The 1,153,433-nt window shown below is 42.2% G+C and overlaps 1 protein-coding gene and 1 pseudogene across 1 annotated transcript; both read left to right on the top strand.

Annotated features, from left to right (window-relative positions):
- Positions 1-471,423: 471,423 nt before the first annotated feature.
- Positions 471,424-1,130,593, top strand: LOC124556181. The gene is made up of 8 exons (XM_047130177.1): positions 471,424-471,482; positions 885,890-886,016; positions 944,844-945,033; positions 949,669-949,813; positions 1,015,664-1,015,777; positions 1,037,168-1,037,272; positions 1,067,624-1,067,708; positions 1,130,415-1,130,593. Exons 1-8 carry the CDS (start codon positions 471,444-471,446, stop codon positions 1,130,591-1,130,593), a joined length of 984 nt encoding a protein of 327 aa, XP_046986133.1. The 5' UTR covers positions 471,424-471,443.
- Positions 674,222-674,339, top strand: LOC124557567 (annotated as a pseudogene).
- Positions 1,130,594-1,153,433: the final 22,840 nt, after the last annotated feature.

The raw sequence follows: 1,153,433 nt of genomic DNA, 5'->3' as shown, positions 1-1,153,433 counted from the left end.
CCTGCAGACATTAGTTGCTTCATATGTATCTGCACATAGTGCATCTTGTGGGTAGTTTCCATCACAAACCACACGCGACCATGTAAAGCAATATTTCTCCCCCTTTTTGGTATTGTGGACATTAATACAGACCTTTTCGGTGCCGATGTTTCTCAGAAGAGTATTGAAACTGGGTCCCCAATAACCAGATCAAGAAAAAAAGTATGTGAATACACATCAGGAGAGAGTAAAGGCTGTGTGTCTTACTAGATCTTCTTCCCTGCACACCGAAAAAAAGGCTCACTGCTATGCTCTTTGGTAAAAGCTCCATTTCACTCTGCAATTGATGAGCCTTTGTAATACCATACCATCGTTTCCCCAAGTTTTTACGACAGTTCCTCTCAAGCATCGTTACTGTCCTCTTTGGGACCTTATCCCTGAAAACACCAGCAGCAGCACTGTTGTAAAATGTGCTTGTACTTTCATAGAACGATAAAGCAGCAAATTCAGACGTGGAAATAGCATTGTAACGATTAATTCGAAGATCTTCAACTATACTTCAGGCACCAAGTGGTAAATTTGATCAGTAGTGCCAATAAATGAGCCATATATTTTTTGATAAATAATACACACAATTTAGACTTAGGAGTAACGTTGTGACACTTAAGTTGAGCGCCCGTTGTTCCTCAGATCAAGTGGGGTACAAATATCGAAATTTACCCAGTGCCAAGTGGAGTACAGAGAGCGTGGCCGACTCCTGCTCTAGGGGCTTCATATTGATTAGTTTTTTCGTTTTAATGGCCAATAAAATACTGATCTGTGATCGGCTGTTTCATTATAATGGCCAGTGAAATGCTGGGCTGTGATTGGGAGAGCCAAATGTGTGTGTGTGTGTGTGTGTGTGTGTGTGTGTGTGTGTGTGTGTGTGTTCCTCTGACGAATCTCAGTGAACTTTCTGCTAATGCTGAGTAGATTATGGCTCTAGGGCACAGATTGATTGCTGTTTCGTTTTAGTGGGGAGTTCAATACCGCTTTATGATAGGGGGAAAGCAATAAATGCGTATTTGGTCTTAGAAGCTCTATGACTGTTCTGTTTCCAAGAAACTGGCATGGCTTAGACAGGAGTCGAAAAATGGCACCAAGTTTATTATATAGAAAAATATGGCTGCTCTGTGGTATATACTGACTGACTATTTCATTCCAATGGTTGGTAACATACTTGGCTGTCATTCGTAGGGAAGAGAGGAGAGGGCAGGGAGTAGTAGAGGGGGAGAGAAGTGTGAGATGAGGGGGGGGGGGGGGTGGTAGGTGAAGGGGATTTGAAAAGGAGAGAGGAAGGAGATAGCTTAGGAGAGGGGAGGTGAGGGAGAGAATGGAGGGGTATGATGATGTCATGTGAGCAAGGCCAAGACAATGGTTCGTGATGGTAAAAGACGTCATGCATTCAAGGCACAGTAACAATTGAAGGTAATTTTTGATGTCATACGTTCAAGGTCAAGCTAAGGTTTCTCTGTCTTTGATGACACATTGTCTGTTCAAGGTCGGTGACTGCATCTAAGGTGGAATCGTGTGCAGAAAGTCCACTGCCTACCTACTGTAACTGCATTCTGTAGTAGTGGGTTTTCCTCCTGCCACTTTTACTTTGGACTCCGACTACACTTGGTAGACACAACGGTAAAAGTTCTTCATGTCAAAACATATGCTGAATACGAACTTCAGTTGTGTTTCACAACAAATCACAGATGGAAAAGTAGCTACCTAGAGAACCATAGCTTTACCTCACTGTTCTGTTTCTACTTAATGTACAGGACGTGGAATGGGATTTGAGCGTGGTGGAAGACGTAGTTGTCAGGGGCGACTGTCATAAATACAGTACAATGAAAATAATTTCAGTGCTTACTGCAGCGGCAGTTTATATGGGCATTCTCCAGTGAAGATGGTGATGTACTGCCAACGCCGTGGAAGACAGAATAGGTGGCAACTGTTGAAAGATTTTCGGAAGGAACAGGTGAATGTGGAATAATTGACAAGCATAGGTAATAGTTTATATGTGTGGGTGTTCAGTTGGTAATGTAACACAATTTTTTCAGCTAATTCCGGTTGAGAAAAACGTGGATTTTTCTGTCGGATTTGCCGAATATTCCCACTTCATCCCTATAGTTTTATGCATTTCCAATAGGCAGCGGCGCTATATGTAGCATTCAAAATGGCATCTGTGACCCAGTTGTGTTCCAACGGGAGATCTGTCACTGAGTTTCTTTTGCCGAAACACCAGAGCTTCGTAGATATTCATAGGCGCTTGCAGAATGCCTACGGAGACGCGGCAGTGAGCAAGAAGTTGGTGAATCACTGGGTGAGGTGTCTGTCATCATCGCTACAAGGCCGCGTAAGCCTGTCCGATCTTCCGCTTGCCGGCTGGCTGCACATCGGTGTGACTCCTGCAACCTTTGAACGTCGCCACAAAAATCCAAACGAATTTCTTCTTCTTCATGACAACGCAAGGCCTCGCACAAGTCTGTGCACCCGAGAAGAGCTCACAAAACTTCACTGGACTGTTTTTCCTTATCCATCTGGATCTCCCGCCTTCTGACTTCCACTGTCTGTACCATAAAGATGCACTTAGTTGGAAGCAGTGCGTGGATGATGTGCTCCCTGCCGCCGTTGGATAAGCAGCTGAGCAGCAAGTCGTATACTCCTAGCTCACTCATTTGTTACATAGTTTAATTCTTAATTTCTTTGCGTGTTTTTGTACTTGCATTGTTTAATTCATAAATTTCGGGCGTATCATAGTATTTGAGAGTTGTAGCATCGCGTTTTAGTACCTGAATAGTGTAAATTCGCGTAGTCGTTTGTCTACTGTTTTTGTTTTGAACGGCCAGTGTCGGTTGGTCACAGTCAGTGTGCTCCCTGCCGCCGTTGGATAAGCAGCTGAGCAGCAAGTCGGATACTCCTAGCTCACTCATTTGTTACATAGTTTAATTCTTAATTTCTTTGCGTGTTTTTGGTACTTGCGTTGTTTATTTCATAAATTTCGGGCGTATTATAGTATCTGAGAGTGTAGCATCGCGTTTTAGTATCTGAATAGTGTAATTTCGCTTAGTCTCCTTCCGCCGCCGAGCAGTGTCAGCAGTGCGCAAGTAGCAGCATTACTGCATTTACTAGGCAATCTTGTATTTTAATAACCGTTTAAATTTTGTCGATTTGTTTGCGCTCTCTGTAGATTAGTTCAGACGTTCTTTGCAAAACAGTTTTTAGCATGGGTAGGGACTGCAACTGCTGTGTTCGGATGCAGGCTGAGTTGGCATCCCTTCGCTCGCAGCTTCAGGCAGTGTTGGCGTCGGTCACACAGCTTGAGGCTGTTGCCAATGGGCATCACTGTGGGGGTCCGGATGGGGGTTTGTCGGGGACGGCCAGCTCGTCCCACGCATCCCCTGATCGGACTAAAACTGTGGTTGCCCGGGATACTGCCCGCATTGAGGCTGATCCCTCACCTGTGGTAGAGTGGGAGGTCGTTTCAAGGTGTGGCAGGGGGCGAAAGACATTCCGGAGGGCTGAACGGAAAGCCTCTCCAGTTTGTCTGACGAACCGGTTTCAGGCTCTGTCTCAGGCTGATACTGATCTTCGGCCTGACAAAGCTGCTTGTCCTGTTCCAGAGGTTGCCCCTCAGTCTGCAAGATCCGGGCAGTTGCAGAGGGTGGGCTTACTGGTAGTTGGGAGCTCCAACGTCAGGCGCGTAATGGGGCCCCTTAGGGAAATGGCAGCAAGAGAGGGGAAGAAAACCAATGTGCACTCCGTGTGCATACCGGGGGGAGTCATTCCAGATGTGGAAAGGGTGCTTCCGGATGCCATGAAGGGTACAGGGTGCACCCATCTGCAGGTGGTCGCTCATGTCGGCACCAATGATGTGTGTCGCTATGGATCGGAGGAAATCCTCTCTGGCTTCCGGCGGCTATCTGATTTGGTGAAGACTGCCAGTCTCGCTAGCGGGATGAAAGCAGAGCTCACCATCTGCAGCATCGTCGACAGGACTGACTGCGGACCTTTGGTACAGAGCCGAGTTGAGGGTCTGAATCAGAGGCTGAGACGGTTCTGCGACCGTGTGGGCTGCAGATTCCTCGACTTGCGCCATAGGGTGGTGGGGTTTCGGGTTCCGCTGGATAGATCAGGAGTCCACTACACGCAACAAGCGGCTACACGGGTAGCAGGGGTTGTGTGGCGTGGGCTGGGCGGTGTTTTAGGTTAGATGGCCTTGGGCAAGTACAGAAAGGGCAACAGCCTCAATGGGTGCGGGGCAAAGTCAGGACATGCGGGGACCAAGCAGCAATCGGTATTGTAATTGTCAACTGTCGAAGCTGCGTTGGTAAAGTACCGGAACTTCAAGCGCTGATAGAAAGCACCGAAGCTGAAATCGTTATAGGTACAGAAAGCTGGCTTAAGCCAGAGATAAATTCTGCCGAAATTTTTACAAAGGCACAGACGGTGTTTAGAAAGGATAGATTGCATGCAACCGGTGGTGGAGTGTTCGTCGTTGTTAGTAGTAGTTTATCCTGTAGTGAAGTAGAAGTGGATAGTTCCTGTGAATTATTATGGGTGGAGGTTACACTAAACAACCGAACTAGGTTAATAATTGGCTCCTTTTACCGACCTCCCGACTCAGCAGCATTAGTGGCAGAACAACTGAGAGAAAATTTGGAATACATTTCACATAAATTTTCCAAGCATGTTATAGTCTTAGGTGGAGATTTCAATTTACCAGATATAGACTGGGACACTCAGATGTTTAGGACGGGTGGTAGGCACAGAGCATCGAGTGACATTATACTGAGTGCACTATCCGAAAATTTCCTCGAGCAATTAAACAGAGAACCGACTCGTGGAGATAACATCTTGGACCTACTGATAACAAACAGACCCGAACTTTTCGACTCTGTATGTACAGAACAGGGAATCAGTGATCATAAGGCCGTTGCAGCATCCCTGAATATGGAAGTTAATAGGAATATAAAAAAAGGAAGGAAGGTTTATCTGTTTAGCAAGAGTAATAGAAGGCAGATTTCAGACAACCTAACAGATCAAAACGAAAATTTCTGTTCCGACACTGACAATGTTGAGTGTTTATGGAAAAAGTTCAAGGCAATCGTAAAATGCGTTTTAGACAGGTACGTGCCGAGTAAAACTGTGAGGGACGGGAAAAACCCACCGTGGTACAACAACAATGTTAGGAAACTACTGCGAAAGCAAAGAGAGCTCCACTCCAAGTTTAAACGCAGCCAAAACCTCTCAGACAAACAGAAGCTAAACGATGTCAAAGTTAGCGTAAGGAGGACTATGCGTGAAGCGTTCATTGAATTCGAAAGTAAAATTCTATGTACCGACTTGACAGAAAATCCTAGGAAGTTCTGGTCTTACGTTAAATCAGTAAGTGGCTCGAAACAGCATATCCAGACACCACGGGATGATGATGGCATTGAAACAGAGGATGACACGCGTAAAGCTGAAATACTAAACACCTTTTTCCAAAGCTGTTTCACAGAGGAAGACCGCACTGCAGTTCCCTCTCTAAATCCTCGCACAAACGAAAAAATGGCTGACATCGAAATAAGTGTCCAAGGAATAGAAACGCAACTGGAATCACTCAATAGAGGAAAGTCCACTGGACCTGACGGGATACCAATTCGATTCTACACAGAGTACGCGAAAGAACTTGCCCCCCTTCTAACAGCCGTGTACCGCAAGTCTCTAGAGGAACGGAGAGTTCCAAATGATTGGAAAAGAGCACAGATAGTCCCAGTCTTCAAGAAGGGTGGTCGAGCAGATGCGCAAAACTATAGACCTATATCTCTTACGTCGATCTCTTGTAGAATTTTAGAACATGTTTTTTGCTCGCGTATCATGTCATTTCTGGAAACCCAGAATCTACTATGTAGGAATCAACATGGATTCCGGAAACAGCGATCGTGTGAGACCCAACTCGCCTTATTTGTTCATGAGACCCAGAAAATATTAGATACAGGCTCCCAGGTAGATGCTATTTTTCTTGACTTCCGGAAGGCGTTCGATACAGTTCCGCACTGTCGCCTGATAAACAAAGTAAGAGCCTACGGAATATCAGACCAGCTGTGTGGCTGGATTGAAGAGTTTTTAGCAAACAGAACACAGCATGTTGTTATCAATGGAGAGACGTCTACAGACGTTAAAGTAACCTCTGGCGTGCCACAGGGGAGTGTTATGTGACCATTGCTTTTCACAATATATATAAATGACTTAGTAGATAGTGTCGGAAGTTCGATGCGGCTTTTCGCTGATGATGCTGTAGTATACAGAGAAGTTGCAGCATTAGAAAATTGTAGCGAAATGCAGGAAGATCTGCAGCGGATAGGCACTTGGTGCAGGGAGTGGCAACTGACCCTTAACATAGACAAATGTAGTGTATTGCGAATACATAGAAAGAAGGATCCTTTATTGTATGATTATATGATAGCGGAACAAACACTGGTAGCAGTTACTTCTGTAAAATATCTGGGAGTATGCGTGCGGAACGATTTGAAGTGGAATGATCATATAAAATTAATTGTTGGTAAGGCGGGTACCAGGTTGAGATTCATTGGGAGAGTGCTTAGAAAATGTAGTCCATCAACAAAGGAGGTGGCTTACAAAACACTCGTTCGACCTATACTTGAGTATTGCTCATCAGTGTGGGATCCGTACCAGATCGGTCTGACGGAGGAGATAGAGAAGATCCAAAGAAGAGCGGCGCGTTTCGTCACAGGGTTATTTGGTAACCGTGATAGCGTTACGGAGATGTTTAATAAACTCAAGTGGCAGACTCTGCAAGAGAGGCGCTCTGCATCGCGGTGTAGCTTGCTCGCCAGGTTTCGAGAGGGTGCGTTTCTGGATGAGGTATCGAATATATTGCTTCCACCTACTTATACCTCCCGAGGAGATCACGAATGTAAAATTAGAGAGATTAGAGCGCGCACGGAGGCTTTCAGACAGTCGTTCTTCCCGCGAACCATACGCGACTGGAACAGGAAAGGGAGGTAATGACAGTGGCACGTAAAGTGCCCTCCGCCACACACCGTTGGGTGGCTTGCGGAGTATCAATGTAGATGTAGATGTAGATGTGTGGGTAATTGATGCAGGGCATCGCACTGGATGGAGGATACGTTGAAGAATAGTGTTATAGAGCCAAAAGAGTGGAGAATAATATAATATATTGGAATCGTGAATAAAACCAACTTGGTTCCAAAAAAATGTGTTGCGTTACTTACTGAATGACCCTCATTATACATATCAAAATGGTACGACGACCAAAACGTCATTCTTTCAGTGGAAATGCACACCAAACCGAATCTCTTGCGGGAATCCGTAATTTCGAATAAGGATTTCATGGGTAGCTGACGCTACTGCGGTAGCTTCCAACAAGCTGCGAATTTGGGCTCGATAGGAAGCTTGCTTGGATGGGCGAGATGGGTAAGACGACCGCTGGCATTACGCAGAATATCCGGGTTTGCGTACTACGGCAGATATTTGCAACTGTTGATTCATTTCAGTACCCATTGTGGCTAATGTCATTGAAAGCCTCTGAACATTATTAGTATGGCCACTGGATCACATAAGATGTCTGTTGTTTCGGACATATTCGGAAGAATGTACAACACATATATACCCCCAACGACTAGGCCTTGACGTTGCGGGGGCTTAGTGCTCCAGATCGCTTGTTGAGAGGAGAGAGGAAGCCATTTAGTCAGCAACGTGGAGGTGAAGAAGAGCAAAGGCTTTTGAGGCGGATGAAGATATTAATTTCAAGGAAGGCGGATGAGTCATTTTCTCCTAAAAGTGTTTCCTCAATGGTAATAGAGGTGGAGAGGACCTCAGTACTGTGGATCTAGCGGGAGGGCCAACCCACCAGGCAGTACAAAAATCAAAGTCGCGTCTGACTTGCAACAAGCGGCTACGTGATCAGCCTCTGTCTGCGTGTTGATGGGGGATGCAAATATCAGTAGCGTCTGTTACTCAAGTAGCTACGATAAGCGTCTGTTTCCAAGTTGGGAGACTTGTTAAGACCCATCTGGAGATTCGTTCATAGATGTAATACCCTATGAAGGGGTTAAAGCCACTTCCTAATTTACTTTCAACCAAGTTATGATAGTAAACACTGAATAGAAAAGTACTCTAGGAAATAAACAATCTTTCATCACGGGAAACAATGATGCAACTTTGGTATAGGATTCTGGAGAGCCTAGAATACCATGTGAGGAAGAGTCAGAACTACCCAGAACTTCTCGCATACGGCCTAATGAAAAACCATCTGCTAGCACACTGGACATCAACACTTTACTAAAGACTGGGAAACTTAAACAGTTGACGGATTTATTAAACAAAGGCAAGATACTAATACTACATACTAGTAGTTCAAGAAACCAGATACGGAGACGAAACACATTTGGGAATCAGAGGGCTACAGGATGTATAACGGGAAACCAACCATAAATAATAAAAAGAAAGTCGCTATGCTTGGAACAGCTTTCATGGTCAAATGGAATCTAACTGAATCCACAAAAAATTTTGCTCTCCAATAGGAACGAATTGCATTTCTCTCGCTTAGACCATCAGACAAGTGCTATACCATTATAAATGCACATGCACTTGCCAACAATGACAACAGAAAAATCTACAAAAAGTCGAACAATTTTGGGAAACAATAGAAAATGAAACATCTAAAATAACAAAGTACCACGTAACACTACACGTAAGAGATTCAACGCATAGATCGGCAGAGAATAAAAGTATAAAGCAATACTAAGAAATCTTTCTGCGCACAAACCCACCACAAGAACCGAGATATGCTCATAAACTTCTACAGACAATTCGACTTATCACTAATGTCAACCTTTTTCAGACAGTTACCGAGGAGGAAGAAGACCTGGTCTTCCAATACACATTTAGCCTCAAATCAACTGGATCGTTTGGCAATAACCAAACAAACCCATAGAGAACTCATGAACGCACGGGTCAGAACAGAAATCAAAGAAAAATTTCAACCTAAAAACAAAACCCCTAATTTAAGGAAGTCTATAGAACTGACATAAAATTTCTGTCAGACAACAGGAACGACTTCGTTAAGAAGGAGAAGATAGGTAACTCGGATAAGATCAGAGATGCAGCGATAGAAACGGTGAAAGAACTAGAACAACCACGAAGATCAATGAAACATAGACGGCGGAATATGATGTAAGACGAAGCGATAGCGTGTAGACTCACAGCTTTGCAAAAATGGAAGTCCTGAAAAAAAGGGAAGAGTCCGAAGCACTCTCAGTGAGATCAGAATAGAGAAAGCGAAATGTTTCAAAAAACGGTTAGAGGAAATAGATACAAATTTCAGATAAACAACGCTAGAGACTTCTGCAAAGTTTTCGTGGAAAAAACAGGATATAAGCCGTGAGCCTTCAGTTCGAAGATTCAACAGGTAAACTGATTACCAGCAACAAAAACAACTGTGAGTTACTAGTAAAATACTTCAAAAATCTTCTAAACTGCAAGACACCAACACAACGTCCAATTTTCGGACAGCAGCCTCAAAAGGAAAATACTTGTACACCTTCAGAAACACCGCGACTGCATCAAATTGAATAATACAGTGTCCGGCTAGAAAGTAACAGAGTGCCAGGTGGAGAAGCGATATTAGCTGAGATGTGGAAATTGGGAGGGAAACGGGCAGCTGAAACTATTTATACGGTTATTAAAGACTGCTGTGAGAAAGGAACCATACCGGACGACTGGAAATAAGCCATAATCCATCCTCTACATAAGAAAGGAGACAGAACAAAAACCTACAAATACCAACGCATATCTCTACTTCCAGTCACCTACAACATTATATCGGCCCTCAGGAGCTCAGCATTTGCTTACTTAGAATGGGCTTGGCAATCCTGGGGCTGAAGAGCTGGGGACCGGTAAGCGCGACGAGTCCCCTATCACCGTAGGCTCTGTGCATGCTTCAGCGACCACTGTACTACGCGGCTGTGTTTGTCACAGGGAACGGGGATCTTGGTTTGACTTCCCGGATAGCAAGGATTAAGTAAACTTTTATTAAAAAACAAAAAAGAAAAAACCCTCAATTTCAAAGTGTCCTGCGCGCTGATGAGATGAGTGGCTGCCGAGGTGGAACAGTCGTTAGCAGGCAAACTCTGGGGAACTTGCCGTACCTCAGTTGTTTAAGGCTTACTCAGGTACGCGGGGCTCTGTCTAAATGGACCCTTACTTTGTTATCGCTAGTAAGCACTAACACCAAGTTAACAAAAGGGTTAGTGTAGCCAGTCTTCCTGGTTCAGGGGTTATACAGAGTTCTTTCATAAATACAGGACGCAAGCTGCTAGTCAGAATGTGTTTACGATTGCGAAACAAAATGGGGGCAGCTTTGAGAAGGCATCGTCTTTTTATATTTATAAAGTTTTAGAGGGTCTTGCAGATATGGTGAAATCAATCAAGCGATTTCGTAACGGAACACTATTGGTTGGAACTGCTAGTTCCTAAGAAGTCACCAACCTCTCGAAGGCTAGGTATCTTGGGAAATGTGTCATAGAAACGGAGCTCCAAAATACCTTGAACTATGTCAAAGGTACTGTGACATGCAGTGAGTTCCAAGAAGGAACTGAAGGATGAGTGGGCTCAGGAAGGGATCGTTGACATGCAAAATACATTGAAAAGGGTGGATGGGGATCTCATAAAATCTGATGCCTTCAACCTTACCTCTAATAGCGTGAAGCTCCCAGAGCATGTCAAGGCATGCTTCCTTCATCTAAGCGTACGGCCACACGTCCCTAGCCCAGTTTGCTGTTTTAAATGCTAGCACTTTGGGTACACCACTGTAGGGTGTAAGGGTGAAGCCACTTGTGGCAAATGTGGCAAAGCCACCGATGACGGTATTACATGTTCCTCTCCTTCAAAGTGTGTAATTTGCTCTGGGTAACACCCTGTGTGGAGCAGAGATTGCAAACGGAAGATACAGGAGATTAAGACATCCAAATGCATCCCATATAAAGAGGCCAAAAAGATCAATAAGGCTACGCAGCCTCCCACACTCACTACATCTTTCGCTTTCGACCTTAAAAAGTCTATTTCGACAGCCAACGCTTCTACACAAACAGCAGTTGTTAGTGTCAGCACCAGTACCTGCCTTTGCCAATGCACAGGTAAAACTGCAGTTGTTTCAGAGCGCAAAGCTCTCCAGTGAACATCAGATAAAGAGGCAGTTGCCACATCTGTTGACCTTCCAGTACCTCCAAAGGCACAGCCCGGCCAAAAATCCGGCACTGTCTGCACTGCTGCTGCGGTAGCTCCTCCAAAGGCCTCCCAGTCTAAAAAAGGAAATGGGGAAATCAGGCGAAAATAGGCAGTAAATCATCAGATGCCGTCGATGTCATTCGACTTGAGGACTCTGCTGCTTCTGCTTCAGAGCCAAAGGACTGTGAAGTCTGCCTGGGGCAACCATCATGCCCCAATGCTGAAAGTCGGTTACTGACCTACAAGTAGTAGCCGCCGCTGTTGCCGTTCATGTTTGTCAGAAGATCACTATCTCCTCCCTGTATTTATTTCCACAGGGTGCCATAGACTTGTTGAACAGAAGCCACCGAAATGGATGATCAACGAGGCTAACTTGGCACTGTTCAGCCAGCTGGCTGTTCTTCAACGATCCAACAGCATCCAGGAATGGGTGGACCATAGCACACCAATGATCCATCGTGCATCTGACCTAGCAATCGCAAAGTCTGTAGGTCAACATAGGACGCGACCTGTACCTTGGTGGACTGATGAGTGCCGTTCAGTAATCCGGGACAGGCGTGCGGCTCTTTGACAGTTCAAATGCTGGTCAACACAGGCCGACCTCAGGGTTTTTACAGTTGCGTGGGCCAACGCTCGACGCATAAGGAGAGCAACAAACTTTCATGGCAAGTGTTCCTGGATTACGTCAACCATTCCACTTGCTCTGCTAAAGTGTGGGAAGCCATGCAGTATTTCCAGTAAACACAGTCTTTTGTCAGTAGAAGCAGTACTGAAACAGGGGTGTCTCCAAACAGCAACCAGAGTCATTCCTCAGACACTGGCTGAGCATTTTGCAAACACCACTGCCAATGTAAGACAGGATCCATCGTTTCTTCGCGATTGTGCGACTGTTGAGAGGGGCAAGTTGGACTTCAGATCCAACAGTTATGAGTCCTACAACCCCCCTTTCTCCATGTGGGAAGGTCGGAATCGGCACTGTCTGAAACTTGTCATACTGCATCCGGTCACGATCAAATCCGCTTCAACAATTGCCAGTGGCGTCAAAGGATATCCTCCTCGAATGTTTCAATCTTTTATGGCAGCGAGGCAAGGGCCCCAACAAATGGAAGGAGGCAATTTTATTACCTCTCCTCAAACCAGGTAAAGACCATGCACGTCCAAGTAGTTACAAGAATATCGCCTTAACGAACTTGGTAGAAAAGACGCTGGAGCCAATGGTTAACCGTCGTCTGATCTGGTTGTTAGAGACAAGGCAACTCCTTATCCGCTGTCAGTGTGGATTCCGGAGATTTTGGTCCACTGTCGAAAACACGACCCTGCTAGAGGGAGCTATTCAGCATACTTCCCTATGTACACATCACTGTATCGGCATATCTTTTTACATCATCAAGGCATATGGTACTACTTGGAAACAAAGTATTCTTGCCCAACACAATCAAAGGAGCTTTCATTGCCACGGCCACATCTTTCTACGGTCTTCCCTGTGTCAGTGGTTTTTCAGGATCCCAGTTTGTGGCACGCTGTCTGATCGTTTCGAACAGGAGAATTGTGTCGCTGAGGGCAGTGCTTTAAGTGTTACCCTCTTTGCCATAGCCATAAACAGTACCACGTCTATGGTAAGGAATCCTGCACAGTGCTATTCATTTGTTGATGATTTCGCTGTTTTCTGTTCCTTTAGCAGTGTTGCAACAGGGAGTCTTCAGTTTACAACACTAACGTGCCGTGAAACGTGCTAATGTCACCCTCTGAGAGGATTTCTGAGTTTGACCGTGCGTGTGTCCAATGGAAAAGGGTATCGGACTATAATTTCGAATTTTGTTAAATGAACAGAAAAACCAAACGGGCTTTAACCTTGGAAGTTAACAGAAACGGTAAAATCATAAATGAATTAAAAAAGTGAACGGTCGCCAGCCTAATTCAGCGCATTAATTTGGAACTGGATATTAGTTACTGAAGTTACTTTTGTTGAGTTTTCCCTTTGAATAACAAACAGGATACAAACTGACACACTGTACTCTTACTGTGTGTAGCAGCAATTGTCAACAACACACACACACACACCAATAAATTATGGGGAGAAAAATTGCACCGAGCTCGTACTAATGACAGAGACATTCAAGAGCATTACTCAATCCAATACTGAAACATCACTGCACGAAGTTAAAAACTAATTTTGGGTATGAGGGGCTTCTATCTGGACTGACATAAAAAAACACAAATACAAATAATGATGAGTGACATCCTAAATACACTGTTTAAGCTCATCTGCATATATCAGTTTTCGTTAGTAACAATAATAGTTAAATTTTTTCTTAATAGGGGGAAATATATGGTCCCACAAACTGGTATAGTTTCACTAGGCAAGGATATTTGATTATTGCAATAGTAAAAACTAAATCTAAAAGCTAATCGTTCACTTAAATCACTTTGCAAGGTAATAAAGTACAACACTGTGCTTAAATAACTTCAAAAAGAAACATTCATGATGGGTACCAATACCACACTATCTTTGAAAATGTGCATAACTTCACTTCAAACAATACTACTGTAAATCTGCTCATTAAAGATACATACGTACTTGAACTTTAATCATCTGTGAAGTAGGTATTCTTTGCTGTAATATTTACACAATCTTTCACTGTAATCCTACAAAACTATATTTTGTAATGAACTAAGGATACCTTAGCTAAAGCCTACCCAACTTAACTTTTGCGGTTTTAGCTTTTAAATAATTAAGGTTTTCGCTTTCCTATTAGTTGAACACTGAATTTTGTACTAAACTTCCTATCTTAACAATTTCACTTGGAGTAATTCATCAATAAAACATGCAAATGTTATTCTTACTTTAACACATGAATGCAAGAATTGTTCATTTAAATAAGGACACTCGGTTTTAGTAGGTTCGTGATCAGGATTGAAGTTACGGTTTTGAACACGAATTGATATTTTATGTAATTGTTATTGAAACAACACACAAATTAACTGGTACATGCCAATATACATCACTTAACTGAATGTATGAAGTCTGTGAAACAGTGACGAAGATTGGTGGCAGGCGAAATGGTGGCTAACTGTACTCCCGGCTCTTGATGTGCGAATGCTCTATAAAATCTCTTCTTGGCTTCAGATATTCTACACATTAGAGCCATTCCATTATTCCGTGAATACCAAAAAATAGCCAGATCCACATCCGAGGCAAATCCCTTCTAATGCTGCTTCCAATTACCTCTCTTAGCACCGTCGAGGTGTACAGTGCTAAGGCTAGCCACACACGGTCTGCCGTTCACATAAAGGAGCCGCTCAGTTCAACCGACAAACCCACCTTTTACATCGCACCATTCCACTTTCTTTGCGGAGGGAGTTCCCTACAGCGTTTACATGTTACAAATACAAGTGCCCTAAGCATGAACCATCTTTTAACAAACATACTTTTTTCAAACACGTTCATATTACAATAACTTAAAATTTCGGAATATTTTCTTGCTTTTTTCATATGTACATTACAAAATTCTAATTTTCTTACCATACATCAAAGAGTTCAAACAATACAGAATGCACACTTCATAAATTGCAGATGCACAGTTACTTAAATAAACCTACTCCTAATCGATATAAGTGTTACAAGTTGCATCTTACATTGCGGAGTTTAGAGGAGGTGGCTGCAAAGATGGGTTTTCAGTTTTCTGCAGATAAGTGTGTGTGATCATTTTAATCGTTCTCATCGTATTTTAAATTTACATGACTTGCATATGAGTGACACCATCCTACATTTTAGAGACTCAGTGAGGTTTCTGAGCCCCAGTTTTGACTCAAAAGTGTCGTGGTTGGCACACCTTAGAGACCTGAAAGCCAGAACCCAGACGCCACGGAACATCATAAGTTGCCTTAACCACAGGGGAGCAGACAGAGCGTGTCTGCTCAAGTTTTATAGGGCTTTCGTGCGTTCATGGCTTGAGTGTCGGTGCACGGTGAATGGATCGGCGAGGAGTTTTTATTTGAAGATCATTGACAGTGTCCATCATGAGGGTAATTAGGCTAGCCACTGGTGCGTGTAGGATCAGTCCCATGCCTAGTCTCTGTGCCGATCCCGGGAACCGCCACTCACCATCCGGCCGCAGCTCCTCATGGTGCATCAGGCATGTAAGTTTCTCGCAGCTCTCACTTCACCCTCTACCATACTGTGGCATGTCTGCCTCTTCAGCGCCATTTCTCCAACCACCCACTATCCACTATGCCGTTTGTGATCAGTGTGCCGTGTGTGCTAGATTCACCCGGGGTGAAGCACGTACGATCGCATCTCCAGGGTTTTAACTTTCTGCCGCCCTGGCTACTGCAGAGATCCAGGACAATTTTGTATCACGTGCAATACAGGAGAGATTGCACTCTTGCTTCTGTTCATAATTCGACATTTTCTGACATTTTACATGAGAATCACAACTATGTAGCTGTCTTTACGGATGGGCGTAAGCAGGGGGCCTTAGTTGGTTGGTCTGTCGTTTGCCCAGATCGACTCCTCGAGGTCCCACTGCCTCAAGAATTTCCTGCCTTCATGCGGAACTGTGTGCGATGTTGCAGGCCCTGGAGCAGATGATATGTTCTTCAAGTGCTAAATTTCTTGTCTTTTACGATTCACTGAGTGCCCTTCACTCTCTCCTACATTTATACTTAGCAGGTAAAGTAGCCCACAAAAACTAGGACGCATTCGTTCAACTACAACGACTGGAGAAGGCGGTGTCTTTCTGCTGGGTGCCTGGACACATGAGAACAGCGGGGAACGACAGGGCGGATCGTGATCCTCAGGTATTTCAGTTTGCCATCCCCCTGCATGCTATCACCTCGCTGTTGAGGTACAAAGTCATGTGTCGAAAGGAAGAAGAGTGCCTGGAAGTGACCGATAACGAGCTCCGTGTATTAAAGACCACAACGCGGCCGTGGCCTGTTTCCTTGTATCCGCATCGATGGGACGAGGTCCTCCTTACTCGATTTCGCATTGTCCACAGTCCTATGACGCATGGCTACTTACTCCGGCGAGAGGACCCACAAACGTGTGGTGTAGAGATCACTGTGCACCACATTTTATTGGATAGTGATTTATTTTCTGACCAGAGTACCGCGGCGGATATGCCGCCGGCCCCGCCCTCAATTTTGAGTAACGTTCAAACGCATGTGGTTCGAGTTTTCAAGTTTTGTGATCTGTCCAACGTTTTTTCAAGATTTCTGGGAGACGGTTTTAATGTGTTAACAACGTAACTGGCTCACCCAAGCTTTTTATAAATGGTCATCCAGTCACATTTCCCTGTGCTTTTCTTTTAGCTGTTCTGTGTTTTGTTTTCTCTGTGTTTTAATTTCATGTATTGCTACTTACCCTCTTTCTAAGCTGTTTTAGCCCAAGCGAGAAAGAATCACTGTGTGATCATTTCTAGTGCATGAGTGCCCAACAGTTTCAGAGATTGTCTACACATTCGTTTCTTTTAATGAGTTTAAGGACACTGATGACCTCGATATAGAGCGGCCATAAGATACAAACAAACTCACACTAAATTATATCGAAAGCTCTGCTGAATGAGATACAGGAACAAACAGAACACACAGTTAGCGAGTACCAAGTGGGGTTCAGAAAAAATAAATCATGTCCAGAGCAAATTTCTTATCTGAAAACAATCATCAGGATCAGAACAATGCGGAACCGTAAAACAGTCGTTACAATTATTGATTTCAAAGTGCCTACGATTCTGTAGACGGACAGGATGCATTCCTAACACTGGAAGAAGCAGGTATCGACAAAACCACAAAAAATTAGTCGAACAGACGCCCTCAGACACAACTTCAAAAATTAAATTTCTTAGAGAAGTTCTTGAGCCCTTTAGAATCACAACAAGTTTTCGGCAGGGCTATGGACTCTCACCGATTCTCTTCAATCTGGTGTTAGACCAGTTTATGAGAGAGTGGGATAGAGAAGTAGAAGAGGAAAACATCGAAGGAATCTATCTAGGATAGGAGGAAGATATAAGGTGAAATGTCTCGCTTTTGGTGAAGATATTGCAATAATTTCTAAGGACAAAACAGAGGCTTAGATAACGGTGGATACTCTTCACGAAATTGCAGATAAGGCCGGATTACAGCTATCGCATAAGAAAACGGAATACATTTAATGTAAACCAAACAGAGAAAAATATACAGGGTGTTACAAAAAGGTACGGCCAAACTTTCAGGAAACATTCCTCACACACAAAGAAAGAAAATATGTTATGTGGACATGTGTCCGGAAACGCTTACTTTCCATGTTATAGCTCGTTTTATTACTTCTCTTCAAATCACATTAATCATGGAATGGAAACACACAGCTACAGAACGTACCAGCGTGACTTCAAACACTTGTTACAGGAAATGTTCAAAATGTCCTCCGTTAGCGAGGATACATGCATCCACCCTCCGTCGCATGGAATCCCTGATGCGCTGATGCAGCCCTGGAGAATGGCGTATTGTATCACAGCAGTCCTCAGTACGAGTACGAATAGTCTCCACATTCGGTACCGTGGTTGCGTAGACAAGAGCTTTCAAATGCCGCCATAAATGAAAGTCAAGAGGGTTGAGGTCAGGAAAGCGTGGAGGCCATGGAATTGGTCCGCCTCTACCAATCCATCGGTCACCGAATCTGTTGTTGAGAAGCGTACGAACACTTCGACTGAAATGTGCAGGAGCTCCATCGTGCATGAACCACATGTCGTGTCGTACTTGAAAAGGCACATGTTCTAGCAGCACAGGTAGAGTATCCCGTATGATATCATGATAACGTGCTCCATTGAGCGTAGGTGGAAGAACATGGGGCCCAATCAAGACATCACCAACAATGCCTGTCCAAACGTTCACAGCAAATCTGCGTTGATGACGTGATTGCACAATTGCGTGCGGATTCTCGTCAGCCCACACATGTTGATTGTGAAAATTTACAATTTGATCACGTTGGAATGAAGCCTCATCCGTAAAGAGAACATTTGCACTGAAATGAGGATTGACACATTGTTGGATGAACCATTCGCAGAAGTGTACCCGTGGAGGCCAATCAGCTGCTGACAGTGCCTGCACACGCTGTACATGGTACGGAAACAACTGGTTCTCCCGTAGCACACTCCATACAATGACGTGGTCAACGTTACCTTTTACAGCAGTAACTTCTCTGACGCTGACATTAGGGTTACCGTCAACTGCAAGAAGAATTGCCTCGTCCATTGCAGGTGTCCTCGTCGTTCCAGGTCTTCCCCAGTCGCGAGTCATAGGCTGGAATGTTCCGTGCTCCCTAAGACGCCGATCAGTTGCTTCGAACGTCTTCCTGTCGGGACACCTTCGTTCTGGAAATCTGCCTCGATACAAACATACCGCGCCACGGCTATTCCTCCGTGCTAATCCATACATCAAATGGGCATCTGTCAACTCCGCATTTGTAAACATTGCACTGACTGCAAAACCACGTTCGTGATGGACACTAACATGTTGATGCTACGTACTGATGTGCTTGATGCTAGTACTGTAGAGCAATGAGTCGCATGTCAACACAAGCACCGAAGTCAACATTACCTTACTTCAATTGGGCCAACTGGCGGTGAATCGAGGAAGTACAGTACATACTGACGAAACTAAAATGAGCTCTAACATGGAAATTAAGCGTTTCCGGACACATGTCCACATAACATCTTTTCTTTATTTGTGTGTGAGGAATATTTCCTTTAAGTTTGGCCGTAACTTTTTGTAACACCCTGTATTCAAACAAAACAAGAAAACATCAAAAGAGTTTACGTGTTTAATTATTGGGGAGAATGAATACAATCAAATGGATTAGATAGTACCGCAATTAAAGAAAGATGAACAAAATGGAATTAGTAATCTAATGGTTCAAATGGCTCTGAGCACTATGGGACTCAACTTCTGGTCATCAGTCCCCTAGAACTTAAAACTACTTAAACCTAACTAACCTAAAGACATCACACACATCCATGCCCGAGGCAAGATTCGAACCTGCGACCGTAGCGGTCGCACGGTTCCAGACTGTAAACTAGAACAGCTCGGCCACCTCGGCCGGCGAATTTGTAATCAAACTTATCCAAAATCGGCACAGTAAAAGATCGTTATCGTTCCAGGAAAGAGTTAAACACTAGGAAACAGTGCTTAAACAGGAATCACTGTACGAATCAGATTGCCTAACATTGAGTAAAAGGGATTTGCAAGTAGAACTGGAAAAGAAATAAAGGAAAATACTCAGAGATATTTTAGGACCACAAAAGAACAAAGATAACAACTGGATGGAAACGAGAAAGGAAGATCTATTCAGAAACATAGAAACAGCCACAGACGCTATGAGGAAAAAAGAGATTAAAGTATTACGGTCATATTAATAGTATGGATGACAATCGGCTAACGAAGAAGATTTTTTATTTCATTTCAAAATTTAAAAAAAAGTCAGATGACTGGAAGAGACAAAATAGTAAAACATTTACAGTAGTAGACTTTCGGTAATGAGGCCACTCCTGGCACACTGCACTGCAACTGGAAATTGGTCTGTCACATCACAATGGCAAAAGCTTCATCTGTGTGGATAGGATTGGGCCCTATCATTCTCACACTGTTTTGTTTGACTGATTTGTGTGTGTGTGTGTGTAAAAATGACTGCCCATTATGTGTGCTTGCAAAATGGAAGTTACAGGGTGTCCTACGTAAATGTTTGTTGTCCTCTGTATATTATGTCTGTATTTCTGTGTGGTACTTTCTTCTTCACCCGTGGCTGCTAGCCGCCATACACTGTAAATATTGTATTAAAAAAAACCTTGGTAGTTGATTAGCTACTGTTGTGTACATATTGCGTATAAAATCATACGACTCCTCCTCTTTTAGTACGATATGTCTCTCCATTATATGCACACTCATTTGAAAACAAAATGTTTTGTTACCGCTAATAAATGGGAAGTTAACATGCCACATCAGTGTTATTAAAGAGAAGCTTCCGATCCTTTCACCATTGAAGTTATTGCAGAGTGGAAGCAAATATGAATAGTTTTTAGAACACTTTTATTTACACATATGTATACACACAATGTCCGTGCCAAGAGCTGAGTCGCCAGCTCGGCGGTCAGTCACACCAAGGCGCCCGGGTTCGATTCCAGGCTGGGTCGGAGATTTTCTCCGCTCAGGGACTGTGTGTTGTGTGGTCCTCATTTTCATTTTTTCATCATCAGTGGAAGCCAACGGGAAACCACCACTGGAATCACTTTCCTAGTCGCTCATGCGGTGGACCTTTCTGGCGCGGCTTCCCCCACGACAAGACATGCCGAAAGGCAGAACACAAAGTTTTAAGTAAAAAATTACATTAATTTACAGTACTGTCGAAATAATTGATTCTATACGCCTTGAATGAGGCCTGAATCGTATTCAGGCCTATAGGCGCAATTACATACGTTGATCAGCCAGAACATTATGACTACCTAACTAATAACCGCTGTGTCCACCTTTAGCACGGATAAAAGCGGCAACACATCGTGGAGTGAAAGCAATAGCCACTGGAGGGCGCTGGCTCCAGATCATCACACAAAAGTCACCTAATTCTTATAAATTCAGGGGAGTGGGCAAAGAGTTCTGGCACCAAGTTCAATCAGTCTCACTTGTAATCGATACGATTAAGATCTGTTGATTTGGGGGAGCAGCACATCAATTGAAACTCCCCACTCTGTCACACTCCTGACCTCGTGACATGGCACATTATGTTGTTGAAAATGTCAGGAAACGTGATTGTCATGAAGGGGTACGTGGTCTGTAACCAGTGTGCAATACTGCTTGGCCGTCGTGGTGGCTTGCGCGCGCTCCACTGGAACCATGGATGCCCATATGAATGATCTTGAGAGCATAATGGAACCACCACCACCTAGTATCCATCCTGCAGTACAGGTGTCAAGGAGCCATTCCCCTTGAAGATGATCGATTTGCGCCATTGTATAGGCTTACAGCGCTTTCCCAGTAGCTTATCAGTTGCTTTACCTGCACCTTAGCCTATGTAGTCGTTCCATTTCATGTGTGTACACACTTATACTCCCAAATATTTGTGTGACATTAATGACTCCTGTCCTATATCCAAAACTTACTACCCTTTTCAAATAATTAATGCAAGTCGAAAAGTGATGCAGAAGTAATTTGTAAAATTGTGTATAGAAAACAATCCGTTAAAATGAAACTATGTTAAAATCGTTCTGCTTCACAGGAATGAAGACAGACAATACAAGTACAACTACAGACCTTTGTGACTCATCTACGTAATGTACAAGATATTAAAAAAATTATCGTCAGCCGCAAAGGAGAAAAATACAGTTTAACAAGTCAAAGAACACAATAGAGCAAGTCGTAACTGAAATATACAATGTAGCAAACAGGAAATTGTAGCTCTGTCTGAAATTCATGGTTTGTACTAATTTTATAGAATATTTTAATTAACAGCTCCTACTAAACATGACACTGATTCAACCTATATTGATATACTGCGAGGTATACAGGATGTTTAAAAAGAAGGGTCACATATTCTTTCAGAAAGTAGTGTTGTCAAACTAGAAGAAAAGTTCCTACAGTTATGTCCAGGAAACAAAACCTGTGGAGGTACGAGCGCTTTTATGACCAGTAATGCCTATTATTGGGAGGTCTATATGGCATAGTAAATTACCACAATACGCACGTGTGGGGAGACGCAAATCGTCGAGTAATCATCGAGGTGATCGCTTCAGTGTCAGTGTATGACCATGAATATTCGGTGACAGTCTAACAGGGCCATATATTTTATCAGACACATCAGCAGATAATGTGTATCACCGGTTTCTGCACGATGGAGTGCCAGCGCTATTGTTGGCCGCTTCCATTTCAGAAAGGCAACTTCTGTGGTTTATGCGTGACAGGGCTCCACCTCACTTTCCAAGGACTGTGCGACAATGCACAACGTCCATAGGTGCCTCAAGGAGGCCCTTTAGCATGGCCTTCCCGTTCTACGAACCCAAATCTGTTGTATTTATGATTATGGTTACAGGAGCGTGTAAACAATGCATGTGACACAATCCTAATGGAGCCAGGTATAGACGAAACAGACTTCCACTGCGAAGAAGGGTCGAAGGATGTGACGGGGTGGGTGGTAACCACATGCAGCCCTGCCTATAGTGCCTGCTTCTACGCAACAAACTAATGGGAATGAGAGGACTGACAGATTGACCCATGTGACAACAGGTATTTATTTTCGGACCTATCATTTTAGTAATTTTTCTTCTACTTTTTGAGAAACACTACCTCCTGTACGATTACACGACACCCTGTATACTACAGAAATATACAGATTCCATTAGAGTTCATAACAAAGGGCAGAAATTTAGAACTGAGGTTGGAGTCAATTACGGAGATTCCATGCCACCAACAGTTTTGGTTCAAATGGTTCAAATGGCTCTGAGCACTATGGGACTTAAAATCTGTGGTCATCAGTGCCCTAGAACTTAGAACTACTTAAACCTAACTAACCTAAGGACATCACACACATCCATGCCCGAGGCAGGATTCGAACCTGCGACCGTAGCAGTCGCGCGGTTCCGGACTGAGCGCCTAGAACCGCTAGACCACCGCGGCCGGCACCAACAGTTTTATCAGTAGGTCAAGACGAAGTATACAGATCCTAAAACCGTGGAAACGAGAGACGTATACTGTGTAATGGAATATATCTCAACTGTCTTTAGTTTGTTGGTGAGGCTGTTCTGTTTGTACCTAGTCCAGGTAAACTTCAGCACCCAGGAACCGAATAAATTAAGTTTGAAACTAAGTCTAAAACTCACATATAATAGGTCTAAAAATGTGCAGTAAACACGTTGAAAACAAAATAGTACAAATCAACAGTGATACCATAGATCAAGTTGATAAGGTTACGTTTTTAGGGCAGCTACCGATAATGACTTGGTGGTGATGAAAATTAATAAACATAAGATTAGAATTGACCTGGATCGCTTCCGGCACACTAAACATAGGTTCTGAAACCAAGCTTACGTTGTGTTTGGAAAGCAAAGTTTACAATCAGCGTGTGCTTCTGCCTCTGGCTTATGGTAGTCGACATGGACACGTAATTCGAAATCCTTTGAGAAATTAAAGGTAGCTCATAAACTAACAGTGACAAATAAGTTGAGAATTGTTAGCAGAGCAAAACATACTAACGTATTGGGGAACAGTCTGAAGTGTAAGATGTAATTATGACTGAGAAGGAAATGAAGCGAATGTGGTTGGGTCATGGACCAAGGGAACTCTTCTCCACATTCCAAGAAACAAGAAAATTGGTAGTTTAGGATATATTGAAAGATTGGTAGACGATATTACAAAACATACATGAAAAGTACGGACGCATACCGTCGCAGATCGTAATGCATTGAAAGGTTCAATGAATATACCTCCTCACAAAAATTGATGTACAACAGCTGATGATTGTCACAGATAATGATATCTACTATCTTGGCTTTCATGGTCGTTGTCTAAGAGGTCATTGTAGATAATATATTAACTTCTGAACACTAAGCTAGTGAATGCCGTGCACAGATCCGTACCGTAATTTCTCATAAGTGAATCGCATGAACAATTCAAAGCTTCCACTGGGATATCCCAGAGACGGATATCGGTCAGATGCATCCTGATCTGCGTCTATCTCAGTCATTTCGTGTTTTAACGCCATGTCCATCAATTCCAAATAATAACACAGTTTACAAGATATGAGAAATCTATCACATACTGGTTCAAGAAAATGTACTAACTTCTGACAGAGAGGATGTAACTATTGAAAGGTTTCTGCATTCATTCCTTATCGGACTTATAACTAATTCATGATCGTTTGGATACATGATAAAAGCAGGTAATAAACGTAATAATTACGATCTGATTAATGTAATCACTAACGTGTGAAAATTATGAAAGTGAAACGAAGACAGCTTCTGTAGACTCACTAGCTTGTGTCAGACTGTTGCCTTGCAGATATCCTTGTGACTGTCTGAAAGAAACATTGAAATCAATATTTTGTACTTAAAATAATCATTTAAACTAGTGCCTATAATCGCAGGATTTTCATATCAAATAACTAAATTCCACAATTGCAGAAAACATATTATTTTTGAATTTCCAAATAACATCTCTTTTTGGGTAACACAAGCCGTCGCAATTTTTACAAGCGTAAAACTCTTTTCCGAGCGAAATTAAGCGTTATAATGTATTCAGGAGAATTATATCAGCTTGGGAGAGGGTAATTCGGTTTTTTGCCTTTGTGTCACGTCCGCAGTGGTGTGAGAGTCGGCGAGGCGGTCCCGTGGACGTGACGGTCCCGCAGAATGAATAGCGCAGATGGCAAACGTGCAGTGTCGTGTTAAGGAACGAATGGGCATTTTGCAGCAAAGCGATTCGTTGTAATAACTCAAATAAATATAAATTTTAGCGACATGTCCGTTGTGCGTAATCATTATAGATTATTTTTAATGGTTTATTGCATATATTCAACACGTACCTGAGCTTCAATCAAAAATGTCCCATTCTGTCCTCCTACTAACTTCTTCAACATTTCCAATTTCAATTAATTTACAGTTCACCTCTTTATTCAGGTAACTCAACCAGGTGATACAGCTACTAAGACAATTTAGTCGGATATTTTTTATCTAAGTACTTCGTGGATTCTCTAGGCGCTTGCCACGATGAAATCTGAAAAGAAAGCCACGGCTGCCAGTCCTCCCTTTCTGTTTGTAACTAACAAGATCTCCTTATCTAAAGAGCACGACATTGGCAAGAGGTTCTCTCTACATATAGGCTCTTTCCATTTAAGAAAAAAATGGCTCTGAGCACTATGGGACTTAACATCTATGGTCATCAGTCCCCTAGAACTTAGAACTACTTAAACCTAACTAACCTGAGGACATCACACAACACCCAGCCATCACGAGGCAGAGAAAATCCCTGACCCCGCCGGGAATCGAGCCCGGGAACCCGGGCGTGGGAAGCGAGGACGCTACCACACGACCACGAGCTGCGGGCTTTCCATTTAAGAAATGTATCTAGGTAATTTATGAACGTAACTTCCATAGTTTACTGCATTCTCTCTCATATTGTCGTTGGAGAGATCAAATTTAAAGAAGATTTTATTCCATTCATGTTAGAAAACAAGAATTGGCAGCTGAACTATGTATTTCTTCCCTGCCGTGTCAATATAGCTCACTTCGCATTATTTGTGTCGTGTACACCAACTAAGTGTGGTGTCCAACATAAAGACGTCGGGAGGAGAACCCACTACCACATAAAGTAGTTGCTGTATTTAGGTTGTTTGCTGAGTACGGAGCAACTAATCAGCCCCGTAATAGGGCACGATGGAACTGGGACAAAATAATGTTGGCCACACTGATTACTTCTTAAAAGAACTTCACAAGTATTTCACTAACGTACGATGATGAGGCATGGCAAATTCTATTACACATAAAACTTTCAAAACTGTGGTCAAGTTTCTGGTTCCAGTAAAGGACGACTAACTGAATTAGAAGAATGTCCAGTATGGCTTCGGTGACAATGACGGCATATAATCACTGCTACTTTACTGATAAAAGCGCACTGCGATATTCGACGAAGTGCGACACTTTGAGCCTCTGGAGACACTGAATGGGACAGCTCTGCTTCGATGAAAACGATGGCAGACGACTAGGACTATTTCACTGACGTATGGTGGAAGCATTATATTGTATTGTCGCCCGAAGACTGAGGTTCCAGTTTACAGCTGGTACCTCACAACGGCACCACAGGCTAAAAGCAGTAGCTACCGTACGCAGCCACGAATGAGAGTCGTCGGTGAAGACACGCCGTCAAGAGGTTCCATACGACGCCGCTGCCAGTGGAATAACTAGTCAGAGCATAGCGTCGTTCAGCCCGCGTTGTGATCGTCAGTGAAGACTGCAGCATCAGCATAGCTCAGATGCGGCAAACTATTATTGGCTCAAATGGTTCAAATGGCCCTGAGCGCTATGGGACTCAACTGCTGAGGTCATTAGTCCCATAGAACTTAGAACTAGTTAAACCTAACTAACCTAAGGACATCACAAACATCCATGCCCGAGGCAGGTCTTGTGGTCTTGTGGTTCCAGACTGCAGCGCCTTTAACCGCACGGCCACTTCGGCCGGCTAAACTATTATTATTAGTCATAAATGTGTACCAAAGTTTGAAGTTAAAGACACAGTGACATGTGACTGTCCTTCAGTGCTAGTCCAGTGTAAGCCAGCCGCGGTAGTCTCGCGGTTCTAGGCGCGCAGTCCGGAACCGCGCGACTGCTACGGTCGCAGGTTCGAATCCTGCCTCGGCCATGGATGTGTGTGACGTCCTTAGGTTAGTTAGGTTTAAGTAGTTCTAAGTTCTAGGGGACTGATGACCGCAGCTGTTAAGTCCCATAGTGCTCAGAGCCATTTGAACCATTTTTAGTCCAGTGTAAACAATATTCATATACTTGGCGGCAGTAATTAGTATACGTTGTCAATGACGTGGACGTGGAATGCATCTAGGTTAGGTATAAGAGTTTAAAGTGTTTTACTAAAATGAAATAACATGTGTGTGTGTGTCGTAGTAACCACTCAACCTGCTCCAGAAGGAAGTCTAGGCTTGCCACAACACACCAAAATTTTTTGTCTTATGAAGCTCCTTGTACGCTCAATAAAGCAATGGATTGTTGAAATCAAATGTCTATCCAAACATTACAAATTCAAGTATGCTTGTAAGATACGGTATAGTGACGTTGTTTTACGTGATGCAATCATTTGAAAGGTGTCAGACGCACGCAAACGTGCTGCTATCCTAAAATTGCAAGATCCGGATATGAAAACAGTTTTGTTAATTTATGAAGTCTCAAAGCATTGTGGACACGACTGAAGATGATTCTGAGGCTCCATCTATTTCACTCTTTCATAGTGCACAGGGCACTGAGTCTAAAGATAATGTTGAAGTGAGCAAAAAAAGGGCTCCGATTAATAGTAAACCTACAGGTAAAGGCTTCAGTCGTGTGGTACGCGAGATGTACTTCAGGATAATGTCAGGAAGTCTTGTCATCAGTGTTTTTCACTTCATGATAGAAAAGCTTTTCCTCGTCAGGAATCACAGAGTTTCAAGAATGGTAAACAAAGCCATATCCAGACAGATTGCAACGTAGCCAGGGGAAGCACTGGTCTACCGCACGGCTAGAGAGTAGCTTTCAGAAAGTGAATGTTGTGTTCGCACTGACAGTACGGCAGAAGCACCGAGGGCTCGCTTTTCCGTCTCACGGAAACCTTCTGCTGTCGTCCACAGATAGAAAAGCAATCTCTATGTCCCGTTAAGAGTCACTCAAAAGACAACTAAATTTCAGTTAAACAGAAGTACGCATTTTGTCTTAATCAATAAAGACACCTGGGAAATGATCAGTAGCCGGACGACTACAGAAGCCTGCATCTGTTTTGTCTGCATGTAATGGACACGAAATGCCAGAACATCAAATGTGCAGAATGAGATTTTCAGTCTGCAGTGGAGTGTGCGCAGATATGAAACTTCCTGTCAGATCAAAACTGTGTGCCGGACCGAGACTCGAACTCGGGACCTTTGCCTTTCGCAGGCAAGTGCTCTACCCTGCAAACTAGCACTCCTGAAAGAAAGGGTATTGCGCAGACATGGCTTTCTTTCAGGAGTGCTAGTTCTGCAGAGTTCGCAGGAGAGCGTCTGTAAAGTTTGGAAGGTAGGAGACGAGATACTGGCAGAAGTAAAGCTGTGAGGACGGGGCGTGAGTCATGCTTGGGTAGCTCAGTTGGTAGAGCACTTGCCCGCGAAAGGCAAAGGTCCTGAGTTCGAGTCTCGGTCCGGCACACAGTTTTAATCTGACAGGAAGCTTCATATCAGCGCACAATCCGCTGCAGAGTGAAAATCTCATTCTGGAAACATCCCCCAGGCTGTGGCTAAGCCATGTCTCCGCAATATCCTTTCTTTCAGGAGTGCTAGTTCTGCAGGATTTGCAGGAGAGCTTCTGTAAAGTTTGGAAGATAGGGGACGAGATACTGGTAGATGTAAAGCTGTGAGGACGGGGTGTGAGTCGTGCTTGGGTAGCTCAGCTGGTAGAGCACTTGCCCGCGAAAGGCAAAGGTCCCAACTTCGAGTCTCGGTCCGGCACACAGTTTTAATCTGCCAGGAAGTTTGAAATGTGCCATTTGCCGTCAACTTTTCGAGACGCTACAAAATTCGTTTAATTTCAAGTACTATGTTCTAGAAACAGTGTTAGTTAGGACTTGTTTTATTGTGCATAGAAGACAATGCGTTACAAATCAGTGTTTCGGTGCCTCATACTAACCTTTCTGACTTGTGAAGTTTTTGACTCAGGTTTTATCGTTCTAGGCCTGTCCCTCATGCTATTTATGAGCAGGATGCTCATAAACTGCACCGATAGAAAGACCATGGGGTGACAAATCCTGTTTCTGAAATCAGCGTGCGTCCTCCTACGTCGTACTCAAAAAGCCATCAGGAGTTTACGTCTGTGTGCTGATTTCGAAGCCACGGTAAACCTACAAACTGTCATGGATTCATTTCCTCTCCGATGAGCAGAGGAATTAACGGACACATTGGTATGGGACAGATTCTTTTCAAACACTGATTTACATGAGCCATACTTATAATTACCGCTGGAAAAGCAGTTTAAGCAATAATGTGTGATCAACACTCACTGGGGTTTGTTCCAGTTTCAAAGACTACCATTCAAAACTGCTTCATCTCCTGCCATTTTCCAACATTTCTTGGAACAATTAACGGCAAATGTCCTTTCATGTGCTAACTATCTGGATGATATGGTATGCCTGCTGAACATTTGGCCAATTTAGAACGTTTGTTCAATATGCTTGATGCAACTGGCTTAATGTGTATCAAGGAAAGTGTTCCTTTTCCCAAGAAGAGCTTGAATATTAAAGAGATGTCATAAATGTGCAGGTTATTCATCCTGATCATTCTCACTTCTCTGCATTTAAGGATTTGCCGACGTCCAATAACATCGAGGAGGTACGGGCTGCCAGGGGGAAGTTAATGTATTGTATTAAGTTTGTTGCAAACACTGCGAAAATTTCTTCTCTGCTGAACCTTGCTGCCGGCCGAAGTGGCCGTGCGGTTAAAGGCGCTGCAGTCTGGAACCGCAAGACCGCTACGGTCGCAGGTTCGAATCCTGCCTCGGGCATTGATGTTTGTGATGTCCTTAGGTTAGTTAGGTTTAACTAGTTCTAAGTTCTAGGGGACTAATGACCTCAGCAGTTGAGTCCCATAGTGCTCAGAGCCATTTTTGAACCTTGCTGCGCCAGATTGGTGATCCTGGTCACTCTCAAGATGGACAGCGGGGCCTGGGCAGGGAGCTGCCATTGGCCGTAGCTGCAGTCCCTGCCTCCTCATCTGCGTCCGAATTCAGGCCTCCGCCCGCCGTCGTCACGTGACTCAGCACTACAGGATGACGACATGTAGGTGTGAGGGGAGAAATGTGGTGTCGTTCGAAGAGTGATGTGCCAGGTTACAGTTGGCACATTACAACGGCACCACATGCTAAAGACAGTTGCGACTAGTCTCAGCCACGAATGAGAAGCGTCAGTGAAGACACGTCATCAGGAGTTTCCATACACCGCTACTGCCGGAAGAGTACTTATGTTAGAGCGCAGCGCCGCTCACCTCAAGCTGTGATCGTCAAGTAGGCTGCAGCATTAGCATAGCTCACATCCGGCAACGCTGTATTATTAGTGAGAACTGTGTACCAACGTTTGGTGTTAAGAATACATTGAGATGTGACTGTCCTTCAGTGCTAGTCCAGTATAAATACTATTCTCGTACTTGGCGGCAGTAACAAATATCCAATGTTACTCAAGTGGAAATGGAATATATCTAAGTATTAGAAACTGAAGTGTTTTATTAAAGTTAGCTGACTTTTCATGTGTATTGTAGTAAGCAACTACCTCTTTCCTGACATGCCAGATAACCAAGCAAGTTGCATATAAGCTATACTCGCCATTCGATCACTGTCTATGTGGCGCACTGATGCCCTTCAGGGGTCTTCCGGAGGAGGTAGATAGGTAGAAAAGCCTTGCAAACAGTACCCAAGGACCAAACCGAACATTGCTTTTTATTTGATTCGTTACTAGAACATAGCAGATGATTTACCGCCAGCTGTAATACTGCTAAGAAATACACAGATGGAGAAAAAGTAACCTAAGGAACGTTTGTCATTATTAGCCATAAACAATGTAAGCTTAAATTCTCTGCCGGTTTCGTGTTTCTCATTTCATTTTCAGAAACATAACAAATTACGCCAGTAAAGGAAGGGAAATAAGTCGCTATTGTTGTATATCAGGTGAATGCAGAATCGTCCCTGGTGGAGCCAAAATATATCTTGACTCGGGATAGCTGCTAGGAAACAGGAGCTAAACATGAACAGTTGTTGCTTAGCGGGGTGGATTTGAGTCTTCTGTGGGAGGTCTAAGATCCGTAGATGGTTTGGGATACAGGGGAAACGTGTGGCAGAGCGAAGAGAAACTTTGATATATCGACATAAAAGTTTGAAAGTAACACTGAAAGGAGATATTTTAAGATTTGCATGAGGTTTAACTAAATCGTTTGTATATCCCCATCTCATTTTCTGTACATCTCTGATCTGTTGATTGTTAAAGTATAAATATGCAGCGTGGTCAGAAACGGTCTGATAAGGTTCTAAGGGTGACGCAGGGGAGGCCATGCTAGAAGTAACTGTTAAGGAAAAAATTATTTAGCACTGAAGTTTGCCAGTTAGCTTGTTGCGCGTGCAAGTTTAAACAGCCTGCCACAGACAGTATCGCCAAATGTGACCATCCTTTTTTTCTCACATAGCTTAAATTTATAACTTCCGAAAAAGACACATATTAACTGGTACAGAGCCTTTTAACAATGTCTGCGTCTGTGAATAGCGTAAGTTCTATATACCTACGTGTTGTGTAATATATTAAAGCTATTTGAAGGATATTGTTATTTCATCAGTTAAAGATTCTTATGGCAATTAAAATTCTGTAAGTTTTTTAAAACTGTGTGAACGGTTAAACCATAATTGTACCTTGAAACGGAAGAAGATCTTCTGCCATGGAATACTTGATATTTGTATATGCAATGAGTTTATTTAATGTCCAAATGATTTTCCAAGTCTTGAAAATGAAAATTTCTGTTAGTTGCCATCAGCTTGTATTTCAATTTTTTTAACTTTTCACTTACTGATTAGTGATGTGTAGTAGAGTCATAATGTGCCAGTCTATGGACCATTAAATGAGTACTGACAAGATTTTCTCGTTTGCTATAATTGTAAGTTTGAATATAATATTTGGGACTAGGTAAATGACCATGGTGTACCTTGGATCAGGTTTTCACATTTTGGAAACACCTTGCCTCTCCAGAGTAATGTTTCCAGTTTTGGAGAAGTACTGCAGCACACGTAGAGTGAATGTTATCATTTGAAAATTGAACAAGACAATATTTTAAATTTCTTTTAGGGGATGGTCAAAGGTGAAAGTCGGAAAAGTGTCCTAAGATTAAATATTCTCTTCTGCATGGAAATTTTTTGTCTCCCCTGGTATTCTGCAAAGTTTCATCCTAGACACACCCTTACTCATTGAGTGATAGGGCCTTCTTCTTTGTCCTTACAATAAATATAGTTTCATTTCCTCACATTTCCTTGCAACGCTATCCTTTTTCTAAGATCCTGATGAGTTGCACATAACCATCACTTTTATTGTGTATTGGAGAGATTCGAATAACACTACAGGAGTTGACAATATCACAATTTCCTATGAAGGTCACTACACACTGACCTATAGAGCACTTCGAATCAGCATATGCAGTGACCGCACGGGTTATTCACGTTTGGGCATACCGTAGACGTGAAAAGTTGCAGACCAGTCAAATAGTGACACACAGGACAGCAGTAAGACCTATGTGTAGTAGCATTTTTATTCATTCAGTTGGAAGCAGAGATACTGAACGCCATTGGAGTTTGGGTCACTTCGGTATTAGGTGCTCTATACTAACGTGACGACACTAAGTTTGTCAAGGCCTATATTTGAGAGATGTTGCTACATCGATATAACTAGGTGGCCCTGAAAGGGGATATTTTAAGATTTCAATGAGCTTTAAATAATTGTTTCGCATTTCTAGATCTCATTTTCTGTACATCTCAAGATTATCGATTTTTCAATGGTTTTGTCACCTTCGATAAAACTTAATGTGGAGGTTCAAGAAACTAATTGTGAAGCGTCGGAGCTATATTGTGAACTGTTGCCAGTATAATGAGAATTTATACTAACTAATGCATTATGTTTCTGAACGAAGATGCGAACTAGTGTATCCGTATCTTTTCCAGTATTCACAAATCGATATAAGACACAAATAATCAGAGTCATAAAAACGAAATAAAAGGCAGAACATACACGAATAGGTCAAAATTGTACGAATAAATTTTAAAAATTGATAAATACAACACCTATGTTCTTCACTGCTAGTGATAATTAATCATAATGAGGCAGCAAGGTGATTTATGGAAAGTAAAGTAATATTTAGTACTGGATATAACATAACAGTCAGCCATATCTCTAAATTGAAGCGATGCTGGGGGTTATTTTAATGGAGTGGAATTGTCTTAGTGCCGCCAGGTGTGGTTAAGCATTATCTATCGTCAGTATTTGAGTTACGATATCATGCATGGCGAAATAGGTAGTATAATATAGCCGACAGGTAACTGAGAGACGTTAGAAATCACTCTTTTCATGTGTAAACTTCGACGTTTGTGATTCTCTCTTTTAATATTTTCTCTTCTCAGGTTGGCTCCCTGGTTGAGAATGGAGTCACTACAGCTTTACGCTACTGTATAGAATCTATCTCCCCAGTTTCTCTATCAGCGTGATCGTTAGGCTACAACCTGTTAATGAATACGAAACTGTGACTGAAGTAGAGAGATGGCTGAGATCTGGACATATCAATGTGTATCACAGGGTGCCCAACAAAGAACTTCGAATTTCCAGCTTTGAATAGTGCCCCAGTCCGTCCTTCCTGCATTTTCAAATACACTGACGATACGTTTTAATCTTGCCGCAAGGCAGTGGGACACTACAGCATTTGATCAAAGATATGGACAGTACAAACTCAAATATAATGCTGACGGTGGAGACAGAAAAGGACGAAAGTTGTTTTGATTACATGTGTTGGTAAAACGCAAAGCACATGGACGACTCGGCTATTATGTGTATAGAAAACCAACGCATACAAATCTGTATCTCAAAGGACTTAGCTTTTACCGTCAAACTCAGAAGAGAGCTGTGCTGAGCACTAATTCACAGACACAGGACTATTTGGGACACGAAGCACGTCGGCTTCGAGATGTATGATGTGATGACACTGTTCAGAAGCAACGAACATTCCGTTTGCGATATTAGGTAGAGGCTCTCGAGAAAACCAAGAGGCGATGCCATCCAACAACGCCACGAGGACCAACACATGGGACGGGTTCCATTCCCCGGTGGAACAATTAATAAGATGGCTAGAGTCGTAAATAGGCAAGGAATTAGACCAGTCTTCTGGCCACACAGGAAATGTAATAAATCCCGACCTGAGTGTTCCAGGGGCTTGTAACATTTCTTACGAGTGTGACAGCAGCTCTGTGAACCAGTCAATACTCAAAGTTGCTGATAGCTTTCTTGAACATCGGAGTCACCTGAAGTATTGGAATTTTGCAAGATCAGTTGTCTTTTTTTTTATTTTCTTTGTTGAATTTCAATTCCCCCCGAAGGGGGGCGGGCTGGCAGCAGCTTAGCATGCCGCTCTTCAGCCTACAGACTTTATGAGGTATATGAAGAGAATAAATAATAAAAACAGCCGATAAAATCGGAGACTTAAAGAGTAACATGGCGAAAAGAAATCGTGGAACTTAAAACAAAGAACAGAGGGACGATGTAGCTAATAAAATACATACGAAGCAGACAGGTATCAGTTGTGCTGAGTACAGCGTATTAAATATACACAATTTTGTGTTAGAACATTCGAGAATTCTGACCCACTCTTCGAACTATTGGGACCCTGAAATTAGAGTAGCAGTGGAAATTAGACTCAGTGATAAAAATTTCAAGAGAGACATCGGTTATGCGCTTAGCAACGCATGTAAGAGTTCACTTGATAAAGAAATAACACAAAGGAATACTTCTAGTAACTTATCGCCCGATGTGTGTGATAGCACTGCTGGCGACTTCTCACGAATTGCGCAAACAGTATCTACGCACATACAGAGGCCGCCTCAGTACGCACTATTGCCGTGATGTCATCCCAACAAACAGATGGCGTCGCTTGGACACAAAAGTGGGAGCCTCGTCAGCTTAACGACAGTTAGACGTAGTCCCTGACGACAATGACGCAGGTAGTAATCAAGAGTTTGAGAAATTATCCGATACTTAGTAGTCACAAAGGAATCCCTGGATTTAAAGTTAAATAACATGCAGCAAAGTTCGATAGAAGAATGCACAAACAGTACGTTCACTGTGAAAGCTTTAAGAATTTTATACAGGGTTTCCGAAGTAACTACTATTTGGCAACTTCTATATAAAATTCTTATTAATTTCACAGTAAACACAATGAACTACTATTTAGAAACTTCTGTATAAAATTCTTAGATCTTTCACAATAAACGTACCATTCGTTTCATTGTTCCGTCCATCCTTGTTTCCATGTTATTTAATGCTTTTAATCCAGGGAGTCTTTCATTAGAGGCCCTGTGTGAAGCCCATGGCACTATATACTGCGACTTTTCGCTGTTACACATATTTTGTTTTCCTGTATGTCTCAAATGGTGAGCGTGTTGGTCTGCAGCCTGACACGGGATGTGGTTACAATAACGAAATTTTAACTGAACACGAAAGTAATGGGTCGTCGCTGTGAGCAGAGCTGACGTTGTGTTAAAAGTGATATAAAGGCCATATTCTCAGGGACCAGAATTCCCCATACCACAGTACTATGTCCATAATACCTACATAAATTCAAGCTATTCTCTCTGCGGGTAGCTAAATTGTATTATGTATGTCACAATAACGACAGAAACTGGTGATTATTTCCATTTTTTTTGGATCCATCACATTTCCCAATTCGATGACTACTTCTTGAGCTCACTCATCCTTAAGCTCTATAGGACCCATACGAAGCACATGCGATAGACCGGACCTGCAACGAACTTGTGACGGCACACTAGTCGACTTGTCCGACACACTTCGCGACAGCTCGGTTCCGTGCAGGGCTCGCAGGAAATCAAATATGTAATTCAAAACGTAGCGTCATTAAAGGTCTTAGTCTTCTCGTGTGTTTTCGAGAGCTTACATACTTTTAAAGGAGTAATCAAAAATTATTAAACTCGTCTGAAATAGTTAGTCGCTTCCCGCTGGAAACGGCTGCTGGCACCCGTAAGACCTGCAGTGTCACGTGCTGTGACGTATGCGTCACAGCCTGTCTTTCTTGTGGGCCTCGAGCTTATAAGCATGATGTCACTACATCCCTGTAATTAAGGGTGTAGTGTAGTTCAACGACAATGGGCTACTCACCCATTAGTTTTGACATCATAAAGTTGGTGGCTTGTTATGATCCGACGTTTCTACTATTAATGTTCCATTACATAGCCGCTGAACAGAATTTAGGATCCCAGCTAAAGCTTTGATTCGTTTTTGGGTACAGAACGGTTACGATACAATGTTCTTATTTTGAAAGATGCCTACTCATAAGGGCTACTCTCCCGTGCTTTCTCTGTTACACGGGTGTCTCTGCTGCCCTGGGGACCACCTTTACTCTTGGAGGTGATTTTTGAGAATTCTTGGATACTATGGTGAACCCACAGGTAAGGATATAGAAGTGTAATCGGACGGAGCCACACTTCCCTGGATAATCCCTATAAAACTGAGGTGCAACATATTCCCTCACAGGTTTCCAGCTAACGACCGTTTCAACTTAAGTGCCATTTACCCCACCGGCATGTAGCTCTCATTGAGGTTGAGGTTTTTATTTTCAATTTTTAGGGAACTTTTTACCATCCTCGCTATCCGAACGATAAATTCAGGATCCCTATTCTCCGCAACACACAACGTTCAGCCACTAAACCGCACAGTGGTTGCAGTAGTATGTCCAGAGCCTTAGGTTACAAATGTCTGACGGCGCTGATGAGTGTCCAGCTCAGAAACACTGGGCTCACTAAACCTGTACGCAGTGAACCAAGACTGAGTTCCCAGATATGCTCGTCATTTGGCACAACCCTTGTGGCTCGTGTGTCTTACTGAGTAACACTGAATCCGTGAGCATCCCAACACCCCTCCCTCGCCTCCCCCGAAAGATATTACTGCGAGACACGTGAATAGTTTGATCACATTATTATACTCGCTGTAACAGCTCATCGATGGATCGCTTAAGAAGGACTTTTCTCTAGGAGAGCCACTATTCAAAACCTAAACCGTAATGTAAGTTGTGGGCATTTAACTTAGCTATTCTTTGGACAAAGTGATGTTACAGAAGGCATCATGAGAACAGCAGAGTATATAGCTGTAATTACAGGCCACCTTCAGCTAAACTAGGCAACTAAACTCTCAAGTAGATAACGTTTCAAGTCACTAGCCAAACTTGGGCTACAGTTTTTTAAAGAACTATTATGAATTGCATTATATACCTTAGGTCGATATTCCTCAGGTCTCAATCATATGGAACATACACAAAATTACTTCAAACACTAATTCAGTTGTCACCACTCACCACTCACTTTCTTATAACAGCTGAGAGATTCTGAAGTGAGCATATTACTTGTCTGCATCTAATTGCAAGAACACATAAGACCAGTGCTACAACGACTGACAAGGTAATAAATTATGTGAAAATGGTATTTTTCAAAAAATGTGTGTGTGTGAAATTTTATGGGACTTAACTGCTAAGGTCATTAGTCCCTAAACTTACACACTACTTAACCTAAATTATCCTAAGGACAAACACACACACCCATGCCCGAGGGAGGACTCGAACCTCCTCCGGGAAGAGCCGCACAGTCCATGACTGCAGCGCCTCAGACAGCTCATCTAATCCCGCGCGGCTGGTATTTTTCATCAAAGGCTCATCACATCAGACGCACTACACGTGGTGTTATCTAAAGAATTCGAAAGTGCATTGAAATCTGAGGTGGAATTCCTGAAAATCACCTTTGAACTTAATCGTTTGCCTTTACTTCCTCCAGATACGTCCTATACAACCTAAGATTTAACTGAACTTTCACTGTAGGCTGCAACACTTTTAATTAAAGTGGGAAAGTATTCCACAACAAGCTGTTAAAACTGGCTGCGAAAACAGAAAAACTATAAAAAAGGTTACATCATACGTCTCGTATTTTTAATTTTGTTCTGCCGTGACGTCCGCTGCATTCCCCAGAGTCGTGTTCACGACAGCCCTATAATTAAAGAACATAGAATAGAATGTCGTCGCAACAACAGGGGAGGATGAACAGTAGTGCAACTGCCGCAACACTTCATGAACTTTAATTTGGAGGGCACTTTCTGGTCGGCGGAAGGATGAACAACGCAGAAGGGCGGTTAGTGGCGGCCGGGAGGTGGAGTGTTCACTGTTACCCTCCGCTGCCTCTGCCGGAGACCTCATTAAGGCTTGCACCAGGTAGGGGACGCCTGCAGAGCGCCTTAAATACCGCATAAGCTTACATTACTGCTTCGCATCTTAGGACAGCCGTGTCATCACCACGAGAATGTGTCACGGGTGACACCGAGGCGTAACGCTCAGGTTTCATCGAGAGAGCAAACAAAAATGATTCCATTTTATGTTTCCGTAGCTAAAGCTACATATCCTACACCGTACGACAAAATGTAATGCGTGGCCAGCCATCTATATCTCTGCTCCGCACGTTCCACAGTGTGTTTTGTGGTGGAGGGTGCGTACAAGATACATGGAAAAAGAAGGTAGGCCATTCCGGCTCCTGGCGAGAGAAAACTCCCAGATGGCCTTATGTGCCTTGACGGTACTTTGCTGACTCTCTTGTCTGTGCATTCGGCAGAGCACGGAACTCGTGGTGTGCATCCAAAGAAAATAACTCGTTTCGCGTCAGAAACTCAAGAGCAAGGGTCATTGCAATTACGCTATGGTACAATGCATTAATATTACTCAAAATATGACAAACGTTATTTGTCATGGTTTTCCAAAGACGAGCACTTGCAACTTGAAAGGACAGTACGACGCAAAGGCGCGGGCAAAGTGAATATGAAAACTACATGTGTGTGTCCAGTCTTTTTGATTCAACGATTATAAACGAGATTTGACAAACGAACTTTTATGGTCACCATCAAGGAGGAAGCTACTAGCCACAGTAGTAAACATCCCAAACTGAAATTGGGGAAAAACTACAGAAAGCAAAGATACAAGCGAAAAATGAAGAGTCAATGCATAGCTCAAAAACCACCTTGGAATAAATTAAGTCATATACATTTAATGCTTTTTTTATGGGGTACTGGATTAATCTACGATAGTGAACACTCCCTATATTGCGAGAAAGTAAATAAATTATGTTGCTGAGGTTTATTAGATTTTTCTACTGGATGCTACAACTTCATTTCACATGAAATGATAACTATTTCAGTGTAAGAACAAAATGTAAAATTGCGATTGAGCTCTTACACCCTTACATTTTTCGCGTGCTGCTCTAATGACTTAACAGTTCGTGCTTAAGCTACAGTGGATGCAAGATTTCTGCATGATGAGCCGAAGAATGTGATTTCGAAACCTATCGACTACCTGAAATTTCATTTTAAAATTTCATCTTTATTTAGCTCTTGCGGCGATTTATGTCACTGCGATTTATCGCTTTTGTCTATTGCTTATCTGATTAATAATGAGAAACTAAAGTTGCATAAACCTAGTATATAATTCAACGAAAGTAGTGGACCAAACTATGAACCACCCCACTCTCCATTGTTTCCAGATGTATCAAAGATGGTGGCAATGACGATATCCAAGATGGCAGCCTGTAGACTTGGCAACAGTGCATGACATCATCCAAGATGGCGACGATGACGTCATCCAAAGTGGCGTATTTTGGTGGGAATATAGATCAATTGGGTTACCTCCACTAACCTAACCCTCCCCCTCCTCCCCTGCCCCAGAAGTGGCGGGAAGTTCAAATTCCATCAGGACAATAAAACACACATCTACTAAACAAGGGAATGGTCAGACTTGTCATGTCGAAACCTGTGTTGCTTTTTTTAGCACTGTGAGTAAACATTGCAAGAAGTCTGTATGCAGAATTTTAGCTGCTGACACGACCTCGAAGTCTGTAAACAATTTTATGAAGTTATAACGTTACTTTAAATCCGTCTTGATTGCAAATTTTTTTTATTATTCATTTGACCGGTTTCGGTTCATTCAGAACCATCTTCAGATCTGATATTTAAGTTACAGGAGTAACCCGTCCAATTCAGCAACTTTCACATGCTACGTTACGTAGCATGTGAAAGTAACTTAAATATCAGATCTGAAGATGGTTCTGAATGAACCGAAACCGGTCAAATGAATAATAAAAAAAAAATTTGCAATCAAGACGGATTTAAAGTAACATTATAAAATCACTGATTGCTGTTATCCCATAAGACATTATGTCTGTTTTTGCAAAATTTTATGAAGTACGACATTATTGTCACATGGTTTCCGCGCTTATAACTGCCTCTTGTACAACCCTGACCTCTCTTGCTACGTTATACCAACGCCATCTAGGGACAAGGTGGCGTTAGCTACGCGCCGCTCTCTTGCCTCAGCAGTGAGAGAGCTGATTCCCCCAGTGAAAGCGATCGTATGATAGTTAAACATTCGTTGACAAATATGGCTGATATGTTATCTACAACATTCTTTCCAAATAGCTATGGAATAGACACAAATAAATATACGGTTTAGAACACGTCCAAATTTTATTTCTTGTGATTACCGCAAAAATGCGAAATATTGATACAATGTTCAAAATATAGGTTTTTTGTGCATCAAGAACATACAAGCAAAGACGACATATGACAGCCCTGCGAATCACAAACGTTGTTAGATGTCCGTAGACAAAACTGGGCTGGTGATAGGAATGAATCAGGCCTAGTATCAGTATATTTCGAGGAGTGACACGCATATTTAATCAAATTCTGAAACCGTGGGGAGGAAAATTGATAATTTACTACTGATTGCAGCTTGAAAATATTGTCACAGTGATAGACAGGAAATTGCAGTAATCTGCACACAATAATTTTCTCCGTTAGTTTTCTGTAAAATGCCTTCCACTGACGGAAAAATTCTCTGTCTAAAGTTTGAATTACGTTCGTCGTGCCGGGTGGAGTCTGAAGTATCTCTACATCTTTGTCAGGGTGGGCTCGAAATACAGCTTTTAATGAATCAGACCTTTTATGACTTGACCACGAATCTATAAGGAGAAGAGATTTGTTCCCGCAGAACGGAAGAAAAGCTTGACGCATGAAAAGTGTAACGTTTTCATTTCCCATTTTTCCAGACTTCGATGTGTCTACCACAAGATTGTTTGCATAGAACATGGTCCAAAACGTCCAGTTGGTTCTTGAAGACACACATATAGTTTAGGCAGCAATGAACCATCCAGACTAATTATGGGCATTATAGTGTATGAGTGGGTGAGTGCAGTCGTGGACTGCGCAATCGCCTCAATATGTTTTTCCCCTTTGAATGAAAGTGTTCTTTTCGCACGCATTTCTTTTAGAAAACCTGAGTGATCTGCATTGTACACGTACGATTGACTAAAACTAGCCATCTTATTTTTTGCATTCGTAAGAAAAGCTTCTATCATTTCGATTTGTGTCACTTCATTTTCCGACCTGTTTCTCGATACAAATTTTGTTATTTTTCTTGCCACAAGCTTATGTGATCTTTTGAAGCGACTAATCCAACTTTGAGAAGCTGTAAATTCTTTAGCGCCTATCGTGTTGGCAATCTCTATCGCCCAATCACGCAAAGTTATATCGCTGACACTAAATGACTGTTGTCTGGCATCGGTAAATAGCTCAAAAAGTCGCGCATTTAGCTCCGTCACAATTTCCAGTCGACTCTTACGTCGTCCAGCGACTTCCTTTTCCCATCTATACAATTCACGTTCAGAACGGACAGAGCGATACTTATTTTGAACAGTACTGACACGTAGGCGTTCCTTACTACTTTCTCTCAACCAATACGTCACCGCTTATTCTTTGTCTGCTAAGGTAATAGTAGTTGCTGATGTTACTTTCGAAGATAATTGATGATGGTACGTGGCATTATCACTCGAAGAGTCTTCATGATTGCAACTTTCGTCGGTGTCTTCGCCGACTGTAGATTCACAGTCTGCAATATCGAGTGTTTCAGTTGTTTCTAGCCACATGTCTGCGCCATTTACATGCTCGTCTGAAAGTTTAACCACCATGTCGCACAACACATTGTCTTCACGCGTGTTTTCTGTTGATTGCTTCATTTGGCGTCGGTGGTATATCTCCATGGCAAGCAGCAAAACATTTACAGGGTTCGCCATCACCTGTGAGGGGAGACTGAATGTTCACCATAAAGTGGCTTGCGGAGTATAGATGAACATGTACAGAACATCTTTCACAACTCTAACCAGTTTCAGGACGGTATGTTTCGAAATACGTACCAGAAATTAAAAGGACGTGCATGCCACAAAAACGAATATTCGTTTGCCCTTTCCACCATAACCGTGCAGCGATATTCCTCTTTAGTGAACGCCGCGATTAGACGGCCGCACTTCCCGACCATGCGCACAACGCTCGCGACTCGCCATTTCCAGGGGTGGCAGGCCGTCACTGCAAGCGCAAGCAGGAAACACAGGCATGATCGTCATTGTTTTAGGTGACTTCCAGTTCTTGTCAGCAGCTACAATTATGCATACGGACCTTTTGCATTGTTAAATAACAGTGCTAAAAAACAAATACATGTTTCGACATGACTAGTCTGACCATTCCCTTGTAAGAAAACGGCGAGAAGGTAGGTCACTTGGGCCACCTCCACTAACCTATGTCATCCGACCGTCACCTCTTCCTAGGAACTGGTGGGAAGTTTGAATTTTGGAGGGAAGACAGGACAATTTGGCTACCTCTATCAACCTAAGAAAATGGCAGGAAAGAAAGGGCAGTTGGGCTACCTCCACTAATCTAAGTCATCTGATTGCCACCTCGTCCTAGGGAACGGCAGGAAGAGTACTCGATCTGTGCTGGATGTAAATCTTTATTGGCATGCACTATTTACTTAAACAATTAGAGGCAGTAACACCATCAAGTGTAATCGCCACAGGGTCCGGAGTCCAACTGACCTAGTACACAGTCCTACCACCAGAAGGCACAGTTGTCCATTCTGTGATGTAATCCAAGATGGTGGGGGAAAATGGTGGGAAACAGTGAGGTCGCCATGGGGTCTAGAGTGCAACTGACGTAGTACTCAGTACTGCCACCAAAGGGCGCTGTTGTCCATTCTGTGATGTAATCCAAGATGGTGGGGGAAAAGGATTAAACAGTTTGGTCGCCAAGGGGTCCAACTGACCTAGTACACAGGAACACCACCAGAGGGTGTTGTCATGTGTTCCATGACATAACCCAAGATGGCTGTCTGTAGGAGAAAATGACTCAGCCAGCACTGGGCTGCTGGAGACAGGAAGGAGTGTTCTTTATTTACTTTGGAACAATTTATTTAGGGCTGGATTTTAGACAGAATATTTGTCGCACTAATACAAAACACACACAGCCAACAGAACTGTAAACTAATCCTTAATTACTGAAATAATGATCTGCAGACATGAAAAATACTCCAACATTACCACAATAATTTCAGTACACAGCACACAGACATGCCAACTCCTCCTAAATAATGCAGTCCACTCATGTACAGACACAAAATCAACTCGTAAACTGTCCAAATAATGCATAGTACAGGCCATAGGCCTGCTCGCAAAATAATGCCACACACATGCAAACGTTAAGTCCCATAGTGCTCAGAGCCATTTGAACACATGCAAACAATGTGTGTGGGCAAAGCCCACAGCCCCCTGTCCGCGGGACCGCACAGGAGGCTACTGCACACACTCTCAGAAGTCGGGATGCACTGGCAGCAGCAAAGACACGCACAGGTGCCCGTTTGGGTCAATCAGGCATGAGGTGTTGGGGTCCCTGTCATACTTGAAGTCTGAGAAATTCCTCTAGAAATATGTGATCACCTAGGCAACAATGCTGATGCGACCGTATAGGAGTGAAGACCTATTAGCTGAGCCCAGATGCTCCAGTTGCGCACATGCATCAACGCCACCATGAGGTGTCACAGAACGCAGGCTGGTGCGAGCCATCGCTCTCATGCCGTTGCTGCCTACAGCGAGTAGGTGAAAGTTAGTCTATTTTTGGGTATATAGCTAGAGTCCTTTGAGTGCTATACTGAAGTCACAGGATTACAAGGTGCACTCACGCTGGTCCCTTATGCTAGACGCCTCTAAGCAGCATGTGTGTCTACTATTGCTGACATGAGACCTGCAGATACTGACGTCAAAGAATAGCACAGGGTGCTTTCTTCCTAATGATTCTGATGGGACATACGAGCTGCATCAAGTCGTGCACGCGTGTGGCTGACTCATCTCGAAAAATGTTCGTCGTACTATAAATATATTTCTCAGAAACAGTAAACGTTCTCACTGGTAAAAGCCTGTGCACACTCGTGAAAACACCTTTAATCATAAGAGCATCCTTGTTGTTTGGGAAGAGAGCACTCTCTAAGCACAGATGGGGCAGGAGGGGACGATCAGCAGTGAGAAGATTCAGGAAATGTATACTGTGTGATCACACATTGTATTACCACTCATATTGTGTCCATAAATACCCTAGCTCGTCTATAATACCTTGCGGGTATAGAATTTACATTTAAATGTGGAATTTTGATATAGATCATCGGGTTCACTTCACATGAATCACGTACGAGGTATATGCTGTTCTTGTGGGAGGGATGTGCACGTGTATGTCCTTGTACAGAGCAATCGGTGTGAATTTCTATGAAAAACTGATATGTGGGTTTTCTGTTGACGGTAGAGCTGCGCTCCACCAAAACTACGGTTTGGTGGTTTTGGTACAGTACATAAACGACGTTGAGAATGGTAGGATTGCTGGTAGTATTGGTAGCATTGGTAGGGAAAGAAACAGAAACGAATGTGTGAGAGAAAATGGAGCCGACGATTCCTCCTTGTTTTTGGGCTGGTTGTATTGCAGATAATTAGAATCGCACATCGATCTGTGATTGTCCACTCTGTATTTTGTATCCTTAAAAAATATAAGTTGCATTTTGTAAGTAATAGCTATTAGTCTATCGCATAACTTCTGCGCTTTTATGTAACCAAAGCATTTACTTTTGAGGCAAGCACAGTTTCCACGGACAAACATGAAAAAACTTATATAGCTGTTGTTTTTAATCAGTACAATGTTCTTTATCATGATCAAAGCCCAAAGTTCTTTGTTACTGTTGGTAATTGCGAAATTTGTTTTTGAATAAGAGAAACATGTTTTATATAAGCACTACGAAGCACTGAAGGATGTTTGACATGTTTTTGTTTAGCATTTTTTTTTATTTTACCTTTCTCTGAGGAAACGGCGTTTGCCAGTGCTGTATAATTAATCTGTATTGTTTTTCTTATTCTTACTGCGTCATCCTTTTGTACACGTTACAAAGAAAAAAATTGCTAATAAAATCTGAATAAAACATTGACAATTTAAATTTTGCTGTAAATACTGTTAATTTTTATTAACAGTTGGGAAGATAACTATGCAGAATAAAAATGTTCCATAGAGTACAAGGCCATTTTTATCTATTTATTCAGTTTCTAGACGATTCACTGCTTCCCGCTTCTATCAGAATCTAATAAAACATCGATCGCACATGCAAATAAAAGGATCGGATTGAGATAACGCCCAATAAGTATACAACAGATCTAACGTGCGTGTATGGGGTTAGGATCTACAGTGACCAAGCCTACTACGAAAACTACCGTAGCCTGAGCTTACTTACGGTAGTCTATGGTAAGTTTTACAACTCCAGTTGATGGTAATGATTCTGAGTTAAGATTTTCCATGGAAGGTATGCCGTGTACAAGAATATTTGACATCACAATTCAAATGGTTCAAATGGCTCTGAGCACTATGCGACTTAACTTCTGAGGTCATCAGTCGCCTAGAACTTAGAACGAATCAAACCTAACTAACCTAAGGACATCACACACATCCATGCCCGAGGCAGGATTCGAACCCGCGACCGTAGCGGTCACGCGCTTTCAGACTGAAGCGCCTTTAACCGCACGGCCACGCCGGCCGGCAAATGGTTCAAATGGCTCTGAGCACTGTGGGACTTAACATCCATGGTCATCAGTCCCCTAGAACTTAGAACTACTTAAACCTAACTAACCTAAGGACATCACACACATCCATGCCCGAGGCAGGATTCGAACCTGCGACCGTAGCACATCACAATTCATAAAAAATGTTTCTACGTAGGTGTGGCTATTAGGATTTCAGTTGTACTTAGAGTAGTGAATAAATTTAAATTTTTGATTTTTTATGACAGGTTATGGTTGTGTTTATTGTTGACTTATGAGAACCTAAGCAAAGGAACCATCCGATGAGGGCTGTAATTGCTAAGGCAGGAGAAGTAAGCTACATGTCGCTTTCAGGTCTTCCTGATTTCAGCTTTCCACTGTTTCTCAACATCGCATAGGGTGAAAGCCGATAGAAGCCTTAGAAAAGTCATGGCTCATATCCTTCCTCATAGCTGCCAAACTGGAAATTCTGCACGATCTCTAATGGCCGCCTTGTCTATGGGGCATTATAAAATAAAATAAAAATGGGTCAAATGGCTCTGAGCACTATGGGACTTAGCTTCTGAGGTCATCAGTCCCCTAGAACTTAGAACTACTTAAACCTAACTAACCTAAGGACATCACACACATCAATGCCCCAAGCAGGATTCGAACCTGCGACCGTAGTGGTGGCGCGGTTCCAGACTCTAGCGCCTCGAACCGCTCGGCGAGGCATTATCCTTGTTTTTCATTAAACTAGAAAGAAAACATAAATGCTTATCAGCACAAATACCACCAAGCTTTTTAAAGATAGAAAGATTACATAGCATGTGTGAACGTCGCTAAAATACTTTTATGCATAACAATTATTCACATTTTAAAATGAAACGGAGTATGAACTGACATTCAATGCCCCATCTCACGCTGAAACTGCTGGATCGACGGACACAGTAAGGAGATTGTAAGTCGTTCGCTATGCGTCTCTGAATTTCACCATATGACCCACAACGATTTGAAACAATGTGGACATTTTACGCACTCTTGCCAATAACTGTAAAGTGGGGACCATGAGTCCTTTAAGTGACAAATTACTGCTATGCTCTGAACTGTCTTCAGCTATCAAACAAGCAATAAGTTCGCAAATAAGTTCGAATTATTTTTGTCTCTTACTTGTAACCTAGCGGCGACACAGCGAAACAGTACAGTTTGGATGTATTTTTTTTATGTACGCACATTAGTCCCAAAGACATACACCACAATGTTAATAAACTAAAGTCGAATGTTGGACCGTCCGTAAAAGCCAGCTGATAGCTGCTGGGGAGAGAATGGAGACAAACGGCCGGGAGTCGGGAACTTGGATCCACCATCCGCCGGCGCTGCGGCTTTCGTGAAGTTCGCCAGCCGCAGCGGCAGTCGTGTCACGTACCCGCGGCAAGCTTGTTTCCCTGTCTGCAGGAAACTGCTCACACTAATCTCGCAAAACAGTGCGCTCCTGCGACTCTCTCAGAGAAATAAGACTCTTCCTTTTCTTTGGGGCCGAGGTGGGAAACCAGCTAAAGGCTAAGCGGCAAAATACCGCTACGATTTACGACCAGCCTGTAGGTAAGTTACTTAACCTCGAGTGTTCAACTACCCGCTGTTCTACAATTGGAGACTGACTCCTCAAAAGCCGATCTTGGAGACTTGATTGTAACACAGTCCCGAAATTTCTGAATACCTCATTCACCTCTTTTTTATCTATTGAAGATAATGCGCTATTATTCAGATGAACGAGGTTTCCAGCGCCTGCACAGTATCTCCGACTTCAGTTTTCCCTGGTTTCCCGAAATTATTTCATCAAAATGCTAGAATTGTTCCTTCGCCAAGGCTACGGCAGGTTATCTGTAGCGGTTTCGTCGAACTAAGGTCATTAGCAACAGGGATATCGACAGTAGGCTCTTCTCCGATGTTCTTCCCTACTTGTCCATGCCCATTTTCCACGCGTTTCTGCTATGCTTCTGCTCTCACAACTAGTCATTCTTTCTTAATTATACAATGGAGTACCCTTTGCCTCCGTTACTTTCTCCAACACGCAGTTTGCAGCGCGTAAAACTGTAAAGACCTTCTTGATCCTCCAACATTTACAACTCCGTACACTCTACAGTAAAATGAATCGTTTTACAGTCCGCGTACTCTAACCTCTCTATACCGTTACCCGCAAATATTTCCTATTTTGTAACACCTACACTTCTCTAGCCTCCAATCATTTCCTGATACCTAGTAAGGGAAACTGCCTGGAATTCTACAGCACCCTGGGAAATGCGGTCTGCTTTATTCATCCGCCTTCTTCCAGATTGTTTCCTCCCTTTGATGTGCTACAAATTATTATAGACCTTCAGTTCACCGCGTTATGTTCATCGCTGAGTCTCGCCTATCTCAGGTTCACGGTCTTGTCTGTATCCTCTCACGTCAAAACGTTGAACTTTTCACTGAGAAACAGCGATTTTGTTAAATGAGAAACTTTCACTAATTGTCGTGTATTTTCGTCTGCTGATTCTGACGTGAAGCTAGTACAGCTCTGTTTGGCTCTAATTCTTTGTAAATCGTTTGGTACGCTAATTCTGAATATGAAATTAGAATCGTTCTGTTGGGTTTCAATTACTATCATAATGTGAATATATTTTAAGCTAAATTATTTATATTATTTCATACTAACATCTGTTACTGTTATTTGAAGCTAAATTGTTTGTTATTGCTTACTGACATTTGTTTCTGTATTTGCACGCACCGCTATAATGAAATAATGCCTTAGAAGAATATCTGTTAGAAGAATATATAACCCGAGGCGTATATCAATGAAATCAAACACTTTCTATGTTTGATGTGTTATAAAGTTTGTTAGCAGGTGTGATTGTTTTATGATCGAATATCGTGTGTTTTCATACAAATAATGTCCCGTACCTATGTTAATCACCAAAACAGTTTTTGTTACATCTGTGGAGAAGTAATTTCTAAATCTCAGAAAAGAAATACAACCACAGTGATAAGAAAAGCATATGAACTTTATTTTGGCAGTAAAATAGGCGATCACGATAAATCCTGAGCCCCACATATATATTCTGCTTCGTGCGTGTCGCTATTAAACGGGTGGCTGAAACCTGGATCTCGTCACATGCGATTTGGCGTTCCCATGGTATGGAGAGAACCACACAACAGACTGCTACATCTGCATTACACCGATCTCTGGAGTAACAGTGGAGACTAAGACACTACACAGCATCCAGATCTTGGATCAGGTAGAAGGCTTGTGCCTCAGAGTTCAGGCCTGCCCATCCCTCAAAGACCAAAAACATAGAGTATAGATACTGGTAACACCAAGGATGATGAATTTTCAATTGAAACTCATATGGTTACGCAGTCTGAGTTAAGCGATCTGGTTCGTGACGCTCACTTATCAAAAAAGAAGCTGAGATTTTGGCGTCTGGTTTGAAAGGATGGAACGTTTTGGATAAAAACACAAGGCTATGTTTTTTTCGTAAAAGACGACAACAGTCTGTACATCCTTTCTCCCAGGAAAATAACTTGGTGTACTGTAATGCTGTGAGAGTTTATTTGAAGTCATGTGGAAGCCGTGCAATCCCACTGAATGGCGGCTTTCCATTGATTCTTCTAAGATAATTTGCAAAGCAGCCCTTCTCCATAATGGCATCCAGTATCCTTCGACCCCTCTTGCATTTGCTGCACATTTGAAGGAATAAGACAACATGAAGCTTGTGCTGAGCAGTATAAAATACATCTATGAATAGCATATACGTGGAGGTCTGAATATTATAACTGTGCTCCTTGGATTATAAGAAGGATATATAAATTTCTCTTGTTTCCTTTCTGAGTGGGACAGCAGGATCAGAAAGAAACCACTACCTTCAGAAACAATGGCCGCAGAGAGAAACTTCCACCGTTGGCAGGAGAAATGCGCTAAAACAACCAATTGTACAGTCAGAGAATATTTATCGTCCACCACTACACATAAATCTGGAGTTGATCAAGAATTTTGTCAACGTGATGTGTCGTACTGGCAAAGATTTTGGGTTCCTCAGAACCAAATTCCGTATGATCAGTGATGTCAATGCCAAAGAGGGCATATTTATTGGTTCACAGATGAGTGAAGTAATGAATGATGCTACATTCAAAGAAGGTTTGAATGAAGCTGAGGCAGCTGCTTGGAGAGCCTTCCAAAGCGTCGCAAAAAACCGTAAGGCTGATAATCGTGAAAACTTCTTAGTCAACTTATTGAGAATAATAGGAAACTTGGTTACGATATGTCTCTAAAATTCCATTTCTTGCACTCTCATTTAGATTCTTCCCCTCAACTTTGGCGTTGTAAGTGATAAACATGATGAAAGTTTCCATCAACATGCAACTACGATGGAAAGCCGTTAAAAAGGTAAATGGAGCCCAAGGATGTTAGCTGACAACAGCTAGACTCACAAAAGGGATGATCTTCAAGATATCACAGAAATATACATTTTAGGTACTATACAGAAAAATGTAACTTATTCGATACTCAATAAATATGTAATTTCATTGAACTGCAATATATGTGTTAATAAAAGTCTATGCCCAATAGAAAAAAAAACTGTTAACATATTTGAAAGCAACAGATAAATCTCGACACAAATCACCTTCCAGTTTCCATTTAATACACAACAAGTTTAATTTTGTTGTCCAGTGCTGTTAATCATACACGCAACTTCGAAACTTCATGTCAGAATAAATCTATACTGCCGCATCCCAACTCGAACTCGGAGCCATGGCTATCGTGGGTGATCTTTTTTTCGGACTGCCCAGTCCAGGTTGTGAATTAACGAGCATTGAGCTCTGATTTAAATATATGGCCGAAAGAGTCAATCTACAGGAATTGTGAAACGAATCCTGCCGTCGAGGACCGTGAGCCACATAGGGCGCTGATTCACCCTGAGATGTGGAAATTCACAAGCGTCTATTGTCTATGGAGGCCTAAGCGCTGTAGTGTTCATAGGGAAACCAAGTAGAATCTGTTTGTGGCCGAGGAGACGTAGCAGTGTTACATATGGCGGAGCTAAGATCGTCCATAGAGGGTAACATTTATGAGAACTATTTAATTCTGTAGTAATGCAGGGAATGAGGCCATAGTAATTTTAATCTGCCATCCTCCGTAAATTTTCATGGTGAGTCCAAAAACTTGCATATTGATCATATATGTAATAGTTCAGGATTCAATGTCAAAGTGAAATTAACAAGTTTTGTAACAAAGATCTGAATGCTGAAATCTGAACACTTTGGTCCATTCCATATAGAAGCGCACCATTAAAATGACAAGCGTTGTAAATATCAACTCTTTAACGTTATTTGCTTAAAATATACAGTAAATTTAAATTATCAGTATTTTCAGTTAAGCATCAGATCATCATTTCCTCCACACAAAACACATTGAACGATGAAAGCATAACACCTTATTGAATCATTAGATAATAGAACATTCGTTGTAAAGTTTAGTGCGTAAGAGTTACTTTTGTTCTTTATTTATTTATCAGAAAGCACATTCGAAGTTAAGAAGGAAATTGTATTGGTTTTATGTAAAGGAACTTAACGTTTATTACGTAATGGATATTATTGTTACTTTATTTAGAACGTGAAAGAGGTGAAGTTTTGATTATTTAAATATGTTAAAATGTAAGGTAATGTAGAATAAGCTGTAGCCAATCAGATGGACGGCTGCGGAAAAGGGAACTGCGCTAGTAGGTTGAGCGAAGATGTTCGGCGCGCGGGAAACACGGTAGGAGACGGGCAGTAGGCAGTTCTGGTCTAGACACCAAAGCTGGACACACCAAAGGGTACAGTTCCGATTGAAACGCGATAGCGGACTTAGTCTCTGAGCGGTGAGCAGCCGCGCGCCTGGAGTGAAATCTAACTTTTCGTGTAAATATCGAGGTGGAGTTTTGTGTTTTGCAATGAGATTGTGAATGATCGAACTGTTTCAAATGGATATGCGCTCGAGTGTAACAGTAAATCTAAATACGACCACTTTCGCTTTTAGTTTGCTTTCTAAATAAACATTATTCTACCTAAATCGCAACTGGGTGGTCTACATCATTTATGGGTCGTTAATTCAGTTCCTGATATTATTATTACTGTTATTACATGTTATGTTAACTTTGTACTTCGCAAACTTGCCATCAGCCAGACAATTTAACCAAAGGGTCACAAGTGTCTAATTTATGGCATATGATGCCACACGTGCGGTTCAACCCCTAATAGTGTTTGAGCCAAGACATTTCGACGAAGAGCAACCGCATGTGTGCCCGAACGTCTTTGGGATGTTAGCTCGCAAGGTCCGAGTCAAGATCTGCACCCACAGCTCAGTTGTGTCAGTACGCTACTTCTCATACTTAAGTTTCAAGGACACTCTACGACACACCTCGCTAGAGTGGCACTTTCCAATGAAATAATATCGCGGAAAAATGGTTTGCGCTCAGGTTCTAGGTTATTACCAGGACGAACCTTACAGTGTTATGCGGAATACTCGCTGTTTTGAAACGTCCTGGCAGCACCGTGACGCACTGTCTTTACTAAATAAAACATAAATCGTGAATAAAAAATATTTTTTAATATTTGCAATGACTCCATTTATTCATTCGTCATCCCGATCTGTGTTTGTATAAATAATGTACCGAGTGTTTCATAAGAGCCACGCGGGATTGCCGAGCGGTCTCTGGCGCTGCAGTCATGGACCGTGCGGCTGGTCCCGGTGGAGGTTCGAGTCCTCTCTCGGGCATAGGTGTGTGTGTTTGTCCTTAGGATAATTTAGGTTAAGTAGTGTGTAAGCTAAGGGATTGATGACCTTAGCAGCTTAGTCCCATAAGATTTCACACACATTTGAACATTTTTTTGTTTCATAAGAACTATAGCAGGCTTTTAGGCAGTTTTAAGGGGATAATGTATACAATTTTGATAGGTAAGCTATGTCCGGAAATGTACTGTTCCATTGTAAGTTACTTTGAAGATCGGATCACTTTCATGTCTCCCACTTCACGGTGTTAACTGTGGACCTTGGATAGGGGAATGTTCCGAGTTTCGTCATTACATTCTCTTCTAAGTGACGAGGGACGTCCTCTCCAAAGCCAGGAGTGTGGCGCGTCCGTGGAGCACCACAACGCTCCTAGTTGTGCACGTACCAGTTTCTCTTAGCCATTGTTGCAGCCGGACAAAAATGGTACGCGATTTCAAAATGCAATAGGGACTAACGGCAGTGCCCTCTTATCATTCTGTGTGCGTACTGTGAAGAGAGATAATTGTAAGCTTTCTGACTTTGAATCTTATTTTACATCCAAACTGTACATTTTTGGACAAGGGTTCCTTAGCAAAAGTTAATCTATTAAGTTCCCTCTACAATCCCGAGAAGGCTGTAATAGGAATTGTAAAACATCCTGTACAGAGAAGATCGCTCTGGTAATCGCCTCTAACACAGCTCACTTTAGTAGTTTTTTTAAAATAATTTAATTGTTCCGAAACGTTTTTGTTATTTATAAACTACTTTCGTTTCATAAATAATGAATCAGTTGATATCGTTTTTCTTCCATATATCTGCTATCATTGTTCTTTTAGTTAATTTGATCAAAATAAGTAACATTTTCTGTCAACGTTTGCATACAAGGTCGGAAAATGGAATTAGCGTAGCGACTTTTTGTAGGGAGGATATTTTATGAAGGTGTGTTTGCTTGGTAAGGGGCAAGATTTTAACAACACCAGTGCTAAGTATACTTACTTACCCTTAGTTTTTAATTATGATGCGAAAGAAGTTTTGATATATGTAACACGCAGCACGCTAATTTTCATCTTTGGTGAAGGAAGGAAGCTTCGGGTTTAAAGTCCAACCGATGAAGAACTCAATGGAGACAGAGCACAAACTCGGAATCGATGGAGTATAGGAATTCAGACAGTTGGTGTCCCGTCCAAAGACAGCTTACCAGCACATACCTCTGACGATTTCTGGAAAACAAGGGAAACCAAAATATGGATCCCAGACTGAATTAGAACTGCTTTCCTCGGTAACAGAACTCTACTGTGGTAATCAGTGCGCTTCTTCGCTCAGCTCGTCTATTGTGGTATTTCTCATGATTTTCATTTAGTTACATGCAGTAACGATTGGACATAGTAACTGTTGTGTTTTTTATTGTTCCTTTTTTTGGCACAAGCAATTGTTTAAAAGTGAAAATTAACAGACATTTTGTGACTGTAAATGATCAATCACTATTAATAACCCATCTAACATGCTACTAGGAATCACTATATTCGTGCTTGAACGGAGGGAGATGTTACAAGTCATTGACGTATAAGTATCACTGATGTTCACATGTAAGTCAAAATTCACAACAGCTTTATATTATTGTCAACAACCGTAATGTGTATGAGTGCAAATATTGCAATTGGTGACTCAGGGCGGTGTACTGAATGACATTACATCAGTATTTACGTCATGTGCAGCCTAATAGTTATGGCTACTGCAAGTCATATTTTTTAAGTTTGTTAGTACCTCCAAGTAGGCTTGACACGAGCAAGCTATTAATGCTTATTTTCCACTGGGAGGCAGCTGAAGTATTGAAGTGTGGACGCATAGACGCAAAACGGTTAGTCAATACTGACAGGCAGAGTCAACTTAGTGGTGCAGTCAAACCATTCAGAAAACATCTGGTTGTAAATCAAGTGACTTGTCTGCGGGAAGACTGTTCGACTGAGAGAGAAAACAAGCAACAAACTGATGTGTGTACCTATTAAGTTAACTCATACAGAAATATCTGTACTTACACCTATTACTCCCTATATATGCAGGGTGTATCAGACAAAAGTGCAAATACTTTTAGATCTGTTACCTTAATACTACACACAACAGTGAGTTGCTTGTTTTCTCTCTGTGTCGGGAAGTCTTCACACAATCACGTCACAAACTTAATGAGTTGATTTTTCTTGTAAGTTGTATTATAGCACTAAGTGGACTACGCCTCTATATTTGTAACTATTAGTCTGCAAATGAAGTAAATACCGATGTGTTGTTGTTCAGAACAGTGACCTCAGTAACCAATGAAAGCATCTGCACATATACCCTTAAAACACTGTCTATACAAAGTGAATCACCTAAAACTTGCACCTCAAATATTATGGAAAGTGCTAATGTGCGGTTTTCACAGAATGCATTGGCAATCAGGGACTCATATTGTTAGAAAGTCAACAGACCTTAATAGTGCTTGGAGAATGTATTTTCTACGCAGACATACACTTTTTGAAATGTAAAAATGCCTATTGGCACTGACAGGCTAATAGTAGGGTAAATTAGAATGTCAGTGGTGACTGTTGCCGGATTATAGTGCGAGTCATTTACGAGATACAGTACAAAAAATATTCCAGTCTGACATGGAACTGCTGCTGCAGACGTGGTAGTGTTTTAGTGGAGATGTCCGAGCAGGCTGAACTAATACATCGTTGCATATCATTGAGTGTAATTGGTATGTCTCTGTAGACAGCCTCTTTCAGATTGCCCCACAGAAAAAAGTCTACATTCGTCAAGCCTGCGGAAAGGGTCGGCCGAGGTACAGGTCATCTGCGTCCAATTCAACGACCATAAGCAATTCGTGAGGACATGCTTTAGTACTTCGTACACTATGGGCTTTACAACCATCATTCTGGTACCACAGGTTCCTCCTCATCTCCAAAGAAACATTTTCTAGCATACGTGGAAGAGGGTCTGTCAGGAGGCGGCGATTCTTGGGTGCGTTCAGTGTTCCATCTATCAAAAACGAACCTACAAGCTGATGGTTCACTTTCATACACCACACGCGTACACTCCATGGACGCTGATGTTCCACCTAACTAAGCCAATGGGGATTGACAACAGCCCAATAATGCATGTTACGGAACTTTACCTGGCCATCATTGGTAAATGTGGCTCCATCGCTGAACAAGATGAGTGATACATCTGGGGTGTTCTGTCTTAATGCCCGTGTACAGAAGTTTGGACGATCCTTATAATCGTTTCCATGCAGCTCTTGATGGAGAAGGATGCGGTAGGGATGAAATGTGTGTCGATGAAGATTGCGTAGGACCCTTCCTCACTCATGCCACTTCCTCGTGCAGGCCTTTGCATCCAGCGTCAGCCACAGTCACAGTCTTGCATCTGGGGGCTACAATAGTGCTTACGCAAGCTGTAATCAGGCAGTCAGAAAACCTTAACGCTGCATTCTGTCCTCAGTCACTGGTCATGTAACAACCTGGTGTAGCACAATCTCGTATTTCCACAGGCGAATACGTGACGAGAGCCTGCGTACTGCGAGAGCCAGAGTCCTGCACAGTGGCCCAGCTCTGCCAGCCCATGGAATGGACCGGCCCAGTCCAGCCCACGGCCAGATTTCCTCACCTGAGGCAGCCGCACCGCCAGCCAAAGCACTGGGCGGCTCAGCCCACCACAGCCCCCTGCACTCAATGGTCTGGGCTGTCTATCAAATTAAATCCCGAACCACGTACCTACCTCTACCACTCTCAGCGAGAGATTTTCCTAAATACCGTGAAAAGCATCTAATGTGGAACTGATGGGATCGAAATATTTTTCTCTGTTAAAAGAATAACATTTTACGATGCTTGCAGAATAGCTGCTCAACAATATAATCCATGTAATTTTTTGAAAAATTATTAGCTGCTAAATTGTACATGTTTAGTTGCTAATATGTCTGACTACATACGTCTGTTTACACTTTCAAATTCTTCATTTTAAGCAAAATAACCAAATGATGTTTCTTTTCTTCCAGATTTCTCAGCCATTATACACATAAATTACATTTCGACACACAATGATTCATTTTGGACACAACCAGAATCGAATTCGAAAACAAACTGACTAGCACAAAAAGAGTCCCGATACTGACAGTACCCAAAACCAGTACTGTTTATTTTGTTCAGACAAACAAGAAAACAAACACAAGAACAAAACCTCTTAGTGTTGATGCAACTGCATAAATTAGGTACTGAATATCTAATTTTCCCAAGAAGCAGATTATTTTCGTGTCAATCCATTTTTGTTTCGGGTAAAGAAAAGTGTTAAGCATTTTCTTAACCCCCAAAATTGTCCTATTTTTGACTTCTGTGAAAAACGTGTTTTTTTAAAATTATTTTCAAAACAATTTCTAAAAAAGCATTTTTTACATCTTTTTCTTAGCCCCAAAAGTGTCCTATTTTTTACTTTTGTGAAAAACGTGGCTTTTCAATTTAGATTAAAGATTAAGTATACAAAATTATTTATTTTCTGCTTTAGCAGCCATAAGATTATTATGAGTTGTTGTTTGTAAATGATTTTTGAGATAACACTTATTTACAGTTTTACCACATTTACAAGTAACTTTAATTTTACTATGTTCTTTGCAACATTCTTTACATACATATTGATATCCACCTGTACGATATTTACCTTTATGAAATTCCACAATACCTTTTTTAATCACACATTGACCACACTGTCTTAACTGTGGCTTGGCACAGCCTAAAGACAGCTTTAGCTGTCGCTTAGTGTTGTTCATTAAAAGAACATAATTTTTTTCCCTGTTTTTAAGTACATAGGCGATGGATATTTTAGCCAAATGGCTAGCACTTTCGACACAAATACGTTATAATGACCTTTTATATGCGCACTCTCATTGGTCAACGACTGTGTGAAGCTTGGCTGAAGTAAAGGAGCTTGAAGAATGTATATATAATTGGAGTTCTACTAACAAAGTATCTAATAATAATCAACTTTTTCATCAATTTATTTAAGGCTCAATTTCATTATTTTCTTAACATTATTCCGTTTTAAAAATGGAGAACATGCCTGAACAACTGATTAATGTGATGTGAACAACAAAATTAGAAACAAAAAATTGAGAAAATGACATCTACAGTGAAGTACATTCCCAAGTTATTTTCAATTGAACATAAACCAGTGCCATCTGTTGACAGAAGTTTAAATCTAGTTAGTTCAAACTACTTTTCACAGATGTCTCTACAGGTCTCAAAGTACAGCTTGAAACATAAAATGCAACAAGTGGATAGCTTGAAACATATAAAATGGAACAAACCCATTTTGTTTTAATGCAACAGACTGAATATTTTCTTCAAATACATTCGTCCCATGCTCACAGTAGGCCATATACTCAATTTCATCAAAGTAACTCAATAAAAAAAACCGCTGATTTTCATGACTCAGCGCTTTTTGACTTTACATTAAGTGACGATATCTCAGTCAAATATTAACCGATTTTAAAACTTCAAAGTGCTAACATAATGTACATAAAAAGAGCTATCTAGAAAAAAATATAATAAAATAAATCGGATATCATTTAATAAGTAAGATACTGAAATTTTCAGGTTTTTTTTCTATCTTCCTTAAAATGTTTTATAAATGCATATAAGCAAGAAGTTAACACTTTTATAAATTTTTTAAGCTTCTCCTTCATTAATATAGAAGCAAATGTTAATAATTAAAATTTTCAGTAAGTAATCTATGTTGTGCATCATATGTAACATTATTTTTACCATACATAATTACATAAGCAAGTGTATCATCTGGAATTTTATCATTAAAAGTTGCATGATGTTTCATAGTAGTTTTCTGTGTAGGTACAACATTCTTTCTATGTGTTATATGAATTACATAAATTGAATAATTATTTATAAAACCAAATGGACTATTATCAATATCTGATTGTAGTAAAATAATTCGTTTAAAAACTAAAAAGGCATCAATCATATGCTTTCAGAAAATTATTTGCCAGATTAATACTAGACATTTCTCGAGGAAAAACTTCATTTCTACCATTTTTAAAATAAATATTCTGTACTATAACATGATCAAATAATGACGAATCAACTAAATGATTATTTTTACGATTTGTTTGAAATGTAACAAATACAAAGTATGGCCTATCAAATTCTGTAGAGTTATAGTAATTTCTAATATCTAGTTCAAAACTGTTTTTACCAGATAAACCAGCAACTTCTTGTGTTCGAAGTTCATAAAAAGTAATAGGAATTTCCGGATTTTTTAGAATAATTTCCCGTTGTTCAAGTTCATAATTTGGTGCATATTTACAGCTGGTATACGAATTTCCATAGATTCTATCATAATTTTATCTTCTTTAGGAAAAATATCTTTTATTTCAATTTCAGCGTAATTTTTATCAGACCAACGAAGAATTATGTCTCCAGAAGATGAACTATGTTTAAAAATTACAGTTAAATCTACTTTCCCCAAAATTTCTTTATAATCTTTCAAAAATCAACCATGTAATGATAATGGATAAAGTACTTCATTTCTTTTACTATTCAATTTTCCTGTAATAATTATATGTCCTTCTAACTCATTTTCTCAGTAACAGATTAAGTCAGATGAAGTAAAACAGATGAAGAAATAAAAGGATGTTCAATTCTAGATAAAATATTATTTCCTTTCTTTAGCATTATAAAATCAAACAGTTTTGCTACATAATCATCAATTAATTTTTTGTTTGATTTTCCATCATAAGTCGGATAATCTGTGCCATCATTTCCAATAATACTAAAATTCATGTATAATTGTGCATGATTTGGATGAAGCTAACCATCACGAATATTTATTTCAATTTCTGTATCTTTGTGAGGAAAATATAAATTATTTGTAGTTTTCTCATTCACAGGGAATGAATAACTTTCAATTTTATTCATGACACAGTCTCCGATTGTTTTAGCAGTGACTTATTTATTATGGAAAATATTTATGAAGATATTTCTAAAACAACTCTTACAGTAGCACCATTAAAGTCAATTAAATTATCATTTTCATCAGTTATAGTAACTTCTACATCTTGAATTGTATCAAAAATAGGAAGATTTACAGGATATTTTGGTTCATAAATTATTGGTCCACCAAATTTCTGTATTATGTTTAAATGAAGCAATAATATTAGTTTCTTTATGAAAATGATCATTATGTTTTACATACATTCCATCACAAGATTAAAATTTGTGTTTATTTATTCAAAAGGAATTATTTTAGGAACATCTTTAGCTACAGATTTTTCATTAGGTAAAACAACTTGATTACTACAACCAAGTAAACCTCCAATACTATCTTCTATATCCATATACAATTTTACATCACTTTCAATAACAAATTCAGTTTAAAATTTTATCTGCTTTATTATGTATATCGTTTTGTTGACTGAGTATTTTTTTCTAAATTTTCCAGACTATATTGACCTACATAAATTTCTATTGTTTCACCATCACAATAAAATTTATTATCTTTTGTTGTAATATTTGGTATTAAAAAGTTGAATAAAAACCAACTAATGAAACATTAGTATAAATATCACATATTGGAACAGTTAATCTTTTTCTAAGTATACTAAGTGGAAAAAGGCGACCCATTTATTGCTGACCAAATTATTAAATAAGTTAATAAAACAGATTGGGAATCTAAAGTAAGAATTCTAGAAAAGACGTCGAAAAACAAACATGGTAAACTGTTACCGAATTCTATAAGATGTGCGATAATAGGACCAAGTGGTTGTGGAATAACAACATTATTGATTGATGATTATATTTTAGCCCCAGGATGGTTAAATTGGAATAAAATTAATCATTTCTATGCTTATTCGAAAAGCTTAGATCAGCCAAAGCATCAAGAATGTATAAAACAATGTGAAAAAATTGAAGATAAGATTAATGAAAATATTTTTAGTTTTATTGAAAATAACGAAGAAATTATTCCTTTAGACGAATGTGAAGATAATTCAGTTGTGGTATTCGATGATTTCATTTTAGAAAAACAAGATATTGCAAGAGAATATTTTACTAGAGGGAGACACAAAGGTATAGATTGCTTTTATTGAGCTCAAACTTATTCGAAAATATCTAAACTGTTAGTTAGAGACAATCTAAATTTTTTAAATATCTTTAGGCAAGATGACACCAATTTAAATCATATTTATCATGAATTTGTCGGTGGAGATTTAAAAGTTTGATAATTTTAAAGAAATGTGTAGTAAATGTTGGAATGGTGAGTTTGGATTTTTCACAATAGATATGTCTAGAAAACCAAATGAAGGTAAGTTTAGAAATAAAATACAACATTTTATATCAATTTAATTATTTTTATCTGTAATAAATGATATACATATCTATTAGACCATGATAATGGTCTTTTACCTGAACTTATAAATGAATTTAAAGAAGCTCGTGATTACTTTTAAACAATATGAAAAATCAGAAAAAGTAGAATATATTTGTGAACAACATAATATAAATTGTTCATGGGCTAACGATAATGCTACATGTGGACCAGACACATGTGGCTGCTATTATTATGATATATGTATGAGTAAAATATGTTACATTATTAATTTTTGTAAAGAAACTTTAAACATAAACACAAACATAAATGTAAACATAAACATTAAAGATAAACATTAAATATAAATGTAAACATAAACATAAACATTAAACAGAAACATTAAAAATAAACAGAAATGTAAACATAAACATAACTAAAGTTTTGTATTCCTTAGTAAATGGTTGCAAAATACGACAAAAATGTTGTAAACAAGCTAAACAGAATAGAAAGAAAACTGAAGAATTAATAGAATAATTTAAGCTTTGGAAAAAGCAACCTAGAACAGAATATGAGAAATATAAAAAGGAAGATCAACCTGTTATTGATGCTATTGAACAAGTTAATCACAGAATCGAAGGATTAGGTGATAATGTTTTAAAAGCAATTCAAGAAAATAGGGAAGCTGAAAAACAAATGATTCCAAATCGTCATCATATGGAAGATTTTGGAGATTTATCACCAATTAAACCATTAAAAGATTGATCTGTTAATACTCCTGGAAAATATGATTATACATTAAGTGAATCAGAAATTCAAGATGTATTACATAAATACCTGGAAGAAAATGAAAATAAAAAATAAATGAAAGTAAGACGATAAATGAAACTAAAAAGGTAATGTTAGTGAAAGAATGTTAAACTACATTAATCATAGTGAAGATAAAGTTTTTGGTTTAAAACCTGTTGGCATGTTTAAATATGTTTGCAATTTACCTGTTGACTTCAGTGGATATAAAAAACAAATAGGTAAAAGACATATGAGGGTACAGATGCATTAATGAGGTTTTAAACTGGAATAGCAAATCACTATAGATGATATGAATGAAAAATTCGATGGTGTAGATATATCAAATTATGCAGATATATCAAATAATTCAGGTGCATTGTATTCTGATAATAATCCAAATAAAATAAGATCAAGTAAAGGTAATAAACATAAATATTTAATAAAATGAATTGTTGATGATTATTTCCAAACTTAAGAAGAAACTCAACTATAGATTCCTCAGATGTTAGCTCCCCAGAACGAAAAGGGAAAGTTTAATTAAAAAGGTACAGATAAATCAATTGAATGTGTTTGGATGAATGATGTTAGACAATTAATTGATAGATTAGCAGTTATTCATGGTGAAGAATTAGCTGGAAATAAGAATCATCGTAATGAAAATGTTAGTATTGCACAAATGTTAACAAATAAATTTAGTGATTCCGTAATTGATAATGCAAAAGGAATTAAATATTTAATTAGTTTTTCGAATAATCTTCCACATACATTTTGGAAAGTGATAAATATGGAAAACAACTAGTCAATTGGGTATTAAATAATGTTCCAATGCCTGAGATGCATTTACCAGGATATAAATACTGTGGACCATTTACTAAACTTGAAGAAAGTCTAAGACGTGGTGATTCAGGAATAAATCCGATAGATGAAGCTTGTAAACAGTGTGATATCGCATACAGATATCATAAAGATTTGCAAACTACATATAAACCAGATAAACAACTTCAGTTCGCTGCAAAAGAAAGAATGCCAGCAAGTGATGCAAGTTTTGAAGAGAAAATTGCTGCAACCACAGTTTGAGGAATAATGTACAGAAAACGAAAATAAGGTATGGGAAATAATGTTGATGAAAATGGTTGGGGATTATTAATTTAAATGATCGTTATTAAATTTTTAATTATATAAATGAATAACTTCACAATTGATAATACTTTGCTACCTAGTGGCAAAACAAAACCAAGTCAATTAAATTAAAGTTAAATAATGAACAATAGAATGCAATTCAACAATTGTCAACAGATGTTCAAAAAAGGATGAAAGAAAAGAAAGTTGGTGGAAATTTGCTTGTTACATTAGCTATTCCTGTTGTTAAAGAATTATCAAGTATCTAACAAAAAAGAAATATGGTAAAGGATTGTCAGAACATGAAGGCTGATTTTTATCATTATTATTAGCTGCATTACCATATTTAGCAACAATTGCTTCTTTAGCTGGTGGATCTGCAGCAATTACAAATGTAGTTACAAACATGAAGAAAGCTGGTAAAGAATTAGAAGAACAAAAAAGACATAACTTAGAAATGGAAAAGAAAGCTGTAAATGGAATAAGAAAAACAAAATTAATTCGAAAACGTAATTAATGAATATCCTAATGCATTAAGTACTTTTGATATAGAAAAACTTATTAAACAGTTAAAAATTAAACACTTTCGTGGTGTATATACTGTATGATTGATGAATTACCATATAATTCATTTAAAACTGAATGTGGTATTGTTAATTAAAATACATCTGAAAATCCTGGTACACATAGGATTTGTTATTATAAAAATGAAGATAAAATTTTTTTTAAATTCATTTGGTGGTAATATTCCAAAACAATTAGTGAACTATTTAGGAAAAGATGAATTGTATTACAATAGAGAAAGAATACAAAATTTTGATGAAGTAATATGTGGTTGTATGTGTTTATTCATTTCGTTTGCTATGTGAGAATTATAAATTTTATGATATTTTAGATTTAAAAAATTGACAATTTTGGGAATAAGTTACATGTAATGGAACAAAATTAACAAGTAGTTAATACATCTACAGTACTTTCAGAAAATATTGAAAATAATATAAGACAACTACAATCATCAATAGATCCAAAGATAACTATAACAGTTAAACAATTTCAAACAGAATTTAATACTATCTTTAAAGTAACAAATATACTGGTTTTAATGGTAGAGACTTGCTAATGTAAATGATCCAATAGATGCAAAAATGTAGTTAACGAACAATAAATGGAAAAAGATTTTACAAAACCAGAATTCATGAGCATTCTAACACAATTTAATTACTATGTCACCAATACAAAATTTAATGAAAAAATTAATCAGATTCATCAAGGTAACTACAACACTTTTAAGAATTTCTGTACAAAAAATGAGGTAGAATAAGATTTTTCAGATCAATTCTCAAAAGCAGATTTAACACCATACTCAGAGCAGTTAAGGAATCTCAAATAAAAAGTATATGACAAACAAATAATTAAATTTACCTTTATGACAGGTGGTGTACAAAAAATGTATAATTTTGAATTTGATTTCATATTAAAAAGAATTATTAATGTTGGTCAAAATATAAATGGAAATTTAAACTTCGATGAGTTTGATATAACAGTCAGCATAGCTGATAAGCTATATAAAATAAATAATAATATCCAGTTAATAATGGTACATAAATCAAATTTTGAAACTGTAATATTGAAAGATTCTATCAAAACTGTTCCTGTAGATGTAAATATAATTGTATTTGGTGAAATAATTTAATATTTAATAAATTATTTATGTATATAAATGGAAAATCATACTTCACATGATTATCATATTTATTGTCTAAAGTGTAAAAAGTTTACTGGTACACATAATCTGCATAGAGTAACAACTAAAAATGAAAGACAAAGAATTGAAGGTCTTTGAATAGTTTGTAAATCAAACAGGAGCAAATGTGTTAAAAATCTTGTAAATGCTGGTGAAGGTTTAAATAATATTCGTGGAGAATTACTTAATGAATTACATAATCCAAATAGAAATAATTTTAAAGCAGAAATGTTATTCCTTTTAGTATAGATTCTTTATGGCAAGCTGGTTTATTTGATATGTATTCTGTTAATTTAAAAGGAATTTCTAAAATAAACAAAGGATACAAATATTTATTGACTGTTATTGATGCCTTTTCAAAATATGCTTTGGCTGTTCCTATTAAAGATAAAGCAAGTAAGAATGTAGTTGATGCTTTTAAAATAAATTTATAGATAGACGACGAAATAATTTACAGATTGATAAAAGTAAAGAATTCTATAACAAAGAATTTATAGATTTAAGGAAAAATATAACATTAATCATTATTCTTCTTTTTCAGAATTAAAAGCATCTGTTGTTGAATGTTTTAACAGAACACTTATAGAAAAGATGTGGAAGAAATTTTCTTTACACAGAAATTATAAATGGATAAATTTAGTTCAAGATCTAATTGGTGAATATAATAACACAAAACATTCTACAATAAAAAAGAAGCCATTAGAAGTAAATGAAAAAAATTTAAAAAATAGGTAACATTATGTCTAATGAGCAAGCTAAATTAAAAAAAGGTGATCAAGTAAGAATTAGTAAACTTAAAGGTCATTTTGAAAAAAAATATACAGCTAATTGGTCAACAGAAGTATTAGAAATTGAAGACGTTATTCATTCTAATCCAATTACATACAAATTGAATGATATAAAAATAAATTTTTATGAACAGGAACTAGAGAAAACGAAATATCCAGATGTATACTTAGATGAAAAAGTTTTAAAAAAGAAAGATAATAAAGTTTATGTTAAATGGTTAGGTTTTGATAATTCACACAATAATTGGGTAAATAAAGATAACATTATTTTACAGTAGTTCGGTTTGATTAAGACTAATTATATTAGGAAACAGATGTTCTTGTGTATAGTTTTTCAAAATATTTAAATACTTCATATGAATCTTAATCCTTAAATTTTCTTTCATTTTTTGAATCAGATTTATTGAATTAGGATTATAATTCAATCTTATCATTTCTTCAGAATTTGGATGTCTATCTTCGATTTTATGTAGTTGTTCCTGTAAATGTTTTTGTTATTCTAATGACATAACAATCATATTCACATTCATCATCAAATAATTTTAATAGAATGAATGTTCGTCTTAAGTTTTCATTAATTGTTTTAGGAAGTCCGTGTGGTAATAAACTATTTATTTCTTCATTTCGTTCACCTATTATTTCCAAAGCAATATTAACTGTTTCTCTCAAATTCTGAATATGATCATCTCCCATTTTCATTCTATCATCTTTTAATTGAGTTATTTTTGTGTTAAATTGATTCGATTCTTGTAGTTGTTGTATACAATTGTATTTGTGTTTTATTTGATATTTATAAGCATCTATCATCTCTTTTCTAATCTTATATACACCATGTCATCTAACTGATGGTAAAACTTTATGAGTAACCCATGTTTTAAATTGTTTAGCTTCTTATTTTTTTATTTTAAAATGAAAGATTAGAGGTTACCCTCATTGATAAAAATAGAAGATTCTTCATGCCTTTTAATACATCCAAATTGGATGGATTTAAATGTTCTAATAATTTTTTATCATCTTCATCAATATGCTTAAAAGCATTATGTGTCTGACTATATTCCAAAAGTACAGCAACATCTTTGGCTTTAAACCATAGATTATTTTCTTCATCAATAATCATTAAAACTTGTTTATTATTGTATGTCAGCTTGTTGTTGATGATGTCTACAATTGGCTCCATTTAAGAGAAATATTTTGTATTAGTTTTGCAAAAAATAAACGTAATGTGAAATATGTAAATTGTATTTAAGATTAAATTAAATTAGATAAGCTAACTTTTTTATAAATCTAATAAAAATTATTTCTTATAAATGGAGAACCAATCAGATATGCAATATAAAGAAAAAGATACTTATGAACTAACTGAGGTATGTGAAAAATATATTGATTGTCATATTTGTTTAAGTGATGAAACTAATAATCAATTTTTTAAAACAAGCTACAAGCATATTTTTCGTACAGAATGCATTGATGAATGGTTAAAGGAAAAAGAAAATTGTCCACTTTGTAGAAGTATTATTAAAAATAATGTTGTTGTTGTTGTCGTCTTTAGTTTTAAGACTGGTTTGATGCAGCTCTCCACGCTAATCTATCCTGTGAAAGCTCCTTCATCTCCCAGAACCTACTACAACCTACATCCTTCTGAATCTGCTTAGTGTATTCATCTCTTGGTCTCCCTCCACGATTTTTACCCTCCTTAATGCCCTCCAGTGCTAAATTTGAGATCCCTTGATACCTCAGGACATGTCCTACCAATCCATCCCTTCTTCTACGCAAGTTGTGCCACAAACTTCTCTTCTCCCGAATCCTATTCAATACCTCCTCATTAGTTACATGATCTACCCCTTTATCTTCAACATTCTTCTGTAGCACCACATTTCGAAAGCATCTATTCTCTTCTTGTCCAAACTATTTATTGTCCATGTTTCAGAGCGACAGAAACGACTTCCTGAGATCTAAATCTATACTCGATGTTAGCAAATTTCTCTTCTTCAGAAACGCTTTCCTTGCCATTGCCAGTCTACATTTTATATCCTCTCTACTTCGACCACTATCAGTTACTTTGCTCCCCAAATGGCAAAACTCCTTTGCTACTTTAAGTCTCTCATTTCCTAATCTAATTCCCTCAGCATCACCCGACTTAATTCGACTACATTCCATAATCTTCGTATTGCTTTTGTTGATGTTCATCTTATATCCTCCTTTCAAGACACTGTCCATTCCGTTCAACTGCTCTTCCAAGTCCTTTGCTGTCTCTGACAGAATTACAATGTCATCGGCGACCCTCAAACGTTTTATTTCTTCTCCATGTAATTTAATACCTACTCCAAATATTTCTTCTGTTTCCTTTACTTCTTGCTCAATATACTGATTGAATAACATCGGGGAGAAGCTACAACCGTAGCTCACTCCCTTCCCAACCACAGCTTCCCTTTCATACCCCTCGACTCTTACAACTTCCATCTGGTTTCTGTACAAATTGTAAATAGCCTTTTGCTCCCTGTATTTTACCCCTGCCACCTTTAGAATTTAAAACAGAGCATTCCAGTCAACATTGTCAAAAGCTTTCTGTAGGTCTACAAATTCTAGAAACGTAGGTTTGCCTTTCCTTAATCTTTTTTCTAAGATAAGTCGTAAGGTCAGTATTGCCTCACGTGTTCCAACATTTCTACGGAATCCAAACTGACCTTCCCCGAGGTCAGTTTCCACCAGTTTTTCCATTCGTCTGTAAATAATTTGCGTTTGTATTTTGCAGCTGTGACTTATTAAACTGATAGTTCGGTAATTTTCACGTCTGTCAACACCTATTTTCTTTGGGATTGGAATTATTATATTCTTCTTGAGGTCTGAGGGTATTTCACCTGTCTCGTACATCTTCCTCACCAGCTGGTGGAGTTTGGTCAAGACTGGCTCTCCCAAGCCTGCCAGTAGTTCTAATGGAATGTTGTCTACTCCCGCGGCCTTGTTTTGACACTGGTCTTGCAGTACTCTGTCAAACCCTTCATGCAGTATTGTATCTCCCATTTCATCTTCATCTACATCCTCTTCCATTTCCATAATATTGTCCTCAAGTACATCGCCCTTGTATAGACCCTCTATATACTCCTTCCACCTTTCTGCTTCCCCCTCTTTGCTTAGAACTGGGTTTCCATCTGAGCACTTGATATTCCTACAAGTGGCTCTCTTTTCTCCAAAGGTCTCTTTAATTTTCCTGTAGGCTGTATCTATCTTACCCCTAGTGAGATAAGCCTCTACATCGTTACATTTGTCCTCTATCCATGGCTGCTTAGCCATTTTGCATATCCTGTCGATCTCATTATTGAGACATTTGTATTCCTTTTCGCCTGCTTCATTTACTGCATTTTTGTATTTTCTCCTTTCATCAATTAAACTCAATATTTCTTCTGTTACCCAAGGATTTCTACTAGCTCTCTTCTTTTTACCCACTTGATCCTCTGCTGCCTTCACTACATCATCCCTCAGAGCTACCCATTCTTCTTCTACTGTATTTATTTCCCCCATTCCTGTCAATTGTTCCCTTATGCTGTCCCTGAAACACTGTGCAACCTCTGGTTTAGTCAGTTTATCCAGGTCCCATCTCCCTAAATTCCCACCTTTTTGCAATTTCTTCAGTTTTAATCTACAGCTCATAACCATTAGATTGTGGTCAGAGTCCACATCTGCCCCTGGAAATGTACTACAATTTAAAACCTGGTTGCTAAATCTCTGTCTTATAATTATATAAGCTATCTGATACCTGGTAGTATCTCCAGGATTCTTCCATGTATGCAACCTTCTTTTATTTTTCTCGAACCAAGTGTTAGCTATGATTAATTTATGCTCTGTGAAAATTCTACCAGTCAGCTTCCTCTTTCATTTCTTAGCCCCAATCCATATTCACCTACTATGTTTCCTTCTCTCCCTTTTTCTACTGTCGAATTCCAGTCACCGATGGCTATTAAATTTTCGTCTCCCTTCACTACCTGAATAATTTCTTTTATAAAAATAAAATACCAACATTAAAAGATATATTAGCTCCACTTGATTCTGTACCACTAACTAAAAGCTCTTTTGATCCTGAATTTGATAGAAATCGACAATTTATAAATCAGGACTATAAATCTGATGATGATCATGATGATGATTATTGGTGATGATTAGTTTTAAAATAATTTATATGAATAATTTAAAATATAAAAAACTTACTTTTTTACAATTCTAACGAATTTTTTTTATATAAATGGAGCACATTCAAGTTCAATAAGATTGTTCTCCATAAACAAAATTTTGTAAATATTCTAATACAGAGAAATCAATTGATAATTTCACATTACAAAAGCATAAAAAAAGGTTATAGAACTAAATGTAGGCCATGTTTACAGAAATATCATGTAGAAAATTACAATAGAAAATCAAATTTCTTGTGTATTGAAAAAGTGTTGCTAAATATTATTTCCAGGAACTTTTAAGACGAAAATCAAGTGAAGAACATACGAAAACAGAAAATGACTCTACAAGGAGTAATGAAGAAGTTATAACTGTAGAAAAAAAGAAATGTAAAGTTTGTCAAGAAATTAAAGATGTAAATTGTTTTTATGTAAATCCATAATATAAAGATAAACATAATTATAAATGTATGAAATGTACCTAAGAATATATTAAGAATAAGAAAGCCTTAACTTTAAATATTAATCCTTTATGTTAATTATCTATCCATCTATTAAATAATTATAATTTTTATTTAATAAAAATCTTATTAACAAAGCTAATGAATTCCTTGTAATAAATAAAAGAGAAAACTAATTGTTGAACTGATTGTTGAAAAACTGATTGATTGTTACACTAAATCTCTTTTTGATTAATTATTTATTAAATACTAATCGTTGTCTATCTATTAAATAATTATCATTTTATTAATAAAAATAATGTTTTGAAATCTAACAGCAAAATGGAAAGTAACATTGCTGCTCAACTAAAACAAATTGCAACTTAACTAAACACTTAGCTGTTGCAAGACTTCGTGAATTCTGTAAAGAAGATCATTTACGAGGATATTCAAATTTATGTAAAGCTAATTTAATTAGATTTATTGTTAATAATCATTCAATTATTATTAGTTATCATCCTAATATTGTTAGAAATAATACACCTGTAGTAAGTGCTAATAATACAAATATTGTTAAATATAATATGTCTGAAGTAAGTGTAAATTATAAAAATTATTTAACTGAGGTAAGTAAAAATTATAAAAATATTTTTAATATTTATGTACGTGAACACAGTTCTAAGAATGACAGCTGTCACAGAAGAAGTAAGTGATAATCAAACTAATATAATTAAAATTAATAAAGCTGTATTTAGTGAAAATATTTGGAAAAAATAACATTTTTTGATATTTATGATGTTTTTCTAACTATAGAAGATAAATCATTAAAAGGAATATTTACATTTTCTACGAATATATTTGAAAAACCAAAAGAAAGAAAAACAATTAAAGATTACTTAGTTGAAAAGGCATTTGGAAACAGATTACAAACTATATATTTATAAAATAGTATGGATACTTTTGATCCTAATCATTTCTTAAATGCAGTAAAAACAAAAAAAAATTAAATTGTTAAAAAGTATTTGACAGTACATCAAATTTAGATCAATTTTAATTTCTATTGTGGATATAAACTACATACAGATGAAATTAATTAAAAAGTTCAAGAATTGGGACAACAAACACCAAACTATAATATCTTAACACAAATAGTTCTTAATAAAAAATTCAAATTGGGCAACAGACACATTTTAGAAAAAATAAGTAATATTCAAGCTCAGAGTTCTGGATGGTCACTTCATAGAATAACTGGTTTACAATCAGCAATTAATAAATATGTTCCACTAAGAGAATCATTTTATATTGATTTACCAGATAATATTAAAAATAAAAAAGGATGTGTTAATGTGAAAGATAATGTTTCCTGTAGATGAACATCCAGAAAGAATAACATAATATAAAAACGTCAGTCTTGATCTTTTGTAAATATTCAATTTCCTGTGCTACTTGATCATATTCCAAACATAGAAATTATATTTAATCTATCTATTAATGTTTATTCATTTGATGATGAAGAGAAAATTAAAAGTGTATCCATTAAAAATAACAAAGTTAAAAAAATATAAATGTGTAAATCTACTATATTTTAAGAAAGATAATAATTCAGACTAATCTTATATAAAAAATTTGTCAAGACTAGTAACAAGTCAAATGACTAAACATACTGAAGTAAAATCTATTTGTGATTTATGTTTACTACATTTTCATAGTATAGAAAAATTAGGTGAACACAAAAAATTGTTTAACTAATAAACCATTAATAGTTGAAATTCCAGGTGAAGGTGATTGTGTATATTTTCAAAATTATAAATTTATGCAAAAAGTTACATTTGTTATTTATTCTGATTTTGAATGTTTACTTTTAAAGATGGATAAATGTGAACCATATCCCAAAACACCCTATGCTATGAAATATCAAAAACATGAACAAAGGAGATTTTGTTATTATATATATATATATATATATATATATATATATATATATATATATATATATATATATATGGAAATTAAAAAGGTCCGGTTGTTTATAGTAAACCAAATTGTCATAAGATATTTATAAAGTGTATAAAACAAGAACTTGTAGATATTGGAAGAATTTATTCTGAAATTGCAGAAATGAAGCCACTTACACGTGATGAATACAAAATTTTTGATAAATCTACAGTTTGTACACTATATACATGTCCTTCTACAAATAAGAATAAAAAGTACAACATCATGATCATTTAATTGGAAAATAAATTTATGCATTACATAATATGTGTAATTTGAAAGTACGTCAACCTGATTTTGTACCTATTTATTTACATAATTTATCTGGTTATGATTAACATCTTATTGTAAAGGAACTTCGTTATGATAATAAAGAAATAAAGCTAATGCTGAATAATGAAAATAAATATATTACTTTTAGTAAACATACAAAAAGTTTAAAAATGAGATTTGTTGATACATATAGTTTAGAGGCTTCTTCACTTGATAAACTTTCATCAAATTTAAAGAAAAATCAGTTAAAATATAATAAAAAGTGTGTCTCCAGAATTATGTTACTTAGTAATAAGAAAAGGTTTTTATCCATATGATTACATGGATTCTTGGGAAAAATTTGAAGAAACAATTACCAACAAATGAAATATTTATAGTGAATTAAACGATTGTGACATAAATGATGAAGATTATAAACATACAAAATTAGTTTCGGAAAAATTCAATACTAATAATCTCAGTGAATATCATGATTTATATCTTAAAAATGATCTATTATTGCTAAGTGATGTTTTTGAAAATTTTAGAAAGACATGTATAAATACAAATAATTTAGATCCTTCTTGGTATTTTACTGTACCAGGTTTACCTTGGGATGCAATATTAAAAATTACTGATCAAAAACTCCAATTAATACATGATTATGATATGCTTCTAATGGTTGAAAAAGGAATAAGAGGTGGAATTTCACAATGGTGTAAAATATATGTAAAAGCCAATAATAAATTCTTAAAACATTATAATAATAAAGAAATATCAATTTATATAATGTATATAGATGCAAATAATTTATATGGTTTTGCTATAAATCAATATTTACCATATGGCGGTTTTGAATGGAAGAACCAAATTAGTGAAATGTCAAACAATACTCGTGATGGTTATATATTTGAAGTAGATCTAGAGTATCCAAAAGAATTACATGATTTACTTAAAGATTCACCGTTAGCTCCTGAATCAAAACTTGTTCCAGGTCCGAATGAAAGTTAACTAATAACTACTTTAGATAAGGATTCTAACTGTGTAGTACATTATAGAAATCTTAAATGATATTTATCTTTAGGAATGAATCTTACAAAAACAGATAAAGTTTTAAAATTTAAACAATCTAATTGGTTAAAGAAGTATATAGATATAAAAACACAGTTGAGAACAAAAGCCACTAATGATTTTAAAAGATTTCTCTAAATTAATGAATAAATCTGTATTTGGTAAAACAATGGAAAATATAAGAAATAGACAAGATATTAAATGAGTTTCAGATCGTATGTATGCGATAAAACAAGGGCAAACAAGTTAAATGTTATATTTGGAAATATTATTTTAAACCATCATTAATTGTAGACCACTTGAAAGGGATAAAACATGAAGATGGTGTCGATAATACGAGGGAATTCTGGTAAGGATGCATATGTATTTGAAATTTATAATTATAATACGAATTTGATAGAAATGTGGCACAAAACTGAGAAATGAACTTTCTCATTTGTACAACGAATAAAAATGTTGTGAATAATCGTATAAGTATTAATTTTAAAGGTAATAAAACATTACAAAACTTCTATAATTTACGAAAACTATTAATACATTTTTTAAAAATATATTTAAATATCATTTTAATGGTTTCGCATTCAATAAACAAAAGTTAATAGTTGTCGATGAATAATGTATGTCGTACATCATAAGCAAAATCCTTCATTTCGAAAAATCAATTCCACATAATCTAAAATCATTTTTAGTAATCTAACCATTAATGTGTCACATTATTTTTTTAGTTGTATTGTGATTTGTAATAACGTTTTTTAAATTACGTTTATAAAATAAGTGGGATAAATCGTAATGAAATTATATCAATTTATGTCAATATATCATTTGAATTCTGTTGTTAATTTAAAATCACGAAATTAGTATAACTTTTAAATAATTAGTTGGCGGATTTAAAATCTACATTTCTTGGACACAAGTTTCATTTTGCCGACTTTTAAATATATATTTTGAAAATTGTCATTGTGACGTAACAAAATATCAATTCACTGAATATTTTTCATTTTTTAAAAACAAAAGAATAAAGTAGGGCATATCAGAGTCAGCTGAATAATAATGATTTGTTATATCTAATCAGCGTTAATTTCGGTTACTCAGCCTGGAGATATGATAAAACTTTCATGTTGACTCCAACACAATATCAGACCAACCAAGGACAGCATCACCAGCACAGGAACTTAAAGTAAGAATAACAGCTAAATCACCTTCCCATATAATTTCTTTATAATTTGTGAGAATATCAACAACTATTTCTAATGTATTAACTACACATTTACTTTACTTTTTGTTTCACCATTATTTGTTATATGCCCATCCAGAAAATTTTTATCAGAAATGAACGAATTTAAATTTAACAAATCTATTGAGGAAATAAAAGTATGTTCTATTCTTAACAAAATATTTTCTCTTCTTATTATTACAAAATCATAAATTTTTACAACATAATTTCAATTATTTTAGAAAATAGGTAACTGGAATCATCAGCTTGAAAAAAAAGTTTTAAATTCATATGTAATCGAGCATGATGGGAATAAACCCAGCAATATCCAATGTATTCATTAATTTCTGTATTCCAACAAGATTTTAATTAACCTTCATTTTTTTCATTAACAGGTAAAGATTACTACTCAATTTTATAGATTCACAGAGATTAAAATTGTACAATAATTTGAGAAAACATAATATTCAAAATAATTTAAAATTAATTAGGTTGAATTAATAAACACATTTACTGAAAATAATAATAAAAATTTATAATTCCCAGTCATTATCATTCAGGACCATTCCTGATATTTTGTTTTCCGTACACTGTTATTGTAACTGCACTTGCTACTAACTTTCTGCCAAATGATGCATCTTCAGCATACATTATTTCTTTTGCTATTAAGTTCTTTATTTGCTTCACATATTTTTCTAAATCTTTGTAAACTGAAAATGCAATGTATGTATTTTACAAGGTTCATCTAATAGATTCATTACTTTATCACATCTAGCTAATCTGTCTGCTGATAATATTGTTTCTGGCAATCAGCAAGATACATATATATATATATATATATATATATATATATATATATATTTACAAACAGGAAGTATTATTTTGAATGTTAATTTACTAATTAGAGTCTGAACAAATTATTTTCCGTATTTTCCTGATTCCCAAAATGTATCAGACAAGATATCCTAAAATCTAATTAAATATGAAATTCGTTTTGGATTATTAATAATATGAACATAACATTTATTTCTTAATGTTTTTGTTATTCCAACTTTTCTATTATAATAATTATTCATTTCCAGCTAATTCCTATCCATGAGTTACTACTATTCTATTGATTAACTAATGGACATCACACATCGAAATACATTCGATTTGTCTACCTACATTTTTATAAAATTTTTACCTGTTTTTTTGTTTGTAGTACCTGAAGAAGATCTTAATTTCATCAAATATTTGTATGGAAACCCCTAATTTACTTTATTTTATTTCATTTATTTTCAGATTATTTGCTTCTGAATCAAGTGAAATATTACGTAATTTGATGAAAAAACAGAAACAAATTTCTTATTCATACCCTTCAGAGTAATCTGATTTTAGTTTAATGATTGATCAATCCATCTGTTTCTCCATATCTTTTATCACCAGCTGATAACTTATCTCAATCAAACTTTCCTTCAGTCTTCCAATATATATAAGTGTGCTGAAAGGTCTTAATACATTAACAGTATGTTCACTATTCGTGATATATTCAAGCAGTTTTTGATTTCCATACCTTCCTTAACTATTTAATCGTTGTTCTTTGTTTCTTACGTTTTTCTTTCTATAGCCTCTTCTTCATATTTATTCCATAAATGTTGCATTTCTGACCTGTTTAAAGTAAAATAACTAACATATTCCTTTATACGATATATATTGTAATTGACGTTGTTGTCAGTCCATTTAATTTTTGACAAGCAGCCACACAAATAAAACTTAATTCACAGATATTTCCGCTTCGTATCGACCAACAATCCTCAGTGTGAGTCATAAAACTGACCAGAAAATGCCAAGTGTGGCCTTATATGCTCCACCACAGCTACACATATGGGCCACAGACACTGGTGATGAACCAGGAAATACACTTACATATGCTCCGCCTGTGTTGAAGGCGATGTATGTTCGGCGATAGTGACACCATGATGATTTCTCTGCAGTTTATTTACCCAGCCACCTAACATACATCAATAAACGAATCCTATGTAGCTCACCTTAACCAGAGGCGGCGCTGATGTATCCATATTTTCTTGTCAACGACCAGCATGTCTGGTCTGCATGCGCAGTACCACCATGGTGAAGCAAATAAGACTGCACTTTACATCTTGTCATCAGCCGTGTGACTCACTCTGAGGATGGCCAGACGATATGCGGCCGAAATATCAGTGAAGAAAGTCTTATTAGCGTGGCTGCATGCCCGAAATGTAATGCACTCTTCATTACACCATGTGATGTACAGAATGCACAATGTTGCTGTTGTTGTGGGTGGCATGGAAATAGTTGCTTTTCACCTTCTTTATTTTCTTCAGTACCATTCAAAATTTATTCTTTAATATCTTTGACTCTATGAATAAGAGATTAATTCTGAAAACATTTATTAAAGGTAATAACAATAGTATGCAATTATTTAACGTTTTCTCTTTAATGTCTAACGATTATATGTAGTGTAATGGTTATGCTTAATGTTTAACGTTTTCGTTCATTTTTAAAAATCTTTGCTTTTATTTCTAAATTTTCTATTGTGAATTTATCTTAGCTGTATCTATTGTAATAAAGCTAAATTTATTTTCATTCCAGTATTTCCTACCCATTTATTTAAAATTTTATCATTATTTCCGATACAAGCAGCAATTATTTCATTACTTTTATGTTCGGTATTTTTCTCATCTTTTATAAATTTCTAGTATTTTAGTCGATGTAACTTTCGTAATAACTAAATAAATCAGTTATCTTATGCCAGTTTAACCATGCTGGAGCTAAAACATAACACTGATCAATAGTGTTGTTTTCACATCCTCCAGTTACTACTGATCACATAGTGTTAGGTAACAGCTCTACAAGTTTATTTTAATTTTTTGTTCAAAATATAACATTTGATCAATTTACTATGCTAATAATTTATTAATAACATTAAATTAACTAATCGAATTAATTGATATTTAATCAGTTCGCAAAGAAAGATTAAGGGTACTTAGAGAAGACCATTATAAAGAATTATAATGAATTGGAGTTTATACCACATTTTTTTACTTGCAATATTACACCTATTTATAACAAAGTATATTCCCATGGTGAAACAGTAAAATTCCTTTTGTGCAATATAATTTAAAAAATTTACTATTTATTAATATTAAGATTTCAAATATTCATATAGAAAAAGAAAAAATTTTAAACACAGTTGTATTTCAAAAGGATATTATATTTTTTATGGGTATAAAAGTTAATATCAGTTAATTTTTAACTAACACAAATGAAAATAGTGTCACTTATAGTTTGATAAAAGATTTATATTTTATTACATAACATTAATTTTAACTTAGGTGACAGTAGTTTTTCAAATACAAAGATAAATGTCATCAAGAAATAAGTATGCTTGTTTTATTTCAAAAATAGTACTTGTTGCTAAAATTTATTATTAATCATATTATATTCACTTGTTCTTATTCATAGTAAGTTTAAATATATAGGAATAATTATAAAATATTAATGTAATAAATTGATTGGTTTTCAGTTGCACTACAGTGAAAGTTATGCAAGAAATTAATTAATTATTTTAATATGTTAATTTATAAATTTTGGAATAAGATAATTTCATACATTTGCCCAAAAATAATATTTGTAATCGTTATATTAGTTCTATCATATCGTTATAAATTTATTATTTGTATAAATTAACAATTTTACAATTGTTTAAAATTCATTCATTAATATAAAAACTAAACGCGAAGCAATAAAAAATAAAATAACCAAGGAACAATTAAACTGATAATTTTTCAATTGATCATCAAAAAAAGAAAGTTAGAAAAATTGTAGATATTTATTTTTTTCACTAGCTATTTGAATTGAAAAAACGAATTGTCTTATAAAAAGGTAAGCAGGTTCAGGAATATCAAAATATGGTGGCACGTTGTTACTACTTTTAAAGCAGCATCATGTGTAATTTGTTATTTAGCTTCTGGTGCAGCAACTACTATGACAGTAAATGAAAGTAAAATAAGAAATTAGACATAATTTAACAATGGATAACAAAATTTTCAAGTTATGACTCTGAAAAGGACTTAAAATCGAAACCATCTAGGAGTGATTTCAAATTCATGAGTAATGTAATAACGGAAAAAATTTGCTTCTGGTACTAGTAATTTAGGTATGTCTGAAAATAAATATACCTACTCTTTTCATTAAAAAGGAATTACAATGAAATAGTCTGATTCATTTGCCAGTAATATCTCAGGACTACTAGATAACAGAAATATTACTTATATCGAAATATTATAATCACTTATCTTCATTGATGTAGAAAACCTACTAGTGGATAATTATTAATTTTAAGGAACAATAAATTTAATTATTGTAAATATTTGCTAATAACACAATAACAAAAAATCTTAGAAACTAAAAGGATTATGAACATTTATACTAAATGTTTAGTGAAATATAAAAATTGAAAATATAAATGAAAGTAAATGTAAGTAGAAACAAAATTAATAAAAAGATTGACAATTTTTTTTAGAAAAGTCAATAATAAAAGAAAAAGTAATTATAATCAATTTAAAAAATTAAAAATTACTAATAATTAGAGCCCTGTCAATCATTAGATAAAAATTTTAGTATCAAATTATAATAAACATATACATGTATTGATGGAATGAAATAGAAAAATAAATGATTAATGTAATTTAATTAAAAAGATATTTAAGTACAATTAAATATTAATAAATAATAGGGAAATATTCATAAAAGGATTAAATTTTAGTAACAATTAGAAACAAAATAATTACGGAACTTGACAAAACGAACTAAATATTTATAAATTTAATAACATATATAAATATATTTCTTTAAATAATTAATTTTAAATGTAATCACACATTATTAAGAGTTTCTCTTAATATTTTCGCAATTTAGTGTACCTAAGTTAAGTTGATATTTATAAGCCAAAAACATAAATTTAAAATGCCTCCAGTATTTGGTATGATATTTCTATTTTGTGAACTTACGGCAGAGACATATGAAGTCAATAATTTACAACGATAATTATTTAATATTTTATGTTAGATAAGAAATTTTCAGAAACTCACCAATACATACATCAACTTGTCTGAAAAATTGATAATCTGGGATGGAAGAATTGAAAAATATACGAAAAACGAGTTTCATGAGTTGTTATCCACAAGCAAACAAATACCTCTCTGAAAATCAATTTTTGTTATTTTTCAGATATCTGACTATTTTTTTCCATATAAATATGAATTTAACACAAAATAAAAACTAGTAATTCCCTTTAAGAAATTGTATTCATGAATTTAATTTTTGAGATAATGTTACGAATAGTGCATAAAATATTTTATAGACAATAAGAGAATTTGTTTAGGACTCAATTATGACTAATATATTTTGTCAAAAGAATTTATTTAAGTATATATTTAAGAATATATTTAGTACTATGACTTGAACATAGTCTCAGGCTATGTATTGTTATAAAAGTTGCATGAGCGATGGTATATTTCGTAGCAAATTTCATAGATGTCAAGCAAATTTATAGCCTTTTACTCTTGAGGTAGAAGGCAGTTTTGCCTTGTTACAAGAATGCCCTGACGACCTTGTGTGGTAAGTTATTTAGTACCTGCAACAACACACTGCTGCACATGGACTTCAAGCTAAAATGCTGTAATGGAATTATTTATAAAATATAGCCTCTGAGTATATTAGTATTAATTATTTTAGCCCATACCAGGTCTCCTGCTTATAATGTGAGTTATACAGAGTTCTATCAATACTGGATTCCCTTTGTGTAGATTGATGGATGAAGACAGATAATCAGCTACAGACAATATTCTTACCTAGGCATCAATATATATACATATATACTTATGTATATGTGATTATGATGTGACATTAATGATTGATAAGGAAGGGAGGTGCATTATCACAGTTTTGTAAAGCATATTTTAAGGCAGATAATAAATATGCAAACTTTTTGATATATATATATCAAAATTACAATCCCTAATATATTTAGATCGATATAGATTATATAATTGTCAATAAGTAACTATTTTCAGTACTGTGGATTTGAATATGCAGAACCAAATTCTATTGGTTCTGACACCGTAAGTGAAATTTCAGAATCTTATGAACTACGTTTTCCTACTACATTTGGAATATCCAATGGAATGATAATATTCACATAATGATTTTCCATTAGCATCTGCAAATAAAATAATACTAAAAACAAGTGAAAAACATTTATTAACTACTTTATATAATTAACACAGTTATATCATTCATAACAGAAATAGTAAATAGCATATTTCTCTTTAAATGAAGACTGCAAACATAACCAAATTTTAAAAATTTTAACAAACTTATTAGTTAAAAAAGTATGTAGGTTTAAATATGTAAATGAGAATGAAAGCGAACAATGACTTTCAATTTGGTTTTATAAATTGATGATTGTTTCATTATGTGGAAAAAGAATAGGAAAATATAAGAAAGAAAGGAGATATTAAACTGGTATCAAATGTGAATAACTATGATAAATTAATAGCTAAATCAGTTTTTAAAAACGAACAATATTTAATGATAATTTAGTTACCATTCGGATGAATAAAGTCAAAATTTTGTTTCATAAACCTATTTATATGGGAAATATCCTACCTCACATACAGAAAGAAAATGTTACAATATCCACTAACCTTCTCAAACAAAATCTTGGAGGAAATACCCAACTTTGTTATCAAGATACTGACAGTCTTATATATAATATAAAACTGTAGATTTTCGAGATATATGATCAATGATTCATTAATTGGAAATAAGTGACTATGTGGAAAACTATATTTGTAATGTTCTTCAATTTAATAAAGACTATTAGAAATAATTGAAGATGATTATAAAGGAAACATAATGGAAGAATTTCGTGGTTATGAGCAAAAATGTACACTTATAAAGTTGATAAGGGAGAGACCAAATCAAAAAGACTAAATAAATGTGCCACAAAAATAATATATGTTTACAAGGGTAAAAATTTGTTTATTTAATAGCAAAGAACTATTATGATTCTTAATTAAATGTAAAGTGCAAAACATGAAGTTCATACACTTGAAGTCAGCATAATGTCTTTTAGTTATCATGATTATAAAAGATATATTTTAGAAAATAACATAGTTACCATACTGTATGGTCATTATTTAACTAAAAATTAATAAAGTTATCTTGATAAAAATTATTAAAATTCTTTTCTTAAAAATTTGTAAAAAAATTTCTTCAGCATTAATCATTTTTCAGATTATCATACTTGGTGTATAAAAGTGTAAAAAGTTGACTGATACACATTATCCAAATAGAATAAGAGCAAAAAATGCAAAACAAAGAATTGAATTTATTTGTTCAGTAGATGAAACAGAAACATAAATTAGTCAAAAAGACTAGTAGATTGTACAATGCGGCCTAGTAAAAATATTTGAGAAGAAATAATTCATTGATTATATCACCTGATATGAAAAAAATTACACAATGTAATATTACTTCTTTTGGTAGAGATTATTTATGGCAAGCTGATCTAGTAGAAATTGATTCAGTTAACTTAAACTGAATTCTGAAAATAAATAAAGGATGTAATTATTTGTTACATGTAATTGATGTTTTCTCAAAATATATTTGGATTATCCTAGTTAAGGATAAAACACTGATTCTTCTGAAAAACGTTTAAAGAAAATATGACCAAGAAATTTACAAACATGTAATGGAAAACAATTTTATGTGAAATATTTTCAAGAACATCGAAGGATATGAAATACATCATTATTTAACTGTTACAGATGTGGAGGCATCTGTTGTTGAGTGATTTAACAGAACATTTAAAAAAATTTGGAAAATTTTGTCTTATGAGGAAATTACAAAAGGAATAATCTAATTACTAAATTAATTGATGAACAGAATAACACAAAGCATTTGACAAGAAAAATGAAACCAGATTATGTAAATACAGAAAATTAAATAATTTTATTGCAGACTACTTATTAACAAATTTTGTGAAAACCTACATGTGTAACTGACACTAAACTGAGAATAAGTAAAAAAAACGAATTTTTGAAAAAGGCTGCATAGTCAATTGGTAATCCGAATTTTTCGAAATGGAAAAATTATTTATTCTAATCCACTCATATACAATTTCAAAGCTTAAGATGGTGAAGAAATTAAAGGAAATCTTTACAAATAAGAATTACAAAAAATATGTTGAGAGTTATAACTTGTTGAAAAAGTCTTTCAAATGAAAATATTGAAGTTTTTTTTAAAATGGTTTGGTTTTGATAATTCTTATTATTGTTGAGTATCAAAAAATTTGCTTAAAAACATTATTTTTCATCAATAATTACTAAAAATTTTATATCATTATACTTAATGATTTCATTTTTAGAAAAAATTTATTTTAATTTAATTTACTTTTCCTAATAAATGCAAGCTGCCAAACAAAAGATTGTAAAAACTGTGAGAGCAAGTAATGAACTCATAATTCTGCCTCACAGAATATGCAAAAGATGGTTATAGAACAAAATGTAAACCTTCTTTAAATGACTATCATAAAGAAGTATATAGTAAAACTCAAACGTATGGGGAAAACAAATTTCTAAATTTTGTTACAAAGATCATTTAAAACGAATTCTTGCTGATGTACACTCGAATATAGTATTATCATTTAAAACTGAAAAACCAAAAAATGATTTCGAATATATAAATTCAGAAACATTGTAAGTTGGCTGTATAGGTTTTTATATTGGTAATGCCACGTAGTGCTCTGTATGAAAATCACTGGCTGTGCTGTGTGCAGTCTGTGACTGGTTTGCATTGTTGTTGGCTATTGCAGTGTTGGACAGTTGGCTGTTAACAGCGCATAGCGTCGCGCAGTTGGAGGTGAGCCGCCAGCAGTGGTGGATGTGGGGAGAGAGATGGCGGAGATTGGAGAGTGGATGATCTGGATGTGTGTCCATCAGAGACAGTAAATTTGTAAGACTGGATGTCATGAACTGATATTTATTATGACTTTTGAACACTGTTAAGGTAAATACATTGTTTGTTATTTATCAAAAAATTCATTTGCTAACTATGCCTATCAGTAGTTAGTGCCTTCAATAGTTAGAATCTTTTATTTAGCTGGCAGTATTGGCGCTCGCTGTATTGCAGATTTTTGTGAGATAAGTGATTCATGAAAGGTATAGGTTATTGTTAGTCAGGGCCATTCTTTTGTAGGGATTATTAAAAGTCAGATTGCATTGCGCTAAAAATATTGTGTGTCAATTTAAGCACAGTCATTGATAATTTTTCTAAGGGGACATTTCATATGTCGACCCTTAGCCGAGGATACCTCACTGGAATCTTCTGATTATATCTTGTTGTTTGTGTAATTAGTGTAGCATTTGTTTATTGCTAACTCAATGACTCACACTGCAAACAGCCATGTGCGCCAGCTGGCTCAGAGAAAAATAAGATAGACGCTAACCTTGAGAAAAATTTAGCATTCTTTTCAGATATACCATATACCACATGATAATTCCGTTGAAGCTGGAGCCCTGCATAGTTGGAAGAGTAAAGGCTTGCACCTCATTTCACACGTAAAACCGTTTATTGAGAGATAATCTATTTATTTAACTTAGTCTTTGCTATAAAATTTTTCACTTCACGTTACTGGTACTCTTTGTCACACTTAGAAACTGTTAACATGCAACTATGTTTTAAAATTAACCATCCAGTCTAGAACCTAGGGAACATATGCAGACAGTAATTACGAATGAATTGTTATAGTGAACAGACGACGCATTGTTATTGTGTGTGTACATTCTTGCTTGTTAGTTGCATGATTACACAACGACTATAAGGCTTACATACTTAGAACATATACCAGTACTGCTAACGAGATATTATTGCAACATTTTGGTTAACATGAAAATACATTATGGATTTAAAGTGCTTTCTGAGAGATACCAGATGACACAGTGGTTAGTTTATTTGACAGCTAAACAACTATAACACGACGCTACTAATGTGAGACACAATTTACATGGTTGGTTTTGCGGTGTATCAGTTTATATCTGCACAGTTTTTCTGAATTCTTCTGGAAATGAATGCATGTTTTAGTAGTAACTTTTGTGTTATAGCCACAAGGAGACAGCCTTTTCTGTAGCACAACAATACGTTACAGTGCAGCACTTACTGCAACATGGCAATAAGCGTAACAACTACGATGTCTATTCGCATAGCAATTCACTTTGTTAATTACGAGGTAAGTACATTGACTTTGCTTACAGACGACTATAATTACGACACTTGGCACATTTTTTACCCTTAAGTAATGACAGAGATTGTCTTACAACAAGATGCACAGTTTAGCGCTACAGTACACGTATCTGAGTGATTGATTTTGTACTTAAAACATTTATGTTTAAAGATTTTTGAATTACAATGATACAAAGGTTTTCCTTGATACATTTCATTCCATTGCTGTAATCTGTAACCCCTGAGGGTATAATTAGATTAATCCTCGGGGGGGTACACACCCACTTTGTGTGCCATGTGTCTGGCAAGCACAAGGAGCCCTAGCTAATATGATATTTGCATATACAACTTTACACATCGGCACCATATTTCTCTAACACATAATTACACAGCTATCTGATCATTTAACTGAGAGAGACAAACATGTATTTTACTACATTAGTGACAGATGTTTACGCAATTACACAGTTGGATAACTTCACACTTATGAAATTGTATTTTGTCTGTACTTTGTGAAATGTTCATATTTTTTACGGAACCATTGTGATACTATGAGAGCTTTGAATGATGTATTTGGTATGGGATCATGATTTTTAAAGTACGTTTGAGGTAGGTGACATTATTGAAATGAGCAAAGAATTTTTTTTTAGGTTTTGAAATTATTGCAGAAAGCTATGACGATTTTGAGATTTGGCTGAGGTTTTATGATGTTATTATTATGACAACGGAGTGTATTATGCTGTTGAGTTATGTCTATGATCAATAAGCTGGTGTTATATGAGGAATTGGATTATGCTGCGTATTTCTTATGATGAAATACTGGAGAAGTGTAGACAAATATATACGTGTGTAATAAGGTAAGAAGTAATGAGTAGTGGTTAGAGACTCTGATTTGTGAAAAAGGATTTTGGAAACCAAGAACCGTACTTTAAGAGCTCTGAAATGTATGTAAATGCATGAATGTATCACAATGCTGATGAATATTTTTTGGACCCTGTTATATTTACAGGATTTTGTTTCTACACATTTGCAACGCAAATTCTCGACCTGTGAAACTTTTATATAAGACTGTCACTGTAGTGCAAACTGGTGTCGTAAATATTTCGGTAAGAAAGCTAAGTGACCTTGACGTAATGCACTGTAGGCGCCAAGCTATGCACCTGGAAAAAAAGTAATGCCTTTCAGAGGCACAACAAAAAAAGGAGAGGCCATTAATCTCACTATTGACATTCCTTTCCAGAAAGCATTGCAAATACGACACGTTCATTACTTGGAAAGATACTTATATCTGCACACCTGATTATGACCAGCGTCTTTCTGCGAGAGTTGAGAGAATTTCTACTAACTTATGAAATGCCACATGAATATTGAATCATATTTTTATGCTTTACTTTGTACATAGTTGCTTATTTCATTCGGTATCTGGTGTCCAGCTCTGTTGTAGCACTGGTTTTATAAAATAAAATTGAATGTATTTGCTAATGTGAACACTTTATGTCAACAGATCTATTAATTAATAATTTTATGATCGACATTCTTCGAAAAAGGAGCACTTGGAAAGGAAAGAACAATAACAAGGGACTAATAACAGTAACTGCATACATAATTTTCTTTTCAAGTACTTGGTAATATTTTTGTAGAATAAGTTGTGGTACACTACTTTAATTACATAGACATTAAGATGTGAATGGACATTTCCCTTATCTGCATTGTTGTCTTTAGTGTACTATTTTTGTTGCTAGTGGGTTTGTCATGATTAGATATAAGTTATGGTAGTTGCTGCTGCTGTTTGCCCGGTATAGTGCTACTGAGTTTCACTTTGTATTACTTTGTTAAGCCAGTTTTACTACTGATTAATTTTTCTTGTTTGCTGCACAGTGCCTTATATTAGTTGTAATATTGCAATTGCTTTGCTAATTTAGATTTACTGCTGCTAGCTTCGCCAATTTGTATTTTTTGTCATTGCTGTTTGTGTTAATTTGTTGTGTGTTGCTGCATTGCCTAGTCCCTTAGTATACATATCTCAGCTCAGTAGATTCAAGTTAGCTTAAGAGGGGGTAGACTATATAAGAAACAAACTATGAAGAATAGGCAAAGAATGCATTGAGAAGTTATATGAAAAAGATTTGGGCAGAAAATGAGTATTGTACAATGAGAAATGTTTATTTAATAGGGTTGGATAGGACTTTTTTTGCAGGAGCAAATGTTGAAATAAGGGGAAAGATCTATGGAATGAAGTTTTTCGTTGGACTGTAGTACCAAATGTTACATTGAAAACGAACCCAGTCCTTTCCTTTTGCATTATTCCGCTAGGTGTTTGTGTACCCTTGTGTATTTGTGTTTTTCCTGTCTTTATGTGTTTAGCTGATAAGAATTATGTTGTAGAATTTTTCTAATATATTATTTAACTTGTAAAGTTGTTTGGACAATATTAATTCTGTTCTGTTTCAATGCTCATGTGTGAAATTACTGTTTCGAAAACTATTCTCAATATTTTATATATTTACTTATGTCATAATTCCTGTAACACTGATGCATATGTTTATTTCTATTCTTTTGTAAAGCCTGTGTTACTACAAATGTTACCTGTACTGTTATGTTCTTTAATTATTTATTTTGTACCTTTGTAATTGTATTCTTATGTAATAAATTTATAATTGTATAGACACCAGTTCTTCAAATTAAGTATCATTTCACTGCACACGTTTCTGTTGGTCATAATATATGCACAGTATGTGAGAAGCTGGGACTGTTAGTGCTTGCACGTGTGTTAATAATTCAGCAAGGGACTGATTAACAGCATTGCTGGTTCTAAGGACAACTCCAAAAACTTTGTGAGTGCACAAGTGGTGGTTTATGGACTTGCTACATTGTCTACAAGACTCTTCGATGGTGAATGTGCACCCACACAGCCACAACAGACGGCTTCTGTCGTCTCTACAAGGACTGCAGTGGGTCTGCACCTTTGATGACCCACCAATACCATTATTTCTACAAGGACTGCAGTGGGTCCCCACCTCTGGTGGCCCACCAATACCATACTCTCTACCAGGACTACAGTGGCTCTGCTCTGTGATGACCTACCTACCAATATTCTTCAAAACTTCGACTGACTCTACAGTGGGTTTACTCTGTTGTGGCCCATTACCTGTCTGCATGTCAAGAGTCACCACTGTCTTTCTGTTGGAAGGACAACAATACTTCTTGAAGGCTGCGTGGAAATCCACTACTTCCGTGTGCACTTTCTTGTACTGCTCGGACTTTGAAAAAAAAAACACTGCAATTTTACTGTGATGAACAGTCTTTACGGACTGTGAGAAAATTTGAGCTTTTGACTAACATTGTATCAATTAGTGTCTTCATTTGATACCTTTGTTATTGTAATTATGACAAATTTTGTCAAATCTGTATTGGCCATGGCCCAAAACGATTTATAAAATTTCTTGTGAGGAGCATGGGGGCTATGTAAGTAGGCTGTATAGGTTTTTATATAGGCAATGCCACGTAGCGCTCTGTATGAAAATCACTGGCTGTGCTGTGTGCAGTCTGTGGCTGGTTAGCATTGTTGTTGGCTATTGTAGTGTTGGACAGTTGGCTATTAACAGCGCATAGCGTTGCGCAGTTGGAGGTGAGCTGCTAACAGTGGTGGATGTGGGGAGTGAGATGGTGGAGATTTGAGAGCTAATGATCTGAATGTGTGTCCATCAGAGACAGTAAATTTGTAAGACTGGATGTCTTGAACATATATATATTATGACTTTTGAACACTGTTAAGGTAAATACAGTGTTTGTTCTTTATCAAAAACTTTCATTTGCTAACTATGCCTATCAGTTGTTAGTGCCTTCAGTAGTTAGAATCCTTTATTTAGCTGGCAGCAGTGGCGCTCGCTGTATGCAGTAGTTCGAGTAACGAAGATTTTTGTGAGGTAAGTGATTCATGAAAGGTATAGGTTATTGTTAGTCAGGGCCATTCTTTTGTAGGGATTATTAAAAGTCAGATTGCGTTGCGCTAAAAATATTGTGTGTCAGTTTAGTGAGGAACAGAATAAGTAAAGAGCGAAATTTCTGAGTACTCTCAGTTCTGCTTAGCTGTTTGAAATTCAAATAGCGTAAGGGGTTTACCAGCACAGCAATTCACTAATTTTTCTAAGGGACGTTTCAACATGTACACGTTGTAAAGAAATAAATATTTTAAATTTTTTGTATATAAATACAACAACTAACACAGTTATTCGAATGAACACAGCAAATTAAATCTAGAATACACCAAAAAATATTAATTTTATATCAATGGCTTTTTTAGAAGATTTGGTAAATTTTGACATAAAAGATATAATAAAAGAAACACCAAAAGTGGTATTTTATAGATCCACAAAAATTTTAATTATTACATACACTGAATTATGATGAAACAATTATTTCAAATCTTATGAATGTTATGGGTTTAAAAGAAGATTATGATGGTTGCGATTATGGCTTGGGAGTCAAAGAACATAAAATTGATTTATTTTTAATGCAAAACATAAATGTATTTAATGTGACATTATGAAAATCGAAAAATAAGAAATTTTTCAGATTTTTAAAGTGAAAGAAGCTAAATTCAAAAATAAAATTTCAAATAAACTGAAAAGTAAAGAAATATAATATTAAACAAGTAGTTCATATGTTTAAAATGTAATCATAAAAATATTTTATCGTCCTCTCATATTGTTTTTCAATGGGTTATATTCCGTTAAAATTAATAATTTTGAATGAAATCTAACTGATGTAATTTGATTTAATTAAAACAATAAAATTGATTAGTATCAGCACTGTTTTATTTAAAATGATTTTATAGCTATAATTGATTGAATAATGATAAAATGGGGCCCACACATATAAAGTGTGCTGATGGTCTCACTTTATTTCTACTATTATTTCAAACCACTTGAAAATAATTGTAGAGATGTTCAGTGCATGCCCTCCTTTGTTCTGTGCAGAGCAGTCAGATCAAGCAGTGAGTCAAGGTCTCATTTCATCCAAAAGTCTGTTACCCAGTGAAGAGCAGTGTGGTGTCAGCCTGATAGGTGGGTGTTTGATGGGCTGTGAGGGCAGCCTCAGCCTGCTACACTCTGGTAACAAACAGCCCAGCCTGTGGAGTGACGCCATGTGCTCGTTTCATGTGAGTCTCTCGAAACCCTGTGGAGCAGTGTGGCGCCTACCCATGGGACAGGCCGTTTTCTGGATTCTGGCTAGGAAACACACTGCTGGAGGGAATATATGTACTCCTGGTTCAGTCGGCAAAATCGTTGTGTTTCCATTATTCGACCATGGTTGTTTCTGGCACATCAGCTGAGAAATGTTTGGCTAGGGCACATGGACTCTCATCAAGAGTGGCAATGGCACTTTAGATCTGTTTTGGTAAAATCCAACAGCCCACCCTGATGGTTCCAAATTTCAAACAGGATTCATAAGGGCGAGGCTCGTTGGTGGCTGCTTTCGCCAGACGCAGCAACTAGTCTCTGACAGTTTTGTGTTCAATTTGGAGCGCCTCAGCACTTTCTGCCAGCTGTAGCAGGGCGCAAGCGATGCACACCAACCACTCGACTGGCATTGAACCAGCGGAAATTAATATGCCGGGATTAAATTGATTGAATAATGATAAAATTGGCCCCACACATATAAAGTGTGCTGATGACCCCACTTTGTCTCTACTACTATTGTAAATCACTTTAAAATAACCAACCAGCACAGCAATCACAATTGGTTGTACCATAACACTGGTGTCAGAACAATTAGTAACTGCGAGTGATATCGCAATTCAACTATATGCAGCACTGATGCAATGTGATGAGTGAGGATGAACTCTTTTTCATGTTCTAAGGTCTTATCAGTGGTGCAGCTGCCTCTTAGAGTAGGTACGCTACTGGAGTGGTAGGCTTTGTTGAGAGTTCGATTATTAATCCTTTGAGTGCTGCTCCGGTGCGTGTGGCATGTCAAGCCTGTCTTTAGGGACGACTATTCCGCGTACCTGCGCTGGCAGACACTTCCGTGGACTATTGTGTGTGCCTGAGCTCTCTGCTCCGCCGTACTCTCTCTGGTCTGAGTATTTCTGAAACCATGGCAGTCGTGACAGTCTCGCAGTTAGTATAATCGCCGACGTTAAAAATAAATGCAGGATATCTGGATACTTATTCCATAGCTTTCAATCTGGAGATAAATTGCTCAACAGACCTAATGTACACTGAAACTGCTTATGCTGCTAACATGTAGCTCCTCATCAAAGGCTTTCTTTCATTTGTACTTAGTTCTTGAGAATTGTCATAAGGTCTCAGTATACACCTGCGTTTTATTTGGCATACTGATACTTAATTATCAGATTTTTGTGCGCAACGTACGATGTAAATGCTGTAGAATTCGTAACGATCAAACGTTGACGTTCCTCTGTACTAGCGCAATGATTCAACTGCAAACAACTTTCAAGGGAAGCGTCTGGATGGCGGCACACAATTTTGAAGCTATTCACTATATTTTGAGAGCATTAACCCAATAAATTATCCCCAAAGGAAACATCAAAATCAAAAATTCAACATTTCCGAGTTCTTTTTATGTGGAATGCAATTGTCGTTGTACAGTAGAAATAAACAACGTTTTACAAATTTTCTTTGAGAATTAGATAAGGAAATACTCAAGTTTCGAAACTACCTACTTAAACGTCACATTTAATTCCTAATGACCTTTTGGGCTTCAGAAACGGGCGAGAGTGTGCAACTGACCAGTGTGTGCCGAGACGCCCTTTCCAAGTGTAGGTCTAGAATTTTTTCACAAATCCAGTGTCCTGGAAATATAGGACAGCAATCCATTACTGAATATTACTAGTAAATTATAGCGTGGGATGCGGTAAACGATATGTGTTTAAGCGGCGACTAGTTTTCCAAACAACCATGTCAAAAAGAAATGTGATAGACACATTGTAGCTGTTAATAAAACCATAGAACATCGATAGCTATCCATCTTCTATGGTTTTATTAACACCTATAATGTGGTTGTCTCAGTCTTTGTTTCACACGGTGGTTTGAAAATGGGCTTCTCCTGAAACTAGTTTTTTACAGGAACCCAAGCTACAGTTTTGAGGTAATAATAATGCTAGACTTTTTTGTTTAATTAATGGTATTTGCACTAAGTTTAAGGTTTAACTTCTACCAAGAAGTTATGGAAGAATCCACAAATTTGTACTAAGTTTTTATTTTTAGACCTTCTGCACCAACATCTGAAGCATCCAGTCTGTGTTTGTCAGCACAGACTGGATGTTTCACATGTTTGTACATAAAGTGGTTGTCAGCAAAATCGTTCATCTGGAGAGGCTCTTCATGCTCAGATAATTCGGTGTCTTTTTCTTTTTTTTTTTTTTTTTGCATAGCTATATTTCCCACCCTTTCTCATGCGGGCTTTGGACCGGCAATGGTGAAGTTAATATTTTTTTAATTTTTGTATTCATTTTTATTTTTTGTAATTTTTAAGTAATTTTTAGAGACGTAAGAGCTTCATTTCATCTTCCAGCTGTAGCAACTTCGTTAAAAGTTCTTCTTTCTGCGGTATGTTTCAAAAAATGGGTCAACGCACAAAGGTACATTACATGTTTTGCTTTCATATTTCGTTTCTCGACGCACGTTGTGTTTCGAGCAGACTGTCCATCTACGCCATAGTCCGCGTTTCTTGGACTAGTCACTTGGAATGATATGTGGAAAGTGCCTCCCAGTAAAGCGAAGAAGATTATCGTCTTCAGAGCGTCTTCCTTTACTATCTCTTCTCTGTTCTGTTGCACATTTTTCCGGAAGTTCTCGTACCAGACATAAATGAAAACCTGCTAATGATATTTTGCTCTCTGTCACCCATCTGTGAAGAGCATTTAAAACACAAAGGTCCACAACACGAAAAAACTTTTTTTTGTCCCATTTCACAGATTTACGCACAGATGCAACAGAGCTTAATAGCATTTGGAGTGGTCTACCGCTCCCATATTTGCACTGTAATCAACAGCACATTGCGGTTTAGTTACTTTTTAGCCAGTCGTCCTGTTTGTCTTTCCCGTGTCACGCATTTCTGTAGTGTTGCAGGTAGTCAGCATGAGCACTTCTCTCTTGTCGCACCACTTGATGGCAAGCATTGCGCCAGTTGACATAAACTCAACTTCTCCTCGTTTCAGTTTCTTTTGTAGCTTCGGAAAGTTGCGCCTGTTCCTACGTACAATACCGCGTGCTCCTGTTCTCTGGTTGTGAAGCTAAGGAAACAAGGGTGGACTTGTATACCAATTGTCGACATACAGGGTAAGTCCATGTTCAACGTGTGGCTTCATTAGTGTTGCCACAATATCAATAGATTTCCCCAAATTATGGACTTCAATTTCTGTTAGTGTGCCTGTGTATACAATGAAATCCAACACGTATCCAGTTTTACAGCCACACAACACGAATGTTTTCATTCCAAATCTACTTCGTTTCGATGGAATGTATTGTTTAAAGGATAAGCGACCTTTGAACAATAAAAGTCTTTCATCGGCACATAGTTTTCTGTATGGATTAAATGCACTGCGGAATGCCACACAAACTGTATGAACTATTGTCCTAATTTTGAACGAACTGTCATCCCAACGATTGGCCAAGTAGTCACTAAAATGCAACATTCTCAAAAGTAACATAAAGTCGTCACGGGAGATGACTTCGCCAAAAATTGTAGTACTCAGAAGTACATCTCTGGATCAATATTCCTTTATTCTCAAGTTTTTAACACGAGCCATGAGAACCCAAATACGAATGAAGCTATACATTTCCTTAAAACCTGTATCTTTCCAGGTGGATAGTCGAGAACGAACTGAAAAATGGTTCAAATGGCTCTGAGCACTAGGGGACTCAACATCTATGGTCATCAGTCCCCTAGAACTTAGAACTACTTAAACCTAACTAACCTAAGGACATCACACAACACCCAGTCATCACGAGGCAGAGAAAATCCCTGACCCCTTAGGGAATGAGAACGAACTGATTCCGACGTATTTGCCATGGTGAAAGTAAATAATCGGTTCGTTTCAAGTGCTATAAATTTCAACAGACTTCTGATAGAAACAGCATGAAAAAGAATAGAACACTTGAATCAGGTTCTAGTTGGCAATTATGTCCTGAAGATGAGTCATTAAATGCATGAAGTGCTGGACTGAAATCACATTTTGGCCAACAAAATTTCTCATTCTCACTATGGCGTGGCCTTTTACGGATCGATTCGTCTTCACTTTCAGAATCTGAAGAAGAACTGTCCTGGCAAGCTCTACTAGATGAAGTACATGGAGGTGTATTAGTATGAGATTCTTCTAATGTATCTTCATCGTCACTACATTCATTGAAGATGCCACACTCACTGTCACTGTCACTCCTTGTCAGTATATCCAGTATCTCTTCGTCAGTACAACGACGTCGATGTTCCATTTGTCTGTGGAACTCAAAAGTGACAGCGCTCTAAAAATCCTGACGAAACGGCAGATAGCTAAACGACACCAGAGAAGCAGAATGCAGATCACATGATCCATCTAGCACGAATGTCGAACAGCAACTGCGAAAGCCATAGCACAATGTTTCCCGGATAGCAGGGCCAGCGGCATAGACCAATAAATAGGGTATATGCATCCCAGGGAGTGCACGGGACAAAAGAATTTGCGACGGGCCGGCATGCAGCCCTGAGCGGCTGTTGACGTCCGCAGACCCACAGGCAGTGGAACCGGCTGCGGTATATACCGTCACTGGGACTCAAGTACTGGCCAGGCAGAGCGGCGAATGCCGTCTGTAGAGCCCACGGGAAAGCCCACTTCAGCGGCAAACAACGTCCGCGGCATATCACGTCTGCAGTACTCAAAGGACTGAAAGGAGATTCAATCAGTGATCTTAGTACATTTACAGGTTGCAGTAAAGGAATAGATGGAGGTTTATGCTCGTTAGGTGTACTCAGTACAGCTAGTTGGAACGTAGTGCTACAATGCGCGCATCCAGGTACTGTGGTTTTCGTTAAGTGTTGGACGCATGGACATTATGCCAGATAGTGTAGAGAGGGATTATGATAGCTGCTGAGAAGTAGCACATCGGTTAAGGTGTATTCAGTGGCACGAATTGAACTTTCCGTTTTCTTATGGACGCAGACTTTACAGTTGAGATATTATAAACTAAGAACGTCACCACTACCTAGGCAGTTCAGACCTTATTGAATCAAAAGATGCGGAAGGAAACACACACTACACAGCTATGTAAGGAACTGGATGCATTCAGGGAAGACAGGAGGGAACATTCCTCGATCAGAATGTTGTTACTATAGTTGTAAAACTACTGTAAGCTACTGTAGACTGTTTTAAGTAAAGATAGGTTACAGTAGTCCTCCTAGTAACCTTGGTCAGTTAAGGTCCTGACCGTACCTATCTGGTGTTACTTGATGTCTGTCCCTCTGTTGCCGGCCACTGTGGCCACGCGGTTCTAGGCACTTCAGTCTGGAACTGCGCTGCTGCTACGGTCGCAGGTTCGAATCCTATCTCGGGCGTGGATGTGTGTGATGTCCTTAGGTTGGTTAGGATTAAGTAGTTCTAAGTCTAGGGGACTGATGACCTCAGATGTTAAGTCCCATGGTGCTTAGAGCCATTTGTCCCTCTGTTTGCACAAGCAATCAGTGTCTTAGTAGATTCCTCCAGAAACTGGAAACAGTGAACCATCTAGAAACTCAGTGACGATGCATAAAGGGCAGCTTCAAATATTGAAAATTTCTGTTCTACATAGCTGATCCCTTAACTGTTATTTAAAAATAAACACTATTTATAGCAAAATTGAAACTGTCAATGTTTAATTCAGGTTTTACTAGAAAACAATTCATTTGTAACATGAAATAGGGAGAGACAGTAGTAGAAGTAAGAGAAACAATACAGATTAATTGTACACGCAAGAAAACGCGACATCCTCAAAAGAAGCACAATTAAATAATGCCGTAGAAGAAAAATATATCAGACATCATTTCAGTACTTCGTCAAGCTTATATGTTTCTGCTATTCATAATAAACTTTTGCACTTATCAACAATAACAGAAAACTCTTGCCTTTGATCACGATGAATATCATTTTGTTGACCACAAAACAACAACAATAATTATATAAATATTTTAATGTTTGTTAATGTGAAGTGTACTTGCTGCTAAAAAATTTCTTCAGTGGCATAAAAGCGCAGAAAGAATATAAAATACACAATGGGCTAACACTGGACGCTGTGTGGTTCTCGTTATGTACAAAACAAACAAACGCATAAACAAGCAAAAAACAAACAGAAGCCTTCAGCTCCCAGTTTCTCTCTCACTAAATGATTCTTTCCATATCAATGATACTGGCACTACCGGTAATTCAGTCATTTCCAGGGTGTCCAGAAAAGGGCTCCCTGATTTCAAAATTAAATATCTCGAAAACAAAGATCGATAGAGGAATTCAGTAAGCGATATGTTTATTGAGAAAGCGGTAAGAAGTTTATACAGCAGTTTGAAATAATAGTTACAAAAGCTGCTAACAGATGGCGCTGTACGCTGTACAGCTCATACAGCATACATAAGTGAAATAATCGTATGAAATCAATCATGCAAACAATCACATCACAATGTTTTCAAAATGTTCACCATTGGCACTACAGAGGTGGCGCAAACGAAGAATGAAATTCGCCATCACATTTCCTAGTGTCTCAACCGAAATGGATTCACATGCCACAGAGATCGCCAATTCAAGCTCGTCCAGCGTGGAGGGATGCTTCGGGTAGACCATGTCTATCTCCGTACCACACAAAAAAAACGTTACAGGGAGTCAAATCCGGCGAATATGGAGGCCAATCCATGCCTGCACCAGTAAATTTGGGATATTCCAAAGCAATAACTCGAATCCCGAAGTATTCCTCAAGAAAGCGAAACACTTGTTCGGTCCGATGTGGTCGGGCTCCATTTTGCATAAACCGTTCAGTACCTGGTCGATCCTCTAACGCTTGCTGTGTGACGACAAATTGTTCCAAAATTGTAACGCAACGTGCACCAGTGACCGTTTCTCGAATGAAAAAAGGGCCAATAATTCCTCTGCTGCATACTCCAACCCACACAGTAACTTTAGGAGAATACAGGGGTTTCGCTTCACATCAATATGGCTTTTCGGAACCCCAAAATGGCCAGTTCTGCTTATTCACGTATCCATTCAGGTGGAAGTGTGCTTCATCTGTAAACCAGATGCAGCCAACATCAAATCCTTCACTATCAATCATTGAGAGCATCTGATTAGCAAAGGCTACCCCTTGTTGCACAGCTCGTACGGGTATGGCCTGGTGCATTTGAATTTTGAATGCTGGATCGCTTCAAACCAGTCTCAGATGCAATTCTACGGACGGATGGCATTGAATTTCGCTGAATAATTCCAGAAACTGTGGCGATATTTTCAGGCGTAACTGCGGTTTGCTTGCGGCCAACATGCCCTACTAGATCATCAGTTACGCTGCCTGTTCGTTGAAATTTTGCGAAGAGCGTACGAATGGTTTTCGCATCGGGTCCTTTTGGAACATTAAATGGTGCTTGAAAACTTCGCCTTGTTGCCGTAAGACTCTCTTCTAACCTGTGGTACTCTAGCACCAGAAAGACGCGTTGTTCAGTGGAATACATGGTTTTAATCTCTTCCTTCGGTACGCTAACCTCCTTTCACTTTTAAATAGTGGAACTAATCGCTCTGGGCTTCGGATCACTATTTATACTAGGCATTACGTATGGCGATTACAGCGCCATCTGTTAGCAGCTTTTGTAGCTATTATTTCAAACTGCTGTATAAATTTCTTACAGCTTTCACAATAAACACACCGTTTACTGCATTCCGCTACCGATCTTTGTTTTCGAGATATTTAATTTTGAAATCAGGGAGTCCTTTTCTGGACACCCTGTACTATGTCCTTTATGTACTGTGGCAAAACCTGCAAGTGCCTGGTTTTGGAAGAACCCAACTCTAGTTGTTACCCATTCAAGACTCTACTACTGCTACCCCAGTCTCTCTCTTTTTTCGTAATGCAGGAGAGAGTGTGATAGTGTTGACAGTCACCCAGTTAATAATCGCAAACTTAATACTTTGGTAAGAAAAACTGCTGTCATGCATAGTCTATAAGAGTGTCGTGGGAGACGCTAAAGCGTGCACGATGTATCACAATGGAGTAACGAATGCAGAAACATATCAAATTTTGAGGATGGTGTCGGTGCAGGGCTACAGAAGAAAAAGTCTCTGTAGGTGCTATAAAGAGCAGTTAAACTACGTGTTGCAAAGGCAGGTTGGGTCTATCGAAAACATATTTATTATTGCAGGGATTGCCATGTAATGCGTCAAGGAAGGTACGGACAGATTTCTCTAAGAACAACGGCAGCATTATGGGAAACAGTTGTGGTGACGAGAGTTTTGGAATAGAAGGGGAATTTTCACCATGCATGTTAATTGTTATACAGGGAGAGTCACTAACTACTGCCACCAAGAACAACTCTGAAGGTATGATAGGAGTTGAAACGTTTGTGGGAAAGAAGTTGCACGGGACAATAGGGGCCATAATATGAGGTAGGTTTTTTGTTGCTAGTGAGGTCACTTCAGAGATGTGAACATCAACTTCATTTTTTGAAATGGGATGCTATAGTTTGGTACTTATTTTCTGATAGTGGCTATCGAGCCGAATCCAGTGATCTGTAACGGCGAGGTCCTTGAAGGTCAACGAAGGTGAAAAAGGTGGCATGAACGAGTATTTACAGAAGGTGTTTGAAGTGATGACCGTTGGTATCAATTCAGTACCGCAATGTTCTTGTCATGGACTGAGTGGTATTCCTTATCAAATCGGCACTTATCGAAGCACATTCTCTAAAACTCTCTCGGATATCTTTAAGTATAGTTGGAACGAGTTTATAAACGATGTCTTTTACGAATCACCACAAGAAAAAGTCTAAGGGCGTCAAGTCTGGTGAACGACCCGGCCACGACACATCTCCGTTTCCAGTCCAACGATTCGGAAATTATCTCTGCAACTCATTTCTAGCCATCGGTGAATAATGTGCCGGAAACCCACCGTGTTGGTACCACATTCTGTTCCTTGTTCCTAAAGGTCTTTCTTCTAATAACAGACCAAATGTTTCTTGCATAAATGTGGCGTACTTCCTACCATTAAGATTTCCTTCGATGAAACAGGGGTCTATAATTCTGTCCTCCAGAGTTCACTACCATACATTCACCGACCACGGTTTTTGGTGTGCAACTTGCTGCAGCCAACATTGGTTTTCAGTTGCCAAATAACGCATCTTACGCAAATTAACACTTCCATGCTTCGTGAATGCAGCCTAGTCAAAAATCAAATCAAATTAATAAATGTGTCATCCACCTCCATCTAAAGTTGAGCCCATCGGCAGAATTCAATGTGACGCATACATTCCGTGCCAGGTAATGCTTGGTGTAGACTGATATGGTAAGGATGATAATTATGGCGATGCAGAACACGAATAACACTGCTCTGACTCATGCCAGATTCCATTGCGATCTGACGCGAACTAACACAAGGGTCTCGAACCGCAGTGGCAAGAGTACCAATTTCCGTTTCCTCGTTTGTAACTTTCCTTTGCCGGATATGTTTCCGATGCGATAAAGATCCAGTTGTTCTCAATTTATCATACACATATTTAAATTTACGACGTGTAGGGTTAGTACATTGGGGATATCTTTCAGCGTATAAGTCTCTAGCTCTCACTGAATTTCGTTCGCGTTTTCCGTAAATGAGAAGCATATCGACTTGTTCTTCGAAGGAATACATCATTCACTTTCGCTTGTTTCGACGACACCAGTTTTACCGTTTCTATTACTGTTGTATTGCGAAACCGTCGAATGGTCTTTACATGTCAACCACACGTTAGATGGATACGCCATATTCAGCGAATATTTACTATTTGCACGATATGTGAGAGAGAAGTGTCAGAGCAAGTGCCTCGATAAGTGACCAAGTGATAAGGAATACCACTCAGTCCGTGATAAGAAGATTTCTGTGCTGGATTGATACCAATGGTCATCACTGCGAACACCTCCTGTAAATGGACGTTCATGCCACCTTTTTGATCTTCGTTGACGTTCCGGGACCTTACTGTGTTACAAATCATTGGCTTCGTCTCGATAGTCACCATCAGAAAATAAATACCAAACTATACAACCCATTTAAAAAAAACAAAGTTGACCTTCATATCTCTGACGCAACCCCACCTAGCAACATAAAACCAACGTCATATTATGGGCCCCTTTGTCCCATGCAACGTTTGTCCCACAAACTTCTCAGCTGCTATCATACTTTCAGAGTTATTCTAGGTGGCAATAGTTAGTGACTCACCCTGTTGATACGGACATACGGCTCACATACGACAGCAATACCGTAAACCGCAGTATACGAAACGCGGGTGAACAGGGTATCATGAACTGGAATGTAGACAGAAGTCTGCCAGAGGTACGCTTGTATAGGAAATATTAAATGGCTGTGAAGCGAAAATTGTAGTTTTGGAACCGTTCCGAGCGAATATAAACAAAGTCTAAATGTGTGCAAAATTTTGCTTGGATAGCTTAGTGAATGGGATGAATCATGGTTTACATTGGAGACAGGATCATAACGGTCAATGCAAGGGGTGGACGTCATGGAGAACAAGCGGGTGAGAGCACCAACAGGTAAGTTAATTGGGTGCATGGTAATGGCAATTTTGCGGGCTTCCGTGGTGTTTAATACTGAGATTTTGGTAAAAAAAAATTCGGGCTGATATGGAGGCATTGCCTTAACTAGGCATTGGCTACCACCCAATCGTAGAGTTAGATCTCTTCCTTGAACAATTTTGCAGAATTGGTCTTAATCGGTAAAGGTATAAGTCAACTGGATATCGTTTCATCTGGGACGAAACTGCTTATAGTGTCACGGAGCGGCAAGGTTCATTCCTGGTTCAAATGGAATGGTCTTAAACCGTGTGCGCAGCTACTAAGGATCTTATAATAAAATTTTCCCCGGGACAATGAAGTCTCATCTTTAACTACGATAATGAAGGAAGGAGAAGACATGAACTAAAATGTGAGCCACGGCCGGAACTTGCACCCGAATCTGTTTGCTTACTAGGCATAATTTCTGACCATTACCCCGCCATAGCACTATGGTCAACATTGCTGCACAAACTACCCAGGTCGAGCGCCCTCCCCAACATAAACTTCAATTCATATATTCAGCTTATTTTCCCCCTAACATTGTCACTATTCCCACGGCACTCCGTTACTAGAATGGCACCCCAGTGTTGGACGTAATGGGGGAAGTCCTGTACCAGAGGTGAACTTATAGACCTTTCTAATTAAATTTTCCCCAAGACATTTAAGTCCCATCTCTATCTACGTCCAACGCTGAGGTTCTATTCCAGTGCCGGAGAGCCCTGGCAGTAGTGATAATGTAAGGGGGAAAATAAGCTGAAGATATGAATTGAAGTTTTTCTTGGGGAAGGCACTCAACCTGCGTAGTTCGTGCAGCAATGTTATCTATAGTGCTGCGGTGGTGTAATGGTTAGCGTTTCTGCCTAATACCGTGCCGGTAGCCAACGTGTTCGGTCAGAGGATTAGCTGTCCTCTGTAATAAAAACAAACTGAACTTGAACAAGTGTCATTAGACGTCCGCCCCGAACAAAAAGAACGATCGACTACGTGCAAGATGAGATTTAAAAAAAATAAGCAAGAAGGCACCAATTTTAATTCATATCTTCTGCCTCCATCATTATCGTCTGAAGGATCTGTTTGTGTGATAATCAGCCACAAGGTACAGGGAAGTTACTATGGGTTAGCGTAAGAGCCAATACGCCATCTTACCTAATGGACCCACTAAATGAAAATGATGAATTAAATAATGCTCGGTGTTTCGTTCACAAAAGTATTGTATGTGTATAGGAAATAGACAGTGACCAGGTAGTGCCTGTGGGGATAAATAATTTTGGAACAGCGGATATGGTACTGTCCGAGGAATTGGCGGTTGACAATTTGCTAATTTTAGAGGATGAAGATTTAAATAGCGCAGATATGTACCCCACTCTTAAGCCAGCCACGAGCTCAACTGCATTACATGAGAAAGTAGCACCGTTGGAAGAGAAGATGGTGATGGTGCAGTTATTGTTGAAATTTGAAGATCTGTTTAATTCTCATCGTTCTTTGCCAATGACTCCAGTGACACAGCGCAGGATTCCAAATGAGAATGAACTGCCAGTGTACTGTAAAACGTACGACACGTCACACCATCTGCAACCACTCATGGAAGAATTCAGTAACTGACAATTATGACACGATATTACGGTGGAATGTAGCAGCCCCATGGGAACGCAAGTGGTAACCGTCTTGAAGAAAGGTGGAAATGGGGCGAGGACGTATCACTTTTTGTGTAACTATCGGTACTTTAACCAGCGCACGGATATGAATACACACATTTTCCCGAATATAACAGAAACACTGGATAACATGAAGCAAAGCATACAGTTTTCTACCTTGGATCTGCTGACAGTTTATCACTAGCTATAAGGTAGCTCCAGTCCTTATGGCCCCTCGTTAGGCCCAGAGATAAGCGGAGGGTAGGACCCAGTGCCGAGAAAACTGGTGGTGCATTTTTGTGTGCAAGTTTACAGCAGAGAAAGAGAGAAAATCTTCAAAATTTCATCATAGGTTCGACACACATTCGACTATATGACTGTATGTGTCCCCGCCATGACAGGTACCTTCCAGATAGTAAGAGGGTGGTACAGATAATGTGGAAGAGTGTGATGAGCTCTTGACTGCTCGACAAGGAACATCACTAGGGTACTCTCCAGTGTTTCTTGCTGCAATTCGTCGCATTGACTTTCGAGCATGCTGGGTAATGTACCACTGTTTGCAGTGGTACAAAGTTCTGCAATGAATGTCAGGCATATAACAAGGAAATATAGTTTGTGCATGCAAACACAAACACTGGAGTCTCCTTTCTTACTCTAATTCTCACTCTGCTAACGGCCCTGAGCATCTCTCAGTGTATCACGACTAAATGTTTATAGATCATTATAACTTCCGTGGAAGTTGGTTTATGTTCATTAAACATTGCTGTAGCGTCTGAACAGAGTCAGATATTTTAGAAATGGGTTGGAAGATATGGAAACAACATCAGTTCTACAAGCGCGCATCTACAGTACTGACGCCATAGCCGCCTGAGCTCGACTGAACCAAAACTGCAAGTCAGAATTTTAGACTAAACGAAAACTATAGGGATTAGTCAGTTCATTAGTTTCTCCGTCATCACAGGCATCAGCACGTATTATTTCGGTTCGTAATAGAACTTTGATTGGATTTTCCTAACGGTGCTTCATAATGGTGATATATCTGGCCGCCAGTTACTGGACCTGTTCATGGTGTCCTTCAAGCGGACTTACTAACATACATTACGTTAGGCCAGTGCTTGATATCTGTGTCGCACTCCGTAATCTATCCTTGTAAAATCTGACGCTAGATATAGATAAACTTCTCCTTCATATCCTTATCTATTGAAGCACATGGCCTTGGCAGCCATTAAAATCTAGTTCAACGATTTCTTACGAATTACTCTGGATTCATTTTCTAGTGGTCCAGGTTTCATAGCGATAGATCATACTCGTAAATCATCTTACGTGAAAACAAATCTGCGAGGATACGGTTCAGGCAAGAATAGTAATCGACTACATGACGAAGGCTTTAATTGGAACATTTTATCGGGTCCGAGACTAACGCAGAAGTTTACTTCGGTATTTATTTATAATTTATTTTTCGTATGACATAGCACATCACGTGAATTTATGACATGTAAGAAGTCTACAACACAAACATTAAGAATGCACTTTAGACAGGCAGGTTAGACAGAAAGAAATAAAACCAGACAAATGGGAGTAGGACTTGCGCTCTGAGGATTCAGTACAAACTTAATTATGTATATAGATAACAATAATTCCTTGTGGCTCAGTGGCCTGGTGCAAGTCTTTCTACTGGACACCACTTCGGCTACTTTCGTGTTCTTACCCTACCTCAGTTGTCCGACCAGAGAAACGAGACTTACGGTGTATCGTGGATTCCGAACCACGTGTTGCTTCTAGCGACACCTCATATCATTCTGATGGAAGGGTAGATTGAAACGAAGATTCAAAACCCGTGATCCGACGGAAAATCGAGCCCTTAAATTCTTGGTTTGCAGACACGCTTTACCCTTTTTTTTTTTTTTTTGCCCTCTTCTCTCTACGGCTCTTCCATTCTCCATTCGTTTTTAAGTTGCGCTCTCGGCCTGGTTTCTTTGCCCTTATTCTTGTTCCTTAAAACAATAATTCTCTTGGAAAACAAAAACGGAAAGCAGTAACCAAGGTAAACATTTCGCTTGATGTGACAACTTCTGCAGTTTTTGTTATTTATTTAAACCAAACAGCTTCTGAATTGTGAACAAATGATAAGGAAAGTTTCCCATTCCGTAGAACTGAAATAGAAAAGTAATAATGCAGTAAAGTCACTTTTGATGTTTGTATATTGCTTCAGCCTCCATATTTAATTTTCCCTCTTCTGAAATACTTCATGTCTCTAAAAATGAAATGTATACTTGTTTGCCTAAATCCTATCGCCTGCCATCTACACAAATTGAAGTTCCTGTTCCTTTGTCAGGAAAACCTTCTCCTCCTTTGTAGCATATTTTCTTCGGACTACCTGTAGCCTACTTCGTGATTTCGTTTGTTCTGCAGTTCATGGTATAATTTTGTCAATTTAAACTTAAATTCCGTTAAACTCAGTGTTTCACTTGTGATCACGTAGTGTACGAATCGACGCGATAGCCCAGTTACTGCATTGTTTTTCTAATCTGGGTATATTTTTTGGTCTGATGTTACGACTTCCTGTATCTTGACTTATTACGGTGCCGTCCGCAGTAGTGATGCAAGATTTTGTTGAGTCCATTCCACCGGTGTATAAGTAAATCTTCTTCATTATACCAATCACAATTCGGTGAATCTGCAAGATGGACAGAGGATAACTTCGTGCGCAGTGGAAACGTTACATTGAGCATCTTGTATCATTCTATCCTAACATGTGACGTAACCTGTTCGTTGTGAATGTTCTTCCACACCCCATTTCAAGTGAGATGAGATAATTTTGTTTGCATTCTGTTAGGCAATTGTCGTTTCTTAATATGACGGTACCATTTCTTTGCATTTGCACATTTTGTGCTCCCGGTTTATGTAGCTGTTCTCGACTATGGAAGTTCTGAGAAAGCTGAGCTTTGGATGTGTTTTTCCAGTACTGACCGGTGCTACTTCTCTTTGGCGAAGTGACTCATTCTCACCTTCAATAATGCTGTCATCTTTGATTCTTTTATTCATACCCTCTAGTTTTCGCTTTGCAGTGACATTATCTGTGCTTTAATCTGTTTTATCTCCAAAATGTTTGTGGTTACATCTCCTGTATTTTGGTACATGAGATTACAGATTAAAATTAAAATTCTTCTGTACTTCTCTCCCACCGATTTTTGTTGTAATCTCCGACGCTTGGCCTTAGCATAACTCACCCACTAATTTATTCTCCAGTTATGTTTGTGACACTGGTATTCCACGTTTCTATCACCAAAATTCTTTATTCCTGTCCCCTAGTGTGCAATTGAATACTAACGAGTTGATCTGCTATTTCGAAATTTGTTCTAACTTAGTGTACCAGTGCCGGCCGCGGTGGTCTCGCGGTTCTAGGCGCTCAGTCCGGAACCTCGCGACTGCTACGGTCGCAGGTTCGAATCCTGCCTCGGGCATGGATGTGTGTGATGTCCTTAGGTTAGTTAGGTTTAAGTAGTTTTAAGTTCTAGGGGACTGATGACCACAGATGTTAAGTCCCGTAGTGCTCAGAGCCATTTGAATCATTTAGTGTACCAGTGAGTAATCCATGAGTATACTGGTCACTTTGAGGTAACATTAGCAACAGGCTCTATCGCTAAGTTTACCGTTACTCCAGTCGAAGGACTTGACAAGTCTGTATTCCCGTGGTGGTTCCAAACTCAAAATGCAGACTTATGGAAAAGTTCGTGCTTTTCGGAACGAGATGTGGGCAGAATGTTATCCGTTCCCCGTCCCTAATAGAATCATATGTATCGAAATGGAAGCTAAAATCGCAGTCCCGTATGTAATGAATATTGGGGATTATCAAGCATAGCATACTGGATTCGCATCCTGGAGGACGATGGTTTAATCCCGCGACCGGCCATCCTGATTTAGGTTTCCCGTGATTTCCCTAAACCGCTTCAGGAAAATGCCAGGATGATTCCTTTGAAAGGGTACGGCAGACTTCCTTCCCCATCCTTCCCTAGGCCGCTGAGACCGATGACCTCGCTGTCTGGTCTCCTCCACCCAAACCAACCAACTAACCAAGACTGCTCGAGACGAAAATCCAGTCTTGAACTCAAGCTAACTAAACGTAAACATTTATTTGCAGACATCATAGCGGAAATAATTAATGAACCGGCATCAAACAGCGACACAGTAGCTGAAAGTAATTCAGTTGCTGTTAATGATCCCGAGACTGTAAACAATCAACCTGAACACGGAAATTATGTTCCAAATGTTAGTTTCTTATAGGCAGTTACCCACCTCTTGAAAAAATGGTTCAAATGGCTCTGAGCACTATGGGACTCAACGTCTTAGGTCATAAGTCCCCTAGAACTTAGAACTACTTAAACCTAACTAACCTAAGGACATCACACACACCCATGCCCGAGGCAGGATTCGAACCTGCGACCTTAGCAGTCCCGCGGTTCCGGACTGCAGCGCCAGAACCGCTAGACCACCGCGGCCGGCCCCACCTCTTGATTTCGAAAGCTATTGGCCCCTCATTGTCCTTGTCGAATTCCAGTTTCACAGTTTTATTCTGGAGGAAGATTCCCATTATTGTGAATACTTTATAGTTTTTCACACGCTTAGGAAAGTGTAAAGACTTTTACTTTCCGCGCAACGCATCTCTGTAGTAGACGCTACACGAGACGGCCTCGAAAAGACTGTACGAGACTTGTGAACACTGGGTGCAGCGCACACCACTAAACACCTCATGACCGACCACTACGACGCCGGAGCGAAACTGGGTGCTCGACCACCCAGCATGACACGTATGCGGATCGAACAGATGACTGATTTTGCGAGTATAAAAATAGGTGATATCTTTTGATAACGTAGACTTAGAAGCTTAAATTATTTACACACTCATGGAGCCGTAGACCTTGGCATTTGGCGTAATATCCAACTTTATACCTCCACCCATGAGAGAAAAGGATCTCGAAGATGCACAGACAGACAGACGGACAAAAGCGGCCAAAAAGGTATATGTGATATTATTTTAAATTAATAATTTTCGGATTTTTCCCTATACTTGTACTGTGAAATCTTGCTTCTTGCCATTTCATGAATCTACTTCAACGGGAAACACCATATAGGTTTTGATGAGCGAGTCTGTAAGTATCGAAACATGCGATAAAACGGCCGTATGTTTTGAGTGCATTGGCTTAGAAGCTTAAAATTTTCATACCAGCAAGAGAACGTAGATTTTAGTATGGAACGCCAATTTCAACTTGTTACCTTCCCCGTTCTTGAACGAAAGGGGCTTGACCGAACGACACACGGGTAGACGGACAATGAAGTGAAACTATAAGGGTTCCGTTTTTATCAACTAATATACGAGACCCTAAAAAATAATAAATATACAAGTACACAGAATATAAACAACCACAAAAAGTATATGGGAGCAAACCTAAATCCGAATGTTATGTTGTCGATGTATTTTACCACCTTTTCGGTAGCGTGCTGTAATTTCGGAGCGGTCACCAGTGAATGCTGTCATTGGAGAAACCTTAACTATAAGTTTTACGGTTCTCCTAGCGGCATCACAAGCGCTTTTAGGAGAAGCTATTTTTCCCCGTGTATAAAAAGAGACAGTACATCTGCCACGTTCGTTCGTATTCTGTTTAGAGTAGCTCAGATTTGCGAGACTTGTCGAATACAAGTGGTGTGGTGGTGAGGCATGGCATATTATGAAAGAGAGGGTGCCTGGGGTCCTCATTTTTCATTCCTCTTCTCAGCGATCACTTAGGCCGGATCGATTTGCATCAAAATCTGTCGCATTCCTTAGGAGTGGATGTCTAGAGTGCAGTCTGGTTCTTTCACTACCGGGGATGTCTTGATGGATTTTGCCGGAGGATTGCTCACGATCTTTTTGAGTTCTCGAATGTGTGATTTCTTTCATCGCAGCTGACGAAGAGTTATACTGCTTAGTGGGAGTAGGCAATAGTTTGGGATCGCCTTTGTTTTTTCTGTAAATTTCGCACACATACTCGGCATAAGAGGTTTCTATGACGCTCAGCTGTTTTTCAATTAAGGGCTCAGCGTTTGCTACACACACGCGTCTTGGAAGGATCCGCGGTTCTCGGCGATAGTTAACTATCCACAATTCTCCGATTCCGTTCTTAAACGAGACGACAGAGGCTGGTATGACCAAGTTATTCCTCAGTGGTATGCTTCTCTTACATTCCACTACGAGATCCATGGGTTGATGCATGGCACTACCTTTTTAGCGCTGACTGCAGGAATGATCACTTCATCCAGCACACATAGCCTCCAAAAACTCAGATGCGTATCTTCCTGTCCACAGTATCTCATCTCGTCTAGCATAATCTTCGATCGACCACAACCTATAATTGCTTGAGAAGATTTCAAAAAGTCCCATCCGAGAATGACGTCATGACTACACTCTCGTAAGTCGATGAATTCTAAGGCCTGTGTATGGCTACTTATACCCACACGAATGACACATCTTCCTGTAGTTTTTACATATTTCCTATTAGCCACCTTCAGCAGAGATGTCTTGTTGTAGACGAATACGGTTTTCTGTAACTGGCGACAGTACTTCTCCGACATGAATGAATATGGTGCACCAGAGTCCACAAGAGCTTTGGCTGGTCGGCCATCCGTGAGGATACCGACGTAGTTTCCTATCATTTTTGTAGTGATTGACAGCGGACGACTTTTCTCTTCGGCAGCCTAACCTCCAAGGAAGGTCGCACCCTTTAGTTTTCCAGGTTGTGGCGACTAGGTGACCGACTGGAGCTTCTAAACGGCGATGGAGGCCTTGATCGGCATGTTGGGGAGTGTCCTCTCCAGTGGCTAGCTTGCGGCGATAGTGACCTACGTCGTCCTGCACCCACATCTTCTTGTTCATCTTCGTCGTCCTGGAGTTGGCGTTGGCTAAGATCGGTCTGCTGTCTTCTGGCGCGGGCGTCATCAAATATCCGCCACCTTTATCGACAATAGCGCACCACATGTCCCGGTCGTCCACAGTGGAAACATACTGGTTGGTTATCCTGGGTGCTCCAGATGTCAGTCTTCCTTGGTGCCCAAACAGGTTCCTCATGCGGCATTGCGGGAACGTAACTTCGCCTGGGTCTCGACTTTTTCACCGTTTTAAAGGAAAATGAAGGACGGGACATTGGGTTCAATGTCTGTTCCGCTTGAAGCGTCTCGGTTTTTTGCTCGCCGTGCTATCAAAGTGCCTTCTGAACTTCCTCTCTCACTATCTGACGAAGAACACTTGTGAAATCAGTTTTTTCCTCCATCACAGACATCGATACGTCGTTTGGAAGCCGTTGAAACATCTTGGGTATAATTCTTTAATCATCCGTTGTCTCGATACACTGGCACCATTTTATGATGTCGTCTGCTGTCGAAACCTCCTTCAGGAGTAGGACTTCATACATGTCCTCAGCAGCACCCTTCATGAGATGTGCAACTTTATCTTCCTCCTTCATTCGAGGATCCACTATTTTACACAGCTCCAAGTCGTCTTGAATGTAGGACGCTGTCGTTTCTCCTGGACGCTGTACCTTGCACTTTAATTTATCTTCAGCCTTTCACTTCTGTCGTTGTGTGCCGCCGAAATACTTGCGCAGTTCCGCCTGGAATACTTCCCATGTTGTGAACATCTCCTCGTTTTTCTCATACCATTGCTTGGCAGTGCCCTGCAAGAAGAAAAATACTTTAGCCAAACAGACGGTGTCACCCCATTTGTTAAATTTGGCTATACGCTCAAATACCTTCAGCCACTTGTTAGGATCTTGGCCATCATCACCATAGAACACTGAAGGATGTAGCATGTGGTGGCAACACAGTGCTGTCATCGTGACGTCCACTTATGTCTCGAACTCGGGTTTCCCGCCACGTAAACGGCGGCTCTGTCGTGACCTGATTGCAGCCACTGTGTCGTCGATAATCTGCGGGGTCACTATTTCTAATGTGTAAGTAAATAAATGACGAACACAAACTTCTCTTAAAGAAGGTTTATTCAGCACTTGCACGTACATGAGCGAGGAGTAATCTGCCTCCGGCCCGAACACATACGGTATATATACAGCTACAGAACATTCCAGTGCAATGATTCCCGCCATTTGTTGATACTTCTAGAATGTACATGTACTCGAACCGAACATAGAAATTAATAGTTTTCAATACAGGTGAGCTCTGAACCCGCGACCCTCCACGCACCAACCCAATATCACAACCACTACACTACAGCGACTGTGCTACTCGGCTTCTACTGCGACAATATACATAAAATATCAAAAAGCCTCTTTAGAAACTTCACCTGTCGTACAGGTACGAAAGCGAGTGTGCTTGAAGCCTTCAGTAACCACCGTTTCAATATATAATTGCAGGAAGTCTCGCAAAACCATAAGAAATTTTAGTTGCATGTGAAGGCTGTTAGTGGTACAGGAACAGTATTTGGACAAATGTCAATGTGATACGGGCTGAAACAGAAAATAATAAACCGAAGGTCGGAATGTTCTGTCTGAAACTTTCCTTCACAAGAAATAAAGAAGGAAAGTTCCCATAATTCACATGCTATATCGTTGAGAAAATGATTGATGCAATATTGAAATTGGAGAAAATAACTAAAATTACTAAAATCCAAAAGGTTTCAGCACCATGTGGTAGTTCCTGTCATCTTCTGTATAGAAAAAGTGCGTGAGATGAGCGTAGTAAGACCAACACTTCCAGTTGTTGGAGGTTTCCAGGAAGGAGGCCGGTTTCTCCAAAGATGTCATTACGTTGTAAGCCATACTATGTTCCAGAATTATGTTACTTATAGAAATAAGTGCTTCAGGGTGATATCTGTGTGGGTGAGTTATACTGCCCTTTTGTAGATAGGTTTGACCTATATCCTTCCTCAGTTGTATTAAATACCAAATCTGACAAGAAGGATAAAGACGGTTCGCCTTACTGAGGAAATATTTGTTTTCACTCGGCTCCACGCTGATTGCTATTACAGAAAAACGTTAGTGTGAATTATGTAGCCGGTACTATAACCTACAGTAATTAAATATACAATTTTTAGGTTGCAGAATTTACTGGCCATCAAATAGTAATTCAGATTAAATATCTGGCTACTTGTAACCGGAAAAAATTAAAGTTAGTAAGAAAAAGGGGCAAAGTAGAAAAAACTGGCTCTTGAACCGCCGGAAGTTCAGAGTCTGTAACAGGATGCAATCAGTAACACGTGATTATAACGCGAGGAAATTCGAAGTTTTCCACACGACGTAGACCAGAGCAGTACAGATGTGCTGAGGGCATGCTTCAAAGTCTGTCACCTGCAATTGAGCACTGCTGACGGAGTCAGTTTCCCGGGCCACTACAGCAGGGACAGACGACGAACTCGGTAGAGTCAAGCAGAGTGGATCGATGTCGTAAGCAGTGCCCAGCGGCAGAAGCGAAGAGAATAAAGTAGCGGAGTGTAGTTGGCGATAGTCTGCCTGACGTGACCTCCAGCTTCTCTGCGGCTGGTTGTACAGCGTGAACGTAAGGTCTCAATGTGCTTCTGTCATATTATTCCTAAATCCGTATTTTTACAGGTGATATTACAGACTAGTCAAAACAAAAGAAAGAATAGGTGTTGTTTGTGCTCGTTTGCGAGGGATAACATGCGAAAAGAAACAGGAGCATTTTACCTGTAAATACAGAAACCCAGCACACACAAGATTTTAAATCAAGAATTTGGTAAATAAATTCAAACTTACATTTACTGTCGTTGATGACGGATATTCTATAAGGCGGTCCATAGTTCAAGAAACGTTGGGACACATAGAGGATGCGATCACACGAAGTTTCTTTGTATCTATCAGGAGACTAAGTAGAGGGCTAGCTATTGCACAATCTTCAGTTTGGAAAGCTCAGCGATACAAATTGAAGAAACCAGTATACCACGTCCAAATTCTGCATATGTTTGAAGCTAAGGATTGTCTAGCCCAACAAGATGTGTGTTATATCTGTTATACAGTAGAAAATGAGAATCGTGCGGAACATGCTTGTTCAGTGATGAAGCAACATTTCACATCTGTGGACGTTTAAATAGACAAAATTACAGGATTTGGGCAAACGAATAACCATGCGACTAAAAGAGTAAAAACGAGACACCCTCAAAGTGAAGGTGTCGTAATCATTGCATGTATTACCGTCTATGGGTCTTTTACGTTTGCAGAGAAAACAGTTACAAGAGGCACATACCTCAATATATTGGAAATCTTGCTGGAGATACGTTTGGTACGCGAAGAGATTAAGGAGTCAACTATTTTCTAGCAGGATGTAACTCCATTCCGTTTCGTTTTAGGTGTCCACAATTACTTACAGGCAGCGTTTTCCACCAGTACCTGGATTAGACTTGATTCTCAAAATTTATTTTTCATTATTTGTCTAGATTTGTTTGTATATAAAATTGCCGAGAAAGACTGAATCCAGGCAGTTACTCTTTTCTCTGTAATTTTTTTCCGTTTAACGTAAAGTAATCGAACGACGTACTAGTAACAACATTTACACTAGTACAGTCACTTCCCCTGTTGCTAGTTCTTTTGTAACTGAGGTGATTTTTTCGAGGATTTCTGTGGTTTCCTTCTCGGATACATTTGCATATTACGACTTACCTACGTGATGAATGTTGCTTATCGATGTATAAGGTGATAGGTGAGAGAATGCGTGCGGTAGGAGAGCGGGAACATGTGTGTTATACCTGAAATCGGAGAAGAGTCGTCCTGCGCTGCCCTCTGCCCACATCGGTGGTTAGCAGACGACATTTTCGGTCACGGCGCAACGCCGGAGTATGCCGCAACGAAGACGGACTAGCAGCGGCGCCATGGATACAGACAACGTCTACCATTCCAATTAAATTTTTCGTGACGTTTCCACTAGGTTTCTGGTCCTGAAAAACCGGAAGTCTTAATCAAGTATCTTGACGAACTGGTTTCTCAAAAAGCAAACAAAATTTTATTATTATATCAGTGTCATAAATGTTTTTGCCGGCCGCTGGTGGCCGAGCGGTTCTGGCGCTACTGTCTGGAACCGCGCAACCGCTACGGACGCAGGTTCGAATCCTGCCTCGGGCATGGGTGTTTGTGATGTCCTTAGGTTAGTTAGGTTTAAGTAGTTCTAAGTTCTAGGGGACTTATGACCTAAGATGTTGAGTCCCATAGTGCTCAGAGCCATTTGAACCCATTTGTTCATTAGTTACTTTATTTCTAGCTACAGCAATAAAGACAGACAATAAAAAATGTTTGTAAAACCAATTAGCCCAGATCTTTTTTGAGGACATCTGTTACACATACAGGGTGTTCGGAAATTCCAGTTACAAACTTCTAGTACTTGTAGAGGGAAGTGAATACATAAGGCTTTGAGTAGGAACCCATGTACGGGAAAGTACCGCGTTCGTTCTACGACAGTGTCAGTTCAGATGTCTAACGCGTTCACGTTTGCTGAGGGAAAGAGAAAAGCCTCAGAGTTGCTTGTCCTGGTATATAATAGGGCAGACAGGATGACGTGTACTGCTCCTATGCACTACTTCTTCTGGGGTCATCCGCAAAGTTTAATTACGAGACTCCTGTTGAGAAAGAGGAAGATATGCTGGCACGATCTATCGCCGCTGCACTAGAAACTGAAGAGACATCAAGTGGGATGGAGACTGTGTATAAGAACATGCTTTGTATGTACAGCGTCTGTAAGAACGTTGGTGGTCGCCACATCGAGCAGCTGTTGTAATGCATCAGTACTGTTTCATACATACAGTATAACGAGTCCTGTTTCTCTTGGGAATAATGTAAACACGTAATGTCTAAGTTTTAATACAAATAAATGTGCATAAGTGATAAATTGATGTTTCCTTACACTTACTTTCGAACAGTTACCTAACAGTTGTACAACGCCACTCCTAATTCAATTCCTCAAGCATAAATTGATGAGTTAAACATCTGAATCGAAAACGTCATAGAACGGAAACAGCACGTTTACACCAATGGGCTCTTATTCAAAATATTATATACTCACTCCCCTCTACAAGTCATAGAAGTTTGTAACAGCCAATTCCAAACGCCCTGTATAAATCAGACTGTATGTGTGTAGGCTCGACATCTCCTTCTTAACTCCTAAATCGATTACAACCAAATTTTGTACAGAAATATCAAGCCTGACGAGTATCGTCGTCTTAGCTCCCACAGGAGCCGATATTCGGGCGAAAATGTGTTTACTGTGTATATGCTGCCCTTCATGACAGGCTTGTTGTGTTGGAGTAGTATCGGCCAGCAACATCGACCTGCTTTGCAAGGTCTGTATGTCAAGTGCTAATAAATGGTTTTCTAGCTCCTCATGTGTAACCTGCCCTGCATGAGAATCATGTTTTTGGAGCAGTATCAGTCTGCTTTATTGAACTGTATTTGAGGGGCTACATGTTCCGATGAGTACGTTAGGGGATAGGCTGAGATGGATCGAGAAGGGGATGGACACATGGAGGGGTAGAAGGAAATGGTCGGAGAGGGGAGAAGGGGGAGATGCATGAGGCAGGTGGATGTTGTAGAGGGGAGCAAAAGAAACATGATGAAGCGGAGAAGGAAGGAAAGAGGAGGAGGAGGATATGGTTAGAGGGCAGGAGTAGGAACATATGTCGAAGAGAGGGGGTGGAAGAAATAGACGAGAAGAGGGGGAGGAGAAGATGAAGAAACAGAGAGGCTGGGGAGGTGGAGATATACAGATAGAGGTGGGAAAATGCGGTTGACAGACAGAGAGAGGAAGAGGTGGAGGGGGGAGAGAAGAGAGGTGTGATCAATATATATGTCGAACACTTATGTGGATGAAACCACAGTGAAAAGACTAATTACGTCAATATTGTTGGGAGTTTAAAAGGGATTGGGTCCCTCACTATCCAGATATGACCCCCTTAGAATTCTTTGAGTGGCGGTCTGTCAAGTATTAAGTGTACCAGGTGAAGGTTACCAGTACAGCATAAGTGAAACAACGTATTAGATACGCAGTTGATCAAAATAATCCAGGTGTGTTGAACAGAGTGTTACAGTGTATTGCTAGGCATGGAAGGCACTCATTAAAATGTATTGATTTGTGATTCTATTGTGATATACATTGCAGTACATATCCCAGTTGTTAAATACATCTGCTTTTTCAAGGAAAGTATGGAGACTTTGTGTTCACCCTGTATTGCCCTACTTGTGTGACCGATTGTCACGTGTATTTACTGTCGGTTTTCGTTTGATTGCCAAGCTTTCGGTGTCCGTGGTTTTTGCCGTAGATGCGTCTTCATCCATCGATGTCAAATATATAAGAACCTGGTTTGAAACTGAACTGAAAATTTATTGATGTGCAAGTGAATTATTTTGGATGGGGAGTCACATAACGACAGTGAAATATTATTGGCATGCCTTAGTTTAGTGTGGTACAATCCTAACCAGTCGTGTGACACATCACTGGCTTACCGGATAGTTATCACCTATATTCTCAGAGTTTTCGCAGATGATGTACGTACATTCCTTGATGTTTATTTCATGATAATTGTGATAATAATCTGTTACGTTACACAAAATTTCAGCGTGGTGAAAAGACTGGAAGCTATAGCTTAATGTTGGGAAATGTAGTGTAGTGCATTTCACAAAACATAAAAGTTTAGTACCTCTAGAATATTCATTAACGAATAAGACTAGATTCAGTCATATCGTACAAAAGCAAGAGAGTATATGCGTGTGTATACATAGACTGGAACGATCGCGTGAATCCAGTTGTAGGTAAATCAAAGGTAAGTCTTCAGTTCGTTTAGAGGACACAGAAAATCTGCAATTCCTCTACGAAAGAGATCAGCTACGAAGAACTTCTTCTACCTGTACTTGACTACTACTCATGTGTGAAAGATTCATATAAGGTAGAACTAACGGTGTATCCAAATGATTAATGATCACATGCTTGTTTGACTGTCAGGTGAGGCTTACAGTAATGCTGTCAAATATTAGCTAGTGGGCACTCGAAGAGTGGCGCTGCATATCTACTAGAAACCTACTTGGCGAGTTCCAATAACCGGCTTTTAGGAGTGGAAACTAAGGTGATATGTTTCAGCAAGGAATACAATGAGAAGTAAGGATTAATATGATCAGCTGTTCTCCGACGCCCGACGAATAATTGCCAGCGTTTGTAATATGAGCTTACTGTACAGCTACAAAGGGAGTGAAAGCAAAGTGCCGAAGACCCTAGGTGTAGCTACCGACTTTATTATCTTAAGAACGATTACTGTAATTAGCTAGATAGTTCGCTTACAATGGAGAGGACTCATACGTATCTCGTATGTACGGTGATACTTCCACCAGAGCCTACAATGTTTTGAAACTGAATTTATCTGGAATTTCCGTTCCCTCAATAGTAAAGATTCTCGAAACACTTATAGGCACTGGAAGTGCCCCGGATATACCACGCACGTCGTTACGCCGCCGCTGGCTCCCTGCGTTTTGTCAGTAAAGGCTACACAATATATCTCGTCTGATACTCAAAATACCATCCGATGAAACAGAAAACGGGACTCATCGAAGAAGATTGGGACAGCAAAGTAAAACTGTGTGCCACCATTCGCTGGGGTTCGTTCGTAGGTATTTCATACGAGTAGAAGTACTGGGGAAAGATTATCGTTAATCGTGCGAACTGGTACCTCTCTCTTGCGCAACGTGAGCTTTAAGTTTCAAATGTATATATTCGGAGCAGATTATTGCGATGAATGCTGGTGGGGCGTAGCGTTGTATCGGTGGTGAGAAAGGAGTTTAGGCAAAACCCGATGCTGGCATGGAGCCCACTCCTCTCGAATAGCACCAATATACCGTTGTGGTTAAGGGGACGTACCGGTGAAATTTTAACTCGATTAAAACCAAATCACTGGGGGCTCACAATTTGTTTCATAACATACTTTGGCATGCTGAATTAACTAGGTAAATTCTCTTTGCTAACCAAAGATTTTTTTATCCTTTAGGATTTTTCTGTTTTCAAGAATCGTTACTTTTATAAACCCAAACTTGAAGTTGTTGGTTATCAAGGAATGTATTCGCAAAAAAGTTTGAACAAAACATACTTAAAATTGACAGAAGAGTAGCATTTTATTGTTTTGGCCATTTTCATTTTTTTTGAAAGAAATTGAATTAGTGTGACATTCTTAACACGGCATACATACGGAATATTTTTGTTGTGGTCTTCAGTCCAAAGACCAGTTTGAAGCAGCTCTCCATGCTACTCTATCCTGTGTAAGCCTCTTCATCTCCGAGCAGCTACTGCAACCTACATCCCTCTCAATCTGCTTACTGTATTCATCGGTTGGTCTCCCGCTGCGATTTCTACCCCCCACGCTTCCCTCCAGCACTAAATTGGTGATCCCTTAACGCTTCAGAACGTGTCACACAAACCGATCCCTTCTTTCAGTCACGCTGTAAAACAAATTTCTCTTCTACGCAATTCTATTTAGTACCTACTCATTAGTTATGTGATATACCCATTTTATCTTCAGCATTCTTCTGTAGCACCACATTTCAAAAGCTTCTGTTCTTTTCTTGTCTAAACTGTTTATCATCCACGTTTCACTTCCGTACATGGCTACGCTCCATACAAATACTTTCGGAAAAGACTTCCTGACACTTGAGTGTATACTCGATGTTAACAAATTTCTGTTCATCACAAACAGTTTTCTTTTCATTGCCGGCTTAGGTTTTATGCCCTCCCAACTTCGACCTCACCAGTTTTTTTGATTCCCAAATAGCAAAACTCATCTACTACTTCAAGTATCTCATTTCCTAATCTAATTCCCTCAGCATCACCTGATTTAATTCGACTACCTTCAATTATCCTCATTTTGACTTTTTTGATGTTCGTCTTATATCCTCCTTTCAAAGTACTGTCCATTCCGTTCAACTGCTCTTCCAAGTGCTTTGCTATCTCTGACAGAAGTACAATGTCATCGGCAGACCTCAAAGTTCTTACATCTTCTCCCTGGACTTTAATTCCTACTCGAAATTTTCTTTTCTTTCCTTCACTGCTTCCTCAATATACAGATTGGATAACATTGGCCATAGGCACAACCCTGTCTCACTGCCTTCTCAACCACTGCTTCCCTTCGGTGCCCCTCCACTCTTATTACTGCCTTCTCGTTTCTGTGCAAATTGTATATAGAGTTTCGTCCCCTGTATTTTACCCCTGCCAACTTTAGAATTTGAAAGAGAGTATTCCAGTCAACATTATCTAAGGCTTTATCGAAGTCTACAAATGCTATTAACGTATGTTTACCTTTCCTCAACCCGTCTTCTATGATAAGTCGTAGGGCAGTACTGGCTCGCACGTTTCTGCGGAATCCAAACTGATATTCCCCAAAGATCGGCTTCCTCCACTTTTTCCTTTCTTCTGTAAAGGATTCGTGTTAGTATTTTCACCCGTGACTTATTAAACTGATAGTTCGGTAATTTTCAACCCTGTCAGAACCTGTTTTCTTTGGAATTGGGATTATCATATTATTCTTGAGGTCTGAGGATATTTCGCATTTCTCATACATCTTGGCTCACCATGTTGAAGAGTTTTGTTATGACTTATATACGGAAAGTGTAGATAAACAATAAAATGTCTGTTTTTACAATACGTGACAAGATTTTAGCGTAAAATATAATGACTTTGACATTACATAAATTTTGCCCCATTATGAAAAAAGAAGACGAAGGACGATTTCATAAGTTTTAAAATTGTATTTCTTATTTTCAATTTACATATTACATCACATTCAAACCACATATGTGTGAATGATAGGCAGTTACATCAAAGCACCCGGCACCATAGCCTAACCACCATGTTCGACCATAACTTCTTCTCTTCAATGTTTGGCAAAATCAGTTTTCCGGTGAATTTCTTTCTATTTCCTCCAATTTTTCACTTCAGCTTGGTGCAAGGCTATTTCGCCCTCTTTTTCTGATGCTTGTCCCCTTCGATAAGCATATTTGAGTCCAAATTTTGTCGTTAGTTCTGTTATAAATCTGAGAGGGCCAATATTATATTCACTACACTGATTGGAGCCGCTCCTTTTATTCTAATTGCAGAAACATATGTCTCTTTGGGACACCCATTCCATACAATGCTGTGTAACCTCTTTCTATCATTTTGTGTTAGACATCGAGCATATCGTGCTAGTGGTGATTCATCAGTTAAGACCGTTTAAAGAGGCAGAGTTTTATCCTTACATATTAGAAGCATGAGATCCAGACTCAGTTTCTTTTGCCAATGCTGAATGATAAAAACACCATAATGACTCTTCTTTCAGGCAGTGAGGATGTTGAGAATTTTTGGCAGTAGATGCGCAATCATATATTGGTGCATATACTACAGCTTCCAAATTCTGTGAATAATAAATTAGTTGACACAACTATATCTGCAAAAGTCAGTCATAACGAAAAGTATGATTATGCGTACTTTCCTATAATTTTAATTTCTATGTATTACTTTTTTATAATATTCAGCACGTTTTTTGTTAAAGTGTCTGTCAGTTGTCTATGGCCGTTGCCACCCAAAGTAACTTTTTTGCTCCTTTCTTCTTTCACAATTTGCGTTACAGCTGCAAAATGTATCAGTTGTAAATGTATCCCACCCGAATTTTGTGATATAAATATCGAAGATAAAATGGTTGTGAAGTATATATCTCTACACATCTATGTGCATGCAAGAGGTTTTGTGCAGTCATACTGACATACAATAACTTTCTGCAACATAATTCTCACAGTCTTCCTTTTGAATTTCATGATTATCCCCAAATATGTTCAGTAAGGTGACCTAACTGAAAGCTTTTGAATCACCACCTGAAAGCATTTTGATTTATCAACATCCTCAGCTTTCGAATAGTTTCAGTATATTTCCTGTAATCGTAGGTTCTATCGCACAAGATGATCCCGAATGATTCATTGAACAATGATTCGTGTACCCTTCCAACCTAAAATGAAATTCATGTGAATATTCACCTAATTGAGTTCCTATAGCTACCCAAGTTTGACAAAACATTATTAGAGTATTAAAACCGACAACGTATCCGGCGAACAAACCACTAACGCTGCCAAAACCTACTTTTGTTCGGAATCCTCTAGTTGGCCATGAACCATCTTAACTCACAGCTAAATCTGTTTTGTCATATGAACTTTTCATTATTACATCACTGTTCGCGTTATTATCATCACTAAGCTCACAATCAAAAGCCACTTGCGAACTGTCCTCCTCATCATTATCAATAAACTCATTATCGGAATCCAAGTTTGGGTTTTCCTCAAAATCATTATGAATAAGCTTATTCACAAAATCGAATTTTGAATCTTCACCAGAGGCCCTTTCATTAAGTTCGCTATCCAGTTCCGATCTTTTATATGTATTTTTTACTATTACCCGAGATTCGTCAAAAGTAACTTCCCTAGATTCATCTACAGCAGTTTCTATACGTCGCACATGTTCTTCAAGAGTATCACATATACATTATCATCGCGAAATGTTGAGTGCTCGAATACCCTATTCCTGCATATATGTGTGTGTTGGTGTGGTGTGTTTGTGTGGTGTGTGTGCGTGTATTTTGTGTCACGAAATTTTAACCCTTGATAGCTTATGCCACTAGGAACCCATATTACTAATGTTGTGTAGGTCGACAACGTGCGATTTTTAAACTACGGAAACTTGGAGTCACGCGCCCAGCTTGGCCGCGGTATTACCCTCTTGCCGGATGCTCTGGAAACGCATGATAGCGAATGCTTTGCCCGTCGGAGATCGCGATGTATCCAAGGCGGCCCGCAAGCTCGATGGTAGCGCGCCCGTTTTCCACTCTGGGGGCCTGGGCGTGAATCCGACGGGGTCCAGAGACATCAAAAAAATTGTTCAAATGTGTGTGAAATCTTATGGGACTTAACCGCTAAGGTCATCAGTCCCTAAGCTTACACACTACTTAACCTAAATTATCCTAAGGACAAACACACACTCCCATGCCCGAAGGAGGACTCGAACCTCCGCTGGGACCAGCCGCACAGTCCACGACTGCAGCGCCTGAGACCGCTCGGCTAATCCCGCACGGCCCCGAGGCAACCTTTGTAGTTTCATCATAAGACGTACCGGGAAAAAACCGGAAAAAACATCTGTTACTTTGCGTGTAGGAAGTCTTTCACAAATTGTGTCGGCCCTGAAAAGGGCCCTTTTGTGGCTAGGACATTGTTTACTTTAAGCACGTGCTCGAATAGGCGAGACTCTGACGCGCCACTAGCTTGGTAACGTTGAAAGGTGTTTTGCCGAACACTTTTAAAGATTTCTGGCATTCCCCTGATCTGATTGGCGGCATGTTGAATGCGATCCATTAATTCCTCTTCGTATGTAGGTGGTTCGCGTCTGGGTGGGTGAAGTAGAACCTTTAGGAGTCCCCACAGGAAAAAGTCAGGTGGTGTGATGTCTGGTGATCGCGGAGACCATGTCCTACGAGTAAAATGGCTCTGAGCACTATGGGATTTAACATCTGTGGTCATGAGTCCTCTAGAACTAAGAACTACTTAAACCTAACTAACCTAAGGACATCACACACATCCATGCCCGAGGCAGGATTCGAACCTGCGACCGGAGCGGTCACGCGGTTCCAGACTGAAGCGCCTTTAACCGCACGGCCACACCGGCCGGCTGCCTACGAGCACCTCAGCCAATTACCCTGCCGTCGAAGAGTTCATTTAAATATCCTAGCACAGCAAGGCTGTTACGTGCGGGCGCCCCATCATGCTACAACCAGTTGCGCAGCCGTATGTCCATGGGAACTTCTTCCAGCAGGCTGGGTAGAGTTTCTTGCAACAAGTGAAGGTAATTTGCCCCAGTACGTCTACGAGGTAGACTGACCAGCTCAATGAGATGGTCACCCACAATGTCTGCCCAAATGTTGAGCGAAAGTCGTCCCTGGTGTCCGTGGCCGTACATGACGTGAGGCTTTCCTCTTGCTCAATAATGAACGATTAGAGTGTTGTAAAGATCATTCCGATGGAAGGTTCACTCGTCGATAAACGACACAATTGTGGGGAAGCCGGGATCTCGTGCAGCACGTCGCAGAAGCCACCAGCAAAATCCTAGCATTTGTTTATAGTCCGCCATCCCTCAAACCTTCACACACACCATGATATCCCTCCAACGAACCTGTTTCGACAAGTCGCCGGTGAATTGCTGTAAACGTTTGCGGGTGTGGATGGCGTCTTGCTGGGTTCCGTTTCTCATACAACCGTCGAGCTTCATGTGCATTACCGTCGGCTAGTCTATAAACAAAAACCATATCTCGTTGTTCTTCAAACGAATACTGTGCCGCCATGCTTACTGTATGGCCAAATCACTGGTGACGTGTGTGTGCTCCGAAGCGAAGCTTATTTGTGAATGCCTCTGACGTGAGGTGGAGACAATCAGCAATACCTATTCGATATGTGTGCGTATCACGTTGGGGCAGTGACGGGGTGAGGGACGTTTGTATGTGTGAACCGAGAACCATAGCGTTGCCCGTCAACTGACGAACGGCAACAGGGCAATCCCACGGCCAATCGGAGCACGTGGCACCAAGTTTCCGTAGTTTAAAAATCTTGCGTTGTCGACCTACACAACATTAGTAATTTTGGTTCCGACTGGCTTCAGCTATTCGGGGTTAAAATTCCGTGCCACAGTTTTTCTCCAACCTGTATATACACTCCTGGAAATGGAAAAAAGAACACATTGACACCGGTGTGTCAGACCCACCATACTTGCTCCGGACACTGCGAGAGGGCTGTACAAGCAATGATCACACGCACGGCACAGCGGACACACCAGGAACCGCGGTGTTGGCCGTCGAATGGCGCTAGCTGCGCAGCATTTGTGCACCGCCGCCGTCAGTGTCAGCCAGTTTGCCGTGGCATACGGAGCTCCATCGCAGTCTTTAACACTGGTAGCATGCCGCGACAGCGTGAACGTGAACCGTATGTGCAGTTGACGGACTTTGAGCGAGGGCGTATAGTGGGCATGCGGGAGGCCGGGTGGACGTACCGCCGAATTGCTCAACACGTGGGGCGTGAGGTCTCCACAGTACATCGATGTTGTCGCCAGTGGTCGGCGGAAGGTGCACGTGCCCGTCGACCTGGGACCGGACCGCAGCGACGCACGGATGCACGCCAAGACCGTAGGATCCTACGCAGTGCCGTAGGGGACCGCACCGCCACTTCCCAGCAAATTAGGGACACTGTTGCTCCTGGGGTATCGGCGAGGACCATTCGCAACCGTCTCCATGAAGCTGGGCTACGGTCCCGCACACCGTTAGGCCGTCTTCCGCTCACGCCCCAACATCGTGCAGCCCGCCTCCAGTGGTGTCGCGACAGGCGTGAATGGAGGGACGAATGGAGACGTGTCGTCTTCAGCGATGAGAGTCGCTTCTGCCTTGGTGCCAATGATGGTCGTATGCGTGTTTGGCGCCGTGCAGGTGAGCGCCACAATCAGGACTGCATACGACCGAGGCACACAGGGCCAACACCCGGCATCATGGTGTGGGGAGCGATCTCCTACACTGGCCGTACACCACTGGTGATTGTCGAGGGGACACTGAATAGTGCACGGTACATCCAAACCGTCATCGAATCCATCGTTCTACCATTCCTAGACCGGCAAGGGAACTTGCTGTTCCAACAGGACAATGCACGTCCGCATGTATCCCGTGCCACCCAACGTGCTCTAGAAGGTGTAAGTCAACTACCCTGGCCAGCAAGATCTCCGGATCTGTCCCCCATTGAGCATGTTTGGGACTGGATGAAGCGTCGTCTCACGCGGTCTGCACGTCCAGCACGAACGCTGGTCCAACTGAGGCGCCAGGTGGAAATGGCATGGCAAGCCGTTCCACAGGACTACATCCAGCATCTCTACGATCGTCTCCATGGGAGAATAGCAGCCTGCATTGCTGCGAAAGGTGGATATACACTGTACTAGTGCCGACATTGTGCATGCTCTGTTGCCTGTGTCTATGTGCCTGTGGTTCTGTCAGTGTGATCATGTGATGTATCTGACCCCAGGAATGTGTCAACAAAGTTTCCCCTTCCTGGGACAATGAATTCACGGTGTTCCTATTTCAATTTCCAGGAGTGTATATGTCAAGCACGTACGCGTGTTTACATCAAAAGGAGCTCTGCTTCTATTTTGTTTCAAACATAATTCTGCACGAATACCCCCAACACGTGGGACCTAACTCACTATTCAGGATACTTTGATCGCTATCAGCGAACTTCGTTTTTGATAGTAATGATAACATCAAGAAATCAAGTAGAATAAATTTAGATTCACCTGTCTTTTCTTCAGTATTTTTTTTTTCATCGCTAGTGTTAGTAATATTGGTTTTCTCAGTGCTATTCTAGCAATACTGTCAAATTTCATTTGTGTACTTACATTTTCCTCATACGATATGTTGTCACTGACGATTTAGTTTCCTTCGCTTTTCACATTTTTCCATCGCTGCTTCGCTACCTCACTACAATTTACCGCGTGTCTCTTACGTCGAGGCATGTTTGATACTATTACTTACGGTTATTTCATCATATCAAGGAATGTCTAGGAGAGTGATGAAGGAGCGCACACGAACACTCATCCTTCAACGCAGAAAGCACATTCCGGTCTCCGCTGTATCCGTAATGGCGGATCGTCAGCGGCGGGTACAGCTGACTACGCGCAATAAATGTGGGTGTTTCTTGGTCACCAGGGTTCGTGCTGTCTACATCTACATCTACATACATACTCCGCAATCCACCATACGGTGCGTGGCGGAGGGTATCTCGTACCACAAGTAGCATCTTCTCTCCCTGTTCCACTCCCAAACAGAACGAGGAAAAAATGATTGCCTATATGCCTCTGTACGAGCCCTAATCTCTCTTATCTTTTGTGATCTTTCCGCGAAATATAAGTTGGCGGCAGTAAAATTGTACTGCATTCAGCATCAAATGCTGTTTCTCTAAATTTCCTCAGTAGCGATTCACGAAAAAAACGCCTCCTTTCCTCCAGAGACTCCCACCCAAGTTCCTGAAGCATTTCCGTAACACTCGCGTGATGATGAAACCTACCAGTAACAAATCTAACAACCCGCCTCTGAATTTCTTCTATGTCCTCCCTCAATCCGACCTGATAGGGATCCCAAACGCTCGAGCAGTACTCAAGAATAGGTCGTATTAGTGTTTTATAAGCGGTATCCTTTACAGATGAACCACATCTTCCCAAAATTATACTAGTGAAGCGAAGACGACTATCCGCCTTCCCCGCAACTGCCATTACATGCTTGCCCCACTTCATATCGCTCTGCAATGTTACGCCCAAATATTCAATCGACGTGACTGTGTCAAGCGCTACACTGGTAATGGAGTATTCAAACATTACGGGATTCTTTTTCCTATTCATCTGCATTAATTTACATTTATCTACATTTAGAGTTAGCTGCCATTCTTTACACCAATCACAAGTCCTGTCCAAGTCATCTTGTATCATCCTCCAGTCACTCAACGACGACACCTTCCCGTACACCACAGCATCATCAGCAAACAGCCGCACGTTGCTATCCACCCTATCCAAAAGATCGTTAATGTAGATAGAAAACAACAGCGGACCTACCACACTTCCCTGGGGCACTCCAGATGATACCCTCACCTCCGATTAACACTCACCATCGAGGACAACGTACTGGGTTCTATTACTTAAGCCTTCGAGCCACTCACATACCTGGGAACCAATCCCATATGCTCGGACCTTAGTTAGGAGTCTGCAGTGGGGCACCGAGTCAAACGCTTTCCGGAAGTCAAGGAATAGAGGCATCCGTCTTATACCCTTCATCCATGGTTCGCAAGATATAATGTGAAAAAAGGGTGAGTTGCGTTTCGCAGGAGCGATGCTTTCTAAAGCCGTGCAGATGCATGGACAACAAGTTCTCTGTCTCAAGGAGATTCATTACTTTCGAACTGAGGATATGTTCGAGAATCCTGCAACTGACCGTTGTTAAGGATATTGGTCTGTAATTTTGAGGATCCGTCCTTCTACCCTTCTTATATACAGGCGTCACCTGCGCTTTTTTCCAGTCGCTCGGGACTTTACGTTGGGCAAGAGATTCGCGATTAATGCAAGCTAAGTAAGGAGCCAATGCAGTAGAGTACTCTCTGTAAAACCGAACTGGAATCCCATCAGGACATGGCGATTTATTTATTTTCAACCCATTCAGCGGCTTCACAACCCCAGCGATAGCTATCACTATGTCCTCCATACTGGAAACTGTACGAGACTCAAACAGAAGTATATTTGTACGGTCCTCCTGCGTGAAAGATTTCTCAAATGCTAAATTTAAAATTTCAGCTTTCGATTTTCTGTCTTCCGTTGCCAGGCCACAATGATCAGTGAGTGACTGGATGGAAGCCTTCGACTCGCTTACCGATTTTACGTAAGACCAGAATTTCCTTGGGTTTTCTGCAAGATCCTTTGCTAAGTCATGACGGTGGTAGTGGTTGTATGCTTCGTGCATCGCTCTTTTTACAGCAGCACGAATCTCTACTAACTTTTGCCTGACCTCATTCTTCCGATCTTTCTTGTACCGCGAGTGCAACTGTGTTTGCTTCCTGAGCATTCTCCGAATTGCGCTGTTAAACCACGGTGGGCCTCTTCCGTCCGTAACCCACTTTTTCGCCACATACTTCTCCAATGCATCTCATCAACCGTCGGGATTCCTCGTCGTGTTAGAATTGGTAGACTCCAGGGGCGTTGACTGGTAGAGTGTATGTATGTATCGTGGTATCAATAAAGTTACGTAAAGGAAATGGACTGCGTTCGAATGTTGATCACCTGCTCGCCCTAAGAACCTCACATCCCGCCGCCAACCACCCTGGACTAGAAACGCTTATAAACATTTACTTTCCAGTTGACAACTGAGACTGCAGCAAACGTAAATCCGCATGTCTGGAAATTTAAAGAAAAGCTGTAAGCTATAGTTACACTTATTTATTTATGTTTATTTCGGATGCACATATAGCTTAATCACATAGACATATACAATTACAGACACATTCACACAAAATTACTATTTCAATTAAATTTCTGCACTGTTCACATCTATCTAGTGATAGAAAACCAACTATACTCCAACTTTTTTGAAAAAATCAAAATGGCCACAGTATTAAGTGCTACTCCTCTGCCGTTTTAAACACTTTTTGCTCATACTTTTTTGTGGATACATTCTGTGATAACCAACAGCACCACAATTGCGTTTGAAAAATCAATTATTTATTTAAAACCTCAAAAATCCAGAAGTATGAAAAAAATGTTTGTTTTGCAAACTAGATTTACCCAGTCAATTTATAAGATGGCTATAATTTCACACCTTACAAGCACTCATTTACATACTTTTCTGTTATTTACAACCACAATTACTTATCATTTGATAGGTTGTACATCGTATATATGAATATTTAAAGAGGACTGACATTGTCACGCACAGCTTGTAAATAATTGTTAACGCCTATTGCATGAAAAGTGATGGAGTGTCTTTCTTATCAAAACGGCGTAATGTATGATTGCCTATACTAGTAGAGGTTGGAACACCGGTAGAAATGAAACGACAGGCGTAACTCAAGCCCTGAGTGGAAAAGCTCACACAGGTGTGTTGGTCATCCTTTACACAGCAAGTGCCAAGACGGACGGTCTGGGCACCTGAGCGCGGAAGCACAATAAAGCGGCGGCCGGCCGGTCGTGTAGTAGGGCCAGAAGGATAACCGCATAATACTTCGGGAACACTGAAAATCTTGGACGCAGCAGAGAGGAACGAGGAAGCGTTACCTCGGAAATCGCAGGATGCGTTATTTCCGAGAATTTTTTACTCTGAGAAGCTTACCACTGTAAGACTATAGGTATTTCCTCGCAAACTTTCCGCGCTGGACGACCAAAGGCAAAACGATGGTTGGTCGGCATTTGGAGGAATCTGTAGGGAGAATATTCCGTGCTTTCGAGAATATGATTCACCTTCTGAGTTACGAGGGAGGGGAGCCGAGCTTTGCTGGGAAGCCAGCGGCCCAGAGAAGAGGTCTTCGGTTTTGAGCGCCCGAGTTTGACAGTCGCTCAGTATCAGCTTTTATTGGTACATACGGACTTTCTATCTTTGCTCTCAGGAGATTTTATAGTTAGAACGGTTAGGCACTGTACTGTTGCGAACTTATACGATTCTGGACTTCGCTTCCGGGTTGGGAGTCGTCGTTGAGTACACAGTGTTCAGTGATTGAGAGCATTTCTTCTCACTATACTCACGTTGAGACGTTACCTGAACCCCGTCCTTGTGGCTGAGAGTACGCGTTTCTCGTCTGTAGAACACAGAGAGGAGAAGACAGTATTAGAGTATACTAGTCAGAGGACCGCCTTCTGCCGTCCTAGTGTTTGAAAGAGTTTATTTTGTGGCGGCAGTTCTTCCATCGTCGCAGATGTGTACGAAAACCGTCACTCCGACGCACCAGACGCAGTGCTTATGGCTATATTGCTAATTGCTTCGGCTTATGAGGGCTATAAGGCTCAACAGCTGTGATCAAATGGTTCAAATGGCACTTAGTACTATGGGACTTAACTTCTGAGGTCATCAGTCCCCTAGAACATAAAACTACTTAAGCCTAACTAACCTAAGGCCATCACACACATCCATGCCCGAGGTAGGATTCGAACCTGCGACCGCAGCGGTCGCATGGTTCCAGATTGTAGCGCCTAGAACCGCTCGGTTGCTCCGGCAGGCAGCTGTGATCACTTAAGTTTTATTTCCACTGAGGTTGCACACCACTGTAGACCATCTTTGAAAGTAGTGTCTTCTAAATGTAGTCAGTCATCTCGTGTTATTTATATTGATCGCATAGCCATAAAGAGGGGCAGATTTCGACAATTGATCACTGAAATTAGTTAGGAAATTAATTTGTGTCTCTTTATATCCATTGGACATTGATATATAGACGTTTGTAATGTATAAAGGAGTTTTAATCCACAGTAAATGTAGAAGCAGAAACAGCATTTATCATTTTATAGTTACTAGTTCCCTTCAATATTCATTTATGTTTACGTTGTAATTTTTACGTTAAAGAGCAAGAAGGGGAAGATATCCCCATTAAGAGATCCTAAAACCTGCTTCAAGGGGAAGTCAGACAGGATCAAATCTTCATTTTCGCATTCAGTTTTCCTGCTGCACACATTAATTTTACATCCGCCTGGATTAGCATCTTGGAAATTCAGCATGCCAAGATAAGTTATTTAACAAATTTCAGCCCCATGTGATTTTTTTATGATGCGTTGGAATTTCGCTAGTAACTCCACTTAAGGCTAGCATTCTGAATATCTTACGTTTTCACTTTCTAAAACCGTAAAGAGAGGCTTCGAGTTTAGACTTCTAAGATTACGCATAGTTCTATGGTAAGAAATATGTGCCACCAAGTCTTCTTTTCCTGTTGTCAGAATCTGGTAACGAAAGTTTTTCGAAGCTACCAGGATGCGTAGAGGCTACTTGCAGGTCGAATGTCGCTGTCTTGATGCCAATCAACGATTTAGAGGCCGTATATAGGCATCCAAGAAATAAACAGTATGAATTCGATTGAGAACAGTGATAATACTGCTACATAAATTGAAGACGTTACAACGTATGCTCCCCGACATGAAACAAGTACACTGTCCTTCCGCTGCTCCAGAATCACATTTGCCAGCTTCGCTAGTATGTCATTTCAGACACAAGTCTCATAGTCCCGTGAACCAATTTAAGAAGAGTTCTGGCATTCCTATGTTTCACTCGATCTTTAATATCTACACAACCGACGTTCCAATCACCGTATACCACAGTAGGTTACCGCTAAAACAGCAGACGCTCGATAACGTAACTCCTTTGACAGGCCTTAAAGTTGACCATGATCGTGTGCTGGAAATTAAATAATCGTATGTCGTTGTTGGCCGTAAAGCCCCATTCGGCCGAGTTCGGCAGCCGTATTGCAAGTCCTTTTTAGTTGACACCACTTCGGTGACTTGCGAGTCAATGATGATGAAAATGATGATGAAGGACACACAACAGCCAGTCCCCAGCAGGGAATCGAACCTAGGCCACCTGCGTGGTAGGCGGCAATGCTACCGCTACGCTACGAAGGCGGATGATAGTGTACTAATGGTAGATAATAGGACTGTGTCTCGGCACCTGAAAGGGAGCAACAGTTATTATTGCGGGAATTAAGCATATGGTATTACAGTTGAAAAGTAAATCTGTGGTCGTATAATGTATATGGTCGGCAGCCTAACTAGGCAAAGTAATTCCAAGGAAATATACAACTAATAATGCAAAACTAACTACTGAATTAAACTGTACTTGAATTAGAAATCTGTTTGGTAAATCGGACACTAAAACAATTGCACTCCCTAGAAAGTGTTAGCAAACAAACTGTGCATAAGCAAGATAGATAAACGTTTAAAATGCGTTGTTGCTTCTGACTAACGTATACTATCAGCTTCAGAGTCTGAACTATAATTCTTATTACAATGTGTAATTCAACGGATGGAGAATACAGATAATTTGAACCTGAGGTGGTTTTAATATTTGATTTTGAGAACATAGTAATTTTGAAATTATTGCGAAGCTTTTATTTTAACTAACATGAGCACCATTTCTTTCCATAGTATCCATATTAGCCGTTATATCGTGTAGTAATGTATGAGCACCGTGAATCTGTTATAGTTTTACTAAGTTAATGCCAGTTATAATGTTAAGTGCAAAAATGTTTCTAGAATAGTTACTGAACTTCATACGCACTTACAGTGTACGCTCATTAAACCACATATTCGACATAGGGAGGGCCCAGAAACTGTTTTATTCACTAATTCGGTTTTAGGTGAAGCCTTCTAAGAAGACACAGTAATAATATACACAAAGACGTAAATACACTATTACAAACCTTTAAGGTAAGTGAGAAACATGTAGGCCTTTGAACTGTTCTGGCCTATATTTGGTTTTTGTAACCACTGTTTTTTTGCACAAAATGTAAGCGTGAGCAGTGCTTTTAATAATGGTTTACATGTATCGCTTCAGTTACACGTTATCGAACACTTATTCTTAGGCTGTTCGTTAACTTATACACCTAGACATCACTTGTACCATTTCACACAAATGACTGACTAAGTAAGAAAATTATTTCTCCACCAAAGTTATTGAAGGGTTAAAATAATATTGATTCTGTAGTTCATTAAATTCGGAAACACTTGGAACATTTCAACAACAGGTAGAGAAACTTTTCCAGAGAAATAACTGAGGATAAATCAGTGTTCAAGACACAAAATCAAGAGAGATCACTTATTAATTGAAAGTTTAGCAAGTTTATACTCCATGCACATATGTACAGTAGTAAACAATACTTGTCCGGAAGGTGGTGGCCGTAATGATATTCTGTGGCAAAACAATAAAGACGCCTGGTACGACCATGGCTCTTGATGTAATACGTATGATCTGTAAAATATCTCTTTGGATTCGGAATTTCACGATTCAGCACAAAATAATGAATTCCATGATATAATTACAAACATGAGTCCATATCCTAAGCATAATTAATCCACTCTTGCTACAGTTCTTGACTTGTCAAGTACTCGGGATTGCTTGTTCGTTGCTGGCCACCGACTATGCATACCACAAAGAATTCTCTCGCTACTTCGCACCAAACCATATTTTACAATCCCGCCTAAGCCTTTTCCTTGCTGAGGGACTTACCTCCAAATCTTACATTTCATAAAATCCTACAGTTCCTAAGCATGAACCAGCTATACATGTAACAACTTAATGAATTTACTTATAGTGTGGAAGAACACAGTTTCAAATAAAGACATTTACATGTTAATTTCTGGTTACATGATGTTATAGAATAACAACATTATTTCCTTATATCTCAAATCAAACAACTAACGATACACTTGCACCTTGAAAGTACGTAGAATAGTAATCGCTCTCACCCGTTTTTCGAACGTGACCATCTACGTTTAGTGCTACTTAAATACATTACCTGACCAAAAAAGTGAAACATCCAGAAGACATGATTGCATGTCAATATAACTTCGTACGCGTATACCTCATCAGCTGATATGTATATGATTAGAGTTGCAATTCTCTGACAGGGAGAACTACGACCAAAGTGCATTAGTGTTGTTCGTGTTAAGTGGTGTGACCGAGCCTGGTGGGGTACACATGGGCCGTGACCAGCGTCAAATGTAGAGTAATCACTGCGAAGGAGAAGGAAATGCCGTGTACTCTCGCGAAACAGCGTTATCATCACCTGACAGAGTTTGACAGTGGGTCTCCATTCGGCCGACAAGTCGAATAGTGCAGTATGCATATTTGTGGGCCATTCGGAAGTAATAGTGACTCAACGATGGACTGACTGGGATCTCGGGGGCGGGCATACACGTCGTCAAAGGTCAGGTCCACCTCGTCTGACCATCGCAAGGAAGTTCGCCGTATTGTGCCCAAAGCACATGGTAACCTCCTCACATCTGTGCCTGCCATCCGAGAACAAGTAATGAACTCCCTACTGTATACCGTGTCAGCCCCAACAACTGGCAGGAGACTAGCAACAGTTTCACTATGAAAATGACATCCCTTGTGAAGGCTGCCGTTAGTACTATGGCGCTAAATTAAACTAAACTCTGCCCAAACAGGTCATGAAGGCTCAACGGTACCGGCAGGCAGCCGTGTCTCCTCAGCCCACAGACATCATTGGATGTAGATATAGAGAGGCATGTGAGCAGCTCACCGTTGTCCCGGCCGTGTGTCAGTTTACGAGACCCGAGCCACTATTTCTCAGTCAAGTAGCTGCTCAGCTTGCCTCACAAGGGCTGAGTGCACAACAGTTGTCAACAGCGCTTATCATACCGTATGGTCACCCACGAAGTGCTAGCCCTGCCCGATAGCGCTTAACATCGGTGATTTGACTGCAACCAGTGTTACCACTGAGGCGAGGCCGTTGCCAACACCACAACGCTAACGGATGCTTTTGGAGTGGTGCCGTGACTGAGAAATGTGGACTACTGACGAAAGGCGTTGCACTGTCTTCAGCGACGAATCACAGTTCCAAACTACACCAGATGAATATCATCGCCAAATGGGTCTGAGATATGGGGAGCGGACCCATGCCTCCAGTATTTCGGAGAGAAACAGATGTGTTACTACTGGTGTCATGGTTTGGGGAACCATCAGGTATGACTTCATATCATTGCTGGTAATGACTGTAGTTATTGTTACGGCATGACGACAAGTCATGGACAACTTGCATTTTCTGCATCCTCATGTGTTATCACTTATGTGACAATATAGCGATGCCTTTTCTCAACAGGAAAACGCTTGTACATACATGGCACGTGTCTCTATTAACAGTCTGCGTGATGTTGAGGTACTCCCTTGGCCAGTAAGATCCCCAGATCTCTCTCCGATAGAACATCTGATTGACCAGCTCGTACATCAAGTCTGTCAAAGATGCAGTATATCAAAGACCAGTTACAACAGGCGTGGTCCAGCCTACCTCAGTAGAGGTTACAACGGCATTACAACACACCTCACACCCAAATCAGTGGATTCATATAAGCCAGGTACGGTGCAACGTCATTCTAATTAGTGGTTTTTTGTAAATTTGACTCGATTCTGTAATTACAGTTTAGACAAACTTTGGAGAAACAGGTTGCCGATCATAGACACGTTGCTGCACACCTTTCATACACTATCCACACCACTAAACAATATTCTCAACAGCAATTGATACTAACACTGTTATTCTAATATGTGACTGATCTTCCACTGCACGATATTTTATTAGAGGGTTAACAACTATTGGGCTGTAATATTTTCAGAAGGCAACAGTGGTAGTTATCCAGATGGTGTCACCTTTCCTTGCGTTTCCGTGCTGTATCCACGGTGGACAGAGACTGATTTTCGTACCATCGAGTCAGAAGGATTGCTAGTGCTCCAGGCGTAAGTAGTGAGTTGACACCTCAATTCCAGTCAAACTTACAGTCTGTGTGCTGCCTTTGCCGCAGTATTTTAATGCACCAGTCACGTGGCGAAATTAAGAGTGTGCTCCACATCCTTATTATTTATTTATTACTTGTGGGGCTGCACGGTTCGATGACGGGAGAGTGAAATGGAGTGTGAATTAATGACTCAGCGCGTCTGAGCTGGGGCCGATGTCAAAGTAACTACACACACCATAAAATGTTTAGCATTACCCCAGTTCCCAGAACTCCTGATACTGTGGATACTGTATCACAAACATAATCGTTTTCACTGTTCAGAGATGTCACTAAGCCTGTCCAAAGATGTAAACAACCATGCATGAGCAGTGCCTATTAGACGGAGGGGGTCCGACAGGCGATCAGTTCCAGTCATTCCACCACGATGGAGGTACACGGCTCGTGTTGTCTGTAGGAGACCAGGCGTAGATGCTCTACACCGCGGTTCGATCGCGTCCGCATTGCTACTTTATGCCAAGAAGGGTTCTCAACAAGGGAATCATCCAGGCGTCTCGCAGTGAACCAAAGCCATGTCGTTCGGACATGGAGGGGAAACAGAGAGACAGGAAATGTCGATAAAATGCCTCGCTCAGGCCACCCAAGTGCTACTACTGCAGTGGATGACCGCTACCTACGGATTATGGCTCGACGAAACCTTGACAGCAACGCCACCATGTTGAATAATGCTTTACGTGCAGCCACAGGCCGTCGTGTCACGACTCAAACTGTGCACATTTGGCTGCATGATGCGCAACTTCACACCCGACGTCCATGGCGAGGTCCATCTTTACCACCACGACACCATGCAGCGCGGTACAGGTGGGCCCAACAACTTGCCGAATGGACCGCCAGGAATTGGTATCACTTTCTCTTCACTGATGAGTGTCGCATATGCCTTCAACCAGACAATCATCGGAGACGTGTTTGGAGAAAACCTGGTAAGGCTGAACGCCTTAGACATGCTGTCCAGATAGTGCAGCAGTGTGAAAGTTCTGTGCTGTTTTGGGGCCACATTATGTTGGGCCAACGTACGTCGCAGGTGGTCATAGAAGGCGCCATAACAGCTGTACGATACGTGAATGCCATCCTCCGACCGATATCGGCAGCATATAGGTGAAACATTCGTCTTCATGGTTGACAATTTGCGGCCCCATCATGCACATTGTGTGAATGACTTCCTTCAGGATAACGACATCACTCGACTAGAGTGACAAGCATATTCTCCAGACAAGAACCCTATTGCTCATGCCTGGGATAGATGGAAAAGGGCTTTGTATGGACGACGTTATCCACCACTCTTAGGGATCTACACCGAATCACTGTTGAGGAGTGGGACAATATGGACCAACACTGTCTTGATGAACATGTGGATAGTGTCCCACGACGAATACAGGCCTGCATCAATGCAAGAGGCCTTGCTACTGGGTATCAAAGGTATGGGTGTGTACAGCAATCTGGGCCACCACCTCTGAAGGTCTCGCTGTATGGTGGTACAACATGCAATATGTGGTTTTCATGAGCAATAGAAATGGCAGAAATGGTGTTTACGTTGATCTTTATTCCAATTTTCTGTACTGGTTGCGGAACTCTCGGAACAGAGGTGATGCAAAACTTTTGATGTGTGCAGTACGACGTGTGCTACCTCTTGTCCATGACACATATCGCTCAGTGAATGAACTTACATCTTCTTGAAAGTGTAACTGAATGTATTAATAGTCTGATATCAACTGATTATTAGTCCAATATTGTGTTTAGAGTTGCTGCTCTTCAGAAGATTGTTAACTACAGTACAAATAGTTGTGAACCATTACTCAGAATAACATTATATTTTGATATAAGATTTCTTAGTTCACAGTACTGTATTTTGTTTCCCTAATTATATCATCTGAATATGGGATTTTTTCCAGTGGTGAAATGTGTCCTTTAATTTTTCCTTACATAAATTTTTTTAGTACTTCTTTTATATACACTAACAGCAGATAATTTCAGTATACTTTCTCACTCGTTTTCATTTATAAATTTACACAGACTCTGCTGAAATTTGCTATCGTCCAATTTTCAGGTGTAACTCGCTCATTTTCATTAAAAAATTATTTTACCAAGAAATTCTTGGAAAATTAAGGGCACGAAATATTTTTTGTATTACATGCACTTATGCTAAAAAATTATAATTTTTATAAAAAGGCAAATGTATGAAAAGAAATAGGAACAGCTTTTGTGAGTCCTATTCCTTACCCAAAATTTTCCTAATTCTTTCTCATTTATGAGCTGCTGATTTTTCATCTTTTTTAGATAAGACTTCACTACAGTTCTATCACATTCACATGCAAATTGTATTTTGATGTTTTTACTGTTACATTCCTTGCAAATACCACAATGTCAAACTTTTCGATATATGTCTTTATGAAATTCATGAATATTCTTTTTCTTCATACATATGACAGGGTAAATTCAAAATCATGAAATTATTTTTCATTGTTTTTAAGATTCATCATTCCTTCATACTTCAATTTAATATTATCTACTTCAAGAAATTAAGATACCAATTTCAAATTATTTTTAAATAACCATTAGCTAAAACCATTTTAAATTCTGTATTGAGTTCCAAATATATTAGTTCTCTGTATTGGGTAGATAAATATTCACAGCCAGTATATACAGGGTGTTACAAAAAGGTACGGCCAAACTTTCAGGGAACATTCCTCATACACAAAGAAAGAACGTATGTTATGTGGACATGTGCCCAGAAACGCTTACTTTCCATGGCAGAGTTCATTTTATTACTTCTCTTCAAATCACATTTATCATGGAATGGAAACACACAGCAACAGAACATACCAGCGTGACTTCAAACACTTTGTTACAGGAAATGTTCAAAATGTCATCCATTAGCGAGGATACATACATCCACCCCTCCGTCGCATGGAATAATTGATGCACTAATGCAGCCCTGGAGGATGGTGTATTGTATCACAGATGTCCACAATGCGAGCATGAAGAGTCTCTACATTTGGCACCGGGGTTGCGTAGACAAGAGCTTTCAAATGCCCCCATAAATGAAAGAGGGTTGAGGTCAGGAGAGTGTGGAGGCCACGAAATTGGTCCGCCTCTACCAATCCATCGGTCACCGAATCTGTTGTTGAGAAGCATACGAACACTTCGACTGAAATGTGTAGGAGCTCCATCGTCCATGAACCACATGTTGTGTCGCACTTGTATAGGCACATGTTCTAGCAGCACAGGTAGAGTATCCCGTATGAAATCATAATAACGTGCTCCATTCAGCGTGGGTGGAGGATCATGCGGCCCAATCAAGACATCACCAACAATGCCTTTCCTAACGTTCACAGAAAATCTGTGTTGATGACGTGATTTCTAATGGCGTGCTGATTCTCGTCTGCCCACACATGTTGATTGTGAAAATTTACAATTTGATCATGTTGGAATGAAGCCTCATCTGTAAAGAGAACAGTTGCACTGAAATGAGGATTGACACATAGTTGGTTGAACCATTCGCAGAAGTGTACCCGTGGAGGCCAATCAGCTGCTGATAGTGCCTACACACGCTGTACATGGTACAGAAACAACTGGTTGTCCCGTAACACCCTCCATACAGTGACGTGGTCAACATTACCTTGTACAGCAGCAACTTCTCTGTCGCTGACGTTAGGGTTATCTTCAACTTCACGAAGAATTGCCTTGTGCATTGCAGGTGTCCTCATCGTTCTAGGTCTTTCCCAGTCACGAGTCGTAGGCTGGAATGTTCTGTGCTCCCTAAGAGGCTGATCTATTGCTTCGAACGTCTTCCCGTCCGGACATCGTCGTTCTGGAAATGTCTCGATACAAACGTACCGCGCCACGGCTATTGCCCTGTGCTAATCCACATATCAAATGGGCATCTGTCAATTCCGCATTTGTAAACATTTCACTGACTGCAAAACTACGTTCGTGATGAATACTAACCTGTTGATGCTACGCACTGATGTGCTTGATGCTAGTACTGTAAAACAATGAGTCACATGTGAACACAAGCACCGAAGTTAACAGTACCTTCCTTCAATTCGGCGAACTGGCGGTGAATCGAGGGAGTACATACATACTGACGAAACTATAATGATCTGTAACATGGAAATTAAGCGTTTCCAGACACGTATCCACATAACATCTTTTCGTTATTTGTGTGTGAGGAATGTTTCCTGAAAGTTTGGCTGTACCTTTTTGTAACACCCTATATATATATATATTAAGCATTTAATTGTAACTCAGTAATCCTTTTAAGCAAATTAGTGTTGGTAATATTGTTGGACTTTTTCAGAAATGTTTCCATTTACAAAAAAAAATTATGAGGTTTTTTCTAATGTGTAATGTCGATATGGCAACGTACCTAGTTTATTTGGCAAAATGTGTTATTTATCATCATGAAGACTCAATGGTTTCTTGTTTACCTAAACTGCATAGATTTTGTGTTTTTCACTTCAAATCCTATTAATTGTTCCTATTGTGGAATGAACGACCTTTATGGGTATCTAAACTTATTCTATTTAACAAGACATTTCTTAACACCTTTCCATTTTTCTCTCCTTTACCACCAACTTTATAAGCATATGTTTTAGCTGTTAAACCACAAAATCCTTCCATTATTTTTTCATTCAATACAGTTTTCGTTTTTTCTATATCTTTCATGTTTACTTGTGGAATATCATAAATATTATGTGACCAATAGTCACTTGTGTCAAAGTAATCAATGATCAATTTCATGTCTTCATAGAAATCTTCAGTTTATATATTGTATATATAACTCAATATTTTCTCCATATTTTGTTTTCATTGGTCTATACATCGATTATATAGACAAATCAGGTTTACTCATAAGAACATAGTAGGTTTAATAAATATGATTTTAGTTTTATTCATATCAGTAGCAATAAGATTTTCATTAAATATAGTTCTTCCTTTAAAGTTTTGTTTTCATATAGGTGAATCACATCTTTCTGGAACTGACACTAATTTTACATTCATTCTGTTTCTGATATTTTCCATTGTCTTATCAAATACTGAATTATTCATTAACTTGTAGAAATATTTTTGTAACCATTTTTTTGCTCTAGTTCTCATTTTAGTAGTTAAATCTATATACCTATTCAATCAAGCTAACTGATTAAATTTGGAAACTCTATTTATTTTTGTTAATATCGTTATTAGAGACAAATAATATTTAAGTTTCCTATAGTGAACAACATAATTACTTTTGTTTGGAGAGTAGTTCATAATTTACTTTCTTTACTGTTAGACGGAATTTTATTTTCAGGAGTGAGTGCTAAATCTTTGTACAAATCATATAAACTTTTGAATATTCCAGACCTACTTCAAATTTATATCCATGTGCAGTTTTATATGAAATTTTGCTTATTTTTGTTCAATCAAAAGAATCTGGATTATCCTGTTCAGATCCAACATATGGTAAATATTGACTCAATACACAACCATATTAATTGTTTTAATGTAAATATGCTAAGAATTCAGTACATTTTAACACAATAATCTTACATCTATTTATAATTTGCTTTTACATATATTTTACAACATTGAGATATCCAACCTCTTATTCCCTTTTCCAGCAGGGGAATCATATCGATATCATGTAATAACTCTAGTGGTTGTTTAGACATTCCAAAATTTTCCTGGTGTAGTAAAGTGCCAAGATAAATTTAAATAATAAACATTTATACAAGTTTTCCTAAAATTTTCAAACAAATCATGCAAAAACAATTAATTAGTTTTAAAATACAGATAGATATAGTTGTTTGCCAAGATATTTGATATTCATGTTTCCCAAACTATTTATCGTGTTTATAATCTTCATCACTCATATCAGTCATTCAGTTTACTGCAAAATTCTTCCTTTGCTGGTAATTGTATCTCTTCAGATGTGTTGGAAGCATCCATATAATCATAATGATAAACAGCCTTTCTGACCACTAGATTTAATAATTCTGCTGGGAAAATTTTTCTAATGTTTTTCTTTTGACCTCTCGCCAAAGTTGATGAAACTTTGTCAAGTCCTAAATAAAAGTGTACTAATGGATATCTTCTTGATATTTTCTGACTTCTTAACAAAAGACATATCCCTCTTCATTATTATATAATAAATCCTTCCCTTTTTTATCATAAAGAAGATTTTTCACAAACTGAGTTCAATCATATCCATATACTTCATATAAATATATTGGAACAAAAGTTGAGTGTGTCACATTTAGATTACATTTATCACATAACAGATCTATAAATTTTCCAACCAATGATCATGATGACAAACCCTTTTGTTTTTCTGACAATATTAACACTTACACAGTATACATATTTTTGATCTTGGGTTTGCTGATTGTTCTTTAGGAGTTAATGTTTTAAATTCTGCAATTTCAGAATAAATTATTCCAATACTTTCTACTAGTTGTTTTAGATATTCAGTTAGTTCTAATGACAGTTTCATCCTCTGTATGGAACAGGATTTTTATAATGCCCATTCATGTACTTGATATAATACCAGAATCCACTTTGTTGACATCGGTATTACATTGTGTATGAATTTTCTTGATTTCTTTGACAGTTATCTCTCTTCAGTAGCAAACTTTCAAAATCAGCATAAATGAAAAATGGACAATTATTTGTAATTTGATAATTTTTGAAATCCATATATAAAACTTTGTCTGGCATTTCTACCTTTATTGGTTTGTTAACTAAGAAGCTTGGTATATGTTTATCTAATTTTTCCTTACTAATGAAATGGAGTGAAGTTAAATCACAAACAAATTTTTCTGTTTCATGTTTACTACTTTCACTCAAAATATTGTAGATAAATTTTTTGTGTAACAATGGTGTGAGTTATTTCTATCTTTGAAATTACAGAGATTTACATGTTTCTGTTTCTTACACTTCTAATTTTTAATGGATACACTTGATCTTTTTCTTCAAACGAATAATCATTAACAAGTACATTAATTTTACTTGAAGTTCTTTTAATATTATCAACCATTATTGGAATTTCAAAATTTTCAAGTTTGTGATCAAGCTGATTACCAAAAGTTTATATTTGCAGGCTCTTTCCAAACTTTTAACTACTGGATACACTTAGATTTAATAGGCCACAACAAACAGTTTTAATCATTATTTTTAAGTTAATACATACTTTTTATTTCTTACCTTATTTGGTTATTAAATGTAAGATGATCCTCTCAGTGGAACATTCCTGTTAAATCCTAGCTGTAAACCAATAAGATTTTTTAATGTCCATCCTGACCCTCATCCATGAAATATACCGATTATTGATAAAATACCTTGCCATTCTTAAAGTTTTTAATTTATTCTCTTTTATTTGTGATCCTATATTTTACTATCTGTAATTGAAATTGCATAATACCTCCACTTGTCTGCGTTAGCAACTCACTAAAGATTTTAAAAGTTACTTTTGGTTGTGATATATTCTAGATTATCTTATACAATTTTCATAATTTTCGGTTTTACCATACTCATGAAAAGTTTAGGCTCACTTGAGTATTATTTTTTTTTCAAAATTTATAGTCCATAATCCTTGGTCAACTAGACAATCATTATCTGTTTCAATGGTTTTTTGCTTCTCAAAGAAGTAGATAGAAAATGGAACTGTATTTTCAATAATTTACCTTCTCTAGTTCCGAAAATTTCAACATCAAAATGAGGTAACTGTTTCCAAAGGGTTCCACTTTGTGTCATCTGAAACAAACTTAAATCTGTTTCTAGGTCTCTCTTAATAAATGTTATAAGATCTGATTTACATTACTTAATTTAACTTATTAAATTATTTCAATTAAATAATCAACGAATATAAATGTCTCTTCTGTTTATTAAAAGTATAATTTATCAAATTTGTAAGAAACTAAGAATTCAAAAATCCTGAGGTAACAATTATTATTAGGTAGGTTGTAGAAAATTTAATACAGGATGATTGTCCTGTCTCATTCTTCATGTTTTGTATGTTTTTATATTTATTATTATCGTTATCTTCATGTGATGAATTTCTCTAAAACTAATTTAAATCTATAATATTTTGGGAGTGTTTAAATTTTGTTTGTAAATTTATCAGTTTCTTTCTATTTTCCATCGATAAGAACATTTTTGAAAGTTCTTCACTAGGAATTCCTACTAAATAATTTTGATACTGATATTTTGAAATATTATTTCCACATACGTAAAGAATTCGTTCTTCATTGTGCCCATTTACATGATATTCATTGACAAATTGTCTACACATCGTTAGATAACCATCTTTTGTGTATTTTTGTGAAATAAAATTATAAGTTGATTTCTCAGTAATACAATATTTACACATTATGGACTGAACGGTGTCCAAAGACAGCCTTAGCTGTAACTTAAGAGCTTCCTTTTATATAAAAAATCTTTATTATGTTTTTGTAAAATATCTAATTTTTGTCATGTATGTTTTAATATATTTATTTCCTTAGGAACTAATTCTGATGATTTATTACAATCAATATAAAATAATGGTGAATCAGTTTTACCAGCTTTAACTTATTATTTGTGAATTAAATTTACTCATAAAAAGTATCATCTTTCAAAAATAAGCCATTAACATATCTGATTGCTGAATTTAATGATATTGGCTAACCTCGAAATTGTTGACATAGAATTCCTTGTGATCTACATTAAAGATTATATTCCTCTAATTGAACACAAAAAAATTCATTAAGGGGTAAAAATGTTCTATCAGAATAAGTGTTTACTTCATCATTTAATAAAAATTTGCACATATTGCCATACAACTTCATATATTCAGGGTTTAATTCTAATATCTGTAAATTTGTCATATGCATTATATCACCAACAAATGAATTTACATCTCTACTTGGTCTTTGACACAAGTGATCTATTTTCTTTAAGTTTTCTGCTAATAATGTTAACCAATAACTTGTTAATTGCAGATTTATATCACTACCTATCCACACCTCTTTGTCATAAAAACGTATATAAAATTCCATTTTCTAATAATGAGTGTTCAAATTTATTAATTTCCCATAACACCTCAATGAAATGATCTGTATAATCGGCTCTGTTAATGATTTTTGCAATAAAAACTTCGAATTCCATCGATGTCATCATGAAATAATTCTATATCTGAACCATTATAGTATAGATACATTATTGTTTCATAGTCATTTGAATGAACTATATCTAATGAGTGACCAATTACATGAAGTAGAACTTCATATAAATTTGTCTGATGTTTTGATGTATTTTTGTTACTTTCTAAGTATCACTGTTCTTCATCATTTGTGTGCATTATTACAGGATCATTATTTATATCTGGAAAAAAAATCACATTTTCTTTTCCATCCATATCTTTTGGACAACAATGGTCATATATTTCCTTTCTATGTGGTATCTTTGATTTGAAATTTTAATATCAGGGTTATTGTTATCAAGATGAAATCAAGTACCAGTATATTTTTGCCATAAATCAAATTTTTTTTCTGTTATTTCTAAAATTTTTAGTGGCCCCTTATACAACCATTTTATACTCTTTTTATTCCATTTACATCTATTACTTCTATAATTACCATATGAATCCTTTACAACACATCTAGGCTTTGTCATTAATTTATTAATGTTGAGTGGTACTTAAGTAAATAAATTAGTGAAATCAAAGTGAAGTAGAGATTAGAATATAAATGAAAAACTTAGTTTGCCTTAGAAGAATTACACACTGGCAAACAGCGGGTAGAACAGCAGAGCAGAAGAGACAATGACCATGAAGTCAGCAAGTTCCACGCAAGTGGACGCTGTCGATTCAGCCGTCAGGGCAGCACCCGACCAGCTCATGTGTTTCTCAGTTGTCACATGTGAGCAAAGGCCCTCACCTACATTCAAAGAGCCAATGACTGTCGTTAAGAAGATTCTTCGAGAAGCTTTTCAACATGACAGAAGAGGCACTGACCGTGAAGTCGTTCACCTCCAGTAAACTGAAGTGAATAAATACACAAAACGCAGTGGACCTGACACACGAGAGACGAAGAAGACGACGAAGTGAAGAAGCGAAGCTGTAGTTTTCAGTCAGTTTTGGTGCTGAAGACCGTCATGCAAGAAGAGACTGCATCATGCACAGACGCACCAAGTCCGCCACTGTAAAGGAATAGAAAGCAGTAGCCACTGCGCCAGACGACAGAAGTTAAAATGTACTTGAAGTCTGATTTTTACGTAAACGGGTGACTTGTGAGGATGGGAAGGAGATGGCCTCACATCAGCAGTCACCTGTGACCTGGGATGGAGATCTAACAGCCGAAGACTGGCAAGCAGGAGTCCATTGTTCGAGTCTGGGACACTGGTCTTACCCTGCCGCGCCGCTCTGCTGGCCGACGCACAACACACACGGCTGCTTAGAGAAGAGAAACACTGGGACGCAACATCCAAGGTATCACCATCTGATGCACGACTTCGCTCACAATAATGAAATGGGCTACCTCGCGCTGTGCGTCTCCAGTCAGCTGGGCGAGATGGTGACAGGAGATACACACCGCTGTGCGTAATCGGACGCCGCCGCCGCCGCCGCTGCCGCAGCAGAAGGCTTCGCAAACGACACAGCTGCCGCTCTCTGAACCAGAACATCCAGTAAGATACAGTTGTACGAAACTTTCAATAACAGTTATCTTATGTAAAAATGCTGTTTCATTCTACCTCATACCCGTGCCAAGGAAGAACCCACCCTGCCCACATGTTGTTAAGAGAGAAAAATTAATTTATTTAGTATTTTCACCCTGTCATAATGCTTTAGAAACAAATGCCCTTTGCTGTAATGTTCATCCTGAGAATTGACTAGCATCAAAAGAGGAAGTCCAGTTACATTTAGTGTCAGAACTGTTACATTAATGACCTTGCATTTTCATCTTGTGTGTATATATAATTTTTATTAATAAAAATAAAAGATCTTGCAAAAGGTATTTGTCAAATCGAGTCTGTCATGATCTCAACAATCTTACATATAATAATAAGCAAGTGTTTACGTTTTTGGATGTAACTGTGTTCCTTGATTTCAAGGAAAGTTAGTGCTCTAATACTAGAACATAAAGATACAAAACCAGGAATCAGTAAAATTGTTGATGAAGATGATTGTATGGAATTAGAAAACTTTAAGGATATCTTGGAGATGCCCTTAGGAGATAACGAAAAATTTTCTATTTCTACTGAAATTCTCTTTAATATTAAAGCAAAAAAAGTATTATGAAGATAATTTAACTCAATCATTTGATAATGCTTTACATATAATATTAGAAAAATACAACGACATATTTCTTTTGTCATTTTGATTCAGAAATACTTTAAAAAAATTTAGGACCGATATTCATTCTTCTTAAATTATTTGATGATGACTGACAATAAAGTTATTATGTCATTAGAATGAAAAAAATTAGAAAACTTTTAAAGAATCGAAGGTAGGCACCATAACTGTAAAGAAATATTAAGATATAATTTTAATCTTGTCTCAGAATATTTATATCGATGAATGGAAGAAACTTTAGGATTTGTTTGTTGACATAATTATTTCAGTACTTGAAATGAAATCAATGAAGGCCAATTGATCTTTCTATATCAAAATTGAATCATTCAATAACTTAGATACATTCCAGAAAAATTTAAACAACGTTCCTACACACAGGACAAAAAGAATGAGCTATTAACCACTCATCAATACTGTTTGAAAAATGTGACAACAAATTTTTTTCACAAATTGATGACTTTGAATACTCAAACATACAGAACATTTGCAATCTTCAGACTGCTTCAGCATTTCACATTATTTAAATATTTTGTGTTAGAATGATTAAGATAATTTTCAATATTTTAAGAAATATGGCCAATATTCTTTGCTTTAATTTCTAATACAAAATCTTCAAATAATTTTTGTTACTTGATATACAATCCGACACTACATAATGGAGAAATTCTTTCATAAAATCTTCATATAAATTTTGAAAGATCCTGATCTAATTTCATTTGAAACTCTCTCACAAATTCTGTAGATAATGTTTCTCCACCTGCTATTTCTACCCTCACCCATTATACTTGAAATCTTCTCACAAAAACTTCAGATAGTTTTTGATAACTCAATGCTTTTCCCAATTTATTTTAGCTTGAAATTTTGTGATGAAAACTTCAGATATTTTTTGGGCACGTGACATTTCATTCTAGTTTAATTTACCTAGAAATTCTGTCATGATATCCTTTGATGATTATTGATATCTGTATATAGTATTCCAATCTAATTGAGCTTGTGATTCTTCTATGAAATCCTCAGATATTTCAGAATTGCTACGTAGATATTCCTAGTCGAGTTTACAATGGAACTTTGTTACAAATTTGCAGATATATTATATTATCTTGAAATTAATCTTTAGCTTCAGAATCAGTAAATGGATTCTCTTGTAAATATAATCAATAACTACTTCACAAAATACTTCATTTGTTAAATACAGCTCATACGAATTCCAAAAATTTTAAATTTTAACTGAAGATGAAGCATTAAAATAATTTTTGTTGTTTAGTTTTTAATTAATTAATTTCATTTTTCATATAATTGTTTATTTTTTCATTCATAATATTGTTCAGTTCTCTTCTTCTTATTGTTATTAATAAGAACAAAAGGTGTTGTTTCCTAATTTTCGAATAACCTTTGAGATATAACTGTTCTGTTCGGATTTTAATTTCTTCTGTTATAGACTAGTTAGAGTCACCATTTATTACAAGTCATTTGCATTGACTAAATTTCAAAAGTTGTTTCATTAAAAGTGTTAGTTATTAACTTAATAGCATCTGAAACTGATTTTTACGCTATCTAAACTTAGTCTTTGTAAACAAAGATGACTTTATTTTTATTTAATAAAATTGCAGCCTAATCGCCATATACAGTTACTTTGCTTACGATTTTACATTTACATTTTTGCATATTCATTTATCGATTTCACTCTTTTACTGCACAGTTCTATGTGATATCGTTCATAGGCTTCGTTAGACAGTTCACATACACATGTAGCGGCTGGGTCATGATAAGTTTTGTTTTTGCAGATTAGATGATGAAAGCCGTGAATAGAAAGTCTAGTTACGACATACCACTGTTCGAACTTTGGTGCTGTCCATGAGCAGTTCGTTATTGCTTCGGTGCCATAAAACTCCAGCCATATTTTTTCTCGTTTGTCCTCCATGATCTTCAGTTGCCTTCTGGAAGCCCTGGTGTGTGGCATCATATATCGAAGTCTGATGTCTTCAATTAGGAATGTCTCTCTCGCTAGCAGGTACACTAGTCTAGATCTTGTTGTCTTTGAGAGACATAGTGCTGTTTTTAGGTAGCTCGATTTTACCTTTTCTAGTGTTCCTAATTTTTTTTCTGTCAGGTGGTCCCATATAACCTCCATCCCATACGCCAGGATTGGCAAGATTTTTGTGTTGAATAATTTCATGGCTGTTTCTAGACTGGGTAGGCGGATGTTTTTGATGTCCTGTGTTGCTATTATTGCTTGGGCTGCACGTTCTGTTGTATGTTTTGTGAAGCATTTGTCTGTTGGTTGCAATGTCACTTCTGGGTATTTAAAGTCTGATGAGATTTTTATTTTTTGTCCTTTGATACTGATTTCCACATTCTTGGGCGTTTTGCCTCTTTTCTAAAAATTACCGTTTCTGTCTTTGTTATGTTTATGTGTAGTTTGTGTTCACTGCACCAGCTGTCTATTTTCTCAATGATTCTCTGCAGCTTCTGTATATCTGTTGAACCTACAGCTATGTCGGCAGCGTATGCATATACATACACATCTTCTTCATTTTCTCTAATTTGGAGTACTTCTTCAGTGGCAAGAATGTACAGCAAAGGGCTCATTGGCTCGTCCTGTAAGACTCCGTTCGATTGCAGAATGGGGTTCGAAAAAGAGAGGTTGTCTGATATTGTAATTAAATTATATTCGAGGATTGACTTGATTATTCTTGCCCATACGCTATCTTTTCCCATTGTGTTTTCCAGTTTTCGGACTATGAGCTCTCTTTCCAATAGGTTAAAGGCTTTGGTAAAGTCTATGAACACTGTGTAGAACATTTGTTTCTTTTGTAGCGCATCATCGATGTCGTTTAGAAGAAGCCTGACTGCTGTAAGTGTTGATCTTCCAGATCTGAAACCCATTTGTCGTTCTGGGAGATGACTCTCCACAGAGGCTTGGATTATTTGTGTTATTATCTTTGATAACATCTTGAATTGAGTATTTTCCAGGGCTATGCCTCTGTACTTGTTTGGGTCCATTGGGTCTCCTCTACCTTTGTAGAGAACTTTTATTGTCGAGAGTCTCCATTGTGTAGGAATTCTTCCGAGTTCCAGGCATTTGTTAAACAGTTTAGTCCATATGTGTTGGAGGGCCTCTTTTGCATCTTTTATATGTTCATTATATATATTATCAGGTCCTGCTGCTTTCTTGTTCCTCAGTGCTTTTATTACTTCTTTCATGTCATCTTCATTTAGGGGCACCCATGTACTGTTTTTTTCCTTAGTTTGATGTCGTTTCTCTTTCTTTGGGGGTGTTTTGAGTCCTCGTTTGTTCAGTATCTTACTGAAGTGGTCTTCCCATTCCTTCAGGTCTATATTTGGTGTATGAGCCATTTTTCTTGGTCTTGCTGCTATGTATGGGTCTTTCTCTGCTTCATCAACTTCTATTTTTGCCTCTCTTTCTATGTATTCTTTTTTCTTCTCTTCTATTAGTTTTTTGTAGATTCTGCTCTCTTCTAAGTACAGTTTGTATGTTTCCGCATCATGCTGGTTTCTTAGTCTGTGGAGGGTTCTTAGAACAGTGTTCCTTTTGCTGTAGCATTCAGCATCAAACCATCTTTTGGCCGTCCTTGTTTTGGGGATTGTTTGTATCACTGAATTTTTAGGAGGTCTTCTGTTTGGTCTGTTGCTTTTTCAAGGTCTCCTTCCTCTATGAAAGTTTCTATTTGTGTTAATTGTTCTTGCTGGTTTGTTAATTTTTCTATATCACTTTTTCTTTGTGTGCTTTGGTGGGTCTTTCTTGCTGGCGGTGACGTGACGATATTTATTTTTATCTTCATTGGAATGTGCTTTCGTATAGGAGTAATGGAGTCATGCCATATTGGTTGAATACCTCCTTCTATGTCTCCTCTTGTTAATGCGATATCAATGGTGCTCTTTCTATTTTGGCATATGTATGTAGGTATCTGTCTATCGTTAAGTAGGGTGAAACCATCTTCTTCTAGGGTTTGAACGACTAGTTTTGTTTTATAGTTTTATGTGTCTATTCTGCAGTTGAGATCGCCTGTAATAATGGTGGGTTTGCTGTCGAATTGTTTGATGAGTGTGACTATTTCGTCAATTATTTCTACAGCATTTGTCTGCGGTTTACAATAGGCTGCAATTATATTTATGTTTGCCACTTCTATCAGCATACTATTTTCCTGTTTTATGATTTTTTTGGTGGGTGTCATCCAGGGTTTCAGTAAGATAGATACTCCTCCCATGGGTCGTCCTCTTCCTCCCTTCTTTGCCATTAGGTGATAATTATAGAAACCTTTATGTTGCCAGCTGTCTATCAGGAAGGTTTCTGCTAGAATTGCAAGATCCGAGTTTTGCAAAATGTCTGTTGGTGTTAGGTTAAGAGCACTTTTTACTCCCTCTGTATTCCACAAGACTGCTTTTATTTCTTGCTCTTCTGGTTTTCTTCATAGTTTAGTTGAGCTCTGCTCCCTCTTCCATTGATCGTCTTGGGAAGCGAAATCGACGTACTTTTATGTTTTCTGGCCAGAATTTTGGTTCTTGTGTGATTTGTAGCTTTTCAAACGGAATACCTATTTTAAAAGCTTTTTTGTAGCCCAGTGTGCGCAGTTCTTCACATTCTAGTTGTCCCAGTATTCCGTTCTTGTTAAGGTATTTCACTATTGTAGCAGTTGTTGTGGTTCTCCTTAAGTTACCGATGTGTAGCCACACTGTTGTTTCTACTGCTTGCATTTCTTCGTCTTTTTTGGTACCCATTAAGGTTTTATAATTACTCTGGTTTCTTCTGTACCAGCTCCTCCCTGCCACACTACTCCAAGTCGGTTCCGCTAGTTCATTAACCTGGTCTTGGGTTTTATTATGTTGCTCATGTGCATTCATTTGGACTTGTAGCCGATTTTGTGGGATGTTTCCAGAATGAGATTTTCACTCTGTAGCGGAGTGTGCGCTGATATGAAACTTCTTGGCAGATTAAAACTGTATTCCCGACCTAGACTCTAACTCAGGACCTTTGCCTTTCTCGGGCAAGTGCTCTACCATCTTAGCTGCCGAAGCATGACTCATGCCCGGTCCTCACAGCTTTACTTCTGCCAGTATCTCCTCTCCTACCTTCCAAACTTTACAGAAGCTCTCCTGTGAAAGTTACAGAACTAGCTCTCCTGAAAGAAAGGATACTGTGGCGACATGGCTTAGCCACAGCCTGGGGGATGTTTCCAGAATGAGATTTTCACTCTGCCGCGGAGTGTGCACTGATTTGAAACTTATTGGCAGATTAAAACTGTGTGCCCGACCGAGACTCGAACTCAGGACCTTTGCCTTTCTCGGGCAAGTGCTCTACCATCTTAGCTGCCGGAGCATGACTCATGCCCGGTCCTCACAGCTTTACTTCTGCCAGTATCTCCTCTCCTACCTTCCAAACTTTACAGAAGCTCTCCTGTGAAAGTTACAGAACTAGCTCTCCTGAAAGAAAGGATACTGTGGCGACATGGCTTAGCCACAGCCTGGGGGATGTTTCCAGAATGAGATTTTCACTCTGCCGCGGAGTGTGCACTGATTTGAAACTTATTGGCAGATTAAAACTGTGTGCCCGACCGAGACTCGAACTCAGGACCTTTGCCTTTCTCGGGCAAGTGCTCTACCATCTTAGCTGCCAAAGCATGACTCATGCCCGGTCCTCACAGCTTTACTTCTGCCAGTATCTCGTCTCCTACCTTCCAAACTTTACAGAAGCTCTCCTGTGAAAGTTACAGAACTAGCTTTCCTGAAAGAAAGGATACTGTGGAGACATGGCTTAGCCACAGCCTGGGGGATGTTTCCAGAATGAGATTTTCACTCTGCCGCGGAGTGTGCACTGATTTGAAACTTCTTGGCAGATTAAAACTGTGTGCCCGACCGAGACTCGAACTCGGGACCTTTGCCTTTCACGGGCAAGTGCTCTACCATCTGAGCTACCGAAGCACGACTCAGGTCCAGAGTTGAAGTCTTGGTTGGGCAGACAGTTTTAATCTGCCAGAAAGTTTCAACATAAGCAATATTTACATTCTGTACTTAAAGACATTTTAGGTCCATTCTTTGAACAAAGAAAATTTTGATAACAAATCAATTTTTGTGTTTTGTTTACTATAGAGTTGAGCACCTGGGTTACCCTAGAATTGAAAAATTAAATGAAATTGAAAAAAATTTGTTGATTATAAAAAAATATAACAGTAAACACAGAAATAAAAAACTTGCTTTATAATGCAAATATATTCAAAACGAAATAAAAAATGTAATAAAAATTATTTTTATTGAATGCCAATTACTGAAAGTAAACTGATGGTAAAAGTTTTATCAGGAATATACCTGAATATATTTAGAAAAATTTTAGTTCTTTGTTTAGTGATATTTCTGTTCCTTCATTCGTAGAGAAGGAAGTTTTGATGACAAACAGTATTTTGTATTTTATTCATCATGGGGTTATGGAATCAGTGATGCTAGATCCTGGGAAATTGAAAAAAAAATATAATTTCGTATAGTCTTTAAACAACCGTAACTTAGAACATATAGAAATACAGTAATCCATTAACTTTAGAATATGAATATAATCAAAACGAAATTAAGATATAAAACATTTAAAACCAAATAAAAATTATTTTTAATAAATAACAGCTATTACAAGTGCATCTAATTCAGAATCATCTATATTGTATATTTTGTGAATATATCTAAAATTATAAAAAGTTATTTATAACAATAAAGAAGTTCTTCTGTTAAATGATAAAGGAAATAATCCATGGCATAAAGCTACAGATCTTAATAACATTCTAGCATATAAACAAACTAGATATGCAATTAATGATCATATCAAAGTTAATAATATATAAAATATTTGAAAAATTAAAGAGCAGTGGAACACTACCCTTTCGAAATCAACGTCTAGAAACCATATTTATTAATAACCAAGTTCTATATTCTTTACCTATGAAGTCACAAATGAAAGAAGTTGAAAATTTTTTACATTGGGTTGTGATGCTTTAGCGTCTATAAGAAAATACTGTGCATATCAATTAAGGATGACTATAGAACAAGAACTATATATACATAGCCCTCTCAGAAAGGTATTATTGAATCAATAACTTTAAATAGGGTATACAGGAAATTTCTCTGTTAGGAACTCTAATTTTTATTCTTCACGCAACAAAGAAGATTAATATTATGTATGTTACTAAGATAAAATATATGATGTAAATAAAGCAGAACAATTAATCCACAAATTGCTTGATTTTAGAGAGAAGACGAATGAAGACATTTAGTTTTATATTGCAAACCTTCATTTGACATTGCTAAATTTATGATCAAAAACTTATACAAGCATTTTGATTCTATTGCCCATCTAAATAGAAATCATTTAGCAGAAACATATTTGACTGATCCACTTGCACCCAACAAAGCATTATTAGATGATGAAATGTTTTGATTGATGATTCACAAAAAAATAACTAATGTTTTAGATGATTGTATAAATAAAAATAATTGAATTCTACCAAGAAAACATTTATCAGACTAGTGAGAATTGATTATTTAGTAATGTACAAATATGGAGTAGCTTCCAAGAAGGACAGCAATGAAAAGTAGTAAAGAACTTATAAAACGTTATATAATTTAAATTTGCAATTATATGTTAATTAGTTATCAAGAAAAGTAAATTTCCAATTTTTTTCATTATTATATTTCATATAATACTTACATTTTTTATATATATCTAATGAGCTAGACTCACTTAAACCACCATTTCATTCAATCAATTAAAATTTAAAATTGTGAGATAATTCTGACACTTCATCGTTTTTCTTAACCTCTATTTTAATGTCGAAATACACTTCCTTCTATAACAAAACAATCAGCTGAATGACTATTTTTAAGTGAATATGAAATAATAATTCTTTTATCTACATAACTACTATGCAAATTATCATATCTTAACGATTTAACATATACATTTTCTCCTTTCTTTTTCAAAGCGTTTACAACAAGGTGTAAAACTTGATATTTTGTTTTCTGTGATTTACACCCGTAAAAATTACATTTTGCTTCTTCATCATTCAAATATCTCAATCTGAATGTGAACGAATTTGTATGAATAACAGATTCAATTTCAAGTATTTCTGTCAACCAATAGTTTGTGTATCCTTTTTCAAAAAGTCCTTTAAGTTTACTGATTCGAACTCTATCTCCTTTTTTAAATTTCAACATACTGGATACAACATTAGTGGGTTTATAATTCTTTTCATTAATACCTATCGATTTCATATTTATTGTTGTTTGTTTTGTGTCATTATATTCATCAACTAGGTTTGAAGCCACTTCATCCCATTAACAATTTCCTTGTAAGCAAAATTTCTTCAACATATTTTCTTTTAATGTTCTCTTAAATCTTTCAACAATAGATGCTCTTAATTCAGTAATAGTTGAATAATGATTAATATTATATCTCTTCACATTTCTTTAAAGTCTTGATTGTAGAATTCCTTACCTTTATCTATTTGTAAATATTTTGTTGATTGCTCTGAAGAGTACAATATGTCTTTGGCCCATGATCTATGTTTAAATATTTTTCAAAAGCGTCAGCTACATTCTCTCCCCTTTTCCCTGTAACTGGAATAGCAAAAGCTAATTTTGAAAAGAAAGCATTACTAACGATCGATCAATTTTTATGTCTTTATTTATTTTTGAAATTCCATTTAAATTACGTAAATCCATTTTTACTAAATCAGCTGGCCATAAATCATCAATACCAAATGAAACTACATGCCTTCTTTAAAAATCTTTTATTATTAGTTTGTGTAATTCATTAATTATTTCTTCACTAATATTAGGTTTTAGATATCCTCCTATAAAATCTTTTTAACAAATTTAGTCCTTTTACTTTTACAAATTGTATGAAGTTCATAAATTCCTTTCTTCCATTTTGAGTTGTTACTCTCTGATGATTATGTGTTCCAGTAAATTTTTTGCACTTCAAACAGTATATGTACATTTATATACATAGAAACGTAATAAATGTTTCAATTATTTCACCAAGTACAACTATTTTACCTCTACAGGTACGGTTTTAACTCTGTCTTTCAATATTTCAGTTAGATAACTTGATTTCTCTATCATTATGGATTGATTACTATTATTTACTCCCCTTAACTTACCAAATACACTTACCACAATATCTAAATCTTCAAATTCCAAATGTGTCATTATATTCTTACCAACAACAATAACTTTTTAAAGCCTGAAACCATATTCAAAAATTTGCACTTGTTGACCTACTCTTGTCATAAGAGTAACTTCAGTTATTTTTCTATCATGTAAATGTTTTACAGTATATTACATCTATCTGGATCAAATGTAAGATCTGAATACACAATTTTGATTCTTTTGTCAAGAGTAGTTGTTGTGTTGAAATAATGTTGATGAATCTGCATAACTTTTACATTTAGAGATGTAATTACCGAGTTGTGTAAGTATATTTAAGTACTCAGGTTTGTAGAATATTACTTTTGTAGATATTGTGTGGTATCTACATCGTCATCAATTATTGGATCTTTTAAAACTGCTTATCTTCTACCTTTAAAATCAATATAGCCTTCAGTTACCTCAAAATGTTACTTAATTCCTTATAAAAGTGTTTAATTAAAGATTGTACTTTTGCATCAACTTTTTCTTTTGATTTATATTTTAAATTTTCTGAGTTTCTTTTTCCAAAATTAATACAACCTACAGGTGGGTGTGATTTTTTTCCAAAAATTTGCATTTATGAATTCACTATATAATGGAAGTTATATTGAGATTGACAACAGTCTTAAAGCAAAGAGACATAAATGCCCACATTATGTTTGTTTAAATTCTGTACTCCTTCAAAATTATAAGTAAATTTTTTCTACATAATTTAATAATTCTTTTGGTATATTACCACCAAACGAATTAAAAACAAATTCCGTATTTTTCGATTTCTGACAACAAATCCATTTAGTAACAACATTATTAGATATATCTCAATTAACTATTCCAAATTCAAGATATTTTGGTTTATTGAGTAATTTTTCTGTATAAAAACTAGATCAAGGATTTCTCCGATTTTTTTGCATGTTTCATTCCTGTTCCATTTTTCCATTACTAGATTATGTATTTGTTTATATATTTGTTTATAATCTTTGTTTTTATTTGTTACTGTATTTGCAATGCCTGCACATCCACCTGCTAGTGACCCAGTAGTTGCTACATATGGTAATGCTGCCAGTAATAATTGTAAAAGTTCTCCTTCATGTTTCATTAATCCAGAACCGTCTTTCTTGTTCTACAGATTTTCGATAAACTTTTTTCTATGGGAATACATGCTGTAACAAGTAAATTTACAGCTGTTTCCTAATAAGTAAATTTCCAGTTAATTCATTATCATCTTGAAACTGTTTCTATCTCTCCTTTTTGTGCTGTTTGTGTATGAGAGATCGGTTGGAAGCCTTCCTCATGTCAGCACATTGTAGGTGTCGCCTAGTGTGAATGCTCTGAAAAGCTAATGAATTGCATATCACAGCATCTGCTTCATTCTGTAGCATGTCATCTTCGTGGTGCAGCAATTTTAATGGCCAGTAGTGTATTTGAGTAAAATGTTAAAATCTGAATCACCTTCCGTGACCCGTGCAAATTCCCTACAGCTCAGAGGAAAGGAATGAAGCAATTCAGAATCCTGAACATATATGTGATAAGATGCAGCCGAAGCGTCGAAGTCTGTTTTAGGGCCAATCGGAAGACGTGAAAGTGCATCCGCATTAACATGTTGAGCTGTCGGACGACACAAAAATCTCGTACTACTGTTGAGACAACAATAACGCCCATCTTTGAAGTTTTTAGGCATTTCGTACAGGAACCAGCATCATCGGATGAAACAAGGACAGCAGTGGCTTCTGATCTAAGTATAATTCTCTGCCATACAAATAGTGGAGGAATTTGGTGACACCATACAAAACAGCCAATGCCTCTTTCTCTATTTGTAAATAGTTGCACAGAGATTTGGACAACACGTTTGAAGTGAAAGCGATACGCCTGTATTTATCACTAAATCTGTGTGAAAGCACTGCACCGATTCCATGAGAAGAGGCGTCAACTTGCAACACAACTGGTTTGTCCGCATCAAAGTGAACCAAGCATCGATCACTGAGCAATGCATCTTTAAGTTTTTGAAAAGCTTCTTGGCACTTATCTGTCCAGACAAACGGACGTTATTGCGATGCAATGGAGCCGCGATTTGTGCAGCATTCGGTATGAATGGAATATAATAGTTCACATTTCTTAGGACTGACTGCAATTGTGTGATATTCTGAGGAACTGGCACGTCACGATTGGTTTACAAATGTGACTAAAGAGGATGTACACCTTCACTGTTTATGACATGACCAAGATACAGTACTTAGGTATGAAAAAAATCACACTTCTCCAGTCTACACTTTAATCCTGCATCAGATAACACACGAAACAAAGCACGTAAATTGGCTATGTGTTCTTCATGTGTACAACCTACTACGACAATATCGTACAAATTGTTTGAACAGTTTGGTACTTGAGCAATCAGCTGTCCAAATACTGTTGAAAAATGGCGGGTGCAGAAGCACTGTCAAAAGGTAAACGCAAATATTTACACAAGCCCTAATGAGTATTCACAACACACACTGTTTGAAAATACGTGTCGCACAAATCAATTTTTGAAAAGTTGCGACTAGCGCCTAATCTGCCCACGAGATCCTCTGGGCGTGGAAATGGATAATTATCACCCACAGTTTTTTGGCTGACTGTAGACAAAGTCAACTCAGATTCGAATGCGACCTGAAGGTTTGAGGAGGAAAACCTGTGGATTTGTCCATTGACTAGCTTGTATCGGCGCGATAGCTCAGCTGTCTTGAAATTCCTTAAGTTGAGCAGCAACTTTGTCCAGTAATGCAATGGGAATCAAACGAATCAAAGCCAAATACTATAGATCTTGTAATTTTACTTATCCCTGAGACATTTAAGTATCTTCATTATCTCCGATAATGATCGAAGCAGGAGAAATGCATTAAAGTTTGTATTACTGCCAGGATTCGAACGCGGGTCTACTTGCTTCCTATGCAGAAATGCTAACCATTACATCACCACAGCACTGCGGTCAACATTGCTGCACGAATTACCCAAGTTGAGTGCCCTGCTAAACACACACTTCATAACTTCCGCTTATTTTCCCTTACATTGTCACTATTGCCAGGGCTCTCCGGCAACGTTGGGCTGCTATTCCAGTGCGGAAGAACCCTGGCAATAGTGAGAATGTAAAGGAAAATAAGCAGAAGATATGCATTGAAGTTTGTGTTGTGGAGGGCACTCAACTTGGGTAATTGGTGCAGCAATATTGACCCTAGTGCTGTGGTGGTGTAATGGTTAGCATTTCTGCTTAGCAAGCAAGAAGACCGGAGTTCATTTGTTCTGCTTCGATCATTATCGAAGGACAAGTTAGCTCTCACAATCGCGTGACTTTATCACAGTGAAAGTCACAGTTCGCGTATGAGAGCGATACATGGCAGGAAAAGTAAACACTCCGAGACTGGGAATGGCTTGCCAGTTATATGCTGTCAGGTGCGTGCTAGTTTTAGAGAGGCGCGGGGAGCCTATCAGATCATATGTTTTACGATTCAGCACTATAACAGAGGTACCTGCGGCCAACTCAAATTACGAACCTTTTCCACTAATATGTAAATGAACAAAACGCATGTTAGACTGGCATAGCACTGAAGAAACTGTTTTCTTGCTAGTTCTGGGTATGCCCGCAGCGGGCTTTGAATACACTGCACTGGCCTTGTGACTAGATCTTTGTACGTGGGCAGAATTCTTATGTTCGTTCTGTTGCAAACATACGCATTCTACATGACCTTTCTTTCCACAAGCATAACACTGTGCTTGTTGGGCTGGGCAGTCCAGGCGTTTGTGTCTTGAATAGCACTGAGGGCATGACTTAATATTGTTCACCTTGTAAGTAGGCTGTTTAGGTTTTCTTATTGGTAACGCCACGCAGCGCTCTGTATGAAAATCACTGGCTGTGCTGTGTGCATTCTGTGGCTAGTTTGCATTGTTGTCTGCCATTGTAGTGTTGGGCAGCTGGATGTTAACAGCGCGTAGCGTTGCGCAGTTGGAGGTGAGCCGCCAGCAGCGGTGGATGTGGGGAGAGAGATGGCGGAGTTTGTGAAATTTGTAAGACTGGATCTCATGAACTGCTATGTATATTATGAGTATTAAGGTAAATACATCATTTGTTCTCTATCAAAATCTTTCATTTGCTAACTATGCCTATCAGTAGTTAGAGCCTTCAGTAGCTAGAATCTTTTATTTAGCTGGCAGTAGTGGCGTTCGCTATAATGCAGTAGTTCGAGTAACAAAGATTTTTGTGAGGTAAGTGATTTGTGAAATGTATAGGTTAATGTTAGTCAGGGCCATTCTTTTGTAGGGATTATTGAAAGTCAGATTGCGTTGCGCTAAAAATATTGTGTGTCAGTTTAAACACAGTCATGTATAATTGTTGAAAGAGGACGTTTCAACCTGTTTAGAGAACTGTTTACGCGGTATGTAGAAGTGTTTACGCAGTGTGGCGTGCGGAAGCAGCCACTGCCTACTGGGCGAGTCATAAACTAGGGATGACTGAACCCGACAGATTGGTGGCTGCTCAGATGTATCGGTCGACACGGCACCGGAAAACTGATGTAGTAGTTGCACTGCATGTTGAGATGATGGCTCTGACCGTTTCAAAATCTGTTCTCTAAGTCTGACATCAGTTACATTGTACACGATCGCATCATGCAACATAACATCTGAATATAAAGCACCACCAGCCGGTGTGGCCGTGCGGTTCTAGGCACTTCAGTCTGGAACCGCGTGACCGCTATGGTCGAAGGTTCGAATGCTGCCTCGGGCATGGATGTGTGTGACGTCCTTAGGTTAGTTGGGTTTAAGTATTTCTAAGTTCTAGGGGACTGATGACCACAGATGTTAAGTCCCATAGTGCTCAGAGCCATTTGAACCATTTATAAAGCAACACAAGCACATCTGAATTGGCATTTCCACATCATACCCTGCATATCTTTTACACACTCACGATAAGTTTGTTCTGACATTTTCTTGCAATTAAAGAATTGTTACCCAGCTGCTGCCACATTCACTTGTTGGTCATAATAGTTAGTTAGCGAATCTGCAACCTGCTCATTGATAAGTTTACTCAGCCTAGTGTTATGAAATAATATCTGAATGAGGTGAAAGACTGAACTTCCTACCACTGACAAAAAGTAGTGTAGTTTCGCAGCACCTGGTACGTTGTGAACAATTATGTGGGCTTCAGACTGTTGCAACCACTCGAGCCATTTCTCACGAAACTGACGAAAAGGCGGTATAGCTCTTGGAGTTATCGGTGTGGCTTGTGGTGCTGTGTTGGTAGATGAGTTAGCCGGGAGCCACTGTACCGTGTTCAGCAGTGTGGCTATTTGCTGGGTCTGAAACTGAAACATCTGTGTTAGGTTGCAGGTGAGGCGCTTGAGCAGGGGATGGGAGAGGTGGACTGGTCATTTTCGACTATGCAAATGATATAAACAGACAATGCAAGCAATAAAAATAAGCACACAATCAAAGAAAATTGCTGCAACACCCACATAAAAGCACTGAATAGCAAAAGCACTATACTGTTAAAGCAAGTAAACACACCCCTGGAAGCAAAAGACAAAGTAGATTAAAGGCGCCAGCAAAACACAAAAGAAAACCCATGGCAGCCCAACATTGTGTTCTTCCTAATGCTCCTCTCCAAAATGTTGAATCCCGCCTAGCCGTCGAATATGGGGTGTCTAGGCAACATGCTTTCTTGGATCGCAAGACAACAATTCAAGCAAATCGTATTAATGAGTTTTATTAAGAAAACGAAATATACAATACTTAATTTTGTATTAAACAGACGTGTCGCAAGTAAAGGGCGACGGACAAAACAAAAGAACTCTTCAGTATAACAATTATAATACAAGTGAGGTAATGAGCCTTGACACTTCTATTCAGGTCGCTAGTCATGAAGCTTCTGTCGAACTGGGTCGCGGCCAGTCGGGCGTGACGCTTACGTCCGCTTTGCATAGAGGCCACTGCTATCGCCTTGTCGTCTTGGAGAGGGCTCAATCAGCGAGCTGTTGGCTGACGCCTTCTTCACAGCCCTCTCCGCTCTCTCGTTCGCGACTGGCGTACCCCGCTTGACTTTACGCCGTAACTTCAACTTTTTGTGATGCTAAGTTCTTCTGTAATGGAAGCATTGTTTATTCTTTTTGTCCATGGTACGTGTAACATCTTCCCCCAACACGATATCTCGAAGACATCAATTCGGCTCTTGACACGCAGCGCCGAGCAACAGATTGCTAAACTTTCTATTTGCAGTGGAACAGTTAAGTGTGCTGAATACTGTGGCTCTTAGAGGAATTGGCGCACCACCTTAATCTTCCTGCTATCATTTCTACATACAGGTAAGAAATGAATTACATGAAAATCATGGTAGATGAAGTAATGTTACACGTCGGTGCTTCGTCCAGTAATGTGGACGTCGCAGATTTGCTAAACCTATAAGGAAGAATGGATGAAAACCGAAGCGCAAATGACTGCGGCGTTTTCTGTTGGAGAAAACTTAGGTATTTCGTAGCATACCAGACTCCGCACATAGGTGCAGATGGTATTCTGGAGCAGACGAGCCATCCATGGACTCTCATGAACCCACTGTATTACTGAAGCGCAGGAGCGTGGCTACTGAACCATCATCCATTAAGGATTAGTCTGCAGGGTTTCGCTGGAGGTCTGTAAAATGTCATTTGAAGCGGAGTTCATTAAATGACGTAGGCGACACATGGAATCATTTGCATTTTGTTCAAAGGTTTATTGTCTCAAATTTAAGATTAGCTTATAGACACTTTGCTTCGAGCCAAAGGAGCTTGAGCCACTGCAGAACAGGCGCACTAGACAAGAGTCGAAGATTATTCGATGATCTATTAGTAATTTTCAGTCATTGCACAACAGGCGCGCTGCACAATAGTCGAAAATTATTCGAAGAACCGATAGTAATTTTCCTAGAGTTACTTACAGCTAGCTTTCTCGGTCCATGACTCGCGTCGTACAGGAACCAATGATTCCACCAAGTTCATCTTCGTGGTTTTGTATATTTCGTGGTTCTAACAGAGCTTAGTAAGTTTAACCATGGCAGTTCACCAAGGACAATTTGGCGTATTCTTATTTTGACAACATAGGCCACTATAATCTATTCACCTGGTCATATGCACAAGTTAGTGATCGTTTCAGAAGACATCTTTTTCTATAAAAGCAATTGCTCGGAATGTTTAATTTAACATTTGTTGTGGTCAATAGGGCCACTATTATTCTTATCTGCAAGATCATTATCGTGCTAAAATGATCTGACACACTTACGTTCCACTACGCCGATAATCATTACTATCGAACACATTGTGGAAGTCATCGAAAGCCAATACAGAACTAACAAGGCACCTCTTCATAATCTACTGGAACTGTAAGATCTCTGACAAACTTATGAGGACTAAACAATACAGCTAGTTTTGGGATTTTTTATATTCTGCTCAATTTGTTTATATACAGCCTAACATTCACATAAAGGCAAGAGTTCTCGCAGTTTTGTGGAGTTCTAGCTCTAAATTGCTTAAAAAATTTAAAAACTGCAAGACAATCAGCTGAAATAACGCAACAGGACTTCAGTGATTCATGGAATACGCGGTTAACGAATTGTTTTTTCTGTTTCAGTTAGATCTGAGAGCTTTGGTTAGTGTATTTTCTCGTGGTTTTATAAAGTTCTTACAAAGTTCTAAATGGAAGCACTGTGCTTGCTTTGTGTCGGTAAAGGGACAATTAATTGCTTTCCAGAAACAGCTAGAAGCTGCGTTGGCCGCGGTTGAGGGGCTTCAGATTGCTGTTCTAAGCTACCATGGCACTGGAGCACCAGTAGCGACAACTGTGAATCCTTTGGCGCCGCTGGAGCTACATGAGGGGCCTTAGCATTCAGTGAAGAGAACATCTACTCCATACATAGTTGTTGCAACTTAGTGACTCTAATAGGCCCTGCAATCTTTGGAATGCATTTAGAATTTGAATTTCCATTTAGATTCCCGTATTTCATGGTTTCTATGGGGAAAGTGTATACTGAATAACTGAGAGTTATAAAGTATTATCACAATAGCTGAGTATGATAATGTATAGCGAAAATTAAAGTGGTAATCGAATACGGGATGTTAAAAAAGTCATTGATTTATCTATGGAACTGTAAATTTACATGAATGAATAACTCATGAAATAATGCTTGCATTTACTCTACAGTTAAAGTCGCACTGACAGTGGGACGTATTTTGGACAGAACAAATGAATAGATGTACATTGAGAAACACGATAACTGATTATAGATTTCAACTTTGTTTATTATTAAAATATTCAGTCAAGGTATACGGTAGGACCTCGTGAGTAAATCAAGCAAATGAGCTTATAGAACCCGTTACAACTGATAGCATTAAGTGTCCTGATCGGAAACACGAAGTAAACACAAAATGTAGTAGTAAGGGAAGCAGAACACGCACGCGCAAGCTGCAGACTCGTACCCTATGTGAAACTGATCGCGTGCACGTGACATCCGCATAGCATTCAAAGCTCACTCAGCTGTCATTAGTCGAGACAGCATCGGTCGTCTTCGACATTTTCTGCCAAGCTACCAAGCTACGAGAAGTGTATTCCCCCCCCCCCCCCCTCTCTCTCTCTCTCTCTCACACACACACACACACACACACACACACACACACACACACATACACACACACACACACACACACACACACACACACGCATGATGCACACACACACTTTGCAAGCGCGTGCAAATCACATAAATGGGCAAGCTCCCGCAGGGATTTAGCCCCACTCAAGGATAAGTAGCGGACAGTGGTTCGAGTACCTCTGGGCAGAGGGTGAACAGAGTTACTGGTTCAGCTGCCCTCAGAAGCATTGAATGAGTCTGAATGTAAGTTTTGGAAACTAATCTGATTAAAAATTCAAAGAAGTTTCGGTCTTAAGAAAATTCATTGAACGGTTCGAATTCGTATATTCAGTCACTCAGTGAACATACTGGAGCCGAAACTAAGAATCATAGATTGAAACGTGGTTCCAATATAGTATTCGCACACTTTTAATAGATAACCTGTGTCAGAAGCTATAGTGGCAGAGTCCCTCTGAATCATCGCAAGAACGCCGAAATCGTAGATATTGTCGTAAGTGACAATAGAACAGAAAAGTAACTTAAATTCATTAGTAGTAGAAAGGCGTCTGAACCGAATGAGATATCTGTGAGAGTCTATAGAGATGATGTGAGAGAACTTGCTTCCCCTCAAGCAACGGTTTATATTACATCGCTGGAGCGACGAATGGTATGTAACGAGGGGAAAAAAGCGTAAATCGCTACTGTTTTTAGGACGGATCGTAGAACTGACACACTTAAATATGGGCCTATACAGCTGACATCAATCTGTTATAGGATTATGGAACATCTTTTGTTCTGACTTATTATGGCTTACTTCTCAAATGAAATTCTCCGCTATGAAAATCAGAATTTATTCTGTTAACACGTATTTTGATAAGATCAGCCCACTCAGATCGTCTATTAGATACAGAGCGCAGTGGAGATATGCGCCCATGTTGATGCGGTGTTTCTTACTTCAAGGATGGCATCTGATATATGTATACACTGTGTGTAGTGAGCTTACCCAGTATCGGGCCAGATTTGTGATTGGAGTCAGCACCTCCTTGCACTTAATTGAACAAAATCATCACATGTGAAAATAATTTAAGGAATTCAACGAAAAAGTGCGACAAAACTGTTAGTGTTTACAATATGCAAGGCGCATTACATTAGTGTATTCACTACCTATGTTTGAGGCCAACGTTCAATAACCACTCTCATACGGCTGTTGGTAGTACCAGCAGTGGAGTGTATGTAAGACGTTTTAAAGGAGGGGGAAGAGGCGGAATCAGTGCAGTCCTTATGTGGAAACTCAGCTATTTATCTGACGTCAAAGGGGCTCCGATTGTTGGTTTTCGGGACATTTCCAAAACGGCTAAATGTGTAAATTGTTCACGTGCCGCCGTAATTAAAGCGTACCGTGCATGACAAAATGGCGCTATCTAAAACTGGTGCCAAGGCAACCACGGGGCACCACGATCCATGGATGACACGGGCAAACGACGGATGCGGAGATGAGTACGGGAGAGTAAACGTGAAACTGTTCAGCAACTGACCGCTCAGATGAACCAACGGGCTACCAACAGTGTTCTCTCATGATCCTTTAGCAACCGCTGCTGCATATGCACCTCCGCAGCAAGCGCTTGGCTCATGTACCCAAGCGGACTGTCGTTCATCTGTTCATCGGCAACAAAGCCTGATACTTGCACACAAATACTGGAACTGGACTTCCACCGAGGGGTGACAGATGGCCTTCTGAATTGGCTCACATTTTAATCTCCATTGGACAATTGGCCTTTGGCGTGTACGGAACGGAACGTCTGAAAGTAAACTCACTGCATACATTATGGGCTGGGGGACAGTTTCGTCATATTCCTTGGGTGATCTCGTTATTCTGGAAGATACGATGGTTCAACACAAGTATGCATCTATTCTTGGGGACCATTTCAACCCCTACATGTAGTTTGTTCCTCCTCAGCACGATGGCATCTACCAGAAGGACAACGTTAGGTGTCACACGGCTTGCAGTGTACGTGCGTAAGTTTACCGTACTCGCCTGGCCACCAGTCTTCCCGGGTTTAAGCCCAATAGAGAATCTCGGGATTACTTCGATCGGGCTGCCCGTGCCATGGATCCTTAACCGAGAAACGAAGAGCAGCTGGTCACGGCACTGAAGTCGGCATGCCTCCATGTCCCTGATGTCCCTGTCGGTATCTTCCACAATTACAGCGACGTTCTTTCTGCACGTCTTGCAGCGGTCCATGCTGCAAATGATGATTACTGGTTTTTGGCAGGTGGTCACATTAAAGATACTGGACAGTGTATGTAAACGATATAGAGCATAACATCTGAAGCTGTGTGAAGCTATTCGCAAGCTGAGAAACATTGGGAGAACCTTAAGGAAATGTAATTCATCCACTAAAATGGAGTTTACAGAACGCTTGTGCGACTGATTCTTGAGTAGTCTTTGTCAGACTGTGTCCTTTTCCAGACTGGATTAATAGAAGAGAGACAGAGAAGATCCAAGGACGAGCGGCGCATTTCACCTCGGCATCGTTTAGTCGACACCAGATGCTCAAGAAACTCCAGTGGCAGACGCTACAAGTGTAGCGGTATGCATCACGTATAGGTTTACTTTAGAAATTCCATTAGAGTAGGCTCCGGAAAGAGTCGTTCATCATATTACTAACTTCCACATATGTCTCGCCAAAACACCACATCGAGAAAATCGGAGACATTTGAGCTAATACTGAAGTTTAGCGACAGTTTTTCTTCCCTCTCGCTATTCTCTAAAGGTTGAGGAAAACAGGGTCAGCTACTGCTACCAGAAGTACCCTTTGCGAGACACAGTAACGTAGAGTGCAGAGTATTGATATCAAGGTATATACCTCCGTTGTAAAATCTGTATTTCTCTTATTAAAACTGCAGTCTGTCTTGCATTATATTTTATATTCCTCATCAATATTATCTAATTGAACAGTAAAAATTTTATTAAATTAACATTATATGTTTCCTCTGTATTTATACCCTGTGAAACAGTATGAAGTCTGTGGCAGGTGGTATACAATTTACTCTCTAAAAACAGGTTCTTGCGAGAATTACCGTGAATTTAATCGGTTGTCTGCCAGTTAAATTTTTCCTACGGTTTCGTTTCTCACTTTACCCAGTCAAACAAGCCCTTGATTCGCACTGCGCTTCTTTATATCGATAGATTAATTCATTGCCAGTTTTGTGAAATAGATTTATTTTATCTGCTCCCATTGTCGTTGTAAACCAATTATCATGTTTTCTGGTTTTAGAGGATTAGAGGAAGAAGATTGATATTATATCGATGATCGTGGTACTTCATTGTTTGTCCGCTGGTACGCCATTTAATAACTTGCACCCCACCGTACTGCATGGATTTAGGACATTCTTATTTTATCTGTGGGCTTCTGTCTCAGATTCTTCGGCTTACGTTTATCTGATGATTTTTTAAACTACGAGTTCCTGCAATTTGCCAAAGTGGACAAGAAAGCCTAGTAAAGGGGTATTATTAAAAACGGAAGCCATAAAACTGCTTTAGCTATTGTTTTCCTAGGATTATATCACAGGGGAGCAATGGTACTAATGTTTCAAATGTTATAGAAACGACAGATTATAGACAGAAAAAGCTCTCATGTATAGAAAGCTTCTGTGTCTACAAAAGACGATAAGGTTGATAAAATACATGCAATGAATAATGAATATCGCAATTTAAGTGGCAGTAGAGATATCTGAAGGGTAGGTAAATAGCACAGGGTAATAGTGCGCAATTTCACTCGATGATCTTCACACAAAATATTCGCATTAATTTTTGGGAAAACATACTAACAAAGGTGGATTTGATGCTTGTCAGACCTACAGCATCTAATACAAACCACTCAGATAGTGCCAAACATTGACCAAGGGAAAGCGAACTTTGTTCAAAACAGCTCTAGAAAAGCCTTGGAACATCTGTCACAGTGGTTTTCAATAAAATGACATCCGACGGGTCCGACTGGCTGCTATTTCATAAAGCATATGCTAGCTCCAGTATTCACCAGTATAGTGTTAGTTTTGCAAAACTAAGAACAACGTACCTAAAATGCTAGGTATTATCAATCTTGAGAGCTCTAGATGGCAAAACTTTTTTCAAATACCAGCCACATATACCGTCTGTGTGCTTAGCCTCTTGTAGTAAACCGTGTGCTGCAATCCGGTGGGATCTTCTTTTGGAGACAGAGCCTTGGAGGTTCCACAACACATGCAAAGGTATTTTACCTTTAAAACCCCATTGACTTCAAAGGCATTAAGGGCAATCTTGGACTTGATGGCTGTCAGTCTTTTGACGGTCGATATTTCGCCAAACATTCGTCTGAAGTGATTTTGTAAAAAGATGATTAACGTAAAGGAAGCTGGTTGAACAGCGATTTGATTCCCCACTCCTTCTCAATACAAGTCTAAATCTATATTTCGAAAGCCTACTAATGATATGTGGCGGAGTGTACATGTTGTACCATTCTCGTCCCCCACCACCTTCCGTGCTGTACACGAATGATGCACGATACAAACGTTTGTTGCTCAGCCTCTGGATAAGCTCGAAATTCTTCCGTTTTGCTGTCTACATCGATTTGTGACTAATATTTAGGTACATATGAAATGTCTTTAACGTTCTTCGAACATACAGTTTCCGTGAGACAGAATGGCTTCTATTAGCTTCAGCCAATAGATATGAGCAATATTGTCGCGAAACTCATTCGTCTAGTTTTTTAACCACAGCAATATCTCGCCCAGCACGATATCTATTCATTAACTGTTATCCGTATCTTACCTCTCATTCAGAATTTCTGCTCACTGAGTTGTAGAGTAGATGTTTCCAACACAGGCTTTATTGCTTTCCATCAGCTGATATTCGTTGCTGGTGGATAATTTTACAGCACGCCTGGGGATTACGCATCAACGACGGGAGAAGTCGGCGTCCTATAAGGATTCAGTGCGACCAGATGTACTGTCCTATTGCGCGTGATTAGTCGCCTTGACCTACTACTTATTTTTCTCTAAAAGTATACACAAGAACCAGTATTTTTACATCGGTCAGTTCGTTGAAGGTTCACTGCAGTCCTGCGACATGGAACACAGACGTATGGGCGTCAGTAGTTATAAGAGAAGACGAAACACTTGGATATATTTCATCTGCTAGTAACAAAGCAACAACTGAGAAATCTGAAAACTCTCTTGTTTCAGTTTATGGTCAAAAGACTGCAGTGCATATTTCACAATTTAGCTTAAAGTTGAAGAGCGAAAGGGGGTTAAAATGTTTCAGTAAAAAAGTGGCCCATTCACATCCTGTCGCGAAACTGACCTGACGGTCACGTCTGCGAGGTACGTTATTTAGGATGTACTTTAAGTTAAAACCGGTTTTTGCCGTAAGGAATGTATCAACCAATAACTAAATTTAAATTTATTGTCATTAGTCTTTTTGTGGTTGCATGTGTGCTGTACAGTACCCCGTTTTAACTGGAATTTTTTCCCTTGTGGTCGTTGCTTGAGAGAGCAACACTCTCTATTGATGATGAATCCGATCATAGCAAAACTAGACAATTCAGGTACAGACTAGAAGTTAGGAAATTAGCATTAATCAATACTATCACAATGATACCAAGAGGACCCTTTTCAAGTTGCGCAATGTAATGGAATGTAGGTATAAGTCTAAAGCAAAGCTCAGAATGTGTGAAATCTGTTCTTGAAGAGAGTACAGTTGAAAAAAATTGTATCAATTTGAAAATAAAGTACACGGTGAGGCTCCAAAGGATGTTTATGGCTTCATCAGATGTTTTATGCTGAAAAGAGCTTTGTTACACGTCAGTGCTTAAATTAAGACGCCTATTCTCTTGATATTGGCTTCAATTCTTTCATATATTTTTTAATCAGTTATGTAGAAACTGCTGCAGCAGTCCATAAATTTGTTACTTTTGTACCTCAATTATGGTTCTACTCACCCACTGGTATCGAAAAGCTATTAATATTCTTCAATAATTGTTGAGGGAATCCTAACCTGTCACGAATGATCTTCGTCAACAGCCTTTAAATTGAATAAGAGCTAGATATTCAAGCGAGACCTTTCGCTTGTAACATAAACTAATTTCTCTGTTTCCGCATATGTACATTTCATTTAGTTTGCCGCATTATGCTGCAGTTACTATAGTCAGACACAACGTTTTCAGGTCGCGTTCTTACATAGAAATAATACCAGAGGTTTGGTCGCATATTGTGGTTTAAAACTAAATATAAGAAAACACCTGATAATTTTCATTTAATTTTTAATTATCAGTATTTGCTTCCTCTTATTTATAGTAACCATTATGAATTTCGCAAATTGCATACATCGCTAAAACTTAGCGATCTCTTAATGAACTTTCATACACATTGTTTAACAATAATAGTATACCGTTACTAATAACCATGATAATTAGCTTTTATTTTTGTAAAGGTCTTGCCACGTGTGGTACCCATTCGGTCTTAGGCGTCATGTCATGGTTGGCGCGGCGCGCCCCGTCAGAGGTTCGAATCCTCCCTCGGGGATGGGTGTGTGTGTGTTGTCCTTGGTGTAAGTTAGTTTAAGTTACATTAAGCAATGTGTAAGCCTAAGGACCCATGACTTCAACAGTTTGGTCCCATAGAGCTTACCACAAATTTCAAATTTTCGAAGCTCCTTGTTTTGAATATATAAGGATGTATTGCGGTTTTAATTACGGTAGGCTTGTCGATTGTCGAGGCAGTTTAGTAATATCAAGAGAACTGGTTTTAAAGAAAACTCTAGGGATACATTTTATTTAAAGTGATCAGTCCTTTTTCAAGGCAATGAATAGTGACATGGAAGGATTTTACTTTAAACATGTCGTATCGCTTCGCTGATTTTTGACAATTATGGGAGCTTATTTAAATTAATATTGACTCGTATTTCCATTGAGAGCCTTAGGAATGATTATAGATGCACCATGATAAGAGCAGTTCTTTGGACAGAAGCGATGTGACATTCACTCCTCATTACTATTTCATACGTATTCAACACAAAAAATGTTAACAGTGCTCAACATACTGACTAGTATCTTTATGCTGAATTCTCTGCATTCTTCAGCTGGGCACATTAATCTAAGTCGATCATTGTAAGTAAGTACTATGTTCTGTTAGTCTCTAGCAAAAACTGTATGGTATTATGCCACCATCATGAACGGAAATCTTAGCACTCAGTTACTGTACAGTTTTTTTGAGTTGCTTGGCAGGCCTGATATAGTAGTTATGTCTACTACATTACCAATTAATGGCGTAGAGTTTTGCCACCTTTAGTCATTGAAGTTGTTTCTGTGTTAAGTAAATTGCTTTAAATATCATAAAGGAGCTCCCACGTAGCGGTAACGTTTCAACGGCAAGCAATGGTCATTCTAATATCAAGCATAATCACTGACACAACGATGTATGTAGGAACACCAAACCTGTAACCTTTTGAACACAGCTGAACTGAATCAGAACATTAATAATGCTTTGGATTGATTATAAGAAAGCTTAGCACACCTCAATAGGACAGTTTGGTAACTGACATGTATGAAAAAAAGGTATCAGCAGGAAATAGATTCAGATGACTAGAAAAATTAATTAGTTAATACGATGATGTCAGTGTACGTCTAAAGAGGTATTATGGAAGAAGCTAATTGTACACATCTATGTAGATGTGGTAGACTACAAAAGTGGTAAACAGTCCTGTGTTTCAGTTCTACCTATCTACTGTATGGATACAGGACTGTGCAATCATGAACATAGTTAACAACAGAAAAAAGTAAAAAAAATATGGAAAATAAAAGAAGGAAATGAAATCGTTTGAAGAAACTAGTAAACAAAATCCTTCATTAATTTTCTTTCTTCGATATTTTTATTAGTTTCAATACCTTTTAGATGTATTCTGGTGACTGTTCTCCATATGTTATGTAATTTAAGAAGTAAAAGCTACTAACAGTCAAACATTTATTTTATGGAAGTCCTAGATGATGCAGACTTTGTGGGCTCATAATGTCTGATCATTTTACTCATTAATAGTCGTGAATGTAAAAAAACAAGAAATTATTGTAAGAGGTCACTAAGTGCTTAATAACCACTAACCACATATTACTCGATGAATAATGTTTAAATAATGAAGTAACAAATATTAAAGTGAGATAGTAAAGCAACTGGAAGTCAGAATGTAAATATGTTGTAATAAGTCGTATTGAAGGTGGCTAAAATGAAGTTGGTGATAATGCAACAAGTTGTACATTGTTTCAGCTTACACCTTCAATTAAATCTGTAAGGATCCCATCAAGTTTACAAGTGGGATTACTTCTAAATTAAATCTGAATAAACCCTTATATGAAAATTATTCCCTCTCATATACCAAGCATCGAACCATAAATCAGTAACGCCATCTAACTGCAAAGGCCTGTACTAAATTACCCTGAGAGGGAAGACGTACTTTGTGAAAGGAAAATTTTCAATGGGCAAAGAGGAAAGGAAACAACTTAAGTGAACATGAGCAATCATGCCAGTCATTTCAGCAAGAATAATATTGTTTGAACAACATGTTTTTAACGAGTCTTAATGCAACTAGCATGTGAGCACCAAGTTCTTATAACAACACTCAGATAGACTGCATAGACAATGTACATTTTTGTAGAATCAAGTACAGCATGTCTTCAATCTGTATTAGTGTCATGCCCATATCTGCTGGAAAACATGCAATGAATGAGATGCATAATATTCGAGGAGACTAATGTGAATTGCATTGAGAAACTAGTACAAATGTTACAAATTAGTGAGGGGAAATGGTTCATTAAGTATCATGCAATCGAATACTGAATACAGAGTACAAGACACACTAACTCAATCAAATAGAAAAATTTGTCGGAAGAGAAACTTAATAGCATCTACATTTGAATGTAAACTCATATAAATGATTTCAGAGAAGCATATAAAGCATAGAAATACAGGTACTGTTTGCAAGCAAGAAAGACGTGGCACACAAAGTTCCATTCCAAGAAAGGAAGTATCTCTAAGAAGTGAACCACTTTCAAAAAAGCGTAGGTATTTAACAAATGAAGGAATTAACATACTTTATTAAAATATAATAAATATTACAGATAAAGTATGTGAAACACTTACGGGTGTTGACTCTAACATTATTGGTATATATGAGCACCAATTAAACAGTGTCACTTTTGAGAGGTTCTTCGTCTACATCTACATTTATACTCAGCAAGCCACCCAACGGTGTGTGGCGGAGGGAACTTTACATGCCACTGTCAGTACCTCCCTTTCGTGTTCGAGTCGTGTATGGTTCGTGGGAAGAACGACTGCCTGAAAGCCGCCGTACGCGCTCGAATCTCTCTAAATTTACATTCGTGATCTCCTCAGGAGGTATAAGTAGGGGGAAGCAATTTATTCAGTACCTAATCCAGAAACGCACCCTCTCGAAACCGGGACAGCAAGCTACACCGCGATGCAGAGCGCCTCTCTTGCAGAGTCTGCCCCTTGAGTTTGCTAAACATTTCCGTAATGCTATCACGCTTACCAAATAACCCTGTGACGAAACGTGCCACACTTCTTTGGATCTTCTCTATCTCCTCTGTCAACCTGACCTGGTACAGATCCCACACTGATGAGTAATACTCAAATATAGGTCGATTAATTTTATATGATCATTCCACTTCAAATCGTCCTGCACGCATACTCTCAGATATCTTACAGAAGTAACTGCTACCAGTGTTTGTTCCACTATCATGTAATCATACAATATAGGATCCCTCTTTCTATGTATTCGCAATACATTACATTTGTCTATGTTAAGGGTCAGTTGCCACTCCCTGCACCAAGTGCCTACCTGCCGCAGATCTTCCTGCACTTCGCTGCAATTTTCTAATGCTACAACTTCTCTGTATACTACAGCATCATCCACGAAAAGCTGCATGGAACTTCTGACACTATCTACTGGGTCATTTATATATATTGTGAAAAGCAATGGTCCCATAACACTTACCTGTGGCACGCCAGTGGTTGCTTTAACGTCTGTAGACGTCTCTCCATGGAGAACAACATGCTGTGTTCTGTTTGCTAAAACTCTTTAATCCAGCCACACAGATGGTCTAATATTCTATAGGTTCTTACTTTGTTTATCAGGCGACAGTGCGAAATTGTATCGAATGCCTTCCAGAAGTCAAGGAAAATGGCATCTAGCTGAGAGCCTGTATCAAATATTTTCTGGGTGTCACGAAGAATTAAAGGGAGTTGGGTCTCACACGATCGCTGTTTCTGGAATCCATGTTGATTCCTACAGAGTAGAATATGGATTTCCAGAAATGACATGATACACGAGCAAAAAACATGTTCTACAATCTGCTTGACGACCCTTCTTGAAAACTGGAACCACCTGTGCTCTTTTCCAATTGCTTGGTACCTTCCGTTCCTCTAGAGACTTGCAGTACACGGCCTTCGAAGGGGGGAAAGTTTCCTATTTTGGGATATAGATTGGATGGATAGTTTTCAAATACACTCCTGGAAATGGAAAAAAGAACACATTGACACCGGTGTGTCAGACCCACCATACTTGCTCCGGACACTGCGAGAGGGCTGTACAAGCAATGATCACACGCACGGCACAGCGGACACACCAGGAACCGCGGTGTTGGCCGTCGAATGGCGCTAGCTGCGCAGCATTTGTGCACCGCCGCCGTCAGTGTCAGCCAGTTTGCCGTGGCATACGGAGCTCCATCGCAGTCTTTAACACTGGTAGCATGCCGCGACAGCGTGGACGTGAACCGTATGTGCAGTTGACGGACTTTGAGCGAGGGCGTATAGTGGGCATGCGGGAGGCCGGGTGGACGTACCGCCGAATTGCTCAACACGTGGGGCGTGAGGTCTCCACAGTACATCGATGTTGTCGCCAGTGGTCGGCGGAAGGTGCACGTGCCCGTCGACCTGGGACCGGACCGCAGCGACGCACGGATGCACGCCAAGACCGTAGGATCCTACGCAGTGCCGTAGGGGACCGCACCGCCACTTCCCAGCAAATTAGGGACACTGTTGCTCCTGGGGTATCGGCGAGGACCATTCGCAACCGTCTCCATGAAGCTGGGCTATGGTCCCGCACACCGTTAGGCCGTCTTCCGCTCACGCCCCAACATCGTGCAGCCCGCCTCCAGTGGTGTCGCGACAGGCGTGAATGGAGGGACGAATGGAGACGTGTCGTCTTCAGCGATGAGAGTCGCTTCTGCCTTGGTGCCAATGATGGTCGTATGCGTGTTTGGCGCCGTGCAGGTGAGCGCCACAATCAGGACTGCATACGACCGAGGCACACAGGGCCAACACCCGGCATCATGGTGTGGGGAGCGATCTCCTACACTGGCTGTACACCACTGGTGATCGTCGAGGGGACACTGAATAGTGCACGGTACATCCAAACCGTCATCGAACCCATCGTTCTACCAATCCTAGACCGGCAAGGGAACTTGCTGTTCCAACAGGACAATGCACGTCCGCATGTATCCCGTGCCACCCAACGTGCTCTAGAAGGTGTAAGTCAACTACCCTGGCCAGCAAGATCTCCGGATCTGTCCCCCATTGAGCATGTTTGGGACTGGATGAAGCGTCGTCTCACGCGGTCTGCACGTCCAGCACGAACGCTGGTCCAACTGAGGCGCCAGGTGGAAATGGCATGGCAAGCCGTTCCACAGGACTACATCCAGCATCTCTACGATCGTCTCCATGGGAGAATAGCAGCCTGCATTGCTGCGAAAGGTGGATATACACTGTACTAGTGCCGACATTGTGCATGCTCTGTTGCCTGTGTCTATGTGCCTGTGGTTCTGTCAGTGTGATCATGTGATGTATCTCACCCCAGGAATGTGTCAATAAAGTTTCCCCTTCCTGGGACAATGAATTCACGGTGTTCTTATTTCAATTTCCAGGAGTGTATCTCTTTGAGTGGTTGAGTGGAAATGTACATTAAAAACTGTATTCTATTTGAGTCTATTAACGTCTCAAACCACTGAATCTTGTGAAGGAAACGCTAGATTTAATGAAACTAAGCATTTACCTATAGTCATTGACACGTTCCTTTACTCGGCTTTCGGCACATTTCTGGTCATGTTAGAGAGAGTTCTTTGCTCACCTTATAGAAAGAACTAGAAATTAGTTGTATGTAGTGACTTTAACACATTAGCACTCAATGTTACATCAATGGTACATGGGGCTGGACTGGAGTTTTCTTCATTTTTTGGGCAACTCGGAATTTCAATAATTTTCTTATGCTTAATTAAGGATAATTTTACAACTGAATTTAAATACACTCATAATCTCACACACCATGAATTTAGAGTGAGTTTTTTACAGTTACACTATGTTATTCTTCAAGTTCAAAAATTGTAAATTATTCTTTAATAAATCAATAATCAAAATTCATTTATTGAAATACATACAACATTATTTCTATCACAGAGACATGTGCTACATTTTCAGTGTTACATGACAGTAACACTAAACACTAATGGGAGCATATTATTACTGTCACTTCTATTTTGGTTACTTGTCTACAAGTTTTAACTTCTTATTTTTTGCCAACAGTAAGGTTCTGGGGGCAGTGGGACTGTGAGAGAATTTGGTATTTCTCAAATTTTCCCCTGCCTAAGGAAACAGAGAAGGATGAATGAGGTACCATTCATAAACAGAAAAAGTGGTCTGTATCTGTGCAAATGGGAAGATAGCAACATAGGTTCAAATACAACTAGTGTGAACCAAGTAACTAATATTGGAAGGTATTGCAAGGGGACAAGGAAACACATTGAAGTTCCTCTAACCGCCATCATAGGGAATAAAATATCTAAATGGGTGGAATGGATGAAAATATGAATCATCACAGGATAAGTATGCATTACAGAAAATGGTACTGGTCTCTTTTCAGTTGGTTACTGGATATTGCTGAACACAATTTGTAAAAACTGTATCCCAGAAATGGAAATACAAACTCTCACATAAATTTTCAAACAGAAATTTTGTTCGTATGTCTTCAGGGTATGTGACACCACTGAAAGACCTGAACCAACACTGCTATACTGTACTGTAGCAGAGGAGAGGCAGATCTAAGGATTGAACCATCTAATTGAGAAAATGCAGCAACTTCAAGCTAGACACAGCTTTGGAATGAACCGTATACCATCATGTATCCAGTTTAAGAAAAGTAATGTGGGATTGTTTGTTGAATGTTTTGCTGCCTACTATACCAAGTAAATTGTTATTTTTATTTCTAATCAGCTATTTGTACTTGTATTTAATTTATTTCATTCAGTATTAATAGGTGTAATTTCATATATAAATTTATATTTTGCTATCAATATTGTTTACCATTGCATTTATGTTATTAGTAGCATATTTATGCTGATTCTTGGACAAAGACTACATTGCTTCAAAATTTCAGGATGTAAACCAAAATTTTTGTTTCGCAAAATCCCTCATCCAGAAATTTGTCAATTGCCAAAAAAACTAAATCTTCATTTAAAATTTAAAAATGTAATAGTTTTTTCTTTATAAATAAGAGCCATCAAACCTAATCTATGTACACCCACAAAACGAAATTCTAATTTTAATTCTAAAAACATAATTAATTTTTTGTATAAAAGTTAAGCACTAAATGTAATCTATCCGTATGCACACAACGAATATCCAACTCATTTAAAAAATAAAAATGTACAAATTTTTTTTTTTTTTTACGAATAAGATCTGCCAAATCTTGCCTGTCTATATCGTAGATTGCAATTTCAGTCAAGAAACTCAAAAGTACATTTCTTCTGAAGACATTTTAACTATTGAAAATAAATTTTCTTAAGTATAAATGAAAGCAAAACCACATGTACTCCAAAGCTCAGATATTTCAGATCCTAGAAAATTACAGTAAAGGAAATATGGATTGAGTTATGCAGATTTAGAAAATTATTGTAAGGAAAATTAATTATTCAAATGTGACTAGACAGGATCTGATGGAATTATTGTTTATTCTAATAAGAAAGAAATGGTTAAGAGAGACCTAAAATATAAAAATAACAAAGAACCTCATTCAATTCGAAAAACCAAAAATTTAAGGAATTATCACTAACTTAATAACGAAAAATTATTGATTCTTATCACAAATTCTATGGACAATATTAATAACAACGATATGATAGTAAATTGAATAAAAAATACTTAAAAGATCATGATACCATCTATAAAATGAAATAATTTAAGATATTATTCTAAACTAAATAAAAGGGAATTAATCATTGTTATCGAAAGATGTGAAGCTGAAATTAATAATAATGGCAATGATTTGAGAAAAAATCTGTAAATGATATTTGTAAAATCTGAAAAATAAAAATTCAGAAAATATTTGTAATCTTGTAAACAACAATTAATCCATTTTATCAGTAGATCTAAACAAATAATAATGATAATGATAAAGAGAATTATTTCAAAAGCTTCCAGTAGATAAATATCAAGAAATTAACCAAAAAAAGTATGAGAAAAATTTACCAGGATTCGATTTTCTAGATGATGAAGACTATCTTCCAATCACCTAAGCGAACCTATAGAAATGCTTCTGCCTTTAAATCAATATTAATGGCTTACAGAATTGTTAATAAAGATAATATTGTCAAACCAGTAGAATTTTTTATTCAAATGAAGAAGAAGTAAATACAAAGAGACAGAATACAAAGAAGAGTGATTAAAGTTAACATGTAATTTTATTTTAAATTTAAAAGACAAGATGAAACACAAGAATTTATTTTTGAAACAGATAATCAAGTTTTATTATGAACAACTGATTTAGAAACTTACTTAAATAATAAACGAATAAACTATTAACTTAAATGGGAGAAATGCAGAGGAAAAAACTGGTTGCTTTTTATTTTATAAAGATAGTTGAGAGTTAAGTGTTAACAGTCACAATCCTATATATGGTTCTCGTTAGCTAGGTATACAATAAGCAATAAAAGATAGAAACTTTGTAATTAATTTAAAATATGTTTTTGGAGGCTGTAGAATGTGCATCATATCCTGTAGATAAAAATTTAGAAACAATTAATAATTACGAAAAAAAGGATTAGAATTAGAAGAAATTTATGAAAAAATTAAATTATATTCCTTTCCAGTTAAAAGAGATTCTAAACTCTGAAAAGAAATTAAATATTTCAATTAATGTTTTTGCATATGAAAGCAATGAAGAAGAAAAAATAAATGTATATCCTCTTTACCATACAAAATATAAACAAGAAAAACATATTAATGTTCTTTTAATACAAGAAGAACATTATTGTCATTATTGTTGGATAAAAAGCTGTCTAGTTTAATGAGTTCACAAGCAACTGCAAGTGGTCATCTAATTTATTTCTGTGATGAGTGTTTAAGATATACTTATTCACTTGAAAAATAAGATCATCATGAAAGTGACTGCAAAGAACATAAAGAAATAAAAATAGATATACCTGTAAAACGCAAAAAATTGGATTCGAAAATTATAGTCACTCACTAAGCATACCTCTTGCAATTTACGAAGGTTTTGAATGTGTATTAAAATAGATTTAGACTTGTCAACCAAATTTGTAGAAAGCGTACATCACTAAATATCAAAAATATATACTGACTTCATTCAGCTATTATATTAAATATTCTAATGGTGATTAAAACAATCCTGTTGTGTGTACTGGTAAGGATGCAGCAAAAAAATAGTCTGAATATTAAAAGAAGAATCTAGAGAAATTGTTAAAATATGAGCAAGAAATATTCCAATGATAGTGAGAAATGAGGATAAAATTAATTTTAAAATTTCAGGAACTTGTTGTAATTGTGAAAATATAAAAAATATATAAAAAAATAAGAGATCATTATTATGAACCAGCTCAAGGAAAACTGTCTATGGATGCACAGTCAACATGAGTTTAGAAAACATGTGAAACACAACTAGCTCCTTACTCACATGAAGTGTTGAGTGCTATTGACATGGGAATTCAGATCAATTCCATATTTTAGGATTTCCGGAAGGCTTTTGACACACTACCACACAAGCAGCTTGTAGTAAAATTATGTGCTTATGGAATATCGTCACAAGTATGTGACTGGATTTATGATTTCCTGCCTGAGAGGTCACAGTCCGCAGTAACTGAGGGAAAGACATTGAGTACAACAGAAATGATTTCTGGCGTTCCCCAAGGTTGACATTAAGGCCCTCTGCATTTCCTTATCTGTGTAAACGATTTGGGAGACAATCTGACCAGCAGTCTTTTATAGACTGTTAAAGTCATCAGAAGCTCAAAACAAATTGCAAAACGATTTAGAAAAGATATCTGCATGGTGCAAAAATTGGTATTAGACCTGAAATAACGAAAAGTGTGAGGTTATCCACATGAGTGCAAAAAGAAATTCGTTAAACTCTATTCCACTATACACTAGTCAAATCGAAAGCCATAAATTCAACTAATTACTTAGGTATTACCATTATGAACAATTTAAATTGGAAGAAACACACAGAGAACGTTGTGGGGAAGTTAACCAAAGACTGCACTTTATTGGCAGGATACTTAGAAAATATAACAGATCAACTAAGTAGACTGCCTTCACAATGCTTCTCTGTCTGCTTTTAGAATACTGCTGTGTGGTGTGGGATCCTTACCAGATACGACTGATGGAGTACATAAAAGAAGTTCAAAGGAGGGCAGCACGTTTTGTATTATCACGAAACATAAGAGACAGTGTCACAGAAATGGTTCAGGATTTGGGCTGGACATCATTAAAGGACAGATGTTTTTCTTTGCAATCGAATCTTCTCACGAAATTCCAATCACCAACATTCTCCTCCAACTGAGAAAAAATTTTTTTGTCACCGACTTACACAGGGAGAAACGACCACCATGATAAAACAAAGGAAATCAGAGCTCCTACGGAAGGATATAGGTGTTCTTTCTTTCCACGCACTATACAAGATTGAAATAGTAAAGAATTGTAAAGGCGGTTCAAAAAACCCATTGCCAGGCACTTAAATGTGATTTGCAGAGTATTCATGTAGATGTAAATGTAAATTATCATTTAACAGGAAAGTATCAAGGAGGTGCACATGAAGGATTTAATCTTAATTATCAAAATCCTAGATATATTCCAGTTATTATTCATAACTTAGCAATTTACATTAAATGTTGAATAGACCTTAAATATATTGTTCCATTTCCAAATAATGGAAAACTCTATTTTCTTTTGTAAATATGTTGATGATGGATTACCATTATGATTTTCAGATACATTTAAATTTACAGCCTCAAATAGTGATAAATTAGCTTCTAATTTTACAAATGAAAAATTTAGAGAAACAGCATGACATTTTGAATGTGATAAATTATATATAAACTTAAAAAAGAAGTTTATCCTTAAGAATATACGGATTCTGGAGACAAATTATAAGAAACTGAATTACCTAAAGTGAATAGTTCTCCTCAGGATTTAATAAAGATTATATTTCTGATGAAGATTACTACTGAGCAAAAAAGTGTGGAAAACAATTCGATTGAAAAAATTTGAGGTATTAATTTTAGCAAAATGTTGGAAAGCTTTAGAGGTAAATGTATTAAATATTATAAACTACATCCATCTTTGTATTTTACAGCTGCATTATCGTCTTGTGATTCTACGTTAAAAATAGTAAAAAGTTTTATTCCCTTTATGAAACCATTATGAGATTATTTTATTTTTCAGAAACGAATTCGTGGTGGAATTTCTCAAAGCATTAAAAGATATGAAGAATCAAATTATAAATGTATGAAAAATTTTTAGCCAAAATGACACTCAAATTATATTGAAATTTTTGCAGCATATAATTTATATGGTTGGACAGTGCATCAGTTTATGATATTTAAATATTTCAGTTGTTCAGAAATAATATGTTATAATTAAATAAATTACTTTAAGTGCCAGATGTTAGTAAATATGATTTTATTTTAGAAGTTGATTTAGAATATCCAAGAGAATTACATGACTTACACAGCACCAGATGGAGAAAGTAAACTATTCATCACATAATATAATTAAGAAAATTATTGATATAATTATAGAAATCTTAAACAATGTTTAAATTGCAGATTAAAATTTATGAACGATCACTGAATCTTATACTTTGGGCAATCTGATTGGTTGAAAAGACATTGATATTAATACATGTATGAGAAAAACAGCAGCTAAAGTTTTTGAAAAAGATTTCCTGGAGTTACTGAAAAACTCAGTATTAGGGAAAACGACAGAAAATATTAGAAAGGGACCAAACATTTAAGCAATAAGAGATTCTAGAATATATGTCATTTATATTTCAAAAACTAATTATGAACATACTATTGTATTTTCAGAAAATCTAGTAGAAATTTACGTGAAATCTAAAAATAATACTCAAGATTTATATTAGAATGAGTATTCTAGAAACTTCGAAAATTACAATGTATGATTTCCATTGTAATATACAGAAACCAAAACACAGTGAAAATAATAACTTAGGTTAAATCGATACTGATTCCTTCATTTATGATTTAAGAACTAAAGACTTCCGCAAAGATGTGAAATCAGTGATAAACGAGGTTGGCCCAAGTGCATATGCAAATGATAATATTTATGGAATACTGCAAATAAATAAGGAAATGAAAGACGATAATTTGGAAAAAAATGGTAGACCATCTTAGTATAAGATCGAAAAATAATGATTACAAAGTTGTTTATAAAGGAGAGAAAAAATCTAAAGGAGCTAAAAAATCTATTGAAAATAATGATATTAGCTTTGATGATTATAAAATCTCTTTAACTGATTAAATAACCCAATATAGAGAAATGAAGTCAATTAGATAATTTAAACATTAATTGTATACAATCGACTGTAATAAAGATGTTTTAATGACCCATGAAAATAAATGTGTTATGTTACAAGTTGGAATTAATAAATTACCACATGGTCAATAAAACATAAATGATAAAATAATAATTGATGAGAATGATTTCTTATAGGAATACACCAGTTACGTACAAGATTAAAATAAAAAAAATTAATGAGATAATTTCGTGAGATAGTAGTTTTTGATGTATTTCCAAATATATTATAGAAACAAATTTTCCACAAAAACTTTCTACTTTTTGATATTATCATTCTTTATGTTCCTAACAATTTAAAGATATTTTTTCCTTTCTGGATTGATTCTGGTCACAGTTATAAATATATTTGGAAGATGTTTTAATTTATTTTTTGTAATTTTCGATACTGAATGCTTTATTATGCCAGTTATTAATAGGTTCCATTACATTTCTTGTCTATTTTACCAATATCAATGTTGTTTCTTTCTTATGCAATGAATAGCACCTATTTTTGAAGGCATAGTCTGTTTTTTATTCTTATTTCTTTATGAATATCTTTTTCTTGATTGCACACAGGACAAGTCATTTCATTTTAACTTTCAATTTAGAAAGAAAAATTTAATGGCAATTAATATATTAAAATATATTAAATTTTATTATAGATGTAAAAAATAAAAAAAAACTTGTATACAATGATACAAATATTTTAATAATTATTGATGAAAATAATTATCCATAATGTAAAGTAAAAGAAGAGGCTAAACTTTTAGAGTATAAGAGATTTTAAAGATGTAGATGGAGATGACAAAGGAATTTTTGAAAATTTAGGATTCTCCATCTGGAGGGGTCTAACTTATAATCTGGATTATATTTTTTAATAGTGAAATAAAAAAAGGAAGAACCAAACCAATTCCAAAAATGGCTTACTCATGACGTTTTACTTTCGATAAGAAAATATGGAGAATGTAGAATTAAAATTAATTTAAAACAACGCTACAAAGGTCAAATAAATCATTTAAATGATCTGAATAGAAATAAGTACAGCTATATAAAAATCACAGATGAAACATATATGACATAACTGTTGAAATTTTATGTGAAAAAAATGACCAAATAGACTCTTTATTACTACATTGTGTGGTAGAATTATTTGACATCAAAATTGCTTTAATACCTTGGACAATTATTCACGAGAACAATTGAACGAAGATATAACTAATCTAAGGACTGCCTAGGCAGTCGGTAGATTACATCTAGCAAACATTTCTTAGTATAAAGAACTAAATTTCCAAGAAGGTTTTCTTAATTAAATTTTTAATAACATTCATAAAGAAATTATAATTTACTGGATTAGAATGTATAACATCTTCAGTTTCAAAATTTCTGTTGACCAGTTACCAGTATTTCCTTTTTCAAAAGTTGCTTTCAGTTTCCTTATCCTTACTTCATCACCAATTTTATATTTATCATTAGTATCTAACAAATTTATTATATAAACAGTTTTCAGTAAGATTTCTTAAATTTTCTTTGTTTACATCTTTGGGCTTCATTTTTATTTTTTAATTCTTTGTGTTGTTATATTCTTTAATGAATTTACAAACTAAGGTAAGCCATTAATAATATCCTCCGAGGTCACATCTTTCCACATCTTTTCTTTCAATGCTCTATTAAGTAGTTCAACATTAGCTACTTTTAATTCACTAAAACTTCGATAAAAGTTTTTCATTAATTCTTGATATTATTTATTATAAAATTCTTCCCTAGTACCTAATTGTAAATTTTAGGCCTTTTCGACTGTAATATTTTTTCTAAAGCTTCAGTTTTATTATTGCCTGCCTTATCTTTAACCAGAGGAGACCAAGCCAATTTTGAAAGAAACATATATAACAGTTAATAATAATTTATATCCTTTACTTATTTTTGTAAGTTAATAATAATTTATATCCTTTACTTATTTTTGTAATTCCATTTAATTTTCCTGTATTCATTTTGACTAAATTGGCTTGCCATAAATCATCCATTCCAAAGAAAATAATATTTTTTAAAATTATTTTCTATTGGTTTGTGGAATTCATTAATATCTTTACAAAGAGTTAGAACCTTCACCTACAAAACTCTTTCAACAAATTTTGTCTTTTTACTATTACATACCACTAAATATCTTCAGTCTTCCATTTTTAACTGTTAATATATGAGGATTATGTGTGTCAGTCAACTTTTTAGATTCTCCATTTATGTAGAGGATAAAATAACTGATTTTTCTCCACATATTACTATCTACAGATGAACTGGAAGAAATTTAAGAGAATCTTTCAATCTTACAGTTAGAAAATTTTACATGCATGCTATTGTATGTCTGGATGTCATGTCAGGTGTTGAGGTCAGAAGTTATTTTGCAAATTTTATGAAAAACATTCAGCAAAAGACCTAAACCTTTAAATGTTAATTACCAGTTTATGTCTTCACCTTCAACAACTTATTTAAAAATAAAATAATATTCATTGAAATTGTGCATTTTTTGTAATCTCCAGTCATAAAAAGAAATTCTGTTTATCACATACTTCCCACTTAAGATTATGTAAATCATTTAAGTACAGAGTTTAATCTATTTCTGAAATAACTTCTTCAATTTGCTTTTTTGTAAATTATTATTAGTTAGATTAGTTTTTGTACCATAATTAGACAACTGCATTTAAATTCCCGTGTATTCAGGTTTTGAAACATATTCTTTTCTAAACATTGTTTGGTAACTGCATCATAATCACATATAGGATTTTTCGAATCTACTAATCTTCTGCCTTTAAAATCAGTATGTCTTTTGGTTACTTTATAAATGTGTTGTAAACGTTATGAAGTTGTTTAATCGAATATTGTATTGTTTTATCAATTATTGGTTCTTATTCATCGTTTATGTATTCTAAATTTATTTTGCCATTAAGCATATGTTCTTCAAGCTGCATCTTATTTCCAAAAATCTCTGATGATTAAAATTCAAATGTGATAATATTTATACTTCCAGTATAATAATTTTTAAACAAATAAAAACCAATGACCACATATTACTTCACCAAAATTGTGTATTTTCTCAATGTTATAATGTAAACACTTTTTTGAAAGTAATTTACTAGCTGTTTTGGTATATTTCGTGGACTTAATCAAAAACAAATTTCATATCTTTGTTCTTATATTAAGGAATTAGTGAGTAACAACGTCATCAATACTATCTAACTTTACCATTCAACATTCTAAATGTTTTGGTTTTTCAGCTAATTGACCAATCATAAAAATGCCATTATAACATTTAGTTTTTATTTGTTCCACTATTTCATCAATGTCAAAATTAGATAAGGTATTATTAAAACTTGTGATTATATCATTGAATTTTTCCACATCCGTTTCCTTCCATTCCCATTGCTAAATTATGTCTCGCTTGATATTCCAATTCTTTATCAGCGTTTTTCTTGTTTTTAACAGCATTAGCAATTGCTTAAAGCCATCAGCTAAGGAAACAAGAAAGGTTAAATACGGTAATACAGACAATAGTAATGGTAAATTACAACGTCGTGGTATGTTACTCCTTTACTTTTTTGTTCGTTATTCAATAATGTTTACACAACAGGAAAGTCAGTTAAAAATGGTTCAGTACTGTGTGACTGTTAAATGTAAGTTTAATCGATTTTGGTTTAATTTTGCCACTTGGTAGCAAGGTATAATCAAAACTCAAGTTATCGATTTATATAGATCAAAAATTAATAAGGAGTTTATTGTAACCTCCAGTTTTCAATCCCTAAGCCATACATTATTCCTCTTGCTGCAGTAGATGGAATTTTTTCTCTTAATGGAACATCAGAAAGAAGCATTTTTTCTTTTGCATGTAATTGAAATATTTTATAAGCTTCATGTCTTTCTTAATTGAAGTTCTTTATAAGCTTCATGCCCTTTTTATGAACCTTTATTATCTCTATAAGCAATATCATGTCATTTACAACCTTCAACTAAGAATAATTCCTTGATCTCCTCTAGCTAATCTTTTATGTAATTAGGGTACCACACTACAAATTCGATTGCCTGGAAGACGCAATTTCAAAAGATAATTAATTGAAGTATTAACTAATCCTTTTCCATATATTTCACGTTTCCAAATCGAGAGTGGTAAATTCTACAAAAATTTAATTCAATAAGGAGTTCAATTTGGACACTGAAGTTATTAGTTAATGTTTGTGTTATTCCTACTTTTTCTTTATGATATTTTTACTTTCCAGGTTATTCTTCTCCATGGAGTATCGTTAATCTATAGATTATATCTGTGACATCATACATCTGAATATATATTCAACTGGTTATTATCAGTATTATTTTATTAAACCTTCTCCAACTTTTTCTAAGAAACATTTTTATTGTTTTAAAAAATAGGGAAATATTGTTTAACAACTGTTTTTATCAAATGATTATATTTATTTCCTCTAATAGGTTTCAATTTATTTGGCTTACTTTCATTATATACAGAATGTGAGTCAAATAAACTTCTAGAAAAGTTGTGTAAATCAACAGACTCAAATTCTGTAACTCAATTATCCTTAGTTATTTGTTTTCTCATTAAAAGATTCGTTAATCCATCTGTTCCTTAATATGCCCGTACACAAATTGTTAGTTTGTCATCAGTGAATTCTACTGGTAATTTACCAATATATTGAAAAGCACCTACAGGTCATATCAAAAACCCTTATCTTCATCATGCTTCATAATTACTAACAGAGTTTTACTTATAATTATTTTTAACACCTTTGTCTCTTAATTTCAATCTGTCTTTTTCATAATTCTGTAACAAATTATTTATTTGTGATTCACTTAATATATAATTTATTTTATCACTATCACATTGTCAATTGTTGGAATGTTTTTAAATTGTTCTACATGATGGTCATTATAAGGAACCATTTGTTTTTCAACTTCTCTATTTTCTTCTTTTGCTTTCAAAACATTATCACCTAATCCTGTGAGTCCTTGGTTAACTTGTACAATTGCATCAATAACTGGTTAATCTTCTTTTTCAAAATTGTTTGTATTCTGTTCTTGGTTGTTGTTTCCATTTTTGACACACTTCTTTTAACTGTTCCTTTACTCTTCTATTCTGTCTGGCTTTTTTAACATCTGGATTGCATTCTGCGAACATTAACTAAGGATAAAAATATAATGAGCAACTTTTATTTTATGCTCCATGTTTATTTTCAATATTTATGCCAGTGTTTATGTTCAACAATCATGTCCAACATTTATATTCAACATTTACATTCAGTCTTTACATTCAGCATTAATGTGCAGTGTTAATGTTTAACATTTAAAAAATTCTTATTATTCTTACTGTATTTACCATCATTAACATAACTTGTCATATCTATTATTGGAAAACCATATTAATCTATAATCCAACATTAATTGTATTGTTCTTTAAATTCATAGAACTTTAAATCTCTGCCATCAAATACATAATGATTATGATTTAAATTCGTATCGACTCTTGTGAAAATATTAAAAAAATTAAAACTATCTCTGGCTAATTGTTTTGGTAGTTTTGAATATATTTCACTTAAATAAATCTATTCCTCCAGTAAAATAGTTTTGAAGTATATCGTGATTTTCAACAATGAAACCACCAATAACTACAACTGAAATATCTGCACATTCATCTAATGGATCTATTTCATCATTGTTTTCCATAAAAGTAGCAATTTTTTCAATATTTTAAACTTAAATTTTTCACATCTTTTAATAAACTCCAGATATTTTGGATGATCTAAACTTTTAGAATACATGTATAAATGATGAATATTTTTCCAATTTTATCGTCCGGGTGCTAGAATACAATTAGCAATCAATAATGTTGTTTTTCCACAATCACTTGTTCCTATGACTGCACATTGAATAGAATTTGGTTAAAGTTTACTGTGTTTATATATTGACTTCTTTTCAGGAATTCTTATTTTTTGTTCTCAATCTCACTTTTATTTACATCAGTTATATTAATATAAATGAACAGATTATTTCAACTTAGTGATAATTCATCTGATCTGAAGAAAAGGTTTAAGCTCCATTAAGAGAAACATATAAAAGTGTTTCACTATTTGGATTCATTCAGCTTCTTTAACTCTGAATATAACATTGAAAAATAATAAACTTTAGTTCATGGAGAAATATGAAATTCATCAAAAATAATAAATAATGTACTAACAAAGGGATGATAGGAATTCCTATTGGTCAGAACAGTTTGAAAAATTAAGAAAAAATTATTTAATCTAGAATTCCTATTATCAGCATTAAACAAGATAAAAAATTTAAAAATACTGGTTATTCAAAGTGATGTTAGATTATTAATGGATAATGAAGCTAGTACTCATCAAGTCTTAGGATTTAATACCGAAATTAATGATGCCAAGGAATAATTTGTGCTACTGATGTTCCCAAAATCATTTTATTTGATTTAAGATATATTAATTTTAATTCAGCTGATGTATTGTTTGTTAAACATAATAATCATTTTCATCATGAAACTAATATTATTGTTTCATATAAATGTAATGCTGAATTTAGTGCACCAACAGTTTCCATACCCAATAACCCTAAAAATATTCCAATATATGATACAATTAAGAATTTAGAAATGACTACAATTGATAGAAGTGGTAGTATATGTAGCAGTAATTTTGAATATGAATTAATAAATTTTTCCCACAATAAATCATACACAATATCGAGAGCTATCAAGCTTACTCATTTCCTGTTAATGAGAACAGAAAAATATATTTTCAACCTTCCTAAGAAGGAAATAGTTGTATTCATCCTAATTGTTTGCAACTTTATATGACGTTTGACATTATTCACACAGATGGAATAAATATTTCACCATATGATGATACATGTAAAATTAAACTAATTGGCAGCTATGAGTTAAAATTGTTTGAAGTTATTACAATTATAAAAGGAAACTATTTTGTCTGGAATAGAATAACTATTTACTTTTTATCAGCTCTTATTTAATTAACTTTGTCTCTATGAACTGATTTATATATGGAATGATATATTCTTAACAATGTTAAAATTAAAACCAAACAAAATCAAATACTTTATCTATTAGAATTATACGGTGGCTTTTTTAAAGATTATATTATTATTCGATAGATTTCTGATAATGATTATAATATGCTACCCAAAGAAGGTAAAATTGTTGTAAAACGTACGAAAATTCATATTACTGTTCTTCAATATGAACCAGAATATTCGTTTCAAGTAGAACAAAAAAACTGAAAAATTCTAAAATTCCAATTTTGTCTTTGAAGTACAATCAATTAAATTCGCTGGATTAAATGGAAAAAGAGATTTTTTACAAGATATTACTAAGTATCATAACTACAGCAAATTTGATATTCCATACTTTAAGGTTGGTGGTTTCCAAACTAATCAAAAGTTATCAATTAAATGATTCTTTTTTGGTTGATGATGTTAAAGTACAAAATATCTCTATAAACAGAACATATAAAATATTCTTCAAAAGTTATAGAACCTTGATCCACAGAATAACTTTTTTAAAGCTTACAATGCCTTTAGACATTTTAAAAAGAATAACCTAATTAAATAATGAATTAAATGTAAGTCCATAAAATTTTTTTGATGTTAAACTATCTCTGTAATAATTAAGTATAAAAGAATGAATGTTATAAGTCTCAATAAAAAACAATAAAATTAAATGTGTTCCTTAATGAAGAAATATGTGATGATACAGTTATATATATTATTATGTATGGTAAAACGAATTTAACTTCTAATTTACAACATAGAATGCTTACTGAAACATTTTCATAAAAATAGAGAAGATAAATCTACAAAATTTAATTTCTCAAAATTTAATTGTTTCCCTTAAATATTTGGATTTTAGAAAATGTAAAATCTTTCTATGTAAATAAAACCAAAACTAAATGAAAGTGAAAGGTAGCACTGAAAATTTAGCAACTGAACTTAACAATTACATTCATAGTTATGCAGAAGTGTTCACTAAATTATGAGGGCTAAAGAAATACAAGACTTTACATCATTTCCAAAGCTGAAATTTTACCAACTAAATATGGTGAAAAAGTTTTATTACTTTTAGATGATAAATTTAACATTACTCTTCCAGATCGTTATACTAAAAACTTTTTAGATGATTAAAAGTAAGACAAAAATATTGGATTACATTTATTTATCGAGGTAAAAACAAAAAAATTCATTTGGCCCATTTATTGAATCCAATAAATCTTAGAATTTTTATTTCTCTTTTATTTAAGTTTATATAATATTAAATTTTCAAGTAATAATTTATTGTTTAGTCAAATGAAAATTTCGTTTTTTGGTTGTAGATGAAGTTTTGGTTGGGGCATATGGCAAAACTGAAATCTTGGTTTCTAACCTGGAATTTTTTATCAGTGTGCAATTTGAGCCAGAATGAGCATAAATATACTACTGCTATTATATTTAGTCTAAGAAGGTGAAAGTATTTTTCCACTTTAAGTGTTTCTTACATTGAATAATATAATAAACTATTATTCAGGCACAAATGCATTAACATTAGGTTTGTAAATTATTCTGCTATGACGAGAATATTCAAATATCTCTTAAATTCATATCACCTGTATTGTATCCAAGCACAGTGCATGGGGACAGTAGCATAGCTACAAACATCTCTTTTCATTCTACATTACTAGAGGGTGTTAAGTTAGGAAAAGGCTGAATGGCCTTTCTGAAAATGGTGCACAAATTGTACCAGATAACCGATATGTGCATACACATATGTCCAATACACTTTGAAACTATTTCGAAATGTTAATCCAAAGGCACCAGAGGCGCTTTTAAACCTTATTAAAGGACAATAGTGGCAAGATGTTTATAGTGCTGATAACATGGACTATGATTATAAGACTATCCTTGACACATTTCCCATACTCTCTGGAAGCAGCTTTCTGTTACAATGGTCAAAACATAGTACTAGCACTAACAAGCAATCTGAGTGACTGACTAATTGGTTAACAATATAATGCAGAACGAAGTGGGAATTATATGAAATTCTGGGAAATTATTACAATCGAGCTGCAGTAGCTCAGTCAAACACTACTAGAAGGTACATGAAAATGTTATTAGGAAGGAAAAGACCATGTAGCATTCAGGTAGAAGAGCTTATTCTCAGGACAAAATTAAAACCAAATGGTCAGTCTTGGAGGAGGATTCTAGTCAACAGCACAAGATCGAAGATGCAAAGGCAATAAGTTCAAAAATATTCAGATGTGTGTGAAATGTTATGGGACTTAACTACTAAGGTCATCAGTCCCTAAGATTACTCACTACTTAACCTAAATTATCCTAAGGACAAGTACACACCCCTGTCCGAGGGAGGACTCGAACCTCTGCCGGCACCAGCCGCAAAAGGCAATAAGTACTAACACAATTTTTGTTATTAGTTAGTCACATATGTGTACCTACAGGCAATCATATAACTCCCTTAGAAAGTAGATTTTCAAGGCAGACTAGGTGCCGATTAGTGAGATAGTCAGACAATAATTTAAAAATCGGTATGATGGGCTACATAGCAGATTAATAAAACATAGTGCTGCATTTATTGTTCCTGTACTCAGCAACATTTACTTTAGGTATGGTCAGTTTCCTCGATTAAATTACTCAATGGTGAAACCACTCTATGAAAAAGGAGAAACGGATAATGCAGACGATTTTAGACAATTTCTTTATAATTGGTGTTTGATCAGCTTGTTGAGAAGACTGTATCCATAATGGAATCTGATCATGTCAGTTCACATAATTTTCTGTCAAACGTACAGTCTGGTTTTAAAAATGGTTTAATAACAGAAAATGCTGTATTTCCATTCTTCTGTTAGGCACTGGAAGGATTAAACAAAAACTTTCGAACGCTAGGCATCTTCCTAGATTTACCTAAATCGTTTGAATGTGTTAATCACAAAATTTTGCTCCAGAATATTGAACATTATAATGTAGGAAGGAGTAGCTCTTAGTTGCTTAGTCTCTACTTTAAGAAGAAACAGCAAAAGGTACGGTCTTTCTTTACAGCAATGAGAAAGGCTATGGCGTGGTGTCTGGCTGGGGACTGTCAAGGGGCCTGTGCCATACGATGTCTATGGTGTATGTTGCACGTTCTGTGGCAAGTTGAAATCGAGAAAAAGCATGCTCCACAATTGTTCGAGGAGTCTAAGAATCATGCTCAGAGCGCGATGCGCAATGTGTGCCATCAATTCAGTTAGTTTTGGAGTCGAAGCACCGATCACAGCATTATTCAGACAACCCCACAGCCATAAATCACATGGATTAACATCAGGTGATCAAAATGGCCAGGCTGTAGGGAAGTGACAGCTAGCATTTCCAAAATGCCTGTACAGCAGTTGCTTCACTGGCTGTGTAATGTGTGGAGGAGCGCCATGTTCCAAAAAAATTATACTACCTACACATATATAGTGTTAAGTGATGGAATGACGTTGGTGCGCAAAAGCCTCTCATAACATTTAGCAGTGACAGTACAGGCAATGTTAATTTAGTGTATTGACTTGTTTAATGAAGTGTGATTTACTCCTCAATTTGGAGCTACACAACTAGGTGACAAAAATAATAAATAAAAATCAGACAAGCGCGAGTGAGGACTCTAGCTCTTAGGGATCTGTAAAAACTTGAGTGTACAAATAGATAGTTCATTTACAGTTTTTGATGAGTGAGTTTGCGAGTACCAAACTACGTGGATAAATGGTCGAATGTTTTGACTGCATTGACTTAGAAGCTTTACTTATTTATACCGCCAATGGACAGCAGGCTATAGATCTACATGACCGACTAAACAAGTACATATTTCGAGGTGGGACCGGCACATCCTACCCATGCAGGCTACCTGCAGAATCTACTGTGACCGAGCATAGCAGCCATGACCCAACCTTAGCTAATGCTTGGCTCAAAAGATGTTGAACGTTTGTTTATCCACTCGTGACTACTTTCAGCACAGTCTGTTTATTCGTGGTGTGTCTGTAACAGTGCAGAGTGAGGAAGACGATAGAGTATGATTGAAAGCAATTCGTAGACTAGAGTCTAGCATGAACTGCTATCCATTGTTGTGTTTCCATGAGGAACGAGCAGCTTAAAGAACCTCAGCTATTCGGACTCCAACTCTCACAGGGCTCGTTCAGGAATACCAGCAGTAACCAAAAATAGTATAACAGTAAAAAGTGTTACTGTATGTGGAAAGAATATAATGCCAAGAAGGGCTAGTTGCAAATTTCTGAGAAGTAAACAGATGTCATGATAAATCACTCTACTCCAAACAAACATGTTAAATAACAGCTTGATGCAATTCTAAACAGGGTAGAGCTATCTATTATTAAGAATGTTATTAATAAACACGTGCTGCAACAGTTGATATGTGGATTCATTTACACAATCACATGTATTATTTGAATCGTAAAGTATATTGAATAAACATGGACTGATATTTTTGAATAATGTTTTATTCAGAAGTTAATTTTCGGACGCTAAGAGGCTAGGGCTGTATAATGAAAGCACTGGAAAATCACGAAGGCTTCTTTGTGCTGCTTATTTCGTTAACACAGCACTTAGCCATGCTTTCTCGTTATACACTGAAGAGCCAAAGAAACTGGTATAGGAATGTAGGAATGCCTATTCCAATACAAAGATATGTAAACCGGCAGAATACGGCGCTGCGGTCAGCAACGTTATATAAGACAAGTGTCTGGTGTAGTTTTTAGAGCGGTTACTGCTGCTACAATGGCAGGCTATTAAGATTTAACTGAGTTTCAGTGTGGTGTTGTAGTCGGCGCACGAGTGATGGGACACAGCCTCTCCAAAGTTGCGATGTCTTGGGGATTTTCCCGTACGACAATTCACGAGTGTACCGCAAATGTCAGGAATCCGGTAAAACATCAAATCTCCGACATCGCAGCGGCCGGAAAAAGATCCTGCAAGAATGGGACCAACGACGGCTGAAGAGAATCGTTCAGCGTGACAGAAGTGCAACCCTTCCGCAAACTGCTGCAGATTTCAATGCTGGGCCACCAACAAGTGTCACCGTGCGAACCATTCTACGAAACATCATCGATACGGGCTTTCGGCGTCAAAGGCCCACTCGTGTACCTTTGAAGACTACATGAGACAGAGCTTTAGGCCTCAATTGTTCCCGTCAGCTCAGATACTGGAGTGTTGATGACTGGAAACATGTTTCCAGGTCGGATGACTCTCGTTTCAAGTTGTATCGAGCGGATGGACTTGTAGAGGTATTGAGCCTGCATGTCAGTAGGTGACTGTTCAAGCTACTGGCAGTAATGCTGTAATGGTGTGGGGCATGTGCAACTGATATGGTAAGGGACCTCTGATACAACTAATTAGGTCTCTGACAGGTGACACGTACAGAATCATTCTGTCTGGTGATAGGCATGAATTCATGTCCATTATGCATTCCGACGGACTTGAACAATATCAGCAGGACAATGCAACATCCTACACGTCCAGAATTGCTACAGAGTGTCTTCAGGAACGCTCTTCAGAGTTTAAACACTTCCGCTGGCCACCAAATTCCTCAGACATGAAGATTATTGAATGCATATCTGGGATGCCTTGTAACGTGCTGATCAGAAGAGATCTCCACCACCTCGTGCGCTTACGAATTTATGAACAGCCCTGTAGAATTCATGGAGTCAATAGCCTCCGGCACTACTTCAGACATTAAACAAGTCCATGCCACGTCGCGCTGCAGCACTTCTGCGTGCTCGCGGGGCTCTACACGATATTGGGCAGATGTACCAGTTTCTTTGGCTCTTCAGTATATGATTCCCGAAGATGGTAGCAACAATAAATACAGCAAAATTCTTTGTACAGTAAATGAAGAAAATGGTGTCTACTCATCATTCCATTCATCTTTGAAACAAGAGGTCAGTACACACTAAACAGATTATTCATTATGCACGAAACAAGAGGTCAGTACACACTCAACAGATTTTACATTATGCACGAGTGCTTATACACTCAATATAACGAAGTTGCTGCTTCAGAGGTGGAAAGGAATTCCGTCAACAGATTATGTGGAAAGATGATAAGCTTACGAAAAGAACTGTGGGCTTCCTGAGGGCCTTTAAAGAGAGCACAGATAAATTAGAGGGCGAAAAAGAACTTTCAATCGAGTTACTTCTTTGATTTGACAACAGTCTGGTGTGTCAGTGGAAACAACTGAGGTGAGTTCTGTACTGTTTCATTACGCTACGAAGTAAGGATAGATTTGTAATTAACTAGCGTAACTCATGTATACTAACGAATCTGTAATTATTAATAAGAGGTACAATTGATTAAAAATCGAGCCCTGGCTTTTCTAAATGAAGAGGTAACATAAAAATTCTACGTTGATCTTGTGGTGTTGCAGTTCTTATTGTTATGTGCCTGCTTGCTACGAAAATATGGAACGAGGAATTTCGTCTTATGCAAGACACCGTTTTTTCTGTTTTGTTTCACCCAGATATGTTTCACACACACACACACACACACACACACACACACACACACACACACACACAAGCGCGCGCGCGCCCACACTCACACAAACCAAACACCACAGACGCCAAATGCACTTTATACTCGCGCACCTCACCCACCCAGACACGCTACAAAACAAATGAATACCACACAACCACAACAACACGTAATGGCGGCGAAAACTCTGCCTATGTATTGAAAAATCGGAGGAAGTGCAATGTCAAGTGATCATAGGTCACGAAAGGAGCCTTTTAAATTCGCCAGCAATAAATGAGAAAGCACCACAATATCAAAACCTTAAATTACACACAAAAAAGTGATGTCCCCCATTTCAGTTTATAAATGCATAATTAACAGAAAATAAAAAAAATACATTTTGCTGTTTGGAGATGAGAAGTTGTAGACTGTGTAGCAGAGTAGCAACCAAAGTAAATGTCCAACCGCATCGTGTAAGGTATGTAAACTAATGCATACATCCACTCTTTTCGCTAATTAATCAATAAATAGAACTTTGCCATAATGTTACAAAGAACACAAAGCGCATCAGGTCGTTAATACATATCTCAACTGTGAACTATGAACAAATGATTAATATTGTACAACAACTATTCATTCGCAATTTAAGTATTATGTACCAAAAGTTTCGCTAAATGTTAATATTTAACAGCAATTTTAAAGTTAGCAAATGATAAACAACCCACTGAAGATAGCCCAAAAAGAGCTGAAACATGTCTGGGTGAAACAAAACAGAAAACATAGGTACCTTGCGTAAGGTGAAATTCCTCGTTCCATATTCCTACGTTCTTTCCGTCGTCTTTGTGTGATGTCAATATGCTTGTCGTAAATGAAGAGTGGGGAACTGTTAGCAGTGTGCGACAAAAGTGCGGTAGTTTTACAGGCACTTGCATGTAGCCATTAACGCAATGACGATTGTATAGCTGGTGCATGTTGTATTATAGCTAAACGAAAGTATCATGTGTAATTCGTATAATATTTTATCAATACAAAATACATTTTGACCTGGAACACTTTCATGCAGTTTTACATTACTTCTCTCTCTGCTGGTTATTAACGCAGAGCAGGGAACGACACAGCAAAGTCAATTGAATTAAGACTGTGTCAATGCTTTACTGCTAATCAACAGTAGCTATAAATTTTCTTCAAATAAAAAGTGTGGATAATTATAGCTGTGACTGCATAGTTTTCTTCGTACGTTTATTTAATACAGACAACCGTCTCCCAGATTTGAGGGACAGTATTTATTTAGTGTACTCGTAGTTTCCTATTACTGACAAGCCTGAAATAATCTTCTGTTTAGAAGTGAATCTTCTTTCCTGTGCTTGTACTTAATATGAAATTATTTTCCACATTCAGTATGAAGTTAAGAGTGTCACTTAATATATGTTTCCGATATATCGTCGGCCGAAAAGCGACCAGTGCAATACTGAAAAAATATGTGTTTTAGTCCATAGTCACAATTTATTTATTTTGCAGAATGACAACCGGTTTCGGTACGCAGTACCATACGTTACTTCGGCGTTAGAAGAGAGCGACAGCATGGGAGAAAGAAAAAAAGAAAGAAAGAGCAGGAAGAAAGAAAGAAAGAGAGACAGAGAGAGAGAGAAAGTGTGACAGAGAGAGAGGCGTTGGGTTTGGCTGTCCGACGAGGCGAGACGAGGCGAGGCGAGGTGAAGTGAGACATCAGCGAAGACCGGCCATGCTCCACTATTCGCATGTCGGAGTCCGCCCAATAGACATAGAGCGAGTACGTGAGCGAGCACAGTCTAATGGAGCCGGATACGAGCAGCTCTGTCCCCACTTCAGAAGGCGAGCCGTAACCGGTCAAGCATAGAGTGATGTAGCATTCTTCCGTAACCTTAGCGTTTGACATAGGTTTCAACTTGGTACCTTCAATCGTTGCTGAAGAGAATAGATATTACAGACGGACAGACAGATGTACAACAAAGTGCTCCTATAAGGGATATGTTTTTACCCCCTGAGTAACGAAACCCCGAAAATGAAGAACTGAACCTAACAACTTCGCAACTATTGTTAAGATGAATTGCTTGCTAGCAAGCACATTCGACACCAAGCCTCCAAATTATTTCTCCTCACAAACAGACAACGAGCCGAAGTCCTAAAGTATAACACGTGTCTTGAACACGGAAGTTATAGTAACTTTAAGATGCGAATAAAGAAATTAGTTAAGCACGAATCACAAGTTCGTCGCGTCAGCTTAACCAAAATATACAGGAATTATATATCTCCTGTACGCAGCTTAGCATCATCTCACCACGTCACCGACTGGGGACATACCAACCTGCGGCACTGAACTGCTAATACGCCCTTTCTCTAGACGACAGAAGACAAGATAGCCTATATAGACTCAAGTCCTTGCGTTGCTAGCGCAGTGGATAAAGATCTGACTGACTCACCCAGAAAGCAAAGGCATACCTCCCGTTTCCTCCGAAGACTACCCACAATACTCCAAGTTGTTGGCGATCGATGCTAGGTACGGAACAGAATATCTACAGTGAGCAATGAGTCTGCAACGTCTGGTACGCGAATAACTGAAATGTACAAGTATTAAATCTAAATACATACTCCGAAAGCCACCGTACGATGTATGACAGGGGTTGCACTAGCCCACTACTAGTTATCTCCTTTCCTGTCCCGCTCTCAAATAGAGCGATGGAGAAAAGACTGTCTATTGCCTCTGTACGAGCCCTAATTTCTCTTATGTTTGTGGTCCTCACGCGAAATGTACGTTGGCGGCAGCTGAATCGTTCTGCAGTCAGCTTCTAGTAGCGATTCTTTAAATTTTATCAGTAGTGATTCTCAAAAGAACGTCACCTTCCCATCAGGGATTCCCAATGTAGTTCCCAAAGCATCTCGGTAATGCTAGCGTGTAACAAATCTAGTGGCCTGCCCTTAAGTTGCTTCAATGTTTTCCTTCAGTTCGACCAAATGTGGATACCAAACACTCAAGCAGTACTCAAGAATGGGTCGCACTACACGGTCTCCTTTATAACTGAACCACAGTTTCCTACTATAATCCTTACAGGCTTTTTCCATTTCACATCGCTTTACAAAGTAGACTGAAATCTGAAAGTAGCAAATTAACACCCAGCTTCAAATTGTACGACAATATTATTTCGAACATTATTGCCATAATAGTCGAAAAACGTCAATTTTCCTTTTTCAAGTATTTCAGATTTACTTTTGTTGCACTCACTGTCTGTCTTATTGGTTTTTTGAGGAGTACTTTATTATATGTTGGTGTCCAATCACATGTAAATTTTGTCCTCTGAAACAAAAATGCGATGTGAAGGATTTGACGATATAAAGGTCTCCCATATAAGAATTTAGATATTTCGCATGTTTGGGCTAGACATGAGGCAATGTAACATATATAATTAAAATTTTCATTTTGTTACCTAATACTACCAGCCATTGCCGTTATGCACAGCTGACTCCGCTGATTAACAAATCTAGAAAGATAGAAAACTTCCTCCGGGTGCTGACTATACATGTGTGCTTTCGAAAACCTATCTTGGGCCAATCGTCTAAAGACCAGGTATACAAGCCAAACATCAGAAGCATATTATCATTATAGAAGCAATATTATAAGCATTTTGGAACCAATCTCTCCTAGGTAAAAGTGACTTTGATATTTGTCGTTTAGTACTATTCGATTGCTCTTTGTTGTCTACAAGCCAAGTACTGAAGTGACTGATATCGAATAATGAAGCACGCATAGACAATTAATCATCATCGATAAAACCAACAAAACCATGTCTCTTTATTAATCTTCTTATGCAATTACAATTTCATTCAAGACGGCGTCCAACGGCCCAGTAAGTAGAAAACACTACACACGTAATCAATTTATGCCTGAAACTGAATTAGCCTAGGCCAATGTAACGAATTACGCAAACAAGTTGCCTTTTCGAACAGATAATAAAAAATAAACAGTCCCGTAAAAATTCGAGTAGAAACAGTGCTGTGGTCGGAGACATTTCAATTGTCAGTGTACTGAATAGCAGACCACTGAAAATGACAGCCCGCTGTCGAAACAAATTGCAATAATTCTTTTGTGGAATAAACTCATTACTGACGCGTCGAACTGAATTAATCCTGTAACTGAAAATTACTTCTATTCGCAACTTTCTGTAAAGGTACCGCAATGCGATGGATGTGGGCAATTTACGAAATATTTGGTCAAGTCCTATGAAAATAAACCACACAAGCACTAAGATATTTTTAGGTTCGCTAATTGCATAGAAAGTAGAAAAAATGAGCAGTGCAGATATACAGAGATAACTGATAGAGCCGCGACAGTGGTGAAATCAAACAGAGTATAGAGCGTATCAAGTATGTACGAGTGTGTATTAGATGTGTATTAGATGTGTGTGTGTGTGTGTGTGTGTGTGTGTGTGTGTGTGTGTGTGTGTGTGTGGGTGGGTGGGTGTGTAAGGAATCGTTCATTGAGCAATTTTATTGTGTGAAGAAATATCTTTGGTTATACTGGAACTTTGGTGGTGTATTTTTCAGTCTGTGTGAATGTCTATTTGGAGCAACTGCATGTTTGTTGGTGGCTTTGTGTAATCATTATTCGTAACTATGTGAAGATGGCGAGTCTTGAGTGCTTATCTGTGTAGTTGTGTGCACTATATGCAATTTCTGTGAAGCCTTCAGATTTGACCTCCTGGATGTGATTTCTATATACCGATATAAATATTATGCGTATTCTTTATCTTTGAACTTCTACTGCAGAACATTTGTACAGTCACTCAACTGTATAAACTCGGAATTTATTTTAACCAAACACAAATTCACGTAAGTAAATAACATCCCTGCATCATACTGAAAAAAATCACTGAATATAAAGTGTGCGTATCAGCTGATATGAGTATAGAGCAACGCAGTATTGCTTAACACATTGTTCTGAGTACAATAGTGCGTTTGGCCTAAAAACAGGAATTAGTAAACAAATAAAATGAGATAATCTGAATCTGTGCAAAAAGAAAATCACTCACTCTTCCCTAAACGCTCCAATCAATGTCTGAATCTGCCCCTAATAATTATGTAGTTTACCTGTGAAATAATATAAACATAGCTCTATTATGTAATTCAAATTTATTCATAGGCAACAAGAAAAGTTGGAAAAATCTCGTTTTTTTGGTATTACATAAATAAATCTCGCAGAGTTCTTGGCGAGTGAACCAAGTACACGTGAGTCACATATTAATAATCGAATCACGTGAGTTGCACTGCACGTCCGGATAATCTCATTTTAGAACATTTTGAATAGGCAACTGGGATGTGAAGGCTCAGTAACAAATGTGGTGCAAATTATTGTGATTTAGTTGTGTATTAATTAACACATTGGATAGAACTTACTCTTATATTCAATACTAAAAGAATTATACAGGGTGTTCCATAACTGGTGGTTAATATTCAGGGATATGAGAGGAATGGTCATTCGAAACAAAAAAGTCAAATAAATGTGGGCTCTAATACGCATACCTTCAGAGTTATGAGCAGTTATTAATCTATCATACTGTGAGACAAATCTCTTCTACTGCAAGCTGTGTGCTTTCCATGTTTTGGGAAGTGGTACTATGGACCAAAATAAGAAAAATATCCAGTAAACATCTGCTGTAAAATGCATATCTTAAGAGCTATGAGCAGCTGTACATATTCGCTACTTTGAAACGAAACTCCTCTAATGAAGAAGTGCTCATAGCTTTTAAGGTATGCATTGTAGAGCAGATTCCTACTGGACATTTGTTTTGTTGCTTTGGACCATATTACCACTTCCAAAAATATGGAAAGCAAAGAGCTTGCAGTAGAAGAGATTTATTACACAGTATCGAAGATCAAGAATTGATCATATCTCTTAAGATATGCGTTTTACTTGACTTTTTTTGTTTCGAGTTATCAATCCTGTTATGTCCCTGAATATTGACCATCCCTTCTAAAACACCCTGTACGTGATTTAGTCTACAGTCTCAATTTTTAATTTTTTCTTCTAGCTACTGGTTTTGGTGCACGGCGCCATCCTCAGGCCATTGTATGACCAAAAACATACAGTACATAGAACAACAATGCATGAGATATTTGCAAAATATATTTCTCTGTGACAGCAAACGTATGGCATGTAGGTAACCTTAAAATGTATAGTTAGCCCCATACCCATGTCACGCAATCTTGGCGGTCACTTAATAAAGGTCAATTTTGAGCTTTAAATATATATAAATAGCGGCCAGCAGTGGTAGGAGTGCCCCTAGATACAGAGTTAAATGAAACACAAGAAACTTTCATACACGGAAACTGTCGAATTTATGGATCTCCTTCAGCAAACCCTAAGTTACAACTACTTTACTTTTAATGGCATCATTTATAGACAACCAGATGACCTAGCAATGGGATCATGTGTATCTAGCACCCTAGCTGACATATACATAAATCACTTAGAACAAAAATCAGTTAACAGCCAGGAACCTTGCCTAAGGAAAATTGAATTTTATTGGAGGTATGTTGATGACACACTACTTTTAGTGGAAAGGGATACCAAATACATCACAGACATTGTAAATTACTTCAATAATATACACGAGAAAATCAAAGTTCAAGTGGAACATGAACAAAATATAAGCATCAACTTTCTGGACCTAAATATTACAGGACACAACAACACATGCACATTCAAAATTCATAGGAAAAACGCAATGACTGACACCACAATCCCTGAAACCTCATGTCACCCAAATATCCATAAACAGGTTGCATACAAGTCAATGCTACATAGGGCAACGAAAATACCATTGATCTAAGAAAACAGGAAACAAAAAATAAACATAGTGAGAAAGATTGCAGTTGCCAATGGTTACAATGCTTCCATGGTTGACACAATCCTAGACAAAGTGAAGAAAAGCCCAGGATCAAACTGCACTACAGAAGAAAAAGAGACAAAAGAAATGTATATGTAGTATCCCATAGATTGGCAATGTATCACAGAAGACTGCAAATATTTTCAAAAACCTCGAAATAAAAATAGGGTTTTCTACATTGAGTAAACTACATCAAAAACTAATACATAATATAAAGTGTAATCTTGATCGGTATTCAGACCCCGGAATGTACAAGTTAACACGCCAGAAATGCTCCATGTCCTACCTAGAACAAACAGGCCGAAATTTCAACACCATGTACACAGAGCACATTAAAGCCTACCCACACAACAGATGCACTACATCAGCCATAGTAATACACATACAGGACACCCATTTGAAAAACTAGAACAAAGTGTCAAGTACTCCACCAACTAAATAAAGGACATAAAATGTATTTGCTAGAAGAACTGGAGATATATTCGCATTACAGAAAATATGAAGATAAAATGTTAAACGAAAAAGTTGAAAGTAAATCAGTAAATTTCTTCAGATGTTTCGATGTTATACTTAAACGAAAATAGTAACACATAGAAATAAGCAAAATTGTAAAATCGATATAAGTAAATCATGATCTAAATCGTTCAGATAAATAACCTATGTCCAAAAGCATATCGTATCTTGTGGAAGACCTGTAATGTTATCTCTGTTGACTATTTGTAGGAACATTTTTGTAACTGTTTTCTTTATGTAAGATACTTTCAATGTTTAAAGTGTACAGCAAGTTGTGTGTGATGAATCGTGTGTATGAGACTCTGCACAAATGGACCATAAGAAAGCTGTAAGTACAAAGTCTTCTAAATTCCGCCACTAACTTCACAAATAGATCGAAAACCAACTAAAAATCGTGTGTTTCTTATACAATCAGTAAAGTCAATGAAATGAAGCATACTCTCACACATCGACAACATCACATAGAAATGGCATAACAAACACAAAAAACGCACATGAAAATGGTTATTATTTTCCGAAACGCGTCGAGTGAAAACTAAAATAAAGAAAATCGTGACTGGTAGCAGAAGAATTAATTATAAGCAAACCCATTCTTTTCACAGTCTCAGGCTTTCAGAACCATTTATGATGGATCAAATCAGAACATGTATTACTCTATATGAACCACACAAAATCCCAGTGAGAAAATAATCAGCTATTTGCACAAAAAATGAGGAGCAAAAATAAAAATCTTCGAGTATTCTGTTGTCTTTATTTCTGTAAAGATATTTGCTAGATTTACAAGCATTAGGAACAATCAGAAAAGACAACCACAGTGATCAGCCAGAACATTTTGATCACCCAGCTAATAACAGGTATGTCCACCTCTGGCACAGATAACAGCAGCGACGCGTCGTGGTATGGAGGAAGTAAGGCCTTGGTAGGTCGCTAGAGGGAGATGGCACCACATCTGCACACACAAGTCACCTAATTCCGTACATTCCTAAGCGTGTTCGATCGGGTTCAGATCTGGCGAGTTGGGAAGGCAGCACATCAATTGGAAATCGCCACCGTGTTCCTCGAACCACTCCATTACACTCCTTGTCTTGGGAAATAGCGCATTATCTTCTTGAAGAATGACACTGCCGCCGGAAAACACAACTGTCATGAAGGAATGTACTTAGTCTTCAACCAGTGTATGATACTCCTGGGCTGTTATGGTCCCCTGCATGAGCTCAACTGGATCCAAGAATGCCCACGTGAAAGTTCCGCAGAGTATCATGGAGCCACCGCCAGCTTGTCTCCTTCTGGGAGTGCACGCGTCAAGTACCTGTTACCTAGAATATGGAGGATTCGCACACTTCCACCTGCATGATGTAAAAGGTATTTGGATCCATCAGACCATGCAGCTCTCTGACACCGCGCCAACGTCCAGTGCCGATTGTCACATGCCCATTTCAGTCGTAGTTACCGATGTCGTGATGTTAACACTTGCGCATGCATACGTCGTCGGCTGCGATGGCCCATCGTTAGTAGTGTCGGACGCACCGTGTGGTCAGACACACTTGTACTCCACCTCGCATTAAAGTTTGATGTTAGTTCTGCAGCAGTTCACCACCTGTCCTGTTTTACCAATCTGCCCAGCCTACGACATCCGACATCTGTAATAAGTTGCGGCCGCCCATGAGAGTGGTTTTACCTTTGTTTTACCATTTGTTGAATACACTCACCACAGCACTCCGCAAACACGCGACAAGTCGTGCAGTTTCCGAAATGCTCGCGCCGACCCTCCGGGCCATCACAATCTACCCTCGATCAAACTCACGCACATCGCGTGTCTTTCCCATTCTACAAACGGGCAGCACGCTCACTGATACTTTATTTACCGTGCGTGTGTCCGTTCAGCACTGATTCCTCGCCAGGTGACGCTGCTATCACTTGGACCGATTTATATTGATAGTAGGTCGTTAGTCGTAATGTTCTGACTGATCAGCGTACTTCATTATAATCACAATCTAATTACTATCTGCTAACAACGTATAGCTACACGAATATACCAATCAGCAACACATATATATCTCAAGCTTAGAAAAATAGGATTGGGATCGCCATGGTTGATATTTACTGTGTGTGCACGCCATCAGTACACATGTTACAAGGAACTGTCATCACTGCAGAGAAAAATCAGTCAAGTCAGTCAAATGCGCATATTCTTTAGCCATGTGTAATATTATTGTAGTGCCTAAATGTAGGTAACAAGGGAACCTCCCAGTCGCACCCCCCTCACATTTAGTTACAAGTTGGCACAGTGGATAGGCCTTGAAAAACTGAACACAGATCAATCGAGAAAACAGGAAGAAGTTGTGTGGAACTATGAAAAAAAAATAGTAAAATATACTAACTGAGTAGTCCATGCGATGATAGATAACATCAAGGACACTGGGAGTCAAGGAGAGCCGTGGTCCCGTGGTTAGCGAGAGTAACTACGGGACGAGAGGTCCTAGGTTGAAGTCCACCCTCAAATGAAAAGTTTGGTAACTACGGAACGAGAGGTCCTAGATTCAAGTCCTCCCTCGAGTGAAAACTTTAATTTTTTATTTTCAGTTTATGTGACAAAATCTTATGTTTTCATCACTTTTTGGGAGTGATTATCACATCCACAAGAATACCTAAATCGGGCAAGGTAGAAGAATCTTTTTACCCATTCGCCAAGTGTACAACTTGGGTGAATCGACAAGATATTCCTGTCATGTGACGCACATGCCGTCACCAGTGTCGTATAGAATATATCAGACGTGTTTTCCCGTGGAGGAATCGGTTGACCTATGACCTTGCCGTCAAATGTTTTCGGTTCCCATTGGAGAGGCAATTCATTTCGTCTACTAATCGCACGGTTTTGCGGTGCGGTCGCAAAACGCAGACACTAAACTTATTGCAGTGAACAGAGACGTCAATGAACGAACGGACAGATCATAACTTTGCGAGAATAAAGAAAGTAAAATTTTCAGTAGAGGGAAGACTTGAAGCAAGGACCTCTCGTTCCGTAGCTACTCACACTAACCACGGGACCATTGCGCTCCTGAGCTCGTTCTCCTTGATGTTGCTTATCTTGGGCATGGACTACTCAGTTTATATATTTTACTAATTTTTTTCACGGTTCCACACAACTTCTTCCTGTTTTCTCGATTGATCTGTGTTCAGTTTTTCAAGGCCTATCCACTGTGCCAACTTATAACTAAATCTGAGGGGGGGTGCGATGTGGAGGTTCCCTTGTAAGTCTTATACTAGAGACACCTTAGGTCTAGTGATGTAAAATAAGTGACAATAGAAAGACCTGAGGTCAGTTTTAGCAGTCAAGTGAATGGTGGTCATCTTTGAACGGTTAATATTAAATACAGACCAGATGGACAGATAAACCAACATTAATTATTTAAGCGATCTTTAGTATTTCGATAGCTTGCTAAATTTTTCTTATACAAGTTTTTGTGGGCTGTGTTTTATAATTTGTGTGTGATGAACAACATCAAAAAACAGTCAGGAAGGAAGAACAGAGATCAGAAGCGAAGAAGCTCAATTTTATTTCAGGTCGATTTCAGCTATAGAATAGTCTTCATCAGTGCATAAAACACATGGTGTGGTCACACTGACATGAAGTTCAGGCCGATACAGACTGCAGTTCGACTTCAGAAATACATACAGAAATCATTACAAAAGAAACACCGAGCGAGGTGGTGCAGTGGTTAGACACTGGACTCGCATTCGGGAGGACGACGGTTCAATCCCGCGTCCGGCCATCCTGATTTAGGTTTTCCGTGATTTCCCTAAATCGCTCCAGGCAAATGCTGGGATGGTTCCTTTCAAAGGGCATGGCCTTCCCCATCCTTCCCTAATCCGATGAGACTGATGACCTCGCTGTCTGGTCTCCTTCCCCAAACAAGCCAACCCAACCCATTACAAAAGAAACCGCCAGTGGAACTAAAGTGATCGATTTCCTTCTCTAATCCGTCTCTAATGACCTTGTTGTTGACGGCACATTAAACACTAATGTCCTCCTCATAAAGTGGTCGAAGTCTAATATCTTTAGACTTTGGCCGGCCACTTTAGTTGCTCTACACTTCATATATCATAATCCTTCACACTTTATCACAGAATATTTTCCTCACTATTCCGTTTTCAAAGACAGCCAAAATACCACAAAAAATATCATTTTCTCAACACTATGCAAGAATCTTAAGAAATGAACTGCTGACATAAAGCTAGCAATTATTATAGATACACAGTATTCTGCCATAGATACACTTCCAAAATTCCAAATGAAAGAGACTTCGCAAATATTTGTGATGATCAGTGAAACAGATGGAAATATAAAAGAAAGAGAAGGCAGTGGAGCTTACAGACTTACTTTCCTTGGTTTTATTCTTGAATTCTCGCATACTACTTACTCAGACACGTCATCCTAAGACAATAGACATCTAGAAAATCTCGAAATTTGCTAAGATGTGCACGTAATACGTCGGTAGCCTCCCTTTCAAAAACGGTGTACAATAATTTTAACGAAAATACCATTTCATACCTCACCCACATCACATCAGAATAGTCACGCAAAATTGTAACTGATACAGGAGCTAGTGATTAAAGAAATTCTACACACATAACAAGGAATATGACAAAACAAAACTATTGCAGCAAAAATACACCATAGTTACATTGACAAAAGGAAATGAAAAAATCATTAACAGCTAAAATACTCAAGACCATATTTGTAGAAATTTTACAGCACCTCTGTGTACTGTACAGATAGATGTCAAGGCCCACATTTCGTACAGGCTCTCACATCCAGTAATCTACTCTAAGAAGTCTGTTTTCGACACAAGAATTGACAGTACCACACATTTTAAATCTCAATTGTTGCTCTTCTCATGGAAGTATTTTGCTCCTTTTTTGCACCAAATATCATTTTAAATCAGTTGATGAATAATTTCGTTGATTAATGACTACAATTTTCTTAATCTACAACTAGGAATGATGAAACAGAAGAGGAGTGAAACTCGGAAGTAAAGTTCCATCCAGCTAGCAGCATACCAATTGCACGATGATACACCAGCAAAACAGCTGTTGGATACCTACGCCTACACTGTTCCACCTTCATTTACACAAGCTTTGCAGCACCTTTGTGGGCTAAAAAATTTTTATTCTGCTTAAACCTCACTCTTTTACAACACTTCCGAATTCTCAATTTAATAGACATAAGCTGTTCATGCTGTTGAACTTAATAATGCGCCATCATTTCTCTACACCAAAGCTCATTCTCAAACTTGTTGTGAGCCTGTATCACTGGTTCGCCTCAAAGATGTTTGGAGTTTTCGTCAGTAGGAAAGAATGAAGTTGTATCAACCAATACTTCTGATTTACAGAGTCAGTATATTTTTCAGAATCATTAGACAGTTGTACCAAGATGGTAACTAGCTCAGATCTCCGTGTAACATTACTCAACACCTCTTAATTATTTACTGTCTTACTGTCAGAATAGCCATCATGAGATTGTAATTGTCATTTCAGTACATGGCTCACAGAATCTAGCTGATCTCCCTGCTCAAGTGGTAACACAATAGTGGTTTTAGAGAGTATCACCCCATTACTTGTCTCCTGTATATCCCTTAAATCCATGGAATATCTTCCACTACTCTCTCTCCATGTGTGATAACCGTGCTTGTTCTAACTGTTCCTACTCCCATGCTTGCCGGTCTAATCTTGAAACTATTTCTATCAGTCTCAAACTCCATACACACCGCTTGACAAATTTCTACATACTTGGTTTCAGTCCTATATCAAGTCTTGTACCTGATTTCTTTCCTCGTTGTCTATTTCTCTGTGTACTGCATCCTAACCTGTGAATACATCAGCACATTCACTTACTGCTGGAGGGGCTACTAACTGGTTTATCGTTATTACCTGACAACTATCGTCATTGTTCTCATTGGGTACTACATCCAGGCCTATCACTGGGTCAATTTTTTCACTATCTGCTGAAGAGTTTCTAATCTATTTGCTATTATTAACCGATAACTGCGCTTAGTATTCTCAGAATCTGGATACTCTCTTGGCACTTCCCACTACTCTCAAGACTTTTCTTATTCCCCAGCGTCTTCATACAATTACTGTTATTTAGGATATAGACTGGAAAGTTCATGAAATGAACACGTCAGGTAACTTCACTTTACATTCAGTACTATAAAAACGAAGATGAAGAGTGATCTTTCCTCAGTTCATGCATATTATGATGTGCGTAAAACGATCATTGTTCTGATAGCCAAGACGCACATTACATTACTGAAAAAGCTAAACTCGGTAATGTTCCCTAATCGCTATACTTCGTTTATTGCAGTTACAGCGCACGCCGAAGCCGGATGTTACCTCATTCAGTACGTACCAAGTTACAGCGACTGCATTCCGATATCAAGCCTCCACACCAGCAAGGCTGAAGGCAATACGTTGGATTCTACCAGCACTCGACAAAGAAGTGTTCGCCAGCGTGTACTGACTACTCAACAAAAGTAGAAACACTGGAATCCAAAGACTCTCCTCTATACATGTCGTCAGGAGATAGGCTTTCTTAGGCCTATATTACATAAAAAATTGCCATTTCCTCTAATTAAGAAATCTTACAATACTTGGAAGTCCCGTGAATTACTGGCCACTAGTTTGTGGTCGAGGAGCTCATATCGAGCGAAGCTGGTGGCAAAAACATCAACGTAAGTAAACTATCATGCTCCCCAAATCACTGCAGCAAGATTCTGACCTTGTGAAAAGGACACTTACATTCCTAGCAGGTGCCATGGCCATTGCGAAGACATCCAGTTGTGAAAGGAAGCAAGGGTCGGCAACAATGTTAATGTAGCTAACAGCTGCCATGACGCTTTCGAATACAACCACAGGTCCCATGGAGGCCCCGATGAATCTCCCCCATAGCATAATACTGCCCCCACGGGCCAATACCCGTGACGCTGTGCGTTTTTCGACTTTCGGTGCGCTTGAATGACAACGTATCATGACACGACGATCGACCTGGTCTAATAAGAAAAGTGATTCGTCTACCTGGTTTCCCTTGATCCACAATCACGTTTCGATGATCCTGTAGCCACTGGAATCGTTACTGACTATGTCGTTCGGTAAACATGCGAAAACATAAGGGTCGTCTGCTGCGGAGCCACATTTTCAGCAATGTGCGCTGAACGGTGTGCTCTGATACACTCGTGTCTACATCATGGTTGTACTCTGTCTTCACATCTGCCACAGCTCTCCACCAATTCCGATCTGTAGAGCAAGCAAGCCTCCGACCTACATGTTCTCTGATGAGGCGTCCGCAGCCAATGGTCTAGTGGCTAGCGTTGCTGCTTCTGGATCACGGGGTCTCGGTTTCGATTCGCGGCCGGGTTGGGGATTTTCACTGTCCGAGGACTGGGTGTTTGTGTTGTCCTCATAATTTCATCATCATCATTATTCGTGACAGTCGCTATATTGGACTGTGTGAAAACTGGGACATTGTATTGGCGCTGATGATCACCCGGTTGAGTGCCCCACAAACCAAACATTATTTTCATCATCATCGTCATTACCATCATCTGATGAGGCGTCGACGTCTACCTCCTTGTTGCCTACTTGCGGGGCCACCGTCCTTCAACCAGTTTCAGTAGATCCTCCTAGGTCCCAGGTACCTGGCCATAACAGTCTACCGTTTTTCGAAGTCGATTATGTCAATGGGTTTTCCCACTTGGGCATCGTCGCAAGAGTTATTCTATATCGTATGTGCCGAGCTTACACAGTTTTTTTTTTACCGTCACCACATGCCTGCAACGCTATGAGATAGCATTCAGTCTCACTGTGGGCAATGATCATATAAGATCTTCAGAGCAAGCTTGAGGAGTATATTTTATGTAATGGATCAGCATATCGCGTAAATTCTGTCAGTTGGAAGAACGTACTTCTGTCGCATATACACAGTTGTGTGTGTATTAGGCCACCTATGCAACGTGTCAACCGATATGCGTGCTTTCTGCAGAGATGTATAAATTGCACATTGGTCACTACTACAACGAGACCAGGAAGTGTGGCCATTTAGCGACTGACAGCCTTCACATGTACGTGTGACGACCTGTCTAATACAGAGATCGAAGTCAGTTTAGACGTAATACAGAATTCATAGTTAACACACACGTCATTTGACATGAACGTGCACAACATTTGCCATTGTTGATGAGCGCTATAACCGAACGCCGAACTGTCAATTAAATATTTTATATGCAACTTATAGTGTGGAGCATAATATCTTTTAACAAATACTTACAAGTTGTAGAACACCAAACATACCAGATTATTATATAAACAGCTTTCACTGTTTGCCCACGAACCTTTATTATGGCGAAAACAAGTATTTCTAAGATATTTTTAACATAGATGTGTCATTTTCTATCAGCAACGGAAAATTACAGTTGGTACATATCCATTACTGTAGATTACTGTAGTATCTCAATTACATACTATTCAAAGTCCAAAACTGGTTGCAGCACACATTGTAGCTTAGCACTATATTTTACAATTTGCATATTCACTAATGAGTTTCCTAACTGACAGAATCTACCACAGATTGTTATTTTATGAATATATAAGGTCACATTTAGATACGTAGAGAAATCTGAGTGACGTCCAGATAATGATGAAAGATATTACAAAGTTACGTACCTTAGTTATACATACTAATGTTAATGAAATACCGGTACATTTTTGTGCCTCACGAACGACGAAGTGGAAGAATATAAAACTAGGTCATGCGTACACAAAATTTTCATTTATCTATTTCGTCCAAACGAAGCAAGTTGGTCGCAATACCAGAGAATGGTTTCAGTTGTGAACCAAAAGAAGGGAGGTCCTCACTCTGAAAACACAGCACTTCATCCAGTTTGGCGCAGCAGAGGTACGTAGCGAATGTTGAGCAATGTGGCGTAAATTTCCTGAATGTATCTGCCACCTTTCAACAGCGTGAACCAAGAATCTCTCGTGCTGTTGAACCTGTGCGAATATGCCGGTTCTAGCCACAAGCGTTTTGGAAAGGTTATTCGTATAAACAAAAAATTATGTTAATTACTGAATAAGTGGTTGCCAAATAGTAAAACAGGATATGAATTTTTGTGCGCAAATTTCTGTAGGTGGTGTTCGCATACTCACCGAAAAGTCACTCATTATATTGGTGAAACGTGAAGTATTAGGACTATTGCAAATTAGTTAGATACATAAAGAATATACATGAATACTTTCGATTAGTACGAGCAATTAAGGGACATATTCCTACTCAACCCCAACGAAAATTTGCGTTGCACCTTCATCACACGAATTGATTACACTCATGGCCTCGTTTCACTTCTAGTGTGCAATGAGCTAAAAAATTTTACAGATAATTCATATGACACATATCGTGAAAGATTTATTGGGTTCAAAGGTTTACTAACACACATACATGTTTCATAACATAATGTGGCTTATGGTGCAAACTAAATAAAATAAACCTCATTTTATTGTTGATGACACTGAGCTTATTTGGTAAACAATTGAACCTAAAGTGAAAAAGTAGTTCGCAAAATCCATTTGGTTAACGTATACAAGAACAGGAATTCAATGATTTTAAAGAAAAACAGTTTTTACGAAAGCATGTAATGGTGCATTTAGCGAGGCTGAGCAGTAGATATGTTGCCGCATCGTCTTAAATGCAGGTCACTGGTTGATTGGAGTGTCGTGATTATTATGTTTGAACAAACAGTATAAATTAGTAAAAACATAATGAAAAACTTTCAGAGGACATTAGAAATTACATTACGCAGGTATTTCAATTTCTGTTGCGAGAAAATTATACTCAGACCATTTTGTCCTTTGTAAACCGATTTTAAAAAGTTTAATGTTCTTAATTTGGAAATTTGTTACCAGAAGCGATCTGTAGTTTGCATGTCAGGTGAGAGTTATCAATAACCCAAGTATGTCCATAATAAACTCTTACCATAGAACAACTAACGCAGTGCTCTGAGTGATTCCAAAAGGGATATTATAACAAATACAATAGGAAGACTTATTTACCCTATGCGGAATATATGTACCTTTTACTTAAACAGAATATGCGATTAAGTAACTTTCTTCCTTGAGGGTGCAGAGTGGACTGGAAAACGAACAGGAAACTACATTTTTGATGGGTCATGAAGCAGATCGCTTACATTTAGGGGGCCAGCGAGAACGAATTTTCGTTTCATACAATGTAAACACCACTTATATCTCTGAAAAGTTTCTAATATTGTAAGTATTGGAATTCAGATTTTAAGTAAAATACAGCTTTATTACTGTGAAAGTATGAATCATTATTCCACATTAAGGGGCTCCGGAACGCCCTATACTTGCAATGTTAAAATAACGCTTATAAATTACATCTTTCCTCACAAAGTATTTGAGGTAGTAAGTTGAAATTTTTACAGATTATTTATTAGAATATGGGCTACAACTTAACACAGGGATTTTAGAAAATTTTAGTTCAGTTATTAAAGATGATTTTTTTTCAATTGTAATGAAAATTCACAACATTTCTTTGCAATTTTTTATTTATATATTCAAAAATATACAGTTTTTTGGAAAAAGGCTGTGTTAAATTATGCAGAAGGTACTGAGTAACATTTACTGAAAGTTTGAAACAAATATGTTTGGAAGATCCTTAGAAAACATGTAATTAGTATGAGAAAATAAAAGTTTTGGGAATCGAGCGTCAAAGATTGGATTAACTTTTTAGTGCATTCCAGGTTCATAGGATGGATTATCTTCATCCTCTGCAAACTCCTCCTCCAGCTTCCTCTTGTTCCTCCTCCTGTTTACTCTTTCTTGTATTTCTAGACTCTTTACAGCACTGTCTGCAGCCCGAAGGCATTCCTTGTCTAAAGCAAGCATCGCAAGTTGTGTTCGTAGATTTTGCTACCATTTTCTTCAGTTGCAGTTACTGCAACACTGTTCCAAAAGGTGGTCATGTATGAACACTTATCACATTTCAGTTGTATTTCACTAGCAAGTCCTACGTGCTTTATTATGGAGAGTTCCAGACCAACTTCACTACAATGAATACATCTTACACAGTTTGAAAAAATTCCTTTGAGAACCGACATATCAAATATTTCATTCACATCCGATTCGCCCATAAAACATTCATAGTTTTCACTCATTGAACCAAGCTTCTTCTGTGAAGTATTTTCTTTCCCACTTTGACTGCTATGGGCAGGTGTACTTGAAAGGTTAGGTTCACTCACTTGGTTATCGTCTTTATTGTTTACAGTAATAACACATACCTTTGGCTTTCCAACATTTCTCCTTTTCTTAAAAGCCTTCAGAGGATTTCTAATAACTTTACTTTTACTCATTACTATACTTCAACAAAACAGAGACTCAAGAAACAGAATTAATTACGAATATTTTCGAGATAACGACAGAGTAAATAAACATGAAACAATCGACAATCACACCAGCAATGATCACACGCACGGCACAGCGGACACACCAGGAACCGCGGTGTTGGCCGTCGAATGGCGCTAGCTGCGCAGCATTTGTGCACCGCCGCCGTCAGTGTCAGCCAGTTTGCCGTGGCATACGGAGCTCCATCGCAGTCTTTAACACTGGTAGCATGCCGCGACAGCGTGGACGTGAACCGTATGTGCAGTTGACGGACTTTGAGCGAGGGCGTATAGTGGGCATGCGGGAGGCCGAGTGGACGTACCGCCGAATTGCTCAACACGTGGGGCGTGAGGCCTCCACAGTACATCGATGTTGTCGCCAGTGGTCGGCGGAAGGTGCACGTGCCCGTCGACCTGGGACCGGACCGCAGCGCCGCACGGATGCACGCCAAGACCGTAGGATCCTACGCAGTGCCGTAGGGGACCGCACCGCCACTTCCCAGCAAATTAGGGACACTGTTGCTCCTGGGGTATCGGCGAGGACCATTCGCAACCGTCTCCATGAAGCTGGGCTACGATCCCGCACACCTTTAGGCCGTCTTCCGCTCACGCCCCAACATCGTACAGCCCACCTCCAGTGGTGTCGCGACAGGCGTGAATGAAGGGAGGAATGGAGACGTGTCGTCTTCAGCGATGAGAGTCGCTTCTGCCTTGGTGCCAATGATGGTCGTATGCGTGTTTGGCGCCGTGGAGGTGAGCGCCACAATCAGGACTGCATACGACCGAGGCACACAGGGCCAACACCCGGCATCATGGTGTGGGGAGCGATCTCCTACACTGGCCGTACACCACTGGTGATCGTCGAGGGGACACTGAATAGTGCACGGTACATCCAAACCGTCATCGAACCCATCGTTCTACCATTCCTAGACCGGCAAGGGAACTTGCTGTTCCAACAGGACAATGCACGTCCGCATGTATCCCGTGCCACCCAACGTGCTCTAGAAGGTGTAAGGCAACTACCCTGGCCAGCAAGATCTCCGGATCTGTCCCCCATTGAGCATGTTTGGGACTGGATGAAGCGTCGTCTCACGCGGTCTGCACGTCCAGCACGAACGCTGGTCCAACTGAGGCGCCAGGTGGAAATGGCATGGCAAGCCGTTCCACAGGACTACATCCAGCATCTCTACGATCGTCTCCATGGGAGAATAGCAGCCTGCATTGCTGCGAAAGGTGGATATACACTGTACTAGTGCCGACATTGTGCATGCTCTGTTGCCTGTGTCTATGTGCCTGTGGTTCTGTCAGTGTGACCATGTGATGTATCTGACCCCAGGAATGTGTCAATAAAGTTTCCTCTTCCTGGGACAATGAATTCACGGTGTTCTTATTACAATTTCCAGGAGTGTATATTGAACCATCACAGGTTAGCCACAACACATACTTTATGTCACATCACTAAAATGTACCTGATGAACACGGACGTTAATAATAACATCATTTGACAGCAGTTTAACAGCGCCACAGTGGGTCACGCCCATGTAGAACACATTTCAAAAAAAATTTAAAAATAGTTGTAGTCTTCGGAATTGAATAAATTATATATCTATTAAAAGGTAATAGTCTCCAGATTCAGAAAACGCAAAAAAGTAAAAATTGAACTTTTCATCATTTTGAGCCTTTCCGGAGCCCCTTAAGTTACTGTTTTGTCAAAGGGGGTCAAGAAGAAACACTGTCTTCTATTTGTGAGTAATGCTAAGACAGCACGCAGGATGGACTGTAAAGTCTACGCAAAATTACTGTAAACCGTACAAGTAAAAAAAAACATAGTTACTAAAAAATTAGTGACTATCATGATCTGGAAATACAGAACGAAGCACAACGTCTCGAAGAAGGGTAGAAATCCTAACTTTAAATACAATACTTGAAGCAGTAAATTCATCAGCGATCTGCGTTAACTAGCCATGTTAAATTAAGAGTACGACACTAATGGTCCCAAAGTCGGGAAACTAAAAGATTTTATCCTTAATGTTCAGTCAGTCTAAGACATCTCCTGCTTTTGAATCACGTTGGAACTGTCAATAAAAGCGGGTCCCAGCTACAAACAGAAAGAATAAGTCTTCTGACTCGGAATTCACTGTCTTGATGAACACAAGAGCACTGTCATGTCTAATGAGGCCTTTAGCTAATGAGATCTCGCTCTTGTGCCTCGACAATTCATTTCAAGTACCGTGACGTCTGGATCAATGCCGCGGTTCTCTTGGAATTGTAGCAGCAGTCGTATATTGCAGGGAGTTCTATTTTGATAGTGCACTAAAGCATTTCGCGAAGAACCACTTGCACTCTTGCAAAAGAGACCCAACATAAAGTAACAGTTGAAAGTGGTTCCTGCATACATGAGCCACGATTTATTTTTCTGTTGTTATACTCTAACCTTCCACTAACAGAAAAATCGTGGAAGAGTCATCAAATTATGTGTAGATCAGACGAAGAATAACTGTTTTGTATTTACATTTTAACAGCAATGTGTTATGACAAAAGCCCCGACGGAAGTAAAAATTGCTTAGGAAATTGAAACATTAGATAATTGCTTAGCCGGCCGCAGTGGCCGAGCGGTTCTAGGCGCTTCAGTCTAGAACCGCGTGACCGCTACGGTCAAAGGTTCGAATCCTGCCTCGGGTATGGATGTGTGTGATGTCCTTAGGTTAGTTAAGTTTAAGTAGGTCTAAGTTCTAGGGGACTAATGGCCTCAGACGTTAAGTCCCATAGTGCTCAGAGCCATTCGAACCATTTTATAATCGCTTTTTCTGTTGGTGTTGCATCTGCACAAATAATGAAATAAATAATATTCTTGATTATCAGACAATGTTTTAAGATTGACATTCATCAAAAATATGTATTGTGTTAATGAAATATAAACTGAGACTTCAGTCATTTTATCTGATAATTCGAAGATAAACTATTAAACTGAAGTCTGTCCGTGACCATCTAAGAGCAGATTTCATTCTCTTTATTGCAGAAAAAAGTTGCTTGCACAAATATGTGGCCGGCCGCGGTGGTCTCGTGGTTCTAGGCGCGCAGTCCAGATCCGCGCGACTGCTACGGTCGCAGGTTCGAATCTTGTCTCGGGCATGGATGTGTGTGATGTCCTTAGGTTAGTTAGGTTTTAGTAGTTCTAAGTTCTAGGGGACTGATGACCACAGCTGTTAAGTCCCATAGTGCTCAGAGCCATTTGAACCATTTTTGAACAAATATGTGCAGACATCGACGTAATCTTGTTTGTGAACTTGTGGAAACTTACGTTGAAGAAAATTTTTATGCTAGTCTAGAAGACTCATTTTATTATGGGACTTGTCAACCAACTGCCTGTCACACTGCTGTCTGTAAGTTCTAACGGTCGCTAGTTATCCTGCCCTGACCTGTTATAAATTTATACTGGCATGTCTGACCATTGCTTTGAAGTTCCTACCCCAGACATAGTGTTGCTTTCCATTGGTTTTAAAAGAGCCATTCCTCTTCAAGCACTGTGGTGTTAAGTATACACGCTTGCGTTTGAAAACTACGCCGAATTTGACATGTTGTATTGAACTGGGAACCTAGAAACGACAGAGAGGCCTCGTTCCCGCCGTAGCCTTCAGTGGTTCACAACCCAACTGGCTACAGCAGTCCACTCACCCCACCGCCGCCCCACACCGAACCCAGAATTATTCTGCGGTTCGGCCCCCAGTGGACACCCCGGGAACGTCCCACACCAAACGAGTGTAACCCCAAATGTTTGCGTGGTAGAGTAATCATGGTGAGCGCGTACGTGGAGACAGTGTTTGCGCAGCAATCGCCTACATGGTGTTACTGAGGCAGAATGAGAGGAACCAGCCAGCATTCGCTGAGGCAGATAGAAAACCATCCTAAAAACCATCCATAGACTGGCCGTCACACCGGGCCTCGACACTAATTCACCGAGCGGATTCATGCCGGGGACCAGCACGCCTTCCCATCCGGAAAGCAGTGTGTTAGACTGTAAGGCTAACCGGGCGGGCGGAGCTTAACATACTGCCATTCCGCTGAAGACAGCGCGCAGTTTTCACTTCCCTTTTGCTACACAGCGTGTTCATTTTAACTAAACACATTGATATATCTCGAATATTCTAGTATGTTTGTGTCGGAGGAGGACATCCAATTATCCATACTCGACTCGCATCCTATCAATTGTGGTGATGGTGAGGGCTAATATGCTCTCTATCACCGCTTGGTTCGGCAACACCCTTTGTGCCACCCACGCACCATTGGTGAAATCTTTACTACTGTACCGGTACAGAGACTTCCGTCACCAGTTCAACTGAGGGCTTTGCTGTTTCACAAGCGCCTGAGGGCAGGCAACCCCTTCGATGTCTCTAAGGTTCCGCATGTCTGCAAGCTGGTACTAGAGCAGCAGCGAAGCGCCACCCCGTTGAATTGGCGTTGAAGTCTCTGTAAAGGTATATTTTTAAGGCGTTCAACAAATGTATGCGTGTCATACGAAGGGTTCTGCCGAACTGGGGGCTTACAGTGTGCGGTTTCGTTCCTTACCTCCATCGCAGGGGCGTCAAAAGAAGGGGTGAAATGTGGATAAGAGGGGTGTGACGACCTTACTATCGGGTGACTCATCCACGAAGGCCTTGGACAGAATTGGGGTGGAATCTCGTGAGAATGTGACGTTAAACCGTCTTACAGCTCACATGAAATTCTGAGTTCTGGCCTTTTTTCCCATCTGGCGATATCCTGCTGTTTGAATCATCACCGAGTTCGAGTGTCACGTCGTAGGATGTCACGTTTTTATACCATTATAGATTAAGTTTATAGGTGCCTTTGAACGAAATTTCGAACTTCAGCGTGGCAATTAAAGACAATTGTGGGTTTCCAAAAACTGATCCTTTAATTGTGTTGTGCAGAGTAGGTAGAAGTGATGGTGGAATTGAGAATACTGTAAAATCGCTCACAAGAGAAAAGACCACTGGAATTGTTGGTAAAAGTGTCAGATTAGACAAAGATTCTCGTCAAAATTACAAGGTTACAGGGACAACGGTGATACAGCAATAGTAAAACAATTATAATTACAGACGTATACACGATCTACGACAATCTTAACTCGCCACTAGCCCCCATGTGCAGCAAGGTAAGCTGTTAATGTGAAAGGATGAAATCAAAGAGCTCTTGTACATATTCTTCCGACGCGGTTTGTGCATCAGAAGGGGTTGTTGTGTATCAATAGAACGTACTGACTAAGGAAATAGTAGCACCTGTCGTTCTTCGAATTAAGGTTGAACACTTTACTCATTTACAGGCTATTCTCATGTTGATATTTCTGTGACACCACGAGGCGTATAGATACTTGGTTTAATATGGCCACTTCGTATGATGGCTCTTCACTACCTACGATTCTTGTAACACAGACCTTTACCCTCACGCAAGAGAAGGATTCCCGACTCAGTGTAAACGCCATCCCTCTGTAGTCTAAATAACATACTAAGATTTATTCCAGTAGTTTTTCCAGAGTGTTGTCGTTTTCACTAACTTTAGCTTATATATGTAACATGAAAAAGTTCCCGACTTATAAAAGCAATTTATAGTTATCTGGAGCAAAGAAGCCTTCCAAGTGACATTGAAAGGCGCAAGAAATTATCAAGAACACTCATCAGAAATAATTACGTACGGGACCGTAGAATTATCTCTGACAACAGAATTTAGCGGAGAAGTAGAAAACAATGTATGTTCGCCTATTATCTCTGTGTTGCTAGCCGCAATCACCTTGCACATTGTACCACTTCATTAGAACACTCCTCCAATAAGTAGGAATCAGCCGTATGGAAAGACTTGCAATATGTATTGACAACAATCCAACTTACCATGCTTAGGACCAGTTGAAACTTGCAGTGTATTGCCACAGGAACCCTCCTTACTCACTGGATGACCTCAGGAGGGCCGTTCTTGTGAACTGGGACACACTATAACAGCAAATATCCACCAGCTTGTGGACAGAATGACAAGGAGGCTGCAAATATGCCGCAATGCACGGGATGGAGCAACACAATTTTAAAATATTACCTCGTAGCAGATATGGTTTTTACATATAAGCAACGACGGGCACTTTCGGACAGACAGCCTTTATTTTGTTTATTGTTTTGTTAAATTCCACCGCACAGCCCTTATTATTCGTAGTATTGGTGTCCAGTTGTCAAACGTCTGGGTCATCTTACACCAGAAGAGGATATAACGTCTGTGTGACACCCCTCTCAGTGCATGCATCTAGGGCAAAAAATACAATATCTTGATAAACAGTGCAGGGGAATATTCGTACTGACAATTCGTTGCTGATTTGACATGATTATGTAACTACTAAAATGAAGCCAAATAGCTCCTCAAATTTGGAAACTACATTTCATATGCTTAACGTATTAGTCACTGGCTGTACACCATATTCTAAATAAAAAGTAATGGGAACTTCAAATTGGAATAAGCGAATTGAAAATAGAGTGGATCCATGACAGTGCCAAGAAAATAGGTCAGAAAAGACTATTCAATGACAGATAAAACTTTCTTCGAAAGGTGGACAGTAACACCAGAAATGGCGCTATGGACACACAGGCACAGGAGCAATAAAGATAAGCAACCTGTATTACAAGCTACACTGAAGAGCGAAAGAAACTCGTATCATGTACGGCCCCAGCGAGCACGCAGAAATGCCGCAACGCGACGTGGCATGGGCTCGACTAATGTCAGAAGTAGTGATGGAGGAATTGACACCATGAACGCGGCAGGACTTTCCATAAATCCGTAAGAGTACGAGGGGGTCGAGATCTCTTTTGAAGAGCACGTTGCAAGGCATCACAGATACGCTCAATAATGTTTATGTCTGGGAAGTTCGGTGGTCAGCGGAGGTGCTTAAACTCAGAAGAGTGCCGCAGCGACGTCGGAGATTTGACGCTTCACCGGATTTTTGATATTCACGGTACATTCCTGAACTGGTCGAAGGGGAAAATCCTCACTTCATCGCTCGCTATCTCAGAGATGCTGCGTCCAACCACTCGTACGCCGACTATAACACCACGTCTAAACTCACTTAAATCTTGATAACCTGCCATTGTAGCAGCAGTAACACATCTAACAACTGCGCCAGACACTTGTTGCCTTCTATAGGCGTTGCCGAGCGCAACTCCGTATTCTGCCTGTTTACATATCTCTGTATTTGAATACGCATGCCTATACCAGTTTCTTTGGCGCCTCAGTGTATAAAGTACGGAGTAATATGTAGGTTGACTCTTGTAGGAACTTACACTTTCATAGTTTTGACTCTAGACCGTACCGTGATGCTGACCGTCTCTCTTGGCGCGTCTGCCACTGGCACTGACTGAGCATTTTCGTGACACTCTCATCCTTACTAAATGAAGCTGTAACGAAACGTGCTGCTCTTCTTTGGATCTTCTCTACTTCCTGTACAAATCCTACCTATCCTATCCAAGGCTGTCGAGCACTATTCAAATATTGGCAGAACGAGTGTTTTATAAGCTATTTCCGTTGATGATGGACTACGTTGCCTGAGATTTCTTCTAATGTGTCTGTGGCGTATACATTACCCACAATTAATTTTTTGTAGTCATTCCAATTCAAATCGCTCCGTAGGCTTACTGCTAAGTATTTTACTGAAGTAACTGCTTCCACTGATTGTTCTGCAATCTTGTAATGATGCACTAAAAGGTCTTTTTGTCTATATATTCGCAATACGCCCAAAGTTACTTTTATGTCTGAGACCTTCTCTCCATTCAGAATGACATTCTGTGATCTGTTTTCGAGAAACTCTGCATTCCACTCATAGTCACACACTTGGTCTAATATCCCATAACCTCGTATTTTGTCCATTACGAGGCAGCGCGGAACTGTATCGAACGTGTTTCAGAAGTCAAGGAACGCGGCATCTACCTGGGGTTTTTTATTTACAACTTTTTTGGTCTCGCGGACGAATAGAGTCAGCTAGGTTTCACACGATCGTTATTTTCGGAATCCATGTTGATTCACATGATGTAGATTTTCGGTCTCCTGAAATGTCATAATATGTGAGCATAAAACATTTTCCAAAATTCTGCAACAGACCGAGGTCAGGAATATAGGCCTATTTATGCGTCTGTTCAACGACCTTTCTTGGAAACCGGTATGATCTGCGCCTGTTGCCAATCATTAGGGACGCTTCGCTCCTCAAGAAACCTAGGGTATACTGCTGCCAAAGGATAAGCTAATGCTTTCGCATACTCTGTGTAGACTCGAACTGCTATCCCGTCAGGTCCAGTGGCCTCTCTTTCTGTTCCTTTTCCATCCCTTGCTCCTTGATTTTGATATCTGTCCTTTTTTCGTTCGTGCAACGGTTTAAAGGACGAAATACATTGCCATCTTTCTCCGTGATGCGATGTTGGAAAAATACATTTAGTATTTTGTCCTTTTCTGCGTCATGCTCTGTTTCCACGCCATTATTGTCACAGAGTGTCTGGACAGGTGGTATCGATCCATTTACTGATTTTAACATTAGATCAAATCTTCTTAGGATTTTCTGTTAAGTCGATGGATAGCATCTTATTTTCGAATTCGTTGAACGCTTGATGCGTATCCATCCTTACGCTAAATTTGGCTTCGTTTAGTTCATGTTTCTCTATGAGGCTTTGGATACGTTTAAATTTGAAGTGAAACTGTCTTTACTTCGTAGCAGCTTTGTAACACAATTATCGATCCACGGTGGGTCTTTTCCATCCCTCACAATTCTGGTCGGCACATACATGACCAAGGCGTATCGTACGATGCCCTTGTCCATTGGTGTTCAATATTGTTAGACACGAGATGAAATATTCGTTACTACCTGTCTGGTAATGTTTTACCTGTCTCTGGTCGCTCTTGCTAAACAGAAGGATCTTCCGACCTATCTTTGTAGCTGTTCTTATTTACAGCCATACTCAGTGGTGCTGAACGTCTTTATGTTCACTGATTCCCCCCTGTTCTCCGTCAACTGAATCGAACACTTCGATTCTGTTTGCCACCAGTGGGTATACGACGTTATCTTCGAGAGTTGCTTCTCTTATTAATTGCTTAATGTAATTTCGATTGAGGTACTGAGAACAATTTCACACTATTTTCTGTGGCTATTATCCATCCCAATCACTTATGTCTCCCAGTCTGTAGCTGGTAGGCTGAAATCTTCACCTAAAACAATAGTATGACCAGAAAATTTACGCGAAATATGCGAGTTTCCTCTTAGATGTTCCACCAGTATTCCTGCTGAGGCACGGTGCTTACAAAAGAATCCGATTACCATGTCTGATCCACCTTCGTCACTGATCCTCACCTAAATTACTTCGCATTCTGAATCTATACCATTCTCACAAATCTCACTAGACCGAGACACTCCTAATTAAGGCGGTATGGATTGCTAGATATCACGAGAGGCAGACCTGCCAGAATTAAAGCAGGCAGGGAGTATTGCGTTGTCAGCAGAGAAACAGTAACACCCTAATGTGTCAGTTAGGAGAGCTCAGTTACTTCGAACGTGAACTATTTATTAGATGTCACTCGAGTAACATATCCATCAGGAAAATTTCAACGCTTCTGAATCTGCCCAAGTCTACTGTTGATGATGTAATTCCGAAATGAGAACGCGAAGGAACTGCCAAAGCTAAATGAAGGTCAGGCAGACCTCATGTACTGACGGACAAGGATCGTCGAGCATTTCCGGGGTGTTCATTTACACACATTTATTAGTCGACAGTTTGCAGTGCGATGTGCAACAGAACACAGCTGACATATCCCGGACGATTCAACCCTTCCCCAAGGACGTCGCTGGGCTGTATCCCAAATAAACGAGGTCTGACCGCTTAAGAGAGCAGAGAGACGGCAGTTTTTGCACTGGTATACAGAGCAGAATCACTAGGGACCGTTCAGAAGCATTCGACGAAATCTGAATGCGATCTGAAGTAGCAAAGAGTAGTTGTGCTTTTCAGCCTTCCTGTTCTGCATCCTCCCAGAGCAGCTACACCAGTGACGTCGCCCACGCCCCATTGTTGAGTGCTTTAAAAACGAACCTGTACTGAAACAACCCTTGCAATCCCTTGTCATTCTTCAGCTGTGTGGCACTGATCTGCTGCTCTGGCACCTGTTTGCGGGCATGCAGATTCGAAGTGGTGTTGAAATGGTTGCCTGTTGGCAGGCGTTTAGAAGTTGGTCAAAGGTTGTACATTTTTAAAGTGTTCTATAAATGTGTTCAGGTGGTACCAAGGATGTTGCCGAATTGGGGCGTCTTAAAAGAACCTTTTGGCGTTTTCTTCGTACACATCTCAGTCACATACCTTCCTATCCCCCCCCCCCCCTCCTCATATACATGCAAATCTATTATCACGCTACAGGAGGATGCGAAACAGGAGAGCTGATAAGGCAAAACACACTTTGCTGCTTAGGATAACGTTCCAGTATCGTCGGATGGCTTTGAACGGTCCCTAGTGGTTCCTCCCAGTATACCAGACTAAAAATTGTGGTCACTCTACACTTCAAAGGGGTAAGATCTCGTTCAGTAGGATTGCAATGCTATGATGTCATTAGAGAAGGGTTGAATCGTCAGGGGGAGTCAACAGTAACAAAGATTGTAAAGAACCTCAGACAGTTGCACATTGTATCGTAAACCATCGTTTTCGACCGCGAAATGTGTGTAAATAAGCGCCCCAAGGGTAGGCGTGATTCCCTTGACGCCATTTATGTCCCGTACTGAGGCCTTCTCGTGTCGATTCTGAACGGTGGCGAGTCCGAAATGCCTTACGCGGCCATCCATAGGCTAACCGCGTAATTTAAAGGCTGGGCTTCGCGGTTCTGATCCCTATCGCATAGGCGTGGTGAAAAGCTGTGCGATGTAAGAAAGGGGAGGTGTGGTGACCTCTACTTCGTGTGACACTTACATGATGACGTAGGGGAGGGGGTGGGGAGGGGCTGTGGGTGAAATTTGGTGCAAGTGTGACGTCGGTAACCCACCTTACATCCACATGAACTTATAAGTTCTGATCTTTTTTTCGCATGTGTCGACACCTTCTTATTTGAAGCGTCGTTGACCTTCAGAGTAATGTCACAGGGCGACACGCTTCTGCGCAAATGCTAACGGAAAGTGCAGGAACTTTTGAGCCAAATTTAAAACTTCTGCTTCGCAACGCGGGAAAATAACAGTGTTTGATATAAGCGACCCTTTAATTCTTTTGTGAAGCGTGTACCAAGGCTTCGTATACCTATAAAATTTACAACATTAATTTATTATTTGCTACAATTGTGTTTTCTCCAAATGGTTCAAATGGCTCTGACCACTATGGGACTTAACATTTGAGTTCATCAGTCCCCTAGAACTTAGAACTACTTAAACCTAACTAACCTAAGGAGATCACACACATCCATGCCCGAGGCAGGATTCGAGCCTGCGACCGTAGCGGTCGCTCGGTTCCAGACTGAAGCGCCTAGTACCGCTCGGCCACACAGGCCGGCAAACGTGTTCTCTCGAAGATTGGAATCTTACAGCGAGGTATTCTCACAGTAGTTCAGCAGCATGAGCGTGAAGGCAAAGTAAACACCTACAGTGACGGAGAAATGTTTATTTTGTTTGGAAACATAGTGATGCTTGTCAGATAAACAGCATTAATAGCATAAATAGAATGAACTTTTACCCTGCAGTGGAGTGTGTGCTGGTCTGAAACCTCTGGAAAGGTTAAAACTGGGTGCCTGTCTTGGATTCGAATCTGAGATGAGTTCTCGTGAAACTTACAGTTTTCATCTGCCAGGGGGTTTGAAATCAGCACAGACTATGCTGCAGGGTGAAAATTCATTCAGGAAATCCTTATATACAATTAGACGTATCGTCAAGATACAATTTCGAATTACGTACCGTACCTCAGTATTCCATCATGCTATACTTGTGTTATTAGCATATACTGAAGCGCTATAGCAGCCCACAAAAGTTTCAAAAAGGTAGTCACATACGATTGAATCATTGTTATATGTCGCCTTCTATCCAGATATGTTGGCTTTAAAGTTTGTCCAATAAGTTTGTTGCATACAGAAATGGAGAAATATATATTGCTGCTGTTTATTCATATACTACATTTGTAATTAAGATAAAATATTTCAGAAACATTAAATACGATGTGATGTGCAATACTTCTGATCTGTGCTTCAGTTCTGTAAATAGATTTGCCGATGGCTTGCAAAGTATAGTTACTCTAGGACATAATTCTTGGATACCACATCTCTCTTCTGTATTTTACGGTAGGTTAGAGGCGAAGGGGCTGCTGCCACCACTACTAGGCCCTCGGACGCTTTCACTGTATTTGCTGATGTCTGCTCCCTGGAATTGAAACCCTGCTGAAAAAGCTTGCCATCCGGGACAAGTAACACAGGGCAAGTCAAACAGCGACTGACGCACGTCTGGCGAACACTGAAGCAGCCTTGTCACGAGGCTCCAATTAAATTGCGGTGCGCGTCTCAGTCGGCTGCAGCAGACGAGCTAAATAAGCCTTTGCCTGTGAGACATGCTGAATCAACACTTTTTCAATGTGCGCCTTTTACTTCCTTCGAGACACGCCCCCGTTTCGTATTTGCGACAGTACGCCGCTATAGCTCTGCGGTTGCTTTTAGCTGCGAGCGAACTCGTGCACTAAATGTTTCTCAAAGGTGACCTGCGGTGGCGGAACACAGCGCCTTTAAAAACGCATGAATTTCGCAAAACAACCTTTATCACATGTGCTCCGGTGTACACACAAATGATTACCTACTGAAAATTATTCTTAATGTTATCGTTTGGTTATTAAATCTTCATGAATACAGCAAACAAAAATACTACATAGAAATATACTACATTCATTTCGAAACTTTGGCGTCTATCTCTAAGTTTTTAGCTACTAAAACTTCGCATACAAGAAGTCTCTGAAAGTACAGGTATTAATATATACTCCGCGATGTCTCTGAAATTACAGATACTAATAAATACTCCGAGACGTCTCTGGAAGTACAGATACTAATGTATGCTCCATGGTTACTTTCTAAGTCGAAGTAGTAGGTGAGTAACCGCAGTAGCAGTGGTGGACCTGCAACTGAGGTAATGAGCCGCAGAAGATGTATACAGGTGACACCTAACATGGAGAACCGACGTCTTTTGCAGCCATTCTTTTGAAGTACAATTCATAGATGAATACAGGAGCAATATGAGAGTGTCTTGAAGCTTCTGAAGTTTCAAGCATGATACGGAAGAGAAGACAGATTTGCGGGGGACATCGAGAGAATGGAGGACAAGACGTTGGCAAAGTATATTGTTTTAATTGTATCTAAAACGTGTCAGTTTATGTTTACTGACAAACGCAGTTTTCAACGGTATTACGATAGTCAACAGAAGCAGAAAGAGACATTACATATTTAATTGCTTTAAAAACACCTGAAGGTGACTTATTAAGATACTATGAAAGGAACAACTAGAAGTATGATCGAACTTTATTCCCGGATTTCTGGTCTGTCAATAATGGATGTGATCAAACTCTTCAATATACGTGTGATTGTAATTTAGAACCGGCTGGGATGGCCGAGCGGTTCTAGGCACTACAGTCTGGAACCGAGCGACCGCTACGGTCAAAGGTTCGAATCCTGCCTCGGGCATGGATGTGTGTGATGTTCTTAGGTTAGTTAGGCTTAAGTAGTTCTAAGTTCTAGGGGACTGATGACCTCAGAAGTTAAGTCCTATAGTGCTCAGAGCCATTTGAACCATTTTTTTGTAGTTTAGACAGTGATGTGTATCGCAATATACTTAGTGTTTAAAACATCTAAAAACAGTTCCTCACCTCTGTGTTGTCAAAACACAATTCCAGTTCAGTATAAAACTAAACGTTGGTTAACGAAAGGACACCCACAGAGACAACATGGACTAATTACTCATAGCAATACGATCAGCTCACACAATGGGAATAACCGCGTGTAGGTCACTCGTACAGCGTATACTATGACAGTCACGACATAGTGGCCGACCACTGTTGCTGACGTAGCTTCGCCAAAGCCTGCAGTGTGAAATGAATAATCTAACATCGTGACTGGGCAGTTAAGTAGGGGAAACAAGTTGCCGGTACATTATTAATACTTGACTTTGTTCGTGTGTTTGTCTTCATTTCGATCATTATATGAACTAACACAGTCTGAAGTCTACAGTATTAGTCTATGTGCAAAAGAATCTGGGTAACAACACATGTCTCTGTACGGCCCTATTTTTACAGATGGCATTATTTTACCCATAGATTTAGTCGGAATAATTACTGTCCACCTTTATGCTTCCAGCAAAACATTGCTGAAAAGTGTCGAATATGAAACTGTATCACACAACTGTTGACTTTCTAACACTCAAAATCGCATGAGTAAGCAATCACAAATTCTAATATATATATATATATATATATATATATATATATATATACACTCCTGGAAATGGAAAAAAGAACACATTGACACCGGTGTGTCAGACCCACCATACTTGCTCCGGACACTGCGAGAGGGCTGTACAAGCAATGATCACACGCACGGCACAGCGGACACACCAGGAACCGCGGTGTTGGCCGTCGAATGGCGCTAGCTGCGCAGTATTTGTGCACCGCCGCCGTCAGTGTCAGCCAGTTTGCCGTGGCATACGGAGCTCCATCGCAGTCTTTAACACTGGTAGCATGCCGCGACAGCGTGGACGTGAACCGTATGTGCAGTTGACGGACTTTGAGCGAGGGCGTATAGTGGGCATGCGGGAGGCCGGGTGGACGTACCGCCGAATTGCTCAACACGTGGGGCGTGAGGTCTCCACAGTACATCGATGTTGTCGCCAGTGGTCGGCGGCAGGTGCACGTGCCCGTCGACCTGGGACCGGACCGCAGCGACGCACGGATGCAAGCCAAGACCGTAGGATCCTACGCAGTGCCGTAGGGGACCGCACCGCCACTTCCCAGCAAATTAGGGACACTGTTGCTCCTGGGGTATCGGCGAGGACCATTCGCAACCGTCTCCATGAAGCTGGGCTACGGTCCCGCACACCGTTAGGCCGTCTTCCGCTCGCGCCCCAACATCGTGCAGCCCGCCTCCAGTGGTGTCGCGACAGGCGTGAATGGAGGGACGAATGGAGACGTGTCGTCTTCAGCGATGAGAGTCGCTTCTGCCTTGGTGCCAATGATGGTCGTATGCGTGTTTGGCGCCGTGGAGGTGAGCGCCACAATCAGGACTGCATACGACCGAGGCACACAGGGCCAACACCCGGCATCATGGTGTGGGGAGCGATCTCCTACACTGGCCGTACACCACTGGTGATCGTCGAGGGGACACTGAATAGTGCACGGTACATCCAAACCGTCATCGAACCCATCGTTCTACCATTCCTAGACCGGCAAGGGAACTTGCTGTTCCAACAGGACAATGCACGTCCGCATGTATCCCGTGCCACCCAACGTGCTCTAGAAGGTGTAAGTCAACTACCCTGGCCAGCAAGACCTCCGGATCTGTCCCCCATTGAGCATGTTTGGGACTGGATGAAGCGTCGTCTCACGCAGTCTGCACGTCCAGCACGAACGCTGGTCCAACTGAGGCGCCAGGTGGAAATGGCATGGCAAGCCGTTCCACAGGACTACATCCAGCATCTCTACGATCGTCTCCATGGGAGAATAGCAGCCTGCATTGCTGCGAAAGGTGGATATACACTGTACTAGTGCCGACATTGTGCATGCTCTGTTGCCTGTGTCTATGTGCCTGTGGTTCTGTCAGTGTGATCATGTGATGTATCTGACCCCAGGAATGTGTCAATAAAGTTTCCCCTTCCTGGGACAATGAATTCACGGTGTTCTTATTTCAATTTCCAGGAGTGTATATATATATATATATACTAAACAACATGAAATGATTGACTCCAGAATTAGTCTGACTCATAGTATCGCTCGAACACTAACGAAAAACCTGAAGTTAACTTACCTTCGTAAACAATCGTGTGTTATGCCGAACAGGCCTCGGAAGGCCCAACGGTACCGACCGACCGCCCTTGCATCCTCGGCCGAGAGGGGTCACTGGGTGCGGATATGGAGAGGCATGAGGTCTAAATACACCGCTCTTCCGGTCATTGTGTTTTCGTGACTGTAGCCGCTACTTCTCAGTCAAGTATCCCCTCAACTGTCATCACAATGGCTGAGTGCACCCCGCTTGTCAACAGCACTTGGCAGACCCAGACAGTCACCCATCCAGGTCTTAGCCAGGCCTGACAGTGCTTAACTTCGGTGACCTGGTGGGAATCGGTATTATCAATGCGGCCAGGCAGTTGACTCTATGTAATTCCAGCAATAATATGGATAACGCTGTTAATAGCTTCTGCGTTGTTCCACGGAAAAGGAAATTCATTTGAACTTTTAAAATAAAGTACCTCCATGTAAGATACTGGGCAACGGCCCTGCAGCAGTGGATACACCGGTTCCCGTCAGATACCCGAATTAAGTGCTGTCGGGCGCAACTGGCACTTGGGTGGGTGACTATCCGAATTGCCATCCGCTGTTGCCATTTTTCAGGCTGCACTAAGCCTCGTGATGCCAATTGAGGACTAACTTGACCGAATAGTAACGGCTCCAGTCAAAGAAAACCATCGTCACGACCGGGAGAGCAGTGTGCTGATCACACGCCCCTCCTATCCACATCCTCTTTGAGGATGACACGGAGGTCAGACGGTCCCGATGGGCCACTTGTGGCCTGATGACGGAAAGCATTGCATGTAAGATACTAGCGAATATGTTATTCTGCTGAAGCAACGAAGATTCTCCACAGAAGATGTCTATGCGTGAAAACTAAAACGATGAACTACGGGATCAGATAGAAGAGAGACAGGTGGCTAAATCTACTATTTTACTTTTATGTCTGGAAAGTTTGAAAGTTAGTGGAATCCTTAAAAAGCGCAAAATAAGTAGTCTGTTTATTATTTGCATCATTAATCTACGTAATTGCCAACGACCCTGAAAGGTCTCTGTTGGATTCCTTTCATGTTAATTTCTTAAATCTGTTGTCATTTACGGCATAAATTCCTCTTCTAAATTTACTGTGGTGTTTCTGACTATCTGGGAGGAGACTGAGCAGTGAAACGTGTTACTTTTACACATAAACAAGAACGCTCTGTCACACTACTGCACTTTAAAACACAGTTTATATGTAATTCATGTCACACAGTCTCATATGGAACCTACATCCGCTTTCTTTTATATACTGTATATGAAAAGATACTGTCATCCCCCTTCCCTTCTGTGTGAGAGGATGAATGAGCAAATGTATTTCTACTTGCATGCTGGATGGTAGCAGACAAGCCTGTCTGCTAGAGAACAGTAGGACCAACGTCGGAACAGGTAGCTACGCTTTCTAAAAGCAGAGAGGTTTCTATTCTTAGTATGGTCCTGTCCGTCCCTTGTCATGTTGGTATAGGAAGCTGCCTCTCTGGTCACTTCCGTTTGTATATGTTAAGCACGCTCAGTAGGATCCCAGGTCAGTCTGTCCGTGGCGAGCGTCTGAAGTGGTAAGATCTCCGGCTAAGCACGTCTCTGCTAAGTCCGTAGGACAATGGATTTCTTAAGTTCAGCCTAACTGAAAATTTAATCATCTTTATTTCAGGTTTAGCTCTAAAATATCTAATGTTATCTTAACTTGCAACGCAGTGTATTTCAAGTGTGAAGTTCAGAATAGCTTCCAGAAGTTACTTTGTCACTACTTTGTGAGTAAAGTAGAACCACGTGTTGATCAGTAACTCTAAGATCATCAATCTTAAATGCGAATGTGAGTGAGATTATAACGTCTCGTCTTGACAATATTTTTCAATATAGCAACTTTTCTTTATGTTCAACCCATGTGGGGTGTACTTTGTGAGACCAGTACCACGTGCTTATACAATTGTTTGACCCATCAGGTTAATAGTAAGACGATAGTAATCAGTTCGATGTTTTTCTTTTGTAAATTGCGTTTCGATGTAATTTATTTCAATTATCAAAATTATTGTGGAGTTACGCTCTTTATGTGAACCAAGTTGACCACGTGAAGCATGTGCTGTCAGCATCAAAGTAGCCCTTAGCTATTCTTTTTGGGAACATTTCACAGAGAGTTAGTATGCATTTAGTATACCAATGTGTGGTAATTTCATGACGGACAGGATTGTGCTACGAACGTAACTTCTTTGGGTGAAAATTAAATCGGTTGGTTGTGGTTAATTTCCTCTTGGATATGTTTCAACATTCTTTGTGTGTTATTTTATGAATTCAGTGTTGTATGTAGTCTCCCAATCTTGGCTCCTTATTTGATCTGTTCCATAAGATTACAAAATCACATGTTCACAATCCTAAATAAGGCACCAGTTTAGTTATGAATCAAGTTTAATATGCTGAAATTTCAATGATCAATGTTAAAATAAATTTCCAAATATAAACTGATTTATTTCTTTTTATTTAAATTCTCTTTTATATATATATATATATATATATATATATATATATATATATATATATATATCAATCACCGGTTGTCGTATGACGATTAAAAGATTATAATTAATGTTAGTCTGGTTGCGAATTTGGTAAGCTAGACTGGATACCTGGTGAAACAGTTGCTCAGTAATGAAAGGTTAACTTCCCCTGACAGCTCACAGCTTTTAACCCGGTTTTATTGTCTATCAGCACCGCTTTCATAACAAATTAATGCAACAACATTACAACCTTGCCGCAGTGGTAACACCTGTTCCCGTCTGATCACCGAAGCTACGCACAGTCGGGCTGGGCTAGCACTTGGTTGGGAGACCATCCGGTCTGCCGAGCGCTGTTGGCAAGCGGGGCGAACTCTGCCCTCCTGAGGCAAACTGAGGAGCTACTTGATTGAGAAGTAGCGGCTCCGGTCTCATAAACTGACATACGGCAGGTAGAGCGGTGTGCTGACCAGATGCCCCTCCATATCTGTATCAAGTGACGCCTGTGGGCTGAGGATGACACTGATGGCCGATGGGTACCGTTGGGCCTTCCAAGGCCTGTTCGCACGGAATTTAGTTTAGTAATCTATGTAATTAAATCGTCATTTCTTCACAGCCTTTCTGTAGTCAAGTAACCGAGCATGAACGGTAGTTATCGGTTTCTTGTGAAAACCGATTCTTGAGACGAACTATTTACGAGTTAGCTGGCGGCTTCTTGTAGGGGGCTACAAATTCGTGTTTGTTTCTAGCATTTCATCAACTCTCACTGGATATATGCAAGGTTCGGTATATGTTCAGTATTGTTCGTTAATCCAATGAATGTGGAATCCTATAACCTACGGAAATTTACCTGGATATGCTGCATAAACATCTTTAGAAAAAACGCAATTTCTCACCGTTTACCAAAACACAAATCTTGTTTCCTACTTCGCTTGTAGCTATGTTTATTTTGCCACTCCATGTCATGCATAGGTGGGCTGGAAGGGATAGTAGAATACAAATTATTTCGGCATTATTCACATGATAAAGGAACCAAATTATTATTATTATTTGTTCGAGCTGGGTATTAATTTCTGATATACATTTGAAACATTGACTTCCTCTACGCTTGCAAATAATTACTTTGGACGTTATACTATCTAGTATTTAGTGCCTGCAAATGGACACTGCTGACACTAATGATTTTATTGATATGTGGCTATGCCTAGAGTCTCATCTGTGAGTTACCCCATCAGCACTGAAGTCATACACAAATCCGTCAGAAAGTCAGGCCTACGAGACATTTAAATTCAGCACAGAAAATAAGATGATGGGTCATTGGTTCAGAAAACAAAAATGCGATGGACAACGTGCCACATGTTGAAACAGAATACAGATTATTTGGAAGGTTTGATTAAATGCCCCCAACTCAATGGATGCAACAAAATGATTAGACACTGACAATGAGTTAGTTTAAAGAAAACCTCATCTCTTATTCAAAGACATAATTGACTGCAGCAGCCTGAAATCTCCGTCTCAGAGTCCTCTGCCTAACAGATTGTGGGTTGGTAAACCATGATGCACGTAGCAGTCTGCTGTCTTGCCTCTGGGGACTGTACTGCACCGTGAGATCAAAAGTATAAGTGAGACAGTGAGGTGCTGAGATCGACCAAACGAGATGAGTGCTCTTATATGTGTCGGCTTATAACTTATTTCCTGAAGACTAGTGGCAAATGAGCGGAGCAGATCTCATTGGAAAGAAAAAAAATCAAATGGCTCTGGGCACAATGGGCTTAACATCTGAGGTCATCAGTCCCCTAGACTTAGAACTACTTAAACCCAAGGACATCACACACATCCATGCCTGAGGCAGGAGTCGAACTTGCGATCGTAGCAGTCACTCGGTTCAGGACTGAATCGCCTAGAACCGTTCGACCACCGCGGCCAGTGGAGCTCTTTGCAGATCTTAATTGACTGCAACTGCGGAGCTGAGAAACATGACGGCCTAAAGCACACCGTCGTCAGATTTTAAATAGTAGCACGTATGCTTGCTCCTGATATCCATTGATCTTACGGTGAACAAACTGTACCTATATTTGTAGGCCCAAATTATACATACGAACATTAACGAAAAGCCTTCTAACCGATTTGTCGGATATTCATTTCCATTTGGGACCAAAGCGCATAGCATAATTATGTTTCTCTGCATTACTAAACTGTTATCTATGGTTGAAAACATAATTTACAGTCTACATCATGTATGTAATAGTAGCGCTTCCCAATTGGAACTATATCGATAGTTTTATCTGAACCTCAAGCCACAGAATCTGCTTAATGAAAATTATGATTACGAGGCGGAGGAAATTTTGCAACACGTTGTGCTTTTAGCATCTGTTCTTTGTTTTCTGATTCTAGTTTCACATTAATTACAAACTTTACAACTGTCAAAACACACTTTTGTTTCTAGTCTATCCACGGACACTTTGTGAATTAATATAAATGATACATATAACCATATACATTAATTACAATTTCATAATACAAAATGGGTATATTATTTTTCAAAGGAAACATACGACGCTGAAACATGGTTACAAAACAGTATAGACTTATGAGACTAGTGGTTTGACTACAAATTTGATTTTCACAAACTTCTATTTCTCCTAGTACTGTGTCTGTGCTTTGGGCTCTTATGGATCTCCGTGCCTCAGTTATACTCTGTCAGAGTCAGAACTATGTTCAACAGCGGACGCATTTTGTGTTAAGAGACCAGAATAAAGACTAGAATAGAACGGTCCCCTTCATAGTGTGGTAGCCATTATCGCACAGGGTATTTGAAAAAGAGTCATTCGATTTCTGAGACTATATCATTACATCAATGAGGATAGAAATTTATGGTAGAGTGTAACTGACACATCGAAACAAAAGCTTTACTTCAACACTAGCTGTAAGTTGTCGGTTGATATGGTTGGCGGCAGGGGACTCCCAGCCGTAGCTAGCTCATTAGTCGAGTTGAGGTGATGATAATCCAGCAACAAAGGGCGAGTTTCGCTATTAGTTTCAACGGTTGCTGTTTAGTTACAACTGTGGGACGTGATATTCGCCAAGATTACGGCACTGCACAATCTACAGCTTAAAGTACTCGGCGATGGTCCCACCAGTTTCAGTACAGTGGTTGTTCACTTCAGAGGAAATCCACAGGTCACCCCAGGCATAGAGTACATTCAGCTGAGTTTTGTACGTAATCAACAGAAGTCTGCTCGTCGTGCCATTCGGATACTATCATGTGTCTGTCTCTCTGGCAAGTTATTTGGCGACGTTTTTGTGTCATACCACATAGGAGTGAATTGCTACAGACCCTTAACGGTGCTGATACATTGTGTTGATGCGTGGAGATAGGACATAATTTCTTTCACGGCTAGTGATGAGGCTAAGTTCCACTTAAGAGGAAACGTGTACCTCCACAACAGACGAAGATTGGGAACATAGCGGTCACATACCATAGTCGAGTACGAAAGATATTCTTCAAAGTTTCATGTGTTTTGCACCTTTTGCAGACCGTTCGTTTTCTCGAAAAAGATGGTTACAGGAATCACATACTTCGATATATCGAGGTCTTCTTCCACATTACTGAGAACATTCGCATGATTTCATTTTCCGTCTGGACGGAGCACCGTCGCATCGTTATAGGTGTGTAAAGCACCTATTAACAGTAAGCTGTCTCAGTGCTGGCTGGGCTGTAAATGGCATGCAGGCTTCACTTTGCATCGCTAATCACCAAGTTGCTTTATTAATAATACACTATGTCATCAAACGTATCCGGACACCTGGCTGAAAATGACTTATAAGTTCGTGGCGCCCTCCATCGGTAATGCTGGAATTCAATACGATGTTGGCCCACCCTTAGCCTTGATGACAGCTTCCACTCTGGCAGGCATACGTTCAGTCAGGTGCTGGAAGGTTTCTTGGGGGATGGCATCCCATTGTTCACTGTGTGCTGCACTGAGGAGACGTCTCGTTGTCGGGCGGTGAGGCCTGGCACGAAGGCGGCGCCTAAAACATCCCAATCGTGTTCTACAGGATTCAAGTCAGGACTCTGAGCAGGCCAGTCCATTACAGGCTGTGCATTAGCAACTTGTGTTCCATCGTGCTGAAAGATGAAATCGCCATCCCCGAATTGCTCTTCAACAGTGGGAACCAAGAAGGTGCTTACAACATCAATGAAGAACTGTGCTGTGATAGTGCCACGCAAAATAACAAGGGGGTAAGCCTCCTTCGTGGAAAACACGACCACATCATAACATCACCGCCGCCTGTTGGCACTACACACGCTGGCAGATGAAGTTCACCGGGCATTTGCCGTACCCACACCCTGCCATCGGATCGCCACATTGTGTACCGTGTAGGTGGGCTGTTTATGTTTTCTTATTGGCAACGTTACGTAGCGCTCTGTATGAAAATCCCTGGCTGTGCTGTGTGAAATCTATGGCCAGTTTGCATTGTTGTCTGCCATTGTAGTGTTGGGCAGTTGGATGTTAACAGCGCGTAGCGCTGTGCAGTTTGAGGTGAGCCGCCAGCAGTGGTGGATGTGGGGAGAGAGATGGCGGAGTTTTGAAATTTGTAAGACTGGATGTCATGAACTGCTATATATATTATGACTATTAAGGTAAATACATTGTTTGTTCTCTATTAAAATCTTTCATTTGCTAACTATGCCTATCAGTAGTTAGTGCCTTCCGTAGTTTGAATCTTTTATTTAGCTGGCAGTAGTGGCGCTCGCTGTATTGGAGTAGTTCGAGTAACGAAGATTTTTATGAGGTAAGTGATTTGTGAAAGCTATATGTTAATGTCAGTCAGGGCCATTCTTTTGTAGGGATTACTGAAAGTCAGATTGCGTTGCGCTAAAAAATACTGTGTGTCGGTTTAAGCACAGTCATGTAAAAAGTAAAGGTGTACACGACATTTCACATGTAAAACCGTTTATTGAAAAATGATCTGTTTTTTTTTTTAACTTAGTCTTTGCTATAAATATTTTCACTTTACATTACTAGTATGCTTTGTCAGACTTAGAATCTGTTAACATGCAACAATGTCTGAAGTTAAATATCCAGTCAAGAACCAAGAGAACTTATTTAAACAGAAATTACCACTGCATTGTGATAGTGAACAGAGGACACAGTGTTACTGTGTGTGTACATTCTTGCTTGTTAGTTGCACGATTACGTAACGACTATAAGGCTTACATACTTAGAACATATACTGCTAATGAGATTTTAATGCAACATTTTGGTTTACTTAAAAAGACATTTCTTATTTAAAGTAGTTTTTGTGAGATTAAAGATGACTTAGTATTTGGTTTCTTTCACAGCTACACGATTATATCACGACGTTACTAATCTGCGACACAATTTACATTGTTGCTTTTGCGGTGTTTCTGTTTTATATCTGCACAGTTTTTCTGAATTATTCTGGAAAGTAAAACATGTTTTAGTAGTAACTTTTGTGGTATAGCTACAATGAGACAGCCTTTTTCGTAGCACAACAATACGTTACATTATAGTACTTTCTTGATCACGGTAAGGTACATAATTACTACGATATCTATACGCAAAGCATTTCACTTTCGTTTATGATGAGGTAAGTACATTGACTTCAGCAGAACTTTGCTTACAGAGAACGATAACTACGACACTTCCACAGAATTATCTTACAGCAAGACGCACATTTAGCGCTACAGGACACGCATTTGAGTGATTAATTTCGTACTTAAACTATTTATTTTTCAAGATTTTTGAATTACAAAGAAAGTTTTCCGTGATACATTTCATTCCATTGCTGTAATCTGTAACACCTGAGGGTATAATTACATTAATCCTCAGGGGGGACACGCCTACTTTGTGTAACATGTGTTTGGCAAGCACAAGGAGCCCTTGCTAATATGGTATTTGCTTATACAACTTTACACATAGGTACCATATTTCTCTAACACACAAATTACACAGCTATCTGATCATTTAACTGAGAGATAAACATTTTTTTTACTACATCAGTGACACATGTTTACGCAATTACACAGTTGGGTAACTTCACACTTATGAAATTGTATTTTGTCTGTCCTTTGTGAACTTTTCATATTTATTCAGAACCATTGTGATACTATGAGAGCTTTGAATGATATATTTGGTATGGGGTCACGATTTTTAAAGTACGTTTGAGGCAGATGACTCTTTTGACATGAGCAGAGAATTTTTTTTTAGGTTTTGAAATTATTGAAAGAAGCTGCAACGATTCTGAGATGTGATTGATCTGTTATTATATTATTATTACGATGACTATGTGTATTATGCTGTTGCGGTATGTTTATGATCAATAAGCTGATGCTATATGAGTTATTTTATTATGCTACATATCTGTTATGATGAAATATTGTAGAAGTGTCGACAAATAAGGTAAGGAATAATGAGTAGTGGTTAGGGACTCTGGTTTGTGAAAAAGGTTGTTGGAAACCAAGAATCGTACCTTAAGAGTTATGAAATGTATGTAAATGCGTGAATGTATTACAATACCGACGAAAATTTTTTTGGACACTGTTATATCAATAGGATTTTGTTTCTACAGATTTGTAACGCAAATTCTTGACCTGTGAAATATTTTTATATGAGACTGTCCCTGTAGCGGAAACTGCTGTCGTAAATATTTCGGTAAGAAAGTTAAGCGACCACCTACATGTAATGCGTCGTGGGCACCCAGCTGTGCGACAGACACCTGGAAAAAAGCCATTAGTGTGTGCCTTTCAGAGGCACAGGTGGAGAAGAAAAAAATGGTTCAAATGGCTCTGAGCACTATGGGACTTAACATCTGTGGTCATCAGTCCCCTAGAACTTAGAACTACTTAAACCTAACTGACCTAAGGGCATCATACACATCCATGCCCAAGGCAGGATTTGAACCTGTGACCGTAGCAGTCGCGCGGTTCCGGACTGAGCGCCTAGAACAGCAGTTTATGTTTTCTTATTGGCAACGATACGTAGCGCTCTGTATGAAAATCACTGGCTGTGCTGTGTGCAGTCTGTGGCCAGTTTGCATTGTTGTCTGCCATTGTAGTGTTGGGCAGTTGGATGTTAAGAGCGCGTAGCGCTGTGCAGTTGGAGGTGAGCCACCAGCAGTGGTGGATGTGGGGAGAGAGATGGCGGAGTTTGGAAATTTGTAAGACTGGATGTCATGTACTGCTATATATATTGTGACTATTAAGGTAAATACATTGTTTGTTCTCTATTAAAATCTTTAATTTGCAAACTATGCCTATCAGTAGTTAGTGTCTTCCGTAGTTTGAATCTTTTATTTAGCTGGCAGTAGTGGCGCTCGCTGTATTGCAGTAGTTCGAGTAACGATGATTTTTGTCAGGTAAGTGATTTGTGAAAGGTGTAGGTTAATGTTAGTCAGGGCCATTCTTTTGTAGGGATTATTGAAAGTCAGATTTCGTTGCGCTATAAAATATTGTGCGTCAGTTTAAGCACAGTCATGTATAATTGTTCTATGGGGACGTCACTCCACACAACGTTTTTCCACTGTTCAATCGTCCAATGTTTTCGCTCCGTATACCAAGCGAGGCGTCGTTTGGCATTTACCGCCGCGTTGTGCGGCTTACGAATAGCCGCTCGACCATGAAATCCGTTTTCTCGCCTCCCCCTAACTGTCATAGTACTTGCAGTGGAACCTGATGCAGTTTGGAATTCCTGCGTGATGGTCTGGATAGATGTCTGACTACTACACATTACGACTCTCTTCAACAGTCGGCGGTCTTTGTCAGTCGACAGACGAGGTCGGCCTGTACGCTTTTGTGTTGTACGTGTCCCTTCACGCTTCCACTTAGCTATCACATCGGAAACAGTGGACCTAGGATGTTTAGGAGTGTGGAAACCTCGCGTACAGACGTATGACTCAAGTCACACTCAGTCACCTGTCCACGTTCGATGTCCGTGAGTTCCGTGTAGCGCCCCATTCTGCTTTGTCACGATGTCTAAAGATTACTGAGGTCGCTGATATGCAGCACTTGTCAGTAGGTGGCAGCACAATGCACCTACTATGAAAAACATGTTTTTGGTAATTTCCGGTTACTTTTGATCACACAGTGATTGTATATGCCTGTCGCGTCCATAGCCATGTGGTCAGTGTGTCTAACTACTAAACGGAAAACCTGAGTTCGATTCCTGATACTGCCAGCGACATTTTTGTGGTGGGAGTACTGGGATGGGGTGTACAGAGCTTCTTAATGCTAATTGAGGGGTTAAATGAATGAGAAGTAGCAGCTCCAAGGTCTGGAAGAAGGACAACTGCCGAAAGAATGGTGTGCTGTCCCCATGACCCACTACACCGAATCCGAGTGAAGTTATTCGCACAGAATGCCACGGGGACCTGATATTACTGAATTGTCCGTCAGAGGCGATACGTGGAGTTGGTTGTGAAAGACTCCAAGAGGTTTTGGTTAAACGTAACGCCGCATAGCGCAAGCAGTGAATGAAACAACCCCAGATATGCTCGCAAAAGTGTTAGCTAAGTCTGACTGTTAACTATGCGTAATTATTCAGGCTTCGCTGACATTCTAGAGTTGAGTGTACTGCCAGATACCATTCTCTCTCTTGCACGACATTTCGGTGATGTGACTCGTCCACCTTCATCAGACGCTACCTGAGACTGATCATCGGATGTAGTGTGTCCGTAATTTGTACCCTCTGCCTTCCCGCCCCGTCTCGTCCCGGCAGGCGCTTCGTCTGTTGTCAGTACCGCATGACGATCCTAATGCCATCCATGCCTGAAAGCACCGTACTGGAATGTTCTAATTTGCTGTCCAAACCGATTAATCGCCTTCTGTTACCTGACCGTTCCCATATGGCTCGCCTTTGGACGTTGTGTTGCCAGTCCGTTCCTCCTGGCAGCATGTTCGTGGTTTCTGTGCTGATGAGTTCTTCTTCGTTGCGTTTTTAGTAGATGCAGTGCATGAGCCCACGCACTACTCAATTCTCAGTTGGTAGGCCATGCCCCGGTTGATAAGGTTCTCGGTCAGTTGAATCTCTATCGACTCCTTCACTTCACTATCCAAGTATCTGGGCACTATCGTCTCTTCACACCTCATATAGTAATTAAGTTCCAAGTAGAGTTCCGCGATGGCTGACTTGGTTGTTTGTCACGGAGACATGTCGTGCTGATGTTCTTACTTTTTTTTATGAATAAGAGGTGGAGCCCCTCCACTCCCACACTGGCATGATGGCCAACACAAAAGCTCTACTGCCATCACTGCATAAGGGTTAGTTTTCGCAGGATGTGGCCACTGCGATGTTTGTGTATGTCTGGTTAAAGTAAACCATTAATAAGCAGTCACCTGGAGATAGATTTCTAGCCGTGTGATTCCAACAGTTCCTGCAGTTTTTCTAGTATTATACATTTTACACACATGAAAACGGTTCGCAGCACATTCGTATTACGACAGAATCGTCTGTTTTCTATGGGCGGTTTTTCACAGAACTCCTGAGCAACGTCTGTACGAGGAGGAACGTCAAGTTACTAGCGGTCCGGCTTGAATCCGTCGTAGCATACCACTAATGGCATCATCAAGCCAGCCCTTGTTGTAATTGTACTAGTTTTCAATGACGACTCTGCATCAATCGCGTTTAGTACATGGTCGTTTTCGACGACCGAAAGCAGATCGTTTCAGTAGATGTGTAATGCTGGAATGGGAACAGGGAAATGGCTGGCTGAGTGAGGACAGCGACTAACAAAGGCTGGGGCCGGGAGGGTTAGCGGACCGTAGGATGCATTGTTCGATTGGGTCCATTTCCGTGGAACACCCAAGTCACTTGGTGCTGGGGATCCTACTATGCTGAGGGAACCTGTTCACGAGAACAGTACGACAAGCAAGCGAGTTATCATCCATCAAGATCAGCAAAATTTTGGTGATATGATCCCAATATTGGTTGCAGAATCGTCCCTGTACCGCAGAGCGAGGATATTGCCCTCAACAATCACTAAAGTTGCACGATGGCTTCAAGTAAAGCACCCCAGAACATAACTGCATCACCACCAAGTTGCACATCTGGGATACAGTTTTGGAGGCGTTCGATGTCACTGGGTTGCCTCAAAACACGTTGTCTGGGATTATCTGGGTACAAACAGATCCTAGATTAGTTTTAGATGATCCATCATTGAAATGGGCGCTGAACGTCAGATGGTTATAACCTCGCAGAAATAAGGAATACCAACATCCGCACGTCTTACAAAATATACTACTTTCGCTATCAGTTTCGAGACTATATAAGTGTTACCTTCAGTCGCCAATGCAAACTGAGTGGCGATATTGAACCCTCGGTGCATTAGCACAGGTAGCATGTACGTTCACTGGTCTCATGGATTTCTATTTACACGATGTATGCGCACAATATTACAAACGCTTGTGTAATGTAGACATTTTGATCAATTTCCCACCGAATCTGATCAAATTTTTATGCACACCCTACCTTAACATGCTGTTTCTTTCAATGAAGTTTCGTATGTCAGCTGTGCATCGATGTTATAAGGTGCTATCGAGAAACTTACTTTCTACGTCTAAAGACATAGACATCGACAGCACTCACATTTTACATGGAAGACTGTACAAGACACACACCACAGAAGATTCCAAGTGGAAGCTGACTGCACAGGTTATGTATGGATTTGTACACTGTGAGATGACTGTCGCTGCACTGCCGCAGATTAGCTGGCAAGCACTATCGCAGTCTGCCATGTTCAGAAATATCGCAAGAGAGCTGAATTTTACGTAATTTAGGGTCATGTTCAAAAGTATCCTTAACAATTTGAATGTTGCCTAAATTGACACTATGTTCGAAGAAACCAAACCGACTTGTTAACGTTTTATTAACGCTCCATCATTTAACACACACTCTAAGCCGAAGTAATTATTCCGTAGAGACGGAAATCGGTAAATGTTACGTACATGCACAGACAAACGGATGACTACAATTTTAGAAAAACAGTGGGTCGATTATTCAAGAGAAAGAGATTCACAAGCTGCGCTAGTTAATAACGTGTTGGTCCACCTCTGTCCCCTATGCAAGCAGTTATTCGGCTTTGTCACTGATTGACAGATTTGTAGGTCGTCTTCGTGATGGCTATCGTACCAAATTCTGTCCAATTGGAGCGACAGATCGTTAAGATCCCGAGCTTGTAGGAGGGCCGTCATTGCTGGTCATCAGGGCTCTGTCCGAAGTGGGAATCGTGGAAATCATCACTGAAGGCAGTTCTACGCAAGTCAATGAGATTCCAGGCCGCATATGTGCGTGGGGACGACCAGGACTGTGGTGGGATATCAACCTGATCCAGACCACAGCTCCTGGTTATCGGGTCAGTCGTATAGCTGGCGGCAATAGGATTGGAATTTACTTATTTATTTATTCTTCTTAATTACAGCCTATTATCTAAAAAGGTAAAATAGTCCAGGAAATGCAATTTTTATGACCTATTTTAGCTTTTCTGATAATAGGATGTAATTATGAAGAATGAATGATTGAATAAATAAGTAAATAGGCAAATAAATAAATATCAACCTGGCTGTCGCCTGCCATACGACCCGATAACCAGGAGTCAGGGTCTGCGTGACATTTCTTTTTATAGCAGGACAACTTCAGTTGTTATTCGCAGCACATTTGGAGCAGACTGGTACATCGATGATATTCTACGCCCTGTTTCGTTGCCCATCATGGGCTTACATTTCAGCAAGATAATGCCCGTGAGCACACGGCGAGAGTTTCTATTGCTTTTCTTCGTGCTTTCCGAACCATACGTTGTCCAGCAAGGCACCTCGATCTCTCCTGAAGCGAGAAAGTTTGGAGCGTTGTGTGTGTGTGTGTGTGTGTGTGTGTGTGTGTGTGTGTGTGTGTGTGTGTGTGAAATCTTATGGGACTTAAATGCTAAGGTCATCAGTCCCTAAGCTTACACACTACTTAACCTAAATTATCCTAAGGACAAAACTCACACACCTATGCCCGAGGGATGAACCTCCGCCGGAACCAGCCGCACAGTCCATGACTGCAGCGCCCTAGACGGAGCGTTATGGATAGGGCCCTCCAACCAGATCGGGGTTTTGACGATTTAATGTGCCAGTTATTCAGAATTAGGCAGGATATCCCTCAGGGGAACATTCTACAACTCTGTCAATTAATGCCAAGCTGAACAACTGCTTGCATAGGGGCCAGAGGTGGACCAATACGTTATTGACTTCCTTAATTTGTGAAGCTTCTTCCCTTGAATGACTCATCTAACTTTTCTGAACGTCCAATCATTTCTGTTACTGTGCATGTAAATCAGTCTACTGATTTCCGATATATTCGGATAATTCCTTCATGGTGCATCTTATTTTTTGCCTCAGAGCGTCATTAACACCCATATCATGGATGTGGTTTGATTATATAAATGGCACTCGGTAAAATAATACCTGACGTTTCTATAAACAATCGCGTTTAGTTACATAACGCACGATTTTTGTCTAAACATTTTAGTTGTCTTTGTGTAATAGGACACACATGCCAATTCCTTGGCACTGGCAAGTCTGAACTCACTGACTAAGACTTTTTGCTTCTTTGAACAAGCCACAACTTGTCCAGCTTGTGTGAGGAAAACACACATGCATTTTTTGTGGTGTCGACATTGTAAGGCGTGCTTCGAGACGGCAGTAGTTTTGACTCATTAACTAAGGGAAAAGAGCAAGGAAGACAATAGCAGAAGTAAGTCACTTGATGCTGCTGTCCTCTGAGCGTATATCATCCAGAAGCTTTTTGGTGTCGAAAATGGTGGTTTGCAGGTAGTTAACTAATCTAAGTAGTGCTATATAACCATAAATAATGAGTGAGCCATCTCCGAAGGATGTTAGGATCAAATATGATAGTGTAGAATGGGACTGCGTGGATCCAGAAAGTTAAAGTCGAAAATCTTCTGTCGTAATAGTGAGTCGTGATGGTTTAATTGACATAACGAAGTGCTGCTTTAACATCATAATTCAATAAACATGGCTGGTTATCATCAGTGGTTAATGCTTTAACAGAAGAGTGTTCGCACACTTTTGCTCTCCGCATCATGACTCCTGATTCATTCTCAGATGCATACATTTTAAATCATCGACCAACATATTTAGTTCAAATGGTTCAAATGGCTCTGAACACTATGGGACTTAACATCTGAGGTCATCAGTCCCTTATAACTTAGAACTACTTAAACCTAACTAACCTAAGGCATCACACACATCCATGCCCGAGGCAGAATTCGAACCTGCGACCGTAGCGGTCGCGCGGTTACAAACTGAAGCGCCTAGAACTGCTCGGCTACCGCGGCCGGCCAACATTTTTAGTAACAGGTTTACCATTCAACTCGTCTGTCATTAATTGAACCTCCTTTTTATTTAGAAGGGGAATGCCGTCTCTGTTCAAAAAAATGGTTCAAATGGCTCTGAGCACTATGGGACTTAACATCTATGGTCATCAGTCCCCTAGAACTTAGAACTACTTAAACCTAACTAACCTAAGGACATCACACAACACCCAGCCATCACGAGGCAGAGAAATTCCCCGACCCCGCCGGGAATCGAACCCGGGAACCCGGACGTGGGAAGCGAGAACGCCACCGCACGACCACGAGATGCAGGCGCCGTCTCTGTTGTTTCAGGGAAAGCCGAAGTACCAAACCATCTGCTGTTCTCGTAAGAAAGATTTACATGCTTTGCTGGAAACTTATTTAGTGTATATTTATAATGAAAGTCAATAAGATGGATCTATCAGCTTTAGAAAACAGCCATGCCTTCTGCTATCAGCGTATCAAACACTACATATGTCTGTTTAAAAATAACGTCCCTTTGAACATTACTGTCAGCAAACAATGCATCTACTCTCTACCTACCTTCCCACGATGTCGCTAGTTGTCTCTAATCTGTCGTAGATTTTGCACAGTTTTAACAAATATACTATCAATGATAAGTCTGAAACAAAATTATTCTTTTGAGCTAAATTTGATAATCATTTCATACTGGATGACATACTGAGCACTACTCGGTGGGGTCATTGTTGTGTGCATGAAAATTGATTTAGCAGTAGCTTATTGTAATTTGAAAACACATTTTGCATGATGCAGTACATATTTGCACTATATATTTCTTTTTCTGTACAGTGTCTTTCCCATTCAATTAAACAAATTTTTGGGTTTCTGCGTGGGCTCACATGTTATTCAACCCAAGTTCCATGTAGTTTCCACAGATAAGCAGCACATGCTACGTCCATCAGCGCAAGATGATAAACGTTTTATACTTCCAGGTAAGTGATCTGGGCTCTGATGGCAATGATGACTGATTTTATTGTGTACGAATGAAAATGTAAAATAAGATTAGTTCTATAAGGTAAAGTTAAATGAGGTTTCTGTGTATGTGTGAAAATGTAAAACATTGAATGTTATATGTAAATGATTTACTGTGCAAAAATAAAACGTAATAATTCTACCATTTTATGTCATCTGAAACTTCCTTCAGATTATTAGGAAGCGGGTTATTACTCTCACACATTATAATGTTGATCATTCTCGGCTCGAGGTAATCTGTGTGAAATGATACTACACACAGTTAAAGGTTTGCATTAAAATGGTATAGCATGAAAACCTTTAAATTTACGGTGAGGCTAAAGCGATCTTCATGGCATCACATATTCAAGGCCGTGTATGATCTCAGAGGGAGGCGTTGTCCTCTCGGCAGTAGTTGAGTCGTAAGTGTCCAAAAAATTGCTATGACTGTCCTACTCCAGTCATATCTATTAGATAATGAGTGACCCCTGAGTTTGAGTGATATTCTGGTTGCATCGGACGATGAACGTCAATGTGTTGTAACTTGCCGAAACGTGTCTACTTTTATTTAGTGTATGAATATTACAATTTAGTTAAAATGTGGGAAACATACGCGGCAATATTTAAGAGAGAGTGTGATTTTTCGAGAAGTTTTCGACAAATATCAGCTTTGAGGAGTTACTGAAGTCAGATTGTAGTTAGAAGAAAAATTACCTTGGCACAATTTAGTGTTCCAACCTTGTTCTATTTGCAGCCGGGTATTCGTTATTTTATGACTAGTCGTTTTATCATTATAACATCAAACGCCAGACGTTGAGATGAGCTTACTGTTGTAGCTATTCTGGCGGAGAAAGCTCTGGTGTAAAGCTTGAACTTTTGTTTGTTGCGTCGTATGCCACTGCTAATAAATACTCCCTATGTTTTTCAATTAAAAGTTTGTAGAGCAACTGCGTCAGTAGCTGCAGTAATGTGAGGCTGCGGTGAAGCGTAGTTGTCATACCAGCGAGAGGCCACTGTTGTAATACTCGATAAGCACGTATTCAGCAGCGAAAAATGGCAACTTTGTATTCGCATTACAGTGCAGTAATGCCACGTTGAACTGTTGCGAGCAAAGGGCATTAATGTGGGAAACTGCAAGTGGACGCTCGATACACAAGTAGCTATCAATAAATGAACAATGGAATGTATTGTACATTTCAAGATTATATGAAAAGTCGGTTAGCTAAAATAAAGGTTGCAGGAAAGAATGATGAATGAAATAAAATCGCTTTGGCTGCTGAATGAAGTCTCGTCGCTGCCACTGCAGTCGTCAACTTGGGTCAGCAATGGTTGTATTGCTTTCTTAAGACAGTGGGCTCTTTGTAACACGTTCCAAGTTTGAATTCTTCCAGAATTCTTCCCGACGCTTTGGGAAACATATTCCAGAGTGGAGAGGCTAATCTGCAAAGTGTCGTTTCTCTTTAATTTATTTTTCTCCTTTGCTACTTTATTCTTGACAAATGCTCAAATAGTTTCAATGGCGTTGAATTCGCCGTGCGCCACATAAGTTTTATTTCCTTGTCCATTGAGCACGAGACACTTTCCAATACGTATTCTTGTGACCTGAATTGCAGCCACGCGTGATCCAATAGGCCAGCTTTACTAAACTGCTCATATAATCTAGCATTAAATAAAATCCCAACATTATCTCCTTCCTCATCGAATAACAGTATCATTTCTCCATTACATACATGGATTACGTGTTAAAGGATTTATCATCCTGTTATATGGAGCTTGATCTAAATCAGTCACTCATCGATTTGGTAAGTTTTCGGGAACACTCCTAAACCACTCTTCGTAGTGTCTGGCAATCATCTCAGAATGTTTAGCTGCATCTCCTTTTTGCCCGGTAAAAGATATTCCAACATTTGACACTCACACACCTTCATTCCCAATATGGCACATTACAGTCCTTTTTTCCAGAACCGGACAGCTGTTTGACTTCCTGCTTTCCTGACATTCCAATCTTAATCACTTCCTCTGTAATAGTCGTATACCTTTTCTGATGCGTACGATATTTTTTGTTCCTGCCATCCACATTTTCTGTGATGAATAACACCATGCCAACTCTCCTCAGTGTTGTAGACAGTCCATCCAGCGTTCCGCAGGTGTTATATTTCTCGCAAGAACGCGTCTCTTTTCCCTGACACACGATTATTTTCCATCAGCACAGGTTTTTTGGTGACCTTTTTGTATCTGAAGCACAGTTTTGGAATAGTACGCCAAACGGTTATTTCACCCATATCAGGAAAGTCTTCGACTACAGTCTTCTCTTTTCCGATAGGGCTGGTACTGATGGAAACTGCTTTTCCTCATCTAGTGCACATTTCTGTCGCCAGTCATGAATCTTTTTTATTTAAACAAGACACCAAGTTTTCCCATATTCTCTTTCAATTCGCTTTACTGTACTTTTACTAATACCGAGACATTCAGAAGTTACTGGCTATGATACTGAACTGTTCACGCTCTACTCTTTTTCGGCCTCCAAGTAAGCACGTTCACTAATAACCACAGGACTTTCACAGCTCCGTGAGTGATGCATGATTTCTCACAAGTAGAAGACAACTATTATTTTCCAAGGATTGTCTCACAGGAGTACACAACAATGAAGGGAGCACAATTGCCGGCAGCTGTAACCGAGCGATTCTGGGCGCTTCAGCCCGGAACTGCGCTGCTGCTACGGTCGCAGGCTGAAATCCTGCCTCTGGCACGGATGTGTGTGATGTCCTTAGGTTACTTAGGTTTAAATAGTTCTAAATCTACTGGACTAATGACCTCAGATGTTAAGTCCCATAGTGATTAGAGCCATTTGAATCATTTTTGGAGCACAATTGTTTCCTGTCTGACGGGAAGCCTTGCTATAAATAATACAACAATGAACAATGAAGAGGAAATACTGTTCGGAGTTCTGGCAGTATAGCATACGCGACGAAGCGGCACGTAGAGACACAAAAGCAAACAGATTAAACATGTGATATAAGCGCTTTATGAAACTTAATGAGTATAAAAACATAAAGGCTGTGAAAGGTCACAACAGAGCTAGCACTTTGCGTTTTGTGAATACGTATCACCGTTTGGCGGACTGCTGTACTCTACATCCACCATTGTTAGAACAAAACGGATAATGGAACAGCAACTATAATTCGCCTGTAAGTAGAGAATGGTTGTATCTTTAAACTGTGCTAAGAAAATGTTTCTCCTTACTATGGTCCAACTTCTATGACTCCTCAAAGTTGACAATCGCCAAAAGATGCTCGGAAAAGCACTCTTTCTCTTAAATATTAGGTTCTGTGTCACCCACATTTTAACTAAAATGTAACATGCGCATAGCAGATAAAAGTAGATATCTACAAAATTTTGGCAGGGTACAAGATATAGATATTCTTCATGCAAGGAGCCAAAATGTGGGCAAAAATTCAGGGGTCAATCATTATGAAATGCATAGTAAAGCCTAACGGAATATGCACCTGTTTCTTTGTAAGTCGCATTGTTTTCCACGCAACCTAAACTCGGCAGCAGTGGGAGAGCTTCAATCAGCAATTGGGCAACGGCAGCCTAGAACGTGCGCAAACAGAGCCCAATCAGTTTGCTGTGATTACTATATCCTAAACTAGTACACAATAGCCGACATACATTCTCTAATTAACAACATGGAGACGCTAGACAGACTGGGGCAGTGGGGTCAACACATACCAAGTGGTCCAAGAAAAAAATAGTTGGTTGCTTGATCATCTGAGAAAAATTTTATATTTGTTGGGTGAATTCCCCCAAATACTTTTTCTTAAATTTTAGTGTTTATTATTTTGAAATGGCGGCCATATTTGTTCCAGGACGCATGCTTTTTTTTCGTATTTGCAAGCATCTACATTTTTTACAATTATTCAGTAGTGTACTGTCCTAAGCCTTTCAGATAAAATGCATTTAGTTCAACACACTGTGGGCTACAATTTATTATCATTATAACTTAGGTGAATGTATTGGCTCTGAGCACTATGGGACTCAACTGCTGAGGTCATTAGTCCCCTAGAACTTAGAACTAGTTAAACCTAACTAACCTAAGGACATCACAAACATCCGTGCCCGAGGCAGGATTCGAACCTGCGACCGTAGCGGTCTTGCGGTTCCAGACTGCAGCGCCTTTAACCGCACGGCCACTTTGGCCGGCGGTGAATGTATTATTTAATATATTTTTAATAGTTCAAAGTTATTGGCCACAAATTAAAAAAACTCAAGTTTTGAACAATAGTTTTCCAAAGAAAGATTAATTTCTCAGCTTTAATATATTTTCTGCTATTACACTGTATAGTATAGTTACTTTTTATATAGTATCAATGGTGAGCAGCTTACACTTAAGAAAATACACTATTTTAAAAAACGGATTTTTTTTATTTTTCCGTTTTGTGGCCTTTTTTTGGCGGACCAGATAAAAATCTGAACATTTCCTAGTTAATAGACCCTTATGATCTCAAACTTCAGTATAAATTTCAACTGTGAGATTCAATTGTAAGTTATGGAAAAAAATTAGAAACGCGAGTCAAAAAAACGTTTATTTAACATCTGCGATATCTAGGCTTATGAAATAAAGTACATCAGTTACAGTATATAATTTAATCATATCTATGGCTACTTACTTTATTATTGAAAATAATCCTACTAATTACGTTATATTGTTTAATTGTTATCTGTTTTAGTGCATCGCTCATTGAACATTTGAGATATTTGTTCACTTAGTTTGGGTGTTAGATTATATTTTCGCCCAGACACAGTTGTAAATTCCATGGGCGACAGCTTCCTTAGTACATTTTTAAGTGGCATCCAAACTGGATCCTCCTCGATTTTTTAAAAAGATGTCCTTGGTCCAGGAGGATGGTAAAGTACAACATGTACATTTTGGTTTTGACAGTAAATATTATCAACTTCGACAATCCACCACTGTTCATCGTAAACACAAGCCACTATGTTTTTATTTTGAAGAACCAGTTTGACAAGTTTTCCACACTGACGAAGTTCACTATCAGACGAAGTTGATGTGATCTTACACTAAGTTTTGTGAATGGGGTACAAAACAATGAAAAGATCGAGTACCTTTAATCTTCTGACAAGTGTTGTACCTTTCCTTCAAGACACTGTCATAGACTTCTCGTATTTTATCACACTGTACAAAAACATATGAAATTCCTTTGATTTGTTTTTTACAGAACTCAAACATTTCTTGAGGCGTTATGATATGATTGTCATCGGTCCGCTGCAGACCTGTTTTTGCGACAGCTCGCTTTGTTGTACCCCCGACACCATCACAAGTGCTCTTGCCATGGCATGAAGTGAAGAAGTGCCACTCTCCATAAAACCCAAAATTATGTTCATGAAACCAGATGTTAATAATGTTTTTTGTTTTTACATTGACTTGCTGCCCCATCCGATAAGTAAATCTTTTTTTTATGGAAGGGTGGTGCTGTTTAATGTAGATCGTTGATTTTAGTTGAAAAATGTGAATTGCTGTAGTGTTCTGTTCAAGGTAGTCACTTATGACACATAAGCTGTGGCTCATTAGTTTATCTTCATCTTTATAATAGAATACAAATGGATGAACTTTGGCCTGTTTGTTTACCCAGTGGTGCCCTTGTACTTCATCTTGAACAACAAAGGAATAATTTCCGAAAATTCAGCTACAACTAAGCATTCGTCAGCTGACAAGGTTTGCTCTTTGTCGTTCAAACATTTACTTTGAGCTTTTGCAATAAAATGATGCATTTTCAGATTTTCAAGGTTAGCCACCAACACTTCAAAAAACTCTTCTGGTGATTTTATGACTCACCATTTCAGTTCTGTCTTGTGTTGCCCATTGTTTGTATTTTATATTGGCAGGCATCAAATTGTCTTTTTCGGATTCTTCATTAGGACATTGTTTTTATAAAACACAGATCTGAAGATGGTCATTATAGACCGAAGCCGGTAATCTGGAAACAGAAAGTTTGTGACCATAGTCGTAAATTAAAGGAAATTTAGATCCATGTACTCTCGTAGACATTCGTAGGTCTCACCGCTGGACTGGTGGCTGACGGACTGCCTTACCTTTGATTAAAAATGAGGAGCACTAATAAGGTCTTGAACCGTTCTTGATTTGCTACATCTCTGTTTTTACACGTAAGGAACAACTGAACCACGGCTCGTACTTGGTGCAACCAGGTCCCACATGCCGCAGTGGCTCTGATTTTCTGCTGCTGTTAAGACTTTGGTGTCTGCTCGGTTGCAGCATTTGGCAGGCGTCTAGGTGCCTTAGAGCTGGTAGTTGCCGTATCAGCGGGTATCCCCTGATGTAACTGCATTTGGCCAGCTGAGATCTGATTCGCTTCCATGCCCTCTTGCAACAGTTGTGGTAACGGTGTTACATTACTCAGCCACACCAAAAACTAGTTGTGGCGCTGCAAGCGACATAAGTGATCGATCACAATTTGAAAAGAATATTTGTGTCATCATCTACAACAGTAGAAGACAAAAATGACTTATATGACCCTGTATTAAAGCTACATTGGCTGCGAAAAAAGCTCAATATACATCAACAAAAATTTTTGATCATTTGATCACTAACTTACAATGTTTACCAAGTAGCAAAACAAGTTTCAAATCTAACCTAAACTCACTCCATTTGGATAACTCCTATTCCACAGACGAATTTTTAGGTAAAAGCTGGTATCCTGTGTGTAAATAAATACAAAGAAATCAATCTAATTAAATTTAATTATGTAAACTGACTCTGACTCGATCCATATCATTTCGATAAAATCATCGTTCGGATGATCTATGGAATACGTAACTAACAAATTAACTTTTAGCCAGTGTTAATCGCTGTTTTCATTTTAAATTGCCCCTTACTTCTCCAAGCTTAATGCTCATCCGCTTGTAATCCGATTCTGTAGTCACGCACACTACGTGGCTAGACATTTCACATATTGACTCTCTGATGTGATTACTGAGTTTGGAATGTTCCTTGTTTTTGTCCAGCACATTCGCTAACCTAAATCCCATCTAACCTACGATTCTTCCTATAAACAAGTTTCCAAGTCTCAAGCATCTGCTTCTGAATTTCATAAATAAATCTTCACACCATTCTCATTCTCTATACTCTTAAAATAAATCAGTATTAGCATATAATTTCTCGAGATTTAACCACACCATCATGTTTTGAACTTCAATATAGAAAGCATGTGCATTGCTCATTTACACTGAACTCGATTTTCTACATCACATATTTGCACCAATCATTGCAGAGCAGCAAACAGCCACCAAAGATGCCAAAGTGGAGGGAAATAAATAGTTTCGGTCACCGTGATGGTTAGACCACTGTAAGCAGGATCTTCTCTGTCTCTTCATAGAAAATTGAAAGGCTCCGTCGTGGTCTGATTCGACGCCCACGCTTGATAGTGAAGTACAGACTGATGCTCCGATACCGCATTGACCGTCGCCCTTAGTGTAGAGCCTTGTCGACGGTTCCACGCTGAAAATCTCACCCACGTAGAACATGGCCACAAGGGAGTCATACCGCAGTGCTCGTGACAATCGAACGCATTTCGCATCGTGGCCGTGTCAACGTCCACGCTCAATAGTAGCTCCGGTGCTCTTCACCGCGCGGTCCACGTGCTGCCAACATAAACCTTTATTATGGTACACGCTGCATAAAGTTTCTGCTCTGAAAACCGCATTTACAAATGTGATTTTAGAATCATACAACCGAATGTGGAAGTTGCCTACTTTCTCTCGTTATACGTAACTTTTTCTTATACTGTACCGAATTCTGCAGTTTACTGTCTTGTACGAAGGCGTTGTTTTTCCTTCTGTAAGCCATCGCTTATGAAGAAATCGTTTTTCATATACTTTACTTCTGACACAGCTATAACAACCAAATCTGAGTGTTGTGTGATGTCCTCAGGTTAGTTAGGTTTAAGTAGTTCTAAGTTCTAGGGGACTGATGACCATAGCTGTTAAGTCCCATAGTGCTCAGAGCCATTTTTTTTTTATAACAACGAAAACATTACAACTTCTAGCACCACCATTTTTATAACACTGTCCAGTCATCAATAGCATCTTAAATTTGAAATGGAGACAATTACGGAACATTTAATTTTATGTTAGGTGTTACTTATAACATGCTTGTAATAATAAATGTAATTTAAAATATTTAAGATATCAGGTTAAATGTTAGGGAAGGCCTGGTGGCTCTAGTCTTCCCATGCTAAGTAAATGAATCAATTAATTTCTGTTATTATTTGTAACGAGTTTGAATGTATCGGTCTAACCGACGTGAAATTATTTAATTCACGTTCATTGGTATTGCGACCATCCTTAAGGATTATTGCTGGCTTACACTGAGGTGAGGTGAAAAAGTCATCGGATACTTCCTGATAACGTGTGGGACCTTCTTTATCCCGGCGTGGAACGGACTCAACAAATCGTTGGAAGTTCCCTGGAGATACGAGGGTAGGAACTTTACCAATGGCAACTACACTCCTGGAAATTGAAATAAGAACACCGTGAATTCATTGTCCCAGGAAGGGGAACCTTTATTGACACATTCCTGGGGTCAGATACATCACATGATCACACTGACAGAACCACAGGCACATAGACACAGGCAACAGAGCATGCACAATGTCGGCACTAGTACAGTGTATATCCACCTCTCGCAGCAATGCAGGCTGCTATTCTCCCATGGAGACGATCGTAGAGATGCTGGATGTAGTCCTGTGGAACGGCTTGCCATGCCATTTCCACCTGGCGCCCCAGTTGGACCAGCGTTCGTGCTGGACGTGCAGACCGCGTGAGACGACGCTTCATCCAGTCCCAAACATGCTCAATGGGGGACAGATCCGGACATCTTGCTGGCCAGGGTAGTTGACTTACACCTTCTAGAGCACGTTGGGTGGCACGGGATACATGCGGACGTGCATTGTCCTGTTGGAACAGCAAGTTCCCTTGCCGGTCTAGGAATGGTAGAACGATGGGTTCGATGACGGTTTGGATGTACCGTGCACTATTTATTGTCCCCTCGACGATCACCAGTGGTGTACGGCCAGTGTGGAAGATCGCTCCCCACACCATGATGCCGGGTGTTGGCCCTGTGTGCCTCGGTCGTATGCAGTCCTGATTGTGGCGTTAACCTGCACGGCGCCAAACACGCATACGACCATCATTGGCACCAAGGCAGAAGCGACTCTCATCGCTGAAGACGACACGTCTCCATTCGTCCCTCCATTCACGCCTATGGCGACACCACTGGAGGCGGGCTGCACGATGTTGGGGCGTGAGCGGAAGACGGCCTAACGGTGTGCGGGACCGTAGCCCAGCTTCATGGAGACGGTTGCGAATGGTCCTCGCCGATACCCCAGGAGCAACAGTGTCCCTAATTTGGTGGGAAGTGGCGGTGCGGTCCCCTACGGCACTGCGTAGGATCCTACGGTCTCGGCGTGCATCCGTGCGTCGCTGCGGTCCGATCCCAGGTCGACGGGCACGTGCACCTTCCGCCGACCACTGGCGACAACATCGATGTACTGTGGAGACCTCACGCCCCACGTGTTGAGCAATTCGGCGGTACGTCCACCCGGCCTCCCACATGCCCACTATACGCCCTCGCTCAAAGTCCGTCAACTGCACATACGGTTCACGTCCACGCTGTCGCGGCATGCTACCAGTGTTAAAGACTGCGATGGAGCTCCGTATGCCACGGCAAACTGGCTGACACTGACTGCGGCGGTGCACAAATGCTGCGCAGCTAGCGCCATTCGACGGCCAACACCGCGGTTCCTGGTGTGTCCGCTGTGCCGTGCGTGTGATCATTGCTTGTACAGCCCTCTCGCAGTGTCCGGAGCAAGTATGGTGGGTCTGACACACCGGTGTCAATGTGTTCTTTTATCCATTTCCAGGAGTGTATTTATTTACAGCTCGTACAAAATAGATACGTGTCTCAGAGTTTTACTGATCTTAAAAGTACTCACCAACGCCAGCGACGTGGAAGTACTAGGATACTCATAGCAATGCCCGTTGTGTTGACAGTTCGAGCGGCGCGATCTATAGCTCAACGAATTTGTAGCAGTTCTGAAGCGAATGCTTTAAAGTGTTTCCTTCCGTTCAGATATCGAGTTGAACTTACAAGGGCTTAAGTCGGGGGAGGGCAGTAGGTGGTATACCACTTTGTAGCCCCATCAGTCAAACAAACCAGTAACAACTGGCACTTTACTTACTTGAGCATTGTCCTGCAAAATGATGGTCAGGTCCTGCAGAAAGTGTCATCACTTCTGTCCCTATGCTGTTCATTTTTGGAACGCGACCTACGACCGGATTCGGCAGTGTTAGTGGTAGGAGGTTGCCGGATGCTTTCTCTCTCGTCACCCCTCCCCCCCCCTACTTCCCCCCCCCTTTCATCCAGGATGGAATTTGTGTAACCCAACGTTCTGTCTTTAGTGTTACCCCGTGTGGAACTGTTTGAAAGTTTCCGAAATGTTTGTGCATCGTGCAACTGAATCTGAGCAGGATACCAGCCCGTTGACGTCTTGTCGAATGTAAGAAACCGCCTACAACCACATCCAGGCTGCCCTGCACACTGGCCATCGTCGCTAATCCACCAGGCGGATTCGATCTCGGATCGGTGCGTCTTCTCGAATCCAGAGTGTCTTCAGCAATGACACGTATTTTTATTTTCAGGAGGTGGTTAACCTCAGCTCATATATATTTGAAAAGTGTTACATTACCTAATGAGCTACTGATAAAATTCTTTATTTACACTACTAGTTTCGGTGGATTGATCGTTATCAGGTTCCTATATACGAAACGAAATAATACATAAGTAATATTATAGGCTAAAACGGCCACGAATCTTTTAGCTGTTGTAAATGTTAACGACAACACACACGTAATAAAATGTCACGTACACACGTCAAGGTAAACACAGCTTTATGTTAGGTGAAATATAAGATCATTATGGTCAAATGATAAAACCATGAATTAAACACTGAAAATAAGGGTACATCATAACACAGTGATGTGACTTAATACGAAAACCATATCTCATAAAAACATAAGTGGTTCATATTTGTACAGAGCTACTTGTTATCATACCGTAGGCAGTGTAATCGATGTTAACGCTGTGAACGGATTCATACCACATAGAGCTGACTGCACAGCTGCCCACTGTTTACTGGTAGAATCAAAGATGGTCATAGAGGTTTTCATATATCGATAGTGACCGGTATCTTACTATCTTACTATTAGGAAGCTGTGTGTCCTTTGCTACGATAGGTACGCGTCATAGTTATAACAGATGTTCTACATGTTTCATCTAGTAATGACTTACACGGCAACTTACGTCACTGTGTACAAGTGAAAAGTAGTTAGGCTTAGACGCTTATTGTGTCTGAATTTCTGTTGAGACGGTAATTCTAGAACCAGAGTTTGTGTAGGTTTTTATATGTCTGTGCCAAAGTCTGTGTATGTTTGTATATGTTATACAAACATACAACATGAACGACTAGTGAACTTACATTAGTTGTACACTGCATACAACAGATGGAAGCAGTATTATATATACTGCTTCCATCTGTTGTATGAGAGGTCCCATTGTATATCAAATGGGACTATAACTTGTTTCACACTAGAGCCTATGAGTGCACATAAATCGTTACTTCTATGCAATTTAATTTTGTCACTTTTGTCACCGCAAATGTGATAGTAACATGCGTATGTTGCTATTAGATGCAACGTACAGAACATTTGACTGATGACTGTCATGTATACTTACGGCAGCATATGACACACTGCTTGCTGATAGTAAGATACCAGCCACTATCGGTAAGCCCGCTCGGTTAGTCGTGCTGGCTTACGCACTACTTTCCGGGCTGTAAGGCGTGCCGGTCCCGGGCACGAATCCTCCCGGCAGATTAGTGTCGAGGTCCGGTGTGGCGGCCGGTCTGTGAATGGTTTATAAGGCGGTTTTCCATCTACTTCGGCGAATGCGCGCTGGTTCCCCTTATTCCGCCTCAGTTACACTATGTCGGCGATTGCCGCTTTAACACTGTCTCCACGTACGCGTACACCATGATTACTCTACCACTCAAACATTGGGGTTGCACTCGTCTGGTGTGAGACGTTCCCAGGAGGGTCCACTGGGGGCCGAACCGCACAGTAAACCTGGATTCGGTGTGGGGCGGCGGTAGGGTGAGGGGACTGCTGTAGCCTGTTGTGGGGTTGTGAACCACTGAGGAAATACAGCAGGGACAAAGCCTCCCTGTCGTTTCTAGGTCCCCATTTCGATACAATACAATACACTATCGGTATGTGAAGACCTCTGTGACCATCTTTGGTTCCAGCAGCAAACAATGATCAGCTGTGCTTCTCGCTCTATATTGTATGAATCTGTGGACGGCGCTAATTACAGTTATAAAAAAGAATGAGTGCACTACCTAGCACAGATTTTACACACAGGTTGACAATATGATTTATACCACCATATGATAACAAGTAGCTCTGTACAAACGTGAATCATTTACAGAAATGTACATATTTCAGTGGTGTCTGCTCTGTCTGATATATCCGGCTGGTGTAGAAATTTATATGATGTAGAGAGTGGGAATAGGAAGGCAAGGCATGGGGGGAATTAATCATTTCCTGCAGCTCAGAGCATTGTGGTAATGTAATAGTGAGAGTTGAAAACTTACGCCAGACAGGGACTCGAAACCGGATATACCCCTGCTCAGAAGGGATTGCCTTAACCGCTTCGGCCATCCGGACACGGTTCATGACCGACTCAAATTTCCAACTTATTGCACGCTGCAATGCGTCCCACTAGTCCATCAACCCCCTATTCGAAAATTATTGTTTTCGGTAGCAGTTCGCATGCTATTAGTTCATCTGGACCGAAACGAAGTCAAGGAGCCGTCGTCCGACGGAACAGATGACATTGAGATATATAAATTTCTTAATAGCAATTAGACAGTACTACAACATCTTTCAGACGTATGTTTGCACAATCCTATGAATGTCTTGTGTTAAGTGCAATGATGTGACTACGTTTATATGTTTGCTTTATGTTAGTGATGTATAAAAATATTTAGTGTGGCGTAGCACTGTCGATATCCTTCTTCCCTCTTTGTCCTATGCTCCCTGCTTGGCTTATAAAGGAATCCTTACCTGCGTAAGAAACAGTCACAAAAATAGATAATCACTCAACAATTATTGGAGTGCTCTGCAGAAAGTGCTGTGTTTCTGTATACAGGCTTGGAGAAAAGCAAGTGCTGTATCATATGTGAGATACAGAGGCGAGTGAGTGTGCTGGGTCTTACTCCAGTTCACGTCACGTCACTTCACGCGTTAAGCGTCTGCACGTAGAGCGCAAGTATTGCACCACAATTAAGTATAAAATTAAATGTCAAAATTTACGTTTAAAACTTTGTTAAAATATATTTTAGTACAATAATGTTTCAAATATCAAGTCTTTATGTACCTAAACTTCATAATTTCCGTAAAAATGCAGTTTTCAGAGAAAAATAAGTGGCGCTAAATAATAAACCTTGAAAGCTAGAATTTGGTCAGAATATGCCTATAGAGCTCATAAATAGGCAAGTTTGAAAGCTAAAGAGCAATAATTACGACCGGAATCCACTTCTTTAGGAAAAGTGGAAGGCGCTGAATATTGGATTTAGAAACGTAAAAATTTGTTTTATGCCTCAGTTCATCCTAAAAATCATAACTGAGAGACCACGTTAATCTACCTCTTATAGTTTTTGAGTAAATAACAAAAAACCAATTTTGTAACTAAAGTATTCCCATTTATAGTTGATTAAGTACCTGTAATTTTAAGAGTAGAGAATTTTGGTTAAAGCAGATGATAAAACATACCAAATAATAGAGCTGTACCAAATTTTAGAGTTGTGGTATTAATAACAGCCAATACAAGTTCTAGTAAAAGTATGGTTCAGAGGTAACGATCCATCGTTATTTCGACTATAAAAATTCTAGAAGGCAAAGTTTTCATTCAAGCGAGTTGAAACTTTTCTTTGCTTTCAAACAACATATCCAAATACATGTAATATTAAGAAGTTTCTGAATTAAATTATAACTATATTTTTAAAGATTATGTGTCTGAGAAAGCGGTCGTTCTGAGGCTGCTGCAGTATGCAGAAGGCATATAACAACTGATGTTGTTATATAATTACAGCCCGAGAGGGAGTAGGAAGGTTCACTTCGCACTCAGCCACTGTAAGATCAACGTCTGTTAAACGTCAAATCGCGCTCTGCTCGGATGACATCAGTGCCGGACTGTGACAAATCGCGTATTTGCGGTAAAAACGGATAGTGAACTCGCGAGGACTGTACACCGTCCTAGATCGCTTAGAATTCGCCAAAGTAGCTGTTAGTGTGCCGTCCGTGAGAATTACAATTCCGCGTGGCAAGTGGTGACTATCATTTCCACTTTTGGGGCGAGCATTAACTTTGAACATTTATTGCAAACATTCAATTGAGTATTATTAGTCAGGGAGAAAGACAATCTGGTAGGAACGTACCGTAGAGGTCGCCTCTGAACTGCTAGTTGTGCTGTTTATGATTGAAAGATTTACTTACAATTGGACATAGTGAATTTCCAAGTTTTGTAAGTGAGAAACTTTACTCAATATATATATCAATAGGAACTTTATACTTTCATTTCATATCATAGTTCTGGTCCCGCAAAGTAGAAGGAGAATAAAAACTTTTCTTTCAGTGGGTTGAACCAGAATGTGGCCGTGTAGACTGGACACTGAGGTCAGTATGTTCCCCTTCGCTTTCTGGCTGACCATTAAATTAGTTGCCAGGGTCACGTGAGAAGGGCCGCTTACAATTACCGACGTCAACTACTATTATTATTTAACCCGCCGCCTCGCCGGCTGATTAACTTACGCTGTCCAACTCAAACATTTCCTGAGCTGTTTATGATATTGTACTCCATAATTTACTGGGATGAGTAAATCTTCACTTAACGACATAAAGTATCTTTTCACAGCTATATTAATTACAGAGATACCGGTATCAGCTTAGTTTTTTTAATGTTAAAATTGAAATCTCTGCTGCTGGAATTGTAGGCCTAAAAGAGACGAATTCAGCGGTGTATAACTCCTCGAAATCTGAGTACTAGTTTTGGAGCAAGTACAATATTTAGAACTTTGAATTTATCGATTTGAACATGATGATCGATCACTGTCTTACGCGGATGTTAGTCATGTGAGGCTTCAGAACATCTGAGCGGTCACCATTAAAATTTCTTTACGAGCAGAAACAGTGTTGAGCATCAGTGGACTAATTTAAAGAATAATGTACAATACGCTTTAGACAGGTACATGCCGAGCAAAGTTTTGAAGGATGGGAAAGACTCGCCGTGGTTAAACAGTCGTGTTACAAAGATGTTACGGAACCAAAGAGAGCTTAACTGGAAATTAAACGTAGCTAAAGCGTCACAGACAAACAAAAACTGAAGCCAAATGTACCGTGAGGTTAGCCATGCGTGATGTGTCTAATAAATTTGAAAGTGAAATTCTGTTTAACTATTTGTCAGAAAATCCTAAGAAGTTTTGGTCTTACGTTAAATCAGTAAGCGGATCGATGTCATCTGTCACATACTCTGTGACCGCGCTGGTATCGAATTGGAGAATGACGCAGATACTGCTGAAGTATTAAATGCCTTTTTTTCAAAACTGTAGTAGCTGACGAAGATCGTACTGTAGCGCCATCGTTAAATCGACACACAACCGGGATAGGAAAACAACTTAATTCAGGAAAGGTGAGTGATCTTGGTAGACTGACTACACGATTCTACATACAGTATGCGAAAGAAGTTCAACCTTCCCTAGCTGCAGTCTATCGTATTTCGATGGAGGAAGAAAGTGATCCAAGTGATAGGGAAAATTCGTAGTCCATTGGCGTTTTCAAGAAGGGTTGTCGGACAGATACAAGGAACTACGTGTATTTATCGTAGGTGTCGGAATGCTGTACAATTTTTGAATGGGTTTCATTATCGCCTATTATGATGCTTCAGGAGACCGACGATACTCCCTGTTGGAATCAACACGGATTCGACAAACAATGACCATGTGGGGCCCATGTCTGTCTGTGTGTTCACGAGACCCAGAATTACCAGCTCCCATGCAGATGCAGTGTTCCTTGACTTCCGAATGGCGTGCACTACTTGCTCGCTGTCACGTAATGAACAAATTACGAGCATACGTAATATAAGTCAGCTCTGTGATTGTATTGATAAGTTTTCTTCAAACTGACCACAGTATATCGTTCTCAACGGAGGCGTGCAAGTAACTTCGGACGTACCCTAATGGAGTGTTACAGGACCATTACTTTTCACTATACCTATAAATGACCTAGTGGGTAACGTCGGATATTGTTGTAGACAGACATTTGCAACGCTACAGGTTTTTAACAAATTGGTGGAAGATCTGTAGATCGACGCTTGGTGCAGGGATCGACCACTGACCCTCAAAGTTAATAAATATAAAATACTGCTCATAACAGCAGTCTTACCACACTTGTAGCGGAAGAGCATCAGCGACCAACTGGACCATGCTTTGTATATTTAAACCAATCATATGCTATTACGCCACGCGCCGCGCTCGTCCTTGAATAGTACGCCGAAAGCAAAACCTCATAGAATTGTCTCACGGCATTCTCTTGAGCGTGTCACAGACAGCGATGCTCTCAGAAGTCGACCGCTCGGTGTAGAATATATCTTTGAAGCGAGTCTGCGATTTAAGAACTCTTGAAAGAAAATCAGTCTCTAAGTTGTGAATATGGTAGACAACTTTCCGGTCTCACACTAACACACACAATCACACACACAAAATTTCTTACCAAAGTGTTACCGGCTTTTCAAGAAGAAGTATCTGTGGAAACGCGTAGATGTATGTGATACCACTACAATTGGTGCCAGCCTCACTTCTCGTTTGTGACTAGGTGTGCATGCACCCAGCTCTTTCCTTGTTGGATAGGATATGAAGGTGTTGGTCTGCTCTGATACCCGTGGACTTTTTTCAAAGATGAATTCTTGGTCCAGGTTCCGCCGACCTAACAGGAGTTAAGACATCGCAATGTTGCAGTATGTGCAATGATGCCGAAAGAAGAGTGCCAGCGACTAAAATCGTGTATAGCTGTATACGGTGAGAATTTCTAACACTTTATGATATACATGGAATATTAAGGAAGAGTTTACGACAACATATCTATCGTGACTTTGTTTTTGTTGGGGTTGCTGATGTAATTCCACAGTGTGCGTATGTTCCTTGATATTAGACTCATGACGCGAAGTTGTTATTTAACAATCTTTAAGCCTCAGTTTCCTGTTTTACAAATCTATTACATGTTTAGCGTGTATCTTTCTTTCTACGCTCTGGTATATACGAGAGAAGAACTGTTACCGCAGTTACCTGTGGATTCATTCTTAGATTCCACGTCCTTTTTTGTCTTCTAGTTGCTGTGTCAGTCAAAGCATATGTAGCCAATGGTGATTCTTATAAGTTTTAAATTAAATTTCTTCTCCACTATTCCGCTTTTGCTGATAAATTCTCTTAGCTGTGTCAAGACGGAACGCCCCATCAGTCTCACGGAACAGTTCCGTATAACAACACAAACTTCGATATAAGAGAGCAGTCGATTCTGTGTTCAGAACAGACTAATCCTATGTTCTAAATAGCGTAAATTCCCTGAAATTAGTAATCAGGTTTTGAAGAATGGAACGTGGAATCTTTTAGAGCTACAATACCAGTTGCAGAAATTACTACAGCTCTGTTTGAAAAAGCAGCTTTGATAAAGATATCTTTGCAATTAATAATGTTAAGAAAAGAGACTGCACACCATTTAGTGGCGAATTTTTCGCAGTTCATTTGGATAAAAACGGAATTACGATATCTTAAGCGGTTGAGTAAAAACCTTGGATGAGCGTCTTAAGTGAATCACCCTATATACGATTAATATCGCCATAACTATTTATTACACAGCAAGCTGCAGCACGCCGGAGGCTTTGGCGGTGGTTCTGCTACGCTCTTAATTCACCACCCTCAGTGACTACTTATTTCCGAATATTTCGCTGATGCATCTTCCAAAAGATGCAAGAAATGAAAGAAATCTTGATGTTAATAACATCAAAAAATACTATAATAAAATCAAGACTTACAACTATGTATCAGACCATCATGTCTTGAACAGAGTAAATCATGCCAAAGCTGTTCGTAGTTTTCAGCTACGCAGTTTCTTCGATTCCCCGTATCAAATGAAATGCGAACTTCAAATTTAGATCTAGATCAGTAATTGGTATAATGTTAGAGACTTGTAAGGTAGTCTCACAGCAATCCAAAGAGAAAATACATTAAACAAATTAGAAACTGTATACAGTGTCATAAACACACAATTTATTCAGGTCGTTAATGGCAGAAGAGAATGAAAAAATCATGCATATAGGAAAATCAAAAGTGAAAATAGTGACGTTGCTCTTACGTTGGACGCAAATGAGGCACTCACATTTCAATCTCCGTTGTAAATCAATGAAGATGCGTTGACATTAATTTATATATACAGGGTGGTCCATTGATCGTGACCGGGCAAAATATCTCACGAAATAAGCGTCAAACGAAAAAACTACAAAGATCGAAACTTGTCTAGCTTGAAGGAGGAAACTAGATGGCGCTATAGTTGGCCCGCTAGATGGCGCCGCCATAGGTCAAACGGATATCAACAGCGTTTTTTAAAAATATGAACCCCCATTTTTCATTACATATTCGTGTAGTACGTAAAGGAATATGATTGTTTTAGTTGAACCACTGTTTTCGCTTTGTGATAGATGGCGCTGTAATAGTCACAAACATATGTTTCACAATTTTAGATGAATAGTTGGTAAGAGGTAGGTTTTTTAAATTAAAATACAGAACGTAGGAACGTTTGAACATTTTATTTCGGTTGTTACAATGTGATACATGTATCTTTGTGAACATATCATTTCTGAGAACGTATGCTGTTACAGCGTGATTACCTGTAAATACCACATTAATGCAATAAATGCTCAAAATGATGTCCGTCAACTTCAATGCATTTGGCAATACGTGTAACGATATTCCTCTAACAGCGAGTAGTTCACCTTCCGTAATGTTCGCACATGCATTGACAATGCGCTGACGCATGTTGTCAGACGTTGTCGATGGATCACGATAGCAAATATCATTCAACTTTCCCCACAGAAACAAATCCGGGGACGTCAGATCCAGTGAACGTGCGGGCCATGGTATGGTCTTTCGACGACCAATCCACCTGTCATGATATATGCTATTCAATACCACTTCAACCGCACGCGAGGTATGAGCCGGACATCCATCATGTTGGAAGTACATGGCCGTTCTGTCATGCTGTGAAACATCTTGTAGTAACATCGGTAGAACATTACGTAGGAAATCAGCATCCATTGCACCATTTAGATTGCCATCGATAAAATGGGGGCCAATTATCCTTCCTCCCATAATGCCGCACCATACTTTAGCCCGCCAAGTTCGCTGATGTTTCACTTGTCGCAGTCATCGTGGATATTCCGTTGTCCAATAGTGTATATTATGCCGGTTTACGTTACCGCTGTTGGTGAATGACGCTTCGTCGTTAAATAGAACGCGTGCAGAAAATCTGTCATCGTCCCGTGATTTCTCTTGTGCCCAGTGACAGAACTGTACAGGACGTTCAAAGTCGTCGCCATGCAATTCCTGGTGCATAGAAATATGGTACGGGTGCAATCGATGTTGATGTAGCATTCTCAACTCCGACGTTTTTGAGATTCCCGATTCTCGCGCAATTTGTCTGCTACCGATGTGCGGATTAACCACGACAGCAGCTAAAACACCTACTTGGGCGTCATCATTTGTTGCAGGTCGTGGTTGATGTTTCACATGTGGCTGAACACTTCCTCTTTCCTTAAATAACGTAACTATCCGGCGAACGATCCAGACACATGGATGATGTCGTCCAAATGGTTCAAATGGCTCTGAGCATTATGCGACTTAACTTCTGAGGTTATCAGTTGCCTAGAACTTAGAACTAATTAAACCTAAGTAACCTAAGGACATCAGACACATCCATGCCCGAGGCAGGATTCGAACCTGCGACCCTAGCGGTCGCTCGGCTCCAGACCATAGCGCCTAAAACCGTACGGCCACTCCGGCCGGTGATGTCGTCCAGGATACCGAGCAGCATACATAGCACACGCCCGTTGAGCATTTTGATCACAATAGCAATACATCAACACGATATCGACCTTTTCGGCAATTGGTAAACGGTCTATTTTAGCACGGGTAATGTATCACGAAGCAAATGCCGTCCGCACTGGCGGAATGTGAAACGTATCCTTTGAACAATTGTACACGACGTGCCCGTCGACCTGGGACCGGACCGCAGCGACGCACGGATGCACGCCAAGACCGTAGGATCCTACGCAGTGCCGTAGGGGACCGCACCGCCACTTCCCACCAAATTAGGGACACTGTTGCTCCTGGGGTATCGGCGAGGACCATTCGCAACCGTCTCCATGAAGCTGGGCTACGGTCCCGCACACCGTTAGGCCGTCTTCCGCTCACGCCCCAACATCGTGCAGCCCGCCTCCAGTGGTGTCGCGACAGGCGTGAATGGAGGGACGAATGGAGACGTGTCGTCTTCAGCGATGAGAGTCGCTTCTGCCTTGGTGCCAATGATGGTCGTATGGGTGTTTGGCGCCGTGCAGGTGAGCGCCACAATCAGGACTGCATACGACCGAAGCACACAGGGCCAACACCCGGCATCATGGTGTGGGGAGCGATCTCCTACACTGGCCGTACACCACTGGTGATCGTCGAGGGGACACTGAATAGTGCACGGTACATCCAATCCGTCATCGAACCCATCGTTCTACCATTCCTAGACCGGCAAGGGAACTTGCTGTTCCAACAGGACAATGCACGTCCGCATGTATCCCGTGCCACCCAACGTGCTCTAGAAGGTGTACGTCAACTACCCTGGCCAGCAAGATCTCCGGATCTGTCCCCCATTGAGCATGTTTGGGACTGGATGAAGCGTCGTCTCACGCGGTCTGCACGTCCAGCACGAACGCTGGTCCAACTGAGGCGCCAGGTGGAAATGACATGGCAAGCCGTTCCACAGGACTACATCCAGCATCTCTACGATCGTCTCCATGGGAGAATAGCAGCCTGCATTGCTGCGAAAGGTGGATATACACTGTACTAGTGCCGACATTGTGCATGCTCTGTTGCCTGTGTCTATGTGCCTGTGGTTCTGTCAGTGTGATCATGTGATGTATCTGACCCCAGGAATGTGTCAATAAAGTTTCCCCTTCCTGGGACAATGAATTCACGGAGTTCTTATTTCAATTTCCAGGAGTGTATATAGCAGTTCATGACATCCAGTCTTACAAATTTCAAAACTCCGCCATCTCTCTTCCCACATCCACCACTGCTAGCGGCTTACCTCCAACTGCGCAACGCTATGCGCTGTTCACATCCAGCTGCCCAACACTACAATGGCAGACAACAATGCAAACGAGCCACAAACTGCACACAGCACAGCCAGTGATTTTCATACAGAGCGCTACGTGGCGTTAATAATATAAAAACCTGAACAGCCTACTTACATAGCCCCCATGCTCCCCACAAAAAATTTTACAAATTGTTTTGGGCAGTGGCCAATAATGATTTGATAAAATTTTTCGTAATTACAATAACAAAGATATCAAATGCACACACTTATTCATACAATGTTGGTCAAAAGCTAAAATTTTCTCACAGTCCATAAAGACAGTCCTGATCATTCATCACAGTAAAATTGCAGCGTTTTTCTCAAAGTCTGAGCAGTAAAAGAAAATGCACACGGAAGTAGTGGATTTCCATGCAGTATTGAAGAAGTAGTGTTGTCCTTCCAACGGAAAGACAGTGCTGACTATCGACATGCAGACAGGTAATCGGCCACAACAGAGCAAACGCACGACAGAGTCATTCAAAGTTTTGAAGACTATTGGTAGGTAGGTCATCACAGAGCAGACCCACTGTAGTCCTGGTAGAGATTGTGGTATTGATGGGCCACCAGAGGTGCAGACCCACTGCAGTCCTTGTAGAAATAATGGTACTAGTGAGTCAGCAAAGGTGTAGACCCACTGTAGTCCTTCCAGAAATAATGGTATTGGTGGGTCATCAAAGATACAGACCCACTGTAGTCCTTGCAGAGATGGCCAGCAGCCATCTGTTGTGACTGTGCAGGTGCACAGTCACCATTGAAGAGTGTTGCGGATAATATAGCAAGTCCATAACCACCACTTGTGCACTCACAAAGTTTTTGGAATTGTCCTTAGAACCAGCAATGCTGTTATCCAGTCCCTTGCAGAATTATTAACACACGTGCAAACACTAACAGTCCCTACTTCTCACATATTGTCCATATACTATGACCAAAGAAACGTGTACAGTGAAATGGAACTTACAAGTTAATAATATGATGAACTGGTGTCAATTACAATTTTATGACATAAGAATTCAATTACAAAGGAACAAAATTCATCATTAAAGAACATAACAGTACAGATAACTCTGTAGTAGTACAGGCTCTACAAAAGAATAGAAATAAACAGATACATCAGCGTTACAGGAATTATTACATGAGTACATATATAAAAGATCAGAATAACTTTCGAAACATCAACTTCACACATGAGCATTAAAAGAGAACAGAATACATAATGTCTAAACATCTTTACAAAGAAAATAACATATTATCAGAAAAATTCTACAACATAACTCTTATTAGCTAAACACATAAAGACAGGAAAAACACAAATATACAAGAGTACACAAACACATAGGGGGATAGCACAATGGAAAAGACAGGGTTCGTTTTCAGTGTAAAATTTGGTACTGCAGTCCAACCCAAAACTTCATTCCATATATCGTCCCTCTTATTTCAACATGTGCTCCAGCCAAAAAAAAACTTCTATCCAAGCATGCATTCTGTATGCTGTTCACATCCTCTTTCAAAAATAGTTTTTCTCCACTGTGCACTACTTTTTTGGCCAAACCATTTTCTTATAGCTTCTCAATGCGTTTCTTCCAATTCATCATAGTTAGTTTCCTATATAGTCTACCTCCTCTTAAGCTAACTTAAATCTACTGAGCTCAGATGTATATACCAAGGGACGAGGCAATGCAGCGACACATAACAAATTAACACAAACAGCAATGAAAAAAATAGAAATTGTCAAAGCAAGCTGCAGTAAATCTAAATTTCCAAGCAATGCAACATTACAACTAATATGAGACAATGTGCAGCAACAAGAAAAATAAATCAGTAGTAAAATTAGGTTAACAGAGTAATACAAAGTGAAATTTAGTAGCACTATGCGTGCCAAACAGCAGCAGCAAATGCAATAACTTATATCTAAACATGACAAAGCTCAATCAGAAAAAATATTACACTAAAGATGGCCATGTCTAATACCTATGTCACATCTTAATACTAGAGTGATGCATCACGAGAAGTTACTGTAGCAGACAAGTTACCAAATCGCTTAAAAAATTATTTATGCATTTCCTGGGAAGGGAAATGTCTATTAGTGCTCCCTTTTCTAAGAAAGTACATCATAAATGTATTCTCTCCTGGGTCTGTAGACAGAAAATAGTGATATTAGTACATCTATTAAATTTTATAATAACCAATGCTGCAGTGCAGCTAGAAACAAGATATTAAACAAAATAGGCAAAGCAAGGTGTGAAACGTCATTCACTAGCCATATGGCATTTCATAATGCAGTAAACAATCTTTCAACTAGCAAGACAATAGACATGAAATGTTTCTCATTATTTCATTTCAGTAAATATCATAAATTAAGAACTCTACAGTGTAATCATGTTTTCAAGTTTGACGGTGTCGTATTTATGATGCTTTCTACAAAGGAATGTCAATAGCGAGGATAATGGCCTCTTTTTTTTTTCTCCACCTGTGCCTCTGAAAGGCACACACTAATGGCTTTTTTCCAGGTGTCTGTCACGCAGCTGGGTGCCCACGTCGCATTACGTGAAGGTGGTCACTTAACTTTCTTACCGAAATATTTACGACAGGAGTTTCCGCTACAGTGACAGTCTCATATAAAAATATTTCACAGGTCAAGAATTTGCGTTACAAATCTGTAGAAGCAAAATCCTATTGATATAACAGTGTCCTAAAAATTTTCGTTGGCATTGTAATACATTGACGCATTTACATACATTTCATAACTCTTAAAGTACGATTCTTGGTTTCCAACAACCTTTTTCTCAAACCAGAGTCCCTAACCACTACTCATTATTCCTTACATTATTGGTCAACACTTCTTCAATATTTCATCATAACAGATACGTAGCATAATCAAATATCTCATATAGCATCAGCTTATTGATCATAAACATACCACAACAGCATAATACACATAGTCATCATAATAATATCATAACACCTCAGTCAAATCTCAAAAACGTCATAGCTTTCTGCAATAATGTCAAAACCTAAATAAAAAACCTCTGCTCATTTCAGCAGTGTCATCTACCTCCAAGATACTTTAAAAATCATGGCCCCATACGAAACACATTATTCAGAGCTCTCATTGTATCACAATGGTTCCGAAAAAATACGAACAGTTCACAAAGTACAGACGAAATACAATTTCATAAGTGTGAAGTTATCCATCTGTGTAATTGTGTAAACATGTGTCATTGATGTAGTAAGAAAATGTTTATTTCTCTGTTACATGATCAGATAGTTGTGAAATATGTGTGTTAGAGAAATATGGTACCGATGTGTAAAGTTGTATAAGCAAATACCATATTAGCTAGGGCTCCTTGTGCTTGCCAAACACATGGTACACAAAATAAGCGTGTATCCCCCTGAGGATTAATGTAATTATACCTTCAGGTGTTACAGATTACAGCAATGGAATGAAATGTATCACGGAAAACCTTTGTATCATTGTACTTCAAATATCTTTAAAAATAAATGTTTTAAATACAAAATTAATCACTCAAATACGTGTAGTGTAGCGCGAAACTGTGCGTCTTGTTGTAAGATAATCTCTGTGGAAGTGTCGTAGTTATCGTCCTCCAAAAGCTAAGTTCCGCAAAAGTCAATGTACTTACCTCATGATAAACAAAAGTGAAATGCTTTCCGTATAGATATCTTAGTTATTACGCTTATTGCCGTGATGAAGAAAGTACTGTGCTGTAACGTATTGTTGTGCTACGGAAAAGGCTGTCTCATTGTAGCTATAGCACAAAAGTTACTACTAAAACATGTTTTACTTTCCAGAATAATTCAGAACAACTGTGCAGATATGAAACAGGAACACTGCAAAAGCAACATTGTAAATTGTCACTCATTAGTAGCGTCGTGATAAAATTGTGTAGCTGTCACATAAACTAACCACTGTGTGATCTGGTATCTCACAGAAAGTACTTTAAATCCAGAATGTATTTTCAAGTAAACCAAAATGGTGCATTAAAATCTCATTAGCAGTACCAGTATGTGTTCTAAGTAAGTAAGCCTTATAGTCGTTACGTAATCGTACAACTAACAAGCAAGAATGTACACACACAATAACACTGTGACGTCTGTTCACTATAACAATGAATTAGTAATTTCTGTTTAAATAAGTTTGCTTGGTTCTTGATTGGTTATTTAACTTCAAACATTGTTGCATGGTAACAGTTTCTAAGTCTGACAATGCATACTAGAAATGTGAAGTGAAAAGTTTTATGGCAAAGACAAAGTTAAAAAGTAGATTATCTTTCAATAAACGGTTTTACATGTGAAATGTGGTGTAAACCTTCACTCTTCCTAGTACGCAGAGTTTACAACTTCAAAGCAATTATCATGTGGTATACGTTGGTAAGGGATGCTAAAATTTTTCTCAAGGATAGCGTCTGTTATTTTTCCCTGAGCCAGCCGGCACACATGGCTGCCTGCGGTGCGAGTCATTGTCAGTCTCTTTGTTGGCGTGCATCGTTATTGGGATTAGGAGACCTAACTTCTACTAATTCACCTTGACGAGAGGGCCCTGCCCTGTTTGAAGCTCGCCAGTTGTGATGGAATTCAGGTCTGTTGTTTTGTCGGTAGTTTACATAGTTTCTTGTTTGTCGGTCATGTGGTGAAGAATTTCTCCCAGAATTATCACTGCATGGTGGACCGTTGCGTCTGAAGTTATTCTGTCTCCCGTGATAATAATAGTTCTGGTTGCCATATTGTGTCATATTCATTACTACGGAAATGCGATCTTTCTCTGTAACTATTACTCTGCCAGTGGTTGTCATATGGGAGGCGTCTGTTTTGTTCACGATTTGCGTTGTAAGAATAGCCTTATCGTGTCCAGTTATTATTTCTTTCATCGTGGAATTGCGACGGATGTGACCTGTAATTGTTGTGTTCCTGTTTTCGCATTCCGCGATTATCAGTGTCAATTTGTAATTCTTGTAAGAGTCCCTGAAAAGCTTCAATGTCGTCTTTGCAACGTCCTGCCAAAATAATATGTCATAAATGTTCAGGTAATTTGATTAAGTAAATGCGGATGAGCTCTGAGGGGCTGTATGGGTTTGACAGTTACTGATTCTTGTGCAACATGTCTTCAAAATATTTCACATGACTGTAAAATTCAGATTGTTCGAAATGTTTTATCATTATGATGCTATGTTTTACTCGGTCTTGTGTAGCTTGAGACCAATATGCTGAGAGGAAGGAATAGTAAAATTCTCCTTCACTGTGACAATCGTGAATGACCGATCGCATTCTTACAGCTGGTTCATTCTCTAAATAGCCACACATAAATTCTAATCTGTGCTCTAATGACCAGTTGGGAGGAAAACAGTGAGAGAATTGATGGAGCCACGCTTGTGGATGAATGTCGTTGCCAGAATTCTTAAATGTTTTAAATTTACATGTAGTAATGAACAGCTTATAGTCAAAATCATCATGTCGGCGAGTCGCATATCGGTCATTGTTACGTCGTTTCGGCGGTTCCATTTCAAAATTCGGTGCACATTGCAAATTTCTTTCATAATTTCCGAAATGCGCTGTGTTATTATTTTGTGGCTGTTCCGTATTTCTATGCCCCTCTTCCCGTATTGGGGCGCGAGTGGCCTCTGAAATACGTAATTCTTGTATTACCTGTGTCAGCTGATCTTGCCCTTCCCGGATTTCTCTTTGGTGTTGCGTATTAATTTGATTCTGATTTTGTTTGAATTTCCTAATTTGTTCACACTCTTCTGTGTCATTAAAGACTACCGGTTTTGTGTCATTCAGATTATCATCTACCTTCGTAGATAAATTATTTAGCTGATCCGAAAGTTCAACTACTTTCTCTGATAATGAACAACTTTCCTCCATGTGTCTTTCTGAACCAATTTGCAAAGTATCTACTGTGTCCTTTAAGTTTTCCTGAGTTTTTGCAAGTTGCGTAACCGAATCGGTAGATGCAACTGAGTCAATTTTAGCTTGCAAGGTCTCATGATTTTCATGAAGAATAGTTTGCAGTTCTTTTATGGCTGCTTCGTGATTCTGTAATGCGTTTTCATGACGCGAAAAAATAGGTTGGAAATGCTCAAAAATTTGTGTTTTTGCGTCATTACAGACTTTTTGACATTTGGATTCGATTTTATGGAACTCAGTAGTTAAATCTTCACGTGTTTGTTCAAGCGTGGTGTGAAGATTTTGTTCCATTGCGTCTAACTGTTGCTGTGTTTGTCTCTGGTGTTGTTCCATTGTGTCTAACTTTTGAAGATTTTGTCCCATTTGTTTCTGATTTCGTTCAAGCGTCGTGTCTAACTTTTGTAGCCTTTGTCCCATGTGTTGCATTAACTGTAATAACTATGCACTGGTGTCTGAAACATGTTCCTCAGTGCTTTTCGGCAGTGAAGTTGCACCGGCAACATTCACGTTTTGACAAGCAGAAAATGTGTCTTGACTTATTTGAGAAAACGGTGAGGACCCAAATCCTGAGTCTACAGTATTTGCAAGATTGTGTCCTCTCATTTCGGATTCCTGAGGCGAACTGTTGCTGACCTATCGATCGATAATGCTTCCCTGTTCACTAATTGTTTCACTGTCTACACCATTATTTGCCGACCGCTCCATTTCCCTAAATTACCAAATTACTACTTTGAACATTAGTTAATTCATTACCCGGTGGCGCTAATTCACTGCTTTCATCTTCACTGTCATTTCTCAGTTTACTTTGGAGCCTCGTATTACGTTTTTCACACGCCATTATTGTCACAATAACACAGAAAAACACAATTGGAAGAGTAAAATAAGAAAACACATTAACATAGCACTGAAAATAATATCTAGTTAACTGCAAGCGCAGCTGCGAAATACTTGGTGCTAATCTACATGCATGCCACAACAACAATGAAAGACTGCAACTACAAAGGAGATTCTCTCTACAATTATGCGCTAGCAATAAACAATAGCTACACTAATTACACAAACTACAAGAAAAAAATCAGAAAATTCCAGTGATGTATCCTCGGCTAAGGGTCGACATATGAAACGTCCCCTTAGAAAAATTATACATGACTGTGTTTAAACTGACACACAATCTTTTTAGCGCAACGCAATCTGACTTTCAAAAATCATTACAAAAGAATGGCCCTGACTAACATTAACCTGTACCTTTCACAAATCACTTACCTCACAAAAATCTTCGTTACTGGCACTACTGCAATACAGCGAGTGCCACTACTGCCAGCTAAATAAAAGATTCAAACTACGGAAGGCACTAACTACTGATAGGCATAGTTAGCAAATGAAAGATTTTAATAGAGAACAAACAATGTATTTACCTAAGCCATGTCTCCGCAATATCCTTTCTTTCAGGAGTGCTAGTTCTGCATGGTTCGCAGAAGAGCTTCTGTAAAGTTTGGAAGGTAGGAGACAGGATACTGGCAGAAGTACAGGTGCGAGTAACGGGCGTGAGTCGTGCTTCGGTAGCTCAGATGGTAGAGCACTTGCCCGCGAAAGGCAAAGGTCCCGAGTTCGAGTCTCGGTCGGGAACACACTTTTAATCTGCCAGGAAGTTTCATATCAGCGCAAACTCCGCTGCAGAGTGAAAATCTCATTCCAGTTACAGTTTTAATCGTCGTTTTTTTGTGCCCGAATTTCCAGTAACGGCAAGCGCATTGCTGTAGAGCTGACTGGTCCCTGTGGTGTCGTTTGGATTTCACGAGTGACCTGCATGATCAGCTTAAAGAGTTTGTCTCGCAATGTGAATGCTCTGGAGGGAACGGTCCTCCTTTTTCCAGCTCCGGAACAGAACATACGTAACAAGAATTGTTCAACGACATGAAGGCGTGGTGTTGCGGTGGGTACGGATTGCTGCGGATTGTTCATAGTGGCAAGGTGTTTGGATACAGAGGAGGTGCTGGCGTCCATCGGGGTGTGGCCGCTGGGAGGGCGACATAGCGCCGCTGCACTGTATACATGTGCGGCGGAGCCAACAGAGCTGGGAAAGCTCGTTCATCACGTAAGGGTGGAGGAGACTGCACAGCTTCGGCATACGGAGCATGTGAGACAGCCGTCTCGGCTTCCACGAAACCGAAAACGTGACAAGAAGCGACTTCATTTTGACATAAAACGTGGTCGGCGGCCGGCCGCCACAGACCCTGACCGAGCCGATCGCGCAATGGGACAAAATAACATGGAAACACTGACAGAGTTCTAAGTCCAGCTCTCTGCACAATCTGACAACACCATAGGCTGCAGAAGGTCCTGGTAGAAGTCTTGCCTTCTGTTCGAGATGTTATGAAACTTCAATGCCTATGGTCTAGCGGTATTTCCTAATCACTCCAGACAAATTCCGGGATGGTTCCTTTGCAGTTTCGCTTTATGCGTCCAGCGGGAAAGGTGCTAGTTTACCGTCTCACCGCAGAATCACGCACGCCTGGACAGATTTTCTTCAGTGTTGTTTGTTTCTTCGTGTGTGTCACATCGTCGTTTGATGTGCTCCGGGAAAAAGTAAAGTAAACTTCAGTTATGGCGAATCTAAGCGTACCGTTCAACCCGGATCTTTGGAGATTCATGACTGGCTTGTTGATACAATTCGCATAACACCTAATCATCTTCTTAAAACTGAAGAAACTGCAAAAAGGTAGGAATTCAGGAAGATAGGACCTGGATAAACTGAAAAAAACCCAGAGGTTGTACAGAGTTTCAGAAGCAGCATTAGGAAACGATTGACAAGAACAGGGAAAAGGAATACAGTGGAAGAAAAATGTGTAGCTTTGAGAGATGAAATAGTGAAGGCAGCAGATGGTCAGGTAGGTAAAAACACGAGGGCTATTAGAAATCCTAGAGTAACAGAAGAAATACTGAATTTAATTAATGGAAGGATAAAATATAAAAATACAGTAAATGAAGCAGGCAAAAAGGAATACAAACGTCTCAAAGATGAGATCAACAGGCAGGGCGAAACGGCTAAGCGGGAATTGCTAGAGGACAAATGTAAGGCTGTAGAAGCATATATCACTAGGGGTAAGAAACATGCTGTCTACACAAAAATTAAAGAGACGTTTGGAGAAAAGAGAACCACCTGTATGAATATCGAGGGCTGATATGGTAAAGCAAAGAAGGGAAAGCCGAGACGTGGAAGGTGTATAGAGAGGGTCTATACAACGGCTTTGTACTTGAGAGCAATATTATGGAAATGGAAGAGGACGTAGATGAAGATGAGGTTGGAGATATGATACTGCGTAAAGAATTTGACAGAGCACTGAAGGCGAGTTTGAATGCCCTTTCCCGACAATGTTAAATGTAATGACTTGGCTTCCCTTGTATTTCAGGAATCACTGTAGCCGTTGACATGAAACTTTTACAGGACGCTAAACTATATGTTCTGAGTCTACTGAAGTACAATAATTGCATTTCAGCCACTACTTTCGGAAATACAATTTTTTAGTTACACTGTTAAGATTTTGTGTACTTTTTTATACGTTAACCTAAATAGTTTTAATTATACATAACATTATGTTCTTATTTTAGTTCAGTAGACTCAGGATATGTATGTTATTACTCCCTGAAAATTTGAATATTCTGCTTGAAGTGGTTTCTGAGATTTAGGAAAAAATGCAACAGAAAATGTAAATTTTCAGAAACAGCTTCTAAAGTTTCAAAAGATTGTAACTCACCTAATATATGCGTAATTTTTTATTTTTAGTCACTCAGAAGCACCCTGCGCCATACTGTATATCACCCTCTTGATCTTTTTCCAAGTTTTTTTCTTCTTTTCTTCTTTCTGGCCTCCTTAGTGGCCAATTGTACCGCATACTGTTCTTTATCAATGCAAACCTTTTCCATCCGTTCAAGTTCTCTGATGCAGTTTGCTCCAGGATTAACTCCCATATGCTGTAGCACTTTCACCCTACCAATGTTGCCATCATTAAAAGCAATAATGACGTCACTGACCTCCACTTTAGTATCTTCATTCCAATAAAAACATTTTTGATAATCGAGTCCATAAATGATTATTGAACGACTCATTGGGATTTTGAGTCTGGCCAGGCAGACACTTCTTCAGTAATTCAGGATTGATTTGCCAGGTCTCTGTAAATAGGTTTTATGATATCCATGACTGCTGCTGGGATGGAATGTTTATGGCTGTGTGAACTGTTTGAGTGTTGGGTATTGCGGTAATTGCACCATGAATAGGTCCAGGAGGCCGAAGTTGGTGTATTGGTTTTTTATCAGTTGACAGTCTGTGGAAGAATGTAGTCCATACTACCTTCTTCATTTTCCACAAATCCTCAGTTTTATTTCTAGTGACCATCCCATAATACTGCTGTAGTTCATCAATCATTTTGTCTGCCAGCCTGCCTCTTATGGTTTTACCATCAGAAAGTTCCTGGCCTATCAAACTTTGTTTAAATTTCCTCAACCTGTTGGTTCAAATCGCTCTTAGCACTATGGAACTTCTGAGGTCATCAGTCCCCTAGAACATAGAACTACTTAAACCTAACTAACCTAAGGACATCCCAGGTAGGATTCGAACCTGCGACCGTAGCGGCCGCGTGGCTCCAGACTGTAGCGCCTAGAACCGCTCGGCCACTCCGATCAGCCCTCAACCTGTTGCCTATGCTCTTCTGGACATGACCAACACATTCCAGTTTTGTTATAATCTTCTCACCATAAGGCTGAGCTGCTACTACACTGTTACATACTTTTGAGTCTCCATCACCTACGAACTTAGTGTAACACACTCCCCTTTCGTTCACTGATCGACTAAAAATTTCAATAGCTGGAGAGGCCTAAATACCACCGCTTGTTCCTTCATAATTTCTGTCACAGTTACGCCCTCCTTCATTCCCTGATTTACACTTATAGTAATGTTAGGTTCAAATCTGGAAATCTATTACCTTTCCAGTATCCACACTGGTCACCGTAGCTACAGAATTCTTAGAACTGTAGCTGCACTTCTGCCAAGTGCCAGCAAAAGCTACTGGTATGTCAGTCATATCATCATTTATATCAACAGCTTCGTTTGCAGCACCCTTCATTGACTCACATGCAACAGATTCCACAGCAGCTCCAATAAATTCTGCATACTTCTCGATTTTACAGGTGGCATATTTATCACGGCACACATTGTTTCTACTGCAGTGTGTCCTTTGCCAAAAGCTCTCAATCCATAAAACCACCTAAGATTTACTTCAAAATAATTATTTCTACACTTCTCAGAATTCCAAAATGAATGAGTATATTTACTACTGGCACAATTAATGATATGTTTCCTGGATAGTCCATTTGGTACCTCACTGTCTTCACGCAAAGTAACTGGTCCTCCGTATATTTTACAACAAACACATTCACCTACACCCTTCTTAGGATGTGTAAATCTATCAGAATATAACCGAACATACCATTTACATCACTTTTATTTTCAGAAAACTTTGTATCACAACGTTTTATTTTAATCTTCGAAGCACTAATGGGTGTTTCTCTAGATACTGACGAGTTTGCCTGTATTTCATTGTCTGCAACTTCACACGCCACATGTTGAACACAATGTTTCCTTTTATTCGAAAATCTATTACCATGAAACCCACGATTCTTAAAAACACTTCGTTTAGGCATCATACTTTACTTTTTGAGAGACTTATCAATCTATTCGTCACTTGTCCTCGGAAAAACGTTAGCACTTCGATATACAACGCGTGTTTATACTATTAAACGATACGATACTGTTTTTGACGATGCTACCAATACAAACACGTAATTTAACCTTTATAGCACAGCAATCAACAGTTTCTGTATAAAAAAATTACCGATTTTATTAGATCTTGAAGTAATGACCGTAAAAATTTTAACATTTTCAACCTGTGTAGATTATAATTAAAAAAATAAAATAAAATACTTCTCATATGAGGTTATAAGTGATATGTATATAATATTATTTGTAAAACTGCAAATTTTGTAATGAGATAAAATCTGAAAAAGTGAAAAAATTTTTTTCGATTCTAACTCCCCTTGAGGGCCTAAGGAGAAATAGGGCCCCGGGAGTAGACGACATTCCATTATAACTACCGGCAGCCTAGGAAGAGCCAGCCATGTCCGAACTCTTCCATCTGATGGGTAAGATGAATGTGACCGGTGAAATACCCTCAGACTTCAAGAAGAATGTAATAATTCCAATTCGAAAGGAAACAGGTGGTGACAGGTGTGAAAATTACCGAATTATCAGTTTAATAAATCACGGTTGCAAAATACGAACACGAATTTTTTACAGACGAACGGAAAAACTGGTAAAAGCCGATCTTGGTGAAGATCGGTTTGGATTCCGTGGAAATGTTGGAAAACGCTAGGCAATGCGAACCCTTTGACTTATCTTAAACGCTGGGTTAAGGAAAGACAAACTTACGTTTGCAGCATTTGTAGACTTAGCGAAAGCTTTTGCCAATGTTGACTGGAATACTCTCTTTCAAATTCTGAAGGTAGCAGGGGTAGAATACGAGGAACGAAAGGCTATATACAATTTGCACAGTAGCCAGAATGCAGTTATAAGAGTCGAGGGACACGAAACGCAAGCAGTGATTGAGAAGGGAGTGAGACAGGCTTGTAGTCTATCCCCGACCCGATTTTATTCAATCTGTACGTTGAACAAGCAGTAAAGGAAACAAAACAAAAATTTGTAGTATCCAGGTAGAAGAATTAAAAACTTTGAGGTTTGCCGACGACATTGTAATTCTGTCGGAGACAGCAAAGGACTTGGAAGAGCAGTTGAACGGAATGGACAGTGTCTTGAAAGGAGGAGCAAGTACACCAAGTCCTTTCATCCATACACGTATTTTTTCATCAGTACTAACTTTACGGCAGGAGCGGGTATACATTGTAAATGGCGTATTACTGTATACATAACTAGGTCTAGATTGGGTCTTAGCATCATGTATGGATGAAAGGACTTGGTGTACTTCCTGAGAATGTAACTGTAACTGGTGATGTAACCCTTCACTATAGTTATTAATAAAGTCTGATCTGCAGCGTCAGCCGCCAATCGCTAGTCGTACATCTGGTAAACGGGGGCTCAAGGATGCAACAATTTGAAAAAAAAATCGAAAACATAGTGCCGCGTTAGCCGCGGAGCGCTTGCGAGGCTGCATGATGCAACCTGCTTGGGCCTGCTCGCCAGCGGGTGCGTGTGCTCCTAGTGAGACGAGGATAATGGAATGTAGTCGAATTAAATCAGGCGACGCTGAGGGAATTAGATTAGGAAATGAGACACTTAAAGCAGTAGGTGAGATTTGCTATTTGGGCAGCAAAATAACTAAGGATGGTCGAATTAGAGAGGATATGAAATGTAGACTGGCGATGGCCAGGAAAGTGTTTCTGAAGAAGAGAAATTTGTTAATATCGAGTATTGATTTAAGTGTCAGGGAGTCGTTTCTGAAAGTATTTGTATGGAGTGTAGCCATGTATGGAAGTGAAACATGGACGACAAATAGTTTGGACAAGAAGAGAATAGAAGCTTTCGAAATGTGATGCTACAGATGAATTTTGAAAATTAAATGTGTAGATCACATAACTAATGAGGAGGTTCTGAACAGAATTGGGGAGAAGAGGCATTTGTGGCACAACTTGGTTAGAAGAAGGGATCTGTTGGTAGGACACGTTCTGAGGCATCAAAGGATCACCAATTTAGTATTGGAGGGAAGCGTGGAGGGTAAAAATCGTAGAGGGAGACCAAGAGATGAATATAGTAAGCAGATTCAGAAGAATGTAGGTTGCAGTAGTTACTCGGAGATGAAGAGGCTTGCGTAAGATAGTGTACCATGGAGAGCTGCACCAAACCAGTCTTTGGACTGCAGACCACAACAACAACAACTGATAATCTTCATACTACCTATTTTGATTCTGACAACTATGTCTCTTTCGGTAAGGTTTGGGATTTTCAACAAGTAGATAGGTTGCTTTTACGTCATAATTCTCAAGTTCCCTTTGTGTATTCCATAAGTGCAATGCTTCTTGAAAAAACAGAACAGTATTGTATAGACGTCCGAGAGTTCAGACCTCCATCAGAGGTTCATGACAGTTTACTTAAGGAGATTTTGCTCCATTATGGTAATGTAAGGGTATACTGGTCCACTCAACATTGGTTGCAATGTTATAGTGATATCCATTCAGTGGAGATAGTAGTCAAACGTAACATTCCTTCCCATTTACAGGTCTTTGGGTACTGCATTCATGTAACGTATATTGGACAAGAGGTGTCATACGATTTTGATATGTTATTCTGATTACGATGCAGCGACCACAACCATTACGAAACACATTAAATAAATTCGCAGTTGCGAATAAGGACTACTATCAGCTGTAGAATGGAATGACGACAATGAAAATTTGTGCCGGATCGGACTCGAACCCGGGTTTTCCCGCTTATTACGAGCGGTCACCTTACCATTTTTTATTTCCTTCTATTTTTTATTTTTTTACGCTCTATTTACCTTTTTTGTTTTTTTAAGGAAGGTAGGAGAAACAGAAACCTTTATTATTCACAAAATAAACATAGTAGGTCCTTACACATTATAACTGTCCTGGAAGGAACCTCGCTGCCGTTACCACGCAGCTTGAAATAACAACAAAGTCAAAGTGGAGCCACCTCCGGCACCCTAAAGAAAAGTATTTATAGATATGAAAACAAAATTTGAAGTACATCCCATTGCTAACTGTGCAAGCGTTAGTTTCTCCTAGGTCGCATACTCGCATAGCTGTCCTTAGTTGATCACTTTACTTGGTCGGTTCCACAACGACAGCACCGCCGCTCATCTTTGGGCACCCGGCACCCCCCCAAGTATATGGTGGGTCCGCAAGAACCGTTACTAGGAAATTGGCATACCAGTCCTTGTACTTTTGTAGCCGTAACAGTTTTGTGTGTCCATCTTGCAAGTATTGCCAGTAATCCAGTACGTTCAGTACGTTCAGACATGTGTCTCTATAGATGTAATGGACCGTCATACCTGTGATCCACGCCACTCCGTCCGTATTATGACACGGAAAATACGTGTCCTCGGGGAAAAAAACTATGTCAGAAGAGATGGCTGTATAGATAGTGTGCCACATGAAAGCTATTATCTTCCTTGCGAGAGTCGAGACAGCCAATGCCTCGCCGCAGACCAGCCGATGGTCGTTCGTATCCAGGACGCTGCATTGCTGACACATGGGCGAATCCGCTTAATGGATTGCATACTTTTTATCATTCGCAGGGTATTTTAGGTTCACTACAATGTAGCATGTTCATCTGACTGTTGTAGGTAGGGGGCGGGGGGGGGGGGGGTTTACCGTGCGCCACACCACGTGCCAATTAACGGCTGGATGTTTCCGTTCCACCCTATTCCGGGCGATCTGTCGAAGAAGCAGATGGTACACGTGCTTCGATGTCGACTGTCGGGTCGTCGGTAAACGCTCTCGAACGTAACTGTGTTCCACGATCAACGTGCGCACATACGTAAACGGGGACGATATATGGCCGACACTGACTGGAGGAAGATGTGATGTTGGTACTAGTTATTCGATGATCGTTCACGTAAGCGAGTGATTCCTGTTGCGCCACCGATTGAGCGTAGTATTAATATACATGGCACGCGCCTTCTCGTGCACGTTCACTAAACCAACGCCCCCTCTCGCGCTGGGAGGGTAAGCGTGTTGTACTGTACCTTAAAGAGCTGTCCCAGGCATACATCGTACCCAAAAGCCGCCTGAATCTTCATAGCCATCGTGCGTGTCAAGGGGAGAAGGTGTGTCAGGTGGCACATCATGGGCACAAGATAAAGGTTGACGAGTAACACTCACTGCAGCATATCCATCGACCGTAGGGCGTTTAGTCGTACTGCCGTGCGGACTCTGACTAACAGCCTTCCGTAGTTGTCCGCAGCCGTTCCCACTGTCTCCTTAAGAAAGGTGACACCCAAACAGCGGAGAGTTTGCACCGCAGGTAAGGGTCCTTCCGTTCCCGGTTCTAGTCCACGCCTCACATGCATGAATTGTGATTTTCGGTAGTTGACCTCACTTTCAGCTGCCATCCCATACGTCTGTAGCCAATCCAGTGCTGTTTGAGTCTCCCCCTCATTCCGTACGAGGAACACAATGTCATCCGCGTATGCTCTGCATCTGAATTATAAATGCCGTAGGGAGATCCCGGTAAGACGGCGGCGAAGGCCTGCGAGGCACGGTTCTAAGGCGGTCGCATATAGGAGGATCGACAATTGGCAACCCTATCTGACTGACATTAAGATCTTAAAATAATCAGTTCTCCTTCCGTTGATCACCATCGCTGTTCTGGCGCCGTGCAACAGCCGCATCACAGCAGTTGTCAATAATGGCGAGACACCTATCCTGTTCATCACTGCCGCGAGGTACACATGATACACGCGATCAAAAGCATGATCGAAATCTACAGCAACCATCGCCGCCCGGAGGAGGCATGCAGTCGCGAGGGCGACGACGTCACGATTGTCTCCCAAGGCTGTGTGGATATTACTGATGCCGCGAAGACAAGTCTGATCGGCATGTATTCGATTCTCCAGCGACTTTCTGATACGACTGCCCAGTATGCGCATGAAAATCTTGCAGTCACTATTAAGGAGGGTCAAGGGGCGATAATCACAAGGCCGTTTGCCACCACGGGGCTTTGGTATCGGTATCATGAGCCCTTCCGTGAATTTAATGTGAACCGGTACTTCTTGCCGCAGAAGCTCATTAAACATGCGTAGCCAAATCGATGTCATAATGGTCACAAAGGCACGGTAAAATTCCAACAGGAATCCGTCTGGACCTGGGGACTTGTTGCAGGCACCTCGTGTAATCGCTTCCTCGACCTCTTCACACGTAATTTCAGATAACCCGTCTGCTTCCCCGTTCACACTGGGATCTCTTCCAGGACGTTCCCCAGCTCCCTCTGACCCTCCCCGTTGCTCGCATAGAATCTGCTAAAATGATCCGTGAACGCCTGTGCTATGCCCCTTTGTGTGGTAAAACGACGGCCATCGCCGAGATCGATCTCATGTATTAACGTCCTTCGTCTTCTTCGTCTTTCCTTTATCACATAATGCATCGAGAGAACCTCTTTGGGCAGGCAATCCTGCGACCTCGCGGGTATCGTCGTACCCGCCATCCTCAGCGTCGCAACTTGTACTAGCTTCGCCTTGACTCGTTGGACGGACGTCTGGCGTTCTGGTGTAGGTGGTTGAGCTAACAGTCCCCGGAAAGCCGTAAAGTAAAACTCAGTGGTCGTGCGCTGCCATTGAGAAACCTCCTTCCCGTAACCTATTAACGTCCTCCGTAAAGCTGGCTTCGCGCACTCGATCCACCACTGCAGGACAGAACCGAAAGAGTTTCGTCGACAGAGGCAGCCATGCCACGCGTCCTCCACCATGCGTCGGCATTCTGCATCACGCAGGTGGGAGACGTTCATCTTCCAATGACCCCTCCGTCTCCATACCTGCTGTCTAGCAAGGTTAACCGTACAAATATATGCCTCGTGGTCTGTAAACGCTGTCGGCAATATTTCTGCGTCCACCGTCGACATTGCTAACCCCCTTGAAACGTAGATCCGATCCAAACGGCTCGTGGAGTGGCTAGTAAAAAATGTATATCCTTGTTGGTTCCATGTATCGACTAATTTCATCCCGTTGACCAGCTCCCTAAGTTCTTGGCTAGTAGTATAGTTAGGTTGTTGGTCCTTTCTGTCGACCACCCAATTAAAATCTCCGCCGAGTATGCAAGCATCGTATCGTCCCTGGGACAACAGGTGTAACCTCATGGGCGTAAAAATCTGCTATGTCCCTTCTCTTATCCGAGCCTGACGGTGCGTATATGTTGATCAAACGTATTCCACCTATGGTCACGGCCGTACCACGGGCAGAAGGCAAATACACTACTTCGTCTGCACGTATCCCTTCCTTTAATAGTATCGCTGTGACAATGCCTCTCTCGTCACACGGGGAACAGTAAAGTCGTAACCGTAAAAGTCCGAGGGGAGAAGTACCCAAACTTCCTGTAATAGTGCTATGGCTAAATCTGCAGCCTTTATCATGTCACTGAGCATCTTGATTTTTACCAGCGTCCCAATGCTATTGATGTTAACAGACCCTATCCGATAAGCTTGTTGCATGGCTGTCAACACAGATGGGGCACCGTACGGTCGCTAATTCTTCCGTACACAGGCTGCTTTCGTACTAACTTCCCCCGCCGTCCCCTCACATGGTCTGCAGTTATTCCGTGCACTCTTCCGCTCTTACACCGGGAGAGAGTGTGGGAGCCGTTGCTCCGGCATCATCTGTTTCCCACGGGGGTGGGTCTTCTGACCAGTCCCCTAGAGTACCATCGTTGTCGTGCGGTGCAGGCGCCGTAGCTTCCTCAGAAGCCTGTTGCCGTCGCTGTGTCTGGAGCATCGTCAGCGGTAGGTCGTGTCGCCGTCCCGCTGGCCACCGTTGCATCCACGCTAGGCGGTTCTTCTGTATCCATGGTCGTCTGCTCTGTACCCGAAAACGTCTCAGAATGGCGTGATAGATCAGATTGTTCGTTCTCCAGCGTGAGGCGGCGCTTCTTCCGGCGTTTTTGTGATCACCGTTTTCGTTGCCGGGCTTCGGAATCAGAGGTCAGCATGGTCTCCAGTTGTTCGTGGGGAACGTCGGAATAGTGCGCCGTCGTATTATCGACGTCAGCAAGTGCCTTATCTGAAGGGACCGCAAGCGGCACCGAAGACAGGGCCTGTGACTGCTGCACGTGGTCCAGCGCAACGTCGTCCTTCGGTGGCTCGCCATGATCTGCCGCTGTCTGTGTGTTCTGGTACGCTTCTGTCTCGCGGCCCACGTCATCGCGTAATGCGGCGACATAAGGCATGGGGAGTACAGTCGGGTGCGATGGGAGTGGTGGATCATCCCGTGGCAGCTGTAACAACCTTCGTTGCGCACACTCAGAACGGACGTGTCCCTCCTTCCCACACCCAGAGCACGTCCTTGGTTGTCCGTCGTAGATGACAATCGCCCTACAACCAGCGACGTACAAGTATGACGGAACGTGTTTTCGGAGTTCGATCTGTATTTGTCTGACGCCACTGGGGACAGGATACGTCTTTAAACTCGCCCATTTTTCAGCCACGTGAGATACGACCGTTCCGTAAGGACGCAGGGCGTCTGTCACCAATTCTTTTGGCATTTCGAATGGAAGCTCAAAGACGCGGATCGTTCGGAGTCCCATGCCAGCGTGTTCAACTGTTACCGCTCCAACATTCCCGTCCGAATGACAGAAACGAAGTCCTTGTCGGTGTCGGAGTAGTAGTTCGTCACATGCCGCTTCATTTATGAGCTTGACATAGACCACGCTGCTGGCTATAGATAAGTGTATTCCAACTAGAACGTCAGGTTCGATTTTCACCTCGTCCCGTAAATAACGTTCGATCTCATAAGCCTTCGATCGAGCATATTCGTTAACAAAACTAAATTTCAGTCTCGATTTGCCCAACGACAAGGCCATGATTCGTTCTATGTATACCGCGGCACACCGCTACGCACTTAGCGTAAACACCTCTCACGCAGACGTGAGGCAGGGACGTAAACACCGTCCGAACCGCTGCGCCGCTGAAGGTTGACTGACCATTTAGCTATACGTGCACAACTCTCGGCCAGACCCAAACTTCCATATGTCGTCAACCATGCGTCTACGGCCTAGACTAGTACATCCATTATGTACGTCTGACCTGTACGGAAATACACATAATAGATGTACGAATTCATTTGAAGTGGGGACGTGTTTTCTCTGCAACGAAATTGGCCACCTTAGATCTAATTGCCAGTAACGAGCATTTGTATTGAAGTCCTCAACTTAAGAGTGTCAAAAATTGACATTTGCTGATCCCATTTCTACTGCTTACGAGGTTAGTGAAATGTCTTACACAAGTGCAATGAACGTTAGAGGGACACGCAGCTTACTGCTTCCGAATTTCCGCTATTGCGCTCACAGCACAGTCCAGAAATTGTTGTTACCAAGCCGGCAGTGTCGGCATTGCAAAGTGAAATATTTCGTACGCAGGATGGTGAACAGTCGCATACGTCTTCTCCTCATCCATCCCTCCCTCAAGTAAATTGTCTGTTGACTGAAGCGTGGAGAGTCTTGAACTCCTTAAGGGAGTTCGTGGTGCGAAAGTGGCTGGTGATGTCTCTAGTGATTCTCCTAGTGTTCTCCTGCGCCTGAGGCAACTCTTACGGAAGTAGTTGAGACTTCCGGTGCTCCAGAGATTCAACAGCAACAAATGCAGGCACCCCTAAACTCATCTGTTCACCTGGTGTCACACAGTCGGCAGAGGTCGCAACGACCTACTGCCGATACTCCTGTGGAGGCGATTGATGGCCATAAAATGGTTCAAATGGCTCTGAGCACTATGGAACTCAACTTCTGAAGTCATCAGTCTCCTAGAACTTAGAACTACTTAAACCTAACTAACCTAAGGATATCACACACATCCATGCCCGAGGCAGGATTTGAACCTGCGACCGTAGCTGTCGCGCGGTTCCAGACTGAAGCGCCTAGAACCGCTCGGCCACTCCGGCCGGCTAATAGGAAAGAAAATGACAAGTAGTGGTACTAGGTACCCTCCTCCATGCACGGTGTGGTTGCTTGCGAAGTATCTATATAGATGTAGATGTAGATCTAGATCTAGATGTAGATGGCTATCGCCTTGTTTCTTAGGGGGGGGGGGGGGGGGGGCATTAAAGGAGATGAAGTCCTTGATAATGGTAGGGGACTAGAATGGAATAGGATGTACGTTTTTTCACACGACCTTCGTTCTCCTTTATGCATCGTTCTGTACCAGACGTACTTTGGACTTTTCCGATTTTATAAGGAGGATGTGGACTCTCTGTTACGGAACAGTCCGTTCATGGAAACTGCAAGATATTAGGATCTGTAAATATCGAAATCTTGTCAAATTTGCTCATTTTACTGCTACTTCCAGCAATAGGCTTGACAGACTTTATTTATAGGATAGGATGCGTGAGTGGACTTAGGCTTTCTGAGCCATCCCAACAACTTCACAGATCACTGCACATTGACTGTCACATTAAATAACAAGCCATAGTCGGTGAAATTGTTTCGATGGTCTAGTATGCTGAATGTGGTGTACTTGAAGGAGACATCTCCAGATGAGGGGATCCGGCAAGTGTAGGATTATAACTCCGTTCAACTGCGTAATACGCCTCAGTTTTGAAATGGTGAGTTCAACTTGGAAAGCCGAGGTTCCAGCAAACGTTGATACGATTCTTCGCTGATAGAGCGCAGGTATTTCGAAGTACGCAAGTATTTTACTACTCTCTTTTAGGCGATCTTAATGAAAGTGCTCATCAGGCTCCCCTACTGATTGCAGATGTCTGGTGTGTAAAGACGCAGTTGTTACGGTTTAGGTGTTGTCAAATGAAAGGGTTAAGGATGCGATCATAACCACATTCCTTAGTAGCGGATGAACTAACCTCTCTGTATCATCTGATTCGACATCAGAGTCGTCGTCGACGTGCGTGTACCGTGTCTCGCAGGACCGAGGACGACAATCTTATGAAGGAACAGAAGGACATATTGCATGATCTACATTAGTTCTACGTTGAGTTGCGTGAGGTACCCGTTCCTATCGATATGTAAACCCATTTATTTGTTCAGGCTCTGGATCGTAGACAACACTTGCACATAATACTGCGTATTTAGATGCTTCACATTGAAACGATGTCTATGGCCTTGTTGTCAGATCTCCTCCTCGTAAGTCACTGGGGTGCGATGGTCTGCCAAAGAAGTCTTATGTGCGTTTTTGGCCTTTGTTGTATACTACTTTTACATTAATTTTGAGAGAAGCGTTGAGACGGGGTCTGGGACCGATTTGGTTAAAGCTGGCAAAATTGTGTATCTGTATCTCAGCAGTCAGCATCAAATATTCGGTATGAAGACGAAGTGGTGGAGAACAAATGGAAAAAAATCAAAGGCATCGTTCACTATGCCCTAGACAAGTATGTTCCGAGTAAGGTTTTAAGGGATGGGAAAAATCCACCATGGTTTAATAGCCATGTTAGAAAAGCGCTTCATAAACAAAGAGCACTTCATCTCAGATTCAAGAAAAGTAAAAACCTAGCTGACAAACAAAATCTGAACGAAGCGAAAATGAGCGCAATGAGAGAAGTGGTCATTGATTTTGAAAGTAAGACGTTATCAACCGACATGAGTAAAAACACTACGAGACTTGTTTGCATGTAAAATCAGTAAGTGGGTCAAAATTACCTATTCATTCTCTCAGCGACCACACCGGCACCGAAACGGAAGATCAAAGAGAGAAGGCTGAAATACTGATTTAGGTCTTCCGAAGTTGTTTCACTGCGGAAGATCGTACCACTGTCACTCTTTTCAATAGTCGTACGACCATCCTAATGGCAGATATTTAGACAGCCGATCTGGGAACTGAAAAGCAGCTATAATCGCTTAGTAGTGGAAACGCTTCAGGACTAGATGACATACCTATAATATTCTATAAAGATTATGTGAAAGAACTTGCTCCCTTTCTAGCAGTAATTTATTGTAGATCGCTTGAGCAATGAAAGGTACCTCTCGACTGGAAAAAAAGCGCAGGTCATTCCCGTTTTAAAGAAAGGCTGTAAGACAGATCCACACAATTACAGACACGTATCGTTGACGTCAATCTGTTACAGAATTATGGAAAATGTTTTATGCTCAAGAATTACGACGTTTTGGAAAATGAACATTCCCCTGTAAAAATCATCATGTATTCCGCAAACAGAGATCCTGCGAGAGATCCACAGCACAGAGGACAACGGCGCTCAGGTTGATGCCGTGTTCCATGATGTCAGTAAGGCATTTGACACCTTCCCGCATTGCCGTTTAATGAAAAAAATTCGAGCTTATGGAGTCTTGGAGAAGACCTGCGATTGGATTCAAGGCTTTGTTGCAAATAGAACTCGACACGTCGCTCTTAACGGAACTAAATCGACAGATGTAGAGGTAATATCCGGAGTACCACAGAGAAGTCTGACAGGACCGCTGCTATTTACAATATATATTAATGATCTAGTAGAAAGCATCGGATGCTCTTTAAAGCTGTTCGCAAGTGATGCAGTTGTCTATACCAAAGTAGCAAGACCAGAAGGTAGTAAGAATTTGCAGAACGACCTGCAGAGAGCTGATGAATAGTGCAGATTCTGGAAGTTGACCCTGAACATAAATAAATGTAACATATTGCGCATACATAGGACAAGAAATCCACTACTGTAAAGCTACACTATTGATGACAAACAGCTGGAGACAGCGTCTGCCGTAAAATATCTAGGCGTAACTATCCAGAGCGACCTTAAGTGGAATGGCCATATAAGACAAATGGTGGGAGAAGCAGACACCAGACTCAGATTCATCGGAAGGATCTTAAGGAAATGTCGCGCATCCTCGAAAAATGGCTGTGAGCACTATGGGACTTAACATCTTAGGTCATCAGTCCCCTAGAACCTAGAACTACTTAAACCTAACTAACCTAAGGACATCACACAACACCCAGCCATCACGAGGCAGAGAAAATCCCTGACCCCGCCGGGAATCGAACCCGGGAACCCGGGCGTGGGAAGCGAGAACGCTACCGCACGACCACGAGATGCGGGCCATCCTCGAAAGAAGTGGCTCATAAGACGCCTGTTCGCGTGATTCTTGAGTATATCTGGGATCCCTATCTGGTGGGTCTGCTAGAGGTGATAATGAAGATCCAACGAAGAGCGGCGCGTTTCGTCACGGGATCGCTTAGCTGGCGAGCGAGCGTTACGGAGATGCTAAACAAACTCCACTGGCAGGCGTTACAAGAGAGGCGTTTTGCATCACGGAGAGATTTACTATTGAAATTTCGGGATACAACTTTTCAGAAGGAGTCAGATAACATATTAAGTCGGATAAAATATTATTTCCCCCCCCCCCCTCCCCCCCACATACATCTAGGGTATTGACCACGAAGAGAAAACTGAAGAAATTAGAGACAATACAGAGGCTTGCTGACAATCATTCTTCCCACGCACTATTCGCGAGTGGAACAGGGTTGGAAGCATCAGATAGTGGTACCGAAAGTACCCTCCGTCACACACCATTAGGTGCCTAGAGAAGTGTGATGCAGATGTTGATGTAAAATTTACTTGATTGCTAACAGAACCTTGTTTCGATTCCCCTTTTATTTTGCTACCCCATGCTTTCAATAGATATCTTTAGGGGAACAAAATTAGTCCGTTGCCTTACAATTTCACACCGTCACAGTCACAAAATAAAAATCATTTCACAGGGGTAATGTTATCGACATATTATTATTTTAATAGTAGCAATTAGTGTTATACGTGGATACCGTGACAGGACAATTTTTAGCTTCTTATACAGTAAAATACAGATCACAACGGTTGTACTAAGCGCGAAAAAAGTGTATTTTCAGCACTGAATGCCCTGCGTTGCAAACCTGCAATGAATTGAATAAAACAAATGACAGCGCATATTACGAGAGTTTAGGAAGTAAACTGTAATTATTACTCAGTATTAAATGGATACAAAAACAGTAGCAGATGAAAGCGAACAGAACGACACAGTACAAGTTAAAATGTTCAAATGTGTGTGAATTTCTAAAGGACCCAACTGCATAGGTCATCGGTCCCTAGACTTACACACCACGTAAGCTAACTGAAACTAACTTATACTAAGAACAACACGCACGCTCATGCCCAGGGAGGACTCGAACCTCCGGTGGAAGGGGCCGTGCAGTCAGCACAGTACAACGCGTACCGTGAATCATCATGGAGCCCGATAGCGGTTAATGATGTGAGTACACACATAGCACCAAAGAACGGCAGTTGGTTTACGTTGCGTACCACGCGTACGTTATATAAATGATCAGTTTCAGATGATGAGCCAGTCACAAAACGTGAATCAAAGGACGCAATGAATGTAGAAGCTGACGGGGGAGATAATGATTACCTAAATGAATCGATTGCTATGTTCAGTAGTTCAAAAACACAGAAAGAACCGATAGAATCGCATGATGCAGAATCAGAGCATGAGAACAGAGTAGAGCAGGATAGCGAAAAACCATTAAGCGTGAACGATCTGTTCAAACGTGTGCCTACAAAAGTTAAAGGTCAGAGTAAAGCACAAATTAGTAGCATTAAGAGTCAAATTTAACCACAAATTATTGGTCTTGATAACCAACCCAAGGCAAAAGTTAGTGGTCTTGAGAATCAACTGAAAACGCAGGCAAGTGGTATTAGTAGCCTCAATAATCAAATGAAAACACAGAGCGTAGAGATCAGTAAACAGGTCAAAAAAGCAGAAGAGAAAGTAGGTGTTTTGAGTACTGCAATCAAAGACATGGAACTTGAAATAAATACCATAAATACCGATGTGGGCACGAAAGGTTCGATTTAGAAATCATAAAGATGCTAGAAATGGTAGAACGTTTAGTAGTAACGAAATGGACGAAAACGTTTTCGGTCTGAAAACAGAAATCGTTGAGTAACGTAGAAATGAAATCTCACATATGAGAAAGACAATGGTTGACTCTGAGAAAGAAATAAGCAAACATGTAAATATTTGCGAACAGATGACGACAGCGATAAGGCTCTATATAAGAGTACGAACCTTATTTCAACTTCATAGTTATTAGCTATGTTAATTTTGGTGTTGTTCTAATAAAAAATTTTAAAGCCGTGTAGTCGTCTTTTCTCTCTTCTTCTTCGACTCTTTCTACTAAAATGTTCTGAATTTTCCGTCATCTAAATGATATTCTGAAATAATAAATTATATTTCATTTATTTATCTCTTTATTTAGTAGTACTTCGTTTACTCCTGTTCTCCACCAATGGTAAAGAGTATTATATATTTCTTTTAAATTCGTTAGAAGTCGTCGTTTTGGTCAACCAACGATCGCACGCCATAAGCGGGCTGTCGATTCCGCATTTCAGTACTTACAAGGTGAGCCTGCAATCCATGTTCTTAATGAAGTCCAATGATTATTATTGTTACGCTGATAGTTTCTTGGGCTTGAAACCTAACAATAGCACGGGCTTGTGTCTTCAAGCTCACTGCTTTGAAACGACATCTGCGCCTATGACAATCAGTAGCTTGGATAAAAGAAAAGGTATTTTGCCGAACGTCTTACGTAACAAGAAGAAAGGAAAGAAGTTCACACCTTTTTTTCAAATGTTAATTAAATTTTTTCTCTGTTCTTGTCGAAAACATGCCACCTTCTTCATGAACATTTTCCCTTGTTACTTACATTTAAAAAAATCAACATTCAAATGATGGAGGTATCTTTACAGCTTTCATACGTTTTTCATCTCAAGATCTATCATAGGTAACGCAGACTAACAAGCTTGTAAATTACCTCCGTGACATATTCCGTATCTTTCGACGCCGAGATGATGAAAAAAATTACTTAAATTTCAAAGATCAACGTTGAAAGGTGGGAGGTAACATTACATAATTGGTTCACCTCCAGATCTGCGATAGGGAATACAGACTAACAAGCTTGTCCATTACTTCTGTGAATTCTCCCATCTCCTTTGACACCGAGGTGACGAACAAAATACAGATTCCTGTCACAGACAGATCCTTCGAGATTGTTCAGAGACTTTATCTTGTTTTGTTGGTGATGTGAGATGGTATTCTTAAAGGAGACAATTAAGGCTACTCCTGCAACGTTTCCAGGAGGCCAATGTAGCACCTTGTCTTGCGTTACATTGGTTCTCCGAGTCCGAGCATGCATCATTCCGGCTACGAAAACGCTGTAGGCATTGTTTTGCCAGCTCTGTTGTCATAACAGTGATTCGCGGGTATGAGACTGATTGATACTGCTAAATTGGCCTAGCTTTTTCTTGTCAACCCTCATGAAATATATATGTCTTATATGGAAATATATATGTCTTATATGGCCATTCCACTTAAGGTCGCTCTGGATAGTTACGCCTAGATATCTTACGGCAGACGCTGTCTCCAGCTGTTTGTCATCAATAGTGTAGCTTTACAGTAGTGGATTTCTTGTCCTATGTATGCGCTGAAGAAGTGACGGTGAAATAACAAAGTATATTTATCTAATTCAGAGAAGGTTGTTTAATGAATGAGCTACTGGTACTCTTACCTTTCACGTTGCGAGCCAGCTATCTCAGTTCAGTTGCTTTTAAGACAGTGAGAGCAGCAATACCTTGCCTGTATAGTTGTAAAGTGGTCACTCTCTAAAACAGTAGATGCTTTCGGAATCAGATCCAGCTTTGCCATTAAACGCATATCTTACCACATAATTTCACTAACACTTTAATTGAGCTGATAAACGTCACAAGTAAGTGACGAATCCTAACCCTTCATCTCACATGTCTCCTGGCTACCTCACATGAGTACCCACAGCCGTGTGATTCGCAAATACCAACTTACATCACCAACAAAACAAGAGAAGAACAGATGTTAAGCAATTGTCAGTGATATGGATCTGTATTTTGTTCATCATCTCAGCATCAAACAAGGTGGCATAAACCAAGCTTATTAGTATGCATTGCATACGGTAGATCTGGAGGTTTAAAACGTATGAATGGGTACAACTGCACGTTTGCCTATTTGTTGTCTTTTGTTTCTGCATCAGTACTCATTCATGCAATTTCTCCTTGTGAAACCAAAATTTGATTTATTACTTTCTGGCATCGATGGATTAGTGTATTATCCACAATATCTCAACATTTTTGTGGTATTCCTGATATTACAGTTGTGTATGACAAGACCCGACATACATACAGCCCACTGAGGCAAACAGTGCCCAATATTTCACTGTTCCTTGACATTCCGGAAAATAACGTTTTACACACATTTTTAGTTTTGTTGAAATAAGCTTTCGCTTCAAGCCTGACGGGATAAGTGTCCAAATGATCTGCATTTTTCAATAGTGTAATCTACTGTCGGTTTGAAGCTGTCCCTTAGATCGTCGGCTGGTAGTGCAGCTTCACTGGGGCTCAGTGGAGCAGGCTGTGGATAGCAGTGAGGAGATTGTGAACTGTCCGTTAAGTTCTTCGTATTGCTAGTGTGGCTGAGACTTGACAGTATTTCTGACGATATTTGGCATCTCGTTATCTTTCAGTCATTTTCGAGATTGCCGATGACTGATCCTGCTAAATTCTCGTAATAGTTTCTTCTCATACTGATGAAGTAATCTGAATAGTCGTCTTGTTTACGTGACATGAAGACGGTAAATGTAGATTTTCAACCCTAGGAAGATCATTCCACAATTAAATTTTGACTGGTATTGTATGTCATATTGTGAACTGTCTACATTAACTACCACCAGAGCAATGACTAAGGGTTAAACAAAGCACTGTCATGTTTGCTCCGTAGCGACATACTCGTCTCGTGACCTAAGGCAAGAGTCGTTGCTGGTTCAGATCTTGTTGGACTACCCATGGGTATCGACTTTTTTAATTTTTTCCGTCCAAACAGCCCAAATGGAATTCAGTAACAAATACCTAAGACAACTTTTGCATTGCACCAACTGAACGATCACCATATTTTTATTTACTTTTATTTTTAAACATCAACCTTCTTGGGTAATGCAGCAAACTTCATTCAGTAATAGTTTATTATCGTTGCGTTTATTAATGTTATTCGTTCACTTACAAGAGTTTTCCTGTACCTATTTGGTACTGACGCACATGGCCAGTGAATACGGGAGAGTCGAATGTTTGATGTTTTGCCGCACAGAATACGCATGTTTATGTCGGCGTCTCGTTTCCAGGGCAATGTGAATACCGGTGACGCAGGCAGAACTCTGGAAGAGTTTCAGTTGATTGAACGGCGTAAGAACAGATAAATTCATCTCACAGGATATTTCTCACCAGTCAAATGAGGAGAATGACACTGCCACTGCTACAGATAACTACGAATCTGCGAAAGTGAACGTGGTTTACCTTTGGCTCAGCTGCTGGTTGTGGTGTTACAGCTCTCAACTGATCACTCTGGCTGATTATTTTTGTTCTGTTACTGTTTCAGTGAGTAATTCCACTGGACAAATTAGGATTTTATTGTATTTTATTTACAAAGCTACGTAAGCTAAGATGAAAATTGCGGGTAATCAAGTGCGTGTTTCACATGTGCCATTCGATTTCGAATACAATTCGTAAACCTACTGGAAACCTCGAGAAACCTCGAGAAACCGGGAGAGCAGGCATAGGTGTCTGCTATATGAATACCAAACAAGAACACAAAAAATAAGTCGTCGGAGAAAGTTTTGAAGGAACCGTTAGTGCCATGGATTTGGACTCTTTTCATCATTTGCGGAACAATAACGACGGAAACATTATGAAGGCAATATTTTGCAGATGGCCCTCATTTAGTGTTTAATTTCTGTGTTGATGAATTTAATTTTCAGCGTCTTTTCTGAATCCTCATATGAATTTATTACTGAGTGGCGTCGAATAATTAGTTAACTGCGTACGTAGTTTCCACTTACACCAACAGTACTTCTGCATTCTCGTGGTAGTCGTGAAATTATATGTCTACGTGGCACAAGACTGCATTCTGTCACAGATTTAGAGGTGCCAGTTGTTTGACATTCAGCTGTTTTCTGACATATGGGGGAAGCTTGATTTCCAATTACATTTTATACTATTCTAATAAGTTTTCGTTGTAAACTATCAAAGTAAGTGCTTTATTCGTTTGTATTTTAAAGATGTCGTAATCGTAATGGAAAATTATATAGTTCAATATTTCACATGACGTATTCTACATGAAGAGAAAGAGATACCACGATTATTGCTGTCCCTGCGCTGAAACTATACAACACCAGCGTTAGCAACCCCTGCCACACAGGAAAGGTTCAAAAATTAGGTATTCTAGGTTAAATCTAATCGAATGCATTAAACATGTAACCGAAAAGCGACGGTAGAAAGTATCAGGAGATAACGCTGCGTAAAAACCAAAGGCGCTCGCGCCTCCCCTCTGAGAGTCCGTGTAAGACGAGAGCGACAAGCATTTCGCAGCATAGCTGATCCTAGAATATCTAAGATATGTCAATATGGTTGCCGATATTTGGCAACCATGTGACAGTGCATTTACTTCAGCACGTGGTTCTTGATATTCCATTTCTACTTCCATCACTTATGCTGCATAATCCTCATGTAAGATGAAACAGTGAGACAGAAAACTTAACTGCAGACTCCAGGAATACCATATTTCATATAAGTAACACTGTTCTTATCTCTAACTTCACGTTATTAGGCTCAAAGACCAATCCTGCGACGAGAATGACCAGTTAGCAGCAGTGTCTCGTCAGCTCAATGGTTCCACACGTCTTATGATGCAACGACCGCGTGAGTTCTCAGTTCTAACAGGAGTGCAGACTAGTACACTGAATGGTCTTATTTTCAGTTTTATTTAGTGGAGCTGCATATTGTTAGATTAAATTATTTAAAAAATTCTAAAGAGAGCCATTACACATTAAGTCTTCTCAAAAGCTGAACTCAGTAAGCTGTGTTAATGCTCACAGTTGTCTGCTTTGTGAATACCAAATTTCTTCTTGACAGAAACATTTCTGAAGAACTTCTCCTCGACCGTTAACGATACAAATTTGAGCTTTATTCGTCAAGTAGAACCCATTTGTTAGGGGAATAGCTTTGAAAAAATGTTCAAATGTTTGTGAATTCCTAAGGGACCAAAGTGCTGAGGTCATGGGGCTTTAGACTTACACACCACTTAAACTGACGTAAACTAACTTACGCTACGAACAACACAGACGCCCATGCCCTGGGTAGGGCTAGAATCTCCGGCGGGAAGGGGAATAGTTTTGAAGTGAATATAGTTCCTCTGTGCTAAGTCTATGTAACAGCAATTAGGCACTCCTGTAGAGGTTGGCTGGCACCAGCGTCAGCAACTAGCTTCGACTCTGGGTAGCTTCAAAATTGGATAGTTATGTTGATTTACATCTAATTTAATATGTCAATATCACTTTCGATCAGCATTAAGTTCTCCATTAATCCATACGCGGACCTCAAAGTGCGCTGTGTGCCAGCGTGCACTACCAGGTATTCATACAGCTTATCCCATACATTTACCGTAAGAAGTCAAACAACAACAGTAAAATTTCTTACACCCCAGTTTCTCACGGTGGGTTGACAAAAACATACGAATTCCTGCCGAACAATGGTATGAAGAATAGCTTCTACAAGGAAAGACACGAGATATTAAGCGTTAAAAGTAACATTAAACCACGTGTGAAGTAATCTGATTGGATCACGAACTATAACACTAAATTTGAGCTATACTCATATCTTGCATATTGGTGTAATGCAACACACGTCACATAAAAACGTGTCGTTTGCCTTTGTGGCGTCGCACCTAAATTGAAGTCCTGCACATTTTTTATTACATCAACTTGAGCCCGCGGAGCATTATTTCTACGGTGAAAAAATAAATCCCTCACTTGGTGGTCGGTATGCGATTTATCATCTGAATTCGAAACAAAAGTGTTTTTACCAAAACCTAGTCCCGGCCAATAGGTTTAATGGAACTGTAATTTAAAAGACGACGCTCTGCTAACGCCTCAGCTGCGTGCAGCGTAGCCAGCAACAGGTAGCATGATCTCTGGGGTGTGCCAGAGGTGTGTCAGTAGCTCAGTGAGACGTGTCAGTGCAATGGGTACTAGATATGCAAGCTCGCTGATATTCGTTTCGAATTCGCGCCAAACTTTTTTGTTCGGTTAAAGCATCAAATTCCATCCAACTTCAACCTCCAGAATGGGCATCTTGCGTATTTCTTGTTATTGTTACCAGTATTTAAGCCTTAAGACATAACATCAGCTTCTTACATAGTAAACGACCGCTTTGTTTCATCCATTACGCAAATAAAGCAACAGAAAATAAAACTGGACACAGTAACATCGTTTCTATCCAATGAGGTACAAAATAGGTAGTCTTCTGTATTACCCTCTCTGCTATGAGCAATAATTCGATTCTGTCCGTTTGAGGTCCAGGCATATTTTCACCGAGCCGGTACCTACGCTTTAGAGAAGCTGTTCAAAGCGACCACCCTCCATTAGCAAACACATCGCCACTTGGCGGATCATACTTAGCTGGACGCTACGCAGCATACCTGTACCCACTTTTGCCGAAGCGGCATGCGCTCAAGCTATTAGGATGTGTACATCCATGTGTGGAGTACTATAAACATGTTTCTTTAAGTGACCCCACAAATAAAAAATTAGTGCATTAGGGTCCGAGGAACGTGGAGGCCAGAACTTGGACCTTCACAACTAATCCATTTCCCTGCAAACGCTTCACACTAATAACTACGCACATTCATCTCACAGTGTGGCTGTGCACCATCATGCTGAAACCATAGCTGTTGTCGAACAAAAGGTGGAACGTTTCCTAATGCGTCAGACAAGGTATATCAAAGACACGGTCTACACAAAGGGCACAAACAACTTGTTCAGTAATAGGTAAGATCCCAAAAGCACTTCTCCCACAGTTCCAACCTACAGGTCTATTCCTAAACGTGCCTGAAAGCCACATTCATCGGTGACATGTGGGTTGGCTCCTGACCGACAATGGCTGTTGTGGAGGTCGAAAATTCCTTCACGAATGAAGCTACGTCCGTCAGTCTATATAACGTTATTCATAAAATGTTCGTTTTCATCCATTTGGTGCAAAAACTGTTCACAAAACTGTATTCGTCGAATGCGGTCTCCTGAAGGCTGATGTTGGGTTAAGGTGTAATGAAACGTGAAATGATATGGATACAGTTCTTCATCGAGCAACACCTCAACAACCAGTCTTTGAGATATATGGAACCGCCTTGCAATATCACGGGTACTTCGCCGAAGTGACTGGTAAACAGTTTCAAGAATCGTGTGCTCTGTGGAGTATGTTCAGCCCTTGGACGACCTCTACCCTTACGTTTGGACGAAGATTACCGGTTTCCCCAAGGTGCTGCTCCAAGAGACGGAAAACATTCTTATCGGAATGCCGCGTTTGAGGCTACCTTGCAGCATTCGCACGATCAGCAATCTATTTCCATAATGAACCCTGCACCAAGAGGATTCCGACGTATTCATCATTTGTATACGCCTTCGTGAAGCAGCCCTACATGAACTTGACAGGATCAGTTATGGCTGTGCTCTGAATAATTAGTAGACACATTCACGCAATTTAATGGATCCCACTGCCATGTGGTGTCCTACTTACAAAAGACGGGAAGTATGAAACGGGCGTCTAAGAAATAAAACATGAACTTGTGAAAGATTCAAACCATAGCTCCATGGTGGATACGAGTTTAATGTCCCAGCAATCCACTCAGTTAGCTATGACAGTTGGTACGGTAGTGCGGGCTGAGACACGTTTCTCTGTGCATTCCTATGCACTGCACGACGTGACATTGTTGCCAGCTCCTTGTTTTCACACATGTATCGTCATAATTCACCTATCTGGTTTTGTTAGATACAGTTTTGTCTTGAATCTTGACGAGGAATAGCATGACGACCTTTAACTGCCACATTTTTTCTTGACATGTATGATGAATGACATCCCTGACATGAGGTGGAGACAGGATCACAGCGGCTCCATAACAAAGCAGTTATCAAGGCTCCTTACTTTACAACAAAATTGTTTGATGGTAGACAGCATTACAATCAGAAACGTCGTAGTGTTCTGTGGTATCATGAGACAGAACAGATCAGATGCTCCAGTATTGATGCTTATGTGATTACCTATACCGGTCAGAAAATAACATGAAATGTTGCTTCTCATGTCACGAATGCGACATCTCTCTCGCCTCTTCACACACAAGGCTTGTGATTTTTCTGCAGCCCTAACGTCGCACGATTTTTGCGAACATACACTCCTGGAAATGGAAAAAAGAACACATTGACACCGGTGTGTCAGACCCACCATACTTGCTCCGGACACTGCGAGAGGGCTGTACAAGCAATGATCACACGCACGGCACAGCGGACACACCAGGAACCGGGGTGTTGGCCGTCGAATGGCGCTAGCTGCGCAGCATTTGTACACCGCCGCCGTCAGTGTCAGCCAGTTTGCCGTGGCATACGGAGCTCCATCGCAGTCTTTAACACTGGTAGCATGCCGCGACAGCGTGGACGTGAGCCGTATGTGCAGTTGACGGACTTTGAGCGAGGGCGTATAGTGGGCATGCGGGAGGCCGGGTGGACGTACCGCCGAATTGCTCAACACGTGGGGCGTGAGGTCTCCACAGTACATCGATGTTGTCGCCAGTGGTCGGCGGAAGGTGCACGTGCCCGTCGACCTGGGACCGGACCGCAGCGACGCACGGATGCACGCCAAGACCGTAGGATCCTACGCAGTGCCGTAGGGGACCGCACCGCCACTTCCCAGCAAATTAGGGACACTGTTGCTCCTGGGGTATCGGCGAGGACCATTCGCAACCGTCTCCATGAAGCTGGGCTACGGTCCCGCACACCGTTAGGCCGTCTTCCGCTCACGCCCCAACATCGTGCAGCCCGCCTCCAGTGGTGTCGCGACAGGCGTGAATGGAGGGACGAATGGAGACGTGTCGTCTTCAGCGATGAGAGTCGCTTCTGCCTTGGTGCCAATGATGGTCGTATGCGTGTTTGGCGCCGTGCAGGTGAGCGCCACAATCAGGACTGCATATGACCGAGGCACACAGGGCCAACACCCGGCATCATGGTGTGGGGAGCGATCTCCTACACTGGCCGTACACCACTGGTGATCGTCGAGGGGACACTGAATAGTGCACGGTACATCCAAACCGTCATCGAACCCATCGTTCTACCATTCCTAGACCGGCAAGGGAACTTGCTGTTCCAACAGGACAATGCACGTCCGCATGTATCCTGTGCCACCCAACGTGCTCTAGAAGGTGTAAGTCAACTACCCTGGCCAGCAAGATCTCCGGATCTGTCCCCCATTGAGCATGTTTGGGACTGGATGAAGCGTCGTCTCACGCGGTCTGCACGTCCAGCACGAACGCTGGTCCAACTGAGGCGCCAGGTGGAAATGTCATGGCAAGCCGTTCCACAGGACTACATCCAGCATCTCTACGATCGTCTCCATGGGAGAATAGCAGCCTGCATTGCTGCGAAAGGTGGATATACACTGTACTAGTGCCGACATTGTGCATGCTCTGTTGCCTGTGTCTATGTGCCTGTGGTTCTGTCAGTGTGATCATGTGATGTATCTGACCCCAGGAATGTGTCAATAGAGTTTCCCCTTCCTGGGACAATGAATTCACGGTGTTCTTATTTCAATTTCCAGGAGTGTATATCCAGACTGTGCCCTCGGCGTCGCACTTCCAGCGTGTGACGTCTGGCAGCTGTCTTACGCAGAGAAAGAGAGCTCTCTCTCACACACACACACACACACACACACAGACACACACACATGTGCCGATTTTTCTGTAGGCGTTGCCTCGCCCCGACGGTGCACGATTTTGCGGACATATCAAGACGGTGCCTCGGCATCGCCCGCTTCGGACGTGTGCTGACTGTGTCATTAAACTTGCTTGCATTTTTAATGAGACTCCTTGTAACCCACGGAACATCATGCACTCTATTTGCATTGTCACCTAGTCCAACCATACCTAAGGTAGAACAGATGTAATAATATTTTGTAACTCAATCCTGTTCCCCAAACCATCCCCTCCCGTAATATCCACGTTACCGAGATGTGTTTCGAATGTCAGCCCTGACACGAGGCTGAGAGAGAATCACAGCGCCTAAGTGAAGAGCAATGAAATTATTTCTACGATAAAACAATAATTCGGGAGAATGGATAGTCTCCTACAGAGCGCTTCCGCAGGCGGCGGATAAGGGGATGCTCACCAGATGTGGTAAGTACCAGGGAAATAAAATACACCGTGAGGACCGAAACTAGCACCAAGGGTACGACAACTCCATATATTAGTGGAAGTACCTCAGCAGAGTTTGTTCCACATGCTAGTGGCGGTTGATTAATATACTCTGTGGCTAACAACCTTAACTGTAACACGGAGATCTCTCCACTTGAGGTTGATAGCCTCTGACAGTGAAACACGAAAAGATCTTTTAGAGAAAAATTTCCACCGTCGAAACCAACAGGGAAGGAGAAGGCTAGATCGGAATCAGTGGGTAGCCAGAGACTCAAATGGATTGGAGCATTTGAAATTACCCAACTCTCATCAAGAGAATAATGCCAAAATAAAACATAAACACGTTAAATACATTGTAACACATAACATAAACTCTTTACTGAGAACTGGGAAGCTCAAAAACTTCACAAACATATCGGACCGATAAAACATCATAGTAGCAGGACTCAAAGAAATGAGAAATACAACAGAAGAACCATTTGAATCTCAAGGTTATAGAATTTACTATGGAAAACCAGGACAAAGAGTTATGAAACAATGTCCATAATTCAGAACAGAATTCATAGGGAATCTGAAAGTGATAGATTGAATAACTGATTTCAAATCTATTACTCCACGAATCGCAGCTTTAACGCTGAAAACCACCAACAAGATCTAAACTATTACAAATGACAATGCCCCTACCAATCAGAAAAAATTTTCTAACAAAAGCTATGCTAAAAGTAGAATAATTTAGGGATCTTTTGGATCAGACGATAAATCAAGTCAGTGAAAACAATAAAGGGACATCAATAGGGGATTTTAATGTCCAACTGGAAAGGAAAAGAAGTACAGAGAAATAACTGGAAAATGGGCTCCACATAAAAATACTGAGAGAAACGGACAAAGTGTGTTTGAAATTTGCAGAACACATGGTCTCGTCTCTAAATCTACATATTTTAAAAGAAAACCAAGCAAATTCATGATATGGAAACATACAGCTTGGACAGGAGGCGAGTGGCAGCTGGACCATGTCTGCATGGACAAATTCTTTCATAAATAAATTCGAAATGAGGAAATACTGAGAGGAACAGACACAGAATCAGATCATTCTTTCGTGAAAATCAAAATCACTTTCACCCCACTCAGGAAAAATATACAGAGAGCAATTGCAGATAAAAGAAAGTGAGACTCCCACAAATTAATCAAAAATGACAGATATAAGAAAACACAAAAAATACAACAGTAACTGAAAATCTTGAGGAACTAATACCAATTTTAAAACAACATGCTGAAGAATTGGCGCCAGTAAATCAACGTAAAAAAACATGCATGGTGAACTAAGGAATATGATGACATTCATGAGGAAAGATATCAACCTTGGACTAAATTTCAAAGTCACAAAACAGAAAAAAATGCAACTAACCTAAAAAATATCAGAAAAAATTCTTTCAAATTATCAGAAAAATAATTCGGCAATATTAAAAGGATCTACTGAGCTCCATCGAAGAAAACAATTCCAAAACTAATCCCAGAGAGTATTTCAAAGACTTTGATAAGCAATTATGTAATTACAACTCTCCCACACTATTGCTGAGAAATAAAGATGGAAGAATAGCCCATAATAACAAGGAAACGCAGAAATCATGGCAGAAACATTCAACAAGCCTTAGAACTGTGATGAAACTGAAAAGCATTTAACAATTGATACAAGCACCCCGGTAAAAATCAAACCAGAAAATATAAACTCACCTACAGTACAACAATTTGAAATTGCACTTAAAGCAATGAGAAGCCACAAAGCATGTGGTGACAGTCAAGAGTTTCCGGAAACGAGGAAGTGTGCTGGTAAAACATCTGAGACATCTTTTCATATTATCTCACAAAAAATGTGGGCAACAGGAAAACATCCAGAAGAATGGGCCACAGCTATAGCTAACCGAATTAATAAGAAAGGAGACAAAAGTTATCCAGACAATTGGAGAGAAATCTCGCACTTGAACTTGTAACTCCTATTTTTGACCTATTTTGTATCTGTCTGGGTATTTTTATGTCAATTTGTAGTATTGCATATGTATAGTGTTATATCTGTCATGGAAATTCTTGACTGTATGTACGTATTTCAGTTATGTGAACTTTTGAACGATGTTGTATGAATTATGCTTGTGGATTTAACTAACTAATGGAATGATTGTTACGTAATGTACTGTAAATGATTTGATCCACAGTTAGGGAACATCGGGCTGAATTCAAATGATGCAGGGAAGCCCCGCAGCTACGGAAGTAGTACGGCGGAGTGGAAAAGGTGTGGTTGGAGCACAAGTGGCAACTCGTCTTTTGTGACGGGTAAGGAGTCTGGACTAAGCACTGAAGTCGTAAACACCTCGCTAACAGTAGCGGATCTTTGTGACTCATATTCATAGAGTTTTTAGGCCAGAAGATCTTAACGGCAACTTTTATGGGCATCAGATCCTGCACTGGGTGATACCATTTACATGGCTTGATTTTTGGCACTATAAATATAATTTCGATGCCGAGAATATATGCAACAGGACGAGGCCAACGGTTACGGTATGACTGCATCCATCGCGGCCGAGTTAATAGCCACTACAAATTTTGCCACCAGAGCCACTAGCCTTCCACTAAATTGTTTATAGTAGGCACTCTGTAAATGGACCAGGTATTTGTGAAATTTGGTAGATTTTAATAATAATCGTGGTGTTGTTAAAAACCCTATCTTATACCCATGATTATCCCAAATCACAATCCTGGACAGGAATTCTATCCTAGTAAATTTAATTCAAAGTGTCCTAATTTATTATGAGAAAGCGGTTGAGCTTGAATTTAAAGTTATGTTGTCAATTTCACAGCCAATTATAATTCTGGGAAGGTCAAAAAACTACTTATGAAAGCACATTTGTTATTTAAAATGTTATAGTTTGTTGTGCTTTCCTTAATTGATGATTAATTATAAGAATACTTACCATTTCTCATACGTACTGGTGTAGTTTTGTTAATGAGCATGGTTCTTCTAACCATGAAAGTTTAAGGGTCCTCATGCCTAGGCTAATTATTTAATGAAGCAATGAAAAGGCTCCTTCAGAGCCAATGAAGTCGGATCTGCATTTTTTTTATTTGTTTCATACCGAGTTTAAGACAGAACTATTTACTGTGTTATCTATTCTAATGCACGTTGGTTAATGTACAGGCATAGAGACCCTATCTTAAGCAATGAAGTTGTAGATTATGATCATTAGCAGACTCTCTGATTTAAATTCAAAGTCATTTCGAGCTTTTCCCAGTTCAGTATTGCTCTCGATAGAGAAATTCTTGGTGTGTTATAACATTTTAACGAGATCCTGGATTGATGGAGAAAATACATAAAATAACACAACTTTTTTACATGTCGTAGGATATGCAAATTGTACTATTTACTTTTCAGTCATTCATTGATATGGACAAATTAAAAAAAAAACCATTTTGCTCATCTTGGTCGGGGCTACACTAATAAAACGCATCCATGATCTTGTATGTGTGAATATATCTGGAAAAAGAAAATAAAGATTGAAGAAACAGGACATTGTATTCGATAGCCTTGACTTTATTTGCGAGCCTCAGCTATGTGCTATATGCTCGTGGTAAATCGCAAATTTTTATGAAGAATTCGGGGTGAGAAGTTACAAATAGGCTGAGAAAAGCATATGTACTCTACTCTGAGGGTGGCGTTATTGATTCATTTCTCCCCCTACCAACAAGCCATATGCACACAGTCTAATGCACGTCCTCTCAAGGTGTTCGCACCAGTGCATCACGCGCTCCAGAGTGCAGAAGACAGCTTTACTGTAATGACGACTGTGCAAACTTCCACTCCTCAACTTTGCACAATAGCGTTGTCTCTCTCTCTCTCTCTCCCTACGCTTGCCTCGCTCGCTCCGCCTGTCTCTAACTTTTCCAAGGCTTCACCTCTGTTTCCTTCGTCATCGCCAAATGGTTACATTCGGTGGCTAGAGAGTTTAGTTTGGTGGAACAGAGATCCAATAACAGTAACTTCAAATTTTTTTTTGAGAAGAAAATTATATTTTCTATTTTCTTCTATAATTTGCAATAATGCTACTAAAATCTGGAACAAGGGATCTCCTGACAGCAATTCTTAGAGCATTTTTTAAATTACGACCAGAAGTACTTGCACATCTACATCTACATTTATACTCCGCAAGCCACCCAACGGTGTGTGGCGGAGGGCACTTTACGTGCCACTGTCATTGCCTCCCTTTTCTGTTCCAGTCGCGTATGGTTCGCGGGGAGAACGACTGTCTGAAAGCCTCCGTGCGCGCTCGAATCTCTCTAATTTTACATTCGTGATCTCCTTGGGAGATATAAGTAGGGAGAAGCTGTATATTCGATACCTCATCCAGAAACGCACCCTCTCGAAACCTGGCGAGCAAGCTACACCGCGATTCAGAGCGCCTCTCTTGCAGAGTCTGCCACTTGAATTTGCTAAACATTTCCGTAACGCTATCATGGTTACCAAATAACCCTGTGACGAAACGCGCCGCTCTTCTTTGGTTCTTCTCTATCTCCTCCGTCAACCCGATCTGGTACGAATCTCACACTGATGAGCAATACTCAAGTATAGGTCGAACGAGTCTTTTGTAAGCCACCTCCTTTGTTGATGGACTACATTTTCTAAGGACTCTCCGAATGAATCTCAACCTGGTACCCGCCTCACCAACAATTAATTTTATATGATCATTCCACTTCAAATTGTACGTGACAAAGCAGAAAGAAATCTTTCACATACACATTTGGAGCCACTCATGGAAATAATCTTCGCTGCTTCTCTGTGTATCTTGTGAAATTCTTCATTCAACAAATTCTGGTAGCATTACAGCAAACTTTTGGTGTTGTAAAATGAATCCTTTCGACGATCATCGGTTTGCAAATCGGTTAGCTCGAAACGTAAATTAGGAGAAGCACTTTCAATTGCTGCCAAAAAGGGCTTCACAAACACATCACGTTGTCGGTACGGATTAGTGATTTCCTGTCACAGCCGGTCAGAGCGGTTCTAGGTGCTACAGTCTGGAACAGCGCGACTGCTACGGTCGCAGGTTCGAATCCTGCTTCGGGCATGAATGTGTGTGATGTCCTTAGGTTAGTTAGGTTTAAGTAGTTCTAAGTTCTAGGCGACTGATGACCACCGCAGTTAAGTCCCATTGTACTCAGAGCCATTTGAACCATTTTCAGCCTGTCACAAAAACAAATTCGAATGTTTATAACTTAAAGTAATGTAAAAAGCTACTTTGAAGTACTAAAAGGCGATATGTCTTTACTATCGTCATAAAAAAATGTTTTCTGGACGGTAAGGAAGTTCCTTATAAATCACGAACACCAGCAGATTCTGAGACGAGGCCCAAACATGAGACCGTCCAGGCCTCATACAGAGATAGCCGTTACAAGGTGTTGTGTGGCTGTTTTCACGGTAGCTTAGGAATGCAGAAAAACATCGAAGCAATGTGCGACCAATGCTGGCAACAGCCTTGACAATTAAATCTTGAGAAAGACGCCGATTCCCGAGTCATACACCATCCCACACAACATAAAGAATTTCCACCCTGCACTGAGATGTGTCGTCATGAAACAACGAGCAGTCACTGTGCGGCATTGAAATTTTATTCCGCCGATGGCAGTGAAGAGGGAAGACAAATTTCGAGGAGTCATTGAGCTGTGAGATGGGTATTGGGTGAAGAGGATAGTCGGTGAGACAGCGTGGAATCAAAAGAACATGAGAGCTCTTCCATCCATCGACAAGATCCACCTCCCGACGCCACGATAACGGTGCCGTCTACGGCAACACACGGCGACGCATCAACAAGGAGACCGTTCCGAGGCCTCGCTGCACAAGCGCGGCACATCCAGGAGAGCTGCCGATTAGCGCAGCACAGCTACGAGGCGACACGCCGTCCCGAGATAGTGCCTGCCACCGACATCACCATCCACAAATAACTACGGATAATGGTGAGATGATTCATTTCCCTCTCATTACCTTTAATAACTGAGTGATGTTCAACCTAGATCAAATCGGCCCTGAGATTAGTAAGTTTTTGTTTTGTTTTGTGTATAAGAGTACAGGAATAAATGCAGTCATTTAATGTTTTATTCATCTAAACAGTCCGTTCTATTCTCTTATCAATAATTTCATAACTTTTTCTTCTTTTTTATCTCACTTAGTTACTGATATCAGTTTCTGGCTCTCACTATGGGCCAATATAATTAGTAATCTGCATGTCAATTTGTGCATGAGATGAAATAATTTCTCAGTTCAAATGGCTCTGAGCACTATGGAACTTAACATCTGAGATTATCAGTCCCCTAGAACTTAGAACTACTTAAACCTAAATAACCTAAGCACATCACACACATCCATGCCCGAGGCAGGATTCGAACCTGCGACCGTAGCAGTCGCGCGGTTCCAGACTGAAGCGCCTAGAACCGTTCGGCCACACCGGCCGGCATTTCTCAGTTCGTCACATTTTTTGTCACTCATTCTGAAGCAATCTCACTGGTAATTTTGCATGCTATGAGACATAGAATTATCGATTCACTGTAATATACATGTACTGTGTACTATTGTTCTTCATATAATGTTACACTTATACATACTACAAAAAAAACGACTGGTTTTTCTGTTAACGACATACAGATACATTACCTGGAATCGGTCGCTAAACTCATTGTAAGTCATTTTCAAGGAACCTTAGCAGCTCGACATATTTTTCATAATGAGCCCCTTCTCAGCCAGATTTTTTTGTTTTTGTTTTTATATAGCACTATGGGACTTAACATCTGTGGTCATCAGTCCCCTAGAACTGAGAACTACTTAAACCTAACTAACCTAAGGACATCACAAACATCCATGCCCGAGGCAGGATTCGAACCTGCTACCGTAGCGGTCATGCGGTTCCAGACTGAAGCGCCTAGAACCCCACGGCCACGCCGGCCGGCCTCAGCCAGATGCTGTCAAAGAAAACCACCGTACCCTTTCGAATAAAACACTTATTAAACGTAAAATTTACACATCGATTTTGTAGGTCAGGAAAATGTTTCATACTTTTCTCTGAAAGGTTGTTTTCGAAGAGCTGGACTTTACATTGGAAAGCCTTTATTTTGCAGTCCATGTAGTTGATGAGATTATTTTACCTTTGGAGTTTCAGAGTAAAATCATTTGGGTGAGCCATATTGTAAAAGTGGCTCCGGACGTCCTTTGTCCTCCTAAATCTGAGCCACAGTGTCGCACAGTTGAAAAACTCGGGAAATTACTTTTATTTACCCGAGCAGGGTACCTCAGCATGATAGGGTACATTACTCTTGTTCAAATGAAATCAGAAGTTCCTTGAAATGACGATGAGTGCGAGAACGAATAAAGTTCACGATACGTACCACTATGTTCATCTCTCTTGAAGACCGATAAGTTTTGCACAATAGCATCTTGGTGTGCATAACAATGAACGGAAGGAAAATTCGTCAAGTTAAGATTTTCCCGCAGTACGGCAATTAACCTTTTTACTTTACCACGATTTGCTGCTCCCCCGTCTGTGGTTACGGAAAACATCTTTTCTCCAAGTGAGTCCTACTTCTTTAGCTACCATTTCAACCGCTTCTAAAATCTTCGCCCCTGTAGCAGTGACCTTCACCGAAATCACATCAAGAAGCTCTTCCGTTACATGTAGGTCGTTGTCTACGCAACGCAAAAAAAAAGAAGAAAAGAAATGGCTAACTGATCCGCGCCGCTAATATCCGAGTACTCATCAAGTGCCATAGAGTACGCTAGGAGGTTTTTAATTGTTGCTGCAAATTGTCCATGCAAATTTCTGCGAATGTCGCTGTTTCACCGAAGTGGTATCATACTCGAAAGTGGTATTCTACTGTGTGTGGGAGCTAATGTATGATTCACTGACTCTACTACGTCCAGAAAGATATTCATTATTAATGGCCCTTCCATAATCGGCTTCCCTGCCCTTGCTAAACGTAAAGCCCCTCTATAATTAGCTCTAAGATTCCTTTCGCAGCACCCTTCATCTACTTCGCTCTAAATTACGAGTAGTGGAAAATGGTTGTGTTAGTAATAATACAAGCGAGAACGAAAGCGAATACACATTTGTGAAGAACGTAAACAAACTTCACTTCGTTTCGTTGGACCTTTAACCAAAATACACGTGCTACAATGCTGGGACAAAACTCATTTCTGGGCACAGAATTCTCTTCTGCAAGAGTCTGCAGCTTCTTTAATTCTGCCACTCCCGCGTACCCTATGATTTCCCTATAGTTTTCTGATTGCAATTTGTTGTAGTGTCTTTCAGTAGACTATTTTCTGCACACGAAATTACTGTACTGCAGTTTAGACATTTGGCTTTATCGTCACAACTAACAAAAAATAAGTCAGTTTCCACTCCAGTTGAAATGTGTTCGGAGTAAGTCGTTCCGATATTCCAGTAACTGTTTTGCACTTGTCTACGTATGCTATTCGGAAAGAGAGGTCCCATCGGTCGCTAACAGGGAACCACTGTCAAAATCTGAAATGTTTTATTTGCAACAGTTTACTATAGCTTCCTACTACTTCTCTAAATAATCGCCGCTGCGACTTAGACGTCTGTCGTAGCGTTATACGAACTTTCCAATACCGTTGTTATAGATGGAAATTTGGAAATTTGTGGTAACGTCGTATGGGAGCACACTGCTGAGGTCATCGGTCCCTAAGCTTACGCACTACTTAATCTAAGTTAAACTAGCTTACGATGAGGGTAAGACACACACCCATGCCCGAGGGAGGACTCAAACCTCCTATGGGGGGAGCCGCGCGGATCGTGACAAGACACCTGAGACCGTGCAGCTTCCCTGCGCGTCCCTTATAGATGGCAGCCGCCTGTGCTTTTCACTATTTCTACGCTGGTCTCCAGCTCGTCTGTGCCAAAATGTTGTATTCGTAGCAAGCGTTTCATGTGATCAAAGATGAAACTCAGAGTGAGTCAGTGGGTGATCAAAAACCTTCCAACGAAAACGCTGCAGGCACATCTTCATTGCCCCTGCAGAGTGCGGCGAACAAGTGTCATGAAGTAGGAAACGCATAACAGTGACATTACGTGGTCTGCGTGACGTCAGGCGAAATATCTCACCGGGCTGTCACAGTTGGCGGGTCATATAGTATTCCAGACATCATTACGTGTTCACTGTACGCTCAGAACTGGAAAGAGCAACGTGTCGCGATCGACGGCATACTAGAGACACTGCCCAAAACATCTGTGCTAAGCTTCATCGGATTTGCACCGTAGTTTCCATTTCGCGCTATGTCGGACTTAACGTTCCTAATAACCTTCGTATTTCAGTGTCGAATAAGCCGTCTATCAGCTCACTCTGCACCCCACCACAGCGACTTTAGCATGCAAGCCGAACTGAGGTGAATTAAGTCGAATTCGACCGATGCACGCCCTTGATGTTCCATGTATGAGAAGCCCTGTCTGATGCGTCATTTCATATGCGTTACAATTGAAATGTTGAATTGCGACGTTGGTGAACAACGTGGAGCTAGTTAAGATAATAAGAACTCTCTTTTATCCGTGATAGGTACTGAAGAGGTCGAGTTTCACTGATACCTTTGCCCTCTTCCACCAACTCGTATGTTTCCTTTCATAGATAATACAGTCGAATGATGATGGCGTCCTCTTGGGTAAAATATTCCGGAGGTAAAATAGTCCCCCATTCGGATATCCGGGCGGGGACTACTCAGGAGGACGTAGTTATCAGGAGAAAGAAAACTGGCGTTCTACGGATCGAAGCGTGGAATGTCAGATCCCTTAATCGGGCAGGTAGGTTAGAAATTTTAAAAAGGGAAATGGATAGGTTAAAGTTAGATATAGTGGCAATTAGTGAAGTTTTTTTTTATGGTTCAAATGGCTCTGAGCACTATGGGACTCAACTGCTGAGGTTATTAGTCCCCTAGAACTTAGAACTAGTTAAACCTAACTAACCTAAGGACATCACAAACATCCATGCCCGAGGCAGGATTCGAACCTGCGACCGTAGCGGTCTTGCGGTTCCAGACTGCAGCGCCGTTAACCGCACGGCCACTTCGGCCGGCAATTAGTGAAGTTCGGTGGCAGGAGGAACAAGACTTTTGGTCAGGTGAATACAGGGTTATAAATACAAAATCGAATAGGGGTAATGTAGGAGTAGGTTTAATAATGAATAAAAAAATAGGAGTGCGGGAAAGCTACTATAAACAGCACAATGAACGGATTATTGTGGCCAAGATAGACCCGAAGCCCACGCCTACTACCGTAGTACAAGTTTATATCCAACTAGCTTTGCAGATGACGAAGAAATTGAAGAAATGTATGAGGAGATAAAAGAAATTATTCAGATAATGAAGGGAGACGAAAATTTAATAGTCATGGGTGACTGGAATTCGATAGCAGGAAAAGGAAGAGAAGGAAACATAGTAGGTGAATATGGATTGGGAGGAAGAGATGAAAGAGGAAGCCGCCTGGAAGAATTTTGCACAGGGCATAACTTAACCACTTGGTTCAAGGCTCACAAATGAAGGTTGTATAAATGGAAGAAGTCTGCAGATACTGACAGGTGTCAGATAGATTATATAATGGTAAGCCAGAGATTTAGGAACCAGGTTTTAAATTGTAAGACATTTTCAGGGACAGATGTGGACTCTGACCGCAATCTATTGGTTATGAACTGTAGATGAAAACTGAAGAAATTGCAAAAAGGTGGGAATTTAAGGAGATGGGAACTGGATAAACTGACTAAACCAGAGGTTGCACCCAATTTCAGGGAGGGTATAAAGGAACAATTGACAGGAATGGGGGAAAGAAATACAGCAGAAGAAGAATGGGTAACTTTGAGGGATGAAGTAGTGAAGGCAGCAGAGGATCAAGCAGGTAAAAAGACGAGGGCTGGCAGAAATCCTTGGGTAACAGAAGAAATATTGAATTTAATTGATGAAAGGAGAAAATATAAAAATGCAATAAATGAAGCACGAAAAATGGAATACAAACGTCTCAAAAATGAGATCGACAGGAAGTGCAAAATGGCTAAGCAGGGATGGCTAGAGGACACATCTAAGGACATAGAGGCTTATCTCACTAAGGGTAAGATAGATACCGTCAACACGAATGTTAAAGAGACCTTTGGAGGAAAGATAACTACTTGTATGAACATCAAGAGCTGAGATGGAAACCCAGTTCTAAGCAAAGAAGGGAAAGCAGAAAGGTGGAAGGAGTATATAGAGTTTTTATACAATGGCGATGTACTTGAGGAGAGTATTATGGAAATGGAAGGGGATGTAGATGAAGATGAAATGGGAGATGTGATACTGCGTGATGAGTTTGACAGAGCACTGAAAAAAGGCCCCGGGAGGAGACAACATTCCATTAAAACTACTGACAGCCTTGGGAGAGCCAGTCCTGACAAAACTCTACCATCTGGTGAGCCAAATGTATGAGACCGGCGAAATACCGTCAGACTTCAAGAAGAATATAATAATTCTAGTCCCAAAGAAATCAGGTGTTGACAGATGTGAAAATTAACCGAACTATCAGTTTAATAAGTCACGGCTGCAAAATACTAACGCGAATTCTTTACAGACGAATGGAAAATCTGGTAGAAGCCGACCTCAGGGAAGATCAGTTTGGATTCCGCAGAAATGTTGGAACACGTGAGGCAATACTGACCATACGACTTATCTTAGAAGCTAGATTAAGGAAAGGCAAACCTACGTTTCTATCATTTGTAGACTTAGAGAAAGCTTTTGACAATGTTGACTGGAATACTCTCTTTCAAATTCTGAAGGTGGCAGGGGTAAAATACAGGGAGCGTAAGACTATTTACAATTTGTACAGAAACCAAATGGCAGTTACAAGAGTCGAGGGACATGAAAGGGAAGCAGTGGTTGGAAAGGGAGTGAGACAGGGTAGTAGACTCTCCCCGATGTTATTCAATTTGTATATTGAGCATGCAATAAAGGAAACAGGACAAAAATTCGGAGTAGGTATTAAAATCCATGGAGAAGAAGTAAAAACTTTGAGGTTCCCTGCTGACATTGTAATTCTGTCAGAGACAGCAAAGGACTTGGAAGAGCAGTTGAACGAAATGGACATTGTCTTGAAAGGAGGATATCAGGTGAACATCAACAAAAGCAAAACGAGGATAATGGAATGTAGTCGAGTTAACTCGGGTGATGCTGAGGGAATTACATTACGGAGTGAGACACTTAAAGTAGTTAAGGAGTTTTGCTATTTGGGGAGCAAAATAACTAATGATGGTCGAAGTAGAGAGGATATGAAATGTTGACTGGCAATGACAAGGAAAGCGTCTCTGAAGAAGAGGAATTTGTTAACATCGAGTATAGATTTAAATGTCAGGAAGTCGTTTCTGAAAGTATTTGTATGGAGTATAGAAATGTATGGAAGTGAAACGTGGACAGTAAGTAGTTTGGACAAGAAGAGAATAGAAGCTTTCGAAATGTGGTGCTGCAGAAGAATACTGAAGATTAGATGAGTAGATCACATAACTAATAAGGAGGTATTGAATGGGGAGAAGAGGAGTTTGTGACACAACTTGACTAGAAGAAGGGATCGGTTGGTAGGACATGTTCTGAGGCATCAACGGATCACCAATTTAGCACTGGAGGGCAGCGTGGAGGGTAAAAATCATAGAGGGAGACCAAGAGATGATTACACTAACCAGATTAAGAAGGATGTGGGTTGCAGTAGGTACTGGGAGATGAAGAAGCATGCACAGGATAGAGTAGTATGGAGAACTGCATCAAACCAGTCTCAGGACTGAAGACCAGAACAACAACAACAGTCGAATTGTCGGATTTGGAGTAACCACTACAACCGCAACGTGGAGTTTGTGATAATCTCCATGTACATGCCGACGTTATTGGATTTCATCATGTGTGTGTGTGTGTGTGTGCGCGCGCTCGCGTATTGTCTGAGCACTCTTTCAATATGTTACAGGCTATCTTATAGAGCTAGTGGGGCTACCACTTACCAAAATTAATGTGGAGCAGAGACAGAATGCATACAAAAAACTGCAGATAGCATTTTGACAGTCTTCTCTCTGAGAAGAGTCACTCGAATATACGCATGTACGTTCATAAAAGATTAGCCCAAATGCTTCAGCGGCATTGACGCAGTGGAACCAATCACTGACATAAGTACATTGCCCCCCCCCCCCCCCCATCGCGTCCCTTGCTGATAAATTGTCATTTACTATACATATATCACGTAGATGATGACTTTCAAATCGTGTCAAGACTTTTGAATACAGTGTCCCAATGTTTTCTTACCGTTTTTCTTTTTGCAGACAAATTGATACAGACAAGAGGAAGGATGATATTTTTTCGCTATTTTTTATTGTAGCTCTGAAAAACACGAATAAAAACAGTTTTTCATTTCTCCTTCTGAATGACTCCAAGTTCAATACTAATTCTTTCAATATAATATTTCTGAATTATTCTCCAGAGATAGAAAATGTTGGTGGATTTACTCGACATTTACACCCTAGAACAAATAACAGATATTTCGGCTAAATCAGCACCACAGTCATAGGTGAACTGTCCTCTAGTTGATTGATATTGTGTGATAATTCTTCATGAGATTATTGTATTGAAAATAAATTAAGGTGCACTCAAATCTTGAAGGAAGGACTTGGTAAGAAGTCCATATAGTACATTGCAACCAACATTTACCACTTTCTTCGCTTGTTGAGATGATAACAGTGCTCACTCATCCACACTAGACATGGAAGGGGGCGCGAATCATTTATGCATTTTCCCCTTCCACCAACTCGTATGCATACCACCTAATGCCTCTTTTCACAGATGATACAGCCGAACTCTCAGTTTTGTAGGTAGGGGAAACACAACCGTAGGTAGATACATATCACTAATAATGATCTTACGCAATGCAACTGGATTACACCTATAAAATACTTCATTGTCACGTGACTAGTTTTGTCATCATCCTGGATACTTAGTATGCGTAATAAAGTAGCGGAGTGCCGAGATTGCTGCGTAGCTGCGATCTGTTTTCAGCTGCAGTAAGGGTTTCTTGTTGGAAGAATTACTGTTAGTTTCCACAAGGAAACATGAAAATATTTATAATACAACCAAACACATAGGGCAAATTGTGGTTAAAAAATTGATTTATTACAGCTGTATTTCATACATACATACATTCAATACACATTTATTTTCCCTCCATCAAAACCACATGCCATATGGGAGTAGTTATCAAATAATTTCCTTTTTTACACTCTCCATTCATCATGTATGTAACCTTGCTCATGATCACCCAGCTCGACGCCAGTGAACAGACGATGTTGCAGAATATATCGCACGATGTTATCGAATACGCTCTTCACATCATTAGTTAGTGGATGTATACGGTCGGTAGCGAGATACATTGCATCACACAGCTCTCGGATGTTGGCAATAGTTAGCCGTTCTAATAACACAATATACATCGTCACATGGTCCAATAGCTTCAGTGCTGTGACGCTATAAATACGAGGTTTATTCGGAAAGTAAGGAACGATCGGTCGCGACATGGAAACCACAGTGAAAATCCTATGAAGTTTTGCATGGGTGTGTTGAGCAGTGTCCCTAGTATGCCCGTCGATCGCGTTACGTCTTTCTTTTTAGTTCTGAGCACGCAGGGAGCACACAAAGATACCTAGAACAAAAATGTCTCCCGCCAAGTACGAGGGCCTTGTGAGAAATCTCGCCTGAAGCTATGCAGCCAACATTGCATAACTGTCGTGCGTTTCAATCCAATTCTCAGCCGCATTCTGCAGGGGCAATGAAGATGCTCCTGCATTATTTTCAATTGGAGATGTTTGATTACCCACAATACAGCCCATAATTGTCTCCCTATGAGTTTCATCTCTCCTCATATGACCCGCTGGCTATGAAGACAACATTTCGGCACAGACAACGAGCTGCAGGCCAGCTTAGAGAATTGGCGGAAAGCACTGGCTGCTGCCTTCTATAACCAGGGTATTGGAAAGTTGGTACAACGCTACGATAAACGTCTAAGTCGGATCGGTGACTATGGAGATAAGTACTAGCTGGAGGTTGTAGCTAACTGTTGAAAATAAAATAGTTTTGATTTTCACTGTGGTTTCCATTTCGCGACCTATGGTTCCTTACTTTGCGAATAGCCCTCGTACTTAGTACTAAGTCACTAAGGCGTTCACGGCTGGTGAACATATTAATGTTGATGTCGATGTTACATGTTCTGAACTCTTCGGTTAATTGGCTCTCGATGTACAGTAGTCTTTTGCACAAGTGATACCACTGTATTTGTGTGAGTAGCATCTTCTTACGATGTACCACATCCTCCATTTCAGCCACTACCTGTCATACTCAATATCAGGCGAAAGACCGACATTGACGCACTTGGAGCCACAGTCACTCAAACGAAACCTCCTCATGCATGGTAGGATCGTACTAACGAATATGTGAGCTGGTAGGATTATACGTATGCACGCAGTCCGTCGCTCCCTATCCGCACCCCAGCTGCTGTTGTCAACCAATCGTCTCTCTCCACATCTACATAAAGAATACTTTGCATACTAAAACAGGTGTAGAATGATACTCCATGGCAAATAATTTCTTTGTGTACATGAAAACTAAATAAAAATATTAATATTGTAACATGAGTCGCGGCTCCTTATTAGCACAGTGTATGTGCAGATGGGCACCACATCTACCAGCGACGTTGGCTTCACAGGTCACCCACAGTTATCTGCATGAAGACGTTATAGCAGCTTGTGTGGTATTTTTGTGTAGGAACGACGATTGCAATGCTCCCTGCACTCAAACAAATTTCATTTATTCTTTCAATTGCTGTAAAATAAATACTGATTAGTGACTGTATGATTCAGTGAATTGACAACTACTCAGATATTCAAATATAATTACATTCAACAGTTTCCTGTCTCAGGTAATGAGGAGGTACCCCACTCACGACACACACAAGTAGTAGGCAGATGGCCGTATCACCACAGTTTTAATATCAAATTGATATGCAAATGATTTCAATTGATCAATTTATTACCCCCATCTCAGACCAAGCCTACCTCCACTCCCAGATTACGTCATGTGTTTTCGTCAGTCTGCACGTGGGTGCCAGCCCTCTTACCCCCCCTCCCCACACCCCTCCTCCCCTCCCCTACCTACCCTACTGGCGCGAATTCGAATTTTGGCGGTAATTTCGAATTTTTATGGGAATTTCTTTATCCCAGGGCTGTGCTGACGTCCTACACGCCCCCCCCCCATTTCCCAGGAACTGTTGGGAAATTAAAAATGGCTGTGCCCATTCTGGGACTCGAACCCTGGTCCTCCTGGTCTGAAAGCCCAAGTGCACCCCCCCCCCCCAACGCAATTATACCACCAGTGACGCTTCGAAATGACGTGAAATTAAAAATGGCCGTGTCCTTTCTGAGACTCGAACCCTCATCCTTCTGGACAGAAAGCCCAAGTGTATCCCCAGCACATGGAAACTGCCCAGATGAAGGAGAGGAAGGTTAAGTTAGTGTACTTTATTTATTATGGTAGGGAAACTGACGTCCTAATTACATAATTAATCATGAAGATCAGGCCTCCTTACACAACTATATGCACAGCGCTACACAAGGAATGCTTAAAATCGCAATACATCTCAAAAATAGACAACACCATACACCTGGTGTTACCCTGCTGGAAAAAAACTTCACAATACTCGAAACTAGTGACAGACACACTCAAACTCTACCCTTCACCTACAAGCTGGCGGGAAAAAGGCTGGGTGTAAGGTACTATTTTTATTATTTTTGGCGGGAAATATGTTCAGCTAATGAGATGCTGGTGTTGGACACACAGGAGTTTAATAAGCATGTTACCTCTAAGCTGAAGACAGCATCTATCGTTGTTTGACATAAGAGTTTGCTATAGACGCATGCTCGATAATCACCCAGCCGCCCAGGTAATCGAAGCCAATACACGCTGCCACAACTGCATCACCGTTATAATTACACTTCGAAATTGTCGTGAAGAAGCCTAGTGAGTGTAATCTTCCTGCTGAAAAAAAATTACTCGCCATGCAAAGTGACTCTTATGATCAATTTAATTCATTAGTCTATCAGTTTGGTAACAATGACGTGCCGCCTGGTGTGTGGAAGAGAAGGCTAGGGCACCACTGAATGATTCTTGACAGGCATTTCTTTTCTTTTTTTTGTGTGGACAACATCTTTTAACGAAATTTCAATCTACACAGGCTCTCATAATTTGTTCTTTAAAAGTTTGTATGATATAACATCCCTCTGGTGTGACGGGATCTGCCATTGTGTGAAAAACAGCTGCATTCTCTAGAATTAAAACTTGTTGTTTTCGGATGTAAAACAATTTTTTCGGACATGTGGGCCAATGGCGTGGTACATTGTATTCTCTTATGTTATTTCACGTGTCTGAAATGTTGCGTGCTTGACAGTTCGTTTACAGACACTGGTTTGAACGCGAGAGGCGCTCTCAGGTCATGTAATTTGACATCAAGCTGAAAGAAATTGCTTAATACATATCTTTTCTTCGGAGTTTGAATTCTCACTTTTTCTTTACTTTGATGACGGTTTTGAAATAACACGGACATTCTGCGGTGATGGGTAATTTTTACATCAAAATAGTGAAAATTTTTTCCTGATTTTACGCAGAGTGGACATGTCTCAGCAGATCATCTGTAATTACCGGCAAAGCACTTCATTGGATATCGCAGTATAATGAGACACGAATCGTTTTCTGGAGTTGAACGTAAAAACCATACCGATTTTTCTCATAAACTAAAATAAAATGAACTATGCCTATTTTAGTGGACAGAGGGTATTTATTATCGTCGCTATTGTGTTTTACTTTTTTAACTGAAACTTGAACATACGACATGTGGCTATTTCAAATACAAATGTTACTTTCCACTGCTCAGAACAGCGTGGTGACCAAGTTCCATTGGAAGTCGTGGCTGTCCTTTTAGACAAACAACCCGCAGCCAGAATAGCCCTCATTCATCACGGTTTTGTTCTGAGGGATGCCGGCGTCGCGCTCTGTTGTATGTGTAGCTTTCATCGGCGTCGATAACACTGACCGCCCAGCCACGTTCTCACAGTGAAGCATTGTACTGAAGACATTGCAGACCATCTGGACCGTTCTCCAGAATTTCGTTTTTGTTCCAGAGGAGTCCAGTCTTTCCGATAACCATTTTTAATTTGCCGACGGTTCCGGTTGAGAAAGGGGGGGAGGGGGGGCGTGTGGGACCCAGTAAAGCCCTGGGACAAAGAAATTCCCATCCAAATTTGAAATCTTCGCCAAAGTTCGAAATTCGCGCCAATAGGGTAGGTGTGGGAGGGGTGTGGGTTGGGGGCAAGGGGGCTGGGGGCCACACGCAGGCTGACAAAAACACTTGACGTCATCCGGGAGGGGGGGTGGGCTTGTTTGGAAGTGGGGTTAATTAACTGAGAAATTTAATTTATTTGAATATCAAATTTGATATCAAAGTTGGGGTGATACTGCCGTCTCCATACTAGTTACACACACACACACACACACACACATTAGGTTTTGTTTCATAGATGTGAGTGCCCTACTCAGTATTCCAGTTGTTGTATGTCTTCATTGTCTTTGGGTACTCTAGTGAACCCTCAATCTGATGAATGGGTAATAGCAGGAACTCACAGTATAATCTTGCAATGCAAATCTTTACTTTCGGTCTCCTTCTGCTGTAAGTCTTTCATAATGGTCCTACAGGGTGCGTAGAAGTAAACCTTCGAGAGTTGTGCTATTGTAGACAGAAAAACGTCTTCAACGTTTGAGAGTCAAATATTATAAGGAATACGTTCAGACCATTTACTGTTCGCTATGGTGAAACACATAGACACAGTCACCATTAGTCTGGACAAGATGAGCATGGTTTAGTATCACTGAGAGAAAAAGAACGTTTGCATGGAATATCGACCTAGGTAGCATACTCGTTTAGACGATACCACTGTAATATTACTTCAACGTCACTATGTTGTTCATTTTCGACTACGATCACTGGATGAAGCTAACGATGCGTTTACAGGCGTCCTTGTAAACAGCAATATTTGCGTTGACATGAAAGTTCTCTAACGACTAGTATGTGTATTTAGTGTCGCTATTAATATACACTCCTGGAAATTGAAATAAGAACACCGTGAATTCATTGTCCCAGGAAGGGGAAACTTTGTTGACACATTCCTGGGGTCAGATACATCACATGATCACACTGACAGAACCACAGGCACATAGACACAGGCAACAGAGCATGCACAATGTCGGCACTAGTACAGTGTATATCCACCTTTCGCAGCAATGCAGGCTGCTATTCTCCCATGGAGACGATCGTAGAGATGCTGGACGTAGTCCTGTGGAACGGCTTGCCATGCCATTTCCACCTGGCGCCTCAGTTGGACCAGCGTTCGTGCTGGACGTGCACACCGCGTGAGACGACGCTTCATCCAGTCCCAAACATGCTCAATGGGGGACAGATCCGGAGATCTTGCTGGCCAGGGTAGTTGACTTACACCTTCTAGAGCACGTTGGGTGGCACGGGATACATGCGGACGTGCATTGTCCTGTTGGAACAGCAAGTTCCCTTGCCGGTCTAGGAATGGTAGAACGATGGGTTCGATGACGGTTTGGATGTACCGTGCACTATTCAGTGTCCCCTCGACGATCACCAGTGGTGTACGGCCAGTGTAGGAGATCGCTCCCCACACCATGATGCCGGGTGTTGGCCCTGTGTGCTTCGGTCGTATGCAGTCCTGATTGTGGTGCTCACCTGCACGGCGCCAAACACGCATACGACCATCATTGGCACCAAGGCAGAAGCGACTCTCATCGCTGAAGACGACACGTCTCCATTCGTCCCTCCATTCACACCTGTCGCGACACCACTGGAGGCGGGCTGCACGATGTTGGGGCGTGAGCGGAAGACGGCCTAACGGTGTGCGGGACCGTAGCCCAGCTTCATGGAGACGGTTGCGAATGGTCCTCGCCGATACCCCAGGAGCAACAGTGTCCCTAATTTGCTGGGAAGTGGCGGTGCGGTCCCCTACGGCACTGCGTGGGATCCTACGGTCTTGGCGTGCATCCGTGCGTCGCTGCGGTCCGGTCCCAGGTCGACGGGCACGTGCACCTTCCGCCGACCACTGGCGACAACATCGATGTACTGTGGAGACCTCACGCCCCACGTGTTGAGCAATTCTGCGGTACGTCCACCCGGCCTCCCGCATGCCCACTATACGCCCTCGCTCAAAGTCCGTCAACTGCACATACGGTTCACGTCGACGCTGTCGCGGCATGCTACCAGTGTTAAAGACTGCGATGGAGCTCCGTATGCCACGGCAAACTGGCTGACACTGACGGTGGCGGTGCACAAATGCTGCGCAGCTAGCGCCATTCGACGGCCAACACCGCGGTTCCTGGTGTGTCCGCTGTGCCGTGCGTGTGATCATTGCTTGTACAGCCCTCTCGCAGTGTCCGGAGCAAGTATGGTGGGTCTGACACACCGGTGTCAATGTGTTCTTTTTTCCATTTCCAGGAGTGTATATTTTAATGGGTAATTATCATTTTATCAGAGAAATAATATCATTCCTCCTCTTTTAGGCGCTGCGCTCCTGTCTCCGTGTCATGTCAGGGCAGTCATTCGTAATATATCTCAGTTATGTAGATACTGAGAAAGAGGAGGAGGTTCTGATATATATAATATATACTAGCCGATACTGCACGATGTGGGTTCCAGACAATTTAATTACAAACGCAAGCAATTTAAGCACTGCTGGTACACGACCGCAGCATGTAGTACCAAGGATAGCGTTTTATTGCAAAATGATGCGCCGGCGGCGAGATGCAACGCTTACGGAAAGATCGCCACATGTGTGTGTGTGTGTGTGTGTCTATACGCGTGTGTTCTTTCACTCTACATACGACCACTGTCAGACGCCAGAGGCATGAAGAAGAACACCAAGGGCACTGTTTTCATAAGTGTTAGTAAAAATCATGCAACGTTAGGCTTGTAGAAAAATCGCGATGTGTGAATACGGTGAGCCCACGGAAATGTCACAATCGTGATATGAGAGACATCATTTCACGCAACATTCTGGTTCATGGCGACAATGACGTAACCATTAATACAGATGCCTCTTTTGCGCACTGTCTCATGAAGCCACAGAGCACACGCTGCGCTATTTCTGGTTGTAATGTTCTCTACCCTCAAACAAAGTTGGTGAGTTTGGAAGATGTTGTCCTCTACTAGCTAAAAACCCCTGTGGTTAGAAGAGAAGATGTAAGTGGACCAGTTAGCTCGAGTTCAATACCTTTTCTTTTATACACATTGGAAAATATGATCTTTCCAGAGACTCCTACTTGTGCTGAGTACAGTGTTATAATTGTAGCCTGTATGTACCTATTGATACTTCCTGTCCCAGAATTTACTTTTGCTACAAAAAAAACACCATTTAGAAACTTACGAGATCTATATGCAAGAATAATGCTAACTAGAGATGACCTCTCTCAATAAGTATCTGTGCACTCGCACCAATATCGATAATTAACGCAAAAACAAGAACCCATCCAAAATAATGAATCAAAAATTTCACAGTACTTCAAAATGGTTCAAATGGATCTGAGCACTATGGGACTTAACATCTGAGGTCATCAGTCCCCTAGAATTTAGAACTACTTACACCTAACTAACCTAAGGATATCACACACATCCATGCCCAAGACAGGATTCGAACCTGTGACCATAGCGGTCGCGCGGTTCCAGACCGAAGCGCCTAGAACCGCTCGGCCACACCGCCCGGCCTTCACAGTACTGAAATCAAACATTAACTACTTGGTAACGGAAGTCTTTATTACCCAAAAGGTCAGAATGCACAACACAAACAAGTAACCAAAAGTACGATGATTGAAAATAAGCTGTGCACTTAACAAACATCACAAACAATCGTTGGTAAAAGGTATAATAGGAATGGAAAATAATTCCATCACTTCCAGTGGATAGGGATTTTAGATAACGCAGTCTTACTGTAAATAGCATTCAGAAGTTTGCTATGCTTGTGAACGACAGAAAGGCCTTGCAATAAATATCTGCTCAGCTCAAAACTGGTGGAAATAAGCTCTCCGCAGACAGTGAACTAACACTCGACTTCTCCTTCCTGCAAAGCTGCAAATATCCTTATCAGAAGACACAGCTGTCGTGCAGAATCTATTTATCTGTCTGTACAGTGCTGGTGGCTACCTCCGCTCACCTCGCCCGTGTCTCTAACTGTCCTACTCGGCACGCCATCCCGCTATTGGCTGTCCTCAGTGCTCCATGCCCATCTTACATCAGCTTGCATGATTATATGAGTCCACAGGACTAACCCTTGCAATGAAGATAATCATTCTGTGACGGCAATCGATTTACAATAATGAAATGAAATGTCGTGTGGCTAAGGCCCCCCGTCGGATAGACCGTTCGCCTGGTGCAGGTCTTTCGATTTGACGCCACTTCGGCGACCTGCGCGTCTATGGGGATGAAATTATGATGATTAGGACAACACAACACCCAGTCCCTGAGCGGAGAAAATCTCCGACCCAGCCGGGAATCGAACCCGGGACCTTGGGATTGACATTCCGTCACGCTGTCCACTCAGCTACCAGGGCCGGACATTTACAATAATAAAAAAAGCTTTCACATTTGTGCTTCAATTCTGGAGGTTCCCATGTTTGTAATACTTGGTGTGTTGTCGTGGAGCACAAACTTCCTAACGGAATCCAATCTCTGATTTAATTTATGTACTACGCCACAGACTGAGTCTAAGACTTGTGTGCCAGCAGCATGTAGTGTAAGTGTGGCATCAATGTCAGTATTGATGCTAGCATCTTGCCAATGCAACACCACCCCCTCCCATTGATGGGATAATTTTTAGATAATGATTTGTTACAAAAATTGATCAATGCGTCCTCTCACGATGAGCAAGTAACTTGAATGGTTCCTATTAAATGAGAACAGATCGGAGGCAGGAGATAACTTGATTCACATTAACTAATTTTAATTTCATAAGGAACTCTTGTGCACAGCGACCGTAGGCTGTAGGGAAGGAGAGGCACACAGCATTCGATGGCAATCCTGTTGCTTTTAATTACACAGGCCAACGATGGAAAAACTTTTTTGCTGAAAGTACCTTATACTTATGTTTTTTAGGGTGGGAAATACAAATATGATACTTGAAAAACTGAATCACCCACCATTCCTTCACATTTTACAGTTAAATTTATTAAATTAACCGATTTTTAAAGAATTTAACAGCATTTATATAGTTAAATTAATTTAAAAAGGAGGTATAATGAATGTAGATGACGTAGGTAGCACTGCTGAAAAACATTTGCTGGTAAGGAAAGGTCGATTCTATTCTGTGTTAGCCCGCATCTCGTGGTCGTGCGGTAGCGTTCTCGCTTCCCACGCCCGGGTTCCCGGGTTCGATTCCCGGCGGGGTCAGGGATTTTCTCTGCCTCGTGATGGCTGGGTGTTGTGTGATGTCCTTAGGTTAGTTAGGTTTAAGTAGTTCTAAGTTCTAGGGGACTGATGACCATAGATGTTAAGTCCCATAGTGCTCAGAGCCATTTGAACCATTTTTTTATTCTGTGTTAACAGATGGTGTTTTGTTTACTGTCAATCTAACCTCACTTTTCCGTTTCCTGTACATGTGTTCAGTACAATGTGTACTCGTGGCTGTAAAAACTGTGCTGACAGTTTTTGTTGAATTTGTGGTGAATTATTTTCAAGAAGTAGGAGGTTTAGTGTACTGCTCAGACATTCCCAGTTTGATGATTGAGTTTGGTATTGGATACAAAAAGGAAGACTGGAGGCTGTATATTGATTCATCCAATACTAGTGATGGAAATTCGGTACCAAGGCCGCTGGAACACCAACATGTTTAGGGGACTACTGTAGGTCACTTCACCGAGAAATTCAGCAAGCAGCTCATCGTAGAAAAACATACACAAGAAACTTCAAAGAAAAAAGCGAAGTAAAATACAAACCAATTCCAGCTGACATGTGAAACCTCTACTAACACATATCATTGTGTTAAGTAGCTTACTGAAATTCAAACCATGCTTATGTTGAAACAAAGCATTTGATTAATTTCCCCGTTTACCGTATAGTATAGGATTTTTATAATATATAATAAAAAGTATATTGCACGAATACTATGGGTGATATAAAAAATCTAAGGCTAGGTTTGGATTCAGCTCATAAAAATCTATAACGATCAGCTAAAATGGAATATAATTTTTTTTGAGAAAAAAAATTTTTCGTTGGCTTGTGTTACTCTTGACTATCTAAATTTCAGCTATAAATAGCCGTCCTCAGAGCTAAAATACAAGGAAATTATAAAATCGGATAGCTGCTATAGGATTATATGATGTTCTACTTATTGTACTATGTAAAACAAATTAATTCTGCGTCTGTCATTTCATTGTATTTTAGCACTGAAGATCGCTGTTTATAGCCGACATCTATATACGCAAGGGTAATAAAAACTGATGGCATTATATGAACTCGTTGTGTCTGTTCTTTCAGGCATGTCCGAAAGAACAGACACCACGCAAACTACGCAGCTGTGAAACATTATATGTAAATTGAAGGGGATCACAGCTGTCAAATGCAGCGGGACATTACGCGGAATTAGCGGCGAAGAGTACAAATGTGTGCCGGATCGGGATTCGAATCCAGGATCGCCTGCTTGCTAGGCAGGCGCGTCAACCACTGCACCATGCGGGACACAGCGTTATCCCAACTGCGCGGTCTACCTCGGCGCGCGTCACGCCCGATACACCCTCCCACCGAGCGCCACCTTTCCGCAGTCGCTGTCCACTTTACAACCGTCAGCTACTATGCGATTCCCACAGGAGGTCGTACATATTTGTGTATCCGCACTGGAGAAGGTGGATCATTGCCCAGGTAGGCATATCAATTATATGAATGCGTGGTGTCCGTTCTTTCGGACATGTTCGTGATTTGTTTGAAGATCATTCTGAACAATTCGAGCGAATGGTTTGGCCACCCAGATCGTCCGACATGAATTCAGTCGAACATTTATGAGATATAATCGAGAGGTGAGTTCGTGCACAAAATCCTACACTAGAAACACTTTCACCAGTGTTATTGCGCATTGTTATCCATAAGAATTCCATCGTTATTTGGGAACATGAGGTCAATGAATACCTGTAAATGGTCTCCATGTAGTCGAACGCATCCTAGGACCCAATCCACTCCATGTAAATACAGCCCACACTATTATGGAGGCACTACCGGCTTGCACAGTGCCTTGTTGACAACCTCGGTCTATGTCCTCGTGGTGTCTGCGCCACACTCAAACACTACCATCAGCTCTTACCAATTCAAATCGGAACTCATCTGATCAGGTCACGGTTTTTCAGTCGTTTAGGGTCCAAGCGGTATGGTCAAGAGCCCAGGAGAGAATCTGCAAACGATGTCGTTCTGTTGGCAAAGGCACTAGTACCGGTCGTCTGTTGCCACCGCCCATTATTGCGAAAACTTGCCGCTTTGTCCTAACGCATATGTTCTTAGTATGTCCCACACTGATTTCTACAGTTATTTCACACGATGTTGCTTGTCTGTTAGCACTGACAACGGTACGTAGAAGCCGCTCCTCTTAGTCCAGGGCTTAACAACTAGCCGGTTTTGAGCGCGAGTACTCGCGTCTGCTCAGGCACGTGCTCGCGAGCAGGTGCAAGGTCGCGGAGTAGGAAGGGAGGGGAGGGAGGGGAAATGCGCGCGTACGTTTGAACAGGGCCGCAGCATGCCTATTGAATTCGCGCCGACTGTGTAACGTTAAAAGTACTACGATCAGCTCTAACAGTCACTTCACCGGTTAAGAATCATGTCAAGTCGCCGTTGTGTAACCCCAACCTTGCTTTCGCAGTTCAACCTCCATTGGGAGGAATTGTATCTGTTTACAGAAAAAGATGGTGTTGTAAAATGTTTAGTATGTCACAAAACGCTGAATTCTTTTAGGAAATTTAATTTGCAGCGATATTATATGTCGTACCACGCGAAAGACTACGGAAGTGGAAAATATGATGGACCAGATCGTGCACAGGAAGTTATTAAACTTAAAAGGAAGTTATCCGAAGAAGATCTGGATGACGAAGAAAAATCAACTGAGGCAGGTCTCAGAGTGAGCTACAAAATTGCTTTGTTTTTAGCAAAATCCCTGCGCCCCTAGACTGATGGCGATTTAATAAAAGATGTTTGGTAGTTGCAGGGGAACATTTGTGTCCATCTCACGTTGAACAGTTTCGGATTGTGCCATTATGTGTCATGACCATTATGCGTCGCATAAAGGACATGGCAGACAACGTCCAGAGCCAGCTTACAAATATCTATAAAGATTTTATGGCGTATTCTCTAGCTCTGGACGAAAGTGTTGATACCACTGGAGCAACGCAGATTTCCATATTTATTAGAGGTGTTAATAGAGATCTTCAGGTGAGGAAGGAGCTCCTCGATGTAGTAGCCATGAAGAACACTACAACCGGAGGTGATATTTTAAGTAGTGTTGAAGAAAGTGTTGAAAATATAGGATTGTCGTGGAATTCTTTAGTTTCAGTGTCTACAGACGGTGCACCAGCGATGACAGGGAAAAAACTAGGTTTCGTTGCGCTGTTGAAAGAGAAAATGCAAAAACTGACCGTGCCGAATGAAATAAGGGGCGTTCACTGTGTGATCCACCAGGAAAACTTATGTGCAAAGAGTATCACTCTAAAAAATGTGATGAGTGTTGTTGTTCGTACAACCAATTATATAAGGAAGCATGGGCTACAACACAGACAATTTAAAAGCTTTCTTGAGGATTATTACAGTGAGGTCCGCTGGCTTAGTCGTGGCGAATTATTAAATCGAATTTTTGCCTATTAGATGAGATAAATATGTTCATGGAAATAAATAACATGTGTGTTCCTGAATTGAAAGAGCCTTCATGGAAATGTGATCTCGCGTTCTTAGCAGATTTAACTAGCCATCTGAATGCTTTGAAAATTTCGCTAGAAGGTAAAGATCTGCTAATTACTCATTTCATAGATCGAATACGGGCTTTTAAAATGAAATTGACGCTTTGGGTGAGTCAGCTGGAAACAGGAAATCTAGCTCATTTTCCTAAATTATCATCCATGCAAGATGTTCACAAAGACTGTGAACGTTATTCACATAGTTTAGTTGCCCTTAAGGAAGAATTTGATCAACGCTTTCAAGATCTGACAGCACTAGACAGTGATTCTGATCTGTTCTCCTCTCCATATTCAGCAAATATTGAAGAGATTCGTCCTGAGCTGCAACTAGAAATTATTGACCTGCAGTGTGACAGAGAATACAGAGACAAATTTCAGAACAAGAAAAACATTTTGGAATTTTACAGACACTTCCCTCAGGATAGATTTCCTCATTTGCACAAACTGGCGGCTACAATAATATCAATGTTCGGTTCCATGTATGTTTGTGAATAACTGTTCTCTGCAATGAAATGTAACAAGATGCGCCTGAGAAACGCATTGTCTGATCGAAATTTAAACTGCTCACTGCGCCTACGATGCACAAGAACCATTACACCGAACATAGACACAGTTTTAAAGGGCAAAAAGTGCAAGATAACAGAGAATCCCACACTTCAGTGACACCTTTTATTGTGTAACAGTTCACAAATTAATACGAATGTAGAGGCATACACTAAGCCAATAAAATTATGTGGCACGTGTACATTCTCCTGTATTTGTTTCATTTGTCACAGTAATAATTCGTGAGTGATATCCCTGCAGGTTGCCGCGGATTTACATTGACTGGCGGCAGCTGTTGTGTGCCCCACGTGACTCTCCCCACTCTCCACTCTGGTCCGGTAGTGGGGGTAGCATGCTCGCGCTGCTCTGTGCTCGCGCCTTGCTGCTCACAGCTTGCTCCGTGAGCACGTATGTTGTGAAACCCTGTCTTAGTCGTTAAGTGAAGGCCGTCGGCCACTACGCTGTCATTAATGAGAGGCTGTGCCTAAAATTTCGTATTCTCGGCACACTCTTGGCCCTGTGGGTCTCGGTATATGCAATTTCTTGACGATTTCCGAAATGGAATGTCCCATGCACCTAGCTCCAACTACCATTCCGTGTTCAAAGTTTTTTTGATTCCCGTCATACGGTCATAATATCGTCAGAAACCTTTTCATATGAATCACCTGAGTGCAAATGAAAGCTCCGCCGATGCACTACCATTTTGTACCTTGTGTAGGCGATATTACCGCCATCTGTGCGTGTACATATTGCTATCCCATGACTTTTGTTACCTCAGTGTAATACTCCATGTACGTTCAGCGACATGTGTTGATAATATCTGCTACATGTGTCACGAATACAGTTAGTAATAAGGAAGTAATAAATTGCAACTTCATGCCACATGCGGTACATTTATTGCATGAATAGCTGAAAAGTAGTAAGCGATAAACTTCTGTCCTTTCAGCATTTTGTAGGGGTTGCCAGTGCGGAAAAATTTAGTGAAGGTTTGAAATTACATGTGTTGTAACTACGACCAGGAGGTCACGGGGTAGCTCTGACGACAGGCGCGGCGGGACCCGTGGAGAGGCCCGCGGACAACAACACAACGGAAAAGGACAGACACGACCAACGAAGGGCAGAACGAATACGACAAGACCGAACAACAGAGTCACAAGGAAACAAACTCGTACACAAACCAGGAAGAAATGCAGTCTAGCGCAAGAGAGGTGCAAACCGATATAAGTGAGATAAGACTGACTTCATGTGCTTTTTTTTCCTTTATTGAAGCTGGCAGCAGCTTAGTACACTGCTCTTCAGCCTACAGACTTTTTAAAACGTAAGAAGAAAAGAAACAATAAAAGCAGGCGATAAAACGGTGACTTAAATTGTAAACCGGCGGAAAAATGTGGAAAGTTATAACATAAAGCAAAGGGGTTGGCAATGCTACTAGAATACACAGGCATCAGACAGGTAACATAGTAGACACACAATTAAAAAACATGGCGACAGTCTGGTTTCTGTTCGCAAGAGATAAAAAATCACACCCAGCGACAGTATGATGTCCGTTCAAATGGTTCAAATGACTCTGAGCACTATGGGACTTAACTCCTAAGGTCATCAGTCCCCTAGAACTTAGAACCACTTAAACATAACTAACCTAAGGACATCACACACATCCATGCCCGAGACAGGATTCGAAACTGCGACCGTAGCGGTCGCGCGGTTCCAGACTGTAGCGCCTAGAACCGCTCGGCCACCCCAGCCGGCTGATGTCCGTTCACAACACTTCCCAAAAGACACACAACACTGAACACTCACTGTAAAACACTGCACGAAAATGTCAGCACAAAGATGACACTCCCTAGATAAGGGCAGATGGGGAGGGGGGACCTGGACAGATGTGGGGGAAAACAAGGAGGGAGGAGAGGAATAAACGAAAGGGGGGAGGGGGGAACCAAAGGAGGGAGAGGACTTATAAGGGGGAGAGGGGCAGGGCAGATGCAAGAGGGAATGAGAAGAGGCAGAAGAGGGAAATGCAAAAGAACTCAGGGGAGAGAAGCGGGGCAGCTAGAGAGTAGGTGGGGAAAAATTAGGATGGAAAGGGGGGGGGGGAGACTGGGAAAAGGACAGAGGAAAGGAGGTGGAGTGAGGATCAGAGTGGATAGGAGGGATAAATGCAGGGAGAGAGGGCATCATCCGGGAGGGGGAGTTGATGGAAGCCACCTTGGGAAACGAGATGATGGGTGGAGAGTTGGAGGGTAGGGGGGACACAACAGTGAAGATGTGGCAGGGGATGGGGATGGGAGAGGAGAGGAGCAACGAGGGGGTGAGGGGGATCAAGGCGGCGGGAGGTGTAGAGTATGCGGATATGTTAGAGAAATAGGAGCAGATGGGGGAAAGGAATAAGGTCATAGAGGATCCACGTGGGGGACTTAATGTGCTTTTTCTTCTTTTCTTTATTGATTTTCAATTCTCCCCGAAGGGGGCGGGCTGGCAGCAGCTTAGTACGCTGCTCTACAGCCTACAGACTTTTTTAAAAACGGAAGAAGAAAAGAAACAAGAAAAAAGGCGATGAAGCGGTGACTTAAAGTGTAAAATAGCGGGAAAATGCGGAAAGTTAAAACAGAAAGCAAAGGGGTTGGCAACGTTAATAAAACACACAGGAATCAGACAAGTAACATAGTAGACACACAATTAAAAAAACATGGCGACAGTCTGGTTTCTGTTCGCAAGAGATAAAAAAATCACACCCAGTGACAGTATGATGGCCGTTCGCAACACTTCCCAAAAGACACAACACGGAACACTCACTGTAAAACACTGCACGAAAATGGCGGCACAAAGATGACACTCCCAAGCCAAAGGGAGATGGGGGGGGGGACCTGTAGGAGAGGGAAAAACAAGGAGGGAGGAGAGGAAAAAACGAAAGGGGGGGAACCAACGAGGGAGAGGACTCATAAAGGGGGAGAGGGGCAGGGTAGACGCGAGAGGGAATGAGAAGAGGCAGAGGAGGGAAATGCAAAAGGACTCGAGGGAGAGAAGGGGGCAGAGAGAGGGGAGGTGGGGAAAAAAAGAGGATGGAAGGGGGGGGAGAGGGAGCCCGGGAAAAGGACAGAGGAAAGGAGGGGGAGTGAGGATCAGAGTTGATAGGAGGGATAACTTGATGTGCTTTTTTTTCCTTTATTGAAATTTTCATACCTATACAGATACATAGGTAGGCTGGCAGCAGCATCGTACACTGCTCTTCAGCTTTCGATTTTCCAATGATAAAAAACAGTAAGAACATACATAATAGTTAGAGTGACGGGTAAAAAAACAGTAGACATACAAAAATACAAAACACAGAGCTGTTCCCTCCTGATGAAAATTACACTGAAACACGTTGGCACGGCGCACAAACACTGATGATTCGATGGCACAGGTGAACGTAGGGGTGTGACAGTGAACACTAACACAAACACAACGGCACACACACGAGAAATTGATGGCGATGATCTCCGGTGCGCGAATGTCCACGTAATGTGTGCGAGTCCGGGGACCTGCCAAGAGGGGAAGAGCGGTGAGGGGGAGGGAGAGGGGAGAGCAGAGATGCCAACAGCAGAGGAGATGGGAGGACGAGTAGAGGGACAGGGGTAGGGGAGGCCCAGGGGAGGAGCAGGAGAAAGGGAGGAGGGAGGGAAGAGGTAGAGAAGGGTGAAAGGGTGCCCAAAAGAAACAGACACAGGAAGAGGGATGGAGGATCAAAGTTGGTAGGGGGGAGATGGAGGGGAGGAGGGCATCATCAGGGAGGGGGAGTTGGCGGAAGCCACCTTAGGAAAGGGTGTGGAGAGATGGAGAGCAGGTGGGACATGGAAGTACAGGTGTAGCAGTGGGCGGGGGTGAGAAAGGATGGGTGAGACCAGCAAGTGAGGAGGATCGAGTTTGCGGGAGGTATAGAGGATCCGTATCCGTTCGAGGAAAAGGAGGAGCTGGGGGAACGGAATAAGGTCGTAACTTGATGTGCTTTTTTTTTCTTTATTGTAATTTTAATACCCGTATAACAGGTAGGCTGGCAGCAGCACAATACGCCGCTCTTCAGCTAAAGATAGTACAATGATAAAACAGAGAAGACACATGAGTTGGAACAAAACGGCGGGGAAAAAACAGTAGACACATGAACATAAAAAATATGAAGCCGTTCACACTCGATGACAATCCACACTACATACTGTTGACACGAAGCACAAACACTGAAGATGTCGATGACACTGGTGAACGACGGAGTGTAATGGTGAAGACTGAACACTAAACACGACGACACACATGAGACACTAATGGCAATGATCTCTGGTGTGCGAATGTCCACATAGCGTGTGCGAGTCTGGGGACCTGCCAAGTGGGGAAGAAGGGTGAGGGGGGGAGACGGGAGAACAAAGATGCCAATGGCTGAGGAGATGGGAGGAGGAGTAGAGGGATAGGGGAGGGGAAGCCCGAGGGAGGAGTGGGGAGAAATGGAGGAGGGTGGGAAGGGGGGTGAGAAGGGAGGGAGGGTGCCCAAACGAGCAAACACAGGAAGCGGGAGGGAGGATCAAAGTTGGTAGGAGGGGTAGGTGGAGGGGAGGAGGGCATCATCAGGAAGAGGGAGCTGGCGGAAGCCACCTTGGGAGAGGGTAAGGAGAGTGGAGAGATGGAGACCGAGTGGGACTTGGGAATACAGGTGCGGCAGCAGGCGGGGGTGGGAGAGGATGGGCAAGACAAGCGGGTGAGGAGGATCAAGTTTACGGGAAGTGTACAAGATCCGTATCCTTTCAAGGAAAAAGAGGAGGTGGGGGAACGGAATGAGATCGTACAGGGTCCGTGTGGGGGAGGGGAGACGGACGCGAGACGGAGAGCATGGCTTTCAAGGATTTGAAGGGATTTATAAAAGGTGTGGGGGGGGGGGGCGGAGACCCAGGCCGGATGGGCGTAACAAAGGATATGGCGGATGAGGAATTTATAGGTGTGGAGCATGGTGGAGGGGTCCAGACCCCACATACGGCCGGAAAGGAGCTTGAGGAGACGGAGTCGGGAGCGTGCCTTGTCTTGGATTGTACGGAGATGGGGGGTCCAGGAGAGCTGACGGTCGAGGGTGACGCCAAGGTACTTAAGGGTGGGGGTGAGGGCGATAGGACGGCCATAGATGGTGAGATAGAAATCAAGGAGGCGGAAGGAAGGGGTGGTTTTGCCTACAATGATCGCTTGGGTTCTGGAGGGATTGACCTTGAGTAACCACTGGTTGCACCAATCGGTGAACCAGTCAAGATGGGACTGGAGAAGGTGTTGAGAGCGCTGCAGGTGGGGGCAAGGGCAAGGAAGGCGGTGTCATCGGCAAACTGGAGAAGGTGGACGGGGACTGACGGTGGCGGCATGTCGGCCCTATACAAAAGGTACAGAAGGGGGGAGAGGATAGAGCCTTTGGCGCACACCAGCAGAGGGAAAAAAGGTGTAGGAATCCGTGTTATGGATGGTGACGTAGGAAGGACGGTGGGAGAGAAAGGAGCCAATCAGACGGACGCAGTTAATTGGAAGGTCGAAGGTTTGGAGCTTGAAGAGGAGTCCAGAATGCCATATGCGGTCATAAGCACGATCGTGGTCCAGGGAGAGGAAGATTGCGGAGCGACAGGAATTAAGCTGTTGAGGTCTGCAGCGATCACGTAGGAGGAGAAGGTACGGTCAATGTGGGAGAGGAAGTCGAAGGGAAGAGGGGCGTTAGGGCGGACATAGATGGTGGCACAGGTGACAGTAAGCCCGGGGAAGAAGAGACTAAGAATCAGGTGTTTCGTGGGGTCGGGAAGAAGAGGTTGGAGCCAAACTGGGATCTGGTGGTGGTGACCAATGGCAACTCCGCCACGCGCAATTGGGAGGGAATTATCGGAGCAGTGAAGGAGGTAGGGCGAAGTGTGGAGAGTATGTTGAGGCTAGAGGATGGTTTCATTGAGGAGGTTGGCATCCACGCGGTGGGTGGCAAGGGTGTGCAGGAAGAGGTTCTTGTTGGCGGGAAGGGAGTGGATGTTGTTGAAAAGGATACGGTGCTGTCGCGCCATGACAGGGATTTAGACAAGGGTGTCAAGACGGGAGAAGGTGAAATGGGCCTGGTTACTGGAGTAGGTAGCATACATTTTTAAGTGGAAAACGGAACGGGCGGTGAGGATATCTGTTGGAGGGTTTAGGGGTGCTGGAATGGGTGAACATTTTAGAGGACGATGGTGAGGAATCTGATGATACCCTCAGCGGTAGGGGGTGGGAAAGGGAACTGCCGGGAGGGGTGGGGGCGTCCAGAGGGCGGACAGGAACGGTGAGTTCATGAGTGGTAGGAGGGGGTCGAGCCTTACATTTCTGGGAATAAGTAGGATGAGGGAGGTTACAGGTATTACAGGAGGAGGGGGACTGGACATTGGGGCACTGCCGTAAGAAGTGGGCTTGCCTACAGTGTGGGCAGGTGGGGGCCTCACGGCACTCAGATGTCGGGTATGCATTATACCGCAAGCCCCTCTGGCAGCAGAGGGATTGCGGAGGGGAACGGGAAGGGTCAACTTCATAGCATTGGTGAAAGAGAAGGGTACCCTCCTTCAGGAGATGGTCTATGGAGGGGGCGTTTTCGGAAAAGACCCGCATAAGGCGGGTGGGGCCGGCTGAGTTATGGATGCGGCGAACTGCACGCACCTCCAGATGGGGATGCGCCCTGAGCTCCGCCAACACCTCCCGCTCTGTGATCGCCGGACGAAATCGAGTCATCACGGTGGTGAGGGTCTGCGGGCGACGTGGGGGTTGGGGTTGGCGGGAGGGAGGCAGGGAAGGAGCAGGGGTGAGGGAGGCATTAGGGCCAAAGTGGGTGACAGGGATGCGGGAAAGGAGATCTGTGTGGAGGGTAGGGCTGGTGGAGGAGATGAGGACCGAATCATGGCGAGGAGTGAGGAGGGAGATGGGAGCACTGGGAAAATTCTGGCGAAGGAAGAGGTTGAGGTTCCGGGCCTCAAGAAGGGGGGGATCTGGACAGGAGAGGAGGTGGCGGTAGGAGGAAGTGGTGGAGGAGGAGGAGGGGGAGGGGCAGGGGTAGGCGGCGAGACATCCATAGCATCATGGGCTGGGGAAGGGGGACGAGGCGGAGCCTTTTTGGGAGTAGAGGAGGCAGGGGTGCCACTGGGGCACTTGACGGCGGTGGAGGAGGGGTGGGGGATGGGAGCGACTGGAATGTGGCGGGTAGTGGCAGGTCCCGGTGCTGGAGTCGGCGCCAGAGATAGTGTGGGCGATGGCGAGGCAATGGTGATGATGATGATGATGATGATGAGGAAGTCGAAGGGGAGAGTTGAGCGTGGACCGTGGCCCTCCGGGCGACGACCCTAGAGGGGGGTCGTGGAAACGGAAGGAGCAGAGGGAGGGAGTGGAGGGTAGGGATCAGAGGAGGCGCAGGTGGGAGGAGCCGGGGATGGGTTGACAAATAGTGAGGGAGATGGGAGAGTGAGGAGTGGGGGGATGGACTGAGGGGGGGGGGTGATCGGGCACACCACGTGATAGTGGTGGCTGCGGCGGAGGGGGATGTGTATATGATGGCAGTGGTAGTGGGGGGTCGACATTACGACAAGGGGAAAACACAGGACAGGACAAAGACGCAAACGAGGGATGGGCAAGGCGACGAGAGACACAGAGTAAAAGGCTGGCCAGCCAGTGGGGACGCTGCTGCTGCTGCTGCTGCTGCTGATGGAGGCTGGCTGGGACCGCTGCTGGCTGGGACCGCTGCTGGCTGCTGGCTGGGACCGCTGCTGGACGCTGGCTGGGACCGCTGCTGGACGCCAGACGCTGGCCGCTGGCAGAAACCGCTGCTGGCTGCTGGCTGGGACCACTGCTCGTTGGTGGCTGCTGGCTGCTGGCTGCTGGCTGGAAACGCTGCTGGCTGCTGGCTGGACTGCTGCAGGGTGGCTGGCACCTGCAATAGACCAATCGCTTCGATTAGAACCGGACAGGCACAATCGAAGGGCGGTATCCTTCCGGATTACCGCCGGAGATCCCTTGATGTGCGAGTGGCCGGCGCTTAAGTGCGCTCTCGGGGGCGCTGCTATTGGCCACTGGGACCACGTGTTCCACTGGTGGCGCCCCCAGACTAAAAGCGGGCCAGGAGGTGCGCGCCTCCATAACTTACGGTGCAGCGACCTCTATGGGTCTACGACGTACATGACGTCTGGCGCGGATTCAAATTCCATGGCGCACGGTACCATAAAATGTAAAGCTTGTTGCAAGTCGCTGAGTGCTCCCATTCTCAAATACTAGGTGTATTAAGCCTTGGAATTCCCACGTCACGAGCTACGTTCCCTTTTCACCTCCACCCTCACCCTTTTGATAGGTGCAGGATTCTTTTCTACACAGCGGTTTTTGCTTAACAGTAAGGTATATGTGTACCAAGTTCGGCTGAAATAGGTCCAGTGGTTTAAGAGGACAAGGGGAACACAAATACATACGTACATACATACATTCATTTTTATAACACGTATACATTTAGCGCAATTAAATTGGAATGTTCCATAATAGCAAAACATGGATCGGTTATATACGTTGGTCAGTGCTGCACAGAGCACCGTTTCAGCCTAGAGGATATGATAAACATGATAAACAAACGGCAATCAAATTCCTATGTTGTGGGATAATTGCTGATTGCGATTAATCAACAACATGAATGAGGAAATTTACACCCCTGGAAACAAGCGCGACATCCGTGAATCCCCTCATGTTCAAGAAATTTAATTGATATTAGACATTCCAAAAAATACCACGCTCGACTCGTTAGCTCTATGAAATGGACCTGTTGCTAAAACATGATGCCTCAACTCCAACGGCCGTCCGTTATTAGATACAGGGGAAAACGTGGAACTTGAGTAAAAAGGTTGTGGTGAGGACATATGGTCAGATACGGACTAGGAACAAAGCACAGTCACAAGTTCATACATTATACGCACATGTTTTAATAAAACTCGATCTTCACCAAAACCATTGTTGATTGTTAAACTGATACAAACGCGTTGCTCCCCAAGTCACAACCCATATTTTTAACTAGCCGCAGCAATCGTAACGATGTTTCAGAAAACTGAGATACTCACGAGTCAGCAGCTGGAACATGTGTTTCTTAACAAACCAACCAACGGACAAGCGTTGAAGTTGGAGCACCATCTTTTAGCATAGAGGCCGTTTCATGGACCTATCCAATCAAATGAACCAAAGAAGCGAAAAGCTTTGAGTCAGTAGCACGCTATGTTACGGGACAACTATGGAATGGGCCCACTGACTTTGGTATTACTTCAATCTGAGAAAATGATATTTCTCTGGACTCCGCAAGTACATTTGAAATCGTTCGCCTAGGCATACGGGAAAAGGAGGATTTGCTGATTTGATATTAAATTAAAAAAGAAAAACACTCCATCGTATTCTTCTCCCACTTACACGCGAAATGATCCATCTGCGATACTATAACAAGAAATAACAAGGCATGTGACTAGAAATAATATAAAACGGATGCTAATACAGACCCGTTTCAAAACCAGAAAAATATAAAGAAAATAGTTATACAGAAATAAATTCGTCGAATGCGAATAACTTGGCGTCACTTTTGTTACGTATAGATGTTCTAACAGTTGGTGACATACGAATATTTGTGCCGGATGCCGGATCGGGACCCGAACCCGAATATTCCAGTTAGCGCGGGAGACACAGTGATATGGAAAGTGTGACATATGGTGGTATCGGTCGGTCCGGGAGGCGAGCACGGTCAGACTAATGGTAAGGTGACCGCTCTCGATAAGTGTGAAGTCCGAGCCGAGTCCCAGTCCGGCAAAGATTTTCATACGTCATCAACAGGTATAAAGTATGTCCCTAATACAGGTGAAGCCGTTATTCGAATTCAATGAATTTATTTCGATCTAATTTCGAATGACTATCAGTCATCGTTAATGTAAATATAGTTATGATGGTGCTGCATGTGCATTCCCTTAACAAACGGCTATCATATAAAAGCACTTTCACTAAAAAGGACAATAATAATGTCAAATGACTCTCTCAACACAAACAAGAAAGGAGATCAGACAAGTAATGTAATAACTGAAACGAATCAGGGCATATACAAGTTTATAATGACAAAATACTTGTAAAAACATAATCTGTTTTACGACTTATCATGCACATAATTTATCAAATGCACTGAGAAACTGCTGCAGCCGCATGGAAATTTCTTCTATAAAATGGCAAACTGCTTGTCCGGCTGCGATATTTCGTAATATCTGACAAATTAATTGTACAGAAGGGAAAATTAAATTCTCTAGTAATTATGAACTGATTCACTGCAAATGGCCTGCGACTAAAACAGGATAAAACTCAATAAATTAAATTCTTTATTTCATCGAGTTAGGAGACGACTTAACACTAGCCTAACGCACAAGGTGAAATTTTGGAAAGGAGAAACAGTTTGTGCATATCAATACGAACCTGAACTGACAGACGTGTGTCGTAGATCTTATAAACCTGGTAACTTCAGTTTCTTTTGCGTCGCATAAATAGCAGAATTCTGTGGCGCAACAGTCAGAAGTATAGCCTGCGACTCCCATTTTGATTTAACAATATTATTCGAAGAAAAAGCAGCTATTTCCAATGTTTTGTTGATCGTTGCTTTACAAAGCACACACCATGGGGTCGAGTCTGCCCACAAGTTTTAAAGTACCCTCACTGGGCATAGCCTACATTGATGCAGAGTATGTGCCCCCTGTAATATACTGCTTCAGATTGTAACTGTCTGTTACAATTACATTCAAGAAATAATATTTTTTTTCATAAATTTTACAACACTAATAACGATTTGCTCCATTATACATTGCTCAGTGCATGGTGCATAAACGAGGGAAATATGCAGCTATAGAGTGTTTCGACCATCCACAAAAAGGAACGAATATCATACGCACACGATAACACCGTTTGTTACACAGATAGTTCGTAGGAACTCCTAAACACGCTGAGATACTGATGATAGATGCACAGTATATAAATAAACAGTTAATTACACTACACACTGTTCAGTGTTAGTATGGCATGTAGAGGAGCTGAATGTACCGCCATAAATATTGTACAGCAACCATAAAAAAATTGTATGTGCGTGTGAACTTCTTTCACTACATAGCATAATTTTTTTAAAGTGATATTACATGCTAACACTTTTTTTGGCTATCTTAAACCAGTGACTAAGTTCACTCACCACAATCATATAATGAGCTTTTTTAAAGATGCCTGTAGAAATGGCTAATGTGCACCCATAGAAGTACATGAACCTGTTTTCTGCACACTAGATTTTAATTGTTTACACTTTCCTCGCGATGACTAATTATTGTCTATTGGTAAACAGAACAAGCAACAGAGTAGACTAATTGAGGTTATTATTATTAACTTTCTGCATAAACCTTACACTCCGATCAAGTGCCAACATTTAGGACACAGAGCTAAGGACACCTGCAATAATTCTGCCGAATGGACTCATCTATACCCGTACAGTGCTAGTCCACGCCTACATAAAATTTTGACTTCTCTAAAATTTAAATATGTATGCTAGATCCGGAGTGTTTGCGTTTCGTGAGCTATGAATAAAATCTGAGGTAACCAGGCACATTTGCCAACAATAATCTCTATTGAAGCAATAAGTATCAAAGAATGTGAGTGTTTTCTTGGAGCAATCACCCGTCTCCAAACAAAACTATAGCCACATAAGCTGTGAGTCGCAGTATTTTTTGCAACGTTTCAAATAAATATATTTAATGGTAGACCAATGATAGTGTGTTTGTTTTAGACATATGCTTCAGTGACATAAGAAAGTATAATATAACGTACACATATAAAACATTAAAAACCGTTCATACAAGGTACGTGAAATGCAAAGATTAATATAGTAAAGAAAATAATAATTTCACAGTTTAAAAATGCAGTTAAGTTTCAAGTGTGTATAATAATCGAGGAAAGATGACGTTGGTCATGGCATGATGGTAGCAACCATTCCCCGTTCACCTCCAACCATTTGGGAAAAATATGAAAACTGAATTCACAGTGCCTGGATGAAATACATAAGCTCTGCACGCCCTTACATGAACAAATATTGCACTTACAATAATAATATCAGACTCGAGCAGACTTGAAATACATACAACTAAGTGGTGTTGCTTTGTGTTCCGTTTACTAGTAACGATAACTTCAGCGAAAAACACTTACTTCGATTTCCATTATTACTGCAGTGAATAGAAGTGATTGAATCAACATAAGCCCTTTTTACAGTGCGGACGGAATAGCAGGACGCCAACGAATTTAAAGATACATGATCCACTTACTATAACAAAGACAACGTGTTTGACGACGTAGGGACCTGCACACAAACCCGCACGTCACGTCAACGCGGGGAAAGACTCCGCCAACACTCATCGACGCAGCATTGCGTCAGTCGGCGGTGCATATGTTGCCCCCAGGCAGCAAAGCAACTTGGCGCGGGAACACTGCAGATACGCAACCCCGATTGCCTGCCAGCAGTCAAGCTCAGTGTAGAGAGAGTGGGAGTTACCAAAGAGATAAGCACCAGAGTACAGTAAGCTACTGTGTCGTATTGGACAGCCTCCTCCAGTAAGCCGTCGCTCACGTCCCTCGGGGTCCGAGGTCCATCGACTTCAGGATGCCCATGGAATCTAGTGAAGCTTTCCTCTACGGCTGTGGTAAGCGCAGTCACTGCGGCCTGCAAGAACGCTGAGCCGTGGCTGCGGCCACCGCCCATTCTACCAGTGCCACTCACAGGGGGACCGCACGAATTTCCTCACACCGATTTCATTCATATTGGTAAGGTGTATAGGACGCGACCAGGAGTTGAAAATATGTAGATAGGAAGCCGCAACTCTTAATTAGTTTCGAAATAATCGAGTTTAAACTTCGTTTGGTCAATAGTAATCACTGATTCCCAAACGGATCGAGCAAGAGCTTTGTCTCATTAGCGTGAGATCCCTAAATCGATTCTTGCTACTGGTTCACCTATTTCTCATTCCTACGAAATTCTAGCGACGGATTAGTATGATACGCCACGAAATTATGTGGTGACCGACAGCCATTAGCGAATGTAAACCAAGTTTATTCTACAACACTAACATTCAAAAAAATCATGCACATGCGAAGATTTGACGTTCATTACAAGTATGTAGAAATAATTTTTGTTTTCCCTGTTTCTATGACCAGTCTCATCCCGATTCGTGTAGGGCTCCATAGTTTACACGTTATACTTACCACAAATGTAGATATGGTTCAAATGGCTCTGAGCACTATGGGACTTAACATCTATGGTCATCAGTCCCCTACAACTTAGAACTACTTAAACCTAACTAACCTAAGGACATCACACAACACCCAGTGATCACGAGGCAGAGAAAATCCCTGACCCCGCCGGGAATCGAACCCGGGAACCCTGGCGTGGGAAGCGAGAACGCTACCGCACGACCACGAGCCGCGGACAAGTGTAGATACAATAATAGAAATGAAATGACTACACTTACTAGATTGAAATTTCTGGTGTATCATTCTTATATTTCAGATTTCTTTAAGAAAATTTCTTCTCCTTTCTTCTGATAACATGGCGGCCAAGGTCTTATTAAGGCGTTCAGTAAGCCTGTTAGTTTGCGGATGGTAGGCAGCAGTCATGTGATGAGTAATGGGGCACCGACGGTTTATCTCTGTCACAAGATTCGATTGAAAAACTGTCCCTCGATCCGTAATTAACCTCCTTGGGGCACTGTGTTTTAATGCAATGTCTTCCGCGATGAATCTGGCAACATCGAATGCTTCGGCTGTTTTCACCGTTTTTGTAATGGCATACCGTGCCAAATAATCAATGCAAACAATAATCCATCTATTTCCAGTAGCAGACGTTGGAAATCGTCCGAGGAAAGGCGTTCTCAGAGAGACCAAACTTCCGAACAGGTATGAAGATCCAGACGAGGTCGTCTGGTGGAATTGGTATGAGTCGGCCAGGTGGTTTCTGAAGAACTGCCTTTATCCTCTGGCACTCTCGACAGTGCGACACATAGTGACGGACACTCCTAAATGAACCTGGCCAGAAAAATCCCTTGCGGATCCTACCGTATGTCTTAATAAATCCGAAATGTCTGGCCTCAGGTGTGTCATGGAATTTCTGTAGAACATCTAAGCGCGTGTGTTTAGGAATCACTGGTAGACACCTCTTCCCAAATGGATCAAAGTTCTTGCAAAGTAATCCATTAACTGTCTTAAATTGTCCTTTCACATCCTCTGACCGATTTAAGGGAAGCATAATTTGGGATATCTTGCCCCCCTCCCCCCAGATAAATTTAGCATCGGCGTTTAACGACTCTTGGAGTGGCCTGGGTTTGATACAAAAGCCTTTGATAAAACGACGGTAATAAGAATATAATCCGAGAAAGCTTCTCACATCTCTAATACTTTTAGGAATAGGAAATTCCGTTATAGATCTCACCTTTTCTGAGTCTGGCTACACATCTTCGTTTGACACAAGGTGTCCAAGTATTCAGATTTCTTTTGTTCCAATGAGACACTTTCTTGGATTAAGTTTCAGTCCGCCTTGTTGGACACACTTAAGAACGGCCCTCAGTCTTTTTACGTGTTCATAAAATGTCTCTGAGAACACTATAATGTCTTCTAAATAACAATGGCACATCGTCCACTTCAAGTGACTTAGAAGATTATCCATCATCCGTTCAAAAGTTGCTGGGGCATTACACAAACCAAACAGCATTACTATAAACTCATACAGGCCTTCAGGGGTGATGAATGCAGTTTTCTCACGATCAACCTCATCTACTTCGATTTGCCAGTATTCCGAGTACATGTCCGTGGTTGAGAAAAACTTAGCCCCCTTCAGACAATCTAGTGTATCGTCAATTCGTGGAAGGGTTAAATACCCTTTTTAGTTATCTTATTAAGCTTCCTATAAACAACACTGCCAACTGCCATCCTTCTTCCTGACGAGAACCACTGGTGACGACCACGGGCTCTACGAAGGCTGATTGATGTCATTCTTTATCGTTTTGTGTACCTCGTCGCGAATTATTCGACGTTCCGTTGTTGGCACACGGTGTGCTTTCTGGCTTATTGGTTAATGGTCTCCAGTGCTAATCAGGCACTTCACCGTCGATTTGTCTAATTTGCTCTTCACCTGTGGATTGAAGCATTCAGAGAACTCTTGAAGAATGGCAAGTAGCTTCTTCTGTTGTTCCTTAGTGAGATCTGGTGATAGTCGAGCTAGAAGATATTGTCTCGTAGTGGTAGCGCTAATTCCACCCACAGACTCGGCATGGGAGGTTTCTATGACGCTCAGCTGTTCTTCAATTAGCGGCTCATCGTTTGCTGTGCACTTGCGTCTTGGAAGAATTTGCGGTTCTCAGCAACAGTCAAGTATCCACAATTAACCGAATTCGTTCTTAAAAGAGATGACAGAGGCTGGGATGACCGAGTTATTCTTCAGTGGTATAGTTCTCTTATATTCCACTACAAGATCCATGGGTTGATGCATTTCATGAAACGTGACAGTTACCTTTTGTAGCGCTGACTGCAGGATTGGTCACTTCATCCAGCACGCATAGTCTCCACACACTCGGATGCGCATCTTCCTGTCCACAGTATCTCATCTCGTCTAGCATAATCTTCGAGCGACCGCAGTCTATAATTGCCTCAGAAGCTTTCAAAAAGGCCCATCCGAGAATGACGCCATGACGATGAATTCTAAGGGCTGCATATGGCCACTGTATCGTGGATAACGTGCGCTATCCCAAGTTCCAGTACCCAGCGTCTCCACCAGAATAATGTCACGTAGAAGAATGTGTAATTAGATGAATGACGAACACTAACTTCACTTAACGAAGATTTATTCAGCACTTTCACATACAAGAACTCGGAGCGAACTGCCTCCGGCCAGAACACATACGGTATATATACAGTTACAGAACATTCCAGTACAGTGATTCTTGACATTTGTGGGTGCTTCTAGAATGTACTCGAATCGAATATAGAAATTAAAAAAACGTTTTCTGCGACAATATTTATTGCTCCAATTCTCTGTCCTATATTAATCGAATGTACTTCTTGTTGCTTTTAAATTAGTTTTCGGAACAACTCTTTCGGTCAAACCGTTCATCAGAAACTTTATTTGATTTTCGAACCTATGGCGTTGTGATATTCAAGAAAATAGTTCTACACATGCAAAGAGGATACTGGTGCGTTATTTCTCCGGAATTCGTCTTTATTTCTTGATAAGGATATATTGTTTTCAACTCACAACCTTCTTCCTGCAGAACTGAGAAACCATAATTTACGCTGCAGTTTTTGGCAAATAAAATTAGTTGTATTTCCCTATCAGCAGTACATTCCAAATTAAATTCAAAATAAAATTTTCTTCTTGCGTTATATCATTATCCGAATCTCGTGATCTGAATTCTTCGATATTTCTGTATCTGTTATATGTCTGTAGTTTCTTGTAAGGTGCCCTCCGTCATGGACTGCAATACAGGTGGTGTACTTGCTTTTAAATCGTAGGTAAGACATTGTTTCAATAACTGCACTTGGCTTAGAAGTGCGGAAAAGTCTTCCACTCAACTCTTGATATTTTCTCGGACACGCACAGGCGACAATTTTAATCTGTTGTCACGTGCCTAAACATAAATCTTTTTCATTTTTTCTGCCCAAAATATGTCTCAGTGTCAGTTTCTAGCAAATTTACAGTTCCAAGATAAATCACTGACCTTCAGTAACAATCATTACTTGATTATCACTTCCTTTTTCGTTATACATGATCATACTCAGCCAGTCTGGTAATACTTGGTGAATCTCAGTTATGGAACATGCGCTTTCCCCATATAAAATATGGAAAACTGACAGATAAACAGAAATTCCGTGTCTGTATGAATTGTAACGCTTGTCGGGCCCATTAGTGCAGTTCTGCTACGTGTGCGAAGCGACTGATTGGCTTCGAGCCTCGTTCAAGCGGTTCGGACACGCGGATGCAGTGGTCCATTAGCGACGACCGTCTCTGTTGCACCGGTGCGAATGCACAGTGGATCGATGCCACACTGCACACTCGAGCTTGATGAATAATAAAGGGTTTTTCCTGAACTCCGACTACCTAGCTACGACCATCCCCACGTTCGCCGGATTCCTGTCTTTCTTACCGGCGCACTGAAACCACAACGTCCAAGTGGGAGTGTATCCTAGCCACCTAGAAAACGTTCGCCCACTTCACATAATTGATAATAATCACGATATCGTTGCACCTTCAACTACGGTTGGCAGCCTTTTCCTTTCTGCTTTTAAATCTCTTGTAAGTTTAGTAAAAAGTATGTTGCAGAGGGCTGTCAAGTTTTGAGCAGAGGGCAAAGATCTGATCACCTTTAGTGCTAACTGAAAATATACTGCTGTTCCTTTCAAACAAACACATATTATCAAACAAAAATCTTACATAGTACAGTGATAACAGTTTATGACATACCAATTGCTATCTAGACGTCTCCCTTAATTTCATGAACTACTACAAAGTATCGAACATATTCACGGCTTTCGGGCTAATGTCTTTCCCAGGACTTAGTTGTCGCAAAACAGTATTCCACAGGTCACAAAGTAAACAAAGTATACAAAGCAAATAAGTCTGAGTGTATTACTGTGCTGGCCGTGGACTGCGTGCTGATCATAATGATAGCTGCATCCAGTTTCCTTAAGGTATTGTGAATGTGAGGTAATAGCTTCTACACTCGGTCCCAGAAAATCAAATTTTTTCTGCTTCACTAATCGTGCCTCCATTATAAGAACGTTACGTTTAATTTCGAACAGAACTGTGAATATAACACTGGATGTGCTGCGTTTTTCTTTCTTTTGCCAGTTAAAAGTCATCTATGGACTGTAACATCACAGGCTGAATTAGGGGCACAGTGCCACACCAAAGACGTTAGCCGCAGCTAACCGATACAGCATATAATCTTAATGGCAGTGACCCAGCCTTCAATAAGTGTCAGCGCCCCCTAATGTATGTGGCACTACCGTCTTCCACATTAGCAACGGATTTCGACAATACTAAAAATATATGGTGCAGTTGGCCTTCCACACTGACAAGCCCACTCTGCCTGTACATAAACTCCGGGTTACCAGAGCAGTTATGTCAGTCTCAACTGCGAGGTTGACAATTTATCATTGATGCAGCTAACTTCCTCGCAGACTGGTGGCCAACCAATGAATGTTGCCTGACTGCCTCCCAATCAGGCCGCAAGCACTCTGCCACGGCCGACACGAGACTATCCTCAGGGCACCCTACCACAGCCTAATGGTCCGAGGCCTGGACTGATGACCTACCATTTCCGATACCGCCAGCAGCGCTCTCCCTGTAGAGTTTTGCAGTCTTCCGCTGGGCTTTGCTTAGGCTACTCGAGCCGGTCGCTGTCAAAGAGCTTTTGACGGTTTAAATGGTTGAACAACGGCGGGAAGCAGTGATAGTGATTCAGCAGCAGTGGTGTCCAGTGCAGGAATTTAAGAAGGTGCACACGTTAAATTTTTCGGGACAGATTGTCTGTTCCTTTTTCCCTCTCCTTTCTTTAATGTTCGGTTATATTGTGCGTTTTGACGGTAGTAGTTAAGCAAAATATCTGTCGGTGCAAAAATTCCTTTTTCCACTCTCCTCTCTTTTATGTTTGGTTACATTGTGCGCTTTCATGGTAACAGTTAAGCAGAATGGCAAACCAGGCGATTCGGCATTTGTAGGACCAGGTAGCTAAGCTCCAAGCTTATAATGAGAGGTTGCATGGGAAAGTAGAACGGTTAAGGGAGGACAGTAGGCAGCAATCTTCTCGTAGCATATCCCCATCCATCCTTGATGCTAGTACGGCCTCTATGGTAGCCACATTTGAGGTAAATCTGGACAAGATGTTTCATATATATGATTCACATAAAGCAGCAAAATCAGGAAACTAAGCTCAGCTGTTAAGTTGGGCTCTATTAAAATTAAAAGGGGATATAAGGACTCGTGTAACGTGTAGTGAGGAGTTGTGGGATGCTCTGTCCTTAGACAAGTTTCACAGATAGTTAGTAGAACGCAACCGAAGGAAAAATATATATCTGGACTTTATTGAGAATAGCTTAATCGTGAAGTTCAAAAACAAGGGGAATTGGTAGAAAGTTTTGTAGATCGTATCAGGAAAATCAGTATTGATGCGTATAAATTGATAAAAGATGACAGCGCCAAGAAGACCATGTTGCAGGAAGTGGAGCATAGTCTGCTTGATGCATGTTTGCTCGGCGTACCGGCTTGAATTTCGTGTAAAGTGCGTGTGGAATTACCGGAAACTCGGGACGAGGGAGTAGCAACTGCTCCAGCTTTGCCTTCGATTGACTCAGTGACTAAGCCGAGAGAGAGAAATCTTTAATGCAGAGGCCATATGTCAGAGGTGTGGTCGTCGGGCTCATAGTCAGCGATATTGCAAGAAGCAAAAATATCAAAGATGTAAGGGCACTCTTACGAAAAATGTCCGCAGGCGTCATGAAGGTGGAATCAGGGCTACACTCACACCCCTACCTTAAATGGGACGATGTTGATGTTTTTCATATCTACAGGAAATTGACGGAAGCTGGGTGGTGCCCATCAGTCTGGTCCGGAATAAGTGAAGCTTACAAGAGGTTCTCCGATAGCTAACTTACAAGTGGTGGAAGAAGACGAGTTGAAAAGGGATCTCGTTGTAGAATATTCGAAGAAAGTACAGTCTATCGATTTATTTATGTTTAGGAGGAAAGTGTCGCATTTGGAAGGACACGATAGGGAATGAATTAAAATTAGGGATTAAGGTCCTATCGACACTGATGTCACTAGAGAGGTGGAGCACAAGCTCGGATTGTTTTAAGGATAGCGAAGGAAAGCGGCCGTGTGCTTTTAGAGGAACCATTCCGGAAATTGTCTGGAGTAATTTAGGGAAATCACAGAAAACCTACATTGGGTTGGCTGGACGCGGATTTGAACCGTCGTCCTCCTGAGCGTGAGTCCAGTGTCTTAACCATGGCGCCACCTCGCTCTGTACACGATAGGCGGGATATGAAGAACTTATTAGAGGAACTCGAGAAATTGTTTAATGCACCAGGGCCATCGCCAGCTATGCCACGACTGCAGTATAGTATTCCCTCTGGGAATGAGCTGCCTTTATACAAAAAGCCATACCGACTTCCACGCCATTTACAACCAGAAATGGAGAAATTTATTAATTAGCAGCTCCTTGAGAAAATAATAGAAGAGAGTATTAGTCCTTACGAAGCACTGGTAGTCATCGTTCCAAGAAGGTATTCAGTTGGCAGTAAACCTTACAGATTTGCTGCTGTCATAGATATTTATACCACCGGACAGTTAAAGATGCTTATGCACTGCCTAACATTACAGACACGTTGGAAAATCTGGGACAATGCTGTTAGTTTGCCACCATGAATATGTGAAGTGGGTACCACCAGTTAGAGGTACCATTAGGAGATCGACCATAGGCACTGTAACATTCTTCCTATACTCCAATAACTGTAAAAATTACTTTGGGTCTCTTGAATTGAACATCGTGACTGATTCCATCTCCAATTTACGACAGAAACTTGGAGCGAAAAACTGCCACCACTTTCTAAATAGCCGGGAACCTGAAAGGCTTCGCTAGTCGCGCTTTATAACTAAAGCTGCTCTCAAATGCAGAGCAAGCGGTAGTATCAGAAGCTAGTGATTGTGAGATGGCCAATAGGTTCCACGCACGGCGTAAAGTGAGAAGCTATCAACAAATGACAGATGGCGACACGTCAGTCCAAGGACAGAGGCTGGTCGTAAAACAGGTCTTAAATACTACTGCTGCCGGCTTAATCCCTCCAGTCTCTGCACTTCCAGAGTGATGATGAGGACAAAACAAACACCCAGTCCCAGGGCGGAGAAAATCCCCGACCCGGCTGGGCATCGAACCCGGGACCATGTGGTCCAGAGGCAGCAACATTAGCCATTAGACCGCGAGCTGCGGACTCTGTAGTCGAGCTGGGATTCGAAAAAATAGTAGAGAGCTCTGCCTACTCAACGTGTCGCGTAATTAACGAACTTCAAGATGTTCAATGCATTTATAACCTTGTGTTCGGTGCAGTTATGCCAGTGAGTTTCATAGATTGGATTGTAATGGTGATATTTGACCTAAAGCGAGCTCATTATACCTTAGCGAATTATTCAAATTCAGAATAGTGTCCATCTTTCAGAGCTCATGTTAAATAAAACCTTGGTGAGAACGGTTCAGATCTTTATTAAATGCTTAAAACATTACTAATCACAATCATTGCACTCTACAAAATCTGCCGTTCAGTGGTTTCGATACAGTAAATAAATTACATAGTGAATGATAGGATTAACGGTTGTGTTGGTAGCTTTGGGAGGAACGGAAACACAAATGAATGTTGGACTGACATAATGACGTTTGATCTAAAGTGAGCTCATGATACCTTACCGAATTTTTCAAATTTTGTATAGTGTCCCACTTTCATACTTGATTTCCAGTAAAAGATTGATCAGAATAATTAAAATCGTTGTTTACTGGTTAAAACGTTACCAATCACAAGCGTTGCGCTATACCCACACTACGGTTAGGTGGTCTTGATGCATTAAATAAATGACGTTGTTAACTGGGAGAGAGGATGCGGGGGGGGGGGGGGGGGCTGTGAAACATAAATGAATGTATAAGGGAGTAACTGGGAACCAACGACTTCTCTTTGGTTTTTGTTTGTTTGCTAGTTTTGCGCATGATTAAAACCACACATCGTTCAGTGTTCATTCACTCTATCTTTTATTTCTTTGCAGCATATAAATTTCATATTATAAGTAAGAAAAATCAATTTGTCACGTACGTTTTGCCCTTTTATGTAACCATTGTTACGGCAAGTACAGTTTACATGCGGAAACGTAACAAAAATCTATATAATTATTGCTGCTATTTTATATTCAATGGAATGTTCTTAATCAGGATCAAAGGTAAGAGCTTCCTCTTGTTATTGGTAAATGTGACGGTTGTTTATGAATTGCAGAAACAGTTCTATATAAGCTCGACGAAGTTCTGAAGCAACGTTTGACATATTTTGTTGTGTGATTTTTAATTTTATCTTTTTTGGGGAAATTGCATCTCCTAGCGCTACATGGATTTTTTAATTTTTGCTACAACATCCCCTGTTTCACGTTAGAGATCAACAATTTTCGAATAAAATCAGCATGAAGCATTGACAGTTTCAATTTTACTACAATTAATGTTTATTTTTAAGTAAGGGACTGGAGGATAACTACGTAGAGCATAAATATTCCATAGGTTACGCGGCCTTTTAAATATCTTCACTCGGTTTCTAGACAGTTCGCCGCGTCCTGTTTCTAGAGGAACCTGGTAAATCACTGATAGCTTACGCAAAAGCGATCGAAATGAGATAACGTACGAAAGGTATGCAACACACCTAACGTACAGGTATCGAGGTTCCGATCTTAACTGATCAAGGCTACTAGGAGAATTACCTCCGTCTACACTTAGTTACGATAGTTAATTGTTGCCTACTATCGTTTTACAGCAGACACCATCTCAAAGTGCACTGGCAAACGAAAAAAAAGCAATCCTCTAATTCTCTACACTAACAAGCCTAATAACCCAGAAAAATTAAAATACTCAAAATGCAATATAGCTGTTAGCGACCATTCCCCTGAATTCTCTTCTCTTCTCTACACATAACAACTACAAAGTTTTCAACGTGTCATAAATCGTGTCAATACCTTACTAGTCATAACACGAGACTTGCTTAAAGATACTAAGTCATTAATCATCTATGTTTGCGTCTTCAGGCCAAAAGTTACCCATCGGGACCATCCGACCGCCGTGTCATTCTCAGATGAAGATGTCGATAGGAGGGCGTGTGGTCAGCACACCGCTCTCCCGGTCGTTACGATGGTTTTCTTTGACCGGAACCACTACTATTCGGTCGAGTAGCTCCTCAATTGGCATCAAGAGGCTGATCAGTGCACTATAGCATAAGACAAAATCAAGTCAAACAGCAGATTGGTCCGCAAAAGTAAAACACTAAATACAGGGGAAATCAGGGGTGATAGTAACAGCCATCTTGAACAATAATCTTTACATCCACATAAGCCCCATCCCATACGGTTACCAAGATAAACACATTTAATGTGGATTGTTATTTATTTTCTGCATTGTTCAAAACATCGTCATTCTTTACAACGTACCACAGTAGTGTGGATGAATCTGACACGATGAGATGATACAGGACAGTTGTTGATTATCAAGTCAGGAAACTACCTCTATTCGGCTTACAAAACTACCTAAGTTACAAAGCACGTGCGTCGTGTGAGATTGGCAGTATTCTGGTGCTCTCTTTCTGCAAAGTATTACGCGTCGATGAATATTGAATAGGACATTATTGTAGGCAATTTAATGTAGTTTAATTTTGTACTGCGAGACGTTTATGCTGGAGCGTGCAGCTTCCGTGTAAGTCCAGAAAAACGTACAAAAATATGAAATGTGTTATATTTGGAAAACCATTCGGAATAGGGCATAGCTCCATACTATTTATTTTATTCAGAGTCACTAATACTATTGCACCTCAAAGCATCTACCTTTCCTCCTAACAAACCCTGTACTCGCATAGTCCACCTGTCAGCCACGGGTACTAACCAGGACTGCAAGTGCACCAGGCTATGCTAGGACGACAATATTTCGGCAGCTTTGCCGAAGGTTGCCAGCAGCAAGGGCTGCACGTCACTTGACACATGTAGCCACTCGTGTGATGACATGGAGTTTGAGTGCAGTTTTGGAATTCAGGAGCAGACGGTTTGCTGAGAGTTGTTCCAGCAAGTGTCTTCGAATGAGTTTCACCAACCACGACAGCTCCAGCCACACATTCGGCAGTGTTTAGAACAGGATAGATATTGCACTGTGAAATTGGACTTTGCCACTGACAAGAATGTTACGAGCTTGCATTGCACACCGGATTTGAAGCAGAGTATTTGTGTTCTTGAAATAAAGCATGGCTTTGGAACACGGTACTGTTATTATACCGGCACATAGTTTTTAGAAGGCATGCCTGATATAAAGCTGGGAGTAGCGCCCCAGTGAAACTGACATTAGTGGCACATTGATGGAATACGCATATAAAAACGGACATTTCAGAATGGCTATGGGGATTTTCGAAGTACGAGCTTCTACGAACCTGTGCATTAGTACTTTGGCGTCGTCTATACACAAACCAGCGTGACATCCTCCGGGGTGTATTTACAACGGTGTGGACTGACTGGTTTTGGACATGATAGTATCACGAACTATTGAACGTTTTTGGCGTGTTATCTTTGGTTTCAGAAATTTATTTTTAGCATGTGAACTTTTTTTAGGAATGCTAGTTGAGGATTATAATCTGTGTCTAGTTTAAATTCAGATGCCCCAGCAAATTGATCTTATGGCAGAAATCGTACGCTTCCGGCAGTGCATTAGCAACATTCAGAAAAAGCTACTATAATGGGTATCTGAAAGGCACCACCGGCAAGAGCAAGACGAGAAGATACCTCTTTTTTTCCGTCCATTTGATCCAACAAAGGAAAACTACACTACTTACATCTCCCAAATGGAACAACGCTTCGCGGCTAACAACACAACACGTAATGTTAGCCAACGACCTTTCTGATACCCATTACTGGAGCAGACATTTCGGATTGGTGCAACAGTTGTTTCCCGGCAGTGACCCGAGTGCTTTTGGTAGTGTAGAGAATAAGGACAAAATTTCTAATTATTTTGATAGTAAAGTTCTCGTAGCGGCAACACACCTTATGTTTTACCAAACTTATAAGAAACCCGGGCAGATTTTTAAAGGAATGAGTGTCAATGCTTCAGTCCCTCACCAGGGACTGGACATTTAAGTGTGAAAATCCGGAATGTAATCTTTCTTATACAGATGCGGTGGTCAGGGCATGCTCCTACACCAGTTTACGAAATTACCTAGTTGAATTAAATAACCCCAAACTCGAAGAACGTTTTTCAGTCATTCAGGTGTTTGAACAGACGAAGCAGGAACGGATGGTGTTTTCAAAACGGCATTTCGAAACCCCGGTCAAACCTCCAGGAAACTTGAGTAGACAGAATTGAAAAACCACCCAAAAAACCAGGTGCACCGTCAGAATTCGCTGGTAAGATATTCCCTAATCGACCAACTACGGTAGAATCTGCTGCTCAATTTTTTATTGAACTTGTTACGTTTGCAGAAACAACGTCAGCCAGTTAGGTACACATTACGCACAGGCGCCACGGAAAATGGTGGTGATGACCTTAGAAACAGAATTTACAAAGTTGTATAAAGTGGTACTAAAACAAGTTTGGTAGATGTCTACACAAATTACAGGGTACTTTGACAAGATATAGTGATCAGATGAACCTATCAGAGACGACTGTACATTAATTGTTCATTAAAGGCACAAAGTAGGGCCAGCAATGCGGCTGGTTACGCAGTCTCCTGTGGCTGCCAACATCATGGTACTTGATCTTTTCGAGAAAATAAGGTTCACAAACCAGGACTCCGCCAATCCAATGCAAATATCCGCCGAGAATGTTTAATGCGCACAACTCCGTGCAAAGTACAAGCACTTTTTAGTAGCACCCACGGCAGTGTCATTGATTACCAAGCACATATTACGTTGAAACCTTATTCGATTGCAAAGTTTTTTAAAGCTCGCGCGTTTGAGATGCTTCATGGTAGAAGGATGAAGACTCTCCGTTCCCTCACTGAACCTTGTGTAAAGGGAGAAAGCATCTTCAAAGATTTTGGATGCAGGAAGCGATATTTCGACGTTGATGTGAAGGCAACCTCTTCAGATGAGTGGCACAGTATGCATGGTATCCTCGGACTGCGATCGGTAGAGCAGTAAAAGGAATGTGTGTCATACTGACCGCAGATACAGATACCAATCGTAGACAGGTGGACTAGCACTGTGCGTGGTATGATGCCTTTTCCCATTCCAGAAACTATACACCTTTCTCAGTTGCAGGTAAAGACGTTCCATTTACCCTGAAAGGGGAGGTGGAGATGCAGAACCGAAACCGTCCAAGACTGCTGCAGCCACGACCGGAGCTTGGTTGGGACAGCGCAGAAGCCAGCGCGGAAGGGGAACTCGGACTCCTATCAGAGTAGCTACAGAGGAAGAATAGGCTTCGCCTCTTTCCTTTGGTGAAGCAGGGAGGAGGGGTGTTGTAGCCTGCTTCACAAACCCCCGTGCGTAGTCCACCCGTTAGCCACAGCTAGTACCCGATGCAGTCCACGCACCAGGCCAAACTAGGACGTCAGTATTCTGGTGGGGCCCCCCACAGAGGTTTGCAACAGAAAGAGATGCGTTGAGTGTCAATTGTCAGGTGCAGCCAATCGTGCGGAGATGTGACAGCACTCCGCACTAGCACCCAATAGAGCACACATGTGGTATCACTCTGTGCAAGTAGCCAATATTGCGGAGCCGTAGTATCACTTTGTGCTGTTTTGTAAGTCGCCCTGAGTGACTTAGTTAGTTGGCAGTCAGTTTCTGTATCAGTTCTGAAGAATAGTTCGCGTGTGCTGTTCTGGAGTTCAGGAGCCGAGACTTCATCGAGAGGTATTCCAACACATGTCTTTGAGTGGGTATGAAGCTGACCATACCAGCTCTAGCCGCATCATGCATCGGATTGAAGAGGGACACTTTCGGACAGTGTTTATAACAGGACTATTATAGACTTGTACTGTACATTGTACTTGAAGCTGATTATTTGTGTTTTTGTAATACGATTCTGCCGATGCTTCATGGTGAAAGGAAGCTGCAATCACCCTTCTTCCCCTCTCTGTAAGATTCGTTGTCTGTGATACAGTCCCATAAATACACTTTCAACAGCTAACCTGACGCCCTTTGCTAAGGCAATCCAACCAATGTACTTAAAAGTATATTATAGTCCCCTTTTTTTTCACCCGCTATCACACATTCTTCAACGTTTTAGGGAAATTCTGTTTCCCCATTTTCGGTTCGGCAACCTCAAATGGTGGAGATCTTTTCCTTTGATACACTACCTCATATAGCGCTAGACCTATACTATCATGTATTTTCGAATTATATGCTGATACCATTGCATGGGAAGAGTGCATTCCGGCCGTTATGATGGCTATTAACGTAATAGCTCAGCTTTTTAGTGATCATGTGATAAATGCATTCCTTCATTCTGTTAGCCTGTAGATGTAATGAGTTCGTTTCCAGCTTATGAAAACATGAACGACATAACTTCTTCATCATGTCTCACACAAAATTTGTATCCTGATCTGTGATTATCATCTCTGGAACACTGAATTTTAGTAGGTAATCATGTGACACTGCTTGTGCTACCTTGTTTGCTTGTTGATTCGGAACACTGATCATTGCCATACATTGGGAGAAATGTTCTGTAACAGTTATAAAGTAGTAGTTTCTCGCTGTCTGGCTAAAATGTTTTAAAACATCCAATCTTATCTTTTTGAATTGCTTAGCTGTCTATATAGCGTTAATCAGTGACTTAAATTAGGAAGTTGTGCACGTGGCACACAGTTTCTCACGCAGTCATCTGTTTCTTCTGTCCTTGGTTGAAGCAATAACGCTCAGCTACTCTCCAGTCTGAGGTTCTATGAGCTCCATGCCCAGATAATACATGACCATATGCTTCCTTTAATACTTCATCCCACAGTGCAGCACGCAGATGCCCATAGCCTCATTGTCCTACATAACAAACTGACATGAATAGAAATTGCAGATGTGTTGTGAATATCTTGCAGTCCACATCAGAATCTTGTGATCTCTGCCTTACCACTACATTACAACCCAGTCATTACGCTACCTCAATCTTTCTGCTAAGAATGTCTGTGTTACCACATTTCTTGTCCACTTTGTGAATCAATTAAAAGTGAAATTACTCTCATTTTAATGTGCACGATGTCAGTCTACTAGATGGATGCTTCAAACCTAACAAAAACCTGAGTAGAGTGTTACCTACCCTAAATTTCTTCCCATACAGACAATGCCAGAAGTATGTTAGACGTATATGAAGCTTAATATCTCCTTATCAGTGGTAGCGTATTCTCTCCAGTCTTATTCAGCTGCCATGAAGTATAAGCCAGTGGATGTTTCTATCCTTGCACTCCCTGACTTAGAACATGATCGCTGGCTTGATATAATAAAACAACTTCCTTTGCATGATCTAGAAAAATTTGTGTGTAACTAAATGTTCATAATTCTTTCAATTTTTAAAACATGGCTTGACATTCGGCTGTCCATTGGAACTTGAATCATTCTTCAAAAAATGTCTGAATGGTAGCGCAATATCCCCAAATCCCATAACAAACGTCATACAGTAATTAGCTAATCGTATGAATAATTAACTCCTTAGTTGTTTGTGGTGCTCGAAAATATCACGGTGCATGTACCCATCTGGTATTCATTTTTACTTCATCCTGGCCATTCACATGCCCCAAGTAATTCACTTCTTTATATTCAAAATGACACTTATTGATGTCGAGGTTCATGCTTGCAGAACATACCCTTCTAAATACTTCCTTCAGCGTTTGCACATGTTCTTCCACATATTTTGAAAGCACAGTAATATCGTCGAATTTCACCACAGATTTTTTTTGGCTTCAAGCCCATTAATACTACATCCAGAAACTGTTGAAATGCAGCGTGTGCGTGTTTTAAACGAAACAGTTTAACGGCATTCTCTGATTCTGGTAATGAACCCAAATAACTGTAAATGTAGGCTTTGGTGAGATCACTAGCTCCACTTCTGGGTAGTGGTATCCAGTTTTAGGTCTATTGTGTAAAAGTTTCTACACTGCACCAAATAATTCAGGGTTTCTGTAATATTTGGTATCAGATTGATGTACATTCATCCTGCTTTTCAAGTAACGATTATCAGAACAGAATCTATATTTCACTGTATCATATGATGAATTTATGGCACTAAAATGATTGGTGATCCACAATAATAACAAAGAGGAGAGGTATGGGAGTGAGTCTGGTGTGTGTTCCTAAATTGGGCTGTACATCGAAATGAAAGGAGGACTTTGAGGAAGAACTACAAAAGCAGTTGAATGAACAAAGGTTAATAGCCATGGGAGACCTGAATGAACATGTAGGAAGTGAAGGACGAGAGTATGAAAATGTACTGCAAGTAGTAAGAGAGGAAATAGAAATCAAGAAGGGGAAAGATCGCTGGAATTCTACAGTAGGAGTGGTGTGGTGACGGGTAACTCAAGGTTGCAGAAGGAAGGGAGCCACAAAGTAACGTAGCACAGCAGAAATCTTTGGTGGATTATATGCTCTATGACTAGGAAACAAAAACGGACTGTAACGGATGTAAAGGTATTACCATTAGAGGCACTGGATAGCGGCCACTGGTTACTGATGATGAGCATGAGAATCACTAGGCATGGAAGAATACAGAGTACCATGAAAGGAAAATTATAGTAGGGAAACTGAATGAAAAGGAAGTCAAGAAAGAATACCAGAACAAAAAAGAAAATGGTTCAAATGGCTCTGAGCACTATGGGACTTAACATCTATGGTCATCAGTCCCTTAGAACTTAGAACTACTGCAACCTAACTAACCTAAGGACAGCACACAACACCCAGTCACCACGAGGCAGAGAAAATACCAGAACATTATAAGGCAAAGGTTACCAGTAGATGAGCTAAAAACAGGAGAACAGGAATGGGGACAGTTTAAAATTGCTGTGGTAGAAGATGAAGTAGCTGTTTGCAGCAGGACTAGTGGCAGAAAACGGTGGAAGGAGACATCAGGGTGGAATGAAAGAGAAGAGGGAAGGAAGAACAAGGCCTTCAAACAGCGATTACGAAAAGGAACGAATTAGGAAGACAGCAGCATAAGAAATAGAAGAAAGAGGCAAATAAGACAGTGGATGATGAGGGAAGAAAGTGCATGGAAGAATGGACAAAGATGATGAAGGAAGATAGCAGAAACAGTAAGAAAGTGCAACATATAATGGTCAAAAGTAGGAGGAAAGATTTGAGAGATAAAGCAACAGTGAAAGACAGAAATGGGAAAAAGGTCAATAACAAAGAGAAACTGAAGATCGTGTGGATAGACTACTTTGAGAAGTTGGTAAATCTGAATAAACTTTGAGATGAAGATAACAGACTAAGGGAGGTAAAAGTAAACTCTGGGATGGAGGGCGGAGGGGGAGGGAGGATGATCTGACATGGAAAGAAATGGAAATGGCCCTGGACAAGATGAAATGAGGAAAGGCACCAGGTATGGACGAAGTAAGAGTCGAAATGGTGCAGACAGCAGGGGAGGTTGGGGAACAGTGGCTGTATAGTGTGATGAGGGTGGTGTGGAATGAGAATAATACGCCAGAAGACTGGAAAAGGCCACGAATTGTACCTATATTCAAGAAACTGAGTAGGAAGGATTGTAGAAACTACACGGGTTTCACACTGATACCTATCACATTATGCCAAGCATATGAAAAGATACTGCAGAGCAGAATCTGAACAGAGATTGAGAACGAATTGAGAGAAGAACAGCATAGATTGAGACCTGGGAGATCAACTGTTAACCTAATATTTGCACTGAGGCAGCTGCAGGAGCACCACTTTGAATTTGGGGAAAACCTCGATATGAAAAGGCATTTGATAGTGCGTGTAGAAGGTTGGTCTTGAAAGCTTTAGAAAAGAAGGGAGTGGAAAAAGAGACAATAAGCAGAGTAGAGGATATGCACCATGGAAGTCTGAGCTGTGTGAAAATGGGAAATAAGACAGATTGGTTCCAGCAAAACTGAAACTGAAACATGATTAATGAATAAATGAGGTGTAAGCAAATTACAGGCGTGTGAAATGAAGTTCCTCCGAAGTAGGATAGAAGTAACAAGGGGAGATTAAGATGAGGAACCAAAAGGTAAGTGAAACAGTGAAAAAGGAACCCTTGCAGAGCAGCACAGAAACATCAAGACTAAGACTGTGTGGACACTTAGAAGGAAATGGAAGTCAAGAGAATTCCTAAAAGGATACGCAAAATGGAAATGCAAAGGAAACGACCAAGAGGAAGACCAGGGGATGGATGGCTTAAAGGTGTGGAGCAGTGTGTCGAGAAAAGAGGAGAGGAATGGACCACAGTGAAAACAGAAGGATGGTGGGAAAACAGGACTAGATGGTTAGGCTTATGTTCAAAACTGACCCATCATGGAGCTGGAAAGTTCAAGATGATGGTGACTAGTACTTTCCTCAATGATGCCATTGTTCAATTGCTGTTTAATTATTTCTTCCAATGAAGGGGAACTCTACACAGCTTACGGTACGCGATTGAATTTATCTTCGGTTGGAATTCTGTGCTGCGTCACCGGAGTTACTGGCAGTGGGCCACGAGGATTAAATAGGTCCCTCAATTCTGATAATAACTTTTCTATTGCTACTCTCTCTTCTCCTTCTAAACGCTCCACTTTTGACCATAACGCAGTCGCTCTGGCGATTTGCTCATGGGTCGGGTCTGAAATTCACCTCTCTAGATCATCTTCGTCTAAAAATTCAAAACTGACTATTAATAACCCTTTTGACAAACTTATATCATCAACACCAGAATTACCCACACCCTAGGGAACCATTCATCCACCATCCATTTCCTCTAAGGATGTGACACAAATGCGTACTACGCTAAATGTTTGCAGGTAGTTCCGTTCCCACACTCAGATAAAGTAATTCCCTGTGCCTTGCAGCACCTTATTATGCGAATCAATCATTAAAGACTGTGCATACCGATTTTGTTGGTTCGACATTCTTGATGAACGAATCTTGCAGTGGCGCATCATTGGCAGCAGCTTCTACCAGTTGGAGCTACGTCCCACCGTGTACCCCTGTGCGCTGTCTCTGATCAATTTTAGTATGATTTTTGTACAGGAAATCTAACGCTAGGACTGAACAGCACCCATCTCCTACATGTTGCAAGCCTTCCACTCTTCCCTGGAAACCTTTTTCTTCCAACCTGGATACCTAATACCACTACAGCTGTCGACCCTACATCATTATCCACTACCCCGCGTAATCTTTATCATCGAGTGGTTAACTGCCTTCTCCCCAGAAGGTCCAGACTCTTCACAAACATGTGAACCCCTGTTTCTATTCTGTTACGCCGAATCAAGCAACACTCCATGTCTGCATACATTTTCGTAGCATAGAAACTTACTGGGAATGCCATCTAGCGGATCTGGAGTACACGTTTGTGTTTAATGTCCGATTACCCGAACTTCAGCATTGCCCATTTTGCCTCTTACTGTACTGCTCGCAGTGCCCGAACAGTACACATTTCTAGCAATACAGTTAGCCGCACTGCCTCTGAATATGATGCGAATATTCACATCAACAACAACTCATGTCAGCAGAGAAGACACTAGTGTTATCCAGTACTGTCCATTCGTTCTCTTTGGCCTCCCCAGTGGGACCAGTCAGTATCTTCAGCGATTTTGTCAGAGTCATTCTCGACATACCAGGCGGTAAATCTCTAGAAAAGCTGTTCTGCTTCCTCAAGAATTCTTGTGTTTGCTTAGACATTACCTGTCAACCCATATATATTGGCATCAATCTCTCTTATTCTGTCCACAAAATTTTCTACTGACTCGTTATGCCTCAGCCATATAACATTTAATTGTTCACGAAAGAATCTGGAGCTCTTCTGCTTCACATACCGTTGCACCAGAAACTCTTTAAGTTGCCTGAATGCAAGAGCATTTCTTAAGAAAGTAAAGGCATGTACACACATCAAAAAAGGTTTTGTATCACCCCGGTTCCCAGAACTCGTGAAGATACTCGTTGACTGTGGATATTGTATCACAGACACAGTCCCTTTGACTGTTCAGAGATATCATTAAACCTCGCCGAAGATGTAAACAAACATGCATGAGCAGTGCCTATTAGACGGAGAGGGTCAGACAGCAGATCAGTTCCAGTCATTCCACCAGGGAGGAGGTACACGGCTCGTGTTGTCTGTACTTCAACCATGCCTAGACGGTCAATACCGCGGTACGATTGATCCCGCATTGTTACTTTGTGTCAGGAAGAGCTCTCAACAAAGGAAATGTCCAGGCGTCTCGGAGTGAACCGAAGCGATATTGTTCGCACGTGGAGGAGATACAGAGAGACAGGTACTGTCGATGACATACCTCGCTCAGGCCGCTCAAGGGCTACTACTGCAGTGGATGAGCGCTACCTACGGATTATGGCTCGGAGGAACGCTGACAGCAACGCCACCATGTTGAATAATGCTTTTCGTGCAGCCATAGGACATCATGTTACGACTCAAACTGTGTGCAATAAGCTGCATGATGTGCAAGTTCACTCCCGATGTCCATCACGAGGTCCATCTTTGCAACCACGACACCATGCAGTGCGGTACAGATAAGCCCAGCAGTATGCTGAATGGGCCGCTCAGGACTGGCATCACGGTCTCTTCACCGATGAGAGTCGCATTCGCCTTCAACCACACAATCGTCGGAGACGTGTTTGGAGGCAACCCGGTCAGGATGAACGCCTTAGACACTCTGTCCAGCGAGTGCAGCAAGGTGGAGGTTCTCTGCTCTTTTGGAGTGGCGTTACGTGCGGCCGACGTACGCCGTTGGTGGTCATGGAAGGCGCCTTAACGGCTGTACGATACGTGAATGCCATCCTCCGACCGATAGTGTAACCACATTGGCAGCATATTGCTGAGGCATTCGCCTTCACTGACGAGAATTCGCGGCCCCATAGTGCAAATCTTGTGAATGACTTTCTTCAGGATAATGACATCGCTCGACTAGAGTGGCCAGCACGTTTTCCAGACATGAACCGTATCGAACATGCCTGGGATAGATTGAAAAGGGCGACGCGACCCACCAACCACTCTGAGGGATCTGTGACGAATCGCCGTTGAGGAGTGGGACAATCAGGACCAACTGTGCCTTGATGAACTTGTGGATGATGTGCCACGGCGAATACAGACATGCATCAATGCAAGAGGATATGCTACTGTTTATTAGAGATAAAGGTGTGTACAGCAGTCTGGACCACCACTTCTGAAGGTCTCGCTGTATGGTGGTACAACATGCGGTGTGTGGTTTTCATAAGCAATAAGAAGGGCGGAAATGTTGCTTACGTATATCTCTATTCCAATTTTTTTTACAGATTCCGGAACTCTAGGAAACGAGCTGATGCAATACTTTTTTTATGTGTTTGTTATGTATCAAGTAGACTTAATAAATGTGCTTCCATTCAAGCAACCTAAAGAATATTTGGAGCATCGGTGTGAGAAGGAAACTTTAACGTAATATTATCATAACGCTTCTTGCTGTAACTCATTTTTTCCAAGTGAATGGTAGTTCATGATCAATTATTTCAGAATACAATGTAAGTGATAAATGGGCCATACTCCTTGATCACAGTTTCATTGTCCGTGCTAACCGGATGCGAACTAGCGTTCGTTTTTACAATTATCAGAACAATGTACGAATTTACTTGCAACAACCTGAATTTGAAAGTGGATCTGAACATCTGGTGGCTGACGACTCGCCATGAAACTTGTAAGAAAAACAATTACCAAAGAAACACTGCGCTGACGACACTGCAGCAATGACGACGTACACTGTTGCTGTTGACATGGTCCCCAACCCAGTTGTCTGTGGCAGAAACAATTACGACACCACTTACAGATATCGAGGTTCAATGAACTCTACGATTAGTGGTGGAGCTGGGCTCTTAATGGCCAGAAGTACCTTCAGCACCTCATCCTGGACGCGGTTTCATAGGTGCGATGGGTAGGTACGGGGTGGATGCCCAACGTGCAGTCAGAAATAATTAATTTAATATATTCCTTTATTTCTAGTCAGAACACGTAAGTCGAGGTTGTGCTGGGTGCAGTCAGTGCCCTCAAGGAGTAAGCTGTTCTTAGTAGGTAAAGCATGCTCAGACTGCCAAGCAGCCTCCTGTCACAGCCCGCATACAGCATCACCTCGCCCAGCAGGTGGTGAGATTACTTGGTCAACATTCCAGAATAATTGTGCCGCGTCATCTAGCAGGCAGTCACTCTTGATCCTTTATGATAGATTGTGCAAAGCTGGCTGCATTAACTGGGAGTTGTGAAGCCTCTGTAGGCTACCATAAACAAGCATAGAATACGGTAATTTTCCTAGTAGGTTTCGTCAGTAGAGGTCATAACAACTTACCTGTACGTAATGTGTGTTGCATACCTAACGGGCTTTACTCTTAACGATGGCTTTCTTGACGTGCTCCATCAGTGTCTTACAAGATTCTCCTAAAAACCGGAACTGAGAGATGACATATAAAGATCCAGATAACCTGCAGAAGATTTTTGTTCTATTTACCTATCCTCCCTTCTGTTACATAAGAATAAACATTATGAATAACAAAATTGAAATTGTTAGTGTTCAATTCAGGTTTTATTCGAAAATTGTTTATCTGTAATGTGAAACAGAGGGATGTTGTTGTAAAAGTAGAGAAAACACTACAGATTTATCACATAGCGCAAGAAAACGAGATATCCAGAGAAAAAAGTTAAATGAAAAAGACAAAACAAAGATTTTTAATCCTCACTTCAAAACTTCGTCAACCTTATAACAAACATCTTTGTCGTTCTTAAACAACTCTCGCATCTGTCAATAACAACAGGAAACTTTTGCCTTTGATCATGATGATTCTATTCAGTACAGAATTACAGTATCAACTATATATTTTTTATGTTTGTGTGTATAAACTGTTCTTGTTGTTTCAGTTACATAAAAACGCCGAAGTTAGGCGATCAACTAATTTTTATTACTTACAAAAGCAATATATATTCTGTAATGATATAAAATACACAATGGAGTATCAATGAATGATGTGCGGTTCTTATTATGAGCCAAAAAACAACCAAACAAACAAAAAACGAAAGAGAAGTCGTCGGCTCCCAATGTCTCGCTTACATATTCATTTATGTTTCTTTCCGTACCAATACTACCAGTACCACAGGTAATCCTACCACTTACTAAGTCATCTGTGTACTGTGCTAAAACTACCGAACCGTAATTTTTGTAGAGTGAAACTCCTGGTGGGAAGAAGCGCGACTCCATGCGGGATGCACTAAGGCGTGAAAATTCGAGCCATCGGCTCTTGTGTGGACGGCAGCGTCAGGGCTGACAGCCAAAGAGTGTGTCTGCATAGGGGAACGAACTGCAGTGGAGTCTGCCGGCACAGGACGACTATCAGCAACAGACTGCGTCCGCACAGGGCGACGAACAATTGCAGGGTTTCCCCACACAGGACGATGGCAGCTGGATGGAAAAGTGGTCTAGGAACGAACCGTGGACCCCAACGTTGGTGCTCCATGATGAAAGGAAGCGAGCCAACAGGTGGCCCGCCGGCTAGGAGGCACCAATTCCGTAGTATCTCGACAGAAGTTGATATCAGACTCACAGCCAGTGAAGACAGCGTCCAGTGGCAACAGCTCGATGATTCATTTCGGAAAGTTGACAATCATAGACTTTCCCTAATAGCTGGCTCCTGGTGGTCATCTGAAACTACCTACCTAAATTGGCCAGTTGTGTGAGGTTGGTCCGCCATTATTTCTGAAGTGGCATCGCTTTCTATGTAGCAGTTCTGTGTAGAGAGGTGTAGTCACTGAGCTGCTAATTTGTCACCGCCTCTGTGCACCGGTCTTTCTACCTTGTCAGAGGTCCTTCTAACCCCGGCGTAATGTGATTGTGTCGCAACGTCGATCCTGAGGAGACTCGGGGGGCGACTTCTGCAATGTCAGCCTAGTCTGAACAGGGCTTCTGATGCAAGGACACTAACACTGAGGTTACTCGTACCACCGTGTTGTGACGTGTATCTGCTTAGTCGGTCACCGGTCTCTAACACTAGGCTAAACAGAGTCTTGGTGCTACACGTCTGAAGAACTGATGTATCTGAGTAGATCTTATTTGAAGTTCGCTCTATACATCAACAAGTTCCTTAATCGGTTCTAAGTGTCACCGAAGATTTTGTTTGCTGTTGCTTATATACGAGCAGGTTAAATCAGCGTAGTTTATTAGCAAGACTACTGCATACTCCTTCATGCTATGCCGATTTGCCGCGCGGGGTAGCCGCGCAGTCTGGGGCGTCTTGTCACGGTCTACGCGACCCCCCCCCCCCCCCCCCCCCCGGCGGAGGTTCGAGTCATCCCTCGGGCATGGGTGTGTGTGTCACCATCAGCATGAGTTAGTTTAAGTTAGGTTAAATAGTGTGTAACCTTAGGGACCGATGACCTCAACAGTTTGTTCCCATAAGACCTAACACACTTTAGTAAGATATGGTCACAGTTTTAAGTATCACCTCGAAAATAGAATATTACGTAATTTATTTTTTATTTAAATGATAATTAATTGAAATCCTCAGCTGCCGACAGGTGTTGTTGTTATACCTCGATGGGGACAGCTGAAAATGTGTGCCCCGACCGGAACGCGAAACCGGGATCGCTAGTTTACATGGCAGACGCTCTATCCATCGGAGCCACCTAGAACATAGATGAAAAGCGCGACTGCAGGGACTTACCCATTTCACGCTTCCCATGAGACCCACATTCCCAATTGTCCGCAATCTACATACGTAATGTACATTCATACTCAAAAGTATCCGAATGACATGAATTGCATTTCGCCTGATTCTCATGCAACCGGCATAACGCAGCTGTCTAGCAGGTCCTCTAATCGCTCCTTGGTACAGTCGTTTGGCTATTGAAAGTGATTCCAACAAGTCACCATTAGAAAACACTGCTCTGTATCGCAGTAACTCAAGACGTAAAGTAATACCACGATGTTACAAATATCAGGGAACACCTTAACACAGATAAGACAGTCTTTAAGGCTTGTAAGCTCACATTTATTACAATAAACGACATACCTGAAATGTTACCCCTCTCATTATTTCGTTAGATAGGTAATGCACGTAGTAAGTTCGTCGTATTCATGATTTCCTCTTCAAAGTAACATACAGTAATTATTATTTAACACAAAATGACATTAAAAATTTAAGTTATCCACAAGCTGCTAGTTGACAATATGTATGAACTTCAAATGACACGACGAACCGTCTCGTTCTGCATATGGATTCTAACCCAGGTCAGGCAGACTAAGCAAAGATTTCGTGACTGACGCAAACTAACAATAATTCCTGATTAGGCATACAGAGAGTGATATACCTCGATTTTAGACAGTATCAGTTAGCAAATATCAACTTTAAATTACATAACGCAAACATTTTTAACGGAGGCGAATTCCTCCCCAGTATCTCTTATCCCCGTTAACGAACTACGAGAGATGTTAAATATTGCTTCTTCACAAGTAACTTACTTGAAATGCCGTGAGGTAAAGCTTTGTATTGTACAGGGATTAGAGTGCAGAACCTAATCGGATTGATATGGAATCACAACCAACTGTGACATATCGGATTTCCTTGCCAGAAGCTAGATGTTTTAACTGAAATTACGAGAAGAAACATCAATTTTTTCCTTCCCAGGACTCCAACCCGGCACCTATCGCTGTTATATTCTAGACAAAACGAACGTTAAATATGGGTTTGTTGCACCATCAGCGACGTGTGAGCATGTTTGAACTAGAAATAATATGACGAAGAGTTCAGTGCTGACTGGGAATAGAGCCCCACACGTCGTTGTTGACTACACACAAAGAGACATCAGCTACCGAATTTTTCTCCATCAGCAGCTCGGAATAACATCATGAACTTACAGTGATCTCGTAAATAGTTCTGTGTCCCACTGGGAGCCAAAACGTCAGATATCGTTAGTGTTGACAACGAATGAAAAAACATTAAAAATCAAAATTATTATCCACCAGCAGATAGGTGTTCTCATGCTAGAGCTTGATAATACATAAAGAAATCTTTAGTACCGAGCCAGGATTCGAACCCATTCACACGTAATATGTGGAGATGTTGAGGAATCTGCAGTTTTGAACAAACAACAAATTTTAACCGAGCTGTATTGCCACGAAGGGATCAAATTCCGCGTTAAGGGCGGTCTGAGTTGCTTTCTCAGTTCTGAACCAATTTTATCGACATACAGAAGCTCAGATAAAAGATGCAATAAGTGTCCATTGACTCTACATAGTGTTTGTTTCGTCACTAGAAATAAATAACTAGTATAAGAAAGGTTACTGGTGATAGAGTTTCTACATGTCACCACTCCAGACTTTATTGTGGTTCAACATAACGTCTACTTGGCAGAGAAGGTATATCATCTTTAATGTGAATTTAAGACAACACTGCCATTACATATTCTTCACTTGGTGTAGTCAGAAGAGAATGGAATCTTTCTCTCCCTATCTAAAATCATTGACAAAAGTGGGAGTCGAACCCAGACCGTAGGTATAAGAACCTACCATCAGTCCAACAGACCACCAAACCCTCTTTTCTGGGACTCATTTTTCTATTGTAACGCCGTTGCGCCACACTGGATGAGAATTCTGACACACAGGCTCCCTGTAGTAAATAGCAACATGTTCAGCAAATTCATTTACTTGGTTTACCAAATCGCCATGAACTAGCTGCTTCGGCTACCCAGTGCATACAATCGACTCTGTTTTGTAATCACCGAAATAAAATCACGTAACTGCCACCTACACAGAACTGCCAACAGTGTAGGATGCAGAAATTTAAATAGGAAGTGTTCCTTTCCACTTGACCTATTCCATTGCGCTATCTGTTTGTAAAAAACGCCGTGCAGCGCGAAAGAAAAGCTGTAACTGTTTCTCTCATTGTCAGAAGTCTAGAGCCGGCCATTTGCATTATCTCGCAGCGCTGTTGTATGCAGAAGTTCTGGAGGACTTGTTGTTCAGCTCTGGAGGTGTTGGAGATGTGTGTGAGCTAGTAGCGCAATGGTAAATGTCGTGCGCCATAGATCAGATGTCGCGAGTTCGGTTACATTTACCACTAAATTTTTTAAAAACGCAATTCTGCTGTCTGCTGAAGTTACCAATCTAATGGAACTTTGAACATAATTTCCTTCACTTCTCAACCCAAAATAGTCGCATGTGGAAAAAGGGCTAACTTCTGTGACATTTTGTTCTTTTCAGGTTTAATAGACAGCCAGGCAGCAGATGCATCTCGAAGCTTTTGTATTATGTATGGAGAGAGCGCATCGTACCCAAATACGTCAGAAAAGTATTTTCTACATTAGCTGTCATGTGGTAGTGGCATTTTATTCTTCTTCAAACACTGTTTCACAACTTTAACTCAGAGTAAGTTTTCTACATGCATGTAATCACTAAACTGCATGTGCAGCGTCAGACTGTTATAGATAACATCAGAGAATTCACATATATCGTTGATGATTAATTTCGCTCTCATGTTTACTATTGTTTCACCAACACTAAAGGAAGCCTTACGAAAACTATGCACAGTATTATAAGAAATGAAATAAAACTACCCGCGATAACCTTACGACGAAAGCCTGTTTTAATAAAACTGAGTATCTGTACACAAGCATGCCTCTATCGACACGAATTAGTAAAATACTACTCACTTAGATTTTGATTGCGTCTGTGTTTAATTGGGAAAGAGGGGTTACCTGCTGTGCAGCATTGTAAGTTTTTCACCATTGCACTATGAGCCGAAAGTAGTTTCTTGCGATATCCTTATTGATGTTTGATCTGACTGCTTGTAGCTCTTTCACAGAAGGGGTAAAAACGTTAAAGTCAGTGAGACTGGAACTGCGAGCCATAACAGACGTTTTCTCACAGGTCAGCATGTTACCACAGAGATGGCGGACAGGTATGTGTGTGACCTTCCTCTTACGAGGCCAATGGTGGCTAGAATTCATAAACCGCTATTTAAAGGACGAGATTAGTTGCGATTTCTACCTGCAACGACTATCCTGGGCTGAAAACCGTAAGTTTACAATCTTTTGTTACACCTCAAGCGATAATAACTGAGATTATTCAATGGAAATGACAGGTAAAATCAAGTGAACTTTGAGGCTTAATTCTGTGCACACAAGGAAGTAACTCGTCGATCACAGAATTGCCAAACATACGTTGCCTTGTTGCCAAATCTCAGTTACAGTGCCAGCAGGAAGAAGAGGAACCGATCTGATCGATGTGATCCTAGAGCGGGTTGGGAAGTGACCATTGCTGGTGTCTCGAAGTCGCAGCTGCTACGGCCTGGAATACGTATTGCGACTGATTCGCATTTCTGTAACTAGGTTTAGGGACTGCAGCGTAGTTACTAAAAATACTCAGAATTGACTGCAAACTAAGCAACTAAGCATCATAAATCAGTAACTCTCATAATTGCTTTTATATTTCTTTCGCAAGTGTACTCAAAACTAAGAAACTCATTCACAGGCGTTTTCGTGCCTCGCCGATAGTCGAGCACAAAAAAAAAAAAAAAAAAAAAAAAAAAGTGTGTGTGTGTGTGTGTGTGTGTGTGAGACAGAGAGAGAGAGAGAGAGAGAGACAGAGAGACCGAGAGAGAGGGAGAGGGAGAGAGGGAGAGAGAGGGAAATAAAGAAGAATGAGATGGAGAGAGTGTGCGTAAAAAATTGTTGTAAAGAAATTGAATCATGGTACGTAAAGAAATCTTTCATTTAAAATGGCACGTTCAACATCATTACGAAATGTCGTATTCATGATCTACGGAACAAGAACTAATCTAATCTAATCTAAGCACATCATACTGATGACTAGCCAAGTAGAGTCATAAATTACCGGAATTTTTGCCAATACGACAATTTTTGTAATAAACCGGGAACCCTATCAAGACCCTTTCGTTCCTGCTAGCTAACCACGAAAGATGTCTGATGTACCTCCATTCCGAAGTAAGAAAGTGTGCATGCATTTAAAGATGAAGTGCAAGATGTGAAGTTCTGTGACGGAGATACGAACCTAACACGTAATCGGATTGTTAACTAGAAAAAATCAAATGTTACGTATCAGTTTTTCTTACGAGCTGCTAGGTGTTTGAATCTAAAATAAGGATACAAAGTTTTTTGCCTAAGCGACAATCGAACTGCACACCTACAGTGCATCCACGAATATAGCTTACGTATCAGTTGCTTACTCACCAACAGTAAGATATGTGCGTGTTTGACCAGAAATAACGACACCTATTGTGATTGTTGGCAACACATGAACAGACATTAAAAATGCACGTTAATTTTCACTAGCAGGTGGGCGTGCACTTGATAGGGCTTGAAATAAAATTATGAATATTTTTGTACTGGATCCTTTGGAGGAGACCTAGAGAAGATTGCAGTCTTGGGAAAAGGAACGAAATAATTGAACTATACTGTTCTGAGAGATTCAGATTCTCGAAAGAGGAGATACGAATTCGAATCACAGTCCAGCACCAAATTTTTCAACGTCTCTAGTTCAATCAAGTAAAATAAGAAACCTGTTCCTTTAAATGGCTATCGGTTCATCAAATAAAATAAAATTTTCTAATGTGAGTGAGTTTACTGGCGACTGTATTTCTGTTTGCTATGACTTCCGCTATGTCATTTCCCAAGGTAAACCGGCTCTACCCAGTTGGTAATGAAGGAACGTGTTGTTTAATACGGATTATGGATTATAACGTCTTTCTCTTGAGGTTACCAGAGGTAAAATAAATATGATTCTGCCTCTTAAAAGTAAATTCCTGAACCAACGCAGTGCACCTGTGATAATTCGTTCCACCAGACCATTGTGGCCACATTTCCCAACCTCAAGAGTGTGCTGAAACGAATGATGTGCTTAGCTTACATATTTAGTCACGGTGGAAAAAATGCGAGTCTATTAAATGGTTAAGTAGAAGTAAGCTTCTATTCTCATGTCTGCAGAATGTAAAAGCTCTTCTAGGCATCATAGCATCGAAGTAAAGCCATTTTGAATTTTTCACAAATTGGGCAGAGGAAATCATGAATGCGACGAACTTATCACGTGCATTACCTGTCTGACGTAATAATGAGAGTGGTAACATTTCAGGTATGTCATTTATTGTAATAAATGTGAGGTTACAAGCCTTAAGGACAGTCTTATCTGTGATAAGGTGTTCCCTGATATTTGCAGTATCGTGGTATTACTTTACATCATGCGTTATTGCGAGACAGAGCAGTGTTTTCTAGTGGTGACATGTTGGAACCACTTTCAATAGTCAAACGACTGTACCAAGGAGCTGTTAGAAGACCTGCTAGACAACTTCGTTATGCCAGTTGTCTGCGAAACAGGCGAAATGCAATTTAGGTCGTTCGGATACTTTTGAGCATGACTGTACCTAATACATATTTGCCCATCCACTCATTATTCGCGCAAACTGAGATGACGATTCCCGTATATCATCAAAACCTGTCGGCAGTGTTTCAATTAACTATCATTTATTCTAGAGAAACTTCACGGTCATCAATGGAAACTGTTCTTTTGAGAACAGTTACTGTCTCCATATATAGTTAAATAGATACCCGGCTATTGACCTTCGTCTGTGCGAATGCGCACAGGTGGCCCTAACTCTTTTTTGGAAGAACACAGGTTAAACTCGTTTGGTCATCCCAGTGATGTTCGACCCTTTTATTCTCGTGTTATACAGCTCGATATACTGCCTCACCAGCAAAGTTCATGCCGACGCTACGTTGTTCCCTGTGGGATTGAACTTACAACATAATAGCAGCTGTGGAGATCCCAACAGGTCATTCGCGTTTTGGACGGAAATTAAGTGTATTCTATATTCGTTTGTGACACGGCAGTTGTTTGTTGTTATTTGGAGAGAGAAGACTGATGGCCGGTCGCGCTTCAAGGGCGCGCGCACGGTGACCAGTGAGGTCGAGTAAGACACATAGCAGGCGACAGAGGGAAAGAAGACGGCCGCGAGCAAGTTTCTAGCGGCTGATCGCTCCACATGGACCTGTCAGTTTCAAACGGCTGGCCGTTACGTGACGTCACGAGGGTTTACTCCGTTCCAACGCACGGCTTTAAAACAACGATTTACCGACTTTTCCATTGATTACACGCAGACGCAAATTAATACAACAAAGCACATTACTGCAAATGAAAGAGGAGTTTGAGACGAATCACCCTAGATGCTGAGACGATTTATACTAATTTTATACCAAAAGATATTAAATAAACAAATCTGCAATATGTGGAATTAACTGAATGATTTATAAGTTTTGAACCACAGCAGTTACAGAGGAGAGTGAGTGCTCATTTTAAATGTCTCGTCGACACACAATGACTGATTTACTTGTATAATTTGCAGCATTAATATTTCACTGGTAAATCGCCAATTTTATTAATTTGTTACTAATAATTTATTAAAACAAATAATAAAATACACATACACGAAGAAGAAGGCGGAGTATGATAGCGGGTTTCTTTACACACATTTCAACGTGTTTAGTCTGTAATATCTGTAATTATTATATGTTGTCTTGGTTTATTAATAACTTTTGCACGGTTTTGCCGATATTTGTCTAACCTTTCTATATATGTAAACTGTGACCAGCGCATCAGAAAGAGCGCTGCAAATCCGTATGGAAAGTGGTGCTTTGTAAAAAACTGTAATGTTATTTAGTGACACAAATGGACAAAAACTGTTTTCGCACTCTGTAAAGATAATTGCAAAACATTAAAACATTAATTCTCGGTAAATTATTGAAGCGAATTGGAGAGCACATATAATGATGCGAACAGAATTAAGACTGCTCTTCTATGTTAAAAGTTATGCAAAGTAGTGGTGATCAGTGGAAAGCAGTTACGTGATGTAGCTAGGGGAATTTCGGATAGAGGCTTTTTAAGCGGACCTGGCACAAAGCTTCACGGGAGAGTTCTGCACGCCTTTGCTAACGCCGGACCTGTGTTGCTCGACGCGACACTTTGGTAATATTTTTTCGGTTCCAGAAGCGTTAAACGTAGCCGAATTTCGTGTGTGTGCGCTCACAGAATTTTTCGCGAGGAATCCTACCTTAGGATATTTTATGTGTACCACACAGTAGAGGCCAGTGTTTTTCATGCGTTGTGTCTTTTGATGAATGTTTTTGTAAGTAAACGGTACTTTGCTGCAAAATCGTAGCGGGAGGACTTGTTGTTTCCATTTGAGTTCCACCACACTTAACCGCTGAAGCGCTGTTGTGGGACTCTGTTTATTTTTGAGCATTCCGAACTGTGTTTTGGTTGTTTGTTTTTGAGTATTCCGAACTGTGTTTTGGTTGTTTGTTTTTGAGTATTCCGAACTGTTTTGTGGGATACCAACAGTAGGAGGCGTCCTCCGAGCAGATCTCACCGTGAAGTGGTATGCAGATCGTGCATTATGCTAACTTGGAATTCTACAAAGAGTCCCCCTGACATGACTACTACACGCAATATCTTGCCCCAGCTGAAGAACCACGCCAGGTGAGGACCCAAGCCACACTCATAATAAGAATCAATTTAATAAAACCACAGCCGGCCGGGTTGGCCGAGCGGTTCTAGGCGCTGCAGTCAGGAACCGCGCGACCGCTACGGTCGCAGGTTCGAATCCTGCCTCGGGCTTGGATGTTTGTGATGTCCTTAGGTTAGTTAGGTTTAAGTAGTTCTAAGTTCTAGGGGACTGAAGAACTGAGAAGTTAAGTCCCACAGTGCTCAGGGCCATATGACCAACCAATAAAACCACAAAAATAACCCCCCGAAAGAAAAAAATTTTAATTGAAAGCCAGAGATACTGCACAGAATGAAACAAATTTCTATTACTACTAGTTTTTTACATTAACATCTCAGTATTCATGATGAGGTGACGCCCCTAATTAATTATGGCATAGTGGGCGAAGATAAAAATGACAACTAACGAAAAAGTACTAATTTCTTTCAGATTTCAATATGGATTGGCATAGCTCCTGTCACTGACAGAGTGCACGAGATTATAGTTGATTTACCTACAAACATAAAGGTTACTGACATACGGAAGAAAACTACACTGTAAGCACGCACTGCATTGCATATATGGGGTAAGTCACTAACTATTGCCACCAAGATGGGCCAAATGGCTCTAAGCACTACTGGACTTAACATCTGAAGTCACCAGTCTCATAGACTTAGAACTACTTAAACCCAAGGACATCACACACATCCATGCCCGAGGCAGGATTCGAATCTGCGACCGTAGCAGTCGCGCGCTTCCGGACTGAATCGCCTAGAACCGCTCGGTCACCGCGGCCAGCGGAGCTCATTGCAAATCTCAATTGACTGCAACTGTGGAGCAGAGAACCATGAGGGCCTAAAGCACACCGTCATCAGATTTGAAATAGTAGCACGTATGCTTGCTCCTAACATCCGTTGACCTTATGGTGAACAAACTGTACCTATATTTGTAGACCCAAATTATACATATGAACATTCACGAAAATCCTTCTCACCGATTTGTCGAATATTAATTTCCATTTGGGACCAAAGCACAAAGCATAATTATGTTTCTCTGCACTACTAAACTGTTATCTATGGTTGAAAACATAATTTACTGTCTACATCATGTATGTAATAGTAGCTCTTCCTAATTGGAACTAATCGATAGTTTTATCTGAACCTCAAGCCACAGAATCTAACCTAAGGACATCACACACATCCTTGCCGAATACAGGATTCGAACCTGCCACCAATAATAACTCCGAAAGTATGATAGGAGCTGAAACGTTTGTGGGAGAAAAGTTGCATGGGACAACGGGGGCCTTGTTGCTACGTGGGGTCGATTCAGAGATATGGTCAACTTCTTTCTTTTTTTTTTTTTTAATGGGGTGCTATAGTTTGGTACTTATTTTCTGATAGCGGCTATCGAGACCAATGTAATGATGTGTAACAGTAATGTCTTGGAAGGTCAACGATGGTCACAAATGTGGCATGAACGTCCATTTACAGAAGGTGTTCAAAGTGGTGACCATTGGTATCAATGCAGTGCCTCAATCTTCTTATCATGGACTGAGTGGTATTCCTTATCAAATCGGCATTTATCGAAGCACATGCTCTGACAGTTCTCTCTCGCATATCTTCAGGTGTATTTGGAACATATTTATAAACAATTTCTATTACGAATCGCCACAAGAAAAAACCCAGAAGCGTCAAGTCTGCCGAACGAGCCGGCCACGACGCATAACCTCCGCGTCTAATCCAACTATTTGGGGATTATTTCTGCACCTCATTTCTATCCATCACCGATAAATGTGCCGGACACCCATCGTGATGATACCACAAAAAAAAAAAATTGTTCAAATCGCTCTGAGCACTATGGGACTTAACTTCTGAGGTCATCAGTCCCCTAGAACTTAGAACTACTTAAACCTAACTAACCTAAGGACATCACACACATCCATGCCCGAGGCAGGATTCGAACCTGAGGTCATCAGTCCCATAGAACTTAGAACCACTTAAACCTAACTAACCTAAGGACATCACACACATCCATGCCCGAGGCAGGATTCGAACCTGCGACCGTAGCTGTCGCGCGGTTCCACACTGTAGCGCCTAGAACCGCTCGGCCACTCCGGCCGGCCCTGTTGATACCACATTCCGCTCCTTGTTCCTAAAGGTGTTTTTTCCAATAACAGACCTAGTGTTTCTTGCAGGAATGTGGTGTGCTTCATACCATTAAGATTTCCTTCGATGAAATAGGGTCCTATAATTTTGTCCTCCAGAATCCCACACCGTACATCCACCGACCACGCCTTTTGGTGTGCAACTTGCCGCAGCCAGCATGGATTTTCAATTGCTCAATAATGAATGTTATGCAAGTTAACAAATGGCTCTGAGCACTATGGGACTTAACATCTGCGGTCATCAGTCCCCTAGAACTTAGAACTACTTAAACCTAACTAACCTAAGGACATCACACACATCCATGCCCGAGGCAGGATTCGAACCTGCGACCGTAGCGGTCACGCAGTTCCAGACTGAAGCGCCTAGAACCGCACGGCCACACTGGCCGTCCATGGAAGTTAACATTCCATGGTTCGCGAATATAGCCTCGTCAGTAAATCAAATCAAATTAATAAATGTGTCATCCCTCTGAATCTGAAGTTGAGCCCACCGCCAGAATTCGATGCGACGCATACAATCCGTACCAGTTAATTCTTGGTGGACATTGATGTGGTAAGGATGATATTTATGGCGATGCAGAACACAGACAACACTACTCTGGCTCATGCCAGATTCCCTTGCGGTTTGATTTGAATTAACACAAGGATCTCGAACCGCAGTTTCAAGAGTACCAATTTCCGTTTCCTCGTCAGTAGCTTAACTTTCCTGGATATGTTTCCGATATGTTAAAGGTCCAGTTGTTCTCAATGTACGACGTGTAGGGTGAGTATATTGAAGATATCTTTCAGCGTAAAAGTCTCTAGCTGTCACTGAATTAGTTGGCATTCTCCGTAAATGAGAAACGTATCGACTTGTTCTTCGAAGGAATGCGTCATTCGCATTCGCTTCATTCCACGATACTAGTCTTACAGTTCCTATTAGTGTTGTATTGAGAAACCGTCGGATGGTGTTTACATGTCAATGGCACGTTAGATGGATACTCCGTATTCGGCGAATATTTACTGCTTGCACGATATATGAGAGAGAATTGTCAGAGCATGTGCTTATATAAATACCGAATTGATAAGGAAGACCATTCAGTCTATGATAAGAAGATTGCAGCACTGCATTGATACCACTGCTCGTCACTTCGAACACCTTCTGTAAATGGACTCTCATGCCACCTTTTTGACCTTCGTTGACCTTCAAAGATCTTACTGTTACACATCATTGGACTCGTCTCGATATCCGCTGTTAGAAAATAAGTACCAAACTATAGCATCCCATTAAAAAAATTGTTGACCTTCATATCTCTGACGCTATCTCACCTAGCAACAAAAAACCAACGTCATATTATTGCCCCATGCAACCTTTGGCCCACAAACTTTTCAGCTACTATCATACTTTTGGAGTTTGTCTAAGTGGCAATAGTTAGTGACTCACCCTGCGTAGCCCACAACTAGCTCCTCTGTAACTATCTCAGCAATAATGATTTGAATACGGCCGAAGCTGAGGATATTTACCCTTTGATGTTCTCTGCAACGTCGAAACCATAGCTGCCGGCCGCCTAGTGGTGTCGAGATGTGGATCAGCGTTGTTGCAACTGTGACTGCCCACGCGATCACGTAAGTGCAAAACTAATGCCCTGGCTGCCGGACGAAATACAAAACTTCGCTATCACTCCGTCACAGGTACCGGAGCGAAAGCAATCGCTTCCTTTCGAAGCCTGAACTCAAATGTGTAATTTCTGTAGCTATCAGACGGACTTGGCGCTCTGCGACACGGACCGTCCAGTAGTAACAATTTTCTTATTAACTACACGATCACGATCACGTCTGCTCGTTTTCTAGATGCCCAGCGGCTGTCCAGTACTTTTGTCAGGCACTCGTTGTCTGATGTCACTGACCCGAGCACCACACCTGCGCCGTATCAGAATTCGCGGAAGGTTCCTCTGCTGCCCGGCGACGGTGCCACCAATGTTCCCGTCTCGGGAAAGATCAAAGGACGCTTCTGCACAAGATACCGACTTGGACGGCCCGCTCTGTGGATGTTATAAAATCTCCTTCCGACTGTTCAACACCAAGCCTACTTGCAGTTGATTCCGGCAGAGAACTGTGCTACGGGAAAGTTCTTCATAATACGCGATTTTTACTGCACTGCAGCTTGTGCTCATTGTGCATTTTAATAGACCTGTGCTAGTTATAATTATGCGTGCGGAACCCTTAACTTCATTTCCACACTTTGGTTGTAGCCATGACAACCATCGATTCAGTTATAACAATGTAAATAGGCTCGTAATGTGGGCCTTGTACTTACAGTCATGACCCAGGTAGGACGCCACCTTGCAACGGGACATGGTTTCTGATCCGGACAGGTTAGAATCTAATTATTTTCACCACATTTACGTGATTTATTCTGAAACAGCGCCTCTGGACTTTAACTGTATTTAAACTAGTCGGTGGTTTGCATATTTTCTAGAATCCGACGCTTAGAAATTTCGCTAGTGTCGAGTGAACTTTAGATCATCGGGATTAAATATCAATCGATGTTCTTCAGCATTCTACAATTTTTATTAAAATTTATTATGTGTTCAGTATCGCTACTGAGGGCTCGAACAATAATTGAAACGGCATGTAACTGTTTGAAAGATACCACCAGTGAACTCTGCTTAGTTATGAATAAAAACTTGTGAACTTCGAGGAACTTAACACATGCATTCGATTCGTCATTTGACTTCAGCCTCTTAGACTGTACCCTGGTTAATATTTGTACTTGGCGGTCAGCAGCATCGACAGTATTTTATTCGTGCATTTTAACAGGTGTCTGGCAGTAGAAAGAGTAGGAGATCATCCTCGAGTTAGGCAACGATAGCCAGCGAGCAGGAGCGTCAGCTTCATTCCATTCCGCCGCCGTCGCACTTTGCTTCCTACATGTCACATATTTGCTGTGTTCCTTTTGAGAACGGGATTTCCTCAAATGCAGTTTCTCCTAATGCTATCGGGGGGACACTGCCAACATGCCTGGCCATTCCCTCGATGTAAATGTAAAATTAACGTAGCGAATCGACTTTGTATAGCTTATTTTTAAATTTAAAGTACACTAATCTGTTTCTGCTACTGTAAGTAATGCGTCACTGTAGGGTAGAAGTGTGAAAGTATTTACGTTTTGTAAAACAATGCATCCAGTTTCTTATCACTGAGTGCGTGGTAATTTATCGCAACACAGTTTGTGTTTTCATGTCGTCAACTTTGTTCAGTAATTTACTTGCAGTGGAGGGCACTAGTCTTTATTGTCAACCGTATCCTCTGATGAGCGCTTGCCGAATGTCTGGCAGAGAATGGAGATTAACATGCATGTCTTCAGTGTCTTCGTTCTTGTTCAGTACGGACATTGCCTGAGATACAAAAGCGTACAACTCTCCCTGTCACGATAGATATTTATCCCTATTAAGCCAAGCAATAAGGGTGACCCCGATAACTACAATACCCACTCTCCATTATTCTATCATCTCTAAATAACTGGTTTTAAAGAAACAAGTCACTGGGCTTGTGCTAACACTTCTTTGAGTGGGCACACATGCCGAGAAAACCGACAGTACAGTGAGCTGAGCAGGTGGCTCTAATTCCTGATCAGAACAAGGATATGTATTACTGGCTTCTTACAGTCAGAGGCAGGGCACTTTTCGGCCACTTTCTCTTGAGAGATAACAAATCAGAACGTAACGCTCTATTGTTTGGTGGCGGAAAAGGCGAAAAGTCTGCTAGGTCAGAAATTAGGGTGACTTATTCCTTAAACTCGGCCCATCAGTAATCTTAGTAGCCATAGTACTTGATAACCGACGATATTAAAATAAATATTCGGTTCATTTTCACCAAATCAGTAGGTGAAAGTCATGCTACGAAACAAAACACCCCCCAAACTTGATAAAACCACTTCCGATCCTAACTACAGCTTCGACACACTGCGGTTAAACACCTGATTACGCCGTCGGTGCGCTTAGCACCCTGCACCATCTGGAAATACTCTAAACTGTGTCTTACCGGACATCGTTACAGACCCCCAGTCAGTTACTGTCTAATTTTTGTGTTGTTTGACGCAGTGAAGACGGAAATCTTTTTTTGTGCCGCTGTGAGCAATGGCCTTTTGCGAGGTGTGACACTCCAAATGTTCATTTCATGTAGTTTCCTCCGCCAAATATGCTATGAATCTGGTTGGGATGGACCTGCGTTCACGGACAGCAGTAATTCCTGTCGATATTGAAACTGATTGTCATTCACAAGGGGTGACACACTTTCTCGTAACATGTCGGTTAGGATCATTTTACGACCACCGTTCCCCACCGTATTACACGGCTGTGGTTGATACACCGTTCGTTGAAGATAAGTTGGCCATTCTGCGTTGATACACCGACAAATCCCAGAACTTCATCTGTGGTGTGGTTACGGCCATATCCAAACACCATAGCTTCCTTCTGTCATTCTGTCACGCTTCTACGTCCGCCCATTTTACTTTGTTACGAGGTTTGATAAGTCTGGTGAAAAAGCAAGAAACAAGCAACAGCTCACCTTACTTCTCGACATAGTCTCCTTTGAGGGATATACGCTTGGTCCAGCGATTCTCGATGTTTTCATTCCATCTGAAAAACAGGTTCTGTCAAACTCTGCAAAATACTAGTTGACTGAAACTATCACTTCCTCATTTGACGAAAAGTTCTTCCCAGCAAGCCGAAGTTTCAAGTTAAGGAACAAAAAGAGGCCACGTGGTCTGGTGAAGAGGGTGAATGAGGAACCAATTCAAAGCCCAAATCATGTAATTTGGAAATTGTTATTGCTGATATGTGGGATGGTGCATTATCTTGTGAAAGAGCACTTCCTTGCGCACCATTGTTGGTCTTCTTCCAGCCAACTCAACTATGACGCGTAATAGGGTTCAATTATGACGCCACTTTTTCCAAATAATCTATGCTGATTATTCCTTGGTAATCAAATAAACAGTAGCCATACCTTAGCAGCTGACAACACGGTCTTTGCTTTCTTCGGTGCACTTTCATTACCTTTTGTCCATTGCTATGACTGCCGTTTTTATTCTGGTGTGTAATTACGGGTCCAGGTTTCATTAACAATCAAAAAGTCTCGCTGGTTGCGATTAAAACTCGTCATACATTGCACTGAAATGCTGTGTCGTATGTGCTTTTGAACAACTATGAGAAATCGCTGCATCCACCTCGCATACAGGTTATTCATACACTCGCTCAGATGAGATACCTACAGTCTCAGAAATATCATAAATTTTTACTCGGCGGGCTTGCATTACTATATCATAGATTTCCCTAGTTGTTTCTTTTGTGGTGACCTCAATTGGACGTCCGGAGCGCTCTTCGTTTTTGGTGCTTCTCCGACCACGTCTAAATTCATTAATCCAAAGGTAAATGGTCTTCAATGACGATGCAGACTCCGCGTGAACTTCATCCTATTCATTTTTGATTTGTGTTGTAGTCTAACCCGTGAAATGAAAATGCGTGGTAACAACAAGAAACTTGGTATTCTCCATTTTCAATCGCAGTTGAAAAAAAAAAAAGGTTCAAATCGCTCTGAGCACTATGGGACTTAACATCTGAGGTCATCAGTCCCCTAGAACTTAGAACTACTTAAACCTAACTAACCTACGGACATCTCACACATCCATGCCCGAGGCAGGATTCGAACCTGCGACCGTAGCGGTCCCGCGGTTCCAGACTGAAGCGCCTAGAACCGCTCGGCCACCAGCGGCCGGGATGGCACTTGATATACTGATCAATTCAGTCGGCTGTCAACAATGAGCTGTAAGTTGACGCTCCAAATTATTGAAATTCCTTATATGACCCTTGGAATAATCAAGCTCTCCAACCACGAAGGCGCAACATAAATGTTCCATTTTTTCATGGAAATTTACCAGACTTACCGGACCATGGTCTGTCACATCTCTACGTCCACTTATCTATTTCTATACATCCGACTGGTACACACTCACCACTTCACCGCCATCACTTAGCGCAGTGGTGCAACTGACCGGGATAGCGCAGTGGTTAGCACACTGGACTCGCATTTGGGAGAACGACGGTTTAAACCCGCATCCGGCCATCGTCATTCAGGATTTCCGTAATTCCCTTAATCACTTAAGCCAACTTCCGAAATAGTTCCTTCGACAGGGCACGGACGAATTTCTTTTCCATTCTTCCCTAATCCGAGCTTGTGCTCCGTCCCTGATAGTCACGCTGTCGGCGGGATGTAAAACACTAATCTCCTCCTTCAGCGGTGGAGAGTCACGTGACAATCTTGTATCAGTTTTACACCAGCTATACCTCTTGAAATCGACCGCTGTGCTCTTTTATGAATACGAATAATAATATTTCCGGGTTAGCTTATTTGAGTTCAAGAGGCATGAAGAGTGGTTGCTGTTGCGTTGTAACAAATGCGCTCCCGACTAACTATATTGCAAACTTGCTCATTGGTTGAGATGACAGAGGGCTGGACGTGTTAGGTAGCCGTTAATACCCGTCGTTGTATGTGAAGGTAACAAATGAAATAGAGTGTAAGACAACCAAAATGAAAAAAGCTCCAGTCGTAGCACAAGATAAAGTGAATATGTCCTGGGTAGAATTAGTGATGTAAAAGAAGGTAACTAGCAAGTTTGCGTGACCATCATCCACAGCAAGCACAGAAATCTTTGTTTTGTAAAGTTTATTTCTCCAAGAAGCGTTTCGGCTTTTACTATAAGGCATCTTCAGGTGGATCTAGAATAATACAGTGTTGTTTTAAAGTAGATTATAAAACAGTTCACGTCCAGATTTTTACGTAAACAAGTGGTTACTTACAATTTTTCACGTTTTTGGTTAGCACCTGCATTTCCTCTCATCTGGCCCAATGCTGGAAGTCGTACTATAACGTCACTTACGAACATAGCACATTTTCATGTTCCGAACCTTTTTCTTACCAAAGTTCATGTTGTTTGTCCTCATTGCTGTGGAGCACTATTACTCTTCTGTATCTACCTGTGGACATTTGATCGAAAACTGTGGTTTAAAGACGTAACTACTGAGAGTTCATTGTATGTATCATCCGGTTTGGTTTTTATACGTAGATGTTGCCAACCTAAGGAACTATATGCTGGAACCTAACGTCAGTTCATTTCTGTCATGCAAGTATCTCTCTCTCTCTCTCTCTCTCTCTCTCTCTCTCTCTCTCTCTCTGTGTGTGTGTGTGTGTGTGTGTGTGTGTGTGTGTTTGTGTGTGTGTGTGTGTGTGTGGAGAAAGAGCAAGTGTATGGATTAGTGTGTTGTGTATGTCAGTAAGAGAGAGAAAGAGGGTACATGCGTGTGTGTGTGTGTGTGTGTGTGTGTGTACATGTGTGGGTTATTCAGTGCAAGTTGTAGGAGGCTGAATATGAATGTAATAGCTGTCTGAGCTTTGGTTGAATGTTTTGGTGTTGAGCTGATTCAGCTGATTTGAGTTTTGGTTTAAATGTTTTTGGGAGGGGTTAATGGACAAGTGAGTGGAATGGGTTTGGGTGGTATTATTATCATTATTATTATTAATAGTCCTCTGTTGGAGTGTTATTCTCTTATTTCATTTATTAATGTAAACTGTGAGATGTTTGGCATGTCTAATTGATCATTCAACAGGGTTTCCTTTTCTGCTTCGGTTTTCTGTGTGTGGTGATTTTCTTGCTGGATTATTTGGCGTCTTTTTACTTTTGATCCTGATTATTTTCATGTCTTTTTCTATAGAGGTTGGTTTTTGACTGTGTTCTATTAGGTGTTTTGCAAATGTGGAGTGGTTTGTCCCATACATTCAGGGTCTCATGTGTTCTTTGTATCTGACATCAAATTTTCTGCCTGTTTATCCCATGTAACTGCCATCACAAGTGTTAAACTGTAATTGATATATATCTGATTTCTGGTATATGTCTCCTCCTTTCGTCAGTTCTGGAATTTATTTTTGGATACCCCTTCACACACACACACACACACACACACACACACACACACACACATACATAATTTACACAGACTTTGGCCACACATACAAACACACACACACACACACACACACATACACACGCACACACACACAAACATAACGGAACTGAACAGACCTTTGATATCAGCACATGGTTCCTTAGGTTGGCAACATCTACATATAAAAACCAAACAGGATGAGACGTACAGCGAGCACTTGTAAACTACAGTTTTCGATCAAATGTCTACAAGTGCCAGCCGCTGTAGCCGAGCAATTCTAGGCACTTCAGTCCGGAACCACGCGGCTGCTACGGTCGCAGGTTCGAATCCTGCCTCGGGCATGGATGTGTGTGATGTCCTTAGGTTCGTTAGGTTTACGTAGTTCTAAGTCTAGGGGACTGATGACCTCAGATATTAAGTCCCCTAGTGCTTATAGCCGTTTGAACCATTATTTTGTCTACTAATACTGACAGAAAACTAATGGTGCTCCACAGCAATAAGGGCAAAAATTATGAACATTGTGAAGAAAAAGGTTCGGAACATGAAATCGTGCTTATGTTCGTAAGTGATGTTGTAGTGTGACCTCCAGTATGGGACCAGATGAGAGGAAATGCAGAGGCCAACCGAAAACGCGAAGAAATGTAAATAATCACTTATTTACGTAAAAATCTGATCGTGAACTGTATTATAATCTACATCAAAACCAAAATGTATCTCTTTAGATCGCACTGAAGATGCCTTACAGTAAAAGGGGTAACGCGATTGCAGCAAGGAAAGGCGGTGGTCACTTATAAAAGAAAGGAACTAGCTTTTTGACTTGTCTGGCAGCTTCAAAGATATTTAAATCAAAACATTTTGATAAATTCGCGCTTATTACTTGTGGTATTAGTATACGTGTCATGTAATATGATGCACTGTGTCAAGTAAAAGAACATGACACATGGTGTCATGTCGTATAACGTGATACGTACCATCAAGTCATCCAACATGGCATTTGTCATGTCGTGCAATATGACAACGTCTCACTAAAGCTAAGATGCATACATCCCTACTCTGGCATACTTCCTATAATAGATCCATTCCACTCTTGTATATTTCCTACTGTAGATGCCTCCCACTCTCCAGAAGCACGTAAATTTTGTGTCTATTTGTGCTTAAGCCCAACACCGTGCATGTAACAGGGGGCGCGTCTACGCTGGGGCAGTAGGGTTAACTAGTAAAAAAGGGTGAATATGTCCAGATATTTCGATTTAAATATCTTTGAAGCTGGCGGATAAGTCGAAAACTAGTTCCCTACTTCTACATCCGTAACTCTGCAAAGGACATATTCGCATTCTTCTGTGCTAGGATATGAGCATTTTTCACTCTGTTTCCCAACATCTACACAACCGTAAGTTTGACATTACGACGCCATAGTTTGGCTCGGACGATGACTGCTCCGGAAGAGGTTTTTTTTATTGTCTTTCGAACAATGTCGCTTATATCGTGGAGACAGATGAAGTTTTCACAAAACAACAGCACAACAACTGATAACATGTATTTGTCTACCTTTTTATAATATTTGAACTGATTCGTAAAAGTCTGAAACACACATTAAAAAAAAGACACAAAAATGTCTTTTTTTACGTAACATCCGAATAAAGCTAGATTTTTGAAAGGGAGATATAAATTTCAACGTAGGATTGCATTTTTTATTTATATGGTTCGCTTAAAACCATTTCCGCGTATTCGCTTGCATGAATGAATTTTACTGCAGCATTTCGCTCGAATTTCAAAAATGGTTCAAATGTTTCTGAGCACTATGGGACACAACATATGTGGTCATCAGTCCCCTAGAACTTAGAACTACTTAAACCTAACTAACCTAAGGACATCACACACATCCATGCCCGAGGCAGGATTCGAACCTGCGACCGTAGCAGTCGCGCGGTTCCGGACTGAGCGCCTAGAACCGCGAGACCACCGCGGCCGACTGCTCGAATTTCAACCATCGAATCTCGACAACGTATAAAGATAACTAAATAAAAAAAAATTCTTTTTGACGTTATCCATTCATCTACCTTCGCGCGAAAATTGAACCGATTCGTACAACTTCGAAGTATAGATCTGATGTGCGACACAAACCTCCGAGAAAAACGTGTCTTTTGCACGTAAAGTTCAAACGAAGCAAGATTTTTTCAAACAGTTAGAACTTCTCTTAGACAAAGGTCCTATGCACTGGTGGATCAAATTATTATTTACAGGTGACTGTTTTTGCACGTAATATCTGGAACGGTGCACATACAAATGGTGTCATTAGCTGAGCATTAAATTCAGCCTAATTTAAATCTTTTGAAATAGGACTTAATCGATTCGCACTATCTGCGTGGCCGCTCTGGACCGTCTTTCAAACATTACTTAGTGTACTGTAACATAACTACAGTATGACATGTTCGAATGGATGTAAAAATGACCGCTGGTACGGGCTAAACCAAAAACTTTTCACCGCATGCTCCTGGCTCAAATAGGAACCGAGCTCCAAGACCCCCTAAACAGCAGTTTTGCGTGCGGCCTTTTCAGAATTTTTTTTTTATTGGAGTCCGGGCGATTGCAGGAAAAAATGGCCTCAAGCCCTATGCACACACTTTTGTATGACGCATCATTCATCACTATATTGCTGGCACACGCCAGCAATCAAAAGATGAAAGGGTAGATTTTTCGGAAATATTAATATATTTGCGACGAGGTTCCGCAGATTGTTTTAGGCCATTTATTAATTCCGACACATTTGAAACACACATATATATATATATATGAAGACAGTAACTGTTCTCGAAAGAACAGATACCATTGATGACCGTGCAGCTTCTCTTAGTATAAACGATAGTTAATTGAAAAACCTCAGCTGTTGACAGGTGTTGTCATTTATTTTTTATCGTATGGCCTTACCAGTGCGAGTGCGGTATTGACATCGTAAATTTACATAACATAACATATAAATACAAATATACATTTACAAACATTCATAATAATATAAACAGAACAAACATCAGTCATTATTAAATCTGAGTAAAGTTGAAATATAATCACAGCTACAATTCGTCAAAAAGTTATGTCCAAATGTGACAGCCATTTAATGGCAGCAGGGCTAGCCTCCACGAAGTCTCTCCAGTCACCAAAGAATCTTCGCAGTGGGCAATCTTGCACGAGATGTTGTAATGTTTGTTCATCAGTTTCACAGTCACACATTGGGTTATCATTGGCGCCCCATTTGTACAGCATGGATTTAGTTCTCGAGTGTCCAGTTCTCACACGGTCAAGCTGGCACCAGATTTTACGAGGAAGCTGCATTCCTGGGAGTTGTTGGCTGGGGTCCTCTATATTGTGTCGGTTAATGTCACTATTGTTCCACTTGCTTTTCCAGGATTTGTGGCAGTCATAGGTACTTCCTTGGGCAAGTGTTCTGTCTTCCCATATTGGCGCTCTTGATTTAAGGCGATATCGACAGCGGTCATCTAGTACTAGGTGTATCGGTAGTACTAAAAGTGGTTCAAATGGCTCTGAGCATTATGGGACTTAACATCTGAGGTCATCAGTCCCATAGAACTTAGAACCACTTAAACCTAACTAACCTAAGGACATCGCACACATCCATGCCCGAGGCAGGATTCGAACCTTCGACCGTAGCGGTCGCGCAGTTCCAGACTGAAGAGCCTAGAAGCGCTCGGCCACACCGGCCGGCTATCGGTAGTACTCTTGCCTTATCTGCATGATTTATTTTTTGCCATTCCTGAATTGTTACCTGCTGTCTACGGATTCCAGATGGAGTGATGTTTGAGAGGACATGAAGCCATGCTAGAGGTGTTGACTTTAGTGTCCCTGTTATTGTCCTCATGGCATCAATCTTCTTTACATGGGCACTCCTACTCCACACAGGGGCACAGTACTCTGCCACGGAATAGACGTGTGATATTGCTGCAACACGTAGTGTATTTGCATCCGCTCCCCATGTGGTACCTGCTAATCTCTGGATGATGTTATTGCGGGTTTCAATTTCTGGCTGGTTAGTTCCAGGTGTTTCTTGAAGGTAAGCGACCTGCCAAGAGTTATGCCTAAATATTAGGGAAATTTGTTATGTTTAATTCGTTTTCCGCAGAAAGCAATATTTAGTTCTCTGTCTGCTAGTCTGCTATTTAAATGGAAGGCGCAGCTCTCTGTTTTATTTGGGTTTGGGCACAGTATCCATTTTTTGTAGTACTGGTTTAGAACTTCTAAGTCAGCAGTTAGAGTTCTTTCACCATCTTCTATCCATTTGCTTTGAGTAGCTACAGCCATGTCACCAGCGTAGCAAAACTTACTTGACTCAGTGTCTATCATGTCACTGATGTAAACATTAAAAAGCAGTGGAGCCAATACAGATCCTTGGGGGAGTCCGTTTTTTATTCTTTTTGACTTGCTGCTTTGTGACCCCAGGTTTACTTTGAAATATCGGACATTCAGCATTTTTTCTAACAGGTTTGTCAATTTCAAGCATGGAATCATGTTGGCAAATTTCAGGATAAGACCATCTATCCATACCGTATCATAACCTGCGCTGAGGTCGACAAAGACTCCTGATGTTTTCAATCCTTTTTCGAATTCCGATTTTATGTATGATGTGAGGGCTAATACTTGTTCGCAGCAACTTCGATTAGTTCTGAATTCGGCTTGTTCGTGAGGCAGGTGTTTGTCTATCGTTTGGTATAACCTACTGTAGATCAGTCTCTCAATTAACTTATAGCAAATGCTCAATGATGCTATTGGGCGGTAGTTTGCCGGATTTTCACCAGATATCCCTGGTTTAAGGATGGCCAGAGTAAGAGACATTCTAAATTCCTTTGGGATATCTCCAGTTTTTAGTATGTCATTGAAGTAGTCTTTAAGCCAAGTTCTTGCTATTGATCCCAGATTTTTTATAAATTCAGGAAATATATTATCAGCTCCAGCTGCTTTCCGTAGTTTGAGGGTTTTTATACCTTTGTTTATCTCCCTGATAGTAAAATGTTTTGAAAACTGTCTGTTTTCTTGTAGGGTGCTCTTTACTTCTTTGAGTGACTCCTTAGCGAATGTTCTATTCCCTTGGTTCAACATTACATTTTCAGCTCTCTATTTTATATGTGAGGCAATCTGCTTTGGTGATATTGGTGGTTTCGGGGATGGTGTATGAGTATCTGCCCCCAGACGCCTTTACAATGACCAACTTTTCCGGCTAGAATGCGTGAAGTTCATATTTGCAGTGGTTTCTTCCCATATTTTCTGCCTTTGCTTATTGAGCGACTCTAGCAATTGGCTTCCTAGTTCTGGGTTACTTCTCTCCTGGTATTCTCTGTACAGTTCTTCAGTTTCAGAGTTCCAGCATGGTATGTACTGCTTTCTATATCACCTTGGTATGTTTCTCTTCGCCGTCGCCGTTATAAGGCCAGCAAATCTTGCATAATTATCTCTCTTTGCTGGAATAAACCGTATGTTGGTATCAATTTCTGTTTTATATGTTGTCCAATTTCCTTTTCTAAAGTTCCATCTTGGCTTCTTGACTGATTCCATCACTGGGAGTTCTATGCCCACATTTACTAAGGTTGCACGATGTTGGGTATTGGGAAAACCGGGCAGTACCTTTCTCGTGTGGACTATAGGAATTTCCTCATTGTTGGTGGTCACAATACATAGGTCAGGATTAGTATCTGTCTGCCAGCGTGCTGAGTGGAAGGTTTTTTGGTCTTTATCGTCATAGCTGCGGTATAAATTTTGTTCTTCGATCCACTGCTGTAAAGCTTCACCATTCTGGTCATTAGTACTGTATCCCTAGTTGGTGTGGCGGCTATTGAAGTCCCCAAGGGAGATTGTTGGTTTATCTTCAACTTGCAGTGGAGGATTTGGCCACGTTGTGTTTGGTGGTTTATATACTAACAACAAGTCTAGCTTGGGAAGTTCAACTGTTATCGTTTCAATATTGCAGATGTTGGACTTCTTTACCACTTCACAGTTATTGATGTCATTACGTATGTATATAATTGACCCATACGTTTCTGAGAGAACTGTTTCCACCACTGTATGTCCTTGAATTTTGGCCCTGGTTAAGATATCTGTTTCCTCAGCTAAATGTGTTTCTGGCAGTGCAATTACGTCAACTTGGTGTTCCTTAGCCATTCTACCTAGGTGCTCACATTTACTGCGACTGATGCCTTCTATGTTTAACTGCATAATATGGACTGATGGTCCGATATTAATTGTCTTAGCACTCAGACGGTTTCTTCGCTGAGGATGCACTTGCTGCTGTTGACCGTGAGGGACTCTCCATCCAGTTCGGTCGCCGTTTGTGTAAATTTTCTGCCGTGCTGCTGACGCAGCCCGTTGCCCGGGAGACACCATCCTGGAGGTTGTTTACACACGTCACAGGTGTTGTTGATATACCTCGATGGGGACAGCTGAAAATGTGTGCTCTGACTGGGACTCGACCCCGTGATCTCCTGCTTAAATGGCAGACGCCCTATCCACCGAGGACACACATGAATAGTGCGAATACAGGGACTTATCCCTTGTACACTTCCTGTGAGACCCACATTCCCAACTGTCCATAATCTACATACGTAGTGTATGCGAATGCGCACAGATTGCCCGAACTCTTACGGGAATCGTCACCTTAGTGTGCGGGAGTAATGAGTGCATGGGCAAATATCTATTAGGTACATTACGTATGTAGATTGTGGACAGTTCGGAATGTGGGTCTCACGGGAAGCGTACAATGAATAAGTTCCTGCAGTCGTGCTGTTCATCTGTGTCTTCGGTGGCTCGGATGGATAGCCAGCACGGTAGCTCATAGTGTTCGGTCAGAGAGCTGGTTGGCCTCTGTAGTAAAAAACTGAGTGGAAGGATCAACAAACGAACTTGAACGGTTGTCGTGTGACGTCCGCAACGACCGAACACAACGCTAAAAAAGAAGATGGATAGAACGTCTGCCATGTAAGCAGGAGATCCTGGGTTCGAGTCCCGATCGGGGCACACATTTTCAGCTGTTCCCATCGCGGTATATCCACAACACCTGTCGGCAGCTGAGGGTTTCAGTTAATTGCCATATATTTGAAAGATTATTTCTGCTTGTTCCTTTTTTTACGCTGGAATCGGTGTTTGTATGACACAATCTGTTTACTTTTCCATAGTAGAGGAAAGTACTTTTACTGGACTCTCCCTTCTTCTCGCCTTCCCATCCTAAACCGCACCCCCTGTTCTCTAGGCGTTCCATTTCCGTGAACTCTGGTGGAACCAAGTGTAAATGGTAGTTTAGGCTTCTGCCACTCTCTATTCGAGTGAACAAGTCGTCCTCTTCACTTGTTACTTATCAGTTCGTTATTAGAGTCTTTGACAATAGCAATGTTTTACTTCGTTGTACATTATTCGTTATTTCCGTTAGACATCGGCAAAAATGGCTCTGAGCACTATGGAACTCAACATCTTAGGTCATAAGTCCCCTAGAACTTAGAACTACTTAAACCTAACTAACCTAAGGACATCACACACACCCATGCCCGAGGCAGGATTCGAACCTGCGACCGCAGCAGTCCCGCGGTTCCGGACTGCAGCGCCAGAACCGCTAAACCACCGCGGCCGGCAGACATCGGCAGTTAATGCCTTTAGCCTATATGTGTTCTTGAACACTAAGATTTAAGACCAACGTTTATGATTAAACCGTTCCATTCACATATTTGTTGAAAACTTGTTTTGTTGATTTATTTCTTGTTTGAAGTCTGCCTGCATTAGTACAATCTTATTGTCTTGAAATTCTATTGCTGAGTCGAATAGGATAATGGAAAATGTTGATTAAAGGAAGTGGAGTCCCTGTATAATCACTGCTATTAATGCAGTTCAGAAAATGAAGATAGATTCGAAGAAGGCCAGTAAACAATTTAGTGTTCGAAAAACAACACTTATGTCGTTGTCCAAATGGAAGTACGGTACACATTAGGAACCAGAAAATACAAAGAGTGGCGCACCTACTAATTTGGGTAAAGGTCTAGAAGAAGAGGGGGTTTAGTGCTGTCTTACTGTGGAAGCTTATATGTTTAAAGAATGGCCGTACAATTGGCCGAGAAAAATGACACTGAAAACACTTTCAAAAACGATGTTGCTACAAAAAAGTAGATTAGTCTTCTTATTATACCTCGCAAACCTGTCAGAAACGAAACCTACAGCCCGCATCTCGTGGTCGTGCGGTAGCGTTCTAGCTTCCCACGCCCGGGTTCCCGGGTTCGATTCCCGGCGGGGTCAGGGATTTTCTCTGCCTCGTGATGGCTGGGTGTTGTGTGCTGTCCTTAGGTTAGTTAGGTTTAAGTTGTTCTAAGTTCTAGGGGACTGATGACCATCGATGTTAAGTCCCATAGTGCTCAGAGCCATTTGAACCATTTTGAATCAAAACCTACAGGAACATCCTATAGTAGGATTCTTGGGCTCGGTAATACCTTTTTCCAATTTATTTTCAGTGTTTTTTTGGTGATATTTAGAAGTGGTGCGATTTTGCACCTATTTTTCAATCTTTCTATGTGTAAGATTTCTGAAAATATATTTTTTTTCATAAAAACTTTTCATTATATCACCTAACAGTAAAATGTAAACGGTGCATGCCATTATAAAGTAAATATTATGTACTTTTAAATCAACTTTTACAATTTGATATTTCCTATTTTTAAAAATCAAAAACAAATTGTGCGTCGGTTTTGGACACCTTCCCCTATCAGAAATATCACCGTCATTGTATATATCTAGGTAACATCAACACGATACTTAAAAGACTTCCTGTGTCGCCTGAATTTTGGCGTTTTATGCTTTCAGTCTGCAAGAAGTTAAGTTACCCATGGATATTAAGAACCCGGAAATGTTGATGATTTGAGTCAAATACGTCAAAACAGTTAGTTCCTGTTGCAATGGCTGCAGAGGCTTCAAATAGACTGCCTAGGCCTTCTATGTAACAGTTCATGTTGTCTTCATTGCCTCGTAAAAGTGTGCTACGTGAAGGATCTATTTCATACCCAAGCGTTTCAAATTAATGCTGTCCATTCGTATTCATTTACGTGATGAAAATTTTAAGAAACATTGATACAAGTTGGTCAGAGAAAGAGAGACAGAAAGAGAATGGCAACCCCCAAGGGTTTTATACGAACGGTGGAAAAGTAGTTCCATATGCGTAGCCTAGCGAGTACGATCCGGTAACGGTGCTTGCCAAAAAGCATGTGCACAGTCGGTTCAATAGTAGATTTAAGGCTAGGCTGGGTAAAGCACCTACTACGCGAGAAAAATACATGCGGGAAAAATGGAGACATAAAAGAGTACTTTGTGTTGCAGAATCACGTATCCCTTGCCAAAGCAGCCCACACAGACCTAGGCAATGCCTGAAATCCGAGCGCAAATCCAGGTCGCAGCGCCTGTGTGCTTCAGCGCATTGTCCGTCGCACGACACGCCTAATCCGGCCAGATAATACCGTCTTCCGCTGCCACCGCTCCACCTCTGATAGCCAACTGAATGCGTTTGCGTCCCGCGGGTTTCCTCTCCTGTTGCACGTAGTAGCTTTGTGCGACATCTGTCATAATACGTTGTACCTACGAGAAATGCTGTACAGGGAGTGAGATGTCGGAGAATTTTAGTGGACTGCTTTGTTATAGTTCTACGAGAGGTGTCCAGAAAGCAATTTCGATTGCTCGCAAAGTGTAAACCACTGTGAACATTCGACGAAGCTTTGGACAGATTTGTTGGGCAGCGTCTCTAGTATACCAATAGATTTCGTCACGTCGCAGTGAGCATGCAAGAAATACCAAAAAGTTGTGTAATTCACCAAGTAATGGTGCCTGCCGAGAGATTTCGCCTCATTTCATGCAGATCCACATAAAGTAACTGTTCATGCGTTTCCTTCTTCACGACAGTTCTCAGCAGCACACTGCCGGGGAAATGAAGATGCTCCTGCAGCGTTTTCGATGCGAGGTGTTTGATCACCCACTATACAGTCTGGACGTGGCTTTCTTTGAATTTCATCTCTGCTCATATGAACCACTGGATGTGAAGACAACATCTTGGAGAGACAAAGAGGTGCAGAGCAGCGTAGAGAATTGGTGGCAAGCACAGGAGGCTGCCTTCTGTGACGGGGATTTGGAAAAGTTGGTACAACGGTACTACAAATGTAGCCGAAGCGGCGACTATGTAGAGAGCGATAGCTGGAAGGTGTAGCCAACTGTCTCAAATAAAATATTTCCGATTTTCGCTTTGTTTTCTATTTCACGACAGTTCGGAACTTACTTTCTAAGTTCAAACATTGTTCAGTTGCGTCTAGACACTACAGGATCAATACTATGAATTCATAAAATCAGCGTTCGCTGCAACTTTCTGCTGTCTTCCATACAGTAAGTAAACCACCAGCTAAAGTAATCTTAGGGCAGCGTTGACGTGAATGTCATGGCTCAGAGTCCCACCTCGCTGATAGGCGTGGCGTATGCAGTGCAGTTACTGCGTATCTCCTGTAAATCAGTTACGACGTAATTCACTGCATCGAATGGCACCGAACTGCATGCGCTGGACCGCTATACAAATCAAAAAGTAACACTAAAGCACTGGACTTGAGCTCCAAATATCGGTTCCTGGATAAATGGATGATATCGAAAACCGATTTTAAAGATAAAAGGTTGTACCGCACTGATCATAACTGCAAAGTGACAACGTTAATACGCACAGTGTACGAGGGAGTGCTGAAAGTAACACCTCTGAATTTTTTGTGCGAAATATTTTAAGTTTTTTTAACGAAAAAACGTTATTAATATTCTACGTCTTTATTCTTCGTGTCTACATACCTATTTCTCACCTTAGTCACCCAGTTGGCAAAAACATTTTTCCCAACGGAGTTTGCTGATACTGTTACTGCATAATGGTTGGCTTTGCTGACGGAGTCACAACCTCACCTATGCTTGCACCGCTTGCACCGTATCAAAATGAAGCCTTAGAAGGCGTTCTTTAAGTTTTGCAAAACAAATAAAATTCAGATGGGGCCAAGTCGGGACTGTGTGAAGGATGATCGATGACAGTGAACCAAAAGCGTAGGATTGTTTCAAATGTCGCAGCGCTTGTGTGTCGTCTGGAACTGTCATGGTGAAAGAGAGGGCACTCCATGTGCAGACGATCTCGTCGAATTTGAAATTCGATTACAGCACACCGTTTCTCACGCACCGACATAACTACGTTATACACAGCAATGTTACACGCTACAATTTGGAGCCCTCCAACAGCAGAAGGCTGAAAAAATGTAGACACAAATAATGAAGAGCTAGAATGTTAATAACGCTTGTTTTCTTAAAAAGCTTCAAAAGGTTTCTCATAAAAGATTCAGAGGGATAGCTTTTCGGCACGCCCTCGTAAATGGAGTTTAGGTAATTTGTCTTTGACTATCAATAGTGTAAATGAACACAACAGAGACGAGGTCCTGAGGTACAACGATCAGTGAAACCGACATCTCACTAGGGTAGGACCCCACCTCGAAGAGCTAAATAATGATAAAAATAATCTTAAACTACGGCAGAGTGTCTGTCATATCACCCGTCAAGGTCAATTATCTATATAAAAGTTTGTATTTGTGTACAGACGGCGATTGAAACTTAACTGATCTAAAGATTACAGAGACACAAATGGTTTGATGAAATATAGCTTGTGATAGATAATTATGACCAAACGAAAACCATAGGTGTTATTTGGTAAAAGGCTAAACACAAGTAGAATCAGTATGTATTAACGCATCGAATAATTACAGGGTCATGTTCTCGGAAACCTCGAAAACGAAAGTAGCTGTGTTGTTGTGGTAATTGTAAAATTGTGTAAAATCAATAAAATCTTTGAAACACAGCGAACAGAACAGTATGCAAAACAGATAAAATTCAGATGGGGCCATGTTGGGACTGTGTATCTGCACTTCAGTAGCCCAATACCAAACAGACAGGGATTTCATTACCCATTTCTTAGCAACGAATTGCTCCACTCCGCCGTGTTTTAATTGCTTCGTTGAAACTACATATTTTCACGTCGATGATTCCTTTGAAACCATTTTATGCACCTTTAGTTGTTAGAGCTGAAGTACTTCACTTGGCAGTAAATGTTTTGAATGACATAAGTATAGCTCACCTACTGGATAAAAATCGATACGTGCCACGTAGCGACACATCTGACTGACGTCACAGGCAAAAGAGAACAAAACTCAAAGACTTTCGGCGGAGAACAGCTAGATATGTATGCTGCCGGAAAGAAATCTCAACACCAATGAATAATCTATGTAGAGTACTGAAATTTCAGGAAAACATTTTCCTTGGTAAGATATTTAAGTGTTTAACGTTGCAAGATCACAGGTTAATGCAAGCGCGAGAAGAATTATTGCAAATGTGAAATGAAAGTGCATTAACAACCGGTGTAGCAGATAGAATTTTGAATGCAAACATGTTAACGTTCACGTATTTATTATACAGGTGCCGGATGTTGTGGGATGGTTTTCCATGTCCATTGCACTTGGTCGGTCAATACTAGGACGGTTAATGCTGTTCGTGGAAGACGCAGGAGTTATCGCTCGATGATGTCCCATACGTGTTCAATTACAGACAAATTCGGAGATGGAGTAGGCCAAGGAAATGTTGACGTTCTGTCGATAGTGATGGGTTGCAACAGGTGTATGTGGGAGAGTGTTATTCAGTTGGAGAACACCCCCTGGAATGCAATTCATGAATGGCAACACAACAGGTCGTATTACCAGACTGACGTACAAGTTCGCAGTGAGGGTTCGTGGGACAACCACGAGAGTACTCCTGCTGTTATACGAACTCGAACCTCAGACCATAACTCCAGATGCCGGTTCAGTGCGAATAGGCCGCGGACAGTTTGGTTGCAGTTGCTCACCTGGCCTCCCTCTAACCAACACAAAGTCGTCATTGGTACCGAGATGGAGCTGGCTTTCATCAGAAAATCGCAACAGACTTCCACTCCCCCCTCCAGTGAGCTTTCACTTGACACCGTTGAAGTCCCAAATAGCGGTGGTCTGGGGTCAGAGGAATGCACGCTACGGAGCGCCTGGCTCTGAGCTGTCCTTGAAGTAACTGGTTTTTAAGAGCTGGTTGTGTCACTTTAGTGTCAGCTGCTGCTCGAATTGCTGCTGCAGAATCAGTACGATGCGCCACAGCCATACGCCGAACACGACGATCTTCCCTCTCGGTAGCGTCTTGTGACATTCCGGAGGCCGGTCTTGTTGCGAGCGTACCTTACCGTATCCGCCGCTGCCACAAGTGGCTACATTCCTGTCAAGTCTTTCTGTATCTTAGAAGGAACATACAGCTTCTCGTGACCCTATGCTCGACATCGTATAAACTCAATCAGGCATTGATAATGGCATATTGGTCGTATAAAAGGCATTCTTCACCAACATCAACTCACTACGTCCGGACTCAAAGGTAACTAACGATCAAGATTCTTATACCACATATTTAAAGCAAACCTGATTTGCATCCACATAGTAGCGTTACTAGATATACTCTTATACTCCTGGTGCTAAATATGAACAGACGTCATCTAAAAGATGTAGAAACATGCGTACCAACTTCCGTTCTTGGTGTTGGAATTTTTTCTCCGCTCAATGCATAAGGTGTGATCAAAAAGTTACCGCTTTCAAACGCCTTACAGTCCAAATTTGGTATGCCAATCAGACAAAATCGGCTTGAGCATTTAGGCAATCATCTCACCAACGCACCAGGTTGATGTTACCCGTTTGGTAAAACACCATGTCATGCTGCTTGAAGAACTCCGTAACTGCCTGCTACACATTCTCGTCCGACAGGACTCATCGACCATTCAAGGTCTTTTTTAAAGACCGAAGGCGTGATAATCGCATGGAGAGAGATCAAGACTATAGGGCAAGTGCTCAAGTGTCTTCCACTTGAGTTGGCGTAACTTCTGCGTTACGACGTTTGCGATATGAGAACATGCGTCACAATCGATCAGCAGCACCCCTTATCGCAGTTTTCTCGGACGTTTCGATTTATTCGCACGCTGTAATTTCTCCAGCGTTGTGCAGTACCGTTCCCAAGTGATGGAGCCACCAGATACCTTGAAAACCGTATTGGATAAGGCTGACCTATCTCATCGACCGGTATCTTGTGTCGAATCGCAACCAGCACGGAACTTGGCGCACCATTCCACAGCGGTGGTTTTCGACAGACATGTTGCCCTACACACGTTATTCATACTCCGATGGATGTCTTCCAGTGTTTGTCCTGTTTGTCCTTCGGCAGCCAAGAAAAAAATATCAGCACGTTTGTTCTTTTACTACGCAGTCGGCAATAACGTCGCCATAGTTCACGTTTCCGCATTTAACGCACGCGCACCGGAAGGACACGAATGCCACACTAACTCTTTTCCTATATGTCTGTGCTTATATACCCGCATCGAAGCAGCGCTACGTTGCATTTACGCTGCAGCGTCACCCTCAACCAGTAAATTTTGATTGCCCCTTTTACAAGCAAAAACACCATAATCAGTTAAAGAATAACAGTAATCTGAATTAATGCAAGTAACATACACACAGCTTTAAATATGTACTAAATCAGAGAGAATTTCGATAAATTACTGTGGGTAACAGCCAAAGACGCTACCACTGGTGATTAATGTTAACATTTGGTTACTTGCAGTATAAGGTGTGGTCGTCTTTTTATGGGTAAAAACGCCCACTAAATGGTCAGTATAGGTGTTGTATTGTATGTTGACCGGGGACCTAGAAACGAAGGAGAGGCTCCGTCCCCGCCGCAGCCACAGTGGTCCATAACCCCACGACGACTGCCGCAGTCCACTTCACCCCTTCGCCGCCCCACACCGAACCCAGGGTTATTGTGCGGTTCGGCCCCCGGTGGATCACCGAGGGAAAGTCTCACACCAGACGAGTGTAACCCGTATGTTTGCGAGGCAGAGTAATGGTGGTGTACGCGTACGTGGAGAACTTGTTTGCACAGGAATCGTGGACATAGTGTAACTGAGGCGGAATGTGGGGAACCAGCCCGTATTCGCCGAGGCAGATGGAAGACCGCCTAAAAACCATCCACAGACTGGCCGGTTCACCGGACCTCGACACAAATCCGCCGGGCGGATTCGTGCCGGGGCCAGGCGCTCCTTCCCGCCCGGAAAGCCGTGCGTTAGACCGCAGGGCCAACCGGGCGGACTCAGTATAGGTGTTTGTCTATGAAGCACCACAAACGCCGTATAAGTTCCTGATGCTCTCGGCAGACGCATTACCAAAAACCTATAAAGGGTCATTTTCGTGTCCCAAATTATGCCACGTGTATTTTAATTTAAATATTTGTCTATTGAAGGTTGTGGATATAAACAGCAAACATCGCCTGGTGGGGCGCTTAATGGACGTGAGGCAGACTTACATTTGCTGTACCATTGACCAAGAAGAAGCGCTCTTTGTAGCAGTCAAGCAGCTGGCTGTCATGGATAAAAAAGGAATCATGAAAATCAATCCAGAACGACTGAATTTAATCAGCGTTGAGAACTTTTGTGAAATCACTAAAGCCCTCAAAATTTCATCAAAAGTTTTCGCGCTCTATCTGAAACGCGAGCACTATTCAAAGTTAATTTGAACTCTCATTTTATTTTAGTTTAGTTTCTACACGTTCTGTGATTCATATTCACGACAACTATCAATGTTATAGGACGTGGCAGTAGGTTTACAAATTACACACATCAGAAAAGTTCTGCATCAACCCGGTTCTCAGAACTCCTGAACATACACGTTGACTGTGGATATTGTATCACAGACAGAGTCCTTTCAACTGTTCAAAGATTTTACTAAACCCACCCAAAGATGTAAACAACCATGCATGAGCAGCGTCTACTAGACGGAGGGAGTCCAGTCCGACAGCGGATCAGTTCCAGTCATTCCACCAGGAAGGAGGTACACGGCTCGTGTCGTCTGTAGTTCAACCATGCCTAGACGGTCAATACACACGGTTAGATTGTGTCGGCATTGTAGCTTTGTGGCAGGAAGGGTTCTCAACAAGGAAAGTGTCAAGACGTCTCGCAGTGAAGCACAGCGATGTTGTTCGGACTTGGAGGAGTTACAGATAGACAGGAACTGTCGATGACATGCTTCGCTAAGGCCTCGCAAGGGCTTGTACTGCAGTTGATGAGCGCTACCTACGGATTATGGCTCGTAGGAAGCCTTACAGTAACGCCACCATGTTGAATAATGCTTTTCGTGCAACCACACGATGTCGTGTTACGACTCAATTGTGTGCAATAAGCAGCATGATGCGCAACTTCACTTCCGACGACCATGGCGAGGTCCATCTTTGCAACCACAATAGCATGCAGTGCGATACAGATAGGCCCAACAACATGCCAAATGGACCTCTCAGAATTTGTGGTAAGTTCCTATGGGACCAAACTGCTGAGGTCTTCGGTCCCTAGGCCTACACACTACTTAGCCTATCTTAAACTAACTTACGCTAAGGAAAACACACACACCCATGCCCGAGGGAGGACTCGAACCTCCGACGGGGAGAGCCGCACCGACCGTGGCAACGTGCCCCCGACCGCGCGGCTATCCCGTGCGGCGCGCTCAGGATTGGCATCACGTTCTCTGCACTGATGAGTGTCGTATATGCCTTCAACCAGACAATCGTCGGTTACTTGGTTGGAGGCAACCCGTTCGGGTTGAATGCCTTAGACACACTGTCCAGCAAGTGCAGCATGATGGAGGTTTTGGGTGGCATTATGTGGGGTCGACGTACGCCGCTGGTTGTCATGGTAGGCGCCGTAATGGCTGTACGATACGTGAATGCTATCCTTCGACCGATAGTGCAACCATATCGGCAGCATAATGGCGAGGCATTCATCTTCATGAACGACAATTCGCGCCCCCATCGTCCACATCTTGTGAAAGACCTCCAACAGGATGGCGACATCGCTCGACTAGAGTGGCCAGCATGTTCTCCAGACATGAACCCTATCGAACATGCCTGGCGTAAAGGGCTGTTTATGGACGTGACCCACCAACCACTCTAAGGGATCTATGCCGAATCGCCGTTGAGGAGTGGGGCGTTGAGGACCAACAGTGTCTTGATGAACTTGTGGATAATATGCCACGGCGAATACAGGCATGCACCAATGCAACAGGACGTGCTACTGTGTATTAGATGTACTGGTGTGTTCAGCAGTTTGGACCACCACCTCTGAAGCTCTCGCTGTATGCTGGTACAACACGCAATGTGTGATTTTCATGAGCAATAAAAGGGGCGGAAATGAGGTTTATGTATATCTCAATTCCAATTTTCTTTGCAGGTTCCGGAACTCTCCGAACCGAGATGATGCAAAACTTTTTTTGATGTGTGAATATAAATTGTATCTGCGAAAACACGCAAGCATGCTGGCCATTTAAATGGGAGGAATATATTTCGTATCTTAATCTACAACAGAATTTGGTAAATGTAATCCAGACACCTACATATAATACATATTCTTGAAATAATCTATGGATGATACCAAATTATTCCAATATCTATTATAACCTTTCATTATCTGCCAGTACCTCTAGTTCACATGCGAGTTGTTCTAGTATCATTGTGGCTGCATACTTCACTCCTTTCTGTACATGAGTGAGGTTACTTTGTGGTTGGTGGAGCCCGTTTATTTACATCTACATTTATATTCCGCAAGCCACCCTGCTGTAGGTGAGATCCGGAGGATACTTTGTGAACTAATATTACTTGCCGATTTTACTGTTCCAGTCACGTATGATTCGAGAGAGAAACAATTGCTGGCAAGCCTCTGCATGGGTTCGAATCTCTTTAATTTTATCTTCATGATCTTTTCGCATGATATAAGTACGCTCTCGGGGCTATGAAATGCAGTGTCGTACGGCTAGGGCCTCCGTAGGGTGTACATGCCGCCAGGTGCAAGTCATTTTAGTTGTCGCCACTTCGGCGACTTACATGTCAATGGGGATGATTATAGTGCAGAGTCTATCACTGGACTAGACTGAGCAACTCGGTGACGATTTTGCTTTTACTAAATGAACCTGCCATGGAACGCGCTGCTCTTATTTGGATAGTCTCTATTTCCTCTATCAAACCTATCTGGTACGGATCCCAGACTGATCAGCAGTATTCAAGTATCGATCGAACGATGTGTTGTAGGATACTACCTTTGTTGATGAACTACACTTCCAGAAGATTCTGCCAAAGAATCTCAGTTGGCATCCGTCTTGGCCACGACTAATTTTATGTGTATGTTCCACTTCAAATCCCTCAGTCCGCTTACTCGTAAATGTTTCATGTAAGTAACTGTTTCCAGTGATGGCTCGGAAGTCGTGTAATTATACACGGAAGAGTCTTTCTCTCTATGTATTCGCAATACGCTAGATTTGTTTATGATGATGATCAAATGTCACTCGCTGCACCAAGCGTCCATCCTCTGCAGATATTCCTGCATTTTGTTACAATTTTCTGACGTTGCAACTCATCTGTATACAATAACATCTCCCGCGAGAAACTTCATGGAACTTCCGACGTTATCAATGAGGTCCTTTAACAACATGCTGTTTTCTGTTTTCTACAAATTCTTCAATGTAATCACACTTTTGGTCAAATATCTCGTACTCTAGTATTTTTTTCATTGGGTGACAGTGCGGAAGTCTGTCGAAAGCTTCCCGGAAATCAGACAACACCGTATCTATCTGTGCCCCTGTTCTGCAGCTTTCTTGGTCTCGTGGACGAATAAAGCGAGTTGAGTTTCAGACGATCGTTGTTACCGAAACCCATGCTGATTGGTACAGAGGAGATTTTTTGTCTCTAGAAATGTCATACTACGCGAACATATAACTTTTTAACATATCGAAATGGTTTCATCTCACATAGGTCCCTAGGAATCTTGTGAATAGCTGTCGCTCTACACGGATATTTCTAAAGTGTCCAAAAATGTTGCGATGATGGCACCGAGGACATTGCTTAACTCTAGCACTAGGTCTCGCTTAGAGGAATCCTTTGTCCTTTCATCTACGTATGTGTTAATTATTCCTACCCCCTCCCCCGTCATCGCACCACAGAGCGCTCTCTAAACAGCAGGACTAAAAAACACCCTTTGCTGCTTCAATCCACTTTCAAATTTTGGGGAATAGTTTTTAACGGTCCCTGATGGTTCCACCGTGTACACCAAAGCAAACATTGCGGTCGCGCTTCACTCTAAAGGGGTGTGATCACGTTCATTGTGGTTGGAGCACGATGATGTATTTAAAGAAGGTGAAGCGTCCGAATAATGTCAGCAGTGTCAAAGGTTGTCAAGAACGTCGTCCTGTCGCTCTCCGAACTGAGAACTGTCATTTTCGACCAGGAAATGTGTTGGAATCACCGGCCCATGTGAAAGGGCGATATCACTGACGCACTTTCTACCACCCCCTACGGCCTTTTCATGTTTATTCTGAGCGGCGATGTGTCTGAAATGTTTTCCTCGGCCACCTATAAGAAAAACGAGTGATTTCAACTCAAGGCTTCGCTATTCTAACCTAAACTATGTGATCAAAAGTATCCGGACTCCCCCAGAAATATAAATTTTTCATATTAAGTGCATTGTGCTGCCGCCTACTGCCAGGTACTCCATATCAGCGACCTCTGTAGTCCTTAGACATCTTGAGAGAGCAGAATGGGGCGCTCCGCGGAACTCACGGACTTCGAACGTGGCCAGGCGATTGGGTGTCCCTGGTGTCATACGCCTGTACGCGAAATTCCCACACTCCTAAACATCCCTAGGTCCACTGTTTCCGATGTGATAGTGAAGTGTAAACGTGAAGGGACACGCACAGTACAAAAGGCTACAGGCCGACCTCGACTGTCGACTGATAGAGACCGCCGACAGTTCAAGAGGGTCGTAATGTGTAATAGGCAGACTTCTATTCAGATCATCCCACAGAAATTCCAAACTGCAAGTACTATGACAGTTAGGCGGGAGGTGAGAAAACTTGGATTTCATCGTCAGGCGGCTGCTCATAAGCCACACATCCCGACGGTAAATGCCAAACGACGTCTTGCTTAGTGTAAGGAGCGTAAACATTGGACGAATCAACAGTGGAAAAACGTTCAGTGGAGTGACGAATCACGGTACACAATATGGCGATCCGATGACAGAGTGGGTACGGCGAATGCCCGGTGAACGTCATATTCCAGCGTGTGTAGTGCCAACAGTAAAATTATAAGGCGGTGGTGTTATGGTGTGTTCGTCTTTTCCATGGAGGGGGATTGCACCGCTTGTTGCGTGGCACTATCACAGTACAGGCCTACACTGATGTTTTAAGCACCTTATTGCTTCCCTCTGTTGAAGAGTAATTCGGGGATGGCGACTGCAACTTCCAACACGATCGATCACCTGTTGATAATGCACGGTCTGTGGCGGAATGGTTACAAGTGTGTGAAAGCTTATGGGACTTAACTGCGAAGGTCATCAGTCCCTAAGCTTACACACTACTTAACCTAAATTATCCTAAGGACAAACACACACACCAAGGCCCGAGGGAGGACTCGAACCTCCTCCGGAACCAGCCGCACAGTTCGTGACTGCAGCGCCTCAGACCGCTCGGCTAATCACGCACGACGGAATGGGTACACGGCAATAACATCCCTGTAATGGACTGGCCTGCACAGGGTCCTGACCTGAATCCTTAAGAACACCTATGGGATGTTTTGGAACGCCTACTTCGTGCCAGGCCTCACCGACCGACATCGATACCTCCCCTCAGTGCAGCACTCCGTGGTTAATGAGCCGCTATTCCCCAAGAAACCTTCCAGCACCTGACTGAACGTATACGTGCGAGAGTGGAAGCTGTCGTCAAGGCTACGGATGGGCCAACACCATATTGAATTCCCGCATTACCGATGGAGGGCACAACGAACTTGTAAGTCATTTTCATACAGGTGTCCAGATACTTTTGATCATATCGTGTACATCTCAGAGACGGCAAAAGAGGGGGTGAAATGTAGTTAAGAAATGGCGTGACATCCTCGTATCGTGTGACACAAAGATAGTGGCTTTGGGGAGAATTATGCAGAAATTTGGTCCCAATGTGACATCATTAACACCCCTTATGTCTCAGATGAACTTCTGAACCCTGGCTTCTTTCGTGTGTTTCGACGCCTTGCTATCTGAAGTGTCGCCGAGCCAAAGATTGACTGAGCAGGGAGCCACGCTTTTACATTATTACAGAGGAATGTTGAAAGCAGTTTTTAGCCAAATTTCAAATAACAACTATTGATTTCGGAAAAGTGGCCGTTTAATTGTTTTGCGTAGTATATAAAGTTTCTGATCAGAATAGCTCTTACCCAATTACGGTCTCTGCTTTGTACGATTTTCCATTGCATTTCTAATGATACGTGCAAAGTACAGCTACCATATACCGTTAGCTCGTTATTGCATTAATTAGAAGCGTTATTCAACAGGTTAATTGGCTAATAACTATACATTAAAATTGCAGAAATTGAAGCTATATGTTAGCAACTTTTGACCTATCATAGTGGTTGCTCTTCCATATTTCTGTATACCTGATCATTATCTGCACCTAATGAGTTCATTAAACTAATTTGTGGTTTCCTCAACTGTTGGCTAAATGAACATGTTTATAATAGACATTCGACACATATTCTGATAACACTTGACATCTAGCATTTGCTAATACCTCTCAGAGTCCTACAGTAATTTCTAGACACTTCTGTTAAATCTTCGTAGACATCCTAAATTTATTACTAGTGTGGTTGCTACAATCAAAAGCACCTCGTAATACTGACAGAGACGCATTGTCGATGCATACTCTTGCGGTGTCCTGCATAAAATAACCGTAAGGCTTCCGTTACTTGTTAGTTCTCTGAGCAAATGGTTACAATATGTTGATTATGTTCTTCTCAGAAGTTAATGTATGGTGGAAAAATATCAGTCCAGTAACTGTTGTTTTATTAATAGCACATCACACTACTGTTCTCACACAGTGCCGAGACTCTTGGTGTAGCTGTTGATGAGTTTTCAGAACTTCAACATTGATTGCTCTAGAAATCCACATGCTCCGACAGATGCAGCTGTGGTTGATGCGGAATAAGGAGAAATTTTCTGGACCAACTTCTCTGTCATGCACAGACTGCAGTAGCCTGTTGCAATACTGACGTAGAGCAGTAGTATCTTCATTGTAACTCTTCAGGCTTTCCCGGCGATCTAATGACATCTTGGTTTGTCGGGTGTTCTGCCGGATATCAGCGTCGTACTTGCACGATATTTCGGTCACGTAGCTCGTGACCTTCATCAGGTGCGAACTGAGACTGCTCCTCGAGTGGACCTGGTTCAGTATTTATGCCAATGGCCTTCCCCCTCCACCAACGGCTGCAGGCGCTTCCTCTGTGGTCCGCGCCCATTCCCTGCGACCTGCTGGAGCGTTGCTGCTCCGTTTTCCGCCGCTGCGGTTCTAGGTCGCAGGGAATGGGCGCGGACCACAGAGGAAGCGCCTGCAGCCGTTTGTGGAGGGGGAAGGCCATAGGCATAAATACTGGACCAGGTCCACTCGAGGAGCAGATTCGCGCGAGAGATGTCGAAGCGAACGGAGCTACGTACTGCGAAGGGTGTGGCAGATCGCCGTCCGGCGGAGCTTGCTACGTCGGCGGCCCCATCTGGCCCCCCACTTATGACGGACCACGCAACGAATGAGGACATGATGGATATCGCTATGGATGCGCTTACAGTTCCGCTTCCGGAGTCGGAAGAAGACGAGCCGTCGGGCGTACCACCGCCTCGTCGGCAATCCGGCAAAAGCAGAAGAGAAGAAGATACAGCCCCTGCCGGCGGGCGCAGCTCCCCGGTTGAGAAGCGATCGAAACAAACGCCTGCTGACGATGCTGACGGATTCACTCGCCCGAAGCGACGGCATACAGCGCGACGGCGGGTGCTGTCCACCCACGAGCCGGCATCCACTGCCAACACTTTTGCTGCCCTTGAGGATGCCCCTGAGGACCCGCCGCGCCCTTCCACGGCGCCAAGGAGGGATGCGCCACTTCCGCCGATCGTTCTGAAATACGAAGGGACCTTCCGGCAGCTGCAGCAGCTTCTCAATAGCTGGACGACGGCAGTCTACAATGTGAAGGTCGCCGGACGAGACATGTACAAGATTACGCTGCGCTCAGCAGACGACTACCGACGCGTAACGCAGGAGGCGTCTGAAAGGGCAATCCCTTTCTTCACTCACGCCACCACACCGGACCGCGTCCTGAAGATTGTCATCCGGCATCTGCCCTTCAACATGGAGCCGGATCACATTAAAGAAGAACTCGAAGAGCTCGACTTCAGTGTCAGAACTGTGGTCAAGATGAAGCAGCCCAAATCACGTGACTACATGCCCCTGTTTCTCGTCATCGCAACCGATACAATCGAGAACAGGAAGCTCTACCAGCTCACCCGACTCGCCAACGTCTCGGTGACCACAGAAGACTTGCGCGCCAAGAGAGGCCCTGTTCAGTGCTACCGGTGCCAGGGCATCAACCATGTCGCCCGGCATTGCTCCATGCCTGAAAAATGTGTGAAATGCGCCGGTGCACACCCAGCGAAGGACTGCCCCATCCCTCGGAAGCAGCAGCCAACGTGTGCTCTCTGTGGGGGAGCTCACGTTGCCAGCTACCGCGGCTGTGAAGCTTGGAGACGCGCCAGTGCTCGTCAGCGCGGCCAGCCAGTCGCCGCGAAACAGAAGAAGTCTGCCAAGGCTGAACCTACAATCTCCCACGCCACGGTTGTCGCCAGAGGACTGGCGCCCCGCCGACCCAACAGCGATGACGCCGACCATGCAGGCCCTCAGGCACGTCGCCGCAATGGCGACTCACACACCCGAGATGTTTTTGAAGACGCAGGGGCACGCCATCCACTACTAAACTGCGCCACTCCACCTGCGCAGAATTCGTCGGACCCGGAACCGGGCCCCTCCTCTGCTGCCCTACCCGTGACGTCTGATGCACGCCCCCAACGCCGCGGCGGCCGGCGCAAGACGGGGAGTCGCACAACCAACGCTCCAGAAGAAGCCACATACAATGGCGAAGAGGTGGCCACTTCCGTCGGCGCCAGAGACGATACGGCTCCTGCCGCCTCCGCCACGGACATCGCCAGTCTGATTACTCAACTCACCGCGCTTGTGGCGAGCACGACAAAACTGCTTGATGTCCTCACGCAGCACCTGACCGCTGCACAGAAGATTGCCGCTCCGGCAGCCACCAGACGCTCCTCCACTACTCATTATGGGAAGTGTTAGAGGACTCACGGTCGTCGCGTGGAACACCCTCTGTCTGCGCACACAAGCTGGCGAATTTCGTCAATTTCTTCGCGATGAAGCCGTGGACATCTGTCTGCTCAGCGAAACCCGCCTTAAACCAGGCATTGCAGTCAAAGCGCCGAACTACTCCTGTTACCGTGCTGACAGGCCAACTGCCGGCGGAGGAATGGCCATCTACATACGGAATGGGATCCGTCACCACCAGATTCAACTGCCGCCGCTCGTGACTCTGGAGGCGACTGGAGTTGTCGCGCACACGTCAGCGGGAGCCATAACCTTCATTGCTATCTACAAACCACCGTCGCATCCATGGGTAGATGCGGACTTAGAATCTCTTCTCTCCATCGGAGGCAAGCTGTTCATCGCTGGAGACTATAACTCCAAGCACGTCGCTTGGCGTTCACGACTCACCAACAGAGACGGACGCCGCGTCCTACGAATCGTGGATCGCAATGACGCCGTGGTAGTGGGTCCCTATGATCCCACCATCTTCCCCGCTAATGGACAACCGGACATCGTCGACTTTGCGGTCGTGAAAGGCATTCCGCACCGCATCCTCGCCTCGACACGGAATGTTCTCTCCTCTGACCATGTGCCAGTTGTTTTTGACGTCGACCTCGACCCACTGCAGTTACCCAGGCGTGGGGTGTCACTCTCTGGAGTCAACTGGGATCTCTTTCGCCACACCCTGACCGAGTCCCTAGCTGGGATGCCTCCTGCCGACGACGCAGAAGCTGAAGATTCCCTCCTCCACTTCACGGACGCCGCTCTCGCCGCAGTCGAAGAAGCGGCTCCGCCCAGACGCGAGCGTCAGGACCACTCTCGACAGCTGCCCCCCGATCTCCTTGCACAAATTGCCGAGAAGAACAGAGTGTACCGCGAATGGCAGCGTACACGGAACCCCGCCACCAAACGGCAACTCAACCGTATGCGGCGCGAAATCACGGTGGCTGTGGACAATCACCGCAACCGGGAGTGGGCTAGCCGTGTGGCGACTCTTCAGCTTGACGACGGGTCTGCCTGGAGGACCACGAAACGCTTCCTACGGCGAACGCAGCGTATGCCGCCTCTCCGAACTGCAACCGGAACTGTCTGCGAACCGAACGCGAAGGCTGATGCCCTCGCCGATGTTTTCGAAGAGAACTTCAAGCCTGTAGAGGATCCACTGGACGCAGAACATGAAGAGATGGTCGCTGCCCGGCTCCCTCGCTATCTGGAAACGGAGGGCGATGATGACATAGAGGCCACAACTCCTGAAGAAGTCTCGGCGGCTCTGAAGGCCCTCAATCCAAAGAGAGCTGCAGGCCCTGACGACGTCTCCACTGCCATGCTGAAACAACTGCCTGAGGACGCCTCTACTCGCCTGGCTGCAATCTTCAACAAGATCTTTCGCACCGGCCGCTTTCCCCTGCAGTGGAAGCATGCTGAGATTGTGGCTATTCCTAAGATGGGAAAAGATCTCCGCCAGCCGAAGAGCTATCGCCCAATTAGTCTGCTGCCTGCCATCTCGAAAGTTTTCGAGCGCATCTACCTGAAGAGGCTACAGCAACACGTCACCGCCGAAGCTCTACTCCCAGATGCCCAGTTCGGCTTCCGTAAGGGCCACTCTACGGAGCACCAACTTCTCCGACTCGTGGAGGAAGCCTTCGATTCCCTGGAGAGGCGCGAATACTTCGGAGCAGTCTTCCTTGATGTCTCGCGCGCTTTTGACAGCGTCTGGCACGATGGGCTGCTCTTCAAACTTCTCGAAATGGGGGTCCCTGGATCCCACATCCGTCTGCTACGGTCCTTCCTCGATGGACGGACTTTTCATGTCCGTGCAGAAACTGGCCTGTCAACAGTCCGTCCCATCAGAGCAGGCATGCCACAAGGGTCGGTCTTGGGGCCGATTCTGTACACGCTCTACACGGCTGATACGCCGACGGTCCCTCGTGTGCACCTAGCACTGTACGCCGACGACACTGCGCTCTACTCACGAAGTATGCGCGCGGACACACTTCGCCAGAGGTTGCAGCACGCTGTCGACACCCTAGCCGATTGGGCCGTCAAGTGGAAACTGCAGTTCAACGGCGCCAAGACGCAATTTTTCATTGCAACCCGTCGTGTCATCCCAGCCGCTCTGCCCCCACTCGTCGTTGGAGGCAGTCCTGTCAACTGGCGACCGACAGCGCAGTATCTTGGGGTCACCATAGATCGCCGCCTCACCTGGGGCCCACACGTGAAGGGCGTCGTAAACAAAGCAAGGGGTCGACTTCTCCAGCTCTACCCCCTGCTCAACCCGACGTCGACTCTTCCTCCGCGACTGGGCGTCACGTTGTACAGGGCGCTAATCCGCCCTGTCTTCGATTACGCGGCTGTCGTCTGGGGGAATGCGGCAGACGACCATCTGAAGAAACTACAATCTCTGCAGAACAGGGCTCTCCGCCTCGCGCTGCACCTGCCGCGGGACTTCCCATCTGGACCACTGCACGACCTCGCTGAGGTCCGCAAAGTCAAGGACCACATCCGTACGGTTGCCCGCCGCTTCTACGAAAAGGCGCGGCAATCCGAGAACCGGTACATACGCTCTCTGGGGCAGAAGATACGGCGCAATGCCAATACACGCTGGCCCCAGCTCCTTACGGCATAGGCTGTCACTGAAGAAGAATAAAGAGTGGAAACAACCAGAAGCCAATCCCCTCTAGAAGACGCACCACCAGAATTAATGGGAGGCAAAACATGTATATGTTGTGAACTCCGCTTTACTCGAAGACTGAAGTTTCTTCGTGAAGGAGCCACGCAGCCCCACGCAGCCCCCCTCGAGGAGCAGACCCAAGGAAGAGTGCAGACCACGCAGACCGGATTCGCGCGAGAGATGTCGAAGCGAACGGAGCTACGTACTGCGAAGGGTGTGGCAGATCGCCGTCCGGCGGAGCTTGCTACGTCGGCGGCCCCATCTGGCCCCCCACGTATGACGGACCACGCAACGAATGAGGACATGATGGATATCGCTATGGATGAGCTTACAGTTCCGCTTCCGGAGTCGGAAGAAGACGAGCCGTCTGCCGTACCACCACCTCGTCGGCAATCCGGCAAAAGCAGAAGAGAAGACGATACGGCCCCTACCGGCGGGCGCAGCTCCCCGGCTGAGAAGCGATCGAAACGAACGCCTGCTGACGATGCTGACGGATTCACTCGCCCGAAGCGACGCCATACAGCGCGACGACGGGTGCTGTCCACCCACGAGCCGGCATCCACTGCCAACACTTTTGCTGCCCTTGAGGATGCCCCAGAGGAACCACCGCGCCCTTCCACGGCGCCAAGGAGGGATGCGCCACTTCCGCCGATCGTTCTGAAATACGAAGGGACCTTCCGGCAGCTGCAACAGCTTCTCAATAGCTGGACGACGGCAGGCTACAATGTGAAGGTCGCCGGACGAGACATGTAAAAGATTACGCTGCGCTCAGCAGACGACTACCGACGCGTGACGCAGGAGGCGTCTGAAAGGGCAATCCCTTTCTTCACTCACGCCACCACACCGGACCGCGTCCTGAAGATTGTCATCCGGCATCTGCCCTTCAACATGGAGCCGGATCACATTAAAGAAGAACTCGAAGAGCTCGACTTCAGTGTCAGAACTGTGGTCAAGATGAAGCAGCTCAAATCACGTGACTACATGCCCCTGTTTCTCGTCATCGCAACCGATACAATCGAGAACAGGAAGCTCTATCAGCTCACCCGACTCGCCAACGTCTCGGTGACCACAGAAGACTTGCGCGCCAAGAGAGGCCCTGTTCAGTGCTACCGGTGCCAAGGCATCAACCATGTCGCCCGGCATTGCTCCATGCCTGAAAAATGTGTGAAGTGCGCCAGTGCACACCCAGCGAAGGACTGCCCCATCCCTCGGAAGCAGCAGCCAACGTGCGCTCTCTGTGGGGGCGCTCACGTTGCCAGCTACCGCGGCTGTGAAGCTTGGAGACGCGCCAGTGCTCGTCAGCGAGGCCAGCCAGTCGCCGCGAAACAGAAGAAGTCTGCCAAGGCTGAACCTACAATCTCCCACGCCACGGTTGTCACCAGAGGACTGGCGCCCCCGCCGACCCAACAGCGATGACGCCGACCATGCAGGCCCACAGGCACGTCGCCGCAATGAAGACTCCCACACCCGCGATGTTTTTGAAGACGCAGGGGCACGACATCCACTACTAAACTGCGCCACTCCACCTGTGCAGAATTCGTCGGACCCGGAATCGGGCCCCTCCTCTGCTGCCCTACCCGTGACGTCTGGTGCACGCCCCCAAAGCCACGGCGGCCGGCGCTAGACGGGGGTCGCACAACCAACGCCCCAGAAGAAGCCACATACAATGGCGAAGAGGTGGCCACTTCCATCGGCGCCAGAGAAGATACGGCTCCTGCCGCCTCCGCCACGGACATCGCCAGTCTGATTACTCAACTCACCGCACTTGTGGCGAGCACAACAAAACTGCTTGATGTCCTCACGCAGCACCTGACCGCTGCACAATAGATTGCCGCTCCGGCAGCCACCAGACGCTCCTCCACTACTCATTATGGGAAGTGTTCGAGGACTCACGGTCGTCGCGTGGAACACCCTCTGTCTACGCACACAAGCTGGCGAATTTCGTCAATTTCTTCGTGATGAAGCCGTGGACATCTGTCTGCTCAGCGAAACCCGCCTTAAACCAGGCATTGCAGTCAAAGCGCCGAACTACTCCTGTTACCGTGCTGACAGGCCAACTGCCGGCGGAGGAATGGCCTTCTACATACGGAATGGGATCCGTCACCACCAGATTCAACTGCCGCCGCTCGTGACTCTGGAGGCGATTGGAGTTGTCGCGCACACGTCAGCGGGAGCCATAACCTTCATTGCCATCTACAAACCACCGTCGCATCCATGGGTAGATGCGGACTTAGAATCTCTTCTCTCCATCGGAGGCAAGCTGTTCATCGCTGGAGACTATAACTCCAAGCACGTCGCTTGGCGTTCACGACTCACCAACAGAGACGAACGCCGCGTCCTCCGAATCGTGGATCGCAATGACGCTGTAGTAGTGGGTCCCTATGATCCCACCATCTTCCCCGCTAATGGACAACCGGACATCGTCGACTTCGCGGTCGTGAAAGGCATTCCGCACCGCATCCTCGCCTCGACACGGAATGATCTCTCCTCTGACCATGTGCCAGTTGTTTTTGACGTCGACCTCGACCCACTGCAGTTACCCAGGCGTGGGGTGTCACTCTCTGGAGTCAACTGGGATCTCTTTCGCCACACCCTGACCGAGTCCCTAGCTGGGATGCCACCTGTAAACGACGCGGAAGCTGAAGATTCCCTCCTCCACTTCACGGACGCCGCCCTCGCCGCAGTCAATGAAGCGGCTCCGCCCAGACGCGAGCGCCAGGACCACTCTCGACAGCTGCCCCCCGATCTCCTTGCACAAATTGCCGATAAGAACAGAGTGTACCGCGAATGGCAGCGTACACGGAACCCTGCCACCTAACGGCAACTCAACCGTATGCGGTGCGAAATCACGGTGGCTGTGGACAATCACCGCAACCGGGAGTGGGCTAGCCGTGTGGCGACTCTTCAGCTTGACGACGGGTCTGCCTGGAGGACCGCGAAACACTTCCTACGGCGAACGCAGCGTATGCCGCCTCTCCGAACTGCAACCGGAACTGTCTGTGAACCAAACGCGAAGGCTGATGCCCTCGCCGATGTTTTTGAAGAGAACTTGAAGCCTGTAGAGGATCCACTGGACGCAGAATATGAAGAGATGGTCGCTGACCGGCTCCCTCGCTATATGGAAACGGAGGGCGATGATGACATCGAGGCCACAACTCCTGAAGAAGTCTCGGCGGCCCTGAAGGCCCTCAATCCAAAGAGAGCTGCAGGCCCTGACGACGTCTCCACTGCCATGCTGAAACAACTGCCTAAGGACGCCTCTACTCACCTGGCTGCAATCTTCAACAAGATCTTTCGCACCGGTCACTTTCCCCTGCAGTGGAAGCATGCTGAGGTTGTGGCTATTCCTAAGATGTGAAAAGATCTCCGGCAGCCGAAGAGCTATCGCCCGATCAGTCTGCTGCCTGCCATCTCGAAAGTTTTCGAGCGCATCTACCTGAAGAGGCTACAGCAACACGTCACCGCCGAAGCTCTACTCCCAGATGCCCAGTTCGGCTTCCGTAATGGCCACTCTACGGAGCACCAACTTCTCCGACTCGTGGAAGAAGCCTTCGATTCCCTGGAGAGGCGCGAATTCTTCGGAGCAGTCTTCCTTGATGTCTCGCGCGCTTTTGACAGCGTCTGGCACGATGGGCTGCTCTTCAAACCTCTCGAAATGGGGGTCCCTGGATCCCACATCCGTCTGCTACGGTCCTTCCTCGATGGACGGACTTTTCACGTCCGTGCAGAAACTGGCCTGTCGACAGTCAGTCCCATCAGAGCAGGCGTGCCACAAGGGTCGGTCTTGGGGCCGATCCTGTACACGCTCTACACGGCTGATACGCCGACGATCCCTCGTGTGCATCTAGCACTGTACGCCGACGACACTGCGCTCTACTCACGAAGTATGCGCGCGGACACACTTCGCCAGAGGTTGCAGCACGCTGTCGACACCCTAGCCGATTGGGCCGTCAAGTGGAAACTGCAGTTCAATGGCGCCAAGACGCAATTTTTCATTGCCACCCGTCGTGTCATCCCAGCCGCTCTGCCCCCACTCGTCGTTGGAGGCAGTCCTGTCAACTGGCGACCGACAGCGCAGTATCTTGGGGTCACCATAGATCGCCGCCTCACCTGGGGCCCACACGTGAAGGGCGTCGTAAACAAAGCAAGGGGTCGACTTCTCCAGCTCTACCCCCTGCTCAACCCGACGTCGACTCTTCCTCCGCGACTGGGCGTCACGTTGTACAGGGCGCTAATCCGCCCTGTCTTCGATTACGCGGCTGTCGTCTGGGGGAATGCGGCAGACGACCACCTGAAGAAACTACAATCTCTGCAGAACAGGGCTCTCCGCCTCGCGCTGCACCTGCCGCGGGACTTCCCATCTGGACCACTGCACGACCTCGCTGAGGTCCGCAAAGTCAAGGCCCACGTCCGTACGGTTGCCCGCCGCTTCTACGAACAGGCGCGGCAATCCGAGAACCGGTACATACGCTCTCTGGGGCAGAAGATACGGCGCAATGCCAACACACGCTGGCCCCAGCTCCTTACGGCATAGGCTGTAACTGAAGAAGAAGACAGAGTGGAAACAACCAGAAGCCAATCACCTCTAGAAGACGCACCACCAGAATAAATAGGAGGCAAAACTTTTATATGTTGTGAACTCCGCTTTACTCGAAGACTGAAGTTTCTTCGCGAAGAAGCCACGCAGCTCGAGGAGCAGTCTCAGGTCGCACCTGATGAAGGTCACGAGCTACGTGACCGAAATATCGTGCAAGTACGACGCTGATATCCGGCAGAACACCCGACAACCCAAGTTGTCTGTATCTTCATTGTTTAGGCTGTGCACTACCGTTGCTTCGCAAGATTTGCATTTGCGTTTCTGCACAACTCTGATTCACCAATCTGAAGCACTGAATGCGACATGTTCTATAAATTCATGCCTCGAAGATTTGTAGCCTAGCGCGAAATCGCAGTCACGGCAGCGACGTAATCCACGCACAGTAGGCGATATGCGGCGCTCGAAACAAATTACCCGACGTACTGCTCCACGGATTTAATTGGAAACGTTTATTGACGGACCCGGATTAATTCTCTGCGCTGCTACACATGTAAAATTAGTATAAATAGGGGATGCTGACCTCGCTTTCATCCGGGAGAGAGGGTCAAACATCGCAACTTAAAAGTCAATAATTAAAAGCCCTGTACCTACGTAACCACTCTCAGGAATGATTCCGAGGTCCCGCCGCTGGACTGGAATTTGATCACCGTCAACATTTCAAAACACCGTCGTCAACTGATTATCAGGTATCTCTGTTAACATTTAGCATAATGATAAACGGGAATACAGTTCAAAGTCAACATGGAAAAAATCATTCAAAAATACCACGCTCACATTTTCTCAAAAACGAATGACATATACTGGTATCAGTTAACCCTAACCAAGTCCATTACTTTCATCGAACACTGACTTCAGGTAGCTAATGGCTTCATCTTCAGATCTGTGGCCTTTCTCTACCGAACAAGAACATGTTAATTAACATACAACACTCATTGAGGAAAGCTGGAAAACAACAAAACAGAATTCAAGTACCGCACAGGGGAACGCACTTTCGAATGCTTTGTAGGTAGCATCGTAAAACTATCATCCGCTACCGATGGCTTTACTCTGAGCACTATGCGACTTAACTTCTTAGGTCATCAGTCGCCTAGAACTTAGAACTAATTAAACCTAACTAACCTAAGGACATCACACACATCCATGCCCAAGGCAGGATTCGAACCTGCGACCGTAGCGGTCGTTCGGCTCCAGATTGTAGCGCCTAGAACCGCACGGCCACTTAGGCCGGCCGCTACCGATTATCACAAATAAGCGTAGACTACGGTACTTTTGCCAGTAGCTTTTGTCAGTTAAGGACACACCAGCGTTACATGTATGTTGAGTGTGTTGCATATCTATGAGGCATTACCTCATAATGATCGCTTTCTTTATGTATTCGATCAGTGTCTTAATAGGTTCCCTTGAAAACTAGAAGCGGCGAACCGTCTAGAAACTGAGTGAGGATATATAAAGGGCCAGGAAACGTGCAGAACATTTTTGAAAGGAAAGGAAGGAAGATTCGGTTTACCATCCGGCCGACACTTAGGACATTACACGCTGAGCACAACCTCGTATTTTGTCACAGATAGGGCAGGAAGTCGGCCGTGCCCTTCCAAAGTGGCCATCCTGGCATTGGCCTGGAACGATTTCGGGAAATTACGGAAAACCTAAATATGGATGGCCAGACACAGGTTTGAACTGTCATCCTCCAGAATGTGAGTTCAGTCTGCTAACCACTGCACCACCTCGCTCAGTCGGAACATTTTTGTTCTACATACTAATTTTCCTGTCTGTTACATATCTGTAAACAGTATTTACAGGAAAAACTGAAATTGTCAGTGTTTAATATTGGTTTTATTCGAAAACTGTTGATCTGTAACATGAAACAGAGGGATGTTGTAGTGAAAATGAAGAACACAATACAAATTTTAGGAAATGCAATTTCCTCAAGAGAAAGTAAAATTTAAGAAAAAGATATCGGAACAAAAGTATATCAAACAGCGCTTCAATAATCGTCAAAACCTACATAAAACATGTTTCTGTTACTTATAAATAACTAGTCCGCCTGCTTAGCCGACCTTGTCTACCATGCAGCGAGCCCAGGTCCGATTCCCGGCCGGGTTGGAGATTTTCTCCGGCCGTGAACTGACTGTTGTGTTGTCCTCATCCTCATCTCACCATCACCGTCGTGCAAGTCACCCAATGTTTCGTCCCCTGAAGTAAGACTTGCACCTGGCGGTAGAACTTCCCGGACGGGGCCTCCCGGCCTACACTACCACACGATCATGTCATTCACTTTTTTTTTCATAAACAACTTTCACATTTGTCAATAACAACATAAAACTCTTGTCTTTGATCATGAGAAAGATCGTTCTATTGAGTACATAATAACAACAATAATTGTATATATATCTTTGTGTTTGTGCACGGAAACTACACTTGCATCAAAAGTAATTTCTTTGGTTACAGAAAAGCGCAGAAGTTATGCGATCAACTAATTTTTAGTACTCATAAAATACAGTTTATATTCTGTAAGAAAATAAAATACATAATGGACTATCACTAAATGACGTGCGGTTCTAATTATCTGCAAAACAAATAACTATACGAACATAAAAACGGAGGAAGTCGTCGGTTGCCAGTCTTTCTCTTACACATTCATTGATGTTTCTTTCCCTACCAATACTGCCAGTACTTCAGGTAATCCTACCATTTTCTACCTCATTTATGAAGTGTACCAAACATACTTGACTAGAAGAAGGGATCGGTTGATAGGGCATATTCTGAGGCATCAAGGGATCACCAATTTACTATTCGAGGGCAGCATGGAGGGTAAAAATCGTAGAGGGAGACCAAGAGATGAATACACTAAACAGATTCAGAAGGATGCAGTTTGCAGAAGGTACTGGGAAATGAAGAAGCTTGCACAAGATAGAGTAGCATGGAGAGCTGCATCAAACCAGTCTCTGGACTGAAGAACACAACAACAACAACCAAAACTACGGAACCATAGTTTTGGTTCAAATGGCTCTGAGCACTATGGGACTTAACTTCTGAGGTCATCAGTCCTCTAGAACTTAGAACTACTTAAACCTAACTAACCTAAGGACAGCACACACATCCATGCCCGAGGCAGGATTCGAACCTGCGACCGTAGCGGTCGCGCGGTTCCAGACTGGAACCATAGTTTTGATAGAGCGCAAATCTACTTGTAGGCTGTCGTACCGAAAGACTACCCTCGTAGATCACGGATGATCACTAACTTGAGAACTACGAAATGATAGTTACTGGAGCTAACAGCAAATCAGTGCCTCCTAATTTTTTATTCTGTTCTCAATATCGGTTTTTAGATATTATATGACATGCGTAATACTCGGCTGACTTTCCTGCTTCGCTACCCCAAGTTGTAACCCCCTGCCAGCTGAGGGTTCGAAACTGTAGCGTATAACATGCAGTGTGTAACGTAACTATGTCGGTTTGCGAGAAACAGCTTGCTAACCGCAGAAAACTTGTATCGTTCATATCTATAGAAGAATGAAAGCTGTGTACGTTGATGACTGTATCGACATCGGTAATGTGCGACGTTGAGTCGTTCGTCCTCGTTATAAAGAAAACAGTGGTGCTAACCTCAACTTTTGTGACGGAGCTCGGAGTGGACGATCGCGTACGGCAACTGCAGAGTGTCATCGGAAGCGGGTTCATGAACTCATAAGAGCAAATCGCCGATAACACACACAGCTCTTACGTAAGGGTGACGTGTCACGACAGTGTGTACAGGCCATCATTGGTGCAGAAAACTGTGTGCCTCGAACGCTCACTACAGACATGAAACACTGTGAGAGGGTGATGAGTTCATAATAACACTGTGACAGTTGACGGAAGCAAGGTTGACCAGTTTGAACTCGAGATCAGGCGAGCATTAATAGAGTTCCGCGACAAAGGGTCAGCTCCACCAAAAAAGTTCGAGACTATGCCAGAAGATTTTCATCTTTTTTCCAAAACATAAGGAAGACCTTCGAGGACTTCACTTTAACAGTGATGAAAAGGTGCAAGCAAAGGTGAGGTTGTCGCTCTGTCAACAGAGTAAACATTCTACAGTAACGGTCTCAAGAAACTGGCATCTCTTTGGGACAAATATATTCGTCACCTGGGTGAAACATTGATAAATACATATAGAGATATGAAGAATAAGGACGTAGAATATTAACATAGTTGGTTTTATTTAAAAGGCTTTAAGAGTTTTCGCAAAAAAAAAAAAATTCGGAGGTATTAGTTTTCTACATGTCCTCGTACGTTAAAACACAAACTGCGCCTAGAGGGCCCACGACTTTCCTCTTCAACTCACGATGACACCTCGAATTCACGAACTCCAGACTGTTCCACGAAATTATCTAACTTATAAACCTTTCAGCTTGTCAGAAGCATGAGAAGAATGCTGGCATTCTCACTCACCATTTCCTGCTAGTACTTACAGCGCATATTTAAGGTACTGCCTTCTGACAGGACTCTCATGGCTCTTTTTTTTTTTTTTTTTTTTTTTTTTTTTTGCAGTGTTGGAAAGTGCCGGCGGGGGATAAATCACTCTTTCTGGAGTGAGACTCGTATGGCCCGACCCCTACGCATTTAAGTGAATTAAGAAAGACTAGCCCACTACCTCCAGGCTGGGAGGAGGAGGAGGAGGAGATTAACGTCCCGTCGACAACGAGGTCATTAGAGACGGAGCGCAAGGTCGGGTGAGGGAAGGATGCGGAAGGAAATCGGCCGTGTCCTTTCAAAGGAACCATCCCGGCATTTGCCTGAAGCGATTTAGGGAAATCACGGAAAACGTAAATCAGGATGGCCGGAGACGGGATTGGGCCGTCGTCCTCCCGAATGCGAGTCCAGTGTGCTAACCACTGCGCCACGTCGCTCGGTGCCCTCCAGGCTGGAGAAAACCTCTTTCCCTGGCTGCCAGATACTGGCTCAGGGGACTTCGTTACTGAACAGAGCTAACACACATGGGTAGTTAGGAAATGATATGTTGCAATTGCTACAATGATTTTCTCAGACTTTTTCCTGACAGCTCTACCAACTGATCCAGTTCGGCTGCGTCTGATTCGTCAACTGTCCTAGTAACAGGAAGAGCCAATACCTTGATAGGAGCCGTTCGTCCTGGTGTGTATTTGTGTATTGAACAAGGGACGTAGAAACGACGAAGAGGCTTCGTCCCGCCTTAGCCCTCAGTGGTTCACAATAGGCCACAGCAGTCCACCCACCCCACCGCTGCCCCACACCAAACCCAGGGTTATTGTGCGGTTAGGCCCCCAGTGCACCCCCATGGGAAGGTCTCATACCAGACGAGTGTAACCTCAAATATTTGAGTTGTAGGGTAATTATCGTGGATGTGTACGTGGAGACAGTGTTCAAGCAGCAATCGCTGACAGTGTAACTGAGGCGGATTGAGGGGAACCAGCCCACATGCGCCGAGGAGGATGGCAAACCGCCTTAAAAGCCATTCACAGGCTGACCGGCACACCGGACCTCTACATTAATCCTCCGGGGGGGATTCGTGCTGCGGACCACCACGCCTTCCCGCTCGGGAAGCAGCGGGTTAGGCCGCGCGGCTAGCCGGGCGGGATTCGGCCTGGTATTGTTTCCCGCGCTCTGCCGGACACAGTGATTGTTTCGGATGAAGAACTTTCTGTACATCCTCGACAAACATTTGTAACTTTAAAGGTAGCAGTTCATTGCCTTTTCTTTCCATTTATGCAATTGTTGTTGTAATCTTCAGTAGAAAGACTAGTTTTATGCAGCTCTCGGAGTTACTCTATACTGTGCTATTTTCATCTCCAAATAACTATTGCAATCTACATCTTTCTGAATATGCTTACTTTATTCTACTCTGAGTCCACAGCTCGTGGTCTGATGGGTTGCGTACACGCTTACCGAGTACGGGGTACGGGTTCGTTCCCGGCGGGGTAAGGGATTTTCACCTGCCTCGAGATGATTGGGTGTTTGTGTTGTCCTCATCATTTCATCATCATTCCTGAAACTGGTACGACTGGGCTGAGCAAAGGTTGAGAATTTCTATGGGCGCTGATAACCTCATAGTTGAGCGCCCATCAAAGCAGACATTATCATCATCATTTATTCAACTCTGGGTCTCCGTCTTCAGTTTTTACCCATCAAAATCCCCTCCAATACTAAACTGGTTTTATAAACCGATCCCTTCTTTTACTCGAGTTGTGCCAAAAACTTCTTCTCTCCGAAATTCTATTCAGTACTTCCTCATTCGTTATGTGATCTACCCACTTTACCTTCAGCATTTATCTGTAGCACCACAATTCAAAAGCTTCTATTCTCTTCTTGTCTCAACTGTTTGTTTTCTGTGTATGCTTCCATACATGGCCTACACTCCAGACAAATACCTTCAGAAAAGTCTTCCTAACACTTTTTCAGAAACGCTTTTCCTGCAATCGCCAGTCTACATTTTATGTCATCTCTTCTTCGGCCATCATCTGTTATTTTGTTGCACATATAGCAAAACTCATTTGCTGTATTTTACGGACTATGAGACGCTACGGAGTATAGGAGGCACCTTAATTTTTATGCAGTTCTTCAAAAAAAATACATCTGCAAAATTTTTATTGCTACACTGCAACGCCAGATAAAAAATTTTTTAGTTTATGAAACCTAAATGACCTTCTAAATCCTTGAAAATCGTCATCTGAACTTTCTTCTTCTTCCTCTTCGTCGTCATCGTTGTTCTATTCTTATATAAGATAATCTTCACTGAGATCTAGAGCGTTACTTATGTCGCACTTGTTGAAAGATTTAACAGTATCTTCTTCTCTCACTCTAGATCATGACTGTTTTATCCACTGACACAATTTTTATATTGTAGTTCTTTTAGAGCTTCCTTCAGCGTGAATTCATGTTGGATTTCATCCGTCATCCATTTTTTCCATTCCTCTCTTACATATACTTTAAATGGTGTATGTAGTAAGACATCAAGCGGTTGTAATTGTGAAGTAAGTCCTCGAGGAATAATAGCAAGCTCTGTATTTCTGTTTCTCCGTTTCTCTTTCACAGAATTTTTCAAATGACTGCAAAATTGATCTAGCACAAGAAGAGAAATCTTCCTAAGTAGCCGGCAGCTGTGGCTGAGTGGTTCTACGCGCTTCAGTCCGGAACCGCGCTGCTGCTACGGTCGCAGGCTCGAATCCTGCCTCGGGTATGGATGTATGTGATGCCCTTAGGTTAGTTAGGTTTAAGTAGTTCTAAGTCTAGGGGACTTATGACCTCAGATGTTAAGTCCCTTAGTGCTTAGAGCCATTTGAACCATTTTTTCTTCAGAAGTAAAGCACTTTTCCTTCTCTCCCACACTCTGTTAATCCATAATTCCATACCATCGTTGTCCATCCAAATCCTGTCTTGTACGTGAACCATAACACCTGGCGGTATTTCAGGTTTTGACATTGTTTTCTCTGTGGAAATGACCATTGGATTAAATGTAGTACTGTCACCGCAACGTGAAATTACAAGAGTGTTTTGCATTTTTTCATGTACACTTGTTTTTATAGCTACAATTCTAGCACCTTTCATGTAAACAGTTATATTACTCGGCACATCGAATGTCAGAGGAGTTTCGTCCATATTCTCTATTTCGCTTAGCTCCACACTACTTTTCTTGCGATGTTGCATAATAAAGCGATAGAAATATAATATTATCTCTTCATACTCTTTTGGCACATTCTAAGGTATTTTGGTTTTGGTTCGCATCGTAAGTCCATGACGCTTCATAAACCTGTAGCACCAACCAACTTCACACATGAAGTCTGTTAAGTTCCACTGTAGTGCTAGCTTACGAGTGTGCATTTGAATCACTTCTGTACTAATTCCAGTGCCATTTTGACAATGTCCTCGAATCCATTTCAATACGTCATCTTCTATCTCTGACCAATCTGCATTCAGTCCTCTTTTAGCAAATTTAGTCTTCGTAATACTTTTCTGTTCTTCTTTACTAGCCCGACAATTGCGAATGTTTTTTTCTGCTATTGGTGGATCGTAATGCCGCTCAGCTGATCTGTTACCATGTTCTTCTGTCTAAGCTATTACTTTAAATTTATTGCCCACATCATAAAAACAACATTTTTTTTCATTACAAAACTAGCTAATAAAAAAATATAGTACTGTTAGCGATAACACAAATTACTTTCTATTCAAAATCACTGAAACCATAGACTACAACAACGCGCATATGCTAGACAACGAATAGGGAGACAGTGTTAGGAAGCCTGTGAATCACCGCATGTATGCACTGCTGCTTGCAGTTGAATCCAATGTTGCCAGATAGAAGTAGATTTCCCGCGGCAGCAAATATATGGCAATTTTTAAGACTGGCGGGAATTTTAAATCAAACACTGGATTTTTTTATATTGATTTCGAGTACAAGACGCACCTGAATTTTTGAGGCAACTTTTTGAAAAAGAAAGTGCGTCTTATAGTCCGTAAAATACAGTACTGCTCTAATTGTCTAGTTTCCTAAGCTAATTACCTGAGCATCCCCTGATTTAATTCGACTGTATTCGATTATCGCCGCGCGGGATTAGCCGAGCGGTCTTAGGCGCTGCAGTCATAGACTGTGCGGCTGGTCCCGGCGGAGGTTCGAGTCCTCCCTCGGGCATGGGTGTGTGTGTTTGTCCTATGGATAATTTAGGTTAAGTAGTGTGTAAGCTTAGGGACTGATGACCTTAGCAGTTAAGTCCCGTAAGACTTCACACACATTAGAACATTTCTTCGACTGTGCCTGTTTTGCTTTTGTTGATGTTCATCTTACATCCTCCCTACAATACAGTGTCTATTACATTCAGCTGCTCTTCCAGGTCCTTTATTGTATCTGACTGGCCTCATGTTGATTGGTCCACTTTATGATTCCCTAGGATAACGTGGCCTTCCGCAGCACCACCGGCTGTAGGATCGCAGATGCTAATGTTGGCTATTGGAGTCAATAGCTAACGAAACCGTGGGGATACTCTCGCTGCTATTCATTTCCATCGTTTTATCCGTGTCCTTGATATACGCAAGTCATCATGGCAGAATATGGCCATCGGGTGTCGGGTACATTCTAACGTTAAACGCTGTTGTACAGAAAATCTGTTACAGCATGACGATCCATTTAGGTTGAGTTGACCCTGTAAGGAATCATAGCACTTTTGTCGCTACACGTTTGTCCATATGACCATATAAACCTGTTTTTAAATGGTTTATGATCTGCATTCGGGATTTAAAATTTTCCTAGAATTTCTAATGACTTACGTATTTATCACTGTTAGCTAACTGGAGACTGTGCTTACAGGAAACGTCATGAATCAGCAAAATGTTGCACAATTTGGACCTCAAAGCAAATTGCACACACGTGCAGTGTTTGTCAGATTTTAGGAGGGGCTGAGAATAATAACAAAACTTTTAAAATATGCTGTAATGAGAAAAGACGTATAAAGAAACCTAACTGACAAATTACATCATAACACACAGTATCAAACTATATGTTAAAAAGTGAATATAGTAACTCTTTATATGAGCGAATTTGTAGTTGTGCACGTTGAACGCTTTTTACCACTAGACAAATCAATGAAAATTCATGTATATAAGGTATTCAGCCTAGGTTTCCTAGACTTTTACAATACCTCATAAAAAGTATCCCGACACACCTGTGTAATACAGAATTGATCACTAGCTGTCACGAAGGGCGGTGCCTGCCAGTATAAAAAGAGGCGAGGATTATTGCGTTCTCAGTAGAGAAGCGGTAACAGCAGAATGGCGCAGCCAGGAGAGCTCTGGAAATTCCAACGTAGATGTCACCTGTGCAACGAATTCATCATGGACACTTCAAACCAAGTAAAGCTGCCCATGTCGACTGTTGGTGATGTGATTATGAAGTGGAAACGCAAGTAAAAACCACAGATAAATACCAGGCAAACCTCGTGTACTGACAGACCGTGACCATCAAAATCTGTGGAGGGTTACTGTAAAAAATTGCACGAATTAAACGGAAGGGCTCAACAGAAGTCCAGCTAGCTCAATGACTGTGCGTATGGAGTTATGGTGTAACGAGAGACGCCACTGGACAGACGAAGTGTGAAAACAAGTGATTCGGAGTGAAGAACCACGTTATATCCTTTGCAATCCGATTAAGGTGTTAGGGTTTGGCGAATGTGTGGAGAACATTACGTCCCATCGTGTGTATTGCCAACTGTGAAGTACGAAGGAGGTGGTGTTACTTGAGACTTTAAACGTATGGTCACCAACGATGGTCTCAATCTTAAACGAACAACTAGAGTTACGAAACAAATGTTCTCTCACGACTTTCGGTCATTGCTCGAAACTATGTGATGGTTTTTTTCGTGTTTTCGTCGCTACCATTTTGGAACCGTTGTTTCTCCCTTTCCTTTATTGACTCTGTACTTCCTTATTGATTGCACGCCAAACGGCACTGTGCACTACATTCTGCTGGTTGGTTGGTTGATTCTTTGATTTGGGGGGTGGACCAAGCAGTTAGGTCATCGATTCCATCAGATTAGGTATGGATGAGGAAGGAAGTCAGCCGTGCGCTTTCTAAGAAACCATCCTGGCGTTTACCTAAAGCCATTTAGGGGAATCACAGAAATCCTAACTCAGAATTGCCGGGAGCGGGTTCGAATCGTCGTCCACATTCTGCTTTGAAGAGCTTTTGTGTAAAGCATTCCCCACCCCCATTTTTGCGTGTTGTAACAACTTGATAAAAATTTTGCTAGAGTACGTTCTTTATTCTCAGCATGTATTTGTAATTAACCGTTTTACCCATTTTTGCTACATCTTGTCATAGTCATTTTTATAAAAATTATTTTATTCCTTTTGTATCTTTCATATATCCTGTGTTTGTACCACTTTATTTAAAACTTCCAAATATGTATCACGCTCATGTATTACTCTGACAGTTGCGTATTTCATACAGTTAAGCGATTATCACGTTACTGGCTCCCGGCAAGTGGCGCGCTCTATAACTTGTTTACCTGGTGCTGTAGCTTGTTGCCACATATTCAGTCTTGTATCTGCTCTTTTACCAAGCTGATCTATTGTAACAATTTTAGCTCCTTCCATGGAGGACTTTACCCCATATTTTCCACTGTTTGACTTGAGCTCCGTACCTCATGATGTATGTTTACAGTTTTAACGAAATATAATTTATATAAATACCAGTTTTATTCCATGTTCTCGTTTTAATTGTTGTCAAGTATTAAGTATTTTAGACGTTTATTTTATATAAGGTTTTACTTGTCACATGCCGGCCGCGGTGGCCAAGCGGTTAAAGGCGCTACAGTCTGGAACCGCGCGACCGCTATGGTCGCAGGTTCGAATCCTGCCTCGGGCATGGATGTGTGTGATGTCCTTAGGTTAGTTAGGTTTAAGTAGTTCTAAGTTCTAGGGGACTGATGACCTTAGAAGTTAAGTCCCATAGTGCTCAGAGCCATTTGAACCATTTGAACTTGTCACATGGTATGACCAGCGGCTCCTCTAGATCAATCCTTCCAAGACCTGGGCAGTCATCGTAGGTCGTACCACTCGCTCCTTTCGGCTCCTTGACTTTTCCCTTACCATCTGCACCCATGCTGTCCGCCTCTCCACTACCCTCATCTATCTTGGACTCACCATTGACCATCACCTCACCTGGATCCCTCATCTCCTCTCTATCCGATCCAAAGCCCACAACTGCTTCCATCTCCTTAAACTCCTCCCTAGCCAGCCATGGACGTTGAACCTTCTACCATCCTCCACACCTACAAATCCTTGATTCATCCCCTCCTCTGTTATGCCAGTCCCACCTGCCCACCTGGATATCCGTTCCCCCCCAATTCTATATGTCCCTCCAGATCCTCCTGAGCCATGCACTCCGCATCGCACCAATCCCCCATGTGGATCCTCTATGAACTGATTTCTTTCTGCCATCTCCTCCTTTTCCTTGAACATATCCGCGTCCTGTACACCTCCTGCCGACTTGATCCCCCTCATCCTCTGGTTGCTCCTGTCCTCTCCAAACCCCGCCCGCTGTCGCGCCTTCACTGTTATGTCCCCCCTACCCTCCACCTCTACATCCTTCATCTCCTTTCCGAAGGTGGCTTCCATCAACTCCCCCTCACGGATGATGCCCTCTCTCCCTCTATTTATCCCTCCTATCAACTCTGATCCTCATCTACCCCTCCCTTCCTCTGTCATTTTCCTGGGCTCCCTCTCCCCCCTTTCCATCCTGTTTATTTCCCTGCCAACCGTCTCTCTTACTCCATTCTCTCTCCAGAGTCCTTTAGCTTTTCCCTCCACTGCCTTCCCCACTCCTTCTCGTGTCTGTCCTGCCCCCCTTTATCCTGGGTCCTCTCCTCCCCCCTTTTCCCCTCATCTGCGTCGGTCTCCCCCCCCCCCCCCCCCCCATGTGCCTTCGTACTCTATAGTGCAGTGCTTCTGTCAGTCTTCAGTGTTGTGCGACCCCTTTTTTATGTGTTGTGAACAGTCACCACACTGTCGCTAACTGTGTTTATCAACTCTTGCGAACAGAAGCCAGACTGTCACCGTGTTTTTCAGTTGCGCCGGTTTAATTTTTTCTTTTTATATTTTCTTCGCAACTTTTCCCATGTGCCAGTTTTAAACAGTCACCATTTTATCGCCTGTTTTTATTGTTATGATATCTCATAATCATGTTTTTATCTTTTCTGTAGGCTGCAGACCAGCATATTACGCTGCTGCCATCCCGCTCCCCTCTCGGGGGAATCGATATCCAATACAGAAAAAGAATTAGGTCCTACCTCTCTGTGTAAGCGTTGGCTCCTGAGGATAAACTTTTCCAAAACCCAGGCAATAATTATAGGAAGCACAACTCACACCTTCTGTCCCCATGACTTCTACCTCACCATTTACGAACGTCCCATCCAGAAAACTAAGACCCTGAAATACCTTGGACTAAAGTTCTACCGACACCTAACGTGGAAGCCTCTCTTACTAACCCTTCCACAGAAAACCCGCAATAGACTAACACTACTAACTGGCAGAACATGAGGAGTATGCCCCTCCACTGTCCTTCACAGGTACATATCCCTGATCTGCCCCATCCTTTGGAATGGAAATGTTGCATGGAACTCTGCCCTCCTAAGTTCTATAAGTCCCTCCAGATCCACGAACGCCATGCTCTCAGCCTCCCTTTCCACATCCGCTTACATTCCCCTACGAGAATCCTTCACCAACTCATCAAATTCGCACCTCTCCTCATTCACATTGAACACCTCTGAGTAATCTACACCACCCATAAATTCAGCTCCAACAATCCTACTGTGGCCCCTCTCCTTTCCTATCCTAGCGTGCTGCCGCACTCCTACCTGCACATCTCACCAGCGCTTCACCTGCACACCCTCCATATCCTCTCCCAAAGAAATTTCAACCACCTCCCTGTCGTGCACCAAGAACCCTGCCCAATATAGAGCTGTATCACCAACTTCAAATCCATCCTACCCTATCCACACCCCCGCCCCCCTCCACTGCTCTCTCCTCCTCCTCTCCCCCTACCACGCCTCATCATTTTCCCCTTCCATATCGCTTTTACTCTCCAGTCTACAGCTACCAATAGCAGTTGTCCCTCTCTGTGTGTCCCCCACAGCCACCCTGTCTTTGTCACCACCACTTCCCAGTTCACCATCCTCATCACAACTCCCCTATTTCCCTCCAAACCCTCTTCTTTTCCTCTACAATCCGCCATCCCAGGGCAGGTACTTTTCCAGTTATAGTGAAAGTGCACGTTTCTCGTTTTTTAATGGTCAATGACTCTTCTGTCGCGTTCAGTATTTTTCCACTGCCTTCTCAACTGTTTTCGTGCTCAAGTATTTCTCAAGTGTTTTTATCTGTGCTGTCTGTACACATTTTAATCACTGTTCTTAAAATGATTCGTAAAGACAGCATTTTATTATTTATATTTCCCCCATTCATATCAACTTTACAATTATTTTTAAATTCATAGTACGTGTGCCTCCTTGTTTTCTTTTTGGCTTTAGCATCTATGTTAGTATTACATTTTGCTGGCTGAAGAGATGGTTAGTTGTTTAGCTGTACCGCTGCATTCCTACCCCTCCCCACCCACCCACCTCCCAGCTACATGAGGTGAGGGGAATGAAATAACAATAAAGAAAAAAATAATGTGTTTCTTCAATCAGTTCCCTCTTCCAGATAATGAGATCCACCTCAATATTGATCCCTCCTAGCGACTTTAACACTACCCCAACTATCCCACTTCGCATCTGGATTCCTCTGTACTTTTCCCTCTGCAACACCCCTATGCCTTTCTTCTTGTACTATTACCCTGCCCACACAATTACTCTTCCTCACTCTCTGTCGTTCCTACCATATGTATCCCCACTCTCTGCTTCACCTCCTACCTATTATCTGCATAGTTTCCACACCTAACAGACACCTATCTGTTTACTCACATGCCCAAACCTCTAAGGAACTTATTCTTTCCCCCATAATACATCTCGCCCAGTGCAGGTCCTTCAGATGTTAACTGAAAGTCCAGTGTCCTATTTTTTTTCTTTTATAAAAGAATATCACATCATTGCAACTATATTTCTTTAAATTGTATATATGTTTATCCTTTTAGCAGTCTGTAATTAATATTTTTAATTTCAAAATAATGTTGTTTGTTGTTGTGGTCTTCAGTCCTGAGACTGGTTTGATGCAGCTCTCCATGCTACTCTATCCTGTGCAAGCTTTTTCATCTCCCAGTACCTACTGCAACCTACGTCCTTCTGAATCTGCTTAGTGTATTCATCTCTTGGTCTCCCTCTACGATTTTTACCCTCCACGCTGCCCTCCAATACTAAATTGGTGATCCCTTGATGCCTCAGAACATGTCCTACCAACCGATCCCTTCTTCTGGTCAAGTTGTGCCACAAACTTCTCTTCTCCCCAATCCTATTCAATACTTCCTCATTAGTTATGTGATCTACCCATCTAATCTTCAGCATTCTTCTGTAGCACCACATTTCGAAAGCTTCTATTCTCTTCTTGTCCAAACTATTTATCGTCCATGTTTCACTTCCATACATGGCTACACTCCATACGAATACTTTCAGAAATGACTTCCTGACACTTAAATCAATACTGGATGTTAACAAATTTCTCTTCTTCAGAAACGCTTTCCTTGCCATTGCCAGCCTACATTTTATGTCCTCTCTACTTCGACCATCATCAGTTATTTTGCTCCCCAAATAGCAAAACTCCTTTACTACTTTAAGTGTCTCATTTCCTAATCTAATTCCCTCAGCATCACCCGACTTAATTAGACTACATTCCATTATCCTTGTTTTGCTTTTGTTGATGTTCATCTTATATCCTCCTTTCAAGACACTGTCCATTCCATTCAACTGCTCTTCCAAGTCCTTTGCTGTCTCTGACAGAATTACAATGTCATCGGCAAACCTCAAAGTTTTTATTTCTTCTCCATGAATTTTAATACCTACTCCGAATTTTTCTTTTGTTTCCTTTATTGCTTGCTCAATATACAGATTGAACAACATCGGGGAGAGGCTACAACCCTGTCTTACTCCCTTCCCAACCATTGCTTCCCTTTCATGTCCCTCGACTCTTATAACTGCCATCTGCTTTCTGTACAAATTGTAAATAGCCTTTCGCTCCCTGTATTTTACCCCTGCCACCTTTAGAATTTGAAAGAGAGTATTCCAGTCAACGTTGTCAAAAGCTTTCTCTAAGTCTACAAATGCTAGAAAGGTAGGTTTGCCTTTCCTTAATCTTTCTTCTAAGATAAGTCGTAAGGTCAGTATTGCCTCACGTGTTCCAGTGTTTCTACGGAATCCAAACTGATCTTCCCCGAGGTTGGCTTCTACTAGTTTTTCCATTCGTCTGTAAAGAATTCGTGTTAGTATTTTGCAGCTGTGACTTATTAAGCTGATAGTTCGGTAATTTTCACATCTGTCAACACCTGCTTTCTTTGGGATTGGAATTATTATATTCTTCTTGAAGTCTGAGGGTATTTCGCCTGTTTCATACATCTTGCTCACCAGATGGTAGAGTTTTGTCAGGACTGGCTCTCCCACGGCCGTCAGTAGTTCCAATGGAATATTGTCTACTCCGGGGGCCTTGTTTCGACTCAGGTCTTTCAGTGCTCTGTCAAACTCTTCACGCAGTATCGTATCTCCCATTTCATCTTCATCTACATCCTCTTCCATTTCCATAATATTGTCCTCAAGTACATCGCCCTTGTATAGACCCTCTATATACTCCTTCCACCTTTCTGCTTTCCCTTCTTTGCTTAGAACTGGGTTTCCATCTGAGCTCTTGATATTCATACAAGTCGTTCTCTTATCTCCAAAAGTCTCTTTAATTTTCCTGTAGGCGGTATCTATCTTACCCCTAGTGAGATAGGCCTCTACATCCTTACATTTGTCCTCTAGCCATCCCTGCTTAGCCATTTTGCACTTCCTGTCGATCTCATTTTTAAGACGTTTGTATTCCTTTTTGCCTGTTTCACTTACTGCATTTTTATATTTTCTCCTTTCATCAATTAAATTCAATATTTCTTCTGTTACCCAAGGATTTCTACTAGCCTTCGTCTTTTTACCTACTTGATCCTCTGCTGCCTTCACTACTTCATCCCTCAAAGCTACCCATTCTTCTTCTACTGTATTTATTTCCCCCATTCCTGTCAATTGCTCCCTTATGCTCTCTCTGAATCTCTGTACAACCTTTGGTTCTTTTAGTTTATCCAGGTCCCATCTCCTTAAATTCCCACCTTTTTGCAGTTTCTTCAGTTTTAATCTACAGGTCATAACCAATAGATTGTGGTCAGAGTCCACATCTGCCCCTGGAAATGTCTTACAATTTAAAACCTGGTTCCTAAATCTCTGTCTTACCATTATATAATCTATCTGATACCTTTTAGTATCTCCAGGGTTCTTCCATGTATACAACCTTCTTTCATGATTCTTAAACCAAGTGTTAGTTATGATTATGTTGTGCTCTGTGCAAAATTCTACCAGGCGGCTTCCTCTTTCATTTCTGTCCCCCAATCCATATTCACCTACTATGTTTCCTTCTCTCCCTTTTCCTACACTCGAATTCCAGTCACCCATGACTATTAAATTTTCGTCTCCCTTCACAATCTGAATAATTTCTTTTATTTCATCATACATTTCTTCAATTTCTTCGTCATCTGCAGAGCTAGTTGGCATATAAACTTGTACTACTGTAGTAGGTGTGGGCTTCGTATCTATCTTGGCCACAATAATGCGTTCACTATGCTGTTTGTAGTAGCTTACCCGCATTCCTATTTTCCTATTCATTATTAAACCTACTCCTGCATTACCCCTATTTGATTTTGTGTTTATAACCCTGTATTCACCTGACCAGAAGTCTTGTTCCTCCTGCCACCGAACTTCACTAATTCCCATTATATCTAACTTCAACCTATCCATTTCCCTTTTTAAATTTTCTAACCTACCTGCCCGATTAAGGGATCTGACATTCCACGCTCCGATCCGTAGAACGCCAGTTTTCTTTCTCCTGATAACGACATCCTCTTGAGTAGTCCCCGCCCGTAGATCCGAATGGGGGACTATTTTACCTCCGGAATATTTTACCCAAGAGGACGCCATCATCATGTAATCATACAGTAAAGCTGCATGCCCTCGGGAAAAATTACGGCTGTAGTTTCCCCTTGCTTTCAGCCGTTCGCAGTACCAGCACAGCAAGGCCGTTTTGGTTATTGTTACAAGGCCAGATCAGTCAATCATCCAGACTGTTGCCCTTGCAACTACTGAAAAGGCTGCTGCCCCTCTTCAGGAACCACACGTTTGTCTGGCCTCTCAACAGATACCCCTCCATTGTGGTTGCACCTACGGTACGGCTATCTGTATCGCTGAGGCACGCAAGCCTCCCCACCAACGGCAAGGTCCATGGTTCATGGGGGGGTTCAAAATAATAAGTCCTCATATTTTTATTTACTATCGTCTTTGGTTTATCTTTATGAATGCTCTTGGCTGAAGAGCGGAGTATTGTACCGCTGACAACAATAACAGTAAAGGAAAGAAATATAATATGTTCAAAACATTAAGGAAGACTTCCTTCTGAAGAAGATAATCTTCGGTATTTACGTTAATCTCATACAACAGGTTGGCTGTATACTTTGTATACAGGAAATTATTCATTGCTCAAATTGTCTGGAATTAACATCATGGTTACCCATCGAGTTATGCTCAGACACAGAAAGAGCACTGCTTAAGAAGGAAGCCTGCTCTAATAATTAAAACTTGATAATTTTAGATAAATTATGTGATAACGTGAAAACCACCGTTAGTTGTGCAATTATCTGGAACTAAATTAGGAGTAAACGGTGCGAACCGCAGTGCTCTGCACAGAAACTGCGCTTCTAGTTCAGTTTATTAATCCCCCTCTTCAAAATGTTCGGTGTTGGTTGCCGTGAGTGGATGTGAACACAAATTCTAGCAAAGCTTTTGCCTCTAATAATAGAACGGGAGTTAGACTCAATGGCCTGCCGTTCACCACTTCAGTGCTGCTTCAAACCGGACGCAGACCCCAGCCAAGCTTTTGTTTCTTGTCGTAATAACAGAACGGGAATTTAACTCGATGGCGTATCCTTCTCCACTTTAGTCCTGCTTGAATCTGAACACAAATTCTAGCCACGAAGGAGACTCGCTGCGGAAACATGTACTTTCTGCCAATAGTGAGGTGAAATTTAGCATCAGCACTGGAAATGTTCGGCAACTGTGTTATCGCCTAATTGATTTCCTGGTGCGGAGCAAAACTCTTCTGCTGATGAACGGGAATAGACTCGACGGCGTATCCTTCTCCATTTCAGTGCTCCTGGTCCTCGACGCCCACCTGGACAGCGTGGGTTGCGCTTAGCAGCGCTGAACATGCGGTTCCACTCACGAAGGAGGCTCGCTGCGGGAACATGTACTTTCTGCCAATAGTGAGGTGAAATTTAGCATCAGCACTGGAAATGTTCGGCAACTGTGTTATCGCCTAATTGATTTCCTGGTGCGGAGCAAAACTCTTCTGCTTAGTTCAACTGGTAGTCTCCTGTCAAATCCATGTCCATCAGAATGATTCAGACTTGAAATGTGACACAGAGTTGGCTCCACGCTAACATTACAAGTGCTCTTATATTTCATGTCACTTTCTGCCTATCTTAACGACCATTAGATAAATGAAAGAATGTTCATGTTAGCAGCGTCTTATTAGGCATGTGCTATAGCAGTTTTCCAGGCATGGAAAAGCTTCAGTAATAATCAGTTGAATAATTCTTATTCACTTTCCTGTAATCATGCGGTAAATGGTCTGAATGAAATTCGGGAAGATTCTACTTATTAGTTCTGCTGTTGTTATGAAATCTGAATTCCGTCTTTTGCCAGTCGCCTACCGTCTTTAATGGCTGAATATCCAAAGTATTACACCATTAATCAGTAAAGCCAAGAAAACCTGAGATATCAGGTCTACCTACTGCTTGACCGCGATGTAATTCTTTCATGATTAGTATAATACTACTATTATTATTCCTTGTATCTATCGGAGCCATTCCATACAGACAACATTGTTGCCATTGAGTGATAATTTTTCATACCTTTCTCCAGAAGCGATGTTCTTCGATTTGTACTAATTCCACCGTTCGCTCTATCGCTGAAAACTGAGCCCACATTTTCGAACACGATGAGTATGTTTCATGTAATATATCAGAGACCACCACAGACGCTGCTTAGTGGCGTCAGAAGAATGTCTCGTTTAATAAAAAAAAAAAAGGAAAAAATGAATTGAAATTGAAACCGAATTTGCAGAACGTTTCGACGTTGCCCACTTAGTTATAGAAACAACATTATTAGCAGCATATCTTTCCACAGTAGCAGCGTATACGTGCCGCAGGTAAGTATTTTCCTGGTACAGGTCAACAATTCTGACTGGGTGATTTTCGCGCAGTATTTCAAGCAATCTTTCCTCGTCATGGTCTCTTCGGCATTCACCGTACAACTGAAGTGTTGCATTTCAACTGCGTAAGTGCTGTACATTATTGCCTACATAGTGTGTGATGTCCTTAGGTTAGTTAAGTTTAAGTAGTTCTAAGTTCTAGGGGAATGATGACCATAGCAGTTAAGTCCCATAGTGCTCAGAGCCATTTGAACCATTTGTACATTACATTAACTGTGGCCGTGGTGTCCGCTGGCCAATTAATGTGCTGCTAGACATACATAACTATAATGGAGCTTTATAACTTTTGGAAACTGTATCACTGATTGCAAGCTCAAGAAACGTTATGTCTATGGTGTAGCTTATATCTGCTCTGAACAGAAATGGTTCAAATGGCTCTGAGCACTATGGGACTTAACATCTGTGGTCATCAGCCCCCTAGAACTTAGAACTACTTAAACCTAACTAACCTAAGTACATCACACACATCCATGCCCGAGGCAGGATTCGAACCTGCGACCGTAGCAGTCGCGCGGTTCCGGACTGCGCGCCTAGAACCGCTAGACCACCGCGGCCTCAAAGATACAGATATCCGTACAGTAGTTACAGCCACAATGGAGGAGTATCTGCGGAGACGTCAGACAAACATGTGATTCCTGAGAGGTTCCAGAATGTAGCGCCTAGAACCGCTCTGCCACCCCGGCCGGCGGACATAAATGGATGCAGGTGACCAGACAGGATGCTTACGTACGTGTTATCTGTCAGAGTCGTATCTAGACGTATCAGGGGTCCCATATCACTCCAACTGCACACACCTCATACCATTACAGAACCTCCACCAGCTTGAACACTCTCCTGCTGACATGCAGGGTCCATCGATTCATAAGGTTGTCTCCACACCCGCACACGTCCATCCGCTCGATATAATTTGAAACGAGACTCGTCCTACCAGGCAACATGTTTCGAGTCACCAACAGTTCAATGTCGGTGTTGACGGTCCCAGGCGATGCGTAAAGCTTTGTGTCGTGCAGTCATCAAGGGTACACGAGTGGACCTTCAGCTGCGAAAGCCCATGTCGATGACGTTTCGTTGAATGGATCGTACACTGACAGTTGTAGAAATCTGCAGCAATTCCGGAAGGGTTGCACTTTTGTCACACTGATCGTTTCTCTTCACTCGTCGTTGGTCCTGTTCATGCAGTATCTTTTCCCGGTCGCAGCGATGTCGGAGATTTGATGTGTTACCGCATTCCTGATATTCACAGTACATCAGTGAAGTGGTGGTAGTACGGAAAAATCCCCACTTCATCGCTACCGACTACAACACTACGTTCAGACTAACTTAAATCTTGATAACCTGCCGGTGTAGCAGCAGTAACTGACCTGTCAACAGCGACAGACACTTGTTGTCTTATACAGGAGTTGCCGACCGCAGCGCTGTATTCTGCCTATTTACATATATCTGTATTTCAATGCGCATGCCTATACGAGTTTCCTTGGCTCTTCATTGTATTTCCATGAGAGAGAGATTTAATAACTCACGCTCTACGAACGTGGCACGTGTTGTGGACACAATTCACGTCGCTTGAAACGTCAAGCGCACTTCGCTCTTACGATTGTCACAAACCATGCGTTGAAAGGGATTTGCTTTTAGCAACAGTTATCCTGCGGATGGTTTTCATGTGGCACAAAATTTTAGAACGTCTGCAGTTTACGGCTAGTTTTTCGTGAGTAATTCATGTGATGTTAACCGAGTAACCGGATTTAAGAAAAATTCGTAATTATGTAACTTTTTGAGTCGAGAAAAGTTTATGAAGCTCTGGTAGTTGCAGCGAAATTTCAGTATGTTTGCCCTAACGCATACATAATTCCCAGAACTACAAACGATGACGGCAAGCGCCCTAAGTACTTTTGCGGACGTGTTGGGTTAAACAATAGCATGTTAACTCCGCGGTGGGGATTCCCGGCTTGATGGTATCCAGTAATGAGTAGACGTGAAGCGACGCAGTGGTAGGGGTCGGGGAAGGGAAGGGAAGGGTGACAGAACTGCGCATGCGCGGAGAGTGGGTGGCTACGAGCCGTACCGTACCACCCAAGAAACAGACAGCACAGCAGCGAGCAACACGGCGCCGCCACGCTCCGCCTCGAGGTGAGTGCGCCGCTCGGACGCCTTACCGCCAGCCATTCTGGGCTCTGCGAATGGTGACTGAACGTAACTGAAACATCACGCCACTTCGCACCATGTTCTAAAGTTCAAACTAGACATAATAGTGTAACTAAAGAGATCGGAAATTGTGCTATAGTCAGAACCAATGACAAAAAGCTATCACATCAGAGGAATGAGCTTTTCAATTGAATAGGAAGTAAACTCTCACGAATGAGAACAAAGTATGATACCAACCAGACTTCCTCTCTTAATGCTTAGCGCTTTTCTCCCGGAACGTAATTCAAGATTTTTGCACATTAAGATATTAGAATCAAACAAGTCATACCGTGGTTAAATGTCAGAGCAGTTACAGTGGAAATTTTTCAAGACTACGTAAGTATACGACTTTTTTATGAAAATTTAACTACCGAAGGGTACGTCTTACAGTAATATGCGTTTCAATTTGTAATACTGTACTCCTCGTTAACTACTGTTATGAAATGTGCACTCGGAACAGGACTGGTTAACAAACCAGCATACATGTGTAACACTTCTGAATATAATCGTAGAATCACATTCAGTGTTACAACATATTTTGTCTCAACATTAGAACCACTGTAATCCAACGCTTCTACAAATAATAAAACACACTCATACCATTGAGTTTCTTTCCTGAGTTCTTATCACGTAAAAGAGTATTTCTCAGTGCAAAATAGCATAATACTTGTTTATTATCATATGAAGTTTACAGCAAAACATCCTTGGCCTCTGCTGGTGCTGACTAACCAAATCGAAATACATTTGCACTCTTGTGGATTGATAATCTGTATGGAGTACTGCAAAAGCTCACAGGGTAGCCTACTCTGTAGAATAGTCTAGCCCCGGTTGCCTCTGACGCCGTGTTGGGGTTAATGGAATACGCTAATGGTACGAATTTAGCGCCAAGTGCAATATAGGCAAGACTCGCCTTCGCTGTAGACTGGCTGGCAAATAGCTACTGCAATAGTCAGTGCAATGAGCAAGCGATGCTAACGTTACCGTTAGACTTTTCATTCTAAATATTTTCCAGTTTTATATACGTGAGATATGTTTCTAATGGGCATCTGACCAATCCAGTGTAGCTATGGTTGGATACAGACCATAAGCGCTTTTAGGATGCCCACATATGTCTGTCTCAGAGTTTTCAAAATCTTACCCATCAAATTTAAATTACTTGACTACGCAAAAATCATGCATATACTAATAGCTCATCAAAGAACGAAGTTATGTCGTTTGTTGCATAGTTGTATTTGTGTGAACCACTATCTTTGGTTTATCTTACAAAATTAAATTTATTCCCATTCTCTACCATACACTTCTCTGTCAAATACATATGAATCTGTATCAATTTACGATTAACTCAACTCGGTTAATAAACAAGTAGGTAACCAAAAAGAAGCAAAAAGAAGCAAATTTACAGCATTATTAAGCAGTCTATTTTTACCGTTACAAGAGTTGGTGAAACGCCGATGTCAACGTCTTTTCATGTCAAGAGATTCACTTCCAATTTCTTGAACAATTATTTCTAACTGCGCACATTGTAAGAGAGTCATTTTCTCCCATTTAATATGTCCGTGCGTATAAATGGCAAACGTATCACTTGACAAATAATAGGCAAACAAATATGTATGATTATCGATAAACTGATGATCACATGGTCCGACTGCCTTCACGGTTCCGATTAAATTTCTTCATAATCAGAGATGTCATTTGCCCTAAGCGTTCATTCCGATTTTATTACACTGATTCCCTTTTATAATATTACACAAATTGGGGAGAAAATAATTGATTACATTACATCTAGTGAAAAAGTTAATAATCGTAACTGTACAGTGGCCGTTAAAAAGCGAATTACAGTTATACATGACTTGAAATTGCAATTTCTGTAGTGTTTACATGACCGTACCGGAATCCAGCAAGCTTATTTCACAAATTTTATGTAAATTTAGTCATATCTGCGAACTTAAGTTCCAGGGCAATATAAGCATTAATGGCAGCGATGAAAATTAAATTTTTGTAGTTAAGTCTCGTCCCTTAACAATGTTGTTCGTTGCTTTTCTCCTGATTATAATCCAAGGAGTCCGTAGAAAAGATTTAGGTGTACAAGATTCGCTTACAAATGAAGAAAAACTAAAATATGTGGAAGGTCTCATCAGTTAAATAAATAGTACTTTTCACATGGTAGTATCTACTGAAATATGAAGAAGTAGCCATTGCTGTATGTTGTTGCTATGATGCCGGCCGGAGTGGCGGAACTTAGATAAAGTTGTTTTCTTGTTTCAATAATTGTAAAATTTTACCATGAGTGAGAAGTGTGGGCTTTGCCGTAGGTTCGTGAGTAGTGGATTGCGGTGTGAGACTTGTTTGAAGTATTTTCACTGGGGGGAATGCAGTGGGGAAGCCAGTGGGCATTCTGGTGAGATCCTCTCCTGGAACTGCAGGTTATGTAGCAAGAGTAAGTTGATAGAGGAGCAGGAGCGTAAGATCTGTGCCCTTCAGGTGCAGTTGAAAAACGCACAGGAGGAGCTAGATAGGATGAGGAGGGAGAAGGGGGTTGGGGAATGGGAGCTGGCTGTTGGCAAGAGATCTGCTAGGAGAAGGAGATTTTCAGATAGTTTTACTATTGGTGTTTGTAATAGATATGACCAGCTGTCAGAGTCTAGTGGAGAGGAATCTCTAGTAGCTGTAGATGTAGGAAGTATGCAGCAGACCTCAGCAGTTACGGTGGCTAGGACAGTTGCAAAGTCTAAGAGAAAGAAGAAGGTTCTGCTGTTAGGTAGTTCTCATGGTAGAGGTGTAGGCCAGCAGTTGCAGGAAGTTTTGGGGAGTGAGTACCAGGTCACCAGCATTGTGAAGCCTAATGCAGGATTGGCTCAGGTGACTTTTAACATAGGGGGGTTATGTAGGGATTTTACTAAAGAGGATCAGGTAGTGATTGTGGGTGGGGCTGGTAATAGTATTGATAGGGATGGGAAGTATGACATAGATGGTGACCTGGAAAAGATAGCCACTCAGACTGGCAACACGAATGTGCATTTCGTGGAACTGTTTCAGCGTCACGATCGGCCTCATCTTAATATAGCCGTCAGGCGTAATAACATGAGACTTGGGGGTGCGCTGATGACAGAAGGCATGAGTCACATTTCAGTGGTGTCGGTGGAGTCTATCAGTAGGACGGGTTTCACTAGACATGGCCTGCACCTCAACAGGTATGGGAAGGGGAGGTTGGCAAAACTTATAGGTGACAGCATAGGTGGGGGTGGTGGGATCACTCATGGGAAAATTCCGGTAGTTGTGGGTGTTAGAGCTGTACCTTTTTTAGATTGAAGTCAGCTGATAGGTATTCCTGCTTAAGGGAAGTCTCTCTAACAAAGAAACCACTTTCTACAAAGCTTGGGTATCCGATTAATGAGGGAATTAGTATATTTCATCAAAATATACAAGGTATTCGAGATAAAGTTAGTGAACTGCTTATAGATGTTGACTCTGAAATTATTGGTATATCTGAACACTTCTTAAATAAGGAGATAATTCAGAGGCTTCCTTTACCAGGGTACAGGTTGGCTGGCAGCTTTTCTAGGAGCTCTTTGCGGTGTGGGGGAGTAGCCATGTATGTGAAAAACGGTATCCCATTTGAGTCAATTGATGTTTCAAAGTACTGCACTGAAAAGGTGTTTGAATGTTGTGCAGGTGTGGTTAAATTTAGTGGAGCTAATCTTCTTACTGTTGTTATTTATAGATCCCCAGACTCCGATTTCACAACATTTTTGCTAAAGCTAGAGGAGGTTCTTGGTTCACTTTATAGGAAATACAAAAAGTTAGTTATATGTGGTGACTTCAATATTAATTGTATAAGTGATTGTGCAAGGAAAAGGATGCTGGTAGACCTCCTTAATTCATATAATCTTATGCAAACCGTATTCTTTCCAACGAGAGTGCAAGGGAACAGTAGAACAACCATAGACAATATTTTTGTTCATTCGTCATTATTAGAAGGGCATTCTGTTAGCAAAAAAGTGAATGGCCTTTCAGATCATGATGCACAAATTTTAAGTCTAAAAGATTTTTGTGCTTCAACACATGTTAAATATAGTTACCAACTTTTTAGGAAAGCTGATCCAGTTGCTGTACAGACTTTTGTAAACCTTATCAAGGAACAAGATTGGCAAGATGTTTATAGTGCTGATACAGTAGACGATAAATATAATGCTTTCCTCAAGACTTTTCTCGTGCTCTTTGAAAGTTGCTTTCCGTTAGAACGTTTAAAACAGGGTACTAGCACAAACAGGCAGCCTGGGTGGCTGACTAAAGGGGTAAGAATATCTTGTAGAACAAAGTGGCAATTATATCAAAACGTTAGAAACAGTCAAAATCTAAATGCAGCAGCCCATTACAAACAGTATTGTAAGGTGCTTAAAAAAGTTATTAGGAAGGCAAAAAGTATGTGGTATGCAGATAGAATAGCTAAGTCTCAGGATAAAATTAAAACCATATGGTCAGTCGTAAAGGAAGTGGCTGGTCTGCAGAGACAGGTCGAGGATATAGAATCAGTGCGTAGTGGGCATGTCCGTGTTGCTGATAAGTCGCATATATGTACAGTACTTAATAATCACTTTCTGAATATAGCAGGTGAACTAAATAGAAACCTAGTCCCAACAGGGAATCATATAGCGCTCTTAGAAAAAAGTGTTCCGAGACTGTTACCTGAAATGCTCCTCCATGATACTGACAAGAGGGAGATTGAGTTAATAATTAAATCACTAAAGACCAAGAACTCTAATGGATATGACGGGGTATCTAGCAGAATACTGAAGTATTGTTCCACGTATATTAGCTCAGTACTTAGCCATATCTGTAACTTTTCGTTTAGCAGTGGTCGGTTTCCTGACCGATTAAAGTACTCGGTAGTGAAGCCACTTTATAAAAAGGGAGACAGGGATAATGTTGACAATTATAGACCTATTTCTATGCCATCGGTGTTTGCTAAAGTTATCGAGAGGCTTGTATATACAAGGTTACTGCAGCATTTAAATTCACATAATTTGCTGTCAAATGTACAGTTTGGTTTTAGAAATGGCTTAACAACTGAAAATGCTATATTCTCTTTTCTCTGTGAGGTTTTGGACGGATTAAATAAAAGGTTGAGAACGTTAGGTGTTTTCTTTGATTTAACGAAGGCTTTTGACTGTGTTGACCACAAAATATTACTGCAGAAGTTGGAACATTATGGAGTAAGGGGAGTAGCTTACAATTGGTTCGCCTCCTACTTTAAGAACAGAAAGCAGAAGGTAATCCTCCGCAATATTGAGAGTGGTAATGATGTTCAGTCCCAATGGGGCACTGTTAAATGGGGCGTTCCCCAAGGGTCGGTGCTGGGGCCACTGCTGTTCCTTATTTATGTAAATGATATGCCTTCTAGTATTACAGGTGATTCAAAAATATTTCTGTTTGCTGATGACACCACCTTGGTAGTGAAGGATCTTGTGTGTAATATTGAAACATTATCAAATAATGTAGTTCATGAAGTAAGTTCGTGGCTTGTGGAAAATAATTTGATGCTAAATCACAGTAAGACTCAGTTTTTACAGTTTCTAACCCACAATTCAACAAGAACTGACATTTTAATCAGACAGAATGGGCATGTTATAAGCGAGACGGAACAGTTCAAGTTCCTAGGCGTACGGATAGATAGTAAGCTGTTGTGGAAAGCCCATGTTCAGGATCTTGTTCAGAAACTAAATGCCGCTTTATTTACCATTAGAACAGTATCTGAAATAAGTGACATTTCAACACGAAAAGTAGTATACTTCGCATATTTTCATACGCTTATGTCATATGGTATTATTTTTTGGGGTAATTCTTCTGATTCAAAAAGGGTATTTTTGGCTCAAAAACGGGCTGTTCGAGCTATGTATGGTGTAAGTTCGAAAACCTCTTGTCGACCCCTATTCAATAGTCTGGGAATTTTGACATTGCCCTCACAGTATGTATTTTCTTTAATGTCGTTTGTTGTTAGCAATATTAGCTTATTCCCAAGAGTTAGCAGCTTTCACTCAGTTAATACTAGGCAGAAATCAAATTTGCATGTGGAATGCACTTCCTTGACTCTTGTGCAGAAAGGAGTGCAGTATTCTGCTGCATCCATTTTCAATAAGCTACCACAAGAACTCAAAAATCTTAGCAGTAGCCCAAACACTTTTAAGTCTAAACTGAAGAGTTTCCTCATGGCTCACTCCTTCTATTCTGTCGAGGAGCTCCTGGAAGAGCTAAAAAATTAAGCAAATTCCAGTGTTACATTCTTGATTTTCTTTATTTAAACTAACGACTTGTCGCCTGAATATGTTTTTTATATTTCATTTTATCTGTTTCTACAATCGTGTTATAATTTCATGTATTGACTCGTTCCATGACCATGGAGACTTCTCCTAAATGTGGTCCCACGGAACAATAAATAAATAAATAAATAAATAAAAAAGTACTCACGATACGGCATCATGACTACCTACAACTTCGAAGAACAATTTCTGATGGAACACTAAGCGCGAGTGAATGGTAGAGCAAGGGATTAAGGCCAAAAAAATACGCGCAAACCAGATACCGGATGGAATATAGAACGATGATGCTCATTATTCTATAATCCAGCATCTGAATGCCATCGCAGATAGGCATGCATTCTTTGCATGTATAGCGGAGAACGATGTATGAAAAAAATAAATAATATAAAAAAACGATCAATGTCATACATTTTTCATCGTGCTATATTATACATTTTCTTGACATGATATGAAATTTCGGATTCCTGACAGAAAATCGCAGATATAATATGTAATTAATTTGTAAACGATTGCCGGCCGCGGTGGTCTAGCGGTTCTAGGCGCTACAGTCTGGAACCGCGCGATCGCTACGGTCGCAGGTTCGAATCCTGCCCCGGGCATGGATGTGTGTGCTGTCCTTAGGTTAGTTAGGTTTAAGTGTTCTAAGTTCTAGGGGACTGATAACCTCAGCAGTTGAGTCCCATAGTGCACAGAGCCATTTGAACCATTTTTTGTAAACGATTTTTCATTCAATCAGATTTTTAGCGGCACTAAATGTTCAGATGCATAGTGGCAACTCCTATGTTTCTGGTCCACTCAGAGGAAATTAAGAGCCTCTTAGCCAACTGTTGTGCTCATGGTGAGCAACATAACTTCGATCGCAGTTAGTTAACATATTAAAAGGCATAGGAGTCCAAATCATTTAGAAAGAGCGTTTTGATAATACCGAACATTATAGTGCTAATTGTGTTAATATCCATCGTTTTTCTTTTAACCAAGCGCGGATTACGTGAGTAACATTATCTAACAGTAATCTGCCATCGTCTCTTCAGCGACCCGTGAAAAATGATGAAATTTTTGCTCTAGTTTATTGAAGTTGAGGAAAAATTTCGCAGAACCAGACAGGCTTTCACAGAGGCTATCCCAAATATACGGTAGGATAACGGTATAGGGGACTCGCAGTTGATTTATTTCTACGAGATGCGCTTTGTCACCTCCATAAACTTATTCATTTTGTTTGGTACGTTTGGACACTGTAATGATCTTGCAGTGTGGCATCTTCTTATCGTACATAAGTCAGTGACAGTACGTTGGTCCAAATTGTCATTAATATACATCCTTATAGTCGCAATCATGCGCCTAAGACTGTGTACATCCTTCAAGAGATAAGTTACCCTGCCCCTTTTACTTATCGATTTTTTGGTAAGATTATAATGATTAGCAAGTGTTGCGACTTTTCCAGGTCTTGTCACGGGAAACGCTGTGCGCTACATTCTCTTACTGTTATTTTTACCTTTAGGGAAACACTTGTAATCTTACACATGTCGTAAGGAAAAATTGCTCTTGTGGCGGCCTGCCTGTCGAGAGGTAAATATTATTGCCGGTCTTACGTATATCGGTCTGCAACTTTCGATAGAGGTATGCGACCATTATTAATAATATAACTGACTGGGTTTTAGAATGCAGTCAGTTATGTTACAGCCCGTGTTACTAAGACAGTTCGCTTTCTCACATTCGAGAACGTGCAAACATTCTAGCACCTGGTCCAGGTACAGCGCCAACTAAAGGGGTTTAAATAAATCCCATGATAATTCGCAATGGTTACTAGTTGTTACAAGCCTGATATAAAAGTTGTCATCTACTCTGATAGCGCAGACAGTGGAATACACGTACCAGTACTGAAGTTATTAACACTGTAGGATAGGCAGCTTTCAGAAGTGGTAGTATGGGTCAAAACAAGAAAAAAATGTCTGGTAAAAGTGGACTCTAAAATGTGTACCATAAAAGCTATGAGTACTTGTTCATCTTCGATAATGTGAAACACAGACCTTTTGCTGCAAGCTCTTTGGGTTCCATGTTATGGAAGAGATAGTATGGGCCAAAACGAGGGAAAAAATGTGAAGTAGGTACGAGCTTTAAAATGAATACCTTTAAGAGCTGTAAGCACTTTTTCATCTTCGGTACTGTAAAACACATTTCTTCTACTGAACAAGTGCTCTTAGCTCTCAAGTCATGCAATTTAGAGCCCACGTTTACTATAGTCCGATTAAAATTGTGTTATAGTTGCTATCTGTCACTTGCCGCTACAGTGTTGCTTCATGTGCTCTCGAGATATGGCGGAAATGGGTGGTGCTCTGTCGACAGTAGATTTTAAGTGACCAAGGACTGAACTGCAGCAAATAACCTTGTGATGTGCAATGTATCCGAAGAAACGGCGCAACTATATGCGGCAGAACTAAAACCATGATCGTTTAAGGCTAACCTCTACGAGTAAGCCCAAGACAAAAAAAATTCATAATATGTTTGTTTGTACAGCCGTCTTCCGCAGCAAAATTTCAGTCTTAACGGTAAAACTTATGTGTAATTTCTAGCTGCCATTGGTTACCCGAAATTATCCTCACACTGGCCACAGGAGATGCCGCGTTACCAACAGATGACCAGTCCTGGTTGACACTTGGTTTCAGATTATAGGCGACACAAGCAGATTCCATACGTAAAAAGAGCGACAGGAAGAAAAATAACAGCAAATAAAAAAGTCAATACGACGATGAAAATGACGTGACAAAGTATTACAAACAAAAAAGAGAATCTAAAACAATTGACTGAATAAAAATGATAATCAAAGTGTTACTATTAAATTTATAAAAATCCAAAATTTCGCGGTTTTTGACGAGATTCGAACCTAAGATTTTCTGTACGTCAGATCACAAGCTAACCACTACACTAAGCAATCACCGTGCAGACACCCCTTGTACTTTTGATTCTGGTGTCCCAGACGCAACGATTAATTGACAGCCTTTAAAAATTCGGTTTCACCTAATGTTGTGTGAAGATTATCTAGTGTATGCCGATTTCTATGATTATAATAACTGTATAAATGACACTGAATCGTGTCTTGTGCGGAAGGATCCAGTAGTGTTAGGTTAGTGCTGTGTATGAAATGTATGTATTTTGTTAGCATCGTTGTGCGTGTGTGTGTGGCAACGGCGAACGTTTCGGTTGTCACTTTCAGAGCTCGTATTGGAAGAAACCAGCTGCAAAGCGTGAAGTGTCAACCATCAAATAATTTTAATTGGACTATAGACTTTTTCGTGTCTTGGTCATACTGCCACCTGTGAAACTTGTCTATCCTATTGCCTTAGAAAGAACATGTATTTCACTGTCAGAAGCATCAGAACAATTTTCGCTTAGAGTCTGTCGCTTCTGGACAACGGTGCTTATCTCAAATTGATACATTTACCCTTCTCCATCATTCCTGATTGCCTGTAACATGATCACGGAGCCACCATGTGTAACATCTCATATTAAAAACATCGGTTCATTTACTCGTCATTGTACAGTGTCAGTACTGACATATTTAGTTAATGATTGCTTTCTACATGATTGCGTTATGCCTTAGTTACAGGGAAAAAAATTTCAAGTCTCACATAACATCATTGGCAGGTTACATGACGTGATCACATTCATGATTGTTTGCCTTCCTGCAATGACTGTAAAAACGAGGACACCATCCCACATATTTATTCAAGCTAAAATGTGATTACTCTTACGACCTCAAGATATCAGTTGATAAAACACAGTCTAATTATGCACACCAAGTTACAACCATTCTTTCATTTAAAAATAATCTTTATTACTTTTACTAAACATTTTTTAATAATCTATTGGTCCTTCGTTGTAGGCATGACTCGAATTTAGTTTTACTAACAAGTCTGCTAATACAGCTGTCCAATTTATTAAGCCGTTGTATATTAATAACTGATAGAATGTTGTTAACTGATGTTTGTGCGAGCTCAAAAAAATGGTTCAAATGACTCTGAGCACTATGGGACTTAACTTTTGAGGTCATCAGTCCCCTAGAATGTAGAACGGCTTAAACCTAACTAACCTAAGGACATCACACACATACATGCCCGAGGCAGGATTCGAACCTGCGGCCGTAGCGGTCGCGCGGTTCCAGACTGTAGCGCCTAGAACCGTTCGACCACCCCGGCCGGCTATGCGAGCTCATGTCAGGCCAGAGATAAAATAATCACGACATTATTGCTGCAGCTGACTAGCAGTTGACGTCCACATTGTTTCTTAATCTACGTAACTCCATAATATTTAAACTCTATTAACCATACATTGGAGTGTAAAACTTAAGGATCTAAGGAACTTCCGACTGATGTGTCACTGGCAAGTAAAATAGCTCTATGACATTAGGACTATGCACAGAAAGAACTAATACGGTATGGGTGTGGAAGGTAACTGAAAGCAGTACGCAATTCCACGAACAAAAATGATATTCTTATTACAAGACAATAATTACACTCACCGCGATTGGTAATGGATACTGGGAATTTAAAAAGGCGGGACATGATTCTTAACAGGGTGTGCGACCACCGCTCTCGGCAGTACTTGCTTAGCAACGTGTTCCCATGCTGGCCCCGAGGTTTGTCAGCAGTTCTTGTAATAGGGTATTCCATTTCTCCCCCAGCGTTGTTGACAACTGATGGATGATCGTTGGTGCATGTGAACGTTCCGCAGTGCTTCGCCCCAACGTATTCCACACGTGCTCGATGGGATTTTAGTCGTTGGGACGGGCATCAGGCCAGTCCATTCGCAGAATACCCTCTTCTCCGAGAGCTCTTCCACCTGTGCTGTTTCATGCGGTCGCACGCTCTCATCCACGAAAATGAAGTCGAGACTGCACTCACTCTTGAAAAGACGCAAAGCGTCTAACAGCTAACGTGGAGGAGCTCTTTGAACAAGAGGATACTAGTCGAATGTGGGCTGCCCATTCCCGCAAATAAAATCCCATTGGGCACGTGGGGTATGCTTTGGGGAAAGATACTGCAGCTCGTCCACATGCACCAACAACCATCCAGCAGTTGTCAGTCCCATTGGTGGAGGAATGAAACGACCTTCCAGAAGAACTCCTTAGGAATCTTGTGGCCAGCATGTGAGCACGTTGCCGAGCATACATTGCTGCGTTGGTGATCACACATCCTATAAATAAGCATGCTTCGCCCTTGGCGATGCCAGGGGACCAACAAAGATCGCAGTGTCTTAAGAGTAAATATTTTATTTCAATAAAAGTGTCATTACTGCTCGTCTCATTGCTTATTCCTTTCAATTATCTTCCGTAATGTACGGTAGTAGTTCTTTCTATATATGATCCAAGTTTCGTCAAGGTATGTTACTTGTCAGTAACACGTCATGTGAAGTTACTTTCGTGCTTACATTTGGCACATCAGTGTATGTCCCTTCCTTAACTATAACTAAATAAAAAATAAAACCAAACTTGTACATGTAATCACATAAACTCCACAAAGACATGTCAATCTTCATGAACAGTATTTATTTCAATTTGAAAATATATATATATATATATATATATATATATATATATATATATATATATATATATATATATTCTATCTATTTCAGTAAAAATGCCATCAAGCGATTTAACGTTTTAAATGCAGGAATGCAGACGTGAAAAGTCATCGACAACCGCCGATATTTCGACAGGAGCACACCCTGCCATTTTCAAGGCGAAAGGCAGTTTGGACTTGCAAATGTTCAACCACATCTTAATGAATGTGTGATTTACCACACGGCAAAATTTTAGAGCCTGCTAGGGATATACACTCCTGGAAATTGAAATAAGAACACCGTGAATTCATTGTCCCAGGAAGGGGAAACTTTATTGACACATTCCAGAGGTCAGATACATCACATGATCACACTGACAGAACCACAGGCACACAGACACAGGCAACAGAGCATGCACAATGTCGGCACTAGTACAGTGTATATCCACCTTTCGCAGCAATGCAGGCTGCTATTCTCCCATGGAGACGATCGTAGAGATGCTGGATGTAGTCCTGTGGAACGGCTTGCCATGCCATTTCCACCTGGCGCCTCAGTTGGACCAGCGTTCGTGCTGGACGTGCAGACCGCGTGAGACGACGCTTCATCCAGTCCCAAACATGCTCAATGGGGGACAGATCCGGAGATCTTGCTGGCCAGGCTAGTAGACGTACACCTTCTAGAGCACGTTGGGTGGCACGGGATACATGCGGACTTGCATTGTCCTGTTGGAACAGCAAGTTCCCTTGCCGGTCTAGGAATGGTAGAACGATGGGTCCGATGATGGTTTGGATGTACCGTGCACTATTCAGTGTCCCCTCGACGATCACCAGTGGTGTACGGCCAGTGTAGGAGATCGCTCCCCACACCATGATGCCGGGTGTTGGCCCTGTGTGCCTCGGTCGTATGCAGTTCTGATTGTGGCGCTCACCTGCACGGCGCCAAACACGCATGCGACCATCATTGGCATCAAGGCAGAAGCGACTCTCATCGCTGAAGACGACACGTCTCCATTCGTCCCTCCATTCACGCCTGTCGCGACACCACTGGAGGCGGGCTGCACGATGTTGGGGCGTGAGCGGAAGACGGCCTAACGGTGTGCGGGACCGTAGCCCAGCTTCATGGAGACGGTTGCGAATGGTCCTCGCCGATACCCCAGGAGCAACAGTGTCCCTAATTTGCTGGGAAGTGGCGGTGCGGTCCCCTACGGCACTGCGTAGGATCCTACGGTCTTGGCGTGCATCCGTGCGTCGCTGCGGTCCGGTCCCAGGTCGACGGGCACGTGCACCTTCCGCCGACCACTGGCGACAACATCGATGTACTGTGGAGACCTCACACCCCACGTGTTGAGCAATTCTGCGGTACGTCCACCCGGCCTCCCGCATGCCCACTATACGCCCTCGCTCAAAGTCCGTCAACTGCACATACGGTTCACGTCCACGCTGTCGCGGCATGCTACCAGTGTTAAAGACTGCGATGGAGCTCCGTATGCCACGGCAAACTGGCTGACACTGACGGCGGCGGTGCACAAATGCTGCGCAGCTAGCGCCATTCGACGGCCAACACCGTGGTTCCTGGTGTGTCCGCTGTGCCGTGCGTGTAATCATTGCTTGTACAGCCCTCTCGCAGTGTCCGGAGCAAGTATGGTGGGTCTGACACACCGGTGTCAATATGTTCTTTTTTCCATTTCCAGGAGTGTATTTAACGATAAACTTGCGCTCCATTGCAAAAGCAGAGATTTTACGTTTTCTGTAGCAGCAGACAAAACAGTTACATACCCTACAACATGACAGAAATCACACTCATGAAATCCTTTATAACTTGATCCTTTCTGTAAACAATAAGGAACACGTAAGTAATAAGGCTGTCTCCAATCAGGCAACACATGAAATTAAATAAATGTAAGGAAATACAAGGGTATGACATTTACTAGTCCACTTTGGAAATAATTAGACATTCTGCCCGCGCTGTAGCTGTTTAATATGAGGCACCTCACATTCGCAATGCTTCGTGATGCCGTCACTCATGTAGTAGCACATCCACCTCCAGGATCGGTGCAATAGAGACAGCTTAAAGCTATATTTCCAACCCTTACACTAAACAGTACACTTCTTGCTATTCATCATCAAGTGTGCCTGGCATTATGAAGCATAGACCTCTAACAAACATCACGCTTTCCACATACAGTGAGGTGACAAACGTCATAGGATACCTCTTCATATCGTGTCGGACTTCCTTCTGCCAGGTGTAGTGCAGCAACTCGACGTAGCCCGGACTCAATAAGTCGCTGGAAGTCCTCTTTCGAAATGTTGACCCATGCTCCGTCTACAGCCGTCCATAATTGCGAAAGTGTTGCCGGTGCAGGATTTCGTGCATGAACTGTCCTCTCGATAATGTCCCATAAATGTTTGATGGGACCCATGTCGAGCAATCTGGGGGTTGGGAAGGAGGGGGCATGCTCAAGGCTTAAATCTTCATCAGCAGACTTATTTTCTGTTTGTAGATTTCCGATCATGGTATACTCTAGTCTACTCAGTCGGACATAAAAATCCTTTCCTAATGGCTAACTAGAAATGACACAATGCCTTCAATTTGTTCTGGTATTTAGAACCTCAGTCTGACGCTTCCTCTCTGAAATAAGCAACAGAAGCTCTAATCGCCTTAATGTTAGACCAGCCCTTGGAGAATGCTCCATCAAACAATTTTAAAAATACTGCAGTGAGTATATTTCCCGCGGGATCATATGCAAGCAGCTCACGTAATTCTAGTTCATCATTACTCATTGCTCATTCTCAACTAAAAGTCTATTAATTACAATTCTGTTCAAAACTTTTCTCTTTCTTGTGTCTCTAATAATATGCTGCCACGTAGCTTAGTTTCGTGCGAATGTATACATCTTATAGCATCTTCATTAGTTGTCATCATAAAATAACCGTAACATCTTACTTCAGGCTTCCTACTACTGTAGTTAGATGAATTTTTGTTGTGTTTTATTTTCCGTACTTAGGAAACATATTGATCGGTTCGGTTGCATGTGTTACTCAGATACACGACCAATCCCTACAGCTGTACTGTTAATAAAACTGTGTGATTTACTCTTATTACCTAAATTGTCTACCGGCTTAGGTACTAATTTAATATTGGACTGACAGCTATCTCCTCATTACTAAGCTGACAGTCCCTTTCTACTCCTTGCTGGCCTACTGACTATTTTCTATCAAGAGATTAACTACCGCTTTCACCATCTCTCTCGTGAGACCACCCTCATATCTGACGCCATCTTTACATTTTAAAAATTCATCTTTTATATCAGTTCTCAATTCTTTTTATTTAGTATCGAGTTTCACAACATCAAACCTCAGTTCACTAAGTAATGAATCTGCTTTTCCTCCTAATTTACGAATCTTAGATTTTAGCTCATTACAACTAGCTCTCATTTCTAACATAAATCGCTGATTATCAGCTTTCACCGCTTTAACACTATACTATAAGTTAGGCAGTATGCCTTGTACAAGATTACATAAACTACGTTCGTCTTCATCTCCAGAATTATTATGGTTTTTACTAATTTTCTCCTCCTTTGAATATGCGGATACCTTATCACTTAGTCCTTTAACACAATCACTTCCTACGATTGTTTATCTATTACTAATTCATCCGTTTCACCGTGTACCTCCGATAGGTATCTTTTATAATCTTCTTTTTCTTCCATAATCACACAGTCTATTTATTAGCATAATCTTATTTGTTTTTATTTATCTATTTGTTTATTTAACCTTATCAGGTCTGGATCTTCAGGCCCTCCCTTATACCGGTCCAAGGATTCACGCATAGAAAACCATTATTACATCATTGCTAAATAAGAAATAATAATTATTTCAATATGATAAGTAGTAATAAAATGATTTAAGTGACTGTAGAGACAATGTTAATAAATAGTAGTCACTAAAGGCTGATAGTGGTAATTCTGGCAGTACTTGTTCTACTGCTGCTGCTGTCACTAATAATAATAATAATAATAATAATAATAATCATGAGATTCGAATATACTAAATAAATGTAAAGGGGTAACGACGCGTATGGGGAGAATTATTGTTGTTTCAATAAATATGTCGTTAACTGTCTTTTGAAACTGAAGATGTCATTCACTTCCCTAATATAATGAGGGAGTTTATTTCAGAGTCGTTTTCCTACTACTGAAAAGCACTTCGTGAAAGGGGCTGAGCGATTAAATGCGACAGACAGAATTTTTCTCTGTTGGGATCGGATGTTTCGGCCTGTTGTTCAGACAACAGCGTTAAGATCGGGTTATGAGAGACAGTGTAATCTGATACGACAACAGGGGACACAGAGTGTATGGAAATATCTGTGGCTGTCTGTACGCAGCCAAGATGGCTGTGGATATGATTGTAAAATTCGATTATAGGATCGAACGTCACAGATATATCGAACACAGGCTTTCCTAACCAGTTCCAGGAGCCGTGAGCTTTCCTGAGGAAGACTTTGCACAATAACATCGCTGTAAACAATAATTGGATGTGTAAGTGTTTGTACAAGTTTTTTTCAGACAAATAGGGAAGATCTTTTATGTTTTCGTTGTGCATGGAAAGATACTGATGCCATCTTGCATATTCCCGTTACGTGCCAAAGTAGCTGATATTTGTCACATGTAGGATTAAAGGTGATACGAATTCCCAATATGTCGGGCTAATGAGCCTGGAGCGTCTAACCAGTACAGCTTGTGTTTCGACTGGGTTGAGCTTTAATCCGTATTCTGCGCCCATTTTCATAGTGCACAATTCCCGGTAGCTGTCTTCAGGTTTATTGACTGTGAACTTCTATAAAACGTCTTTTGAACTTATCTTAAATACAGTCGTCTAGAAAAACAGTGTCACTGGGTGACGGATCGGCTGCTGACGTGTTGTAGTGGAAGCCGAAGGTCTCTCGACATGTGGACTGTAGGAGTGGAACGTCGGTTGAACGGTGACCAGCGACCAGATATTTGCTCAGCCTCTCGACACTTTGCTATCAACGACGCCACCGCGAGCTGCCTGTGTCAGCGGCGCGCCCGCTTGCTGTCTCCAAATGATGCGCACAAACGACGCCTCCCCTCGCTGCCAACGTCTGTTAGGCACGCCTGTGACTTGTCGTGTTAGATTTAGAGGCAGTACAGCTCTCTACAGTATCGTACTGCAAAATCAATGCTATCGTGCAAAAGCGCCCTCAGCCAAGTCTGCGATTCCGCTGCTGCGATGCTAATGGACAAGTGAAGATAGCACTGCGGAACTCTGGATCTCCGTCTCTGCACCCCGCGCCATCCCATCCGCCCCGGACTTGCCCAGGGCTGCCGCAGACAATGGGAAGGATATGTGTGCTTGCACCCCATGTCGTGACGAACAGAGGAGTGCCAGTAGTACCGCACGTAGTTAGCTGGAATCGCTGCGCAGCCGACGACCACATTCCTCCCTTCACAACTCCCTCAACTTTGTTAATATCAAGAACCATCCGGCCTGGAACAAAGGGTCGCCAGTGTGGCGAACTGTCTATCGGGAGGTGAGTATTACAGCTAGTATTATTCAGTCACTTCACTTCCTCGCGTTTCCGAAACTGGACGCATAGAGACTATAAAATCTATTTTTATTTATTTTTAATCAGTTCCAGTATACAATCGGAACAAGAACTGAACATTAATATATAACATACTACGTTTAATTTTCTTCCGTGGAGGCTGATAGGTGCTCTTTGGCTGTCGGTAGATTGTAGCCTCGCTGTCACAGCTTACGCTGTCTGGTGCTAGCTACTATTCATTCCGCTAACACCCTCGAAAACGGCATGGGTCATATAAAAAAAGAAATTTTGTAAATTTGTTATCCCAACCAGTTCCACAAATGAATCCCCTGACTTGTATCACGTTTGCCCCCCCCCCCCCCCCCCCCCAGCACTGATGATGTATCATACTCCTATATTTACGATATATTCTGAAAATTAAAAATGAATGAACTAGGCGATCCGTCACACTTCGCACTTATCAATGTTGATTAAACTTTTTTCAAACTTTGACCGTGATCGTGTTACCTAGGATGTTAATATGAAGTCTGTCTTTTCTCAAACGGAGAGCTACAGGGATTGGATAAAAATATGAGAAACCGAGAGAAATGCATGCTGGAACATAAATGCAGAAGCTAGTCAAACATGATAGTTCACTGTTGTAACTGAACACGAACGGCACCTATGAAATGTCCTCAACAGGTTGCAAACGTCAGTGTGGTTAGTACAGTGTTTTGTGCATTTGTTAGTGCATTGTGTCGTAGCTACGATAATTCGAAGTGGGTAAATTGTTGGTGCTTCCATATCCAATGGAGCCAAAGTTTCAGGTGTTTCAAGAAACACCGTAGCGACGATTTAAACTGTATACAGGGAAAGCGGAATAACATCATCCGCTAATCACACACGGACGAAATTGTGTGTTGAGTGATGGAGACATACGGTCATTGAAGAGAATCGTAATAAAAAACGAGAGACAACAGCTGCAAAAGTCACTGCAGAACTGGAAGGCGCACTTGCGAACTTTGTCAGCACCAAAACAACACGAAGGAAGATCCATTTCCAGGACGAGATGTTATTTCAAAACAACTCATCAGTGATGCAAATCTCCCTAATTGTTACCGAAGCCATAAAACCTCGACCATGGAGCAATGGAAGAAAGTCTTTTCCAGCTTCTGGTCGAGTTTATGTCCCAAGAGTGAAACATGGCTGGGGATTCGTGCTCCACAGCCAACGATTATGTGACCAGGTTGGTTGGTCAGGTCCATTCAATAGTACAGTGTTTGTTTCCGAAATGTGATGCTGCGTTCCAAGACGACAGGGCCCTGTTCACACAGCTCGCATCATCCATTACCTATTTTGGAGCACGAGGATGAATTGTCGGATCTCCCTGGCCACCACAGCTACCAGATCTCATTAGTGAATATTTATGGTCTACTTTAGAGATAAGGGTGAGTGATTCCTATCCAGTTCCATCATCTTTATCCGAACTTGCCACTATTTTGCAGGGCGAATGGTATAAGATGCCCTTGAAAACCATATGCGGCACGTATCTAACCATTCAGAGACGACTGTAAGCTGTTTAAATGCCAACGGATTTCGTACACCATATTAGGCATATTAATGTGTTTTTTTTTTTTAGTGTTTTCATATTTTTGTTTACCACTTGCATATTAGTAAGTACTAACAGGTTTCTCTGTTCTGTCAAATGACAGACATCTACATTTACGTGGATACTCTGCAAATCACATTTAATTGCCTGGCAGAGGGTTCATCGAACCACCTTCGCAGTTCTCTATTATTCCAATCACGTATAGCGGCGGATCGTAATCTTCCCGTACGAGCTCTGATATCCCTTATTTTATCGTGGTTATCGTTTCTCTCTATGTAGGACGGTGTCAACAAAATATATTCGTGTTCGGAGGAGAAAGTTGGTGATTGAAATTTCGTGGGAAGATTCCACCGCAATGAAAAATGCCTTTCTTTTAATGATGTCCAGCCCAAATCGTGTATCATTTCAATGACATTCTCTGTCATATTTCGCGATAATGCAAAACGTGCTGCCCTTCTTTGAACTTTTGCGATGTACTCCGTCGGTTATGTCTGGTAAGGCTCCCATACCGCGCAGCAATATTTTAAAAGAGGACTGACAAGCGTAATGTAGGCTTTCTCGTTAGTGGGTCTGTTACATTTTCTAAGTGTTCTGCCAATAAAACGCAGTTAGCCTTCCCCACAAAATTTTATTTGTGTTCCTTACAATTTAAGTTGTTCGTAATTGTAATTCCTAGGTATTTAGTTGAATTTACGGCCTTTAGATTTGACTGATTTATCGTGTAACCGAAGTTTAACGAATTACTTTTAGCACTCATGTGGCTAACCTCACACTTTTCGTTATTTAGGGTCAACTGCCAATTTTCGCACCATTCAGATAACTTTTCTAAATCGTTTTGCAATTTGTTTTGATCTCCTGATGACTTTATTGTCGATAAACAACAGCGTCATCTGCAAACAACCTAAGACGGCTACGCAGATTGTCTCCCAAATCGTTTATGTAGATAAGGGACAGCAAAGGGCCTATAACACTACCTTGGGGAACGCCAGAAATCACGTGTGTTTTACTCTAAGACTTTCCGTCAATTACTGCGAACTGTGGTCTCTCTAAGAGGAAATCACAAGTCCAGTCACATAATTGAGACGATATTCCCAAGCACGCAATTTCACTACAAGTCGTTTGTGTGGTACAGTGTCAAAAGCCTTCTGAAAATCCGGAAATACGGAATGGATATGAAATCCATTGTCAATAGCACTCAACACTTCATGCGAATAAAGAGCTAGTTGTGTTTCACAAGAACGATGTTTCCTAAACCCATGCTGACTGTGTGTCAGCAGACCGTTTTCTTCGATGTAATTCGTAGTGTTCGAACACAATATATGTTCCAAAATCCTGCTGTATATCGACGTTAATGATATGGGCCTGTAATTAAGTGGATTACTCCTACTACGTTTCTTGAATATTGGTGTGAACTGTGCAACTTTCCGAACTTTGAGTACGGATCTTTCGTCGAGCGAACGGTTTTATATGATTGTTAAGTATGGAACTAAAACATCAGCATACTCTGAAAGGAACCTAATTGGTATACAGTCTGGACCAGAAGACTTCCTTTTATTGAGTGATTTAAGTTGCTTCACTACACCAAGGATATCTACTTCTACGTTACTCATGTAATTTCAAGGCGTAATACAATTTCTTACCGCGCTAACGCTACGGTCGCAGGTTCGAATCCTGCCTCGGGCATGGATGTGTGTGATGTCCTTAGGTTAGTTAGGTTTAATTAGTTCTAAGTTCTAGGGGACTGATGACCTCAGATGTTAAGTCCCATAGTGCTCAGAACCATTTCTACAATTTCGTAACTATGAGAGAGGCGGTAGTTTTGTGGAACTAGGCGACATGATTTTGTTCAGATAAAGCGTTATAGGGTTCATACATTAAATCATTTTTCTTGTACTTTGTTTTTCCTGTTGTACTTACCATGAACGAATGTTAACTTCACAGTTCTTTCCCATCACTTTTTCCATTTAAAATTAAGCTCTGTGGACAAAATATTACACTTCCCGACAAATGAGTACTCTGATCGTTTTGTTGCCTGTAGATGGTGTAATTTGCACAAGGCCTGCCTGTGATTGTCCACCGCCAACATAAGTCAGGCCTGTGCTATGATGTGTATGTGTCTGTAAGTTGTATGGTATTCGTGCATTGAGTTGAGTTGACTCCGATACGCGGCAACACCGCAGGAGGGAGTTATCCTGTTTGGGAGTGCTTATTACCGGCCCGTGAAGGAAACAGTTCGATATTTTGGTGCACCAGTGCAGAATGTACAAAGTATCTGGAAGAAATGATGTACTACTCGAAGCCATTAACATGACGTAAAACAGTGGTCGTAAAAAAGGTCCTAGCCGACTGGGAGCAGAGACGAGTGGCACGCCTTGTCGTTGACAATAGGTATCAAAGCCAACAAAAATTGTTTCTGTCAGGCAGCAGCAATCCCGCATTTTCGGAGCGAACATTGCGAGGGGAACTACATGAAATGAACATTTTTACTTATTCCCTTGCAAAAGTCCATTTTACCTCTTTTTCGAATTATGCAATGTGTCGAGTGCACTGACGGCCGAATGAGGCGTTTAGCCCGCAGTGTGTGGAGGGTGTCACTCAGGCTGTGATGTACCGGAGGTCTCAATAAGGTTAATGTAATTATAAACCAGATAAACCAGATTGTTCATTTCAACATTCCCCGTTATCAAATGTCGACCGTTGCTCTACATTTTCATGATATGTGTGCTGCAGACACTGTTAACTTCTCAGATGGCATCAGTCTTGTTAACAAGGTTGCTTCCATCCGTTCCTGGTTTGACGAACACTCAGCCACCCATTAGCCTCGACTTTACCGCTAAACGACACTATCTTAATTCCATAAAAATGTGTGGAATGAACTGCACATTAAACGTAGCAATCAACATCCCCGCAGTTACATAGCACTACAGATCTGGTTACCAATGATTGGCTTCATCTGGATGTGGCTTACCTGAAAAAGCTTCTGGACCCTCTTTATCGCAGGATATGAAACTAATATCAAGATGGAGGCAGTGTTAATGCATTATTAGATTGATGACGCTTGGCGGTGACTGATGTCTCAACCAGTGTGCTTAAACTCTCCTATAGATACTTTCTACACATTGAAGAGTTATCTTAATTTTCTTAATAAAAAAAGGTTACAATATATCGTTAGGGCCCGCAACATTGAATCTTCCTGGTAGATTAAAAGTGTGTGCCGGACCGAGACTCGAACTCATCCTACTTCTTAGAGGAAGGGCTGGTGGGATTTCGGGTGGCAGAACATGCAGGTGTCGAACTCGAGACGTGGCCGCAGTGTCCGCTTCACCTTCATCGTACTTTTTGGGTATAGGAAAGTAGGAGATACATGAATCTTTATTATTCACAAAACCCTGGTATGTCCTGATTACACTATAACTCTCCAGAAAGGAACCCCGTTGCCGTCCGACCACGCAGCAGCAAAATAACAAGGTGGGGTCACCTTCGACACACCTCATTAATTCGCAAGCATAATTAAAACACAAAAACCGTAAAGTAATATAAAAAATATGATATAAAAAACCTTCTACTCCCAGCATCGCATCTGTTCTGTCTTCCAGAGTCGTTTCCTCACACTGTTTTTCTTAGCTGATCGCTTAACTTCACCGCTTCACAAATATCATCGCAGCTACTGAGCTTTGCACACCAGGCACGCTCCAACTACCTGGCGAGTCCGCAAAGAAATTTGCATACCAATTCTTGTATTTGCGTAACCGTAACAGTTTCGTATACCTTGCAACTAATGCCAATAATCCAGTACATTCTTATTCGTATCGCAGTATGTGTAATGGATCGTCATACCCGTGAGCCACGTCACCGCGTTTGTCTTATGACGCGGAAAATACGATTACTCAGGAAAAGAATGCTATGTCGGAAGAGATTCCTGTATGTATAGTGCGCCGCATGAACGCTATGATCTTCCTTGCCAGAACCGAGAGGCTGAGCTTTAGACCAACCGATGGTCATCAGTGTCAAGCATGCTGCGTCGTTGACACGTAGATGAACCACCAAACGAACAGCGTTCTTTTTGTCATTTTCCCGGTACTTCCGGTTCACGCCAATGTACAATGTCAACGTGAGTGACGTATGTAGGTGGGGTGGTGAACCTTGTGCCGTGCCACTCTCCAGTTGACAGCAGGATCTTTCCATTCCACCTCGTTCCGGACGATCTGTCGGAGAAGTAGGTTACACACGTCCCTCGATTTCGGCAGTCTGAACGTCGGTAAACGGGCCCGAACTTAGCTGTGTTCAACGGTGAACCTCCACACGTATGTTAACGGGAGCAATATTTGTCTGACACTAACCGGGGAAGATGTGATGTTGGTTCTAGTTCTTCGACAATCATCCCGGCAAGGGAGTGACTGCTGTTGCCCCACCGTTTGTGCGTTGTATTAATGCACATGGCCCGCACCTTCTCGTGGACGCCCACTAAACCACCATCTCCTTCTCCTGCTGGGAGGGTAGTTGTGTCGTACTGTATCTTAAACAGCTGCCCAAAGCTGATATAGCACCCAAAAGCCGCCTGAACCGTCATGGATATCGCACGCGTCACAGAGAGAAGGTGTGTCAGGTGGCACAGCAGTGGAGCGAGATAAAGGTTGACGAGTGACACTCGTTGCAGCATATCCATCGAGCGCAGGGCGTTTAGTCGTACAGACGTGCAAACTCTGCTCAACAACCGTCGGCAGTTGTCCACAGCCGTAACCACCGTCTTCTCATGAAAGATGATACCCAAACATTGTACCTAGTTCCAGGCCACGCTCCACATGCATATATTGTGATTTTCGGAAGTTGACCTCGCTTCCAGCTGCCATCCAATACGTTTGTAGCCAATGCAGTGCAGAGCGGGTCTCCCCCTCAGTCCGGATGAGAGACACAGTATTTTCATATACCCTACATTTGAAGGATAGTTGCTTTAGGGAGATCTCTGCAAGCCGAAGGCGAAGGCCTGCAATGCACGGTTCTAAGGAGATCGCATACAGGTGGATAGACATGGGGAAACCATGCCTGACAGATCGTAGGGCCTTAAAATACTCCGTTCTCCCTCCGTTGATCGCCTTTGCTGGTCTGGCACCATGCAACAGCTGCATCACTGCAGTCCTCAGTAAAGGCGGGACATCCATCCTCTTCATCACAGCCACGAGGTACCTATGATTCACCCGATCAAAGGCGTTGTCGAAATCTATGGCGAGCAGTGCTCCCCGGAGGGGCAATGCTGCCATGAGGGCGACGACGTCACAACAGGCCCCCAAGGGCGTATAGATATTATTTGTTCCGCCAAGACACGTCTGATTTGAGTGTAAGCGATTCGTCAACTTTTAACATGATCGCCCAATATGTGCATAAAGATCTTATAGCCACTATTAAAGTGGGGTTCCGGGGCGATAATCTCAAGTTCGCTTGCCGCCACGCGGCTTGGTTATCGCAATCACGAGCCGTTCCACAAATTCAAAGGGGAGTGGGAGTTTCTGTTTCAGAATCTCATTAAACATGTATAACTACATCGGTGTCATAATGGGTACAAACGCGTCGCAAAATCCCCACGGGAAACCATCAGGACCTGGGGACGTGTTAGCGGTACCACGTGAAGTCGCTTCGTCCAGCTCCTCACTCGTAATTTCAAGTAAGACGTCTGCTTCTCCGTTCGCACGTGTCGCGTCTGAAATTTTGTCGAAGACGGTCCCTAGTTCCCCTGGCCCTCCTCGTCGGTCCCATAGATTCCACTAAAATGATCCGCGAGCACATGTGCTGTACCACGTTATGTTGTTAAACGAAGACCATGGTCTAGATCTATCTCATGAATTAACACCCCGCGTCTTTGTCGTCTTTCCCGTACCACATATTGCATCGAGGGTAATCCTGAGGTTTCGCGCGTGTTACTGTACCCGCCATCCTTTGCGTTGCAAGTTGTATCAGCTTCGCCTTGACTCGCTGGGTGGCTGTCCGACGAGAGGTGAAGGTGGTAAACTGAACAGTTTCCGGAGAGACGTAAAGTAAAAGTTAGAGTTCGTGCGCTGCCATCGACAAGCCTCCTTCCTATAACTTATTAACGTCCTCAGTTTGTGCGTTGTATAAATACACATGACCCGCACCTTCTCGTGGACGTTCACTAAACCAACATCTCCTTCTCGTGCTGGGAGGGTTAGTTCGATTTACCACTGTAGGACGGAGCCATAAGCATTTCTTCAGCGGAGGCAGCCGTGCCACGTATCTTCCACCAGAGGGTGCAATCCACATAGCGCAAATTGGAGACGTTCATCTTCCAATTACCCCTCCGTCTTCATACCGGCTGTCTGGCCAGAGTAACCGTATAAATATATGCCACATGATCTATAAACGCCTTCGGTCAGATTTCTGCGCTCACCATAGACATCGCTAACTCGCTGGAAACATAGAGTAGACCCAAACGGCTGGTGGAGTGGATCATAAAGAGTGTTTATCCCGGTAGTCTGCGATGTTTCGACTAATTCCTTCCCGTTGACCAGCTCCCAAAGTTTTTGGCTGCCGATGTAGTTAGGATGTTGGTCCTTCCGATTGATCACACAATTTCAATTACCGCCGATTGTAGAGGCATCGTATCGTCCGCGGAAAAAGGGTGTAACATCGAGGACGTAAAATTCCGCACGTTGCCTTCTCTTAGCAGGGCCTGATGGCGCGAGAACATCAATCAAATGTATGCCCACTATGCTAATGGCAGTACCGCTGTCTACAGGTATCCATTCTTTCAGTAATATCGCTGTGGCAAAGTCCCTCTCGCCACACGATGGGCAGTAAATACCATAAACATAAAAAATCCGAGCGGGGGGGGTCTATGTCGGCAGCCTTTAACAAGTCACTGAGCATCTTGATCTTCACAGACGTCCCAGTGTTATTGATGTTAACAGAGCGTATCCGATACGCTAATTTCATGGCTGTCATCGTAGATAGGGCACGTTAGGTGGCAATAACTCAGTACACAGGCTGCTCTTGTTCAATCGTTCCCCATGGTTCCCTCCTGTCGACTACCGTTACTCCGTGCACTCGTTCGGTTTTACACCGGAAGAGTGTGTGGGTGCAGCTCCACCAGCTTCATATGGTCCCCAATGGTGGGTGAGGGGGGGGGGGGGGAGGGTGTCTTGTGACCAGTTTCCCGGCTTTTCCAGCATCCCAACGTTGTCGTGCATTGCAAGAGCCGTTGCCTGCCTGGTATCCTTGTGTCGTCGATCGTACTCCTCTGCTGCACCCGGAGCGTCGTCGTGGCAAGCATATGTCGTCATTCAGCATCCCCCACCCCCCGTACCTCCAGAATCCTTGCTAGTAAGCTCCTCGGTCGGCTAAAGCTTACACGGAAATGTCTCAGTATTCCCTTCTGGATCTTGTTGATTGTTCTCCACCGTCAGACGACGCTTTTACCGGCGTTTTGGTGATCTCTGTTTCTGTTGCCGAGCCTCCGAATCAGAGGTCAGTACGCTCTCTTGATGTTCGTGGGGGACTTCGGAATCATAATCCGTCGACTTGACAACGTACATAACGGTCGTACCCGAGGGGACCACGAGCGACACCGATGACAGCGCGTCCTGCGTCCCCTTTAGCGGTCCGGCGCAACGTCACCCTTCGATGGTTCGTGGTGATCTGCCACTGTCAGTACGTTCCGGTATGGTTCTCTCGCGTGTCCTACTTCATCTCGTAATGCCGCGACATAGGTCACCGGGAACACCATCAGATGCGAAGTGAGTAAGTGAGGGGGGTTACGCCATGGCAGCTGTAACAACCTTCTCTGAGTACACTCAGAACGTAGTTCTCTCTTGGTCTCTCGTTTCCACACCCGGAGCATGTTTGCGGTTGTCCGTTATAGACGACAATATCCCTACAACCAGCGATGTACTGGTACGACCGAACATGTTTCCGTGATTAAATCCGTATTTCTCTGACAGCGTTGAGGACAGGCTATGTTGGAAACTCTCCCATTTTTCAGCCACATGGGACAGAACCGTTCCGAAAGGCCGTAAAGCGTCGATCACCAGTTCTTCTGGCACTTCGAGCGGGCACTCAAAGACTCGAATCATTCGTAGTCCTGTGCCAGCGTCTTCAACTTTAACCGCTCCAAAATCCTTTCAGAATGACAGAAACGAAGTCCTTGTCCATGTCGGTGTAGTATTTTGTCAGGCGCTGCCTCATCAATGATTTTGACATAGTCTACACTACTGGTTAAAATGGCTCTGAGCACTATAGGACTTAACTTCTGAGGTCATCAGTCCCCTAGAACTTAGAACTACTTAAACCTAACTAACGTAAGGACATCACACACATCCATGCCCGAGGCAGGATTCGAACCTGCGACCGTAGCAGCAGCGCGGTTCAGGACTGAAGTGCCTAGAACCGCTCGGCCACACCGGCCGGCGACTACACTACTGACTATTGATAAGCGTATTTCCACTGGAGCGGCAGGTTCGATTTATACCTCATCCCGTAAATAACGCCTTATCTTGTAAGCCTTCGGTCGAGCATATTCGTTAGCAAAACTAAACTTCAGTGTCGATTTTGGGAACGACAAGGCCGTGATTCGTTCTAAGCACCGCCGCGGTACACCGCTACACACTTGGCTTAAACACCTCGCGCGCAATACGTGCGACGGGGACGTAAACACGCTGAGCTGCCGAACGTAGATTGACTGAGATTCCGAAGCACGACTCACGACCCCTTCTCGCAGCTTAACTTCCACCAGCACCTAATCTTCTACCTTCCAAAGTTCACAGAAGCTCTCTTGGAAGAAAGGATATTGTGGAGACATACCTTGACCAGGGGGAGCCAGATTTGGTGTCTGTCCGGCACAAAGTTTTAAACTGCCAGGAAAGTTTCATGTCTGCGCACTCTCCGCTGCACAGTGAGAATTTCGGTCTCCAAACACTTAAAATTAGTTACAGAGTTTTCTAATAAATATCCTTCCACAAAATTTAGTTTCAAATCAATCGAAAATACTTCGGTCTGTCTGTAACGTGTACAGAGTGACAATTATTGAACTATATGAGAAAAAACAGTAAATTAGCTACAAGCTACGGCATGCACACATTTTATTCAACATGAAAACGTCACTACAGCTATATCGATCTAGGTTATGACATGTTCGATATGTCTGCCGCCCTCGGCGATGATGTGGTGCACACGAATAGTGAAATTCCGCATGACCCGCTGTTGTGCCGGAACGACGATGCTGTCGATGATCTCCTCAATGGCTCTTTTTAGCTTAGCACTGGTTTTGGGGTTACTGCTCGACACCTTGTCTTTAATGTAGCCCCACAAAAGGAAGTCGAATGTGTTCTGATCCGGAGAATATGTCGGCCAATCCAGGCCCATGCCAGTGGCCTCTGAGTATCCCAGAGCGAGAATGCTGTCCCAAAGTGCTCCTCAAGTACATTAAACACTCTCCTGCTTTGATGGGGTCGAACTCCGTCTTGCATGAACCACATCCTGCTGATATCAGCATCACGTTGGATAATGGGGATGAAATAATCAAAAGCCTTTACGTGCCGTTCGGTAGTCACTGTACCATCAAGGAACATCGCACCGATTATTCCATGATTGGACTTTGTACACCACGCAGTCACCCGTTGAGTGTGAAGAGACTTCTCGACAGCGATTTGTGGATTCCCAATCCCCCAAATGCGCCAATTTTGCTTACTGACGAAGCCATCCAAATGAAAGTGGGCTTCGTTGCTAAACCAAACCATGCATGTGCAGACTAATTCCCGTCATGACCCACGGCCAACCGTGCAGTTTGAACGTCCTAACGAAAACAGTTCAGACGTTATGACAATTTTATTTCATCTAGTTCAATAATTGTCATCCTGTACATTTGGCACCAGTAATAAAGCTATGCACTTCATACCAATCCCTGACAGTTACACTGCACACAAAACAACTTGTCCTTTACTTTCTTAAGATTGGTGGCCAGTGAGATGTCACTACCAATACTATCTAAAGGAAATCATCTCTCGGCAATAGACATTATTCACTAGATCAATCGATGTACACTCTAATCAATTGTTTACACTTTTGACTGTCATACTGAGTATATGTTACATACATTAGTGATCACACATAACACAAGTCAACTGAGAACAATTTTGTCCCAGGTCAGGCGGCGACAGCTAATTTGTTACCTAATTTCTGTACCCCTATGATAATTGCTTACCGTATGTAATAGTATATTTGTTGTGAATACTATATTTTAAAATAAATTTACTTCTGTTATTGTTCTGTTACAGAGTGAGCGACTATGTGAACCTGTTATGGGTTGCTTTCCCAGCGGTGGCGTCAGTAACACAAAGGTAAAAAATAGATAGCGGCATTCTGGCGATAGATACTGACTATTATTGGAAGAGTTTGGCAGTTTTATTATTAATTGTTCGTCTGATGATATTATCGCTCTGTGTTCTGGGAATTCTCAGTGATAAAGATAATCATTGCAAAATGCCCGATAGACAAAATGTTATTTCAAGCTACCTCAATCCTGATAGTTTAGAGCTGTTAACACACATCAAAAAACTTGAGTTTATCTGCTAATTCATCACCAAATAGTAATGTACAACTCCTTTGTTGTGTTGCTACACACTGAGGTGATGTAAGTCTTGGGATAGCGGTATACACATACACATATGGCGGTAGTATCTCGTACACAAGGTATAAAAGGGCAGTGCCTTGCAGCAACTGTCATTTGTACTCAAATGATTCATGTGAAAAGGATTGTGGACGCACGATGGGTATTAACAGACGTTTAACGCGGGTGGTAGCTGGAGCTAGAGATATTGGACACTCCATTTTGGAAATCGTTTGGGAAATCAGTATTTCGAGATCCACAGTGTAAACAGAGCGCCGAGAATACCAAATTTCAGACATTACCTCTCACAACGTACAACACAGTGGCCGATGGCCCTCACTTAAGCGACCGAGAGCGACAGCGTTTGCGTAGAGTTTCCAGTGCTAACAGACAAGTAACACTGCTTGAAATAACCGAGTAAATCAATGTGGGACGTACGAAGAATGTATGTGTTAGGCTAGTACAATGAAATCTGGCGTAATGGCGTAAAGGGCGTCTAGGGCCAGACGACGACGTGAGTGCCTTTGCTTACAGCATGACATCGCCTGCAGTGCCTTTGCTGGTCTCGTCAACATATCCGTTGGACCATAGACGACTGGAAAACCGTAAGTTGGTCGGATGAGTCCCGATTTCAGTTGGTAAGACCTGATGATAGGGTTTGAGTGTAGTGCGAAGCCATGGACGCAAGTTGTCAAAAGGATACTGGGCACGCTGGTGGTGGCTCCATGATGGTATGGGCTGTGTTTACACGGAATTTACATACTTGGAGACCATTAGCAGCAACCTCATGTTATCAAACTACGATCGAATTTTTATGATTGACAGTGTGCCATGTCACTGGACCACAGTTGTTCGTGACTGGTTTGAAGGACATACTGGACAGTTCGAGCCAATGATTTGGTCACCCAGATTGCCAGATATGAATTCCGTCGAACATTTATGGGACATAATCTAGAGTTCAGTTCGTCTAAAAGATCCTGCATCGGCAACACTTTCGCAATTATGGACGCCTTTAGAGGCAGTAATGCTCCATATTCCTGCAGGGGACTTCTAAGGACATGTTGAGCCCATGCGACGTTACGCTGCTGCACTAGGCAGTACAAAAGGAAGTCCGATACGATATTAGGACGTATCCCATGACTTTTGTCACCTCATTGTATAAAAGACAAAATGATTTGTGTGTCCTTACATGCGGATATGGCGTATATGATGCTAGCATTCATGATATGTCGAAGTATGAAACACTTGTGGCATTTAGTTTTGCACAAGGATATAAGGTGGATATCTAATAAAACTAGAATCGCTAGAGAAACCGAGTGCGCTAAATACGCCATTTTTTGGTTCAAAATGGTTCAAATGGCTCTGAGCACTATGGGACTTAACATCTATGGTCATCAGTCCCCTAGAACTTAGAACTACTTAAACCTAACTAACCTAAGGACGCCATTGTTTTTAAATAGTAGTTTTTATTGGTTTATAATTAACTTCTTATCATTTCTACTTGAAGTACAAAGTGGTTTCTTGTGTTTCTTTACTATCTAGGGCTTTCTATCTCAGCTTTTTGATTTTCGTAATTCCTGCTCGACTGATGTTCAATGCTGTCACACCGATATTCCACTCACTTTAAGGAATGATGCATAGATATCGTTGGATTTGCCACCTCTGTGTATTTAATAATATCTTGATAAAGTATAAAATCGTCGATACATAAGATGCTACCCATCCTGGAATTTTTGGAAAGGTTTTCTATCCCAGTGTCCGATACCAAATTGCAAGCAGTGCATAGTTTTCAGTACGTAGTTATGTTTCTATTTAATTATTCAGATATTTTTCGGTGTGAAAATTAGAAATTTTTTCAGTGAATATACCTGACAATTTAATTTCCGCTGCTCTATCTTGTAATCAAACATTGGTGAAATAACGTTGGTAAGTGGCCCAAACATTATTGTGGAATGAGTTGTTAAAATACATTTCATATACAGACACAGTCACTTTTACAGGTTCACATTACTAGTTTCAAAACATAAAAGTGCCAGTTGTATAGATCTGATTGTGTATGTAAATGATTCGTATTTTCGCAAATACGGCAATCACGGTCACATCCCCACGATAAGAATATCATACTTCATAGAATCATGTATGTCCGCAGCACGTCACCAACACGCTCTGATTACTCTTGTTGTCACAACCATTACATCAGACAAGAGCAATGACTCTGTATTCTAATGGATAAATTCATTAGATTTTCCACTTCTCGTATGATATTCCGCGGTCATGATAACGATTTTGTGTCTCAGGCATCTGTAATACCAATTCAAGACGCTCGCTCTTGTGGTTCCACTTCCATGCACTAATCTGTTTAAATTTTTCTCCCCACATATACATGATCTCTTATAGGTGATTCGCCACAAGATTGTATTCTCGTTACTGCATACCTACATGCTCAACAAGAACTTTGAAAGACAGTGAGCCTGTGTGTAACCTGATGTATATGTCAGTAAAGTGACAATCAGTGAATGTAATGTTAATTTATATCTGGTATCTGTCCTTTGAACATGTCCGAAAGAACAGACACCACATATATAATTAAGGCGAAGACGGCCCATGATCGCTTCAGTACTGATGCACACCACGCTCGAACTCTCACAGGAATCGGCGAGATGCCGCGAGTAATGAGGCTAATGAGCAGAGGTGCTACAGTAGCAGCGTGAGGTGTGATCTGATAATTTGTGTCTGACGGGAGGCGTGCTTGGGTACTCAGTGCGGTTGTGGTGACCACTGTGTCCGGTTGACGTAGTGAGCAGCGCATCTGTCTAGTATGCATAATATCCGAGTTCGAACCTCAGTCTGGCACAAATTTTTAACCTGTCCCATTGATATAATTCAATGCCCACTTGCAGCTAATGTCTTTGATTCCTTTCTAGCTTGAGTGTTAATACTGTGTCTCGCACGAGACGAAGTACCCACACTAAAATCGTTCACAGCTGGGACCACTGGAAAATCTCCTCATCCTCAAACGGTCGACAATGCTTTGTAGCAGCGCGGGCGTCAATACAAAGCGATACAGAAACGGATAAAACGGTACTTGCCTCTCACACGCAAATCCCTCCCTTTCACCGACATAAGCAGACGTGGCGGTCCTCCTCCATCGTCTCCAAATGCTCCACGCGCGACTGCCAGTACAAAGCGGTACAAAAGTAATACTTCCCTCTCCCACACAAATCCCTCCCTTCCGTGGACATAAGCAGAGGTGGCGCCCCTCCTCCTTCATATCCAGACGCTCTATTCTGGTCTCTCACCGTTATATGTTTCACCAGAAACATTATTGACCCGTTCGTTGTAGCACCAGCCATATCTTTGTCACCCGTGATTTATGCACAAATTTCATCCATATGATACATTCTTCATCGTAATTTTATTTTAATATTAATTCCTTGTTAATGTAAAAATCTGTTAAATACCTTGAATATTAGCATTGTAGCCACTGCTAGGCTGTTCCCTACATACAACGTCTGAAATTACCACTGAAAGGAAACAATAGCTGTCTCCATCATTAACAGAATAACCTTTTTTGGTCCATAACTCCACACTGGCATCTACCCATCCCGCCAACTCTATTCTAAATCCCATATCATCTACAGAGTTCGAAAAGATTACCATACTGTAATCCAGTCATTGTATTTTCTTCGCATAATACTTGCCTCCAATTTAGATAGCTCGCAAGTCTCTAGATTATCCTCTTCTTCAGTAGACAAAAGTCCCCATCTAAGTAGTTGCTTCCATTTTCCTATTGCTGTTTCACCATCCTTAGAGCTGGTACCTGTCTGTCATCCATAACCAGAAGAATCGTCGACACCTACATCGCACAGTCGTCACCTCCATAACTGTCACAAATGTTATGCACAAAAATTTCAAACATTTGATCATTATGAACATTGTGATCTCTCACGTTTTCTCCGCGTCATTGATTAATCGTGTGCTTACTAATGTATGGGCAAATTGTTAATTTCATTTTTCTGCACGAGAATTCGACCACCGATCCTGTTGTCTTTTTCATGTGTTGCGAGCTGTGTTGTTATGCGTTTTCAATGCGTGGACTCCAACCAAATTGTGAAGTACTATTTGTATCACGCCGTTATTTATTCCCGAACTCTACTACCGGTGCCTGCTTTGCCCTTCGATGCTTATTTGTCGCTTGTTTCTTTATTCGGAACCCGTTCTTCCCCGAAACGTAAATCCTATCAACTCTTTCTCACTCTGGTGGATGAGGTTGTCGAATAGATCTCAATAAATTGATTGCTGGATCCGAAGCCTTGCTTACACAGAAGCCTCCGTCGTGGTTTCTTAGGTTTTCCTATATATTTATTTCGGTATACTCCTAAGGTACTCATAGTAATATTGGCGAAACTAAATAACAACCATCAAATTACCTGACATATATTCTTAGAAAATATACAGGGAAGCGCGATCACCACATTTTCAACCTCACTTAATTTTTATTACGTCCTAGTCAACTGAGGCTCGGATCCCGGTAGGCAGGTGACACCATGAGCTACCAATGTTTTCCAAAACGCCACGAATAAAAATGGGATTTCTCCGGGAATAATACATCGGGTTCTATTGGTGATAGGGAGATAGGGTCATGTGTGTTGAGTAGCCCTCAGGCTAGCGAGCATTTGTATACCCAGGAAAAGGATCGTCTTACTATAAGTATCCTACAGCACTGGGTCAAAGTTTGAATATTACACACTTTCTCCAGCTTAGGAAAATGGAGCGAATCAGGTTGTTCTTTTTGCATTAGATGTCATCTACAGTGCGCCTTAAGGAGATTATAGAGGCAACATTTAGCTCTGGAGTGGTACCTGGGACACCAGATAACACGCTTTTCACCATTTGTCGCAATCATCAGCGATATCCAAATAACTAACCTGATAAAACTGCTTATGTTTTAACGTTATATTCTCTAGGCACTTATCTAGAAGTGCCATATTATCGTTTTTAAATATTTTTATCCATTATCGAGAAACAATCCAAAAACGCGGTCTGTGTTCACCAAAACAGGGCCACCGATTGCAAGATGGCTACACTCAGCAAATGGCTGAAATTGTTACGACATTTTCCAAAGATCCCGCTCTCGAACGAACTTGAAAGTTTTCTTGATGTCTTTGTCCGCTTCCAGGATACAGAGGTTCAACGTTTGCCTTCTGTCATGCCGGAGCCAAGTTAGCCCCTGAGGCCGGCAACACATATTACACCACAGACGACAGGGTCGTCTATGTACAAGGCGTATCAAAGGCACCATGGTAAACACCGGCTATTTACATACAAGATAATGGAAAGAGACATTCCGAGCACGACTTCCTGTAGGGGGAGCTCGAGCCACAGCCTGCAGGAAGTATGAAATGGTTCAAATGGCTCTAAGTACTACGGGATTTAACATCTGAGGTCATCAGTCCCCTAGACTTAGAACTACTTAAACGTAACTAACCTAAGGACACCACACACATTCACACCTGAGGCAGGATTCGAACCTGCGACCGTAGCAGCAGCGTGGTTCCGGACTGAAGCGCCTAGAACCGCTCCGTCACAGCGGCCGTCCAGGAAGCATCACTGACCACTGAAGATTACTTCTTCATCTCTGAATTGGACTGTTTCTAGAGTGTGTGTGTGTGTGTGTGTGTGTGTGTGTGTGTGTGTGTTTGTGTGTGTGTGTGTTACCACGAACCTTTGAAGAAACCAGCCAAATTTGTTTGCCTCAGCTAGGAGACTTTTACTGGTATCGTTATTGTTACCTTTCTTTTGTTGTTTAGCCATCAACCTTGTAAACGTACATAAATAAAAGCTGTGTTTGAGAAAAATTGCGTATTGTCAATCCCAAAACCTTCTCGTACACTTAAATCCGGTGTGAGGTAGAAAGGTAGTGCAAAACGTGGCGTGACAAGAAGAAATATGCTGTGAAGTATTTGTGTTGCTATTAGAACGGTTCTAGAGACATTATATTTCAGTACTGATGCACATGAAAAATTTTTGTGCACGTGATATCCGGTGTGGGTTGTAAAATTAGTTTTGCGTAATTTTAATTTCGCGTAAAAAAACTACCAAACTACCAAAATTTTACTTACCCATAAGGTTCTTTTCATATGAGTTACATGCTCTGTGGTATCGGGGAAAAGAAGGGAACCAGCAGAAAAGGGCGAATATGTTCCTGTTTAAAAGAATCCGTCTGAAAAATGGGATACCAGCTGCCACATTTTACCTTCTTCAGCACCTTTAACTTTTTTCCCAAAACTTTTGGCATGCCAAAATAGTCACGCTTTTTTATGCTGATAAAGAAGGAAACAGCGGTAGTGGGAAAGAGACTGAGAAGTAAAAAATTTTGGAAGATAGTAGACTGTGCTTTTGATACAGAAAGAGCGTACGAGATAATGGCAGTGTGAGAGGAAGAGAGAGACATAGCGGCAGTGGAACTTAGTTGATAGTGATAGAACAGTGCTAGGGAAAGAGTGAAGGGGTCAGTGCCAGTGGGAGACGAATAAAGAGAAGTAGAAAGTGAAAAGTGGGTGGGTGCCATGATAATGAGAGACAGAGTCTATGACAATGACGACGAGGAAGAGAGAGATAGTGACAGTGAGAACAGACAGTAACAGTGAGAAAGGATGAATGATATAGTAGCAGTAAGAGAGCACAAGAGGGGACAGTGATAGTGAGAGGAGAAAGCAGCAGTAGGACAGAACGAAGGCGACTGTGGCTGTGAGACTGGAGATAGTGACAGTTGGAGAGCCACAAAGAGATAATGACAGTGAGTTTACCCTAATGGGTGAGTGAGAATGGGCAGTTGAGTGTGGATGGGCGTGAGAGACTAATAGCGCTGGACTAGTGGGTGTATAGTCACGGCAGCTTGTGGGAGTGAGTGTTGAGTTGCATGTTAAAAACAGCGCGAATAAGTTCGCATGCCAATATTTTCGCGAAAATACCTAAAGGTGCGTAGGAAGGTAGATTGAGATAGCTGGTACCCCACTTTTCATTCAGATTCGTTTAATAAAGAGGAGCATATTTGCCTTTTTTGTTCTCCGATAGGAGCGGTTTTCCTGTGGAAAGGATATTATGGTCGGTATATTAATGCGTTATGGAGCTAAACTATGGATTCATCAGTGAATTGAATTACAAATTAATGATGCAATCATTCGTTTTAACGTATGAGATACTCTATTATCCATTTTTACTTCATGTAATCTGTTTGCGACCCTAAAAATTTGCTCATTCTGAGTTTATCTACAGAGGCCTGCTGCCTAATTCGTCCACAGCACGTGGAGCACCCTCTCCTTTAGCATGACAGTGCCGGATTAATTAAAACAGCTTATGGGTTGGAAAGATCACAGCATAACTGTCCCTTAGTGTCGGTCCATCAGAAAAGTAACAGCTAGAAAATTTTGCCACTCCTTCTCATTACTTAGCAATTTATTGTCGAATAAATCTTATGAGTCATTACATTGTGGCCCACAATGCACGTGGCGTAAGGGTACAGTTTCTTTAATGTGTCATTCAAAATCACGGATGGATTACGAGATGTTGTTTATTTGCATTCGCCCTTGAACATTATTTCACTGACAGAAACCATGACAGTAAAAGGATAAAATTGCGCAAATTTCTTCACCAGCTATGTCCCAAGCCGTTACAAACAAACATGCACGATCGATAGCCACAGAGTCAACACATGGTATTTGTGAGACATAAACAAATAAAGGAAATCGATACAGCTTAATAAAATAAAACTTACCGGCTGAAAATTTTTGTGTTTTCATGTGCAAATCAATCTAGGTGCCTAATTTAAGAGCGAATGTATCCCAGAGGAATCTTACAACCAAACACTCATTTAAGATACTCATAAAAGGAAGGGAAAAAGGAGAACACACTCTTACAAATAATATACACGAGGGACAACTTCATCTTTGGTGGTCTGCAAATAGTCAACAGACGAGCGTTTGATAGTAACAAAAGACAGTAAATACACAAAAGCGAATATGTATACGACGTTATAAGACATTTTCACGCATTCATAGAATCAGGTTGTAAATTTTTAATATGAGTTATGCTTATATTCACATTAGGATGACTGAAAAAAGAAAGAATAGAAAAGCGATAGCCATGGGCTACACAAGCTACCTAAGTAGCTTTATGAGTAGAATTAAACATGTCTACATGAAACTTATACTGAGAACAAGAGAAGTTGATCAGATGCAAACAAAATTATACTGAACCCAGGTATTGTTTTCCTGTTACATTAATTATTCGTCTAATTGTGTCTATGAATAAACAGTGACTTTACGAAAATAATATAACCAAACACAAAATACAATATCCAAGTAACACTGTTACATGAAAACGTAGTAATGAATTTCGCACATGAATTACGATTTGGGTTCTACTGTGAACCCATAATGTGCTGATTTAATCCCGAGAAAAAGCTAGTCGTCTCTCGTCACACCACGCATCCTCAATTTGTCAAAATATTTCATTAGTAGATTTTGAGGCTACAGAACATGAATGAGAAAGTTTGCTAATTGCATTAATCAAATGCGCATACACAGATAAATCTATGAAGCCGAGTTGAAAAGTAACGAAACAGGATTTTTTGTGAAGACTCTCAAAGATTTTAAATTAAAAACCATCCTTATTAACATTCTACATCTTTATTATCATGTCTACGTATTTGCAGCCCTTTGCTGCCACAGGGCTCCGAACTGTAGCGTGTGATATAATTCAAACACTCTGCAGTCACAGTATCAATAAACAAGCCTCCAGTTGGAAAAAAATGTGGATGATTATGTTGGGAAATAAACAAGTGAACATGAAGAATAAAGATGTAGAAGGTTACTACCGTTTGTTTTACACTGATGAGCCAAAACAATGTATACTCCTGCTTAATAGTTTGTCTGTCTGATTTTGAAATTAAATACATCACTGGGTCTGCCTATCAGGGATCCTACAAGTTGTTAGCAGGTTTTTGGAGGTACTTGACATTAGATTTCTACGCACAGGTCATGTAATTCGCGTAAATAAGCGGTCGCTGATTTGCGTATGGAGTGATGGCGCCCAACAGCCACCCAGATGGGGTCCATAGGATTTACATCTGGCTAATTTGGTCGCGAGACACCAACGTGAGTGTTCTATAATGCTCCTCAAATCAATGTTGCGCGGTTCTGGCTCCGAGACACGGACAATTATACTGCTGAAAGATGATATGGTTGTCGGAAAATATATCAAGCATGAACGGATGCAGGTTGTTCACAGATTCCAGAGTGTCCTCGATTACTATCATGGGTCCCACGCAAGCACAGGAGAACGTCTCCCATAACATAATACTGCTTCCACTGGCCTGCGTCCGTGGCGCGCTGCTCGTTTCGAGCCGCCGTTCACCTCGATGACAGCGTTTGTGGAGACGGCCATCGACCTAGTGTAGCAAAAATGTGATTCGCCCGAGGAGCCGACACGTTCCCATTGATCGACGGTAGAATCCCGATGGGCCCGTGCCAACTGCAATCGTAACTGACAATGTGGCTGGGTCAACATGTGAACATAACGGGGTGGTCTGCTACGAAGCTCTGTGTTCCACAATGTACGAGTACGATGAACGGCGTACTCCAGAACACTTTTGCGTGCACCAGCATTGTGCTCATTCGGCAGAGATGCCTCAGATTACTATCTGTTCTGCTTTACAGAGCAAACGAGCCTCCGAACCCCATATTCTGTGAAGAGTCGTGAACGTCCAACCATTTAACGCTTATTGGTAGTTACACTGTCCTTCTACCTCTTTCTGTAAGAGAGCAGCACGTGAACATTCGACTAGCTTCGCCGTTTTCGAGATATTCGTTCACACGCTCTGCGTAATAACGATCTGTCCTTTGTCAAATTCACCTGTCTCATTGGATTTCTCCATTAGCTGCCCATATCTTCGCTACAGTGACCCATCGTCCGCGTCTGCTCCGCTTACATACTTTTGTTGCCGGGTAACGTGCCCGCAACGCCACCATACGGCATCCAACGTCACAGTGGACAGTGGTCATAATGTTTTGGATGATCAGTGTATTTAAAAAGTTTTAACAGTTTTCACATAAAAAATTCGTAACCCATATTTTTGAGCACGTCCTGAACTAACTGGCCAACACTTGAGAAAAACATACCGTAAGAAAGACAAAAGTAGCCCATCTTCGAGAGCTTCCTTAAGCAATGTATGCGTAATTTTATCCTCATATCAAACTTACATCGATGCTACAGTATTTTAAGAATTACATTACACTGCACTATTACATTAGTTGGTCAGACAACTGACATTACTCAAGTGCAAACAGTTTTGGGCATTGATTTCATTCATTCTAAAGCCCTTGTATACCCCTACCAGCCATAGATACCCAATAAAACTTCTCATCCACAACAATAAAAGACAGAAAGTGCGTCGTGACAAAGTGCACAGACCTGAAAAAACATCACAAGATACTCATCAGAAGCTATACCTATAATACAAGCACTCTACAAGTATAGTTATTTACACAAATCTATAGCGTCACATACTTCTGAGACACAGATGAGTGTTTATGGAGGGAAAGATATTCTTCCCTCTCGGTGTACTACTTTTGACTACCATTACAATTGAGTGAAGACTAGGCAGTTCGCTGATTTCATTGACTTTGTCGTAGTCTGACATGGTTTCATCCTGAGTAGCGATTTGGGACCGACATACTCTGCGACTCTGCTCGTTCTTTGTTTTAAATTCCTCCGATCTTTCACTAACAGGTCCTTTCTCTTTCACGTGAGAATGTTTTGTACGTGGTTTTCATAATGAAGAAACCTGTGACAGTGTGTTTATTTGTTTCGTATCCCTCTTTAGGGAGCGTATCTGCATTTTGAGTTCACGTGTCGTAAAGATGGCTTCGGACTAAAGCTTCCGTATTATTATGGTGCTCATCCACCAGGAGTTAGCTTCGTTCCCGTTTCCTACCTTCTACGCTAATTTGAGCCCCCGTGGTCGGTGGCCCACATATCTGTTTCCGTCGAGTGAAGTATAGTCGTATGACACTCTTGGCTGGGAGACCCCGAAAGGTAGTGTTAGCCACCTAATGGGAAAGGCTATTCTGCCCTTCGCTCACGATGACTCCTCTCCTTTTAAAATTGTGATAATTGTGTTATTAAGTGTATGTGATAAGTGTAGGTGACTACAATGGGTGTGTGTAGTGTGTTGGTGGTAGGTACTAATCGGCCCATTAAGCGAACGCACTGCTTAATCTAACTAAAACTAACTTACGCTAAATACAACACACATACACCCATGCCCGAGGGAGGACTCGAACCTCCGACGTGGGGAAGCCGCGCGAACCGTAGCAAGGCGCCTCAGATAGTGTGTAGTGTGATATCATGTTTGTGTTAGGTGATGATGAGAGAATGGAGAGGATGAAACCTGATGCCACCACATAGCCTACTTCTCTCGAATAGCATCAAGGGAGTCGCCGAGCTTATCGTCCCCATCCGACCGACGGACGGATGACAATCACCAAGTCACATACTACAACATCATGCAACACTACGGAAAGTTTTCGAATTTAATTCAGAACGTTAACGGAAAGTCTCCTGGTAAGGAATTTTGCGCTATCATCCTTCAGCCCCCTTTGCCGTATGGGCCAAGGAAAAGCTGCCAACAGTACGTGTCGTACCCAGGTGGTTAACCATCCAACTACTGACCACGACCGACGTTACTTTTCGGTGATCTGACGTGAACCGATGTATTCAACGGGACAAGGCCGTTGGCCTTCCATACGCAATCCGTTAAATACAAGCACTCTTGTTTCAAAATAACTTCTGAAATCCAGTAAGACTAGCACCTGTTTGATTCTTTTCTTTACCTTTGCACCAAATACAGGGGGTAATTTCACTCCATGAACAGGAATAACTTTCACTTCGCGGTTGCTAGATTGAGGCAAAATGCCTGGGATGATGAACGTGCTTGAGACACAGTCACAATGCATGCGACTGTGTCAATACCATCAACTTTACCTCAATCGGGGATTCCTTGCATTTCATTAGGTATCTACGACAAGTTTATATACGTTTGTATAAATCTCGTCGTTCGCCGTGGGACGCCAAATTTCACGTTCATGACGTGTTTTCCTTACCCCATCCGACCTGTATCCCTCGTGCATTTTGACCCGATCTGCGTGTACTGTTGCATTTCTGGCGCAGGTATGTTAACAAAACTTGCGTCTCGCTTTACTAATAGCGATCATTTTCCCACTTGATACCTGCCCCTGTCTGCCTAAAAAAAAAAAAAATACGTGGTCAATGCACATTAATGTGACGTGCGCCTATGTTCGACGTCTACGCGCAATAGCCATTCATCGACGGCAGGTGGCAGCAGTAGCAGCGGAGCGTATATAAAATGTGTCGGGGCGATCCCAAAAAACAGGGCTGTCAGTATCGTAATGTGGAAACAGAGTGATTTATCTGACGTCGAATAGGGCATGATCATGGGCTATTGGGCCAAAGATGGAAGTATTTTCAAAACGGCTAAGTTTGTAAATGGTTCGCATGCCGCCCTGGTTAAAGTATACTGTGCATGGAAAAATAGCGCTATCCAAAACCGGTGAAGAGTCAACTTAGTGCACCACAGGCCAATAGATGACAGGGGTGAACGATGGCTCAGAGACGTGTACGGGTGAAAAGATGTGCAACTGTTGAGCAACTGACCGCTCAGATCAACCAAGGGGCTACCAACAGTATCTCCTTAACGACCGTTCAGTGAACGTTGCCTCATATGGGCCTCAGTAGCAGGCGCCTAGTTAATGCTCCTATACTGACGGCTGTTAATCGGCGACGAAGGCTGGAATGTGCACGTCAGTACTGCACTGAGAGGCGACAGGTGGCCTTTACAGATGAATCACTTTTCATGCTCAATCGGACAGATCTCCGTACTTTTGTACAACGTGAAATGTCTGAAAGCAAACACCCTACATCAATCGTCGGAAGGGTGCAAGCTGGAGGAAGGAGTGTTACGTATGGAAAATGTTTTCGTGGTATTCTCTGGGTGAGCTCGTCACACATGTATGCATATGTCTTTGGCGACCATTTCCAAATCTATATGCAGTTTTTTTTACCCTCGGTGCAATGGCATCTACCAGCAGAACAATGTAACGGTTCACACAGCTCACAGTGTACGAGCTTTGTTCGAAGAGCACCAGGATGAATTTACCCTACTCCTCTGGCCACCATAATCCTCGTTTTCAACCCAATCGAAAATCTATGGTATCACCTCAATAGGGCTGTACAAGCCATAGATCCTCAAACGAGAAACCTAGCGCAGTGGCCATGGCAGTGGTATCGGCATGGTACCACATGGCTGTCGGTAGCTTCCAGAAATTCATTGACTCTCTTCCTGCACGTCTCGCAGTGTTCCCGCCGAAAATTTGGTTCCCCAGACTTCTGACAGGTGGTCTCATTAATGTGACTGGACAGTGCATTAGTTCTGTGATGGGGAACATGTCCACTTCGTGTAGGGCAGTTGTGGTAAAATGCACAGTTCCTTCTCTCGCAGGCTGCACATGACAGGCAGCAACCAACCGTTTCGATTATGAAGCGCGTCTGTGTCACCCATTCACTGTTCCCCACTACATTCGGCTACATCGAGAGAACGAAGAGTCTCTATAAACTCCTCATCCGCTTCTCTTCAAGTAGGCACTGATTGCACATGGACGGGGAAATAGCTCACCATGGTGCTACAGTATTCTGCCTTATTCATACTGCGGTCAAGTGGGATTCCTAGGCAGATAAATTTTCGTTATACGTCCTAATCGACTGTATGAAATATGACGGACCTATCCCCGAAATACGTGCGTTATTATTTTAGCCTTTCCTGCAGTGTGCCAGAACGTGGCTAAGAATCTATCCTAGTATTCGATATTCGTCATACCTGTCACACAAGGCTGCAAGCCACACTAGATTGCTAAGTAACCAAGAGTTTGTGAAAATAGGCATTTCCAAGTCGTTCAGAAATATTTCCAGGTTTATACTGCAATTTTGACCAAATTTTGGCACAGAAACTTGTACGCCTATTGCACTCACAGGAGAGCGCACATCTGCACGTAGAAGTTGCGCTAGCCGAACTGCCTCCTGGTCTTGCCAGCTCTTAAGATTGGAAAGTTTCTGGTCCACCCAGTTTCTGCCCAGAACTTGGTATCCTCGTTAAGATAAACAATTACAATTTCAGGATCATTCACTGATTGTTTACTTCCTTGAATTTGAAAATAAACTCATTAGTTTACTCCTTCAAGTGCTTGAGACATTATTCTTCACTTTTCGGACACTTTCCTTTATAATTTAGTACCCAGTGTTTGGCCATTCGTTTCTAATTTTCCGGATTAAGCTGATAATAAGTTCACCATCACGCACCGTCTGAAAAAACCGTAAGGTTGGGTGACGCCCATTTATTTGAATCACCTCACACTATGGGTGATTCTCAGATCCAAACATGAGTATGAATCTTAGGGATCCGCTCTGCACACACTTTCCGGCTTTAGAGTCATACAGTTAACAAAGAAAACAACAAATAAAAATCAGCATCAAATAAACTGTATTTCTCTAAACGTTCGCCTCCTTTAGACGATAGAACAACCAATATCTAACATAAAGACGTCATCACAGAACTGACAGACATCAGATTTACAACACCTAACAAAGAAAGTGAAGCACCCAGAAGAAGTCAACATCTACATCTACATACATACTCCTCAATCCATCATACGGTGCGTGGCGGAGGGTACCTCGTACCACAACTAGCATCTTCTCTCCTTGTTCCACTCCCAAACAGAACGAGGGAAAAATGACTCCCTATATGCCTCTGTACGAGCCCTAATCCCTCTTATCTTTATGGTCTTTCCGCGAAATGTAAGCTGGCGGCAGTAAAATTGTACTGCAGTCAGCCTCAAATGCTGGTTCTCTAAATTTCCTCAATAGCGATTCACGAAAAGAACGCCTCATTTCTTCTAGAGACTCCCACCCGAGTTCCTGAAGCATTTCTGTAACACTCGCGTGATGATCAAACCTACCAGTAACAAATCTAGCAGCCCGCCTCTGAATTGCTTCTATGTCCTCACTCAATCCGACCTGATAGGGATCCCAAACGCTCAAGCAGTACTCAAGAATAGGTCGTATTAGCGTATTATAAGCGGTCTCCTTTACAGATGAACCACATCTTCACAAAATTTTACCAATGACCCGAAAACGATTATCCACCTTCCCCACAACTGCCATTACATGCTTCTCCCACTTCATATCGCTCTGCAGTGTTACGCCCAAATGTTTAATCGACGTGTCTGTGTCAAGAGCTACACTACTAATGGTGTTTTCAAACATTACAGTATTCTTTTTCCTATTCATCTGCATTAATTTACATTTATCTATATTTAGGGTCAGTTGCCATTCTTTACACCTATCACAAATCCTGTCCAAGTCATCTTGTATCCTCCTACAGTCATTCATCGACGACACCTTCCCGTACACCTCAGCATCATTTGCAAATAGCCGCACATTGCTATCCACCCTATCCAAAAGATCATTTATGTAGATAGAAAACAACAGCGGACCTACCACACCTCCCTGGGGCACTCCAGATGATACCCTCACCTCCGATGAACACTCTCCATCGAGGACAACGTACTGGGTTCTATTACTTAAGAAGTAGTCGGAAGTCAGTGTTACTTCGTACACAAACACACCATCAGCGGGTGTGCACGAGGGGGCCCTGAAAATTAATGCTTCCGAATTTTTTATTGCGTTCTCGATATCGGTTGAGGTATCACATGTCATGCATATGACTTTTCCGCTTCAATTACACAAGTTGCAATTCTCTGTAGTAAGAGGGCTCCGAAGTGTAGCGTGTAACATTGCCACGTAATTGTGTCGGTGGGTGAGAAACAGCGTGCTGTAATTGAGTTTCGAATTCGAAGAGTTCGTTAAAACATGATGTGCCTTCTCCTTCAGCTTGACAATGCCAGACAAGACACGAGCGCTGCAACATCTGCAACTATCTGACGCCCTTGGCTCGCTCTCATCGATCATCCTCTATACACGGTGAAGCGAAGTTCGCGCACTCGGGCTTAGCAGCGCGACTCCTGACACGCCAGCGATAAAAAAAAATGTCTGTCACAAAATTTCGTCCGGCGAGTACATCCGGCAGAAAAAGGACGTTAAAGAGTGGCAATCTGGCAACTCCGTAAAACATGTACAGTAACTACATCTGTCTGCCAATTCTGGTTGTGCTGCGCTGTTGGTGCAGTGGATAGGGTTTTGGGTTAGCATGCAGGAGGTCGAGGGTTCGATCCTGTGTTCAAGCATATGTTTCTTTATTTGCTAAATGTAATCCAAGTGGTACGGTATCTGACACCTTAATCGTCAACAGCGATTTCAGCGGGTCCTCTGGAAAACATTTGCACTTACATACGACAATCGTAGAAATGGAACATTGGTAAGCTTTGAAAGAAGCCCTTTCCACGTCATGGGCTCGAATTTATTCGTACCAATTCCTCTACTAGAAGCGAAACCTGTTTTCTTTGTACCCTCCTCTAATGGTCACATAAATTAGTACCAAGTATTATTCTGGCCTCGTTCAGGTACATTGCATTTCGTTAGGACCTTACGTTACCAGTAGGACTAGCAACGTGATTTACAAATAATGTCCAAACTCGGTTACTATTTGTATGTGTTATCATCATGGTCTAATTAATTGTTTCAGTTATCTATTTCTTATTTGTCAAACCATGTAGATGTTGTGTTCAGCGTTACAAAATGTTGTAAATGTAGGGTACATGTGACATACGAAACGGTGTATATTACAGTACGAAATGTTCGAATGAAATTAGCATATAAAAGAAATGCACCCCAACCCAGGATAAAACCCTCCACCTCCTGCATGGTAGCCCAAAACTCTATCCACTGCACCAACTGTGCAGATAGATTGAAATGTCCTGTCAGATGTAGTTACCTTATGTGATGTTACAGTGTTGCCAGATTGCCACTCATTAACGTCCTTTTTCCGCCATATATACTCGCCAGACGAAATTTTGGGATAGACGTTTTTTTATCGCTGGTATGTGAGGAGTCGCGCTGTGAAGATCGAGTGCGCGAATTTCGCTTCACCCTGTATAGTCCCGACTTGGCCTCGTCCGATTTTTATCTGTTTCCAATTCTTAAAGAACACCTTCTAGGACTTCTTTTTGCAAGTGTTGAAGTACTGCATGGAGAGGTGAGACTGTGGCTCCGTCAACGATGTCGAATATGTGACTAAGAAAATGTGACTCATCGACGAAAGAAGTAGCTTACAAAACGCTTGTTCGTCCGATTCTTGAGTATTGCTCATCAGTATGGGACCCTTACCAGGTTGGATTAATAGAAGAGATAGACATGATCCAGCGAAAAGCAGCGCGATTCGTCATGGGGACATTTAGTCAGCGCGAGAGCGTTACGGAGATGCTGAACAAGCTCCAGTGGCGGACACTTCAAGAAAGGCGTTACGCAATACGGAGAGGTTTATTATCGAAATTACGAGAGAGCACATTCCGGGAAGAGATGGGCAACATATTACTACCGCCCACATATATCTCGCGTAATGATCACAACGAAAAGATCCGAGAAATTAGAGCAAATACGGAGACTTACAAGCAGTCGTTCTTCCCACGCACAATTCGTGAATGGAACAGGGAAGGGGGGATCAGATAGTGGTACAATAAGTACCCTCCGCCACACACCGTAAGGTGGCTCGCGGAGTATAGATGTAGATGTAGAATATTCTGCAGTGACGGCATCAACAGACTGGTCCCTCTCTGGGAGAAACGTGTTCATCGCCAAGGTGACAATGTTAAGAAATAAATATCTAAACATGAGGAATAATCATGCAGAACGTTAATAACGTTTCTTTTATTTAAAAAGCTTTAAGAGGTTTCACATAAAAGCTTCTGAGGCATTATTTTTCCGCACACCCTTGTAAATGGTTAGAGTTGCAATTCCCCGTGTCTGGCAGAACGGTCACCAGAATGCATTTGTATTGTTCATGTTTCATGTTGTTATCAGGCATGGTAAGGCAGCCAAGGACATGAACAGCGTCAGTTACTGTGTGATAACTGGGAAGGACGCGTTGGCGCCACATTCTCGTATGAGACAGCGTTGTCAGCATACGACTGATCTTAGAAGAGGTGTCGTTGCGGGTCTCCATGTGGCTTTCTTGACGAGCCACGCAATATCCAACTCTGTGGGCCATTTGGATGTGACAGCAGTCCGATGTTGTACTGTATGGGAACGTGAGGATAGACGTACTCCTCGTCAAGGTTCAAGTCGACATCATCAGACCAGCATAAGGGAGGATCGCCGTATTGTCCACCAAGAAAATCGTAAGCGCTGTACATATGCGTTTCCCATTGCAGAATAATTAATATACTCCCAGGAACATTCTGTGCCATCCCGCACCAGTGGTCTGAGATTGACACGACAAATGGATGCATCCTGAGTGGTGCCCTGACCGGCAAACGTGTACTGCTGTAGAATGGCATCGAACTGTGTTCGGCGCTGAATCGCGGTTCTGTACTATCCAGGGTGACCATCGTCGGTGAATATGGCAGAGCCCTCGGTATAGGTCCCATTCTTACAGTTTATTGTAGAGGAGCGGCGGTGTTAGTCCTAGCGCCATGGTACGGGGAGCCATAGGGTATGCCGTCATATCGTGGCTGGTAGCGACTGAAGGAACTCTAACGGTACAACAGCACGACACAGTTCCGCGTTTTCATGTGTTACCTCTTAAGCTACAGTATCATGGTGCCATTTTTCAACAAGACAACGCTCGTCTATGAACCGTCTGCGTGATGGTGAGGTACTCTCATGGCCAGTAAGGTCTCCAAACCCATCCACTATAAAATATGTGTGAGACCAGCTCGGACGTCAATTCAGTGCTAGTACCAAGTATCAAAAGACCAAGTTACAACAGTTGTGGGCCCGCTTGCCTCAGTAGACGATACAATGGGTTTATGACGCCCTTCCTACTCGAATCATTCCGTGCATCCAGGCCAGGGAAACGGGAGGGGGGGAGGAGGGGAGTGGGGGGGGGGGGGGGGAAGCATGCAACATCATACTGATATGTGGGCTCATACTGCTAAGTTGTTTGGCTGAGTTTTGTGATCACAGAAATAACATTGCACACTCTTTTAAGTGGTGAAGTTTCATTTGGTATCGTCCTTTACTCCTGGGTGCTTCACTTTACTTTCTACCAGGTAGTGCATATTACATAAATTAAGTTTTCAGTCACGAAACACCAAGTACTAATTACGTACCATACATACAAATATGAAAACAAAAATAAACATAATTAAGCCTTCTTACGTCAAGCAAAGCTAATAAGAGTAGCTAAGACACAAAGCCTAATGTCTCTCACATTCACATGCTGGAGCAAATACAAAGATTAAATATCTCCACATTGGTAAAGCACATCAATCAACTTGGGTCCCATGCCGGAAAAATCTTAATTATATAGTGCTTACATTTTTGTTGGGCAGATTCTGGGATCTAGTTTATGTAGTGGCACTCTTGTCCTATCAGTCATTTTAATGACTGTTGGGCACCAGGTTGTTGAAGGTAAACGAACAGTGATCAAATTTATAGCGTGTGAAGTAGATCACATGAAAGAAAAGATGGTATTAGAGAGCCACATACACTAAAACGAGCAAATACATCATTAATTTCTGTTTCCAACCAAACAAATGAATTAAAAAATCGTGCTACAGATCTTAAAAATAGGAGATACATTGTGGGCCCCTGAGTGCAGTCAGTTGAGAATCTCGGCTCGTAACTAAAGGAATAGTGACCCGTTGTGACAGAGCTGAAGACAGAGGGAGAACCGCGTGGGTCCACTGAGGGAATATCCATGCTTTTCCGTGCCTCCATGGTTTGTGACCGTACAGCTGTGAGGCAGTCTCGGTGTGATACGTATTTCCCGGTGAATAACCATAACTCGGCGTTTCTGAATGCAGGCAATTCCCAACTAGGTGACGGAAGTTTCCACAGATCATATACGAGTTGCATCAGACAGCCCATAATAGTATTGCCACAATATAGAGCTTATCCTCAGTTCTTAGGTATGCAAGCCCGCTTAATTCAATCTCCTTCTTCTGTAGGTTCAGAGAGAGAGTAGTTTTGTGTCATTGGTCAGAAGTAATGTACCATTCCATCAATGATGGAAGCTATTTTGCTCACTGCGTAGCTACCTCCACAGGGGCTAGGCTATCACCAGAATCCATATATAAATTATAATCCATAGATTAGTGAACTCAACACGGTAGTGGCCCACTATGGGTGCAAAGTACTTCATACGCATCTTGTGGAAGCAAATCTACGGTAAGCGCTTGTGCAGGTACATTTCTTCTCTGGTTTTTCAAAAGAGATTAAGATAGCCTCTTTACATGAGCTTCGAAATTTTCGTGTCTGCTAAAGATGGTTGAAAAAAGGAGCATGTTTATTCTGCGTCCCTGTCAGATACCGCAATACTGTGTAAGGCCACTTATCGTAAAGAAGCATCGCGTTATGACATTCAGACACTAACAGACCGAACTTCTATTTGAAGAATGAAATGGAATGTTGGAAATCATGACTGGTGACATTTTGTACCATTGTCTGACCTACGTCTCTGTGGCTGGCCTGGAGACCGTACTTGCTCGTTATAGCAGTAACTGGGCGTCTCTCACCTTGGCAACAAATCCTTCACATGTTCTTGCAACCCACTGCGTGTTTTATAAAACCACCACCATTCAGTACTCGTTGCTCACTTATGTTTATCAATCTGCAATTCTGATTCAAAACAAATGTTTTTGTAGCCAAAAACAAGAATTTGGATATAGTTCGGCACGTAGAAGATGGTGTTTACGGGTAATCAAGCAACAAAAGTACTACCATAAAAGTGATTCAGCACACTAAAATCTTGCACACTCCCGTAAATAATACTTTTAATGATTCATCCGACTGATGTTGCTTCTGAAACTTACCAACATAATTTTTTGATATTTGTAACCTTTACAAACATAGATACGAAGTTTTGTTAAAGATGGTCCGATTATTTCTTTACGAAGAATATGAGCCTCTCACGGGACAAAATGAAATTCACATTCACGTTATGACCTCGACGAGGACAGTAGCTATATGGTCGCTAATAATGAGGGGTATCGACCACTCGCGTGGCCCACGGACAGCACGCACGAAACACATACTGTATTTCATGCATCAAGGACATATTAGCACGAACACAAATACCCCAGAGATACTTGACGAACAGTAACGCTGATGATACTTTTTCTGTTCCCGTTGTCTTGTGCCTCAAAGGTTCGTAAAATTATTTCGTGTGTGTGTTAGCCTGTGGCCGCTATTTAATGAGAGCGGCAGAAACAAAAACAAATAGATAATTTGACCTTTATCGACTGTTTAAGTGAGGTACCAGCGAGCAAGAAACGCAGTACATTTCATTCACCGAGGGCACATTATCACGAATATCGGTACCCACTACAGACTTTGTTACATGAATACGACGAGCAGCCGCAACGTATTGTCATATAGATTAGAGGAAGAAACACTTCGAACCGAATTTCTTCTTAATATTTATTAACCCTTAACTTCTTGAGGAAGAATAGGATAAAGTCTCTCATTTTACTAATTTAAGAGTCAGTGATTGCAAAGATATGAATCAAACATCTATTCTGTCCTTCCCGTTTCTAAATAGCTGCTTCTGCCCACATGAAACGTGCCAAGTGAAAGAATTAATTGAAATAAAGGCCTCTCTCTCCTGACCCAGACCCTACACATAAGTATAAAGATGACAGGATGGATGAATCTGCAATTCAGCCATTTTTTCAGTTTTCCGAAAATCTAAAACGGATTCAACGATATTCGATTATTTACAAACAGAATTTTCCAAACTCGATTTCTCCCACGTACATTACACATGAAAGTAAGTATTTAAACATGTGTATTACTACTACGAAACTTCTATAGGACTTATTTGTGGTTTTCTTACGTGAGTTTGCACATGAAAAAATGTCAGACGAACTTTGCATGCTAATAGACGTGGTAATATATACTTCAACTCCTGTAACATAAGCAAAGGACCAGCTCATTACTAAAAGTATCCTAAACATAAAATCACTATGCTTACGGGGAAATCAGATTCCACTCATATTTAGGAATATATAATATCTTCAATAATGTTTTGGTAGCAGTATCAGAAGGCGCAATGACATAACGAGAATCACAGGAGATTTAAAAGCGACTGTTCTGAAATGTATGAAATGTTAAATTATATGACTGCCTGTAATGTCCACTTAAGTTATCTCAGTGAACTGTAATAATAACGTCATTCACAAAATAATCTTGAAGTTGCCAGTGATGTCAAAATTGTTAGGTATGCTCCTCTAGGGCAGAATATTGTTTTTTTGGGATACATGAAGTGTATTGTTGATTAAATTACCGTCTTCCCTGTTTCAGTACATTAAAGTTTACCTTCATTAATTAGTACATAACATTCCTTTCCCCTAATCTTCCGTTTACACGTTTATTGAATAGTTTAATGACAGTCTACATCTCTTCGTAAAATTAATAACAGATAATGTAAAACATCAAAAGTGATGACAGTGTATCATTTAACGGTATAGCAATCAGAGACCAACAGGCCAAATAACTGTTTTTAGAAAAAGACGTTCACATTCTTTTTCATTTTTCCATTAAGCTCTGAATACAGTGTTAGAAACGTGAAGTTTTGTAGCGTTATGCAGTATAGCGTTTCATCAAAGATTTATCTTGGATCGATTAAAGGGATACGGAGAGGCATTAGTTCACACAATTTTCTGATTGTAGATTCGTCCATTGTACGTTCTTTGCCCAGGCTGAAGCATATGTCTCCCCTGCATTCTCAATCCTCATCAATGGCTTAGAAAGTAATTAACGGGCACCTAGTTCTACTTTCTAATTCAACATCAGACAGTAGATCTGTAAGAACGAAATTTGTAAATTATCGTTACACACTTCAGGACTCTTAGTGATGACCGACGAGGCACCATTTAAAAAGTAATTCACTCCTGTAACGGTAGCTTTTCTGCACTGTAGGAGCCGGCCGCCGTGGCCGAACGGTTCGAGGCGCTTCAGTCCGGAACCGCGCGACTGCTACGGTCGCAGGTTCGAATCCTGCCTCGGGCATGGATCTGTGTGATGTCCTCAGGTTAATTAGGCTTAAGAAGTTCGGGACTGATGACCTCAGATGTTAGGTCCCATAGTGCTCATAGCCATTGGAACCATTTGCGCTGTAGTAACTAACATATAAAATAATCTGTTCTACTCTCCCACGATCACTGGGCGAAAGAGTGATAGAGTATCATTGTGATTCTTACGACTGGTCCGTTATCAGTCAGCTGCGCAATCGGATAACAATACCCAATGCTAACCGTTTTTGTAGATTGGAATTAGATGTTGATCAGGTGTAGAGGAAGAAACGCCGACTTGGCAACAAGACTAACGAATATTGTACATTTCGTCTGATCGTACCTAGCTTGAATTGTTACCAAATTTGTTAGTTGGATGTCAAAGACGTAATTACGCTCCATAGGAAACTGCTATCGCTTCGGGAGATGTATAAGACCGCAAGTGGGATGTGGCAGACTGAGGTGGTGGTCGCGTCAGTGCGATTGAAATCTGTGTTTACCGACTTCCATTCTAACCGACAACGCAGGTGGTAGGCAAAGATTAAAGATGTTAGAAATGACCATAATGAAGAGATGAATGGGTGGACGATGTACAGCTGTGCGGTCTGTAGCCGAGGTGGAAAATCAGAGGGCAGAGGAAGACAGCCTCAACTATCTACCCTCAGGTAAAGCTAAAATAACTCTAGAGCAGAAGCACTACACAAGAGGGCGTTTATCTGCAAGCAGACACGGGATGCAGTCAAAGAGTATCTCTCCCACGCCCCCTCGTTCGTCATTATCAGATATCTGTCCTACGCTGCGTCTTTGTAAGACCGTGTACGGCTCTTGGACTTCGGACCTTCAGTTCAGGACGTGTACTTCGTTACAAAAACTACGAAGGTAACGTAAAATCTTAACGAGGACACCAGAATTAACTTCTATGGGTCTAGTTTAGCCTGACGACTGCGGCTTTACAGAACTTTTACATATTTGTTCCTGTAGTACAAAAATAATTCATTTCCGGAAATTGGCTTAGGCACTAACCATTACATACCCAGAGAACTCCTCATATGATAAAAGTCTTTAACAGAAAGTTATGTTCATGACGGTCAGCGAAACGAACCACAATCGCATGTTATACATTCCATGGTCCTGTCTTTGATGATCCATATCACGCTCGAGGCTATAACAGTGGATATTTCTTAGAAGTGTTATCAAATCAGTTAAATGATTAACAGAAGAATAAATCCTAGAGTAACTAGCTCCACAGCTGACACAGGTAGTACAATATACTATTTTACATTTTTATACCTGTATCATGGAACCACAACGTTTTGATCATACTTTCCTCTTCAAACTGATACCATTTCTATCCAAAACATCAAGTTTCAAAGTATATAGAAAAATCTTAGATACACCCTGCAACGTGCTCATTCTTGGTGAAGATGATCAACGGGAAGCTCATATGACTACTTCTAGGTGATCACATACTAGTCGTGTTCTGAGGGTATCATGTCATACGGATATATGGATCAGAGAACGAGTAGTGCCTGTCATTTTCTGAGTCTCAGGCTTTCTGGTCGACATGTGTCCATGCACAGTCTAAAGGCGCGTACACACTAGGCCAGCCAAGGCCAACGAACGACAGAGACTAGATTCGGCTGCACGTTGGTGGTCAATGCATTGTCGTTCGGCTTCACATTCACACGAAAGAAGGGCAAGGGGTCTAGGGATTCAGAAATGTGGAATCTCAGTTGTTTCTTATATCTTGCCGACGTTTCTTCCATTATTTCATTGTTATAAAGTAACATTAAAATTTCACCAGCCGATGTTATGAGGGAAGAGAGAATTAAGCAGTCGTTACATGTGTTGCATTTATTTTAATGGAAAAAAGCTGATCATCAGACCCAGAGGGAGAAGAAATGACGTTGGTGGAAGACCTCTCTCTTAAAAAGTATGGTGCAGTGTTTTGGGGTAAAAGTAATGTCTGAACTTGAAGCTGAACTGGATTATGGGCAATTTCATTATGTTTTGCTAATGAAAGCTACGAATTTCGAATCGTTATTGAACTGTGTAGGCCCCAAAATTTCCAAAGATGACACTTTTTTTATGAGAGCTGTACTTACAGCAGAAAGTTAATGATCATTCCCAGTTTTGTTTATTCCACTTTGTCGTTAACGAAGAAACGTAGTTATTAGCTGGACCTCTGCTTTAATGAGACAGTGTGGAGGATATCTTAACTCATCATCTCTTGATATTACCAACAGCGACTACCTTACAATACCAAATCCGCTTCTCAAACATTACGATGTTCCTTCTAGCGTCCTGCCACGCACCAATGTGCCATGTACTACGTCTGTCGCAACCGTCCATAGTACACAATTCGTTCCTAATTCGCATGCCGCTATCTGTGTTCGTTTCTCACTGCAGTTTATAGCTGTATTCGGTGCCCAGGCAAACCTCTGTAAAGAACAGTTTGCATACAGTCATCTCCGCTGTAGATACGATAGATAAACTGTCACATCCGTAAAAGTCATTCAGAGCTATGAAAGCTCTCGAGAATTTAGGATTTTTATTTGTTCCTAGTGAAAACAATTCAATAAAAATACAGTCATAGTTACCTGAACGTTACAATATAACAAAACACTGAATATCAGTAGTTTTATTATTGACGGTATGAGCATTAAACTGTTTCGTCAGGTGCTCGAAACAGGAGAGATTAAGGGATGCGTAAAAATCCGGCTGTTATTCAAAATAATGTGCAGTAATCTGATTACGGAGAAAAACTGGCAATTTATTGCAAGATGCTTTAATGAACCTCTGCCGAAGCTCATGACTGTCTGTCAGATTACATAAAGTTTCGCCATGAGTGGAAACAACAACCTAGTAACAACAAATGACAAGTAACAATCCATATACATTGTTGGAACTATCTTTTGAATCAGATGATACGGAGCAGCAGAAGAAGATAAAAACATAACTACGAGTCCTGTAATTTAGATAAATCGAAAATAATTCGTCAGTAACAGCAAGAGACTTCATTCTTCGAGTAAGTTTAGAAATCACTTGTATTCTGGTATGGGCTAATAGAAAACTTCATCATACGCGTTACCATTTGCCTTACATCTGCAAGTAAGCCGAACAAACACTAAACCGTATGTTCGAAAAGTGAAATTAAATGCCTCAGAATACTTTCAAGAACTTACCAATTTCACAGTGAAATTTATTGTAATATACATGAACTGTTTCTCATAGTAGACGCCTCTTTCTCTTTAAACACTAACTAAATCTAGGAATCGCCTTTTTATCTGCTCAGAGGGACACTTTTCCGAAATTTTTCATATAAAGCCGAAATTTAGTGTATAGCATCTCAAGTGTGAATACACGTCTACCTACGAAATGTTAATTTAGGCAAGTGGCGTATTAGATTCATGATATACGATTTGGAAAGCACATTATACATCCCAGACATAACTACTGATTTCAGGACCGATCGTCAAGCAAATTGAAACACAGCAGTGCAGTGGTATTTGAAGATGCTGTAATTCATATGCCTGAACTTCTTTAATAACCAGCCTATTATTTCAAATTGTTTTTTCAGTTTTATATTTCATTTTTCTTCTTTGTATAACATAACTAGGTTATCAGATACGTTTCAACGTGAAAGGGAAGTGCTCTTCCTGAAGTCCCACATTTAATATTTCCAACATCAAACATACGAATGAGATTTTCGAATCGACCCTCAACACTATATTCGGCTCGACAATAACCAAATATAAGACAACCATTCTCGAAAAGTACATTTGTATCAATACAATTAATAAACTATATATATTCACTAGTTAACGAGTAGTGAGAAAACTGCTCAATACTTTAGAGGAAACTTTTTGTGGATCAGGTTTCCAGTTATAGGAAAATTTCTGTCAGTTGTTTGAAAGGAATGCAAGCAAACATATCCCATTGCACACATTTTTAAATGAAACATGTAAACCAGAAGAGCATCATTCTGTGGTATGGTTTTCGTTATTCTCAGGTGTAAAACTTAGCGATATTTACTATGGAAAGTTGTACAATATGGTAGAAGGAGCTAGACATGCGGAAATTTGTGTGAGTAGAATGAACAGTTTACATCGGTTAAAAATAGTTTCAGCAACATCCATCGCACTGGACGATCGCTTGAAGTCAAAGGTAACTCGCTGCAAAAGTGCATGAACGACTGTGCCAGTTTGCCAAGTCACAATACAAAAAACGTGACAGTTGATGCTTCATGTAATGATGGAAAGATGTGTTCAGTCATTCACGACAAGGTTATTTATTGCAAAAGCGTGCTGGAGATGCCCTGCAAGCCGGCCGCGGTGGTCTCGCGGTTCTAGGCGCTCAGTCCGGAACCGTGCGACTGCTACGGTCGCAGGTTCGAATCCTGCCTCGGTCATGGATATGTGTGATGTCCTTAGGTTAGTTAGGTTTAAGTAGTTCTAAGTTCTAGGGGACTGATGACCTAAGATGTTAAGTCCCATAGTTCTCAGAACCATTTAGATGCCCTGAAATGCAGTTTACGGAAGTACGCAAGGGCAGCGGTATTTACACTTGTTCTGAACTCAGACAACGACTTCTAATGAAGGTTGTAAACTTTCTACATCGTGTTATACCTGCAGTGACATTCAGATTCAGCATTATGTACTTTAATCCTGACGGCAACATCCAACATGGAATCATTCGGATTCACATGCTAAGAAACAATACAAATCTCAGGAGCTGCCGGTAAGTCATATTAATTTAGAAATACAATGTACTGTGATCGATGATGCTTCAAAATGGATGATGGTGATGTCTGAGTTATGGGCTCTCAACTGCGTGGTCATCAGCGCCCGTACGAAGTTCAGAAATGTGTGTGAAAACTTATGGGACTTGACTGCTAAGGTCATCAGTCCCTAAGCTTATACACTACTTAACCTAAATTATCATAAGGACAAGCACACACACCCATGCCCGAGGGAGGACTCGAACCTCCGCCGGGATCAGCCGCACAGTCCACGACTGCAGCGCCTAAGACCGCACGGCTAATCCCGCGCGGCCAGTACGAAGTCCCAATTTTTACACAGTCCAAGTTTTTTCACAGTCCAATTTAGCCACTGACACAAATGATGATGATGACGATGAAATGATGAGAACAACACAAACACCCAGTCCCAGGGCGCAAAAAATCCCTAACCCGGTCGGGAATCGAACCCGGCTTCAAAATGGAGTTCAGCTTAAGATAACAATAAAATACCAGAGCGGCCTGTCGGAATAGGTAGTTCTGTTGTATGATAACTTTGAGCTCCGTAGATCTACATATATTCTGTACACCCCACTGAACAGTTCAAGCAGAAGGTACTTCATACCAATATTACCCACGTTCTTCCTATGCCTTTCGAATATGGAGGAAAGGTAAAACACTATATGCCTCAGTTCGCACCATAACAAGAAACATCTAATTCTCATGGGACATACGCGCGGTATGTGATGAATGCAGCCTATCTGTGGCACAGTCTACCTCGAATACTTGTCCTCCAGATGTACCCAAGTGAATATCGCTGTAACAGTGTCACTTTTATTGCAAGGATTCCCATTTTTACCTTAAAATCTTTGTTAAGCTTCCTTATGGGGAGCATTGACGTGACACGATCTTTGCACCACGCCTCTGAACTCATTTGTCAACTGTCTGATATGGACTCCAGACGTTTCAAGAAATGTTCAAATGTGTGTGAATTACTAAAGGGCCAAACTGCTGAGGTCATCGGTCCCTAGACTTACACACCACTTAAACTAACTTATGCTAAGACCAACGCACACACCCATTCCGAGGGAGAACTCGAACCTCCAGCGGGAGGGGCCGTGCAATCCGTGACATGGCGCCTCCTACCACGCGGCCACTCTGCGTGGTTCCAGACGTTTGATCAGTACACTAGAATTGGTTACGCTATCGTGTGGTACACAGTTTCCATTACAGATGCTTCACATTTGACTTACTTACATTTTTCTGCACTTTTGATTGGATGTGTTCATCCGATTTAATATGGCATCGTTGTCTAAATTTTCACCGTTACTCCAAAAGCTATCATACGATGAGTGGTGGAGGATATGTAGGGTACCCGAATCAATTTTTCCTATTCCTGCATCATCCTGCGTCACAGATGACACTCGGAAAAAAAGATTTTTGACACCTGCCGGATTAAACCCTAATTTCTCTAATTTTAATATCACAGAAGCTGGACGAGATATATGTTGGAGAATATAATATGCTTCTTCAGTCATTTAGAACCGTACATTGTCTAAATTTTGTAAGTAAGGTTTCTTGTGATTTAAAATTACACCCTCAGACAAAAAAAAAAAAAAAAAAAAAAAGAAAAAGAAACGACACACCACGAAGGAATTATCCGCCTGAGGCAAAAATCGGTAGATGTGATGTATATGTACAGACAACCAAATGATAACAATTTCAGAATAACTGGATAATTTATTCAAGAGAAAGACCTTCATGAAAAGTCAGTAACGTTTTGGACCCCCTCTGGCCCTTAGACAAGCCATTATTGAGCTTGGCATAGATTGCTAGAGTTGTAGCATATCCTCATGAGGGATACTGTGACTAATTCTGTCCAACTGGTGCTTTAGATCGTCAAAATACTCAGCTGGTTGCAGGGCACTACGTAATGCTCCAAACGTTCTCAAATGAGAAGATATCTGGCTACCTTGCTGGCCAAGGCAGGGTTTGACAAGCACGAAGACAAGCAGTAGAAACTCTCGCCGTGTGCGGAGGTCGTTATCTCACTGGAATGTAAGCTCAGGGTTGCTTGAAATGAAGGGAAACAAAACGAGGAGTAGATTATTGTGAATGTACCGCTGTGCTCTAACGCCACCGCGAATGAGAACCGAAGGGGTCCTGCTATCAAATGAAATGGCAGCCTAGAACATCACGCCTGGTTTTCAGGCCGTATGGTTGGTAGCAGTCAGGATGGTGCCTCAGCGGTATCTTATCGAGGCCTGGGATCTCACTGACTGGAGAAGAATTTTCTTTAGTGACGAATCTCGCTCGGAACTGAGTTCCGATGATCAGGGAAGACTTGCCTGGAGACGACCCGGGCAGAGTTGGGACACGATCTGACTGTCGCCTCCCAGACTGCCGGACAACCAGGAGTTTTGGTCTGGGATGCCATTTCAATTGCCGGCCGCGGTGGCCGTGCGGTTCTAGGCGCTCCAGTCCGGAGCCGCGCTGCTGCTACGGTCGCAGGTTCGAATCCTGCCTCGGGCATGGGTCTGTGTGATGTCCTTAGGTTAGTTAGGTTTAAGTAGTTCTAAGTTCTAGGGGACTGATAACCACAGCAGTTGGGTCCCATAGTGCTCAGAGCCATTTGAACCATTAGAACCAAGCCATTTCAGTTTCGTAGTACGACCCCTCTGGTTGACATCCGTGGTACCCTCACAGCACAGCGGTACGACGACGATCTCCTACGCCCCGTTTTGTTTCCCTTCATGGCAAGCCATTCGGGGCTTACATTTCAGCAAGCTCACACACGGCGAGAGTTTCTACTGCCTGGCTTCGAGCTTGTCAAACCCCACCTTGGCCAGAAAGGCAGCAGCATCTCTCCTCAGTTGAGAGCGTTTAGAGCATCATGGGATGGGCCTTCCAAAGAACTTGGGGTTCTAATGATCTTGAGCGCCAAAGGGCCAGAGGTGGACCACCGCGTGGACTTGCTCAGTTTGTGAAGCTCTTTCTCTCGAAAAAATTATCCTATTCTTTGAAATTTTAATAATTTGTTTGATCTACCGTTCTCCATTCAACTCCAATTTCTTCTTTTTTATTTTTTTCTTGGTGTGTATTTTCGTGGAGCGTCTCTAGTTGCTACCCCTTCGCAGTATGTTGAGTAGTACTGTCAAACTCACGCACGGACTATACGAACCACCTAAGAAACGTGCACCTCTTCTGTTAGTCATGGTAAAAGTCCCAGATCATGGAAATTGACCCGTTTTTGTGAAGAGTTCTAACCACGACCACGGTTTTGTAAGCATCATCTTGCAAGACTATTTACGTTAATTTTAGGGTACACTTACCGTCACACGATTTCGTATCAGTTTGTCAATTTACAGAGTAAATGAGAGTTACTTATGGTAAGTATACCTGCTAATCTTTGTACCATGCACTGATCAACTGCAATACTCCTTCCATTTGCCGTGCGGGGTAGCCACGCGGTCTAGAGCGATTTGGCATGGTTCGCCCGGCTCCACCCGTCCGAGGTTCGAGTCTTCCCTCGGGAATGGGTGTGTGTGTTGTTCTTAGCGTAAGTTGCTTTAAGTTTTATTAAAAAGTGTGTAAGTCTAGGGACTGATGACCTCAGCAGTTTGATCCCATAGGAGATTTACTACTCGACCAGAGTATTACAGCATTAGGCCCCTCGTGGCTGTTGCCAGAAACAACCGTGACGTTGCGGTAAGCAAGTACAGTTGTGTCTTAGAAACACGCATCGCACTGTAAATGATTTCAAGATAGCTGTGCATATATTATCAAGTGTTTCAGCGAGTCCTCGTGAAGTATCGCGATAATAACTCACGACAAGCCGACAGAGGCGTTCTCACTCCCAGTTGCAAAAACATTGTGGTCGACTAATACCTACACACTTATTTTGTTTAGAGGGCGTAGATATGGAATTGTGTCATATGCTTTCTGGTAATCAAAAAACACGGAATCAATCTGAGCTCAGCCGGCCGAAGTGGCCGTGCGGTTAAAGGCGCTGCAGTCTGGAACCGCAAGACCGCTACGGTCGCAGGTTCGAATCCTGCCTCGGGCATGGATGTTTGTGATGTCCTTAGGTTAGTTAGGTTTAACTAGTTCTAAGTTCTAGGGGACTAATGACCTCAGCAGTTGAGTCCCATAGTGCTCAGAGCCATTTGAACCAATCTGAGCTTTGTTATGTATTTCCTTCTGCACCTCATAGATGTATGAGGTCAATACCTGTATGAATATCAGTTTGTGACCAATTTCCGTGCTGCTGTGGCGTTTTCTTGCCTTAGACTGTATTTTGTTGTAAGAGCGGAATAAAGTGCTGCAAAGTTTTACAAATATTAAGTGTTACTTTTGGGGACTCTGACAGGAGTAAAACAAGGTTTTAGAAGTAGTACAAGCGTTTCGAAGAAAGCATTTGAAGCGAGCGCCCTGTTCGTTTTAGCACATTATCAACAGTTGAAATAGTGGAAAAAGTGAAATAAATGATTATAAATTATCGCCAAGTCTCAACCAGAGAAGTCTCTGAGAGTGTTGACAATTATTTCATGCCATGAATTTTTCTAGGATTTTGGGGCGTGAAACGCGTGACAGGAAAGTTTACTTCAGAATTGATGAATTTCGAACGAAATCAGCTGACAATGGATGAGGTCAACATTGATGCAGAACTACTGAAACGTGTAATAACACATGATGAAACAGGAGTTTACGGATATAAAGCTAGGGCTCAATAGTCTCAGCGAGAGCATTCTGTATCGCCAAGACCGAAAAAAGACAACTGCGGTCAAATGAGAAGTTAATCTACACTGCGTTTTTCCATTGTAATAGTACTGTCCTAGCTGAAATATCGAACGATCATTTAGGAGCACTTCTTACAAGTTCAACGCTGTTTGCGTGAAAGAATCCGCAAAAACAGTCCCGAAGCAATAACGAAACCACTGTAACTTTTGCATCTCAATAACCCAACTGGATACAGTTCGTTGGTAATATTATCAACTCGGTTGTCTGCTCATGAATTTTTGGCCAAAACAAATACTGCATTGTGCTTACGTATATATTCGCCAGACATGCCCTATGTAACTTTCTTCTGTTACCAAAAATAAAGGAAACCTTTATAAGCACAGATGACAGTAAAACTTCATCGCCGAGAAAGTTAAAACCTATCCCAAAGGTTAAGTTCCATATATATTTCGGGGATTGGAAAAAGCGCTCGTATAAGTTTATAATATGTATTGGAGAATATTTTGAAGGAGATAATTTTAATGTAAACGAATAAACAAAATTCGTTTGCAAGAACAAAAGTTTCCGCTACTGTTTAACACATATCGTAATTATTATATACACTACAGCAATCCGTAAACACAGAATGCTCACAAACTGTGAAGTCTAAATTCGCATTGGTGCCCCTAATAACTGTTTATTATGGTTAATTATTAATTTACTCACTGTTAAGTGGATTTGCAAATCAATTATACAACTCAATTAAGGTTTGTTTAACAGAACCTTTCGCTTCCATTATTACATTGATTTAGTCCATCTCTTGTTATATTCTCGTCCAATGATGAAACCATTATTAACGAATGACACACAAGTCTAAGCCGTTTTTATATTTTCAATTTATCCACTACTACAGTTTCGGGCATATAACTGTAATAAATACTATGAAGCACCGTACAAACACTGGAAAACAGTACACAGCAGTACTTTCTTTCGACTAAAGCATTTCCGAAAGGAAGGAGACAAACACACTTTACGTAGTAAATGGTAGAACTAAATCGTCATTCGGCACCAGCACGACGAAACAAAGACACTGAGTTTCGATTAAACATGACGGTCTCAATTAACTACATGTTGTGAAAGGGTAAACCGAGTAAAGCGTGAAGAAGAATAAAAGAAGAAATTTGGGTCTAATATGGGGTACTAACTGGCGGCGTTCATATATGGCGTATCTAAAGTACTTAAGGGTAAAATTCCTTGCGTAAAAACAAGAGAAAAGTTTAATATGTTTAGGTAATATCCAGTTTCTGCGTGAGAAGACAGTCCGTTAGAAGGCCTAGTGATGTCATAGAGGTCTACAGGGGTGAATTGCTAACGCATCACGCAGCGCACTTTGCCTTATTACTTGGATTATACCCATGAAGGGCATTATACAATGCACACTGCCGCTTCCACACATTTCAGTGAGTGCGTTTCAGTGGACATTATCCTGATCTGTGGATAGGTATACGTTGAGCAGTTACTTCTTCTCCACTTCTGACGGACTCTCGTTTTCTTCTTTTTTTGCCTTATGTCTGAGGAGTTATGTCAAGTCGACTGTTCTATATCTGAAGAAGCATCTCTTCTTCTAGTAATTCCGGAATCTTGAGACAGTAAGTGCAGTGCCAAGTGCACTAAAGCGCGTTCAAAATCCTCTGTGGTGACGAGCTGAAACATGTTTTCCGGAAGAAAGTTGGGACGTTACACTAGTTCAGTGAGCATTTTTGAGCCATTCGTAAGATATAGCAATTAACGCTACAACTGGCCGATACTTCACCTGGCGTACTGCACGTGACTAGCAATTTTAGTTTTCCGATCACATGTTGATAATTTCAACCATGAAACTGACAGCGAAGAGTTGCCCTGCATTTGAAGTAGATCATCTTCTGCATTAACTTTGAATCAACGGTTGCTGTAGTCACAAGCTGCATCTTGCTAATAGGATAGCATAAGCTGTAACTCTCAAAGAGAAAATTACCCAAAAGGGTTTATTACTAGTCCTTAAATTACTTGGGACTAATGACGTACAGACGAAACAATTTCAAATATATAGCCCCACTGGCACCTACTTAGATTCTTTATTACAGGCTCATACGATCGAGACGATGAGAGCGTTCCATAAAACGATTTCATCGTATACAATATGTAACGTCCCACGCAATGTATCCTGCACATAAAATCTGTATGTTGCACGTAGTTGATATTAAACCACAATGTGTTTTTAACTATGGTAGTATGACAAACTGCGTAGTATGTCCAAGTTATTAGCATTTGCACATGTCGTTCTGTACTGACACAGAGGTGGCAATGGTCTGTAACTCTCTGTTACTGGTGCTTGTGCAGAGCATCTCCTAGATTTCAGAGCGAAAAATTTCCCTTCGATTCCACTACAAGTGGAAAAGTCTATTGATATGAAGTTTGTGGACCGGAAGGCCCGTTTGACAATCTCACGTCTGCCAATGCATCTCCTGGGAAATATCTGAGCCATTCACGAGCAGCCAGAGAAAAATGTGGCGTTGCAGGGCTGTCTCAAGAGGAAAAGAAAGGAAAAGCTTATTTTTCGTGATGTCCCTACCGAATCACGATAACAGTTTAACTGTCTGAGGATTACCCTTGTATTTTGCACCTGTAACTGTTCAATACAAAATTAATATAATGACACATCCACATGACGTTGTGTATTGTAGAGGACTCTCATTCTACCATTCTTTCAGTTTATTAACTTACAAGACATAAACTATTCATATGCAAGTTCCTCGGCAGAATACGGGGTTAATTTATTTCCATTCTTTATTTAAAACGTCTTTTTCGACAGAGTAATTAAGCGCCGTATAAGTGCACTGAATTCTGCAGCAAAGAAGTCGTATCCTTTTGCTAATCCATTGGAGACGATATGTTCTTCTAATAGTAGAACAAATTGTGAGATTAAAGAGAGAAAAGCAAGGGTGGCGGTAAGAAACGGAGCACCGTCTATCGTTAACAAATAGTGCAAGTGTTGACACAATAACACTCTAAGAATGCTGGGCATCTTCCACTGTGCATTATCGATTTACGAACCAGCTTCTGAAACTATATTATTGTATCAAAACAAGCTAGTTTCCCATAACTACGGATGATATTATGAATTTTGTAGCAATAAGTTCTTAAAACTACGCAAAGAAATATAGTTTTTTTTAACTTTTTATTTTTTTTTTATAAGTAGAAAAATGTCTTTAGTAGGAGTATTTGCAAAGTTCATCCTGAGAAAAAGAAATGTTCATTCTGAATGTAACAATGGTAGAGGCAGTCAAACATCAAGTTCATTGTAAAGGTTTTTTAAGTTACCGCTACCAACCACAAACTTTGTTGACTATTGTATTATTTATTTAGCGAAATATTTCGAGGAAATACCTCATCTTCAGGCTAAATGGCATTACAAAAACAATTTTACAATAAGGTCATACTGATGTGCAATAGTCTTTTCGTAAATGCTGTGATTATCCTGTGGAAGAAGAGAAAACTTAGTAAGAGGCGATGTCACTTTTGAAGCAGGACTGCTGTTTGCATGAAAATATTTTGTAAAACTCACTCACTTTGTTCTTCTGTCGTGGCAGTCTAGTTGTGATCTGCTGAGGTGTTTCCATTTCCGTGGTTCCCTTAGCTTTCTTGGTCACTGTTCACAAATTTTCACAAACGAAACAGTTACTTAGAAACACTATCACAAAAACAAATCTGTACTGCAGTGGACAAGATGGCGGTCGAAATACAATTGGTTTCGATCTGACTATCGATTTGTCGACCTACGTGAAGTCAGATATTTACATGTCTTCTACAAGTCGTGTTAACGTACTACAGATGTAGGCTGAAGAAATACATTACAGACTGAGCACCTGTTTCAATATTATTGTACATATCATGGTATAAACTATTTATTTTACATATTTCTAAGCTATTCCTGGGCCTAGAGTAAATCGACTTTCATGTTATGTGTCTTTTATTCAAACAGTGCTGTAGTGAAATTGGAAAAGAAATGTGAATTTTTGAAGTGTGTCGTATCATTCTGGATCTTGTTATTCCCCATGTGGCCATGGATGAATATTTCCATTTCTTCCAAGATGTCCATTTGCAGCTCTTTTCTAAATTATGTAGTACTTCGAGATCGATGTCTATTGTAACATTGTGTCCTGTTTCATTTATATGTTTCGCTGTAGCTAATTTATTCGGTTTTCCAAGTCTGAAACAGTCAATGTGTTCTTTAAAGCGTGTTTTAAATTTTCTTCCCGTTTGGTCAATGTAATATTTGTTGCAATGACTGCACGTAATTTTGTAAATTCCTGCTTTGTTAAGTTTCTCTGTGGGATTTGAGATGTCGTGTATCGGTTTCTTTTTTAAGTTGTTGTTAGAGACAAAGGTGATTCTGAAGTCGGTTTTTTTTTCAACAGCTTTGCTATTTTGTCTGATATGACACCTAAATATGGTAAAGTTATGTACTTGGGTTTGTGGGTGTTGTGTGAGGAAGCTATGACCCATTGTTTGTTGTTGCTTTTAGTTGTGCATTCTGATAGTGTGTCTATTTCATGTTCGTGATAGCCGTTATTATGTGCATGTATTTGATAGTGTTCATTTCTGTCTCATGGTCAGCAGCATTAAGTCGGAATTTCTGTGCTCTGGTTACGAAGGATCTGAATGCAGCTTGTTTATGAGAGTTCAAAAATGGCTCTGAGCACTATGCGACTCAACTTCTGAGGTTAACAGTCGCCTAGAACTTAGAACTAATTAAACCTAACTAACCTAAGGACATCACACACATCCATGCCCGAGGCAGGATTCCAACCTGCGACCGTAGCGTTCACGTGGTTCCAGACTGAAGCGCCTTTAACCGCACGGCCACACCGGCCGGCGTTTATGAGAGTTGGGATATGTGGAAGAATTATTAATGACTGTGTCTATATACACTCCTGGAAATGGAAAAAAGAACACATTGACACCGGTGTGTCAGACCCACCATACTTGCTCCGGACACTGAGAGAGGGCTGTACAAGCAATGATCACACGCAAGGCACAGCGGACACACCAGGAACCGCGGTGTTGGCCGTCGAATGGCGCTAGCTGCGCAGCATTTGTGCACCGCCGCCGTCAGTGTCAGCCAGTTTGCCGTGGCATACGGAGCTCCATCGCAGTCTTTAACACTGGTAGCATGCCGCGACAGCGTGGATGTGAACCGTATGTGCAGTTGACGGTCTTTGAGCGAGGGCGTATAGTGGGCATGCGGGAGGCCGGGTGGACGTACCGCCGAATTGCTCAACACGTGGGGCGTGAGGTCTCCACAGTACATCGATGTTGTCGCCAGTGGTCGGCGGAAGGTGCACGTGCCCGTCGACCTGGGACCGGACCGCAGCGACGCACGGATGCACGCCAAGACCGTAGGATCCTACGCAGTGCCGTAGGGGACCGCACCGCCACTTCCCAGCAAATTAGGGACACTGTTGCTCCTGGGGTATCGGCGAGGACCATTCGCAACCGTCTCCATGAAGCTGGGCTACGGTCCCGCACACCGTTAGGCCGTTTTGCGCTCACGCCCCAACATCGTGCAGCCCGCCTCCAGTGGTGTCGCGACAGGCGTGAATGGAGGGACGAATGGAGACGTGTCGTCTTCAGCGATGAGAGTCGCTTCTGCCTTGGTGCCAATGATGGTCGTATGCGTGTTTGGCGCCGTGCAGGTGAGCGCCACAATCAGGATTGCATACGACCGAGGCACACAGGGCCAACACCCGGCATCATGGTGTGGGGAGCGATCTCCTACACTGGCCGTACACCACTGGTGATCGTCGAGGGGACACTGAATAGTGCACGGTACATCCAAACCGTCATCGAACCCATCGTTCTACCATTCCTAGACCGGCAAGGGAACTTGCTGTTCCAACAGGACAATGCACGTCCGCATGTATCCCGTGCCACCCAACGTGCTCTAGAAGGTGTACGTCAACTACCCTGGCCAGCAAGATCTCCGGATCTGTCCCCCATTGAGCATGTTTGGGACTGGATGAAGCGTCGTCTCACGCGGTCTGCACGTCCAGCACGAACGCTGGTCCAACTGAGGCGCCAGGTGGAAATGGCATGGCAAGCCGTTCCACAGGACTACATCCAGCATCTCTACGATCGTCTCCATGGGAGAATAGCAGCCTGCATTGCTGCGAAAGGTGGATATACACTGTACTAGTGCCGACATTGTGCATGCTCTGTTGCCTGTGTCTATGTGCCTGTGGTTCTGTCAGTGTGATCATGTGATGTATCTGACCCCAGAAATGTGTCAATAAAGTTTCCCCTTCCTGGGACAATGAATTCACGGTGTTCTTATTTCAATTTCCAGGAGTGTATGTTGGTTTTCTGTATACATTGATATTTAGGGTTTGGTCTGTGTTGCTTATTGTCATCTCTAGAAAATTAATTTTGTTATCTTTCTCATGTTCTATGGTGATCTGGATGTTGCTGTGTAAATTATTGAATCCGTTTAATACAGTTTCTATTTCTTTATCAAAGTTATTCATAAATCGTCCACATATCCCATCTCACATAAACAAGCTGCATTCAGATCCTTTGTAAACAGAGCACAGAAATTCCGACTTAATGCTGCTGACTATGAGACAGAAATGAACACTATCAAATACGTTTCACATAATAACGGCTATCACGAACATGAAATAGACACACACAATCAGAATGCACAACTAAAACGACAACAAACAATGGGACATAGCTTCCTCACACAACACCCACAAACCCAAGTACATAACGTTACCACATTTAGGTGTCATATCAGATAAAATAGCCAAGCTGTTTGAAAAAAACAGACTTTAGAATCACCTTTGTCTCCAACAACTACTTAATAATGAAACTGGTACATAACATCTCGCATCCCACAGAGAAACTTAACACATCAAGAATTGATAAAAGTACATTCAGTCCTTGCAACAACCATTACATTGGCCAAATGGGAAGTAATTTTAAAACCCTCATTAAAGAACACATTGACTGTTTCAGACTTGGAAAACCGAATAAATTACATATAGTGAAACATGTAAACGAAACAGGACACAGTGTTACAATAGACAACGATCTCGAATTACTACATAACTTAGAAAAGTGCTGCAAATTGGACTACTTGGAAGAAATGGAAATATTCGTCCATGGCCACGTGGGGTATAAGGAGATCCAGAATGATATGACAGACTTCATAAATTCACATTTCTTTTCCAATTTCACTACAGTACTCTTAGAATAAAAGATACATAACATGAAAGTCGTTTGACTCTAGCCTCGGCAATAGCTTAGAAATATGTAAAATAAATAGTTTATACCACAACAGGGGGGTATCTGTTGAGAGGCCAGACAAACGTGTGGCTCCTGAAGAGGGGCAGCAACCTTTTCAGTAGTTGCAGGGGCAACAGTCTGGATAATTGACTGATCTGGCCTTGTAACACTAATCAAAACGGCCTTGCTGTGCTGGTACTGCGAACGGCTGAAAGCAAGGAGAAACTACAGGCGCAATTTCTCCCGAGGGCATGCACCTTTACTGGAAGGTTAAATGATGATGGCGTACTCTAGGGTAAAATAATCCGAAGGTAAAAATGGTCCCCCATTCGGATCTCCGGGTAGGCACTACTCAAGAGGACGTCGTTATCAGGAGAAAGAAAACTGTTGTTCTACGGATTGGAGCGTGAAATGTCAGATCCATTAATTGGGCAGGTAGGTTAGAAAATTTAAAAAGAGAAATGGATAGGTTAAATTTGGATATAGTGGGAATTAGTGAAGTTCGGTGGCAGGAGGAACAAGAATTTTGGTCAGGCGAATACAGGGTTACAAACACAAAATTAAATAGGGGTAATGCAGGAGTAGGTTTATGAATGAATAAAAAATAGGAGTGCGGGTAAGCTACTACAAACAGCATAGTGAACGCATTATTGTGGCGAAGATAGACCCTAAGCCTACGCCTACCGCAGTAGTACAAGTTTATATGCCAACTAGCTCTGCAGATGACGAAGAAAAAAAATGTACGATGAAATAAAAGAAATTATTCAGATTGTGAAGGGAGATGAGAATTTAATTGTCATGGGCGACTGGAATTCGGTAGTAGGAAAAGGGAGAGAAGGAAACGTAGTAGGTGAATGTGGATGGGGGTAAGAAATGAAAGAGGAAAACGCCTGGTAGAATTTTGCACAGAGCGCAACTTAATCATAGCTATCACTTGGTTCAAGAATCATAAAAGAAGGTTGTATACATGGATGAAGCCTCGAGATACAGACAGGTTTCGGATAGACTATATAATGATAAGACAGAGATTTAGGAAGCAGGTTTTAAATTGTAGGACATATCCAGGGGCAGATGTTGACTCTCACGACAATCTATTGGTTATGAACTGTAGATTAAAACTGAAGAAACTGCAAAAAGGTGGGAATTTAAGGAGATGGGACCTGGATAAACTGACTAAACCAGAGGTTGTACAGAGTTTCAGAGAGAGCATAAGGGAACAATTGACAGGAATGGGGGAAAGAAATGCCGTAGAAGAAGAATGGGTAGGTTTGAGTGATGAAGTAGTGAAGGCAGCAGAGGATCAAGTAGGTAAAAAGACGAGGGCTAGTAGAAATCATTGGGTGACAGAACAAATATTGAATTTAGTTGATGAATAGAGATAATATAAAAATGCAGTAAATCAAGTAAGCAATAAGGAATACAAACGCCTCAAAAATGAGATCGACAGGAAGCGCAAAATGGCAAAGCAGGGATGGCTAGAGGATAAATGTAAGGATGTAGAAGCCTATCTCACTAGGGGTAAGATCGATACTGCCTACAGGAAAATTAAAGAGACCTTTGGTGACAAGAGAACCACTTGTATGAATATCAAGAGCTGAGATGGAGACCCAGTTCTAAGCATTGGAGGGAAAGGAGAAAGGTGGAAGGAGTATTTAGAGGGTCTATACAATGGCGATGTACTTGAGGACAATATTATGGAAATGGAAGAGGATGTAGATGAAGATGAAATGGGAGATATGATACTGCGCGAAGAGTTTGACAGAGCACTGAAAGGCCCCGGGAGTAGACAACATTCCATTAGAACTACTGACACCCTTGGGAGAGCCAGTCCTGACAAAACTCTACCATCTGGCGAGAAAGATGTATGAGACAGGCGAAATACCCTCAGACTTCAAGAAGAATATAATAATTCCAATCCCAAAGAATGCAGGCGTTGACAGATGTGAAAATTACCGAACTATCAGTTTAATAAGTCGTGGCTGCAAAATACTAACGCGAATTCTTTACAGACGAATGGAAAAACTAGTAGAAGCCGACCTCGGGGAAGATCAGTTTGGTTTCCGTAGAAATATTGGAACACGTGAGGCAGTACTGACCCTACGACTTATCTTGGAAGCCAGATTAAGGAAAGGCAAACCTACGTTTCTAGCATTTTTAGACTTAGAGAAAGCTTTTGACAGTGTTGACTGAAATACTCTCTTTCAAATTATGAAGGTGGCAGGGGTAAAATACAGGGAGCCAAAGGCTATTTGTACAGAAACCAGATATCAGTTATAAGAGTCGAGGGACATGAAAGGGAAGCATTGGTTGGGAAGGGAGTGAGACAAGGTTGTACCCTTTCCCCGATGTTATTCAATCTGTGTATTGAGCAAGCAGTGAAGGAAACAAAACAAAAATTCCCAGTAGGTATTAAAATCCATGGAGAAGAAATAAAAACTTTGAGCTTCGCCAATGACAGTGTATTTCTGTCAGAGACAGCAAAGGACTTGGAAGAGTAGTTGAATGGAGTGGATATTGTCTTGAAAGGAGGATATAAGATGAACACCAGCAAAAGCAAAACGAGGATAATGGAATGTAGTCGAATTAAGTCGGGTGATGCTGAGGGAATTAGATTAGGAAATGAGACACTTAAAGTAGTAAACGAGTTTTGCTACTTCGGGAGCAAAATAACTGATGATGGTCGAAGTAGAGAGGATATAAAATGTAGACTGTCAATGGCAAGGAAAGCGTATCTGAAGAAGAGAAATTTGTTAACATTAAGTATAGATTTAAGTGTCAGGAAGTCGTTTCTGAAAGTATTTGTATGGAGTGTAGCCATGTATGGAAGTGAAATATGGACGATAACTAGTTTAAACAAGAAGAGAATAGAAGCTTTCGAAATGTGGTGCTACAGAGGAATGCAGAAGATTAGATGGGTAGATCACATAACTAATGAGGAGGTATTGAATAGAATTGGGGAGAAGAGAAGTTTGTGGCACAACTTGTCTAGAAGAAGGGGTCGTTTGGTAGGACATGTACTGAGGCATCAAGGGATCACCAATTAAGTACTCGAGGGCAGCGTGGAGGGTAAAAACCGTAGAGGGAGACCAAGAGATGAATACACCAAGCAGACTCAGAGGGATGTAGGTTGCAGTAGGTACTGAGAGATGAAGCAGCTTGCACAGGATAGAGTAGGATGGAGAGCTGCATCAAACCAGTCTCAGGACTGAAGACCACAACAACAACAACAAAAACAACCATGTTGTGTACAATAATATTGTAACAGGTGCTCAAACTGCAATGTATTTCTTCAGCCTACTTCTGTAATACGATATCAAGACATGCAGGACATATAAACATATGATACCATATAGATCGACTAATCGATAGTCAGATAGAAACCAGCTGTATTTCGACCGCCATCTTGTCCACTGCACTACAGATTTGTTTTTGTGATAGTGTTTCCAAGTAACTGTTACGTTAGTGAAAATTTGTGAACAGTGACCAAGAAAGCTAAGAGAGCCACGGAAATGGAAACACCTCAGCGCATCACAAACAGACTGCCACGACAGAACAAAGTGAGTGACCTTTACAAAGCATTTTCATGCAAACATCAGTCCAGCTTCCAAAGTGACATCGCCTCTTACTATGTTTTCTCTTCATCCACAGGATAGCCACAGCATTTACGAAAAGACTATGTAACATCAGTAGACCTTATTGTATAATTATTTTCGTAATTCCTTTTAGCCTAAAGATGAGGTATTCCCTGGAAACATGTCGCTAAATAAATAAGTAATACAATAGCCAACATAGTTTGTGACTGGTAGGGCTAATTTAAAAAACCTTTACATATTTCTTGAAACAGTCACGGTCGAAAAATAGTCAAAATGGCTTGAAATTAAGCTCATTATCCCATGCCTAATGTTAGAACCTATAAAACGGCGGAGTTGTGGTGCTTATTGTCTACTACCGAAGAGAGCACGCTAAGTGCTGTAACTGGATTCACCAGAAACTTCGGTTAGTGGAAGAGGGCTCAGAGTAAGCGAACACGTGTTTCGGCTTATCCGCAGGTATTCGACAGTTACTGAGAAAACAATGATCAAAATTTTCGAGGTAATCCATCTGCCTTTTAGCTAGTTAATAGTTCAGCCTAAGCGGTGGCACTGTGACTAGCGCCGCGGTCTAACACTTTTGCACCCCGTGTTCGAAACTCGATTATTATTTTTGGTTTTGTTTGTAATTTATTTAGTAATGCCCGTAGAAGATTACTGCAGGAATCTTTTCCAACACGTATTACAATAACGTTATTCTCATTCGTCCATTAATTGTATGTTTCGTGAACAGATTTAAAAAAAAAGCAATAAATAAATTGAAATGCTACTTGAAAATTTTTCGGTGTAATTCCTGTAGTGTATCTACATTCAACGTCAATTGCAAGCACCAGTTTTATGAGAAGTTCTCCGGTATGGTAATTTGCAGTGAAATTATTGCCAATGCAGTGTTAACGACCTTTCTTTCCCGGGCGAGACTAATATGAAGAAAGGCCGCTGTGGAAAACCTGCGTTCGCACGATGTTCTTGATGTTCGGATTTCTATGGTTCGAATGTCTCTACAATCGGTATCATCCAACGGAATGCACCAAATCTTCCTAAGGAACTAACATAAGAATAAAATATAAAAGTTAAGTACTGATATAAGAGTGAAACATCAGAATATGAGAATTTAATAAGATTGTAAGCCCTATAAATACTTATATTATATAATACATAGATGACACTTACTGTGAAACTAAGTTACAGATTTACGTTTAATATAGGGCCATTGTCTCCACTAACGTTAGCGTAGTAAACTTCTAGGGGCCATAGGTAGACATATGAAAAAAATAAAATAAAATAAATAAAATCAATAATAGGTTTTCGAAAATGTGACGCAAAAAAAGAGACTGTGATGCTAGCCTCTATGTCACCATTTGGACTAAGCTTATCGCGTACAAAGAAGTATCTAAATTATGTAGAAATCTTTGACGGTGGTTTTCTCAGCAACGGCAACGTATTTAAGAAAAGCCGAGACACGTGTTCACTTATTTTCTGTCCTCTTCAACTGAACGACGTAAATCGGGTTACGGCACTTCCGTGTTCTCCTCGTAAAGTCCGCTAAGATCCGCCTCTCGACTTCACGTAGCCTCGCTGCAGCCGCCCATGGTACTTGCCGCCTCCCACGCGCCTCCCGCTTTGGGTACCCACTTCTCGGGCGCTATATACGTACTTAGATACAGTGCTGCTGTGGCAATTGAGAGGTCTCTTACGGCTAGACGACGGCATTAATAACGCCTGTAACTTTCTCTGTACTTAGCCTAACTTCCTCGTCCTACTGAATTTAGTCTACCCTGTTTCCTGTAAACATTACAGGTGCTTCATGAGTAATTAAGTCATCCCTCCTCTCGGTAGGCGCTAATTAGGCCTGGTGAAGGTTTATTTACTTATTGACATTATAGAGTGAACCATCGCCTAGGTAACTATGGTGGGTTGTTTGCTACTAAAATATAATAACAAGCTCCAGAGACAGGCTATATGCCTTTCTCTACTCCTTCTCTTAGTGCTGTTGCTTTTCTTGTCATGGTGATACTGCAGTGTGCACTTACCGTCTGTGCCTGTGTATTCATCTGTTTGCATATCAGCATTTGAATCTCTGCTATCACATTGTGGCGTAGGGTTTGTGTGTGCGTGTGCGTGTGTGTGTGTGTGTGTGTGTGTGTGTGTGTGTGTGTGTCTGGCCGAGATCTTGTATAAGGTCGTTGAAGATATGAGTGAACATATGTGCAGTTCATGTGGGAGCACACGTCCACTTTAGCATACATGTCTAACACAAACGTGAGTGGACTGGCTGGCAAAATACATGGCTGGTGACATGTAATAAAGTAATTACTGCAGAATTTTTCGGTATGACTTGTGCAAATTGTCAGACGATTATTCAAAACAGAAAGGTACAGCGTCAAGGCCTAGTAAATACATAACACAGTAACGTTTATTTTTTATTCCACTATTACTGTCTCAAATTAGACAAGATATCCTACTTTCTATAACGTAGATGTTCCTTCTCCAGCAAGTGAAAAGTGACACCTACCTCGCTTTTCGCCCTGCTCTTCGGTGGCACACCATGCTATAGGCTTCACGACACACCGACAACAGTGCATTTGACATCTACAACTCAAGGAGAGTGATCGGAGCTGTGTGCAAAGCGTAAAAATCTCGTTGTGTTTAGCCAGATTTAAATTTGCTGTACTGTGGCCCATCTATCCGCTGCTACAACCCACAAGACGGTGAACCCTGTCGTTTTCACTATTTCTCTGACGGTAATTGACCCTGGTGACGATAAATGAAATGAGCGAATGGCATTGGTAGCCGGGACGGCCCATCTGGGGAAGTTCGACCGCTGAGGTCGAGTTTTATTGCAGTCGACGCCACATTCGCGACTCACGTGCCTGTGGTGAGGATGAAACGATGATGAGGACAACAGAACAACCAGTGCACGAGCGGAGAAAATCTCCAATTCTGCAGGGAATCGAACCCGGACCCGCTGCATGGGAGGCAAGCACGTTACCATTCAGCTAAGCAGGCACGCTCTGGTGACTATGATTTTGGTCTAAACGAAATACTCAAGGCATATTGTTGTCACAGTGGCACATGAGAATTCTGTACCCTCACAATCTGGTCACCATGACGTGTTGCTCGTCAAGTGCTCAAGTACAACGTCGATGGCCGGTATAATGCCTGACGATATCCCAGTCGCCTTACGTGGGGAACTGCCCCATTTCCGCGGTCAGAGAAGCGTTCTCTGACAACCACAGCAACTGTACCTGATGCAATCGATCATCATTGTAGATAAGTTTAAATAACAGTAAATTACACAACAGGAGAATATATTCAGTACTTTATCCATCTTCCTCAACTGTAATTGTATATATATAAATAATCAGCAACCAGGTGGAGAAAAGAAATTTGATTTCTTAACCAGTTTCAGGCACTTCGTATCCTTCTTCAGATGGTTATAACCATCACATTATTTGCGAGGGTCAGCAGTAACACACATGCAGCATAGTGCTGTGGTCATGTGGTTTGTAGTGCCTGTACAAAACGGTTTAGCCGGCCGACGTGGCCGAGCGGTTCTAGGCGCTTCAGTCCGGAACCGCGCTGCTGCTACGGTTTCAGGTTCGAATCCTACCTCAGGCATGGATGTGTGTGATGTACTTAGGATAGTTAGGTTTAAGTAGTTCTAAGTTTAGGGGACTGATGACCTCAGATGTTAAGTCCCATAGTGCTCAGAGCCATTTGAACCATTTTTGAAAACGGTATATTTGGCTTCTTTATACCATTTTTATACAGACACTGTGAAACACATGACCACAGCAATAGGCTGCATGTGTCTTCTTGTAGACACTCACAAATAATGCGATAGTTACAACCGTATGGAGAAGGATACTAAGTGCCTGAAACCGGTTAAGAAATTAAATTTCTTTTCTCCAAGAGGTTGCTCATTATTTCGATATATGACATTATATCAATTTCCTCGAACTGCAAATGCACCACGATGATTGTCACCGTCACTTTTGGGGTTAACAAAACCATTGTCATGCCAGACTGGTTTCAGTAGTACCCAGACTAAAGGGTTATCAGAAAGTTGATCATCCCACTGCAGGATAGAAATCACAATAGCTCTGCACTAGTCGACCAACTACCCGGGCCTCCCAGTACATCCGTTTGCCCAGAGTGATTGAAAATTTCTATTACAAGCTTCTAGGGTTGTAGGGGAACTTAGTAGATAAAGTTTTGATAAGGAACCTATGTCCGGAAGAGTACTGCTTGGACCTAAAATGAGTTGAAAGATCGGATCACATGTCGATCTCCCGTTTCACGGTATGCACACGGCGATAAAATATAGCGTACACGGATTCAGCTAAAAACGAATGTATAGTTATTAGAATAACAAAAGATAAACCGTTTACTATCTTTAAAACTTGGAAAATATGTAACAGCTCAGACCTTACTGGGTAGGTTTTTCCGAAAACCAGTACCCGAAATACCGAAAGACTTGGCAATAAACAACTGAGTGTCTCGTGTTCTCTATAAAAGACGGCTATATTTGCGGAGAAACATTTGAGGATAGAGTTACTGAAAAATTGCTAAAGCAATGAAGGCGTGAATTAATCGCGTCTTCGGGCTGTACGTATAGAGTGCAATTTCCTCAAGAAATCCGTGAAGGAAACAGGATCAGTAGAAAATGAAACTGGTACAGACTGTACCCTCCGCCACACACCGTACGGAGTACAAAGACATGTGTAAGTGAGCCACCACAATGACGAACCTACAGACGAGCAAACACACGGACGATTAGCTTACAACTCACGAACATGGCCGTGGTTTGGTACGACTCCAACAACCATAGCAAAGTACATAAATAACAGGATCGAAAATTTTGCTTAAAGGTCCTCGCGGAGAATATAGCGTTAGAGAGAAACTAGTTGGAATAGAATTTTTTCAGGGGAATCTCTCTATATGTAGCTACTGGGTAAGTCCAGAATCCATCCAAAGTGCTCGCAGAAAACCTTGAAACAGTTCACGACCAACGATAATCCAAAAATGTTCGATAGGGGATATGCCAGACGAATGCACAGGCCAGAGAATCTGTGGTGTCCGTTATTACTCGAAGAACCTTGCAGATCGTCACTTGTCGCCGGAGGTGTGTTTGCTTGGGGCATTTGTTGAAGGAGGGACAGATCCTCAACCTCTAAAGCTCCAGTAAGGTGGCGGTTGCTGTTGGGAATGCCTTCAGTATGTAAGAATCGGGATCGTTCGTAGAAGACAATGGTGCTCCATATCATCTTATTTGACGTTCGTCCGCTAAGTCACTGAATAACAGAATGTCAGTTAACTGTTCGCTTATTAGCGTCTTAAACGTATGTGATCGTTACAGTAGAACAGGTTCCAGTGAAACTCGTCTGAAAACATATTGTCACATCGTAGCCACACTGAAGCCCAAAAACGAAAGCAGGATCGTCAATGAAATACAATACTTAGCAGCCAGAACAGAATTGAACTCCTGAACTGGGAATGGTACTATTTATACGAACATTGAATATGCCAGTATGCTTCATTTTTATAAACATCGACTATTGCAGAATACGGAAACATCGAAAACTTAAGATATTTCGAGATCTTTCCAGAAATAATAAATACTAAGTTGCTGGTAATCGGGATTGTTCTGGTTGGCTGCATAATTCTGGATGTAGATGGTGCCAGTGGTGCACTGAACGGCACCTGTGTCGATCCTCGCGTTCTGGGCTCTGAGCACTATGGGACTTAACATCTATGGTCATCAGTCCCCTAGAACTTAGAACTACTTAAACCTAACTAACCTAAGGACATCACACAACACCCAGTGCTCGCGTTCTGGTTATGTTATTATGCCCTCTTCACGATGATGAGCTTCGAAGGTAGTCCTTCCGGCGAAATTTTGCTGTGGTCGAGTGGTTCATCAGTTTCCTTGAACCTCCCATCGTCGATCTGCGCCTCAGGAATGTAGCAGGGCACCACATAGGAAATATGGACGAAGTCTCTTTGTTTCTGTCTTCCTGATGAAGGCTCATTATCCTTGTCTTCAAATGTGGCGTCCGACAAGCGACGAAGGATACGATATGGCCAGAAGTAGCGCTTAAGTAACTATTCTCACACTCCCACATTTCGCACAGACGCAAAAATCTATTCCAAGTCTCCTGAGGTGTACCCAAGTGGCCAGTGATTGGTGTTATAGCTCTTCTCGGTCTTTCATCTTCGCGTCCAGGATCCGTATGCAAGCTAGCTGCCTCGCTTCTTCGCTCCTGTTGATGAGATGTTTCACATACTCAGCCTGAGTGTCGTCAGGTTGAAAAGAGAAAAGACTATCATTGTCGTTTTGGCCTCGCGACCCTGGAGCAGCAAGAATATTGTGAAGCCTCTAATGACTTTCTTCTCTGTGTTGTATGTAAATGTCACGATGGGCGTGTTGTATTTCAGTCTCTCTGTTCGACATCATCTTCACAGAGAGCATATCTGCCAACTTTCATTCTGCGAAGCCAATCGCCTGTGAGTGGCAAGCAGTTTTCATCCTATGAGTGATATCGAAATGTATTTCAGCTGATACTTTTGTGGACTGTAAAAATTTCCACAGCTTTTGTAACAGCATAGCAGGTGAGGTAGTCAGTGCAGACTATTATCCATCGATTCCCGTTTGTCCACTGCGGGAACCTCCCTTAGAAGTCTACTGCAGTTTGGTGGAATGGCGTTGCTGCAGGCGATATTGATTCCAGATGCTCCGGGAGGTAGTTGCGGCACGTTGCTACCGTCGTTGGTTCTCCTTACAGTGGCTCACATAGTGTGTAGGATCGGTAGAGACCTGGCCAGTGATACCTGTGTCTAATTATGCCTAGAGTCTTCACGAATCTCGGGGGAACAGATACTGGATTATCGTGGAAATACTTCAGGATAGCTGGCCACGGATGAGCTAGTTTGACGAGCAGTCATTTCCGCCCTTTTGAACCGTACTTCCTTTTATACAATGTACTGTTTATTAACTGGAATTCTCGTATGGTCGTCGTCCGCAGCTCGTGGTCGTGCGGTAGCGTTCTCGCTTCCCGCGCCCGGGTTCCCGGGTTCGATTCCCGACGGCGTCAGGGATTTTCTCTCCCTCATGATGACTGAGTGTTGTGTGATGTCCTTAGGTTAGTTAGGTTTAAGTAGTTCTAGTGGACTGATGTCCACAGATGTTAAGTCCCATAGTGCTCAGAGCCATTTGAACCATTTTTTTCTCCTATGGTCGGTTCCCTCTTCTTAAAGGTTTCTATGATTTCCGCAGCGCTGGATCTTCCCTCTGATCAAAAGAAAGTCATGACTGAGCGATGACTGAGATTTCATCCACATTGCACTCAGTATCCTTGTTTTCTTCGTCCACTTTTGTGTACCACAGTGACGTCGTACTCCTGAAGCCTCAATGCCATGTCGCCAGCCGACTGGAGGGATCACTCTGGATAGTCAGCCAGCGTAGAGACTGGCGGTATGTCAGGACGGTGAATGATTTGTTTATCTCATAAACACGCTCGGAAATTGTTGCTGGCCCAAACAAAGAGGGCTACGCTCGCCGCATCCGTGGCACCCATATGTAGTATAAAAATGAATCCACGTGTGTATGTATTGTCTAGATCTCCTCAGCCACTGGACAGATTTCAACCAAAACTGATAAACATATCACGTACTGTCTGGAAAGAAAATTTGTGGGAATAAGAACCACGTACCTATCAAAGGGGTGGTGGTGGTAGTTAAAAAGGAGTGTTGCTCATGACGATCGAGTTCCCAGGCTTCATTCATTTAGTATTTGGGAATGAGAGCACTTACTGACTTATAATAAACTCTACCGAACTTTTCCTCGCAGACGATCCCCACAAAACAATGAAAGGGAAAATGCTTATCGCTGACAACATTTTCGTTGCCCACGTAATCAAACTGCCGCATCATGTACGGCGTTTTAATGTATTACTCCTTTACTACTAACTGTATTACCGAAACATTTTGCAGACGGTGTCCTCATATGACACTGAATGTTCATGAAAAGTATATCATTGTACGACACATTTTTCAAGAGGTATAACGTCATAAATATTGAACAGCGTGAAAACGAAACTGCAAGGCGAAAATCGCTACAGATAAGGTGAAATATGTGTACAAATATGTGTGCAATACGTTATATATATTTCAAATATATGTCACATGTGCTTGCTCTGGCAAAGCCATGGGTAAAAAACTTCTCCAAAACTCTTGCTTCGATTTCAGCAAAACCTGGTGCACATATTACTGGAAAATGAAAGGAACGTATGGCTTCATAGGCGGTGAGGCCCCATTCGGGAAAGTTAGGCCACCAAATGCATGTCTTATTTCATTTGACGCCACACTGGGCGAACTGCACGCCGGTGATGAGGATGAAATGATGATGAGGATAACACAACATAGAGTCCACGAGCGGAGAAAATCTCCAACCCGGCCGGAAATCGAACCTGGGCCCGCTTGCACGGGAGGCAAGCACTTAACTACCCTGCTAAGCAGGCTGACCACATATTACTAACTATCTGGATAGAAATACTGCGGGGTAATAACCACAAGCCTGCTATTGGGGTAGGGTGCTCAGTTAATGTTGGTGAGAGAAGATGGGGAGAAGGAAATGGACAGAGGAGTGGAGGAGGAGATGGACACAGTTATGGATGAAGGAAACAGACAGCGAAAGGGAAAAGGATGAGATGGCTGGAGAGAGGGGGGGAGGAGGAGGAGATGCACAGAGAGAGGAATCGGAGGAGAGGGACAGAGAGAGAAGGGAGAAGGTGATTTACATGGATGGGGTGTAGAGATGACCTTCGAGTGTGGAAGAGGAGATGAACTTAGAGGGGGAAGAAGACATAAACTTAGAGGGTAAAGGAGGTGATTGACAGAGAGAAGTTTAGTAACAGATGGATAGAGAGAAGGCCAGGAGGAGATGGATTGTGAGTGGGGAGAGGAGGAGATGGACAGAGAGGGAAGGAGGAGGTGGACTAACAGAAGAAGATTGGACTATATACATACCCCGGCAATACCAATTACTCAGCGAGGTTTTGATAAGGCCACGCATCTCCCCGAGGTCGTTCAAAATGTGAGCACTTCAGAAAAAAATGGTTCAAATGGCTCTGAGCAGTATGGGACTCAACTGCTGAGGTCATTAGTCCCCTAGAACTTAGAACTAGTTAAACCTAACTAACCTAAGGACATCACAAACATCCATGCCCGAGGCAGGATTCGAACCTGCGACCGTAGCGGTCTTGCGGTTCCAGACTGCAGCGCCTTTAACCGCACGGCCACTTCGGCACTTCAGAAAGACCAGCCTTTGTTTTCTGGGTACGAGCTTGGCGTGCCCGTGTTTCCTGAGATGGGGACTGGTAAGAGCCCACAGTCCTCCATGACGGTAATCTCTGGGCATCCTTCAGCGACCACCATGCGGTGCAGTTGTGGTACGGTGCATGTAATAGGGAACGTGGTTCTCGGCTTAACAGCACTGATCACAACGCCCCCCCCCCCCCCCACTCTCTCTCTCTCTATTCTTTATATTTATTGTACTTTACTATCACCTGATTATTCCGTTTTGAGGCAAAAGAAACGCCACCTTGCAAATTTATATATATGGTGGTCCATTGATCGTGACCGGGCCGAATATCTCACGAAATAAGCGTCAAACGAAAAAACTACAAAGAACGAAACTTGTCTAGCTTGAAGAGGGAAACCAGATGGCGCTGTGGTTGGCCCTTTAGACAGCGCTGCCATAGGTCAAACAGATATCAACTGCGTTTTTTAAAATAGGAACCCCCATTTTTTATTACATATTCGCGTAGTACGTAAAGAAATATGAATGTTTTACTTGGACCACATTTTTCGCTTTGCAAATTTATTATTTCTGAGACCGCATGCTGTTACAGCGTGATTATCTGTAAATACCACATTAACGCAATAAATGCTCAAAAATATGTCCGTCAATCTCAATGCATTTGGCAATACGTGTAACGACATTCCTGTCAACAGCGAGTAGTTCGCCTTCCGTAATTTTCGCACATGCATTGACAATGCGATGACGCATGTTGACAGGCGTTGTCGGTGGATCACGATAGCAAATATCCTTCAACTTGCCACACAGAAAGAAATTCAGGGACGTCATATCAGGTGAACATGCAGGCCATGGTACGGGGCTCCGACGACCAATCCACCTGTCATGAAATATGCTATTCAATACCGCTTCAACCGCAGCGACCTATGTGCCGCACATCCATCATGTCGGAAGTACATCGCCATTCTGGCATGCAGTGAAACATCTTGTGGTAACATCAGTAGAACCTTACGTAGGAAATCAGCATCCATTGCACCATTTAGATTGCCATCGATAAAATAGGGGCCAATTTTCCTTCCTCCCATAATGTCGCACCATACATTAACCCGCCTAGGTCGCTGATGTTCCACTTGTCGCAACCATCGTGGATTTTCCGTTGCCCAGTAGTGCATATCATGCCGGTTTACGTTACCGCTGTTGGTGAATGACGCTTCGTCGCTAAATAGAACGCGTGCAGAAAATCTGTCATCGTCCCGTGATTTCTCTTGTGCCCAGTGACAGAACTGTAGACGACGTTCAAAGTCGTCACCATGCAATTCCTGGTGGATAGAAATATGGTACGGGTGCAATCGATGTTTATTTAGCATTCTCAACACCGACGTTTTTGAGATTGCCGATTCTCGCGCAATTTGTCTGCTACTGATGTGCGAATTAGCCGCGACAACAGCTAAAACACCTACTTGGGCATCATCATTTGTTGCAGGTCGTGGTTGAAGTTTCACATGTGGCAGAACTCTTCCTGTTTCCTTAAATAACGTAACTATCCGGCGAACGGTCCGAACACTTGGATGATGTCGTCCAGGGTACCGAGCAGAATTCATATCACACGCCCGTTGCGCATTTTTATCACAATAGCCATACATCAACACGATATAGAACTTTTCCGCAGTTGGTAAGCGGTCCATTTTAAGACGGGTAATGTACCACGAAGCAAATACCGTCCGCACTGGCGGAATGTTACGTGACACCACGTACTTAGACGTGTGTGACTATTACAGTGCCATCTATCACAAAGCGAAAAAAGTGGTCCAACTAAAACATTGATATTTCTTCACGTACTACGCGAATATGTAATAAAAATGGGGGTTCCTATTTTAAAAAATTCAGTAGATATTCGTTTGACCTCTGTCAGCGCCATCTAGCGGGTAAACCATAGCGCTATTTGGTTTATCCCTTCAAGCTAAACGAGTTTCATTCTTTGTAGTTTTTTCGTTTGATGCTTATTTCGTGAGATATTTGGCCCGGCCACTACCAATGGACCACCCTACCACCCTGTATGTATATATATATATATATATATATATATATATATATATATATATATATGTGTGTGTGTGTGTGTGTGTGTGTGTGTGTGTGTCCAAAATTAAAGCAACAAACCGAAATTTCGGGGCCACAAAACGGAATAATCAGGTGACAGTAAAATAGAAACAATATAAAGAATACAGAACGTAAACAACTGCAGGATGAATAACGCTAGATTAAAATATTCTTCGTTTTTTCCAACTTAAGAGATTAGCACACGCATTCCTACAACTGGTTAATGCGCTCAGTATGCGGTGTCACCACCTCTGAGAGCAATATAGGCCTGACAAACGACTGGACATGCTGTGAATGATGTCATCAATTTCATATTGAGGCAATGACACCCATTCCTCCTGCAGCGCTGCTGGAAAATCTTGGAGAGTGGTTGGTGGTTGCTGACGTGTTGCAACCCGTGTCCCTGGCGCATCTCAGACGTGTTCTATTGGATTCAAATCGGGAGAGCGAGCAGGCCACGCCACGGGTGCAATGTCTTCCATTTCCAGAAAACATCAATCACGCAAGCTCAATGAGATCGAGTATTATCGACAAGTAATACGAAGTCTGGGCCCACAGCACCTTGCAACAACCGTACATGAGATCCCAAGATCTCGTCAGAATACCTGACAGCAGTTAAAACTTGCTGATGTAATCGTACAGTATCACGAATGGTTGTTCCAGGGGCCAACATAATCTCTGCCCACACGATTAAGGATCCTCCTCGATATCGGTTCCGAAATTGTTTTTCACTTTCCTTCCGGATGCGAATTTGTCAAGAATCATTGTCCAGACCAAATCGGGACTCATACGTGAAAAGAAAATTGGCCCAGTGTTCGACCATCCACGTGGCATGTTGACGGCTCCACTCTAGGCGTTCCCTTCTATGAAGAAGCATCAGAGGTACACATACAGCAGGTCCCCGACAATAAAGGCCTCTCTCCGAAGCCTTATGTATACCGTTTGCCTCGGTACAGCACGTTCAGTGGATGCTGCAAGGTCAGATGACAGTTGCCGTGCAGTACTAAGGCGGTACCGTAATGCCCTTGCAGCCAAATAACGGTCCACTGTTTCTGATGTTCCACGTGATCGGCCCCACCCTGGTCTTCGGGATAAGGTTTCGATATCTATAAATTGTCGCCACATCCGAAAACCAACAGAACGATTCACATTAAGCAGTCGGACCATATCAGTTAGCGACCATCCTGTTTCCATTCTTCCCATGGCCCTCCATCGCAGAGAGACTGGTAGGCGTCTTCTCTGTGCCATACTGCCCGTCTGTGACTGAGTACGCAGCGATTGTGGATTTGGTGCTACCCGGAAAACACTATCCCGTTTGATAGGTGTACTGACGTCATATCTTGCTCGGTTGTCCGTCGACCGGAATACCATCTTCCGTGCAGGATACGATCGTACGGACATCAGTTGACAGTTTGCTTGATTACATCGTGAATTAGACACACGACACGGAAATTGTGGTTTGTTATTTTAATATTGGACACCATTTGTGAAAGGAAAAAACTTTGATTCAAAGTGTGCTGCGTGCCTATGAGGCGCAACCTGTTGCACCTCAGAAGTATAATGTTTACCTATGCACGCGGTGTTCTTTCTAGGTGGACCCTTATTTCCACAGCTGCTCACGGGATGGAGAGGTAACTCTGAAACTTCTACAGATCACCTCGCAGTTGAACTGATGTACTGCTGCTGGGTTTCAACACCCAACCCAACAATAGGGCTCGGATCATCAGTCCCCCTAATACAGGGATTATTTAAAAGACTTCAGTTTCCAATAACGGATCACAAACTGCCAGAAAGAATGACTTTTCAATGGTTAAAAGAAAGTTTCGCTCTTTCTACACAGAAAAGTGTTTAGATGGCATTGCTGACACGTTATAACGACGAGTATTAATCATTTGAGGAATGGAACACTGTTGGCTGTAACATCTAGTTCCCAACAAGCAAAAAAACGTCCAGGTACCTAATGGCTTTGGGGAATAGGACATCGAAACGGAATGAAGGATGAGTGGGCTCAACAATGTGTGATCAATGTGCAAAATATCATGAAAGGGCTCAGTGGCGAAATAGTGAAATCATATTCCTTTATTCTTATTTTCCGTAACATAGCGCTGCCAGAGCACATATAGGCAATTTTCATTCACATAAATACGAGGCTTTACATACAGAACTCAATACTTTCCTTTTAATGCCAGCGCTTTGGGCACACCACTCTAGCGTGTATGCGGGATACCACTGGCGAAAAATGGGGTAAGGCCGGCCACGAGTCGTTAGCTCATATCCAACAAAGTCTGTTAATTGCTCTAAGGATCAACAAATGTCTCTCAGCACTGCGGGACTTAACATCTGAGGTCATTATCCCCCTAGAACTTAGAACTACTTAAACCTAACTAACCTAAGGACATAACACACATCCATGCTCGAGGCAGGATTCGAACTCGCGACCGTAGCAGTCGCGCTGTTCTGCACTGAAGCGCCTAGAACCGCTTGGCCACAGAGGACGGCGCTCTGCGGATCACCCTGTCTGGAGTAGAAACTACAGTGTCTCCCTTCGAGAAAGGAAGACACAGGAGAGAAAAACAAAGAAGCGTATTCCATATTATGAGATAAAATATCTATAAAGCAATCAGACCTCCGACATTCACTACACCGTTTGTTTCAGCTCCCTAAAAGCCTTTTCAGAAAACCAATACCTCAATACAAGCGGAGGTTCGTAGCGCTAGCACTCTAGCACTAATACCTGTATGTGTAAGTACCGCTGCAACGGTGCTGTTGTTACAAAGCCTATATCTCCCTCCAGAACATCAGGAAAGGCTACCGTTGTTCACAGTGTAGAACTTACGTTTCCTCAACAGGGAGACTCCAGTAAACAGGCCAGAAATACCGCTACCACCGTTACGAACGTTCCTCAGAAGGCTCTTCTGGGAGTCAAACCACAGAAGAAGGGAAGTCGTAAGCCGTCAGACCATATAGATCTGTTTCTATCTGTTGGTTCCAATGATTCGGTTTCGGAGACAATGAAATATGAAATCTGACTGCCCCCAGACTAAGCCCCCACCTGCACAGGATCTCCACTCCAGAAGAGAGACAGGTTGAAATAAAAATCTCACGGTTAACATGGTCTCCATACTACAGTGGAACATCATTGGGTGTTGGACACATGTGGTGGAACTGAAACTCTTAGCGCTGGACTGTCTCATGAGCTTGTGTTGAGAACAAACTCATTTTAAACTTACTGTCGTCCGTGTGTGTTACAGGGCTAACTCTCCACTCCAAGGATGATCTGACAAGGGAGGAGGGTCAGTAGTGAAGGGGGTGGGTTTGTGTTTTCCAACAATACGTATCACTTATCTGCTTTGTGACTGGTTACTAACAAGTGATAGGAACTGTGTAGCTCATGAATCTTATAGACCAACATCCCCGACCATTTTTTCCACTGGAAGACTTCAGTGACCATAATGTATAATGGGACTTACACACTACTTGCCACAGGGTCGACTTTTAGAGAGCCTCATGACGTCTCAGGAGCTGTGCATTATGAACATGGTCAGCCCCACGCATTTCATAGCTGATAGTGTGTCATCCTCAGCCATACATCTTCCTTTCTGCTCCGCAGCGCTCACGCACTTTGTTCTATGGGAGGCTACTGACAATCTTCATTACAGGGACCAATTCCCACTCTGGAACCACCTACTACATGCAGCAATCCTTTAAAGGGAACCGGCAAGATGTACGATCTGCATTGGTAACTGGACGATATTTAGCCAGCTGGCTATGTTTGAACACTGCTGCAGAGTGCAGGAATAGGTGGACCACATCACACTTGTGATTCACCATGGCGCTGATGAGTTCATCATGAAATTGTCCTGCCGTCTTCGACGGCGGCTTCTTCATTGGAGGACTGATGCATGCCACAGAGCAATCATGGTGAGGCATGTGGCTTTGTGACAGCTTACGTATCACCCAACGCTATCGAGAAGCGAGAGCCACAGCTCGATTCAGTCAGGAAAAGCAAGAAATTGTCGATGCCCGTATTCGTGGACTCTCTGTTTATTCTACAAAGGTATGGAAAACCATAAACAGTAGCGGTGCTGAAGTGGTAGTGTCTCCAAACAACGCCTGGAAACACAGCCCAGACAATGGCAGAATATTTGGCGACAACTACTGCCGTTGCCAGCCTAGGATCCAGCGTCCGTCCGCTACCATGCGACTACGCAGAGGGGTGAATTAAGGTTCAGATACAACAGATTTGGGTCCTACAGCTGCCGACTCTCCATGGTGGAGCTGGATTCCGTACAATTTGTGGCTCGTGTTACTGCACCTGGTCCCTACCAAATCCAATACGGCATGGTGCAAAAATTGCAAAGGGCATCGAAGGAACTCCTCTTCGAACGTTTGAGTATGGACAAGACAATTTCCCAATTCGTGGGAGGAGGCAATGTTGGTATCTCTCCTGACACCAGGAGAGGACTGAACGTGACCCAGAAGTTTATGGAGCGATTCCTTAACGAGTTGTATAGGAAAGATCTTGGAACGAAAGAACAGAAGTCATCTGGTTTGTATATTCGAGATCAGACAGCCCCTTAGTCACTCTCAGAGCGGATTCAGGAGAAGTCGATCCTCTTTCGACAGTCTGACGTACTAGATGTGGCTATCCAGCAGGCTTTCCTACGTAAACAGAATTGAATAGGGACATTTTTTGACAACAGTAAGGCACACACCTCCACTTGTAGGCACAATCTTCTCGATCAGCTTCACCAGTGGGCTTGGGGCTTTTGTGGACACCTCTCCATATCTATTCGGTATTTCTTATCAAAATACTTTTTAGGTACCTATTTGGTGATGAAGTGTTAGATACGTTTGATAAGGAGAATGATGTTCTTCAGGGAAGTGTTTGAAGTGTCACCCTGTTTACCATAGCCATTAACAATATAACGTCTATGGTAAGAATTCCTGTGTAGTATTGCTCATTTTTGGACGATTTTGCAGTTCTCTGTTACTCCTCCAACAATGCAATAGCGAAAAGTCAATTGCAAATTACAACTTACAGTGAAGGGGTTGGAGGAGCGGGCTGCAAAGATGGACTAACATGCTCCACGGATAAGTGTGTGTTTGTCTGTGTGTGTGTTTGTGTGTGTGTGTGTGTGTGTGTGTGTGTGTGTTAATTTTAACTTAATTGAGTTTCATACGAGGGATACCAGCCTACATTTTAAGATTTTGGTGAGGTTTCTGTGCCTAGTTTTTGATTTCAAACTAGTCGTCACACCTAAAGGACCTTTAGTCAAGGTCCCAAAAAAAACTGAATATCTTAAAGTGTTTTTGCCACAGCTCTTTGAGAGTGGACGGGCTGCATCTGCTCTGGTTATATAACGCTTTCGTGCGATAATGGCTATTGCGCCGTTTACGAGAAAGCGAGACCTTCTTCCCTGAAGAATATTGTCGCTATCCATCAGGCTGACCACATGTGCTTACAGGACCAGCCCTACACACAATCTCCGCGCTGAGGTTAGGGAGCTGCTACTCACCATACGGCGGCAACTTCTCCTGGTGGATCAAGCATGGAAGATCCTCGCTGCTACCGTATCACAAGTATACTATACTTTTCCTAGACTAGCTATGCTGCAATTTTCTCCAATTGTCCACAAGCAACAAGTCTGTTTGGGATCTGTGCAGAGCATGTACTGGAATCACTTGGTATGGGGCAAGTACACACCAAAATTCAGGCTGTAGGCCGATTGCCACTTTTTATGCTGCAGAGAGCTAGAGCAATTTTAGATTTATTGAGGTACAGGTCAGGCTGCATTTGGTTTTAATACTACATTTTCCGAGATTTTAAATAAGCACCACAACTGTACAGCTGTATTCACACATGGATCTAAACAGGGGGACTCTATTGGCTGCTCTGTTGTTTTCCCTGATTGTGTCCTCTCTTTCTTATTGTCTCAATAATTCACTCCTTCTCATACAGAATTTTACACTACCTTGAGGACACTGGACTAGATGAGATATGTTGCAACTGCTTAATTCGACACCTTTCCGATTCGCTAAATGCCCTTACCTTTCTACAAAATGTGTTCTCAGCAGATAAAATAATCTAGAATATCCACGACGCCCTTCTCCATATACAAATGTGTGAGAAGGAGGTGTTTTTCTGCTTGGTATCAAGCCACATGGTTATGAGGGGAAACAAACTGATGGATGCAACAGTGAAGGAGGCGTGTCACGATGCCCTATTAGTTTAGTGCGCTAACCCCCTACATGCTACCACCTCACTGATGAGGTGCAGAGTCGCGCACAGATGGAAGTGACAGACAATAAGCTGCATCTCATAAAGTCAGTTAGACGGCCATGGCGTCCCTCCTTCCTGCCACACAGGCGAAATAATGTCCTTCTCATTCTTCATGTAGGACACACATCTATGACGCATCGTTTCTTGCTCTCACAAGAGGACTATCCAATGTGTGGTGTTTGTGGTGTTGGGATCACAATGCGCCACATGTTAGCAGATGGTGATTTATACTCAGACAGGAGGACAGCAAATAATTTACTGACAGATTTGCGCTATATTTTAACTGAAACTCAAGTGAATGTAGTATGATTTTGTGATAAGTTCAACTTGTTCTCTAGGAATTTAGGAAGACTTTTTCATGTGTTATCAGGGTGGTTTTCTCAGTTGCAGAGTATTTCGTCTCGGGTTTGGAGAGTACACTGGAAGGGTAAAATATCATCTTGTCTGCGCCTTTCTCAGTTTGCACTAAGACTGCTCCTATCCCATAATCACTATTGCCAGCGTTGATTTCTGTTTTGTCATTCACATCATACAATGCTAGAAGTCGAGAAAATCTTAGTGTCTCCTTGAGGACAAGGAATGTTACTTCTTGCACTTTCTATAGGAAAAATTGGCGTATACATGTACATTTACGTAAATAATCAGCATCAAACCATATGATGCATGATGGAGGGTACCTTTTGCCATTACTAGTGATTTCCTTTCCTGTTCTACTCACAACTGGAGGAAGGGAGACACAATTGTCTACATATCTCAGTACAAGCCTTAATTTCTCTTACCTTGTCTTCACAGTCCTTGGACAGAATGTATGTTGGTGGCAGTAGAATCGTTTTGCTGTCAGCTGAAAATGTGGGTTCTATAAATCTTCTCAGTATTGTTCCACAAAAACAACGTTTCCTTCCTTCCAGGGATTCCTGTCTTAGCTCACGAAGCATCTCCAGAACTGTCGTGAGTTGACCGATCCTACTAGTAACATATCTAGCTGCATGCCTCTAAACTGATTTGATGACTTCCTTTAATCCAACCTGGTGGGTACCCCAGTCACTCGAGCAGTACTCAAGTATGGGTAGCGCAAGTGTTCTGTACGTGGTCTCGTTTTCAGATGAGTTACACTTTCCTGACATTCTCTCAATAAACCAAGGTTGACCACTGACCTTCTGTACGACCGTCCTTCCTAACGAATATGTTGAGAAGTCCGAAAAACTACGATTGCTTTTATTTTCTGTGGATCCTTCGACATGTACTGGGAGCCCCAGGATATTTTTTTCTTGGGCTCTGAAGAGGCATTTTTTCAGACTGAGGTGAAAGTCTGAAGTCTGAACTCACTTCAACATGGTTGTCAGGTTGCCATGATGTGTTTCAAATGTTTTCGAGAAAACGACAGTGTGATCTAGGTAGGAAAGAAGCGTCGTTCATTTAAGGCAGGACTTCATAACAAACGTGCTCGCTCCAGCTACATGGAAATCACTACGCGAAGTATTACTACTTAAAAAAAAAAAAAAAAACAGAAATATACACGTGCTACACAGTTTTATTAATGTATACTTCTAAATTTTTGTTAATATACTTTATCAGCTGTTATACAAAAAGAAATCATTAAAGTGTAGGATCCTCGGTTCTCTTGCACTTTTTCGCCTTCACAATTGCTTCGTCGTTTGGAGTAATTGTTCTTGTGCATAGCAGACGCAGGGTGTAGTTTGCATTACGGACAGACAGCGAGTTCCTCATATGCGTCTTATTACTTGTCACTGCAGAGAACAATTGTCCACAAACATACGTGGAACCGGTTACTGACATTTTTGCAGTCGCCAGCTTTTGTAAACGACGAAATCTATCCTGAAGGAAGTTTCTATAGATTTCCCAAATATTTTTCTTGTTCTGAAATTTGTCTTTCTGTTTTCTGTCAAACTGCAGACCAATAATTTCTTGATGTAGTACAGAATGAATCTCTTAAATACTTGCTGAATATGGCGTGGAGAACAGCTGAAAATCATTTTCTAATGCCATCAGATCTTGAAAACGTTACTCAAATTCTGCCTTAGGGCAAACTAAAATATGTGAACAACGTTGAAAGTCTGTGTTAACAACAGCATCTTGCACGGGCGACACTTCAGGAAAAGGAGGAAGGTTTGCTTTTCCCATCTGACTCATCCAATGTGTCAATTTCGTTTCAAAAGCTCGTATTCAGTCTATGAAATGAGTAATCACCAGATCAATACCCTGTAGTGAAACGTTCAAAGCATTCAGATGACTTGTTGTGGTGTGCGTACTGTAAGACCTTCGGTACACACACCATCAGATTATTTGACTTGTCGCTCTAACGAAGTAGGCGAGTGTAATCAGTATGTCTCGTGGTCTTATCGTGGCGTGTTTATCTTCTGCCGATAGGTCAAACGATAGATATGCCACTTGCACGCTTAGAGTAGCAAATTGACGGTGACCAACTTTAAACAGAACTTGATTAATTTTCACACACATTTATCAAAATACTAAAAATCATAAACCTTACTAAACTTGATTCTGGATGCTATTTACAATTGACAATCTGAAGTTCGTACGTTAATCTTATTCTCACGTATCTCTGATACTTGAAAAAGTGTCTATACATTTATCTTCATGGCTATGTACAGGAATATGATAATCGTATTAGGCGCAGACTGAAACTTGACTACAGACTAATGCAGACTAATGCAGACTGACTAATCGGAGGTCTGTACACTCGTTATAATACCTCGCGCGTTGAGGTATCACTGCGCGAGTGCGATCCGCGAGGAGAAAAGGTTCTACGTTACCAGCAATCTCATTGGCTGCGTTACATATTAATACGCGGATCGGCGGAAGCAGAATTTGGTCCGTCTCTAACAAGGGGAGGCCGCCAATTGTGAAATTCAGATTCGATTCATACTGCGCATAATAAAAGCTCATGGCCAGAGGTGTAATGTGGCAAAGCACCAAGATGCACTTCTCAGCCGTTGTCGAGAAAACCGAGTTAAAAGAAACCGTTGCGGTGAAATACTCTCTACGATTAATAGTTTTCTACAGCGTCGTGGCGCAGCGGTAAGCGCTCGGGTTTGTAATCCGAAGGTCGCCGGATCGAATCATCGAATCTCGCGCCATGGATCCTTTTTTTTTAGTATTTGTTTTTTGTAATTCATATATATATATATATATATATATATATATATATATATATATATATATATATATTCCCGGCAACCAGTTGCAACAATTATGCATATAATAAGTTGTTGAAAGTCGTTTGTCGTGGAAGAACTGGCGACTTCGAACATCATTATGTTTTCCACAAATAAAGTTGTATTTCACAAATGTTATTAATTGTCTTCATAATGTTTACCACGTATAGTTAACGGAAGACGTAGAAACGATATTCCGAAACGAATACGTATAGCGTAAGTAAAACGTTCGAATTAGAATAGAGACTCCACGAACACAAATTTGCTGTGGCAGGTATGAAATACAAACTCCGTTACTCGCTCGTTACATTTGATGGACAGATGTTGAATGGGCCGAAACGAGCCGCCGCATAACAGCGTAGTTGCATGCTAACTTCGAAAGAAGGTAGATGCGGTCCCTAGCGCAACTTATAACATCGTTGAAAATCAGTGCGGACGTGAGAGTTTTGGTACGCCCTGTTAAACAAACGGAAAAATGGAGGCGGTACAATTGGAGAGCGATCCGCCTTCTCCAACATGCATAAGCAATTCATCAATAGTTTATATATATATATATATATATATATATATATATATATATTTGAATTACAAAAAACTAATAATGAAAAGAAGTTTCATGGTGCGGGATTCGATCCGGCGACCTTCGGATTACGAACCCAAGCGCTTACCCCTGCGCTACGACGCTGTAGGGCATTATAAGTAGTTGAGAGTGTTTCACCGCAACGGTTTCCTTTAACTATCGATTTTCTTGACAACGGCTGAGAAGTGCATCTTGGTGCTTTGCCACATTACACCTCTGACCATGAGCTTTTATTATGCGCAGTATGAATCGAATCTGAATTTCACAATTGGCGGCCTCCCCTTGTGAGACAGAGCCATCTCGTAGTGCGGAGACGGACGAGCGCTGCGCCTGCGCTGTTGTGCTTAGCGGGGCGCGCTCTAGTGGGAAAGTTGTGTATGCGCTGACTATGCAGAACTATGTACACAACACTTGTTAAGTCTGGTAAGAAGACGAGATCGCTTTTCCATAACGGCTCTTTAAATTTAAGAACACGCTTGCTATATATTTTCATGAACGTATTTATCTCATTCTAGACAAAAAAAAGTCGATTTTAAATTCGCGACGACTACGCCAGCGGACATTTTTGTAATATGGCAGGCTACCATACTGGCTCTCAGTATCCTCTAGAAAGTTTTTAAATGTCCTGTGTTGTAGTCCATGCTTCCTTAAATAATTGGTTGTACGAAAGACAAAACTAATAAGAAGTATTAGAGTAACACTCGTTACACATAAGTTCTCTTGGTGAATGACACAGTGAACACGCCTGATTGCATTCGGTAAGGAAAGCTTTTGCATTTTCTCCTTCAGCAGAGTAACGAACCCTGATTTCTTTTCTGGCATTGCTGGCGTACCGTCTATGGAGACAGGAACTAAAGAATTCCACGACAATCCTATATTTTCAAAGCTTTCTTTTACACACCATAAAATGTTACTTCCAGTTGTAGTGTTTTGCGTGGCTACCACATTAAGGTGCTCCTCTCGCACCTTAAGCTCCCTATTAACGCCTCTAACAGAAATGGGAAGCTGGGCTGTGGCCGAGACATCAACACTTTCTTCCGGTGCCAGAGAACATGCCGCAAAATCTTTACAAATATTTTCAAGCTGGCTCTGGACGTCGTCTGCCATGTCCTGTATGCCACGCATAATTGTCATGTTACACAATGGCACCATCTGAAACTGATGTATTTGAGATGGGCACAAACATTCCGCTGCAACTACTATATGCTCTTTTTACTAAATCGCCATCTGTGAAGAAGCTAAAAGCAAAGAAATTTTGTAACTTCCTCGAACAGGAGACGCAGCTGATTTTCCTTCATCATCGAGATCTTCCTTTTATGTTTAATAATTTTCTCTGGGTGATTACCCCGCAGCGCATTTTCCATTTCCGTTTTCTTTCACGTGGTATGACACATATAATGTCGTAGCAAATTAGATTTCCTAAAAGAATTCCGTGTTTTGTGACGTACTGAAAATTTCGCAGAACCATCACTTTAAATAAACATATACATTTCCTCCCATTGGGGGTTGAACTGCAAAGGCATGGTTCGAGGACGACTTGACATAATTGTAAACCGGGTGAGATCATTGTTACAACTGACCGCATTACGATGTAAGGTAGACAGTCGACGCGAATCGAATCTCGAAAGTGCGGGCGCATTTCCCATCCGTCCCTGCCCATTCCTGTTAACGCGACCTACAATCTACTCGAGAGACACTGCAGAAGCAGGCCAGTTGTCAAGTCCTGATTTAAGGTGTGGAAGCCAGTTGTCCATCACATGTTCGAAGGTGGCTGGAGTGCTACACTCCCAAGTAGCATAACTGTGAACTCATAGAGGCCGTAACGAGTTATGGGTGCAGTCTTTTCTTGGTCGCGTCTGCAGCACCTATTTGACAGTAGCTGTCTGCATCCCCATAATTAAGACAAACAGTCTAGTGTTTCATTAAGACGGGTCAATTGGACAGACGTCATTCTTGGTGATTTTGTTCAGTCGCCAGAAATCGACACAGACACGCCATGTGCCATCCTTCTTCCTCACAACGGGTCACAGGAGAGGCCCAAGGACGTCCTTTAGGTTCAGTGATGCTATCATGCGGCATCTTCTGCGTTTCCTTCCACATTATCCGTCGTTGAGGCAAGGACACTCCACATGAGCGCTGGTTAATTAGTGGATAATCCTCAGTGTTGATACGATGGAGCACAAATCTCCGTTGATGATATTAAGTTACCTTTCTTGGACTAATTCGGCTGCCGAGCGTAAGTTTTGGTATGAGTTTTGGGAGTTGGTGACAGCTATATAGCGGCCCCTGGGGCAAGGTGGGCAGCTATGAGCCAGGATGGTGTGAGCGGGTGGTGAAGGTGAGGTGGGAGTGCAAATAGTTCCAGAGAAAAGCAGCTGTAAATGTTACAAATTAATTCATTGAGACATCTGCGTTGTTTGATACACTGTGTCATTGACTGGCTGGCCGCTGAATTCTGCTGGGCTGTCCACCAGCACACCCTGCCTTACTGATGCGATATTACACCTCGCTGGTGGCCTTGGTATGTAAGCTGGTTGCGCCGATCCTACGCCGGCAGTGTACGAACTCGGCACTCCTGCGGTCGCTACAGCTCCTGAAGTCGTCCGGTGGCGTCACAGCGGTTGGGGACGGCAGCTGGTGTGCGCGGAACCGACCAACTGCCCCCTCGTCAGGAGTCCCCTGTGCTGCTGGGGATGACCTGGTGCTGCCAGCCACGCCGTGGCACTAAGTTCGGGGAGGGACTTGGTGTGCAGAGTTGTTACCCTGCCGTGGCTTCGAACCAATGACCTCTGCTGGCAGGTCTATGTTGCATCCTCGTCTGCCACAGCCCCGTCGTCCTGGTTGGGCTACGACACTCAGAAGAACGCTATACAAAAATGACCAGTACTTAAAGTCGGCAGCAGAGTGCTTATTGTGCATATGCGCCACTACCAATCGCATACCTTAAAACACTACTGCCATTGTCAGTGTGGATTTCTGCCGTGCCGCCTGATGCAGTAGTTGATGTAGTACCACTGAGTTCGTTGTTTCACCAAGCTACTCTGCCTCGCAACATACCACTGGCCTTGTCAACTTATTACAATGACATCATCTAGCGCTCGGCCACCGTCAGTGCTGCCGCTATACACTGCTCAAGCTCAAACTACTATGCCCAAATATGGTCGTTATGCTACATCCCCCCCCCCTTCCCTCCCCATATATGAAAGAGACCTGGTCCCTCAGGCCGACCTTAAAACCAGTTTCATATCAAACTATATGTTAGTCCAGAATACAGAGAAATTTTACACGTAAGCAATTGCGACTTCTCCTCATGGGTTACATAAGGCATCCACTCTTTCTTACTATATTGCTTATTGCTATTTTACTCACGAGTCTAATTTTTACATTCGTTTTGCACTTCTGGTAACAAGCCTTTAAGCCTTAAGGCTTATCCTGTTGCTTCCTTCCCCTTTTAGCCCTAAATTTGCGTCTTTACTGCATGCACACTACAAGGTTTTACTCTCATTCTCCCTTATGCTCAAAATGGTAGAAATGGCTCTAAGCACTATGGGACTTAACATCTGAGGTCATCAGTTCCCTAGACTTAGAACTACTTAAACCTAACTAACAGAAGGACATCACACACATCCATGTCCGAGGCAGCATTCAAACCTACGACCATAGCAGCAGCGCTGTTTCGGACTGAAGCACCTAGAACCGCTTGGCCATAGCGGCCGGCTCTCCCTTATGCCATCACGTTCTAGTTCGTTGGTTGGTTGACTTGCGGGAGGGGACCAAACGGCGAGGTCATCGGTCCCGTCCTCCCGAATGCGAGTCCAGTGTGCTAACCACTGCACCACATCGCTCGGCAAAGTTCTAGTTTACTGCAGTCTGTATTATTAGTGATTTACGTTGACGAGTGTTTCTCTGTTTCAGAAGAATAAAAACTACGCACAGCAGTGGCATTTGTTATTGCGGTACTCAAAATCACCGTTTCTCGTCGTTGTCCTTCTCAGAACTGCTCTACGTAATTTATTATCTGCTCGACTGAAATGCGTCCTTCCTGCCAGCAGTGAAACCATCCATGGATTGGATTAGGTCAGGTTTTAGAGTTTGATGCAGAAAAGCTGTATTTGGTGCTGTCAGTAATTCCAAAGATACATCTGGCCAGTACAACTGTGGTTGTGCGATATTCACTTGCGTGATTTCTATAATCATAACCGCTACATCGAAGGTTGGCCGCGTTGTAAGATGCATGTCGTCCCATTTATCAATAACCCACTTCCCTTCAGCCGAGTTCATCTAGCTTCCCCTATTCGTAACACATTGTCATTACTAATAAGTGATTATAAGTGGAATAAATCCAATGGAGCCGGCCAGTGTGGCCTAGCGGTTCTAGGCGCTACAGTCTGGAACCGCACGACCGCTACGGTCGCAGGTTCGATTCCTGCCTCGGGCATGGATGTGTGTGATGTCCTTAGGTTAGTTAGGTTTAAGTAGTTCTAAGTTCTAGGGGCTGACGACCTCAGAAGTTAAGTCCCATAGTGCTCAGAGCCATTTGAACCATGTTTTGAACCAAATCCAATGGAAACCTGCTTGCTGGAAATGCAGATTGGGTTCCACGATATCCCTCGGACCATATAGTCCCTTCTCTCTGGCTAAGAACAGTTATACTGCACATGTGCTCTGGCTAGATTGTCTTAACCTGGTCGGACACACCATGACACCTTCAACAATGTGGCAACTACTCCTTCGCTCTGTTTATGGACAACCACCTCCTGAAATTAATAAAACACCGCAGATCCTTACCTGATCGAATTTTTCAACAACTCCCCACCTCATTGGATATGTGTGAATGGTGCTGCACTTTAACTGTGCATGTCTTACTGTTACCGAGAGTTGAATCAGAATGTACAATCACGCTTGATCTGTTTTCACTTCTACTGATACTGCGTAATAGTAGAGGGATACGGTTTGTCTACTGGGTTCCATAATTAAGATCGACTCAGGCGGTAGAGCGCTCCGCTCTTTCAGTAATCCTGACGAGTACTGTTAAAGCGTCAAAAGATTAGCACTTAGTTGTGCATGCAGTTAGTCATGTATGCCTTCCTTCAAGTTTTCTTATGCGTCCCATACGCTTGTAACAGCCTTGTCACTACAGTTCCAGTACTTCTACAGTGCTTGCAGCACTCCAGAATTCCGATTCATCACATCCTCCGATGCTCTGCACCGACTCCGTGCCTCCGGCCGGAGTGGCCGTGCTGTTCTAGCCGCTACAGTCTGGAACCGAGCGACCGCTACGGTCGCAGGTTCGAATCGTGCCTAGGGCATGGATGTGTGTGATGTCCTTAGGTTAGTTAGATTTAATTAGTTCTAAGTTCTAGGCGACTGATGACCTCAGAAGGTAAGTCGCATGGTGCTCAGATCCACTTGAACCATTTTTGACTCCGTGCCGATCGAGGCGACGAAACGAAATACTGCTATGACTCGTATTCCTTCCATTCTTGCCCTCGACGTATTTCAATTTGAGAACAGGAACAAATATCGCCCCCTCTCTCTCCTCGGAAGACAGGTGCCTACTCACAAACAACAATGGTTCAAAATGGTTGAAATGGCTCTGAGCACTATGGGACTCAACATCTGTGGTCATAAGTCCCCTAGAACTTAGAACTACTTAAACCTAACTAACCTACGGACATCACACACATCCATGCCCGAGGCAGGATTCGAACCTGCGACCGTAGCGGTCGCGCGGTTCCGGACTGAGCGCCTAGAACCGCTAGACCACCGCGGACGGCTGCAAACTACAATGTAACACGAAAAAATTTCTCTATGAACATAACTTTATCACCACAATCCTACACATACCCAAAATTATAAACAAAGAAAGTTCTCGGTTTACTTGCCGCGTCAAATTTGGATAAAATCCCAAGCTTTCGATGACTACCTCCGTCATCTTCGTCAGGGGTAAAACTGACTGTCGTGGACTTTTTTTTTTTTTTTTTTTTTTTTTCCTTTATTGAATTTCAATTCCCCCCCGAAGGGGGCGGGCTGGCAGCAGCTTAGGACGCCGCTCTGCAGCCTACAGGTTTTCTGACAAAGAGCAGGAGAATAAATAATAATAAAAAACAGGCGATAAAATCGGGGACTCATTGAGTAACAAGGTGAAAAGAAAATGGGGAAATGAAAACAAACAACAGAGGGATGATGAAGCGAATAAAAATACATACGGAGCAGACAGGGGAAACAATAGACAATTAAAAAAAACACGGCGACAGTCTGGATTGTCGTGGACCGGTGAGGCTTCCGCTTTTATAAGCAGTGGACGGCTTCTCATTGGCTGGATGACGTCACGGTGAAACCGATGCCTACTGAGGTGGCGGCCTCTATATCCATAGATTTTGTTTGCGCGCTTTATCCAGCGTTGCTTGCAGCGCCATCCATCGCAACAGGCGGAGAACTGCGAGGAATGTAAGAAGTCTCCCTCTGTGCTCTTTCTATATCAATTGCGCGCTTCCATGCATTGCTGAGTGCATAACCGGAATCTCTGTTGAAATTATTTTCACAGAGTCTAATTTCAACTGCTTCCCTGATGACAGAGTCCCAATAGTTTGAAGCGTGAGCAAGTAGTCTTGTTTCATCGAATAAAATCTTATGTTTATTTAACAAACTGTGCTCAGCCACCGCTGATTTTTCTAGATACCTGTATTTCAGGTGACGCTGATGTTCCACACAGCGATCGGCAACAGTTCTTATAGACTGGCCCACATAACATCACATCCGAACTGCTGCAGTGAATAGAATTTTGCGAAAGACAAGTCATGCGATCGTCAGGGAGAGGATACATCATACGAGGTATGAACTTGATGCCAACGCTCGGTCTTTATATAGTTGCCATCTGTTTTTGTCTGTAGTTTTGTCACCGTGGGACTGGGAATGGGTAGACACGACCTTGGCTGCACATCAGCGAGCGAATTTAAGCAAGACTACAGCAAAACAGGCTGATAAATTTGTGCGCCTAAGCCGGGGAAAAGGAACTTCTGGGTCCAGCGACGCACATCGCACTGTTATCAACTTCTCCGACAAGGAAATTGACGACGCCACCATCTCGGTTCTCAGTAAGGGACTGAACTTTTCTCCAGCTCCACAAAAGCTACCAGTGGCCGAGATTATCAGTGGAGTAGAACAAGCGGTTCGGCACCTTCCCGAAGAGGCAGCAGATGAGGTAAGGCTTGCAACTAGTCGGATTTTAGCAACAGCCAAGCCTCCTAAGCCCAATGTGAGCAGGGTGGAGAAAGTGGCATTGAAATCGTTGGGGAAGGATGAAGAGTTAGTTGTACTACCAGCCGACAAAGGGAATGCCACAGTTATCCTCAATGCTACCGATTATCATAAGAAAGTGGCCATATTATTGGAAGATGCCACGTACCGTATTCTTAAACGGGATCCCACAGCAGCACTTAGTAGGAAGACAGGGGAGCTACTGAAGAACTCTGGCCTCCCAGAAGAACTAGTCAAGAATCTACGACCAAGAGCACCAAGGCCACCCAGGTTATATGGTCTACCCAAAGTCCATAAGGATGGGGTTCCGTTGAGACCTATTGTTAGTGCTATTGGGTCTCCTACATATCGGTTGGCAAAATACTTAACCAAATTATTAGCACCTATAGTCGGCCACTGTAGCCATCATATTACTAACTCAAAAATGTTTGTTGACATTATAAAGCAGATGAGGATAGGTCCGAATGACATCATGATCAGCCTAGATGTGGTCTCTTTGTTTACAAAGGTTCCAGTGGAAGATACGTCAAAAATGTTGGCTGCTCATTTCTCTCCTGAAATACTGAAGTTATTTCGACACACTTTGACGACCACCTATTTTTTGTATGGTGGAAAATATTATGAAATGATTGACGGAACAGCCATGGGTTCGCCACTGTCACCAGCCATAGCTAACTTCTTCATGGAGGATTTCGAAGAACGAGCGTTGAACAGTGCTCCCTTACGTCCATCCTGCTTCTTCAGGTATGTTGATGATACATTTTTAATCTGGCCACATGGCAATGAGGCACTGCAGCAGTTTGTTGAACATTTGAATGGTATACATCAGAACATAAGATTTACAGTGGAGGTGGAGAAGGATGGAAAGTTACCCTTCTTAGATGTACTGGTGGAGCGAAAATCAGATGGACGTCTCGGACATTCTGTGCACAGAAAACCGACACATACAGATTTATATCTAAACGCGCGTAGTTTTCACCACCCAGCTCAGAAGAGAGCTATGCTGAACACCTTGGTACACAGAGCAAGGACTATTTCGGACAAGGATCTTATCGGCTCCGAGATTAACCATCTGACGACGGTATTTATAAAAAATGGTTATTCTTTTCGTGATATCAGATCTACTCTGGCGAAGAAACCAAGAAAGGACGCTGTTCGAACAGATCAAGAGGACCAACACATCGCGCGGCTACCATTCTGCGGTGCAACGACCAGCAAGATCGGCAGAGTCCTGAGCCGGCAGGGAATCAGACCAGTCTTCCGGCCACCCACGAAGATTAAGGAAATGCTGCGACCCGTGAAAGATAATCTTGGCCTGAGAGTACCGGGAATTTACAGCATTCCTTGCGAGTGTGGAAAAAGTTATGTGGGCCAGTCTATAAGAACTGTTGCCGATCGCTGTGTGGAACATCAGCGTCACCTGAAATACAGGTATCTAGAAAAATCAGCGGTGGCTGAGCACAGTTTGTTAAATAAACATAAGATTTTATTCGATGAAACAAGACTACTTGCTCACGCTTCAAACTATTGGGACTCTGTCATCAGGGAAGCAGTTGAAATTAGACTCTGTGAAAATAATTTCAACAGAGATTCCGGTTATGCACTCAGCAATGCATGGAAGCGCGCAATTGATATAGAAAGAGCACAGAGGGAGACTTCTTACATTCCTCGCAGTTCTCCGCCTGTTGCGATGGATGGCGCTGCAAGCAACGCTGGATAAAGCGCGCAAACAAAATCTATGGATATAGAGGCCGCCACCTCAGTAGGCATCGGTTTCACCGTGACGTCCTTGCTCTGTGTACCAAGGTGTTCAGCATAGCTCTCTTCTGAGCTGGGTGGTGAAAACTACGCGCGTTTAGATATAAATCTGTATGTGTCGGTTTTCTGTGCACAGAATGTCCGAGACGTCCATCTGATTTTCGCTCCACCAGTACATCTAAGAAGGGTAACTTTCCATCCTTCTCCACCTCCACTGTAAATCTTATGTTCTGATGTATACCATTCAAATGTTCAACAAACTGCTGCAGTGCCTCATTGCCATGTGGCCAGATTAAAAATGTATCATCAACATACCTGAAGAAGCAGGATGGACGTAAGGGAGCACTGTTCAACGCTCGTTCTTCGAAATCCTCCATGAAGAAGTTAGCTATGGCTGGTGACAGTGGCGAACCCATGGCTGTTCCGTCAATCATTTCATAATATTTTCCACCATACAAAAAATAGGTGGTCGTCAAAGTGTGTCGAAATAACTTCAGTATTTCAGGAGAGAAATGAGCAGCCAACATTTTTAACGTATCTTCCACTGGAACCTTTGTAAACAAAGAGACCACATCTAGGCTGATCATGATGTCATTCGGACCTATCCTCATCTGCTTTATAATGTCAACAAACATTTTTGAGTTAGTAATATGATGGCTACAGTGGCCGACTATAGGTGCTAATAATTTGGTTAAGTATTTTGCCAACCGATATGTAGGAGACCCAATAGCACTAACAATAGGTCTCAACGGAACCCCATCCTTATGGACTTTGGGTAGACCATATAACCTGGGTGGCCTTGGTGCTCTTGGTCGTAGATTCTTGACTAGTTCTTCTGGGAGGCCAGAGTTCTTCAGTAGCTCCCCTGTCTTCCTACTAAGTGCTGCTGTGGGATCCCGTTTAAGAATACGGTACGTGGCATCTTCCAATAATATGGCCACTTTCTTACGATAATCGGTAGCATTGAGGATAACTGTGGCATTCCCTTTGTCGGCTGGTAGTACAACTAACTCTTCATCCTTCCCCAACGATTTCAATGCCACTTTCTCCACTCTGCTCACATTGGGCTTAGGAGGCTTGGCTGTTGCTAAAATCCGACTAGTTGCAAGCCTTACCTCATCTGCTGCCTCTTCGGGAAGGTGCCGAACCGCTTGTTCTACTCCACTGATAATCTCGGCCACTGGTAGCTTTTGTGGAGCTGGAGAAAAGTTCAGTCCCTTACTGAGAACCGAGATGGTGGCGTCGTCAATTTCCTTGTCGGAGAAGTTGATAACAGTGCGATGTGCGTCGCTGGACCCAGAAGTTCCTTTTCCCCGGCTTAGGCGCACAAATTTATCAGCCTGTTTTGCTGTAGTCTTGCTTAAATTCGCTCGCTGATGTGCAGCCAAGGTCGTGTCTACCCATTCCCAGTCCCACGGTGACAAAACTACAGACAAAAACAGATGGCAACTATATAAAGACCGAGCGTTGGCATCAAGTTCATACCTCGTATGATGTATCCTCTCCCTGACGATCGCATGACTTGTCTTTCGCAAAATTCTATTCACTGCAGCAGTTCGGATGTGATGTTATGTGGGCCAGTCTATAAGAACTGTTGCCGATCACTGTGTGGAACATCAGCGTCACCTGAAATACAGGTATCTAGAAAAATCAGCGGTGGCTGAGCACAGTTTGTTAAATAAACATAAGATTTTATTCGATGAAACAAGACTACTTGCTCACGCTTCAAACTATTGGGACTCTGTCATCAGGGAAGCAGTTGAAATTAGACTCTGTGAAAATAATTTCAACAGAGATTCCGGTTATGCACTCAGCAATGCATGGAAGCGCGCAATTGATATAGAAAGAGCACAGAGGGAGACTTCTTACATTCCTCGCAGTTCTCCGCCTGTTGCGATGGATGGCGCTGCAAGCAACGCTGGATAAAGCGCGCAAACAAAATCTATGGATATAGAGGCCGCCACCTCAGTAGGCATCGGTTTCACCGTGACGTCATCCAGCCAATGAGAAGCCGTCCACTGCTTATAAAAGCGGAAGCCTCACCGGTCCACGACAGTCAGTTTTACCCCTGACGAAGATGACGGAGGTAGTCATCGAAAGCTTGGGATTTTATCCAAATTTGACGCGGCAAGTAAACCGAGAACTTTTTATGCAAGGACTCCGCCGCGAAAGACTTCGTAGTCATAAACAAAGAAACCTTGAAAAACACCCCTCATCTTCTTGAACTTAGTGAATATTGTACTTTGTCTACAGGCTCAACCACATCTTCCTGTCTTTTCCTCTGACTCCTCCTCGTCGTGTCCCTCCCCAGCTCCATCCTTAACACTCCTCATCTGTGAAGTATCTTGAAAAGGTATTAGACACCAAACCTGTACTACTGTTGTTCATGTTGGTGATAGGAACTTCACGTTGACTGGATAAGTATTCTCCACAAGCTAATGTCCTTGATACCTGTGACCAAATTCTTCGTCTTCCCATTTGGCGTATAAGGACTGGATAATATCAATCATTGTCCTACCTTATACTGTGGTAAACTTGCAGTAGATCTCACAGATTCCTCCTGCTACTCTGATGCATCGTATTCGCCCCCTGTACTCATTTCTATACTCCTCATACTGATTATGCAAATTGTGTATCGACTCTTAATCTTCACCTTTCTTCATCTATATTAAGTCGAACAGTGATAGCATTTTCCGACCATACACCAACCCATATTGGGATAACCCAGTATTAACGTGCACTTTTGAATTACACACTAACATGACATGCCTTATTTATCCATCCCAATCCGTATAATGTGCGTTCACATAAGAACTTGAAATCTTCTCAATTTATATATTACGTTATGAGACCAATACACTGCTGTGTACCATTATATTGTTTGTTACAACAGTCTATTTCCGCGTGATTGCCATCTTCAGGTTGTATCAGATGTTCTTCAAATCCATATGACATTGATGTATCAATTGGCGTCACACAACTGTATAAGTTTCCTCCTTTGATGTTGGTGGAGCTGTAGTATAGATTTCAAGACCACTTGAAATAACCTGAAGATGGCAAGCATGCCGAAGTAGTCTATTGTAATGAAAAATATAATCGAACACAGTAGCGCCTTGATCTCATTCGACAATACATACTTTCCTTATATGACATATACGACACAGTGGGGCAAGATGAATACAAATCTTCTCAACTGTGCTATGCACTCGTTCACTGCTCCCGTAGGGTAGTACTTAACTTCTCCACATGAAATGAACGACGCAGATTCTTCAGTAAGTCCGAGATGAGATTTGTACCGTGGTCCATAATTATCGTATCTGTTATTCCAAACTTCGACATCCAGTTGATAATCATTGCTTGTGTGCCTGATGGTTGAACATAGTAACCATCTGCATATACCAAGAAAAGTGACTTGTTATTGTGAATACAAATCGGTTTCTGGCTAGTGTATGACTAAATGGTCCTAATACATCAATCCCAATTATTTAGGATGGTTTTGATGCTTCTGGTGCCTCTGAAATGCTACTTTCTTATTGGTCAAGTCAGCTCGTTGTGCACACTATATGCAATTCCTCACGTATTGACCAACATCAGCCTTCCTCCCTCTCCATCTGTATCTCTCAGCTACTCTCTAGTTTATTGCTCTACAGCCATGATGACCAGATGACATGTGACCATGTGATTCCTTTAAAATCTTCTCCTTAACCTTCACATGCGCCTTGTACAACAGCCTGTCAAATGTTCCAATCTCTGATTGCGTCCTGTATTGTTCACAGGCACTTTCCGCACTGTGCGCTGCCTGTCACTCCACAAGACCATGATAGAGAATGTTCACCACTGCTACCTTCCTGTTTAACGTATCTACCGTCCCATGCTTCTACCCTGGCTTGTGCGCTGCTTTCCAGACGCGTTTGCGAAGTCTCAGGGCCCAACCTCTCAGACTGCTAGATGAGTCCTTCAGTCCAAATAACAGCTTCTATGCAGCGTGGTCAGACCATACCAGAAAATTTTTCCCATAAAGGGAACGACTAAAATACATTCCACCACAAATGATGCTCAGCATCTCCTCCTCTGCAGTTGAATAACTCTTCTCCACCGTAGTCAGCTGCCTCCATGCACAGGCTACGGAATGCTCTTCATCGTTAAACCCTCAGCTTAAAATACTGTACATCCCAAAGTATGATTAGATGTGTCACGTGAAGGGATAAACGCCGGCCGCGGTGGCCGAGCAGTTCTAGGCGCTACAAAAAAAAATGGTTCAAATGGCTCTGAGCACTATGGGACTTAACTTCTGAGGTCATCAGTCCCCTAGAACTTAGAACTAGTTAAACCTAACTAACCTAAGAACGGCACACACATCCATGCCCGAGGCAGGATTCGAACCTGCGACCGTAGCGATCGCGCTGTTCCAGACTGCAGCGCCTAGAACCGCTCGGCCAACCACGGCCGGCTAGGCGCTACAGTCTGGGACCGCGAGACCGCTACAGTCGCAGGTTCGAATCCTGCCACGGGCATGGATTTGTGTGATGTCCCTAGGTTAGTTAGGTTTAAGTAGTTCTAAGTTCTAGGGCACTGATGACCCCAGCAGTTAAGTCCCATAGTGCTCAGAGTCATTCGAACCATTTTGATAAACTCGTTTTGAAAGCCTGGAGTCAACTGCATGAGTTGTCATAGCTATGTCAGCAAATCCATTCACCAATTTTCTATAGTATTTTGAGTATGGAGTTCCCTAATAGGCGTGGACACTGGAAATTTCCGTACAGCTTTTACTAGCCTTGTGATCTGTCCTCACCCCATGTTTACTGATTACTTGGCACTTCTTCTACTAGAAAATGGCACTTCTCTGTGCTCAATGTCACATACTCAGCCCTCTGCCTCTTAAACACTTCCTTAAGACGTTGTCTATGTAGCTTCATGTCTTTTGCGAATGTGATGATATCATCCAAGTGTATAAAATACTAGTGGCTAGGCCGGGAGCCGTACCTGTGGGGAATCTGGCCGCCTGGTGCAAGTGTTTCTAGTTGACACCACTTTAGTGACTTGCGTGTCGATGAGGATGCGATGATGATGAAGGCAACACAATAGTCACTCCCTGAGAGGAGAAATTCTCCAACCCAGCAACGAATCGAACCTGGATCCCTCATATGGAATTCCGCCACACAGTTCACCCAACTATAAAGGCAGACATCATCCAAGTAGACACTGACGCAGTTTCAAACTCTCAACACATCGCCCAACAACTTCTGAAACGTTCCAGGTGCATTTTTTAACCCAAACAGTAGTTTCTTGAACTGATGAAGGACCCTATGGCAACGAAAAATTCTGGTTGCAGAAACAACCACCAATTGATGGTAGCCACTTCTCAACTCCACGGTCAAGAAATATCGATATTATCTCAAATTATCTGTGGTCTAAGCAATGTTTGGGATGGGATATGTATCTGTTACAGTCTTACTGTTGAGGTGACGGCAATCACAGCAGAACCTATAATGTCTAGATCCCTCCGTAGACATCTCTGGTATGACCACAGTTCCTGCACCCATGGGCCATCACTCTCTTCTATTATCTCATCAACTAATTTCTGATTAATGAAATGTTCCATATCCCCCTGCGAATATCTGGAAATGCAGCATGGGTTCCGATACATCGGTGCTTCATTCCCTCTTGGTATTTGGTGTTGGGTTACGGGTGTTGCCGGCAATGAATCCTGTGAATAAAGTATATCTTCAAATTCGAGAGCACTCCCTCTCTATTTCCTTTAGATAGTCCATTTCCTATGAACTGCTGTCTTAAAGGCAGCCAGCGGTTGCTTGTTGTTCACACTCGTTATGCGCCATTAACGCTCACCTGGAATGTCTACTAACATCTCCTTTCTTAGCTTAACTACTTTCTTGCCAAAACCATTTATATTTCCTATACCACTCTCCCGCCATATCTTTTTTCTATGGATACAACACCGCACCTAACAAAACAACAAGCTGTAACTATTGTATCGTTCTCCTCCAGAGGTTTCACAACTGATAACATACACAGGTATTCAGCCAAAGCGACTTCTCAGTGCCATATGGCCCACAATCACACGAATTAACCATTAGTGGAATTATGCATGGTTCAACTGGTTTTTTCTATGCACTAGATGCCTCTCACGCCAGCTCTAGCCTGGCAACAGTTCCCCATTGCTTTAATGTCAATTAATTAATTCCTAGTATACGTTGCCAAACACCAATTTTAGCACAGTGTTGACACAAAAAGAGTAACCCCAGTATCATGGTGTGGCCCTCTACATACTGCCTAAATCAAACACCCCGTATACGAAAATCTACGTCCGCCGACTTCAACGGTCTCACATCGTTATCCCGGCAACACGTAACCAATATCATGGTTGGTTCTATTGTCTTTCATCCACTGAGTCTCTTCTGCAAATCAACACATGTGCCCCCGTGTCCATGGTAACTTACACTCTTTATCTCCTACAACACATCTTACTGCACCCCCCCATTACTGCATTTATATTTGTCGCATCTAATTTCAACAGAAATGCCTTTAGGTAGACCTTGGCATTGTGTTTACTGGTTGCTTATCATCTCATCATCATCAAAATTCTGCTGCTAATATCTCCGATTTCTCTACTTCCCTGTGCCTGGCGAAACTGCCGCTGTAAATGTCCTTTCTGCCTATACATCTACATCTACGTCTACATCTACATGATTACTCTGCAATTCACATTTAAGTACTTGGCAGAGGGTTCATCGAACCACAATCATACTATCTCTCTACCATTTCCCGAAAAGCGCGCGGGAAAAACGAACACCTAAACCTTTCTGTTCGAGCTCTGATTTCCCTTATTTTATTTTGATGATCATTCCTACCTATTGTAATAGTTCTGACACTAAATGTAACACTTCTGTCACTAAATGTAACTGAGTTTTCTCTTTTGATGCTAGTCAGTTGTCAAGATGAGCGTTACTGCAATGGGAATTTAATTCTAAAGCATTATGTCAGGGTGAAAATCCTAAATAAATTAATTTTTCTCTCTTAACAACATGTGGGCAGGGTGGGTTCTTCCTTGGCTTGGGTATGAGGTAGAATGAAACAGCATTTTCACATAAAATAACTTTTATTGCAAGTTTCGTACAACTGTTTCCTTACTCGATGTTCTGGCTCGGAGAACGGCAGCTGTGTCGTTTGCGAAGCCTTCTGCTGTGGCAGCAGCGGCGTCTGATCACGCGTGGCAGTGTGTATCTCGTGTCGCCGTCTCGCCCAGTTGACTGGAGACGCCCGTTTAATTATTGCGAGCGAAGTCGTGCATCGGATGGTGATACCTTGGATGTGGCGTCTCAGTGTTTCTCTTCTCTAAGCGGCCGCGTGTGTTGTGCGTCGGCCAGAGGAGCGGCGCGGGGGGGAAAGCCAGTGTCCCGGACTCGAACAACGGACTCCCGCTTGACAGTCTTCCGCTGTCAGGTCTTCATCCCAGCTCACAGGTGACTGCCGATGTGAGGCCGTCTCCTTCCCGTCCTCACGAGTCACCCGGGTACGTAAAAATCAGACTTCAAATACCTTTTAACTTCTGTCTTCTGGCGCCGAGGCTGCTGCTTGCTATTCCATTACATCGGCGGACTTGGTGCGTCTGTGCATGATGTAGTCTCTTCTTGCATGACGGTCTTCAGCACCGAAACTGCCTGAAAACTATTGCTACTCTTCTCTTTTCCTTCGTCTGTCGGGCCCACTGCGTCTCGCGTGTTTATTCACTTCAGTTCACTGGAGGTGAACGACTTCACGGTCATTGCCTCATCTGTCACGTTGAAATGCTTCTCGAAGAATCTTCTTAACGTCGGTCATTGGCTCTTGGAATGTAGGCGAGGGCTTTTGATCACATGTGACAACTGAGAAACATGTGAGCTGGTCGGGCGATGCCCTGACGGCTGAATCGACAGCGTCCGCTTATGTGGGGTGGGCGATGGCTTCTTCTGTCACGTGAAACGCTTCTCGAAGAAACTTCTTGACGTGAGCCGGTCGGGCGATGCCCTGATGGCTGAATCGACAGCGTCCGCTTATGTGGAACTTGCTGACTTCACAGTCATTGTCTCTTCTGCTCTGCTGTTCTGCCCGCTGTTTGCCAGTGTGTAATTCTTCTAAACTAAACTAAGTTTTTCATTTACATTCTAATTTATACTTCACTTTGATTTCACTAATTTATTTACTTAAGTACCACTGAACACTATGCAGGTTGGGCTCAACAAAATATTTTCGCATTCGGAAGAGAAAGTTGGCGACTGAAATTTCGTAAATAGATCTCGCCGCGACGAAAAACGTCTTTGCTTTAATGACTTCCATCTCAACTCGCCTATCATATCTGCCACTCTCTCTCCCCTATTACGTGGTAATACAAAACGAGTTGACCTTTTTTGCACCCTTTCGATGTCCTCCGTCAATCCCACCAGGTAAGGATCCCACACCGCGCAGCAATATTCTAACATAGGATGAACGAGTGTAGTGTAAGCTGCCTCTTTAGTGGACTTGTTGCATCTTCTAAGTGTCCTGCCAATGAAACGCAACCTTTGGCTCGCCTTTCCCACAATATTATCTATGTGGTCTTTCCAACTGAAGTTGCTCGTAATTTTAACACCGAGGTACTTAGTTGAATTGACAGCCTTGAGAATTGTACTATTAATCGAGTAATCGAATTCCAACGGATTTCATTTGGAACTCATGTGAATCACCTCGCACTTTCCGTTATTTAGCGTCAACTGCCACCTGCCACACCATACAACAATCGTTTCTAAATCGCTTTGCAACTGATACTGGTCTTCGGATGACCTTACTAGACGATAAATTACAGCATCATCTGCGAACAACCTAAGAGAACTGCTCAGATTGTCACCCAGGCCATTTATATATAGATCAGGAACAGCAGAGGCCTCAGAATGCTTCCCTGGGGAACACCTGATATCACTTCAGTTTTACTCGATGATTTGCCGTCTATTACTACGAACTGTGACCTTCCTGACAGGAACTTACGAATCCAGTCGCACAACTGAGACAATACCCCATAGGCCCGCAGCTTGATTAGAAGTCGCTTGTGAGGAACGGTGTCAAAAGCTTTCCGGAAATCTAGAAATACGGAATACCTGTAACACTTAATGTTTGCAGAAAATATCTTACGTGTATCTCATACCCCTGTTAACATTTGCAGTTTATCGCTCGCTTAATAGCAGAATACAAATACTTTGTGCTCCTGAAGCCGTGCCCCTTGACATTTTCGATGGCAGTCCCCTCACAAAAGCGTCGAGCGTCCTTTGCTCGGCTTCTTGCAACAAAACTGCGTGTTCTGCATCTCTCTGCCTAGCTCGTACATTTGTTCATTACATTTTGTATCATATCTGCAAAATTTTCTACGATTTCCCCATGCCTCATCACAATGGTGTTCAGCTGTTTTCGAAATTACGTCACACTATTCTGTTTCTTCTCTCTTTGCAAAATTATTTTCTCTAACTGCTCAGAGCTTGCTCAATGCTTTAATGCTTCTCTACACCTCACATACATTTTTGATTCTCCCATTAGTCGCAATTTTGCTACCCAAAACAACTGTCTGTCCAGCCATTCACCTCTGCCGTCGTTTTAAGGTCCTCTTTTCCAGAAAAGGGAACAATCAATACTGAAGCAGCTGGAGCCTCCTACTGCTGCGGTACATGAAGCACTGCTAACTGTTCGTCGTTACCTGTCGACTGCCCATGTAGCCAGGTATTATCCGCTATCAGCTGTGCTACTTCCTCTAACAATATCAGTATTGCTTCCAGCTTCGTCGCAACTTTCGTCTCTGCTTCAGCCATCGCGACAGTTTTACTCTCCATTACACACAACAACACAACAACAAAATACAAATAATTACAATTCCAAAAGATCACTCCAGTTAGTCTTTACGTCTTATTATGAGCCATCGAGACTCTCTAAACTGCCCTGCAGTATAAGCATATGGACTTAACGTGTAACAGGTTAAAGGCACTGACTCCATGCATGGCGTAAGATTCCCCAAATAAGTTACGCTGTGTATGCCTCACAAGCATCATATACTACTCTCTATCATTACCTTTTAACTTAGGTAAGTCAGTCGGCTCCTCCGGGCAAAACAAGGTAACCAAGTTGGAAGACAGTCACACCTGGCTTCCATGTCTATTAAACCCTGCAAAACATAACCAAATAGTTCATCACTCACCACAGGGTGTTGACACCTTAGGCTGCAGTCCAGTCACCACGCTGTGTGAACACAGTGCCTCAATTCTGACACCAAACTATAGCATCCTTTAGTGCAAGGTAGGTGGCTATGAGCCAAGATGGTGCGAGTGGCTGGTGTATGTGAGGTGGGAGCCAGAGTGGGTCGAGAGAAAGCTAGCTGCAAATGTAAACAAGTTCTTTTATTGGCGCATTTGCGCTGCTTGATACGCTGGGTCAGCTGCCAGCTGGCTGCAGGGCTGGCTGTCCACAGACCCTGCACTGCTCACACCACATTGCACCAAAACGGCGGCCTCGTTACGTAAGCCGGCTCACGGACCTCACACCAGAGATGTGCGTACTCGACGATGCCGCTACGGCCCCTGATGCTGTCATCAGCAGAGCGTGACGCCCGTCTGATGGTACTGAATGGTGGCTGGTGTGCACGAAAAGCGATTCGCAGTCCGCTGGGTAGCAGTCACCTTGCTACTGATAATGACGTGGAGTGGCCAGCCACACTGTGGCACTAAGTCCAGGGAGTGACTTAGTGTGCAGGGCTGTTGCACTGTTGTGGCCCCGAACCTGTGACCTCCTCACCCTGCCAGCTCTCTCATCCTAGTTTGAATGTGAGACACAGAAGAATTATACAACAGGCCGTGGTGGCCAAGCGGTTAAAGGCGCTACAGTCTGGAACCGCGCGACCGCTACGGTCGCAGGTTCGAATCCTGCCTCGGTCATGGATGTGTGTGATGTCCTTAGGTTAGTTAGGTTTAAGTAGTTCTAAGTTCTAGGGGACTGATGACCTTAGAAGTTAAGTCCCATAGTGCTCAGAGCCATTTGAACCAATTATACAACAAAAATGACCAGCACTCACAGAGGGCAGCAGCGAACTTTTTGTGCACATGCGCTACTACCAGTTATGTACCTTGAAGCACTACTGCCACTGTCATAATGGAAAATCTGCCTTGCCCCTTGCTGCACTATTCGGTGCAGAGCCGCTGAGTTCGCTGTTGCAGCAAGCTAACATGCCTCGCAACATCACGCTGGCCTTGTTGAATTATTACAGTGACAGCATCCCGCGCTCGACACCCGTCAGCGCCGCTGCAATACACCGCTCCGGCACACATTAACATGCCCTTACATGGTCGTTACGCTACAGTTGTGAATAAAAATTTCTTATCTATCACATACAGTGCTTATGATTGTCGGTAGCACGTAGATTTCTTTTGTGAACCTGAGTAGATTTTTGCAATCGACAAAATTCTTAGTTTAGCTGGGCATCTTGATTAAAGTTTGGAACTTGCCTCGTTGTTGACGGCGAAATAACATCGTCTTACACGCTAAACAACCGAGCTCAGCAACTTTGCTAGGTGTGCTTCTTAGAACAGTTTCATCAGTTTAGAGGTCTGATCTTCCACGGTCTATGACTCCTCGTGAAGCCTACAAGAAATCCCATCCGATAATAACATTATAACTACATTTTGTTAAAACAACAAAATCAATAGACGGTCTTCTTCATTTTGCCGTTTGAGACGTTCATCGTTTTCGTAGCTTGGAACATACTCTTCTTTGGATGGCAACTATAAGCATCCGACATTACAGAAAAGGAAATCCCTGAGTAGACTATCAGCCAGACAGGTTGGCCATCGATGATGGCTTGATTGTGAAGTTCTGGTATCTTGCTAACTGTCGTCCGTGAAGGATTTGCATCTGTATTGGCCTCATGGTTTCACCTACATAGATGGTCACCTCACTTAGTTTTCCTGTAGTAGGCGGGTAGGCGAGCGGCTGGCACCTCTGTATGGCGGAGGCGAACGGCTACAGTGTATTGGTGGCGAGCGACCTCATCCGGTTCACGGCGATGACTTCGCCCCAGAGGTTGACTATACCCGTCTGTAGTCGGCTGGTGTTAACGGAACTGCTGTGATGGCGGGGTCTGGTGGAGTAATAGTCATCGGATATTCATCGCTCTGCAGTAGCGTACAAGGCGTCCAGGGCGTTCACGGTGAAAACTTACTGGCGTGCTATTCTCCGTCCTACAAATCTCTGTTCCTCTGCGGAGCGTATTACTTGGCGGAGGAGTTGGCTGTACCTGTATTCGTCGGATGCTGGTTTGTCGTTTGAGGCTTACTGCAAAAGTCCGAGTTCACCCAGTCCGTTCTTTATGGGGCAGTCAGCTAGTGGCGGAGATTTGCGCTAAAATTCGGTACACCTCTTCTTTAACATTTTCTATTACCAGCTGATGTATTAATTCGACTTTCATGGCTGCTATCTCTTGTGTACTCGCTGCGAGGTTTCTTAATGTCGTAAAATGCTGTGTCGCTCCTGTCACTGACTGGCGTATGAGAGAGGTGAGGTTCTACTGGTCTTCTACAGCCGTGGGTGTGAGATTCTATCAGATTCTCTCATATTCATGGATTCACAATGAGGCATTGGGCCATACATTTTGTATTTAAGACTATATGTCATTCTCCATGACGTTGGGGCCTGTTATTCAGCAGTTCTTCCACTAATTGTAAGCGTACTTGCTGCTTATTGTTGCCAAACGTATTTTCGTTTCGACTGGAAGTTAGTCCAAGGTATACAGCTTCTCTTCAGAGACTTCGAACCACTGCTAGGTTGTGCCATCCAAGCAACAATACACGTGCCAAACACATCATGCTATCCTGCCTGTGGTATTTGGTGACTCGGTCGAATCCTTTCAGAAATTTCTTCGAATCTTAACCATCGTCTCCGGGAAGTATTTATGGATACTTAATGTGCAGCTGACTTACTCCTGGCTTACAGTCTATTGGAATTCTGAATATACGGACCGTGCGAACTATTTAATGCTTGTATTTCGATACCTGTCCATGTAGGAGGCGACAGTTTTTATGCTGCCTAATTGAGGCCTCGGTGATGTAGATGTTTTGAATTACCTGGCGTGTCCACCATACAATGTGACGTCATAACCATAGTCGAGTCCAAATTCGAAAGTAAGGTTGTCAGTGAAATATAACACTTAACACTGAATACAATTTTATTACGAAGGCCAACGTACAGCCAGAATAGAACTGAACTACTGGACCGAGAAAGGTGTTATTTATACGAGGTCGTGCTGGAAAGTAATGCAGCCGAAGTTTTTATGTGCAAACTCCGGTGCGTTTAAAATAAAACAAATGTTACTAATGTTCTACATCTTAATTTTTCATGTCTACATAATTATTTCCCAACACAATCTCGGTGGTGACGGACACGTTTCTCCCAACTAGAGATAATTTTGTTGATATTGTCACCGTAGAATGTCTGACTTTGTTGATGGAGCCACATCCTCAGCTCTGCTGGCCCCGCTTCATCAGTGTCCAAATGTAGATCAGTTAAAATGTAGATCAGTGTTAAAATTGTAGTTCTTTAGGTTTTGGAAACAGACGAAAATCGGATGTGGCAACTTTGGCTTTGCATGGAATACGATCGCCGACAGTGAACCCAAGGGATGGGGTTATTGAAGCGCTCGCGTGTGGTATAGGATTGTCATGCTGAAAGAGAGGGTGCTCCATGTGTGGACTAGCTCTCCGAATTCGAAACTCGTTTACAGTATTTTGCTTCTCACGCACCAAAATAGCTACGTCACGCATCGCCATGTTACAAGCTAGAATTCGGAGAACACCAGCAGCAGAGGGTTGCAAATGAGCAGACATGAAAGCATGTTTTATTTAAACAGTTTCCATGGTTTTCACATAAAAAATTTAGAAGCATTACTTTCGAGCACGCACTCGTACGAATATCGAATATGCCAGAATGCTGATATTTATGCAGACATCGAATATTCTGCAATATACTAACATTACGCATTTCGAGAACCTTCCAGAACTGATAAACAATCGATAAGAAATAATTACTAAATGTCGTCCATAATTCCCGTAAATTCCGGTGATCCGGGGACGGGGGGGGGGGGGGGGGGGGGTGCGGTATTAACGCGACAAGGGTGGCGTGTCACCCCACTCTGTATTGTTGCCTAATTTCTTGGTGCTTCTATAAGAGGCGAATGCAGGCTATGTCACGCGACTGATGCATCCTGACAGAACAGCGGAAAAAAGTATCAAATGAACTGCAGCAATATCTCCCCACCCTTTACAATGCATAACAGTCTGACAATAAATCGTGCCTCGTTACAGCCCCATCACTACTGATCACTCCATCCAATCTCTGTTATCCTTTAACACAGATGCATTTAAGATTAGAAGCAAATGGTTCTCTGTTTTCCTGAAAATCGTCAGATACACTAGTCATCTCGCGTGTATCACTGTTACCTCAATAGACATACAGTAGAATGCTATCTCAACGGAAAAAATGACTATTTCCCTGCTTCCCTTCGCTCCCATGTCGACGTTTTCTCGGAATCCTCTTGCATGTCTGTGTCTGTGCATGTGTTGCGGATGGCTCCCAGGCTCATTAAAAGACTTCTCCACAGGATACAACGCTGGTATGTGGTTTGATGGAGAGGATATGAGTATGTCCAGTTGTAAGGAAGGTATGGATTTGACGTGGAATGCTGTGACAGCAAAGGGAAAAGTACGTCAGGTCATAAGAATGGTACAAATATGTCTATTTCCAGGGCCACAGCCGTCAGGAGGGTGTATTTTCAACAGTTCACCCGTCCCATTGAGACCCCGATGGGGAGATGGAACTGATCCCCCATGGTACACAAAACAGGTCCGAACGCTGTTGCAGAGGCAACGGAAAAAGCATGCGAAGTTCAGAAGAACGCGAAATCCCGAAGATTGGCTAAAATTTACATAATCGCGAAATTTGGCACGGACTTCAATGCGAGATGCCTTTAATAGGTTCCACAACGAAACATTGTTTCGAAATTTGGTAGAAAATCCGATGAAATTCTGGTCGTATGTAAAGTACACAAGTGGCAAGACGCAGTCAATACCTTCGCTGCGCAGTGCCGATGGTGCTGTTACCGACGACTGTGCCGCTAAAGCGGAGTTATTGAACGCAGTTTACCGAAATTCCTTCGCCAGGGAAGACGAATGGAATATTCCAGAATTTGAAACACGAACAGCTGCTAGCATGGGTTTCTTAGAAGTAGATACCTTAGGGGTTTCGAAGCAACTCAAATCGCTTGATACGGGCAAGTCTTCAGGTCCAGATTGTATACCGATTGGGTTCCTTCCAGATTACGCTGATACAATAGGTCCCTACTTAGCAATCATATACAACCGCTCGCTCACCGATAGATCTGTACCTACGGACTGGAAAATTGCGCAGGTCGCACCAGTGTTTAAGAAGAGTAGTAGGAGTAATCCATCAAACTACAGACCTATATCTTTGAGGTCGGTTTGCAGTAGGGTTCGGAGCATATACTGCATTCAAACATTATGAATCACCTCGAAGGGAACGATCTATTGATACGTAATCAGCATGGTTTCAGAAAACATCGTTCTTGTGCAACGCAGCTAGCTCTTTATCCGCACGAAGTAATGGCCACTATCGACAGGGGATTTGAAGTTGATTCCGTATTTCTAGATTTCCGGAAGGCTTTTGACACCGTTCCTCACAAGCGACTTCTAATCTAGCTGCGGGCCTATGGGGTATCGTCTCAGTTGTGCGACTGGATTCGTGATTTCCTGTCAGGAAGGTCGCAGTTCGTAGTAATAGACGGCAAATCATCGAGTAAATCTGAAGTGATATCAGGTGTTCCCCAAGGAAGCGTCCTGGGACCTCTGCTGTTCCTGATGTATATAAACGACCTGGGTGACAATCTGAGCAGTTCTCTTAGGTTGTTCGCAGATGATGCTGTAATTTACCGTCTAGTAAGGTCATCCGAAGACCAGTATCAGTTGCAAAGCGATTTAGAAAAGATTGCTGTATGGTGTGTCAGGTGGCAATTGACGCTAAATAACGAAAAGTGTGAGGTGATCCACATGAGTTCCAAAAGAAATCCGTTGGAATTCGATTACTCGATTAATAGTACAATTCTCAAGGCTGTCAATTCAACTAAGTACCTGGGTGTTAAAATTACGAACAACTTCAGTTGGAAAGACCACATAGATAACATTGTGGGGAAGGCGAGCCAAAGGTTGCGTTTCATTGGCAGGACACTTAGAAGATGCAACAAGTCTACTAAAGAGACAGCTTACACTACACTCGTTCGTCCTCTGTTAGAATATTGCTGCGCGGTGTGGGATCCTTACCAGATGGGATTGACGGAGGATATCGAAAGGGTGCAAAAAAGGGCAGCTCGTTTTGTATTATCACGTAATAGGGGAGAGAGTGTGGCAGATATGATAGGCGAGTTGGGATGGAAGTCATTAAAGCGAAGACGTTTTTCGTCGCGGCGAGATCTATTTACGAAATTTCAGTCGCCAACTTTCTCTTCCGAATGCGAAAATATTTTGTTGAGCCCAACCTACAAAGGTAGGAATGATCATCAAAATAAAATAAGAGAAATCAGAGTTCGAACAGAAAGGTTTAGGTGTTCGTTTTTCCCGCGCGCTGTTCGGGAGTGGAATGGTAGAGAGATACTATGATTGTGGTTCGATGAACCCTCTGCCAAGCACTTAAATGTGAATTGCAGAGTAGTCATGTAGATGTAGATGTAGATGTAGATAATATTTAATTGTAGGTGTAGCGATCGAATATGTACGTGGCCGGTTTCCTACGACCGTTCTGTCTAGGTGTGCGTGAAGCGTGGTGGCGGTGGCCTGTGGCGGGAATGATTCACGTTTGCCGCTAACGGCAGGCGCTGTCCGAATGGAAAGGCCTTTTGGGATGCAGGAATGTAGCTGACTTAACCATGTCATCCTCTAGACGGCCTAATAGCGAAATGATACATAATGTGTGTTGGACAGTCTTTGTTGTTGCGTGGTAATTTGAGAATATGCAATATGGACGTGTGGTTGAGCTGGACCGTTATTCTCTCCCATGTAAGTTGTCTGGTTCACTGCTTTTGCACACTCCCCATCTTTATTTGGTTGAGACAACATCGATTGTGGTGTGCACATCTAGCAGGTCAAAGACGTGTTTAAGACACATTTGCTGGTTCTATAGACATGAGGAACTTTGTAAATTATAAGGATGATTTGGAATCGGTTATATCACAACATTGTATTCACGAGTTGAAATATAAGTTTCCTTTACATTTTTCGAGTTTTCAAATGAAGATTTTCACAGATGGGAAACGTTTCTAGTTACTCAGTGGTTTGCAGCACACTCCACTAAGCTTAAGTTTTGGGTTTCTAGAGAAATAATTTCCAGTCTATATCTTTGGAATTATATTGTGCAAGAGATCGGTAACATACTGCTATGTGCTTGATATCGAAAAGTATCGCGTATATGGTATAATGTACTGGCAAACCATGTGAAAATACATGTGCTCTTGTAATCCCAGAGTCTGGAGATTGGTGTAGAAAGCAAGCAAGTAAGGGTGAATTTAGTGGAGGCTAGTGGAGGTAGCCTAATTAACCTAGTTTCCCATCAAAATTTAAACTTCCCACCATGACATCATTGTGACATTGCCACATCTATTGTAAGTAGGCTGTTTATGTTTTCTTATTGGCAACGTTACGTAGCGCTCTGTATTAAAATCACTGGCTGTGCTGTGTGCAGTCTGTGGCTAGTTTTAATTGTTGTCTGCCATTGTAGTATTGGGCAGCTGGATGTGAACAGCGCGTAGCGTTGTGCAGTTGGAGGTGAGCCGCCAGCAGTGGTGGATGTGGGGCGAGAAATGGCGGAATTTAGAAATTTGTAAGACCGGATGTCATGAACTGCTATGTATATTATGATTTTTCAACACTATTAAGGTAAATACATTGTTTTTTCTCTATTAAAATCTTTCATTTGCTAACTATGCCTATCAGTAGTTAGTGCCTTCCGTAGTTTGAATCTTTTATTTAGCTGGCAGTAGTGGCGCTCGCTGTATTGCAGTAGTTCGAGTAACGAAGATTTTTGTGCGGTAAGTGATTTGTGAAAGGTAGTTAATGTTAGCCAGGGCCATTCTTTTGTTGGGATTATTGAAAGTCAGATTGCGTTGCGCTGAAAATATTGTGTGCCAGTTTAAGGACAGGAGAGACGCTCAGTAGCTCGGTACGGGCATTTGTCAAAGTTTCAAGAACATACCTTCACTGAAGAGTCAAGCAGTATATTGCTCCCTCCTACATATATCTCGCGAAGAGACCATGAGGATAAAATCAGAGAGATTAGAGCTCACACAGAGGCATACCGGCTATCCTTCTTTCCACGAACAAAATGAGACTGGAATAGAAGGGAGAACCGATAGAGGTACTCAAGGTACCCTCCGCCACACACCGTCAGGTAGCTTGCGGAGTATGGATGTAGATGTAGATGTAGATTGTTCAAAGGGGACGTTTCATACTATCATCGCCATATTGGATCCGTCATGTTGAATAAATTTGGCAACAATACAGTGTGGGGTGACACCGCCTTTGTCCCACTACTGGCTATGAACTCTAGTGCCATATTCAGTCATATCCCAGATGTTTCCAGTCGCATTCAGATCTGGCGAGGGTGGGGGCATCACATCAATTAAATTAACACTTGATGCTGTGTTACTAGAACCACTCCATCACACACTTGGCGAGTTTGTCTTGTTGAAAATTGCCACTGCTGTCAGGAAATGTCATCATCATGACTGGGTGTACATGGTCTTCAACCAGTGTACGATACTCCTTGGCAGTGCTGGGTCCTAGCTCCAGCTCCACTGCAACCATGGATGTCGTTGTTGAATGTTCTGCAGAGCATAACGGAGTCGCCACGAGATTCTATCTGTCCTGCAGTACAGGTGTCAAGGAGTTGTTCCCCCTTGGAAAACAACGCATTCTCTCCCTCCCATGTGCATGATGAAGAAGATATCGGGATTCATTAGACCATGAAACACTCAGCCATTGTGCCAACATCCAGTGCCGATGGTCACGTGCCTATTTCAGTCGTAGTTGTGGTGTTAACACTGACACATGGATGGGTCGTTGGCTGGGGATGCCGATCGTTAGAAGTGTTCAGTGCGCGTGTTCAACACACCACTACTCTGCCCAGCATTAAAGTCTGATGTTAGTTCCACCACAGTTCACCACCTGTCCTGTTTTATCAGTCTGCCCAGACTACAATGTGCGACATCTGTAAAGAGGGGCGGCCACCCAACATCACGACGTTGGAAGTGCTTTCACCTTGGTTTCACCATATTTTGAAGACACCCACCACATCACTCCGCAGACACCTGACAAGTCGAGCAGTTTCCGAAATGCTTGTGCCAAACCTCTGGGCCATTGAAATCTGCTCTCGGTCAAACAGAGATAGATTGCACACCTTCCCCATTGTACATTCGGGTAGCACACTCTCTTTTACTACATGCACCATGCGTGTGTCTGAGTAGCAATCATTCCTCGCCAGGTGACAATGCTATCGCTTCGATGGGTTTTGATATTGATAGGAGGTCGGTGGTCATAGTGTGTAATGGTAGTCCTCCAGTGTCTCGCTAAAGCTATGAACCAAGATGTTTTTCAGATCCATGTTGTGACGTAATCTGCAGTGTGTTGGTAGCATCAGGGTTTATCTCGATTGATATATTAGTTAATGTGGTGGAAGCAATGTTTTCTCTAGATTTGCACTTGCAGGAACATGTATTTGTCCTGACGCTTTGGCTCTACGTATGAAAGGGCATACACATTTTGAGGACTTATTTTTTAACTAATCATGTTAAGCATTTAGTGAATGTAGGCGTCTGTAGCACGAAGCACTAATTTTATGAGTTTTGTGTACTGTATTTCCTTGCCTCTAGAAACAATGTACAGCTCCGGCTCCATGCTGAATAATCTGCAAAGAAACTGAAGTGGAGTTCTAAGAGTGAGTATTTTACTACTATTTAGTGGCCTGCCTTGTCATATTTCACAGGATCCCCATAGCATGCAAAGGTCCTCTAATCATTGTGTCGGCATTTACAAAACCGCAAATAGCGTTGTGATTAACGACAAATTTTGAGGCGCAAGACGCTGGGCTTGATGTACTCCACCAAATTTTGTATATCATTTATTATTATAAATTGAACATTTAAAGCACTAATTGTTCCCGACATTAGTTTCCAACTTATCAACTCACCAAATCACTCCTGCTTTTTCCTTGTGTCAATATTTATAATATCGTGACAAGAGACCACATCTTAGCTGAATTACATTTTTGAGTTGTAGCTCGGTATTTTTGCACGAAAGAAACCGTTCAACTTTACCTGTTGTTGTTTCAAAAGGTTACGCTCTTTTCCAAGTCATTTCGCAGACTTTAAATATCACTTATGGATTCTACAGCTTTATGACACTAGAAAACGAATTTAAAAATATAATCTACACCACCCTCATGACTTGTACGATTTGTTTTTGAAGGAAAATCCTGAGTTAAAATTCCTTAGAACATAGGAAATAGTTACTTGCAACCACCTGTATAATAGTGTTCAAAGTAAACCAATCCACCTTAGTAGCTGCGCGGTCTGCGTGGCGGATTCGTATGCAAAGGGGCCCGCGTTAGTTTCCCTACTGGGTCAGAGATTGACCCACTCAGGGACTGAGATTTGTGTTATTCGTATGTTCTTAACGTCATAATTGACATTCCGCTATTGAGATGACTGTATGGGCATGTTCTATAAGCCAATAAATAAAAAAATAAATAAATAATTATTAAAAACTGTACCTGCATTCTCACTGCAATTTAGTTTAGCTCGCAAGAGACAGTATTCACTGTTAAGTCTGCCAACATGCCTCGATTGATTGTTTGAAGCTTAGACTGCGCACACAATTTCTCATTACTGCAAGATTAGTAGCTACCATGAGAAATTTCCTGCAGAATTGGTGTACATCACAATGACGTCATTCGAATATTCAACTGGAATAACGAGACCATCCACCCTGAAGTTCAGAATACTGACAGTCAACCATGGTGAAAAGCCCAAGCGAAGAACTGTTACCAAAATCTTGTAGCTCGAACGTACACGGAGGAGAATGCAACACGAATGTGAGCTGCCTTTTTGGAGGCTATTGGGAGCACTCTGTCTACCCAGACAGTACCCATACTCTTCATATGCTTATTTGGTCTCTACGAGTCCATTAAAGGCAACAACACACACTACTCTGCGCCATTATCCACGAAGAAGCTGGGTAAGGGAAGACGCGGGGTCGTACCTAGAGCCACGAAGGTTGTCGACAGAAGAGTATAGATCCGAAATCACATCTCAGCATGCAATCCTGAGGGTTCAGTAGGAAGGTGAATAAGCCACTTTTTGGTCCAGTATCATGTACAGATGTCATACGCCTCTAATCACTATTAAGGTTCACTTGAGGGATATGTAGCACACTCTAAAAATCCTACAGACAATTTTCCAACCGTACAGTCAACATTTAGCATACTAGTTTGTCTTTTAAGACGATTATGGGGGAGCACACTGTGTTCACCTTGTAAACACCACGTTCCAGGAGGCAGGAATCAATCTGAGTGATTAGCCTGTGGTATTTGCAGACATGAAGTTGATTGAGAAGCTTTGGGAGATCAGCTAAAATGAATGAGTCATCACTGGGATGCTCCTCACACACAGGATTACCTCAAGAGGGTTACCACCAGAGAAAGGTACAGTCTTGAGCAGCATCAGCTCCACCAGGCTGTGATGGCATACCGTGGAAGAGCCAAGTGTGTCACAGTGAACACGGTGAATCAGCATGGTATTGAAGGTTATCCGCAGCAAACTTTGATTTCACAGTTGTGAAAATATATGCACTTTTGTACATACTGCCCTTACGTTGGGCACGTCAGTAGTCATTCCAAGACAGTCCTCAGATGGTGCTAAACTTTATAGGTCTTGTTGTGACTATTGATGTATAAATCAGTCAAACGTCATGAATGTTTGTCCAAAGTCTGCCATTACAAAGACAATGGAAAATTAAAATCTCGAGCAATGCCATTATTTTACGATCATGGACTTGTAAAGTGGGTACCACGAGTTAGAGGTAGCACTAGAGGATGGACCCAAGGTACAGTTTACCGATCCATCTGCTCATTACCAATACTGTCACTTGCCATTTGGTTTGAAAAATGCACAAGCAGCTTCCCAACACATATTACACTGGGTGCTATGGAGTCTGAAGTCGAAACAATGCCTGATATAACTGGATGATATTTCGTATTTTTCAAGGTCACCCAAGATCACTTGGTACATTTATGAAGCTGTTTTTGATCGGTTACATGTGGCGTGACTGACATTAACCCTAGAAAAACCTCACTTTGTATTTGAGGTGGTTCACTATTTAGGCCACATTATAATCTGTGATCGATTACAAAACCACTAACAATTTGTGGAAGCCATGAAAGACTTACCACCACCTACCACAGAAAAAGAATTACAGTGATTTATAGGTCTCACAATTTATTATAGAAAATTCGTTCCAAAATTCGCAGAAGTAGCACGTTCCCTTACACATTTAGTGAAAAAGAGAGTGAATTTCCACTGGGACACCCAGTTCCAAAGCAGCTAATAGAGTTTTTAACCACCGGTCCCACTACTGCTTTCCTGGACTATCAGAAGCAGTTTATACCAGGGCTATCCACAAAGTACATTATGTTTTTGTTTGTGTCCGTTAGGGGCGGGGCTAGCGCGGCCATCTTGGTGTCATGGCATTCCGCCGCTCAGTCGGCATCCTGCCGTGCTAGTGAGAGGTTTGTGCTGTACTCCGTTGAGTTACTGTGATAGTTTTAAATGTCAGCGTTAATTGAAAATGCCACGAAATGTGAAGTGCGTGCTGTAATAAGGTTTCTGACTGCAAAAAACTGTACACCGATAGAAATCTATCGGCAGCTTTCTGAAGTGTATGGGGACAACATAATCACTGAAGGTGGAGTGCGTCAATGGGTCATAAAATTTAAAAATAGCCGAAATAACGTTCACGACGAAGAGCGAAGTGGAAGACCCAGCATAGTGACTGCCGAACTTGTCGAAAAAGTCGATGCTGCGGTCCGTGAAAACCGTAATTTCACAGTAACGGAAGTCTCTATGAGTTTTCCACAAATTTCACGAAGTTTGTTGCGCGAAATCATTACTGAAAAGCTTGGTTACCACAAGTTCTGTGCAAGATGGATACCAAAAATCTTGACAGAGATTCACAAAAATCAGCAAATGGCTGCAGCGTTAACGTGTTTGGACGCTTACGAGAAAGATGGCGACTCATTACTCGATCGCATCGTTACTGGTGACGAAACCTGGGTTAAGCATGTGAACTGCGAGACAAAATTGCAGTCAATGCAGTGGGGGAACACAAATTCCCCCCAAAAACCCAAGAAATGCATGCTGACAATGTCGGCAAGGAAGGTGATGGCGACTGTCTTTTGGGACAGAAAAGGTGTGATTTTTGTGGATTTCCTGGAAAGAGGCACTACAATAAACTCTCAAAGGTATTTCCAAACTCTTCACAACCTCAGAAGAGCAATACAAAACAAGCGGAGAGGAAAGCTGGGCTCAAAGATCTTGCTGATTCACGACAACGCCTGATCCCACACGGCAAATGCCACTCGTGAAGTTCTCGAGTCTTTTAAGTGGGAGTTATTTCCTCATCCGCCGTACAGTCCCGACCTGGCACTGAGGGACTTCCACTTATGCCCAGCAATGAAGAAGTGGGTGGCTATGCAGCGTTTTGATGACGACGCACCGCTTCAAGAAGAGGTAACCACGTGGTTGAAGGCGGAGGCGGCTGAATTTTACGACGAAGGAATTTCCAAGCTCGTCCATCGCTACGATAAGTGCCTTAATTTAAATGGCAACTATATAGAAAAGTAGTATTTAAGTGTGGCTTTCATCTGTATATAATAAAAGAATTTTCCAATACTTTATTTATTTTTACTCCGAAAACGTAATGTACTTCGTGGATAGCCCTCGTATTACCATGTGATGCCAACAATCACACCCTAAGGTGTATACTGAGCCAAAAAGTAGATGTGACAAAGCACCCAATGTCTTAGGCTTCTAGACAGCTCAAAAAAGTAGAAGGGAACTACAGGAAAGGTAATTCTTGAACTAATATGTTGCATTACCAGTTTTCATAGTTACTGGTGTAGACAGTGATTTAAAAAAATAACACAAGTCGCTTATACAAATGGGTTTCATTGCTAAACAAATTTTATTCTGAGGTTATAAATCGATCAGCGATATTACACGGTACTGCAGAAAGACTGAGTTGCAGCGTATATGCCGTAGAATTTACTAGTGTGAACATGACTGAATGTGTATAGGCCCAAGCTGCTGACCAGTATTGTTAGCAACTGGCAAAGAAAGTGCTGTTTAGCATTGCTGATGAAGCACTGTATAAACATGCCAGGTGCAATCGGCGCATAGTTCTGCCAGCAAGATTATGGAATAAGGTGCTGATGCACAATCATGATTCCATTTTGGCAGCACATAGTGGTCAATAAACCACAGAGCTGCGTGCAGGAGAAAATTATTAGTGAAGATGGCAAAGTGGGACGTAAAACTATACATAAATAACTACATCTCTTTTGCACAAAGACAGAGCTGGGTCACCAGCTAATTCCATTACAGAGGTTACCTGAGAAAGACCATTCCAAATGATCATCATGGGCATTCTTGATCCCTTTTGATGAACATAAGCAGGGAATCGCTATGTGCTAACTATAATTGGTGGTTTCTCACTTTTTGTGTCCATGATCTCTGTAACAAACCCACATGCAGAAGCAATGGTCCAGGCAATTGGTAATCAGAGGATATTGGAGTTTCAAACAGCAGAGACTGTGTAACTGATGAAGGCAACAACTTAATGTCTGTATTAATGAAGCAACTGTGAAGCCTTTTATGTACTAAGAAGATATGGACTAATGCACTACACCCACAGGTGAATGGGATGGCAGGGAGAGTACAAAGGACGATAGAAAAAACGCTGAATTATGATGTGAATGGTCTTGTTAGGGACTCGGATCCTCTGCTACCGTATTTAGTGGTCGCCTGTGACTCAATGGTTCATGAGAATATAGGCTAATCTCCATATGTGATTGTATGTTACCAAAAGATTCCCTTCCCTTTCAAATTATGCAAACTGCCGCCATGACAAAATGTAGCCCCTGTTCAAAATTTTTCTAAAAGTTTTCAAGGCATTTGCCACCAGGTTGAAAAGACGAATACAAAGCCACTCGAACAACAGTGAGTGACCCACAACATAAGAGCAAAACTGCCCAAGTACCAGTTTCACAGTCACTGTGTAACATTACACGTATTTTAATCGAGCTAATTGGCCGCCCAGAATTGCTACGAGGTAGGGTATGTTTGATATATGGCTGAATGCTAGCAGATCTGGGCTCAGAGTGGGCCACAATGGCCTCTCTGGTCAGCCAGGTGCAGAGACGAACAGTGTCACCAGAAATGGGTAAAGACTGGGAATTTCGATAGCTGTCACTTGTATGGCGTTTGTGAAGGACACAGTGGTCCAAGGTGTGGCGGTCAGACAAGTTGAAAGATGGCTTCCTACAGCTCTTTGAGAGTCTGTGTATAATAATTAACACTCAGATATTAATGCTGATGTGAATATGTCGGTGATTAAAAAAAATGAGACACATCTAATGATACAAGAGAAATTCTTATATCTTTAAAACAACATAAGTTAATTATTTACAGAAATGAAATATTTTCACAATGATTCCTTAAATTAAAAGTTTTCAATCGTTTCATGCGATTTCAACGAACGGTATCTCAGATGACAGCACAGCACTACAGCCATCTCTCTGAGTGCTAAGTATCTGTATCTATTTTACTTTCTGGTTTAAGGCGTCTTTTATATGTTTCATTATGCAAATGTTTGTCACAACATCACATCCGCCACAATTACACAGCAAATGAATATAGCATGAATAACTCATATTTTGTCGTACTTGTGTGTTTAGTTAATAAACAATTTACTATTTTGCCTGTTACTTTATTTGAGTGTTGATTGCAAGTGCTATTAAAAAACTGTTCTAATTTAAAAGTGGTCAACTGCATGTGTTAGCGAAGACGGCAGTTGAAAAGAGGACCAAAAGACGATTCTGTCAAGATGGCATAAGTACCTGTTTCAAAAATATTTAATACAACTAGTTGTCATTTATCGCATTCGAGCAAAAATGATGGCTTATCTGTTAATGAAAAACTTTTATTTGTGATTATAGTGAACGATATGAGTGTCACTGAATGTTTATAACATTTATTGATTTAAATATTGTTTTAACATATTAGGTTAGGCCAGGAAGTGGTCAAGATGAATCAGATTATGTCTGTAGAACTCAAGAAAAAGAAGAGCTCAAGGGGGCGACTGGACACTTTGTGTCAAGTGCTGGAAGAAAGCATACTTGCCTATGGTAACGTGCATGGTTCAGTCATATAGGCGATTGAATCTGGGTGGTGAACAACCGCTACCATACTTTAACTTCTGAAGGGACTTTATATTTGGAGAGGTTTGGATGGGCTCCAATGTAGGACTGAAAGTTTTACAGCTTGATTTACGGAAATGAGAATAGACAGCGTATGAGTTATTATTCTTTGTATCATGTGTAATAATTTGTAAATCATTGTATTGGACTCTGAACTGTTTTGAACTGATAATATTTGTGTACTTTTTACGAAATGATGTTAGTTTTCGTGCACCCCTTAAAACTATTTAGTTTGGGAATTTTGCTATCATTCTCGTAACTCTCTCAACAAAACTTTACTGCATTTGATAAGGATATTTCATGCCTGTATTTTAACTCAATCGTAGGACCCCTTCCCATATATTTGGGATTTCCATTCTTGACTAAACGTTATTCAACATAATTATATCTCGTCTAAATCAATTACAGATGTTAGAAGAGACCATTGTTGTTAAATTAATGATTTATCGTTTATTTTATATTTCTGTGTAAGTTATTAATTCGCAGTTCTAGCCAATGCATATACTATTTGACTGCAGGATCACAGTTGAAGGTTACTATTTGCAGCAAATTAGCTGTGTGGCATGAAAGCAGACGTGTGTGGCTAGCATCTATGACAACACTGAGCCATTCTTTTTAAACACAGGTGTGCATAGCACAAGTACCTAAAGTACACGAACCACAGGTAAAAACGCACCTGATTTGTTAGTATGGGATGTTAGGAAGAGCAACTCAGCAGCAGTAACCATTAGGTACCATGATAAGTACAGTTAACTAACCCATATGTGCCGAAAAGGAAAAGAAAGAAGTTTGGTTCACATTGCCAAAGACCATACCAGGTATCAGAGATGGCATAACTGGTTAATATGAAATGAAGCGCACCACAATTATGCATGTACGACATGTGTGTCCATTTAAGGGCAACCTGGAATCATTTCCTACCTTTCCAGTAGCTTCTTCTGTAGGAATAACCGGATTAGCATTGGAAAAAGGGAAGTATGATGAGGTCAGACAAGTTAAGTCGGATACCCTTATCGCTATTCCAAACCATCCCTAAGTCCTTAGATCACGAAAAGGACAGGCAAGCTAACAGAGATTTTGCTCTTCCCTTTGGGTGGAGTCCAAATCTCCAAGTATGCGCCACTATCATCAGAAGCACTACTGTAACACACCAGCTCCTTGCATATCTATCAACCAAACTTAGCCATCGATTCCTACCTTAATGTCACCTTATAACCAACCTTTCCTGCTTCCCTGAATCAGATGGTGGTAGCTCAAAATGGGCTACATGGCAATGGATCACTTCCTTGATAAATAGAGGAACCGAATGTCATCACCAATTCAACACTGTAGGAATGACCACATCAGCTGCCTGAATAATTATCGTAATAACAGGAAATGCTTTCTCCAGAACAGTGTTGCCTGGATGTACCCACACCACCCTTCCACCTGCAGATCCATACTAGTAGTGCCAGCACCAGTGAAGAAGGGACTCAGATTTAAAAAACCGAAGTAAGGTAGTACAAAGCGGACTTAAAGGCTCTGTCTTTTTGCCTAATAGGACTCAGACAGTGAACATAGTGTAAATACGAAAAAAGGACACCAAAAGGTACAGGATAGTCAGCAGTGGTTACTCCAGATGCAGTTAGGTGAATGTGAAGTGTGGTCTATTATAAATATACACTACTGGCCATTAAAATTGTTACACCAAGAAGAAATGCAACATCAAATGGTTCAAGTGGCTCTGAGCACTATGGGGACTTAACATCTGTGGTCATCAGTTCCCTAGAACTTAGAACTACTTAATCCTAACTAAACTAAGGACATCACACACACCTATGCCCGAGGCAGGATTCGAACCTGCGACCGTAGCAGTCGCGCAGCTCCGGACTGAGAGCCTAGAACTGCGAGACCACCGCGGCCGGCGAAGAAATGCAGATGATAAATATATGCAGATGACAAATATATTATACCAGAACTGACATGTGATTACATTTTCACGTAATTTGGGTACATAGATCCTGAGAAATCAGTATCCAGAACAACCAACTCTGGCCGTAATAATGGCCCTGATACGCCTGGGCATTGAGTCAAACAGAGCTTGGATGGCGTGTACAGGTACAGCTGCCCATGCAGCTTCAACACGATACCACAGTTCATCAAGAGTAGTGACTGGCGTATTGTGACGAGACAGTTGCTCAGCCACCATTGACCAGACGTTTCCTATTGGTGAGAGATCTAGAGAACGTGCTGGCCAGGGCAGCAGTCGAACATTTCTGTATTCAGAAAGGCCCGTACAGGACCTGCAACATGCGGTCGTGCATTATCCTGCTGAAATGTAGGGTTTCGCAGGGATCGAATGAAGGGTAGGGCCACGGGCCGTAACACATCTGAAATGTAACGTCCTCTCTTCGAAGTGCCGTCAGTCCGAACAAGAGGTGGCCGAGACGTGTAACCAACGGCACCCCATACCATCACGCCGGGTGATACGCCAGTATGGCGATGACGAATACACACTTACAATGTGCGTTCACCGCGATGTCGCCAAACACGGATGCGACCATCATGATGCTGCAAACAGAAACTGGATTCATCCGAAAAAATGACGTTTTGCCATTCGTGCCCCCAGGTTCGTCGTTGAGTACACCATCGTAGGCGGTCCTGTCTGTGATGCAGCGTCTAGGGTAACCGCAGCCATGGTCTCCGAGCTGGTAGTCCATGCTGCTGCAAACGTCATCGAACTGTTCGTGCAGATGGTTGTTGTCTTTTAAACGTCCCCATCTGTTGACTCAGGGATGGAGACGTGGCTGCACGATCCGTTACAGCCATGTGGATAAGATGCCTTTCATCTCGACTGCTAGTGATACGAGGCCATTGGGATCCAGCACGGCGTTCCGTATTACCCTCCTAAGCCCACCGATTGCATATTTTGCTAACAGTCATTGGATCTCGACCAACGCGAGCAGCAATGTCGCGATACGGTAAACCGCAACTGCGATAGGCTACAATCCGACCTTTATCAAAGTCGGAAACGTGATGGTATGCATTTCTCATCCTTACGCGAGGCATCACAACAACGTTTCACCGTGCAACGCCGGTCAACTGCTGTTTGTGTATGAGAAATCGGTTGGAACCTTTCCTCATGTCAGCGCGTTGTAGGTGTCGCCACCGGCGCCAACCTTGTGTGAATGCTCCGAAAAGCTAATCACTTGCGTATCACAGCATCTTCTTCCTTTCGGTTTAATTTCACGTCTGTAGCACGTCATCTTTGTAGTGTAGCAATTCTAATGGCCAGTAGTGTATTAGTGTCTCTGTCAGAGACCCGCCAGGTTAACCGAGGGCGCTAATGCACTGCTTCCTGGGTAGGAGCGCCGGCCCCTGATCGAATCCACCTGGCGGATTAACGACGAGGACCGGTGTGGTGGCCAACCTGGATGTGGTTTTTAGGCGGTTTCCACGTCCCACTAGGTGAATATTGGGCTGGTCCTCATTCCCCGCCTAAGTTACACGACTCGCAGACATTTGAATACGTTCGCACTACTTCTTTGCTTACACTAGACGCAAACAGCTGGGGTGAACTAATTCTGTCCCTGGGGGGTCGGGGTGGTGACAGGAAACCCATCTGGCCACCCTCTAGTACTAACATCGCCAAATCCATGGTAACAATACTAACCCCGCATTGAAATGGTACAAAGGCCCATGAAAATGAAGATGAGTGTCTCTGTTAGAGCCAGTTTCGAAAATAAAAATTGAGTGGGATGAATTATTCCTAGGTGGGAGCCCCATACAGGAGTTCAGTGCCATTTTCAGGGCATTGGGCTGGAGCCAGCTGACGCAGCATCATGCCATACAGGCGGCTTGCTCAGTAACAGTCCAGTTCTCCGGGCGACGACTAGTCTTCAGGAGGTTAAGATTGGACTGAAGTACGTAGCGGACTTGTCTTCTGCATTAGCAAGCCCTTTTACGGCGCTATGTATAACGCCAGGACAGTTGAGCAGGTCATCGACATGGTTGGGTCATGCGTAAGCTCCTGCCTAGTGGTGGTCTCTGCCGTTAAATCCCTGACACTCCTCTAATGCAGCTATCATCGTCACAGCCAGATTACAAAACAAGAACCACTGCGTGACGGCCTGGCCATGATGTACTTTTCCATTTCACGCGTGTACCGTGAATATCAGGAATCCAGTAAAACATCAAGTCTCTGACATCGCTGCAACCGGAAAATGATCCTGCAAGAACGGGACCAAGGACGACTGAAGAGAATCGTTCAACGTGACAGAAGTGGAACACTTCCCCAAATTGCTACAGATTTCAATGTTGGGCCAGCAAGAAGTGTCAGCGTGCCAACCATTCTACGAAACATCATCGAAATGGGCTTTTGGAACCAAAGGCCCATTAAAGTACCCTTGATGACCGTATGACACAGAGCTTTACGCCTCGCCTCGGCCATTCAACACCAACACTGAACTGTTGGTGACTGTAAACATGTTGCCTGGTCGGACGAGTCTCGTTTCAAATTGTATTGAGCGCGTGGACGTGTACGGGTATGGAGACAACTTCATGAATCCATGGAACCTGCACGGCATCTGGGGGCTGTTCAAGCTGGTGGAGGCTCTGTAATGGTGTGGGGCGTGTGTAGCTGGAGTGATCTGGAGCCCCTGATACGTATAGATAGGACTCTAACAGGTGACACGTACATAAGCGTCCTGTCTCATCACCTGCATCCATTCGTGTCCATTGTGCATTCCGACGGACTTGGAAAATTCCAGCAGGGCAATGCGACACCCCACTCGTCCAGAATTGATACAGAGTGGCTGTAGGAACACTCTTCTTAGTTTAAACATTTCCGCTGGCCACTAAACTCACCAGACATGAACATTATTTAGTATATCTGGGATGCCTAGCAACGTGCTGTTCAGAAAAGGTCTCCACCCCCTCGTACGCTTACGGATTTATGGACAGTCCTGCAGGAATCATGGTATCAGTTACCTCCAGCACTACGTCAGACAGTTGTCGACTCCATGCCACATCGAGCTGAGACACTTCTGCGTTCTCGCGGGGGCTCTACACTATATTAGGCAGGTGTACCTGTTTATTTGGCTCTTCAGTGTATATCACTATATATGTAATCAAAAATTTAGGCTGCGGCATTGTGCACCTGTTTTGTGCTAAACTTCACCTCAACTTTGAGTAATGAATAACATTTCTGCCTCTGCAATTGAGATTATGTACATCACTCTTCCTTTTGAGCTGTAGAGGATTATGAGGGAATAAATACAGTGTGAAGCAATTATCAGAATGCCCATCTCCTTTAGCAGATGTATAAAACATGATTGTGGATGCACACCACATATTGTTCTTACAGGTCGTTTTGGAACGATGAGGAATTCCTTTTTTGAAGCTTTGTTACCCCAGAAAATTATTTCGCAAGACATTATTTACTGAAAATATGCAAAATATGTCAAGCTACTGATTTGTCTCTCCCCAAGATTTGCAGTGATTCTGTGTACAGATGTTGATGAACTAAGTTGTTTTAGGAGTTCCAGAATGTCCTTTTCCCAGTTTAAATTCTCATCAATATGGACAACTAAACATTTTAAGATTCCACTCTATTTATTATTCTTTCAGCATGTGTTACACTTATCATTGCTGTAGTTCTCCTAAAACTGTAGAACTGAATATGTTGTGTCTTTTTAAAACTGAGTGTGAGACGGTTCACATAAAAGTAGTCAATGACACTTTTAAGAACATCGTTGACCATTTCTTCTGTTTATGTACGTACGCTTGGAGTGATTACAGTACTAGTGTCATCTGCAAAAAGAACTAATTCATCTTGTTGTATATTAGACGGAAGATCGTTCACATATATGAGATTTTAATAAAACACTCAAGGCAACGCCTGGGATGACTCTTACTGACCTCCTCTAAGCTGCTCAACGACCAAAGGCCTACGTAACATACTTATTACAGCAGTGACAGTTGTAAAACAGTCCATTAACTACGTAATATGGACGTCACACCAATCTCGACAAGAGTACACTACAGATACTTTAATGTTAATGACATCGGCATGCATACTTGGTCTCATCAAAATTGTAATTTCAGGTACTTGAAAATAGCGATAAAGCCGGAACAGTCTATCATACATAAAAATTACTTATTATAACCAGCTATTTGTTGTATTTGTTCTAATAATCATATTGTTATCAGACATAAATTATGCGGTTGGGCCTAAAGAAGAAAAATATTATATGGGATAGGAGGATAGGACAAACTTCTGACAGGAGCTATGATGGGGTTTCTAGGATGGCTGGGTGTCAGCGGCGAGTCTGCCGAAGATGGACGCAGGTACAGCAAGAGAAGGCAGTTCGTTGACACAAAGAATTTTTTATTGCAGTTTATTTAGTAGTACTGGAGTCTGTTGCTGCTAGCGTCTATGGGGAATTAATAGATGGGCTGTGATGATGTCTCTCAGTGCCCTGAGGAGGAGAACAAAGCAAGTGCCACAACCCGACTCACCAGCAATTTCGTTCAGTGGAAGAGAAGCTAAGAAAGCCGAACACATGTCTTGGCTTATCCGCAGGTATTCTACCGTTTCTGAGTAAACGATGGTCAAAGTTTTCGAGGTATTTTATCTGCCTTTTAGCAAGTAAATACAAGGATTATTCGGAAAGTAAGGAACGATAGGTCGCGAAATGGAAATCACAGAGAAAATCAAAACTGTTTAATTTGCAACGGCTAGCTACACCTTCCAGCTACTTCTCTGAACAGTCGTCGCTCAGACTTCGGCATCTGTCGTAGCGTTGTACCAGCTTTTCAATTCCATCGTTATAGAAGACAGCCACCACTGCTTTTTGACAATTATCTACTCTGGATTGCAGCTCGTTGTCTGTTTCAAAATACTGTCTTCCTAGCCAGCGGTTCATATGAGCAGAGATGAACCTCAGGGGTAGCCAATTATGGGCTGTATTGTGGGTGATCAAACACTTCCCATCGCAAACGCTGCAGGAGCATCTTCGTTGCCCTGCAGAATGCGGCCGAAAATTGTCGTGTAGAACGAACCGTATGACAGTTATGTTATGTGGGTTGCATAGCTTCAGGCGAAATCTTTCGCCACGCCCTCATACTTGGCAGGAGACGCTAATTTCTAGCCATCTTTACGTTCTCACTGTGAGCTCAGAACTGAAAAGAGCGACATGATGCGACCGACGGGCGTGCATCTGTGCAAAGCATCTGTGCAAAGCTTCATCAGATTTGCACTGTATTTTCCATTTCGCGACCTATCTTTCCTTACTCTCCAAATAACCCTCATAGTTCAACTGAAGCGTTATCAGAGCGGCTAGCGTTGTGGCTTCACAAATTTCTGCCCTATGTCCAAAAAACCTACTTTTATTTTAGTTTTTGTTTACCACATATCTAGCGATGTCGGTACAATACGTATTACTGCAAAACTGTTCTCCAATGTATATACACATAACGTTGTCCTTATTCGTCTATTAATTGTATGTCTGGTGAATGAATTTAAAAAATAACAAAACACATAAATGAATGGAAAAATTATTTCAAATTGTGTTCAGTGAAATTCCTGTAGTGTATATCGATTCAGAATCAACTGCAAGCGGCAGTTTCCGGATATGTGACTCGATGTGCATGCTTTGCAGCAACGTTACTGCCAAAGCATGAAATAAAATGGTTCAAATGGCTCTGAGCAATATGGGACTTAACTGCTGAGGTCATCAGTCCCCCAGAACTTAGAACTACTTAAACCTAACTAACCTAAGGACATCACTCACATCCAAGCCCTAGGCAGGATTCGAACCTGCAACCGTAGTGGTTGCGTGGTTCCAGACTGAAGCGCCTAGAACCGCTCGGCCGCACCGGCCGGGCCGGCACGCATGAAATATTCAGTTATGTTAATGACTTAAAAATGTTGCTATGGCAAACTGTCGTTTGCATTATTATTACGGTGTTCGGAAGTTGTATGCTTCGAACGTTTCTATGATCGGCTAACATTTGCAGCACAGTACGCTAATATTTTCCTAGGCACTCCATCATAACCATGACAGTCCTTAGTCTTCAGTGATTTCGCTATTGACTCAATCTCCCCCGTGTCTGTATCACAGAGGAGTATTTCAGACATCAATCTCGGAAAGGCATTTCCCAAGAAAGTTACATGATTTCCTGTAGAAACTAAATTTTTATTTAATTCACCAGCAATGCTCAGAAAATAATTGTTAAATACTGTATATATATCTGATGTATCAGTAACAGAAATATTTGTACTTCGAACTGACTTTATATCGTCGACCTTTTGCTGCTGACCAACCACTTTCTCATAACTGACCATATAGTTTTAATTTAATCCTGTGAATAAGCTGTTCTATTTGCATACCATATAGCCTTCCTAATAACATTTTTAAACACTTTAGAATACTGTTTGTAGTGGGCTACTGTAGACTGATTGAGACAACTTCTAACATTTTGATATAATTCCCACTTTATTGTACATGATATCCTTATCCCACTAGTCAGCCACCTGAGCTGCCTATTACTGCTAGTACACCGATTGGAACGTTCTAACGGAAAGCAGCTCTCGAAGAGGAAAGCATTTTGTTTATCATCTATGTTATCAGCACTGTAAACATCCTGCCACTCTTGTTCCTTGACTAGGTTTAAAAAACTCCCTATTGCTGTTGGATTAACTTTCCTACATAGTTTGTAATTATATGTGACATTTGAGTACAAAAGCCTTTTCGTGTCAAAATTTATGCATCATGGTTTGGTAGGTCATTCACCCATTTGCTAACAGAATGCCTACCTAGTAATGAAGAATGAATAAAAATATTGTTTATGGCTTTGCTACTGTCCCCCTGCATCAGATCATATCAATTTAATAGATCTACCAACATCCTTTTTCTTGCTCCATCATAAAAAAATTATATTGAAGTCACCTCATGTAACTAATTTTTGGTACTTCCTACAAAGTGAATCAAAAAACCCTCTGTAACTTGAGCAGAAATGCTCTGAAGTCACAGTTGGGGGACCTATAAACAACACCAACCAAAAGTTTAGTTTCACTAGATTCAACTGCCCCTGCACAACATTCAAATATCTGTTCAGTGCAGTGCCGTGATACGTCTATGGACTCAAATGGAATACTGTTTTTTATGTACATAGCCACTCCCCCACCCCTCATGGAATTCCTTAAAAACCAGCCAGCTAATCTGTATCCTGGTATCCTCTGAATTGCCAAATTATTTAAGTGGAGCGCCGACTTACCAATAATTTCAGAGTCAACATCTATAAGCAGCTCACTAACTTTATCTCTAATATCTTCTATATTTTGATGAAATATGCTAATTCCTTCTGTATTGGGAAACACGACGTCCTCTGATGGTGAGCCCTTAGTTAGAGGGACTTCCTTTAAACAGGTATACCTATCAGCTGACTTCAATCGAAAACAGGTGCAGCTCTAACACCAACTACTACAGGAATTTTTACATGAGTGATCCCACCTCCACCCTCTACACTGTCACCTATAAGCTTTGCCAGCCTCCCCTTCCCATACCTACTGAGATGCAGGCCATGCCTAGTCAAACCCGATCTACTCATAGACCCAAATGGCATCACTGAAATGTGACTCATGCCCTCTGCCATCAGCGCCCACCGGCCGATGCGGCCGTGCGGTTCTAGGCGCTTCAGTCTGGAACCGCGTGGCCTCTACAGTCGCAGGTTCGAATCCTGCCTCGGGCATGGATGTGTGTGATGTCCTTACTTTAGTTAGGTTGAAGTAGTTCTAAGTTCTAGGGGACCGATGACCTCAGAAGTTAAGTCCCATAGTGCTCAAAGCCATTTGAACCATTTTTGAACCATCAGCGCCCTCCCCAGTCCCACGTTAATGCGCCTAACAGCCGCATTAAGATGGGGCCGATCATCATGCTGAAAGGGTTGCACGAAATGCACATTAGTGCCACCAGTCTGAGTAGCTATCTTTACCAGGTCACCACCTACATCATATTCCCCGTCCCTATTAAGACTATTCCCTTCTCCACCCACTATCGCTACCTGACCCTCCTTCGTAAAATCCCTACATAACTCACCTATGCTGTAAGTCACCTGAACCAATCCTGCGCTGAGCTTCACAATGCTGGTGACCTGGTACTCGCTCCCCAACACTTCCTGCAACTGCTGGCTCACACCTCTACCGTGATAACTACCGAGCAGCAGAACCTTCTTCTTTCGGTTAGAATTTGCAACTGACTTAGGCCTCCTAACTGTTGAGGACTGCTGCGTGTTCCCCACCCCAACAGCTACAAGAGACTCTTCTCCACTCAACTCTGACAGTTGGTCAAATCCATTGCATATACGCAAAGTATAACTGTCTCAATACCTCCTCCTCCTTGCTGCCTTCTTGGCAACTGCCAGTTCCCATGCCACACAACCCTTCACCCTCTTCAACCTATCTAGTTCCTCCTTTGCGCGTTGTAATTGCACCTGAAGGGCACAGATCTTACGCTACTGCTCCTCTACCTACTTATTTCTGCTACAGATTCAGCATTCCCAGGAAAGGATCTTGTTAGGATGCCCACTGGCTTCCCCACTGCATTCCCTACATTGAAAATACTTTGAACAAATCCCACACCATAACCCACTACTCACAAACTTACGACAGAGCCCACACTTCTCACTGATGGTAAAATTTTACAGTTATTGGAAAAACTCCGTCTACGTTACCTGAGTGCAGTTACACCAATAGAACTATTTACAGAATTAACAATAGCGGTCTCGAAATTCTCTGTCTACTAAGAAAGTGACTACTTGTATTAATACTACTACACCATAGCTAATACCAATACCATCAAAACTTCACGAAAATATTAGATAAAACCAAAAATTCAAACGGACACTATAACATTCAATGAAGTTAAAACACTGGATGAAAATTTTACTGAAATATTTGACTAGAAGCAATAAGAAACGTCAGCTGAAAGCTAAGGTAGGAAGTTTACTAAACGACTTCAACGCGCAAAAAACTCTAAAAATTACAGTGAGCGATCGTTTCGAAAAGTTTATTAAATCGTTATTTCGCCACAATCAGCACGAAACACTGCTGAAAACTATTAAATTTAATAACTGTATAACAGTGCACAAATGACTTTGTCGTTCAGCTTCCATCATTATCGAAGAGAAAACTGAGATTCATATGTCTCTGGAAGAAGATAATTCCATCAGTTCAAAAGGCAAATTAAAATTACGGATGGAAGCTGTTCCAAAAGCTTCCTGATATAAATTGTTCCAACCCAACTGCCATGCATCCCACTGGCATGTGGGACAACTTTGCCTTTGAGGAATTAGTACGCAAAGTTGTGCCATCTCCATGATCCATGACTTTGAGCTGTGGTGCACATACTACCACAGTGACTGAGACACTGAACCTGAATTCGATAGCAACAGAGTTAAAATATCTATCCACTAATCCAAATTTACGTCTTTCGCTTCAGACGACTTCTGGGATGATTTTGGGTGACCAGTGGTTCATCTAACACACTATGGGATTTTTGGTTGTGAGAAATATGATATACTCTTATCCTGTTGACCAGAGTGCTTGAAAAGACAAATACAAATATTTTTCAGCAGCTGTCTGAAAAGTTCCTGATAATGACTGTTCTGTGTCAACAACCATCTATCTGATTGGCATGCAACCCATACTAGAGATTGACAGACTTTTAATAAAAATGGAATACTTATATTTTTTGATATATCATGTCTGCGATATTAATGCGAATGACCAGTCAAAAGTAAAATATCGGTTTATTGATTTATCACATAATTAGTATATCACAATGAATGATCATTATTTGAAGAATATTAGGTTTCAAACAACGAACTATTACCATTTAAATCTGCTATATGAGACACTTATGACTGCTGATTGTGAAAGGGAAAGTTACACTAACTTGAACATAAATCGTGGTTACACTAGCAAATGGAATATACTTACTTACTACATTTTTGATACAGTCCTGTCAAAGAAAAGCATTCATAATAAATGATAACCCAATGCATCTCCTGTATCAGTGATGGTGTTCCTTCTTTGTAAAATAGCTCCAGTAGCATCATGCCAAAACATAGAATATTTTATATAAATGTTTCATAATTTCCCATGTTTGTGTAGAATGTACTAATTTTGTTGAGTCATGGTTTGTAGAACATAAACAGTCGCTCCCATTTCCTAGACTATGTACGTTGCAGTTGACCTGTGATGTGGTCGTAGTAGTACAGCCATGCACTACTTGACACAACTTGTTCGCATGTGTGACATCACGTGCACAGGTCAGTATCTTGCCATGACCTCACAAGCAATGCCTCGTTCTACAATGTCATCATCATGACATCCAAAGCCACACACCCCTTTCCATGATGTCACAGCTGGACTATACCGCCCATTAATGGGAAACAGCGAACCACAGTAGGTTATTTTACCGGACATTAAAACTAAACGTTCAATCACATCCCAGTCTTTTACCAGACATTTAAATAAATCAGGTCAGTCGGTACGTAGTCGTCACCCTGGTCGCGTTCAAAAGTATCTGAATTTTGTGCCATGTTAAGAAATAGTAGATTTTTATCAAAAATGTATGAATGTTGCTAATAAGGGTGTAGATTTTTACTAGTGATTAACTTAAATGTTAATCAGCACTTCTCTAAAAGCTTAATATGTTCTCTGTGCAGCACTTGGTGTAAGATACATTAGAGCACACAGACCAAATACTTTTACACCTATATTGTCTATGTTACCCACCAAAAATACAGTACATAAGTGGATACACACGTACACACACAAACACACACACACACACAGAGAGAGAGAGAGAGAGAGAGAGAGAGAGAGAGAGAGAGAGAGAGAGAGAGAGTTTATGTTAGAGGGAAAGAGAGAGAGAGAGAGAGAGAGAGAGTTTATGTTAAGTGTAACAAGAAGAGATTTCTTTGTCTAAAATATCGATCAAAACTGATGTGAAAAATATGACTGTGGAGTCTCAAATTAATTGTTCCAATGCTATTTCAACGTCTAAATTGATCTATAACAATAAAAACAGAATGTGGCTAAGCATAACATGCTAAGTACGCAGGTGAAACATCATTGTATGCCTTAATGAAACTGTGTACAAAAGCGAACCTGACCAAGCTTATAACTGTACAGAACACATGTTAGCTAAAATATCATGCTAAGCAGGCAAGCGATGATAATCGACGCAAACCAGTAGGTAAAGATACGGCCATTTCCATTTTAGGCATGCTTGAGTTATGTTACAGGTGGTAGAAATATCGAACTTTCCATAGTCTAACATTTTTAGTAAGTTCTAAGTAATACTTCACTGACAGAGAACGTTTTAGGGGGTATGAAGTTAATGCATCAAGGTCTACATTAGAAAAACACAGTGTAATCTACGATTCTGACTAGCTAACATAGACTGTTTATTGCATTTGAGCTGGAACCTACCTGTAAGAGGATGTTTACCCATGGACGTTATCGTTCGCTAACGCTTGAGCACAACAAAAAATACTGAAAATGATACATTTTCGTGAGAAGTTTAATGTTTTACATCACTTTCACTACATAATTTCGTAATACATAAGGATTACTTCGTAATACCGTAAATACAGAATGTAGACACACAACATGGACAAAGACAATGGTTGGCAAGATTCCAAACACAGAGGAAAGTTTGATATCTCTGGCAGGAGGAACAAGACTTTTGGTCAGGTGATTACAGGGTTATAAATACAAAATCAAATAGAGGTAATGCAGGAGTAGGTTTTATAATGAATAAAAAAAATAGGCGTGCGGGTTAGCTACTACAAACAGCATAGTGAACACATTATTGTGGCCAAGATAGACACAAAGCCCATGCCTACTACTGTAGTGCAAATTTATATGCCAACTAGCTCTGCAGATGATGAAAAAATTGATGAAATGTATGACGAGATAAAAGAAATTATTCAGGTAGTGAAGGGAGACGAAAATTTAATAGTCATGGGTGACTGGAATTCGTCAGTAGGAAAAGGGAGAGAAGGAAACATAGTAGGTGAATATGGATTGGGGGGAAGAAATGAAAGAGGAAGCCGCCTTGTAGAATTTTGCACAGAGCATAACTTAATCATAGCTAACACTTGGTTCAAGAATCATAAAAGAAGGTTGTATACCTGGAAGAATCCTGGAGATACTAAAAGGTATCAGATAGATTACATAATGGTAACACAGAGATTTAGGAACCAGGTTTTAAATTGTAAGACATTTCCAGGGGCAGATATGGATTCTGACCACAATCTCTTGGTTATGAACTGCAGATTGAATCTGAAGAAACTGCAAAAAGGTGGGAATTTAAGGAGATGGGACCTGGATAAACTGAAAGAACGAGAGGTTGTAGAGGGTTTCAGGGAGAGCATAAGGGAACAATTGACAGGAATGGGGGAAAGAAATACAATAGAAGAAGAATGGGTAGCTCTGAGGGATGAAGTAGTGAAAGCAGCAGACGATCAAGTTGGTAAAAAGACGAGGGCTAATAGAAATCCTTGGGTAACAGAAGAAATATTGAATTTAATTGATGAAAGGAGAAAATATAAAAATGCAGTAAATGAAGCAGGCAAAAAGGAATACAAACGTCTCAAAAATGAGATCGACAGGAAGTGCAAAATGGCTGAGCAGGGATGGCTAGAGGACAAATGTAAGGATGTAGAGGCTTGCTCACTAGGGATAAGATAGATACTGCCTACAGGAAAATTAAAGAGACCTTTGGAGAGAAGAGAACCACTTGTATGAATATCAAGAGCTCAGATGGCAACCCAGTTCTAAGCAAAGAAGGGAAGGCAGAAAGGTGGAAGGAGTATATAGAGGGTTTATACAAGGGCGATGTACTTGAGGACAATATTATGGAAATGGAAGAGGATGTAGATGAAGATGAAATGGGAGATACGATACTGCGTGAAGAGTTTGACAGAGCACTGAAAGACCTGAGTAGAAACAAGGCCCCGGGAGTAGACAACATTCCATTAGATCTACTGACGGCCTTGGGAGAGCCAGTCCTGACAAAACTCTACCATCTGGTGAGCAAGATGTATGAGACAGGTGAAATACCCTCAGACTTCAAGAAGAATATAATAATTCCAATCCCAAAGAAAGCAGGTGTTGACAGATGCGAAAATTACCGAACTATTAGTTTAATAAGTCACAGCTGCAAAATACTAACGCGAATTCTTTACAGACGAATGGAAAAACTGGTAGAAGCGGACCTCGGGGAAGATCAGTTTGGATTCCGTAGAAATGTTGGAACACGTGAGGCAATACTAACCTTACGTCTTATCTTAGAAGAAAGATTAAGAAAAGGCAAACTTACGTTTCTAGCATTTGTAGACTTAGAGAAAGCTTTTGACAATGTTGACTGGAATTCTCTCTTTCACATTCTAAAGGTGGGAGGGGTAAAATACAGGGAGCGAAAAGCTATTTACAATTTGTACAGAAACCAGATGGCAGTTATAAGAGTCGAGGGACATGAAAGGGAAGCAGTGGTTGGGAAAGGAGTGAGACAGGGTTGTAGCCTCTCCCCGATGTTATTCAATCTGTATATTGAGCAAGCAGTAAAGGAAACAAAAGAAAAATTCGGAGTAGGTATTAAAATTCATGGAGAAGAAGTAAAAACTTTGAGGTTCGCCGATGACATTGTAATTCTGTCAGAGACAGCAAAGGACTTGGAAGAGCAGTTGAACGGAATGCACAGTGTCTCGAAAGGAGGATATAAGATGAACATCAACAAAAGCAAAACGAGGATAATGGAATGTAATCAAATTAAATCGGGTGATGCTGAGGGAATTAGATTAGGAAATGAGACACTTAAAGTAGTAAAGGAGTTTTGCTATTTAGGGAGTAAAATAACTGATGATGGTCGAAGTAGAGAGGATATACAATGTAGACTGGCAATGGCAAGGAAATCGTTTCTGAAGATGAGAAATTTGTTAACATCGAGTATTGATTTAAGTGCCAGGAAGTCGTTTCTGAAAGTATTTGTATGGAGTGTAGCCATGTATGGAAGTGAAACATGGACGATAACTAGTATGGACAAGAAGAGAATAGAAGCTTTCGAAATGTGGTGCTACAGAAGAATGCTGAAGATAAGGTGGGTAGATCACATAACTAATGAGGAGGTATTGAATAGGATTGGGGAGAAGAGAAGTTTGTGGCACAACTTGACTAGAAGATGGGATCGGTTGGTAGGACATGTTTTGAGGCATCAAGGGATCACAAATTTAGCATTGGAGGGCAGCGTGGAGGGTAAAAATCGTAGAGGGAGACCAAGAGATGAATACACTAAGCAGATTCAGAAGGATGTAGGTTGCAGTAGGTACTGGGAGATGAAGAAGCTTGCACAGGATAGAGTAGCATGGAGAGCTGCATCAAACCAGTCTCAGGACTGAAGACCACAACAACAACAACAAGTTCTAGGGGAATGGTGACCTCGGCTGTTAAGTCTCATAGTGTTCAGAGCCATTTGAACCATTTTTTTAACAAAATATACTGATATTATCAGGACAAAGGTATCGTTAATTCGATACAATGGTCCATATACGGGATGGACCAATTCAGTCCGTAATGAGCAAAAAGTCGGAATTTTAGAAGAGAATCAGCATAATGTTTTAGATGGAACTTACAGGTGGAAGAGATGATCACGCATTGCTACTACTAGCCATGACCCTGAACGTAATTTTCAAGGTGATTTGGAGGAATAAAGTAGTTTTTAAAATGGAAATCCTAATATTTAATTTAAGATTAAGTGATGCCATCTGAACAAAGAAGAGAAGTTCTTGTAGACCATGCTCTGTTCGAACAGGCAATGAAAATGGGTGAGATGCCGGTGTTATATTGTAACACAGTTTATGCGCATAATGGTGTGGTTTACTTACTAAATTTGAATGAGATGAAGTAACTGTTATTTACCTTTAAGTGCTCGTAATGCGGTAGTTCGTCGAACAGTCTATTTGGGTGGTCTTGTAAAGAACGAAAGGGCGGTCGTGTTGGGCCGCAGCGCTCTGCCCTTGCTCAGCGCGCGATGAGAGAACTGTCGCCCACGTTCGCGTGCTGTAACACCATTCTTAATTCAATGCTAATTTAAATGATCAGATCGTGAAAACTTCACTCTACTTGGCTTTATATGCTTGAGACACACAGCTACAATGGATGCCTACACTCCAAACGAAAGCGTAGACACGATTACGATTTTAGGACAGTGCCAGGATATTTATGGCCAGTCGGCCCCACTTCATGCTGGACATTTTCTTAACAGATGACACTCAAGTAACGCCACTACGCGCGACCTCACTGACAGAGCCCAGTATGGACGTTTACATCGTGTACGTCGTCGTCATGAATACGGAGAAAATGACAATAGCGTAGTAGCCGTTCTTGCAAAAGTCCAGCTAAATCCTCATATTAATTCACGGAAAACTCAAACGGAACTAGAACTAACGAAGTTAACGGTTTTCAGAACCCTAAAAGTGCTTAGATTTCATGCTCACCATATCACACTGACACGAGAACTGACACTTCGGAAGTTCGAGAAACGCCATGGATTTTGCCGCTGGGCCGTACATCATCAAGAGGTGATCACATCAATAACATTTCCAGATGGAACCACATTTACAAATACTGGTGAAGTAAAAAGGCAAAAAACCCCTTGAATTTTGCCGCTGGGCCGTACATCACTAAGAGGTGATCACATAAATTACACCGGCCGGTGTGGCCAAGCGGTTCTAGGCGCTTCAGTCTGGAACCGCGCGACCGCTACGGTCGCAGGTTCGAATCCTGCCTCGGGCATGGATGTGTGTGTTGTCCTTAGGTTGGATAGGTTTAAGTAGTTCTAAGTTCTAGGGGACTGATGACTTCAGATGTTAAGTCCCATAGTGCTCAGAGCCATTTGACCCATTTTGACGCCGGCCACGGTGGCCGAGCGGTTCTAGGCGCTTCAGTCCGGAACCGCGCGACTGCTATGATCGCAGGTTCGAATCCTGCCTCGGGCATGGATGTGTGTGATGTCCTTAGGTTAGTTAGGTTTAAGTAGTTCTAAGTTCTAGGGGACTGATGACCTCAGATGTTAAGTCCCATAGTGCTCAGAGCCAACCCATTTTGACATCAATGACGTTTTCAGATGAAACCACATTTACAAGTACTGGTGAATTAAGCAGGCACGATTTCCATTACTCATCGGATATCCGTCCATGCTGGTACACAGCCGTTGACAACCACCATCAATGGAGTCTTAATATTTGGTACGGAATTGTCAATGGCTACCCTATTGGTATCTATTGTTTTAATGGCAATCTAAATCAACATTTTTTTTTTAAATTTTGAGAGACCATTTACCTCCCATACTTCAAGATGTTGACTTAGAAATCAGACAAAGATTGTGGGAGCAATTGATTGGTGTGCTGCTACATAATTCACGGGTCTTAAGGACATTTTCAAATGAACAATATCCACACCAGTGGATTGGACATGGTGGTCCCGTTCCGTGGTCCGCTTGTTCATCCGATTTAACGTACCCTAATTTTTACGTTTGGTGATACTTGTAAAATATGAGTTATGAGCAGTAGCCAACGACAAGAGAAATCATAATGGAAAGTATCCGGAGAACTTGTACATGCGTTCCACGAGATGTCCGACTTTTCACTGTTAGACATTTCTTAAGGAGGATTAATTTTGTGCATTGAAATAAATGGTGGTCGCTTTGAGTACATTCTCAGTGGTTGATTTCTAGGTAAGCACACGGGAACTTTTTAAATCAAGTACGCCGGTGAATGAGAGACCAGGGGACTCACTCAACGACTTGTATCTAACATGGCATTTTTCTGTATTCCTCCTCTTTTCCGAGTTAATACTACCAGAGCTAAAACCATATTTGCTTATCTGACCTTCCTTGAACCTTGCCATGACTTTGAATTATATATGATTTTATACAAAAAATTTGGTGCTCTTTTCTAATATTAAATGTAATATTAGGGTTCCCATTTAAGAAATCACTTTAACCTGCAATCATCTTGAAGAGGACGTTCAAGGTCACGGCCGTTAGTAGCCATGAATGACCCTCCTTGCCACCTACAACTTTTATGTGAAACATTTTGTTGTAACTCATCTTTTTGCCTAGTTATTCCCCATTATGGATTGAAACGGTCCACCCTGTATATCCTCCAACAATATTAGAGCAGTAATATATGATTATTTTTAAGTTACATAGTATATAATTCAGAAATGTAATAATTAGTAAGATTGGGTGTCTCAAGATGACAATGTATCTCGATGTGCATAGGAAAGTAAAATAAAATTTTCATAATGAAAACTTGGACCGTCAGCGTAAGTAGCCTATTAACATTAATTTCGTATGACTTTTACATTATATAATACGGTCATCGTCAACAGCAGAAGCAACAATGTGGCCCATCATGAAAATATCGGAATTTGCCGATAGATATCGTCTTCAGCAGAAGTCATTTGTCTGTTTGTAGATGTTGATGGAGTTGGCACTGACGACACCGATTTTGCTTTTTTCGCCAGTTCCAAGAAGGAAAAGTGATGTTTAAGTTTAGATGAGTGGCCATGTTGGTTGTATTACCGCAAGTCTTATAGGTTTTACCACACGACTTGCAGTAAATGTTTTCGTCGTTGTAGTGATCTGAAAGAAATTTCTAGATTGCACGCACAGCTAGTTTGGAAAGTTAAATCAACTCGAAGCCAAACCAAATACTGTTATTAAAACGTCAACACTTTTCGCACGCAGCGACAGGCATTCATACGAAAGTGTTCGAACCGTGTCCCACTATGCACTGGCACTGTGTTCAGTTCAACTATATACAGTATGGCGTGCGGTGATACTAGCTAACAATAGCAGAGCAACTATAAAGACGTAGCTGGTAGGAGGGCGTCACGCTGCGTCATTCTTCGATACATGTTCTAGATGCTGCGTGAATGGCTTCACCGTTCTTCAATAGATGGTATGTGCCAAGCAGTATTCTACATTGAGTTGTGCCGCTCTTGGGAATATTGTTCGTGCCAGACATGCCTGACATACGACGAGCTAGCAGAGGTGAAATGGCTGACGCGAGAGAAATCTCAGGAGTGAAACATTTCAGTTCTGAGCATGAAATATTGTAGTTGCTATAAACATTTTTGACAACAGAGTCCATTTTCCATTAACTAATAGGCAAGTAATGTGTGTGATTTTTGCACTGAGTCCATATGCGGCAATCTTTTCATGACCCAGACACTCAGGAAGTAAGGGGGGCGAACATTCTACCCAATAGTTGGGAGCAGAGAGTGGTAATTTCCACTATTCTAATAAGACACTATCACCAGACGTTTGCGTTTTGCATTTCGTACGTATCATTTGCAATGTGACACACGGAAGTAACAAGCTTTTATGAATATGCAGTGAAGATAGTCATGTTCAAATGTGGTGCCCATTTTTAGTACTGCATATGAAATGAAATTAAGCCTGTTATGAGACATTTACATTTGCAAAGAATGGTAGCAGCCGCAATGGGCAATAAATCGGTCCATGCAAGCTACAGTGCCTTTAAGTCAAGGAAATACAGACAATAGAAATTATCGCTTCAGTATTTAATATAGATTAATCGATATATAGATAATTAAACGTCGATATTAATACGAAAAATATGTATATTTTGATATACTGGTATCTTCTGCCCATCCCTACTTGGGGCCACACTTGTGTCTAATGTTGTTATCAGATGCACCACTTCTGGCGCGACATCTTCTGCTGCCACGTCTCAGAAAATGCAACGATGGTCACCGTGCTGACAATCCGTGGGGTCCCAGGCTTTGTCGCACTGTCCACGTGGAATACCCATTTCCCAACACAAGATATGTGAGGTGGCTGTACGAGCCTGCCGGCCGAAGTGGCCGTGCGGTTAAAGGCGCTGCAGTCTGGAACCGCAAGACCGCTACGGTCGCAGGTTCGAGTCCTGCCTCGGGCATGGATGTTTGTGATATCCTTAGGTTAGTTAGGTTTAACTAGTTCTAAGTTCTAGGGGACTAATGACCTCAGCAGTTGAGTCCCATAGTGCTCAGAGCCATTTGAACCATTTTTTGTACGAGCCTGCGCGGCCACGTGTATAGCCCGTCATTATTCTCGGACGCTAGTCGTGTGGGGCTGTTGAGACCCTGCATGGCGTTGAGTACGGCCCTCCTGAATCCATCGACTCCATATTCAATAACAATCATGTAGTACCGACCAACACGAGCAACAGAATAACGGAACGGTAGCTCATACTGTAGTCGAATTCCAGCACGTGCTGGTGGATATTTGTGCTTCAGCATATCACGATATTATCATAAACACAAACGAAATTCAAGTGCACTTTTTGTCTGAGAAACCCTCTAACAAGGGGAGGCCGCCAATTGTGAAATTCAGATTCGATTCATACTGCGCATAATAAAAGCTCATGGCCAGAGGTGTACTGTGGCAAAGCACCAAGATGCACTTCTCAACCGTTGTTGAGAAAATCGAGTTAAAAGAAACCGTTCCGGTGAAATACTCTCTACGATTAGTAATTTTCTACAGCGTCGTGCTGCAGCGGTAAACGCTCGGGTTCGTAATCCGAAGATCGCCGGATCGAATCTCACGCAATTCAACTTTTTTATTAATATTTGTTTTTTTGTAATTAATATATATATATATATATATATATATATATATATATATATATATCTGTTGCAACAATTATGCATATAATAAGTTGTTGAAAGTCGTTTGTCGTGGAAAAACTGGCGACTTCGAACATCATTATGTTTTCCGCAAACAAAGTTGTATTTCACAAATGTTATTAATTATCTTCATAAGGTTAACCACGAATAGTTAACGGAAGACGTAGAAACGATATTCCGAAACGAATACGTATAGCGTAAGTCAAATTAGAATGGAGACCCCACGAACACAAACTTGCTGTGGCAGGTATGAAATATAAACTCCGTTACTCGCTCGTTACACTTGAAGGACAGATGCTGAATGGGCCGAAACGAGCCGCCGCATAACAGCGTAGTCGCCTGCTAACTTCGAAAGAAGGTAGATGTGGTCCCTAGCGCAACTTATAACATCGTCGAAAATGAGTGCGGACGGGAGAGCTTTGGTACACCCTGTTAAGCAAACGGAAAAATGGAGGCGTTACAATTGGAGAGCGATCCGCTTTCACCAACATGCATAAGCAATTCATTAATAGTTTATATATATATACATATATATATATATATATATATATATATATATGATAATAAAAAACATTGCATGGCGCGAGATTCGATCCGGCGACCTTCGGATTACGAACTCCAGCGCTTACCGCTGCGCCACGACGCTGTACGAAACTATAAATCGTAGAATGTATTTCACCGCAACGGTTTCTTTTAACTGTCGATTTTCTCGACAACGGCTGAGAAGTGCATCTTGGTGCTTTGCCACATTACACCTCTGGCCATGAGCTTTTATTATGCGCAGTATGAATCGAATCTGAATTTCACAATTGGCGGCCTCCCGTTGTAAGTTATATTTCGTTTCATGCAGGATATAGATGGGGTTACGCTTATATGTGTGGTTGCGCTGAAATTCTAATACACTCACAAGAAAAAATCGCAACACCAAAAAGTAATTAATATAGACTAACGAAAATTCAGGAATGCATTAGTCTAGGTAACACTTTTAAATGGCTACCATTTCAAGATCACAGGTTAATGCAAGTTCGATATAACCTACCACAAATGTGAAATTCTGGTACAGTAATAACCAGTGTAACTACCAGAATGTTGAATGCGAGTATGCAAACGTACGTGTTTTGTGTTGAACTGGTGCTGGATGTCAGTTTGTAGGACGGAGTTTCTTGCCTCTTGCAGTTGGTCGTACTAGGACGCTTGATACTGGTTGTAGATGACGCTGGAACTGTTGTCCGATAATATCACGTATGTGCTCGAATGGAGACAGATCTGGTGATCGAGGAGGCCATGGCAACATGTCGACACTCCGTGTAGCATCTTGGGTTATAACAGCGATATGTGGGCGAGCATTATCCAGTTGTAAAACACCCCCTGGAAGGTTGTTCATAAATGGCAGCACGACGGGTCGAATCACCAGACTGACGTACAACTTTTCAGTGAGGTGCGTGGCATATCCACGAGAGTGCTCTGTAGCGTGAATTCCACTAACCCCAAACCACCGCCATTTGCGACTTCAGTGGTGTCAATCGAGAGGTCATTGGAAGGCAGAGTGGAGGGCTGTTGCGTTTTCTGATGAAAGCAGGTTCTTGGGGTTGCAATTGTATTTCTGTCAGTGTATTTTGCGTGTTTAAGCATGAAGTGCACTTCATATCTATTTGACGATTGCAGCATGTAGCCCTCATTGTGCTTCAGTTTTAATTACAAACAGTGCTGAAACTTCTCTGTTTGGTATGGTGATAAGCTCTCGTTTAGTGCTGGCGGCAATACAGCCTTATGAAGACATCAAATTGATCTCTCTTAAAAGGGATTCTAATATCAAACAAGGAAAAATTAATATGGAAGACCGTACATCAACGAAAGCTGATGTAAACATTTTTCGGAAGAGACGTCGACAGTGCGTCCTATCTGAAAAACATATTTACAAAGCAGAGGCCTGAAATCTGGCTCAGTGTTCATTCAGTACAGTCGATGTCAGTGAGATCGTTGTGGTATGGCTGGTGCGCCAGCACTCAGCCGCTGCGGCTGCCGCCTCTTCTCGATCTGAATCAGCGGTACGGACTCTGCGATGCTCCGCTTAATACATCAGCATAGCGCCGGCCGCGCTCCACGTATTCAATCTGTTAGCACGCGCCACAGCCCGCTGGCCACGTCAGGCATGTGCTGTCCGTAATGCGGCCAATGCGATGCCTCCAGAACTGTCAACAGCGTATGCATAGCAGCACTCGGTGATTCATAATAAAGTACACGACAATGCAGAGACTGCGGTCCGCCAATTCCATCAGGGCTGCCCAACAAGTTGGTCGCGTAGAGATGGCATTAGCGTTGTTACTTCGACACAAATACCTAGTCATCGGGAAAAATTGTTTGAACACAGAAGCCACGAAGTTACTCTCGAACAGGTGAGAGTACAGCCCGTAAGACAGTAGCAATACGGTTACCACTTGCTGTCCTTTCAACTATTCAAACAATATTTCTACATGATGCACGCTTAATATCTACGAACTTATGTAAACTTCAATTTATGAGGAGCAGTGAGTGAATGAACAAACCGTAAAAAATATTTAAAAACTTCACGGTAATATAACAATAAAATGATCTAAATGAAGGCGATCTCTTCGATATTATACATCAATGAAAGCAAAATCTGCTGCATGGTTACACTGAGAAGTAAGCTGCACCGCACCCTGCATTTTAACCTGTGCATATCGTCCACAATGTGGAGGAGACACTACTGCTGAACTTGTTCGGGTCTTGTTAGCTGATACCACAGACCGTTCAGTTCACCTGGAGAAATGTGGCCACCAGGAACGCTCGTGCACTATCTTATATAAATACGAATCGACTGCTGAAATATAGGGCTAGAAAATAGGTTGGTGAATCCCACCCCTCTCCTGCCTGATCTCAAATTACTCTCAATCTCGGTGTGAGGCGTCCGACATTTTTACGTGATAACGGTACCAAACATGACTGCCTCACCTTTCTGCTGAACCCTCTCACATACACTGGTACATAATCGACTCCACACATTTCTACGATGATCAACAGGCGTCAGACCAATCCTGCATTTGTCCATGAAGACAACTCGACGTCACTGATGCAAGGTCCTATCTAGCTGTCCCCTGGCCCAAGTTCCTCGCACGCCTCAGGGCGGCGAGTTTTGCACTGCTGTTTAAAACGAACGCCACGAAGTTAAATTGATAGTATGGAGACATGTATAATGTCTGGGTTGACACAACCCTCCAAGTTACTTCCACAAAGGCAGAATTCAATTATGCTGCATTGTCCTCGGGGTAGCTACGAGCGTTAATTCGTAGGTATCGTCGTTGCTGGTAGTGGGTAACAACTACGAGAGATATCACCAACTTTTTGAATCTCACAGCGGCAGATGAGTGTTCGAATGACGTCTCTATGCTGTGCACTAGTTTCACGAGCAACCTCTCATGCTCTTGTCGTGAAGAGACAATGCAAGCACGATATAAACATTAAATGACCCTAAGAGAAATATTGGCAGACTGAATATAGTACACAAGTTGCGTTGTGTCGTTCACGGTTGAAGACTGAGATATGCCTCTCCAGATATCAAATTTTAGTTCCTGCACCTGTCTGGACTACACTTGACATAATCACCTTTTACTGCCTTTTATTTTGTAAGACGTATCATCCTTTACTGACCTTTATTTTCTAAGAACTATTAAGTCTAGTCATATGACATGTCTGATGCTCTGTAAGTCTGAAATTTGCCTACTATGTGATCAAGTGAAAAAAAAGTGTGCAGTCGTAATTGAAATACTCGCAACACTTCTTCACGAATTTAATTGCATGTGATACAAACTAAGGTTCTTCAAATCGTGATTCGGGGTTCCCGATCGCAACTGATCGCAACTATTCGGTGACATTTCCTTTTATGAGTTATCACAGATGGTACATAAACATCTCCATTTGTACTGGAGTAGCAGAGCGTTAAGGATCTACTTGTATCTTTCCAAGTCAAAGGGAAACAGAGAATCTCTAATGTGTCCATCGACATGGAGTCTTGAACCGATGTCATTGTCCCAGCCTAGAGGTATTACGTAGACCTTGCGTCAAAGTACGAATGCCATTGTTCACATTTGATTAAGAGTTCTAATGCCACTTTTCTTGATTTATTTACCGAAAGAGGTGGAGCAATGGTTTGCACATTGCCCTCGCATTCGGGAGGACGACGGTTCAAATCCCCGACCGGCAGTCGACATTTCCAGTGGTGGTGGTGGTTAGTGTTTAACGTCCCGTCGACAACGAGATCATTAGAGACGGAGCGCAAGTTCGGGTTAGGGAAGGATTGGGAAGGAAATCGACCGTGCCCTTTCAAAGGAACCATCCCGGCATTTGGCTGAAACGATTTAGGGAAATCACGGAAAACCTAAATCAGGATGGCTGGAGACGGGATTGAACCGTCGTCCTCCCGAATGCGAATCCAGTGTGCTAACCACTGCGCCACCTTGCTCGGTACATTTCCAGTGATTCCTTTAAATCACTCCAGGGAAATTCCGGAATGATTCCCTTGAAAGGGTCGTGGTCGTTTTCTCTACCCATCCTTTCGTAATCCAATAATGAGCTCCGTCTATAACGACGGCGTTTATTCATTTTGATTACTGAACCATGGGGAGACAAAGCATCTTGCGTTTTGAATGACGCGTAATCATATTTCGTGCAATCCCATTCTGGCATGCAAGACTGGCACTCTCTGAGCATTGCCAGTGGATCTGATATAATCACTGTAGCCGTAAAATCGCGAAACCTCACCGTCAGATAGAACATCACTAACTAGCTTAACGAAAATCGCATTCGGGAGACATTCGTATTGACAATTGTCAGTTACAATATGTAATCATCTTGTCGTAATGAATGTAGAATGCCTGAGTGGGTTTAGGAGGGAACCTGATTGCCCAAATCAACAAATCATGCCAGGTCAAACAAATGAATAAATATTACTTTGCGTACACAAAGATCAGTTACATCCGATAGCCATTGTTCCACTGTTGCATTGCGTGGACGTTCCTGACCCTGAGGAAAGCTAAAGCAGACGGTATTTATCTCAACGACTCCGTAATATCGACGCAAACAGTACTCAAAGCTCTGACGACGATGACGATACCGCTGGCAACACGCCACAGTAAACACTCACTGAGCGATGCCTCTGATGGTAGAGCACTCTGTCACCACTTAGGGTGGCGACCACTCTTGGTCGCGGTCGTAAGGGGAACGCCATTGACAATGAGCCATCTCCCTGTTTCTGCCGTATTACTTATTCACAACCTCGAACAGCGGCCACAGGTGTAGTGTTTCCCTACTGAAACTGAGTACAACAGTGGCAAAAGTTCACAATGTTCTAGGACTTGCAAATACTTGAAAATTTCATTGAGCTGGGTACGTAAAAATATCATCAAGTAATACATTCCCGTCAACTTGTTCTTTATTCCGGAACAGCATATTTCGTATGTTCACAAAGTACGCACAGCTGACGGGAAGTGGATTTTAGACGAATCTTCATCAACACTCATCACACTATCACATACTGAAACAGGAAGACAAAGGTTATCTTGTCGTGTATTGCTAGTGTTAATCATAGTGGGGGTTGGGGGTTGGGTTGTTTTGGGGAAGAAGACCAGACAGCGAGGTCATCGGTCTCATCGGTTTAAGGAAGGAAGTCGGCCGTGCCCTTTCGGAGGAACCATCCCGGCATTTGCCTGGAGTGATTTAGGGAAATCACGGAAAACCTAAATCAGGATGGTCGGACGCGGGATTGAACCGTCGTCCTCCCGAATGCGAGTCCAGTGTCTAACCACTGCGCTAATCATAGTGCCTGAAACTATAAACGACGAGTAATAATAAGAACTTCTGCATGATGGTACGCCTCAAATGAAGCACAGTCCTAAATTCATGAAGGAATATTTTGGACAGTGCAACAAGCCTACATTCCCTTACTGTGCACGACTGTCGGTAATTTGATGGTTCTTCTTCCGATTTACTACGGAGTATAATGCGACTGAGCGCACGCGCGCCTTTGTGTGTGTGTGTGTGTGTGTGTGTGTGTGTGTGTGTGTGTGTGTGTGTATGTGTTTGTATTTGGTGACTTTTAGGCGAACGATGAATCATTGCACTACATTTTTTGGACTATGTTATAAAGTGTGAATATGGAGGGAAAGAAGAAAAGGCTTGAAACGCGGTGCCAAAATACAGCCAAATTCTCTCAGTTAGCAGCAAAAGGAGCGCAGGGCGTACTTTGACATTCTAAGAGCGACCTTTCACCAGTTTGCTCTTATGCCAGCACTATACTCTATGAGAGACTGCGGAGATGATTTGGACAATATTTCGTTGACGCATGATCTACTAATCATTAATTGTACGTCGCCATTTCTCCTTCCTATGTCTTCCACTTCCTGATGATGAACACTTATGACATGAAGATTCGAGAGCTATTACAATGACGAATAGTGGCTATGGAGGAGGATGAGTACCAAAGACAAGCCTTGAAATAACATCCTCTACACTAATCAATAGTAACGATATTTGGCGTTTCACAACGACGCTCAGTCACGTATTGCTACAACGGCGGCTTACAAAGTAAACAACAATGCGAAATTCATCCATTTCTTCCGTATGTATTTCTCACCAACCGATAACGTGTTTTCTTCTTTTAAACTCTGTTCTTAATTGGGTTCAAAAATATGGTTCAAATGGCTCTGAGCACTATGGGACTTAACATCTGTGGTCATCAGTCCCCTAGAACTTAGAACTACTTAAACCTAACTAACCTAAGGACATCACACACATCCATGCCCGAGGCAGGATTCGAACCTGCGACCGTAGCAGTCGCGCGGTTCCGGACCGCGCGCCTAGAACCGCTAGACCACCGCGGCCGGTTCTTAATTGGGGAAAACGTCACAAGTGAAGCAGTAGCCAAAATGAAATCAATTAGTGTACAATAACGAATTTCTACGTGAATGTATTTACTATACTACCTTCGCGGAAGGGGAGACGTTTAGTATTGATCGACAGCTGTTTTATTAAAAGAAAGTTCCTACACTCACAAAGGGTGTACCCGAAGTCCACCGATAAAATTTCGACGGCTGTTCAGCTTTATTTTCTGAGTATTTTGGTGTAAGGGACCCGTTATCTCCGGTGGTTTACTACGAAACAATGAAGTAATTATGATTTATTCTATTACCCTAATAATCGTTGTTTCTGTGCAAATACCTTCACAATGAGAAATGCTTTAACATGCAATCACCAAAACGCAGATCATAGAACACAGAACAATACAACAACCCTCAGAGAAAACACGTACACATTTATCATATTGTGTCAGCCAGTTCTGTCATCGTACAACTCAGTATGTTACGAATGCAGAGCTGGCCCCTTACAGATATTGTTCAAAATATCGACCATCGCGATCTGGACAGTGTACAGCGTCGCTCCACCTTTCGTGACTTCAAACAATACTAGTGACCTTGTCCACGGGAGCATCTAGCACAGTCTCTAGAACATTCTCCCAGATTAAAAACCCCATTGGTGGCATACCGAATATGTCGTGGAAAATGACCACTGCGATCAATCCATTATTGTCGAATGAAATACAACTATTCTGTAAGAGACCACCAGAAAGCACAAGTCTGTTACATCCAAATCCTTCTAAAAATATACCTGAACAACTTCTGATATTTTGTCGGTGGAATTTTGGATCACCCTGTAGATATCCTGTAACTGACTGAGAACACTCCCACTGATTCTTGTATGAAATTCGATGAAGTTTGACACGAACTTTGTTTGTTGCAATCTTAGACATCAATGTACATTCATTATATGTATGATTTATAAATGTCTATCTCTAGCATTTAAAATCGATAAACGGATTAACTGAGGTAGTTGTAGAAATGCACTTAAAAGTGAATCATTTATTTTTCAACATCTATCTACTTTATTAAGCAGCTTTCCTCCACAAAATTTCTCAATGACTTATCCTGACATTTCTGAGCAAAACTATGTAATATCTTCTCTTAACGCATTGAGATAAAAAAAATGCTTCAAATGGCTCTGAGCACTATGGGACTTAACATCTGAGGTTATCAGTCCCATAGAACTACTTAAACGTAACTATCCTAAGGACATCACACACATTCATGCCCGAGGCAGGATTCGAACCTGCGACCGTAGCGGTCGTGCGGTTCCAGACTGAGGCGCCTAGAACCGCTCGGCCACACCGCCCGGCATAAAAAATAAAACAATAATCTCCTAGTTCTGTGATGGTAATTGCAATGTTGCTATCCTAAACGTTTCTTATTTGCTTGAGAGGAACTTAAGTTTGCAGGTGGACTCTTCCTTTGGTACATTAGTGCATATCATTGCAAAGCAGCGTGCCACTATCTCGTTAGCAATGAGTGACTCTCATTTTTATACTATGCACACGAAAATGCAAGCATATCATCAAATCGGGTTTCGTTTATACACGGTCCAGTCACATAAATGTGACCATCGACCATGTTTGACGTCAACTTCCAGTAGTGCTTCACAGACGGCAGATGGCAGCAATAGCAGTGGAGAGTATATAAAGCATGTCTAGGGTTGGGGGAGGGACGCGTGAAAACAGTGCGGTCGTTGTCGTAATGTGAAAACGGAGCGATATATCTGACCTCCTAGAGGACATGATTGTTGGCTTTCGGGCCAAAGGTGGAAGTATTTCCGAAAAGACTACCTCTTTAAACTGTTTACGTGTCGCCGTGGTTAAAATATACCATACATGAGAACATGACGCCATCCACAACAGGCGCAGAGAAACCGTGGTGCACCACTGGCCGTAGATAACAGGAATGAACGATGGTTGCGGAGATGCGTATGGGGGAAGAGACCTGAAACTGTTGAGCAACTGACCGCTCAGATGAACCAAGGGGATACCAACAGTCTCTCGTCGATGACTGTTCAGCAAACGTTGCTGAGTATGGGTTTCCACAGCAGACGCCTGGCCCATGCACACAGTGTGACTACTGTTGTTCGAAGACGAAGTCTGGGACTGGCACGCCGATACCGCAAGTAAACGTCAACTGAGTGACGACAGGTGGCCTTTTCGGATGAATCACGTTTCATGCTACATCGGACATATGGCCATTGTCGTGTACGGCGTGAAACATCTGAAAGCAAACATTATATCAATTGTTTTTGTGGCACTCCCTGGGTGATACCGTCATTCTAGAAGGCACAATGGATCGACGACACAACTATGCATCTATCCCTGGGGACCATTTCCTCCCTTACATGCAGTTTGCTTTTCCTCGGCACAATGGCATCTGCCAATAGGACAATGCAACGTGCTATACAGCTCCCAGTGTACCTACGGGGTTCGAAGAGCACCAGGACTGGTTTACCGTACTCACCTGGCAACTAGATTCCCCGAATTTGAACCCAGTCGAGAATCTGTGGGACCACCTCGTTAGAGCTCTTCGCGACATTGATACTCAATCGTGAAACTTATCGCAACTGGCCATGACAGTGGAGTCGGCGTGGCTTCACATCTCTGTCGGTACCTTTCAGTAGTTCACTCACTCTCTTCCTACACGTCTAGAAGCGGTCCGCGTTGTAAGAGGTGGTTGGTTATTCAGGCTTTTGATAGGTGATCACATTAATGAGACTCGACAATGTATATGGCTGCAGACAATTTGTACTGGACCACTTTTTTAACAGAAGTGACCATATGTTTGCGCTTATATTCATGACCAAAGTCTAGAATGACCTTCTGGCAAATTTTGAAGTTCCTCACCTGAAATATAGTTGCAAAGCGTCCCCTCATGGGAATATGTATCTAACACTCTGCCTTGATATTCTGCAGAATTCGACCAAAGTTTCATTGTGCAGATACGATTTTTCGTTTCGTCAATTGAACTATTTGTTTCCACTTTTCCTTGCTCTTGAGTAAACCTACCTATTCTCACCATAAAACAAGATTACATTTAAAACATTCCACAGGAATGCCACTGTCACCCAGAATCTGAAGGTCGTGAACCTTCTGATCCTCAAGCTAGTCCATTATCTACTATTGATGATCCTACAGACCAAACAAGAAAGAGTTCTACAACGAAACCTCAATAGATCGCCTATGCTGCTACGCTCCAGCGTGATGCTTTCACTGATGTCCTCATGTTTGGTTATATATCGGTGCACGACCGTCATCCGTATTCTCAGAGTCCAGTAACAATGTGTAATGAAAGTACAATGAGCAAGGATTTGTTTCAAGCCGTTCTCCCTCATACGATTTCCATGAGTGTTCTAAAGACATCAACAGTAGTTGCTGGAGGAAAGTGATGAAGATGGCTCAAACGGCTCTGAGCACTATGGGACTCAACTGCTGAGGTCATTAGTCCCCTAGAACTTAGAACTACTTAAACCTAACTAACCTAAGGACATCACACACATCCATGCCCAAGGCAGGATTCGAACCTTCCTTTTTAATTCAGGTCTCTAAACCTGTATTTTTCTCTAATTTGGTCCTACTTTGAGAGAATGTGTAAAGAGGAGTAATAATTTTGTGTTACGCCCCTAGCAATTTTCAGATACAAAGTTTCAAATTTCGTCTGATGTAAAAATTATAAATATTACAACAAAATCGTTAATATTTTTTATCAATCACAAGAATTTTGCGAATGAAGACTGATTCTTGTTATATTTGGATACTTTTATTGAAAAAATCAATACAAAAGTTATTACAACTGTAGTTTGCCGGCCGGTGTGGCCGTGCGGTTCTAGGCGCTTCGGTCTGGAACCGCGTGACCGCTATGGTCGCAGGTTCGAATCCTGCCTGGGGCATGGATGTGTTAGATTATTTAGGTTTAAGTAGTTCAAAGTTCTGGGGGATTGATGACCTCAGATGTTAAGTCCCATTGTGCACAGAGCCATTTGAACCATTTTGAACAACTGTAGTTTAAGTGTATCTGCAACCATCGTTTACAGTCAGTATTACCATGTACAATCCCATAAAGGAAAAATTAATCAGCATTGTCATTCATAAATAAAATTTGACCCACTTTAGTTGATGTGAGTCTCTTTCTCCTCCTACTGCACATTTGTCCTGCTTTTATAAATATTCGTTTTCAGGCCACTGATGTTGCTATGATACATAACACTTTTAGAACCATTTGACATGACGCAGATCACACCAATTTTCTTGTTTTTTTATCAATTTATGGAATTTCTGTTTCTAGGCAAATATCACTACACGAATCATATTTTTTTCAGTTAGACAATTGCTGCACTTTATGGGTCGTGACTTGCTTGAAGTTGACTAATAGTTTCATTGAAACCCTCCTAGATGGAAGAAGTTTCATGTGTTTCATTGGTAACTGATTGAGAATTGAGCTCTGTTTTGAACAGACCAACGCTTTCATATCTTCGATAGCCTTCATATAGCAGTTCTGAAATGTTTTGTCGTTTGAAAATCCTTGGGTTTGGATCGGGGATCCAGTAAAGTTGTCTGACTAATCAGTTCGTTGTTGGAGATAGTCCCAAACCACTCTGATAACCCTTTAAGCAAATTATCAATCAATGTCTTTGTTTCTTGAGGATATTCTTTATTTTTGTCTTTAAAATGTTTCGAACGTAGTCTCGATTAGGTGTCACTAGTGTCATACGTCTGTACGCGAGATTTCCACACTCCTAAACATCCCTAGGCCCACTGTTTCTGATGTGATAGTGAATTAGAAACGTGAAGGGACACGTACAGCACAAAAGCGTACAGGCCGACCTCGTCTATTGGTCCACAGAGACCGCCGATAGTTGAAGAGGGTCGCAATGTGTAATAGGCAAACATCTATCCAGACCATCACACAGGAATTCCAGATTGCATGAGGATCCACTGCAACTACTATGACAGTTAGGCGGGAGGTGAGAAAACTTGGATTTCATGCTCGAGCTGCTGCTCATATGCCACACATCAAGCCGGTTAAGGCCGCGCAAGGTAGCCGTGCGGTCTCAGGCGCCTTGTCACGGTCCGCGGGGCTCCTTCCGTCGGAGTTTCGAGTCCTCCCTCGGGCATGGGTGTGTGTGTTGTCCTTAGTGTAAGTTAGTTTAAGCTAGATTAAGTAGTGTGTAAGCTTAGGGACCGATGACCTCAGCAGTTTGGTCCCATAAATTCTTACCACAAATTTTTCCAAGCCGGTAAATGTCGAACGACGTCTCGCTTGGGGTAAGGAGCGTAAACATTGGACGATTGTACAGTGGAAAAACGTTGAGTGGAGTGACGAATCACGGTACACAATGTGGCGATCCGATGGCAGGGTGTGGGTATGGCGAATGCCCGGTGAACATCTGCCAGCTTGTGTAGTGACAACAGTAAAATTCTGGGGCGGTGGTGTAATGGTGTGGTCGTGTTTTTCATGGACCCCTTGTTTTTTTGCTTGGCACTATCACAGACCTACATAGATCGTTTAAGCACCTTCTTCCTTACCACTGTTAATGATCAATTTGTGGATGGTGACTGTATCTTTCACCGGCAGGTGTGGCCGAGCGGTTCTAGGCGCTTCAGTCAAAACCGCGCAACCGCTACGGCCCTAGGTTAGAATCCTGCCTCGGGCATGGATGTGTGTGATGTCCTTAGGTAAGTTAGGTTTAAGTAGCTCTAAGTTCTAGGGGACCGATGACCTCAGACGTTAAGTTCCATAGTGCTCAGACCCATTTGAACCATTTTTGACTCCATCTTTCAACACGATCGAGCACCTGTTCATAATTCACGGCCTGTGGAGGAGTGGTTGCACGATATAACATCCCTTTAATGGACTGGCCTGCACAGAGTCCTGACCTGAATACTACAGAACACCTTTGGGATGTTTTGGAACGCGGACTTTGTGCCAGGCCTCACCGACCGACATCGACACCTCTCCTCAGTGGAGCACTCCGTGAAGAATGGGCTGCCATTCCCAAGAAACCATCCAGTATCTGATTGAACGTATGTCTGCGAGAGTGGAAGCTGTCATCAAGGTCAATACTATATGGAATTCCAGCATTACCGATGGAGGGCGCCACGAACTTGTAAGTCATTTTTAGCCTGGTGTCCTGATACTACTGATCACATAGTATATATATATATGTATATATACAGAGTGGAGAAAAGTTTTGTTACGAATGTGTGTGTATCACATTGAGGTAGTGACGGGGCGAGGGATATTTGTATATGTGAACGACAACCATAGCGCTGCTCGTCAACCGACGAACGGCAACAGGGCAATCCCAAAGGCCACTCGGAGCGCGTGGCGCCAACTCTTTGTAGTGTAAAAATGGTACGTTGTCGACCTACACATCATCAGTAATTTGGGTTCCTACCGGTATTAGCTATCAAGGGTTAAAATTTTGTCACAATCTTTCTCTACCCTGTATATATTAAATTCTGTCTCTTCAACTACAAAGGAAGGATGGTACTCTCTGTAAATTACTTTTAAAAACTGTAAATCTAATGCCGTACTTTTATTTCATGTGAGCGGATTTATAATATTAAAAATTACTTATTGGTTGTTGTAAATGAAAAGCAGGTGTGGTGAAGGCATCACGAAAGGAAATAAGTCAGGCCTTGATCCAAAACTTGACGACATCGGTGACCTGGATACAGCTTGAGACTCAAGTTCACGGATACTTTCACCCGAGGAAGAAGAAGACGTCAGTGGGGACGATTCATGAGACATAATTTCTAAAATATCTGCATAGATTGATGCCGTGATCGGCTTCCTGGCCCACATAGTTCCAGTGGCACTGTAGGATGCTTACATTTTAGATGTCTCTTCAAGAGTGATGATGAGCCAGAAGCTATGGCAATTACCTGCTGACGGTAGCAGCATTTTTCTTTTTCTTCCATTTTGGTAAAATGTTAATTCTTTTAGGCGAAGGCAATGTGAATGACATACTGTTGTGCCGCGCTGAAAAGTACACTGGTAAAATTAAAATATTTACTATTAACACAGCCATTTCAAATCGTAAAAGCTTAAAGAGAGAACAAATATACATGCAGCACAATGCATAATAAGGAGCTATAGAGTAGGGTATAGAATGTTGTGATCTACGAAATCTAGACCCACAATCGTGAAGTATTTATCATATACGAAAAGGTCTGAAATAGCCATAGTGATTAAGAAACTCGCGAAGACAAGCCTGATAATATACGAGATTTTCACTGCTTAAAGATAATTTTTTTGAATAATGTGATATCCGACTTTGGGCTACATGGCGCACGAACAAGAGATGGTAGGGTAATGGTGCGGATAAAGGCTGGAGAAAAGCAGTGCAAATGAACTCTAAAGCCTGTGCTATAGAACTACGAACTTGTCTACTCATGCAGCCACTAGTTCTATCAATGTGTCTGTATTATTACTGTGGATCGTAGCTGGCCATCACTTTCAATTTATTTCGATGAACTCCACTATATTCCAGAATACCGATATATTTCTTCTTCTAACGAAGAAGAAAGATGTTCTTCTCCTTATGAGCGTTGACACCTGGCTCAAGCCAAGCATGCTCTCTAGTTCCCTAAATATATACTCAACTGCCCTAAGACACCACAGAAGTAACAGATGAGCAGATGGAGTAGTGGTATGCAAGCGCATTGACTTATTACCGGCTCTGCTACAAACGACCAATGGTAATAAAGACAAAAAGTCAAATATATGTTTGAAAACATAAAATTCATTGAGAAAATGTGCCTAATGTGCGTCCTCTATTGACCTTCTAAAGTAGTAGGAACGGCCTGTTTCAAAACTGATCTTTCAAAATTCGATTCGATACAGAAACATTCAAATAATGCTAGGAACACTACGATAAACATTCTACCCTTTCACCGTGAAATTCAAGTGTGTAACTTCTTCTTCAAATATAGCAGTATTTTAGCTTGCACCTACCGTTATGCATATCATAGTTAGATCCCCATACATATATTTGTCAAGAAATCTAAAAGCAAAGATATTCGTAACTGGAAATCAGCTCACATCGTCATATTCATGACGTACCCCAAAAATATGCAGGGAATAAACTGTGCCAACACGAAGAGACTTTAAGTGTATTAGTGTACCTGAAGTTGGAGCGGAGGCACAAGAGACAATTTGGGAGACAACTTCCATGTCTTTACTGGACGTGAAAAAACAGCTCCGTGGATTTACTACCAAACTAACTCTATTACACAATAGATATGCTCCCCCAGCGCCCGGAAACGTGAAAGGAAAACCTGCGCCTTGTCTAGCAGAAGAGCTAAACGGTTCGTGAATCTCGGAGACATTGCACATCGGACTTACAAACGACCTACTACCCTTGAAAATAAAATTTTTTACAAGCAGAAAGCAGACAGAGTCAATCAGTCTGGGAGAATGGATAACTATGACAAGCTAATACTTTAATCTAGAATATAAAGACCAGATGCTGCATGGAAAAGCTTGTGCGATCTAGAGATGAATACGCAAAGTAGAAGCTGCAGCTGATCCTGTTGCCCCAACTAAGGAACTAATCCAGTATTTGACTTTAGCCATAACGTTTATTGTACCGCAAACAAAACATAGCCTGACTGATTATGTCACGGAGGTAAATGATTAGAGTCGCAAAAAATTCTTTCTAGAGCTCACAATGCCATCGAAAAATCCCTCAGCTCAGCATTTACTGTGTAGGGCTACGTTGAAGTCCAGATGATGAGGCTTATTGTTGACCTGCTACTGCTCATAATAACTAATTTTCCTTAGACGTTGAAGCCCTCCGCTGGACAACACAGCAGAAACAGTCGTTCCCATCCGAATACAAGCAGTAGAGATCCGGCTGCTTAGATGAGTAGCTGGGTACATTCATTTTGACGGGAGAGTGAATGTAGACATCAGGAAACAACTGAAAGTGAAAAACTTCAATGACCAATTTAAACAATACAAAAACAATTGGAAGGATTATGTCACGAGAATGGAAGGTGACAGATTACCATAATTGCTGATAATAATTACACAATGAGCAGAAGACATTTAGCAAGACCGAGAAAAATCAACAATTTCAACCAAGAGAGCGTAACATGCAAATACCTAATACATGCTGAGAGAAGAAGAAGAGATATTGTGTTTTACATATTATGATTTTTAAGTAACTGTGATTGTAATAAGTTACGTAATTATACACTCCTGGAAATTGAAATAAGAACACAGTGAATTCATTGTCCCAGGAAGGGGAAACTTTATTGACACATTCCTGGGGTCAGATACATCACATGATCACACTGACAGAACCACAGGCACATAGACACAGGCAACAGAGCATGCACAATGTCGGCACTAGTACAGCGTATATCCACCTTTCGCAGCAATGCAGGCTGCTATTCTCCCACGGAGACGATCGTAGAGATGCTGGATGTAGTCCTATGGAATGGCTTGCCATGCCATTTCCACCTGGCGCCTCAGTTGGACCAGCGTTCGTGCTGGACGTGCACACCGCGTGAGACGACGCTTCATCCAGTCCCAAACATGCTCAATGGGGGACAGATCCGGAGATCTTGCTGGCCAGGATAGTTGACTTACACCTTCTAGAGCACGTTGGGTGGCACGGGATACATGCGGACGTGCATTGTCCTGTTGGAACAGCAAGTTCCCTTGCCGGTCTAGGAATGGTAGAACGATGGGTTCGATGACGGTTTGGATGTACCGTGCACTATTCAGTGTCCCCTCGACGATCACCAGTGGTGTACGGCCAGAGTAGGAGATCGCTCCCCACACCATGATGCCGGGTGTTGGCCCTGTGTGCCTCGGTCGAATGCAGTCCTGATTGTGGCGCTCACCTGCACGGCGCCAAACACGCATACGACCATCATTGGCACCAAGGCAGAAGCGACTCTCATCGCTGAAGACGACACGTCTCCATTCGTCCCTCCATTCACGCCTGTCGCGACACCACTGGAGGCGGGCTGCACGATGTTGGGGCGTGAGCGCAAGACGGCCTAACGGTGTGCGGGACCGTAGCCCAGCTTCATGGCGACGGTTGCGAATGGTCCTCGCCGATACCCCAGGAGCAACAGTGTCCCTAATTTGCTGGGAAGTGGCGGTGCGGTCCCCTACGGCACTGCGTAGGATCCTACGGTCTTGGCGTGCATCCGTGCGTCGCTGCGGTCCGGTCCCAGGTCGACGGGCACGTGCACCTTCCGCCGACCACTGGCGACAACATCGATGTACTGTGGAGACCTCACGCCCCACGTGTTGAGCAATTCGGCGGTACGTCCACCCGGCCTCCCGCATGCCCACTATACGCCCTCGCTCTAAGTCCGTCAACTGCACATACGGTTCACGTCCACGCTGTCGCGGCATGCTACCAGTGTTAAAGACTGCGATGGAGCTCCGTATGCCACGGCAAACTGGCTGACACTGACGGCGGCGGTGCACAAATGCTGCGAAGCTAGCGCCATTCGACGGCCAACACCGCGGTTCCTGGTGTGTCCGCTGTGCCGTGCGTGTGATCATTGCTTGTACAGCCCTCTCGCAGTGTCCGGAGCAAGTATGGTGGGTCTGACACACCGGTGTCAATGTGTTCTTTTTTCCATTTCCAGGAGTGTATATAAAACTCTGGTCTGACGTAAGAGGACACCTGAAGGCATTACTCTGTTCAGGTTAAATGAATAATTAAGATATCAAATGTCATACATAGGCTGCCCCAGCATGAATCGTCAATATTCAGGGATATGACAGGAACGATCATTTGAAGCAGAAAACTTCATGTGGACATATGCACTACTGTGAATGGTTTCCGAGATAGAACGTATTTAATATAATACAAATTGTTCCTTATTTTCTTTATTTTTCCGCACACTGTCATTGTGTACAATGTACCATAGTAGCGTAGGCGAAGTCGAGACAAATACTTTGATATAGGAGCTGGTTCGGCCGTGTGGTTCTAGGTGCTTCAGTTTGGAACCGCGAGACCGCTACGGTCGCAGGTTCGAATTCTGCCTCGGGCATGGATGTGTGTGATGTCCTTAGGTTAGTTAGGTTTAGGTAGTTCTAAGTTTTAGGGGACTGATGACCTCAGATGTTGTGACCCATGGTGCTCAGAGCCATAGTTCTCAGAGCCAGGATCCGGTTCTAGGCACTTAAGTCCGGAACCACGCGACAGCTACGCTCGGAGGTTCGAATCCTGCCTCGGGAATGGATGTGTGTGATGTCCTTAGGTTGGTTAGGTTTAAGTAGTTCTAAGTTCTAGGGGACTGATGAGCTCAGATGTTAAGTCCCATACAGTTCAGAGCCATTTGAACCATTTGATATAGGTCACGTGGTCTATCAAGTCAGGAAACTACCGCAGACTTTCTTACCTACACCTGAACGCATGTACGTTATGCGAGATTTTTCGTATTCTTTCGCTCTCTTCACACAGATCTTTTTAAAGGAAATTTAATGTAGTTTAATTTTGTACTGCGACAAGTTTTCTCTAGAGGTAGCGGATATCGTGTTATTCAAGAAAAACGAACGAAAGTATCTTCACATATATTCCATCTCAGAAGCCTTTTGGAATAGGGCATATGTCTGTATTTAGTTTTTTGCTTCAAATGATCGCTCCTGTCGTATCTCTGAATATTGACCATTTCTACTGTGACAACCTTTATACATGGACTACCATGTATGTTAAAATAAATATGTTTTATACATACCGATATATTTAGTGTACTATCCACCCATAGTAATTAACACCTGCCTGAAGAATACGAACAACCCAACAACAAAAAAATGGTTCAAATGGCTCTGAGCACTATGGGACTCAACTTCTGAGGTCATCATTCCCCTAGAACTTAGAACTACTTAAACCTAACTAACCTAAGGACATCACACACATCCATGCCGGAGGCAGGATTCGAACCTGCGACCGTAGCGGTCTCGAGGTTCCAGACCGTAGCGCCTAGAACCGCACTGCCACTCCGGCCGGCCCCCAACAACAGCAACCATAAATGCAACAGACACAGAAGAAGACATAATAGTACACCTAACAAGAACACTCACACAACAACAAAAAAGTACAGCAACAAAACGAAAAGACAACGACTGCCGCGCGGGGTAGCCGCACCGCCTGTGGTGCCTTGCCACGGTTCGCGCGGCTGCCCCCGTCGAAGGTTCGAGTCCTCCCTCGGGCATGGGTGTGTGTGTTTTCCTTAGCGTAAGTTAGTTTACGTTTGATTAAGTAGTGTGTAAGCCTAGGGACCGATGACCTCAGCACTTTGGTCCCATAAGAACTCACCACTAATTTACCATTTTTCTAACGACTAGAACAAATCAAGTAAGGATGCAAGGAATAAAGAGGTGAACCCGTATTGAGTGGTGTTCAGTCAAGAAAGCGAGTTGCAAGCTGTATCATTTTGCCAAAAGCGCAGGGAACCGAGTGACGCCTCAGGTCGCCGTGTGGTCCACTCTGTGCGATCTTCTCCGTGAGAGTGGGAGGAGCAGTGAACTATCACGAAATCCGATCAGTAAGAATGGGGGGGGGGGCGGCAATGAACTAGTGAGTTATTTTGTAATCTCATCCCTGAGAATGGTGGGGAACAGTGAGCTAGGGAGACGGCTAAAGGTCCGATCGGTGAGAGTGATGGAGAACTCTAAGCTGTTGGGAGGAGAATGTTGCCTCGGTCGCTTTGTGATACGCTCCGACGGCAGCTTTTTTGCCAACTACACACTCATTCCGTGTGCTATGCTAAGTCATAGGATAACAAGTAACAACTCACTCAAAAGTGTGTAAATATTTATTGTGCTTCCGAAATTTGGGACATTCTTTTGAAATTAAAAGTGGAAACATGATCCTGGAAGTGTTTGCTTTAACGTGTCGTTCTGAAGCACATCTGGCTGTCACTTTCGGCAGCTGCGCGGTCAGTGCAGCGGCTTCTTCAGTCAAGTGACCAGGGTTCAAAAACGGTTCAAATGGCTCTGAGCACTATGGGACTCAACTGCTGTGGTCATAAGTCCCCTAGAACTTAGAACTACTTAAACCTAACCAACCTAAGGAGATCACACACATCCATGCCCGAGGCAGGATTCGAACCGGCGACCGTAGCGGTCGTGCGGTTCCAGACTGTAGCGCCTTTAACCACTCGGCCACTCCGGCCGGCGACCAGGGTTCAACTCCTAATTGGTTCGAATATTTTTTTTTCTCCGCTCGGAGACTGGGTGTTGTGTTATGCTCAATTTCATAGCGTCATAATTAGTATTAGTGTTGAGATCGCTAAATGGGTACTGCCCGAGAGCCAATAAATTGGAAAAATAAGAAATGGAGGTTTCCTAATTTTCTCTTTTTATAGATGAGGAAAACTTCATGTACTAATAAGGTATACAAATCCTCATGTGCACATGGTCTATGAGACATCTTGTGTAGCCGGCCGCGGTGGTCTCGCGGTTCTAGGCGCGCAGTCCGGAACCGCGCGACTGCTATGGTCGCAGGTTCGAATCCTGCCTCGGGCATGGATGTGTGTGATGTCCTTAGGTTAGTTAGGTTTAAGTAGTTCTAAGTTCTAGGGGACTGATGACCACAGCTGTTAAGTCCCATAGTGCTCAGAGCCATTTGAACCATTTTTCTTAAACATCTTGTGTAGCCTGCGAAACGTGTTCTTAGGGATGTGGGGTAGGGCGTCATTGCAGCAAACTAGTGCAGAATTTTCGTCCTTCTCATTACAGCCACAAGAGAAGCATTTTGATATCTGATGAGCTACCACTCATTTTTTTTCCGAATCATCCATCATCCACTCTTTGCAAAGATCGGGCTGTCTGAATCAATTCGGGAGCGGACTGCCCATCTCTAGTTCTGCATGCTGGATCCAACACAGTGAAAAGCTAGCTGCCTTCCTTCCCCACAGCAGAAAATATCAAACTGTCGTTAAATACACGTCCATTCTCATCAGTACACTTCCTCTTCTGTTCACCAGTTTTCACCAGTTCCACATGTACAGTACATTACTGTTGTAGCAGTATGCCCTGTATGGAATAAAATTTTATGTTCTGAGAAACCCATTTCCAGGAGACTGATCAGTCTGCAACTTTAGAATGAGAAGCATAATGCGCCCATTGAGGTCTATGGTGTATACTTGGTTCTTTAACTGTACTTAACTCGATTGGACTATTCTAATTGAATTTGGTTTTAGGACTCGATATGTGAATGTACTGTAGATAGTAAATACGCCCTCATGAAAATGAGAGAGATGGAAAAAGGTAAGCAAACTGTTTATTGTTTCAAAAGTAATCGCTAAGACTGTGAATAAATCTATCACGCTGTGAGGCATGACGGTCAATGTCTTCATGGAAAAATGTTTGCCGATTCCTACGGCACCATGATTGTACCAGTGTGTACATCTCTTCGTTCGAAACAAATCGACGGCCATTAATGTCTTTATACACGGCTCCAAAAATAAGGAAATCTCATATGAGGAGATCGAGACTGGACTGAGGATACGGCTTCCCAGTGAAACTTCTACAGCGTACTCAAAAAAATTTTGATATTATGTAGGTAGCTCCACATGTTTACAAAAGTTACATCACACTCGATATATGTTGAGAGGTGGCATGCCTTTACGATGCACACAGTGACTTGCCCCCTCTCATATTATATGTTACTCTGAGTAATTCGATTTGGTGAAGTATAGCCGAGTATGGTCATTACAAGGCTAGTTCTGTGAAATCAGAAGATATGAATATTTTCCTCTCTAATTGCATGTGGTGAAAAGTTGCTATTCCTTCACACACGGACTTCCCACTCAGCGTCTATTCCTTCACACGCGGACTTCCCACGCAGTGTCTCTCGTTAGCCGGGTGGTCCAGTGACAGGCGGGTACTGCTGATCTTGAAAGGGTTATGCCGATGGGTGTGATGGAGCCGAGTGGATGCTGTCCTGACGCCGACATTGTCGTAATAGCGGAGGCGACACGCCCACAGGGGCCTGAAGGAGCAGCTTGGGTTAGAGATTCCGTTACTTCGCAGAAACTTAGTGGAAACGCTTTCTGACGGGCTACGAGCGAGGCGTGGGAATGACTTGTGTTCCCAGGCAGTCTTGGCGGGCAAATTCCCGCGTTTTCTGCAAAATTATAACTGTGATAGGCTTGATCAGGGGATAGCTCTGTGACGTAGCAAAATCGGCGCAGAAATTGCTGCCAAGTATCTCCAGTGGTGGAACAGTAGTGCTTCGGCAATAGAGTGACATTTTCCACTTGTTTTCGAGTTGCTGATTGGCACATTTAACCACGGCCACTATGGTGGGGGCGGTAATGTTCTGTGTTCAGCTTGTACAGGTGCTCTCGGTACAGTCGGCTCTCGCCTTTCGGTCGGAGTAGGTTATAAAACTGAGCTCTCGCTGCTCTGGACAGCCTGCCTTCCTTTGGCTGTCTAATATACTTTCATTTAATTGTAACTGTTTGACGAAGGTGCTGAAGTTTCTACTTCAACATAACTTTCCGAGTACATGTGGCAATTGAGCGTTCTGCGTACAAGCGGCCTATGTTGTCCGTCTTGAGCAGTTTTCGCTAAAGTTAACTGTATCAGAGTTACTGTGTAACTTCGCTTGTTAAAATCAATCACTGTACCGTCAGTGATTGTGTGGCGAGCCTTCTTTGTCTCCCTCAGAGGCGCATTTGTATTGCTAGGATGTCTTTAGCCTGGAACAACTAGAACTGGATAATTTGTTTTGGGCTGCACATGCAGTTATACGAGCCTCAAGGGTCGGTGGAACTCATCTAGCAGTGTCCGTCCACCGCTCCGGAGTCGGAAGATTTCATAGAGTCGAAACCGGTCACTCACTCCATTAGAAAAATATTTTAACAAGATTGCAATCAAGTCTGTTTTAAATTTTAATTTTAACCACTTTTAAGATCGCTGAATAGGTTTAAAAAATTTCTCATATTTCCTATATCGAATTAATTTTTATCAAATTAAAATATTGCCGGTGACAAACTCTTTTCTACTCCAGTTGCAGGGTCAATTACACTCAGTTCGCACTTCTTCTTAATCCATGTGCAACAGCAAAAGTCGGAGTTAGAAAAGGGGGGCTTAGGGCATCATTTCCATTTGAAGATTCTAGAAGAATTTAGTGTTAAATAGACTGCTAGCACCGGCACCTCGCAATGTATGAAGGTTATCATATTCGAAACGTGTTGCACTATGGTGTTAATGTGTTTAAATTTCCCATCTACGAGGAACACTAATCTTCTTTCATCTGTTTATTATTGTCACAAATAATGAGCTGCAACTGGTAAGATATGGACGATACTGTAAACACAGATCTTGTACTGTGATCAGATATCAAACAGTCGCATTTGTCAGTACAGAATGTAAGTCCTTCGGACGTTCTTATTGACAGTATCATAAGAATACAATTATTTTAGGCACCTCACAGATCGAAAGGTTTTTTACTAGAGATTCTGTAGTTATCACCCACGTAGGAAAAGGAAAGTAAACTATCTACCAAGTTCGCTCACTGCTAGACAGTTTAAAGTGCGATTAACTGCACTCGCGGGAAAGTGACAATCTAGCACAAGTAGAGAGCAAGACTCAAGGAATTAATGGGAAACCTGGTTCTCTGCAACGTTTTTTATTTTATTTATAAGCTTAGCGTCTCTCTTCTTCTTCATTGTCGTACTTAGAGAGGCACTAACGCACACTGCGTAAGGCAGCACCGCATTTAATTCTCGTCACTCGATAAGTTGATGCTTTGATTCCTCAAAACCATTCAACGTGAAAGACCATCTTTTTGATTAAGCAGGGCTATAGCGAATTTTAATACTGTGCTTGTAAAATAAGAGTTACTGTTCAGTCCCTTTAATTCCACCTTTCTTTAAAAAAAATTAAAAGAAAAGTATAAAGGAGATGAAATTTTCAATTTTTCTTTCTGCAGTAAATGATGTACATTAGCGTTGTAAAACCACAATAGGCTATTGTAGACTACCGTAAGTAAGCATAGACTACAGTAGGTTTCCGAGTAGCTTTGGTCAGTTAAGGTAGTACCTGCGTTACGGGTACATTGTGTGTGTTGGATACCTGTCGGGCGTTACTTCTTAATGATCGCTTTCTTTGCATATGCGATCAGTGTCTTCTTACTTGACTCCCCTAAAAATTGAAGCGATGAACCATCTAGCAAATGACTGATGGTATATAAAAGGCTGGGTAACCTACGGAACATTTCCTTCTTCATAGTTATCCTGCTGTCTGTTAGTTAAGGGTAAACAGTATTTACAGCAATGCTGAAACTGTCAATGTTTAATTCAGGTTTTACTCGAAAATTGTAGATTTGTAATGTGAAACGGAGGTATGTTGTAGTAAAAATAAAGAACTCAATACAAATTTATTGTATCAGACTAGAAAATGCAATTTCCTGAACAAAAAGGTTAAACAATAAAAAACACAAAATAGAAATATATCAAACATGGCTTCAATATTTCCTCGCAATATGTCTTTTATTCGTTAACAGTTTTCTCATTTATTACACATAACATCAAATTCTTGATTTGATCATGATGAATAATGCTCTACTGTGTTCAAAATAATAACAATAATTATATTTTTTTTTACGTTTGTGCATGTAAACTGTACTTGCATCAAAAGTCATGGCCTTGGTTACATAAAAGGGCAGAAGTTAGGCGATCAGCAAATTTTTATTACTTATAAAACGCAATTTTTATTCAGTAAGGATATAAAGTACCCAATGGACCAACACTGAATGGTGTGTGGTTCTAATTAAGTGAAAAACAACCAACTAAAAAAAAAAAAAAAAAAAAAAAAACGAAGCCGTCGGCTCTCATTTTCACTCTTATACCAATTGTACCACTGTTCACTTCAGTTATGTAGTGTACCAAAACTACCGAACCGTAGTTTTTGGTGGAGGCAGCTCTACTTTCCATCAATACCATCTACATCTTCGTGATTACTCTGCTATTCACAATAAAGTGCCTGGCAGCGGGTTCAATCAACCATCTTCATATTGTCTCTCTATCGTTCCGCTCTCGAACGGCACGCGGGAAAAACGAGCACTTAAATATTTCCGTGCGAGCCCTGATTTCTCTTATTTTATCGTGATGATCATTCCTCCCTATGTAGGTGGGTAACAACTGAATGTTTTCGTAATCTGAGGAGAAAACTGGTGATCGAAATTTCATGAGAAGATCCCGTCGCTACGAAAAACGCCATTGTTTTAATGACTGCCATTCCAATTCACGTATCATGTCTGTGACACTATATCCCTTATCTTGCGGTAATACAAAACGAGCTGCCCTTCTTTGCACTTTTTCGATGTCATCCGTCAATCCCACCCGATGTGGATCCCACACCGCACAGCAGTACTCCAGAAAAGGTAGACAAGTGTAGTGTAAGCAGTCTGTTTGGTAGACCTGTTGCACCTTCTAAGTGTTCTGCCAATGAATCGCAGTCTTTGGTTTGCTCCACCCACAATATTATCTATGTGATCGTTCCAATTTAGGTTATTTGTAATTGTAATCCCTAAGTATTTAGTTGAATTTACTGCCCTCAGATTTGTGTGACTTATCGCGTAATCGAAATTTAGCTGATTTCTTTTAGTACTTATGTGAATAATTTCGCACTTTTCTTTATTCAGGGTCAGTTGCCACTTTTCCCACCATAGTTAAAGTGTATGGACTGTGTACTGATTTTAGCTTAAATGATCTCTTTTCACTGACGTCACTGTATCTATTCAGTCACTTTGTTCGATCAAACCGGATTTCCAGCAAAGAAAAAACGCCCAAGGTCTGGTGAAAAGTTTCGCTGATGTACCTGAAAGGGAATAAAAAGTTGAGACTGAGTTGACCAGAATAATTTTAACACATTTCAGAAGCTTCTTGTTTGGTATGTTCTAGTTCTCATATAAGTCATTACAGAACTGTTTGTGTTTAATGAAGATTACTGCAGCAAAGCATTCATCTGTTTCTCCGTAAATGAGGCTATCTCAGTCGTCAGTGAATGTTAACGGGAATATTAGTCGTTATCCTTTTAAGTACTTTACTATCTGTACTCGTGAAACAGCCTATGTTGTGTGTTGGGAACTGTGTGGGCGAGCCTCAGCTGTGGAGAACAGTGGGGGCACTGTCTTGTTTGCGGCCACCCTGCGCCCACGTTGACGCTGCCCATCACGTCGTCACCTCCTGAACAGGCGTCCTGTGGCGCCTGCCACTCTCCTTACCCCCGCGTCGGCGAAGCGGCGCACTTAACGCGTGGCAACCCAGCGAGTAGCATCGATCTGTTGGCTTCTGACCATCGTGTGCGCTAACGCAAGGGCCGTGCATCCGCCGTAATAGAACTGCGCTCTCCCACATGTGCTCCTGTTTGAAGCATTTCGTTATGGTATTTACATCCTCTATACAATTAATTCCACTCGGATAGTTATTAATCTTCTTACTATTCTCCTACCTTTGTTAATTCAGTCATCGCCGGGCGCGTAACATTTTGCTACTTCAGGTATATGTGTTTATGTGAACTGCACGGATACATCACCAACTAAAAAAATACATTCATTCAGATGTTACACCCAGTATACAGGGAGTAAATGATGGCTGTCTACAGCGTATGTCAAAGGTGTGATGGAACTCGAACATTTTGATACAGAACACGTGTGGCCTATCAGACCGGGAAATAACTTCACATTGACCTAAAAAAGCGACCAAAAATGTAGTGCTTTCGCACTGCGCGAGATTTTCAATATACTTTCGCTGTCTTCTGCAACAGACTGGCTTGGCTGTATCGTTATCATTATTAATTTAAAATGTATTGTGGGGGTACTAGAAGTAAAAGTATTTTGTGAATGTTATGCAGAAACTAATTACGTGTACAGTTCGATTTAAAGTTAACTTTTACAAGCATAATAGTTTCGTAGTAAGAAGTTCAAACAAACAAAACTACGAGGATCATCCGATAAGTAATTTTACATTCTGTTCTCTGCAAAATTCGGTTGAAAAAATGTGAAATTTGTGGTGGTACACTATCGAATATTCCCACTTCATGCCCTGTAGTTTCAGTAAGCTCCGATAGATGGCGACGCAATAAGTAGCCTTCAAAATGTCGTCTGTAACGGAGGTGCGTTCCAGACAGAGAGATGTCTCTGAGTTTCTTTTGAACGAAAGACAGAGCATCGCAGGTATTAGTAGGCGCTTGCAGAGTGTCTAAGGACACCTGAGAGTGAAAAAAAGCACGCTGAGTCGATGGGCAAGGCGTCTGTCGTCAGCGCAACAAGATCGCGCAAACCTGTTCGATCTCCCGTCTGTCGGCCTGCCTGGACACAGTTGTTGTTCCTGCAATATTGGAACGTGCGGACACTCTCATTCGAGGTGATCGACAGTTCACAGTCAAACAACTCGCAGATCAACTGGACGTCTCTTTCGGTAGTTCTGACACACTTGTCCAGTTGGGGTACTCAAAGGTGTGTGTCCACTGGGTTCCTCGCCGCCTAACAGAAGACCATGTAGAGCAACGAAGTACCATGTGAGTGGAATATCTTTCGCGTCACGAGGCTAATCGTGACAATTTTTTGTAGAACATCGAAAAGGCGATGAAAAATGGTTTCATCACTTCGAGCCGGAAACAAAACGGCAATCCATGGTGTGGCGCCACATCCATTTTCCTCCGAAGAAAATGTTCAAAGCAGCTTCTGAGGCGGTAAAGTCATGGTGATGGCCTTCAGGATCTCTGAAGGTGTTTGATGTCCTCCGTCGTGGTGCAACGATCGACTCTGAAGTGTATTGTGCTACCCTTAGGAAACGGAAGAAACTACTTCAGCGTGTTTGTTGCCACAAAACTGCAAACGAACTACTCCTTCTCCACGACAACACAATGCTTCTCATTAGTCTTCGCTGACGAGAGGAGCACACAAAACTTAATTGGACACTTCTTCCTCATCCAACCTACAGCCCGTATCTCGCATCTTCCGACTTCCATCTGCCTGGCCCAATGAATGATGCACTTCGCAGGAAGCAGTGCGTGGATGATGGGGAGGTTATTGATGCAGTATGACGTTGGCTCCGACGTCGAGCAGTAGTGTGGTACTATGAGGGTAAACAGGCTCTCCCAGAAAGGTGGCTGAAGATCGTAGCATTAAGCGGAGATTATGTTGAAAAATAGGGTTTGTAGCCTAAGGAGTGGGCAACAACACGGTTTACTGGAATCCGGAGTAATTCAGAAAAAAATTGTTGCGTTACATATTGAAAGCCCCTCGTATTTAATTTTTAAAATTCATGGTGTTAAAATTCATTATGTTTTAGAGTAACGCTTACACAAACGTCCATTTTATATTTTATTTGTGTAAAAACAATAAAAACAAGACATCTTTAATATTCTCAAGCAGCGAGCACGCTTTGTAGGTTCGGTGACATTTGCAGGCCAATTTAAGGCTAAGTCCCGACTTGACAGAACTCAATCGTGCTGTATCAATTTTTTCGTCTCAGCTTCTCCCACACTACAGTGGAGCGTTGTAAACAGTTAGCGTTGGCACTATATACAGGCTGGTCAGAAACAGTCTGAAAACTTGTAAGGATGTTGCATGGTAGGTTTTCTAAATAATTGTTAAGAAAAACTTCGATACGTTGCACCGTTTCCGAACTAATTAGAATTGAAGTTAGCCAATTAGGGGTTTGCGCTCGCAAATTCCAGCGGCCCACCAGAGACGGTGTGGCCAAACGTCTTCGTTTGGTTTCCTAAAACCGAAGAAGAGAGCGATGGAAAAACTTCTCAGGGGACGATAGTTAGTATCGAAACCCGGCTAAGGGCTGAGCAGTCTCGAGCGCGGTCATCTATGCCACGAGAACAACTTACGCTGCTTGAAAAGCGCATGCAACGGCCTGATTGGCTAACTTCAGCGTTAACTAAGTCGAAAATGGCACAAAGTATCGAATTTTTATCTCAACAGTTATTTCTCAACACAACCTACCCAGCAACACACTTACATGTTTTTCAGTTCGATTCCCGGCGGGGTCAGGGATTTTCTCTGCCTAGTGATGACTGGGTGTTTTGTGATGTCCTTAGGTTAGTTAGGTTTCAGTGGTTCTAAGTTCTAGGGGACTGATGACCATAGATGTTGTCCCATAGTGCTCAGAGCCATTTGAACCATGCTTTTCAGACTGTTTCTGGCCATCCTGTATAGAGTGTCTCGATAGGATATGCGAACATCTACGTCTAAACTCTGTGCATGGCTGTCGGCACTATTGTACCGGATATTATGGTTTCTTTCTATTTACGTTCTGTTCATGGACAGAGCGTGCGAATAATTATCTCTTACAGCTTTAAATATTAATCATCACACTTTCTACGTGTTCAGTACTTAGAGGGACCCATGAACATTCGTAACCTTTCTCCTGAAAACCTACGTTTGAAATTTTTCAAATAGATTTACAAGATATGTTACGCGTCTACCTTGGATTGGCTGTCACCTCTGGTTTTCCAGCGTTCCTCTTATATTTTTCCATGAGATAAATAGATTAGTGGCCATTATCGTTGCCCTTCTTCTCATACGTGCACTGTCCCTTATTGTTCAAACTTATTGCGAATCCAAAGATGAGTCGCATGCCTGAATGCATCTCACAAGAATTTTGTAAGCACTCTTTCTCATTCAAATACTGAACTTTCCAAAATTGCTGACAATGAATTGAATTTTTCTGTTATCTTTACTCTCATATGGAGCCAACTGATTGCTCCACTTCATATCTCCAGATATAATAGCGATACAGTTACCAAGTCTTCCGCGAAGGGGTCTTGAATAAAAAATTCTCGATTTATTTGCCATATCAAATTCGGACAAAATTCGATGACTGCCAGCATCATCGGTGTCAGGGGCTAAGACTCACTGTCGAGACGCGGCCACTATCTTCTTTCCGTAAAAGCAACAAAGGAGCAAGGTGCAGAGTTTACTTTTATAGTATTTGATTTGGTGTTAGGGTTGGTTGGGTATACAGTATGTTAAGTAAGGGCTTGGTCTGCAGTACACACAGGTGGTAAGAGATACAGCCTTACCTCTTTCACATCGTAATAGAGCAGACTTTGCTATTCATGCAATGTCCATAAACCATTCGTTTACTTCGAATTCTTGACTGAGATACACAAGAAAAGAGTGCAGCTTACGCGTCGCGTTTTGAGGCTGTGTTTCTGCATAGCCACCACAAAGGCCCGAAAATGAGTCGTTCCGTGGCGTCTAAATATATGAGGAAGTCAAAGCCGTTTGTACAACAGTGGGTAACAAGCTATAAATTGGTAAAAACTTTGATGACTCTGAATAAACGTGGCGCAATTGGTAAAGTGAATCCAAAATTATAGAAAATGATTATTAACCTTTTTTTCGAGAAACCCATTCCTAACAATGCGTCAAGCACAAGAAAAATTCACTTTGAAACAAATTCGACGCATTTAGTGGTCTGTTTCACGTTAAAAAGCGGAAAACCTGGTTCTTAGCTTACCTCGGAGATGCCAAGCAATTATCGACGTCGTGGGTGACTGGACATACACTCCTGGAAATTGAAATAAGAACACCGTGAATTCATTGTCCCAGGAAGGGGAAACTTTATTGACACATTCCTGGGGTCAGATACATCACATGATCACACTGACAGAACCACAGGCACATAGACACAGGCAACAGAGCATGCACAATGTCGGCACTAGTACAGTGTATATCCACCTTTCGCAGCAATGCAGGCTGCTATTCTCCCATGGAGACGATCGTAGAGATGCTGGATGTAGTCCTGTGGAACGGCTTGCCATGCCATTTCCACCTGGCGCCTCAGTTGGACCAGCGTTCGTGCTGGACGTGCACACCGCGTGAGACGACGCTTCATCCAGTCCCAAACATGCTCAAGGGGGACAGATCCGGAGATCTTGCTGGCCAGGGTAGTTGACTTACACCTTCTAGAGCACGTTGGGTGGCACGGGATACATGCGGACGTGCATTGTCCTGCTGGAACAGCAAGTTCCCTTGCCGGTCTAGGAATGGTAGAACGATGGGTTCGATGACGGTTTGGATGTACCGTGCACTATTCAGTGTCCCCTCGACGATCACCAGTGGTGTACGGCCAGTGTAGGAGATCGCTCCCCACACCATGATGCCGGGTGTTGGCACTGTGTGCCTCAGTCGTATGCAGTCCTGATTGTGGCGCTCACCTGCACGGCGCCAAACACGCATACGACCATCATTGGCACCAAGGCAGAAGCGACTCTCATCGCTGAAGACGACACGTCTCCATTCGTCCCTCAATTCACGCCTGTCGCGACACCACTGGAGGCGGGCTGCACGATGTTGGGGCGTGAGCGGAAGACGGCCTAACGGTGTGCGGGACCGCAGCCCAGCTTCATGGAAACGGTTGCGAATGGTCCTCGCCGATACCCCAGGAGCAACAGTGTCCCTAATTTGCTGGGAAGTGGCGGTGCGGTCCCCTACGGCACTGCGTAGGATCCTACGGTCTTGGCGTGCATCCGTGCGTCGATGCGGTCCGGTCCCAGGTCGACGGGCACGTGCACCTTCCGCCGACCACTGGCGACAACATCGATGTACTGTGGAGACCTCACGCCCCACGTGTTGAGCAATTCGGCGGTACGTCCACCCGGCCTCCCGCATGCCCACTATACGCCCTCGCTCAAAGTCCGTCAACTGCACATACGGTTCACGTCCACGCTGTCGCGGCATGCTACCAGTGTTAAAGACTGCGATGGAGCTCCGTATGCCACGGCAAACTGGCTGACACTGACGGCGGCGGTGCACAAATGCTGCGCAGCTAGCGCCATTCGACGGCCAACACCGCGGTTCCTGGTGTGTCCGCTGTGCCGTGCGTGTGATCATTGCTTGTACAGCCCTCTCGAAGTGTCCGGAGCAAGTATGGTGGGTCTGACACACCGGTGTCAATGTGTTCTTTTTTCCATATCCAGGAGTGTATTATTAACTGTAATATCACTTTCCATTTGTTCATATGTGATGCATTTATATGTTTTAGTTTGTTGTCAAATTCGTTTTTCTACTAATTAACCGAGCCACGATCTTACTTAACAGACTGTGTGTTTAGGGGACTCCTATTTGTTTGATTGGCATCTCGTCAGCAGAAACTGTTATCTGCTTACGGAAGTCTCGGTTTTCACCCAGACTTCCTAGTTGCCTCATATGTGAGTTTGTTAACTATCTTCTTAAATCCTTGTAGATCTTTCGGCTCTTCGTTAAGTAGCTTGCTGGGAAGTTGCCTGCAAAGAGCGACTCCAAGGTATTTAGCTGTGTCAGTCCAGTTGATCGGTTCTCCAATAAATGGGAATTCTGGGATGGCTGATTTGTGGCGTTTCCCGATAACCTGCCTGTGGTGAACAGCCGCGAGCTTCAGTACTGGAAACTCTTAACTTTCAACTTAAGGAAAAGTTTTAATACTTCGAATTTTCCCTTCAACCTTCTTGCAGTGTTTTATTTTTGGTCCTTGTGCACGGCTGACATTACTTGCAGCAAATTTAGTGGAACGTAGTGCTGCTACCGTTACTTGTAGCAAATTTTGTGAAACCTAGTGCTGCTACCAAAGTAGCGGTTTTGTTATATTTTATTTATTTATTTATTGTCGCATCATACTAGTCCCGAAAGTGGCCTGGCCATGGTCGAGTGACCCGGTACTCACGTTTCTTAACCAGGTTTTGGAAGGATATACCTTCAGAGCCAGCAGTCTGTTGGTAGAATGAATATTCTTGTAGTTTCTCGACTCCGTTGTTACAGTCGCGACACATCAACCAGTAGGTGCAGTTCTCGCGATTGATAGTCCCGAGGAAGGTGGAGAGTCACATGCGGTGCCATGTTCTGAATTCTTTAAAGCAGTCGGATGTGGGTGTCGGCAGCTTTGCCCCCAGCAACTACTGCGTTTTCGTAGAGACGTCGTATGAGGCACTCGTAAATACCAAGATCGGCTTGGATGAACAGCGTACATTTTGAGTTGAGAGCTGAGTATAGGTCCCTGAGTGGCGAAAGAACCCTGCTACGTACTTCTTCTGTGTGTTCGCACCACGTTAGACGTCTGTCCAGGGTGACGCCAAGGTATCGGACAGATGGTATCCGGTTTACGGCTGTGTCTCTAGCGGTGATGGCTGGCACTACCATCGCCATTTTGGCGACAAGCACCCGAGTTGATTTATCGCCGTCTCAAGTCTCCGTTGCACTGTCGGTGCATTAAGGCTCTCGGCGCACAACGCTGCGTCATCAGCGTGTAAGGCCAGCTTCAGACGTCGTGTTGTGGCGATGTCTGTCGTATGAAACGTATATAGGATCGGACTAACAGCCGACACCTGCGGTACACCGGTGGCGATGGGATGACGTGATGACAGTACCTCGGCAACACATACATGTAAGGTACGTCCATGCAAGTAGTTGCGCAGTTATCTCACGTGTGATGTTGGAAGTTATTGTACTAGCAAATTATGTAGTAGTCCATCGTGCCACACGAAGTCGAAAGCTCTGGTGATATCGAGCAGCAGACCTACAAATAACTCATGGCGGTCGAAGGCCTGCATAGGATAGTCCACGCAGCTTCGTGGACAGTGGAATGCTCTTCCCAGAATCCGAACGGAACATCTGCTAAACGTTTTTCGGCGTCCATATGGCCGAATAAGCGTCCCACGAAGAGACGCTCGGCCACCATGTACCCTCCAGAGTGTAGGCTCATTGTTCCTCAAACTAGTGAGGCTCTCCCTTTAGGTCCAGCGGACGGTACTGAAGGTGACGCTGATTTTCAACACAGCTAGCTGCAGCAGTCCATTTAGACTGCCTCAGGTAACAGCTGCCAGCCTTGCAGCTAGAATTGTTAATCCTACGTATTCCTAGGCCGGGTTGTCTTTAACATGTCGCAAATTTTTTTTTTCATTTTCGTGGGTGGTGGAATGACTGGCCTGAAGCTTTACCTATTTAGGAATATATCTATCTTACTAGTGGTGGTGGTAAGTTCCTATGGGACCAAACCGCTGAGGTCATCGGTTCCTAGGCTTACACACTACTTAATCTAACTTAAACTAACTTACGCTAAGGACAACACACAAACCCATGCCCGCAAGGCGGACTGGAACCTCCGAAATGAGGAGCCGCGCAAACCGTGACAACGCGCCTTAGACCGCGAGGCTACCCCATGCTGCTATCTTACTAGTTATGGCACCGCAAAATGGACACCGTGCTGTGTGTTTGTCCTTCTGGCTATGTTGACTGGTATCGAGTCTTAATTTCAACGACAGCAGTGTGAAAAGACGATGGGAGTGCCACGCGTTCGCCTCAGGTGTCATGGGCAATTTTTACATGGATTTCGAAGAACGAGAGTTGAACAACGACCCCTTGTCACACTACGTTTTCTCACACACGGAGATAGATTTTTATTCTGTCTGCATGTCAATGAGGCTCTGCAGCTGTTCATCGAACATATGAACGGTATATATACAAATATAAAATGCGACGTACATAGAGATAGACGGAATGTTGCCTTTCTTAGGTGTTTTAGACGAATATATCAAGACCCGATGTATCAAATCTCCTCCCCACTCCCTTCTACCATCTCCCCTACTCTCCCATATCATCCCCTCTCTCCTCCCCTCCCTCAGCCCACACATATCCACCCCAGTCCCCTATCCAGCCAGTCTCAGCCTATGGTACTACTAAAATGAGACGACCAGTCACAACTTAGTACTTTACAAACTATTCAAATGAAGAAATTAGTCACAACCCAGCTTCTTGGCCATGGTTGTATTCGAATGCTCAATTTTTTAGCCATGTTCAAAAATTATGTTAGGTTATCCTGAAATGCGTAAATTTGGTGCCATCAACAAACACATACGCACAATATTTTTCGAAAGGAATTGCATAAAAGGTGTAGCTTCTAGCATTTCGTAGTACTCTGCATGGTACTCTAAAGTATCCGAGGCCGGCCGCGGTGGACGAGCGGTTATAGGCACTTCAGTACGGAACCACGCGGCTGCTACGGTCGCAGGTTCGAATCCTGCCTCGGGCATCGATGTATGTGATGTCCTTAGGTTAGTCAGGTTTAAGTAGTTCTAAGTTTAGTTGACTGATGACCTCAGCTGTTAAGTCCCATATTGCTTAGAGCCATTTGAACCATTTTTTTAAAGTATCCGAATTCTGAGAATTATTAAGCATGTTCAAAAGCGTTTGTCCCGAAAATTACGTAAAGGGTATAACTTGAAGTACATTTGGCTGCGTTGAAAAGTATCTGAACACTCTGACCTTTCTTTCGCTACCTTGCAAAGAATTTACCCTCATATTACATGAAGGGAACAAGGTGCAGTATTTTTGGCCGTACTCAATAATAACCGAACACTCTGAAATATGTGCAAAATGACGAAGGGTGTAAGGGATAGTCAAACGGAAACGAGAGTGATGGAAAATAAGTATGTAAACTGTTCATTATTTCAAAAAAAAAATGGTTCAAATGGCTCTGAGCACTATGGGACTTAACATCTGAGGTCATCAGTCCCCTATAACTTAGAACTACTGAAACCTAAGTAACCTAAGGACTTCGCGCGGTTCCGGACTAAAGCGCCTAGAACCGCTTGGCTACCGCGGCCGGCTTCATTATTTCAAAAGTAGTCTCTGTATTTAATACATTTATTCCACTGCGTAATAACATCATCAGTGTCTTCATGGAAAAACTGCCTACGGATTCATAATAGCAGGCTGCGTGCGTAGCCGCGCGGTCTTGGGCGTCTTGTCACAGTCCGCGCAGCTTCCCCCGTCGGAGGTTCGAGTCCTCCCTCGGGCATGGGTGTGTGTGTTGTCCCTAGCGTAAGTTAATTGAAGTTAGGTTAAGTAGTGTATAAGCTTAGGGATTGATGACCTAAGCAGTTTGGTCCCATAAGACCTTACCACAAATTTACTATTTTTTACATAATAGTACCTAGGTATGCACCCCTTCATCCGAAGCAAATCGGCGGCCACGAAAGTCTTTCATCAGGGCTCCATAAATATGGAAATCGCTTCGGTAGGGATCGGAACTGTATGGAGAATCTGTAAAGGCCTTCCAGCGGAACTTGAATAGCGAACTCGGAAAAACGTTGGCAAAACGTGATCAGGTGGCAACATGTCTGCAAAAACACGTCAGCAACAGAAAAAATTGCAATCTTTTTGTAAAAGATCACAATGTTATCTTACACACACACACACACACACACACACACACACACACACACACACGCACACACACACACACACTCGCCGCGCGGGGTAGCCGTGCGGTGAGGGGGACCTTGCCACGGTTCGCTTGGCTCGGAGGTTCGAGTCCTCCCTTGGGCACGGGTGTGTGTGTTGTCCTCAGTGTAAGTTTAAGTTAGATTAAGTAGTGTGTAAGTCTAGGGACCGATGACCTCAGCAGTTTGGTCCCATAGAACTTACCATCAACTTACCACCACACACACACTCACACACACACACACCTCACACACACATCATTGGATTCGTCTCTGTAGCCGCAATCAGAAAATAGGTACCAAACTATAGCATCGCATTTTAAAAACAAAGTTGAACTTCATATCTCTGACGCGACCCCTCCTAGCAACAAAAAACCATCGTCGTATTATGGCCTCCGTTGTCCCATGCAACATTTGTCCCACAAACATTTCAGCTCTTATCATACTTTCAGAGTTATTCTAGCTGGCAGTAGTTATTGACTCACCTTATATATATATATATATATATATATATATATATATATATATGGTTTTTTGTTGCTAGGAGGGGTCGCGTCAGAGATATGAAGTTCAACTTTGTTTTTTAAAATGCGATTGGTACTTATTTTCTGATTGAGGCTACAGAGACGAATCCAATGGTGTGTAATAGTAAGCTCTTTGAAGGTCAACCAAGGTCAAAAAGGTGGCATTAACGTCCAGTTACAGAAGGTGTTCGAAGTGATAACCATTGTTATCAATGAAGTGCTGCATTTTTATTATCATGGACTTAGTGGTATTCCTTGTCATTTCGGCACTTATCAGAGCACATAATGTGACAATTCTCTCTCGTATATCGTGCAGATAGTAAATGTTCGCCGAATACAGCTTATCCATCTAACGTGCCATTGACATGCAAACACCATTCGACGGTTTCCTAATACAACAGTAATAGGAACGGTAAAAATAGTATCGTCGAATCAAGCGAATGTGAGTGATGTATTCCTTCGAAGTGCAAGTCGATATGCTTCTCATTTACTGAGAATGCCAACGAAACTCAGTGAGAGCTGGAGACTTTTACGGTGAAAGATATCCTCAACGTACTCACTCTACACGTCGTACATTTAAATATGTCTACGATAAATTGAGAACAAGTGGATATTTAACTAATCGGAAACATATCCGGCAAAGGAATGTTACTAACGAGGAAACGGAAATTGGTACTCTTACCACTGTGGTTCGAGATCCTTGTGTTAGTCCGCGTAAAATCGCAAGGAAATCTGGCATGGGGCAGAGTCGTGTTGTTCGTGTTCTGCATCGCCATAAATATCGTCCTCACCATATCTGTCTCCATCAAGAATTAACTGGTACGGATTGTATGCGTCGTACTGAATTCTGCCGATGGTCTCAACTTCTGATTCAGAGGGATGAAGCATTTATTAATTTGGTTTTATTTACTGACGAGGCTACATTCATGAACTATGGAAATGTTAACTTGCATAACATGCATTACTGGGCAAGTGAAAATCCCTGTTGGTTGCGGCAAGCTGCACACCAAAAGCCGTGGTCGGTGAATATATGCTGTGAGATTCTGGAGGACAGAACTATAGGTCCCTATTTCTTCGTAGGAAATCTTAATGTTAGGAAGTACACTACATTCTCGCAAGAAACATTAGATCTGTTATTGGAAGAAATACCTTTAGGAGCAAGGAACAGAATGTGGTATCAACACGATGGGTGTCCGGCACATATTTCGCTGATTGCTAGAAATGAGTTTCTGAGACAGTACCCAAATCATTGGACTGGACGCGGGGGAGATGTGTCGTGGCCGACTCTTTCGCCAGACTTGACGCCTCTGGATTTTTTCTTGTGGGGATTCGTAAGAGACATTGTTTATAAAGACGTTACTACTAGACCTGAAGATATGCAAGAGAGAACTGTCAGAGAATGTGCTTCGATTAGTGCCAATGTCATAAGGAATGCCAGTCAATCCATGATAAGAAGATTGCTGCACTGCATTGCTACCAGCGATCATCACTTCGAACACTTTCTGTAGCTGGAGTTTCATGCCACCTTTTTGACCTTCGTTGACCTTCAAAGACCTTACTGTTACACATCATTGGATTCGTCTCTGTAGCCGCAATCAGAAAATAAGCACCAAACTATAGCATCACATTTAAAAAAACAAAGTTGAACTTCATATCTCTGACGCGACCCCTCCAAGCAACAAAAAACCATCGTCTCCATGGACGCCATGCGGTGGGCCTCGGGAGCTCACGTGAAACTAAGCAGGACTAGATAACGCGCCAATGAACATGGCGGGAGCATAGCGCATGTCTAACTGAGACCATGACTGTCAAAGATAAAAGACCAACGCAGTTATATCTTAAAACAAACAACTTGTAGAAAGGTTGAAAATCTTAAACATAAAACCTATGCACCAGGTTATGACTAAAATGTAACGAACTATGCATGGATATATCTTCAAGTCAAATAAAACATTAAAACACCACTGCTTAGGTAGCAGCAATAGGTTCCACCAAATTTGCTGCACGCAATGACAGTAATACGTAGCGAATAGAATTAAAATCGCATAAGAAATCTGAAAGTAAAACACACGATTTTAAAATCTCACCTTAAACTGGAAGATCAGTGTCTCCAGTTCTGGATCTCGCGTCATCGTCATCGCTGTTCTTATCACGTCAGTCAGACTTAGTCCCTGACGACAGCGATCGAGACAGTCATTGAAAGCATGGGATGTTATCTGATTTTGATATGGCACGTTAACCGGAAACATTTAATCCATTATAACCGAAAGTATAGACCATTCTAAAAGCTAATCATTATGTAAATAAATACTTACCTCAAAAAGTTTCCTGACACAAAGTTACTTGACGTTTTTGACAATGGAAATAGGCCAATTGATAATACAGTACATCAGCGCTGTGTAAAGTTTCATGAAACACCTGTCTCCGGAAAGTTTTAAGTATCGTGATTACAAGCTGTAGCTTTTTTATTGGTTTGCCGATTTCGCTTTCAAAAGTGTCGTCGGCAGCTCCGAATCGTAGAGTACGATCAAAAATTAGCAGCGGAATTGTTGAAGGTTCGTTGTAACTGGATATTGATAATACTACACAACAAGAATGATCTGTTAATCTGTATACTCTGTTCGCTGCCTAGAGGTTTCAAGAAGATGTCTCTGCGAAACTGATGAACAGATCATACGTTTGTATTATATTTTTCCTTCAGAATATTCGGTACGACCACATACTGACGCACGCAAGTTTTCCTAGAAATGCGATATGTAAGGTGTTGGGTAACAATCTGAAGAATACGAAGCGGTTGCAGTGGTGTGGTAAATATGACAGAAACCGTAAGATGGTACGAAATTTGCATGTAGATGTTCATTGACGGTGCTTAGTAAAAGATGAAGCTGTATTTCGTTACTGGCTGAGGGAGCTCCTGAGATGATCAGTTATCAACACTTAAATGTATTCTGTCTTTAACGTTGTTCACTTTACCTATTCCACTGATAAATGTGTCCTAAGTGTAGCAGAGTAATGTGATGACGGCATGTAAAATGCGCCTGAGATTTTTTGTGGTAGAGGTGGTACTACGTGTGTGTCAGCGCACCAGTAACACACGTAAAGTTGGGTGGCAGCTTCCGCCCTGCATCAGCCGCCCTGGGATAAACTCTGTTATGTGATGAATGCCACACAAAAGTTTCGGTCTAAGGAAACAGAACTGACTTGGTAATAATAGCCACGATTGAATACAGGGGCTAAAATTCAAAGTCTTACTCGGTGCAAGAAATGTTATTTCATATTTACTATGTAAACTTGTATTTTAAAATTACAAGTACTACTGTTTACGCTCAAAAATGTAATGCTCATCATCTCAATGCAACATAAGCTTCTCATTTTTTACTAGTGAATATGGTGCAAGATACCTTACGAAAAACTTGCACTGTTCGACTTATAAAAACACTCGCTATCTATAGTATCCGGACACCACTGTGTAATGCGGAATTGAGCAGTAGACATCATGAGAGGTAGCTCCGCCAGTATAAAACGAGGCGGGGGGAGTACTGTATTGCCAGAAGAGAAACAAAACAATAGAATGTGTCGGTCAGGGGAGTTCAGTGACATTGAACTTTGTGCTGTCATTGGAGGTCACATGAACAACGAATCAACAATGGACACCTCTGTACTTCTATAATTTCCCATTCGACTGTTCGTGGTGAACTGGAAACGCGAAGGAACAACTAAAACTAAAACCCGGCTGATCTCATGTAGTCACGGACAGGAACAATCGAGCATTGCGGAAGATAGTTCTAAAAAAATCTAGTGAAATGAGTTCTAAAGTGCTACCAGCGACCCAGCTAGTGCAATGATTGTGCTTAGGTAGCTAAAAAGATTGAGGTACAATTATCGAACACCTCCTCATGAGCAATATATTTCAGCAATTGAAAGTTAAGCGATGTAGAGGCGACGCAAAGAGCGACGCGGCTGGTCAGTGAATTACTATAAACGAGTAGTTTGGTACCATGAATCATGCTATACCCAGTGTAAACCCAACCGGAGCGTTTGGATTTGGCAAATGCTTAGACGAAGTTATCTGCCTACAGTGAAGTACGAAAGAGTCGGTGTTGTGTTATGGAGGTGTTTTTCGTGGTTATGTTGAGGTCCTCTTATTGCGCTTAAGGAAACGCTAAATGCGGAAGCATATGAACACAGTTAATCTCATTGTGTACTGCCTACAAGAGAGAGGCAGTACAGAGGCAATGGTTGCTTTTATCAACATGAAATGCACCTTGTCATAAAGCAGTCCGTGAGAAAATGGTTTGTGGACAATAACTTTCCTGAAATGGATTGATCTGCCCAGAGTCCCGACCGGAACCTCATAGATTGCTTTGGAGTGAGTTAAAACGCCGACTTCGCTCCATACCTTAGGGTCCAACATCGCTGCCAAATCTGGTTTCGGCTCTTGAAGAAGAATGGGTGCCATTCTTCTACAGCCACTCAGAAACCTCATTGAAAGTGCCCCAGATCAGCTGAAGCTCTCATAAAAGCTAGGATGGACACACTCCATTTCATATTCACTAATACGTGTATGGATACTCTTGATCAGGCAGTGTATATGTTCTGTAAGGTACAGTCTCAGCATTAACGCTCTAGCGGACGCGCTGTCGTAAAATATACAACACCGACGGTTTATATGTCTAATCGCATCCTTACCCTTCAGGTATTGTGTCACCGCTTCCATGGATTCCACTGCTGACGTTTTCTCGACAATGATAAAGGGGTTAGCTTTCTCAGCTTGTTTTCTGAACTGTAAGCAACGAGGTGTGAATGTTGTAAAACGTACAACGAGCGCTTGCTGGTGTGATAGTTGAAAGCTTTGTTCCAGCAGTCAATGAACAGGCGTAAATGTAATAAAAAGTTAACTATAATTATTCGTTGCTTTTTATTTTGTATAGAAGGATATTGAACATTAATTTGGTTATACTGACATCTGAATTTATTTACTCATTTTATTTCTTTTCGTGTTTTATTTCAGTTCAAAGAATGTATCAGACGAGAAAATTCGCAGTCTGTTCTTAGAAAGTGATGATGAAGTCCGTCCAGACTTTACAGACCTGGAAGAAAGTAAAGTAGATTTGAATGATGGAAACACTGAATATAGGGAACAAGACTATGAATCGGGACTTGAAGGTGAGGATGGTGATGGTCTCGAAGAGACAGCAGATCTGTGGGAGTTGTTTATTGGAAAAGACAAAGCTACACATTGACGTAAAAGTGAGTGTGCTGAACATCAAAAACCAAGAGAAAAAGATTGTGCAAATCCTACCAGTCAAAAGAGAAATGTGATGGGTATAACTAATGAAGTTAGTGATTTTTTTTTTAATAATTGACCTTGACGTTACTGATGAAATCGTGAGTTATACAAACACGTATATAAACAGATAGCGAAGAACACATCAATTCTCGCACAAAAGAGATAATAAAGTGACATCAACACAGGAAATAATATCTGTGTTTGGGATTCTTTTTTCGACTGGAACAAGGAAAGCCCATCACCGTAATGTACTGGATCTCTGGGCGGCAGATGGAACAGGAATGCAACTGCTTAGGACTGCAATGAATTCGAAAAGGTTTATGCTTGTTGTATGCAGTATGCACTTTGATGACATGGGAACGAGGAACGACGGGAGAAAAACTGATAAGTTGACTGCAGTTTGCGCAGTATTGGACGCTTTTGTTGCTAACTGTCAAATTAATTACAGCCTGAGTGAATTCACCCTTGCAGAAGCCGCTGTGGATAGATTCAGTAGGTACCCAGCAAACCAGCTAAATATGGGATTACAATGTTTGAACTATGTGATGCAAAAACATTTTATTGCAGTAATCTGGGGGTTTACTGCGTCATGCAACCAAAAGGGCAATATCGGATGTCTAATATTCCTGAGGATATAGTGAAGAAGCTTGTGGTGCCTATAGAGAAAACTACCAGGAACCTCACAACTGACAGTTGGTACACAAGCTACCTCCTTTCTGAATATTTACTGCAGAAGAAAATCGCTTGCCGTGGTGCAATGAGAAAGAACGGACATGCAATTTTGTCCAGAAATTCTCCCAAACAAAACAAGGGAAATTTGAAGTACAATGTTTGGATTTCAGCAGGGTAAGACCAGTTTCATATTTTCCTTGTAAAAACTGTGCTGTCATACTTTTGTCCACTATGTATGACACGATACAGTTGATGAAGAAACACATAAACCTGAAATCATAGGCGACTACAATCTGACAAAAGGTGCAGCTGACGTAATGGATAAGATGTGTGCCTGTTAGTTTCAAGAGTTACAAGGAGTTGCCCATTGACTATTCTTTTCATTTTTTTAACATTGTTGGAAATAATTCACAAATATTATTTTTCTACAATAAGCGAGAAACAACTTCGCATAGACGTATTTGTGTCAAGAAGCAAACGGAAGGTCTTATGAAAGAACAACTCATATCTAAAGCTCATCTCAAATCATTGCCATGCGACTTCACCGTATTTCTTAATGCAGTTTCGTGCTGATGTATCGACTTCCAAAGCTGAGCACCCAGAACGTCCAGTGAAAAAACGCGAGGCGTATATCATTTGTGGAATCCAAACATTTGATCCACATCAATTAAATGTGACAGATGTAATAACTTAGCTTGTAAATAGCCTGTGAAAGGTGTTATGAAAGTGAACGTATGTCAGAATAACTGGCTAAATTGTTATTAAAGGAGCTAAAAGAGCAAAACATTTTGTTGTTAACGGTGAAGATAGTGAAAGTGAACTGCTTTCTTCAATAAACATTATAGATTGTTCAACACATGCTTGTTTTTACTGACAAATGTCCATGTTGTAAATTTTACAACGTGCGCCTGCTACTGTGACAAGCACAGGCGCGCCTGCCGGAAGTTTAAGTATAACTAAGAAGATACTTAACTGTAGTTACAGTAACTGAGTCCTTTAGGAATATTTAAGAAACTAAATATTTGTAGCACATTGAACCAGTCAATTTACAGCACAGGTCAAATGGTTCAAATGGCTCTGAGCACTATGGGACTTAACATCTATGGTCATCAGTTCCCTAGAACATAGAACTACTTAAACCTAACTAACCTAAGGACAGCACACAACACCCAGCCATCACCAGGCAGAGAAAATCCCTGACCCCGCCGGGAATCGAACCCGGGAACCCGGGCGTGGGAAGCGAGGACGCTACCGCACGACCACGAGATGCGGGCTACAGCACAGGTCGTCAAATTTCTTGAAATGATGTTAAACAAGTTGCATCAAAACTTAACTACAAGATATATAGTACTGATTCATATAGGAAGAAAAGAAAGTGTGACCAGTAATGTGTAGGATAATATAAAGGTACACTAGCTTATACAGTGTGTTTCAAACTTACACTAGCAAACTTGGAGGAGACATAGGAGGTGCCTTAAGGAAACGTCTTCCAACTACGCTACAGAGAGTCGAAGCTACAGGCGCCGGCGCCTGCCACTGGGCCTCCCATTCGGCAGCAGACGTCAAGCTGTACTCGAACACACCTCGGGAAACATGTCTCACAATCTACCTGACAGTAGTCTGGACGTTAGATAGGGTTGAACGCAGTCGCACCAGTCACACAAACCCTGTAGAGACTGTAGTAGCGCCACAGAGGAACGCTGCTGACATACATTTCGCCTTTGGTGAGGCGAGACGCAGTGGGTACACAGCGTTACGCATCTGCGGGAAACAATATCTGAATAGGCGTCAGCTGTGTTTGTAGCCATTCAACGGCGTCTAGGTGAAACGGGCAATTTCACAGGACGTTGACACAACAGAGGTCGCGTGCGAAGCATACGCACGCCACGATTTTCGGAGAACGTACTAGAGACGTTACTCGGACACATCCGCAAGCCCCCGCGCTGTGGCACACGCAATGCAAAACTCCCTCTAAGCTGTTTCGTGGGTGCTGCATGAGGTGGGAAGGCATCCATCCCATCTTCATAAGACAGGCGCTGCTGGTCCACGATATTGTTTCGCGTGTAGAATTCGGTTAGGGATTCTTGCAGCGTTGCACAAGATAACCGTACTACTCTGCGCTTGTGTTCTTCACGGACGATGCGTCCTTCACCCGCAAGGGGGCGTTCAACGTCTCAGTTGCCATGTGTCGGCGGAGGCGAAACGCCACTCCAGCCACGAACGAGGTCATCAAGGCCTTCGTTCGTCCTGTAATCTCGACTCTGTTGTTCTCTGTCTTTTAAATTCTTTATATACTACCGCAAAACATTAGAGATTGTGTAGAGGCTTGTGAGAGACAGCACAGCGTAGATTGATGCCCTGTCCGACGCCACCAGCCACCACGGCAACAGAGCATCCCATTCGTAGGAGACATGGCCCGTCGATGCAGCACATGTTCCACTAGCGGTCATGGCAATGAGCCACGATCACCAAATATCTCGACCTGCCCGCGGCATGTTCGCCAGAGGGCAGGTCTGTCGGCAGGCTTGCCCCCTTGTAAATTCGACGATCTGTAGTGTCGTTGGATGACATTTGCGGACACGGGCTTCTATCCCATTTTGTTAGTCAAGACACTTTCTACATTACCTCGAAGATCGTCGGTGTAATTTTGGAACACCCCGTATAATACAAGATTCACCTTGACCATACCAATACAGTTACAGCTTACTCTCTCAACATGGTCGAATGTGACAAGAAATGTTCAAAGAAACATCTTTATATCTTAATACAGTTACCAGCACCAAGAAAATAATCCTCAAACAAGAAAAATTGTAGTTGAAAAACTGAGGACATAATTTTCCAGTTCTTTTAACCATCTTATCGTCCTTCGGAAGTTACGTCTCGATAAGAAGAGTTTTAAATGCTTTTAAATCACTCCTGAATTTCATCAGTTGAGTATACATTCCCTTTCTAATCTGTGGTAGCATAGTAAACAATTCATTTCCCTCTTCTTTCTCAAGAGATTACGTAACAAGTTGTGTAGTATGCATTCACAGAGTGACCAAAAATTATGCCACTGAGGGCAAGGGCAACGACTTTACAAAATTGGCGATACAGATGCGAGATGCGGCGACAGCTGTAGGACGCACCCAGCAAGTAAGGAGAAATTGAGTAAAAGTCCCAGTTTGATTCTTGTTGTTTAGGATTCCCATCGTTTCCCTATATCATTAAAAGCTCGGAAGGTACGATAAACAGTTACGATTCCCTTCCCCGTCTCCGTCCAATATGAGCATGAACTTCGTCACTTATGGTCTCGACGTCGACGGGACACTAAACTGAAACACTTCTCCCATCCTTTCTGTCATTTTTTCATGCTACAACGCAGCTGATGGAGTGGCTGGATGTGGGTGAAACTTCTCTACCGAAGATGACTAGATGTGCAGCGAGAATAGGCAGCTCGTAGATACAGCTACATGTTTACTGCTGTTTGTTTACAATAATTAGATTTCGAAGTTGCTACCATCGATGGCGAGAGCGGCGTGATGCCTAGGGCCCGGGTGGCCGGGCGGTGGACAGCGGTTCGAAGCCTGACAGCGTACAGTGGGCCAACTCTATTCAAGACGTCGACAGAATAGAAAAAAAAGGTGCGCGTTCCAACGTTACTCCCACGAAATCTTGTGTGAATTTCACTGGTTCATATATGCCCAATGCTGCGGTGTCATTCCAGTTTCAAGTCAACATGATATGTGCCGTGACAGTTGACGGTAAAAATGAATCGGATAACAACACATTTTTAGATATGGTTTGTATGGCGCACTTAATATATGACAGCGATCCTTCCTAGTTGTCAGGATAACATAGGATGGATAGCACTCCGTGAAGTATGTTCATGAATTTTTAAGTGGTAGCCGCGCGGGATTAGTCGAGCGGTCTCGGGCGCTGCAGTCGTGGACTGTGCGGCTGGTCCCGGCGGAGGTTCGAGTCCTCCCTCGGGCACGGGAGTGTGTGTTTGTCCTTAGGATAATTTAGGTTAAGTAGTGTGTAAGCTTAGGGACTGATGACCTTCGCAGTTAAGTCCCATAAGATTTCACACACATCTGAACTTTTTTTTTTAAGCGGTGTAATCACATATATCGACTTTAAACTACTGCCAATGTTATCTGAAATCGTTGGCTACGAAATTTTCTTTGCGTGGCTCCACTTCAGTAAATGGCTCTCTGACTTCGTTGACAGTGAAGTTAAAGAGTTCAAAAGTACACTCCTGGAAATTGAAATAAGAACACCGTGAATTCATTGTCCCAGGAAGGGGAAACTTTATTGACACATTCCTGGGGTCAGATACATCACATGATCACACTGACAGAACCACAGGCACATACACACAGGCAACAGAGCATGCACAATGTCGGCACTAGTACAGTGTATATCCACCTTTCGCAGCAATGCAGGCTGCTATTCTCCCATGGAGACGATCGTAGAGATGCTGGATGTAGTCCTGTGGAACGGCTTGCCATGCCATTTCCACCTGGCGCCTCAGTTGGACCAGCGTTCGTGCTGGACGTGCAGACCGCGTGAGACGACGCTTCATCCAGTCCCAAACATGCTCAATGGGGGACAGATCCGGAGATCTTGCTGGCCAGGGTAGTTGACTTACACCTTCTAGAGCACGTTAGGTGGCACGGGATACATGCGGACGTGCATTGTCCTGTTGGAACAGCAAGTTCCCTTGCCGGTCTAGGAATGGTAGAACGATGGGTTCGATGACGGTTTGGATGTACCGTGCACTATTCAGTGTCCCCTCGACGATCACCAGTGGTGTACGGCCAGTGTAGGAGATCGCTCCCCACACCATGATGCCGGGTGTTGGCCCTGTGTGCCTCGGTCGTATGCAGTCCTGATTGTGGCGCTCACCTGCACGGCGCCAAACACGCATACGACCATCATTGGCACCAAGGCAGAAGCGACTCTCATCGCTGAAGACGACACGTCTCCATTCGTCCCTCCATTCACGCCTGTCGCGACACCACTGGAGGCGGGCTGCACGATGTTGGGGCGTGAGCGGAAGACGGCCTAACGGTGTGCGGGACCGTAGCCCAGCTTCATGGAGACGGTTGCGAATGGTCCTCGCCGATACCCCAGGAGCAACAGTGTCCCTAATTTGCTGGGAAGTGGCGGTGCGGTCCCCTACGGCACTGCGTAGGATCCTACGGTCTTGGCGTGCATCCGTGCGTCTCTGCGGTCCGGTCCCAGGTCGACGGGCACGTGCACCTTCCGCCGACCACTGGCGACAACATCGATGTACTGTGGAGACCTCACGCCCCACGTGTTGAGCAATTCGGCGGTACGTCCACCCGGCCTCCCGCATGCCCACTATACGCCCTCGCTCAAAGTCCGTCAACTGCACATACGGTTCACGTCCACGCTGTCGCGGCATGCTACCAGTGTTAAAGACTGCGATGGAGCTCCGTATGCCACGGCAAACTGGCTGTCACTGACGGCGGCGGTGCACAAATGCTGCGCAGCTAGCGCCATTTGACGGCCAACACCGCGGTTCCTGGTGTGTCCGCTGTGCCGTGCATGTGATCATTGCTTGTACAGCCCTCTCGCAGTGTCCGGAGCAAGTATGGTGGGTCTGACACACCGGTGTCAATATGTTCTTTTTTCCATTTCCAGGAGTGTATATTCGTGCTCATATTATCACGTTTTTAGTGGACAGTCATTTTTAGAATGTGCGCAGTGTCACACGGTAAAAATGGTTCCCTCATTATTGCAATTACTATTATCTGTACCCAAAAATGTCAAGAGGGTTTTCTGTAGAATTCTTTGGGAGCTATTCGGAATTATGATTTTTCGCAAGTTATCAAATACGTTTTCCTTACAAGATTATAATTTCGCCTAATAATGTTGTTTCTCTTTTCGTGGAATGTTGCAGATTTTGTACAGAGACTCTAGAACTAAACCATATCCATCAAAAAGTCTGAAAAAATATACATTTCTCTAAAGGAGGGTACCCCCTTCACCGGACTCATAGTATTCTTCAGTAATACCCGATGCTGCCATCAGTCTAAATAGTTTTTATGCACGGATATGCCATTACTCAAGCTGCTCCGCTGTCAATTGGTCGGCTATCTGAAGATCGCAGTAACCTCGGAATAAGGATACCTAGTGTTATCCAGAGGATTTTACAAGTAAATATCCCCATGAGATAACGATGAATGTTACATTCCATCGGCTTCTGGCATCTTTGGCTCCATCCATCTCGAGGGTCCAGAAAACGACCATTTAAGAAGATAAACAGATGCAGCAAGAGGGAGAAGATCTGCTTTTCGAACTATCTCCAAGAGGACAACCCAACAGCGCCCCTTCTGAAATGAATAATCATATAAGCGACGAATGTGATTATGATGTCGATTGAAAAATGTAAAATATCGAATAAAACATTTCAAGACAGCAATTTCGACTTCTCATTCGTGAACAGCCATCTCACAATACTTTATACTCACTGTTTTATTCGATTACACCAAAATTATAATTTTTGACCTCCAAATTGCATATCCCTCTTTGGATTTTGTAACTCTGACATCGGGTTCCTATTCAGCGACCCTAAGAATCTAAAAAGCGCACAGGTTTGTAGGATTTTATATAATTTTTTCTACTATGTCCGTCCAGTTGGCCCACTGTGCGGCGATGTGGCGGCAGCGTCATCGGCACGGCGTTGACCAAGACAGACCGGAAATCACATGCGTGCTTAACTGCTCGATGATGACCGGCTGACCCTGAGGTGATTTAATTAGAGCTGTTCAATGCTGCAGCTGCGGAAAGGGTCTTGCTTTTGAGTCACGTCGAAACGTCTCGAGCGGCGCCTCTGTCGTTACTCGGAAAGCCGTCGGCACACGGACGCTGCATTCGAACTTCAACGTTGAGCGTGCCACAATCAGCTTGCTGCTGTATACTGAGAAACGATGCGACTTGTGCATTCGGCAAAGGTGCCTCAAGGTAATATACGCGATCGCTGCGCCCTCCAGCAGCAGTACGAGAGCCTGATGTCTACCTGAGAGCAACGTGCAGCGCGCGAGGCCGAGGCGGTCGATCGCCGGCCGGCGGGGTTTGCTCCGCTGCAGTAAACAGGCTGTCAGAAAATACGATAAGGTGAATTGCCAAATTGTTTGTGACACAGATTCTTCTTAGTGTAGCTGTCGTTTTGAAGCATAGGTGCTGTATTAAATTTTTGATCATTCTTCTGTCACGTAAGGTCGTACCAAAAAAATTATGTATCCTAATAATTATGTGGTACCTGATTATAGGAATTTAAACTTAGCGATAAGAAACTGCAACAAAATTTCTTTGCACCTGTGATTTGGGCTGTTCAATGTATATGGTTCCATAACTGTGATAGTTAAGTGCAAAGCTCAGTTGTTGCCTTTGACCATAGATATTTTCATACCATATAGAACATTTTGGGTTTCGTACGTTTTTAACAGTTACATGCGGGTCAGTATGCCAGTGCATCAACGTCGTATTTGAATGCAAAGTAAACACTGCAGCACATATTTGGGGATGTGCACATTTACGAAACTTGACCACCTTTGAGACTTGTTGTTATTGTTCTTCACATGTATTTTAATTAATTGTTGAAAGCTTACAAGTAAATTTTTCTTTATTGGTTTGATTGGTCTTATAAGCCTACATTGTTCAATAAATATTTTGGTCACGAATGATGTTCAACTCTTACTTTAGCCTAGTCTCCCCCTCCTAGGCAACCTCACGCAGTAGCTGTGTTCAATTCTTACTTGATCAACGTTTCTGTTTAGCAGCACAGTCTTTAAAACATGGAAATACGAAACTTCAAACAAGAAAGTGCAAAATACTTTACTGCAAGAAGTGCAAGTTGTCTTGTAGATGTAGGCAATCAAACAAACTCATTCCTCAGAAAGGCCGCACTTATATTTAGGTTATATCAAATATTATGGAACACACGTCTAGAATCAGAATGTATTAGAAAAAGCGAAGGCCAGTGAAAATATTTTACGACCCAGTTAGACGAGAACCAGCAACCGTTTACGTAGTATATTACAAGTCTCTGTTTCCACCCATTACGCTAGACCAACCGTGTAGCACAGAGCTCCATTGTTTGCATCTTAACTTCTGCTGAAAGCTTTGATCGTATGTATGCAGTTAACTGACCTTTAAATCTAGCAAACTGTATCAAGAGAAATGTTTTTTGATGGATTGTCTCTGCCGGCCGAAGTGGCCGTGCGGTTAAAGGCGCTGCAGTCTGGAACCGCAAGACCGCTACGGTCGCAGGTTCGAATCCTGCCTCGGGAATGGATGTTTGTGATGTCCTTAGGTTAGTTAGGTTTAACTAGTTCTAAGTTCTAGGGGACTAATGACCTCAGCAGTTGAGTCCCATAGTGCTCAGAGCCATTTGAACCATTTGGATTGTCTCTATGCTCTTGCCTCGAAATGGCATACTTTCATATTACGCAAGTTATAGTAATTCCTTAGCCACCAATGTGACGTTTCCCGTCATATTATTACAACAAATCGTACAATTAACGAAGGGTTTTGGAAAGAGTGTCAATTTTCTGGTGCTCAGAAAGAGCATATACACGCATGCTCTTCAGTTGAAAGTAAATATGGCATCTAGCGCCTCTGAGACGTATGTGGTGTTCATCCGTCTCATTGGTCCACGTTGAAACGCACGTTCGAAATATCTGACATGCTAGATATTGCCTTGCACTTTCGGAAAGATTCCCTAACGTTCTTTTTCCATGCTATGACTCAGAAACTCGACGCGCTCAACGCTGACGTTCGAATGCATGATCCGTGTGTCGACGGTTGAAGTACGACGACGCCAAAGCGGCCAATAACGAGATGTTGCAGCGTCAACAGGTCCCCGTCCGTGATGGTTTACAGAGACTGCAGCCTGCTTGTGGCTCTGGACTGTGGCGGAGTTTATGCCCTTACAATGCATTTTTACGTTTTTAGTTTTTATTTCTCTTTAGATGAGAATTTCATTCCTGGAGGTTTGGTGTTACGGTTCAATAAATCAGTAGAATGAGAGGAAAAATTTAAAGTCGATAACGGAAGCCCGTGGCTGGGCTACTGGTGGACAAAGTAAGGTAGATTAAAGCCTCTCTTCGCCATGGTACTAGGAAGGGGAGGGTGGCAAGTCCATCAACGTGGTCTCTTTTTACCCGCGGAATTGATCCCTAATACTCATCCGATTACACGCTCAGTGAACCTGGGATCGTCCTGGAGGGACTGGAAAACCCACCACCCATATTCAGGACTGAAACCGGGAGCTCCTGGCCTGGAGTCTTGTGCTGTACCCGCTAGACCACCATGGACACAAACCGTGGGACATGAGGTTCGTTAAATAAGGTTTAATATAATCCCCTTCTCTTCTCTCTAGGACCATAAAGTGAGCTATCATTTCATTAAAGGTATTCATATATTGTCTTCCGCTATCATCTTTACCTACAGTTCTAAATCCACAGTAGGCCACCGTAGACAACCATAAGCAAGCGTAGATTACGGTTGTATTCGTAGTAGTTTTGGTAAGTGAAGGCTGTATTCACGTTACCTGTACTTTAACTGTGTTTCACTCCTATCGGGCATTATCTTGTAACGATCGCTTTCTTTACGTATGCGATCAGTGTCTCACTAGATTCCGCTCTAAACCGGATTCGGTGAAGAATCGAGAAACTGAGTGAGGATATATAAAGGGCAGCGTAACGTACCGAACATTTTTGTTTTACATGCTTATCCTCCTGAATGTTAGTTGATAATAAACGGTATTTATAGCAAAATTGAAATTGTCAATGTTCACTTCAGGTTTTATTCGAAAACTGTTGATATGTAATTTGCAACAGAGATGTGTTGTAGTAAATACAAAGAAAACTATACAGATTTATCATATGGTGCTAGAAAATGCAATTTCCTTAAAAAATAAACTGCAAAACAAAAACACATCAAACATCGCTTCAGTACTCAGTCGAACTTATTATATAACTTATTATATACGTTTTTCTGTTATTCATGAACTACTACCGCGTTTATCATTAACAACAGAAGACCCTTGCCTTTTTCCTTGATGATGGACGTTCTGTTGACTACAGAATAACGACAATCAACACATAGACTTCTATATGTTCGTACCTGTAAGCTGTACTTGCATCGAAAGTGATTGCTTTGGTTACATAGAACATCAGAAGTTGCGTTAACAACTGTTTTTTAATACTTATAAAATGCAATTTATATTCTGTGAGGGTATAAAACACACAATGGACTAACACTGAATGATATGCGGTTCTGATAATGTGAAAAACGTAGAAACAAACAATCAAAGAGAAGTCGTCGGTCCCCACTTCCTTTCTTACACATTAAGTTATGTTTCTTTCCTTACCAATACCAATAATACTACCGGCAATCCTACCAGTTACTATATCATTTATGTACTGTTCAAAAACTGCGAACAGTATTTTTGGTAGCTTATAACTCTATCTGTACCTCAGTTCATCTAGTGTTAGAGTTTAAGGCTATGGAACACCGGCGCTACGCCAGAGTAATGCTACAGTCCAAACCTGTAAATTCATGCTAACGTAGGAGACATGACTAGTTTTGCTTGTTTGCTGTTTGTTAGAGATGACAAGATAAAGCTGAGCCATATCGTTAGGGTAGAAGAATATACATTTTCCTATATCATAATCCAGGTAAAATATTTCACCAAAAGGCAGTACTACAAACTAACTTTCCTGACAACCCATGATGAATAAATTGTTTGAAAATGATTGAAGACGAATATAAATTATATGTCCTTTTGGAAGTCAGATCTGCAAGCTGGAGAGATCTGGAAAGATTGAATAAGACTCTCTGACCGTTCTTTCCACCAACCTGTCGTCTTCTAAAGTAGTGTCACCAGCTAAGAGGACCGCTCGTAGCTCGTGGGATCTTCTTCGGCGGAGCTCGCTACGTTATCAGCTCGGTCCTGTGATTGTGCTTTTTGTGGGATGCCATTTGCCCAGGTTAGTCTACGTATCTACAGAGGGCAAGATCTGTAGTACTGACAATGATGGTAGGCGACACTTGTCAATAATGTGGCCTGTTTGTTTATTATCAACTATTCACACGTTTACACTGTCTTTTACAACACTCGACAAGGCTTTTCCATCTAACATACGAAATATGACAGACATGTCTGGCTCTCCGGTACGCTCTGGACAGAGTGAGTATTACATATTCACAGCGAAGTTATGCCCGATATAGAGTACAACATGTCCGGCTCTGAAGAAAGAACACTCGAAACGGAGTGACTGTTACATATTCACATCTAAGTAAGGCAGGATACTGAGATACGTGTCCCACCCTCTGGAACGCCTGAAACAGAGATACGTGTCCGGCCTTCCAGAACGTGTAGGGAAGCAGCATACTCACGTCATATAAAATTCACATCAGTATGTCCATTGTGTGCCAGCCAGTCTGCTGTAACTAGCTCTGACGTCATAAATGTTGTGCAATACTTTAAAAATCAAGTAAATAACCTGAAACGTTTCTAGCATGTCAGGAGTAATACTAAATCAATATGTGTTGGATATCAGTTCAATAACTTTAACCATTTCCGAAATTTGGACGTTTTTCTGTAAAAATCATTGGCGCAACAGGAAAGCGCTAGAAACATAAAAAATTGTATTTAGATTCCTTTTTCATAATAATTTAGTAGAAACAGTATTCTGGATCTCACAAATTAAAATTTTAGTTGAAATTCATGATTTTCTGGTTTTCGTCTTAGAAATTAAGGAAGCAAGAATGATTAAGTAGGCGAATAAATAAGGCCAGAATGTTTAAATTTAAGTAGATGGGAGATCCACTATAATCATAAAGATGTGAGAAGTTTCAACTGAACAACTATAAAACTATAGCTATAGAGTATCTCCAAAGAGCAAGTTCAGAGCTCGTCTACTGCATGTACTGTAATTAAATTAATTCTCTCGCCCAAAATATTTGACTTAACAACGTCAGACTTTTATTATGATTACTTTCCTGTGTGCTGATTGCACATTTAAATTGAGAGCTTCGTCGGCCATCAGCAAAGGAAGCAATGATTTATTCAATAACTTAATGTGGTGCATTACTAGCCCAGCAGCTAGTCGGGAGAGCGGATTTGATCTGCCGTTCCCTTAGCCGTCCGCACCGCGGCTTTATGTATAAGAACGCTGCGCGAGAAAGAAAGGCCCCAGTTCTCTCCAGACGCTGATTAGCGCACCACCTGTGCCGGGAGTCGTGTCGCGTCGGTATCATTGCTATGAACAGCCTCGGATGCCGTAATAAGTTACTCGGGATACGCGTAACCATGAAATCGTTTTCGAGTGAAGTGTTAATTCTGGGATGACTTTAATGATCTATCTTCAGTTTGCGTGTGTCGTATTTTCACGTGCCGCCGCGGTACAGACATTCTACCATTATTTAGCGTGGCGTTTGATGAACATTATCATCAAATTATGGCGAACATTCACTTAAACATTTAATATGAACAGTTATAGTTGCATCAGCGCATTAGACTCTGAACTGCACTGGTAGTTCGATTGTGTGGATTCTTTTGGTCTGTGATTTTCAGAATGTAGTGAACATTTTACAGAAAATGGTTTTGATTATAAATCCCAGACAATCTCCTAATTCCTCAGAGCTATAAGCTGTAGCTATAAATGTATTTCTCAGATGAAGTGGGCACTAGGAATTCTAATTACAGGCTTCACGTTTTGCTAATCACTTTCTGGTTGCCAATATTGTAGTTAGAGAGCCAGTGTTGAGAACGGAAAACGACAGCATTAAATTAGTAAATAATAGGAACATAACAATTATTTCCACCCACCGCCCCACAAACGCACCGAGCGGAGTGACTAGCACACCCGAAGTACTTCATCTCCTAGACGCGCCAAAGCGACCCGAAGGTTTTAGAAACACTTCAGTTGCAATATCATTACACTTATGTTCCTCAGTACTAGTGAAATTTAATAAACAAAAACGATTCACTTGTAGGGTAACCATGAGAGATTGTATACTAAAACTGGGTTAAATACAATGAATAGTATATAAATAATTAATAAGGGAGGTTAGGCGTTTTGGCGCCTAGCACCCGAACGTGCCGACCAATCAGGAGCAAGTTCAGTACATCTGGTGGACTCTCCCATGGGCCTGGTAGATACTGTACCATCTGTCGCTTGTACCTCACTCCACTTTTGTACCATATGCTACTTCACGTGTATCGAGTTGCATCAAGGCGAGCTTCTAGCAAAATAAAATACTGGCAGCCACAGCCAGGAATATCACACGAAGTACAGCGACATTAATGAAACATATTCTAACAGTACATTCATTCTAGTGGTATCACAGCTCTTCGTAAAGTGGAACAGGAAGTTCTGGTAAAGGAAACTCGTTAGTAGCCAAAAGTTTTTGCAGTGGAGCTGGTTTCCTTTATCAAGAACACCTGCTTAACAAGTGATTATGTGAAATCTGCCTCTAAATCAAAACCCCTTGGAGGCAACGACGATACAACCCCTTCATTGGCTCTTATGCACTTTAATTGCCCCGGGGTTTAATTACTATTTCGCTCCTTTGATCACTAGTCGGACTATTGGGAAACTGAAAGGCACTCAGCGCCCTTGCTTTCGAGAAGGGAGGTGGGCCACGAGCTAATAGGATAAGGGCGCTGAATTAGCGGGCTTTGGTGTCATACACAGGCCAAAGTGAATGTGATTTTCATAAATATTTCGATACTAGTCCAGAAGAACGCAGAGTTTATTAACTTCTCCTCTACAAATGAAGAACATCCAGAGACAGACATAACGAAAAAGAGGGTATAAAGCTCTTTTACGGAGTATACGTAAAATTGTGTAGTGGTCTCACGGTATATCGGACCGGTCTTTCATACCATGCGCTATGTATCATCGAACAGCTTTACTGAAATAGCACGTGATGATCACACCGATTAATGACGGCTTTCAAAAAAGGAGCTGTTGCTTCTATCGTGAAAACCTGTTGGTGATAATAGGTCGCGAGCTTTGGGCCCACCACATGGCAGTGCCTTGGAAGTGGATAATAGCCTTATATTAAAGGACTATTCATACTCATGCTGCTAACATTTCCACTTAAATATACGGCAGCAATGATGAATACCTGACACACATATTCAAGCAAAAGACGGAATTGTTAATTCGCTTTGGTCATGAACAGTTTCTCCCTCCAACTTCGTCAAACTGAGTAATTCCTGTGTTTCTAATTAACTCGATGCCGCCAAGAGGGTACTAACTTTACATAATCTTCTTTCTTTCGCTTTACTACATACGAAATCATCCACGCACATAGTAACGGCAGAGACAAAATATATACCAGATATCTCACGCCACTGTCCTCCGTTGACGTTAGTTAATCTCGGATACCACAGAGGCCGTAGATTTGCCTAAGCAGAACAGTAAAGGGGACTCCACACCAACAGAGGGGAGACCTTGCTAAACGTAAGAGCAGCGCTTGAACAGAAACACTTCACAGCTATAGCTCGTCCGATAGCTCGTCGCTAGGAAACTTGCTTGCTGTAGGGAGGGCGCCGACTTCGATTCCTGGGCTCGAGAAATGCGTCTGTGTAGAAGAAAGATTGCCTCTAAGCAAAACAACATGCATAAGGGCCAGAGCATATCAATTATCTGTTTCAAGACGTATCAATAGGTGACAACTATTTTATTACCAACACATTATGAACCAATTCATCTTTCACAGTTGGCAATATTACATAAATGCAGTCATATCTTTGACTGCAATATAGAACAAAGAATATAATGAATATCATAAATGTTTTTCCTTTAAACCCATGTTATAGACCGACAGAGCTTCATAACTGCGTTATCATAACATAAATGTTCAATGCACGTCCGCCTTGTTGGATGTATTGGTGTAAGAGCCTCTCGGTATTAGCATGGACACCTCTTAATATTTCTGCAGATACTGAAACAAGAATGACGTATTTGTTCTTTTAACACATCTGCATTTTACGGTTCCATTCCGTAAACCATGGCTTTAATATAACCCCATAAGGAAAAAATCCAAGAGTGCTCAATCAGACGATGTTTCTGCCCATCGAATGCAACCACCAGGAGCTATTCACGGTTCGGGGTACGCGTCGAAATATTCCCTAACCCTTCCACAATAAAGGGGTGGTGCACCATCGTGTTAAAACGAGTGTCTCACAGCTAAATGAAGTGGGAACCAAACAAATTCGTCCAATGAAGTGGTCTCCTAGAGCGCCGCCCCATTCGTTAACAGCCTAATGCACTTGCATATGATGTGGTCGTAACCACTGAAAATTTGGAGGAGCCCAGTAATGTAGATCGTGTCTATTGACAGTGGCGTCATTGGTGAAATAGTATCCATCTTTTCGCAAAATCTGCCTGATGAACTCCAGATTTACGGCTACTTTATTTACGAGACGTCTGCAGATCGATACCTGTTTTTGTAAATCGTTTCCACATAGCTTCTGGTGTAGATGTAGGTGCAGCTTAAAGCGATGACATTTTAATATATAAGAAACTATCAGCTTCGATTGCGGCAATGAAACCAACTTTTAACTAGGTTTCAGCCCAAGTAATTGAGCCTTCTTCGGAAGATATACCTGAGTCTATAATATGTCTAAGAGGGAGTGGTCTAGAAATAAAACTAAAACAGCCTGAATAGACGTAGCCACATTTTGAAAATGCGGTACATTAGTACTAAGTCAACACCAAGACTTAACTTAAGCTCTGGCGTGCGCCTCGTCTCCATGGACGCCGTGCGGTGGACCTCGGGAGCTCACGTGAAACTAAGTAGGATTAGATAACGCGCTGCAAATCAACATGGCGGGGAACATAGCGCATGCCTAGCTGAGACCACGTCTGTCAAAGGTAAGAGACCAACGCAGTTAAATTTTAAAACAAACAACTTGTAGAAAGGTTGAAAATCTTAAACATAAAGCCTCTGCACCAGGTTATGACTAAAATGTAACGAACTATGCATGGATTTATCGTGTAGATCCCTTAGAGTGGTTGGTGGGTCACGTCGTCCATGAAAAGCCATTTTCAAGCTACCCCAGGCATGTTCGATACGGTTCATGTCTCGAGAACATGCTGGCCGCTCTAGTCAAGCGATGTCGTTACCCTGACGGAAGTCATTCAAAAGACGTGCACATTGGGGGCGCAAATTGTCGTCCAGGAAGACGAATGCCAATATGGTTGCACTTTCGGTCGAGAGATGGCATTCACGTATCGTACAGGCGTTACGGTGCCTTTCATGACCACCAGCCGCGTGCGTCGGTCCCATATAATGCCACTCCAAAACAGCAGGGAACTCCACATTGCTGCACTCGCCGGACAGTGTGTCTATGGCGTTCAACCTGACTGGGTTGACTCCAAACACGTCTCCAACAATTGTCTAGTTGAAGGCATATGTGTCACTCATCGGTGAAGAGAACGTGATGTCAATCCTGAGCGGTCTATGCGGCATGTTGTTGGGCCCATCTGGACCGCGCTGTCTTGTGCCGTGCTTGCAAAGATGGACCTCGCCATGGACGTCGAGAGTGAAGTTGGGCGTCACGCAGCCTATTGCGCACAGTTTGAGTCGTAACACGACGTCCTGTGGATGCACGAAAACCATCATTCAACATGGTGGCGTTGCTGTCAGGGTTTCGCAGAGCTATAATCCGTAGGTAGCGATCATCCATTGCGGTTGTAGCCCTTGGGCGGCCTGAACGAGGCATGTCATCGACAGTTCCTGTCTCTCTGTATCTCCTCCATGTCCGAACAACATCACTTTGGTTCACTTCGAGACGCCTTGACACTTTCCTTGTTGAGAGTCCTTCCTGGCACTAAATAACAAAGCGGACGCGATCGAATCGTGGTACTGACCGTCTAGGCATGGTTGAACTACAGACAACACGAGCCGTGTACCTCCTTCCTGGTGGAATGATTGGAACTGATCGGCGGTCGGATACCCTCCGTCTAATAGGTGGTGTTCATGCATAGTTGTTTACATCTTTGGGCGGTTTGGTGCCATCCCTGAACAGTCAAACTGACTACGTCTGTGATACAATATCTACAGTCAACGTCTACCTTCAGGAGTTCTGGCAACTGGGGTGATGCAAAACGTTTTTTGATGTAGGTATTACTTATTAGTCAACATGGCTATTGCACTGCCAGTATAACAGCACCTGTTCTTTCTTCCTTGCATGTACCTATACGTGGTCAAAATGAGCTATTCACGTGAGTGGCCGGCCGCGGTGGTCTAGCGGTTCTAGGCGCTCAGTCCGGAACCGCGCGACTGCTACGGTCGCAGGTTCGAATCCTGCCTCGGGCATGGAGATGTGTCATGACCTTAGGTTAGTTAGGTTTAAGTAGTTCTAAGTTCTAGGGGACTGATGACCACAGATGTTTAGTCCCATAGTGCTCAGAGCCATTTGAACCATTTTTGAACGTGAGTGATCAAAATCTAAGTAACCTTCAGATCTGTAAAGATGTTCAAGGACATGAAGCTATTTTCAAAATGTTTTGCCTTACAAGAAACTGGACAAGTAGCCTGTGGGTATAGATCTATTTAACAGCGGAATAGAGGAATTCAGTGCAGTAAGGATGACATGATAAGAACGAAACACTTCTATACACTCCAGATGCATTGTACCTTTCACTCGACAAAAGAAGGGAAACACTCATTACCCTAACGGTCCTCTAGCCGACTTTCTTAAAGAAATTAAATGTGGAATAGTTCCCTGGAACACAGAAGTGGAGAAAGGGAGAAACTTACATTGCCAGTTTATAAACCCATGACATGTATCAGCAAGGAATGCTATTAAGAATGTTTACGAATAGACTAAACATATCAGAGATATTGACATTCCTAGATATTCGGTGGTGGTGGTGGGGGTGGGAGTGGTAAGATCGTATGGGACCAAACTGCTGAGGTCATCGGTCACTAGGATTACACACTACTTAATCTAACTTAAACTAACTTGCTCGTCCGCAGCTCGAGGCCGTGCGGTAGCGTTCTCGCTTCCCACGCCCGGGTTCCCGGGTTCGATTCCCGGCGGGGTCAGGGATTTTCTCTGCCTCGTGATGACTGGGTGTTGTGTGATGTCCTTAGGTCAGTTAGGTTTAAGTAGTTCTAAGTTCTAGGGGACTGATGACCATAGATGTTAAGTCCCATAGTGCTCAGAGCCCCTAACTTGCACTAAGGAACACAGTTGTTTGCTTAGTCCCAAACTCGGACTGTCTACTGCAGGTTCCACATCAACCACTAGCAAGTTCACTCATAATTATTTAAATAATAATAATAGCTATTCTACAGCTACACCGATTTCACAGACACACAATAAAGGTGGCATCCGTTCATTCATTAAATTTGTAGTTTTTTCTTACTTTGTTACGTGTGGATTGCATGTAATACCTTCAAAGACGCAACAGAATCTGCCAATTTCGAGCTACGTTGAAATCTTATTAGGATCTTAAATGAGTTAATTGTTCTGAACAAAGTACACGTGTTTTAGCCATCTGTAAATCTAGAAATTATAAGTGAACTTCGTGTGTAATATGTGCCTGGTGCTTAAAACTCGTTTACATGTCTTGCCAACTCTTAAGATATATACTGACTATTTCTTTTTCAGGGCATGTACAACTTTTCATCCAATCTGCTGACAATTAGTCACTAATCGAAACTGCTCGCCTTAATAAATAGTTGCGTAAATGCAACTCGTGTTGAGTTACAACACAGTTTAACTTAAAATTGAATCTTGCAGATGTTTGCTATACTTACATCTGTTAGGAGTTTCGCTCCAGATGTGCAGTCGTCAGAATTAAAGAAGTGAGATCTATTCAGATTCTAGAAAGGATTCACCGCAGTACAAAGTAAGCTAGTGATTGTTTCGTCTGTTGGTATATTTCTAGATAATCGAGCCACTTCTGTGCCTTCAAGGCAAAGCGTTCTTATAATGCCCCAGGAGTCTCGATTCATGAGTTTTGAAGTTGCATCTCAGTGCAGATGGCTCAGATGCCTCTTAGCACTATGAGACTTAACATTTGACGTCATCAGTCCCCTAGAACTTTGAACTACTTAAACCTAACTAACCTAAGGACATCGCACACATCCATGCCTGAGGCAGGATTCGAACCAGCGACCGTAGCAGCAGCGCGGTTCCGGACTGAAGCGCCTACAACCACTCGGCCACAACTGTTAGTGCAGTCTCAAGGATCACGGTTCTCTATGTCACCTCTGTTGAAAGGAAACACTGATACAAAAGGCACGACAGAGAACCTCAGCTATATCTAGGGAATGATACTTTACGACCGAAACTCCAAGCAACCTGAAGGCTGCTGCGGAAATCAGTAAGATTGAAGGAAGGCGAAGTGTGTAATTCAGACTCCGCGGGTCATGAACGATTCTCTCTGGACACAACAGAACTATTAACAGTAAGTGATGATAATATCAAAATAGCTGACTAAATGTTATCTGTGGTGTCACCGCCAGACACCACACTTGCTAGGTGGTAGCCTTTAAATCGGCCGCGGTCCATTAGCATACGTCGGACCCGCGTGTCGCCACAGTCAGTGATTGCAGACCGAGCGCCGCCACACGGCAGGTCTACAGAGACTTACTAGCACTCGCCCCAGTTGTACAGCCAACTTTGCTAGCGATGCTACACTGACAAATACGCTCTCATTTGCCGAGACGATAGTTAGCATAGCCTTCAGCTACGTCATTTGCTACGACCTAGCAAGGCGCCATTACCAGTTAATATCGAAATTATAAAATATGTACCGTCAAGAGCGATGTTCTCCAATTATGGATTAAACTTAAGTATTATATCAACTACGTACTTTATTTGCTACTATTAATTCCCTTAACTGTTCCAGACCTCGCGCCAGCCTGCGTGAGCTTGAGCGCGTGCCTTTCGGCTTCCTCTCATAGTGACTTGGCTGTCTTGCCAAGTCACAACATTATCCGATTCTTCCGTCGCTGCGTAGTAGAACAAGTTCATATTTATAAATGAGGTGAGGCTCCACAGTAGTAATTTGTTTATTTGACTGGTTTCCGTCGTTCAAGGCCATCATGAGACTATAACTGATTTATAGTCAGTTACAAAAATGTATTCTGTGAACAATTCACGGTTTTGGACATATTATTTATAAATAGCTGACAACAATGTCAGAGCGTTCCTCGGTAATACAATTTTGCAAATATATATATATATATATATATATATATATATATATATATATATATATATATATATATATATATAATTTCCAGAACATCGTACCGGTAAGTGAATTTCCTAAACAGGTATGAAATAAAGTTGATTGCCCTTTGTTAGATGTTCAACTTAAAATTAATATATGCACAATCACGAAATCTACTTAGAAACCTTGGATATCTCCAAATTCAGTTTCATAAGATTTTCCTCCAGATTGTGTAAACAAACAAAACTAATTCTGAATATGTTATGCATGTCAAAATAATGAAAATGTGCCTAATATCTTTCGTACTACCTCTGTGGGGCTGAATGTGAAATAAAAGAGAGAGCTCGAAAATGTGTTAGATACTACAATAATAAATGCCTCATATAGTGAGGTACAACTAAAGAAAATAGTACGACAAATGAGAGAGAAATCCATAATCAAAAATGATAATCTAAGCAAAACATCAACATTGAAGCTGCAGAGAAAAATATTTGTACCAGTAAGTAACAAATAAGTACATATCGTGGAATGATCAACATGAAAAAGAATTAAAAGAAAGATCAACGAAATAGAAAAAGTGTAAACGCTGAACAGAAAATGCCTTTATCACACGCAGAAAAGTTACGTCGAGAGCATTACGAGAATCGCAGCAAAATCCCCAAACTAAACAGTCATCAAAGACTTGCGAAAACTAAATCCATTTCGTCATTCCAGTATACGAAATATTCATCAGTTCAAAATAATTCAGAGTTCAACATGATGATACACGTATTTAACATAAGCGATACGAAGAACGGTAGCCCATAGGCTGCCTGTCCTCCGTTCCGTAATATCGGCGAAGCACATTCGGATATCTCGTCAGATATAGTCCTTTCAAAGGTTAGAGTATTGTAGCGGCCGTTCACCACCTACAATCAATTGCCTACACCACTGAATCATGCATGTTACCATAGCTAGTCTGCCTTCTTCCAGCGTTCGATACAAAAAGTCCAGAATCACCTCTTTCAGGGCTCCATTCGGGAAGTCCCAGTCTCCACTTGACTCTGCCACTGCCCAACTCTCGTTTGCTGAAGGCCATCCCCGCCAAGAAAAATCGTTCTCAAGTTCTACAGACATGATTTGACTCACTGAACGCACTAAACTAACGTATTATAACAATATTTCAATAAAATAAATGTTATAAACATTCAGCTGCATTAAGACCATTTACAATAAACAAATGTAATAGTTGGTTCATAAATAAATAAGCCAGCATTCTTGCGAGGTGCGCTGACGTTAAATAACTATAAATTATTGCTAAATATTATTTCAACAATTATTTATGGCTTCTTAACAAAAGCATCTTCGGTTTTCCTTTCAGTTTTGTTGTCCGCTAACGCATGCGATTGACCAGTTTTAAATTAGCACATTTTTTTTTAATAGCACTTGCGATCAACAAGTTAAATAACGTGACTGCCAAAATAATAAACTGTTCAGTAAATAAAAACATGTCTATAACAAAATATGAGGTATTCCTGCTGCATTAATCTGCTGCGTAAATGTGGGGTTCGAATGGCTCTGAGCACTATGGGACTTAACATCTGAGGTCATCAGTTCCCGAGAACTTAGAACTACTTAAACGTAACTAACCTAAGGACATCACACACATCCGTGACCAAGGGAGGATTCGAACCTGCGAGCGTAACGGTCGTGCGGTTCCAGATTGAAGCGCCTGGAACCGCTCGGCCACTGCGGCCGGCCTAAATGTGGGTGATACGATGTTCTGAGAAACATTTGCGTAGTGAAAAAGATGTACAACACGTCGTAAATCAATAAATAAAATAGATACAAATACGTAGCTTTCAGGGATGATAGCTATAGTGCAATGCTATCATCTGATGTGCCGTTCGTTGAAGTTTCATGAAATGATTAAATGTTAGTAATTCAAAGGTTCATTGTGTAAATGTTTACTCACTGTGAAATATTAACTTCTGCAGTTTTAAAGATATTGAGATAGCGTTGTGTTTCTGAATGCGTCTCATTTTTCGGAGATCAGAGATGTATTTGGATTTACCGGATGGTTATAACTAAACTTTGCCTATATAACACGTTATAACACGGAAACTAATTAGCGTACGAGTACCAAACTTGGTAGCATTAATTTCAAGGACATTGGGTAGAGATACAACGTAGAATCAATTCAATTGAAACACTTCTAATGTGCTCCTACGGTACATTATGCCCATAAGTGTCCAGGAGAGTCTTCAAGCGCAGGTTTGCATTCTGCACAGCAGAACGAAGCAAGTCCGTAGGTATGCTGGCTACCTCTCTTGATATGCTGCGCTTTAGATCAGCACATGTGTGAATGTTCCCCTGGTAAACCCTTTCCTTCTTGTAGCCACACAACCAGAAACCACAGGGAGTGAGATGAGGTGATCGTGCTAGGTAAGCATTTGGAAACGATAGGCTGATAATTCGATCGTTTCCAAATGAGTTTAGGAGAAACAGGTGAACTTCACGAGCGATGTGCGGTTGGACAAAATCTTGCATGAAAACTGTTGAGCTCAATGCGTCTCTCTCCTGTATGGCGGGTATGACATTGTGGCGAAGCACTCTGGCTAGTGACACTGGACGTCTTTGGCGCTTGAGCGCCAACCTGTTTAAAAAAGAATGGGCCAATGATGAACGTATCCGCAAAACCACACCTTACGGTGACACCTTCGCCATACAGAGGAAATTCATGCACAGTGACAGCAGGTGAATGTCCCCACACTCGGCAATTCTGTGTGTTCACCTCACCCGTCAGAGAAAAATGAGCTTCGTCTGTCCCCAGCCCTCGTCAGCTTGAGTCCTTGTTAGAAAGTGCAGAGCGAGGTCAATACGTCGTTATGCGTCCTGTGGTGCAAGCTGCTGTACGATAATGATCTTGTACGAATACCATTTGAGAATGGCTCCAAGAATCTTCCGAACAGTGGACCATGGGATGTCCAGCTGTCGTGACACAAAACGCGCCCTGCCTGACGATCGGGAATTGCGCGCAACGTTGTCTGCCATAGCAAAAGCGATTTCATCAGCCACCTGTGGTACAACCGGCCGTCGGCCTCTTCCTGCAGCGCCGCCCAGGTCTCCAGTTGATTCGAATTTCTTCATCATGCTCCGCACAGTAGGTGGAGAAAGAGGACCCTTCCGTAATCCTTTCAGCCAGCGATATTCTCGAAGTTGAAGTGCAGCACTACAGTTGTTCTGATAATAGAGCTTCACCAATAATGCTCTGCTCCTTTTGTCCAAGCTCATTTTGACACATCAACAAGTGCCCTGCGACTGGTCAGGAGTGTGAGACTGTGAATCACGATGACTGATCACGCCACCTGGTGGCTACAGTTGGAACTGGACGGTGGTATTGTGTCGCATGGAAATCATGCACCCCCATACTCTCGACACTGCCAAGTTTGTTACTCGTACGGTAATTATTTTCCGTCTTATAACATGTTAAGTATGGAAAGTTTAATTATAACCCTCCGATGTATGACTGAGTTATTGTCGAATCTCAAAGAGCTGTAACTTAGCCATCTTTGAGATTTTCTGACACTCCGCCACTTCCTAGAGCATCTCCTGCCCAGAGGACACGCGTCTAACAGACGTCCAAGTTCCCAATTTCGGGATTTTCCCCACATAGAGTCCTTTGCTAGCGCACATGTCTCGTCTGGAGCGGCCGTGATGGTTCGCCTGGCAGCGTTCTGTCGGCCCTGGGGCCGCACAGGTTCGGAAACAAATTTACTTTACCTTGTACTTATTATAAGCAGCCGATTAGCTCGCCTACATAAGTGTAACGTAACACGGCTGAGTAACAGCAGCAAAATATTACCTAGAATTCCACATAAAGTGAATAAAAATATGGTAGACGTCAACAGAATATCGTCTCATAAAAAACAGAAAAAAGTATGGAAAACAACAAAGCACATGCGGCCGTCTCACTTATAGGAAATTTACTGAAATAGCCACCAACAAAAATTATAAGGGATCCACAGTGAATTTTCAAGGGTATCTAAAAGATAAAAAGATTCCGAAGAGTTGAAAAATAAGTTTATCCACACACCATAAAATTCACTGCAGATATACAGAGCAGAGCATCATAGTAACAATTTTTGATTTCTATATGTGTGTAAATAGAGGGTCATTGGACCAAATCATCACACTTTAGTGTTACTATTAGTTTGGCTGGGACAGTTTGTACACTCCTAGTGAATATTTTATCTAAAGTGAAATTCAAGGGTGAAATAGCCCACCAATAGAAACACTGATGGATGTAGCAACTATTACACCATGAAGCACCAGTCAGTTACTGATCAAACTTTGTCGATATCGTAACCATATAAAGGGTATTAAATGATTACTCTGGCATTCCCTTCGGAACTAAGGTCCATCATCTACACCGGTGTGGTGTGTGACTGGCACCTGCATCGGTGTACTCTTATATTCATTTTAATATGAGAACATACAGTCTCCAAATGTCATCTTGAAGAATTTCTTGTCATGCGAAATACATGCTTCATCAGATCAAGTCTGCCGGCTGGAGCTGGAGCTGCCTTCCCATCGCATCCAGCCACGTCCTATAGCAGACACGTCAGGGAACGACGCAGGCTACTTAAAAATCTGTACATTTCCCAAATCGTTTTTAATGCCATTTTCTACCATGTTAATGACGGATATGTCAATAGGATTTGCCATTCGTGCCACATGCTGGCGAGCAATCAGCCGCTTTTCAGCACTAGTCACATCAGCTCTCTGGTATACAGTAGTTCTTCATCCCATGATTCCAGGAGTTGGAGAGGTATGGGTTTCTAGAATCGACTATTCACCACATCGTTTATGCTAGACAGTTCAGGGGATGACGCAGGCCACTTAAATATCCGTACATTGGTATCGGTCTGATATCCAAAAACAGAAGCGAGACATATCTGAACTTGAGAGTGCCACTCAGTGTCCCACTTCACTCTGGCTCCACACCCTGAGAGTCTATGTTTTCTGTGGTATGGCGTCGATGACAAACGACGTAGGCAGTTTGAAATCTCAAAACTCTTTCCAGTAATGTCGGTTCCTGGAGACAGTGTGATTGCAATCTGTGACCGGATTGCAGCTGTTGTCATCCGTGTATTCGTCAGTCATTCAAACAATCCGACGATCTTCTCGATGTGTAGCACTTCTGGAACGACTTGTGCCTCATCTTCTTGCCACACCTGTTTCCTGAGTCAATTTGGCCACCACTAATTCTGCAGTTCGTCCATTGCAGCAAACTATCTGTGTGATCTGTCGGTATGATACTCTTATGACAATAATACAACCCTTCTCTAAGCCAGGAAGATGGTGACAAGCTCCACTTGCACATCTTCTAGCTGTGCTGAGTTACGATCTCCATCTGAAAAGTTCCAGTAAAGTTGGACGGTTCCAACGGGCATCGTGTAGTCACACAAGTCTAGAAATGTAGGTATGGGTTATTCTGTACTGAAAAGAATCTCGCATAGCAATGAAACGTTGATTAACATGTCCCACAGCCATGGGGTATCAGTCTGACAAGGTTCTGTCAAGATTTTCATGGTCTAAAACTTTCCATTTCCGTATGTACGGTTATGAATTTGAGATCCTGAAAATCAGAAAGTTAAACTAAAATTCATGTGGTGTTCAAGTAATCTGCCCGCTCTATTACAGTTGACAATTTAGCTTTCAGAAATTTTGATCGAAGATGTTATACAAATAAATTACTTAGTGAGAGCAGAAAACCGGACTTACCTAAGAGTGTTGACTGAAACAATGAAATTCATGACCAAAAATTGCATAAGAAGGTACTCCAACAGAAATATGTAAATTGGAAATAGGTTTAAATTTGTTGGATACCTCAAACAAGACGTGACTCTCAAATATTGTCAATAGAATAAATACTCAATAGTGTGAAAAAAACGTAAATTTTAACTAACACATCAGCATCAACAAATGTGAGTCTACATTCAGAACTCTAAAGTGTTGATGTGTACTGGATGGACCGGAACTTTCATATGCATATTTATGCCATGACCGATAAGGTCATGAACCAAGGAGAGGTGCACGCGTCGGTCGTGTGCTGCCATAGCCCATTTTAACACCACATTTCGCCGCACTGCCCTAAGGGATACGTTCATCGTACATCCTACATTGCTTTCTGCTGTTATTTCACGCGTTGTTGCATGTCTGTCTGCATTGATAACGCTACGCAAACGCCGCTGCTCTCGGTCGTTAAGTGAAGGCCGTCGGCCGCTGCGTTATCCTTGGTGACAGGTAATGCCTCAATAGTCTCGGTTCACTCTTGACATTGTGAATCTCGGAACACTGAATTCCCTAATGAAACAGGAAGTGGAATGTCCCATGCATCTAAGCCCAATTACTTTCCGCGTTCAGAGGCTGTTAATTACACTCGTGCTGTTATAATCACGTACCAAACGTTCTCACATGGATCACCTAAGTACAAAAGACAGCTCCCACAATGCACTGTCCGTTTATACCTTGTTTACGTTGTACCACTGCCACTTGTATATGTGCATATCGCTATACCACGGTTTTTTTCCTACCTCAGTGTAGAGCTGTCAGTGCATCGGATGAGGTGCATGAAACGGATGACAATGTATTCGGTAGAAGAAGAGTGTACGAAGAAATTCCAGTACTTAAAAAAATTAAACAAGGAGGAGTCAAAATGCAATAAACAATACATTTACATAAAAACTTACCAAACTGGAGTAAATTTACAAAGTGTCAAAGATTTTGTATTTCTTTCTTTTAGTTTTAGTTATTCCTTTATCTCCTGGTCAGTTAATTCTACATCAGGACAAGAACTTCATGAATGAGATTATAAACGATCTTTTATGCAACTAACTGTCTACAGATATGGATCAAAGCATATTAAAATGTATACAAAGAATCGAATAATACTGCTGCGAAGAAATTCCGGTACCAACAAGACATGAAGCCAACAAGAGTCAAAATTCAAGGAATACGAACGTTATTAATAACGTATTTACTCAACAACTTATTAAATTTGAATAACAAATTGTTACAAAACTGAAATAAATTTACATTGTTTCAGTTTGAAAGCCTGGCTCTCTTTTAATCTTCATCAGTTTCTGTTCTTTAAGTTCTTTGTCTACTTTTGACATTTCCACCCACATTTCATGTTCCACATGCGTGCTCCATTCTTTGAGTTTCTGTTCACTCTTGAGCCATTCTAATCTTGTTTTGTAAAACTAAATTTTCACTTCGAGAACGTTTTGTGTTCTTTTGTTTCTGGAACGCAATGCTGACAAAATTATATAATCCTGGCTTGAGTGCTGCCCATATACCTGCAATTGGAGGTTATTTTTAGTTCAAAGTACGCGATATTGTGCTGTCACAATTCAATTAGAACATTATTTTAGTACAATATCGTTCTTACCTGCTCCGTGTAAACATGTAATGGTCGCCTAGTCGTAGATATTGCTAATTGCTATAATCGCAGTATTTCACTCCCATTTACGGAGCTTGTTAGCACTTGATGTTAGGTTGGCACCATTAAAATGCATTGTGTTGTGGTAATCGCTGCTACTGGCTGGATCGCTGCTGTGTCTCGATGCTGATGCTGGCTCTAAATATGGTTGTCTAGGGTTAAAAACATGAGGTCCCGTGTTTTTATGTGCTTTTGATGATAAAGAACGAGCGAAACCAACAAGTATGTAAACTTCAAATATTTATTACTCTGGTGGCCATCTTAATTCCACTGTCCACCAAAGACCATGACACAACACAAAGTAGTACTTCCTTTACATGTTCTTTGCATTGTTTATCCACCTCAAACCATAACACACAAACACACTTTACCAAATTGACATTCCGACTGAGCCCTGACCCTACTTGCTGCTTGTATTTATAACATTGTCAAAGAACTACTAAAAAGAGATATAGTTTATAAGTCACATGTACATCTGTTACCATAATTTGTGCAGAAAAGTTATTAATTTGCATCGAGTGACATAATTTAACATGTTATTAAAATGACAGACAGATTTGTTGACTTGACAGAATAATTCCTTGTTACAAAAAGGCCGTTTTATAGAAGTTTGTCAACTGACTTCTCTAATTTGCATAAATAAGTAAATAACATGAATTATTAAGAAATACATTGGTTTTCGTCTAAAATACGATTGATTACGTGAATACTGAGTGGAAACGCTCCTAGTGAACAAATAGGATTCACTGGGTGATTTTTATTTAAGGAGATCCAAAATACCTAGGTTGGCCTTTATTTCGTACTTCATATTAATTATTTAAGATGAACTTAGTGTTTTTACATGATGACATTTGCTGTATCTGTGATCAAGGGATATTAACTTTTGTGTGGGTCAGTTATTCAATATAATATAATGGGTTGACTGTTTATGGAGACATGTTATGCAATCATTGTTAACATACACAATAACTTTTCTATAATCATAAATACTCGTTAAACTGGTTGAATTTAGAGGGTATCACATACTTCGGTAAAGTAAAGCCTTTAATATGTTCCGTTACAATACCCCCCTCGGGTAATATCATTTACAGAATGTTAATGATATTAGCTGACTAGGACAAACGTGTCAAATGGTTAAAAATTTGGAAAAGTACTACTTTCATAATTTTTTTTGTTTTACTATGCATAATGTGTATGTATATAATGACTGTTACACCGTTTCAAAATGTCTTTCTCCTGCTAATATTTTAGTTGTGTTGTTTCAAATGCACTTTGTGTTGTGTGTCTCAGTATGACAGCATAATAAAAATATTTAGTAATATATGAAAGTAAAACTATTTGTTCATCTTTGCTCCCAGTGAGCCACATGGAACATGATCAAAAACAGACACAAATATATCACATGCGATCTTAAGATGTATAAAAAATATATGTAAATTATTTCAAAGTCAGCTCTCATTGAGTCACAGAATACGCAAGATAATAGAAGGAACATAAATATATTAAATAGATGGATAGGTCAGATGTCCATAGGAAAATATTGCAATTGTCTGCTCTTTTTGAGCCACATAAAGGAAATGAAAAGAAAGAACATAATTATAAGTATGGACATGATATATAAACACAAACACTAGAGAAGTCACATGTATGAATATTATATGTGTTTGAAAAAAAAGAAAAGTTATTTTTAAATATTGTCTCCTATTGAGACACATAGTCATGATAGTACAAGAACATATGAATACCAAAATTGCACACTTAAATTGGTCACAACATAACACATACATGAAACTTGGTGAACATCTGATTAGCTGTAGAAAATTGTACACAAATCTTATGCCTAAGAAAAGAATGGTAACAAAATGATGGGTCTTGTACAACAATTTTTACATTGTATTTTATATGTGGTGCAAGTATGTACCATATTCAACAATACAAACAGAAAGTAATAAATGTTTGTCACCTCTTTGGGTGCATGGTTAAACTTGCCCCTTGCAAGTAAAGAAGATGTCTCCAAATTTAATATTCAATAGTGAGAATAAAAATATAAAAACATTCTCTCAGAGATCTGGAACTTTTCCAGGGTCTATAGGATGAGTGGTAGTAGCTATCTGACACACCCAGTGAAAATCTTTGCTGGTAAAATGCTTTACGGAAAATGGGTAAGTAACTGTATTCAAAAAGGGAAATGTGCTTCATCATGTTTATATGGTTTCAATTCAGTGATGTTTCATAATCCAAATAACCTTCTTGATCTGGGAAAAGATAAGTCGATACGCATTAGGATGTGGGCATTCTTTTATTTCAGATGGACAAATGTCAATGTTAACTTTAACATATAGACAACCTAGCTCAACATCTTTGTCTATTTCAGTATTTTCAAAGAATAGATCATTTTCAATTTCTTTAGTTCCTAAGTCTAATCCCTCTTTCCTACACTTAGACACATCCCTCTCTGTTTGCAAAGCATTGACATTTAAACATAAACCTTTGTTTTCATCTGTTCCTCTTAACACTTTGTTGTCACTTAACAAACCACTGTTTTCACCCCATTTTTTATAAAGTCCACTACGGATTCTTGTCCACCATGTAGGATACAAGGTTGCTAATTCTTTCCAAAAGGCATATTTGTTTATACAGTTTCCATAGTTGTTCCACAAAACTTCTAAAAACTTTTCCCCTTTTTCTTGAAAACACACATTTACATTCCACCCCTTTATATTTTATTTAATATTATTATTATTACCATTCTCATAGATTAGTGTTTCGTAGTTCCCAATAGGCAATAGCTTATCCTCAGATACACATTCCCTAGTCTGCACCGAGCGAGGTGGCGCAGTGGTTAGCACACTGGACTCGCATTCGGGAGGATGACGGTTCAATCCCGTCTCCGGCCATCCTGATTTAGGTTTTCCGTGATTTCCCTAAATCACTTCGGGCAAATGCCGGGATGGTTCCTTTGAAAGGGCACGGCCGATTTCCTTCCCCATCCTTCCCTCACCCGAGCTTGCGCTCCGTCTCTAATGACCTCGTTGTCGACGGGACGTTAAACACTAATCTCCTCCTCCTCCTCCTAGTCTGCATTTCACTTAAATTAACCTCATTATTACCCATGTTTGTCACATCACTTACCTTTACCACATAATCACTTTTCAAGTCTACAAATACTTTTATTTCTTCCTCCACACTCTCATCAATAACATCACTTGATTTAGGATCATTATTTAAACGTCCCTCTATTACTTCTTCCTCCTCCTCCACAACAACCCCATCTTCAGTTTCCCCCCCATGTATCTGAATCTCAGCAATTGAGTCTTTGGCTCCATTAAACACTTCGCCATCCCCCTTCTTATCAAATAAACCCCCCAAAATAGATTCTATTTGTGGTGTGTCTGACTTGTTATTAACACCAGTATCTTTTTCAGCCCAACTATGGAACTCTGCAGTACCTTCAACTTCTGCACTTTCACTAACTACCTGCGCTTGAACACTGTTTTTATTAACTGTATCACTTTTACTCATAGTATCCCAAAACCATTTATTAAATTCTAATTTATTCATTCTAACAACATCAGTATTTTCATGGTACTTACTCTTTACATTGTATCCTCTCCTTTTCCAGTTTCGGTTATGTGCTGTCCTGTCATAATATTGTCTAGCCCCAAAACTACGGACATCTAGTGGGACTGTCCACCGTTTCCCGGCTGGTTCCCTTGGTCTGTCCGTTTGTAGTTGTCGTTTTGTTCACTAGTTTCAACAAACCCCCTTCTATCTTGTTCTCTTACCCAAAACCTATTTCTAACATTCCTGTTATCTCTCCTCCATCCTCCCTCCTGTGTATTGTTTCTGAAATCATTTTCATATCTCCTATCTCCCCTATTTGGAGCATTATTTCCAGAATTTTCAAAGTCTCTCCTACCATAATAATCTCTATTTACATTCCTGTTCCACCCCCCATACTGGTTGTTGCCAGAGCCAAAACTTTGGTTATTTTCTCTCTCCAAGGCCCTATCTAATCTATCTACCAATTTCAGGAACTCTTCCATTGAATCGTCTGGTCCATGGACCAATTTCCACTGCAGTCTCTCTGGTAACCTTCTTTTTAAAACATCAATTTGTGTCATAATATCAAGAGTTATTGAAGTGAGCAAGTTTTTTCAATTGATCTCTGCAAAATTTTTGCATTCCCCTACTTTCCCTCAATACACTGGTCCATTTATAAATTCTGACTTTAATCTGGCTTGTATGGATTGTGGCCAAAATTTGCAAATAAATTTAGCTTCAAACTCTTCAAAAGTATTCCAAGAATCAATATTCTCGTTAGCCCAGGATAGGGCTTCCCCTTCTAGAAACTATTTTACTAACTTAATTTTTATGTTATATGACATTCCTACTACAAACATATCCTTACATTGGTGAATAAAGTCAATAGGATGCAGATTTTCACCAGGAAAGCATTTCACTTGGATGTGCCCATACATAGCATTTTGATTGTAAAAAATTTGTTTGCACATCACCGTGTCTTCCAATTGCGTATATTTAGTGTGTATATTTTCTACTTTTGTATCTACACTAGTGGTATACAGGTTGTATTCTTGTTTAAGGTTTTCTGATGTTTTGTCTATTCTCTGATATAATCTTTCTACTTCAGTATCTGCTCTGTTGTTGATGACAGCAATGCTGTCTGTGTTAGCTTGTATGTTTTCATTTAAACTTTCAACTTTAACTTGAATTCCTTTCTGAAGTTTATCAACTGCTCTCTAGTGTCCTTATTGAGGGTAGTTTTAATTTCCTCACACTTATCATTGAGATGAGTACTTAATAGATCAAAATTCAAACTTAACTTATCCAGTCTATCTGGGTTTTCTTTAAGTTTCAAACTTACTCGTTCACTCGATTGTTTAAGTTGTGAGCTTATTTGAGTTGCAAACTCTGCTAGCCACTCTGTTAAGTTTAATTGTTCACCATGCCCTGGTTCAATTTTTACATTTCCTACGATCTCATCACTCTCAGGTAGAGACATGTTAACTATTATTTTTTTTTTAAATGAGAACAACAACAAAATACCTTGCTTTATGTAGCTATGCTATGATGTCGTGATCGGTGTTCTTGTTGGCATTCTTCACTTTTATTCGGTTTTATCGAAGCTGAAATCTTACTTGATGAATTCCATTGACATATTCCAGACGTCAATCTTCCGAGCGGTGTGATGATAGTTTTTCGTAGTCGCACAAACACACTTTTTTTTTTTTTTGCTTTGACATATTTTCACTGTTGCCACACTGCACAAATAAACTTTTTTGGAGTGCTAAGCACTTACGAAATTGATCGCTTCACTATTATCATCGATGCACTTAAAGATTCCGGCTGAGCCCCCACTTTTGTAATGGTCGCCTAGTCGTAGATATTGCTAATTGCTATAATCGCAGTATTTCACTCCCATTTACGGAGCTTGTTAGCACTTGATGTTAGGTTGGCACCATTAAAATGCATTGTGTTGTGGTAATCGCTGCTACTGGCTGGATCGCTGCTGTGTCTCGATGCTGATGCTGGCTCTAAATATGGTTGTCTAGGGTTAAAAACATGAGGTCCCGTGTTTTTATGTGCTTTTGATGATAAAGAACGAGCGAAACCAACAAGTATGTAAACTTCAAATATTTATTACTCTGGTGGCCATCTTAATTCCACTGTCCACCAAAGACCATGACACAACACAAAGTAGTACTTCCTTTACATGTTCTTTGCATTGTTTATCCACCTCAAACCATAACACACAAACACACTTTACCAAATTGACATTCCGACTGCGCCCTGACCCTACTTGCTGCTTGTATTTATAACATTGTCAAAGAACTACTAAAAAGAGATATAGTTTATAAGTCACATGTACATCTGTTATCATAATTTGTGCAGAAAAGTTATTAATTTGCATCGAGTGACATAATTTAACATGTTATTAAAATGACAGACAGATTTGTTGACTTGACAGAATATTTCTTTGTTACAAAAAGGCCGTTTTATAGAAGTTTGTCAATTGACTTCTCTAATTTGCATAAATAAGTAAATAACATGAATTATTAAGAAATACATTGGTTTTCGTCTAAAATACGATTGATTACGTGAATACTGAGTGGAAACGCTCCTAGTGAACAAATAGGATTCACTGGGTGATTTTTATTTAAGGAGATCCAAAATACCTAGGTTGGCCACTATTTCGTACTTCATATTAATTATTTAAGATGAACTTAGTGTTTTTACATGATGACATTTGCTGTATCTGTGATCAAGGGATATTAACTTTTGTGTGGGTCAGTTATTCAATATAATATAATGGGTTGACTGTTCATGGAGACATGTTATGCAATCATTGTTAACATACACAATAACTTTTCTATAATCATAATTACTCGTTAAACTGGTTGAATTTAGAGGGTATCGCATACTTCGGTAAAGTAAAGCCTTTAATATGTTCCGTTACAAACATTATCTCCTTCATTTACATTTACATTGTCATCAAGGAGAAAAATACACTACTGGCCATTAAAATTGCTACACCACGAAGATGACGTGCTACAGACGCGAAATTTAACCGAAGGGAAGAAGATACTGTGATATGGAAATTATTAGCTTTTCAGAGCATTCACACAATGCAGGTGCCGGTGGTGACACCTACAACGTATTGACATGAGGAAAGTTTCCAACCGACTTCTCATACACAAACAGCAGTTGGCCGGCGTTGCCTGGTGAAAAGTTGTTGTGATGACTCGTGTAAGGAGGAGAAAGGCGTACCGTCACGTTTCGGACTTTGATAAAGGTCGGATTGTAGCCTATCGCGATTGCGGTCTATCGTATCGCGACATTGCTGCTCGCGTTGGTCGAGATCCAATGACTGTTAGCAGAATATGGAATCAATGGGTTCAGGAGGGTAATACGGAACGCCGTGCTGGATCCCAACGGCCTTGTATCACTAGCAGTCGAGATGACAGGCATCTTATCCGCATGGCTGTAACGGATCGTGCAGACGCGTCTCGATCTCTGAGGCAACAGATGGGGAAGTTTGCAAGAAAACAGCCATCTGCACGAACAGTTCGACGACGTTTGCAGCAGCATCGACTATCAGCTCGGTGACCATGGCTGATGTTACCCTTGACGCTGCATCACAGACGGGGCGCCTGCGATGGTGTACTCAACGACGAACCTGGGTCCACGAATGGCAAAACGTCATTTCTTCGGATGAATACAGGTTCTGTTTACAGCATCACGATGGTCGCATCCGTGTTTGGCGACATCCAGGTGAACGCACATTGGAAGACTGTATTCGTCATTGCCACACTGGCGTATCACCCGGCGTGATGGTATGGGGTGCCATTGGTTACACGTCTCGGTCACCTCTTCTTCGCATTGACGGCACTTTGAACAGTGGACGTTACGTTTCAGATGTGTTACGGCCCGTGGCTCTACCCTTCATTCAATCCTTGCGAAACCCTACATTTCAGCAGGATAATGGACGACCGCATTTTGCAGGTCCTGTAGGGCCTTTCTGGATACTGAAAATGTTCGACTGCTGCGCTGGCCAGCACATTGTCCAGTTCTCTCACCAATTGAAAACGTCTGATCAATGGTATCCGAGTAACTGGCTCGTCGCAATACGCCAGTCACTACTCTTGATGAACTGTGGTATCGTGTTGAAGCTGCATGGGCAACTGTGCCTGTACACGCCATCGAAGCTCGGTTCGACTCAATGCGCAGGCGTATCAAGGCCGTTATTACGGCCAGAGGTGGTTGTTCGGGGTACTGATTTCTCAGGATCTATGCACCCAAATTTCGTGAAAATGTAATCACATGTCAGTTCCAGTATTATATATTTGTCCAGTGAATATCCGTTTATCATCTGCATTTCTTCCTGGTGTAGCAATTTTAATGGCCAGTAGTGTATATTCGTTGTATATTACTACATATTCATCTACTGGTGTTGCGGAACAACTACAGCCTTCAGTGTCATCTGTATCTGTATAAAACAAGAACGTAACGAATAATATTGTAAACTACATTTCACGCAGCAAATTCGCTTCAAAGGAATTTATGCAAACGTACTAAAATGTTCACAAACCACTGTATGTTACGTCATGATGAAAATCCGCATCGCCATTAAATGAATGAAATACAAGAAAAAAGTTTGGCTTTAGAGCTGCAGTAAGATTCTGTCCACTTTCTGTAACCGTATGCCTCACAATGTTATCACCTCCAGTTTTATGCTTTTCAACCTTGAAAAATTATCAAACTGTGTTTGCCCCAGTTCACACTCTACAAACAACTACACGAAGATGAAATGTACCGTAATAATTGTAAAGTGATTTCTAAAAGTATCCATCGTCATGCAGGCTTGATTTATTGGTCCTTTTCTTAATATTTTCATTAGACAATTTTAAATCCTTCCAGCTACAAACTGTTCCGAAGTTCTGCGAATTAAAGTCAACAGCTAGTTCTTCCCACGCTTGTACCTCGTTGGCTGCAGTCACTTCACTTGTTTCATGCACTCTGTGGTGTCTTTATATCATCACAAAAAGATTTATAGTACTAAATATTTTTCGTATCGGGAGAAGCTTGACGATCGTTCCTTTCTCTGTGTATTCCCAGCCACCTTCGTAACAATAAATCTTCGATAGTAAATATTCTGTATCTTTAACGTACAATTAATATCTGAGGTCGAAGCGCAATAATGGTGTCGATAGCTGATTTTAGGCGTGTTACCAAGCATTTTTCGTGCTATCCTAGATCAACACAGAACATTCTTCGATGGAGCTAAGTTTAGTGTCATACTGTAGAGCGGAGCCCTGAACAGATTTCAGTTATTCCTAACCTAACATCAAATTTGACCTCCAGTCTGCGATATTTATATAATTGCTCTCAAAAGTGCTAGAATTTGTTCGTTATATGCAACGGGCAAACACATAATGTAGTGCCGGGCGAGAAAAAACTTCAGACATTCGCGACGGCACTATAGTGGGTTATAGTGAGTCTATATTTACTTCTGGAAGTTTACGAGCAGATACTACATTACTAATCAAATTTTAGACCATTTTATTAAACTCTGAACAATAAAAAATGCGCCTCTTGGAAACAATCCATGTCCACAGGAATGTCTATATATTTGCTACTGTCGCTGAACACTAAAATTTATAACTTGATACAATTCAGAATGGTAATCTCTCGATGTACAATTGGCCATAAACTTCGATACAGTTTTGACTTCTAACACAACTCGCCCTTTTGGATCTGAAGTAAGAAGATGCTGTCGTCGTATGTGATGATTGCTGACTGGGGCTGAGCGGTACAGCGCTCTGATAAAGTACTCTTCCAGCAGTGGTGGCGCATGGAACCTCTTGAGAGCATGTCCACGCCACCGTCTCTCATTCATTACTGCATCAGATAACGACTGGGTTACTTGTGGTTCATCGTGAGGTATCAAGTTTGAAGTGAGACCTCCTCCTTCTCACAATAGCACACACGATGTCACAAGCTATGCCTCGCTATCAATGACGTTGTCATCAACACATGTCAAGCCACTCACCTTTAACTACGACGCCTTTTCACATTCCGCCAACGGCCTTGCCGCAATGGATACGCCGGTTCCCGTCAGATCACCGACGTTAAGCGCTGTCGGGCGTGGCCGGCACTTGGATGGGTGACCATCTGGGCCGCCATGCGCTGTTGCCATTTTTCGGGGTGCACTCAGCCCCGTGATGCTAACTGAGGAGCTCCTAGACTGAATAGTCTCCGGTCAAAGAAAACCATCGTAATCGGGAGAGCGGTGCTGACCACACTCCCCTCCTATCCGCATCTTCAGCTGAGGATGACACGGAGGTCGGATGGTCCCGATGGGCCACTTGTGGCCTGATGACGGAGTGCTTGAGTGCCTTCCACATTCCAAGAAGCCATAACTCGTATCATGGCACAGTGGCGGCCATTAAAATGAAACTACCAGTCACATTCCAGAAATTTACAGACAATTAAGAGTAAACAGCCAAACAAATTCCCAGGTGAAGACGCTAACACTGTTGTCCTAGAAATAAATTCGAAACGAAATTTCAAAAATTAAAAAAAAAATTAACAAAGCAAGTGGAGTAACTCGCACACTTATGCTAGCATCCGTTATAAAGTCCTTTTCTAAAGTATCTGAACGATCTGAAATTTGCGCCATGTCCAAAACTGTTTAAAGAGATTGAAAATACTTTTGTACACTTGAGCTGCACTCGAATTTTGTGTAAATAGGCGTCACGTACAAAAGGATTCGGGTATTTATCAAAAATACATGAAGATTTTGACAATACCAATGTTACTTGGCTTTACTGATTGAATGTATTGGTTAAGGAGCACTTGTGAACGACTATAGGTAGACCTGTGTTCCACACTTGATATAAGTGCAGGGGACCATAAAATTAAATATTTCGGCACCGAATGTATCCCATGAAACACATAACGCTTGCCAAGTATCGCAGTGTTAATTCAACATCTCAAATATTCGCAAAAGTATGTCAGCAACAGAAAAATGCAAAGTTTATGCGAATGTTATTTCCATATACACTCATACATGTGTCAAAGCTGATGCCTACAACTGTAAACTCTCAAATTATGTTCCCCATCACCCACCCATTTGTATTTTCATGTCTAAAATGTTACAACACACATGTGGCTAAAAAGTAACATAATAAGCAGCAAGTTGACTTTCGATTTTTAGGCCTAAATGAGGCGAAGTATCAAAACCAACCGTACTAACCACACAACTGCTCAAAACGCATGTCGGTAAAAATGTTATGTTAAGCAGAGAAGTCCAGAAACAAATAGGCAGACTCCATTACTGTCAGCTGCTGGAAGAATGTAATTAAGGTCTGATTCCTAAAGCATAACTGCAAACCATTAATTTAATTGCACAATGCTAATTTCCCTTCTGAATTGTTCTACAAAACATTCTCACTAAGACTTTGATTTCCCTCCCTCTGAAGTGTACTGCAGGTAGACACTGCCATTCGTCAAAAGCATTTGCTGTCAGTGATGAATAAATATCAGCGATCAGATGGTAATCATTATGAGTAGACAATAGTATTCGTTATTTTCGTTATTGTAGACGGAGTGGCTGTTTCGTTCAATGAGGCATATTTCAGAGCATACGGACAATAGTGTCAGAGTTTTGTGCTCCTTTTTACACGTGCTGATGACAGCTGCTCTTCCCTTCGTTTTAGCAGAGGCAAAATTCGGATTTACTCTGCACAATGTCACTGTGTCTATTTCTTTGATAATTTTGAGCCCATTTCACTTTCTTGATTTGAAACATTGTTATCCGTAGCCTTCCAGACAGCGCCAATGACAGTATTCTTAAGAAAATTGTTTCTAAGTTCATAATGATCGAAAGAATAATAAATGTTTACAGTGTAGCCACGGGTGACGCTGGAAATACAAGGAGGTGAGTCGCTTCTGGCGAATGAATTTGTCTGTTGGACGGAAAAAAATAATTACGACAGATATTGAATAGTAAGACCATACAAATAATTCCTCCTGCTCTTTGTTTACGGTGTTCGAGTTGCAGTCGGTTCATCTGAATATTATTCGTAATTACGGGTTAGATCCAAATCGTAGTTGCAAAAATTTTAATAAACCTCACAGCGCTGTAATTTAACTACTGCCAGTCAACACGGTAGCCGCCGTGAGCGCTGTGTCTTCGAAGTGCCAGTTTCCCAAATGCACATTGTCTGAACAAACGTGTTCTATACGTAATTAAGAACTGGCAACACTGAAGAATACGTTTGTCATGTATGTGACCATCGATTTACTTCCTGGAGTGGTCACGATTGTCCTGCTAAATTCACTTGATATTTCGTTGTCATTTCCGATAAATAATCTAAACGATTTTCACTTTAGATGTAACACTGGGTTCTCATATTTATTGATTCCAGAAATGTCGTTCCGCATAGACTCTATAACGAATGTCATATTTAGCATTACGAATTATCTCTGTCAACGATCATTACGGCAGTGAGAGAATTCTGCTGACATTGCCAGTTTGCTAGGTATGTTGTAATGCGGTTGCTTTCTGAAGGGGAAGGTGCTTTAGCACTAAGTTCTAATCTTGCAAGAGGCATAAACATTTTGTCTGCTTTTTACTTCTTTTCTTAGCGGTCTATAAACTTCCAGATCAAAAACCGGTTTCCAGATCGATAACCATTAAGGAAATATTAATTTCGTCATCTTAAGTCTCATCGCAGTCTCGATTTAGCGGCTCTTAGATCTAAACGTGGAAAATGTATGAAATTGTGACGGTGCACCTTTGTTAAAACTTGTATTTCTCCTCTCATACTCACATATATCTTATTTTTTTGGTGAATACACAATTATATTGACTATTTGCAGCGTAAAAGAATTAGTTAACTGCGATTTTTTACGGTGGGAAGGGGGGGGGGGGGTGGAATCTACTCTGACTGCCAGGTTTACATATTTAGAGACGCTTCTTGGGTAGGACATGGCCACATTGGGGTACAAAGTACGTAATATCTCACTAATGCGTTATGTTTGGGCCAGGGTCGTTTTACAGATACAGTTTGTTTTATTATATTCGAATTTTGTTGTCAGGTTATTCATTTGTATCAGAATAGTGCATATTTTATGGCGTTTCTCGTTGGTTTATTGAATACTGTGCTGACGTAAGCTGTCACCAGCACACCGGGCGGCAAAGAGGTTGGGAGAAGAGCGATAGTAGTCACAAGCAACACGTCTATCAGGAGATAGGCCAAACAGAGACTGACAAGGAACACGTCGCCAACGCCCTCTCGACCGCTAGTATTTAGATCGCCGCCGCTGACCGGATAGCCCAGTCAGTCACCCAGTGAGTCAAAGAGTCGAGGCATCAGTTACACCCCAGTAGGAGTCGCCGCCGCATTTAGCTCAGCATCTAGCTCAGTGTCAGTCAGTACCTAGCGACCAGAGTAGTGTACACAGCGGGACTGGCACTTCCCCAGCAGTGAGGCTAACGTGGTCTATTACGGAAGAGCTTGTACCACTATCTTAAGGTACGTAACTTCTTGTTCTTGTGAATAAAGAACCATGTTAATACATGTGTGCAGTAGTGTTATAGAAAGAGGATACCGGCCACCAAACAACAACCTCTCCTTGCTTCCCATGATACAAGCCTACAGTGACAACTAGACAACACAAAAAATACAAACAGAATATAAAAGAGAAACTAATCATCAACAATAGGAGCAAGGAACGTAAACATTCAACGGAGCAAGATCAGAAGAAAAAGTGCGGCAGGGATTACTTTCCAGCCAAGCACCTGGAAAGGTTCTTTTGTGAAATCAGCAGAGTGTAGATGGGCGTTCTCGTACAGTATTAACAGTTCTTGCACTTCCGTTAGTCGCTTTTCACATGTCGCGAGCCCAAGGCGTCGCGGTTGGTAAGCGATGCCACCTGCGATGGACACATGCCTGCGACGCAGTTCTTAACATAAAACATTGTTTTTCTGCCAGCAGGTGCATAATGACACATTTCTAAGACACATAATGGCCTTTGCTTTGGCGGCCAGCCATTATTTCCTGATTATAAAGTTAAATCACAGTGGTTCAAATCTCCAGATAACTATCTTGATTAAGATTTCCTATTATTTCATTAAATCGATTTCGCCAAATATTGAGATCTTTCCTTGGAAATGGTGCTGTCGGTTTCCTTCACCATCCTTTCCAATAGTAGTTTCTACTTAGTTTCTATTGATCTCGTAGTCTACTGGGCATTTAATCTTAAGTATCCTTCTTTTACCATTTTCGTAGAACACTGCCCATTGAATTTAACTGTCTCACGAAGATTACATGGTCGCAGTTCATCACATTTGCTAGTAATCGTGTGGACCTTATTGGTAAACGATAAAAATGTCATTTATCAAAACCATTTGGTCTTAGTGTGGTGAATAATTCACGTCGAAACGATCTTACTTGAAATGAGAAAATTACTTTCTGGCGTGATTTCTTGTATACGCTTACGTCATACATGGAACAAATCGTTCCAAATAACTACACTGCTTGCAATCCTTTATTAAATCCTTAGAGAACAAAATGTCACTAATGTTAGAATATTATTTCGTTTCATGCTCCGTTTCCTACAACTTAAACGACGATCCTCATAACCTTTCAATGTGCACCATTGAATATATCACCGCAAGAACAATTTAGAATCTCGAATGAAAAATGTCGATACATAGATACACTTACAGCAACCTAAGTGACAAGACGCCACAAAAATGGTTCAAATGACTCTGAGCACCATGGGACTTAACTTCTGAGGTCACAAGCAACCTAGAACTTAGAACTACTTAAACCCAACTAACCTAAGGAGATCACACACATCCATGCCCGAGGCAGGATTCGAGCCTGCAACCTTAGCGGTCTCGCGGTTCCAGACTGTAACACCTAGAACCGCTCGGCCACTCCGGCCGGCCAAGACGCCACACAAAGTCCTCATGAGATTTTACACCAAACTACATTAGCCTCGTGATTGCATATATCAATAAACTTCACATAGTATGCTGCACGAGGAAAGGTCAGTATGCCCTTACCTACACAATTATGTGAGACGAAATGTAGTTCAAAAGAGTAAAGAGAATGTGCTCGATATCTGGATCTTGCGTTTACACTGCGCCAGGTACATCACTAGGTCATAAATACATTCACCAGTGTGGGACAGTACGCAAACTCCCGTATTTATAGAAATAAATCAAAAATAGCGAGTACCGTGTAAATAAAAAAAATAGTCTCAAAATAGTATATAGCTTAAAATCGCAAGTGAAAGAAGAAAACTGTATGTATAATAAAATATCAAACCTAGAAGAACCCATACGAAGAAAAATATCTAGGAATGCTATGGACGGAAAGCACAGCACACTGTGGGGAGAAACTAAAAGAATGTTGCAACAGCAGGAAGCAACAAATATAAAGATGAAAAATTGAACCTTTTTATATTTGATCAACATAAATTTTAAAAACAGCTTATAATAGTTTAAAGATATAGTGAGGAGCTAGTAAATGAATTCCAGTTGACTTTACCTTCAAGAAACTAATTAGTATCTTCAAAGACTGAAAAGTCTGTTTGTGTTACTGGTTGACACCGAACTTTTGATAGAATATAGTAAATTTCCTTGAGAAGGAAAAGCTCGTGTCAACAAATCAGCACTGTCTTAAAAAACATCTCTCGTGCGATACCCAACTTGCCTTTTGCTCACATGACACCCTGCGAACCATGGATGAAGGGCAACAGGAAGGTTCATAGATTTCTGTAAAGTATTTGACACGGTGCCACATTGCCAACTGTTAACAAAAGTGCAATCATATGGAATACGTTCTCAGGTATGTGAATGGTTCGAAGACTTATTAATTAAAAGAACTCAGTATGTTGTCATCGACGGCGAGTGTTCATCAGAGGCAAGACTATCGTCAGGAGTGCCCCAAAGAAGTGTGATAGGACCGCTGTCATTTTTTATATACATAAATTATCTGACGGACTGGGTAAGCAGTAGTCTGCGGATGTTTGCTGACATTTCCAGTTGGTGTGACGAATGCCAACTAGCTCTATATGTAGTTAATGCAGATGAGAAGGAAAAACAAACCCATAATGTTCGAGTACAACACTAGTAGTGCGCTGCCGGACAAAGTCAGGTTGATTAAATACCAGGCGTAACGTTACAAAAGCATATCAAATGGAATGAGCAGGTAAGGTTTGTAATAGGGAAGGCGAATGGTCGACTTCGTTTAATTAGGAGACTTTTAAAAGCGTCATTCATCTGTAAAGGAGACCGCACGTATGACAGTAGTGAGACCTGTTGCTGAGTACTGTTCAAGTGTTTCGGATCCGCTCCAGGTAGGATTAAAGGAAGAATTTGAAGAAATTCAGAGACGATATGCTAGATTTGTTACTGGTAGGTTCGGAAAATACGCAAGTATTACGGAGATGCTTCGGGAACTCAAACTGGAATCACTGGAGGGAAAGCGACGTTCTTTTCGCGGAATACCATTGAGATAATTTAGAGAAGCGGCATTTGAGACTAACTGCATAACGATTCTAATGCTGCTGAAGTACATTTCGCGTAAGGACCTAAGGAAAAAAGTAAAAAAAGTGTGTCCGAACAGGCCATGAAGGCCAAGCGGCGCCGACCAGGACCACGAAAACAAGATAAGAGAGATAAGGGCTCGTATGGAGACATACAGTTACTTTTCTCTCACTCTATTTGCGGCTGGGACAAGAAAAGAGATACCTAGTAGTGATACAGGATACCCTCCGCCAAGCACCTTACAGTCACTTGCGAAATATGTATCTAGATGTAGATGTAGAACCAGAATAAGGCGGCTCCTCTATTTATGGCACTAAATACATCCATGATTTTCAACACTGCTGATTCCGGATAAGGTTGTCCTATAGTTTGCTCTCTCAATTCAGACTCAAGCTCATTTAATAAATCCTGCACTACCTCACATCTGTTGAAACCTACCCTCCTGTGGAAATCACACACATATTTACTGGGTTCTCTGCCTCTTTTTTAATTGTGCCAGCTTTCACTAGCCTGTCCACTATCGAAAAATTGAAACATTGCTCTAAATCCTCTCCTCCTGTAATAACATCTGATTCTGCAACCCTTCCCATGATGTTGTCAGAATTTACACAATTATCATGTGCTTCCTCCTCTTCTGTATCTTCTCCCTTACTCTCTAAAATTACTCAATTTAATCTCTTTAACACTTCCTCAGCCCTCTTATACTCTTCCTCTGGTACTTCAAGTACCGTTTCCCCTATTATTGCCGGCCGCGGTGGTCTAGCGGTTCTAGGCGCTCAGTCCGAAACCGCGCGACTGCTACGGTCGCAGGTTCGAATCCTGCCTCGGGAATGGCTGTGTGTGATGTCCTTAGGTTAGTTAGGTTTAAGTAGTTCTAAGTTCTAGGGGACTGATGACCATAGATGTTAAGTCCCATAGTGCTCAGAGCCAGCCAGCCCCTATTATTGTGCTAATCCCATAGTTTATGGTAAGCCCCTCATCTGCTTGGCAGTGCTTAATCACCCCCATCTCCCGTTCTGAATCATCACTTTCTGCTGATTGTTCCTCATTAACCTGGTTCCAATACTCTCTGTTCTGACTTTTTCTCTCGCACAATGCCAATACATTTTTCTGAGAATCCCCATTTTCTACACTCTCTGTCCCCTTTGCCTTCTTTGTTTTTATAATCTTACACCCAAGCTGTTCAGTCGGTGCCTTTCTCACAAACGGTTTCGCTAGTGGGTTTAATTTGTGCTGCTGCAGCCTGCAAACGCTAGCGCCATTACAGACTGCCATTAGTTTTCCTCCTCCTCTACGCGGTCATTGCCCCTGACATTCCTTTCTGCTGGCGGTCTGCGCCACTCCGTCCCGTCAGCTGATTGCTGCTGTCTGTACTGGAAGTTTCATTCTCTGTCATTGAATCTGTTACCAACAGAGCCCCCTCGACCTCTGTATCTGCCTCTGTAATTATTATTTCGTTGTACTCCGATTCTGTTTACATTTACTTCGGTTCTATTCAAAATGGTTCAAATGGCTCTGAGCACTATGAGATTTAACTTCTGAGGTCATCAGTCCTCTAGAACTTAGAACTACTTAAACCTAACTAACCTAAGGACATCACACACATCCATGCCCGAGGCAGGATTCGAACCTGCGACCGTAGCGGTGGCACGGTTCCAGATTGTAGCGCCTAGAACCGCTCGGCCACTCCGGCCGGCTTCGGTTCAGTTTCCAGTTTTTCTTACACTTTCCTCTTCTTTCAAAGTATTCTCTGCTCTTTCAAGATAATGAATAAATCGATCATTTTCATCCCTAGGAGCCGATATTATTTTATTTCGGCAGTATAGTGGTCACTTATTCTCTATTCCCACTATAACCTTTTCGCTTTCCACTTTCGGGTTCAAATAGGACAAAGTCGTTACCCATTTTTGTACAAATCTTTTAACGCTTTCTTTCTTGGGATCATATTTTCTCCGGACCAGATTTTATTCAAAATCTCTATTTGCTTCCTTTTTCCACAATATTACTCGAAAAAGGCTTCCTTTAATTCCGCTAACTTATCATATTTCTCTGAGGCAAAATTTCCCAAAATTCTAGCCTTTCCCATTATATCTGATGTAATGAACCCAATTTTCTGTTTGTCATTCCAAGATTTGGGTAACACATCTTAAAAATCATTACAAAATTCCTTTTTATGTACATTTTTACTCGGATCGAACCGCAAAAATTTTCGATGAGTGACATAATCAATTTATGGTGGATCTATTACACCATTAGACACAATATAACACTAGTGTTGTGGACACTTAGCTCTACTCTGGTTGGTCTACCTCCGTGGCTACACAACCGCTCATCTACATCTGCACTAAACTGATTGATGTTAGATAGTGAGATTTTCACTCTGCAGTGGAGTGTACGCTGATATGAAACTTCCTGGCAGATTAAAACTGTGTGCCGGACCGAGACTCGAACCCGGGACCTTTGGCTTTCGCGGAAAAGTGCTCTATCATCTGAGCTACCCAAGCGCCACTCACCACCCTTCCTCACAGCTTCATTTCTACCAGTACCTAGTCTCCTATCTTTCAAATTTTACAGAAGATCTTCTTTGAATCTTGCAGAACTAGCACTCCTGGAAGAAAGGATATTGCGGAGACATTGCTTAGCCACAGCCTGGGGGATGTTTCCAGAATGAGAATTTCACTCTCAGTGAAGATAGTAAACAGCCCACGAATGTGTTCAGTATCGCAACTATTCGGATCTCGCGCTTTATGATCTACATTATCACCCCACGATGGACTTCCTGGGCACTGAAACACTGTTCTTAGTTCTTCCAAGCTAGCGTCCTTGATCTTATATTTGGGCCTCATGAGCACGTTTTCTGTGTCATCTTGGATTTACCTCGCAGTGATGGTAAAGTGTATGATATTGTGGTCACCGGATGTCATTCCACTCGCAGTCTTCCAGTCATTCACATGGCGCGTCACTGCCGTATTTGCTAAAGTGACGTCAATATTTGACGTTGCTCCGACGCTCCCTTCGTAGGTTGATAGATTGTGAAGTGCATTCAGTACCTGCAGGTTGAATTCCATAATGGCTTCTAGGTGTCTTCCACGGCCATCAGTCAGTCGGCTATGCCACAAACTGAATTCGCATTTGCGTCGATGGAATACACAAGAGACTTAGTTCGTTCTAGGCTACTAATATCCTTTTGCCTTAGCAGGCACTCGTCGATCTCTTCACGAAACTGAAAATACGTGGAAACCAGGATGCAACTCTCCCTACCGGTTAATATTTCAGTCCAGACTACGTTTTCTGAACAGTACTGTCATTTTTTTATCACTGTTGTGGCCTGAAGTACTATTATTGCTGCCATAGGGCGCTGCCCTTGTATGACTACCCAGGCAGTTATAAGCATACTGGGAATCTTTCATACCTTCGTATACGATTCTTGGAGGTACAATACATCTAACTGCAACCCCTCTGCCACTCTTGTAGCCTAATGCAATGCGCTGACATTTCTCAAGGCATTAAGCTGTCCTATCTTTATGTCCATTACTTTAGGGGTGATGGATATATACACTCCTGGAAATGGAAAAAAGAACACATTGACACCGGTGTGTCAGACCCACCATACTTGCTCCGGACACTGCGAGAGGGCTTTACAAGCAATGATCACACGCACGGCACAGCGGACACACCAGGAACCGCGGTGTTGGCCGTCGAATGGCGCTAGCTGCGCAGCATTTGTGCACCGCCGCCGTCAGTGTCAACCAGTTTGCCGTGGCATACGGAGCTCCATCGCAGTCTTTAACACTGGTACCATGCCGCGACAGCGTGGACGTGAACCGTATGTGCAGTTGACGGACTTTGAGCGAGGGCGTATAGTGGGCATGCGGGAGGCCGGGTGCACGTACCGCCGAATTGCTCAACACGTGGGGCGTGAGGTCTCCACAGTACATCGATGTTGTCGCCAGTGGTCGGCGGAAGGTGCACGTGCCCGTCGACCTGGGACCGGACCGCAGCGACGCACGGATGCACGCCAAGACCGTAGGATCCTATGCAGTGCCGTAGGGGACCGCACCCCACTTCCCAGCAAATTAGGGACACTGTTGCTCCTGGGGTATCGGCGAGGACCATTCGCAACCGTCTCCATGAAGCTGGGCTACGGTCCCGCACACCGTTAGGCCGTCTTCCGCTCACGCCCCAACATCGTGCAGCCCGCCTCCAGTGGTGTCGCGACAGGCGTGAATGGAGGGACGAATGGAGACGTGTCGTCTTCAGCGATGAGAGTCGCTTCTGCCTTGGTGCCAATGATGGTCGTATGCGTGTTTGGCGCCGTGCAGGTGAGCGCCACAATCAGGACTGCATACGACCGAGGCACACAGGGCCAACACCCGGCATCATGGTGTGGGGAGCGATCTCCTACACTGGCCGTACACCACTGGTGATCGTCGAGGGGACACTGAATGGTGCACAGTACATCCAAACCGTCATCGAACCCATCGTTCTACCATTCCTAGATCGGCAAGGGAACTTGCTGTTGCAGCAGGACAATGCACGTCTGCATGTATCCCGTGCCACCCAACGTGCTCTAGAAGGTGTAAGTCAACTACCCTGGCCAGCAAGGTCTCCGGATCTGTCCCCCATTGAGCATGTTTGGGACTGGATGAAGCGTCGTCTCACGCGGTCTGCACGTCCAGCACGAACGCTGGTCCAACTGAGGCGCCAGGTGGAAATGGCATGGCAAGCCGTTCCACAGGACTACATCCAGCATCTCTACGATCGTCTCCATGGGAGAATAGCAGCCTGCATTGCTGCGAAAGGTGGATATACACTGTACTAGTGCCGACATTGTGCATGCTCTGTTGCCTGTGTCTATGTGCCTGTGGTTCTGTCAGTGTGATCATGTGATGTATCTGACCCCAGGAATGTGTCAATAAAGTTTCCCCTTCCTGGGACAATGAATTCACGGTGTTCTTATTTCAATTTCCAGGAGTGTATATTTGACAGTGTTGCCCTACTCGCCTGTAATCGAATGCTATAAGATCATGCGTCATCACAAAGTGCTTGTACGAGGTATCTAAGGAGAATGATTCGTTTCTTCTGGGCGAAACCTGCTTCAGTAACTTCTCCTCATTTTCAAGTTCTGTTGGATAGATTGTTTACTTTGAGATGGATTGTGTCTACGAAATCAGGTACAGAAAAAGAATGTTGGATGCTGGATGCTTATACCTTAGTAGATGTCTTAACGCTGTAGTAAGCGTCACCGGCTCCTCCAGTCTAGTGAATTGCATAACATTCTCTATACTTTCACAAATCTGTTACGGATCTGTTCTGATCTGTGTTTTATTGTTTGGCTCTTTGTAGAAAGTGTTTGTTTCCTGCGCGAGATGGCTATGAGTCTCGTATTGTTTTTGTTGCAGATTCATTTCCAGCATTGTCGAATCTTTTTTTTTTTTTTTTTTTTTTTTTTTTTTTTTTTTTTTTTTTTTTTTTTTTTTTTACTTCAGTACGTAGCACGGTGTAATCCTCAGGATGTTCTATGAACAACTGTTCAGTTTGTGGCACCAAATCCTGTTCGCCTTTATCATATGTCACTCCTAAATACGTCTCTGATCTTGCTTTTCTGTTATATCGGAATATATATATGAATTTTTGCCAAAAATTTTTTTCCTTCTTTTTCGTAGGTGGATGATGCTCTACTTCTGTCTGTGTCACATGCTCTGTTCCTTGGTACTTATAGCTACCTTTCTGTCAGAAATTCGTCGCTCGTCCGGCAGCCCTCCTCCTCCTCGATGATGATTCATGTTTCTTACATAGACGGCACTTGATGGTGTCTTTAGAGTCCTCATTTCTTTCTACTGTAATGAAAAGCCTACCTATAATCCGTTCTTAAAATCCGCCTTGTTGGGAAGGATTGATAGGTGTGACATTCGTTTCTGTTCCCTGTTCATTTTTACCCCTATATTTGCATAGCACACACACTCCCGCTTGTTTGATTTTATTACAGTCTTTTCTGATATGGGCCTCTTCCCCACAATGTCCACAAATTACTACTGGTTTATGGCAATTTATTGCCAAATGACCAAGGTATTGGCACTGAACCCATCACCTCACTACTAGATAGTCTTTCACTGAAACCGAACGAAACCCAAAAAACCCAAGATATTTTTATTTTTCATTTTACTTTTACGGACAATAGAACAATGTAGTGCACGTCATCCAGAAACATCGTGTGCGTTGTTATTCAGTCAGAAGTGGCCCGTGTGAGGGTCAGAATTCGCTCGACCAAGTGCTAGACGCCTACTGCCGCACCACAAAGGATGCGATGGTCGTCCGTATCTGGTACCCCGCATGTGACGCAAAGCAGGGAGTCGGCGAGGTGAACTTACAGACGAGAACGATTAGACTGTTTTCAGTTGATGGTGACATACCATGTGGAGCGTACAGCAGTGTCAAAGAAAAGGGGAGCTCACCGCCTGCCATATATTGCGCCACCTGTAGTGCAGGTACATCTGTTCTGTCGAAATGGGGAGGGGGAGGGGGCAGTTGCATCTCAGCGTACGCTACCTTCATCGACAACAAACGTGCTGGCGGCAAAGAGGCTGAAAAGTAGGTGTGCTCCATAAGAAAGAGCCCGATGTCGTAGAAGTGCGCTGAGATGTCCTACGTCACCGGAGACGCCAATGAGGCAAGTGCATATGCATCAAGCAGTAAGCTGGTAAGACACGTCGGGAAACACAACCACTTTGTCGACTGCGAGCTGACATACAGAGCCCGAGCTCTGTCTGAAACATGGTATAACACACACACACCCTCAAGCCTGAAGATGGGTGGGAAAATCATAATGGACTTTGAATATCATCCTCTGCCTAATAAAGGAACCCATCGCGACTAACATGCGGCGAGCCAGGGCGTGCGGGACTAGAAGAGTTTGCGCCACGTGTGGGAGCCGAAACGCTGTGTGGGTGTTGACATAGAGCGCACGCTGCAGGAGGTCAAGTGTGCGGAGCCAATGTTCAACGAAGCCAAAGCGCATCCGTTGCAGCAGCCGCATGTCAGCCGCAAAATCGATGCAAAGGCAGCTTAAGGTGTCGGTCACACTAAGCGGATCAATAATCCCCTCAGGTAAGTCTGTACAATATATGTATATAGCTCGAGATTTACGTACATTAAGGGAGCTGCCCGACGCCTCACCGTAGGGTTCCACCCACGCAAGTACCACGCACGTACCATCGGCACTTCAAAAACACAGGACCGCATTGTCTGCATAGGCGGTGGAGTAAAATCGATATCCACCCGACGACATCCCCTTCAGTCGTTGTCGTAGGTTACATAACAAATGGTCTAGAGCAGTGCTTCCAAAAATGTGGGTCGCGACACACTAGTGGGTCGCGAGACCTATTTAGGTGGGTCGCCGGACGATTTTGAAAATAACTAAGTAAAATATATTACCGACTGAAAATATGAAATCTTATTTCAAACGGAAAGTTTTATAATCAGAACAGTTATATACAAAATCATTCTAAGCAAGAAACTATTGTGGCTTAATAACGTGCTCTGGGCGAAACGAGAACAACACAGGCGCAGGACCCATCGGTAATTTGCAATAATGCAACACCGCTTTCCCTTCCACTTGGCACAATGTGACTCATGACTGTGAAAGCGTGCTTCGTTTGTATGTTGGCATAGCGTGTGCATGTGTGTTTATTGTGGCAGCTTGTTTCATTTTATTTCACTTTGGACGAGTGTATTAAAACTGGATCGTGCCATAAAAGACAGAGTCTATGTAATTACGACGAACCTTCCGCATCTGGTACCAGTGCATCACGTAATACACCTAAAGGTGACTGTGTTAGTGAGTTTATTGAACTAAACTTCTTCCAGAAGAAGGCAAAATTTTTCTTTCGTAAATACAATGATGATTTATTGAAATATGAGTTTGTGTTTTCTGGCACAGATCAAGAGCTGCTTCCTCAGTGTGTTGTGTGCTTTGAAGTACTTGCTAACTAGAGTATGAAACCCTCAAAACTGAAAGGACATTTATCAAAGAAACATTCAGGATACATAGGTAAGTTAATCTACTTTTTCCAAAACAAAAAACGAGAATTTTATAAGTCAAAATCAGTGATGACAAAATCGATTTCTTGGGGAACAAAATAATCAAGCTAAAATCGCTTCATATTGACTGTCATTATCGATAGCCAAAAAGGGGGCAGCTCCAACCGGAGGAGAGGATAATATTTTACCAGCGGCCAAAATAATATGTAATGCTTTGTTTAGCGAAAAGCACACAAGACTAATTGACGAAATACACCTTTCAAACACAACGGTAAAGAGAAGGGTCGATGAAATGTCAGAGTTTGTAAAACTATCCATGTTTACAGTTTGCAAGCAAAGTGACTACTTTTCACTTCAGCTTGATGAGAGCACAGATATAGCCGGCGAGGCTATTCTTTTAGCTTTCGTTAGGTTTGAATATGGTGGGAGTATTGAAGAAGAAATGCACTTTTGTAAATGTTTGCCAATGAGAACAACAGGGGAAGAAAGTTTTAAATGTCTTGATGGTTTTATGTTAGAAAATGAAACAGAGTCAACAATATGTGTTGCACTGACGACCGATGGTACCCGTGCTATGTCTGGCGTTTACGCAGGTTTGATTGCTCTGGGCAGTGGCAACTTCTGTTCAGTGAACTCACTGTAGCTTGCCCCTAGAGGCCCTTGTTTATAACGGTCTGTCTGAAAGCCTAAAGAAAATCATTAATGACACAGTGAAAACTGTGAATTTCATTAAATCTAGACCTAAAAATTCAAGTTGTTAGCCATACTGTGCTACGAGATGGACTGTGACCACAAAACACATCTCCTGCACTGTGACGTAAGCTAGTTATCAAGAGGGAAAGTGCGATCAAGATTATTTGAGCTTCGAGATGAGCTGAGCGCAAAAGTGATGCGAAATCTGTGAGCAGTTTCTGGATATATAAAATGACGAAAAGTGGCTAATACGTCTTTCATATTTGGGTGACAAATTCAGTGCACATTATAGCCTCAACTTATCGCTGCAAGGGAAAACTGTCCTCAAGTACTATGTTCAAGATAAAATAGAAGCAACTATTAAAAAACTTGAAAGACGGTCCAATAAAGTGAAAGAGAGCTATTTTGATGGATTCCCACTCCTCGGTGATTTCTTAGGAACATATAGAATCACAGTTAACGAGGAAACGGCAGCTGTCACGAAGGAATATCTTGAAGCACTGACCTCTAGCTTCAAGCACTTATTCTGAAATAATTCTACTAGTAATCAATTAGATTTGAAGTATTCCTCATTAAACATGTTTATAATTTTCATTTTATTGTTTTTCACCCGATACAGAAAAATAAGAATTAAGTTCGACCACCTCCATTTTCAAAATGATAGTTGGGCCGTCCCCACATAACGAACTCAAAATAATCTGATAGTTACATGTTAATCCCACTTATAGTTGTCTGGTATTCAAGAGTGTTACTTAATATTGATTTTTTGTTGTAGGCCATTAAAATTGCTACACCAAGAATAAATGGAGATGATAAACGGGTATTCATTGGACATATGTATTATACTAGAACTGACATGTGATTACATCTTCACGCACTTTGGGTGCATAGATCCTGAGAAATCAGTACCCAGAAGGACCACCACTGGCCGTAATAACGGCCTTGTTACGCCTGGGCATTGAATCAAACAGAGCTTGGGGCGTGCACAGGTACAGCTGCCCATGCAGCTTCAACACGATACCACAGTTCATCAAGAGTAGTGACTGGCATATTGTGACGAGACATTTGCTCAGCCACCATTGACCAGCCGTTTCCAATTGGTGAGAGATCTAGAGAACGTGCTGGCCAGGGCAGCAGTCGAACATTTTCTGTATCCAGAAAGGCCCGTACAGGACCTGCAACATGCGGTCGTGCATTATCCTGCTGAAATGTAGGGTTTCGCAGGGATCGAATGAAGGGTAGAGTCACGGGTCGTAACACATCTGAAATGTAACGTCCGCTGTTCAAAGTGCCGTCAGTCCGAACAAGAGGTGGCCGAGACGTGTAACCAACGGCACCCCATACCATCACGCCGGGTGATACGCCAATATGGCGATGACGAATACACGCTTCCAATGTGCGTTCACCGCGATGTCGCCAAACACGGATGCGACCATCATGATGCTGCAAACAGAAACTGGATTCATCCGAAAAGATGTCGTTTTGCCATTCGTGCCCCCAGGTTCGTCGTTGAGTACACCATCGCAGGCGCTCCCGTCTGTGATGCAACGTCAAGGGTAAACGCAGCCATGGTCTCCGAGCTGATAGTCCATGCTGCTGCAAACGTAGTCGAACTGTTCGTGCAGAAGATGGTTGTTGTCTTGCAAACGTCCCCATCTGTTGACTCAGGGATGGAGACGTGGCTGCACGAACCGTTACAGCCATGCGGATAAGATGCCTTCCATCTCGACTGCTAGTGATACGAGGCCGTTGTGATCCTGCACGGCGTTCCGTATTACCCTCCTGAACCCACCGATTCCATATTCTGCTAACAGTTATTGGATCTCGACCAACGCGAGCAGCTATGTCGCGATACGATAAACCGCAGTCGCGACAGGCTACAGCCTGACCTTTATTAAAGTCAGAAACGTGATGGTACGCATTTCTTCTTCTTACACGAGGTATCACAACAACGTTTCACCAGGCAACGCCGGTCAACTGCTGTTTGTGTATGAGAAATCGGTTAGAAACTTTCCTCATGTCAGCACATAGTAGGTGTCGCCACTGGCGCCTACCTTGTGTGAATGCTCTGAAAAGCTAATCATTTGCATATCACAGCATCTTCTTCCTGTCTGTTAAATTTCGCGTCTGTAGCACGTCATCTCCGTGGTGTAGCAATTTTAATGGCCAGTGGTGTACTTTCCAAGATTTACTGATGGACTACTATGGATAAGAAATCCGTTTGAAGAGGTCAACCTCAAAAAGTTAAAACTGGCGGCATATGAGGAAGACTCCCTGATAGAACTATCGTGAGATTCTTCTTTGAAACCTTTATTTCAATAATTAATCCTATTTAGGATCAAATTAAAGGGAGAGTATCGAGTGCTTGCAAACATAGCTTTGAAGGACCTAATGGGATTCACAACTACTTACTAATGTGGAGGTGCTTTTTCCAAATTCGTTTTTCTTTTCGAAAAACAAATATAGTAACAAACTTTGGGTAGAAAAAGATTTACGACTAAAACTAACAAGCTTCAATCCAGTTATAGAAAGTATCATTAACACCAAGACTAAACAATACCACAAACTCATTAAGTTCACCATTCAATTTGCATGAAATAAAATTCTTGTAGATCGAAATGTTGTTTCTTTTCTTTAATTATGTTCCCTTAACCATTTTTAAAATTATTACTCAGCAAAGCATTTTTCATACAATACTAAGTTCAGTTTCATATTATATATAATTTTTATATTACTATTAACTACTGCCTATATGGTAGAATATACATATGTATATAATGGGTCGTGGAAACGTCTTCAGAAAAATATTGGGCTGCGTTAGAAAATTTTTGGAATCACAGGAGGCACCCCTGTCGGACCGGGTGCCTGATCAGGACGAGCTGAGTGAGCCTTCCATTGTACAGCATCCGATATGTTGCACTGCGCAGGTGACGTATGACCACCACGACAATGGTTTCTAGGTATCATATATGAAGGAGGACAGCCGTAAGAATGATCGGCCCGATTAAACGCCTGACTGAAGTCTAAGGCTCCATAGCCACTAGCAAATGCTGAGCTCGAGCGAGGGCAGTCAGATCCCAGTAGCAGCTGAGCATTGTCCAAATGTTGTACGTTACGCCTATCAACGCCTGATCATAGGACACGACATGGCGGGCAGTCCTCTTAAGTCGCGCTGTCAAATGATCTCTAAAGATCTTTATGTTGCTATTTATCTGTATCAGGGGGCGATAGTCACTAATTTGCGGACTCCATGGTGTTTGTGATTAGGGGCGATGAGGCCCCTCACCGCCGGGGCCATCACTTCCCGCACATAAGAGTGTGTTTGGATGCTAAGAGATTTCGGGAGTCACAACAAAATTCAAGGGGGATGCTGTCAGGGCAGGTGACGCTTTGTCAGCTTCCGCTCAGATAGCATCGAGGACTTCGTCTTCTATTAATGATACCTCCAATTCCAATACTGCGTCCTCTGGTACCGTGCCGAACGTGAGTCAAGTGACTACTTCAACGACAGCTTCATGTTGTCTGCCTTCGTCATTGGTGATGGTTCGAATCAGCGCCCAGCACTGTCGTCACCTGTCTGCTGGAAGGTGGTACATAGATGGAACTTCCCAAGGGACCATACGGTCACAATTCGGGTTCCAAAACCCTCCCTTCAAGATAGTGGCTGTGCTCTGTGCTTTGGTGCAGTTCATACTGTACATCGTTCAGATGAAAATGGCATCACGGAGAAGTCTCTCAACACTTCATAATAAAAGTTCAGGGATTGCCTCCTCCAAGCTGCCGAGTCTCTGATATATGCGATCATGGACCGGCAAAGGCCAGGTTTTGTGCAGGACAGCCGCCACGACAGCGGAGACGGGTAAGTGCTACGGCGGCATCGACACTAATAACAAGTCTCCTCGATAAGCTGCTGACAGTCGAGAGACACCAGTGCGGTCGCATTCAGTTTCCAAACACCCCTAACATGCCACATCCTCTTTACCGTCAAGGGTGACAGTGCAGACTTAAGACGCATGGTTTGCAAAAGTCAACATAGGCCAAATCTTTGCCAATCGGGTTCCTTTCACCAGCGAGCGTAAGATATAAGAGTGATTAAGAAGACTGGTAGAAAGTGATGTGTAGTGCGTGAAACTGTATCAGTCGCCATGAACGTCTTCCTATGTACCTACAACTTGGAGACGGACGACGATCGCATCAAGCTCTGGGCAAGGCGAATGACGCGGCAGCTGATATTTGGGGTGAAGGATGGAATTGAAATCACCGCCCTGCAGCAACTCATCTTGCCACCCCAGAAAAAGCAGTAAGACCGGCATCGCATAGAAGGCAAAGCATTCCCTTCGCCTCTCCATTCCTGAAGGAGGGACGGTTAACCCTTCATGCACGACAGTCGGCATACCTCTACAAGTATTCGAAGCGTGGGAGACGAAATAGATCTACCCAAACAGGTTAAGAAGACCATCGACATGCACTTTTCGTAAGAGTACCACTTCAAAAATGGCTCTGAGCACTATGCGACTTAACTTCTGAGGTCATCAGTCGCCTAGAACTTAGAACTAATTAAACCTAACTAAACTAAGGACATCACACACATCCATGCCCGAGGCAGGATTCGAACCTGCGACCGTAGCGGTCACGCGGTTCCAGACTGAAGCGCCTTTAACCGCACGGCCACACCGGCCGGCAGGACCACTTCGAAGGCTGCCGTATGAAGTATATTGTGAAGAAATCCCAGATTATGTGGGGCACAGATAGCGTTGACAATGATCGTAGCTAGACGATATGTCTGTTCTGGCTCTCGTTCTGTCCTGACACGATGTCCACCAGTGGCACCCGGCCGGGGCAAGACGTAAAAGGCGGTCGAAGTCGCGGTGTTCACTTTGATGAGGTAGCCGTTGAAACGCACCCACCCTCAGGGTTCACAGGCCGTTCAGATTTCTCCTCTACGCCGTTTGCCCAAGAAACATAAGTAGCACCAGAGCGATGTCCAGGTGTAGAATCATCAGGATGCCACCGCATATCGGCAAGTTCCAGACGCGGCTTGGCACCAGAGGGTGCAGGCGACGGAAGGAAGGCGTCACAGGCTGTGGAGGACAAACACCTTTTATTAATGTACCTGCATTTCACACTTGCGATGGTTATGTCGCGCTTATATTAACCTGTGGTCTTGTAATGTTAATCACTTCAATATGTTATCTAGACAAAGCTATTCCCGATTATCATTACTTTAAATGAATTACACTACTGGCCATTAAAATTGCTACACCAAGAATAAATGCAGATGATGAACGGGTATTCATTGGACAAATATATGATACTAGAACTGACATGTGATTACATTTTCACGCAATTTGAGTCCATAGATCCTGAGAAACCAGTACCCAGAACAATCACCTCTGGCCGTAATAACGGCCTTGATACGCCTGGGCATTGAGTCATACAGAGCTTGGATGGCGTGTACAGGTACAGCTGCCCATGCAGCTTCAACACGATACCACAGTTCATCAGGAGGAGTGACTGGCGTATTGTGACGAGCCAGTTGCTCGGCCACCATTGACCAGACGTTTTCAATTGGTGAGAGATCTGGAGAATGTGTTGGCCAGTGCAGCAGTCGAACATTTTCTGTATCCAGAAAGGCCCGTACAGGCCCTGCAACATGCGGTCGTGCACTGTCCTGCTGAAATGTAGGGTTTCGCAGGGATCGAATGAAGAGTAGAGCCACGGGTCGTAACACATCTGAAATGTAGCGTCCGCTGTTCAAAGTGCCGTCAGTCCGAACAAGAGGTGGCCGAGACGTGTAGCCAACGGCACCCCATACCATCACGCCGGGTGATACGCCAGTATGGCGATGACGAATACACGCTTCCAATGTGCGTTCACCGCGATGTCGCCAAACACGGATGCGACCATCATGATGCTGCAAACAGAAACTGGATTCATCCGAAAAAATGACGTTTTGCCATTCGTGCCCCCAGGTTCGTCGTTGAGTACACCATCGCAGGCGCTCCCGTCTGTGATGCATCGTCAAGGGTAACCGAAGCCATGGTCTCCGAGCTGATAGTCCATACTTCAGATATTACGCCGGGGCTGTGAATCTAACATGAAGAAATTAACTCTTACAAGAGCGGAAATGCACATAGATACCTTTCGCAAAGATGTTCAGTGTTATGAGAGGAACATGGTTCGGATGGAGTGTGAGGAATTGTGTGTCGGCAGGAGGAAGAGACGAGACGCAGCCCGGCGCTGGAGCTGTGGCGGCTGGAGCAGCGCGTGCGCACAGCGGAGGCGGCGGGGCCGGCAGCGGCGCTGGGGCAGGCCGTGTCTCGGCGCGGCGCCGTGCGACAGCGGCTGGCGGCTGTCGCGGCGCGCCTCAACGTGCTGCCTGACGCCGAGCCCGGCGCCGACGCAGGCGCAGAGTCCGCCATCGACGCCAGCGACGCCGCGGCGCGAGACGCCGTGCACCAGCTGCGCCTCCACCGCGCGCCACAGCGGGCCGTCGAGCACGAGGAGTTCATCGCCAACATGAACCGCCAGGTCCGTTCTCGGCGAGTGCTTTCCCACTCCTTCAATCCTTATGATTTCGGGAATTATTTACTAGGATAGAGGAAAAGAACACAATAGAGGTCGAATTGTTAGATTTTAGATACTGTATTGGTATTTGCTCACAGCCGTCGGCAGTATTTAATTTAATTACTATTGATTGTCTTATCTGATTATATGCCGAAAGTGTAAGATATATTCAGGGGCACAAGTGGACCTTAACAACAATTTCGTGGTTATAAACTGCAGAAGTACTTACAGACAGGTCAGGAATAAAGAAGATGGGGCCAACACAAACTGAACGAAAGGCACACTGGTAGTTGAGGGCTTCATAGGCTAAATTAAGTATGACTGACTACAACATGTAAAGGAATACAGTAGAAGACGAATGGGATGTTTTGAGAGATGAAAGAGTGAACACATCACATGATCAAACTTCAAACATAATCACAAGAATTTAATTAACGAAAGGAGAAAAATATAACAAGCTGCAAATGGATCAGGCAAAAAGGGAACGGACGTGTCTAAAACATGAGTTCGATATAAAATATAAACACAAAGAAGTTACAGACATTAGACGCCAGTGAGCATTGATTTAAATCAATGGCGAAAGCTGAAAAAGTTTGTGCCAGAAGGGGATGCGAATCTGGGTCTCCTGCTTTTTAGATAGATGCTCTGACCACTGCGCCATCCGGACCCTATGGTCAACGCTACTGCATGGATTACGCGGCACGACTCCCGTCAGACCCTAACTCTCATCTTATCCACACACTGCTAATGTAGTCCCCCTTGCTCATTATCCTCATTACTCGTGGCATCTCGCCTATTCCCGTAAGAATTACAGCTTGGTGTGCATATGCACAGAAGGGATCATTGTCCATCATCGCCTTGAAATATACGAGATATATTCAGATATATCGTACATGTGCAGTGTCTCTTCTTTCGGATGTGTCCGAAAGAAGAGGTACCATTTTTGATCCTACAACCACTATGAATCTAGTCGCTGCCAGTGGGCCTTGATTTAAAACAGTGGGGAAAGTTCAAAATTTGTGTTGGATCACGATTCGAACCTGGGCCTCCTGCTTACTAGCAGCACCTTTCCCTGTTGTTTTAAATCAATGACAACAGCCAGCTAATGTCTGTGACTCCTCTGTGTCCTGATTCACAGTTGCTGCAGTATCAAAACTGGTGTTTGTTCTGTCATACAGTATAGAAAATATAAAATGGCAAGCCGGAATCGCTAAAGGAGACGTGGAAATCACTGGAAATATATTTATCTGTGGAATATGTAGATGCTGGCTGTGCGAGAAAAGGGAGGCTTCTGTATGAATGTAAAGAGCTTGTTGACAGGTCAGTAGCAAACAAATAATGCAAGGCTAAAAGTTGTAATGAAAATGTAGAACGGTTATTTAGACGAAACAAACTTGAAGGCTATATGATGCGAAAGGAAGAAGAAGTAGATGAAGATCAATGCGAGATATGGCTACGAGAAGATTATGACAGAGCGCTAAAGGCATAGGGTGAAGGAAGGCATCTGGAGTAAACGAAAATCCCTCATAATTACTGAGCTCCTTGCGAGAACCAACCATGACTTAGCTATTGAACCTGGTATACGAGAAAAATGAGACGGAAGAAATACCCTCAGACTTCAAGAAGCACGTAATAATCTCATCACTATAGAAGGAAGATGTAAATTACTATAGAACAATCGCTTTAACAAGTATTGTTTGAAAAATTCTGACCCTAGGTATTTACAGAAGAATGGAATGTCTGGCAGAATACGTAGGAGAGAACCACTTAAGGTCCTGCAGAAATACAGCCACATGCTAGGTAGTACTGCCCCTTTGGATTATCTTGAAAGTTTTTTGGGATACAAACCTAAGGAAGGCCAACCTATATTTATGGACTTTATAGATTTAAAGAAAGTTTTTGATAATTTCGACTGAAATACACTCTTACTAATTCAGAGAGTAGCAAGGATAAAATATGGGGTGCGAAGGTTGGCTACAATTGTGCCGAAACCAAACCGCAGTTATGAGACTCGAAGGATACTAAAAAGAGGCTGTAGTCGAAAAGGGAGTTTTCAAGGGTTTAGTCCATCCCCAACTTTACAATGAGTAACTAGTAAAGGAGACATTTGGAAAGAGAATTAGCTCAGGAAGAAGAAATATGAGCTCAGTTTCGTCGATGACGTTGTAATTCTGTTACAGACGGCGAAGGAATGAGATCAGTTCAACAGAATGCATATTGTCTTCAGAAGAGATTATAATAATGATGTCAAGAAAAATAAAATAACGGTCATGGAAATAAATGGAAGTAAATCGGAAGGAAGTTGTTCTCATTCATTAATCCATTAACGATTCTTCAGTGTTATACGATGGCGTGCTGAAAAGTAGTGCCTGATAATTTTTTATGTGAAAACTTTTCAATCTTTTTACATGGAACAAACGTTATTAACATTCTACATCTTTATTCTCCATGTCTACATATTTGAAGCCTTCTGCAGCCAGCGAACTTCTAAGTCGATGCGTGAGGAAAAGAATTCTATATTCGAGTATCGTGTTCGAAGCGTTCGGCCACACACAGAGCATCTGCTCCTTCAGTATGACAATGCCAGACCACACGCGAGCGCTACGACATCCACAACAATTCGTCGCCTTGGGTTCAATGTCATCGATCATGTTCCATACAGTCCCGCTTTGGCCCCAGCCGATTTTCATCTGTTTCCAAAACGTAAGGAACACCTCCGAGAACTTTGCTTTGAAAACAATGAAACGGAGCAAGCAGAGGTGAGGTTGTGGTTTCCCCAAGAAAGTCAAACATCGTACAGTGACTGTATCAAAAACTGGCGTTTCGTTGGGAGAACTGTGTTCATCGCCAGGACGATTATGTTGAGAAATAAATATATAGAAACGAAGAATAAAGATTCAGGATATTAATAACATTTGTTTTATTTAAAAATATTTTAGAGATTTCACAAAAAAATCGGAGACATTCATTTCCCGCTCGCCCTTGTGCGCTGCAGAATGTAGGAACATTCTAAATGTATGAAAATTTCCAGTTCTTGTCCCGCTAGATTAGTCTTCAAAATTAGCGAAGAACCATCCGAAAATTATTCTGTCTTGGGAATTCGGTTTTAAAAGGTGCCAAACTGAACTGACGATCGTCAACAACAAACAACAGAAGATAGCTGCGAAGAGTGGATGATATGGTGACGCTCGTCTAGAACAAAATAAAACAACTGAACCCATACGACCAGTGGCTTGTTTTATTAGAAGTAGATCAAATATTCAATAATCTGCATACATGCCACAAAAGTGACAATGTTTTTACAGTATTCTTGAAAGAAAGTATCGGTCGAAGCTAAGTTACCACAAGATGTTAACGCGAGACAGCAGTCCACATATAACAATAACGGAGCGCACGTGGTTGCTGTTGCTGTCTTCATCAGTCGTAATCGCGACGGTCCTATCACACTGACTGTGACTTCAAATCGCCATTCAAATAATGTATGAAGAGCGGCACGTTAACACGATGTACTAAACTATACAGGAGAAACATTAGGAAAGTAATTCTGCCTCACGCTAATAGCGATGTGCACAGGCACACAGCAACCACAGTCCTTCAAAACGGGAAATCACTTTTGTTTCTATGATCAAGAAAGGATGCGTCAATTTCTTGTATCACATTCTTCGATAACACACAACTGACACTTAGAACAATGCAAATTATGTAGTATCGTGTTGTTCTGTGGTGAACTCAGGACTGAAATTACTTCCTTCTCGTAGCATGAATTACTTTATCACCACAAACGTTTCCTCAGATTCTTCCCTAATACTTGCCAGCAGTATCTTTCTTATCTTAAACGGTGCATTTTTATTAAATATTCCTGTCATTATTGGTACAATTACTTATTTGTTTCACTCAATCTATAAAATTAGAAAATATGGCAAAGTACGGGCATCTAACTCTATAAGTACATGCAATGGGTGGTCAGAGAGAGTCTGGAAAGCTTGTAAAAGTGTTGCATTGTAGGTTCTGCAGCGAGAAAATTGTTAGGGCCAAAGCTGCATAATCTGCACTATTTCCGAGATGATTAGCATTGAAGTTAGCCAATCAGCTTTTGAGTGCGCAAATTCAAGTGACCCGGCAGATACAATTAGTGTCAGCTGTTCTCGTAGCATACATGATAGTGCACGAGGCAGCTCAACATTTGGCTTCGATTCAATCCTTACAGCTAACCCATTTCCAGTTTCTGTATCGCTTTCTTGATCGGTTTTAGGAAACCAAAATAAAAACACACATGCTGACAATGACTTGATTTTCTGAACACAACAGCCTGATTGGCTAACTTCATTGCTAGTTAACTCAGAAACGGTGCAACGGATCAAATTTTTTCTTAACAATTATTCCTCAGTGTGGTATCACATATCGATAACACCCTACTGGTGTTTCAGTTGGTAGTGGAATTGCAAGTTTGCGTCAGACGCCGATAGTAGTCCTATGAGATCCGGCAGACCCAATGGAACACGCCTGCTGAACCACGCCTCGAATACCTCTGGACTGCTAGCGCCCTCATGTGCCGCGATAGAGGACGGCTGCTGGCAGCCAGACACTCCTTTCGCGTTTGGAGCCTCTTCACTACCTGATGCTACGCAGTACTGTTTGGTGGGCGTGCGCGTCGGGGTGGGGGTGGGAGTTTGTGTGTGTCGGTGGGTGGGTGGGTGCGTGCGTGCGTTTACGCGTGAATTAAACGCAAGGTGAGATGATGCCTGGAATGATACCTGTACATGAGTCAAACTAGGTTGTACCTTAGAATGGTGAAAGAGAAGGAGGTAAACATACACTAGGTGATCAAGAGTATCCGGACACCCCAAAACCATACATTTTTCATATTAGATGCATTTTGCTGCCACCTAGTGCCAGGTACTCCATATCAGCGACGTCAGTAGTCATTAGACATCGTGAGAGAGCAGAATGGGCCGCTCCGCGGAACTCACGGACTTCGAACGTGGGCAGGTGAGTGGTGTCTCTTGTGTCATACGTCTGTACGCGAGATTTGCACACTCCTAAACATCGAAAGGTCAACTGTTTCCGATGTGATACTGAAGCGGAAACGTGAAGGGACACGTACAGAACAAAAGCGTACAGGCCGACCTCGTCTGTTGACTGACAGACCACCGACAGTTGGAGAGGGCCACGCGGGATTAGCCGAGTGGTCTGAGGCGCTGCAGTCGTTGACTGTGCGGCTGATCCCGGCGGAGGTTCGAGCCCTCCTTCGGGCAAGTGTGTGTGTGTTTGTCCTTAGAATAATTTATGTTAAGTAGTGTGTAAGCTTGGGGACTGATGACCTTAGCAGTTAAGTCCCACAAGATTTCACAAACTATTTTTTTTTTTTTTTTTTGAGTTGGAGAGGGTCGTAATGTGCGATAGGCAGACATCTATACAGAATATCACATAGGAATTCCTAACTGCATCAGGATTCACTGCAAGTATCATGACAGCTAGGCGGGATGTGAGAAAACTTGTATCTCATGGTCGAGCAGCTGCTCATAAGCCACACATCACGCCGGTAAATGCCAAACGACGCATTGCTTGGTGTAAGGAGCGTAAACATTGGACGATTGAACAGTGGAAAAACTTTGTGTGGAGTGACGAATCACGGTACACAATGTGGTGATCCGATGGTAGGGTATGGACAATGCTCGATGAATGTCATCTGCTAGCGTGTATAGTGCCAACAGTAAAATTCGGAGGCGGGGGTGTTATGGTGTGGTCATGTTTTTCATGTTGGGGGCTTGCACCCCTTGTTGTTTTGCATGGCACTATCACAGCACAGGCTTACACTGATGTTTTATGCACCTTCTAGCTTCCCACTGTTGAAGAGCAATTTCGGGATGTCGATTGCATCTTTCAAGACGATCGAACACCTGTTCATCATGCAAGGCCTGTGGCGGAGTGGTTAAACAACAATAACATCCCTGTAATGGACTGACCTGCACAGAGTCCTGACCTGAATCCTACGGAACACCTTCTGGATGTTTTGGAACGCCGACTTCGTGCCAGGCCTCACCGCCCGACATTGATACCTCTCCTGAGTGCAGCACTCTGTGAAGAATGGGCTGCCATTCCCCAAAAAACTTTCCAGCACCTGATTGAACGTATACCTGCGAGAGCGGAAGCTGTCATCAAGGCTAAGGGTGGGTCAACACCACATTGAATTCCAGCATTACCGATGGAGGCTGCCACGAATTTGTAAGTCATTTTCAGACAGGTGTCCGGATACTTTTGATCACATAGTTTATCTGCATATAATTGCCCAGTTTGCTTTAGCCTACACATAACAACATTTTATTATAAAAATAACTGACTGAACATAAAAAAACCTATTAAGATAAATTTGAAACTTATAGCAAAATAATTAAACTCACATAATTTATACTGTGAAAACCAAAATCGATCCTCTAAGTTATTCATGTTGGTAGCTGTTCTTGATTCGAGTTCTGGAATATTTACTTCGTATTTGGTGAACGAATTTCAGAAAGCTGTGTTAAGTAACACCGGTTTGGCAGCGCCGTCGGTGATCGTATTTCCATAGCTACCTCGCAGAGAAGGCATTGGCTGTGCCTTGCCGCCAGTATAATTTAGATATATTCATTGTGATGAGTGGAACAAGTTTCCCGTGGGACAGAGGACAAGAAATTTGAGAAGCGATTCAAAGAAGAAGAAAAAACAGACCTCGTAATCTTGCCAGAGCTACTCAGGTACGGCTCCCATAGTACGGGCATCACAGATCGTAAAGGCGAGCTTCCGCGTCTGGCAAACAGTTTTAATTTGTCAGGAAGTCTCTTTCTCTTAGTAACATATGTCAGCATGTGAAAGCCTTACACAGCGCACGTAAAAATCCGCCTCGTTTGAATACGCTCAGGGATTTTAACACCAGTTGGTAATTTTACCAACACGATAATTGCAAGAGTTTTTACGATCTTCTCGGCTGACATTTGAGTCCATTCGCCACAACGAATATGAGCTTCCAGTGCACAAAACTCTTCAGTCTCCACCACAAATGGTATCTACGGCTTCTAGGAGACAACATGTGCTGCTGGCGACACTTCCCCGGTGCCTCCTAGGCAGCTTAAAAGACGAAAATGTCCACTTTAACCTTCGTCAGTAACAACGGGATTTCCTCTGCTCACTAGCATCGTCTTCGTCGTCCCGTTATTTCACTTAATTGAAATAAGGCATGCGTGCGAGGCAGAGGCCGAATTATCATTATATTCTTAACATAAATTGAACCTACAGGTTTTTGACAAAAATATGGAAAAACCACGAGAAATGCATGCTTGAACATAAATGCAAATGCTAGCCAAGCTTGCAGCTTGCGCTGCTGTATTTGCCCATGAACGGCAGCTGTGTAATGTGCTCAGTAAGTTGCGAGTGTCAGACACGGCCTGAAGGGTGTTCTGTGTAGTTTTGTGGGCAATACGACGGGGCTAAGTGTATTGTAATGCGGCAAATTGGCGCTCGAATGGTGGATCCTTCCGTAACAAAAGAAGCCGAAGCATTTGGTGTTTCATGGGGCACCGCATACAAGGAAAGAGGAGAAACATCCTCCGTTAAGTCACAGCGCCGAGGAAAGTGTATGTTGAGTGATCGTGACAGACGGTCATGGAAGAGGACAAAAGCTGCAACAGTCACTACAGAACTTAATGTCGTATTCACGAACTTTGCCAGCACCGAAACAGCACGAAGGGAGTTCCAGAAGTAGGGAATTGCAGGGCGAGCCGGAATTCCAAAACCACTCACCAGTGTACAAATGCCCTAAGCGAAAAATGTAATTTAGAAGCCATAAATTCTGAACTACGGATGAAAATAATTCATTCAGATGAGTCGGGTTTCACATTGTTTCCAACTTCTGGCCGAGTTTCCGTCTCAGGAGTGAAACATGACGGGGGTTCGGTGACGGCTTTGGCAGCTGTATCGTGGTAGTCCATGAGCCTCATGATTGCTCTCCAATTTCGCATTACTGGCAAGGATTATGTGACCATTTTCGCTGATTAGGTAAATACCATCATACAATGTTTGTTCCCCAATGGTGATGCTGTGTTCCTAGTAGACGGGACCCCTGTTCACACATCTCATATCGTCCAGGACTTTTGAGCACAGGAATTATTTGTAGCGTCTCCTCTCGACACCACAGTCGTGAGATCTCGATATTAGACACCTTCTGTGGTCTACTATCGGAAGAAGGATGCGCGATTTCTATCCACCTCCGTCACTGTTACTTGAATTTGACACTATTTTGCAAGGAAACTGGTATAAGGTAACTTTCAAAACAATGTGCTGCGTGAATTTATCCTTTCCATCGGGTTTCCTACACATAATTAGATATATTTATTGTTGTGTTTTTGGTGTTTCCATATTTTTGTCGAACCACTGAATTTTTTGATGGCAGGTTACATATTCGTTGATGGAAAAAGCGCATCGCCAAAAAAACAATTAATCTAAAGTAATGAAATTTCGGAAATACATTTGTCTGGGTAACACATTTAAGTAATTAACATTGCAAGATCACAGGTTAATGTAAGTGCGAGGTAATCTATTGCTAATGTCAAATGCTGGTACATTAATAACCGGTGTAACCGCCAGATGTTGAATGCCAGCATGCAGACTTGCGTGCATTGTGTTGCACAGGTACCGGATGTCAGTTCATGGGGTGGAGTTCCATTTCTGTTGCACTTGGTTGGTCAGTAGAGAGACGCTGGAGGTGTCGTCCGATGATACCCATATGAGCTCAGATGCAGACAGATATGATGATCGAGTAGGCTAAGGCAACGTGTTGACATTCTGTTGAGCATTATGGTTTACAACAGCGGTATGTGAACAGGTGGAAAATAGCCCCCGGAATGCTGTTCATGAACAGCAGGACGACAGTTCGAATCACCAGACTGACGCACAAATTTGCAGTCAGGGTGCTCCTGCTGCAATACGAAATCGCGCTCCAGGCCATAATTCAAAATGCAGGTGCAGAGCGTGTAGCATGCAGACAGGTTGGTTGCAGGCCCTCAAGTGATCTCTTTCTAACCAAAGCACGGTCATCACTATCACCGAGACAGAACCAGCTTTCATCACAAAACGCAACAGATCTTCACCTTAGCGTCCAACGAACTCTCGCTTGACACCGCTGAAGTCCCAAACAGCGGTGGTTTGGAGTCAGAGGAATGCACGATACATGGCGTCTGGCTCGGAGCTGTCCTTGAAGTAACTGATTTGTAGCAGTTCCTTGTGCCACTGTGATGTCAACAGCTTCTGAGATTGCTACTTCAGATGCGGCACGGTTCGCCAGAGTCATACGCCGAACACGATGGTCTTCCATCTCGGTAGTGCAATGTGACCGTCAGGAGCCAGGTCTTCTTGCGACCGTACATCCTCGTGAACACCAGTGCCAGCAGTCGTGTTCAGTGGCTACATTTCTGCTAAGTCTTTATGATGCAGTACCTGAGAAGGAACATCCAGCTTACGGAAGCTCTATTACACGACCTCGTTCAAACTTAATTGGGTGTTGACAGTGTCGTGTCTGTCGTCTGATAGACATTCTCGACGAACAACAACTCACCACGTCGTCAAGGGTATTTAACGCTCACGATGATTGCGGTGTGTATTTAAAGCAAACCTGATCTGTATACTCATACTGGCGCTACTAGAGCCACTCTTATGCTGCTGGTGAGAAATTTGAATGGACATCGTATTTCAGAGGTAGGAACACAGCTATCAACTTCTGGTTACAGCGCACAACTCGTTCCTAGTATTTCTTTTTTTCGTCAGTGTATTTTTGAGAAATGAGTTACCAGATTTTATTAACTTTTAAAAGACTCAAAAAATAGTTTATATTGAAACTTTCCTGACCTTCTGTATCATTCAAAATAGGCCATTAATTTTAACCACCTTTATGTAAAATTATTCCTTATATGTAACGTACATAGGCATATGCAAAACACACGTGTCATCTCCTCCTCGTCCCCCGTTCCCCGTTCCGATCTAAAGATTTGTGTGGCTACCATGTAGATATATTTTTAGCAACTTTCCTGCCGACTATTTTAATGTTGGTCGGAAGATAATGTGATGCCGTTGTGTCAATTCTTACTTGTCCATGGTGGTAAGAAAGGCCTTTGTGGAGAGCACATCACCATTTACTTCACCGTTGGTCTTCTATTACGACTATGGTGGCTTTATCGCCATCTACATCTACATCAGTACTCCGCAAGCCACCTGATGGTGTTTATTGGAGGGTACCACTAATCGATCCCCCATTCCCTGTTCCACTTGTGAATGCTGCGTGGAAAGAATGACTGCCGGTAACCATCTGCATTAGCCCTAGCTTCTAGAATTTTACTGTCGTGGTCATTTCGCGTGATGTGTGTGGGAGGAAGCAATATGCTGTCCGACTCTTGCCTAAAAGTACTCTCTCAAAATTTCAGTAGTAAACTTCTCCATGATGCGCAACACCTCTCTTGTAGCGTCTGCCAATGGAGTTGATAACCTCTGTAACGCTCTCGCACCGACTAAACGATCCCATGACGAAATGCGCCGCTCTTCGTTGGCTCTTCTCTATCTCTTTTATCTTCATTAGCAATACTCAAGAATCGCTCGAACAAGTGCCTTGTAAGTCACTTCCTTCTTCCTACGAATCTATGATTGGCATGTGCCTTTCCTACTATTTACTTTGTGTGGTCCTTACACTTAAGGCGGTCTCCTAAACTAACACACGGCCGGTAGAGCGGTGTGCTGACCACATGCCCCTCCATATTCGCATCCAGTGACGCCATTGCGCTGAGGATGACACTCCGGCTGGTTGGTATCGTTGGGCCTTCATGGCCTGTTCGGGTGGCGTTTAGTTTTATTACACTTAAGATCGCTCTGGAGATATACTCCTAGATATTTTGCAATTGACAGTCATTTGTTCGTTTGTTTTGAAAGCTAGTGATCGCCCGTTGGCGTTAGTGAGTCAGTCAGGCAGCAGCCGCCGAGAGAGAAAGAGTAGCAACAGAGAGGTAACCGATATTGTGACGTTTTACTACTTCCTAACGTGGAGCGAATTATATAGTTTCGTCTGTGTGCATTAGCAGTTTAATTTTTTGAATTTCTGCATTTTAATTTAATTTTTTGATAGACATAGTTCTCGCATTTACATTAGTGTCAGAAAGTAACTGATTTTCTGACATTATACAAATTCCTAACCATGAGCGAACTATTTAGTCTCACCTGTGTGCTATGTAGTTTAGTCTTTGAATCTCTGCGTGTTAATCTAATTTATTAAAGAGTTTCGTAGTGTGTGTCGATAGTTGTTTGTTTGTCTGTGTATTGTAGTTATTCAGCGTCTTTAGTACGGATAGGGACTGTGTTTGCTGTGTCCGGATGCGAGCTGACTTGGTGGCATTTCGCTGTCAGCTCAAGGCTGTGTTGGTTTCGGTTACACAGCTTAAGGCTGCATTGGATGGTTATCACTGTTATGGACCAGCCGTGAAGATCCAAGGAACGTCCAGCACGACCCACGATTCCTCGGATCGGTCTGCACCGGGGTCTGTCCAGCTGCTGCTCACAATGTGGTTGATCACTCACCACTGGTCGAGTGGGAGATCGTCTCAGAGCGTGGCAGGGTGCTTCAGAGGAACCTCTCAGCCAGCAAGATCCGAGGAGTCACAGAGGATAAGATTATTGATATCTGGGAGAGCGTTATGGGGCCCTTAAGGGCATGGCTGACAAGTAGGGGAATGAAGCCAACGTGCACTCCTTGTGCATACCGGGTGAAGTTATTTCTGACGTTGAACGGGTCCTCCGGGATGCCATGAAAGCCACAGGTTGCAGACCATGGCAGGTGGTGGCTCATGTCGGTATCAATTATGTGTCTCGCTTTGTATTGGAAGAGATTCTCTCTGCTTTCAAGCACGTACCAGAAGTGGTAAGGCAGCGCCGTGCAGAGTGGCCGCGTGGTTTGAGGCGCCATGTCACTGATTGCGCGGCTCTTCCCGCCGGAGGTTAGAGTCCTCCCTCGGGCATGGGTGTGTGGGTTGTTCTTAGCATAAGTTAGTTTAAGTAGTGTGTAGCTCTATGGATCAATGACCTCAGCAGTTTCGTCCCTTAGGAACTCACAGACATTTGAACATTTGGTAGGGCAGCCAGTGTTGCTTGTGAAATGAAAGCAGTGCTCACCATTTGCAGCCCAGGTGGCAGGACCGATGCGCACCTTTGGTGCAGAGCCGAGTGGAGGGTCTGAATCAGAGGCTCAGACGGTTCTGCGACCGCGTAGACTGCGGATTCCTCAACTTGCGCCATAGTCCAATACACAAAGGAGGCGGCTACTTGGGTAGTGGGGCTGTGTGGCGTAGACTAGCACTGAAAGCTGGCTAAAGTCGAAGACAAATTCAAGAAAAAGTTTTGCGAAGGACCTATCGGTGTCCAGAAAAGATAGGCTTAATACAGTTGGCGGTAGCGTGTTTGTTGCCTAAGGAGTAGTTTATCTTGTAGCGAAATCGAAGTAGATAGTTCCTGCGAGTTAGTATGGGTAGAAGTCATTCTTGAAAATCGGAATAAAATAATAACTGGATGCTGTTACCGATCTCCCAACTCCGATGATGCAATTGCTCAAAGGTTCAAAGAAACTTGAGTCTAATTTGAAACATGTATATCCGACTCATACAAGATCAGAAAATGAAAACAAATTGCAAAACGGTTTAGGTAACATATCTGTGTGGCGGCTTCAGTTTATCCTCGATATGTTGGCAAATACAACTGTTTAAATCAGCAGGGGCGCATAAAATATCTTCCGAAATTGTGCTAAACCCATCCTCTGAAAATTATTCATGAGCTCAATCGAGTAGAAAACAGCTGTGAAAAGACACTTGACCTCATTGCGGCAAATAATCGTGAACTAATAATGGGCATCCTAACGGATACAGAGATTAGGGAACATAGGGTGTAGTAAGGAGACTGAATACCGGAGCTCCCAAATCCATCAAAAATAAACAAAAAATATATCTATTCAAAAAATCAAATAAAAAATCGCTTGACGCCTTAGTGAGAGAGATATACACTCCTCCCATATTAACAATGTAAGTGTGAACTAGATGTGTCTTGAATTCAAAGAAATACTATCGACAGCAATTGAAAGATTTATACCAAGTGAACTAACAAAGGACAGAACTAATCGCCCATGGTACACAAAACAAACAACACTGTTGTAGATACAACGAAAAAAGCACGATATTTAAATAAACGCAAAATCCGGAAGATTGGCGATCCTTTACAGAAGCTCGAAATTTAGCGGACACTTCGATGCTAGATGCTTATAACCGTGGGCTTATAACCGTTTCCACAACAAATCTTTCTCTCGAAACCTGCCAGAAAGTCCTTAAAGATTCTGTTTGTATGTAAAATATGCTGGCCGCAAGACATAATCAATGCTTTCTCTGCGCGATAGCAGCGGAAATACTGTTGATGACAGTGCTGCTAAAAGAGAGTTCCTAAACACAGCATTTTGAAATACTTTCACCAAGGAAGTCGAAGTGAATATTCCAGAATTCGAATCAAGAACAGCTGTCAACATGACTAACTTAGAAGCAGATATCCTCGGAGTTGTGTAGCAGCTTAAACCACTTAATAAAACCAAGTCTTCCGGTCCAGACGGTACACCAATTATGTTCCTTTCAGAGTATGTTGATGCAGTAAAAAATGGCTCTGAGCACCATGGGACTTAACAGCTATGGTCATCAGTCCCCTAGAACTTAGAACTACTTAAACCTAACTAACCTAAGGACAGCACACAACAATCAGTCATCACGAGGCAGAGAAAATCCCTGACCCCGCCGTCGATGCAGTAGCACGACTTATGACAATCATATTCGCTCGACGAAAGATCTGTATCCAATGACTGGAATGTTTCACAGGTCACACCACTATTCAAGAAAGCCAGCAGGAGTAATCCACTAAATTACTGGCCCACGTCATTAACGTCGATACTGTGACGTCCCTTCCCTCCTTCTTCACTCGCCGGGAAGAGACGCGACTCGTAACGATGTTCGTCGCCGTCGGTGTGACGTGGAACAGCACCTGTAACTCTCGTAAGAACACAACTCCCCGCGTGGTTTAGAAATATTCTGTTATCTGTCCGCAACAGTCTTCTCAGTTTGGGCGAACCGGTAAACTGCAATCGTTTATTTTAATTTTTATGTCCGGTTAGTTCCGTGATGAAATAAAATCTTGATTCTTGATTTCACCATTACGATCGTTCTTCACATCATACATAGCGAGGATGAAAATTTGCTGTCTACTATTCCGTTGCTAAGTCCAGTTATTAACAACGGTCCGACGTAACTCCAGAGACAACTTATGTTGGAGTAAATGTTTTATTTTTTTTAATACGCCGTAATACTAGTTTAAACTAATCACTCTTCACTGTCCATTATTCATGTACTCACTTAGTCACTTAAAATCTTTAAAGAGTTAGGCGACACGTAAGATTTACCTATTGGCACAGATTTTGTTGTTCTTTCTGTAATTAATTGTTTGTCCCTATAACACACGTACACCGATATGTCATTCAAGATTAACTTCTGTTCAGTTCAGTAATCGTGACGGTGACGACAACTTTTAACAAATCGGCGTACTTGTCTTTTTTCGTGTCTTCGTTTTACTGTGTCATACTCAAGACTACGAATTGTTTTTCCGTCATTGATCCGTTGCTCTCAAGGTTTGTAAGTGTTAATCAGTACGAAGGCTAAGTCCGATACAGCGCCTTCTGGCTCTGTCCCGGGGCCAAGGCCGCTCCACTACTGACAACTTGGTCTACCTGGAGTCTGCCATTCGAACGGCCTTTTCCCGGCGTCGACACCTTATTGTCGTCTTTTCCGATCTGATGAAGGCCTACTATACCTCTTAGCAACACCACATTCTCGCTACTCTGCGCGACTTGTGTCTGCGGGGCCCGCTCCCAGTTTCCATACGAAATTTTTGTCGCTTCGCACTTTCAGAGTTCGAGTCAGCGCTTATCGCTGTTCGCCCCCCCCCCCCCCCCCCATTCAAGTCCCGCAGGGCTCTGTACTTAGTGTCTCACTCTTTTGAATTGCCATTAATGGTCTGGCAGCAGCAGCAGAGTCCTCAGTATCCACATTATTATGTGCTACCGATTTTTGTATTTTCTTCTGCTCTTCTTCTATTGATGTGGCAGAACGTCGACTGTGGGGAGGCATAGAAAAGCCGCTGTCATGATCCCTCACTCATGGCTTTCAACTTTCAGCCGCCAAGACCTGCGTCATACACACCTATCATCGTCGTGCTGTCCTCCCACGTCCAGAACTTAACCTCAATGGCCAACTACTTTATGTTGTTGCGACTTCTCGCTTTTTGGGACTGGTCTCCGATGCCTACTTAACTTGGCTTCCCCATCTTTGTCAGTTTAAGGCAAAGTGCTGGTGGCATCTTAATATTATTCGACGCCTGAGTCACATCGACTAGGGTACCGATCGCCCTACAATTCTGCAACTGTACAAAGCCCTCGTGCTGTCCTGTCTTCACTATGGGACCCTGATGTAAGGTTCAGCATCACACTCAGTGCTGCGGCTGGTGGATCATATACACAACTGTGGTGTTTGGCTTGTGATGGGAGCTTTCCGAAAGAACCCAGTGAACAGCTTCCTCTGTTGCAAATCAAGCGACAACAACCACATGCGAATTATACTGCCATCATTCATAGTTCATTTCACCATCCAAATTACCATCTCCTTTTCCATAACACAGCGATGTATCTCCTGCAACGGCGGCCCAAATCTGGGATTCCAGTGGCAGTCCATGTCCAGTCACTTCATCTTGCACTTGACACTCTCCCTCTATCACCTTTCCTGCAGGTCCACTCACGTAGGTCTCCATGGCCACAGCTTGGTCTGGACCTACAGCAAGAGCCAAGAGGCTCAGATCACCCGCAACCCTCTGCCGGCAATTATTCTCTATTCTTGGCGAGTACCAGGGCTCAGAAATAGTGTCCACCTATGGCTTCATCATCTGTAGAGACTCCTTAGGCAGCCCACAAGCTCTCAACCGTTGCTTCCCCCGCCGTTCTTTGGCAATGATTATCCAGGATTCTCTTTATGCCCTCAGAGACAGTGGACGTTCAGTGTCCTTCATTTGGAGCCCACGACGTATCGGGATCCTGGCCAATGAACTAGCTGACAGACTGGTCAAACAGGCTACCAGTAAACCAACTCCTGGATACTGAATGGCGCACCCTCAGTACCCCAAATACACTACATGTTATCAAGGAGACAACGACTGTGTGGTGGTCATCCATGCAATCCACTCGAAGGGACTTCATTGCCCTATGCCGGCTCCGCAACAGCCATACTTGGCTGGTCACCTCCTACACCGTGACAACCCACCTCAATGTTTTCTGCGGTTCCTGCATGACTGTCCTCAACATCTTGTTAGACTACGGAATTTTAGCCGCTCTGCGACGGACTTCTAACCCTGCCTTCACATTGCTGACTGTATTGAGAGACAGTGCCTCAACAGCATATATAGTTTTACATTTCATCCGTGAGAGGGGTTTTTATCACATAATCTCCCTGAAGCCTCCACCCTCCATCCATTTTAACTCTTCCTCCCTCTTTCTTTGCTGGTTGTTTGCGTTGGTGTTCGTCTTTTTCCTATCTGTGTTCCTCCAGCATAGTCCTTTAGGCTGGAGATTTTAGTGTGTCACAGAGCGGCTCGCTCATCCTTCTTTTCTTCTTACAACCAGCTAGCCCAAGGCATCTGCTATATTCTTTTAATAGCTTCTACCGCTTTTTGCTTATAGTGCACGTTTTCCTTTTGGCTCGTCTCTTTCGTTTTCTCTTTCTGCGTGTTTCCTAATTTCTTATACTCCTTTCCTACTTCCCAGACTCTTTTGGAGCATGGTTTTACTCCGCGACCCGTTTTAATGTGGAAAAAGGGACTGATGACTCCGTAATTTGGTCCCTTTCTCTCGAAACCAACCAGCCAACCAACGTCGAGCTGAGACTACCAGCTGGCTGCTCCAAGACGTTCAAACTATTCCACTGTGGTGCTGCAGGAGGCATGTATCTACACTCCTAAGATTACGACACACACATAAATATAAACAAAAAAAACAACAACTAGCTCATTCAGCATATTAACCCATAGGCTTCAAGTTTCTTGTCTAGTAATCTCCCACAGACATGTGTAATTTCATATGCCCTATACTACCCAGTCCCGTCGCATTAATGTGATCCTTCCTAGTTCGGTATCTAAGTGCAATAACGACACACAGACGGTATGTGGCACCACTAACAGTGAAGGACATATAATGAGTGTTGGGGGAACACAGACACCAGCACAGTCGTTGTCGATACGGAGCGACTTATCTGGCGCCCAAAAGGGCGTTATCGTTAGCTTCCGGGCCAAGGGTAGAAGCGTTTCTTAAATGGCTAAGTTTGTAAACTGTCCGCTTGCTACCGTGATTGAACTATACCGTGAATGGAAAAGTGGCGCTGTCCAGTACTGGCGCCGAGGTGACTGTGGTGCACGAGACAGGCCATAGATGACACTGTTGATTGACAGCTGCTGATATGTGTACTGGTGGATAGACTTGCCATTGCTGAGCATCCGATCACCCAGATGAACCAAGGGGCTACCAACGGTGTCTCCTCAATGATCATTCAGCGAACGTTGCCGCATTTGGGCCTCTGCAACAGACGTTGGCTCACGCACCCAAGCTGACTGCTGTTCATCGTCGACAATGGCTGAAATTTAATCGCCAGCACCACAACTGGACGTCCACTGAGGGGAGACCGATGGACTTTTCAGATGAATCACGTTTGATGTTCCATCGGTCATATGTCCGGTGGCATATACTGCTTCAAACGTCTGAACGCAAACACCTTGCAACAATCGTCGGAAGGATCCAGGCTGGAGGCATTCGCTGGATGACTCGTCATTCTGGACGGTACAATGGATCAACACAAGTATGCAAATGTCCTTGGGGGCCATGTCAACCTCTAAATGCAGTTACACTACTGGCCATTAAAATTGCTATATCAGGATGAAATGCAGATGATAAATGGGTATTCATTGGACACATATATTATACTACAATTGACATTTGATTACCTTTTCGCGCATTTTGGGTGCATAGATCCTGAGAAATTAGTACCCAGAACAACGATCTCTGGCCATAATAACGGCCTTGATACGCCTGGGCATTGAGTCAAACAGAGCTTGGATGGCGTGTACAGGTACAGCTGCCCATGCAGCTTCAACACGATACCACAGTTCATCAAGAGCAGTGACTGGCGTATTGTGACGAGCCAGTTGCTCAGCCACCATTGACCAGACGTTTTCAGTTGGTGAGAGATCTAGAGAATGTGCTGGCCAGTGCAGCAGTCGAACATTTTCTGTATCCAGAAAGGCCCGTACAGGCCCTGCAACATGCAGTCGTGCATTATCCTGCTGAAATGTAGGGTTTGGCAGGAATCGAATGAAGGGTAGAGCCACGGGTCGTAACACATCTGAAATGTAACGGCCACTGTTCAAAGTGCCGTCAGTGCGAACAAGGGATGACCGAGACGTGTAACCAATGGCACCCATCATGCCGGGTGATACCCCAGTATGGCGATGACGAATACAGTCTCCCAATGTGCGTTCATCGAAATGTCGCCAAACACGGATGCGACCATCATGATGCTGTGAACAGAACCTGGATTCATCCGAAAAAATGACGTTTTGCCATTCGTGCCCCCAGATTCGTCGTTGAGTACACCATCGCAGGCGCTCCTGTCTGTGATGCAGCGTCAAGGGTAACCGAAGCTATGGTCTCCGAGCTGATAGTCCATACTGCTGCCAACATCGTCGAACTGTTCGTGCAGATGGTTGTTGTCTTGTAAACGACCGCATCTGTTGACGCAGGGATCGAGACGTGGCTGCACGATCCGTTACAGCCATGCGGATAAGACGCCTGTCATCTCGACTGCTAGTGATACGAGGCCGTTGGGATCCAGCACGGCGTTCCGTATTACCCTCCTGAAGGCACTGATTCCATATTCTGCTAACAGTCATTTGATCTCGACCAACGTGAGCAGCAATGTTGCGATACGATAAACCGCAATCTCGGTAGGCTACAATCGGACCTTTATCAAAGTCGGAAACGTGATGGTACGCATTGCTCCTCCTTACACGAGGCATCACAACAACGTTTCACCAGGCAGCGTGGGTCAGCTGCTATTTATGTATGAGAAATCGGTTGGAAATTTTCCTCGAGTCAGCAAGTTGTAGGTGTCGCCACCGGCGCCAACCTGGTGTGAATGCTCTGGAAAGCTAATCATTTGCATATCACAGCATCTTCCTCCTGTCGGTTAAATTTCGCGTCTGTAGCAAGTCATATTCGTGGTGTAGCAATTTTAATGGCAAGTAGTGTAGTTTTTCTTTGCCGCGATGGCATCTACCAGCAGGACCGCTCAACGTGTCACACAGCTCGCAGTGTACGTGCGTGGTTCACAGAGCTCCAGGATGAGTTTACTGTGCTCCCCTGGCCACCAAGACCCTTGAAGACTGTGGAGGACCACCCCCATCTGGCTGTTGGCGCTGTGCATCCTAAACAATGAAATCTAGCACAAATTTCCATGGCACTGGATTCGACATTGCTGTCAGTACCTTCCAGAACCCCCTTGACTTTCTTCCTGCTTTTCTCTCAGAGGGCCACATTGAAGGTGACTGCTCAGTGCATTACGTGCTTTGATGTGGCCACACAGCCGATACAGTGGCTTCGTCTGGCCGAGGGCAGTGTTCCTGTATTTGCTACAACTTTAGGCTCTTCACAGGTGGCATCTCATAGGTAGTACAAAGTTTGAAAAATTCGTCTGAATACTAATCATTACTGCTCTTCTGCCATCTACCCTTTCTTTTACTGCAGCATCGAGCCTGCAAGTATAATATTGCAAGTTCGCTTCAGCAACCGTTCTTATAGTGTAGCGATATTTATTTCGTTTCAATGTCATTCTTTTAGCAAACTTTCTTTAGTGGGTACCGCTGTTCGTGAACTCCACTCTCAAATTTTAACGTTCTTCAGCTTCATAAGGCATTCGATATTATATCTTTTAGTTTCAGTTTTACGTTTTCTGTTCCATTTGATGTTATTTGCTCAATTACAGGCAGTATGAAACCAAAAAACCGTCCAATTTCCTCTATGCTCTATATTTTATCTGCCTTACAGCCGTATAGCTTATCCGGATTTCAATATTTTAGCTTTACTGTTCGCTCGACAGGTACGTCTGCTGGACGATATACACACTATTTTCTGGTCTTAGCTCGTTGCAGAATTTTCATGTTTGTTTTCCTTTAATTGTACCTTCGAGTGAAGCAGGTCGCTTTGCTTATTGACTTACATTTATTACTTCCTACTGCACGTAGCCAGTTTTAATAAGTGGAATATATTCTTTCGTTATTTGTATGGTCTTATAACAACGACTTTTTGCTGGAATGCTGGAATTATTCTGCTTGTTCAGGCCTAAAGCATGCTGCAGTGGCGTTACTAAATGCAACTAGAATGCTGATCGCTTCTTAATAACCTATGTTCTTTTAAGTTCTGCCTCGTTGAAAAGGAGACCTTCGCAGAAGCAGCGTTAGGTATTCAACCCCAGTGCATGAATTTGTTTGCCAAGAGATAGCGTAGTGATATTCCCAATTATACAAGCAGAGTTAACGGCTTCGCAGCTATTTCCTCATTTCTAGAGAACTGTTACCGCAGTTCGTTGCGTCACGGATTTGTCCAGATTAACACAAAGAGCGATTATCCAATTTCTTCGAGCAGAAGGGGAGTATGCTTTACAAATTTATCGCGGAATGAAGTTGGTATAGGGACAACACTGTGTGGAACGGTGCACAGTATTACGTGGGGTCCCCACGCCCGGGTTCCCGGGTTCGATTCCCGGCGGGGTCAGGGATTTTCTCTGCCTCGTGATGGCTGGGTGTTGTGTGCTGTCCTTAGGTTAGTTAGGTTTAAGTAGTTCTAAGTTCTAGGGGACTTATGACCACAGCAGTTGAGTCCCATAGTGCTCAGAGCCATTTGAACCATTTGAACCATTACGTGGGGTCGGCGTCAACATCAAAGAAACGCCACACGCTGGGCAGGCACACGTTATCTTTATCAGTGCCGCGTTTATGATTCGGACATGTCCGAAAGAACAGATGCCACGCGGAATCCGCAGCTTTGACACACATTATGTAAAGGGAAAGTGGAAGAGGAGAAAGGAAAGGAATGTGAAGGAACTGATAATATCACCTCCATCGGAACTTTATGCGCGATCGCGGTGATGATTGAAAGTGTGTGCCGGGCCGGTAGTCGAACGCTGGATGTCCTTCTTACTAGGCCGTTACGTTAACCACTGCACCATTCGGACACAATGTTTAGCGAAAATGCTCGGACTGTCTCGGCACGCTCCCCGGCCGACTCACACTCTCACCTAGCGCCGCCCTTCCGCAGTCCGTGTCCATGTCCTCTATGCTCACCAATTTTAGATTTCGTTGCAGGCTGAACGACATTGTGAACCCAAACTGAAAGTTTCGAATTCATATAACTGGTTCGCCTCGATGGGCCTTCAGTGCGGATGCACAACACCGTTCGGATTCCAGCGGGAATCTAAAATTAGTGAGCATGGAAGACATGGACAGGGGCTGCCGGTAGGTGGCGCTAGGTTGGAGTGATAGTCGAGTCCGTATGGCGCAGTGGTTAACGCAGTTGCCTAGCAAGCAGCTGGCATTCGGCGTGTAGCGGCGAGGACGTGCTCAGCGCTCCGAGCTGCGCTCCGCTAGCGACTGTTTCTTTACTTGCTGACGGCGTCGTGTAGTACTGTTATTTACATCTACTTGAGGCACGATGGCTCTTTAATACCGAAAGGCGACGATCAAGCTTACGTTCAACGCACAGTAGACATGAAATCGAACTTTTCTGTGTGATGTGGTGCACTTAGAAACACAAGATCTGCTAGGGATTCATCTTTCCATTGTTTCCAGCACCATTTACTTCAGTCTCGTTGACGAAGCGACTTGTGATAGGCTGCTACGCCGATCTGCTGATGTATTCCGCTCTTCCCATTCTGTCGGGAATGAGTGTGGTGGCGGTTGATTACGCTCGTCTAGGATTTCGAACGGTGTGCGTTTTCGAACTCCCCTTTCAAGCCCCCGCCGTTCTGGTTATAGACGCTTTACGACCGTACAGCACAGTTCTTAGCAATGTGGAGGAAAAATGGAAAACTTCTGAGACATATCCCATAGTCAGTTCGAAGTGTGTGTGAAATCTTATGGGACTTAACTGCTAAGGTCATCAGTCCCTAAGCTTACACACTACTTAACCTAAATTATCCTAAGGACAAACACACACACACACCCATCCCCGAGGGAGGACTCGAACCTCCGCCGGGACCAGCCGCACAGTCCATGACTGCAACGCCTTAGACCGCTCGGCTAATTCAGCGCAGCTATCCCATAGTCAGTGAAGAACTTCATGTTCGTATTGAGCTCTGAAAACACATTCCTTCATATGTGTCCATCTGTGAATGTCACTCAATCGTCATTTATGGCGGACAGTCAAGGACCTGCTCTGGTTGCGGACAACAAGGACATGCTCGCTCGGACTGGCTTCGGAGACGTATTGTGTAGGTACCTTCTGCAGAACAGACACTGACGCCGCAGATGACGTCCTTCCCTCTCACATATGTGGAGGCGTGAAGGAATGATGTGGGTGGTGACCACTACCGGCCCTCATCCCAAGTGACCGTGAGTTCTGCCCCCGATCTTACACTACAGCAGTCACATTTGATCCAGCAGGATCTCCGTCTCGTCGCCCTACAAATACATTGGCGTCAGGAACAAATGACGGCATAGTCGATCTCTCCTCTCGATGTGGAAGCGGGAGTTCAAGACGATAATACCGACCTTCGACACACATCTGATGCGGAGACGCGCCAATGCAAACGGAAGTCCACGAAACGGCGTAATAAGAGGCAGCTATCCACAGAGCAAGGGCTGGACGAGAGAGGTGCGTAGTCGGAGGACTAGGACAACCCTAACCCTTCACTGCCAGCTGGATTACATACCGTCACTCCAGTCATGCAGCTACCACGCGCCGACCTGGAGCACCAAATGTACGTCGACGAGATGGAGGCAATTATGCAGCAGGATGACCCCAAGATAGCGGGGACTAGCACATGCCAACCGAAGGAACCCGCCCCACAGTACTCATTGGAAGACTGGGCTAATGACGTGGAACTCAACGATGTGACGCAGTAGATAGATGATCAACCGATGCCTGTTGCCGACGTTGCGTCGGAACGGCCCCGCACTCTAGGTGATGTCACAGGTATGCCGGATGGGTACCATTAACATCAACGGAATTCGTACCCCTGTGAAGGTACAAATGTTAACGGATATGCCATGACTGGCAGACATGGGTATTGCTTTCCTTCAAGAGGTGCGACCTGACATAAGATCAGACTTTTATTATAACGACGCTTATAGTTTACCAACTTGCGACGTTAGTGGTGGCACGGCCTTACTCTTAACGGAAGGTATTGAGGTGTTGGACGTGAGTTACCGTGCGTCGGCGAATGGTGTCGCGCAGAAGGTCGGTGCAGTCCGTTTGGTGAACATTTATGCGCCATCAGGCTCGTAGAAGCCCCGAGAAAGGATTGTCTTCTACTCCGAGGGGGTGACGTAGTTGTTTCAAGGAAATGTGGAGCATTACAGAGTGGGCGGTGATTTCAACGATCGAAGACCAATACCCGCACTTGGTCCCCAGCGAAGCGTTACACACTCTTGTACGGGATCTCCCGCTGCAAGACACATGCATGCCACAACATGGCGACAACAGTAGGTACATGTACCTACTCGGCTACTCGGCCACCCGCTTAGATGGGGTGTACGTATCGCGAGGGGTGTGCATGGCGACAGTTGCTGCTGAAATAGAGCCAACGGCCTTTACTGGCCACCAAGCTTATATTTGCGGCGTTGTCTTGCCCCGACAACAGACAAGACGTAGTAGGGGACCAAGCAAACTGAACGTTTCACACCTTCGCGTTGAGGCCTATGGTCCTGAGAGTGAGGATAATCAGCATCGATGCCAGCGGCGCCTACGAGCCTACAGTTCCACACTGCTGTGATGGATCACTTATGTCAAACCAGCCATACGCACGGTATTTATCGACTATGGCAGAGATAGGTCCGGCGGACAGTGGGTGACTTTAGAATTTTATTACGCGCATTAAGGTAACTGGCAGTGCAACAGCCTTCATCAGACTGTCAATTGACCGTCCATCTCATCAAAGCCTACTTGCTCCAATTCACTGCCGTGCAACTGGAAGGCATCAGAGTCCGTGCGAGAATACAAGATGGTCTTCATGGTGAAAGAGTATCGCTGCATTGCATAGGAGGAGACAGACGTAAGCGCAAACGCACGCTCATTACAGCAGTCGAAACGCCGGAGGGAAGGCAAGCTGTGAGACAAACAGATATTGCCCGAGTGTTCACCCATTACTAACGTAGCTTCTAAGCCGAGGGCCAGAGAAGCAACGTGAGATTGGCAGATGTGCCGCACGATATGCCAGTAACCGATGCTGTGCAGGACGACGACACGCTTCTGGCAGACATTACGTGGGACAAACTGGACATGGCCTTGAAGAGTGGTATGTTGAACAAATCACTTGGGCCTGATAGGCTCCCTATTGCGTTTTATCCCTCCTTCTCCAGTATTCTGTACGTATCAAGGACCGAAATGTATAAACGACAAATGACACACACGTTCCGAGTCCCCATATAATTTTGCTAAAGGCATGATGATCCCTGTAGCTAAACCTGGTTGTGGGTGGCGCCCGCAGGCCTATCGACCCCTGACATTGCTGACGCCGACTATAAGCTTTTTACACGCATTCCCCGTGCCTCTCTGGTCTCCACAGTCACAATACAAGTCGATGAAACGTGACTAGGTAGAAAGAGCAATGTTCACATGACTTTGGGATCGTATAGGGTCGTGCTCGCACTGATCTCAGCCTGCAACTTCCGGGGCGCCCTTATTGCGGTTGATTTAGACCACGCATTCGACCACCTCCATCATAGATTTCTGCGTGCGGCCATGGAAAGCATTAGTCTCCCCAGCGAGTTTGTAGATGTATTCTGCTCCTGATTCACGGAGCACATTCCAGAGTACTGGTGAACGCTTATCGATCAGAACACATTTCTGGTCTTCGCCGGCGCTTGGAAGGGGTTTGCTTACGGACCGTGAAGTTCGATGTTGCGCTCATGCCGACGATTCGTGTTCCCGGCCAGATCAGGGTATGACATCCAGACGGCGCTGCGATGGTTTCAACAGTACGGCACAGTGGCGGGTAGTATCATTAATGTGCGGAACAAGAAGCAATGACAGTGCCCATCATTAAAGTACCCGCGCACAAATGTTTCGGGGTACTCTCTGATGGCCATATTCAATGTACTGCGGCGGACACATATCGTCGGCTGTTTACAAAAAATAAGTGCACTGTTGCGACTCCACACTCTACGCACGATGTACATGTTCCAGTGGGCACAGAACGTTAGTGTCTACTTAGCTTCAAACTTAAACCACTTCGCCCAAGTGTTAACGATGGCAACTGCAATTGCTACGTGGCTACAAGCTGCATTTGGACATTTCGTGAGTGCTGAACGTGTTTTTAAAATTCGTTAGGACACACCTTGACATTGCCCTCACACGACGGTGGCGCAGTTCTTACCAATGGCAGGAACAGAGCTAGGACACTTTTTCTTGGAACGGCCACAGTCACCGCACTCTCCAGTCCCTGTCGGTTATATCACATTAGTTCGTTCCTCCTTGACTATAGTTATTGGCTCGATGACCTGCGTTCTACACGATCGCCCACAACGAAGGAGTATGACCACCAATTACGAAATCACGTAACGTGGTTGAACGACGCTACTCTGCAGTGCGATAGAAGAGAATATGGCACGCGATACATCTGCCTTTCCTCCCCACTGAAACGTCGGCTTCCTGGTATGTGGTACTGAATGACAAATTTTCTGAGCGCCAATGATTGAACTCTATTCGTCCCGTCGACAGGCCTTTGTGTCCCCTTTGCGCAGTAATTGATTCTGGCGCACATCGATTGACATGTGGAACGGTGGCTGCATGTCGGCTACTCGCACAACAAATTTTAGCCTTACTCCTATGACTGCAGTCCAGCGTAGGTTGATTCTGAAGCTCTATTAGACCCGAATTCCTTCTATTTCCCAGCCTTCAGGACAAGTGCAGTCAATTGTATCAAAGGAATGGCGATCGACTATTTCTTCCGTGATGATATCGAAGATATGTTAGATTATTGGTCTTTCCTGCTGGACAAACACACGGACTTACAATGCCGGGCGAAATATTAATTCTGTTTTGCTAACTATCTACCTTCGTTGTTCATGAGCCCTCCCTCCAACTAGCTGGAGTGTTCCAGGTGCGAGAAGAAATGTTCCACGGTTCGGGATCGATTTCAGCCTGTATACACAAGGAACAGTACTCCTTATCACATGAGAAGGCGACCTAGAGAATCTCCATGCTCAGCTGTGCAGGGTTTTCTTTATCCCGTTAGTATGATATTTATTTTGTAGTGGAAATAAAAATAAATAAATAAACAAAAAGAAGAAACCTTGGTACGTCCCCTTCCGATCGTTGTTAGAGAACCTTAGGCAGGTCGACTCAGTTGCCAGGCCTCAAGTGGCGACCCCTGTCCCTCTCGGCCGCCATGTTCCAAACACACACACACATACACACACACATACACACACACTTACCTACAAAAACTGCAGGAGATCGCGGGTTCGAGTCGTGGTCGGCACACATTTTCACTCGCCACCGCTGATTCCGAATAAAGTCCAGAAGTATCTACGTCAGTTCGTCTCGTTCCCTCCCCCTCCCTCCCCCCCGTGTCTTCAATTTACATTTAAGCTTCATAATGACACAATTTGAACTTGTGGACAGTGGGTGCTCAAGAATCTTTCAGAAAATCAGAACACGGTGAGTACGGGTGAATCCTTGACCTATGTGTTGAAATACGCAGAGCAGAGAGCGGATTTCATTGCTAAGATTGTGGCATGTGATGAAACGTGGAGTCACCACTTGGACCCTGTCTCCAAATACGTGAGCATGGAGTGGCGGTATCCCGACTCCCCTTGTCCAACAAAAGCCCCTCTGCCCCGATGGTCGGAAAAGTGATGCTCAGTGTCATTTTTGACTAGCTACCACTTGGTGCGACAGTTAACGCAGAACAGTATTGCAACATACTGCTGAGTTTCAAAGAGACCACCAAGAACAAGCGCGGCGGTAAGCTCTCGAGAGGGATAGAGATTCTCTAGGACAACGCTAGGCCACGTGTTGCCAATAAAACACTCAATTGCCGTCAAAAGTTTCGATGGGAGGTCCTGGAACATCCTCCATACAACACAGATGTCTCCCCTTGTGACTCGCATATTTTCAGCCCCATAAAACAATCTCTGGTAGGTCAGAGGTTCGCCTGTGATAAGGAAGTACAAGATACAGTGGAAAATTGGATCCGTCACCAATCCAGGAGTTTCTACATTGAAACCATCCACTCCCTTTCTACAGATTCCAACCTGTGTATCAATGTCAATGCCATTTATGTACAGTTGTTCTTTTCTACATCAACTGTAATTATTATACTGTTATTAAAGCTTCTTCACATATAACTGTAGTCTCATCTTTTGCTTGGGCACACCTCACAGATGTAGCTAGTTCTTGTATTTGTCCCTGATAGATACTTATAGCAATAAGCGGGAAATACGGGTTCGAGTCCCGGTCGGCCAAAACTTTTTGTATGTCACCCATCGGTAGGACAGCCACACCCAGTACAGCTGATGCTAAAAGAATTCGCAGTTCAGCTAATAAAGTTCGCAAAATATCTATTTTCAACTGGAAGATGAACGACGATTAGGTTCGAAAGTTTTGGCAATATTACATTCACTTACAGCATATGTCCATAACTTCAAGATCAGGTATTGCGTTTCTCGTTGCACCTTTTGCCTGTGCACCACACGGTTTGGAATATAAATTCCCAAATATTGTCTTTAAGGACATTCTAATTGGGTTTGAGTGTGATGTGCCATAAGATCTGTTTTAATACTATATTTGACAACGGAAGACTTGACACATTATTAGTGCTCAGAATCGATAATATTGAGTAAATTAACTTTTCACTATCGTTAGGATGTAATATTGCCATAATTCTGTCGAAGCTTTCATCGTACAGCACGTATGGTCTCATATCTGGGTCCTTATATCTATTTTGAAATTTTCGTCGTTCCTTCTCTGCAGCTGACTAGATACGCTCTGTCTTTTCTCTGTGTAGCTTCCGCCTCAGCTCACACTTCCTATAAATGAAAAGCTTTCCCTATGCTTGTCTCTTCTTAACCTTTCCCGGAAGTTTTACTTTTCAAATTTCCTCAGAGTCATTTCTGCGTCTTTTCTTTCACTTTTGTTATCAGTATCGAGCACCGTCTCATAACCGTCTCTCAACACTTGGGAATTCATCCCGACTTTGTCTTTATTTCAGTGGCAAAGATAGATTCTGACAGACTTTCTTACACTGAACGTTTTTATGGTGGACATACACTACTTCGCCACTATCTAAACACCTGCTCACACCTTAACCCCTGCCATACATGGTGGGACACAGAGGGGTGAACCATCTAGTAAAGTAGAATGTAATGCTAACTGCTTCGCTGTCAATAATATTTTCAGCAACACTGCACCACCTGTCAGATCATCAGACGATGCGCAAGGAAACGTTACGAGCACAAAGTAAAGTAATGCGTACTTTTTATAAAATACTGCTGAATCCTCTAGTCATTTTATAAATCTAAGATCGATTGCAAGCAGTCGAGCTGCAGTTAATCTATTGATTCAGACGGAAGACTCGTGTTCACTATACCCTAAATTTTCACGTCATAACACGTTTCCGTTATAATATGACGGGTACTGTCGACTACAATTTAAAGTTGCTTGAGATTTTCCGTCTCTATTCATATCAGTTTGCTGACACCCTGCCTGTAAGATAGCATATTTATACAACAAATGATCAGAGTTTCAATTCTCTGTGACACGTAGAACGACCACAAGAGTGCCTTAGTGTTGTTCGTGTCCAGTGTTGTTACCACGCCTGGTTGGACATATAATAGGTATCAACAACATAAGCTGTTGAGTGTTGACTGTGAAGTACACGGAGATGTTCCGTACTCTTGTGAGACAATTTTATCAGCACCTAACAAGAGTTTGAAAAACGCCTCGTTGTAGCTTTCCACTTCGCCGTGTTGCCGAACCGTGCAGTATCTACACTCCTGGAAATTGAAATAAGAACACCGTGAATTCATTGTCCCAGGAAGGGGAAACTTTATTGACACATTCCTGGGGTCAGATACATCACATGATCACACTGACAGAACCACAGGCACATAGACACAGGCAACAGAGCATGCACAATGTCGGCACTAGTACAGTGTATATCCACCTTTCGCAGCGATGCAGGCTGCCATCTCCCATGGAGACGATCGTAGATATGCTGGATGTAGTCCTGTGGAACGGCTTGCCATGCCATTTCCACCTGGCGCCTCAGTTGGACCAGCGTTCGTGCTGAACGTGCAGACCGCGTGAGACGACGCTTCATCCAGTCCCAAACACGCACAATGGGGGACAGATCCGGAGATCTTGCTGGCCAGGGTAGTTGACTTACACCTTCTAGAGCACATTGGGTGGCACGGGATACATGCGGACGTGCATTGTCCTGTTGGAACAGCAAGTTCCCTTGCCGGTCTAGGAATGGTAGAACGATGGGTTCGATGACGGTTTGGATGTACCGTGCACTATTCTGTGTCTCCTCGACGATCACCAGTGGTGTACGGCCAGTGTAGGAGATCGCTCCCCACACCATGATGCCGGGTGTTGGCCCTGTGTGCCTCGGTCGTATGCAGTCCTGATTGTGGCGCTCACCTGCACGGCGCCAAACACGCATACGACCATCATTGGCACCAAGGCAGAAGCGACTCTCATCGCTGAAGACGACACCTCTCCATTCGTCCCTCCATTCACGCCTGTCGCGACACCACTGGAGGCGGGCTGCACGATGTTGGGGCGTGAGCGGAAGACGGCCTAACAGTGTGCGGGACCGTAGCCCAGCTTCATGGAGACGGTTGCGAATGGTCCTCGCCGATACCTCAGGAGCAACAGTGTCCCTAATTTGCTTGGAAGTGGCGGTGCGGTCCCCTACGGCACTGCGTAGGATCCTACGGTCTTGGCGTGCATCCGTGCGTCGCTGCGGTCCGGTCCCAGGTCGACGGGCACGTGCACCTTCCGCCGACCACTGGCGACAACATCGATGTACTGTGGAGGCCTCACGCCCCACGTGTTGAGCAATTCGGCGGTACGTCCACCCGGCCTCCCGCATGCTCACTATACGCCCTCGCTCAAAGTCCGTCAACTGCACATACGGTTCACGTCCACGCTGTCGCGGCATGCTACCAGTGTTAAAGACTGCGATGGAGCTCCGTATGCCACGGCAAACTGGTTGACACTGACGGCGGCGGTGCACAAATGCTGCGCAGCTAGCGCCATTCGACGGCCAACACCGCGGTTCCTGGTGTGTCCGCTGTGCCGTGCGTGTGATCATTGCTTGTACAGCCCTCTCGCAGTGTCCGGAGCAAGTATGGTGGGTCTGACACACCGGTGTCAATGTGTTCTTTTTTCCATTTCCAGGAGTGTAGATTTATGGGACATTCCGATGCGGCAGTGGTCAGCTATTGGACTGCATGCGAACGTGGTAACAGGCATACTCGTCGTCAAGTTTCCAGCCAACCATGTCTGACTACCACAAGGGAGGATCGCCACATAGTGCACCAACCAGGCCGGCCGAAGTGGCCGTGCGGTTAAAGGCGCTGCAGTCTGGAACCGCAAGACCGCTACGGTCGCAGGTTCGAATCCTGCCTCGGGCATGGATGTTTCTGATGTCCTTAGGTTAGTTAGGTTTAACTAGTTCTAAGTTCTAGGGGACTAGTGACCTCAGCAGTTGAGCCCCATAGTGCTCAGAGCCATTTGAACCATTTTGCACCAACCAGATCGAAACATCGCCTGACGTACGAAAACAAGAAATGGACTGCGTGCAACATTTTTTCATCCCCCCCGGTGTTAGTGAATTACCGACCAATGCGTAGGCTGCAGTTAACACCAAAACTCATTTGCTTGCCTTTTTCAGTGGTACCATAGCCAGCAAAACATAGGGTGCTGATGAGTGGCGTCGTATTGTGTTCAGCGATGATAAAACTATAGACCTATATCTCTGACATCGGTCTGTTCTAGAATTTCAGAACATGTTTTTTGCTCGCGTATCACGTCATTTCTGGAAACCCAGAGTCTACTCTGTAGGAATCAACATGGATTCTGGAAACAGCGATCTTGTGAGACCCAACTCGCTTTATTTGTTCACGAGACCCAGAAAATATAAGATACAGGCTCCCAGGTAGATGCCATTTTCCTTGACTTCCGGAAGGCGTTCGATACAGATCTGCACTGTCGCCTGGTAAACAAAGTACGAGCCTACGGAGTATCGGACCAGCTGTTTGGCTGGATTGAGGAGTTTCTAGATAACAGAACACAGCATGTTGTTCTCAATGGAGAGACGTCTACAGACGTTAAAGTGACCTCTGGGATACCACAGGGGAGTGTTATGGGACCATTGCTTTTCGCAATATATATATATATATATATATATATATATATATATATATATATAAATGACCTAGCAGACAGTGTCGGAAGTTCCATGCGGCGTTACGGACATGTTTTGCAAACTCAAATGGCAGAATCTGCATGAGAGGCGCTCTGCATCGCGGCGTAGCTTGCTGTCCAGGTATGGAGAGGGTGCGTTTCTGGATGAGGTATCGAATATATTGCTTCCCCCTACTTATACCTCCCGAGGAGATCACGAATGTAAAATTAGAGAGATTCGAGCGTGCACGGAGGCTTTCCGGCAGTCGTTCTTCCGGCGAACCATACGCGACTGGAACAGGAAAGGGAGGTAATGAAAGTGGCACGTAAAGTGCCCTCCGCCACACACCGTTGGGTGGCTTGCGGAGTATAAATGTAGATGTAGATGTAAATGGATCATAGTTTTGGTCTACCACAGATGACCATTAGCGACGAATATAGCGGCGTCCTAGGGAGAGTTGCCATTTTTCCGTAACTTTGGACATGCACATTGGTGTTACTCTGGCGTCACGGTGTGGGGAACAATCGGGTAAGACTTTAGCTCACGACTGGTAGTGCTTGAGACAACAGTCTCGTTATGCCATTTTTCAACAGGGCAACACTTGTCAACACATGGAGCGTGTCTCTACAAATCGACTGCGTGAAGATGGGGTACTCCTGTAGCCAGCAATATTCAAATGGTTCAAATGGCTCTGAGCACTATGGGACGCAACTGCTGAGGTCATTAGTCCCCTAGAACTTAAAACTAGTTAAACCTAACTAACCTAAGGACATCACAAACATCCATGCCCGAGGCAGGATTCGAACCTGCGACCGTAGCGAGCAATATTCCCAGATCTGTCCCCAATAGAACGTGTCTGGGACTATCTCGGACGTCATCTCAGCCCCTGTGCCAGTATCCAGGATATCAAGCACGTATTATAACAGCCGTGGGCCAGTTTGCCTTGTGAGAGGGTAAAACGGCTTTATGTCACAATTCCCATCCGAATCAGTGCATGCATCTGGGCCAGAGTGAATCACTTCAGATGGCACGGTATTTTCGTTTTGAGTAACGGTGTATTGGTTACACTGATGGAAATCATACTGGAATGTAATAGACCCACATTTTTCTAGGTGCTGAATTTTGATGGTAAAAAATCATTTAGTAAACTTTTTGTATCTTATTTCCACCTCAGTATCACCTCAGACATTTAATCAAGTTGTGCTCCTTCTTCCTTTTACAAAACTGCTTCGAATAATATTGGTGTGTCTGCGGTAATTGTGGAATTGAGTGTCTTCGGATGAGGGACTCAATTAAAGTCCCTAAAATACACGTAAGAACATCTCACACTCCGCATTGCATCGCAACAAACCAAGGACTTAACTTCATACAGATAAGTGGACTAATACTGCCAAGGTATTTGAAAATTTGAGTCAATTTGTAATCACTGAAATAACATCTTATACTATCACAACCCATTGAGTTTCATTTCCTTTCCGCTCTCCCTCCGGGTGGTTGACATTTTGTTTGTCACGCAGTGTAAAATGGCTTTGAGCACTATGGGACTCAACTGCTGAGGTCATTAGTCCCCTAGAACTTAGAACTAGTTAAACCTAACTAACCTAAGGACATCACAAACATCCATGCCCGAGGCAGGATTCGAACCTGCGACCGTAGCGGTCTTGCGGTTCCAGACTGCAGCGCCCTTAACCGCACGGCCACTTCGGCCGGCTCACGCAGTGTATTTACTCTATCAACTCTCATGGTATGGTTCAATTTTTCGTTTTGGCTTTTTGTTTTTGTGCCTAATGACCAACATCAACAACGCTTACTGAAGTTATAAGCAGCTTTCATTCGTAGTGAGGTAATGGCTTTGTGGGAGGTAGCGTCCACAAATACACAAAGCCTGATAAAAAACACTCATCAACTTCTTTTTAACACTTCGTTAAAGAATTGAGGGAATTAGGGTGTCTCAGACAAAATATGAGGTTAAAACACCTCGCTGCAGTAAACCAGCTGCACTTATACGACGATATTTTAATTAATATTAATTAAAACATCAATAAAATGCATAGATAACTTTCAAAATACTTCTATTCGACAAACCCGATTTTGGATACATACGCTCCACATGAAATACAATAATTTGATAAGAGTAACATTCATTTTATAATTTATTTTGTGTTTTTTTGTAGAGATGTTTTTTGGATGAATTTGGCCCCTACTATTCTTATATAAGCGTTGTACAACCTAGATATTATACAGATTACTTACATGCGAATACAAGCGGCAATCTGTGAGGATTCCTGTGTTTGTGTTAACGGACTGAATCATCCCTAAAATTCACCTTCAGCATAATTTTAAATTTTAGTACAGACAAAACTTTCTGTTCTAGAATTATTTTAAAGACTTTTGTAGCTATGACGCATGCCTTTATCGATCCCATAACAAAACACATGCCACTATTGCGAAAGAAACTGCTTCAGCAGCAGTGCCGGCCGCGGTGGTCTCGCAGTTCTAGGCGCGCAGTCCGGAACCGTGCGACTGCTACGGTCGCAGGTTCGAATCCTGCCTCGGGCATGGATGTGTGTGATGTCCTTAGGTTAGTTAGGTTTAAGTAGTTCTAAGTTCTAGGGGACTGATGACCACAGCAGTTGAGTCCCATAGTGCTCTGAGCCATTTGAACCATTTGAACTGCTTCAGCTGTAGGGGAGAAGAGTAGCATAGTATCAGCAGATTCGTGCGAATAACAATTACAGATGTGTATCACTCTAGATGGCACGGTGAATTCGTTTTGGGTAATGGTATCGTGGTTACACTGATGGAAGTCATATTGGAGTGTATTAGATACATATTTTTCTTGGTGCTGAATTTTGCTGGGAAACAAACATTACTAATTTTTTTCCTATTTTCACCTCAATGTCACCTCAGACATTTAATGAAGTTGTTTGCCTATATCGTTTTACAAAACTACATCAAATAATGTTAATGTATCTACAGTAGTTGTAAAATTAAGTATCTTCTAATGAGGGGCACGATTAATATCCAGAAAATAAACGTGAGTGGATCTCAAAATCCGCAACGTATCGCAACGAACTAAGCACTTAACTATTAAGTTACTTCTTTTGATAGAGTGTTCCTGCATTTTTATTTATACCGACCAACAGATTCCTGGTCCATCTCCAAATAATGTGACGCTCCGTGTTTGCTGTTTAGAAACTGAAGTTTCTGGTGTTACTGCCTTACTCAGGGATGTTAACGGTGTTCTGTGTCTGAAACTTAAGCACCAATAGACTGTCTCCACTGAATGGATCAGTGATTTGTGGTGCAGACTGATTTCATAATTTTTGAATTTTCGGTGGAACTTAATAGTTCTCGCAGCTACTTTCTAGGAATAACAATTTTTTGTGATATAAGCTGGAACTATGGTTTACTATTCATCTGAAATGTTGTGAAAGTCACTTCTGTCGTCATATTGGCCGGTTAACTGTGACAAGTTTCTGTTCGGATTAAATGGTTCAAATGGCTCTGAGCACTATGGGACTCAACTGCTGTGGTCATCAGTCCCCTAGAACTCAGAACTACTCAAACCTAACTAACCTAAGGACATCACACACATCCATGCCCGAGGCAGGATTCGAACCTGCGACCGTAGCAGTCGCACGGTTCCGGACTGCGCGCCTAGAATCTGTTCGGATCCAAATTAGATAACGACAGTGATTTCAACAACAGACCTGTGCGACAGACCGTTTTGGATACTTCTAAATTCTCTACTGCCCTCAAAAGGAAACATTTATTTAAATTTAACGAGCAGCCATCCGGATTTTTATGGTGTGTTATTTCAAAATGAAGAGTTGAATCCATTTACCTCAGATCTGAGATAGTATTTCGACGGTTCTTTTAATATGTGGAATACGGGATGTGACTTGGTTATTCACAAGGTCCGATGAGAGTTTTAATAAACGCATGGCAACATAAGACGACTCTTACATACGTCTCTCGGACAGCCGGTTGTGAAGTACGGCCTTTGGAAGGCAGGAAGGATGATCAGGCATTAACCTCCCATCGATGACGAGGCCATTAGAGGTGGAACAAAAGCTCAGAATGAGCAAGGATATCGAATGAAATAGGAAACTACGCTCCCAAAGGAGTCATCACGGCATATAAATTAAAGAATTTAGGGAAACGTGTGAAAGCTTTAGGTCTGAGTATGTGAAATGGGTGTAGTAGGCATTCGAGATATTTGGCACAGTTTAAGTTTCCGTCGCTAGCAGCTGATGTAGTCGTCGCGTAGGAGTCGCGAGCAATTGAACAGAGAACCGACTCGTGGAGATAACATCTTGGACCTGATAACAAACAGACCCGAAATTTTCGACTCTGTAAGCGCAGAACAGGGAATCAGTGATCATACGGCCGTTGCAGCATCCCTGAATATGGAAGTAAATAGGAATATAAAAAAAGGGAGGAAGGTTTATCTGTTTAGCAAGAGTAATAGAAGGCAGATTTCAGACTACCTAACAGATCAAACCGAAAATTTCGGTTCCGACACTGACAATGTTGAGTGTTTATGGAAAAGCATCAAGGCAATCGTAAATTGCGTTTTAGACAGGTACGTGCCGAGTAAAACTGTGAGGGACGGGAAAAACCCACCGTCCTTCAACAACAAAGTTAGGAAACTACTGCGAAAGCAAAGAGAGCTTCACTGCAAGTTTAAACGCAGCCAAAACCTCTCAGACAAACAGAAGCTAAACGATGTCAAAGTTAGCGTAAGGAGGGCTATGCGTGAAGCGTTCAGTGAATTCAAAAGTAAAATTCTATGTACCGACTTGACAGAAAATCCTAGGAAGTTCTGGTCTTACGTTAAATCAGTAAGTGGCTCGAAACAGCATATCCAGACACTCCAGGATGATGATGGCATTGAAACAGAGGACGACACGCGTAAAGATGAAATACTAAACACCTTTTTTCCAAAGCTGTTTCACAGAGGAAGACCGCACTGCAGTTCCTTCTCTAAATCCTCGCACAAACGGAAAAATGGCTGACATCTAAATAAGTGTCCAAGGAATAGAAAAGCAACTGAAATCACTCAACAGGGGAAAGTCCACTGGACCTGACGGGATACCAATTCGATGCTACACACAGTACGCGAAAGAACTTGCCCCCTTCTAACAGCCGTGTACCGCAAGTCTCTAGAGGAACGGAAGGTTCCAAATGATTGGAAAAGAGCACAGATGGTCCCAGTCTTCAAGAAGGGTCGTCGAGCAGATGCGCAAAACTATAGACCTATATCACTGACGTCGATCTGTTGAAGAATTTTAGAACATGTTTTTTGCTCGCGTATCATGTCGTTTCTGGAAACCCAGAATCTACTCTGTAGGAATCAACATGGATTCCGGAAACAGCGATCTTGTGAGACCCAACTCGCGTTATTTGTTCATGAGACCCAGAAAATATTAGATACAGGCTCCCAGGTAGATGCCATTTTCCTTGACTTCCGGAAGGCGTTCGATACGGTTCCGCACTGTCGCCTGTTAAACAAAGTAAGAGCCTACGGAATATCAGGCCAGCTGTGTGGCTGGACTGAAGAGTTTTTAGAAAACAGAACACAGCATGTTGTTCTCAATAGAGAGACGTCTACAGACGCTACAGTAACCTCTGGGATGCCACAGGGGAGTGTTATGGGACCATTGCTTTTCACTATATATATATATATATATATATATATATATATATATATATATATATATGACCTGGTAGACAGTGTGGGAAGTTCCATGCGGCTTTTCGCGGATGATGCTGTAGTATAAAGAGAAGTTGCAGCATTAGAAAATTGCAGCGAAATGCAGGAAGATCTGCAGCGGATAGGCACTTGGTGCAGGCAGTGGCAACTGACCCTTAGCATAGACAAATGTAATGTATTGCAAATACATAGAAAGAAGTATCCCTTATTGTACGATTATATGATAGCGGAACAAACACTGGTAGCAGTTACTTCTTTAAAATATCTGGGAGTATGCGTGCGGAACGATTTGAAGTGGAATGATCATATAAAATTAATTGTTAGTATGGCGGTCACCAGGTTGAGATTCATTGGGAGAGTCCTTAGAAAATGTAGTCCATCAACAAAGGAGGTGGCTTACAAAACACTCGTTCGACCTATACTTGAGTATTGCTCATCAGTGTGGGATCCGTACCAGGTCGGGTTGATGGAGGAGATAGAGAAGATCCAAAGTAGAGCGGCGCGTTTCGTCACAGGGTTATTTGGTAAGCGTGATAGCGTTACGGAGATGTTTAGCAAACTCAAGTGGCAGACTCTGCAAGAGAGGCGCTCTGTATCGCGGTGTAGCTTGCTGTCCAGGTTTCGAGAGGGTGCGTTTCTGGATGAGGTATCGAATATATTCCTTCCCCCTACTTATACGTCCCGAGGAGATCACGAATGTAAAATTAGAGAGAGGCTTTCCGGCAGTCGTTCCTCCCGCGAACCATACGCGACTGGAACAGGAAAGGGAGGTAATGACAGTGGCACGTAAAGTGCCCTCCGCCACTCACCGTTGGGTGGCTTGCGGAGTATAAATGTAGATGTAGACATCAAGATGGCGGAGGGCTGGAAATTTGAAAATTGGAGGGAAATTTGAAAACTGGAGGCAAATTTGAAAATTTTGTAGAGAATTTAAATATTACACACTGTGGTTAATTGAGATACACAGACACATACACATACACACACACACACACACACACACACACACACACACACACACACACACACACATGAAGTACTTTACAGAGTATCGAGAAGTACCTAAATGCTCTAAATTTATGTTATCCGCCACATTTATCCACTAAGTTACGTAAAATAGCAATGATGGGCAGGAAATTTCAAAATTAAAGATGTGATGAATGGCAAGTTTAAAAATTTACAACACTGTGACGGGTGTTAATTAAAAAAAAAAAAAAAGAAAACCTCCCGCCGGCTTCAAGTCTTCCCTCGGGAGTGGATGTGTGTGTCGTCCTTAGCATAAGTTAGTTTAAGTTGAGTGTAAGTCTAGGGAGCGATGACCTCAGCAGTTTGGCCCCTTAGGAATTCACACATATCTGAACTTTTTTTTTTCAAAATACTTAAGATGGCGGTAAAGTTTTAAAAATAGAGTCGGTGAAAACATTTTTCAACCATTGCTAGAGCAATATATTTTTTGCATTATATTAAATTACACTAGAGTAGCTTCTTTCTACATGATGTTCAAAAAATGTATTGTCAATACTACAGTAATTCCAAAAAATGTATGCGAGATTTTTCAATTTAATTGTGTAATTTGGCGTTATTCTGCACGACAGCCGGAAATGTAAAAACTGAAGATGGTGGGTGGTGTGAAATTAAAAACTTAAAAATTAAATAGAGCATATGACAGTAAATTTAAAAAGTAAAGCTTCAGCCAATCACAGGGCAAGGCACAACAGAACCTCAAGTTAATCACACTCGTGTGCAATGGACAATAGTAACTTTCACACGATGGCTCACTGCTAAGTAACATAGCTCGATAATAGATGGACAGCATAGTAAAAAAACTGCGAGACGAACCAAAATGTCACTTTAATTCAGAGTATTCACCAATTTAGTATTGGAGGGCAGTGTGGAGGGTAAAAATCGTAGAGGGAGACCAAGAGATGAATACACTAAGCAGATTCAAAAGGATGTAGGTTGCAGTAGGTACTGGGAGATGAAGAAGCTTGCACAGGATAGAGTAGCATGGAGAGCTGCATCAAACCAGTCTGAGGACGGAAGACCACAACAACAACAATTCAGAGTCAATAATTATACTGAAGTCACTAAGATTTATGATGTTCTGCTGGACATTACACAAAGTAGGACATATTTCTTAATTTTCTCCACCAACACGGTTGACAACTGCTGGACGGTTGTTGGTCCACATGGGCGTTCTGCAGCATGTCTCCCCTCCCCACCCCACACGTGCTCGATGGGAATTATGTTGGGGGGAACGGGCAGGCCGATCCCTTCGCCGAATGTCTTCTTTTTCCAAGAACTCCTCCACTTACCCTGCTCGATGCGTTCACACATTGTAATCCATACAAATGAGGACGGGACTCAATGCACACCTGAACAGATGGACATGGGGTGCCACAATTTGGAGGTCATAACTCCTATGTAACATTATGCATCCCCACACCATATCATCTGAACCACCAAAACAATCATGTTCGGCAATATTCCTGGCCGTATTATGTGTTATAACCTCTTGACATAAAAATATATGTCCAGAATGACTACTCAGATTGTGTCTACTCTCATCTGAAAAGAGCATGCGACCCCACTCCTCCTTAATCCAGTCCCTGTGCTCTTGGCGCCATCCCAAATGGCAGCACCGATGTGCTGATGTCAACGTAACACTATGTACTAGTCATCGGACAACGAGACCACCGCCATACAATCTACATGCCACTGCGGAGGGTGAAATTGCATGCCGTACACTCCTGTTAAATGTAGTTGAATTGCACCCTCTGTTTCACGGGAGTCCTTGTCTATTGCTGGGCGCTGATAACCTCGTCGTTGAGTGCACCTGAAAAATACACACACGCACAGAGACACACACGCACACTTACCTCCTGCGTAATGTAGCGGTTATTTACGCTGTGGTTGACTGGGGTCGACAACCTCTTCCCTTTCGGGCGGTAGTGCCCGTGGTTCAGATCGCTGTCCATGCACGTGAAACCATGCTATGAGCAATGATCTTGAATCGTGGTGACGTCTCATGACGTCATAGAAAAAATGCCCTTAGCTAGTCATGAAGCTAGGATCCATAGGTCCAAATGCAGGGCTGAGCGTTGTGCGGGCGAACGGGTGATCAAGTGAGCGGGTGCCAATCGCCATTTGCCTGCACTCCTCTCAGCTCTCGAATTGGAACCATAGGGTCTAGCTTCATGACACACTGGGGACATTTTTGTTATGATGAGGGCAGTTTTGCTGTAAAATCAGTAATGATCCTGAACACTGGTGACATCACGTGATGTCAGTGACCTTGAACGCGTGAAGATATTATGACGGCGGGTCGAGAGAAATTTCAAAATTTGTGCTTCAGGAAGAGGGGTTTCAGTTAATTGCGAGAATTAAGTGTAAGATTTGGAGCAAAATAGAAGGTTCAAGTCTCAGCGATATGATCCATGTGTTACGAGCTGAATTCTAGTTTAATATCGATTCCAGACAAAACGTTTTGAAATATTTATGAAGTATGGTATAGTCAGACCTGGCTTTTAATACATCTTTCCCTCAAAATCGCTTCTGAATTTACATGACTCGAACATAGTGAAATTTCAGCTGGACGATCTATTGGTAACAACGAAAATTTGTGCCAGACTGAGATTCGAACCCAGATTTCCCGTTTTACACGAGCGGTCAACCGCCCTTTTTGTTTTGTTTACTAATGTTCAGAGGAAGAGGCACAAAACATACTATATGACAAACAAGGAACATACAATACTGTGTATTTCATCTCTGAAGGCCTTCGAATATTACTGAATTACTTACACTACAATTACATATTGATTCAACGTATAGTCTGCATGTCAGATGCATAACTGCATGGCTTATTCCAATTTCACAGTAAATGGAACATTACTTTCTCTACAATTAATTTTTATTCGTTGACTAGAAATTTCAAAACATAAGCAACTAAGGAAAGAGCCGTGCGCCAGTTGGGAACATGCCTTCGGAAAAAAACGCCGAGTGTTTGATTGTCATGAGAATAGAGATGCACCTACATTTCAGCTCACTGGGGAAGTTACAACTGCGAGGCGGGATGCAAAAAATGTTGCCCAGATAGAAAAAGTCGACAGGTATTCGACGTGTCGTCTCTTGATGTGGTGTCGTGTTCGCACAAACGTCTAAAGATTGATCACGTTCTTGGGTCCATTTTTGTAACAGTAAAGAACGGCTATATCGTTACGTCCAGATAGAGGAACATATTGGGGACAATTATTTGCTTTGGCACCCGAAGGGATAGTGTCGGCTGGTGAAGGAACCGCAAATTAGACGATGTTCGTCCGTGTCATCCAGGGGTGTCTGCCAAGGGGATTGCATGGAGTTTGTGTCACGCCAAGTATTTACCGGTAAAGATGATGTACCAGGTAGCACCCGTCCCCGTGGTGAAGTATCACTGATAGACAACGTGCCACCACACGGCCGGCCACCTAACCGTTGGGGGGGGGGGGGGGGGGGGACATCCTTCGACAGAATTCCGGGGGTTTGTCTGCATTAAGAGGTGATAAATATCTCGCGTATTTAAAAAGAAAAAGTAAGATACGTGATGGCACTGATGCAATGTGGGTCAGGGTGACTGGAGAATGACATGAACGAGGTGTGAGTTCGTTGACTAAAAGTGCAATGATAATGTTGGAGCCGTGATTCCACAGTTTCAAGATTGTATATAGGCAAAGAAGCGTAGCGCGCCCGTGTACATTAACCAGGTGTGAAGGATGTCTTGAGTGAAAAATAATTCCCTGACAGCGTAGAGTCTCCATTGTCTTGAATGGAGCCACACTTTCATCCGGGAGTTCCCTTGCAATTGTCATCGCGTAGGATTTGGCGGCCTTCATATGGCTCTCCGCGCCGCTCGCGTATTACTCGAACCACCTTGTTGCCTCTTGAACCTCCTTGTTGGTGCATACTATGAAGACGAGGTCGTCTGCATAGGCGCGGCATTTGTATGTGTGTCTCCGCAGGATGATCCCTGATAAACGACGTTGCAAGCCACAAAGAATACAATGGCGCACATGATCATTGAAAGACGACAGCCCTGTCGCACTGACTGTGCGATTAGTGTCGTAATGCGTCCATTGACCATTACCCTCGACGAGGTAGGTGCATGATTACGAGGACGCAGGCAGATGGGAAAGCTATCCGTTCCATCAGCTTCGCGATGGTGATGTTCGCGCAATTCATTGCTTGATCGAAGTCGACGGAAATGATGGCTGCGATCGACAGACTGTTTCAATAACGATGACGTCTCTATAACCGTCAGGTAACTCTAAAAACGGATCTGCGCTTCTCGGCGGCGTCTGACATCTGTGATTATATGGTGCACTGAGGCTTTTTCTCCGTTGATACTGTCCTGATATCGTGCTCGGACAAATATCCCTTCCAATCGGCGCCGAGTAAGGACCAAAATCTCAGTCTTGAGGAGCTGAACTTCGACGTGACGTTCCTGGGACAGCGAGTGCTCCGTAAGGTTGAGGAGCATTATACAGTAAAATTTTGACATATGACGGCACCATTGCATTCGTTCCTTGCCGTATTTGAGCAACGCGGCGTAAGGCTGGCTTTACACATATTACCCAACATAAAAGTATGGACGTGTATTCTGTGATGTGTCTTTCACAGGATTCCTGTGTGTTCCTGACCATCCGTCGACATTCCAGTTCGTGTAAATAGGAAGCTTTAAGTTTCCACTGACCCCGACTGTGCCACATTGTTTGACGTCGGGGGATGGTCGTGCATCCATAAACGCTATGATCTGAGAAGGCTTAAGGTCACCATTACGTGTTCAGGACGTCCGAAGTGAACGGGGAAGTCACATAGACGCGATCCTGTCGACAGTCTGCGTGACTCGTGTATATCCCAAGCGATCACTGTGAACCACTTCCCAGTTAACTACGAGACTGAGTTGACGTACTAAGGGCTACGTGGGGTTTCCTACCGTGGAGTTTCCTACAAGGGTGCAGCAGGTAGCGAAGCTGTCCCGAGCAACCGGTTCCCTAACGAGGTGTTTGCGAACTGAGCCTCCCCCACTGCTTGCCGGCCGAAGTGGCCGAGCAGTTCTAGGCGCTACAGTCTGGAGCCGCACGTCCGCTACGGTTGCAGGTTCGAATCCTGCCTCGGGCATGGATGTGTGTGATGTCCTTAGGTTAGTTAGGTTTAAGTAGTTCTAAGTTCTAGCGGACTGATGACCTCAGAAATTAAGTCCCATAGTGCTCAGAGCCATTTTTTCCCCCACTGCTTGTCTACTCCAGTCGCTCACCCTCAGTGCAGGTATTGTGACCGTTTCTCAGACAGTGTCGTCGTCGATAGCTTTCGTTCCGTGCGTTTTCCTATACGACTCCTGTTCTATGCAGTGTACGCGATGGAAGTGATAACAACAACGAAAGGGAGGCCGTGTCTTATGAAGGATGGTCATAGCTACCGTATTTAAAGGAAAAATGAAGAATATACGAACTGGATACGCGTCAATTATGAATGGAGTGGGTGCATAGGCCGTTTAAAAATTGCAAATGGTGAATTCGTTGCTCAACAGCAACATTCTTGTCCAGCTGACAAAACAGATGTGGAGATAAAGAAAAGACTACATAATTGCAGAAAAAGAGTTCGTGAAGAAAAGACAGTGCCTATAGCCCAAATTTTTAAGCAGGAATTTCAAGATTTGAAAGATAAAGGATTAGAATTCGTGTCATATATTCTGAATTATGACAGCTCCAAGACTCAATTGTGTAAAGCGAGAAGAGGAGCTGCTGGGACAACCCAGAACCCTGGCTCTAGTTCGGAAATTCACCTTAGCGAAGACTTTTTGAAATTAACGGAAGGTAATAGTGTTTTGAAGATTGATGATGGCTCTGTTCCTGGCAAGAGACATCTAGTATTTGCTTGTGAAAAAGCAGATAAAATCATTTATGACAATGGAACTGTGCTTATGGATGGGACATTTGACAGCTGTTCAAAACAGTTCAATCAATTGTACACAATCCATGTCGACATCGGAACTACAGAAGAGGCAACTAAGATATTTCCTGTTTTATATAATTTACTGTCAGATAAAAGTCAAAATTCATACGGAAGACTTTTTTTTGGATTGAAATCTAAGATGTAAATGGCTACAATTAAAGCAATGAATTCAGTGTTCCCTGAAACACAAATTTCCGGTTGTAATTTTCACTTTAACCAGTGTCTGTGCAAGAAGATACAGGAACTGGGATCAACGGAAGACTACAGGGATAGGGAGGAAGTCCGATTGTTTTGTCGCATGTGTGCTGCAGTGGCACGTCTTCCACTTAACACTGTCGATGAAGTGTGGATTTTAATAATGGAACAGATGCCCAGTGGAGAGAAGATCACAGCATTTGCAGACTATATGGTTGATCAGTGGATGAAAAATCGTAATATACCTACTGCAACGTGGAATGTTTTTAACCAACGACACAGAACGACGAATGCTGTCGAAGGTTGGCATAGAAAACTGAGCTCCTCAATACATCAGAAACATCCAAATGTGTACTTTCTGATTAAAAAGCTGAAGGTGGAGGCAATGAATGCTATTATTGAAATTAAAAAAGATTCCATTGGCCTACCTCTTCAAAAAAGAAAGAAAAGGTACACATATCTCGACAAAAGATTAAAAGACATTATGAAAACATATGAAGAGACTCGAGATTTATAAAGGTGTTTAAAATCTCTAGCCTTTTTACAAAAAGTTGAATAAGAAATTACAATTGATAAGAAAAAAAGGTTATCGATTTGCTACTGTAATGTTGAACAACAACAATAACAACAAAAACAACAAAAATAAACAACAAAAACAACAACAAAATAAAAATAAACACAATGAAAAAATTTAAAAAAATTTAAACATGCCTATGTACTAAGCGCATAGCAAGTCCTAAGCCTGGACAAAATGTGAAGGGATGTTCTTATTTTCATGTCAGTCGGAAAGTTCACAGTTACGATATTTATTTGTAGTCGGAAGCACGAGCGTCGCCACGTAGGGGATCTAGAGATTCGAGAAGCTGGATGATAAAAAATTTACCGTGATGTTCTGTGTGAAAAATTTTGGGATTTGCTGTGGGCCTTAAAAATATTATTGTTTCAAAACGGTATGTGTAAATTCAGCACACATTTTACCAGAAACAATAATTTCGCAAAATTAACTTGCCAATTCTGGAGTTCCGTCATATACGTCACACAAAACTAATTATTTGTATTTGGCGGATCTCATTCACAAAAGTACGCTTTTAACGGTATTTCTAAGGTTCTAATACAAAATCTGCTATTTACTGAATTTTTAACTCAACAAAACTGAAATATTACTTGGTAAATTTCTTTCATAGCATGGTCATTCGTCCTGTGAAGCTTCCAGAATTTTTGGTGAGGAAGGCGGAATGAGAACTCAGACAGCTGGTTGCCCACTTTCCTGTCGGAGTCTTTTAAACGCGATCATATTTGCCTTTATTGTGCTCCAACAGGAGAATTTTCAACTGATTATTATATAGTTCATTTTATAAAGATGAAATTCCAACTAGATGAACTTCGGTGGAGTCATCTATATTAAGCAGTGAATTTTATCATCTGTAGACATTAAGGACAACACTCTAGTTATCGAGACTTTATACGCCGCATCTAACCATAGGAAAATATTCTGTAATTTCTTTCAGATGAACACGCCCATTGTCGCGTAAATCTTTATCTAATTGCTAATGGTAAACCCGGCGTTGCGTTTATTCATCCCAGTTCTATTTCAGTTCATCCCCTCTTCCCTCATCTCTCCTGTCCATTTAGTCCTATCTCGTCTCCCCATCCACCTCCTCCTTGCGCCCATCCGTCTCTCTTTCCATCTCCTCCATCTGCCCCCTCTCTCGCAACACTTCCTCCTCCTCTCCCTCCTCCTCACCCTCTTCCTCTCCCTCTCCACTCATCTTCACGTCTCTGTCCACCTCCACCTCCGCTTTCTCTAATAGTACATCAAATTCACAATAACACAACTAATTTATGTATTTATTACAGTGTTCCATTAGTCATTCACCACCTTCCCCCTTTCTCTGTTTACCTGCTGCACCCTCTTTCTTTTAATCTGCTTCTCTCACTTCTCTGGATCACCTCCTCCCCCCTCCCAGCCCCCATCACGATTTCCTCTCTCCGTATATTTCCTCCTCCTCCTCCGTTACGCCATCTCATCTTTCCCCCTCTATGAAAAAAATACGTATATCGGCCAACTTTCATGCTCATTGACGATACGATGTTGAATTTATTTAAAGGTAGGACAACCCTCCGCCATCCAGCATACGTTGGTTTGTATAAATGCCTTCACCACGAAAACATACAAACATGAGCCAACTCCCGAGCTGATCAGTCAAACGGTGTGTAATTCTGTTTTAGGGTACCCTCCGCCATACACCGTATGAAATTTCACGTAGATAGTGAGGTTCCCCTTGTTTTGAAGATCAAATTTACAAATTTTCATCAAGATCGGAGCAGCACTGTGGCTTTTGTTGAAATCCGTAAGTGAAGTACCCTCCACCATGCACTGAACGAAGTTTTATGTAGACAGTGACCTTCCTCTTGGTTTGGGAAATAGGGATTCATTTTTATACACCCTGCTCGCTCTACGCCGACTTAGTTGCGAAACATAATTACTAGATTCGAACAACAGTAATCATGTAATTATTTGTGTCGTATAAGGGGCAACATAGCTATTAAATAATAGCAACGAGATTACGAGAGCAGTCACTTTCAGTGTTACGTAAAATAACGTTATACCTTGTAAATTATCACGACACAAAATGAAGATAATAAGCAATGTGGGACTTCCTTCCGTTTGCGTTTGAAACTCTCGGAGAACTCCTGTGTGGTGAGAAGGGTGGGAGGGGGCAGCAAGGGGAGCCTCAATTTGTTTTGCCGGCCCGGGCCTCTGACAGGTTTAGTGCGCCACTGTTGGTAGGAAACCCCACGGTAGGAAACCCCATGACACCGTACTAAGTAACGGAGTTCGGGACAAGTGGTACAATTTGGATATTGGGCTTTCCTCGGAAGAACCCGGCTGAAATCTCTGCCCACAATGATGTGCTCATATCGCCCCAGAAAAAGCGGCGTGATTGTGTCATAATAGAACGGTGGGGGCTCCCGTCGTTGGTCTGTGCCAGATGGCGAATAGACATTCACTAGTCTGAAGCCGTGTAGGCTACGCTTAGCACTAGCCATCGTAGTGACTGCAAGTAAGTGACGTCTTCTGCGAAAATGCCACCCTCTTACTATCTCCGTTGGCGTCTATTGTGACGTATGCAGTGTAATCATACAAATTGTGGCAAGTCTCCGCCCGTAGCTCTTGGTATTGGGCAATGTCAACGTCCGCTATTCCTAACGTGTCAAGTAACATTTGAAGTTGAACGTAGGTGACGATCAGATTTAAACTGATGGTGGCAATTATGTGCTCCTGCATCGGCAGCGAGTTGCTGTGCACCCTCGTATCGGTAACAATGAATCTCGTCGGATCTTAAGCATTGTCTGTCTACTGACCATACCCAGTTCAATGGGGTAGTGGGGTAGGCTGTGCCTTTCCTACGTCTAGTAGGGTTCAATAACTACGTCGTGCGCCCACGAGACGGGGCAGTCGGATCCTACCAGATCTGATGCAGGAAGAGCCGTTGTCATCAGGTTGGCTATGCCGTCGGGATTTGCAGGGCGTTGCTGTGTTCCGAAATTACTCTGTAAATTGTCCTGCCCATTGTGGGGACGGCTACCGGCATCTCTGCGTGAGACCTCCTCCTGGAAATCATCTGGTGGGCTCGTGACAAATTCATCCTGGAAGCAAGATTCAGACTCCGCCGTCAATGTCATCCACCACTTCTTGCGTCAGTTTGGTGACCTCTGTTTGACTGGATGTGGTTCCGAGTCAGACGATGGGATGGAGTAGCGATGATCAGCAACGAAGGTGACTCTAGGCACAAACATGGCATCAAGATCCGTATCACCTGCACGTCTGTCAACATCCTCATCCGGCACCGGGATCTCCGAGAGCGGAGCAGGTTGTTTGCTGTAGGCGGACGGCCTCGTGTCGTCCCGTCTCTGCAGGTTGTCGAAGGTTTTGTGGAAACTGTGCTTAAGGCGTTTCGAAGGCATCGAGTGTCAGTGCCGCCTCAAAGGTGTGTACAAGGGATGTTATAACCAGAAGGGCAGAAGCGTCGTCCGTTTGCAGCTGCGTAATTCTGCGTTGGTGGCGTTCGTTTCGCACATGTCCTTCTTTACGACATCCAGAACAGGTCTTGGGCCGCCCATAATTTATGACTATGGCCTGGCAACCGCCAATGAAGAGGTAGGACAGGACATGATTCGTTAGCACAGTATGGACTTGTCGCACTCCGTTTAGAATTGGGTGTGTAGTGAAGTGAGAACCTTTCTCTCCTGCATGTCCGTGTACTGTTCCTTAAGGACGCAGCGCCGCCATTAGGTCTTCTACCACCATTACGATCGGTAGTTCGAAGGTACGGACAGTGCGTAATCCCAGGCCAGCATGTTTAACAATTACTGGACTGATGTGGCTATCCGAATGCCGGAATCTGATGACGTCTTTCGTCCGTTTTGAGATCCTGTCAGAAGCTACGTCGTTTGTCAGTATGACGTAAATTACGTTACTTTTGATGGACAGGTGTATTCCGATCATGTCTTCACAGAGTATCTTCATTTTGTCACGTAGGAACTGTTCGACGGTGAGTGCTTTCGGTCGCGCATATTCGTTAGAGAACGTGAAATCCAGTATGGGTTTTATCGTAGGAATTGGCCACTCTATCGTCAGAGGACCCTTCGATGTAAGTATCCGTCCTCGGAACAAGTTTTAACACTAGTCACTCCCTTTTAAATCTCCCGTGCAGCAGCCTACCAAATAGAAGACATCATATACAGTGAACTGCTTCAGCACACGGCAACAAACGTCAGTATGACGTAAATTACGCTACTTATGATGGACAGGTGTATTCCTATCATATAGTTGTGAAAGTAAACAACCGCCAGTCACACGCCGCAGCGAGGACGTAAAAAGCTCCATCCGCATCGCTTCGCGTATGATTAAATTCCCGGGATTGTTTTTATGCATAAAATACCACACCGCAGTGCTGTTCGAGAATCACTGTGTATGTGCGACTATAGGACGTAGACAACACGATTTCATACGGACGTTAGGCTCTGTCCTGGGAGCTTGCTCGGATAGCTGAATGACTAGGCTACTAGAGAACTGTCATCATTGTAGAATACGTTGGCAACTATATGGTTGTCGGCTTACTTCCTGGTTTTGTTCTGAATGATAGTGGTAAGGCCGAGCGGTTCTAGGCGCTACAGTCTGGAACCGCGCGACCGCTACGGTCGCAGGTTCGTATCCTGCCTCGGGCATGGATGTGGGTGATGTCCTTAGGTTAGTTAGGTTTAAGTAGTAGTTCTAAGTTCTAGGGGACTGATGACCTCAGAAGTTAAGTCCCATAGTGCTCAGAGCCATTAGAACCATATGGTGGTAAATTCGTTCGATGTTTTCTTGCTTTGCGACACCATGAATTTTTACGGAGCCATGGTGTGGAAACTCGACAACCAACCTCCATTACCTGAAACGCACAGGGAACGATAACGTATTGAGGCTAAGCTCCTTTCGTTGACACACAATAAACTACAGATTACGGTGGTGATATCACGCAGACAGGATACCGCAACTGAGGAAACACCATCTGTGCTCGATACCACGTCTGACCACCGTCGTCGTCGTCAACGGTTTATCACCCCCCATCCCCTTTATCACCACCACCACCACCAAGCAAGACGGTAGCCGTGTCAGTACACAGGCGACAATTCCGTCCAGCTTTCCTGACCACTACAGACAGTTTTACGAGGACAGAACCGCGGAGATGCGAGATCTGAGGAAGTTTTCCGACACTTCACACATACTCTCGTTGCAACAGAGCAACATCCTAGGTGGCGGCAGTTATTTCGTATGAGGTGACGGACGCAATCGCCGAACACGCGAAGAACAAATCGCCAGTCCGCGACGGACTTCCAGTTGAATTCTACCATTCGTTCTGTGACCTGATGATGCAGTGGTGGACCGAAATGTTCCAAGAGCTGCTCACTACCAGCTCCCAAGTGAAAAAGGCCTTTGAGGCAGGAATTTTAATTCCGGCACATAAACCGTCCTGAGGTCTCGAGATCACATACATTCGCCCACATACTCTTCTTAATCTGGACTGTACGATCTATGCGCACCTGTCGATTGCACGCATACACACGATACTGCCCTCAATCCTTACACAGAAGCACACGGTTCATGGCCGTGGTGCCAACTTAAACTGCCACGGGCTAACGTCGGGATCTCATCGCGCTCGCTACGTCTCGTCGCCTCCATGCAGTACTGGTTTCAATCTACTTTGATAATGCTTTTGACAGAGTCCAACACACGTTCATTCTGTCGGTGACAATGCGTGTGGGGTTCCATCCGCCATTCGATTCGACGACTTCCTGAGACGCCTCCGTAATGTAATGATAGCCTGGCGTATTACATAGGGCAGACGAATAGATCTATAGCCATGAGATATAAAGAACATATGCCGTCGAGGTTGGGTACAAATAAGAATGGGTCAACGTTTGCCGAACAAATCATTGAAGGAGGACATACTCCACAACCTGTTAATGACACCGAGCTATTGTGTAAAGAAGCCAAGGGCGTGAAATTAGACTTACTGGAGGAGGTGCAGGTATATAAATACAAAATCTGTGACAATAGGAATTTACTGAATGGTCAGTGTTATTTGAAAATTTCCAGCTTCCTTGAAGGTTTTCAGCCCGTACTGGGCATAGCATATAGGCACTAGTGATGACTCGATTGTGTCATAGTGTTGTATGATTATTTGAGATAAACTACTGTTTTAGGACAATGCTCTAGCAGGAAATTGTCGTAAAGAGGCATGAGAGCTGTTATTATGTTAATAGTAGTTTGTGTTGAGACAGTTATGTACCTTTCATTGTCTTCGGCCATGTTACCGCAATTATGCACTAGACTGTTATTCGTAGAACTATCGTCATTCATTATTTGTATACCTATCTACAACAATTAAGGTCGGCTGGTAGAATTAGCCCTATAAGCTGTTAGAGCGTATGATGTAAGCTTAGTTTTATTTGCACATAATAGCCCCGTTTTTAAATGATGCTTCAAATAGTGATGCAAACTTTGTTATAAGAATTTGTTAATGTTTGACCACTTCAATTATCGTATGCAACAGTATTTTAACTGTTGGAAAGTTGTATTAATAAGTATATGGTCCTTCAGTTGCACTTGTAGACTTGTGGTTAGAATTGTATCGTAGATATCGACTAGGTTCCTGATAAAAGGAGCGTTGTAGCTCAATGTGCGGTGCGACACCTATGGCGCGCGGGATGTAGCACGTTTGACGACCGTGCGCCCTGTATAACAGATGTAGTGGCGGATGACATACGATGCCGTATGTAGCTGTTTTTGCGATCGAAACAGGCTTATGTCTGTTGAAGTTATTCTATTTTATTGATCGTGAGGCAGGCGCTGGGCTAAGATGTTTTTCATTTTTAAACGCTTATGTAAGTAATATGTCATCACTTATTTAATGCTAGAAGTTTATGTTGTTGTTGTTGTTGTGGTCTTCAGTCCTGAGACTGGTTTGATGCAGCTCTCCATGCTACTCTATCCTGTGCAAGCTTCTTCATCTCCCAGTACGTACTGAAGCCTACATCCTTCTGAATCTGCTTTGCGTATTCATCTCTTGGTCTCACTCTACGATTTTTACCCTCCACGCTGCCCTCCTATAATAAATTGGTGATCCCTTGATGTGTCAGAACATGTCCTACCAACCGATCCCTTCTTCTAGTCTAGTTGTGCCACAAACTTCTCTTCTCTCCGATTCTATTTAATACCTCCTCATTAGTTACGTGATCTACCCATCAAATCTACAGCATTCTTCTGTAGCACCACATTTCAAAAGCTTCTATTCTCTTCTTGTCCAAACTATTTATCGTCCATGTTTCACTTCCATACAGGGCTACAGTGCAAACAAATACTTTCAGAAACGACTTCCTTACACTTAAATCTATACTCGATGTTGACAAATTCCTCTTCTTCAGAAACGCTTTCCTTACTACTGCCAGTGTACATTTTATATCCTCTCTACTTCGACCATCATCAGTTATTTTGCTCCACAAATAGCAAATCTCCTTTACTATTTTAAGTGTCCCATTTCCTAATCTAATTCCCTCAGCATCACCCGAGTTAACGAGACTACATTCCAATATCCTCGTTTTGCTTTTGTTTATATTCATCTTATATCCACCTTTCAAGACACTGTCCATTCCGTTCAACTGCTCTTCCAAGTCCTTTGCTGTCTCTGACTGAATTACAATGTCATCGGCGAACCTTAAAGTTTTTATTTCTTCTCCATGGATTTTAATACCTACTCAAAATTTTTCTTTTGTTTCCTTTACTGTTTTCTCAATATACAGATTGAATAAAATCAGGGAGAGGCTACATCCCTGTCTCACTCCCTTCCCAACCACTGCTTCCCTTTCATGTCCCTCGAGTCTTATAACTGCCATCTGTTTTCTGGACAAATTGTAAATAACCTTTCACTTCCTGTATTTTACCCCTGCCACCTTCAGAATTTGAAAGAGAGTATTCCAGTTAACATTGTCGAAAGATTTCTTTATGTCTACAAATGCTAGAAACGTAGGTTTTCCTTTTCTTAATCTATTTTCTAAGCTAAGTCGTAGGGTCAGTATTGCCTCACGTGTTCCAACATTTCTACGGAAGCCAAACTGATCTTCCCCGAGGTTGGCTTCTACCAGTTCTTACATTCGTCTGTAAAGAACTCGTGTTAGTATTTTCCAGCCGTGACTTACTAAATTTATAGTTCGGTAATTTTCACATCTGTCAACGCCTGCTTTCTTTGGAATTGGAATCATTCTATTCTTCTTGAGGTCTGAGGGTATTTCGCCTGTCTCATACATTTTGCTCACCAGATGGTAGAGGTTTGTCAGGACTGGCTCCTCCAAGGCAGTCAGTAGTTCTAATGGAATGTTGTCTACTCCCGGGGCCTTGTTTCGACCTAGGTCTTTCGGTGCTCTGTCAGACTCTTCACACAGTATCATATCTCCCATTTCATCTTCATCTACATCCTCTTCCATTTCCATAATATTGCCCTCAAGTACATCGCGCTTGTATATACCCTCTATATACTCCTTCCACCTTTCTGCTTTCCCTTCTTTGCTTAGAATTGGGTTTCCATCTAAGCTCTTGATATTCACACAAGTGGTTCTCTTTTCTCCAAAGGTCTCTTTAATTTTCCAGTAGGCAGTATCTATCTTACCCCTAGTGAGATAAGCCTCTACATCCTTACATTTATCCTCTAGCCATCCCTTCTTAGCCATTTTGCACTTCCTGTCGATCTCATTTTTGAGACGTTTGTATTCCTTTTTGCCTGCTTCATTTAGTGCATTTTTATATTTTCTCCTTTCATCAATTAAATTCAATATTTCTTCTGTTACCCAAGGATTTCTACTAGCCCTCGTCTTTTTACCTACTTGATCCTCTGTTGCCCTCACTACTTAATCCCTCAAAGCTACCCATTCTTCTTCTACTATATTTCTTTCCCCATTCTTGTCAATTGTTCCGTTATGCTCTCCCTGATATTCTGTACAACCTCTGATTTAGTCAGTTTATCCAGGTCCCATCTCCTTAAATTCCCACCTTTTTGGAGCTTCTTCAGTTTTAATCTACAGTTCATAACCAATAGATTGTGGTCAGAGTCCACATCTGCTCCTGGAAATGTCTTACAATTTAAAACCTGGTTCCTAAATCTCTGTATTACCATTATATAATCTATCTGAAACCTGTCAGTTTCTCATAAAACAAGTTTATGTATAGATTGTATTACTGCTCTAACTGTTATTTTGATCACTTTTTCGGACTTCTGAAGAAGGCTATATTATTAGATTGGAAACCATAGTCAAGTTTTAGTATAAACATAATTAGTGCAACTGTTGGCTGTTTTTCATTCGAAACAATTTTGTAACGGTTGCTGGTGTTGCTGCAATGATGAAAATAATAAATGCTTAGGATTTCGTAACTCCAATAATAATTGTATATATAAAGAAAAAAGTATTTTATAAAAATCCTCCTGGATTTTATTAAAAGAAAATTATTCTTTTTTATGTAATCTTTTCCACTTTATAAGTGTAGCAAATTTATATATAAAATACAATGAACTTAAATATTATGTTAAACAATTTTTTTATGATAAATGATGAAAGAAATGCTGCATGGTTACAGGCAAAAGATAAGGCTGAAATTTTAGAATATGAAAATCCTAAAAAAGTCGTTCATGAGCCTATTAGGGAAAAATGTAGCACTAATTACGGAAATATAAAGAGGAACGTTTAATTCCCCTCAACAACTGATCATCCAAATGCTGTTGCTATTAACGACAGGGCCTATATCCACTAATTATTAAATCTAAAATAAAATAGGCAGAAAATTTCAAGTTAGAGTTTTTGAAAATGTTTTACAATAGATAAAGAAATATGGACAATGTCAAATTAGAGAATAATTGATAAATACTTTAGAAAATTGTAAAAATCAAATATATCATTTACAGATTTTCAGAGAATTAGGAGTATGTATATTGAAACTTCGGATTATACTATTAATTTCTTATTAGAAAATAAAAATTTGAGAGAGAAAATGTTGTTTAATTGACTCAAAATAAGCAATGAAGGATAAAATTAATGCTCTTGAAATTATTCAGTAACAGTTTTATTTCTAATTACTAACTTTTCATTATGATCTGGATTCTACTGATTTATATTATAGGATGAAAGAAGGTCTAAGAACTAATATTACCTTAGCAGAAATTATTTTCATCCTGGAAATAATGATACATTTTACAGTTTAATTAATGATTTTAAAGGAACTATACTTAAGATAATTTGTATATTTTATTCTTTCAAAAATCATCATCTATATATGAGAAATTTTTAAAAATTATTGTTTTTTGTTATTTCTATTCATTAACTATTAATCAGCAGTTCTACTTTTTAAATATTTTAATCTTATTAATCTTATCTCTTTTTAATATATTTATACGTAATTGAAGAGTTCAGTTAAGGTGATTTTATCAAGAAAAAAAATGAAGGTAAAAAAACAACAAAAAATAATTTAGCCTCAGGAACTGATTGTATTGATTGTTTAACAAAGGATCAACAAGAATATAGAAAAAATGTGGGACATGTAAAAGAAGCTGTTCATAATAGAAAGAAAGTAACATATCCTTATGAAAAAAGCAAAATAAACACTTTTAACTATTTTCACAAATATGACAATCGCTTTCCTAAAAAAATATTGAAAACGTTTAAATTATAGCAATAAATCTTGTAATTTTTGTATTAATGCTTATTACCAAAAATATGAAGAGAAATATTATGAAATAGTTGAATGTCTCTGTGGCCATTTTGTTTCTAGAGTATAATTCCAAACACAACAAGTGCAGCTTATCATGAAAAAAATATTGAAAACTGATCATAATTAATTTTTATTTCATAATATTTTTAAAATTTTAATTTCTTTAAATAATCGTGTATATATTCATTATAAAGCTCTACAATTGTAACTAAACTTAAACATAGTATAGATGTTCAATACAAAACTTCCAAAGTTTTGTCTTTTAACAAATCAACTATATCCATTAAAAAGTTTTAATTTTTAAGGAATCATGTATATAACGTCACATAGTTTAAACTTTTTTAATTTTTTAAAAATAATCATGCTTATGCTTTACATAGTTATAAGATTGTATTTTAAATTTATAAGATTTTTATTTTAGATATTAGAATGTTTACTTTTAGCTCTTTTATTGCATAATGTCATGTGCTAAACTATTTATTTTATTTTCTAATATAAACCTTTAATTATCATCAGCGATTAAAACAGTTTTATTACTTTTACTATATATAATTCCAGTTATAATAGCTAATCAAATTCATTTTTCTATATTTTTAATTTATCGATTAATCATATATTACAGTTCACAAAACTAATTTCCTTTTCTTACTATCGATCTTTAAGCACTTTAGACTTTGTAATTTCTTTAGGACCTACTCTGTAATAATACATTATGGATTTTAAACTGATGTGCTCTAATATAATATTTCCGCAACTTCAATCGTTCATTTTTCCTAAAACTTCTTTATTAATTTATTCTACTCTCGAAATATCATCGCAGAAGACGTTGATCAGCTTAGTTACCATAGTGTAGTGGTTGTGATACTAGACTGTTGTATGGAGGGTCTTACGTTCAAAACTCACATGAACTGTGAAATTTTAATTTCAATTATCGGTTCGAGTACATTCTAGAAGTATCCACAAATATTAAGAATCATTGTACTGGAATGTTCTGTAACTGTATATATACCGTATGTGTTCTGGCTGGAGGCAGTTCGCTCCACGCTCTTGTATAGACAAGTACTGAATAAACCTTCGTTAAGTGAAGTTAGTGTTCGTCGTTCATCTAATTACACCTTATCCTACGTACATTATTCTGGTGGAGGCGCCGGGTATTAGAACTTGTGATAGTGCACCTTATCGACGATACTGTGGCTCCCATCAGGCCACGACAGAGCCGCCGTTTACGTGGCGAGAAACCCGAGTTCGAGTCATATTCAACAGGTCGCAATCTATCGGAGACAGAAGAAGAAGAGGACGTTACGAAGACAGCAACAGTGTGCCACCACATGAGACATCCTTCCGTGTTATCTGGTGACGATGGCCAAGATCCAAACAAGTGGCTGAAGATATATGAGAGTATAGTCAAATTTAACAAATGGGATGACACTCTGTGTTTGGCTAACGTATTTTTCTACTTGGAAGGCACTGCAAAGCAATGGTATGAGAACAACGAGGAGAAGTTCGCAAGCTGGGAAGTATTCCAGGTGGAACTGCGCAAATATTTCGGCAACACACAACGATAGAAGTGCAAGGCTGAAGATAAAGTGCAGGGCTCAGCGTCCAGGAGAAACTACAGCATCCTACATTCGAGACGTCTTGGGGCTGTGTAAAATAGTGGATACTAGAATGAAGGACACGCCGGTGTGGCCGAGTGGTTCTAGGCGCTACAGTCTGGTACCGCGCGACCGCTACGGTCGTAGGTTCGAATCCTGCCTAGGGCATGGATGTGTGTGATGTCCTTAGGTTAGTTAGGTTTAAGTAGTTCTGGATTCTAGGGGACTGATGGCCTCAGATGTTAAGTCCCATAGAATTTTAAAATGAAGGAGGAGGATAAGGTTGCACATCTCATGAAGAGTGTTGCTGAGGACACGTATCAAGCCCTACTCCTGAAGGAGGTTTCGACAGCAGACGACTTCATAAAATGGTGCCAGTATGTCGAGACAATGCGTCCAGAAAATTACACGCAAGAAGATTGAACGGCTTTCACACGTCGCATCGATGTATGTGATGGAAAAGGGAACTAATTTCACAAGTGTTCTTCTTCAGATAGTGAGAGGGGAAGTTCAGAAGGCACTTAGATTGCACGGCGAGCAAAAAACCGAGACACTTCAAGAAGTCATAATGGAGTAAGTGGAGCATACATTGAACCCAATCTCTCGTCCTTCATTTTCCTCAAAAAGGTGAAAAAGTCAGACGAGGTTACTTTGCTACAAAGCCGCATGTGGAACCTGTTTGGGCACCAAGGAGGACTGACGTCTGGAGTACCCAGGACAACCAACCAGTATGTTTCCACTGCGGACGACCGAGACATGTGGCGCGCTATTGTCGAGAAAGGCGTTGGATATTTGATGACGCCCGCGCCAGGAGACAGCAGACCGATCTTAGCCGACGCCAAACCTGAAACGACGAAAGTTAACAAGAATATGTGGGTGCAGGACGACGTAGGTTACCATCGCCGCAAACTAGCCCCTGGAGAGGACGCTACCCAACGTACCGACAAGGTCTCCGTCGCCGTTTAGAAGGTCCAGCCGATCCTCTTGCCACCGCAACCTGGAAAACTAAGGGGGGCGACCTTCCTTGGAGATGAGTTCGCCGAAGCGAAAAATCCTACACCGTTCATCACTAGATCACTACAAAAATGACTGGAAACTACGTCGATATCCTCATGGATGCCCGACCAGCCCAAGCTCTTGTGGACTCTGGAGCATCATATTCAGTCATTTCGGAGAAGTACCGTCGCCAGTTGCAAAAAACCGTATTCGTCGACAGCAAAACATCTGTGCTAAAGGTGGGTAATTGGAAATATGTAAAACCTACAAGAAGGTGTGTCATTCGTGTCGGTATAAGTGGCCATACACAGCCCTTAGAATTCATCGTCTTACAAGAATGTAGTCATGACGTCATTCTTGGATGGGACATTGAGAAAACTTCTCAGGCAATTACAGATTGCCACTCTTTAACGTTCTTTTTTCTGCCGGATGCACTCGCCGGGCGAAATTTTGCTAGAGACTTTTTTTATCGCTGGCATGTGAGGAGTCGCGCTGCGAAGCACGAGTGCGCGAATTTCGCTTCACTCTGTATGCAAGCGCTCGCTCACAGAAAGATCCGTACCTAAAGACTGGAAAATTACTCAAGTTACACCAATACCCAAAAGGGGAAATAGGAGTAATACGCTGAATGACATGCCCATATGACATGTCATTTGCAGTAGGGTTTAGGAACATGTACTGCGTTCGAACATTATAAATTATCTCGAAGAAAAATGGTTCAAATGGCTCTGAACACTATGGGACTTAACATCTGAGGTCATCAGTCCCGTAGAACTTAGAACTACTTAAACCTAAATAACCTAAGGACAACACACACATCCATGCCCGAGGCAGGATACGAACCTGTGACCGTAGCGGTCGCGCAGTTCCTGACTGAAGCGCCTAGAACCGCTCGGCCACACCGGCCGCCTTATCTCGAAGAAAACGATTTATTGACACACAGTCAAGTTTCAGAAAATATTGTTTTTGTGAAACACAACTAGCTCTTTATACTCATGAAGTAATGAGTGCTATCGACAGAGGATGTCAAAGGTTCCATATTTTTAGGTTTCCAAAAGGCTTTCGACACCGTTCCTCACAATCGTCTTCTACTGCGTGCCAATGAAATATCGCCGGAGTTGCGCGACTGGGCACCTGATTTCTGTCAGAAAGGTCACATTTCATAGTAATAGACTTAAAGTCATCGAGTAAAACAGAGGTGATATCCGGCTTTCCCCAAGGAAGTGTTATAGGCCCTCTATCGTTCTTGATCTATATTAATGACATAGGAGACCATCCGAGTAGCCTTCTTAGATTGTTTGCTGATAATCCTGTCATTTACCGTCTTGTACAGTCATCAGACGATCAAAACGATTTGCAAAATAATTTAGATAAGATATCTGTATGGTGCAAAAAGTGGCAATCGCCCCTGGATAAAGAAAATGTGAAGTTATTCACATGAGTACTAAAAGAAATCGGAAAAATTTCGATTATACGATAAGTCACACAAACCTGAAGGCTGTAAATTCAACTAAATAGTTAGGGATTACCATTACGAATAATCTATATTGGAACGCTCACATAAATAGTGTTTTGGGTAGAGCAAACCAAAGACTGCGATTCCTTTGCAGAACACTTTAAAGATGTAAGAGGTCTGCTAAAGAGACTGCCTACAGCATGTTTGTCCGCCCTATTCTGGAGTAGTTCCGTGAGTTGTATGATCCGCACCTGATGGGACTGACGGATGACATCGAAAATGTTCAAAGGGCAGCTCGTTTTGTATTATCGCGAAATAGGGGAGATCGTGCCACAGACATGATACGTGAGTTGGAGCGGCAGTCAATAAAACCAAGGCGTTTTTCGTTGCGACGGGATCTTTTCATTAAATTTTAATCGCAAGTGTCCTTCTCCGATTGCGGAAACATTCTGTTAACAGCCATCTACATAGGCAGAAATGATCTTCACGATAAAATAAAAGAAACCAGGGCTCGCACAGAAATATTGAAGTGCTCGTTTTTTCCGCGCGCTTTCGAGAGTGCAACGGCAGAGAGACAGCTTGAAGGTGGTCCATTGAATCCTCTGCCAGGCACTTAATTGTGAATAGCAGAGTAATCACTTAGATGTAGATGCGTCACATCGTGCAAGCGAAATGGCGCAGCAACTGGAAAGGTATCCAAAGGCGAAATACAGGGGGCAGAACAGTTCTTGCGGGAAAAACGGTTAAATTGCACACAAATTCACCGTGGAATGCTGACAGGATATGGTCCAAATGCAATGTCGCTTCCAACCGTACTGAAATGTTGGCATCAATATAAACAAGTTCGCTCAGATTTGGGTGACAACTGATGAAGTAGGAAGGTCATCGATACACACCACAGACGACAATGTCCGGGCAATGGAGGAAATGATTCGCGGCAATGGCAGATTTTCCGAAGATGACAACGCTCACACAGCGGTTTTAGAATGGCTCTGTGACCAAGGGGGGGATAACTATCGTCAAGGAATTTAACGACTGGCAGAACGTTCAAACCGTTGTTTAGAGAGACTTGTTAACTGTGTAGAAAAGTAGTGTCACGTATCTGTATCACTTCAAAGTGTAGCGCAGCATTCAATAAAAGTTACTTGGCCTGTCCAATAATGTGTAACTTAGTTTAGGAGTATCCCAGTAACTTACTTGCAACTAGCTTGGAGCCCATCTTAGTGACTCAGCTGAACCTTTTAAGCATAAACTAACACGCATAGTTCAAGTATCAATGTGTATTTAATTGAATCAGAATTGCAGGCATTAAATTTTGGCGTCGAAAGTGTAGACCGTAACATAATTTTACGTCGGTTAGTGCAGTGAGACATAACATTTAGTCTCCCAAAGTGGGACTGTGACACCGTTTTGTAACCGCGATACTCAGTAGAAAAACGTATTGCTATAAAAGTTTTAGTTGTGACTGTAGATGAAAATTTCTAGATTTATATGGCTTAGCAGCCCTTTTTGAGAAACGTCATTCCTCGAAATATAAATGTGGGAACAACAGTAGTGTGTAGTAAGAATTTAAAATTATTTTCTTCCATATTTGTAGACTTGCACTACAGCTGCTAATATCAAAGATGGTTGTCAGGTTATCCACACTTTTATATCTTGATAAATCATCACAGTGCGTCAAGGAGAAGCAAATCAAGAACTACAGTGAAACAGATGAGATCTCAGAGTCAAATAACATGTGAGACGTAACGGGACCAATCGAAGAACTGATGTACAGGAGCATGATAGGGCACGTATGAAATAAGTAACAATAGACATTTTGGAGAAATTATTTACGATTGTTACAAACATGAATGCGAGGACTGCAAGACTTTCTCGAAAACTAGACGAGTCGCAGTCTGGGGAAAGTTTATAAGGCAGAAATCGAAAGTGAGGAGACATGAGTAAAGCGTAAGGAATTTACACAAGTAAGATGTCCACTAGGACCGAGGAGAGTTTACAAAACGGTATGAGGTAATCTGTGGGGAAACTGATGGGAAACTATAAATTCTGCAGGATGAAATAATAGAAATCTTACGTGAGCACAGAGAAGAGATCTGACAGGTATAAAAGATAGAAAAGGAACACGTGAGCGCTACTGAAGACACAGTCACAGAAACGAATAGAAGAGTTCACCTCCTAAAACCTTAGAAAATTATACGGCCATTGCCGAGAGAGGGCTGAGTACCTTAAGCGTCACACAGTTTTAGATTGAGGAAGAGCATTTCAGAAATAATATTCTCGAAAAGATAAGTACATCTGGGGAACGCGCTGTTTCTCGTGAATCACGTATAGAATTAACGCTGCCTGTATATCACTACCCGTCCAACAAAAATACGATTACATTCTTGCGTGATCGTTTTCAAATAAAATATCTTAAACTTGTGACACTCCGACCAAACGCTTTAGAAGAGGGATGTCTCATAGTTTTTCATATCGTACCCAGAGGGAACTGCGTATGTCGAGTTTCGAGCTACGTTCTTGGCAAGGACAGGTGAGCAGATTATGTTCACACTAAACGATGGGAACATTACCTCTAGGCGTCTGCAGAACAGGTAATACCTCATCTTATACCTCGCATGAACCTCTGAAATATTAGTTGATCTGAATCTGATGTAATGATTGAAGCAAGGATCTACCTGAAAACAGGATGTTTCTATTTCAGACAGGAAAACAGGAAGTTAGACGACGGTACCAGAAGTACACTTCCCTAAGCACTTTATGGCAATATAATTTCTAAGACTTTCCCGGCGATTTGTTGTCATCTCGTAGAATGGGGTGTACTGCCGGTGGTCCGCGTCTTCCCAACACGATATTTCGACGTCGTAACTCGGCGTCTTCATAAGATGTTCCCTGACAAGGGGAGGCCGCCAATTGTGAAATTCAGGTTCGATTCATACTGCGCATAATAAAAGCTCATGGCCAGAGGAGTAATGTGGCAAAGCACCAAGATGCACTTCTCAGCCGTTGTCGAGAAAATCGACTGTTAAAAGAAACCGTTGCGGTGAAATACTCTCTACGATTAATAATTTTCCAGATCGTTCTGGCGCAGCGGTAAGCGCTACGGTTCGTAATCTGAAGGTCGCCGGATCGAATCCCGCGCCATGCAACTTTTTTTTTATTATTAGTTTTTTGTAATTCAAATATATATATGAATTGCTTATGCATGTTGGTGAAGGCGGATCGCTCTCCAATTGTACCGCCTCCATTTTTCCGTTTGTTTAACAGGGTATACCGAAGCTCTCCCGTCCGCACTGATTTTCGACGATTTTATAAGTTGCGCTAGGGACCCTATCTACCTTCTTTCGAAGTTAGCAGGCAACTACGCTGTTATGCGGCGGCTCGTTTCGGCCCATTCAACATCTGTCCTTCAAGTGTAACGAGCGAGTAACGGAGTTTATATTTCATACCTGCCACAGCAAATTTGTGTTCGTGGGGTTTCTATTCTAATTCGAACGTTTGACTTACGCTATACGTATTCGTTTAGGAATATCGTTTCTACGTCTTCCGTTAACTATACGTGGTTAACATTATGAAGACAATTAATAACATTTGTGAAATACAACTTTGTTTGCGGAAAACATAATGATGTTCGAAGTCGCCAGTTTTTCCACGACAAACGACTTTCAACAACTTATTATATGCATAATTGTTGCAACTGGTTGGCGGGAGTTTTTTATATATATATATATATATATATATATATATATATATATATATATATATATATATATGAATTACAAAAAACAAATACTAAAAAAAAAAAGTTTGCATGGCGCGAGATTACGAACCCCAGCGCTTACCGCTGCACCACAACGCTGTAGAAAACTATTAATCGTAGAGAGAATTTCATCGTAACGGTTTCTTTTAACTGTCGATTTTCGCGACAACGGCTGAGTAGTGCATCTTGGTGCTTTGTCACATTACACCTCTGGCCATGAGCTTTTATTATGCGCAGTATGAATCGAATCTGAATTTCACAATTGGCGGCCTCCCCTTGTGAGACTGGTTGATGAGCTGACCTCGTCCCATATTTATGCCTGGGAGGTGCGTGATGCTCCCTACGCCGTCCCCGCCCGTTGTGGCCATTTCTGGCGGTGGTATCAATCTCTAGGCGCTCCCTCTTCGGTCCGCACCCATTGCGGCTCTCTTCTGAGGTAGCGGGCATACCAAGGCGTTCCGCACTGGGTCCGCGCCCGATGGGCGCGATCTTAGTACTATCATGGCTCTGTTGAAGTACCTGAAACCCGGTGTCAACGTGCGGGCAGCAAATTACCGCTGCTACCCCACAGACAGTAAACGGCGGGAGGTGGAACGGCGGCGTACGTGAAAACATCGTTGAGACCTCACCCTGTACAACTTCCCGAGCTGGCGACGGTGGAAGCGACTGGCGTCACTGTAAGTACGTCGGCGGGGAAGATTACGTTCGTCGCAGCATACCGACCACTGAGAGGGATACTACAACCTGCAGACTTCGAAGCGCTGCCGGCAATGTGCGGCAACCTCTTCATTGGCGGCGACTTCAACGCCAAACACTCGAGGTGGAACTACCAAGTGACGAACAGCAGCGGACGGCGGCTTCTCCGAGCAGCCAGGAACCAAGATGCGATTGTGGTAGGGCCTTACAACCCAACCATATACCCATGACGCGGCCTACCCGACGTCCTCGACGTCTCCATCATCAAGGGGGCCGCATACAACACAGTCGCGTCTACCCGCTGTGCCCTATCGTCAGATCAGTTGCCAGTGATATTCGACATGGACACAGATGAAGTAGCACCACCGGAGAGCCGCATGCCGCTCCACAACACCGACTGGGAGCACTTCCGAGTGCACCTGGCACAGACAGTCGCCGCCACGCCCGACCCGGACATAATGGGGGCAGACACGGCCATCATAGCATTCACGCGTCTCACGCTGGATGCAGCAGCTGCAGCCACACCGCAAGGCCCGACGAAACCACGGGACTACTCCCGCCAGCTGCCCCCTGATATCATAGACGCTATCAGGCAGAAGAATAGGCTCTTTCGTGACTGGCAGGTCACAAGAGACCCCGCCATGAAGTGAGAGTTGAACCGGCGCCGTCGCCACATTGCGGCCGCAATAGCAGACCACCGAAACGAGACTGGGCGGCCCTGATTTCAACGCTCAGTATCGATGACGGCAGCGCATGGAAAACCACCAAGAGGTTCCTGCTGCACCGCCAACGCATTCCGCCGCTGCAGGTGGGGCGTGACGTCTTCGCGGAACCAGACGCCAAAGCCAGAGTACTAGCCGAGACGTTTGCGGCAAAATTCACGCCGCTGGAAGACGTTGTCGACGATGAACCTGTCCGTCTAGTGGAAGAGCAGCTACCCGCCTACCTGGCCGCCAGAGCGGACGATGACGTCATAGAAGAAATTGGCGAAGAAGAGGTGCAACAGCAACTCACCCTCCTGCCAACCTGGAAGGCGGGTGGTTGCGACGACGTAACCAACGCGCTGCTGAAGGAATTGCCGCCTGACGCAGTCCGCGCCCTGATGGCTATTTTCAACGCCATCTTGAAGAGCTGCCGCTACCCATCGGCGTGGAAACACGCTGAGGTGGTGGCCATTCCAAAAGCAGCGAAAGACAACAGGCTGGCCCAGAACTACAGGCCAATCAGCCTCCTGTCTTCCACCTCAAAGGTGTTTGAACGCCTGTATGCGAGAAGGTTGCGCCGCCACGTCAGGGAAGAAGACCTGCTTCCCGACGAGCAGTTCGGGTTCCGCAGAGGACACTCGACACAACAACAGATGCTGCGAGTCGTGGAGCAGGCGATGGGGGCGCTGTAGCGTCGTGAGTACGGCCTCCTGTACAAGTTACTTGTGCAGGGGGTGCCAGTGTCGCACGTCCGCCTACTCCAACCATAGCTCGAAGAACGCACCTTCCACGTGCGAGCCGACGATGGGAAGTCTACGGCACGCCCCATCAGAGCGGCAGTACCACAGAGGTCCGTCCTCGGCCCCCTACTGTACTGCCTCTTCACTGCAGACGTCCCGAAAACGCCGAGGGTTCACCTGGCGCTCTACGCGGACAACACCGCGCTGTTGGCGAGGAGTATGAACGCGCAACTGCTGCGACGCCGCCTGCAGATCGCCTGAGACGAGCTGGGAGCATGGACCACCAAATGGCGGCTCAAATTCAACACAGGCAAGAGCCAGGCAGTGATTTTCACGCGGAAGAAGGTGCCAGCGGACGTCAGGCCGGTGCAGATCATGGGTGGCCCCATACCATGGTCACGTACTGGTCGATACCTCGGCGTTACCCTCGACAGACGTGGAAGGCGCATATTCGGGAGGTGCGGGCAAAGGCGCTGTCCAGGATGCGCCTGCTGTACCCGCTGCTGAACCCAAAGTCGACACTACCTGCAGACTGCGGCAGAAAAATCTATCTAACACTAATCAGGCCAGTGTTGGAGTACGCTGCCGTTGTCTGGGGAAACGCAGCCGACACTTAAGTGAAGATGCTCCAGACCGTGCAGAACAAAGCCCTGAGGCTCGCACTGCACCTGCCACGCGATTTCCCAACGAGGGAATTGCACGAACTTGCAGGAATACCGCCGCTCAAAGAGCGCTTCCGGCAAGGAGCGGCAAGTTTTTACGCGGCAACGAATGAAGCCGACAACCAGCTAGTCAGATGATTTGGAAATCAAGTCCGCTGGCGACCGACCACACGCTGGCTGGACCTGCTACGCGAGTAGCGACCACGCACCAGCAGCAAAAGAAGAAGAAGACATCACTACTGACAACCAGACGACAATTCAAGAAAGAGATGGAAGAAGAACACATAGGAAGCTGTAGGAACAGCAGTGTAGGCTGCTTAACCTACTTATCAACTAGGCAAGAAGCCTAATAGAAGTCACGGCAGGAAGTTCCTTATGCTGTCCGCGACCGCGGCGAGTTTCTCTCGCAGCCGAGCCATCCTCCTGGGCTTCTGAATCCGCTATGCGCATGTGAGGTAGTCTTCCTGCAGCGTTCGGGTGCTGTTGGAGATACATATTAGGATACCCATCCTCCAAGGGGTTTGCTGCCGCCTGGTATCGCGTATGCCGTTCGTTTCCGTTACTAACGCCCTTGGATGTCTGTAGTTCATTCCTGGAGGAGGCAACTTTCTTCTGTTGTTACTGAAGTAGTTCCAAATCAGGATTCCACGCAGTACTAAGCTGATATCCTGCTTCCCGGTTGATCAACTTCTCCGCCATCTTGATTTCAATCGATTCATTAATGACACTAGCCCAAAATCGGGGGGTCTGACCAGGATCCTGGTTTTGTCATAATCCATGGTGTGTTGAAGTTCCAGGCAATGTTCTGCTATTGTAGATTTAGTTACCTGTCGTAGCTTGGTATGTCTCTGGTATTCTTTAAATCTTATTTCAACTGTTCTGGTAGTTTGACCGATGTAAGCCATCCCACATTCACAGGGTATATGGTAGACACCAGATTTCCTTAACACAAAATCATCCTTGACAGTTCCAAGCAGCGTCCTTATCTTGTTAGGTGGGCAGAACACACTCCTGATATTGTGTTTCTTCAAGATTCTGCTGATCTTGGCAGATATAGGCCCAGCATAGGGTAGAAAAGCTACTTTCCTGGTCTCTTCTTCCTACTCCTGTCCTGTAGCCTCAGGTCTTCAGGAAGTATGGAGCGCTTTGCGGATGTCCCTGGTGGAGTATCCGTTATCTGTGAACACTCTTTGTAGATGTTCTAATTCCGCTGCCAGGCTGTCTGGGTCAGAGAGTGTCTTGGGTCGGTGTACGAGTATTCTCAGCACTCCATGCTTCTGTGCTGGGTGATGGCAGCTGTCAGCCTGTAGTCAGTGCGTGTTGGTTTCCTGTAGACACTGTGGCCTCAGGTGCCGTCTGCCTTCCTCTTTACCAGGATATCGAGGAATGGGAGCTGACCACCTCTCTCTAGTTCCATGGTGAACTTGATGTTGGGATGTCTTCTGTTCAGATGGTCCAGGAACTCATCCAGTCTTCTCTTGCCATGTGGCCAGATGACAAACGTGTCATCAACGTATCTGAAGAAACATGTTGGCTGGTAGACAGCAGTTGTGAGTAACTCATCCTCGAATTTCTCCATAAACAAATTCGCCACTACCGGAGATAAGGGGCTACCCATAGCCACTCCCTCAGTCTGCTCATAGAATTGGCCTCCACAAAGGAAGTACGTCGATATCAAAATATACTTGAAAAGATCCAGCAAGGCTCTGTCAAATTTCTCACTAATTATATCGAGTGTGTCCTGAAATGGTACCCTGGTGAATAGAGACACCGCATCAAAACTGACCATGATGTCCGTGTCCGAGATCCGTAGGTTGTTGAGACGTTCCACAAACTCCAAAGAGTTACGGATGTGGTGGACACACTTCCCTACTTATGGTGCCAGCATCTTCTTAAGGTAGGAGGCTGTAGGGTAGGTGATTGCGCCGATATTACTGACGATCGGGCGAAGTGGTACACCCTGTTCATGGATCTTGGGTAATCCATACAGTCTGGGTGGTACTGGTGCCTTAGCTTCTAGTTGTTTGACAACCTTCTCAGGCCATCCTGTTTCCTTAAGAAGAGACTGGGTTTTCCTGTCCACTCTATCCGTGGGGTTATTCTCTAATGGACTATAAGCAGGGTCCTCTAAAAGTTGACAGATCTTCTGGTCATAGTCAGTCGTCAGCAGTATGACAGTAGAGTTCCCCTTGTCTGCTGGTAACCCCACCAAGTCTTTTTCTTCCCGCAAACTCTTCAGCGCCCTCCTCTCATCTCTTGAGATGTTTGTTTTGGGCGGCTTGGCTCTGGTTAGCGCCCTGCATGTCTCTCTCCGAATCTCTTCTGCAACACTGCACGCTAGTGTGTTGACCACTTGCTCCACAGAGCTGATGAAGATGGAAACCGGTAGCTCTCTGGGAGTGACAGTGAAGTTCAGGCCCTTACTGAGTACTTTCAAGGCGATATCATCAAATCTGCGACCCCACAGATTTGCCACTGTGCGGGCGTCATGCGTTCGTTGGAATCTGTTATTCAGGCGCACAAATTTCGCCACTTGCCGAGCTGTAGCGTTGTGTTTGATGCATGCCACCAGCACCCTCGATGTACTATCTATCCTGTCCCAGTCTTAAGGGGCCAAGTTGCTGGCTAAGTCCAGATGTAGACGAAGTAGCTCCCTGGAGGTGAATTCCAGTCTATGCCGCATGTCCCGGATCCTTTCCCTTACCATGGCTATACTGCCACGATCCGTGATCCTATTAGCCGCCCTATATGTAATATGATGTTTAATCTTGGCAAAAACATGTACCACGCCGCCTTCTCTGCATTAATGAAACGATTGAAATCAAGATGGCAGAGAAGTTGATCAACCGGGAAGCAGGATATCAGCTTAATACTGCGTGGAATCCTGCTTTGGAACTACTACAGAAACAACAGAAGAAAGTTCCCTCCTCCTGGAATGAACTACAGACATCCAAGGGCGTTAGTAACGATAAAGAACGGCATACGCGATACCAGGCGGCAGCAAGCTCCTTGGAGGATGGGCATCCTAATATGCAGCTCCAACAGCAGCCGGACGCTGCAGGAAGCATACCTCACAGGCGCATATCGAATTCAGAAGCCCAGGAGGATGGCTCGGCCGCGAGAGAAACTCGCCGCAGTCGCGGACAGCATAAGGAACTTCAACAGAGCTATGAATGATAGTGCTAGGATCGCGCCCATCGGGCGCGGACCCAGTACGGAACGCCTTGGGATGCCCGCTACCTCAGAAGAGAGCCGCAATGGGCGCGGACCGAAGAGGGAGCGCCTAGAGATTGATACCACCGCCAGAAATGGCCACAACGGGCGGGGACAGCGTAGGGAGCATCACGCACCTCCCAGGCGTAAATATGGGACGAGGTCAGCTCGTCAGCCAGTCTCAGGGAACATCTGATGAAGACGCCGAGTTACGACGTCGAAATATCGTGTTGGTAAGACGTGGACCACCGACAGTACACCCGATTCTACGAGATCACTTTATGGCAGTTTGTACAGTACAGGTATAGATGCAAATATATGAGTATAAGGCTAGGGAGCCCGTCTGATACAGCAGTTTATTCATTCAAAAGGCGAAATGGAGATTGTGGCTGTTTTATGAACACACAGGCAGATACTTTTGTTACCTCCCAGTATATGTTGAAGATTTTAGCACAGATTAATGGCAACAGATAACAAGAACCGTCCATCCTTTTCCTGCTGCATTAGCTGGAAGTAAAGACAGTCATCACAAAAGGGAATGTCATTATCAACAGTGCGGATTCCCAATTTTTAAAGAAAGATTGTACTGTTCAGTTTTGTGTAGACGGAAAGAAGTTAAACAGAAGACTAAAGGCAAAAGCATTACGTGTGAGTTTTTATTTGTGTATGTTCTTAATTGTGGACGTGTTTGGTAATTTCGTGTGATTTCATATTTGAAAATCGATGTTTAAGAGTAACCGCAGTGACTGAGAGAGTATGTACTCTAGATGTCAGGCAGTAATTGTTTATGACATGTGAAGAAGTGGCAGTGCCACTAGCGCTCTTCATTCAGGTGTTAGCATGCAGCGAGAGTAACGGTCTCGAGACGAGGAGACGTACAAATTTCGTTATCTTATTTGCATCACGAGAGATAAGGAGGATAATGAAAAAGGTATCAACATGGCTCAATGTGCGTACAACAAAGCGTTCTATCTCTACGCAATTTTGTTAACGTGATTTAGTCGTAGTGTTCACACTTGCTAACGATAAAAAATAGGTAGGTCACACGATTTACATGTAGAATGGGTTTAGGACGACTTGGAATTTTAAAACAGTCACCTTCACACTTACGAAACCTTACTGCTATTGACTCCTTCCGGGATGGTCAAACTATGCAAACATAAAAAAACACAATGCATTGCCATCCTTAAAACGACGTACGAAAACCGTTGATGCTTAAAACAGCTACCATTCGTGTCTGAATGAATAAATACAGGTCCTGTGTGATTTTCAAAGGAATCATTTTTCTTCGTGCCTAACAGTAGCGTGTGCAGGTGACGATGACGGAGGGGTACAGCGATCACGCACCCTTCTCTCCCAAGTGGAGCACAATGGCTTCATAATGTTGAGATCTGGTGACTGTGGTGGTCAGGAGAGATATGACAATTCACCCTCGCGCACACAAAACCAATCCTGGACGATGCGTGTTGCGTCAACAGGGGCCCTTCCCCTTGGGACATAGCATCACCCTTGGTGAACAAATACCTTATCATAGGATGCACCAAATCAGCCAAAATGATCACATAATCCTTGACAGTAATTTGACCTTCCAGACTAACCATGAGCCCCGTGGATACCACGATATGGCTACCCAAATCATCACTGACTCCAGCCATGTTTCACTCTTGGGACGTGTACTCGGCTAGAAGATGGAACCAGTGTGGCTGAAGACTCATCTGACCAAATGATATTCACCCATTGCTCCATAGAGCAGGTTTTGCTGCTTCGGCACCGTGTTGACCTGTTACGGGCTCTTGCATCATTGATGCGTATTTTTGGGATTCCACCTTGCAATGCAATTCACAGCTTCATGTTTTGCTGCTGACAGGCTTCACGAATGCGACGTACGTTTCGGCAAAGACCGTTGTAGCTGTCGTCTTCGAACTTTTCGTCATAATCTTCTTGAGTGACAAACTCTTACAATCACTCAACACACACTCCCTTCCGCAATGGAAGATAGTGGATGATGTTTTTCCGTTTTCCATGAAGGTGGTGTGAATCTTCGTTACGATGCCACCAAACACTTCGGCTACATTGTTCACGATAGCATATGTACACTTTTGGACCACTATTGGCAATTGCAGTGTGTGAAGGACATTACACTGGTGCCATTCGCTCTCAAATACAGCAGCGTAACCGGCAGGCGTAGCGAAGATCTGCATTTGTGTTCGAACACGCAATTCTCGCACTTTTTCCATATTTTCAACCAACCCTGTATCTCAGCAAAAATCAATCGTAGTTAAATTTTACGCAGTGTTTCATCTGGATGAAAGTTCCTAAGATGTTATTTACTGTATTTCTTTCCTATTTAACTTCCTTTCTGTCCCACGTTTTCGTATATTTGAGAATATCATTCTTACGTTGTATGCACACTGCTCTGAAGGATTAAAGGGTTACTTACGTGAAACCTCTTCATTCCCCCCCCCTCCCCCCATTGCGATACAGGAGTTTCAGATTTGGCTCAGAGGTGCCTACAACCATTCTCTGTAAGGGTTCAAAAGCGAGGCGCCCTGTGATGTCATTTTCGGGCTCGGCGACGCTTCAAACAGCAAGGTGCCGACAAATCCTAAAAAAAAGTCCAGAGTTCTGAAGCTCATGTGAGGTGTATGGGGGGTTAGTGATGTTACGTTAGCACCAAATGGCACCACAACTGCTCAAAGCCACCACGGACGTGCCACACAATGTGAAGGTCGTTACAGCCCATTTTAACCACATCTAACCGGTTCTTTTGATGTATCTGCGATGGAGGTCAGAACCGCGACGACCCGCGCTGGAATCCCGCTGTTTGTTTATGAGTGGCCGAGGGAAACATTTCAGGCACTTCGTCGCTCCAAATCTACACGAGAAGGCTTGAGAAGATGGCATAAAGGGCATCTATTAAACCACTCCTTGGCTTGGAGTGTTCATCTACACACTTTTGAGGTCGAAAAACAGTTTGCATTGCGATGTGTAACAGAATGACGTTCTTGACAATCTTAGACACTGCTCACAACCCCTTCCCCCGGACTATTTAACGTTTGTCTATGGACATAATGGGACTTCAACAGTTTTGAACATGATCTGACCCCCATGGAGTGTGGTACGACCATAATGTTTGCTCTGATATGCAGGGTAGAACCACTAGGGACATTCAAAACCATTCGACGAAATTTCAACGTCATTCGAAGCAGCAAAGGGTGGCTATGCTTTTCCAGACCTCCTTCTTCGTGCTCTCCTGCGCCATGATCACGGGTAGGTGCGAAATTGACATATGCATGAATAAAACTCCTAAGAGTTCCTCTAAAACACCCAAGTTCAGGAACGCCCAAGCCGTCGCCAGCTTAACTTTGGTGAGCAGTTTAAAAATGTTCCTATACAGGGACAACCATACACTAATTCCTAGGAGCCTACAGAACAGGCAACCCCTCACCTTACACTACACATGAACCTCTGAGCTCTGGCCTCCACTACGCATGTGCCGACACCTAGCAGTCTGAGGCGTCGCTGAGCCCGAGGGCGACATTATAGGGTGCCACACTTTTAGCACCATTACAGAGAAAAGTTGTAGGCACTTGGGAGCCAAATTTCCATCTGCAGCGAAATGGGGAACAACGACTTAGAAAAGTGACCCTTCAGTTCTATTGCGCAGTGCGTTTCTCATTGTTGAAACATTACATGCACTGTACATACAACAAATACATGTTGGGGCAAATAACAGTGGCCCGGAGAACGAAGTTCCAGAGTACAAAGAAACACAGCAGAGGAAAGGAAATACAGTACTAACCTCACTATAGCAGATGTTGAAAGTGACCACCATTCATCTCTTGGCACATTTGGGTCCCGATCAGCAAGTTGCTGAAGGCAGATCGAAGATGGACTACTAGTATTGCTGCTACCTCATCCGAAATGTTCTTCTGCGGTTCCGGAACGTTATGAGGATTGTTGCGCAACACCTTAGACTTGAGGCCTCCCTTCAAAAGCTAACCGCACACTTAGATCAGGTGACTTGAGTGGCCAGTTAGGGCCACGACCAGACTGACCTTTGCTAACAATTCTGTCAGGCGTGAAGTTTGTGTAAATGTGCTCCAAGGTTCGGCCGTTGTATGGGCAGCTGCTCCATGCTGTTGAGAGTAATTGTAAGTCTTTCTCTCCTCCATTAATTCTGCCACAAATGGTTTCAAAATGTTGGCAATGTAACGCAACAAAGTGAGAGTCTGATCAAAGATGATGGGACAAATAATATTGCGTGCAGACGCTGCACACCATACCTCAACCTTCTGATCATGCAATGGTGTTTCGTGAATTGACGTAACCACTCAGGTGAAACCAGGCTTCATGAGACAGATTCATGTCCAAGCTGTTCATTGTTATCTCAGTGAACGGCCACTCACAAAACTGGAGGCGCTGAGGAGCACCAGCCGGTTGTAATGTATGAACAGCAGGCGATCGGTGGGGATGCAAGTGCCCGCCCGGGTGGAGTATTCGTCCGCATGATCGACGTGATATGCCGGTCTCTTGCGAAAGGCGTCGTGTTGATTTGGTAGGACTCTGAAGCATTTTCTGATGAACTGCAGCCACATTTTCTGGTGTGCGAACATGTTTCGGAACGTTTTTTGACTTGTTCAAGACATATCCCGTCTGATGCCATTTTCGGACAAAGCGTTGAATGGCACTCTTTGCCGGCACTTTGACACCATTAAGCTTCTCAGCAAGCAACTGACCACACCATTTCCACGACTTTTTTCTCGCGTAACTTTCCGCAACGAACAGTCGCTGCTTCACTTTGAAGCCATCGTCCCCTTTGCGCTGCTCCACTCACACTGACAGAGCCCACACTACGATCTGAACCAGTGTGGACCAAGTGGCGGGCGTACACAATATCACACGTATACAACCTGTACATGAGTGATGTTCTTACAGTAGTACTAGTAAATTATTTCATACTGGTAACTACACATATCTGGTCGTATTTGATTACGAAGCATAAGAAAGCAGTAATTTTCGGCCTTCCTGTACCAATATGCACGACCATGAGTATCATGTGATTTATACGTAAATGCCTGAATAAAATGACCACGAAACTTGTCATCGTTAAACATCCGACAATAACTATAGATATTAGCGATTTCACTACTTGGTCCATATGATAAAACAAGACATAACCTTACCTTAAACAATAAAAATGTACAGAATGAGCAGATATTTAACGGCGACCATTCTGTTTACACAGTCTGATGACTGATGTACATGTTAAGTGCTTACCACAATGTTATGCTGTGACCATTACTTGTGCATTAAGGAAACACGTGATTCCTTTTAATTACGTTTCACTTCATTTAGAATTGGTAGGTGTATATTTTTTAATCATTTCGACACCTTTCTCAGAGCAACATTTCGGCTATTCGTGTGAAGTAATTAAAAGAAACCAAGGAAAACTTAAGTCCGAGTGATCAGACATAGATATGAACCGCCACGTACAAGCGCTAGACAAATGTACCCCCTCTTTAGGAATTGTTTAAGTTTGATAATATTGGTTGCCTGTATGTTAAATAAAGTGAGAACATACGTATTGAATTTGCAATGCTATTAATCTCAGACTTTGGTGGGCGTTACACAAGACTGCCCCAAACCAGATGTTGTATAGCGTGAAGAACTGCCAGCGTCTCAACGAGGAAAGCAGTCTTCGGAATTTATTTAACATACGTTCTTCGACTGAACACCAGCCAAATATAAAATAAAAATTACTTTCAGCCGAGCAGAGACCAGTATTGCTGGGCGAACGCAGCACGACTGAAGTGTACCGCTTGCAGCAGGGGAAGCAAGCTAGACAGTGTTTAGTCTAATCCCCTGACGGGACGCTCAGCTCCAGTTTGAAGATTTCCTTTCTTTTATTATTTCATTTCCTTCCTCGCGGTAACAGTAGCAAAGCCGAGACTCTCTTTCTTTGTGGCACACCATATTCCACACGAGCACACAACCATGCTCGGCGAAGCATGTATACAGACAGCTAACTGTAACCGAGGACTACTGGCGCAGTCGTTCCGCAGCTCGGCATCCCCATCTTCGTCACAATTAAAGTAATTCCATCATGTGGCATCTTCAGTAAATTTATTTAGAAAAGAAAAGTTGTAACCAAGTAACTTACGTCGAAACTTTTCCATGTACCCGAAAACTACGGTCGCCTATGAGCGGTAATAGCTTACGAAAGCTACAAAACGAGAAACCAGCATGAGACTGCATTGTAAATGTTAGTGTTACAGTCTAATTTCTGTTTCCCGGCCCCGGTAAATACAAAAGCAATTTCTGACACAGGGGTTACAACTAACAAAAACATATATTTTGGGCAGAGAAGAAATACCCAACGCTCATTGTTACACATCCACGCTTTAGACGACCAATAGGAGTTTTCCTTAATCAACAATTTTCCGTAACTTGTTATTGTAATTACTTCACTTACAACAGTTTAAACCCAGAAATTTTGTAAATATATAGACTATAGGCTGATTTTCACTAGAAGCTCAGTTATAATATTCCAAAAATGTACAGATTAACGAACTGTAATCTTAGGATAGCAATCAACACCGCAATGCGCACTGTAATTTCTTTGTTTCCACTCAGGACCAAAAAAGAAAAGTAAAGCCATCAGCCACTCGAGAACTGGTTTGAACCCCGCAGAGCTTTACTATGCATGACTCTACTGGAGTAACTGTACAATGTGGCGCAGCAGTAAGACTCTCACTTATGTGGATGGTATTCCAAATCCTCATCTGTTTTCTGTGGTTTGCTTAAATCGGTTAAAGCGGATACAGAAATGATTCCTTCGAAAAGGACACTGTCGATAGCCTTCGCATCCGTTCCAGACACAAACTAGCTCTCCGTCTGTAGTTACCATCATCAATTGGTTATTAAGCCATATTCTTCTTTCTTTCCTATAGGTGTCGATATCTCATTGGTTTGGACACACTTCCGACCACTTTATGTGAGCCTTGATGCAATTTCGTGACGCAATAATTTACCAACAGCCGTATGTATTGCAGAAATTTATTTTATGAACTTCTTATGTGCTACCAGTTTCGGCATTATATTGAAGCCATCTTCAGGCCCCACACGTCATAGTCATAAAATCTCAATACACGGAAGGAGCCATATAACTAGATCCCTGAATCAAATCGTTATGCAACAGCTCTTGGTGCCCAGGCGACACAGACTGGGGCGGTTTGCAAAAAACTTTATGTAAGCGGTTGGGTTGTCATTGATAACTCTCAGTGTCTGGTGCAGGTCATGCCGGAACACGACACCGCCGTTGTCAGACCAAATAGGTTTTCTATACGCTATGTATGTGTATTTAATTACACCGACCATGAACGATGTACTGAGTGGAAATCAGAAGCATGAGTATTCGTCCGCATTCTTATTTTATGAGCAAATTAAACAACAGCATAAGGAAGCATGGAACAACAGTATTTTCTTGTACATCATGCTTAATGGTCAGACTGAGTGCTCATTAGAATGGATGCCTGACTAAAACGTTACAAAAACAGAGGAACGGTGGAACACAGGGAATCACATTCAAATTACATACTTACCTTCCTGGCAGCTTAAGTAGTACCGTTACAATACTTCAGCTCGATAACCGCCTCAAACCGCAGGTAGCTCGTTCGGAATATGATCGTGTACGAAATTCCCACAAAGTTGTTAGGCGTATGTGATATTCTTCTGTTAGTATAACCGGGATTCGGAATTTCAGTTTCTACGTCGTCTACAAGAGAGAGGACGATCCGGGATCTAGAAAACAAATATCAGGGAGATTCGAAAAATCATATGGATCGAAGAACTATTACTTTGCTCGACTAGATTAATTTGTTAGGTAGCAACATTTTCCGTAAATCTCTTGCACGATTTTTATCGAAATGGTGTGGAACGAATCAGTTTATAGGGTACGTATCCATGATAAGAGTTGTGAGCATGACTTAAATATAATAAGACTGAACGCATTAGACTTTATCAATATCTACACAGGCTACTACTTTTTAATAAATTTCAGTTTATGGAATAGAAGAAGTTGTCCAGAATAAATGGTTTTAGGCTTGATTTAAAATTTTCTTTGTTGTACGTCAGATATTGCAAGTGTTTTTGTGCCTGCATAGTGCTTTTCTTTCTGAGCCACTGGCCGCATTATTAATAAGTAATATACGTCATTTCCTTCTATTGTAGTAATTATAGGCTTTTGATTGTCATCTCTGAAAGAGTAAAGTGCATACAGGTTACTGGATTCACAGAGTCTCAGAATCGTTAGACGAGTGTAGTTTTTTTAGGCTGTAGGTGGTTCCCATGTTGGAACTTCGTATTAATCTCTTGGTCTACAGCCTCTTCATTTCACTTTTCTTGTTTCTCCTTGATTCTTCCCGATATCGTTGATTCAGAGCTTTCAACTCTCTGATGTCTCAGTCGTGTTCCCAATTAGGAACCAAAAACCTTTCTACACAAATATACTAAATTATTTTTTGAAATACCTCATGCTTTGCAGTCTGTCCAATTATAGTAATGGGATCTGTTTATTTATAACGGTTGTTGAAATTACCGGCTCTAACGATCCGGCTTACTTGTGATACCAAAGTGCAGTGCCTTTCACATGTAGTTTGCATTTTATGTATCTAAACGTTGGAAAGGCTAATGTTAGGCCCAGATTTACTGGAAGAATCGGGAAGAACTGTAGTATATACACGAAAGAAGTAACACAGGACACGCTTGTTCCTCCGATTTTTTTGTTTGTCAGACGAGGACACTTGGCAAGTTCGTTTAACGGAACAAATGTAAAGTATTGAAAGGTCGGTTTAGGCAGTATGAGGGTCTCGTAGAATTGTTCAAGAAATTGCAAAAGAAGACGCTACAAGGGAGACCATGTGCACCACATCCAGCTTTGATCAGAACATTTTGAGAGCCGATGTTCCGAAATGAGCCAAGAAACATACCATTTCCTCTAACATTCATCTGACTTAATGACCACGATGCTGAAACTAGAGAAATTCTGACCCATTAGCAAGGGCATCGAATACTTATTTATTTATTACTCAGTTTATTAAACCTTTTGTCTTATTGTATAAATCGGGTTCCCATCCATACAATGTCTTTGAAAATTTGTATTACACAAGTTGCTTCAAAATTTTTTCGAATAGTTGACAGCTACATACAGCTACAAGAGGAAACTTGTTACATGAAATATTAACAAAACAGAGTAAAAAAGTAATAATCAAACTTGGTAGTTAAAAAAGTTAACTACCGTAAGAAAGATACTAACCTACAGACTTTCGCCGTAAACCCGCTGGTTATGTTGGTGTCCTAAAATAGACTTCAAGTCTGCTTACACGGCAGCAGGGGCCTATTCCTCGTATTAGTAATGGTCACTTAATCTGATGATGCATGTTTACTGGCTGCAATATATTTCAATAAATTTTCGGGAGTCCCGAATGATTTCTAACATGTACTCTAAGCTGCTAATCGACTGTCTAGTTTTCGTGTACCATCCGTGAATGCAATAGAAAGGGGAGAGAGGTTGCAGTGAGTCTGGCGTGCTACTTATCTTTCGTCACACATGACCTGGTGGTTTGCAGAGTACAGATGTAGAGATCACCCCAGGGTCTCATGCCATGAGGGCTTCAAAGTGCGTTTACACTGGTCATATTTTATGCAATGTGTGGGCGTAATAGTGTGGACGTCAATATTGCTGCGATGTGGTTGCCATATACAGCAGTACTGCGGAATGGCCGAGCAATATTCTTGATGGTACCGGCTGCTGCAGGCAGCTGCCATGGTCCTGCCGAATTATTGCCGATGTTGTCCACCACGAGTGGAGACTCTCACCCTCAGCCTTGCTTCCTACTTCTCACGCCGCACCTGTGCAAAGTGATGTCAGCAACAAGTAATCGCACTGGAACAATGTTATTACGCTTCAGTTCGAAATATGGCGTACATAGAGTCACTCTACTTGTTCGTTGTCTATAGGGACGAAGAAGTGGGTAATAGAGACAACCATACATATGAAGAGTATATTTATAACCAAAGCTTTGGAACACTGAAAATAGTATGTGCAAACACCGTAATCCGAAAACTGTCGTTCTCACTGCTATCGGCGTAGTAGAAGGTCTGTCAATTCTTTTCTGCATAGTTTCTTAAGACATCTACAATTGTGTACCCTTCATCACGTTTGATTCCATGTTTATGGACTGCCGCAGCAGCTGGCCCATAGTCCTTCTTTTTTATTACCAAGATCTTTGTATACTTTACTTTCCATGTCCCTCAACTATGGTCGAAGATGTAATGCTTTTATGATATACATAGCTCTAACACTGTACTGGTTAGCCGAAATAAAATATTAATGTAAACAAATTATTGTTCTTTCAAAAAGTAATGAAGAATTCCTTGGATCTTTTCATCGATGGGTTGCAAACGCCTGGTACAAAGAGGCACATGGACGAGAAGTAGGTGTATGCTTTAAAGAGGTACATCAAACTTTTGTATTAATAGCCAGTGGCCAAAACTATAATCTGTGGGGAAAGACTAATAATATACATTATGTGCAGAAACAAAGAGCGAACAGTAAGACTGGAAGCGCAAGAACGAAGTGCTTGGATTAAAAAAAGGGTGTAAGACACAGATGTACTCTTTCGTACCTACTGTTCAATCCATATATCGTAGAAGCAATGATGGAAATAAAAGGGAGGTTGAAGAGTGGGATTAAAATTCTGGGTGAGAGGATATCAATGATAAAATTCACTGATGACATTGCCATCCTCAGTGAAAGTGGAGAAGAATTATAGCATATTTTGAACGGAACTGTCTAATGAGTTCAGTCTGTAGATTGATAGCAAATCGAAGATAGACGAAAGTGATGAGAAGTAATAGAAATGAGAACTAACAGCGGAAACTTAAACATCAGAATTGGGGATCACGAAGCAGACAAAGTTTAGGAATTCTGCTACCTAGACAGCAAAATAATCCATGGTGGTCGGAGCGAGAACGACATAATGAGCAGACTAGCACTGTCAAGAAGGGCATTCCTGGCCAAGAGAAGTCTACTAGTGCCAAAAGTAGGCCTTAATTTGAGGAAGAAATTTCTGAGAATGGACGTTTAGAGCACTCCATTGCTTGATAGAGAAAAACTGAGTGTAGGAAAACCGGATCAGAAGAGTATCGAAGCATTTAGAACGTGGTGTTACAGAGGAATGTTGAAAAATAAGTGAAGTGATAAGGTAAGGTATCAGGAGATTCTCCGTAGAATCGGCGAGGAAATGAATATATAGAAAATACTGACAAGAAGAAGGGACAGGACAATGGGACATCTGTTAAGACGTCAGGGAATAATTTCCATGATACGAGACGAAGCTGTAGAGGGTAGAAGCTGTATGAGAAGGCATACTATTTTAGTGACACAAGAAACAGCATTATTTTGTGTAACCAGAACTTTGAGGTCACCACAAATATTCTATTTGTGATTCAGATAGCCAGTATACGTCAGGAGTAGGTCAAGGTTTCCTGTAACTGAAAGGAATGGGCCTCTGGTATCGAAGGTTTCTCGTTTCCGTTACGTAAGAGGACAACTTTGAGACTACTCTTTGACGAATTCTTAAATAGGCGCCATTTTTCCGGATTGTGAATCATCCCAAATTTTGTAAGGAGCCAATCTATGTCATTACAAAACACGAAACTCCCTGTCATTGTGAAAAAAGTGGAAAGCTCAAGCTGTCGTTTATGGCATGTAATACAATTGTTTGGTTGTAACAGGTTCTTTTCTTGAAGATGAGACCTAAGTAATTCAGCGTGCTTCTTTGAAAGATTTAGATCTCTTACAAGATTGTTCAATTCTGCCTGCAACAATGGCTGTGGATGTAGCCGTGCTGCTAATAGCGTGTACTTAAGATCGTAATGATCTTCGTGATCTGTTGGTTTGTCATTACTATCGTCTGTTTCATCTTGGTGATTTTGGAACAGAAAGAGGATCGGAAGGTGGAACTGGGTGATTTGCAGATTCCAAATTTGGATAAAAAATTGTGAGTCTTGATTTACTTGAGATCCCTTTTACTTTCGTTAAACAAAAGTAACAATCTGTATTGTGGTCTCTGGGTTCCCTAAACTGTGGTAAGGCAAATGGAAAAGATGGGTGGGTTCCAAGCAAACAGCCTCTTAATGAGCAGGAGCAACAGGGGATAGGCAACATAATTTTGACAGTGGTAGCAATGGGATGGTTGTGTTTGACGGTCAACAATGCAGGTAAGGCACATGTCGCACTGGACTGTACGTCTTCAGAACGGAGTACGCATCAGTGCAAGTTATTTACGGGTTATGCACATTTCGTATTTGCATCCAGAGGCTGAGGTCGACGTGCAATGAAAGACTTAACAGAGTTCCAAAGAGAGCAGATTGTGCGGGCCCAATTAGCTGGAATTATTGAATGTTTCAAGAGCAACTGTTTCAACAGTCATGACAGCCTAAACAAAACACGGAATGACATCATCGTGTAAACGTAGTAGTGGGCGCAAATCAAAACTAAATGACAGAGATCGTCATACATTAACACGAATTGTGTCAAAACAAACACAAAACAACGGCGGCTAAAGCGACTGCAGAGACCCCGTTTCTATCGACATTGTCCGCCGAAAATTCCATAAAGCGAATATTCATGGATGAACTGCTATACCTAAACCATTAGTGAGGGAAACCAACGCATTAAGCGTAAAACATGGTGTCGGGAGCATAAATCCTGGACGAGTGAACAGTAGAAACACGTCATATTGTCCGACTAGTCAACGTTTTCGTTATTTCCAACATCGGGCCAAGTTTGTGTCTGGAGAACGCCAGAAGACGCTGACAATCCTGATTGCTAGATTCCAATGGTTAAGCATGGAGGTGGATGTGTGATGGTGTGGGCTGCCGTATAATGGTATTATGCTGGTCCCACCATTACTCTCAACGGTCGTGTTACAGCTAACGATTATGTGAACAATTTAGGAGATCAGGTGCACCCCATGATTCATAGGTTGTTTCCCAATAATTATGCCATATTTCAGGAAGATAATGCACCCATTCACACAGCCAAGACAGAACTGCAGCGTCTTCCGTGGCCAGCACAGTCCCGAGACTTGAACATTATGGAACCTCTCGGGTAGTGTTGGAGTGCAGACTCCGGAGAAGATTTTCGCCTCCCTCGTCACTACAGGAGGTAGAAGATGTTCTGATCGAAGAGTGGCACAACATTCCACTGCAGGAAATACTATCATTATATGCCAGTATTCCAAGAAGAATCGCAGCTGTATTACGGGCAAATTGGGGGTCAAATCCCTCACTAATAAACCATTCCCTAGTAAGTACAGGTGTTCACATTATTTTGCCTATCCCCTGAACGTGAACAACAGTTCTGGTGTGTCCAACATTTATCCTCATCTACCTTTGATTCAAACTACAACCCGAGCGCCTTTTTGACCACCAATGAAATGGGATGTCTTTGGGTTCAAAAATGGCTCTGAGCACTATGGGACTTAACATCTATGGTCATCAGTCCCCTAGAACTTAGAACTACTTAAACCTAACTAACCTAAGGACATCACACACATCCATGCCCGATGCAGGATTCGAACCTGCGACCGTTGCAGTCGCGTGGCTCCGGACTGAGCGCCTAGAACCGCAAGACCACCGCGGCCGGCGATGTCTTTGGGTTCAAATGGCTCTGAGCACTATGGGACTTAACATCTATGGTCATCAGTCCCCTAGAACTTAGAACTACTTAAACCTAACTAACCTAAGGACAGCACACAACACCCAGTCATCAAGAGGCAGAGAAAATCCCTGACCCCACCGGGAATCGAACCCGTGAACACGGGCGCGGGAAGCGAGAACGCTACCGCACGACCACGAGCTGTGGACGGATGTCTTTGGGACTTAGTCTTAAACTCGCTACTCATATAAGAGATCAGATTTGGTGAATTAACACACTTCCTAGACATCGCTGAGCATAAGAAACACGCGAAGACGCATCAACAATGATCACGTTAGCGGAAGTACACATGTCAAGAGAGGATACTGTGTGATATCATAGTGAGATTGTCGATAGTCGGTTGACTGATGCAACTGCAACTTCCCTTAACCTTTATGAAGTGGCTATCTCCCCTTTCTCTTTCCACGCCCACCACGAGGCAGTAATATCCCTAAGATAACAGAATGTGACAAGCTCCGTGACGACATAAATAACGCAGCCGAGCGCAGAGAAAATTGCATTTCCAGAAGAAAGTTCATGTGATAGTTAACAATCGTTTTCACCATTGTCATCGGGGCACTGAACTACATGACAACCACATATTTTTGTACTGCGGCAAATTTCATTATCTAACTCTGTTACATGCATAAAAACAGCAAGTCTGGCATAATTACAAATGCTCATTATGTGGAAATTTAGTCACACAACACAACTCTAGTCTGTAGTCCAGTTCGACCCACATTCTCTTTAACGTGTCTACATCGATGTCAATAACAGCTGATGCATGACTGACCCATAGTCGTGCTGCTTTACTATCCAAGAACTCACTGATTTCGTTGTGGCAATTAAGCGGAGCACTATCCTATTGAAAAATGAAATCATCACAGTCCTTCTGCAGTTGCGGCATGAACTACGTAAAATGCCTTCTCCATTTGTGTGGTAAACATGTTGATGGTGATCACTGAACAAAAGAAAAAAACTTATTGAGTTGCCGTTTCCATAAGTACAGGGTGAAGTGAAATTCGCGCACTCGGACTTCTCAGCGCGACTCCTTACATGGCAGCGATAAAAAAAAGTCTCTCTCAAAATTTCGTCCAGCGGGTACATCCGGCAGATAACGGACGTTAAAGAGTGACAAGCTGGCAACACTGTGATCACATGTGTGGTAACTACCTTAGTCAGCACACTTTTTATTTGCTGTGCAGTTTGTGTAGTGGGTAGAGCTTTGGATTAGCGAACAAGAGATCGATGGTTCGATCTTGGGTTGGCGCATATATTTTTTATTTGGTAAGGCATATGTTTTTTATTTGATAAATGTAGTCCAGGTGGTACGGTATCTGGCATCTTAATCGTCAACAGCGATTTCAGCGGGTCCTCTAGAACACATTTCTACTTACATGCTACAATCGTAGGAATGGAAGATTGGTCAGCTTTGAAAGAAGCCCTTTCCACGTCATGGGCGTTAATTTATTTGCACCACTTCATCTACTGGACGCGAAACTTGTTTTCTTTGTTCAATCCTCCAGTAGATTAGTACCAACAATTATTCTTGCTTTGTTCAAGTCGATTACATTTCGTTGGGGCCTTACGTTACCAGTAGGACTAGCAACATGCTTTACGAATAATGTCCAAACTCGGTTACTATTTGTATGTGTTATCACCATGTTCCCACTAATTATGCCTTTCAACATTGGATCTGGTAACTGCATTCTGTTTAGTACAAATCTCAGTGCATTATTGTTATTATTATTATTATTATTAGTAGTAGTAGTAGTAGTAGTATTCTTTCTTTAGGATTGTGCAAACATCACATCTATTACCGCTAAGGAAACCGTGTAATTCGAAACTTGACATTTCACAATTAGCGGTGTCGGTATGAATCATGCAGAACAATATTTCTCAGAGGGGTAACGCTCATTACGTGTAACAGCGCACAGAACTGACGTCGTGTTTGTACTGTGCGCACTGTGAACCAGACAAGGACTAGCAGCTACTGGAGTAATGCGCCCGTGACAGACTCCATTGTAAATGCATACACGTATCGAATTTTCTCATTGTAAACCTCTAAACGAGTGTTGCAGACGCGTGGCAAACAAAAACGATGAATATGTGGATATTCTTTTGGTCCTTGGTACATCTGATAACCGGGCTGGTGTTGCCACTCGTGAATACACTGCTAGATATCCTCGTCGGCGCCATCCAAATAAAAATGTGTTTCGTGGTCTGGAGCTGTGCCTTCAGGAGTCAGATTCTCTCCTTCCACAATCGCGTGACAGAGGTCGTTCACGGACTCGTCTTACTCCAGCTACTGAGGAAGCTATTCTGGAGGTCATACACCAAGACCCTCAGCGTAGTACATGTAGCGTAGCAAGGCAGCTGCGTGGCTCGCAATGCATGGTCGTTACCATGCTGCACAAGCATGGGCTGCAACCCTATCGTTATTCTTACACGCAACACATGCATCCTGCAGATTGCCATCAGCAGATGCAATTCCAACAAAAACAGGACCCAACAATGACTTTGTGAAAACTGTAATATGGTCGGATGAGGCAGCATTCACTTATGAGGGTGTCTTCAATATGCACAGTGCCCACCATTGGTGTGAGGTTACCCCGCATGTCACCTGTGACTGTGGATATGAAGTTCGCTTTGGTATCAACGTCTGGGGCAGAATACTGAGTGACAAGTGTTTGGGCCCCTACATGTTGCCTGACCGGTTCACTGCACGAAGTTATGCATTCCTCGCAAACGATATGCCTGATGCGCTGGAAGATGTTCCACTATATGTTCATCAGAGGACATGGTTCCAACATGGTGTACCTCCACACTCTTTAATTAACGTGCGACAGTATTTGTACAAAACATTTACAGGGAAATGGTTCGAACGTGGAGGTCCAGTTGTATGGCAGCCGCATTCACCTGACTTAAATCCCCTGGATTTCTTCCCGTGGGTACACCTGAAGGAGCACGTGTACTCTGCTCCACCGACGAATCTGGAAGAATTGGTAGAGCGTGTTCATGCTGCTGCTGTTACTGTGGACACAGCTTTTCTGCGAAAGTTTCAGAGCTGTATGATCTGGTGGGTTGCGCAAAGTTTGGACGCGCAGGGAGGTCGCTTTGAACATCTTTTGTTCTGAGGACAACGTATTCTGTTTTGCTGGTCTTGCGCTCATTAATATGGACATTACTATTGCCACTAGTTGCTAATACGTGACATCTGAGCGCTCATATTACATCTACTACAAATGAGAAGTAGATGTTGTTGTACTGTGCTATCATCTGTAGTATCTCTAAATTGATGTTGTTTTTGTAGTAATTCTATCTTATGACAGGTCATTTGTTTCAACTGTCTATTTCTTATTTGTTTAACGACGTATTTGTTATGTTCAGCGCTATAAAATGTTGTAAATTTAGAATACATGTGACCTAAGAAACGGTGCATATTACAGTACCAAAAAAAAAAAATCGCCCAAACCGGGACCGAACCCTCGACCTTCTGCATGTCGACCCAATACTATACCGACTGCACTTTTTTCTTTTCTTCAATATAGTTCGTTGCGTTTGGTCTAGGCGTACGTCACAAGACAACCGTTCACTTTGATCGTTGGTTTCTTGACTCAGCTTTTTTTTTATTACAGAGAGCACGCAGCCCTCTGACCGAACACGCTGAGCTACCGTGTCGGCGACAAACTGTACAGCACAACTAAAATGTGCTAAGACAGGTCATCGTACATGTGGTTACAGTGTTGCCAGATTGCCACTCTTTAGCGTCCTTTTTCTGCCGGATGTACTCGCCAGACGAAATTTTGTGACATACATTTTTTTTTTCTCTCATGTGAAGAGTCGCGCTGTGAAGCCCGAGTGCCCGAATTTCGATTCACGTTATATAATCATATAATACCTTACCTCAATAAAAACAGTTTTTACAATCATTGGAAGTTTTCTTGATCCATTTTGAATAACCCCGTAAATTATTTCATATTCTTATTGACATACCAGTAGTTGGACGCAATTGTTTTGAAATGTATTTTAAAATCGTGTTTAAGCTTTCTGAGAATGGTATGAACTCGTTTGTAGCATCCGTTCACATATTAAAGTATCGCAAGCAGTTCCTATAACTAAAAGTAAACGCAACATCTAGGTCCTATTTCTCTTTTTCATGCTTACATTCTTCCTAGCGGTATGTAGCTGCAAGAGAGCCATACTGACTTCCACTTGTGCCCTTTCGTCCTTTTCGCGGCCACAGTGTGGCCCGTGTGAACACTTTTAGGACGTAATTGTATTGCCTTGTATACTGCCGGAAATTAGTAGGTGGCAATGTTGCTGAACATGTGGCTAAAATTCATGCAATCGATAAGGATGCAAAGCCACATTTCGGTGCTATATGATCGGGAATATGCAGATTTTATTGCCCGTGTGGTTATAATTACAGTGCAGCTACTCACAGAGTTCCAGTGTGGGCTGTAACTATCGCATGGAAGCGAAACTTGGTAGATATGCTGATGTGTTAATGAGGAAGCGATTTATACTGGAAAGGAAAAATGTTCCACTTCTGGCCACCAGGTGAAAATCTGACGCTGTACAAAATCTCGTTGACGCCAGCGCCAAATTTGTACCTGGTGGCAAAATTTGAGCTAATTTTCTTCCAGCAAAAATCGGTTACCCATTAACGCATTAGAATATCTACCAAGTTGTCCATATTGCACCTCTGTGTGCAGCTGGAATTTAATTGTAGGCTCCTAGTACCTTAAGACAATATCTACAATGACCCATTCTTCTGACGCGGATCTTACGTTTCCTCAGTGCTGTTCGAGGCGTGTTTGCTACTTAAAAATATGTGGTTTCATCTTTAGATTTTCTCTCGACCTATAGTCATCTACAACGATAGTAATCCGGCAATACGTTCCACACACTGTCATTACAAGCATCCCACTAGACGACAAACTATAACCGCTATGACTTCACATCAATGTTCGTCAATAAGCATAGCACTTTAAGTTCGTAATAATTATCATGAAAAGACGATAATTATTGGTACTGAGATCTCTGAAAACCGGATTATGTCGGTTCACGTTTCACAGATCACAGAATTTTTTGCCGTGTTATCTGTTGGAGGATGGGAGATATGAGAGCATGGTACTCGAATCACATCACTGTGTACTTATATTAAGGATTTCTTCTGGACTTCTACCGAGCGAGGTGGCTCAGTGGTTAGCACACTGGACTAGTATTCGGGAGGACGACGGTTCAATCCCGTCTCCGGCCATCTTGATTTAGGTTTTTCGTGATTTCCCTAAATCGCTTCAGGCGAATGCCGGAATGGTTCCTTTGAAGGGGCACGGCCGATTTCCTTCCACATCCTTCCCTCACCCGAGCTTGCGCTCCGTCTCTAATGACCTCGTTGTCGACGGGACGTTAAACACTAATCTCCTCCTCTTCTGGACATCTCAGGAAACGCTTGTTGGGAGGCGTCAGGGTGTTGTTGATTATTTAGCCACTGAATGGGCTCTTCAGCGTTGGCAATTGCTTGTTGCAGTTTTACAACATAGTGAGGTTTCACGAAGCGCAACTACTCACCCAGGACCAAAACTCTGAAGTCTCGCACTAGCAATAGAGAATCCATTCTGAAAGAGATTTACCATCTAACCACGATACCTAGTAGAAGTTCGATCGCCAGATTGGAGGAGGTACTCAGTTCATTAGACTAATTCCGTGTTCCAAATTGCCTCATTTATTGACCTTTTCATTCAATATATACAATGAAATTACTCTTCGGCTTAGCACGCTAACCAGTCATTACGCTACGACCATATACAGGGCTGTGTCCCATGTTTTCTTCCAAAACATTATTTCTTCAGAATTTCATTAAAAAGGTGGAACCCAGTTCTAGGAATGTTCCTGCAAATACGGGTACATCAAATCACTGAAATCCAACAGTGGATTATTATGACAATATGAAATGAGTATCTTTTTTCACAGTCTGTGATTGATTCTCAGATTTCATGAAAAGTGTTACGCGAGAAAGCAATACATTTTCCAGAGCTTTATCCCAACGATACAAGTCTGGTGAATTAACGTAGTTGCTATAGCCAACTGAATGCATTCACATTTACCATCAAAAGTTTTCTCAGCGGAGATATCCTGCAGTTTTGTAAAGAAGATACACGCTTAGAGATTTCATATCTGAGCTGTATTGATGCAGTTATCAGAGCGTACACATCGGAGAAACCCATTCTTTTGCTCTGCGCAATATCCTTGGTGTATACTTGAGTTACAGAGCGACACAGAAGTGCTCTCTTCTTATTCCGTAAGATGTCTGTGAGGATTTGTGTCCCGCAGAATAGCTGCAGCTGTCGTTTCTGATCCCTTTGCCTTTCTTTTCGTCGCCTGCTCTTGACGTCCACGTAACAGGGAGAAACAATCTGGCGACTACTGTCGTTCGCTGTCTGGCGTGTCAGGTGGCCACTCCTTCCCTCCACCTTCTGTGTCATCTCCGCTGAAATTCACTGTCCTTCCGGACGCTTCCAGAACATCACCTTAAGCCTCTTAGCGCATGAGAAATACGCACGAGAAATACGCACTCTGGCCCATACAGCAGCAATTCTACTTTTCTTGTGAAACACTTTCAAACGTTTCATCGATCTCTTAACTGTACACGATAGAAACAAAGAGAGTTATGGTGTCCAAAAGAAATTCAAATGCAGGGTGAACTAAAGCAAGGCGTCTTCTTACCTATAACATCATCTTTTGCTAAATAACATACAATGTTTGGCATAACGAATTTTTTCACTTTTAAATAAATAAGATAAATAATTAAAGTGTCTGCAGGTTCTTACTGAGAGTAGATGCTTGCGTAATATGAATGTATACAAAGCAGAAAAAACTTTTGCTGAAATTTCTGAATGTGATGCAGAAATGTTGGCGTAATCCACTCATTCAACGGAGCTCGTAATAGTCTGAAAAGTTCATACACACATCAAAAAAGTTTTGCATCAAATCAGTTCCGAGAGTTCCGGAACCTGTACAGAAAATTGGAATAGAGATCAACATAAACATCATTTACCCCGTTTTTATTGCTCATGAAAATCAAACATTGCATGTTGTACCACGATACAGCGAGACCTTCAGAGGTGGTGGTCCAGGCTGCTGTACATACCGGTACTTCTAATACCCAGTAGCACGTCCTCTTGCACTGGTGCATGCCTGTATTCTCCATGGCATACTATCCACAAATTCATCAAGGAACTGTTGGTCCAGATTGTCCCACTCCTCAACGGCGATTCGGCGTAGATCCCTCAGAGTGGTTGGTGTGTCGCGTCGTCCATAAAGAGCCCTTTTCAACCTATCCCAGGCATGTACGATAGGGTTCATGTCTGGAAAACATGGTGGCCATTATAGTCGAGTGATGTCGTTATCCTGAAGGAAGTCATTCATAAAATGTGCACTATGGCGGCGCGAATTGTCGTCCATGAAGACGAATGCCTCTCCAATATGCTGCCGATATGGTTGCACTTTCGGTCGGATGATGGCATTTACGTATTGTGCAGCCGTTACGGCTCCTTCCATGAAAACCAGCGGCGAACGTCGGTACCACATAACGCAACACCAAAACAGCAGGGAACCTCCATCCTGTTGCAGTCGCTTGACAGTGTGCCTAAGGCGTTCAGCCTGACTGCGTTGCCTCCAAAGACGTCTGCGACGATTGTCTGGTTGAAGGCATATGCGACACTCATAGCTGAAAAGAATGTGATGCCAATCCTGAGCGGTCCATTCGGCATGTTGCTGGGCTTATGTGTACCGCGCTTCATGGTGTTGTGGTTGCAAAGATGGACCTCGCCAGGGACGTCGGGAGTGAAGTCGTAACACGAAGTCCTATGGCTGCACGAAAAGCGTTATTCAACATGGTAGCGTTGCTGTCAAGGTTTCTCAGAGTCATTATCCGTAGGAAGCGATCACTATTGCAGTAGTAACCTTTCGGCGGCGTGAGCGAGGTATGTCATCGACTGTTACCGTCTCTCTGTATCTCCTCCATGTCCGAACGACATCGCCTTGGTTCACTCCGAGACGCCTGGACACTTCCCTTGTTGAGAGCCCTTCTTGGCACAAGGTAACAGTGCGGACGCGATCGAACCGCGGTATCGACCGTCTAGGCATGGTTGAACTACAGACAACACGAGCCGTGTACCTCCTTCCTGGTGGAACGACTGGAACTGATCGGCTGTCGGACCCCCTCCGTCTAATAGGCGCTGCTCATACAAGCTTGTTTACATCTTGGGGCGAGTTTAATGACATCTTTGACCAGTCAAAGGGACTGTATCTGTGATACAATATCCACAGACAACGTCTACCTTTAGGAGTTCTGGGAACTGGGGTGATGAAAAACTTTTTTTGATGTGTGTATCTAAAAGAAGACGTTTACATTATTGACTTGTACAAATGCGTGAAATATTATGTATGAAAATATCGCTGCAGTCAAGATTAGAAACGTAGTGATCGAAATAAACTGACAGTCACAGGCAAATATGGAGTCCTCCGAGAAAACTATCTCCTTTAGAGTAAAAGAACACGAATCGGCGAAGCTAAAGAACTGTAAGCTTCTTACATAACAGTCATGCTCATATCATAACCGAAAAGACATTTTAAAACATCTAAGTTTCTAGGGTCAAGAGATTACGGGCTCAATATAAAAGAGAATATCACGCAGGATGGTCTGTTAGCAGTATTTGTTAAAGACAGGTACCTGACCTGTTCTGCATCAATCGCTACATACAGACACTCATGTCCACAAGTTAAGGGATGGTCGAGACACATATAGAGGAATGAAATTACAATGAAATACAGACCATTAGCTGTTTACAGGTGACGATAAATATCAACGGGGACAGTTGAAAACGTATGCCTGGACCGGGACTCGAGCCCGGGATAGCCTGCTTACAGAGGACACGCTCTATCCGACTGACCCATCGAGGACACAGAGGATAATGCGACTGCAGAGACTTATCAAAGCACGCTTCCCACGTGACCCACACTTCCAACTTATTGTCCACACACTACATTTGTATGAAGTTGGTATCTGTCCTTTAGGACATGTCTAAAAGAACAGATACCATCTTCATATAGATAAGGCTTACAGGCCAATGATCTTCTGCAGTGTGAATGCACTCACGTTGCTCAAAGTCTTACGGGAATCGGTAGACTGACTGCCGCGAATAATGGGTATAGTGGGCAGGGGCACTACAAATGTAGTGTGTGGACAGTAAGTTGGAAGTGTGGGTCTCACGGGGAGCGTGCCTGAGATAAGTCCCTCAAGTCCCACTATTCTCTTTGTACTCAACGGGTCAGTGGGACAGAGCGCCTCCCATGTAAGCGGGAGATCCCGGGTTCGAGTCCCCGTCGAGGCACACGTTTTCAACTGTTCCCGTTGACATTTATCAACGCCTGTAAGCAGCTAATGGTCTGGATTTCGTTGTAATTTCATTCTTCGAGAGCTGCAAGATCACCAATGGTATCTGTTCTTTCGGACATATTCGAAAGAATAGATATCACCTTCATACATATAAAGGAGGTGGAGGGTCAGAAACAGCGTGAAAGCATTTTTAGGTTGTTCCAGGGTAGGTTGTGCTCAGAAATAATTGTTGGGTAAAAATTTAGTCGTTGCACATTTTCCGAGTTAATTAGCATTGAAGTTAGCCAATCAGGCCGTTGCGCGTGCAGATTCAAGCGAGCCGCCAGAGTCGGTGTCGCCAAATGCGTTCTTCGTTTGATTTCCTAAAACTAAATAAGAGAGCGATAAAAAATTGGACATGGGACGATAGTAGGGATCGAGCCTGAGCTACAGCTGGTCAGTCATTTGCACGGTCATTTGCGCTATGAGAACAACTGGCACTAATTCTATCTGGCGAGACACTTAAATTTTCGCGCTCAACGGTCTGATTGGGTAACCTTCATTGCTAATCAACTCGGAAGCGGTGCAACGAACCGACTTTGTTTCTTAACAATTATTTCTCACCGCAAAGTACCCTGAAACATCCTTATTGTTCTGATCAATCTTCATACATTCATATAAACGATTTGAGGAATCGGGTGACCAGCAATCTGAGTCAGTTTGCTGATGACGCATTAGTCTACGGGGATTTTCATCCATGAGTGACTGGACAATTTGAAGAAATTGCTACTTGGTATGATGAATGGCAGTAATCTCTGACAAAGAGCAAATTTGTGCAGATGAATAGGAAAAACAGTCCTGTAATGTGCGGGTCGGCCGGTGTGACCGAGTGGTTCTAGACGCTTCAGTCTGGAACCGCGCGACCGTTACGGTAGAAGGTTGGAATCCTGCCTCGGGCATGGATGTGTGTGATGTCCTTAGGTTAGTTAGGTTTAAGTAGTTCTAAGTTCTAGGGGACTGATGACCTCATATATTAAGTCCCATAGTGCTCAGAGCCATTTGAACCATTTTTTTGTAATGTGCGAATACAATATTAGTAGAGTGTTGTTTGACACACTCGCATCGATTAAATATCTAGGAGTAACGTTGCAAAGCGCCATGAAATGAAGAGTAAAGTCGACTGTAAAGAAGATAAATGTTCGTCATCAGTATTTTGGAAAAACCTAAAAAAGTTTACCTCGTCCATACAGGAGTCAGTGTAAAAAAAAAAAAAAAAAAAAAAAAAAAAAAAAAACACTCTAGCGACCCTTTCTTGAGTACTGCACGAGTACATTGGATCAAATGTCGTGTATTACGTAAATGCTTCTTGACCCTCAATGGGAAATCCTGGAGGAAAGAAAACGTTTTTCTGAGAAACTGTTGAGAAAGTTTTATAAGGTAACACTGTCTGGACTGTACAAAAATGATTGAGAATGTATGCAAGATATAGTTTACTAATAAGATTTATTTTCCCAAAACAATGACAAATGGTTCAAATGGCTCTGAGCACTATGTGACCTAACTTCTGAGGTCATCAGTGCCCTAGAACATAGACCTACTTAAACCTGACTAACCTAAGGGCATCACACACATCCATGCCCGAGGCAGGATTCGAACCTGCGACCGTAGCGGTTGCGCGGTTCCAGACTGTAGCGCCTAGAACCGCTCGGCCACCAATGACACACATAAATTATGCTACACAAGTTTTTATTGTATACCATGAACAACTAACAGTTGGTTTAAAACCGCAGTGGACAAGGATCCTGGGTGGCAGATGTGAGTCAAGTACTCTGTCCTAAAAATGTGGATAATGCAATCTGAACTGATCTGACACTGAGTAGACTTTGACTGATAATCTACAGAAGTTTATCAACATAGGTGCAGCTGGGAGCAAGTGACGATTGAGATCTGTATTCTCTGACAAGGCCAGAGTGGCAGTACGTTACCCTGTTTGCTTCGTGCACTGATGTAACTTGCAGCTGACGAGATGTGTGTGGCGGAGGCGAGACGTAAGGCGGCACCTATGAGTCGATCGTGGCCACGAAAGAAAAGCAAAAATCACACGGCCTAGCGAGAGACGGATAGCAATTTACTCTCTATCAGAACCCTGAAATCACTGTAGATTTCAGTGTGTGACACACGCGTTTGCTGGTCGTGCCAGGACCAATTTGGCTCCCTTATACAACAGAGCGCTCAAGGATACCAAACTTTAAGACTGGTAAACCAAAAACAAATAAGTGTGCCCTCGGCAAACAAGTAGTCCAAGACATTTGAAGTCACACGGTACAGTAAGAACTTCACCACAGGCTCCCCAGTCCAAACTACTCGCAAGTGAAGTCAGTGTCAGGACAGGTCCCAAGCACCAATCTAACATGCCAGTGTCCCTTCTTACCAGACCAAAGTTCAGCAACCGAGTCCTTCGCACCTCTTCCGAAAAAAAATCCGTTTTGTCGCAGTGTACGAACGACACCGCCTTCACGCCGTCTTGAGCCGATCATAGAGGTATAGAGGCGCTAAATCTCCCCTCCCACACAACATCACGGACTCATGTCGAACCAGGGCAATAGTTACGAAACCTGCGTTTCTGGAAAAAAGATAACAGCCAATTACTGGCTTTTCTAAATATTCGCGGATGGGGAAGATGTTTTCATCCAAAGTCGCATCGCTTTTCACAGCAAGAAGTGAACAGATATAATCTTATAGATTTTTATCTAATTCGCCTGTACCTTGGAGCTTGTTAGTCCTAGCTGTCTCTAATCGTTTCTCAGATGCCGGAGTTTCTTATATAACCTAGGCAGCCGATGGAAGTGGGTCACAGGGCTATTTGCACTATCGGCAAACACGAAAACTTGTGAATTTTTATTACACATGGCTCTGCACACAATGCCCAGTTTCGACTCCACTGTGTACATGCATCCCTTCAGTCCATTGCCCCCTGCCCAGCCTTTGGCTGGCACCAATGCAGGTATAGTGGCAGTGTTCTGCTGGAGACCTACCTCAAAAAGAGGCTGCTCTGTCTGCCTTGTAAGGCTGTGGGCCTGTCTGGCAAGATTTACTGAGGGATGCGCTCACCGCCAGCTGCTTCCAAATCTAAACATGGCGTTTCTATGAGCTAAGAACCATAAAAATACTTCATGCCTTTATCGCCGTACCAGGCTCCATCAATGTCTGCTACGGCTGTTAACTTTCTAGAGTCTCACTGAAGATGTGTCAGACTGTAATAAAATCTTTAGTAATTTACCATATACAAAAAATAGATGAAAGAGTAACTTTTCCTCTCTCAGTTTAAGGGGCCGTCATTAATGACTGACTGCAGAAGGGTCTTAAAGCATACATCTATCATAAGGACCGCGATGACAAGATAAGATAAATCAGGTTTAGTATGAGAGCATGTACACGGTCATTTTTCCTCGCTCCATTTGGAAGTGGAACAGAAAGTGAATAACTAGCTGTGGTACAAGGTGTCATCCACCATGCACCATACCGTGGCTTGCAAAGTGTGTATATACACTGCCTAACAATACAAGTGAAGCACCCAGAAGACAAGGTTGGCTGTCAATGTAACTTCTGGCACATACAGACCATCTGTGGGAATGTCAGTGATTAGAGTGGCAGGTAAAACAGCCAGTGGAGTGCCTTATTGTCGTGCGTGTAGGTGTTGTTACCAGGTCTAGTGAGTATATGGGGGACATGAACAGCACTGAGTGATCATTGTGAAGAAACCAGAAATGTTGCACACTCGTGTGAGATACCATTATTAGCACCAGTAGATTTTGAACGGGGCCTCGTTGTGGGTTACGATTTGGATGCCTAGTCGAATCGTTCAATATCCAGATTTGTGGGGCGTTAGGATATGACAGTGCCTGATGTACTGCATGGGAACATGAAAGCGGGTATACTCGTCGTTAAGGTTGAAGTCGATCTCGTCTGATCACCACAAGGGGGGATCGCCGTACTGGCTGCCAAGCAGATCAGAACACCCTCATATCTGTGAATGAGATCCAAGAACAAGTAATGGTCTCCCTGACACATTCTGTCATCCCACACTGTTGGTCAGAGGCTCCCAATAATCGGAATAGAGAATTACTGACCCACATGTAGATTGCTCTTAGCAGCACAACACAAACGGCTGCGTTTGGAGTACATCTAAATCTACATAGATACAGCTCAAGCCACTGTACGGTGCGTGGCGGAGGGTACCCTATACCACTACTAGACATTCCTTTCTTGTTCCACTAGCAAATAGAGCGAAGGTAAAACGACTATCTATGTTCCTCCGTATGAGCCCCAGTTTCTCGTATCTTATGGTCGTGGTCCTTGCGCGCTTTGTATGATGGTGGCAGTAAAATCGTGCGGCAGTCAGCATCAAGTGCCAGTTCTCTAAACTTTCTCAATAGTGTTTCCCGAAAAGAATGAAAAGAACGTCCAGGGACTCCCATTTGAGTTCCTGAAGCATCTTCGTAACACTTACGAGTTGTTCAAATCTTGCAGCCCGCATCTGAATTGCTTCGATGTCTTCCTTCAAACCAGGTACGGATCCCAAACACTCTAACAGTACTCAAGAACAAATCGCACTAGCGTCCTATATGCGGTCTCCTTTACAGATGAACCACTCTTTCGTAAAATTCTCCGAATAAACCGAAGTCGACCATTCGCCTTCCCTATCACAGCTCTGACATGCGCGATCCATCTCATACCACTTAGCAACGTTACGCCCAGATAGTTAAACGACTTGACACTAGAAATTCTGCATACGAACCTTTGATCTTCCTATTCATCCGCATTAACTTACATTTTTCCACATTTAGTGCTAGCTGCCATTCATCACACGAACTGGAAATTTTGTGTAAGTCGTCTTGTATCTTGCAACAGTCACACAACTTCGACACCTGACCGGACAGCCGGCCAGTGTGGCCGTGCGGTTAAAGGCGTTTCAGTCTGGAACCGCGTGACCGCTACGGTCGCAGGTTCGAATCCTGCCTCGGGCATGGATGTGTGTGATGTCCTTAGGTTAGTTAGGTTTAATTAGTTCTAAGTTCTAGGCGACTGATGACCTCAGCAGTTGAGTCGCATAGTGCTCAGAGCCATTTGAACCATTTGAGCCTGACCGGACATCACGGCATCATCAGCAAACAACCGCAGATTGGTGCCCACCCTGTCCGCCAAATCAATTATGTATATAGAGAACAACAGCGGGCCTATCAAACTTCCCTGTGGCACTCCTGACGATACCCTTTTAGCTGATGAACAATCGCCGTCGAGGACAACATACTGGATTCTACTATAAGAAGCCTTCGAGCCATTCACATACCTGTAAACTTATCCATATGCTCGGACCTTCGTTAACAGCCTGCAATAGCGCATCGTATCAAATACTTTCTGGAAATCTAGATATATGTGTGCGGCCGAGCGGTTCTAGGCGCTTCAGTCTGGAACCGTGCGACCGCTACGTCGCAGGTTCGACTGATGACCTCATATGTTGAGTCCCATAGTGCTCAGAGCCATTTGAGCCTAGATATATGGAATCTGCCTTTTGCCCTTCATACATAGTTCACAGAATATCATGTGATAAAAGTGAAAGGAGAGTTTCGCACGAGCGATGCTTTATAAAACCATGCTGATTCGTGGTTATAAGCTTGTCAGTCTCAAGAAAATTTATTATATTCGAAGTGAGAATATGTTCAATGTTTCTGCAGCAAACCGAATTTAGGGACATTGGACTATAATTTTGCAGGTCTCGTATTTTACCCTTCTTATGTACTGTGGTCACCTGCGCCCTTTACAAGTCACTTGGGACTTTGTGCTGTGCGAGAAATTCACGATAAGTGCAAGCTAGGTAAGGGGCCAATGCTGTAGAGTACTGTTCGTAAAGTAGAACTGGTATTCCATCTGGACCTCGTGATTTATTTACTTTCAAATCTTTCAGTTATCTTCCAGTTGTTCCTCTACGCCAGGGATTAACGTTTCTATGTCATCCATACGGGAGTCTGTCTGATGGTCAAAAGGTGGTTTGTATGATTCTCCTGTGTGAACGATTTGTTGAACATAAAATTTATAACTTCGGCTTTCGTTTTGCTATCTTCAGCTGCCACACGAGACTGATCTGTTTTACATAAGACCAGAAGTTCCCCGTGCTCTCTGTTAGATCTTTTTCGAAAGTGTGACGGTGGTAGCTGTTGTATGCTTCGCGCATAGATCATTCACGGACGCCCAAATTTCTACTATCCTTCGCTTGTCGTCATTTGTGCCTCCCTTCTGAACCGAGAAATCAACAGCCTCTGCTTTCGCCGCATTTCGTTATTAAACCATGGCGGGCCTTTTCCAAGGTTTAGCCACTAGGCACATAACTCTCCAGACCACGATTTACTATTTGCTTAAACTTTGCCCATAATTTCTCCACATCCATCTTACAGGAAATAAGTGATGTCAATTCACTGTCTAATTGAAATGTTAATAACAGCTTCCCTGCTCTGCCTGGCAGAAACACCCTCCTAGACTTCTTGACTGATTTATTAACTTTCGTGATAGTAGTTGCTACAATGAGATCATGATCACCAATGCCAGTCTCTATACTGATTTTGTCGATATGATCCGGCCTATTTGTAGCTACAAGGTCTAAGATATTTCCACTGCGTGTGGGCTGCAGAGCTAGCTTCTCAAGACAGCCTGCAATAGGGCACCGCATCAAATACATTCTGGAAATCTAGATATATGTGTGCGGCCGAGCGGTTCTAGGCGCTTCAGTCCGGAACCGCGAGACCGCTACGGTCGCAGGTTCGACTGATGACCTCAGATGTTCTCAGAAAACGCTTAAAAAGTATTTCGCATGACAGTCTGTCTGTGCCACCCGAAACGAATTCATAGACATCCCAGTCTCTACTAGGAGGCTCCATCTGGTATTGCATGATACGGGCATTTACGAGCTATTGACCCTAGACTTTCTTTGAATGAATCAAGAACTGTCACAGAGAATCGGGTAGCCGGTAAAAACATCCAACAGTTAACTTTGTTTCCCCTAAACCTGTTATACGCTACATGGCAAATTCACTGTCGCATTCAACATCGATCTCACTAGAGGTAATATTTTTATTAAATTCAATAAACACTCCCCCTCCTGTGGTCTCTGATCTGTCTTTCCGATGTACGTTCCACGACTTGCTAAATATCTTAGAGCTTTCCACTACGGGTTTCAGGCACCTCTCTGTCCCAAGAATAATTTGATTGCGAGAACTTTCCTGGAGGGCAGTAAATTCGGGAACTTCATTACAAATATTTCGACAGTTTACTGATAAAATTATGGCAGTTTAAGTGTCTTTATTTTGAACGCCGTTTGACTTCCCCTACGGTTTACCTACTGGCAAGCGTTCATCAGAGCACCTAAAACTACTGCCTAGTCTCAAAAATCCTCATATGCACTCTACAAGTACTCTGCTACCCGAGTAGCTACTCCCTTGGTGTGGTGCATCCCTGACCTATCAAGGGGAATCCTACAAACCACTCACCATAACACAGGTCTAGAAATCTGCAGTCAAGACCGTCACAGTGTCGACGAAATAATTGGTTGAGACCCTCCGCTCGGCTCCGTATCAAAGGACCCCGACCAACTCTGGGAACAATACGGCAATCTGCGAGTTCCACTTGCATCCCGCGTGCGAGTCCAGCAGTCTTAACCACCTCCGCCAACCGCCTGAATGAACTGAGGACCGCCGCAGAACCCATGCGACAGGCGTTGTTGGGTGCCGACATGAGCCACAACTTGTAAACGACAGCATCCTACACGTTCTAAAGAAGCAGGCAAGGACGCCTCAATATCTCGAATGAGGCCCCCCAGCAGACATACCGAGTGCACATTACTTTTCTTTCCAGCCCTGAACGCTGTCTGCCTAAGGGGCTCCACAACGCATCAAACATTGGAGCTCCCAATAACTACGAGACCCCTCCGCCCGTAATGCCTGCTTGGACCCTGTTGAAGGAACGATCACCTGTCCTCTCACAGGTTTAATGGGCGAGGCTAAGCGGCCAGTCTCCACACTGGCTTTCCGCCTCGAGCGACGCGAACGCGTTTCCACCCGCCACTCACCCAGCTGTGAGGGCGGATCCACAGCGTCGGGTGCACTAGAAGGTACCTCAGAAACAGACTCTGGCGGCAAAACAAGCAACATCTGACTTGTCTCACGCGACGCACCAGGTTCTCCGCCACCGCTACACCCCGAGGCAGCAACCTGAACGTGATTGGTCGTAGCCAAAAGCGCATTCACCTGTTCGCAAATTGAGGCCAGCTCCTCCTGCGTCGGCACACAGCATGCACACATCCTAGCCATCGTAGCACGACTAACTGAAGAAGTAAACTACAGAACAGACAGAATTCTAGATAAGCGATTTGCTACCCTCCTCACATTTCACCAGTGGTTGCTCGTCCGTTAACGGGCGATGTAGCTGACTGTTCAGTGACCAACTTTTTCGCTACAGACTGAATGAATTTCCACTTACAAAAACGTGAGATGCAACCTCTTAAACAGAAAAGAGCACGAAATTTAATAAATATACAACGACGAAAACACAGAAAAAGGTGAACACTTAACTCGCTGCTCTGTAGTTTTATATTAGCTGAGAGCTGTACCCTGATTGACCGTGAAGCATGGGCTGCTGATGAATGACATCGTACTGTGTTCAGAGATAAAACGCGGTTCTGCACTATCCGGAAAGACCATCTTCGCCGAAAACAGCGGCTACCTGGTGAAGGGTTCCATTCTTTCATAATTTTGGAGAAGCGCATCGATGTTGTCGATGTTACTCCTGGCGCCATGGTGTAGAGAACCACTGGGATTGACCTCAGCTCTCAGCTGGTAGTGACTGAGGGAACTCTGATGGCACAAAGATACGTCACAGATATCTTGTGCACTTATGTGTTACCTCGCACATTGGAGTATTGTAGCACCATTTTTCAACAGGACTACGCTCCTCCGTTTATGCCACGTGTCTCTATGAATTGTCTGCGTGTTGTTGATGTACACCTCTAGGCAGCATTGTTCACAGATCTGTCCTCGATAAAATATTTGTAAGAAAATTTCTGACGTCAACTCCGTCCAAGTCCCAGTATCCAGGATATCAAGCACCAGTTACAACGGTTGTCGGGTATCGTTCCTCAGGAGAGGATCGAACAGCCCTATGGTACCTATCTCAAACGAATCAGTGCACGCATCCAGGTCAGAGGGGCTACAATGTCATACTTATACTGCCAAGTTATTTTTAAACTTGATTCGATTTTTAATAACTGAAACAACATCACACATCCTATTAAACCGTGGGTTTTAATTTCGCTTCCTTCTCTCCGTCTGAGAACTTCACTATAAGACACAAAAAGGATGCACCACGAAGGAATTATCCGAATGTGACGGAAAACGGTAGATATGATGAATACGTTCAGACAAACAAAGTACTTCAGTTTCAGGAAAATTGGATGATACATTAAAGAGAAAGAGCTTCACAAATTGAGCGAGTCAGTAACTCATTGTTCCGCCTCTGATCCTTATTCAAGCAGTTATTCGCCTCGGCACTGATTGACAGAATTGTTGGATGTCCTCCTGAAGGATATCGTGCCAATTTCTGTTCGACTGGAGCGTTAGAGCGTCAAAGCCCGAGCTGGATGAAGGGCCGTGCGCGTAACGCTCCAAATGTTCTCAATTAGGGAGGGACGAGCAACCTCGTTGGTCAAGATTGGGTTTGAAAAGCACGAAGACAACGATTAGAAACTCTCGTTGTGTGCGGGTGGGCATTATCTTGTTTTAAGGTAGCCCAGGATAGCTTGCCATCAAGGGCAACAAAACGGGTCGTAGAATATCTTCGACGTACTGCTGTGCTGTAAGCGTACCGCGTATGACATCCAAAGGGGTTCTGCTATGAAATGAAATGGCGCCCCAGACCATCACTCCTGGTTGTCGGGTAGCAATGCGGCCGATGGTCAGGATGGTACCCCGCCGCTGTCTGGGGCGCCTCCGAACGTGTCTTTTCTGATCATCGGGTCTCAGTTCGAAGCGGAACTTATCACTAAAGACAATTCTATTTCAGTCACTGAAAGTCCATGCCGAATATGCCATACTCCATTGCAAAAGGCTTGTTGGTGTACAGTGGTCAATGATAATCAGCGCAAGGGACGCCGTGAGCTCAGCTTTCTTTCTGTGTGCCGCCTGTTAATGCTCCTTTTGGTCACTGAAGCACCATTTGCACGTCTGATCGATGATAATGGTTAATCCGGGGCTCTGAGTGCCGCTCTGACGATTGCTCGCTCTTCACGTTCTGTCGTCTCTCTAGGTCGACCGCTTCCTTCTTCAAACTGTGTTCGCCCATGGTTTACCCATTCCTGCCATCATCATGGAATAGTGGCATCGCTACTATTGAAATGTCGAGCTATTCTCCGATTACTCCTACCCGCTTCTTTGAGTCCAACTACATGTCCTCTCTCAAATGCTGACACTTGCGTGTATTGCTCACATGCCTGTCTGCGAAGCATAGTTAGTGTCCAATTGAGTATCATGAATGAAATTCGGAAATACTTTATTCTCAGGTATCTACATATCCCCTTTTTACTCTCCTTGCCGGCTACACGGTGAAATTACGCTGTAGCGTCTCATGTTCATCCATTGGTCGCCAAAGTTTACAGTTCGGCATTTTCCGTCGATACCTGTATGAATATCGATTTGCGAACAATCTGAATAACTCCTTCGTGGAGCGTCGTTTTCCTTTTTTATAAGAGTGTATATTGTCTTAGATTCACACAAGAAACTCACCCGTATAGCAACAAATTTAGCTCACCGTAACTGTTCAAAGTGACGACAGCCACGCTGATGGCAGCATGGGTTACGAAAAAGACGGTCGTGTGAAACCCAGCTCGCGCTATTCGTCCACGAGACTCAGAGGGCCATAGACACGGGTTCACAGGTAGATGGCGTGTTTCTTGACTTCCGCAAGGCGTTCGATACAGTTCCCCACAGTCGTTTAATGAACAAAGTAAGAGCATATGGACTATCAGACCAATTGTGTGATTGGATTGAAGAGTTCCTAGATAACAGAACGCAGCATGTCATTCACAATGGAGAGAAGTCTTCCGAAGTGAGAGTGATTTCAGGTGTGCCGCAGGGGGGTGTCATAAGACCGTTGCTATTCACAATATACATAAATGACCTGGTGGATGACATCGGAAGTTCACTGAGGCTTTTTGCAGATGATGCTGTGGTGTATCGAGAGGTTGTAAGAATGGAAAATTGTACTGAAATACAGGAGGATCAGCAGCGAATTGACGCATGTTGAAGGGAATGGCAATTGAATCTCAATGTAGACAAGTGTAATGTGCTGCGAATACATAGAAAGATAGATCCCTTATCATTTAGCTACAAAATAGCAGGTCAGAAACTGGAAGCAGCTAATTCCATAAATTACCTTGGAGTACGCATTAGGAGTGATTTAAAATGGAATGATCATATAAAGTTGATCGTCGGTAAAGCAGATGCCAGACTGAGATTCATTGGAAGAATCCTAAGGAAATGCAATTCAAAAACAAAGGAAGCAGGTTACAGTACGCTTGTTCGCCCACTGCTTGAATACTGCTCAGCAGTGTGGGATCCGTACCAGATAGGTTTGATAGAATAGATAGAGAAGATCCAACGGAGAGCAGAGCGGTTCGTTACAGGATCATTTAGTAATCGCGAAAGCGTTACGGAGATGATAGATAAACTCCAGTGGAAGACTCTGCAGGAGAGACGCTCAGTAGCTGGGTACGGGCTTTTGTTAAAGTTTCGAGAACATACCTTCACCGAAGAGTCAAGCAGTATATTGCTCCCTCCTACGTATATCTCGCGAAGAGACCATGAGGATAAAATCAGAGAGATTAGAGCCCACACAGAAGCATACCGACAATCCTTCTTTCCACGAACAATACGAGACTGGAATAGAAGGGAGAACCGATAGAGGTACTCAGGGTACCCTCCGCCACACACCGTCAGGTGGCTTGCGGTGTATGGATGTAGATGTAGATGTAGATGGCTCCAGCACAATCAACTAAGCACCCTAACCGGAAATCAGTCTTCGTCAAAAGTCTAGGCCAGCTATCTAGAATGGTTCCACTCAAGATAACAAATTTTTTACATTTAGGAGGACGCCAGTTGCGAAACGTTCCTCTGTATGTTCCTCGCTCTTCCAGACATCACGCTGCGCCACACATTAAATGTCATTTGTGTACTGACTAATACTCTATGTTCGATAAAGAAGTTATGAATTACAAAAGGGTGACAAACTACATAGATGACTGACTGCTAGTTTCCGAGAAAGCGCCACTAATGTCGATTCATTCATTACCTGTTACAGCTTGAGAAATTCATTTCTGCCTGTTGGTTCGAATACAAATAAGCTGAGTTCAGGAATGTATATCGTCTTCATGATTCTTACCTGGAAATTTGTGACTTATACTATACCGTCGGTATTTCACATTACGACTGCGAATAAACTATCTTACCAAAAAAAGGAAAAAAGGGAAGTAACAAATGAAATCCACAACTGTCATGTATGAGGATAGCCCGATGTCCCAAATATCGAGGCACTGCTAGGTTGAATAATTCACGTCACTAGCGCTAGCCACTATGTTACTCACTCATCAGTCCCACAGTCCTTCATCCTTTTCAACAGACTGCCTGATCTTTGGAGAAGCAAGACATCCTTAGCAGCGAACACTATAAACATACGATCCATTAGATAAACCTCTCATCTGGCAAAAAGTAACTGGGAATTTAGCATAAAGAAGAGTTCAAGGAGTTTGGGACTCTATGGATGCCAGTGAATTTCTGGACTATTATTGACCACAAACCATTACAGCACCGATGCTACCTCAGACAGGGTTTGTTGTCATGATGATACAGTAATAGTCTCTGAAGTGTTCTACTGTACACAGTACATAACGCTCTAAATTGTGTTCATATCCTTCTCCGTTGAGCGTTTTCTTAACAGCGAAAAGGGGATCACACCCCAATCACGAAAAACACCTCATGTCACAACAAAACCTACTCCGTACTTTGCTGTTGGCAGTACGCATGATGACAGGTAACTCTCTCTGCATTCATTCGGCAAACTCAAACCGTTCTGTCGGATTGCCACAGAGTATAGCGTTATTCATGACTCCAAATCACTCGTTACAGTCATCCACTGACCAATGGCGTCAATCATAAGGCCATTCTCTTCAACGTAGTCCATAAAATCTCAATAATATAGAGACGTGATGACTGTGGTAATTAGGTGAGATGTGAAAATTCATTTTAGTGCTCAAAAAACCAGTCCAGAGCGATACGAACTTTATGAGCAGGGGCCCTGTCGTTTTGGAACACAGTAACAGCATTGGGGAACAAACAATGAACCATGAGATGGCCCTCATCAGCCGTAATGATCACATAATCCTTGGTCGTAAAGCGACCGTGCAGAGTGATCTTTGAGCTCACAGAATACTACGATATGGCTGTGCAAATCGTCACCGCCCTGCAAGCCTCGGGGTCTAACAATCCCTTCGTGTTGTTTTGCGATCGATACTGTTTGCGAGAGTGACATTCAGTTCTGCAATTACTTTTGCAGCTGTCGCCCCCTTATTTCTCGTCACACTCTTCTTCAATGACCGTCTGCCAAGATCGCTCAACACATACTTTTGTCCGCGTTGCGTCTTAGAAGATGACTTTTTCCCGCTTTCCCTATATGTAATGTATAGCCTCGATACGATTGCTCTTGAAACACCAAACACTTCGGCTACCTTGGTTACGGAAGCACGCACCATACAAACACCAACAATTTTACAACGTCGAAAGCACTTATATCCGATATGCCGCACTCAAAACCACAGAGAACATTGTTATGACCACAACTAACACATCCAACGTGTTTGGGACGTTACATAGGTTCCATTTGTGGTCAGATACAACAGCACAACCTGCAGGCTTAGCTAACTTGTACATTCATGTTCAAGTGTGGATATGTCGCAGTGTTTGCTGGCCGGGGTGGCCGAGCGGTCCTACGCGCTAGTCTGGAACCGCGCGACCGCTACGGTCGCAGGTTCGAATCCTGCTTCGGGCATGGATGTGTATGATGTCCTTAGGTTAATTAGGTTTAAGTAGTTCTAAGTTCTAGGGGACTGATGACCTCAGAAGTTAAGTACCATAGTGCTCAGAGCCATTTGAATCATTTTTTTTGTCGCAGTGTTTCCGTATTTTTCTCCAAACTCCGCACAATGGTTTGCAAAACATGAGGACGAAAGCAACTTTTGCGTGATTTGTCACTGACAAGGGCCATAGCTCGATGGAACTTGGACCAAACATAGAACGAACTGCTGAAGTATAGTACAGAAGATATCTGAAAGAAAGAGAATGACACACCCGATTTATGATGGTTCCCTGGACATTGCGAAAGTTGGGACATGATGCTTAATGGGGTTTGTGATCATCATCGACGGAAGTGGATGTTCTGCATCGTGCTCCCATGATGGCCACTAAGTTGGTAACGAGTTTTTGTAGTACGGTTTTCCACTCCCCCCATTGCGCGACTGAGAACTCCTTGACGACCAGTGGTGCATGTGGACGTACTGCATACGTATCTCCAATGCAGCCCACACGTGCTCAGCGGGATGTAACTCAAGGGGGGCGGGGAGCGGCCAGTCCATACACCGCATATCCTCTCGTTACAGGAGTTCCTCCAGCGCTCGTGCATTGTCATCCACAAAAATGATGTTAGCACCGTAGACACCCCAGAAAAGAAGCACGTGGGGAAAGATTTCTGTGTCATAATAATGATGGTCGGTGATTGTACCGTGTTCGATGGTTTGGAGGCCAGTACGCCCATCCAGCATCGCCACACCTGGAGTACCAAAATGATCATGTTCGACTATGTTCCTGAGAGCATTAGAAGTACCCACCTCTCGCCATATAAGCGTACGTAATGTCTGTGCTTTGGGGCTCCGCAGCCATCTGCCATCTGCCCAACGGATGCATCCAGTGATGGCCTCCTAATGTTATCACACACAAGTCTGTTGAACAGTGGCTGGGGACGAACTTCAATACTACAACAGCGTCATTCACTGCTATCGATATCTCGGTGTGCTTTGACGCCCTAACACACCCTTCTCAATGAGAGGTGGTCATTGAACGTACACAAGTGACCATCACCCGGTCTGGAATATCCGTCTTCCAGAAATCGTAATGCCCAAAATAAAACTGCCTAGGGAATCGTCCAGTAAGGAAAATTTGACGTTGTGTAGCCTATTTCCTGTGTTTGAACATCGTGACAGCTTCCTGGATATGGATGGATGATATTACCAAAACGATCCACCACACCACGGAATCATTCATCCCACAGTCCTCAAGCCAGCTAAATTGGTAGCCTAACAGTTTGATGTTGCTATGAATTCCGCTCCGCAAAGAGGGGTAGGCCGTCGAATCTGCGTAGGTTCAAGTACCGACCAACTGCGGAGAACCTCACAGCATTTCGGTTAGGGATGGCAAAATATCACTTAATTGGAAGGCATCGAAGCAATTTAGAGGCGGGCTGCATGATTTGTTACCGGTAGGTTAGAACTACACGTAAGTGTCACGGAGATGCTTCAGGAACTCAGACGTGAATTCTTCGAGGGAACGCTACGTTCTCTGCGAGAAAGAGCATTGAGAAAATTTAGAGAGCCGGCATTTGAAGCTGACTGCCAAACGAGTCTATTGCCGCCAACATACACTGCGCGTAAAGACCACGGAGACAAGATACGAGAAATTAGGGCTCATACGGAGCCGTATAGACAGTAGTCTTACCCTTGCTCTATTTGCGAGTAGATCAGAAAAGGAAATGACTAGTAGTGGTACAGGGTACCCTCTGCCAAGCACCATACCTAGTCTTGCGGAATATCTGTGTAGATTTAGATGTAGAATTATCAGAGAGAGAGCTAAAAGAGATCGTGGCAACAGTTGCTGAACTCTGTAAAGCGTTCCACTAATAGTACAGTCGTTTGGGAGACTATCGGGAAGAGATCTGGAAGCGATGGGAAATGCCTTTTGTCCAGTCGGAACTCAGCTCTTTGATGCTATAGAGAGGCCGCTGAGGGGATGAAGAATTGAACTGCCCCTTTCCTATGTAGGAGCTGGATTCTGCATTATCTACGGCTCATGACAACTTATCTAGTCGCAATGAAAATCCTTCTCGCTTTTTTAAACTTCATTTGGCTGTAGCCAGAGTAGTCACTGTAGTGTTGCCCTTACTAGGTTCGTCAGAAGACCTTGATGCTGATGGTTGACCATCATCTATTCTGTATCTTAGAATCCAAACAGTTTGTAGGCATTTTCGGTGTGACTTCAGAAAGTATCGCTCTATCACTCCACCTTTTATTACCTGGACCTCCAGAAGGTGGTTGTACAACAGGCTTTCCTACTCAGGCTACATATAATACGTGTATTTGTTGCCATTCAGAAGACCTATGGGAATACTCGGAGGCACAATATCCTCGGATAGTTCCATAAATACAGCTTTGAAATATTTGTCCCCGTCTCTGTATTGTACTTTCTGTAGCCACGTTATTTTAACTATTGTTTCGCTGACATCATCTCTGAAGCGGTTTGTAGAAGAAAACAGTGTCCCTTAGGGTAGGCTTTTAAGTGTGAAATGCTTTGCCATAGTTGTTAGTAGTATTACGTCGACATTAAAGAATCCTCTTCAGTGGGCTTTGTTTATGAGCGACTTACCATGTTTTGTTCTTCCTTCAGTCTTTGTAACAACAATCCATCAGTTGTAGCCGACTATTAGAAGGTCTGAAGAATGGGTGGAGAAGAGAGGGTTTCATCCCTCAACAGAGAAGCCTGTGTGTGTTCTTTTCAACCGTTCAGATTCTGTTTTAACTCTTTGAGTTCAAGATGAGAGACACTGTTCATAATTGTAAAGAAACAGTGAGGTTTATGGGCTTCACATTTGATTTTAAGTTTACATGTCTATCACACCCGAGTGTGATAAGTCTGACTCCAGCCTAAGCCTTTAGGCTGAAAATTTCAGTAAATTGCAGAGCGGCTGGTTCATCCTTGTTACTCCAGCCATCAGCCAGCCACAATTATCTGCAGTGCCATATCCGTATTTCGCCTCCTGCCACAGATCTTTCTTTTAACTGCAAGTTCTAAAAATAAAAGAATCCGTGACTATGGTGTGTGCTTGTGTGCGCACGCTTGCGTGAGCATGATTTTAGAGCTACTTTTATATTGTAATTGCAGTTGAAGTTTTATTATTCTACCACTTTTATTCATCCTCGTCTAATAAAAGTTGAGTGCGGATACTGTTGTGCGCCCAAACTACAAATATAGTCTTTTTCATAATTTTCTGCAAAGATTCCTAGCGGCCGCGTGAATTCGCTTTAAGCGCAGGGTTGTAAAGTTGTAAGTAATTTTAATGTGAAAATATCTTTTTAAGACAGAAAATGCGTTAGTCTCTTCAGTGCTGCGTTTTGCGGCGATGTGCATGAATTGTGGAAGGCTGTTTCTACGCAAACTTTATTTTCTTCATAGGTAGCGTTTCCAATTTGTCTGTGAATAACAAACTGAAGTCATCGAAGTTCTGGACACCTAACTCTTTAAAATAAAACCTATATTATTTGCCTATTTATTTCTCCCAAGGACACTGCTAATGGCGGATTATCGAGGAATGCTAGACATTACACAATACGTAATGAACAAAAGGATCCGGTTTTTGTTCAACGTATCGAAATAGGTGCTATGGACTGTGACACGTTTACATACTTCTGTTAACGATGTTGTACGACTAAGTTCTTGATTTAGGCATCGTATTTCCTAACTTCAGTTCAATTTACACCATGCTAGAAAGCATTCCAATATTGAAGAACGTGAGGAGTTACATGGTTCTTACTTTGAGGCTCATTTGAAGGCTCTGAAACGAGTAATACCAAGGGTAGGGACATCTTAGACCACATGTAAAAGACACTGTTTCAAAAGGCATCGTGAACGAGGAATAGAAACTGAAAAATAATTACTCTATTTATTAATTTACCACTTTCTCATCACCATTACTTAACGTTACACGGACAACGACATGAAGCAATTTAATTTGAAATTTATGCAGCATTCTAAATGTTGAGACTGTCTTTTCCCCTGTGCTGTTGTTTTGGTACTGAGTTTGAATAACCGCAGGTAGTCAGTACGTTAGGATTGGAGTATATAGGTCTTCAATTTATGTTGCTAGATGTAAACGGAGTATGATTTCTCACTTCACACTTTAAAGACTTGTAATGGACGTGGAATATGTATTGTTTTAATAAAAAATAATATTCAGACACGAAATGCAACGTTTTCGATATTCTACCTCATGTAGTAAAAGGGCTCATTGCTAAGGAATGGATGAAACATGCAGGGGTTTGACAAAAATATGGAAAAACCGCGGTAAATACCTAACTGACCGTAAAGGCAGATGCTAGTCAAGCCTGAACGTTGCGCTGCTGTACTTGGTTACGAGCGGAACATGTGCTTTGTCCTCAGTACGTTGCAAGTGCCAGTCGTGGCCAGAACAATGTTCTGTGTAGACGTGAGCCAGTGGTTGGTGCTAGTGTGATGAGTGCCTCCGTAAGCAAGGTAGTCAAAGTGTTTGGTGTTCCACGACTCATCGTATCGGGGAGATATACCGCTTTCAGGAAAAGCGAAACATACCATCCGCTAAGTCACAACGTGGACGAAAATATATATTCATTGATCGTGACGGACAGTAATTTGGAGAGTACTGTGACAAAAATAAGGGGGCGATAACTACAGACGTCACTGCGGAATCGAATGTCGCATTCGCGAACCCTCTCAGCACCAAAACAACAAGAAGAGTGCTCCATAAGCAGGGAACTACAGCGCGAGCTGAAATTCCAAAACCACTTATCAGCAATGCAAACGTTAGTCGCAGGAAAACTTGGTGCCGAAGACATAAAACATCGACTATATAGCGATGGAAGAAAGTCATTTGGTGGGATCAGTCATGTTTCACACTGTTTCCAACTTCTGGCTGAATTTACACACCAAGTTGTACGGTGATGATTTGGGCATCCACATCCGGGTATTCCATGGACCCCATGGATATTCTGCCGGGTCAAATTACTGTCAAGGATAACGTGACCATTTTGCCTGTTGGATCTATCTCATTTTACAATATTTTTGTCCCCGGGACTGGTTTTGTGCGCAAGCGGATGAATTTTCGCATCTTTCATGTCCACCACAGTTAGCAGATGGCAATATTACTGAGCCTTTGTGGTCGGCTTTGGAGGGAGCGGTGCATGATCGCTAGTCACCTCCATCATTGTTACCTGAACTTACCACTATTTTGCAGGAAGAATGTTATAAGATTCCCTTAAAAACCATACAGGACCTACAATTAACCATTTTGCGACGACTAGAAGTTGCTTAGAATGCCAACAGTTTTCTTCACCGTACTAGTGATGGTAATGTGTTGTATTTTTGGTGTTCTCTTATTTTTGTCCATACGCTGATACGTTCACGTGTCAGGTTGTACACACGGCGTTTCTTTTTTCCCTGGCAATTCGTATTCAATTCCACATTTTAATTAGTAGTTATCAGTGGTGATTATTATCACATTTATTAACCAGTTACAAATGTAACACCTGTGCTTGCAAACCTTCAACACTGTTGCGTTGTTACATAGTAAATGTAAAAGTTTATGGGCTCCATTAATTTAAATACTGGTTCCTCTAGCATACAAAAGTACGTTCTTATTTAAAATGCCGTTTGAGGATGCTGTTAGACGTCCTTATAGTGTGCAATGGTGGTTTAGAAACGCCCTGAATACATTATTAAAACTCATATACAGTCGTTTCTCTATACGAGTGAGATGTTACTGTGGCCAAGTTTCTTGACTATGGTTTTGGAGAAGCGGGATGCAAATTTTCTTACAACTATCCTGGTATGGGTTGCTCATACATTTCCTAAGTCACTTCAAATCAGTGTCGAGATAGTTCTTCCAACAAGCCATGTCTGTTTCCTTTCACCGACAAGGCGTTAAACTCTGATGTTTCTAGATTTCATCAACATGATGTGTTCCTTGAATAATCTCGAGATTACTGGCTCTGATTTATTGTCTGCTTCCTTTTTATACGCCTGAGAAAAATTTTGTTTATGTTATTCACAAAAGGTATCAGTTCCCTTGTAGGGAGCCACCGTCAACCAATGAAAAGGTATTCTATGGCATCGTTTAGTCCCACGAAAAATAACAGCAGGGTTTAGCCTACACGATGTGCAATAAAAATCCAATACACGATAAACTGGCTCACTTTTAGATACAGTTTTGACCAGCGGAAACACCAGGACAGTTTCAAGGACAGAGCACCAAAAAGGCGGGACATCATGGGTGATCCGAAGAATATATTTAAACAAAAATTCGTTACAATAGACAATTTCGGTAGTATGGACACTACTTCAACTGCTACAACGATAAAATCTGACAACCAGAAAAATCAGATAGGGAAGTGGGAGAGCTGGAAACTCTGTGCGACAAACACGCTGCTGCGCGTTCATGCAGAATCGAATGAGCTCCGTCTCCGCGGCTGACAGCTGAATTGTGTCGAATGATGGGTAAGAGAGGCGCTGCACACAGAAAACTCAAACAAAAGCCGAAATCCGATCGCTGCGAATAATGCAGGAAAAATGAATAACGGGGAAGCAAAATGCGCACAACGCCAAAATCAGGCACCACCATTCCGCTGTGTATCGATATGAGTCCAGGCGTCCCGCGGAAAAATAATAGGATGCCTCGGGACCAGAAAGGTGAAATGGGCAGAGGAATTTAGGGTTCTCACCGACGGGACAAATATACCTGCCCACCATTTTCAGCCATCAAGTTATCAACAGGCACCATTGAGTGATGTGAAAGAATACGCAGAATGGCCTGAGAAGTGTCTCATAACTGTAAAAGTGAAGAAAATATCATGTACATGGATATTATAGAGGGCATATAATGAAGCGCGGTTAATTGTAGCTACCACAGATTCCTTTTCCGATAAACAATACATTATTAGATGAGTGTACGCAGAAGATGATACATTCTGTTTGTATAAATAGCAACTGAATATCGCTCTGCAAATATCACTATTTTCACTGCTTAGCATGAATGTTATTGCGTCAGCTTCAACTCTCCGAAGCTTAAACACACCTAACATTACAATGGACACGCAAGCATCGTCGCTGGTGTGTCGAGTGGCAAATCGTATTGTTTACGGATAAGGCCGACTTCATCCTGCGTTGATGTGATGACCAAACATTATGTAATACCATAGCACTGGTACAGGTTTGAGGGATTTGTGACTCCAAAGACATTCTGTAAATAATTTTGGGATTTTCATTTGCATTAATTTCCATCCATTTTTAATAACTGTTTATGATGTATTATGATATTCAGGCAAATTTCTTTCTTCATATCGTGATTCCCTTCACACGTGTCCTCATCCACTGGTTTCCTAATTTATTATTAATTAACTTGATTAAATATTCGTCTTTAACAAACACTTAAAGAGTTCTTCGAATGCTTGTAGAATTTTTACTCTGCAGTTAGTTACTGTGCCACCTACCATCCCATTTGGTATAACGTAATATCTACTCAGCGTAAGTCGATGATTTGTTTTCTTCGTTCTTTTAATGTTTCCCATCGTTAGGCGTACAAAATTTTCACAGTATCCGCTGACAGCAACATACAGACAAAATGTGAGCAGGAAAATGCCAGGAAACGTCTTGTGAGCCAATGCAAGCGTTCTTCGAAGAATTTCTGAGACATTGTTTCTCTGTTCTGCATGTTCGTTTAATCACCCATTCAGTAAACCTGGGAAATAGTTGATATGGTTCCTGATCATCGCAACCTTCCAGTAACCACTGTTGATACTTTGTTGACTGGCGTAAAACTAAGAAGTTTCCCCCGCAACATATCCATGCCCATTTCGATACGAATCCGGAAGATATAAACGCTCTAATTGTTTCTCAAGGCCAGAGATAATGTACAGCACTGTATTCATAATTATTTGTGTACTGTCATGAACATCCTTTTGCTGTAAGTTTATTTTCAACCAGCTGTGTCTTTCTAGGTGTGGAAATTTTTTTAAAAGCGTCAGTATGGTACTTCTGTGCCATGGGTAGCCGCTCCTGAGGTAGACAGACGATTACACATGTCCCAAGACATGGTAGGGTGTGGTTCTTCGCAGCGTCGTCTCAAAGGAATAGGCGCGCTTAGTGATAGAGCATAGGAACACATTTCTCGGTAGAGCATTTTTAATTATAAATTGGAATAGTTGTTAGTAAAGTAATTAATCTACTTCTAAAATTAAACCAAAATTTAATATTTTAATTTCATCTGACTCCGAATTCTCTATTTGTTAACAATTGAGACGTACAACCCTCGTCGGAAGGTATTCGACATACTTCGTAGAAGAGCAGCTGCTTATGAATCGAAATCATTTTCATTATCCTTCTGTCAGCTGTCACATAGTGGCCAGCAGTGAAAACTGGTCAGTGTTTTCCGTTAATTAAAGATTCTTCTGACATATTTGATATCAGCTTGAGAACTACCGATCTGCACTTAACGTAATTAAAAAATCCTAATCTTCTTTTCCTTCATTTGTAACTGACAACTGCGTAATTTAAGTAGTCACAATGACAAGTATCTGTTTAAAAACTAAAATTACGCACTTCGCTTGCCCAACTGTAGTGAAAACATACCAGAAGAAATTCTAGGAATTAATGGTGTTCTAATTAAAACAAATAACTTTGCAGTTAATACACCGTCAAAGTAACTTTGTAGATCAACATGTTCAGAAAATATTAAGAAGCAGTCACACAGTTTCACCGTAAGGTTGCTGCCGCCCGCACGTTAAACGTCTGCCGCAGTAGCAGGACTGCGGTGTCGCTAATGTGAATGGATCAATTAATTTGGTGTTAGAGCTCTCAAAACTGGCGCTATTGACGTCCGTCTCATGAGCGTTCACCTCATAATTAACTAGTTTTGACGCTATTACTGCAAGGTACACAGATTTTGGTACTATATACTTAAGAATTTTGAACAATACATTTGTTATTTGTTTGTTGCGTTCCAAATGCCGCATTGTCAAAGTAGGTATAGAGGCCATAAAAGTAATCTGAGATGTGTGACCAAATACAGGCAAATAATTAAGAAGCTACTATGGGGTCCTGCCCACTCGTCTCATATAGCGTGCCTACAGGATGCTGCGTTCTCGGAATGCTATACAACATTTCAAGCAAGTCACATTAATTGTTTTTATTTAAATAAAGTAGATTGACAATTCTTAACTTTGAATATGCAACGGTGTCGCAAGCAATGAGCGACATGAAAACAATCAAAGTCCTTTGCTGTATACAATATCCATGTAAGCAATTGATATGGACCACACGTCACTTCTGTCGTAGTGCTCTCCGCTTGTACTATGCGAATGCTGTCCGGCCGAGGCTGGCAGGAGCGGCGATTATATTCACTTCGTCTAGAGTCCGCTCCTATCGTGGTGACGTCCTGGTCAGCGCGCTATTGGCTGACGTCGTCTCACCGCCTCATCTGGTCTTGCGTTCTTCGTCTCCATGCCGGCGTTTGTTGATACGCCACAACAGCTACAATTGGTAAACTATTCATTAGTTGATCCATCTGCTCCAAACAGTTGCAGATCTATACAAGGTGCCTAGATGTAACGTATCTAGTGTCATAACGAAATACCAATTGAAGAACACCAGACAGATGACCACTAAAGACAAAAAAGACCACCACGGTCACGAAAGCGATTGATAAATTTAGGGTTGTCTAGAGAGGATAGTGTCATTCCACAGTTCTTGAAGTGCATTTGGAGTCTACACGTCGAATAAGTAGAAGTGACAGCATCCATTTCAGCATACGTGGCACCTATTCTACGTGCACCAACATCTGGATATTGCCATTCGCTTTTCACATTTGTGACTGAAGACGATGTTAATGAGCCTTCCAAACTGTTTTGTTAAATAATAAAAATAATTAGAAGGAATTACGGGTGTTGGTATCCTTTTTCTAGGAGTTACTGGTCAACTGCTGTTCCGCATCCACATCTGTATTATGGATCTACAAAGACGCTGTTCAGCAGATGGTAATAATACGCAGGCCTTACTTACATTTTCCTTTCAGTAAAGACGATATAGAGCTATTTCCACACATTTTTTGTTGACATCTACGTGTGGCAGATGTTCCACAATGCCACCTTTCAACACTTTTCTCGGGTTGATCTCGAGGACGTGTCCTGGCTACCTTTCAAGCCAATATATATTTCGTCATAAGGTTGTCAGCTGTAGTCTTATTACTTACACTATGTTCATAATGTTTCTACGTTTCTGGACGTCACATAGCTCTAGTGTATTTCTTCTCTTCCGGTAATCAACGTTTTACCTGATCAAAAAACGTATTTTAAGATTTTAAACTTGAACGTTAAAAATTCCTTGTCGTCGGTGTTCGTGAAGGTCGGACTCTGTTCCTTATTGCAATACCGGAATTATTGCAAATACGTACACTTAAATGTTTGCGTCCGTAGTAGTGGGCTTAATCTCGTTGTCTGTACCGTTACTATTCCGTTGTGTAATAACTCGTTTCAAATATTGTAATTTTTGTTTACAAGATTAAATCGAATCCTCTGCTTAGCGATACAGATTCCCTTACAAATGGTTCAAATGGCTCTGAGCACTATGGGACTTAACATCTGTGGTCATCAGTCCCCTAGAACTCAGAACTACTTAAACCTAACTAACCTAAGGACATCACACACATCCATGCCCGAGGCAGGATTCGAACCTGCGACCGTAGCACTCGCGCGGTTCCGGACTGAGCGCCTAGAACCGCTAGACCACCGCGGCCGGCCAGATTCCCTTACATGGCGCAGTTTTTAGTGCTCCTATGGATAGGTGATTACGTTACTTGTGTCTTAACTGACCTCATTCTCACTTCGATGCTATTTACACTCAACCGTGTCACAGGTTACGTAAGTGTCTCTGCGACTTACGCCAGTGTTGAAATGTCATTCATGTACGCCAAAAGTTCCGTTATTTCATTGAGATACATAAAATTTTTGTCTTAATTCCTGGACTCCTCGCTCTCGTACAAAGTTGAAGTGTATTGGTGTGATGACATTATCTTCCCTCAGGTATCTGTGCATGTTGAATTCCTTGGACAGTTTGGCTGGTATTTTCCGTTGGCTCTCATCTCTACTGTACATACTCTCATTATGTCAATCAACATCTTTGGAAAAAAGTATGTTGTGAACATTGAGACTATGAGCACTCTTCAAACAAATTTCGGACTTGCAGCCGCTCGTCATTTAAGGTGGTAGGACGTCAAATGACCCAACTTGGAGCAGGAGAGGCACCACAGGATATTTTATTTACCACTGTCTATACTTTTACAAATAAATTCATAAAACTTTGTCAGCATGACCAGGAAGGATTGAGGATTCACACTCATAGCAATGGAAATTCAAAAACATAACAAAATAAATTTTTTTACATGTGAAATTTCATCATTTTTTCACTTACTATTGGTTGTATTTGTTGCTATGGGTACATTTTTCTTCATAAGTAAGAGAGATTCTTCGACGAATTTTGCACAGCATACAAACAATACTTACAGGTGCATGAACTCTAGAATTTATTCAATTTATAAAAAAATGAGTGAACTGTTACATTTAAAATTTCGTATTTAGGAAAACTCAAATTTTATAGTTAATTATATCAATTTTTACCACAGCTTTTAATGGATGTGGAAAATGCTAGAGTTTCATGTACCCCTGTAAGTATGGTTTGTATGCGCCCTCCGGGTTAGCCGTGCGATCTAACGCACTGCTTTCCGGGCAGGATGGCGTGCCGGTCCCCGTCACGAATCCAACCGGCGGATTAGTGTCGAGGTCCGGTGTGTCGGCCAGTCTGTGGATGGTTTTTAAGGCGGTTTTCCATCTGCCTCGGCGAATGCCGGCTGGATCCCCTTATTCCGCCTCAGTTACACTATGTCGGCGATTGTTAGGCAAAAACTTTCTCCACGTACGCATACACCTTAACTACTCTACCACGCAAACATTGAGGCTACACTCGTCTGGTGTGAGACGTTCCCGGCGGAGTCCACTGGGGGCCGAACTGCACAATAACACTGGGTTCGGTGTGGGGCGGCGGTGGGATGAGTGTACTGCTGTAGCCTGCTGTGGGGCTGTGAACTGCTGAGGGCTACGGCGGGGACAACGCCTCTGCGTCGTTTCTAGGTCCCCAGTTCCATACAATACAATACAATGGTTTGTATGCTGTGTAAAACTCATCGAAGAATCCCTCTTACTCATTAAGCAAAGTGTACCTATAGCAACAAATGCAGCCAATAGTAAGTGAAAAAGATGATGAAATTTCACATGTAAAAAAAATATTTTGTTATTTTTTGAACTTCCGTTGGTAAGAGTGTGAATCTTTGATGGTCATGCTGAAAGCGTTTTGTGAATTTATTTGTAAAAGTATATACAATTGAAAATAAAATGTCCTTTGGTGCCTCTTGCCTCAAGTCGGCCCGTTTGAATTCCTACCCCCCTTAATTCATCCCACGGTATTTCGACTGGACTCTTCCAGACATTTTCGGGTGAGCCATCGAAGATTGACAAAGACCTGCTCCTTTGCAAATTGTATGGTGCGTTACGAGTATTCCGCTTATGTGTCAAATGAGGTTCACAGACGGACCACACTTCCCGGAAGCAGCGCTATCGCTGGTGGAACTGCCGGGAACTCAGCTGTACTCTGCATTACCGCTCGCCACGGCCGTTGGTGCACTCTGTCGTCTTCGATTAGAACAAATCGTGGAGATTATGGTGTTCCATCACTGTCCGACTGGTAGGGACTAGCCGGCCACTGTGACCGAGCGGTTCTAGGCGCTTCAGTCCGGAACCGCGCTACTGCTCGGGCGTGGATGTGTGTAATGTCCTTAGGTTAGTGAGGTTTAAGTAGTTCTAAGTCTAGGGGACTGGTGACCTCAGATGTTAAGTCCCATAGTGCTTAGAGCCATTTGAACCATTTACGGATGATTCATGCTAATTCAAATGAAATGTTTTCCACAAAAGGAAGAAAAGCTAAAGATTTTGCCAGGGTGTTTTCCTTTTTATTCTTTTCTTGATTCTTGGTTTTAACTGACGGTGCCCTTTCAATCTTCTGGGTGGAATATTCATTTTTTGTGAACAATGTCTTTAGATGAGCGAGCGCTTTAGGCAAACTACCTAAATCTGCAACGATGTGAGCTCTGCGTATTAGTGTTTTAAGCACGCTAATATACAAATTAGTATAAGTAGGTTTATGATAAACTGAATGCTCCAAAGAGCCATCATTGATTGATCTAACCAAGATATCCAAGAAATGCAGACAAGCATCTTTCTCTGTTTCCATAGTAAGTCGAATGTTGGTATTACTGGAGATGAGGAGGTGAAGGAGCTCTATCAACTTTTTTTCTCCATTAGGCCACATTATGAAAGTATCGACTATATACCTCCAAAATTCAGTTGGTTTAAGAGAGTTAATTCAAGCGTTCTATCCTCGAAATATTCCATAAAAGGGTGGTCACCAACAGAGACAGAGGGCTGCTATTGGCGACATCGCCAGCGACTCAAAGCGTTTTTGGTTGAACATAAAATAGGTGGAGGATAGGACTTACGGAAACAAAGTAGTGATGTCTATCTGAAACCTTTTGCCAGTTAGTGCCAAATCATCAAACGGTCAGAACTGCTTAGCTGGAGAGCCCCCAGTCTGTTGATTAAGTCAGCTGAGTTATGGATTTGATGAGAATATTTATCCACCAACGGTCTCAGCAAAGAAGGGAAATGTTGGCTAAATCATAGTAAGTGTTTTAATGTTGCTGCTGGACGTAATGGAACACATTACTTATGAATTTTTGGAAGGCCATATAGTCTTGGTGGTACACAACCATGAGGTCTTGACTTCTGATGACCTCTTGAGGCAAGGAGGAGGAATTAAGTAGTGCAGAAGTTCTCCACTGCACACACCCTGTAGGGTCGTAATCAGTCCTCCTACAAGTAGAATCACTTAGCAGACCATATATCTAATCATCATACACATGACGAAGACAACAAAACGGTAGCATTACCTTAGTCAGCCTTCAGTTCAACTACATCAGGGTCCATTCGTAGTTTTTGTAACGCAACCCTTTCTGCAGAGTTTAAGTTACTAAGTCGAGGAGAAGCTTTCGAAAGAACACGGCGCGTAGCCCTTCTTATCTCGTCTGCAGCATCCGAAGCAAGGTGTCTAACGATTTCTTCAGTACTTCTCACAAAACTTGTCGAAGCTGGTGCTCTATGTGGAGTGCAGAACTGAGACACTTGCGTAATACAGACAGGGTTGCGTTGTCCACATTTTTCTCCATGAAACTGTCAACGTAAAGTCGTGAATTTACTTCTTGTGACGACGACTGCTGTGGCAACAGACGATCAAATTTTGACATCTGCTGAAAACTCGCATCCTTATGGATCCAACGCACTTGGCCGAAGCCAGTGCATCTGCCCAGTCCCATGATACAGTAAAAAGATGTGTTGCCACTTTCGGATATAACTGGAACAAGTTTTCGGAAATGGCATCCAGTCTCCGTCTTGTACAGCAAATGCTTTCTTTGATAATAGCATGACCAGACTTCTCAGTAACCTTCAGTGCCGCGGCAATCTTAATAAATTGCATCACTAGAAAATTTTGGTGTCATACCATGGTCCTAACATCTCAATAAAAATGTTAAAGAACTTGACAGTTTTTCTCTCTCGCCGCGTAGCTTATCGAAAATTGGAACATGTGAGGCCATCTCCTCCTCGTAAATACGTCTGAGGTGAAATTCCAAATTTTCCCGGCGAAAATGTTCAAACGAATCTCGTGCTTGCAGGCGGTCGTCGTTTAATTCATCCCACGATATTTCGACTGGGCACCTGCCAGTCATCTTCGGCTGAGCCACCGAAGACTGCGAAGACTTTTTTATTTTTATTTTTTTGTTGTTGTGTGTGGTGGCGGCAGAGTCTTATCGCCTTTGGCGATTTTACTGCCTGCGTGTTAGCTAAGGGAGAGGTTTCAAACTATATTTATTGCTCTTTATTTACAGGTGTTGAGCACCCAAAGGGTCCATTCGACTGTAGGGATGGTGGAAGTACTTTTATTTCACTGTGAGTCGTACATGAGTTGAAGTCATTTAGAGACCTGCAGGACACGCTCCATCGTCTGACAGGATGGATCGTGGCACTTTATATTTCTGCTATTGTTGGGGAAGAATTGTGTCCGCTGTAGCTAACTGATGAGTGGTGGGAATGACGAAGACTTACTCCGTTCGGCAGTATACAGCGCACTGCGAGTGTTCCGGCGTAAAGCCAAGCGCGAACACGCCGGTCGGGAACGTTAGAGCAGAGAGGGCTGTGAAGAAGACGTCAGCCTACTGCACGCGGACCGACCTGTCTCTAAGACGACAACCCGACGTCAGCGCCCTTGAGACGAAGAGGACCTAAGCGCCGCGCCTCGTGGTCGCGGCCCAGTTGAAGACTAGCAGTTCTACGACTTCCACAGTGGCGTCAATAATAGGCACTTTTATAACAGCGACTTAGGAACTGTATTACTTCTCTTGTGTCCGCGGCTAGTGGTCTTGCTATAGCGTTCTCGCTTCCCGGACACGGGGTCCCGGGTTCGATTCCCGGCGGGGCCAGGGATTTTCTCTGCCTCGAGATGATTGGGTGTTGTGTGTCTCTCATCATAATTTCATCCTCATTCACTCGCAATCCGCAGTAGTGGCGTCAAAGAACTTGGGAGCGGCGGCCGAACCGGCCCACGAGGGGTCTCCCGGCCACCAATGCCATACGCTTATTATTATTATTACTACTCTTGTATTGCGAATTGTATATCCTGAAGGAATTTCTTGTTTGTCTGTCGTCCTTTGCACGTTATACATCTGCATCTTACATATGTAAATACTGTAATCATTTCCTTTTGTATTAACATTTACTAACACGATTTGCTTGAATTGTTGTCTAGAAATCAGAGAAAGCAGGTTTCCTAGGCACCCCATATTTGACTAGTAGGCCGGATGCAACAGTGACTATTTCGTGCGTGCGCCAAACCCAAGTTGACAGACGGACCACACTTCACCGAAGCAACGCCATCGCTGGTGGAACCACGAAACTCAGCTGTCCTCTGCATCACCGCTCGCTGCGACCATTGGCGCACTCTGTCGTCTTCGATTAGAACAAATTGTGGAGATGATGGGGTCCAAGCACTGTCCAACTGGTGACCATTATCACGGTTTACCAACTTTTCCACCAAGTGTATTTTCACGGATTCTGTAATAATGGAGTCCCAAAAAGGTGTTCCTGTGGTCAGAATCATAGGTCTGTCATAATCCATTGAATGTCCAGTGGAAATACAGTGTTCGGCAATAGCAGGTTTGCTTGGTTGCAAAAGGCAGCGGCAACGTCGATGTTCAGTGCAGTATTCTTTCAAAGTACGTATTGGCTGTCCTACATAAGCAGTACCGCACTGACAAGGTATTTTTTAAATTCCGGCATTCTGCGACAACAAGTCGTCCTTCACTGATCCCGAAAGGTCTTCAGTATTAGATGGTAGACGGAAAATAGCTTTCAACTGAAATTTACAGATGATTCTTGCTATTTTAAACTAAATATTGCCCATAAAAAGAAGAAAAGCTAAATATTTTGCCGGTTTGTTCTCCTGTTTATCCACCTCTTGTTTCCATGTTTCAACTGACTGCGCTGTTAATCTCCTGGGTGTCTGCTGGGTGGAATATCCATTTTTTCTCGGCACTGTCTTTAGATGGGCGAGCTCTGTGGGAGAAAAAGCAGATAAAGTGTGATAGTGTCTATCAAAAAGACAGTGCATGCAACCTCATCATCTCCACGATTTGTTCTACTCGGAGACGACAGAGTATGCCAATGTCGCGACGAGCGGTAATGCAGAGGACAGCTGGTTCCACCAGCGATGGCGCTGCTTCCATTGACTGTGGACCGTCTTTCAGCTTCATTCTGGCGCATACGCGAAATACTCGCACTATATATTTATGAATGGAGGAAGTCTTAGTCAGTTTTCGATGGCTCACCTCAATACGACTGGCCGGAAGCCCAGTCGAAATATAGTGGCAATTTATTAAGACTGCCGCTGCACGGAAGATTACTGATGTTCAAATGTGTGTAAAATCTTATGGGACTTAACTGCTAAGGTTATCAGTCCCTAAGCTTACACACTACTTAACCTAAATTATCCTAAGGACAAACACACGCACCCATGTCCGAGGGAGGACTCGAACCTCCGCCGGGACCAGCCGCACAGTCTATGACTGCAGCGCCCAAGACCGCTCGGCTGATACCGCGCGGCTGTAGATTAAGTACATGCGATTTTAATGGTAGAGAATTTTGGTTAAAATGAATGATAAAACATACCAAGTGATATAGTTATACCAAATTTGAGAGTTGTAGCATTGATAACTGCCGACATAAGTTAAAGTAAACATATAGTTCAGAGATAAGAATTTACTGTTAGTTCCACTCTAAAAATTCTAGATGGCAACGTTTTCATTCTAGCAAACTGAAACTTGGTCTGTGCTTTCAAGCAACTTAACTGAATAGAAATAAAAAATAAAAGGTTTCTGAAGTAATTTTTAACTGCATTATTAAAGTTTATGTGCCCGATAAAGCAGTCGTTCGGAGGCTGCTCCAGTAGACAACGGATGTTCCCTCGGCCGTCCGCTCCGGCACCTATATAACTGCAGCCCGAGAGGCAGTAGTAAGGCTCACTTCGTACTCAGCTACGGTAAGATTCACCTCTGTCAAACTTCGGATCTCGCTCTGCCTCGGATGACGTCGGAGCCGAACTGTGTCAAAGCGCGTATTTTGCGTTAAAAACGGATAGTGAACTCGCGAGGACTGTACACCGTGCTGGATCGCTTAGAATTCGCTGAAGTAACTATTAGTGTGCCGTCCGTGAGAACTGCAATTCCCCTTGGCAAGTGGTGACTTTATTTCCACTTTTATGGTGAACATTAATTTTGAACATATATTACAAACTTTCATTGAGTAATTTTTGTCAGGGCGGAAGTCAATCTGGTAAGAACGTACCTTAGAGGTGACCTCTGAACTGCCAAATGTGCTGTTACACTAGAAAGACTTACTTTCAATTGAAAATAGTGAATTTCCAAATGTTGTATGGGAGAAACTTTATGCAATATAATTTTGATTGGAACTTTATACTTTTATTTTAAATCATAGTCCGGATCCCGCAAAGAAATAGGAGGTCAGAAACTTTTCTTTGAGTGGGCTGGACCAGAATGTGGGCGTGCTGACTGGAAACTAAGGTCAATATATTTCCCTTCGTTTTCTGGCTGAGCACAGAGTTATTTGCCAGGCTCGCGTGAGAAAAACGGCGAACAAATGATTAACTTTTACCCTCCACTCCACATATGGTGCTTATCTGCTGGGAAACTGAAAGCAAATCAATGTGATTGAACAGTGAAAGTGATTTTTGGAAATCAGCCAACTCGGTAGGCACTAACAGGATACCGAAGTGACATGGCAGAAACTAGTGCGGGAACAGTGTTATAATTTACTCGTGAGTGTGGTGAATAAACACTGGAGGCCGACCATAGGAACTTGGATCACGACGGAAGGAGGAATGAAGCCGACAATGGATCGCGGCTGCCACCGGCGCTGAAGGTAGAAGATGACGGATGACGGTGCGCCCGCAGTCATCTTCACCACCACAGCTGCTGCTGCAGCCTGCAATACGTCGCGACGCGTCGCATCACGGTTGCTGGTAGTACACCGCGCCGACAGCATCTGTCGAAGTCAAGAATATTTATAGTATTTGTTAATTGCTGCTAACAAGTTACTAGAAATGGGAGCTTATGTAAGTTTGAAAAAGGAACCGGTTTCTTACCATGAATCCTCAGAATCAGAAGCTAAATTTAAGGAGGAGGGTTCCATTGAGCCAATAAATATAAAATTAGAGGTTGATTTGTCAAAAGTAGAATCCGATTTGAATTTCAATGAGACTGCCAGGTTAGAACCAGTCTCTGATGAAGAAGTCATTGAGAGAGAAATCAAAAAGGAGCCGATAGAGTTAATAACTTTATCAAACAATGAAACTGAGCTCAATATGTTTCAGGTCCAGGCAGGTCAGGAAATGCCAAGTGGCAAAGTAGAGGCTCCAAATTGGATGCAATTATTGTTTGCTCAATTTGAATCGCATCATAAAGAAACAAGGGATTGAGGGATACCACTAAAGAACTGAAAGATGAAATGAAATTAAAAATGTACAATTAAAATTACAAGATGGATGCTGTACATCATGATATTCAAGTCAAAGTAGGACAACAGTTAACTAAAATGCATAGTACTTTTAAATGCGAAATTGACCAGTTTCGCAAAGATTTCCAAGATACAGATGAACTTTTGGAAGGAAGGTTGTCAGAAAGAATAGGCAACGAATCCAGACTTTGTTCTAACAGAATAAATGAGGTACAGATTAAGACAGATACATGTTAGAAAAATATTGAGGAAGTAAAAGAAACTTGTACGGAATTTTGTTAAGAGGTGGACAAACGATGTTCTGACAGGGTAGAAGAAGTAGAGTTACAAGTAGAACAACTGAATACTAACTATGCTAACCTAGAAAATAGAGTAACCTCTGTTAGTTTTTGTAGTACTACTGTACAGTAGATGGTTTCAGTTGACGCAGCTTTTATTGGGTGTCGACAAATCTTACATTTTGATCCAGATAAACAGATCCATCCACTTGATTTTTGGAATGACTTTGAAGATGTTTTGCCTAATGCCTGGTCAGAAAGGGAGAAATTTTCCTTTATAAGAAGTCATTGTCAGGAGATCCTTTGCGATGGTCAGCTGATGTAATGATAAAATGTAAAACTTTGTCTGAATTTAAATCTGCATTTCTTAAAGAATACTGGTCACACAATAAACAAAATGATGTTTTAAGATAATTTTGGAGTGGTAAAAACTTTTCACCAGAACGTGAATCAGTAAAAGATTTCTATAGGAAGTGGGTTTCACGATTGACACATTTGACAGAAAAGATGAAACCGGATATGGCTATTCTGGGATTAGAAGGTAAGCTGCCTTGGTACTGGCACAAAAGAATCATTTCTGCCCCTAGAGATAATGTAGATAAATTCACTGAATACCTAGAGCGGGTGGAAAGAATAGCTCCTGCAGAGGAGCAGATGCAGCGTGATAACAGATCGTCTAACAATCACGTACAAAACAGATATCAGGACAATGGGAACGTGAATGTTTGAAGTATGGAAGTTAGAAATACAAGGGCAAATTATCGAAATCAAGGCCATGGTAGAGGAAGAGGGGGTAGACATTCACCACGCTTTTGTAACAATTATTATGACGAAAGCAGAAATGTAAACACAGGGCCATTAAGACCAGAATGAGGACAAAATGCTACCATATCTATTGCTGTAGCAAATGAACACAACAGGCCGCGTGTGGGAAACTAAATCCCGTCTGTGAGAAAACTGGCACTCAACAGGCGGTAATAGTAACACAGCCAGTAATAAATGCACAAAAGTCAGCCAGCATACACAGACAGAACACAGGGATGATGAAATAGGAGCAGGAAGTAGCAGTGATGTGTTCAACCACTCTTATAACATAGTGGACAGTATTTTGGATACGCTGGAGAAAATCAGAGAACAAGAATACACTGTAGATCATAGGGAAGAAATAATTAACGGATTTGAGTCTGATATGGACAAAGATGAGGTAAAAGCTTACATCTTCGATAATAATGGCAATTTGAAAGGTAAAGTTGTGATAGAGTATGTAGAATCAGGAGAAGTTCATGAATGAAGGGGGTAGCAATAGTAATGAGGTGAAGGAACCGAGTAGCCTGTATTAACTTGCCACAGATTGTAGAATCTGACGACATTATTATAAGTAGCAATGTTGTGCAGGGATGCAGTTGCTCAGAGTTAGAGGATACTTTGGCCTATAGGCAGCAAACAGAAGTGGAAGGAATCGTCAAGTGCTTTGATTTAAAATTAGTGGATAGGTTGGAAAAGGCAGCTAAATATGAAGAGATTGTGACTAAAACGTAAATGTCGTGTGACTAGGGCCTCCCGTCGGGTAGACCGTTCGCCGGGTGTAAGTCTTTCAATTTGACGTCACATCGGCGACTTGCACGTCGATGGGGATGAAATGATGATGATTAGGACAACACAACAACCAGTCCCCGAGCGGAGAAAATCTCTGACCCAGCCAGGAATCGAACCCGGGCCCTGAGAATTGACATTCTGTCGCGTTGATCACTTTCGTTTTTTAAAAATCTCATTTTGTTCGATGACACTCGTTCAGGTTGCTCGTTGATCCGTTCACTCAGTTTTTTATTACAGAGGGTAGGTAAACCCCCTGACCGAACACGCTGAGCTACTGTGTCCGCAAAAATTTTACAATCCGGGTGAGTTTTGAACTCACGACTCCCCACTTAGCTACAGGGGGCGGACTAGAGATTGATGAACCCCAAAATTTTAGTGTAAATGTACTTGCAACTGATCGAAACACTTTTATCAGAAAACAGGTTGAAAGTGATTTTTAGAGGATGTCTGTGAGAAACCTTTTCAGACTAAATTAACCTACCCTATTATAGGAACTGACATCTCTGAAGTAACTCAGCATTGTAATCTTGGAAGTGGTAGTGAAGTGAGTACTGTGTCCCAAGTAATAGCTGACATGAAAGAAAGTAGTTTAAAAATGATAGATGTTACTGGAAAATTTTCTAGCCCAGTACAGCACGAGACGTTAACATCAGTTGATATAAATAAAATAACAACAGAATAAATTCCATATAAGCATAGAGGCAGTAATAATAAAGCATGGGTACTGCCTATTACAGTAAAAAGGAATCTGCAGGAGGATATTGGATTTGGTAATGGGATATTGGATTTGCCACATGCTAAGGCAAAAAGGGAAAAAAGGAAAAGAGGGCACTACGCAAAAGCTTTTCCCTCTACTTCTAGCATTAATAAGCTAGTAGCAGTAAGAGCCAATGAAAGATCTAAAAATAAGAAGTTTATTCAAGGGCGTAAGGGTCAATTCAGGAAGATAGCAAAGCGATTTAAAAATAACAGTAACTATACTACTGCCCATTAAAATTGCTACACCAAGAAGATGTGCTGCAGACGCGGAATTTAACCGACAGGAAGAAGATGCTGTGATATGCAAATGATTAGCATTTCAGAGCATTCACACAAGGTTGGCGCCGGTGGCGACACCTACAACGTGCTGACATGAGGAAAGTTTCCAACCGATTTCTCATACACAAACAGCAGTTGACCGGCGTTGCCTGGTGAAACGTTGTTGTGATGCCTCGTATAAGGAGGAGAAATGCGTACCATCATGTTTCCAACTTTGATAAATGTCAGATTGTAGCCTATCGCGATTGCGGTTTATCGTATCGCGCCATTGCTGCTCGCGTTGGTCGAGATCCAATGACTGTTAGCATAATATGGAATTGGTGGGTTCAGGAGGGTAATACGGAACGCCGTGTTGGATCCCAAAGGCCTCATATCACTTGCAGTCGAGATTGCAGCATGTTATCCGCATGGCCGTAACGGATCGTGCAGCCACGTCTCGATCCATGAGTCAACAGATGGGGACGTTTGCAAGGCAACAACCATCTGCATTAACAGTTCGACGACGTTTGCAGGAGCATGGACTATCAGCTCCGAGACCATGGCTGCGGTTACTCTTGACGCTGCATCACAGACAGGAGCGCCTGCGATGGTGTACTCAACGACGAATCTGGGGGCACGAATGGCAAAACGTCATTTTTTCGGATTAATTCACGTTCTGTTTACAGCATCATGATGGTCTCGCGGCGAACACACATTGGAAGCGTGTATTCGTCATCGCCATACTGGCGCATCACCTGGCGTGATGGTATGGGGTGTCATTGGTTACACGTCTCGGTCACGTCTTGATCGCAATGACTGCAGTTTGAACAGTGGATGTTACATTTCAGATGTGTTACGACCCGTGGCTCTACCCTTCATTCGATCCCTGCGAATTTCAGGAGGATAATGCACGACCGCACGTTGCAGGTCCTGTACGGGCCTTTTTGGATACAGAAAATGTTAGACTGCTGCCCTGGCCAGCACATTCACCAGATCTCTCACCAACTGAAAACGTTTGGTCAATGGTGGCCGAGCAACTGGCTCGTCAAAATACTCCAGTGACTACTCTTGATGAACTGTGGTGTCGTGTCGAAGCTGCATGGGCAGCTGTACAAGGTGTACGTGTACACGCCATCCAAGCTCTGTTTGACTCAATGCCAATCCGTATCAAGGCTGTTATTACGGCCAGAGGTACTGATTTCTCAGGATCTATGCACCCAAATTGCGTGAAAAGATAATCACATGTCAACTCTAATATAATATATTTGTCCAATGAATACCCGTTTATCATCTGCATTTCTTCTTGGTGTAGCAATTTTAATGTGCAGTAGTGTAGTTACTGTAGGGAGTCTGCCACTCTTTGGCGGATATACAGTTTGGCGTACCGTGCAGTCCCAGCTGGATGAAACTTTATTTCCTTTTCAAGTTTCATTCCCTTCTTCTGCTCTATCGTAGGAAGTAGGAACCACATATATCTTCATGTTGTATATATTCTATTAGGTTATAAAGTCTTCTTGGTAAGTAATCTTCCTAGTGAACGGCAAAAGTAAATTTGAGTACCAATAAGAGACAAAACATGGCTAAAATAAATAGATAAAAATAAGATCTGTAAAAAGGGTTTGCAACTACAAAATAAGAGAGACACTTTTCACTATAAGATGTTAATGATGCTAGGGATGCATAAAAATAATCCGCTAGAATCTGCATAAAATAATAATTTTGGTGGAAATAAGGTTGTCTGAGGAGCAAAAAGGATAAGAATGTAATGCCCCTAGAGGCAAGCAAAAGCGTTTTAACATTAGGCAAAGGGAGATGTGTGCAATTGGTGTGAGGATCACACCAAGTATATAGAGAAATAAGGAGGTCAGTAGGCAGGCGAAGGGACAAAGGCAGAAAGAAGTGGCAAAATTGGATTATTTTCGAAATGGAGAAATTAAGTAAATAAGCTGAGGTATGATTAAATGGAGAAATGAAGAAAGTAGGTGGAAATAGATGCTTGGGTGGAGAATTGATGAATTATTTCCCTCACATCTCATAAAATGGTGAAAAACGCTTCATCTTGCTTAAGACAGATAATAAGTTTAGTTGGTATAAAACAGACAACAGAATCCTACAAATTTTGACAAATGCAGATCATAAAAACCGATATTGTAGGGAAGCAGCATACTCACGCCTAATAAAATTCACATCAGTTTTCCCATTGTGTGCCAGCCTAGTCCGCTGTAACTAGCTCTGACGTCATAAATATTGTGCAATACTTTAAAATGAAGTAAATAACCTGAAACGTTTCAAGCATGTCAGGGGTAATACACAATCAATATGTGTTGGATATCACTTCAAAAACTTTAACCATTTTCGAAATTTGGATGTTTTTCTGTAAAAATCATTGGCGCAACAGAAAAGAGCTAGAAACTTAAAAATTTATATTTAGATTCCTTTTGCATAATAATTTAGTAGAAACAGTGTTCTGGATCTCACAAATTAAAATTTTAGTTGAAATTCATGATTTTCTGGTTTTTGTCTTAGAAATTGAGGAAGCAAGATAGATTAAGTAGGCGAATAAATAAAGCTAGGATGTTTAAATTTAAGTAGAAGGGAGATCCGCTATAATCATAAAAATGTGAGAAGTTTCAACAGAGTAACTATGTAACTATAGCTATAGCGTATCTCCAAAGAGCAAGTTCAGAGCTCGTCTACTGCGTGTAGTGTAATTAAATTAATTCTCTCGCCCAAATATTTGACTTAGCCACGTCAGACTTTTATTATGATTACTTACTTATGTGCTGAAAATGGTTCAAATGGCTCTCAGCACTATGGGACTCAACTTCTGAGGTCATTAGTCCCCTAGAACTTAGAACTAGTTAAACCTAACTAACCTGTGGACATCACACACATTCATGCCCGGGGCAGGACTTGAACCTGCGACCGTAACGGTGTCGCGGTTCCAGACTGCATCGCCTAGAACCGCATGGCCCCTTCGGGCGGCACTTATGTGCTGATTGCACAATTAAATTGAAAACTTTATCGGCCATCAGCAAAGGAAGCAATGATTTATACGATAACTTAAAGTGGTGCATTACTAGCCCAGCGGCTAGTCGGGAGAGCATATTTGATCAGGCGTTCCCTTAGCCGTCCGCACCGCGGATTTACATGTAAGAACGCTGCGCGAGAAAAAAAGGCCCCAGTTCTCTCCAGACGCTGATTAGCTCACCATCTGTGCCGGGAGTCGCGTCGCGTCGGTATCGTTGATATAAACAGCCTCGGATGCTGTAATAAGTTACTCAGGATACGCGTAACCATGAAATCGTTTTCGAGTGAAGTGTTAATTTTGGGATGACGTTAATGATCTATCTTTAGTTTGCGTATGTCGTATTTTCACGTGCCGCCGCAAGACAGACATTCTACCATTATTAGCGTGGCGTTTGATGAACATTATCATCAAATTATGGCGAGTATTCACTTAAAAATTTAATTTGAACAGTTATAGTTGCATCAGCGCATTAGACTCTGAACTGCTCTGGTAGTTGGATTGTGTGGATTCTTTTTGGTCTGTGACTTTCGGAATATAGTGAACATTTTAGAGAGAATGGTTCTTGATTATGAATCCCAGACAATCTCCTAATTCCTCAGAGCTATAAGCTGTAGCTATAAATGTATTTCTCAGATGGCCGGCCGCGGTGGTCTCGCGGTTCTAGGCGCGCAGTCCGGAACCGCGCGACTGCTACGGTTGCAGGTTCGAATCCTGCCTCGGGCATGGATGTGTGTGAAGTCCTTAGGTTAGTTAGGTTTAAGTAGTTCTAAGTTCTAGGGGACTGATGACCACAGCTGTTAAGTCCCATAGTGCTCAGAGCCATTTTTTTTCTCAGATGAAGTGGGCATTAGGAATTCTAATTACAGGCTTCACGTTTTGCCAATCACTTTCTGGTTGCGAATATTGTAGTTAGAGAGCCAGTGTTGAGAACGGCAAACAACAGCATAAATAAATAATAAGAACATTAACAAAAATATCCACCCGCCGCTCCACAATATGTAGAAAATAAAAACAGTTTCGTTAATAATGCATACAACAATGCAAAGTAAGTGCTATTCAGCCAATGACTTCTTTGGTAAACTAATCTATACGATAATTGAGCTTAATTGAAGTGATAGTTGCAAAGCTTACTCAATCGTGTAAGCTAAAGCAACATCTCAAGTAATAAAGTAAATTGCAAATTTGGTAGATATTCACTATTTAGGAACGTAAAAGATGTCATTTAGGAAAGAAAGGAAGCATGAATGCAAAGTTGATAGTCAAGGCTAAATTTATAAAGTAAATGAATTGTTTTCTCAGATATGACTTAGTACTAATTGTCTTTCTGGCAACTTCTCAGTTATTAGAACCATTGCAAAATATAAATTGTATAATGTACTTTGTCCTCCCTTACCTGTATGGAGAGAACAGAAGCTTACGCTGCGTTGTCTGTTTCTCATGGAGATGGAGGCTGCATGAAAGACTGACTTCAAGCTGTGGTGAAAATGGACGAAAGGACGACCAAAGTACAGTAAAACATATCCTTTTCTTTTTTTATTATAAAAGTAAATTCTCCTCACACATTTATAATCAGTTAGTGAAAAAGTGTAATACGGACACTCACCTTAGTGCCTACGATTACGGTGAAAAATGTGAGTACTGTAAAGTGGAAAATTCATGTGTGTTTTAAATGAAAAAAAAATAATAATTTTGTAACCATTAAAAAATTCATGCAATGTTTCTGTGTAAATTTATGTAAATGATTTTGTGAAAGACTTGTGTACTATATTTTCTATGTGTATATAAGTGTGGTTATTTTGAATATGTATTAATAAGAAATCTCTAAAAATCAGTTTTAGTTAAAATAGGTAAACTAATTTATTACATTGCTTGTTTGTTTCTTGTTTGATATTTAATTTTGTTCAAAAATAGATTTTTTCACAAAAATCAAGAAGTGGGTGGTGAACCAAAGCAAGCGCTGTATGATGTGTTAGATACAGAGGCGAGCGAGTGTGCCAGGACTTACCCCAGTTCACTGCTAGTAGCGCCACGTCACCTTAACGCATCTGCACGTAGCGCGCAAGTATTGCACGACAATTAAGTATGAAATTAAAAATCGAAATTTATGTTTAAAACTTTGTTAAAATATAGTTTAGTGTTATAATGTTCCAAATATCAAGTCTTTATGTTATAGATTTAATAGTTTTCATAAAAATGCCGTTAGAAGAGAAAAATAAGTGGCGCTAAATAATAAAGCTAGAAAGCCAGAATTTGGTGTGGTACCTTTAGTTCCACTATAAAAATTCTAGAAGGTAACGTTTCCATTCTAGTAAGCTGAAATTTGGTCTATGTTTTCAAACAACTTAACTGAATACAAATAAAAATTAAGAGGTTTCTGAAGTAATTTGTAACTACATTATTAAAGTTTATGTGCCCGATAAAGCGGTCATTCGGAGGCTGCTGCAGTATGCAGATAGCTGTAGACAACAGGTGTTCCCTCGACCGTCCGCTCCGGCACGTATATAAATGCAGCCCGAGTAGTGAGGCTGACTTCGTACTCAGGTATGGTAAGATCCCCGTCTTTCAAGCGTCGGATCTCGCTCTGCCTCGGATGACGTCAGAGCCGAACTGTGTCAAAGCGCGTATTTTGCGGTAAAAACGGATGGTGAACTCGCGAGCACTATAGGCCGCCCTGGATCGCTTAGAATTCGCTAAAGTAACTGTTAGTATGCCGTCCTTGAGAATTACAATTCCGCCTGGCAAGTGGTGACTTTGTTTCCACTTTTATGGCGAGCATTAATTCTCAACATTTTTACAAACTTTCATTGAGTAATTTTTGTCAGGGCGAAAGACAAGCTGGTAGGAACGTACAGTAGAGGTCGCCTCTGAACTGATAAATGTGCTGTTAGAACAGAAAGACTTACTTCCAATTGAAAATAGTGAATTTTCAAGTGTTGTATGAGGGAAACCTTATGCAATATAATTTTGATTGGAACTACACTTTTATTTTGAATCATAGTCCGGATCCCGCAAAGAAATAGGACAGAAACTTTTCTTTGAGTGGGCTGGACCAGGATGTTCCCGTGCAGATTGGAAACTAAGGTCAGTATGTTTCCCTTCGCTTTCTGGCTGACGACAAAATTAGTTGCCGGGCTCGCGTGAGAAAAATGGCGAACAAATGGTTGCCTTTAACCCGCCGCCCCACAACTTCCTTCACAACTGACCATATTGTGTGGATACTACAGGGTCACGTTTTCAGTATGTGCCAGCAGGTATAAAAACATCAGGATACACTTCAAAGGGTGCGTCATTCCTTTCGCTGGAGTTCAGAGTGGCGCATTGTTATGAATGGACGCTGCGCTGAACACCTCCTGTAAACACGCTTTTATCGCAGAAAGTATACATTTCTGGACCCATGTTAGTTGTACTTAATTTTCTAATTACGATGAGTACTACCACCTCTCAAAGTATTCGTCACTTTTTTTCAACACCCTGTATAGTTCATTGTAGATCTTCCTGTAAGAAATCCTACTTGATTCCCTGAATGCCCATCTACATGTCTACATGGACGGCTTCAGCTAGTCTGATAGTGCTCAAAATGGGTTTATATTTACAAAGTGAGACAGATCGTCCTTCAGTAACTCTTAGAATCTCTCTTTGTGAGTAAAGAGGACTGATTCTTTATTGCTCTAATACTTTATCATGTCGCTAAATTTAACTACTAAGCTGGAAGATTTGCTATGCGAGTTCGGTTTCTTTGCCTTACTATCTTTGCAGTTATAATTTCTGCCCTTGAAATTAACTATGTTCTTTACTTTGTTAATCGTCATTTCCACATACCCGTCAGTGTCTCCAGTTTTTTCTCCTAACACCTTTCTCTCTCTGTACCTGAAAATACGGCGTTTTGGAACGAAACATTTAGCTGTCGTCTAGATTAGTGTTTCAGATTTATGATTCATGTCCGTTACAATTGTCCCAAGAGAATATAGACAGTCAAAAATCTACTACTGAGCGTGTCTCAGATATTCATCTCACTCACAGGATAATGTTAGTTTATAATGCCAGTAGAGAAAATGTATTTTCCACTATTAACTTCCCCGAAAGTTCTTCAGTTTATGAAAGCGAGCGCCTCTGTCTGCATTCCTACTGGTACATTTCTTTTTCGATTTTAGTGCAGTCTGTTTTTTTGTTCTTTATAGTCATATTTTGATGCTATTTAGACGTATGTATTTGAGGTAATTACGTCAAATGAGATACTTAGAACAGGGTACAGGAAATTCCTGAAGTTTACATGATTCACGTTTACAAGCAAAGCTTAACATTTTTATGGCACTCTACGCAGGCAGTATCTCCTCTGGCACTAGATTATAGTATATTTCGTTTTATTAGAAGCACTACCTCACTTTGTTTCATTTTCTTCTTGTATCCGTTTAGTTTATTCACAACAACTAACTAAAGTACCTTTAAATTATACATATATATATACAATACAGAGCTTTAAATTTATCTTTGGTAATCTGATACCTCCGTTGTAGATACCGATGAAACTGTTCTTACAATCCTCACATGTAATGGTCACAAAACTGTTTGATTCTCTATCGTTTATAGTGAAAATAATGCGGACGTCATTCGATATTAACTTTTCAGTGCCATGTCATCTATTCAGTGATACTGCAAGAACTTAAATTCACATGGGTTGGTTACATATTACAGTTCTGATAGATTTCGAGCATTAATGTTAAGTTACACCACCTTTCGTTTTGAAATTAGTTGTGGTTTCATTTAGGCGAGGATGACACTGAGTTGAATTCTGATACGGGTTCGTGTAGTTAACTGTACTGCGTAATATACTGTATAGCATCTAACTTGTGTAGTCAGTGTTGCCCCTCATCTCCTTCATTGTGTCCATTCCTTCACTGCAGCAATGCTTGGGAATCGCATAAGGATGTTTAATGTGATGCTTTTTTTCCTTGCCGCCCGCATTCTAATGCATTGACGATCAGTAAGGTTTATCTTCCCCCATGACACCCTTCGAAACTCCAAAAGAAAATAGAGCGGTATTTCCTGATAGTGTCGATGGGGGAAACTATTTGTTAATGCAGTGATTATTTCGTACAAATCTGAGTTGACCGCATATGACTGTCACTAAGTTAACGAGGTGAGTAATCCCGAAACTCACATACTCGGAAATTGAACCCATCAGCGTTTTCTGCTTTAACTGATTAGTAATAGAGGAAGCCAAAGGTGAGCATTTACTTAAGCAAAAAATTTATTAACTAAACTGCCATTATGTACGCAGTGATATTCCAGGCTGTTCTACAGTGAAAACCTTCTAAATATACGAGGTGAATCGTCTAAAGCTTCCACCGTAAATATTGTGGAAATGGGAAGTGCTGTTGATGTGCTGTTCTCACAGAGTTGAGTGGTAGTCAGGGTTTAGTCTTGTTAGCCAATAAACAGATTGTAATGATAATTAGAAACTGTATTTTTCCTGCAAACATACACTTTTTTAAAATGAAACAATGCCTGTTGACATTAACAAACTAAATGTAGAGTAATTTAGAATGGCGGTGGTGGTTGTTGCAGGATTATAGTGCGAGTAGTTTACGAGAGATCGTATCGTATATTGAAAAGTTTCCACACCGAGACTTGTACCATACACGCTGCAGCATACATTAAAGAACAACACAAGTGCAGACATTAGTTTCGTGGATTTGACCAGTAACGAGACAACTGATCATCATAAGTTGTGTTCAAAATGACCACCGGCAGCAGCAGTATATGCTTCAAGTATGGTATGGAACGACTGCTGTACATGTGCTAGCATTTCAGCGGAGATGTCAGAACAGGCTGCACTAGTAGGTCGTTGCGTATCATCAGGTGTCATTGGTATCTCCTAATAGACAGTGCCTTTCATCTTTCCCCACAGAAAAATGTTTACAGGCGTCAAGTCTGGGGAACGGGCCGGCCAGGTTGCAGGTCCTATGCGTCCAGTCAGACGATTTCGACAGAAAAACACGACTTAAAACCCATATTACACAGAAGGGAACATTCATGAACATTCTTGAGGATGTTGAAAAATATTTGCATGCCTACAGCGACTTTACAAATTTACTGAACGAAAAAACCAACCTAAAGCACAAAAAGTGCATAGAAAGCTTTATTTACATTAAAAATCAAGAAAAAGGGTAAAGTGATAAATCAGAGACGATAAATAACACATACCCATAGTAACAGCGACAAAAACATGAAGAGTACAAAACAGAGACATAACACCAACATAAATCGTAGACAATAACAAAATTATTACGAAAAAATTGAAAAAGTAAAATAAAATCTCAAATAAAACTAAAACAAACTCCAGACAAAAACATAATTAGAACCAAACTTATAAAAATAGTAAAATACAACTGAATTTCGGGCATCACTTATGTATAATGGTAACTATGTAATTATGTAAACTTGCTGATCCACTGTCATCCAAGCTATCAGAAAAGTGGCATACATGGAAACCAACTGAAATCAGATCTGCATCTCCATTGTACACCTAGGAGAAAGTAAAAATTCTAAAAAAAACACAGGATATGACTGCAACCTGATGATGGCAATATGCCGAAATGGGATCATCGTGAATTATATAAAATAAAAACAATTTACAGAGCACTGTAGCTGGCTGTTATTCATAAAAATCATGTCATTAAAAGACATATGTTACACTGCGGGCCCCAAAGAACAAAAGTTAATGATTTAGAAACACTTTGTGAATACATGCTTCAGTATTTTGCGCACTGTGGGTTGGACAGCCACGATGTTATTACCACGGGTTCCTCCTAGTGTGTAGAGGAGCATCATCTATCATCCGTGAAAGGTAGTCTGCTAGGAGGCTAAGGTACTTTGTACGCGTTCGTTGTTTCGCCTATGAAAATCGTATCTCTGAGCTGATGGTTCACTATCCTACAACACATGTTTACACTACATGGACGCGCGTTCCATCTGACGAAGCCAAGGAGATTTTCAACAGACCGATAGCGAATGTTTCGGCGATTGGTAAATGTGACCATCAATAAACAAAATACACAATACATCTGGAATATCCCGTTTTAATGCCTGTTTACGGAAGTTAAAACGATTCTCATAACAATTTTAATGCAGCTCTTCATGGAGAGAGATGAGATGGAGATGGAATCGATGTCGATGGAGAATGCGTGGGACACTTGCCTGATTCGTTCCATTTCCTCGTGCGATTGCACGGGAGCTAACGTGCAGATAAACTGCAACAGCAGCAAGAACATTAATTTCACCTTCTTCTGTCGTCTCTTGTTTCTTTCTATTACGTTGAATAGGTGTTACACTACCACTTTCACGTAATTCGTTGAAGAGGCTGATAAGTAATTGCCGAGATGGTTGATGCCTATTGAGATATCTTGCCGCGTGCACTCTACAAGAACGAATTGCATTCTTCCTCCACTCTCTGTGCACCATGACTATGTCGGCTTTCTGTACATTGGTAAATCCCATAGTGTACTCATGACCTACTGCTTGGACTCTTACACACTAACTTACTAGCAAGTAGCGAACGCACTCAAGGAACACACAAGCACAACGTAATAACATCATATCTATCACAAATAAGTGTCGGTGTGGATACTTTTAAAAATACGATACCTCATAAATGACTCGCATTAGAATTCAAAAACAAACATCACTGTACCCTGCTTTTAGTTTGTTAATGTCAATAGGCGTTGTTCCACGTAAAATAGTGTATGTTTGCACGAAAGATACACATTCGAAGTATTATTACAATGTTTTGATCGACTAAAAATACGACCCCCTGACTACTAATCCATTCTGTAAAAATCGGACATCAACAGCACTGTCCATTCGCACAATAATTTCGGTGCAAGTTTTAAGTGATTTACCCTGTATACGGCAAGAATCAAGTAACATGGCGAAACTGTAAGAAATGACAGTCGTTTCTTTGATGGTAAGTAATTACTTCCGTATTCGAATATCAAGTTTAATTGCCAGTTACTCTGATAAAAAGTGTTCAGGAATGCAAACTGCTTTTAATGAAAGCTTCGTTGCTAGTCTGGTCAGTTATGTATGTAATGTTCTTGACTGAAGCAAATTTAAGAGATAAAAGTACGAATATGCGTCTAATCCAGGGCTTAACAACTGGCCGGTTTTGAGCGCGAGTACTCTCGTCTGCTGAGGCACGTGCTCGCGAGCAGGTGCAAGGTCGCGGAGTAGGGAGGGAGGGGAGGGAGGGGAAATGCGCGCGCACGTTTGAATGTGATCTCGCGTTCTTAGCAGATTTAACTAGCATCTGAACGCTTTGAACATGTTACTACAAGGTAAAGATCCGCTAATTACTCATTTCATAGATCGAATACGAGCTTTTAAAATGAAATTGACACTTTGGGTGAATCAGCTGGAAACAGGAAACCTAGCTCATTTTCCTAAATTATCATCCATGCAAGATGTTCACAAAGACTGTGAACGTTATTCACATAGTTTAGTTGATCAGCGCTTTCAAGATCTGACAGCACTAGACAGTGATTTTGATCTGTTCTCTCCATGTTCAGCGAATATTTAAGAGATTCGTCCTGAGCTGCAGCAAGAAATTATTGACCTGCAGTGTGACAGAGAATACAGAGACAAATTTCAGAACAAGAAAACATTTTGGAATTCTACGGACACTTCCCTCAGGATAGATTTCCTCGTTTGCACAAACTGGCGGCTACAATAATATCAATGTACGGTTCCACGTATGTTTGTGAACAACTGTTCTCTGCAATGAAATGTGACAAGACGCGCCTGAGAAACGCATTGTCTGATCGAAATTTAAACGGCACGCTGCGCCTAAAATGCACAAGAACAATTACTCCGAACATAGACGCAATTGTAAAGGGCAAAAAGTACAAGATAACCGAGAATCCCATACTTCAGTGACACCTTTTATTGCGTAACAGTTTACAAATTAATGCGAATATAGAGGCATACACTAAGCTAATAAAATTATGTGGCATGTGTACATTCTCCTTTATTTGTTTCATTTGTCGCAGTAATAATTCGTGAGTGATATCCCTGCAGGTGGCCGCGGATTTACATTGACTGGCGGCAGCTGTTGTGTGCCCCACGTGACTTCCCCACTCTCCGCTCTGGTCCGGTGGTGGGGGTAGCGTGTCCGCGCTGCTCCATGCTCGCGCCTTGCTGCTCACAGCTTGCTCCGCGAGCACGTATGTTGTGAAGCCCTGATCTAATCGTTTGTCATCCAGTGTCACAAACGGTTCTTTCATTGGAGGAGTGTCGATTAGTCTTATAGTCTAGAAATCTTATTACCGCACCCGAACCAGTGGCAATTAAACTTAAAACAATTAGTTCTTCCCAGAGCAATATCCAAATTTTATTCCTGTAACACATTTCTTGTAAATTGAAGACAGAATTTCTGTTAGACAAGTACGTAAAATGGCTAAGTGGGTGAGATTGTCACTGGGAGCCCAAGAAAAGAAAAGAAAAATTGCCACTGAAAATCGTTTTCCGCATCAACGCGAATATTTTAATCCTCCCGTACGTGTCAGCTGTGCATGTCACTGACTGCATCGGCAGTACATGTTGATTCGTTGGTACACAAAAGTTTTGCAGTGAATAGTTTATAGACAGCTATTCAACCAGTCGCTTGATATTACTGCCTCTCTGACGGTATGCTGCATGTTTAAAGTTCCCATTCGTCCCGATTTTAACGACACAGCGCCGATTTTTAGTTAACTGTCCCTGTGTCCCGGATTTTCGGCTTACATAGCGCGTCTTCTTTTTTTATCTAAACGAATCACCTGTCCTGACACAATGTTTTGTTCACCTAAAGACTATGAACGTTGGCATCATGCTTCATTCACACGAAAACAGTGAACTGTATTCGTTGCCATGTTCAATATAATACATTGATTCGTTCAGAAACTAGATGATACCGAGATCATGTAAAAAACTGCACGTGTTCTTCGGTTTGTTGTCCGGTAGTGACTAAGATAAATTTTATCTTAATATTACCTATTTCAGTCGTGGGAAAATGCAACAACAAACTAAACAGTAAAACACTGCAGGAATTTCGGTTTATTAAAGGACAAGATAAGAATACTGAGTGTCGAGTTTGTAGTGCAATATTTTCACCAATTATGGAGGACGCACAGACATAGTGACCCACTTGAAGTCCAACAGATTTAAAGTTGATCTCCAGGTGAACTGTTCAGTATCTATAACTGATAACTGCTTATCGGTGAATGTAGTTTCAGACATAGATATGCACTGATGTAATTAAATCACTATCCAACAAGACGTTATCGTGCTCGCAGACGGAAGCTATATCACTTACCATGAACGTGATTGCACCGTTTGCTACGGAACAAATAATGAAGGAACTGAAAAATTTTTGAGGGTTCACCGTAAACTGCTATTCCATAGTATTTTTGAAATATCTTAGATTTTTATAACAACTCTACGTAATTTATTTTTGTTGGTCGACCGTAATACTTTTGCAACAGATTATTGGCACATCCCACGTAAAAATGAAGAATATACAACTTTGAAAGAAGAATAGTAAGTTGGAGGTGTGCTCGTAGAAGACACGTCTATTGAAACACGTCATACGGTAACGGGAACCTCCATAATAACATGGCTACTTGTGCCAATTATGAAGTAAATATTGATAAACTTGAAGGGCTTCACGACAGATCAAAATGAGAACGGAACATCGCCATGGTGCTTCGGTTACACGAACTCGGAAACAGTATTAACGGAACGCGCTAACATGCGGTGTTGCCATGGGAACCGACAAGTGAACAAAGGGCAGCTTACGCACAACATCAAAATGATGACGTGAAAGTAGCAGGCCTTAGTGCAAGTGTGCTACGTAAACCAACTGCTCAACTTGTGTTGACAAGCACAAATAAGTTTTGGACAAACTACGTGCATTATTTGAACGTAGCAACATACAAAGTTTACACATGTTAACGGAAACCTTTTGGAACAAGCGTGGCGAAACAGAAGATTTTAGCACACAGATAGCTAAGCTGTAAAATAATTTGTAGATCTGATTGATGACTTCAGGAAACACGAATACGCTGACTGAAACGAAATGAAGTAGTCGAATTATATCTACCCTAGGATAGAGCTATGATGATTTCGAAGATATGTGGGACACAATACCATCGGAGAACCGGAGTCTGGATTTGCTCATTGAAAACTTCGTGCTATTGAATTGCGTGAACAAAATACAGTGAAAGCAAATCCAACAGTCATATGAATATGTAGAAACAGCGAGCAAAGCAAAAATTTCTGTGTAGCCTTTTAAATGTAAACAACTAGGGTACTCGGTAGTGTAATGTACACAGTTCACTCGCGACAGCAATAACGCGTAGCAGAAGAAGGTGAGTGGAAACGATATACAGGGTGTTACAAAAAGGTACGGCCAAACTTTCAGGAAACATTCCTCACACACAAATAAAACATTCCTCACACACAAATAAAGAAAAGATGTTATGTGGAAATGTGTCCGGAAACGCTTTATTTCCATGTTAGAGCTCATTTTAGTTACGGATGAGGCTTCATTCCAAGGTGATCAAATTGAAAATTTTCACAATCAACATGTGTGGGCTGACGAGAATCCGCACGCAATTCTGCAATCACGTCATCAACACAGATTTTCTGTGAACGTTTGGGCAGGCATTGTTGGTGATTTCTTGATTGGGCCCCATGTTCTTCCACCTACGCTCAATGGAGCACGTTATCATGATTTCATACGGGATACTCTACCTGTGCTGCTAGAACATGTGCCTTTACAAGTACGACACATCATATGGTTCATGCACGATGAAGCTTCTGCACATTTCAGTTGAAGTGTTCGTACGCTTCTCAACAACAGATTCGGTGACAGATGGATTGGTAGAGGCGGTCCAATTCCATGGCCTCCACGCTCTCCTGACCTCAATCCTCTTGACTTTCATTTATGGGGGCATTTGAAAGCTCTTGTCTACGCAACCGCGGTACCAAATGTTGAGACTCTTCGTGCTCGTATTGTGGACGGCTGTGATACAATACGCCGTTCTCCAGGGCGGCATCAGCGCATCAGGGATTCCATGCGACGGAGGGTGGATGCATGTATCCTCGCTAACGGAAGACATTTTGAACATTTCCTGTACCAAAGTGTTTGAAGTCACGCTGGTACGTTCTGTTGCTGTGTTTTTTCATTCCATGATTAATGTGATTTGTAGAGAAGTAATAAAATGAGCTCCAACATGGAAAGTAAGCGTTTGCGGACACATGTCCACATAACATATTTTCTTTCTTTGTGTGTGAGGAATGTTTCCTGAAAGGTTGGACGTACCTTTTTGTAACACCCTGTATGTATGTACTTCATGCGCCATGGGTGCATCAACTGGAAACTACATTGATACAAATAAATGGTACTGTGACAGTGTTATTACGAACCATATCGCTCTGAACAAACAACACTTTGTTTCGTATATGCTATTTGATTTTCCTGAAGTGATTTCAGTGCTCAACCAAGATAGTAATATACGTGCGTTTGGTTAACGAACAATTGATATCAAAATAAGACGAAGAATTACATCGTACAATGGTAGAACGGACAATGTTTTACATGCATCTGGTACAAGTGATCATTTGTTCTCAACCAGAGCAGTTGCATGTAACAGCTACAATATAACGTTTAACTGTGAAAGTGTTTGGATTTGGGAATAAGCCAGCGGCGACATAGTTACGATATGCTATGTGAAAAAATGGGAGTATATGTTAAATACGCGATTTGTCAGACAAGAAAAGTGCAATCAGGTGAACTTAGTGGCACCCTTTCAAACACCAGAAGTGTACCATAGGAGTTTCGGGCATGAAAATAAACAACACGTCAAGAACTTCATGAAGAAACTTGTCATCAGTACAGAAGGTTGAAAGGATGAATACTGCGATGGTTGTGCATTAGGAAATTTGCAGAGAATGCCATTCAAACAACGAGTAAACCGTTCCGCGTTACCTGCGAAGTAATCAACACAGATGTCAATGAACCAGTGAGTACACAGTCGTTCGGATGTGGTGGATATCATGTTTGTTTTATAAACGACTTCAGTAAATTTCACGAATTATCTTTATGAAATACAACAATTAAGTTTATAATGCGCTTAAGCAATTTTTAAATGAAGCTCAAATGAATGGGTAATTCAGGTTTGATGGAGGCAGAAAAATTAGTAATAATACAGTTAAGAAATTGCTTATATATAAGGGAACAGAATTACTGTTTCCTCCACGTGCTCTTGAATAAAATTGTGTAGTCGAACATCAAAGCAGAACAGCTGTTGAAGCTGCACGTTCGATACTGAATGCAAGTAAACTACCGAGGCATATGCTGCAGAAGCTTGCAATACAGCAGTCTCTATCTTAAATCATACTAGAAGGTCTCTGGCTCCGCCGGCCGCGGTGGTCTAGCGGTTCTAGGTGCTCAGTCCGGAACCGCGCGACTGCTACGGACGCAGGTTCGAATCCTGCCTCGGGCATGGATGTGTGTGCTGCCCTTAGGTTAGTTAGGTTTAAGTAGTTCTAAGTTCTAGGGGACTGATGACCACAGATGTTAAGTCCCAGAGTGCTCAGAGCCATTTGAACCATTTGATTTGGTCTCTGGCTCCAGATAAGGATCCGTATGAGCTGTGGTACAATCGATCAGCACGAAAACTTCACCACCTCGGAATTTTTGACGCAGGTTGCGATCGGGATTGATAGCTCTATACCTCTGTACTGTTTTTTATGTATTTATTTTACATTCGCCATATAAAAGTAATATATCCAACTTCTCCTCACTGGTGTACATCTCTGCACGCTACGAATGTTGAAACAGAAATGAGCGGCCTGCAGTACAGACACGTAAACAGGAAAATGTGTTGACATTCTGACACAGAATAGCACGAGAGGTCTGCTAGGCAGTGTTTCTACCGCTAATGCCGATTCCGGCCACCATGCTCTCAAATTCTAGAAAAATAATTGTTCAAATGGCTCTAAGCACTATCGGACTTAACATCTGAGGTTATCAGCCCCCTAGACTTGGAACTACTTAAACCCAACTAACCTAAGGAAATCACACACATCCATGCCCGAGGCAGGATTCGAACCTGCGGCCGTAGCAGCTGCGAGGTTCCGAACTGAAGCGCCTAGAACCGCTCGGCTACAGTGGCCGGCTAAATTATAGAACATTTCTTGAATTCTTTACGACGGGTTTCAACGTCAACATTAAGAAACGCTATATCACCGTAATTTTCTTCTCAAGAGCAATCGAATGCTGTTATAAAAAGTATCTTATTCTCCTTTTCATCGATCACAGGCCCTGCACACCACGCGGTGGCTCAACGATCTGTTTACATCATCTTCTATCTCTCACCGTGTCCCTCCACCCTGCCGGAATTCCTAATGCTGCGATGTCCTTCACTACGTCATCTTTCCACAGTGTGAGAGGTCGAACCAATGGTCTTGTTGCTTGGAGAGCGCCCACAAATGTCTTCTTAGGAACTCTGTTGGTCATCATTCTAGCCACATGCCCAGTCCGTTGCAGTCTCCTACTTTTTAATTTGTGGACGATAGTGGGTTCCTTGATTACCTAATAAATTTCAGTGTCCTTTTGAACTCTCGACATGTCATTCACCAACACAGGTGCCCAGATTTTTCTCATCACTTTTCTTTCGAAAACATTCAGTTTTTCTCTTTCTGTCTCAGTAACCGTCCAGCTTTCCGGACCATACAGTACTACTTCGGCAGATGATGGCGTTATATATCTTCATCTTAGTGGTGATTGACAAAGCTTTACTTTTAAGAGGGGTTCTTAGAATGTACAGACGTCTCGATCCTGAGGCTATTCTCTCTCTTATGTCCAGTATTATGAAATTTTTACTCCTGAAGCACGATCCAAAGTGTATAAACTGATGAACTTTTCTGAATCTAGAATGGTGGTCAATTTCAAAGTGCGGATTTGGGTTTATGACTCAACCTGTTTCCATATATTGTGTTTTCTCTTGGTTTATCAAAGTCAATTTTGCTGGCACAGTGCCTAACAGATTGGTACATGTCCTTCAGTTCTTCTTCTGTTTTACTGAGTAAGACCATATTGGCTGCATATGCCAGGCGTTTTACTTCACTCTGTTCGAATCGGAGATCGTTTTATAGCTGTAAATTACTCTCTCGGACCACTTTCTCTAAGGTTGAAGAGAACAGATGAAAGAGCATCTCCTTGTCGTAAGCCTAATTTGATTAGCACGTTGAGTGAGTGGATCCTCTGACCTTCACTAAAGCCTGTGAACCATCCATGCACAGTTCTATCATCATAATGATTTCACCGGGCATCCTAAATTCTCTTAGTGTTTTGTAGAGGCTACTTTTGTGGTTGCTGTTATAGACTCGAAGGAAATCAATGAACAGACAGCGGATGTTTTTGTTAAATTTACAGTATTTCTCAAAGATCTGCCGTAGAGTAAACAGATTATCATTTGTGGAACGGTTTGGTCGAAATGCAGCCTGATACTCTTGAATATTGTTTTCTGTGTAAGTCTTAATTTTGTCGGGAATGATCATTGACAGAACTTTGAATTTAATGTTCAGCAAACTGATTCCTCTGTAATTTCCACATTCCATTTTGTTTCCTTTATTGCGTATGGAGAAAATTATTACAGTTTTCCAGTTTTACGGTAATGTCTCAGTTTTCCAGACCATTGTCATAAGGCTATAAATTCCTTTGTGTAATTTGTTTCCACCCTATTTTAACATCTCTGCTGATACCTGCTCTTCGCTTGCAACCTTTTTGTGTTTCAGCTTTTGAATGACGTGTACCCCTTCCATTTCTGTGATGCTGTATTCGTCGGCATTACTGCTGTTACTTTCGGTCATTACGTAGTTGAGAGTTATGTGAGGGTGCGTGCAATTTAATATTTCTGAGAAATACTCTTTCCATCGTGCTAGAATATTTTCTAGCTGTATTAGAGCAGGTTTTGATTTTTATCTTTTATGAAAAGCCTTTCACTTTGATGACCTCTCTTGCTGGAACAGCTTCGTTGAGTCTCTATTCATGCTTTCCGCTTCTATGCATTCCAAGACTTCAGTTAGATATTTCCTTTTGTCTGTTCGTAGAACTGTTCTTGTCACTCTTCTCACTGTGTTGAAGGTCTCTCTACTGTCCTCTATCTCCATATTATGCGGCCGCAGCATCCTGCCTCTTTCTTTCTACTGCTTCCTGACACTTTTCGTTGAACCATTTTAGTTTCTTCTGTTTCTTTTTCTTGCCCAATGTTTTCTCTGTTTTATCTGTTACTACTACATTTATTCCTTCCCACGCCTTCCCAACATTATTTTTCTCCCCCATTTTCTTGTAGTGCTGTAAACCTGTTATTAATTTCAGTCATTTGGGTTTCTGTAACAGACAATTCCTTCAGTCGTTCTACATCTAACTTAGGTTTTGGTGTGGATTTTGGTTGTTGATTCCAAATCATCTTGATTTTCACCTTTCCTACCACTAGGAAATGATCTGAGCTACCATCTGCTCCTCTGTACTTTCTGACATCTATTATGAGTGAACTGCATCTTTGGTCTGCCATAACACTGTCATCTATTTTATAGTTTTGACATCTGGAGAGTAGCACGTGACTTTGTGAATTTCTTTGTGAATGAACATCGTGAAGCAAATTCTCATATTCTTTGACAATATGAAGTTTTACATTTTTAATCCATTTTCGTTTGTGGTGGAGTGCTTGCTACATTTTCCTATTGTGGGGGTGAACGTTTCCTCTTTACCTATTTTTCCATTAAACTCTCCTAGGATAATTCTCATACTTCTTGTTGGAATACTTTCGACCACCTCATATAATTCTTCATAGTATTCATCTTTCTCATACGCAGCTGAACCTTCAGTCGATGCTGAACATCAATGAATGCTATTCCGTACCACGGGTGTTTGATTACGATATAAGACATTCTTTTGTTAATGGGAAGGAATTCTTTAACCATATAAACAATCTTCTTCTTGACAGCAAAGCCAATACCAAATTCATGCTGTTTTTCATCCCCCCCCCCCCTCCCACCCATAGAGAGTGACACAATTATCCTCCAATCCATCTAATTTCCTGTATAGCTACAATGTCTGCTTTTATATTTTCATTTTAGTTTTCAAAGCAGCTGTCGCAGCCCGTTTATTAAGATTCCGAATTATTCACGTCCAGAATGTGAAATCCTGTTTCTTGTTTCCATCTCGTGAATTTTTGTTCCATAGACTAGGTCTGTCTCCTTTAAATCCATTATCCGAGGCATATCGTTGATGTGAGCCACTATGTACGAGGGCTGTCCAGAAAGTACGATACGATCGGTCGCGAAATGGAAACGACTATGAAAATCCGATAAGGCTTTGCAAAGATGTGTTGGGCAGTGTGTCTAGTATGACTCTAGGTAGAATTATGTTGCTCTTTTCATTCCTGAGCTATTAGTGAGCGCGTAAAGATGTTATAGAAAATAGTGTCTCCCGTCAAGTACGAGGGCCTGGTGAGAATTTTCCCCTGAAACTATGCAACCAAAATTACATAACTGTCGTGCGGTTTCTTCTTCAAGACAATTCTCAGCCTCATTCTGCAGGGGCAATGAAGATGTTCCTGCATCGTTTCAATTGGAAATGTTTGGTTACCCACAATACAGCCCGTAATTGTCTACCACTGAGTTTCATCTCTGCTCAAACGAACCGCTGGCTATGAAGACAACATTTTGGCACAGGCAACGAGCTTTATGCCAGCGTAGAGAATTGACGGTAAGCACTGGCGGCTGGCTTCTATGATGAGGGTATTGGATAGTGTGTACAACGCTTCGACGAATGTCTGAGTCAGAACGGCGACTACGTAGAGAAGTAGCTGAAAGATGTAGCTAACTGTTACAAATGAAACATTTCTGATTTTCACTGTGATTTTCATTTCGCCATCAGTTGTAACTTACTTTCTGGACGTTACGAGCGAAGCAGAGGTTAGGATTGGTGATGGGGCTGCCATCTCACAGCTTCCAAGCTTGCTCATTGATATTTTCGATTACCATTTCCTAGGCAGACTGCCTTTCCTAGGCTCCGAGCTCTGCCTGCCCTGTAGAGATTTCTCCGCCTCTTATACTATTGGAATGTAATAAAAATTCTCTTCTGTCATCCGAGCTGTTGACATCCTCGTCACTAATTTTGGTCCACCCCAGGTATTTAATTTCCCCGGTACCCAGCAGACATCTGACTGGCCGAGCATCCCCCAATCCGCCACCTGGGGAGGCGCCAGATGAGGGACAAGCAACCTCTCACGGATATAAAAAGTACACGGTACCACTTAAAAAAACGTACATGCTTCAGTATCTCCGTTGATACCAGCGCTAAAAACATTAAGGGGACCCGGAACGTCCTATACCTCCAACGTTAAATGTAAGGAACATTTCCTTATGAACTATCAACACCAGAACGATGAAACTTTTACAGTATAATATTACATATATTTAATACCACGTACCATATGGATTTTAATTTTTTGTTTTTTTTTTGGGAAGATATCAATTATTTTGTTACTGAAAATAATCGACACTTTTTTGGTAAAGTATCTTTGAAATAAGATCTGTATCCCTTACCGATTGACCTTAGAGCATAAACACATCTAATATTTGCATCATAGTACTTGCTTTTCTCACTATCAGTTTCACCTTGGCCTATTTCGACATATTCTGAGATCGAAAATGAAACACTGTAATGACAACGAGTACAATGGAGACAGATTTCTGCTGCAAGTCCTACGTGTCGCTTGACATTTAGTGACATACTCAATTTGCAACATTCCTTATACAGTAATGAACTCTCAATCACCTTTGAGAGCAATGAAATGTTAATTATTTCGTTCACATTATCCTCACTACACTTCTCCAATAAACTGCAGTATTTTTCAGGTGATCCATGCAACTTCTTGCTTGTGCTAGAGACAGAAGTAGATTTCACTTCATGAATAACCTCACTATTTCCAGAATCATTTCCCAAGGTCGGAGAAATTATCACAGTTCCACTAGTGTACCTCGGAGGAGGCGTCTTCCTCTTGTAAACTCTGTTACTAAATCGAGGCATATTTGATAAGTTCCAGTTACGCAATAGAAATGCAACACAAATCGTGCAATAACCACCAAATGCTCAATGTAAACAACAGTACCCAAAGACTACAATAAGCAGAAAAAACAATTGCCTATCAAATCGTGTTGTCAACATAATATAAAGTCTTTGGAAAGACCGGAAGTTTTGAAAAACGATGTTTTCAATGAACATGTATCCATGGAAATTCAATGTCGTGACATGCCCTCTACAGCCCATGATTAAAAATAATACTTTCAATGCTTGTCGTTGAGCTACAGGTAAGATTAATATGTCATGTTAAAGAGGAAGATCTTTAGTATTTTATTTCACAATAAACTGCAAACCCAAAATTTCATCATTTTTAGGTTCCGGGTTCCCTTAACCATACCAAAACATACGTGCCCCTCGACGCTCTAGCGTTTGTCGAAAACAGCGTTCCGGTCAAAGAAACTGGTATAGGCATGTGTATTCAAGTACAGAGATATGTAAAGAGGCAGAATGCGGTGCTGCGGTCGGCAACAACTATATAAGAGAACAAGTGTCTGGCGCAGTTGTTAGATCGGTTACTGCTGCTACAATGGCAGGTTATCAAGATTTAAGTGAGTATGAACGTGGTGTTACAGTCGCACGAGCGATGGGATACAGAATCTCCTAGGTAGCGACGAAGTTGGGATTTTCCCGTACTACCGTTTCACGAATGTACCATGAATATCACGAATCCGGTAAAACATCAAATCTCCTTAATCGCTGTGGCCGTAAAAGGATCCTGTAAGAACGGGACGACTGAAGAGAATCGTTCAGCGTGACAGAAATACAGCCGTCTCTCAAATTCCTGCAGATTTCAATGCTGGGCCATTAACAAGTGTCGGCGAAGGCCCACTCGTGTACCCTTGATGACTGCACGACACAAAGCTTGACTCCTCGCCTGGGCCCGTCAACACCGACATTAGATTGTTGATGACTGGAAACATGTCGCCTGGTCGGACGAGTCTCGTTTCGAAGTTTATCGAGCGGATGGATGTGTACGAGTATGGAGACGACCTTGTGAATCCATGGACCCTGCATGTCAGTAGGGAACTGTTCAAGCTGGTCGAGGCTTTGATATGGTGTGGGGCGTGTGCAGTCAGAGTGATGTGGGACTCCTGATACATCTACACAGGGTGTTACATAAAGGGGTGGCCAAACTTTCAGGAAACATTCCTCACACACAAATAAAGAAAACATGTTATGTGGACTTGTGTCCGGAAGCGCTTAATTTCCATGTTAGAGCTCATTGTTGTTTCGTCAGTATGTACTGTACTTCCTCGATTCACCGCCAGTTGGCCCAATTGAAGGAAGGTAATGTTGACTTCGGTGCTTGTGTTGATATGCGACTCATTGCTCCACAGTACTAGCATCAAGCACATGAGTACGTAGCATCAACAGGTTAGTGTTCATCAAACGTGGTTTTGCAGTCAGTGCAATGTTTACAAATGCGGAGTTGGCAGACGGCCATTTGATGTATGGATTAGCACGGGGCAATAGCCGTGGCGCGGTACGTTTGTATCGAGACAGATTTCCAGACGAAGGTGTCCCGACAGGAAGACGTTCGAAGCAATTGATCGGCGTCTAAGGGAGCACGGAACATTTCAGCCTATGACTCGCGACTGGGGAAGACCTAGAACGACGAGGACACCTGCAATGGACTAGGCAATTCTTCGTGCAGTTGACGATAACCCTAATGTCAGCGTCAGAGAAGTTGCTGCTGTACAAGGTAACGTTGACCACGTCACTGTATGGAGAGTGCTACGGTGCTACGGGAGAACCAGTTGTTCCCATACCATGTACAGCGTGGGCAGGCACTATCAGCAACTGATTGGCCTCCACGGGTACACTTTTGCGACTGGTTCATCCAACAATGTGTCAATCCTCATTTCAGTGCAAATGTTCTCTTTACGGATGAGGCTTCATTCCAACGTGATCAAATTGTAAATTTTCACAATCAACATTTATGGGCTGACAAGAATCCGCACGCAATTGTGCAATCACCTCATCAAAACAGATTTTCCGTGAACGCTTGGCCAGGCATTGTTGGTGATGTCTTGATTGGGCCCCATGTTCTTCCACCTACGCTCAATGGAGCACGTTATCATGATTTCATACGGGATACTCTACCTGTGCTGCTAGAACATGTGCCTTTACAAGTACGACACAACATGTGGTTCATGCACGATGGATCTCCTGCACATTTCAGTGGAAGTGTTTGTACGCTTCTCAACAACAGATTCGGTGACCTATGGATTGGTAGAGGCGGACCAATTCCATGGTCTCCACGCTCTCCTGACCTCAACCCTCTTGACTTTCATTTATGGGAGCATTTGAAAGCTCTTGTCTACGCAACCCCGGTACCAAATGTAGAGACTCTTCGTGCTCGTATTGTGGACGGCTGCATCAGCGCATCAGGGATTCCATGCGACGGAGGGTGGATGCATGTATCCTCGCTAACGGAGGACATTTTGAGCATTTCCTGTATCAAAGTGTTTAAAGTCACGCTGGTACGTTCTGTTGCTGTGTGTTTCCATTCCATGATTAATGTGATTTGAAGAGAAGTAATAAATTGAGCTTTAACATGGAAATTAAGCGTTTGCGGACACATGTCCACATAACATATTTTCTTTCTTTGTGTGTGAGGAATGTTTCCTGAAAGTTTGGCCGTACATTTTTGTAACACCCTGTGTACGGCTATATACGACTCTGACAGTTGACACGTATGTAATCATCTTGTCTGATCACCTGCATTCATTCATGTCCATTGTGTATTTCGACGGACTTGGGCAATCCCAGCAGGACAATACGCCACCCCACACGACCAGAATTGCTACAGAATGGCTCCAGGAGCACTCTTCTGACTTTAAACACTTCCGCTGCCCACCAAACTCCCAAGACATGAACATTATTTAGAATATCTGGGATGCCTTACAACGTGCTGTTTAGAAGAGACCCTCTTGTCGTCTTGCGGATGTATTGACAGCCCTGCATGATTCATGGTCTCAGTTCCCTCCATGACTACCTCAGACATTAGTCGAGTCCACGCCACGTCGTGGCGAGGCACTTGTGTATGCTCGCGGGGGCCCTACACGATATTAGCCAAGTGTGCCAGGTTTTTGGCTGTTCAGTGTAAAAGGGGTGTTGCGCCTCAAGTGACTCACCCTGTATTTGGAACAACCATAACATTTTGAAGCCATACAACAGGAATATGTTTCGTGAAACGGAGGCTTTATGGACTCGAAGCAAAGAACCGTGCAGAGGGAGGCTTTATGGACTCGAAGCAAAGAACCGTGCAGCTGAAACAAATGTTTTGTGGCATCTTGAAGAAAGCGAGTTTTCGAAAGTGTGCTGGAGATCCTTGTCTGCTTTATTAAGAACACATTAAAAAATCATATTATTTAGCAGTTTACTGTTACGCCGCAGAATAATTTCGTTGTACATGCCTAAATTTTTTAAAGTTCTACCCAGCCAGCTCCAAGCCGAGGAGGCCAGCTGAGGCCGGTACGCCACTCGGAATTTCAACACGGTACACCGCCGCTGTAATGGAAGATTGCTCATCAGGCAAGCATTGCCGCACAGCCTTCAAGCGAGGAAAGCAAAAGCTCAAACACCACATGCTACATAAAAACATAGTATGATGTAACACTCAGTAACTTCAAGCTATAGAGCTCCACTGCAATAGTTAAACGGTGCAGAAAGACCACAGCACGACGACCCAGAATAATTACTGAACCACTACAGCGAAGCAAGGAGCAGTAACGAGACCAATGAACGAGATCAGGGGCCGTCTCGTGAATATCTGCTGCAGCCTTGGTCGATCCACGGTGGATAACCAGGACCTAGTCTCCACGACAACCGGCACCCAGGACCAAGTAGTCGGGTATCCTCACTTAAGGGTGTGAAGGGGCTGTCAAAGAGAGCGCTGAGGTGTGAGGGCCACACAGTACTAAAGAAACTATGGGGGCGGGAGACACATGACTGTCACTTATTCTGCAGACTCATTCTGAATGGTAAATGTTATTTACAAAATGGTTCAAATGGCTCTGAGCACTATGGGACTTAACATCTGAGCTCATCAGGCCCCTAGAACTACTGAAATCTAACTAACTAAAGGACATCACACACATCCATGCCCGAGGCAGGTTTAGAACCTGTTATTACAGATATGGTTGTGTTACTAGCGTCTCTGGGCGTAATTTGTAGCACTCTCACACACTCCGTGCTCGGCCTCCTGGACTCAAAGCTACTCCATCTGCCCTGATCGCAACACTGGGGTTAGAATTGGCTGTCATCTCAGAAATTTGGTGATAGTGGAGTCACGCCTGTACCACCGACCATCGTCTGGCAGTACTGGCACGATGTGGTGTGGTAAGTGGATGTCTTCTTAGTAGATGGCATTTTTAGTGTATGTGTGATCTATTGGATCATGTCGAGAAGCAAAGGCGTCAATAGCAGCCTGAAAGTGTCATGTGTTGACTCACAGGATCCTGCATATTTTTCAATTTTTAGAGGTATTGTTGTTGTTGTTGTTGTGGTTTTCAGTCCTGAGACTGGTTTGATGCAGTTCTCCATGCTAATCTATCCTGTGCAAGCTCCTTCATCTCCCAGTACCTACTGCAACCTACATCCTTCTCAATCTGCTTAGTGTATTCATCTTTTGGTCTCCCTCTACGATTTTTACCCTCCACGCTGCCCTCCAATGCTAAATTTGTGATCTCTTGATGCCTCAGGACATGTCCTACCAACCGATCCCTTCTTCTAGTCAAGTTGTGCCACAAACTCCTCTTCTCCCCAATCCTATTCAATACCTCCTCATTAGTTACGTGATCTACCCACCTAATCTTCAACATTCTTCTGTAGCACCACATTTCAAAAGCTTCTATTCTCTTCTTGTCCAAACTATTTATTGTCCATGTTTCACTTCCATACATGGCTACATTCCATACAAATACTTTCAGAAACGACTTCCTGACACTTAAATCAATACTCGATGTTAAAAAATTTCTCTTGTTCAGAAACGCTTTCCTTGCCATTGCCAGTTTACATTTTATATCCTCTCTATTTCGACCATCATCAGTTATTTTGCTCCCCAAATAGCAAAACTCCTTTACTACTTTAAGTGTCTCATTCGCTAATCTAATTCCCTCAGCATCACCCGACTTAATTCCACTACATTCCATTATCCTCGTTTTACTTTTGTTGATGTTCATCTTATATCCTTCTTTCAAGACACTGTCCATTCCGTTCAACTGCTCTTCCAAGTCCTTTGCTGTCTCTGACAGAATTACAATGTCATCGGCGAACCTCAAAGTTTTTATTTCTTCTCCCTGGATTTTAAGACCTACTCCAAATTTTTCTTTTGTTTCCTTTACTGCTTGCTCAATATACAGATTGAAGAATATCGGGGAGAGGCTACAACCCTGTCTCACTCCCTTCCCAACCACTGCTTCCCTTTCATGCCCCTCGACTCTTATAACTGCCATCTGGTTTCTGTACAAATTGTAAATAGCCTTTCGCTCCCTTTAGAGGGAATGTCAACGAAACATACATATGTAGCGCTACGTGTAACAAATAAATTGACGTCACACCCGGTAAATTCTAAAACCATAGTAACAGGACCTAAGAAGGATTTTGCCACGTAAAGTGAAATATCTCATTAAATCAATGGCTTAACTTATTTCACTTTAAGTACCTATAATCAATAATAGGTTCTGTTTAAATAGTCTTAAAATATGACGGGTGTGGCAACATTTTATATTTTATACTTAGGTCTTGTTATATTCCGTAAGATTTTATTTAAACTGTTAATTTTTGTCATAATGACATCTTAGTAATTGCTTGTAAATTACGTGAAGTAAATTACCCAAAGCTTTGGACGTGGTGTTGCTACTCTATGATTGTGGAAGATGCTGTATGTAGCATCATTGGTCCTTGATGTGCTTACATTTTGTTTATATTTTATTCTACTACCCGACGATATTAGAACAGGTTGTATATGGTGTCACTGGTACTTGATGTACTTCCATTTTGTTTATATATTATGAAGCTTACTCCCGTACGTGTTGCAACCTGACAAGAAAGAATTTTCTTCGTTTCAAATTGTATTCTCTACTATTTACAATTCCTGTTACGCAGTGTTGCTGACGTAACGTTCTAAAATACGCTGTGTGTGGCGTCATTGTACCTGATGTTTGCATATTCCACCTAGTTTTAGGAATGCATTTTACTGATTTTAATAATATAATTGATGTTATTTAATACGCGAGTTGTGGCGTCATTTTAGCTGATGTTTGTATATTCCACTTAATGTATTATATGTTTATTCATGTATTTAATGGTTCAAATGGCTCTGAGCACTATGGGACTTAACAGCTATGGTCATCAGTCCCCTAGAACTTAGAACTACTTAAACCTAACTAACATAAGGACAGCACACAACACCCAGTCATCACGAGGCAGAGAAAATCCCTGACCCCGCCGGGAATCGAACCCGGGAACCCGGACGTGGGAAGCGAGAACGCTACCACATGTATTTAATGGACAGCTTGTGAAGACTGTATTTCATGTACCATTTTCTAAACCTTGTTTGGGCTATAATAAAATATCTCAAGCCTTGGATGTACGCCACTACTGGAGACCCTCTAAGCCACATGGACTCGGCAGACACCTCTTAGAGGCAGTTTTCGCTCTGATGGTTAGCGATGAGCACATGTGGAGGCCACATTATGTACTATCATACTTATTGATTTCATGACCAATTTTACACTTGTATGAGTGGTCGTGTAACGGAAGACTTACATTTATGGGAAGTCATCTAATTTTGAACAGTTTTAATGTTATAGACGCCGGACCGAGACGCGAACTCAGGACCTTTGCCCTTCGCGGGCAAGGAGCAGGAGAGCTTCTGCGAATTTTGGAAAGTAGGAGACGAGGTACTGGTGGAATTAAAGCTGCGACGGCGGGTCGTGAGTAGTGCTTGGGTAGCTGAGTTGGTAGAGATCTTACCCGCGAAAGGCGAAGGTCCCGAGTTCGAGTCTCGGTCCGGCACATAGTTTTAATCAGCCAGGAAGTTTCAACAGAAAACGTGTAACACTTCCTTAGGGCACGCCAGATTACTTTTCTGTTTTAGTCGATGAGTTTTCATCAGTTACTATGAATTGTGACCTCTGTGACAAAAAGAAATGCCATGGATTCGCACGCATAACTGAAAAGTTCTTGTGAGGAACGGTGTCAAAAGAGTTCTGGAAAACTAGAAGTATGGAATCTTTTTAAGATCCGCTGTCGATAGCTCTCATTAATTCGTGTGAATAAAGAACTAACTGTGTTTCACAAGAACGATATTTTCTGAATCCGTGCTATATGTCAATTGATCATTTTCTTCGAGGTAATTTATAATTTTCAAACACAGTATAATTTTCAAAACGGCAGTGATATTGGTATGTAATTCAGGGGATTACCCCTATTTCCTTTCCTGGGTATCGGTGTGACGTGTGCAACTTTCCTGACTTTTGGTACGGATATTTCGGCGACCGATTTGTATATGATTACCAAGTACGGGGCTATTATGTAAGAATACTCTGAAAGCAACCTAGGTGGTATACTATCTGCACCAGAAGACTTCCTTTTATTAAGTGACTTAAGCTGCATCGGTGCACCGAGAATATCTACTTCTAAGTTACTCATGTTGAAAGCTGATTCGAATTCTGGAACATTTACTTCGTCTTCTTTGGTGAGGGAATTTTGAACAACCGTGTTAGTAACTATATTTTAATGGCACTATTATCAGTAACATTGCCATTACTATCGTGCAGTCAAGATATTGATTGAACTTTGCAGCTGGTGTACTTTACATACGACAAGAATCTCTCTGGATTTTCTGCTAGATTTCGAGACAGAGTTTCGTTGTGGAAACTATTAAAAGAATCTGGCACTGATGTTCGCACTAAATTTCGATTTTCAATAAAATATTGCCAGTCTTGGAGATATTGGGTTCATTTAAATCTGGAGTGCTTTTTTTCGCTACATCTGCAAGCGTGTTCTGGTTGACTTTGAGTACCATGGGGTTCCGTACGATCCCTTACTATTTTATTTAGTATAGACCCTTCAATTGTATTCGATACTATTCCCTTGATTTTAAGCCACAACTGGTTTATGATTACATAGTTAGATTGGGAAGATGTGGAGATTATTTCTTTGCAAGGCGTCAAGCAAAATTTTGTCTGTTTTTTTTTTTTTAATATATTCTGCGCTTACTTTTGGTGGGTTTTTGTGTTACGGTATACAGTCTTGTTACAACAACCTTGTGGTCGCAAATCCCTATTTAAAGCCACCAAACGGATTACTGTTCAAGAATTGTATAGGTACGTAAAATCTATTGTAATGAGCTTAACAGTGGATGAGGGAGAGCTGTTTGATGAGCACTGTTTGTAAATAAATACTGTGAAGGTAAGTCTTTGGACCAGAATATGAAATCGAATGTTGGTGTCAGTGAAAAACGGAAATTTTCACTTATTTTCACAATGATGGAGTGTGTCCGAAGCATATTCCTTATATGGGCTTCTTAATGAATCTAAACTTCTACAGGAAAAAACATTACTAAATAGAATTTATGTTTATGATTGGTTGGTTGGTTGGTTTGGGGGAGGGGACTAAACAGCGCGGTCATTGGTCCCATCGGATTAGGGAAGGGTGGGGAAGGAAATCGGCAGCATACTTTCAAAGGAACTGTCCCTTCATTTGTCTGAACCGATTTAGGGAAATCACGGAAAACCTAAAACAGGATGGTCGGACGCGAGTTTGAATCGTCGTCCTCCCGAATGCGTATCAAGTGTGCTAAGCACTGCTCCTCCTCGTTCGGTGTTTGAGTTTATATTTATACCCAAATTGTAAATGCAATACTATTGTTAACCTCTCGTCAGTGGCATGGTGTCCGCCCCAGTAGCTGAGTGGTCAGCGTGACGGATTGCCGTCCTCTGGGCCCGGGTTCGATTCCCGGCTGGGTCGGAGATTTTCTCCGCTCAGGGACTGGGTGTTGTGTTGTGTTCATCATCATTTCATCCCCATCCGGCGTGCAGGTCGCCCAATGTGGCGCCGACTGTAATAAGACCTGCGATATGGCGGCCGGACCTGCCCCGCGAGGGGCCTCCCGGCCAATGCCGCCAAACGCTCATTTCCATTTCCAGTGGCATGGTAGATTATGTGAAAATAAATTATTATTAAGCCTATATTGATGGTAAATTCATAATGTCCTGATTATTACTCATTTATGCTGAATTTTTGTGCATTATTTTAGAAACGTTCTGAGCTTTGTTGAAATAATGCAGAACCCCTATGCCTGTCGATTTAGGTACAGAATACCATTTCCATCTGGTCGAAGCTCATGACTGAGCCACATCCAACAATTTATACAACGCTTTCACATTCATTCATATCTAATTTGATCTTACCGTCTTAATATGCCTTTTAGCCAGTCCTAAAATATTCTTCGATAGCCAATTAATTAGAATGTGTGTATGAGGTGCACAAAAGTATCACGGGTGGTTTAGTTTTGTGTCTATAAGTTCGTATGTATTGATTAGCCTTTGTTAACATGACAAACCACATATACATTATGGTTCAAGCAAACATATTAATACTCTCTCTAAAGACAGTACAATCCATTATTTAAATAAAATAAAAAATAAGAAGAGCTGTGTTGGTAGCTGAATGTGGGCCGCCGGCCAGGGTGGCCTAGTGGTTCTAGGCTCTACAGTCTGGAACCGCACGACCGCTACAGTCACAGGTTTGCATCCTGCCTCGGGCATGGATGTGTGTGATGTCCTTAGGTTAGTTAGGTTTAAGTATTTCTAAGTTCTAGGGGACTGATGACTTTAGAAGTTAAGCCCCATAGTGCTCAGAGCCATTTGAACCATTTGAACGTGGGCCCCACTTAATACGAATCCAATGCTGTGTCCTGCTGACATTTCTTTACCACGCGGGTAATGTGACCGTTTCTGCCTCACGCAGGTGTTGATGAATTTTAAGTAAGGCACTCCGTGGTCCGACTCGAACATGTTTCTGGTGTGTTTCTTCAACATTCCATCATTTTTCGGACGTACATCCGAGATACTCATAATTTTTTTCCGATATTTCGGCTGACAGTATTTCAGCCATTCTCAAGGTGAATCAGCGTTTATACTGTCGAGTCAACGCACAAGCATCAGAGATAAACTACTGGAAACAAGAGCGTCAGTCATAAATAAAACTTTATGCGTCCAAAAGTAAATAAGGCATGCGCAGAATTAGCGGATCCACGGTCCCCACGAAGTATGTTGTTTGTTGTGAGTGGAATATGTTGGATCAGCAGGCAGTGAAGACATATAACAATATTTCATTTGAGAGCACAGACGTGAAGTGAGGGGTTTCCATGGTTTGTCGAGCTGGAAACGATCGTCACGATTGAGGAGGTTGTCTGCTTGTTGTATTTCCCAGCTTTCCTGACTACTGAATACCAGTGTAGTGACGCTGGGGCCATTGTCTTAATTTGCCTGTAATTCATGGAGCGGCCAGTGGAAATACGATGTTCAGTCACTGCAAATGTATTGCGCTGTAGAAAGCGGATGTATTGCTTGTGCGCAGTGCAACACTCTACAGCTCTGCAGTGGCTTAACATCGTATTTCCACTGGCCATTCCATGAATTACAGGCAAATTAAGATACTGGCCACAGTGTCATCCTACTGGGATCCTGTGGTCAAGGGAGTTGTGGGAATACAGTTAGCAGACAACCAGCTCGAACGAAGCAGGTATTTCCAACTCGACAACTCATGGAAACTAATCATTTCACCTCTGAGCTTTCAAGGGAGAAACTTTTTATGACTTCACTGCCTGGCATTCCAACATACGCCATCCATAATAATCAACCACATACTTCGTAAGCACTGTGGATTCTCTGATTCTGTGCTTGTTTTGTTTCCTCTTGGACGTATAAAGTTTCGTCTATAGTTCAAATGGCTCTTACCACGATGGGACTCAACTTCTGAGGTCATCAGTCCCCTACAACTAAGAACTACTTAAACCTAACTAAACTAAGGACATCACACACATCCATGCGCGAGGCAGGACTCGAACCTGCGACGGTAGCGGTCGCGCGGTTTCATACTGCAGTGCCCAGAACCGCTCGGCCACCCCGGCCGGCAGTTTCGTCTATGACTGACACTCTAGTTACCAGTGGTGTTATGTCTGATGCATGCGCGTTTACTCAACAGCCTAAAGTGATTTTGCAGTATTGCAAGCGACTCACCTTGAGAATGGCTGAAAGGTTGTCATCTGAAATATGGGATCCAAAACTAAGAATAGGCGGGTACAGATCCGAAAAATGACGCTAGGGTACAAGAGAACTAAGACACATCACCTTTGTTTCAGACGAATTAGTGAATACGAATGGTGGAAGTGCAGCCCAGTCACAAGACTGCCGCTGAACCATTATTGGCTCAGTGCCTCCTGCACATCTTCTCAAGATCCGGCGATATAATATTCGTACGTTCATGTCTCCACGAATAAAACTATTCTTTTCATCAGGCAAATACCTGTCAGAACTTACAAAGAATGAACATCAACAATGTTTCCTTGTAACACATCAGGTGTTGTTCTCCTTTTTTGTAAAAAAGTTTGTGATTTATGTTCTTTTCGAATGGATTCTATGTTACGACTTACGTAATGTAAACAATGAATGGACTGTTGAAGCGCACATTTTTTACAGAATTATTAGCGGAGAAAATGCTTAAAATTCTATACTCTCTGGAAGTCATAATTTGGTAGCCGTGACAGCGCTTAACGGACGTACACCGCTGAGAACAGTGCTAATAAATTCATAGCGTCACTACGTCTGTTATTCTATTGGGGCCATGACTTCGATCTGGGAGCGACACGCAACACTTTTAGGCGTCGTGTGCATCCAAACATGTTTGCTCAACTACTCACTACCGGTGCTACCAAGAAGTTCTTTAAATGGAGGAAGTGTGCCCAATTAAAAACCAACGCCCTAATTTCGTGGGAGTCTACATATCCAACTCTATATGATTTTACAATCAGAGAGATGAAAGAAAGAGAAAGGGGACAGATTAAAAAGACATGACAGTTCATTTAGCATCCCATAATAGTTCATAAATTGAAGACACTCATAACTTACGTCACATTATGTTCCATAATTTCGTATGAAAGATGTTTCAATATCGCTAGACCATTTTTGGATGAAATCAGTGGACAGATACACCCTCTTGAGAGAAGTTCTCCGAATGTTGGAATTTAGTTAGCTAAATGGGGAAGGTTAGAAGGTTTCAGCTGTTTCAAACAAAAAGTAAGCAGGAATTAGGTGTAAAATAGTTGAACTGCTGATAGAACTTGAATTTTACTTTCCTTGTGCCTCAGAGCATCACTGATGTAGAGAATGACTTCAGGGTGGGCAATATGAAACTGCCACGGAAAATATTTACAATAAGACTGACGCAGCATTGATCCTTTTTACTGAACATCTAGAAGATGCTGCAAATGGCAATCTTTGACGCCGATACAGTGCTGTGCTCGACTGAACAGACAGTGAGACAGACATAGAGACTCTGCCTGAGGGACAGTAGCAGTAGCGTTTTCAGTGTTGTGCGGACGCTCTTCCAATGCGGGAGGACTATTTGAGTACACCTGAATCATCAATATGCACCACAGTTAAAAAATGGCAGGTAGAGAGGCTATCGAGATGGCTAGGAAATTGCAGTGTCTCTGTTGATTGGCCTCTCCTCACCGAACACCTCATGCACTCGTGACAATGGGTTCAAAGCGTTTCTATGTGTTACTGAAAATATTCATACAGTCTTTCATGTTCTGTCACCTGATCCACATATGGGTTTAACAGTTTCTAGCCATACTGGTTAGCATTAACAGGTAGATGAAAAAAAGATTTGCGCACCAAACAGCATTTCCTAGATTATGTAACCACTCTTCACAGTAGTGATGGGGATACTCTGATAGATAATGACGCATGTTCCTGGAGTTCACTTGCCCTGAGACGCTGAACCAGACCTCATCTGATGAAATGAAATATCTAGGATCAAAAAGTTCTGATTCCACAACAGAAAATTTACAAAGATGCAAATGCTTCGATACGCCGATCTGTTAATTCCCACTGGCGCAGATAAACGACATTGAGATATCGCCGGACTTCGTTCTATGCTTTCCTACACTCGAGCAATTTTTTTTCTGGTGCACGACCTCTTTTCGGATAGTTACGGGTTTATTCGACATAGATCCCATTTGGCGCCATTTTGCAACTAGGTTTTGCACTGCAGACTTGAGTATAGATTTTGACAAAACACTTTCACTATCAAACACTTGGGCATTCAGTTCTGCACACGGTTTTCATGAACTGTGCTTCGCATAACACTTAACAGTGAACACTCTCTGTGTTATCGTGAGCACCGTTTTGCGTTTCACTCTGCTGGTCACTAAACACGTCTGCTCCTCTCACTCGCTAAGAAGTAATTACACAGCGAATTACTTGAGACAGAGCATTTGGGAGATGTGCACATACAGACATGAGACAACCGACTGGTTGATCAAAATAACGCTTTCAAGAATTTTCTCCAATGGGCAATTCTCCTGTTCATTAACAAGGGTCACTTCCACGTAAGTTTTACAAATGTCTTCCGATCTAGTTTCATTTTCCCCAGTAATAAAACTTTGGAGGAGCAAGTGGTCTTACGTTCTAAGCGATCAATTGTTTATGGGCGGGAGAAATTTGTAATTTTCCATTCAAACGAATTTATATTCTATAAGTTTTGCAGGCGACTTTGAATATTTCGTGAATAACTTATTTAATTACAGTTCTTTATAGATCACACAGTTTACACTACGTAGGCACACGCCTCTCCAGTCTGACGTTATGCTAAGTTCATTCCTTATAAACAAAGAATCATATTTACTAGACATTTTGCCTTCGAATGAACGTTCCTTTTATATCTCTGAATATTGATCATTCCTCCTGGGACACCCTATGTACACTGAAGCACCAAAGAAGTGGTATAGGCATGCGTATTCAAATACAGAGATATGCACACAGACGGAAAACCGCGTTGCGGTCGGCGACGACTATGAAAGACAAGCGCCTGGCGCAGTTGATAGATCGGGTACTGCAGCTCCAATGGCAGATTATTGAGATTTAACTGAGTTTGAACGTCGTGTTACAGTCGGCGCACGAGCGATGGGACACAGCATCTCCGAGGTAGCGCTGAAGTGGGGGTTTTCCCGTACGATCATTTCACGAGTGTACCGTGAATATCAGGAATCCGGTAAAGCATCAAATCTCCGACATCGCTGCGGCCCGTAAAAGATCCTGTAAGAACGGGCCAACGACGACTGAAGAAAATCGTTCAACGTGACAGAAGGGCAACCTTTCCGCAAACTGCTGCAGATTTCAGTGCTGGGCCATCAACAAGTGTCAACGTGCGATTCATTCAACGAAACATCATCGATATGGGCTTTTGCAGCCGAAGGCCCACTCTTGTACCCTTGATTACTGCACGATGCAAGGCTTTACGCCTCGCCTCGGACAGTCAACACCGACATTAGACTGTTGATGACTGGAAGCATGTTGTCTGGTCAGACGAGTCTCGTTTCAAATTGTATCCAGCGGGTGGACGTGTACGGATATGGAAGCAATCTCATGAATCCATGGACCCTGCATGTCAGCAGGGGACTGTTCAAGGCGGTGGAGGCTCTGTAATCTACATCTACATCTACATACATACTCCACAATGCACCATACGGTGCGTGGCGGAGGGTACCTCGTACCACAACTAGCATCTTCTCTCCCTGTTCCACTCCCAAACAGAAAGAGGGAAAAATGACTGCCTGTATGCCTCTCTACGAGCCCTAATCTCTCTTATCGCATCTTTGTGGTCTTTCCGCGAAATGTAAGTTGGCGGCAGTAAAATTGTACTACAATCAACCTCAAATGCTGGTTCTCTAAATTTCCTCAGTAGCGATTCACGAAAAGAACGCCTCCTTTCCTCTAGAGACTCCCACCCGAGTTCCTGAAGCATTTCCGTAACTCTCGCGTGATGATCAAACCTACCAGTAACAAATCTAGCAGCCCGCCTCTGAATTGCTTCTATATCCTCCCTCAATCCGACCTGATAGGGATCCCAAACGCTCGAGCAGTGCTCATGAATAGGTCGTTTTAGTGTTTTATAAGCGGTCTCCTTTACAGATGAACCATATCTTCCCAAAATTCTACCAATGAACCGAAGACGACTATCCGCCTTCCCCACAACTACCATTACATGCTTGTCCCACTTCATATCGCTCTGCAATGTTACGCCCAAATATTTAATCGACGTGACTGTGTCGAGCGCTACACTGCTAATGGAGTATTCAAACATTACAGGATTCTTTTTCCTATTCATCTCCATTAATTTACATTTATCTATATTTAGAGTTAGCTGCCATTCTTTACATCAACCACAAATCCTGTCCAAGTCATCTTGTATCCTCCTACAGTCACTCAACGACGACACCTTCTCGTACACCACAGCATCATCAGCAAACAGCCGCACATTGCTATCCACCCTATCCAAAAGATCATTTATGTAGATGAAAAACAACAGCGGACCTACCACACTTCCCTGGGGCACTCCAGATGATACCGTCACCTCCTATGAACACTCACCATCGAGGACAACGTACTGCATTCTATTGCTTAGGAAGTCTTCGAGCCACTCACGTACTTGGGAACCAATCCCATATGCTCGTACCTTAGGAGTCTGCAGTGGGGCACCGAGTCAAACGCTTTCCGGAAGTCAAGGAATATGCCATCCGTCAGATACCCTTCATCCGTGGTTCGCTAGGTATCATGTGAAAAAGGGCTAGTTGCGTTTCGCAGGAGCGATGCTTTCTAAACCCGTGCTGATGCATGGGCAGCAACTTCTCTGTTATTTTTATTTATTTATTTTCAACCCATTCAGCTGCTTCATAACCCCAGGGATGTCTATAACTATGTCCTCCATACGGGAATCTTTAGGAGACTCAAACGGCGGTATGTTCGTTCGATCCTCCTGCGTGGAAGATTTCTCAAATGCTAAATTTAAAATTTCAGCTTTCGTTTTGCTGTCTTCCGTTGCCAGGCCAGACTGATCAGTGAGTGACTGGATGGAAGCCTTCGACCAGCTTACCGATTTTACGTAAGACCAGAATTTCCTTGGGTTTTCAGCAAGATCTTTTGCTAAGGTATGATGGTGGTAGTGGTTGAATGCTTCGCACATCGCTCTTTTTACAGCAGCACGAATCTCTACTAACTTTTGCCTGTCCTCATTCTCCCGATCTTTCTTGTACCACGAGTGCAACTCCCTTTACTTCCTGAGCATTCTCCGAATTGCGCTGTTGAGCCACGGTGGGTCCTTTCCGTCCGTAACCCACTTTTTCGGCACGTACTTGTCCAATGCGTGGTTTACAATGCGTTTAAAATTTTCCCATAATTCTTCCACGTCCATCGTACCGGAAGTAAATGAAATCGATTCATTTACTAAGTGGGATGCTAACAACTGCTTATCTGCTCTTTCTAGTAAGAATACTCTCCTAGCCTTCTTGACCGACTTTTTAACTTTCGTAATGACAACATCATGATCACTAATCCCTGTCTCAACACTGACACCATCAATGAGGTCTGGTCTGTTCGTAGCTACCAGATCTAAATTATTTCCATTACACGTTGGCTGTCGATTTAGCTGCTCAAGACAGTTTTCGGATAATGTGTTCAAAAGTAATTTACACGACGGCTTGTCTGCACCACCTGTAATGAATCCATAGACATCCCAGTCTATACTAGGTAGGTTGAAGTCGCCTCCGACTAATACAGCATGATCCGGGTACTTCTGCGATACAGAATGTAGACTCCCTTTGAATGATTCTAGAACTGTCTCGGTGGAACCTGGTGGCCGGTAATAACACCCCACAGTTAACTTTATTTCCCCTAGCCCTGTTAAACGTGTTCAGATAACTTCACAATCACACTCTACTTCGACCTCAGTAGACACAAAATTTTTGTCAACTGCAATAAAGACACCACCTCCTACGGTGTCTAATCTGACTTTCTGATACACGTTCCAACCCTCACTAAATATTTCAGAACTTCTTATCTCAGGGTTCAGCCAGGTCTCAGTCCCGAGAATTATTTGCGCGCCACACGCTTCCTGGAGGGCAGTAAATTCAGGAACTTTATTCCGAACACTCCGAAAAATTACTGCTAATATCTTGATAGCTGAAGTGTCTTTACAGTGAGCGCGACCAGATTCTCTTGCCTGCACATCGACTGGTGAGTGTTCATCAGGACACCTCGCACTACTGCCTAGCCTAAAAAAAAAACCCATGTGCACCCCACAAGTACTCTGCTACCCGAGTAGCCGCTTCCTTTGTGTAGTGCACCCCTAACCTACCTAGGGCGTCCTACAATTCCCCACTTAATAGCGCAAGTCTAGAAATCTGCAGTCAAGACCGTCACAGAGTAGACGAAGCCTCTGGTTGAGACCCTCCAATCGGTTCCAAACCAAAGGACCCCGATCCACTCTTTGAACGATGCTGCAAATAGAGAGCTCTGCTTGCACCCCGCGTGCGAGGCCAGCGGTCTTCACCAAATCCGCCAGCCGCCTGTACGAACTGAGGATCGCCTCAGAACCCAAGCGACAGGCCTCATCGGTGCCAACGTGAGCAAGTACTTGCAGACTACTGCACCCCGTACGCTCGATATCCGCAGGCAAGGCCGCCTCCACATTTTGGATGAGGCCCCCCGGCAGACAAACCGAGTGAAACTTTGATTTCTTTCCAGCCCTGTACGCTATTTCCCTAAGGGGCTCCATCATCAGCCTAACGTTGGAGCTCCCAATAACCAGCAAGCCTTTGCTCTCGAGTGCCTGCTCGGGCCCTGCTGAAGGAGCGGCCTCCTGCTCACTGACAGGACGAACGGGCGAGGTAAGCCAGACAGCCTTCACATTGGCCCTCCGCCTCGAGCGACGCGAGCCCGTTGCAGTCCGCCACTCACCCTGAGGTGAGGGCGGCCCCAACGCGCCGGGTACATTAGAAGGTGCCTCGGCGGCTGAGTCAGCGCAGCATGCGACACCTGTGGTGTCTCAAGCGACGCGCCAGACCCTCCGTCATCGCTGCACCTCGAGGCAGCAGCCTGAAGGTGGCTGACAGTGGCCAACAGCACGCTCAGCTGCTCGCGAACCGCGGCCAGCTCCTCCTGCACCCGCACACAGCACGCACACACCCTATCCATCCTACTGCCAATATCTAACGACTCCGCGAATTTATACTGTACAGCTATCAATAAGCAATATTACTCGTCTCAAATACGAGAATAAGCAAGGATTTTATGTAGACCCTCGGAAAAAATTAAGAATCGAACTACAAAACAAATATGAAAGCCGAATATGCGACTCGCTACTGCATTGCTGCTGCACTGATACTTCACCAGAGGCTGCTCAAGGCAATGGTGTGGAGGGTGTTTATTTGGAGTGATATGGGACTCCTGATACGTTCATATGCAATTCTGACAGATGAAACGTACGTGAGCATCCTGTCTGATCACCTGCATCCATTCATCTACGTCTTGCGTTCCGACGGACCTGAGTAATTCCAGCAGGAAAATGGGACGCTCCACACGTCCATAATTGCTACAGAGTGGCTCCAGGAACACTCTTCTGAGTTTCAACACTTTCACTGTCCATCTCCCCAGACATGAACATTATTGAGCATATTTAGGATGCCTTGCAATGGTGGTGGTTAGTGTTTAGTGTTTAACGTCCCGTCGACAACGAGGTCATTAGAGACGGAGCGCAAGCTCGGATTAGGGAAGGATTGGGAAGGAAATCGGCCGTGCCCTTTCAAAGGAACCATCCCGGCATTTGCCTGAAACGATTTAGGGAAATCACGGAAAACCTAAATCAGGATGGCTGGAGACAGGATTGAACCGTCGTCCTCCCGAATGCGAGTCCAGTGTGCTAACCACTGCGCCACCTCGCTCGGTGCCTTGCAATGTGCTGTTAAGAAGAGATCTTCACCCCCACGTGCTTATACGGATTTATGGACAGCCCTACACGATTCATGGTGTCAATTCCTTCCAGTACTATTTCAGACAATAGTCGAGTCCGTACCACGTCGTGTTGCGGCACTTCTGCGTACTCACGGGAGCTCTACACGATATTACGAACGTGTACCAGTTTCTTTGGCTCTCTAGTGAATAAGAACCTGACTTCGATGCTAAAAAGTAGAGGCGAGGGGTATGGGGGTGTGGGTGGAAGTGGGAGGGGGTAAGATGACATAGCATTCTTCTATACCGTGCACTTCTTTTCTTCCACATTATCTCCAATCTGCAAATCACCGTAGTACTTGTGGTAGTACTATCGCGTAGTTCTTTCGTATGTATTCTATTTGCGAAGGTATGTGGAATAAACGACAACCAAAAGCCTCATACGACACCTAAGTTCTCTGAGTTTCCCATCGTGGTCATTTCATATACATTGGTGTGCAAAACGTAAGGGCGAAAGTAGCGTGTGGATTATTTGTGACACAGTTCGATCAAACTTGTACCACACTGATACATTACATTACATTACAGGGGATAAATGAAAGATATTTGCAGTGAGACGAACAGAAGTAGCACTTTGACTCAAAGACAAAAATCATACTGAAAACACTAATACTAATGAAGATTCGCTGGACAGTAAAAACGGCGAGGCATGGTTCTTAGTAATGGATCTGATCACCACAGACGACAGTGTGTGTTTTGCAACGTACGAGCCACAAGTTTAGTAAGACGTGTTTGTGGTAGGGCGTTCCATTGCTCCACTAGCACAGTTGACAACTGCTGGATGGTCGTTGATTCAGTTGATGCATGTCAAAGTGCTGTAATAAATCTCCGTAATGCATCCCACACGTATTCGGCGGGACTCAAGTAGGGGGATCGTGCAGGAAAGTCCATTCTCCGAATAACCTCTTGTTCCAAGAGCTCCTGCACCTTTGTTTTTTGATGCGGTCGCGCATTGTCATCCATAAAAATGAACTCAGGGCCGAGTGCACTCCTGAAAAGACGCCCAAGGGGAAGGAGTACAGTGTCACAACAACGTTGACCTGTGAAAGCACCGTGTTCAAAGATTTGGATGTCTGTACGCCCATGCAACATTCTGCTTTCCCATACCGTAATATCTGGTTCGTCAGAAGGATCATGTTCAAAAATGTTCCACAACCTTCCACCTTCTCCTCATATGGGGGGGGGGGGGGGGGAGACGTCCGGCACTGTCGAACACTAATATTTTGGTTAGATGGTTGGTTGGTTAGCTTGGAGAGTAAAAGGACTAAGCTATCGTTTTGGTGGCCCAAGTGCTATGGTGTGAGGAGCCATAATGTACCGACCTCCAAATCTTTGAACAAAACACTCAACGATCAGTGTTATGGTAAATAAATGTAAATGTCGTGTGATGGGCCTCGAGTCGGGTGGACCATTCGCCAGGGGCAAGTCTTTCGATCTGACGCCACTTCGGCGACTTGGGCGTCGACAGAGGTGAAATGATGATGACTAGGACAACACGTCACCCAGTCCATAAGCGGAGAAAATCTTCGACCCAGCCGGGAATCGAACCCCGGCCCTTAGTATTGACATTCTGTTTCGCTGACCACTCAGCTACCGGTTGCGGACGGTGTTATGGTGGCAATGTACTATTCCCCTTGAGCGTATTTTTAGGAGTGCGTTCGACCCTGACTTCTGTTTTATAAACTAGGATGTACTACCACATCCAACGGTGCAGTTCGAGGAGCCCTTGGGAGGAGAGGATATTCAGCGAATGGACTGGCCTGCCCATTCACGCGACGTAAGTCTCATCGAGTACGTGCGGGATGCGTTGGGGATACATACTGCAGCACTTCCACGTGCGTCAACGAAAATCTAATAGTTGTCAACCGTACTGCTGGAGGAGTGGAACGGCTTACCAACCTTTATGTTCGCATGGGAACACGTTGTAGAGCATGCCTTGCTCTTAGTGGTAATCACACATCCTGTTGAGAACCAAGTCCATTTTTTTAATGTCTAGCGGACCATCACGAATCTTGGTGTCTTCAGTGTAACAATTGTCTTTGAATAACAGTTTCATTTCTGTTCCTCTCTTTGCATATTTCTTTCAGTTACCTTCTACACTACAGTGTAGCAGTTCATTATCACGTATGGTCCAAGGTTCATCGAGCTATGTTATATAACAGTGACTCATAATGTGAAAGTTAATTTCGTCATTAAGTTCCGTATACTACTGTACGCGAGAGCAAAGGCATCTGCAAGGAGAGGCAGGAGGGGAACTTCATCCCTCATGGACTAGGTTATAGACCTTTTACTAATTTCAAATTTCACTTATATTTCTAGAAATGATTGTTTCTCATCCTACTTTACCGCATGCGAGAGGTAGCACAGTGTCTTTAGCAAATACTCCGCCCTGAAAAATGTCGTGTCCATTACATTACTTCGTTGCAAGGTTGTTCGCGGGAAATTATACCATTTACCTGTCGTGTTGAAGGTTTCGGCGTTGTTTTACGATTTGGGTGGGTGGTGGGCAGGTGACCTTTACAGACTAAATAGAGTGCCCGATCTTTTCTCCATTGCTGCTTTGTACAGCCTTTACTGACCTAAAGGAAGGGACAGATCCAACAACTAGCAGATTTTAATCCCAACAGTAAGTTTTCATTTGATCCGTAAAGGCTTGCTGATGCTTCACTCAACATTACATGTCGGAAACATTTTAGAAGAGTCTGAAGAACACGATCATACTATACTGTAGCTGTATTCGCCTATACTTCATCTGCGGACCCAAACACACACACACAAAATCAAATAGCTGCTCTCGGAATGATGAAAGGTTCAAATGGCTCTGAGCACTATGGGACTCAACTGCTGTGGTCATCAGTCCCCTAGAACTTAGAACTACTTAAACCTAACTAACCTAAGGACAACACACACATCCATGCCCGAGGCAGGATTCGAACCTGCGATCGTAGCAGTCGCACGGTTCCGGACTGCGCGCTTAGAACCGCGAGACCACCGCGGCCGGCAATGATGAAAGGTTGGTGAAATATTTGGTGTGAATAGATTTTCAGACCTTATTAAGCTCTATGGGGTTTTATCCTTAACTATATGGGGTGCAATACTGCGTGACATCCAGCCGTAGATTATAAGTTCTGTGGTCTACTTGCCATGTCTATACAATAACTTGCCAAACCAAGGAGACTAAGACCATATTGGTTAAATCCTAGGCTTTTAAGAGCTTGTTCGGCCGATCCATTTGATGACTGTTTTCCATGGTTCTCTACATATATATTCATATCTCCACATATCGTAAAATGTATTTAAGTATGTTTGTATATTGGAAATTTGTGGTAAGTTCTTATGGGGCCTCCAGCCGCGCGGGATTAGCCGAGCGGTCTCAGGCGCTGCAGTCATGGACTGTGAGGCTGGTCCCAGCGGAGGTTCGAGTCATTCCTCGGGCATGGGTGTGTGTGTTTGTCCTTAGGATAATTTAGGTTAAGTAGTGTGTAAGCTTAGGGACTCATGACCTTAGCAGTTAAGTCCCATGAGATTTCACACACATTTGAACATTTTTTTCTTATGGAACCAAACTGCTGAGGTCATCGGTCCCTAAACTTACGCGCTACTTAATCTAACTTAAACTGACTTACGCTAAGGACAACACACACACCCGTGCCCGAGGGAGGACTCAAACCTCCGACAGGAGGAACCGCGCGGACCGTGACACGGCGCTCTAGATGCATGTATGTATGTATGTTCTACATCTCCTCTCAAACCGCTACACCAACTGCAACCAAACCTGGTACGAATATCAGCTAGTGTCAGGAAAGAAGAACTCTGGGGGTTACAGCACCCTTCCTATCGAAGGAGTGGGAATGAAAGTGTTGTGTAGCCCACGACCCGTGAATAACCATAATTTATTCATACAATATTTGAGAATAAGAGCACTTAGTAACTTGCAACAAACGTTACACATCGTTTCAAACCTTTATGAAACTTTTCCACGTTGACAACCCCCACAAAATGATGAAAGGAAATCAGCTTATTGCATACTACATTTTCACTGTTCACACAGTAAAACTGCGGCGTGAGGAATGACGTTTAATTTATTCCTTCTTCATTACTGACTTGATTCTCCATACAGTTTGCAGAAAATATTCACATATACTACTAAATGTACCAACAAAATTATATCTTGGTACAACACATAGTTCAGGAGATATGGCGTAATAAACACTGAGATCGTGAGAAACTGCCGCATCCGGTAGGTCATTTTTATTTATTACTTCTTTATTGCTGATTCTCTTCACAACAAGTTTCGCAGACAGTACTCACGTGTACCACTGGATGTACCAGAAAAATTATATCGCTCTACGACACATTGTGCAGGAGATATGACGTCATAAGTATTGAGATGCGTGAAAATGAAACTTCTGGGCAAAATCCGCTATAGATACAATTGGAATATGTGTACTAAAATGTGTAAAATATGTTAAATGTGTGTGAAATACATGTAACGTGTGTACATGGGAAAATCCATGGGTATAAAGTTGCTTCTAAACCCTGGATTCGATTTCAACCAAATTTGGTACACATATTACTTACTATCGGAAAAGAAATGCTATGGGAGTAAGAACGAGCAACCTCCTCTTGGGGTTGGGGTGAAATAGAAGGGATAAGGAAGAGAGAAATAGACAGAGGGGGGGAAGGAGGGAGTAGACAGAGAGAGGAGGAAGGGGAAATGGACAGAGAAAGGGAAGAGGAGAAGAGTGACAGAGAAAGGAAAGAAGAGGAGATGAATAGAGACAGGAAGTAGGAAGAGATGGGCAGAGAGAGGGGTAGGAGCAGATGGACAGGGTGAAGAGGGCAGAAAATGTACAGAGACAGGGCAGAAGAGGAGATGGACAAAGAGGCAGGCGAGGAAGAGACTGACTTAGAGGGGGGGAGAAAGAGATAGAGGGGGAGGAGGAGACAGAGTTACTGGAGGGGAGGAGGAGATGGCAAAGGAAAGGAAGCAGTTGGGCTGAGGGTGGGAGTAGCAGATGGAAAGAGAGAGAAGGAGGAGCACATGGACAGAGACTGGGGGAGTAGCACATGGACAGAGAGAGGGGGAGGAGCACATGGACAGAGAGAGGGGGAGGAGCACATGGACAGAGAGAGAGGGAGGAGCACATGGACAGAGAGAGGGGGAGGAGCACATGGTTAGAGAGAGGGCAGGAGGGTAGGAGGAGGTGGACAGAGAGAGGGGAAGGAAGCGACAGACTAACGCAAGATAGGAATAAATACATACACCAGCAATGCCGCGTACACAGCTAGCTGTTAATATAAAAATATACCTTGGATATATTATTGAAGTAAGCTTACTTTAGGCTATAACAGTAATCTACAGTCAAAAGAATATTAACTGGATAACTATCAAGGGTTTAAGATTAAATAGTTTTATGTAATTCTTCGCATATTTATTTCTTGTGGCACGACACATTCTCAAACGAAACCAAACAGTTGTATCAGAAACAGAAATTTCGGAATCTTGCTCCCTCTTGGATACATTTACTCACACGTCTATGTGTTATAGAAAGTAATATGTTGACTGATACTGCTTGGAACTTTTTGTTTTTCCCTGATGGCAATGACAGAGAGCAGAGCGTATCTGTTCCATATCATTCCCGTAGCAATAGCACTGAAAATTTGCTGCAGTCAGACGTGGCATAATAGAGGTTTGTCTTTTGGTTCCTTTGATGTTTCTAATATATATAAATGCTTTTCCAGTTTCAGTTTCATAAGATGCAATTTTCATCCTCTTCTGCAGATGATACAAGTACAGGAGTAAGAAACTAATACCATTCCTTTACAGAAACGGAAATGCATTCTCATTAAATGTTGAAAAAATCCAATACTTCTCACAGTACGCCACTAGCTACAAAACTAGTCTTCTCAAGCAATGAAATACGGTATGTATAAAGTGAGGTTTTTGCGACAACTGATAGACCACAAATTTAATTGTAGAACTCACTGCGAAAACTTACTGAAGTGCTTTAATCAGCTGCAAATGCTATAGGTAATTTAGAATTTAGTTTTTTCTATATTTTTTCATGCAGTAATGAGTTACGGAATCACTTTTGCGGAAGATCAACTTATTAACTAAACTCCTCCCGAACAGGCCATGAAGGCCCAACGCTACCGACCGACCGCTGTCTCATCCTCATCCTATAGGCTTCACTGGACGCGGATATGAAGGGGCATTTGGTCAGCACACCGCTCTCCCGGCCGTACGTCAGTTTCCGAGACCGAAGCCGCTACTTCTCAATTAAGTAGCTCCTCAGTTTGCCTCACAAGTGCCGAGTGCACCCCTCTTGCCAACAGCGCTCGGCAGATCGTATGGTCACACATCCAGCCCGACAGCGCTTAACTTCGGTAGATCAACTTATAGTGGTAATATTTTCAGAATACAGCAGCGTGTTACAAGTTTCATATCTGCTAAGAAGTACCTCTATAATGTCTTCAAGAGGTTAACAATAGCACAGAAAGGAGTAAGATATATGGGTACACATGTATTTAGCAACCAATGGGCATAATAAACGTCACGTAAATAATGTCATAGAATTTATGAATGACCAAATTACACTGTTTTTGAAAACTACTTTCACTCCTGTTTCGCAGTGTCTGTGTTTTGATGGTGTACTATGCAATGTGTACATGCGCGTGTGAAGGAATAGACACTGCAACCATCTACAACTGTATGAATTAGAAAAAATGTATTTGCAATTGATCGTACGATTAGATTTCAGCTCCACAATTTATTAGTGATATATGAAAATTTTTGCCTGGCGGAGACTCGCACTGGGATTTCCCACCTTACGCGAGCGGTCACCTTAACAATTTTGGCTATCTGAGCACACTTTCCAGACCGACCCATTCCCCCACATGTTGCCATGTGTCCATGTCCTTCACGCGCACATTTGCTGTGATTCCCGTGTAGGGAAAGACATATTTATTATTGTTGCGGCCTGTCTAGACAGGCCACTACAGTAATATGAGTGAATACGTCTCTCCCTGCGCGGCAAACACAGAGCTCACAAACTATCATGTCATTATGTATAGGAATTATATGATCTGTTGTCGCACCCACATCCGTATTCTGCCTTGCTCGAGGTGCGTCATGTTGTGCCGAGACAGTGTGGGAAGATATTCTGTTGGGATGAGAGGTCAGTCAGTCACTCAGCGAGGTTCAGCTTATTCCCCTCGCTGCTTCGTCTTGTGTTCAGAGAGTCAGCGGTCTGATTTTAGACATAGGATGTGCTCCTAGGATGAGTATTTCAACATCATACACCAACGTTGATCAGAGCTCAGTTCACCCTATGACCTCAACTGTAACAATGCTTTTCTCCTGATGGCCCTGCTGAAAGCGTAAGCAATAAAGTTATGCAGCCGTTCCCTAGTTATAAAATAACAATGGGTAGTTCATCAATAAAATGTCTCGAACATAATTTCAAACTAACATTTTATCAACTATTTTGGTTTAAAAATATAAGTTCCGCAGCCACACTATTGCTTCTATGTTATTTATTTGTTCAAAAAATGGTTCAAATGGCTCTGAGGACTATGCGACTTAACTTCTGAGGTCATCAGCCCCTAGAACTTAGAACTACTTATACCTAACTAACCTAAGGACAGCACACACATCCATGCCCGAGGCAGGATTCCAACCCGCGACAGTAGTGGTCGCGCGGTACCAGACTGTAGCGCATAGAACCGCTCGGACACCTCGGCCGGCTATTTATTTGTATTTAAGTTTTTGCAACGACCCTTACTGACACCAACCACATCACACAACATTTCAAGCCCTTTCTGGAAGTTTGTGTGGTCGTGGGTACAGGGAGGCGGCGGACTGTGCGTACACCACATGTGGTGGTCCGAGTTCTACAGGATGTTGAGATGAACCCTAATACAAGCTCAGGGTAACACCAAATGGTGTAAGTCAAAGTACGATTATGTGTTTTGCCTGGATGACAACCGCTACCATCCCTATCACCAGAAACGAGAGCAAGGATTATCAGCAGCGGATTTCCCTCTACAAGAGGCATTTTGTCGATGGTTTTTGCACCAGACCGTCACAATTATGGGATTTTTGTCATCAGTCCTCTTTACCGACGAAGCAACCCTTACCAGAACTGGCATCATCTATCTGCAAAATCGTCATCGATAGACTACAGACAATCCTCGGAGAATGGTTAAGGCGTCTTATTATCACCGGTTCAAAATAACTGTCTGAGCAGGAATTCTTGGCGACCACATACTTGCGCCGGTTATTATTCCACAATGCCTCGACGGTGGAACGTACCTGAACTTCCTGCTGAATACTCTGCGTGGGCTGCTTGAGAATGTGCCTCTGGCTATACGACAATTTATGTGGTTCCTGCATGACGGAGCACCACCTCGCTTAAGCAATACAGTTCGCCGACACCTCAACAACATCTATCCCGGCTGTTGAATTGGACGCGGAGGTCCTGTAGCATGGCCTGCTACGTCACCAGACTTAAATCTCGTGGATTTTTCCTCTGGGAGATTCTGAAAGCGTTGTGTTTGCTGACCCAGTTCCTGATGTGCAGACCCTTCAACAGCGTGTTCACGACGCCTGTGACACTATTCGGAGAAAGGTCAGAACGTGCGAAAGAGTGCGGCAATTCAGGAAGCTGCATATGAACGCGGCCACTGCACCGCATACGTGACACTTTGAACATTTGTTGTGACGTGGATGCGATGGAGATCTGTACTGTGTTTCGGGACGATTTGTTGTAGTTGAAAGTACATCGTCCATTTTCTGTCACATATTCGCAGGACCTATTCTCCTCCATTTCCAGCCAGGAATCGGTCCCAGCAGTTTGTCTGTTTTATTAATCTTCTCCCTGTATATATGAGTATATATTCTCTCTCTCACTCTCTCTCTCTCTCTCACTCTCTCTCTCTCTCTCTCTCTCTCTCTGTCTGTCTGTGTGTGTGTGTGTGTGTTTTGAAAGTTTCAAAAATGGTTCAAATGGCTCTGAGCACTATGGGACTCAACTGCTGTGGTCATCAGTCCCCTAGAACTTAGAACTACTTAAACCTAACTAACCTAAGGACATCACACACATCCAAGCCCGAGGCAGGATTCGAACCTGCGACCGTAGCAGTCGCACGTTTCCGGACTGCGCGCCTAGAACCGCAAGACCACCGCGGCCGGCTTGAAAGTTTCAAATCGGCTTTTAGTTATTAACTGGAAACTGTGTGTGATCCAAAACCTCTGGCTAGCAATGTGAAATCAAATTTTTATATTCCGATTCTAATGTCTGTCCTAGAATAGCCTTTGCTATCCTACTTTTAAACACGAACATAAGCATGCAAGTTTCTGTTCGTAGGTAAGTGATTTTAATTAATCTGAAAAGCATTGTGCATATTGCCTATCCCCCCCACAGCGCTAGGCCATACTGATGACGTTCACAATCATTCTGTGGTATGTAACGTGTTCCTCTCTCTCTCTCTCTCTCTCTCTCTCTCTCCCTCTCTTTCTCTCTCTCCCTCTCCACACTAACTGGTAGCCAGAATCACTTGCCACAGTGCAGCGGGATTCGTCGGAGAACATCACTCTGGGCAACTGCTGCTGACCCCAAACAACATGCTCCCTACACCAATGAACTCATTCTCGACGATGGCTTGGTTAGAGTATGACGTATGTAACATTACGAGCATACAATCAACTCTAATTTAATCACCACGAAGTAGTTCAGGCAAAAACGCGTGTACCAGAAGCTGTTGCAAGGTCTGCAGCGATCTGCGTAGCAACCACGCGACCGCTACGGTCGCAGGTTCGAATCCTGCCTCGGGCATGGATGTGTGTGATGTCCTTAGGTTGGTTAGGTTTAAGTAGTTCTAAGTTCTAGGGGACTGATGACCTTAGAAGTTAAGTCCCATAGTGCTCAGAGCCATTTTTTTATCTGCCTAGCAGTGCAATGTCCGCTCCTTTTCGCCACTAGGACTACGTATCGATCCTCTTGCTGTGTGGTGATCCGTCCACAGCCACCAGCATGCTTTTGCACAGCATTTGCACATTCAGCGGCCTCTTTTAATCGCGAGATGACACTTTTGGACACACCCGTTACGGTGGCCACAGCAGTCACACTTTGACCGGCTTTGAGCCGTCCAGCTACTCTTCCACGATCGTAAGCTCTCAAATGATGTTTTGTAGATATGTTACCATACCACATGGAAGTAATCGGCTCCACTACAACCTTCGTCGTACACCGCACTGCATGAACTGTCCAACGCATACAGCGTGTTCGCGCACAGGCTTTGCTGCAGTTAACACATCTCGCCCTCTATATATCCTTTTACTATCATTGGTCGGGTGTTCTGTAGCAATTGTCAGTTGCTTCCCAGCAATTGCTAGTTGTTCCTTACCAAGTGTGTGTGCCGGCCCGAGTGGCCGAGCGGTTCTAGGAGCTACAGTCTGGAACCGCGCGACCTCTGCGGTCGCAGGTTCGAATCCTGCCTCGGGCATGGATGTGCGTGATGTCCCTAGGTTAGTTAGGTTTAAGTAGTTCTAAGTCCTAGGGGCTGATGACCTCAGAAGTTAAGTCCCATAGTGCTCAGAGCAATTTGAACTTACCAAGTGTTAGTTGTACCTCAGCAACTGTCGAGCTGTGTACCATCAATATGGGAGTTCCTCTCAAAGTAATGTTTGCGTGCATCTTTTTTATAGCGATGAGTGTGTACCATGCTTATCCATAATACATGTGACATAAGTGAAAAATAATTACACATTATGCCAAGTACATTTATATTCCAACCTGGAATAAAAAATTAATTGGATAGATATGCGTATATAGTTAAATATACGATGAATAATGTACCTCATACAGCAAAATTTGCTTATAACATTTTAGAGTTCTGTTTATATTATTTAAGTGTGAACATAGCACGCATGTTTAATGAAATCTATTTTATACCGTGACACCTGAAGTTTTCATCAAAATTGTACAGCAGATGTATCGAATAATAGAAAACCTGAGTACTATTTATATTATGTTGAGATCTCAATCGGCATGTATTCACAAAAGAAGGAAGGAAAACGATCTACGCGAAATTTTTTTGTTCGATGCATCTACTAACAACGAGATTCTAAACTACAGCATCAAACTACAGCACATACGTCGCAAGGTAATGGCAAAGGAAAAAGTAATCACCATGGCTTTGGTAACTACTGTGTGTACATTACCAGAAAAAAATCAGATTTGCGGAAAATATCAGTCAATCATCAGTCAGTAACATATACCTAATTTTAAGTTCATATTGCCATACTCTTCAGATGTAATACAATCTTTAAATTGTTAACACCCTGATTGTGTGATAGTAGTGAGGCCATCAGCTTAGTGGTAGCTCGAATCTTACCTCTCTTTTTAAGCTAAATGTTACCAAAAATAATAAGACTATAATCTCACACATCACCATTTTACCATTGCCTCCAATGCATCTACCACAACAATAATTCATTCCACTCTTTGCGCATAAAATGAACATTTTTTAAAATATTTTCTTTGCTTACTCACATAGAAAAACTCTCTCCAAATTCAACATACCTTCGGGCCGCGCGGGGTAGCCGTTCGGTCAGAGGGGTCCTGTCACGGTTCGCGCGGCTCCTCCCGTCGGAAGTTCGAGTCCTCCCTCGGGCATGGCTATGTGTGTTGTCCCTAGCGTAAGTTAGTTTCAGTTAGATTAAGCAGTGTGGAAGCTTAGGGACTGATGACCTCAGCAGTTTGGTCCCATAAGATCTTACCACAAATTTCCACATTTCCAAATACCTTACGCTCTTTATTTTTTTCAATATCCACTCACACAAAAATTAACAACAATACCAGCTTATACCTCACAACGTATGTTCTCATTATGCTTCTCCACTTCATAATGCATACTCCATTTCTACATCTCCATCTACATCTACATGGATACTCTGCAAATCACATTTAAGTGCCTGGCAGAGCGTTCATTCTCTATTATTCCAATCTCGTATAGCGCGCGGGAAGAATGAACACCTACATCTTTCCGTACGAGCTATGATTTCCCTTATTTTATCTTTTTGATCGTTCCTCCCTATGTCAGTCGGTGTCAACAAAATACTTTCGCATTCGAAGGAGAAAGCTGGTGATAGGAATTTCGTGAGAAGATACCGTCGCAACGAAAAACGCCTTTATTTTAATGATATCCGTCCCAAATCCTGTATCATTTCTGTGACACTCTCTCCCATACTTCGCGATAATACAAAACGTACTGCCTTTCTTTGAACTTTTTCGATGTATTCAGTCAGTCCTTTCTGGTAAGGATCCCACACCGCGCAACAGTGTTCTAAAAGAGGACGGACAAGCGTTGTGCAGGCAGTCTCCTTAGTAGGTCTGTTACAATTTCTAAGTGTTCTGCCAATGAAACGCAGTCTTTGGTTAGCCCTCCGCACAACATTTTCTGTGTGTTTCTTCCAATTTTAATTGTTCGTAATTGTAATTCCTAGGCATTTAGTTGAATTTACGGCTTTTAGATTAGACTGATTTATCGTATAACCGAAGTTTAACGCGTTCTTTTTAGCACTCGTGTGGATGACCTCACACTTTTCGTTATTTAAGGTCAACTGCCACATTTCACACCATTTCGATATTTCTTCTAAATCGTTTTGCAGTTTGTTTTGATCTTCTGATGACTTTATTAGTCGATAAACGACAGCGTCATCTGCAAACAACCGAAGACGGCTGCTCAGATTCTCTCCCAAATCGTTTATGTAGATAAGAAACAGCAAAGGGCCTATAACACTACCTTGGGGAAGGCCAGAAATCGCTTCTGTTTTACTCGATGACTTTCCGTCAATTACAACGAACTGTGACCACTCTATATTTCATAATACATACCTCATCTCCTACTCCGCAATAGGTCATTACATGTATCTTATCTTTTCACATCTATAAATGCACCAAAATCTCTTACCTCATTCTTTCCGAACCTAAAATATTCCAGAACTACTACATTATGTTTTCGAAATCTATTCAGTGATTATAAGCGTTCCTTGTCGTTCAATGGCATGATTTAAATCAGGAAAAACATACTATTGCTATCTTCAGTTACATCTTATACACAAATGAAGCATCATGTACAAAGAAGGGTGTAAATGATGTACATACAGCACCTGCGGTTATCGTATTACAATGAACTTATCATTATAAGAATATGTCACTCGGTGTCTTAGTGGAATTAACAGATTACAAGTACTGAAAAGCATAGGCATATATTATGGATTATTGATTTTTATGTATATACATATATACTTTCGAAAGTAAAATGAGGATACAAATGTAAAAACATGAGTGGAAATCATGACTACGTGACATGGCCTTTTAAGTCGTCTCTGCACAGAAACAACTCATGACTGAAGAATGGGGGCCGTATGTGGTTGCATGGTCAAAATGATTAAGTTGCTTTCATACGGAGTTTCCAATACCACCGGAATCATGTGACAATCATCTGAATCTATAATCAGAGTCAGTGGTCTTTCTGCACTATGGCTTCAAATTAATTCCTTGTAAACAGTACAATAATTTCATGCTAGATGAATCCAGTGTGTAACAAGATTACAATTTCATGCTGTTCGTTTTTGGAACACAACCTACGATCAGCATAGAGACAGAAGTGATGACACTTTCTGCAGGACCTGTCCATCGTTTTGCAGGGCAATGCTCAAGCATGTACAATGCAAGCTGTTACTGATTTGTTTGACTGATGTGGCTGCTAACTGCTATACCACCTACTGCACTCCCCTGACTTAAGCCCTCGTGAGTTCAACTCGATTTCTAAACTGCAGGAAACACTTCACGGCATTCGCTTCAGAACTGCTACAAATTCGTCCCGCAATAGACTACGCCGCTCGAACTGTCAACACAACCGGCACTGCTAACAGTATCTTCCGACTTCCACATATCTGCCAACGGGATATAGATAATTCTGGTGACTTCTTTGAAGTTCAGTAAAACTTTGAAAAACGTATCTATTTTGTACGAGCTGTAAATAAATAGTTGTACTATTAAAGTTCCAACCCTCGTATACGTCGATATTATTTAAAATTTTGGCTGCAGTTGGCAGTAATACTGTTTTCAGAAGAGGTTGTTGTAGTTCATAAGCGTAAGCAGATTCATGAGCATGACACAAACACAACATAGGTCAGCAATCCATGACGTACCGTTAAAATCTCGATGGTTGGCACAGCTTCAGGCTGGTGACGAAAGCTTAGTGTTACAAACGTATATACTCTGACAAAACTAATCACTGATGTACTCAAAGAGGTAAGACATCGAAAGTACACAAATCGGACTAGAAAACTTAAAATTTTGCCAGGAAAAATTATCAATTTTAACTGTTGCAGACACCTTACCAAATGGATCGGATTCGCATTGCGCATTTGGTATCATATAAATATTGGAAATTATTTTATTTTTCTGTTTACCTTTATAAGTACAAAACTAATTACTTTTAAATCTTCAGCTATTATCACACATTTATGTTAATGCTGCATTTCGTCTCTACACCATCGAAACAAAATAATTCCGCGTTTTGAAAGACTACTTCCATAATACGGAGCAAATTCTGGTGACATTAGGTTAATAATTTCTCCTCAATCATCGTTAAGGGAAGTCAAGCGCCCCAGACCTTGCATGCATCCGAAATACCAATGAGCTCCACGACTGGTGGATTATTATTTATTATTTGTGGATACTTCGTTTAACACAATGTGTGTTGCGTTTTCAACATTTGTATTTGCAATAAAAATGAAGAGCACAGTGTCTTATATTACGTGACTTACGATTCGTTTCAGCACAAGCTCCAAAGCATGTTTAGCAGCTGTGGTGGAGCTGTATCTTCTTGCACTACCGGTTGTGATCGAGGGGTTGTGATGCAACCAGCAATGTACAACAGTGGAGCAGGAACTCAAAACAGACAGGCGGATCTTGGCGTTCATTCTAATCTGCGTATAGCTCGAGTCTGTGCTGATGTTACGAACTTTCATTGATGACGAAGAAGGGTAAATGTACTAATCTGAGGTATGGGACCCTAATCCGTAAACGAACAAATTGAAAGTTATAAGTGAAAATCGTTGTGATATCTCTGACAGCGGACTTCTTCGACTGCAAGCCGTGACGATTTTGGGAGCGGATAAAAAATGGTTCAAATGGCTCTGAGCACTATGGGACTTAACATCTGAGGTCATCAGTCCCCTAGAACTTAAAACTACTTAAACCTAACTAACCTAAGGACATCACACACATCCATGCCGGAGGCAGGATTCGAACCTGCGACCGTTAGGGTCGCGTGGTTCCAGACTGTAGCGCCTAGAACCGCTCGGCCACACCGGCCGGCGGGAGCGGATAGTATGGACCAAAACAACAAAAAATTGTCTAGTAAACATAGTCACTTGATCGGTAGAAGAAATTTGTTTCGCACTAGATGGAAAAGCTCTCATAGCTCTTAATCTACGCACTTTAGAACCCGTGTTTACTGCACCTTAGCCTTTCTTTGGTCCGTATTACTTCCTTCAAAATATGGGAAGTGTTGTGCTCTGCCTACTCGTCTAATATACGGTGTCTAGGAAATCCTGCATTCGCGGATCGCTAGACAACAATTCAAGCAAATCGTATTACTGAAGTTCATTACAGTAAAATAAATAACAATACTTGACTGTGCATGTTCACAAAGAAGTGTCACAAACAAATGGCGACATGCAAATAATCAGTGTCCTTCGGTATATACAATTCCACTGCAAGCAAAACAATGCATTTCCAAGTCACTGCTGTAGCGTTCGGAGGACGGCTCATCTTCGTCTCCGGCCGCGGCTAGGCGGCGCGGCGCTTATATTATCTTCGTGTAGAGGCCGCTCCTGTCTCCATGTCGTTGTAGAGAGAGGTCCGTCAGCGTACTATTGGCTGACGTCGTCTCACAGCCCTCTCTGCTGTAGCGTTCCTGGCCGACGTGCCGGTGCTTAACGTTACGCCGGAACAGGAAGCAAAGAACTTTCAGTAGAAGAGGTTCGCTGTCAGAAGTATCAGAACGGATTCTGCTTATAACTTTCGACTCGGTCGTTTCTGGACTAGGATCCCTAACCTCAGATTGATAAACTATCTTTAACTATCACCCCTGCAAGTTTGTAACATCATCACGGAATCAGCCTGTACAAGTTAATAGGAGTAAGTAACATTAATCAGTCCGCTTTTTAACCATTTTGATTATTGAATTACTTCTGAGGTACTTATGTTCGGTACCAGACTCTTTCAACCAGTCGTCTATGCAGGGTCATCACGACTTTCGAATAACTCTGTTTGCCTCTTCCCTTCGGATAACCTCCTATCTGGGCACGCACAGATTTGGATCATGTGGACCTCACACAAGCGTCATCGTTCTGGAGTCTGAAGATCCAAGAGTAATCTCCAGAAATGGCACTTCCATGTGGATGCCACCAACTGTGACTGCAGAAAAGTACAAACAATAAAACACTTACTGGAGTGTCAGCTGTGCCCTGTATCTCCCACACAAGAAGATGTTCTGCTTGCTAACCCGAAGGCAGATGCAGATGCAAGATTTTGATCAACAGTAGTTGTAGCTTGGTAATTCTTTCTTTAATTTGCTTTCAATGGTAATTACATCATATCGTATTTGTTTCTGGCTCGAATACATAAATAATGAGCACTCCGTCTCCATAGCTGACTGGCCAGCGCGTCTGACTGCAATACAGAGGATCTGGATTGAATTATCGGCACTGCTAGGGAATTTTTCTTTCATGGGAGATCTTAAATACGGTCTAGTCAGACTCGTGATGCCAACTGCGGATCTGTTTGAATAGGAAGTAGCGCATCCAACGTATGGGAAGCCGACAATGGTCGGGAGGCTGGCTTGCTGACCCCATGACTCTCCATACTGCATCCGAATGACACGATAGGGCATACAATGATACGATTAATGGTCGGCCACGTGTGCTTCTCTGGGCCTGATTGCTGAGTTAGTTTCAGTATTTGGAATAAAATCAAGTCAGTTGATTGCGTTCAGCCCCCTTTCAGTGATGACCATTAAGTGAGTAACGTCAATATCGATTCGACTGTCATGTGAATCGGCTGAAGTAAGAAGTCGACGAATTGACAAGAAATGGCGTGAGATGTTTCATCGTGCAGGGGTTGCGATTTAACCTGTGAGCCAATATTGTCATGGAATATTCGTATGGCGTTCCTGTCCGGGAGACACCGTCTAAGGTGCTTAGCAACTGGAATTTGTTCTGGTTGACGCCACTTGGGTGACTTGTGCGTCGATGAAGATGAGATTAAATTATTAAGTAAACACATTACCCAATCCTGAAGAGAAGAAAATTTCCAATCTGGCCGGAAATCGAAGCCGGAACCCGCGAGCTACAGAGAGCGACGCTAATCGCTAGACAAAGAATTGTAGACAATATTGTCACGTATCTCCATCTCGCCAAAGGACGGTACCCAGCACTGTCTTCGCGACATAATTTGTGCGGCTATGGAAGCAATTTCTACAAGGAACACGTGAAGAGGACTTGACAGCTCAGAATCTTTCGTCGTGTAGATGAATGGACTTCACATTTTTGCACAACTTGCATATTAAAAAATGTTCAAAGTCACGAGCAATCACTGTTAATGAAGGCCGAGCCTGGTGGCGCAGTGGTTTAGGTGACGAAATCGAATTCGAGAGGTGTCAGTGTTGAACACCAACTCTCTTCACTCAGATTTAGGATTTACTGAGCTGGTTCACGCAGCCTTTCAACACGAAACCGTAGATTTCTTTCCCTATCTTTTATAATAAGACAATTTACTACACTTAAAATGACCTCTTCGTCGGTAGGTCGTTTGACTGCGATCTTCCTCTCCCCTCTGTTTGTAGATGTTTTGATGCGGTCTTTCAATCCTTTGACTTGGGCGTGAAAACTACATAAAATATGCAGTGAACAGTTTCGACGTCATGAATCGTCGTGACATAAACATTTTTACAGTGAGTATGCAGTGAATGCTGTTTAAATTACAAGCTTCATCGTGCTAAAGGATGGTGTTAAGTAAGATCTATAGATTCAGTTTAAAAATACTTTGTAGGTGTATGCATGCCAACTGTGGAAATTAAGACATTTTTAAAGTGGAATCTACACATAATTCCATCTAGCGTGAGTCCAGTTGTATAGATGGTTCTCAGCATTTTCCTAGTGCCCGAAAATTATTACTGTTGAACTAAAACTACTTAAATGTATTTGCAAGACAATGACAATAATCGTGGCATTACTGGGAGGGAGGCCTCTGCTGGTGTTATTGACGCCAGGGGCAAATCTCCATATTTGATGTCACTTCGCCGACATGCACGTCGATGTTGATGAGAGGAAATGACTACGACAACACAACACCCAGTCCAAAAGTGAATAAAATGAAGCTCTCCTTGTAGTGTGTATAACTGTGCGTAAAAATGGCGGTGTGGAAGGAATGAAGTAACTGCATCATCTTGGTTTCATTAATTTATAGGCGTAATTATATTGTCACCCCAGCTATCGTCGATCGTTACAAATTTTGTGAAAAATATGTGAATTCTTACTAAAGCAAAAATGATTTTGGGAAGAGCAATGCATATTCCGTCAACGTTATTCCTTCTGTTTAGTCCGCAGCTCGTGGTCGTGCGGTAGCGTTCTCGCTTCCCGCGCTCGGGTTCCCGGGTTCGATTCCCGGCGGGGTCAGGGATTTTCTCTGCCTCGTGATGACTAGGTGTTATGTGTTGTCCTTAGGTTAGTTAGGTTTAAGTAGTTCTAAGTTCTAGGGGACTGATGACCATAGATGTTAAGTCCCATAGTGCTCCGAGCCATTTGAACCATTTGAACCTTCTCTGATGTCTACCCGTATTCTTCTTATACCGACACGAATACACGATATAAATAACCCAGAGTGGCCATATTGTAGACTCAAATAAATTGTCGCTATATGAAGTTAACATTTACACAGGACTTGCTTTGATTAGTGACAAAGGTTATGGCATATGCGCAATAATCGGAAGGAGGTGTTACCGTTTGTGCTTGGTGTGTTTACTGTAAATCAGAAAAGTTCGTAGTGGCTATTACGTTACAATTACGGTGGTCATCCTTCTTCAAGAAATTCACAGTTTGCCACCAGTGTCAAGAATTCATTACGTGTGCAGTTTGTTCCATAGTGTTAGGGAGATTCTATCCATTGTTATATTTGCAATATTAAACATAGTGTGGTTGTTTTCAGGCGCTCATCAGATACGAAATGGAAATTCTGATGAAGAAAGAAGCAGAAGCTGAGGAAGAAATTAAAAACTTAGCCGAAAAAGTCAACGAGCTGCAAGAGTTATATAAGGCCCAGGATGAGCTATTAGGTGAGACCACACCCATTTTATACTTTCGTTATGAACTACAGGCACAAAACATACATTATGATCATTTAAACAATTCCGGAAACTTGAACTTCAGGTATGACCTGTTTATTTGTGTCAGGTGTCAAACACATTATTGGCAATTAAACCAAGATTTTGGGCTTATGACGGTTAAAAAAGCATTGTAGCTATTAAAGTACGTGCGAAGCTCATTTCCTTCTAGGTGGGCTGTTTGAAGGAAGACATTATTCCACCGGTCTGTATTTTAAAATACTACTTGCTTCGGGCATAGCCCATTTCCAAGTGCATCTATAGTAACAGGCGAGAACGACGTATCTACGTCTGTTGCTATAGATACACTTGAAAATGTGCCATGCCCGAAAGTGATAGTGCGGAATATAGTATTTTAAAATGCAACCCGTGGAATAACGTCTTCCTTCACCTGTGAAACCTTTGTATGCGCCTCGTCCGCCTGATATCAGATAGTGAGACACGTTCTTACAAAACAAAAATTTTAGGAAACTAACTATTTGTGTCTCTCCTAATAGACGTCAGACGCATTTTCTCTGGTGTTTCGGGACGTATTGGTTGTTTCGGTTTTGAAATGTGTAGCTGCCGTCGACCCAATAAAATACTGCTGATCACGTCTTTCACGTGACTCCTGGTGTCGATGGAAAGCGTCGGTTTGTTTCTCGTTACGAACAAAACGATTTTTAAAGCGCAATTTTACAGTGGTCCGAAATTAGTCTAATGCGACATTCGTTTTATCGACGTGTATTGACAGGGACAGTAAAACAGGGAGAATAAACAATACTCCAGCAGCGGATCAGTAGCGCTGCTATATGGCGGTAGCAGTTGCTGTGGGCCAGGGCAGTGCTCTCGCTGCTGGAGTACTGGGTATTCTTCCTGTTCCAACGTCCCTCTTAACACATATCGATGAAATGAATATCGCACTAGACTAATTTGGGACTGCTCTATAGGAGGGGTACGAAAAATTCCACATTAAAAACCATTTAGTTTGTAACGAGAAACAAACCGACGGTTTCCGTCGAGATTGGGTGTGGCCTGTAAAACGTGATGAGCAATATTTGTTTGGGTCGACTCCAGCTGCACTTTCCCAAAACCAAACTACAAATGTGTGCCGAAACGCCAGTGAAATAGCGCCTGACGACTCTAAAGAAGGACAATACTACTTTTCTGCTACAATAGATGGAATTTTCTTTCTTTGAGATACAAGCAGAAAGTCTGTACAGTGTTCGCAACGAGGACACATCGTATAAGCTATTCGATGTTCTTGTGTTCAGACGTAGACTTTGACAGTATCAAAGATTATAAAATGTTTTGGAAATACTTTAGTGTATAACATATGGTAAGGCATAATCCTCACAAAATGAAAGGTGATATCCATAAACGTTGATAGCATCTTATAAATTTGATTGGCTTCAACTACAGCATTTTAATTGGAATGTTATGATCAGGTCGATGATATATGATGTATGCACAGATTTAAGGTTCAAATAACACTTGAGCCTCGTTTTGAATTGATACCCTTGAAAGGGGCCTGTTCCATCTCCCATTAATGTAAACGTTATTTATAATAGCTTGTGTGCTTTGGAATTAGTCTAACAGCCTAGGTTTCTGCTATTTTATAATAATGTTTCTATCCTGTGCTTGGAGAAACAATTCATAGGGACCAAATTGTTTTATTTTGTGTGCCGGCCGCGGTGGTCTAGCGGTTCTAGGCGCGCAGTCCGGAACCGCGTGACCGCTACGGTCGCAGGTTCGAATCCTGCCTCGGGCATGGATGTGTGTGATGTCCTTAGGTTAGTTAAGTTTAAGTAGTTCTAAGTTCTAGGGGACTGATGACCTCAGATGTCAAGTCCCATAGTGCTCAGAGCCATTTGAACCATTTTTTTTATTTTGTGTTTCATATCAGCAACCCTTTCCCTTGCAAGTAATCTTCATCATAAACAATCTCTGTTACACCTACACGTGTGGGTAATGGAAAGAGAATTTGCACCAGTAGCTGTCAGGGTAGTTTTATTTACTTTCTGTGTTGAGTCTTTGGAAATGTCCAATATATCCTATTCAAATACGCCTGTAACCTTGCGTTGTCAAGAGCAAAGGACATCCAGCCCATTAGAGTCTTTTGATTACCCACGCACCCACCGTGTAAAGTAGTGGAAATTTTCAATTGAATTTCTATTCACAAATTTATCTAGTGTACAGGCCTGGCCCAGGACAACGGAAGCTCACCTTCTTTAACATCCCTTCGACCGAGGAAACAGCAGACGGCTTATTTAGCGTCATTCCGAATGGTCTGCTATTTCCCCACCCTCTAAAGAACTGGTGGAAAACGGTGGCTGACAGGGGCGACTAGAGAAGTTTTTGAGGACGCTCTTTTTGAGGACGCCGTTGTGTATCGTGCTACTCGGAGTACGCTTAGTAGAAGTTTCAATTTTGCTCGGGCCTCTTTAAGCTTTTCATATTGCAGTGTAGGCAATCGTCGCGTTTACTTAAATTAACAGTCAAGACTTATTCCGAAAAAGCTGCATTTTTGCTTCCTTTGTTTTATGGAATTTTGGTGATTTCATACTTCGAGCTAGGTCTGATGCTTAAGCACTGTTTACAGAACGTTCGTTAGTTGTGTTGAGGACTCGCTTCTGCCTTTACGAATTGGGTATCTCTCTCTTGTATCGTCTGAAGTGAACGATTTTTTGAACAACCAGTGCGACCCTTGAACCCTTAAATAATTTCATTTCCTCAGGTTATTCTATTTACTGATCGCTTCCACCAAATTTTCATTAAATTCTGTCTCCATTTTGGTCATTTTAACCTGTTTCGCGTATGATAGAGCAGGCTGGCCTTGCCGAACTATGTAGAAGCAATCACCACTTTAGACTTGAGCACATTCTGTTTTCCGCTAACAGGCTCGCCAATCAATAAAGCCTCACCTCAGTGAGCTGTACGTGTATCTGAATTTGCGAGTGTCACACACTGCCAGTTTTATCACCCCTTTTGATGTTTGTTTCAGTAATTGGTGACCAACTACGATAGATCCATGTATTTGTATCTTTCCCAGTTTTCTGAGCAGAATGAACGCCCACAAGTCGGAAAAGGTTTCCATATTTCGGGATTTATTAAAGGTATTAAGAATTTGGTAACTATGGTGTACTTAGATTTTTGTCCCTTTCAAATCTCCTTTAATAGTAGTGCATTCTGGTACATAAATACTGTGTGATTTCCTCGGATAGTTTTCTGTCACTTGACTGATAATGAGTTGTGAGACTCATAGCTTATTACACCTCCTGAAGTATCGCTGTCATTCAGAGAATTCATATTGATGTTAAATGTAAAGACTGTTTAGTGCAAATCCCATTTCAACCTAAGGTTCCATACTTCTAGATCTGTTTCTTCTTGAGGGAAGAACTCTGATGTTAACAAATGTCTGTTTTACAGAATATGGCTAAATTTTCCTCTCCCTTCCGCCCCTTCTCCGAACATGATGATGATGAAGTCCCATACTCTTTGACAGAGCGTAGTGGAACGATGCGGAAGACCCGCACCGCCGTGCTAGGCAAGGTGCTACTGGAGGTGGTTTGCAATTGCCATCCTGCGGCCTGACCTCGCCGGGAATCGAACCCGGGACCCCGTGTTCGGGAACCGAGAATGCTACCGAAAGACTACAGCTACGGACCCCTCCCAACATATTCCGCCGAATTCTCATCTCCCCTCTGAAATCACCGAAAGTAGGAGTATTTTGCTTCGCAAATGTGTGACAAAGGTGTGATGAAACATGTTCCCTATATCATCGAGTCAAAGGGTCCATATTAGTTACCACTGCGCATTAAATTAACTTACAGGTTCAGTAGGATATATTTTGATAGCGACTTCGCATAGCATTGCAATCTTCGAAAGTGGGATATGAAAATGCTGTCTCTCCCATTTACAAGGGGGATAGAGCTCTTCAGAAATTCGTAATGAATGGCGAAAAGTGATGTCCCGGAGACCAACATCTCTTATATAAAAATAGATCAGGATTAGCTACAGCTATTTGACAATGTACAGTGAAAAGTCTTACCCTATTCATACAGTTGTAGTTGTGGTGACTTCAATCCACTTTCTACATGTTGGCGAAAATACGTGTTTAATGTCGGAGGTACGCATAAAACATAGTCCGAAATTATACTAATGCTTTCTCTGAAAATTATTTTGAGCAATTTGTCCACGAGCCCATTCGAAGTTTAAAGGTGCGATAACATACTTGAACTCTTAGCAACAAATAATCCTGAGCGAATAGCGAGAATCATGACGAACAAATGGATTAGTAACCGCAATGCATGTTATATCAAGATTGAATCCGTATCATCTAAATTCACCAACGATAAATGCAAGATATACCTATTTCACGATCGGATGAAACTTTGCTTGAAGCGTTCCTAAGAAACAGTCTCTATTCCTTTCAAAGTAACTGTGTAAGTAAAGGCAAGATGTTAGTGTTGATGGCAACTGAGAAACTCATACCGAGAAAACTGGTAAGAGACGAGTAGATCACACATGGTACACAAAACAGTTCAGGATACTGTTGCAGAAGCAACAAAAAAAGCATGTTATTCGCTCAGTAAAGGCAAGTTTTCTAGTCAATGTTATGTACCAATTAGATTCCTTTCTGAGTGTGCTAATGTAATAGCTCCATGCTTAGTAACCATATGCGAGGGTGTACTGAAAAGTAACCCTTCTGATTTTTTTGAGTGAAAACTCTTAAATCTATTTAAATAAAACGTTATATTCATTCTTCATGTCTACATATTTGCAGCCCTCTGCCGCTAGAGGGCTCCGAACTGTAGCGTGTAACATGACGGTGTGTAACGTAACAATATCGGCAAATGGGAAACAGTGTGTTGTAATCGAGTTTCAAATTCGAAGTGTTATTCCCAGACATAGTATCGTCTTCTTCAGTATAACAATGCCAGATCACACCAGCACAGCGACATCTGCAACAATCCGACACCTTAGGTTCACTGTCATCGATAGTTCTCCATATCCCGGTTTGATCCCACAAGATTTCATCTGTAACGAAAACTTAAGGAACACCTTCCAGGGCTTCACTTTGATTGTGATGAAACGGTGCACGCAGAGATGAGGTTAGGACTCCATCAGCAAAGTCAGACATCATTACGTTATTTCAGTGCTTATGTTATTCTGAGTTGCTATGCTGTGTTCCTTCAGAAAATGCAAGCATGTCCGAAACAACAGGCACTGCGGTGACTACAGCCATTATGGAATATCCGAAATGTATTCTCAGTTGCGAATATGGATAACCGTCAGCTGCATAACGGAATGACGAAAACGAAAATTTGTACCCGACTTGGACCCGAAGTCGGATTTCTCGCTTATCGCGAGCGGTTACCTGACTATTAGGCTGTCTTGGCACGACTCACACCCAGACCCAACCTTCCATATGTCGTCAGCCTTGTGTCGATGACATGTACTCGTGCATTCATTATGTACTCTTATATTCTCGTACAGGGCAGAAATTTTCTTGAAATACGGTATTGCAGTACCTGTTTCATTCCGAATTACGATTCAATGTTCCTTCGGAACATGCATGCATGTGCGAGGTCATCCACATGAGTGCCTTACTGAAAGGAATAGGTTAAATTTCGGTTATACGACAACTCGCACAAATTTAGAGGCTGTCAGTTCAATTAAATATCTGGGAATTACAATTACGAACAACCTAAGTTGGAAAAATCACACAGATGGTGGTGTGGGGAAGATGAACCAGAGAGTGCGTTTTATTGGCAGAACACTTAGAAGATGCAACAAATCTATTACACACCCTTCATTACGCATGTCCCTCCCGTTCTGAAGTATTGCTGCACGGTTTTGGTTCTTTACCGTATGGGATTGACGGAGTACTTCGAAAAAGATCAGATAAGGCGGGTAGTTTTGTATTACCGCAAAAAAGGTGAGATAGTGTCATGGGTATATACACAAGTTGGGGTGGCAGTCATTAAAACAAAGACGATTCTCGTTGTGGCGAGATCTTATCACGAAATCTCAGTCACCAACTTTCTCCTCTGAATGCAAAAATATTTTGTTGCCTCCCACCTACAGAGAGAGAAATGACCACCGCTTTTAAATAAGAGAAATCAGAGCACATACGGAAAGATCTAAGTGTTCGTCCTTCCCAAGTGTTTTTCGATAGAGGAGCTGTAGGTAAATAGTCTGGATGTTGTTATATTAACCCTCTGCCAGGCACTTGAGTGTGAATTGCAGAGTAGTCATCTAGGTGTAGATGCAGAATATAAATAATATATAATATCATGATATTAAAGCAACAGGGGGAGCTGTAGGTGGATGCAGTGGTTGAGAGGCAACGTATGTGAAGTCAGAGCCAAAAGTTAGATCTCGATTCTGCTTAATTAATTACAATCCACAACAGCTGTGTCAACAATTGTACAAAGGGATTTTAAGAGATTAGATCAGTTGATTTACAGCCGAGAGTTTCATTAGGAATATTAAAAATACTATCATGTCACGATGTCACCAACTAGACCTTGTGAGAAGTGAGAGATTTTATGTTCCTTGAAGATGTCCACTGATAATCTCATGATCAACGATCACTGTCTCATCTCCTCTACATTATCGAGCAAATATCGAGGAAGAAAAACACCTTCGAGGTGCAGGATTGTAACTTTTTAGCAAACCTAACAGAGAAAGTGATTTAGTAAATTTGGTTAATGGTCTGGATACTGCGCCGTGTTACAGTCTCTTCGGGTGGTCTCTGATAACTAGTAAAAATGTGTTTTCCTGTTGGAGAAGAGTCTTTTTTGAGTTCTCCTCATTGTTCCACAAATCCCACCGAAGAGATAAAAAGACAGTCATGGGCTGTTGACAAAGCAGAGAACAGCTTTCTATAATGCAAGCTGTGTGCAAGAGAACTACGCCAGATATGTGCTTCCTGGTTCCATTCGCTGGTCTTGCGTTAGCCGTGACGAGCTTTCCACTTTGTGAGGGAGACAGCAAGTACAAGTGCTCTACAGACCACGCAAGGACTGTGACATCTCGTCAGTGTAGGATTTCTTACAGCAAAACACGGTTTCGCAGTGGACAGGGATCGGATATGTGTGCTCAGCAACACCAATTTTACTTAACAACAACAAAAGATGCTTTAAGATTTATCATTTGAAAAATTACTTGTTAAATATGACATGGTGTACAATTCCTGTAGAACGCTAGGTCGAAGTAGTATTTCGTGGGCCTACAAGGAAACTAGCCATATTGATGAATAAGAGACACTGATGCAAATACGTTTTGAAAAATTCTACGACGAGCAAAACATATTTGTTTGTATTATACCCACACAAGTTTCGGTGATTTTTCACCATCGCTTTCGTCGAAAACCAAGTAAATGTTACGCGAGAATTCATGTAGTTCTAGAATAGCCGTCCATACATTTCAAAAGTCTTAACAAAATTATATATGTTAACTGTCCATCTTCTGCAGTATAGGTGATATTTCAATAGTTTGTTACCTTCAGCCATTAAGGGTTTCTCTTAAATACTGAGCTTTATATAGAAGGAAAACAAATTTTAAAGCCATAAATAAATATATTAGGGTTTGAGTCATTTTGCTCTATGTTAATGCTATTTATTTTACTGTTACAGTTCATTTGTTAATTTTTTACTTTCAGCAGCGCTATGTTAATTATGTTTATCGTCCGTTTATTAGGTAAATAGCGTAGATTGCCTCCTTCATATTTTAGAGGGCATGTTGGATGTGATGGACTTCATGGAATTCTTGAATTTGGAGTACAGATGTAATTTGCCTAAATTTACTTTTTGTAGGTTCCATGGTGCCAAATCACTATGCAATTTACCATTGTTTATGATACATTCAATATGTATGGGCGAAGAAAGAACGGTAAATTGTGTTCTGTTAAAGGCAGAATCCTTAAAACATATTTATTGTTAAAACAAACACAGTCACAAAAAGTCAACCTTCATAAAGACGTGAGCTTTCATACTGTTACCACCACACCCAAAGTCGAAGTGGAATGAAGGAAAATATTAACTGAATACACAGCTCAATTTAAAGGAATTACGTTCTCTGCTCTGAAAGAACTGTCTGAAGGTTCACAAAGCAAGTCAAAACAAGCTACATTCACCTCCGATTCTCACAAGTTTTGCGACGCCCATCATGAGTAACATGGCGTCATGGCCTCTCGACTAACAGGCAGGTACACTTTTGCGCAAAAACTTAGAATAATCTAGTTAAGAAACGATAAACATAATTAACGTAACCCCGGTTCACGTTAGAAAAATGCATATTAGTTATCGATGACAAACTACAACGAAATATCTGCTGTACTGCAAGAGACAGACAAGGACAGCGTATGCTATTTGGATATATATATATATATATATATATATATATATATATATATATATATATATATATATGTTAAATTTTTTTGAATATAATGAAGATAACTTAAAAACTATATGTATTCTCATCTAACAGTTACTTTACGTTCAACAAAAAAAAAACAAAAAAAGCTAAAGGGTAACCCAGTAGCACTGCATAAACACAAACAATGTAACCTACTGTCACTGATGTTCGTTATTTGTTTAAAAGTCGACCGACATGACAGTGCTGTCTAGATTCTAATCTTGCTTCCAATAATAATTAACCGATGACACAAATGCAAGTTATTTTCCGTGCACTATCCATTCACCATACTTTACTCAAAGCTGTCGTTGTGTTTGCGCCAGGACATATTTTGTTTTCACGTGTTTCGCAAATCTGCTTATATAGGAACACTAAATGCTAAAAACCCATGCAAGATGAGACCACAAATCAACAGAATTTGATGGCGGAACACCACTGAAAAAGCCTCCAATTGCTCATACTTCACTCATGGCCACGGGAAAAAATATGATAACAGGGCATTCATACAGAAATTATTGCAATATTGGCTTACGTGCACGCGCGTGTGTTCGTGTGTGTGGTTTGCTGATTTAACCAGGTTTCTATTTATGGCTTGTATTGCTTTATCACATATCACATTTCCCAAGACAGTCTTCTAAATTGGCGGGATGAGAAAGAACTGACATGGATTACGTTACTACTAATTACATATGTGAATATTCTTGTCATATCAGACGATATATGTCCTGTATTTATCGTTCTCTGGGTATTTTGTATATATTCTGTCATTATTATCGCTGTGTTACATACTGGAGCAACTGCGTTAACGTAAAATAGCAAGCAGATTACTGGCTTACAAACGAGTTATTTCACCATCTTTTTGATGAAGACGTGCTCCTATATTTTGCTCCCCGATGACCTCGTTGTCGGTGGGACGTTAAACATTAACTGTGTTATGCCGTTAAGAAACTAAATCATTATTAGGGAAGCGATATTTGTTTCTTATAATACGAGACTATTTCAAGGCTTTTCACTGTGCATATAAATCAGATGTTCGTCTTTCTGGAGAGAAAGGTATAACAATGCGATATTTTTGTCAGCTTCTGCTTCATTCTACAAGAAAAATGAGACATTTTCAAACGTCTTCTATTCTCACTATGATATTGAGAAGGCGTCAGATGTATTTTTCGTACTAACGTTTCAGACGAAGAGTGAATGTAACTTGATATTTCCGCCATATGATTGACCTGATATTTAGAGACAGGTTGGTCAACAAGGCGTGGCCTGTCATTGACACACAGCGAATTGCGATTATCCCGTATGGTTAAAAAGTACATTACAACCGAGTTATGTTGAGCGGAACTATGCCTTAGAATGTAAATTTCCGGCGAGAACTCAGGCGCAGAAATGCTCCGGTGATTATGTTCGTAAATTGGCGTATCCGTATGGGCATCGGTGAAGCTGTGAACTTCTGTAGGGGCCCTCTACTACTCTTATTACTTTTTAAAATAGTATTTAACGTATTTTGAAAACTTGGATGGTTGGATGATTTTACATAAACATCTCATCGACAATGAAGACAGAGACGAACAGTAGCTCTGAGCGACAATAACTGTGAACTGAAATATCAAAAAGTTTGTTTTCTTCGAGAAACTACCCAAATGGTAAATGATTGTTTTGTGCACAGAATTTGTAACTGCACTTTCCGATAATAGCTCCACTGACTTGGTCACTGGGCCACTTAGTTCGGAGAAATCTTTGTATATAAGGCGATTTAAACCTTTTCGTAAACCATGAATTACCATCAATGTGATACTATGAAATTCTGTTTCAAACCGCATATAACTCCTCAAGAACAAATAAGACTCTAAAATTATAGAATTTCGTTACATAATTGAAGATATGGTCAGTCTGACAATGATTCGAAGTATCTAAATATACAGGGTGTTACAAAAAGGTACGGCCAAACTTTCAGGAAACATTCCTCACACACAAAGAAAGAAAATATGTTATGAGGACATGTGTCCGGAAACGCTTACTTTCCATGTTAGAGCTCATTTTATTACTTCTCTTCAAATCACATTAATCATGGCACGGAAACACACAGCAACAGAACGTACCAGCGTGACTTCAAACACTTTGTTACAGGAAATGTTCAAAATATCCTCAGTTAGCGAGGATACATGCATCCACCCTCCGTCGCATGGAATCCTTGATGCGCTGATGCAGCCCTGGAGAATGGCGTATTGTATCACAGCCGTCCACAATACGAGCCCGAAGAGTCTCTACATTTGGTACCGGGATTGTGTAGACAAAAGCTTCCAAACGCCCCCATAAATGAAAGTCAAGAGGGTTGAGGTCAGGAGAGCGTGGAGGCCATGGAATTGGTCCGCCTCTACCTATCCATCGGTCACCGAATCCGTTGTTGAGAATCATACGAACACTTCGACTGAAATGTGCAGGAGCCCCATCGTGCGTGAACCACATGTTGTGTCGTACTTGTAAAGGCACATGTTCTAGCAGCACAGGTAGAGTATCGCGTATGAAATCATGATAACGTGCTCCATTGAGCGTAGGTGGAAGAAACTAAAATGAGCTATAACATAGAAATTAAGCGTTTCCGGACACATGTCCACATAACATCTTTTCTTTATTTGTGTGTGAGGAATGTTTCCTGAAAGTTTGGCCGTACCTGTTTGTAACACCCTGTATATTGAGCAAACACTCTGACACACTACAGCGACGAGAACCGAAAATAATAATAAGGGAGTGAGCCCAATAATTTGGCGGAACTCGTAACTTTAACTGTGGGAAATCCAAAGAACCTGAAAAGTTGGATTTCATTCCTATAGTAGATTTTTTCAACAGGCTGTAACGACATTTGTAGTAGTGTGACAGTCATTCATTAGATTTCTTAGTAAATTTTAATATGGAAGGAGAAACCTTGGTTTGCTCTTATATTTCGGATGGCAAGTTTCAGAGTATTCAATGAAAACCAGTGGGCTGCCTAAGAAGAAGAAATAGTTAGCCAGTATTAGTCGGTATACGAACCACAATTATTTTTATATTGTGATGATAACGCATCTCGACTGGTAATTGTACATTACTTTAAAATTGGGGCATCTCAGGAAAATATTCCTTATTCAAATGCATACCAACGAATGTCATAAAAAAATAAATATCATTATTAAACCAAATATAACTACACTGTACCTTGATTAGAAAACAACAAGATCAGAATGACGATGCCTTAAGATAGGTAGAATATTTTGATGTTTTCTTTAACATTACTTAAACACAAATCAGAAAATAATTTAACATCTAGTATAAAAATACATGCAGAATATCAAATGCGTGTGTATGATATAACGTAGACAACAACAGACTTACAAACCTTTTCTCGCAATATAATATGAAGCCCAAGGATATTTTCAGTTAAAATATCAAGGATGGATGACGGTGTAGCTATTAAACATTTTGTGCTAACAATATACGCTGGAGCCTATCCAAATATTAATTACTTACCTGCATTAGGTACTAATTATGAAAAACATCACTAACTGGGAAACCGAAAAGGAGTGGACACGAACGTTAAGTACACTCTAGGAAAAAAAAAATAAACAAAAAATAAGACGCACCACTCAGGAATTATTCGAATTTCGCCCAAATCGGTGGATGTCATGTACATTTACAGACAAACAAATGATTAAAATTTCAGAAACATTGGATGATTTATTCAAGAGAAAAAGCTTCACAAACGGGGCATGTCAATAAAGCGTTGGTCCACCTCTGACCCTTAGGTAAGCAACTATTCGCTTTGTTATTGACTGGTAGTGTTGTTGGATGCCCTCCTGAGGACTATCGTATCAAATTCTGTCCAATTGGCACGCTAGATCGTCAAAATCCTGAACTAGTTGGAGGAACCTGTCCATAAAGCTCTAAACATTCTCAAATGGGAAGAGATCCGTCGACCTTGCGGCTAAGGCAGGGTTTGGCAAGCATGAAGACAAGCAGTAGAAACACTAGCCGTATCAGGCGGCCATTACATTAGTAAAACGTAAGCACAGAATGGCTTCCCATAAAGGGCAACAAAACGGGGAGTAGAATACCGTCGACGTACCGTTGTGCTGCAAGGTGCCGTGGGTGACAACCAAAGAGAACAAATGGCACCCAGACCATTACTCCAGATTGTCGAGCAGTGTGCTGTGCTGTTAAACTGTGTGGGTTCGATTTCTTTCTCGCAGCCGTTTTCCACTATGACAATAGCCCATGTAAACTACTGCACAATATTTTTTTCCTGTATTAACTTTCTACTTAAATATATATTCAAACAAAAATTGTATTCCGATCATGAGCAGTCTTTTATTCTTCTACACTGTCGATTTTACAGAAATTTGTGTTTATGGCTAATCAGCTTATGTTTGGAATAGTACTGTGGAATGCCAATCGTCAGAAACTTCATTATTCTATCCATTCGCAGATTAAAACTATGCGAAACGTTGTCATAGACGCTAATATCCTAACAGATCGAGCAGTTGGCGAAGTGTCTCTCATACCCCGTATACCGATTATCCCAATCAACTGATGGATTTATTTTAAGCGACTTCAGTTCCCAATCGAGGTTTCATTTGCAAAAACAATAAACAAGGTTGATGATCAGAGAGAGAAGAATGAGGACAGATAAGAAGTGGACGTAGAGTGTGGGGCGGAGGAAATGGGCAGAGAGAGGGTGGACGGAGGTGATGCACAGAGAGAGAGTGAAAGAATGGAGGAGGAAATGGACCTAGAAAAGGGTGAAAAGGAGATGAAAGAGAGAAGGAGAAGAAAGAGTTTAGTATGTATGTACAGTTGCCATATATATTCAGCAATTGCGAAAAATGCCGTGATCACCAGTATACAGGGTGTCTCAATTATCTTGACCAACCTAAATGACTGTTTGTCCAGATGAAAATTACAAAATGTTTCAAGCAAATGTTCTTTAGCCATCAGCGGGACATAAATCAGCATGATTGCCTTCGTTGTAGCTTTTTTTTTACAAAGATATGAACAGCGGTATGACTTTTTTCAGTGACACCCTGTATTTTTTATTCGGTAATTCATTTTCTCTCATAAAGACCTATTCAAAAATGTATCACATTGTACCATTCACTGAAATTATTCACAGAAATTATTAATTACGTAATACAACACTGAAGTCGACGCTCCCAGCACTTAGTGCAGGTACTCGGGTAATGGAACACATCCTCTTGCTGACGTTCACAGAGGACAAATGTTAACATAAGTAGAATGCACATCCGTCATTTCGCCAACCATCGTCAGTTGAAGATTTGTGTGAGTAGAATGTATATCAACGAAGAGAAGGTAGAAATGCTACTCATCTATGAGGAATGTAAGTTAGCAGAACAGTAATTACAATACTGTTTTCTTATGTACAGGTACAGTTAGTACAGTAGTTTAGTCCTTTTAAATACTGTTGTGGAGAGCAGCCATACAGTAAAGGCTGTCCTTCCTACAAAAGGCATCGATATGAAGTTTCATTTATTGTTGTTGAAGGTAGGCGAAATGCAACTCAGGCAGCGGAATTGTACGGAGAGCGATATCCTGACAAGAAGAGGATGTTTTCTCGTCTTGTTGCGACGCTTCAGGAAACGGGAAGTTTTAACCAACGGCAACGCAATCTTCGTAGCACTCGCACAGACGAAGCTGCCGAATTACTGTTCTCGCTTCGGTTGCTGTGACTCCATATGTGAGCACACGACAGCTTGAACACGCGATTGGTATTCCTAAAACCAGTGTACATCATATTCTTACACGTCACCGGTTCCATCCTTACCATGTACACTTACATCCGTTGTGGCCGAGCGGTTCTAGGCGCTTCAGTCCGGAACCGCGCTGCTGCTACGGTCGCAGGTTCGAATCCCGCCTCGGGCATGGATGTGTGTGAAGTCCTTATGTTAGTTAGGCTTAAGTAGTTCTAAGTCTAGGGGACTGATGACCTCAGATGTTAAGTCCTATAGTGCTTAGAACCATTTGAACCATTTGAACACCAACATCAACGATTGCATGGGAATGATTTCCAGAATCGTGTACAGATCTCTCAGTGGGCACTGCAGAAAACCTTAGCCAACACGAACTTCTTCTCCAATGTTCTATTTACCGATGAATGTTCCTTCTCAAACAAAGGACAGGTAAATACAAGTAACATGCATTATTGGTCCAGCGACAACCCACGATGGCTTAGACAGTTGGAACATCAGCGTCAGTGGAGACTTAACGTCTGGCGTTGGATGCTTGATACTACAATTATTTGCCCTTATTTCATCAAAGGTAGTCTAAACGGCACAGCGTATGACAACTTCCTCAGACGAATTCTTCCTCCTCTTCTGGATGAAGTGCCGCTAAGAAGCAGACTGCTTATGTGGTATCAACACGATGGATGTCCAGCACATAAAGCCTTGCGTGAACGTTGTGTTCTGAACTGAAGGTATCGTGCCAGATGGATTGGTCGAGGAGGAACAGTTATTTGGCCTGCTAGGTCTCCTGATTTAAATCCTCTGGACATTTTTCTTTTGGGATCCATTAAAGACGTTGTCTATCGCGATATTCCAACAACTCCAGAGGACATGCAAGAACGTTTCGTGCTTGCTTGTAATTCTCTCTAGCATGCAACACTGGAAGCAGTGAATAATTATTTCATTCAACGAGTGCACCAATGTATCAGTGTCCAGGGTCACCACTTTGAGCACCTTTGAATGTTCTACTTATGTGAAATGATACAGTAGAGTCAAAGTCAGTTTTGTGTTACGTTTTTACTTGGTTTTCATTTGTTTTCTGACAACTCCAGCAAATGGACGAGTTTGTGGCCCCGGGCTCAAAGTCAGTGTTGTTTCATGTAATTAATAACGTTGTGTTTCAGTGAATTGTATACTGTGATACATTTTTGAATAGGTCTTTAGGAGAGGAAACGAATTACTGAAAAAAATACCGGGTGCCATTAAAAAAAGTCATACCTCTGTTCATATGTTTGTAAAAAACAAAGCTACAACGAAGGCAATTATGCTGATTGATTTCCCCCTGATGGCTAAAGAACATTTCCTTGAAACATTTTGTAATTTGCATCTGGGCAAAAAACAGACATTTAGGATGGTCGAGATAAATGGGACACTCTGTATTATACAGGGTGTTTAAAAAATGACCGGCATATTTGAAACGGCAATAAAAACTAAACGAGCAGCGATAGAAATACACCGTTTGTTGCAATATGCTTGGGACAACAGTACATTTTCAGGCAGACAAACTTTCGAAATTACAGTAGTTACAATTTTCAACAACAGATGGCGCTGCGGTCTGGGAAACTCTATAGTACGATATTTTCCACATATCCACCATGCGTAGCAATAATATGGCGTAGTCTCTGAATGAAATTACCCGAAACCTTTGACAACGTGTCTGGCGGAATGGCTTCACATGCAGATGAGATGTACTGCTTCAGCTGTTCAATTGTTTCTGGATTCTGGCGGTACACCTGGTCTTTCAAGTGTCCCCACAGAAAGAAGTCACAGGGGTTCATGTCTGACGAATAGGGAGGCCAATCCACGCCGCCTCCTGTATGTTTCGGATAGCCCAAAGCAATCACACGATCATCGAAATATTCATTCAGGAAATTAAAGACGTCGGCCGTGCGATGTAGCCAGGCACCATCTTGCATAAACCATGAGGTGTTCGCAGTGTCGTCTAAGGCAGTTTGTACCGCCACAAATTCACGAAGAATGTCCAGATAGCGTGATGCAGTAATCGTTTCGGATCTGAAAAATGGGCCAATGATTCCTTTGGAAGAAATGGCGGCCCAGACCAGTACTTTTTGAGGATGCAGGGACGATGGGACTGCAACATGGGGCTTTTCGGTTCCCCATATGCGCCAGTTCTGTTTATTGACGAAGCCGTCCAGGTAAAAATAAGCTTCGTCAGTAAGCCAAATGCTGCCCACATGCATATCGCCGTCATCAATCCTGTGCAGTATATCGTTAGCGAATGTCTCTCGTGCAGCAATGGTAGCGGCGCTGAGGGGTTGCCGCGTTTGAATTTTGTATGGATAGAGGTGTAAACTCTGGCGCATGAGACGATACGTGGACGTTGGCGTCATTTGGACCGCAGCTGCAACACGGCGAATGGAAACCCGAGGCCGCTGTTGGATCACCTGCTGCACTAGCTGCGCGTTGCCCTCTGTGGTTGCCGTACGCGGTCGCCCTACCTTTCCAGCACGTTCATCCGTCACGTTCCCAGTCCGTTGAAATTTTTCAAACAGATCCTTTATTGTATCGCTTTTCGGTCCTTTGGTTACATTAAACCTCCGTTGAAAACTTCGTCTTGTTGCAACAACACTGTGTTCTAGGCGGTGGAATTCCAACACCAGAAAAATCCTCTGTTCTAAGGAATAAACCATGTTGTCTGCAGCACACTTGCACGTTGTGAACAGCACACGCTTACAGCAGAAAGACGACGTACAGAATGGCGCACCCACAGACTGCGTTGTCTTCTATATCTTTCACATCACTTGCAGCGCCATGTGTTGTTGAAAATTGTACCTACTGTAATTTCGAAAGTTTGTCTGCCTGAAAATGTACTGTTGTCCCAAGCATATTGCAACAAACGGTGTATTTCTATAGCTGCTCGTTTAGTTTTTATTGCCGTTTCAAATATACCGGTCATTTTTGAAACACCCTGTACAAACAAGCCGGAACCGTATCAAAATCCCTACAGTAGTTCTTGAGATTAGGCTTCACATACAGGCAGAAAAACACGGCGGGGAACTTTAATTTAGCAATAGGTATAGATGACCGATACTTGCTGTTACGTACCAGGAATTATACAGGTGGTCTCTCCCAAGAGTGGTCACCACATTTTCTCTGGTGTTTCGACAGATATTTGCGACTTCGTTTTCGCATTATGCAGCAGGAGTCAACCCAAACAAATGCTGCTTCTCACGTCTTTCATGTGATACCCATTGAGAATGGGAAGCGTCGGTTTGTTTCCCATTACAAACAAAATAATTTTAAAGTGGAATTTTACGTGCCAGTTCACTAGGGTGGTCCCAGATTGGTGAAGTGCGACAGTTGTTTTATTGCTGTGTATTAACAGGGACAGTAAAACACGAGGAAAACGAGTACTCCAGCGGCGACAACACTGCCCCGACCCGTTCTGATAGCGACCGCGAATAGTCCACACCATTAACTACTGTCCACTGCAGCTGTATCACCGAGTATTTTCAGCAGACCTTATGAAAATAATACATTTATGAAGTTACCATCCACATGTGCTCATCTAACAGTTCGTCACATGAAGTTTGCACTGGATCGTCAACATTTACTCTAAAGTACAGATAGTTAGATGATTGCCCTGCTCACAGACGAGTAACGGTTTTACTAGTAAGATGGGAGAGGTTTGATTTGGTGAGCGACAAGGACACGTTATCGTCTAAGATATATCTGTATGAGATATTCCTAGGGTCAAGACAGTGTCCGGGTTTGGCGTGGTATATCTTTAGGAGGACTGTGGAGGATGCAGAGTGGACCCCCTTTCACGTGTGTATGTCCTGATACCAACAGAACAGATGATGATTACATTTATAAGATGACAACAAATGTTTCAAATGGCTCTGAGCACTATGAGACTTAACTTCTGAGGTCATCAGTCCCCTAGAACTCAGAAATACTTAAACCTAACTAACCTAAGGACATCACACACATCCATGCCCGAGGCAGGATTCGAATCTGCGACCGTAGCGGTCGCGCGGTAACAGACTGAAGCGCCTAAAACCGAGATGACAACACAGGACCACATAAGACTCATCTCGTAGACGAGTATCTTCAACAGCAAACTAATAAATGTATGCTGTGGCCACGTCGATCTTCCGCCGTAAATTTCATGTTGCTTACATCCGCTCTCCTTTCGTTAACACCACTTTTGTTCCATAAGTGCCATCACTTCTTACTGATCTCAGAAACGTCAACATTAATAAAAATACGCCTTTCTGAATGTGTTGTACCTCTGAAATTGTAATCACACTCCGTACTGGCCTTACTTGTTCTGTACCAGAATGACACATCAGCACTTTGTATAGCTACCGCAGTGTAAAACTTTACATAAATTCTCAATCTGCAACATTCCGTCTTTTCTTAAACTCTCTATAATTAGGCACGTTTAATTCCATTCGATATATTCCTCTTCTAATCATCGTTATTTTCAACAATTTCCCTTTTAATATGGTATAAGTTTACATTTACCTTCCTTACTGAAGTAAATTTAAACATTTCGAACAATTTCACTGCAGTGTTTCTTATAGTTTGAGCAAATACGTTGGGTTATGTTGATGATACATTGCTTCTGCCAGACGGTAATGCAAAAGTCGAGAATATACTTAAAGTACTTAACAAACAAAATAAATCTTAAAAATGATAGTAGAATATGAAAAAAACAATTCCATAGATTGACTCACAACAAACACACCTTCAATGTTCACAGGAAAGGAACAACACGACTTAAATGTTCTTCTTGTTACCCTCGAACACACAATCGTTCTCCGTGATAAGAGTATTGATGGGGCCAGTAGCATGCCATTCAATGTAACTTATTTGCAGCAGAAACTGAACACACACAAGCGAATAGCTGCAGTCAATGGTTATGCTGTCACCCTTTTCACAGACTGATTAAGGAAAGAAAAATCAACAATAAACCTACTTTCATACTAAATCCAGGGAAGAAATCAACTATCTGAGTAACGTTAACTAGGAAACTCTTTCTTCAAAATTATTCATATACTCACACCACATAAAGTCAATGGTCTTTCCTAACACAAACAACGCGCAAAACGCACATAAAATATATATACCGAGTGACAGATATACAATATCAAATATAAACTTTTTTATATTATACCATCATATTGCCATCTAATCTAACTAGCACATTCAGCCACAACATCTCATTCAAAGGTTAAAGGCTCGGAGGTTTTATACATTTTGCTTTAACTGTTCCTGTAGGGCAATGCGATTCCATTTGCTCTATAAACACTTTATCCGTTTAGGTAAAGATGATGAAATTAATAACGGATGTTATTTATTAGCATACGTATTTAATTACGACATTATGATGAGGTAAACGCTAACTGGTATAGCATCGACGAAACAGTAAATTAAGAGTTTATTTAAAATATGTGGGAACGGGTCTCATCGCATCCGCTCTGTGTTGGAATGAATTTACAGCCAGTAACATCTGAATGTACAGAATTTATTTGCAGTTTGCAGGTTGGGTGGAATTTGGCAGGAAATTCAATTTATCCCGAAAACCTGTGAGGCAATTCTTTGTAACGTTTTCTAGTTATTAATCATACAATTACAAAGATGGAAAATTCTCAGTCTTGTACTGTTTTCGTGAAGGAATGCTAACGAATTTTTGTAGTTGTGAATGCTATACGTTCAAGACAGGTTCTATCTTCTATATGTTCAGACCTATTTACAAAATACTGTGCATTTGTGGATGACAAAGAGGTAGACATCTGAATTTGCTGTGGAAGAACGAACAATGATTTTTGCTGAAGATATATACACCTACATTTGTACTTCGCAAGTCACCTTACGCTGTATGGCGGAGGGTGCCTTGTGTACTACTGTCACTTCTTCATTTACCTTTTCCGGTCGCTAATGGTTCGCGGGAAGAACAACCGCTGAGAAACCTCCTTATAACCTCGAATCTATCCAATTTTAAATTCATGATTTTTCCGCAAGATGTACGTAGGGAGAAAGATCCATTATTGCTTGATTACACAGTTGTAGCATAGTCGCTGGAAGCTGTCAGATCCATGAAACATAGTACATTTCTTTGTCTCTGCTAGGAACATACCCCAGCGGAAACGTTATAACAAAGGACGCCATGATGCTGAACGCCTCTATCGCATCGTCTGTCAGTGGATTTGGATGATCTTCTACGTGAAGCTTTAACATTTAACAAAACGCGCTACACTTCTTTGGATCTTCTCTGTTTCTCTATCAGTCCTATCTGGTACTGATCCCAGGCGTATGAGCAATGTTCAAGTATTGGTAGAAACAATGGGTTGCAAGTTACCTCCTCAGTGGGTGAATTACATTCCCTGATTATTCTTCCAGTGAATCTCAGTCTGCCATCTGCCTCACCTGACATTAGTTTTACATGATCGTTCGACTTTGAATCTCTCCATATGCGTACTCCTACACATTTGATGGATGTTATAAATCTTAGTGATTATTCTGAAGTGGTATTGTCATGCAACAATTGGCCTTTCTTGCTATTTGTGCGCAGTACGTTACATTTGTTTATTTTAAGGCTCAATTGCCAATCCCTGTATCGTGTGTCACTCCTCTGGAGGTCTTCCTGCATTTTGCTGCAATTTTCTATCGTTGCGACTTCTCTGCATACACCAACATCATCCGAAAAACTCCTTATGGAACTTCCGACGTTATCCATTCGGTCATTTGTATATATTGTAAAAAGTAATGGTCCTATTGCACTCTTTTGGGGTACATCCCAAGTTACATTTACGTCAGAAGATTTCTCTGCGTTGAGAATAACATGCTGATGGGCCAATCGGGATCAAACAACCGATATGGAGTGGCATGGAATCAGCGCTCCACACTCACCGGTTTTTGTCAGCTTTCTTTGCCTTGGAGCCGCAACTCCTCAACCGGCTTCACGAGGTTGAGAGGGGCCCTATCCACTCCTCCCACCAAGGAGGAACCCTTCATTTACATCTGCATCTACATTTATACTCTGCAAGCAACCCAACGGTGTGTGGCGGAGGGCACTTTACTTGCCACTGTCATTACGTCCCTTTCTTGTTCCACCCGCGTATGGTTCGCGGGAAGAACGACTGCCGGCAAATCTCCGTGCGCGCTCGAATCTCTCTAATTTTACATTCGTGATCTCCTCGGGAGGTATAAGTAGGGGGAAGCAATATATTCGATACCTCATCCAGAAACGCACCCTCTAGAAACCTGGACATCAAGCTACACCGCGATGCAGAGCGCCTCTCTTGCAGAGTCTGCCACTTGAGTTTGCTAAACATCTCCGTAACGCTATCACGCTTGCCAAATAACCCTGTGACGAAACGCACCGATCTTCTTTGAATGTTCTCTATCTCCTCTGTCAATCCGACCTGGTACGGATCCCACACTGATGAGCAATACTCGAGTAGAGGTCGAATGAGTGTTTTGTAAGCCACCTCCTTTGTTGATGGACTACATTCTCTAAGGACTCTCCCAGTGAATCTCAACCCACCTTACCAACAATTAATTTTATATGATCATTCCACCTCAAATCGTTCCGTAGGCATACGCCCAGATATTTTACAGAAGTAACTGCTACCAGTGTTTGTTCCGCTACCATATAATCATACAATAAAGGATCCTTCTTTCTATGCATTCGCAATACATTACATTTGTCAATGTTAAGGGTCAGTAGACACTCCCTGCACCAAGTGCCTATCCGCTGCAGATCTTCCTGCATTTCGTTGCAATTTTCTAATGCTGCAACTTCTCTGTATACTACAGCATCATCCGCGAAAAGCCGCATGGAACTTCCGACACTATCTACTAGGCAGTAATGGGAATCGAATCCGAATCCTTTGCATAGCAGCGAGAGAAACTGACCACTGAATTACAGCGGTAGACATGGGAGGTTTTTACTATGTAACATTGTCAGTGCGGGAGATAATATTTTCATGTTGACCGCGAAGGTAATCTGAATTCCACTTCTTGTTGCTCTGCCTAAGCAGAAATATCTTCCTACCTTTCAATACTTGTCTAATTACAGCTGCACTCAGTAATGCCGCGACGGCCTTATGATCACTGATTCACTGTTCCACGTGAGTCGTAAAGCTTGGGCCTGTTGGTGACAAAGAGATCTAATATGGCATTTTCTGGAGTTGGTTCCCTGGTTAACTCCTCAGGCTGTTTATAACAATTTCACATGATTCCTTGTTCCTACTACACTCTTAAACACTCGAGTCTCCCAATCTCTATGTGGTAAGTTGAAATCGTCACCTAATACTCTGACATGATAAAGGAATTACGTGAAATATTCTCGAAGTTCCCTTCAAATGTTTCACAAGTATTGCTCCTCTATAAAGGTATCAATGACTATGTTTGATCAACAGTTAGCGCTTATTTTCACCAAAATTATTTCACATTCGGAATCTGTACTGGCCTCACTACGTATTGCCGTATTTTTAACGGCTGTGTCATGCATAAAACAGCGAGGCGTACGAGTTACATGATTTTATTTGGCGTTAGTACAAGAATAGTGAAGAACAAGGCTAAAATTTAATATGCGGTCAGGATCGGCGTCACTTAAAATGGAGCACAGACACAAGGCGATGAAAAGAACACACGAGTATAATAGGCTATCCATGCTGAAGAGACCTTATTGACAGTCCCTTGAATTGATTGAGATTAGTGTTAACTGTGGCTCATCAGTTGGTTTACACTTCTTCGATGATGATTCTGGTGTGTCAACCAGCATTCTGGGAACGCGCTACATTGTTTAATTTACATGTAGTAGTGGTCGTGATCAAAACTACTTCTCAAGATTCTGTGAGAGAAAGTGTATTAGTCGGTGCTATTCTAGATTATCCACTATTGAAAGGATACTGTGTTACGTCATAAATATCTCAGAAATTCAGTTTGAACAGTTACTGAGAGTTACATATGCACACATATAGGGCAGGCGACGAGAAGGCGAAGATGGATGGTAAAACTGAGGTTAGAATGAGAGTGTGGCAAAGAAAAAAAGGAAAAGAATATGATCTTCAGGACTAAAGGGAATTAGGGTCCCGATGCCGAGCGAGGCGGAGCTATAGAAAATTATCTGAATTGTGTATTGCGTAGCATGGATCTGATTTAATTTTATCGCACCTTTTTTCACGAGCGCTTCGGGTAATTCTCTTGTACAATGGCATGACTGCTTCCTTCTTTAAGTCTCGTTATTAGCAAACAAGAGCTTCGTTCACAAATACCTTCCAATCATTGGGCCGCGAAGCCCTAACAAAAAAAGCGCGACGACGGAGACTGAGGGATAAAAGATTACGATGTCAGCGGTATTCAGGGAAGCCGATGAGCCACTGGCCAGGATAAATTTCATTCTGCAATGAAAATTTTGTCAGACGATTTGCTCTTACGGCACCTCGGACCGAGTTCCAATCTTGTAACTCATCTCATTTTAACATACAAGCCAGATTTGTAGTGCAATCCATTCAGTCTACGAAAATCACACAGAATCTTTTAAGTCAACAGCAGCAATAATCATTACCACGCTGCGAATACCGATTCTTTGATAAAATACAGCCCCCAAGTGCATTTCTCGTGAAGCACAGACTGTACCTAAGAAATAAATATCCACAACAAAATTCAACACCGAACTCTATTACAATTATTATTATCACTGCTTTTATTATTATTATTAATAGTAGTAGTATGAGGAGGAGGAGAAGGAGGATCACTAGTGATTTCTGTGGTGCACAACTGCCATATTATTGAAACCCATTTAACTCCCACACCAAGAAGAATTTAATACTATTTAATAGTGTAATTGAGGAAGCTTCTATTTTTGGTAAACAGAGTCACAAAACCAAATAATAAATACAGTCTGCAATGGGTGTACGTGCAGATATTTTTATTGATAGTACCTTAACAAATACACATATGATTGTGTTGGTTGCTTTTTCTCTTCATCGAACCGTCTTCCACAAACACCTCACTAACTTCACGGCCTGATGTCTTCTTTTCCGTCGTAGTAGTACCACTCAGTGGACTACACCTGTCAGTACAGACTACCTGTTTTGCGTCCACGCGTCGATACTTCACGTGCTTCCCAGAGGAAAGTAAGCATTAATAGCTTACTTTTTCTACATGTACTTGGAGATATTAACCAATCTAGAAACATACTACTCCGAATAGATATAATTATTAGCCTACAAATGACGGAAACACTGATATAATGTTGCACAATACACTGTCTTGAGTTACCAATAGAAATATATCTGCTCTCATACCCGTTACGCCCTTTATAGTCGGTTATATATCCTTCGCGAATGGGGAATGTACTACTTTCCTTTAAATGTTCCTGCAACATTCTTAACAGATTTCATGGGCAAATTAGTAGAATAGTGTGTGAATTATAGCCTCCTTAACTACACTAATCTTGAATAGCTATCATTTGGACATTGTGTAGTATACATCACAGCAACGGTAGAGGGGGTGGCTGTGACTTTAGCAGCCGACAACGCACTGTAGTCGAAACATAGTTCCGCCGCAATTATTGACGTGAGCACGCACTCCTCTGGAGAAAACAGCAGCGGATGCATTCGGTTGAAAAGCCGTGGCAAATAAGGATGAAAACACCAGGTGTTCTATGATACACACTTCACTGAGGAGCGAAGAGCTGACTCGGAGAGAGTAGTGGAAGAATAGTCGATTTATTGAATCCGCAACTGACGCGCTGGTGCCTCGCAATAGCTCTCGCTGACTAAGGTGCGCGTCATATATCTTGGCGGCCGAGTTTAGGTTCGTTCTGCGCATTTGACGTCACAAATCACAGTCAGCCAATGAACAGAGAACGACGTTGCCAGATCTCGACTGCAGTGCAGAGCACGGACGAGTGTCTTCAATTTTAGAAACGTTCAGTCATAAATGAAGTAATTGAACAAAAGCAATGTCTTGATAGCAGACTTTCTTTTATAGAAAGTTAGGAAAAAGCATTCTTTACAGCAATTCTATTAATTAATTAAACCAAACAAACAATAAGCCTCCTAATTCAGGCGATAGCAAGGAAAGATGTTTGTATCAGTCTCACGAACCGCTTTTTCGCAATAAAAAACAGCGGTAATTGTTTATTTCCTATTGTACTTCGACGCAACGTGAGTAATTCATAGTCATCCCAACAGTGTTTGTCGGTATTTTGCAAACGTTTAGACTGCTCCAGGAGATGCCAGAAATGAGCAGCTGCGTTGGCGTAATGGTTAAGGTGTTGGTCTCCTAATCGGAAGATTCTGAGTTCAAGGCTTGTTGCATACTAAGTATTTTATTTATTTAAAAACAATAGCGAAGTGTCTTACTTAATGAATTTTATTCGTTTGAATGTAATGTTTTGAAATTTCCTGTGCTTCATTATAATCATAATAAGTTTTCAGTTTTTGTAATTTTCTCCTCCAATATTTCTTTTCACAGCAATTAAAAACAACGAAAAGGCACACATACAATATTCATGTTATCCGTTTTGTTTGTATATCGCCTCTTCCGCAGTCGCTGTTTTACTATTCATATTGAGATATATTCTTTTGCGGCAGTATTAAAAGTATTATTTAGAGCAGAATTTCGGCTCGTACGTTGCCAAACTATTTGATTGTCTGACGGAATTCTTTGCTTCGCTGCTTTGGCAACATCATATTCAATGGTTTCGTCGACTGATCTATGTTTTCGCAAGTATTTGCTGTCCGTTGTGACAAAAACAAAATGTTTGCGCACTGTGCCTCACTGGCAATATATTTTAGTTTTATGTTTTATTACGTCCAAAATTCAGTTTTGTGTACTTCGCCAACTTCGCCAACTTCGTTTTAATCAGAACGTTTTAGGAAAAAGCGAAATGACTCTGGTATAAAGAAAGTTTTGTTACAGTTGCTAAAGATAGAATATTTCCCAATTTATAAACACTGTTTATGTTATAAAGGGTGTTCATTTTATGGGGACATTGAAATCTCTTGAAAACGACACACAGAGCCAAAAGAAATCCTAATGAAAATTAGTTCCTCCCGGAAGGGGACATCCAATTATAACAAATTTAACTACAAATTCGTCGAATTTGGTATTATTGGATGTCCCCCTCTGAGACAAAAAAAAATTAGTTATAAATTTGTTTGATCCGATGTGTAGATTTGCGGATATTTCAATGTCTCCAATTAAAATGAACACTCTGTATAGTTGGAACCATGAACGACTGCGGTCGATTTAAGGCTCGTTCTACGCACCTGACGTCACGCATCCGCTAACAGCCAATGAGTGTTCAGTAGTTTTCTGAACGGTCTGCTGGGAATGTCTTGGCGAGTGCGAGTGTTAAATGTGATTGTAGTTATTCTTTGGTGAATTTTTATCGCATTTGTTGCAAGTTGTCATGGCTGATGATGGTGGTAAGCGACAAACTCTCCATAAACAGGCGAGGGACATAATTTACCGGATTCACGCTTTTTTCAAGCGCGAAGCAGAAAACGGTGGACCTATCACGGATGTCGCCAGAACTCAGGAACGCACTGCAGAAGCGACAGGCGTTAGCTTGAGAACCGTTCAGCGGATTGCCAATGAAGGAAAGTTATCTACGGAGACCTGTGGAAGCCCACTTTTCAGATCGCCAGGGAAATATCGCACTCGTGAGAGGACTGTAACTAATTTAGATAATTTCGACAAAGATGTTCTAAGACGAGAAGTGCTCAACATGTACAACACAGGCGAATTTCCTACTGTAAAAAAAATCACTGTGAAAATGCGTGAAACCATAAATTTTAAAGGTAGCATGACTTCAATGAATAGAATACTTAAAAACATTGGATTCAAATATGTACATACAAATGACGGAAGAAAGTTTTTAATGGAACGTAGTGATATCGCTGCTTCAAGGGCACAGTTTTTAAGACGTATTATTGAAGTAAGAAAATCCGGGAATAAGAACATTTTTTTCTTGGACGAAACATGGGTGAACCAAAATCACACAAGGAAAGCGTGTTGGAAAATGAGTGATGGTTCGGGTGGGTTTAAAGTACCAGTTGGTAAAGGTGGACGAATAATCGTGCTTCACGCTGGTTCTGCTTCCGGATTCATTCCAGAAAGCAAATTAGTGTTCCGGGCAAAAAAGAGAAATTCAGGGGATTATTATTCCGAAATGAACTCTGAGACATTTAAATTGTGGTTTAGGAATCAGTTTCTCCCTTACTTGCCTGCAAACTCGGTGATTGTAATGGACAATGCGAGTTATCACTCTGTTGTTGTTGACAAGACACCCACAACAAGTACAAAAAAAGCCGATATCATGTTATGGCTTGCAAGTAAAAATATTCCACATACTGCCAACCAAACTCGTGCTGAAATGTTGAATCTTGTAGTGCTTCATAAGCCTCGCACAAAAGTTTATGAAATCGATTGTATTGCACAGGAACATGGACACACAGTTTTGCGTTTGCCACCGTACCATTGCCAATACAATCCGTTAGAGTTAATTTGGGCACAAGTGAAAGGGTATGTCGCAGAACGAAACGTGACATTTAAAATTGCCGATACAGAAAGGCTTCTGCACGAAGCACTTGACAGAATTACTTCTTCAGCATGGGCTGAATGTGTTCGGCATGCACAAAGGCTACAGGAGGAGGACATGGACAGGGAAACTGTAATTGACAATCTGCTTGAACCCATCGTCATAACTCTAAGACCTGATGATTCGGACTGCGACACTGACTACAGCGATGCAGAAGACTATCGCAGCGATTGACAACAATGAAGGGTAAGGCACACACACAATAATACTCATGTTCTCTTTCTTGTTTTTGTTCCACAGTTGCAATTTTACCAATGGTATTGAAATATATTCCTCTTCTGCAACTGTAATAAGCGTCTTATTTAGACCAGACGCGTTTTTCTCTTTTGAAGCATCTTCATTGGACAGCATTTTGTCTCCTCCATTGCCAAGTCACCTTTCGTAGTTTTGTGCTGAGGTAACACAATATTCAACGTTTGTGTCGGCCGATCAGTGTTTTAGCAAATACACTCCTGGAAATGGAAAAAAGAACACATTGACACCGGTGTGTCAGACCCACCATACTTGCTCCGGACACTGCGAGAGGGCTGTACAAGCAATGATCACACGCACGGCACAGCGGACACACCAGGAACCGCGGTGTTGGCCGTCGAATGGCGCTAGCTGCGCAGCATTTGTGCACCGCCGCCGTCAGTGTCAGCCAGTTTGCCGTGGCATACGGAGCTCCATCGCAGTCTTTAACACTGGCAGCATGCCGCGACAGTGTGGACGTGAACCGTATGTGCAGTTGACGGACTTTGAGCGAGGGCGTATAGTGGGCATGCGGGAGGCCGGGTGGACGTACCGCCGAATTGCTCAACACGTGGGGCGTGAGGTCTCCACAGTACATCGATGTTGTCGCCAGTGGTCGGCGGAAGGTGCACGTGCCCGTCGACCTGGGACCGGACCGCAGCGACGCACGGATGCACGCCAAGACCGTAGGATCCTACGCAGTGCCGTAGGGGACCGCACCGCCACTTCCCAGCAAATTAGGGACACTGTTGCTCCTGGGGTATCGGCGAGAACCATTCGCAACCGTCTCCATGAAGCTGGGCTGCGGTCCCGCACACCGTTAGGCCGTCTTCCGCTCACGCCCCAACATCGTGCAGCCCGCCTCCAGTGGTGTCGCGACAGGCGTGAATGGAGGGACGAATGGAGACGTGTCGTCTTCAGCGATGAGAGTCGCTTCTGCCTTGGTGCCAATGATGGTCATATGCGTGTTTGGCGTCGTGCAGGTGAGCGCCACAATCAGGACTGCATACGATCGAGGCACACAGGGCCAACACTCGGCATCATGGTGTGGGGAGCGATCTCCTACACTGGCCGTACACCACTGGTGATCGTCGAGGGGACACTGAATAGTGCACGGTACATCCAAACCGTCATCGAACCCATCGTTCTACCATTCCTGGACCGGCAAGGGAACCTGCTGTTCCAACAGGACAATGCACGTCCGCATGTATCTCGTGCCACCCAACGTGCTCTAGAAGGTGTAAGTCAACTACCCTGGCCAGCAAGATCTCCGGATCTGTCCCCCATTGAGCATGTTTGGGACTGGATGAAGTGTCGTCTCACGCGGTCTGCACGTCCAGCACGAACGCTGGTCCAAGTGAGGCGCCAGGTGAAAATGGCATGGCAAGCCGTTCCACAGGACTACATCCAGCATCTCTACGATCGTCTCCATGGGAGAATAGCAGCCTGCATTGCTGCGAAAGGTGGATATACACTGTACTAGTGCCGACATTGTGCATGCTCTGTTGCCTGTGTCTATGTGCCTGTGGTTCTGTCAGTGTGATCATGTGATGTATCTGACCCCAGGAATGTGTCAATAAAGTTTCCCCTTCCTGGGACAATGAATTCACAGTGTTCTTATTTCAATATCCAGGAGTGTAAATGCTTTTTGTGTGTGCCACACACAAAAATTATATTTGACATAGCTCAGAGCACTGATACACAGTATATTCAAGTCCTAATGTTTTTGTAAGTCCACAGTTTTGTTTAACGTATTTTGTGTACTTCCTTTTGATTGATTGAAGTGCTTTAAAATAAAGTCAAACGCGCCCGGTGTAAATAAAACTTTTATTACAGTCGCGAAAGACGGAATATTTCTCAATATTACATACGACACCAATCTGGTACTTAAATTAAATGAGATGTTGTTATACAGTAAATTTTATATGAAATTTAGGTATCTTGTCCACATTCCATTCTCAACATTGTGGTAACTACAATCGAACATACGGAAAGTATACGCTATGAACTTTACCTCTGCAAACTCTTCAATACTTCGTGCAATGGTTTACTACATTTAATGCTGCAATATAACTGCGTTGAAAATCGAAACAAAATTAAGTCATTTATGGGGGGAAGGTATCAGTCAAAAAGATGTGTCAAAATCAAATTTTTGGGCCAAATAGTTTTTGTGAAATCGAATGATAAGTGTGTCAAAGCAGTCGGAACACTATGTGTCTGCACAGGCGAGCAGTGCAGTGGTTACAAAACCGCGCACGGCGTGGAATGCGGGGAGCACGTCTCTGTAGCAGCGAAAGGTTTAATGCGGCCGTGGTGGCTTTACTTCATAAACTGCGCGCTCCCCCCTAAACGTAAGTTTGAGAACTACACTGCTACGGCGCTGCTTCTCTTGGCGCGTACAACTGGCAACGCTGCAATCTCCCGCGTCTGGGCGGGCATGCGCGAGCCGCCAAGATAAATGAATTGAACTATAGTCTCACTTAGAATCTTCCCACTGTCTCTCAGTTTCAGTGCTGAGCGTCACACCCACTCATAGACTGGTCACGAATTTCACTCAACTCATGTCGAAACTAGATTGTGACTGACCTTTCTTTCTAGGTGGGATATACATAGAATGGTTAATCGCTCGCTTTTGTGTTACATCGGTACAGAATCTTGTGTTCTAATGTCTGTGATGAAATATAGAGGCGACTGTTGCTTGAAATTCCTCGTAGGGCACTTGTTACTGTGGCAAAATTTACGAGAGCTGGCATTTTCAGTGCGGTTCCGCATGCTGGTGATTCGTTGTTCCCAAAATGTCCATCTCTCAAATCAGAAAGGATGAGGCTGGATGAAAGGTAGTGTGGGGTTTTACAAAAACGATTCATCTGTTCTAACGGTTTAATACATTTAGGGCAGAGGGCACTAACTTATAAAGTCTTCTAGAGACGATGTAACACATTTTTTACTCCACACGTTCTTTTTATTATGTTGTGAACTTTTGCAGCGGAAGACCTGTCAGTTACATGCCGTAAGCAAGAAGCGACGGATTAGTCTGGCCTGATCATCCTTAACATGAAGACACACAGCTTAGATGAATTTCACACAAATATTGAAAACAGAGACCTGCACCTGGATATAGAGAAAGTATTGGCAGTTTCGTAATACATCTGCAGAAACACAGTGACGGTTAGGACGGGGGTGAACCGTGTTGCCAAGCAACTCCTCACAGCCATCTCTTCTCTATCATATCCGACTGTCATGCCGGCGCTTGATTTAACTCCGTATCAGGCACCACAAATATAAGGTACAAGAAACTGTGGCTCATGCGGCGGCGTATCTACAGCGGGTTTTCGCTGTATCTGCGAGTGGAACAGGAAAGGAAGTGACTACATGTGGTACAGGTACCCTCGACCACGCAGCGTAGTATGGTTCAAATGGCTCTGAGCACTATGGGACTCAACTTCTGAGGTCATTAGTCCCCTAGAACTTAGAACTAATTAAACCTAACTAACCTAAGGACATCACAAACATCCATGCCCGAGGCAGGATTCGAACCTGCGACCGTAGCGGTCTTGCGGTTCCAGACTGCAGCGCCTTTAACCGCACGGCCACTTAGGCCGGCAGCGTAGTATGGCTTGCGGAGTATGTGTGTAGATATATATGTAGACAGTTGGTAACGGCATACAACAGTTGGCGACACCATCGCTCACAAATCAAGTAATAAATGACTTTTCATTTCCTAATGCTGTGCAAATGAAATTTCGAATTGTAGTAAGCATAGCAGCTCTAAAATCGGAACAAGAATACATATAGAGCAGAATCTACGGAATTTGTACGTAGGGAATTAAGCTTTTATGACTTCATAGAAAATTTATAAAGAGCCAGTACTGTTTATAACGTCATTGTAAGAATACGTGAAATACACTTTTCGGTATGAAATGTCCGCCCCCGGTAGCTAAGTGGTCAGCACGACAGAACGTTAATCCTAATGGCCCGGGTTCGATTCCCGGCGGGGTTGGAGATTTTTTCTGCTCAGGGACTGGATGTTGTGTTGTCCTAATCATCATCATTTCATTCCCATCGACCCGCAAGCCGCCGCAGGGGCGTCAAATCGAAAGACTTGCACCCGGCGAACGGTCTACCCGACGGGAGGCCCTAGTCACACGACATTTACATTTATCATGAAATATTTTCGCAGTTGTGAATATGGACAACCATCAGCTGTATAATGCAATGATGACAATGAAGATTTGTCCCGGACCGAAACTCGAACCCAGATTTCTCGCTTATCGCGAGCGGTCGCCTTGCTGTCAGGCTTTCGGAGCACGACTCACTTCTCGACCCAAACCTCCACATGTCGTAAGTCATGTCTCTGCACGCTGTACTCTTACATCCGTATGTAATTTTCCATACTGGGGAGACATTTTAATAGAAAGTCACTTGCAGGTGTCGGCGGATAAATACGATACTGCAGTGCCTGTGTTGTAGCGTAGTACCTGGTGGTTGTCCATATTCGCAACTGCGAATACATGTCATAAATGGAAGTCTGGATCCGGCCGAGCGTCGTGTTCGGATAGCCTGATGGTATGACTCCGTCAGCGGAGAGTTCCTGGCAAGGCTGCTTACGTCCTCGGCGCGGCGTGCGATTTCGCGGTACCTAGTGCTGCAGCAGCTACCACGCTGGTGAGTGTCTTTCGAAGTAAATGGCCAATTCATATCAGAAATCTACGTTGAAATTCAGTTTCTCGAATGAATATTAACGACCCAAAGATCTGGAAATAGAGCAATTTCCTCTAGACGATGGGAAGATCGCCTGTACTTATCTTGCTGGAATACTGGAATACCCCTCTGCCGAAAGAGGTGGCGCAGTGATTAGTGCACTGGACTCGCACTCAGGAGGACTACGGTTCAAACCCGCTTCCGGCCATCCAAATTTAGGTTTTCCGTGATTTCTCTAAATCGTTTCAGGTAAACACCGTGATGGTTCTTTTGAAAGGGCACGGCCGACTTCCTTCCCCATCCCTCCCTAATCAGATGGGACCTATGAGCTCACTGTTTGGTCTCCTTCCCCATATCAAGCAACCAATACACCTCTTAGTTGTAATCAGCGTGACTTACGTTAAATTAATTGCTGCATGCGACGTGATTTTACAGAAGACGAGGGACGGGCTCAATTTTTGACAATGTGGTGCCAAAATTAGTCCAGAGACTGTTGATGATCGCACGGGTATTATCGCACTCAGGACGATCCGCCTATTCATCTTCCGTTTCGAAGTGCCGGCGGGCGATGTGGTAGCTGCACTGAGGCACTACGGTGTTATTCAAAACTACGTCGCGAAGAAGTGAGCGCAATTCACCACTTACACTGTACTGAACGTAGTGCAACAGGTAGGCATTGAACTCAGTAAGCATGTTCCGTCCTACCTGTGTATCAGGGGATGCAGAGCAATCGTCATACATGGTGGCTACACAAAGACCTGCTCGGTTTGCGGAAAAGAGGGTTACGTTCTCTCAGAGTGTCTGCAGCGACGGAATGCCGAGCTCCGATCTATGGATCTGGTCCCCTACACCACTCCTCTATCTTTAACCGTCACATACATAGCGGCACTCCGGACGGATCCCAGTCAGATGTACGCGAATGACCACGCACGGGATGTTTTGCAACAGGTAATGTCAAGACGGGACAAAGGGGCGCAGCCGACGACTAACACAGTCATCCAGCACGCCACGTCGGCTCTGTAAGGAGGTGAAGAGATGACCCATGGCTGTATGAAAGTTGAGACGATGGTTTTGCCCACGGTGGCCTTTGTGCCTTGACGTCGCGACTCATTCCCGTCGTCTGACACAGAGACGTACTCTCAGAAACAGCGGTCCCCAAAGAGTCATAAGAAGCGTAAAAGACCTCAGCCAATACGACCACGACACAGTCTCTCACCATCATAGCAATGGTCTCAGCGTCGTGGGGGGAAGGGGGGGGGGGAGGAGGGGGAGGGGGGGTGTACTGCAGCGCTTTCCGCCACAGGACAGCGTTGATCTATAAAGGCCACTCATAAAATCCCTGCGCAGGCGTCTAAGGCTACCTCTTCCGAGCTTTGGATATGGTCCAAAGGGTTGCCTTCATTAACATCTACAGCGCGTCCCGCATGCCTCGTTGGCCGCTGATCCTACCGATAACTCCTGTGATAGGACCGCGGATGCAGATGGCTTTGATTACGTCGCTAGTTATGGACTTCTCTTCAAGATACGATGCCCTCACCCTTCCCCCTCACAGTGGAGGACTGGAACCTACCTACGTTCTAGCGCGTGCAGCCGCCATTTACATTAACACCATCGTCGACACTGTTTCACGGGTCTCCTCAGTGATGAACTGGCGCCTCTATCCTGCCTGCCCTTATTGTAATGGCTCACAGCGCGCCTGCGCTCTCCTATATCAAAATATTGTTGTTCGATTGCAGCTATGTGCTCACGAATCTCGCTATACCAGATTATCTACGGTGTGTGATATGCACGACCAGCTGATGACGAATCACACCCAGAATGTCGTTGAAAGACTCCATCCACGAGTGGCATGGCTTGCGGCGTGTAGAGGGACTTTTTAGACATACACTCCTGGAAATTGAAATAAGAACACCGTGAATTCATTGTCCCAGGAAGGGGAAACTTTATTGACACATTCCTGGGGTCAGATACATTTCATGATCACACTGACAGAACCACAGGCACATAGACACAGGCAACAGAGCATGCACAATGTCGGCACTAGTACAGTGTATATCCACCTTTCGCAGCAATGCAGGCTGCTATTCTCCCATGGAGACGATCGTAGAGATGCTGGATGTAGTCCTGTGGAACGGCTTGCCATGCCATTTCCACCTGGCGCCTCAGTTGGACCAGCGTTCGTGCTGGACGTGCAGACCGCGTGAGACGACGTTTCATCCAGTCCCAAACATGCTCAATGGGGGACAGATCCGGAGTCTTGCTGGCCGGAGTAGTTGACTTACACCTTCTAGAGCACGTTGGGTGGCACGGGATACATACGGACGTGCATTGTCCTGTTGGAACAGCAAGTTCCCTTGCCGGTCTAGGAATGGTAGAACGATGGGTTCGATGACGGTTTGGATGTACCGTGCACTATTCAGTGTCCCCTCGACGATCACCAGCGGTGTACGGCCAGTGTAGGAGATCGCTCCCCACACCATGATGCCGGGTGTTGGCCCTGTGTGCCTCGGTCGTATGCAGTCCTGATTGTGGCGCTAACCTGAACGGCGCCAAACATGCATACGACCATCATTGGCACCAAGGCAGAAGCGACTCTCATCGCTGAAGACGACACGTCTCCATTCGTCCCTCCATTCACGCCTGTCGCGACACCACTGAAGGCGGGCTGCACGATGTTGGGGCGTGAGCGGAAGACGGCCTAACGGTGAGCGGGACCATAGCCCAGCTTCATGGAGACGGTTGCGAATGGTCCTCGCCGATACCCCAGGAGCAACAGTGTCCCTAATTTGCTGGGAAGTGGCAGTGCGGTCCCCTACGGCACTGCGTAGGATCCTACGGTCTTGGCGTGCATCCGTGCGTCGCTGCGGTCCGGTCCCAGGTCGACGGGCACGTGCACCTTCCGCCGACCACTGGCGACGACATCGATGTACTGTGGAGACCTCACGCCCCACGTGTTGAGCAATTCGGCGGTACGTCCACCCGGCCTCCCGCATGCCCACTATACGCCCTCGCTCAAAGTCCGTCAACTGCACATACGGTTCACGTCCACGCTGTCGCGGCATGCTACCAGTGTTAAAGACTGCGATGGAGCTCCGTATGCCACGGCAAACTGGCTGACACTGACGGCGGCGGTGCACAAATGCTGCGCAGCTAGCGCCATTCGACGGCCAACACCGCGGTTCCTGGTGTGTCCGCTGTGCCGTGCGTGTGATCATTGCTTGTACAGCCCTCTCGCAGTGTCCGGAGCAAGTATGGTGGGTCTGACACACCGGTGTCAATGTGTTCTTTTTTCCATTTCCAGGAGTGTATTTCACGACGGAAATCAGCGCCACCTTGCACCTCGTGGTCAACAAAAAGTTTCGGACAGGACATAGACTACACAACATTAGTCTAGCTGACTCCCCGATGTGCATGCGGTGTCGTGTGACAGACACAGATGAACATCGCCTTGAATGTGGATCTTCGGTGGATGTGTGGCTTCTGATTCAGAATTGAAGACGATAGCACAACAAAATTTGAGTATGTAACCACATATGAATTTGAAAATCCCGATGTCATACCTTGTCCAACAGCCTACACACATGTGAAAATTTTTTGTCCAGATTTTACTAATCCCTGTGATAAGAGCGAAGTTTCTTGGAATAGAAGAGAACAACATTGAATGGGATGTTGATATTTTTCTTCGTATCAGTTGTAATAGACGTAATCGTAGTCTCGGACAATTGTGGTCAGTGCGAAGTCTAGAACCTTCAAACAGAATATTCCTGTGAAGTGAGAGCATTTTCACCATCCTAGGTAATTATTGTTTATTTGCACTGTTGACCAATTTTGGCCATGACACCACAGTCAAGTAGCAGTTGTTGTGCATGAGGACAGCTCCTCACGCTATCCAGCCACCAGCATTATCACGAACGAAGATGAAACTTATGACAAGCATTACTGAGTGAAACTGGTACAAATATAATTTATAAGCAGTAATAACAATTCGATGATTGCTTAATGCGTGTCACCTAAACAAATTATCAAAACCCCAGCGGTCATCATCCAGTTGGTACTGGCATTCGTAGCGGAAATGGGCCATTAGCAGAAATAGTAATTATAGTCGTTGAAAAAAAATGTTATAATTTCAGGAATATGGTACTAGTCTTGTACCTTCCCGGAGGAAAGTAGAAAATTCTTGTCGGTGTCTTAAAGTGGTCGTATCGGGAGTTTACAGATTACTTTCCCATACTGTCGCATTTTATACTGATGAGAAAACTATAATTTGCTTTTCAGATGATCCAGAATTGGTAGTCACCGCCAGAGAAGAAGGTCCTCGTACATAATCTGATCGCGCTTCTGCGTGCCATTGTAACCGCTATTTTCTTAAGAAATTCATTGACTCTTTCATAATAAATATTACCTTTATTAGTGGTCTCACCAAAATTATAGTGCTTGTAACTAGATTTTGTAAAGTATAATACAGTGAGGTGATAGGAGTCATTGGCGGAGATGTCATTTCTGTTCAGGTAATTCATGTGGCTTCAAGACGGTAATCAACAAGCTTTGAACTCAGAATGGTAACTGGAGCTAGACACATGGGATATTCCATTACAGAATTCAATATTCGGCGATCCACAGCGTCAAGAGTGTACCGAGAATACCACATTTCAGGCATTACCTCTCAGCATGGACAATTCAGTTACCGACGGACTGAACGTAACGACCGAGAGCAGCTGCGTTTGCGTAGAGTTACCGCAGAAATCAATGTGGGGCGTTCGACAATCGTATCCGTTAGGATAACGTGTCTAAATTTGGCTTTAATGGGCTATGGTAGCAGACGATCGGCCCGAGTGCCTTTGCTAACAGCACGACATTGCTCGTAGCGCTTCTCGTGCGCTCGTAACCATATCAGTTGGACCCTAGACTACTGGAAAAGGTGGCCTGGTCAGATGAGTCCTGATTTCATTTGGTAAGAGCTGATGGTAGGGATCGAATGTGGCACAGGCCTCAATAAAGCCATGGACCCAAGTTGTCAACCAGGCACTGTGCAACCTCGTGGTGGCTCTAAACTGGCGTGGACTGTGTTTACATGGAATGGACTGGGTCCTCTGAATATTAGGCTGCTTGGAGACTATTTGCAACCATTTCTGGACGTCATGTTCCCAAACAACAATGGAATTTTTATGACAATCCATGTCGCCTGACCACAAGTGTTCGCGATTGATCTGAAGAACATTCTAGACAGTTTGAGCGAATAGTTTGACCAACCATATCGCCCGACATGAATCCCATCGAACGTTTATGGGACATAATCGAGACGTTAATTCGTGCACAAAATCGTGCACCGGTGACACTTTCGTAATTATGTTGGCTATAGAGGCTGCATGGCTCAATATTTCTGCAGGGGACATCCAGAGACTTGTTGAGTCCATGCCACGTAGAATTCTTGCACTAAGCCAGGCAGAAGGAGGTCCGACACGGTGTTAGGAGGTATCCCATGACTTTCGGCACCTCAGTTTATAGACTGAGAACACTGTATCGTAGGTAAGTATTTAACCACTCAAATAAAACTTGTCGTATGACACTGTTCTCTGAGAGGCCCTGAAGGATTTGTGTCTCATGTAAGAATTGTCTCTTGAATGCATCTGTTGAATGTCGGTGTCTGAGTACATGATTACTACCGGCTACTTTCGTGTCGAGTACCACGGCAGAAGCGAGCGTTAGCGACCTTTTCTTCTTTTCAAGAGCCCATTTTCACCTAGCGATTCCGACTTAGCCTCAAGATAAACTATCGCTTCGACAGACAGTACGAAGCTAAGGGAAGTTTTTCGCTACACCTTTTTGAACAAAAATTTTGCAAATAAAATATCTGTTACTCGACTTTCTAGAGAAAAATAAAAACTAAAAGGGAATGTGAATGGTCGTGGTGTACAACTTTCTCCACAAGTCAGCTAGTCTGATAGTATAGTATTTTATCCGTCTTCAGCAACTGTGGTCGTATTTATCGAAGTAATCTGCAACCAGCTGCACAAAAGCGGTTTTATATTCTTAACCGGTTTCAGCCACTTGGTGTCCCTCTTCGGAAGATCTTACAGAAAAATATACTACAAATAAGTAGAAGTTAGATGAGAATATTAAAATTTAGAAACGAAAAATATAAAAAATTTTAAAATATAAAAACTGGAAATGGTACATTGTTATAACTACCGGATTATTTGCGAGTGTCAACAATAAGATGCATGCAGGATATTGCTGTTGTCCTAAGAAAATTCAAGAGCAATATGTAATACAATAATGAATCCATTAACACAAAAAGTGATAGTAAATACTTACATGTGGTTCACAGTACCTGTACAAAAATACTTACCATTATACTGGCACTACGAACCACATGTAAGTATGTACGAGCCCTTTTCGTATTAATGGATTCATTATTTTATTACGTATTGCTCTTGAATTTTTTAGTACCGCAGCATCCTGCATGCAACACTCGCAAATAATGTGATAGTTGTAAGTACGTACCATTTTTACCTTTAAAATTTTTAAAACTGTCGTTCGTAATTTTAGTATTCTTATTCAACTACTACTTATTTGTGGTATATTTACTTGTGCAGCTATCTTTCAGAAGGGCGCTAAGTGCCTGAAATCTATTACGGAGCCGGCCGTAGTGGCCGAGCGGTTCTAGGCGCTACAGTCTGGAACCGCGCGTCCGCTACGGTCGCAGGTTCGAATACTGCCTCTGGCATGGTTGTGTGTGATGTCCTTAGGTTAGTTAGGTTTAAGTAGTTCTAAGTTATAGGGAACTGATGACCTCAGAAATTAAGTCCCATAGTGCTCAGAGCCATTTTGAACCTGTTACGGAAATAAAATTTCTTTTGTACAACTGTTTGCCGATTATTTCGATAAATAGGCTGACAGCTCTGTCTGAAAAGACAGTTTTCTGCTTCACATCCTTCGGGTTGATGTCACAGTGCTTGTCGGTAATAGTATACTGTAGTTATCGCAGTGCTATGCTGTTACCTATCTAAGCATACCGTCACAGATACATGAACCTCCCCCTGAACGAAACGTGTAAGATCACCTCCTGATAATTGTGGAAGGTTCGTGTTATCTAAGTTTAAATTTATTTTCATTCCAACAATGAAGATTTAAGAAAGAAATTTTAAAATTTTTCACACCAGGAATAGCGGTCGACAGCGCGAGTACACAAAATGGTCGGCCTGCAGCATGTAGCTACTGTACTTAGCTTCAGAGTAAAGTCAAAAGTCTACACCAACACCTACATCTTTACTTTTCAAACCACTGTGAAGTGGTCTCATTGTTCGTGTCCTTTGGACTCGCCGTGGTGTCTTTACGCCCATTTTGCTCTTAATGAAGAACCAAGTATTTATTTTTACTTTTTTCCTAGTTAATTTCTGATTAACATTGACGTTTACCATAATTAAAACCTTATCCTATTCCATATTTGCGGCGCATGTGAACCCTAGTTGAGAAGCCATTAGTTCGGTTTTAAAAGCCTCTCACAGAAACTTCAGCCTTTCCCTTAATTGTGTCCACTCATCAGTGACCGTACTGTTCTATCCAACACAGGTGGCTGACCCATCAGAATTACAGAGCCATCCATCCGTCATTAGTATCATTTCTCTATCTCGGAGCAAATTGTTTAATGTCTATAAATGATAGATTGCACTCATGGACACCAGTAACCTACAAGAGAAAGGTGACGCTACAGATCCATGGCTCTGTGATAGAAAATCACAAAACTGTCAGCCACTGGAATAAACGACTTTAAATGTCTATAACATTTACCAAAACGTTTCGCCGCTGAGGCCTAGCGTCTGAAACCAATTTTTCTAGCTATACTGAGCTCTCAATTTTTTATAAAATTGTATGCAACCAGTCAATCAGCGATAATTCGTTTTGTGCGGCAATACTAGTTTTTGGGATTGTATCCAACACGAACCACATGTAGTCTGCGAATCGACATCTAACTCAATTCGTATGCGAAAATTTTACATTCGCAGAAATTATTTACTGTTCATTGCATGGCCAGGCGTGTTATCATATACACAGAAACGTGCCAGTACAGCATCATTACAAAGCATAATGATTTGCTCAAAAAGTTTGTAATGTCGATATTTTTTGCTAGAATGAAATCTTAATCATAGAAGTGGCGGCACTTGATGATAGGCGGAAGCCAGAAGATAGTAATATAGTACTTATCTAGTTACAACTAAGTTACCGAAAGCAGATAATTTTGTTACGAATATGAACAGTTTGATCTAATATTTCCTTACTTTTCGTATTTTCTGTGTATTCTGTTACGTAGGCGCTGCTAGGGCAAAGTGAGGAAGCGGCCGCTACACAGATGGGTATTGTTGTATCGTAAGAAACATCTACATCGTTCTTATAGATTTTTCGCTGCTGGTAGTCATTGACCATCATGTGGGTAAAGCAAGATATTACTTTTTCTTCCATCGGCACGAACCTCTCTCCACGTTCGACTTATTCAGGTATGTTTTCTGGTCAAGAATTGCCGGGAACTGATTTGCTTGCGCTGTTGCATTTTTTTTTACCCTGGGTAGCATATATCGGGGGACTCTTGAGCGATTTAAAAATGCACGCTCATTAGACGGATGGCCTATCATATCCCGTGGGATTACATGAGTCGTAACAGTGAAAACACCAAATACTACGATATTGCGGAAATGCTGACGTGAAGGGTCATATCACAAGCAGCGATTCAATAATTGCCCCTGTTCTCCTACTTCATTCCTTTCTGTAAATATTTTTTGAAAGTATTTTTGTTTGTACTTACAGTTCTGAGATATTTTCCGAGTTCATTAACTTCTATAAAAATTTCTTCAGTATCCCTTGTCATCATCCTTAACGAAGAACATACTTCGTAATTTTTCAATGAGTCACGGGTTGATGATAGCTGGCTGTGTGTACCGCAATAAACATTCATCACAGTTACTTCCATTACCCTTCTAGTACTTCGTCAGCCATCAGCAGACGAAATATTTGCAGAAACAAAGAATCTTCACAGAATCGATAACTTTGTAGTAGTAAACTGTATTTTTTTTTCTTTACCTTGATCAGAGAATGTGACGAAAATGCCCGGTTGCAAGAAAACACAGGAAACTACACTCCTGGAAATGGAAAAAAGAACACATTGACACCGGTGTGTCAGACCCACCATACTTGCTCCGGACACTGCGAGAGGGCTGTACAAGCAATGATCACACGCACGGCACAGCGGACACACCAGGAACCGCGGTGTTGGCCGTCGAATGGCGCTAGCTGCGCAGCATTTGTGCACCGCCGCCGTCAGTGTCAGCCAGTTTGCTGTGGCATACGGAGCTCCATCGCAGTCTTTAACACTGGTAGCATGCCGCGACAGCGTGGACGTGAACCGTATGTGCAGTTGACGGACTTTGAGCGAGGGCGTATAGTGGGCTAGCGGGAGGCCGGGTGGACGTACCGCCGAATTGCTCAACACGTGGGGCGTGAGGTCTCCACAGTACATCGATGTTGTCGCCAGTGGTCGGCGGAAGGTGCACGTGCCCGTCGACCTGGGACCGGACCGCAGCGACGCACGGATGCACGCCAAGACCGTAGGATCCTACGCAGTGCCGTAGGGGACCGCACCACCACTTCCCAGCAAATTAGGGACACTGTTGCTCCTGGGGTATCGGCGAGGACCATTCGCAACCGTCTCCATGAAGCTGGGCTACGGTCCCGCACACCGTTAGGCCGTCTTCCGCTCACGCCCCAACATCGTGCAGCCCGCCTCCAGTGGTGTCGCGACAGGCGTGAGTGGAGGGACGAATGGAGACGTGTCGTCTTCAGCGATGAGAGTCGCTTCTGCCTTGGTGCCAATGATGGTCGTATGCGTGTTTGGCGCCGTGCAGGTGAGCGCCACAATCAGGACTGCATACGACCGAGGCACACAGGGCCAACACCCGGCATCATGGTGTGGGGAGCGATCTCCTACACTGGCCGTACACCACTGGTGATCGTCGAGGGGGCACTGAATAGTGCACGGTACATCCAAACCGTCATCGAACCCATCGTTCTTCCATTCCTAGACCGACAAGGAAACTTGCTGTTCCAACAGGACAATGCACGTCCGCATGTATCCCGTGCCACCCAACGTGCTCTAGAAGGTGTAAGTCAACTACCCTGGCCAGCAAGATCTCCGGATCTGTCCCCCATTGAGCATGTTTGGGACTGGATGAAGGGTCGTCTCACGCGGTCTGCACGTCCAGCACGAACGCTGGTCCAACTGAGGCGCCAGGTGGAAATGGCATGGCAAGCCGTTCCACAGGACTACATCCAGCATCTCTACGATCGTCTCCATGGGAGAATAGCAGCCTGCATTGCTGCGAAAGGTGGATGTACACTGTACTAGTGCCGACATTGTGCATGCTCTGTTGCCTGTGTCTATGTGCCTGTGGTTCTGTCAGTGTGATCATGTGATGTATCTGACCCCAGGAATGTGTCAATAAAGTTTCCCCTTCCTGGGACAATGAATTCACGGTGTTCTTATTTCAATTTCCAGGAGTGTATTTACGTGTACAGGTACTTCCCTGAGACTGCGCTGCAGAAAGGACCTATTCCAGACAGGTTGCTTTTCTGCCTACACCAGCTCGAGCTGGGAAAACCGCTATACATCACGGATTCATGTCACCCGCGAAAATTTCAGGTTCAGATTAACCACACAAACATGCATCCGGGCTTCAAAAATGGCTCTGAGTACTATGGGACTTAACTTCTGAGGTCATCAATCCCCTAGAACTTAGAACTACTTAAACCTAACTAACCTAAGGACATCACAAACATCCATGCCCGAGGCAGGATTTGAACCTGCGACCGTAGCGGTCGCGCGGTTCCAGACTCTAGCGCCTAGAGCCGCTCGGACACACCGGCCGGCCATCCTGACTTCCATTCAGAAGAGGAGCTCATAGGAAGGGGTAAAGGAATACAAAATATTAGTGCAATAAATGTGTACATCTCGTTCCCTTTCCAGAGGGTTGCTGCCATCTCATACAGTAAGGATATCAGAAAGTACTCTACATCGAAAGTTCTATTACATGAAATGTATCTGATCCTTTTCGATGTCAACAGCTGTCTCCACTTGATCACTGATGTCTACAGAAAAATATCTTCGCTCGACGATTTTAAGAAAATACAGAATGACTTAGACAGCATTTATACTTAACTTACTAAAATGTTGTAATCTTTAAATATCTATAAATGCATGATTGTGACCATAACAAAGAGAAAGAGCGCTATAGTATCCGATTGCAATAGAGGCGGCAAAGAATTCAGTACACGCGCAGTGCTGTCGCTTGCGTGTCGCGGCCTGTTGCCTGGCTGCACACGTCGTCCACTACCACGACACGCTGTATGAATGTGAAGAGCGGAAAACTACGAATGTGATGCATTTAGAAGGAAATGAAATCACGCAAGGAACATTGAACGCCATGAATGCCGCTTGTTTCCGTATTACATAACAAGACAGATCACAAACAAAACCATTTTCAGGTTTATTTAATTATTTTGTCGCGCTGAAGACATAATGAAACTTATATCTTGTACAAACGTTCATCATATGGACAGACACAGACAGCTTCAGAGACTTATCACTCTGGTCGCTACACAATAGTGACTCAATTAGTTTCATATTCGAGAAAAGCCTTTCTCGCATGTATGGTGATCGAAACGTTCTATCACGTACGCAACCTCATTATGGAGACGTGGAAACTCTTCCCGAAGAAGACAACACGCATGTGGACAGTTCTAAACCTAAAAAATTTGTCTTTCGAACGGGAACTGCATTTCTGATCGATCGGTTCCATCTGTACATGTATAAGGGCACTTTCAAGTGAAACGACAAACGGTTTCGAAAACTGCTCAAAAACAGATGTAAGGTGAGCAGCATCCTCTAAAAGTCTAGAAAATCATTGCCGTTATTATTTCAACGCCACAATGAATTCTTCAAAATCCGCATTTTCTTTAACGCCAGTGAGATGACGGACATGTTCGGTTTTTTGATCAGAAGTTACCCCTTCTGCTATGTTATTTTTGTGTAAATGCATTCCCACCATATCACAAATAATTTGTTTGCGACCATGTAACGTCTCACTATGGGTAGTGTACAACCACGTTCACTTAAAAAGGGAGATCTGCAATTCGTTCTGGGTGTTGTAATTTTCATTCCTGCTTTCCTTTTTCCTTAAGAAAATCAGCAACAGTGAGCCTTAAATGGTATATTTGTTCCAGGCGTGCGCGTTTATTTAACCAACATTCTTTGAAGTAGTAAATAACGTCTCCATACTATTCGCTCAAGTCCATCAAAAACTGATGCAACTGACGATGTAATAATGTGTGTGACATTCAGAAATTTACCATTCATACCATAAATTTCATCACGTGTCCCAAGCCTGCTATACGGAACAATGAATCCCGTCAAATTGTCTGTCGATATTTGTCATTTTTGCTCTTTCATCATCAAATAAATATTTAAATTATTTCTTTACAGTGTTTTAACGCCGTTCCGTAGCAAATTTGCGGTACCCGTTGATTATGCAAGTGCATAATAGATATTGAAGAACCCTCATCCTTCCGTTCTGTAATCCCATTTATTTTTAAAGGTTGGCATAATAGATCGCTAGACTGCTACTTTTATTGCTAACAACCATTGGACCTACGAATTTCCTTTATACGATGAATAAATAACTAAGGATATAAATAGTGCTGTCACTACTATTCTGCGGAACCGAAGAAAGTCGTGCCGACAACAAAATTCCCTACCAAATGTCGGAAGTAACAATATCGCTTCGCACTGCTAAATGAAATGCCACGCTGTACTTAGCAGTTCCGAGAAAGCTCAAGTAAATCCGAGACGTGCCAAAACAGGCCAAGCCCGGACCGCCCGAATGTACACTACTAGACAGTTTTATCTTGTTGTGGTCCATACTGCCTCTCCCAAAAATATAGAAAGGAAATGGCTTGAAGTAGAAGAGGTCTACTGCCACAAGTACCAGAACGATTTTCGTTCATAACTATCGACTCTTGTTTCCGAACCAGGGTCCCTTACCGCAAACTGATACATGTATCTTTCTCCATCGTCCCTGAGAGTCTGTAACATCATTATGGAATGACCCTTTACAACGATTATGTTTCCTCTAAAGGGTATTCACATTGGGACAATGACAGTAAAATGCGAAATATTAGACCACCAGTAGGGGAATACGTATAGTCAGTGTATTCTCAGTCCGAATGCTACTTCGACTGTTTTTAAATCCTAGGACTAAGGATAGATGAAAATTTTTCTTGGAAGTATCACGCTGAAGATCTTGGACAGAAATTGGGTGCTGCTGTCTTCACTATAAGAATAATATCCGACTGAGAAACGTCTCCCAGCCATTCAGGAGCAAGACAACAGAACTCTAATGCCCTTTCCGCTTCCAGGCGCAGTGAACGTACTGGAGCGTGTGAGAGCGGCAGCAGGTGGAGCAGTAGAATGCGAGGCAAAGTCAAAGGAAAGACGAAGTCTTGCTCCAGCAGCGCACGACTTACGTTCCCAACGACAAAATCGAGCAGCTTCTGCACAAAGTCAATTAAATCGAGCGCATAGGCACCGGGTCAACTGTCCACCTCGCAACGTGCATGGCAGCTGGAGTGGGACTTTCCCTTGACTGTGCCTAGTCTAGAGTAGGCTGCGGTGGACTTCATAGGCCGCTTGACGCCAGAGGGTTTGCTTAGTGCAGTCATCGACTGCAGCGGCCTCTTGCGCTGTAAGCAGCTTCTGTCGGGCTCTTCCTCCCAGCATTATGCCCTGTGCTGGTCGTATCGATATCTTCATGCAGCGCCAAGTCAAACATACCTGCGTCTTCGTAGTTGTCGGATGACGATGCCATGCTTTCCCAATTTCTTTCCTGATATACTAATTGTTTGACTTCTTTTGTTTATATATTTTCTAGGATCATTTTATATACTACCTACTGACTCGTTCCATAACATTATATCTTTGGCTCGCATGGTCCCATGAAACCAGGTAAACAAATAAATTAAAACTAAAATGTTGTTGTGGTCATCAGTCCAGAGACTGGTTTGATGCAACTCTCCATGCTACTCTATCCTAAGCAATCTCCTTCATCTCCCAGTACCTACTGCAACCTACATGCTTGTGAATCTGTTTAGTGTATTCATCTCTTGGTCTCCTTCTACGATTTTTACCCTCCACGGTGCCCTCCAATACTAAATTGGTGATACATTGATGCCTCAGAATATATCCTACCAACCGACCCCTTCTTCTAGTCAAGCTGTGCCACAAATTTCTTTTCTCTCCAATTCTATTCAATACTTCCTCATTAGTTTTGTGATCTACCCATCTAATCTTCAGCATTCTTCTGTAGCACCACATTTCGAAAGCTTCTATTCTCTTCTTGTCCGAACTATTTATCGTCCACGTTTCACTTCCATACATGGCTACACTCCATACAAATACTTTCAGAAACTACTTACTGACACTTAAATCTATACTCGATGTTAACAAATTTCTCTTTTTCAGAAATGCTTTCCTTGCCATTGCCAGTCTACATTTTGCATCCTCTCTACTTCGACCATCATCAGTTATTTTGCTCCCCAAATAGCAAAACTCATTCACTACTTGAAGCCTCTCATTTCCTAATCTGATTCCCGCAACATCACCCGATTTAATTCGATTACATTCCATTGTACTCTTTTTGCTTCTGTTGACGTTCATCTTATATCCTCCTTTCAAGATACTGTCCATTCCGTTCAGCTGCTCTTCCAGGTCCTTTGTTGTCTCTGACAGAATGAGAAAGTCATCGGCGAACCTCAAAGTTTTTATTTCTTCTCCGTGGATTTTAATACCTACTCCGAATTCTGCTTTTGTTTCCTTCACTGCTTGCTCAATATACAGATTGAATAACATCGGGGATAGGCTACAACCCTGTCGCACTCCATTCCCAACCACTGCTTCCCTTTCATGCCCCCGACTCTTATAACTGCCATCTGGTGACTGTACAAATTGTAAATAGCCTTTCACTCCCTGTTTTTTACCCCTGCCACATTCAGAATTTGAAAGAGAGTATTCCAGTCAACATCGTCAAAAGCTTTCTCTAAGTCTACAAATGCTAGAAGCGTAGGTTTGTTTTTCCTTAATCTATTTTCTAAGATAAGTCGTAGGGTCAGTATTGCCTCAAGTGTTACAACATTTCTACGGAATCCAAATTGATCTTCCCCGAGGTCGGCTTCTACCAGTTTTTCCATTCGTCTGTAAAGAATTTGTGTTAATATTTTGCAGCCGTGGCTTATTAAACTAATAGTTCGGTAAGTTTCACATCTTTCAACACCAGCTTTCTTTGGGATTGGAATTATTATTTTCTTCTTGAAGTCTGAGGGTATTTCGCCTGTCTCATACATCTTGCTGACTAGATGGTAGAGTTTTGTTAGGACTGGCTCCCCCAAGGCAGTCAGTAGTTCTAATGGAATGTTGTCTACTCCCGGGGCCTTGTTTCGACCTAGGTCTTTCGGTGCTCTGTCAGACTCTTCACGCAGTATCATATCTCCCATTTCATCTTCATCTACATCCTCTTCCATTTCCATAATATTCCCCTCAAGTACATCGCGCTTGTATATACCCTCTATATACTCCTTCCACCTTCCTGCTTTCCCTTCTTTGCTTAGAATTGGGTTTCCATCTAAGCTCTTGATATTCACACAAGTGGTTCTCTTTTCTCCAAAGGTCTCTTTAATTTTCCTGTAGGCAGTATCTATCTTACCCCTAGTGAGATAATCCTCTACATCCTTACATTTGTCCTCTAGCCATCCCTGCTTAGCCATTTTGCACTTCCTGTCGATCTCATTTTTCAGACGTTTGTATTCTTATTTGCCTGCTTCATTTACTACATTTTTGTGTTTTCTCCTTTCATAAATTAAATTCAATATTTGTTCTGTTACCCAAGGATTTCTAGTAGCCATCGTCTTTTTACCTACTTGATCCTCTGCTACCTTCACTATTTCGTCTTTTAAAGCTACCCATTCTTCTTCTACTGTATTCCTTTCCCCCATTCTTGCCAGTCGTTCCCTAATGCTCACCCTGAAGCTCTCTACAACCTCTGGTTCTTTCAGTTTATCCAGGACCCATCTCCTCAATTTACCACCGTTTTGCAGTTTCTTCAGTTTTAATCTACAGTTCATAACCAATAGATTGTGATCAGAGTCCAAATCTGCCCCTGGAAATGTCTTACGATTTAAAGCTGGTCCCTGAATCTCTGTCTTACCATTATATAGACTAAAATAAATTAATTATATAATATAGAGAGTTTACGTCATACATGATACAGTCGTTGTTTGAGGTAATAACATAGATGTTGTCGCGGTTGGTAAAAAAATACCATAAATAAATTACGAGATGACGTGTCTTGGTGTTTTAGATGTTAGGCTGTTTATCATAGAGTCTGTTGCACAGGTCCGCGGTTCGGCGAGCGTCACGGCAGCGAGGAGAAGGTGGCGAGGAGACTTTAAGACGTTACTGAGCCCTGTTTTACAAGCTCTCATAAAGTACATTTGATAACAGATATGCAATTAATTGACAGAGGGCGTTCTAATGTAATAATGAGTCGACATTTCAAATACGAAACGGTAACATCTGGTCCCAGACGGCTTGAATATTTAGAATAAATGCTGCCGATTTTCGATGTAGACTGTACAACAATTCTCCTTCCGACAAAATGTATGTCGCATATGGCCAGGACAGTAAAATATGAAAGAAACAAGACACAAAGGAGTTAATGAAGTCAGCTGCCAGCGGGCGTTGATTTAAATCAATGGGGAAAGTTGAAAATCTGCGCAGTAACAGGATTGGAACATAGGTTTCCTGATTACAAAGGCAGAGACACTGACAACTGCGCCATCTGGACACAGTGATCATCGCAGCTGCACAAACTACCCTAGCATTCCTCCCATCGGACCCAGATTCTCATCTTACAACATACGAATAAAATTCCATGAAACAGACATTTGTTAATAGCAAATTCTTCCCTTCCACAACACACACTGTCTATCGAGAGACAAATCTTATCGATATGGTACCTTCAGATGAAACAGGTGTTTGCGCTAAACTGTCTTTACATTTAACATCAACCCGAGGTCTTTGTATGACATGGATACTTCAGGAAGCGTTACAAGTTCGAGTCCCACAACACACGATCATTCACGCGATAGAGGAAAAGAGAGGTTAAATAGTATTTACGTACCAGATTGCACTATTATTACAGAAAGATTTCAAAGAGACAACAAATACAGTTGAAGGCATTCACCATAGCACTCCTCGAACACCCGACAAGTCACGCAGTTTCCACAATGCTCGTGCTAAGCCTCCGGGCTATCACAATCTGCCGTCGTTCAAACTCAGTTGCATCGCTCACCTTCTCCATTTCACACACGGACAGCACTATTGGTTAAAAACACTCTTGGTTGTAATTTCAGTTTTTTATTTTTCAACTACGCGTTTCACCTTATTTAGGCATCTTCAGGTTGATCTTAATTTGGTATTTCTTAGACCGATCCTTTAGACAGTGTAGCCTAAGAGCATCGTTGATTACATCAGGCCAAACATCGTCTTCGTTAAACTCAGTAAAAACTTTTCTAGATGGACGCAAGTTACTTCAAGACCTGCATAACGCGTTCCCGTTCACAGGAGCGAGTAACAGCACTCTCGCTTTTACTGCATTCACCGGGCGTGTGTCAGACTAGCAGTCATACCTCACCTGCTATCGCCTGGACTAGATTATATCGTATATATGGTCATAATGTTCTGGATGATCAGTGTATATAATTCAGGAGAGGACTACGAATTATCACTTCAGTGTGAATGCACACCACGCTCGAACTCTTACGGGAATCTGCGAATTGCCGCGATTAATGATAATAATGCGCAAGGGGGACTACATCAGAAGTGTGTGGTTAAGATGAGGATTTTGTCTGACGGGAGGCGTGCTGCGAAAGTCCGTGCAGTGGCGATGACCGGTGTGTCCGGACGGCACAGTGGTCAGCGTATCTGCCTAGTAAGCACGAGACCCAGGCGCGAATCCCTGTCCGGCACAAATTCTCAACTTTCGCCATTGATTAAAGTCAGTGTCCACGGACAGATAAAGTCATTAATTATCGCTTGTGTCACTCTTTTTGACATATCCCAAAGAACAGACTACACATATAAATATGAAAGATTAGGGCTTAGTGGCACACTATATGCAAATTGAACGCAGTACGTAGTGGACAATGGGGATCCACAGTATATCACAGTCTCGGTTTATTTGTGAAGTCAAATATGTGTACTAGTTTAAGTTTTCGACTAAATCGTGCATCATCTTAGTCGGGAAAAATTTACTATTATGACTGCTACTGCGCCAACAATTTATAGACATAGACGCATTGCTATCGTCACAGCCGCTGTTCCGCTTGAAGCTGTTCTCGCACATTCTAATTTGTACTGCTTCTTTAATAACAGTATGCTAGTACGCGGAAGCGTGATACTAGATTGTAGTTTCATGTAACATTATTCTGTGTTTACTGGTGAGCCTAGGTTCAGCAGCTGTTCGTATCTCAAGTTGCTGGTATTTAATATGTCTTTGGTGTTCTGCAAAACGGTCGGTAACGCTACAGATAGACTGATCGATCTAGTCGCTTCCACACTCATTAGGCGTCTTATAAATTTCAGGGACCATAAGGTCGAGACTGTCCTTAACCGGGTGTCCTTTATTTTCTTGGATGGATGGAAAATAAGCTTCATTCTTGTTATTCACAGAAACCTATCTACACTCCTTGAAATTGAAATAAGAACACCGTGAATTCATTGTCCCAGGAAGGGGAAACTTTATTGACACATTCCTGGGGTCAGATACATCACATGATCACACTGACAGAACCACAGGCACATAGACACAGGCAACAGAGCATGCACAATGTCGGCACTAGTACAGTGTATATCCACCTTTCGCAGCAATGCGGGCTGCTATTCTCCCATGGAGACGATCGTAGAGATGCTGGATGTAGTCCTGTGGAACGGCTTGCCATGCCATTTCCACCTGGCGCCTCAGTTGGACCAGCGTTCGTGCTGGACGTGCAGACCGCGTGAGACGACGCTTCATCCAGTCCCAAACATGCTCAATGGGGGACAGATCCGGAGATTTTGCTGGCCAGGGTAGTTGACTTACACCTTCTAGAGCACGTTGGGTGGCACGGGATATATGCGGACGTGCATTGTCCTGTTGGAACAGCAAGTTCCCTTGCCGGTCTAGGAATGGTCGAACGATGGGTTCGATGACGGTTTGGATGTACCGTGCACTATTCAGTGTCCCCTCGACGATCACCAGTGGTGTACGGCCAGTGTAGGAGATCGCTCCCCACACCATGATGCCGGGTGTTGGCCCTGTGTGCCTCGGTCGTATGCAGTCCTGATTGTGGCGCTCACCTGCACAGCGCCAAACACGCATACGACCATCATTGGCACCAAGGCAGAAGCGACTCTCATCGCTGAAGACGACACGTCTCCATTCGTCCCTCCATTCACGCCTGTCGCGACACCACTGGAGGCGGGCTGCACGATGTTGGGGCGAGAGCGGAAGACGGCCTAACGGTGTGCGGGACCGTAGCCCAGCTTCATGGAGACCGTTGCGAATGGTCCTCACCGATACCCCAGGAGCAACAGTGTCCCTAATTTGCTGGGAAGTGGTGGTGCGGTCCCCTACGGCACTGCGTAGGATCCTACGGTCTTGGCGTGCATCCGTGCGTCGCTGCGGTCCGGTCCCAGGTCGACGGGCACGTGCACCTTCCGCCGACCACTGGCGACAACATCGATGTACTGTGGAGACCTTACGCCCCACGTGTTGAGCAATTCGGCGGTACGTCCACCCGGCCTCCCGCTAGCCCACTATACGCCCTCGCTCAAAGTCCGTCAACTGCACATACGGTTCACGTCCACGCTGTCGCGGCATGCTACCAGTGTTAAAGACTGCGATGGAGCTCCGTATGCCACAGCAAACTGGCTGACACTGACGGCGGCGGTGCACAAATGCTGCGCAGCTAGCGCCATTCGACGGCCAACACCGCGGTTCCTGGTGTGTCCGCTGTGCCGTGCGTGTGATCATTGCTTGTACAGCCCTCTCGCAGTGTCCGGAGCAAGTATGGTGGGTCTGACACACCGGTGTCAATGTGTTCTTTTTTCCATTTCCAGGAGTGTATTTTGCTAGATGCAACCCCACAGATAGGAAGAAGTACAAAACGTAGATCGTCACATGATTTCTCAACGTTTTCTTGTTTTAGTTTCTTTCCTTGCTTTATATCTCAAGCCCCATAACCATTATTTCCAATTATGTACTTCAGACGCTTAACCTAGTAATGCAGCTGGCCTTGTCATAGATACTTGTAGTTCTATGCACAGAGTTTCAAAATGCCTGCTACAGGCTTCTATGGGTTGTAGATAGAACTTAGTAGAAAAAGCCCTTATGAGAAACCCGTAACAGGAAATGTGGAATAAATTATTTATATTAGATAAGTTTGTGAATCGAATCACTTTCAGATCTACCACATCACAGTACCCAAACAAACTGACAGAAGGGCGCCGTCGTCATCCCTATTGTAATTCGACAGCGCATGCTACATTGATGTCCAAAGCTCCAAAACTTAAGGATGAAAGTAAAATCTAAATGATGCGTCACTGCCAAGTAACATATCTCGATGATACTGGGACCATACGTAGAATGAACTGCTACGTTAGAACGTAGAAGGTAACTGAATGAAATACCCAATGAAACGAACAGAAATGACAGTTCTATTCAAAGCCAATAATTAACTTATGGCACCGCAATTTATGTTGATACCGTGAACATTACAAAAGGTGGGACATGATTCATGACAGGATACCTGTTCACCTCGGGAAGCACTCCATGCTCTGCTTGACAAGTGACCATCAGGACTGGTAGGGATTTCTTGCGGTAGGCCGTTCAGTACGTAGACCAGCGGGGTTACCAACTGCTGGATGGTCGTTGGCGCATATGGATGTGCTGCAATACGTCTCCCCACCACAGCCCACACGTGCTCGATAGGCTTTAAGTTGGGGGAAAAGAGCTCTTCCACTTGCGCTGTTCAATGCGGTCGAGCATTGTCTCCGTAAAAATGAAGTCAGGACAGAGCATAACCCTGAAAATACGCATATGGGGAAGGAGTTCAGTGTCATAGTAACGTTGACCGGTGAGTTTACCGTGTTCAATGATTTGCAGGTCAGTACGGACCATTGCAAACGCAGCCGCCGAATTGCTGATGTCAACAGAGAACAAGGATCGTCGGGCGAAGAGAACGACTCCATGCAGTCATTCTGCCACTGTGGAGCATGAGACTGCGTGCTTTGCAGTTTTGTTAAATGTGGCTGCAATTGCAGCTGCTGTTATACGTGCGTCCTTTCTTACCTGTTGCACAGTGTATCGGTCATCTCTTGCTGTAGGTGACCGTGGTCGACCATCTCCATTCCTTAGGGCAGTTAGGAACGCTTCCCACGCACGTGAAACAACACTATGAGCAATACAAAACTCTTGGGCTAACCTCGTCAAATTTCGTACTTCTCCCAGTTTCCCGATGACAATCTCCGTGTCAAGCCAACCAAATTTGGTCTCAAGGTCGTGTTGTAATGAAGAACACCACCACAGCGCACCGTTAACTGCTCACTGGCTGACAGACACTCTGTTCCCGCCTCTTCAACTACCTCCTGTTGTGGGGCCAGCCTCAAAAAATGTTTCAAATGGCTCTGAGCACTATGGGACTTAACATCTGAGGTCATCAGTCCCCTAGAACTTAGAACTACTTAAACTTAACTAACCTAAGGACATCACACAGATCCATGCCCGAGGCAGGATTCGAACCTGCGACCGTAGCGGTCGCGCGGTTCCAGACTGAAGTGCCTAGAACCGCTCGGACACACCAGCCTGCGCCAGTCCCATTTGGCGCTATACATTGAGGTGATGAAGTCATGAGATAGCGATATGCACATATACAAAAGACGGTAGTATCGCATACTCGACGTATCAAAGAGTAGTGCATTGGTGCAGCTGTCATTAGTACTCAGGTAATTCATATGAAAGCTTTCCGACGTGATTATGGTCGCACGACGGGGATTAACAGACTTTGATCCCAGAATGGTAGTTGGAGCTAGGCGCAAGAGACATTCCCTTTCGTAAGTCGTTAGGCAATCCAATATTCTGATATCCACAGTGTCAAGAGTGTGCCGAAAATTCCGAATTTCAGGCAATACCTCTCACCACGGACAACGCAGCGGCCAAGTGGCCGAGAGCAGCCGGCGTTTGCGTAGAGTTGTCAGTACTAACAGACAGGCGATAGTACATGAAATAACCTCAGAAATCAGTGTGGGGCGTACGGCGAACATATCCGTTAGGACAGTGCGGCAAAATTTGGGTTAATAGGCTATGGCAGCAGACAACCGACGTGACTGCCTTTTCTAACAGTACGACTTCTCCTGCAGCACCTCCTCTGGGCTCGTGACCACATCGGTTGGAATCTAGACGAATCGAAAACCGGAGTACGATCAGATGAATCCCGATTTCAGTTAATAAGAGCTGCTGGTAGGATTCGAGTGTGGTACAGCCCCCCAAAGCCATGGACACCAGTTGTCGACAAGGTACCATGAAAGCCGGTGATGGCTCCATAACGGTGTTGGCTGTGTTTACGTGGGATGGACTGGGTCCTCTGGTCCGATCGCTGACTGGAACTTCTTATGTTCGGCTACATGGAGACCATTTGTAGCCATTCATGGACTGCACGTTCTCAAACAACAATGTCATGTCATCAGGCCTCAGTTGTTCGCGATTGGTTTGAAGATTATTCTGAACATTTCTAGCGAATGATTTGGCCGAACAGATCGTGCGGCATACATCCCGTCGAACATTTATGGAACATAACCGAGATATCAGTTCCCGCATAACATCCTGCACCGGCAAACACTTGCACAGTTGCCGACGACTATAGAGGGAGCATGACTCAGTATTTCTGTAGAGAACTTCCAGCGACTTGCTGCACTACGCCAGGCGGAAGGAGGTCCCGACAGGATATCAGGAGGAGGTATCCCATGACTTTTATCACCTCAGTGCAGTCATACCGACCTCACGCCATGTGTTATACACCTTTCTGTGCACGACTGCGAGATCCTTGGCAACTTCTACTACATTTTTATTCATTTCCACCTAATAGTTAATATGTTATGATGCTGTATCTATCTAGTCATTGAGTTTTGCAGAGCAATGTATTATCGCCCGATCACAACAAAGGCTGCGACAAACTGGTAAGTTCACAACTAGGAGGTTGACTGTGTTGCTCCACGGAGACGCAGCACTCTCAACTTTGAAGAGGACATCCACATCACGTAGAGGAGAACTCGATCGATTAACTGCTCCGTAACTTCGGTAGCGGAGCACAAACGTACCATCATCAAAATACCGATAAAACGAGTGTGGATGAAATATAGCCACATTTAATGGGCGTTTATCAAAATTTTCTCGCAGCATGACTTAACGATGACGTACCCCGACCAATCGCGAGCCGTCTATAGGCTATAAGTAATTACCACAACAGCAGCCACGACCGTCATTTGCTTGTGACGAACACGATAAACGATTTCTTAAGAAACTCAAAGCTGTACCTATATTTGACGCGTCGTTCAAACCGAGAATGTTATATACTAAAATGCCGTCGTGTGGAACTTCGACCTCAGACGTGTAAGGGGCGATCAAAGAGTTTCGGTTCGAAGGCCATACAATCCGGAATTTCTGTGCCAATCGGACACAATCGCCCTGAGAACTAAGGCAATCATTCCCCTGACGCACCATGTTGAATGTACCCTTTTGGTAAAACACCATATCATGTCGCGTGAAAACGTCCGTAACTGCCTGCTGCTCATATTCGTCAAGGAGGAATCGTCGACCCTCCAAGGCTTTCTTAAGGACCGAAGAAGTGATAATGGCACGGGCAGAGATCAGGACTATAGGGCAGGTGTTCGAATGTCTTTACTTAAGTTGGTGTAATTCTACTTCACATTTTCGATATGGGGATGTGCGTTATCATGAAGCTTCATCACCCCATGTCGCACAATTCCACAACGGTGGTTTACGATAGACCTGCTGCGCCACACGCTTTCTTCATTCTCCGGTGGATGATTGTCGGTATTTGTCATTAACAAACGAAGAAAAGCACGTTGGTGCTGTTTGGACGTATTTGTTAATAACTTCGCTATAGTCCACTTTTCCGCATTTGCCGCAAGCGCGTCGAAAAGACACGAATGCCACACTAATACCTTGCCAACATGGAGGTACTTACATACCCATATCGGAGTCGCGCTACGTTACATGCAGGAAGTCCTTCGTAAGAGTCGTCTGGCGCATTTTCTCCGGTGTCGGAAGTTCCATGCGGCTTTTCGCGGATGATGCTGTGGTATACAGAGAAGTTGCAGCATTAGAAAATTGTAGCGAAATGTAGGAAGATCTGCAGCGGATAGGCACTTGGTGCAGGGAGTGGCAACTGACCCTTAACATAGACAAATGTAATGTATTGCGAATACATAGAAAGAAGGATCCTTTATTGTATGATTATATGATAGCGGAACAAACACTGGTAGCAGTTACTTCTGTAAAATATCTGGGAGTATGCGTGCGGAACGATTTGAAGTGGAATGATCATATAAAATTAATTGTTGGTAAGGCGGGTTCCAGGTTGAGATTCATTGGGAGAGTGCTTAGAAAATGTAGTCCATCAACAAAGGAGGTGGCTTACAAAACACTCGTTCGACCTATACTTGAGTATTGCTCATTAGTGTGGGATCCGTACCAGATCGGTTTGACGGAGGAGATAGAGAAGATCCAAAGAAGAGCGGCGCGTTTCGTCACAGGGTTATTTGGTAACCGTGATAGCGTTACGGAGATGTTTAATAAACTCAAGTGGCAGACTCTGCAAGATAGGCGCTCTGCATCGCGGTGTAGCTTGCTCGCCAGGTTTCGAGAGGGTGCGTTTCTGGATGAGGTACCGAATATATTGCTTCCCCCTACTTATATCTCCCGAGGAGATCACGAATGTAAAATTAGAGAGATTAGAGCGCGCACGGAGGCTTTCAGACAGTCGTTCTTCCCGCGAACCATACGCGACTGGAACAGGAAAGGGAGGTAATGACAGTGGCACGTAAAGCGCCCTCCGCCACACACCGTTGGGTGGCTTGCGGAGTATAAATGTAGATGTAGATGTAGATGTGTTTCGCAGCTGTTTGCCCTTTCGTTTTTGCAACGTGTAGCTGTAGTCAGCCCAAGCAAATACTGTTTTTCAAGTCTTCGATGCGACGCACATCGCCGACGGGAAGTGTCAGTTTGTTTACCGTTACAAACAAAATTACTCTTAAATCGAAGTATTACGTATCCATTAGAGAGAGCGTTCCAAAGTTAGTTTAGAGCGATATTCGTTTTATCGATATCTTTTAACAGGAACAGTAAAATACAAAAATAACCAGCACGGCCCTGGCCCGCGACGACTGCTAACGCAACGCAGAAGCGCTGCTCAGTCGCTGCTGTAGTATTGATTATTCTTCGTGTTCTACTATCTCTGTTAATATGTATCGATAAAACGAATATCGCACTAGACTAATTTGAGACCGCTCTGTCTAATGTGTTGGTTAAATTTCAATTTAAAAATCATTTTGTTTGAAGCAGGAAACAAACCGGCGTTTCTCGTCGGCGTTGGGCGTCTTATGAAAGATGAGTAGCATTAGTTTGGGTTGACTCCAGCTACACACTGCAAAAACTAAATTGAAAATATCTGCAGAAACACCACAGAAAATGCTGCTGACGACCCATAGGAGAAGTACCTGGTAGACGCTGAAGCAACGCCCTTAAACTGAAACTTTTTGTAGTAGGTTGTGACGTGGTAGCTTAGATGTAGTCTCGATAAAATTACGTTACGACGTGTGTTACTGGTATAGATAGAAAGCTGCTTAGCAAACTGTGTGGTACACAGGTTCGCTGTTCGGCGAGAGCCACGGCAGCGAGGAGGAGGAGGCGGCGGAGGAGCAGCTGGAGCAGGCGCGCAGCTACCGCGACACGCTGGCCGGCGCGCACCTCGAGTGGCGAGACGCGGCCGCGCTCGCAGCAGACGCCGTCCTCAGCCTCGAGAACGCTACGCGCGCCTGGCTCGAGCTCGACTCCCAGTCAGTACCACCGCCTACGGCTTGCCGCACCTACCTATACTTACCACCTCAACTTCGTTACACCGTAGCAAATAACATTTTCTTTTCCCGCTACTAGAAGACTGCTAACCTTTATCAGTTTTCATTTCACGAACCGTCATAGCACTAGTTTCACAATCTTCCAACGCTATTTAACTTCATTCACTTTTCAGCTACACTGCTGGCCATTAAAATGGCAACACCATGAAGGTGACATGCAACAACATTCTACAGCTACATACATACTCCGAAAGCCATTATTCGGTGCGTGGCGGAGACATTGGACCACTGCTACTGTACTCGCAGATGGAGCGAGGGTAAGCGACTGCCTCCGCACAAACCATAATTTCTCTTGCCTTCGCAATGCTTACGTGAAATGTACGCATGCGGCAGTACAATCATTTTGCACCTCAGCCGCAACTGCCAGTACTCTGAAGTTTCTCAGTAGTGTTTTGTGAAAAGAATGCCGTCTTTCCTCCAGTGTTTCGGATTTTAGTTCACAAAGTATCTCCGAAATACTCACATGTTGGTCTAACAGCAGGATTCCCCTAAACTGCTTCGACGTCTTCCATTAATCTGACGTGGTGCAGGTCCCAAACAATAATACTCAAGAAAGGGCCGCACTCTTGTTCTATACGCGGTCATCTTTACAGATGATGGAAACTGTCCCAGAATTCTCCAAATAAACTGAGGCCTTCCTTACTACTGTCGTTACGTGATCGTTCCATATCATATTGCTTTGCAAAGTTATGCCTAGGTATGTAAATGGCGTAAATGTTTCAAGCAGTGAACCAGTGTATTCGAACGTTTAGGCATTGTTTTGCCTACTCACCAAATTAACTTAGAGTTTCCTACATTTAGGGAAACCTGCCACTCATCACACCAAATAAAAATTCTATCTAAGTCATCATGTAACCTCCAACAGTCACTCAACGACGACAATTTCCCATACACTCACTACAGCGTCATCAGAAAACAGTAGCAAAATGTTGCTCGCGCTATCAGGCAGATCGTTTACGTTCGAGTATATAGAGAACAAGAGTGGTCCAATCACACTTCCCTGAGGCATTCCTGACGATGTCCTTGCCTCTGTCCTGAAAGGTGACAATGCCCGTGTTGAAGCAGTAATTATATTTATTACAATACAGTAATGTCCTTCTGAAATGTATGCACTGTCTTTGACGATTAGCAGCTCTGAAAGTCATGAGATGGATTCATATATTGTGAATACATATTAGCGTCAGCTACTTGTGACAAATGAAAATTTGTGCCGCACTGGAAGTCCAACCCAGACTTCCCACCCAACATGAGCAGTGGCCTTTAACACTGCTAAGCGAGCACGTCCTCAGGGTTCGTCCAAAGCTGCATATGTCACGCATTCACAGTCAAAAAGCTTTAACTTTCGTGAAACTAAGCGTAGAGAGACCTCGGTTATTATACTGTATCGTCATTTTAGCCCCGTCAAGCGCAGTTATATTATTAATGGTGACAGTGTCTATGTCGACGCTGTAACTGAATTTATTAGAATACAGTGTCCTTCAGGCATGCATGATTACAGTTATGGCACCATCACAGTTACCGACACCATTATTAATGTAATGACGCCTGGCGGTACTAATATGACGATGCAAAATAGTAACGAATGGCTTCCTGTGCTTAGTTTCACCAAAGTAGGAGCATTTGGACTGTAACTGCGTGACATATGGGGCTTTGGAGTAGCACAGGTGGCGTGATCATGGGAAGCGGGAAATCCAGCACCGAGTCCCAGTCCGGCACAAATTTTTATTTATCACAAGAAGCTGACGCTGATATGTGTTCACCATATGTGAATCCATTTCATTCACCATCGTCTCTGATGTACGCTTGCTATCCAGGACAACGTACTGAGTACTACTATTTAAGACCTCATCGACCCACTCACACATTTGGTAGTGGTGTGAAGTCTACTACATGCTTCGATATGCAAATGATTAGCTTTCAGCACAATCACACAGAGTAGGTAAGACTAATGCCGTCAGTATGAAACAACAAAATTTAAGCAGCGGGTTTATATTCAGAAATGGCATTTGAATCTTGGTTGGTTGTAAGAAGAACATGTTATGCTTTTTTATAGGAAGTTGAATTTTTATCAGCACTTGTCGGAATTCAACGGCGGCAGGTTCACAGGCTATCGAAGAGTGCAGTTCATCTTTCCGCGATATTCCAGTCATTTGGTTGGGACCACACGGCTGTCGTGCGAATATGGAATGGAAGGATCCACGAGGGCCATACTCAGCGCCGTGCAGGATCTCAATGGTTCCACGCGACTAGCGCTCAAGAGGACAAACCAATTTTTCACAAAATTGTACAGCCACGCCATGCAGCTTGTGTCAGGACATGGACGTGTTTATAGCAAGAGGAGATGGGCTAGTTTGTAGCAAGACAAGTCTCACTATTGGCAGTGCGAAAACGTCCGGAGCCTACGGACTGTCTGCACGGAGACCGTTACTGCAGCTTCCCTTGACGCGGCAGCAGAGGGAGGCATACCGACAGTGGTGCGTCCAACAACAAAACTACATACAGGAGCGGCACTATGTCGTCTTTTCAAACGAATCCGTGTTTTGCGTACAACATCACGATGGAAGTCTCCATGCGTAGGGTCTCAGAGAAGAACGAAAATTCTGGTGGCTGTAGCTGTGTCCTATTTTTGAGGTCTCTGAGACATTACCTTTCAACAAGTTAACCCAAAACCACACTTTCCTTGTCTGTTCTGACCTATCACGGTAGAGAGGCTGTTCGACTGTGGTCCTGGTCAGCACGTTCTTCAAAAGTCTCACCCAATGAAAACGTCTGATCATGAGTTGTCGAGTGACCGGCACACCACCATTCTCCAGCCACTAAGATTGATGGATTCTGATAAAGGGCTGAAGTAGTGTGGAATGAAATACTTGTATCAGTCATCCCAGCTCAGATCGACTAGATGTCCACCCAAGTTAGAGCCCTTGTTTCTCCTAAATGTGACACTGTGTACTGAATTCCTTACCCTTTGTACTCCCAAATGGCAATATATTCTTCCTATTATACTGTATCCACATAACTTGTAAAATACTGATTTACAATTCTTCCTTGTGTTCCAGTTTTAATGGCCACCAGTTTATTTGCCAATGAGCTACTTAATCATTTAACAGCCCTCTCAGTATGCTTCAGTGTTATTGTGATTTCTTCTTATTATTATTATTCTTTATCCTGCATAATTTTCTTTCCATGTTTTTCAATATATCCTTTGAAGGTTTGTCGATCAGAGGGTAGCTATGCGCCGAGAATTTGTGAGTATTACCTTACAAGGCGTGCCAGAATAACAGGAACGACGTGTTTGTGCACGCGACAGAAAGGGAAAGAGGTAATAACAGCGTTCGTTTGAGTATTCTCTAAAGTTGATCGCTGTAACGTCCAAGTTGACGAACTATTTCATTTGTATCATCCTTCCTTTTCTATTTTACGTGTTATTAGCCATATTTTTAGATTTCAGAGTTTCGTCAGCATGCAGCAATTAAAAAAAGAGCACCCAGCTGAACCTAGTGTTTATGGAAGAGAAATAAGGAGGTCTTTTTTTTCGGAGGAGTCATCCTAAGATTTAACTGAAGTCGTTTAGGGAAACCACGGGAACTTAAAGTCAGTGTGATAAGATTCTTAAATTTTGTAATATTTGGGATAAAGAGTTCGTCGAATATACTTAATTAACTAGAAAAGTAATATTCGTCAGTTATTCAGAAAATTTATGGTAAGAAAATGTGTTGACAATTTCTAGTGAAATAGAGATATGGAAGAAATTTTGTGATATTTTGGTGATGTTTTTCCCTTTTACACAGTGGCTCCGTTTGGTATGACTAGCACGTGCTTCGTGTGAATGCATCTCGCAGTTGATCCTAGAGTGACAGTACTTCCATTTGAAAGGTCGAAAGCAAACATTTCTCAGTTTAGGCCTTTGCACTACTAACGAAATCTCGTTTGCTGCCTTTTCAGTCACCTAGCATTTCGTCTGGGAATAGTCTCTCGTAATAACTTTGAAATAAACAAGCCATATGTTTCCTCACTGGTCACCGTAAAATTATTTTATGTTCTTGAACTTTTTTGTTACGTGACTCAACCATCTGGCATATTCACGTGTGGATAAGCTTATTCCTCTACACAGTATGGGACCAAAACCCTAATCACAAGGTACGCACGAGTAACCACCGCAAAAGGAACATGTGGTATATTTCCGCAACAGTTAACACAGAGTGTTTAAAGAGATAACAACATAATATGTTACAGAAACAAAGGTGAGTAGAGACACAATCGAAGGCTTATTGTTTATCATGTCATTCAGTTCTCTCCTGTGTTCCAAAAATTTGGATTACTGAATTGTATCATAAGCAACAGTTGCACACATAGAGAAATGTTTGTTTTCGGCACTAGGCCCTAGCTGAATTTGAAAGAAAGTATTGTTCAATGACAGCTGTTGTTAAAGGATCACATTACCGTTCCAGAAAAGAAAACAATGGTGATCACCAAAATTTTGGGTTAAGCATTATTGCTTTCACAGACTCGGAACACGTACTAATATCTCACTAAGGTGTATTTTATCTCACGTTGCAGGCCTGAAGACAACCGTTTCACATTGGCAGTGTCAGCGCGCAACTCGCTGCTAGAGGCTGTGGTATACGTGTCTCTGGCCCAGGCACTTCTGCCGGGTGTTCAGTTTCCCTACTGTACGCCTCGGGATCTCCTCACTGTCAGTCAGGTATCTAACAACCTTCCTTCCGTGTACTTTGCCTAGCAGAAGAGCACAGTTGGGCTCATTGTACCCTCCTTTTAAATGCTGGATTGGTCATCACTTCGTACTTTATCTAAGCTGAGTTCTATTTAATAATAGGTATTGAATGTAGGAAATGGTGATAAAATAAACAATGTAACCCGCTTTTCTTAACGCAGTAATCAACTATTTAATGTACAAGTATGGATATGTATCCACGGAACTCCAAATCTCTATCTGATAGATTGCCTGTCAACAGCATTCTGTACTCTCATTCTTGGAAGGAGATTTGGGAACTTTGGTTTGTAAACTGACAGGGAGCCTGGTCATTCTTGACTATACAGTTGTGAGCAATATCATTAGTGAGGCGATGTCTTTCACCATCACGAAAGTGACGATGTGTTTTGGCATATACTTCATATGACACTAAACACGATGCGTAGAAGTTCCGATCCTTGATCGTTCAACCGCGGCCCACGGCTCACAGAGCCTAGTCCAAGTCATCTACATATTGTTCAGTGGCATCAAATACAACGAGTGACTCATGGAAGGCGGCTACACTGGTAGCGGGATTTGTGGCGTGCACTGGGAGGTTTTTTAGAGGGCCTCGGGGAAACACAGTAAGGGTTAGGTGTCGAAGTGAGCACGTCGAACACAGGTAGATAGTAGATCTACGAACCTTATAACATTTGTCGTTGCTGTGTTGGGGAAGTACCTGCTCTCTAAGTGCTAATAGAAATCGGTAACACTCAAATCGTTATAGGTACTAAAAGCTGGCTAAAGCCGGAGATAAGTTCAGCCGAAATTTTTGCGAAGAACCTAACGGTGTTCAGACAGGATAGGCTACATACAGTTGGCGGTGGCGTGTTTGTTGACGTTAGAAGTAGTTTATGTTGTAATGAAATTGTAGTACTTTGTAGATAGTTCCTGTGAATTAGTGTTGGTAGACGTCATTCTTGGCAACAGGAATGAAATAATACTTGTATTCTCCCAATTCAGACGATACAATTGCAGAAATGTTCAAAGGAAACTTCAGTTTAATTTCAAACTTGTACAGGACTCATACAATTAAAGTTGACGGTGACTTCAGTTTACCGTAGACACGTTGACAAAAGTACGTGTTTAAATCCGGAAGTACGCATAAAATATTATCCGAAATTTGCAGTAAACGCATTCTAGGAAACGTATGTCGAGCGATTAATTCCTGAGCCCACTAGCGAAGTAAACGGTCGTGGAAACACACTTGACATCTTAGCAACAAATAATCCTGAGCTAATAACGAGCATCAAAACGCATACAGGGATTAGTGAACACAGGGTTGTAGTAGCGAGACTGAATACCGTAACTCACAAATCATCAAAGAATAAACTAAAAATGCATTTAATCAAAAAAGAAAGTAATATTAGCTTGACGTTTTAGTCAGAGAGATCTACACTCCTACCAAATTAACAATGTAATTGTATACTAGATGTGTCTTGAATTCGAAGAAATAGTCTAAACAGCAGTTGAAAGATTTATACCAAAAAAATTAACAAACGACGGAGCTGTTCTCTATGGTACACGAAACAATTCTGGACACTTACAGAAACAACGAAAACAGCACGCCAAGTTCAAATGAATGCAAAAACCCCAAGATTGGCGATCTTTTACAGAAGCTCGAAATTTAGCGCAGACTTTAATGTGAGAAGCTTATAATAGTTTCCACAACGAGACTTCGTATGAAAACCTTGCAGAAAATTAAAAAAATTCTGGTCAAATATAAAGTATGCTAGCGCCAAGACACAGTCAATGTCTTCTCTGTACGATAGCAATGGAAACACTATCGATGAAAGTGCTGCAAAAATAGAGTTAGCAAACACAGCCTTCCGACATTCCGGGGGGACAACGTTGCAATAAAAGACAACGGCCAATCCTTCCAACACCGGAAAAGCAAAAAGAGTGGACCCTTCTCAGAGCCAACTCTGACGATTGCAAGCCTAAACGTAGAGGGTATCACCAAAAACAAACAACAAATCATGTCACAACTTTGCCGCACGCACAAATGGGACATACTGTGTATACAAGAAACACACAAGAAAGAAGGGGCAATAAGACCAGAAATAGAAGGAATGAAATTAGCCATAGAAAATCCACATCCTAAATATGGCAGCGCTGTCTTCACAAAACCTGAGATGGCCATAATATCATCTAACAGAACTACATACAATAACATAGAATTACTGACTGTCGAGTGTAGAACCTTCACCGTAACGTCAGTATACAAGCCGCCCAGAGAGAAGTTGAACTTGACTTTGCCGCCAAACTTCAACAACCAGAAAACACAGTTCATCTTAGGAGACTTCAAGTGCCACAGCACATCATGGGGCTACAAATATACAGACGACAACGGACGTAAATTAGAGCAATGGGCGGAAATAAATAACTTATCCCTGATCCATGATCCCAAGCTACCATGCTCGTTCAGCAGCAAAATCTGGAAGCGCGAATACAACCCTGATATTGGTTTTGTAAGCGCAAACGTGGAAGACCGATGCTTAAAAACTGCATGCACACCTCTTCCTAAAACACAACACCGACCTATCGGAATCCAAATATACGCTGCTTTGAGAACAACGAAAATACCATTCCGCAGACGCTTCAACTTTAAAAAAGCTAAATGGACAGAATATGCTGTGGAACTGGATGCAGAAATAAAAAATCTATAACCAATTCCAGAAAATTATCAAACTTTCGTAGAGACCCTCCAAAAGATTTCTCGAAGACACATACCCCGAGGCTGCAGAGAGCATTTCATCCCAGGTCTCTCTGACGAATCAAAGAACATCCTGAAGGTGTACGAAATGCTTTACGAACAGGACCCCTTTAGTGAAGAGGTAGTCCAATGTGGAGAAACACTAATGGAAATGATTAGTGAATCAAGACAAAGGAAATGGGTCGAAACTCTGGAAAGAATGGATATGACCCACAGTAGCAAAGTCGCTTGGAACTTAATAAAAAAACTTAATTGTGACTTTGGGACAGCTAAACAATGCTCTTCAGTAACACCCAATCAAATTGCCCATCAGCTTCTACTAAATGGAAAACCCAACAAGAAATGTCAGAAAATAAAAATCAGCACAATTCAGAGTCAAGAGTCAAGAGTTGAAATACCATTTACCATGAAAGATCTTAATCATGGAATGAACTCAATGAAAGACGAGAAATCAGCGGGAGTCGACGATAAATGCGTGGAACAGATCAAACAGCTCGGACCTAGTGCCAAGCAATGGATCCTGCAGCTCTTTAATCATTGCTTAAAAACGTGTAAGATCCCAAAGATGTGGAGGAGATGAAAGGTAGTGGCGCTACTAAAACCTGGGAAAGACGCAGATCAACCGAAGAACTCCCGCCCAATAGCACTCCTGTGCCATCTGTACAAACTGTACGAACGAATTATCCTAAACCGCATAGCAAATATCGCAGACCAAAAGCTCATTCCCCAACAGGCTGGATTCAGACCAGGGAAATCATGCACCAGTCAAATAGTAGCACTCACAGAACACATAGAGGAAGGGTTTGAAAACAAACAAATAACAGGTTTAGCATTGGTGGACTTAAGTTCTGCATACGACACCGTCAACTACAGAAAGCCCATGGAAAAATTGTACTGTACATTTTAGGATCATCAGTTCACAAAAATAACTGAATCTCTGCTACAGTTGTATGTAATGCTGGACGAAAAAAAAAGCCGATGGCGTCGACAAAAGAACGGTCTCGCCCAGGGCAGTGTGCTGGCCCCCCTACTATTTAACCTATACACCAATGATCAACCAACACCGGAACGCACTACCCATTTCTTGTATGCCGATGATCTGGCCATTACAGCGCAAGGAATTAGCTTCGAAGAAGTAGAAGGGAAATTAGAAAGCTCGCTACACGTAATGTATGAATACTAAAAAGAGAACTCCCTCAAACCAAATCCATCTAAAGCACAGGTTAGCGCTTTCCACCTCCGCACAAAACAGGCAAACAGCAAGCTGAACGTCACCTGGAATGGCAACAAACTGGATCATACGGACAAACCAACATACCTTCTTGTCGTGCTGGATAGATCACTGACGTACAGATATCACTGTGAAAAAACCTGCCAAAACGTTGCTGCCAGGAACAATATTTTAAGATAACTGAAGAATAGTAAATGGGGAGCTAGTCCGACTGTATTACGAACAACTGCTCAAGCACTTTGCTTCTCCACGGCAGAATATGCATTCCCTGTATGGTCTCGATCCACACATGCCAAAAATGTCACTACAGTCCTTAATGAAACATGCAGGCTAACAACAGGATGCATGAAACCCACTCCACTTGGTAAAATATACAAAGCAGCTGGATTCTCATCTCCTGAATCCCGAAGAATTGCGCACGAACATACAGAAAAATTTAAACAGATTTTTGACGAGCTCCACCCGCTGCATGGCTCTTCATGTGGACGTAGCAGACTTAAATCCCGCAAGAGATTTCTCACTAGTGAATTGAACGAGCCTCCGAAGGACTACCCTGCCTCACGAGAAATACCCAGCGGCAGTACATCAAGCTGGAAGATTTGGGGAACACTAAACCGCATCAGAACAGAAGTAGCACCAGTTAAAGCCAACCTTGTCAAATGGGACAACGAAGGAGACAACAAATGCGACTGTGGTGAAGTTCAGGATATGGAACACCTTCTACAGTGTTCCATCTGCCCCACAAGGTGTACCCTTGACGAATTATGGCTTGAGAAGAGAGAAACATTGGGCTTGGCCCGACATTGGGCTGAAATCTCCGGACACGAAAAAGTAAAGTATGTAAGTCCGACATCCCTTCACCAAAGAAGACAGAGTAAATCCTCTAGAATTCGAACCAAGAACAGCTGCCAATATGAGTAACTTAGAAGCAGATATTTTCGGAGCAGTGAAGCAACTTAAATCATAAGATAAATGCAAGTGCTACGGTGCAGAATCAATATCAATTACGTCCCTTTCAAAGTATGCTGATGCAATAGCTCCATCCGTACCCAAAGACTGGAAAATAGCCTTCCCCACAACTTCTTCTTTGTGTTCTTTCCAATTTGTTCGTAATTGTAATTCCTAGGTATTTAGTTGAATTTACGGCTTTTAGATTTCATTGACATATCTTGTAATCAAAGTTTAGCGGATTCCTTTTCGAACTCATATGGATGACCTGACACTTTTCATTATTTAGGGTCAGTTGAAATTTTCGCACTATACAGATTTTTATGTATGTCGTCTTGAATTGGTTTTGATCTTCTGATGACTGTACTGGACGATAAACGACAGCATCATCTGCAGGTAACCTAAGACGACTGCTCAAAACGTGTCCTAAATCGTTTGTATAGATAAGAAACAACAGAAGGCCTTGTAACACTACCTCGGGGAATCATGTTGAGTATGGTGAGTATAAGGGAAATCAGAGTACGCACTGAAACATATAGGTGTTTCGTTTCCGCGCACTGTTCGAGAATGGAATAACAGAGAATGAATGTGAAGGTGGTTCGATGAAATTTCTGCCAGGCACTTTGCAGAGTAGCTATGTATATGCAGATGTATAAATGAAGCACCCAGAAGCCATGGTGGAGTATCAGTGCAACTTCATAGACGTCAACAACATTGGCAGGTATGCAGATTATGTGGGACACATGAAGCACCCAGAAGCCATGGTGGAATATCAGTGCAACTTCATAGACGTCCACAACATTGGCAGGTATGCAGATTATGTGGGATACATAAGGGGCGTGAATAGCGTCAGTGTTGAGTGGTACCTGTGAAGGACACGGAGATGCCTTACACTCGTATGAGAGAACATTATCAGCACATCACAGTTTGAAAGGGACCTCATAGTGAGTCATAGTGACCTGCTGGTGAAATCGTACAGTATCCAGATTTTTGGGGCTTTCAAATGTGACAGTGGCTCAATGCTGGACTGCAGAAGAACATGACGGCAGTGTAACGGCAAGAGCTGCAACCAAAATTCTAGTCCAGGACAATAACAGCCGTCTCTGTGACTCACAGTCGTTGAACTGCAGACACAGCACCTAGCACGGGCGAGGTGCTTCTGTTGTTCTACACATCCATGTAGCAACAAACAGGCCTACGTCACTAACCTCTGGGACTTATGACCACAGCGGTTGAGTCCCATAGTGCTCAGAGCCATTTGAACCATTTGAACCATTTGAGCCACTAACCTCTGTTTTAGATGCTTCCACGTGATGCAGAAATGGCGAATTCTTCTACACGGCCAGTCCCAGGGAGCTGAATTTAACTCCTTACCCCCACCCCATACCAGGAATTGCTTACTATCAGTTCAAGTGTAAAGTAGCCCTAATTCCATCCCTACCCACCCTCAACGTACAAGTTCATATGAATGGCATAAGCACCAATGAGAAACAGAGCGATGGAGGGCAGAGCCAGTCATGAACCAAAAACTCAGTGTGTGAGCGAAATGCTAGTAAAACAAAAAAGGAAGTGCAGCTAGTACAAAGAAGCAAATGAAATTGTGAATAAAGTAAGACAGAAAGCATAAATAGTTGTTCATCAATCAGCGCTTCCGTTGCAGCCAGTTTACTAACAGATATGTGGAGAACCGGATTTTTCTAGGGGTAACAAGTGTAGCAGCTTGAGACACAGTCAAGTACCGCATCGAGGAGATGGAGTTATGCGTCATCTTGTCAAAGTACGGATAAACATCAGGATGCCGTACGCGAAGAATCGTCTGCACGTGCTCAGGCAGTAGGTTCCTTCATCTTTCGGTGGTAAGAGATGGACGAATTGTCAGGTACCCCTCTTCATATCACGTAATCATTCACCACCTGACTTAAAGGTGCCACGTCGTTAAGTGACATACATCGACTTGTGTGGTTTCCCATGTTCTCGACCCAGACATTAGCTTTTACCTACGTGCGTAGCAGCTCAATGCTCCAACTGTTCTTCTCTTCGCCCTTTCATCGCCTGATAGCGGTGTTACTAAAACTATTATAATCTCTATGCCCCTGTAGACGTGGTAACCAAAGGTACAAATTGGAACTTAGCATCTGTATCCTACCGTGAGTTGGTGGATCTGAATCGTATAACTGATTATCAGATGTTACTGTCCGCCATCAAATTGGCGAGTGATTTACTGCAGTTCATCCAGCGTATTTCCTCATCTTCTGTCGGCCTTTCATGCCGACAGCTTATACAAAGTCTAGCGACATTCTAGCCACGTTGTTGTTGTTGTTGTTGTTGTGGTCTTCAGTCCTGAGACTGGTTTGATGCAGCTCTCCATGCTACTCTATCCTGTGCAAGCTTCTTCATCTCCCAGTACCTACTGCAACCTACATCCTTCTGAATCTGCTTAGCCACGTAGCAAGCCGAAATGTTCCATTCGCCGTGGCGACATTAACGCTGTCACTTCAGCACAACACCAATCTTTAATGGAACTGCTTATGCGTACTTACTGCCTTCTCTCTTACAGTTCGGTTGAAAGCTTATCACAAAACTTCCTGGCACCCTATCTTTTCTGAGAACTTTTGGTTTCATTTTGACCTATGAATTATAACTGTCTAACATCAGTGACAAGGAGATTCCTAATAATAATAAGTTTTCATAACATGTACTTTTCCGGTGTACTGTTTTACTTATTTATTTACCAGGATCCCTAGGAACGTGTGAGTCAAAGCTACTTGATAATGAAATGAGTCTGTACATAGTTTATTGAATGCTGATAGCCGGCCGCTGGTGGCCGAGCGGTTCTGGCGCTACAGTCTGAAACCGCGCGACCGCTACGGTCGCAGGTTCGAATCCTGCCTCGGGCATGGATGTGTGTGTTGTCCTTAGGTTAGTTAGGTTTAAGTAGTTCTAAGTTCTAGGGGACTTATGACCTCAGCAGTTGAGTCCCATAGTGCTCAGAGCCATTTGAACCATTTTTGAATGCTGATAAATAATAATTTATAAATAATATAAATAAAAACTTAAAGAAATAATAAAACACGAAAATGTAGATAGCATAAGAATGAAAAACAATTTCCACAGAAAGCTTCTCAGCTGCTGCGAGTAACTCCTGTACAGAACAGAAGTGTGCCGTAAGGGAACGTTTCAACTTCGATTTCTATACTTCGTATTTCTTTCGATACTCCTGGAAGCCTATTGAAAATGAAACCTGCTGTTTAGTACACACATTTACACCCGTTAGTCAGAACGTTATGACCACCGACCTACTACTGATGTGTACGCGTCCAGGCGATAGGAGCATCAGCTTGCGAGGAATGACTGCTAGTTAGACACACGCACGGTGCATGTAGTATCAATGAGCGTGCTGTCCGTGTGCAGAATGGGTAAAGAGCACGATCTATCTAAGTTCGACCGAGAGCAAATTGTGATGGTCCACACTCGGTTTGTTGATTCAGAGGAGGGGACCAAACAGTGTGTTATCGGTCGCATCGGATTAAGGAAGGATGAGGAAGGGAGTCGACCATGCCCTTTCAAAGGAATCATCCCAGCATATGCCTGAAGCGATTTAGGGAAATCACGGAAAATCTAAATCACGATGACCGGACACGGGTTTGAACTGTCACCCTGCCAAATGCGAGTCCAGTGTGCTAACCACTGCGTCACGTCGCTCGGTCGGAGGCTCGGCACAAGCATTTCGGAAACTGCGCGACTTGTCGGGTGTTCAAGGAATGCTATTGTGAGTGTCTCCAACACTTGCCGAAACCAAGAAGAAACCAAGTCCAGACGTCGTGAGGTTGGGTGGCCACACCTCATTACAGATATCGGATGTCGTAGGATGGGCAGACTGGTAAAACAAGACAGAAGGAAAATTGTAGTGGAACTAACAACAAACTTTAATGCTGGGCAGAATACAGGTGTGTGTGAACACACAGTGCACCTAACGCTAGTAGCGATGGGCCTCCGGAGATGGCAACCCATGAATGTGCCAAAACTAACACCACAACATTGGCAACTACGACTGAAATGGGCACGTGATCATCGGCACTCGACGTTGGCACAGTGGCAGAGCGCTGCATGATAGTCTGATAAATCCCGATACCTTCTTCATCATGCCGATGGGAGGGTGCGAATCCATTGTCTTGCAGGGGAACAGCTCCTTGTCACCTGTACCGCAGGACGGAGATAGTTTGGCAGCGGCTGTATTGTGCCCTGTAAAATACTCACATGGGCATCCATGGGTCCAGTGGAACTCGTGCAAGGCACGATGACGGGCAAGGAGTATTGTACACTGGTTGCAGGCCACGTACTCCGCTTCAAGACGAGCGTGTTTCCCGACGGCAGTGGCATTTTTCGGCAAGACAATGCGCTACGTCATAAGGCCAGGAGTGTGATGGAGTTTTTTGAGGAACACAGTAGAGAATACCAATTAATGTGCTGGCCCCCCAGCTCGCTGGATACGAACCCGATCGAACACATCTGGGATGTGATTGAACGTGGCGTCATAAGTTCATCGCCTCCCTCCCCAGAATTTACGGGAATTAGGTCACTTTTGTGAGCAGATGTGGTGCCACCTCTCTTCAGCCACCTACCAAAGCCTAATTGTTTCCATGCCACGACGTATTGCCCTGTTACCCGTGCCAAAGTAGAATATACTCGGTATTAGGTAGGTAGTTACAATTTTCTCGCTGACCAGGGTATGTACAATGCTTCAGGAAGGGTCATCGATGTGTACAACGTTTATTCGTCTAGTATTCACCAAATTAAAACTGTAGTGTCTTCTGACTGTGTCAATATTGCCAACTACAAATCCAAAGATGGAATATATGTGCAGGGTTGGTATAGTTAGAATTTCGAGGCCCTTAAAGAATGGCCTAAACGAATCTCGCGACCGGATACCGCATGACAGCCTGACCACACGATTCTGGGCTAGGAATATTCTTGATGAATTGCACAGAGTTGCCCCAAAATATGACACTATAAGATATAAGAGAACGAAGGGAAGGAGAGTAAACAAGTCTTCGTGTTTCTATAATGAATATAGCAGCATTCAGTTTCTACAAATGATCTCGAACCTGATCTCCCAAGAATGCGTTTTGTTACAGTTAAGCGTTAATTTATTCCTCGAAAGCCACGTGCCGGCTTTGGAGTGATAAGATTACACCCGAAACTTCGCTTCATAGATTGCTCGAGATGACATTATCTGAGGTACGACGTCCGAAGTGGAGTGAGAGACGGACAACAGTGGGTGAAGTGAACTCCAGTTCCGCAAGAAGTTGCGCCAGTTTTAGGAGGATAATGTGATTGGCTGTCATCTCACGAGTAAGCGAACCATATATCTAAAGTTCATTTATCAATATATTATAAAGTATAATTTCAATTTAATTATCAATCATATCAGTTAAACTCTCAATAGTAACCTATCGTCCACTCATTTAAGACGTCATTTTATAACCATCTTTGCTAAAATCAGAATAACGATATTCAGACGAAGAGATACAGTTCACGTAACAAAACCCGCAATTAAATTCCGAGCTGCGCACCGCATAAAATGATATTAAAAAAGAACGACTCTACGTGTAAAGCAGAGAAGGGAAGAATAAAAGCGCAACTTAGTTTGGAATGTAATCTCTCCAATGCACTTGATGTTCGAGGTTTATTGGCGTTTCGATGAAGAGCGTTCAATAAGTAATGCAACACATATTTATACTTTTCTCGGCCAGTTTATTTGGTTGAAAAAATTCGGAATCCGTTGTGGGGCATCGTAGAAAAAAATGGCTCTGAGCACTACGGGATTTAACATCTGAGGTCATCAGTCCCCTAGAACTTAGAACGACTTAAACCTAACTAACCTAAGGACATCACACACATCCATGCCCGAGGCAGGATTCGAACCTGCGACCGTAGCAGTCGCGCGGTTCCGGACTGCGCGCCTAGAACCGCTAGACCATCGCGCCCGGGGGATCGTAGAACTTTCCCGCTTCAGCCCCTGTACTTTCATGAAATTCCGATAGTTGGCGGCGCTACACATAGGCTTCAAATCAGCATCTGCAACGGAGGTGCATTCCACGCGAGAGCTGTCATTGATTCTCCTTTGCTGGAAAACCAGAACATCGCAGATATTCATAGGCGCCTGCAGAATGTCTATGGAGATCTGACAATAAAAAAAAAATAAAAAAAAATTTAAAAAACACGATGTGTCGTTCGACGAGGCGTCTGTCATCATCACAACAAGGTCCCTCAAAACCTCCCTATCTACTCCGTAAGAGCCGGCCGCGCATAGCTGTGACTCCGCCAGTGATGGAAAGAGCGGGCACTCTCATTCGAAGTGATCGACGGATCACAGTCAAACGCCCCGGTGCACAACTGGACTTCCCTGTTGGTAGTGTTAACACACTCTTCCACCATTTGGGGTACTCAAAGCTGTGTGCCAGTTGGGTTCCTCGCCGCCTGACAGAAGATAAAGAGCAACGAAGGACCATCTGCGCGGAATTGCTCGCGTGTTACGAGGCTAATCTTAACAGTTTCTTGTCCAACATTGTGACAGGTGATGGAACATGCGTTCATTACTTCGAACCGGAAACAAAATGACAGTCTATGGAGTGGTGCCACACCACATTCTTACAAAGAAAAACATCAAAGCCGCACGCTTAGCCAGTAAAGTGATGGCGACGGTCTTCCGAGACTCTGAAGGGGCTATTCTGTTTCATGTCCCCTCTCATGGTGCTACGATCAACACGTATTGTTATACCCTCAGGCAACTGAAGAAACGACTTCATCGTGTTCGTCGCCACAAAAATGCAAACAAACTTCTTCATCACAATGCAAGGCCTCAGACAAGTCTGCGCACCCGTGTGGAGGAGCTCGCAAAACTTCATTGGACTACTGTTTCTCATTCGCCTTACAGCTCGAATCTCACAGCTTCCAACTTCCCTCTGTTTTCCCCAATGAAGGATGTACTCTGCGGGAAGCAACACGTGGATGATGGGGAGGTTAGTGATGCAGCAAGACGCTGGCTCCGACGTCGACCAGTGGAGTGGCGCCATGCGGGCGTGCGGTCCCTGCCAGTACGGTGGCGTAAAGCCGTCGCATTGAACGGCGATTATGTTAAAAAATGCTTTTTTTTAGCCATAAGAGTGGCAAATTATGTGGTGTATTGGAATCCTGAATAAAACCAACCCGCTTTCAGAAAAAAAAAATGTGTTGCATTACTTACTGAATGTCCCTCGCAATATGGCCTGTGGTACGTGCGACTTTGTAGGAGCCCGTTCGTAAAATACATTGCTTGCCATTTGATGCTTTGTCTGCATCGTGATTACATAAGTTACATAAAGTCTGGCATCTCAGAATTGGAACTTGATAGATTATTTCGTAGAACTCTGAGCCTTGGCCATCTCACTAATCCATTGCAACCTAATCTTGAGAACAACGGATTGTGGACCTGAGTGCTACATCTGCGCCGGCCGGAGTGGCCGTGCGGTTCTAGGCGCTACAGTCTGGAGCCGAGCGACCGCTACGGTCGCAGGTTCGAATCCTGCCTCGGGCATGGATGTGTGTGATGTCCTTAGGTTAGTTAGGTTTAATTAGTTCTAAGTTCTAGGCGACTGATGACCTCCGAAGTTAAGTCGCATTGTGCTCAGAGCCATTTGAACCATTTGAGTGCTACATCTGCAGTGGTACAACGACACCTTCACAAATATCAGCTTGGTGAATCAACACAGTATCTCACTGTTCAACCTTGATGCAGTAGAATACACATAGGATCTGCACATGTCCTGCAGTCATAGTACAAATGTGAACAAGGTTAACGCAGAGGACGGAGAGAATGAATGAACGAGGAGGACGCATCTTGCACTGGATACTGACTGAATTCGCCACATTAAGTTGTTAGTTCAGTTTCGGTCGCTCTGACAGTCTTTCCCCATCTCTTTTATTCTTCTGCCACCGTAATGTTACTGATTGTCCTATTAGATACATCATTTATATTACTTTCCAACTTCTTGCACAATAGCAATTCTGTCATCAGCAAAGCGGACAGCTTTCGTGCCATATTTCACGGTAAGTGGCTGGTCGTTGATACATATCAAGAAAAGCAATGGGCCCCAGGTAGAACACCTTACATAACAGCAATCAGATTATAACCTCTTCCCTGTTTGTTGACTCTGGAGGACAACCTCTATCTTCTTAACTTTCGGGTATGAGGCGAATCATGGTGAACTTTTTGCCTAATCGCATAATGTTCCAACTCATGCAAAAATGTTGTATTGTCCACAACAGCAAATGTTTTTATTAAATAAAATACCTGCAGTCCGCAATCTATTATTTAGCCCTGATAGTGCCTCACAAGCAGTATAATATGTAGAATTTTCTGTGGATACTCCCTTTCGAAGCCAAATTGAGAGTCTGACAGCAAATTATGTGTACTGAAACGTGCCACTGCTCTCCTATACATAACTTTATCAAACACTTTTGAAAACACTAGGAGCAAAGAAAATGGCCGATAATGGTCTACGTTATCTCCGTCACTCCTTTCGTAAAGTGGTTTCAGTATCGAGTATTTCAATCTGTCAGGAAATTTACCACACCTGAAAGATACAGTGCAAAGTTAACTGATTACAGAATTAATTTATGGTGTACTGATTACAATCCTACTTGGAATTTCATCATACCCACGGAAGTCATTGCCCTTTAATGATGTAGTGCTTGACTCCGTTTCATCTTTGCTTGTTTCCTGTAACTGGTGTTGTATAGTAGTCTCTTCTAAGATTTCCACATATTTAGCTGTACCAATAAAATGTTGATATAACTTTCCCCCTATTGATAAGAAGTGGTTTTAAATATTTGGCACAACTCTGGTGGATTCCTGACAATTTCATTCGCCAACAAAGCACCCACATTCTGCTCTGACACCTCTTTTGCAACTGAGTATGTGGTTTTAATTTTGTTCTGAAACCTTTCTGTTCTCTTCGTTGCAGTCAAGTCTTTGAACGAAGCACATGAAAATTCACTACATTCGGAGACAGATGGCCCCAGTATGCCAATATCTATGATATTTGAGAGGTGCAAATGGAGCCTGAAGATGGCATACAGAATTGCCGAAAGTAATAGCGAAAAAAAAGAACTTCTTAATTTGAACGGCTGTTTGGCGAATTTCTTTGTTAAATAATATATGTGTCGTTCAAGTGGTCTGTAATGTAGACGTCTTGCCAAGTTGGCCCTTCGACATTGGCATTAAATGTCTGCACTGCACTTGATCTCAGGCCTCTAAATCTTTTGATTACTACTTTATAATATCTCCTATTATCATGTTTCGATCTAATTTTTTACGGCTCATAATACTCCAAGAGTGACTGTTTTCCTTGCTAGCAGTAATTTTTCCACCCACCGACATAAACAGCTAATACACGAGAAAGAAATAGATATTCGGCGTTACCATCTTGCAATAATTATCTCTGTAGTCACAGCTTTAACACTAATCCACTTTGTAAACGTTAAATGAAATTATAACGCGATTGGTGACATTTCCGATACTTGCATAGATAATGTGGAGAGAGAGAGAGGGAACATATGATCAACGAAAATAATTTCAGCTTATCGTCAGTTTAAATAAGGGTAACATTTTCGAGATATTGAATTTGGCGTTCTGATATCTTTCTAAAGGTTAATAAAATAGTTAAATTCCGCTCAGTTGCGTTCGAAGAAACATTTGTTTGGATAATCGAACTGCAAAAATATTATTTTCGCTCTGAGCACTGAAGCAGACTGCATAGAACAGAATGAAATTAATAGCTTTTAATTGCCCTTGTACGCCTGAAAAGAATAGCCGAATGAATCCACAAGCGCAGGATGTGTAGAAAAATGCATGAGGAGCACGTGATTAAGCCTCCAGAGAAATTTTGTACAGATTGAACCAGTAGCACTAGGATTTCACCTGAGTAACAGATCCGTAAGGAACACTTCTGTCCTAAAACTACCCAAGTCGCCTGTTGGTGATACGTCTGTCAAATGGAAACATGAAGGAACAACCACACCTAAACCAAACCTCATGTAGCAATGGACAGGGACCGTCGAGAATTGAGAAGGCGGTTGTAAAAATTCGTATTTCATCAGCGGAAAGAGTCGCCCGCGAGTGGCAAAGTGTTAGTTTCCAGCAGTCTAGCTAGAACAACGACTGTGCACTGGGCGTTAAAAATAACGGGGTTGAATGATGGAGCAGCTCCTCATCAACCACACATCTGCAGTCAGTGATAAGCAAGGCTTGAGGTGGTGTCAAGAGCAACGTCACTGGACAGTGGATGACTGGAAACGAGTGGTCTGGAGAGATGAATAGCGCTATAGCCTGTGGCAATCTGATGGACGGGCGAATGCCTGGAGAACGTTGCCTGCCATCATGTGTAAAGCCAGCAGTAAAGTATGGAAGAGGTGGTGTTACGGTATGGGAATTTTTTACGTAGTTATGGAGTAGTTCCATTATTACACTGACGGAAGTGCGAAATGCGGAAAGATATGACCACGTTTTACAGAACTGTGCGCTGCGTACAGTAGAGGAACAGTTCAAAGAATATGATTGTTTCAGCATGACAATGAGCCCTGTCATAAAGCAGCATCTGTGGGGGCAATGGTTTGTAGACAATAACATGCGTGGGCCCATCAGAGTAATCTGAAGACAATGAAAGACTTTTGGGATGCTTTAGAATGCTGGCTTCGCTCGTGACCCCACAGTCACTATCTTCTCTGATCTTGAAGAAGAATGGGCTGCCACTTCCTATCAGAATAAAATTTACGGACTAAATTTAAAAAAAGATATAATGGCTTCCTACTACTATCGCTGCTGCTAAATGAGCAGATTTTGACAGTTTCCAAACATCTCCTAGACTGTGTCAATTTTCTTTCATTACTATTACGTCCTTGTTACTATTTACATCAGTGGTTTCTCAACCTGTGGGTCGCGAACCCCACGGAGGTCCCAAAGCCCAGTTCGGGGCATCGTAGTCGCGCGAGTGAGTCGGTCTGAAGAGGTAGCAACTTCCAGCGTGCACTACTCATTGGATCAGAGATGTCCAACCTTTTTGCTTACATGGGCCACATTGGAAGAAGACGAGTATTTTTGAGGCGCACATAATATACTTAACGTTAACAGTGAACACTGAGCACAAAAAAGAGGGAAGGGGGCAGCGATCGGAAATATATAGTTAACACATTTAAGTAATTTAGAGTTATTCTAAAAAACCAAGATGGAATTAATTTGACATTTTATATATGTCGTTTCATTAGTAATTTTATGTATCAGTAATTACGGATTATAGAGTTAATGTGACAGGTGACTTTGTAATTGGGAAATTAATGTAGGAATATTAGGTTCTATCTTAGTGATTGCCACTCTCAGGGTGTTCTCAAGGTGTTCCTCTGAAATTTTGACTCTAGTCTTGATCTTTGTGTGCTTTACTCTTGAAAAAACTTTTCACAAACGTACGTGCTACCGAACAAAGATGCCACATATAACACAATCATGACTGTACACCAAGGGGTATTTATCACTGGGGAGGTATGATTTGTAAAACTCCAACAACGATACACGATCAGATTTTTCTTTTAGTTGCATGTCAGACTGCAGCGCTATGCATTCCATCTGAAAATAATCAGCCAACGTATCTATATTGTTAGTCTCGCATAAACAGAAAATTTAGATTTTTTTTTTTTTTTTTTTTGAAGACCCTGAAGCCGATTTTCAAATTCTAGCATTAAATTTCTAAATGTGGCTGCGAGTTTCAGCCGAGCTTTAGGATTACGTTTGACCAACATGTTGAAATGAAAGATAATGTTTGCATTTACTTGTGCTTTCCATAATTTCAGTTACACTTATAACGCATTTATTGTTTCAAACATTATACTGATACAGGGTGTCCAGAAAAGGACTCCCTGATTCAAAATTAAATATCTCGAAAACAAAGATCGATAGAGGAATGCAGTAAACGGTGTGTTTATTGTGAAAGCTGTAAGAAATTTATACAGCAGTCTGAAATAATAGTTACAAAAGCTACTAACAGATGGTGCTGTAATCGCCATACGTAATGCCTAGTATAAATAGTGATCCGAAGCCCAGAGCGATCAGTTCCACTATTTAAACGTGAAAGGAGGTTAGCGTACCGAAGGAAGAGATTAAAACCATGTATTCCATTGAACAACGCGTTTTTCTGGTGCTAGAGTACCACAGGTTATAAGAGAGTCCTACGGCAACAAGGCGAAGTTTTCTAGCACGATTTAATGTTCCAAAAGGACCCGATGCGAAAACCATTCGTACGCTCTTCGCAAAATTTCAACGAACAGGCAGCGTAACTGATGATCTAGTAGGGCATGTTGGCCGCAAGCAAACCGCAGTTACGCCTGAAAATATCGCCACAGTTTCTGGAATTAATCAGCGAAATCCAATGTCATCCGTCCGTAGAATTGCATCTGAGACTGGTTTGAAGCGATCCAGCACGCAGAAAATTCTGAGAAAGACCCTACACATGTTTCCATTCAAAATTCAAATGCACCAGGCCATACCCGAACGAGCTGTGCAACAAAGGGTTGCCTTTGCTAATCAGATGCTCACAATGATTGATAGTGAAGGATATGATGTTGGCTGCATCTGGTTTACAGATGAAGCACACTTCCACCTGAATGGATACGTGAATAAGCAGAACTGGCGATTTTGGGGTTCCGAAAAACCATATTGGTGTGAAGCGAAACCCCTGTATTCTCCTAAAGTTACTGTGTGGGCTGCAGTATGCAGCAGAGGCATTATTGGCCCTTTTTTCATTCGAGATACGGTTACTGGTGCACGTTACGTTGCAATTTTGCAACAATTTGTCGCCACACAGCAAACGTTAGAGGATCGACCAGGTACTGAATGGTTTATGCAAGATGGAGCCCGACCACATCGGACCGAACAAGTGTTTCGCTTTCTTGAGGAATACTTCGGCAGTCGAGTCTTTGCTTTGGAATATCCCAAATTTACTGGTGCAGGCATGGATTGGCCTCCATATTCGCTGGATTTGACTCCCGTGACGTTTTTTGTGTGGCACAGAGATACACATGGTCTACCCGAAGCATCCCGCTACGCTGGACGAGCTCGAATCGGCGATCTCTGTGGCATGTGAATCCATTTCGGTTGAGACACTATGAAATGTGATGGTGAATTTCATTCTTCGTTTGCGCCACCTCTGTAGTGCCAATGGTGAACATTTTGAAAACATTGTGATGTGATTGTTTGCAAAGATTGATTTCATACGATTATTTCACTTATGTATGCTGATATGAGCTGCACAGCGTACAGCGCCATCTGTTAGCAGCTTTTGTAACTATTATTTCAAACTGCTGTATAAACGTCTTACAGCTTTCACAATAAACATACCGCTTCCTGCATTCTTCTATCGATCTTTGTTTTCGAGATATTTAATTTTGAAATCAGGTAGCCCTTTTCTGGACACCCTGTAAGTCGCTTTCTACCTTGAAGACGCCTGTTTAAGTCACCTAAATGAGGAGTCATATCGACTAACAATGCTAAATCTACCACACAGTCAAGTTCTGGCACAGAGTTTGCTTTTGATATCGTGAACGATTTGATTTCATTAATTATGCTATATAATCTTTTTAACATGTGGCCTCGATTAAGCCACCCTAATTCTGTAAAATATACGATATCACCTTACTCAGCAGCCAAACTTCTGAAGAATTCCTGGAACTGACGATCATCCAATACCATAGGATGCTAGTACATGGGCTGTCGAATGAAGAAACTGAATTGAAAATGAATTACACATGAAAGGAAAAAGATTTCGTGAAAACCCATTGCAGAGACGATAATGTTTAAATGTGGTTCGTGTTTGTAGGAATGGATATGATATCAAATTAAACCTTTTATAACCGAATTACGGTAACGTTAGATACCAATCATTGGTGGAATTGCAATCCACACGAAGATTTCTAACTTCCATCGACTTTTAATGACGAGAACTACTGTGAAAAAGGTTCTTTATCACAACTGTGTAGAAATAACAAACAATTTGTTTCTATTGCAATAAATTAATTTCCTTACACACTGCCTACTCACATTAATGTGGCCAACTGTCAAAAATCTCAATAAACGCCTTTTCAGCGCGGACTGCTGCGATACGTGAAGGAAAAGAGTCACTTAGGTTCTGGAACATACCGACAAGGATATGGAACCATACCGACACCAGCGCCGTGGCCAGCTGCACTACATTTCTCGGTTGACGATCCATGGACGGAACAGCTCAATCGAGATGGTCCCACTGCTTCTCGATTTGGTTTAAACACGTGGAGATTGGTGTCCGGGGGAGTACTGCAAACTCAACCTGGTACTCACCGAACTACGCACGTACAATGCGGCCTGTGTGACGTTCATTTCGTCACGGTAGATGTATTCGTGCCGAAGGAAAAACAAACTGAACATGGGAGTGAATGTGGTCCCCAGGAATAGATGCATACTTGTGTTGATCCACTTTGCATTCCTGAACGACGATATCGTCCAGGGAACACCACGAAAACATTCCCCAGGCCATAACGCATGCAGGGTGTTTACTTTCAGACGTTTCACGCCGTAGTCGCCAACGACCATCTGTTAGATGGAGCATAAAACGTGATTCATCTGTCGCGTTCAGTGGTCGTCCAGTTGCGGTACAGACTTGCAAATTCCAGCCTTCGTCGTCGATGAAGAGACGTCATCATGGGTATATGAACCACACAACTGCTGCGGAGGCCCTTACGCAGCAACGTTCGTTCAACGTTCGGCGAGAAGACACTAGTAGCACCTTGGTTCATCTGCGCGACCAGTTTCACAACAGCAGCAGGTCTATCCGTCGGTACACATCTTTGCAATTGTCGGTCGGCCCTGTCATCTATGGCACGTAATGCACCACAGTTTCCACGGCATCGGTTTTAGATAGCACAATTTCGCCATGTACGTAATCCATAACCACGGCGGCACGCGAACAGTTTACAGACTGGAGGTGGTTTTTCCAAGGTGCGACAGCGGTTTGCACCACCGACAGGAAACCTCGCGACGGAAGGGGCCACCTGCTCGTTTGGGTTGCGACGCGCGCCTGGTGCGGATGCCGTCGCAGAAGTGCACCAGTGACCAGTGCTGCGACAGAAGCCGTGCGACTGAGGTATTCTGCCTAATGTTGTTGCGTGACGTCTACGCAAAGAAAGCTACAGTGAGACACTCACAGAAAGTAATACTCTGCAAGTTACACTACTGGCCATTAAAATTACTGCAGCCGGCCGAAGTGGCCGTGCGGTTAAAGGCGCTGCAGTCTGGAACCGCAAGACCGCTACGGTCGCAGGTTCGAATCCTGCCTCGGGCATGGATGTTTGTGATGTCCTTAGGTTAGTTAGGTTTAACTAGTTCTAAGTTCTAGGGGACTAATGACCTCAGTAGTTGAGTCCCATAGTGCTCAGAGCCATTTGAACCAAAATTACTGCACCGCGAAGATGACGTGCTATAGACACCAAATTTAAACGTCAGGAAGAAGATGCTGTGATATGCAAATGATTAACTTTTCAGAGCATTCACACAAGGTTGGCGCCAGTGGCGACACCTACAACGTGCTGACAAGAGGAAAAAATGTTCAAATGTGTTTGAAATCTTATGCGACTTAACTGCTAAGGTCATCAGTCCCTAACCTTACACACTACTTAATGTAAATTATACTAAGGACAAACACACACACCCATGCCCGAGGGAGGACTCGAACCTCCGCCGGGATCAGCCGCACAGTCCAAGACTGCAGCGCCTTCAACGCTCGGCTGATCCCACGCGGCTGACATGAGGAAAGTTTCCAACTGATTTCTCATACACAAACAGCAGTTGAACTGCGTTGCCTGATGAAACGTTGTTGTGATGCCTCGTGTAAGGAGAAATGCGTACCATCACGTTTCCGACGTTGATAAAGGTCGGACTGTAGCCTATCGCGGTTGCGGTTTATCGTATCGCGACATTGCTGCTCGCGTTGGTCGAGATCCAGTGACTGTTAGCAGAATATCGAAACGGTGGGTTCAGGAGGGTAATACGGAACGCCGTGGTGGATCCCAACGGCCTTGTATCAATAACAGTCGAGATGACAGGCATCTTATGCGCATGGCTGTAACGGATCGTGCAGCCACGTCTCTATCCCTGAGTCAACTGATGGGGACGTTTGCAAGACAACAACCATCTGCATGAACAGTTCGACGACGTTTGCAGCAGCATGGACTATCAGCTCGGAGACCATGGCTGCGGTTACCGTTGATGCTGCATCAGACAGGAGCGCCTTCGATGGTGTACTCAACGACGAACCTTTGTGCACGAATGGCAAAACGTCATGTTTTCGGATGAATCCAGGTTCTATTTACAGCATCATGATGGTCGCATCGGTGTTTGGCGACATCTTGTTGAACGCACATTGGAAGCGTGTATTTGTCATCGCCATACTGGCGTATCACCCGGCGTGATGGTATGGGGTGCCATTGGTTCCACGTCTCGGTCACCTCTTGTTCGCATTGAAGGCACTTTGAACAGTGGACGTTACATTTCAGATGGGTTACGACCCTGGCTCTACCCTTCATTCGATTCCTGCGGAACCCTACATTTCAGCAGGATAATGCACGACCGCATGTTGCAGGTCCTGTACGGGCCTTTCTGGATACAGAAAATGTTCGACTGCTGCCCTGGCTAGCACATTCTCCAGGTCTCTCACCAATTGGAAACGTCTGGCCAATGGTGGCCGAGCAACTGGCTCGTCACAATACACCAGTCACTACTCTTGATGAACTGTGGTATCGTGTTGAAGGTGCATGGGCGGCTGTACCTGTACACGCCATCCAAGCTGTGTTTGACGCAATGCCTAGGCGTATCAAGGCCATTATTACGTCCAGAGGTGGTTGTTCTTGGTACTGATCTCTCAGGATCTATGCACCCAAATTGCGTGAAAATGTAATCACATGTCAGTTCTAGTATAATATATTTGTCCAATGATTACCCGTTTATCATCCGCATTTGTTCTTGATGTAGCAATTTAATGGCCAGTAGTGTAGTCCCTCAGCATCGGTGTCTTTATATTTAAAGAATAGGTACAAGGGCGGTTTTTTCCAACACCGTCACAGTTGGAAAACTACCATTTGGTCGAAAATTTCTTTGTTTATACCAGAAGTTTTTCTGTTCAATGGAATGTCTCGCTTCCGACGCCCGGGTTCCCGGGTTCGATTCCCGGCGGGGTCAGGGATTTTCTCTGCCTCGTGATGGCTGGGTGTTGTGTGCTGTCCTTAGGTTAGTTAGGTTTAAGTAGTTCTAAGTTCTAGGGGACTTATGACCACAGCAGTTGAGTCCCATAGTGCTCAGAGCCATTTGAACCATTTTGTTCAATGGAATGGAAATAAGTTGGAGATAGTTGGCAGACAAATGTGGACCTTTCACAATGCTGCTGACGTATTCTGTAGAGATTCGGAAGGAAAATACTAGAGATGGGACAGATTGTCCTGTTACTGAAAACCGAGAAAAAAAAAATGAACCGCCGGCCGAAGTGGCCGTGAGGTTCTAGGCGCTGCAGACTGGAACCGCGAGACCGCTACGGTCGCAGGTTCGAATCCTGCCTCGGGCATGGAGGTGTGTGATGTTCTTAGGTTAGTTTGGTTCAACTAGTTCTAAGTTCTAGGGGACTAATGACCTCAGCAGTTGAGTCCCATAGTGCTCAGAGCCATTTGAACCATTTTTGAAAGATAATGAACCTCGTGCGCATTTACTTTTCCTTATGTCTATGTTTCATGGCATTTAAGTAATATTTCGGAGAACATATGGAGAAACTTTAGGGACTCATGGCGTAGAAATAATAGAGAAAGAATACTTGGAATTTCTTGATTATAATCACACTACTTTCCTCTGCCTGTAGCTTCCGCCTCTTTACCTCCCGGAAAAATAAATTCGGGCTGTTAAAGTGCTTGCAGGAAATTTAAGGACAATCCTAAATTTCGTTTAATTCACACATGTCTCTAAGGTAACAGCATTTCATTCATTGTTCTACATGAATCACTGGTTTTCAGTTAAATTTCATTCCTGTAACTCTAATAATGGAATATTTACCGTTTTGAAAACAGAGCTAAAAATCCTGTTTTTCTGATTAAAATATTTCCTTTCTCAAAATCTGCTACTCCAACAGCTATGAAATTTTTATGCTGTTTTATTACGGCATAGAAATTATACAAATATGAACACTAAAAAATTCCGTTTTTCTGGCTAAAATGTTACCTTTCTCGAAAACCGCTACTTCTACACCTATGAAATTTTTAATTCTGTTTTATTACAGCACAGCAGTCTTACAATTACTAACTACATATTTCGTCGCCTCTCAAATAAAATTTTTCGCCTTTAAATTCGAGGGCAGAATCAGTCAATTTCGTTCCGCGATAACTCCTGATTGGCAACAATTAGACCCGTTTTGATTGCTGATACATTATAAAAAAGACACGAAGAAAAAAATGCATGATCAGTATTCGTCTGTGTGTTGCCAATGGGTAGTTATCGTAGAACGTAACTGAACAAGTTCACCACCGAATTCACCGGCGAAAAATAATCTTATTATGTTATCCGTTTTGGTTGGAGAACACCACAGCTGTTTCCGTAAATTACACTGTAGGAAATACTGCAACCAGCCACAAGTTTTCTTGAAATCATTTTATTATACCAGTACCAGTTTCGGGCCTCAGCCCATTGTCAAATGGTAACGTTGACTTCTTTTACATTTGTGTCGTCCTGAAAAACTCTTCTTTCCATATTATGGGAGGGCTTTCCAGGATGGTGCAAATGTAAAGGAAGTCATCGTTACCATATGACCATGGGCTCAGGTCCGAAACTGGCACTGGTATAATAAAATGATTTCAAGAAAACTTGTGGCAGGTTGCAATATTTCCTACAGTGTAATTTAAAAATAATCTTGTTAGAGAGTTAACCAAACCAGTAGGAAAATTTTTCCCATGTTGTATTATTACTTGTTTGGTTGCTATAGTGTAATGAAGCTTTGGTACGCGGCCCGCAGGCCGGTGGGTTGGACACCCCTCCTTCAAACTGTGCAATCACAACTGAAGCATGGCCAATAACATATGATTCGTGACGAGCATCCGCTATGGTAGAAATGTCACAGGGAATTGGCAAGGTTTCTTGAAAGCACATTGTAAGGTCGCTAATGTTCTGGTGTGGTACTTGTCTTTAGTAATGAACACGAATTTAATTTAAACCTGTTGAACGTTTCAAATACCCAACGACCTTCCGATTTCAGCGGAACGGAACTAGGGCGACAAGGTTCACTAAGTCTTGTACAGACTGTATTCACGAGTTCACCTCTTAGAGGTTTGCGGAGAGAGAGAGAGGAAGGACCACATTAACTTCCGGGTGACAACGCCCGTGTGGGGATATATCTTGCACAGTATCGGCAATAAAGCTTTCGTGACAGTCATCTGCTGTGTTAAAAATGTAACACGTAATCAGAATAATTCGTAAAAGCGCATTTAAAAGATCCTCACGTTGCAGTGTGATACAAAATGGCCGCGACAACACACTCACGCACACACTCGCACGCACAGCTCACGTGCAAGTCTTCACACCGCGATTACTGGAACGCATTTCAGTAATCGTGCTTTGAACTAAACAATAGACGGCTCGGAATGGCAGCCGTGAGAGAAGACACGAAGTACAGCCATTTGTACGAGCAAATCTAGGACGCTTGAGCTCACTTCAGATTGTAACTAAATCACTCTGTGTTGATGTTGTTTCTGTTTCTGTAGGTCTGTAGCATGTTCCGTGTTCCCACAAAATCTTCGTTGGTTGTCTCATAGTTCATTTCTCACTTCTTTCGTGTTGTTAATTGTGATTGCCGTGGAGTGAATCGTTTTTATTTTGATAGTGCCTTTAAAAGAGTTGAAAGTTATCTTCTATGAAACTAGTGCAAGAATTTGTAATAAAATATACCAAATATCTTCTCAATTAATTAAAACGAAATGTTTTCTTCTTGTGAAAGTGGATGAAAGCAAATGAAACAAACAGCCCAGTGCATGTCTTAATACTAGGGCTTCCGGAACATTGCTTTATAACAAATACACTGTGCTAACAGTGAATAAACGCAAAACCTAGAAACTGTTATCAGGAATCGATCGGTAACTAAACGAACAAAACCCATTAAGTAACTCTGTGAAATTCGTAAAAAGATATACTTCTTTAGAAATATACTACGAGTATACCGTGGGATCTCGCTTAGCGAGCATTATTTACTTCTGAGTCTTACCTAAAATGTGAAACCTTCGTTATGATTCGTAGGAACAACGTTTCATTCCAAAAATAGTACTAAAACGGTTTATAAAATAGTAATATAATGTGTAATACTTTACATGCAATTTATATAGGGACCGATGTCCTCTTAGTTTGGTCCCTTCCCCCCCTCTTTTAAAACAACCAACCATACATTTTATTAGAAAGTTGTCAAAAACAGTTTTTTTGCCTACTCCTCAAAATGACTGTCCAACACAGAAGGCTAGTAGTTGAATGAAAAATGTCTATGCGTGTTAATTACTGGGCAGCTTTAGTGAATTCGTCTAGGTTAACGACGACATATCTAAGATGTAATTCATAAATAGTTATTTCAAGGCCATAAATTAACATGAATCTCCGAAGTTAGGAGAGTGCTCAACATCGTCAAAGAAGGACGAGACCGGCGTTTCTTCCGGTCTATGCAATATTCTGATAACTCACAAGAATGCCGCCGGGTGACGTCGACAACCGCCGATATTTCGACAAGTGCACACCCCATCATTTTCGGGGTAAAACTGCAGCAAGTAGGCGCTGTGAATGTGATTTTAAAACTTCGTGCCGGCCGCTGTGGCCGAGCGGTTCTTAGCGCTTCAGTCCGGAACCGAGCGCCTACTGCGGTCGCAGGTTCGAATCCTGCCTTGGTTACGGATGTGTGTGATGTCCTTAGGTTAGCTAGGTTTAAGTAGTTCTAAGTCTTGGGGACTGATGACCTCAGATGTTAAGTCCTGCAGTGCTTATTTTTTAAAACTTCGATTAGCAGAACGATTCCGGAACGATAACACACACACACACACACACACACACACACACACAGTGAAAATTACTGAATAACGGATGAGGTGGAATTAACTTTGTCCCTCTGTTTTCGGCAAGGGAGACATGAGGATTCCACGCAGAATTTAACAAATATCTATTTACAGGGTGACTTGCTAATACAACTGCTTCCATAATAGCTCTGTCCCAACAGCTGGAAGTCCATGCCACAATATTTGTTGTATTTATTCCATAGGATGACCGGTGCCAAGAGAATGTTCTGCAATAGCCGATTTTCTTGGCTGCTATAAACGGGCATGTAGAAGTACTACCCACATTCGTATATTAATACTTTACATTCACAGTTAAGCCTGTCTCTCTATCCATCCATCACTGTAAACAGTCTGGATCGATGGGAGTGACGTGTTGCATCACCAGCTGCGCTGCCGTCCAGGGTAGCAGTAGTAGTGGAGAGGTGGCGCGTATCGTCCGCTGGCTGCAGCTGCCTGCCATCGGCATGCGCTGTATACTCCCTTCGATCGGCTGTTCTGCTGGCGCCGCAATGAGGCGTGCCCTTCGCTCTGCGCGGCCGGCACGCAAATTGGTGGTGCTGGTGGTGGTGGTGGTGGTGGTAGGGGTGGAGGGGGAGGAGGATGTGGTGGAAGAGTGAAGAAGGGAGATAAGGAGTTAATATAAGTAGTAACCTACCGCTCATATGAAGTGGCTATCAGCACATCTGTTGGCGTTCACAACTTGTGCAGTAACCAGCAATGGTTTGCTGGAAGTTCCTTAATGTGAAACACGCAAAATGACGTTTATTTTAGAAAAATACTTTTTATTCTCCTCTTCTCGGAATGAGATACGTAATTTGTCTCTAAAGATAAGAGTAATCCTAGACGTGGTTCATGTACAAAATGGTTCAAATGGCTCTGAGCACTATGCGACTTAACGTCTGAGGTCATCAGTCACCTAGAACTTAGGATTAATTAAACCTAACTAACCTAAGGACATCACACACATCCATGCCCGAGGCAGGATTCGAACCTGCGGCCGTAGCGGTCGCTCGGCTCCACACTGTAGCGCCTAGAACCGCACGGCCACTCCGGCCGGCGGTTCATGTACAGCCGGAAAGTTTGAAGGAGTATGTAAGTAAAGTCATTCGAACCCAGAGACTGAATGAAAACATTCGTATAACTGACGTAAACGTCAATTACTTGCGTCAGGCAGTTATCTCACATTGAATGGAACCACTCAATCCCAAGGAGTGAGTGCAAAACATTCATATAGCGGACGTGCCCGTACAGACTAATTTAATTCGGTTGTTTCATTCGACTGAAAAATAAAATCCACTGAACGAAGAAACAATCGAATGGCCAGTCGGTTGTTAAAACTAGCAAATATCGACTAATCGTGCACCGGGCGATTGAGGATAATACTGACTTAGCACCAATGTCTACGGGATTCCTGCCTTGCACAGGGAACATCTGCAGCAAGACTGGCCGGTCGTATTTTGGGGAAATATGATGAGAAGTGTGTTTTCGGACCTCCGTCTAAGATCAGGGTCCTTTTAGGGTCCTCTAAGAATTATGTTGGTTGTCGTAATACTGGTGTCTGTCGTATTCCTTGCAGTTGCGTCGTTCGTATATTGGTAGAAGTTTCAGGACCGTGGCGGACCGGTGTACAGAGCATAAACGTCACACGCGCTTACAAAAGCCTCAACAGCCGAACAGATCGGCTACTTCACAACATAGTCTTGGCATCGGTAATTCCATGGAATATAACGACATGGTGATTCCAGCTATTAGGACAGTGTTATTAAGGAAGCATCTGAGATTATACTGACAAGTAACTTTGTAAATAGAGAAAGATGTTTCTTCTCAACTTCTACGTAGAATCCTGCTCTCTCTTGTCAAAAAACAGAGATACAATTGATGCTACCTCTCCCGTTGTTTAGTAATTTTCACTATCGATAACTTCCGACATCTACCATTTTGCATTGTGTGGTGGCGCTTGTGATTACAGTATGCGTGTGTGTTATTTTTCCAGATTTTCCCTGTAAACTGAGGTTTTTAATTCATCCGCACACCGCTTAGTTGCTGCAGTTTTGCCTTGAAAATGATAGGCTGTGCACCTTTCGAAATTTCGGTGGTTGTTGACGACGTCACCCGGCTGCATTCCCTTAGGTTATTTGAACATCGTCACAGAGAATATGCAACATCATCGAGGAGACCGGAGCGGACGTACCGGAGACAACAGCATCGCTAATCCTGTTGCACGCTTACGCGAACGATGCCTGCTCCGCGTTCCACGCGCGGTTGGCGCACCCCCGTCGATGGTTTACACAGATAATACGCGAGATTCTGTACAGTCGAGTGAACGCGGGCGTCCGTGCACTGTGCTCTGTAATCTGTGCTGTGGCAGGTCGTTCTGTTTGATCGGATGAGTAGAGGTGAGCTCGCTGCAATTAAGTCATTTCAGACTATCTGATATACAAAAAGAGACATTCCACACGTGAGAGAAGGTTTTGGGTGTGTCCCATGGTAGGACAAAGATGTACGAAAGGAGTGTTCGGCAAACTGTGCTCCAATTTGCACAACGGCGAAGACAAATTTTATACATACTTTCGTATGTTTATGCGTTCCTTTGACGAGCTTGTCGATAGACTACAAGGCAGCCTGACACATGTAGGTCTCAAAGTCTGTTATTCCGACAGAACGAGTGGCAGTAACCTTAAGGCAAGAATATGAATAAGTTTAGGGAAGACGGTTAATTTACATATATTTAATGATTCAAAGCCTTTTAATTGTACGGAAGACGATTAATTTAAATAATGTATTTAATGCCGTGTCGAGTGGCCGCACGGTTTGAGGCGACATGCCACAGATTGCGCGGCCCCTCCTGCCGAAGGTTTGAGTCCTCCCTCTGGCATGGTTATGTGTGTTGTTCTACTTAGTTTAAGTAGTGTGTAAGTCTAGGGACCAATGACCTCAGCAGTTTGGTCCCTTAGCAATTCACACACATTTTTGAATGTATTTAATGATTCAAAGCTTTACCACAACAATGTCTACATCTACGTGATTACTCTGCTATTCACAATAAAGTGCCTGGTAGAGGGTTCAATGAACCACTTTCAAGCTGTCTCTCTACCGTTCCACTCTCGAACGGCACGGGGGAAAAACGAGCACTTAAATTTCTCTGTGTGAGCCCTGATTTCTCCTATTTTATCGTGATGATCATTTCTCTCTATGTAGGTGGGTGCCAACAGAATGTTTTCGCAATCGGAAGAGATAACTGTTGATTGAAATTTCATGAGAAGATCCGTCGCAACGAAAAACGCCTTTCTTTTAATTATTACCACTCCAATTCACTTATCATGTCTGTGACACTATCTCCCCTATTTCGTGATAATGCAAAACGAGCTGCCCTTCTTTGTACTTTTTCGATGTCATCCGTCAGTCCCACCTGATGCGGATCCCACACCGCACAGCAATACTCCAGAACATGGGGGACAAGCGTCGTGTAAGTAGTCTCTTTAGTAGACCTGTTACACCTTCTATGTGTTCTGCCAGTGAATCGCAGTCTTTGGTTTGCTCTACCCACAGTATTATTAATGTGATCGTTCCAATTTAGGTTATTTGTAATTGTAATCACTAAGTATTTAGTTGAATTTACAGCCTTCGGATTTGTGTGACCTATCGTGTAATCGAAATTTAGCGGATTTCTTTTAGTACTCATGTGAGTAACTTCACACTTTTCTTTATTCAGGGTCAATTGCCACTTTTCGCACCATACAGATATCTTATCTAAATCATTTTGCAAGTCGTTTCGATCATCTGATGACTTTACAAGGCGGTAAATGACAGCATCAACGGCAAACAGTCTACGACGACTAACCCGATTGTCTCCTATGTCGTTAATACAGATCAGGAACAATAGAGGGGCCGGCCGCGGTGGTCTAGCGGTTCTAGGCGCGCAGTCCGGAACCGCGCGGCTGCTACGGTCGCAGGTTCGAATCCTGCTTCGGGCATGGATGTGTGTGATGTCCTTAGGTTAGTTAGGTTTAAGTAGTTCTAAGTTCTAGGGGACTGATGACCACTGATGTTAAGTCCCATAGTGCTCAGAGCCAGCCAACAATAGAGGGCCTCTAACACCTCCTTGGTGAACGCTGGATATTACTTCTGTTTTACTCGATGACTTTCCGTCTATTACTACGAACTGTGACCTTTCTGACAGAAAATCACGAATCCAGTCGCACAGCTAAGGCGATACTCCGTAGGCACGCAGATTGATTAGAAGACGCTTGTGAGGAACGGTGTCGAAAGCCTTCTGGAAATATAAAAAAAATGGAATCAATTTGACATCCCCTGTCGATAGCACTTATTACTTCATGAGTATAAAGAGCTAGTTGTGTTTCACAAGAACGATATTTTCTGAATCAGTGCTGACTACGTGTCAATAAATTAAATTTAGTGGTATATAATTTTATACTTATATTACAATTGAGTTCCTGTAATTATTATAACTTTTTTCAAGATGATGTCGACGTTGATTGGTCTGGAAAGCGATGGGGTCTGTACAGCCGGATCCTCATATTACGGCATAGATTGGTTAGGATGCTATTGGTATAATAGACGTGGAGCGTAGGTGAAGGATGTTAGTGAAGAGTGGAACGAGCTGGATGGAGCTGGGGGGTTTATGTTTAGCGTATCCTGATTAGTTTGTTCAATCGACATAAGCAGTTGCTGTATATGACTACGAAATAATAGTTTCTGATCTACATTTAAAGTCTTCAAAGATGGCAACAACGGCGCAAAGAATGCTCATTCGTCGTGTTCCTCCTTTTCCTTATTATCTTTTAATAATGTGAGCGAATTTTCTTCTAATGTTGTGGTCTTGGTAGGCCCTTTCTCGTGAAGGACTATTTTTTGTTGTTTATATTCGGTCGGACATTATCTATTTGTCCTGCAAAGGTTTCGTCTAGACTGTTTTCTGTGAGTACACATCGTTGTTATAATCTTTATCTTGTACGACCGATTTTGAGTCAAAGTTACTCTCTGTTGGTGCATCGCGGAGACGGCCAAGAAAATGAGGTTGATCATGGTAGATGGTAGATGTATTTTTGAATTTTATTTGCTGCTGATCCGGACCGTTTTTCATTCATTTTACTACGGCTTTTAGAATAGGCATGTCGTGCAGTATCGTATGGACCTTGTAAAGTAAAATTACAAGTACAAACCCGATAAGTCTTTTATCACTGAGGACACACACATCTCTTATTTTGAGGAGGATTACATACAAGTTTTATGTCAGCTTAGCCGACTTCACGTCTAAGTCTACTTTTCTCTGTGAACGTACACAAGTATGAAATATGTGCTTTACACGTTGCAGGTATGTTAAAGTGGTAACGTGTACGGATCTACATTGCTCTTATTTTAATCGGTGCATCAACAATTGGACACATTACGAGGCAAGTATGTGCCACTATTTGAACTGTGTTAACAGAAGAATACATACCTGAGCCCTCAAGAAACAAATGGAACGAAATTAGCGAAGGTTTCCTAAATGTCTCCTATTTTCCTCCCTGCATCGGAGGCCCAGATGAAAAACATATCCATCTAGTAAAACCTACCAAACCTGGGTCACTATTCTTCAGTTACAAGAATTATTTCTCCACTGTTCTCGTGGCCATCTGCGATATTTAACTATTGCTTCATGTTAACTGATTGCGGAAGATATGGAAGGGACTGTGATTCAAATATATTTAAAAATAGCGCGTTTTGGGGGAAGATGAGACAAGGTACATTAGCATTACTCCCCCTCCCCCAAAGCCACTGCCAGATTCACACGAATCCCCGGTGCCGTATGTTCTGGTGGTAGATGTAGGCTTCGCATTAACACAATACGGATTAAGGCCGTATGCTAGAAAAAAATGAAGGTTTTTAATTATGGAACTGCCCGAGCCCGGATGTTTATTGAATGCACTTTTGGGATGTTAAGTCACACGTGGAGGGTTTTTCACCGACCCTTGAATGTCAGTCTTGATCTAGCAGTATCTATTGTCGAAACGTGTTGCATTTGGCACAATTTTGTTCGAGTAAGAGACGCACACAACTTCGAAGACACCCTGGATGCTACCGGTTTCGAATATGAGGCAGAAACCGCACATGTCAGTAGGTCGGGTAATACTGTACGAGATAAGTTTGCGGAATACTTTATTGGTACAGGAGCTGTGCCCTGGCGGGAATCAAATACTCGCTGAACACTATCTCAGAGATAGACATTTGCTGCTGTGTGGAAATTTTCTACATAATTACCTATTATGCCGTGCAGAAACTGAGCTTGTGAATTTGGGAATGTAATTCTCTTAATGAATTGCTTTGTATTTCATATAGAAATACAATAAAAATACAAGGAAAATATGAGTCCACTGACCACACATTTTCTGATATCCTCGCTCAAGCGTTCAAAGCCGAGTATTATTACATTTGCACTGACTTCTTGCCACGCCTTCAAACGCATTTCACAGCTCTTGTCGTCCCCATGCGATGGATCCCATATGTGAGGTCTTCTTTCAAGTTCATTAATTAACATGTCGGTATCGATTTCACTAGGCGATTTGGAAACTTCTTAAATTACACTAGTGTTACCGCGTTAGTGGAACGCTTCAGCTGAAATGGGGCACTCTGCTTCTGCTGTGCGCAGTATCCGCAGGACTGTCCACGCACCAACTTGTTTCTATGTATTTAACTGATGCGGGCGGTCCGCGGCGCGGGAGGGCTGCACGGACGGCTCCGCCGCGTGCGCACCGCCCGCACAACTGTGTGATGCCACATTCGAATACACGAGTACCAACCGCGCTCGGAAAGCGCAGCGAGGCCATCCACGTAACTGTGCAACGGAATTAACAGTTCATCTGAATACTGCATTCTCGGTGGCACTGTCATTGGTCTAACCTTGTACTAGGCGGAAGGTCAGAGTGCAGTGAGCGACTTACTGTCCAACTATAGCACCTGAAGGGGCCTGTCTAGGTCAGAAGTTTGTTTTAGAAATGGTTATCGGAGACTAAAAAAATACTGAATGCACACTCTTAATGAGAAACATTGTTCGTTAAGCGATTCAACCTTTTATACAGTTACATTATGTATTGCTGTTTATGGAAATCACCCTTTATAGAAGGTACTCGTTATGCGAGGTTTGGCTGTACTTTGTTCATCGTAATAATAACACTGATGTACACATCAGGCTGTTTATTCTCCTGCGTTTTCTATCTCATTGTCATTTTTTACCGCGGAGCGTGTGCCATATCTTCAGGAGTAAAATCAATAACAATAACGGTACGGTTCACCATTTTACGCAGATACACAGTGCTTTATCGGCACAACTGCAATTACATGTTTAATGACTAATGACTGAAAATTGTTTCATTTAAAATCATTCATGACAATTATCTGTATTTTATTGTTTTAACAGCTTTCATTCATAGGGTGTCACCAGCGATATTTCTCATGGTTGCCACTTAGCCAGACAAAAGTAAACAGCTATTGTAGATCGTACACTAAAGTAGAACTACAAAATTTTCAGGCTGTTTATTCTCCTAAGTTTTCTATCTCACTGTCATTTTCTCCGCGGAGCATGTGACATATCTTCAGGAGTAAAATTAATAACAATAACGGTACGGTTCACCTATTTTGCACAGATACACAGTACTTTATCGGCATAACTGCAATTCCATGTTTAATTACAAATGTCTGCAAATTGTTTTATTTAAAATCGTTTGTGACACTCATCTGTATTTTATTGTTTTAACAGTTTTTATTCATAAGGTAACACCAGCGATATTTGTCATGGGTGCCATTTAGCCAGATAAAAGTAAACAACTATTGCAGGTCGTACACTACAGTAAAACTAGAACATTTTCAGTGAGAAGACTGTGTATGCTTATTTACTAACGATTTTTCAAATCATGTTTCTATTTTTGAGACATAAATAACCAAATTATGTTCTAATTGAAGCCTATTTCTCTTTTTAGTTTTTATCGTCACCATTGAAGAGAACACTAATTCACATAGGTAGAAAGTGGCGAATGACACTATTGATTTCAAAGCTTCCCTTACTAGCTTAGGATATTTTCTTTTCCTTTCAACCAGAACATTTAAATTGAAGTGTTTCTTTTACCCTTGTGCTCAGATCAGCCATCTGTTCTGACATATCTATAAAAGGATATAATATCCTTTTACGCCCGTTGTCAGCTTCAGAGTGAAGTTCTGGAAAGTAGCTTAATAGTTCCCCTTCCAAATTGTGCAGTCTCTGTACCATGCAAGGAATGAGAACTTGCGTCGACCGAAGGTTCTACTGCATGTTCTCAACAGTCTTCTGAATGATATGGAAATATTGAATCATCTCTTGTTAAGACGTTGACCACAAATGAAGTTTTGCAAGGAATCCTTCGATTTTATCCTTGGTCGTTATAGTGTTTCTCCTCTCCCACGGAGGCTCTGGTTTAAAATATATAGGTGGCTAGAAAGATCAGCGAGATATTCTACTTTTAATAGCCAAACAGGACCACAAAAGTAATAGGCATATTCATATTTAGAATCTTGTAAGAACACTATTCGTTCAGCTTTTAGTTCCAGGAGTCGTGTCAACACATTTTCTTTGGAAAGTCACCTGACCTCTGCGTGATTAAGGAGATTTTGATGGAGCGAATCCATGCCTCACAAATGATTCTAGACAGTCGAGTTTGCAACCTTTAGAAGAGTTCACAATTTTGATCCAGTCTTATCACTTAAATCAGAAGGTAAAAGCGTGGCTGCCAATCGATGAAGAAAGCAGTGACTCCGAGAAACGTTTGGTATTGTTTATTTTAATTTCGCAACCATCCCACATTCATTGCCAGTTGTATCTTTATCAACATTACTACAAATGGCTATTTGACCAGTCATTCTCGTGGTTGCGGGTGCTTTCTAAAACCATGTCGTACAGACGCTAGAGATTAATAACCGCAATAACTTCTTTGCAAAATACAATGTCTTCCATGAAACTTTCATCTGCTTCAGAGGGCACAAATACCATAAACTGCGCACAGTCTGAAATACCTTCGTCTACATCTACATACCTACTCTGCAACACACACTTAAGTTCCTGGCAGAGGGTCCATCGAAACTTATTCACAATAATTCTCTGTTATTCCACGCTCGAAGGGCGCGCGGAAAAGAAACGAACTCTTAAATATTTCCGTGCGACCTCTGAACTCCTTTGTTTTATTATGACGATCGTTTATCCCTATGCAAGTCGATGTCAACAAAATCTTTTTTCATTCGGAGGAGAAAGTTGGTAATTTAACCTTCGTGAGAAGACCCCACCGCAATAAAAAACGCCTTTGTTTTGAAGATGTCACCCCAAATCCTGTAACATGGTATCATGACCGTGACACTCTCACCATTTACCTTCGCCGATCGAACTCTCACTATGCCTTGATGAAGTCAAGGACTTCAATCTGCCATTAGTCTAACTACTGGAGTGGTAAACTGGTCACATAACCAGTCCACCGTGATACCTCTCAATGTTAGCTTGCAGGCGCTAACTAATACTCTGTCTGTGTTCACATCGCACATTAAGTGTTGCGGCCAACAGTTCATGAAACTGTACGAACATTGGTTCATCACAAATTTTTACATGGAAAACAATGTAACAACAATAATATGCATTTTCTCACCAAAACGAATAGTTGTACTGCGGTGGGAGGTTCTTGAGAGCTATGTAGCACGACGTGCACCGATAGTTAGACAGGAACTATACGGTCGAAACAGTTTTAGGTCGTAGATAGAGCAGCTGTCACTGACTTATCGGTAAGTGAAATAAATCATGTGTGCACATAACGTGAGCATACAGACAAAATTTTCATTTGTCGCAGAAGTACCCGGATCATGCTATAGTAGTCGGAGGCGACTTCAACCTACCTAGTATAGACTGGGATGTCTATGGATTCATTACAAGTGGTACAGACAAGCAATTATGTGAATTACTTTTGAACACATTATCCGAAAACTGTCATTAGCAGCTAAATCGGCAGCCTACGCGTAATGGAAATATTTTAGATCTGGTAGCCACGAACAGACCAGACCTCATCGTCGGTGTCAGTGTTGAGACAGGGATTGAGTTGGGTTGGGTTGTTTGGGGAAGGAGACCAGACAGCGAGGTCATCGGTCTCATCGGATTAGGGAAGGATGGGGAAGGAAGTCGGCGGTGCCCTTTCAAAGGAACCATCCTGGCATTTGCCTGGAGCGATTTAGGGAAATCACGGAAAACCTAAATCAGGATGGCTGGACGCGGGATGGAACCGTCGTCCTCCCGAATGCGAGTCCAGTGTCTAACCACTGCGCCACCTCGCTCGGGGAGACAGGTATTAGTGATCATGATGTTGTAATTACGACTATGGTTACGAAGGGTAAAAAGGCGGTCAAGAAGGCTAGGAGAGTATTCTTACTAGAAAGAGCAGATAATTAGTTGTTAGCATGCCACTTAGTAAATGAATCAACTTCATTTACTTCTGGTACGATGGACGTGGAAGAATTATGGGCAAATTTTAAACACATTGTAAATAACGCATTGGACAAGTATGTGCCGAAAAAGTGGTTTATGGAAGGAAAAGACCCACCGCGGTTTAACAGCGCAATTCGGAGAATGCTCAGGAAGCAAAGGCAGTTGCACTCGCGGTACAAGAAAGATCGGGAGAATGGGGACAGGCAAAAGTTAGTATAAATTCGTGATGCTGTAAAAAGAGCGATGCGCGAAGCATACAACCACTACCACCGTCATACCCTAGCAAAAGATCTTGCTGAAAACCCAAGGAAATTCTGGTCTTACGTAAAATCGGTAAGCGGGTCGAAGGCTTCCATCCAGTCACTCACTAATCAGTCTGGCCTGGCAACGGAAGACATCAAAACGAAAGTTGAAATTTTAAATTTAGCATTTGAGAAATCTTTCACGCAGGAAGATCGCACAAACATACCGCCGTTAGAGTCTCGCACAGATTCCCGTATGGAGGACATAGTGATAGACATCCCTGGGGTTGTGAAGCAGCTGAATGGATTGAAAATAAATAAATCGCCAGGTCCTCATGGGATTCCAATTCGGTTTTACAGAGAGTACTCTACTGCATTGGCTCCTTACTTAGCTTGCATTTATCGCGAATCTGTTGCCCAACGTAAAGTCCCGAGCGACTGTAAAAAAACGCAGGTGACGCCTGTATATAAGAAGGGTAGAAGGACGGATCCTCGAAATTACAGACCAATATCCTTAACATCTGTTTGTTGCAAGATTCTTGAACATATTCTCAGTTAGAATATAATGAATTTCCTTGAGACAGAGAAGTAGCTGTCCATGAATCAGCACGGCTTTAGAAAGCATCGCTCCTGCGAAATGCAACTCGCCCTTTATTCACATGATATCTTACGAACCATGGGTGAAGGATATCAGACGGATGCCATATTCCTTGACTTCCGGAAAGCGTTTGACTCGGTGCCCCACAGCAGATTCCTAACAAAGGTACGAGCATATGGGAATGGTTCCCAAATATGTGAGTGGCTCGAAGACTTCTTAAGTAATAGAACCCAGTACGTTGTCCTCGATGACGAGTGTTTATCGGAGGTGAGGGTATCATCTGGAGTGCCCCAGGGAAGTGTGGTAGGTCCGCTGTTGTTTTCTATCTACATAAACGGTCGTTTGGATAGGGTGGATAGCAATGTGCGGCTGTTTGGTGATGATGCTGTGGTGTACGGGAAGGAGTCGTCGTTGAGTGACTGTAGGAGGATACAAGATGGCTTGGACAGGATTTGTGATTGGTGTAAAGAATGGCAGCTAACTCTAAAAATAGATAAATGTAAATTAATTCAGATGAATAGGAAAAATAATCCTGTAATGTTTGAATACTCCATTAGTAGTGTAGCGCTTGACACAGTCACGTCGGTTAAATATTTGGGCGTAACATTGCAGAGCGATATGAAGTGGGACAAGCATGTAATGGTAGTTGTGGGGAAGGCGGATATTCGTCTTCGGTTCATTGGTAGAATTTTGGGAGGATGTGGTTCATCTGTAAAGGAGACCGCTTATAAAACACTAATACAACGTATTCTTGAGTACTGCTCGCGCGTTTGGGATCCCTATCAGGTCGGATTGAGGGAGGACATAGAAGCAATTCAGAGGCGGGCTGCTAGACTTGTTACTGGTAGGTTTTAACATCACGCGAGTGTTACGGAAATGCTTCAGGAACTCGGGTGGGAGTCTCTGGAGGAAAGGAGGCGTTCTTTTCATGAGTCGCTACTGAGGAAATTTAGAGAACCAGCATTTGAGGCTGACAGCAGTACAATTTTACTGCCGCCAACTTATATTTCGCGAAAGACCACAAAGATGCGATAAGAGAGATTAAGGCTCGTACAGAGGCATATAGGCAGTCATTTTTCCCTCGTTCTGTTTGGGAGTGGAACAGGGACAGGGACTAGTTGTGATACGAGGTACCCTCCGCCACGCACCGTGTGGTGGAGTGCGGAGAATGTATGTAGATGTAGATGTAGATAAACCAGTCATAAGAATTTTCATTTACATTCTTACTGTGGGATTATATTCCTCAATCTTCGTTACATCGTTTTATACAGAACAATTGTTCTCAAAAACTGATTATGTACATTTTTACTGGGTGGTTATGATTAAAATACAGCTTCTGACAGAGGTCCACTGTGGGCTATAATTATTCTAATGTGTTAAGGCGGAACCGATTTACGCTGGAAAAAGTTAGTTCCAATTCTGTCCACCAGGTGCAGATCTGGTGCTTCGAGTGCAAAAAGACGCATAGAAATGTTTCCACTTGGAATGGATTAGGTGCCAGACATCGAAGAGAAAATTCTGAACGTTGCTGCAGATCATTAGGTTTCAGTTGCTGCACCGTTTACGTCTTGTAAGGGTACCAGTGAAAAATAAACCGCTGAACTTTCCGTACTGTTGACAATGGGATCGACATTTCTCGTGACACTGTACGAGCACTAGCATTACCCGGTGCATGTGCTGAATGGTCAGCTATGCCAGTAACAACCTCATTAATAACTTTCACTGTGACAGGACGCCTTCCTCTTCCAGTTGCCGCACTAAGGTCAGCTGTGTTTTCGGATTGCGGTGTCATCTTCTTTAGAGCGTTTAATGACATCGGGACTCTCCTCAGACCTTTCAGTCGGTGATACTCTTTCAACACAGCACTGTAATTTCCACAGTTCATATAAAGCAGTTTCACTAACAGCACACGGTCTCTCTTCCCTATAACCATACTGTTCACTCACGTTATGGCTTGTCAAATGCCAGCGTGGATGTCACACCGTCACGCAAACAGTGTACAGTGCCAGGTTTGCACCTCGTGGCGACGACTGGAACGAACTTTTTGCAGCGTAAATCGGTTCCGCATTAACTCATCACCATACCTACCACGTTTCGCTGCCATACGATAATCATAGCCCACACTGTATCTCCGTGAATAGCTGCACTTTCATTATAATCAGACCGTACAAATCGTTGTTTTCAAGTAACGCTGGGAAATATAGCAACAGACGTTTCAGTCAATATAGGACACCCAGGACGAACTGTCACGGCCTACATGCAGAGATGGCCAAATGAAGGGTTCTGATACCGACCATTCCTATTACGACACTGACGATCGGCTCAGTCTTAGATACCGTGGCAATGGAATATTTACCTTTTAAAACCAAAGATTATACGAGTACACATTATTTTAACGTTTGTATAAATAATAGAAAACAAGAGACGAGTACATGAAATTCTCAAAAACATGGTTCAAATGGCTCTAAGCACTATGGAACTTAACATCTGAGGTTATCAGTCCCCTAGACTTAGAACTACGTAAACTTAACTAATCTAAGGCTATTACACACATCCATGCCCGAGGCAGCATTCGAACCTGCGACCGTAGCAGCTGCGTGGTTCCGGACTGAAGCGCCACAGCGGCTGGCAGAAATTTTCACATACAGATATCTGCAGTCCTGAAGTATCAGTTTTGGCTGCGAAACTAAGAAATTGACAATATAATTATTTGTTTATGGTTTAAATAAAATTTAATCAGAAGTTAACCATCTGAAATGAGGCAGAGCTGCTGCAGGAATGGCAATGGTCCTCGGACCCAGCAACAACATGAAGGCAAGTTACACATTCATGTCGAACATTAGTCAATGTACGACTGGCTGATCGTTTCCTGGACTCCACTTTCCGAAAGTGCCAAGAATATAAATAAAATATTGGAAAGGGACAGTACTTCAGCAATAGAGGAGGAAACGTTCTGTTTCACGACAAAACAGAAGAAGATCGGTGGTTCATGGAGTAGACGTAGTATTAATAGAGTTTTGCAGATTTATTACCTTCCTTTTTCTCAATTATTTTGCTTTTTTAATGTTATTCTTTCATTTAGTAAGTTTATATTACGTGTATCAAGTGAAAGAAGTGATTTTGACCTTTAGTATAAGCTGAATGGAAACTCTTTGGACTCCACACGCCTGGATGGGATAAATTCTCGATTAAAAGAGAAATCTAAGCAGTTACAATTAAAATACTCTCTCTCAATATGTGTGTGTGTGTGTGTGTGTGTGTGTGTGTGTGTGTGTGTGTGTGTGTGTGTGTAAACAGATGGAATAAGTGGCCTATAGTAGCATCTAGCGTGCAGGCTATTCGGAGCTAATGCAAGGGCTAGTGTACCATTAAAATTGCTTGAATATACGAGGGTGGTTCAGAAAGTAACCTCCGATTGGTCACAGTGCGGGTTGTGGGGGGAGTAGCGACGCCATCTGTGCGTTCACGCACTCAACAGGTCAGTCGGCATCAAGCCGTGGTCGAGTGAACGTCGTACCTGCGCTAGTTTAGTTTTTGTGGCAGTTTGAAATGTGTGCTGCAATAGAAAACCCCGCCAAATGTGAAGTGCGTGCTGTCATAAGGTTTTTTACAGCCAAAGGATATTCTGCAGCAGCTATTCATCGTGAGCTTTGTGCCGTGTACGGACCAAGAGTTATGAGTGAAGGAGTTGTCCGTGAATGGGTACGTTTATTTAAAAGTGGACGAGAAAACGTTCATGATGAAGAGAAGAGTGGTAGACCATCATTGGTGACTGACGAACTCGTTCAGACAGTTGATGCAAAAGTTCGTGAAAATCGACGTTTCTCAATGTCGGAGTTGTCTACTGGTTTTCCATAGATTTCTAAGACTCTCTTGTACGAGATAGTGACAGCAATATTGGGTTACCGTAAGTTCTGTGCACGATGGGTGCCCAAAATTCTTACCGACCACCACAAAACTCAAAGAATGGCCTCTGCATTAGACTTTCTGTCACGTTATGAGGACGAAGGAGAACCATTGTTAAACAGAATCGTGACCGGTGACGAAACCTGGATTAAGTACGTGAACCCTGAGACAAAAGAACAATCAAAGATGTGGGCACATTCAAATTCGCCTACCAAACCAAGAAAAGCCTCGCAAGATTTTTCTGCCAGAAAACTGATGGCAACGGTGTTTTGGGATGCCAAAGGGGTGTTGTTGGTTGAATTCATGGAACGTGGTACGACCATTAATCAAGACGTGTACTGTGAAACAATAAAAAAGTTACGACGGGCTATACAGAACAAACGCCGTGGTATGCTGACTTCCGGTATCGTTTTTTTGCACGATAACACCCGTCCTCACTCTGCTCGCAGAACAACGGCCCTTCTTGAGTCCTTCAAGTGGGACGTTATCAACCATCCACCTTACAGCCCAGACCTGGCGCCAAGTGCTTATCACCTCTTCATGCATTTGAAGAAATGGCTCGGGTCACAGCGGTTTGATGACGACGAAGAGCTCAAAGATGCAGTCACAGGCTGGCTCCAGGCACAAGCGGGTGATTTTTATGCAGAAGGAATTTCAAAGCTTGTGAAGAGATACGATAAGTGCCTCAATCGCTATGGAGACTATGTAGAAAAATAGTGCAAAGATGTAGTTGTAAGATGTATATATTAAAATATTTTTATTTAACTTGGTGTATTTTTTTAAATCAACCGGAGGTTACTTTCTGAACGGCCCTCGTATGTGAAAGTAAGGTAATATTAATGAAGACTGTGGCTATGGCTATAATTTATGACTATTTAAAGCTATTACAAGTCAATCATTCTTTATAAACTAATATTTTTTTCTAATATCACTGGCATATGTCGAGCCCTTGTAGCTGTATGCAAGATTCAATAATTTATGTAATGCTATTGATAACAGCCAATGCCTGGAAAACTTGTTTCCGTCGAATGACCATAAGCAAAATGTGTCTGTGTTCTACATCTACATCTACATGGATACTCTGCAAGTCACATTTAAGTGCCTTGCAGAGGTTTCATCAAATCATCTTCACAATAATTCTCTATATTCCTACCCGTAAAGTGCGCGGGAAAAAAGAACGCCTATATCTTCCAGTGTGAGCTTTGATTTCCCTTATTTTATCATGGTGATCGTATCTACCTATGTAGGTCGGTGTCAACGAAATATTTCCGCATTCGGAGGAGAAAGTTGGTGATAGCAATTTCGTGAGAAGATTCCAACGCAACGAAAAACGCTTTTGTTGTAGTGATGTCCACCCCAAATACTGTATTATTTCAGTGACACTCTCTCCCCAATTTCTCAATAACACAAAATGTCTTGCCCTTCTTTGAACTTTCTCGATGTACTCCCTCAGCTCTATCTGGTAAAGATCCCACACAGCGCAGGCCTCAAAAACAGGGCTAGTCCCCCTTAAACATACCAACAACCAACCAAAAACAGGGCAGACAAGCGTAGAGAAGGCTGTCTCTTTAGTAGATCTGTTATATTTTCTAAGTGTCTTGCCAATAAAACGCAGTCTTTGGTTAGCCTTCCCACAACATTTTCTACGTGTTCCTTCCAATTTAAGCTGTTCGTAATTGTATTCCCAGATATTTAGCTCAACTTACGGCCCTTAGATTTGACTGATTTATCGTGTAACCCAAGTTTAACGGATTTCTTTTATCACTCATGTGGATAACCTCACGCTTTTCGTTATTCTGGGCCAATTGCCAATTTTCACACCACACAGATATCTTTTCTAAATCGTTTTGCAATGTGTTTAGATCTTATGATGACTTTAATAGTCGATAAATGACAGCGTCATCTGCAAACAACCTAAGACAGCTGCTCAGATTGTCCCCCAAATCCTTCATATAGAAGAGGATCAGCAAAGGGCCTATAACACTACTTTGGGGAACCCCAGATATCATTTCAGTTTTACTCGATGACTTTCCGTCAGTTACTACGAACTGCGATCTCTCTCTGTCTCTGTCTCTCTCTCTCTCTCTCTCTCTCTCTCTCTCTCTCTCTCTGACAGTCACATAACCGATAGGATATTCCATAAGCTCGCAATTTCACTACAAGCCGCATGTGTGGTACAGTGTCAAATGCCTTCTGGAAATCTAGAGATACGGAATTAATTCGAAATCCATTGTCAATAACACTCAACACTTCGTTTGAGTAAACAGTTAGTTGTGTTTCAGAAGAACAATGCTTTCTAAATCCGTGTTGAGTGTGTTTGTCAGTATACCGTTTTTTTTTTCGAGGTAATTCATAATGTTAGAACACAATATATGTTACAAAAATCGGCTGCATATCGACGTTAATGGCATGGACCTTGAATTTAATGTATTACTCCCACTACCTTTCTTGAATATTGGTGTGACCTGTGCAACTTTCCAGTCTTTGAGCACGGACCTTTCGTCAAGCGAACGGTAGTATATGATTGTTAAGTATGGAGCTACTGTATCAGCATACTACTAAAGGAATCTAACTGGCATACAGTCTGAACCCGAAGACTTGCTTTCGTTAAGTGATTTAAGTTGCTTCACTACTTCGAGGATATCTACTTCTACGTTGTTCGTGTTGGCAATTGTTCTTCGTCTTCTTTGGTGAACGAATAGTATAGTAACACTGTTTCGGCACCACTGTCGTCGATAGTATTTCCATTGCTACTGCACAGAAGGGCATTGATTGTGTCTTGCCGCTAGCGTACTTCAAATACGACCAGAATCTCTTTGGATTTTCTGCCATGTTTCAAGACAAAGTTTCGTTGTGGAACGTACTGTAAGCGTCTCGCATTGAGGTCTACATCTACATCTACATTTATACTCCGCAAGCCACCCAACGGTGTGTGGCGGAGGATACTTTACGTGCCACTGTCATTACCTCCCTTTTCTGTTCCAGTCGCGTATGGTTCGCGGGAAGAACGACTGTCTGAAAGCCTCCGTGCGCGCTCGAATCTCTCTAATTTTACATTCGTGATCTCTTCGGGAGGTATAAATAGGGGGAAGCAATATATTCGATACCTCATCCAGAAACGCACCCTCTCGAAACCTGGCGAGCAAGCTACACCGCGATGCAGAGTGCCTCTCTTGCAGAGTCTGCCACTTGAGTTTGCTTAACATCTCCGTAACGCTATCACGCTTACCAAATAACCCTGTGACGAAACGCGCCGCTCTTCTTGGGATCTTCTCTATCTCCTCCGTCAACCCGATCTGGTACGGATCCCACACTGATGAGCAATACTCAAGTATAGGTCGAACGAGTGTTTTGTAAGCGACCTCCTTTGTGGATGGATTACATTTTCTAAGGACTCTCCCAATGAATCTCAACCTGGTAAATTTCGAGCTTCTGTAAAAGATCGCCAATCTTGGAGATTTTGCGTCCGTTTAAATTTGGCATGTTTTTTCGTTGTTTCTGCAACAGTGTTATGACCATTTTTATGCCAAGGAGAATCAGCTCCGTCGTTTGTTAATTTATTTCGTATAAATCTCTCAATTCATGCAGATACTATTTCTCTGAATTCACTCCACATCTGGTCTACACTTGTATTGTTAAATTGGAAGGAGTGGAGGTTGTCTCACAAGAAGGCGTCAAGTGAATTTCTATCTGCTTTTTTGAATAGGTCTGTTTTTCGTTTAATTTTGGAAGGTTTGGGGGTTGCAATATTCAATCTCGCTACGAACAACCCTGTGCTCACTAATCCCAGTATCCGTTTTGATGCTGGTTATTAGCTCAGGATTATTTGTTGGTAAGAGGTCAGGTGTGTTTTCACAACTGTTTGCTATTCGTGTAGACTCGTGAACTAATTGCTCGAAATAATTTTCAGATAATGTGTTTGGGGAAATTTCATATGGTGTTTTATGCGTACCTCCGGAATTAAACATGTATTTTCGCCAAAATATTGAGGGTAAATTAACGTCACCATCAACTATAATTTTATGAGTCGGGTTCGTGTTTGAAATCAGACTCAAGTTTTGCCGGCCGGTGTGGCCGTGCGGTTCTAAGCGCGTCAGTTTGGAACCGCGTGACCGCTACGGTCGCAGGTTCGAATCCTGCCTCGGGCATGGATGTGTGTGATGTCCTTAGGTTAGTTAGGTTTAAGTAGTTCTAAGTTCTAGGGGACTGATGACCTCAGTAGTTAAGTCCCATAGTGCTCAGAGCCATTTAGACTCAAGTTTTCTTTGAACGTTTCAGAAATTGTATCACTCGAATTGGAAGGTCGCCTAAAAGGAGCCAATCATTATTTTATTCTGGTTGCCAAGAATTATATCTGCCCATATTAACTCACAGGAACCATCTAATTAAATTTCACGACAAGCTAAACTATTTCTAGAAGCAACAAACACCCCACCGCGAACTGTGTTTACCTGTCCTTTCGGATAACACTCTTAATTAATTTTGCAATTACATGTCAATATTTCTGAATGATATTCAGTGCCCAGTAGATGAACAAAGAAAGGATATTAACGTAGGCTTCATGCTCGTAGAGCCGGCCATTGTGGCCAAGCGGTTCTCGGCGCTTCAGTCTGGAACCGCGCGACTGCTACGGTCGCAGGTTCGAATCCTGCCTCGGGCATGGATGTGTGTGATGTCCTTAGGTTAGTTACGTTTAAGTAGTTCTAAGTTCTAGGGGACTGATGACCTCAGCTGTTAAGTCCCATAGTGCTCAGAGCCATTTGAACCATTTTTATGAATGATCGAATCTGATAAAGCCGTAGTGTGATCAAAATTAATAACAGAGCGTCCAATAATGGTATATGAATGATATGCGGCATAAGTATACATCCTACACAAAATCTGTAAAATGTGACTCAGTAGAGGAAAACGTTATTAACTCTGAAATTTGATGGAGGAAGTTATCTACGTAGGAAGGTAATAACATACGTATGTGAAATGTAGCGTCTGTTCCTTTCTCCCTCCTTTTTCCTTTTTATTCGTCGGAAGTTAGCTCAATAGCTTGGAGTAAAGCGCATTCAGAGCAGTTTACTGTTCTGCTATAATTGACATATCCTTCAAATCAAATACTGTAAATGGAAATTTCTTCTCCTCTCAGCGATAAAATTAAAAACACACTGTCCAAACGGATTTAAATGAACTTCTACGTTCTTTTTGTGAAATGTAATTTACTTCCACTGTATATGACACGGCAACGTAGCTATCAAAAGCTTCATAATATCTGACGTCACAAACGGTATCCTCCACCCACTCCCGCTTTTGCACTAAATTAATATGATACCCGAAACAGTTATACCGTTCACTTTGACTGAAACAGCAGCAGTTAACTGAAATCAGAACTTCAGCTATCTAAATGCCTGCTTAATTTCGGTTCTTACAATCATTCACTATTTCCTTTCTTACAAACTTCTAACTTATCGATCAGAATGAAATACCGTCGGTAAAAGACACAGCAAAATTCAAATCATTTAATATATTTGTGGACTAATAACGTAATTTTCTGGTTAGGTATGCTGCTTTCATGAAGTAACTATATCTAATTGCAGTTTCCACCCTCTTCTTCACAGTAGATACTTGATTGGTTCTATTGATAAAATAATTTTGATACTGGTGTTACACTGAGAATATTTCCTACCTTGTATATGATTCTAACTCAAACAAATATATCTAAAGAATTAACTGCATTGCCGTTAACATTAATCAGTTTCGATGCAGTTCAATAGTTTTTTTAGCTGTCTTTATTGGTGACAGATCAACTTCGCATGAATCAGTCAAAATTTTGCACTAGCCTTTCACAAGATTACCCAGCACTAATGTCAGTTACACACAAGAATTAGGCATAACGCTATGTTCTATTCCCGTCCTAGAGTAAATAAATTATTTATACGTATTTCTTAATCATTCCTATTCTTTTGTTCTGCTCCAGTTCCTTTTCCAGATTATTTTATAAGACGCAAGAGTCGTTTATTGTGCCTACGATGTTACCATTATCAACAATGTTCCCTTGGAATCCACTTCGTGATTGAATTCAGATGCTTATTAGCAATCGTCAATATGCCATTAATCAGTTATTTCCAAGATTACGCAATGAAATTACGATACATAGTTTAAAGTTTTTTCTTACTTAAATTTAAATAGCAAAATAATGTATCTCCCAATATTTTGACTTATTACCTTTACAAAAAGCGCATTTCCTATATTTCAGCATATAACTTTCTATTGGAACTTGCGTACATAATTGAAAATCATATAACAGCTGATGACTGCTGTGACAAGCAACCAGATAGTGGGTTTAGTTCTGCGGTTAACAAAACTATTGATTATTATTGATACAATTAAGCAGCATTACTGGTTTAAATCTTTTCCAGTACTAATTGATCACGAACTGTGTTTATTTTCTCTTCATTGTGAACGTATGGGAGCTAAATGCTTGTGAAGACAGTTAGCTTCTTGTTCAGATACCGTTTTTGCCGGTTAAAATTCCGTGGTAACAATACATCTTTGCATAATAAATTATTTGCGGTTTTCCTTGGCGGTACCAAAGTGAAACATATGACAAGGCAGGCGTAATCAGTATGTGGTTACTAAAACTAAATCCATTGTGTTTATTCGAGATTTTTAAACTAATTTTTATCAGAGCTAATACTGATTAAGTTTCTAACAATCTTAACTCATTCTAGCTTGTGAAAGAGTGATAGTGAGGGAAGAGCCCTTCACTGAACTTCTGAAAGTGATAGTACAGTGGATTGCGTTACTGCGTCAATTGAATAAATATTACTTCAACATTTGACATTTTGCTATTTTGAGGTCATATCCACGATTTATCGCTTTTGGGACCTCGATGTCAAAGTGCAGATATGACATCTCGAAACGTTAGGTAGTATTACAACCGTTCTCACTTTCGGCACTTTAGTGATTCAGTCTACTACACTGACTGTTTTTGTGTTTCACATGCCTAAAACTATAGGAGCCCATCTGCATTTAAATAAAAAATACTCCGATCGATCAGAATGCTAAGATCAACCACAAAAAAATGGTTCAAATGGCTCTGAGCACTATGGGACTCAACTGCTATGGTCATAAGTCCCCTAGAACTTAGAACTACTTAAACCTAACTAACCTAAGGACAGCACACAACACCCAGCCATCACGAGGCAGAGAAAATCCCTGACCCCGCCGGGAATCGAACCCGGAAACCCGGGCGTGGGAAGCGAGAACGCTACCGCACGACCACGAGATGCGGGCCAAATCAACCACAGGGAGCAGAGACATCTCATTTGTAACACACTAGACTCGTATTCGGAAGGATGGCAGCTGAATTCACCTTCTGCTATCCACATTCAGATTGTCCGTGATTGCACTTAATCACGAAAAGCAAGAAGTAAAGAGCCTGTGATCTGCAGTCAGTACGATTTAACTTTGTGTTCTGAGAAACAATGATGGATATATGTGCAGTCAGCAACAGTGATGTAAGTGATAGAAAAGTGCACATGATCTGTTGTTGAGTCTCTTTAACCTCGTGTTGTGAACAATAATGATAGATATATTTAAGTAGGATATCAAGAATCATTTTGGACCTCCCTTAAACCTGGGATCGAGAGGCTCCTCCCACGCATCTGAAAATTTAGGTTTTCGACGAACTTTCAGCGTACAGAGAACGTGATGACTACATTGATATGAGATTAATTGGTGATTTTCGTGGTGTATCTGCCTTGGTATCAGAGTAAACTTCTCTGGAGGCTCAAAAGGTAAAGACAAGAAAAAAATTCAATACACGCGATAATGAATGGTGAAAACTGGATCGCATACTTAAGTTACTCTTGTATGTCGTCTCATCAATTCAAACTTTAGAGTACGGCATAGTGTTCATACTCTCAGACCGTTTCTCAACCGTTTCATTCTATAATACGTTGGTTTCCATCCAGTGGTCTGCTCACCACCTGTGGTCCACAAAACCTAAAACGTTGTCCGCGTAAAACTTAAAATTTCAGACTTTCATTGCTTTTAAATTAGTAATCCCTTGTTACGCGGGTGGTGCAGCGCCACGATCCCGTGAGTTGAGCGCGCAGGTGGCTAGGAGGGCAAGTAATCGACGTCACAGCATAGCATGAGCCGGTCACTCAATCGTAGCACCCTTTCTTTTGTCTTGCTTGGTGGTGTCAGTGATTCTCTTTGGATGTTTGGTGATTCGGTGGTCTCAGTAGTTTAGCTGACCGTTACTCCCAGACATTCTTATCCATTTGTGACTTATGTAAAAGAAGTATGTACAATTTTCTTCTTGTCAAACTGTTTGAATCAAAACGTAGTATTACAAAACGGAATACAGGCTTGAGCATATCTATGTATGAGTGTATTACACAAAGTTCACAACACTTAGGTACATTTCGTTGGCCACCCAATTACACTGAAGCGCCAAAGAAACTGGCATAGGCATGCGTATTCAAACACAGAGATACGTAAACAGGCAGAACACGGCACTGCGGTCGGCAGCTCCTATATAAGGCAACAAGTGTCTGGTGCAGTCGTCAGATCGGTTACTGCTGTTACAGTGGCAAGCAGTCAAGGTTTAAGTGAGTTTGAACGTGGTGTTACAGCCGGCGCACGAGCGATGAGACACAGCATCTCCAAGTTAGCGATGAAGTGGGGATTTTCCCGTACTACTATTTCACGAGTGATCTGTGAATATCAGAAATCAGGTAAAACGTCAAATCTCCGATATCGCTGCGGCCGGAAAAAGATTATACATCCTGCAAGAAAGGGACCAACGACGACTGAAGAGAATTCTTAAAACGTGACAGAAGTGCCACCCTTCCGCAAACTGCTGCAGATTTCAGTGCTGAGCCATCAACAAGTGTCAGCGTATGAAACATTCAACGAAACATCATCGATATGGGCTTCCGGAGCCGGAGGCTCACTCGTGTACCCTTGATGACTGCACAACACAAAGCCATAGGCCTCGCCTGCGCCCGTAAACACCAACACTGGACTATTGATGACTGAAAAAATGTTGACTGGTTGGAGGAGTCTCGTTTCAAATTGTATCGAGCGGGTGGACTTGTAAGGGTATGTAGACAGCCTCATGAATTCATGGACCCTACATGTCAGCAGGGGACTGTTCAAGCTGGTGAAGGCTCTGTAATGGTGTGGGGCCTGTGCAGCTGGAGTGATGTGGGACCCGTGATACCTCTAGATATGACTATGACAGGTGAAACGTACGTAAGCATCCTGTCTGACCACCTGCATCCATTCATGTCCATTGTGCATTCCGACTGACTTGGGCAATACCAGCAGGATAATACGACACCCTACACGTCCAGAACTACTACAGAGTAGCTCCAGGAACACTCTTCAGAGTATAACCACTTGCGCTGGCCACCAAAATCCCCAGACATGAACATTATTGAGCACATCTGGGATGCCTTGCAACATGCTGTTCAGAAGAGATCTCCAGCCCCACCATACTCTTGCGGATTTATGGTTCAAAATGGTTCAAATGGCTCTGAGCAGTATGGGACTCAACATCTTAGGTCATAAGTCCCCTAGAACTTAGAACTACTTAAACCTAACTAACCTAAGGACAGCACACACACCTATGCCCGAGGCAGGATTCGAACCTGCGACCGTGGCAATCCCGCGGTTCCGGACTGCAGCGCCAGAACCGCACGGCCACCGCGGCCGGTGGCGGATTTATGGACAGCCCTGTAGGAGTCATGGTGTCATCCCCCTCCAGCACTACTTCAGACACTTGTTGAGTCCATGGCACGTAGTGTTGCAGCACTTCTGCGTGCTCGTGGGGCCCCTAGACGATATTAGACAGGTGTACCAACTTATTTGGCTCTTCAGAGTTGAATATCACGTTACATAGCGATATGCAATTAAAAATGAAGATAGTGAAAGTATATTTATTTGTCATTATATTTTTTATCTGTTTTATTGTGAAAACTAAGTTATTTTTAAGCTTATGTTCATAATCCTTTTCCTTGATAGCACTTCTGTTTTATTTTCAGAAAATGGCGCCTAAGAGAAAATATGACAGTAGGTACGTTAAATTCGAATATACTTCGGTAGAAAGTAAGGGATGAATAAAACCACGGTGTGTTATATGCGAAACCGTTCTCGTGAACGATTCCTTAAAGCCATCAAAATCAAAGCGCCACGTGTCATCCTAATTTCTCTGACTGAACACCAGAATTCTTTGCAGAAAAAGTAGAGAATCTGGTGAAAAAATTAAAATCAGGCCTAACGGTACAATATTTGCGTCATCGGAGAAAATTCAGTAGCGTCGTTTGAGACACTGATAGCGGCATCAAAATATCCTCACGCAGTGGGAGAAGCATCTGCGAAATATCTTTTGCTCAACGATGTCGAAGAAGTTTTAGAATTTTTCGAAGTAAACCCGTATCGAACAACGCTGTAAAAACTCGAATTGAACTAATGTCAAATGATATAGAGGAGTATCTAGTTTCAACAGTTACGAAGTCGGCATTGTGCACTGACGAATATTCCTAATAGTAGCTCCACGAATAAATTCCTCAGAATATGTCAGTCAGAGAGTCTTACTCTCCACCAGTGATATGAATATGGAGGAAATGGACAGGGACTGCGGATAGGTAGCGCTCGTTGGGAATGTGAATCGGCCGTGAGGCGTACCGAGATAGTCTGTGCAGCAGCAATAACGCTGTGTCCCGGATGGTGCGGTGGTTAACACACCTGCCTAGTAAGCAGGAGATCCCGGGTTCGAATCCTGGTCCAGTGCACATTTTCACTCGTCACCGATGATTCTGTGTAATGTCCTGATACAGCTGACAGCAGTGATCCCCTCTCTTTCCTTTCCTTTCTTACCCTCTCCACCTTCGATTTCCATATAATAAACTGATAACTGTTGTAACCGAGAGCACTGGTGGAAGGGACGAAAGTAAATGTTAGAACTTGAAAGGAACCCCACCACTGGCTGGACAGAGTGAAGTGGGAGTCGAGAGGACATTTCCGCCACCTGAACAACTAGTAGTTAACCACAATACACAAAAGTATAGGAAGTAAAAGTTTGTAAAAGTAACACAAATTCTGATTCGCTATAGTCCATCCTACGTAACTAGAAAGACAGCTTGCCCTCATAAACCGTACCAAAATTGTAAATCTCATAACTTCAGAAGACACTCTTGTCGCTGCCGTCCTGTAAGACTTTTGTTGATGACCTCGTCCAAGAAGCGACGCTCTGCGACACCTGCTGTAGCTGTCTACCTCCATCATCCGGAGCAGCCCTCGCGAGATTTGTAAGTTCACACTAGGCGTGTAATACATGCAGCCATCTCACGCTTCGGCATCTCAACCGATAACATGGTGAGACCGAACCAGCAGCAAATAAGGCGTATGAAAGTTTACTGGGCGAGCAATGCTCCTACGGTCGCAGGTTCGAATCCTGCCTCGGGCATGGATGTGTGTGATGTCCTTAGGTTAGTTAGGTTTAAGTAGTTCTAAGTTCTAGGGGACTGATGACCGTAGATGCTAACTCCCATAGTGCTCAGAGCCATTCGAGCAATGCTCAATAGCTTTCACTTATTCCAGCTTAGAATCCAGCTTCAGGCTTGCATTTGTTAATGACTTCATATCAGCTACAGTTAATGTGCGATGCATTTTCATCTGCGTGCTAAGCATTAGATTCACTTAACTGCTTCCCACTGTTTTCACAGTCAATCATAAGCGCCTCTTTAACTTTACAGTCAGATAGCGTTAGTGAGTGTTCGATTTATTTTGAAGCCTGATTGCACTTCGATAATCTTCAACATTTGTATGTTAGATAGCATATCAGGAGCCATTAATTTTAATTTAATGTCAGATTGCTTGTCAGGTGCCCCTACCCTTATTCTAAGCACATTTGAATACTTCGACAGTAAAGTTTTATGCAGTTATGTTCTTGAATGCAATTAATGAATAAATTGTATAATATATCAACTTAAAACCATTCTCTCCATTCATTTGTCAACAAAGCCATCTACGCCATGCTTCGCTTTCCAGTGTGATGAATCTACTGGCATTTCTAACTGTTGTCAGCTATTCGTGTTCGTCCGCTGTTTAGACCAGGATAGCATAATCAGAGAATGCTCTTATGGTCGAAGTTCTTTTGATGACATAGTTTTTTCTTTTAAACGCTTGTATTTAAGGAGATGCATTTGACAACATTTACCACATTTATTGCCAGTTGCGTGGCTTCATGAATTTCTTAATAACACCGTGCAGTGGTCACAAATGTGGTATATGTTGTCAAAAGAATCGCTTTAAACATACTCCTTAAAAAAAAAGTGCCCTGAAATGGTTCCGACCATGAGAACCCTCTCTTTCATTCTTTCACATATAAGTTCGCTGGCAGTCGAAAGGTAACTTGTTAGGAATGTTATATGAACTCAGAGGAGTGAGTGAGTTGTCTCTGGGTGAAAAAAAAAGTGAAAGCCTTACTAGAGCACATTTTGCCCTGACATCTCAGATGCGTTTGCTATAACTTGTGGATCTTTTAACACACTTGTATGAGTTGAACGTGCCATTACAAAGTTTCGATAACAGACATTTAGAAGGCATTGAAAACGTGTTTGTCTTTGACAATAAACTTCGTGTCTTTCTTTGCATACTTCAGTAATGAATGGATAAAATTGGTGAAAACATTTATTCTGCTTTCGGGACATTAAAAGCAGTCGTTGATGATGAAAGGTATGACACGATTAGGCTTGTTTCACATCTACCCGGCAGCCGGCAGCAGACACCGGCTACCCGGTTGTGGAGGTGAAGAGCTTACGGACCGTTTCACACCTAACCGACAGACGACGTGGCCGGCTGGACGACAGCCGACAGCCGGACCGATGCCGTGGGATGCCGGCGGCCCCCACTGTGTCGGCCCGGTGCCGGCTGTTGTGGGGAACACCCAGCGCGTGTAGTGGGGCAGGCAACACAGGGCTTCTCATCTACTGTCGTCTGCCGATCAGTTGCGTTTTGCTTTGTTATGGTGGTTCAACTAGTTCTGAAGATTTTTGGTGTGCCATGGCGGGAATCGATGCCGAAATTCTGAAAACATTAGTGCAGGATCGACCAGTTTTATGGTACAAGACTTTAAATACAAACCAGGAATGCAGGATCGAAGTCTGCAAAGAATTGAACGAAGGTTTTGAACGGATGTGTGACAAGGATAGAGACAACTATGGTAAGTACATATCTTTAATTTTTATGTTAAATCCACAACATTTTTTATAAACAGTGGTACATAAAATTTTAGATAATCGCCATTTCACTGATTCTTCATCCACAACATTTTTTACAATCAGTGGCCCATTAAATTTTAGGTAATTGCCATGTCACAGATCCTTCAGGTGTTATAAAATAGTCCGTCATGATTTTTTGTACATTATTGGCAGAAATTCCCCCACGTGCACGTTCACTTCTTGTTACACTTTCAAGTCCAGTTATGGACAGACTATCCTCGGGGTTGTAGCCTTCGTTTTTAAGAACAACATTGTGCAAAGCAACACATGCCTTAACAATGTCAAGAGCAAAATCGGGTTTTTAATTTATAGCTCTGTGGAAAATCCTCCATTTGTTAGTCAGTATCCCAAATGAACACTCTACGAACCTTCAGGCTCTTGAAAGGCGATAATTGAAGGCTCTTTTAGCAACTGTTAATTGGTGTACAGAGAAAGGCCGTAGAATATGTTGATGCAGTCCAAACGCTTCATCACCAACCCAAAACTAAGGCACCTTTGGAGTTACTGTATTAGGAAGGCATCTGTCTTCGGGAATTACCACCGGCCGTTGTGACCGAGCGGTTCTAGGCGCTTAAGTCCGGAACCGCGCTGCTGCTACAGTCGCGGGTTCGAATCCTGCCTCGGGCATGGATGTGTGTGATGTCTTTAGGTTAGTTAGGTTTAAGTTGTTCTAAGTTCTAGGGGACTGATGACCTCAGAAGTTAAGTCCCATAGTGCTCAGAGCCATTTTGAACAGAAATCACCAACTTCTTTTCCATCAGTGATTTCCACAAAGAACATTCTTTAAATATACTAGAATCACCCTCTTCGCCCTAACTCCCGATATGTGCGTTGATAAAATTATAACCTGAGTCTGCCACAGCCATCAGCACTATTGATGAATATCCTTTGTAATTATAATACATTGAGTTAGATGGAAGGACGATCTACAGCTCCCATGCAGTGAGGAAAATTTGCTCTTTGCTCAAATTTTGCAGCAATTGTTTCGAAGTCTTCTTTGGTGGGTAGAGGCATATATTCACAACGTAGACACCAAATAGCTTGACACAAACATCTGACTATTTTACTGATAGTGGAAATGCCAACTCTGTAACTGTAATGAAGATCTGTGAACGTACAGCCACTGGCCAGATATCTGAAAAGAAAGTTTCATTGTTGTAGAATGTCCGTGTAGCTTTCTGGAAAAGTAAATTTAATATAGCATATGCTGTAACGTAAGCAATAAAATCAACTATCTTACATTAGGCCCAATCCATGCACAGTGATCTAAAATCGGAAAGTATTCCTGCATGAACATCACGGATCTTGATTAAATTTTGTATGAACATTGACACATATCCCCAATGACCAATGGCAATGTTTAAGGTTAACCAATTAAATACTTCTGGAAATATTTGACCCTATCGTGCACCTTTCAACAGTCCGCCCTAGTTTTCGACAACGTTGAGAAATATCTCTGGCAATATATTTGTGAAAGAAACAGATCTACAACATTGTACAACGTTTTGGAAAAAACAAACAAAATTGCATGACCAATTTTCATAAAGGCGATTTGAAAAGAAGACTGACGAAAAAATAGTCGCTTGAAAGAAGTGTGAGGTAAGGCTTTTCATATGTCGAGAAGAAATTGCACGATAAACCTTAACTTCGTGTGTAATAACTTATCAACATACGGTTTTACAATGCAAAATTTCATTCTCCTACTGCTTTCCAATACTTTTTATATTGTGGGCAACACTGGTTTTCTAAAAACGTTAATTTCTAGACCACTAGACACTTTAATTTATTCGGCTTTCATAACGCTTTTATATCAGACAGGTTGAAAACCATTAAACTTCTTTTTGTAAGTATAGTAGTGTGATGTACCTCTTCAGCTAGCACTTTTGTTTCAGGCAAAGTAGTTACGAAGAAGTGGGCGAATATTCGCGATTCTTTCCAAAGAAGCGAGAGGATGTGTAAGTCATCTCTAAAATCTGGGAGTGAGTGGCCACCACCCAGAACGTACATATACAGCCAACAGCTTCAATTTTTGAAGAAAAAAACAGAAGCACGTCCGACTGCCGACAGTTTCTCGCTGACTGAAAATGCTACCACGGAAAGACCAGTTTCTGATGACACTTTTTCCTTCACTGACGATACTCAGGATCCTGAAATGTAATGAGACATTCACAGAGGAAGTACGTAATTCTGACATACCGAAATCACACAGTAACAAGAAGAGGGAGCTTGACCCTGTAGAGGTAGAGCTGATCAATGCACTTCACAGAAAATCCAATCGCCATGTCTTTTTTCAGCGGGATAGTTACAACGCTGGAAACATTTGACGACGATGAAGCAGTCGAGTTTCAATTAAGAGTTATGCAGATGGTTTCTGAAATTAAACAGCGTAAAAAGTCATGGGATAAAAATAATACTGCCGCTCATCCTAGTACATCTCGTGAATATACACGTTTACCCCTATATGAGGTACAACCAATTACAAATGCAGAAGTCAATAGGCAACGACCCACAACCGACACGCAGTGTTACCAACAAGCAGTGGAGCAATTTTCAGGGACATGTTCCATATCCTCTAAGCCATCACAAATCTCTGAAAATTCGTGTGCTGGGTCGTCCAATTTTTAAGCTATGTTTCAATTTTTAATATGGTTACAAAAATGTACATCCTTCACAATAATAAACTTTTTAAAAAAATTACTATTGTTTATCCCAGTAACCTGATTGTAATTGCCAACATTTGTTTAGGCTGGATACATTCTCGGAAGGACGTGTTGCGGCGCTGAATGGAAGTCTTCATTCGATCATGTAGACCATCAAAAGTTCGTAAACTCATCCGAAAATAATTAAAAAAACAAATCTTCATCTCCACTTAATTCCTCAAAAAGAACAAAGAATGCACCCACTTCGTCTCTTCTCACATTGAGGGGATGAACCCAATGCAACCTTCTTCTTCTCTTCAAACGTCTGTACAAGACAAGCCACGCTAATAACTGGTTGGGCTCCATTTGTCGTCTGCAAGCAACTGCTGGCGGAAGGAGGGCGCGGCACGGCATGCCGTGCTGCTGTCGGGTGAGTGTGAAGCGACGCGGCTCTTGTGCCGGCCCGGCAAGAATGCCGGCTTCTCGGCTGCCGGGTAGATGTGAAGTAAGCCTTAGGGCAGACATCCAAGGAAACATCGATGATCATCCTGCAAAAGTTGACTGATGAATTCAGACATTACTTCCCAGAACACAGACGCTTAAGTTGACCAAAAACTGAATCGCAACAAAAAAAAAATGGTTCAAATGGCTCTGAGCACATGGGACTTAACATCTATGGTCATCAGTCCCCTAGAACTACTTAAACTTAACTAACCTAAGGACATCACGCAACACCCAGTCATCACGAGGCAGAGAAAATCCCTGACCCCGCCGGGAATCGAACCCGGGAACCCGGGCGTGGGAAGCCAGAATGCTACCGCACGACCACGAGGTGCGGGCCTGAATCGCAACCCTTTTCGCATTAGTGCTGTAGAAGCTGCAGAAGGACTCCAGGAAGAGCTCACTGATTTCCAAAATGATATACGCTGTAAGGACAAATTTGAATCTGATTTGCCAGCCGAAGTGGCCTTGCGGTTAAAGGCGCTGCAGTCTGGAACCGCAAAACCGCTACGGTCGCAGGTTCGAATCCTGCCTCGGGCATGGATGTTTGTGATGTCCTTAGGTTAGTTAGGTTTAACTAGTTCTAAGTTCTAGGGGACTAATGACCTCAGCAGTTGAGTCCCATAGTGCTCAGAGCCATTTGAACCATTTGAATCTGATTTTCTTGAGCTGTTTTGGTGTAAAAAGTAATTTCATACAGTAAAATTCGAGAAATCGCCTTACGCTATCTTAGGCTCTCCTCCGCAACTTATTAATGCGAACAAGGATTTTCTGCTTTGTTAGTAATTTAAAACCATTCCAGGTATCGATTGAAAATAAGTGATGAAATGCTTGTAGCTCTGAGGAATAATGTTAGCCTCAGGATTACCGAACTTGTACAGAAGATTCAAGCTCAAAACTCACATTGATGCAAACCGAAATAAATTATCTACTAATAATATTTTGTTTTCAATTACAATGGTACTGGTAACGCATGCTACTTTTGAGTTTGATGAAAATGTTAAGAGTTTTGATTAAACTTTTTTGGATTGATACAGTTTATTTTTCTTGGAACTTCTGACCTCTGCTGAGAACAAAGGAATCAAAGCAGTCCCTGGTCAAAAAAAGTTTAGGAACTGCTATTCTAATAGCACACGGGAAAAATGACCAACTGAATCTTTCTGTGCGACCTATCATTTCTCTTATTTTTATTATGATGATCATTGCGCCCTGCCGGCCGGTGTGGCCGTGCGGTTCTAGGCGCTTCAGTCTGGAACTACGTGACCGCTACGGTCGCAGGTTCGAATCCTGCCTCGGGCATGGATGTGTGTGATGTCCTTAGGTTCGTTAGGTTTAAGTAGTTCTAAGTTCTAGGGGACTGATGACCACAGATGTTAAGTCCCATAGTGCTCAGAGCCATTTGAACCATTGCGCCCTGAGAAGGTAGGTGTCGAAATATATTGGCTTTAAGAGGAGAATGTTGCTGATTGAAATGTCGTGAAAAAGTCTCGCCGCCAAGAAAAACGCCTTGGCTTTAATTATTGCCACCCCAAACTCGCATACCGTATCCATGACACTCTCTTCCCTCTTGCGCGTTTATACAACATAAGATGCCCTTCTGTGAACTTTTTCAATGTCTTCCGCCAGTACGCCTTAGTACGGATATCACACCGTGCAGCATTACTCCAGAAGTGGCCGGACGAAAGTAGTGTAGGTGGTCTCTTTAGTAGATCTGTTGCACCTTCTAAGTGTCCTGCCAACAAAACGCTGTCTTTGGTTCGCCTTCTCCACATTGTTTCCTATGTTATTGTTCCAACTTCAGTTGTGAGCCTCTGTAATCCCTAGGTATTTAGTTTAGTTTGTGTAATTTATCGTGTAACCGGTATGTGACATATTTTTCTTAGTACCCATACGGAGTACCTTGCACATTTTGTTGTTTAGGGTCAGCTGCCACTTTTCGAGTCATACAGGTATCTTAACTAAATCATTATACAATTTGTCTGATCTGCTGATGCCTTTAGTAGACGGCAAACGAATGCATCATCTGCAAATAACCTAAGACTTGCTTAGGGAACGGCAGATATCACTTCTGTTCCGCTTAATGACTTCCCGTCAATTGCTACGAACTGACACCTTTCTGACATGAAATCACGAATCCAGTCACACAACTGCGCTGATACTCCATACACACGCAGTTATGTTGGAAGTGGATTATGAGGAATACCCTCAAAAGGCTTCTTGAAATATAGACCAATGTGACATCCCAGCAGTATATCTATAGGCATTCCAGGCCATTATGGCCTTATGTAGCCAATGAATCTGCAGGTGTTAGTGTGGGTTGCCTACACGCAGAGGCAGGGTCAACGACCCGCGAACTCATGACGCCACCAAGCTGGAGGATTACAGGAAATACAAAAGTCCAGGATGGCAAATGGTGTGAAATTTAAAAAAAATGCAAGATGAAATTGTTGGGAAATTTAAAAACTGGCAAGAAATTTAAAAATCTAAGACGAAGGAATCAGCCCAGTTGTTCTTTGTTCCTCATGACCTCTTCCCCTCTCCAGCCAATCATACTGCAGAATTAAAACGAGACAACCATTCAGAATGTAAATGCAAACATCTGGCGCCAAGTTCGAAGATATACCGTAAGAAATGAGGTAACCTTGGCTTGAAATGGTCCAGAGTCAAAGATATACTTTACTTTCGAAATTCACAGAAGATTCAAGCTCAAAACTCACATTGATGCAAACCGAAATCTACTAAAAATCTATAGGCTCCCTGGCTCAGCAGCTGTTGTGGCAAAACACCTGAAGGATAATTTGGAAAATATTTCGAGTAGATTTCCCGAACATGTTATAGTTTTGGGTGGTGATTTTAATTTACCAGATATAGACTGGGAGACTCAAATGTTTATAAAGGGTGGCAGGGACAAAGAATCCAGTGAAATTTTTTAAAGTGCTTTATCCGAAAACTATCTTGCGCAGTTAAACAGAGAACCGACTCGTGGCGATAACATATTAGACCTTCTGGTGACAAACAGACCCGAACAATTTGAAACAGTTAACGCAGAAAAGGGAATCAGCGATCATAAAGCGGTTACAGCATCGGTGATTTCAGCCGTAAATAAAAATATTAAAAAAGGTAGGAAGATGTTTCTGTTCAGCAAAAGTGACAAAAAGCAGATTTCAGAGTACTTGACGGCTCAACACAGAAGTTAAATGTCAAGTACAGATAGTGTTGAGGATCAGTGGACAAAGTTCAAAACCATCGTACAATATGCATTAGATGAGTATGTTCCAAGCAAGATCATAAGAGATGAAGGGCTATGCGAGAGGCGTTCAACGAATTCGAAATCAAATGGCTCAGAGCACTTCAAAAAATGGTTCAAATGGATCTGAGCACTATAGGACTTAACATCTGTGGTCACCAGTCCCCTAGAACTAAGAACTACTTCAAAAAATGGCTCTGAGCACTATGGGACTTAACATCTATGGTCATCAGTCCCCTAGAACTTAGAACTACTTAAAACTAACTAACCTAAGGACATCACACACATCCATGCCCGAGGCAGGATTCGAACCTGTGACCGTAACGGTCGCGCGGTTCCAGACTGTAGCGCCTAGAACCGCTCGGCCACCGCGGCCGGTAACGAATTCGAAAGTAAAATTCTATGTACTGACTTGGCAGAAAATCCTAAGAAATTTTGGTCGTATGTCAAAGCGGTAGGTGGATGAAAACAAAATGTCCAGACACCCTGTGACCAGAATGGTGCTGAAATAGAGGATGACAGACTAAAGGCCGAAATACTAAATGCCTTTTTCCAAAGCTGTTTCACGGAGGAAGACTGCACTGTAGTTCCTTCTCTAGACTGTCGCACAGACGACAAAATGGTAGATATCGATGGCATACTAGTTCGAGTTTACACAGTGTACGCGAAGAAACTTGCCCCCGTTATTGCAGCGGTGTACCGTAGGTCTCTAGAACAGCGTAGCGTTCCAAAAGATTGGAAAAGGGCACAGGTCATCCCCGTTGTAAAGAAGGGACGTGGAACAGATGCGCAGAACTATAGACCTATATCTCTAACGTCGATCAGTTGTAGAATTTTGGAACACTTATTATGTTCGTGTATAATGTCTTTTCTGGAGACTAGAAATCCACTCTATAGGAATCAGCATGGGTTTCGAAAAAGACGATCGTGTGAAACCCAGCTGGCGCTATTCGCCCACGAGACTCAGGGCCATAGACACGGGTTCCTTGTTAGATGCCGTGTTTCCTGACTTCCGCAAGGCGTTTGATACAGTTCCCCACAATCGTTTAATGAACACAGTAAGAGCATATGGACTATCAGACCAGTTGTGTGATTGGATTGAAGAGTTCCTAGATAACAGAACGCAGCATGTCATTCTCAATGGATAGAAGTCTTCCGAAGTAAGAGTGATTTCGGGTGTGTTGCAGGCGAGTGCCGTACGACCGTTGCTATTCACAATATATATAAATGACCTTGTGGATAACATCGGAAGTTCGCTGAGGCTTTTTGCGGATGATGCTGTAGTATATCGAGAGGTTGTAACAACGGAAAATTGTACTGAAATGCAGGAGGATCTGCAACGAATTGAAGCATGGTACAGGGAATGGCCATTGACTCTCAATGTAGACAAGTGTAATGCGTTGCGAATACATAGAAAGAAAGTTCCTTTATCGTTTAGCTACAACATAGCAGGTCAGGAAATTGAATCAGTTAATTCCATAAATTATCTGGGAGTAGGCATTAGGAGTGATTTAAAATGGAATGACCATATAAAATTAATCGTCGGTAAAGCAGATTCCAGACTCAGATTCATTAGAAGAATCCTAAGGAAATGCAGTCCGAAAACAAAGGAAGTAGTTTACAGTACACTTGTTCGTCCACTGCTTGAATACTGCTCACCGGTGTGGGATCCGTACCAGATAGGGTTGATAGGAGAGATAGAGAAGATCCAACGGAGAGCAGCGCGCTTCGTTACAGGATCATTTAGTAATCGCGAAAGCGTTACGAAGATGATAAACTCCAGTGGAAGACTCTGCAAGAGGGACGATCAGTAGCTCGGTACGGGCTTTTGTTGAAGTTTCGAGAACATACGTTCACAGATTAGTCAAGCTGTATATTGCTCCCTCCTACGTATATCTCGCGAAGAGACCATGACGACAAAATCAGAGACATTAGAGCCCACACAGAGGCATACCGACAATCTTTCTTTCCACGAACAATACGAGTCTGAAATAGAAGGGAGAAACGATAGAGGTACTCAAGGTACCCTCCGCCAAACACCGTCAGGTGGCTTGCGGAGTTTGGATGTAGATGTACATGTAGATGTAGAAAGATATATCTGTACGAGTGACGTTCTGTGAGTATTTTTTTTATGAAACCATGTTTCTCGACTGTGGAAAATACTTTTAAGGAATTTATCGGAAACCGTAATTTCCGATAGCTCCGTGCCATTTGAGGTTTATCGGATGAGCAGTCTTTTTAAATTTCATTCATTTGTGCACTAGAAGTTTGCATCGACACGTTTCCCGAATTGGTTCAACTATTCCCGGTATGTAGCACAATAAGCAGAGCAACGTCCCAAAACATTCCTTACTTCACCACATTTCTGTCTAAATAAAGCTAGTGAACTGCCTGCAAAGCATTAATATTTCTTTTGTTAGGTGTGCCTAATGTAAGGAAAATGTTTCTTTTCGTCATTCAAATGACACTTTGATTTATTGTGACAACTATCGAAAATAAATTAGAAACTCATTGTCGCTAAAGTATGTATTATTCAAAAGTTATCATAATAACTGTGCTACAGGATTTGTTAGAAAATGATGTATGTGTAAGAAGTATTTCATACTGATAAATCAAAGTCGCGATTGATGGGAAGCCGTCTGCAATGCAACATCAAACACTGCTTTGATTTATTTCCCTCTACCAGTTACCGTTGTAATAATTACATATGCAAAAGTTAGCTGTCGATATGAACCGCCTCTTATTCAAAGTATTAATGATACGTGACTTTTTTGAATGGTTTGCTTCAAACTCGCCTGAGTCACTACATGTACTTGCACTGTGCGGCGCTACCCTCTCTTGTCACGGCTGATTTCAAGCGAGACAAGGAAATGTGTACAAACCGCTGTCTAAAGGGGTTCTTCGTGCGACAAAAACGAGTAACTTCAACAGTTTTTAAAAATATCTTGCAGTGCGTCTTATCAGCTAAAATTTTGACACTTCATTTCTTCCGTTGCATTCTTTCTGCTTAAAAAATTTCAGTGTGGTTTTCGACATTTCGGATTGGACCATTCCCTTGTAAGTCCACTGTAAAAGAGTTCCCTATCGTCTGTTTCGTACATCATGCAATCGTTGTTCGGCTTTGGAGAGCTAACTCTAGTAGGTCATGGAGTTTGCAGTTAACCTACACTAAATTAGTCGTAACCAAGGTTTGAAGACAGGGAATATGATCTGAAACTTCTTCAATGCTATATGAAGCAGAAAAACTCAGAACTTAAAGGCATCAGTTTGAGCTATCTCATTTGCTAATAATCCGTGAACTACGGTGATTATGAAAGATGAAGAATCTTAGTTCACATATTTTACGGTTCACGTGAGGGCTAGTTACTTTTAAGTCTGAAGATTTCCCTCCGTTAAGGGTGATATGCTGTGTTCTATTTACTAAGAACTCTTCAATCCAATTGCAAAACTGATATGATATTCCGTAAGCTCGAATTTTATTCATTAAGCAGCAATGGAGGGTTGTATCGAACTACTTCTCAAGGTCAACACGATATCAACCTGTCTGTCAACATTTTGTATCGCATAGAGGAACCGGATGAATTGGGTTTCACACAGTCGTTATTTGCAGAATCGGTGTTGATTCCGAGACAGGATATTTTCGGTCTCCAGAAAGGTCATAATACGCGAACATAAAGCGTGATCCAAAATTATTCAACAGACTGATGTCAACAACAGTTGTCTATAGTTACGCATACGATAGACGTCGTTTCTTTAATGAGCTCACATTCTTCTATCACTTGGAACGCTTCCTTCCTCTTAGAGTCCTAGAAGAGGCGCTAACTCATTCGCATACTCTGTATAGAATCCCATGTTGTGCGATTTCAGTTGATTTTCTATCCTTTTTGATGTTCGTGTGGCGATTAAAAGGAGGAACAGCATTACGATATTTCTCAGTGAAACAACTGCGGAAAGCGAAACGGAGTATTTTGGCTGTCGCTTTGTTCGTCCTCCGCTTCAGTTTCAGTGGCCCGTTTACTGATTTGACGTAAAACCAAAAGTTCTGCGAATTTTCTGTCACATTTCGCTTTCACTTTCGAGTTCGATGGAGATTCCCCCGTGTCTCTCCTTGCGCTTATTGCTTATTACTGAAATTACAGCACACTACAACAGATGAAGAACGCGCCCAACCTATCTTTGACTAACAGAATTTTAAAACGCCATCCTCACTACCTTTGCAAGTATAAATCAACTGGATTATAGCGTTGTGTTTAAGACATTGGGCTCAATGCTACTATCTATACAGGTCTAAACCCCTATTGTTGATTCGATCTCATGCCGAAGTGGTGTTATTCGTCCACATAGTGGCTCCAGCAAGTCTTAGAAGCATGGTTTGTTCCCAACCAGTCTGGTCTCAGGAATTCTCCATCATGTCAGAAAAATCATCATACGTGCTCTATAACACATTTGTAGGAAAAGCCTGTAGAGAAGAAAAATGATGCCGTGGTGACATGACTGCTAACAGTCAGAGCAACAATACTGCCTTCACGCTTCGTCGCTCCGTCTTGATACTCTGTTTCAAGTGGCGATGTTTACGTAGCAATTCTTATTAAAACCATACCTCTTCAGTTCGTGGTTTACTGCAAATCTCATAGTTTTATTACCAAATAATGTGTTTACCCTTTTTGTTTGTCAATATTTATCCACGTTATTACACTTTTTATTTATTTATTTACTTATTTATTTATTTATTTATTCTGTTTTGCTACCTAAACTAACTCATAACACAATTCTTAAATATTAAGAGACAAGATGACGAATGTGTAACTGGTGAAAATTTTTGCAGGCGCTGGTGTACATGTTAACTGACATGCAGATACCTGAACGCTATGACTACGCTTCAGAAGTCTTCAATAACTTCCTCGACCGCACGAAGCAGTTCGCCAAATGGACTCAGCAGGTTTAAATTAACTTAATTTTGACCGTTTCTAATAGTAGATTGTATTTACTGCTTTTCAAGAGATTTCCGAAGTGCAGAGTGGATGTCGGTAACTTATCTGACCCAGTTTCATATGAAATATACGTATCGCATAATAATTATGTTCTAAACTGATAGGTGAGTGTGGATACCATCTTGCACAGAGATTTATTTCAATCATTTTAGCATGGAATTCGAGTTGCTGCTACCGAGTCCGGAAACTAAAGGATACGCTTTCCACAACTGTGCGATTCCCTGATATGACGAAACCATTGTGTACTCACTTCCACTCCATTTCGATAACCACTAGAGTAACATTTCAGCTATTCTTGGATGTAATTGTCCTGTCGACACCAATCGGAACTCCAAGGGAGCCTTAACCCAGCTGGATATACGTGGTGGTAAAATCAGCCCCAGTAAGTTTTAGAAAGAAGCATCGTGCAGTACACTTAACTCTTTCAGGGAAACCACTATTCATATTGAAGATACTGCGAAAAATTTTACTCACGTGTTCGTGTAACGTTGGACATATTCTAGTAACCCTTTGGACGGAAGAAAAATTATGGATTAACGTTACGTCGACTACGAAGTAATTAGAAAGGGAGCATAGGCTCAGATAGGGAGAAATAAATCGACTCAGTAATTTTCAAGGAACCATAAACCTAATCTTTTTAGAGAAATTATGGACAACTGAACTCTGGATTACAGATGCGAATTTGAACATCGTTTCTCCCGAATGCGAACGGAGTCGGCTAACCATCACGTGATACCCCTTTCGCTATTGTAGATCCAGAAGTAAAGTTCTGTGTTCTTTTACATGTAACAAGGCAGCGCCAGAACTAGACTTCGTGGTACTTACCACATCCAGAGAACTTTGCATTGACGTGTCGCCCATAGTCTCGGTGAATTCTGTATTTAACTTGGAAGTTAATTTTTTAAGATATATCTTCATCTATGTTTTCTCCACATATGAAACACGCCTTTATTTTATGACAGTCCGTTTTTATGAAATACAGCATCAGACGTCGAAAGAATCAAAAATGTAAGGATTTTGGTAGTAATTACCCTATTTTCTTAAAACTTTCGGAATCACATCATTAGCTATCTTACTGCAAAAGGTAACAGTAAGAAGGAAGCCGGCAATGCTTTCTACTCGTCAGTTCACGCTCACTTAACCAGAGCCTTTTTTTTCTTCTTCCTCTAAAGCCCAAGAGCGATAAGACCTCAGGTAGTTGTAAAAGATTGGATGAAAAATTTACTATAGCACAAATCCTCATCATGCATTATTCACAGAAATTAATGGTTCAAATGGCTCTGAGCACTATGGGACTTAACATCTGTGGTCATCAGTCCCCTAGAACTTAGAACTACTTAAACCTAACTAACCTAAGGACAGCACACAACACCCAGCCATCACGAGGCAGAGAAAATCCCTGACCCCGCCGGGAATCATTCACAGAAATTAAGAGACATCAATTTGTTAAGTGCGAAATATGAATTTTTAATATTTTTCAGGGTATTTTTTTCATGAGACAGCCACGAATTCAACAGGAGCTTTAGTGTTATTGTATTATTTTGACATAAGTGAATTGGTGAGTGATGTAGACGACCTTCTCATTGTGCAAGATAAAAAATGTAACAAGGCATCCAACGGATTAAGTAGAAGCGGCTAAGTGGTACGTTGATCATAGTGGAAGTCGGAATAGTTTACCAGTGGTATCCATGGACGTTACGATGTCTTTTTTAAGGCAACATGTCCGCTTAGCTCACAAGCTAAAACACAAGGACATTGAAAAATGGGTGAACTATCGTGTTAGTCCATCGTCAACGCAAGCAAGACTGTGATGACATAGTGATAAAAACACTCGTTGCGCACTGTATTCGGAAATAATTTCAACTCTCCGAATTGTATATATCGTAAATTGATATCTAACAAAAGTATGCGTAAAGATGCAGTCTTCATGAATGTTGGAAACTCATACTTCCATAAAATATCTGAGGTGTTTAATATTCTCAAACTGTGATTGCGGTACTTTATTAAAAGACAAAAGAACATGAGAACATTATACTTTATCTACTTCTCAAAACGTGAAAGCTTGAATCCAGTACATTACAAAGAAAAACTAATCTGTTACTGTGTCAACTGTTGACGTGTTAGTAGAGCGTATAATGACATTGCAACATCAACTACCAGCAACTAAACACATACGTTATTTAATTAATGCTCCCACAAAGCAGTGTGATTAAAAACTGTTTGCATTCAGACTTTTTCTGAACGCGTGGTAGGAGCTTGTCATTGTGTATGTTGTGACCTAGTTTATATGTAGCCCAAAAGGTCGGTAAATAGTGTCGTAAAAATCAGTTTCGTATCAGATGTTTCGCACCGTTTTGCGATGCAGTAATATTGCTTTCGGCAGTCGGTTGAACTATTTTAGTAGCATCACACATAATGAGTATCGTAACGAATAATCTGGACCAGATTATTGTTAACGAGACGACACAGTTACGTGTGCATTCTAAGACTGCCTGAAAAATCTTTGTTAAAAATAGTTAAGTAAAGGTAGCTAAAGCTAAAAAGTTAAAAAATTAAGGCAAAAACTGGCAAGAAACTCGAATTATGTATCAGTTACTGACAGGAGACATTGTACATTAACTAACCTCACGGGAAAAATTGTACAAGAATTAGAAAATTTATTTAAATCTGAAATACAGATGGACAGTAATGAAAATAATGACAATCATGGAGTAATTAGTACTGAGGCGAGTCGAATCTCTCAGACAGGAAGTAAGGAAATTTTTTTGGAGATGATGGCATTTCAACACAAACAATTAACGAGAAATGGAAAGTAAACCAAAAAGAACTTGCAATATTAGTTACAAAATGTCCGCCGAGAAGGAAAATTCTCCAAACAAATTTGCAGATACTCTGTTTCAACAAGGAGTGCACAGATATATTAATTTCTAAAATTATAACCAACCGCATAAAGAAATGGCTTATTGTGAACCAAAGGGACAAGCTGGCTTCGAAAATACACTCCTGGAAATGGAAAAAAGAACACATTGACACCGGTGTGTCAGACCCACCATACTTGCTCCGGACTCTGCGAGAGGGCTGTACAAGCAATGATCACACGCACGGCACAGCGGACACACCAGGAACCGCGGTGTTGGCCGTCGAATGGCGCTAGCTGCGCAGCATTTGTGCACCGCCCCCGTCAGTGTCAGCCAGTTTGCGGTGGCATACGGAGCTCCATCGCAGTCTTTAACACTGGTAGCATGCCGCGACAGCGTGGACGTGAACCGTATGTGCAGTTGACGGACTTTGAGCGAGGGCGTATAGTGAGCATGCGGGAGGCCGGGTGGACGTACCGCCGAATTGCTCAACACGTGGGGCGTGAGGTCTCCACAGTACATCGATGTTGTCGCCAGTGGTCGGCGGAAGGTGCACGTGCTCGTCGACCTGGGACCGGACCACAGCGACGCACGGATGCACGCCAAGACCGTAGGATCCTACGCAGTGCCGTAGGGGACCGCACCGCCACTTCCCAGCAAATTAGGAACACTGTTGCTCCTGGGGTTTCGGCGAGGACCATTCGCAACCGTCTCCATGAAGCTGGGCTACGGTCCCGCACACCGTTAGGCCGTCTTCCGCTCACGCCCCAACATCGTGCAGCCCGCCTCCAGTGGTGTCGCGACAGGCGTGAATGGAGGGACGAATGGAGACGTGTCGTCTTCAGCGATGAGAGTCGCTTCTGCCTTGGTGCCAATGATGGTCGTATGCGTGTTTGGCGCCGTGCAGGTGAGCGCCACAATCAGGACTGCATACGACCGAGGCACACAGGGCCAACACCCGGCATCATGGTGTGGGGAGCGATCTCCTATACTGGCCGTACACCACTGGTGATCGTCGAGGGGACACTGAATAGTGCACGGTACATCCAAACCGTCATCGAACCCATCGTTCTACCATTCCTAGTCCGGCAAGGGAACTTGCTGTTCCAACAGGACAATGCACGTCCGCATGTATCCCGTGCCACCAAACGTGCTCTAGAAGGTGTAAGTCAACTACCCTGGCCAGCAAGATCTCCGGATCTGTCCCCCATTGAGCATGTTTGGGACTGGATGAAGCGTCGTCTCACGCGGTCTGCACGTCCAGCACGAACGCTGGTCCAACTGAGGCGCCAGGTGGAAATGGCATGGCAAGCCGTTCCACAGGACTACATCCAGCATCTCTACGATCGTCTCCATGGGAGAATAGCAGCCTGCATTGCTGCGAAAGGTGGATATACACTGTACTAGTGCCGACATTGTGCATGCTCTGTTGCCTGTGTCTATGTGCCTGTGGTTCTGTCAGTGTGATCATGTGATGTATCTGACCCCAGGAATGTGTCAATAAAGTTTCCCCTTCCTGGGACAATGAATTCACGGTGTTCTTATTTCAATTTCCAGGAGTGTATGTACCTAGACAGATGTGGACGCGGCCCTGCTTGCGGGTATCGAGCGTGCAGGGTGCAGTTGTCTGCAAGTTTCGACTCCCATCAGCACAACGACGCCTGTTGCGTGAGCTCTGGGGCCATCCTCAGTTCATACGGGCAGCTGGTGGAGGTGATGAAGACTGCTGGCCTCGCACGCAGGGTGCAGACAGGGCTTCCAGTTTGGAGTATTGTTCCTTTAGTTGAGCATTGTCCTCTTCCTTGGAGCCGAGTGAAGGGTCTTAACTAAAGACTTTGTCGACTCTGTGACTGTCTTTGCTACAAATTTCTAGACCTGAGTTACCCCTGCGTTATTGGGTTTGGATTCCTCTTGGTAGGTCAGGGGTGCACTGCACGAAGGAAGCAACTACTCAGGTAGCAGAGTACTTACGGAGTGCACATGACGATTTTTTAGGCCAGCCAGTAGTATGAGGCACTCTGATGAATACTAGCCAGTCGGTAAGTGCCAGGGGAAGTCTGATCGCGTTCAAGGTAAAGACACATCGACAGTCAAAATTTCATCAGTAAACTGTCAAAGTATTCGTAACGAAGTTCCCGTGTTTACTGTCCTCAGGAAATCTCTCGTGCTCAAAATAACCAAGGGACCGAGGGCTGGCTGAAACCAGAAGAGGAAAGCTCTGACATATTTAGTGAGTCGTAGGCTGTATATCGGAAAGACAGATTAGAGCCCATAGGAGAGGGAGTGTTCATTGCAGTTGAGAAAAGTAATGTCTCTATTGAGGTCGAAGTGGAGAGCGACAGTGAAGTTATCTGGTCGCATATAACAAATGTAGGAGAAACCAAGTTAATTTATGGATGTTTTTAGCGGACACCCGATTCCCCTGTGATATTTCAAGAGTCATTCAAAGAAAGTTCATGATCAGTAAATACCCAGATCATGCAATGTTAGTTGAAGGTGACATTAACCTACGAAGTATAGACTAGGATGTCTATGTATTCATTGCGGGGGGTACACACCGACAGTTGTGCGAAATACTTTTGGCACGTTTTCTGATAACTGTCTAGAGGACGTAGCTCGGCAGCCCACACGCAACGGAAATTCTTAGCTCTTGTAGCTACAAATAGTTCCGATCTTATAGACAATGTCAGTATAGAAATGGGGATTAACAATCATGTCAGTATAACAAATATAGTTACGAAATTTAATGAATCATCCAAGAAGGCTAGGAGGATGTTTCTGCTACATAGAGCTGATAAGCAGTTGTTAGCACCTCACTTAGAGAGTGAATTGACGTCACTTAGTTCCAGTAAGATGGACGTAGAGAGATTAGGAGCAAAGTGTAAGCATACTGTAAATCGTGGTCTGGAGAGTTATGTACCCAGTAAGTGGATAAAGGATGGAAAAGACCCACCATAATTTAATAATGAAATTCGGAAGATGCTGAGGAATCAGAAGTTGTAGCACTCTCGGATCAAAAGAGGACCCGCCAATGGCAAACAAAGGTTAGTAGAGATTCGTCTTTCTGTGAAAAGATCAATGCGCGGAGCATACAATAACAACCACCGTCATATCTTAACAAAGGATCTGGTAGAGAACTGGCGAAAATTGTGGTCTTATGTAAAATCGTTAAGCGGGTCTAAGGCTTCCATTCAGTCCCTTGTTAACCAGTCTGATGTAGCAGCTGGTGACAGTAAAAAGAAAGCCGAAGTTTTAAATTTCGCGTTCAAGAAATCGTTCACGCAGGATAATCTTACAAACTCACCGTCATTTGACCATCGGACAGACTCCCGTATTGACGACAAAGTAATAAGCATCTCTTGCGTAGACGAACAACTGAAAGATTTGAAGCCGGCCGAAGTGGCCGTGCGGTTGAAGGCGCTGCAGTCTGGAACCGCAAGACCGCTACGGTCGCAGGTTCGAATCCTGCCTCGGGCATGGATGTTTGTGATGTCCTTAGGTTAGTTAGGTTTAACTAGTTCTAAGTTCCAGGGGACTAATGACCTCAGCAGTTGAGTCCCATAGTGCTCAGAGCCATTTTTTTGAAAGATTTGAAAACAAATAACTCACTAGACCCGGATGGAATCCCAGTTCTGTTTTACAAAGAGTAGTCTACAGCATTTGCCCCTTATCCAGCATGCATTTATTACGAATGTCTCGTCCAGAACATAGCCCCAAGTGACTGGAAAAAAGTGTCAGTGACTCCTATGTATAAGAAGAGTAAAAGAAAGGACCAGCAAAATTATAGATCAATATCCCTAACTTCGGTTTGCTGCAGAATCCTGGAACATATTCTCAGATCGAATATAATATATTTTTTGAGACCGAGAAGCTTATGTCCACGAATCAACTTTTTTTTACAAGGCATAGCTCGTGCGAAATTCATTTTGCCCTTTTCTCACATGATACACTGCGAACTATGGATGAAGGGCAACAGGCATATTCCGTATGTCTAAATTTCCGGAAAGCATTTGACACGGCGCCCCAGTGCAGGCTGTTAACGAAGTTACGAGACTGTGCAGTAAGTTCAGGGATATGTGAGAGGCTCGAAGGCTTCTTAAGTGACAGAACCCAGTATGTTGCTCTCCACGGCGAGTGCTCATCAGAGACGAGGGTGTTGTCAGCAGTGCCCCAGGGAAGTGTGAGAGGACTATGTTGTTCTCTATATACATGATTGATTTGACGAAAAGGGTGGGCAACAATCTGCGGTTGTTTACTGATGACACTGTGGTGTATGGTAAGGCGTCGAAGTTGAATGACTGTAGGAAAATAAACGTTGACTTAGTCAAAATTTGGAGTTGGTGTGGTGAATGTCAGCGAGCTATAAATGTGGGAAAATGTAAGTTAATGCGGATGAGTAGGAAAAACGGACCTGTAATGTTCGGATACAGCATTAGTAGCGTACTGCTTGACGCAGTCACATCATTTGAATATCTGGGCATAATGTTGCAAACCGATATGAAATGGAAGGACCATCTGAGTCCTATCGTAGGGAAGGCGAGTGGTTGACTACGGTTTATTGGGAGATTATTAAGGTAGTGTGGTTCACCTGTAAAGGAGACCGAATATAGGACGCTGGTGCGACCTGTTCTTGAATTCTGCTCGAATGTCCGGGATCCGTAACAGGTCGGATTGAAGGAGGAATTCGAAGCAATTCAGAGGCGGGCTGCTAGATTTGTTACCGGTAGGTTTGAACGACACTTAAGTGTTTCGGAGATGCTTCGGGCGCTGATACGGGAATCCCTGGAGGGAAGGCGACTTACTTTTCGAGAAACAAAATTGAGAATACTTCGAGAACCGGTACTTGAAGCTTACTGCCGAATGATTCTACTGCCACCGACATACGTTGCGCGGAAGGACCACGAAGATACGATACGAGAAATTAAGGCTTGTACGAAGGCATATAGACAGTACTTTTTCCCTCGCTCTATTTGCGACTGGAACAGGGGAAAAAACTAGTAGTGGTACATGGAATCCTCCGCACGCACCGTACCTGGCTTGCGCAGTGTGTGTGTAGATGTAGATGTAGATAGGTGTCTATGTGGGCGAGGACGCCGAGTACTTATTTGTTTGAATAGGTGGTTAGAGTTTGTGGATGGGACATAAAACTGAATACAAGGGAGCATTTTTTGAGAATGTGTGGTCGCGAGAAAGGTAATGTATTTTGTAAAACAATAATTAGTAAACATATGTCTTCGGCAGCCGGAAGTGGGCGGAAGTTATTCTTAGGATGGATGCGTTATTGATTGGTCTCATGAGTGTGATAAGCTTTCATCTTGTGGACGGGGTACTGACTTCGCACCGTACAATTCAAGCTGTAAGGGATTGATTACAAGTATAGAAAGCAAGAGGACAGGCAGGCCTGCCGGAGTGGCCGAGCGGTTCTAGGCGCTACAGTCTGGAACCGCGCGACCGCTATAGTCGCAGGTTCGAATCTTGCCTAGGGCATGGATGTGTGTGATGTCCTTAGGTTAGTTTGGTTTAAGTAGTTCTAAGTTCTAGGGGACTGATGACCCCAGCAGGTAAGTCCCATAGTGCTCAGAGCCATTTGAACCATTTGAAGGACAGGCAGGTTTCAGACACTGTTTGAAGAAGTGGGAGGCTTTTGTAGCGAGGCCACTTTGCAGTCGGTGATGAGATAATCAACGGACAAATGATTTTTCTCAACAACAGGACTGTGAATGGAATTTTAAAGATTAGGTTCCGTGGTTGCGCTGGTAGAGCAGTGCTCCCTGTCTTGTGACCAGACGAAACTGTTTTCGAACAGCCACAACTGTGTTCTTTGATTGCTCTGGAAGGAGGCTCATAAATGAATAAAAGATTTACTTAACTTTGACTCACTTCTTTGCTACAGGAATACTGGATAATTTACAACTGTCATTGACTAGCAAACCATCACTTGATGCACTGAATAACAAACTGTTCTCTTGAGGTGCAACGTTCAACATTAGCACTACAAGTTCATCTGAAGCTTTAGGACTCGTTGGTACTATTCTATGATACTGAATGTTGTAGCTGAGGTCTCGAACGCGAGCAGAGCTCTTACTAGATCGACACTATATTGACCTTCATGCTGAGAGGAGTAGTCGCGTGGTCTTGAAGTGCCCCTCCCATTCGTCTTTGCGGAATGCGGCGAGCCCTTGCTCATGTCTGTGGTATCGAATCCCGTTGCTATCTTTCGTGTGACAACGTGGTATTGGTATTATACCAGAACCTGCGTGATGAGTAGCTTTTTTGTGGAGATTGATTCAGGAAGTATTCGAGTGACGAAAAAGGGGTCGGGTGAGGTGAAGTTTAGGGAGTTCATTTATAGCACACTTGTGGCAATTAAAACAAAAATACTTCATTTTTACTCAAGGGACGCTGCTACAACATTTTGGCCGCAGGCCGTTACAAAGGTCTTGTCTGTCTCGGAGAATCCGATTGGTGTTTTCTTATCGTGCCCTTTTTACAATTTTAAACCAAACAAATGCAGGGTTAAACACACTGTATCAACTTATGCAAAATTTTTAAATAAAAATTGATTTCTTATGATAGTAAGGTGTGAAGTTTCCTGTAAGTGAATATAAAATATCTTTCCATTAACTGCTGTTAGTGCGCAAGATGTGGACGCTGAAAATTTCACCTCAACAGAATCTTACCAGAAGCTACAATTTCAGCTTGTGGAACATTGGAGAAGACGGCATTTTCAATAGGATCATGAGTTACGGGTAAAAATGTAATATCTGTGGCAGTCAACTCAAGAACGAGCTACTGGTCTGACTACAGCCAGAGTGTTGGCATTCATTAACCGCGGAAAAAGGAGGGAGAAGGTGGTTAACCGATCAAGTCAGCCGCCTTTTACCCCCGGTACTCAATATGATAGCAACATGAGTGGATCTATGGCATCCTTGGAAGGGGGGGGGGCTGCAATGAGGAAAAGCCCTCGCTCCTACCAGCGATGAAACCAGGAAGCTACAGTGCCCGAGTATAGCACTCTGCCCGTGAAATCACCACAGTTATTATGAAATATTGGAAACTAACATAATGTGATTGTTTAATTTTTATTACCGATACACTACTGTTTTATTGCGATTGTAGTTTAGGGGTTTTATGACGACAACACTTCAAGGTATAGCAGTGACGGGGTTTTTCTCTGGAGGGAAGGCTTCCCGAAGATCTTGTAACTGCTGAAACCAGCCACAGCTGTTAAAGAGGTGACTGAAAACGAAGTAGCATCGCACTATGTGTCGCTAGTTCTAACATATGTCACGACTAATAGAGGAACTAAATGTAGTAAGTTTGTAAGAAGATGTGCAAGCCAATAGTAATACATAATCTACATACAGAGTGTTAGGGGTATAATTGCAGATATTGTGATCATTGGTACCTTAAAATGAACCTACTTCAGCGTGTAAGTTGTTTTTACTCTGGGTCTAACAGCATTCCCGCAAACACGTCACATAATTTACTGCCAGGTGTTTTCTGCGCAGTCGTAGCTGTGTCACAAAGTGGACTACGTCTGTCAGTACAGAGTAAAAGTGTTGAAGCCACGTGTCCACACTTCAGCACCTGACCAGCTGTCCATGGGAAAATAGACATCAATGGCTTGCCTTTGACACATGCACTTGGAGTACTAACCAACCTTAAAACATACTACTCCTAATAGCTGTAATCATTAGTCTGCAAGTTAAGTAAATACTGACTTATTGTTGTTCAGTACTCTGTCCTTAGTCACCAATATAAATATCGCCTGTTACACCACTGGACCCTGTGTACGGAAGAAAATAGTTAAAATTAATAATGATGTCAAGAAACCGGTTGCTCCGATTTTGTATTTAGGATAGCTGACATCAATAAGTGGACGAACAGAAAATGTATTAAACTAGAGTGCAAAAGTGGGCTGCAGTGTTTTTGGTGAACTAAACAGTTTTTCAACGTAGTGTTCGTATGTGCTTGGAACAGAATGCTTACGATCAGCGTGTATTCCTAGTTTTGGCCGATGCCAGTGAGAGGTGGATTTTTAATGCAAATTCCACTCAAAAACTGAAGCTCTCACAGTGAGAAATTGAGAAGCGCATCTTAAGAATTTCCGGGAAAGACAAGAAAAGAAACAAGTGGATCATCAAGAAACTAGAGTGACAGACGTAATTATGAAAAAAATGGTTCAAATGGCTCTGAGCACTATGCGACTTAACTTCTGAGGTCATAAGTCACCTAGAACTTAGAACTAATTAAACCTAACTAACCTAAGGACATCACACACATCCATGCCCGAGGCAGGATTCGAACCTGAGACCGTAGCGGTCGCCCGGCCCCAGACTGTAGCGCCCAGAACCGCACGGCCACTCCGGCCGGCGTAATAATGAAAGCAGTGAACATGAAACAGAGGTGGACGCAACATGTATGCAGATGAATGGATTATTGGAGGACCAAAGAAGTTTCATGTTTTATTCCAAGAGAAAAAGAAATGAACCAAAGTGACGACCTGATGGAAGTTGGGTCAATGATATAAGAAAACATGCCGGACAACCATGGATTTTTATCACTGAAGACTGTAATGAGTCAAAAACTCTAGAAGTAGCCATTATCCAGTTTGGATGACAAAATGTTGATGCTGATTTTGATGATGGACGATGGTAGACATTTGATTCCTGGTGTTAAAATAACAAGCCAACATCTCTTTGTAAATGTCAAGGGTTTGTCGGTTGATTTCGCCTTCAGTACGCTAGTTGAATGAAAAAGGCGCAAAGTAAAACTTCTTGCCGCTCCAAGAATCGAGCTCTGATGACATAAATGGTTAGAGTATCCTTACTCCAACCGTGGTCTGGTAGTCTCGAAAGAACTTTCGCAATGAAGAATGCCGAATACTCTTTCCGAATGTAAAAATCTGAGACCAGTGTGATGTTTAAGGCCATGAAAAAAAATGAAATCTAGCGCTGTAATGGAATGAAAATCACTGCTACTGCGTATAATAGCACAGGAAGTGTGTATCACTTAGTCTGAAACCTATTCAGTTAACTTTCCTTTTGTAAGTATCGTATTTTTCACATTTAATAGCCATCTCTTCAGTTTCCGTGCCGGCACTGAGGAACAGAGTAGGGTCACGGTGGCTGATAAAGGTGTAGAGTGTTATTGCAATTCGATCAATACAAATTCCAGCACATGAATGAGCGAAAAATCATTATTGTTTAGATAAGACAAACTTGGAGAATACAAGAGGACAAAATTACAGACGCTTGAGTCTAGATAGGATAGCGAGGTCTTATTAACGTCATAGTCGTAGGCGCACTCTGACAACATCACAAAGTACAGGAGACTCCCTTTCTGTGGAGGTGCGTCTGAAATGACCTGGCGTGGCTGACCTGTTCTAGAGCCTACAATAACCACTTGCGCAATCCGTTCTGAGGGCTCCGAATGAGGCACAAGAAAGAAAGAATGTGGTCGCAGTCTGTATTTTCATTATTATTTGTTGGAGATACAAAATTCAGTCCAATAGGAAGTTGAATATTGACACTTTCATCTTATCTCTGGGTCTATTCGTGCAACTATCGTACGGACACCATCAGTGAAAGTAATGAAAGGATGCACAGTTGTCAGTTTCAAGATGGTTTATCCGTGGCTTCTCTACATTGTCTTCAGCACATGTTGTGGTAATGGGCGTATTAACAAAATTAGTGATTCGCCCACTCTAACTGAGAATATATGTCTTTTTCTGTGCCCTACGAAAATATACTCGCCGGTGCAATGGTGAGTTCTTTGGTTCGCTTCGGGAAGAAAGTGAGCAGACTATAACGTATAAAATATTAGTTCACTTTATTACAATATAGATACCAAGTAAAAACTTCGTACAGTTCATTTCCACAGGAATGTTCCGTGTAAATACGACTTGATACAGACACTTTTACAAGACTCTCCCTTTGAAGACTGACATAATATTCATATTAAGTTCCCCTAAGACACCACTACTGACAAGTCTAGCAAGGGGAAGGCCTCAGACACGGCAAACCGATTCGGCTCAGATTTGGCAGGTCGCTTGTGTACAACCTAAAACGAAGGAATCTAAGAAATGTTTGGTCAACACCCCCGCGTTTTTGAGAAAATCACCCCTAAAGGTTATGACGAACGATCGACTCAAAGTTGGCAGGATCGATAGAAAATTGAGCATTTTTCATCACCAGGTATGGGGTCCGAAGACGCATACTTTTCCAGAAATCGAGGTAAGAAACTTTTACAACTGCCGCTTCTGTTCCCACATGGTCAACGCTTTTCGCCGACAGCACCGATGGCGTAACGGCCAAGGTAACTGGCTGCGAATCTCGAAGAAACGTAGTGAATGTTATTCTTTTGGTTTGTATTCTTCCATATCTCAATTGATAGGGATAGGAGGGTTAATAAGGTAAGTAAATCAACAAGGAATGATAATAAGGTAGGCAAATAAATTTCTCAAACCTCTTGGGATAGTAAAAAAATGGCTCTGAGCACTATGGGACTCAACTGCTGTGGTCATAAGTCCCCTAGAACTTAGAACTACTTAAACCTAACTAACCTAAGGACATCACACACATCCATGCCCGAGGCAGGATTCGAACCTGCGACCGTAGCGGTCGTGCGGTTCCAGACTGAAGCGCCTTTAACCGCGCGGCCTCTTGGGATAGTAAACAACTAAATTGTTACCCCAGGTCACTTTACAATGGCTCTTCCAGTCACTGTTACGTGCCTCACTTTTCTTCGAACGACTAGATGGATGGTACTTGTCATATAAACATTCGAAACAAATATACTCGCGGCACCAAGAGCATCTAATGAATGCAATCTTTCGACAGCTACACTGTTCTTGCCCTATGATATGACGAAGAGGCAACCGGGACAACATAACTCTCCCCGCGTGCATTCTATCCCGTGCCTCGCTGTAAACAAGCGTCGCACGGTTGGCTATCTGTGATCCCTCGTGATGAAGTCGCAGCACTTTTACTCGGAGTTGTTTTCATGCGACAAGGCTTTAAAGTTTAATACTTTACTAACTCACGGCGTTTGGGAAATTAGTTTGCCTACCTTATTATTATCATTCGTCATTAATTTACTTACCTCGTTAACCCTCCTATCCCTATCAATTGAGATAGGGAAAAATACAAACGAAAAGAATAACATCTGCTAGGTTTCTTCGAGATTCGAGCCCGGGTTTTCCGATTCCCAGCCAGTTACCTTTTTTTTTTTTCGCTACCGCTTTTTTTTTTTTTTTTTTTTTTTCAAAAGAAAACAAAGACTCCAATTCTACTGGTTTCTCCGTCCAGTAAACAAAAATGAGTCTCCTTCGTCTTGTTGGCGAAGAAGCAATCTTTTGGAACAAAAAAAGTTTCTCAAAGCCAAATCAAATTTCTTTTTCCTTTAAGAACAAATTATGAGGAATAAATAAGGAAAAGCTTGTTAAGTCGTCGTGCGACTTGTAGTTAAAGTCCAGTTCTTACAGGGGCTCCTGAAGTGTGTCCGCCTACAGCATGCCAACTCGTCCAAACGTGTCTTCTCATGGCGTAGGCGTGGGTTCTGGGTAGCAGATCTATTCAGTTCGGTTCGGTTTATACAGTTTTCAGCTTCTCAGGGCTTGGACGTTCCAGCTACTAGGTGGGTCATCGAAAGTGCTCCGTAAGAAATTGGAAAAATATTGTTTGTAGCGTGGGTTGCGTATCAGGACGCAGTGTCGTTCGTTGAGATAAGTCCAATATCCTAGCGTAGACTTGTCGCCAGAAGTAAAAAGATAGCGGATCGTGTGGCCACAGATCCAATTCACAGAGTTAGTTTTGGCGGAGGGGTAGAAAGTCTTATCGGGGTACAAAAGCATGTGGACGTCGATCTGAGCCGGTGTCTGGCGAGTGAGAAACGCCAAAATTCGCCGCGCAAGTGTCCAGACGTCTAGCGCTGTGCCACAGTGGAACCGGTGGACATCCGTGTCATCCACTCCACAGTAGGTGCAGAGGGATGAATCGGCGAGATGGATGCGGTGCAGACGATCTCGGTTAACTTGTTTGCCATTCACGGTGATGTACCACGCTGATTGAACGTCTGATTCGAGAAAACGCGCATGGATCGCCTTCCATATGTGTCGCCACACGTACTGTGGATACTTACGTTCGATGGGATTGGACGGGCGGCACTGGTGTAACAATTCGGAGACTGTTTTCGTGAGGTACAAACGTGTAAGTGGTAAGGACCGGTAGATATAACTGAACTCCAGGAAAAATCGTTGGATGTAATAAAAGGGGGTTGGAATGGTCGATACCAGTACTGGGGCGGACAAGGAGGCCGGTGCAAAGTTGTGAAGCAGGAGGCTAGTAAGGCTCTGCGGGCAACGATGCCAAAGTTTTAGTTGGGAGCTGACGTATAGTGCCTTGACACGAGTCGGCACGTGGATGAGTCCCACCCCGCCACGATCTCGTGGCAGTGCAAGGGATTCATACTGCACCTTGAATAGCACCCCCGAGCTGACGAAGGAGCCGAAAGCCATCAACAGTCGTCGCGCCAGGAGATTGGGGACTGGTAGTGCTTGAGCCACGTGTGGTATACGGGAAGCATGATACATGTTCACGTATTGCGCGCGTTGGATAACGTCGAGGGCTCGTAGCCGGTAATCTGCGAGATTTGCTCTGATTGTCTGTAGCAAGCGTCTACCATTGATAGTCGCTGAGCGGCGCAGGTCTGCTGTGACATCGAGTCCAAGACACCGTATGGTGGCGGCGACACTAAGGGGGGCAGCGCATCTCTCCGGCAAGCCCTCACCAATGAGCAGGACCTTGGATTTTGACACGTTGAGGCAGCTTCCCGACGCTTCTCCGTAAGTCGCCACCCATGCCAGTGCTGCTCGTACTTCATCTTCACTGCTCAGATATAGTACTATGTCGTCTGCGTAGGCCGTACAACAAAAACGGTGGCCGTGCACAGCCATGCCTTCCAAACGTTGGCGCATGCCCTGGAGCAGGGGTTCCAAGGCGAAAGCATACAAAATCGTGGAAAGAGGGCATCCTAGTCGTACAGATCGTGCGATGACCAGGGACGGTGTAAGACGACCATTGTACCTGATTTTAGAGGTTGCATTACTCAACAGGCGCATAACCACTGTGACAATACCGCCAAGAAAACCCATATGCTGAAGAACTGTCCGTAAATAGAAGTGGTCAACACGGTCGAAAGCCTGGCTAAAGTCCAGTGAAGCCAAGGCGCCAGGGAGACGCTGATGATGCGCTAATGCTATCATGTCTCTGTAACGGCAAAGGGCCGTACGGATGTTGTTGTCGCCTCCTAGGGAAGTCTGGTCGCAGGATGTGACGTAACGTGCGACCTTCTTGAGTCGCGATGCCAGTAGCCGTGTGAATATTTTCATGTCGCTGTTGAGCAAAGTAATTGGTCGATAGTCCTGGACCCTCGATAACCCGCGCGGTTTATGTACGGGGATAATAATTCCTTCTAGAAAGGCGCCCGGGACCACTGTCATCGGTGACATCAGCTCTTGTGCGATTGCCGTCCACGTGGAAGCCAACAAATACTGAAAACTTTTTTAAAATTCGATGGGTACACCGTCAGGTCCAGGAGATCTGTTATCGGAACCCGCCTTGATAGCGTCTACCACTTCATCTGTGGTTACGTCGTCTTGGAGGTCATGCACTGCATCCTCCGGAAGAGTGTTCGTAGTAAGCTGAGCGACTTCTGTGACCAGTGCTGCAGAATGCGGTACGGCGGCGTAGAGCCCGGCAAAATGAGCATGGAGAGCACGACCGATGCTTTGTTGGGTGTCGTGCCGGCGCCCTTCCACATCAGTGAGGACTTAGATCAGAGCTCTTCGTCGTCGTTGTCTTTCCTGAAGGAGGTGGTACATCGACGGACGTTCTTGAGGGATTCGATTAGAAGCTCGAGAACAGACTACAGTGCCTTCCAAGTTACGCCACATGATCAAGGAGATCTGCGCCTTCGTGCGATGGACCATCGACTGCCGGGCTGGCGAGAAAGGCATCGTCGTACAATCACGTAGAATGGTGTAGTAGAAGTGCAGGGTATTAGTTTGCCACGCCTTTAATTTCTTCCCATAACTCATCAGAGTCTTCCTGAGGGTCGGCTTTGCACAGGAGAGCCACCATGATAAGGTGGAGTCATAGGCTTCTCGACGATGGTGGCAGCATGCCCACGCTTCTTCGACCATACGGCGACAGTCTGAGGAGGTCAGGTGAGTGACATTGAATTTCCACAGACCACGACTATGCCACACTTGCTGTCGGGCGAGAGTGACGTCACAGAGGTACGCATCATGGTCTGAAAAGGCCAAGGGCCAGACTTCCGCATGACGTGTGCCATCAGCAAGGGAGCGGGTAACGTAGATGAGATCTATGCGGCTTGACGAATGAGAGGTGTAGAATGTATAGCCCGGTTGAATTCCGTGGAGCTTCTTCCATGGGTCAACAAGTCGGAGACGGTCGATGACCACTGAGAGAGATGCACAAGGGGAATGTCGCGGGAGTTGGTCCGCGGGCTCTTGTGTCGAGTTAAAATCCCCACCGAGAACCATATCGTCCTGCGGACCGGTGAAGAGGGGTGTGACGCTTTCGGCAAAAAAAAGTTTGTCGGTCATGACGGCGGCCAGTGCCGGACGGAGCGTAGATATTAATAATACGCACGCCGAACAGAGTGAGGGCCTTACCTCGCGCAGTGGGGAGGTAGATGACGTCCTCTGCAGGGAGTCCGTCGCGTAGCAGGATGGCGACGCCGCTACCGGTATCGGATGCGGGGGAAACATGGGCGTTGTATCCGGTGGGAACTAGGAAGTCAGCCACAAACACCTCTTGCAAGAGTGCTATATCCACATCCGTAGAGTAAATAGTGTCTCTGAACATGGCCAGTTTATGGGGGGCGCGAATGGTGGCCAGGTTCATCGTGGCGATACGATATTGCTGTGTACGGCCACCCTCAGTATTTGCAGAACGTGCGTTAGATGTAGCCGGCAGGTGGAGACCCGCCGGTGGTCCCGCCGTGGTGATAATTACTGGCGGGGCGCCAGCCCCAGTGTCGCCGAGGTGGACTCCTGTGCAGACACGCTGGCAGTCTGTTCCACTTCTTCTTCAACGTCATCGGCCCAGGAAGCTGACGACGTGGACATGTGACGGTCACGTACTTCCGGAACGGGTGTTGTGGATTCCGCAACATGAGTGGCAGGGGGACCGCCGTCATCATTCGTTGAAAACGGCGAGGACATGTCCCTGGCTGGGAGAGTGGGCGTCACAGGAGGGGCGCCTGTTGCTGCCACCTCGCGTGACTGGACGCAATGTGGGTGATCACCGTCAGACATCAGGTCGACATCTCGTGGGGCCGTCTGACAAAGGGCGTCATCGGAAGGCGTTGGTCGTCGTTTCCTGTGTTTGCGAGGCGACCGCTGTTTTCTGATGTGGCCTTCTGAATCAGAATGTGGTCGCCCGTCGTATGACGCCGAACCCGTCTGGACAAAGGCAGATGTCTGCACGACACCGAGGTCGACGTCCATGGTTCCAACAGGAACATCGATTTCGGTCTGCAAACCGGACGGTCCTGAAGCGAGCACTGGAGGCGACGCCATGCTTGTGTCCTCGGCGCGTTGGGCTGCGGCGGGTGGCGTTGACGATGCTGCTGGCGCAATCGAGATTGGTACGACGGGGTCCTGTGCAACCTTGGCGTAGGTGATGGGTAAGGACGTGGCCGTCGAAGCCTGGGTCTCTTCACGTAACGGCGTCTGTATTAAACGGCGGCGTAAGCATGCGGAACGTACATGTCCCTCCTGGCCACATCCTGCGCACGTTCGTGGCTGTCCATCATACATGACGATGGCCCTCACACCGCCAATCAGCAGGTACGATGGGACATGTTTCGTCAGCTCAATTTTTATTTGCCGGACGCCATTTAATACGGGGTAGGTCGTAAATGTTTGCCACTTCTCCGCGACGTGACCCAAGACGGTGCCATATGGTTGGAAAGCGGCAATGACCACATCCTGGGGCACCTCGAACGGGAGCTCAAACACCCGCAATGTCCGGAGACCGAATCCAGCATGGGCGACCGTCACAGCACCCATATGTCCATCAGAGTGTTTAAATTTCAGTCCGGTGGCACGACGGTGAATTATGTCATTGCAAATTTCCTCCGTCGACATCTTGATGTAGACAACACTTCCAGTGATGGAAAAATGTATGCCGATTACGTCCTGGGGGTTCAAACTTAGATCCTCACGTAGGAACTGTTCGACTTCGAAAGCTCTGGGTCGCGGATGTTCGGCCTGAAACGTTACTTTGATCGTTGCACGGCGGTACGAGTGCGCCATGGTGTACGTTAGTACTGGACTCGATAGACACAAACACCGCGACGCGGAAGTAAACACCGCCGAGAGCGGAGCGTCACACGGCGCGCGGAGCAGCTCCGCACGCTAGCACGGCTGAGAGCCGACTGTGTTTACCTTGGCCGTTGCACTATCAGCGCTGTAGACGACAGGCGTTAACCATGTGGGTACAGATGCGGCAGTTGTAAAAGTTTCTTACCTCGATTTCTGGAAAAGAATGCGTTTTCGGACCCCATACCTCATGATGAAAAATGCTCTATTTACAATTATCTATCGATCCCGCCAATTTTGAGTTGATCGCTCGTCATAACCTTTAGGGGTGATTTTCTCAAAAACGTGGGGATGTTGACCCAAAATATTTTAGATTCCTTCGTTTTAGGTTGTACACAAGCGACCTGCCAAATCTGAGTCGAATCGGTTGGCCGCCTCTGAGACCTTCCCCTTGTAAGACGATGCCGTCGTCTTGATCGCTGACTACAAACTGGGCCATGTGTTCCTCTGCTCAGCCGTAAAAAGACGAGCCGTTGCGGTGGCGTGGAGAGAAGATCTACGAGGCGTGGCCACCCCGGTGTTTCTCATTCATCTGTGTGGCATGTACCGATTATACTCTATTGTGGTTTCGGACCGAGGAACCAACCTTACCTTGGAGCTCAGCTCTTCAGGCGACACCATATACAAACAGTGACACACATTGGCATTAGAATGATGGCTATCAATTACTGTTATGAATTTCAGTGAGAGATAAATGTCTCACCAAAAAAGCTATCAATCTTAGGCGGTAAGCGCAGTGACAGTTTACAGTATTAAGGTTTCCCAGCACAGTAAGTTTCCGGCTAAATTAGCATAAATCACAGCGACAGAATCTGACCATTCATCCGCTATAACGGTACGCAAAACAATGAAGACAGTCCTCTCAGTGGTCATCTGTGGCCAGTAACGTCGTCTTGTGAGTGCTATCTACAAATTACGGCATAGCTCCTAGGTACCACGAAGAGAATGTAACAGGAAACTGGGAAGAGTGTGTCGACCCGCACTGTACGTAACCATCGTCACAAGACCATTACGAAGAAGCTACAAACCCTCAAGCACCATGGCACTCGTAGAAATGGAGAAGAGAACACCAGGAATGGAATCTGGATCGACAGTATCGGGCTGTCTGCATCGCGGAATGGAGGTGCGAGAGTGTGGAGATGGCCTGGCATCATCCCAAAACTCAGGCCTGTAGTATTATGTGTACACCGACAAGATGAGTCAGTCATGTTTAGGGCCTGTATAACTACTAATGAGACCCACGTACGACTATCCTGATTTAAGTATTCCGTTATTTCCCTAAATCGCTTCACCAAATGCCTTGATGGCTCCTTTGGAAGGGCACGGCCAGTTTCCTTCCTCATCCTTCCCTAATCCGAGCTTGTGCTCCAAACACTAACCTCCTCCATAACTGATGAGGTCAACATGAGGGCTGAGCAGTATCGTGGCAAGACCCTTCGACATATTTTCCAACCATGCCGTGAAAGATTTCAGCGATGGGTTCGTCGTTCAACACGATAATGCACAAGCACACTGCGTTCACCACGCTAACACGTTTCTTCAAGAGGCATGTATCAATCGAAATGAGAAGTCTCTAGTGTCTGCTGAAATTAAAGCTAGTGACCGTGTTTGGGACCAACTGAAACTTTCTCTGCGTCTTCGCAAGAATCGTACTCACACACTGGGTGATCTCAGAAGGGTCGCCATAGAAGAGTGGGACAGGCTTGAGATGCAAAATCCCGAGTACAGTGTCGACCGCACGCCAAGGAGGATCCACGTACGTTACAAGGGGCGTGATGGAACAACAAAGGTTTTAGTGTTACCCAGTAGAAAATTTTGAATTCACAGGTGTGCGTTTCCCAATACACGTCCGTTACTTAATATATATACTTCGAAAAGACCTATTCATTCAGTCCCTGTTCCTCTAGCATCTAAGCCCAAACACTTTCACAAGTACGCAGATGGTGTGAAACCTGTTTTTGAGCAATCAATTGATGTAAACGAATTTCATCATCTACAGTCATTGTGAATAATCCAGATTTTATTGGATATACTAAAGTTGAGAAATGCACATTTTTCTCTTTCAGACGATGGATGACACACTGAAACGAGACCTTGACGATGTGGAGAAGAAAGTGGAAGAAACTGCTGCTCGGTTGAGAAAAATTAGAATGGATCTCATCAGAGAAAAGGTACAGTCACATTTGTTATTTGTCTGTATTCCAAAAAATGGTGACGATACAGTGTTTGGACAGTGTTTGATACAAAGCTTGGGAAACTACAGGGCAGGAATATATGTTTATTTGCTGTCGCCACAAGAACCTAAGAAACATCAGGCCTACTTGCGAGTACTTAGCTCTCAGTTTCGTCCTGGAAATATGTAATTAGAATTTAGACTGATAAATTACAATACATTCCAATTCCATAACCTCTACCATCAGTACATAGAATAACTTCTTTTTACACAAATGTTCAATGTTGCACAAGTGGCATGTTTTAGTAATTTGTCATCACCTTCATAATTTTTACCAGTGAATGGGGGCTTTAAGAACCTCGAACAATGTTTGCAGATTGAAAACAATGAACTGTCATTTAGAATATGTCGCTATGGCTTCTTGTTTATTAATTCGAAGGATCTATAATTAGTGGAGGCAGAGCAAACGCACGACGGAACAATATTATCCTTGTGATATAAGCTTCATAATTGCGGAACAGCATGAAATCATTTCAATGCATAATGCCTGTTCTTATAAGCAGATCATTTAAATTAAACAGCCACTATTCACTTTAAACCAATGTCCATAGGTATAAATTGAATTGCTCTCGTGTCCTTTATATGAGCTCTTCTTAGAGAAGTTAATGGCAACGATAGTGCGTAGATATCTATATTTTTAATACATTAAATTTACAATTATTATGACTAATGAAATACCTTTAATGAAGGTTTGTGTTCAATGTAAGCACAGAAATCCACGCTTTATCATTTTAGTTAGTTCCCATAGTTAAATATAGCAATACAAGTGATCCACTGTGCATTCACGAGACGTGAAAAGGAAGGAAGGCCACGGATCAATGCCTCATCGACGCCGAGGTTAATTAGAGTTGGAGCACAATCTCGAATGGTACAGGAGTAGGGAAATATACTGAACGTATTCTTCTCGAATATATCATACTGGTATTTGAATTCTGCGATATAGTGCCATCATGACCAAGCACTAAGCACTTCTCCGTCCCGCTCGTTCACAAAAGATAATCCTTCATATTTCTAAAAACAGTGCAGGCTGTATTCTGTACTAATCGAATTTACGTCACCGATTTATCGGTTCTTGAATTAACCAATTTTTCTGGAAATCAGTTAGGTTCTCTCGAAGTGTTAGCAGAGCTAACACTGCTACACTGAACTTCAAAGGTTCACCTTCCTTACATCTGCTGCTGGCAACAAAAAAGCATCTGAAGTGCAAAAGAAACGTGTTTATTACTTATATATACTATGTGAAGAAAAGTGTCTGGATTCTCTTACGTCATATGGAATTCACCACAAGATGTAACGAGAGGCAGACCCACCAGTATAGATGGAGGCGGAAAATACTGTGTTGTCAGCAGAGATTACCTATTGCTGTTAATGCTACTCTTATAGACCTGCTACGGTCGCAGGTTCGAATCCTGCCTCGGGCATGGATGTGTGTGATGTCCTTAGGTTAGTTAGGTTTAAGTAATTCTAAGTTCTAGGGGACTGATGACCACAGACGTTAAGTCCCATAGTGCTCAGAGCCATTTGAACCATTTTTTTCTTCTAGACAATCATTAACAAAAGGATGGGTCGATCAGGAGAGCTCAGTAACTTCGAACGTGGACTACTCTTTGGATGTCTCCTAAGAAACAAAACCTTCAGGAACAGATTAACCCTTGTATTGCTGACCAAGAGGGCTGTTGGTGATGTGGTTGTGAAGTGGAAACGAGAAGCAACAACCACAGTTAATTCAAGAACAAGCAGACTTCATATGCTAGAGGACGCGGACCGTCGAGCATTGCGGAGGGTGGTTGTAAAAAGACGCATGTTATCAGCGGAAGGATTCCATGGTTAGTTTCAAACTGCTGTCAGCAGTCCAGCTAGCACAATCATTGTGCATAGGGAGTTAAAAAGAATAGGGTACGGTGGTGGAGGAGCTCCTCGTAAGCCACATATTTGTGTAGTCAATGCTAAGCGTCGCTTGAGGTAGTGTAAAAGGGACACCACTGGACAGGGGATGGTAGGAAACGAGTTATTCTGAGTGACGAATCACACCGTACCATGTGGAAATCCGATGGAAGACTTTGTGTTTGGTGAATGCCGAGAGAACTTTACATACCATCATCTACAGCGCCAACACCGAAGCACAGATGAGGTGGTGTTAAGGTATGGTGACCTCTTTTTGTGGCTAGGTTGTGGTTTCCCTATTGCTACGGAAAAATATGAAGACATTGTACAACACTGCGTTCTGTGTACAGTAGAGAAACACTTCGGAGATGATGATTCATTGTATTAGCATGACAATGCATCCAGTCATGATGCGCATATGTGAGACAATGTTTTGTGGACAGTATTATTCCTGCAATGGCCTGGACTGCCGAGAGTCTCTACTGGAGCCCAGTGGAACTCCTTTAGGATGAGTTACAACTTTGATTTCGCTCCTGAGTCCAGTGTCGAACATCACAACCCTCTCAAATTTCGTCTTTTGGGGATGGATGAGCTGTCATTCCTCCACAGAAATTCAGACACCTAACTGAAAGTGTCACCAGCTACTTTCAAGCATTCATAAATACAAAGGGTGGACACACCTAATATTAATGTCCATTAATTGGTGTCCGGGCACATAGTGTATGTTTTCCTTCAGTCACGAGTGATGCAAATTTTACATCTTGGTACATACGAAATAAAAATTAAGATGAAACGGAAACGAGACTTTTCACCAGCTTCGTACTTTCAGGTAACTTCTTTACTTTGACAAACTTATAAAACGGCTCTGTCTTCGGTGTTCAAATGTGTGTGAATTCCTATGGGGCCAAACTGCTGACGTCATTGGTCCCCAGAATTACACACTACTTAAACTAACTTACACTAAAGACAACACACACACCCACACCCAGGGGAGGACTCGAAACTCCAGCGGGAGTGGCCGCCCATTTGTGACATGGCGCCTCTAAACGCGCGGCCACTAGCTCTGTCTTGGGATGTCTATTTTTATAGTTCAGTTTTCACATTAAAATAGTTTCTGAGACCACAATTGAGATACGTTAGTTAAAGTCGCAAACTGTCAATGCCTATTAAGTAAGGTGAATACACTACTGGCCATTAAAATTGCTACACCACGAAGATGACGTGCTACAGACGCGAAATTTAACCGAAAGGAAGAAGATGCTGTAATATGCAAATGATTAACTTTTCAGAGCATTCACACAAGGTTGGCGCCGTTGGCGACACCTACTACGTGCTGACATGAGGAAAGTTTCCAACCCATTTCTCATAGACAAACAGCAGTTGACCGGCGTTGCCTGGAGAAACGTTGTTGTGACGCCTCGTGTAAGGAGGAGGAATGCGTACCATCACGTTTCCGACTTTGATAAAGGTCGGATTGTAGCCTATCGCGACTGCGGTTTATCGTATCGCGACATTGCTGCTCTCGTTGGTCGAGATCCAATGACTGCTAGCAGAGTATGGAGTCGGTGGGTTGAGGAGGTTAATACGGAACGCCGTGCTGGATCCCAACGGCCTTGTATCAATAGCAGTCGAGATGACTGAGTCAACAGATGGGGACGTTTGCAAGACAACAACCATCTGCGCGAACAGTTCGACGACGTTTGCAGCAGCATGGACTATCAGCTCGGAGACCATGGCTGCGATTCGGTTACCCTTGACGCTGCATCACAGTCAGGAGCGCCTGCGATGGTGTACTCAACGAGGAACCTGGGTGCACGAATGGCAAAACGTCATTTTTTCGGATGAATCCAGGTTCTGTTTACAGCATCATGATGATTGCATCCGTGTTTGGCGACATCGTGGTGAACGCACATTGGAAGCGTGTATTCGTCATCGCTATACTGGCGTATAACCTGGCGTGATGTTATGGGGTGCCATTGGTTACACGTCTCGGTAACCTCTTGTTCGCATTGACGGCACTTTGAACAGTGAACGTTACATTTCAGATGTTTTACGACCATTGGCTCTACCCTTCATTCGATCCCTGAGAAACCCTTCATTTCAGCAGGATAATGCACGACCGCGTGTTGCAGGTCCTGTACGGCCCTTTCTAGATACAGAAAATGTTCGACTGCTGGCCTGACCAGCACATTCTCCAGATCTCTCACCAATTGAAAACGTCTGGACAATGGTGGCCGAGCAACTGGCTCGTGACAATACGCCAATCACTACTCATGACGAACTGTGGTATCGTGTTGAAGCTGCATGGGTAGCTGTACCTGTACACGCCATCCAAGCTCTGTTTGACTCAATGCCCAGGCGTATCAAGACCGTTATTATGGCCAGAGATGGTTGTTCTGGGTACTGATTTCTCAGGATCTATGCACCCAAACTGCGTGAAAATGTAATCACATGTCAGTTCTAGTATAATGTATTTGTCCAATGAATACCCGTTTATCATCTGCATTTCTTCTTGGTGTAGCAATTTTAATGGCCAGTAGTGTATAACAATGACGATTTTTTTTTTCAGCAGTGGCAGCTAAAATTCAAGTAACAATTCTTTTTGAAAATTTTTTCACCTAGAAATAATGGCAACAATAGATCCAAATCCGCATACGTAGAATACTATAAAAATGAGTGCTTAAGCGGTTAATCGAACTGAGGTATGGTATGCACAAAAAACTAGCAGCGGCCTCCTTTGCCAGACTGAAGTGGCAACTACTCCACCAAGCTTAACCACAAAAATTCTTCAAACTATGTTCAAACCTGAAAGTAGTAGCTTTTATGCGTCGTTATCACCGTATGGTACAGTCTCAGCATTTGTCGCAGTTCGAATGGCAGTACTATTGGTCTGTGGGGAATGGGTTTGTCACAAACGTGGCATTTCAGTTAGTTCAGATCATAATGCTGGTGCAATACTGATGTATGTCAGTAAGTAATGGACGAACTATAATCACAGTGACTGGAAGGGACTGGACCACCGACGTGGCTATAGCGCGAAGTGACTCTCATCTTGTCCGCGTGGAAGTAACGGACAACGAAACTACGTCCACAATGTTGGTTTAACACTGGAGCACAGAGCCGGGTTTGGATCTATCTGTCCGCACAGTTCGATACTGTCTGCTATGGGCCGCACTGGTGGCAGTGATTACGTTGCCTCTGCTTCCATTATGCAAAAACTGCATACTTTTCAAACCGCAACCGTACATTAACGCCATCACCTGCCTTCTGAGTAGCAAAATTTTGTATTTCCGGAGCAGTCTCGCTTCAATCTGCCATACAGTAATGGATGCGAATATCTTACGCGCCACCACAGTAACCGGAACTTGACAGTCCGTGTTCTTTAACGGCACAGCAGAGAAATTTCAAGGATGATAGGATGATTGGATACAAAATGCGGTCTCGACTCTTAGTTATTAAGGACATTCTGAACAGCAGCCAATACATATAGGAAGGTTTACTGCCCCAGATACTGATTACAGTTATAATTAGTTATAATATCAACGACGTCGTTTCTTAATCAACTGTTGTAATTTTTCATAAATTTTCACAAATTCGGCAGATTGTAGTACCGAAGGTGCTTACACAAATGTTTTTAAACACAGTGCAGACAACGACACAACAAAAGGAGTGCTGCAGTATGTCTGATTAGTTAACCTCACTACTATATAAAGGAGTTCTATGAGAATCTATACGTAAGAGGCTACTGGATGAGAGGCAGAAGACCGAAACGCGCAGTGCAGTGTGAACGCAAGAAATAATCAAGAGTCAATACACAATTCACAATACAATTGAAAGATCACTTTTTCGAGAATCCATAATTGTCTCCCAATGAGAAGCATAACTCGGGCTCGGCAACGCTTCCATCAGCAAGATCCGACACAGGCCACAGTATTCCGAGGGCAACAACTAAGTTACTCATGTCGACAGTTGTTCTTGATCTGAATTCTGGAATATTTACTGCATCTGATTTGGTGAAGAAATATCAAAATATTCTATTAAGTAACTTTGCTTTAGTAACGCTGTCATCAGTTGCCGTCATCGGACTGTTATTGATTGTGTGTTGACGTTATGACCAGAATATCCTTTGATTGTCTCCCAGCTTTCGAGAAGGTTTCATTGTGAAAACTACTAAAATTATCTAGCATTCAAGTCTGCTCTAAATTTCGAGCTTCTGTAAAACAACGAGGATCTTGGAGATTTCACATTCATTTGAATCCGGCATGCTTTTTTGGTTGCTCCTGCAATAATGCCCTGACTTGTCTTGTGTAATAGAAAGAATCTGTTCCATCTCATTAATTTACTTGATGTGAATCTCTCAGTTGCCGTCAATACTATTTCTTTCTATTTAAACCACATCTGGTTTCCTCTTACATAGTTAGGATAGAAGGAAGAGAGATTGTGTCTTGGTAGGCGTTAAGCGAATTTTTATCTGATATTTTAAATAGATACATTTTGCGTGTAGTTTTGATGGATTTGGCTCTTATGGTATTCAGTCTTACCACAACAACTCTGTGGTCACTAATCTCTGTATCCGTCATAACGCTCTCTACTTCCTCAGAACTATCTACTGCTAAGAGGTCAATTATTTTATCGCAATAATTTACGCATCGTGAAGGATACTCAAACAACTACTGAAAAAATTTCATAAAATACATTTCGTACAATTTCGCAGCATGTTTTGCGCCTATCATTGGCTTTAAACAAGTATTTTCGCCAACGCACAAAAGGTAGATTGGACTAACCGAATAAAGCAATGTTGTTTTTAAGACAAAGGCTTCATATTGACACGAAACTAGCAGATTAGCACCGTGGTCTGGTGGTTATGGTACTAAACTGCTGCATCGAGGGTCATGAGTCCAGAACTCGCCTTAACTGTGCAGTTTTAATTTTTATATTCGGTTCGAGTACATTCTAGAAGTATCCACAAATGTCAAGAATCATTGTACAGGAATGTCCTGCAGCTGTATATTTACTGTAAGTGTTCTGGCCGGAGGCAGTTCTCACCGCTCTCCTGTATGTCCAAGTGCTGATTAAAGCTCCGTTAAGTGAAGTCAGTGTTCGTCATTCATCAATTACACCTTCTTCTACGTGACATTATTCTGGTGGAGGTGCTGGGCATTGGAACTTGTGATAGCACACATTATCGACGACACAGCGACTCCCATCACGCCACGGCAGAGCCGCCGTTTACGTGGTGAGAAACCCGAGTTCGAGCCATATTCCACAGATCGCAATCTGTCGGAGACAGAGGAAGAAAAGGACGTGACGATGACAGCAACTGTGTGCCACCACATGAGACATCATTCCGGGTTCTCTGGTGACGATGGCCAAGATCCAAATATGTGGCGGAAGATATATGAGCGTATAGGCAAATTTAAAAAATGGAATGACAGCAAACGACTTCATAAAATGGTGCCAGTATATCGAGACAATGCATCAAAAATGAATTACACGCAAGAAGTTTGAACGTCTAAAAAACGTCGTATCGATGTCTGTGATGGAGGAAGCAATTGATTTCACAAGTATTCTTCGTCAGATAGTGAGAGAGGAAGTTCAGAAGGCACTTAGATTGCACGGAGAGCAAAAAAACCGAGACACTTCGAGCGGTCATAAGGGAGGAAGTGGAATACACATTGAACCCAATCTCTCGTCAATCATTTCCCATTAAAACGGGGAAAAAGTCGAGACTCAGATGAAGTTACTTACCTACAGTGCCGCTTGAGGAACCTGTTTGGGCACCAAGGAAGACTGACGTCTGGAGGACCCAGGATAACCAACCAGTATGTTTCCATTGCGGACGACCGGGACATGTGGTGCGCTATTGTCGAGAAAGGTGGTGGATATTTGATGACGTCCGTGCCAGATGACAGCAGACCGATCTTAGCTGACGCCAACCCCGGGACGACGAAGATGAACAAGAAGATGTGGGTGCAGGACGACGTAGGTCACCATCGCCGCAAGCTAGCTGCGGGAGAGGACGTTCCCAACGCGCCGATCAAGGTCTCCATCGCAGTTTAGAAACTGCAGCCGATCACATAGCCGCCACAACCGAGAAAACAAAAGGGTGCGACATTCTTTGGAGGTGAGGACGCCGAAGAGAAAAGTCCTACACCGTCTACCACTACAAAAATGATTGGAAACTACGTCGATATCCTCATGGATGGCCGACCAGCTCAAGCTCTTGTGGACTCTGGAGCATCATATCCAGTCATTTCGGAGAAGTACCGTCGCCAGTTGCAGAAAACTATATTCATTGACAACGAAATATCTCTGCTGAAGGTGGCTAATGGGAATTATGTAAAACCTGCGGGAAGATGTACGATTCGTGTGGATATAAGTGGTCATAAATAGCCCTTAGAATTCATCGTCTTACAAGAATGTAGTCATGACGTCATTCTCGGATGGGACTTTTTGAAAGCTTCTCAGGCAATTATAGACTGTGGTCGCTCGAAGATTATGCTAGAGGAGATGAGATACTGTGGACAGGAAGATGCGCATCCGATTGTGTGGAGACTATGTGTGCTTGATCAAGTGATCATTTCTGCTGTCAGCGCTAGATAGGTAACTGTCATGTATCATTCCATGCATCAACCCATGGATCTTGTAGTGGAATGTAAGAGAAGTATGCCACTGAAAAATAATTTGGTCATCCTATCCTCTGCCGTTTCGTTTAAGACCGGATTCGGTGAATTGTGGATAGCCAACTGTCGCCGAGAACCACAGATCCTTCCAAGACACATGTTGATCCGTTAATTGAAGAGCAGCTGAGCCTCATAGACACCTGTGGGCGAAATTAGCGCTACCACTACGAGACAAGATCTTATACCTCGACTACGACCAAATCTCACTAAAGAACAACAGAAGAAGGTACTTGCCATTCTTCGAGAGTTCTCTGAATGCTTCAATCCACAGGTGAAGATCAAATTAGAGAAATCGACGGTGAAGCACCGGATTAGCACTGGAGACCATTGACCAATAAGCCAAAGAGCATACCTTGTGTCAGCAATGGAACGTCGAATAATTCGCGACGAGGTAGACATAATGATGAAGAATGACATCATTCAGCCTTCGCAGACCCCATGGTCGTCACCAGTGGTTCGTCATGAAGTAGGCTGACAGTTGGCGCTTTTGTGTTGATTACAGGAAGCTTAATAAGATAACTAAAAAAGACGTTTCCCGTCTTCCACGAACTGACGATACACTAGATTGTATGAAGGGGGCTAGGTTTTTCTCAACCATGGACATGTACTCGGGATACTGGCAAATCGAAGTAGATGAGGCTGATCGTGAGAAAACTGCATTCATCACCCCTGAGGGCCTGTATGAGTTTAAGGTAATGAGCTTTGGTTTGTGTAATGCACCAGCAACTATTTAACTGATGATGTATAATCTCCTAAGTCACCTGAAATGGACGATCTGTCTTTGTTATTTAGATAACATTATTGTGTTCTCAGAGACATTGGATGACGACATGAAAAGACTGAGGGCCGTTCTTAAGCGTCTCCAACAAAAAAGTGTATCTTTGGAGCAAAAGAAATCAAAATACTTATACACCTTGTGTCAAACGGAGGTGTGCGGCCAGACCCAGAGAAGGTGTGATCTATAACGGAATTTACTGTTCCTCAAAGTATTAGCGATGTCACAAGGTTCTCCAGATTATGATCTTATTACCGTAGTTTTATCTAAGACTTTTGTATCAAAGCCAGGCCACTCCAAGAGTTGTTAAAAGCCGATGCTAAATTTATCTGGGATGGTGCTCGACAACATTCTTTCGATGTGCTGCGAAAGGCTCTGAGGACTGATCCTGTACTTGGTCTGTATGATGAGAGAGCACCTACTGAACTACACACAGATGCCTGTGGGTAAGATATCGGTGCTGTTCTGGTGCAAACAAATTTCGGATGGAAAAGATAAGGTTATAGCCTATGCTTCTAGGACACTTACAAAACCCGAGAGAAACTACTCAACTACAGAAAGAGAATGGCTTCCTGACATCTGGGCCATGTGCAAATTTCGACAGTATCTCTATGGAAAGCCATTCACAGTTGTTACAGACCATCATTCACTTTGTTGGCTGACAGGTCTTAAGGATCCAACAGGACGACTCGCCAGGTGGGCAGTATGTCTTCAAGAGTATGACGTTATCATAGTGTACAAAATTGAAAGAAAGCACCAAGATGCCGACGGTCTTTCAATAAGTCCTGTGCAAGACCAACAAGACTTTGATGAAGATAGTGACTGTTTCGCTGCACCCCAGGTTCTCTCTGCTGAGCAGAAGAAGGAAGCAAAGATATCCCAAATTATGCTCGCCTTAAATCGGTCAGAGGATGTGAAAGGACAATTTATGGTAGTTAATGGATTACTTTGCAAACACAACTTTGATCCGTTTGGAAAGAGGTGGCTACCAGTAATTCCAAACACATGCGCTTAGATGCTCTACAGAAATTCCATGACACACCCGAGGCCGGACATTTAAGATTTATTAAGAGGAGGAGGAGGAGGTTAGTGTTTAACGTCCCGTCGACAACGAGGTCATTAGAGACGGAGCGCAAGCTCGGGTGAGGGAAGGATGCGGAAGGAAATCGGCCGTGCCCTTTCAAAGGAACCATCCCGGCATTTGGCTGAAACGATTTAGGGAAATCACGGAAAACCTAAATCAGGGTGGCTGGGGACGGGATTGAACCGTCGTCCTTCCGAATGCGAGTCCAGTGTGCTAGATTTATTAAGACCTTATTAAGACCTTATTATTAGATGGATTATTGTTTATACTGATTATCTGACACACTGTACTATTACAAAAGCCATGAAAACAGCAGAAGCGTCACAGGTAGACAAATTCATCGTGGAAGACATTGTACCACAACATGGTGCCCCAAGGTCGTTAATTACGGATCGAGGGAAAGTTTTTCAATCCAATCTTGTGATAGAGATAAACCGTCGGCGCAAAATTACTCATCGCAAGACGACTGCCTACCATCCACAAACTAACGGGCTTACTGGACGCCTTAATAATGCCTTGGCCGACATGCCATCAATGTTCGTCAGTGTTGAGCAGAGCGAATGGTATGAGGTGCTACCTTTCGTGACGTTTGCCTACAACGATGAACACTGTGTTTCTGTTACATCCTGATGACGTGCACGACGACTACATCGGCCAGGTGTTAACCAGAACTGAGGAAACTCTGCAGTTAGCTCGACTCCGCAAGCTGTATGCTCAAGAAAAAGTTCGCCGAAGGAATGACGCGAGCCACCGCCCTGTTGTTTACCAGCCTGGTGACCTCGTCTGGATCTTCACTCCTGTTCGGACGGTTGGTCTCCCTGAGAAGCTCCTCAGGCGCTACTTTGGACCTTATAAAGTTGTAAGACGGTTGTCTGAGGTTCCTTATGAAGTTGAAGATTTCGACGCAAACGCAAGACGACGAAAGGTCAGAGATACGGTCCACGTCCTTAGAATGAAGCCCTACAAGGATCCTGCCAGCCAGGGTGAATTCGAAGCTCCAGCGACAGGCAACAAGCGGAAAGGTAACGAAGAGCTTAGTGCTGAAAGAAGATCTAAGAAGATCACCCCCGTAGTAAGCATCAGTCATCGGGAGTTCACAGTATGCAGGACCGATGACTCGTTCCCGGACTAGGAGGACGTAACACCGAGACACTGTTCTCTCGAGCTGGGAGCAATGTCGCAGCAGAAGCTGAGTAGCACCGTGGTGTAGTGGTTATGGTACTGAACTGCTGCATAGAGGCTCAAATGGTTCAAATGGCTCTGAGCACTATGCGACTTAACTTCTCCGGTTATCAGTCGCCTAGAACTTAGAACTAATTAAACCTAACTAACCTAAGGACATCACACACATCCATGCCCGAGGCAGGATTCGAACCTGCGACCGTAGCGGTCGCTCGGCTCCAGACTGTAGCGCCCAGAACCGCACGGCCACTCCGGCCGGCTGCTGCATGGAGGGTCGAGAGTAAAAACTCACGTGGACTGTCAATTTTAATATCTACATTCGGTTCGAGTGCATTCTAGAAGTATCCACAAATGTCAAGAATCATTGTACAGGGATGTTCTGTAGCTTTATATATACTGTATGTGTTCTGGCCGGAGGCAATTCGTTCCGCGCTCTTGTATATGCAAGTGCTGAATGAGTTAGTGTTCGTGATTCATCTAATTACATCTTCCTCTACGTGAAAATATTCTGAATGATGGAATTGTTTCCAGCAGTTATCACTTCGCCACAAGATGATGGGTACGAAACTCATTGAAACTTTGCGACAAGACGACGCCACCACTCGGCTGATAAACCGAGAAGAATTCATAAGTCCTTATTTGGTTTTCCATGGTTTTTGTAATTCACTCAGCCAAATGCCAGGATGGTTCCTTAAAAACGGCCACGACCGTCCATCTCTCCTATCCTCGTCTACTGTCTGTCCTATCCCTAGAAAGAATGTTATGTATGCTGTGTGTTGTATGTTTTGAGCTATTGATTTGCAGCGTATTACCTTGCAAATCCTATATCATTATGTGAAGATCCTTGAAAGACTAAAAAACAAGTTAACAAATAAATAACTCAGCTACAATTATAATAATTGTATGAGTCGGGCAAATTTGGGAGTGGGTTGAGGATCTCATGCTTGGGTGGAAACAGCCTATTATCTTAGGTGAACAGTCGACCAGCGGAGGATTGGCTTTATGCACGCCCCTGGAGAGTGTTTTGGGACCTTTCCTTTCCACGTTTTACATTATTGCCCTGGTAGGCAATATTAATAGCATCCTCAGATATTTTACAGATGTTGCAGTTATCTATAATGATGTACTATCTCAAAAATGCTGGATTCTTTTGCATTCAGATCTTCCTTAAGACTTCAAAATAGTGACAAAACTTGGTAACTATTCATCATTGTTAGATTTTGCACTTCAGAAACGTAAAAGCTTAGGAGACTATCATATCAACTAGCCACAGTTGGAACCAAACGTCTCATACAAATACCTGAATGTAACTATCTCTGGAATATGAAATAAAGTAAACATGTAGATTTACCTGTAGATAAGCAGCTGTCAGATTTCGGATCATTGGTGGAACACTGGGAGGGAGGAGGATTTTGGTGTTTAACGTCCCGTCGACAACGAGGTCATTAGGGACGGAGCACAAGCTCGGATTAGGGAAGGATGCGGAAGGAAGTCGGCCGTGCCCTTTCAAAGGAACCATCCCGGCATTTGCCTGGAGTGATCTAGGGAAATCCCGGAAACCCTAAATCAGGATGGCCGGACGCGGGATTGAACCGTCGTCCTCCCGAATGCGAGTCAAATGGAATACTGGGAAAATTTAGTCAGTCTACAACGAATATTATCTAAAAAATCTAACACTTGATACCATATGATGCACTTCAAAGTATTTTTCAGAATATGAATGTAGATATTGATGTAGTTTCGCGCGATAGTACATTTGTCAAGCACTCTAGTAGGAATACTAATAAGTTTACCCATACTCAGCGGTAGCACTGTTACAGCTGCTATGTCACCAAAGCTACTATGAAAACTACCGCAGTCTACGCTTACTTACTGTAGTCTACGGTAGTCTATTTTAGTTTTACAATTCTGCTATAGAACCAATGAACAGACTGACAAGTATCATTTATGTGTGGTAAATATGAACTTCAAATTCTTTAAAGTATCGTACACTTGGTCACATCTACATTTTTGTGTGATATAATTTTCAGATTACGGTTCTGTGCTTTTGTAAACGTGCAGAGTGATTGATTACTGTATGTTGTTGGAAAGTTATTAATTTATTTTCTTTATAAATATATTCTAATCACCATACATCTACTCGTTCTTATCTGAAGTTCTGCATCTACAGAGCATAACAGTTCATTTCGAGATCACAAATGCGACATATCTTACAGCCTCGTGATGTTACGACACGCTCGTATTGAAGCCCTTTTTGTTACAAGGTAATCAAGTATGTGTGAAACTCGTGTAAATTTACAGGTAAATTTTAATCGTGATGGCACACAGTAACCTACATGAGCAGTTTTCAGCCTGTGTATAGTCGTACGCCGTTACCGACAGTCCACGGTAGCAAGGCTTTCTTTCTTTGCGTGGACTTACAGAGAATTGTAGCGCGAAAGTAACTGAGAAAGTCACGTAAAAGTAGTCTCACTCGACAGCGCATGTAGATGAGCGTGGTGATAACAATTCTGTTATGGTGGTATAATAAGTAATTAACTGTAGGCGCGTGTACTAGTACGTCATGGAACGGGACAAGCAACGCACTTCCGCATTTAGTTTGAATCATTTCGTTCGGGAAGTGATTGATATACGAGAATATCTGCCGTGAAGCGTTCACAATGCCATGCGCATCGAACTGTGAACTAAACCACAAGGATTAAACGCGAACGTATTCAAATATGCGATGTATACATAACACGAATTTATTACCCTGATGTCTGAAGTTCAATTGACTGGATATCGCGACGGCAAAATATCGTTAACCTCACGAAAAATCTGCCATTATACTTCTATGATGTGGCTATGAGAGAGGTTATAAAGTGTATCCATTATCAGTATGTAAACAGTGCAACCAAGTAAACTAAAATTTCAGAACAGAAATCAAATTCTACCACAACGTGTTACTTTGAATAGTTGAACCGTGACTTGTACTTGATCATTACTACATTTCTGCAATCGGTAGTGCCACGGATGAAGAAGCAGCAGAGTATAAAACTAGTGCAACTTAAGCCACGACGTAGAATGTTAATAACGTTGGTTTTATTTAGAAAGCTTTAAGACTTTTCACATAAAAAAACCGGAGGCATTACTTTTCAGCATGTCTTCGTACCTGTCAGAGACTTCGACACTAGAGTTGTAAAACTACCATAGACTATCATAAGTAAGGGTAGACTACGGTAGTTTTCTTTGTAGATTAGGTCAGTTAAGGTCACACCCGCGTTACCGACACGTTGGTTGTGTTGCGTACCTATCGGTTGCTACATCATACCAATCGCTTTCCTTACGTGTGCGATCATTGCCTTACTAGATTCCCCTAAAAACTGTCTACAAACTGAGTGAAGGTATATAAAGGGCAGGGTAACATACGGAATATTTTTATTCTACATAATGATCTCCCTGTCTGTCACTTAAGAATACACAGTATTTACAGCAAAACTGAAAGTATCAATGTTGAATTCGGGTTTTGTTAGAAAATTGTTGATTTGTAACGTGAAACAGAGGAATGTTGTAGTAAAAATAAATAAAAAATACAGATTCAACATGTAGCGCTAGAAAACCCAACTTCATCAACAAAAGTAAAATAAAAAACTTAAAAAAATAAAAACAGAAATACACTGCCGGCCAAAAATTAGTACACTTGGAAATACGTCATTGATTTTGATCCAATGACGGTATATGCTAGCTGGGAAACAGTAGATGTACTGGTAACGGTTTCAACGTCGTCCACCAACGGATAGTGTAGTGACGTAGATACTAGTGCGCCATCTCTGTCTACCCTTTAATAGGGAATGATCACAGCCAAAATACTCAGCGTGGTGCAAAAGTGTGAAAAAAGCAGGCAATCATACCACGGTGAGCCACTCGTGCTTCCTGCAGTAAACTGGGCGAGACTGATAGGGGTCAACCTGTGGTATTCCAAGTGGCGGGATGGTCATTCCGGAAAACTGGCACACAAGCTGTGGCTGTGTGCTGTGTTACTTATGCAATGATGCTCAGTGGTCAGATGAACATTCTCACACCCGTAGACAAGGTTCTGGACGTCCACGCAACACAGACACACAGGAACGTATTGTAAGAGCAGCAGTGGCAGATCGTACCACTACGACAGCACAGATAAGAGGGCTTGTGAGACCAGACGTGTCAGCACGAACTTTTGCGAACATATTGGCAGTAGCACTACGGGCACACACATCACTAGCCCGTCTTCCAATCACGTCACATAATCAATGTGCACAGCTCTACTGGTGCTATTAGGGGATCAGTTAGAAGAAGGAATGAGCCGCCGTGGTTCTCAGGGACGGAAGTAGATTCTGCCTGCACCAAGTGATGGTCATTTGCTCGTACGACGTAGACATGGTGAGTGCAGTCTCGTAGAGTGCATTCGTCCTAGACACACTGGCCGCACCCCTTGCCTAAAGGTTTGGGATACGATAAGGTACAACTCTCTCTCACTTTTGGAGTTTCTGGTGGGGATGCTGACCAGCGCCCGGTAATGGCAGAGTGTTGTTAGACCCGTTCTTTTGCCGTCTTGCAGCAGAAAGGTGATGTGTTGTTCCTACAGGATAACGCTCACCCACACACTGCTCGTGAAACTCAACGTTCTCTGCAAGTCGTGTAACAACTTCACTGACCAGCATGATATTCAGACTTGTCTCCAATCGAGCACGTGTGGGATATGGTGGAACGAGACGTCACTAGTTCGATTCTCCATCGACTACTCTTACAGAACCACGAGGAAAGGTCCAACAGGACTGGCGTAGGGTATCTCAGGACAGTATTCACCATCTGTACGACCGACTGAATATCAGAGTCAGCTCCTACATTGCGGCCGTAGGAGGCTACGCCACGTACTAATGTGGGTGTATCAGCATGAGTCGATACTTGGTAGCTCAGAACCGCTTGTGCCATTGATCTATAAAAGTAATCATTTCATATTCTCCACACGCACGGTTGCAACAATAAATCTTGAGTGAATAGGAAATCCCTAAAATGGTGTAGTAATTTTTTCCGGTGTTGTAATCAAAATATTTCGTCGAACTTAAATAAATCATGTTTCTGTTATTTATAAACAGCTTTAGCGTTTATCAATAAAAACAGGAAGTCTTGCCTTTGATCATGATGTACATTCGTTTAAGCTCAAAATAACAAGAATAACTGTATATATTTTTATGTTTCTGCATGTAAAAGGGACTTGCACCAAGAGTAGTTGCTTTGGTTGCAAAAGAGCGCAGAACTCACATGATCAACAAATTTTTATTACTTGTAGAACGCAATTTATAAACTCAAAGGATATAAAATGCACACTGGACTAACGCTGGGTGATGTGCTCCTATACTTTTATGCCAAACGAGCAACCAAACAAACAAGGAGAACTCCTCGGGTCCCAGATTCGCTTGTATGTTTCTTTCCCCACCAATACTACTACATTCGCTTGTATGTTTCTTTCCCCACCAATACTACTAGATTCGCTTGTATGTTTCTTTCCCCACCAATACTACTGGTAATCCCACCATTTACAACTTCCGAGCTGTAGTTCTGGAGTTTTGGCAAAGCGCAGCGCTATTCGATACTCATTCTGCTGAATGGTGCCTCGTGGCTGCTCTATCGCGTGAAGGCAGGCAGCCCCCTAAAAGAAGTCTAAGGGTTTGCCTACCCTCAGCAACTAGAACACCTGCAAGGCTCCACTCGACTTAATCGGTGATGAAGTCTCTGACAGGTATATTTTTAATGTGATCAAAAAAGGTGCATAGGCAGCACCGAAAGAGTTGCCGAACTGGGGTTCTTAAAGGGACCCTTTCCCATTTTATTCACTCAACTATCAATGTTTTACCCCTCTATGATTACACCATTGGAGGGCACGAAACGGAAGGGCTGCAAAAGCGTAAAGTCCCTTTGCTTCTTCGGACCACGTTCAAACTTTGTCTAACGATTTTCAACGATCCACAGTGGTTCCCCCCTCTATACAAGAGAAAAAATTGTAGTCGCACTACATTTCAAAGGGGTGGGATCACGTTCAGCAGGGTTGCAGCAGCACTATGTACTTAGATAATGTTTAGATCGTCTGGTTGTGTCAGCAACTTTGAACGTTGTCAAGAACGTCGTCTTGTTGTTCATCGCACTGTGACCTGTCGTTTTAGACTGCGAAGAGTGTGGGAATCAACGCCTCAAGGAAAATGGTGGTTCCATTGAGGCCATTTACGCCATTTCTTGAGGGCTTTTCTTATCGATTCTGGGCGGCGGTCAGTCTGTAATGTTTACCTAGGCCACCCATGAGAAAAAGACTTAATTTCAACCCTTGGTGTCGTGGTTCTAACTTCCAGCGCAGTGGCGTCAAGAGAAGAGTGCAGTGTGGGTAAGGTGGAGTGTGATGACCTTCCCATCGTGTGACACGTCCACAGTGGCGTAGGGCAGTAATATGATGAAGCTTGGTGCTAACGTAACATCGCTAACCCCCCTTACATCTCACATGATTTTTTTGAGCTGTGGCCTCCCTTCGCATGTTTCGACACATTGCTGCTGGAAGGGACGGTGAGCCCGAAGGTGAAGTCGCAGGGCGCCATGCTTTTGAACCATTGCAGAGGAGGGTTGTAGGCACCTTTATGTCAAATTTCAAACTTACGCATCTCACTGGGAGACAATTACGAGGTTTCGAAGAAGTGATACTTTTTTACCGATAAATTGAAGCCTCGATAGGCCAAGACCCTGCTGCTGCTGGATTCGGAAACATGCTGCTGAATGTTTCTCCTACTTACACGACGCGTAGCACGATCTTTTCACAAACAATTTGCATTCAAATGTGATTTCGGAATGGGAAACCCGCAGCGGAATTTTTCATTCTATACTGAATGTCGATGGTATTCTCCTAACTACGAAGGCTATTTGGAAAGTAAGTAACAATCGGTTGGGGAAAAATCCGATGAAGCTTTGCACAGATATGTTGGACAGCGTCTTTTAGTATGACGGTAGACAGAGTCACTTCGCTCTTATCAATACTGAGTGCACAGTGAGCTCGTGAAAATGCCTCGAAAGCAGTGTCTCTCGCCAAGTATTGTTGCCTGCCGACAAATTTCGCCTGATTTCAAGCAAACCCACGTAACGTAACTGTCATGCAGTTCCTTCTTCGTGACAGATCTCAGCCGCTCATTGAAGGGGCAATGAGGATAATACTGCAGAGTGTTTGATCATCTGCCTTACATCGCGGACTCGGTACCCTCTGCTTTCCATCTCTGCTCGGATGAACCGCTGGCTATGAAGACAACATTTTGCCACAGACACCGCGCTGAAGTCCAGCGTAAAATTTTGTCTTAAACCGCAGGAGGCTGCCTTCTTGACAAGGGTATTGGGAAGCTGGTACAACGCTACGACAGATGTCGAAGTCGAAGAGTTGACTATGTAGAGTAGCACCTTGGGGGTGTGATTTTCGCTGTGGTTTCCATTTCGAGGCCGATCGTTCCTTACTTCGCGAATAGCCCTCGGACTTTGTGCAGTTGGGCCTAAATGCCACTCATTTTCATATCCAAGCCTACATATCACGCCTATTTAAGGTTTTTTGCATCTCGCAGTAGTTATTGTGGTACTTGGCCGATACTCAGGTTTTATCACAAAGGCTACAAATCTAATTTTCTCCCGCACTATTAGTCTCTTCTTCCCATTTATAATTAGACCATCTGATCATACACATCTTTAAGAACGTCCGAATATCGTAACCTGACATACTATATTGTTTCATTACAAAGTTTTACATACTGCAAACCATAAGTCCGGGAGAACACACATTACAATGATTCTTTATTCGTTGTACCACAATATATCCTTTCCTGGCGGGGTCAGGGATTTTCTCTGCCTCGTGATGACTGGGTGTTGTGTGCTGTCCTTAGGTTAGTTAGATTTAAGTAGTTCTAAGTTCTAGGGGACTGATGACCATAGATGTTAAGTCCCATAGTGCTCAGAGCCATTTGAACCATATCCTTTCCTCAGTATGCTTCTACTTATTTCACAATCCGAAATGCTGTGTGAGTGAGTGCGTGCATGTGTGCGTGTGTGTGTGTGTGTGTGTGTGTGTTTGTGTGTGTGTGTGTGTGTGTGTGTGCGTGGAATGTCAGGTATAAATATTCAGCTGATATTTGACGTTCCGCAGTGTATTGTAGAAAAAGGCTCTTTTTCTTTCGAATTTCCATAGTCATAGTAACATAGATTCAGTTTTTCTAGCTACAATTCCTCAAAAATCTTATACGATGTAGCTACCATCTTAGTTGCTCTTAAAAATATAGGCGGTAATTGTCAACAACGGGAGCAAACATTTGGCAACCGATTTCTGAGAAGATATTTAACAAAGGTAATCTAGTGAAAACCCTCTGATTAAAAGGTCTTTAGCGCGGAATCCATACATTTCCAGACAAACTTAAATTGACCCTCATTGTTCCATATTTTTGTCGTGGAACCACTCCTTCCCTTAGTCACCTTTTATTGTTATCATACTATATAGCTGCTAAATTCATTCTGCAGTCAAGTAGTCTCCATATTTGCACATAAACAATGCCAAGAGAACATCGTAAAATACACTAAGATGACAAAAGTGATGGAATACCACCTAATATCGTGTTGGACCTACTTTCCCCGGCGCGATGTAGCAACAGGATGTGGCATGGACTCAAAAACTCGTTGAAAGTCGTCTGCAGAAATACTGAGCCATGCTGCGTTTAAAACCGCCCATAATTGCGAAAGTGTTGCTGGTGCAAGATTTTGAGCACAAACTGACCTCTCGGTTACGTCCCACAAATTTTCGATAGGACTCATATCGGGCTATCTAGGTGGCCAACTCATGCGCTCGAATTGTCCAGAATGCTCTTCAAACCAATCGTCAACAACTGAGACCTGGTGACACGGCGCATTGTCATTCATAAAAATTCCACCGTTGTTTGGGAACATGAAACCCATGAATGTCTGCAAATGGTCTTCAAGTCACCGAACATAACCCTTTCCAGTGAATGATCGGTTCAGTTGGACCAGAGGACCCAGTGCACACCATTACGGAGCTACACAGCGCCTTGTTGACTACCTGGGTCCACGGTTTCATAGGGTCTGCGCCACACTCCAACCCTACCATCAGCTCTTACCTGCTGAAATAGGGACTCATCTGACCAGGCCACGTTTATCCAGACGTCTAGGGTCCAACCGATATGATTGTAGGCCCAGGTAGGGCGATGCAGTCGATGTCGTGCTGTTAGCAAAGGCACTCGCGTCGGTCGTCTGCTGCCATAACCCATTAACACCGAGTTGCGCCGCACTGTCGTAACGGATATGTTCGTCATGCTGCCCACATTAGTTTCTGCGGTTATTTCACGCAATGTTGCTTATCTGTTAGCACTGACAACCCTACGCAAACGCCGCTTTTCTCGGTCGTTAAGCGAAGACCGTCGGCCACTGCGTTGTCCTTGATGTAAAGTAATGCCTGAAATATGGTTATCTCGGCACACTCTTGTCACTGTGGGTCTCCGAACACTGAATTCCGTAACCGTTCCTGAAATGGAATGTCCCGTGGGTCCAGCTCCTGCTACCATTCCGCGTTCAAAGTCTGTTCATTCCCGTCGTGCTGCCATAATCACGTCGGAAACCTTTTCACATGAAGCACGTGAGTAGAAATGACAGTTCCGTGAATGTATTGCCCTTTATATCTTGTGTACGCGATCCTTCCGCCATCAGTATATATGCATATCGCTATCCCATGCTTTTGTCACTTCAGTGTGTCAGCTCACATTACGAAATTCCAGCTTTAATGGTCATCTCACCTGCTCGGATGGTTACGCATTTCAAAGGAGGCTGGGTTCAAATATCATGTATACTTCACTTTAAACTATTAAAATGAAGGGATTATGTGAGAACTGTAGCAGTGTATTAAGTAGTGTAATTACGGTTTTTCCAGCACAAAATGGTTTCAGTGGGGACACTGCCATAGGGATATCGCCTCAAAAGTCATAAACCCCACTCCTAGAATACCAAGACATACAGAGGAAGCATTTTGACAAAGGAACATGTAGGGAAGCAGGTGCCTTGAGATTGGAGGAAGCATAGAAAGAAATGCCGGCAATTGTGGCAGACAGAGGAGAGAAGGATGGCTGAAGTGTCAGCCGCTGAACAGACTGTGAGAAATAGAATACAGTCTGTGAGTCCTATTGTAGACACTAATAGTAATATTCTTAGTTGTCAGCGAGTGAAAAGCGTCAGAAAATGCAAGTATGTTACCCAAGGGTGACTTGTAGGCGCTCAACCACAGTAGATATTGGAGATGCGACCGAGAGAGTACTACCGACTATTACTTTTAAACTGACATTCAAGAGAACCAATATTCTTCTCGGTACACACCAAGAGTATTATGCAGAATTTCAGTGGGATCCGTTTGCACTAGGTTATAAAACAAATATTGGAGTGAGATAAAACACCATAACACAGTGTGTACAGGGTGATCAGAAACAGCCTGGAAAGCTTGTCAGGGTGTTGCAGGGCAGGTTGTGCTGAAAGATAATTGTTAGGAAAATATTCAGTACGTTGCTCCGTTTCCAAGTCAGTTAGCATTGAAGTTAGCCAGTCGGGCCGTTGTACGCGCAAATTCAAGCGTCCCGCAAAGTACAGTTAGTGTCACTTGTTCTCACAGCGTAGATGATAGCGAACATACTGCTCGGCCTTTAGCTTGGGTTTGTCCTTACTACCATTCCTTGTCCAGTTTTGTATCGTTCTCTTGTTCGATTTTAGGAAACCAAACGAAGTACACCGTCTCTGGCGGACCGCTTGAATTTTGCGCACGTATTTGCCTGATGGTCTAAATTTAATGCTAATTAACAAGGAAACGACGCTACGTATATTTTTTGTGTTGTTAACAGTTATTTCTCAGCACAACCTACCCTGCAACACTCTCACAAGCTTTTCTCGCTGTTTCTGACAACCCTGCATAAGGCAAATACAATCCTGAAGAATGTATACAATTTGTAAGTATATGATAAATTATCATTGACGCAAAGAAAAGAAATAGAATAAATTTCAGCTTCGTCGAAATGAGAGTAGGTAAGTCCATGGATTATTTAACAAACACAAACATAATAGGAATGAATATCCGTTGTTATTTTTTACAGCTAAAAGCACTAGCAAAAAGAATCTCATCGATGTGTTGGGTCTGTAGACGTCATGTCATCAGTAGGTAAAAACTGCTATCTCTCAGTTACATATGACTCCTATTTACTCTATACCCTTACTTACGGAAACGATTTTGAGGACTTATATTCACAATATACGGGTGCAGTTTGCATACTACAACAGGAGCTGATAAAATAAACTCTTGACTGTGGACATAGTTTAAGAATCGAACTAACACTCTCAGTAGATCTACTAACCCATTTCTGCACATTAAAAAAATCCAGTGAGATGAGATATTTTTGTTATCTCTGTGATGAAAATTGGAGACAAGTTAAAACTAGTGCCCTAATTGGACTCTAGCGCAGATTTCTCCCTTTCAAGAAAGATACCGTGGAAGGCTGGAGGTGAGTTGAAACTTTGACCTGGTTCTTGAGTCCTACACAGAAAGTGCAGTTAATAGGCAACTGCACGTGAAATTATTCCTCTTCTGGGCCTCATTTCTAACTTCTCACAAATGCTCAAAACATTATCATTTATTAATTTTATAGCTCTGTCCATGAGTGTGGGACAATATACAGAGTTAACTCATATTTACCAAGAAAATATAACAAAATACTAAAAGAAATAACATTTCTACTAGTGAATGAAACTGTTCCATGTAGTCTCCAAGGAAAAGAAATCTATGACTAAAACTACTGTACAAATTTGAAAAAGTTGAAAGTAGTGGTACAAGTAAATATACAGTTATGTTAGTAATTTCATGCAATGGTATTAATTATCTTTGTGTGTCATTTGACCTGAACTGTATATTTTCCTGTGCCTTCCTTATTGTAACTCATGTGGACCGGACCACATGGGGTGCTGACTTAACAGCGGATAATAGAAGAACTCTAAAAGCGTTTTAAATGGTTGCAAAACGAATGGCAAATGTATAACAAATGTATATGCTGAGTATTTGCCATTGGTGTGCCTGCATGGTCCTCATGTTCATCTTGGAAAATGTATAACAAATGAATATGCTGAGTATTTGCCATTCGATTTGTAACCATTTAATACGCTTTTAGCGTTCTTCTACAATCCGCTGTTAAGTCAGCACCCCATGTGGTCCGGTCCACATGAGTTACAATAAGGAAGGCACAGGAAAATATACAGTTCAGGTCAAATGACACACAAAGATAATTAATATCATTGCGTGAAATTTAAAAGTAAGTAAGCTACCTCTGAGAGCTTTTCGACGCCCCTACACAAAATTGTAAAACGTAAAATCTAGTGCTGGCTAAAACTCAGTTCGAAACATTTGAGTCCAGACCATGTGCTCTCACAGTCTGACGATAGTACACAAACCGGAAATATGGTCTTTAGAAAAGAGGCGGAAATCACCTACTTCAAAATAACTCTTGGCGGTTGAATATATGGGTCGTTAAATCCAAGACGCAGCTGTTACGAAACGGCACGGATGAATTTTCAATTGGAGTTGCTTGAACTCCGCTGCTTTCGTCTTCCTGCCGTCCACTTTCTGTGCGTGATCGAGCCCCTTCCACTCTTGTGGTCACTTTTTCTTGTGAGCCAATTTTCGTGTTCGTATTTGATGAATGTGCATTTCTCTCTCGCTGACACTATGTGATCCTGATAATTCTCAAGTTAACACACATGTAATACTGGTTGTTCGATTTTACAAACTCTTCAAAACTTCACTGAATAAATATTACATTGGAATATAACCGACTGGGAAAAACAAAATACATGAAGTGAACCGGCATTCTGCATGATAGTTGCCAGTCCATAGCAATTTGCCACTCTACATTCTGGTGGATTCAGACCACCTCGAATTTCCGAAACCGACAGAATGCATGTCGCGCTACTCTGAGCACTAACGACCAAATCAATGGTCCAAGATCCCTTAAAAACCACGAACTAGTCTAGCATCAAAGAACTTATTGTACCAGTGCGACAGTCAGCTATTAACTACTACTTGAACAGGTGGAAATTCATTGAACTTTAATTCGTGCGAGATGGGAGAATATGAACAATTCTGGAAGGACATTAAAACAGATTCTTTTCAGATTGAACCTATCCAATAATTCATGCTATAAAGTCATGGGTTCCTTACTTAACACAAAGTATATGGACGGTAAAAACGCCAAATAAATTAGTAATGACCAACATTCTGCAGTATACGCAAAATTTGCGCACGCACGCACGTGTGATTGTGTGTGTGTGTGTGTGTGTGTGTGTGTGTGTGTGTGTGTGTGTGTGTTCAATTAGTATTAAGCTAGGTTACCTAGTTTCATTGTAACACATAACGTTAGTAACTGAACTAATACTACTCTTATATATCTAATAAACTATAGTAACGTAATTATATCTAGTCGGCCTGAGTGGCTTAGTGGTTCTAGGCGATTCAGTCTGTAACCGTGTGACGGCTACGGTCGCAGGTTTGAATCCTGCCTCGGGAATGGATGTGTGTGATGTTCTTAGGTTAGTTAGGTTTAAGTAGTTCTAAGTTATAGGGGACTGATGCCCTCAGATGTTAAGTCCCATAGTGCTCAGACCCATTTGAACCATTTAATTATATCTAGACATTCGCAGTTTGCCTGCGAAATCAGGCCCGCTAACTTTTTTAGAAGGCTTATGTCATAATTTGTTAATTTAACAGTGTGTGGCTCACGACAGTGATTTCGAGTAGTTGCGCTAAAAGCAAAGCAGAGACGTTCCAACTTGGCGGAGTATGACTTTGGTTCCTTGATTATTCTTAATTTTTGTATTTGACTACTTCGTGTCAGTTTCTGGACTCTTGATTGTGTTTTGTGAATGCAGTCAAACAATAAAAGCCAAGTAACATTCTCCAGAAGTTCTACGTTATTTCAGCAACATATATTAGTAACTTCAGTGGTGACTCCGATAATACGAACGTGAAAATTGGCTCACAAGAAAAAGTGACCACAAGAGTGGAAGGGACTCGATCACGTACAGAAAGTGGACGGCAGGAAGACGAAAGCAGCAGAGTTCAAGCAACTCCAATTGAAAATTCATCCGTGCAGTTTCGTAACAGCTCCAAACCAGAAACAGGTTTAATCTCGTGGTTGGCTCTATGTTTACCGCCGTTTTGCCCACAGAACCCTAAAATTTGGTTTGCACAGGCAAAGCAAATTTCCTGTATAGTGGAATAACAAATTACAAAATAAAGATCGCCTATGTGGTAAGCCAGATGGACCAAAACTACGCATCTATGGTGGAAGATATAATTGTCAGCTCACCATCTGAAAACTGTTACCAACACATTAAGTAAGCGTTAATACAACGGGTTTCCAAGTCGGTTGAGCAACAAATCCTACATTTATTGCATCATGAAGAGATGGAAGACAAGACGCCCTCGCAATTTCTCCGACGCCTGGGTAGCCTCGCAGCGGACACGGAAATGCCAGACTCAGTGCTGCGAGTGCTGTGGACAAGTCGCCTATCTGCATCAGTGCAAAGCATCGTACAATCACACATTGAATCGAATATAGATAAGCTGGCAGAGATGGCGGACCGAGTACAGGAAACAATTTCATTACCGCTACCCCCAAGCACAAAGCTTCCACGACATTATACAGCAGCGTCAACAGAGATGGCCGCAGCAACACAGCGGAAGTACCATACAGATATACAGGACTAGTTGCAGCAGTTGTCAAACGCAGTACAGCAACTGTCATGCCAGGTAGAGACGTTCAAAGTGCAGCACGAGCAAATGGAAGTTGACGATAAAGAGAAAAAATTCAGAGACGACGGAAAACGTTTTCTCAACCACCAACTAGGAGCAATAGCCCGAGTCCACATCGACGTCAATTTTGTTGGTATCACGAGCGTTTTGGTGAACGTGCAACACAATGCTCACCACCGTGTAATTACCCAAACTTCTCGAGTGGCCCGCAATAAGAGCGACCGGTTGCGGGAGTTTACATTTCCAACAAAACAATTCATTCTCGCACTGACTCTTTGTAGCAGACAAACTTTCGCGGTGCAAGTTCCTCATAGACACAGGGTCGGGTGCTTCCTTATACCCGCACAAGATGTTACGTGTTGGTGTGCAGCCCATGCCCTTACAGTTTTCTGTAGCAAACAACTCAGTGATTAAGACATTTGGTGAAACAACTCTGCCGTTAGATTTCGAACTGGGGAAGAGATATCAGTGGCAGTTTATTGTAGCAAATGCAGCAGAACCAATAATAGTAGGAGCAGACTTACTCCCCCAATTTCAGCTTGCTGCTTGAGGTCAGGAATGGCTGTCTAATCGACAATACTTCCGGTTGCAGTACAAGAGGCATCCAGGCACCTTATCCCATGAAAGACGTGCGAGAAGCATTCGTCACAAATGAATTTACGCAGCTGTTTCAACACTTTCCCCAGATTGTTACACCACAAGAAGAAAGACGTTATACGTGTCCGCAACTCGTGGTCGTGCGGTAGCGTTCTCGTTTCCCACGCCCGGGTTCCCGGGTTCGATTCCCGGCGGGGTCAGGGATTTTCTCTGCCTCGTGATGACTGGGTGTTGTGTGCTGTCCTTAGGTTAGTTAGGTTTAAGTAGATCTAAGTTCTAGGGGACTGATGGCCATAGATGTTAAGTCACATAGTGCTCAGAGCCATTTGAACCATTTGAACGTGATACATAATACGTAACATTTCATCGAAACCGCACCATGTCCACCAGTGTCTGCACGGCCACGGAAATTACCTCCTGACCACCTAGTAATAGCAAAACAAGAATTTGAGAAATTGTTGAAGGAAAACATGATCCGTCCATCTGACAGACCGTGGAGACCTTGTGGCGATTTCCAGGCACTAAACGCAAGGACAATACCAGATAAGTACTCTGTTCCGAATTCGCAGGAGTTTAACAATTTGCCAGCGGCATCACATGTGTTCAGTGTAGTGGATTGTGCGAGAGCTTACATGCAAATTCCAGTGGCGGCAGAAGACGTGCCAGAGACAGCTATAACTACCTCGTTTGGCCTTTTCGAACACATGTATATGCTTTTTGACTTACAAATGCCGCCCAGACATGGCAAAGGTTTATCGACCAGGGCACGGTCCGCCTGGTGACGGAACGTTTCGTATCGCCCGGGGTAAGCAAAGAACGCAGGAGATAGACGCAAGAATATTTGGACTGCCAAAGAAGCAAAGTGGGTCTCACGCTCATCCTCCGTTAGGGATTTTTCCTGACAGTTGCGAAAGATTCTCTCATGTCCATCTTGACTTGGTGGTGACCATTACCGCCTTTAGATGGTTTCCGCTACCTGCTAACGCTAATTGATCGATATACCTGTTGGGCGGAAGCCGTTCCGATAGGAGAAACGACAGCAAAGACCTTCTTGGGCGTGTGGATAGCGCGCTTTGGATGTCCGGTACATGTAACCTCGGACATAGTGAGACAATTTGAGTCAACTTTATTTCAACAGTTAACCAAGCTGTGTGGAATGAACCACCACAAAACTACCAGTTATCATCCCAAGAGTAACTGTATGCTTGAAAGATGGAATCGGACTTCTCTTATGTGTCATGAGGACAAATGGACACAGGCTCTGCCTTTGGTATTAATTTGTTTGCGCACTGCTTACAAGCCTGACTTAGGCGCGTTTACCGCAGAAATGGTGTATGGCCGGAATATCCACGTCCCAGCGGACTTCATTGAAGGCAGGAGTCCTACGACAGAAGACTCTGATACATCACCTACGTTCATAGCGCAGTTTCGACCACTAGTGTCGCGTCTGGGCACAATTCCAGGCAATAGGCATGGACATCAACCACCTTTCGTGCACAAAGACTTGAGCAGTTGTACCCACATTATGCTGAGATCAGACATCGTCAAACCACCATTGAAACAACCGTATTCGAGGCATTACGAAGTTTTGCGCCGAAACACGCATACGATGGAAATCTCCTACAATGGAAAGTCAATAGTGGTGTCAATAGAAAGAGTCAAGCCAGCTTACATTCCTGCTGACGGTAACGAAGAATCTCATCGAGCAAACAAGCCAGCTGCGAGGATATCGGAGGAAACAGTTTCTCTTGTGTCTCCCCCGTCCAGTCAGCTGACATCGCCCGTGCAAGTACCTCATAGACACACACGAGCAGGTCAGCAGGTACGCTTCAAGTACGTTTACGTCCTGGGTGCTCCGCACTTCCAGCAGGGAGCCTGTGTGGCGAACGACAGTAATTTCGAGTGGTCGCGCTAAAAGCAGAGACGTTCCAACGCAGCGGAGTATGACTGCTTACGGAACCCCTTTGGTTCCCTGATTATTCTTAGTTTTTGTATTTGACTACTTCGTGTTGGTTTCTGGAATCATTTTGTGATTTTTTATGTGATTGCTAATATGATTGTGTTTTGTGGATGCAGTTAAACAATAAAAGCCAAGTAATACTCTCAAGAAGTTCTGCGTTTTTTTCAGCAATATATATTTGTAACTTCAAGTGTAATGTCTACTTATTGCATAGTCTAACCACCCGTCAGTCAACTTCTCTTTCGAAATGCCATTGTACATCTGCGCTACCTACTACAAGTCCTGTAACATCACCACGAGAGCTGTGCCACAGGCTGTGCCCACGGAAGCGGGCAACATATTGGTTCTGCATCCGAAGATCATGTCCACTACATATAATTTTGGAAACAACAAGCCTCCACATACAACACAAGACGCCATCGTTGGTAGCCACTTATGAACGTGGATATCATGTAATGTCTTAACCACGGCTCCAATTCGTTCTATCCTTCGATTCACTTCAAATCTCTTACTGAAAAAACTTATGTCGTTAGCTAATTTATGTCCGTAAAAAGGTCTCGCTTCCATCACGACAGCCCGAATCAAGTGCTAGAGGTGAGTGTGCCATTGGATGGAAGAGAAGATTTATAAATCAGTCCTTATAGCCAGGACAAAGAATTCTTTATTTATGTTTCATTATCTCGGAAGAAAACAGAAAATGACTGGAGTATTTATTTAGGGAGCACATGAGATCGTTCTTGATACTAGGGACGAATATCTCTTAGGAGCAGCGTTGTTTATCTTGACCAATTTCAGTTCTTTTTCACAGACTGATTTCCAACTTCCTTGGCATGTTAGATACAGTATACCGGTTCTCAATCGTTGACAGAAGTTACGCAATGTCGGGCTCGGTTGCTACTTGGATTGGCGACCTCCTAGGACACATGGTGCCTTTGGCTATGGGACACGCAAGTCGTCGAAGTGGCGTTCAGTTGAAAGAACTGCACGCGTCGTTGAGCCATACAGCATTACAGTTATAGACTGATTAATACTTTCTATTCCTCTAGAACTCGTTTACTTGTAAGTAAAGCAAAGGCACTGGAATTAGCCATCATCCATCGTGTACCTTTGTTTACAATTATCCTGCAGTTTATAATTAACTATGTGTATTAATAATAAATTTGACATCCTCCATTGTGCACTCATGTTTACAACTGATCTGCAATTTGTGACCAACAATATGTGTAAATAATAAATGTGATTGGTTTTTCAGTTTGGGCAAAGCAGCGACCCATACGAATCAGAAGATATCTCACGAGTGATAAATGGGGAAGCACCTCTCTTCGTAACAATGGAGGGTAAGTGAAATGCCTTCCATAAATTATGAAAACGTCTCGTTTCAAGTAGTGTGTAAAGCAAAAGAGTAATACAGACAATTCTACGATAACTAGCACGTAAAAGTACCGACGTTCTTCGGAAACAGGTATTGCTTTGCACCTGTGCGGATTTCGCCCACAGAACCAGAAGAAAAATTATTTTTAAGAGAATTACTTGAGTATTTACTTACAGCTTAAGTGATAAACACATAGATCCTTATGTGCCTAATTGATGGACAACTAACTCAGTTTCTTTATATAAGACACTTTTATCATCACATTTGAATGAAATACTTTGCTAATTATACAGCTTCAAAACCTTCGATGTATACGGCAAGCATTTCCTTGCAGTTCGGTAACAGATATTTAGGTTTCATAATTCAGAAATCTGTCTGTTTTCCTAAGGAAACGCTACGGAGAATCAGCCGCTTCCATAGTTTCAGGCGTAGAAAATGTTACCTTTGATTTAGGACCGTAAGAAACTAAATTAAACCCAATCTAAGCAACTAATTAGGAGATCGGAGGAGAGTTAATCCAACTTCTATGAAGTCGAATTGAATAAAACTTATTTCAAAGGATCTTTAACTCATTTACATCAATAGTGGTTGCATAAAATTTATTTACAATATGTTCTCAATTTACTTAAGTTGCTTCCCTTACTTATGTGGGGAAATTCTGAGAATACCTTCGAACGCATAGGACAAGGAAGGAATCGAACGTAATCTAGTACGTAAAACTCATATTTAACGAGTTAAACGTCGTTAATCTTTGACACATGATACGGATGCATTGTACAGAAATTTAAGAAGAGGAAAATTATGAAAAATTTAAAGTCAGTGAAGCAAGAGTATGAGCAGGTTATTAGCCGGACTACAAAATTTTATTATTTATTTTGCCTCCTTCCCCTCCTTACAGCCCTTCCATTCGCTCACCAAAAGGTGCCTTCTATTCCATTTGATGTGGCAGCTTCTTTTTTTTATTATTTATTTAATTGAAACTTCTCCCTGATTGTGAAATAAATGATATGGAAAATTTTTGATTTCGTGAAAATGAAATAGAAAATTAATAACACAGTAAAGTCCCTCTTTATGGGTCTATGTTCCTTCATTCATAAGTTCCTTTTCATGGCTGTGTATTCCTTTATCCTTACGATGAAAAGTAGTTTCTACTTCTGAAATTCTTCATGTCTCTCTACCTTATAGAAATTAAATGCATGCTCCTTCATAAATGGAATGAATTCTGATATCTTATTTAAATCCAGTCTCTTGTCTACAGAAACTGGAGAAATAAATCAATAAATTTATTCTCCTTCCTCGTAGCACATTTTACTTCTACTACCTTACTTCGATATCGTAAGGTGCATTTAAAATACAAGTAATATAATGACAAAAAGTATTAATCTTAAGTTCAAAGCAAAAGGAGGGAATTCAGCAATTTGTGCGCTGGTCTTAATGTATCAGATGCAAAGATACCATTGCGTAGTTTGCAAAATTGTTTTGACAATTTATTTTATTCTGCAGTTCGTGGTGCCAGTTTAGAAATAAATTCCGTTAAACTTCGTGTGTCTAATGTTATCACGCAGTGTAGAAATTGATCTTATATTTCCGTGTTGTTTTTCTGGCCATGGTATCGCTTTTGGTCCGGAGTCACAACTTCTTGTAACTTGACATATTGCGGTGCTATTCGCAGTAGTGATGCAGGATTTCATTGATTCTAGTCCCAGATTCCGCGTGCGTGTTTCCATGTGAACCTGTGTCTAAGGGTTTCCTCTACATTACACTTACATAACGCTGTGAACCCGCAAGATGGATAGAGTATAACTTTGTGCACACTGGAATCCTTTCATTGACGACTTTGTGCCATTCTGCCCCAACCTCTGACGCAAACTATTTTTGATGAATGTTCTTCCACGCCTCATTTCTCTTAGGAGCTGAACGTTTCTTAATATGGTGGTATCATCTGCGGTTCTCAAAAAGCAGAGCTTTGAATGTATTTTGTCAATATTTACGGCCACTACTTAGGTTTCGGGCTGAATGGCTTTCAGATGTATACTTTTTAGGCCGATACGGCTGAATTTTGATCTTTTAATGACATTTGTGTTAGTAACGCTTTGAATTTTGCGTCAGTATCTATTAATCCGATCCTCTCTACTTCAAAGGGTAATGCTAGTATGCTACATTTCATCGTGAAAACATTTCTACGGCATACGAAATATCCAATAGCTGATAGTAGCATTTTGACTATTGCCGCCGGTACTGGCAAAATGGACGCTAAATAATAAACTTTGGATAAGATGTAGGCTGCCCCCACACTATTTACTGATTTATAGTTGATTATTACTGCCTGTAGTTTGTCTGGTTAGAAAATTAGGCATCGGACATTCATTAGCAGCCAGTTTTGGAGAGCGAATTTACTCCGACGGTAGCGAAAGCTCTGACCGTTAGCCTACAGCGCATGCCCTGTCCATTCTCCCATACTGTTCTGTAATTCATTCACATCTAAAATACTCTAATACTAATGAGGAGGTTGTAATGTGTAACACTTTTGTACCACACTGTTCATTTATTTCACTTTAAATTCAAGTATCACGTCCCTACTTGTTCTGAGCGCACTCACACTACAATTCACCCATTTACCATGAACTTATATGAATTTACATTGCCGATTATCTACTGCGCGACCGTCATTTAATCATATAACAACTACCCAGATACGAAATTACTCTTCAGCTTCAACATTCTCACTTTGCTCACCCACATGCGAGTCCTACTCGCGAGATGGCTCTCGTGCGACTCTGTTTAATCTTTCCACAACGTACTTCACATTTACGCGCCATCGCGGGAAACGCAACCACTGGGGATTGGCCATGCAAGCATGTTCCGGCTCGACTGCCTCACTCCTTTGCGCCAAACGATCTCCAGGCCACAATCTCTCCCTTCTAGAACCATGGGGCATCCCCGTCAGCGGTGCCGCTGTGCTTTAACAAATAAGCGTACGGATAGATTACATTCTTCTGGTATAAGATCGATATCTGTACCCTTACATCCCCCAACTAATTGTTTTCAAAGTCCATGTGAAACAAGAATTTTTGAAAGTTAAAAAGAAAGAAATCATCTCACTGAAAAAGTTATTCCCCACTATCTGAAAACAAATTTTTCCTTTTATTTTTTCCAGATCTGTACTTCGTATAAACCACATCCTTCCATCGCAATTATTTTGGACATTTACACAGACATAATCAATTTCATAATGTATAGAATCACTTAGGCAGGAAAGATCATATTGAAGATTTCGTTTCAGTCCGTTTCAAATTTCAAGAAACATAAAAGCTCACACTCCTCAGTTTTGCACACAACAAGATTAAACTGAGAATTAAATTTACGTACCATTTTAGTCCATTCCAAATTTCATGAAATACGGTATATTCTATAAATTATGAAATAAAACTACACACAAATACATTTCTCAAAATCCTGACACCGCAAATCAAACTGAAAATTACAAATACATTTCGTTTCAGTCCATTTCAAAACATATTAAATATAAAACTTTGAGCTGAAAGGAAAATACACAGAAACCTGCTTTTCATAGATTTTTAGACCGCATTATGTTATTTTCTTTAACCAAGTAGTTCAAAAGAGGTAAGTATATATGTGAAAAAAGGTATTCTGCATGATAACAAATCTAGAAATCAATAAACTTTACCAAATTATCCAAATACGAGGGTGAGTCAAATGAAAACCTTAAATTTGTAGTAATAACAAATCGAAACTTCGCGCCGTTATCCTTTAAGTTGGTAAGCGTGCTACAAACAACGTGCAGAATGGCCTGTAGGTGGCAGCATAGTGCAGATGCACACATACCGTCGCAGTAACCGCCCCACTTGCGACTTGCACCAGGTAAGAACAGCGTTCTGTTATTCCGTTTTTGCGTAATGAAGGCGTGAAACCTATTGAAATTCTTCGACGAACGAAGGTTCAGTACGGTGATGCATGTTTGTCACAGCAGCAAGTCTACGAATGGAGTAGGAAGTTCGCAAATGGTGTGACTTCAGTGGAAGATGCTCCTCGGCCAGGTCATGCACAACGAGTTGTGACTCCACAGAACATTGCAGCAGTTGAAGCCACAGTGAAGGAAAACCGCCGAGTGACACTGAATGACATTGAAGCATGTTTACAGATTAGTGATGGGTCAGCACATCACATTGAGCACGATGTGCTCCAGTTTCACAAAGTGTCGGCAAGATGGGTGCCACGGCAACTGACTCCTGAAATGAGAGAACGACGTGTCGAGGCTTGTGAAGAACTTCTTCGCCGCTTTGGACGAGAAGGTGATGGCTTCCTTGCAAGAATCGTTACTGGGGACGAAACCTGGGTTCACTTCCACCAACCGGAATCGACGAGAGCGAGCGAGGAATGGCGCCATTCCTCATTACCAAAGTGTTTTCCATATGTTTGGTTCGCTCAAAGACGCAGTGGGAGGAAAGAAGTTCCGTTCTGATGAAGAGGTACGCCACGCGGTGCATGAGTGGTTGCGTGGACTACCAAAAGAATTGTTTTCTAAACGAATTTATGCACTTTGTAAGCACTGGAGGACTTGCATTGAGCGTAGGGAGATTATGTTCAAAAGTGATACAGCTTTGTACCACTTCTGCACAGTAAATAATATTTAAAAAAATATTTAATGGTTTCATTTCACTCACCCTCGTATGTCATGGAAAAGCTTCTGAAATTCGATAGCTGCGCGAAGTGGCCGCGCGGTTTGAGGCGCCATGCCACGGATTATGCTGCCACTCCCGCCAGAGGTTCGAGTCCTCCCTCGGGCATGGGTGTGTGTTTTGTTCTTAGCATAAGCTAGTTTAAGTGGTGTGACGTCACGTGTGCTGGACTGTTCCTGAAATTTCTCGTCAATATTTTATAAAGTTTTAGTCTTCAGTTACTTACTTTGGTTTATTTGTGTTAATATTTGCTGTAAAAGTAACTTATTAGTGGATTTTCATTCATCTCAGTCTTTCTTCCTGTGTTATTGACTCGAGTGGTCTGTTATTCGTGAGTGTCCTTACGCCGTTCGTCCAAGCCTCGCGCCTCAGTAGAGTGTTTACATTTTGCGGCGTGCAGTTACAGCTGTAGTGGTTATAAAGCGAAATACTGACAAAGTTATTTGTGCGTTGTTACGCAGTTATTATATTTAATACTTTTCAACGGTGTTTCGTGCTGTTTGTGGCGAAATAACGATTTAATAATCTTTTGGAAACGTTCGCTGGCTGTGTTTTTTTGTTTTCTGTGCGTTGAAGTCGTTTAGTAAATTTCGTGCTTTAGTTTTCAACTGACGTTTCTTATTTTTTCTAGTGAAATATTTCAGTAAAATTTTCATTCAGTGTTTTCCCTTCGTTGAGTGTTACAGTGGTCGCTTGAATTTTTGGTTTTAGCTAGTAATTTTGTGAATTTTTATGGTATTGGTATTCGCAGTGGTGTAATAGTATCAATACAAGTAGTGGATTTCTTAGTAGACAGACAATATCGAGACAGCTATTGTTAGTTCTATAAATAGTTCTATTGGTGTAACTGAACTTAATTAACGTAGACGTAGTTTTTTTCAGTAACTGTAAAATTTTACCATGAGTGAAAAGTGTGGGCTCCGTCGTAGGTTTCTGAGCAGTGGGTTACGGTGTTGGATTTGTTCAAAGTATTTTCATTGGGGGGAATGCAGTGGGAAAGCCAGTGAGCATTCTAGTGAGGTCCTCTCCTGGGAATGCAGAATCTATAGTAGAAATAAGTTAATAGAGGAGCAGGGGCGTAAGATCTGTGCCCTTCAGATGCAGTTACAACGCGCAAAGGTGGAACTAGGTTGAGGAAGGTGAAGGGTGGTGGGGAATGGGAACTGGCAGTTGGTAAGAAGACAGCTAGGAGAAGGTGGTATTCAGATAGTTATAATTTGCGTATATGCAATAGATTTGACCAACTGTCAGAGTTGAGTGGAGAGGAGCCTCTTGTAGCTGTAGATGTAGGGAACATGCAGCAGTTACGAGACCTAGGTCAGTTGCAATGTCTAGCAGAAAGAAGGTTCTGCTGCTAGATAGTTCGCACCGTAGAGGTGTGAGCCAGCAGTTGCAGGAAGTGTTGAGGAGTGAGTACCATGTCACCAGCATTGTGAAGCCTTGTGCAGGGTTGGCTCAGGTGACAGACAGCATAGGGGAGTTTTGTAGTGATAGTGGGTGGAGCAGGGAACAGCCTTCATAGGGCTGGGGAATATGATGTAGGTGGTGATCTGGTCAAGATAGCTACTCAAACTGGTGGCACTAATGTCCATTTCGTGCAACTGTTTCAGCGTCATGATCGGCCTCATCTTAATGCGGCTGTTAAGCGCGTTAACATGGGCCTGGGCGCTGATGGCAGAGGGCTTGAATCACATTTCAGTGATGCCAGTTGGTTCTATCAGTAGATCGGGTTTCAGTAGGCATAGCCTGCACCTCAGTAGGTATAGGAAGTGGAGGCTGGCAAAGCTTATAGGTGACAGTATAGTGGGTGTTGGTGGGATCACTCATGGAAAAATTTCTGTAGTAGTTGGTGTTAGAGCTGCACCTTTTTTAGATTGGAGTCAGCTGATAGGTATACCTGCTTAAAGGAAATCCCTCTGACTAAGGGTTCACGTTAAGAGGACGTCATGTTTCCAAGCAGAGAAGGAATTTGCATATTTCATCACAATATAAGAGGTTAGAGATAAAGTTAGTTTAGATTGGCTTAGATTTACTTTCATTCCAATTGATCCGTAGTGAGGAGGTCCTCCAGGATGTAGAACAAGTCATAAAAACAACAATACATGACAAATATTTACAACTCAAACAAATTAAGCTAATGTAGCATATGAAAGAATCATTTTACAAATACTAATGCACTGAATTTAAAATAAAAAAGTTTTTTATTTATTTATAAGGTAATAAACGTGTAATACAACTACTATAATACTTATTTACAATGAACACATTACTGCATTGAAAGGGTGCAGAAGTTAGATTGTACTTATAGATGTTGACTCTCAAATTATTGGTATGTCGGAGCAACACTTTAATAATTTGACACTTCAGAGGCTTCCTTTACCAGGATGCAGATTAGCTGCCTGTTTTTCAAGGAGTTACTTTCGGGGGGGCGGGGGGAGTGGCTATGTATGTAAAAAACAGTATTCCATTTGAGTCCATAGACGTATCACGGCATGGCACTGAACAGATATTTGAATGTTTTGCAGGGGCAGTTGAATTTAGTGAAACTAAACTTCTAACTGTTGTTGTTTACAGACCCCCTAACTCTGACTTCAGAGCATTTCTGCCCAAGCTAGAGAGGGTTCTTGATTCACCTTGTAGGAAGTACCAGAAACTAGTTATATGTATGTGATGACTTCAATATAAATTTTGTATATGATGGTGCAAGAAAAAGGATGTTGGTACAGCTCATAAATTCATTTTATCTGATGCAGAATGTGTTTTTTCCAACTAGGGTTGAGGGGAACAGTAGCACAGCCATAGACAATATTTTTATTATTTCTTCATTAATAGGTGGGCATTCTGTTAGTAAAAGTGTGAATAGCCTTCCAGACCATGATGCACGAATTTTAACACTAAAAGGCTTTAGAACTCAAACAAATGTCACATATAACTACAAACTATGTAGGAAAGTTAATCCTACAGCAATAGAGGGTTTTTTAAACCTTGTCAAGGAACAAGAGTGGCAGAAAATTTATAGTGTCGATAACAGGGATGACAAATATAATGCTTTCCCTACCACATTTCTCATGCTCTTTGAGAGTTTCTTTCCATTAGAACGCTCTAAACGGGGTACTAGCAGTAACAGGCAGCCAAGGTGGCTGACTAGTGGGATAAGGATATCATGTAGAGCAAAGTGGAAATTATGTCAAAATGTTAAAAAATAGTCACGATCATGCTACAGTAGCCCATTACAAACAGTACTGTAAGGTGCTTAAAAATATTATTAGGAAGGCAAAGAGTATGTGGTATGCAAATAGAATAGTTAACTCACTGGATAAAATTAAAATCATATGGTCAGTTGTGAAGGAAGTGTCTGGTCAGCAGCACAAGGTCGACGATATAAAGTCAGTTGGGGGCAAAAATATTTCTGTTACTGATAAATCAGATATATGTATACTATTTGGCAGTAATTTTCTCAGCATTTCTGGTGAATTAAATAAAAATTTAGTTTCTACAGGAAATGCCTTTCCGAGATTGATGTCTGAAATACTCCTCTGTGATGCAGACAATGAGGAGTCTGAGTCAATAATTAAATCACTGAAGACTAAGGACTCTCATGGTTATGATGGAGTGCTTAGCCGAATATGAAAGTACTGTGCTCCACATGCTATCCCTGTACTTAGCCAATTTTGTAATTTTTCCTTTAGGAATGGTCAGTTTCCTGAGCGATTGAAGTACTCAGTACTAAAGCCGCTTTAGAAAAAGGGAGAAAGGGATAATATAGACAATTTTTAAACTATTTATATACCATCAGTGTTTGTTAAAGTTATTGAAATGGCTGTGTATATAAGGATAATTTATCGTTTTGTATCCCCCGATTTGCAATTAAATATACAGTTCGGCTTTAGAAGTCATTAATAACTTAAAATTTCAGATTCTCTTTTCTCTGTGAAGTACCGAATGGGTTAAACAAAAGGTTTCGAACGCTAGGCATATTTTTTCATTTAACTAAGGATTTCGATTTGTTGATCATGAAGTATTGTCACGTAGAAGAAGGTGTAGTTAGATGAATGACGAACTCTAACTTCTCTAACGAAGGTTTATTCAGCACTTGCACATACAAGAGCGCGGAGAGAACTGCCTCCGGCCAGAACACATACAGTGTGTATACAACTACAGAACATTTCAGTACAATGATTCTTGACATTTTTGGATGCTTCTAGAATGTACTCGAACCGAATATAGAAATTAAAATTGTACAGTCTAGGGGAGTTTTAAACTTATGACATTCCATGCAACAGTTCAGTATCATAGCCACTACACCACGGTGATACTCAGCTCCTGTTGCGACATTTGTCCGTCCTTAAGAGAGCAGCGTCACGGTGTTACGTCCTCCTTGTCCGGGAACGAGTCATCGGTCCTGCATACTCCGACTCCCGATGATGGATTCTCGCCCTGGCGGTGACCTTCTTACAACTTCCTTTGCCACGACGCTCTTCGTCACCTTTCAGCTTGTTGCCTGTCGCTGGAGGTTCAAATTTACCCTGGATGGCAAGATCCTCATGGGGATTCATTCGAGGGACCTGGACCGTATCCCTGATCTTTCGTCGTCTTGTGTCGGGGTCGAAATCTTCAACTTCATAAGTAACGTCAGACAACTGTCTAAGAACCTTATAAGGTCCAAAGTAGCACCTCATACCATTTTCTCTGCTCAACACTGACGAACATTGATAGCTTGTCGGCCAAGGCCTTATTAAGGCGTTCAGTAAGCCCGTTAGTTTACGGATGTTAGGCACTCATCATGTGATGGGTAATTTTACACCGACGGTTTATCTCTATCACAAGATTGGATTGAAAAACTTTCCCTCGATCCTTAATTAACGACCTTGGGGCACCGTGTTTTAATATAATGTGTTCCACGATGAATTTGGCTACCTCGGTTGCTTCGATGTTTTCATGGCTTTTGTAATGGTATAGCGTGTCAGATACTCAGTGCAAACAATAATCCATCCATTGCCATTAGCAGACGTTGTAAATCGTCCGAGGAGGTCAATCCCAGCACACTGGAAAGGCGTTTCGGCTGGTGGAATTGGTATGAGTCAACCAGATGGTTTCTGAGGATCAGCCTTTCTCCTCTGGCACTCTCGACACTGCGGCACATAGTGACGGAAACTCCTAAATAAACATGGCCAGAAAAATTTCTTGCGGATCCTGACGTAGGTCTTAAAAAATACTAAATTTTGGGCCTCAGGTGCGTCATGGAATTTCTGTAGAACATCTAAGCGCAAGTTTTTAAGACTCACTGGTAGCCACATCTCTGCAAACGGATCAAAGTGTTTCTTGCCACGTAGTCCATTAACTACCTTAAATTGTCCTTTCACATCCTCTGACCGGTTTAAGGCAAGCATAGTTTGAGATACCATGGCGTTCATTTTCTGGATTACTTCGAGACAGTCACTATCTTCATCAAAGTCTTGATAGTCTTGCACAGGGTTTCTTGAGAGACAGTCGGCATCTTGATGTTTTCGTCCACTTTTGTACGCTATGGTAACGTTATACTCTTGAAGACGTAGTGCCCACTTGGTGAGTCGTCCTGTTGGATCCTTAAGACCCGTCAGCCAACAAAGTGATGGTCTGTAACAACTGTGAATGGCCTTCCATAGAGATACTGTCGAAACTTGCACATGGCCCAGATCACAGCAAGACGTTCTCTTTCTGTAGTTGAGTAGTTTCTCTCGGCTTTTGTAAGTGTCCTAGAAGCATAGGGTATAACCTTCTTTTTTCCATCCGAAATTTGAACCAGAAAATCACCGATCTTATACCCACTGACATTTGTGTGTAGTTCTGTAGGTGCTCTCTCACCATACAGACCAAGTACAGGGTCAGTCGTCAGGTCTTTTCGCAACACATCGAAAGAACCTTGTTGAGCACCATCCCCGGTAAATTTAGCATTAGCGTTTAACAACTCTTGTAGTGGCCTGGCTTTGATACAAAAATCATTTATAAAACAACAGTAATAGGAACATAATCCGAGGAAGCTTCTTACATCTCTAATGCTTTTATGAATAGGAAATTCCGTTATAGATCTCACCTTTTCTGGGTGTGGCCGCACACCTCCGTTTGACACAAGGTGTCCAAGTATTTTGATTTGTTTTGCACCAAAGAGAGACTTTCTTGGATTAAGTTTCAGTCCGCCTTGTTGCAGACACTAAAGAACGGCCCTCAGTCTTTTTATGTCGTCATCAAATGACTCCGAGAACACTATAATGTCATATAAATGACGAAGACACATCGTCCACTTCAGGTGTCTTAGAATATTATACATCATCCGCTCAAAAGTTGCTGGTGCATTACACAAACTAAATGGCATTAACTTAAACTCATACAGGCCCTCAGGGGTGATGAATGCAGTTTTTCACGATCACTCTCATCTGTTTCGATTTGCCAGTACTCCGAGTACAAGTCCATGGTAATCTAATGTATCGTCAATTAGTGGAAGAGGGTAAATGTCTTTTTTAGTTGTCTTATTAAGCTTCCTGTAGTCAACACAAAAGCGCCAACTGTCATCCTTCTTCCTGACGGGGACCACTGGTGACGACCATGCACTTTGCGATGGCTGAATGATGTCTTTCTTCATCATTTTCTCTACTTCGTCGATAATTATTCGACGTTCCTTTGCTGACACACGGTATGCTCTCTCCCTTATTTGTTGATGGTCTCCAGTGCTAATCCGGTGCTTCACCGTCGATTTGTCTAATTTACTCTTCACCTGTGCATTCAGAGAACTCTTGAAGAATGGCAAGTAGCTTCTTCTGTTGTCCCTTTGTGAGATTTGGTGATAGTCGAGCTATAAGATCTTGTCTCTTAGAGGTAGCGCTAATTTCGCCCACAGACTCGTCGTGGGAAGTTTCTATGACTCTCAGCTGTTCTTCAATTAACGGCTCAGCGTTTGCTACGCACATGTGTCTTGGAAGAATCTGCTGCTCTCTACGACAGTTAACTATCCACAGTTCACTGCAACCGTTCTTAAACGAAACGTCAGAGGCTGGGATGACCAAGTTATTCTTCAGTGGTATGCTTCTCTTAGATTCCACTACAAAATACATGGGTTGATGCATGGCATGACATGTGACAGTTACCATTCTAGCGCTGACTGCAGGAATGTTCACTTCATCCAGCACACATAGTCTCCACATAATCGGATGCGCATCTTCCTGTCCACAGTATCTCATCTCGTCTAGCATGATCGTCGAGTGACCCCAGTCTATAATTGTCTGAGAAGCTTTCAAAAAGTCCCATCCGAGAATGACGTCATGACTACACTCTTGTAAGACGATGAAGTCTAAGGGCTATTTATGACCACTTATACCCACACAAATCGTACATCTTCCTGTAGGTTTTACGTATTACCGATTAGCCACCTTCAGCAGGGATGTTTTTTTGTCGATGGATACGGTTTTCTCCAACTGACGACGTTACTTCTCCTAAATGACTGAATATGATGCTTCAGAGTCCACATGACCTTGCGCTGGTCGGCCATCCACGAGGATATCGATGAAGTTTCCTTTCGGCGGCCACACATCCAAGGAAGGTCACACTCTTTAGTTTTCGAAGTTGCGGCGACTAGGTGATCGGCTGGATCATCTAAACGGCGATGGAGACCTTGATCGGCGTGTTGCAGAGCGCCCTCTCCAGCCGCTAGCTTGCGGCGATGGTGACCTACGTCGTCCTGTTCATCTTCGTCGTCCTGGAGTTGGCATTGGATAAGATCTGTCCGCTGTCTCCTGGCGCGGACGTCATAAAATATCCGCCGCCTTTCTTGACAATACGGCATCACATGTCCCGGTCGTCAGCAGTGGAAACATACTGGTTGGTTATCCTGGGACCTCCAGACGTCAGTCTTCCTTGGTGCCCAAACAGGTTCCTCATGCGACATTGTAGGAACGTAACTTCATCTGGGTCTCGACTTTGTCACCATTTTAAAGGGAAATTATGGACGAGAGGTTGGGTTCAATGTCTGTTCCACTTCCTCCCTTATGACCTCTTGAAGTGTCGGTTTTTTTGCTCGCCGTGCAATCTAAGTGCCTTCTGGACTTCCCCTCTCATTACCTGACGAAGAATACTTGTGAAATCAGTTGCTTCCTCCATCGCAGACATCGAAACGACGTTTTTAAGCCGTTCAAAGTTCTTGCGTGTAATTCATTTTTGATGCATTGTCTCGATATACTGGCACCATTTTATGAAGTCGTCTGCTGTCGAAACCTCCTTCAGGAGTAGGGCTTGATACATGTCCTCAGCAACACTCTTCATGAGCTGCGCAACCTTATCTTCTTCCTTCATTCAAGGATCCACTATTTTACACAGCTCCAAGACATCTTGAATGTAAGTAGCCGTAGTTTCTCCTTGACGCTGTGCCCTGCACTTTGGTTTACCGTAAGCCTTGCACTTCTGTCGTTGTGTGTCGCCGAAATACTTGCGCAGCTCCGCCTGGAGTACTTCCCAGCTTAAGTACTTCTCCACGTTGTTCTCATACCATTGCTTTGCAGTGCCCTCCTAGTAAAAAATACGTTAGCCAAACACACGGTGTCATTCCATTTGTTAAATTTCGCTGTACGCTCATATACCTTCAACCACTTGTTTGGGCCTTCACCATCTTCACCAGAGAACCCGAAATGATGTCTCGTTGGTGGCACACAGTTGCTGTCATCGTAGCGTCCTCTTCTTCTTCTGTCTCCGTTAGATTGCGATCTGTTGAATATGGCTCGAACTCTGGTTTCTCGCCATCTAAGCAGCGGCTCTGCCGTGGCCTGATGGGAGCCACTGTGTCGTCGATAACGTACGCTATCACAAGCTCCAGTATCCAGCGCCTCCACCAGAATAATGTCACATAGAAGAAAGTGTAATTAGATAAATCACAGACTCTAACTTCACTTGACGATGATTTATTCAGCACTTGCACATACAAGAGCGCGGAGTGAACTACCTCCGGCCAGAACATATACAGTATACATTCAGCTACAGAACATTCCAGTACAATGATTCTTGACATTTGTGGATACTTCAAGAATGTACTAGAACCGAATATAGAAATTAAAACTGTACATACCACGTGACATTTGAACTCACGCCCCTCCAGGCAACAGTTCAGTATCATAACCACTACACCACGGTGCTACTCAGCTTTTTCTGCGAGAATATTGCTCCGGAAGTTGGACCGTTCCGGAATACGTGGAGTAGCTCACAATTGGTTCACCTCTTACTTTAGCAACAGACAGCAAAAGGTCGTTAATCACAATTCTGAGAAAGGCTGTGATGTGGGATCTGAGAGGGGTATGGTCGAGTAGGGGGTGCCCCAGGGATCAGGGTTGGGGCAACTCCTGTTCCTTATTTATATAGATGATATGCCCTCTAGTATTACGGTTAACTCTAATATATTTCTGTTTGCCGATGACACTAGCTTGGTAGTAAAGGATGTTGTGTGCAACATTGACTCGGTTTCAAATAGTGCAGATCATGACCTAATTACATGGCTTGTAGGAGATAAACTAACGCTAGATCACAGTGAGACTCAGTTTTTACAGTTTCCAACACATGAATCGACAATTTCACAGAGTGGGCGAACTGAACAGTTCAAATTTCTAGTTGTTCAGTTTGACAGTAAACTGTCGTGGAAAGCTCACTTTCAGGAACTTGTTCAAATACTTAATGATTCCATTTTCACTATTCAAACGGTATCTGAACTGAGTGATCGTTCGACACGAAAATTAGTCTACTTTACTTATTTTCATTCCCTTATATCGTATGGTATTATATTTTTGGGTAACTCATCCCATTCTGAAAGGATATATTTGGCTCAGAAAAGGGCGGTTCGGGCAATAAGTGGGGTAAGTTCACGAACCTCTTTTCGACCCCTGTTCACGAGTTTGGGTATCCTGACATTGGCCTCTCAATATATATATTCCTTACTGTCACTTTTTGTTAACAGTATTAGCCTATTCCCAAGTATAAGCAGCTTTCACTCAGTTAATACTCTTCAGAAATCAAACCTGCATTTCTATCGGACTTCCTTAACTCTTGTGCAGAAAGGTGTGCAGTATACTGCTGCATCCATTTTCAATAAGCTACCGCTCGAATTCAAAAATCTTAGCAGTAGTCCATGCTCTTTGAAATCGTAACTGAAGAGTTTCCTCATGGGTCACTCCTTCTATTCTGTCGAGAAGTTCCTTGAAAAATTAAGCTGATTCTTGTTGTGTTGTTGATTGCGTTTACTTAAACTTGTGGATTGACTTTTTTCGGGTTCACAAACATTTTATTTTTATCTGTTATTACTTTTATGCTGTAATTTCATGTACTGATACGTTACATGACAGAGATTTGCTCCTCAATTTGTTCCTACGCAATTTGACGTGTAAATACACTCCTGGAAATTGAAATAAGAACACCGTGAATTCATTGTCCCAGGAAGGGGAAACTTTATTGACACATTCCTGGGGTCAGATACATCACATGATCACACTGACAGAACCACAGGCACATAGACACAGGCAACAGAGCATGCACAATGTCAGCACTAGTACAGTGTATATCCACCTTTCGCAGCAATGCAGGCTGCTATTCTCCCATGGAGACGATCGTAGAGATGCTGGATGTAGTCCTGTGGAACGGCTTGCCATGCCATTTCCACCTGGCGCCTCAGTTGGACCAGCGTTCGTGCTGGACGTGCAGACCGCGTGAGACGACGCTTCATCCAGTCCCAAACATGCTCAATGGGGGACAGATCCGGAGATCTTGCTGGCCAGGGTAGTTGACTTACACCTTCTAGAGCACGTTGGGTGGCACGGGATACATGCGGACGTGCATTGTCCTGTTGGAACAGCAAGTTCCCTTGCCGGTCTAGGAATGGTAGAACGATGGGTTCGATGACGGTTTGGATGTACCGTGCACTATTCAGTGTCCCCTCGACGATCACCAGTGGTGTACGGCCAGTGTAGGAGATCGCTCCCCACACCATGATGCCGGGTGTTGGCCCTGTGTGCCTCGGTCGTATGCAGTCCTGATTGTGGCGCTCACCTGCACGGCGCCAAACACGCATACGACCATCATTGGCACCAAGGCAGAAGCGACTCTCATCGCTGAAGACGACACGTCTCCATTCGTCCCTCCATTCACACCTGTCGTGACACCACTGGAGGCGGGCTGCACGATGTTGGGGCGTGAGCGGAAGACGGCCTAACGGTGTGCGGGACCGTAGCCCAGCTTCATGGAGACGGTTGCGAATGGTCCTCGCCGATACCCCAGGAGCAAAAGTGTCCCTAATTTGCTGGGAAGTGGCGGTGCGGTCCCCCACGGCACTGCGTAGGATCCTACGGTCTTGGCGTGCATCCGTGCGTCGCTGCGGTCCGGTCCCAGGTCGACGGGCACGTGCACCTTCCGCCGACCACTGGCGACAACATCGATGTACTGTGGAGACCTCACGCCCCACGTGTTGAGCAATTCGGCGGTACGTCCACCCGGCCTCCCGCATGCCCACTATACGCCCTCGCTCAAAGTCCGTCAACTGCATATACGGTTCACGTCCACGCTGACGCGGCATGCTACCAGTGTTAAAGACTGCGATGGAGCTCCGTATGCCACGGTAAACTGGCTGACACTGACGGCGGCGGTGCACAAATGCTGCGCAGCTAGCGCCATTCGACGGCCAACACCGCGGTTCCTGGTGTGTCCGCTGTGCCGTGCGTGTGATCATTGCTTGTACAACCCTCTCGCAGTGTCCGGAGCAAGTATGGTGGGTCTGACACACCGGTGTCAATGTGTTCTTTTTTCCATTTCCAGGAGTGTAGATAAATGACCTCTCATTTGGGTCCCTTAGGAATTCGCACACAGTTGAACATTTGAAATTCAATAAACATTAAAAAGACAGAGATCGAAAATTTCAAGTTGCTACAGGGGGAAAAACTACCAAAAATAAGGAAAAAATTATTTCGTGTATTTAAGAGCGCGTCTTTAAACTACACAAACCCAGTGGGAGGCACAACTGGGATATCAAACAGGATCGGCGCTCGCGCATGTACTTAATCACCATGTTGCGCGCAAACTCACTACCCTCACACGCCGCACTGGCATAGAGCTGCGACTACTAATCGAGCTGCCGCATCTGGCCCGCACCTGCTGTTGTCAGCCGATGGGGTCGATGGCGTTCGTGAGACTTCCGGCCGGCTGCCGGATTCTCCCCCTCCCGTCTGCTCCTTCAGGCGCTGCCTTGAAGTCTCGCCAACGGCCTTAACAGATTCAAGATAAACGCATGTCATTGTAAACTTATACTGGCTAATCAGCAGGACCTTTCGGGTTCGGATCCCAGTCCCACACACCTCTCCACTACTTGCCGCTGATTCCAGTTAAAGTCCCGATGCAGCTGACATCAATAATTCCTCCATTTCTTCCCCCTCCAACTGCAGTATACGCAATATGTATCATATCTGTGAATCTCGGACATGTCCGAAAGAACAGACACCATGCAGTCATACATTCATTGCCTTTAAGAGAAACGAATCTAAATCCAACTACCCATTACTGACACTGTTCAGTTCGTGACAGTCACATTTATTACAGTTAGATTTTGCTATTCCAACACTGACAGTTTCTTTTTTCTTGATCACAATGACAGCTATTGTACTGACTTCGAGTCCTCTCCATTCCTCGTATTTGCTTTTTCTTCTGCTTCTTTTCTTGCCTGTGGAATCGCTTAAGGTGGTTAAAATATTGTGTATGAGGCTTCGTTTTTATACGATCTGGTTGGCCTCTTATTATTTCCGCCTTTTGCCAAAAACCTCCCTGAATCTTCCAGCTAATAAGGATAGCTGTCCAGCTACTACACTTTCTGTATTAGAAATCACACTTATTTTACTGTTAATTTCTTCCTAGGTGAGCACATTTACTTCATCACTGTTCGGATATATAACATTCCAATTAGGAGCTATTAAATTTTCCTCTTCTACCTGATCCTCACAAGCCTCTAATCGGTATATGCGGGAAAAACCTTGTGTTCTATCTGTTGTTGTATTGTCATTAATTTGCACTTTTTTCTCCTTTTCTCCTTCGTAATCTATCTCTGCATTGTTCTCTGCCAAACAATCGGAGCCTATAACGACTTCCCCTCGCAGATTATGCATGATTACAACCTCCATTTATTAATGCTGGTAACTGATGAGTTTTGCATGGGGATCTTATCAACCTGTACAGCATCACAGACAGCCTGAAGACGACGCAATGAACCGTTGAAACTGGTAGCGACAAAATAAATTTAAATCATAAGGACGGCTGTAGGTGTTTTTATTTTTTATCACGATAGTAGACGGCCGTCGTGCCAGAGACCTCCTGCTAAAAGGATGGACAAAAAAAAAATTGAGCCCATCTATTTTCCCACATTGTTCTATAATTCATTCCCTGCCGAAACTTTCTAAGAGCAATGAAAATGTTGTAATGTGTTCACACTTTTGTGAGACACAGTTAATTAAATCCTCTTTGAATTCAAGTATCACTTTCCTACTTGTTCAGAGGGCACCCACACTACGATTACATTCCCTCATCTGTCACGAACTTAGAGGAGTTAACTGATGCCGGTTCTTTACTGTGCGATCGCCATTCAATTATATAACAACGCCCCAAAAACGAAATTCCTCCTGAGCTTCTACATTCTCACCTTTACTCACCCACATACGCATCCTACTCACATGATGGCTGCGGTGCGACTCTGTATAGTCTTTCCACAACATACTTCATTTTAATGGGCTATCACCGTAATTGCAGGCAGAAGTCTGGGGAGCCGGCCGCTGTGGACGAGTGGTTCTAGGCACTTCTGTCCGGAACCGCGCTGCTGGTACAATCGCAGGTTCGAATCCTCCCTGGGGCATGGATGCGTGTGATGTCCTTAGGTTAGTTTGGTTTAAGTAGTTCTGAGCGTAGGGGACTGATGACCTCAGATGTTAGGTCGCATAGTGCTTAGAGCCATTTGAACAATTTTTTAACTATGGGGCATCCTCGTCAGCGATGCCGCTGCGCTGAAGCAACGAAGCGCATAGGTAGATCCTTCAAGTATAGGATGGCACCTGTTGCTTCACTGTAAATGTTCAGTAAATGTTTTGCGTGCGATATCTGGTCATTTCCCGATATAAATATGCTTAGATCATTTGCAGATGCTTCACATACGATTTTCATTCCTAGTAAGATCAAATCCCGGAATGAGCTTTTAAGTTTCCGTACGAGAGGTTGGACCACAATTGCATATAGCTCCATCAATAGAGGGCAAGGTTGACGGACACGACCGCTTTCTGTTGAATGGCTCAGTTAGTTGCACATTGATCATGAAACTGGAGTAAGCTCCTTGCAAAACAACTCTGACAAGCTGGGAGAATTTGTTGCAGATACCAAATTTCTGCATAGCTTTTAGCAGAAAACTGTGGGAGATCCGATCGAAAGCTTTCGAAAAATCAATATATATTACAAAGACCCTTATTTTATACTCTGAAAAGCTAAAGAAACTAGTACACCTTCCTGATATCGTGTAGGGCCTCCGCGAGCACGCAGAAGTGCCGCAACGCGACATGACATGGACTTGACTAATGTCTGAAGTAGTGCTGGAGAGAGATGACACCATGAATCCTGCGGGGCTGTCTATAAATCTGAAAGAGTACGGTGGCGTTAGAGATCTCTTCTGAACAGCATGTTGCAAGGCATCCCAGATGTAATCATTTATAATCATTACACCCCAGATGTGCTCAATAATGTTCATGTCTGCGGAGTTTGGTGGGCAGCGCAAGTGTTTAAACTCAGAAGAGTGTTGCTGGAGTTACTCCGTAGCAGTTCTGGACGTGTAGGGTGTCATATTGTCCTGCTGGTATTGCCCAAGTCAGTCGGAATGCACAATGGACATGAATGGATGCAGGTGATCAGACAGGATGCTTAAGTACGTTTCACGTGTCATAGTCATATCTATAGGTATCAGGGGACCCATATCACTCTAACTGCACACGCCCCACACCATTACAGAGCCTTCGCCAGCTTGAACAGTCTTCTGCTGACAAGTAGGGTCCATGAATTCATGAGTTTGTCTCCATGCCCTTACACGTCCATCCGCTCGATACAATTTGAAACAGACTCGTCCGACCAGGCAACACGTTTCCAGCCATCAATAGTCCAGTGTTGGTGTTGACGGGCCCAGGCGAGGCGTAAAGCTTTGTGTCGTGCAGTCATCAAGGGTACACGAGTGAGCCTTCGACTCCGAAAGCCCATATCGATGATGTTTCGTTGAATGGTTCGCACACTGACACTTGTTGATGGTCCAGAATTGAAATCTGCAGCAGTTTGCTGAAGGGTTGCTCTTCTGCCACGTTGAACGATTTTCTTCAATCTTTGTTGGCCCTGTTCTTGCAGGATCTCTTTCTGGCCGCAACGATGTCGGAGATTTGATGTTTTACCGGATTCCTGATGTTAAGGTACACTCGTGAAATGGTCGTACGGGAAAATCCCCACTTGATCGTTACCTCGGAGATGCTGTGTCCAGTCGCTCGTGGGCCAACTATAACGCCACGTTCAAACTCACTTAACTCTTGATAACCTGCCATTGTAGCAGCAGTAATCGATCTGACAACTGCACCAGATACTTGTCTTAAATAGGTGTCGCCGACCGTAGCGCCGTATTCTTCCTGTTTACACATCTCTGTATTTGAATAAGCATGTCTATACCTGTTTCTCTGGTGCTTCAGTGTAGATATCCGTGATGGCTATTATGTCACAATAGTCACTCAAGGTGTCGGCTGTAGCCGCGCGGAATAGCCGCGTGTTTTGAGGCGTCATGTCACGGACTGCGCAGCCCTTCCCGCAGGAGGTTCGAGTCCTCCCTCGGCCATAGTTGTGTATGTTGTTCCTAGCATAAGTTAATTTAAGTTAGTTTAAGTACAATGTAAGTCTAGGGGCCGACGACGTAAGCAGCTTGGTAGGAATTCACACACACTTTTTTGTCGGCTGTACTTGCGTCCAGGGACCACAGCCGTTTGGTAATCTTTTATCACGTTTTTATTATTATTATTATTATGTCTCTTAATCTTGTGTGTACTGCTATAGATATTATTTTGTAGTCGTCGTTTATCAAGTTAATCGGCCTAAGGGTATTGCCCGGTATTGCTTCGGTACCAATGCAATGAGCCCTTCTTGGAAGCCCTTAGGGAGCTGCTGGACATTCCATGCAACATTTAATAGATTAATTAGCTCGTCTTTCAATACATGGTAATAGTGACTTAAGTTTCAGTTGGTATGGAATTTATTCCTGATGTCTTTCCTTTCATTAGTTTTTCATTAGCGCTTCATACATTTCCTCATCTGTACATTCTTCACTGAGACAACTGCTGTCTGCTTCTCTCAGCATATCGCCAACATAATCTAGAAAGACTGGTTCGTGATTCTCTTCTGTATCTACTGCAGCATGCAACTGAAAGAATGGTACAGCACTCCAGTTTGCAATTAACTTGCTCTTGTATTGTCTCATTTCCATGTCTAATTACTCGATTATTCTGAGTATTTTCCTTTTCCATGTTCGGATTAGGAAGAAGAGTGACGTATTCTCCTCTCGGATAGTACTGCCAGTTCTTGACCTCGTTTTCAGATCATCCAGGTTTCTTCTCTGTATCGACGTTATCTGGCTTTAAACTGCTTTACCTGTGGACTATTGCTGGTTGTACCCCTTATATTTTGTACAATTCTCGGAGACACACGAAATAAAATTCCTCCGCGCCGTTCTCCCATTCACTTTTGTTATAATCATATTGTCTAAGCACTCTCCATAGTTTGGGTATCGACTCTCTGCGCACAAATCTAATCTGCTGGGTTATTTCCTTATGTTGGTGATGGAGGACTTTCCTGTTTCAGCTACATTATTCTTAATTCCTCGTCTCTGAGTAAGGTAATATTTAATTTCTAGTATCCTTTTCGACGGAAATTTCTCTGCTTCTGTAAACTGATTCTGGTAATATAAGCACGCCGGCCGATGTGGCGGAGCGGTTCTAGGCGCTTCAGTGTGGAACCGCGCGACCGCTACAGTCGCAAGTTCGAATCCTGCCTCCGGCATGGATGTGTGTGATGTCCTTAGGTTAGTTAGGTTTAAGTAGTTCTAAGTTCTAGGGGACTGATGACCATAGATGGTAAGTCCCATAGTGCTCAGAGTCATTTTCTTTTTTTACAACAGCGGGAAACACGGCTCCCAGAAGATTGTCACTGATTCTTAGCGGGCCACCAATATTCAGCAAGTCGTGCAATCTACAAATGGTCTACGTATCTCTCCTTCATCTCCCCCTAAAATCCACCAATGTTATTTAACGACCGGTAAAATCTAATAAATCTTGACGTCGAAGGTCAAGAATCAGCTAGCGATGTTGAGGCGTGCTGACATGCTAACACTCGCAGCCGAGGCAGCCGACCTGTCCGTTTCGGAGTCGGTCGATAGGCCCCATCGTTCGCTCCATTCATGGTGGGTCGGGCTATGGAAACAGTTTATTCGAATACAACGATCCGGCAGATGGAAAAAGTTTTGGAATTGGCCAGCATTCTGGAATATTCAAGCAATGAAGTTGGAATGGAGACGCAGCCAGAAAGTAGGAAGCGCAGCGCCCCTACTACTGATACAAGCGATTCACAACACTCGTCCGCAACTGAAGGAGGTTCCAACACGCCGCGGAAGAAGAAACAAGCCAAGATGTGCACTCTGACCAGCAACTGTCGAGGTGAACAACACTTACACAGTAGTTGAAGATCGCGACCTTTCAAGGGCTGCAGACACCGTAAGTGGATAACAATGTGAAGAGCAGAAGATTACACCAATAATTCAACAATAAAAAACAGAATTACAGGAAATGGTATGATTGGCTGAAGCAAAACTGCTCCCACTCGTTTATGGGAAAGAAAGGTGGTAGTGGCAAGCTGAAAGTAACACTCACCCCTATATCGGATAATACAGGGTATACCAGGAGGAACGGCCAGTCTTCAGGTATATGATAGGAACGATCATTTGAAGCAAAATATTTAGGACGCCCATGTTACCTGCTACGAATGGTTTCGACTCACTACCGTTGCAGAACCAGTAGAGCTGCACTCTACCAAGACTGCAGTTCGGTGCTTTCTCTACAGCACATAAATCACGTAGTAAATGGTAGGATTACCAGTAGTATTGGAAGCAGTGATAGAGAAAGAAACATAAATGCAAGTGTGAGAGAAACTCGGATGCGACGACTTATCTTTATTTGCTTGTTTGTTTAGTTTGTTGGTTGATTGCCACATAGTTAGAACCGCACATCATTCAGTGTTAGTCCGTTGAGTATTTTATATATTTACAGAATATAAAGTGCACTTTATAAGTAATAGAAATTAACTGATAACGTAACTTCTGCGCTTTTATGTAACAAAAGCAAACACTTTTAATGCAAGTGGAAAAATTAATAGAGACTACCTTTGAAATATGGGATATAATGTGGTTACTAGAATAGAAAGCTGACGAAGGAAATATTGCAGTTCAAACTATGTTAATGAACATAAGAGATCTGAGGAGTTTTAATAATATCAGTTCTGAGTCAAATGGGACATTGCATCCGATTTCTTTCATAAATGGTCTTGAGAACCAGTGTGATGAGAGATGGACAGAGAAAGATAAATGAAGATGAGGCAGTGCGTCACTTGAAGGAGAGGTTTAGATTTGGGTGCATATGTTCTAGGAAGGTTCGAAAATTTTGAGAGACTGTCTACGTGGACACTTTACCTGCATCGTTTTCAATCTGAGATCAAATACATTAAAGAATACATGAGGTGCAAAATGCCTTGTTCGTACTAGCAGTAAGAGAGGATGGAGGTGGTAAGAGAGGACATATAGAAGAATATTCTTGGGTTTGTTTTATGAAAGGGAGGAAAGGGAATTACAGATTTTTGAAAGTATATGAGCATATACCAAAACGGAGATGACGTATGGAAATCAGTGAAACAAAACGTTGAGGCTAGGACAAGTACCAAGTTGCCAAACTGTTCTAAAATACATAATGGAATTTCATTCAGAGGGACCGAAGCAAAAAAAAAAACATAACTATAGGATTTGTCAGGCAGGGAGTTTTGTGAAACATGTTCTTCACTACTTCCGTATAAGTTATGGACATGTAGGTCCAAGGTAATTTGTGGCAAAGCTGAGGGAATATATTTATTTTGACGAAAGGACAATGGTCAAAAGATTATACCAGAGGATATAACTGTGTGACTGTTGTCAGAATGTAAAGGTGAATAATGAGACCAGCAGGTTACCAATGCAAAATGTCTTCACACAGTATGTCTCTATGACTTCCTTTCCCACGAATGACTTTTTTGGAACCGTATCATGTATAGTGACTACGCCAGTGATTGAAATCAAGTAACAAGCAATAGAATAACTTTACTACTACGTTTACTATCATATAAATACATTTTTGCTCTGGTAGCATACAGTGGCCAGAGATGCTCCTTTGTTCCATCAGTGCATCATTGCGTTTGTCTTTCCTCCAGTTTGGTAAAGCTTTGGTTTCTCTGAACTGCTGAAACCACTGCAGATTCTTCAATTCAAGAAAGCAAAAAAATCTGACTTAGTTCTAAATTTGCAATTTTCTGAAAATTACAATCTTCTCGTAAGCGTAGTCGTGTGCTTATGCAAGGCTGCTTTTCGAATATTTCTCTAGCTGGTACGTTGACACCACTTGTCACTCCAGCGACACGGCTAAAGTGGATGATTGTGTTTATACTGTTCTAGTGGTGCCTGCAATGTGAAGTATAATGTTAATTCTAGGTGATATCAAACATACACCATTTTTTTTAGTCTAAGGTATCCACTGTAATTCAAGAGAGAGCGTTTACCCGCTCTAAGCCGCAAGCGAGATAGTGAGCACTGAAATCGTACAGTAATATTTCAGGAAGGGCAACCAGATGAAACAAAGTTCTGAGTTGTTATTTCATTAAAGCCTCCATTTGTGGGTCATAAATTGACATGACATTTATAATACTCTCCTTCTTGTATGGTGTAACTGTTAAAGTGGAGATCATATATACAGATTTTGTATGAGATTCACTTCAGTTTCAATTACAACTAAGCAAGGAAAAGAAATCATTCGTTTGGCAGTAACGATATTTCAGATGTACCCATGATTATTAGGTCTTGCAAAATGAAGAAAGGTGTTTTTCTTATTTATCGTCTAGCGAATATATCGATGCGCTGCACTCTTAACGGATCCCGCGCTTTTGGATGTCCCTGTTCTTTAGTGATTTTGCATTACATTGTATTACATTATGATAATTTCATACAGGTCCTACGTGTGGACTGTCCATTATCAATCTTAGTTTGCATGCTCTCTATTTGGAATCCACAAGGTTATGTACTCATTATCTCCGTACCCCTTCCTGGGAAGTTCTCGTTAGCATCGCTGCTGTCTCCGGTAGAATACGATCCGCTGTATTATTATCTCGTGAACTGTTAGAGAAGAGATGCCACTCCCTTGCTTGTGTTACTGGTGTTCTGAAGTATGCGATCTCTAATGAACTTTCGGTAGAATACACTTCTTTCGTTTATCGATTTCTTAGTATCCATGTACATGAGAGAACCAGCTGTTTCCCGGTCGAAAGTGTATGGAACTTTGCTAAATTTCGTTGAAAATATCAGCATACACTATGGGTTATGGTTGAGAGACTGGATGCTGGTATGTTCTATCTTCTAACATCACGAGCTTGTAATTTTTTTCTGTCGAACATATTTCTCTCATTCGTCAGTGTTGTGGTGCCCAGAACTGTGTCTGCAGCTTTTCCGACTAAGGGATTGCTTAACACTATAAACAGAAATTAGGCCGGCCGCGGTGGTCTAGCGGTTCTAGGCGCTCAGTCCGGAACCGCGCGACTGCTACGGTCGCAGGTTCGAATCCTGCCTCGGGCATGGATGTGTGTGATGTCCTTAGGTTAGTTAGGCTTAAGTAGTTCTAAGTTGTAGGGGACTGATGACCACCACAGATGTTAAGTCCCATAGTGCTCAGAGCCATTTGAACAGAAATTAGGCAACAGAACAGGTACGATTAGTGTTTAAAAAGACAGTAAACACCGTATACATGCATTTCAAGTCATACACGATACACTGCCCATGTCTTCCATAATCCATGCGTTTCATTTATACTTACAAGGAAAACTCAACATCACACCCCCTTCAGATTTAGTGACAAAATGGCCCAGTGGATAGCCCGTCAAAAACTGAACACAGATCAAGCTTGATAAAAGGAAGAAAATTTAGTGTACTGTAATAAAAGAAGCAAAGTAGAGACAGTGAATCTTCCAAGCTCAAGATGCGTAACATCGAGCGAGTTTGAATAGCTACCACGTCGTGGTTGCGTAGTTACGGTGTTCAAGTGCAAAGCGGGAGATCCGTGTTCAATCTCTCTCATTATTTTTCTTCTACAAAAGTAAGAACTGTCCGTACAGTCATTTACGTGCTTGATCTCGTTCTGTAGTCTTGACAGTTGTCGTACTGTACAGGGGTTAAAGAATATGAGTCATTTGGTAAGAATATGTTACCGTAACAAGGAAATGTGGTGAATAGTGAGAGCAAGCGAGATGCCGCAGACATGAAAACAACAAATAAACGGGTGTGAACCATGTTGCAACAAAGGAATTAAAGAGTCAAAACATCCAAAACGGAACTCAAGAGTCACAACGCGTGGTACTCGTGTAGAACAAAGTGGAGGTACGTACGTCTGGAGGTGCTTTCGTTACACCTCGTTGTGGCAAACGGTAGTTACACCACGAAATAAATACAAATTTGATTACAGCGAACAGACACGTCAACGACGGGACGAACAGTTCATAATTTGGTTAAAAGGAATGATTTGAACACCGATATCGCCCTTCACCGTCCAGCACCATGATCACATAACCACATAACCACGATTATTCACAGTCACTCGATGTTGCACATCGTGAGCGGAACCTTTCACTTTTTTTATTTTGCTTCTATTTTCAGAGTTCAGTATGCCTTCTTCCTGTTTTCATGCTTGATCTGTGTTCAGTTTTTCACGAGCTATACATTGAGCCATCTTACGATTATATCCGGAAGGGTTGCAATTGGGACTTACCCTTGTTAGCTACACACCATTTGGGTCGAAGTACTAGATATTCACATAGAGTGACAGTCAGCTTCAGGCAGCTAAGGTACTTGAGTTTTTTGTTCCCTTTTAGTCTGCATGCAGCGATGGCATGTGCTCTGGTGGTTGGATACAACTATCCACCCTCTTTTATACTGTGCAAGCCTCTTCATCTGCAAATAACTACGGAACATCCATCCATTTGAATCTGATTACTGTATTAATCTCTTGATCTCCCTCTACCATTTTTACCTCCCATACCTCCATACAGTATTAAACTGATGATTCCTTACGTCTTAGAATGTGTCCTATCAACCGATCCCTTCCTTTAAAGAAGTTGTGCCATAAATTCATACCTCCTCGTCAGTTACGCGATCTACCCATCTACTCTTGAGCATTCTCCTATAACACCACAATTCAAAAGCTTCTACTCTCTTCCTGTCTGAACTGCTTATCGTTCATGTTTCATTTCCACACAAGGCTAAACTCAAGACCAATACCTCCAAAAAAGACATCTTAACACTTAAATTTGTATTCCATGGTATCGTTCTTCCGAAACATCATTGTTTCATAGCCAGTCTACATTTTATATCCTCTCTACTCCGGTCATCATGAGTTATTTTACTGCCCAAATAGCAAAACCTGCTTTCTCAGATCGCTCGATGACAAATCAAGCAAATAATATTAAATGAAATAAGCTAATTAATGAGAATGGTGTGTCGCAAGAAATAGGCGACAGACAAAATAAGAAAATCTCTTCAGTGCACACAACTCCTAATACAAGTGAAACAATGCAGTTCCCAAGTCGCTGCTCTAGAGCTAGTAGAATGGCTAATCTTCAACCGGACCGTGGTCAGGCGGCGTAGGGCATATGTTCTCTTCGCCTAGAGTCCGCTGCTGTCTCGGTGTCGACCTAGAGAGAGGTCGGTCAGTGTACTGTTGGCTGATGTCTTCCTCACAGCCTTCTCTGCTCTATCGTTCCTGATCGTCGCGCCGGCGCTTGACTTCTGCTCTGGAACACTATCTCCTCCTCCTCTCTCCAATTGCAACTCCTCTTCCCCCTCTGCTTGTCAGTCTCCTCCTCCGCCTCTCCCTGTCCTTCTCCTCCTCCCCTCTTTCTGTCCATCTCATCCTCGCCCCTCTCCCTTCTCATCACCTCCTCTTCCATTTTTATTTCCATTTCTTCATCCGCCTCAGTTTGTTCATCTTCTGCTCCCCCTCTACCTGCCTATTTCTTTCTCTCACTGTCTCTGTCCATCTCCTCCTTTCTTTCTCTGTCCATCTCTTCCTCTCCTCTCTCACTGTCCATTTCTCTCTCTCCTATCTCTGTCCATCTACTCCTCCTCCGATCTTTGCTTATGCCATTCTTCCCACCCGCTGTGTCCATCTACTCCTCCCCCTTCTCACTTCACGTTATCACTCTCATCCGTATAGGAGGCTGGTGGTTCTTATCCCTAGGACATTTCTTTCATTGTGAGTAATATGTGTGCCAAATGTGACTGATCATTGTAGGTATTAAGGATGAGCTTACACCTGGCTTTACCGCCTACACATGTGTTAGACGTATTTGACAATTATTTAATACATTTCACAAGAGTTCAAGAGTGTGTACATATATTTCACCTGGTGTCTAGCGAATTTCGCCCTGCAGTTTCATTTTCACGCACCAGAATGTTTATGACATCGTATCTCCTTATCTAAGAGTAGTGTATTGCCACAATTTTTCATGTATATCCGGTGATATACACTGATCAGCCAGAAAATTGTGACAACGGATCTACTGTCGATATAAACTCATCTGAGCGATACCAGCGACACCTATCGAGGAATGACTGCTAGTCAGACACACGCACATTGCATGTAGTATCAGTGAGCGTGCTGTCCATGTGTAGAATGGGAAGATCGTACGGTCTATCTGATTTTGGCAGAGGGCAGATTCTGATGACCCTAAGGCTCGGCACGAGCAATTCGAAAACTGCACAACTTCTCGGGTGTTCAAGCAGTGCTTTGGTGAATGTCTTCAACACGTGACGAAACCCTGGTGAAACCATGTCTAGAGGCTGAGGTATTGGGCGGCCACCCCTCATTACAGATGTCGGACATCGTTAGCTGAGCAGGCTCTAAAACAGGACCGATGGCGAACTATGGAGGAACTAACATCAGACTTTAATGCTGGGCAGAATACAAGTACATCTGAACACTCAGTAAACCAAACACTAATAACGATGGACATCAGTAGCCAGCGACCCATGCATGTGCCAATGTTAACACCATGACATTGGCAACTATGACTGAAATGGGCACATGACCATCTGCACCTGGCGTTGGCGCAGTGGCAAAGTGTTGCATGGTCTGATGAATCCTGAGACATTCTTCATCATGCCGATGGGCGGGCGTGAATCTGTCGTGTTCCAGGGCAGCAACTCCATGATACCTGCGTTTTTCTCTGGGGAACATTCACGTTGGTATCCATGGGTCTATTGGAGCTTGTGCAAGGCACCATGACGGCCAAGGAGTATTGTACACTGGTTGCAGACCACGTACACCCTTTCATTACGATCATGTATCCTACGGCAGTAGTATTTTTCTACAAGATAATCCGCCATGTCACAAGGCCAGGAGTGTGACGGAGTGCTTCGAGTAACATAGTGGCGAGTTCCAATTGATTTGCTAGCCCCACAACTCGTCAGATCTGAACTCAATTTAATACGTCTGGGAGTAGTGGAACAAAGCAGGCGTCACCCCACTCTCCATTGTTGTCTGATGTATCCAAGATGTGCGGATATGACGTCATCCAATACGGCGGCATGTAGACATGTCAACAGCGTATGAAGCCATCCAAGATGGCGGCGATGACGTCATCCAAGATGGCGGATTTTGGTTAGATGTTTAAATTATGATGGGAAGATAGGTCAATTGGGCTACTTCCACTAATCTAACCATCCTTCCGTCCCCTCCCCCAGAAAATGGCGGGAAGTTCAAATTCCATCAGGACAATGCTATACACCTTTACTAACCTAAGAAAATGGCAGGAAGATAGGTCATTTGGGCTACCTCGACTAACCTAAGTCACCCGACCACTACCTCTACCTAGGGATTTGCAGGAAAATGACTCAGCCTGCACTGACCTGGTGGACACAGGAAGGAGAGTACTTCATTTATTTTGGGACAATGTATTTAGGGGTGAATTTTGAGAGATAGTATATTTAGCACAGTGATACAGAACACATGCTCTGACATGCTTGGAGTCACGCCACACAACCTACAGACCTGTAAACTACTCCTAAATTACCGAAATAACCCATGCATAATGCTCTGCAGACGCGCTTGGTAATTGTAAACTGTCGAAATAATGCACTGCACAGCCTACAGACCTGCAAACCACTCGTAAATAATGCAATACATTTATGTAGAGAGAGCCAAACAACTCGTAAATTGTCAAAATAATAATCCGTGTCAAAGACTCTGCAAACATGGTTGCTAATCCTCAACTGTCGAAATCATGCACTGGTCTTTATTTAAACAATTTTAGGCACTACCGCCATCCAGTATGTTCGCCACGAGGTCCAGTGTCCAACTGACCTATTAAACAGTACCAATAGAGGGCGCTGTCGTCCATTCCATTCCGTGACGTAATACAAGATGGAGGGGGGAAATGTTGGGAAACAGCGTGTTCGCCACGAGGTCTGGGCCTAGTACACTGTACTGTCACCAGAGAGCGCTGTCATCCCTCTCATCTGTTCGACCGCTTTCTCTCTCACGATTCTAATGGGAGATGCGTGACGTGTCTAGCCCATACGCACACATAGTGACATCATAGGTCATGCTCCAGAAATCTGCTCCGTTCACGGTACTAACAGGACATGCGTGACGTGTTTAGCCAGCACGCGTGCATACTGATGTCACTGCGTCTAGCCACCACGCGCATACTGACGTCACAGAACCTACAATAGAAATCTGCTCCACTGCTCGCGATTCTAACAGGACATGCATGACATGTAGCTGCCGCATCGCCGCATCTAACAAGATTCTCAATATTATACTAAATTCACATCGCTATGTAAAAATAAGAACCAAGTCGAACTCTCGGAAATTGTATAGTGTCCCACAAATACTTAACGTTCACTTTCTTGATGTCTCAGCGTGTCTCCAAAGAAAAATTCTTGCGCTAACATTATCTGTTTACCAAAATAGCCCACAACTTCAGTTCTTCCGCTGTACGCCATTCCTAAATACTAAAAAAAAATTCTCTATTTTATCACCTCAAGACTTTCTACATTATTTGTTTCAGCCTTTACGAAGCTAAGCTAAATCTAAGGAACACTAGTCTTAATACCATCAGCCTAGAATTACCTGTATATAGCATTCACGTTCGAAAATCTCTAAGCTTGCAGAATTTGAGCGGGATGTGATAAAAACACCTCCTGTATCAGGCTTGTTTTGCATGGTCAGTCCTGGCTTGCGAAAGAAAGTACAATTACAGAGATCATCCTGAGCATCTCAATACATACCACGCTGGTGATAATATTCACTCGTGTTACAATTTTGGTGGTATAGAGGTCCCTGTCAAGATGCAGGACACACCTAAATTTGAGGTGCAGAATACCGGCATATCCGTTCACGTTTATGGCCTGAAGAAGGAAAGCCAGTCAGATGAGCAAGACAAACATTTCGTCGTCGGCCGCCTCCATTTCTCAAAATCTGCCGGTGAGCATGAGCTACATGTAAACATGCTGCTCTTCTCTGTAGGTGATAATTATCACTATATTTGGATCAAAGACGTGTCCCCACTCCTTTCGGCCCAACTATCATCTGATCGTCATCTAAAACATATTTGCTTAAGGTGCCTCAATTATTTTTCCCCAGACAAGTTATTAGCCACGCATCCAGTTGACTGTGATTCCAAGGCTCCCATACGTGCTATTATGCCTACTGAGGAGAACAAATTCATAAAGTTTAAAAATGCTCACCACCAGGAACGACGCCCGTTTGTAGTGTATGCTGACTTTGAATGCCTCCTCGCTCCTGTGACCTGCAGGGAAGGAGACACTACATCGCCGCATACCACCTTTACAGAAAAACATGTACCATACACGGCAGCGTACCAAATTGTATCATCATATGATTCCAGTCTTAACCGCTACAAATCTTATGTTAGGGACAGCGCTGCGGTTTGGTTGCTCACTGAGCTCGAATAAATTTCACGGGACGTTGATAGACTTTGCAGTGGCAACGTACCCATGACCAAATCGAAGGAGAATGGAGATTTGTATAATAACATGCTTGATTGTCATATTTGTGGGCTGCCACTAGATAGAAAAGCGGAAACTCCTCGTAGGGGCCACTGTCATCTTAAGGGGAAGTTCCATGGCGCAGTTCACAATGCGTGCAATTTGAAGTACCAGCTACCTAGACAAATACCCGTCTTCTTCCACAAGTTAAGTTGGTATGATGCTCACTTTCTAGTTGAGTACTTGGCCGATTTCGCTTTGGAGAAAGATCAAGTCAGTGTCCTACCTGAGAGCGTGGAGAAGTATATTTCATTCTCCAAACGAATGACGCCGAGAATTACACTCCACTTCCTTGATATGCTACATATTATGCCGGCACCACTCCAGAAACTCGTTGAAACTCTACCTTGGGGGGATATGTATATATCTCAAGCTGCATTTCCTGATGAGTAAAAGTTTAAGCTTGTGATTACGAAGGGGGTTTTTCCATATGAGTATGTGGATAGTATGGCGAAACTCAACGAAACCAGGCTACCCGACATAACTGTATTCTCCAGCAACCTTACAGGCAATGTCATAACGGATGCAGAGTATGAGCATTTCGTGAATGTCTGGCGGGAATTCTATATTTTCACTTTATGAGAGTATGCACGGCTTTACATGGATACAGACGTGTGCTTGCTTGCGGACGTTTTCGAGTCTACGTATGACCACATATTCTCTGGATCGCGCCTTTTATCACACGGCACTGGGGTGTCCTGGGACGCAATGCTCAAGAAAACGAAGTGCCACATCGGATTATTGACTGATGCTGACATGCTTCTTTTCTTTGAGCGAGGGATCCATGGGGGACTTTGCCACTGTGTTCACAGGGCACGCAAAGGCAAATAACCCACGGATGGGTGAAAGGTTCAACGCATCCCTTGATTCGAGTTATATAATATACCTCGACGTGAATAACTTACACGAGTGCACCATCCAGCAATCACTGCCAATTGGCAAGTTCCGATGGCTGTCCAAAGATGAATGCAAGAGATTAGGTGGAAAAATTATGGGGGGTATGGCAGCTGATTCTGATGTAGGGTATGCTGTAGAGGCAGAACTCACATACCCTATTCGTGTGCATGATGCACATACTGATTTGCCGTTGTGTCCAGAGCAACTAGTTCCGCGAGGAGGCTCCACTCCAAAACTAATGACAATGCTGGGGGGTAAGCGGAGATACATTATTCATTATCGTAACCTCCAGCAGTGCCTCAGCTTGAGTATGGAGCTGGTTAGAATTACCCGGGCTATCTCAACAAGCAGACCTCCTGGTTGAAGGAGTATATTGATTTGAATACGAGACGGAGAGCTTCCGCGATGTGTGACTTTGAGAAGAATTTTTATAAATTAATGAATGATTCAGTTTTCGGTAAAACAATGGAGAATTTGAAGGGACGACGTGAAATTTTGATTAGAACCGAATTGGATGGGCATTATGGCGTAAGAAAATGCATTTCCAGACAGAATTTTAAGTAGTTCACCATATTCAGTAAGAACTTTGTTGCCGTGGAGATGGGGGAGACAGTAGTAGAGTTTACAAAACCTATTCATGTGGGGATGTGCATACTAGACCAATCCAAACTCCACATGTAACACTTTCATTATGAGTTTGCGAAAACTCTGTTTGCAGATCCTAAATTACACTATATGGATAGAGATAACTTCATCTATTGGGTGAAGAACTGCGACCCACGTGAAGTAATTGAATTCGACATGTCCTCATACACAGCCCATAATCCTTATGCTATTATTCCGCAGAACAAAAAAGTTATTGGTCTTATGAAGGACGAGTAAAATGGATTGTCGATTATGGAGTTTGTAGGTCTACACTCAAAAATGTATGCGTATGGCACATTGGAAGATGTCATCCTGAGGCGAGCTAAGGGTGTGCGTCGCATGGCATCGAGAGCCCTCTCTGTTGAAGACTATTTGCAGCGCCTGCGCAGTGGTGTTCACAGTGCTGCACCGCAACCACCGCATATGGAACGGCAGACCAGTATTCGATTGAGAGGACAGGAGGTGTACACTGTACTGCAGTGTAAAATCGGTCTGTCACCTCATGACGATAAAAGGGTCATTTGTGACGATGGGATTGAAACTCGCCCGTTCTCACACTACTCACTTGTAGTGAGAGAAGGGGTGGGGAACTCTGATTGAATGATAGTGTGCGTGTGTGTGTGTGTGTGTGACAGAGAGAGAGAGAGAGAGAGAGAGAGAGAGAGAGAGAGAGAGAGAATGTGTGGAAAAGAATGGATGAAACGAAAAAAACTAAATTTATGTTGATACGTGCACACCATGTGTGTGATAGAAAGAGAAAAGCATAACCGAAAGAAATTGAAAAACAAACCCAAAAATAGAAAAAAAAATTATATATTGTTTTGTTCATATGCAACGTATGTGTAGCCTGGAAATATACACAACATGTGCGTGTTTTAAATGGAATAATTTTTACGTTTTTCACCTGCCACCAGCCATCCAAGTCAGAATAGTTTTTAAGTGTATATATATATGTAGCTCACAGTCGATCAGAATTGTTATTGTAAAAACCTTTACTATTGTGGACTCTTGAAATTAGATTATAAGTGTGCACAGTCCATCAGAATTATTGTAAAAGCTATGCCACAGGGGCTGTCGAATGTAGTTATAGTAGTAAGGAAAGTATCTCCGCTTTAGTTTTTAGCACAGATTTATCAAAAAAGAAATTTCCTACCAGTATCACTGTTTTAGCGTGTAACTTAAATGCATTTCTGCATTTGAATAGCAGAGTCAATTTGTACTTCAAGAATACTATATTGTATCTCAAGAATACTATATTGTACCTCCACAATACTACATTGTATTTGTGTGAACTGAATAAACCAAGAAAAAAATTAGTTACCATACATCTTTGTAGTTATTTACAAAAATAAACCCTATTCCATTATATATATATATATATATATATATATATATATATATATATATATATATATATAAAGGCTGTGCACGTGTCAAATGCCATTTGCTGAAGATGAGTGCTGTTAAGGAGGTGAAGTTTAACATGGAAGATAACAAAATATATAGAATGGTTAGATGGAATTACACCTATAGTACAGCATGAATTCTGCTATGGGAGCGGGAGGCATGTGACCGTGTCTGCTTCCAAAGATATATAGCAGACATGTCTAAAATTATATCTCCTGTGCTTGAGGAAAAGCACAGTGGGAACATGGTTGTCAGAATAAAAAAGGAACAGATGTTGTGAGGTACAAAACCCATTAATTTCTCACCCAACTTAAAAGAAAGTTTACATTTTCATAAGCAGATACAGCAACAGTTGTTTCATACATTATCTTCAGTCGATGGAGAGAAGGACACCCGTAGAATTCCAGGTATTGAATAGTAGCAAACTTAAACATTCGACGCATCCATGAGATCTTCTCCTTCCCCTTCACATACATGATGGATATGTGTGATCGAATAATTTACGTGCAGTCACTATTTCTTTATAGGGTATGTCAGGATCATCCTAGTATGTAGAAATGTGTTAACCATGTTCCACTCTTCCATGTTTTAGCTCACCTCACATACTTGAAAGACTTTGGTGATGCAATGTTTGCTAAGAATGTCTCTATCATTCCTGCATCCTGTGTGTACACTACAAATGCAACATCTTTAAATATGAACTGTCTATGCTCACCATCATAAAAACCCTGAGCATCCGCAATGATGTTCACACCTTGAAACGCCATTGTCAAATGCGCTAGGTATCGTGCAGCACCTATTCATTTATAGAGCTCGTTGTACAACACTGGAGAGTGTGTTCTGGGAAATTTGTCGATGATTCAAATTCAATTCGCACATCTATAGGTCCAGACTTAATTATCTCGTTCTGTTTCGAGCAGTCTATTACGATGATTGGTGAAAACTCCTTGAACTTACGTGGACTGAGTAGACACCCTCCTCCCTCTCCTTCGGCAATTTCATAGTAAGAAGCACGAAACCTTGCATACATGGCATAATCTAGACTGTACTCATTTTGATTGTACTGCAGATATAAATTGTCATAAGGGTACAATTCTGAACTGAGGTAGACTTTGGCATTAGTTAACTTGCTGTTGTCGAACATGGTGGAATCATTTACTGTATTACCTCTTCTATCAGCCTGAAACGAAGATATAATGAATCTAGGTGTCTCTAGCTGCGAAGAGGTTTTAATAGCGCATGTTTGTCTGCTCGCAGTCGGTAACGCTGGGTACTCGAAAATCTCCCATGAGTGAAATGTCAGTGACAGAAATGTACCGGAATTCAGAACTTTTAAAAGCTTCAAACGCTCCTCGTCGGATACGCTGATGTGGCGCATTTTCCATATTATCTTACTGATAGTGATCATATTCTCCTCTTAGGCTCCCTGAATGTATGAGTTATTGTCTGTTGCACTCCGCACCAGAATGAGCTCCTGTTTAGCGTTCGTAATAATCTGTCTGATGTCCTCAAAGTACCCCATAAGCATTTTTAGAGGTACGCATATAGTAAATCGCTTGTACTCAACAACTGTTCTATCCTCTGGATCGTCTATGAACCATACCGCATTTTCTAAACTATTCAAATCTGCGGGTGATGCACAGACGTACGTTTTAACGGTTGATGTTATGCCGACATTGCGTATGCGGTCGAACTCAGACCCATCGAGTTCATAGCGTATCTCTTGGAACAGGAATGTTAAAACATTACGTGTAAGCTTCGATCCCGCTGTATCGCTGCCGTCGGTTTTCTTTAATGACCCTTGTAGACATATGAAACTCTTGCATGGGAGCGTGAGTGCTGGATGACAATCCTAATTTCATCGTTCTTGTTAAATGTGGTTGAAGCGTAAGGTTTATTAGAGAAGTATTCCTGACGTCTAATTCTCTCATCATACTCTACCGGACTGGTTGTACTGAGTGAGCACGTCATTGCACAGTTTCAAGCCAACTGATTTAAGAAACTCATAGTTTGCACATGTTATCACTTTGCTGTTCGGTAGCAAAGTGACATGCTGTGGATTGCGTGCATTTGTTTTATACCGTACGCCAATCCTGCCTTAGATGAAATCAGACAATGATTTCCACACCACGAAAGTCAACAAGTTGGTTATTCTGGCCCACAATACACAGCTCCAAATAATCCAATGTCTAAGCTGTCACTGGAAGATATATTGCATTGGCAGCGGTCTCAGCAATCTTATACCCCATTGCAACTGAGGGGAAGATTCGGTAAATAGTGTCTATCAGACTATCGTAGAGATAAGATTTCGTTGCAATGTTACGCTCGACTCGGATTGTGCTGACGGGAAGTATGTCCACAGTCTGATCTGACTTGTAAAATATACTTGGATCCTTCTTCAAAACCTGCCCTTTTGCGAAACCCAGCAGGCGCCCTATTGAACCTTTCTAGTTAAAATCAATCGCTGCATTTACAGTCCTTATTTCAGATTTAAGTGTATTGATGTTTGCACGTACTTCAATACCTTTTCCAGACTGTTTTAAGACTTCGTTTAAATCGTCGATATCGTATGCACCCGGTTCCATTTCCAGAATATGTTTTTCACCGTTAATATCCAGATGTAGTTTGTTGTTAACCTCAGTGATATTTCGGATGCTGTTGTACGTCTCCAGTCCAATCAATACAACATTCCACTCACCAACGCTCAGATCAATTGGCGGGTAGTAATTTACATGCAATACAGATGATCGTTCTTTTAACGTCAAAGTGTAGGACATTGCATCTGAGCCTCAACTGATGAAGGAATGTTTAAGGCTCCTCCTTATATAGTGCGCTTTTTCTTCTTCCTCTTCTTCTTCTTCTTCTTCTTCTTCTTTGCAAATGTCAAGAGAAACATGATGCATAGATGCCAACAGAGGTATGTATTAAAGCCCTGATAGCACCGATAATTGTAAAACACACGTCTTCTGTGAGTGAAGTATCGTTGTAATTCTTCTGGTGGTCGCAGGTCACCAAATGAATCGAAATAGTAGACGGTATTCACATTTTTCAGAACATGATACCCAGTGGGTGCCAACATCTAAATTCACAATCACCAGTTTTCCACATAGTCTTCGGTAATGAACCTCGCATAAACACACCACGGAATCTTGGTATGTTGAATTTGTTTCTAACAAACTTAAGAAGATCAGTATTTGTGAGTGGTCGATCTGGTTGGACCGCTAATGGGCTTTTTAAAATTATTTATGAATAGACCAAGCCCTTTCCTGTACGGTTTCAAGTATAGTCCATTTCAGGTGGCTGCGACTTCCATCATACCGTTATGTCTTCTTGCCTCTTCTAATCGCGCTTGGGAGTTTTGCTCGTTCTTGACCGTTCGAGCGATAGCTGCAGCACCACCAGTGAGGGAACCTATAGCCGAGAGCGCGGAGAGGACTGGGATGAGAAATGGAAGAAAACCGTAAGATGTCTTGGGTATTGGTAGAACTCGAGGTGCTTTAACCGATCCTGCTCCTCCTCCTCCTCCTCTTCTTCTTCTTCTTCTTCTTCTTCCCGCACCTTTCTCCTTCAGTGCGTTTTTAGCTGCATTCATCACTGCCAGGATACAGTTCTTCAAACAGCCCTGCTTCCTGCCGTTGCCCGCATCTCGTGGTCGTGCGGTAGCGTTCTCGCTTCCCACGCCCGGGTTCCCGGGTTCGATTCCCGGCGGGATCAGGGATTTTCTCTGCCTCGTGATGGCTGGGTGTTGTGTGCTGTCCTTAGGTTAGTTAGGTTTAAGTAGTTCTAAGTTCTAGGGGACTGATGACCATAGATGTTAAGTCCCATAGTGCTCAGAGCCATTTGAACCATTTTTTCCCGCCCTTGTCCTCCTCCTCGTTTAGTGCACAACGTACAGCATTCATAACTCGCCTGAAATTCGTCACTCCTATACCCAACTTAACTTTTCCTCGCATGGTTTTATCAACTGCAAATGCTGGGATGCGTTTACCTATACCAATATCCTTTCTTCTCGGTATCGCCTTAGCCTTATCAGCTAGTATCCTATCAGCAATGTGGCGACTTCATATATCTTTATTTGCAGCGTATGCAATGTGATGTTCCATACACGCTTCATAGAGCAGGTTAGCCCCCGTATCACCTCGTGCCAAACGTTTCTGAAGCTTTGTCCCAAGTCCACAGTTCTTATACCCAGGTATGTGTAATTCCACTGGCAGTTTTCTAGAATCCCGCCACATCCTCTAATGCGTCTACTAGCACGCATGTTATGACACTGCGGTGGTTGTGGACTATGCGCGCCCATTATATAGCAAATCGTAGGCATCAATACAACTGTTTCGTGTAGCAGGAAAACCAAGCCATTAGACTAGTGCTTTATTTTCACGATGTCTTATGACTCTCTCCACGAGAGAAACATCCGGTTCTGAGCTTTTCTGCAAATCCTCGGTGTAGAAGCAGCCTGCAATTTCTTCACCTTTACTATCCTTAATACATAAGTTCTAAGAATGGTTCTTTGCACCCATGAAATTGTAAATATCTCTGTTGACCAGTTCGGTAGGTATGATTTCTCGAATAGTGTCTTTTCTTTTGAGATACGTACCAAATTACCTACATTAAATTTCTGTCTGAGTGGATCCAGCATCTTAATCTATTGGTCCCACTTTTATTGTGGTATGTTAGATTCGATTATACTGAGCAATTATTTCTGGGAGGATATCTGTCCATTTGTATGACTCGCGAAGGTTAAAACGCATCCACATTCGACCTTTTATTGTTCTGTTCAGACGCTCCACCATACTTGCCTTCAGGTGAGTGAATGTTGAGTAGTGATGTATTCCGTACCGCTGCATCACGGTCTTGAAATACCTGTTATAAAACTCCCCACCGTGATAGGTTTGGAGGTTGTCTCGGCATGGATTCGTCCCTGTCAGTAGGAAATGCTCAAAAACACCCGCGACATTTCTACCAGGTTTTCGTTTTGACAGGTAATGCCCTGGCAAATTTGGAGTATGTATCAATAATCATTAAAATATATTTCAATACATTATTCTCATGTGAATATTCCCTTATATCTACAAGATCAGTTTGCCATAAGTCATCCAAACCTTTAATCACAACATGCATACGAGGGTATGTTTTGCGTACTGGTTTGTGAACTTCTCGAACTACTGTCTCCAATCTTATTCGATGATACCTCGCTCTCTAAGCTCAGAGATTACTGAAACAACCTCATTCGAATGAGCTGTATTACCTGCACCAGCTGATGCCATGTGCAGCCGTAGTCGATCTATTAGCTCGTTGGGGTCGTCATAATATATATACTGAGGGATTCGATTGTTCACTGTTTTATGCTCAATGTCAATACCACCACCGCTGCTGCTGCTGTTTTTGTTTTAGCCTTCACACCAGTCATGTGCAGTATTTCACGGTAGATTTTCCTATCATTAACTGAATAATTTATAGGTTTTTTTGTAGGTCTTAGAAATATAAGATTCGTTAAACCAAGTGTTATCTCAGACCGCCTATGATCAATCTGGATTGCATCATCAGTTACAGTTATAGGATGCGTACCCAACATGTACAGACTTCCCCTGCTAATGCCGGCCGGTGTGACCGAGCGGTTCTAGGCTCTTCAGTCTGGAACCGCGCGACCGCTCCGGTCGCAGGTTCGAATCCTGCCTCGGGAATGGATGTGTGTGATGGTACTTTGGGTTAGTTAGGTTTAAGGAGTTCTAGTTCTAGGGGACTGATGACCTCAGATGTTAAGTCCCATAGTGCTCAGAGCCATTTGAACCCCTGATAATGCCGAATGTTCTGTCTATCTATCTGACCAGGGGCGTGACGGATAATGAATTCGTCAATGGCAACACCATCGTTATCGGGTGTTTTTTGTTTTTCTGAGAGCTGTCCGAGAGATTCAGTAACCGACTTAAGGGTCTCTCTTAGTGTTTGCTGTCGATCCATATACCCTAGCCTCAGCAACCGTAATTTCTCACGAACTGCTTTCCCCGCCTGAATCACTTTCCACTTCGTTGACATCTTGCTGTATACTAATCAGATATCTCTGCAGGGTGAGGCTTTGTACATACGATCATTTTCTTCTTCCTCGTAGTATGTACCTGCTCCACTTTCTCAACAACAAGGAACTCTACATCTATTTTCCCCTCAATAGCCTCGACCTTTTCAGTTAAGTCGGCTACTTTCTTACCGACTTCATTAACTAACTCATATAACGCATTCACCATTCTCAGAAGAGTCTGGTAATACGTTTCTAGTTCCCTGCGCATACCTCCAACTTTACGCACAATAGCCTGAATTTTCGCATCCATGTATAGGCGAATGTTCTGTCTGTGTACACCCATTCTCTTGGGTTGATAGCTAGACATGCGCGCAAATTTGTCCATGGTGCAGCGTATACAGATGTACTAACCTCTCTTACAGTGCTATATATGCAGAAACTCTTGAAAGTTTCGCCTGTACCTACAGTCAATCAGTTTTCTTGTTTTATCAAGAACGAGAAACCCATACTGTGAATGATTCCAGCAATCAGCACATATCTTTACAAAATCATTGAAAGACATGTCAGTTACGACATGTGCCTGTAAAATGTGTTTTAAATTCAGACTGTCTTGTTTGAAGGCTATAATGAGGTTCGCATTATCCCTAACCAACTGTTTCGGGATTCTGGAATATGTTTCGCTTAGATAAAATACATCAGCACCCATATGATGACCGAAACAGAAATATTTTCAAATTTGGTCCTGGTTTCCACAGCAACATCGTCAAATATAAAGACTGTGTTTGGCTTTGCTTTTTCAGGTGGAGGGATATCACCGCTTTCACTGGATGTCGTGTATGTAATACCATCTACACCGCGCAATATCTCTTGCAATAGCTGATACTTGGGTGAAACGGTGTTTTGGGAATATGCAAACATGCTCAAATCGGACTCCATCTACATGTGTTAGCAGCGTCATAAGGACGTTAGTCTTCCCACAATTGGATGGACCTACAATAATTGCTCGTATATTATCAGGAAGGAGAATTCCGTTCTTCTTCTTCAGGTCTTCTTTTGCATCTTCACAGGACCAATCACCGACAACAAAGTCCTTGTGATGAGGATGTTTCACCCACCTTGCCGTGATACTAACCACGCCAGGTGCTGACAAGTAGTTGACATATATAGAAAGATAAATTTGAAGAGACAGTATTAGTGTGTGTAACTACGATAGCTCCATCACTTAACCGACTGAGCTATATTGGCTACACAGAGAAAACAGCTATACAGGGTGAGGCAGCTAAGTGATAACACCCCTTGTATCTCCCCAACCGTAACAGATACAAAGATGCCGTTTGGACAGTGAATTGCAGGGACAGGGGCTACTTGAATATATCAGATTTCATGTTTGTGCTATATTTTATTACAGAGCTATGTGGCCGTCTTTGTTTTTTTTTTAATTGAACCCTATGTTAAATTTTAGCGTAACATGATGGGCTTAAAAAGACGGTTTCAAATATGTGCATATCATAATATTTAGGCGAACAGTTTTTGAGACACAGATGTGTTCCCGAATCGTATTCGTTCTTCCAAGATGCGTTGTCCAATGCGACCTTTCCTGTTGACCACTGAGGAACTTACAGAGAAGGCGTTGTTTTCCAGCTTCTCGATAACGCCGCAAAGTGACGCACGAGGTAGCTGGAGAGAAGGGTATAAATGTACTGCTGGGGTAATGAGACACCGCATTTCCGTCACAGTTTCTTTGAGCAGATATGTACACCAACGAAGAAAAGTTAGATATGCTTCTAGTGTATGGTAAAAGCCGAAGAAATGCTGATGCAGCAATAAAGCGATATGGAGAGCTGTATCCTGATCGTGAGCGTCCTACGCGCCAGCTTGTTGCAGGAAACTACTTGAACCTGGATCATGGAACGCAATAGAGGGCGTTCTAGCGTTGGCGCATAACGACCCTACTGTTTCATCGCGACGTATCGCGTCGGATTGTGGTATAAGTCAGAGAACCGTTCCACGCATATTGAACTGGCACAGATTTCACCCGTTTCACCTCTCATTACATCGAGTACTCTCCGGTGTGTATTTTGAACGGGGCCAGGAATTTTGCCGGTTTTAATGTGAATTTGCGTAATATGCATTACTGGTCAATAGAGAACCCTCATTGGCTTCGACAAGTACAGCATCAGCAACCATGGAGTGTTAACGTATGGTGCGTAATCGTCGGAAATATCATTGTGGAGCCGTACGTCATTCTGCGTATACTAAATGGCAATAACTATGCACAGTTCCTGCAAAACGTTCTGCCCATTTTGCTGGAAGAGGTTCCACTAATTACGCGTCAGTGCATGTGGTTCCAGCTTAACGGCTGTCCTGCTCACTCTTCCCGTATGGCTACAGAGCTCTTAAATGAAAAGCTCCCGGGTTGTTGGATAGGACGACGTGCTGAAGTGAATTGGCCAGCCAGGTCTCCTGATTTGATCCCTCTTGATTTTTTTCTAAGGGGAACAATCAAACATAAAGTGTATGCTCAAATACCAACTACGCCAGACGATATGAAGCAACGTTTCATCGAAGCGTGCACTTATATCTCACTTGACACCCTCGCAGCCGTTCACAAATCATTCGAACGGCGACTACAAATGTGCATTGGAGCACAGGGGAAGCATTTTGAGCACATGCTTCAGTAAAGTTTGTATCATGTATAGTATGTATTTTGCATCTTTGCGTGTATTTGCTTCGTAGTGTGAACAATAGTAAATATTATCAAATAAATAACAACCACATACGAAATAACTGTTACCAATAAGTGCCTCCTCATTTACATTTGTATTTCTGTTACTTAAAATGTATTAACATCTTGTAGTATTTTAATACTGTATGTTGTCAGCTGTTTTGGTATCACAGTTGTCAAATAAACGAATAATATTTGTGTTACATCATCAGTTAATTTTTGCGCATAATATCGCAGTATGTATTACTATTGTCGTGTTAACGGGCGTGTTTGTGTAAGGACGGACTAGCGACGTTTACCATGGACTGTCACAACAGGAAAGGTCGCATTGGACAACGCCGCTACGAAGGCCTAACACGATACGAGAAAATATCTGTGTCTCAAAAACTATTCGCCTAAATATTATGATATACACATATTTAAAACCGTCTTTTTAAGCCAATCATGTTACGCTAAAATTTAACGTAAGGTCCCATTTAAAAAGACCAAAGATGGCCTCATATCTCTGTAATTAAAAATAGCACAAACATGAAATGTGATGTATTCAAGTAGCCCCTGTCCCTGCAATTCACTGTCCAAACGGCATCCTCGTATCTATTACGCATGGGGAGATACAAGGGGTGTTATGACTTAGCTGCCGCACCCTGTATATGAAGTAACTTGATCATTCGTTATGTTAATAACTGGTATAGCATTGAAAAAAATATTAATAAGTGTATTATACTTTGACTATAATGAGAGAGGGATGAAATAAAACACAAACACGGTTTGAGGTTATATATACATACATTATTGTTTTATTTAAATGTCATACATAGGATGTTGCATTTCAGGAAAATCATTACACTCTTTGTGTATCTTCTTCTTCGCACCTGTACAGTATTTCCCAAACAAAGCTTTTTGACAAGCAATAAATTCCGTATGTATCTCACTCATGCCAATGGATGCCTCACAGTACTCACATTTTTCACGATCACATTTAATCTTTTTCTCTTTAGGTTCAGCGTTCATGTGCAAACAAAGGCGCTGCTTCAAATCATCAACATGTACACTGTGCATACGTAGGGAGTTCACAACATCATTGTATGCAGAGTCTATGCTCGGCAACCAACGATTCAGTCTCTTCAATGCAAGATGTAACGCAGTATCCAGATCGTATAACTTCATAACTGAGGCATGCCTTAGATAAATACAGTTGTCACCAGATTTCACACATGATGCACAGTCATCATACGCTGTTGTAGTATAAAGTGTCACACCAGTAAGGTAAATGTGTGGGAGAGACCGAGTTGGATAATACTCTGTAGTCATCTACTGACTGATGTAGCGCTCTGTACGACATATTTAGTTCCAGTCGAACTCGGAAATTGGCACTTTAACACCCTTCGATACATTTTCAATTTCCATTCTCGTATGCAAGTCCTAGACATGATGTGCTTCCATAATACCGTTTACATGTTTCGTTCCACAGGGAGTTAAGTTGTACGTGGAAGTGAAAAGCATGGGTACACTCGATGCCTTCTTATCCACAGCATCTGCACTCTGTGGTTGCACTATCACAGGGATGTTCTGCTGGGATGGGTTATATGTTGGTGACTAGTATTGTCCTCCATCTCGATGTTATTTACGACCACCACCAGCATTTGATGGAAGAGGTAGCGGTCGCGTGACCAGGATAGTGGAGGTAGCCCAAGTGGCCGATCTTCCCGCCATCTTGGATGACGTCATCGCCATCTTGGACTACGGTACTTTGGGGCGACGCCCCCCTAGTTCCACTACTTCAGAGATGTGATTGAACATGGCGTCAGAGTTTATTGCCCTCTCCCCAGAATTCATAGGAATTAAGGGACTTGTGTGTGTAGATGTGATGCGAACTCCAGCTAGCTACCACGGCATCGTTGTTCCAATGCCACAACTCGTCGGTGCTGTTATCCGTGCCAAAGCTGCACGTAACCGCTGTTACATAGGTTGTCCTGGTGTTCTGTCTGATCAGTGTATGTGCCTACTTTCTGTGCAATGTGCTGTGAATAGAGTTAGTAGAAAATAATTAATAAATTACGACGTTATACATGGAGCGGCAAGTTTCTCACAGACTTCAGTGCTTTTGACGTCATATCTCCCGAACTAAATATCGTACAACAATGTAATTTTTCTGAGAAATTTATTGGTATACAAGTATGTGAATACGATCTGCAGAATGTGTAACGAATACAGTAAGTAGCATAAAAGTGTATAAACGTCATGCTCAATGGTTTCATGTAGCAGTTTTACTGCATGAACAGTGAACATGTAGAAAGCGATAATCTTTCTTGCTTTCCTCATTTTGCGGAGGTTGTCGACGTGAAAAGTGTAAAGTTTGTTACAAGTGTCTAAGTGCTCCCATTCTGAAATATTTAATAACTAAATTATGGTTTTTCAGACGTTGTGGGCTGCCCTGCTATCTCATCCCCACCCTCACCGCTTTGATAGACGGGCTGTTCTTATCCTCACAGTGATTCTTTCCACACAGTAAGTGTTATGTGTACCAAGTCTGGTTGAAATCGGTCCATTGGTTTAGGAGGGGATGTGGAATATGTACGTATTGACTCAAGGGAACAACCTTATAAATAATTTGAACAATATGCATTTATTCAATAAAGTATTGCACCACGTGCTCGAAACGACGATTGGTTCTTCATGTCTCAGTAATGTAGAAAAAGAATGCAACGTGCCATTTTGGCCACCGCCGTCATTACGCTTCACGTTGCAGCGCCTAACGTTTCCATCTATTTAAAGTCTGCAAAATGTTGCACCCTACGGCTTGCACTTTTCAGAGACGAATTTTAAATACGAAATATGTAGCCACATCTAATGTTGTCGTCGAAGACTCTCAATAAACACATATAAAATTTCACCTCAGAGCGGAGAGATGCTCAGATGCCCGCGTCCGCACCCTTTTCAAGCCTGCCTCCGAGTTACTCTCAGCGGTACTTCGCTTGCTCGCCACGCATCGCTGCACCGTCCTCCAGATAACGCGGAGCTAAAAGCATAGTGTATCCCAACGCTGTCTCCCTTTACATATATTTTGTTCTTTGATATTAAAGTAGCCTGGGATAGCTACAATCATTTTATATTACATTAAAGTACGTTGCAAAAGCCTTAAATTAATAACAAATGATTTAGTCATCCATCTTCATTTAGATGATGTCACAGGGAACTGAGTTTCTGACTAGTCGACACATCTGTATCGATTTTCCACACTTCAGATGAAATAAAATGATTTCTACAAATGTTTACCACAGTTTCCTCTGTTGCGTTACAACCTATTAAACTGACAGTTCGGAAATAACCACTCCTGTCAGCACTTTCTTCGGGATTGGATTTATCGCGTTCTTCTTGAAGCCTGAGGGTATTTCGCCTGTCCCATGGATTGTACACACCTCGTAGGACAGTTTTGCCATGGCTGGCTCCTCCAAGGATATCAGTCAGTCGTTCTGAGAGAATGTCGTATGCTCCAGGGGCTTTGTTTCGACTTAGATATTCAATCCTCTGTCAAACTCTTCACGTAGTATCATATCTCCCATTGCATCTTCATCTGCTTCTCCCTCCCTTTCTGTCAGATTGCTTTCAAGTTCACTCCTCTTGTACAAGCGCTCTGTATAGTCCTTCCACCTTCTAGCGTTCCCTTCTTTGCTTAGTACTGGATTATCATCTAAATTCCTGATATTATACTGTTGCTTCTCTATTCTCCAAAGGTCCCTCCAATTTTCTTGTAGGCGATATCTATCTTTCCCCTAGTTATACATGCTTCAATATTATTGGCATTGTTGCCAAGCACGAAGATAAGCGGTACAATCTCTCGTTGTGTGTGGCATGCACTAGCTTGCTGAAATGTTCGCCCAGGGAGGCTCACCAGGAAGGGCAACGAAACGTGACGTAGAACATCGTCGATGTACCACTGTGCTGTAAAGGTGCCGCAGATGACAAGCAAAGGGATCTTCCTAAAAAAAGAAATGGCATCCCAGACCATCACTCCTGGTTGTCGGGCCGTATTCGGGGCGACAGTCATGTTGGTATCCCACCGCATCTCCAGACACGTCTTCGGTCTGGAATCTCACTATCTGGAGTAGAACTGTTTTCGCTGGTGAGTCCCGCTATGAACTGAGCCCCTATGACCTGCGAAGACGTGTCTGGAGAAGCGCCAGGCAGCGATGGGTTAACACTCTGACTATCGCCAGCCATACGGCCCGACAGCTAAGAGCGATGATCTGGGGTACCGTTTCTTTTCGCAGCAGGACCCCTTTAGTCGTCATCTGCGGCACTCTTACAGCACATTAGTACGTCTACTTTATTTTACGCCACATTTCGTTATCTTTCATGGCAGCCATCCTGGGCTTATATTTCAGCAAATAATGCCCGCACGCACACGGCGAGAGATTCTACCGCTTGCCCTTCTGCTTTACCGACACTACCTCGGCCAGCAAGGTAGCCATATCTCTCCCCAGTTGCTAATGTTTGGAGCATTACGAGCAGGGTCCTCCAACCAGCTCAGGATTTGACTATGTAACTCACCAGTTGGATAGATTTTGGCGCGACATCCCTCAGGAGGACATCCAAGAACTCTGTCAATTATTTCCTAGCTCAATAACTGCCCACATAAGGGCCAGAAGTGGACCAACGTGTTACTGACTCTATTTATGAAGCTCATTCTCTTGAATAACTGCCGGTCTGGGTGGCCGAGCGGTTCTAGGCGCTACAGTCTGGAACCGCGCGATCGCTATGGTCGCAGGTTCGAATCCTGCCTTGGGCATGGATGTGTGTGATGTCCATAGGTTAGTTAGGTTTAAGTAGTTCTAAGTTCTAGGGGACTGATGACCTCAGAATTTAAGTCCCATAGAGCTCAGAGCCATTTGAACCATTTTTGAACCATCTTGAATAACTCATCCATTTTTTTCTTAATCTGTAATTACTTGTTTCTCTGTACTTGTACAGTACATTACATTTACGGATTTCCATACCATTCAGATAAATTCTTTGTGGTGTGTCGCCTTTTTTTGTCTCATAGTGTATTTTAACACGGCTGCGACCGGAATAAACTGTTAGTTACTTTTGGACCAAAAACGTTCAGCACCCTATCTGCAGCCGTGGTGTACAATCTCATAACGCTTTTCGCTGCATCGTACATTCCGGCGCTGCTTACTTCGCTGTGCTGGCGTTGCTGGTGTTGGTTTTCATCAACAGCTGAAGCCGTCATTGTGATAGATATTTATAGTAAAGGTTTTTCCTGTCCCTCTGTTGTTACCAAAATTTTGTCGTTACTGCTTCGAACAACATCATTATTCTTGGACGCTTATGAGATGCAGTTATATTAACTGTGCATTGTGGCAGAAATTATTTTCTGTCACCAGAGCAATGACACTCGGAGTGATTAAACAATATAATACTGTGCTGACGGGGAGGAAACGAGTAGCCAAGATGGTTTGCATAGAGCGCTTACTTGAAGTAGGTTCCAACACTTCCGCATCCCATTGTGAAATTGCCGCAGGAAATTAATGAGGCACGAGGCAACTTCAAAACAAATATGCCGTTCTTGTTTTAGTCGTCCTCTAGAGTCTCCAAAGCTGTTGTTTTCGCGTCATCGGAATATTCGGGAAGTCTCCCGTTATCATATATGACACCAAACAGTTTACTGAGGAGATTTTCAAAGACATTCTCTCAGTACCTCAACGCCGTCTGGTGGTTTTGTTTGTTTCACTTCTAACTTTAGCTTCTACAGGTATCGTTTCAGACACGTGGCCGTTATCAAAAACAGTTTTTTGTTTGTGTTTTCCTCATTAGCTCCTGTCTTTATAAAAGCAAGGAAACACCTGTAGCGTCTTCGTTTCCTTTCTGTTTACAAGAAGTCAGTGTATTTTTCGGATTCATTTCTTTGCCAAGCTTCTTTTGCCACTTTTGTCTCTTCTATCATATAAAAGTACAGTTTCTACGCTCTGCTACTTTGCATTGAATAGCTAAAAAGTTTTTCTGATGGAGTAAAATTTCTGGGCGTGGGTTTGTTACTGAAAGGACGACATCATGTAACATCACATGGGAAGTAATAGTAAAAAGTAAAAAAAATCGAAACATGTGAAGAAACACGTTTTTCTGAGAGGCTTTTAGAGCACGTCACTTCTGTATTTGTGAGAATCGGTTAAAAATATTGCACTAAGGCAGACAAATGCACGAACTCGGAAAGGAAATTTTTTATCCAACTTTCTTTATCCGTTGTCCAATTACGATAATTTAAAGTACATCCAAATGAAGCCCGTGAAATTCACTGTTACTTGAACTGAATGTGCGGAAAATGTTTATAGTGATTCAAATAAAAAATGCATTCTTACGATAAAACTGAAAACTTGTTTTCGATAAATCATTCGGATGTATTGCTGAATGTTCTCTGGTGTTGCTGGAACATTTTGCTGGACAGCATTCTTGACTGCTCCCCACAGAAAAAAACCCAGCGGTGTAAGGACCGGAGATCGAGCAGCCCAACTAACTGACCCACCACGTCAAATCCACCAACCAGGGTATTTATGGTCCAGGATTAGTGCTCGTAAGGCGTTATGTGCAGAGCATCCATCATACTGATACCACATGACTATCCTCTGTTTCAGAGGTACGGCGTCTAGGAGAAAAGGAATTTTGTGTCTTAAAAATGGGGCATATTGTCTACCATTTTGGTTGACACTTACAAAGAAGGTCCAATAAAGGTGTCTCCAATAATTCCGCACCAAACATTAGCGTTCCATGGACGCTGATGCTCTACGTGTTCGAGCAGTCGTGGATTGTTGATGGACCAATAATGCATATTTCCCATATTCACAATTCCTTTGTTGGAGAATGACGCCGCGTCGCTAAAAAGAACACCTAAGAAGAAATTAGAAATAGTCAGAAGTTGTTGCTGAGCCCACTGACAAACCTGAATCCTGCTTTTGAGGTCATTTCCATGAAGTTCTTAGCGAAATGTCCATGTTAAGGACAGAATTTATAACGCTGCAGAATGCGATGGGCACTTGTTTTCGTCGTGTACTGACTTGAATATCCATGGCTACGGCAGTAAACACAGCGACCTCTGCAGCTTCGTCTGTTCGTGTTCTACGACGATTTCGAGACGCCGCATTTAAACTTCCCGTGTACAGTAGAGTACAAAATAAACATAATAACATATGTTCTCTAACAGTACTGAACATTAAAATGCAAGTTACTAAATTATTTCCAGTCAACGAAACTTTGCAGCACGTCAGCAGCATTTCTACCTTATCGTTATGCTCGTACATCATACACCTTTACACATCAAAAATTGTATTCACAATGTGTACTACCGCCATTCAGTTACTAAGTTACGCTGCTGCAAGACTACACTGGTATGCATTGTACTGTTCGCTAAAGCAACAAGAAGTGTGGTGAGGGGGAGGGGGGGGGAATAGGGGAAGAGGAGTACCTTTGTTTACATGAGCCGGAAACCATACACAAAACCCACACCTCTATCACAGCACTACACTAGTACTTCATGCTTACAGTCAAGGCAGTAAACAGATCAGTTTCTTCACAACGTGTCTACTATTCATCGCTTCCACATCTACGTTTTATTGACAAAAGTGATGCATGTGATAATTTTTGAATAGCTCTTGGGTAGAGTAAGTGTATCCTTAAATAAATTGTGCATCGTTCCATTTAAAAAATTTAGCCTTTACCCTACATCTCCTACATCTGTGGGATACATAAAATGTATACCCTCAGCAAGAACTACCCAGTGATGTTAAAAAATATTGGTTGAAACAATTTTTCATTTAACCCACTAGAAAACAGTTATTTTGGGCGAACAAGGTAAATCGGACACTATATCTCTCAAATAGTTTTGAACATGTATTGAAACTGGTAGTCATCACACGGAACAGGTTCTATTGTCTCAAGTAGTTGCTATGAGGAAAGAGCCCAAGGTTATGGTAGAACAATTACATATTTACTTTAGACCATAGTTTCTTACGTCAAAGTACTCATTGGTGGACCCTCTATCATTTATAAAATTTTCAACAAAAAATTTAGGGAAACTGCTGTAACTGAAAAGGTTAACACCTTCTATTACCAACAATGGTACTAACAATATGGAAGTAAATTGTAAACGTAGATGACAGACGGAATAAGATAATAAAACCGAAAAGAGCGGATTCGGAAGGAGACACACTGTTGCCTGCAGTTCTCATAAACGCGAAAACAATATTACTGTGATATGAACACTGTTATGTAGGGTGTCTCTTCTATCATCTATAGTATTACCATAACACTAAGGTAATGTTAGTAGTTGCCTTAACCCTAAGTGTTTGACCTGCGCCAGATGAGGAAACACCACTCCTTTACTGTTCTTTAGGCAGCGTCGTAAGTGTGAGTGTTGGAGAGTGTATAGGCACCCAGCCATGGATGTATGGGCTCCAGACGCATCGTGTCGTCACTTATCGCTTACCTTTTACTATATGAGTCACCCTTGACACAACGACAAGAAAGATTTTGTTTCCTCGGTCGCCAATTGCACACCTCTTCCCGGAGTCTGTTACAGCCACGTTCAGATCGGATGTAAACTGGATGTTCTGTCTAGAGGTGTTAAATAATGTGCGTTGAAAGATAATGCGTTTTGGATTTCCTACGTCTGCTCGTTCTCAGAGGCGTCTCTACCTAAGCTTGAGTCGTTAAAACCAGTGGGGTAATGACTACATTCTGTGAAAAGATGCCCCATTTTAAACTGATGTGCATTTTCAGCCATTCCCTAACGTTCCTGAAGAGAGACTAAACGGGTAAACGGTTATCAATGATGTCCTCATGACTTTGTCAAGCATCTAGCCCCAATTTTTTAACTGATGATCTTAACACCAATTATCTTCCGGGCGCTTTCTGTGTTTCTTTTCGTTAGCGCCAACAGTGTACCTCACAGTGATGTTTATAGGGTATATTCCGAAAACTACACGTTATGACTTCTGTGCAGTGGTTCAGTCTAGTTGCAAAACGAAAACAGGTTTAGCCGTGTACCGCCAGGAGAATTATCATGACGTCTTCTACATATCTACTCAGAGTAGTCAGAAACAGTCTGAGAAGCTTGTAAGGATGTTGCAGGGTAGGTTGTTCTGAGGAGTGACTGTTAAAAAAGATGTTCGATACCTTGCGCCGTTTCCAATTTAATTAGTGCTGAAGTTAGCCAATCATGTTGTTGCTTACGCAAATTCAAGCGGCACGCTAAATACAATTAGTGTCAGTTCTTCACCGAGAGTGGATGATAGCACACGAGACTGCTCAACCTTTGACTTGGATTCGATCCTCACTGCTGCCCCATGTCCAATCTTTGAGTCTTTCTCTTGTTCGGTTCTAGGAAACCAAACGAAAAACACGTTTGGTGACACCAACTCTGGTGGGGCGTTTGAATTTGAGCGCTCAACGGCCCGATTGCCTAACTTAAATGCTGATCAACCTGGAAACGTAGCAACTCATCGAATTTCTTTCTTAACAATTATTTCTGAGCACAACGTTTCCTGCAGCACCCTTACAAGCTTTTCAGACTGTTTCTGACCACCCTGTGTATTTAACTCCCCTGTACTTCTCTAGCAGTATGCGAAAGATAATCTCAGTAATTACTGCGGGGATTGTGGTATGGTTATCACTGACACGTGGACTGTTTCACGAGGAAGGTTTGTGTGTGTAGTTTACAGATATTTTGTTCAAACTGGCTGACCTGCAACGAATGGAAATCTCTCGCCGAGTTTTTGTGTTCGTTTGTAAAGTCGAATGTCAGAAACTGCTACAGGGATTTTGATACGGATTTCATCAGTCGATATCGCTACGCCAGACAAGTCTTCCGCCGTAGATACTCGTGCGGGGCGGAGGAGGGCCGCTAGTTTATTCAGAAACTAATATTGTGGAGAAAACTATATATATATAAAATCATGCAAATATAGATTGCATGGTGGAAGGCATATCGTATCAATATTATCGATTTCGTGTCCTATTCAAATGACTATCAATAAGCTGAACACAGCCTATAAATTTATCCAACAGCGTTTCGCGAGGACTAAGTCGTCTTTTTTCCAGAGATTCTCATTTTGAGTCCCCATACAGTAGTGTTACACTTTCAGCCAGTTACTATTATAGCAGCCCGTCTCTGACCTAATACACTGTCTATGGTCGTAACTCCACTTGCATACAAAACCTGGTAAAGTATTTTATGATTGATCGCACTATGGTTTTGCATGCAATTTTCTTTACAGGTGCACTGTACTTTCTTTGAACTCTTCTTACAAATCAAAGCTTTCTATTTGCTTTCCCTGATACTGATTTTATGTGATCATTCCATTTCTTATCGTTTGTTAAGGCCCTCCACTATCGTGGCAGCTGACTTGTTGTTCATGTACTGAGGCTCGTCTGTCACAAATGGTCGTTGTAGTGTACATGTCGGTGCCATATTGCGTCTATCGTGTTTGCCGTTTGCAATGTATTTTGGTACCATCAACGTGGAAGGGAGCTAATGAGGATCGGTCCTTCATGTAAAAAGTCTCAGAATACTACAGAAAATTATGGACTATCAATGATAATAGATATGAAACTTCCAGGCAGATTAAAACTGTATGCTGGATTGAGACCGGAACTCAAGACCTTTGCTTTCCGCGGACAAGTGGTCTACCCACTGAGCCACCCAAGCATGACTGCCAACCCGTCCTCACAGCTTTACTACCGCCAGTAGCTCGTCTAATACTTTCCTTTCTTCACAGAAGATCTCCTGCGAAACTTGCGGCACTAGCACTCTTGGAGTGGAGTATATTGCTGAAACATGACTTAGCCACAACCTGGGGGATGTTTCCTGAGTGAAATTTTCCCTCTGCAGTTGAGTTGGTAGTAAATTAGTACAAAATTAAAACGTCATGCTTAATGCTAAAGTTTTATTACGTGAAGAGCGAAAATGTAATAGCCCTCCGAGAAACATTTTCGTTAAGTTTTGGAATTACGATGGCGTGCTGAAAAATAATACCTCCAAATTTTTTGTGTGAAAACTTTTAAGGTTTTTATAATAACACGAAAGTTATTAACATTCTAGATCTTTATTCTTCGTGGCTACATATCTATCTCTCAGCATAGTCATCCTGGTGACGAACACATTTTTCCAGTTTGTTGATACCCTCACTGTAGAATGTTTGACCCTGTTCACGGAGCCAAAGCCTCACCTCTGATTGCACCGCTTCATCACTGTCAGAGTGAAGTCCTCAGAGGCGTTCCTCATGTTTTGGGAAAAGATGAAAATCGGATGGATCCAAGTCGGGACTGTATACAGGATGATCTATGACAGTGAACGCTTGGCGTCGGCCTGTTGCAATGTCACAGCACTCGTGTGTGATCTCTCAATGTCATGCTGAAGCAGAGGGTGCTCCATGTGCGGACGAACTCTTTGAATTCGAAACTCAGTTACAACATGCTTTGTTCCGCACACTATCGTAGTTACGTCACACACCTCCTTGTAAGACGTTATAGTTTGGAGCCCTATAGCGGCAAATGACTGCAAATTTGTAGACAAGAAGAATGAAGGTGTAAAACGTTAATAACGTTTGTTTTATATAAAAAGTTTTGAGAATATTCACATAAAAAGTTCAGAGGCATTACTTTTGAGCACACCCTCGCATGTGTAAAGTTTGTTGGAATTCGATAATGCTCTAATTTTCAGGCACTGGACGAGTATAGCGTGGGTAATTTACGTGCCGTGAATTACACTGCCTCAAGGCATACACGGTATCTAGCGGTAATACTTGTCTTATTGTGTTAAATCTTCAACAAAAGATCATTCCTTTTAGTGAGTAGATTATGACAAAGTTTTAAAATTTTCAATGAAATTATTGCAAACCAAATTTATATTGCACTGAAACCTGTTAAATAGAGAACTTGCAACTGGAACAGTGCACCGCACTATCCGTTATGTAATACAGATTGCTTATACTGGCTAAGAAAAGAAACGAAAAGTGGAAGAATAGGGTTCAACATCCCGTCGACATCGATGTCATTAGAGACAGAGTGGAACACACGATCTGAATGTTTCAAGGATGGGGAAGGAAATCGGCTGGGGTGTGCCTTTTCACAGGAACCATCCCGGCATTTGCCTGGAGTTGAGTTGTAGAACTACCTCAGGCTACCGTAGACTGTCGTAAATAAACGAAGACTACGGTAGCTTTCTCAAAAGCCTTTGTTCAGTTTATATTCTACTCGCGTTACCTGTACGTTAGGTGTGTTACATATCGGGCGTTACCTCATTTCGATAGCTTTGGCTGCGTATGCGTTAAGGATAGTTGGAACGCCCTATCTCGAAATGTTAAATTTAGTGATTTGGCTTCCCTGTATTTCAGGAACCACAGTAGACATTGACATGAAACTTTTCCAGGACATTAAACTGTATGTTATGAGTGTACTGAACTAAAATAATTGCATTTCAACCTCTGCTTTCGAAAATACATTTTTTTAATTACACAGTTAAAATTGGGTGTACTTTTTTGTACGTTATCCTATACAATTTTAATTATACATAACGTTATGTTCTTCTTTTAGTTCAGTAGACCTAGGATATGTATGTTATTACTACCTGAAAATTTGAATACTCTACTCGAAGTGATTTCTGAGATTCACAGAAAAATGCAGCAGAAAATTTAAATTTTCAGAAACGGCTTCTAAAATTTCAAAAGCCTGTAACTCACTTAATATATGCTTAATTTTTTTTTTTATTCACTCAGAAGCACTCTGCACCATACTCGATCTTTTTCCAAGTTTTTTCTTCTTTTCTTCTTTCTCGACTCCTTACTGGCCAACTGTGCTGCATACTCTGCTTTATCAATGCGAACCTTGTCCATCCGTTCACATCTCTGATGCAGTTTGCTCCAGGATTAATTCCCATAGGCTGTAGCATTTTCACCCTACCAATATTGCCATCATAAAAAACAATAACAACATCACTGACCCCCCACTTTAGTGTCTTCATTCCAACAAAAACATTTTTTGGTAAGTGAGTCCATATAGGATTATTCAGCGACTCATCGGGATTTTGAGTCTGACCATTTGAGTCTTCTTCATTAATTTAGGGTTTGCCAGGACCCTTTAAATAGGTTTATGATATCCATGACTGCTGCTGTGATGGAATGTTTATAACTGTATGAACTGTTTGAGTACTGGGCATTGCGGTAATTGCACTATGAATGAAGTCTAGGAGGGCAAAGGCGGTGTACTGGTTTTTCATCAGTTGACAGCTTGTGGAAGAAGGTAGCCCACATTGCCTGCTTCATTTTCAACAAATTCTCAGTATCATTTCTAATGGCCATCCCATAATACTGCAATAGTTCATCAATCATTTCGTCTGTCAGCCTGCCTCTTATTGTTTTACCATCATAAAGTTTCTTGTCTCTCAAACATTGTTTCAAATTCTTCAACCTGGTGCCCATCCTCTTCTGGACAAGACCCACCACATATATAATTTTATTCGGAAAATTGTAAATTTTGTGAGATAAATATACGAAAACGTGAAAAAAATTGCCATTCTAACTCACCTTAAATGTATTACTAGGTTCCCCTGGAAACGGTAAGTAGTAAACTGCCTACAAACTGAGTGATGATATTTAATTGGCGACGTATTGCAGGGAACATTTTTGCTTTACATGGTTATCCTCCAGACTTTTACTTAGAAGTGAACAATATTTATAGGAAAATTGAAGTTGTCAGTGTTTAGTACAAGTTTTAGTCGAAAATTGTTGATTTGTAACGTCGTAACTGCCGTCTGCTTCATATATGCTGTGCAGCAAGCTACGTTAATTTAAGTATTAACTGTATTTTTCTTACGTTTCACTTCTTCTTCCGTGTGTTTTTGTTTCTAGGAAGCTTTAATTTTCGAGTACTAGTAATATTGTTCCATAGATTTCGTGTTTGTTTTGAATACAGTCAGAGAGAGTCCCTTTAGTCAGCTGTAGTGCCAGTAGTGCTATCGTTTGTTTTGAATACAGTCGAGAGACAGGTAATGCTTATTTTCATTGTTTTCAACAAGAAGTGTCTAGTAACCACAGTTTAGTCAACTATCAGCCGCCTTTAGTGAATTAGCACTCTAGTTAACTATTGATTAACTCTCTACAGTAAATTCATTTCTTAGGATGGATAGGATGTGTGACTGCTGTGTACGGACGCAGGAGGAGCTGGCCACTGTTCGCGAACAGCTGAACGTGTTGATGGCCGCTGTCAGCCGTCTTCAGGCTGCCGCCTCGGAGTGTAGCGGCAGTGGGGAGTCTGGTGCGTCGCATGGTACAGCCCAGGTGTTACATGCTTCGCCCACAGTCCCTGCTGTCAAGACATCTTCGCGCGTACCGGGCGCGGTTGGGCCACCCTCTCCCCAAGGGGAGTGGCGGGTTCAGCGGCGTTCGAGGCGCACGAGGCGGAGGGTCAATGTGGAGGCTAGCCGAGTGGCATCGTCCGCTCACCCTGTGAGTGGACATATGACCGCTCCTTCAGCAAGGTCCGAGCAGGCACACGGGGGGAGGGGTTTATTAGTGATTCGGAGTTCCAACGTTTGGCGGGTGATGGAGCCCCTTAGGGAAATAGCGGAAAGATCGGGGAAGAAGGCCAGTGTTCACTCTGTCTGCTTGCTGGGGGGTCTCATCCGAGATGTGGAGGAGGCCCTGCCGGCGGCGATAGAGAGCACTGGGTGCACCCGACTGCAAATTGTTGCTCATGTCGGTACCAGTGACTCCTGCCGTCTGGTTTCAGAGGTCATCCTCAGTTCCTACAGGCGGTTGGCGGAGTTGGTGAAGGCGGAAAGCCTCGCTCGAGGGGTAGAATCTGAGCTAACTATTTGCAGTATCGTTCCCAGAACCGATCGAAGTCCTCTGGTTTGGAGCCGAGTGGAAGGCTTAAACCAGAGGCTCAGACGATTCTGTGGAAATCTAGGGTGCAAATTTCTCGACCTCCGCTATTGGGTGGAGAAATGTAGGGTCCCCCTGAATAGGTCACGCGTGCACTACACGCAGGAAGCGGCTACAAGTGTAGCGGATTACGAGTGGAGTGCACGTGTGGGTTTTTCAGGTTAGAGATTTCCCTCCCTAGGCCCGACAAGACGTCTCCTGAGACGCGACAAGGTAGTACTAGGCAAAACGCAACAGGGAATAACAATATTAGTGTGCTAATAATAAACTACAGGAGCGTCTATAGAAAGGTCCCAGAACTGCTCTCATTAACAAACGGTCACAACTCCCACATAGTACTAGGGACAGAAAGTTGGTTGAAACCAGATATAAACAGTAATGAAATTCTAAACTCAGATTGGAATGTATACCGCAGAGACAGGTTGGACAGTGAAGGGGGAGGCGTGTTTATAGCGATAAGAAGTGCAATAGTATCGAAGGAAATTGACGGAGATCCGAAACGTGAATTAATTTGGGTGAAGGTCTCTATTAAAGCAGGCTCAAACATGGTAATTGGATGTCTCTATGGGCCCCCTGGCTCAGCAGCTGTAGTGGCAGAGCACGTGAAGGAAAATTTGGAAGATATTTCGAGTAGATTTCCCGACCATGTTATAGTTCTGGGTGGAGATTTTAATTTGCCGGATATAGACTGGGAGACTCAAACGTTTATAACGGGAGGCCGGGACAAAGAATCCAGTGAAATCTTTTTAAGTGCACTATCTGAAAACTACCTTTGGCAGTTAAACATAGAACCGACTCGTGGTGATAACATATTAGGCACTCTGAAGACAAACAGACCCGAACTATTTGAAACAGTTAACGCAGAACAGGGAATTAGCCATCATAAAGCGGTTACTGCACCGATGATTTCAGCCGTAAATAGAAATATTAAAAAAGGTAGGAAAATTTTTCTGTTTAGCAAAAGTGACAATAAGCTGATTTAAGAGTACTTGACGGCTCAACACAAAAGTTTTGTCTCAAGTACAGATAGTGTTGAGGATCAGTGGACAAAGTCCAAAACCATCGTACAATATGCGTTGGATGAATATGTGCCAAGCCAGATCGTAAGAGATGGAAAAGAGCCACCGTGGTACAACAACCCATTTAGAAAACTGCTGCGGAAGCAAAGGGAACTTCACAGCAAACATAAACATAGCCAAAGCCTTGCAGACAAACAGAAATTACACGAAGCGAAATGTAATGTAAGGAGGGCTATGCGAGAGGCGTTCAATGAGTTCGAAAGTAAAGTTCTATGTACTGACTTGGCAGAAAATCCTAAGAAATTTTGGTCTTATGTCAAAGTGGTAGGTGGATCAAAACAAAATGTCCAAACACTCTGTGGCCCAAATGATTCTGAAACAGAAGATGACAGACTAAAGGCCGAAATACTAAATGTCTTTTTCCTAAGCTGTTTCACAGAGGAAGACTGCACTGTAGTTCCTTCTATAGATTGTCGCACAGGTGACAAAATGGTAGATATCGAAATGGACGACAGAGGGATAGAGAAACAATTAAAATCGCTCAAAAGAGGAAAGGCCGCTGGACCTTATGGGATACCAGTTCGATTTTATGCAGAGTACGCGAAGGAACTTGCGCCCCTTCTTGCAGCGGTGTACCGTAGGTCTCTAGAAGAACGTAGCGATCCAAAGGTCTGGAAAAGGGCAAAGGTCATCCCCGTTTTTAAGAAGGGACGTCGAACAGATGTGCAGAACTATAGACCTATATCTCTAACGTCGATCAGTTGTAGAATTCTGGAACACGTATTATGTTCGAGTATAAAAAATGGCTCTGAGCACTATGGGACTCAACTGCTGTGGTCATTAGTCCCCTAGAACTTACAACTACTTAAACCTAACTAACTTAAGGACATCACACACATCCATGCCCGAGGCAGGATTCGAACCCGCGACCGTAGCGGTCGCTCGGCTCCAGACTGTAGCGCCCAGAACCGCACGGCCACTCCGGCCGGCCATTGACACGGGTTCCCAGGTAGATAGGTAGATGCCGTGTTTCTTGACTTCCGCAAGGCGTTCGATACAGTTCCCCACAGTCGTCTAATGAACGAAGTAAGTGCATATGGACTGTTAGACCACTTGTGTGATTGTATTGAAGAATTCCTAGATAACAGAACGCAGCATGTCATTCTGAATGGAGAGAAGTCTTCCGAAGTAAGAGTGATTTCAGGTGTGCCGCAGGGGAGTGTCGAAGGACCATTGCTATTCGCATTATATATAAATGACCTTGTGGATAACACTGGAAGTTCACTGAGGCTTTTTGCAGATGATGCTGTGGTATATCGAGAGTTTGTAACAGTGGAAAATTGTACTGAAATGCAGGAGGATTTGCAACGAATTGACGCATGGTGCAGGGAATGGCAATTGAATCTCAATGTAGACAAGTGTAATGTGCTGCGAATACGTAGGGTGAAAGATCCTTTATCATTTAGCTACAATATAACAGGTCATGAAATGGAAACAGTTAATTCCATAAATTTTATGGGAGTAGCCATGAGGAAGGATTTAATTCCATAAATTATCTGGGAGTAGGCAATTGGAGTGATTTAAAATGGAATGATCATATAAAGTTGATCGTCGGTAAAGCAGATGCCAGGCTGAGATTCATTGGAAGAATCCTAAGGAAATGCAATCCGAAAACAAAGGAAGTAGGTTATAGTACACTTGTTCGCCCACTGCTTGAATAGTGGTCACCAGCGTGGGACCCGTACCAGATGGGGTGATAGAAGAGATAGAGAAGATCCAATGGAGAGCAGCGCGCTTCGTTACAGGATCATTTGGTAATCGCGAAAGCGTTACGGAGATGACAGATAAACTCTAGTGGAAGACTTTGCAGGAGAGACGCTCAGTAGCTCGGTATGGGCTTTTGTTGAAATTTTGAGAACATACCTTCACCGAGGAGACAACAGTATATTGCTCCCTCCTACGTATATCTCGCGAAGAGACCATGAGGATAAAATCAGAGAGATTAGAGACCACACAGAGGCATTCCGACAATCTTTCTTTCTACGAACAGTACGAGACTGGAATAGAAGGGAGAACCGATAGAGCTACTCAAAGTACCCTCCGCCACACACCTTTAGCTGGCTTGCGGAGCATGGATGTAGATGTAGATGTAGATGTAGAAACAGTGGATGTTGTACCAATACAGATTTATCATGTAGCTCTAGAAAACGCAATTTGCTCAAAAGAAAAGAAAAAGGTAAAATTGAAACAAGCGCATAACAGAAACATATAAAACATCACCTCATTGCTTCGTGGAGCTTATATAAATCGTGTTTCTGTTATTCATGAACATGTTTCGCATTTATCAAGGATAACAGGAAACTTTTGCCATTGATCAACTAATTTTTCTCACTTATAAATTGCAGTTTGTATTTTGCAAGGATGTAATGTACGCAGTGGACTAACACTAAATGGTGTTCGGTTATTTTCTCTCACACACACTCACTTAGGTTTCTTTGCCTAGCAACGCTACCAATACTGCCGGTAATCCTACCATTTTCCACGTCGTTTATGTAGTGTACCAAAACTACCGAACCGTAATTTTAGTAGAACACAGCTCTAAGCCCGGAACGATGTAGGGAAATCACGGGAAACCCATATCTAAATAGACGGACGAGGATTTGAACTATCGTCTCCTCCAATGTGAGTCCAGTGTGCTAGCCACTGCGCCACCACGTTCTGTTCCTGTTAAATACCCGCTAATTTTTATTCAGTCTATGTCGTCTCAAAAAACTCTGAAAGCGGAATGTCCCTGGGGGTGCAGCTACGCTTGCGACTGGCAGCGCGCTTTGAGATGGCGGAGCCGCGGGAGAGAGGCGAGCTGTGGCTGTGTGTGTTTGCGCAGGCGGGTCGGCGGCGCGCCGGCGGCTGACGCACTCGGCGCTGTTCTCGCAGTCTGAGGCCGAGGCGCCGCAGCTGTACGGCCCCGCACTGGGCGACTTCCGCAAGCTGGCGCTCCGGCGCCGCGACTGGTCCAGCAAGAAGCTCGAGCAGGCGCACATGGCGCACTGGGCCAACAAGTAGCCGCAGCGTCACTCGACCCTTTTGTAAACAGCTTTCTCAATAAATTATTTCACAGTAAATGCGTATTGTGTAGTTATGTGACGAATTGTCAAGGAGTATTAATCACCACCTAACAAAAAATTGACCTGCAACCGTGAAACTTGATGATGATGTGAGTCCCTCTCCACATTTTCACCCTTCAATACGACACATTTTTTCCAATGACTAATGACTTCACTGAAATCTTGGTTGTAGAAGTCTGCGTTTCGGCTATTCAGTAAACTGTTTGTGATTTCAAAATACAATTTAAGATGTGTTAATTTTTATTTCTAACGTTTCTTCCACAGCGCGGTTTCGGGGCCTCAGTCTCATCTTCAGGTGCCACTCACTGTAAATTGAAATGAAGTCAGTTCTCTAAACACCAAGAATCATTAAAAAAAGCTACCATTACTAAAAACAAAGAAGTCCAAAAATATAAATCTTAAACGTATCACACAACAGCCCTAAATGTACACATCTACGGTAAATTAACAGGTAGTGCGTCCATCCTACATGGTTCATTAGAGGGCGCATGGAAAAGGGTCCGCGCTGGAACCACCTTTGAGATGTATCCGACGTAGCCCCACCATGAGTTGTAAGCGTCGGCGAGGGCCAGAAGTCTAAGTAAACTCAAATAAAAGACGATTAAAAACTAGCCAAAAGCTGAGGAGAAAGGCTAAAAGCTGTACTACTACGCTTACGAAAGACCCAACCGATGCCAAGTTTGTACAGCGGTGTCACTGAACGCCGCTAACTGACGTAACTGTAAAGGAAGAAAGCTCTATCAAAAAATCCAAAATTAAGTAATGAAGTGTCAAAAATTGACGTAACCACGCACGTCTGGCACACACCAGTTACTCGCAGAGAGTTCCGATGTGTCCCGACTATTAACAGAACGAAGACTGAATAAGGTGACTACGAGTTGCACTCAAGTAAACACAGTGCAAGTCGCGCACAACACGAGCCAAATAGAAACCAAAATAAAGGAGATGGTGACAAAACAGTAATCCATTGAAGGTGACAGAACCTGTACAAGAGATGGATACTCAATAAAGAACACATTCGACAAAATCGAAGGTAACCAAAAAGTAAATGAAACCTAAGGTAAACAACTAAAATCAACGAATACGGAAGCCTTCACAGAGCGAAGCTGATGGAAAATGAGCAGTATACGCAATACGGATAAGGAAATACAATAACCTAAGTTTAAACCAGTAAAATAACGAACACAAAATCTTTACAGATCAAACTGTTGTGAAATTGGTTTTGTGTGCAAGACGCATAAGGAAATTAAAAATATCACTACAAAAATAGCAGCACAGGAGTATTGTGACAAAACTTCAGTGATAAAAATTAATACAATTGTAGCGGTATTTTCAATCATCAACAATTTACAAAACACTTGTAGCTGTTCCACTATCAAAAATTTATTCAGTAAACTTTCCAACTGGAAAATCGTCTCGTCATCGTTCTACAAGCACTACCACTCAACGGTTTTCTTACCTGATGAAGGAGGAAGAAGTTATTCGGTGTAATGTTAGGAGAATACTTCATGGGAAGTAAATTCTGATAGGCCAAAGAAGCAGCAAATGTGTCTGTGCCCTGTGCAGAATGTGCTGTGGCATTGTCGCGGAGCAAAGGCAACCCCCCTCACAACTTCCTGCGTCGCTTCGCCTTCACAGCCTCCATTAATCTGGTAAGAAGATAGGGGTAACGAGCTCCAGTGATGGTTTGTCATTTACGAACATAATTTGTTAGCAACACACCGTGACATATCCTAAATTTACTCATCATTACGCTGCCTTATGAGGGCTAGATGCTCGCCTGGTTCAGCTGTAGTGAATCCACAGCTTTCCACAGCTTGCTCTGATCCTTTGTCTCGGGTTCGTATTGATATGCCCGGCACTCGTCCATGGTGAAGTCGTGACTGGAAGGCGGAAGCTTTTTCTTCAAAAATTGCCGGAACAACGAAGAAGCATAAAGTCGATGGGATCTTCGGCCCACCGGAAAGACAACAACTCTTCTGGGATCAGTGAAAGGTAGGTATTTATGATATTACTTGTATCTGTGGTAGAAGTTAGATAGAAATACAACACATATTGCGCAAGAACGGTGCATCGAACATCAGCGACACACCTACGTTCAACAGCCCAACAAATCTGCAATGGCTGAATATCGTATTTCCGCTGACCATTCCATGTATTACGGGAAGGCCTAGGAACTTGCCACAGCTTCATCCTATTGACATTTAGTTCTGAAGCTCTTTGAGAAAAGACAATTAGCAGAGAAGCTGTTTAACCGACTTTTATTCTGATTCTTCGCTCCTAGGTATTCCACCACATGCCATCCATTTTAGTAATCAACCACATAATTACTAACTGTGGATTTGTTGAATTGGCGCTTGCTGTGTTTCATTCTTAGACTTGCATTCTTAGACTTCTAACTGTGACTGGTGATGTTATGCCGTCTGCCTTATCTTTGATGCAGCGCATTTTACTCCAAAGTGTATCACTGTATCAAATGGTTTTAAGTCACGAGGGGACCGCACTTATTCGTCATCACCGAATTCTTCCAAAGTTGTGGTGTATGCAGGGCTTGACCTGAAGTGGAAGTGACAGTAGTGGGAGCGCCAAATGGCGAAGTATATACAAAAAATAGCATTTTTGTTACGGATAGGGCGCGTCATGAGCCATTTATGTCAGCGCAGTTTCCACGTAGCGGTTGGCGTAGCGGACAGAGCAGAGAACGGTAATCCGCAAACCCGCAGGGTCGTGTCACAATGCTGAAATAACTGAAAATAAACCGAAATGACGCTCAGTATACTGTCTCTCCTGATATATTCGTAAAAGAAATGAATAGGAAAGACAAAGGAAAGTTTTGGATTGCAAATAAATTTCCAGGAAGGGATTCAAGAGCGTGCCGAGAATTGGTATATAAAATTAAGTAGTTGTATATTTTAAAATGCTTGAAATTGCTGGGGTGACATTCGTCGTAAAAACAGGAGAAACTAATATTCTCGGTACCTTGAACACTTTAGAAACGGTGCATTTTTATGAATAATGGTCATTTTAAAGCTTCTATGGAAAAACGTGATTTACATTTATAAAACAGTCTCTCTCACAGGGCAGTCTGAAAGCAAATCACCCGCAACGAAGTGCTTTACGCTTGAATTACAATCTAGTCATAAGAAGTATTTTCAGTCTCAAATTTTCCTTTGCCTTTCATTCTCATCTCTTCTTTAAAAATATCAATAAACAATTTCGGTCTATTTGTAGTGTAAGATATGATAGATCTGAAAATAAAAATACCTTGTCACATTGGGACTCCAACCCACAACCCTCGGATTACCGTTGTTCACACTTTCCGCTATGCCAACAGCTGCCTCCAACTTACGTCAACGTAAATCGCTAATACTTTGACCAACCCGCGCCAAACATGCTTTTTTTTCTCAACGCTTTGTCATCTGGAGCTCCCTCTTCCATCGCGTTTATTTGTGGTTAAGCCCTGCATATAAAACAAATCTGGACGAAATCGGTTACGGCGTGTAGGAGCGGCCACCTTGCCAGCCACAGATTGATGTTGAAGATACCTGCACGATTAACAGCCGACATATTGGAAAATGAAGCACTGCTTTCTCCGATGAAAACCCGAAAGATGATGGAATAATTTCAGCTTGTGTGAAGGCGGATAATAAGAACGAAAACTGTGTCTAGGAACAAGAAATTAAATTGAATTTAGAGAAAATTTGTGTATATTTACAATAGATTGCACTGTCTTCATCGTCTATGGTGACTTCATCAAATTTGGAGAAGTTGTAAAGGTTATGAATCTCGAACACCTGAAACCGGAACGTACTGATGTCTCTTTTGCCTCATTTTCGTGGCAGTATACCCACGTTAACAGAAGTACGAAAGAACGGTGTTTTATCTACACACCCTACTTTTACAGGTAAGCCGGCCGAAGTGGCCGTGCGGTTAACGGCGCTGCAGTCTGGAACCGCAAGACCGCTACGGTCGCAGGTTCGAATCCTGCCTCGGGCATGGATGTTTGTGATGTCCTTAGGTTAGTTAGGTTTACATAGTTCTAAGTTCTAGGGGACTACTGACCTCAGCAGTTGAGTCCCATAGTGCTCAGAGCCATTTTACAGGTAATCTCCATCCCGTTCTATGGCCTTTCTCCTGAGCGAAACAAGGGCGTGTATGCCCTGTCGGTACCAATCCTTGTCCTGTGGGCGGAGCCAGTGCTTGGCTGTATGAATCACCTCCTCATCGTCCTCAAAACGTCTTCTACGAATGGCACCCTTTAATAGCCCAAACATCAGCTCGCTGCAACACGTCAGGTGTGACAGCCGTGGATGGTCTACCTGACCGCTGAAAATCGTGGGGTTTCGCCGAACCGTCTTCTGATGACCTCACCCTCCGTGCCCAGCGACTAACTGTACTTCTGTCGGCAGCAGATGCTCCATAGACTTTGCACAAGCGTTTGTGAATATACCCTTTCTCTGCGGTGAGAAATTCTTGTAACGTACCCCACCTTAAGTAAATTAGAATATTATGGTGTCACCGCCAATTCTGCGAAATGATTTGAGTCTTATCTATATAATAGGAAACAAGGAAACAAAGGATGTTGCCGTTGCGAAATACCTATGTAGTAAGCAGTCAGTCTTCATCTGACTGGGAATTAATTACATGTGGTGTTTCTCAAGGTTACATCTTGAGTCCATTGCTTTTTCTTGTATACATACTCGACCTCTCATCTGTTACATTGCCAGATGCTAAGTTTGTTTTGTTTGCAGATGATACAAACATTGCAATAAGTAGCAAGTCAAGTACAGATTTAGAAATAGCTGCTAATCAAATTTTCACTGACATTACTAACTGGTTTAAATCTAATTCACTGTCATTAAACTTTTAGAAGACCAACTCTATGCAGTTCAGAACCTGTAAGAGATTTCCTTCCAGCATGTGTATAACATACGAAGACATGCAAATCGAAGAGGTTGACAGTGTTAAATTTCTTGGATTACAACTCGATATTAAATTCAGTTGGGAAGGGCATACCACGGAATTGCCTAAGAGCCTACACAAATCTGTATTTGCAGTGACAGAGATGTCAGATGTAGGAGATATAAATATAAAAACCTTGCATACTTTGCTTACTTTCATTCTGTTATATCATATGGGATCATATTGTGGGACAACTCATCAAACCGAGCAAAAGTTTTTAGGGTGCAAAAGCGTGTGATAAGAATCATTTGTGATGTAAATTCAAGAACATCATGTAGAAACCTGTTCAAGGAACTTTGTATTCGAACCACTGCTTCTCAATATATTTATTCCTTAATGAAATTTGTTCCAAGTAATACATCTCTGCCGCGTGTATGTCCTTAGGATAATTTAGGTTGAGTAGTGTGTAAGTTTAGGTACTGATAACCTTAGCAGTTAAGTCTTATAAGATTTTACACACATTTGAACATTTCACGATACATCTCTATTTACAACTAATAGTTCAATACATAGTATAAATACTAGTAATCAGAACAATCGTCGTAAAGACCTAAAATCACTTACCTGGGTCCAAAAAGGAGTCCAATATTCAGGAACACACATTTTCAATAAATTGCCAGCAACTATTAAAAACTTGGTTTCAGATAAAGCACCATTTAAACAGAGTTTGAAAGACTTTTTGATAAGCTACTCCTTCTACTCCATAGATGAATATCTTAACAGTGACTGTTAAGCCAGCTTAAGTAAAAATGTCTGTTAGATTTCATTTATGACAGTACTTGGTCACAACAGTCAAGATTAGGCATTTTATGTGTGATAAATTTATTAATAGTGTATAACAGTGTTTCATTCTGGCAGCGTGTTAATTCTGTAAATATTAGCTGTTCCATTTTACCACATTGTATTCACCTATTTCGAGAATCTCTTGGCAAATGATGAGGGTGGTAAGTATTATATTCAAATGTTTTACGTTTTTGTATTATACTTTCTGACGTGTTCCACACTCACGAAAATAATGTCATTTTTTGGGTCTGTGGAACGAAAACTGAACCTAATCTAATCTAATCTAAAGACGCCATTTTGAAACTGTCCTGCAGCTACGCTATCTGTCGGAAGTCGTGGATACTTGGCGCGCTGTCTCTGGAGACTTCAAGTAATATACACGTAACATTTCGCATTCGTAGCATTGTTTTTGGCTGAGAAAAAGAAATGCGGTGCATTACTTTCACGGTAACCGTCGTAAGTAACATGTTCCCGGACAGTTTCTGTACGCTAAGTGCAGCTGCTTCGAGTGTCTACAACGCGATTTTGTAAACGTTTCATGGCACCGCCTCTTTGTAGCCCTACTGGCTGTTCCGAAATTCCCGTTACAAACTTCTAGGGCTTGAAGAGAAGAGTGAGTGCGTAGTATTTTGAATGGGAACCCGTGTCCGGAAACATACCGTTTTCCCGCTACAGCCGTTTGAAAATATATTTGCTAGTTACGTAGGTGGGTATGGTGGGTGGTGGTTATGTCGGATCGGCTGTTAACTTTTTGACCTGGTTTGAGAGTCATTCACGTGTCTGTGAGAGTTAGAGCAACATACGATATTGCAGTGCCTGTGCTATTCCGAATTACGATGCATACATCATAATTCGGAATAACACATTTACTGCTATATCGTATTTATCCACCGACAACGGGAAAGCGACTTTGAAGTAAAATGTCTTCCCTGTACGGGGATATACATAATTTATGTATAAGTATAGTTTGTAGACACATGCTTGATGACATACTGAAGTTTGGGTCTGGCTGTTAGTCGTGCTAGGATAGCCAAGTGGTAAGGCCATCGCTAGCAATAAGCGGGAAATCCGGGCTCGTGTCCCGGTCCAGCACAAATTTTCATTGTCGTCATTCCATAATACAGCTGACGGTTGTTTATATTCCCAACTGCGAATACATTTCATGTATTAGAGCGACATGGCTGAATACACGTTTGTAAAACACTCCGACATGATCCTTCTGAAAGGCGAAGCTCCGGTAACGCTGTACAACAACATAAAACGTTTTTTAGGTACAGAGATAAAACATGGTGGACCTAACTAATATGGAGTTGCTCACTCTGAAAATGCAGTTTGATTTTCACCTCCAATTTTTTGTGCCTGTATCTAAAAACAGAGACTATGGTGGTATACACTAAACTTATACAATATATAACATACTTAATGCCATAAAACTATGTTACTGTAGTGTCCTGAGCCTAATGTACATTTTTACAAGAAAATTTGCAACAATTATTTGCTCGATGATGGTGTAGATGGTGGAGGGGTGAGTCTTTTTGATAACAACTTCCTTCGGTGGGATATATATCCTTCACGCTTCAAAAACCAACAGTAGTGACTTAACATTGAAGGGTTCTATCAATTTATAGCGGCTTTCCATTCGCAAAATGTCCTGATGGAACATTTCTCCGTGTTCGTCACTAACCGCTCCCAAATTGGTAGGGAAGGAACCTGAACCTAAAGGAAGTGCATTTTTAGTGACATTCTGCATCCAACATTTTTATAGTTCTCTAAAAGAGTTTCCACTAATATGTCACTGTTTTCTGCTCTTGTATTCTCTAGGAAACCTTGAACGATATCCTTAAAAGAACATCAGGCTGCAAGTTCTAACTGATTTAATTTTTCTTCGAAGTTCTTATCATGCATTAACTTCCTAATTTGCGGCCTAATAAAAATTCCCTCTTTTAAACTGTCGTCATTTAATTCAGGGAACACTTCACGTAGATACATGAAACCATTAACATTTGTGTCCATTCCCTTGAATAAATTCTTCATAAGGGCGAGCTTAATATGCAGTGGGGGAAGGAAAACATTCTGAGAATCCACCAAAGGTACATATTTCACATTTTTTCTCCCTGGAGCCACTTTATCTTGTGGTGGCCGCTGTTTAACTGTATTATGTTTATCTGTTGCACGGCTGTCCCAAGGACAAAAAAAAAAGCAATACTTTGTGAAACCACTTTGGAGACCAGTTAGTAAACCAATCACCTTAAGATCACCATATATTTTCTTCCTTATACTTAATAACTTCAAGTATCTCTGACAAATTTACGTAGTTCTCTTTCATCGTCACAGAGTACGCTAGAGGTACAGGTGGAAACGTATTACCATTATACCATATTACAGCCTTCAGACTTGTCTTGGAAGCTTTAATAAACAAGCACCACTCAGCAATATCGTATGGTATTGTTTCGTTAATCTTACTACGTCACTACAAGCACAAACGTTGCCCACCATCCGGTAATATGTCGCCATATATTTCTTTCGTTGCCTAAAGTGATTAATTCTTGTTTCTTCATGAAGTAAGTCCCATTCCTTAAGACGTGATGATAAAATTTCTGCACGCTCCTTGGATAAGTATAATTCACGAGCTAGGTGATTGAAGTCTGCTTGTGTAATTAAATGTGGTCATTGTTCTGGAAAGTGTTCCTCTTCACTTGATTGACATTGTGCTTCCTCAGCGTTTGTTGATTCACGATCAGAATAAGGAACTTCCTTCCACACTAGTGGAGGAGTTGGAACTGGCAGGTTTTCACCGTGGCGAACAGGTCTAATTACTGAGGGTAGGTTAGGATGCTTAACATTCTTCTTATTCTTTGATGAAAAGCAAGTTACTTTAGTCAAACTGAAGTAGCAATCATCAACATGATTATGAGGCACTCTCCAGATCATTGGTATGCCAAATGGTAAGTACTCTTTTTTTTCCTTTCAGCCATTGTGTTAGTTTAGAATTGCACCTAGTGCAAGTTATATGAGGTGCTCAATCTCTATCATAATCTCCCAGTTGGCATTTGAAGTATAAATGATACAACGTCTTCAGTAAATTAGAAATTGGTCGTCTTTGTTTCCTTGTCGTGAATTCACCACATATATAACAAAATGAGTGGGTATAGTTTGTACATCCACGACCTGGTTTCTTCATATTGTATTTTAAATGCGTACGGAACACTTTTCCGTCGAATGAACTTAGCCAGATCAATTCCTGAAAAAGAAAAGAAAAATTCAAAGACTTATGTGACTGGATGGACCTTGCCGTTGGTGGGGAGGCTTGCGTGCCTCAGTGATACAGATAGCCGTACCGTAGGTACAACCACAACGGAGGTGTATCTGTTGAGAGGCCAGACAAACGTGTGGTTCCTGAAGAGGGGCAGCAGCCTTTTCAGTAGTTGCAAGGGCAACAGTCTGGATGATTGACTGATCTGGCCTTGTAACAATAACCAAAACGGCCTTGCTGTGCTGGTACTGCGAACGGCTGAAAGCAAGGGGAAACTACGGCCGTAATTTTTCCCGAGGGCATGCAGCTTTACTGTATGATTAAATGATGATGGCGTCCTCTTGGGTAAAATATTCCGGAGGTAAAATAGTCCCCCATTCGGATCTCCGGGCGGGGACTACTCAAGAGGATGTCGTTATCAGGAGAAAGAAAACTGGCGTTCTACGGATCGGAGCGTGGAATGTCAGATCCCTTAATCGGGCAGGTAGGTTAGAAAATTTAAAAAGGGAAATGGATAGGTTAAAGTTAGATATTGTGGGAATTAGTGAAGTTCGGTGGCAGGAGGAACAAGACTTCTGGTCAGGTGACTACAGGGTTATAAACACAAAGTCAAATAGGGGTAATGCAGGAGTAGGTTTAATAATGAATAGGAAAATAGGAATTCGGGTAAGCTACTACAAACAGCATAGTGAACGCATTATTGTGGCCAAGATAGATACGAAGCCCACACCTACTACAGTAGTACAAGTTTATATGCCAACTAGCTCTGCAGATGACGAAGAAATTGAAGAAATGTATGATGAAATAAAAGAAATTATTCAGATACTGAAGGGAGACGAAAATTTAATAGTCATGGGTGACTGGAATTCGAGTGTAGGAAAAGGGAGAGAAGGAAACGTAGTAGGTGAATATGGATTGGGGCTAAGAAATGAAAGAGGAAGCCGCCTGATAGAATTTTGCACAGAGCACAACTTAATCATAGCTAACACTTGGATTAAGAATCATGATAGAAGGTTGTATACATGGAAGAACCCTGGAGATACTAAAAGGTATCAGATAGATTATATAATGGTAAGACAGAGATTGAGGAACCAGGTTTTAAATTGTAAGACATTTCCAGGGGCAGATGTGGACTCTGACCACAATCTATTGGTTATGACCTCTAGATTAAAACTGAAGAAACCGCAAAAAGGTGGGAATTTAAGGAGATGGGACCTGGATAAACTGAAAGAACCAGAGGTTGTACAGAGTTTCAGGGAGAGCATAAGGGAACAATTGAAAGGAATGGGGGAAAGAAATACAGTAGAAGAAGAATGGGTAGGTTTGAGGGATGAAGTAGTGAAGGCAGCAGACGATCAAGTAGGTAAAAAGAAGAGGGTTAGTAGAAATCCTTGGGTAACAGAAGAAATATTGAATTTAATTGATGAAAGGAGAAAATATAAAAATGCAGTAAATGAAGAAGGCAAAAAGGAATACAAACGTCTCAAAAATGAGATCGACAGGAAGTGCAAAATGGCTAAGCAGGGATGGCTAGAGGACAAATGTAAGGATGTAGAGGCTTGTCTCACTAGGGGTAAGATAGATACTGCCTACAGGAAAATTAAAGAGACCTTTGGAGAGAAGAGAACCACATGTATGAACATCAAGAGCTCAGATGGAAACCCAGTTCTAAGCAAAGAAGGGAAAGCAGAAAGGTGGAAGGAGTATATAGAGGGTCTATACAAGGGCGATGCACTTGAGGACAATATTATGGAAATGGAAGAGGATGTAGATGAAGATGAAATGGGAGATACGATAGTGCGTGAAGAGTTTGACAGAGCACTGAAGGACCTGAGTCGAAACAAGGCCCCCGGAGTAGACAACATTCCATTGGAACTACTGACGGCCGTGGGAGAGCCAGTCCTGACAAAACTCTACCATCTGGTGAGCAAGATGTATGAAACAGGCGAAATACCCACAGACTTCAAGAAGAATATAATAATTCCAATCCCAAAGATAGCAGGTGTTGACAGATGTGAAAATTACCGAACAATCAGTTTAATAAGCCACAGCTGCAAAGTACTAACACGAATTCTTTACAGACGAATGGAAAAACTAGTAGAAGCTGACCTCGGGGAGGATCAGTTTGGATTCCGTAGAAATACTGGAACACGTGAGGCAATACTGACCTTACGACTTATCTTAGAAGAAAGATTAAGGAAAGGCAAACCTACGTTTCTAGCATTTGTAGACTTAGAGAAAGCTTTTGACAATGTTGACTGGAATACTCTCTTTCAAATTCTAAAGATGGCAGGGGTAAAATACAGGGAGCGAAAGGCTATTTACAACTTGTACAGAAACCAGATGGCAGTTATAAGAATCGAGGGGCATGAAAGGGAAGCAGTGGTTGGGAAGGGGGTAAGACAGGGTTGTAGCCTCTCCCCGATGTTATTCAATCTCTATATGGAGCAAGCAGTAAAGGAAACAAAAGAAAAATTTGGAGTAGGTATTAAAATCCATGGAGAAGAAATAAAAACTTTGAGGTTCGCCGATGACATTGTAATTCTGTCAGAGACAGCAAAGGACTTGGAAGAGCAGTTGAACGGAATGGACAGTGTCTTGAAAGGAGGATATAAGATGAACATCAACAAAAGCAAAACGAGGATAATGGAATGTAGTCAAATTAAATCGGGTGATGCTGAGGGGATTAGATTAGGAAATGAGACACTTAAAGTAGTAAAGGAGTTTCGCTATTTAGGGAGTAAAATAACTGATGATGGTCGAAGTAGAGAGGATATAAAATGTAGACTGGCAATGGCAAGGAAATCATTTCTGAAGAAGAGAAATTTGTTAACATCGAGTATAGATTTAAGTGTCAGGAAGTCGTTTCTGAAAGTATTTGTATGGAGTGTAGTCATGTATGGAAGTGAAACATGGACGATAACCAGTTTGGACAAGAAGAGAATAGAAGCTTTTGAAATGTGGTGCTACAGAAGAATGCTGAAGATTAGATGGGTAGATCACATAACTAATGAGGAAGTATTGAATAGGATTGGGGAGAAGAGAAGTTTGTGGCACAACTTGACCAGAAGAAGGGATCGGTTGGTAGGACATGTTCTGAGGCATCAAGGGATCACCAATTTAGTATTGGAGGGCAGCGTGGAGGGTAAAAATCATAAGGGGAGACCAAGAGATGAATACACTAAGCAGATTCAGAAGGATGTAGGTTGCAGTAGGTACTGGGAGATGAAGAAGCTTGCACAGGATAGAGTAGCATGGAGAGCTGCATCAAACCAGTCTCAGGACTGAAGACCACAACAACAACAACAACATGTGACTGGAGGATTTAAATACACAATGTAACATTGACTAATGTTAGATATTACATTTAAAAAGTAGTTCATATTAAAGTTAAGAACATAAAAGGTCACTGCACTAACTTCTATCACAGTCCTTTTAAACACAAAGCGCTTAAAAATTGTACAGTAAATTAAACTATGTTATATAACTTGTAGGTCATAACTCTTAATCCTGGCGTGATGAACGCTTTCTGATTTCACATTTTATGTCACATTACACTACAGAATTTAGTTTTATATGTACTTTGCCTGTACCAAAACCACTGTTGACTAGTGTAATAGAAGAGCTGCTCCCCGCTATTATCAAGAACGTTCTATACAATGTCCGTGTCTATCGCATACGCTTCTCGCCACAAATACACGACGGCTTCGAGGCTTCACCGTCAGCAAGCGTGACGGCGGTGCTCCAGGGAGATGCCGTATACCCGAATTGGAAGAGCCCGTGCCGCATCACGCTGAAGAGAACCAGTCAACGAGTACACGAACAATTTCTTTGGCTATTAATGAGAGGTACTGCAAAACAAGTGATGAACTGATTTATGCCTAATCAGTTACTGGTAAACGTTGTCGCGTTACCAACATGTTTTCAAATGGTTGTAGCACGGAACGCTATGTTTCCGGCCATGAGTTCCCCTTCAAAATATTATCTACTCACTCCCCTCTGCAAGTCCTAGAAGTCTGTAACGGAAATTTCCGAACACCCAGCATAGACACCCATCGTTTTCACATACAGCCATTTGCTCTTCGCAGTTGAAAGCTGATAAAAGCTTTCCCAAGTGTCAGGGATTTCCCTAAGTTGAATGGAGTGTATGAGTGTATTAGAAGTAAAGAAAAATGTATTAAAACTTCATTCGCGATGTGGTATTTTTTCACGTACCTCAGTGTTTATGACGTCATATCTATTGAAGTATGTGTGTTAGGGTGATGTATGTGTGCAAGTACGTTCAGCGGAATACGTGGATACCGTCAGCGAAATATGTCGCGAACAGATTTAGTAACAAAGAAATAATAAATTTAGGTGCCCCTGCTTAGCTGAGTGGTAATGTTTTTTGCCTACCATGCTGTGGGCCCGGGTTCGATTCCCGGCCGGCTTGGAGATGTTCTCAGCTCGTGGACTGCGTGTTGTGTTGTCCTCATCATCATTTCATCATCGTGACCGACACGCAAGTCGCCTATTGCGGCATCACCTGAAATAAGACTTGCAACCCGGCAGCCGAACTTCCTGGATGGGACCTCCCGGTCAACAGTGCCACACGATTTTTCAATAAATTTAAACGTCATACATGATGCGGCAGTTTTTCACGCAACCCAGTGTTTATGATGTCATATCTCCTGAACTACGTGTGGTATCACGATATAATATTGTAGGGGCATTCAGGGGCATGTGTGGATACCACCTGCAAAATTGATTGAAAATAAAAGTGCTAGCACAGAAGTAATGCCGTTAAACGAGCATTATGCGGCAGTTTTTCACGCATCGCATTGTTTATGACGTCATATCTGCTGCACTATGGTACTTAGGTGGTTCTTAAAAATGGCTCTGAGCACTATGGGACTTAACATCTGGGGTCATCAGTCCCCTAGAACTTAGAACTACTTAAACGTAACTAACCTAAGGACATCACACACATCCATGCCCGAGGCAGGATTCGAACCTGCGGCCGTAGCAGTCGCGCGGTTCCGGACTGAGCGCCTAGAACCGCGAGACCACCGCGGCCGGCAGGTGGTTCTTACTCCCACAGCGATAGTTGCGTGACAGTAACGGATATGTGTACCAAGTTTAGTTGAAATAGGTTCTCTAGTTTAGGAGGAGATGTGGAACATACACACATACATATATACATTTTTACAATTTGTATGGATTTCGTGAACAATTAATTGCTACAATAATGCAAATATGGTATTCTGCATCAAGAATCGATTCCAAACAGTTTGGTTAGTTTAAAGCTCATGTAAAGTGTTGTGTTTTGTTCTGGTTCGGTGACCCAATCTCATCGTCACCCGCCGAGTGAGGAACTCAATGTTAAGTTTTGAATAAGAACTTTCGTGTGCTAGTCATTGCGTGTTTATTGGAGCCGATTGCTTCTTTTGCTGTTTGAGGTGTTTTATGTTATTGAGGTTATCCACAGGTATTACCAATCGGGAAAGTGAGATTGTTAAGTGTTCCTGAGGTGTATGCATCTAATAGATAAATTTTCACTGATTTACGCAACGGAGGTGTCATGCACACTACGCATGAAATTATGTTCCAGATATCGTTGCTAAGTCTCTGTCTTATGAGATAAGTAGTATAGATTACTCATTCAGTCATTTAATCAGAAAAGTAGTTCAGTCAACTCATTCACTGTCCCATTCATTTGAGCTTATGAACGATTTACATGGTACATATACAGAATTCCTTTCATAAGATTTTGGCATATCTGGCCTATCTGCCACGTGTTGTTATGCCGCTAAAACGTCACATGTTACTCTGTTCATCTGAATTTTGGATTAATTATACAACGTGTAACGCAGATATTTTCTCTCATTTAAACTATCGTAGTCACCTACTTGACACTTAAGTGTAATGGCATAACCTTGCTTTTGCCGCCATTACATGACCGTGTGTTGCGGAACACAAAATTATCTCCGCTAACTGATGCATTTGCTTATTTTCGTGTAGCATCTCCTATTCTAAAAATTACTTATTTACGTTCTACGGTAAGAATTTAACGGAAAATAAGGTAGGTCATGACGCTACTGCTACTTGGAGAAGCGCCTCACGTGATTCTGCAGGAGTGTTTATGTCCAGTGTTTCATATTTGACTGTTCAAAAATGTGTGTGAATTCCAAGGGGACCAAGGGGACTGCTGAGGTCATCGGTCCCTACACGTACATACTACTTAAACTAACTTATATTAAGAACAATACACACACCCATGGCCGAGGGTGGACTCCAACCTCTGGTGAGAGTAGCCGCTCAGTCCATGACATGGCGCCTCTAACCATGCAGCCACCCTGCGCAGCATTTGACTGTTACAGTCACGAAAACGGGATTAACATCCTCATCGGGCCGCAAGTCCTCATTGGGCCGCAACTGCCTAAAGTCGCATTGCTAACACATATTTACTGTTACTGGAATATTTATAACTGATTTTCAGATTCACTTATGTTCACTCTACGGATTCTGTGCTTCATATTTTTATACTGTAGTCTTCTTATGGACACTTTTATTTATTTACTGAGATCGCTCTGGTAACACATTAGTTGATTACTAGTTTCGGCAATATATATTGCCATCTTCACATGTATAATAGAAAATACGTCTAGGATACATGCTTGAAGAAATATAAAAACACAGTAGGGCATACACAGAAACTTAATGGCAATAAAATAACGCATCCATAAAACCAGGCAGTGGTAGTTATATCATGTAATGATATAAACCACTCTTTCACAAGAAGAACATAGAAGTGTTGTAAGATAAGAAATCTTGTGAAATTCTGTTCATATGGATGCAGTCCAGAGTCAAAATACAATAATGAATACATTTAATAAGTAAAATTAAATAAGAACGTACATAAGCAAGCCAAGTCATTACAATAACATACCAGACAATAAACCATAATGTATGTACAACTTTGAATTTTTATGGCATGAACAAAACAGATACATGCCACATAATGTAGTTTCATCGTTTAATGTCAATTTGGCTGTGACAGAGTAACTGATGACCTGATCTAGAGTACAACGTAAACGCTAAGGGACAGGTATCACCAGATGACAATCCGCAATGCAAGACATCAGTTTGAAATAATGTAATAGGATCCCACGTTTGTATAACGTTAGGATTAACAAAGGTAACTTAACATCAAATTAGTATGCACCAAGTCGTCATAGCGGCAAAATTACACAAACGGTACGTAAAGGGACACAGTGTACTTTAAAGTGACATAGATGACAGCTCCCGACGTAGGAATAATTCATTAATCTTTCTTGACGTAACGATGACATAATATAGTTCATTTAGTATTAACTGATTACGTCATACAAGATATATAATAGAACTGCCTTTAGAAGAAATCTTCACAACCGACATTTACAGAGAAATAAAAGATAATCCGACATTATTAGTCGAGTTCGTTACAAGCGAAGGATGCATAGAATTAGCACTTATGCAATAGAAAACAGTAAAACATGCCGCCATGCATTGTAGAATAGCAATAAAAATACATTTCGTATATAATAGTTTCTTTTGAAACATGCACCAATCTCAAAATCATATGTATAATTTCTCAAGCAAATATCACTTTTGTCTCAGCACATACTAATAGTGCATGGCTTATTGAGGTATCGTTGAAAAAGTTTTTTAACCGGCTTCTGACATTGCATACCGATTTTGCGCTAAAACTTACTATTTGTCGAAAATTTTAATATAAAAGACACTTTTACCTGTAACAGGCAAAAGGGCATCATGGATGTCCACCTTCATACCTATATTTTACGAAGCTAACTTATTAATCATTCCCTTTTCATATTATGTTATTACAAATACCATGTTATTTGTATTAAAGTACTTAGTAACTGGAGAGTTTGTATACAGCATTGACACAGATATTAGCCATGACCCCTGCGGTGTTCACTTCTCTCTGTCCATCGTACGGGTTGACTTTCCTAAGCAAATATATCTTCGGAAATGACAAACATATTTGTCATTCTCGCCTTGAATTGTGATTTGTCTATTGCTAATACGGTCTAACGTGCTTACATAAGGTACGAAGTGCAATTAAAATCTCAAAACACAGTCAGAGGTAATTGTGGCCTTAGTGATATACCAGGTAAGAAGGAATACTACGTTCTGACCCATACATGTCGCATTTATTTACTCCTTTGTACTTTAAATTCGAATTTCTCATGAAGCTTCTCTTCAGTAACAGGTAAAAGTAAATATTAAAGTCGAAAGTTAGAAATTATGAGCAACTGACGACAATCAAATATTGATATGAGCAGTAAATTACGTTTCTTTACCTTTTTATTTTGTGTTTGTATCTGTTCATTAATTATTAACTTTTCTGAACAACAGGTTGGTATTAATACTATTGTAGTAAACTATGAGCACATCAACGTGTATGAGTAAAACTGTAGGGGGACAAGAAAGGAGCCTCCACGAAGAGTATGTGAATGCAATACACATACTCGGGAGTCCCCTGGGCGGTTGTATACCAGCTGATCCTTTCACTCCAGAAGCAACATGACAATCCTACAGAAAAGGACCTTATCAGGCCCAGCACTGACGATTATCTCTGTAAATATTGAAGGCCTGTCTGCATGCGAAGAACGTCTACTACAAGACCTCTGTCAGAAAGAGAAATGTGACGTCCTGTGTCTACAAGAAACTCACAGAGAGAGCACACTCAAAAGACCCAAGATAAACGGCATGCGACTAGTAGCTGAAAGGCCACACCGACAGTATGGCAGCGCAATCTTTACCAGGCCAAACATACAGATCCTTTCAAGCAGTATAAACGACATCGATGATACTGAAGTGCTAACCATTGAACTTAGTGACTGCTCTGTTACATCAGTGTACAAACCACCAACTGTGGACTTTTCCAGCTCCAACGTAAACAATTTTAATAAAGACAGAATTAATTTTGTAATCGGCGATTTCAACAGCCACAGTACGCAGTGGAGCTACCAAGAAGACGACGACAATGGCACGGCTGTGATCTGCTGGGCCGAGCTCAACAACCTAAAACTGAAACATGACAATAAACTGCCTGCTTCCTACAACAGTGGCAGATGGGGGAGAGGTTATAACCCGGACCTCATCTTCGTTAGCCATCAAGTAACGTCCCAATGCTCAAAAGGAGTATGCTCACCAATACCAAACACCCAGCACCGTCCAATAATGTGCCAGATCACATCTGTTGTTAAACCCCATAGCGTACCTTTTTGCCGTAGGTAAAATTTTAAGAAAGCAGAATGGTCAACCTTTCAAAACCTCATGTAAGATTCTGTAAACAACCTACCACCTGAACCAAGATTCTATGACAATTTCGTGAAGACTGTGCAGTGGTGTTCCAAGCAATCGATCCCTAGAGGATGCAGAAGCAATTATGTTGAAGGCCTTACGCCAGAATTAGAGGATCAGTTGCAGCAATACCTGACACTGTTTGACGCAAACCCTCTATCCGCGGAAACTATCACTGCGGGCGAGCAGCTAACCGAGTCACTAGCTAAAACCAGGAGAGAGAAATGGCTGAGGACAATAGAGGAATTGGACATGAAAAGGAGCAGTCAGAAAGCCTGAACACTCCTTAAACGTCTCAACAATGATCCGACTTTCTCTCCAGGACAAGCACCCATCACAGCCGACCAAATAGCCCACCAGCTTCTGAAGAATGGGAAACCCGACACCAAAATCAGGAAGCCGGAGACCAAAATAGACAGGATTGAACACCAAGAAAATTCAACTCTGGCCACCCCTCTCACAATGGCAGATCTGGACAAAGCCATAGCGAAATGCAAGCTAAGGAAGGCCCCGGGCCTGGACGGGATTTTTGTTGAACAGATTAAACACTTTGGTCCCAACGTTAAACAATGGCTACTGAAACTGTTTAACAATTGCATGGAAACAGGTCAGATTCTCACAATCTGGAGGAAGGCTAAAGTTATTGCCATTTTAAAACCAGGCAAAAATGCTGATGACCCCAGAAATTTCCGACCCGTATCACGTCTCCGCCATATCTTTAAAATCTTTGAAATAATACTCCAGGATCGCCTCTCCAGTGCCATAGAACCCTACCTAATCCCCCAAAAAGCAGGTTTCCGCCCAGGGAAAAGCACTACATCTCAGGTAATTAACCTCACGCAGCTGATTGAAGACGGCTATGAGAACCGGAAAATAACCGGTGTCGCCTTTATAGACTTGACAGCCGCATATGACACCGTCAACTTACGTCTGCTAATGAAGAAGCTGTATGCCATTACCAGGGACTTTAAATTGACATCCACAGTTAGAAGTCTGTTAGAGAACCGTAGGTTCTCTGTGGAATTCCAAGGGATGCATAGCAGGTGGCGGGCCCAGAAAAATGGTCTCCCTCAGGGCAGCGTACTGGCACCCTTACTTTTTAACATATACACCAACGATCAACCACTGCCAGCTGGTACGGAAAACTATATCTACGCCGATGACCGTGCTATGGCCGTACAGGGTGACTCCTTTGAGAATGTTGAGACAAAGCTCACGGATGCACTAGACATGCTCTGTCAGTACTACGCCGACAATCAACTCAAGCCGAACCCTAGCAAAACACAAGTTTGCGCCTTCCATCTCCGTAACAAGCAGGCATCCCGTAAGCTGCGTGTTTTCTGGAAGGACACACTCCTCGAACACTGCGTTAACCGCAAATACCTAGGAGTAACACTAGACAGGGCTCTGACGTATAAACAGCACTGTATTAACACCAAAATGAAGGTGAGCGGCAGAAATAATATTCTTCGGAAAATAACGAACTCCTCCTGGGGCGCAAAGCCAGGGGTAGTGAGGACCACAGCACTAGCAGTTTGCTTCCCAGCAGGCGAATATGCAAGCAGTGTCTGGTACAACTCTACCCACGCTAAACAGGTCGACATTGCTCTGAACGAGACCTGCAGGCTCGTCACTGGATGTGTGAAACCGACGCCAACAGACAAGCTCTACCATCTTGCTGGGATTGCACCTCCTGCAGTGCGAGGAGAAGCGGCAGCCTATAGTGAAAGAGCGAGGGTTGAGATGGCAGAGAGTCACCCCTCCAAAAAACTCAGCCAGCCACCAAACGCTTGAAATCTAGACGCAGTTTTCTCAGAGCAACCGAAGATTTTAGCGACCAACCTGGATCTAGGGTGGAGAGATGGAAGCGGTCGGGAGAAGGGCACTGGATGGAACCAAAGGAAGAATTGGCACCAGGTTACGATGAGGACTGGGTGGTATGGAGATCACTAAACAGGCTACGCACCAACACTGCACGGTCAAGAGATAACCTTCTGAAGTGGGGATATTCTACTACATCTAATCTCTGCGACTGTGGAGAGGTGCAGACGACCCAGCACGTGTGTAACTGCCCTTAATGTCCTTCACACTGCACTTTAGAGGATCTGATGTTGGCAACCCCAAATGCTGTCGACGTAGCCCGCTTATGGGCCAAATGCCTATAACATTTTGTTTCTGTGCACACATATTTGTATATATATTTATATATATTTTCATATGCCTGTAATTAATTTTTTTCTGTGTGCTATTCATTTTTTTATATTCCTGTATCCATGGTGCTTCTGACACGAATAAAAAAAAGTAAAACTGTTGTTTGTTTATAACAAAACACCATTTCTAACAACACATAATGTTACACTTATCGGCCGTCAGTGTTATACAAATGAAATGGTACTTTCTTCTCACATCCAGAATAAGTCAGTATGAACAGCACCTTAACATTCTAGCTTTGGGAGAGTGATGTTAAGTGTGTTCTGCTCAATTAAGTTTCGCTCGTCATGTTACAATCAGACTAATTAATGACCTGGATCAATACTATTGTAAAGCATAGCTTCTTCAAACCAGGGCATGTTGGGTTTTACTTAGACTAGCAAACCAGATTTCAAAAAAAGCAGCTCACTTACAAGCTGAACATAGCATACTTGAAGAAACTTGTGGACTCTCTTCCTCTCTGAGCTGAGACCTTCATCAAGGCTGGTGACGGTGTCACACTATATTAGCGTAATATCGCCGGGAGTGACTAATTTTTTGCCCGTTGTGCTTATAAACCAAAGGACGGTTGGACTCCTATGTTCCGTTTTATCGTAAAGGTCCTGATCTGCCTCAATGTAATGCCAATCACACTTGGCCACGTGTCTATTCTTACACCTTTCAACGCGGAATAACTCCGGTAAAACTATTTTCATTTTTGTTTTTTCCGCTAATCTAAAAATCAAATTGCTGGAGGCAAAAGCTATGAAATTTCCGCGGAGCTAGTATTTTCTCATACTATTCACAGTACCGGAGATACATTTCTCTTGTAGAATACCTATACGCATCGTTAAAGCACACCTTTCATGTTTTTCCACTAGGGAGCAAAATTCGGTAAACAGACAGTGGTTATTAAGACGCTAACTTCTCGCCAGGAGCGCTCCGGCCAGCGAGTCGTGCCAACACCAGCTGTCTCTCCGCTGCCGCCTGCTTCCCGTCACGGGTCTAGCCGAACACCGAACCACCGCACCACACAGTCTGCCATGGAATTGTACACCCTCACCAGCGTCACATATAATATCTTAGTTTTGTTGGAGTTGGCTGAGAACTGACGCGATATGTAAGTTACTACTCCGCAAGTCACTGTGCCACGTATGGCGGTGATACTTTGTCTCGTATGCCGCGAGAGGAAAAACGGATTATCCGTACACCTCCCTACAAGAGGTGTGTGATGACTACAACAGAACTGTAGCACAATTTACCCCGAATACTGATTCTTTGGCCTTATTCATAAAGATGTGGCGAGAACAAAGTCGTCTTTCTTTCAAATATTCCTATATAAGTTCCTTCATCATCTCTGCTATTCTTTTATGTGAACTGTACTGACCTGTTATAATACTAGCAGCACGTCTCTGTATTCACGTGATGTCTGCTGCCATGTCAAGTTTCTAAGGATTTCAAACACTGGGTAGTATTCCACAATTGCTTGCACTGGCGTCTTGTATCCTTTACAGAAACACTGAATTTTTATTCAGAACCGCACCAATAAATCTACCTCCATTCTCCTTCCCTACCGTTTATTTCAAAGCTTTGTCCCATGTAACATCAGGTCTTGACATGAACAACGTTCACAGTCCCTTTCCGACCCATCGGTACCGACCGACAGCTGTGTCATCCTACAACAGTGGCGTCATTGGATGAAGTACTGACGCCGGCCGGAGTGCCCATGCGGTTCTAGGCGCTACAGTCTAGAACCGACCGACATCTACGGTCGCAGGTTCGAATCCTGCCTCGGGTATGGATGTGTGTGATGTCCTTAGGTTATAGTTAGGTTTAATTAGTTCTAAGTTCTAGACGACTGATGACCTCAGAAGATAAGTCGCATAGTGCTCAGAGCCATTTGAACCATTTTTTGCAGTACTGAGGGGCGTGGGAGTAGCACACCGCTCTCCCGGCCGGCAGTTTTCATGACCTGGAGCCGCTACTTCACGGTGAAGAATATCGATGGGGACAACGGAATGAAAACAATAAATTTAGGCAGTTGTTGGTAAACAGTCGTTTAATTCGCATGTGTCTTTACGTATCAGTTGAATTATTCACTCCTTTTTCTGGAGTTCATTCCTTTTTCTCCAGCTATACCAATCTATTTGAACAACTGAATGAAAACAATTAATTCAGTCGGTTGCACTTTTAAATATCGATTGGATTACTTGTTTTGTAAATAAAACTGCCTTTTCCT

Source organism: Schistocerca americana, chromosome X, assembly GCF_021461395.2.
Source record: "Schistocerca americana isolate TAMUIC-IGC-003095 chromosome X, iqSchAmer2.1, whole genome shotgun sequence".
In the NCBI taxonomy this organism is placed as follows: Eukaryota; Metazoa; Arthropoda; class Insecta; order Orthoptera; family Acrididae; genus Schistocerca; species Schistocerca americana.
This window is presented reverse-complemented; position numbering and strand designations above follow the sequence as displayed.

Coding starts and splice junctions, on each gene's coding strand:
- LOC124556181 (XM_047130177.1), top strand. CDS start 471,444: ATGGGTTGCTTTCCCAGCGGTGGCGTCAGTAACACAAAG. Junction 945,034..949,668: donor TGGCTCGAGCTCGACTCCCA/GTCAGTACCACC, acceptor CTCACGTTGCAG/GCCTGAAGACAACCGTTTCA. Junction 1,037,273..1,067,623: donor TGGATCTCATCAGAGAAAAG/GTACAGTCACAT, acceptor TTGGTTTTTCAG/TTTGGGCAAAGCAGCGACCC.